This window comes from Mauremys reevesii, linkage group 2 (genome assembly GCF_016161935.1).
Source record: "Mauremys reevesii isolate NIE-2019 linkage group 2, ASM1616193v1, whole genome shotgun sequence".
In the NCBI taxonomy this organism is placed as follows: Eukaryota; Metazoa; Chordata; order Testudines; family Geoemydidae; genus Mauremys; species Mauremys reevesii.
In genome coordinates, this window is record NC_052624.1 from 277,516,260 (window position 1) to 278,669,692 (window position 1,153,433).

Genomic DNA, 1,153,433 nt, shown 5'->3' on the forward strand with positions numbered 1-1,153,433 from the left:
AATTTGAGTTATCCAGCAAAGTGCAATGCCCTTGTGATTACAATTTGATCCTGAGTACACATACAAACCAGACAAAATTTGGATAAAATTTTCCAAAAAGCCTGAGTGATGTCAGAGTCTAAGTTACATTTTCAAAAATGATGTAGGCACTTTGGAGCCTAACTGACTAGGGCCCGGATGTTTAAAGATATTTAGATGTTGCTGTGCTCAGTGTCACAATGCCTAAATACCTTTAAAAATATGGGCTTCAGTGCCATTTTCAAAAGTGATTTAAAACTTTTTGAAAATTTTACCCTTCATCCTAATAATAAAAAGTGATTTACTAATAAATGTATCATTTTTTATCAAGCCTTGTTTGGCTCGGACTACTCCTTTAAATCTATACAAGGGCCACAAGATTTACTGCAATAACTTAATCAAATGTAAACACTAAACATATGTTAGACAAATTTTGGGTTAAATAATTGTGAAAGATATGTTTGAGAGTAAAAGGAGGGGAATGGGGTCAAGAAACCCCCCACCACATGTATACAGTGGGAATTTCTTTCATCATAATTACCTGTAAAATTTGCAAGTGGGCTAAAGTGGATTATCACACAATACCTCCTTGTGACTTGGGCAATTGACAAAAGCCACCTGAAGGTTTTTCTCGTGACAGGTCTAGAATATGCAAGTCGATATAAAAAGGTTTTGGAAAATAGATTACCAACTATTCCAGTGATCTATGCAATAATTAATAAAATACTTAATTACTGGTGTTAAAGTATTTTAGTCTGAATCAAGTCAAAACTATGCATACTAAGGCAAACTGACAAAATACGAACCTACACATGGGCTAGGGCTAGGGCAAAGCAGGAGTGGAAGGGAAGGTGCAAGGACTGCATAGGGCTACCTCAAACAGTTAACCCAAAGAGGGGAGAACACAGAAGTGTAACTCCATCCCCTACCAACAACTGCTTGCAGAGCACAACCTCTTAAAGGGTGACTCAACAGGTTCCCCAGGTGCTCCAGAAGGCTTTGTGACTGAGCAATCCCAGTGGGTCGGTGTTGAGGGGGAGGGATATCTCAGTGGTTTGAGCATTAGCCTCCTAAACCCAGGGTGGTGAGTTCAATCCTTGAGGGGGCCATTTAGGGACCTGGGATTTAAAGAAAAAAAAAAAAAGTCTGGGGATTGGTCCTGCTTTGAGTAGGAGGTTGGATTAGATGATCTCCTGAGGTCCCTTCCAACCCTGATATTCTATGATTTCTAACCTTCCATCAGCCCCGAACACCAGGAGAACCTAAAAAGGCACCATAGAGCCCAATAGTAGTTTCGTATCTAGCTTTTTTTTTTTAAAAAGGCTGGAAGCCTTGAATATGTTATCTTTGCTGGTTTTGTTTTGCACCTTTGAATAGCAGCATTTCTATTAGCTTCTGTAGTCTCTCTATGTTTCAGTAGTGTTAATATTAGGTACAAATAAGGCAGGAAATTCAAAGTGATAGCTGACACTTAACTCATAATTGTTTATCCCTTCATCTTCCAACACCCCCCCCCCCCCCGCTTTCCCACAATGTAAGGCTTCACGTACCTATTTCTAACGTGTCCATCACTTATCAGCCTTTTTCATATGAATCATTTTACATAAATATAATGCTAATAAAGGATCTGAGATTGACAGCTTTAGAGCTTGGAACCTGTTTTTCCACAAAACACTACATTGTGAATGCACAATTGTTCCACATTGTTCAATCCTGACCTGGTTTTGCTAGCAAGAAGACCAATTTGTACCAATTGTTAGACCAAGATACAAAATACCATTGCCGCAATTGGTGCAAATGTAGCTCAGAGCAGAACCACTGTAACAGAAGACGGTCTGTTTCATGGTTCTCTAGCAATTGGAGTTAGACATCTTTTTGCACAGGCCAACGAACTGCAGATAGTAAGTACTTTTGGTTACTGCTGACCTGAGCTGAATTTGAACTAGTGACATAATGGTTAAAACTATCAACCTTACCTATGAATTCAATAGCATCTGTGGGCATGTGTCACAATCCTAAACTTCGTATACACAATAATTTGTAAACACTTTTCTTTAGTTCTTAGAGAGAATATTTTGTGGGTAAATTTATACATGTTTACCAGAGATATTGATGTCCTTGCAGTCTGGAGTAAACTGAAAAGGATAAAGGTGTATTGTTTATTTGATTGGAGCTGTTTTGGTCTATGCATGTTGTTTATATTAATCTTTATAAAAAGCAGTTATGCACACCGAGTGCCTACTTTTCAAAGTGCATTGCCCATTAAAAAACTTTTCCTAAAAATATTTAAATCAATTAAATTATATGATGGACTAATTCACTGTATATTTCATTAGGAAAAAATCAAAGCCATTTTTAAAATTAGAGTAATCTACAAACTGTAAACTCCCCAATCCCACCATACTGACAATCATTCCTCAGGAGTTTGCATACTTCATTACATTTTAGGGAATTGCACACAATTCCCATTCATGCTAATAGGACACTGCGGCAACAGACACTTTGGTGAAGTGTCTGCAGAGCCCCCACTGCAATCCTCTGCACCCAGGTCTTTTGGGTATCTGGGCTGCATGTTAGGGGTCTTTGGAGTGGGAGCTTCTGGATCTGTGCACAGAGCCAGTAGACCAGAACTCCCACATTGGAGAAGCACCTGGTATTCTAGCCCATAGACTAGAACAGAAGCCACAAGAGGCACCATAGCCCTTTGATCTACCCTTGAATTCAGGATGTGGGATTGAGGTGGATCCTTGCTGTATCTGGTTGCCCACATAAAGTAATTTACTCCAGGTTTGTGCAGTAGGGAAAGAGGAGAATAAGATGATAAGTATCATCCTGAGCACCTAATCATAAGGAATAGCAAGAACCACCAGTGGAATTTTTAAAATGGCTGACTAATTATTTTAACTTCTTAAAGAATAACTTATACAATTGTCTGATAATGTGCCAAAATTAAAGCCTGCAATGAATTTCTACACTGCTCAAAATACTAGAGAGAAAAGTGCAACTCACCCATCATAGAAATGCTATTGCAAATCAGCTAAATTTGTTTTAGTGGAGGCTTTTATAACCTGCTTAGTAATTACAAAGGGCTGAATTCTATTTTCAGTTACCAGTGTAATCAGGAATACCAGTATTTACACAACTATAACTGAACAGATTCTGGCCCACTGAATTCAACAGCAAGCCAGGAATAATAAACTAGCATGATGTACATATGACTGACTCATCCATTAACAGAATTTACTTTGTTGCTTCAGCCAAACAAAACGAGCAACAGCATGCTGTGCTATAAGGTGCAGACCTGAACTTGTGCACAAAATTATGCACCTAAACCTTTTAGGCAGCAAAGTTGGGCATTTTCTGGCTTACTCAACATCAAACAGTTCTAGTTTATACAAAATATGGCACTGACACTAATTCTGGATGAGGCTGTTTGCTCACCTTGATGCTAGAGGTAAATGTGTTTGCTAGGGGAAGGGAAAGAGAGAGCTGAATGAAACAGAGCAAGAGAATGCAACTTAAAAAAAATCTACATGCTTAATATGTACTTGATTTAGCATATGAGAACATTAAACAAAATCAAGTCAGCATAAACAACTTTCGGGTTTTTTTTCCCCCACTCCTCTTCTAAAATTGTTTATGGTGTCACAATTAGTGCAATGGTTTATACATGTATTATGATGTATATGAACCCAGTGTGCAAACTAACAGAAGCATATATGTCTAATAATTATCAGATTAATTAATACTTCTCCTAAGAGAATGGCAAAAATCTCACTCATACTATTGATCTTATGTATAACAAAGAGTTTCACTTTCTTCCACAAGTAAACTTCAACAGTTTCCTAAGAGTTATTTTTACTGCATAGATTCTATTAAATTTGGCTAGCTAAACTATATAGAGTGAACCATTCTCCTCAATTTGAACTGCTGCTTCACCAATAATCAACAAATAAATAAAGAAGAATTGTTTTGTGCTTGAATGGATGGAGAATGTTGGTCTCACGGTGTATGTGTCTCTGAATGCACAGGTGAAACCTGGCATGTTGTGTGCATGCTGAAAAAGTCTTTCCAGAAATTACAAGCTATACAATATACACTGTATGTATCTCTGACCTCTGTCATATCCAAGTCAATTGCATATTCCTGCATTTGAATAATAATGTTTCCATGATAAGGTTTTAATGTCTAAAATCCAAAGCTTTCTTGATATGTTAACAGAAATATGATGAGCACGCCTTAGTAAATAAAATAAATAATAGCATCTAGTCTATCACATTAATACTGTGAAACATATAAAATTTACAAAAATTCAAACATAACAGTGAAGGATTGTACTGTATTTATCACCACAGACCCGTATTCTTTAGAAACTTTGGAAAGTAAGTGTCACAGTCCTATAGGACAAATTCTGTGATTAGCTGTCAGTATGATTTAAAAAAAAAAAGTTTAAAAAAATTTAAATGGCACTTTTTTTTTTTTTTTTTGCCAATCTCACTGGACCTATTAAAGGTTCAGATACAAGTTCATTTTTTTCTGAAATTATTTCATAAGTCTATGAAAAACATCTTTAAATGCAGCACAATAAAAGACATTCAAGAACAAATTTCAGAAATACATTTGTTCTTAGACATACAGAATGATCCTGCAAGACAGTGGAGGACCAGAATTATTATCTTTTTGCACTTTGAAAATAAAACTTTTGTAAATGCATCCAGAATGATCAAGGCTTCATAAATACCCAAGTAGTGCTTTTCCTTTTCTTTGTTTTAAAAGCAAGCTCACAGCATCTGAGCCCGTCAAATTTGACGTGAATAAGGTATTTCCAAATTATTAACACACAAATAAATTGAATAGCAAACTACATGAAAAAGTTTTGTTTTTAGCCCTGAGATCATAGCTTTTGATTTAACTACAAAATATGGGTCTGTTTTCTGACAAGCAGCTTAGAGATTTTGGCAAACCACATTTCCAACAACTGTGGGGTTTTGTACGGGTCTGCAGTTCATAATCAAGTCTGAAATTCCGGACGGAAGGCTTTCTTGCAAATGGAAAAAAACTAATAAAATAAAGATGCATCACTCATTGCTGGCTGTCACTGTAGCTTGGGCAACTGTTGGTCTAAGTGCAGCTGGTCTCACGTGAATCCAACTCTACTGAATCGCTAAACATTAAAACATGTCAAGCAAAGTACATGGTACGTAACGTGTCCTGATGAACTTGAACTGCTTTAGCAAGTGCTTGATGATCTCTGCCATTACTTTGACCAGAAGTGTGGCTTCCTTCAGCACTAAGACAGGGAAAAGAAAAGAGAAGTCCTATTTAATCTACCTCTCCTAAAATATATTATTTTATTTTCAAATAAAGCAACTCTTTTGAATGTTGCCTCATCCTCTAAGAACCACAATTGGATCATTTAAGGAGCAAAACTGACTCGGATCTTGAAAAAGGGAGTACAGTTTTGCTTTCCCTGATGGAGGTAAGGTGCTGCTGTTCATAGCCACTGAATAAGAGGACCAATGGAAGGACCACTTCTGCTCCCTTCCAGAGAATCCACCACCAAAGGTGTACAAGATTCCTTCATTCCAGAAGTTAACAACCCTTAAAACACATTGTGACAAAGTTCCTCCCCTACCTTGGTGGGTCCTGTGCTTATTGGCAGATTTGCTCACCTCAGTGATCTTCCCCACAGTCTGGGTCAACTCCTCCTGTGTCTGATCAGGAGTTGGGAGGTTTGGGGGGGAACCTGGGCCCGCCCTCTACTCCGGGTTCCAGCCCAGGGCCCTGTGGATTGCAGCTGCCTATAGTGCCTCCTGTAACAGCTGCATGACAGCTACAACTCCCTGGGCTACTTCCCCATGGCCTCCTCCAAACACCTTCTTTATCATCACCACAGGACCTTCCTCCTGGTGTCTGATAACGCTTGTACTCCTTAGTCCTCCAGCAGCACACCCTCTCACTCTCAGCTCCTGGTGCCTCTTGCTCCCAGCTCCTCACACCCACTTCCTCTCCTCTGGCTCCCCCCCCACCTGACTGGAGTAAGCTCCTTTTTAAACCCAGGTGCCCTGATTAGCCTGCCTTGATTGGCTGCAGGTGTTCTAATCAGCCTGTCTGCCTTAATTGGTTCTAGCAGGTTCCTGATTACTCTAATGCAGCCCCTGCTCTGGTCACTCAGGGAACAGAAAACTACTCATCCAGTGACCAGTATATTTGCCCTCTACCAGACTCCTGTACCCCACTGGCCTGGGTCTGTCACATATCCCTCCCCCCTGCTCAACACCAAGGGGTTGAGCAGCTTGGGATGCCAGACAGTGCACACGTGACAAGCCATCAGCATTGCCGTGACGGCTCCCTGCTCTGTGTTGCACACGGAACTGGAAAGGTTGGAGGGATAAGAACCACCTGGTCACCCTTGTGTTCTTCTCCTTGTTCCGCTGCATCCATTGAAGAGGGGCATGGTCGGTCACGAGGACAAATCTGCGCCCAAGCAAGTAGTAGCGCAAGGCTTCCATGGCCCATTTTACGGCGAGGCACTCTCTCTCCACCACTGCATATTTTTGTTCCCTCGGAAGAAGTTTCCTACTGAGGTAGAGAATCGGGTGTTCCTCCTCCCCGACCATCTGTGATAGAACGGCCCCCAACCCTACTTCCAATGCATCTGTCTGCAGGATAAATTCCTTGGTGAAATCAGGGGCTATCAGTACAGGGTTACTGCAGAGGCCAGTCCTTAGGTCTGTGAATGCTTCCTCTGCTGCGTCAGACCATCTTCCCAGATCAGGTCCACGGGCTTTTACTAGGTCTGTCAGGGGGCTTGCCCTTATGGCAAAGTGGGGGATAAATCATCGGTAATACCCCACTACACCTAGGAATGCCCGGACTTGTTTCTTGTGACGTGGTTGGGGCCAATTTTGGATGGCCTCCAACTAGTTCACTTGGGGTTTTACCAGATCTTTTCCCACAATGTAGCCAAGATATTTGGCCTCTGTAAACCCTACAGCGCACTTGACAGGGTTTGCTGTAAGGCCAGCTCACCTGAAGATATCAAGGACTGCCTCCACCTTCTCTAGGTGAGTTTCCCAGTCTGGGGTATGAATGACCACATCGTCCAAGTAGGCAGAAGCATAACTGTTATGCGGGCGTAATAGCTTGTCCATGAGGCACTGGAAAGTAGCTGGGGCCCCATGTAGTCCAAAAGGGAGGACAGTATATTGAAAAAGACCCTCTGGTGTGGAGAATGCAGTCTTTTCCTTTGCGTCTTCCGCAAGGGGAATCTGCCAGTACCCCTTTGTCAAGTCTAGAGTAGTCAAGTACCGGGCATTACCCAGACGGTCCACTAGCTCATCTATAAGAGATATGGGGTACGTGTCGAACTGGGATACTTTTGCCTGGCAATTGTAATAGGTTCTCTGGGCCTCCTGTGCCTTTTGCAAATGTTCCCGTACAATAGGGGTGACACGGGCTATCCGGTCTCGCATCTGTATTACATGTTCTATTATATTTCTCCCCTCATTGGGTTCCTCTTCCCAGATCTCTTTGGCGATGTCTAGTATGCCACAGGGGTGCCGCCTGTATAATAACTCAAAGGGGGAAAACCCAGTTGAGGCCTGAGGTACCTCCCGGAGAGCGAACATAAGGTAGGGTAGTAGGGTGTCCCAATCCTTCCCGTCCCGACTTACCACCTTCCTTATCATAGCCTTGAGGGTTCGGTTAAACCTTTCTACCAATCCATCAGTCTGCGGATGGTAGACTGAAGTTCTCAGGGTATGTATACGGAGCAGTGTACAGAGGGTCCTTCATTAGTTTTGACATAAATGGGGTTCCTTGGTCTGTTAATATCTCCTTTGGTAGTCCCACTCGGGCAAAGATCCCCACCAGCTCTTTGGCTATCGTTTTAGAGGCTGTGTTCCGCAGGGGGACGGAATCTGGGTAGTGAGTAGCATAGTCCAAAACAACAAGTATACATTGGTGGCCCCAAGCCGTCTTTTCCAGGGGTCCCACTAGGTCCATGGCTATTCGCTCAAAGGGGACCTCTATGATGGGAAGCGGTACTAAAGGTGCCCTCAGGTGGGGACGGGGACTGTGCAGCTGACACTCTGGGCAGGACGCACAGTATCTCCGCACTTCTTCATGTACTCCGGGCCAGAAGAACCATTGTAGGACTCGTGCCAGGGTCTTCTCTACCCCCAAATGCCCCCCAAAAAGATGACTATGTTAATACAGCATTCTGGTGTTTTTGAGGGTCTAGGATCTGCTGTACGTTCTGCCCCTGTACTGGTGCCAACCCGGTATAAGAGATTCTTCTTCATTATGAAGTAGGGTCCTGGTCCCTGGGTTTTCCTTTCCACGGGGACCCCATCTATTTCAGTCACCTCCTTCCTAATGTTGTTGTACCTTGGGTCTTCGGCCTGGTCCCATCCAAAATTTCCTCTCCCAGGCCCAAAATCTAGGGGCCCAGTCTCTGTTGCCTCTACTGGTTCAGAAGTGTTAGGGTAGGGGTCAGACTCAGGTGCTTCTCCCTCCTGGGTGGCCTCCTTTTCAGCTGCTCGGGTCCACCTACCTACGAGAGCAACCCTCTGGCTTTGAGTCAGTATTCGGGTTCCCAAGGCCTTAGCTGCCCTCCTTTCCCTTTTCGACTTTCTACCCTGTCTGGGAATGGAAAATAAATCTGGGGATATTTCAGAGAAGACTGGGGGTTGACAGTCTACTGTGGAGGCCTCACTAACTTCAGGGTTCCCCTTTTCCTCCAATCCTCCTACCGGGAGTAAGTTTCCAAACCCTGGGAAGTCCCTCCCTATGAGCCCCAGGTATGGGAGTTTAGGGACTACACCTGCTGCTACCTCAGTTGTGTTCCCCTGAATCTCGAGTTTTACTGGGATGGTGGGGTAATAACCAACTGTCCCATGGACGAATGTTATCCCCGTACGCTTAGCCCGCAGCAGCTGACTACACTTCACAAGCTTCCCCGACACAAGTGTGATAGCACTCCCCGAATCAACCAGTGCTGTGGTCTCTACCCCATTTAGCTTTACTGGTCTGGTGTACATATGTGGGGTTAGTGAGACCCCCCACAAGGTGGATTAGGGAGCATGGGTCTGCCCAGTTCCCCAGGTTACACTGCATCAGCTCCTCAGCATTGGGACACTGTGCAGCTATATGTCCCCACTCCCCGCAGGCATAACATCTGTATGGAGCTCTAGGCATTCCCCGGTCTCTTGGTTTGGGCAATCTAACATCATGATCCTCTTCTCCCTCAGTGCTCCGACTCTTTGTGGCTTCTGGTGAGGCTTCAGCCCCTCCCTTTTTCCACCTGGGCCCTCCTGGTGGCCCAGTCACCCGAGCTCTAGGGCTTGGTGCTGCTAGTTTAACCCGGGTTGCCTCTTCCTTAACTGGTCGGGTCAGCTCCCTCGCCGTCCTTCGCCTCTCTGCCAGTGCAACAACCTCATCATAGGTGGAGGGTTCGTTCTGGCTTACCCAGGCACGAAGGTCTGGCGGTAGTCCCCTCATGTATCGGTCGATGACCAGAACCTCTAGTATCTCTTCTGGATTCCAGGACTCCGTTCGCAACCACTTTCATGCGAGATGGATGAGATCATACAATGGGGACTGCAGGGTTTTGTTTTCCTGGTACCTCCACTCGTGATACCGCTGGGCCCGCACTGCGGTCGTTACCCCAGATCTGGCCAGGATCTCTGCTTTCAGCTGGGGGTAGTCTGCTGCAGCCTCTTCAGGCAGATCACAGTAAGCCTTCTGGGCCTCCCCACATAGGAATGGGGCAAGAATGCCAGACCGCTGATCTTGAGGCCAGGCCTCCCGTAGGGCTGGCCTCTCAAAGGCCAGAAGGTATGCCACTACATCATCCTCCCACGTCATTTTCTGCAGCCAATGGCCGGCCCGTATGATCTGCATCCCATCATGGCCGCGGTTCAGCTCTGTAAGGGTCTTTACCTGGTTTACCAGTTCCCGCAACATAGCTCGGTCTTGAGAAGCCTGGTCCATCAGCAGGCTATTAGTCTCTTGCTGCAGCCGCACTGCCTCCTGTTGGGCAGCTGCCTGGACACAGGTAGCCTCCTGCTGGGCCGCCGTAGCTTGTATCAATGCCCGCACTACGTCATCCATTGTGGTGGGAAAAAAAAAAGCACTCTACCTTTTTTTTTTTTTAAATCACCCTCCTCCTTCTGCGCTGTGCACACCAGATCCCACTCCTGAAACCAGTTCTAACAAAGTTCCTCCTTTACTTTGGTGGGTTCTGCGCTTATTGGCAGATTTGCTCACCTCAGTGATCTTCCCCACAGTCTGGGTCAACTCCTCCTGTGTCTGATCAGGAGATGGGAGGTCTGGGGGGAACCCGGGCCCGTCCTCTACTCCGGGTTCCAGCCCAGGGCCCTGTGGATTGCAGCTGCCTATAGTGCCTCCTGTAACAGCTGCATGACAGCTACAACTCCCTGGGCTACTTCCCCATGGCCTCCTCCAAACACCTTCTTTATCCTCACCACAAGACCTTACTCCTGGTGTCCGATAACACTTGTACTCCTTAGTCCTCCAGCAGCACACCCTCTCACTCTCAGCTCCTGGTGCCTCTTGCTCCCAGCTCCTCACACGCACTTACTCTCCTCTGGCTCCCCCCTGCCTGACTGGAGTGAGCTCCTTTTTAAACCCAGGTGCCCTGATTAGCCTGCCTTGATTGGCTGCAGGTGATCTAATCAGCCTGTCTGCCTTAATTGGTTCTAGCAGGCTCCTGATTACTCTAATGCAGCCCCTGCTCTGGTCACTCAGGGAACAGAAAACTACTCATCCAGTGACCAGTATATTTGCCCTCTACCAGACTCCTGTACCCCACTGGTTTGGGTCTGTCACAATATTTTAATATTTGAAAATACGTATAGGTATACTATAAAAAAAAATTCTCTTCCTTCTATTTCACAAAGTTATATTATAAACATTCTTCTTTTTCAGATGCTATTATTCAATGGAAACCAAATTTACCCATGAACTGCTTAGAGAGAATGCCACAAAACCCAGATTAAAAAAGCTGCATACCTCCTTCCTGTTAAATTTTGTAGCACCTCATAACACCGTAACTCACCTATCATGTTCTTTATCCACCAGATGATACCTGGCTCTGAAGGCAACCAGGTGTGCATAGTATGCTGGTGCGGGGATTGAGACGGAACGAGTACAGCGTACATATGTATGACACAGCTGGTAGGTAAGAATTTGCAGTTCATCTGAAGAGAAACGATTGTCATCCCAGAGGACATGGTAATGAGAAGGTCTGCTTGTTCCCTAAGGGCAGATCAGAGAAGTCATTAAAAAGGCTTTTCAGAAGTTCTCAATTTCCACATCTAGTAGGAAAAGCAAACAAAAACACTATATTTTAAGTATGTTACCTCTACTAAACCGCATGCTATCAATCAAACTTGATTATCTTACCCAACATCCTCCTGCTGGATGGACAGAGGTTCTCAAGCACATTTGTGATGACTGTGCCCCACAGTCCAAGTTCTGGGGGTCAGGTTCAAAATATAAATTAAGGACACTAATGGGACTATGCTATCCGTCCTGACATGTTTCATTTAGGTGTTATTCACTTTAATGGAAGATAAATCTGATGTATTTGCATATGCATGCCCACCTGATAATGGTAATATGCAAGTGGGAACTCTCTTCTGTCACACACTGAACACATGCATTTTTTGACGGGTGTAGAGAAAGTGTGCAAGGTTGGCATGTGACTGTTTGCATCTCCAACATTCACTGTGTGTTGCCACTCTACCCTTAAAACTAACATTCTGAAGTCCAGTAGTACCTGTTTAATACAGTAACTCCTCACTTAACGTTGTAGTTATGTTCCTGGAAAATGCAACTTTAAGTGAAACGATGTTAAACGAATCCAATTTTCCCATAAGATTTAATGTAAATGCGGGGGGTTAGATTCCAAGGACATTTTTTGGGGGCAGACAAAAGGCATCATATACTGTACAGTACTGTACTGTGGTGGGGAGGAGCCCCTGGCTTACCCCTGGGGCTCAGGGCTGGGGGTGCGGGGTCTGGGAGGGAGTTAGGATGCAGGAGGGCGCTCAGGGTGGGGTGCGGGTTCTGGGAGGGATTTACGGTGTGGGAGGGTGCTCAGGGTGGGGGTGCAGGAGGCGGCTCAGGGCTGAGGCAGGCAGGAGGTGCAGAGCAATTATTTGGGGCAGCTCCTATTTGGTGTAGGGGGTGTACAGGTGGCTCTGCACAGCGTGGCACTGCCCCCATGGCCGCAATTCTGGGAGCCGTGATTCTGGGAGCTCCCCCCGTCCAACCCAGCTTTGAAGAGGAAAGTGCCACTTCTCTCCGTCCGCTGGCTGCGCAGCTTCCCCTGCTCCTCCTGAGTCCTCTGGCCTGTGCTCGTGGGGCCGCATTCCAAAAAGGGCTCTAGAGCTGCGATCCCTGGGCCCTGCAGTCCCTAAAGCCCCTGAGTTCTGGGTGGCCCTGCCTGCCGGAAGGAGGATGGCAGCTTCCCCGCTCGTTCCCTCCCTCCCAGAAAGTCCTAAGCCCTGCCAAACAGCTGTTTGGCGGAGAGGGGAGCGCTGGGAGGGAGGAAGGGATGGGGAGGAGACGGAGAAGAGGAACTTGTGCAATGCTCCCTTGTAAAGTCAGCCAAATGACATTATAAGTAAGCATTGCACAACTTTAAACGAGTATGTTACCTAATGGAGCAGCGACGTAACTTCGAAACAACGTTAAGTGGGAGGACATTAAGTGAGGAGTTACTGAATCTTGTATTGGAAGAATCGCAAGGATAAAGAACTTGAAGGATCTTTCACATTAAGCCAGATATCCTTCCAGGTTTCTCTTGTGATAGTAAGGTTAAATTATTTTTCCCATTTTTGAAACTGACATTGAGAGGGTAAAGCAAAGCATTAAGCCAACTATAAATAATTCCTACAAAGTGAGTTTTGTTTCCATATTTCTAGTATATTGTTCTAGAGGCGAGAGTTGAAAAAGACCAATTGTCATCTATCCTTGCATGAAACCTTGAGCATAGCTGCTGAAAGAAGGAACTGTGAGACAATGGTAGCTGATATTTGTTGCGCACATAATCAAAGGAAGCCAGTCTATCACTCTGTATTATATCATTAATTTGTTCATCATTTTTCTATCCAAATTGTCTTAAGCATGGAGTTGGCCTTGATCCTGACACACAGGTTCTCTCATTGTGGCACGAGAAGACAATTAATACAATTGGATACTGTAATCATCTTAATGCGTTGCAGGATGCCCCATGCATATGCAAAGACTGGATTTTTCTTAAGGGTGTGGGGTAGCCTCTTAAAGTATATCAAAGAAAAGAGGGAACCAAATAGCATAGCTAAGCTTTTTTCAATTTCAAACCAGGCTGGTGTGTATACAGAACTACTGGATGGAAACCACCTTACAACAGGACGCATTTGGAATGCTAGATAATATAGATACAAATCTGGCAACCCCTTACCTCCAGTTGTCCAGGATTTTGTAAGACTCTTGTGTGACAAGCATGTTTTTATCCCACGTAAATTACATGATAAGCCTATTTATTCAAGCAAGGAGCAAATGAGAGACCTTGAAAGGCAATAGGCTAATGATACAAGTCATTCTTGAGCAGATATTCATTTTGGCTATGTAAATCGCCCACTACATCAACTTAACTCCACCTCTGCGAGAGGTGTTGCGCCCCGGGCAACAGGGTTCCAGCTGTCAGTGCCCCACAATGCCTCACACAGTTAAGTCGGTGGAGGTGCTCCTGGTGAGGATGTGCACTACCGACAGAATATAGTGTGGACATGAAACACCATTTTAATTACTGTGGTGGCTGGACGTCGACTTGAGTAAACTTAATTTTGTAATGTAGACATACCCCTCAGTTTGTGTGCGCGCGTGTGTAAGAGGATCTACAAAATTGTGGCTCTGATAAAAAAAAAATCGCTCCGTCTGCTACATATTGCAAGTGAATTCAAAGCAAGAGAAATTTTTTCCCCTTAAAATATTTATTTGTACAGGTGTAGAAGTGAGATAATTTTGGGGGGCAGGTACCTTGTTCTCTTTTTTGTCTGAAAAGTAACAATCTAAACAGATAACAAAACAGATGGAGCACAATAAATACAATATGCGCCGTATTGGCCCCATTGAATTTAGGGGTAGGTGTGGGATTTTTTGGGTTTTTGTGTGTGCTAATTTATTAACATTCTTCAGAAGAATGGAACGACATAGTAGATAGCATAGACAAGAGTGAGAGGACATGATTAACACAATAAAAGCATACCTGAATACCAGCATGACTACAAAGGTAAAAGTCAAACTCTGATGGATGGGTGATTTTTGTGTCCACTGTAGTACCTGCTGGAATGTTTCCACTTTTTCCAACCTATGTGAACAAAATAAATCATAAAATACCATAAGGTGTATGACAGTTTACTTAATTTTTTTCCTTCCATTGGACAGTAAAAAATATATTCAAGGCAACAAACACCAAAAGTATAATATAAACAAGAATCCCAAAATATAAAAGTATTTTTTAAAAAACAAAACCCCAAAACACCAGGGACTAGAAAAAGTGACAATTTATTCAACCAGAAACCTGAAGTTGGGCTGCCACAATTCAGATGCACCAGTAAAAAAAACAGGTTACTCATTCTTTTCTTCTAGCCGTCAAACTTCAATACTAATTGGTAAAATTTAGAGAAAGTTTCCTGCCACTGGCTGATCACCTGCCGTTATTTAACATTCCAAGACGGATTATTCCACTGTTGCCAGAGGAAGATTGGGAGGCAGGCCCCTTCCCTAAACTCAAGGTGTAATATTCAGATTTGTAAGCAAACAACTCTTAATTTTTTGTCAGTTCCCTAGCTGGGATCATGTCATCTATAAAGAAGTACACATATATATTAGTGCTGGGAGTCATTAATCTGAACCCACTACAAACTTCAAAGCAATGTAGTTCCAATAATGCATCAAAAGAGGCTGATATTAAGCCATAGAGAGGACTGATTCAGAGGCCTGAGCATGGGATTAGGAGCCAGGAACTCCTCATTTCTAATACTGATTCCCTCTGTGACTTGGGAGAAATTTTGTTCTAATTTCTTCATCTCTAAAAAAGACAACACAAGTTCTTACACAGACATGTTATTCTATACATATCTAACATGGGTGCAGACAGGGGTAGTTAAGATTTATAAAATATTTTCAAGATATATTAACAACATGAAAGCTGATGGTTTGAGTACGTGTAAATGAAATTCCATGTCTGCCATGTATAGACTTAAAAGAGGTGTCATTTCTCTGATGACAGTGGACTAGGAAGGGAAGTTTAGTGGACACAGAACTTTACCAGCTAAGATGGCTTCTTTATTACATGCAGACAATTAACTTTGCTCTAGAAGCTCTATTTTGGCCTCCAAGCCATTTAAAGAAAAACCCTAAGAAGTGATGAAAATAGCCATATTTAGGTTTTAAGCTAACACAAAGCTTGAAGGTAAGCTGCAAACGTATTTTGAGTGTAGGGACTTTGGCTACACCTATACTACCACTTATGTCAGTATAACTTATGTCGCTCATGGGTGTGAAAAACAAAGAAAAAAAAAACAAACCCAAAAACACCCCCCTGAGCAATATAAATTACACTGACATAGAGCACTGTCCACACCGGCCCGTCGGCAGCAGAGCTTCTCCCATTGATGTAGCTACTGCTGCTCCTTAGAAGTGGATTAATTATGTCGATAGGAGAGGTATTTCCCGTTGGCAAAGAGGGGCTACGCTAGAGATTTTACAGCAGTGCAGCTGCATCAGTACAGCTGCACTGCTGTAAGCGCTCTAGTGTAGACTTAAATTTTAAAAAGATGTGTAGGCACATGATTAATGGACACTTACTGCTGCAGTTTAATTTTTTTTTTTTTTAAATAAAAACAGAAATGAAGGTTTCCCTCTGAAGCCTGAATGAAAGACACTGCCATCTCTCTGACATCACTGCTATTTGCATGCCAAAACATGCACATTAATAACAGGTTGCTCAGGAGAGGGAAAAGAACCATAGCCAATGCCAGCACAACTAGAAACTAAGGCTGTTGATTAATCGCAGTTAATTCACGCGATTAACTTAAAAAAATTAAACGTGATTAATTGCACTGTTAATAAAATACCAATTGAAATTTATTAAATATTTGTGGATGTTTTTCTACATTTTCAAATATATTGATTTCTATTACAACACAGAATACAAAGTGTACCATGCTCACTTTATATTATTATTTTTTATTACAAATATTTGCACTGTAAAAATGAAAAACAAAAGAAATACTATTTTTCAATTCACTTCATACAAGTACTATAATGCAATCTTTTTATTGTGAAAGTGTAACTTATGAATGTAGATTTTTTTTTGTTACATAACTGCACTCAAAAACTCAACGATGTAAAACTTTAGAGCCTACTAGTCCACTCAGTCCTACTTTTTGTTCAGCCAATTGCTAAGACAAACAAGTTTGCTTACATTTATGGGAGATACTGCTGACTGCTTCTTATTTACGTCACCTGAATGTGAGAACAGGTGTTCACATGGCACTTTTGTAGCAAGGTATTTACGTGCTAGATATGCTAAACATTTGTATGCCTCTTCATGCTTCATCCACCATTCCAGAGGACACACTTCCATGCTGATGATGCTTGTTAAAAAAAAAAATGTGCTAATTAAATTTGTGACTGAACTCCTTGGGGGAGAATTGTATGTCCCCTGCTCTGTTTTACCCACATTCTGCCATGTATTTCATGTTTTAGCAGTCTCGGATGACAACCCAGAACATGTTCGTTTTAAGAACACTTTCACAGCAGATTTGACAAAATGCAAAGAAGTGACCAATGTGAGATTTCTAAGGCTAGAAAAAGCACTCGATCCAAGGTTTAAGAATCTGAAGTGCTTTCCAAAATCTGAAAAGGATGAGGTGCGGAGAATGCTTTTAGATGTCTTAAAAGAGCAATACTCCGATGCGGAAACTACAGAACCCGAAGCACTAAGCAAGAAAATTATCCATCTGCTGGTGGCATTTGACTCAGATGATGAAAATGAACATGCATCGGTCCATTCTGCTTTGGATCGTTATCAGGCAGAACCTGTCATCACCATGGACACGTGTATTCTGGAACGGTGGTTGAAGCATGAAGGGACATACGAATCTTTAGCGCATCTGGCATGTAAATATCTTGCGATGTAGGCTACAACAGTGCCATGCAAACGCCTGTTCTCACTTTCAGGTGACATTGTAAACAAGAAGCGGGCAGCATTATCTCCTGCAAATTGTAACTAAACTTGTTTGTCTGAGCAATTGGCTGAAGTAGGACTGAGTGGACTTGTAGGTTTTAAAGTTTTACATTGTTTTATTTTTGAATGCAGTTATTTTTTGTACATTATTCCACATTTGTAAGCTCAACTTTCATGATAAAGAGATTACAGTACTTGTATTAGGTTGTAATAAAAAATAAGTATAAAATGAGAACTGTACACTTTGTATGCTGCATTTTAATTTAACTCAATATATTTGAAAATATAGAAAACATTAAAAATATTTAAATAAATGGTTTTCTATTATTAACAGTGCAATTCATTGCGATTATTTTTTTAATTGCTTGACAGCCCTACTAGAAACAGACAGTAAAAGATGAACACAAGCAAAGAAACAAAATATACAACTCAGTACATTCCCAGCAACTATAGTGTGATGGATAGGGCACGGAATTGGAACATGGGAGACCTGGGCTCTGTTCCCTGATCTGCCACTGACATGCTGTGAGATTGTGGACAACTTACTTCCCCTGTAACTGTTTCTCCTCCCATCCTTTACTGTCTTCATTATTTTGACTGTAAGGTCTATGGGTAGGGACTGTCTCTTTCTAGGTATTTATACAGTAACTTCTACAACAGGGCATCAGTCTTGTTGGAGCATCTAGGTACTACTGTCAATATAAAAGGCATTTTTCTTTCCAATCTGCCTGGCTCAGCAACTCAACATTTTTTCAATGGGATGCATGTCTACACTGGTGCTGAATTTGTTGATTTAGGGAGAAATGGTATATTCTATTGAAATGTTATGTGGGCCAATCCTGGAGTGACTGGATATTGGTGCTCCACAGGACTTGTTATATTACATGAGCCCCACAGGCTTCTGACAATCTGAGGGAAGCTCAATCATGTCGGCAGGGGACAGTGGTACAGCAACAGCTGGGAATGACAGTGATTGGTTTAGTTCCATGCTAAGATTTTGTTTACCTGAGCACATCCTCAACATGTTTCTCATCTCCTCTTTTCACAGAATAAATGAGGAGACTCAGCAAGCTGCTGATAGTAAAAACCACTGCTTTTTCCTCTGGCACTACAGAGATTCAGATTCCCAGCTTTAGGGTATTGGAAGGGGGTGTCTCTGTACCCTTTTCCTGAGAGCCCAACAGAGGAGGTTGCAATCAAAAGGTGGCTCTAGGTGGCATGGGTTTCTATTTTTCTACCTTCTTTTATCCTTCCTGCCTCCTGGACTGGTACTGGAAGGAAGTTAAGGAAACTGCATTGGACAGCAGCAGCTCAGACTGCAGTTTATGTAGGTGCATATACTAGTGACATTAATGTACCTTGCAAATGATAGTTCCTAAGGAATTGAGAATAAAAGGCATATCAGCAGTGTAAATTTCAAGGGGCAGTCAAACAATTAAAAAAAAAAAAGATATCAGGAGGACAACAGCAGAGATGTTGCATTTGAAGGCTGTAATGAGAACTGTTTTTCTTTAAGATACAAAGCCAAATAAAGGAAACACTGACCTCAGTCCAATTCAAGTGAGAGATAAAACTTTACCACAACAGCCTACAGACTGACAGAAAGTTTTCCCCACTTCCCCGCCATAGATAGATTATATATATCAAGGTGGGGAAAACTTTCTATGTCAGTCTGCAGGCTGTTGTGCAAAAGTTTTCTCTCTCCCTTGAATTGGACTGAGGTCAGTGTTTCCTTGATTTGGCTTTGTAGCTTAAAGAAAAACAGTTCTCATTACATATATAGATATTGATATAGATATATAGGGCCATTACCAATAATTCTATGCTACTGCCAAGTCCAGAAAGGATAGCTTGGAGCACAAAGTAGCTATTTCGTCTTCCTTCCATGCTGGTAAAACAGCCTCAAGAAAGAGTTGAAAAAGAAAAATGTAACTAAGGGGACTGGCCTTTTCACTGTTAAAAATCCATGTTTGAAGACTAAACCACCATTGGATCTCAATGGAGGAAAATGGAATAAGGTAATGAGAAGTTCTTTAACACTTAAAACCTATGTTCCATGTTGGTGGCTCAGAAAAGAATGTCTTTAAAAGGCTGCTGTTAGTACTTAAGAGCCCTTTTCAGTGCTCCTTATGCAGAAACAATTACCACCAATATCAAATGGGAGTTTTTCTTCAGTAAGGACTGCTGAATTGAGCCCGAAATAGTAAATTAGGATCAGATCTTGAAAACCCTTTCTGATATGAACAATTTTGATTAATACTAGTAATCTCACTGAAATGAATTAGGATTATTTTTGTAATGGTTGCTCACTTGAGTAGGATTATGACCTTAATGCAGACCTCCCCCTTTACAATGATGCAAAGTTTTACAAGAGGTAAGGTACATGTGTAATCTAGAAATTTTGAGGAGCCGCACAACTAGGAATAATGAAATTAAAGAAAAACAAAACTGGGTTGAGTATTAGGGAACCTTGACAATGATCTACTGTTTTGTAGAACAGTCTCCTAAGGAAAGATCTATTGAGTGGGACATTTGAAACTGAGCTGGAAAAAGTACCTGAAAAAATGAACTGAAGGGAACATTCTGCACTGATTGTTAACATACCTCTCTTTCATCTCTAATTCCATAATATTGAAATGTATTTATATATGCAGTTGCAATAATGCTTTTTCTGTATGCCACAAAAATATGTCTATGAAATGTATCTGACAGTCCTTTTGACTGTGTTCCATTCTGAGAAAAATCTCCTTGCATTCTAATTTTTTTGTGTAATGAATACACAGGCAAAAATGAGTTGGCTGCTCTCCTCACCCCTAATATGTATCCCAAAGCAGACCAACTGTTAGACAAATGTGAATTTCTTCAAACGCAAGTATAATTTACTCATTAATCCATAGATATTTTCAAAATTACCAATACTCAAATAGAAGGCAGTTTTAATGCAGTTTTATGTGGTATTCAGGCAATATGTCAACCCTTGAATGACAAATATTTAGAACATACCCGTTCGTTTTTGTCTGTACAGAAGAGCCTGGTGTGATGCCTTTTCTGCACAACAATAAATGTAATTCCAGGCTGGTAGTCCTTTTCTAGTTTAATGCATGCTTCTCTGATAGCCAGCAATTCGTGGTGGAGAACCTAATTCAGAAAGAAACATAACCGACAGAAAAATGTGATAAATAAGGTTTATACAAAGTTAAGAACATCCAGCAGATTACAAAAATAATTATACTGCTACTTATTAGCTATTTAGGGCTTGTGGAGAAAGACATGGAAGTTCATAGAAAGCTGAATATTAGAAAGAGGACTTAGCATAACCACAAAGACTGGGGAAAGAAGAATGGGGTAAAGTCTGAGAACTGATTCAAATGAAGACAACAAGCATGGAGCTTACCAAATTTTATGAAATTTTTAATGCAATAAACTGTGAAATTATTTTAAGACTACTCAGTAAATATTTTTTAAAAATTAAAGCAGAAAAGCTATGTGTATATCTGAAAAAATATACTAAAATACTTCATTAAAACATGAGGCTTCTGAGAAAGAAAAATAAATACAAAAATGTGTTTGCCAATTTTGTGGGGGGCAAGTGGAAAGAGGTAACATATCAAGGTAGGATTTAGAAAAATGGGAGAAAAATCAGAAAAACTTACCTTTATTTTTTAATTTTTTTTTAAAATCACTGTTATTAGACTACACAATCAAACTTCAGTGTTAAACCCTTGATTTGGTCCCAGACACCAAACACATTCCCAATTTTCAAAACTGAATGACATTTAAAAATTTTCTTTTGTTGTGAAAGAATGTGAAATCCTTCTGTAAAAGGAGAAGTAATAAGATCCTGAAAGCTGTGATGATACTTTCCTTACACTGCTTGGCCAAGGCCTGAGAATTTTACAGAGAGGAAACCAAGTTTGCTTCTTTTCATAATTCCAATTTAGCACACTTTATAATCAAAAGTCATGCAACAACTCAAAGCATGAAGAATCTAACCTGTTGAAATTGCCCCTCAGAAACACCATCTCGGTAGAAAATAATGCGAGTTGGTTTAAATCTGGTTGATTTGTAGAACTGAATAAGCAGCTCCCTGACCATGGCAGCCAAGTCTTGGATGATTTCTTGACGATGCTGCTGGACACGCACAGTGGCACAGTATCGATTAGGGTGAGCATCCATGCTACCTACAACCTGTTTAAAAAACAAACAAAAACATATGATCCATGCTTAATACCACGGCACTGCAAAGGTTATTTTTAAAAATGAAGACTAATGATTCATTACCTCACTAAAAATGCTACAATCTATAATGGAGCATAAAGAAAAAAGAAAATGCAATCAAAATTATTGCATGCATGGGAAAAGTGTTCAGTATTGAGCTTTGGGCTACCTATGATTATATATAATGCTAAAACTGAAGATTTAATATTTTATTTGTGAAACAAATCTATGAACTTTGTGCTTTAAAAATTCCTTCAGTTTTTCAAAACAAATCTTAACGTAGACTTTAACTAGAAAAATATGTTTTCACAACTGGTTCACAGCATAGGAGTGCCCTGGATCCCCAACTGCTCCTAGAGTCCCTGGTGGTCTTTGTGGCGAGGAATGGTACCACCCATCTGCACTTAGCTGGCCAATAACAATCATTCCTCTTGGATACAGACTTCACTGTTATCCACATCTTTGTCACTCATAAACTGGATTAATCCAGCGTATCAACTATCTTTGAAAACCACTTGCAAGGTTCAGATAGCACTTAATGCAGCAGCTTGTCTGAACGCATTGGAATGATCATCGAGAGCTCACTACACCAACATTCCATAGACTTTATTCAGCACGGGACTACCAGTGCATTTTTGGGGGATTACTGCATAGTTTGTGTTCACTATAAGACAATTCACCACAGCCTCCTTATGAACCACAAAAAGTACAACAATGTCTCCAAAATACACTATGTAGAGTGTCTCAGTACTATTATAATATATGTATTATATTATGTACATATGGGGGGTTATTATCCATGTTTTATGACATTACATTCAGACCTTTGAAAAGTTCCATTTTTGTGCAGTGTTTGCGTTATTGTATAAACTAGCTTTACCTCACAAATATCTGAGTAATTATTACTACAATAAACTCTCCAAAAGAAGTTTCATTAGACTATGTAGTAAAATACTATTTAATACCATAGTGTAAGATAACAGTATCCTTCACAACCTCTAAAAACAAACTGAAGCTCAACTAAATTTAAACAGCAAAAGAAAACCCCCTCTGACAGATTACCACTGTTTACTCACTGCAGCAATAGAAGGCTTTTTTCCATCTCCAGCTGGTGGATGAGTTACATCTGCACCCAGGAATATGACAGGCTGCTGAAATACCGGAGGCCTAATGAAAAGAAAGTGAAAGTGATATCTAGCATTTATAGAATGCTTTTCCAATATTAACTAATTAATCCTCAACACACCTGTGACACAGACAAGTACTATCCCCTTTCACTCGTAATTGTTAAGTATTTGTATTGCAGCAGCATCAAAGGTCCTGATCAGAGTCCCATTGCGCTAGGTGAGGAACACACACATACCGAGGAAGGCACACAGAGCTTGCAATCTACTTTAATGGGGAAGCTAACATAAAGTTGTAAATTGTATTTCTTACAATGTATAGCATCTGAAAAAAACATGCTCAATTCCACAATGAGTACTTTAAGTATATATATATATATATTTTTAAATCTTTTTCTGTCTGTTTTATAAAAAGATGACAGTCACGGAGCTTTAGATATTTCTCAGAGATGCTTCAAAGTAACTTTTACTGAAGTAACTCTCCATCAATTGTGTTGAGAGTTTTTGGCTAAATCTAGTCAGTTTGAAAGCTGACATTCTAAGAAGCAACAGAGGAAGTTCACTGACACACCAGGCTAGAAATTGTAAATTTCAACTCCCCCTCTCCCAACAAGACACTATTTTAAAGGGAGTTTTTGTTTTTCATCGGGGAGGGAACAGTGGGGAGAGTTACTGTGTAGACTCAGCAGCTAATTTTCAAAATTAAGTTTCTCAGTATTTCAAAGGTGAAGAACACTCCATGTCCATCTTTCAGAAGAAATGCTTGACAATATAATTTTAAAACTAATAATTCAGAATAATTTTTTCTTTTCCTGGCAGAAATAACAGTAAATGACAATCAATTAAAACAATTCTATGATCAACATAAAAAAAATCCACCTGTTTAGAATGTCAATATCCAACACTAGACATGTTTTCGTGTGAATGGTTAGTTCTATTTTCATGAGAGAACAGTTTATTGAATGAAAAGTAGGAACTTTATCTCTCTGGATGTCAGTGTTTCAAGTTGGTGGGTTTGCATGGGAGGAAAGAGCATGTCACTTAGTGAAGTTAAAATGTTGCCAGTGGTAAAGCCAAACTTTTGAGGAGAAAACGGTTACTAATCCACTGTTGTACTTTGCACATGTCCATTGCACTTCAGGTGTGCGTGCGTTGACTACACTAGTGTCAGAGATTTTTCCATCAGCTGTACCCTTTGGGGTGTCACATGCACTCTCTGCCACCTCGTGCTTCTGTGTGATGGCATAAAAGGGTGTATCTGCCCCAGTTCCCTGCAGTTCCTTCTGATAAGAGAGACGTTGATATAGAGGGGAAGGAGGGTGGGTTGTGGACTGGATATGTGCCACACATCTCGAAGAACTACCATTACAGAATGGGTTAATAACTGTTTTTTCTTCAAATGAGTGCATACGTCCTTTCCACTTCAGGTGATTCACAGGTAGTTCAATCCGGGGATGGGACTGGAGGCAGATAAATAATGGTTCAAGGACCATATGTCCAAATCTGGCATCATCTCTAGACTTCAGGAGATGGCATAGTGAAAAGCAGAAGTATGTACTCAAGACCAGCTGCAGTATAGGCACCCAACTCAGAAAGGCTGCAGAGGCTGCATGTGATCTTGTTGAATGTGCTGATCGGTGGAGTTTACATTCGCCACTGTAGCACAAATATATACAGGAGGAAATCCATAACGAGATTCCTTGGGATAAGACCATAAGACCTTTCATCCTGTCTGCAACTGCCACGAACAGTTGGAAGGATAACCTAAATAGTTTAGTCCCATCCATTCTAGCATCCAATGTGTGGAACCTCTCCTCATCTTTACAAGTATGAGGCTTAGGGCAGGTCTACACTACAGCTGGGATCGACGCTCTGAGATCAATTCGCCGGCAGTCGATTTAGCGGGTCTAGTGAATACTTGCCAAATCGACAGCAGCACTTAACTCACAATGGAAGACTCCTATCTACACTTAATGGACTTCTCTGTGAACCTTCTAACTGGAGTATGGGTAATGGCTTCTGTTATGACTAAGTGAAATCATACATGTAATCACATGTAGAGAGTCAGTGGGGGAGCAGGAAATAGAATCCAGATCCTTTGCCTCCCAACCCTATACCCTTAAAGATATGTTCTAGTTCAAACAGGAATTAATTCAGGGAAGAGCTGTGGCCTATTTTATACAGGTCAGACTAGAGAGAATCACAATGGATCCTTCTGGCTTTATAATCATGGTTGCTTACTTCATAGATTACAATCAATCTGTCAATAAGGGAATATTAATTTTCAAGATGACTTCTATTTGTCATTAAATACATAAGTAAACTGATCTGTTAAGGTTTATTTCACGTGAAAACTCTGAAATAGTATTGCAAGCTCAAATTTTTAAATAAAGCAGCAATATTTTTTCTTTATCAACTGACAGACTCCAATGGAATTTTTTTTTTTAAAGTAAGTATTTATTTGCGGTATCCAAATATTGCAGCAGAGTGCTATTACATTAAAATCTGAAAGTGAAATTGACTAGAAACTGATTATAAAACCAGAGTGAAGCATCATAAATTAACAAAAAGTAAATTCATTTTTAATAGTTTTAAGGTGATATTAGCAACAAGTTAAAAAAAAAAGTCTAAACTATTTTAACCTGATTCATATCTCCCTTAGCGTATGGAAATAAAACAAAAAAACACCTTCAAAATCAGCTTACCTTCCTTGTGGCAGTAAAATGTTATTTACTCCTCCTAATTTGACATTGATCTTTAAACAAAGATTGGACAGAGTTTGTGGTGTTGTTCTTTGCACATTTTTCATCTGAACACACTGTGTAGCCATCCCCAGCACAGTGTCACCAACACGCTTTACTTCCGCTGCCAAGACACAAGGCAAAATAAAAACTATTCAGATATTCTTAAATAATAAATAAGAAAAATGGCATTAATTTAGCTATGATCACTTTCTAACAGAATGTTATTGATTTGTTTGTTTAAACTTATTTTCTCCTCACTGCTACTGAGTTTATACTACCATCCTTCTACTGAAAAGATACGAGTTTTATTGGAGTCTAAATGTACAATAATTGCAGATTTATCATTTCGACTGCCCCCCCCTCCATTTTTTTTTAAAAATACTGTTACATACATTTTAAAACAGTTTATGGGGGCACTGGTTGCAACTTCCTGGCTAAGGCTGTGTTTTGAAGTGGACTTAAGGGTATAAATTCCTATTTTGTTCCACATGTAGGTAACTTAATTTTCCAGTGAAATTTCAGAGCATTCATGTATTAGACCTTTGAATTTTTTATGCAGTCTTTGTTTAACTCTGTGTAATAATTTACTATGAAGAGTTTGAAATTAGGCTCTAGCTGAAATCTAGTTTCTAATATTTTATTACCAACATATCTTTAAAACAATGTTGTGCATCTACACAGAAACTGGTACAGGTGAATCTTGACCAAATCAAGTACAAAAGATGGTTTAAGACAGGGGTCTCAACGTCTTGCCCTGCGGACCATTTGTGGCCCAAGAACCTCCACACTGTGGCATGGGGAAACTTTTTAAAAAGTTCTTTCTTCCGGCCCTCAGGGCTGCCGGCCGAAGGGGGGTGGGAGTGGGGAGGAGAGATTCACATGCCCCTCCCCCCAATGTTGCTCCATCCTGCTGCTCCTGGGACCCTCCCAGGGGTTGCACTCAGCACCATGTCATTCCCTATCCCTGCTGTTGCTGGCAGAGCAGCAGAGAAGAGACCCATGCAGCCATGTTGCCGGCTGTCTGCTGCAGGCGCTGCCCCCTGCAGCTCCCATTGGCTGGGAGAGAGGGACAGACATACAATCACTAGTCGGCGGGCAGAGTCAGCCATGGGGGCAGCATCATTAGTTGCCAGGCAGAGTCAGCCATGAAGGCAGCGTCACTAGTCACTGGGCAGAGTCAGCAGGGGTGGCATGAGGCCAAGGGAGCGAGGGAAAAGGGTGGTGGGACTGGGAGGCAGGGCCGCCCAGGGGAGGGGCAAGTGAGGCAATTTGCCCCAGGCCCTGCAGGGCCCCCCATGAAAATATAGTATTCTATTCTATAGCACTGCAACTTTTTCTTATGGAAGGGGCCCCCGAAATTGCTTTGCCCCAGGCCCCCTGAATCCTCTGGGTGGCCCTGCTGGGAGGTGGCGTGAACACCATCTTCAGTGACATTATTGGCTGCTGGGAGAATTTGAGAACAGGCACCGGCCCTAAGATAAACTGAGTTTGAGACCCCTGGTTTAAGAGAAATTTTTAGGATCATTTTTAGGTTTTTGCCAGAGGTTGGTGGCTGGAATAGATGGAGTTTTTTGGCGGAGCTGCATACAATTTTTGAGTTGACTTTTGTCAGCTTTCTTTGTTGCGTGGGTTTTTTGCCATTATTCTGCATAACTGAAATGTATCATTCAGTAGAGACTGATAGATAAAATCTTCCCTAGAGAAGCTCACAAAGAATTGCCCTCTATCAAAATGGTTAATGTCTGCCATTGAGAACAATGGGAATGAGGCCAACAAACTGCCATCAGTCAAGACGGTTACTATTTCCTTGCAGCCTGTGCAGGAGGAAGTTTAGTCTGCCTTTAGCATAGATGGCCACCAGTGCCATTGATCACAATGGGAATGAAGCCAAGCTGCCCTCAGGGAAGATGGGATTCGGGCTATGCTATCAGGGGACAGAAAGGGGGACTATACTGGGCAGATTAATACAGGAGAGGAAAATCAGGGTTGTGCATGCAGGGAAATGTTGGGTGGTGGGATGCAGGTAGGAGACAGAGGGGAGGGGGAATAAGAGACTATGCGGCAGGATGTAGGGAGAACATGGGTGCCACAGAAAACTGGATGGGACAGGAAGTGAGAAAATTAGAGGATGGGGAGAGAGGATTAGGAGTGCGGATAATGATTGGGGAAAGGGATAGATATTGATAGAACAGCATTTACCCTCTCCTGGCCCCTGCAGTATGGGAAGTGGAGTCCTCTTCAAATCAGCCAACAAAGAGGCTCACATTTTTGTTTATGCATTCAAAGTTTAAATTCTTATCCCAAAACAATGACACACACATTTGGAATAGGCAGCTTCCTCTGGAAGGCTCAAGAAAAATTTGATGGTTTTGCCCCTTCCTCCTTATTAGCCCATATTTCTTTTTGCATCACTCGCCTATCCTCTATATTAATCCACCCTGGGTTAATTTCTCATCAGTCTTCGAACCAAGGGAAGATAAGGGGCTTAGTTTTTGCCACGTTACACTTAAGTGACTGAGATGTTGGACTGGATGCAGGGAAACAAATGGCTTGGTAGATTTATGAGTCATTAGACTAGACAAAGTACTTGAAGCCATGTAATAGTGGATGAGACTGCCCTAAAAAGGTGTGAAGTGAGGAAAAGAGATGGCTAGGGTAGAGTTTTGCTAAAAAAGAAGAAGAGGCAGAGCCACTGAAAGTGATGGAAACATCACATGGGTAGGCAGATTAGGTAAATCTGAGAATGCACCTGCTTATTTGAAGTATATTATACTTGTATACCTGTGTTTGTAACCTGCACTGGTTACCATTTTGCTTCTGAGTGCAATTCAAAGTGCTGAGTTTTGACCTACAAAGTCCTATTGGTTTGTGTCTTGCTGATCTTAAGAACTCCCTCCTTCCCCATGCACGATCCCAACAGTCATCACCTGGGATGACAAAATCATCAAATCTCTAGATTTTAATGCGCTGGAGTGAAGAGCTTGGAAAAAGGGTAGCGTCAGCTCTGGAATCCACTTGTCAATATGACAAAGCCTGAATTTATCAGAAAGCTCATGCTTTCATTCAGCTTTTTGCCAGAGGTTGGTGGCTGGAGTAGGTGGAGTTTTTTTGATGGAAGTACATGCAATTTTTGAGTTGATTTTTGTCAATTTTCTTTGTTACTTGTGACTTTCCGCTGATTGCAGGTGGACCCAGAGATTACAATGATTGTATCTTTAATTAAATTTAAGAAGTAGAGAAAACTTGGCCTTCAGAGGTGGCCATGAGCTCAAGTTTCTAGCTTATATTGTATGCCTCACTGGTAGCCTGGGAGAAAAAGGATAGGAGGAGAAGAGGGAAATAAAAATAAATAAAAAGAGATGGTTGAGAATTAAGAAGTGGAGAAGGGGTCAGCACCTTTGAAGGAAGGAAAGAAAATGTAAGACTCCTACTATTTCTTTGTGGAATTTTATCTAATTGCTTTGAAATTAGTTTTTGATGATGTAATTCTTCATACAACATACATAGTGGTGATTCAAACACCCTCCACCCCCCATATGTGTGATCAATATGCACTGACCATAAACTGGAGTCTTCCCTGGCAGAATGACTACCACAAGCTGTAGCCCAGCATAGGTGTTCTTTAGATGTCTGAACATAGGTTCCACACTATCTGCACCCTGGGCATATTTACAGAAACATGGCTGCCCCTGGATTGGCATTCCTGCATCTCTTGATATCTTCCTCAGTTGTTCTGTGAAGGACCTATAGAATGCAGACACATTAGATTACTATGAAGAAAGAATGAAACATTCAGTTCTCAGTTATACTGGTACAATGCTGTTGACTTTGATGAGGTTGCATTGGCATAAAAATATGATCTGACCCAGTATGTGTGCATTTTTTCAAATGAACCAAATATCATTTAGCTGTTAATGGAGGGACAAAGGGGAGAAGGAACAGAGAGAGAAACTCTTTCAATGCTCCCCAATGTTGGAAGCTTCAATATGCACTAGCACTCTAATTCACTACAATAACACAGTGGGTATCGGGGTACATGTATATAAATCACACCATAATGGCAGAAATTATTTCTTTAATTTCTTTGTGACAACAGTGTCTGGAGGGCATTTCCTATTGGACTGAGCTAAATTATATATTAATTCTACACAGGTAAACAAAGTCAATTTCAGTGCTGGTTTACTTATAGAACGCCAATATTTAGTTTTCTGACCTAAACCAAAGAGTCCTGGTGCAGTGGTCTAAGCACAGGTCTGAAAACCTGGTTCTAATCCTAGTTCTGAAACTGACTCCCCATTTTTGGCTTCTAGCAAGTTACAACCTCTCTGCTTCAATTTCCTCATCTGTAAAGTGGAATTAAGATACCCTTTGACTCCACAGTGGTTTTGTGTGGACTTCAGTTATCATATGTAGTAGTATCAGAGGGGTAGCCATGTTAGTCTGGATCTGTAAAAGCAGCAAAGTGTCTGCCGGCATCCGATGAAGTGGGTATTTACCCACGAAAGCTCATGGTCCAATAAGACTGTTAGTCTATAAGGTGCCACAGGACTCGTTGCTGCTTTTACATATGTAGTAGAATAGATAAATGCCAACTTATTTTTATTAATACTATCATCCTCCAAAAAGCAAGTCTCCAGAACTAATGCTAAATTCCTAACATCAAAGAGTTTCCTTTATCCTAAAGGGAAACTTGTCAACCAGATTTAGCTGAAATTAGTCAAGTTCAAGATCCTGAAGACTCCAGCCTAACGCTTGTTACACCCAAAAACAAGCTACACTTCTACCAGCCAGCCTCCCTCCTCAACAGAAACAGTAGCACTGAGGGATCGCTATTCCCTCTCCCCACACTGCCAACATTTGAATTTCAAAGAAGACCGACAGAGGAAATCTGGGAGCAAAGAACCCCTTCCTTCTGCCCCCTAGCCCTGTGCAGAGGCTTGGGGAGTCTTAATTTTTTTTTTCATGATCACCTCTGACAACAGCTGCTCCCCAGCTCAGAGGAGGGCCCCAAACGAAAGGAGATGTCTTCCTGACTCAAAAGTCAAAAACAGCAGCAGCTCTGCTGCTGCGCTGCTGGTAACCACCTTCTTACAGGACCTGCCAAAGAGCATTCCAGCAAGCTCCTCCAACAGAGCAGCACATAAGAGGGCTACACCTGCCCATCAGCTAAGAAAGTGTGTATAGTCAGTTTCAGAGTTCTGTCAAAAATACAAAGTAAGCAAAACCAAAGAGAATTTTTTTTTAAAATAATTTGTTGGGCTAGTAATCTTAGGTGTTATTTGTAACAGTTTTTCTTCCAAGTTGCTGTGCGACACACACATACAAAAAGGGAAACTGACTATATACAACACACTCAAATACACAAACTAACTAATGTTTTTCATTTGGTAACTTAAAATAGTAACATTTAAGGTTAATGTTCAAGTCTGTCATCTACTGTACAGCTTCCAGTGACGCAGAATGAATCAAGGCTGACCTCACAGAGAAGGATCTTCAGAGGGCTGCAGTTCACTGTATGTTTCATTGTTTGGATGGCTTCTTCACATTCAGATATCGGCTGTCCTCCATTTTCCAAGTGTGTAGGAGATAACTGCCACACCCATATGAGCTTCTGGTACAGTTCACTGTGATCCATCTCACATGGGATAGTGAAACCAAGTGGCTGGTCTGCAGGATCCATGTTCAGGTTTTGATTCTTGACCCTTATGTTTACCCACAGCCTTTGCTGCTTGTCTTTTGATGACAGTCCTGAGGTTTTGACAGCTTTGGCAGCTAACCAGAAGGGGTTCCTGGACTTAAGGCAGCATCTTGGGGTGCATTGGAGATCTTTGTAGATGGGCAAGTCTGGATTCGTTATTGTGTGGTCACAGTCATGTATTATTGCAGCTTCTCTTTGGGGGGATAGTGGTAAGATATGCATGAGGGCAGAGAGCCAGACTGTTGCTGTTGACTTCAGCACTCCTGTGACAATTCTCACAGTATTCAATTGCACACTGACAAGTTTTATATGTACACTACCATGCTGACAGGCAATACTCAGCTGCTGAGAAGACAAGGGAAAAAGTGACTGTCTACAAGGTGTGAGTATTTGTTCCCCAGCTGGTCCCCAATAGTTTGTGGATTATATTGTTCCTAATCTTTATTTTGGCAGCAGAATCCGTCAGGTGTAGTAGCCTCACATACCACCGATCCAGAACAACTGAGATATTTTGGGAAATCCTCGAGCCCGAGTTTGTTTTGCAGGAGGTGACACTCAAGCTCTTCTTTGCAGTGAACTTCTCAGTAAACTAACTGAAAAACATTTCCCCTAATCTTTCAACTACAGGAATTGTAACAATAGTGGGTAGAAAGCTTTATGAATAAATTTGATTTTTAAGTTGACAATGTCCCTTTAAATAGGTCCAATGCAGATATAGGTTTTTCAGGTTAAAACAGTTTAGAGAGATAACACAGAAACACATGTACATTCGACGTTTCAATGATGAAAAAAGTGTTCAGCAGTAGACATTTTTCTTTGCTTGAAGTGCCTTCTTTCTTCCTTGCTCATCTCCATTTCTCGGAAACCCCTATCAATGGCAGGCACCTTGCCATATCCAGTGCTGTGCACATTGCTTTTGATATTGAGGATTTTATGATACTAGCACACAGAAAAACAAATGAGAGACATACTGGCTTGTACACCATTCAAAACACAGAATTCAGTGTTTGTGACAGGGAAAACACAATCAATAGTTTACAGCTTCTAAAGCAGAGATATAACAAAGGGAAAAGATGTATTTTTTTTTTTAAATACAGCATTTAGAATATTACTGAAAAAAAACCACAATGTACAATAGTGCCACACAATCCACTTTTTTCAAAACCAGTAAATAACCAAAAATCTTTCTAGGAAAGAAAACCATACTTACTTAAGATGAACTTCAGTGCACTGTCGCTGGGGAGCAAAGCAGGCAATTGCCCAGACCTTAATTTCAATTCCAGTGTGAAACTGTTTATTCCTCATATCCCAAACCCCTTGAACTGGTGTAGCAATTGCTTTATTCTAGAAAGAGAGGAAGTGGTAAATGGGTAATACTTCCAAAAAAATCCCCAAGCCCCTGCTTCACTATAAGACTAGTCTATTCTATAGTCTCAAGTCTGTGTCAGCAGATTAAATATTAATTCAGTTGTTACGCAGATCACTATCCTTCCTATCATTACAGCAACTTATGTTCAAGTATGTGAATCTAATAATTTGTGAAATTTAGGAAGAGACAATACAGTTTATTCAATTTTTGAATGCTTTTTTAAAAAAAAAGCAAATCCCTTTATTTGTTACAATAAAAATCAACAGAATATATATGGGTAGTAAATGGGAAGAGTCATGAATGGCTGACAATTAATAAATACATACATAAAAGCTTGCAGTTCTATAGCTACTTTCCAGGAGTTCAATACAGTTTGCAGGAATTAATTTAGCCTCACAACAGTCCAGTAAGATAGGCAAGCATCATTACCCATATTTTATAGATCAGTAAATTAAGGCACATAAAGGTCCAGGGATTCACACATGGTCACAGAGAAAATATGTGGAGATCCGAGAACAGGATCCTGGTTTCTGAACTCTCAGGCATACAGAAAAAAGTCTTTTCTTCCCTATGTAATACACACTACTGTGAGGAATTCGCTACAAGATCACTAGTTATATAGGCAACAGAAGATGAAGACTGAACTCAATCTCAGGATGGGAATTATCTTAACTGGTATGGATAGCTAGAAGTGTGAAGCTTTCCCTCATACCTTTGACTGAAAATGCATTCTTCATGGTGTTTTGTCTTAATTTAAAATTGTACTGCAAGGTTTCATGAAAATCCATGATAAACTGGAAGATCAAGATATGTCCTCAAATTATGACCCTCACTGAAATTGTAGGGCAAACACTTCAATAACAAGGGTAGACACAGAGGCAGTAGCAGGAATAATGTGAGCAAAGGAGCAACCTATACATCCACTCCAGACCCCCTCAAAGCCCCAAACTCTAGCTTTTACTCTGTTTTATTTAGGTTCTTATACTGCACCCACCAGCATGGTATCTGAGTACCTTCATTACCCCTTGTGACATCACAGACCACCCTCTATATCAACCTTTCCCAAATTGTGGGTCCTGCCCACCAGTGGGTTGAGGGAAGGATCTAGCTTGGTCACCTGTCACTGCCCCCCATATCACCCCTTGCCTTAAACATACCCTCAAAGAATTCTGCTATCAGGGCTGTCCGGCATGTAGGGGATGGGGGAGGAGTTGGGAAAAGAGGAAGTTTGCCCAGGATGCCCAAACCAAGTGATGTTGCAACATGGTGCACCTCACTCAAATTTTGTTGTGATGGAGGGGTTGCTGGGCCAAATTCAAGTGATCCAGTGTGCAATGCCTGGAATGGGGGGCCAGGAGCTGCTGGGTGAGTGTGGGGTGGGCTCGCTCTCCAACTCTTTTCTCCCCACTCTGGGCCCCTCTAGCTAGTTGGGGCTGAAGTAGTAGGGCACAGGGATGGAAGAACAAGATCAAGGGCCACAGATTACTGATTGGTACCTTTTGGGTGCTAGTATAATATAATAAATTTCAGAGCTGTTGAACAGTCACAACTCCAGGTAGAGTTTTCCTCAAGTCAAATAGAGCTTTGGGAATTTAGCATATCTGAAAATGAGACCTTGGGTGTCCTAAGTTGGGTACCCAAGGACAGAGGAACCCCAAATTAGAGGCCACTTCTAAAAAAGTTGGGCCTTAACTTTCCTGCTTTAGTTTCCACATCTGTACCATAGGGATAATATTTCCACATCTACCTCACAGGAGTGTTATAAAGGCTTAAATTAGTTCATGTGTGTAAAGTGACTTGACAATGACAAAAGTTATGTAAGTGCTAAGTATTATGGGGGATCCCAATGGAGTTACACCAGGGCTGAATTGAAGAAATCATATTAAAGAAGTTGTCAACTACTACAAAGCAATCATCCCAGATACTGCAGCATCTTGGTTTACATACTCTGCCTCCATACAGGATTGAGGGAGGTTGTAGGACTCTCCCAGTCACATCAGTCATTTCATCTTTGACCATTATTCCAAATTCACGAACATAAGGATCAGTATTAAAACTTGCACTTCGCATCTAAAAAGAGAAAAGAAAAAATATTTCTAGTGGCAAAACAAAGTCCTTTTTACACAAGTGACCCACATTTTCAAAAGTATTTTCTAATTTTAGGGCCCACCTTGGTCACTTGGGACCTGAATTTTAGTTATGGCAAGAATTCACAGCTCCCATTACAACTCCACTTATAGGTATGGTGCTCAATACTACCTAAAATTTGGTCCTGGATATCTGAAACAGGGCACCTAAAATTAGATGACTCTTGAAAATTGAGGGTGTTATAAATATTTTTAAGTGTCTCGTTAACTGACGACATGAGAAAGTGTTTTATAGTTTATTACAAACTGTGTTTATTATCTGTAATAAGCACTAGACAGTAGTTCTCATTAACTTCAAGAGAAAAGCTTTGTTCCATGATATACCTCTGTTCTCGCCACAGATAAACACAGCACTCACCAATTTGCTAATCTCTTCTTGACGGTCAGGTGCTGATCTGGCAGTTGCCCGTATCATAGTGGAAGTTTGATTGTCAGTCAGCTTCTTTATACACCTCTGTCCTGCCACTATGTTGCACACCTAAGGAAACCCCATACAAATTAAGTTAAAAATTCAGAAAATCTCTGTTATACTTTTCTATATTTAGTCATGCAATGATTCCCTAAGCAGTAAGATAGCTGTAAGAGAAAACCTAAACACTTAGCTTGTGGGGTTTTTTTTCTTTCCAAGAATACAGTATTTTGATGAGTTTACTTGCCTCAAGAGGAAGGTATGTATGTTTCTGCTCCTGTCCAACTTGTAAACATGGAAGATGAGGATAGCGTAGAACCAACTTGTGCCTGTCCTTAAAATATTGAGCTACAGTGCATTCAACTGTTTGTCCACTCTCCTGCTGAAGTGGGAACCTATAGGAAATCAAATGTGAAAACCAATCATTTTACCAACAATACGTTCCCAAACTTTCTCCTAATATATTTTAGCACAATGAAAGGCCCCATGAAAGCATGTGTGTATCGTGCAAGAGAGAGAGAGAGAGAGAACAATACACCTCTACCTCGATATAACGTGACCCGATATAACACAAATTCAGATATAACGCGGTAAAGCAGTGCTCTGGGGGGGCGGGGCTGCGCACTCCAGTGGATCAAAGCAAGTTCGATATAACGCTAGAGCCCCACCACCATGGGTGAGGAAGGGGTCAAAGCCCAAGGGCTTCAGCCCCAGCCAGGGGGCCTCTAACTTGAGTTGCGCTGCCCAGTGGGCTTCAGCCATGAGCCCAGCAAGTCTAAGCCAGCCCCACTGACCCTATTAAAATGGGGTCGGGACCCACTTTGGGGTGCCGACCCACAGTTTGAGAACCACTGACCTATAATAAAAAACAGCGTATCTTAGGGAGCAGTCTACACTTACAATCTTCATCCCCCTTTTCTTGGAACAAAAACAGACTGCATTGCTTTTATTGCCTGGATCCCTTAAGATCTAAAGCAAACATCCAGAAAATGGCCATCTGAACACCCTGACTGAAAATCACTGTAATGGCGTATATCTCCATTCCCATGCCATGGGAAATAACGGATCTACAATAAGATGTAGTACTGGAGGAGTTAACGGCAAGTCAGTCAGAATAAACAGCTCTTCATAAACCTATATATTGTTAAACAAAATACATAGACGACCACAGTGGTATAAGTCTCTCACATCTGTGAAACATTTCACATGTAACCTGCCCAACACCAAGAGATTGAACTACATCTCCTAAGAACAGTTTAAGTGAGGGTCTGTCAGAAGTAAAATATTATAGGAATTTTAGTGTTGAGATATAAACGTACCAAATGCAATTTAATTCTACTTCACTAATTTAAGATATTAATATAAATTAATGGAATCCTGACAAAGCTTTAAGACTATGTTGCTTTAAAATGAAAAAAAAAAAGTGTGTGTATGTGTGTATATATATATATATATAAAACTTATCACATGTTTTATTACCACTGAAAAAATAGGAAGAAGCTCAACAACAGAACAGTTAACTATCAGTAGCTGTTGATATTGTTCAGGTGTCCTATAGAAAAAAAATGCTGATTGCAGCCTCATTCTTTCCACTTCTTTTAATACCACATAGCTGCAATATATATGCATATTTTGAAGTTACTCACAAGACTTTTAAATAAAGAATTCCAAAAATAAAAGAGGAGCAAATTTTTAAATATTAGTGCCACGAGAAGCACCAAAATTTAGAAGAACAGCTTGCAAAATTTTTGGCTGTTAGAGACAACAGAGTGTAATTCTCACTTATACGTATGTAAATCAGCTGTAATTATACTAGCGTAAATGAAAAGAAAATCGGACCCATATGTTGCAGAGGTAACATTCACCCTACATAAAAGGGTATCACTTTCTTACTAGCCAATTATTACAAAAGTCAATGTCATCAATGGGTTTTCTATTCCTGCACAAGTGGGGAAATCCAAAAGGGGCGAAAGAAAAATTTCAGGCGTGAACAGCCAGTGGGACCAGATTGAAAAGGGTAACTGAGATACCACAAAAGTTCACCTTATTAGTAAAAATATAATTAAAAAACAGAAAAGGGAGAGATTAGTTTGATGTCTATTTTTAGTATAGTTTATTCTTCAGTGCTTGAGACATGTGACAACTGAAAGTATCGTTATACTGTGACAGCTTCCTATGCTGGTATACGTCAGTAAGGCAGGTTGATAGCTTTCCATGAGAAGAACTGGACCAGATATCTATACATTTAAAGATATTCACCACACCATTTTAAAATACTATATGAGCAAACGAAAAAACAAACATATTTTACGTTTGGTGACTTGCTGGCCGTCTGGTGACATTGCACACTCGGTATTTTCTCTTCATTTGCCCACAGTGTGTTATCTCCACCTTTAGACCTAACAATATGAAAACATGTATTACTATTTCACTTCTTCAAAACCATTTTCAATCATTTAAATCTTTGGTTACTTTTGTTCTGCTATTACAGTCTTGTTATAATTTATAAGTAATTAGGAATTCTTTATTTTTTGGACTATTCAAGTACTGTACTATGCATGCTCAATAAACACAGAAATTAAAATCCTTCTCAAAACTTAAATTAAAAAAAAAAGTGGGTAATGCAGCAAGTTCTCCTTTTAAATTTCCTTTCTTCTTTTTACATGTTTCCCCCACTTACGGATACTAGCATTTGCTAGTAGAGATTGGGGGGGATGTCTTGGCTACAAAATGTACAAAACCAGTTGCTATAAATGGGTTGATTGTTGCACTGCAATTCTAGAATTAGCATCCATTCATTCTCTCTAATTTCTCACACAGAAATAAAATTACTGTAAAGGAGCAAAATATATTTTCAGTTCAACTGTTAATGAAACACTGAAGACCAGATTCTCTAAGGAAAGGAGCTGTAAAATGTCAACTACCTCAAGGATTTTAATGGCTTGTCAGTATTCATGGAGACGTTGGAAAAGTGTTAGTTCTCATAGGGAAATTATTTAATATGTCCCTCATGATCTGTATTACATAAAATTTCACTCAAGTAATCAACATTTTTCCACATATAAATCAATTTATTAACTAGGGTTACCAGATAGCAACTGTGAAAAACCAGGAAGGCGCCTATATAAGAAAAAGTCCTCAAAAACAGGACTGTCCCTTTAAAAATGGGACATCTGGTCACCCTATCATTAACCCACTTAATCATAGACTCATAGAATATCAGGTTTGGAAGGGACCTCAGGAGGTCAACTAGTCCAACCCCCTGCTCAAAGCAGGACCAGTTCCCAACTAAATCATTCCAGCCAGGGCTTTGTCAAGCCTGTTCTTAAAAAACTCTAAGGAAGGAGATTCCACCACCTCCATAGGTAACCCATTCCAGTGCTTCACCATCCTCCTAGTGAAAAAGTTTTTCCTAATATCCAACCTAAACCTCCCGCACTGTAACTTGAGACCATTACTCCTTCTTCTGTCATATGCTACCACTGAGAACAGTCTAGATCCATCCTCTTTGGAACCCCGTTTCAGGTAGTTGAAAGCAGCTATCAAATCCCCCCTCATTCTCCTCTTCTGCAGACTAAACAATCCCAGTTCCCTCAGCCTCTCCTCATAAGTCATGTGCTCTGGCCCCCAATCATTTTTGTTGCCCTCCGCTGGACTCTTCCCAATTTTTCCACATCCTTCTTGTAGTGTGGGGCCCAAAACCGGACACAGTACTCCAGATGAGGCCTCACCAATGTCGAATAGAGGGGAATGATCAGTAGCAATGCCCCTACTTATACTGCCCAAAATGCCATTAGCCTTCTTGGCAACAAAGGCACACTGTTGACTCATATCCAGCTTCTTGTCCACTGTAACCCCTAGGTCCTTTTCTGCAGAACTGCTTCCTAGCCATTCAGTCCCTAGTCTGTAACAGTGAATGGGATTCTTCCATCCTAAGTACAGGATTCTGCACTTGTCCTTGCTGAACCTCATCAGGCTTCTTTTGGCCCAGTCCTCTAATTTGTCTAGGTCCCTCTGTATCCTATCCCTACCCTCCAGCGTATCTACCACTCCTCCAAGTTTAGTGTCATCAGCAAATTTGCTGAGTGCAGTCCACGCCATCCTCCAGATCATTAATGAAGATATTGAACAAAACCGGCCCCAGGATCGACCCTTGGGGCACTCCGCTTGAAACCGGCTGCCAACTAGACATGGAGCCGTTGATCACTACCCGTTGAGCCTGATGATCTAGTCAGCTTTCTATCCACCTTATAGTCCTTTCATCCAGCCCATACTACTTTAACTTGCTAGCAAGAATACTGTGGGAGACCGTATCAAAAGCTTTGCTAAAGACAAGGAATAACACATCCACTGCTTTCCCCTCATCCACAGAGCCAGTTATCTCCTCATAGAAGGCAATTAGGCTAGTCAGGCATGACCTGCCCTTGGTGAATCCATGCTGACTGTTCCTGATCACTTTCCTCTCCTCTAAGCGCTTCAGAATTGACTCCTTGAGGACCTGCTCCATGATTTTTCCAGGGACTGAGGTGAGGCTGACTGGCCTGTAGTTCCCCAGATCCTCCTCCTTCCCTTTTTAAAAGATGGGCACTACATTAGCCTTTTTCCAGTCATTCGGGACCTCCCCCGATTGCCATGAGTTTTCAAAGATAATGGCCAATGGCTCTGCAATCACATGCGCCAACTCCTTTAGCACCCTCGGATGCAGCACATCCAGCTCCATGGACTTGTGCTCGTCCAGTTTTTCTAAATAGTTCCGAACCACTTCTTTGTCCACAGAGGGCTGGTCACCTTCTCCCCGTACTGTGCTACCCAGTGCAGCAGTATGGGAGCTGATCTTGTTTGTGAAGACAGAGGCAAAAAAAGTATTGAGTACACTAGCTTAACTTAACCAGTTACTAAACAGGATCATTCAAACTTGCAGCAATAAAAAACTTACTATCTACTAAATAACATTGGTTAAAGATTCATAAAAGTTCTGCTTGGTAAGAATCCTGAATGATATCCCAAACCAGTAAAACAGAACAAACCTTTGTTTGTTTAGAAATAAAGAACAAGCATTACAAATCCAGGAAATTCAGAGGTAAGAAACTTAAAAGTCCAAACATTTGAATGTAAGAAAATGCACAGTTAAGGCACTCAAAGAACTGTAACTCTACCACTGTGGAAGTGTCCAGGACACAGATGGAAGGCGGGGGAGGCAGACAACCTCATCATTCATAGAAGTTTTATGTCAACAGTGACTACAAATACAAATATATGCTTTACAGGAAGTCAAATTAGATGATCACAATGGTCTCTTCTGGCCCTAGAATCTACAAATATACCCTTAATCAGACAGTGGCTGTGCAAATTCCAGCCTTTATACAGCCATACCCTCTGCACAGAAAGGGGGACACACATTTTTTATTTCAAATTATTAAAAAAAAAAAAAAAAATTCTACCCCAGAGTTTAGGCACCCTTGGATACAAGGCAATTGGATTGTGTTTTTAATTAAGACAAAAATAGCAGCAACAACAAAAAATTTCAAAAGCTTTTTACCACCCAGAAGCCAGCCAATTAACCTGAACTTTCCCCATTTCGCTACAAACTTAGGTCAATGGAAACTGCCTTACGTCGACCTAATAACGTATGTGTCTACACTACCAGCTTCCTTCCACCAACCTAACTCACCTGTAACATCAACTTAATTACTCCACCTCTGTGAGAGATACAGCCCTTAATTCAATGCTGGTGGGTCAACACTGAGGTAGTATAGATGCAGTGTTGTGTAAGTCAACTGAATTGGCCTCCTAGGAAATTCTCATTTCCTGTTTGATCAGCCTAGAGAGCTCGCCAGCTCAGCTGATCATGGCAACTCAACGTCCCAACACGCTCCAGCCTGGAGTACACAGGAGGTGGTAGATCTTACTGGACTGTGGGGAGAAGAGGCTGTGCAGGCTCAGCTCTGATCCAGCCAAAGAAACATAGACATCTATGAAAAGATTGTGCGGGGCCTGGGTCAGAAAAGCTACACCAGGGACATGTAGTAGTGCCGCTTGAAAATCAAAGAACGTCAGCAGGCATACAAGAAGACAAGGGATGCAAACAGACATGCTGCTTCTACAATGAACTGCATGTGATTTTTGGCGACAACCTCACCACTACCCCCAAACACAGTGTGGATACCTCCTAAGAGTCTGAGTTCCTGGCCATCTCAGGCAACAATGAGGAAGACATTCTGGACAAGGAAGAGGAGGAGGAGGAGAATGGGAGACAGGCGAGCGGTGAATCCATTCTTCTTGAGAGCCAGGAACTATTTCTAACCCCGGAGCCCAGCCGGTCACAGGATAGCATGGTGGCCAAGTGTGATGCTGGTGAAGGCACCTCTGCAATTCCAGTTAAACTACAGGAGTTACATGCTCTTATATTTTATGTTTAATATGAAGAATGAGGTACAGTTGGTATCTGCTTCCCAGTGACCTCTCCAGCTAGGTGGAGGGTGCCCCCTGGAAAAGACCATTTATGTGCACAGGGATGGCCCAGGAATCCTCCATGGAGATCTCTAGGAAACTTTCATGGAGGTACTCCGCAATACTTTGCAGAAGCTTTCTGGGGAGGGCTGCCTTATTTCTTTCCACCATGGTAGGACACTTTCCCACGCCACTCCAGTATTAATTCTGTTGGCATCACTGTGGTACACAGCATAGCAGCATAAGGACCATGTCTGTACCCAGACACTTGCAGCATCTGCTCCCTTGCCACCTCTGTTACCCTCAGGAGATTGATATCACATAGGATCACCTAGGGAAAATAGGAAGTTTTCATTACAAGTGCTCATACCACAAACAAAAGAGCACGTGACCCCCACCCATGGTGACTTCTGGATTCCTCAACCATTGTTTCCCTAACATGCCAGTGGCTTGGTTGGCAAGGATCAGTGTTGACCTCAGATTCTGCAAGTCCAGAGCAACTATTACAGCAGTGTTAAGGGAAGGGGGGGGGGCTCCTTGTGTTCTCTTGTGGCCGCAACACCTGCCCCCCTGCCCCCCAAGAGCTGCCTTGGACAAAGACCACAATTTGGGATGCTTAATGTTGGTCCATGTTCTCAAAGCAGCGTCCATCTTGCTAGGGGGAGGGGGCATTGTCCACCTGTGTTCCTGACGCAGGTTTCCCACAAATTGTAGCACAATCCCCATTTCCCATGCTGCTAGGCCATACTCACCATGGCTGGAACAGCAAACCGTTTATCTGAATAGCTAGGGATGCTGATTATGTTCTGGCTTGCACTTGAGTGTAATAAGGGGAGTGTTTTTTAAATAGCAACCTTGCACTTGACCCAGGGTATGCACTCACAATGGTTGACTTGTGCTTTGACATGCCTTCCAATGGAAAGCTCGGCCTCCAGCACATCCTCCACACTGGTGGAGAGGCTTTCGCAGATTAGAAGAGAACACATGATGATGTTCAATGAAATAATGAATGCCTCTGGGATAGCTAACACGGAGCCAAGAGCCTGGAAGATTTCATTGTCTGAAAAACTGGACACAGAGAGGAGGAGAGCATCCCAGAAGCATGTGCGTGCCACACAGGATGAGACACGGCAGATTATGATGGACCAGACATGTTGAAGTATCTGGTTGAGCTTCAAAAAAACACCCTCGAAGCTAGACTCCCTTTGCAGCCGCTGCAGAACTGCCTGCAAGCATCACCCTGTTCCCAATCCTCCTCCCCGAACCATTTCAGGAGGTGGGGGATAGGAGGAGGAGTTCAATATCCCTTCCACTCAACACTGGTTGTGAGTTCAATCCTTGAGGGGAGCCGGGGTCCATTTAGGGATTTGGGGCAAAAATCTGTCTGGGGATAGGTCCCTCTTTGAGCAGGGGGTTGGACTAGATGACCTCCTGAGGTCCCTTCCAACTCTGATATTCTATGAACACTGGCGAGGGTACTAAGAACAAAATGCAGCCATTTGAAGACCTTTGATAGGCAAGACTTCTGTGCTTTCAAAGACAAGATGACCTAGCTTCTCTCAATTTTATCACACCATTTGCCAGAGGTTAAATTATTTTCCTGTTCTTTATGTTTGTGCAATAAAAGTCAATGTTTCAATAATGAAATGCTCTTTATTCCAATCATGTGGGTTTGATGGGCAGGAGGATACAAGGAAACTGATGCAACGGAGGGGATGGTACGGGGAGGCACAATGCAGATAAGCAGTGCACATTAATGTAGCTCATTACTGAAGTCTCCCGGAGACACAGAGCTCCTTGGTGGGCTCTTCTTACTGCCCTGGTATCTGGTGCTCAAAACTAACTGCCAACCTATCTACTTCCACACTGCACCCCTGTGGAAACTTCTCTCCCTTGCCTCAGAGATATTATGGAGCACACAGCAGGCAGTGATAACCATGGAGATGTACTCCACTAACACAATGAGCATGGTGGGGACACACCCAACCGACTTAATGACTGCAGCAGCTAGATGTCGACTTACATTAAGTCGACTTAACTTTGTAGTGTGGACATGCCCTAAAGATCATGTGTGATCTTCAAATGGTGTTCCTTTTGTGTTGCAACTCACATGCCCTGGGGTAATTTTGAAATAACACATGATCAAATGATTGGGTGGAGGTCAGGTGGGAGAAACTGGGGGAATTTCAGAAGACTGTGAATAACAATAGGAGCAAGTGTTCCTAACAACTGATTTAATGCTTTTAGAAATGGGTTAAGAACACAGGTCCAAATTCATCTCTGGAATAAACTTCAATGAAACCGAACACACACAAAGGATTTGTTTTTACTAGTCTAGACAATGAGGTTCAGCTGGGATCAGCTAAAACAGGCTGTGTAACCCTTATCTAAACTAGACCATTTTTACTAGTTTAGACAAATCTAAAGGGTCAAGTTTATACCAGTCAAACCAGCTTGAAGGCAATGAGGCGCTGTTTACACACAAACTTGCATCGCATTAAACTGGTTTCGTCCAATCAGTTTAGTTGAACTGGTGTAAACCCCTGTGTTGATACTCATTTCAATGTAGCTTTAATCTGTTCCTAATTAACTTTTGCTAAACCAAATAAGCCCGATTTAAACCAAAGGAAGAGTGCCCATAAAGCCTTTTGCACTGGTTTAAGTAAATCAGTTTAAAACCACATATTTTAGCTAAATTAATGCAACTATCTGTAGACAAGCTCTCATTGACTTCACTAAAATGATATAAAAAATAAATCTGGGTGCACACTCCTACAGCAGGAGGAAAAAACAGGATGGTTGAGGACTGAAGTACAGACCTGACTGCTGCAATTCTTAAAGTCTTGTTCAATATTTTAGGCAATGGCTACACTATAGCTTAAGTTGAAATAAGTTATGTTGCTCAGGGGTGTGAATTAGCTACACACCCCCAAGTGACATAACTTATGCTAATTTAAGCATTGGTGTGGACAGTGCTGTCGGCTTCTCCTGCTGATATGGCTACCGCCACTCATAGGGGCTGGAGTAATTAAGCTGACGGGAGAACTCTCTATTGTTGGTTTGGAGCAGCTACAGGAGAGAGCTTACAGTGATGCAGCTGCACTGTTGTAAATTCTCTAGTGTAGCCACAGCTTTAGGTCTTGTCTACACTACTGAGTTTTATCGACACAAGTTATGCAGACATATAGTCACTGCTGTAATTAAACCACTTTTGCATGTCCACATTATGCTCGTGTTGGTGGAGTGCATCCACAATAGCGGCTCTTGCATTGACACAGACAGCAGTGCACCGTGAGTAGCTATCCCACTATGCAACTGGCCATAGGGTGCTTTGGGGAGCTTGCAATGGCTCATGAGGGCAGGTACAGTATTACATGATGGTTTCTCAATCCCATTGTTCCATGGGCATCCTACTAGATTGCCAGCCGCTTTTCAACTGCCCAGGTAACCCATCACTGTCAACATAGATCCTGCACTGCTGTTCAGTATTGTGCTGTGCATTATGAACAGAAGGCTATAGAAGAGGATCCCAACGGTGGGTGACTATTCAGCTGGGGGATGCTTGAAGGAACATATTAACACTGAGCCACAGTAGTGTGTGTTGCTGTAGCGTGCTGAGCCTGGCACTGTTTGTTTGCACCATGCTATGAACCTTATAATGATTGGTGTGTGTGCCCGAAAAGTAACACATTTTAAATCACTTCTTAAAGCAGCTCTCAGTAATATGACCAAACTGACACTGCTGAACGCTAACACAAGAAGCCCACAGAAGTATGTGTGTGTGTGTGTGTGTAGAGTGGAGGGGGAGAGTGTGTGACAGGATGTGTGAGAGACAGACAGAGACTGTGTGTGTGTTGGGGGGGGAGAGTGTGTCAGCACGCTGTCTCTAAGTTAAGACAGCAGCCAGAAGCAACCAATCCTGATGCAGACAGCTGGTGTCCCCCGGCCCTCCCACCCCAGCTCAACGGAGATCGGTACACCAGCAAGAGAAGAGGACACCCCAACATCAGCCTCTGCCTCCCTCCCTGGCTCTGCACTGCACAGGAGAAGTCTCTTCCCCACCCTCTCCCAGCAGCATCCCGCCTTGCCTGCCTGCCGCAGTGTTCCTTATGCCAGGGAGAGCAGGATGCCATGTTAATGTTTTGATTCCGTGATTCCCTCCGTGATCTCCCACAGCCTCCTTTCCCCACAGACCAAATACCTACTCCCTCCCCTGTAGTCCCGGCAGGAGTGCTTTTGCTGCCGGGAGCCAGCATGCTCAGCTGAGCAGTAGCTCTCCACTCTAAGGAATTTAAACACAAAAAAACAAAAAACAAAAAACAAAAAAACCAAACACTTTCTGGAGCTTTGAAAGGGGAGAGATGAATGCCTATGTAGCTGGATGCAGGGCAGTGGAGTTCAAAACAGTGAGCAGAGCAATTACAGTGGGCACTGTGGGATACCTCCTGGAGACCAGTTACGGCAACGTAACAAACGCAGTGTCTACACTGACACTTTGTTGATCTAACTTTGCCACAAAAAGCTCTATGCCTCCTGTTGAGGTGGTTTTACTTGGTCAGCAAAGCAGAAAAGTTTAGTAAGGGGGAGGAGCATTGTAGCGTGTACACCTCCACTGTTTTGTTGACAAAAGTTGCCTTTTGCCGATAAAACTGTGTAGTGTAGACAAGGCCTGAGTTATAAGATGTTTCTGCTTAGAATAAGACACTTGTGTTATCCAATCTCTGTTCAAAAGTACACATATAGTATTCTATGTCACTGTCAATTTCTATCCAAAATAACTCTCTCCCTGGCATCCAAACTTACCTTGGCACTTGGAAGTTCACATCACAAAGAATTAAGAAGTTTTGCTCCAATTATGTAATTCATACCTTTTATTTCTTTGGTAAACTTTACCCTTTGGGAATCTGTGAGAGGTTTCTGTTGCTCTTCAATACTCTTGAAATCCAAAACTTCACAAACAAACTCTATTACTGGCTGTGCCTTATAAAATGCTGTTGCAGACACTGCAGACAAGGAGAAACACACCTGTGCAATTAATTACATTACTGGAGACTTTATAGCTCTGAAGAAGTTCTTGAGAAGTCCAACAAATGAGATTAACTTGAATCATTTCAAATGAACAGGACACAACACAAATGGCGAAGTAGCACAGTACATACCATCAATATTAAGCATCATTTTCCAGAGTGAAGGTCTGACTGATTGATGGAACCCAAACCAAACTTCTCGGCCACCACCCAGAGGGTTTGAGCATCCTTCAGATGCAGTAAAAAAAGACCGGCCAACAGGAGTATACCTGCAATCAAGAAAATAAACCCATTAACTACTGAATCAGATCTTATAATTAAAATAAAAATAAGAAAAAAACCTATACTAATAAAGCTGCAACAAATACAAAAATCATTTACATTCCTTTCAATGCTTCAAGTTTATAAGAGAGAGAGAGTGTGTGTGTGTGTATATTATTTATATATAAAAATACAAACTATTTACACTGTCAGGAGACTAAGTCTACGTATCTTTTAACTTTCAATGACTCATTTTAAGAGATTTGCTATTCTTCACATTTTTTATGTTATACTGATAACTGTTGACCTGCCAGAAAATACAAGCAAAAGAACTTAAACATAGCTCAGTACGCCAGTGCAGCCACAATTCAGTAAGGGAAAAAACTGAAACAATTTTTATTTAAATCTTGCAATATAACAATTGACCTCAATTAATATTTTCTAAATAATCATTATTTTTAGTACTATAAACGCATGACCACCACACAAGAGAAACGACAGATTTATCAGTTTGTTTCCTTTCTAAAATATGTATTTTTAATTTAAAGTCTCAGTTTTCAAACAAACAGAAAAGTATATTAGTTACTATTAATCTATTTCAAACTTACTTATGTTATTATTTTCAATATCTGTATATGAAAAACAAGAATATCACCAGCATATGTTGTAATGGGTCAAATCTTTAAGTCCTTGCTCTAGAAAAGCTTCCAATGAAATCAATGGAAGCTTTGTCCGAGTGAGGTCCATCTGAGATATTTTTAAGGTGTCTATCAGGTTGGTATCTAAGTGCAACACAAAATCAGAGTCTAACAAAAATCGGGTTAATCTTCTCCATTATCCCATTAAAAGGGGTATGAATGTAATTATTCAAGGGAGGGGATTTTGTGTGTTGTGACAAACTAACAAGTGAGGTTTTTTCCTTAATGTCACGATACTTGCACTTTTAACATATAAAGTATCTGTGGGGATCACCCACACCAGTAAGGGATTCTATCACTGCTTGCCTTGACTGGTGGAACGCCTTCAGGCTGTGCTGCTATGGCTAAGATCCTTGACACCAGTATCAAACCCACAAGCACAATGTCTCACCCTTCCAGTCCTAAGTTTCCCCAAATCCATCCTCCCCAAGTTCTTAAGTACCAGACACTTGGATTGTTCCCCTCTGGTTCATCACCTCTTCAGGAATGAAACCTGTCCCCACCCAGTTATCAGTTCACTTTGGCGCGCACACACACACACACACACTCCCAAAGTTTGCACAACAGACACTTTCTTCATTTGAAAATAATCAAAAGGTTTATTTAACAGAAAAACCACAGACACAAAGATGAAATAGTAAGGGAAAGCTATACATGTTACACAAGAAAGAAAGAAAGACAGAAAGATGCAACCTCAGGCTTTACACTTCCATATTAGATAAAATCCCTTTTCTTTATTGCCTTTGAACAGTTTTCCTGCTTATCCCTAACTATAGCGGGGATTCACCATTTCCTTGGCAGGTTTCTGCCCAGAGGCTGTTGCTCAATTTCAGGATGCCTTTCACTTGAAAATCCTTCCATTTCAAAGGATTTGCAAGGTTTTTTTTCTTCAATCACCATAGATATTTAAAGTGGGACAACTGGGAATTTTTCGTGCTTCCACTACCTTTAACAGCCCATCTGTGTCTTTTCTTAGGTAACAATCCATTGTACAACCCAAGTCTGGTTTTGTGTAAACACTTGGCTTGGGAGGTGCCTCTCCCTGTCTGATTGTTCACTGTCCTGCTGTCCTTCTGCCCCCGGCCCCGCCCCAACTCCACCCCTATTCTGACTCCTTCCCCAAATTCCGTCCCCACTCCTCACCCCTTCCTCCCAGAGCTTGTTACGCTGCAAAACAGCTGTTTTGTGGCAGCAAGTGCTGGGAGGTAGGCGGAGGAGCAGGGATGCGGTGCGCTCAGGGGCAGGGGCGGAGGTGGAGGTGAGGTGGGGAGGGGAGCTTGGCTGCCCCGAAGCACCTATGGAGTCGGCGCCTGTGCTGTAAAGTGAAGCTGGAGTTTATGAGCACAGTTCTCTATACACACACAACTACAAGCTATGATTATGAGATTATGTATAGAAATCACATAGTAATTATTAAAGTTTAGAACACTCAAGCTTTCATAAAAGACCTTACTCAACATGTTTTGATAGCACAACACCACTGTATACAATCAGCTGATTCAACTGCTTATTCTTTGGGGTTCAAACTCCTGTCCTCCCTTCAGGGTGTCTGGACCCTGATTATCACATGATCAACAGAGATTTAATTAATTCTCAACTTCTCAGAGATATTATTTCCATATTTACAGTTGGGGCAATTGAGGCAGAGAGATTAAATGACTTGGCCAAAGTCATAAAGACAGCCAGTGCCAGAATGTAGGTTATATCTTGGGAATTCCTGATTCCAAATCCTATTTTGAAAAAAATGCATGTAAAATAACAGGTAAAATAACATTGTCTCACTGTACGCCTTTGCCTTGCTAATATTTAACTGTACGTTATAGCATTCACAATTACATTCATCTTTCACTTCTTTGACAGGGCAGAGGGAGAGGAACACGTGTTCTTAGCATTAAGAGGTGGACAGCATCAAATTCTTGTCTGCATATGTTCATGCTGTTATATTCCAATATCAAAATAGGATCTTCAGGAAGTTTTTAAATCTACATCTGATTGACTGTCAGGAGCCATTAGGGGGATGATAACTGCATAGCTTTACAGCTCCTTTCCCTCCCTCCTAAAATCCTAACCATCAGCAATTTAACCACTCCCTCCCCCTCCACCTAATTTTATCAGATATTATTTTACAAGACTTGTCTTTCAATTTAATACCCTTGTGGATGCTGCTCCATCTCCAGACTCTCCACAAAATCCTGAAAAGCAGAAGTTGTCGGACAACCTCTTTCAGCCTGACCAGGGACAGGCTGCCCCTCTGAGACTAGACAAAATTATGGACTGGTTAACACACATCGCAAGTGAACAGACATTCTTGAGAAAAATATCTGAAGATAATTGAGATAAAAAATATTAGTAGTATATTTCAAGCTATTTACAAGGCTTGGCATCTAAACTAGAAGAAGCTGAGAACAGAATCGCCTCACTAGAAGACACATTGATTACTATGAATATAACTGCAGACCAACTGGAAAGAACTATTAAAGCACTTCAGGAAAAGGTTAATGATCTCGACAGAAGATCAAGGAGAAAAAATGAGAGAGATGTGGGTCTCCCAGATACGGGCTGGAAAACGGCAGGACTGTTGAATTTTATCCACCATGCTGACTGCACTTTTACCTCTGCCCCTTGAACAGAACTTAGATATTGAGAGAGAGTCCATTACTCCCTTACAGCAAACCCTCTGGCCATAACTTTTAAGATTTTAAAAATACAATATTAAGGAACTCATTCTTAGAGAAGCCCCTGAACTTAAAAATCTAACACAGAAACAACACAGACTGATGATTTTCCTGGATTATACCAAGGACACTGTAGAAAGAGGGCTAAAATCAACAGGTCAAGAGCCCTCGCCAAAAGGTAGGTGAGGACAACTTCATTTCCTTCCCTGATACTTTCAAAATTTAAAAGGAAGGCAAGATGCTTCGTTTTATGACAGCAGAAGAAGCCGAAAGGTATCCAAGCTCACTACAGCAAAAGACTTTTCTAGAATACACAGACAGGATGCATTAAAACAACTTTATCAGATTAGTCACTGCAATGTGGGAATTCACTTCTCAGACTAACAACAGCAAATCCACCACTTCCTCTCCTCCCTTCCCTTCAGTTTTATTTCCTTGGACTTCTACAGTTTCAACAGCAGTGGGAGCAAACTGGGGAGCAGGCTCTCATCTCTGCCTGAATTTTGACTCTCCTGACCCTCTATCCAGACCCAGGAAGCTGCTATGGGCTCTGGCTGCTGCTGTTGGCAGGCGAGTGTTACAACATGGACAACCTGCTTTGCATCATCTACCCGTCCCCACCCCATGATTCCAGGGCACAGGAAGCAGATCCACCTTTGAACTCCTAACTCCAAGAAAACTGCTTCCCTGGATCTGGGGGTTCCTTATACCTGTGGATCAGTAAGGCTCAACAGAGCAGTGTGATCTCTGCCTTGGTACCTTCTCTGACTCCTTCTTCTCTTTTTTATTTTAAATCCTCCCCTTCCCCCCTGATTTTACAATAACTCCTCACTTAAAGTCATCCCAGTTAACGCTGTTTCCTTGTTACGTTGCTGATCAATTAGGGAACATGCTCCTTTAAAGTTGCGCAATGCTCCCTTCTAACATCGTTTGGAGCCGCCTGCTTTGTCCACTGCTTGCAGGAAGAGCAGCCCGCTGCAACTAGCTGGTGGGGGCTTGGAACCAGGGTGGACTGGCAGCCCCCCTATTCAGCTCCCTGCTCCCCTAAGTTCTCTGTGCAGCAGCTGTCCTTCCCCCACTGCCATGTGCTGCGCCTGCCCTCTGCCTTGGAGCTGCTCCCCAAGACTCCTGCTTGCTGGGGGGGGAAAGGAGGGGAGGAACAGAGGGGCTAATGTCAGGGTGTCTCCCTCCCCCCTGCACCCCACTTACCCCATCTTCCATAGAGCAGGGAGTACACACGACAGGGCTCAGGACCGAGGGAGCTTGCTGGCAGCAGCTGCGATCTGAGCAAGCTGATCTAATTAACAAGGCAGTGTACTTAAAGGGGAAATGCGCATCTCTCTCTCTCACACACACACACACAGTGTGTGTGTCAGTCTGTGATGCTGTCTCCCTGCCCTCCATTCCTGCTGCCTTATAGCGTGTGAGAGTTAACTCTTGAGGGCTCTGCCAATTGCTAGTTCATAATTTATTAGTAAGACATTCCCTGGGAAATATCCCACCCTCTGACTCCTCCACCTCAACCAAGCTTCACAATCATCATCACTGTGTACCAGAATTAAATTGTTTAAAACTTATCCTGTGTACGTATGTATGGATGGATAGACAGTCTTTTGTCAGGTGAAAAAAAATTCCCTGGAACCTAACCCCCACCATTTACATTAATTCTTATGAGGAAATTGGATATGCTTAACATCGTTTCGTTTAAAGTTGCATTTTTCAGGAACATAACTACAACCTTAAGTGAGGAGTTACTGTACTTTGTTTCATCCCCATCTCATTTTCTAGATTCTGGGTTTATAGTAAAACTGGAAATATTCAATCCATTTGTACACTTATAAGAGATACCAGATCTAAACAATGTAATTAAGATTTCAGTTTAATGATGAATCGTTTAATTTCCCCAACTGTCAAGAAATCTGATCTCCTAAAATCCTATCCGAGGATAATTATTTTGCTGGTTATGATTCACCTAATTACTGAGAAAGTGTTAGTATGAAAATGTCAGTTGTTTTTTCAGTAATATTAGTTTGGTTTTTCTGTTTAGTTTTTTGTTGTTGTTGTTAAATGAGTTGTAATAAATATTGTGTTGATTTATATTGCTGATACAACTATTCAGCAATGACATTCCCACTATATTCCAATGTGGACAAGGCTCTAGGAGACAAAATTTAGGCAGAACTGTTTTGCTAATCAACCCTTATCTGCAGATGATCCAGTTATGTTAGAGTAAGGTTATTTAAACAATTCACATAACTTTCTTATATATTTACTATAGTCTTGTTCTTAAGTTTAGATGCTAGCCTTCTCCTCTGCCCCCCACTTTGGACGATGGTGTGAACAGTGCAGAAACCAGGACCTCCCTTGAGATGAGAATATTTCTTCTTTATAAAGCTAAAGGGAATCCTGTCAAACCCCAGTTCAGTGTTTTGGGGAGGCTGGGGAAGTGAGTGAAGAGGTCACCCCCTTGCAAACCTCCTGGACTTAGGTCCAATTTCTGTTTGAATAAGAATTATGTATTTTTAAGTGATCCTTGGTCAACTTTGATCACTTCATTTCTTTTTCTGTCTGTTTCCCGTATTATACCTATCTTTTTACCTTTCCTGGTATTCCGTTTACCCTTTCTCCTCCCCCTCATGTCCCTGTGGTGGTGAGAGGGAACTCAGATATACCTTTCTTAGATCTGAAACTAACAACGGCCCAAGCAATAACACTATTCAAGTGCCTGATAAAAAAATATTCAAGCTACGCATGCCTTATGGCTAATAATATAAATTTTGTTTCTTGGAACATCAAAGGGGTAAATCACCCGATAAAAAGAAAAAGAATGATCATTCATCTAAAACACTGAAAGCAGTTATCTTCTCACAGCGAACACACCTTAATGGCTTGGATGAAGAGAAATTTAGGAGGGACTGGTTGGCGGAGGGATGTTTAACAATTTCTTCTCTGCAGCCCAAAAAACTCAATTTACAAATTCTAGATGTAAGTAAATATGAGGAAGGTAGATTTTTGCTGGTGAAGGCTAAGATTTCTAACTCTCTCTATATCCTAATTAATACATAAGGACCTAATAAAGATGATCCAAGGTTTTATTAATTAATTAAAAAAAAAATTCAAACAACATAAGAATGACCCTACTGGGTCAGACCAAAGAGCCGTCAAGCCCAATGTCCTGTCTGCCAGGTGCCCCAGAGGGAATGAACAGAACAAGTAATCATCAAATTGCCCATTCCCAGCTTCTGGCAAACATCCCTGCCTATCCTGGCCAATAGCCATTAATGGACCTATTCTCCATCAACTTATCTAGTTCTTTTTTTAACTGTTACAGTCTTGGCCTTCACAACATCCTCTGGCAAAGAGTTCCACAGACTGACACTGCACTGTGTGAAAAAAAAAAACGCTTCTTTTAAACCTGTTGCCTATTAATTTCATTTGGTGACCCCTAGTTCTTGTGTTATGAGTTGGAGTAAGTAACACTTCCTTATTGACTTTCTCCATACCAGTCATGATTTTATAGACCTCAATCATATCCCCACTTCATTGTCTCTTTTCCAAACTGAAAAGTCCCAGTCTTATTAATCTTTCCTCATACGGAAGCTGTTCCATACCCCTAATAATTTTTGTTGCCCTTTTCTGAAGTTTTTCCAATTTCAATATCTATTTTTTATATTCCAAAAGAATCAATCATCATTGCAAGAGATTTTAATGGGGCACTGGACCCTCTTTTAGATAATTCAGGCTGGCCCAAGCATACACAATCATATGCTAGAAACATTATAAAAGACTCTGTGGACGAATTGGGGTCAAAAGATGTATGGCACTTGCATAGCTCTACACTGAAGGATTTTACTTTTTTCTCCTCTCCACATATTTATGCACAGATTTCTTCCCGATTTCTACCAATCTGGTAGAGTCAGCACTTAATGAAATCAAGTCTATCATGATCTTTGACCACGCACCAGTGATACGACAATTTTCTCCTCCCGAGACAAACTGGACTTATAAAAATGATGAAGACTCTCTTTTGAAAGATACAATTTTTCAGATCCATGTCAAAAAATAAATTTGATTTTTCTTCTATACAAATGACAGCAGAGATACCCCATTCCACCCTATGGGATACACTAAAAGCTATTAATAGGGGCATGATCATTTCCTACCCATCAGGTAGAAAGAGAGGTAGCCAGGCTGAGCTCCTGAAATTAACTGGACTTAAAGCTATGGATTTAGAATGCGCAAATTATCCCTCCTAAGAAAAATCTTTAAAAATTAATCCATCTTTGGTCTGAAGTAACTAAACTGACTTTAGCACAAACTGAATTCTCTTTTTAGACTCAAACATACATACAGGGAGTCGGGGAGAGAGCAGGGAAAATTATTGCATACAGATTAAAAGTGAGAGGTCTTGAATAGTATCACTCAAATCAGAACAAAGCAGTTTAGTACTAATCAAAAAGAGATCAGTGATCATTTTTTGAAATTTCACCAGGTTCTTTAAAATAATGATTTACCATGTGATCCCAGAAGAACTGATTAATTTAATTTAAACTCTCACAAATCTCAGCAGAGCAGCAGGCCAGAGTAGCCTCTCCCTTCTAATCAGAGGAAATAATCAAGGCCATGGAGGAAAGGAGTCCAGGAAAGACCTCTAACCCCGATGGCCTACCGATAGAATTCTATCAAAGTTTCAAAGAAGTTATGTCCCCTAAGCTATTATGCACTTACAAAGATAGGTATCTTGCCTCCTACTACGAGGAAAGCGCTAATTACTGTACTACTTAAACTGGGTGAGGATGCGCAAAAATCTAACAGCTATAGACCCATATCTGTAATCAATACTGATATCAAAATACTTTCAAAAATATTGACTATGAGTCTTGAAAAAGTAATGAGTGATGTAGTTCATCCTAATCAGGTGGGATTTTTTTTTTTTTTTAAAAGGCATGGTTCAGATAACACATCAGTTGAATAATGTTATGGCATTCCATCAACATTCTAGAAATTGCCATGGAATCATTTCATTCAATGCAGAGGAAGTCTGACAGAGTGAACTAGCAATATTTGCTTGGTACTGTGGATAAATTTGAGTGGAGATACCTTTATTTCATGGATAAAGCTGTTATATTCCAATCCCAACTCTCATATCCTAACAGCACAATATCCCCCTCCTTTGATCTGTTTCAAGGAATTTGACAGGGATGCCCCCCCGTTCAATCTAGCATTAGAACAACTTGCAGTACTAATTAGGGAACACTAGGGTATTCAAAGGATCAAATCAGGGACCCGGGAGACAAAAATATTTGTATACACAGACGTCATCCTCCTATTTATTAAAAATCTGGATCAATCTATTCCAAATATCCTACATACAATAGATAACTTTTGTAAATCCTCTGGTTATAAAATACTTTAGGATAAATCGAAAGCAATAAAAATCTTCTGGGATTTAGTTAGAAGTGGCTCTCCTATAGGGACATTTAGATAGCAACAGACAAACCTCCAAGATCTTGGCATCCTGTTCCTGAAGGAAATTAAAAACAGTCAAGGTTAACTCAAACTCATTAATTATGCAGTTAGCAAATGATTTAAATAAATGGCAAGCACTACCTCTCTCCCTTTGGGGAAAAATAAACAATTAAAATGAATGCCCTTTCCAGAATCTTTTTTATTATGAATTCCCACCCTATCCATATCCACTTTTATTTTACTAAAATTGAAAACATGTTCAGGTCCTTCTTGGGGCATTCTGGTAAAAAACCCAGAATCTCCTTACAAAGATTACAGCTCCCTATCGAAACAAGTAGTTTTAGATCTCCCACCTTTAAACTTTATCAGGCAATAATTCTTAGCCAAGCAGCACAGTGGCTCATTCCCTTGTGCTTTAGAATCCCGGATGGGCTTCAGGTGGAAGCAGAATTGGTTGCCCCTTTACTAAAGCCCTGAAAATCTGCAGATATCCACTTCACATCTGCAGATCATGTTTGCAGATCACGGATGGATGTGGATACAAATTTTATATCTAGAGCCCAGCAAATCTGTGGATATCCACATCTGTGGATGCGGATATCCGTGGACTATATTTGCGGATCTTCGATTGGATGCGGATACAAATTTTGTATCCACACAGGGCTCTCCCCGTTACCCCTTTCCACTGTGCTCGGATTACTACCAATTCCCTACAGAACAATTACCCACTATTGTGGCAGCCCATAATACTTGGCATAGTAAGTCTACTAAATTTAAAAACCACCCCACTCTGCATACCAAGGCCTCTATCTGGGGTAACTAAAAACTCCATATATAGCAGGCAACCCCATCCTTTGGCCAGACTGGATTAGGAAAAGGATTCTAACCATTAGTCAATTTATTGAAAAAAGATACTTTCCTCCCTTTTACAAAATTAAAAGAAAGGTTCAATCTAGAGATTAAGAAGCAGTTGCAATATATCCAACTTAAACATGCCATCTCCCATTGGGTTGGCCACGATTCCTTCGCTTCTCCTGACCCACCTGAACTACTTGAATTTCTCCAAATAATACCCAGATTACGAAGACCTATGGCAACACAATATTCATGCTTGACCAGAAAATCTGAACTAAAGATAGATTCCCTAAATAAGAAATGTGAAGAGGAACTAGGCCAATTATTTTCTGCTAACCAATGGAAACAAATTTTAGCCAGTGCTCTCAACTGCTCCTTGGACCTCAATTTAAGATTAATCTGGCAGAAAATCATACGGAGAATGCACTGGACCCCTCTCCGACTATTCAAAACAGGTGCCACTAAGTCAGACAAATGTTGGCACTGTGATTCAGCAGGTACTAACTTAACCTGTATGCTGTGGGAAGGCTCCTATACTTGTAGGTTTTGGGGCAGAACTGAACTGCAGTTAATTTTTTCTTATCAAATAAAATTGTGTTGGATTGTAATAGACGTTAATGGGAAGCTCAATAAATCTGAAAAACTTTGGCTAAGCAGAGCACTAATTGGAAATTCAAAAGGTGACCAACAATTGCAGACCAGAGCATAGATATTGTAAGCTTGGCCACCATGGAAAGAATTGTTTTCCATTACAGAAATACCCTTGAAAAATTCTCAGTGATATGGGATGCTTTACTGGGAGTATCTGAATGCTCCTATTAAATGTACACTCCACCACCTCCTTCTCCTATCAGCTCACTTCCTTGGCAGGGGGGAGGGATAGCTCAGTGGTTTGAGCATTGGCCTGCTAAACCCAGGGTTGTGAGTTCAATCCTTAAGGAGGCCACTTAGGGATCTGGGGCAAAAATTGGTCCTGCTAGTGAAGGCAGGGGGCTGGACTCAATGACCTTTCAAGGTCCCTTCCAGTTCTAGGAGATTGGTATATCTCCAATTATTACCTTTTTATTACCTTCCCCTTCCATCTCTATCCCCCCTCCTCTGGATTTTGCTTCTATTATCATAATAATTTTTCCTTAATTAGATGGTTTTTTATATATGCAAAATGTGTTTGTAAATTGTGTAATACAAGTAACTGATTTATATTGTAACCATTCATATTATATAATTAAATGTTTCAACTATAGCCAAGATTAGGCAGCAAGTAGTTAATACATTATGAGACTTTATGTATATTTTGTTATTCGTTATATATATTAAAATTAATAGGATAAAAAAATCTACATTTGATTACTTAGCTCTTTAAAATTGAAAAGTTCAGCCATTCTAATAAATGTTATTCTCTACTTCCCAATCAGTTTTTATTTCTATTCTAGTTTTGAGTAATAGCCATAAAATATTCACACATAACAGTGTCCCAATTAGCGTCTGTATTTTCAACTCCGATATTTTTACTAACTCAAGTAAGTGTCATTGTTTAAAAAAAAAAAAAAAAAAGTCACACAGAATTTGGGTACAAGATTCCAATTTCCATATTTTCACTGACAGGATTATTTAAGTCCTTCCAGTCCCCTCCTGCAGGCCTGTATTGAAGGGTTCAGTATTTGAGCAACTAAAGAATTCCTTCTGTCACATAAATTAAAGACAGTAGCTCATCCCTGATTCTCTGTTTGCAAGTCCCTTTTTGAAAATCAAATAGCTTAGTCTGAATTTACACCAGTGTAACTGAGATCAGAATCTGGCTTTAGAGCTGTCATTTTATTCATTAGCAAACGGCAACCCAAAGAAATATATTATTTAAATAAATCCTAGGTGATAACATTTGAGTAAATTAGATTAATTAAAATCTGAAAAAGGCCCACTGAAGATGACTAAAATAAACTGTCTGCTGATAGTCATCCATAAATAGTCATCCTCTCTGATTTAATCTCTCAACTCTCTTTTTCTCTCTCTTCCTCTCCTCACACTATCCCACACTCATCCTCAGTGACTTCATTTTCAAGGTTGATGAATCATCGAACCACTTAGCTCTAGTTTCCTTGCCTTCACCTCTTCTTCAATTCGCCACTCACCAAAAGAGCCGTTCATTTCACTTGTCATGCTGTCTGAAGTGACTCATGAACATGAGTACCAACCACAGGGCAGACTGTTACAAACCACAGCACAAACCCCAAACTGATTGTGAATTCTACACTTAGATTTTACCAACAACGTATCAAGTGTGAACTCCTAAAGCACTTTAACCGCCTTAACATGGAGTCATGGACAGTCCCCTGGGGTACTCTGATCTATCTTGCCACCCAAGCAAACTTGCCTTTGTGATAGATGGTACCTTAGACCAAAAAAATTACAATAATATTCAGGTTACTCCCAAAGGAGCAGTCATTTACCCCAGGTCAATTGTACCTGAGATCTCTCACCAAAGAGAATGCTTGTAGCCAATCCTATAATAAAATTCTAAAGATTTATTGACTAAGAAAAGAAATGAGGAGTTATTTACAAGGTTAAAGCAGGTAAACATGCACACAAATGAGTTACAGTCTTAGGTTTCAAAAAGTAATAGCTGTTGTAATGTGCAAGTTCTATAGGTCCTTTAGGGCTAACCCAAGCTACACAGCTGGGGATCCCTTATTTATGATTAGAAGTCTTGCCCCTTCCTTGAAGTCCATGCAGCATAGGGATAACAATTTCTTCTTGACAGGAATTTTTGTTCCCTTCTGCCAGAGCTCAAGCTGATGGGACGAGTCTTTCTGCACATCTCCTCTACTTGGGTATGGAGGGAGCAATCAACAAAATTGTCTGTCCACTGATGTTCCACAATGGCTTGTCTGGAGTCTATCAGCCTTCCTTTATTGGAAAGGCGATGACACCTCTTGGGGTAAACTAGTATTTCATACTTGGCAATGCTTCCCTCCTGACTGGGGGACGGTCTATATTCTAGAGAAAACACTTACGTAGTTACAGAGCAAACAGTACATGAGGTGCAGATGTTATAACAGGATTAATACATGCAGCATCCTACAAGCATTTCATAAAATCTAAACACTAAACACCTCTTTATAGCTCTAATATCTATTTTAGCAATACTAATGCAGAGATGAGCCAGACTGGTTTCCAGCATTTCCTCTGTTAGTGTTCAGTGAGGCCTGGGCATCTGGGCATGAGCAGGCATCTGGGATCTGCCAGCGACAGGTCCGGTTCAGCTCTCCACTCACCGAAAGAGCCATTCACTGGACTTCGTCTTCACCAAGAACTGTTCTCTCTCTAATCTCTGCTGCTGAGTTCCCTCACTCCAACCATCATCTGATCAGCCTTGCCCATCCGTCCATCCCTTCCCCCCAAGCCTTCAGCCTTCTTGTAATTTCCAGTCCATCAGCTCCATCAGCACTGAACTTCTCATCTGCTCTCAGACTTCTACCTCCTGCCTTCTCTTCCTTTTTTCTTTCTTTCTTGTCAATTCTCTCCATGCTTCATTCTCCTCCACTCTTAACTGGTTTGCTCCTCCATACCATCACAAGATTTGCCCTGCAAACCTCCAGCTCTGGCTTACCTCCAACATCTGCTTCCTCTGCTCCTATCTTCGCAATAAGTGCCTCCAGTGGCAGTCCTGTGACCCTCTGATTCTGTCCTCCTTCCATTCTGTCATCTTCCTAGCTCAACAACTTTACTACTCCAACTTAAATGAATCCCACACCCACAACCTCAGCTACCTTTGACTCACTCTTCAAAATCGTCCCCTCCTTTTGCCTCCACTTCTCCTTCTACACAAGGTCTTGCCCATTTTTTTCCTCAAGAGAACACAACCTTCCCCCTCCTCTCCACGTCATTTCCCACAACACTCCTCCTTCTACCTGTCACAGATGGAGAGGTTATTCACCTTGTGCAGTAACTGGGGTTCTTTGAGATGTGTCGCCCTGTGGATACTCCACTTCAGGTGCACCTGCACCTTTGATCAGAGATTTTTGGTAATGGTGCCCATTCAGACTGCGCAAGTGCCCCACACATCCATGTGCCCTGCATCGAGGCTTTATGGGGCTGCAGAGAAGAACCACTGCAAGGTCCCCCAAGGGAGACTCCAAAGCAGAGAGGAAGGAGGGTGGGTAGTGGAACATGCAGAGACACACATATTGAAGAACTCCAGTTACTACACAAGGTGAGTAATTTCTCCTTCAAGTAGTTCCCTTGTGGGTGCTCCACTTCAGGGGATTCCCCAGCAATACCCCCAAGGAAGTAGGAGGTTCAGAGCAGAGCCCAATACAAAAGAGAGAACTGCACTGCCTACGGTAGCATCTTATCTTGCTGTCGGCACCAAGGCATAATGATTACAAGAAGTATGAACAGAGGACCAAGGTACCACTCTACAGACATCTGCAACTGGCACATCCTTAAGTAAGGCTATAGATGTATATAGTGCTTGTGTGGAATGTGTGATCACTCAAAGGGGGTTGAACATCAGATCTTAATACAACTGGAGATACACTTAGATAAACTCTGTTTCAAATTACTGAACCCTTATTTCTGTCCGCAAGAGATACCAATGGACTGGGAGATTTTCTAAATGGTTTTCTATCTAGGTAAAAGGCTAATACCCTCCTGACATCTAGGGTATGGAATATGGCTTCTTGACTAGTCCATTGTAGTTCTCAGGAAAAAAAAACAGGAAAGGAATGGTTTGATTAATATGAAATTCTGAGCGCATGTTAGATAAAAATTTTGGATGGGCCTATAGCAACACTCTCTCTGGTGAATACTGTAAAAGTGGGGGTTTTGCCATTAAAGCCCCCAATTCTTCAACCCTTCAGGCAGAAGTGATAGCTACCAGAAAGGCTGTCTTCATTGAGAAATCCAATAAAGAACACCTAGCTAGAGGCTCAAAAGGATATTTCATAAGGCAATTAAGGACTAGGTACAGGTCCCACCTAGAAGCAGGATCTCTGATTGGTGGGGAGATATTTGACAAACCTCTTAGGAATCTTGGTGTAGTTGGGTAAGTAAAGATGAACCCCCTAGGTGTATGAAAAGCTGTTACTGCCACTAAGAGAGCCCTAAAGGAATTTACAGACCCGATGCTTTCAGTTAGAACAGTTAATCCAATATCCTAGGAAGAGAAGAGTAGGTGGGTCAGCAAAATCTCATGACTTACATCAAAGATGATAATATTTCCATTTCTAGAGGCAAGTATTTCTTGTAGATTCTTTTCTACTATTTAATAAAACACATTGCACCTGTGATGAACAGTATCTCTCTATTCCCAAGAACCACTGGAAAACTATATTTGGAGTCTCAGAATCTGTAGGTTGGAGTGGTGTGTCCAACCTCCATCCCGAGTCAATAACCAAGGACTCAGCAGTTGAAGACACCTCTCTTACTGTTACTTGAGGACTGCCCTGATTCTTTGAGATGAAACTTACTAGTACAAGAAATTTGCTGGAAGGGAAGTATGCTCTGACTGTCACTGCATCCAGGGAAGCTCCTATGAAGTCCAAACAGACTTTTCAAAGTTGATTTGAAGGCCCAGGCTTGTGAAACTGATGTCATCTTTGCTGACACCAACACTTCCTGATAAAATCTGACTCTGATCAACCAATCACCCAGGTATGGGAAAACGATTATACCCAAATGATGTAGGTGGACAGCAACTACTGCCAGAATCTTTGAGAATACCCTTGGGGCTGAAAGGGAGCACCCTGCATTGGTCATGCACGTTCTTGATTAGAAAACTAAGAAGGGTGTATGAAGGGTGAATAGCCACATAAACACAGCATCTTGTAGGTCGAAACACAAATCTGTCTTCTAATTCTGTTTCTTTCTAATTCTAACAAGGGAATTATTGCTGCAAGGGTCACCATCCTGAATTTCTGCTGTTTTACCTATCTGTTTAGAGACCTGAGATGTAAAATTGGTCTCCACCCTCCATTCTTTTTGGGAATCAGGAAATATTTTAAATAGAATTCCCTTCTCCTGTGCTGGTCAGGAACTGGTTCTATTGCTCCTAAACGCAGCCACCTCTTATGCGAATAATTGATCATGAGAGGGGCCCCTGAAGAGCCCTGGGGAAGGGGAATGGGTAGGAGGGTAGATCTGCAATGGATAATGTAACCAGATGTTATGATTTCCAAAACCCATTTGTCTGAGGTCATTCTCCCATGCAGCCTGAAAACAGAAGAGGCAACATCCAAAAGGAGGCAGGGGAGTAAGATGTTGCAGCTGCACAACCTTGTCAACTGCATGGTTGAAACTCTCAACCAAATCATTGAAAAAGCTATTGCTTGGAGGATGTGGATGGCTCAGAAGATGTAGGTGAAGGAGGTATGTTTTTTGAGTATCTTGGTCTCTTGGCCATGGGTTTAGATGGTCTATCTCCAATAAGTTAAATATGGGGCTGGGCATGCTCTTTGTGCTGCCTCTCGTCTTATTTACAGGAGTAAAAATTCTGAGGGAGCACAGCATGTCTCTTGCATCCTTTAAAGTATGGAGCAATGTATTTGTCGCGTTGGCAAAGAGCTTGTAGCCATCAAAGGGGAGGCTTTTGATGATACTCAATCTCTCTTGGGAAACCTGACAGTTGCAGTCAAGACACTCTCCTCATGATTACTGCAGTGGACTGTGCTGCAGTATCTGCAGTGTCAAAGTAGTGATGTCTTTGCCAGGAGCCGACTCTCTTGAATAATAGCCTTAAACTGGTCATGATGTTCCTCTGGCAGGTGCTCAATAAAACTAAATTTGTGGTAATTTAAATATTCATATTTAGCCACAAGCACCTGATTGTTTGCTCTTCTGAGCTGAAGTGTGGCTGAAATGTAGGATTTGCAACCAAAAAGATTGAGCTGCCAGTCATCCTTACTGTACAGAATGGGCTTTGAGCTATGTTATCTACCTGGTTCATTAATGGTCTTCACTACCAGAGAATTCAAAGCTAGAAGAGAAAATTCCCTGACAGGGACATAATACTTTCTATCCTCTCTCTTGCAGGTAGAGGTTTGCCAGTCTTAGTGGGCTCCATAAGAGCTTCATTGACCGGAATGGCAATTCTTATAGATATTGAAGTTTGCAAAATATCTAGGAGTTTATGGTGGACTCAAACTTCCTTTAAGGTAATCTGAAGCGTTTCAGCAGTTCACTTCATCAGTTTCTGAAACTGTCTGAAGTCATCTGCCACAAAAGTGGTGGGAGGCATGACACATGAGGAGGAGAAGGAGGAGGAAATATTAGTGAGAGGTATCACCTCTTTATCTACCCTTGCTTCTCCTTCTCTGGCATACGTGGAGGCATCCACCTGTGATCCTGCCACATAGGTGTCATCTGAGGAGTATCCTCCTGTAAATACATCAGTGTAAGAGGGAGAGCAGTGTGTCTTAGACTAGCCAGGGGAATCCTGCACCAAAATTTGAGAATCTGAGGAGTCCTCTTCCCCATACTCCAAGAGAGGGGACAGCTGTTTAGCTTGTAGAATAGACGAGGGCGGATATGGTACTCAAGGTGACAGAGGGGTCAGTGACAGAGTCTTGATGCTGACAACCCTCCAGTATTCGTTAACAGAGGAGACTCCAGTTCCAAAGAAACTACAGTATCATGTCCTTAGGGTACCTAAATTCTTGTGGTACCAATGGTATCAAAGATGGTAGCAAGTGAGAACCTGTGGAGGATGCCTTTGGTCCCAATGCAGTTAGTACCAAGCGCTTGGCATGGAAGCAAGTCGGCTCAGATTTCATCAGTACTGTAGATAGCTGAGTAGTTTTGGTACTGTTGACCGGCATGTTACCGGTGTCAAGTGTTGTTCTGCAGCAGGCTTAGAATTCTTCTCAACAGCATCGCTGCCATTCTGGGTATGAGTACCCAAACTTGATACCAAGCCTGTCTTAGACAAACTCCTCTATGCCTTTGTGGTACCAGCGTCCCTTAGAGCCAACATGGAACTTCCATTAGGACTCGAGTTCTCTATAGCCTTCTTGTGCACTGGTGACTGAGATTTGAAGGTGTACTCAGTACCTCCTTCTGCTTAGCAGCAGATGTCAATGAGGACTTTGGTACCATAGATGTACTTGGTGCAGCAGTACCATCTACATCTCTAGTAGTCTCTGGTGACTGAGATCTTGATGTAGACAGGGCACTAGTGGTACTGGGAGGTCTATGTACAGGGGGTATTGAAAGCTGGTCATAATCATTAGTTTAAACTTGAAGGAAGTGCAGACCTTGCACTTACAGGGGATATGAGTAACACCCACAATGGATCACTGGGAATGTCTGTCTATCACTGCTCAGAATAGCCTCATGGTAGGAGAGGCACCTCTTGAATCCCGGGGAGCCTGGCATTCTTAGGCAAAATAATGAAAAAATAATTCCTAAAACGGGAAACTATGAACTAACTAGAGATATGAATAAAAATCTTTTTATTTTATGATGTTTTTAAAAGAAAAAAAAAACCAAGGGAACAATGGTTTCAACAACAATAAATGCTATAAGGTAACTGAGGGTGGCTCACCTGTGCAACCCCATATAGCCTTGGCATGGGGCATGAGGATGTGCGAGGCACATGCGCAAGCCCAATAGGGACCTCTACCAAAAATCTCAGATCAAAAGGCACAAACTTACCTCAAGTGCAGCACCCACAAGGACACTACTTGCAGAAGAAAAAAAAGTTTCTCATCGGCTCTCATCCTCTAACCCATCCACTTGCCCCAGTGATTCCACCCCACTCCTGCCAGCTTCTACCACACACTTGTTATATTTTCAAACAAGCACCTTTGTGCTTCTTTTCATACTGCTCCTCAATCTGGGATGGAGCACCTCGTCAATGCTATCTCCCTATCCTCCTGAAAACTTTCCTTTGCCATGATACCCATTTAAAAAAAAAAAAAAAAAAAAAAACTTGACAACAGCTGGGCTTCTGGTGCACTGATACCACTGCCTATCATACTGACCTGTATCATTTCACTGTACTCCCTCATCAGTCTGTATCCATTATCTCATCTGATACTTAGACTGTAAGCGCTTTAGGGAAGGGACCCTCTTTTTGTTCTCTATTTGTATAGCACCTAGCAGAATGGGACCCTGGTCCATGAGTAGGGCTGCTAGGTGCTATGAAATACAAAATCAATAAATGAATAATAAAAAAACCCCAACATACACACACATGTAGGGAGACTGCCAAAAAATCAGCAATGCCACTGCGCTGGCAGACTTGGACCTCTCCTCATTCCACAATCCCTTTCCTGCCTTCTCCAGGTCAAGGACCTGCGATAGGGCAAGAACATTTAGACAGTGGTGTGGCAAAAAGCTTTATAGCACTGCTATGACTGCAAATGCTATGGGTTCAAAGCTTGCTGGGAGGGGAAGTTTTAAGTTTTGCACAAGCCAAAGCACCATGTAAAAATGCAAGGTAAGCGGGGTGGGTATTTCCTCAGGCCTGATATGTGCAGAGGGGGAAAAGAGTCTGTACAGAATTAGGGGAAGGAGGCTTGTAGTCTTGGGTACTGGGGACTAGAAATTCACATGGACAGTCCAAAAGCAGCAGTACTGCTACTTTCACGGTTAGCTCCCTGCACATGAAGAGACCTGCTGCAACAGAAACAGAGAGTTGCTGCTGTCATGGCTGATCCATGAAAACACACATTAAATTAGAATAACCATTTAAACAATTCAAATAAGAAGATAATTTTATAAAGACCCTCAAGGTGTTTCTCTCACCTCATGGAAGGCAAATGTCTCATCACTACATCCAGTGCCTGGATAGTTTCAAAAGGAACACTTGGCAGCCGACCAGAAAGAGCATCATGTAAAGCCTGCAGACTCACACAGGACATCCATTTTATAGCCACCTTAAATATTCTGTCCTTCCCTTCTCCTGGAAGCGTGACCTCCAACTCCACCTGCAACAATATGAAAACAAAACAAGATGATTCTTTCCATTTAAAGACACAAAAAGCAGGGGAGATGAAAGGGGCATAGATTGCTATGCAAAGCAACTCTAACACTTTGAAGAGAACACAAAAAGATAAAGATGTAAGAGGGAAAGTGTGGAGAAACACTATCTATTAGTTTACATCTTCTTACTACAATTATTATTTCCATGAATGTGCTTTCCACCTCCCACCCCTTTAAGGCAATATTACATTTTGGCAGTGCTCTTATATCAAGTGGACAGTCCCACTGGGAATATGATGGTCTGAGTGCAGACAAAGACACATATTGATGCAATACTTGTAGGAGTCAGCTATTGTATAAGCAATACAATACAATAAGGGGTTGGACTAGATGACCTCCTGAGGTCCCTTCCAACCCTGAGATTCTATGATTCTATGAAAATTGAGCCTGGTCTGTTGTCATCATCTGCTTAGGAGTCATAACTCTTCGTTCAGACTTTTCTTCCAATGTACTGCTTATATTGTTACTGCTAATCCATTTTAAATGACGTGAAAAAGAATTCAGAAACTGTCTTCCAGAACATTATTCTTAATAAGATTTGTAAATCAGCGAAGAATAAAGCCAACTTGAGTGCTAGGGCTATTAATATGTACAAAGAGGGAACAAGGATATTTCTTTCACATATTATTAATTTTGAACTTCTTGTTTAGAGACTGCCACATTCAGGTCAAGTTTAAAAAAGGAATGTGAGGATGTTTTCACACACTCACTCTCTCCCCCACCCACCCACCCAACTAAGAATCAGGATTGTTCTTTATTTTACATTGCAAAGATATATCTGATGAGAGAGAGGTTCTTAACCTTTATAACTATAATTAGGGCTTCTTGAAATTATTCTTTTGTTTACACTTTAGTAGCTCCCAGAAGTCCCAATCAAGTTCAGACCCCCACTCTGCTGGATGCTAAACAAAAAAACATTAGAAGGAGCTTAAAATTTCAACATAAACAAAAGGCATCAAGTGGATGTAACAGGCAACTGGAGGGGATGGCAAAGAGAAGATAAGGTTAACAGTGATAGAACCAGATGGTTGCATATATTAGTTGTGATGATTAGCTTGTTTCAGTCAAAAAATTGTACGTAAAAATAAAGCAGAAATGTCAGTAATTCTTACTGGACAGCGCCCTAGCCATCATTAGTTGGGAATGTATCATAGGCAATTTTAAACTATATTATTTTCTACCTCTGCACTCCTCCCAGCATAGCATTATACATTAGATAATTTGGCTTGTAGAATGAATTGTATTACTCAGAAGTGGACAATAGAAAATGGAGCCTTTCGTCTCTAGGTCATCAGTTTGAATCAAGCCCAGACTGGTAATTCTCTACTGATAAAATATGCACATAAAGATTTAGGTTTCCAACAGCCATAGGCTGAGAGTTTCTTATTAGGTTTCCCCCAGCCTCTCAACTTCCATCAATATGTCTCCTCCTTACATGCAAAGTACAAAGGCTAAAAGATCATATGGGGAAGAAAGTTAGGGTATGTCTACACTGAAAATTAAACACCTGTAGCTGGCCCACATCAGCTGACTCAGACTCACAGGGTTCAGCTACAGGGCTGTTTAATTGCAGTGCAGGTGTTTGGACTTGGGCTCGACCCCGGGCTTTTGGAGCCAAGTGTTAAGGATCCCAGAACATGGGTTCCAGTGCAAGCCCAAACATCTACACCAAACTTAAACAGACCTGCAGCCTGAGTCCCGCAAGCTCGAGTCGGCTGACAGTGGGCAGCTATGGGTGTTTAATTTGCAGTGTAGCATACTCCCAGTGTTGACTAGCTGACCCTAGTTGTATATTTTCATACTTTTTTCACCCTTTTATTATAACCTTCACTTAATGGATACCAGAAACAATGAAAATGATAAACATAACTTATCTGACCATGATTATTTTTTAAACTATTGTTTCAATAGAAGACTTGTTATGTCCTTTTCTTTTCATCAGGTTTTAATTTACAAAGCCCCTCATCTGAGATTGGTTCTTTATCTTTTACAAACTTGACTAGTTGTATTGCAGTACCTTTGCATCCTTGATGGAAATAAAAAGACACGTGATTCAAGAGTTTGTATTTCAGTAACCACGAAGTGAACTCTTGTTTAGCCTATTCTGTGAGACAGCCTAATTTAGGTAGCTACCTTACAGCCTTTATTTCTTTAGGTCACGTATTTGATTCATTCTGTATATTATTAAAAAAACATGAACCCAAAAATCCTAACATGTACAGAAACAGCTATTTTAAAATACTATTATTAAAGGTAAGCCTTGTAAGAGAGGATGTGACAGATGAATAGAAGCCAAACTCAGACCTGATACAAGTAAGCACAGGTGCAATGAGTTGCTGATTTACACCAGATTTGGCACAAAGTTTTTACTACTGAATCCCGACCTATTTGAAAAAGATCCAAGCACACTTGTCCCTAAAATATGTAGGGTTTTAAATCCAATGTACTCAGGTTATTTTCTTCACAGAGAGTTTTGTCTGAATCAGATGTAACAAAAGGTTTTATGTTTTACAGAGTTCTTTATAAAAATGCACTTGGTCCAAGGAGCATCCCATAATCCCTGGCTGTAAGAAGCTCTTATAAACTTTTAAAGTAAGTGCTGCAAATCACAATTTACATTTGGTAATAAACAACACACATTATCCAAAATGATAAACATTTTTAAAGATCTTTATTTACATGTTCTAATTTGACAGAATAAGCAAAATATGATGAAATAAGAGTTTTCAGTGAGACTTTTTCCATATGTTATACTAGCAGGAATAAGTGAAATATGGAGGGCCAAATTCATCCCTGGTATAACCCCTCTGACTTCAATGGAATCACATCAGGGATTAATTGTCAAAAAGAAAGAAGTTCAGTCTTGGCCAATACTGTCTCTCTACTGATCCATCACCACAGTCGAAGTGCAATTACACCCTTTATACAGATAGTGAACTGAGGAACACAGGAATATTATGTGAGTTGCCCAAGGTTATACAGAAAGCCAATGGGAGAACTGGGAACTGAACCTTGTTCTTCTGAAACCCAGTCCAGAGTATTAATCTCTATAATATACTCCTTGGGGAATTCTGCATGACTGCACGCCCCAGAAAATGCCCCCATCCCTTCCCCCAAAATTCCTGTGTTTCCCTTAAAAAAAAATTCAAGGAAGGGAAGCCGCACAGAGGAGGGGGAGAGGCGGGAGCGATCATGGGTGCAGTTTTTTGGGGGGCCTGCCCCCCTACAAACAGAGGCGAGGCCTGGGGGCGCACACAGGGTTACATGCCACTGCCCCCACACTCATTCTGCAAGCGCCCAGCTTCTGGAGGCTGTGTCTCAGCTCTGCTGACTCTGCAGCTGAATTCTGCCTCCTGGATCCTAGTGCCAGTCATGGTCCCCTTCTGTGTACTGGGAGCCTTCCTGTTTTCTATTCTGTGCAACAGTGAGTGCCCGTGGTGGGGCTGGGTAAGGAGGGGGTGGGGGAAATGAGGAGGAGAAAGAGGCAGTGGGGAAGGAAGGGGGGTGGAATAGGGTGGGGGAAGGGGAATGTGGGAGTGAGGGGAAGGAGTTGGAGAAGAAGAGGATAGGGAATTGCAGGGGGAAGCAGGAGCCCGGCATGTGGCATCCACTCGGCGACAGCAGCTGGGGCTCCCCCACAGTAAGCTGGCCCATCCAACCATCACCCTGACAAGCCCTACACCCGGATTCCTCCAACGAGCCCCCCACCCCCAGACCCTCACCCCAGTGATCCCCAACAGCCTGCACCTGGACCCCCCACCCCTTCAAGCCCCACTCCCCCAGTACCCTCTCCAGCCCCAACCACCGTCACCTGGATCCCCTGCAGAGTCCTATTGCCCTTGAACATGGAACCCCTCCCCCCAATGAGCCTCTGTGCATCCAGATCTCCCTCTGAGCTGCCCACACCCAGATTGCCCCACACAGAAACCTCTCACCCCACACCAAGCCCTTCCACACTGGGATCCTGCTGGGCTGAGCCTGCCCACCCACACCTGGTATACCTGGTGCAGAGCCCTGGGGTGTTTCTGGGGCAGGCCCAGCCCTTGCACTGTATCAGGGTCAGGTGCAACCTCACTGCCGAGTCCTTGTACCAGGGGAGGAGGGGGCTTCAGGGTGATCTCCCATCTCAATGCAGTCAGTGGCCTGTACTCCCCACTGCCATGCTGAAGACATGTATTTATTGACAAATAAAATTTTCAGAAATTTAAAATATTGTGTGCATAATTTTTTTTTTGGCACAGAATTTTAAATGTTTTGGTGCAGAATTCCCTTTGGAGTAATAATGGAAAGCAGTATATCAAGTGTCAGAGAATGGTAGCTGGAGACAGGAACTCCTGACTTCTGATGCAAGCTCTACCAATGACTCAGTGTACGATTCCAGGGAAGTTGCTTTCTCTGTGGCCCACGGATAAATGAATACAAGACCACATTGCCATTCGAGCCAATGGCAGTCTAGTAAGGAAGTGGGGTCCCAAGCTGGAGTGGGATCCCGTATGTGAGGGTAAAGATTTTGGAGGCCTTTCAGGAATCTTTTCATGAATGGGTGGGTGAAAACAGAGCAGCAGGGTGAAAGGCCATGATGGTGGCTAAGTGTACATGAATGGAGATGGTGGATAATTCCAATCCTTTAAGATGTAAAACATAACCTAGGATGAGCGGTAAGGTTGAGTTGTGTAACATCTGCTATTCAAGAGTACCTCTTTTATTGCCTCTGAACAGGTCATTCCTGAATTCCGAAAGCATGCCTTCAGATGGAGTAGCTGTGGATTGGGATGGAGGATTCGACCCGCATCCTGTGAGAGATGCGGGGTCAGCTGCAGACTGATCGGAGGACATACCCGCCATGCAAATAAGGTAAGTATATCAGCTCTGTTGTGGCCATGTTGGAGCTATAAGGATGACTCAGGCTGTCTCCTTGGATCTTGTGGAGTACTCTGAACAGAAGGGGAAAGGGAGGGAAGGCATAGAGTAGGGGGCATCACATGTGAGGAGATACTCATCTAGGGCCGCTCTCAAGCAGAATTGAGGACATTGGGCATTCTTTGGTATGGCAAAGATCTATCATGGGGAGTTCACAGCAGCTGAATACATGGTGTAGGGCTTGTATGTTCAGCTCCCACTCACGGTCATGGGAGAATCTCCTGCTCAATGAGTCTGCTATGGTGTTCTGGTGTCCAGGGAAGTATGCAGCAGAGATACTGAGGTCGTGTTGGATACACCAGTTCCCTAATTTCAGTGCTTCCATAGACAGACAGTGGGATCTCGCTCCACCTTACCTGTTGATGTAGAACATGCAGGCGATATTGTCCATCATAATTCTTATAGTGCGATGTCTGATCAATGGTAGAAAATATTGGCAGGCGTTGCAGCCATCTGTAGGTCTAGGAGATTGATGAACAAAGTGGATTCAGTTAAGGACCATCTGCCCTGCACTGTATGGGTCTGAAGGTGCGTTCCCCAACTGATTAACAAGGCGTCGGTTGTTAATATCATAGACAGTGCTGGTTGAAGGAAAAGTACCCCAACATAGAGGTTTTCGGTTCTGCCATCAGAGCAGTGAGTTCTTGACGTTGATAGCCATGGATAGTAGCTTGTGATGGCTGTGTCTATGAGGTACATAAACTGTACGTAGCCACGCCTGAAGGCAGCGCGTGTGCAACCGTGTGTACTTTACCACGAAAGTGGCTGCTGCCATGTGGCCAAGTGGCTGGAGACATGTCCTGGCTGAGATCTGGGGACAGGTCCTCACTGTGGATATGAGATCGACTATTGCTACAAATCTGTGAGGAGGGAGGAAAGCTCTGGCTTGTATGGCATCCAACTGTGCCCTGAAAAACTTCAGGTGTTGCATTGGCAACAGTGTTGATTTTTCTAGGTTTATGTGAAGGACAAGGCCCAAAAAGAGGTCCATTGTCAGTCATATGGCATGAAAGGCGTCAGGTTCAGATGGGGCCTTGAGGAGGCAGTCATCCTAGTATGATAATATGACAATGCCCTGTTTGTGTAGGTAGGCAGCCACTACTGCGAGAATTTTGGAGAATACTTGGGGGGCTGTAGAGAATCTAAAGGGTAGTACTCTGTATTGGTAGTGATTGGTTACCACGATGAATCGGAGAAATTGTCTGTGGACAGGATTATAATAATGTGAAAATACATGTCATCTCATGGGAAGCCCTAGAAGAAGAATCCTTGGGCTTAGATGTTGAGGGTTCCGCCCCAAGGAATGGGCTTGGAGGGGCACTGCTGGTCAGTTGAGGCCAATGTATGGGAGGGAAAGGGGAGTCTCCCTGGCCCGAATCAGAGAGGGCCTCATAGCATTCTTCATTTAATGCTTTCACAGGCGTCTTGACTTCTGGGTGGGAAGGAGCAACAGATTCTGCACTTTGTAAAGATGATGCCCATATTGTCTGAGTGAGGTGCATATTGATGTTCATCACTGATGGAGAAGGTGCAAGGGCAGATGATATTTTTGAATCCCAGGACTCTGGGCATTATCCTGGAGTCGGGGAGGGGTTCCTGAACCAGGGGAAATGAAATACTTTATGCCAACTATAAACTTTAACTACTAAGCTAAGATTAACTATGTATAAATATTTTCTCTTTACAGGTTATACAAAAAACGGTTATTCACCTTCTCATAACTGTTCTTCAAGATGTTTTGTTCATGTCCATTCCCATCAGGTGTACATGCTCTGCATGCACGGCAGCCAGAAGATTTTTCCCTTAGCAGTATCCTTAGGGTTGGCCTGGACACCCCCTGGAGTTGCGCCTTCATGGTGTCCAATATAGGATCCTGCTGACACAACTCCCCCTCAGTTCCTTCCTGCCGGCTACTCCGACAGAGGGGTAGGAGGGAGGGTATTGGAATGGACATGAACACCACACCTCGAAGAACAACAGTTACGAGAAGGTGAGTAAGCGTTTTCTCTTCTTAGAGTGCTTGTTCATGTCAATTCCAATCAGGTGACTCTCAAAATCAAGTTCATGAGGTGGGGTCGGAATTATCCACAGATTGGAGCACCGCTCTACCAAAGGCGGTGTCGTCTCAGGCCTGCTGGGTGATTGCATAGTGTCCGGTGAAAGTGTGTATGGAGAACCATGTCGCTGTTCTGCAAATTTCCTGGGTAGGAATCTGTGCCCGGAACACCGCTGAAGAGGCGTTAACTCCTGCCAGGTTATAGCACTCACATATGCAGGACATGATCCATGATGAAATCTGCTGAGAAGAGACCGGAAGAACCTTCATTCTGTCCGCCACAGCCATGAATAATTGGATGGACTTTCGGAACCGTTTTGTTCTCTCGATGTAAAAGGCTAGTGCTCTGCAAACATCCAAAGAGTGAAGCCTCTGCTCCCTGCCGCTTGACTGCGGCTTAGGATAGAACACTGGGAGGAAGAGGTCCTGGTTGATGTGAAAATGGGGGACAACCTTTAGGAGGAAAGCTGGGGAAGGCCTGAGATGAAACTTGTTCACAGTGTAAGGGGGCTCTGATGTTAAGGCCTTGAGCTCAGACACCCTCTTGGCTGAGGTTATCACTACCAGAAATGCTACCTTGTATGAGAGCTAGAGCAGGAGGCATGTCACCAGTGGTTCAAAAGGCTGGCCCTTCAGTTTGGAAAGGACCAAGTTAAGGTCCCAAGGTGGGATCGGCTGCCTGACCTGTGGATATAGCCTGTCGAGACCTTTTAGATAACGACTGACCATAGGGTGGCTAAGACAGATTGTCCCTCTGCACCTGGATGGAAGGCTGAAATGGCGGCCAGGTTAAACCTTATTGATGACTCTTATTGGAGAGCCCCTGCAGTTTGAGATGAAGGAGGTAGTCCAATATAAGCGGTATAGCGCTGAATGTCGGGGATGAATGATGCTGCGCCATCCAGACTGATCTCTTCCATTTGGCAAGGTAGGTAGCCTTGGTGGAGTCTGAAGGCAGAAGCTCAGTGAACTTTTGCATAGCCTCACAGCTGTTCTAATTGTACCTGCTAACCACCAGATGATGGTTAGCGATACAGAGCTGCAACCCCCTATTTGAGTATATTTTCCTCCCCAAAAAGTCCAATTTCTTGGCCTCATGGTTCTTGGGAGAGGGCCCCTGGAAGCTCTGTCTGTCACTCTCGTTAGCAACATCAACTACCAGGGAGTCTGGGAGGGGTGAGTGTACAAGTGTTCATACCCACGCGAGGGAATGAAGTACCTCCACTCGTATCTTTTGGCGGTCGGCAGCAGCGAGGACGGGGTTTGCCGCAGAGTCTTGGTGGCATTGCTAATCATTTTGATCAGCAGCAGCACGATATGGGATGGCCTGGGAGGGGAGAGAATATCAACCATTTGGTTGGCTTCCTCCATCACCTCCTCTGTTTTGATATTCAGGTTCTGGGCCACCCGTCTCAGCAGCTACTGAAGGACTCTACAGTCCTCTAAGGCCGGAGTAGTAGAGGTACCCGCCACCGACTCATCTGATGAGGAGGAGGATGAGGTGGTGGCCAGTACTAGGGTGTGTTCACTGCTCTCGGTCCCCCAGGGGTCCCGCAGGGCAAGGAGCAATGGTGCCAGGACTGCGACTAGTGTCAGGATGGCAGCCGGGAACACTGCCGAGGACAGCACAGCAGCTAGCGCTGCTGTCAGTGTACCTGAGACTGAGGCTGCCAATGTCAATCTAGAATTCTGGCTTTGATGATAGGCCCAGGGTGTCCAGAAGGGCCACTGAGGAGCCTGTCACTGGCCCTGCTAGGGCACCAGGTAGGGATATCGATCGCGGCAGGAGCGGGACCTTCTGCTCCTACTAGAGCATGAGGACTCCACTTCCAACTCTGAGGTCTCGCATTGTGATGAAGGCCTTGAGCTCAGACAAGAGGAGCGGAACCTGTTAGTGCCAGGAAACGGTGCCAACTTGGGGACTGGAGCAGCTCTCCTGCAGAGACCCCCGGTGCTGCAGGCCAATGCAATGGGGATGGCCTCATGGCAGACATCATTGCTGGCTTACCTACAGAATGTACCAGGCCTAAGATCGGTGCCGGTGACCTCTCCCTCCTAGGGGAGGGTGGCACCATGAGTACCAACAGGTCCACTGCCATCTTGAGCGCCTCCGGTGTCGAGGGGAGCTATATGTCCTCGCAGTGGTGGCCCAGTGAGCGGCGTGGATCCGGACTTGACTGGACCCCTCCTGGGGCAGGAGTCAACAGGATCGCAGCCAACAGAGCGCCTAATGGGTGCTTGCTGGTTAAATGGTCCTTAGACCTAGATGGGGAGCACCGTCTGTCCACATTTTTCTTTTTACGGGGCACCAGAGAGTGAAAGCAGTGCCTCACCAATGCCTGCCTGTGGGCTGAGCTGGGGCTGTGCTGAGGGTCTCTGAGTCCTTCCTTGGCTCCGGTTCACACGTTGACGGTGCACCAAGGATGCGGTGCTTGAGGCTCAGTCCGGCGCCGTGGGCTCCAACTGGGCCCCGAAGTGCTGCCTCCATAAGAAAGACTCTCAGGCGCTGCTCTCTGTCCTTAAGGGTTCTGGGGCGAAAACCCTTACAGATTTTACAGCAGTCTCTGAGATGCCCCTCTCCAAGACACTTAAGGCATGGCGAGGGCAGGTCACTTCTTGGCATAAACCTGCCAGAGTCCGAGCACGGTTTAAAGCCCGGGAACCGAGGCATACCCAGTGCTGAGTAAAGACATCAGGGGTAAAGTCCCCTCCAAAGGAAACTTATAAGAAAACTATCTACACTGACTATAAACTACTCTATTGCTAAATCCAACTATGTATGCAAAGAGAGATGCTGCAAAGCATGTGCTTGTCGAGGCAAGAGCGGTAGGGAGTTCCAGCTAGCCATCACAGGCGGTAAGAAGGAACCGAGGTGGGGTTAGGGCAGGGCCCAGTATTGGGCGCCATGAAGGTGCGACTCCAGGGTGACCCTACAGATACTGCTAAGGGAAAAATATTCCGGCTGTTGCGCACACAGTGTGCGCATACCTGATTGAAATTGACATGAGCAAGCGCTTGAAGAAGAACAGAGCAAAGCAGGACACGATTCTGACTCAGGCCACGTGGCTGTAAAAAGGAACTAGACAGGCGTCGACCCACACTACCTCTTATACTCTTGGTCATGAGCCCAAGGAGAGCTGGTGCGGGCCAACAGACACTTCTTTGAAGAATTTCCTGACTCAGGAGCCTGGTGTGCATGCATACTGTTGTGTGGAACGCACGCACGCACACAATTTAATTATCCTGAATCAAACACTTAATATATACACCAACAGGTTTCAACTGAACTTGGATCAATTTAGCTTAATATGCTAACTTACCCCAAACTAAATCTGTTTAAGCATGATTTAAACTGGCTTACGTTTGTTTATGTTAGAGGTTTTTTCCAGGGTAAACAAATCAACTTATTTACCCCTGTGCAATTTTTCTATTATAGACAAAGTTTTACATATGTTAGGAGAAACATTAAAGAGAAAAGTCCCTAAACTCTGGCTTGGTCCACACCTTGGTCTTTGTTGGGAAGAAGACGAGAGGTAATGTAAGGTTTTTGTCTAATTTGAGTCAATTATATACATAAAACAACTTTGCTCAGAACACACACACCCTGCATGAGATTAAAACATTCTGCCATTAGCCCTTTGTAAACTATCAGAAAGAATCCCCGGCAGCTCTGCACGAGGGTCTGAAGGCAGAAGCTCAGTGAACGTCTGCATAGCCTCACAGGTGTTATAATTGTATCTGCTAATGACTGCGGGTGTGTGTGTGGGGGTGGGGACTGGAGGGGTGAATCCCCGGCAGCTCCCCAGATGTCATGGGGGCAGGGAAATTCCCCAGCAGCTGCCAGTGGGGGCTCCCCAGCCGCTACGGGGGGAGGAGGGGGCGACAACAGGACAACAATCCTCTGGCAGCTCCCCAGCCACCATGGGAGGTGGGGGATACCTGGCAGCTCCCCAGCTGCTGCAGGTGAGGAGGGAATCCTTAGCTGTTGCTGTCATTGAGGGAATCTGCCGGAGCTCCCCAGTCCGCAAGTGCTGGGGACCCCCAGATCTCCCCGGGGCGGAAGAAGATACCCATCGATTCCCCAGACACCAGGGGCGGGGGGAATTCCCCTGTAGCTCACTAGCCGCTGCAAGCAGTAGAGGAACCCCCACAGCTCCACTGCCGGGGGGGGGGAAATCTCCCAGAGCTCCCTAGTCAGCGGGGAATCCCCCGCAGCTCCCCATCCGCCACAGGCAGGGGTCCCTCCCAGCCACGGGGCAGGAGCCACAGCAGGGCAGGGTGCTCGACTCTCCTCCCTCCCCATTTTGTCATGGACATTTTTAGTAAAAGTCACAGACAGGTCATGGCTTCTGTGAATTTTTGTTAATTGCCAGTGACCTGTCTGTGACTTTTACTAGAAATGTCTCTGAGAAAATTGTAGCCTTAACTATCAGTTGCTGAAGACAACTAACTCCAGCTGTTTGATTTACAGCAATAACTCCCTCTATGTTATCTAACAAAACTTTTAAATTAGCTGTTGGGTAGAACCCTATTGTAACGGGGGACACTCACCTTTTATCTCAGCCTACAGGGCTCTGATTTTATGCTTCTGTGCAGCCTTTCTAGGCAGGCCTGGAGGACCCACCTTTGCTGCTCCTTCCTGGGGGAAAGGAGGAGGATATAGTAGGATTGCTGGGCCTCCAATAGGGTGCCACAAAGGGCCAGGTACACCCCTCACACCTGGATACTTCTTCCAAATTCTAACTGCAGTATTCACTTTGAAGCAAACACTGGAATTAAAGTTCTAAAACTATTAATGCTATACCCCCCCATTTTCATTCTCACAGCTTTTGAGGCATTTTTCATGCTTAGTTTTTAACTAAAACCAAAAAGTTTTCGAGTGCAGGAATTTGAGTCAGTTGTTCCAATGTGTGCTCTGGGGAAAGGTAGAGCAAGAATTCTGAGAATCGGCCAGTTGTGTCTTCCCCTGGCAGCTGCAACTGAGGCTTTCCCCATTTTGAGAGGACTATCATCTCTACCCAGAATGCCAGGTCTGACCTCAACTCCTATACAGTTGAACAGAAGGAAACCCATAGGAATGGCAAGTCTAGATGAGAGATAAATATGTTTCCTGCTGAGAAATTGTTGCCACACTTAATTCCCTCCACATATCATTTAATACAGACGGACTTTTGAATTGAAAGCATCAAGAGTAGAGCTCCCTTTCACAAACAAGTCCCTTCCCTGAAGAGGTTACTTGAGATATAAAATGTAATTAAGACCATTTAAATGCTATCATTAAGCACAAGCAATTTCTCTAAAAAATTAAAAAAAAACTAAGCTAAAGGCAAAATATCTAGGTTAATTTAATACTGAGGTTACAGTAAAACAAAAAGTAAGGAACTCAGAGATTTAACACCAGCATTAACTTATCCACCAGACGTGTGTGGTATTTTCTATTTGTTTTTCTGGTTAAATGCATAGTTTAAAGTATTTCTATTTGTCATAGAATGGACACTAGAAAAATATACAAGTTGGACAATACTGCTGTTGCAAATTAACTTTTGCAGTATAGGCTTCAATAGCACTTGCCAAACCCATGAAGACATCTTTAGAAATTAGAACTACATTTGCCAAAAATACTTTAGATGAGAGATTCTTGCTTGAGTTAAATTCTGTAGGAACACAGAAGATATCTTCTAAGAAGTAAACAGATACAAAATTTAAGCAAAGAATTTGGTAACAGTCTTTTGGTCTCTGAGAATCTTAAATCCTCAATTCATAGTTTTCTTAGATATTAGTTTGTGGTTAAGTAACAACTGCTCGATAAGATAGGAGGACAATACAATCTTTTCTGTAGCACACCTATTCGATACCATAAAATAGGCATTTGTATAATGGTAATGACTAGAGGTCTGGTTGAGCTAGGTACTGTTCAAACACATTGTAAGAGGCAGTTGGAGACAGTGTGGTTTAGCGTATAGAACACTGGACTGATGCTCAGGAAGCCCCAAGTTCTATTCCTAACTCTGCCACTGATCTGCTATCTGACCTTGAGCAACTCACTTCATCTTGTCAAACCTCCGTTTCCCTTCTCATCCTTTGTCTATCTTGTCTATTTAAACTGTAAGCAACCTCTTCAGGGTCTCTCACTGACAATTTGTACAGTGTCTAGCACAATGAAGCCCTAATATTAGTTGGAGCCTCTGAGCACTACTACTGAGCACTATTACTACTTGTAATAATACAAGTCATTAATAATAAGATTGTCCCTACCCTGAAGCGCTTGCATTCTAAATGGACAAGTATTATAATATGAACTCAGACCACAGACACAGTGAGTTATTTTATCTGGAATTTGTGTCAGAATGCCCTAATAAGGCTGGTCTTTGTCTAGATATTTACTCTAAGTATAAAATCACTTGGTACGTGAAAGGCTTGAAGTAACAATGTGAGATGCCATTATATTACAACCTCTGGCTAGAAACTTATTTTTAAAACTTACTTTATCCCTCCCAATAGGAAGTGGCATAGCTGTATATAGGTTTTTTCTTCCATCAAATACTGGTTTACGATCCCCAAAGATCTGTGTTTTAAAGTGCTGGACCATATGCTCAACTATTTCTCTGAAAATACAAAGAAAATTAAGTTATCACATAATTTGAACAGAGTACCAAAAGAACCCCAATATGCTTATGTAATCAAGAGGAAACAAAAATACTGGCTATTACATAAAGGGTTATCAACAGCTCAGCATAAAAGATCAGATTCATTTAATCATCTGAGGAGACAACAGCAGTTGATTTTATGCAAAGAAAATTTCATAGAACGAACTGTTTCCGTTTCTTGGGACTACTAAATTTGATCCTGGTTTCTCATTGGAAAGTTTATAGCCCAGTGTTTTACCTACAGTTTATTCTATGCAGATAGAACATGTACGTAATATAAGCTGTTCTTCTCCATGGCTCCCATCTGCAGAACAGGATTGATGGGCTAGGCAGCTTGACAGCACAGCGAAAGGAGGAATTTAGGAGAGGGATAGATGATCAAATGATTTGGGGCTGTGCACAATGCATACATCAAATTCCTCTGCATCACACTCAAATAACAATCTTGACTCTCACCTATACTCCGGGGGAATTCTGCACCACTGCACATGTACTGAATTTATGTCCCCCCGCAGATTTCTTTGTTTCCCCGCAGAAAAATAACTTTCTGACGGGGCAGCAAAGGGAAGTCACAAGAGTGGTCGTGCAACCCTCCTCAGCAGTATGTTTTGGGTGCCCAGGGCAGCCGCAGAGAGGTAAATCACTGTGGGGCAGAGAACAGGACTGAGGAAGACCCAGCTGGTGGCTCCTACCCTGTGCTAGTCCCGGCTGGGCTGGGGAGGATGGGACTTCCTCTTCCCCTGCACGGCATCTGGGGCTGTATCAGACCCACCCCCAGATTTCTCCCCCAGCTGTAAGAAGCTCTGCGAACTCTCCCTCCACCCCCACACCGATCGCTCCTCAGCTGCAGGGGGAGAGATCACTATACAGGGAGCTGCTCTCCCATCCGCCCAACCCCTATGCATCCAGACCCCCTCATACCCAGACCCTCCTGCTGAGCCTCCCCGCCACACACACACACCCTGCTGAGCCCCAACCACCTTCACCTGGACCCCCCTGCAGAGTCCCATTACCACTGCACCCAGAACCCCCCCCCCCCAACAAGCCCCTATGCATCCAGATCCACACACACCCAGATCCTCCACTGAGCCACCCGCACCCAGATTGCCCCACACAGAACCTTCTCAATCCACACCTGGATCCCCCCACACTAAGTCCCTCTACATTTGGATCCTGCCTTGCTGAACCTGCCTGCCCACACCTGGTGCACTTGGCACAGAGGGGCATGGCTCTGGGGTGTTTCTGGGGCAAGCTTGGACCTTGCACTGTGTCAGGGTTGGGTGCAGCATCACTGCTGGAGTCTGTGTTCCGGGGGAAGCTGTACAGTGATCTCCCACCTCTGTGCAGTCAGTGGCCTGTGCTCCCCAATACCATGCTGGAGCCTCCACATTTATTTGATATATAAAATTTGCAGAATTTTAAAATATTGTGCGCAGAATTTTTAATTTTTTGGCACAGAATGCTCTCAGGAGTAGGTGAGCTCGTACTTTTTTATGTAACAACAGCATTTACCAGTACATATAACTATTAAGACTACAAATTAAAGTGTGATTGGAATTATAGGCTGTGCATTAGAATATGATGCAGAATAATTTGACATGTGTATTGTAGCTGATTATATGTTAGATATGCAAATGAGTTTGTAGTGGAATTTGTAGTCTATTGTAATTGTTCTATTCTCAGACGCCAAACATCTGGGTTTAAATCTCCTGAAGGACATCACTGAGGCTGTAACTGCATTTAATCTGAAATCCATGAGGCACTTCATCTTGAAAATCTAGTTAACATGGGAGGTACATACCAGAGTGGTACACCTCTACCCTGATATAACATGGTCCTCGGGAGCCAAAAATCCCTACCACGTTACAGGTGAAACCCCGTTATATCAGGGTAGCAGCAGCAGGACTCCAGCGGTGATTTAAAGAGCCCAGGGTTCTGGCCGCAGGGAGCCCCGGGCCCTTTAAATTGTCACCTGAGCCCCACTGCCAGAGCCCCGGGATAGCGACGGAAGGGCTCCAATGGTGATTTAAAGGGCCTGGGGCTTCCCCACTGCAGCCAGAGCTCTGAGCCCTTTAAAGCGCCGCCGGAGCCCCGCTGCCGGAGCCCCAGGGTAGCAGTGGCAGGGTTCCAGTGGTGATTTATAGGGCCTGGGGCTCCCCGCAGCAGCCGGAGCCCTGGGCCCTTTAAAGCGCCGTCCGAGCCCTGCTGCCGGAGCCCCAGGGTTACCGCACTATATGCAAACCCATGTTATATCGGGTCGCGTTATATCAGGGTAGAGGTATATGTGCCAGTACAAAACCCTAAGACAGAAATCTGAGCGTGTTTAAGCAGTGTGAAGAATGAATATTGCCTTAATTGGTGATTTCCTTGACCTTGCCTTAAAAAAATCTGAATTTATGAAATAAGGGACCATTTTTATCATCAAGTCTGACCTCCATAACATAGGCAATAAAACCGCACTCAGTAATTTCAGCTTCAAGCCTGTAACTTCTAAGAGAGCTATAACATATTGTTTTAGAAAGATAACCACTTTGATTCCTCTCATCTCCTCCAAACAGATCCTCTTAGATTTAAATACTTCAATAGAAAATCCACTACATTACTAGGTAAATTGTTTTGATGGTTAATAACACTCACTATTACAAATTTTATGCCTTATGAATTTCTCCAACTTTGTCTTCCAATCATCTTTCGCAATGGTGTTCATGGGATTTGGGGTTGAGCAATATTAACTGTAAGCAAATTACATTTTCTGTTTGAGTTTGAAGTAAAAAATTCAGACTTCACTAGGTTCGTAAATCAATTTTTTTTTCCCACACTGCATTGGGAAAACAGATACAGCGTAGAATTATGAAAAGCGCAAATAGGATCATTTCCAGTAAATGGCATCTCTTCACCCAGGTTCTTACAATGGCCTTCATCACCATATCATGATGACTACTGACGAGTTAAGGCCAATCTGGGCAAACAGTTATATATATTTAACTTTATCCTGGTAAGCAACTACCTATTGTGAACATGATTTGCCCTGATCTGCACTGACGTGGTCACCATTACCTCAGTTAATGAGACTCTTCATAATTGTTAAACAAACCTTCACTTAGATTTTTTTCAAATACTGTCTTACACTGATGCAACTCTACTGAAATTAAGAGAGTTGCACTGGTGGAAGAAGAGAAATTGGCCCAATGGAATTACTACAGTGATGATCTTAGCCCATTATGTTTGTTTTTAAGTTAAATCCAATTTTTAAATGTTTTTAAAATATTACATTTAAAAATAATCAAACAGACCCAGGAAGGTGAAGTATAGAACAGCTATTTATGTTCCATGCATGTTAAAGACTGTCTAATAAGAATGCAGTTAGGTTAAAAAAAATTCTACATTTGTAAGTTGCACTTTCACAATAAAGAGATTGCACTACATTACTTGTAATAGGTAAATTGAAAAATACTATTTCTCTTGCTTCCCTGGCCATCAATAATTTGCAGAATTGATCCATACCTTTTTAGCCTTGCTATCGGTATTCATTTGCATATCTTCCATTAATACAGAAGATGATGAAGGAGGGCAATTTCTTACCTGTTATAATTTAGTTTCTCCAAAGTCCTCTTATACCAGCACAGACAAATGGGTTTACTTCCCCCTGTCAGTAGGTGAAGACAGGAAAACAAATTGTTGGTAATATGACCTCCCCTTTTAAGGGGCTTGCTAGCTGACTCCACTTAGTTATGAACTAAGCAGTAAACAACAATGGTCAAATTCACTGGCGTAACTCCACTCAAGATAATGGAGTTGTGCCTGCCTATGCCACCAGTAATTTTTTATCAAAAGCTGAAAACTTCACTCAAAATAAGCTACAACCACCACAAAAGTCAGGTGGGATTTCTAGGTTGGTATAGGAAGACTTGGAGAAACCAAACTAACAGAAATAATGCTTGCTGATGGATATCACCAAAGCAGGACGTATTCAAATGGGAAGATATTAACACATCTGATGAACAACAAGGATATCCATGTCCCCAAGTGCCCTATGTGAAAGCTTGTACAGGACCCTAGCTTCTAAAAGTTCCTTTTTTTAAAAGTATAAATGGAGGAAAAACATAAATAAAACTGGGGGAATGCAAAGCATAATGATATTACCGGTTAACTCTTCTAGGGCATTTCTCTGGCTTTATATCCAATTCATAATGGTAGATATCAATTTTAGGAATGTCCATTTCAAAGAAGTTGGCCTGTAGTTTGATTGTTCTTCCAGAAGTACCAAAATCGGGTCGAGGAGGAGGTTTAAAGGCATATCCCTGTATTGGTGGTGGCAATGGTGGAGGAGGTGCAAGCACTGAAAGGGAGAGGAAAAAAAAAAAGCACAAAGTAAAATATCACCACAAAAATTGTCCACATTAGGTACATGCAGTGAGAAGAGTAACACACACAAGCTTCTATACTATTTTATAAATGCATTTTTAAACCTAGTCTTCACTCCTTGCTTTTTTTTTTAAATATTGATTTAACAGATGAAAACCTATGTCCTGGGCCAGAAGCCAGCAGACCTTGACTCACCTGTTCCCCAATTGATGTTAACTACTCTGTATACTTCCCAACCCATTTTATTGAGCAAGGCCATAGGAGGTAGGTTAGCATTCTGTCCTTTTATAGGTGAGTTAATGCAGCACCTGGGAAGCTGAACAAGAACTTCTTTAAGAGCTGGAACTAGGACTCAGTTGTCTAATATGGAGGACTTAAAGCTCATTACTTGGCCACAACGCTCCTCACAAAATTAGTATGCTAAGGGCTTGGCTACACTTGCAAGTTGCAGCGCAATAAAGGAGCCCTGGGAACACTAGCTCACTACCCGTCCACACTGGCAAGGCACGTAGAGCGCTCTGACTCCATGGCTACAGCGCTGCTGGTATTCCACCTTGGCAAGTGGAATAACATTTACTGTGCCCCCACTGGAGTGCCGTGGCGCCAGTGCGGATGAGGTGTCGCATTACTGGGCTCTGATCAGCCTCTGGAAACTTCCCATAATCCCCTTAAATCAAGTGGCCACTCTTCTCATTGTTTTGAACTCGCTGTAGGAACGCGGATACGCCATTTGAAAGCTCCATTTCTGACAGTCGGCTGCTTATCTGCTCCGAGCCAGCTAAGTGTGCTCTGAGACAGATTAGTGTGGAATGCTGTGTGTGAGAGAGAGGGGCGGGGGGGGGGGGTCTGCTGCTGTCTGAACTTACAAGACAGCATGCTGACATGCTCTCAGCCCCCCAAAAACCCACTCTGTCTCCCCCCACGTACACACAACACACTCCCTGTCACACTCCACCCCACCCACCCCCCATTTGAAAAGCACGTTGCAGTCACTTGCATGCTGGGATAGCTGCCTATAATGCACTGCTCCCAATGCCGCTGCAAGTGCCACAAATGTGGCAACGCCAGTGCGCAAGCAGCTGTCAGTGTGGACAGACTGCGGCACTTTCCGTACTGCGCTCTCCGAAGGCGGGTTTAACTCACAGCGCTCTACATCTGCAAGTGTAGCCATGCCCTAAGCCTTTTGTGCTTGGCTTCAGTATTTGCAAAATGGAGCTACTCCCAAATACTGAAACCAAACACAAAGACCTAACATTCTAAACTACATTAACAATACTAGTTAAGGTTGTAAAGGTTTCAAAAATAACAAATTCTGGCATTTCCTGGCTTCTAACGTGACATTGGACAAGTCACTTAAACCTAAACCTTTAAAAGGAGATTTAGGCACCTAAATCAGGCAGAGTGCTGAGCGCAGCAATGCCTAAATACCTTTAAAAATCTGGGCCTTAAAGCAAAATTTTCAGGAGGTAGCCAGTGTGCTCATTTTCTGGGTGTCAGCTTTGAGGCTCAAAGACAATTTTCAGAACCACAGAACACAACTCCTACTCCTACTGGAATTAGTATAAATTGAGGTTACTCAGCACCTCTGAAGAACAATTAGGCCACAGGTGTCTCCATCACTGAGGACCCAACATTAGCAAATTTTGGCCTTAATCTGTGTCTCGGCTCCTCAATTGTAAAAGGGGAATAACAGTACTTTCCAACTTCACAGGAGTGTTATGAAGATAAATTAATTTATGTTTGAGACACCAGATACTACGGTGATGAGCACAATACAAAAGCACAAGAAGATTTTTTTTTTTTAAATGTATTTAGGTGTAGCTTTTGAGGTCATATATACAGTCATGAGGATAAGAAGAAATGAAGCAGAGGTTCCTGTGAAAAAGATATGTGGTTCTGTAATCAAAGTTTCATGATGAATCTGTCTATATCTATATCTATCGGGGGGGGCATAATTAAGGAACATAATCCGTCACTCTACATTTGTATAAGTTATTGTTTAATGAATTAGAAATAGCTTCCCTTTTTACTGTAGCATAAAAATGAAGACTGAAGACAAAATAAGAAAGGTCATTGGTTGAAAAAGATAAGTAATGTTTATCAAACAGCAGTTTTAGCCTGGGAAGCAGCTAACCTATATTTATTACATGAAAATAGATACAAATGGTTTAGCTTTACCACCAACAGATGTGAATTGACTTTTGTTTTGGGAAAAAAGATTGAAAACCGTTTATTTAAAGAAATTTTTTAGACTACTGCTTTAAACAAAGAATTTAAAACCAAGCCATCCTGTGCAAAATGCACTACAATAATCCAGTCTGGAGTTGACAGGAAACCCAGCCATAAGAGAGCCCTAATTTAAGTACTAAAGTAAGCCAACTTTGATTAATAAGATGGCAGTAAACTGTCCCCAGTAAAAAGAGTTATGATGTTTCTTATGAAAAAAAAAAACACAGAAAACAAATTTGACCTTTCTACAATAGTTCATCTAGTCCAGGGGTAGGCAACCTATGGCACGCGTGCCGAACGCGGCACGAGAGCTGATTTTCAGTGGCACTCACACTGCCCGGGCCCTGGCCATCGGTCCAGGGGGCTCTGCATTTTAATTTAATTTTAAATGAAGCTTCTTAAACATTTTAAAAACCTTATTTCCTTTACATACAACAATAGTTTAGTTATATATTATAGACTTATAGACAGAGACCTTCTAAAAACGTTAAAATGTATTACTGGCACGCGAAACCTTAAATTAGAGTGAATAAATGAAGACTCGGCACTCCACTTCTGAAAGGTTGCCGACCCCTGATAAAGTCTATGGAAACCAAAAGATTCACACCTATCAATGTCAAAGTGCTGTAGTTTCTGTGAAAAAGGGAAGTGACAGACACTAATATAAAAGTGTTAGCTACATGGCCCATTTAAAAAGTCATAGGAAACTTCAAATTAAATTATTCCACAAAAAAAGGGCTATAGAAAAATTGAACAGCACACAAATTATAATCAACATTTAGGAATTCTACTCTAACCCAAAAGACAGACTTTATGTAGATCTCCCCTTCCCCCGCCCCTCCCCCCCCCCAATTAAGGTTGCACCAGGATTTCCATTTTAACTGTGGTGGCAATACCACTCCATCAGAATATTGTTGCACAACATTAGAGCCAGGAGTAGAGTTACTGGAACACAGTGGACTCATTTGGCCAAGAGGTTCCCAGTACACAGTGCCCTACAACATGAGCTTCTTTTAGATTTTCAAAATGCTCCAAAATCCACATGTATACAGAGATTAGTACATCCTGACAACAGCTTTCAGAGGTGTGAACTCATCCATTCACCTTATTAGGTGTTCTCCTTCTCCCCACTCTGAAGTCTACCTTTGTCTCAAAAATGAGTATTCCACACCAGGGACTATCTTGTATCTTAAATTTGTGTTTTTAAACCCAGAAAGTACAGAATTATTTTACCTTAATTCCTTATGTCCTGATTTCCAGATGTTTAAATACTGGTGCCTTCGATGTTTGAGGCACTGCTGGTCAACCATAACTCTGCATTAACTGTGGTTTTTGGCAATAAATTACTCCAATTTCTATTTAGACATGCCCTTAGTTCAATTAGAAATATTCCAAACTAGTTATGCCTAAGGATTTGTCTACACAATGAAATTTATCTGAATAGTTATTGTGACAGATATGGCAATTTCCTCTAACACCCGGGGCAAATCTTACTGAATTAAGTTAAAACAGTATTCAGTTAATTATAAGTATTTTAGTTCAAGATATTAAAAATGCAAATGTTGATGTATAATTGTGGAATCGTATGCAACTTCTTTAAGGGGGAGGCAGGACTAATGTAAACCCTGGCAAGTGTTAGGAGTTTCAAAGAACTCTCTTAAAGCAAGATCAAATTCTCAGTTGAGTAGGTTTCCTAGGAAATACTTGGGAGGAAGGGAATGCAAATTACGCATCTCTGGACCCATTCTTTGAAGCTGTGCCCCGCGGAAAAACCCATTGTCTGCTAGCATCTGTTAGATGAGAAGAGACCATCTACACTAGGAAATTAGGTCAGTATAACTATGTTGCTCAGGAATGTGAAAAATCCACACTCCTGAGCAATGCAGTTAAACCAGCCTAACCCCAGGTGTAGACAGTGCTAGGTTGATGGGAGAATCCTCCCGTTGACCTAGCTGCCACCTCTCGGAAAGGCTGAGTACCTACACTGATGGGAGAAACCCTCCTGCTAGTACAGATAGTGTCTTCACTGTAGCAATGCAGCTGTGCTGTCGCAGCAGTTTATGTGCAGACAAGCCTCAAGACTTGAACGAGAAAAAGAAGGAACTCTCAGATTCATGGGCATACTTGTTCTGAGCTAACAGCTATTATGAATTTTTGACAACAGAAAAAACCCTAGGTGGGGTCTGAAGGATTTTTCACCGGCCAGAGCTCTTATTGGAGTCAGGGAGTGATATCTGGAAATCTTATTAAACATATTTGTAGATTCTTTTATTGTTTTTAAGATGTTTTCTCTGTAATGCTTTTACTTTAAGAATAAATAAGAATGGCCATACTGGGTCAACGATCCCTCTAGCCCAGTATCTAGTGCTCCAGAGAGAATGAACATAACAGGTCAATTATCAAGTGATCCATCCCTTGTCATCCAGTCCCAGCTTCTGGCAGTCAGAGGTTAAGGGACACTCAGAGATAGGGTGGCATCCCTGACGATCTTGACTGACCAGCCATTGATTGACCTATCCTCTGTGAACATATGTAATTAGTTTTTGAACCCACTTATAGTTTTGGCCTTCACAACATACACTGGCAACGTGTTTCACAGATTGACTCTCTGCATTCTGTTTGTTTTAAACCTGTTGCCTATTAATTTCATTAGGTGACCCCTGGTTCTTGTGTTATGTAAAGAGGCAAAAAACACATTCTTATTCAGTTTCTCCACACCATCCATGATTTTATAGACCTCTATCACATCCCCTTAGTCGTCTCTTTTCCAAGTTGAATATTCACAGTCTTTTTAATCTCTCCTCATATGGAAGCTGTTCCACAGCTCTAAACATTTTTGTTGCCCTTCTCTGTACCTTTTCCAATTCTACCATATCTTTTTTAGATGGAATGACCAGAACTGCACACAGTATTCAGGGTGTGGACATATATAGTGGTATTATATTTTCTGTCTTATTATCTAGCCCCTTCCTAATGATTCCTAACATTGTTAGCTTTTTTGACTGCTGCTGCATATTGAGCAGATGTTTTCAGAAAGCCATCCATGACCAACCCCTTTCTTGAGTGGTAACAGCTAATTTAGACCCCATCATGTTGTATATATACACAATAGTTGGGATGAAGTTTTCCAATGTGCATTACTCTGCCTTTATCAATACTAAATTTCATGCCCAGCCACTCAGTTTTCTAAGTTTCCTTTGCAACTTCACAGGCAGCTTTGGACTAGCTATCTTGGGTAATTTTGTACTGTCTGCAAACTTTGCCACCTCAATGTTTACTTTTTCCAGATTATTCATGAATATGTTGAACAGCACTGGTCCCAGTACAAATCCTTGAGGGAGCCCACTCTTCACTGTGACAACTGACCATTTATTTCTACCCTTTATTTCTATCTTTTAAGCAGTTACTGATCCATAAGAGGAACTTCCCTCTTATCCAAATTGCCTCCCTTCGATGAGGGACATTGTCAAAAGCTTTCTTGAGTCCAGTATGCTATCCACTGGATCACTCTTTTCTAAAGTTTGCTGACCTCCTCAAAGAATTCTCAGAGATTTGTAAAAGGAAAATATGCCTCAAAGCTGTATTGACTCTTCCCCAACATATCATGTACATCAATGAAGCTGATAATTCTTTATTAAGATGATGTTAAAAAAAGTGAACGGTACAGAGTTTAAGCATAGAAGTTTCTGGTTATCAGGGAATAACATACAGATTATCGAGGGTGCAAAGTTTGGTTTAAGATCGGGTGGCATAAGGAATACATAATCTGCAGTATCCCCGATTGGAGGTAAAAGGTTGATGGGTCAAAGTACAGACATTGAGATATGAGGGTATGAAGTTCATAAAGTGGCTATGTTCGGGTGTGGAGTATAATGAGTGAATATGATGATGAGGATGGACTGACCCTCATTTGGTGAGATTTGATGTTCAGGGAGTTTATGGTTCCAGTTCATATGATCCAACGGAGAAAAGTCTCTTGGTCCCTTTCTCGTAGTCGAAGAACGACATCACTCTGGTAATTAGCCTGGTACTGAAGACAGGCTTGGCAGCCTATAATTGCCAGGTTGCCTCTGAAGCCTTTTTTAAAAATTGGCATATTAGCTATCTGACAGTCATCAGGTAAAGACACTGATTTAAGTGATAGGTGACATACCACAGTTCTTTCAGAACTGATGGGTGAATACCATCTGGCCCATGGTTTAATTTATCAATTTGTTCCAACAGCTTCTCTATTGACAACTCAATCGGGGACAGTTTCTCATATTTGTCACCTAAAAAGAATGGCTCAGGGGGGAGAACCTCCCTCACAACCATTGTAGTGAAGACACATGCAAAGAATTCATTTAGCTTCTTCACAACAGTCTTGTCTTCCTTGAGTACTCCTTTAGTACCTCAATTCACCAGTGGCCCCACTGATTGTTTGGCAGGCTTCCTGCTTCTGATGTACTTTAAAACAAACAAAAAATACCCTGCTGTTAATTTATGTCTTTTGCTAACTGCTCTTCCAATTCTTTTGGGCCTGCTTAACTACACTTTTAGACTTGACTTGCCAGAATTTATATTCCTTTTTATTTTCCTCACTAGGATTTAACTTCCAATTTTTAAAATGACTTTTTGCCTTTTACTTTGTTGTTTACCCATGATGGCATTTTTTGGTTCTCATACTGCTTTTATTTTGTTTATTGTATACATATAGCTAAAGTCTCTATTATGATGATTTTAAAAAGTTTCCACGCAACTTGCAGGCAGTTCACTCTTGTGACTGTTCCTTTTCATTCCCATTTAACCAGCCTCCTCATTTTTGTGTAGCTCCCCTTTTTAAAGTTAAATGCTCCTTCGGTGGGTGTCTTGGCATTCCCCACACCCCCAATAAGGATGTTAAATTTAATTACATTATGATCACTATTACCAAGCAGTTCAGTTATTTCACCTCTTGGTGATCCTGTGTGACACTTAAGACTAAATCAAGAATAAATAATTTAATCTCCTCTTCTGAGTTACAGGCCTAGTTGCTCCAAGAAGCAATCAGTAATGGTGTATGGAAATTGTTTCTCTCCATCCCTTCCTAAGGTGACATGTATCCAGTCAATATGAGGATAGTTGAAATCCCCATTATTACTGAGTTTTCTGTTTTTGTAGCCTCTCTAATCTCCCTGAGCATTTCACAATCACCATTCTAGTCATATAGTCAGCAGTATATTCCTACTGCTATATTCTTATTATTTAAGGATGGAATTTCTATTCATACAGATTCCATGGTACTTTTTGATTCATTTAAGGTTTTAACTATATTTGTCTCTATTCTTTCTTTCACATACAGAGCCACTCCCCCACAAGTGCCATCTACTCTGTCATTCCTATATATTTTGTACTGTAGTATTACTATGTCCCACTGATTATCAGGTTTCTGTGATGCCTACTATCTCAATATCAGGCACTCAAGTTCACCCATCTTAGTATTTAGACTTCTTGCATTTGTATACAAGCATTTTCAAATTTGTCAATATCTGTCTGCTTTCATGTGATGTAACTGAATGGGACTCTTTTTTGTTTGCCTTTTTCTCTTCACTTCTTACCTGTACTTTATATCCTAGGAAAACGGAAAGGATAGAAGTTGATACAGTAACCCTGTTAATAAATCCTCCCTAAGAGACGTGCCTGTCCAAACTGTGTGCTCCTTCGAATCTGTTGGCTTTCCCCCAGCTTAGTTTAAAAACTCCTCTATGACCTTTTTAATTGCACATGCCAGCAACCTGGTTCTGTTTTGGTTTAGGTGGAGCCTATCTTTCATGTATAGGGTCCTCCTTTCACAAAATGTTCCCCATTTCCTAATAAAACTAAATCCCTCCTCCCGACACCATCACCTCATCCACACATTGAGACCCTGAAGTTTTACCTGCTTAACTGGCCTTGTGTGTGGAACTGGGAGCATTTCACAGAATGTCACCATGGAGGCCCTGGACTTTAACCTCTTACCTAGCAGCCTAGATTTGGCCTCTTGGATGTCTCTCCTACCTTTCCCTACATCACTGGTACCTACATTTACAACAACTACTGGCTCCACCCCAGCATCGCACCCAAGTCTGTCTAGATGTCATGAGAGGTCTGCAACCTTCACACCCGATAGGCAATTCACCATGTGGTTCTCCTGGTCATCACAAATCCATCTACATTTCTAATAATTGACTCTCACATTACTATTACCTGTCTCTTCTTAACAACAGGGGTCCCCTCCCCTGGATAGGTATCATCAGTTTAAGAGGATACCATGACATCATCTGGAAGGAGGGTTAAACTATGGGATTGTTTTTCTCCACTGCAGCTTGAGGTTCTCCTTCCTCAAGACTTCCATCCTCCTCAACAGCACAGAGGCTGTTAGACTGATGATAGGACTGCTCTACTATGTCCTGGAAAGTCTCAGTTTTGTACCTCCCTGTCTCCCTTACTTCCTCCAGTTCACTCTGGTCTCAAGAGCCCGAACTCAGTCTCTGAGGACCATGAGCTGCTTGCACCAAATGCACACATATGCCACTTGCCCACAAGGCAGGTAATGATACACGTGCTGGCTTCGAAAGAGCTGTGTGGTAACGTATAGCTGTGGCATTTACCCTCTTGATAGCGTTTGAAAAGAAAGCAAAGCAGCAGAACCAGCCTGTTTGGGCAATCTGACTTTGCTGGGGAATTCACAGTGTAGACAGGAAACTGTGCAATCTGGGAATATCGGTCAGGAGGGAGAGAGATGCATGTCTCCACACAGGAGAGGTGACGGCTAGGGAGCCAGAAACTTAAGAGTGGGTGCCCTTGTCGCTGAGGGTGCCTTTCCCCTGAGGGGGAAAACACAGATGCAGTTGCCTTCAACTGTCACAGTTTTACCAGGATAATTATGACGGTAAATTTCCAAGTATAGACATGCCCAAACTTGTATTTAATAGTTAGATGATGTTTTCTCAGCTTGTAAAGGAAATTTTAGAGTTTGGTTAGCAAGATCTGGGTGAGTGGGTTGGGTGACCTTATTTAATATTTTAATGTCCAAATTTTCTATCAAGGGACGAAACAATTTTAGGAACCTTCAAAATAAAGTTTCTTTATGCAGTGAAAGATCTTGCTATCTGGACTGTATTAATTTTCTCAGCCAATAGAGCAGAGGCATCTCCTATGGAAGAGCAGTGCAGACGTCTCCATATACATGCAGCAATATCTGGGGTGTGGCAGCTACCTTTAGTGTCATTTCAACAAAGTAGTTTTTTGCAGCTGTAGCAGTTTAAAAGAATTCTAGCAGTGTTCTTTTCATATTTAGTTCTGCAGTTTAATTTTTGCTTATTTGAGATAATAAAAGTGAACTAAACAAGCAAAGAGTCCTGTGGCACCTTATAGACTAACAGAAGTTTTGGAGCATGAGCTTTCGTGGGTGAATATCCACTTCGTCACCCATGAAAGCTCATGCTCCAAAACTTCTGTTAGTCTATAAGGTGCCACAGGACTCTTTGCTGCTTTTACAGATCCAGACTAACACGGCTACCCCTCTGATACTGAACTAAACAAGTTGCCTGTGTTGCTGTAAGAGAACTTGGAGAAACCAAACTAAGGGCATGTCTAGACTAGAATAAGGAGATGTAGGTAACAAAGACAGGCCCAATTTCACTCCAGTAAGTGCATCTTTATCTGTCTAATCTTTCTATACTATTTGAAACATAGATGTTTTCTTGTTCCCAACTTGCTGCCAGATCAGACTTATGGTACATCCTCTCATTTGCTACATCAAGGCAGGACGATAACCAACAAAAATCTTATTTTAGTACCTTCAGAGGTTCTCCCCTGCCTAGCAAATTTCCCTGTCAACTCCACTAGAGCAATCACCTCCTTCTGGATTAAAGTGAGAGGAGAGCAAGACTTAGAGGGCAAACTTGCAAAGCGGTCAATTGGCCCATCCCAGTCACGCCCTGAGCATACTATCTGGACAGGACTGCATAAGATAAGCTTTCGGATGGCAAGTGCTTAAGGGAGTTCTTTCTGTGCAGTCTTAGGTCTATTTTGTCTAAGCGGAAGAATGGAGAGAGTTGTTCTACCTCTTTTATTGTTCAGATTGATCAGTTTTCTCCTCACCCATATCCACTCTCCTTCCTAACTGCCAATCCTGTCCAAACCTTATTAATTCATTTTGTATGATGGGTTTGGTCACTGCTAGACAACCATTTCTGTGCAGTGGTGAGCCACACAACAAAAACAGTTCTCTTACCTATTAATTGTGCTCCGTGGTATGATGAAACCTGAGCAGACACCCTGGATTGGTCACCACCTGCTTGAGTGACAGATGCGGACAACATACTCATGATCTCCAGGTGAGAAACCAGCGATCACTTGAAGTTATATGTGGAAAATGCACTCCAATTAAAACTGATCCATTTGTCAGAAAACAGATGAGTCTAGCATAGCAGTTCTCTAGCTCTCATTCTCTGGAGTGCTTCATAAGGGTCTGTGAGACTGCATGTCCATCTCTCCTCTCAGCACCTCACCCCCTCAGACTGGTTCTCAAAAGTTTCATTAACTACACGGAAAGGTTCCATGATGGACCTTTTTAAAGATTCATTGGCCAACTCAGTAACACCACCAGACATCTGACAGCGATCTTTGATGTCAACACCTCCAAAACAATTAAAAAAAACATAGCTGATAAAAAGTCATCCTCCCGCTCATTTTTCTCACCTTTTTAACCTCTCCATTGGCTTCTCATTTTCTACCACATCAAGTTTAAGCTTCTTGACCTCACCTTTAAGGCATCTTACAATTTGTCTTCTCTAGTTATCTGCTCGTGTCTTAAATTTCACCCCTTCACTGCACCAGTGATGCAAGCCACAACCATCACTTGTTCACATCTCCCACAAGAGTCTCTATGTATTCTTCCACCTTGCCCTTCATGCATGGAACACCTTTCCTATAAAGCTACCATATCCTCCTCCTTCAAAACTTTCCTCATTTCTACCATGATGCCTACAGGAAATCATACAATAGACAAGGAGTCAGTGGGAATTACTGACATTTATACAGAGATCATCTAAATGTTAAATTATTCAGACCGTCAAGTTATGAACATAGTGAGTCAATGTAAAACAATTATTTTTAATTTGTCTTTTCTCCTTCTACCCAGCACTTATCTTCTATTGGTTTGTTTGCTGAATCTTGTATCAAGCCCAATGGTAAACTCTTTTGGGACAGGGAGCGTCCCTTACTTTGTATAGTGCCTAGCCTAAAGGAGCACCAATTTTGATTGGGGACTTTGAATGCTAATACAATACAAATAGTGTCTGAGTAACTCCACAATCCCACAGAACATGCATACATGAACATAAGACAAAGATGTATACATTAATACAGGTTCAAATTGATGTCTGTCTTACACAACACTGCAAGTCTTAGTAGCTGCTGCTTAGCAGAGTTCTCCTTATCTTTGATAAAATGTCGCAGGTCTTTTTCCTATCTTCCTCTAACAGTCTTTAACAGAAGACTAATGCTACAAAACACCAGGCTGTACTTCTTAGAGAACCATTTTAAAATACCCAGGCCCATGAAGACTATTTCTAATAAAGAAAAAGGTTTTGTTAAATGCCATTTTCTTGTATAAAAAGTCAGTCAAATATTTTTCACAACCAGTATCTGACTATCTAAGACGACTTATTATATTCCTGTTTTCAAAGTAGTTAAGAGAGCTTTGCCACTGTTTTTCGTGTGAATTTCTTTCTGAAGTGAACTTTTACATTTTAAATCTCAGAATTTCTCCTTAATGGTGCCAGAGAGATCAATCAACTCTCCACATCTACCTATGCTTGCATCCACTCATGGGATAGAATTGAGAAAGGATAATAAACCCTTCTAAGTTTACCTCACTTTTGAACTCTCTTAATTTTTCCATCTCCATATGAGAAATTCGTTACTTTGCAGGATTCCAGTATTTCACCCATTGCAATGGCTTTGTTTGGTAGTATATATACCCAATTTTATAAACTGAAGTTAGATAAACTAAGCTCTCTTCTATCACTTGGTAAAAATTTCTCTAACATTTCATTAGCACATGTCCTCCTTCCTAACAAAAATGGAGTTTGGAGAAATGTTGAGAAGGCAGCTGTTGTTCAGTTCAAGGTACATTCTGACACCCAGAACATTCTGAGTAATTTTCAGTCTTCCTCTTGAGTCCAGAATGCATTGCACAGGGTAAAGAACATTCTGCTGTTTTTTAAATCTGTGTCAGTTGGCCATTTTGGACCTCTCAGAAGTCTTTCATATAATAAACTGTAAATTGTGGTTTCAATAACTAATAGATTATTTTAACTGGGGGAACTGTTCCCTCCTGTAGCTCCAATACTTACAACAGAGGAGGCCTCTAAAATCATGAAATATGGGGAGAAAGTGAATAAGTGATATTTACCCCTTCGCATAACCCAGGAACCGAGAGTCACCCAATGAAATTAATAGGCAGCAGGTTTAAAACAAAGAAGTACTTCTTCATACAATACAGTCAACCTGTGGAACTCATTGACAGAGGCTGCTGTGAAGGCCAAAAGTATAAATCGTTTAAAAAAAAAATCAGAAGTTCATGGAGGATAGGTCTATAAATGACTATTAGCCAAAATAGTCAGAGATGCAAACCCATGCTCTGGGTGTCCCTAAGCCTCTGACTTCCAGAGGCTGAGACTGGACGACAGAGGATGGATCACTCAATTTAAAATTTTTATTAAAACTAACATTAAAAAAAGTATATAATACACAGGTTAAGAAAAGAGAGTGTCTGTACATCTGGGTGTAGTGCTTAGATTATCCACAATACAACGTTTGTTTTAAAAAGTCATAAGATATATAGAGAGCATAATCAGCAATAACTCAAATTAAGGTGAATAAATTTAACAATACAGTTTAGATACACCGCTACCTCGATATAACGCCACCCGATATATCCAAATTTGTGTTATAACGTGGTAAAGCAGTGCTCTGGGGGGGCGAGGCTGCACACTCGGGTGGATCAAGGCAAGTTCAATATAACACGGTTTCACCTATAACGCAGTAAGATTTTTTGGCTCCCAAGGACAGCGTTATATCGAGGTAGAGGTGTATTAGAATCTGAACACTCAGGTACATCACTCATGAAAAGTTATACAGAGAGTTGGTTGTAGAAAGCAAACATAGGAATGAGTGTAGATTGTCCCTCCATAATTGAACATTTAGGGTAGATTGTCCATTTGGAAAATACAATCCACGAGGAAACTATTTCAGTTACTTTCCCACTAACCTCTCTATTCATTCCAACTGACGCATCTGGCATTGGCTACTGTCAGAAGAGAGGATACTAGGCAAGATGGACCTTCCCCAAAAAAATTATCACAGCATGTCTCCTAAAATAATTTCCAATCTTGACCTAAAAATTACCAGTGATGGATAATCCATCCATTGGTAAATTGTACCAATGGTTAATTAATTGCACGGTTAAAAAAATAGGCCTCATTTTGTTTGAATTTATCTTCAACTTCCAGCCATTCGACCACGTTAATACCTTTCTCTGCAAGACTTAAGAGCCAACCATCAAATATTTGCTCCCCATGTAGTTAAACTCCCCATGTAGTTAAGATCAAATCACTCCTCAACCTTCTCTATATTAAACTAAATAGATTGAACTCATCAATTCTATACTATATGGCAGGTTTTCTAATACTTTATTCATTCTTGTGGCTTTTCTCTGAACCATCTCCAATTTATTATCATCATTCTTGAATAGTGGACATCAAAACTGGACCCAGTATTCCAGCAGCAGTCATGCCAGTGTGAAATACAGAGGTAAAATAACTTGTCTACTCCTATTTGAGATACCTCTGTTTATAAACGGCCAGTACTGCATTAGCCCTTTTGGATACAGCGTCACACTGGGAGCAGATGTTCAGCTGATTATCCAACATGACTTCCAGATCTGCTTTCCAGATGTAAGAAATGGGGGAGGTGGGGAGCTCCCTTTTATGGACAGCCAGCCAGCCATAAAATCCCTGTTAGTAGCTGTTCTCTACTTGCTTTACCTGTAAAGGGTTTAAAACATCCATAGGTAAAACGAAGGGAGTGGGCACCTGACCAAAAGAGCCAATGGGAAGGCTAGAACTTTTTAAAATTTGGGGGGGGGGGGGGGAGAGTTTCCCTTTGTCTGTCTGTGTTGTTCTCCGGAGAGAGGGGATGGAGGAAAGACAGGGCTGGAAGTATGCTGTAAATGCTTGGGCCAGGTATGAAAACCATCAGATCATGGAGGGATAGCTCAGTGGTTTGAGCATTGGTCTGCTAAACCCAGGGTTGTAAGTTCAATCCTTGATGGGGCCACTTAGGGATCTGGGGCAAAAATCAGTACTTGGTCCTGCTAGTGAAGGCAGGGGGCTGGACTCAATGACCTTTCAAGGTCCCTTCCAGTTCTAGGAGATAGGTATATCTCCAATTATTATATTATACTCATTTTAAACCCCAGATACGTAAGTAGATCAGGAAATGTCTAGGAAGACATGATTGGGTTTCTCTCATTTCTTTATGGCTTGTGGATTCCTCTGTGCTAACTCAAGGTACTTTTGTTTTGCTTGTAACCTTTAAACTGGACCTCAAGAAGCTATCTTGATGCTTAATCTTTGTAATTGTTTTTTTAAAACCTAGCAAAAAGCCTAAGTTCCAGATGTATTCTCTCTCTTTTTGTTCTTAATAAAATTAAGGGAAAAAAAAGAGAAAGAACAGGATTGGATTTGTGTGTCCCTATGAGGTTTGTGCATATGTTGTTTAATTAGCTGGTGGCAACAGCTGGTTTCCTTTGTTTTCTTTCTCAGCTCTTCTGCGGAGGGGACATGAAAGGGCTTGAGGGTACCCTACAGGAAGGAATTCCCAAGTGCACCTTCCTGGGTTCCAAAAGGGATTTTTTGCACTTGGGTGGTGGCAGCATCTACCCATCCAAGGTCAGAGAAAAGCTATAACCTTGGGAGTTTAATACAAGCCTGGAGCGGCTGGTATTAATTTTTAGAATCAAAGTGCCAGAGTTGGGAATCAGTCTTGACAACAGACTAGAGTCTGCCATCTTGTATGTACGGCCTACATTCTTTATTCCTAGATTAACTCATTTATATGTAGCTGAACAAAAATGCATAGTTTGCTTGCGCCCAGCTTATCAAGTGATCTAGATTTCTCCGTATTAGTGACCTATTAATTATTTACCACCGTCAGTTTGTGTCACTTTTATGGTTCCCTATTTACAATAATATTTTTAGACCTGTCAGTTTTTAATCCATGTAATGTGTACCATTTGTATCATTCTGGTTTCTTAATCAAAATGTCCTGCAGTACTCAGTAAAATACCTTTCAGAGCTGTAAATATAGATCAACACTATTACCTTTATCAACCAAACTTGTAGTCTCAAAAAAGACAAAATTAGACAAAAGCTATTTTCCATAAACCCATGTTGATTGGCATTAATTACCGTCCTTTAATTCTTTATTGAATTAGTCCCATATCAGCTGTTCCATTATTTTATCCGGGATCGACTGATTGCAGGCTGACTAGCCTATAGTTATCCAGGTAATTTACTTGCCCTTTTTAAATATTAGCATATTAGCTTTGTAGGCAGGGGATGGAAAGCAGGATTTGATTGGCAATAGAGATCATGATGGATTGTGGCCAGGCAGCAGTGGCTGGAGGACATAATGATGGCCAGAGAGGGGAACTGATGAGGAAGACTGGGCTGGGATCACAGTAGGGAGCAAGGAAGTATGACAGGCTGTAAGGAGAAGAGGAGGCCAGGCAGAGAGTCAAGGAGACAGAGGTCTGCGTTTCAGGAGAAAATAGAAGACGACAAATTAGCAACCCTTTGCCTTTCCCAGCCTACAAACCTTCCGTGGCTTGTTAGAAGGTATGTCTACACTACAAGGGCTACAGTGACACAGCTATAGCATTGCAGCTAAGCCATTGTGGCATAAACACTCTCTACAGTGACAGAAGAGTTTTTTCCATTGCTGTTGTAAATAAACTTATTTGAGAGGCAGCAGCTAGGACAAAAAATAATTATTCTGACAGCCTAGCTGCACGTACGATGGGGGTTAAATCAACTTAACTACACTGCACAAAGCATGAAAATTTTCATGGGCCTGTAGCGAGATTGATCTATGTTTTAGGTGTAGAGCAAACTTCAGAGCTACGGCAAGGGGAAGGGGAAGAGGCAGCAAAATACTAATGCTTCCCCATGCCCTTTCCTCATAAAAGTTTGCTCTCTTCCTCAACACCCCCACCTGAATACACTACTCCCAGCACACTGGTCCATTCACCCTGGGTAGGCAGGTCACATACATGCTTATCTCCCTGCCTTCCTGCCAGTGCTGCTGAAGTGGGGTAGATTGGCTAAAGAACGGCTCTTGCAGTGCAGGAAGAGGCGGTAGGGGAAAGAACTTATTTCCCTACTTTCAAAAGTTTGTTGGCTAAAGAAGGGGTTATTGTGTTAAAATATAGAGATTAATTCAATCATGGAAGTGTGAAATAAAAGGAATTTTAATCTTGTTTTAAATGCAATTCTCAATGCCACCTTAATTACAAAATTACTACATTGTTAGATTAAATTGAATCAATGATTAAAGTTTCAAACCTCACCAAAAGAAGAGGGTGGGTGCTCATTAGATCCCTCATACACGCTTTATTCATTTGCTACTTCATTTGAGAAGGGGAAGAAAATGTACATTAGCCTGTTTGTTATCTCTGGCCATGATAGTTCATTCACTTTTTTCTATACCTTAAAAACAATCTTTTTTTTTGGGGGGGGGGGGGTATTAAGGCCCAGCTTTTTTGAAGGTATAAGTGTTGTTGCACTCAATGTAGCAATGCTTAGCTGACTTTGGTGCCTAAGTCACTTCTGAAAATGAGACCTAAGCATTGCAACGCTGAGTGCAGGAGTGCCCAAACACCCGAAACTAGGCCTAAAACCTGTGACAGATTTGATTTTTGTGGGAACAAAAAAAAAAAAAAAAATAAGGATTAAAGCAAAATTTTCTATATCTATAAGGACCAACTGTTTCTTTCTCTGTTCAGAATCTGCTACTCCACCATTCTATAAGATGGAAGAATCAAGTATATTAGTTTTGCTAGAATAAAATCCCAATTTCTGCCTCCTCAAGACCTTTCCCCACCCATCAGTGGGAGGGACAGGGCCTCTGATGGCTTTGTTTTGTTTACTGAAATGCTGGCATTATGTCAGAAGAGACAAATATTCCACCAAAAAATCTTCACCTCTGCATTTAAGTTTTTAAAGCGTCTATTCTTGGGACTGAGGACTAAACACTCAACAACTATGGCAATGAGCACAATGTGAAAACCTAGAACAGGGGTCAGCAACCTGCAGCACATGTACCTAAGGCGACACGTGAGCCGATTTTTAGTGGCACACTGCTGCCCCGGCCGCCGACCCGCTTAGCCCACTGCCCGCCTGGATGAACAGAATCCTCGGCCGTCAGCGGGCTGAGCAAGGCCGGTGGCCAGCACCCCGGCTGACGGAACCCCAGACCGGCCACCTGATGAGCTCCTCGGAGTTCCGGCCACCGGTCCCGCTCAGCCCACTGCCAGCCTGGGGTTCCAGCCGCCGGCCCTGTGCCATTCAGGGTTCCGGCCATTGGCCCCACTCAGCCTGCTGCTGCCCTGGGATGCCAGTCCCGCTCACCTCACTGCACTATTATTTACTTTACATACAATAATAGTTTAGTTCTAGAATACAGGAGAGCAGACTTTTCAGAGTTTTTAAGCTTATTTTCCACTCTTTCCCTGTAATTGCCTTTTCTACATTATAGAAAAATAGGGTTCAAAAGAATGTTGAGTTTCTAGGTCTTCCCCACTCACATAATGTCAAACACTTAAAATTACTTTAGGTGGTGATTTAAATCCACAAAAGGATCCCTCTGTAAGAGATACATTAAAAGTAATGCCTGCCTTCCTAATTGAAAGAGCCTTGTGCAAGGGCAAGGTGAATTATAGTTAAAATATAATAAGTTTTTAACTCCGAATTTCCTAACTTCAAATAAAGCTCTACACTTTTAATATGTTGTATTGAATCTTTTTAGATAGTGAAAGCAGTTGTGGGCATGTCTTTAGTTTACAGGAAACCCACTCATATGTAACGCTGTTTTCAAGAGATAATGTTGTGGTTTTCTACATCACTGTACAGAGGCAGTAAAAAGAACCTTCTATAATAGAATATTTTCAGTACAGGATAAAACTTTATTCTTTATTGTGATAATTTTTCTATGATAAATTTTCCCCTATTTTCAGTACTATTTATTTTCTTGTTCTCTACCTGCTGAATTTCTCTGGGACCTAGCCAGAGCTCTAGGCACTACTATAATACTATTTGGTATCAAGTGAACTCCAGTTCATGCATCTCCACTGATCTCAATTGTGACAATATAGCAATAGGACTCAAGTGGCCGGGTCTCAAATCATTTAGGGCTTTATGGGCTAAGACCAGCACCTTGAAGTCCACCCTTAAACTTAATGGAAGTCAGTGCAACTCTGAGCACTGATCTTCTGAATTGTCCTAGTATGTAGCCCAGGGGTAGGTGCTGGATGATGGATGTGCTCCCTCAACTACAGGTACAGATTTAAAAAAAATTAAAGCTAATGTTAAAAAAATTATAAAATACATAGGTTGAGAAAAAGAGTGTCTGTACATCTGGGTATAGGGCTTAGATTATCCACAAATACAAAGTTTGTTTTTAAAAGTCATATGATACATAGAGTACATAATCAGCAATAACCCAAATTTAGGTGAATAGATTTAACAATACAGTTTAGATATTAGAATCTGAATACTTGGGTTCACCACTCATGAGAAGTCGTACAGCAATTTGGATGTGGAAAGCAAAGTATATCAATGAGTGGAGATTGTCCCTCAGTAACTGAGAATTAGGTTGGTTGTCCATTTGCTACACTTTCAAAGCTCCTTCAGTTGGTGCCCCCAACATCACTTCAGTCTTATCTGGATTTAGCCTCAGCCAGCTCACCATCATCCACACTCCAATTTTATAAAACACTGGAATACTTGTTCCTCTTTACCATCCAGGTCTGTTGTAACCCAAGTGTGGATCTGGGTTTCATCAACATACTAAATACACTGCAGTCCAGGCGTGCAAGTCACTTCCTGTATAGCACCAGGATACAGCACTTGAAAAGTTCAGTATGCAGACATTGATGAGATTCTGCTCAAGATTCCATCACCAGTTTTACTATTACTTTTTTTTTTTTTTTAATATTAAAGTAGCAATTGAAGGCCCCAATCAGGATTGGATCCCCTTTATACTAAACAACGCACAGACTAAATTGGACAGTATCTTCTGCAATTTAATTTACGACAGGAAACAATGATGGCTATAAGAAACAACAGTGGCTTTAGGGACTAGTATGGGGAAGGCAACCCACATGGAGTAGCAGCATGGAAGAAACCATAAATTGCTTGTAGGAGAAGCAAGCAAACAAGTGTCAAGCCCTGGCACCATTGGCAGAATGAGAGGGCCGGCTGATGCAATAAGTTAAGAGAATAGATGGGTTGGGGATAGGGTGGAGAGGTTATGAATTCTCTTTAAAAAAAAAAAAAAAAAAGACTGGACAAGGAGCTTGTATTCAATGTAGTCAGTGGAGGGATTTCTAGTAGGGTGAAGTGGGGAGAGCAATAGCCTACAAGATGATTGCTGCAGCATTCTGAATGGAAACCAGGGAAGCAAAGTGGTTGTTTACAATGCTAGAGAAGAAGTTGCAGTAACCAAAATGGGAGATCAAGCTCTGGGTTAGCTTTTAATTGTGTTGTCCAAGGTAAAAAGGTACGATCTTAGAAGTGTTATAACAGAAGAAGTGGCAAGACTTGAATACGGCCTAGATGTGAGTGTCTAGAAAGAGGGAAGAATCAAACAGGACATCCAGGTTGTGCATATTAACACTTCAGAAGATGGTGGTGCCATCAATGGTTAGGGAGAAGCTTGTGAAGGAAAAAGAAGAGCCCAGTTTTGACCACGTTAAGTCTAAGTTGAAGGCAAACCATCTTAGCCATTCTGCATCACCACGCACCCATACACCATGGTAATTATGAGAACAAAGCCAGCAGAGAGGCTGCTTTGAAGCCACTATAATCAGAGGAGATCAGAATAATGTTACACAATCCTCCCAAACCACCTATGGACTGTTTCAACAGCTCAACTGTCTTCCTCTGAGCTGTCTGGAATCTCATGTTTCTTCAACCTCCAAGAGTTTAAAATGTATACAACATAAGTGGTATACATTAGCTTCTATATCCTGTCTCATGACAGAAGAATAAGGGAGCATTCACCGGAACTTAATAGCAGCAAATTCAGAATTGATAACAAAAAATTATTTTCACACCACGCATGAGACTGTGGAATTCAATACCAGAGGATATCAGTGAGGCCAAGAATTTAGCAAGATTCATACAGAGACTGAACATTTATATGGGTAACAAGAATACCCAGAGTTATAATAGTAACTGCTAACACCAAAACAAGTTTTTGAAGGGATACAAAGACAAGTTATCCCATAGCCACCTACAGCACAGTTTCTTGTGCACACCTTCCCCTGAGTCTTCTGCTGCTGGTCACTGTTAGAGAGAGAATATTGATCCAGTATGGCAATTCCTACATTCTTAAGGCCTCATTTATCTACATGATAAAGTTGCATCAGTTTAACTTAAATTGTTTTTTAAACTGATTTAGTTAAACCATGGAACCCTATGTGAACTCTTATTTCAGTTTACCTTAATCAGATTCCTTCAAGTTTATATTTGTTTTCTATTTGAACCCATGCTTGCTTACACGGCTAGAGGCACGGGTTAAAGCTCAAGCTGTGCCTTAGCTCAGGCTGCAACCCATTTGCGGTGAGGATGCAGGCAAGATCACTCAAGTGTTCATAGTGCTCCAATGTCCTTTCCCTCTCCCTCACCTCCACAAGGGGCAGACAAGCTCTCCAGCAATTGACATAACTGACTGGGAAAAAAATCCCACAAAGAACCATGCACTCAGGCACACACTGATGAGAGCAGACACAGTGAAGGCAAATAAATGAGGAAGGGCTTTGCTGCAGGAACACTTGGACTCAGGCTGGACGAACCCAAGTGCTCAGACCTAGATCTTAATCACCCAAGTTAAGCACAGACGTACCCTTACTAATATAATATCCTATCTGTGACATTACCAGCTATAATGGCACTTCTTGCTCTCACCTCAACACTAAGCACTGCATCCTTATAAGCCAGTTTATAACAACTGGACCACATGTGGCATTCTAGTTTGTGACTCTTGCTCTAGTCTAAGTACATGGCTTAGACACAAGCTTAACACTGTGGCCCTGTCTACATCAGGAAGCCAAAACAGTGTTCTACGCCAATATAACTGTAGGAGTTTACACTGGTCCCATAGCCATCTTCTCATGTATATCAATTTTAAACATGGCTCTACCTGGCAACAGCCGGAACTACTAACTATTTCTGTTAAAAACAACATTGGTAGATACCACACATATGTAGTTTCAGCTACATGACACTGAAATTTGTAAATATATCAGACAGGTACTTGTACACCCATGCAGTGGGGGTGGATCAGTACCTTTGGCATAATTTTACTCTCATTCTTCCTTCCAAACCCATCCCACCCATCACAATTTGGAGGACAGGACAAATTATCTAGAAACTAAAACATTGTTTTATTCCTTTTATAGCATATCTAGCACACAAAAGCATATGTCCTTGTATTTGTTTTAGATGCATACTGAGAAGGCTCCTATTAATTATTTCACCACTAGGTTTGCAGAGATTATATGTCTGACATAAATTTAGTCATAGAACTTCCTGTTATACCAAGCAGATAAGTTATTGAAGCCAGAGAGCAACCAAGTTTCTATTTACAATACTGTACTTTTGGCACAAAAATGACAATACTGTACTTTTGGCACAAAAATGACAATACTGTACTTTTGGCACAAAAATGTCCTAAGTTTATCACTAAATCAAAGTTCAGTCACAAGTAATAAGCATTGGTCAACATCTCCAAGATAATTACACTTCTACTTTCTCTGTACTATAGGGCTTGTCTAGATTGGAAGTGTTACCAGTATAAGGTAGGATAAAATGTAAAGTATTATAGCTATACTCATATAACTCCTTATGTTGACACACTTATTGCAATATAAAAAAGGGTACACGGGAATTATTCTGGTATAACTCCCACAGTTTAACGATACTAGTATAGCTTCCAACGTAGACAAGCCCAAAGTTTTCAAAACATGCCTGTAAGAGAGCTTGCTTTTTCCTTAACAATTTGGAACAAAATGATAGTTTTAAAAGTTTTATCCTGAAATTATTAGTCATATTTATCAAGTAGCATTATGTTACCCAACAGCATTTATCAAGGCAGTAATAGAAAGAAAAATGAATAAGGTTTTAATTACAGGACCAAATTCTGCCTTCAGATATGTGTGTGTAATTCCTATTAAAGTTAACAGGAGTTGCACATATATAGGTGAAGGCAAAGTTTGGCTTATAAACAGAATTTATTTTCTGTTTTAGTTTTCTCTAAGTATTAGACCCTCTAATTCACTAAACAAACCTGTTAAAACTATTGGAGCTTAATTGCCAATATACCAATCAGCAGACCAAATTTGGTGATGAATCCAGGTCACGTGCCACCTGAGGCACACTGCGCATACGCTAAGACGACCATTCATATATCAGCATTCTGATCATGAAGCTGAAAGATTTGTCTCCTTACAACATTGTTATTACACCCTATTACAACATTTCACATATTTACATTAAACAAAATTATACATTTTGTTTCCTGATATTTAGATACATTTATAAAATTAGGTATCTGCACAACAGAAACACTGTTAAAAGGAAGCTTATTGTGTTAAGCAAAACAGACAGCTTCTGTAAAAGATTATACATAAAAATTTCCAATGCTCCCAATACATACAAAAAATCAGTGGGACTTAGGATCCTAGTGTCAGTTATGAAAATGGAACTTAAAATGTTCAAGAGTGCCAAAGTCCTATTGACTCTTCATAGTGTTCAGACTCCTGAGTCACTTAGGCAATTTTGAACATTTTACTCTAAACAAATAGATACATGGGACATTTCAATATGATTAGATACAGTAGAGTTTGATCTTAAAAGCAAATTCAGTCTATTTAGTTTTGGCCTTGAAATACTTCATCTAACTTTGGGGGGGGGGGGGGTGGCAGTTGGAGTATTTTCCCCAGTACAGTTTTGTGGAACACAGCTCCATATTCTCCTGAGCTGTTTATAGCTATATCTCAGTAAGGCAGACTTTCTTGTGAAGAAAGAAGTGTGTGATTAGTGTTAGTTGCATATAGAGAATAAAAAAAGAAAAAGCATGCTTGAACTACCCTTTTTTACAACTTCCTAAAGTGTCTATATTCAAGGACCTGAATACTCTACAGTACCGTCTGTACCTACCGTTTGTGGGAGAGCCTCTATTTTCCAGGGCTTTGGAGCTGTGCTCTGGCTCTGCTCCAGTTCCAGGCAAAAACCTGCAGCTCCACTGCTCTGGAGCTGTTCCGCTCCAAAGCCCTGCTTTTTCTGTCACACATTTCAACACAAGACACTGGAATTTCTGCAGCAGCTTCAGGTAAATTCATAAACTATGTTTTTACTTTAATAAAAAAGGGAATACTGTACTGATTGACTAGAATTATTAAATGAATAATCCAATGTATTTTACTCTGCTCCTAGATACTCCATGCATCCTTTTTATAGCAGCAAGCCTAACTGAACATATGCACATTAGAAAATGCTTCTGCAGAAGTCATCAGTAGGAAAACACCTATGCTAACATTGAAATCATCATGAGGTTTCACAAGTCACAATCCACTCAGATAAACAGGGGTAGTTAAGATCTTTCAAAGCTATCGTTTCAGGATGTTTAAGGCTATGTCTACACTAGAGACCTTACAGAGGCACAGCTGTATCCATGCATCTGCCCTGTTGTAAAACCTCCTGTGTAGGTGCTCTATGCTGACAGGAGAGAGCTTTCCCATCAATATAATTAAATTGCCTCTAACGAGTGGCAGTAGCTATGACAGCGGGAGCATCTTCTGCCAACATATCACCGTCCACACTGGCGCTCCTGTCAGTGTAACTTATGTCAGTCAGGTGTGTTTTTTCACACCCCTGAGCAACATAAGTTATACCGACAAAAGTGCTAAAATAATTGAAGATATACCAATCTCCTAGAACTGGAAAGGGAAAAGAGGTCCAAGGTCCAGCCCCCCTTCCTTCACTAGCATTTTTTTTTTTTTTCCCCCCTCCCCCTCCTCCTCCAGGATTGAACTCACAACGCTGGGTTTAGCAGGCCAATGCTCAAACCACTGAGCTATCCCTCCCCCCCTAGTGTAGACATAGCCTCAGACTCAGGCTGTGATTTCACTAGAAACATGCAGCTGTACTGCTTTAGTGCTTCAGTGTAGACACTAACTACATTGACAGGACAACCCCTCCCATCACTGTAGTTAATCCACCTTCCCAAGATGTGGTATCTAGTGCTAGGGCTAGGGTTATCCTTTGTTTTATTCTTTGTATGCAACTAACACTAATCACACACTTAGGCTGTGGCTACACTTAGCACTTCAAAGCGCTGCCGCGGCAGCGCTTTGAAGCGCTAAGTGTAGTTAAAGCGCCAGCACTGGGAGAGAGCTATCCCAGCGCTGTCCGTACTCCACCTCCCTGTGGGGAATAACGGACAGCGCTGGGAGCCGAGCTCCCAGCGCTGGGGCTTTGACCACACTGGCGCTTTGCAGCGCCGCAATTTGCAGCGCTGGAGGGGGGGTGTTTTCACACCCTGCTGCAGCGCTGCAAATTTGCAAGTGTAGCCAAAGCCTTATTTCTCACAAGCAAGTCAGTAAACCAACCCATAAGCCAACCAAAGGTTAGGTTGGCTTACTAGGACACTCAGGGGTATGGATTTTTCACACTTCTGAGCAGCACAATTGGGTTGACCTAAATTTTAAGTGTAGACCTGGTCTCAGGAAACCACCACAAGATTAACAATTGGCTATTTGAAAGGGAGAGCTTAAGGACTAGAAAGATGGCTATGTCTATGCTTACAATGCTTCAGTAGCACTGCTGCAGCTGCACTGCTGTAGATCTTCAGGCCTGGTCTACACTACAGGATTAGATTGACGTAAACTGCCTTGTGTTAACATAGCTGTGGAAGAGTCTTCACTTAAATTTGGATCCTGCCAATATAAGTGCCTCTCTACGCTGATTTAGTAACACCACCTCCCTGAGTGATTCAGTCATGGTTGATTAAATTAGGTACATGCAGTGACAATGTAGGCACTGCATTGCTTAGGTTGACAGTTACTGACTTTTAGGAGCCATCCCACAATGCCCCACACCGACAATACAAACGCTCCTGGTGAGGATGTGCACTGACAAACACAAAGAGCCATGTATGTGCAAACACAACCAATTTAATAACTGCACTGGCTGTATGCCGACATAAGTTAGGTCCACATAATTTTGTAGTGTAGACATGGCCTCAGTGTAATCACTTACTACTGTGACAGGAGGGGTTCTCCCCTTACTGTGGGTAATCCACCTCCTCCCTGAGAGGCAGAAGCTAGATCAGGGGTTCTCAAACTGGGGGTCGGGACCCCTCAGGGGGTCACGAGGTTATTACTTGGGGGGGTCGCAAGCTGTCAGTCCCCATCCCCAAACCTTGCTTTGCCTCCAGCATTTATAATGGTGTTAAATATATAAAAGTGTATTTAATTTATAAGGGGGGTGGTCGCATACAGAGGCTTGCTATGTGAAACGGATCACCATTACAAAAGTTTGAGAACCACGGAACTAGCTAGATGGAAGAATTCATCTCTCAGGGGCAGCGGTGACACAGAGCCATCGAGAGTTGGGGGGGGGGAGCCACAAAGGTTCAGGGGGCAGAGGTCCAGCTCAGGCATCACCTTCCAGCTCCACCTCCCTCAGCCAAGGCAGCCGATTCCACTGGATCCTGGGGCCACAGGAACAGGGAACACATGCCTGTGGCAGGAAACTCACAGAAACAAAGTTTCTCCCGTGCCCTTGCAGACACCTCATCGGGGGGAGGCATGCAGACAATGCCTCTAACTTGGGCTGACCACAGGAAACCTGCTCCCAGTGCCTTTCCCTGCGACCCACCCACCCCACCCCACCAACACACTCCTGTGCCCAGCACAGGGCTGCCATGCTCTCCCCGCCATGCCAGGGTTACCTGACACACAGGCCACCACCACCACCTCCCCAGTCAGGCTATCGCAGGCAGCTGCCATGCTGCACAAAGGCAGCAACCTAGAGTGGCCACCCTCACCTGGCAGGAGAAGTGCTCTGGTCCCACCTCCTTTGCTCCCTGCCTGGGCACTAGGGAGAAGGGCGAAGCGAGCCGGAAACATGCTGGGGAGGGACAGGAGGGTGCAGCGTGAGAAGGACAGAGTCCCCTTCCCTCCTGGCAGGCCGAGTACAGCAAGGCCAGAAGCTATCCTCTGAGCTATGGTGAAGGGCTGGGAGCAGGAGGGGGAGCAGCACTGGGTGCATCTGGCCCCAGTAGCATTTCATGCAGCACCTGGCCATTGCAGCCATGGGCTCTTTGTGGGGCTTATAGGGTCAGTTCACTCTGAGCCCTGCAAGGGCAGCTCAGAGCTCGCAGAAATCTGGAGGACTAGAGACACATGACCCCGCATCACCTCCGCTCGGGGTGTGGATTCTTCACACCCCTAAGAGAGAGAGCTATCCAGATGTAGCTTTTCAGTGTAGACCAGCCTATGTTTTGTTTTAAATCAAAGCTTAGATTCTGGAGCAAGGGGTGGATTCTATGGTAAATTATATCCTTTTAAAAAAAAATTATCTATATCTATCACAAGGCCTTCACAATAGTCAAAGTTAGAGGTTAAAAATAACACACACAAAAAAACAAAAAACGCTATGTCCTTATCATAAGTTATCATGTGTAAGAACCTGAAAAGCATATGCTTAACTCCTGTATGGAATTTTTAGGCTATTTAATAATGAGGGTCTGAACTAGGCTACACAGGTGAAGAGCTAATGTATTAAACTTACCCTCAAAAGATAAGAGGTTAAATTTAACTAAGGCAACCAAGTTGTTGCCAATATTATTGTCAAGAAAGTGAAACACCTAAGATGTAATTATGTACTATTCTGCATTTTGTATACTCATTTTACCTGTGAGAAGTGAAGTACTCCACCATCTTTCTCATTCCCATCATCTAGGGATGGGAGCTGTTAGGAAGTTCCCTGGGAACTTCCTAACCATGGACCCCACTAGTAGGAGCCCCATTCATTTTTCGTATCTGCCTCTAGCTAGGAAGAGTCATTTTAAATATTTCAAGCCCTGGTTTAGTCAAGTCTACAGAAGACTGCGAGGAACTTCAAAAATAACTGAGCAGTGCTATGACAGATTAAATTTGATGTACCCAAGTGCAAGCTAATGCACATTAGAAAGAATAACCTGAAGTACGCAAATAATGATGGATTCTAAACTAATTATACTCACTCAGGAAAGAGACCTAGGCAGCACTGTGGACAGCTCAATGAAAACAGCTGCTCAAAATGCAGCAGCAGTGAAAAAAGCAAAGATGTTGGACTGTATTAGGAGGACAGCACTACTGATATTATAATGACACTGTCTAAATCAATTGTTCACTTTCACCTTGATTACTGTGCTCAGATTTGATCACTCCATTTCAAAAGGGATATAGCAAAAATAGAAAAATTAGAGGCATGAAACTACTTCTCTCTGAGGTAATACTGGAAAGATTGCCTGTTAGAAAGCATGTGTTTTTCCCACTGCCACCTTTATGGGGAGAAGGGAGAGGGCTGGTATCTGGGGCTGATAGGTGTTTTTTGTTTTATTGTTGTTCTGGTTAATTATTCTCTTTTGGCTATGTTGAAGAAAGGCCACTGGATAGGTTATGCTTGTTAGGTTTAGTATGGATTTCTAGTATTTCAGTTATGTCCAAAATGAATAGTCCCTAGATAACTACTAGAAATATTGAGAGATGACAATAAGAGACAAGATAGAGGTATATAAAATAATGAATGATATAGAGAAGCTCAGTCTGATAATTTTACTGACTGCACAGCTATCAAAGAGGAAAAATACAATAGATGTTAAAATCAAATGAAAAGAGTGTTTTACACAAAGAATAACCTGTGATGCTCACTAACATAAGACACTGAGAGAAACAGACTACCGGGTTTAAAACAATAGCCATTTATATGAACATTCAAAATTACACTAGGTAGATTAAAAACCCAGACAATATCATCCTCCTTGCTTCAGGATATAAGCCAACCATTACATGTCCCTGCTTAGAGAAATGTATGGGAAATTTACATCTTCCTTTGAAGCACCAGTTAGTGGCCCCTACTGAAATCAGGATACCAGACTAGAGAGACCTGTATAGCAACTACAAAATTCCTGTGATGAATCCAGAGTAAAAGCTGCAAGAAGGCTTCGAACTCCAACCCTTTTTGTTCCGAGGGGTTCATAACCTTCTAAAACTTTTCAGGCAGACATTTTCAAGGTATGGCCTCTAGCCCAAGAAAATTAATCTGAAAATTGAAGCAGAAAATCTTCAGCTATTTTTGAATGAAGAGAAGAAAAAATGCTTCCTATTACTAAAAAAGGAGAACGTGCTCAAGTTCTACAGTCTACTGGATAGAGGCTGAAACTTGGAATGCAGAGAGCTTTCATTGTCAATTATCTCTGAGTGCTCTAGAATTTTCTTTTTTTTTTTGGACTAGTCATGAACTTCTGAAAAATCATTTACTGTACATGTTTAGGTCATCTGAACAAATTCTTCACCAAGCATAGGAAGTGCACAGATAAGGAGGCCTGCATGTGTGCATGACTAATTTAAACGTACTGAACGCACATACGGACTCAGTCCCTGCAAAATGTGTAAGGAGAAACAGGATTCGGAAGAGCTAGTATATACTTAAAGTGCCTGGGAAGGAGCTGTGCTCATATGCACCAGCAGAACCTGTGGAAGCAAGGGTTCCCTTCTGCAGTCCTCCTAAGTGGTGTGGGACAGAACTGCCTGTGATGTTCAACTAACTAGTTCTGTATAATGGAATTTATACACATTGTCAAATTTTTGCAAGCCAGCAGAGCTTCAAAATCCTGAATAGTTAAGTTTCTCTTGCTTTCCCTTTTTTCTATCCTCTTGCTCAAAAAGGATCATATAATTCCACATAAAAGCTGTTCTAAAAGAACATTAAGGTTGCACAGTTAAGCATACACAAGTCAGGAAAGTTCAACCTTAACTCTTCCTTCCCTTATGTATACATTACAATAATCTCTGACTGTATACTAAGTGTATACTAACTGTATGCCAGAAGCTACATGCCATTTATATGAAAAATGAAGCAGTAGTAACATACTACATTTGAAGTTTACAAGAATACAGTGTTTTTGCATATATAGGCCACCTTAATTCGCACTGCTGTGATTATCTCATCCCTTCAGGCTGTAGAGCTGGTTGATAAGCCATACTATTAGTGCTGACAATTATTAAAATGTACACCTTAGAAATTTATGAGATATCTAAATCAAAGGTGTACTAACCATGATGGCAGTGAGCTTAGAGTATAAACAGTTACAATGTGCTGTGCATGTAACTAAGACTGTAGGAAGAAATTTAAGTTGGAGAAACATCAATCATAATGTATTCACACAAACTGACAAAGTAAAGTGTAATGCACATTTTGTCATCTGTGCACTTAACCTTGCAATACTAAAGTTCTCAACATAGGTTTTGGGTGTTTTTTGTTTGTTTGTTTTGTATTATTTTTGTTTTGTAGAATTAAACCAAGGAAAGCTTTACGGTTGATATAAAAGGACAAGACAGTTGAAGCCACTTAGTTTAAAGTACAATACTGATCCTTACAGTATGGTCCAGTGCCAACTCAGATAAATGTCCCTAATGGTCTTTCAGAACAGACAACAACTAGCATCCTCCCACAGTATATCACCAATACAAAAAATCCCAAGTATAAAAATTTTCACACAATGGCAAAACAGACATCCTAATCGCCTGAAATTCCAAAAAACAGGTAAAACATTTGTACATTTCTACATACCCAATCCCCCAAAAAATTAGTTTTAGAGGCCACAAAATCCATTAGTGCACAGGTCAGCCATTAGGTGTTGTAATTTACATGGAGTCTCCCAACAAGAACAAGCTACTAGGCAACTCCACCAAAACAGACATGAGTCCCTGATTTTTAAGCACATTTGGGAAAAAAGAGTCCTGTTACACTAAAACTGATAAGAAAAAAGAAAAAAGCTTTTAAGCATTTGCCAGCTTTTAAAATAAAACCCTCTGAATTAGAGTACAAGAACAGCTTCTGACCAATCACACTAACAGAGGAGCAGTTTTAAAAGCAATTTACATGAGTAAATACAAGAAAGATCTCAAAGTTAATTTCAAGCTGACAGAGGAAAACAGAATCTTAAAGTGACAACCCTCCCAAGCATTGCTATAGATGTGTTATTTACCAAATAAAAGGCCATAACTTTGTTTTTATTGATACTTAGAGAACCAATGACACATTAAAGAGAACTTAGAAAAACTTGTTTCTCAAACTCTTAGCATGCATTTTCAAATATATCTGTTCTTTCTTATTCTAAATGTGAAGCAATAATCCTGTTTTGAGCAGATTTCATAAACATCAGGTTTAAAAAGAGCAAGTGTCCTAAAAAGAGAGAGACAAAACAATTTATATATAAAATGTAAGCTTTACAGAAATTGTTTCTGAACAGAATTTTCTTTGAAATATTCTAGGAGGTATCAGGGCACCCTAAACATTGTAATTTAAAGGTTTAGAGATTAAATTTGCTACACTAATTTTATTACTAATTACTCAAAACATAAAAATTCATTAGTTTAACGAATAGTACTATATTCTCTTGGCTTGCCCTGACCTCCTAGAATGCAGAATTTAAAGACCGTGCATTCAACTTTAAAAAAAAAAAAAAAAAAAAAGGACACGATTTTCCTATGGCAGGGTTTCTCAAACAGGGGTTGCCGCTTGTGTAGGGAAAGCCCCTGGCGGGCCGGGCCGGAGCTGCTAGAAGCGGCGGCCAGTAAGTCCCACGGCCCGTGCTGCTTCCAGCGGCTCCCATTGGCCCGGAGCAGTGAACCGCAGCCAGTGGGAGCCGCGATCAGCCAGACCTGCGGACGGGGCAGGTAAACACACCGGCCCGGCCCGCCAGGGGCTTTCCCTACACAAGCGGCGACCCCTGTTTGAGAAACCCTGTCCTATGGTGTTCCAGAAACTTTCATTTTTGAGTAACATTTTTGTGAGAAAACTAAGTAGTAAAGCATCAGGCTTTCTATCCTCAATTGAAGTGTCACAGCCAAGTTGTGAATCCAAGACAAACACTTTGGGAATGAGGACAAAAAGAGAAGCCTCTCATCAAGACACCCTCTCTAACCCCTTTTCAAAGAACATTTAGATGAAAGCTAGGATTGGCACAAACAAATTTTGTCTCTCTTCTAAAATCCCTTTTAAGCACAATCCCCCTCATATAACAGCCTGTTAGATTTAAGTTGCCATATTTAGTACCAATAAAAGAAGTAGCAAGACACAGGATCCAACTAAATGCCGGGTCCAGGAGGGGACTGGATATTTAACAGCAAACCCTATGGCAAATGAATGACTGGATTGGCAAAAGGGATTAGAGACCCTAATGGCAAGATCTGAGTGGACTGTGGAGAACAGTTTGGTGATGGAAACTCAATAAAGAGGTGGCTACTTGTGTGCATATATTGCAGCAGCAATGTTTGATAACTCTGACAGCAGTGAGGTTTAAGTGCACAGTATCATATGTGACAGAGTCCTGTGGCACCTTATAGACTAACAGAAGTATTGGAGCATAAGCTTTCGTGGATGATGAAGTGAGTATTCACCCACGAAAGCTTATGCTCCAATACTTCTGTTAGTCTATAAGGTGCCACAGGACTCTGTCGCTTTTTACAGATCCAGACTAACACGGCTACCCCTCTGATACTTGATTTAAGTGTTGACAGACATATATACAAGCAGTTCAACGGACACCTCTCAACTCTGATCCAGCTGTATGTGTAGTGAGCACTCAAACCATACACTAACTAGCTCAATGGGGTGAATGTAACCCCAGCATGCTTTCATTTAAAAAAATAGCAAGATAGCATTGAGAACTGTGATGGAGGTGTGTCAAATAGGAAGTGGATTGAGTAGTCCTGGCAGCTATGACCTTTGAATGTTTATTGAGGGTGAATGAGATGAACCTGGCAGCAGTAGTGGGATGCAAGCAGAGGCCCCAGTGTGCATAAGTGGGAGAGTGCAAATAATAGCACTGGTATCTGCAGTAGCAGGGCACGAGCACAGGTGCATAGCAAAAGCAGAATCTTGAGTTTGATGCTGCTGCTACACACAGCATAATCATTTTCCCCAGTATGTCTAACAACAGGTCTGAGCTCCAAGGGTTAAAAGAAAGAAAAGCACAGCTCCCACTCCCTTGCTAAAAGAGAGCTTTTCATCTCACTGATTGAGAAAGCCCTGCCCCCTAGATCTACATCCCCCTTCTCTGCTATGAGATGAAATTTAGAGCTAGGTGCAATTTATTTTGTTAAACTTCCCCCCACCTCCCTACCACAAATGTAGATGTGAGTTGACAAACAGTGAATTTGTATCAGTTTTGCCATACTGTTTCTCCACACACAAAAAAAAGTTTCAGAAGTGTCACAATAGAACATTTTGCTTTTTTAGACTAGAGTCATAAGGGGGCTTATGAGCCAGTCACAAAACTGAAGTGTAGGTGCCTCCCTTATACCCAATAGCCTAGTGCTTTGGGAATTCATCTGGGATATGGGAGACCCAGGTTTGAATTCCCACTCTGGAGCAGACACATCAACTCAGGTCTCCCCCTTCCCAAGGGAGTGCCCCAACCACCAGGTTATTAGCTATTCTGGGGTGGGTCTTTTTACAATCTCTCCTGCTGAAGCTGTTCCATTTTGTATTAGTAACTAAATATTCACTGGCCCAGAGAGAGAGACTGACCCTAGCCTGGTGGTTAGGACACACAATTGGGAAGGAGAACACCTGGGCTCTAATCCCTGCTCTGATCAATATTTACTCTTCTTTGTTTTTATGACCCAGGCACACAAACTCACACTTTCACTTGCTGGTTACAAACTTGTTTGGGGACATGAACTTGTTTTGGATAAATTTCTTCTCTAGTCCCTTTCTCTTCTCCTTGATGGGTTCCAGCATCACAGAAAGATTATTAATCACCACATGATATAGTATGACAACACCCATCAAAACTGGTGAATTCCTCCTCACTTTCACCACTCCAGAACAGCAAACCCAACTGCCATAGCAGTAGGGGCAGGGAGCTTCAAAACCCTGAATGGCAATGCCAGCATGTCTAATGGTTGTGCCCTCAATGGTGACCATGGCATGTCCAATATTGGCAGCATTGCAGCTCCAAGTAGTGAGTGTGTGCAACAATGATCCTGATGGGACATAGGACAGCCATGGCAAGCTCCTGGGCAGTGACCCCAGCACATACAGTACTGGCAGCAGGGTGTATTGGGATTAGCAGCAGGGTCCTGACTGGTGACACCAGTACATCGCGGGGGCAGCAACAGGACATCCTAGTTCATGCAATGACGACCACGGTGGTTACAACGGCCCCGCTGTTGCCATGCACCGTGCCCCCAGCAAGTCCAGTGGCCTCTCTGGCTGGTGTAAGAGGTCCTGAGCAGGGGCAGCAACGGGGCACTGTGTCTTGTCACCCCAGTGTCTGCGTGAGAAGCTCTAGGCTGAAAGAGGCGAGCAGGCCCCCCCGAGTCCCTGCGGCTGCTTTGCAGCCAGGCAGCCCCTCCCCGCAGCCGCAGGCTTCCCGCAGGGCCTACACCCGAAGCCTTCCCTACCTCCGGGGGCAGCCCCCACCGCGGCAAAGAGAGGCAGGGACCCCTGCCCACAAAGAGGCCTCAGGATACGCACGCTCGCTCGATCCCTCCCTGAGGAGGAGGGGACGGCGGCGGCGGCCTGCCCCCTCCTTCCCCGCCCGCTTCTACAGCACACAGCCGGGCCGCGCGGCCATTCCGGGAGACTCCAGAAGGCCCGGCCGGCGGGTGGGGGGGGCCGACGCGCGCTCTGGGGCTCGCGAGTGCCTCGCGCCCCCCTTCCCCCAGCGCCGGGCGGTTGGCACCTCGCGCGCTCTCCCCAGACAGTCCCCACACCCCCGTCTCGCGGGGGACTCGCGCTGCGTCTCGCGCTGCCAGAGTGGCTCACGCACCAACGGTCCCACGCGTTCAAACCCAGCTCGAGCCGGGGAGTAGCGGGTGGCTGGGGACTCACCGGGTCCAGGGGAGGAGGAGGACGAGGCGGCGGCGGCAGCAGCTCCCGGATACATGTCTCCGCGTGAGGAGGCGGCGGCGCCTCTCTACAGGGCAGGCGGTTCCTACTTCAGCAGCGGCTCTGGGGAGCTAGCCCGAGCCCCGGCTGCACTGACTCTCAGGGAAGGGAGGAGGAGGGCCGACTCCGAGCCGGGAAACCAGGTTACTCAGCGGCACTGGGCTAGGAGGAGCCGGGTGGTCACGGGGGAGGCGGAGGCTCCTCCCTCCGGCTTCTTTCTCGTCCCTCCCTCTACTGGCGGGAAACGGGGACAGCCACCTCAGCGTCCCGGATCTGCAGCCCCCAGAGCAGAGCGACTGAACTTCCCCGCCTCCCTGAGGCGGCGGCGGCGGCGGCCCCCCGGCCTTCCCTCCGTGCGGACAACAACACGTCCCCGCTTCCCCACTACCAAAGGGGCCTATCAGATCATGTGGTCTGAGCCCAAAGATTGTCATTAGCTGAAAGTCTTTCAGTCCTTAAGAAAATAAACCATTGTGTGCGATAGGAAAAAGAACAGGAGGAGGTTCATAAGACTGGGGTCACCCCTGGAGTACTGTCCTGCCTACTTGGCAGCTGTTCTTCAGGAAAAGGGCCCCTGTCCTTACTTCTGCTGGGTCACTCTAAGATAGTTGACTGATGCTCTTCCCTTTAGGGCAGGATTGGAGGAAGCTCCCTCTCCAGCTGAGTGGGAATTCCCTCTGCTAAGGTAAGCCCCGTTGTGGGAAACGCTTGTCCAACAGGGAGAAGGCCAGGACACAGTTCACCCCTGCCTACTTTGGGGAGTCCTCAACAGAGGAAATCTCAACCCCTGGAGATTTGACTTTCTCAGATCCCCTCCCCACATTTGTTTAGCATGGAGAGGATAAGAGAAGACACAATAACTATCTTCAAATACATAAAAAGTTGTTATAAAAGAGCAGGGTGATGCATTGTTTTTGGTAACATAAGAGAATTATAAATAGTCACAACACAGATTATCAGTATTAATCAGCCATGTCAATCTTCTTTATGGTCACTTTCTGCAGTGCATTTCTTTCTATATCTAAACGTATATTGTACATTTAATAAAGCAACAAAATCCTAAGTAGAGCATTAAGAAGAACAAGATACAATATATACTGCATAGAAGCAATAATTAAGTTCAAGCTGTTAACTACTTTGATGTGTAGTTGCATCTTAGTTCTTAGCCTGGTGCATGTCCTGGTTCCATTGTTCAGCATACTGGAAAAAGTGGCTATGTGGAAGAATAGACTCACTGCTGGAACACCTCTTTGTGACCAGGTGTGGTGTAGCACCTCCCTCCCCAACTGGCATGCCCTGCCAACAGCACTCTGGTTACCCATCTCTTCCTGTGGCTCAGCCCTCCATCCAGGTCACAATTTAAGCCCACCCCTTTTGGGTATAACAGAATTCAATAAATAAAAATCCAAATATCATCACAGAAGGTCAGCTCTGGGCTCTGTCCACTTCATGCCCACTTCTCTGGGTTCCAGTCCAGGGTCTCTGTAGCTAGGAGGCAATATCTGTCTATATCAGACCCACCCCTGCTACATCCCTGGGCTTCTGGCTACATTAGCCTGTCAGCAGAGCCTTTCCATAGCCCCTCTAAGATCACCTTTCTTTCAAGGGCTGGACTTATAGGATTCTTCCCTAGAATATCACAACAAAATCCCAAACAGGAAGTACCAATTTAAGCCAACTTCTGCCCTTGCCAGGCTTGATGTTTTTAACCCTCTTCTTCATTTTCACTGCCTTGCTCCTTAAAAGAACACTTCCTGGAAGACCAGATCCTGCTCCTTTGTCAGAGCTTCCCAACAGAGACCGCTCCACTCCAAGGGCTGTTTCATGTCTCCTCTGGCCTCTTACCATAGAATCATAGAATATTAGGGTTGGAAGAGACCTCAGGAGGTCATTGAGTCCAATCCCCTGCTCAAAGCAGGACCAACCCCAACTAAATCATCCCAGCCAGGGCTTTGTCAAGATGGGCCTTATAAAACTCTAAGGATGGAGATTCCACCACCTCCCTAAGTAACCCATTCCAGTGCTTCACCACCCTTCTAGTGAAATTGTGTTTCCTAATATCCAACCTAGACCTCCCCTACTGCAACTTGAGACCACTGCTTCTTGTTCTGTCATCTGCCACCACTGAGAACAGCTGAGCTCCATCTTCTTTATCATATTCAGGTAGTTGAAGGCTGCTATCAAATCCCCCCCCCCCCACACACTCTTCTCTTTTGCAGACTAAATAACCCCAGTTCCCTCAGCCTCTCCTCATAAGTCACATGCCCCAGCCCCTAATCATTTTCGTTGCCCTACACTGGACTCTCTCCAATTTGTCCACATCCCTTCTGTAGTGGGGGGGACCAAAACTGGACACAATATTCCAGATGTGGCCTCACCAGTGCCAAATAATCACGTCCTTCGATCTGCTGGCAGTGCTTCTACTAATACAGCCCAATATGCTGTTGGCCTTCTTGGCACCCACTGACTCATATCCAGCTTCTCGTCCACTGTAATCCCCAGGTCCTTTTCTGTAGAACTGCTGCTTAGCCAGTCGGACCTCAGCCTGTAGCGGTGCATGGGATTCTTCCTTCTTAAGTACCTCTCCCCTGAATTTAGTGTCATCTGCAAACTTGCTGAGGGTGCAATTCATCCCATCATCCAGATAATTAATAAAGATGTTGAACAAAACCAGCCCTAGGACCAACCCCTGGAGCACTCCGCTTGAAACCATACTTCTCTACTCAAGAGAGGATCCCAGGGGCTTCTTCGTCTTCAGGGATTTTTCCTTGACTATCTCCCCACAGGCTAATCCCAGGGAGTTATCCAACCAGCGGACCAAATTCAGTGATGAATCCTGGTCATGTGCCACCTGAGGCATGTTGAGCATATGCTAAGACAACAACAACTGCAAGCTTCCTCTTCTCCCTGAAGCCCCATCCATTTCTTTTCTCTTTTTTTCCTCTTTTTTATAGCAAAGCAGACTTGACTGAATATTCTATAGCCACCACCAACTATAAGTCTTCAGTACTTAGTGGTTTATATTGTCTTGGTTTGTCATGTGTCTTTTAGGTAATGTAACAGTGCCTTTTTTGATAATACTCCATTTTCCCAAAGTTTTTACAATGTAACTTTTTTACCTTCATACATTTGAATTCCTCAGAAAAAAGCTTTTCTCCCCCTTTTTTTTTAAGTCAGAACTCTTACATACCTATAAAAGGTGAGTAAATGTTTCTTCTACCTAGTTCACATAGTCCAAGATTTTTGTTTAAGCCACAGTGGCCAGTTAGTACTCTAAACAAAAGCACTTAATTGATTCTATCCAGGCTCTGAAGTATGTCATAGTCCTCAACTCTAGGGCACAAGTCAAAAAAAAAAATCTTCCTCTTTTTCCATTAATCCAAATCTTTTACCATTCCTTTTAAATTAATTCCTGTTTACTCAATGGTATTTCTGTGTCAATCCTTCCGTTTCTTACAGTATTTTTAGCAGCTTTGTCCACCATTTTGTTCTGTATTTTCTCAAAATGTGATGGGATCCAAGGTAATGCTCCATGTATCCCCATCTGAACTAACTCTGTTAATAGAAATATAATTTCATTGATTAAGTCACTTCTACATAGTGAACGCCCCCCCCTTTTTTTTTTTTAAATCACCATAAGGCCTGAGACTGAATCAGAAAAAGTGACTGCTGCTGCTGGGTATACATCCCAGATCCAATTTAGTATTAGCATTATTGCTACTACCTCAACTGTCAGACATATACATTATCAGATTCTCTTATAGATTAGCTAATTCCAAGTTTTGGCATACAATATGCTGCCCCTACTCTACTTGTTTTTTCTTTTTTGGACCCCCTCTGTATATATATATATTTGAGGAAACCTACTGTACTTTTTATCTATATACTGATACGCTTCATTTAAAAAATTTACTGTCTCTTTTTTACTCTTAAATTTATCAAATAAATCTAAATCCACCTGGATGGCAAGTCACATGTCCAAATGACTAATTCTCCAATGATTAAAAGTTTTGACATCATTCAGTTTTTCCTTGTTTCTCCTGCATCCACACTTTAACTCAAATGGCATATGGAGTTTTAACATCATGTGCTATAGTTCACCTACTGAATTCCCAACAATCCTCATATGTTTGGTATTTTCATCATTGCAGATTCCATTAACTTTGGCCCAGAAAGTTAGGTCCAGTGGTTTCATTCATACCAGGGGCGGCTCTAGCCATTTCGCCGCCCCAAGCACAGCGGCATGCCGCTGGGGGCGCTCTGCCAGTTGCCGGTCCCGCGGCTCCGGTGGGCCTCCCGCTGGTCCCGCGGCTTCGGTGGAGTATCCGCAGGCGTGCCTGTGGGAGGTCCACCGGAGCCACCTGCCGCCCTCCCGGCGACCGGCAGAGCACCCCCCGCGGCATGCCGCCCCAAGCACGCGCTTGGCGTGCTGGGGCCTGGAGCCGCCCCTGATTCATACTATAACAGGCATTTCACTAGAAGCTATCTGTAGCGCTCATGTAGTGTTGTAATAAATCTACAGCACACAATTTGTAGTGCTTGGGCTTGTATTAAATCTAATTTGTTAAGTTCTAATTTTGATGCTGACAGAAAGCCATAGTCAAAAGCTGGTCCGATTAAGACTCTGTACATCAACCGTATTTTCTTATCCATCCCTCCTGCCCCAGTTAGTCCCAGTCCCAGCAAGACGTTTAAGCGGGTTCATCCTTCCTGTACATTTATCTTTAACCTAGTTAATATGATCTTTTCAAAATAATTTAGTATCAATTATTACCCCTTATAATTTGAACTCTTAATTATATCTATTTGTTCTCCATACAGATACAGTTTACGTTCTTTTGTAACTTTCCTTTTTGTAAAGACCAATCCTTTGGTATAGCAATGGAGACCTTGAAGCCCCGTGCATTTCCTCAGAGGTCTGTCATAATGCTTTGTTGATTCTCTTTCCTGCTACCTCAGTATTTCTGTTCCTAACCCACAGAGCACAATTATTTGCAAATAGAGTGATACCTACTGCAGCACTTGTTTTGGGAGATCATTTATCATATTAAATAAGGTTGGGCTGAACTTCAGTACCCAGAAAGATAATGGAGCAAATAATTAAGTAATCAATTTGCAAACATCTAGAAGATAATAAGGTGATAAGTATCAGTCACTGGCTTTAAATTCAGTTGGAGCTCTACCAGAGCAGAGCTCTGGTAAATATTTTCAAATCCATGGGAGGTGCCAGGGCTCAGGGCTTCAGCCTCATGGGAGGTCCCGGGGCTCAGAGCAACAAAAATGATTAAAAGTCTAGAAAACAGGACTTATCAGGGAAGATTGTAAAAAAATTGGGTTTGTTTAGTCTGGAGAAGAGAAGACTGAAAAGGGACATGATAACACTTTAAGTACATAAAAGGTAGTTGCAAGGAGGAGGGAGAAAATTTGTTCTCCTTAACCTCTGAAGATAGGAAAAGAAGCAATGAGCTTAAATTGCAGCAAAGGTGGTTTAGGTTGGACATTAAGAAAAACTTCCTAACTGTCAGGGTAGCTAAGCACTGGAATAAATTACCTAGGGATGTTGTGGAATCTCCATCATTGGGGATTTTGAAGAGTAGGTTAGACCAGGGGTCGGCAGCCTTTCAGAAGTGGAGTGCCGAGCCTTCATTTATTCACTCTAATTTAAGGTTTCACGTGCCAGTAATATGCTTTAACATTTTTAGAAGGTCTCTTTCTATAGGTCTATAATATAGAACTAAACTATTGTTATATGTAAAGTACATAAGGTTTTTAAAATGTTTAAGAAGCTTACTTTAAAATTAAATTAAAATGCAGAGCCCCCCAGAATGGTGGCCAGGATCCAGGCAGTGAGAGTGCCACCGAAAATCACCTTGCGTGCCGCCTTTGGTCTAGATGGTCTAGATCAGTGATTCTCAAACTGTGGGTTGGGACCCCAAAGTGGGTCATGACCTAATTTGAACAGGATTGCCAGGGCTGGCTTAGACTTGCTGGGACCCAGGGCCAAAGCCTGAGTCCCACCGCCTGGGGCCAAAACTTCGGCCCTGGGTGGCAGGGCTCAGGTTACAGGCCCCATGTCTGGGGCTGAAGCCTTGGAGCTTTGGCTTTGACCCCCTCCTCCAGGGTGGTGGGGCTCAGGCTTTGGTCTTCCCTCATGGGGCCGTGTAGTAATTTTTGTTGTCAGAAAGGGGTTGGGTGTAATGAAGTTTGAGAACCCCTGATCTAGATACTTAGTCCTGCCATCATTGCAGGGTACTGGATTAGATGATCTCTCAAGGTTCCTTCCAGTCCTACAATTCTATGAACACTATCTTGTGGTGTACCATTTTTAATATTGTATATATTTGACATAACTTTCCCAACTTTGATCTGAATGATCCTTTTACTCAAAAATTCTCATCTACCCTACATTCTTCCCCTGTCTCTAGTGCACTTACTTTGTGCAATATGACCTCCCTCCACAGCATGTTATATACCTTTTCAATATCTAGAAAGACAGCTATCATGAAACCCTTGTGCCTCATAAGTTTTTGTATTTCAGGTTCTAATTTAGCAATGCAATCAATAGTGCTTCTTCCTCCCTTAAAACCACTATGTACCTTATCTTTAATGCCATTTTTTTCCAAATAGGAACCAATCTTTCATTCACCATTCTCTCCATAATTTTACCAAGGGTAATTGGGTTATAGGTATCTAGTTTGGGGGATAGTTTGTCTGTTTTTTGTATTGAATTACTGCTGCATATTTCTACCCTACCAGTATCACACTTTTTCTCCCCTATAGTGTTAAATAATTTCAAGATAACTACCTCTCTGAAAGTAGTTTGAGAGAGAAGCATTATGTTACATATATTATCTTTACCTGGGGATGTAATCTTGCTTATATCAACAACTTTCTCAAGTTCTCACATATAAAAGTATTCATTTAGCATAGTATCTTCATGTTTACCCCAACTACATAATAGATTATGACTCTCTTCAATGAGCTGTCTTTTAATCTGGAGGAAAACATCACTTTATTTTCCACCATTACTCACCCTTGGAAAGTTTCTGCTAAAACTTCTGTTTTTTTCCATTACCAGAACTTTGAACTATGTTGTCAATGCCAATAAGACCTAGGATGTGGCTATTTTCAGTCTAAATTCCATTCAATCTTCTGATTTGCTTGTATATTTCTGATGTCTTGTCTTTGTTTATCTGCCCACAGTACTTCCTCCAACTCTTTCTTTGATTTTTTTTTATAATTCCTTGTCCTAATGACTTCTTTTATAGTTCATTAGATATTTGCTATTCATTGTATATTTAGCTTTTCTGTAGGCTTTGTCCCTTTCTTTAACTGCCATTTTGGACTCCTAATTCCACCATGGAAGTGAGTTTTTAGTTTTGGGATACTTCAATAACCTATCAGAGGGGTAGCCGTGTTAGTCTGGTTCTGTAGAAGCAGCAAAGGTGCCACAGGATTCTTTGCTGCTTCAATAACCTAGATATAGCTACAGTAGCTGCTGCTATTAATCCCATATTACATTATCATTTAAATTCTGTCATCATTCACACAATGATTATTAATAAATTCTGTACATTTACTTGTAAATGGCTCCCAGTTATCCTTCTTAGAATTCTAGGTGGATACCGTCAATCTTACCTTACCCTTGAAAAGTAAGAAGTATAGGAAAATTATCACACCCCATTCTTTCTTATATATTTCCAAGTTGCATGTACTTGCAGTATCTGCCATTATAATTCCCAGATCTAAGCACGAAAAACTACTATCTGCTGCGTTAAATCTAGTTGGAGTGTCATAATTTAAAACCACTAAATTGTTTTAATCAATTAACTTTTCTAAGCATGCACCATTTTTATCACTTGTTTTACTAATACCAACATCATCTGATTTTGATTCTACTCTTCCCTCCCCCCTACTTCGTATCCATTCTCCCTCTCTAACAGATTCTTCAATTTTCAGAGTGACGTCATTTGAGATCAGAAAAGCCTCCATCTCCTATCAGCCCAGTTAATCCTCCACCCCAAGTCCCAGCTCAACTTCCTCTGTTTATAGTCCTCTCCCATCGCCTTCCCAACTAGGCTTCATCTCAAATTAAACCTCACCCATCCTCCAGGTGCAGCCACATTGCCAAATGGCTTCTCAGGTCCCTATTAGCTCTTTCAGTGCCTGTGTTGGGTACACACCTCATCACAGGATTCCAAGTAAATCCAAGTCCTTCCATTTAGATCTGTAGCAGCTCTTATGGGTCAGTCCTTAGCTAAGCAGTGTAAAATCTAATGCCCATTATTAGTATTTCTTTTCTTCTTTTTCTTTGTTCAGGACAATCATAGTTCCAAGTCAGAAAAATACACTTAATTGGGGCCACCTGTAATACAAAAAGCACCCTGTGAGAAAACCATTAAAAAAATTATCTAGAAAATTAATTACTTTACTCCAATGTGGATAATGAGACTTATGCTCACTTGTAACTGTGATAGCCCTAAAGAACCAGGTACTTACAACCATGGAAAACAGAGACAGAACTCCACCTCTTTTCAACTAGTATATGATTGGCTCTATGGGATAATGGTCTGTGTTTTTTCCACCAGTTCCCGGTCATAGTACAATGAAGTGGCAAACATTTCCCTTCAGCATGCCATCATTTATGCTTATTCCTCTTGGAATAGTACATTTTCTACACTGTGAGTCAAATGAGTGCTTTGGAGGATAGGTGTGCGTATCTACTCTATTTCTACATCTATATAGATATACATATGTCTCCATCATAAATTGGTTCACTGAGACAAGGAAGCAGAGATTTAATATTAACTCAAGTGTTGGGATGATATTTCAGGTGTGGGGTTATGTCCATTTTGTAGGTTTTTTTATAATTTCAGGATCCCATATTGGTTTTCAAAATGGAGTTTGTGCCCATGTGATCCAGCTGATCACAGTTTTCCTGCTTTTTATTTCTCCTCAGAAGTGGTAAACAACTTCTGGATAGAACTGTTTTTACCGCTGTTTCCCAGAAGGGGTTTTCTGCTCCTTCTGCGGGGTTTCCCAGGCCAGATTATATAAATCTGCCCTGAGTGACAATAAGGGTCTGACTTGCACTCACCTACCCATCCTAGTGGTAGAGGGGGCTAGGCTATTCTTTCTACAGCTCTGCTTCTACTTTGTCATCACCTGCAAGGAGAAGAGAAGGACAGACAGCCAGATTCCACTTATCATCATCCACCTTCAGCTGCTGTCCCCCGACGTACTATCTACTCTTCTACAGACCCAGAGGAACATCAAGGGACTCCCTGGAGCTCCTCTCCAATGGCTTTCAAATAGCCAGAGGATTGAGGTCCCAGGCAACAATCGATGCTTGATCTATAGAAGGAGGTTTCTATTAAGGGGTTTACTTACCTGTTTATAGTGTTTATTTTGGGAAAATCACTGTATTGCATAATTTTACTGTTTACTCCCTCTTTTTCTTTGCCCAGTTCATTGTACACCAATCCCTCAATACACTTAATTTGTTTTTCACCTTATTACGACTGACTCCTCGTTATTCACGGTGGGAGGGACCCTTTATTGGAAGATCAAACCTACCAGATGACTGATGCTGGATAGAGAGGGTCGAATCTAAGGAAACAGGAAGCATAGGAATCTCTTGCCTTATCACATATATTTCTTTGCCTTTCTGTCCTTTCATCTAACATTGGCGACCACAGCAGGACCTCTCTAGGTTTTCTTTTCCCTGAGAGGTCCTGTGTTTTAACTTGCAATACAGTGATTGATTAGCCCATTGGCTCAGGGTGGATATTGGAAAGATCGGTCTGACCTTGGGTGTGTTGGGTTCCCACTATGGAAAAGGACTGTGTGGCCTGGACACAGTGTCCTTAACGCAATTCCGGGTGGAGAACTGGCAGTGGGTCAGAATAACCGCTTTTCTCTGATTCTGCTCGAAAGGCCTTTTAAAATCCTGCAGCAGCTGTTGGGGCGACTGGACCCTGAGTCCAATCCTAATTGGTTCAGGTAGCTGTTTCTGTGGTACCCCAAATAGAGCGGTTAGTGACCAGCTACTTGGCGGTCATGGGAAAGATACCTCCAGCCTTGTTTAAGGTTAGCTTAAGTATCTCTCCTTCATTTTTGTTTTTATGGTAGGCAATGTTTTTATTGGAAGTGTGAGCAGAAGGTTGCCTGCTCCGGAACTCCAATACATCTTCCATAGCCGTGGAGTGGCCATTTCATTTTTTTTTCAGTGGGCTCCTGGAACAGCATAGTAGTGATCCCTTTGGTGGGACACAAAAGAAACCTTCATTTTCTAGACGATTGGTAAAGTCCTTAGGTGTGCAACGATGAGCAGGGTCTTCAGTCTCAAGGGATGGGAAGCTGAACATAATAAATTATCTGTGGACCATGGTATCAATTTATCTGGAAAAGGGCGCAACCCATGGAAACCAGGCTCCATTATCAGGGTGGCAGCTCTGGAAGTGTTCAACACGCTATGGGACTGTTACAATCTGAGTAAACCTGTTCCCAAGAAAAGTGAGTGACAATAGCGCCCTCCTATACGGCCTTTCCACTGTTAACAAAGAACTTAACAAACAGACTCTCCTATTTAACCAAGAGATCACCCTCCTGAAAACTCAAAAGAAGAAGGGTGAACAGTTAGAGAAGCAGCATTTAATAGACCTCAATGCTGAAAAATCTAAAGTTACCTCCCTTACACATCAGGTCTCCCAGTTGGAACAACAAATAGGGGGAGCAAGTAGGTGAGCCTCTGCTGCCGAAAAGGCAGCAGAAGTAGGAGCAATTGAACTCCAAGAGGCACAAGCAGCCAAAAGGCAGCTTATGAAGGAGGTGAAGGTTAATCAAAACTCCCGTACAAGCCTGCCAACATAAAATCTCTAAACTGCATAGGAAGCTACAATCATATAAGGGCATGGCGGATGCAAAGTGTCAGGATCCCCCTGCAGCATACCATCCAGGAGGGGAGAGTGACAGTGAAAATTACACAGAGGGTGAGGAACCTTCCTCCCCACCTTACACAAAAGCAGCTTTACCCACAGCCCCTGAAGGGTTGGTACAAGAGACAAATCAGCTGAATCCTAAGCTGCCAGAGGTATATAAAACACCACCTATGGCTCCCGTAGTAACTTCGGTTACACAATATGAAGGAGTAAATCCACCTCCTCCCCTAATAAAACATGAGTGTAAACCATTAACACCAGAGCAAGCCTGTGCATTAAGTAAACAATTTGGGCCTTGTGATAAAAGTAATGTACTGGAATGATTAACGCAAAGTTCGGTAACCCAAACTTAATGCATGATGATTTTGTAACACTCTTACAAAAACTGAGTGTATGACACCAGAAGACTTTGTAAATGTACCATATGATGCTATTGCTAATACAAATAATGATCAAGCTGATTTATATAGACGTATTCTTAAGATGTTTTATTCAAACACTAATATAACAGGCATGGCTTATGCTGACAAACAGAGAGTGAATGAAAAACTGGAGAGGGTGTCACCTGATGTGCTGGGATGCCACTGAGTCAGCCTATTCTGCCAGCCCGGCCTTGCTGGGCTAGGCTCATCAGCTGCTTCCAGTCAAGCACACAGGCAGGGCCACACCCAGCTGCAGAGAGAGACAGAGATCCGCTCTGGAAAGATTCAGCCTTAGGGGCTTGCCCCAACACTGGTGCCCAATCTCTTTATGGGGTACAGACCAAAAGGTTTTATGAAATTCACCCCCCTCCCTCAATGTGAAGGGAGAGATACACAACTTCTTGCCCCTCCAGTTAGAAATTACATAAACAAGAAATAAGTTTATTAACTACAAAAGGTGAATTTTAAGTGAATATAAAAGATAACAGGCAGAAGAAAGCAGATTACTGAGCAAATAAAACAAAGTACACAAGCTAAGCTCAATATGCTTAAAAAACAGGTTACAAAATGTAATTTCTTAACCTAAATGTTATTTTAGGCAGGTTGCAAAGTTTCTGTGGTTCAGAGTTCCAGTTATATTTCTTTTCAGACTGGACCCGTCTCAGTCGGAACTCCCCCACTGCCTTCCCTTTCAGGTGGCTTTAGTAGTCTTTCTTCTTGGGCAGACAGGCCCTGGAGAGGAGGCATTCCATTTGCCTTCCTCCCCACCCTTAAATAGGATTTACATAAGGCGGGAATCCTTTGTTTCCCAAATTTGACCTCCCTTCCCCTTCCAAAGAAGTCCAAGGTAATGTTTAGTATCAGGTGACAAGACCATAAGCCCATGTTGATTTACAGTAATTACACTACTCTCCTTTAATTCTTCATTAACCATATCAGCCACCCCATTGTCTTGCCTGGGACTGATATCAGGCTGACAGGCCTATAATGAGTCATCTCATTTACCCTTTTAAAAAATTGACACTACATTGACTTTCTTCCAGTCTTCTGCATCTTCCTCAGTGCACCAAGATTTATTGAAAATCAACATTAATGGTCCACTGAACTCCTCAGACAGTTCTTTTAAAACTCTTGGATGCAAGTTATCTGGACCTGCTGGTTTAAAAATGTTTTAGTTTAGTAGCTTCTGTTTAACATCCTCCGGAGATATTACTGGAATGGAAAGAGTGTTATCACCCAATGATAAGACTATATCATCTGTTTTATCCATAAATACAGAACAGAAATACTTATTGAACGCTTTTGCCTTTTCTGCATTATTACTGATAATTCTACTATTTCCATCTAATAATGAACCAATACCATTGTCAGGATTCTTTTTGTTCTGTATATACTTAACCCCCCTGACTCCAACTCCTTATTGGTCTTAACTCTGCTTGCCATAGATTTCTCCTTGTGTCCCTTTGCTTCCCTTGTCAATTTTATACACTTCCTAACTTCTGATTTATATTCACTACTGTCAAATTCCCATTTCTTTTATATATATTTTATAGTTGCCTTCACTTGCTCTGTAAACCAGGTCAATTTTTTTTTTTAACTAGCATGACTTTCTTCTACAATTGTGAGACTGGATTTTCAGGTATCTAGCAAGGTTTCTTAAATGATTACCAATCATCATTCACATTTGTCTGATGAAAGTATTCCTCCCAGCTGATTTGGCTCATAATTGGTATCAGCTTTGTGAAATTGGCCCTATTAAAGTACCAAATATAATATTACTGGTCTGGACCTTTTTGTGTGTGCTAAATATGGTATGTCTGACATAGTAATTTAGTCTGAGAGCAGCAGGCAACACTTTATAGTTGCCATGAGTTTAAGCAGTTTGCAATTAACCATGTAACCGCTATTCTCCATCCCAACACCTTGGTGAACAATACCACCTGAATTTCCGGGCTGTCAGAGGTTTAAGATTCTGTTACCTTGTGTTATCTTTTACCCTTCATTTCCCGGTTTTCAGAGGTTTAAATTTAGCTAATCTCCTCATTCTAGAAGGGTAGGAGGCACCCACTGGACAATCTTAACTCTGTGTTAACAGGGGTTGCCAGGTGACCCCGCCACCAGGGGCGGGAAAAGCAGCAGCTGCTGCTGGAGCGGCTTTGCTTAGCTACCCGCTTCTCTTCCCGCCCCCGAGCCTGACGGAGAGAACTGGCTGGCTCCCGGATTGGGCTCCAAAGTAGGTACCGGTGTAACCTGTCCTCCCTCTGTGTCCGGATTTCCCTACCCTGGCCCCTCACTCCAGGGACCAGTCCCCCACCCCACTGGGCCCCGATTTCCCCACCCTGGCTCCTCACTCCAGGGACAGACCCCCACCCCACTGGGCCCCGATTTCCCCACCCTGACCCCTCACTCCAGGGACAGACCCCCCCCTCCTCAGCCCCTTGCTCCAGGGACCAACCCCCCACCCCACTGTGCCCCGATTTCCCCACCCTGGCCCCTCACTCCAGGGACAGACCCCCCCCCCGCCCCTTGCTCCAGCTCCGACCCCATCCTAGTCCCTGGCTCCGGGAGTCCGGGGACTGACCCCTGCCATCCCCAATTGAGCAGGCTCCATGTCAGCTCCTCCCAGCCCGGCTGTGCAGGAGGCAGGTGGGTGGAGGGGGAGGGGGCGGAGAGGAAGTGATTGGGGGGAGGGGACGGACAGGGGCCGGGTGTTGGGTTTTCAGGGATTAGACAATTGACAACTCTCGTGTTAACAGAATGTCGGGACATCTAATAACGTCATAACTATGTGACGCACAGGGATGCTGGGGCAGAGACGATGCCGTTTCCTAGCATTGCGCTGTGTCTGTTTGCTGGCAGGCTGGTCTATGCAGTGCGAGCTCGGCTGCGTTTCTGTCTTGCTGTGTGTGTTTGTGAGGACGTGTCCCTGTGCCCCGGGCGGGGGCTCAGAGCTGGCGGTGGCAGGACGCATCCAGCGAACATGCGCCGGCCAGACAGAGAAGGCTCCTCTCGAGTGCGATGGCTGCGATATCAAGGCGCGCCGAGAAGCGATTCCGCCGCTTCGCACCTGCTCCCCCTTGCGGCTGCTGTGGGGTAGCTCCGTACGCCGTGACATCGGTTGTCCTCGGGTCCTTCCGTGAGTGTCCGTCACTCCCGATAGAGGCGGGGCCGAGCTCTGATTGGCCAAGACCAGGCATTATGTGATTGGGCAAGAGTATCCAGCTTTCCACTGACGGGCGGACAGGAGTCCGTGATTGGCCGAGAGATCTGATTCCGGGCTGTGATTGGCTGAGGCTGGATTTATAAGCCCTTCCCCAGAGCGCCCGCGTTCTCTTGTCTCTTTGGCCGCACAAGGTGCTGGGTCCTTCAGCTGAAGCTAAGGCCGTTACATCCCGGCGACTAGCACCGCGCCCCACCGCCGCCCGTCCGCCCGCTCAGCCATGGCCTCCAGCTCCGAGCTCGCCTGCATCTACGCCGCCCTCATCCTGCACGACGACGAGGTCACCGTCACGGTGAGCGAGGCCGGCCCCACGCGCCGCAAGATGGCGGCGGCGCGAGCCCGGGGCAGCGCCTCTCGTCCCGGGTGGGACGGGGGCGCCCGCCCCGCCGCAGGGGGTGGTTCCGCCGCGTGCTCCTTGCGGGTTGGTGACCCGGGGGGGGGCGGGGCCTGGGTTGTGCCGCGGGGGGGGGGGGGCAGGTGCCCGCTCGCGTGGCCGTGGAGGGACGCTCCGCCGCGCGCCCCCCCGCCCATGGTCCGAGCCCGGAGGGCGCGTAGGCACCGCCCCTCCTCCCCCCATCGCTGTGGCGGCCGGACGGCGGGGTCGGTGCCCTGACCTAAGACCCAACCGGGACCAGGGAAACAGGACTTGGGTGTTTAGGTTGGAGTTTGAGGCTCAAGCCGAGCTGCAGCGATGTGTGTAGCCCCTGGCTCCTGCACAGGGCTCGGCAGCAGCAGCCCTCTGAGCGGTGGATGAAGGCGAGCAGTGCCACTGTGCCCATTTTACAGATAGGGAAACTGAGGCGCTGTGAGTTTCTCTAGGTCATGCTACAGGCCAGTGGCAGCCTCTGTAATGCTGTCAACGTACTTCACGGTTTATAGGACAGAACAGAATCTCCTCACTCAAGACTGATCTGTATCCACATTATAATATTCTCCAGGTACTTTTATCATAGTTTGCTAAAGTTCTGAGGAATTGACATTATTTACAATCTTCAGACTGGGCCATAGTGACATGAAGTGTATGCATTGTGCCTGACTCTTTAGTTTTTGTGTTAACAACATTCTTACTGAATTTTTTTAGGAGGACAAAATTAATGCACTTATTAAAGCAGCTGGAGTAAATGTTGAACCTTTCTGGCCAGGCCTTTTTGCAAAGGTAAGAAATAGAAAGGTGGCTGAACAAAGTATAATCTGGTCCAAGCACAGCACGCGCCATAGATGTCTGCAGCCTGGGCACAGCTATAAGATACCTTGTGAGTAGTCTGCAGATCACAAAACAAAAGCTAGGTGGTTCTGACATGGGTCACTAAGATGGACCTCCTGGGATATCTATAAAATTACTGTGAATAATTATTGAGGGGTAATGTTTTAAGAATACGCTTCCATTGATGAAATACCAAATTGGCAGCAAACAGATAACCCAATTAGCAAATTAAGAATTTATCAGAATTGAGTACTGTTGGTGGAGGCAAATCTTAGCAAAATAGAGACATTGACTGCTAAGTACTACCCTGAAAACTCAATCAAAGATCTGGGACTCAGAATGGCTTGTCCTTTCTCCTGCCTCTTCACTTGTCAAAAGTACTTCAGGCCAAATGATGCATTCTGACGTGTGCACCTTCATTATTGTGTGCTGACAGTCTTTTTAGCCAGATCTTGATAAATTGATCAAGATGGGAGAAGAAAATTGCTTAGAATGATTAACTGAACATCTGTCATGGCACCTTTAACATTAACAGCTTGGTTTGATCAATATTAAATAGCTATCAAAAGTGACTGCTGAATTATGTTGATAAAGTTGTATTGTTACAGTTTTGTAAATTGACATGGAAAATATAGCAACTGTAATTCAGTACAAGACTGACCACATCCCATTCACATTAGTAAGCAAATGCCTTATTAAATCTAATTTAGGGATTGGTCAGTGTAAGTGTGTTAAAGAGCTGAATTATGCCAATTTTAAATTTCCTTACAACAATGGCACAGCTGTGAATATTGCGCAACTTTTGTAAAATGTCGTACTAATGAATGCTTAATATTCTTAGGCTCTGGCTAACATTGACATCGGAAGCCTGATCTGTAATGTAGGAGCTGGTGGTGCTCCAGCTGCTGCTGCTCCTTCTGGGGGTGCTGCTCCTGCTGGTGGGGGGGCTGCCCCTGGTAAGTGAACTCTTGGATTGGTGTGGAAGAAATGGGTTTATAAAATGCAGTTACTGTTTGTACAGTATCAAGTATCTCACCACTGTACCTTTTTTTGGAATACTTAAAACTGCTTTGTTTTCTTAAGCAATCTAAGATGGGTGAACTTGTGAGAGGAAAGGAGTTTAACTTTGGAAAATACTGTTGATTGCAAATTTGTGTGGTTTGCTACAGTGAGCTTTTAAATTCTTTTGTCTCCAAGGTCACTGTATGGACTCAGTCTTCAAAACTATACTATCTGATAAGGTTAAAGGCAATAACTCTCTTTTCATAGCTTGAACAGGAGTGTTTCTGACCTTGTGAGCTTACGACAACATCTTTTGGATTGGGGCAGGGAGGCTTATTACTGAAATTCTAAAAGCAGTGTCTTAGCGCTCTTTCTTCCCGTGTTGGTCATCAAAAGCACTGCATGGAATAAGGGCATTAATGATAATGCGGATTAGAGTATCTGTAGCTGGTGTACTAACATGCTCCTGAATCCCCACAATTGTAACTGTGGCTTTCCAATGTAATTTGATTCTTGTATCTCAAACTCTCCATGGAGTTTAGTTTATTTAGGTCTCCCTACATCATTTTTTAGTAATATCAAATGTTCAGGATGAGAGATGCTAACCATTTTCTTCTTTTTCAGCTGAGGAGAAGAAAGAGGAAGAGAAGAAAGAGGAATCTGAGGAATCGGATGATGACATGGGCTTTGGTCTCTTTGACTAAACTGACTTTTTGTACCATCTGTAATAAAAGAAACATTCTTTAATTGTTCTGGTCTTTAAAGAATGTGAGGGGACAGAGCTGGGATTGGGGTTTTGTTGAACTCCTTAAATGGAGGAGGATTAGAAACACAAGACCTTAAATTGGTCCTATATCCTCCCATGTTTCCATTGTTTTGTACACAACTATCAAAATCTCTACCTTTCCTCTGAAAACTTTTTACTCACATGCTAAGACACACACTGCAGGGACAGCATAAAACTGTTCTTGTATTAACTATTGTAACAGTATGAAGACACTAGCTGAAGTTGCCACCATATTCAGGTCCATCTTGTGAAGGAGTGCATGGGAAGTTGGGGCTGTCACTTGCCTAGTAAAATGGCACTTCAAACTGTCCAGTGGGATTATTCTTTAAAGTATACACAATACTAAGCACACTAGTGGCTCTAAATTAAGGAGGATGGAGTAGGACTATGGGTTATTCTCCGCTTTGATCTAATCATCCCCTTTTTCCAGTAGAACTGCAATAGGAAGTTTAATCATTCAGCCAGGGCATTTTCAGGAAGCAGGAAAAAAATGTACATTTAATCTTGCTTTTTTGATAAGAGCACTGCACCTGGCCTTGTATAGAAATTTACTTTATTGGCCATGCAGCGCTGCTGCCTCGTTTTTGGTAAGCCATTAGAACAGACTTTGGTTTTGGCCTAGAGAAGGTGAATGATAACTGACTTTTTTTTTTTTTGGTCCAGGGTATGGCTACACTTACGGTTTGCAGCGCTGGTCATCCAGCTGTGCAGGGCCAGCGCTGGTGTGTGGCCACACTCACAGCATTTGCAGTGCTGTTGGGAGTGATGCATTATGGGCAGCTATCCCAGCATTCAAGTGGCTTTTCAAAAGAGGGGGGTGGAGTGGGGTCTAGTGTGACAGGGAGCGGGGGGAGAGAGAGGGGATTTTTGGAGCCAACACTGTGTTTAGCTTCCTGCCTTGAAAAATCAGAACATGTTTCCGACCCCTTAGTCTTAACTCTTAATTGCAAACAGCCTGCAGCCAACATGACTCCCTGCTGTTTCATTCAGTCCCTGCTTGCCTGTCATTTGATTGTTTACAGCCAGGTACAGATGATCACAGCAAACAGGAGCTCTGTTTGTTTTTTAGATCAGCAGCGGCAATCAGTTCATAACAAAACAAAGAGAGGCTGCATAACAAAACAAAGTAATTTATAAAAGCACTCTGGGATACATCCTTATACCCTGGAGGCCAATCACAGCGCTGGTGTGTGGCCACACTTGACCAGCGCTGGAATCCTTATTCCCCATGCTGAGTGAGGTATACAGCCAGCACTGCAGCCAGGGAGTTGCAGTGCTGGTGGAGGCTTACCAGTGCTGCAACTTGCCTTTGTAGCCATACGCTCAGCTGCAGCAATCTGCTTGTACCGTAATCAGGTCCTGGCCACAGACAGTAGACCATATAGGCACATGTGAACTTTCACCTTATGTATTAATGAAGAGAGAGGCTACGGTATGCGCTGTTTGAGGAAGCGTTCACTGTGTAGTTCTTCCATGACACTACACCCACATTGTATGATACAAAGACTATACTCCACTCACTTCTACACCAATGTTTTTATTTTTCATCATAAATACATGTCAAAGGCTTGAGCTTAGGACAAAACACTGAGGATCTACTCTCCCCAAGAAGGCTTCTGTTTTATTCAATGTTTTGTACAGCCTAGTTTTAAATTAAACCCTAACTTTTAATTAATAAATGTGACCCACACTTCTCTCAGGGTAAGGATATTGAACTTGGTAAAACAGTTAACGTGAAGTTGTACTGTGCCGCCTCTTTCCCCCCCTTCATTGAAATGTGCAAGCTGGTTAAATTACCTGAAAAAGCATTTATTAGAGTTAGCAGAGAAGAATACTTAAAGATGAGTATTTTTTAGACTAATTCAAATTTCTTTACAAAGCTGTGCATCACAGAATGCAACTTAGAACTTCTATAAAAAGTTATTCTTTAATTAAAGCACTTTTTCTAACATCCAACCCCATTAAAATCTTTGCCTGTTGAATCAGAGTGGGGAGAACCCCTATTCAACTGACTTGAAATTTAACTTTGCAACCTCAATTTTTTAAGAAACCTACAGATTAGATCAGTGGTTCTCAAACTTTTGTATTGGTGACCTCTTTCACACAACACACCTATGAGTGCAACCCCCTGTATAAATATTTAACACTATTATAAATGCTGGAGGCAAAGTGGGGTTTGAGGTGGAGGGCTTGCACCCTCACATGTTACATCATGACCTCCCAGTTTGAGAATCCCTGAATTAGATCATGTAGGAAGAAAGCCAAAATCTTTCCCTACAACACCAAGCAAGTATTCTGAATACAAGGGAAGGATAAAATAAATGCCCACAAACTGAACCAAAACTTTGAAGTTGCCGTTCTACAATGAAACTTTTTCAGGTTGACTTTCATAAATCTTAAAGAGCTGTCTGTCATAGGCTTCCCCCTTCTGTTTCTCTTCAGTATCTGCCTTTTTTTTAAACCACAAACTGAACGCAACAAAAAACTGACTCACTTTTCACAGGAACCCATCAGTAATTCCTAAATCTTTGATTCAGAAATTCAATTGTATAAAAAGCAAAGGTATTTTTAAAATAAAGTCCAGTTAACAAGGTAAATCCATAATGCAACTTTTAAATGGATAGATGGCTCATTTATCCACAGCAAGTCCCATGTCCTACTTCTGTTAGTAGATACATTTGTGACTACCCCCTATGGGCTGTCACTTTCCTGGTAAATTAAGCCAGAAAGTTACCTCATTTAAAAAACACTGAATTCTGAAATACCAATTTTAGGTGAGATTCTGTGTTTTAACTTGTCTTATTGTCTGTGTACAGGAGTTTCAGATGAAGACAGAAACCATACTGCATCTCTGACTTTAGTCCTGAGTTCTCAGCCCATCCTTCCTTCAGTTTATGCTTTGCTCTCAATCCCACCACTTGTGCAACACTGGATTTCCATTTTTCTTGGGTTAAACGCTGAGCTGCCTGAGCATATTATGCTGAAGCAGCAAAGAGGTTGGACAAAGATCAGAGGTGTCATTAATGCCCCTGCACTCCCATCTATCAATAAAATAAGCAGAGTAATTAAACCTACATTTCCATGGTATTTTGAAATATATATGGAAAACTACCTGAATGTTGGTGTTCAAAGTCTCAGTGCAGGCTCAATTCTTTTTTTTTCTTGGCTGAATTCATGTCTATATCGCAGGAGAATGGTAACTTCACTGGACTATGTTAACTGACAGCCACAGTTATAAATAAGTTGACAATTGAAGAAAGTATATCCTATTTTAAAATTTATTTGAATGGAAAAGCAATCAACCCATCCTAGTTAAGGAGGAAGCTGAAATTCTCAGAAATAGCCCTATTTTCAAATTTATCTTCCTGAAATTTCAGTTCTGGGAAATTTTGGTTATATAAAATTAGAAATGCATAGTATTTTGATCCTTTACATTAAGTTCACTTGTTTTTAAGGATTTTGTAGGGGTTAATTCCTAAATGGGTTAGCCTAGAAACTCCACATAATTTCACTGGCCCTGCTGAGATATGCCTTAGGGTGTTTTTTGTTTTTGTGGTGTTAGTGGGAAGATTTTAGCATATATAAAACAACTAGGGATTCCTTAAAGCCAGGCTATCAAAAGACGGGAATGCTGAGGAAGGGGCTCTGAGGGGAGAAAATGGCTGCTTATTTATGCTATCAGGACAGGAACCCGTGGAGCACGGGGAAACTGAAGGATTATATACTGCTGAAAAACTTGATTTGCCTTAGCTTAAGCTTTCTTGCTTTGGGGGGTTTTTAGACTAGGTTGTAGGAATGTGTATTTTTTACTCCCTGAACTTTAGGACTGGGTGGAGAAATGCTCAGCAGAGTTGTGTGTACCTAACATGGAAGGATTCACCAATAAGGTCAGTTTTTTGGCATTCCTCCCGACAGTGCCCTTTTGTTTTTTTAAGTCTATATAAACGGTTGAAATTTAGGATTGACGAGAAAAGCAAGGTCAGAAAACTCCCCCAAAATGCTTTGTGCTCTGCAGCGTAGGAAGAAATGTTACAGCCAGGACTTCACTGGTAACACCTTTTTAATAGGTCAAAGTAACTGTACAGTTCATTATATTCTTCCTGAGAATAATTTATATCCCCCATCAAACCAAAGGGAGCATGGTGGTTTTTATTTAACAGAACAGATGGTATAACTGGAAAAAAATGAAAGAAAACATTCACACTGCTCTGCTGTAACTCCTCCCAGGCAAGATAGACTCAAAGATGGGTTAGTTAACTACAGTGGGTTTAAAATATTCAACATGGCTTTAATCTTTCTGTATAAATTATATAAAAACGGGGAACACATATGGTTACAGAACTTCTCTTCTAAATGCGGCTCTGAGTTGCTCTGGTACAAAGCAGCTTTTTGCTTCCAAGGAAAATAACATTGCTACAAAAAACTGGCAAGTTATTCTGGTGAAAAGACATACAAGAGTTTTCAGTTGTGTTCTACAGCTAGTTTCCAAACAAACGTTTCACATATCCACATAAAAGTAAAAGGCAGAAAGATGAAGAGGGCTTTAGTTTCTTTTGAAATGACTGAAGTCTTGAAAATATAGCTTTTAAAATTTTCTTTCTCTGTAAATTGTGATTAGCATATTGCGACGTAAGTGTTCTAATAAAAAATTCCAGTCTGGATAGCTCGCATACTGTGGGCAAGAATTCTCAGCCCTGAGGTTTCCCAGAATTCTTCATTTCACAATATTTTTCTCCAATCTGCAGCTCGGACAGTCCTGGCTCTGAGATTGTAACCTCTTGGCAATTTTAGGTAATGCACATCCTATGTGACGATGTAAAATGTCATTGTTTTCCCCAATCACGATTCCCAAGGGCTTCTGTACAAACTTCATTCTGTGATAATGCCACATTTTGAATCCCAGACCATCTGGTAAAAACATGGTTAAACTTTTATAATGAGAGAGAGAGAAAACCAACAGCTGTCAATCAGGTCTGATGAAGCAGGAGTCACTGGAAATCCTGGACTATGCAGGGTTAATCCTTACCACTGGTGGAAGGCTAGAGAACATCCTTACATGAGCAATATTCTTAAAAAGAATGACAAAAAAATTCTTCCTCGGTGTTTAATGGGGTCTGGACTGACCAATCATTTTCAATCTGGCTTGATCAATAACATCCAGCAAGTTTTTGGCATCCACAGCCAGAGCATGAGCAGCTGTGAGCATTTGCTTTTTGTATTCCTGCTGCAGGCTAGTCATGACGTATTGCTGGGCCAATTTCATCTTGTTAATCAGTTCAGCCAAGTCAGAGTTCAATAGCTTCTGTGCCATCTCAATCTGGAAAGATACAAGATTCAGTCAGGTCCTGCAGGCAGCATTTCATAGGAGGCAAATTTGTTGTATCACACTCATAATGGAATTAACAACGCAGTGTACTCCCACTAAGGGAGAGCTCCATCTTTGCGGGTGAAACCTAGAGCAGTCACTCTACTTTAGATACCATATTGTGGCCTTCATCTCTGTAGCCAACACACTGGACAGGGCAGAGTAGTAGTCGTGCTGACTCCAGCAGCTTCCTCACCTTACTAAGCTGTGCCAGTTCTAATGGGTTTGGTCCACTGCAAACTAGACGGAGACCAAGAAATCACTCTTCCAGGCCAGTGAACAGCCAGCTAGTGTTAATGACTATAGGACACTATTCACCGGAGCTGGATTTGAACCTCTGTCCTAGACAGTGGTGCTGGAACAATTATTAGAGTGTGGGTGCTGAAGGTGGAAACAACGTATTTGGGTCGTTATTACTGCTTCAAGCCATGAGATGCGGCAGCACCCCTAGTTCCAGCACCTATGGTCGCAGAGATCAGATTCCTAAATCTGTTTCCAGGTTCCTAAATAATCCCCTCTCAGGCCTTTTTCTTAAAATTATTTTGACATTGATCATCTAAGCAACAATAAAATACAATAAATATGAAGGTGTAAGCTACAGATATTTTAACAAACCACGCAGCAGGTGAAGGTAACCATTTGGAAGGGGAAAGTCACTGAACAACTCATACTCAGAGTCATATTCTTCTAGCATTTTCAGTGACCCCTGTTCATTCAGATTTTGCAGACACAATGACTTGGGGAAAAATTTAACCCTGACTCGCTAGGGCCTCAATTTTAAGCAATAAAGTAAACTCAGTCAATTCTCCTTTAGAATTAGGTTACTTCTGGATATTTCCTGAACAAAGGCTTCCTACTGCACCAAGCCACACTGAAATATCTGTTTGAGGAGTTTGGTATGCAAATCATAATTTCATGAGAGAGATTAAATTTGAACCCAGGAATTAATTCCCACATGGTGTCCCTGAATTGGAATCCTAAATCCCACATATCCAATGCAACACTTTTCCCTCTAACTCCTTATGTGCCAGGGTGTGATGTGTGCTATTAATTTCAATGAAATTCAAGAGTTCCCAATGGCTGGCAGGATAATTTAATGATTAAGACACCTGTCTGCAGGAGGAAGAAACCCCCAAAAGTTAACACTGCTCAGTAAACGAAAGAGAAAGGTACTTAACTTGTACTAGTAACTGAAGGTTCTTCAAGATGTGTGATCCCTATCTGTATTCCACTGTGGGTATGCACGTGGTCCTTGCACCCAGAGTTGGAGAATTCTTGAAAACAGGGTTAGTCCGCACATGTGCCCCTGCTCTCTTCGTGCCTCCAACTGAGGAGATAAAGGGCAGAGCAGACTGACTGCCTCTCCATTTCCTTCTCTATTGTGAATCCAAGAACAATCCAAAGTAGAGGGGAAGGAGGGTGGATACTGAAATATAGATAAGGACCATACAGCTCAAAGAACCTCCAGTTACTACAAGGTAACTTTCTCTTTGAGTGCTGGTCCCCAGGTGTATTCTATGGTGGATGACTGACATACAGGGGAATGCATCAGTGGAGTGCTGTACAAAGCCTAATCTCTTGCAAATGTGTGACTGGAACTCCACACAGCTTTTTTGCAAATATCTCGAAGCAATGACACTGATGTTGCTTGTGCTCTGGTAGAATGAGCCCTCACCCCATGAGGGGGAGGAATGTTAGACAGCTTATAGCTAACTAAGATACAGTGCGAGATCCATTTAGAGATTGTCTGAGAAGATATATCTTGACTTTGAACTCTTTCCGCTACAGCTATAAACAATCTGGGAGATTTTCTGATTGTTTTTGTCCTTTGCAGGCAAAAGGCCAATGCTCGTCGCACGTTGAGGGAATGACATCCCCTTTCTTTTTCAGATGCATGTGGTTTTGGAAGAAAAACACAGGTAAGTGAATTGACTGTTCACGTGAAACTTTGAAACTACTTTGTGGGTGAACTTAGGATGCTAATGCTATGACTTTGTTTCTGTGGAATATGGCGTAAGGTGGATCTGTCATCAGTATTCTGAGCTCACCCACCCTCCTGGCTGAGGTGATGGCTACCAGGAACAGAACCTTCAAGGATGGGAGAATCTATTTCTCTTCTTTTCTCCTGTCAGGAGATTGGAAAAGGACTGAATGTTGATTGGTAACTGAGAGGACATGTGTAAGGGACTCAGGAACTAGAACTGTCTGGGTGAGTTGGGGTGATGAGAATGACTCATTTAAGAAGGAGAGCATCACCCTGAGAGTGAAGACCTAGGGCCTTTTTGGAGCAGTATATGTTGCATTTTCTGTTTGTTTGAGAGGCAATCAGGTCCCTTGTGGGAGTTCATCTGGAGGAAAAATACTGTTCACCATGGAGTTGTGTCACACCCACATGTGGTCAATAGTGAAGGGTCTGCTGAGGGAGTCTGCTAGCACATTCTGATCCCCTGGAATGTAATTTGCAGACACAATGATTTGATTGTTGATGCACCAATATCATAGGGTGACCATTTCTGCACACAGAGGAATGGATCTCGCTCCTTGCTCGTTGATGTAAAAGATGGTTGTCACATTGTCCAACATTTTGAGGACATGGTAACATTGAATTAATGTAAGAAAGGCTTTGCAAGCTTCCTGGACTGCCCACAATGCCAGAATATCGATGTGCATCTTGGTGTCTTGGGAAGTCCAAATGCCCTATGCTATGTGGTTGTCCAATTCTGAATGGTATTAAAGGGTTTCTAATGACCTGATCTATAAGGTCGTTCATCATTTGGAATCTGTCTCTCAGCAGATAAGGTCTTGCTGTAACTGTATTTAAGGATGGTCTGATGAAGTGTAAAGTCTGTGTTGGAGAGAGGACAGACTTTTCCAAGTTTACGCTGATGTCTAAGAGAAAGAAGGAATTGGAGCACAGATGAGGTGAATTCGTAGGCTTCTTGGCATGTCTTTGCAACAAGAAATCAGTTGTCAAGATAAAGGAAGGTGGTTAAGCCATAATATCTGATATGGGCTGTTACTACTGAAAAGTACTTAGTACAGACCCTGGAGGCAGTAGCAAGGCTGAAGGGGAGCACGCTGTAATGACTATGGTTGGGGCCCACCATGAATCTGAGAAAAACGTCTGTGAGCAGGGTGAATGAATGTCCACATGAAAACATGAGTTTTACAGACCGAGAGCTGTAAACCATATGCCCTTTTCCAGACGTGGGATTACAGATGCTAGTGTGACCAGGCAAAATTTCAGTTTGGGAATAAAATGGGTTGGGATGGCAGAGATCAAGGATGGGTCTCCGGCCACCTTTCTTTTTGGGTACTAGGAAGTAAGTTGAGTAAAAACCCTTTCCTTGCTACTGCGGAGGTACCCATTCTATTGCTCCTCGCAGCAAGAGGGATTCAGGGCAGGGCTCTGGGCTCTGGAAGGGAGTTAGGGTGAGGGAGGAGAATCTGACCTGAGGCAGGGGGCTCAGTGTGTGGGCTCTGGCCAGGCAGTGCTTACCTCAGCCAGCTTCCGGTCCGTGGTGCAGCAGGTCTGAGGCAAGCTCCCTTCCTGACCTAGCTCCGTGCTGCTCAAGGAAGTGGCCACCATGTCCGGTCCCTAGACGGAGGCACGGCCAGGCAGCTCTGTGTGGAGCTTGCCCCTGCAGGTGCTGCTCCCGCAGCTCCCACTGGCCGCGGTTCCCGGCCAATGGGAGCTGCGGAGCTGAGCCTGCAGCTCCATCCTGGGGGGTGGGGGGGCAGCGCTGAGGCTCGGGGCTTCCAGCCTGCAGTGTGGAGATTTGCCACAAGCTGGATGAAATTAAGCAATGGGCTGGATCCGGCCCGCAGGCCGTAGGTTCCCCACCCCTGGGGTAGAGATTGCCCAAACCCTTAAAAAACCTAGATGACACAGAATGAGCAAATATGGAAAAGCCCTCTATAGTTGGATGAAAGGCTAATACTGCAGGCAAATGGACCTTAATTGAGCTAACTGTTAACCCTATTTCTTCAGATCCATCAGATAATCCAAGATTACTGAAAGAGGCACATATCCAGCGGGAAGCAACAATGACAGCACCAATGGGAGACTCTCTTTCATTTTTGCAGGTAAGTAGCACAGGTTGACTTCTTCGAAATATTCAGTAACACCTGTTGCTCTTCCTCTGAGCAGGAGGATTTTAATCCTGAGAACCATCGAGGACCCATGCCTGAAAGCAAAGAATCCCTACATTGGAGTGAAATGAAGCATGCGACCCTCATCCTGTGAGAGGAGATAAGGAGTAGTCAGGAGTTTGAGTAGTAGATGGATGCATAGATGAGGCAGGTAAGGATGCCAAGCTTGTCTAGGCCAGGTTGGTAATATAAGGATAATCCAGGTTCTGTCCTGTCTGATTTTGTTCATTACCCTGAGTACCAGTGGAGTCAGAGGAAATGCACAGAGCAAACCCTTCTTCCAGGATGAAAGACATGCATCTCCCAATGAGTGATGCCTCAGACCCGCTCTTAAGCAGAAGAAAGGGCACTTCTTGTTCCTGGAAGTGGCAAAGAGATCCACCTCCAGCAGACCCCTTCCTTGGAATAAGTTGTGGAGAACTTCAGAGTCTAGCTCCCATTTGTAGTCCTGTGAGTAGTGTCTGCTGAGAACATTGGCTGTGGTGTTTTGAATGCCTGGGATGCCCTGAAATTTGGATCTGATGAGCTATGCACTAGTTCCATAGCTTGGCACACAGAGGGGGATCTTGCTCCTCCCTGATTGTTGATGTAGAGCATGCAGCACATGTTGTCCATCATGGCCCTGATTGATTTGAAAAGAAGTAGGAAATGGAAGTAGGCATTCTGGTCAGCCCTGAGCTCCAACAGATTGATGTGGAGATTAGTTTTCTGAGCTGTCCACCTACCCTAAATTGAGAGAGCATTGAGATAAGCTCTCCATTCCAACAGCGAGGTGTCTGTTGTTGAAGTTTGTGATGGAGGTGGGTGACAGAAGGTAATGCCCGGGCAGACACTGAGTTGATCTTTCCATCAAGCCAGGGAGCTCCTCACTTATAGAGGAACCATCACCTGCCTGTCCAAGGTGTGTCTGACTGAAGAATAGGTTGTTCAGAGCCAACCTTGAATGTAGTGAAGGCATAGCATTGTGTGATTGGTCATCGAAGTGCAAGCTGCCGTGTGTCCCAGAAGCTGAAGACAGTTCCTTATAGTGGTCCGAAGACTCCCCTGAATTGTCCATACCAAATTTGACAAAGTTACGAACATGTCTAAGGGACAGAATGATTCCAAAGAAGCCCCTATAAACTGAATCTTCTTTAGGGGGTTAACATGAATTTCCTTACACTGAGCTGAAGACCCAACTCTTGGAAAAGAGCAAGGGCTGTCTGGGTGGAAGACAGAACTGCTTTGTAAGAATGGCCCTTGAGTAGACAGTTGTCAAGGTACAGGAAGACTAGGATCTCCTCCTGTTGGAGGTAAGCAGCCGCTATTGCCAGGGCCTTGGAGAACACCCTGGGGACATAGGAGAAACTGAAATGAAATACTCTATATTGGAAATTACCCTGACCTACAGTGAATTGTAGATATTTCCTGTGTGAAGGGTGTATCGCTATGTGGAAATAGGCATCTTGTACGTTGAGAGCCGAAAACCAATCCCCCTTCTCCAGTGAAGGAAATATAGCTGCTAGAGTCAACATCCTGAACTTTTGAGGCTTTACAAACTTGTCTGGATGTCTTAGATCTAAGATCAGCTTCCACCCTCCAGCCTTCTTTGGTCTGAGGAAATACTTCAAGTAAAACCTCTTGACCCTATGAGGGGGAGGGACTGGCTCTATTGCTCCTAACAGGAGAAGACAGTTCACCTCCTGTCGTAATATAAACTCATGAGGAATTGAAGAGAGCGAGTGACGTAAAATGGATGGTACAGCTTGATGTTATGACTTCTGTGATCCACTCGTCTGTAGTAACCCATCTCCGGGAATGCTGGAAATAGGAAATGTGGTCCCTAAAGGGAGCATGGTGGGCAAATTGGTGCAGCTGTAAAACCAGACGGATTTGAACCCTCAACTGGCCTATCAAAATTGCTGCTTTGAACATTGTTGTGTGGTTGTGGGGGTCGGTGGGCAGCCCTCTTTCTCTGAAACATATGTATTTTCCTTTGAGATTTGGTGGATTTATGGAATCCAGAGAACTGAGCAGGATGCAATCTCTGGGCAGTTCGTGACCTATATGGTCCCATGTTTGTAGGTATATATATGCCCAAGGAACGTAAAGTGGCTCTAACGTCCTTCAGTTTATGGAAGGGCTCATCTGTGGTCTCCAAGAAAAGCCTATGACCAATGAAGGGGAAGCTTCAATGGTGTTAGACTCATAGACTTTAAGGTCAGAAGGGACCATTATGATCATCTAGTCTGACCTCCTGCACAATGCAGGCCACAGAATCTCACCCACCCACTCCTGTAACAAACCCCTAACCTATGTCTGAGTTACTGAAGTCCTCAAATCGTGGTTTCAAGACCTCAAGCTGCAGAGAATCCTCCAGCAAGTGCCCCGTGCCCCATACTTCTCTCTGAAATCTCAAAAGCTGGAGCCATAATGACCTGTGCATAACTACTGTTGTCAAGATGGATCTGGCAGCAGTGTCCACAACATCCAAGTATGCTTGAAGAATGGTCCTGGACAATAACTGGCCATCTGAAATGATGGACTGGAATTGCTCTCTATATTCCTATGTCAGGTGTTCAATAAAGACCATCAATCTATTCTAGTTTGTGAAATTGTATGTGGCATCTGATAGTTTGTGATCCTGAACTGCAGGGTTGATGATGAATAGGACTTACGTACAAATAGATCCAGTCTCTTTTGGTCCTTGTCATGTGGAGTAGACCAAGAGAAATGTTGCCTGTCCTGCTTGTTTACCGCATCCGCTACTAGGGAGTTAAGTGGAGGGTGGAAGAACAAGAAATCAGAGTCCTTACGGGGAATATAATACTTATCTGCCCTTTTACACGTTGGTGGAATAGTAGCAGTTGTTTGCTACACAGCCTTAGCTGGATTAAGGAGAGCCTTGCTGATGGGTAACGCCGCCCTGTAGTGTGCTGCTGACTGTGGGATATCCAACAGCTTGAGTTGTGAATCCCTGACCTCTTCGAGTGGAATTTGAAGAATGTCAACTATCCTGTTTATAAGATCTTGAACTTGCTGAAAATCACCAGCCATGGAAGGTGGTGTAGGCATAACAGCTTCATCTCGAGACAAGGATGAGATTGGTGTTGGATAGGTGTCCTCTTTATCCACCCTGTCCTCCTGTTCCTCAAATGCCTCCTCCTGTGTGGAGGCTGGTTGGGCAGGAGAAGACTGAGCAACCCTAGGCTCCCTTTGAGATGTTACCGGTGGTCTGGAGAATTGCTGTCGGCAAGAAGTCCAGGGATCCCAGTATCACCATCGGAGAGGGGGCCCATACAGGAGTGGGGGTGGCATACTGAGTTGGTTCCATCACCTTTGATGGCAGTTGCAATCTTCCCTGTGACTCTCAAAGAATGAGTTCCTGACAGGATTTGTTGGGGAACACTACACTGAAAGAAGGGACTGACTGGAAGTCCCTTTAATTCTCCTCAATATTGTTCAGTGGAGGAGCCCACATAGAAAAGGTTGGAGAGTCCTGCAGTTCTGGGAGATGGCAGCATTCTTGAGACTGAGCTCTCAGTACCAAAAGATGCTTGATAGCCATGTGGAGTGTGGATTCTGGCACATACATTATGGACAGGTCTCTCACATATCTACACTCTTGCAGAAATTGGTACTGACATGGTAGCCAAAGCTGATGGTACCGTGAACGGCATGTGTACTGATGTAGGTGCCAATAGAGTTTGGCAGTGTTGCTTGCTCAGTACCAAGGGTGCTGAATGGACAGGTACCAACAGCGGGACTGAGTCTGACAGTACCAGATCAGGGTGCTTATGCAAATCCTTGTCCCTGGATAGAGGGTACAAGAAGCCCTTTTGGAGCCATGTCTCTCTCTCAAGCTCCAGGGCTTTCCAGCTCTGCTGGCCTCGGAGGAGGAGTTCTTCAAGTCAACAGTACTAAGCCGAGAAGTTAAAGCTTTGAAGACTGTAGATTTTATGTGGAACTTGGCCTTTTTTGGAACAGGCTCCTTCAGATGAGAGTCCATACATGTCATTTTGGGAGCCCTCTCAGAAGCCTACAACGACCTCCTCTTCTTAGAAGAAGCCTGTGCCAAGGTGGAAAGGTCGCCGGATCTGTGCAGAGACAGATGTACATGGGGCAGGTCCCCTAACCTGATTCAGATGCTAATCAAAATAAGTGCTCCATCAATAACAATCTGAGCTTAATCTCCCTGTTCTTCCTTGTCCTTGACTTGAGAGCTGGCAGAAATTGCACTTTTGGGAGACATGGGACTCCCCCAATCAACCATCGCTCACAGGTATGGCCTCTCGGCAGGAGAGCACCATTTGAAGCTTGGCAACCCAGGCATGTCCTGCCAAGACTACAAGGCTCTCCAAGGAAAAAGAAAGGAGAAGAAAAAACAAAGTATCCTCTCACTACTAACACTTACTAAGTAACTATAACTACTATTAACTAACTATACTAACAAAACTTAACAAACATCTATAAGAAGAATATGAAATAGCTGAGGCACGCTCAAGGTGAGCACACTAGAGCTCTGTCTCAGGCCAAGGCAGCAGAGAAGGAGCTGAGCCTGAGGGTGGTTTGCCTGCAAATCCCTATATAGCCTTGGTATCCTGCACGAGGAGGCATAGGGCACAAATGTAGGCCAAACAGGCACTGTTAGCAGAAAAATCTCCAATGAAGGGCTCAAGGCACAAGTGCACCGGAAATGGAGCACTCATGAGGACACTACTTGAAGAAGAAATGTGTCTGTATGTGAATAAATTAAAAGGATGTAGTATTTTAATATTTATAAAAGCTCACTCTACAATACATGTAATTATCCTAGTTGAAGATGACTTAACACTTAATGTACTGAATCATATATGAGCAAATCCTCACATACCTCTCGATGAGTGCTTGCAGGGAGGACTGGAATGGTCTCATCTACTGTTGCCAGTAAAGTTCGTAGTGCCAAACCAACTTCCTAATAAATTAAAAAAAAAAAATTAAAGCAATATTATAACAGGACAGAGCGCAGCACAACAATGCACCGATACTTTCCAATTTGATTACTCCCTTTCAGCACTATTTTATTTCTTTCATCTTAGGTATGTTCGTTTATGCCTATGGATACAATTACATCTCTTAATCAAACACCTATTACATTTTTAAAAATTATTGTGGCTGTCAAAGGATTTAGGGTGAGAATTTCAAAAGCTCTCAGTATTGGCCTAAACACTTTGCTCTCATTTTGGTCAGTGGTCAGTGTTAGACCAATGCTGCTAAGTGGTTTTGAAAATCCCACCCTGAATTTTTTGCTTTCATAAAATGGAAAAATGGCTTAACCAGAGAAAAAACAGATACACACCAAACTGACAGTGGCTGAAGTATGTCAAAAAGTTGATTTAAAAAATCCACGTTTTCTTTGTAAAAAGTAAAGAAATTGCTGCAGACCGCATTCAATTCTTCATGATCGTAGACTGATGATTGTAATGATTTTTCAATATCCTTCAAAGCACCCCTGCCCTGATAATGAAAATCATGCACGCACAGACTCAGACAGGTATGTTTCTACTCACAAGCTTTCCAGTGTTACGCAATTGTTCTATTTTATGCATTGACAACTACAGTGCTAGTCAGGATAGAAATAAAGGAATAATTGAAGAAAATGGCATCTTCTTACCTTCACCATGGGCACATACTCCTCTGGAGGGGCAGGCTGGATTTTACTGGACATTTCTATTACAGCTTTCACCAGTCCAGTTACATTCTCATAAACCTTGTCATTGGAACGATCCAAATTGGCAGTGGGGGGAGGGCTGATTTCCTGTGGCTGAAGCTAAGAGCAGAAAAAGATGCTGTTTTTCCCCTCTTTCCCCAAGAGATGGTGCTAGATTACTTCACAAAGTCAACAGAACTCCAGGATATAGTTTGCTGATTTAAGAAAGATCCTTCCCTCTACACCCTCTGAAAATGTACCCAGTGTTCTTTTTGATTAAGCATTGCTATCAAATCTGTTGGTATTTCAGTCTAATTGTTTTTTGACTGAGTTTGGTTAGTGAAATGAAGTTGAAGGAATTTTACATCATGAATTGTTTGAAAAGCTCCCCTTATGACTCGCTGAACAGAACAAGCAGCATTGAGAGAATCTGGGAATGAGAAGTACCGAAAAATATTTACATCACGTTTAAAATTCTTTAGAGGTTCTCAATTGCAGAGATTGTTCCCTCTGAAATTTTGCAAGAATTCACCTTCAAGGCATGCTAGTTTTAGGGAGCAAATTGTTCAACCTGACACTTGAGTTTCAGACCTCTCATTTTCTCAGCAAAAACTTAGATCATATTTATTTTGATATAGGAATTGGTAATTCACACATTTACCTGTATGGTTAAAAATACAGATTTTCCTGAAAGATAAAGAAATTGACTCTTCACTGTCTTGCACCTTATGAAGTCATTTACACCTGTGCAAATAGATGGGGCACAATGCCAAATCTTAATTCTTTGCTTTACACCCATTTTGTACTTACTCTGCCTGGGTGCAAATAATAACACAAAGCTCAAGACAATGAAGTATCAGAGCCCAAATTTTCAGACAACTGTTTCAATCTCTCACAGCTATGTCAAGGAAAAGTTGTTAGCAACATACTCAGCAGCAGAGAGGAAGATTACTGCAGTGTATATTACCAAACATTTTGTTAGTGGAATCCACATGGAACATTAAGGAAAATGGAAATTTATTTATTTTACATGCTCAGGATTAAAGCACTGCCAATGCAGCTAATAAGACTAAACAGTTTCAAATATTTTCTCTCTGGTAGATCAGAGAAATACCAGCTATATCCTGCAATCCTTAACTCAAGCAAAACTCCCATAGATGCCCAGCCAACTAAAGCTGAATCCAAGCAAGACTGAGGTAATCCTGCTAGGAAGAGGAACAAACTTTGAGATACTTGGCTCCTCTGTAAAATCCCCCACTCTCAACAGCATCTGCCCTTAGATTGTAAAGCTAGTCCCCAACCTTGAAGCTTTTTTTAGACACCTTAGTGGTACTGGATGATCAGAGCCATTTTGTAGCAAAAAACATCCACTTGCATCTGCAACTGAGTAGTATTCTGCTCTGTTGGACAGAGACCTGGTCACAGTGATTCAAGCATTTGAGACTTCCAGGTTTGATTATGACAACCCCTTATATCTAGGAATGAAGCTGCAGACCCCGAAAAAGCTCTAATTGGTAGAAGCACAAACTGGTACAAAACAGAGCACTCCGCCAAGTGTATCAACACAGGTCATTGTGGACACATCAACCCAGAGCTCTGCTCTCTACACAGACTCTCCATGGAATAGAGTCCAGTTCTATTGTTCTGTCCTGCTATTCAAAGGCCCCCATGAAACTGACCCAGTTACCTAGATTGCCACTCCTTCTGTAACTATGGCAGCTTGATTCCACAGGAAGCGTGAGGCTCATGAAAGTAGAAGGACTGTTCATGGAAGCTGGGCTCACACTATGGACCTTACTCCCAGAAAAGAAAAACGACCATGGGCCTCACCACTTCCAGAGTAAAATGCAAAATTCATTTCCTTGGCTTAGCTTTCCCTCAATAAATTCTCATGCTCATTCACACACAAATGTAAAAAAGCAAACAAAAAGCTATTCAAGCTTAAGTCTACAGAGTGAAAAGAAAAAACAGAGAGCCTAATTTGTATTTTTAAATACCTGGGAAGCACTCAGATACTACAGTGATGAGGCCACAGAAATGCCTAGGTACTTTGCCTGAGTAAGGAATCCAGGATTTAGCACAGAGTAATCCAGTTTTGCTGCATTCCACTAAGTAGGTGCTGATAGAAAATACACCGATAAAGCATTCATCTCTTACACTGATGGGAAAATGAATATTGTTATTGGTTACGCTGGTGGTGCAAGGTGGTGTGAATTCTAGTAAGTTTCAGTGACACAGTAGTAGAAATTAAACACTTAATCATCTCTGTTGTCAAGTCACATGCAAAGCCATTTGTGAATAGCACGCGCACGTACACATACACTCTGTGCTTACCCTCCATGGCTATTGTTGAGCAGAATATGTGGGAAGGTTAAAGAAATTTACCAAAGGAAGGGAAAAAAAAGAAAAAACAATATTAATAAAATGCAGCAGGAAAAACCCCAACAAAACATGTGCAGCAACAAGAGATCAGTTAAAAAAAGCCTGCAACAAAAATGCATTCATAACAATTTTGGCTGGCTCATGTTAGCTATTGGTCCATTTGTTATGGAAGCACAATGTCTGAGCAATCTTCTTAGCACCCCAGCACAGGAAGTGAAGTTATTTGCCATGCACCCATGCTTACATTTTACAAAATAAATGGGGAAGAGGACATGCAAAGCTCGACAGGAACAAACCAATCTGGCAAATAGAAAAGTGGTAAATGGAGTTAGGTGTTTTATTCATAGTAGGAAACAGTGTACTAGGTGAAATGCTGGTATTTTTTAACATGACTAATAATCCATTGCTTGATAGATCAGGCAGAGGTTGCATAATTCTTGCTTGAAGATTTGTTTTTGAAGTCCTCATAGTAGGAAATATTTAGTCATCTAACTGTATTGCTCTTGTTCATGAAGATTCTTGTTTAAGACTGTGGTTACAAACTACTGAGAGACCATTTTGGACTGATTATACATAACCCATTTGATTCCTTTGGCTGGGTCTTGGAAGGACAGAATAAGGGTATCTGTAGTTCTTGATACTTATTTTTTTTCTCTTTGCTGTTTCTATAGCCAACACCAACACTGCTCCACCACAAACTAAACAGCCAGGGTTATCTTCACATGGTTGGCTGACTTCCCCTGAACAAGCAACTGTATACTGTACATTTTTTTGATGCATATCTCTCCACAGGCTCCAGGGATTAAGAGCCTCGAGTCATGTCATTTTTACTTGTATTCTGGCATTATGGAAAAGGGAGTTAGGACTTTATAAGTTCAACCGGCACAGTTTGCAAGAGGCTCATTTCTTTATCATATTTTTATGCACTAATGATCCCAGGGAAATAATCTTTTTAACTTGGAAGACTTTGACAAAGCCAGGTTGTATTCAAATACAAGCTTCCCGAAAGAAGGTAAGACAAACCAGTCTCAGGAAAAACAGACTTTCAATGCAGAAAATTAACACAAAACCATTTTTCCTCTGAAAAGAAGCCACTAGTTCTAGCCACTGAGAGTCTGTGAATCTTTTATTGAATCTAATGTCTCCAATTCCCTTTGCATTATACTATTTGTCTGGCCCTGGTGTCATAGGCATATTTTTTCTGCAAATACTTTTAACGTTCATCAAGTGTTAGTATTTATAAGGGAATTCTAGTCAGAAAAGCTGAATTTAGTAACACATCTGTTATTGCTTTTTACATTTTCTGAGGTTTGGCAACTTGAAAAGCACTGGCCTCATTTTGTAATAAACAGTCTAGCTGTAAGTGGCCTGTTCTGTTCATTTATGCTGATTCTGAAGCATTCAGATAATCTCAGAACAAAAAACAGAGAGAAAGAGAGAAAGGACCTTGTGGAAATAGTCCATTTTTGCTAAACGCACGGCTTCAATGGTTTGTTTTGTATTTCCCAGCTGGGGATGAACTGGGTTTCCATATTTTTTTCAAAACTATAAAACAGGTAACATTAACCATACCAGCGATGTCCACCCCCGCAAGGGAATCCAGGTCTTCACTGCAGACTCAGGAAGGCTAGGATTGGATGACAGGGAGTTTCTCTTTTCCCTTGAGGCATGTTTGTAAAACTTCACTTCAGTGGTCCTTGCTTTACATCATTATTTATTTGTATTATGGCAGCACATAACTTATATGGCTTTTGGGAGCTTATGTTGGACAGTGCAAGTTTAGCTGTGCTAATAATGTCTTCTTCACCTTTTCCCTCTCAGGATATTGTTGGAGCACAAATAAATCACCTCTATGGCCACTCTTGATGCCACCAGCTGAGAAAGTGGAGGCAGGGGAAAGAACGCTGTTGCTTGAGCATTCTGGGTCAGTAATATTACAACAGGAGAAATCAAATGTTCATGGTGCCATATTTTACTCCAGAGGTGAAAGGAAAGGATGCCAAGAATAAAACACTGCACTGCAGAAAGTCTGTTTCACTGTTACAATATCACCGACCCAGAGTTCCCAGGCAGCATCACCATCTTGCCCCTGAGAAACTGCTCCCACTGAGAACAGCTCCAGCCTTTTCCACCTCAGGAGGCACAAAGGCCACTTGAGTTTCAACTTCCTGATAATTTACAAGGCAAACAAATCCCCCAAAGCAGTGAACAGACATGTTTAAAGGTGACCTGTATGTTAAGAAACAGATCCCATATACGTCAGCCCCCGGAAAAGGGGCACTCAGCACATGCAGCTTTCTTGCGCTTTAGGCCAAACTGCGGCATCCACTCCATTGGGATGCTCCAGAGGGCAAAGTTTTGCAGTGTCACAGTCACCATGGAATCCCGCTTGGGGGATGAAGGGATCAAGTGATTGTTTAGTACATGGAGCAGTTCTGTACACTTTTACATGTTGCTATTTCATCTCTATCAGAGTTGAAACAGTGAACAAGAAAATATTTGCAAAACCACATAATATACTTAAATGCACCATTTACTGGGCCCTTCCCCACAACACCCTATCAGGGCTCTAGAGGAGCTATGACATTGCAGCAAGAAGCATGCTGGAACATCACAGCAGAGAGGGGGACAAGAAAAGAAGTCCCGTGTCCCACACATGCTAATGTGCAGAGGCATGCACCGAAGTGCCTAGGACACCTAACCACTATGTAAATAATCATAACATTGTTGAAATAAAAATAATTGTAGTTATGCTATTTGCTTTCCACTAATTGTGGTCTCCTGTACCCCACATATCAGTTGCTCTTCAAGTTGGAAGTAACGGCAAATGAAACTCCAACTAAAGACAATGGCAGGTGAATGGGGATGGACTGGGAGAGGGAGAGTATGTTTTCAGGAATTCTTGTTCCAAACAAGGTCTGACTGGAGGGAGATGCAAACCACAGTAGCAAACAGCCAGTGGGAATATGTCCCATGACAACATATTCACTTACAAGCTTCGGTTTTGTTTTCACTTTCAGCATTAGCTCCCACATTAGTAATTGTTGATTCTTTTTTGGTGCATAATGAGCAATTAGTTAAAACATACTTCATATGACACTGAGCAATGTACCTTCACTCCTTCATTGTAGCTGTCCACAGGGCTGTTGAGACTGGCAAGGCTACCCAAATGGCTGGGGGCTCCAGGACGAGGTGGTTTCTTTGGCGGAGCTGCATGATCTAGTTAACAACATATTTTGCACACCTTACAAAAGGACTCATTTATTATATTGACTTTATAACATTTTGGGAAGGTATTCAGCACACTGAATAAGCTTGTTCTATTTCCGTTTATGAAAACTCCATCTGCCAAACTATGCTTCTATCTTTATTTCAGCTAAAGGAAGTAAGAAACTAAAAGATCCCACAGTCTTTTTTCAAGCCTTGAAACAATGAAGATAATAGCATGAACTTTTTAATAAGGCCTCAAAAATCTCTGCCACAAATTTGAAAATTTTGGGGCCAAAAGTTCGGCATTTAAATAAAATCAGCCGGAGCACCTCCCAAAACAATAAATGTTGTGGGTGCTTAACCCTTCTGAAAATCATGCCAAATATTATTTAGATGCCTAACCTCAGGTATCCAGTATTGGCCTAGATTATTATTTACTACTGTGGCAACTAATGCAATTTCTGAGATTAGAAGAAATGTATCAAGGATCATGAACTTGAAGGTTCATGCTGATTATATAGTAAATTTATGGCTTACCTGGTTTACCCACAGGCTGATATATGTGCTGGTTACCAGCCTGTAAAAGAAAATTTAAGTTTAGTATTCTAATTATTACAGTTATGGTGTTCAGGATCCTCAACTGAAACATTTGTTGTTGTAACTTTAGCCATTAGAGTTAACCAATTTCTTTAAGATTTCCAGCCACAGACATTGCAAAAGTATTTCCCCTGCTCTCTCCCTCTTCCCCCCCATCACTGTAAGGTATCACGAGACACATATTGTTTCGAACTACAATTTCAGATCACATTACTTAGGATAAAAATGTCCATTCATCTTGTGTTGTGTTGCTCACAACCACATTGGCCTTTATCTGTATTACTAATAGTTTGTCCTTGCAAGGCTGATACTGGCATTAGTCAAATAAGATGGCACATTTACCACATATTTAGTTCTCTATCCAAAGATAATTTTTAAATAAGTTGTGGCTGCTAAGAGAAAAAATGGTAGTAGAACAATTAGACGACTGCATGCCTCGGGTCTTTTCTATTGCTATAGTTTCAATCAGATTAAACAGAATTTTAGAACTTCACAGTAAAAACAGAACAAATAAAAGATACTCTACTTATTCATTTGGAAATTCTTTATATTGGATTGAAATGAGTTGCTTTGCTAATTATATTTACACAGTTTACTGTCAAATCAGAGGGAAATCTGTTTAGTTACAACAGAACAAATGCTTTGTATGAGACTTGCAGTTGCCTTCTTGAAAAACAACATCATCTAAATACACTCATATGTTTTATGAAAGAGCTTCTGCAGATTGGGGTTTCTTTTGCAAATTAAAAATGTTGACATAGCTACAGTTCTCAGTTAAGCACAGCAATAAAACATCTCAACAGGACATTTATTTATTAAGTGAAAACCATTCTGAAACAGGCTGCATATCTATCTGGTAAAAAGACTGGAAAGAGATTTAAAGTCTCAATTGCATCAAATCTAAGGGAGCTGCAGTTTCAACACTTTAAAAAGAACTAATTCTGAGAACTGAGGGTTCACCTAAACTGGTGCAAAGACACATGAGTTCTTGCACGAACTCACCATTATCTATGGATGAATCAAGTATAAATCACTGCATAGAGTGCTAATTAATTCACTTGCCCAAACTAGCTGTTACTAGTGTAACCTCAGCAATCAAACTTGATTTGGGGGGGGGGGGTGTTAGAGAACATCTGTGCTTGCAAATCTCTCTCTCTCTGAGGTACTCACATAGCCCACATTACTGTAGTAACTGAGCACCTCAGAATCTTTAAAGTATTTATACTCCCATCACCCCAGTGAGGTATGGACCCATTACCCCCATTTTAGAGATGGGAACTGAGGAATAGAGACATTAAGGGACTTGCCTAAGGTTGCACAGGAAGTCTGTGGCAAAGCAGGGAATTGAACCTGGCATTCCAGAGTCCCAGGCTAGTGTCCCAGCCAATGGATCATCCTTCCAATAGCAAAGCTAATGGGATAAGCAGCACTAGCAACAGCAATGCAGTATTTATCCAAAAGAAGTTTTGTCAGGTCTGCCCTTATATCAGCTGCCTTATAAAAGCTCAACTTAACAAAACCAGAGGTTGCAACATTTGCAGAAATGAATTCTATGGTATTAAAATTACAGGCAGAGATGGCAATGACAGCTATATTTAAAGTTGTCTAACACTTTCCATTATAAGACCTGTTTCCAGCTGCTTAAAACTTGGCCAAATTTTAACCATGTGGTCTGAAAATTTCCATGCTGGGTCTCTGCCTCATATTTGTAGAAGTACTGAACGCTCATAACTGCAAGTGAAGCCCACTGGAGCTGCGTTCCGTGTAGTCTGAAAAATCAAGCTCTAGCCGTCTCAAGCTGAGCACCAAAAATTAGTGGACACTTTTAGCTTTAATCATTTTGTGCTTCAGCTCCCCCTGCTGTAAAATGGGGATAATCTCCCCACCTCATCTTATCTGGGAATGCAGGGCTGAGTAGTGTGAGTTTAACATATAGTGCATTTCTCATTTAGGACACAAGCAGACATCCTGGGATCAAGCAGCCATGGGAAGCAAAATTTATTAAAGGGGGTGGGGGGAACTGAACTTTGGTGTCCACACATCGTGGGTGAGTGCTCTAACCACTAGACTAAAAGTTACAAGGAACCATCTCTCCCGCTGCCTCCCGTTGGGGCTTAGGTGTGTGCTAGGTGACCTGGTGCCTAATCTGAGGCTGCTGTGCACATGGCAAGTGGCAGACCATGGGCACTTTACCAGCAGAAATGTAGGTGCCTACAGAGATAGGCAGCAGCTGGACAGGGGTTTTGAGGAGCTAAATTTTGGATTTAGGTACCTGAAGTGGCAGTTAGGTGTCTTAATCCCTTTGCGGATCTGTCTCAAAGTCCCTCTCTCCTATAATATTTAAGTGATGAATGAGTACAGTGGACTCTCAGAGTTATGAACCAAACACTTCATTTGGAACCGGAAGTATGCAATCAGGCAGCAGCAGAGACACACATACACACCAAAAAGCAAATATAGTACAGTAATTACATTACTGTGTTAAATATAAACTAAAAATAAATAAATAAAGGGAAAGTTAAAAAAAATTTGACAAGGTAAAGAAACTGTTTCTGTGCTTGTTTCATTTAAATTAAAATGGTTAAAAGCAGCATATTTCTTCTCAATAGTAAAGTTTCAAACCTGTATTAAGTCAGTGTTCAGTTGTAAACTTTTGAAAGAACACCCATAATATTTTGTTCAGTTACCAATAACCTCCATTTCTGAGGTGTTCGTAACTCTGAGGTTCTATTGTATGTAACAATTTGGATTTTACAACAGCAGCTCAAACTAACGAGAAAGGCGAATTAAAAAAATATGAATTTAGAGAAACACTGATGAAGGCAATCACTAGAGAAAGGTTACAGTCAAGCAGTCCAATTAAATCATTAACACACACACAGAGCACAATCCCTGACTTTCAGTGACTGTGGTACAGAGATGACAAAGGAAGTGAAACTATTTGAGACACTTTTTTTTTTTTTTAAAAACAACAGACATGACTTAAGTCAGTGAGTGAGAATATATCATAGCTGCAGCTGTTGTCTGGCAGTAAATGAATGAATATTGGATCTGCCCCATTTGTTTCTACTAGCTCATTTACCCCCAGAGAGATGGCTGTTGTTGCATTACTGAAGACTTATGTTACTTATGAGAAAGCTCTTCAGTTACTTAAACATCTGCATAGGTTATTTTAATCTTGCTTCCTGTTGACAGAAATCTAAGCAAAACTATCCCTATTTTTAAATAAAAGCCCTGGCTATACATCACATGTACACTGTAAAATAATCAGAGTGTATTTGCTAAAACATTCACGCATCTGTTTCAACAGCAGCACCAAGAAAAAGAACCCCAAACTGCTGTGTGAACAAATTTGCTGTTGCTGCCATTCCCGCAGAAGCTGAGCCTCTGGAAACTTTCAGACCCACGTAATTATAATGGAAACATTTAGCAAACTTTAACTTGCCTCCCATAATCAGGGCAATGTACAGTGTGTTCTACAGGGACCTAGAGAAAGAGTTGATAGATGAAAAGATTCCACACATATATACTTACCGGGCCCTGGAGGCTCCCGTCCTCTCGGTCTATGCTGCCTCTGGAGAGCCGCACATCAGGTTTCTAAAGGAATGAAAAATGTGGTTTTGTATTTTGTTTATAAGAGCATTACAAATTCAAACAGCCTAGGATTAAATTCATCCTAAAGGCAAGAAAGTACTATTGAAAAATTTATACTTTGACTAATAGAGCTGTGATTTCATTGCATTCCTCACATCCCCAGTCCTTCTAACATGCTCCTGCAAGTACAGATACCGAAACTACCAGTAGCTTCTAAAGAACTGTTTTTCAGCTCCCCATTTTCTGCTAGCACATAAAAATGCTTTATATAAATATTGATAGTACCATTTCCCCAACACAACATTGGAAAACCTGCATTTTAATTCTCCCAGAGGCAGCAAAGTCGTTTTTTATTGTATTTTCTTCCTAACAGCGAAAATTTCAACCACAGGATGAGAAATGCTGCGCATTAATTCCTGTTTCCTGCTTGAGAAAGGCTTATATGTACTTGGCTCCATCTCCAAGCCTGCAAATGGGGCCAATTACTGGAGCTCTTTAAACACTGCGGTTAAGATACAGAAAGCTAATAAAGAAGCCTGGTTTCAATACCCTTCTGCTGATAGAAGCAATAAACAAATTTACCTTTCATTTGAGTTAAAACAGTACATGGAGGGCTCTTTTTAAATGGTACAAATGAAAAGCTTTAGGGAAAAGACTTTTTTTTTTTAAACTTAATTTATCACTCCCTTCCTCACACACCCAGGTATGCACTGTATTTATACTTCTGAGACAAAAAAACATTTGGAAAGACCAACAGATAGACAGTCCTGAAACAATGGCTACTGTTGATCCCAAGACCACAAGGTCAGCTCAGTTAGGAAATTCCTCTGATGTCATGGATAGACCAACAGAGAATGAAAGAAGATCTGTCTTCTACCTCCCTCAGATAGGAATGTGTATGGAGGAGTCCATTTTCCACTGCACATAATGCCTACTAACTCCAGTGCAAATTACATGGGGATACAGTGGGTTTTTTTCTTATTTAGATAAATGCCGACCATGAAACTCTGGATTTCACTAAAGTTATGTCATGTAGGGCTGTAAATTGTTTTGGGGTCAAACTTTTTGGAGGACAAAAATTCTGTGATTTTCATTTAAAACTACCCAGTCTCTATTCTCTGCTTATGAATGGAAATATGGGAGTGCTGTGCCCCGGAATACTCATGGTTAGACATATCTTGCTAAATGTTCCTGAAAAAAATGGAAGCTGTGCTATACTGCAAAAACACACCTAATATCGGTCTTTAGAAATAGCCACCATTTGTTGGCAGCCAGTAAGAAGAGCCTGAGCTGTGGTACAGTCATACTGTCAGCATTCACTCAAGGCTTTCACAGACCATTTACTATTTCTATTAAGGTAGTGCTTAAAGGCCCCAGATGACACCAAGACCCCTTTGTGCTAGGCACTGTATGACTACATAGAAAGGCACAGTCCCTGCCTCAGCAAGACCTTACATTTTAAATAGACAAGACTGACAAAAGGTGGGAGAAAGGCAGTATTCTTCTTCTTATTTTACGGATGGAAAACTGAAGCAGAGAGAGATTGGGTGACTTGCTCAAGGTCACCCTGGGAGTCTATGGCAAAGCTTGCAACTGAACCTAGATCTCTTGTATCTCAACCCATTGCCTTAACCACAAGAGCACATGTCCTTTCTGATGAAAGATTCTTTTTTGCTAGTTATCTAGGTGTCCAATATACATATAAATGTGTATCTTACATAAACCATGTAATATTTTTCATTATATTTTAAACTGAACAACACAAAAATTATCTTGCTCTATCTTAGTAAACGAATGTAACCAAAGAGCTTTACATTACAATCGGATTTGGAGCTAGTGTTCAGAAATTGTCTTAGTTTCATTTTATTTACATTGCAAATGCTCTTGGGCAAAGCAAAAAAAATCTCAGTCACTAAAACACTGGATTGGGCAAACTTTAATGATTTTTAAGTTTCAATGAATTTATTTATTCTTCCAGGAAAGTGCCTACTAGCAGCATTCTCTCAGATAATGGTGAAATATTCTGCGTTTTTGAAGCAAAGGCAGAAGCATCATTACATACACTTGATAGAATAAAATACAACTTTCAGTGGCATTAAATAGATACGGAGAAAGGGAAAATTGATGGAATTAAGTACTTCTATTTTCTCAGCTTCAAAATACAGGCAGGGAAAAATCACTATCTTTTGATTGTGACTTGTTTTTAATATTCTGTAACTTTGCCCTTTAAATGCCAGGTTCACACAACTGTGCTGTCTGACTGACTACTATATAAAGAACAGAAATCATGTCACACAGGTACTCCAGACAGTTAAAAAGAAACCGTAGAAAACTGCCTGAGGAAAAGAAAGTCTCCACATGTCCCAACATCAGTCTAGACTTTTCACACATGCTCAATTGCTAATACTTGCTCCCCATCTTATTTCTATAGGCTGGATTCAGTGCCCACTGAAATCAAAAGAAAGACTCCCATTGACTGAATGCGCTTTGGATCAGAGCCTCTAATGAGCAATTCACTTCTATTGTAAACACATTTCAATTTTAATCGTCTTTAGAGATTCTCTTCCTTTTGGGCTTTGCCAAAATCCATATTTCTGCAGTTCCTTCTATATTTACTCCCTTCTCCACTTCTGCCTATGTTGGTGCTTCTGTGGCCACTCCCATAACAGTAGTATCTTAGGTTTCAGAGCAGCAGCAGCCATGTTAGTCTGTATCCGCAAAAAGAACAGGAGAACTTGTGGCACCTTAGAGAGTAACAAATTTATTGGAGGATAAGTTTTCGTGGGCTACAGCCCACTTCATCGGATGCATAGAATGGAACATATAGTAAGGAGATATATATACATATACAGAGAGCATGAAAAGGCGGGAGTTGTCCTACCAACTCTAAGAGGCTAATTAATTAAGAGGAAAAAACTTTTGTAGTGATAATCCAGATAGCCCATTTCAGACAGTTTGACAAGAAGGTGTGAGAATACTCAACATGGGGAAATAGATCAATGTGTGTAATGGCTCAGCCATTCCCAGTCTCTAGTCAAGCCTAAATTTATGGTGTCTAATTTGCATATTGATTCAAGTTCAGCAGTTTCTCGTTGGAGTCTGTTGGTCACCTAATCACATCAGCCACGCCATCAGGGGCTTATTCACCTGCACATCTACCAATGTGATATATGCCATCATGTGCCAGCAATGCCCCTCTGCCATGTACATTGGCCAAACTGGACAGTCTCTATGCAAAAGAATAAATGGACACAAATCTGACATCAGGAATCATAACATTAAAAAAGCAGTAGGAGAACACTTCAGCCTCTCTGGTCACTCAGTAACAGACTTAAAGGTGGCAATTTTGCAACAGAAAAGCTTCAAGAACAGACTCCAACGAGTCCATTTAATTTATATGTATCTTATTAAAAATATAACTGACATGACGCTGTGCACACAGCCAGCCTATGTAAACGCATGTACTTACAATTGTTACCGTTATTCTCCGACCCCTGGCTCTTTCTGGTTGTCTATAACATTCCTTTATTTTATCTGGTCTTACATTAGCTCACAAAATTTTTTTTTTTGATGCAGGGTCTGTCTTTTACTGTATGTTCCTACAATACCTACCACTATGGGCTATCAGGGCCTTTAATATTTATCTATATAAAACCAACAACATGGATAGCCCTTTGCAAAGGAGCATATTTCCCAGGGGCTAGCAGGTACTGGCCAGTAGCACATGTGAGTACTTCAGAAATGTAAGTACATACACAACAATATAAACACTTTCAGCCTCAGTCTAAGAATACAGTGCTCAATGACTAATAACAGGCACAGATGGCTTTCTAAATCCCTTGAGATAATTCCCATTCTGATTTATTCACGTGTATAGCTGTGGGTTATCAGTTCAGCAAAGTGAGAGTTCTAAAGGCAATCACATTGCAGCTTTGATCTTTCTAAGGGTACGTCTACACTACGGGACTATTCCGAATTTGCATAAACCGGTTTTGTAAAATGGATTTTATAAAATCGAGTGCGCGCGGCCACACTAAACACATTAAATCGGTGGTGTGCGTCCATGGTCCGAGGCTAGCGTCGATTTCTGGAGCGTTGCACTGTGGGTAGCTATCCCGTAGCTATCCCATAGTTCCCGCAGCCTCCCCCGCCCCTTGGCATTTCCGGGTTGAGATCCCAGTGCCTGATGGGGCAAAAATCATTGTCGCAGGTGGTTCTGGGTACAGCCTCACCCCTCCCTCCCTGAGCAGCAGACAACCGTTTCGCGCCTTTTTTTGCTTGGTGAACTGTGCAGACGCCATAGCACAGCAAGCATGGACCCAGATTTCACTGACCCTTTTAGCCCCTGGGTGCTAGCACTGGAACAATGATATGCTGCCAGAATTTTAATGGGAAAAAAAAATCCCACCTCAGTTAGCAACAATGCATGTGACACTCCCTGCCACCTATCACACACAAAAATCTACCAGTTTCATACTCTATCCATCATTCTGCACCGCCAAAGCAAATCCCTCATCCTTTCCATTCCCTATCCCATGCCCAGTACCTTTTGACTAACCATGTTCCCCTTCCCTAGAACCTTATGGAGACTTCCCTACTTGACAGTGGCAGCTGACAGGCACCGTGTGGCTGGTTGGATGGGGAGCTGATCCCCTCTGATGATTAGTTGGTCTGGAAAATATGTCCCCTTTGGTTCTTGAGTGGGCAGTGGATTTTTCCAGTGCTTACTGGGGCAGGACGGGGGGTGTCTCAGGGCATATGGAGTTGGGAGGTAAAGGGGAGCAAAGTTCCCAAGGAAACCAGTAGGTTGCTGAGCCCCATGAAATGAACCCATCCAGCCAAGCTGGTGTGTCTTGCAGAGTCTAGTTAACACCATGATAAGGGATAGAAACATTTTATAAAAACTGAAATCTGAAGATGTTGGGGGAAATTCGTGGGATCCTAAACCATGAATTTCTCCAACATTTACCTGGGAAAGTTTATCACTTGCCACCGGTGAGTGGATTTTCAAGCCCTGATTCTCCTCATGACCCTTAATACTGACCATAGCAATAAAACCACCTTCAAATACATTTCATGTATTTCCATAATATGAAATCTCTCTCTCTTGACCAGTGGTTCTCAAACTTTTTTACTGGTGACCCCGTTCACATAGCAAGCCTCTGTGTGCGACCCACCCCCTTTAAATTAAAAACACTTCTTTACATATTTAACACCATTATAAATACTGGAGGCAAAGTCAGATTGGGGGGGAGTCTGACAGCTCGTGATCCCCCCCCCATGTAATAACCTCACAACCCCCTGAGGGGTCCCAACCCACAGTGAGAACCCCTGATATTGACCTTTCAGACTGTGGGACTGAGCAAAGGTTTCTTTCAATGGCAGAAGTACTGAATGTACTAAGCAAAAATGGAAGTGTAAGCAAAATATTTTGTGCTTGCTATTTTTACAGATTTCTTTAGAGCAGGAAGAAATTATATCCTTCTGGTCATAAATTCACAGTAAATCTTACAGTAAATCAGAAGCCTCCAAAAGAAAGGGGATTTCTTGTCTACGTCTAATAAAGCGTGGTGTCACATATCTGAATTCTTTTGGAAATATCAACACGGAGTTTTCAGAATGGATGCATATGATTAAGAATTGGAATATAACCTACTGTACTTACATTACTGTTACTCATTAATAAAAACATATCGGTATTTTCAGGACATGCCAAGCTATAATATCTTGGTAGGATTTTCTCATGCTATTTTAGTAGCAAGTCACATCAATTACTCTTGAGTTACCGTTCTCAGAGTCAAAGTTGGACAAGTATTAAACCATATGCATGTGGGAACTTTTATATACACAAAAAACAAACAACAAGATAAGGAAACTATGCAAGTTATTTCATCCACAGCTATTGAGAGAAGGGAATATAAAGTTCTTAATGTAGTGCTGCTCTCTCTGATGCCACAAGTGCTGAGAAACCGCCAAACAGAGTGCATATATGCATAATAAACAATTAGGCACTGTCAACACAAAACCAGAGAAGGATCCAAAGTGGGAATAAAATACAAATGGGTGAACAGATCATTTAAATTCTGTAAGAAAACATTTTATAGAAGACCAACATTGCACATGTAGCCAACCAGAGGTTCTGAATCTAGAAAATGTGTTGGCAATTATTTGGAATTTAACTGGCAAAACTATGATGTTTAACTTGAAACACACACATGTATGCACATACAGTATATTTCCTCATCCAGGGTTTTTGTATAGGGCACCCGTCACCATGATATTTACGCCTTACTAAGGTAAATGATATCTACATGGTGGAGGTTTCTTTTGGACTTCATGGAGGCTTCTGTTTGTCTCCTTTCTTTAGTTGCAGAAGGCTCTCCTTTTGGGTTAAATTTTACAGTCACACACATATATAGTCTATAATCTAGAAATGTCAAAATTCAAATTTCAAAAATCGGGAATATATTTGATAGTCGGATCCAAAAAAATCAGAATCACCAATAAAAGTCTTAAAAGAATGATTTAAAAATTATTATAACAAATGAATTAACAGATTTACTTGAAAATTCATTCTGTATTCAGAGTAAATGATGTAAGTTTGGGTTATACAAACACACAAACTATGACTCTAATCCTGCAATCCCATCCATATGGACAGACCTCTGCCAACATGGATTCCCTATGAATCAACAGGGCTCCATAAAGGCACAAGTACCAACCTACATAGATCAGAGAGAACAGTGGCCTGCGTTCTTTTTGTTGGTGCTATAGAGCTGAAATCGAGTGTAGCAGAGAGGGTGGTTTGGTGTGCTAAAGTATTGTGACAGTAGTGAGGTAATGCTTGGAAGTTGGTATTGTGCTGATGTGAATGCTGCTTTAACTTTGGATTTCCTTGTTTTGTGCTTGTGTTGCTGAGAGAAAAATACACATGAACAAGCGTAACTAAGACTTTGTGTGTAAATAAATGCATGCAAACCAACACATGTGAGGTAGGCTGCAGTTCAGAATGAGATCTTCATTTATTTCTTGGACTATTTTAGGCATTGTCTTAATTTGGTTACTGAATTAAGCTATAGCTATATAAACCAGCAGTAATCTGATTTAAGTGGGTCCACAAAGGGGTTTTAAATTAATCAAAAAACAAATTGCATTTACACTGGTGCACCTTTGATATTTAGACATCATCATCATGTTCCTATTATGCCTCTGGTGTTTAGGACAGTGACGAAGCTTCTCCACTCCTGTGTGTTTCTGGCAAGTCTTTCAATGGTTCCCCAGCTGTGCCCCAGGTTTTTCAGCTTGGCTTACACAGCTCTTCGCCATGTTGTTTTTGGGCAGCCTCGTTTTCACTTGCCTTCAGGTGTCCATCTTATTGCTACTCTGGTGATGGAATCAGTTTCCAGCCGAAGCACATGACTGATCCATCTCCAATACCTCCTGGCTCAGATGATGGTGCTCAGATCCTCTTCGCTGCACTGTCTCAATAGATCTTGGTTTGAGATTGTTCTGAGCCAGAAGATATGCAGGATTTCCGAGGCGGGTTGTATGGAATGAAGACAGTTTGGACATGTCACACTTTCTCATTCGCCAGCATTCTGAACTATAAAGTAGTGTTGAAAGTACGCAGCTCTGATAAATCTTAAGTTTGGTTTTGGTGCTATACTTTGATGATTTCCAGACTGTATTTAAGCTTCTGAAGGTATTCCTGGCTTTACTGATTTTATTCCGGATGTCCTGGCTTGTTCCACTGTCCTGGCTGATGGTGCTGCCCAAGTATGTTTAGACAAGACTTTGATAAATAAAGACTCTTCACTTTTATAACCACTTTAATTTGATGATCTCACGGGACTTTACAAACAAGAAAGCCTCACAACCCCTGTGTGAGTTAGGTCAATATCCTTTTATTAGAGATGGGGAAATTAAAGTTAAGTGAGGTGGTAAAAATAGGGTGACCAGATAGCAAGTGTGAAAAATTGGGACGAGGGGTGTTAGTGGTGGTAATAAGTTGCCTATATAAGACAACACCCCTAATACTGAGACATCTGGTCACCCTAGGTAAAAATCTCACAATCAGTGAGAGACTAGAATCCAGAACTCCTATCTGGCAGACTCATGCTCTGTCCAATAGAACATATGAATGATGAAATAAGCAAATGATAGACTTCTGTTTGTTATGCATAACATACTTAATACTGTTATCCCATCCCTAGATTGTAGTTGCCAGGGTTAGAGACTCTTTTTTTACTTGTCTGTACTACACTTAATACAATAGCAAGCTGTTCCTTGATTGGTGCTCCACGCACTTCTGTAATACAAAGAACTGTAGAGTAAATTTTGTCCGTTGTCCTTCAGTTCCTCAGCACTGTGAGACACTGATGTCCAAACATTTACATTTTAGTCACTTTTGTCAAAACAATCTGAAAGAAAATATCTTACTGCTAATTTAATTCCTCATAGTGCAATAAGGATGCCAGCCAAGACAGTGTGTAATATGATCTACCTACCAGCAGGCGGAGATAGGGAAAAAAACCCTGATGTCAGCTCTGTAGTAAAAGAGGAGTCCTAGCCAAATACATGACCTCCTAATTCACTTCCTGTCTCCCAGCAGGTAGAGTTTTCTGTGTCTCTGAGCTTGCAGTTTTTAACAGTTCTATCTAACCTTGCTTCTATACTGACTGAAATAGTTTTAGCTGATGGCTTCACTTGAGAGATTTGTTTATTATTTTCTTTTTTATAAGCAGGATTTCAGAATACTGAATTCAGTTAATACCAACCAGTTACTACTGACAGATGCGAACAGAATTTCTGTCTGTCAGTATTAACCAGCTTTGCATAGTAAATCAGTTTTATGAAAGCTACTTTCACAGATGATTTCTTCTCTGCCCATGCAGTAACTTACATTTTGGTGCCATTCCAATTTCTTTCCTTGTTTGCACTGTCCCTGTTAACAATAATCATAGCATAATATATTCAGTGTTAACTATCTTTGTGCTGTTGTATTTGGAGCTACAGTTTCCTGTTGCAGAAAGAACAGAAAATTCTGAGTCCATGAGCAAATCAGTCTTCTTCCTGGTAAGCAGTGGTTGCACTAGTGCCATCGCCAGCATGGTCTCTCTTCTTAATGCTCAATGTATTATAATAGGCAATTGGTAAATTTCTGTTTTCCTGAGAAACTTGATTCTCTGTGGTAGAAGCAATGCATGTTTTAAAAGCCTGGGGTATGCTGACTGCCTGTGTAAACAGACCTGATTCTGACCTCACACCCATGCAAATTGGGAATAACTTCATTAAAGTCAACTGAGTTACATTCATTCAAAACCAGTCTAAGTAAAGACTGAAATCCGACTCTGACACATCTATTCTCTACACACAGAATAATCCTCTGAAAGTTCCCTAATTTTAGGTGCATCATGCAGAAGGAGAATCATGTTTCTGTAGAGATTTTCTGCCAAAACTCATAGTCCTAATGTTTTCTCAATGGAAAAGTATTCTTATCAGAGCATATGTAGGACTCAGCAATAGATTTGAGACAATAATGAACTCTGCTCTTCTCTATGAGAAGAAAGAGGAGTCACAGATGGGAAATGCTGGTGAAGAGACAAGTGATTTCTCACCAGACCACAAAGAATGTTCAGAACAAACCTCACACTGAATCTGATCTTGCACCTTTACACATGCAAGACTCTTGTGACATCTTCAGGAGATATGCACTGGTAAAGTCTGCAGATTGGGCCTATTGTGAGGACAGCTGAAGACATCATATAAGACACACTGAAAGCAATTTTCTTGGCCAGTGAGACAGAATTCAAATGAAAGGTGAGAGCATCTAAAAACAAATTTCTCCTGATGGATGTTAGGCAGTCTGGATTTAACAGGGAAGTTCATAAAAAAAAAAAAAGTAGATACAAAGGAAGCTTTTAACCGTCTTCATATCTATGACTATGGTCCATTAGAAACGTGCTAGTAACCTGTTTTCCACCATAATTTCCCCAGGAATAAACCTGGAGAATGAAATCTCATTTTCAAGAACTGCCTGGTTGTTAATTAAACAGTTTCCTTCGACAACATACTGTGGATTCAAATATATTATGCTAATAAAATGTTAGCTTGTAATACCTAGCAATATATAAATCTCCATTAAATCTGTAACCGGCATCAAAACAAAACAAAACCAAACCCTTGAAGTCTCTCATCAGAATACTTACAAAGAAAAAATAGGCAGGAGATGACCCAAAGGTAAGGGGAGCATCCTTTCCCCCATCATTTGCTCAAGAAAAACAAAAATAATCATCCAAGATGAGATTTTGGTATTTTGCATGTGACTCTCCATTTCCGCCTTTTGTATCCCTCAAAGAGTTCACATCAGGCCAATCCACCCTTCTGAGGAATGTACAATATAGCTGCTCCCAGAGCTTGTCAACACTACTTCTAATTTTGCTGGAGTGTGTCACCTGAGTGAGAGTGGTGGAAAATGAAGGCTGATAAAGCCAGAATGAAATTTAACAAATTCCTCCAAGCTGATGCTGAAGCTATATTACCGGCTAAGAGAACCTTCCTATCAGTCTTCATTGACGCTGCCAAATCCCACCCCATGGAACTATCCGGAGTGGTACACTCTATCTATTCTGAGTACCTACATCCTGTATTTGAACTGAGTACCTAGAGCTGCAAAGAACTATCATTCTGCTTCACTGAAAAGATCATGCACATTTGGGAAGGCTTCCCAAAAATTTCAATCTGCCCTGTCTGCAGCCCATAGTTTGCTTGCATTCCTTAAGTTCAGTACATTCACTCATCAAGAAGTTCTGGATACCCTAAAGGAGTCTTGACCCAAGACTTCTGAATCCTATCCAAACCCTTCCTGGCTTGAAAGAGAGAGTCATGAGCAACTGGTGCCACTCATGACCAAAATAGCCAACACCTCATTCAGGGAAGGACCCTTCTCTTCCTTCTTCAAACACGCAAAAGTCCAACACCACTAAAGAAACCCACCCTGGATACATAAATTCTAACCAAATACCTCAAAGTGTCAAAGCTTCTTTTCCTGAGCAAGCTGATAAGAGAAGTTAGTCAAAAACCATCTTCAACTTTATCTAACTGAAACTAATATCCTGGGTCTGGCACAATCTGAATTCAGGCCAGGACATGGAATTGTATTGATTTACTGGTACCGATGGATGACCTGCTGCCAATAGACAGAAGGCAGACATCCATTCTTATTCTCCTGGACTTCTCTGCAATAGCTGATCCAGTTTACAATATCTGATCCAGCTGTCTTGCCTGAAAGAGGTTGCAAGGGTCGAAGGTAATACACTAAAATGATTTAAGTCCTTCTTGGAGAGATGCACCCAAAGAGTAGTGATGAGACACTGCATGTCTACTATGTTGCCTCACGTGGAGTCCCACAAGTTTCACTTGTCTCTCCAACCCTATTCAACACCTGCATTCAGCCACTAGTTGAACTGGTCAGATGACATGGATTCAAGTGCCTGTAATATGAACATGACACGCTCTACCTATTCTTTACCACATACAACCATAGTGCTATCACCAGTAATTGGATGAGATCAGCTCATGGATAAAGAATAGCTGGTTGAAACTGAATCCAAGCAAGACAGAGGTGATGCAGGTAGGCAGAGGAAAGCATTCTGAGGCGTTTGCAGCCACTCTGAAATCTTCTTTGGTAGTGGGTCTATACCTGCAATTGGTCAATCAGTCTGTAGCTAAACTCTCACATTCTTCCCTGATGCTAAACTCTCACATAGGAACATTGATAAGCAATGCTTTCTACCATATCCAGTTGGCTAGGAAACTCCATACCACCTTGGCAAATGATGACCTGTCCTCAGTTATTCAAGCTGTTGTCAGTTCTGAGCTGCACTACAGCAAGGTGATACACATGAGATGGTTGAGTTCGGGATTCTGATAAAAGGAGAGCAGCAAAATACAGACCCTGGACTTCAGAAAAAGCAGACTTAGACTCCCTTAGGGAACAGATGGGCAGGATCCCCTGGGAGGCTAATATGAAGGGAAAGGAGTCCAGGAGAGCTGGCTGTATTTTAAAGAAGCCTTATTAAGGGCACAGGAACAAACCATCACAATGTGCAGAAAGAATACCAAATATGGCAGGTGACCAGCTTGGCTTAATAGTGAAATCTTTGGTGAGTTTAAACTCAAAAAGGAAGCTTACAATAAGTGGAAATTTATTGCTAGAGCATGCAGGGTGTAATCAAGAAGGCTAAGTCACAATTGGAGTTGCAGCTAGCAAGGAATGTGAAGGGTAACAAGAAGGGTTTCTACAGGTATGTTAGCAACAAGAAGAAGGTCAGGGAAAGTATGGGCACCTTACTGAATGGGGGAGGCAACATAGTGACAGATGATGTGGAAAAAGCTTAAGTTCTCAATGCTTTTTTTGCCTCGGTCTTCACAGACAAAGGCAGCTCCCAGATTGCTGCACTGGGCAACACAGCATGGGGAATAGGTGAGCAGCCCTCAGTGGTGAAAGAACAGGTTAAGGACTACTTAGAAAAGCTGGATGTGCACAAGTCCATGGGTCCAGATCTAATGCAGCCAAGGGTGCTGAGGGAGTTGGCTGATGTGATTGCAGAGCCATTGGCCATTATCTTTGAAAATTTGTGGCGATCAGGGGAGGTCCCGGACGATTGGAAAAAGGCAAATATAGTGCCCATCTTTTAAAGAGGGAAAAAAGAGAACCTGAAGAACTACAGACTGGTCAGCCTTACTTAAGTTCCCGGCAAAATCATGGAGCAGGTCCTCAAGGAATCCATTTTGAAGCACTTGGAGGAGAGGAAGGTGATCAGGAACAGTCAACATGGATTCACCAAGGGCAAGTCATGCCTGACCAACCTGCCTCCCTTCTAAGATGAGATAACTGGCTCTGTGGATATGGGGAAAGCGGTGGATGTGAGAGATCTTGACTTTAGCAAAACTTTTGATACCGTCTCCCACAGTATTCTTGCCAGCAAGTTAAAAATGTATGGATTGGATGAATGGACTATAAGGTGGATAGAAAGCTGGCTAGATTGTCGGTCTCAACGGGTAGTGATCAACAGCTCAATGTCTACTTGGCAGCCGGTATCAAGTGGAGTGCCTCAGGGGTCGCTCTTGGGGCCGGTTTTGTTCAACATCCTTATTAATGATCTGATGGGATTAATTGCACCCTTAGCAAGTTTGCAGATGACACTAAGCTTGGGGGAGAGGTAGATACGATGGAGGATAGGGATAGAGTCCAGAATAATCTAGACAAATTGGAGGATTGGGCCAAAAGAAATCTGATGAGGCTCAACAAGTACAAGTGCAGAGTCCTGCATTTAGGAAGGAAGAATCCCATGTACCACTACAGGCTGGGGACCGACTGGCTAAGCAGCAGTTCTACAGAAAAGGACCTAGGGATTACAGTGGACGAGAAGCTGGATATGAGTCAGCAGTGTGCCTTTGTTGCTAAGAAGGCCAATGGCATACTGGGCTGTATTAGTAGGAGCATTACCAACAGATCGAGGGAAGTGATTATTCTCCTCTATTCAGCACTGGTGAGGCCACACCTGGAGTACTGCGTCCAGTTTTGGTCCCCCCACTACAGAAGGGATGTGGACAAATTGGAGAGAGTCCAGCGGAGGGCAATGAAATGATTAGGGGGCTGGGGCACATGACTTACGAGGTGAGGCTGAGGGAACTGGGGTTATTTAGTCTGCAGAAGAGAAGAGTGAGGGGGGATTTGATAGCAGCCTTCAATTACTTGAAGGGGGATCCGAAAGAGGATGGAGTTGGGCTGTTCTCAGTGGTGGCAGATGACAGAACAAGAAGCAATGGTCTCAAGTTGCAGTGGGGGAGGTCTAGGTTGGATATTAGGAAACACAATTTCACTAGGAGGGTGGTGAAGCACTGGAATGGGTTACCTAGGGAGGTGGTGGAATTTCCATCCTTAGAGTTTTTTAAGGCCCGGCTTGACAAAGCCCTGGCTGGGATGATTTAGCTGGGGTTGGTCCTGCTTTGAGCAGGGGATTGGACTAGATGACCTCCTGAGGTTCTTCCAACCCTAATATTCTATGATTCTAAGTCTTCAGGAATCAGGAAACTAACTGGTACAGAATGCTGTAGCATGTCTCCTCAGCAACACTGAACACGTCAAACCTGTATTCCACTCCCCTACACTTGCGTCTCATAGAATACTGAGCCAAGTTCAAGGTCTCAGTTGTTTTCTTCAAAGCATTCAGTGGCCTGGGCCCAGAGAACCTACAAGATCACCTAAAGCTCCATGAAGACAATTGTGGTTGATAAATTTGTCCCTTTGGCACAATGGAACTTTCTGCAATGAGGGTAAAGCTCATCCGTGCAAGGGTCAGTTTTCTTGGAGGCCAGTTCAGGACAGTAGAACAGACTCTCACAGGAACTAAGGACCATCATAAGCCTCACTGCCTTCCACTCTAAGTGCAACCTCCACTTCTTTGCCTGTGCCTTCTGTGACATACATTCAGCAACATGTGTTACATTATAAAAAAATTCTAAAACAAAACATTCCACTGTGCACACTTCTCCCCCTGGGGAAAGGATGAAAAATTATGAGAAGAAAAAAACACACGCCAGATATTAGTCATGATGCTTAATGCACTAATGAAAGGTGCTTAGTTATTATAGTGGTAAGCATGGCATAAGAACCTATATAGAACAGAACAGAGCACTGTTCCTCATCCTGTGTGTGGTCTGACTGTGCTGTCTCTGTAACATTCCCAGTAGAATCATAGAATATCAGGGTTGGAAGGGACCTCGGGAGGTCATCTAGTCCAACCCCCTGCTCAAAGCAGGACCAACCCCAGCTAAATCATCCCAGCCAGGGCTTTGGCAAGCCTGACCTTAAAAACCTCTAAGGATGGAGATTCCACCACCTCCTTAGGTAACCCATTCCAGTGCTTCATCACACTCCTAGTGAAAACGTTTTTCCTAATATCCAACCTAAACCTCCCCCAGCTGTTGGTCTGAAGAGTGAGCATCTGAACACAAAACCTGAACTCTGAGTCTGTGTTTTGCTGCTAATATAGATGTTTGGGAAACTAGAATTTTGATTCTCCCTGAAGACATGGGTTTCACCCCAGAAAAGCAAGACTGTATCCTTGACAAGAAAAGAAAAGGGATGATTCATCTGAGGAGATTAGGAAATCAAACAAACTGCTCTCCACAACTCCCTGCTTGTTTGTTTTTTTTTAAATTACGCCCTCCCATCAATTTCTCTCACTGCTCCTAGAGCAGAAAATTGGACAACTCTTTCAAGAGCCAGGGTTGCCAGATAAATGTGAGATTACCCGTTCTCCTAGGGATTGAACTCTCTCTGCTCTACCTGCTCAGGAGCAAATCTGGATGCCCACACAGTAGCATTTTGCACCACCCCTCATAATCTCTAGAGGCCTGAATGTGGAAAACAAATGTATGATGAAGATCCAGATATGGACCACAAGAAAAACAGCTGCTCAAGAAGTTTAAAAAACTAGATTGTTTGCCAAGCAAAACTTTTCATTTCAGTTATCAGTTTAAAAAGTCAGTATTTCAGATGTCAATAACTGATGATAATGAATCACATCATGTTTGTGTGGAACAGACAGAAGTTTGTATTTAAAATAGACAGTTGACAGGCATATATTGTGCTATTAATTGAGGACCAAGCTTGCTCAAATAAATGCCAGTTAAGTTTCAGTAGTAACTTATCTGTTCAATTAATATTCCTGTTACACAGAAACTATTAATTTTAATAAGCTGTAATTGTTGACTGCTACTGAGATTAGTGGTACTCTGCAATGTATTACCAGGAATCTCTCCTCTTTTTCAAGCCAGCGCTGATCTTCCTCCATTTCTTGTTGCTGTCGTATCAATCTCTCCTCCATTAGATGTGTTGGTAGGACCTGTCCCATTCCTCGCATGTCCAAAGTGCCAGAATCCTAAGAGGAAAAGCTCAAGGGTTGCCATTTGCCTACCATGGCAGAATGTCATGGGACTCAATAGTTTTTATACACAGTTGTGAAAACTTTTGTATTATAAGAGAAGGGATTTAGAAAACCCCAAACTTATAGTCTATGTTCTCAGCTCTACAAAAATATTCAAGTGGCACATCAAAAAGGACACATTCCAGTTGTAAACATTTAGTTTGCCCTGCTTATTATTGGAACGGAATTAACTTTAGAAATCTATTTTACTTTTAAAGAATTTTGACGTGTTTTTCCCCCCCTCTCTTTTCACAAAGCTTGGAGATGAAAACAGATTTGTCAGTATTACTGTCTAGGTCTGGGGAACTAGCACAATGTTTGGGTTGCTAGCACTGCAGGATAATATTTCTATCCAAACAAACAAACACTCTTCCTCACCTATTTGTAGTGACACTTTTGAAAAATATCGTGGGAATATTTCTAATAGTTTTGTAAACTTCTTGTTCTACAGAATCTAAATGTTGGGCCTAACGTACCTGACACTGTCCCCTTAAAGTGGTGCTGAAAACACTAATCACAAGAAATGTGGGGCGGGGTTTTCATAGGGGCCAAAGGAAGTTAGGTGCCCAACTCCTATTGAAATTCAATGGGATTTGGTCACCTAACCCCCATACATTCCTGTGAAAAACTCAGCTGTAATGTATTAGTGATGAATATCCACAAAACACATCATGTTCTTATACTGCTTTCTCCTTCACCCCTACCTGAGCACATATAGGGACAGATTCTATTGTTCTTATTGATTAGTTGGGGGATTTAGGGTACTACTCTACCTGTGTAAGAATGGAAGAAACATTTTAATCATTAACTAGCCCAGGGGTAGGCAACCTACGGCACGTGTGCCGAAGGCGGCATGCGAGCTGATTTTCAGTGGAACTCACACTGCCCGGGTCCTGGCCACCGGTCTGGGGGGGGCTCTGCATTTTAATTTAATTTTAAATGAAGCTTCTTAAACATTTTAAAAACCTTATTTACTTTACAGACAACAATAGTTTAGTTACATATTACAGAATTATAGAAAGAGACCTTCTAAAAACATTAAAATGTATTACTGGCACGCGAAACCTTAAATTAGAGTGAATAAATGAAGAGTTGGCACACCACTTCTGAAAGGTTGCCGACCCCTGAACTAGCCATTCCAACCTCATGGAGGAATCCTACACCACCAACTGTATACAATGAAGGTACCAACCAGTACAGTATAGGCAGAACATATGGTCAAGTCAAACTAGCACTCTCTTGGGCAAAGAAAAGCACAAATATGGGTTTCTTTGCATGACACATCTCTGCTGTCCTGTATTTAGCAGAATATCCCACTTTTCAGTTCTGCTCATGCAATTAGAGGTAGAGACAGAAGAGCACCACCACAGGGAGCAAAGAGACTTAGTAAGATGGGAGCTGCATGAAGACCACTACCATGATGAGATAGGGAAAATACGGAGAGATGAAGGGACTGCAGGGAGAAAGGAAGGGAGAAGGATGGAATGTTGGAAGGGGAATGAAAAAAGAATGAAAAGGACAAAGGGGAGGGCAGAGTTGGGGAAAGAGTTTGGCAATCTGCGTGGCACTTAGTGGCGTTGGGATGGTGAGAGGTATGCTGTGATCGTGGAGAAACCTTGGATTCATAAAGTGCACTAGGTATCCATGGCACCATATATTTTTTAAATGGATGATGAATTAATATATATTTTATGTAGCATAAACTTTTCTCCTTCAATAATAAGTAATAACAACTTTGTTCTTTTGCGGTGCATTGTGTCTGAGGAACTCAAAGTACTTTATAACCATTAATTTAGTCTCACCACACCCAAAAAGGAAGGTAAATACTAATATCCCCATTTTAACAATTAGTGAACTCAGGCATAGGTGCACCACAACTTGCCTAAGCTCATGTAAGAAACCAGTGGTAGAACAATGAACAGACTCCAGTCACGAGTCCCACTCCACTGTTTTTATTGATGAATAAAATATTCCCTTCCTTCCTTAATCAAACCATTTTAAAACTTCCAGGAAAATGGACTTCGTTTCCCTAGATTAAACTCCAGAGTTGTAGTTGCAATTTAAAAAAAAAGCTTTAGAATGCAATTAGTGTACAGTGTACAATAAACTCTGTGAAAATTCACATTACCTCCATGGTGGGGGGCCACATTGATATTTCCTGAGGCCGATGGTTCCAGGAATCTGCTTGATCCAAAAGAGATGCCTGGCCAGGATAAATGCTGCCTGCCATGGCTGGTATCCCATGAGAACCAGGATAGCCAGAGACCTATAAAAAGAAAATGCTTGATGATCATATTAAGGCCCCCAGTTAAGCTCCTCTATGTTTGATGATTCTCTCTCATGTGGCCAAAACAGAGAGCATAATAAATGCCTCATGGCAGGAGATTAATTAAAAAAAAAAAAAAAGAAAAAGAAAATATAGAGAATCAGAAGAAAAGTCAGCAATTCAAGCTGAAATATGACATACTCACAAATACTGCTTTAACAAACCACATGTTTATTGTGTTAGGTGTCCTCAACTAGTGATAAAAGTTATGTTTTAACCCTAGTAGCAGAGGACATCAAAATCCCTTAATGAACAAAACATATCCATCAGAACATTTTCAACATAAGGAATTACACACACAGCTCTCATTAATGTTAATAGGAATCATGCACATTTCTCCCTATGAACTATGCTAAAAATGTACCCCCTAGTGTATGTTACAAGCTTAAATCCTGAGTGACAGCATGTAATTATCATAGCTGCAGGATGGCCTGACAAATTCCTTCTCTATAGAAGAATCAAAGCAATTTTAATGAGACTGAAGTGTTCTCATTTTAAAAAATGCTGCTTCAGTCTGGGTGCTCTGCAGCTTTGAGCAAATCTAAAAATTCTGAAACGGTTCCATGACAGAAGATGTTTTAAATTTACTTTGATGATACAAGACCAAAGTTAAACAGGCAAGTATATTATGTGTTAACATTTGGAGAGAGCAATCAACTCGAGGGAACATGAAATGCTTCAAAGAACTCACTGGGGAACACAGCATGAACAAGGCCAAGGTAATCAGACCACTTAATCCTATTTTGACATGCAAGTGACTTTGTTAGCCAAGTGTAAATTGTCACATGCATGTTACATGAACACTGAACTTCCTTGATAAATATGAGAAAAAGTTTATTACTGTAGTTTTAATTGACTGGAGAATCAGACAAGGAGTTGACTTGCTTGCCATTTGGAATCAACCTACGAGACTCAATTCTGGTCTTACACTGGTGTAAATCAGAAGTAAGTCTATTGAACTCAATGGAGCTAAACTGGTGTACACATGAGGAGAAAGAGACCCACTACATGCAAATGGATGATAAACTATTTTAAAACAGCAAATACAAAGATAGATAATATTTTACCTGGTAATGATTGGGTGGTACCATATGCTGTGGACTAGGATAAAACCCTTCACTGGATCTTGGACTGGGATAACCAGGTCTGCTGGGCTATAAATATAGAAGAGTGCACTTTTTAAAGAGAACAATCATATAAATAAAATACAACAATCAAAGTAAGTTATTTTCAGGAAAGGCAAATTTTCTCATACTGCTAAACTTATACAAGATGCTTCATGAAAGCAAGCTTCAAAATGTAAGCAAAAAAAGATTGTAGGAAACAACCGAGTTGAGTGAATAATTCATTCAATAAATTTTGCTTCTTTTTCTGTTTGCAAACAGTTTAGGCTAGTGTCACATTTAATATTCAAAATTATTTGCTGAACAATTTCTATTAATAACTCTTGTTCTGTAGGTTCTTTGAGAGTAGCTGATTGTGAGTTTCCAATAACCTGAACTACGGGTTGGTTCGGAGAGGACACACTATTAAATCATAATAATGAAATCAGGTTTCAGGTGTGAATGCTCATGTTTCCAAGTTCATAATCGGCTTCCTGCTAATATTTGCCAACACTTCCCATGTATTTTGGCAAATGTTCCTCACAGTTAACTGCTTTGCTAGAATAGTGGTCTAAAGTACAGGTAAAGCACAGTAAAGTCTAAACACAGGTAAAGCAAACTGAATTATTTCTTGGAAATAATATTCACAGAAATTATCCTGAGAGACTCCCTGAGCTCTAACTGTTAATGTCCATGTAATTAACTGCCCCAAATTTTAACCAACATTTGAATTCCAAGACAGTTGGATTATTTATGCCTTGTTTTATAACCCATGTCCAGTCTAGTGATGCAGCTAGAAATGTCTCCCATTAGAATGGACAGCAGCATTAACTATAGGTGGCAGCTAGCAAGTGGCCACAAAACTCCTTGGCTGGCTATCAGATAACTGATCCCTTTCCTCTTTAGGATTAGTTGCAACACTTCCTGTAACTGTACATCATCTGGTCAATCATGAAAAAGTGAAAGAATTCAGAGGGTAATATTATACACTGTAATGTGAAAAGAAGCTTGCTATTCTGCACTGGCATCTAAGAGCATATGATTTTGCTGGAACCTGAATACCATGTCTATCTTTGGCCACTAAATGGTGGAGATATTGCTAGAGCGACATACTTTTATTATCTAGGCAGAGCAGCGCCACTACTTCATCATTGGTGGCAAGTTTGCTGACTTCTTCCCAGGGACATGTGATCAACATCAGCTTTCAAAAGATTTACACGTCTTTAGAGATAAGGAGGCGGTGTCGCTAGGTGCAGTGGGGAAGGAATCAAGTTAAGAGAAAACAGTATTTTGCAAAATACTGTCTGATTGCAAGGTTTCTAACTGTACATAGGGATGAGATGGGGGTATGTCATTTGATAGTACTAACTGTTGTGATAAACTTGTTGTGAATCTACTGGTAAACATACAGTTTTGAATTAGAAGTCTAAAACCCTTCACTGTATGTGTATAATGGTGCTGAAACTCTGTTATAATGAGAAGAAAAAGAAACCAAATGCCACCATGAGGAAATAATATGGATTCTAAGAGTCAAGTCTTAAAAGAAGCATTAAATCCCATGTTGACAAAATTAATCTAACTGGTTTACAGATCATCAGTACACATCCTGAATATTTTATGCAGAAACAGTGTAAAGTGATGCCTTAACGCTGCGGCTAAATTTCACATCTATAGAGCCACATTTATAAAGAGAGTAACTTGAACAAGAACAAAAATGATCTAAACCCCTCAAATAGAAAATTATGCACAATAACGTGGGTATCAGATTTCAAAATCAACGTACTTGATCAGGTCCTAAAGCTCATAAAATCACTGTTCTCAAAGGCATTAATGACGTGCTTTTCTAACAGTTGTAATTCTTCATTCATTACATTAAAAAAGCATTTAGTGCACTCAGATTAAGCCTTAGAAGGCAAAATTTAATCCCTTCATTAAACAATGTTTTAAATTATTAACTACCATTGTTATTATGGGTCATGCAATTTATTTGCTTTTGCACTAAATCATAAAAGTTAGGCCAGGTCTACATTACAGACCTATGTCAGTATAACTACGTCACTCAGAAGTGTAAAAAAATCCACATCCCTGAGTGACAGTTATCCTGACCGTAACCCCCTGTTTAGATAGTGGTATGTCAACGGGAGAGCTTCTACTGTCAACATAACTACCACCTCTTGGGGAGGTGGATTAACTATGCAGATGGGAGAGCTCTCGTAGGAACATCTTCACTTAAGAGCTGCAGCAGGACTGATACAGTGATTTAAGAGTAGACCTGCCCTCAATCTTAGTTGATTAAATAGGTCAATGGGGTTTTTAAAATTCATTTTAGAACAAAAGTTCAAACCATTTTTCCATGGGCTATGTTTCTTGTCCTGTTGTCCCTATTAAAGTGCAGATGCAGGGCTCACAACTCTCTCAGCCAACAAGCTAAAGGTGGTTTAAAAAAAAAAAAAAAGACCCCACCTGTTGCCAGGAATGTTTATGAATGTGTATGGCAGAAACAGCAGCTGCTGGCTTCAGGTTTTCATGGTCAAGTAGCTGGTTAAGACACAGCCAATATTTGGCACTGGGATGGTGACTGAACTCAAGGAGAAGCTAGTCAAAATATTTGTGCCCAATGGCTGCTATGAGGAGACACTGACGATTGTGGACTTTGGGGCTACTCAGCATCTTGCAGGATTAGACTTCAAGGCTGCCTGGCAGTGGTGTCCAGATGGATAGCAGATAGGCATACCAATGGACATACAAAAAAGAGCAGCAAAGAGTCCCGTGGCACCTTAAAGACTAACAGACGTTTTGGAGCATGAGCTTTCGTGGGTGAATAGCCACTTCGTCGGATCCGACGAAGTGGGTATTCACCCACAAAAGCTTATGCTCCAATACGTCTGTTAGTCTTTAAGGTGCCACAGGACTCTTTGCTGCTTTTACAGATCCAGACTAACACGGCTACCCCTCTGATACAAAAAAAGTACTTAAGGATCCTTTAAATGATAATAGGGAAATCTTCAGAGAGGAATTGTAACAGTCTCTTCAGAATCAAGTAAAAATATAATGAACTCATTTCTATCCACTCACTATTATGGTATAAACTTTACTTTATGATTGTCAAGGATCTCACTAGCTATTAATTTACGAGAAATAACACAGACAGAAAGAAAGGGAGAAAATGTTTAGCCCTAGGCAAAACAATTTAATGGCAAACTATTCTAGTCTTTTTCAAGTTACATGACCATGAGAAAAGAGAGAAACAAGAGAAAAGTTAAGTACAGTATTGGCTAACAGTCTGACTCAACACCACAAAACTGCAATACAAATCAGCTCTACTAACTCAGCCTATGGAGCGCTGGGTCCTTAAAGTGAAATCCATCTGAAATAGTATACAATTAGTTAAGTGTTATCATTAGCAGCAGATCACCAAACAGGGCAAGAGGAGGGAGCCTTCTGGCTTCTCTCATCACTGAACAATATTTAACAGGTTAATGGAATAAAATAATAATATTGTTGAATGTAAAGTATGTGTTAAAAAAAAGTTAGCTACCTTGGGAGGGGCTTCATCTGATCCTCCCGAATCCCAGGACACTGTGACTTGTCGCCTTGATTCCATTCTCATTCGTTCTTCTTGCTGCAGCTTCTCTTCCTCCAGTATTGTACTAAGGAGAAAATAAATGTTACACTGAAGATAAGTAATAATCTGGTTCAGTGTCTAATAGATGCTATCTCCAAATTTCTTTCAAACCCCCAGATTAATGGATCTCAGCCCGCAGACGGTCAGGAATTTACAAGGCAAATAAGGCTGCTTTTAAATAGGGAGAGGGCTGGTTAGGTTTCCTAAAACTAATACTAGGGGAAAATACCTTTGCAAAATTAGCAGTTGAAACACAACAATCTTGATATGCAAAGACATATGGTAATGAAAGACATTTTTAGAAAATTATGGGTGATGTTGAAGAGTTTTTCACATGTGAACATTTCTTTTGATCTAGTGCAACAAGGCATAATTATGCTGAGAAATCCCAAGAGGCAATTAATCAAGCACATACTTGCAAACATTTATTTTTCATATGGAAATATTCTACTGCATCTCTGCAAAGGTATAAAACAAACTGCAGATATAATCTTCATGGAAGCATGAAAATCTTTCAGTTCTATCGACAAATTAAAAAAAGAAAATCTTAAATACTATGACTCATTACATTTCAGAGTAACTAGGAACACATTTAACAGACTAATTCAGCCAAACAGAAATGTGATGATATTTACTCAGACTCTTACTACTGAGGCCATAAGCTACAATTTCATCAAAATACAAAACAGTAGTAAAACTAGCTTGCTACTTACCACTGTTCTGACTATCACAGACTATTTGAAGTTCAACATAATACTGCTGTCTCCACAGCAGCCTCCTCCCAGTTCTGCTATGTGGATTATTAATCTTGGATATTTGCCATTTTAAAAATACTTAGAATGCAGCTTTCAAATAGGAGTTAAAAATTTGCTAGAGCTGCATGCTACATAGATTCTTCAGAGTTCTGAGTAGGTCTGATTGTTTTCGTATCAACCTCTCCAGAATGACAAGCTAATCAATCTTGTAAAGGAGCAATTCCCCTGTGTTTACCACCATGCAGGAGTTTCTAATAAGGAAGCTCATTCAAAGTTTTTAACCTCCTGGTTTAGTCCACTAAAAACCATTCAGAATTACACATGCAAGGGATGAGATCAGTTGCAACAGTCCTTTCTAATCTGGGAACTTTCTTGCTCATTTCAAGAATAAATTCTGCTTGACTGGACACTAAAACTCTGCTGTTTCTCTTTCAGCCAAAACCAGAAAATAGCCAATCTAGTCTGATTTAAAATATGTTGCTGCTATTTCAATCCATCACTGCTGAAGTAAAACACACAAATGTCAGAACAAAAATATACTATGGAAAATCAGATAAAAAACTTCTTAATAGCAATTCTGATACAACTGTTGCAGAAGCAAAACTCTAGCTAGGGTAGCCCAACAGATGGAATGTAGCGAGAAAATCTTCCTATTCCCGTCTTCCTTTATCAAGAGCAAGGAAATCACAACTTTAAAAAAAATTCCCTTCCTAAAACTATCAAAAACCACCAGTAGCTTTGCATTTAGGACCAGGTTCATCGCTGAGCCGCTTGAGAAATCAGCCTCTGTGTGCCCATAACCATGAATAGCAGATGATGATTTTAAGACACGTGCCATGTCTCCAAGTTAAAAAAGTGAATGCTTTGTGTGTAGTATACTTGGAGAGGTTTGTAACAGAATCTTTGATAGAGTGGGCTGATTCTCTAATACTAGCAAATGGAATGGAGACATATCAGACGTTTAGACAAGGATGATGTCAAAAATTTGTGCCACAGGTTTAATGTTGTGGAACACCCAGCTCCTAACGCCAAAAAGGGAATCTAACATTCTCATCTTGTCTGCCTGTCTAGCTATGTGTCACATTCATCATCTTGCTATCTGAGTAACTAATATTTACTAAGGGTATGTCTATACTACCCGCTGGATCGGTGGGCAGCAATCTAGCGGGGGTAGATTTATCATGTCTAGCCTAGATGTGATAAATCGATCCCCGAGTGTTCTCCCGTCGACTCCTGTACTCCACCACCACGAGAAGCACAGGCAGAGTTGACGGGGGAGCACAGCAGTCGACTCACCGCAGTGGAGACACCGCGGTGAGTAGGTCCAAGTATGTCGACTATTCACGCTATTCACATAGCTGAAGTTGTGTAACTTAGATCAATTCCCTCCCCCACCCCCAGTGTAGACCAGGCCTAAGTCCAAAAAGACCTCATGACCCCAACTCAGTCCACTGAGATATTTCTAAGTCCTTGCCATAAAGAGGCGTCGACCCCCTTACCAAAACATCCTGGGACCCTTCTAGCTCAAGACTGATCACATGAAAAAGAGCTCGCACTTGGATGCCTTAACTCCCCACTAGAAAAAATGAATATAAAATGGAAATGCCACTGGGAAGTTTTAAACTGCTGAAAGCAAAGAGTATAAATAACTCACAAAAACGTCTTTGTTTTTACAATGGGAAGACCAACCCATAGATGGAGTAAATCAAGAGATATTTTTGACCTTCTCTCAGTACAGCTGCTTGAGTACTCTGAGCAGTTAGTTAGACGCCACAGAAGGTCAGGAAAAGTCAGATCTAGGCATATTTTCCCAAACTACACATATTTTTAGCCACAGTAAGGACAGATGCAATTCTATTCATATAATTTCCCTGCCATTTCTTAAGGCAATGCCATCAAACTTAACATTTTTCTAGGAAGGTTTAGATGCTTGATTTACAGTTTCAACTATTCAAAGGTTTACTTAACTTGAGAAATGAATTTGACTTTACTTACAAAGAGCCCGTTTCTGGAACATCTCATTAAAAAGAAAACATTTACCAATTGTTTCCACACAAGAGTTATCTGAGATCCTGCACGGTTTTCTTTTACTTAAGATAAAAAAAGTAATTCTAGTACCTCAGATATCACTGTGTGGAAACTGATGATAAATGCTGACATTTTAATGGCAACCTCTCTCTAAGAAATCTGTCAGTGTAGTATCTAGATGACAAACTTAACAAATACAAGAAGCACTTTCTCGAATATATGTCACCATATTCTCTACCCTGCTCTCATTTTATTCCAATTTCCCCAGGGGATCATTCTAATGAAGGTCTTTAAAGGAAAACACACTGTTTAGCAGGGTGGATAAAAATCAATGATTTTTAAAAAATTAAAAAACTCAGATTTGTATTTAAATGATTTTTTAAATTTTAATTAAAAATACTTCAAAAACTAAACATTTCAAATTACATTTGAAATTATAACAACCTATGGCCTAAAGTTATTATAATCTATTAAAATGATTTAAATTACATAAAAATAATATTCAAAAAGTACGTTTCCTGCCAAAGTTTTTGACAAATCCAGTTTTTGACAGCAGTAGCCTGCTTTGCAGGAGCAGAAAGAATATTTTCTTCTGTTTATTTAATTAGTTTGAGAATCCTGGCCATGGTGACCAGAAACAATGAGTTAAATTCATTAATTACAGATAATACTTTGTTTAAGAAGTCAGTTTTAAATGTAAATCATGTTTTCATAAACATTTTTTTTCTTATGTATCCTGCATTTAAGGTAGTTTTAAACCATTTTTAAAAATGCTGCTATTTGCATTTTAATTGAATTCCAATTTCTATCAAAATAGAGTATGACAAATCTGGAGTAAACAAATAATCCTCTAGACAATTTCTGTCATCATAAAAAATGGAAAAATTAAGAATCTGAATAAATATCTGGTAAGGTATATAATTTCTCGCGTCTCGTTAGAGGTATGCGGCTTAAGCCAGAGGACAGGTAAGAAAACGTCTTGGCTCATGTGAAAGACGGAGACCACCTTGGGGAGGAATGCAGGGTGTGGGTGGAGCTGAACCGTGTCCTTGTGAAAGGCAGTGTACAGGGGGTCGCAAATCAGGGCCCTGAGCTCCAAGACCCGCCGGGCTGATGTGATGGCCACGAGGAAGGCTACCTTCCAGGAAAGGTGAGGCCACAAGTATGTGGCCAGGGGTTCGAACGGGGGTCCCATAAGGTGGGATAGCACCAAATTTAGACCCCACTGAGAGATAGGGGTCCTAACATAAGGGAAGGACCGATCTAGCCCCTTGAGGAACTACCCGGTCATGGCATGGGAGAAAACCGAGCAGCCCTGGATTGGCAGATGGAACGCCTAAATAGCTGCCAGGTGCACCCTGACAGAGGAAGGGGCCAGGCCTTGAGTTCTACGGTGAAGCAGGAACTCAAGAATAAGTTGGAGCGGGGCAGACATTGGGGAAACACCCTGCTCGCCCGCCCACCAGGAGAATTGGGGCCACTTTGCCAAGTAGGCTTGGTGCGTGGATGGCCTCCTAATTTTGAGGAGGACATGCCTAACCCTCTCCGAACACGTTCTCTCCTCTGCATCTAGCCACTGATCAGCCACGCTGTCAGATGGAGGCTGGCCAGTTTGGGGTGGAGGAGGTGGCCCTGGTCCTGGGAGAGTAGGTCTGGGTGGAGCGGCAATGGCCGGGGAGGGGCCACGAGTAAGCCCAGGAGGGTCCCGTACCAATGCTGTCGGAACCATGCTGGGGCGATCAAAAGGACGTGTGCCTTGTCCGTTTTTACTTTTTCCAGGCTGAGGAGCCGACCCACTTCCTGCTGTAGCAGGGGTAAATGCGACGGGTCCCCCATGCCATCCAAGGGAGGGCGGGCATGAGGCAAACTGTAGTGTATAACCCTGGCAAATGGTGCTGAGGACTGATTGGTCCGATGTTATTCAGGACCATTCCACAAGGAACGCACACAAGCGGTTGCTGAAAACTAACTTTATTGGTGGGAGGGTCCTTTCGGGGGTCACCGGGGTACCATCCCACAACCAATCAAAAACCGCCTCTTGCCCTGCTGCATGCCCCTGGAGGGCCCAGGATGCGGGGCAGAGAGAGACTGCCTCTGAGGTCACCTCTTCTGAGTTTTGGACCTCTTGTAGGCGGCCTCGTATCTCGGCTGGGGCACAGGGATGGAGGCTTGTGTCTTAGGCTTTTCCTTGGGCGGGACGTAGAACCCAAGGGTTTGAAGGGTGGTACGTGAGTCCTTCATGCCGTGGAGCCTCATGTCTATTTGTTCCGCGAACAGGCTCTTGCCGTCAAAGGGAAGATCCTGCATTGTGGACTGTGCCTCCGCGGAGAGCCTGGATAGCAGTAGCCACGATGCCCTGCACATGGACACCGCCAAGGCCATGGATTGAGCAGCCATATCCAACGCTGCCTGCAAAGCAGCCTTTGCGGCAGTGGCACCCTCCTCCACCAGCGACTTTAATTCCTTCTTTTCATGCTCCGGAAGGGAGGGCTCAAATTTTGGCAGTGATCCCCACAAGTTAAACTCATATCGACTGAGGAGGGCCTGGTGGTTGGCTACACAGAGCTGGAAGCTGGCGGAAGAATAAAGCTTTCTGCAAAACGAGTCCAGTCTTTTGGAGTCTTTATTCTTGGGTGTGGGTCCTGGTTGGCCTAGTCTTTCCCTGTGGTTCACAGATTCCAACACTAGGGAGTTGGGGGCTGGATGAGTATAGAGGTATTCGTGCCCCTTTGTGGGCACCAAGTATTTGTGCTCCGCCTTTTTTGATATCGGGGCCAGGGAGGTCGGTGTTTGCCAGAGGGCACTGGAGTGGTTGGCCACCCCTTCATGGAGTGGGAGGGCCACTCTGCCCGGTGCCGAGGATGAGCGCACGTTAAACCGCGAGTCCGAGGGTCCCTCCACCTTCTCAGCTTGGAGATGGAGACTAGATGCTACTCGTTTTAACAGCTCCTGATGGGCCCTGAAGTCCTCCTGTGGTACGGAGGGGGGTGGAGCTGCGATCTTGTCATCTGGTGCGGGGGAGGGGGCTGGTACCGGGCTCTGCACGTCGGCCAGTGCCACAGGGTCCACCCCTTGATCCGACTCCTCGTGCGGTGCCGAAGAGCCGTGACCCGCTGACCTATCCCTTGGAGGTCTGGACAGCGCAACTGATGGAGCCTCCGATGCTCCCGCTATCGACTGAGGGCCTTGCTGGGCGTGCACGGGAGGCCAGGGGTTCCACTGGCACCACTGGCTCTTCCAGGGGGGTCCCTCCCATTGGCTCTGGTGCGGCACCGGTGGAACCAGCTGGTCAGGTTGGCCTGGCTAGAGCATAGGGCGCTGTGTGTGGGTCAAGGTCTGGGTTACCAATGACCTGTCGGTGCTGTGCGAGCGGTACGCGTGATGGTACCAAGCAAGGCTTCTGCCACGGTACTGCCTCGAGCTGCTACTCCTCGAGATGCTTCGATGCCTGGATCTGCGACAACACAGAGCTGGCGATCCCCACCAGGAGTGGTGGGCGCGGTGCCTCGATGTGCAAGAGCTGGAGCGTGACTGGCGATGGCGTCCGTGCCGGGAGCGGCTCCAGTAGCTGTGCCAAGAGCGGGAGCATCTACGGCGTCGGCACCTGTCCCGCCGATATTCTGTACTCGGCGTGGAGTGGTGCCTAAAACTGCGCTCCGACGGCACCCTACCAGACAACCTGGAGGGCGACAAGAGTGGAGGCTGGGGGCTGTGTCCCGACAGGACACTGGGTGACGAGCGGTCCCGAGAGCGGTCTCCTGACTGGGATCTGCGTTGGGTCGGTGTCGGCTGACGAGACCCCAGTGGCGGCTTGCCTCTAGAGTGGGGTCTGGGTGCCAGTGGTGCCCCGGGCACCTGCAGGGTCATAATATCTTTGGCCACCTGCAGGGCCTCCGGTGTCAAAGGCATGTGGACTTCAGCCTGAGAGGTCTGAGTCGACACAACCAGACTGCTCCACTCGACCTGAGTCAGAGCTCTAGAACCCAGGGGGGAACTGGGGCTGACCGACATGGGTCTAATCTCCCTCCGTGCCTTCTCTCTACACTTCTGAGATGACAAAGCCTTCTTCTGCTTTTTTGACAGAGAGCGGTGCCGGTCACCGGAAGGTACTGGGGGATCACCATGCGCCGAAGACAAAGTACCTGGTGCCAATTCTGCTCGGCGCACCGGGGTAGGAGCCAGTGCCGACTCCACGAGAAGGGCCCGAAGTCTAAAGTCTCTCTCTTTTTTCATCCTGGGTTTGAAGGACCTGCAGATTTTACAGCACTCGCTGATGTGAGATTTGCCCAGGCAGCAGAGACAGTCAGTATGCGGATCACTCCTGGGCATCGAACGTCTGCAAGACTCGCACGATTTAAACCCTGGGGCCCAGGGCATGCCTCGGCCTGAAGAATAACTAACTAAACTAGAACTTTTACTAACTAACTCATACAGGTACTACTGAACAACGAACGAGATTTGAGATGAGCTGCAGCAAAGCTGGAGCGAGTAGTTGCAATGCACCGTCATTGGCGGCAAGAAGGAACTGAGGGTTGGGGGAGCATGCAGCTCCCCTTATAGCGCACTATAGCGGCGCCACTCCAGGGGTCGCAGCAGCACTCCCCCTACGGATACTACTAAGGGAAAAAACTTCCGGCACCGGTGGACGTGGCGAACACGCACACCTACTGTGGAATACACATGAGGAAGCACTCGAAGAAGTAGGATGAGTAATGGAATACAGATAGGGACCACACATCTCAAAGCACCTACAGTTACAGGTAAGCAATCTCCTCTTCTTTTTTGAGTAATGGCCCCTATTGTATTCCTATTGTGGGTGATTGACCAGCAGTACCTAAGTAGGAAGAGGGCATAAGGATGTAGGCGGTAGGGATGAACAGAATACCAATGTCCCAAAGGAGGCATCAGCAGAAGAATCTTGCACCAGGGTATAATGTCTTGCAAATGTGTGAAAGGAGCTTGATGTGGCTGCTTCACAGATGTCCAGGAGGGATACTTCCTGAAGAGATGCCATAGTTGTTGCTTGTGCTCTCGTGGAATGAGCTCATTTGGTGGACGTGGGGGGAGGTTCGAAAGCTGACACAGTAGAATACACCCAGAGAACCATTTGGAGATTCTCTGGGTGGAGATGGTATGCCCTGACTCTTTCTGCTCTACTGACAGTCTTGGGGATTTCCTGGTTGGTTCTGTTCTCTGTAGGTAGAAAACCAAGGCCTGCTGAACATCAAGGGAGTGGCGTCTTCATTCCTCTGTTGAAGTGTGTGGTTTTTGGAAGAACACAGGTAAGTAAGGGATTGGTTAAGGTGTGTGAAAAAACTTAACTAGGTGAATTTTGTTTTGGTATTGAGAGAGAACAGGGTTGTCCACTAGGGGAGTAGAGCTTGTAGTGTAGGTGGAAGGTCGATTAGGCCCCTTCAGATCTATATCATCAGTGGTGGACGTGAAGAGACCGAGCCCTGAGAAGGTGGATGGTATGCACTGATCAGCGCCAAGTGGACTCTCACGGAGCTGATGGACAAACTTGATGTCTTCGTAGTCGAAGGAATGCTGCTTGTTGTTTGTGCCCTAGAAGCTCCATTTATATTTATTTTATTTTATATTTCTTCTACTTCTACTACTGACAGACATCGTAACACATTGTAAGGACATGGTGAGAGTGTGAGTGGAAGAAAGAAAAAGGACTTGCATGCTTCTCTGCACTCCTCCATGATATTGATATGCATCCTGGCCTCTCAAGATGTCCAAACACCCTGTGCTGTGTGACAGTTCATGTGGGCTGCCCCACCTAATAGGGATGTGTCCGTAATGATGGCCCTGTCCAGGGAGAAAGAGGAAGCCCAACAGAAGCTCTCCCTACACATGCTAATATTATGTTTTGTCTTCCAGCAGATCCAAAGTTAGCTAATCCATAAATCCCTGTGTTAGCTGTTGTTCAATACATGTAGAATGAAATTTGTACATCCTGTTTCTCTTTCTTCTTGATTTCCTCTCTATTCCATCGTAACATCTCTACTGTTTTTTTCCCTTGTTAGACTCTGTTTTTTTCACTTGTTACCATTCACACTGTCTTCTTCACCTATTCCCTGGAAACATACAAAGGCACATTCTTTGATTTTACAACACCACCTTTTTTTTCAAGCTCCTCAAATCTCAATCATCTATCTCTCAATCTTTGGCAATGTCCCAGGCCCAATGAAGGTGTGCTTTTCCTCCAATACATTCATCCCGATCTCCGTTCACCCTCACACTTTTACATTTCAGGAATCGAATCAAGACTGCAGTGCAGGCTTGCTTTTTTTTTTTTTTTTTTTTAATGTAGTTTTGATTTGTAGAACACCAGAAATTAAATTATTCCTCTTCTTCTCTTGTACTTAAGCCTAGATAGATTGGATTGCATGATTTTTCATCTGATTTGGACTTTGAGGAACAGAAGGTCACTATAGTTTCTGAGATATGAGAGTGCATCTTACCTTCCTGACAACACTCCACCATGAGGTTTGTGGGGATAGATTCTCTCACACCAGAGTCAAATGTCACAGCAGGAGGTTCATTGAATGCTGAAATCAGGCCGATGGGAGGGGGCCTGTTCCCCCTGTGGGACTGGGGCCTCATGCCCTCTTCTTCATTTAAGTAAGAGAAAAGAAGTGCTGCCCTCCTTTGGTATGGCTGGGGAATGATCAGCAGATAGTGACTCTTGCCACAATGTGAGATTCCCCAGGGAGCACTGGTGGTCGTCTTTGACTGAGAAGGATTGCAGACAGGAAGCACAGAATTTGAAGCCCAAAGTCCTGGGTAGCAGCTGCTGAATGGGTGGGGGGGGGAAGAGGGGTGCCCTCGGAGAATAATCTAAAAACTAGATTATTCTTATTTTGTAGAATGAAGCTGAAGCTGCAGACACTGATGGTTCCAACCCAGACCATGTGGTGGTGAGAAGGAACTGCAGAGACTGTTGGTCTGCCCTGTCTTTTATCTCCTTGGTTGAAGGCACGAGGTGAGCCAGGGTGCATGTGTGGACAGACAGACTACTTCCCAATTCTCTGGCTTCAGGCACCTGGTGTGCGTGTGTAGCTTGTAATGGAATACAATAGGGACCACAACTCAAAGAAGAAATCAAGTCTTCCTGCTTGCTTCTTTAAATCATGATTAAAATTGGTGATTTAAAATCACTTTGGTTTAAACCAATCCACCCTGACTGCCAGACCATTTTCAGCCTCCATTTATGAGGTATACGCAGAGAACCAACCCTTGCATAGTGCTGTAAAAACGACAGAATTCTGACTCAAGTTCATCTCTTTCTCTTTTTTGCAGCTCATTATTTATCTATAAGTAACACAGTGAAAGTCAAGCAGAATGCAAGAACAGAAAGGCCAATGAAGTCTTGTTTTCATCTGCTCATTTCACCATTTCACTACAGTCATTAAAAGTAGATTTTAACAATATGAGGCACTCGATATTTTTTTAATTGCATATATTTGTAATGAACACACTTGGTCTTTTGGACTACAACAAGGTCAGTCATTTCCTTTAAAACCTGGGCCTCTTCATCACTGGCCAACGGAGGGCCTTACTGACTTTTTGCTCTCATAGCTACAACAGGAATTTTCATTATGCTGGGTTTTTTTTATGTGGAGGAAGGGGGTGGGCAATGGGTGGCCCAATATTCATTTCCTAATGTATTAAGTTGAAATCCAGCAGACCTATACTAAACGGTGAGGCTCAATTAAAACCAAACTTCTAAATAACCCCAACACAAAAATCCAATCTTTTTTGAGATAGGGTGATCACATCTACATGCAGTATTCAAGATGTGGGCGTACCATGGATTTATATAGAGGCAATATGATATTTTCTGTCCTATTATCTATCTCTTTTCTTAATGATTCCCAATATTCTGTTCTCTTTTTTGACTGCCACTGCACATTGAGTGGATGTTTTCAGAGAGCTATCCACAATGACTTCAAGAGCTCCTTCTTGAGTAGTAACAGCTAAGTTAGACCCCATCATTGTATATGTATAGTTGGGATTATATTTTCCAATGTGCATTACTTTGCATTTATCAACGTTGAATTTCATCTGCCATTTTGTTGCCCAGTCACCCAGTTTTGAGAGATCCTTTTGTAGCTCTTTGCAGTCTGCCTGGGACTTAACTATCTTGCATAGTTTTGTATCATCTGCAAATTTTGCCACCTCACTGTTTACTCCTTTTTCCAGATCATTTATGAATATGTTGAATAGGATTGGTCCCAGTACAGACTGCTGGGGGACACCACTATTTACCTCTCTCCATTCTGAAAAGTGACCGTTTATTCCTACCCTTTGTTTCCTATCTTTTAACCAGTTACTAATCCATGAGAAGACCTTCTCTCTTATCCCATGACTGCTTACTTTGCTGAAGAGCCTTTGGTGAGGGACTTTGTCAAAGGCTTTCTGAAAATCTAAATACACTATTATCCACTGGATCCCCCTTGTCCACATGCTTGTTGACCCCCTCAAAGAATTGTAGGAGGTTGGTGAGGCATGATTTCCTTTTACAAAAACCACGTTGACTCTTCCCCAACAAATTACTTTCATCTATGTGTCTGACAATTTTATTCTTTACTATAGTTTCAACCAGTTTGCCTGGTACTGAAGTCAGGCATACCCGCCTGTAATTGTTGGGGTCAACTCTGGAGCTTTTTTAAAAAATTGGCTTCACATTAGCTATCCTCCAGTCATATGGTACAGAAACTGATTTAAATTATAAGTTACATACTACACTTAAAAACAACAAGGAGTCCGGTGGCACCTTAAAGACTAACCGATTTATTTGGGCATAAGCTTTCGTGGGTAAAAAACCTCACTTCTTCAGAAGAAGTGAGGTTTTTTTACCTACGAAGAAGTGAGGTTTTTTTACCCACGAAAGCTTATGCCCAAATAAATCTGTTAGTCTTTAAGGTGTCACCAGACTCCTCGTTGTTTTTGTGGATACAGACTAACACGGCTATCCCTTGATACTTGATACACCTCTACCCTGATATAACGCTGTCCTCGGGAGCCAAAAAATCTTACTGCGTTATAGGTGAAACCGTGTTATATCGAACTTGCTTTGACCCGCTGAAGCACGCAGCCCCGCCCGCCCCGAAGCGCTGCTTTACCGCATTATATCCAAATTCGTGTTATATCGGGTCATGTTGTATCAGGGTAGAGGTGTACTACAGTTAGTAGTTCTGCAATTTCACATTTGAGTTCCTTCAGAACTCAGGTAAATACCATCTGGTCCTGGTGACTTATTACTGTTTAATTTAACAATTAGTTCCAAAACCTTCTCTAATGACACCTCGATCTGTGACAGTTCCTCAGATTTGTCACCTAAAAAGAATGGCTCAGGTTTGGGAATCTCCCTCACACTCTCAGACGTGAAGACTGATGCAAAGAATACATTTAGTTTCTCTGCAATGGCCCTATCGTCCTTGAATGCTCCTTTAGCATCTCAATCGTCCAGTGGCTCCACTGGTTGTTTAGCAGGCTTCTTGCTCCTGGTGTACTTAAACAATTTAAACCACCAGGGCCGAGTCACTGCAGAGAGGGGAAGATGCTCCCCTCCAAGAGGACTCCAAGGGGGTCCCGAAGACAGACTCGTGTCACAGATGGGGGAAAAGAAGCAGGGGCGGGAAGTCACCCAGGAAACAGGTGTAAAGGTGCCCACCCTAGGCCACATATTGGGACCATTATTTTGAAGGGCCCTGGGTTGGAACCCAGTGGACCAAGGTGGATCCAGGTTCACTCACCCCCAGCCATTGACTTGCCACTGGGCGACACTGACACTGATTCCAAATGCTAGGCAAGGTGGCCACTGATTCTCACTGTTGGGCAACATTGCCACTGACTCTGGCTGCTAGGTAAGGCAGCCACTGACTCTTGCCACTGGGTGACACAGCCTGGAGTATTGCCACTAGGACGTACTGCTGGCCTTGGACAAAACTACCCCCCCACAACAGGTGTATTAACAGGAGTGTTGTATGTAAGACACAGGAACTAACTGTTCCACCTACTGGTGATGTCTCAGCTGAGTACTGTGTCTAGTTCTGGATGCCACAACTTACAACGTGCACAAATTGGAGAGAGTCCAAATAAGCAACAAAAATGATAAGAGGTCAAAAAACCTGACCTATGAAGAAAGGTTAAAAAAGCTGGCCGTGGTTATTCTTGAGAAAAGAATACTGATGGGTGCGGGATAGGGATTTGACAACAGCGTTCAAATATGTTGGGGCAGCGGTCCCCTAAGTTTTTTGTCTACGCCCCCCAGGGACCCATGGTTGGGAGCTGGGGCCAGGGTCAGGGCTGGCAGTGCAACTGGAGCCTCAGCCAGGAGAAGAGCTGCGATCAGGAGCAGGCCTATGGTCGGGGCCAGAAGCCTGGGGTTGCGGCGAGGAGCAGAGCTCCAGCCGGGAGCCAGTGGCTGAAGCCAGAGCCGGATCTGTGGCTGGGACTGGGGCCGGAGTGGAGATGGGGGCAGAGGAGGGCTGGGTGGCACCCCCTCCTCGCCCTCAGTGGGGGCTGGCCTGGGCCCTGCCACACCCCCCAAACATTCCTCTATGCCCCCTTGGGGGGCACACCCTACAGTTTGGGAACCACTGTGTTAGGGGCTGTTATAAAGAGGATGGTTATCAATTTTGTCCTTCTTTCAGTGGATATGGAGAACAAAGTAATGGTCTTAATCTGCAGCAAGGAAGATTTTGGTTAGATGTCAGGAAAAGCTAACTATAAGGATAGTTAAACACTGAAATAGGCCTCCAAGGGAGGTTGTGGAATCTCCATCACTTGAAGTTTTTAAGAATTGGTTAGACAAACACCTGTCAGGGCTGGTCTATACTTGGTCCTGCCTCAGTGCATGGGGCTGGACTAGATGACCTCTCGAGGTTTCTTCCAGCTGTAGATTTCTATGCTTTTATGATTTGAGGGTTCGTTTAGCCCTATTCAGGGGTCCTTGTTGCATAACTCTTGTCTAATGTGCAGCACAGGACTCAGTATCTCTTCTACAGAAAGGCAGCCTGGTCTGGAGGATCGAGCACAAGATGGTGAGTCAACAAGTCCCAGGTTTTCATCCTGACCACTGACTAACTGTGTGCAGGTCTCTCCATCTTTAAAAATGGGGATAATATTTATCTGCTCACCTCTGAGGTGTGTTCTAAGAATTAATTAGTTCATGTCTATTCAGTGCTTTGAACATAAAGTGCTATAAAAAAGGCTAAGTATTATTATTACTACTATAAGAATCTTGCTGTCTACATGGCATGGGCAGCAGCAAATAACATTTGTGGGGCCAGCTGGAACTAGAAAGAGAGAACCAGATATCACAAAAGGATATGAAGTGGGTAAAACATCAGATAAAAAACGGAGTATACAAGAAGTGCTACTGCTCCCATCAGTGCCATTTCAGATGCAGGAGAAGAAAAATATTGTTCTTCACAAATCAGTAGACTTTTGTCATCAAAATAAAGAGGAACACGGTGTCACTATAACATTGGCTCCAGAGTATAGAACTAACATGGCCCTCAGCTTCAAAAGCTAATCTGGAAGGTATCCAGAAGAGAGCAGCAACAGCACATACGCAAAGAGCCAACAGGGAAATGGCTTGTTTTTGCAAGTTCATGGGAATGAGTTTTGAAACATGATCTTCTCTAATTGTCCGAGATCGTGTCACTGTAAGGAAATCAGCAACTGCAATGATTAAAGGGCAGACATTGTCTTTGTGGAGCACAAAGAAGCTCTAGGGACCCTTGTGAAGCTGAAGAGCAACTCCTCAGTCAATTGCTGATCTGCCAGCAGCCAACAGTCATCAATGCTGGAGCTGCAAGAGAGCTCTCTCCCCCTACTGGCTGCTTCACGTTGCTCAGCCCTGGCGGAACAACAGACTTCAACTCCACAACTCTCTCCTCTCTATTTAATCTCCATCATAGCTGCAGTTTATCCTCTGGCACCTTTCCTCTGCCCTTGTCCTTAATTTCTCCTCTTTTCCCCATGCTTTCATTAGCTCTACTGACTTCTCACTTCCTGTAGTTCAACGTCACTTCCTCACTCCCCACTTCCACAGTTCCTCTTAGTCTTGGCCAGCTTCACTTCTCCCCTTACCCATGGGATACTCTCTCAATTCTGGTCTACCAGACCATTGCTTTCTCTTTGTTCACATCATTTAAGACTCAGGTCTCATTCACATTCACAAGAAGTTGTCGACAATACAATTTAATACATATATCTAAACCGTGTAACCATGTTATCTTCTTGTGTTATCTCCTTGCTGTAACTCTGGTTCATCAGTACGATCAGCACCACATCCCCTCCTTTCTGTACTGTTAACTCCCACTCATATAATATTATGACTGTAAGTTCTTTGGGGCAAGGGCTATATTTTTCTACCAGTTATATAAAATTATTGGTGCACTTTCATGCACTGTGGTAGTAACAATAGGAGTGCTAGTGTAGTTAGTCCACTGGCTACTCTGGGGGGAATTCTGCACACAATATTTTAAAATTCTTCAAAATTCTCAAATTTTATTTGTCAAAATAACACTACATAATCACCCCAGTAATTATTTTGTAATTTATTTCAAAATACCTGTCAGCAAGTATGTCTATAACAATACACACACACACACACACAAATCCCCTCTGGAGTAGAGAGTTAAAGAAACTCCTATGACAACCCAGTTCCTGTTTCTCTGCTGCCACCTCCCCAGGAGTCCAGCTGGGGGGCCAGAAACTCACAGCCCCTCTTCCAAGTCCAGCTGCGAGGCCCCCCACAGCCAATACACTCAAACCACACCCCACAAGCCCAGCCGTGAGCCCTCCCCATCCCAGACACTGCACAACCTCCTCCCAGAGCCCACCATGCCCCCGCATCCCAGACGCCCCGCCCCCGCCCCTTGTGCCGGCTCCGCAGCTCTCATTGACTGGGAACTGCGACCAATGGGAGCTGTGGGTGTGGCGCCTGTGGGCGTGAGGGCACCCCAAACTGCACCCTGAACCCTCTTCCACACCACAACCCCATGTCCCCCCCACAGCCAAACTCCCTCCTGCACCCCCCCAACACCCCTCTTGTCCCAGCCCACTCCTTCACCCCAAGGCCCCCATCACTGGCCCCACCCCAGCCAGAGTCCCCCCCACTCCAACCCCCTGCTTCAGCCCGGAGCCCCCTCATTGCCAGCCCCATTCCAGAGCCCGCACCCCCAGTCGGAGCCCTCAGACACCTCCCGCACCCCAACCCCCCTTTCCCCCCGTCCCAGCCTGGTGAAAATTAGTGAGGGTGGGGGAGAGCAAGCAATGGAGGGAGAAGGGATGGAGAGAGTGGGTTCGGGGGCCTCAGAGAAGGGGTGGGGCCTAGGGGAAGGGGCAGGGCAGAGGTGTTCGATTTTGTGCGACTGGAAAGTTGGCAACCCTACCCCAGAGTCCAACTGTGGCCCCCAGAGCCCAGACGTCCACCCCCTCCCTCCCAGAACCCAGTCGTGTCCCCCCGCAGCCCAGATGCCCATCCCCCTACTGCCCAGGGATCCTGTGCGTTTCCTGCACGCCACCGTCTCCTTCTCTCAGGGCATGTGGGGAACTGCAGCTGCTAGGAACTCTCTACTCCCCCTCCCCATTGTCTTCTGTGTGTGAGCTGGGCCCCTAGTGGTGGTAAGCAGCACTGCAGCCCATTTCTGTGGGGGGGAAGGAAATTATGCGCAAAACCCATTAATTTCTGCAAAATTCTGCTTTGCGCAGTGGTGCAGAATTCCCCCAGGAGTAATTGGAAGCTGCTGGTATTTTTAATTGTCTTGAACTGCTGTAAGCGGGGTTTGACAAGATAATGGTTCAAGCACTGGGAGCTAGTTTACACAGGTCTTCCACCAATGGAGCTGCACCAGCGGTAGGGCAATAGTGGGATATTTCAAGAAAAAAGTGGTTACTTAAACACAGAATCATAGAATATCAGGGTTGGAAGGGGCCTTAGGAGGTCATCTAGTCCAACCCCCTGCTCAAAGCAGGACCAATTCCCAACTAAATCATCCCAGCCAAGGCTTTGTCAAGCCTGACCTTAAAAACCTCTAAGGAAGGAGATTCCACTGCCTCCCTAGGTAACCCATTCCAGTGCTTCACCACACTCCTAGTGAAAACGTTTTTCCTAATATCCAACCTAAAACTCCCCCACTGCAACTTGAGACCATTACTTTTTGTTCTGTCATCAGGTACCACTGAGAAGAGTCTAGATCCATCCTCTTTGGAACCCCGTTTCAGGTAGTTGAAAGCAGCTATCAAATCCCCCCCTCATTCTTCTCTTCTGCAGACTAAACAATCCCAGTTCCCTCAGCCTCTCCTCATAAGTCATGTGCTCCAGCCCCCTCCGCTGGACTCTTTTGTTACCTAATTTTGTTACCCTCCGCTGGACTCTTTCCAATTTTTCCACATCCTTCTTGTAGTGTGGGGCCCAACACTGGACACAGTACTCCAGATGAGGCCTCACCAATGTTAAATAGAGGGGAATGATCACGTCCCTCGATCTGCTGGCAATGCCTCTACTTATACAGCCCAAAATGCCATTAGCCTTCTTGGCAACTAGGGCACACTGTTGACTCATATCCAGCTTCTCGTCCACTGTGACCCCTAGGTCCTTTTCTGCAGAACTGCTTCCTAGCCATTCGGTCCTAGTCTGTAACAGTGAATAGGATTCTCCCGTCCTAAGTGCAGGACTCTGCACTTGTCCTTGTTGAAACTCATCAGGTTTCTTTTGGACCAGTCCTCTAATTTGTCTAGGTCCCTCTGTATCCTATCCCTACCCTCCAGCGTATCTACCACTCCTCCCAGTTTAGTGTCATCTGCAAACTTGTCTTTATACAAAAACAGAGTAGAAGAGAAACCCAAACTAATACTGTGCTATTAAAATATTACAGAGATCAGGACAAAAGTTCTCCATTTAGCTAAGGAGAGGGATTCTTAATTTATATTAGAATTCTGCATAGCTTATATTTTAATTGCCAATGTTTCACCCCGATATATGCTTTCCTAACTTTTCAGTGCTTGCAAAAGCTGGATTATGAAAATAAAATATGCCACAAAACAGAATGTGGAGTTGAGAAGAAAAGCAACACTAAATTATCCAGCACTGAATTATTCACCAGACGTTCTCAGATTTGTAGAGCTAATTTGAATATATAACATTTTAGGCAGGACGTTTTGGATCAATTTAATAGGATCTTTGCAAATATTTTGTCAAGATTTACATATATATAAGTATTACTCTACCACATACTTATTCAGCGGTATATTAGTGAAAGGTTTAAGAAGTAAAAATATTGTAAAGATAAATGAAATAAAGGTCTTGAAAAATCAAATTTGGTTTCCAAAGCTTATCTTGAGTCAGGAAAACAAAGCAGACTACACTGTAAATAGGTTCTCAATGTATATCATATTAATTAATTAATTATATCAATTAATTAAGATAATTAATTTTCTTATTATACAAATAAGCACCCCTCATCATTCATCAGAGAATCACAAAGAGCTTTACAAATATATAATTTATCCTTACAAAATTCCAGTAATATACCAGAAGTAGCATCCCCATTTCACAGATGGGGAAAGTGAAATACAGGGTGGTTAAGTGATTAACCAAAAGCCACAGACAGTTAACTTTATAGGTGGAATTATAAGCACAGCTTGTATATGAGGGCAAATAATTATTATGGCTTTATCAAACTCAAGAGAGTATATGTGACCCAAGCACCTGTTGGTGCCAATTGGCCGAGGGGATGCAGAGGATATTACAGGGATCCCCTGAGCCAGATATATGCATAATAGTTCTCCAGAGGATGGCTTTAAGACTGCTACCAAAAGGCAGCAGCCCACTGGTCAACATAATCATTGCAAAATGTATTTCAGATAATATTTGAGGAATTATGTATCTATATAGAAAATTATGTTCTTAAGGTCTAGGTGTTAAGGCAGGCCACCATGACTCTTCGTAATGAGGGTTAATTACTTGCACCGCCAAAAATATACACCTTATTTCCAGTTTGAATTTGTCTAGTTTCAATTTCCAGCCACTGGATTGTTTTATACCTTTTCTCTGCTAGATTGAAGGCCCTATTATTAAATATTTGTTCCCCATGTAGATATTTATAGACAGTAATCAAGTCACCCCTTAACCTTCTCTGTTAAGCTATATAGATTGAGCTCTTTGAGTCTATTGCTATAAGGCATGTTTTCGAATCCTTTAATCATTCTCTTGGCTCTTCTCTGAACCTTCTCCAATTTATCAACATCCTTCTTGAATTGTGCACACCGGAATGGGAAACAGTATTCCAGCAGTGGTCACACCAGCAGCAAACATAGAGGTAAAATAATTCCTCTACTCCTACTAGAGGGTCTCCTGTTTATGCACCCCAGGACCATATTAGCTCTTTTGGCCAGAGCATCACCTGGGGAGCTTATGTTCAGCTGATTGTCAACCATGACCCCTAAATCTTTTTCAGAGTCATTGCTCTCCAGGACAGAGTCCTCTATTCTGTATGTATGGCCTACACTCTTTGTTCCTAGATGATACATTTACATTCAGCCATATTAAAACATATACTGTTTGCCTCCCTCAATTTTTGTGTAATCTACAAAGGTTAATCAGTGATAATTTTATGTTTTCTTCCAGGTCACTGATAAAAACGTTAAGTAGTGTAAGGCCAAAAACCTGATCCCTAAGGGTTCTCACTGGAAACACCTGCTTGCTGACAATTCCTTGTTTACAATTACATTTTGAGACCTATCAGTTAGCCAGTTTCTAATCCATTTGACACGGGATATGTTAATTTTATACCATTTTAATTTTTTAAATGTAAATGTCACGTGGTATCAAATCAAACTGCATACAAAAGTTTAAAAAAATATCAAGTTAGTTTGACAGGCTCTATTGTCCATAAACCCATGTTGATTTGCATTAACTGTAAACCCATACTGATTTGCATTAATTAACATGCTGGACAGCTGGCCCCCAGGAGGCACAGACCAGGCTTCCTCAGACTCAGAGCAGGTGGTAGCGAGGTGTCTCATAACTCTGGGTACCCCTGAGAAGCACCAAAGTATTCATCAAATGAAAATACACACAGAACTAAATGAGAATGTAAGAGACCAATGCTTATACAGCTGAGGCTATCTGCCCAAGTCTCCTGGGAATGTCTTCCAGTCACTGTGAGACTTACATACTAAAGAAGGTATGTAATTGACTGTTTACCCCCCATTTCACCAGCTATTCCTTTTTGGACTCTTTTTTTGCCCCCATTTTTCATAGGAAATACCAGTTTTTCCTTGGAATTGTGCCTAATTTCTGTTTAACTCTGTGAAAGACCACAGTGTCACCAACACTGCTGCATTCAGATCTGGATGCTTTATTGATAATAGAATCAATAATAAAGGATTGTTACTATGGTGTACCTTATGAGGAGATTCTAGGATTTCATATCAGAATTCCAGTCTACTTATAATTTCAAGGATATTTGTATCTGCAGATCTCAATCTTTAATAAACTGGAGCCAAAATTTTCAAACGTGAGTGCCTTAAAATTAGGCATATAATTACATTTTTTTCCAAATTCCTAAATAACAGATGCCTATTTTCAGGAGTGTTGAGCACCAGCAGCTCCCATTGACTTCAACAGGATGAACTGTGGACCTTCTGTGCCTCTGATAATCAGGCCACTTTTATTTAGGAGCCTACCTATGTATTGAGAGTGGACACCTTCAAATACCTCGGGGTTTAGGAGCACAAATCCCAGTGACTTTCAGTGGAATGTGTGCTCCAGCATTCCTTAGGTAGTTTTGAAAATTCCCTCCCTAGATGCCAAACTCAAGGCACTCAAGTCTGAAAACTGTGACCAGGGTAATTAAAAGAAAAGTGAAATTTCTGTACTGTTTTAAGAGAGATGGACTATATCAGGGGTCCCCAACGTGGTGCTTGGGGCATCTAAGTGTGCCTGCGTACTGGCCGGCGGACGAGCATCCGACGAAATGCCACCGACAAGCAGCAGCATCCAGAGGCGTCGCCGCCGAAATGCCGCTGATCAGCATTTTGGCGGCAACGCCTATTGACATTGCCACTTGTTGGCGGAATTTCGGCGGATGCTCGTCTGCCGCCACGGTCCTCTGTGGCTCTTCATCTGGCGGGCGCCAGACGAAAAAGGTTGGGGACCACTGGACTATATGATCTAGCAAGTTCTTTCCACCTCTAACTTTGAGGATCCCTAACATACCTACCTATGCCTATAAACACACTCTTAATACAGCCTTTGGGGGGCCAGCTTTGGATCTCAATTACACTGGATTTAGTGTCAAGTATAATTCCTCTGATTTAAGTGGAGACAGTTTAGATTTACCAGACTGTAACAGCAACTCAGTCCTTTAAAGGCCCTAGCCTAGCACACTAGGCATTGTACTTTCCTTGGAAAGAAAATGATTGTACGAAAGACACAATCAAATCACATTTCTAATCAAAGAAATAATAATTAAAAAAAAACCACCCTACCTGAGCTGTGCTTTAAGTTCAGTAAACCTGGGTCGTCTGCTGGGGTCATATGCCCAGCACTTGGTCATAAGGCTGTAGAGAGTAGGAGGACAGTTTGGAGGCATTGGTAACCGTTCACCATTCTCAATTCGACCAATCACATCATTGTTCTTCACTCCTTGGAAGGGCTTTACTCCATGCATTAAAATTTCCCACATACACACACCTGGAAACAAAAAGCAAGAAACTTCTTAAAGTGAGCAAATAACCAAAATCTGTGTTCTTGAACAACAAACTCCACGTTAAAGCTTAAGACAATCGAGTTGCTACTGAAGCGCAGTGCTGGTGGGTAAAATAAACAGTCCTTTCTCCAGAATAGCCATGGTTAGTAATTACCATGTATTAGCAGTTTAATGAAGTTTCCAACGCACTTTGTCCAGTACACACAACCACCAAACACAACCCACCCTTGGCTGAGAAATAGAGCTGGCTAATCTATCTTTTTATGTAGAACCTATCACCATATTACCTACGTGCTGACCACAGAAAAGAATATTGAGCTATGTTAACTCTCTCTCTAAGTAGGTAGCTTCTATAAAATTAGATGTGTTACTAATCAGGACTATGTATGAGGAAGTATGACTTGCATCTAGCTCATCGCAAGCAGACAACTTTGAAAGGCTTCAGATTTAACTACTTTTTATCTCTTTTAAGTCAGACTGGTTGCTCATATTCAAGTCTACATTTTTTTCATAATGCTTGTCTCAGTGTCTACTTTACACTGGCTTGTTTTGACTTGTATGTGGTATTTTTATACTTTGACGGTGTTTTATTATCGGCATTTGTTCAGCTTTTTTCTGTCGAAACTATGTACCAAAATGTAGTTTCTGTTGAAACTGTGTTAAATGTGTAATGAGAAAGAGATAGCCTGTGGGCCTATGAGCAGCTGGGGTATTCCACCTGCATTGCTTTTCTATGCCAGATGGAAAAGATACTTTATTTTGCAATTAGGGATTCTGTTTTTCAACAAAACAGTCATTAATCTTGATAAATCACATGCAGGTTTGCTTGATATTACTTAGAATTCTTTTGTTTTAAAGAGAACAAGCTGATTTTTTCTCCTGTAACTTTTTGCTATTCATACCCTGCTTGCCTTTTCTCTGCCTGTCATGGCTTGTCTGGTCTGTGGAGCTGAGTATTCAAGACTGGGAGATCAGACTGGTGCAAAAACAGGAATGGTTTGCATAGTGAAGGGGACAGGATCATGGAAGATGGGAGGCATTCCTACATTCCTCTTTTCACTCAACCTCTTGTCTTTTCTAAGATGACAGGAGACAAAGTGATGAGGGGAGCTATATGCACCAAAAGGGGTTGGAACCACAGTCAGAGTGAGTGGAGAGTGGGAGGGAGAGAAAGCCAGGACAAGATTTGGATCTCGGCCCAATCTTATGAGGTGAATGTACTTAATTCAATTTCAGGCTTTTTTTCAACATTCAAAATCACTTTAAATATCCTGCTAATTCCTCTTTCATAGCTAATGTTAAAGGGCTGAAACAGCATAAGACAACAGAGGAAAAATACCCAGAGCAAGGGTTAACTGAACACTGGGAAAGGAAGAAGACAAAAGCAAGGACATTCACTGAGGGAGCCCATAACACAGGGAAAAGTTGTGAAAATAAGAAAGCAGTAAGTGCAAATAACAGCTGGATAAAGGAACACCAGCACAATTATACTAGAAGACAAAAAAGAAACAAAGTAAGATAAAGAAATTCCTGTTATGACTATGGGTCTTATTTTCATTTACGTTAAGGCCACCTGTTAGGAGTGGAGAAAAGGGGCCTTAAGATCAAGGAGAATCAGGCCCACAGTTACAGAATGAAAAAGCGTGGAGAGATATAAAGTACCCAATAAAAAGTCTGATTTCAAGACAAGTAAAACAAACACTGGAGAGGAATTGGAAATTGTTCAGTTTCCATTAATAAAAATGGAACCATTAATTATCTTCTCTTCCAAAAGTGCATTTGAGAAAACATTCATCCGTATTCACTTACCAAACATCCACACATCACTAGCTGAGGTAAAACGTCGGAAGTTGATTGACTCTGGAGCCATCCATTTGATAGGTAATTTTCCTTTGGAAGCTATGGAGAGATGAGAGAAAAAGGCCATTATTTTAGCTAATAAGCTCTCAGTAAAGATGTTCTTCAATAAAATAATTTAGGGCCAAGTCCTAGCTCCAGCAAACAACTCGGTCAGGCTTTGTACAAGAAACCTCCGTGGATGCCCTTTGGCTCCTGCACCTTCTTTCCTGTAAGAATGAGTGGGTGAGGAAGAAATAATGGCTAGTAGACCTGCAGTGTTGTGAACAGACTCATCCAGCACCATTTCAGAGGGTTCCTCACCCCCTCTACAGAAGTCATGGAAATCTGCAATCTCCCTTGCAACAGAACCACCGTAGTTTTACTGGAGGGAGGTCCCTGTGTGACTGAAAAGGAAGAGCAGGATTTGCTGCTAAGGCTACAGCTACACAGCGATCAGCATTATACTGCTAAAAATAGAGGTGTAGATGATGTGATTTGGACTTTGAAGCCTGGGGAGGGGTGGGCTTAAGAGCCTGAGTTCCAGCCTGAGCCAATGTCTACATGGCTCTTTTAAGAACTGTAGCACTAACCTCAGAAGCCTGACTCTGTCAACCTCGATTCTGAGACTCACTACCACAGGCTGCACAGATGTACCCTAAACGTACATACATTGGATGAGCTTCTCCATTCCTGTTTCAAGTTAATGCTTTTTATCTGAAGGTATTTAAACTACTACTATTAGCAATTATTTGTACCAAGCTTGAAGCTGCCATACACAATCTCACATAAGGAGCAACTGTTTTTTAATTGAACCACGAAAAAGTCAGCTTGTTTGTTCTAAATTTAAAACAATGCAACAAATATTTGATGGTTTCAGGTAAATTTCTCCTTTCACCTTTGTAAGAAAGTAGACGAAGGTATTTTGTTCACATTATTATGGGACATAACAGACACCAGGAGCCCTACTGGAGAACAGGGGGGAGGGGCCAGGTAAAGCGCTTTTAAAGTATGGTGCAAATTTAGAAACATGTAAAATATTTTTACATATTGAGAGAGAAAAAAAATTATAAACATTGTTCCTAAATGTGCACCCTATCACTAAAAATCCTATTTACTTGACCCTCTATAAAAACAAATTGTATTCTGTCAGGGTCCTTAGATATCAGCGGTTCTCAAACTGTGGGTTGGGACCCCAGAGTGCGTTGTGACCCCCTTTGAACAGGGTCACCAGGGCTGGCTTAGACTTGCTGGGGCCCTGGGCTGAAGCCCGAGTCCCACTGCCCAGGGCCGAAGCCAAAACCCCAGGGCTTCAGCCCTGGTTTGTGGGGCTCAGTTACAGCCCCCCTGCCTGGGGCTGAAGCCCTTGAGCTTCAGCTTTGGCCCCCCTTCCCAGAGCAGTGGGGCTTGGGCTTTGGCCCCCGTACCTGGGGCAGTGTGGCTCAGGTGGGCTCAGGCTATGGTGCCCCCTCCTGGGGTCATTAAGTAATTTTTGTTCTCAGAAGGGGGTCGCGCTGCAATGAAGTTTGAGACCCCTGCTATATATCATGCATTGTGGGGCATCACATCGGAGCTCGAGCCATCAACTTCAGTCTGGGAAATCCCAAAGGGGAAAAAAATGTATGTTTCAAACCTTTTGTGTAGTGAATATCTCTATCCCAAACTCATTGAAAACAATTTGCAGGCCCCTGGAACTCGCCCTCAGGTACTTGGGCTGTGGCATGAATATGGGCATATGTTAAATGAGTTTCAAAACCGCAGATAATCTTCATGATACTCTACATGAACATTTAATTTGCTGCAAAGTGGGGTGTGAATCTACCTTGCACTGGCTGTGCACTAACTGTCCCTGTGGACCCAACCATCTGGGTGGACTCTGCTGATGCACCCTAATAGTTCGTTAGTGGGTTTTCATCTACTCCGCTTTGAAATGGGAGCAGATTAAAGCACATTAACAAACTCTTAGTGCGCATCGGCAGGGTTCACATGGGCAGTTAGTGCGTGGCAGGCTAGTGTGGGGTAGATTCACACTCCAGCTTGCTGCGAACTAAATGGTCGTGCAGACAAGTCTTAAGAGTTGCAAAAAAAAGCAGTATAATGCTGACCCCAAACTGGAATTATACCCATAAATGAATTTCCTGTCTTTCACCTATTTAAATAACCATGTAATTTTTTTAAACAGCTCTATGTGCGAATTTATTTCCATGTTAAACTGTTTTACTTTGTATTTTTATGTAATTAACCAGATTTCCTTAAACTAATTGTTTTGATCCTTTCAACTCCTTAGCATACACTCAACTACTTTGATTGTCAAATCAGCTCACTGACCTGCAAGAAGAATCCCAACCCTGCCACTGTAATTTAGGTCCATTAAGTACCGACTCCTTACCTTTATAGTAAGTACTGTCTTCCATATATCGGGACAAACCAAAGTCACCTAATTTCACGCAATCAGTGGAGGATACCAGCACATTTCTAGCAGCAATATCCCTGCCAAACAAACCAGAAATTTATCATTTATAGTCATTTGTTTTGTAGATTCAGGTTTTCTTAAAAACAGAACCTTTGTTACAGACCAGAGGTGTCAACTCACTCGGTAGAGCGAACCAAACTACATTTTTAATTATGGTGTTTGGGCCAAGAATACAAAGTTAGAGTTGTATACCACCAATGATACCCAACAGGATTGACTACTGATGACAATCACAGAAAGACTGAAGTCACAATATGGCCCGTATGAGTAATTAAACTTTTATGTGATAATGTTATTATCGCATTCTGCATCACTCTGGGAAAAGGGGTGGAGACACTTTCAGGACCAGCATTATTTCTACCTTTTGTTAACCAGCAATTTGCACAAGCAATTATCACATTGCATCGGCACACATTATTTGTTGAATAAATGCAGGTTTCACAGTCACTGGAACCATAATTTAGGCCTTAGCAGCTAGAATAGAATTCTTTGGGAAAGCAGGGGGGAAGGGAAAGTCCTTGATATCACAGAGGTCAGGAATTGGGGTAATGTCTTTCCTGTAAAGCAGGCATCAACTCATGTTCTTTGCAGGAAGGGCTTGGATTTGAAGGGAGGCCATTGTTCTCATGGCAAGGCCTGGAGGTTTTCTCATGCAGTTGCCTATATGAGACAGCAGGCATTGGATTCAAGTGGGCTAGTTATGCCTGGGACATGTTAGGAGCTTTGGCTTTCAGCACTGAAGCAGGTGAGTGAAAACCAGTGGCAGCTTGGGGTAGCTGCTTTCTTCCATTAAAATCACTGCTGCCAGGACAAGCTGCCTTTACATATTTTTTGCTGATAGAGATTTTAATAAAGTCACAGCCACTTGGTCAAAATTCTAGTGCCTATCTCTGTCCTCACTGGCCTTGCCATTTACAAGATAATATGTCACTTAAACATACATAATTTATACACTTATACAAACAGAACGCTTAAGTCCAAACTGACATACATGGAATCTGCATGTAGAAAATTGTTGGCTGTATATAACAGTGCCAGAGATGAAGGACTTATGGCCTGTTTCATGTCCTACACAACTAAGTTCAACTTACTTAAACTAAAATTCCCCTCTCGTATGTGTTTTTAAAATTCACTTGTGGGTTAAGCACAGGCATTTCCGTTACAGAAACATTTCTGTTTTCCTTGTTCTTTAATTCAGGATGAGCCTGTTGCTCTCTCAGATTTGATTTTTCATATTTTGAAGATTATAGCTGACTTGCAGCTTTGAAAAGTGTTGGCATTGCAAAGCAACAGAGCAGCTGGCAACCCAGTCTTCTGACTAAAACCAGGCACATACTTCAAGTCAATATAACTGAGGCCCAGCAGGTGTCACCCTTGACAGTCTATGTCAGAAATGTATTTTTGTAGTGGATTCTCTAAAATTCATGAAGTTCTAACATGACGCTGATGTAAACACACATACAAGTGGCTTTTTAAAAGTCTCAAAATACTGTTCCACATGTGACACACTTTTCTTATTGGGGAAATCAAGAAAATAATTGAAACTATTAGAGAGTGCTGATCTGTGCTTTAAACATTTCCTTCTAGCGAACATATCTATATCCAGCAACTCTGCCAGCCCAGATATTTGTAATAATCTATGAACCCTTTTCCTTAAATTGAAGGTTGTCATATAGATATAATCTTACCTATGTACAAATCTTTTGCTCTCTAAGTAGGCAAGTGCAGTGCTAAGCTGGTAAGCATAGAGTATCAAAGAGGCCAGATCCAAACTGTATTTTCTTACTTGCAAAAATGATCTCAGCTTTTGGATAAAGAAGAAAAGAGAGAGATGTCATGACAAATTAAAAATGAATCTGAAGAAAAGAGAAATCTCTAATTGAGATTTACACATTTCACAGTAGACAATCCTCCCCTTTAAACTGGAATAGAAAAGAAAGTCAGTTGTCATACAGAAAACACACTCTTTGGGCTAAATTCAGGCTGTCTCTAATGTGTGAAAAGAGGTAGCCAAGTGGGATGCAATTTTTGCACCCCACTTCAGTCTCCTCTTGAAGCCAAAGAGCTCAAACACTGCTGGGCCCACTTGGGTCAGGTGCTCCTGAACCTCTCCAGATGTTCACTCCTTGGGAACTGCTCATATTGCTGGCATGAACAGTCTCAGCAGGTAACTGCCTGGGGTTTTACCCACACCTGGGCCAGCCTGAACACAGAGCAAATCGATATTGCTTGGGCAGCTTTAATTTATGCTTGTAATTGCACAGATTTTACTAGAGGCCTGGATTTAGCTCAGAGGAACTAACAACACTACATACATTTTCTACAAAAATAAGTCTAGCAAAAGGCAATTACACCACAACAGTGTAGCACTGGCTTTTGTTTACAGGATTAAAATAAAGATTGAGAAGAAAGTTGTATGCTGAGAAGGAGGATTTGGGAATTAAAGGGAAGACGTGTCATCTCTGAATAAAGGAATGGAGACAAATTGTGCTACCCACTTTGGACAAATCTAACAAACTATAGTTTAATCTATTTTATTCAGATATTTTCATATTGCATTATAAACCATGTAATTACTTCACCTCTAAAGTCTTTCAGAAATGTCTGATTTAGAGAAAATGAGTCAGAATTAAAAAAAAAATCTGACATCATAATTCCGGTATTAAAGACAGCAGATTACTTAGCATTTCTCTTGGTTGTGTGGATTAACAAGGAAAGTCTTCACTGCTGGGGCCTCCACAAACAAAGGGACATTCAGAAAAAGAAATGTAGGTGCATTGATAACGTACTGTGAAAAGATCCCTACTCCTGAAGATGCTATCAACTGCATTAACAGAGGTGAAACAACTGCAGATAGAAACTGCTTACAGTAGGTGAAACTTCATGATGTAGCAGAGATCACCTATAGTTGTGCTGTATTAATGAAAATGCTGCATAGGTTTGCATGTGCTAAATGGGCTCATTTACAATGGCACCGAGCAAAGCTCAACAAAAGCCATTGAGGATTTGCAAAGAAATGTGGATGATTCCACTGTGATATGTTTCTGCTATGGTTTTCCTCATGAGACACTCACATAATACGAGCTACTCCAGCATTCTTCTAGTGTCAAACAGCATGGTATACGTATTTTTGAAAATGTTGTTTATAAAGCTTATTTAAAATTTCACCTTACAGACACACTAACATATTAAGGCTTTACAGAACCTTGCTAAATAAATTCTAATATAATCACAAATTCAAAATTACGATTACTGCCATACATTAACTGCGCACATAAGTGCTATTGTAGGAGGCTGCTATCAATGAGAGTCCTACCTAGGCTGTGCTAAATATTAATGTATCAGCTGAAAGGCAGATGCCTTTAGCAATGACTATTAGTGCTGTAACTGCATGGCAAGTCAAATGAACTCAGTTTTCTTGGAATAAAAAGGGCACAATATGCTTTCCTGTATCTCTCAACACAGAAGACAAGAAAGTGGATATTCTTAATCTTGTTTTTTAAACTATATTCCATAATCCCTTAAAGGAAGTGGAGCTGTGAAATCTCTTCTATGCAATATTTTTAACTGAACCATTTGTGTTCAGATTTCATGGTCTGAAGCACATACATTTTAAATAATTCACAGTAACATTCTTTCTATTCTATATCACCATGTGCACCTCTTACTTGACACAGATATTAGTTCTCACATTATAGCAGCAATTCAAAATATCTCTGAGAACCATAGCCTAAATCAACCCTGATGTAAACAGGCTAATTCCCTTGACTTCAGTGGAGTTATGCCCAATTTGATCCCATGATCCTAGACTTCACTTGTTTGATGAATTTGCCTTAGAGTGTAATATTTAGAACCCAATCCATTAGACTGAATAAGCAGTTCCCCAATCCCATATGAAAGTGTCTGTGGGATAAGAGGGAAGAAGAAAGAAGATACTTGGGAATTTATCATACCTCCCCTAGTGTACAGAGCTCCATGATTATCCAGACTGGGTTTTCCGTAATAACTCCAATCAACTTCACAATGTGGGGGTGATCAAACTGACGCATTGTTACTAGAAAGGAGGAAGCAGGTTTACTCATTAAATACAAAAGCTGCCTGTTAAATTAATAGCTGTTAAATGAAAAATGTTTTTGCAATAAGAGGATTCATTTAACAAGCTTTTACTGTAGGTCTGAACAAACGGTCATGTAAGGACATATAACCAGATTGTTTTGGGCCTGATTCTCCATTGCCTTGAATATTGTTTAGTCTTTTACACCTATGCAGAGAGAGTCTAAAATGCTATCTGATCAGAATATTCTCTTTACACTGATGTAAATAACTACAAGGTATAATGTATATCTTGACCAACCACAGAGTATTAGTTATTTTTAAATGACGTATGATGATAGGTTACTCACCTTGTGCAGCAACTGGAGTTTTTCGGGATGTGTCCCCCTGTGGGTGCTCCACTTCAGGTGTGTATGTGCCCCTGCGCACCTCTGATTGGAGATTTTTGGTAGCAGTGCCCATTCTATCCAGGCATTCACCCTACACATCTTCATGCCCCATACTTAGGCTATATTGGGCTGCGCACACAAATCGTCAGTTCCGTCTGTACGGCAAAGCCCACAGAGGCAGCTCCGAAGCAGAGGGGAGGAAGGTGGGTAGCGGAGCACCCACAGGGACCACATCTTGAAGAACTCCAGTTACTGCACAAGCTGAGTAATCTCTCCATCTTCTTCTTCAAGTAGTGTCCCTGGAGGTGCTCCAATTTAGGTGACTCCGTAGCAGTAGCCCATTAAGGAGGTGGGAGTTTCAGAATAGAGTCCATTACTGAATGTGCCTACTGCCCCATCTGATTTTGCAATGTCAATTAGGATGAAGTGGTCAGAAAATGTGCGCACTGAGGACCATGTTGCAGCCCTACAGATTTCAATAACCAGAATGTATTGAGTAGAGCTACTGTTGTAAGACTGTGATCTAGTAGAGCATGCCCTCTTAGGGGAGATGTAACCTCAGCAAAACCATAATAGGCAATAATATATCCAGAGATCCATTTAAAAAGTCTCCAAGTAGAGACAGTGGCTCCTTTAGATCTGCAATAGAAACAAAGAGTCTAGGGTGGAGGTTCTCAGCCTTTTTCTTTCTGAGCCCCGCCCCCCAAAACATGCTATAAAAACTACATGGCCCACCTGTGCCACAACAACTGTTTTCTGCATATAAAAGCCAGAGCCAGCATTAAGGGGTAGCAACCAGAGCAGTTGCCTGGGACCCCACATCACAGGGGCCCCCCATGAAGCTAAGTTGCTCAGGCTTCTGCTTTGGCCCTGGGCTTCAGGGCTTAGGCTTTCTGCCCTGGGCCCGGCAAGACTAAAACTGGTTCTGCTTGACGGACCCCTTGAAACCCGCTCACGGCCTCCTAGGGGGCCCTGGACCCCTGGTTGAGAACCACTGGTCTGTGGGTCTTCCTGAATGACCTAGTCCTGTCCAAGTAAAATGCTAATGCCCACTTAACATCTAGTGTACGAAAAGTAGACTCCTGTGTTGACTGATGAGGCTTGGGGGAGGGTTAGGGGGGAGGAAGGTGAATAGTTTGCTTGATATGAAATTCCGAGGACACCTCAGATAAGAACTTTGAATGAGGTAGTAAAGATACCTTCTCCTTGGAGAACAAAGTAAATGGAGAATCTGCCATTAGAATTCCCATTTCCCCAAACCTTCAAGCAGAAGTGATGGCCACCAAGAAGGCTGTCTTCATAGACAGCTGTAGCAACTAGCACATAGCTACTGGTTCAAAGGGTTGTCTCATAAGACGGTTAAGAATCAGACTGAGATCCCAAAACAGTGTTGGGGCTTTACACTGCAGGAAAAGATTGAGAAGTCCTTTTAGGACTCTCACTGTAGTTGGATAAGCAAACACTGAGAAAACTTCTACTGGCACATGGAAAGCTGTTATTGCTGCTTAATGAACCTTGATGGAACTTACAGAAAGGCCTGAATTTTTCAATTCCAACAGGTAATCCAAGATCAAGAAAAGAGATGACTGGATAGGAGAAAGATGATGCCAGTTAAACCAAAGGCTATATTGTCTCCATTTTTGAAGGTCTATCTATTAGATTCCTCTCTGTTATTTAACAGGGTATCTTTTGTACTTCCAATGAACATGTGATCTCTAGTCCTGAGAACCACTGAGGAACCAAGATTGTAGTTGCAGAACGTTCAAATTGGCATGAAGTGTCTGACCCACATCATGAGACAACAGACAAGGTCTGACTGGGAGCCACCATGGAGGACAAGCTAAGTTCCCTCTAAGCTGTGCAGCTGGGCAGCCAACCAGCAGGCTATCAAGTGCTGAGCACTTCAGGTGTCCCTCCCCGCACTGCCACGCTGCTCCTGCCCTCTGCCTTGGAGCCTCCTGCTAGCTGTGTAGAGGGGGGAGGGGACTGATGTCAAGGTGTCCCGCTCCCCCCACCCCTGTACCCCATCTCCGCAGACCGGGGGGTGGGGGGACACACACGACAGGGCTCAGGACGGAGGAAGCTTGCTGGCAGCTGTTCAATAAGCAGGCTTCAGATGCTGAGTGCCAATCTACTTAAAAGGGCAGTGCATGTCTTTCTGTCTGTCTGTCTGTCTGTCTCTCTCTCTCACACACACACACACACACACTCTTTCACACTCACCTCCCACCCAGGGGGGAGGGATAGCTCAGTGGTTTGAGCATTGGCCTGCTAAGCCCAGGGTTGAGTTCAATCCTTGGGGGCACTTAGGGATCTGGCCAAAATCAGTACTTGGTCCTGCTAGTGAAGGCAGGGGGCTGGACTTGATGACCTTTCAGGGTCCCTTCCAGATCTATGAGATTGGTATATCTCCATATATAACTTGTTATTATTGTATTATTATTATTGTTGATACTTCTTTCAAAGTGTGTTTTAGTGTTTTGACTGGTCTACTAATTTCATATTTTTTTTTCTCTTACGCTTAAATTTAATTCTTTGAGTAGTGAGTTCTAAAATGCCTAACCTGTCCTGACTGGAGTAATTATCCCTATGGTAAGTTTTAAAAAATATATAATATATCTAGGTTTTTTGTTTCTACAGTTGGCGCACATCTTCACCAACTACCTAGATATGCACATAACACAATTAATTCTGCACATGGATGGAAAAAATTAGAGGGAACACAGAGGGCAAGAGGTAAGTTTGATCAGGTAAGAAAACCAAACTTGTCTTGGCCAAGTTGATACAATCAAAATGACTTTGGCATGGTCCTGTCTGATCTTGATAAGGACCTTCAAGAGCAATGGAGTTGGAAGATATGCACAGAAAAGACCCTTTGTCCATGTAATAAGGAAGGCATCTCCTAGATATTGGGGACTGAGCCCTGCCTCTGGAACAGAATTTTCTGCACTTTGTGTTGGCTGCTTTGGCAGAAAGGTTGACCTCTGGAAATCCCCAACCTACAAATATTTTTTTGAGGACCTAAGAGTCAACTGCCATTAGTAATTTAGGGAGAAACATCTGCTCAGGTTATCCACCATGAGGTTTTGTATATCTGTGAGGTAAGAATCTGAGATGACTATCCAATTGGCTATGCACCAGTTCCAAAGCTTTGCTGCTTCGGGGCAGAGTGAGGAGGAACATGCTCCGTCCTGACAATCAATATAATACATGCACACTGTGTTGCCTGTCATGATCTTGGTGGACTTGTTTTTGAGCAGGGGAAGAAAGTGCAGGCAAGTATTTCTGACTGCCCTTAACTCCAACAGATTGATGTGCAAGTGCTGTTCCTGTTGTGACCATCTGCCTTGGATTGTCTGAGGACCAAAATGTGCTCCTCATTCCAAAAGGGAAGCATCCGATGTTAATACAATTATAGGAGGATTCTGGTTGAACAGGATTCCTGCACAAACTTTGGATGGATTCATCCACCAGATGAGTGACTGTAGGACCTGACTTGATACCAATATCTGCTTGCTGAGAATGTGTTTGATGGGTACAAAAACAGTCCTGAGCCAACCCTGGAGACACCCAACATGGCGTTTTGCATCACAAAATCACAATCTGCCATATGTCCCAGCAGTTGAAAACATGTCTTTGCTGGATCTTGAGGGATGAGCTGCACTCTTTGGATAAGGTTCTTCAAAAGGGTTATCAAAGTTATCAAATCCAGAAGTGCTCTGTCCCGGTGGTTCACTGTGAATCTTTTCTAACTTCAAGTACAGACCACACTCACTCCAGGCCACCTTCATGACCACTATGCTTTATTATACTGTTCCAGCAGGCCATTGCCTGTAGTGCTATTTATATATTTACAAGTCCAAGCCAGCTTCCCACCCTTGCTTCTGCGGGGAAGGGTATCTACTCAGACAATTGAACAAGCATGTCAGACATCTGAAATTCAGGATAGTATCCCTAGCAGTTATAATTCTGTCCCTAGAATTAGGGGACTGGTTTGCAACCCTCGACTTCAAAGATGCCTACTTCCACGTAGCAATTCATCCTCAATCTCTTAGCTACTGGTTCTGGTGGCCTATGGAAGACAGAAAATTGAGCAGGATGGGATCTTTGTGCCAATTGAGGCCTGCTAAATTTTCTTTGTTTACAGGCACATATATCCCCAAAGACCTAACTGTTGTCCTACAGTCCTTTAGGGTATGAAGTGAGTCGTCCATGGAATCTGTATAAAGCTAGATAGAAAGATAAATCTTCCATAGTCAATTGTACCTCCCATGGAAACCCAGACAACTGAAGCCAGGAAGCTTGCCTCTTCACTACCGCAGTGGAAATAGACCTGGCTGCAGTGTCCGCTGCACTGAGTGAAGCCTGCAGTGAAGCTTTTGCTAAAAGCTGACCCTCCTTTACTGTAGCACTGAACTGTTCCTGATATTCCTGTGGTAAATGGTCAATAAAAGCATTAAACTTCTCATAGTTCAGGTAGTCATATTTTGCATCTGCACCTGGGTGATTAGCTATCCTGAACTGAAGTGTTGCTGTTGAATAGCTCTTACGAACAAACAGGTCCAGATATTTCTGGTCCTTGTTATAAGGGGTGATTTTTTGGATATGCTGCTTGCCCCTTTCGTAGTGGATGTGACTGCATCCACAACCAGAGAGTTTGGTGCTGGATGAGAAAATAAAAATTCAGAACCCCTGGGTAGTATGTATGTATGTGCATATATATATGTGTATATATCAGCCCTCATGCATGTAGGGGTGGGCCGTTACTGGACTTCGCAAGATGAAACTGGCAGGCTCAGGAGGGCTTCATTAATTGTCAGTGCCACTCGTGCTGAGGCAGAGGTGTGTAAGACGTCCAGGAGCTTGTGATGGGAATTCAGACTTCCTCCAGGGATACTGGCAGGTTGTCAGCAATCCACTTCATCAGGTCCTGGAATTGTCAGAAGTCGTCAGCTAATGATGGCGGTGGTGGCATGACTGCCTCATCCAGTGATGACAAAGAGATGTTTGTGAGGGGGGTAATCTTTTTGTCCGCCCTTGCCCTCTTGCTCCTCAAATGTCTTCTCAGGCTCAGAATGGGGAAGAGGGATGGATAGTACCAAGGAATGAGGTCTTCTATGTTTTCAGTGAGACTGAGTTGAGGTCCCCTAAAATTGCTGGCAATACATTGCCCATGAATCGCAGTAAGGCCAGTGAAGGAGATGATAAGGCATAGGGGAAGGAATCCAATGCTGGTCATCCCAATTATTAGAAAGCAGAGGTCTGGTGCCTTGCATCTGCAATAGGGATTAACGTCTCCTGGAATAAATTGGAGATCCTTGAACACAAAGTTCAGAGTCTTAGTCAGAATGCTCTTCCACATATTGTATCAGCGGTGACAACCCATCCTCATGGATAGTTGAAGATGGCGAAGAGGTAGGTCTCCCAGAAACATAAGCAGACAGTGACCCAGCTGATGTCAGTACCAATAGGCATCCAGAAGTTGCAAGGAGCAGAGACTCAGGCTCATTTGGTACCACTAGATAAGTTCATGGAGGACAGGCCCATCAATGGCTACTAGCCAGGATGGGAAGGGATGGTGTCCTTAGCCTGTTTGCCAGAAGCTGGGAATGGGCGACAGGGGATAGATCACTTGATCATTACCTGTTCATTCCCTCCTTGGCACCTGGCATTGACCACTATCGGAAGACAAGATTCTGGGCTAGATGGACTTTTATTCTGACCCAGTATGGACATTCTTATGTTCACGTCTTTTGAGTACTGGAATTCCTACAGTATTAGAAACACACAAGAACTCAGTACCGGCACCAATGATGCTGCAGAGGCCATTGTGCGAGGCACTGGTGTTGGTACCAGGGGGGTTGAGTATTCCAGTGAAGCTGGTCTCTTGGTAGTAGTAGTCTTCGGTACGAACACATACTACTAAGGTAAGAGACTTAGCTGAAGACTTAACATGCTTCATGGTACCCAGAATACTCAGAGCCTCACTAGAACTCCTCTCAGGGCCTGAGGCCTCCAGTGACTGGATCGTTTTTGATGAAGAACTTTCTTGTTTTGTTTCTCTTATCCCCTTCCTTATACTTGGAGTGGGAAGCTCTTGGTACTGGCGGTGTGGTTATTGGTACCTCAGTCAAGGAAAGCGCTTGAGACCAGGATTTCGGTGCTGTCTTCCTCTTGGAAGCTCTCGGTGGCCTTGATCTCAAAGACAACGGGGCACTGGCAGATGTGGAGGGTCTCTGTACACGGGGGTTCCCTGTACCCTGATCCGAAGCCAGTCTTTAGGCTTTTTTCATCCTTAATGGTCTATACTTAATTTCCCTATTTTTAATGAGATAAACATTTAAAAGAAGAGCAGATTTTACACTTGCAGGGAATGTGAGTCTCCCAAGCAATGAATGCAGTGGGAGTGCCCATCACTAACAGGGACTGCCTCTTGACAAGAAAGGCACCTTTTAAATCCCAAGGAGCCAGGCATCCCCAACAGAAAATAAGTTGTTCAAGCCCCTAAACAGGGGAAACAGAAAAACAAAATGTATTTCTTTTAAAAAAAGGAGAATAAAGGTTCCGACTATAAAGTACTAAACCTACGACTAATAAGAACTAATTATACAGCTAAAACACTAATAAAAAGGGGAGACAGGTACATAGCAAACAGGCACATGCTAGATTCATCTCTGGCCAAAGGTGGTTGAGAACGATGTGACGGTGGTGTGCCCAGGCAGCCCTATACAGCCTTGCTATGGGGCACAAGGACCTGTAGGGCGCATGCATGGGCAGAACAGGCACTGCTACCAAAAATCTCTGATCAAAGGCATAGGGCTGCATGTGCACCTAACGTGAAGCACCCACAGGGACATTACTCATCGAAGAACACAATTTATGAATAGTTCAATTGCACATTTCTTGTTTGTTAGAAAGCAAATGGAAAAGTAAAATGTATAATTCAATAACCACATAAAAATGAATTTCAATGCTATGATACCCAAAGAAAATCTCATGTAATGATTTGGTTTACATCATATTTTATTTGCTATTGGCATAATTAACTTATTTTTACTCCCAGCAGTGCAATAATGATACCTTTCATGTGATAGTTGTACACCTTATTTACTAATGCAACGGGGGAGATAATATTTGCTAGCTGAAGCAAAAACATCAGCCTTTTGATTAGATTTGGTCTCATGACACACAGCAAGCTTCCTAAAATATATCTTAAAATTACGTTTCCTTTATCTTTGCAGCTCATACTGTTGTGGTGGCTCAACAGAAATGTATATTCTTCCCTTAAATTAAATGGCCTACTTTAGTTTACATAATATGGGCCAAAAATTAAAAAAAAATGTATACTTTTGGCTTCTAAACAGCAGATTAATGCTGCAAAAATGAAGGATTTTTGTACCCATAGTCTTGTTAGTATAGGAGTGTCCTCTCAGCCTCCACACAGCTGTCACGTAATTAACACATTTCACAATAACCATCCCTATTATATTCATAAGAATTGTCTAGTTAATAATTCAATATTGCACTCCCCATGAGAAAACTTATAGAACTTAGACATAACAAGGTGCCCTGTGATTATATTCCCTTTGAAACTTTACATTTATTAAACAATACAGGAAATTAACAGTATACATACAGCAGCACACTTCTCTCACAGAACAAAACAAAGGTATAAGTAGAGGTTGGTTTAGTAGGGTAAGTTGAGTTGGGTGATAATGGATGATAAAGGATTACATTGCATTTGTGGCTGGATCCCTTCCCTTAACCATTCACTTCCAGGCTTTTTTGAAATAGACAATTTTTGCAAACTAAGTGTCTTTTTTGAAGGTTCGGAGGAGGGGGCAAAGCTACCTGGACTCCATTGAAATTCACTTCCAGTCTTAACTCTTAGGAAATACAATTTATTTATTTGGGAACAGATTACACCATGATCTTGAAAGCTTCAGAGTGCTCTTGTGATAATCACACCCAAAGCAGTTTAAAAAAAATCTGATTTATTAATGTGGAATACATTGTATTGATTTGATTATGAAGCAGGAAAGCAGCTTAAATTGACCAGAGAGGTTCCCTTAAAATGAAGTTACTGCTAAAAATAATAATTCATTATTTTGTCTGATAGGGTCCTGGCAGTTTTAAATACTACAGACTTTTTTTCTGGTGACAAAGGTACTCTAGGAATTAAATCAAATTGATTTTGCTTGATTGAATCTCCCAGTTCCAGAGAAGCAAAGTTATTGTATCAGTGTACTACCTAGTTCTCACATTAGTATATTTATCCAATTTTCTGTCCTGGAGATGATTTTCTAAAGACAAGATTCCCTAATCACTAGCATCTGAAAAGAATGAATATTTTGGAGGAAGAAACTATTCATTATAGCAAGTGGAAGACGGAAAAAGCCCTCTGAAAAACTGGCAGCTGAAGTGGCAATATGCAATTTAATTGTATACAGATGTGTTAATGTTAACATGCAGCTTTGTGAAATAAAGAGATGAGTTTAAGACATCAACAAAAAAGCTACTGAAGATAGAGATGTAGCTCTTAAAAAACATTTTCTTCCCTGCAATAATTTTTCATTGGGTCATTTTTCACGTTAAAGGACCTGCACTATTACTTTTGTATCATCATAAAAAACCCAAACAAGCCTCGCCCTCCCCTCAAAAAACAAACCCCAAACCTCACAGGTTATGAATCGAAATGAGAAACATTTGAAGCAACATAAACCAGACATAGTCAGCTCTGTCACCTGTAAATTCTTATTACAGTAAGTATTAAAATTATGGTAGTGCCCAGTGGGTCCAGTTGAGGTTGGGGTCCACTGTGTTGGACACTGTAGTAACATGGAAAGGAGTCAATCCCTATCCTAGAGTGCTAACAATCTGAAGACACAAACAAATGAAAGGGAATGGATGGGGATACAAGCAAACCCACAAACAAATTAGTATGGTGAGGAATTGGCCCGGCTTTGTTAGTTACATGAGATTGTAGGTTGTTTTTTTTTAACTGGGGCAGAGTAGAGATAGGAAATAAGGAAACAGAAAAAGAAAGGAAGGGGAAGAGGAATAATAATAGCTTGTCACCAGCCTACCCACGATCAACAACTTGGGTTTATATGCATTACCTCACATCAGAAGAGAGTCTTAAGAAGGGATCTAAGGAAGGATAAGGAAGAGTCTGTATGGATATTTACTGAGAACATTTTCCTACGCAGATAGGGTAGTATGTTCAAGGCTGGGAATGCTGGCACAGAGACGGTGCAGGTCAACATTGCAATGGGTTAACAGATAAGCTAGGTAGCAAGTGTCTACACTGTGAAGCGCCTTAAAAGTAAAGACAAGAAGCCTGTATTTATGTGGAGGTGAAGGGGGAGCTGGTGAAGGGATTCAAGAGGGAGCTGATGTGGTCAGAGCAGTAAACCAAGAAGATTATCTTGGCAGCAGTAATTTGAATAGACTTTACAGATTTGCAGGCAGAAAGTCAAGTCATAAAGGGGGGACATTACACACCAAGACACATGATGATGAGGAGGATTTGAATTTTTTTGTGTCTCTCAGAAAGGAAAAGAAAAGGCTGGATTTTAGAGATGTTGTGTAGGAAAAAGTGGAAAGATCTTGAAAGGGTCCAAATACGTGGGTCCAGACAGAGGACAGGGTCAAAGATTACATCCAAATTATGGTCAGTGTTGTATTATTGGGAAGATGATATCATCACTGGTGAGGGAGAAAAGGGAAGAAGAAAAGGGAAAAAAATCAAGAGCTCAGTTTTGGAAATGTTGAGTTTAAGATGATTGGACAGCCACAATGAAAAGTCAGAATGGCAGGGTGAAATACTAGATTGAAGGGAGGGAGTAAGATAGCTCATCAGTAGAAAGGTAGAATTATGAGTCATCAGCACAAAAACAGTAGTCAAAGCCACTGTAGAGGGAGAAGAACAGAGGCAAAGAATGGAGCCTTGAAAGACGCACACAGAAAAGGGGAGAGGGAAGGAGCATGACTCACCAAACAAGACACTAAAAGATGGTTCAGAGAGCTCAAAAGAGAATCATGAGAGGACAGAACCACAGAAGCCAAAGGAAGACAAAATATCAAGATGTAGGAAGTGGGCAACAATACAAAAAAACTTCTGAAAGGTCACAGAGGATAAGGATAAAGTACAGGCCCAATATCTGACCAACAAGAAATTGTTAGAGACTTTAGGAAAAACAGTTTTAGTGGGGTGTAGAAGATGGAAGCCAGATTGAAGGGAGTCAAGAAGAGAACTGAAGGAAAGGAACTCCAGACGTCTATTGTAGACAGCATGTTTAATGAATCTTGGAACAAGGTGTAGAAAGAAAGGAGATAGTTTGAGCAGGAGGCAGCACCAAGGGTGTTTTTCTTTCCTTTTTTTCCTTCTTTCTTTTTTTTTTTTTAAATGATAGGGGAGACCCAAAGGATTCTTGTCATGGGACAGGAAGTAACTATTATCCAGGATGGGGAGAGATGGTATCCCTAGCCTCTGTTTGCTAGAAGCTGGGAATGGGTGACAGGGGATGGATCGCTTGATGATTACCTATTCTGTTCAGTCCCTCTGGGGCACTTGGCATTGGCCACTGTCAGAAGACAGGATACTGGGATAGATGGACCTTTGGTCTGACCCAGTATGGCTGTTCTTATGTTATATTTTTAACCTGATGAGTGAGAGGTTGAGAAGAAGGGACAGGGCAAGGAAAGTTAGAACATAAGAACATAGAAAATGAAAGAAGGATGGGCTCACTGTGAAATAGTCAACTAGGGAAAGTGATGGAAAGCAAATCACTTAGAACTAGACTGTGTCGAGCATGTACTGTGGGAGCCATGCTGCATGGGCCAAATCAATAGTATGTGGCACAAAAAGCTAAATGGACTTCAAGAAAGAGAAACCCATAAAGAAACAAAGTGTTTTAAAGGACTGTTTCCAAAAGTTAGACCAAAGAAAATGTTTTGTAACTTACAGGCTTCTTGTAAGAATTTCTCTCTCACACTGTCTGAAGTGCAGTTTTTACATGTTTTGATTGCAACAGCCATGGCTGGATTTTCCTGCAAGAGCGAAATGTCAAATAATAAAAATGAAACCAATCACAAATACACTTCTTAAACTACAGAATGTATTTTAAGAGACAGTAACAGACACTTAGCTAAGCACAATATTTAGTTAAAAAAAACACTGGGAACATGAAAGTGTTCATGAATTAATAAAAATATAAAAGATTAAACATTTATAACCAATACATTTTACATTACATGTTTACATCTAGAACATCAAGTTAAACTTGATCAGTCTGAAAGTATTACTTCTAATTTATAATAATAGATAATTCTAAAAACAGATGACCAGCTCATCTGAACCTTGGTATGCATTTTCTAACATTGCTAAAAAGGTGGCACACTATGGACACAATGTTAAGGGAATGGGGAAGAAACGAATTGCTTCCAGCTTTAAAAATGTATTTGGCTTGTGCAACAAAGAAGCCTATGAAAAGCAACACAAAGGATTTTCTGGGGGTTTCACACTCTTGTGGGCTTCTGCACTGGGGAAGCTGAATGTAATTTTGACTGACTCAAGCCTTTTAATAATAACCACATCATTAACAGGATGCACAGTAATTAAATGTTTCTACTTAACTCATAAGCTAAGAAAGAATGTTAAGTGAATATTTTATGAAATAGACTGCTCATCAGTTAAAACAGGTATTTTAAAGATTTTTTTTTGCTCCATCATCTATATTCAAAATCAGAAATAAAAAAGATATAGCAGCCAATCGTTCCTCCTCTGGGTGTAGAAAAATGAGAATATTGTTGATACAGCCTGAAGGAGGCCTCCTGAGCTAAGACATCATCTTTAATTTTCTTTTTCTATGGTATGTTTTATATATGCTCTTTTTACAGGTTGCAGACAGCAACCAGAGGGAGCATCAGTTTTTCTTTTCAAAAAAGCTTTAGGATGTTCAAGCTTCATTTCTACTGAAAAATGTTATTTTGAAATATTTGTTTAAATCCAAATTAACTGAATAGGTAATTTTCAAAACAAGATAGTAACATTCATTTACTTGTGGTTTTACAGCATTCTCAAAACAACAGCTCTTCCACCTCACAAATAATAACTGCTACAATGGAAGCGTATCTTGATGATGATTTCTGAGCCAATACAATTAATTTAGCATGTCCCAATACAAAAGCCTGGGTCCTGCAAACATGCAACTCACATGAGTTGTCCCATTGAGTTCACTGACAACTGACATGCTTTAACAAGGTAGTGGGTTATCTCAATTGATTGTTCACATGACCAGGGCCTAAATGATAGAACTATACACTATTTGCAGAGATGAGATTAAAAATTCTTTTTTGCTCAAAAATGCTACTTAGATAGCCAGGGAACATCATGTTCTGGATTATGGAGTTGAGCTCCTTACCTCTCTCTGAGGTAAATTGAGCTGAGGACGCTGGGCACCTCACAGGATTATTAATCCTTGTGTGTGTTCATTCTGTTCCTATTATTATTTCTATTTTTACATACAAATGTTACTGGGATAGAGGAAAGATTATACTTCTTGGGTTTAAACAATTTTAATATCTATTTTCTGGGTCACTCACAGCATCTGCTTCTTAATCTTGCTCCCTTTCAATCCCAGTGATGAAACTATATTAAAATTCTAAGAAGGACCCTGAGAGAGAAACAAATACATTTTAAACACAAAAATACCCCATGTCATTTTAAAAGTTGATTTTGTGGATCTATTTTTCTCACATTCAAACACAGTAATTGATTAGTATTCTGAATAATTGATCATCTTAGCTATAATATTTTAGGGTATAATTAACTGTAAATTTAGATAATTTTATTCTACTCTGACATAAGAATGCAGTATGGTTTCTTCGGAGGGTATTTTGGAGATTTCTATTGTTGTACATTTTATAGTAATCAGTTTTATTGTTGAGTGAAGTAGTTTAAGTCTTTGTAACTGGCAAGAATTTCCAGTTAATGTGCAAGATAAATGTAGCAGGAACTGTCATAGGATAGGTTAAATAAAGAGAAAAAAATTAAATTGGTTATGAACAGATTTTGGGTGAGGTAGAGGGAGAGATAATATTAAGGATACGGATGACTGTGCTAAATCTGCCATTATAATACAAGGATAATGATCCTGACTAATGAAAAACAAATAGCTTTTTATATGATATGATGATTTAAGTCCTTCAAGTTTGTTCCAATAGGCCTCAATTCCTACCCCTAAAATGTAAGGTCCTATACACACATTTTCCATTCAGCCTTTAGCAACAAAGGCTGCAAGTGATTACCAACTGTTACTTGTCTTATGAATGTTTAATGTAAAAGTGACATTCTGTAAGAGTGAATGGTGAGCTGGATTCTTTTATGACTTGTGCACAGTTAACAAAATTAAAGATTCTTTGAGTGAAATTTAGTAACTACTGGGAATAAATCAGCTTGTTTTTCAGATTCCAAGATATGGCACTCTAACAATATCAGTTTTAACAGTAATTTTTCAGACTAATCTTTCATCTAATTTGTAGAAAACAAATCTGTCACTGACTTAAATAGGTGCAGAATTGGATCATAAGACATTTTAACCAGTTACAGGAGCTTTTCTGTACATTTTGTTATCAATCAGAAAAAAAGACTTTTTAAAAATCTCTCTCACTTACTTCCATTAAATTAATTTTTCACTTATTTTCAGATCCTCAAAAATGTGTCCTTTTAGTCCTGATGACCCTAAACTAGCAAAATACTTAAGCACATGCTTAATTTTAAGTACATTAGTCTCACTGACATCAGCTGGACTACTCATGTGCTTAACTTTAAGCATATGCTTAAAAGTGCATTGCTGGATCAGGGACAAAATTACTATGTATCTTTTGAAAAGAAAGCTACAAGTAATAATTTGATTAAGGCATTTGTTTGTGCAAGTGTATGTTTAGTGCTGATAAAAGCTGCCAGACTTGTGACAAAGAAGAGCCTGGAGGTGCAAAGCCATGCCTGAAGCCTAAACTGGAAGGGCATTCTAGGAGTGACAGGGCCGTATGTTCTAGGCCCTGATCCTACAATTTACAATGTGTAGGCCAACTGCTTTGCCAATGCAGAGCCCCACCGACTTCAATGGAGCTCCATGTGGGCACAACAATCTGCCAATGCATTGTAAATTCCAGGATTGGGGCCTTAATCATTAGACTCTTTGCTGAGATTGGGAAAGGGCAGGGGGGGAGGGCAATTAAAACCAGCTGTGAGCGTGGTTGTGTATAGTGGATACTTGTTTACCAAGACCTAGGCAGACCACCAGCTTGTTTCACATAGGCAATTACACAGTTAAAACTTGGGTGCTAGACCATCTAACACAGGGGAGGGCAAACTTTTTGGAAATTGTATGGAGGGCTGGTTAGGGGAGGGGGTCATAGCCTGCCCCCCCCAAACCCTGCCCCATCAACCTCCCCCCACTCCCTGTCCCCTGACTGCCCCCAGAACCCCTGCCCCTGACTGCCCCCCTCCGCCCCATCCAACCCCTCCTCTCATTCCTGACGGCCGCCCAGGACCCCGCCCCCATTCAACCTTCTTGTTCCCCGCCCTCTGACCGCCCCGACCCGACCCCTATCTACACCCTGACCACCACCCTGAACTTCCCTGCTCTCTATCCACCCCCCCTGCTCCCTGCCCCCTGACTGCGCTGCCTGGAGCACCGGTGGCTGGCAGCGCTACAGGCATGCCACCTGGATGGAGCCAGCCATGCCGTTGCCACCACGCAGCACAGAGCAGCGGGTCAGGCCGGGCTCTGCAGCTGTGCCGCCCCAGGAGCTCACAGCCCCGCCGCCCAGAGCATTGTGCCGGCAGCAGAGCGAGCTGAGGCTGCGGGAAAGGGGGAACAGCTGGGGAGGGGTCAGGGGCTAGCCTCCTGGGCCAGGAGCCACGGAGGAGGGTCCCGCTGGCCGGATGTGGCCCACGGGCCATAGTTTGCCAACTATTATCAACAGAAAATCTCACTATGTAGTTAAGTATCTTCACTAGTAAAAGAGTAATGTCACAGACTAGAGTCAAATATTTCAAGAGAGCTAAGCACCCACAACTGAAGCTCAGTCTTCAAGAGAGCTCAGTTTCCATTAAGACACTGAAACAAGTGGCCAGACTAGAGGACGAGCTCTTTTGAAAATCTGGCCCCCAGCAAGTGGGGCAAGTCAGATTGTTCTGTTCCCAAGACAGGTAACCTAAGCATGCTGAGATATTATCCAGATGAAGAAGAAATAGCACAAGGTAGAGTAAAAAATCATCAGTTCTAATCCTGGCTCAATCAATCATCTGTGTGTGGCCTGGGCAAGTCTACTTTGCCTCAGTATTCCCATCTGTAAAATGGGAATAATAGTACCTAGAGTAGCTTCTTCACAGGGGCACTATGGGGATTAATGTTTTTAAAGCAACTTTTTAATATATAAAGCGTTACATATGTGCTATACATCTTACAAATACTATTCCATCAAGCCACTATCAATCAGCATTAGTTCACTTAGGTGGACCACAGATAAGACTTATCAGGTTTCTAGAAGATTTTCTGAAAATGTATGTTCATATTCAAAAAGATACTTACTGGACTCATGTAAACTCCTTGATGTACATCTCCAAACTGTCCTTCACCGATACAGCGTCCCAGTTCAATTCTCTCCCTCTGAATCTCATAATCCCTGGCTGTAATAATACAATGGATTTAAACCTCAAACTACTGATGAAAAGCATTCAAATGAAATAATCCACAAGACGCCAAACTCAAAGTAACCCACTCCAATGCCTGACATATGAATAACTAGATTTAAATTTGCTGGACGGCAACCTAGACAAAAACTGTATACACAGTAGAATCCTCTTAAACAATTGTTTGAATGAAAGCCCTGAATAAGACAGTGAAATCTGACTTACTAAATTAATTACTATGCAATATTTATTTCAATGCAATAAATATAATTAAATCCTTCTTAATTAATTATGGCTTTTAAAGGGATAAGGAAAGGACCACAAATAGCCTAGGGTAATATGGAATTAATTAACTACAACCTAAAGCCATATGTTTAAGAGGATTCCACTATATGATATTTTAGATCTCTGAACCATCAAATGAGCCAGGAGTATTTTTAAAGAGGAGACTGCAGGGGGAAAAAATGGAAGCAGATGACTGGAAAAAGTAAAATGAATAAATGTAAAACTCTGACTGTGTCACACTTCTAGCTGTGTATAACTGGTACAAAATTGACATAAAATGTTCGTGATTTATACAATTTTATTAGCTTTGTTCTTTAGTAGACTAGGTACACCCAAGACAAGACATAGTTCACTAGTTCAGCAATCAAATTTATTCAGTTCCAGGTGAATTATTTAGTTGGTAATTTAATTTCTGGCAATCACTGAAAAAATACTATTTCAGGAACAGTGGAAACACATATAGTGTGACTTTCTACTGCTGTCATCATCTCCAGGGGAAAAAAATTGATTCTCATCCAGCATAGGCCTCATGCCTGATAATTTAATGGCATTATTAGCGCTACAGAAATGACACCAGCTAGCTGGAAACAAAAGCAACAATGCCTTTTTCATTTATTTTTAAAATATTGCATTTTCCTCTTTAAAATTCCAAAGCTAACCAAAGAATTGGTTTAACTATAGAAACACAATTAAACCAATTAACACAAGGCTTACTCAATGAAAGTAAACAACTTTAAACTGAAAAACTCCACATCATTTCCAAAATTGCAAGCACACAGAGATGGTTAAAGGAGCTCCTGTTACCTTCATCTATTCCATAGCTTTCTGCAGTGCATTTAAGAGAAAAATCAAAACACTCACTTAGAAATATCTTCTTAAAATGAACAAAACATTTGGACAAATATTTCATAATATTTAAAAAGATGAAAAATGTCAGCTTAGCCAAAACGATAACTTACCCAAGTGATTTTATGTTTATACTAACACAAATCATGGGCCTGATCCTGCAATCTTTATTGAAGCAGGGCTCAAACTTGCAAGAGGCTGAGCACTCTGGCCCAGTCCAGTGACGCAGGTAAGCACATGCCTTGAATTGGACTTCTCACATGCTTAGGGTTAAAGGTATGTTTTAGTGTTTTGCTTCATCAGATCAAAGTGCTTAGCACCTTGTAGGAGCCCACAAGTTAAAGTTCTCATCTAAGTAAGGACTGCACGATTATTCATGTGCAATATCCATTTTTACAATGAATAAAATATACCATTTGTCATATTTCTCTGTGATCCTGGGTATTATTTTAAAATAGATTAATGCAGTGATTTACTGTACACTACTCAAAATGTATTATTAACTTTCAAGAAACATATGTTTTCTTGTTGCCAAACAATTCCCTCAGCAACAAACCAATGCTCTATTCTGAATGCCTAAATGGTGAATGACACGTCCCTCTGCTGTGACAAGAACCCAGGACTGCAGAAGTCTTAAGTAAATCATACCCTTGAACACATTAAGTATTCCTGAGTTTAACATGGATATGAATTTAACTATGTCACTGGGTTTTCCGCCCATCATCCCACTCCTTAGCTACAGGCATGATTGAAGTGAGAGTTTTCTACAATTCCATGTACCAGTTACAATTCTATTACAGGTTAGCAAGTGATAAAAAAAATTACACAGTCAATCCCAACATAAATTGCAGCCAGAACTTTTAACACCAGATTTTCTTTTTAGAGCAGTTAACACTAGCCTTCCAATTTCCGATAATGGCACAAAATAATTTCAGCAGATGGTGTATTAGCCTTTTGCCTTTGAAGACACAGGTTCACAAGAGCTATGTGTTTTCCTCCATGTCATCAACACAATTTAAAATGCTGTGTTTTGGTATGAGATGGGATTTTACTGTAATACCATTGAGTACAGTAAAATATATCATAGAATTTGTTTACCTTTGCTTTAGAGACTGAGCTTGAAGGGCTGCAGAATTCATGAGGCCTCAGAACATAATCTCACAAAGTATATTTTCTTTGTGAGGCTTTGAAATGCAATTTAGTGCTTCCTCAATCTAAGAAGCTTTTCAGTCAAGTAGGAAAATTCCAAAGTTAACTAGTGTACTTACTTGAGGGCATTGTGTAAGTATCTTCTTCATCTATAATCTCTGCATAGTCATCTGTTTCTGTAAAGGAGGAATCAGAGAATTTTGGGAAAAAGACAAGGTAACAATTTTTTAAAAATCTTTATCTCATCTCCTACAAATAAAAGCTACTATGTACTTAACAACCCACTTTACACCACTGTGAAAATGCATTTAAAATAGCATGACTAAAATCTGCTCATGCACATAAATTACGATGACTTTATTGTCCACTATGTTTCAGTACACATACTTGTTTCTGTGGGAATAAAAGGAGAATGAATTTTTTAAACTTATTAACTCTATAATTCAGATCAACTAGTCTAAACTCATGACTTTTTAATAAATAATTCCTCTCAATATCATGAATAGTGATTTTCTTCAATAAAAAACCATTGTTAACAATGGACAGAGATTGCCCATTTCAAGAGACTAAACTCCTTTCTCTTCAGTGAAGTGCAAATCAGGTCTTGCTGCGTCACACAGGTAGAGCAGATTGTGTTCAAGGACAGCAAAATGCATACTGTTTACTGTGTGACTGTCTGTAGGTACTGAGGTATGTAGATTTTCCAGTTTGTGTAGGGCAGAAAAATCCCTGGAGCTGGGACTCTCTCTTTGTAACGGTTATTTCCCTGTTAATCTAAGTTTACATAGTTTTGTGGAAATTCACTTCAACAACTAGCCGGATGTTATTCTCCAAGTTTGTTAGTGAGAAACAGTATCTCATGAATAGAAAATTTCTAACAAAGTGTCAGTTCTTAGAAAGCAGACAGTTTAAGAAAATTGACAGTACTTTTCTTTCCTTGTTTAAGCACTTGTTTATATATGGGTTTGGAAGGATTAAATTTTTATAATAAATGTTGGTAAACATTGATTTCACCATACATACTTCAACCAGGGTAAAATTATTTCTATTGATAATAACCAAAATTTACAGGTAGGCAAAATAAGAAAAATGTCACTTAAGAACTTATTAAAATTTGATTTAAGGATATTTACTTTGTATATTTTGACCGGTGATGTTGACAATTTTGTGTTTTAACATTTACAAAGCTTTAACTTTTTGAATGTCAGCGTCTACTGTCATTAAATAATTATTGTCTGATCCCTCCTTCCAATTTCCTGCAACTGTGAAAATTTAAATCTATAAAAATAATAAAATGCTTGAAATCCATAATTTTGTGCAATTGTGAAAATTTAAATCTATGTTTAAAAATGTTTTAAAATGAACTTTGATATTATCTGTCAAAATTATAAAAAATAAAAATTTAATTCTGGTAAGCCTGTTTATGTAAAGCCTGTTTACTCCCAAAATGTTCCAATCTAGGTGACAAAGTTATACAAGGAGATCCATTCCCTGCCCCAAAGCACCTTCAGTGAGAAAGTACCTACTCAAGTGCTCTTTTCCCAACAACTGGTCATTTAATTCTCCCATGAAGCATAAATTTAACCCACAAAAGCAGGTCAAGTCTGCTTGTAAGATTTCTAAAGCTCTGCCCTAATGGCCCTTGCCTAAATATACACAAAAGGGTCCAGATTTTCCAAAGCAAGGCGTCTCAAGTTAGTCTCCTATATTCATATTTAGGCACCTAAATAAATGGCCTGATTTTCAAAGGTACTAAGCATCCAGCAACTTCTAATGATATTAATGGGAGCTGTTGCATGCTCAGCACCTTTGAAAATCAGGCCCACTTCCTTAGGTGCCCTAATCTTAGCCCAGGTATTCAGGGTTTACCAGATGAAGGCATTTGTAAGAGAGTGATTTTCTTCTTGAAATATATTGTGTTCTAGAAAAATAAAGCACATTGGCAGGGGAATTCCATTAATTTCTTTTTCTTGATGGGTCACTTCCACTCAGGACTCCACAAAACAGCATCATGTGTTGAATATTTGATGGATGGTAAAAGAGCTTGCGGAGTGTAAACTGAAAACATGGACCAGAGGAAAGAAAGATTAATTTATCCATTTTCTCTTGGCTCATTTACTTCTCCCCCACTACCGATCTGATGCTTCTTCAGGACACAAGCCTCGGTTTGAGAAATGCGGATCTAAAGAATTAGCATCCATTGGAAAAGAAACATTTAACTTCCTATAATGTTGATGTATTGTGATATGTCATTCTGTTTTCTTGCAATAAAATGGTGAGATAATTTTAGCTTGTCAGGATAAATATTTCTGATTGATGACTGCTACTGTATCTGCTGTTACTTGAGGAGATACCACAGAATGGATAAGGGACAAGAAGAATGACTTGAGTTTACTGTGGTTTTAAAAATTTCTTCAAGAGGAATTAAATAAATCCTGTGCTTTGGGAGCGGTGTCCCACTGGTAGTTGGAAATGCATCACCACATTAAAATACGGAGTGATGCTTATAAAATATGATAAAGGGTTCAAAAAGCAAGAATAGCTGCTTTCTTTTAATAGAATAAAAGACAACAACTGAAGTTGGGAGCAGCTGAGGATCCCAACTGTGCTCAACATCAGTTCCTTTCTTGCTACAGACTAACGATCAAGTTTCAATCAGGAAGTGTGTAATGAAGACATATTAGCCAGGTCACTTTACAGGATTCTGATACATTGTCCAAGTTGAACTGGAAATAGTCTCAATGAGTCCAACATGCACTAAATGTATGTAAATAATTAAGAAAAATTAGTCTTCAGGAGTTTGACCAAATTTCTTGCTACACAGCTGGCAGAGTTTAGAGGGTACAGAAAACACAGGTATAGTAAAAGATTTGTCCAAGTCTTCAGTACTTCTTTTGGAAGTCAGTGGGAACCTCCATCATTCTTGTTAAAATCTGGTCCAGGGGTATTGGCGGCCATCAGTCTTCAAATGGCTCAGACTAATATATCACTTGCAGTCTTTAAGTCAAGACTGAACATCTTTGTAAAAGACAAGCTATGGGCTTGCTGCAGAAGTTACTGGGTGAGGTTCTTTGCACTCTGTTATACAGGTGCTCAGACTATATGATTCTAATGGTCTCCTCAGCCCTTAAAATCTACGATAATGACGTGGTCCCCAAAGATAGAATTTCCTGTCACACAATTTTTGATGCCCCTGACAATGTAGAGAAATAAAGGATTAAACAGGGCTAGTGCCTCAAAAACAGCTCAACCTCAAAAACAGCTCTGCACTTTTTCACGTCTATAGAAGAAATATACACAGCCAACCCAGGAGTCATTCACATTACACAACGCATACAAGTCTCTTTCAGGAAAACATAAGGTTGTTAAAATAGGGATATCTGTGTAGAATTTTACTTGCTAATCCTGAATTTTTTTTTAAATTAGGCTCTAGAAAAACCCATCTGAGGAAACTGTGTCCATCACAGCAGCTCCATACACTAGATTCATGTTCTCTCTGAAATGTTCTGCGACACTGTCCCCTTTCAGAGCATTTTCAAATATTTATTATTGCCTTTAACATATAACATGAAATGAAACATACATATACCCCACAGTAAAAGATTAGTAAGGTTAGCATGTAAGGGATGAACAGCTGTATAACATCTGAGTTTATAAGAGAAATATGACCAAATGTTGTTAGGCCAACAGCCGTCACTAAACCAACAGGTTTCTAAGGGCAGAGAGAAAAATTAAGTGGTGCTACCTTACTATGATTTATATCCAAAAGAACTAAGCAAAAGTTGGTTAACACTTCCTGAACATTTTAATGAGAGGACAGAAGAGTGCCATTATCTTTTATTTCTAATTTTTTTCACTTTTCATACTCTTGTTGATACTTGTTTGAGGTCACACAGTTATTCATTTCCTAATTATGTTATATGAACTATTGACTCAATGATGGAAGTCTGATTTCTTAACAGTATTACGTAAGTGACCCTAACTTTTCAAAAATGAATAATGATTTTGGATGTCCAATCTGAGACTGCTTAAAGGGGACTTATTTGCAGAGTGTGGCTGCTCAAAGCTTTATGGAAAATTAGGCTTCTTTAATAGTGTGTCAAGGTGGACATCCATACAGTGAGGCACCCAAAATCACTACTCGTTTTTGAAAATATAGGACCAAGTATATTTTAGGTATAAAGTTGTTATTACAATTTCCAGCATCTAAAGAATAACTGTAAAGATTCTGCCATTACATAGTGGTTTCATGCCTAAAACCTGCCGAACATTCCATATGCTCAATCTAAATTTCTCTGTGTTGCACAACTTCTCTTCACTCCTGGCATATAACCAATGGACAGCAGAGGACATTGATGTTACCATGCCTTTGAAGTGAAAAGCATCACCTGATGGAATCATTTACCAGTTTGTGTCATGTCTACTGATATTACTCATTGAAGAAAAGTTACTTAATTCATTTTGTCTACATTATGATTGTTATCTTCATCAAAACAAATGAACACTCTTGAAAAGCCCACACACTTCCTCTGCTCCATGCCAAAAGTCTCACTTCAAACACATGCAATTCATACTTGATAATATGATTGATAAAATGGTACGAAACCCACTGCATATAGCGTTTGAAAATTTTTCGTTATTCAGTCCCAGCCTAGCAGATAATACCAGTTGCACTGTATTATAGGGTGAAATATTTGTACTATAACAGCTGATCTCTAATGCATGTTTTTTTTTTCATACTATGGTCTGTATAAAAATTGATCACTGAAATGCACATTAGTTGTATATGTATATAAGGGCCGCATATCGTATGTTAGTAAGACATAGACTAGAAAACACATATTACCGTCCCCACTAATTTCATCTGCAGATCCAGGTAGCATGCAAGGAGAGAGAAAAACAAAGGGGAGAGAGAAGGGACAGAGAGAGAAGGGGGGGGGAGGGGGAGATATACTATTAAAACCATGAATAAACCAAGAATATAGCAAAACTGCAGTTATCTTATACACTTAGCTCAAGAGAAACCAGAAACGTAGTGGAATTTAAGACATTTCCCCAAAAACTTAAGATACAGAGGAGTATTTAAACTTTTCAGTGCATACAATAAAATGTAGGCTAGTGACTGTTGTGTGAAGTACAACAATTGAATTTAGGAGAGGGACCCAGCTAATTCAGTGCATTTTGTTACAAAGTGTCAATTTTTTACTTTGACGCTTCCATTACCAAGGTAAAGCCCCTAGGCCAGATGAGCAAAACTTTGATTTACACCAGCTGAGGATCCGGCCGCTAAAGCTTTGTACATACAGTTATGCCTTCAGATACTTAGAACTGGTGCTACCTCTTTCATATTGGATGTATTATTATGCTACTGCTTAGACACTGAAAAGATATGGAACAACTTAATATTCATTTTATTGAACAAACTATAGTTATATGAAACTGTGTTTTAAATGACAAATGGAACAAGTCCATAGGGCACTTACTTAAATTAACACTGATATTATGGATTTAGCCTATAGGCCCTGTGACATACCAAATATCCACACCAGAACGTGATGCATTTTAAGCATTAAATACAAATAAAATTAAAATTAAAAATGCACATTTCTGTTGTAAAATTAATGCACACAGTATTACATCCATTTTCCCTTTCCCCACACAGCCCAAACTGTCCAGATAACACTGGATGAGTACACAGCAGCCAGCATCACTGTGTTCACTCTTTAATTCAGTATGTGATCTTAAATTACATTTATTGCTGCTATCCTATTTCATTCATTTGCATGCTGTATCAGGGGTCCAAGAATGCAATCCAAATTTACCACTGAAAGAAGGAAGCTGAGGGATTTTGTGGCTGAACAACTGTACAATTAAAATTACTAAATCATTTGCCACAGTCACATATGACAGAACAAACTCTCCTATAAAAATAGTATCAAGTATATGACACATCTCACTGAAGATCCAATTGTAGGGAAGAGCAGAAATTTAATGTGATTATTCTTGGAACTCTGTTTACCTGAGGCTGGAGTAAAATTGTAAACAAACAGTAACAGAGTTAGTATATTCAGTTTTGGGTTAATAAGGCAGCCTGTACAAAGAGCAGTGCAGTACCCTTAGGCGGTGGCTCATGGGAACAGAAGACGAAAGGGAGAAAGCGCCTAGCTTTCTTTACTTTATGCTGACAGTGACTGACTCCTTTACAAAGAGGCAAGAAAAGGAAAGAGAAAAACAGAAACAAATTATTTGGAAACAAAAGAAAACAAACTTAAGAGCACTTCTGTAAGTGTGAATGTAAAAAGCAAAAGATTTATATTACAGTTCTACATCTGCAAGATGTATATTTGAATCTTTCTAAAACGATAAACTATATTTACTATTTTACAGTGGATTCCTCACCTTAGAAATAAATTATTTTTCTTTTTGTTTCACTTTAGAAAAAGTGATTTATGGCAGAATCTATTAAAAAGTCAACATTTGCCAACCATTATCAAGCACATGAAAAACTGGTTCTCTGATATTTAATTAAATTTATTAAATCCCCATCCTAAGCTTTGCTATTATGTGGTAACTGTTCGCAAATTCTAACTTTTTAATGGCAGCCAGACTTCTAATAAGGACACAATCAATTTCTTGGAATCTTACAAGATGATGATCAAATAAAAACAAACATTTCACACAACACAGGTACATCAAACATGAAAAACACTCACCCCAAAACAACACTGGAATGTATTTTCCTGTGAAATCAATTATTGGAGTGATCCCCCTCTAAAAAGTCAGACCCAGCATACCTAGGGTCTGTGAGGAAACCCCCTCTGATTACCCTTACTCATTCTCCCATCTCCCAAGGAGGAGCAGCCAATCAGACCTGCTTCATATGGCTAGAGGCGCTCTTTTCCCCTCCTTAGGAGTTAATAGAAGTTTTGAGGGGCAGATGAGAAGAGGGAGGCGCTAATACAATTATCACAAAGGGGAACTCAAAAAAGGAGGAATCCCAGCAGCTCGGGGTTGCTCTGCTCCCTCTTCCCCATTCCCTTCTTGTAATGAGTTGGTTCCTCTCAGCTGCTCCCTCCATGCTTCCCCTTGCCTCTCCCTCAGCAACTCTAAGCCTGGGAAACAAGATGGGAAGATCAAGAACACGTGCTAGTGCTATATCCCCCAGACTCGGGGATGGAGCTGTGAGGAAAAAGAACCTAGTGAGTTGGAGGAACAGCATAGGTGTGCCAATCATGGGGCAGATAATGTGGGTCAGAGGTACAAAAATGATGTGGAGCTGAGGAGCACAGAATTAACTGATGAGGCAGATATGGGACTAGGCTGAGGTGGGAGGGCATAGAATTAATTAACTGGAGTTTGTGATTTTCGTCAGCGAGCCTCTACGCTATCAGAAACACTTCATGCAAATTTGCATGATTTTATGCAAATTCTGGTCACATGAGGTTGGCAGGTTTATCGGAGGCAAAATTATTTGTTGTATAATGTCCATCACTGGCATCTGGATGCCTCATGTTCAGTTTTAAACCCACAAATTGAATGGGTGACTCAAAATTATACACAACCTATGTTTTGCTGAGATGATAATTAATTAAAAAACAGAACAAGCTGGTAAGCCTTATATTGTACCCTGAAGAATAACAATAAAAATACCATTATAACAAGCCTGAAAGGGTAATTACAAACAAATGCAGATACCATGTCTTCTAATATTTACCTTTCAATAAAAATAGGCAAAACAATAATATTCAATATTTTAAACTCATGGAGATTCAAGGAAAGGGTAGATCACGGACTAAATTAGTATGACATCAGTATTATTTATGGCATACAAGATATTAGAGATGAAGGGGAAATCACCTTTTTTAAAACATACAACAATCTTCAACTATTCTAGGGGAGTTTGCAGCTAAGTCATCAATATGAACAATCAGAATAAACTAACATTCATTATGAAATATTAAATGTACTAAAGGAAAAGTAATCCTACTAGTATTTTTTTAAGTGAATCATAAAAAGGTAGAGGAATGCAAAGGAACCGTGGCTGAAACTGAAGAACACATATGCAGTGGCCAGAGGCAATGCAAGATATGTAGGCAGTGGAGAGTGAGTTCAACCCTTGGCCTCTCTGCTGAGATTGTGGACAATTCAGCTAGTTGTGATGGTGGTTTTAATATGTGAACATCTGTTCACTGGGACCTTGACTGAAACCATCATTCTGTTTCACATAAACTATGAAACAGTAATCAGATGGAAAAGGCTTTCAATTACCACCACCCTGGTCTGGATTTAAACTGGTGATTTGGGAAGGAAGAAACTTAATCCATTACTTGCTTGCTGTATATAAATTACTGCAATTCAAAACTTTGCCTTTATGATCAGGTATCAAATTAAAACTGGTGAAAGATTAAAGGTTTATTTTGTGGGTTTTCATTTGGTAATTTTGTTTTTTATGTTCTAACTACTTTCAGGAGCTTACACAACACTTGGAGCTATTCCCAGTATTCCACATCAACTTCCAGCCATCTAAGATGACACTCCTATGCAGTCTTAGCTTTCATCTGAGTGCACATAAAGCTTCTAAATCTGGGCGAAAGCAGAGTTGAGTGCTTTCTCTGTTTAGATAAGAGCAGCTCACTAAAATGAATTCACTGAACGTATATGCCATTTATCATGGAATAAACCATTTTATTTACTTTTAAACTTTTTCAGCAATATGAAATTTATATAAGCAATGCATTTAATAAATACATTTGTCAAAAAAATAAAGGTCTGCACCCTAAACAAAAAATCCAAACACTTCTAGGCATAAACTGCAACATTACTACCAGCAGTAAGTGACCATTCAGATGAGTGATATAAGCCCACTGCAACAAAGAGAGTCGATGGAATGGGGAGGAGCAGAGGGGGGAGACAAGAGTAGGAAGAAAGGATTCTTTCACAAGTAATTTGGATCATGAAATCTATGAAATACTATTTAAAAGTCACATTTTGCATTACAATGCTATAATTTCATCACAGGTTTCTGCTGATTACGCAAACCACTGAAAATTCATTCTTGTGGTCTCACCAGGACTTCAAGAAAATGTTATATTTCACAGCTAACTATTCCAAAGGACCCTAGAAAGAACACAACGGAAGAGGATATTCCTGATGTACAGGAGTAAGGTACAACTTCATCTGTGATCAAAATACTATCAGAGTCTTCTTGCCTATCTACTTTTCCTGTTTCTCTTCCTCTAGTTACTCCTGAGATCTCCCTGTTCTCTCTCTTTCTCTCTCTCATCCCTCCCTTCCTTCCCAATTCACCCTCCTTGCCATTCTCCTCTTTGCCACTCCTACAGACAAAGATGCATGCATGGTTCTTCAGGCAGTTCCAGTATCTAGTGCTAATAGTGCTAACACTGAGCCAGCTGGATTCATATACAATGGAGAGCACTGAAAAATCAAGAATGATGCCTACTAGTAGTACTTGGAGAATTCACTGCACTGCAACATAGTTTGTGCAAGAAGGCTAATATAACCCTTTTAATATGAGGTAGAAAGATACTGCACATTAGCAGCAGACAGAAAATCTCTAAGCGTTGGTGTCTAAATCCTCTTGGGAAAAGATCCTAACGGAGACAAGCAGCTGAAAATACCAGTAGTTAAGAATGTTTTTGTCTAGCTTTTCCCTCTCAATTTGAGTAAGACCAAACTAAAGCACTTAGTGTATTTTGTTCTGAATTTCCTATCTGATCATTTCTCCTCTCATGTAGATGGATAGATTGTGTATTTAACAATATATATGTTGAAACATTGCTTGTGATTAAATAGTTATGCCTGTGCTAATGTTTCTTTTTGAACAGAAATCTATAATTTTTCCTTTCTAGAAAAAGAGGATGGTGGGATATGTTTGTAAAGCTTCCAAATACAATGTTGTTTCTTTTCAATGTCCACCAATTATTCCTGTTTACATGGATGGTTGGAGCTAAGTTTTGGGGATGACCCATAGGGAGGTTTGTAAACACTGCCTGATATACACATACTACTAATGCATTTGTCTAGATTATGTAACTTCTCTATTTCCATCATTCCAAACTTTTGGATAAGCACTCTTTTTACTGTGAAATAAAGAATATTAAAAAACCTTTGTATTCTAATAACAAAATTCCAAGTAACATTAGCTGACAATGCATATGACTCCCATGGGGTTTTTGGGAAAAAGTAGTTTTAAAATTATTGAGTTAATTTAATTTAGATGAATGAGAGCTAGTCATGGGCACCACGTTACACAGCAAAAATACATAGATTTATAGATTCCAAAGCCAAAGGGACAAATGTGACCTGTATAACAGAGAGCATAGAACTCCCCCACCCCCAAAAATTCCTAGGCATAAAGAATCACAGAAATTTAGGGCTGGAAAGGACCTCAAGACATTAAGTCCAGCCCTCTGTGCTGAGGCAAGATCAAGTAAACCTAGACCCTCCCTAACAGGTGTGTTTTTCTAACCTGTTCTTAAAAACTTCCAACAACAGGGATTCCACATCCTCCCTTGGAAGCCTATTCCAGGGTTAGCTACCCTTATAGCTAGGAAGTTTTTCTGAATATCTAACCTAAATCTCCCTTACTGCAGATTAAACCCATTACTTCTCCTAACTCCAGTGGACATAGAGAACAAGTGATCACATGCCTCTTTGCAAGAGCCCTTATCACATTTGAAGACTATCGGATTCCCTTCTCAGACTTCTTTTCTCAAGACTAAACATGACCCGTTTTTTAACCTTTCCTCACAGGTCGGGTTTTCTAAACATTTTATCATTTTTGTTGCTCTCCTCTGGACTCCCTCCAATTTGTCTACATCCTTCCTAAAGCGTGCCGCCCAGTACTCCAGCTGAGGCCTCACCGATGCCAAGCAGAGCAGGACAGTTACCTTCCATGTCTTACAGAGGATACTCCTGTTAATACATTCCAGAATATTTGCCTTTTTTACAACTGCATCACATGGCTCATACTCAATTTGTGATCCACTGTAACCCCTGATCCTTTTCAGCAATACTACCACATAGCCAGTTATTCTGCATTTTGTAGTTGTGCATATGATTTTTCTTTCCTAAGTGAAGTACTTTGCACCTGTCTTTATTGACTTTTATCTTATTGATTTCAAACTAATTCTCCAATTTGTGAATTCTAATCCCGTCCTCCAAAGTGCTTACAACTCCTCCCAGTACTGGACCCAGGACTGACCCTGCAAGACTCTACTAGATATGTCCTCCCAGTTTGACAGCAAACCATTGATAACTCCTCTTTGAGCACAGTACTTCTACCATTTGTGGACCCAATTTATAGTAATTTCATCTAGTGCACATTTCCATAGTTTGCTTATGGAAATGTCATGTGGGACTGTGTCAAAAGCTTTACTGAAATAAGATATATCACACTTTCTCCTTCACCCACCAGGCCAATAACCCTGTCAAAGAAAGAAATTACGCTGGTTTGGTATGAATTTGTTTTGACAAATCCATGCTAGCTATTCCTTATAACCCTATTATCCTCTAGTTGCTTACAAACTGATTGTGTAATACTTTGTTCTAGTATCTTTCCAGGTGTCGAAGTTAAGCTGACTGGTCTGTAATTCCCCAGGTCCTTTTTGTTCCCCTTTTTAAAGATATGTACTATGTTTCCCCTTTTCCAGTCCTCTGGGACCTCACCTGTCCTCCATGAGTTGTCTAAGAAAATTCCTAACGTTTCCAAGATTGATTGTTGCTGGTTCTTTAAGTACCTTAGGATGAATTTCATCAAGCCCTGCCAACTTGATTACATCTTGTGACGGTACCGCCCATAAGGCTTTATGGAAATATGCTTAGAATGTGTTTTATGCTACATATGCCATATAACATATCTCAAAGGTTATGATCTACTGAATCTATTGGGAACTGGCTTGATTTCTAAATAACCTTAGTAAAGCATTTGGTCAGTTTCTGGAGAAAGGAATGTTGAAGTTAACTACCTAATCAAGAGACATTTAAAGGACAGTGAATCTTGGAATGCTCCAATCCACATAGAAGTCTACTTGAGGACGTTCAAGGTAGCATGTGACCCATGGCTACTACCTGGTAAGAAACTGAGTCATGCATGGATATGTGACTTGCCCAGGTGACTCCAGAACTCCATCTTGGAGCTGGACTTTGCATAGGAGTGAGGAGGGGGTCTCAAACCACAAGAGAAAGTCTATTTACACCCCTGGGAGACCCCTCCATTTTGTCTTCAGCTGGCTAAAGAGAGGAGCCATCATGAAGAATACCCTAGCTACCACCTGAGCTGGAACAAGAGCTGTACCAGGGGAAATAATTGTGCCCAGGCCTGGAAGGTGTCCAGTCTGAGAAAAAAACTTACTGAAGCATTTCTGAGGGTGAGATTATTTGTATTCAGTTTAATTAGACATAGATTTGCGCATTTTATTTTATTTTGCTTTGTGACTTACTTTGTTCTGTCTGTTACTACTTGGAACCACTTAAATCCTACTTTCTGTATGTAATAAAATCACTTTTTACTTATTAATTGACTCAGAGTATGTATTAATACCTGGGGGAGCAAACAGCTGTGCATCTCTCTCTCTCAGTGTTATAGAGGGTGAACAATTTATGAGTTTACCCTGTATAAGCTTTATACAGGGTAAAATGGATTTATTTGGGTTTAGACCCCACTGGGAGTTGGGCATCTGAGTGCTAAAGACAGGAACACTTCTGTGAGCTGTTTTCAGTGAAGCCTACAGCTTTGGGGCAAGTAATTCAGACCCTGGGTCTTTGTTGGAGCAGACGGGCATGTGTGGCTCAGCAAAACAGGGTGCTGTAGTACTGAGCTAGCAGGGGAAGAAGTAGTCTTGGCACATTGGGTGGCAGCTCCCAAGGGGGTTCTGTGATCTAACCCGTCACGCATCTAACTTATCAAATTTTTTCTTTAACTTCTTTTTTCCCTATTTTGACTTGCGTTCCTTCCCCCTTGTTGTTAATATTAAGTATGCTAAGCATCTGGTCACAACTAACCTTTTTAGTGAAGACTGAAGCAAAACAGGGATTAAACATCTCATCATTCTTGCTGTAATCAGTTATTAGCTCTCCTTCCCCTCGAAGTAGAAGACCTACATTTTCCTTTGTCTTTCTCTTGCTTTTAATGTATTTTAAAAAAAGCTCTTCTTATTGCCTTCTATGTCCCTTGCTAGGTGTAACTCATTTTGTGCCTTAGCCTTTATAAGAATTGAGCTCTTGAAAAACATTTTGTTAAAGAACTTTCTGTTTTGGAAAGCAGACATAAATCTACAGAATCTAAAACAGTGTATAAGAAAATAACTGAGAAAAGAGGGAGGATTAACCTGTTACAAACTGGTAAGGCAGAACAAATACTTAGATATATTAAACAAAAATATTATGATACAGGCAATAAAGCTAGTAGGCTTTTAGCCAGAAAGTTACAAAAGAAAAAGGATTTGATTAGAAATAAATAGGGAGATTTAGTAACTGCCATCAAACAGACTTCTGAAATATTTGCTAACTTTTTCCATACTTTGTATGCTTCAGAGCAACTTATAAAAAGATTTTTGAGAGGAGTGAAACCACCTCAGTTCTCAGAGGATGATGTGGTAGCTCTTGATAGGCAAATTGCTGTAGAGGAAGTTAAAGTTATAATTAAGAATTTAAAATCTAATCAGGCTCCTGGTCCCAATGGGTTTTCTGGGAAGTATTATAGAGCTCTAAAGCAAGAGTTGGTCCCTACTTTAACTGACTTGTTTAATGGCATAAAGCAGGGAAACGAGACTCTGGATTCATGTAAAGCTGCAAACGTTCTTTCCTAAAGAAGGAAAAGATCTTACCATGTGTACAAACCTATTTCTTTAATTCATGTGAATACTAAAATTTATGCCAAGGTCCTAACAAACAGATCTAGTCTCATCTTGCCAAAATATATTTGCCCTGATCAATATGGGTTCGTTGCTGGCAGGCATCTAGCTGATAAATATCAGAAGAAGTGTGCATTTGCTCTATAATATTAATTTTAGTAATTCTTCCTGTGCGCTGCTTTCTTTGGATGCTGAGAAAGCCTTTAACAGGCTGAAGTTGGGAGTACCTCAAACAAATTTGGGTAAGATTTGGTTTTGGAAATTAGTTTTCTATGGGCATATTGGCTCTATACAATCATCTCTGAGATCTGCTTTAGTTAATGGTCATCAATCTCCTTCTTTTAATTTTTCTAGGGGTATAAGTCAGGGTTTGCTTTGGCAATGGTGCCATTTGCGATAAGTGTGAGAAACAGCCCCTTGGTTACGGGCATCAAAATGTTTTCTGGATTAGAACACAAAATACATTTGTATGTTGACAACATCATGTTATATTTGCAGGACCCAGAGCCTCATTAAAAATTACAATTGACTTTGGAATCTGGAGAGGTATCAGGATTCAAAATAAATTATGATAAACCTGAAATTTTAAGTATTAATATTCCTGAAAGGATCAAAACAGTTGTCAGCTACATACATTTAAATGGGTAAAGGAATCTTTAAAATATTTAGGAATAAATATTGTGGAGAAAAATAAAACACTTTTTAAGGAAAATTACCCTCCACAGTGGAATAAAATAATAAAAGACTTTCAGGAACGGAACAAATATTAAATTTCTTGGCTAAGACGTACAGCCTTCGTAAAGATGAATTTCCGACCAAAGTTACTTTTGTTTCAGTGTATCCCCTATTGGTATCCCTGATATGACATTAAAAACATGGCAGGATGTGCTATTAAAATTCATTTGGAAACATAAAAGACAAAAGGTGAATTCTAATGTTCTGTGTAAACTTACAGAATGGAGTGGACTAGCTTTCCATCACAGTTAAAAGATGTGATCAACTAGGTTCAGATTAGACCACCCAAACACTGAGTAAAACGTGAACAAGAATGGAGCCAAAATACAGCTATTCATCATGATTGTTGGGTTAAAAATAAAGGTATGGCACCAAAAATAAAAAATAACCATTCATCCAGATCACCAAGCAGCTTTGAAAATTCCCGTCACCAAGGCCCTCTCTGTTAGTTACTTTAATTAATAATCAGCAATTTATCTCTAGCAAATACAAAAGTGACTATTCATTGTGGGTAAGAGCTGACATTACTCAATTTGGTTGGACAGATGTTCTTGGGTCCTGATTTGAAGTCATACCAAGAGTTATGTAATCATATAAATAATATAAACATCCCATATTTTAAACATGAATAAGTCAAATGTTTTAATGTGAAATCGATACAAGGATGTCTATTTAGACATTAACCACATTTGACGAGCTGATCCAGGAGCAAGTTGGAACAAAAGGTTTAATTTTTAAGATACATATAATTTTGATTGAAAAAGATGGGAGAGGGCTTTGGACAAAGAAACTGATCTGGATGAGTGGATCTCTACATGGGAAAGGGAATATATATCTTCAATTTACATATAACCAATAAAGAATTTTTTTAAATAAATTACTGATTCATTTTATGTCAACTTCCAAGTGATCCCTTGACCCGCTTACATAATGTGCCAGTATAGGATCTATATTTTAAACAGAATGACCATTTCTTTTATTGTTAGCAGCAAAACTTCGTATTTCACAATATTAGAAAAATCTGACTTTTCCTCTTATGGAATTGTGGCATAGTAAAATATAGACTGTTCGTGTAACAAAAGCGCTTTCGCATTCAGTATGTGCACAAGAGAACTGCCAAAAAGAATAGGTATTTAGAACTTTGGTCACCCTTCTTGTGCACTCAGAGGAGGAGGGTTCCTCAGCCAGCACACCAGAATCTTTAGCTAGGTTCTCTGAATATTAGCCTGATTCTGAATAAGTAAAATACGTGTAGTGTGTTGACTTTTTATTGTACCTTTGCCTTAATAAAATGTTTTGGAAAACAATTACATTTTGAGAACTATCAGTTACCCAGCTTTTAATCCATTTAATGTGTGCCATCTTCATTTCATATTGTTATAGTTTAGTTAAAATGTTGTGTGGTACCACAGCCTTACAGAAGTCTATTACATCAACACTATTATCTTCATCAACCAAACTTGCAATCTCATCAAAAAAAGATATCAATTTAGTTTGACAAGATCTATTATAAACCCATGTTGATATGCATTATTACCCTCCTTTAATTCTTTATTAACTGAATGCTACACCAGACACACAGTTATCTTGCCTGGGATCAAAGTCAGACTGATAGGCCTATAATGACCCACATCATTCTGTTTATCTTTTTAAAATACTGGCACTACATTAGCTTTCTTCCAGTCTTCTGAAACTTACCCAGTGTCCCAAGATTTATTGAAAAATTAATCTTAACAATCCTGAAAGCTCTCCAGACAGCCCTTTTAAAACTCTTGGATTCAAGTTATATGGACCTGCTGTCTAACATTTAGTAGCTGCTGTTTAACATTCTACTCAGATACTAGTGGAACGAAAAGAATGTTATCATCATCATCGATATGACTACATCATTGTTTCCCCCCCCAAATACAGAACAGACATATTTACTGGAAACTTTGACTTTTCTGCATTATTATTGATAATTCTACCATTTCCATCTAGCAATCCACCAATACCACTACAGTAACTCCTCACTTAAAGTCATCCCAGTTAACGTTGTTTCGTTGTTATGCTGCTGATCAATTAGAGAACATGCTTGTTTAAAGTTGGGCAATGCTCCCTTATAACATTTGGCAGCCACCTGCTTCATCTACTGCTTGCAGAAAGAGCAGCCCATTGGAGCTAGCTGGTGGGGGCCTGGAACCAGGGTGGACCGGCAGCCCCTCATCAGCTCCCTGCTCCCCTAAGTTCTCTGTGCGGCAACCACTCAGCAGGATATCAATTGCCGGCAGTTCAGCTGTCTCTCCCCTCACTGCCATCTGCTGCTCCTGTCCTCTGCCTTGGAACTGCTCCCGGGAGCTTCCTGCTTGCTGTGCAAGGGGGAGTGTGTGCTAATGTCAGGATGTCCTCTTATCCCCTGCTCCTGCCTCCCGCTTACCCCATCTCCATAGAGCAGGGGGGGACATGGGAGGGAGCTTTCTGGCAGCAGCGGCTGTCTCAACTTGCTGATCTTAAAAAGCCAACGTACTTAGAGTGTGGTCTGCGTACTTAAAGGGGCTCTCTCTTACACAGGGTGTGAATCTGTCTGCCATGCTGTCTCCCTTCCCTCCATTTGTGCTGCCTTGTAGAGTATGAGGCTACATTAACAACGTGTTAACCCTTGAGGGTTCAGCCGAGTGCTAGTTAAGAACATAAGAACATAACACATACTGGGTCAGATCAAAGGTCCATCAAACCCAGTATCCTGTTCTCTGACAGTGGTCAATGGCAGGTGCCCCAAATGGTATGAACAGACAGGTTATCATCAAGTGATCCATGCCCTGTCACCCAATCCCAGCTTCTGGCTAGGGACACCATTCCTGCCCATCCTGGCTAATAGCCATTGATGGACCTATCTTCCATGAATCTATCTAGCTCCCTTTTGAACCCCGTTATAGTATTGGCCTTCACAACACCCTCTGGCAAGGAGTTCCAGAGGTTGACAGTGCGTTGCGTGAAAAAATACTTTGGGTTTGTTTTAAACCTGCTGCCCATTAATTTCATTTGGTGGCCCCTAGTTCCTATATTATGGGAACAAGTAAATAGCTTTTCCTTATTCACTTTCTCCACACCACTAATGATTTTATATACCTCTTTCATAACCCCCCTTAGTCTCCTCTTTTCCAAGCTGAAAAGTCCTAGCCTCTTTAATCTCTCCTCATATGGGACCCATTCCAAACCCCTAATCATTTTAGTTGCCCTTCTCTGAACCTTTTCTAACACCAGTGTATCTTTTTTGAGATGAAGAGACCACATCTGTACGCAGTATTCAAGATGTGGGCGTACCATGGTTTTATATAATGGCAATAAGATAGTCTCCATCCTATTCTCTATCCCTTTTTTAATGATTCCTAACATCCTGTTTGCTTTTTTGACTGGCACTCCACACCACGTGGACGTTTTCAGAGAACTATCCACAATGACTCCAAGATCTCTTTCCTGATTAGCTGTAGCTAAATTAGCCCCCATGATATCGTATGTATAGTTGGGGTTATTTTTTCCAATGTGAAAACTGCAATTTATTGGGGCAATATACTGAATTTCAAGGTGCCTATAAATATTTATATATTTGTACTGAATGAATGCCATATTTGTAAATCAATAGTAACTCCTCAGTGTGTGTATGTAAATACACCCATACACATGACATGTATACATGTGTACACACAAGTTGGACAGGTATTTGGTAGAAAAAAATATCCTAAAGCAGGAAAATAAAATGACAGGCAAGACAGGAACCCCCACCCCCAACACAACCTAACAATCAGTCTCATACACACAAGTACACCCTGGTCAAGTCAAAGGAAATTATGTCCATGTACTTATGGGAAGAATTTGGCCAACTGAAAGAAAACAGCATGATTCGTCACCACATGGCTCCAGTTTTATGCTAGTGTAACTTCAGTGGAATAACACAGTGGTAAATCAGGCCCTGGTTTTAAAATATAATATTAAGGTTATGACACAAACCAACAAAGCCAAGGAAGTTTGCTTTTCATAGTTGATGCCTATCTTTAATTCATCTCACATTTCTCAAGAAATATCAACTGCAAGCACAGAGACTAGTGACTTGTTGAAGGACACTTAGGGAGCCAGCATCAGAACAAGGATTAGGCTCTTTTTTTTAATCACAGGAATGTTTCATTAGGTTATTAAGTATGGTATTTTCAGGTAATTCTGAAACTAAAAGAACTAAAATGAATTGTTTTACCAAACCTAGCTACAAGTGCACAGAAGAAACACTTAAGGCTTCAAAATTTTCCACTGAAATAATTCTGTTACCAAACAGCACATTCATTTTGAAGTGACCTGATAAAATGCATGTGTCAGAAAGTCAAGCTTTTTAAGCTGTGGGCAAAAACCACCTTTTCCCCCCAATTACAGTTTAATAATTCTGTGGGAATGTAAGTTTTACACAAGAAACTCTTTCAGACTTGAGCAGAAGACAGACTTTCATTTTGGGCACAGGGGTCACAAGACAGAGAATGCACTGTGCTTTGCCAGGAATTGTTAAATCTAAATAAAATCTTGTTTGTCCTTCACCCTGAGCTCTTAACATTGCTTGTAATTAGCCTCATTATTAAAAGCAGTTTTTTATTTTAGGTGCTGTAATAATGAAATTAACTTAGCTTGTGACATCTTTTTCTACACTGTGTATCAAAATATCAACATTTGATTGGCTTCATTTTGACCTACAGTAAGCAACTGAAAATATCCATAGTTTGTTTCTTTTATACAAATTAAATCGTATTTCTTTTAACACATGCTAAAATCTGCTGAACTAAAATGATTCAACCCCCTCACATAAGAGTGAATTTTCTTTCTATAGCCCTTCTTTCATTAAGATGTAGAAAAGAAATTCAAAGTTTTGAATAACATTGCTGAAGTTTTAGGGGCTGATCCTCAGCTGGTGTGAACTATCATAGCTCCATGGACTTCAGTGGCACTATGACAGTTTACACCAGCTGAGGCTCCACCCCTTAATTAGCACACTAGGACAGAATTGCAGTGAAAGAGTATATACTGAATTACTGAGAGTTCAGTCACAATATGTACTTTAAGGGACTAAAATTTGCAGTGCCTCTGGTGATGTGTTGTTGGGCTGCTGCGTAGTGTATGTCCTATCAGCCCCACCTTCTCCTTCTAATTTCTTCATGCCATAGTGCAAGGAGCTTCCAGAGGGTCTCTCGATCCACGCTATCGAATGCTTTCTCATAGTCAACAAAGTTGATGTACAACGAGGAGTTCCACTCCATAGACTGCTCGACTATGATGCGGAGCGTTGCTATCTGGGGACTAAAATTATCCTACTATAAATCTAACTGACTTTACAGCAAAAACTAGTAAATTATCTTGGGGGTTACTACAGCCAGGTGCTGAGCACCTTCAATTTCCACAGATCACAGTGTATTTCTCAAAGAAAGCCACTCATCTCACCATTAAAGGGAAATGCCCAATGATTTTAGAAATTAAACTACTTGATACCAGTACTCTAATCTGCTTGCGTTTTGTACTTCATTCTAGACTAAAACATAAAATCATGCATTCGGTCACACGTCAATTTCCCCCTCTAAATAGGCACATATTAATACTAAAAGTTAGACTCTAGGAATTATTTTGGGGAAGTTCTATGGTCCGTGTTCTACAGGAGGTCAGACTAGATGATCACAATGGTTCCTTCTGGCTTTGGAATCTGTGAATCAATGAACACTGAAAAAGCTGTATTTCATTACGGAAGATGTTCACCACTACAGCATATGGCCAGCTGCTCACCCACTTAAATTTTACCACAGAGTCCTATTTTGAGGGTTTAAATGAGATCTTTAATGATCTTTTGCTTACACTCTGCAAAGGGTGAATTTCCTCTTACATGTCCATCTTTCAGCCAGTAACAGTTCCATGCAACATTCCCTCCTTGCACACATATTTTTATACCCAGGAATAGTGTGGGGGATGTGGATATAAACGGCCATTCTTGATCAAGATGTTCCCACACTAAAAAGCATGGACCATGCTCAATGGGCCCAAAGCACCAATCCTGGGATGCCACAATCTCTAGCTCCACTTACATAGTGCCTGTGGAATAGTCCCTATGAGAGATTTGGACAGGTAGGACTAGAGATTTCCTGCCTATGGGTTTCCTAGCATTAACAAGGCACAAAAAATGGCCAGAGGTTGGTCACAAGGAGATAAAAGCATGGTAATTAATACTCCTAGTCATACTCATATAAAGGGTGAATAAGATACATAGATTTAGAAGAATCCGACGAAGTGGGTATTCACCCACGAAAGCTCATGCTCCAAAACGTCTGTTAGTCTATAAGGTGCCACAGGACTCTTTGCTACTTTTATAGATTTAGAAGAAATACATTTAAAACGGGCATAAGCAAACTGAAGATGCATTAATTTAATTTCTGTGAAGGGGTTTATATAATATATATAATTGAGTGAATAAATTATTATTTTTGGAAGTAGCGTATGTCTTTTCTAAAGCTAATATTTGCTGTTCAGAAACAAATTGCTGGCCAAGACAAATTCCTGTAGACTAGACCATTTGCTAAGAAGCAGACCAGCCTGCAGTACAGTCAACAAGATTTTAGTGAACTCATGTGTTACTTCTTTTAAATTAGATATATACAGTATCAGTTTGCCAGCAGCACAACATGAAAATAGGTTCCTCTCCTGAAGGCTTGTAGACAGATGTAATATCCTGTGGAAAGGACATTTTTTATTTTTACATAAATTAAGGAGAAGGGGGATGAAAATTGGGATTATGATGCAGAGTCACTTCTGTGGCCCCATAATAACTAAAACCAAAACAACAACATGGTCACAACTAATCTGTAATCCAATTGAAGAAAGTACATTAAGTAAAATATGCCTATGTATAGATAAATTTAGTGAGTTGTGACTGAAAAAGATTTAGTATTCATTATTTGTATTATAGTAATGTCTAGAGGCCCCAACTGAGACTGGGCCCAATTGTGCTAGGTGCTGTACAAACACACAGTGAGAGACAGTGTCTGCTGCAAAGAGCATTTGATCTAAACAGGCAAGACAGAGGGGAAATGGAAGCACAAAAATGTGAAGTGATGTACCCAAGGTCACACATTTTTTGACTCCCAGCCCTGCCATCTACCAGACCATGCTGCTACCAACTATGGGTGAGAGGTTTCTGGAACCAACCTGCTCATTCACTTTAGTATGAAAAGGAACCTTGTTGCTTAAGGCTAGAAAAACTTCAGGTAACTTTCCAGCTTGCTGTTTTTCATTTTCATGCACTCTATGCCTCTGAACATCTTGAAATGCCAAAATACCATGGAAAAGGTGGTTCTTGCTTTCACTGGGACAAAAAACACTTTAGGGAGTGTCAGATATTTCATGGGAAAGGCTAGAAATCTTGCAGAAACAGTTTAACCTTGTATAGCCAATGGCTTAACATATACATTTGAACTTGTGGTGCATCCCCAAACCAAATCGTGGCAGTGTCTGGTCTTTAGCTATAATCAGTACCTCATTAGCTTGGTAGAGAAATCATTTTTGAAACTGTCCTTCTCAGCGAAGAGAGTTAAAACTACAAATATGGCTAGTTGGCAAACTTTTATGTAACTATTTTTTGTTGCATCTGCAGTTCAAATTTTGCTACTGAGGTTCTAATATTGGGGAAATACTAAACAAAGAATAGCAATGTCAATGAAAACAAGCAGCAGAGTTCTGAATTTATGCTTCCAAGCTATTAAGTGCATGAAGGAGGGTACAGCTGCCAGATAGCTATAAAGGCCTGTCTTATTTGAAACCTCTGGATGTAAACATTAAAATGTCATCAGAGAAAAGATCTTATTCTGCAACTCACTATGGCATCATCCACAGATGGTTTTGCACAGGATGCTGTCAGCTGTCAGCCCCTGCTGATCTGCAACTCTGGTGTTAACTGAGCATTATGCACATCTGTTGCTTTCATTGTTCAGTACCATATATCAGATACAGATTTCAACAAGAGTGCCACTTGTATGTGTCAACATGAAACATTACTTCATCGGAAACAAATTGATACATTCAGGGAGCACAGGAGGCTCTCAAAGAGAACATCTCCAGAGGAAAAATATGTCCCAAGTACCACAAACTTACATGCTAACAATCTGTGTCTATGGTATAAATTCAGTGTAATATCATCTGTGCCAAGCTTGACAGAGGACACATAACATGACTTTACTTGGGGTAAACAAAGGTCAGAAAGTCTTTCACGTCACCTTATAGGAAAGAGTACCTCCCCCCGAACCTCCAAATGAGTAATAAGCAGGATTGCATGAATCATCTCAGTGTGATGTCAGTTTTCCAGTGGTTTATAACTCAATGTGAAACACACAGGCACAATGTTTTAGTATGTGAGGACCTGAAACACTATAAAATAAAAACAAAATAGTATAAAAATACAAAATTAGTTTGGCTTTCTTAGCCGGGGGGAAGGGGCGGGGAAAGAGATTTCCTGGTTTAAATTGTTTTGTTTTGTATTTACAGGCCAATCACTTAGAGAAGTGACTCCCAACAACTGATCCACACACCACTTCTGTTTGTGTGTGCACACATGCCCAATGCTCTCAGAGCACTGCTTGTCTGTCTCCCGTTCATATCTACATTTGACCCTAAACACCAGACTTATGGGGTTAGAAGACCATAACATCATCATACCAAAACATTTGATCACATTACTACAACAACCTATTTATACAGTGCCATAAGTGTGCAGGGTGCTTTAAAGAACAAATCAAAGTTAAGTTTCTGCCCAGAGACATTCACACTAATTCAGATATAATGTAACTGGGGATGGAGAGGCATGTGAGTACAAGGGTTACAATAACAGATTGTAAATGGGCCGGCAGCTGTGTCTTGCAAGCTCCCCCCTGGTTGAGTGCCTGAAGTCTCAGTTTGTGGTGCTGTATCAGAGTGCCACCCACCTCTTGTGAGCGCCCTCCCTTGGTCGATGGTTTCTTTGGTGGGGCTTCAGTGACTCAGCCCTCCACCCGAGTCACTGTAGGTGGAACAGAATAACCCCCTTCTGGGGTATACAGTCTTTGAATGGGGCCATGCCCCCAGCAGTAGCACCAGAACTGGGGGAGGCCAGAGGGGCTGCCTTATTCCTCTCTCCTCTTCCCCCCTGAGGCCCCAACCCCCATCCAAGCCAGCATGGAGCCTGGCTAGGGAACACGGTCTGTTGTGGGAGCCAGGCGGACCCCCCCCTGCCCATGGTGCGGGGAGGCTGAGAGCAGCCTCCAACCAGAGTCCTGCCTGGCCCAGGGCAGGTGAAGGATCTGCAACTCTGCACCAGCTCACCACAGCTGCCCACATGGCTCTCCCTGATCCAGCTCTGTCCGGGAAGGGGGTGAGGATCCTCAGACCCACAGCCTGGCCATGATAAGAGCCGGGCACACAGCTGTAGGGCGCCGTGGACCCTCCATCTGCCCTGGGCGAGGGGCCCGTGGACACCTCTCTGCAGGCCCTCTGCACCGCAAGCAGGTAGAGGATCTGCTGCGGCTTCCCACAGTGGCCTGTGCAGCTCTTATCATGGCTGGCCTGCATCTTCAAAGCCCCACCCCCTGGCCAGAGCCAGGTCAGGGAGAGCTGCATGGGCAGCTGTGGGGAGCCTGGGTCTGCCCACGCAACCTGGGTCTGCCCATCTGCCCTGGGCTCCCCACAGCTCCCACCACTTCTGGGAAGGCTCCGACACCCTTCACCCCCAAGACTTCCTCCCTGGAGACAGTCTTCCTGGAGCCCTCTCTGGGTTCAGTCCTTGCTCAGTCCCTGCAGCCAGGGGCAGGAGATCATTCATAGCTCTCCTGGTCCCTGCCCACATTGAGCTGTCCGTGGTCCTGCTGCTCTTCCAGCCAGCCAGGAACACAGTTCTTGCTCTTCCACCTCCAGGCAGCAACTGATTGACTCTTGTCTCTGCTGCTACTTATTATATGGCCCTCCTGGCCCTAACTGGCTGCTCCTGCAGCTCCTTTGATTGGCTTCCCCTGCAGCCAATCTAGGCCACTTGGAGAACTTCTCTTCTGCTCCTCTCTGGGACAGGGCATGGTAGGACCCTGAGGCCACCCTGTCACACAGATCATGAATAAGGCTACATTTTAGTCACGGGTATTTTTAAGTAAAAGTCATGGACAGGTCATGGGTAGTAAACAAAAATTCACGTCCAGTGACTTGTCCATGACTTTTACTATATACACCTAACTAAAACTTGGACAGGGGGCTTTGGGTGCTCTGGGGAGGATGGTCCGGGGGCACTGCAGGTGGTGGGGAAGGTGGTCTGGGACCATGCTGCTGCTGGAGGGAGGGGCTGGGGGATAGGCAGCAGCGCGTGGCCCAGGGCCTCTGCTGTTGCTGGGGAGTGGGGTTTGGTGGGGCTGGCAGGGGCTACCTACCCGACTCCACGTGTCCCTGAAGCTCTTAGGCAGCAGAGGAGTCAGGGGGCTCTGTGCACTGCTCCCAGTTCTGCCACAAGCGGCGGCTGCACAGCTCCCATTGGCCGGGAACTGGAGCCAGTGGGAGCTGCGAGGTCGGGGCCTGTGGGCGCAGGCAGCGCATGGGGCCCCCTGGTCCCTCCTCCACCTAGGAGCTGCAGGGCCCATGCCACTGGGAGTCAGGGGACCCTCCCCCCCAAGGTAAGCACCCCCCCACACACACACTCCCATGCCCCTAGCACTGGGCCCCCTACTACACACTCAAATTCTGTTGCTGGCCCAGGGGCTGTCCGGCTCAGGCAGCCCTGAGCCAGCACCAACCGCTGCAGAAGTCAGAGAGATCACGGAAATCTGTTATTTCTGTGAACTCCATGACAGACTCGAAGCCTTAATCATGAGATATGTGCACTTATTGTTAATTTAATTTTTATATATATGATACATACACCTCTACCTCAATATAACGCGACCCAATATAACACAAATTCGGATATAACGCGGTAAAGCAGTGCTCCCGGGAGGCAGGGCTGCACACTCCAGTGGATCAAAGCAAGTTAGATATAACGCGGTTTCATCTATAACGCGGTAAGATTTTTTGGCTCCCGAGGACAGCGTTATATCGAGGTAGAGGTGTATATTGGGTTTTTCATGTTTTTATAAATATATATTAAGAACTGAGGGTGAAATACTCAGAGATGCCAAGGACGTACCACACTTTTACTTGCAATGGGGCTGTGTTGAGGGAGGTTAGGTGGAGGAGTCATGTGGGGTGTCTCACTTTAGGGGGTTGTTTAGTTGGTCAGGGAGGGGGCTGCAGAATCCAGGCTTATATGGATCTAGTGCCACCAAACCCTGCTTAGTCGGTACTGAAGGCACAGATGCTGTTATTCAAGTCAATGGGCTCGAATAGTAACTCTGGTGATGCTGTGTGGCAGCCCAGCATTTTGGTATGTGTATGAATTCCATCGCCTTTTCCATGCTTATTTCCTTGCACAAAAGTCTGTCTAATTGGGTTTTATGCAGAGGGGGTGCATTTCACCTAGGAGGAGTAATATCAGGCAGAAGCAGAGTTAATACAATGTTCTTTAAAAAGGCTAAAGTCTAGAAAAAGCTTTAATCAGAGACACACTAACCAAATGCCATTGTGCCCTTTCTCCCCCTTTCCACATAGTATGATGGAGCATCAACTAGAGCTACGAACTCCATAGCTTCTTCTGTGCATGCCACCAATTTGTGACAAGTTGAAAAATATTATGGTAAGGTTGTAGCCCCTCTATACTTAAGACTGCAGCTCAATGTCCATTGTAAACCCCATTTGGTCCCAAAATTGGTACCTATGGCCTGTGGCCAACCAATATAAGTCTTCAGTAATGTGTCATAATAATCATATTCTCTTGTGTTGTAAGGCTTCTCTATACACGGGTATATAACCATTACTAGGAAATACACATCTTAATCCCTGTGCATCAAGAAGATGGTGTATCCTGCAGAGGGACTCTCAACTACTTTTATATTTTCCTCTGAGGAAATGTCCACCCCTTGAAAGAGAGCCTACGTAAACGTTAAAAGCTTTAGATAAATACAGCCGCTCTATCCAAACATGCTGAAGGAATTAGAAATCTATTATTTCCATACTACTATCAAATAATGAATATGTATTTATGGTTTTTCCTCACATCCCCCAAAGCTCAGACTAACTTCAGTGACTTTTCAATATCTAAAATATAAATAGTGGTTTGTGCAAAACAGCAGCAACAACAAGCAAGCTAATAATGATCTCCACTTCTCTCAGAAAACAAAATGACAACTGTGGAGTTTTTATATTGCCTATTTTCCCTTTCATTTCATTTCATTACAAATTTCAATTATGAGTAGTAATTTGTAAATAAACACAGTTAATTAAAAGCCATTACAATCTAGCATATTTCTAAGCCACTGCAAACTTTAGTACTTAAAATTAGCTTTGCTTTGAAGTTTTCTGACTTTATACTGTATACGTTAAAATAAGGATATAGTTACAACTGGTAGGTCTTATAAACAACAGTATGTAGGAAAGCTACAAAAAATAGTTTTTCTTTAGAAACTCCACAAGGAAAGAAGCAAAGCTAAGGTCTTAAGAAAATTAGTAGCAATGCAATAAGAAGTGAGCTATATTTACACAAGTGTAAAAAACCATCCAAATATTTGCTAGCTTTATAAACAAATTTATAATCTTAATGGTCCTTACCTGATACAGAGACTGTATGTGACCTTACTCCTTGCTTCTCATTGTTGGCCAGCCTGTAAAATAAAGGTTTAAATCGGTGAATGCTGTACATTCTTCACGGTTGAATAGACTGTGAATTCATTCTAACAGGGCACCTACTGTAATTAGTAGAGCCAATCCATTGCCATAGAGACAAATTTTGAGGGGGGAGAAAATTAAAAGAGGAATGTACCATTTTAAGTTTACCCGGGGGAATGCTTTAAGAAGCCCATTTAAAAAAAGCACAGAAATTCATTATGACATAAGCATAGTTCAAGAAAAGCTTGTTTTTAACAAGTTTGACCAAACAAATTTTAATAATACATGTCCATAAACATAAACCAGGATCTGTTTGTTTACCCAATTCAATAGTATGTCCACTTATTTAATTACATATTGGAAACTTAAAATGAAAACAGTATTTTAAACTTAGTCAAGTTGACTTATTTGATAACTTGTCCCTTAAATATCCTTTTCTGCAACATACTTTGGGTCAGAAAGACTAGGTAACTACTGTAAGCCAAAATATAATTTAAAGCAGAGTGATGGATTACCTTGGTTTATTCTGCAATTTGTTGTGTATCCTTTTGGCAGAAATAATTGGCTTTTTGTCTAAAATGTGATTTATTTATGTACAACTGAATAAACAGTTTTCAATGATTTTCTATGTCAGGTAAATAACTGTGACTAATTAAAATTGCATTTATCAGTCTACTAAACATCAACAGTAAAAGAAACACTCAAGTTAGCTGTTTCAGTAAATTATTATATTTTCTTTTTACAACGGAAGAATAAAAGAATCATACACTCTTCATTTATGAAACAGAAATCTGATCTGCTAAAGGAAAGCCTTTCCAGATGCAAGATGTGTTGCCTAAAACTTATGAATATTTGACCCAAGAACTGTCTGCAACAGACATACTAAGAGCATATATAGTACCTGTAATACAACAGCATGGAATGTGCAAAATTACATTTTAACTCTCTGTTACCAATAGAAGCTCTTCTGGAAAACTGTTATTTCATCACAGAAGGCGTAGCAGCTGAAAAAATTTCAATAAAAAACTAATGCATTTAAAAATTCATTATTTCCTACTTATCCTTTGTATCCATTTTATGTAAAAATATTTTTATTTTATCATCTCATGCATTACCCCTCTGAATAACCACACAGTCCGATTGATTTTACCCTTATCCTTCCTTTCCTCCAATCTTGTTGCCCCCTTTGCTGCAGCATGACTAATATTAGGCAAGCTGCTTCTCAGGCCTGGTCTACACTAGGAGTTTATGTCGAATTTAGCAGCGTTAATTCGACTTAACCGTGCACCCGTCCACACCAGGAAGCTAATTAGTTCGACCTAGAGGGCTCTTTACTTCGAATTCTGTACTCCTCCCCGACGAGGGGAGTAGCGCTAAATTCGACATGGCTATGTCGAATTAGGCTGTGTGTGGACGGAAATCGACCTTAGTAGCTCCGGGAGCTATCCCACAGTGCACCACTCTGTTGACGCTCTGGACAGCAGTCCGAGCTTGGATGTTCTGACCAGCCACACAGGAAATGCCCAGGGAAAATTTGACACGCTCCGGCGCCTTGTGGATGTTCTGCAGGACCGCAGGCAGGAGGACAGAGCCCCCCTGTACTGTATCTGCAACCGCCCTCCCCCGCCACAAAGTCCCAAACCCCCCTCACCCAAAGTAACAAGAAGGAGGGGTGACAGGGGCCGTGAAAACTGTCACTGCACCCCTGCAGAGTGCACAAATACAAGAAGGCTCTCATTCCCTAAATGTTGAGAAGTCCTTCCCTTCCTGGCTCACCGAAGCCCCAATCCCAGTTTCATCCCCTAACTGTGTAGTTGATTATTAAAAGTAGTTTGCTGTTAATTACTATTTCCGTCAAGTTTTTCTACAGAAGACTGTCTGTGGAGGGGGGGGGGGAAGGGGGTTGTTAATTGCATAGGACAGTCACACCTTTACCAGGGTACAGACACTGGGGCAGGATCAACAGCAGGTCACACACACAGTGGAGTCAGTAGGCACCCTGGTCGGTCTGGGAGGTGTTTTCCATGTTCTGTGTGGGTGGGAGGTACGTGACTTTGTGGCATGGGAGGGCAGTTACAGAACTTATGCAGCGGTCCTTGTCCTGGACCACAGAGCCACGCAGCAGGGGAATCTGTAACCGTCCTCCCCCGCCACAAGGTCACGTAGCCCCTGCACACAGAGTCCCGAAAAGGAGGGATGGAGGCTCCGTTGAAACAACCAGTCCGGCACTGCAGAGCGCTCTAGGAGCAGGAGCCTATCATTCCTCGAGTGTAGAAGCGGTGTTAACATCACTGCACACCCTACCCACCACAGTCTGCGTCCCTGTTTCAACCCTTTAACGCGAATTCATTAATAAAGAAAACGTTGTTAATTAACAATGTTCCATTAACTTTATTTTTAAACGTGTGTTGGAAGGGGGGAAACGTGGTGAACGGGGTATGTAACCGCAGAAGAAAGTCAACAGTAACTGAAGCAGGGGCAGGGGTTCAGCTTCTCTGTAAAGAAACTGAACAGTCACAGGTTACCCTGCTCCCTGAGGAACCTAGCTTTCAAAGCCTCCCGGATGCACAGCGCTTCCCGCTGGGCTCTTCTAATTGCACGGCTGTCTGGCTGAGCGTAATCAGCAGCCAGGCGATTTGCCTCAACCTCCCATCCCACCATAAAGGTCTCCCCCTTGCTCTCACAGAGATTGTGGAGCACACAGCAAGCTGCAATAACAATGGGGATATTGGTTTCGCTGAGATCCGAGCGAGTCAGTAAGCTCCTCCATCTCCCCTTGAGACGTCCGAAAGCACGTTGAATGATGACAGTTACCCAAGACCACCCTCGACACATTTTTCCCCCCAGCATGCATTGTGGGGAAATCCCAGAATTCAAATGGGCAGCGGGGACTGCGGGAAAGCTTCCCACAGTGCACCGCTTCCAATGTCGATGCTTGCCCCGTTAGTGTGGACTCACAAAGTCGAATTAGTGTCCTTAGTGTGGACACAGAAATTCGACTTTGTAAGGTCAATTCCACAAATTTGAATTAAGTTAAATCGAACTAATCTGGTAGTGTAGACATACCCTCAGAGGTGGCCCCCCTACTCTCACGTGGAAATCCAGTAAAACCAATGGGTCTTTACCATGAATAGATGATCATAACGATTAACTGCTGTGCTTCATTTTCATGCAGAGAGACACCTTCTTCTCTTGTAGGAAAGAGATCACTTTGGTTTACCCATATGTTCAGCTTAATAAATTACAACTGAAATGTACAGACGAGCAATTTTTTCTGAAGTTCTTACTTCATAGATACACTAGTTCAGGGAAATACTGAAGCATGTGCTTATTAATGGGGATGCTTTTGTAAACTGGTGCCTTAAACTGTAAATAACGTATGCAGCATTGCAGTTCTTAATTTGTAATGAAAGAGGCGGCAGGGCTCAAGCAATTTTTTTACTTTCATAACTGATGTGGCAAGCCCAGAGGTGCCAGGGCTCAGAATTGCCACGCCAAGAGGTGCCGGGGTTTAGATTTGGCAGCCCAGGCACAAATTAAGCACTGCAGCATTGTCATAGTTATGTTGGTCCCAGGATATTAGTGAGACAAAGTGGGTGAGGTAATATCTTTCATTGGACCAACTTTGCTTGGTGAGAGAGACTCTAAAGCTTGTCTCTCTCACCAACAGAAATCAGTCCAATAAAAAAAATGGTAAATAATAGTATTTTTACCTACAGTCTGCTTTAAAACGTCAGGCTTGCTTTTGGAGAATCACTGATTTTCTCCAAGTGCCAGGGATCAGATATGCAACCATACACTTTATACATCTGTGGGAACTGACATGTAATTTAGGTTGTGATTTTAAGTATTGTTAAAGAAAAAATGTTTTATAGAATCCAGTAAGAATAGAAATGTTTTCATGATTTAAAACAGAATCCCTATGAAAATAATTTTTTGTTGGGATTTAAGTATTTGCTTGTGATGTTTGTAACCCATATCCTGCAACACTGTGTTTATATCGGAGAATCAGAAACTGACTTAAGGTATGTCTACACTGTACACTCCTTTCAGCAGCGGGTAGTGTACGGGTACTACATACCACCTAGCACAGATATAAATAGCAGTGTAGATGGTGAGGCACTGCTTACACAAGCAGAGTAAAGACATGCCTGAACCCTGTGGGTATGTACCCTACATGGCTCTCTGCTCGCCCAAGCTGCGCATCTTCTGTTTGCACTACTATTTTTAGCAATGTAGTATCCTGAAGCTGGTTCCCTGCTGATGGAGGCTTTCCCCATCTCAGGGAGCTGCCAGAACCTTTCCCCACTGCCTCCCCACGTCAGAGCCTTTACTCACCATAGTGAAAGGCTCCGGCAGCAGGAAGCTGCCAGAGCCTTTCCCCCCTTTGCCTCCTCTTGCCAGAGCCTTTCATTTATACAAGTAGCTACACACCACAGCGTGGGCACAACTTGCTTTTTACTGCGCCATGTAGCTACACATACCCTACATGCTACCATTAGAGATGTGTAGTACAGATGTAGCATTAGCCCTGGTCTACACGGTGGGAGGGAGGGGGGCAAATCGATCTAAGTTACGCAACTTCAGCTACGTTATGTCGACGTACTTAGATCGACTTACTGTGGTGTCTTCACCGTGGTGAGTCGACTGCTGCTGCTCCCCCGCTGACTCTGCCTGCGCCTCTCGCGGTGGTGGAATACAGGAGTCGATGGGAGAGCGCTTGAAGGTCAATTTATCGTGTCTAGAATAGACACGATAAATCGATCCCCGCTGGATTGATCGCTGCCCGCCGATCCGGCGGGTAGTGAAGACATACCCTTAGAGTAATTTCATTCTCCAAGATGAGTGAAATGTTGACAGGATTTTTAATTATCAAAGGTAGTGTTAGAACACAGGCAAGGACAAACAGTTATTTTTATTCTAACAGGCTCCCTAGGCAAACAGTTATAGTTTGCTAAAAACAGCATTTTCAGGTATCCTTTTTTTGTAAATTTTCAGATTCAAGAGCTGGTACCTGGTTCTGCCTGCAATGGTCTGTGCTGTGCCTTGGCCTGAGACATCTCGCAATAGGTTGATTGGAGTGGGATGCAGACAACTGGATTTTTCCAGAATGAGCAGCCCAGCATGGTGTCCAAGATCACAACATGGGGGTTGTGGAAGGTTTCCCAGTGAAGACATTAGGGCTTGGTACAAAGCCTATGAGTTTTTCCACTGAGTTCAAAGGGCTTTGGATCAGCGCCTAAAATCTTATCTAACTGTGTCCGGGGCAGGATGCATGATGATGGATAGTTCCTTCATGTTTCAGTTTAATGCTGAAAAAAAGTGACTCTGTAGTTGTACATAACTCAATTCATTCTAAACTTGAGCTCTCCTAAAAGTGGGTTTTGGTGCATAAGCTTTTCATGCTTAAGACAGGCAGACAGGTGACCAAAACAATTCATATGTTAGAATGGATTAAGGATAAGGGTCAACAAGCATAAGGTTGACAGGCAGTAATGGGGCTTTGCTCACTTGTTTTTCTTAATGTTTTTCCTTGTCTTGTGTAAATTGTAGTTCCCAAAAAGCATCCTCACATGCAAAGATGGGCAACCAACTTCAGGATGAGACTGCAGATAGGCTTTGGGGTGGACCTTCCCCTCTCATTTTGGCACATAATTAGTGGTTTAACCTATTGTCAGCCTTGCCTGATGAGCAAGTGGCTAAAAATACCTCTGATCCTGGTTGCTCACCTGGGAGAGAATGATCTAGTGAATGGAGCGGGTTTGTCAGTACAGGTCAAGTGGGTCTTGAAGTTGCTACAGCAGAGTTTCCCCCATACAACAATTGGTGTGTTATGAAATGCAGCCCCAAGGACAAAACAAGCATACCTAGGAGATGTTAAACACTTGTCTGGCACTGAGTGGAAGTGGAAGGAAAGTGAGTCTCAACACCACTTTGTTTAGAATTTCTAGGTTCTGGTGGCAGAAAGCCCCACCATGTCTTAGACACAGGATGGCTGCCTAGCACTGGTCAGAGATATTAGCATCTATTTGTCTGACACAGATTGGCATTCTCTACAGCTCCACAGTCATGGCTGGAACAGTATTTAGCTACCCACTTTGGCATTTATTTATTTTTTGGTATTTTAACAGGCTACAAAATTAAGGTGCATTTTTATATTACTGATATTATTTATTATTTGTCTTACAATAGTGCCTCAAGGACCCAGCTGAGACTAAGCCCCATTGTGATAGGTACTGTACACATAGGAAGAGACAGTTCCAGTCCCAAAGAGCTTACAATCTCAATAGATAGGATGACCAATGGTTGGAGAATGGAAACATTACTTCTATTTCACAGATCCAGCATTGAGACAGAGAGAGATTAAGCCCCCAATTCAGCAAGGTACTCAAACACTTAACTACTCACGTGCTTAAATTTATGCACATGTTTAGAATTCCTGATTTCCTGAATCCCATTCCAGTGGTTTAAACAAAAGATTGCCCTTCCTCTTAATCAAGTCTTATCCATGGTGGTTAACACTTTTTCCTTAGATCTTATATTGAATACCATTTGTATGCTTTACATCACCTGTCACTTCTTTAAATTACATGGTCTCATATGACTACACATTATTCTTGTATTTGCCCAAAGCAACAATAAAAATGAAATATATATTTTAAAAACCTAGGGCAGGGGCGGGCAAACTTTTTGGCCTGAGGGCCGCATCGGGTTTTGGAAATTGTATGGAGGGCCGTTTAGGGGAGGGGATCGTGGCCCGATCCTCCTCCTCTATCCACGCCCCTCCCCCAGGACCCCACCCCATTCACACACACCCCACTCCCTGTCCCCTGACTGCCCCCCGCTGCCCCATCCAACCCCTCTTCTCATTCCTGACGGCCCCCCCCCGGGACCTCTGCCCCATCCAACCACCCCTTCTCTCTGTCCCCTGACTGCCCCAGGAACCCCTTCCCCGACTGCCCCCCCGCCACCCCATCCAACCCTCCATCTTATTCCTAACTGCTCCCCCCCTCGGACCCCTGTCCCCATTCAACCCCCTGTTCCCCGCCCTCTGACTGCCCTGACCCCTATCCACACCCCCGCCCACCTTCCAAACTCCCTTGCCCTCTATCCAACCCCCCCGCTCCCTGCCCCCTTACCGCGCTGCCTGGAGCACTGGTGGCTGCTGGTGCTACAGCCGAGCTGCCCGGCAGGAGCCAGCCATGCCGTCGCCACCGTGCAGCACAGAGCAGCGGGCCAGGCCAGGCTCTACAGCTGCGCTGCCCCAGGAGCTCACAACCCCACCACCCAGAGCACTGCGCCGGTGGCGGAGAGAGTTGAGGCTGCGGGGGAGGGGGAACAGTAAGGGAGGGGTCAGGAGCTCAGGGGCTGCGCAGGAAGGGCCCGCGGGCCGTAGTTTGCCCATCTCTGACCTAGTGGGTCATTTACATGAATCTCATCAAAACATTTTAGAACTCAAAACTGATGTTTCTTAATGACAAATTACAGGCAAAACTTACTTTGGTATTGATGGTAAAGCTCTTTCACCTTCTGCATAAAGAGAAAAAAACAAGGTTAATATTTTATTTACATATTATTGATGAAATTCTCTGTACAATATTTATATGCACAAAATCCTGTCTCATCATAATAATCTCTCAGGGAAACCACCTACCGAATCGAAAGATCATTCTATATTCTTTTTACAACAGCATATCACAAAATATTATTATCTTGTTAACAGGCTATACAGAACTTCTGGTTGAATCTCATCCATATCGTTTACAGTTTTTCCTCAGAACTTTAGCTGTTTTTTTCATTATTGAGAACAGAATTTAACTCAGCCAAATAATTGCAGAAAATGACAGTACTGTAATTCCTTCCTCTATTAATGAGCATTTTATTAGATACACCTAATACACTATTATAGATGAAGAAGCTATTCAAAACTAATCTGAACCATCCTAATCAGTACATGAGAGATTGTATGAAGCATTATACTAGCTAATATAGCATTTTGTAATATGATTTATTATTTGGACTGTACAATAAAGTGACAGCACCTGCTCAATAGCTAAAGTTAAGTTATAATGATAACCTAAGTCCAATTTTCAAACTCTCCTCCCAACCTCTCCTAAAAGAAAATGTACTTCCTGAAAAGAATTTGCCCGCCCCTGCCCTAGGTTTTTAAAATATATATTTCAGGAAGAGGGGGAGGTGCAGAGCAGGTGCAGAGCAGTGCCGCAGGAAATCCAGGACAAATGCTATTCCAGAGTCATTCATCCCAGGAGCGGGACTTGAAATCATAGAATATCAGGGTTGGAAAGGACCTCAAAAGGTTATCCAGTCCAACCCCCTGCTCAAAGCAGGACTAACCCCCAACTAAATCATCCCAGCCAAGGCTTTGTCAAGCCTGACCTTAAAAATTTCTAAGGAAGGAGATTCCACCACCTCCCTAGGTAACCCATTCCAGTGCTTCACCATCCTAGTGAAAAAGTTTTTCCTAATATCCAACCTAAACCTCTCCCACTGCAACTTGAGATCATTACTCCTTGTTCTGTCATCTGGTACCACTGAGAACAGTCTAGATCCATCCTCTTTGGAACCCTGTTTCAGGTAGTTGAAAGCAGCTATCAAATCCCCCCTCATTCGTCTCTTCTCCAAACTAAATAATCCCAGTTCCCTCAGCCTTTCCTCATAAATCATTTTTGTTGCTCTCTGCTGGACTCTTTCCAATTTTTCCACATCCTTCTTGTAGTGTGGGGCCCAAAACTGGACACAGTACTCCAGATGAGGCCTCACCAATGCCGAATAGAGGGAAATGATCACATGCCTCGATCTGCTGGCAATGCTCCTACTTATACAGCCCAAAATGCTGTTAGCCTTCTTGGCAACAGGAGCACACTGTTGACTCATATCCAGCTTCTCATCCACTGTAACCCCTAGGACCTTTTCTGCAGAACTGCTGCCTAGCCACTTGGTCCCTAGTCTGTAGCAGTGCATGGGACTCTTCCGTTCTAAGTGCAGGACTCTGCACTTGTCCTTGTTGAATATCATCAGATTTCTTTTGGCCCAATCCTCTAATCTGTCTAGGTCCCTCTGTATCCTATCCCTACCCTCCAGCGTACCCACTACTACTCCCAGTTTAGTGTCATCTGCAAACTTGCTGAGGGTGCAAATCCACACCGTCCTCCAGATCATTAATGAAGATATTGAACAAAACCGGCCCCAGGACCGACCCTTGGGGCACTCCGCTTGAAACCGGCTGCCAAGTAGACATGGAGCCATTGATCACTACCCATTGAGCCCAATGAACTAGCCAGCTTTCTATCCATCTTATAGTCCATTTATCCAGCCCATACTTCTTTAACTTGCTGGCAAGAATACTGTGGGAGACTGTATCAAAAGCTTTGCTAAAGCCAAGGAATAACACGTCCACTGCTTTCCCCTCATCCACAGAGCCAGTTATCTCGTCATAGAAGGCAATTAGGTTAGTCAGGCATGACTTGCCCTTGGTGAATCCATGCTGACTGTTCCTGATCACTTTCCTCTCCTCTAAGTGCTTCAGAATTGATTCCTTGAGGACCTACTCCATGATTTTTCCAGGGACTGAGGTGAGGCTGACTGGCCTGTAGTTCCCCGGATCCTCCTCCTTCCTTTTTTTAAAGACGGGCACTACCATAGCCTTTTGGAGGTCATCTGGGACCTCCCACAATCGCCATGAGTTTTCAAAGATAATGGCCAATGGCTCTGCAATCACATCCGCCAACTCCTTTAGCACCCTCAGATGCAGTGCATCCAGCTTTTCTAAATAGTCCTGAACCACTTCTTTCTCCACAAAGTGGTCACCTCCTCCCCATACTGTGCTGCCCAGTGCAGTAGTCTGGGAGCTGACCTTGTTCGTGAAGACAGAGGCAAAGAAAGCAGAATGTACATTAGCTTTTTCCACATCCTCTGTCACTAGGTTGCCTCCCCCATTCAGTAAGAGGACCACACTTTCCCTGACCTTCTTCTTGTTACTAACATACTGTAGAAACCCTTCTTGTTACTCTTAACATCCCTTGCTAGTTGCAACTCCAACTGTGATTTGGCCTTCCTGATTTCACTCCTGCATGCCTGAGCAATATATTTATACTCCTCCCTGGTCATTTGTCCAAGCTTCCACTTCTTGTAAGCTTCTTTTTTGTGATTAAGATCAGCAAGGATTTCACTGTTAAGGATTCCACCACCCTCCCCCAATATTCAGTTTAAAAGCCAGCTGTGCATAATAGACACATTAAAAGGTCTTTCAGGTATATTTGGATTTACCACAATTTAAACTTTATTTACATCAGAAATGAAATAATTTTCAAAGCAAACAAATGCTCTAATAAAATGCTTGTCAAAAGCATTACATAAGAATGGCCATACTGTATCAGATCAATGGTGTGTCTAGCCCAATACCTTGTCTTCTGACAGTGACCAATGCCAGGTGCTTCAGAGGGAATGAACAGAACATGTAATCATCAAGTGACCCATCCCCTGTCACCCATTCCCAGCTTCTGGCCAATAGAGGCTAGGCCAGGGACACTTCAGAGCATGGTTTTGCATCCCTGCCCATCCTGGCTAATGGCCATTGATGGACCTATCCTCCATGAACTTATCTAGTTCTTTTTTTTTTAACTCTGGTCCTGGCCTTCACAACATCCTCTGGCAAAGCATTCAACAAGTTGACTATCTGTTGTGTGAAGGAATATTTCCTTTTGTTTGTTTTAAACCTGCTGCCTATCAATTTCATTTGGTGACTCCTAGTTCTTGTGTCAGGAGTAAGTAACCCTTATTTATTTTCTCCAAATTAGACATGATTTCATAGATCTCTATCATATCCCCCCCTTAATTGTTTCTTTTCCAAACTGAAAAATCCCAGTTTTATTAATCTCTCCTCATATAGAAGCTGTTCCATACCCCTAATAATTTTTGCTGCCCTTTTCTGTTCCTTTTCCAATTCCAATATATCTTTTTTTGATATGGGGCAACCACATCTGCATGCAGTATTCAAGATGTGGGCATACCATGGATGTTATATAGAGGCAATATGATATTTTCTCTCTTATTATCTATCCCTTTACTAATCTTTCCCAACATTTTGTTAGCCTTTTTGACTGCCACTGCACATTGAATGGATGTTTTCAGAGAACTATCCACAATGACTCCAAGATCTCTTTCTTGAGTGGTAACAGCTAATTTAGAGCCCATCATTTTATATATATAGTTGGAATTATGTTTTCCAAACAATTAGTGTGATACAATAGATAAGTGAGTTAGAAGATATTTTGCTATTCTGACAGCAGGATGAAAAAGTTCAATTAGTACTTGAAAATGAAAAATTTCATATGACTGAATAATTAACACAATTATTTGGACAACTTTCCATCTTATTAAATTTTGATTTGAAGTATTTAAGATTGATTTTGATTTGATTATGATCTCTTCAGAAAGGAGACAAAAAGGAAATAATGTTTGAATAAAAAGATTGGTTTTGGTATATAGGCATAACCAGCTATATGCTTCATCTATTTCTCCATAGTGTTTCAGAAAGAGTCTTTGAGAAGTTTGTTAATCAATGCAAAATTACTAAACTGATATAGTAGCTCAAAAATTCAGTCACAAGATTTAGATTTCAGGAAAGGAACTGGACTGCTGTAACCATTTAGTGCACCATATCATCAAGATGCTAACAACTTAGTTCAAATCTTCATATCTTTATAAAAGTCATTTAATTTACACTCTTCTTCCATAAATTATTAGGTTAGCCTATTTCCCTTGATTTAGCAAAATATTTATGAAATAACAGGACAAATAAAAAGCAGAACTCTAAATTTTCAGGCTTTAAACAAAACTACTAATAGTGCTCTCTCAACAAATACAAATTTACAGCTTTTCAATAATTTATGCATAGTGAGACTGTTAATATCCCGAAGACATGGCTTTCTTCAGTGATCCAGAGTGATAATTTGTAAGAACCCTTGCCATAATGAGCCACAAGGAAAAAAACTGTTCAAACAAGAGAAAAGACTTATTGAGTTAGGAGCCAGAGTGGCTACAAAGATTTTTTTCTGGAATAGTTGATATAATCAAAGCTCATTTCAGTAGAAGGCTCTTGGAATTCTGCATCCAGGTTGGGGAAGAGCTCTCACTGTAGAAAGTTGTAATTAATACTTGATGAGGCTGAATATTGCCATGAGGTTTAAAAAAAAAACACAACCTCAAAGAAAAAACATTAAAAAAAACAGCTGATCTTACATGACTAGGAAATGGTGTAGGTCAGTTTGCATCAATGAAGCCAGGCCTTTTTGAAGAAACTTGCCAAATATATATTCTATGTGAGGTATTCTTATGTTAGCATATCGAGAACAAACTTACATACAGTAAGCGAAGTACAGTAAGGCATGTTGTTTTAAGAATAGCCCCTTATCTGAATCATTCATTACTCATTTGTTTCAGCTAAGATATACTTACAAGTACATCACATAGATCAGTGCAAATCACTGTCACTCTTTCTAAAGTAAACTTTTATACTTGAGTATGCTTTTAAAGCTACAGCAATTTGAGGAAGAAAACATGGTCTGAAAAAAAATCTTTCTTGCACAGACGGTAACAGCCTAAGGCAGGGGGACTGGGAATGACCTTTCAAGGTCCCTTCCAGTTCTAGGAGATTGGTATATCTCCAATTATTACCTTTATTACCTTTTATTATGGTGCTTGCTGGCAGTTATACAGAAAAAGAGCGCGCCAATAAATCCCACAAAGTCTGTATCATTCTGATGCTTTAAAACCACTAAGGATCAGACTAAACACAGCATTTTTTCCCTTAGAAAGTATATGGTTTTATGGCTTCCAACTGGGGCTAAACCTAAATTAGACTATTTTGTGCTAGTATGTTAATCTCAAATTTAACCCAATGGGACTGTCAGTATTTGGATGACAGACACCCAAGAAACACTCAAGGTATTAGTGGTGACTTAGTAGGCAACACTCTCCCCTCTTAGCTGTTACTGAACCAGCACGGTATGGGAGTGTGAAAAGCTGTTATGTTGTTGGAGGTATTGAGTTTCATTTGAGAGGTAGAACTGAGGCTTTGGCCAGTAGCTGTCACTAAGGATCCACTGAACTTTCTGCAAGTCTATTAATTTGTAAGGATGCTTGCAAGAGCGGTATTATCCCATTTCTTGGCCATATTTCTTTCCAGTAACTCTAGTCTACCTACTGAAGTGTTCCCTATAGTGTCAATTTAGTTAAGTTTTGTCCTTCATTTCCTGTTCTATGCTATTGTGTTGTGATGCCACATGTAAAGTTGCAGCACAGACATGGCTGCATTTGCATCACAGGTTATTATTTAACATTTATATTGCAGTAGCACCTAGAAGCCAACCACTGTAGGAAATGACAATCCTTGCCCTAAGGAGCTTACAATCTATAAGACAAGACATAACAAGTGGATGACACATACAAGCGGGTTAGTGTCGGGGGAGAAAAAGAAATGGGGAACATGGTGAAAAAATAATAGGATGAGTGCAATTCTTAGCCAACCAGAGGCAATAAATCACAACTCACCACCTGCCTACCCAGTATCAGGTTGCAGTTAACTGTAGGTATTTAGGAAGAGGTGAGTTTTGAGGACAGACTTTGAGAATATGGTGGCTGTTTTATGGACTTTGGCTGGGAGATTTTCTTCTTGTATGGGCGGCAGCATGGGAGAAAACACAGAGGGATTTGAGAGAGAAGCAGAAAATCAGAATATCAAGGATGCATTATTGGTAGAGTCAAATCAGGAATTGATTACTTGAGAAGCCTGTAGCTCAGACAGACAGAAGCAAGGCTCAATAGTGAAGGGCCTTAAAGGTAATATCAAAGAGCTCATGTTTGATGTGAAGGAGAACAAGGAGTCAGAGCAATGAGCCAGAAAGATCTTGGCAGTTGTGATATGAATAGATTTAACAGAGAGCAATGTGGTTTGTGTCATGAGTTGATGGAGGCCTGAAAAATAGCCTTGGCAGTCTGGAGAGACAAGAAAGGCCGAACCTTTGAAATAGTACCTAGACAGAAGTGGCAAGACTTGGACAGGGACTGGATTTGTGGCTCCTGAGAGAGGGCAGTGTTAAAGAGGACACCCAGATTATGGACCTGCGTGACTGAGAGCATAGTGGTGATGTGGAGAAATTGGGGTGAGGTAAAGGCTTGAGTAGGGGAAAGATCAAAAGTTCAATTTTGGGCACACTGATTTAAAGTTGACATGTGGACATCTGAAATAACATTGCATGGTCTGGAAAGGAAACTTTTGGGGCTGGGAAGTGGCAAGAAATCTGAACTTGTGGTGTTCAAGGGGGGGGAAAGAATTGTGAACCCTCCTTGGGAAGAAGGCTGGAGGGCGGAAGAATCAGTTAGGGATGGCAAAAATTGGACCTTGATATGGATGGTGGGTGTGGAATTTATACTTTTGGGAAGAGAGGGGTTGGGAAGCTTTTCTGTGATTGGAAGAGAAGGAAGTAGAACTTGAGGGATTCAAAAGCAAGCAGCTGTTTGTCTTGAGGTGAAGGCCAATTGCACAAGAAGTCAGAATATACAAAGCAGAAGCATTCACCTTTAAGAATAAAGTTATCAATGCACATGAAGAATAAGTTGTATTTAATCTGCATAATGGCAATAAGTAATTGCTTAATAGTCACATCTCTCAAGATAGAACAATTAAATGCTGTTCCTTTAGGGAGTAGAAGGGAAGAGTGCATGGAGTTTTCATAATCACGCACAAGTGGGATACTTCTACACAGACCACTGAAGGACCTGGATTGTCTCAACAACCCTACATCATTTGAAGAGCAATAGACAGAAAAAAAGTTACAAAAAAGAAGTGAAAGGGGACTCAGTCTGCAGGTTCTAAAACCACATCTTAGTAACAAAACTCAGAAAAGTATGTGGTTTCTTAAAACGTAATTTTCATCCTGACAGAATCCAAGCTGATCTGACAGATAACAAGTGTTTTAGCATCTCTGTGCATCAGTGTATGATGTACCTCATATTTGTAAATCTGCCTTATATATTTACTCAGATAAAAATAAATAAATTGAGCAAAAGTCTCCTTTATTTAATCCTTAAGAGATTTTCCCAGGATATGTGATAATAAATTCACATTTTCTTAAACAACATCAAGTTTCTGTCAAGGAGAAATAACTAAAATTTTAACTTGACAGCATGCTGAGATAGCCATATGCTTCCCCTGAATGCAGCTGTGACTGCTTACAGTCCCCCCCCCCCATTTTGTATTGAAACAACTGATTCAATTTGGTATCAAAATACTACAGAACACTTGCTCTGCTTTAACTATATTTTGTGACAAAGGCTCCCAGTACACCAAGGCTAATAAATGAATATGGAGCAGTTTACAAGTATCTGGGAGGAAGAGAATTTTTATTTTCACCGTATCATGAGTCAGAAACCCATTCTAATTAGCCCAGGTCGATTTTCATTTGGATGTTAAATAAAGAATTGGATTTCAAGAAATAGTTCCTCATTAGATGTGCCTTTAATTACAATTTATTTTCTATCATTTGCAGCTACCTTTATAATAGTGTAAAGGAATGACTGGTGAAAACCTATCTAAATTATCCATCATTAAGTGGCCTTTTAGATGAAGATATCTACTAACAGTTTTTTTAACAATAACAATCTGCCATATTTCCTGATAAAAAGAGAGCAGCCCCCCACCCCCTTTTGAGTAAGACTTTGTTGCTACCTTGCATCTACTGTTTAATTTTCAAGTAGTATATCATGAATTGGACTATCACAAAGTAAATTCTTTCCTGAATGAAATAACATCTTACCTTTCTGAGGCCTGATAATAAAAGACTGCGTGGCTCCGTTCACCAGTCTGCAATATCCATCTATCAGGTCAGCCATATTCTCTGCAATGGTTAAGGATGGTGCTGTCACTGTCAGAGGCTAAGAAAAAAAAACAAACAAAAAAAACAAGGCACCAACAAGAGAGGCATTATTTGGGTCGCAAGCGTTGAGCAGAACAGCTGTGCCATTGCATCAGAGATTTGTACATACTTGAAAACATTAAACAAAGATGTGGGCAAGAGTAAAACTACATACATCAGATTATTAGCAGCGATTATTTGTACTCTGGTAGCACCAATAATATACTAAGTGCCATCCGCATCCATAGGAGAACATAGTAATACAACATATATTAAAATATTTTTGCAGAGGAATATCAGTCCTAATTAGTACCCCCTACAGAATAGGGTCTGAAGGTGCAGCAAATTAAAACTTTTTTCCTAAATGAAAAATTAACCTGATCTTATTTAAGTGGTTTCTCAGGCTAGCCTCTAGTGGCCAATTGTCCACATTAAAAAAAAAATCAACATTGAAGTCACAATCTTGACATAATTTTCTTCTGTTGTGGAAGCTGTTTATTCCTCAGAACTCTTAAAGGTGATGATATCTCCACCATGCTTTCCTTTTCTACGCTCCTACAGCAACACATTCCTTGCCCTAAAAGTAAGTCTTCTCCAACTTTAAAAAGTCCAAGCTTAAACACTGTTTTGGTATTAACTGTTCATTCCAACGTTTTATTCTTTCTCCTCCATGTGGACACAGACAGCTTGTCCTCTCTCTTTTTCAAATCCTTAGAGGCTGTTGTCGTCCAGTGGATAGGACACAAGTACAGGAGATGTGATTTCTATTCCCAGCTCTGTCACTAGCTCACAGTATGACCTTGGGAAGCCACCTCTTGGTGCTTTAGTTTCCCCATCTATAAAATGGTGACAATACTACTTAATCATCATTTGGAGCTCTATGAATGAAAAGTGTGATGTACACTCCAATTATTATTAATGCTAGAGCAGCAGGACAGTTAGTTTATTTATTTATGCTTCTTTAAGGCATACATCCTTTAAATCTACACTCTTTTACAAAAATCAAAATAAACAAAACTGAAAACAGAATCACAGAGAATACAGTGAACTGCAAACACAATGTTAAAATAACTGCCAACCAGAATCATAATAACCTGATCACTCTTTCTATTAACTCACCCTTTCCCCCAAAGACCCAAGGGAAAAAAAGAGGTTTGCAGAATGCCTGGAAAGTAACAAATGCAGCTGTTGTTATAATTTATTTGTATTGTGTAAGGCCTAGAGACTCCAACGGAGACTGGGGTCCCACTCTGCAATTAACTGTAAAAACACATTGTAAGGCAGTTCCCTGTCTCAAAGAGCTTACCATCTAAATAGACAAGACAAAGGGAGGAGAAGAAACAGAAGCACAGAAAAGTGAAGTGAATTGCCCAGGCCATACCAATGGTCAATGGTACAGGCAGGAATAGACCCACTAGACCACAGTAACCTCAAGCTCTCACAGATAAAGATCATCTTCCTCATTCATTATTCTGACCACATCTCACACACCCGTCTTTAAATTCTTCCATTAGCCCCCTCTTCTCCATTACACCAAATACAAACTCCTCTCTCTTCCACTGCTTTGCTTCACTTTACTCCAGACTATTTATCTGACCTAGTCTCCTTATCACACTGACAGCCTGTCCACCTCCCTACTCTCCATCAATTCTGCCAGGCTCTACGCTCTGTTTGTATGTTTCTTCCACAGAGGTCTCTGTGACTTTTTCCATGTTGCCCCCATGCATGGAATGCCCTCCTTGACCAAAGTTCACCAAGCTACCTCTATCCCCCTCTTTCAAATCCTCCCTTGATACAAAAAAAAAAGGTCCACCAAAACATGTTGTCTTATTTCACATATTTACTTACTGTACATATTTTTAATACAAAAAATCTCTAATCATATTTCCCCCATGCTGTGCGCACATCTTTCTTGTGAAACCACAGAATTTTATTACTGTGTCCACTGTCTCTCTTCCTTCAGTCCAACTGCACAGGGCCATATCACTTAGATTGTAGGCACCTTGGTGCAGGGAACCTGTCCTATTTATTTGTGCCAGCTCTTGCTAATCACTCATATTTGTGCTGAATAAGTTCAGCATAACGTGCCTACAGAACTAATAGCTCATTTTCCCCTTGGACAAACCAAGTACCGAAATCCAGAAGTGAAAAGCCAGAGAAACAAAGCCCAGGCCCTTTATTTTCTCTGAGTTTATATATATATATATATATATATATATATATATATACACACACACACACACACACACACACACGCATTTAAAATTCAAAGTAACAAACCTATAACCTTCAATGCAGTATTATTACAAATTCTTGTAATGTATTTGGTACTCTGAACAATCAATTTTTAGGACTATTCCCCCCTCTATAGAATATGAACTACTCTTCTCTGAGCTTTGGTTAATGTTGACATGGTGTAAAATGCTCTTTGCCCTAATTTAAATGTTCCAATTTATAATATTAACAGGTAAATAAAAATGTCAGAGATTCAGCTTAATGATAATTTAAGGAAAAAAATGAAGGAAAACAGGCAGCCACTTAAAGATTTGGAGTAAACAAATTTATTCTGTTTTATTATAATTAAATTGTAAAAGAGAGGCTTAAAAAGCATTACTACACACAGAATAATTTCCTCAAGCTCCATTTTTGGTATTAGTGTATATATAGATATAGATATATACACACACACACCTGTGTAACTGTTGGAAATAATTTCAATGTAATTTTCTTATAGGGCAGAGAAACAAATTATGCATAAATTTTATCAATAACTTTAAGGTTACCACAGCTGTCAATATCTTACCTCAGGTGCTCCTGCTATTTTGAGCTGTAACATCCCTTTTCTGTCCTTGTCTTCACTGTTTGAATACTGAATAGTCTGCACCTGATTGAAATCTGCCAAGTGGGTAGGCTGCAGAAAAGCATATATAAAAAATGAGACATTCATAAGAATTGCATAATACCTTGACTCTCCTCTTCATTCCCAATATCTCATGTATGTATAGCATTAAAAGCTCTACATTACATTGAGCAAGCTTGAATTCATATCTACCTGATACCAATTCCAGTCTCATCGTGTCATAACCTTCAACATTCCCTCCTTCAATTTCTATGGACTTTACACCCCATCATGGTAATCATGTTTGTAAGTGAGGAGGGGTGGACTGAAACCAGTCAATACCATTCCTTATTTGCCTGAAGTGGTCACTGTTAAATTAGGATAGTTACTCACTGGTAACTGAATTCAGATCTTTTGGCATGTCAGTGCAAAACACACCACAATCAGTAGGTCAATCAGGCTGTGTCTACATACACAGCATACTCAAAGGAAAACATTCTTTGGAGTGCTCTAAGCGGAATGTTCTCAACTGAACACACCACTGATTTCCAAACCTTTCTGTAATCTTTGAATTAAATTCAGTGAAAGGTAATACATACGCTTAACACAAAGCACAACAGTAAAAGCTGCCAGATGTATGGTTGTTATTCCTGTGTGTTTTCTCAAGCCAGGAGGGCATGGGTGTCTGGGTGCTATAACTTAGGGGGGAGGGATAGCTCAGTGGTTTGAGCATTGGCCTGCTAAACCCAGGGTTGTGAGTTCAATCCTTGAGGGGGCCACTTAGGGATCTGAGGCAAAAATTGGTCCTGATAGAGAAGGCAGGGGGCTCGGCTCAATGACCTTTCAAGGTCCCTTCCAGTTCTAGGAGATAGGTATATCTCCTATTATATTATATTATACTATACTAAATGAATTTATTTCAGACAAAAGTAAAATGATGCAGTACAAAATAAATGAACTAGATATCAAAACAAAAACAGATATGCTACATTTTCTGGTATCTAGATACTACAGAAATGGTTGCACTACAACAGCTTTAAAATGACAGATAAAAGCACTGAAGGATTTATTTAGCCAAGTAAATATTCTGCTTAAAAAAAGGGTTACAGATGTGAAATACCTAAATGACTATTTTTTTTTAAGATGTCACCAATATTTTAGATACTTAAATGTGTGCCTCAATGGGTATCAAAAGCCAGCAAATCCAGAGTTAAGGTCAATAGTGTCTCTTTATTTCACACCATTGTGCTTTCTCCCCATCCCACAGCATGAGTTAATGCTCGAGTAACAGCTTTTACTTTGAATTTCCTGCCTTTTCTTAGTTTGGCTCAAAGATTAGACTTTTCATTCATATTTGTCTAAAGTCCCATTCACAATAAGCTGTGCCTCACTCCATTGCCTTTGAGACAGGAAAACAGAAGGAGACTTACATTAGAGCCCTTGTCTGTAAGGTAACTGATTCCTTCTTCTGGGCCAATTGCCAGCTCCACTGAAATAATCCAGCTTGACTTTTTATGTAGAAGGAGGAGGAGATGGTGACATTTAAAGGGAAAGAGAACAAAATTGAGGACAAAGGCTCTCCAGCATCATTCATTACACTCTTCAGTGAACAATCTTTACAAACTTTTAAACTCTTTAAAACAAATCAAACAGATTAATATATAACTATTCCTTTCCCTGGCTTTCAGAAGTTAAGCACCAATGTATATTAAATACAATAATTTTTTGCATCTACTGACATCTAACTATCACACTTATTCCAAACTCTCATGCTTCTAGAGATGGGTATGTAATCAATATCTTTTGTGGTTAATGAAACTTAAAAAGAGGACACTTTTAATCAAAATGTGTACTATGGACAGGAAATTAATTGCAGGTCTAAACAATGTCAATTATACCCATTATTCCATAATGTGTTCTGCAGATTACTGAGCTCCCTATACTTACACCAAGAGCACATTTGAAGCATTCTTTGTCAAATCTGTATACTGGAGACAGGATCTCAAAGAATTTCAGAATACTTTCTTCTCTGTTGAGGATGGCAAACTGTCGAAACGTTTGTTGAATCAGTTTTCTTAGTGTTTTGGCCTGTGTAATGAAATATGTAAAGATCACTTAGTGTCTGTGCATCTAAAGCTGTGCCAGTGATGGTGAATATTAAACACATCTATTATTCAATATCAGTTACTCAAATTACCAATGAAACATAAAAGATGTGATTCTTAATCAGAAAAGGATGCAGCCAAACATTAATAATGTACTGTTCTGTCTTCCAATTTTACTGCACACAACAATATCCCTCCATATTTACTGATAGATGCTTTCTGTGTAAAATAAAGTTAACAATTTGAATTAAAAACATAAAAATGGCCATTACTGAGTCACATCAATTGTACGTCTAGCCCAGTATTCTGTTTTCCAACCGTGGCAGACGCTTCAGAGGGAATGAACAGAACAGGGCAATTACTGAGTGATTCATCCAGTCATCCAGTCCCAGTATCTGGCAGTCAGAGGTTTAGGGACACCCAGAGCATGGGGTTGCATCCATGACCATCTTAGTTAATAGCCACTGATGGACCTCCCCCTCCATGAACTTATCTAATTCTCGTTTGAATGCAGTTATACTTTTGGCCTTCACAACATCCCGTGGCAATGAGTTCCACAGGTTAATTGTGCATTGTGTCAAGAAGTACTTTCCTGTGTTTGCTTTAAACCTGGGTTGGCCTCTGGTTCTTGTGTTATGCAATGGGGTAAATACAGTTCCTTATTCACTTTCTCCACACCATTCATGATTTTATAGACCTCTTATCATATCCCCCCTCAGTCATCTCTTTTCTAAACAAAACCGTACAAGACAATATGATTATTGTCCTCTGCGTGAACTAATTTTTCTAAGCTCCTTGTTTACCCTTACTTTCTGAACCTCTTACCAGTGTAAAAAATGTCATCAGCAACCTATGCTTTCAATAAATTATGAAAAATTCTACTAAAACACTTTGTCTTCTAATTTGTACATGCTCATTTATTTGTGCTTATACTCTAGGCTAGGCACCTAACTGATTACTGGTGCACACAATTTGCATATAGCACTTTTGTAGTTTACACATATCAGAAACACATGGTCAGTTTTTAAAATTTGTCCCAAAACCTTTTGCAACCTCCTACTGATAAGTAAATATATATTTTTCAAAATAAAGTCCTCTTCACAGATCCTCTTTTATTCAGACACAAAGTTAAAGCTATATTTTCAGCAATCTGTTGATTGCATTCTGCCTGTGAGTCAAACAAACATCACAACATCCATGTCTATTTGTGCTCTATTTCTATTTCTTGTGAGAAGAGTTTTCAGTTCAACCATGTAATTCGAGCGGATATATCCTGAACTAATGCTCTTTCTTATACTCTCTCTATTAGGCCACAGGATGAAGATACCACAACCACTTTTCTTGAAGGATTTATCTGACGAACCGTCAGTGTACACACGAATCTGTTTGCTTTGTAACAGATACTGTTGGATAGTCTATTCGGTCCAGTACTAAAAAGGCCCTGAGTACAATTATTTTTATGGCAAAGTTTGACTAATTTGTACACAGAGAATTCTGTCCTCTTCGTATAAGTGCTGACGGAGCATGTGAGTAATCCCATTAAAATCAACAGGACTACTTGCATGAGTAAAATTAAACATGTCCTTGTGTGGTGATTCATTGGTTCAAGGCCATATATCCTTCAACTTCTGGGTTCTTAAAGTATGAGAAGATGTACAATTTAGTGACAATAAATGAATTTTACACCATTTTATTAAAAGTCTCCAATGCTAAAAATGAACAATGCACAAGCAGCAAAGGTCATCCTTCTGCCCAAACAGGTAACGTTGCTTCGAGTAGACACAGGAACCTGATTATGTATTCTTGAGACTTGAAATGTGTGTTTTGGTGAGTAAGTGTTCAGGACTTGTGTAGGCGTCACTTTTTTATCATTAACTATAGATACGTACGTTCATAAAAAAGTACTCATTGGATGAACTAAATATATATACCTATACTTATATATAAAGATACACACATTTGCACAAAATATTAAGCATAGTATCAATATCTGGCAGCATAGAGAGTAAATTCCTGGACTTTTTGCCTCCATGTGTCACGATAAAGAGCAACAAACTCAGAAGCAATATCCCCAATATGCTCAACCAATCCCTTAATCAGCAACCCCTTAGCAGTGGACCCACCATCTGACAAAAGGTGGATCAAATAAAGGGACCTTATGCCATGATCTGGCCAACTGGCCAGGGGAACAATTCCAAAACCAAGGACCCCCTAAAGAAAATGCTCTGTCCTCAGAATTTATCTGGACACTGTTAGTACTAGTTTGTCCCCACCTGCTGGGAGGATACACCAGCATGATGGTATCTTCATGCTCTTTTCCTCTCTCCAAATTTCCCCTTCTGCTTCAGAAGTTATATTCTAAGCAACATCACAACAGAGAGATTACTTTGGGAGCAGTCTGTAGCACTACTACATCGGATAAGGAAGACAGAAGTGTAACCCTATTAGCTAAATATTAAATCTCTAAGGACATGCAAATCACCTCTGTGATGAGCTCAAACTTCATCAGTTCACATATCTGCTATTTAACTACATAGCAGTACATAGGGTGGCCGTTTTTAAAGGGAAAGTCCCGTATTTAAGCCCTCCTGCAGGTGTCCCCACTTTTTCTTAAAAACAGGCAAATTGCCCCATATTTTCTGTCTCCCCACTATCGTACTGGCGGGTCCTGCTGCTAGTTGGATCCCTGCTCGCCAGCCACCCGCCCTCCCATCAGCAGTAAGGGGGGAGGGGGTGTCCAGTGGCCAATGATGGGGGTGGGTGTGCAAGGCTGGTGTGGTAGCGGGGTGAAGATGCAGCGCATGGGGAAAGCCACTCCTTCTGCTGGCCCGCCAGCGCAGCCCCTGCTGCGTGCTGGCTTTCAGCCAGCAGGGCCCCGCCCCATTTCTGGCCGGCACTGTCTGCGCACTGCAGCAGCCAATGAGGGCAGGCAGGTGCCAGATGGTTACATGTTGCCTCTCCTGCCACCAATCAGCCCTTTATGTTCTCCCCCTCTCGCTGTCCTCTCCCTGCTTTGTCCCTTTGCCCCCCGACCCACTGCTCCTCCATATCCCCCTCCCCCCCCCCAAGTGGAGTGCGTCCCACTCCCAGAGCTGTGTGGAGAACCAGTCCCTAGTCAGAGCGCTCAGTTCACCAACAGCCTGGCTGGCAGGCTCCTTCCTTCCCCCACTGCTCTGGCTAGGCTGGAGCCCTGGGAAAGCCCAAGACCCTCCACCCCATAGCGCTTGCCAGGAGGAGCTGAGCCCTGCATGTGCCAAACCCTGCACAGTGCTGGCATGGAGAAGCCTCTCTGCCCAACAGCTAAGCCCTGGAGTGGCAGGGGGAAGCACTTTCCAGCCTGTTCATGCCCTGAACCTGCAGGCTCCACAGCAGCCCCTCGGGCAGAGGCTTAGCTCTTTCTTCACTCACCCTTCCCCACCCTGGGTCCTGCCGCCAGGGAGCGTGGGGCTGCTCCATCCCCTAGGTACCCTCCCCTGCAGAGCCAACCCTCTGGCCGGGTTCGCTGTAGCCCCTGCAGACAGGTTCCCTGGGCCTTGGTGCACAATGCATCCTTAGGGCTCAACTCCTTCCTGCCCATACTGTAGCTGGAGGCAGCTGGGTTATGTCAGTGGCCTGCAGCAGCCTGGAGGAGTTAGCTGCCTTTCGGCACTGTGTAGCCAGGAAGGGACAAGTCGGGGGTGGGGGAGAGAAGAGATGAGCTCTGCAAAGACACGGGCCAGGTCATCTCTTCGCCACCTCTTCCTCCCCTGTGGCTGGAAGCAGCTCCCGTCCCTTCCCTCCTGCACATTGCCAAAATGATGCTGCTGGCCACATTCTGGCAGAAATCTGAAGAGAGGGGCCATGTGACCCCTGTGTGCCTCCCCACGTGTTGCCTCGGGAAGATGTGCTGCCAGGTACCAGGGGAGACAGGTCCATCCTGGGGGCCCAGCCAAGCATGGAGGGCGGAGAGCACCGGGAAGGGAGGGACGTGTCGGCTGGTCATCCTCCTCTCCCCCACCCGCCCTGTGAGAGAGGTGTATGAGAGTGAGTGCGTGTGTGTGTGTGGGGGGGGGGGGTAGTGGTGTGTTTGTCATCCTCCCCCTGTGAACCCTAAAGCCTTAAAAATAACAAGATAAATAAAAAGAATCCAACTAGAAGTATTTCTTTTTAACAGGGGCTCGGTAAACTTGATGTTAATTTGAATGTTTATATACGACACTATTCTGATTGATTGTCGTTGAACTCACTTAAATATGAGTAATTTTACCAGGTGTCCCATATTCAGCGTAGGGAAATATGGTCATCCTAGCATTACATGCTACCAATGTGTGAGAACACCAGTGATTAATACTTTTCTCATCAAGACAAAAATGTTTCCATAGCAGCCCAGTTACTACTACAAAAGCAAATCATCACCCACTTTTCAGGTCTCAGAAGCAGACGAATGGAATCCAAAGCCATTTTCATTTTCTCCAGTATTTGAAAAATATGCTATTCGTGGATTTGAGGCACATGATCAAAGGGAAGTATAATTACCTTTACAGAATCCAGCAAACTCTTCGGAAAAAATCTCTTTAAGCCAACATCTTTCCTGAAATAAACAAACACACATATACTGTTGATAAGAAATCTTGTGAGATACCATGGTGATGGGGTCTTTAGAAATGCATATAAATATACTAGAGAGACAAGGTGGTTGAGGTAATATCTTTTATTGGACCAATTTCTTATGGTGAGAGAGACAAGCATTCAAGCTTACACAACTCTTTTTCAGTTCACATCATCATACGGCTACAACAACACTGCATGCAAATATAATCCTCAGTAAAGTTCAATATTAGAATGCAAATTCAGGGTAATTAAAATGTTAACTTTAGCCACTCCATAGCAATTGCTGTACTGTAGTATCTTCTATTATTAAATATAGAAAGATAGCATCTTTAGAATAGGTAACTGAGATGGAGAGTGCATTGCGTTTAATGGTGTCCGCATGCAATCACAGAGAAGTGCTGCGAATGAATCGTCTACAGTACATATTTTATTGTTTCAAGAAACACTAAAAAACACAGTCACTACACAGTATACTGAGAAAGGACTAGCATGAAAACTGGAACATCCAATCATACTTACGCACCTGCAACTGTTTTGTGAGAAAAGCGGTCCTCTGACTTGTAGAATTTACCATAAATGAGGGGTTACAAGGACCACTCTGGCTGCTGCCAGACTGGATTTCTCCTTCTTATGGGCATCCAAATATATTTGTATTGCTGTGTTATTTCTAGCAGCATTATAATTAAGGTCTGTGCATGGATTTCTACTCTATTTTTTTCCCCTTAAACTTAAACCTTTAGGATTAAAATATCTTCTTGGCTGAAACAAGATGTACCCAGTGTAAGCCTGACATGTTATCTATATCCCCAAAAACTTTTTTGACTTTGATTTAAATTTGCAAGAGTGCATATGCCACCAACACAAATTGTAAAAAAGCAATGAAATATGCACTAAAACATTCAACACTCAACTGACAAGTTGACCTCCTCAACCACTTCCTTCCACTCTATATATCTACATTTCTAAGTGTCAGTGTTGATACACAGATGCAATTGCAAAACTATGTGATATATTTATCATGCACCCTTGACCACCTCACCTATCCTCTGCCCTCTAATTATTTTCATATAATTTATTTAATGTCCCAATCCCTTAGGCATCAGACAGCCACTTGTTTTTTTCTTAACTAATCTACATTTCTGAGCAATGTGACCATCCCACACGAATGCTAACAAAATGTTACCATCACACCCCTGCACTCCATATTTCAGACACACATGCACACCCTAGAAGGACAGACAGAAAGGATTAAAAAAACCAAACATAAATGGTGGACTGTGATGGAGAAAGGCCAGATGACTATTGGAAAGTAGTGAGAAACACGTATGTTAGCCCCAGACTAAATAAATCCCTGTTACCATAGTAACCAAATGGCAGTTGCTCCCGGTTAATCAAGACACCTGGGGCCAATTAAGATCCTTCTAGAAAGCAGGGGAGACAGCTAGGTTGATTGGGATGCCTGAAAACTAGTTAAAAGCCTCCCAATTAGTCAGTTAGAGGTGCCTCTCAGGAGCTGTAGGAGGAAGCTGTGCTGCTGGAGAAACTGGGCAGGACAAACCCTATCAGGCACAAGGAAGGAGGCCCTGAGGTAAGGGTGAAGTAGATGTTGAGGAAGTGGGGGCTGCTGTGGGGAAGTGGCCCAGGGAATTGTACTCTTCCTGTTTCCAAAAAGTCAGCTACCAATAGCTGCTACTATTAGGGTCCCTGGAATGGAGCCCGGAGTAGAGGGCAGGCCTGGGCTCCCCCCACCCCTTCCCTGATTAATCACAGAGATTGTGAGAGGGAGAATTGCTTCTTCCCACCTCCCTTGCTGGCTTATGATGAAAATGGCTCAGTAGGCTGTGACCCTTGCTTCTAGAGGGAGAAGGGGTACATGCAAGGATCACAGTGAGCCTCTGAGGCTACTGTAATCCGCCTGGTAGTGCGGGACCCACTGAGACAAGGTCTGAGATTTGTCACATGGACCCAATCTGCAAAGTTTGGATCCAGGTTCAGAATATCCCAACCTCTGGGTGTTGATCTGGAATTTTAGTTTGGCTCAATGTCTAATTTGGATGACTATATAGTATTCAAAATAGTGCTTAGCCTGGCTTATAAATATACCCTCAACTTTGAATTCTGTTGCTTTTATGGAGTAGTTGGCTGCCCCTATTTTCTCCCTAGCAGCCAACTTCTAGAGCAGGTGAGACTGAAAGGGAAGAGCTTGAGAATTTCCAGAGGTGTCTCAGAGCACGAAGATACCATCATGCTAGTGCATCTGAGCAGCATGTACCAGGTTGTGTCAAACGCCACAATCTATATGAACATTAGCATAAGAAAACAAGGCTCAAAACTGGAAAAAATATCTGTATTGAAAAAGGATTTCTGCCCTAATCTGCTCAAGTGGTAATACAAACTATACTTAAAAAAAATAAAATAAATAAATTTGAGTTTGTGAACTCTTCATAGAAGGGACCATGTCTACCTCTTCAATGAACATTAAGGAAAGCCTTCCATGCTGATATATTCTGAACGGGAGGGGAAGATAGTAATGTGCTTCAAACATCTATCAGGTATGGCCAAACTTACTGACCCTCTGAGCTGCATACGACAATCTTCAGATTTTCGAGAGCAGGGGCGCACCTGCTGGGGTTCGGGGCTTCTGCCCCGCAGGGTCCAGGGGGCTTGGGGCTCCTGCCCCTTGGGGAGCACCTGCCATGGCATGAGACTTCAGCCCTGAGTCCCAGCAGGTGCCCCACCACAGGCAGAAGCCCCAAGCTCTCCCAAACAGTCTGGTAGATGGAGAATTGTGGGGGCTCTGAGAGCTGTACTTTAACTGTTTGGCCACCCCAATCTATATAATAAGATGCCAGGATTGTCACTGTATGTGTCATCCTGAAGCCTAGAATGTCTGTTGAGTCAGAGTGAAGCAAAGGAAGCAGCTACAAACATAGATGGGAGCTTTTTTCTTTAGAATAGCACCAGGTTCAATCATCACTGGGATTGCTGGTCTGTTACAATCCCATTTTTAAATTCTAAGCCATTTTGACTTTACAGATTGTGCGGTATATGGCTACAGTAAAGCAGGTATCTATGCCATAACAAGACTCCTAGACCTCTGACATATCAGAGGTAACTCAATCACCACCTTACTCTGCAGCTAATTTGCATGCAAGTTTCATCTGTTGTCTGAGGGAGACTGCACAGATCTCCACCTATGTCAGAAAACTGCTGTTAGTCAACCTGTGAAGTATATACAACCAGCTGCCTTCCGATGGGCTAAGAGGGAAGCAACATACATGGAATTCTAAGTCTTACTTATGGAATAAAAATAAAAAATAATCTTTTGAAGCACCTTCTCTGGGCACTCAGGATGTTATACAATAAATTCATAAAATACATTTAAAAACATTATAAATTAAAAGTAGCAGAATACTCATTCACAGCAGTGAACCCCGGAGTCTGTGCAATGACACTAAGCTGGAAAAGATTATAAAATTTCATAAACATTAAGTCCTTTGATGTATTTCATCTCAAATTCAAATAATGTACAGTTTTATCGTTCTATGTAGAATTAGATAAACCTGACACACCATTACAGTCTAAATAATATGCAAAGACATTTTGACAAGGAATACTTTAGTTAACATTAAACATTTTAGTGAGCAGAAGAATTCTGCAAAAATTAAGTTCTCTAAATTAATGCAGCGTTGCCACCATTTTAACACTATTATAGCACAAGATTCCCACATTCTGCTACAATAATTTGTTTCTAAACTGAATCACATAACAGCTTTTGATTACAGATCTGAGTTTGCAGCAAATGCCACACAAATCACCACACAGAATTTAATGAATAGCAACTCTTAGTCACATTTGATAATACAGCATATCCTATTTTTAAAATTAGATTGTAAATCCAATGTTCTTAATTTAGTAGAATTTAACATAAAAGTATACAGAGTTACAGCAGTGGTCTGCGACTGCAAAATTCAAAACTTTTATAAGCAAGAAATAAGCATTATAAATTGAAATGTACCCATAGCCATAACATAAAATACCACATGCAAACTCCAGACGGCTGCATTTCATGGCTGTGGAATAGACTGACACCTATTCAGGAGAGAGCTCAACCAACAATGCCAGACTAAGACCTCACAGCCTTATTCTCATTGGCAGTTAGGGATAGTTAATAGCTGTTACTGGTTTATATTAGGGCTGTCAAGTGATTAAAAAAATTAATTGCGATTAATCGTGCAATTAAAAAACTTAATCACGACTAATCGTGTGATTAATCACGCGGGTAAACAATAATAGAATACCATTTATTTAAATATTTTTGGATGTTTTCTACATTTTTCAAACATTGATTTCAATTACAACACAGAAGGCAAAGTGTACAGTGCTCACTTTATATTTATTTTTATTACAAATATTTATGCTGTAAAAACAAAAGAAATAGCATTTTCCAATTCACCTCATAAAGAGATTGCATTGCAGTACTTGTATTATGGAAGTTGATCTTACAAATGTAGAATAATGTATGAAAAAATAATTGCATTCAAAAATAAACAAATGTACATCTTTAAAGCCTACAAGTCCACGCAGTCCTACTTTTTGTTCAGCCAGTCACTCAGACAAACAAGTTTGTTTACATTTGCAGGAGATAATGCTGCCTGCTTCTTGTTTACAATGTCACCTGAAAGTGAGAACAAGCGTTCGCATGGCACTGTTGTAGCCAGTGGTGCAAGATCATTCCATGCCAGATGCACTAAAGATTTGTATGTCCCTTCATGCTTCAACCACCATTCCAGAGGACATGCGTCCATGGTGATGATGGGTTCTGCTCGATAACGATCCAAAGCAGAGTGGACCGACGCATGTTCACTTTCATCATCTGAGGCAGATGCCACCAGCAGAAGGTTGATTTTCTTTTTTGGTGGTTTGGGTTCTGTAGATTCCGCATCAGAGTGTTGTTCTTTTAAGCCTTCTAAAAGTACGCTGCACACCTCATCCCTCTCAGATTTGGAAGGCACTTCAGATTCTTAAACCTTGGGTGGAGTGTTGTAAAACGAACAACATGTGCTGGGTCATCATCCGAGACTGCTATAATATGGCATACTATAATATAATACATGGCAGAATTTGGGTAAAAAAGAGCAGAAGACATACTATTCTCCCCGAAGGAGTTCAGTCAAAATTTAATTAACACATTATTTTTTAACTAGCATCGTCAGCATGGAAGCATGTCCTCTGGAATGGTGGCCGAAGCATGAAGGGACATACGAATGTTTAGCATATCTGGCACATAAATACCTTGCAATGCTGGCTACAAAAGTGCCGCTGCAACATCTGTTCTCACTTTCAGGTGACACTGTAAATAAGAAGTCGGAAGCATTATCTCCAGTAAATGTAAACAAACTTGTTTGTCTTAGCGATTGGCTGAAGTAGAAGTAGGATGAGTGGACATGTAGGCTCTGAAGTTTACATTGTTTTGTTTTGAGTGCAGTTATGCAACAAAAAAAATTCTACATTTGTAAGTTGCACTTTCACGGTAAAGAGATTGCATTACAGTACTTGTACGAGGTGAATTGAAATAAACTATTTCTTGTATTTATCATTTTTACAGTGCAAATATTTGTAATGAAAATAATATAAAGTGAGCGCTGTACACTTTGTATTCTGTGTTGTAATTTAGATCAATATAATTGAAAATGTAGAAAAACATAAAAAAATTTAATAAATTTCAAATGGTATTCTACTGTTTAACAGTGTGATTAAAACTGCGATGAATTGTGAATAATTTTTTAATTGCAATTAATTTTTTTGAGTTAATCGCGTGAGTTAACTGTGATTAATCTACACTCCTAGTTATATGGTTATGCCAACAGCTTTATATTTACTATAATTGATGCTCTCCTACCAGTGGGAATTATTGGATATAAACACTGCATATTCTTTTCAGTGTAAACTTCATTAGGATTAACTCATCAAATACCAACTGCAGCGAGCTCTCTGGGTTTGTTACCACAGTGCTTATTAGTTGTAGAAAATGTATCTTTCTTCTATTAGTTTTGTATTTCTATTTTTTCCCCTGAACACTTCAATAAAAAAGTTGATACAAAAAAGAGAACAGTAATATTAGGACAGCATGAAGGGGGATGTGCTTCTTAAAGTCTTTTTTAATGCAGTGGGTGCAGATGCTTCTTTCTATCTCCCAGTTTTGCATCTGTGCAGCTTAATTCCTTCTCCTGGGTGTAGGGATTTACATTTATTAGGACCAAGTCTCCCTTTATTGCAGTCCCTACTGATTTAACTGCTATAGGTCACTCTGAAGTTTGACTCTGTCTGCCTCTTTGGGCTACCTCCCTCCAGCTTTGGTTTGATCTGAAAATCTGATCAACAGCAAATTTACATCGAACACACCTGACAATGATAGGCAATAAGCAGCCATATCAGGTGCAGAGGGTGTTTGTTTATGTTCAGTTGGTCAAAAAAGTCTTCATGTACTACCAGGGCTTGAGACTCTGCTATTAACTAGCAAAAAACAACTTTGCTTGAAAAGCGACCTTCACTGCTGTGACGAAAAACAGTTCCATAGTCCACCTGGAAGGGGAGGTCCATGAAGCACAGTTTGAGAATAAAACAATTACTAAGCTTTCCGTAACTGTTGTTCTTCAAGATGTGTTTCTCATATCCATTCTACATTAGGTGTGCATGCAGTGCGTGCACAGACACCAGAGAATTTACCCTCAGTGGTAGCCGTTGGGCCAGCTCTAGCATCCTCTGGGGCCGTGCACTCATGTGCTAGTATACGGGCCCCGCTGGCCTCTCACCCTCTCAGTTCCTGCTTGCCAGTTAACGCCAACGAAGAAATAGGAGGGTGGGTTGTGGAATAGACATGAGCAACACACCTTGAAGAACAACAATTACAGAAACAATAGTAACTGTTTTTTCTTCTTTGAGTGCTTGCTCATGTCCATTCCATGTTTGGTGACTCCCAAGCAGTACCTGAGGAGGTGAGCTCAGAGTTCATGGATATGCAGATTGTAACACTGCTCCGCCAAACCAGTATTGGTGTGGCAGGGGCTATACCGATCACCTTTGCTTTGTCTCACTGAACTTTCAGAAGGACCTTGTGTACCAAAGAAATGGGGGGAAACAAATAGACCAGGAGCTTTGTCCATGGGAGTTGGAAGACATCTGAGAGAGAGCCTGGGCTGTTCCCACACAGTGAGCAGAACTGCTGACATTTCCTGTTCTGCTTGGTTGCAAACAAGTCTACACGGGGAAATCCCAACCTATGAGGGATGGATCTGGTTACCTCTAGGTGAAGGAACCACCACTAGTGGTGAGAAGAGAAAGACCTGTCAGTGTTCCAGGCTCCCGGAAGGTGGGAAGCTTTGAGGTGAATGGAGTGTTTCCGCCAGAAGTCCCACCTGTGCATGGCCTCTTGACACAGGGTCGATGAGCGCACTCCTCCCTGTCTGTAAATGGAAACTATGGCTACCATGTTGTCCATGTGCACTCATACAACTTTGCCTGTGATCTGGGGTATAAACATCTGGCACGCTAAACAGATTGCTCTGAGCTCTCTGATGTTTGTGTGCAAAGAGAGCTCTTTCTGGGACCACAGGCACTGAGTCCTGATGTGCCTGAGGTGAGCCCCCCCAACTTAGATCGGATGCGTCCAAAATTAGGGATGCTGATGGCTGAGGGGTGAGAGAGGGATCACATGCATCAATCAAGGGAGGTGAGGACCAGGATAAGAACAGTGAGCACTGAGTCTAAGTGGTGATAGGGTGGTGAGCATACCGAGGCCAGCCAAGCTTGAAGGGATCTGAGGTGCGGTCTTGCGTGCTGAACCACGGAAGTGCACATGGCCATGTGACCTAAAAGTCTGAGGGAAAAATGGACGGTTGTGATGGGGTGAGCCTGGACCTTGGATATTACAGCCAACATTGTCTGGAAGCAAGCCTCTGAGAGGAAGGCTCTGGCCCCAGTAGAACTGAGCACTGCACTGATAGAGTCTGTCCTCTGGACGGAGATGAGAATTGATTTTTGCTCATTTATCAATAGGCCCAGGGCATGGAAGGTAGTTTGGACCAGACTGATGCTGGCTTTGATCTGGCCTTGGACTGGCCCTTAATCAGCCAATAGTCGAGATAAAGGTAAACTTGAATGCCTTGCCTTCTTAGGAAAGTCGCCACCACCGCCATCCATTTTCTGAAAACCCAGGGGGTTGCCAACAGGCCAAAAGGGGAGGACAGTGAATTAGTAGTGGGTCTGGTTTACAACAAATCTGAGGAACCTTCTGTGGCCCCAGAAGATGGAGATGTGGAAATAGGCATCTTTTAAGTCAAGGGCAGCATGCCAGTCCCCTGTATCCAGGGAGGGAATAATGGAAGCCAGGGAGAGCATGTGGAACGTCAGCTTCTTGAGATAACTGCTGAGGTGACACAGGTCTAGGATGAGTTGAAGACTCCGTTTGGCCTTTGGGATTAGGAAATAGCAGGAGTAAAATCCTTTCCCCCTCAAGTTCCAAGGCAACTCCTCTACAGCCCCTACCATCAGGAGAGTTTGCATTTCCTGGACTAGAAATTGCTCGTAAGAAAGGATCCCTGAAGAGGAACGGGGATGGGGGTGGGTGGGAGGGAGAGGTGGAAGAAAACTGAAGTACCATACTTAGCACCAACAGTCCGAGTTGATGAGGGACAATGCCAGGCTGAAGTAGGAGAGTTGGACTGAAAACAAGGGGGGCGCAGGATCTGGTGGATATAATGCCCTCGGGAACCCCTTCAAAAGTTCTGCTTTGGGCCTCCCGGATATTTGTGCATGCCTAGTAGCAAGGCTGAAGTGGAAAGGGGCAGTTGCCTGTGCTTATAACCTCATCTCTGTTTTTTAAATAGGTCTTGGCGAGGTGGTGGAGCAGAGAGTCGGAGAGGTCTGAAATGCTTCCTCGAAGGTGCCAGGGAGTAGAGACCCAGGGATCTGAGGGTAGCCCTGGAATCTTTCAGGCCATGCAGTTTTGTATCCATGTGTTCTGAGAAGAGGGAGGTTCCCTGAAACAGAAGATCCTGAATGGACTGCTGAACCTCTGGTGGCAGCCAGAAGCACCTTCCCATGACCACAGCTGATGCCATTGTTCTGGCCGCAGTGTCAGTTGTGTCTAGGGCCGCCTGGCTATGGTCTTCTCTTCCTCCATTAGAACAGTGAACTCCTGGGGCACTGAGTCTTTAAACTTTGCCATGGAGTCCCAAACATTATAGTCATATCTCCCAGAGGACTCTAAGATTCAAAATCACCCTTTTCAATAGCTCCTGGTGAGCTCTAAAGTCGTCCTGTGGCGCCAAGCTGCTCGATCCTGACACAGCTTTGTCTGAGAAGGTGGTGGCAGCCTGCACTGGCAGGGGGCCTTCCTCCTCTACATCTGCACTGACCATATCACACAGGCCTAAGTCCTGCGTGTCGGTTCTGGGCTCGGTACCAGAATCCAAGTCGGGTGCCGGATGGCGTGGTGGGGCTCTTCTCTCAGACACCACTGAGTACAAACAGCGGGAAGGCAGTCCTGGTACTAGGGGGAAATCTCACGGATTCCAAAATGGCCATTGGACCGGCACAGGCCACTGTCCTCTGGGCCAGGTGCCCGGGGGGGGGAAACCCGCACTGGCATCTGGTGGGATGTATACTGGGTACTCGTAACAGCCCCTGGACTGGGTGCAGGACTCCACCTCTGACTATGTGTGAGCTTGGAGAGTCCATGGGGGGCCAGCGCCCCTCCCTTCTGCTGGCTGGGGCTGAGGTCCAGTGATCAGTGCCAGAGTGGGGAAGTCTTCACCAACATCAGCAGGGCCAGATGCCCTCCACTCGGTACTGGAGGACCTGGTGCCAGACAGGAACTCAGGGCTACCTGCTCCCTTCTGCTCAATGAACTCCCCGGTGCTGGAAGTTGTCCTGCTGGAATCAGGGGTACTGGGAGGATTATCAGGTCCCTAGCCCCTGCAAAGGCCTCTAGGGTGGATGGCACCATGATCTTGATGGCACCAAGATGTCCCTCTGCTAGTTTTTAATCAAGGTTACTAACCTAAATACCAATGCTTATCCTTTCAAGTTTGTCCAGTAACTGACTTTGGAACATCTTATTGATGGTCATGCTGAAATCTAAGAAAACTGCATCCACTGCCTTTCCTTAGGTCTTTCTTGCTCACTTTCTCACAAATCTATCAAATTTGTCTTTCACTCTTCCGACCGAACCCCCCAATAACTCATTTGTAGTCATTAATCTCACCATTTATCTTCCTTTTAAGAAAGTGACAATGTATCAGCCTTCCTCCAGGTCACCAGTACATTCACTTCCTTTATATTAATAACATTCTATAATCTTTTCTTTCTCTTAATATTTCTTACTGCATCTCTATATTCCTTCCTTTTTGTATGTATCCTAAATGGGATAAATTTCTACTGATGATCACTGACTTTGAACTAATCCATACTGATGATCACTGACTTTGAACTAATCCAACTGCCTCTTTGCTCTGCCCTGTACTTTTCTTCACTTCCAACTTTCCACATGAAATGTTATAGGGCTATCAATTAATTGCAATTGTTATAGGGCTATTAATTAACTAGGGCTATCAATTAATTGCAGTTAACTCACACGATTAACTCAAAACAAATTAGCTCAATTAAAAACATTAATTGTGAGTAATTGCAGTTTTAATCACACTGTTAAACAATAATAGAATACCAAATTATATTTATTATAAATATTTTTGGATGTTTTTCTACATTTTCAAATATAATGATTTCAATTACAACACAGAATAAAAAGTGTACAGGGCTCACTTTATATTATTTTTTATAACAAATACTTTCACTGTAAAAAAGAAACAAAAACAGTATTTTTCAATTCACCTCATACAAGTACTGTACTGCAACCTCTTTATCATGAAAGTGCCACTTACAAATATACTTTTTTTGTTACATAACTGCACTCAAAAATAAAACAATGTAAAACTTCAGAGACTAAAAGTCTACTCAGTTCTACTTCTTAGCAGCCAATGTCTAAGACAAACAAGTTTGTTCACATTTATGGGAGATAATGCTGCCCGCCTATTTACAATGTCACCTGAAAGTGAGAACAGGCATTCACATGGCACTGTTGTAGCCAGTGTTGCAAGGTATTTACACACCAGATATGCTAAACATTTGTATGCCGCTCATGCTTCGACCACCATTCCAGAGGACATGCTTCCATGCTGATGACACTTGTTAAAAAAAATGCATTAATTTAATTTGTGACTGAGCTCTTTGGGGGAGAATTCTATGTCTCCTACTCCATGGTTTTATCCACATTCTGCCATATAGTTTGTGTTTTGGCAGTCTTGGGTGATGACCCAGCATATGTTGTTCGATATAAGAACACTTTCATTGCAGATTTGACAAACGCAAAGAAGGTATGATATGAGATGTCTAAAGGTAGGCACAGCACTTGATCCAAGATAATCTGAAGTGCCTTCCAAAATCTGAGAGGGATGAGGTGTGGAACATGTTTTCAGAAGTCTTAAAAGAGCAACACTCTAATTCAGAAACTACAGAACCCAAACCACCAAAAAAAGAAAATCGACCTTCCTCTGATGGCATCTGACTGAGATGATGAAAATGAACATACATTAGTCCATACTGTTTTGGATCGTTATCGAGCAGAACCTGTTATCAGCATGGAAGCATGTCCTCTGGAATGGTGGTCGAAGCATGAAGTGGCATACAAATATTTAACATATAGAGCACGTAAATACCTTGCAACACCAGCTACAACAATGGCATGACAACGCCTGTTCTCACTTTCAGGTGACATTGTAAATAAGAAGCGGGCAGCATTATCTCATGTAATTTGTAATCTGCACTTTCACAATTAAGAGATTGCACTACAGTACTTGTATGAGATAAATTGAAAAATAATGTTTCTTTTGTTTATCTTTGTTTACAGTGCAAACATTTGTAATCAAAATAATAATATAAAGTGTCAAGTATCAGAGGGGTAGCCATGTTAGTCTGGATCTGTAAAAGCAGCAAAGAGTCCTGTGGCACCTTATAGACTAACAGAATTTTGGAGCGTGAGCTTTCGTGGGTGAATACCCACTTCATCAGATGCATGTAGCGGAAATTTCCAGGGGCAGGTATATATATGCAAGCAAGAAGCAGGCTGGAGATAACGAGGTTAGTTCAATGAGGGAGGATGAGGCCCTCTTCTAGCAGCTGAAGTGTGAAAACCACTACATGCAGCCGACGAAGTAGGTATTCACCCACAAAAGCTCATGCTCCAAAACTTCTGTTAATCTATAAGGTGCCACAGGACTCTTTGCTGCTTATATAAAGTGAGCACTGTACACTTTGTATTCTGTGTTGTAATTGAAATCAATATATTTGAAAATGTAAAAGCAAAAAATATTTAAATAAATTGTATTCTATTATTGTTTAACAGTGTAATTAAAACTGATTAATCATAATTTTTTTAATCTCGCAATTTTTTTAAACTTCCAATTAATCATGATTAATTTTTAATCATTTGGCAGCCCTAGATATTACATTTAATACGTATGTACTGCACACATACTTCTGTTACATATATATATATATATATATATATATATATATATATATATATATATATGTAGCAGGGTGGATCCCTGCTCCGGGGTTTAAAGGGGTTTGAAAGCGGCTTGACAGGGCTTGAGAGCTGCTGCTCTCAAGCCGGGCTGATTGGGGAAGTAGCCGCAGCTGGGCCACACCCCAATCAGGCCACAGCTGGCCACCTATAAAAGGCTATGAGCCAGGAGCCCAGGCAGTCTCTCTCTGCCTTCAGAGGGAGATGGGCCTGGCTGCCGGAAACTAGAGAGAAGGTACCTGAGTGAAGCAGGGCTGGGGGAAAGGCTGAGGAGCTTCAGCCTGGAAAGCCCCAGGCTGCAGCCTAGCTATAGGCCAAAGGTACTGTGGGTTGCAGAGGTCAGCCCAGGGGGTAGGACAAAGCAGCAGGTCCAAACCCTCCTTGCCAGGGATGAGTTGGCTGAGACTGCAGTCTGCCCCAGAGTGTGGGGCTAGACAATGACTGGCAGTAGCCATACACTGAGGCAAGGTGGGCATAGAAGGTGGGGGTTCCCTGGGGAGGGGGAAACCCAGTTACAGGTTAAAGAGGCACCGGGGTCCTGGGAGGGACTCAGGCCAGTAGCAAACAGGTGGATCACCGGCCTGCAGAGGGCGCTCCGGGCTGGAATAGAGCTAATTCCCCAGAGCAACCAGTAGGAGGCGCCACAGGGGTGAGTCCGACCCAAATTATATATATATATAGAGAGAGAGAGAGAGTGTAAACAAGTATGTTTGATATGTATTAGTATAACATTTTCTACACAAATAGAACAAAGTCCTTGAAAATAATGAGACACATATTTTAATAATAACTTATCATAATATTCAGGCAGAGGTGAGTTTGGAACCCAGGAATTCTTGACTCCAAACTATGTGTTCAGTATGGTTAGATCTCTGCCACTGCATCATTGGAACTAATGTCCCTGCAGTCTTGTTCACAGCATAGCCTGCTTTCCCTGGCATATGTCCCTTGAAAGAAGGTAACTTAACAGTGGAGCATCTATTCTCATATCAATTGGATATAACTGCTGGAAGTTATTTTTTAACATGTTTAAAAACAAGCAAACAAAAACAGTATATTTCCTCATGAGTCCTAAACAACAATTTAATTGCCCTTAAAAGAATCTTCTACCCTATCTTCATATGATCAAGTACCAAACTTTTATCTGAATTAGCTCACTTTATCTTATTTTATTTTAAAATAAAAACCTGAAAGCTGAAACTTTTCTTGCTGCCCTGAGCTGTTCATAGAATCTCAGGGTTGGAAGGGACCTCAGGAGGTCATCTAGTCCAACCCCCTGCTCAAAGCAGGACCAAACCCAACTAAATCATCCCAGCCAGGGCTTTGTCAAGCCTGACCTTAAAAACCTCTAAGGAAGGAGATTCCACCACCTCCCTAGGTAACCCATTCCAGTGCTTCACCACCCTACTAGTGAAAAAGTTTTTCCTAATGTCCAACCTAAACCTCCCCCTCTGCAACTTGAGACTATTACTCCTTGTTCTGTCTTCTTCTACCACTGAGAAAAGTCTAGATCCATCCTCTTTGGAACCCCCTTTCAGGTAGTTGAAAGCAGCTATCAAATCCCCCCTCATTCTTCTCTTCTGCAGGCTAAACAATCTCAGTTCCCTCAGCCTCTCCTTGTAAGTCATGTGCTCCAGCCCCCTAATTATTTTTGTTGCCCTCCGCTGGACTCTCTCCAATTTATCCACATCCTTCTTGTAGTGTGGGGCCCAAAACTGGACACAGTACTCCAAATGAGGCCTCACCAGTGCCGAATAGAGGGGAATGATCACATCCCTCGATCTGCTGGAAATGCCCCTACTTATACAACCCAAAATGCCATTAGCCTTCTTGGCAACAAGGGCACACTGTTGACTCATATTCAGCTTTTCGTCCACTGTAACCCCTAGGTCCCTTTCTGCAGAACTGCTGCCCAGCCATTCGGTCCCTAGTCTATAGCAGTGCATGGGATTCTTCCGTCCTAAATGCAGGACACTGCACTTATCCTTGTTGAACCTCATCATATTTCTTTTGGCCCAATCCTCTAATTTGTCTAGGTCCCTCTGTATCCTATCCCTACCCTCCAGCGTATCAACCACTCCTCCCAGTTTAGTGTCATCTGCAAACGTGCTAAGGGGTGCAGTCCACACCACCCTCCAGATCGTTAATGAAGATATTGAGCAAAACCGGCCCCAGCACCGACCCTTGGGGCACTCCACTTGATACCGGCTGCCAACTAGACATGGAACCATTGATCACTACCCGTTGAGCCTGACCATCTAGCCAGTTTTCTATCCACCTTACCGTCCATTCATCCAGCCCATACTTCTTTAACTTGCTGGCAAGAATACTGTGGGAGACTGTACCAAAAGCTTTGCTAAATTCCAGAAATAGCACATCCACTGCTTTCCCCTCATCCACAGAGCCGGTTATCTCATCATAGAAGGCAATTAGGTTAGTCAGGTGAATCCATGCTGACTGTTCCTGATCACTTTCCCCTCCTTTAAGTGGTTCAGGATTGATTCCTTGAGGACCTGTTCCATGATTTTTCCAGGGACTGAGGTGAGACTGACTGGCCTGTAGTTCCCTGGATCTTCCTTCTTCCCTTTTTTAAAGATGGGCACTACATTAGCTTTTTTCCAGTCATCCGGGACCTCCCCCAATCGCCATGATTTTTCAAAGATAATGGCCAATGGCTCTGCAATCTCATCAGCCAACTCCTTTAGCACCCTTGGATGCAGCGCATCCGGCCCCATGGACTTGTGCTCGTTCAGCTTTTCTAAATAGTCCCGAACTACTTCTTTCTCCACAGAGAGCTGGTCACCTCCTCCCCATACTGTGCTGCAGAGTGCAGCTGTCTGGGAGTTGACCTTGTCCGTGAAGACAGAGGCAAAAAAAGCATTGAGTACACTAGCTTTCTCCACAGCCTCTGTCACTAGGTTCCCTCCCTCATTCAGCAAGGGGCCCACACTTTCCTTGACTTTCTTCTTGTTGCTAACATAGCTGAAGAAACCCTTCTTGTTACTCCTAACATCTCCGGCTAGCTGCAACTCCAAGTGTGATTTGGCCTTCCTAATTTCACTCCTGCATGCCTGAGCAATACTTTTATACTCCTCCCTGGTTATTTGTCCAATCTTCCACTTCTTGTAAGCTGTTTTTTTATGTTTAAGACGAGCAAGGATTTCACTGTTGAGCCAAGCTGGTCGCCTGCCATATTTACTTTTCTTCCTACACATCGGGATGGTTTGTTCCTGCAACCTCAATAAGGTTTCTTTAAAATACAGCCAGCTTCCCTCAACTCCTTTCCCCGTCATGTTATTCTCCCAGGGGACCTTGCCCATCAGTTCCCTAAGGGAGTCGAAGTCTGCTTTTCTGAAGTCCAGGGTCTCTGTTCTACTGCTCTCCTTTCTTCCTTGTGTCAGGATCCTGAACTCGACCATCTCATGGTCACTGCCTCCCAGGTTCCCATCCACTATTGCTTCCTCTACTATTTCTTCCCTGTTTGTGAGCAGCAGGTCAAGAAGAGCTTTTCCCCTAGTTGGTTCCTCCAGCACTTGCACCAGGAAATTGTCCCCTACACTTTCCAGAAACTTCCTGGATTGTCTGTGCACTGCTGTATTGCTCTCCCAGCAGATATCAGGGTGATTAAAGTCACCCATGAGAACCAGGCCCTGTGATCTAGCAACTTCTGTTAGTTGCTGGAAGAAAGCCTCGTCCACCTCATCCCCTTGGTCTGGTGGTCTGTAGCAGACTCCCACCACGACATCACCCTTGTTGTTCATACTTCTAAATTTAATCCAGAGACTCTCAGGTTTTTCTGCAGTTTCATACTGGAGCTCTGAGCAGTCATACTGCTCTCTTACATACAACACAACTCCCCCACCTAAGCTTGTTTATGCGATACCCCCGGTCTTCTCTATCCCACAAGGGTTTTAGCAGCAAAGCATAATAACTAGTTAGAGCATTTGTTGATACATTATTCTACTGAAGCTAATGAAAACAAAATTGACCTTTAACAGGGTTGTAACAAACATCAATTGTCTCCTTTGGAATTGAATACAAAGCTTCTCAAGCACTCTGTTCAAATTTGGATTGAAGCCATCTACTATACAGTATGATTAAATCTACAAATTAGATTTGCTATCAGGATGCTTCTTGGATGTTTTAAGTTTTGGAATATGTGGTGGACACACTATATGTTTATTGACCCCAAGATCATAACTCAGTAAAACACACTTAGCAGAAGCCAAGGGAAAATAAATCCTCAGATTTTAAATTTCAAGTATCAGGTAAGTAATTAAAGAACTCTGTGTAAATTAGTCCTGTGACTGATTAATTTAATTATACACAGAAAATCCATTTTTGTACAAAGCATTGTTAAATTTGTAGGACTAGACTAGCTTATCCCACAAGCACTTACAGAATACAGATGACTGAAACCTATGGTACTGCATATCAGCAAGTTTAAACCGTTAACAAGCCAATTTGTCTTAGTCATACAGCGGTAAATGAGCTCTCATCACCTCTATAGACTGAAAGGTCTGAATTTTTATCAGGTTTTAAGATTTCACACTTTATTTTAGATAAAATGTTATGTTTGTGTTAGATAAAAATAACAGTCTTACTATCGTGACCTCACTACAAAAAATGGCAGCAGTGCTGCCTTCTCACTAAACTAGTCTTCATTTTCCTGTACAAGCAACAGCTCAAACCTCAAACTGAAATGCAATACTTACTCTAAAACTTCATAGTTGGACTTCTTTTCTAGTGCATTGCCCCTCATCTCCCAGTAGGATCTCCTAAAGTCAGGGAAAAAATATTTGCAAGCAATAATTATTGGATGAACCATCTTCAATCTACAATAAGTGCATTCAGAGCTTTCAGAGACCTACCACTGAAAACACATTTGCAGCCTGACTTCAAATATGTTTTCACTGGCGTACTATTACACTACTACAACAGAGGAGACTTTAGTTGATTAAAGTATTTTTCATGCACGAGACATCCCAGAATGCTATGCTAATAACATAATACTAGTAGCACCATGATGAGTATGAAAACAAATCAGACAGCCACAATGTGCTCGGCAAAAATATTAGAGTAGAAGCTGTCTGAGAGAAAAGTGCCCAGGATAGTGGGTTGTTATATCCGTTAAATTTTCTAAAAAAAGGTTAACAGAATTTTCCCTTCTTCCAAGACTGCCACTAAGGCTAGAGAAAACACTTCAAGCCCTTACCCACAATACCCAAGTGTCACATCCTCATTATTGGTATTCCTGTTACTAGTGGTAGTCCTAATCTTGTTTTAGCTCTGAAAATTACTGTCCAACCTGCACTTTTTTCCTTTGCTCTATAACACTCGATTTGCCATTCATGTCTTAATGATCTTGTTACTGTCATAGTCTTGCTCTGCAAGACAAAAGCAGAACTAAAGCAATTACTGGTATCTTAGCCCTGAGATTCTCCATAAAACAGCAAAAATACATTTCAAAAGGTTTAAGGGGTGACTGTTTCAAGATTCTCAATGTGGTAAACATACATTGAGTATCTCAGGTGTCTATGTTTATCAGCTGGAAATGAAAAGGCTACACAAAATATCAGTGCCGCTCACAAGATCAGTTCATTTGCCCTTTCAGAAACTTTGTTCTGGAAAAATATTTTGCATTCTTAAATTAGCATGTTAAAAATCTTCAACATCAAGTGCAGAGAGAAAAAGCAGCAGTGTTTTATTTTTAACTAATTCTTCATCTGTATTATTAATAGAAGAATGAGGACGTGACACTATCTGCTAGCAAATGCACTTCAGACTTATTTTCTTTTGAATATTCCAGTTTAATCTTTAGGCCTTCGAACTGTTTAGTTGCTAATATGCAACAAATAAAATCAATATAAAAAGACAGTTAATTGATCTGTAAAATTAATCTGTAATTTACAAACCATTAGGAATTAGTTACAATATATTCTGATAATTTTTTCTTTGAAATGATAAATTAGTTTTTATAATTCCTAACAATATTTTACTAATTTATAGTGGTAAGAGAATCAGGAAAAATACGAATTAAAAGCAGCTTCAAAATGAATGTATACAGTATATCAGAAACAAAATGTGCAGTTTTCAACTTACCGGATTTCAAGGCAACCTAGCTTCAAAGCAATTTCCTGGTCCACTTGATCTGCTATTTCTGACATATAATCATTTTTCACCTATGGTAAAATAAGTAGTTTTGTGTCATATAAGGATAATGTCAATGCTACTGAAGGTTGTTTCATTCATCCATTATATTAACTATATGCTTGAATACTGTCCAAGCAACTTTGGATATGTGTATTTTAGGAGTAAATAATTTCGAGGGGGTATCAGACTATCATAGCGTATAAACAGAAAAAAACCTATTCTTATGTTTCTCATATGCATATACGAGCTGAATGCCTGTAGGAACTCTCTTTCAACACCAATTTTGATGCAATTTGCCACATCTCTGTCTCTGTTACCTACATTAGACTTTACTAATTTGAACCAAAATAGTCACAGGGAACCTGGATGTCATAGCTGTGACATTTCCACTCACAATTAATGTGACTGCATGCTCAATTGTGATACACATGTATACCTTGTAATTTTGCATGTGCAATCACGGTAACTATGCATGTACATTAGACACATATGCCTGCTTATTATGGGTAATAAACATGTAGAGAGTTGTGAAAATTTGATCCACAACATCAATGTAAAGAAACATTTGAAATAATAAGTAGCATCAGGGTGTGATCACCTATACATTCATTACACCGTCAGCCAAGTCTAATTTTTAAAGAATGCCTTTTATACTGGAATATACCAACTATATACAAACACCATTCACACAAATAAATACATATCTTTCATAAAAAAGAATAGAACACAAAAAATTACTGCCCAAGATTTTTTGGCGTAAATGATGTTTTGGCTTATTCCAACGTAAAAGGTATTCTTTATAGACACACATTTTAAATAAAAGTGAATATGAACTATTATTTTCACAGCTGATTGCGTTTAATTTTGTAATCAGTTCACAATCCTATTACTGTGATGCCATGGTCTGTTGATATGCAAAAATTGTCATCTCACAAAATCAGTTTGAATTCACTGCAGATCAAACATTAAGACAATATGAAGTGTGAGGAGCCAAACCTTCCAGCTATGGAGAGAAAAAAATACTTGAAAATTGTACTACTATGAAATTCTCTTTTTTAAAAATTCCAACAAGGAAAGAAGCAGCAACTTGATCATTGAAAGCAGCTCTGGAAAAACAGACACCTTTATGGATTTTGTAAGATGAGAATGTGAATTACTGTGATTGTTTCAGCAATGTCAGAGAAAAGCCTCTTAGGTCTGGACTGCTCAAGTGCTCAATATTTTGACAAAACAAAAAACTCTTAATCCTTCTCAGTATAACTCTAACAAATACTAACCACATAATATCAGGAAGAGATTTTAACATCAAAAGTGTAAATAGCTGTGTTACCCTGAAGGATGGTTTGTCAATATAAATTTATGTATATGTGCACGCAATGCACACACAATGAATTATAGCACAAATTGAGATGTTTACATGAAGAATGAATTATTAATCTTAGAATTGATAGTGCTTCACATCTTCAAAATGCTTACATTTTAGAGATACAAAATCTTAGATTTGTAGAAAAATGTGAAGTCTATCTAGTTCTTCTGAACTATAATTTGTAAAAGTGTACCTGATTCCTGTAAAGAAATATGGACTTAAAGTTATCTGGTCATTACAAAGGTTGTAAAATCTTTCAGTGATGCATTTCCCAGGAAGTCAGAATTTATTATGCTATTAATTAAAAAGCACAAGGAAATCCATTAAGCTACTATAAAACGCATCATATTGCATTAACCAGATAAACATGTATTGCTCTAAGTGAAGAATATCCCATCTTTTACATGCTGATGTTTCAATACAAAAATAATCATACATGAGCCAAGGATAATTGTCTATTACAGTATTTTCTTCAAGATTAAGTACTGTAATTCAACTCATTTGAAGATGACAAATGGTGAGACTTATGGAGTTTGACATTCTACTCTTCTGTGAAAGCACATATCAGCTGAAGCAACATTATAAAATTAACATAATCTATACATTTGCCAAAATTATACAATTATGTTTACTTTTAAATACTTTATGGAATTCTCTCTCTGTTTTATCCCCTTATTCAAAGCTACCAACTGTCTGTCACATCACTGATGTAATACAAATTCTCTTCTGCAGTATGAAGTGGTGACGTATTTGTACATATCATTAAGGTGTGGCAGATGTAGTATTCCACTCATTTGCATAATAAAACTATTAATGTAACTGGGAAGCAAATTTCCCACAAAGGGGACTTCAACATCATGGACCTAATTATGTGAAAGAGAGTTCATTAGCGGTTAAACCTTAAGAAATACTTATGTATAATTCTGGTTTGATTAAAAAGCACCCGTTCAAAATTTATCAGTGGCTGAAGTTCAACCTTAACAAGACAGAGTATGCTGGGAGGTAAAGAAAAACACTGCAAAGAGCTTGCTGCAACAGTGAATTCTAAAGCCTCTAAATCTGGGTCCAGATTAACTACAAAACTCCCTCACCTACCTTCAACTGCTCCACAACAATTAGGAAAAATGAAGCTGTCTACACCAAGAGACAAAAGTGTGCGCAGGAGACACTTTTCTCAGGTGGATGGTTGAGTGGGGCTAGGGTCACCATATTTCAGGTTCCCAAAAAGAGGATTCTGCCAAGGTCGGGGATGGGGAGCTGGAAGAGAGTACAATTGGGGCTGCTGCAGGGGGTACCCTGCGGTGGGGGTACTCACTGGAGGTGGGGGGCAGGTGCAAGCCCAGGACGCAGTGACAGCTGTCAGTCAGCGCCTCCCTGTAGGACCCCCCCGCCCTCCTCAGGGCTGGGAGGTGGTGCCTGGGTGGACAAGATACAGCAGCGGTGGCTGCAGGGGAATGGACTCATCAGCTGCGGAGGCAGGGGAGAGGCCAGTCAGGAAGTGGACCAATCGGCTCTTTCTGAGCTGAAATGTCTACTCTTCAAAAATCCTGGACATTTCCTGTTATTTGAAAAATCCATCTGGACAGAGGATGGAGCCTCCAAAATGAGACAATGTCCGGTAAAATCTGGATGTATGGTAACCCTAGGCTGGGCCTGGACTGTGGAATTCACTCTCTCAGGAAATTCGAATGACAATAAACTTCACTATTTTCCAGGTCAAATGTAGCTCGCTCCTTCAATCTTGCTTTTCTACTAAGCAACATGGAGCACATTAGCTTTCAACGATAAGCACGCACACACCTTCTACCTCTTTACCCTCTGGGGAGGAATGGAAAAGAAAACCTCACAACAGGTGCTAGTTTCACAGGCTGTGTATACACTAAGCGCTGTATACACATCACTGTAGTCCCACTAGCAGTAGCAATGGTGGGAACCCTAGGGTGGACAAGACAGCTCTTGGAGTTAAGCACTGTGTCATTTAAAACTGCTCACAGCTAGTCTACATGACATGGTGGTAACACACTGGCAGCCCTTTGTCTACACTAACACTTTCGCTTTTTTTTTTCTTTTTTTTTTTTTAACTTCAGGTGGAGCTGCCCCTGTATTGGCAGTGGTAGGATATTTTTCAGAAAGAAAGCTTGGCATAGATAAGGCCCTTGTTTATTTGTAAACCTGGAGTGTTACTGGATGCCATGGTGATGGGCACAGTAAAAGAACCTAATTAGAAAGTTAAATTTGGACTCTGGTAGACCAACAGGGATGTAAATGCTAAAGTTAAGCACCTATCACTGAAAACTTCAGCACCACGCCTGTTTCATTTAAACCAGGATCTTAAACTCAACTACCCACATTATTACCACAAGTGGTCTCTGCAGCATCTATAGATAAGAACTGGACAGAACTGAATGATGCCTGCTGTTTTCTGAGGGCATGTCTACTTGGGGACACTCACGAAAGGTAAGTAAATTAACCGAAGGTGTGAATTTAAAATGCATTAGTTAAAGTGCATTAAACCCTTGTGTGAATGCTCTCATCAGGAAGTGAGTTAAGCTAAAGCAAACTAAGACCACTTTTAACCTCATAAGGACATTTATTCAAAAGTAATGTGCTTTAAAGTCAAACCTTGAGTTAATTTGGCTTAACTTTTCCCATGTAGACTGTTGTGATAATCAGGCTTACAAATTTACCCTAATTGTGAGTTCAACTGTAAAAATTGAGTGAAAGTTCATAAAGTGTCACAATAACCTATAATAATCAATGCTGATGGAAAAAGTTGTAAGAAAGAGACAAAGACTGAATTCATGCAAACAGAAAGGCCTACTGATATAATTTTCAAGGACTCTTAAGATCTTGCCTAGTAAACAAGACAGTGTGAGTCTGCAGAATCAAAATTGGGAATTAGGTATACAAAATAATGAGAGAATTGGGCTATTCTGTTCAACAAGCCCTTTTGGGGTTCTTAAAAAAAAAAAGAGAGACATTGGGGGAAAAATACAGATGGAGGCTACTGCATCCTTTGAAGAGGAAGACAGAGAGAGCTTCACTATTGTGGCTGACACCCCTACTATCTCCTGGGACCTTGGCCTTTCTGCATCTTGATCCTAAGGATTGTCCTAACCAGACCATATACCCCTCCCTCCAACACACACACACACACACGTACGTACATACGTACATCTGTGTTCTCTTCCTTCCCCACATTATTTCTTTTCTTTCCTATCCCTCTCTTTTTTCCTTCTATCTAATAAGAGTCTGGCTTAGTCGGCCAAGACTGTATATTTTGCAACACTGCTGTAAGCCTGTGACCAGAAAAAGGAAACTAAATGCAGTGCCTTAAATAGCTTGATGCTGATGCAAGTTTGCCAGGTTTCAGAGTGGCTGGTAAGACTGTGCATGGTGCCTGTGTTTTTGCAGCAGTGAGATTGCACATAAAAGTCAACAACAGAGACAGAAACTGCATTTTCTATCGTTGCTGTTCTTTTCTCTCCTATTTTGTGTGTTTGTTTTGTTTTGTCTTCTAAGAAACAGGATCAGACTTTAACAGCAGCAATGACAGCTTTAGCCCACCTCAACTAACTTCGTCTCTTTTCCTCAAAAGGATGGTTAATACCATCTTTAATACCATCTAACAGACTGTCAAACAAGGGGGTTTCTTTCTAAAAAAACTCTCTCTAGATAATAGGAAAGAGAATGAGGAATGTTGTAAAAATGAACGCCTTACTTAATACTTCACTTTTCAAATGCTTTAGCGGATTTTCCTTTGTTTTCTACATCTTTAATAAATGATTAAAATTATTTTTAACAGTGCGTTTGCCATGCTGCTCAGGTATATCAAACCCAGAGTCCTGTTTAATATTGGACAGTTATTGAGTTATGTTAATATCTTTGACTCTTTGGGCCCAGATAGTTCATCTAAGTTAATATAAGACATGCCGTGAGTTACTTCCTGAAAGCTGACATACCACCAGCACAACTGGTGGGTGGACTGAGAGAAAGGAACTGCCATGCATATATGTTCCCTGCTCTTCCATCAAGCTAGAGAGCCCCGCATTCTGGGGTGGGAGTGAGAATGTGACTAACTTGTCCATATTGTGTATGTTTGGCACCTATGCTGTCCGAAGCTAAGCCTGTAGACGGTGAAGCTGAACTCTCGTGAAAGATGGGACATAGGTACAGGATGCCATGTGACCCAGGAGGATAAAGCATGAATGAACTGACACCTGTGAGGTCTTTCGGAGTTGACTGAATAAATTGTTCATTGATTAGAATCTGTCCAAAGAGAGGTAAGAATTGCTCCAATAAATTCAATGCTCTTCTTTTGAACTAAAATGGACTTCTCTGTGTTTGCACAGATTCCCAATGAAACTAAAGACTGAGCAAAGATGAGGTTGAAGTCAGTCCCTTCTGATGAAATTTCCCTGTCAACAGCCAGGTAATTTCCCTGCTTGTCTAGGTAATGAAAGACTGTTGAGCCATGGCATTGAAAGCGTGCTGCCACTACTGAAAGAAACTTCATAAACACCAGAGGTACTGTTGCTAGTCCAAAGAAGAGCACCCTGTATCGATAATGGTTTCGACCTATAGTGAACCTCAGAAATCTCCTGTGATGGGGTGGATGTCCATATGAAAATAGGCTTCTTTCAGGTAGAGAGCCAAGAACCAGTCGTCTCTGTTTAGGGACAGAATTATGTATACCACAGTGACCATCCTGAATCTCAATCTGTGGACATAGGTGTTGAGTTGCTGGAAGTCTAAGATGGGTCTCCATCCTGTCTTTGTATTGGGGATGAGGAAATATTTGGAATAGAATCTCTTTCTCTGATGTTGAGGTAGTATCAGCTTTATGGCTCCCCACTGAAGTAGAGATTCTATCTCCTGAACGAGTATCATCTCATGAGATTGGTTCCTGAAAAAGGACAGGGAAGGGAGTTTTGTAGGGGGAGGAGAACTCTATGGTGTAGCAAAACCAAATAATATTGAGAACCCATTTGTCTGTTATCATTTTTCACATATAGAAAAAATGGGCTAGGCAGCCACCAAATTGAATTTCAGAGGTGAAAGGACATGGTATCTAGGTTAGTTTGCAGCTTTTTGAGGTTCCATCAGAAGTATTTCTTGACAGGAGGTTGTGGTTGGAAGGAGGAGCGTTCTTTGTTTCTCTGCATCCTGTTACTTTCATAGTGGTTCATATCCTCTTTGGTTGTAGGAGGAGTTGTGGTGATGGTCTAGACTTATAAGGGTGCCTGTGATAATTCCTCTTTGGTGCTGGTGCACATATCCCAAAGGAGTGGAAAGCTGCTCTTGAGTCTTTCAGTTAGCGTAATGACTCATCAGTCTTTTCGTTTAATAAATTATTCCCATCAACAGTGGGTTGAATTTCCTTGGGGAATCCCAAGGAGAAAAGCCAGGATTTGTGATTCATAATGATAGCAGCCACCACTGACCCTGAGTCTGTTTCAGCTGCATCTACTGGAGGGATGTTCTACCCTTCTCAATAAGGACCTGAAATTGTGCATTATCCTAAGGAAGCTTGTTTCTGAATCCTGAAAATTCAGAGTAGTTGGCATAATCATACTTTGAAAGCAAGTTCTCATAATTGGCTATTTGGAATTGAGGCTGGTTGATGTAAATACCTTCCTTCTGAGGAGATCCAAACATTTAGCCTCTTTATCTGAAGATGTAGACCCTGTATGCTGTTGCCTACTATGTTCAGTTAGCAGCTCTAACTACTGAAGAGTTTGGGGCAGGATGTGTGGACAAAAATTCTGCTTCCTTGACTGGGACAAAATACCCTTTCTGCCCTCTTGGGAGTAAGCGCACAGGTGGCTTGAGTATGCCACATGACTTTGGCAGGCTTTAGGATGGCTTCATTCATGGGGAGTGCCACTCTAATAGGTCCCACACTCTGTAAGACATCAAAGAGTCTGTGAGGTGTCTCTTCGATTTCCTCCAGAAGAATATGAAGGGTTTGCAACACTATTTAATATTTCCTGAAACTTGTTTGTGGTCATTTGGCAGATACAGTGAGGATGAAGCAACTGCCTTATCAAAAGATGATGATGATGATACTCCTGTTGGCACCAGCAGTACTCCTGGATCTGGCTCTTCCTCTTTCTCTCCCATGGGCTCCTGGGGGGGAGCTCTGGCAGATCTCTGGGAGGGAAGGGACTATGTGAGACCTTACTATTTCATGATATTGCATGTATGAGTCACCTGGTCACCGTAAGGCCAGTGGGAGGAGAAGGTAGAGGAGGACCCAAGGCATAGGGTACCAACAGTCCTGAGTGTGGTACACAATTTTATAAGGTCATGAATTGGCCCAGGAGATTCTGGATCTGCTATCTGGGCTCACAGCTCTGGGCGAAGGTGATATTGGTCCCTTCCTGATGTCAGATTCCCAGAAAGAGTGGTCTCCAGTTCTAATGGTAGTGCTGTTGGTAATGTTGATGCTGAAATACATTAATTTGTAGATGGCGTGAGGGATTGATTTTTCTCAGAGTTAATGGATCAATGGTGTCAGAATCTCCCTTGTAAGGACTGGGTCCAATAGGAATGGAGACTCTGCCCCTTATGCCGTTGGTTTGGCACACAAGCAAATGAAGGGTGCAGGTGCACACCAATGGACACTACCAGCAAAAATCATGTGGTCTCAGATGCATGGAGTGCATGCATAATCCAGTGGAATACTCACAGGGACCAGCATTCAAAGAAGGAATTTCAGCTAACAAGACAAACTGACACAGATTGCAGGCAAGATGGCACTGAGTTGTTCTACCTTAAATAGGAAGGGAAAGAAGAAAACAGAAAGGGACAAGTCTTCATTTAAATTTGAACAGACATTATGATTAAGACAGATTCAATTTTATACATTAGAACCAAAGCGGGAACCTGTGTATGTACCTATAAAAAACATCAATCTGAATTTAACATAAAAACAAACTAATGAGAGAACAAAAACAGAAAGGAAACAAAGATGCAAAATACCTGAAAAGAAAACTTTGGGAAAAGGCAGGGTATGTTTGGCAAATCTGAATATGATTAAACTTCTGAGGTAAAGGACACAACAGCCAATAATGAACACATTCTAGTGGGCTACTTAAAAATAATGTCTGTTGTGCTGCAAATTTACACAATTTTTCAAAAATACACATTGAGATGTTCCTTGTTCCAAAGAATTTACAATCTAAGGTTCTGATCCAATGGGAATCTTATCACTGACTTGAATGTGACCTGGAGTGCATCTATATGCCCCCCAGCTAGCAGTAAACTACATATGACGAGGATGATATATATACCTGCTCTCCCTGCAGAGATGTCCATCTCTGATGCCCCCTTCTACAATATAGAAACAATCACCATTCTTTTCTTGCCCAGTAGAAATCCCACATTCAATCTCTCTGCTGTCTGTCCAACCCTATCCCACCAAAAACTATCAGGAGACAGCTTTCTTTAAAATAAGCGAAATACAAAGGGAAAACATGACTCTCCATTCTGTTTCCAATACCCAGTATGAATAGAAGAAATTTTCTCATCTGACTGGATTTTTTTTGATGGATTCCTTTCCTTGAGATGGTGGAAGACGAAGACAGGAAACGTGCTCAAGGTCTATAAAAAGCTCTAGGTAAAAACCTAACAAAAGCTCTGCTGTGTGTTGCACAATACAGTTTAACAAAGAAACAAAAGTTAAATGGAAGAGACTTATCAGGTCATTTAATGCAAACCCCCAGGGGCCGGTGGAATATTTTTTCCTATAGTATATTTTCATGCTTTGTTCACTTATTATTGTTCATTATATTTTTAGTGATGACAATGTGCTCAGTGCTGCACAAGACAAAGATGAAGACAGTCCCCTGCCCTGAAAAACTTGCAGGTTAAAAGACATGTATACACAAGGCAAGGTGCACTGGCAAATTTAGGAGGAGATAACAACATGAGGAGTTTTATATGATGGTTATCATTATTACGAAGAGACAATTTATGGGTGTCATGATAGTTTTAGCTCAACAGTTTCCACCACTTCCTTTCAGAGACTGTTCTATAGACTAAATCACCTGTCAATAACTTTCTTCCTCGTATCTAGCACTCATTTTATTTATCTTAATTTTACCCCCTTACTTTTATTTTTACCCTCAACCATTCCTCTCCTTCTAGATATTGACACTATTAAAAAATGCCATTAGACAAAGCCACGTGAAACTATAATTATCACAGAGTCCAAAGAAACAGGTTAGGAGAAAAAGCGAATGTTGATTTGCAGAAACATTATTGTTTAAAAGCTCCTATTACAACCAAGTAACTTTCCTCACCGCCCTCCCCCACAGTCGAGAATAGTCTCTTTAGACCCCCCCTCCTCTGCTCTGGGATATCAGCTAAGGTAACCAAGCCTGTGGAGAAAAGGCAGAGGAGTACCCCATTAAAATGTAAAATACTACCATTATGCTCTCTCTTTCTTTATTACATTTTCTGGTATAACCTTTATAAAATATAAGGGGTCCTATTTTCTTAACGTACCAGAATCTTTCCACATAACTCATGTAAATGCATGAAATGCATCTAATTTTGTAAAAAACAAAAACAAAACAGCAACTCTAACACATTCTCATTGATTAAAAGTAACCTTAAAAGCACTCCAACAAAACCAACATGACCTTAACTTATTTATACCATGCTTTTGAAACAGGATGCTCTGGCAAGGATAAGATTAATGAAATTTGCAGTCACCTCAAAAGCTCCAGAGCCTCTGGTCTTAGCAATCAAGCATATAAAGATCAACACATTCTGCATTTGCTGTAGGACTCTGAAGTCAAAGTTTATAACACCACAAATCTATAATACAATGTTCTAGTAATAAATATGCACAGGCGGCTCTAGGGGGCGGCGCGCAGCGCAGGCGGGGGGGCCTGGGGGGAGGGCGTCATTTGGGCGCGTGATGCTCCCCCGGCATGCCTGGCGGCAGGTCGGGGAGCCCCGGAGGCGGGACCTGCCGCGGGCCGCAGCGGCGGTCGTCGCTTCTTCCCTCCGGCTCGGCTCCCGCCCGCCTCGCGGGACTGCGCGGTCCGTCGCCCCCCGCCGTCGGTGGACCCTGCTGCCGCGCGGCGACTCGGAGGAGCCCGCAGGAAGACGGGACCGGGGACGGGACTGGGGAAGGCGGCGAGCGCGGCGCGCGCTGCTTGGGGCAGCCTACTTTGTAGAGCCGCCCCTGTGCACAGGGACTGTAAATATGTTACATCTTATTTGAATTAATCGAATCAGTCTACTTTACTAGTAAATTGTTCCTTTTTCTTCACATTTCTCTACCTGCATTCTACTGTACCAGCACATGCTTATCTGGACTTGCAGAGAAAAAAACATATTGAAAAAAGATTAAAGGAAGAAGCTAGAAATGAGTTTTCTGTCTTCAAACGTAATGTTAAAACTAAGCATCCCTCCCTCAAAATTGTATCTGAACTAAGCTTATATTTTGTATTCAGTTTTATAATCTAAAAGATGTCAGCTCTTTGGGAAAGGGAAAGTCACTTAGCATGTTTCTATAGTGCCTAGCACAATGGAGCCCCATTGGTTCAGTCTTCTAGGCATATATTAACACAGTATAAATTTAAACAATAATAATTGTAGTTCTGTTTGCTCACAGTCAGAGTGGCAAGCAAGGATACAGCTGATGTCCATGGTTCAACAGCAGTTAACCCTCTAATGCTGGAAGTCAATGCCTAGCCTACTGCCAGTGAAGGGATACACTATGCAAAAAGCCAGATGCCTAGTATTAATGTGACTCCTTTTCAAAGACAGCAAATTAAAACGAAAAACCTTTCACTTGCCTAGGAGGCAAAAAGATTGCCTGTCTATACCAAGGACATAATAAAACGACTACTCTCTCTCTCTCTCTCTCTCTCTCTCTCAAACAAAATAAAACCTGCAAAATTCAACATTATCCTGAGCCACTAGTATTTCTAAAAGATTTAAAATTGCCATGTCCTACTGTTCTCTTAGAATTTCCATCACTTGCCTCCTACTCTTACCAGCAGCAAGTTCCACTCATCTGCTCCACTTCTATCAACCAGATCTCTTGCTGGTAGGAGAGAAGCTTTTATGGGAAACACGCTGCAACTTTGCTGAATGAAGGAGCCAGCTCCTAGAAGGGCTTTTCTCTCTCCTCTGCCATTGCCCCTCCACCTGTTTCCCACTGCTAGAATACAACATATCACCCTAGACATCCATATCCCCTTCTCACTCACAGCCCTGCCAGCACCCGGGACTTGCAGCAACCTCACAAGTTAGCCATGGAACTTTACTGTCTCCCCAAACTAGATCTCTAAAAGAAGCCAAGAATGACAAATATCTTCCCTGATGCACTGTCCCAGATTTGCAAATGTCTAACATTTACTCTATTTTACTGCTTCCCATCTTATCAGTAGAATAACTCCCATCCCTACTTAAAGCAGGATACAGAGGCAGGGGTGGGTAAGAGAAAACAGAACTTGAAAATATTTACAAGATCACCTGTCTGTAGTTTTAGTGGAAGTCAAAGCAAGTAATTTAAAAGCTGTACTGGGTGAGATGGGGTAACAATAGCCTTTAAGACTTTAGAGCCTTTTTTGAGCAATGGAAATGATCAAATATGCTCTTAAAGCAGAGAGGAATACAAGAGTGTGGACAAACTGGGATCCATGAGGTAGCATCTTTTCACATACTGTAGCCCAGCAGGAACCAGGCACATGCACAGAAAAGTTTTTTTTCAGGATCACTCTTACTTTTGGTGACAGACACTATCCAAGCATTTTTTCTTTACTTTCACTAATAAATTGCTGACTAGGCACTTTTGAAACTTTAAAGATTTATTATCAAATAATGGTCAAATTTCTCGCACTATAACTGGTTAGCAAATTCCATATGGCAAAACTTGTTATCACAATTGGAAGGGTGAGGAGTGTCTGTGATCGTGAACACTGAGAAATTAGTGAGTTGCCTCACTCTGTGACACATGATCTAAGAAGAAATCTAACACAGACATTACATTTTACCTACCAGCTGCTACTTTAAAAAGCCATCTGCTTTATTCTCCCACATACAATTTTTACATAGCTACAATATTTTGGGAAAATATTCACTCCAGACAGACATCTACAAACATCATCCTCTTTACAACACTGTTTGCAAGTGAAGTGAGAATTTTATAAAAGTGAAATAAAATTACTTTAGGTAATGAGCTTTTTCTCCATTCCATCTATGGATTAAAAAAAATTGAAAACAACTTCTTTCTATTCTGCCATTATTATTTTGATTTCACTCTTGCATATGTAATATAGAAAACAAATGTTTAATAAAATGATCCAATAGTTTGACTGGATTTTATCTGTTTCTAAACTAAATTGCTGTAGAAATTCTTTGATAACATATAGAACCAAGTACTTCGTCTCAAACTGTGCCATAGACCAGTATCTAGATCAGCCTTTTACGCTGGCTTTCCAACCACGTTCAAAGTCAGCAAGAAATTTCTGACAGGAAATATCCTCCATTTTTCCAGGGGGATGATTTAAAGATAAGAAGTGATCTATTTCTCGCTAAACTTCTGTGTCTATGACCCATTTATACCAGACTGCTTTCTTACAAGCACAGTTTTGAGAAACTGCTTTTCGTGCAGAGGAATACCTGAGTGAGTATATAGAAAGTTTAAAATCCAGCTGTAATAGTCAACACCACAGCATTTTAAAAAACATACACCAATAACAACAGTATCTTTCTGCACCACAAATACAAGGCAATCTAGAAATCAGAACTAAATTAGTTTAAAGAAGCAGGGGTGAGAGGAGAAGTCGGCTACACTTTGTCTTTATAAAATGTCTTTCATCCAAAGATGTCAAAGTACTTTACAAAGGTAGACTGCAGATTCCAGCTAAAGTGAAACCAATGTTAAAGAAAAAAATCACAGCTCTTTAGCAACTGTGATCCATTCCCAATAACTGTTGATACACATTATGACCACTAAAGCCCAGACAAAGTAGCTAAACTATTGCTGAGGCTGCCCCGCGTTCTCTTGTATCCAGATGAAATGTACCGAAGTGGTCTATTCATCTTCAGAGTATATCAGTAACAAACAAGCACATGTGCCTGACCAAGTGGGTATTCACCCACGAAAGCTTATGCTCCAATACTTCTGTTAGTCTATAAGGTGCCACAGGACTCTTTGTTGCTTTTTATAGATTCAGACTAACACGGCTACCCCTCTGATACTAGCAAAATACAGTGTGTCTTTGATTATGCTTTTAGATCTTAATCTGGAATAGAAGCATATGCTAAGTAAATGGTGCAACTAAGTCTGGCAAAGTTCATATTTGTATAAATAAAGGGACAGAGAGCATTAGCTTTTTAATAGTGCACCTTGCCATGAAAGATTGGAAGCAAGTAAGGGAGTTTAGGGGTTGTAGGCGCTTTTTTTTCAGAAAGTAATTTCCTTTATTTATATACCTTATACTTTCCCACAACTCCTTGGATGCCATCTGTGACATTGGCAGACCAGGTGCCAGCTCATGTCAAGATCCTTAGGCTTCACTGAACACTGACAAATGTATAATTGGAAACTAGTCTGGCTTGTCTGTGTGTTAGCGTTGTTAAAATAGATATTAGAGCTAAAAGAATGCATTTAGACTTTATGGAATACTTGAAGAATGCTGGATGTATTAATCCTGCTTATAATATCTGTATCCCGTGATATAAGGTAATGCTTAAATGTTTGCTCTGTAACCATAAAAATGTTTGCTAAGATTATAAACTCCCACAGTCAGGAGAGAAACATTACCAAGTGTGAAATATTAGTTTACTCCATAACATATTATCTTCTGTCCATCAGGAAGGACTACTGAATCCACATGGGCTACTGTGGAACAATGACTCTGTTGACTGCTTCCCTCCCACATGAAGAGGTTACATGCAGAAGTGCTTGTCCAATGATCCTGGATTCTGGGGTGACGGGATTAAAATCCCTGACAAGAAGAAACTCAATCTTTTACGCAGTCTGGGCTCTGAGGTAAAAGATTCCTAAACATAAGCAAGAGATCCGCATGCTGCTTGGCATGGGTCAGCTCTAGAAGACATAGAGAACTGCTTATTATAGAAGCTTATATTACCTTTTAAAATCTAAGACTATAACTCATTTGTGTTTGTATATTTCCTGTTCTAACCTTGTAAATAACTCATTTCTCTTCCGTAGTTAATAAATCCTTAGTTTATTACAGGACTGGCTCCAGGAGTTGTCTTTGATTTGAAATCTGAGTACAAATGACCTGGGGTAAGTGACTGGACCTTTGAGACTGGGAGTAACCTGAATATTGTGATTTTTGGTATAAAGTGACCATCTATCACATAGTCCATCTTGCCTGGGTGGCAAGATAGATTGGAATGCCCAAGGGGATGGTCTGTGACTCCATGGTAAGGCTGCTATAGTGCTTTAGGAGTTCACACTTTTTACTGGATGGGTGAAACCTAATTATAGAACATACAGCCAGCTTGGGGTTTCTGCCCTGAGCTTGGCACTCATTTACCAGACAGCATGACATTCCTAAGAATCCCAATGAATTTCCTTGTATGTTTGACTGATTCTTAAAATTTCTGATTTTATAGCAGGGGACTCCAGAGTACATTTACAGATACTTTAATATCAGTCTGAACAGCTGACCTCATTTTCAGCTACTGTCTACACTATCATTTATGTCGGCAGAACTTATGTCGCTCAGGATGTGTAAAAAACATCTCTGAGTGACATAAGTTTTGCCAGCGTAAGCGGTAGCGTGCACCGCACTATGTCAGCGGGAGAGTGTCTTCTGACGACATAGCTACCACCACTCATTGAGATGGTTTTATGACAGGGGTCGGCAACCTTTCAGAAGTGGTGTGCTGAGTCTTCATTTGTTCACTCTAATTTAAGGTTTTGTGTGCCAGTAATACATGTTAACGTTTTTAGAAGGTCTCTTTCTATAAGTCTATAATATATAACTAAACTATTGTCGTATGTAAAGTAAATAAGGTTTTAAAAATGTTTAAGAAGCTTAATTTAAAATTAAATTAAAATGCTGAGCCCCCCCGGACCAGTGGCCAGGACCCAGGCAGTGTGAGTGCCACTGAAAATCAGCTACCGTGCCGCCTTCGGCACCCGTGCCATAGGTTGCCTACCCATTTTTATGATGTTGACAGGAGAGCTCTCTCCCATCGGCATAGTGTAGCTACACGAGCGATCTTACAGTGGTGCATCAGTACAGCTGTGCCGCTGTAAGTTCGCTAGTATAGACATCCACTAACAGAACAAGTTAACTGCTAGGAGACATACAGTAAATACAGTACATTACTGTGTTAAATGTAAACTATTAAAAATATAAAGGGAAGTTTAACAAAATATTTGACAAGGTAAGGAAACTGTTTCTGTGCTTGTTTCATTCATATTAAGATGGTTAAAAGCAGCAATTTTCTTCTGCACAATAAAGTTTCAAAGCCGTATTAAGTCAATGTTCAGTTGTAAACTTTTGAAAGAACCACCCTAATTTTTGTTCAGAGTTACGAACAACCTCCATTCCTGAGGTGTTCATAACTCTGAGGTTCTACTGTAAGTACTTTTCCTCCTCTCCTCCCCATTTTACCTCAACATAGGGAAGTTATTCCTTATGCCCTAAAATTTTTGCTGTACTTTGTTCTATATTGGTACAGTACCTAGCACAACTGGGTCCTGATTCAAGACTAGGGCTCCCAATACTACAGTAATACAAATAAATAACAATAATAGTTTCAGTTGGAAAATATGCTGTGCTTTCTGTCCTAATCTGTTGTGTAGTATTACTGGCAACCGTTGGACATTTCATAAAACGTTGAAAGCGCTAAATGAATGTATAGTGAGGCAGTCATTGCAATAGAATTATTTACATGTATACCACACAAACATCACAGGCCAAGGGGTCATTACCTTTTCATGGTCACAAATGCCAATTCATTGGTAGTAACGAGTGTAGCCCCTTTAGTTATCCTCAGTAGCCTCCCATTCAAATCCTGCATGGCTGGTATCTCAAGATTCCAGCCTAACATATTTGGGCTGCAGAAATCTTAGGCAAAAATCTATGGTATTAGTCTTAATTTTGTCCATTCTCCTTAAAAAAAATAGTCTGCTGCTAATGTCATTAGCAATTTACTTTTCAGGAGCCACTTTAATGAGCTGTTTAATTATTACACCAACAACTTCTAAAATGTGATGTCTTTACCTCTCCACTACATGTATGTGCCTCCTCCCCCTTTGCCCATCTAATACAAGATTCATTACATGTGGCAAGTCTACATTAGGGCAAATTTAAGCCTCAGTCTTTTTAAGCAGAGTTAAAACCACAGATTCTGAATTAGAATAACATTCATCTGCCATCTGCCCTCAGCTGCTGCTGCTCCTCCTCCTCCAAAGTCCAATCTCTATATTAACTGGAGTTGATCTTTGACATCTCTCACTTATTTCACAAACCCCTATGTTAATAATAAGGACATTAGAGATTAGGAAAAAATCAACTCTTGACAAGGTATTGTTTGAGACAGAATGGCTAAAAATTATCCCTTCTGTCAGGGTGGGCAGATCTCCAGATGTCACTGTAATATATGCTGCTGCTTCTCAAATCTTTGATAAAGTAGGACTATACACTTGGGAACCATATAGCACTGAACCTACGGGACATGCTCTGCTAACTGCTAATTTTATACTGTTCCCCTCCCCCATATTGAAGTTCTCTTTTCTAGTTCAAATAAGCATCAAGACCAGTGTGAGACTCTATCGCTCCATTTCTTGCCTGACACACATTTCATATAGTTAATCTAGTATCCAGAATAACACAATACTCATCTTGCTGAAGATCTTTAATACAAATGAAGGATATTGTCTATGCGACATGAATGTCCATACAGACACAATTATATTTCCAAATATGTTGTATCTAACACCTTTAAAAACATAAGATAAGGGGAAAAACAGGTAATATTTAACAGTTGATGCAAGCTAGACTTGACAAAGTCCCATATTAATTGGAATTAACATTGTGCTACTGTCATGTATGTCTTTCTCAATCAGCAAAAAAGCCTTGTGTAAATTCTTACAACTCAAGCCACTAGACCAACTTCTGACCTGGTGTAAATAGGCACAACTTTAAAATCAAAGCACGCATTTGCCCCAGGATTGAATTTGGCTAAGAACCTAGTAAACAGCAAATAGATACACAGTAGTCAGACTGCTAGTATATTGCACAAACACTGTGTTATTGGAAAACAGAGATGTTTTATACAAAACACAAAAGAGGTATAAAATAGCTTATATTACTATATAAATCAAACCTATTTCGGTGGGGGAAGGCAGATGGGGTTTTGAGATTGTTGAATCACAAAATTCCTACTGTAATGTTTATTTTCCAAATATAATGTTTAATGTATATGCTTTAACCTCTTAAAAAAGGTATTTTACTTATAATTATCCTTATAAGCTGTTAGCAGCAGAAAGGTGATGTTTAGTTTGATTTATCTTTTTTGTTTTTAAGCAGCTGCAAGCCTCACATTTATGAACGCTTCCCTTTAGGGCATACTTTATGTGTCAGCCAGCAGCCCTTTCTGCACATCTCTTTTATGGGGTATCAGTGCTGGTCATAATATGGAGCTCTTCTGAAGATGTCTTTGATTGGCCTTGATTTTCCTTATAGCTTTTATTGTCATCAAACAAAGTCATTTGGTCTAGGCCTTCTATTTTTATCATCACCAAAGTTAAGAGATGTTAATACTTAATTAGGTTAAGCAGTCCTATTCCCTGCCAGCGCTGCTATTTTTCAATAGCCTACAGCTTTTACAACCAAGCTTTATAAAAAGCTTTAACGGAGAAGTTAAGTAATGTTAAGTCTAATATGAAATTACTGTAACACGCAGAAATAAATATTGTAAATGTTTACAAACTGTTTACTTTAGATGATACATTTCTACATCACAGTACAAGAGATGCTGATTTTCATTTCAGAAATAGAATTGTAAATATTTTAAGAGCTTTAAAATTATACTGGTTCTTGATATAGATACTGTTGTAACTGAACAGCTAAAAGTTCAAATGAGGCTCTGCAACTGTTAGAAACTTCACTTCTTCATATAGTTCCATAATGTTGTTTCCAAGAATTACTTCTTTTAAAAAAATCATCAAGACATGTATATTTCAAACTAAACACTACTGCTCAATCTCAACACCAAATCACGTTACCATGCTGGACAGTATATTGTTTGATCCTTCAAATGTCGACATTTGAAAGGTATGAGCAGGGATATGTTTGGGAAAAAAATGCTCTGAAATACTAATTTAACCCCGAACGAAATGCACCGGACTAGGAATATTTTAGAGGGAAATATATGGCACACACTGCCAGGGACTCTTTCTCATAAAATAGGCATAACTGGTGAGTAATGAGGTGCCTTACAAATTATTTTAAAATGACAAATTATCCTCAAAGATCCACAATCCGATATTCCTTTACATGCATAGCTTTGACTATCATCTTTATGATAATTTCCAAATCTATGTCTCCCCCAGACGAAGCCTCCATCTCACTGTTTCTAACATCTAATGGACGTCTAGCCAATTTAACACGATCCTAAATTTAACATGATCAAAACAGAACTCTAGATATCAAAGGTGATGGGAGAAGTGGGAGGCTTGGGAAAAGATCACTATCATCCCTCTCGTCAGTCAGGCCCATACCTCTGGGTTACCTTTCACTTGTGCCTCTTTCTAGACATACACATCCAGGGAGCATCTGAATCCTGCCACTTTTTCCTATGTGACAGGATACAGACCCAGCCTCTCCCCTGTGTCCAAACTACTAAAACTTTTTCTGAGGGCCTCATCTCACATCTTGACTACTGCAACCTTTGGGTGCTACTCCACTATTATTTAGTGGAGTTATATTGCAGTATCACCTACAAGCCCCTGTCACGGACCAGCACCCCACTGTGCTAGGGGCTGTACAAACACAGAACAACAAGTCAGTCACAAATATCCAATACATTTTAGACATTAGTAATTCAAAGAATTCCCTATGATGCCCAATTCAAGCCCCACCACAAATAACACACTGTAAGAAGCAGAAGTAGTGTTAAATGTAGGCTAGATAGGTGGCTGCCTAGGTCAAGGAAGCACTAGGCTTTGGGAAATGTTCCACTGCAAAGAAGCCATCTGACTAGATGGCTGCATCTCTGTGACAGGCAACTGGGCAGCCAGAAACCAAATTACTGTTCTAGTTGACAGCACAGGAGAGGTGGGGAAGTTGTTTGGTAAGAGGAATTACAAGGCTGCAATGGGATGGAGAAAGTAAAGATGTCGGGCCTGGAAGAGAGGTAAACAGAAGGACTGGGGACCTGCTTTCCGGAGTCAAGCAGAGGGTGGGGAACAGGTGCCAAAAAATGCCTTCCCATAGGGAGCAAATATACCCAGGACTGACCATCATTAACAGACTTTTGTACAAAAGTATGGAACAAGGTAAAAAATTTCCACTGTACAAGGCCCTTCCCTAAGTCAAGAGCAGTAGGGACCAACATAAAGGTGATGAACAATATAAGAACCTAACCAGAAGGGGTTTGTAATGCCTGGTGGGGAAAAGGGTGATATACAGCAGTTCCCTATTACGGAGATACCTTGGAGGAAGGAAAGCTATAAAGGGTTTACATTTTCGTGCACATTGGAGGACAAAGCCCAAACCCCAGTTGAAAGAGATTTAAGACCCTTTTGCTAGCATAGGAAAGCCACAAGCCAGCAGGAAGTAAAGGTGGGGCAGAGCCAAGGAAGCCCAGCAGGCAGTCAGGGAAGTTAAGAGAATCAGAAAGGTTGCTCTTACATTTTTATTTTGCCATTTCCTAAGGGACAGTCAGTTAAAAATGGTTTTAATTGCTGCTTCAATGTGCTATAAAGGACATCTAGAAATAAACAGTGTGAGAGGACAAGTGGCACAATCAAATATTTCTACCTACGCTTCGAGTTTTACTGAGAGATAACCATCAGCCCAGCTACAAGCCACTGTTGCTCAACCTTCCTTATGCCTATTGAACTGTAACCTCGTTCTATTCCATAGCCAATACAGATCAGCAAAGAGTGGATTTGGATATTCTTCAATACTCTTTATATGGAGAAAAATATTTTTCTGTTAAATTACTAACTTCAAATAGGAGACTAAACTAGATGGGTATTTTTAGTAAAATATAGTTTAAAATTGTAAGGATAGAAAAAGCAGGAAACCTAACTTTAGATCAAGACTGAAATGTAGTCATTCATTAAACTCCACAACTCACGTCAATATTTTACACAGCCAGAAAGCCAAGAAGTAGAACGCAAGATTACACAGAAATTTTCCAGAGAGAAGCATGCAAAATAGCAGTGCTTACACTGTTACTCATCAGAGCACTTTGTGCTAGCATGTGTGTATTTGAACAACAAATCAAGTCACTCAAGGGGTAAACAGTCAAACTGCTCAGCATTTAAAGGCAGATGCTGGAACTGCTTCTAGGAGGTAAAGGAAAACTTTCTGACAATCAAATGCAGCTGTTTCAGTGTGCACTGTGAACCTGATCTCATGCTTGGCATTATTTGAAAGCAGCCATGGATAGTGTTACATTGAACAGTAAATGAAACAGTGTTTGCTATTCTGAGTCAGACCACTGGTTTGTCAAGTTCAGCTACGGGCCATGGCCAATAATCTGATGGTTCAAGAGACAACTCTCTATACCTTCATGAGCATAATGCACCCGAGCCAAACATGCAATGGCAAATGGGGGAGGGGGGGGATTCTTCCTGACCACTATAAGTAATATCTTACCATGAAAGACTGAGATTTGATTACTCTTATCACAGCTAGTATAACTACACAAACTGATCAAAATTCTTAGCACTAATGTAGAACTTTATAGGCTTGATTCAGTCTAGAGATACTTCAGTTTCCTCTACATATCCCAGGGCACTGAGCCACTGGCAGCAAACTGTCTGCCTGGATTGATCCACAATGATTCAAAGACACCCACAACCCATACTCTGCCAGGACCTGGAGCCAAAAGGGGTGTAGCAGCTGCTCTTTGAGAAAGCCTGAGAGATAAGCTGAATCATGAATGGTGTTTCAGGAATAAACTATTGCTACCTTCCCCTACGGAAAGAGAGGGACAAATCCTCTCTGGGGTTCAGGTACAAATGTAACTGTACGTAACTAAAATACAGTGCAAAATAACCTACAGAAGGAAAGACAGGTAAGTAGTACAATCGCCATTATACAGATATAGAAACATATGGATAGACTATTAAACTAAGCTTAAAAATCATCTGTGTCTTATCTATGGGTCTGTGTTTTATGCTACGGCTGCAGCTGGGCACCTCTCTGTGATCTCCACTCAAGCAGGGGGCTTTCAGCAGAGAGACTTCCTGATGGGGGAGGCATTCAGCAGGAAGTCTTTCAGTTGAAATCTCCCTGCTGGAGCAGAGAGCAAAAAGAGGATCTCCCTGCTGGTAGATAAGGAAATGGGGCTGATGGAGAGACAGGTGCATCTTATCTTTATAATAGAATGATTTTTACCAAGGGCAAAGCCTACATGTAGCCAATATTTGGCTGAAGAAGACAATTTTAATGAAGTTAAACAGAAAAGGAAAAAAAGTAGAGAGTACGATAATAGTTACATTATGTTTGTTTTTTTGTCTTGATATTACCGTGGAAAGTCCCCAACCACAATGTGTCATTTATTTTTAACTGTTAGTATATAAAAGTATGAGACCAGGAAAATTCAAGAGACATTTAGAAAAGAAACACCTGGAATAAGTAAAGGAGGGCTATAACTTTTTCCTTTGGAAACAAGAAGAATTAAAGCAGCAAAAAACGTAATTTCTAAAGAAGCAACTATCCCTCAAAAAGTCTTAGAAGCATCTTATGTTGTGACTATGTGAATTGCAAAACACAAACAAGCACACACCATTCCTGAGACCCTGCTACTTCCAGCAGCAATAGATATTTATGAAAGAACACGGGCACTGAAAAGCATTCCTATGTCAAACAATACCATCCATCAATGCATTGATGACCAGGCAGAAAACATCCAGGACCAGTTGACAGAACAAGTTGACAAGAGTTAGTATTTTGCATTGCAGCTTGATAAATCCAGACATAGCCAAATTGGCTCAGCTTCTGTGTTACCTGAGATTTGTCAAAGCAAGTACAATAGCTGAAGAACGTTTATTTTGCAAAGAAATCCCAACCCAAGGAAGGAAGGAAATACTCAAGATCATCAATATATTCAGAGTGGATGAACATTTTAACCAGGCTGTGTGTGTAGGGCTGTGCACAACTGGGGCAGCAGCCATGACCAAAAAGAACAATAACACTAAGCATGAGTAAATAAAGTGGTACCAGCACCAATTTGGACATGGCAACATGATTCATCGCCAAACACTGGTATCAAGAAAGTTGCAATCTGAACTACATGAAGCCCTCAACATTATTATTAAAATAGTTAATTTTATAAAATCCCAGACAATGAAGTCATATTGTTTTAGTGTGCTGTGCGAAGAGATAGGCTCTTACCAGACTTCCATTTCACAGCGAAGTCAGGTGGATGTCATGTGAGAAGTATTACAATGAGTCTTTGAACTGTGTGAATTCAGAATTTTCCTCCTTGGGAAAACAGACCTTACAGATTACATGTGGATTGTGGAGTTCTTGACTACGTTACTTTACAGGATGGCTGTACTTGGCAAACTGACTGCACTGAAACTAACACTTCAAGAGAAGAATGCAAATATATTAGATATGAAAGAGAAAATCAGAGGATTCATGATGAAATTTTGTCTATGGAGACCCCACACCGGAAAGGGAGTTACTGATTTGTTTCTAGTGTTATCAGACTTTTTAAAAGAACAGCGTGATATTGCTCAAAACATTATTACAGACCAAATATTTGAATTTATTTGTCTGGATTGTATTCTCCTTTTGGTGAATATTTTTCTGGAGTTGAACATGAGTTGCCAGATACCAACTGGCTTCAAAACCTGTTCTCAGAAACGATGGACTCCATTTCAACCTTAAGCACCTCAGATCAAGAAAATGCTGATGTTTTCAAATCTAACAAACAAGGACTTCTGGATCTCTGTTGAAGGAGAGGATGAAATACTCAGTGATGAAACTAAGAAAGAGTTGCTTCTATTCATTCCCAGTTATCTCAGTGTCAGGGTTTTCAACAATGATTTCTGTGAAAACTAAATACAGAAATCTTTTAAACTTGGAAAATGATGTGTGTCTGGTGTTATCAGAGATTCAACCAAACATTGCACAACTATGCAGTTTGAAGCATACCCATTCTTCTCACTAAAATTTTAGGCCTGTCCAAACATGCCAAAAATCCATATTTTTGGCAAAGTATAGTTTTAAAAATCCAGATCAGATTATATAAACAAATGATATGTAGTTGAATAAAGTCACAAAACCATCCAAACTCTAGTGCCTCTCTTGAATCTCTTGTCCTAATTCTTGAATCACAGAGTCATAGCAATGTAGGGCTGGAAGGGACCTTGAGAGGTCATCAAGTCCAAATGCCCATGCTGAGGCAGGACCAAGTAAACCTAGACCATCCAGGACAGATCCTTTTCCAACCTGTTCTTAAAAACCTCGAATGACTGGGGATTCCACAACCTCCCTTGGAAGCCAGTTCCAGAGCTTTACTACCTTTAGAGTTAGAAAGTTTTTCCTAATATCTAACCTAAATCTCCTTTGCTGCAGATTAAGCCATTACTTCTAATCCTACCTCCAGTGGACATGGAGAACAATCGATCCTAGCCCTTAACATATTTGAAGACTGTTATCAGGTCCTCTCTCAGACTTCTTTTCTCAAAACTAAATATTGTTAGTATACAGGGCTGTTAGCCTGGGATAAAATTTTGGGTTTGAAATTCTTATGTCTTATACTAATGTGTGTAAACAAAGGACAAAGACACTGTGATATTGCTTCTGCCTAGTCAGACGGATTTGTTAGTACAATGGGGAAAGATAAGAGCAGTTAAAGTGTTACTGGAGAGCACTCTTTAAGATTGCCTCAACCCCTATCTCACAGCAAAGTCAAGCAACCAGGGTCAGGAGGGGAAAAGGGGTTTGGGGAGAATGTATAAAACACTAAAAGACCAAAGAAATGCCTGTCCCTGACCACAGCACAACCTCACTCCTTGCCCCTCCCCTGGCGTACAAAAGGGGTGGGACTGTAGGCATGCATTGAGGGTATACTTGGGCGAGCTAAGCAGAAGGAGGGGAAAGGAGGAATGGGGAAGGGAGACATGGGGTAAAGACTCTTCGGCACAGGAGCTGGGAAGGGGGACATGGGGTAAACGCTCTGCGGTGTCAGAGTTGGGAATGGAACACTGGGAAACAGACTCGGCCGGTATGTAGACATATGGATATGTTTGCTTGGAACTAACCCCAATAAACATCGGATTGCTTGCACTTTGGACTTCTGGTCTTCTGCTTTCTGTCTGTGTGACAAGAACCAGGGGAAGGGGTGAAGGGAAAGCCCTCTAACATCTTGGTGCCGTGACTCAGATGTATCACACTGGATAGATGAGTAGCAGCCAGGTAAGTCCCCCTCCCCAACAGTCCATGCAGCTGCTTGAAGGGGGTATGGTGGGTTCTCATGACGGTAGTTGCAGGTCCTTGCAAGCTGGGATAACAGTCTTTTTGGATAAGTGGCTACGGAAGAATCGGGCCCATTCCAGGTGCGGGGGTCAACCTGGGATGAGATTAAAAAGGAAATGGGGATAGTGTTAGGGGACCGAGAGGGATAGGGGCTGGCTGAGGAGCTCACCCTCCTTGCTAAATGGGTAGCGGAATGAGGTCTGTGCCCATGTGGACAGGATGCCTTCCATGGAAAGGAAGCAATTAAGTCCACTTGTAAGAGATTTGAAGTAAAGGTAGCATTATGGGAGGCTGCCAGTAATCTTTCAAGTTTGGTGCTATTCCAGCAAAGACAACTGGAGAACTGTAAATTAGAGTTACAGGTGTCTAAATATAATTTGGCTCTACAGGGTTTGATGTCAGAAGCAGAGTTAACAGCCCACCTTAAGAGATGGGAGCTTCAACTTGGTTTGGGGAAGTGAAGAAAAAAATGTTTCAAAGTGAAAAACGGTAAGTGAGCGGGTTAACACATGGAGTTGCTTGGAAGCAGTTAACTGCACCGGAGAAGGGCACTCCTGTAATTCACTTGGGGTGCAAACAAAAGCAACAGACACTGGGACTGACGTTATTGATATAAATGGGGACCATATAGAACATGGGTTGCAACCAAGGTCCTGTAGTGGCACCAAATCTTAGATAAAGGGGGTCATCTAAGGTGTCTAAGACCAGATTATGGGTTGCTGGTTATAATTATGCTGTCTGTATGTCTGTATCATTTTAGTTGAAGTTATGAATGTTGGCTCTATGCTGTCTGTATTTCAAGTTGGTGCTGTGCTTCTGGGGGAAGCATCCCAGACAAGCTGGTGTTAGCTCTGCTTAGCCTGCTTGATGTCCCATTAAGGACCATCAGCTACACAATTGACCCATGGAGAGAAGGCAGACACACCTTGTGACTCAGCAAGGTATGCAGAGACTTGTCCATGTGACTGCAGACTCCATTTTGCTGTGATTTTCCACAGTAAGAACAAAGAGGTTCTTACACCTGGAAAAGCCTATATAAGGCTGATGCATCATCTCCATCTGGTCTTCAACCCTGCTTCTTACCTCTGGAGGGACTTTGCTACAAGCTGAAGCTCTGCACAAAGGACTGAGGACCCATCCCAGCGGGGGATGTACTCCAGAGACTTGATTTGAACCTGCAGTTTACTCCATCACTGCTGCAAGCCTGAACTAAGAACTTTGCCATTACTGTATGTAATTGATTCCATTTAACCAATTCTACCTCTCATTTCTACCTTTTTCCCTTTGTAAATAAACCTTTAGATTTTAGATTCTAAAGGATTGGCAACAGCATGATTTGTGGGTAAGATCTGATGTGTATATTGACCTGGGTCTGGGGCTTGGTCCTTTGGGATCAAGAGAACCTTTTTCTTTTATTGGGGTGTTGGTTTTCATAACCATTTATCCCCAGGACGAGTGCACTGGTGGTGATACTGGGAAACTGGAGTGTCTAAGGAAATTGCTTGTGTGACTTGTGGTTAGCCAGTGGGGTGAGACCGAAGTCCTTTTTGTCTGGCTGGTTTGGTTTGCCTTAGAGGTGGAAAAACCCCAGCCTAGGGCTGTGACTGCCCTGTTTGAGCAATTGGTCCTGATTTGGCACTCTCAGTTGGGTCCTGCCAGAACCGCACCGTCACACTGGGGGAACAAATTCAGGATTTGCAAGAGCAGATAACAACCCCCACTCTTCTTCCACATCCAGGACAAAAACCTGGGTGTAAGGGTTCCCAACTGTTTAAACTTAGGGAGCCCTACCCTTTGCTCAGAGCAAACAATATCCTTTTTTCCTTCTTCTCAGTTTGCTTAATTTGCTGCTGTTAGCCTGTACTTTAAACCAACTTCACAGGGTTAATTGGTTGCTTTCCACCCCACCCCTCTCTCTCACACTTCTGTTTTTCTGACGTATTAGTGGAGGGTATTTTGGATACTTATATGAAATGTTATTTTTGGACAAAGCATGACAGAGATCTGCTGTATTCCACTGTAATTTTTGGAGTGGAAGATCCATGGGTGACCATAGAGACAAATGTTTTACTGCCTTTTAAAACAATCCCAAGAGGAGACCTGCACAAACGCTTTGTCTCCAATTTGAATGCTGGGGGAAGAGAACACAAATCCCTGTTCATGAGAAATTGTATCCCTAAGCTGCTTGAACTCTGAGTCTAAGATTTCTAAACATAAGCAAGGGGTCCCCAGCTGTTTAGCTTGGTGTAGCCCTAAAGGGCATATAAAGCTTGCATATTACAGCAGCTAATATCATCTTTTGGAACCTAAGACTGTATTCTCATTTGTGTGTGTATGTTTACCTGTTTTAACCTTATATATAACTCTCACTGGCCTGGTCTACACTAGGAGTTTATGTCGAATTTAGCAGCGTTAATTCGATTTAACCGTGCAACCGTTCACACCAGGAAGCTAATTAGTTCGACCTAGAGGGCTCTTTAGTTCGAATTCGGTACTCCACCCCGACGAGGGGAGTAGCGCTAAATTCGACATGGCTATGTCGAGTTAGCCTATGTGTGGACGGAAATCGACCTTAGTAGCTCCGGGAGCTATCCCACAGTGCACCACTCTGTTGACGCTCTGGACAGCAGTCCGAGCTCAGATGTTCTGATCAGCCATACAGGAAAAGCCCCGGGAAAATTTGAATTCCTTTTCCTGTCTGGCCAGTTTGAATCTCAATTCCTGGTTGGACATCGGGGCGAGCTCAGCAGCACCGGCAACGATGCAGAGCTCTCCAGCAGAGGGGTCCATGCAATCTCAGAGTAGAAAGAGGGCCCCAGCATGGACTGACCGGGAAGTCTTGGATCTGATCGCTGTGTGGGGCGATGAGTCTGTGCTTTCGGAGCTGCGCTCCAAAAAATGGAATGCAAAGACCTACGAGAAGGTCTCCAAAGCCATGGCACTCAGAGGATACAGCCGGGATGCAACGCAGTGCCGCGTGAAAATCAAGGACCTGAGACAAGGCTACCAAAAATCAAAGCGGCAAGCGGATGCTCGGGCCCAGCCCCAGACATGCTGCTTCTACGAGGCACTGCATGCCATTCTCGGTGGGTCTGCCACCACTGCCCCACCAGTGACCGTGGACTCTGAGGATGGGATAGTGTCGACGGGCAGTTTCTCGGCAATGTTCGCGGATGGGGAAGATGAGGAAGGATTTGTGGAGGACGAGGCAGGCGACAGCGCTTACACTACTGATTTCCCCGACAGCCAGGATCTCTTCATCAGCCTCACAGAGATCCCCTACCAACCCTCCCCGGCCGTTAACCCGGACTCTGAATCAGGGGAAGGATCAGTCGGTAAGTGCTATAAACATGTAAACATTTATTTTTTAAAAAACAGGAATAAAAACTATATGAAAAGAAGGTCAATACATATAGGGATAGAACAGAAATCCTCTTGGGAGAGTTCCACGAAGCTTTCGTAGAGGTACTCGAAAAGCCTCCGCAGGAGGTTCCTGGGGAGAGGTGCCTTATTGGGTGCTCCGTGGAAGCACACACTTCCGCGCCAGGCTATCCTCAGGTACAGTGGGAGCATTGCCTCGACCAGCATGGCAGCATAGGGCCCTGGTCTGTGCAGGGTTTCACACAGCATGCGCTCTCTGTCTCTCTTAGTGACCCGCCTCAGGGTGATCTCGCTCGGCGACTGCTGCATCTAATTAGGGGAATTAGTGTAATGTTACTATTGGGAATGCTTGACTTTTCCTTTGCATAACAATGACCGTCGTTTAACAGCCACGTGGTGGAGGCTGCAGAGGGAAAGCATACAGGGATCTTTCCCAGGGACAGCCGCAAGGGGGTGGAACAGGGTCAGACTTTATGCTTTCCAGATTGCCTGCAGCAGGAGGGCACTGCTATCCATTAACTGTTAAGCAGCCTAAAGTTTACGGCTTACCAGGCCTGGCTGCTACACGGATTCTGCTGTCCTGCCCCGCTTGTCCGATCTCCAGTGCAAGACCCCAGGCAATGAAAGCGAATGCCGAAAATTCGAACTTGTCCTGAGAGCGCATGAGATAGGTGCCGTGTATGGTCTTGTTCACAGAAACAGACTAGACTGTGTTCAGTGTTCGCAAACATGTATCTTTGCAAGGAAATCACTTCCTTTTTCCCATCACACAGCTGCGGCTGTTTCCCGAACTGCCCCGGCATCCCCCTCACAGAGGCTGGCGCAGATTAGGCGGCGAAAGAAAAAGACTCGGGACGAGATGTTCGCTGAACTGATGGCCTGCTCCAGGGCCGAGGCGGCCCAGCAGAGCCAGTGGAGGGAGACCCTCTCTCAGCAGCAGCAGCGCTCACACAGCGAACGGGAGGACAGGTGGCAGCAGGAAGACCAGCAGGCGACTCAAACGCTGCTTGGACTAATGAGGGAGCAAACGGACACGCTCCGGCGCTTTGTGGATGTTCTGCAGGACCGCAGGCAGGAGCAGAGAGCCCCCCTGAACTGTATCTGCAACCGCCCTCCCCCGCCACAAAGTCCTGTCCCCCCCTCACCCAAAATCACAAGAAGGAGGGGCGCTAGGGGCCGTGAAAACTGTCACTCCACCCCAGCAGAGCGCTCATGTAACAAACAGCTCTCATTCCCCAAAGTATGAGAATTGCTTCCCTTCCTGGCTCACCCAATCCAAAATCCCAGTTTCATCCCCCAACTGTGTAGTTGAGTATTAAAAATAGTTTGCTGTTCATTACTGTTTCCGTCATGTTTCTTTGCAGAAGACTTTGTGTGAAGGGGAGATAGGGGTTTGTTAATTGCATAGGACAGCCACCATTACCAGGGTACAGACATGGGGGCAGGATCAACAGCAGGTCACACACAGAGTGCAGTCACTAGGCACCTGGGTCACTCTGGGAGGTGTCTGCTGCCCCAGGTCAGTCTGGGAGGTGTATGCTGCCCCAGGGTCCGAGCGCCTGGCATCCACAAATGGCAAGGCAGGCTGCCCTTACCATGCCCTTCCACCCTAGCCATGAGCCTCTCCGATGCCCTGAGCCCCAGCCAGAGCCATCATCCCCCTACACCTACTCACCCTTCCCACACACCCCTCACCCCTTCCTGCAAACCCACCCCTTCCTGCACACCCTCCTGTAACCGTCCTCCCCCCAGAGACCGCTGTAGGAGCAGGAGCCTGTCATTCCTCGAGTGTAGAAGCGGTCTGTACATCACTGCACACCGTACCCACCACAGTCTGTGTCCCTGTTTGAACCCTTTAACGCAAATTCGTTAGTAAAGAAAACTTTGTTAATTAAAAATGTTCCAATAACTTTATTTTTAAACGTCTGTTGGAAGGGGGGAAACCTGGTGAACGGGGTATGTAACCGCTGAAAAAAGTCAATAGTAACTGAAACAGGGGCAGGTTCAGCTTCTCTGTAAAGAGACTGGACAGTCATAGGTTACCCTGCTCTCTGAGGAACCTAGCTTTCAAAGCCTCCCGGATGCACAGCGCTTCCCGCTGGGCTCTTCTAATCGCACCGGTGTCTGGCTGAGCGTAATCAGCAGCCAGGCGATTTGCCTCAACCTTCCATCCCGCCATAAAGGTCTCCCCCTTGCTCTCACAGAGATTGTGGAGCACACAGCAAGCTGCAATAACAATGGGGATATTGGTTTCGCTGAGATCTGAGCGAGTCAGTAAGCTCCTCCATCTCCCCTTGAGACGTCCGAAAGCACACTCCACCACCATTCTGCACTTGCTCAGCCGGTAGTTGAAGAGCTCCTTGTCACTGTCCAGGGTGCCTGTATAGGGCTTCATGAGCCAGGGCATTAGCGGGTAGGCTGGGTCCCCGAGGATCACTGTAGGCATCTCCACATCCCCAACAGTTATTTTGTGGTCCGGGAAGAAACTACCTTCCTGCAGGCGTCTAAACAGACAAGAGTTCCTGAAAACATGCGCGTCATGAACCTTGCCCGGCCACCCGACGTAGATGTTGGTAAAACGTCCCCTATGGTCCACCAGTGCTTGCAGCACCATCGAAAAGTAGCCCTTTCGGTTAATATACTGGCTGTCCTGGTGGGCCGGTCCCAGGATAGGGATGAGTGTCCCATCTATAGCCCCACCGCAGTTTGGGAATCCCATCGCGGCGAAGCCATCTATGACGACCTGGACGTTTCCCAGGGTCACTACCTTTGAGAGCAGTAGCTCAACGATTGCATGGGCTACTTGCATCACAGCAACCCCCACGGTAGATTTGCCCACGCCAAAGTGGTTCGCTACTGACCGGTAGCTGTCTGGCGTTGCAAGTTTCCAGAGGGCTATGGCCACTCGCTTCTGCACACTCAGGGCTGCTCGCATCCGGGTGTCCTGGCGCTTCAGGGCAGGGGACAGCAAGTCACACAGTTCAAGGAAAGTGCCCTTACGCATCCTGAAGTTTCGCAGCCACTGTGATTCATCCCAGACCTGCAGCACTATGCGGTCCCACCAGTCCGTGCTTGTTTCCCGGGCCCAGAATCGCCGTCCCATAGCATGAACCGTGACCCATTGCCACCATGATCTCCGCGGCGCGGGATCCCGTGCTTTGCGAGAGGTCTGTGCCACTCTGACACTTCATGTCCTCACCGCGCTGCCGGAGCCTCCTCGCCCGATTTCTCAGCAGCTGACTGTGGAAGAGGTGGACAATAAGGTGCGAGGAGTTGACAACAGCCATAAGTGCAGCGATGATCGCAGCGGGCTCCATGCTCGCAGTGCTGTGGCGTCCGCGCTGTCACTGACCAGAAAAGTGTGCAAACAGATTTCCCGCCGACGCTTTCAGGGAGGGAGGAAGGGAGGGCGGGAGTGACGGTTGAATGACAACAGTTACCCAAAACCACCCTCGACACATTTTTCCCCCAGCAGGCACTGGGGGCTCTACCCAGCATTCCAATGGGAAGCGGGGACTGCGGGAACTGTGGGATAGCTGCCCAGAATGCACCGCTTCCAATGTTGACGCTTGCCCCGTTAGTGTGGACTCACAAAGTCGAATTAGTGTCCTTAGTGTGGATACACAAATTCGACTTCATAAGGTCGAATCCACAAATTCGACCTAAGTTAAATCGAACTACTCTTGTAGTGTAGACATACCCACTAAAGGCTTATTAACTAGACAAAAGAAATGTGTTTACTATAGGATTGGCTACAAGCATTGTCTTTGGTGGGAGATCTAGGAAGTACTTGACCTGAGATAAGTAACTGGTCCCTTGGGACTGGGAATAACCTGAATATTGATATGATTTTTTGGTGCAAGGAACCACCTATCACCTGGTCTGGCTTGCCTGGGTGGCAAGACAGACCAGAGTATCCATGGTGACTGTCTGTTACTCCATGTTAAGGCTGTTATAGTGCTTGAAGAGTTCACACTTGTTATTTGGTTAGTGAAATCTAAGTATAGAACTCACAACCAGCTGGGATTTAATAACCCCAAAACTCTCAACCAGTTTTGCGCCCTGTTCCTTGCCTGTGTGCCCTGAGGTTGGCAATCACGGTTGTGAGTCACTCGAGATAGCTTGACAACAAGGACTAAAGCTAATCTTGGGAATCTCAAAGGACAACCTGCACAATTTGGTTTTATTTCTTTAAAGGGAGTGAGCTTGTGCTTTTTTTTGCTTTCTTATGTGGAAAAAAAGCCTGGGACATTTTTTATGGGTTCTTTTATTGCCTTTTAGTAAATCTTGAAATACAAGACATGTCAAATCTGGCCTTCCTGCTTTTGGTAGAGATCTTCTGGGGAGGAGGTCTCAGAACAAGGTGTATTGTGAGCTTGCATGGGCGGAGCTTTGCCAGAGGGATGGAAGTGTGGAATCTTTCCTCAACACATTTATTAGTCACTGGAGTTAAAAAAAAACCTTCCAAACACTGTGGATAAAAATCTGTTCCCCTTTCAATGCTCCATAAAGATTCAAAAGGGGCACAAATGCATTTTCCCTTTTTACAGGTCACCTTTAAACTAATTACGTGAATTAAGTAGTTATTTTCAGTGGTTGCAGCTGTAACTTGTTACATGCACAATATAGGAATGTTGTGTAATACATAGCTAAGAAAAACAACTGTCAGTAGCAATTAAGTTATTTGTTAAACACTGACAGTACTTCAGTGATGTGCATTATCAACATCACAGCAATCAAACATATTGCAACAATCCTGTATGATGAGTAGGCAGCATCAGTATTTTTAGGGGTTGAGTTTTCATACGTTGTTAGGGCCAGAAGGGAATTTTATGATCTTCTAGTCCGAATTCCTGCAAAACACAGGCCAGAATTTCATCCAGTAACTCCTGCAACTGGAGGAAACTATTCTTTCTACAGTAGAGGGACATGTTTTCACTTAAATCTTGTCTGTCTAAAGTTAGGTACCTAAATCTGTACTTTGCCACTTAAATAACCATCTTAAGCAACTACCTGTTAATTCAGACATCAAAATATGGATTCAAATGCTTAATTTCAAACGTATCTGAAAATTGGGCCCTAGATAACAGAGACAGACAGACAGCCCAAATCTGAAAATAAACCTGAGCCCTTAAGGACTGTTGTGAGGGTTAGTCTTTCAGTACACATTTTTGTGATCATTGCTAAATATTATCAGCGGTGGAGAGTCTAGCTGCAGAATGCTTGAAAATCCAGAAAATACCATTTTGTATTTAGGTTGAGCAATTAATACATGTATATGAATACATTAATATACACAAAAACAGGTCATTTAGTTATATTTTCAAATATAATGGAAACAAATAATTTAATAAAATGAGAAATATGAATAAAACACACCCATGTGAACTGTAAATTGCATCCAAGTTGTGAAAACGTCTGCCAAAACACACCCCCTGGGGTAAGTATTCCTCATCACTTCCCAGTGAGAAAAAAGTGACTCTCTCTTCTATTTCTATTTAAATGCACAATAATATGATTTTTGTAATTTTCTGTTCCTGCTGCAACTTGTTCCCTGTATAAGCAAAACAAACTTTCAGGATTGCAGATGAGAAAATAAACAATAGTCAAAATAAATTTACCTGCTGATAGAAAAAATTTAGTGTTGGCTTGTCCTCAGTAAACTGATTCAGAAATCCTTTTGGTAAATATCGGATTCGCAATTCATATCTAAAAAGAAGGAAAAAAGGATTACATTCATAATGCAAGGAGAGTAAGTCTTCATCACTGTAGCTTTTAAAGAACAGGTTCAACAAGGATCTGTCCTGGATGGTCTAGGTATACTTGGTCCTGGCTCAGCACAGGTATCTGGACTTGATGACCTCTCAAGGTCCCTTCCAGCCCTACATATGATTCTATGATTAGAATGTAAAAAAAAAAAACAAAAAAACCCCAAACCTCTATAATTTGCAAGTGCTCTTAAAATTTTATTAAAAAGCAATTACAATTTAAATTAATTTAATTAAATGGGAAACCATCATTTTGACAGCCCAGTAATACTGAGGTTCAGAGGAAAAAGTATACCTGGCACTATGTTTACTGGAAACCCTTCATCTCATCGGGGTGGTTTGGAAGGAAAGAGCTTTGGCAGTTCTTATGAGTGGGAAGCATGGGGAGGTGAGTAGTAGGTTTGCACCTCTTGCTGTAACAGATAATTATGTTTTCCTGATGGGCTTGCAGGTCTATACTGGTTCAAAGAGGCTATTATCAGGACTGAGGTATTGACTTCACAGACCTGGATGGGCTGCCAGGCCTTGCTATAGGTGCTGTAGGTAGTGGTAGCAGCTGAAGCTAAGATGATAGACTATTGATCTGAGCAAGTAACAATTGCTATGTTTCTTGGTGAGCACAAGCATGAATGTTTAATGCACTGTTGGCAAAAGTGAGTAGACAGGTGCTGTTCCAAGTGAAAATGGCAACTGGTATAGCCCACCAGGGAGCCACAACCTGTGCATTAGCCAAAGGCTCATTTTCAGCTGGAAAAGGCTCAATCTCTTATCAAATAAAGGTGCTGCAATATCTACTCCTGGGACTACCCCAATGGAATTGTTGGGATTTACCTATAGGAGGATTTCACAACAGATAGGCATATCCCATGTTAGGGTACTAAGGTGCATGTAATAACTCAAAAATCTAAATCCCACCATGACATTGCCACACCATTCAATTACAGCAGGAGGTCCAGAGAGGCAGGACTATCGGTCACTTTGATTCACTGGCTATGCCAGAGTTTTAGGTCTCCCTAAAGTTTTTCTTTTGTTTATAAATAGTAAAACTGTTTGGAAACTGATTGGGTATTATTAATTATTGGTACTGCAGTGGCATCTAAAGAATCCTATCAGGTGGTCCCTACCCCTAAGATCTTAGAATCTAATAGTCTCATTCAGCGTAAACCCAGCATATCACAAACAGCACAGCATTTTAGCAAGATGGCCAACTATATAGTCTTTGTAATTAGAAACATTTTGAAACAATATATTTAATGGTTTGTGCATAGTAACAAGCTTTTGTTGTGAAATTTCATATTGCTGGTTTCAGCAGGATCGGAAAGGCTGCTTAGCAACTTGAAGAAAATAATGTTAAGGATTACAAGTTAAGGCACACATACCTGACAAAGACAAAGTTATTGACTAAAATCACATTAACTTGTTTGAATGTGTAATGAATCCCAACCTCACAAAAATGGCAAACAGTTATAGAATTTTGATTTGCTGTGTTGACTATTTCTACTGTTGAACACTCAGTCTATGGTGAATGTACCTATTGGGTTTCTGGGAACTGGGCGGGCGGAAGCCCGCCCACTGCTAAAGGATCCCCCCCCCCAGCCTAAGGGGAGGATCTACAGGACCTCAAAAACCCACTAATTGCAGGGGACAACTAATAAAAGAACAGAGACAGGAGTGTGGTCAAAGGGCCTATGGTGAAGCCTAAGGGGAGCTTCCACAGGGCCTCAGAAATCCACTAATTGCGGGGGACAACTAATAAAAGAACAGAGACAGGAATGCGGTCAAAGGGCCTATGGTGAATGTACTATTGGGTTATCCGGGAGAGGGGGCGGGCGGAAGCCCGCCCCATGCTAACGGATCCCCCCCCAGCCTAAGGGGAGGATCCACAGGGCCACGGAAACCCACTAAGTGCGGGGGACAACTAATAAAAGAACAGGGACAGGGGTGAGGTCAAAGGGCCTATGGTGAATGTAGCGGGATGGTTACCCGCTCCTGCCCTGAGGGGTTTAAAAAGCAGACCTGGAGAGGGCTGCAGCTCTAAAAGCTGGGCTGACTGGGAAAGCAGCCACAGCTGGGCCACGCCCCAATCAGGCCACAGCTGGCCTGTATAAAAAGGCTGTGAGCCAGGAGCCCAAACAGTCTTCCTCCGTCTGTAGAGGGAGAAGGGCCTGGCTGCAGGGAGCTAGAGACAGAATACCTGAGTGGAGCAAGGCTGGGAAGCTCCCGCCTGGAAAGCCCCAGGCTGTGGCCTAGTAGAAGGCAACAGGTACTGGGGATTGCAGAGGGCAGCCCAGGGGTAGATAAAGGCAGCAGGTCCAAACTCAACCTTTGCCTATGATGAGTAGGCTGATACTGCAGTCTGCCCCAGGGCATGGGGGCTAGATGATGACTGGCAGTAGCCTGATACTAAGGCGAGGTGGGAATAGTGGGTGGGGGTTCCCCTGGGAGGGGGAGACCCTGAGAGAAAGGGGTTACTGCCAAGGGACAGCACCCCAGGTAAAAGGGACACTGAGTCCTGGGAGGGACACGGGGGCCAACAGCAAGCAGTAAGGCGGATCACCGGCCTGCAGAGGGTGCTCTGGGCTGGAAATTGAGCTAATTCCCTAAGAGACCAGCAGGAGGCACCGCAGGGGTGAGTCCGCATGCTTACAGTGAATAATATATGTAAACATTTTATTATACATATAAAACTATGGATTACCAATACTCAGTTATTTTTTTCATGATATTTTGAGGTTCTCTTCAAAAACACAAAGTGCATGCTCAGTCTTTGGCATAAAATGAAACAAACTTTTTTTTAAAAAAATCAATGAATCCTCAGACATATAAAAAGACTGCTGCATGACGCACAGCAAGATATAAACAAAAATAGTCCTTTTTTCCGACCAAAAAATTAGGCCTGTAGCATGTGTGGGCTCATGTCTGGAGAGGGAAGGTAGTGTCATCCATGCCTTGTCCAAAATCAGGAAAACTGAAGGAAGTTTATTTCTCCATTGGAAAAAGCCAAATCACCACTACACTACACTACTGAGTCAAATGTAGAACAAAGCAAATTTCCTGTTTAAAAAACAACTATTTTCCCTCTTTTCTCTTTCCTTGTCTTATTTTGCCCTTCTATTATATATCTTGATATATCTTCAGTCTTCATCCACATACTAGCTTTCTAGATTTTAAATTTTTTAGAAGTTTTCATTTCTCTAAAAACTGCTTTTTCCGCCATCTTTTATTACCTTTAGTGCCCCCTCTTTTGTACTAGAAGGGAACTGTTATCCTTTTCATTTTGATTTCAGCATCCTAGTGACTAAATACAACCTGAAGGAGAAGGTTGAGGTTAAATCTAACTAAAAAATATACTAAGAAGCATAATTTAAAAGCAAAGGAGCACGTACTATAGTTTTTCATCATGTATGTCACCAACTGCATTAGAGAAAATTGAAACACATTATTTAACATACAATTTAATATTAAAAGTAACTCTAATGCAAAGCCTAAAAGCTTCAGGTAGACTAGTATGATATTTAGTTTCCATTTTACTTTGCCTTTTATTTCAACATGTAATATACTGTGGCTGAAACAGAATTAGGACAGATTTCAAAAAACCAAACAACACAAGATAACTCTACATATATCTGTATCTTGATACAGACTTAATGAACCTATCTCCATCATACAACAGAAGATGAATTAGTCAAGATAGTACTGAATTACAAAAGTATAAGGTACAAATAGGAGATGAGAAAGGCCTGTTGGGCGACAGTCTCTGTCCCTTTCAATGAAGAATTGTTCCCTAACCATGCCAAACATACTAGTGTCAATGGCACTTCCACCATTTCCCATGGTAGACTATTCTGTACTATAATAATTACTCATGGTCTAGAAGTCTGTGGTGATGTACATTTTACATGTTCCTTCTCTTAACTTCATACGTGTCTTTGAACTATTGTACGTAACCTCTCCTTCCCTGCTGTTCCTACCCTTCAAATGTTTATAAACTGTCACCCCTGAACATTTGTTAAGCAAGATACAGATATTTAGTTCTTTTAATCTTTCCTAATAAATCATTCTCTACAATGCCATAATAATTTTTATTGCTGTTCTCTCAACTCCCTTCAAATATCTTTCTGCTAATGAGATCCCTAGAACTTCTTTAGACATTCTCATGATTAATTTTGGGATGTCAGTTATAATGGGACTAATGGCTGCCTTTTTGCCTGGCTGAGTAATCCCACACACTCACGAAAAAAAAGAACAGATTATTTCTTTTCCTTTAGACAAGAAAAGTGTTTCTATTTCAATCCCCATTTAACTCAAAAACCTGCTATGGTAGCACAGAAACCCCACCCACTTACAACCAAAGCCGGTTTCTCCTTCCCTTCTTTGAATGGGAACTGAAAATTCAAGTGGCTTACACACTTCATATCCCTCTGTAAATCATACAATTTAATCTATTCTTTATTGTACTTTTGTAACCTTAGGAAGCCATCACATATCTTCTTTAATGCCATAAATTTAATGTGAATAGTCCTCCAATAAAAAAAAATGCCTGTTCTTTCCACATCTCAACATAAGAGTAAACATTTACTGAATATTGTGAGATTCATTCTAAACCACCTCTAAGAATAACATATGACAGTCACTCACTAGACAATTAATTTAAGATATATTGGCTGGTTAACCATTCATCTTACATTTATACAGTTTCTGTCACTCTAAAGTGTTTTAAAACACATGGCTGGTGAGACGAAGGCAGATGGGAGGCTAAGGGAGTCAGCGAGCTGAGTTTGTCAGCAAAGGAAGACAGGAAAGCAGGGATGTGTTTTCTCCCCCCCCCCCCCCTTCCTTAATTTGCAAGAACTCTACAAGGAAGAACCATCAATGGGAGGAAAGCAGCATGTTGCCAACTCCACTGATAGCTCTTCCTCTGCTTGCACCTGTACCCCCCACTGCCAGCCAGCCATCCTGACCCTGGAGACTTCCACCAGGCCCTGGTCTTGACTTGCTGGGAATGCAGCCTGTATGTTCCGGCTGATGAAAGCCAGGCAGGGGGAATAACCTGAGTGTAAGAGCTGTTAGTTGGTGGAGTCCCACAGGAAACAGGTTAGAAAGCTGCAGGAGGAGGTGGCTCAACTGTGTAGCATCCAGGAGTGTGAGGACTTCATTGATAGGACACACATGGAAACATCGGGGAAGGAGGATATTAGGTGACCACAGAAGCACCAGAGGAGGAAGGCGAACCAGCTGCTCTAGGGGGACGAGACTGGCTGCTGGCCATCTTGGGCAGCAGACAGTGTTCCACTCCCTACCCAGGTCCCCCAATCATCAAGGTGAAGAACTGGTATGCTATACTGGCAACAGGAGGTGATAAACAGATCCCAGTGGCTGAGGAGGAGGAGGAGCCCCTTGCCCCCAAAGCTGGGAGGCTCATGGCCATCATATCCAAGAGGGAGCATAAGGTGCTAGTGTTTTAGTACTGCCCTCAGGAGGGTGGAGGCAACCATCTCCTGACCTGACCTAATGTCCTGGGGAGGTGTGCTTCCTGCCTGGAGATGTTGCATATTGGGAGAACTTACAGAAAGGCTGCTGAGGCTCATCCATCTCTCTAACCACTACCCTATAATGCTCATACACATGGGCACTAATCATATTATCAGGTATGACCCTGAGCAGATCAGCAGTGACTACAGGGCTCTGGGAGTGAGGTCAAGAAATCAGGGGCATAGTTTGTATTCTTTCATCATCCCAGTTGAAGGTAAGGGCCCAGGTAGGGACATGTGCATCTTGAAGATGGATGCAAAGATGGTGCCAAAGGGAGGGCTTCAGCTTCCTCAACCATAGGATGCCGTTCTAGGAAGAAGGCCTTGTTACTACCTATTGTGTTGAGTGTTGATGACCAGACACTCAACACAATAGGTAGTAACAAGGCAGACGGAATGCAAACCAAAATTGGGAAACAACAGGTTAAAGAATATTCAGATAAGTTATATGATTTCAAGATGGTAGGGCTTGAAGCACTTCATTCTAGGGTACTTAACAAATTAGCTGAAGCCATCTCAGAACCATTACAGTTATCTTTGAGAACTCATGAAGGATGGATGCAGTCCCAGAGGACTGGAGAAAGGCAAGCATAGTACTATCTTTAAAAAGTGGAACAAAGAGGACCTGGATAACTACAGACCATCAGCCTAACTTTGATACCTGGAAAGAGACTGGAACAAATTATTCAACAATTAGTCTGTACGCACCTAGAGAATAACAGGGTTATAAGAAATAGCTAGCATGAATTTGTCAAGAAGAAATCAGGCCAAACCAACCTAATTTCCTTCTCTGACCAGTTTATTAGCCTAGTGGATGGGGGGAATCAATAGATGTGATACATCTTGATTTTAGAAAGACTTTTGACAGATTCCCACATGACTTTCCCGTAAGCAACCTAGAGAAATGCAATCTAGATGATATTACTATAAGGTGGGTGCAAAACTGGTTGGAAGAACATACTCAAACAGGAGTTATCAATAGTTCGCTAAGTGGGAAGACATATCTAGTGGGGTCCTGCAAGGGTCAATCCTGGGTTCGGTACTTTTCAATATTTTCATTAATGATTTGGATAATGGAATGGAGCGCAAGCTTATAAAATCTGCAGGTGACACCAAGCTGGGAAGTATTGTAAGCACTTTGGAGGACAGGATGAGAATTCAAAACAACGTTGACAAATTTGGTGAATTGGTCTGAATTCAACACAATAAAATTTAATAAAGACAAGTGCAAAATAATTTCTGTAGGAAGGAAAAATAAAATGCACAACTACAAAATGAGGAATAACTGGCAAGGCGATGACATTGCTGAAAAGGCTCGGAGGGGTATAGTGGATCACAAACTGAATATGAGTCAACAACATGATACGATTGTGAAAAAGGCTAATATTCTCAGGTGTATTAATGGGTGTCATATGTAAGACACAGGAGACAGTTGTCCCGCTATACTTGGAACTGGTGACGTCTTAGCTAGAGTACTATGTCCAATTTCTGGGCACCACAATTTAGGAAGGGTGTGAACAAGTTAGAGAGAGTCCAGAGGAGAGCAACAAAAATGAAAAAAGGTTCAGAAACCTGGCCTATGAGGAAAGGTTAAAAAACTGAGCATGTTTAGTCTTGAGAAAAGAACACTGAAGAAGGACTGATAATCTTCAGATATGTTAAGAGCTGTTACAAAAAGGACAGTGATCAGTTGTTCTCCCTGACCAGAGGAGGAAAGACAAGAAATAATGGGCTTAATCTGCAGCAAAGGAGATTTAGGATAGATATCAAGAAAAACTTTCTAACTATAAAGGTAGTTAAGTTCTGGAATAGGCTTCCAAGGGAGGCTGTGGAGTCATTGGAGGTTTTTAAGAACAGGTTGAACAGATACCTATCAGGAAGGGTCTACGTTTGCTTGGTCCTGTCTGAGCAAAGAGGACTGGATGTGAGGACTTCTTAAGGTCCCTCCCAGACCTATATTTCTATCATTCTATTAGAATTAGCTATCGACTGAATTAGAGAGAACCCCTAGAGTTCATTTCTGCAACATGCTTCTGCAGAGCTGTTTATAACGTGAGTGTAATTGTATAAAACAGAAATTGATTATTAATACCTTTTAGAAATAAGAAGAAAGAGAAAACTGTTCAAGATGATGATATGGCCAGAAAGCTAAGTTTAAACTTCAGACATGTCTCTGCTTTTTTTTATGCACAGCAAGTTTTGCCTGTGACTATATTAAATATTATCCTGGCTCAAGTAACTACTGCAGATTATTGTCGATCTATTTCACCCAGAAAGACTTGCTTTATGCTCTGCAAAGCTCCATTCTCTCCTTTCCACACACATTTCAGCGCCAAACATTTCAGTTAAATCTCTCCCTCCAATCTAGGTACAGCTCTCCTGTGCTACACAGAACAAAATAGTAGTAAATCAGTCTCTGAATTTGCAGCACAAACTAAAAGGTCACTGCAAACCTTTTCCTGGCTCATGTTCTTAGAGGCAAGTGATTCCCCTGTATGTCTGAATTTGCTTGTTACTGTGATTATCATTCCTTTCTCACAAGTTGTGTCAAATTGAATTGGACTTCATGTAGCAGACTATAAAAGCATCTTTATTATCATATTAAGAGAACCTAATGTACTAAATATAGGCACCAGTACAAAATAGCTTTTGCCTTCTGGACAAGTTGCTAAGTTTCTGAAATCTTGATCTTTTAAGTTGTATTTTTCCTTAACTGCACTAATCAATTATTTCTACAAAGAATTTTTAACAAAGCAGATTCATCACCAATGTTAAAAAAACAATTTACATAAAAACGAGATGCATCTAATGGTAACTGGCTTGTTACTGGATTAACAAATCTCAACTTAATTTGGAAGATTAAGTGTTTTACAATAATTAGAAGTATAACCTGCACATCAATTTGGTATAAGACACCTGTGTTTGCAATGCTAGATCTTGCATATCGAAGAAATGAGAAAGAGAGCCAATAGTCATTGTAGTATACAATACACCTGTGTTCCTCAATATTAGTTTCCTGAATAGAATGAATGTTATCAATGAACAAATAAGCACTCAGTTTCACTGATAAAGTCTCCGGTGTTCACTGACATCATCCTTTTGAACCCGTCTGGGGGTTTGTAACAGTTGAAGACATTGTCTACACTGCTAAAAAAGGTGCGTGTGTTTTACTTTCAGATAATAGTCACTCTTAGCTCAGTGGTTTGAGCATTGGCCTACTAAACCAAGGGCTGTGAGTTCAATCCTTGAGGAGGCCATTTAGGGATCTGGGGCAAAAATCTGTCTGGGGATTGGTCCTGCTTTGAGCAGGGGGGGTTGGACTAGATGACCTCCTGAGGTCCCTTCCAACCCTGATATTCTATAACTCATGTATATGACCTATCCCATGCACTTTTGTTTTACCATCAGGTAAACTAGGCAAGATCAGCACTATCTCACTGCCTTGGGATGACCTCACCTAGTTTATCTCACAGTAAAACTGAAGTGTCCTGTCTTCACTGTGTTTTTACCTTCGGATAGTTCATGTGTGTGAGCTGCCCAAGAATAAAAAACGTACATTTTTCAGCAGTGAAGACAAGGCCACAGTGATATCTTAAAGCAAGTTTAAGGCTTGGGCAATTGGACTCCTAACAAACAGCTACTTCTTGCTCCTTCACTCGTTACAGAATTGCATTCTGCTAATTTTCATTAGAATGGTTACCCATTGGCACTGCTGTGAAACTGGGCTACGTGTGCTCTTACAGCTGAACTGAATGCCACTGGAAGAGAGAAGAGATGTCTGGCTTAAACTGTGGCTGACCTTGTAGGTCTGAATTTATTACTTATCCTGAGCCTTAACCACAGCCATAGGAGTCTACTGCAGTGAGGTGTGAATACAGAGTCACCTCCCTTACTGTTCCTCTGGAAACAGTATCCAATAGCATCACAAAAATCACTTACGTTAGGGACAGAATTTGTTCCAAGAATTTTTATCATTTTCTATCTCCTCCTGGTGACGGGAAGTATAATCTAAGCATCTGGACTGATCTAAAAGAATATTAGAGAATACATTTCCCGTGTATATTGAATACACAGACTTAAATTAAAATCATTAAAAAATTCCCATATGAGCAGCAGTTACTGGATTATTATGTTATAGGACGATATTAATTCAAGCACCATTCCAGGACTTCTCTCTTACTCTACTAATCTAAATATTTTAACAAGTACTGTCATCTGATCCTAAATGCTCTCTTTTATAGTATTACAAATATGACAGCAACATTTTGATTATTCAAAGCAAATCTCTATGGGTTTAAAAGGTAAGTCAGGCTGCTTGCATTCGATAAAGCATAAAATGACACTCTGGAGATGTACTGAATAATTTATATCTTATCATGACACTTGTCTGAGGTTTTCATACAATCCCGTTATCCAAACTTCAAAACAATTTTCTAACTTTCCTTACAAAACAAAGTTAATCAGTTTTAAAATATGTAACATATAGGTTGCATCACATAATATAAATGAAACTGGCACTTTGACAATAGGTAAGAAATATCCATTGCATAAATTATTCATATCTCATATCTGGTTCTGGCCATATCATGTGAACAGAATATTTCCCCCCCAAAAGACACTTCAAAGTATTATTTATGATAATTTGCTTGAAAAAAATAATCAATCTGCACCATTAAAGCATACAGGAAGCCCTGAAATGTCATGTACACAGAAGAAAATGTGCAATATTTCTGACACCAGTGTTTTAAACTTTCTCATTTAGTGTGACAGGCTGCCCCCTAAAAGTGAATTAATAAACTCACCGGATCAGATTTGCTAGATGTGCTAAGCATTTACTAGTAAATTATCTAGCAATTTAAGTTTCAAGAAATTACGTGCAGACTGTTAACTCTACTACGGTTCTTCAGAAGAACATATTTATGGGGTTTTAAATGACTAGTAATCCTGTGTAAAGTGTGTTATGGTCAGAAAATTGATTATATTCATAGATTATATGTCCAGAAGGGATCACTGTGATCATCCGAGTTTGACCTCCTGCATAACACAAGTGATAGGATTAACCTGAATTAACTGACTATGAACATTTCTTACTCTATAGATCTGCTCCATATATTTATTCAGATATATATCTCTTCACTTTTCTGACAGTTTTTCTACTGCTTTTTACTTCTATTAGCACTGCAGAAGCAAGCCATTTAAGACAGACAGCTGCATTCTTCTCTGGTTTGTATATTAAGAACAGATTTGGCAATTAAATCTCACCTGGAGAATCTTAACCCATTCTAAATCTGTACATTTCTAAACAGGAGTAATTAACATTTGTCTTAGTTATATGATAGCTGCATTATACGAAGCTTAACAACACTTCCCTAATTTCTTTTAAAGAGAATATAAAATGCCCTTTTAGAAGTATTTTTAAATGCATCACAGCATTTTTATACTTAAAACAGGGATACAATTAAATGTTATGATTCATTGGGCCTACTACATATTTAGCAAGTCTCATCCTACTCTTCTCCCACTCTAAGGTTTGCAGGCTCAAATTAGACTTAACAGCTCTTCATAGTTGGCAGAATTCCCTTCTAGCCAATGAGCCTTTCCTCTGGAATACCAGGGCACCTTCTCATTTCTCCTAGCTTTTTGCTGGGTAACTACAGGCAGCTGTCTCCCTTTCTACTAGCCCTATTCTCAGGAGTTCTGCAAGAGGATTTTCTTTATAAAATAAAAGATTATACAAAGTTTATGGCAAATAGAACATAATGATTTGATTTTGAAACTGAACAGGTTTATAATCTTACTTCCATTCCTCTGGAGGGTGGGCTAATTCAAACCTCTCCCTCACATTGGATACACCCATGTCCAGATGTAGCCAGTGGACCTCCTCAGATTGCAGGTGACTGAGCCGTAATCCATAACAGGCCACATTCTTTACTTTGTGACTGTCCACTATCTTCTGAATTATGCCCTAAAACACACAAAAATGCACATTTTGTTATAAAACTTTTTGTTCATGCCTGTAAAGGGTATATCATACTTTATACAGAGGGCTAATCAATGGATCCGACATAGCTACATTTATTAGGAATGCAAGAAAATAAGTTACTAATTGTTAAACCATAATTCCAGTTCTGAATTTTTAGTTATATGCTTTTACATGAATCTGTACCAGTCATGTATCTTACCAAAACTGAGCCACCATATGCTCTACATAGAGAAAATGCTGGAGAGGAAAAAGGGCAGATTTGCAGATTTAAGAAAAAAACAAAAACACCTTTTACTTGTTAAATATTTCTAACTCTTCTGCAAATCATGACAGTCACTCCCTACCTACATTAGGAAAACAGTCAGAAGCTTTCCTCCTCTTTTGTGCCGGAGCAAACAGGATTTAGTAAAAAGGTTAATTCACACATGAACCCTTGATTTTTCCATCTGACTTGTCCTTGAGGGTCAACATTTATCTCTACAATGGCAGAAACATTTCTAAAGCAAGAGGCATCTACTCAGGTAGATTTTTCTAACAGAAAAATTGTACCCCTGGTTTGTCCTTTCATAAATTATAGTTTAGACTAGCTCCAGGCAAGGAACAGTCAGAGTCCAAGAAAAGTCCACAGGTATCTGCCACAGAGCCCCACAGGAGTGGGAGCAGGACTACAGGGGCTAGGTAAGTAATAGTTTGTACAATATAGGGCAGTTTTGCAAAGTTCATTATTTTATATCCCAAAGGGTTTAAATGATTGAAAAACAACTTTTGAAACCGTGCAATACTATAAAAATCTGACCCTTATGGGGGTCTCTAGTCCAGCAGAATCTTTGGTTGATGAACCATCAGTAGCATAGTGTATGCTGAGGTGCAACAGGGGTGAAGATGATGTGGGGCCTACAAACAGGAAAGGCAAGACAAATTAAACAGTACGCTAATGTCCCACTTAGCTTTGCTACTGAGGTACTGACCACAAGGGTGCTAAAGCTGATGAAGTTTGTTTTTTCACATTTAACAGAAGCCTGCTTTTATGTACGGCTGTTTGTATACTGTACCAAACACTGCAGAATACAGTTGCTCATATCCAGGGTTATAAAGAGCAGTGCTACTTCCAGGAGTACTTAGATGTACAAAGGGAAATATTTAACCCCCTCCTTACACTAAGGGCAATTTCTGCGTAAGTAAAGCCTGACATTTTGGCAAGCATGCTTTTTTCTGAAGGTCGCACAAATGAAGTGCAAAACCTGCAGAGCTCATTTCAGAAATCTGCCCATGAAGGACAGTGTCTTGTCAATAACAAAAATAGGGGTCAATGTTCTGAAAAGGCAGTTGTACTCAAACTGAAATACGACAGAGATGAGTTTGGGAAATGAAGTCAAGGCAAAATTGGATATTTTCCACACCAACAAAGCATTAAAAATATTGACAGATAAGCCATAGTCGGAAACTGCTACCGTAGATAATCAAGTGTGTGGCCAGAAAAGAAATGAAGAGGAGATTCAAGAGCTTCCCTAACTATCAGCCTGACATTTTCTAATGGGGCCCAGGAAATCAAGTGCCTAATTCTCATGGAAAGCCAGTGGGAGTTGGGTGCCTAAATCCCTTTGAAATCCCAGTCTCAATTTAAAAACACAAAATATTTCTTAACCTTTTTCCAGAAGAGCGCAATAGCTCTTCCGTTCACGTAACTAATCGCACCAAAATCAAGTAAGTATTAAGACAGTATTCTTTCGAACTGAAAACATTATCAGTAAATACACAAGTTGAATACATAGGTAACACAGTCTGCATACAAGGTACTGTACAACAGGTTAGCTGTGTTAAACAACATGTCCCAACCTGAGAGCTTAAACTCTAAATACATATTATGATTTTTTGTTTTTGTATTATCCTATAAAGTGAGAACAAGTTTTATCTAGAACATTTTACAGAAAAGTAAACAAGCAGAGGTAGGCCATTCAGTGAGAAATTTAGAAAACATTTGGAGAATGGAGATGAAAGGTAAATATAATTTAATAGACGGATAAGTAAAATGGATTCACCTCTCTTCTCAAGTATAGTAAACTGATGAGAAGTACTTTTTACAATCTAATAAGTTAACTTAAATACATTTATCAAAAATTAAATATACTGAAGAATGAAATTAAGACAACTTTTACTGTAATTATTAATTTACAAACTTGTACATTTACACAGAGCACAAGAACTGGTGCATACTACAAATCAAAATAAATATAGTATTTTGCTATCAGGCTTCCTTAGACTATTCCAATACTACAGCTTGACCCAAAAATGGAAAAATAAGAAAATAATGTGATTGAGACATTTTAATATAGAGAGTTCATTCATTTTACACAAAAAAATTAAAGAAGTTTAATTTTAACTATTTGGAGCCAGATTCTCACCTTGAATAAATCAGGATCGCTCCACTGAGCAACAACAATTGACACTAAGTGAGGATCTATCCCTGTGTGAGAAACAGCTACATGCATATAATCTAGTACATTCCCACAGAGTAGAGCAGGATTTTGTTTTAGCCTGCTAGTGTTACAAAGCAGCAAAAGATTAAACCTCCACGAGTTTTACTGGCAGGGCGGCCATAATTTGGGCCAGTGTACTCAATTCTGACCCTTGTTAAATAATGCAGGGAAAGTCCTGGAATTCTGGAAAACCTCCCCAGACTGTCTAGAGACACTTCCAATACCAGACAAAAGCAATTGCCATAACTTGTGCATGGATGACAACTTCTCTGTCTTTCATGCTAACAAGAGACTTCACAAGTTGGGAAACCTTGCCACAAGCATGCCTGATGCTCTTTGTAATAGTGATTAAAATGTTTAATCAGAGGTTTTCAGACAGTTTAACTGCTTAACAACTGTACAGTAGGAACTAAAACACCCTGAAGTAAGCCATGACTAAATGCTTGACACACTAACCACAGTGATAGCTGAAAATTTCACAAGCTTAGGTATGACCAATGGAACAGTACAGTGTATTCTAGGACCAGGACTGTAGGTAAGGAACACCTGAGCTCCAATCCTGACTATCAATGGCCATTGTGTGGCCTTGAGTACATTCCACTTTATCAGTTTCCCAGTTAAAGAATACATTTATCTCCCACATAGGTACATTATAAGAGTTAATGTTAATGCAGCACTTAAAACACTCAAAGTGCTAAAGTTTCATGCAGGAAGTTTAAATTATAAATTGAACTGGACTGGACTAGAAAGCTTCAAATAAGTCAGATTTAAAATTTCCATAGGAAAAAAAACAACTGTGGAATGCCCACATTCATGCTTACTGCAGTAGGATTTAGCCACACAACATCTATTCATAGATTCCAAAGCCAAAAGGGACAATTATAATCATCTAGTTCAGGGGTTCTCAAACTTCATTTCACCGCGAACCCCTTCTGACAACAAAAATTACTACACGACCCCAGGAGGGGGGACTTAAACATGAGCCCCGCTACCCTAGGTGGGGGGCCTGTAACCTGAACCCCGTCACCCAGGAATGAAGTCCCAGGTGGTGGGATCCGGCCTTTAGCTTTGGCCCCGGGGCCCACCAAGTCTAACACCAGCCCTGGGGACCCCATTAAAACGGGGTCACGACCCACTTTGGGGTCCTGATCCACAGTTTGAGAACTGCTGATCTAGTTTAACCTCCCATACAAGATACAGAATTTCCCGAAATTAATTCCTAGAGCAGATCTTTTAGAAAAACATCCAATCTTGATTAAAAAATTGTCAGTGATGGAGAACCACCACAACCCTTGGTAAACTGTTCCAATGGTTAAATACCCTCACCGTCAAAAATTTATGCCATATTTCCAGTCTGAATTTGTGTAGTTTCAAAGTCCAACCATTAGATCATGTTATATCTTTCTCGGCTAAACTGAAGAAACCTATTATTAAATATTTGTTCCCCATGTAGGTGCTTACTGACGGTAATCAAGTCATCCCTTAAACTTCTCTTTGTTAAGCCAAATAGCTTGAGCTCTTTGAGTCGATCCCTAATCATTCTTGTGGCTCTTCTCTGAACCATCTCCAATTTATCAACATCCTTCTTGAATTGTAGACACTAGAACTGGACATAGTATTCCTGCAGTGGTAGCACCAGTGCTAAATAAACAGGTAACCTCACTACTCTTACTTGAGATTTCCCTGTTTATGGATCCAAGGATCACATTAGCCCTTTTGGTTGCAGCATCACACTGGGAGCTCATGTTCAGCTGATTATCAAGCACAACCCCAAATCTTTTTTTAGAGTCACTGCTTTCTAAGAGAGTGTACCCCACTGTGTAAGTATGGCCTACATTCTTTATTCCTAGACATTTAACTGCATTAAAACATGTATTGTTTCTTGCATACAGTTTACCATGCAATCCAGATCACTCAGTCTTACAGACCTGTCCCCTTCATTATTTACCACTCCCCCAATTTTTGTGTCATCTGCAAACTTTATCAGTGATGATTTTATGTTTTCTTCCAGGTTACTGATAAAAATAATAAATAGCTTAGGCCAAGAACTGATCCCTGCAGGACCTCCCAAGAAACACACTCACTTGATGATTCTGTATTTACGATTACATTTTGAGATCTCTCAGTTAGTCATCATTCAATCCACTTAATGCGTACCATGTTAACTTTATATCCTCTAGTTTTTTTAATCAAAATGACATGCAGAACCAAGAGAATTCTAACAGAAGTCTATTACATCAACGTTATTACCTTTATCAACCAAACTTGTCATCTCATTAAAAAAGATATTAAGTTAGCTTGCCAGGATCTTTTTTCCATAAACCCATGTTGATTGGCATTCATTATATTACCCTCCTTTAATGCTTTATTAATTGAATCCTGTATCAGCCACTCCATAATCTTGCCTGGAATCAATGTCAGACTGACAGGCTATAAATACCTGGGTAATCCTGTCAACCCTTTTAAAATATTCACACAACATTAGCTTTCTTCTAGTCTTCTGGAACTTCCCCAGTGTTCCAGGACTTATTGAAAATTATTGACATTTTACGAAAAATAATTATACTGTTTTAATCAAAATATTTTGCCTTTTGCCTGTCATCCAAGGATCTCAAGAGTGCTTTACATCAACGTAAGAAATGTAACAATATGCAATTTATACACCAAAGATATTTTTGTTCAATAGTAGTAGTAGTAATTAGCCTCATTATTGTGGTACAAAAGGGGGCCATTCATAGTTGCTTCTGGACACAGGACTATAGATTTATGTTCATAGTGCTATTTCTATAGATCTTTACCCGATAACTATGCTCCTTTCAAGTGAAATATACACTTATGTCCTGTCACCTGGCTCAGGTACCCATCCATTACGTGGGCATGTACTAAATACAAAACAAGAAAAATGAGATACTCATGGAACAGTAGAGGCTACCTACTTTCTAGCTCATTTACCAATAATGCTCAAGAATGAGTCTCATATTTCTTAATATGTAGTTAGTCTGACAAATTGTTCTGTCATTTGGGCTATTCCTATCACTCAAACACAGCTCCACAGTTTCAACAGTAGACGGGTCACTACTAATGTGTAGAAGCAATTTCCAGACAGATCTGTCCTGTGCAGGAGATGGAATGGTTCTCTCTATTGCCCAATAAAGCCATCTCAGGGTTGGTTTTAAGTTTGGTCTGCATTTTGGCCCAAGTCCATGATATCTGAGCCATTCTCATCAGATGTGCAGGAAGTCTCCTCTGTGTCCAAGCCCTCTTCTGAATACTACATTTTCCCCTTGATTATTTCACAAAATGACTGACAGACCAACAGTTTCTATGTATTATTGTATACATAGAAACTACTACTACTAATAATACATTGTATTAATCTAGTCCTACTGCCTCTTATAGTTGGCTCTCAATGCACTAAAGCCACCTTCCTTTCTAACTCTGTAAATTGTGTTACCAGATCACATTCTCAGGTCTCCTTAACTGTTGCATTCACCCAAAACTACAAGCCATGGTACAGGAATATCCAAGAAATGGTCCAAGGACCCAATGCAGAGGGAGACCTTGGGGCACTGGGGGAGGAGTAGACATTGTGAGGAAAGCCAACCAAGACATTTTACTGTATTTCTTGGTCAGGAACAGGGGAGTTGAAAGGTAGAAGGAAAATCCACTTTAACTTGGACAATAGTAGCATGCGGGAGGAGGAAAATATATTTTCAGGATGATTGTGGCTGAGAGCCAGGGACACAGCAACTCCTAAGTTTTCTAATTTGAGCATTGCCTCTCCCTGTAACTACAGGATGAGAACAATGCAGATTAACTATCAGTTTTATTGCTAGTGATCTCAAACCAGCTATTTATATTTGTCTATCAAGAAAGATACAAGAATATATGGCTACATGTATTTAATAGATAAAAACATTTATGTACACATAAATGCAAATTACTTCAGGCTCCTGGCAAATTGCCACCATAGCCCTATGTGTTGCAAGGTTTAGATACCTCTTCTGTAGACTGTATGTTTGTTTCTATGGGTTTGTTGTATAAATCTTTCTAGCTCAGCAACACAAACAGCAGCTTATTTAGGAAGCGCACACATGACGAGGCACAGAGCTAAAAGAACCCCAAATCAATTTTGTAAACAATCTGAGCTGTTGCTGTAATTGCTTAAAAAAACCTGAAAACTTAGGGCCAGACCCTCAGCCAGTGTAATTCAAGTTAGTTTTATTGACTTCTGGCCCTTTTATTACCATCATCATTATTATTCATTATTTGTATTGTGGTATTCTCTAGAGGCCGTAATCAATTAAAGGCACTAGGGGGAAGGCATACAACAGATCCTCTGACCACGGGAGTAGAAAAGAGTCCGACAGGGAGCCTCTATCGATCCCCCAAATCAAGCAGAAAACGCGAACAGGTCCATATGGGGAGTCCCCCACCTCTGGAAGATGATGCTGACCATTTCTAGATGGAGGCAAGACAAAATGGTCCTGCTGAAGTGATCTGCCAAAGCATTCCTGGCCCCGGGGAGGTGTGCAGCTATGAGATGGATGCCGTGTTGTACACAGAAGTCCCAGAGCCTGAGAGCTTCTTGGCAAAGGGCAGACAATCTGGCTTCTCCTTCCTTGTTGATATAGATCATGGCTTCTGTATTGTCCAGGAGGATCTGGACCACCCTGCTTTTTATGTGAGGTAGAAGGCTTGGCAGGACAGGCATGTGATGGGTTCGATCACAGAGACCCCCTTGGGAGATTCGCCTGATTTGCTGTGACTACCTCTGAGCCCATTTTCTCTGCCACTTTGGGCCTCCAGAACCCTGCCTTGTTGAGCCAGACACGCCAGTCTGCTCCACCACAGACCCAGGCTCTGAACCACACACCCTAAAGCTGCAGACTTAACTGAAAACAGCTTAAGAAGTGCTCCTATCTCCAGCACCCAGACACCCAACTCCCAACAGGATCCAAACCCCAAATAAATCCATTTTACTCTGTATAAAGCTTTTACAGGGTAAACTCATAAATTGTCCGCCCTCTATAACACTGATAGAGAGATATGCACAGTTGTTTGCTCCCCTAGGTATTAATTACTGTGGGTTAATTAATAAGCAAAAGTGATTTTATTAAATATAAGAAGTAGGATTTAAGTGGTTCCAAGTAACAAAAAACAGAACAAGGTAAGTTACCAAGCAAAATAAAAAAACACGCAAGTCTAAGCCTAATACAGTAGGAAACTGAATACAGGTAAATCTCACCCTCAGAGAGGCTTCTTTCACAGACTAGATGCCTTTCTAGTCTGGGCCCAATTCTTTCCCCTGGTACAGTCCTTGTTCCAGCTCAGGTGGTAGCTAGGGGATTTCTCATGACCGCAGCCTCATTTATTCTGTTCCACCCCCTTATATAGCTTTGGCACAAAGCGGGAATCTTTTGTCTCTTTGGATCCCCACCCCTCCTTCTAAATGGAAAAGCACCAGGTTTAAGATGGATTCCAGTACCAGGTGACATAGTCACATGTCCTGTAGACCCCAAGCCTTCATTCTTCCTGGCCTGACTCACAGGAAGGCTTGCACGTAAACAGAACCATTTACAACCAATTGTCCTAGTTGATGGGAGCCATCAAGATTCCAAACCACCATTAATGGCCCACACTTTGCATAATTACAATAGGACCTCAAAGTTATATTTCATATTTCTAATTTCAAATACAAGAAAGATACAAAGAATCCTGTGGCATCTTATAGACTAACAGACGTTTTGGAGCATGAGCTTTCGTGGGTGAATACCCACTTCGTCGGATGCATCACGAAAGCTCATGCTCCAAAACGTCAGTTAGTCTATAAGGTGCCACAGGATTCTTTGCTGCTTTTACAGATCCAGACTAACACGGCTACCCCTCTGATACTAAGAAAGATACATTTATACAAATAGGATGACCACAATTAGTAGATTATAAACTCTGTAATGATACCTTACAAGAGACCTTTTGCATGAAGCATATTCCAGTTACATTAGCATATTTTCATAAAATCATATGGAGTGCAATGTCACAAGGCGAACCGCTCTAAGCTCCCTGACATTGATGTGTAGGGAGAAATCGTAACTTGACCAATGGCCTTGTGTGCTGAGACCATCCAGGTGGGCTCCCAACCCCAGGTCCGAGGCATTGGAGACAAGGGTCTTCAATGCAGGATTCTGCCATTAGGTGAGTGATGACTGTATGTGGTCCGGGACCCTGACAACCTGCTCATGTTGTGTCTGTTGGGGACACAGACTGACGCCAGCCACGCTTGCAGGGGCCTGAGACGGACCCATGTGTGTCGGGCCACATAAGTGCAGGCCACCATGTGGCCCAACAATCGCAGGCACATGTGAGCAGTGGTGAAAGAGTGGGCTTGCATGCACAAGATGAGGTCCACTTTGGCTTGGAACCGAGACTTGGGGAGGAAGGCTCAGGCCTGAGGCGAATCAACGACCAGTCCAATGAACTCTATGCATTGCACTGGACTTAGGGTCAACTTTTTCTCATTTATTAACAGCCCCTGATTGCGACAGGTGGAACAAATCAAACTGAGATGCTGCCGCACCTGATCCCAGGTCCAACCCTTTATTAGCCAGTCATCGAGGTATAGGTAAATGTGAACACCCCGGTGCCTTAGGTAGAGGGCCACTGGTGCTACGCACTTTATGAAGACTCTTGGAGCTGATGAGAGACTGAATGACAATGCTGTGAATTGGAAATGGTGCTGGCCCAGCGTAAATCGAAGGAAGCGCCTGTGCCCTGGGAAAATGGAAATACACGTCCTTCAAGTCGTGGGTGGCATACCAATCTCCCAGATCCAGGGAGGGGATGATAGAGGCCAGGGAGACCATGCGAAACTTCAACTTTTTGAGAGACTTGTTGAGATGATGCGGGTCCAAAATGGTTCTGAGGCCTCTTTTTGCTTTTGGGATCAGGAAGTCGCAGGAGTAGAACCCCTTTCCTTTCATGTCTCGAGGGATCTCCTCCACCACCCCCAGATGCAGGAGGTTCTCAACCTCTTGGACGAGGAGTAGCTCATGAGAAGGGTCCCTGAAAAGGGATGGGAAAGGGGGGTGAGAGGGACAGTCGGCCATGAACTGCAGGGTGTAACCTCAGGATATTATTTTGAGCACCCAATGGTCCGAGGTCAGCTGAGACCATGGTGACCGGAAGGGGTGGAGGCAGTCGAGGAAAGAGTGGGAGGGTGGATTCTGGGAGGTGAGTAGGGCATCGTCCTCAAATGCATCCTCTAAATGACTGCTTCTGGCCTCCTTGGTTTCTGGAAGGGCCAGGCTGAGCAGACGAATGGGAAGATGACGAGTGTTGCTGCTTAGACCCCTTGTCTCTATCGTTTCTCCTGTAGATGCCCAGCCAGGGAGTCCCCCAGGACCTAGACTGTGGCAGCGGAGGGCGAAACGGCTTCCTGGCCTGCTGAGGAGTATGGAGGCCCAAGGAGCAGGAGAGTAACAAGGGAGTCTTTAAGGTCATGGAGTGTCGAGTCCGTGAGCTCAGAGAAGAGCCCTGTTCCCTCAAACCGGAGGTTAGATATAGTGGCCTGCATTTCCTGGGATAACCTGGAGGACTGCAACCAGGAGCTGCACCTTACGGCCACTTTATGGCGGAGTGTCCCAGGCCATCTGAAGGGCCCCCCTTGCCACCGCTGCCTTCATCCACTAAAGTGGCAAACTCCTGGGCTTGGTCCTGAAGGAGGACCTCCTTGAATTTGTTAAGGTAGGCCCACAGGTTAACATTGTACCTGCCTAACAGGGCCTGGTGATTAGACACCAAAAATTACAGGCTTGCAGTCGAATAAATCTTTCTGCCAAATAAGTCCAGTCTCTCAGTGACTCTGTTTTCAACATGCCACTGAGTTGGCCCTGCCTGTCCCTTTTATTAACAGCGGACACAACTAGCAACACCGCTGGAGGGTGTTTATACAGATATTCGAACTCTTTTGCAGGGACATAATACTTCTTTTCTGCCTTCTTAGAAGTAGGCAGAATTGAAGAGGGAGAGGTCTGCCACAGAGATCTGGCAATCTTAAGGACCCCTAGGTGGATGGTCAGGGTGACCTGGGCCAGGGTGGAGGAGGATATAACGTTAAAGAGGTCATTGGACTCCTCCGTGACATCCTCAATTTTCAAGTTAAAGTTGGTAGTCACCCTCTTAAGGAGAGCCTGGGGCTCCTTGAAGTTGTCGGGGGGGACAAGGGGGGTGCCCATTTGGGAGGGACCCGCCACCTTTGTCCGAAGACAATGATGAAGAGTGCACCACCTTCATCCTTCAGGGGAGAAGCGGGTTCCCCTTCCTTCTCCGGGAATTGCTCCTTAGGTGCTGGAGTCTGATGCACTGCCCCAACATCAGATTCAGTACCATGTTCCGACTCAGGTGCCAGTGGTGCTAGAGGCGGTTTGTCCAAGGCAGCCAGGGAGGACTGGTGGGAATACAGGCCTGGCATTACGGGGAAACCCCACAGGTTTCTGTACAGCCATTGAGCAGGCCACTTTTGCTGCTGCCATGTTGTCGCTGCAGGTGCCGTGCCAGCTTTGCGGGTCGACAGAGAACCACCCCTCCTTGGCAAGGGGCTGAACTCCCGGTCCAAGTCAAACCATTGCCCTTCCAGCAACCAGGGTGGAGCTGTCGAGGCCTGAGTCTGCCAACTAACCCTGGTCGGCGACCTGCGAGGCGAGGATTGGTGCCTGCCCAACAAGCAGTACCAGGGGGACGGAGACCATTGCCACAACTGGGAGCAATCCCGCCCCGGTGAGGACCGACATCTGGGAGACCATCTGGGCGAAGGTGACTTGCGCCGTGGCAATCTGGAAGCTCCACCTACAATGGAATCGACATGAGCAAGCACTTGAAGGAGAAGAGATGATGAAAGAGGGGAGAAATCAGTATAGGACTCGCTTTCTTCTAGCCCGATCATGTTCCACTCTTCTGACTAAAGGTGAGGGTCTACTAACATCACCATCCTGTTCCATCATATATCCCATGTAAGGAGTGGACCCCATGAAGAAACACAGCAGACTGACCTTCCAGGTCAGGTATATGGCAGGGGCTATGATATTACCAAGGCTCCCTTTGAGACTAACTGCACTGGGTCTGTGCTGGTCTGAGGTGGAACACCTATCTCTCCAATCATAGCCCAAAAAAAAACATTTTTACGACCTAGAGGGATACTGTTGCAGTCCTGAGTCAAGTGTAGGGAGTGGGCCTGAGAGAGTCTTGCCAGTCCAGCATACTCTGTAGTGCCTGATTCCCACAGCTGTCTGCTGAGACACAACCACTCCTGTCAAGAAGTTGAGAAATTCATCTGTTGCCTTTGACTCTGTGGTAGTAGCATTTGCAAATGAGAATCTTGTTGACAGTCTGGGCACAGCTTGGTTTCTCCCTGCTGCTACAGGGCTTCTTGGATTTCCTCCTCTTCACCCGAGTCTGCCAAAACAAAGGACCAGGAAAAGGCTTGTGTACAAAATCCTTAATGCTTACAGCAAACTGCAGACCAACAATCTCGAAGTCCCCAAAACACCACTGGCAACCAAATGGTTCAGGAAATGTCACTATTAAAATTAACTAATAAAACAGAAAAATTAAAACTATTTTGGTTCCAGGCGAATGCACCTAGAGGGTGAGATTCTGGAGCCCCCTGAATAACAGTTCTCAACTCCCTTCAAACATGCCCAGCGGGACAGATAGCACACTCATGAGTATTGCGGAACAACCTTCTTAACTGGCCCTGGAGATGCCCACTGTATATTAATAAGCAGTAGAAAGCCACAGGGAGAGAATAGGGAAGGAGTAATGAAAGAGACTGAATTACTGCCCTCATGAAACAAGCAACTGCTCAGACTCCTGCACCAAGAAAACAATACTTTATAGAAGTGTGAATGAAACTCCCTGCCTTACAAATTTCAGCAACAGACACATTCCCGAGACAAGCCCGTGAAACAGCTACCCTTCTATTGCAGAAAGAGCCCTTATCATGCTAGGTGCTGAAGACAAAGTCTCTGAAGAGCTAACAGTCTAACAAGACAACTGAGTTATCAAGTATGGAGTGAGAGGAATAGGAAATGGATACCATTTTTATACACATATATACATTGGCTTTTGATTATTATAATAAACTGATAAAGTAAGTGCCAATTATTTCCATTTGCTTGTTAGGCCTTCTTGTGCCAGGACTTCAGCCTAGTCATTATGGGCTAGGACACAAAGCTTGGACCCACTCTGGCTGTCTTTGAACAGAAATAGCCTGGCATTTAATTTTTCTCCAAAGGGCACATAACTGGAAGTTGTCTGTGTCATGGTTTGGTTCTGTGCAAATAAATACTAATGGCTCATTTCACACCCAGCCTGTGCAACACTGCCAATCCCATTAAGTAATCAGGCCTAGGAAAGATAATGGGGAATTAAATAGATAGATTCACTGAAATTAAAAGGATATCTAGTAAAAACTATTAACCACACCACTGGTTTTAGGAGAAAACATTTTATCCTTGTGGAAAATAGTGCAGGAGTGTATGGGAATCAGCTCTGAGAGCCTGAATCTCTCTCACTCTTCTATCTGATGTGATGGCTATAAGAAAAACCATCTTCAAAACCAGATTAGGACATACCTTAACCGATTCAAAAATATTGTTCCTGAGCTGGTAAAGACTGAATTAAAATCCAACAGGTTTACAAATCAGTGAAACAATTCCTTATTAAAAAGTATTAGAGTGCTGAGAGAAAACCAAAGTCCCTTCCAGGAATACAGGAGGCTGCAGTAGCTGTCAAATGCACCCTTGCCATGGATAAAGGTAAACCTGATTTGGTTAAAAATAAAGGTAGTCCAAATTTATTAGGGAATCGGACATATCAGGAAGTGGGAAAGGAAATGCCATCTCCTTGACATTAGTGCATGCCAAAAACATCTACCACTTTAACAGCAGAAATACCTCTAATGGAAGGATTTGGGGTTTCTAGGAGAGCTCACAGACTTCCTTTGAAAATTGGAAAAGTTCCTCTGCTAAGATCCCATAAAATAGACTGACAGGTTAAAAGACTTGAAAACTTCAAAAAAACCCAAAAAACGCCGCACAACCATCTGAAAAAGCCTTGAAGCTTTGGCTATGCTCAAGAAGTCATTCCGAAACAAACAAAAAGAACTTCTAATTGAGTCATGTGGGCCCTATTTTCTCTCTATTTTTTTTTAAACACACTTTTTGATTTGTTCAGCCTTTATAAAATGAAGGCTTTGATTGTTGTACTTTAAATGGCCACAAGTAACTCTGAATATGGGCTTACTCTTGAATTTACTAGTATTAGAGTTAGTGCTTGGGACCCTACATATCCCACAACTAAAGGCACTTTTGATTTGGGGAATGAGAAACGTACACAAGAATGTTTGCCTTCATTTGGGGGGAAACAGTTTTTAGCCCCTCTCCCCAGTCAAAGACAGCCTTGAAAAATTACAGCATTATAAATAGATTGCTGGTGTTGAAAGGAATAACCAGCTGGTATCCACTTCTGCAGCAGGAGGCATGGAGATATGACCCCCTTAACACTTGCCTTCCCTCCCCTTATGCCCCCCCCACATTTTTTATAAAATGAACTAGTTTGGGGTTCAAACAAATAATTTCACTAACCAAATTCATCACTTAGGTTGACCCTTAGGTGGTAAGATAATCATGGACAGGAATTGGTGACATTTTGGGGGGGGGGGGGGTTTCAAAAAATTGTTCCACATGAAAAAATGCTAAGGCTGACTCTGATTTCTGCTCCTATAACTTGCCTGATTCCCTAGATCCCTCTGAACACTAGGTGCTAATTTATTAAATTGATAAGATTCAGAAATTTTCTGGGTAACTTCCACTGGAACTTTGCATTTCGCAAGTCTACAACTACTGCCATAAAATTTACCCTTGGTTCACAACGCTGTTAATTCTTTCCATACACAGCAGTGCTAAGAGAAACAATGGGAAGAGAGGAGGGCATTCTAGATTCTTCACATTTTGTTTGTTTTCTTAAAAAGAGTTTTCTCTTGCAGAAATGTCAGTAGCAGTTAGAAATAGAACCCAGGTCTTCTGAACCTTGTCTTCTGCCCTACCCATTACCTGTCTTCAGCAGATCCTGATTATATGTCACTTGAAGAGGGATTATTACAAAAAAAAAAAAAAAAGGAGGGGGGGTGGGAGGGGCAGAAAAATCTGAATTTGGGGGAAAACAAAGACACCAAGAAAGTAAAGAATTTGATCCTTGCATTTTCAGATGTTCTCCAACTCCTTCCTTTAATTTAATAAACAGCACTGAGACCTCAAAGAGAGAATCCTCCTCCAGGAAATCTTAAAATAATCTTAAAAAAATAAAAATCTTAATATTAGATTGCTACTTGTGCCTTCCATATAGGCCTGCTCATTCTATTCTGCCATCCACTCCAGAATAAATAATTTAAGGGTCTGCTTCTCACAGCTTTTTCTGTTACTCACTTAAGTCACACTCAGTCCCCACAATGCCTTTTTGGAAATACACAGTGGTAAAATAATCTAAGCAGGTGTGATCAAGCTCAGTTGCTGTTCTTCCATATTGAAGTCTTTATGCCACAGAAAATGAGAACGAAATTAATGTCAACAGCCCTGTCAAGTTAAGGTACAATTTGCATGTCTGCCTTTTCTCTGGGAAAATTGCTAGAAATTAAAGCTTTGCCTGAAATGATTCACAGCATGTGTCAGATAAAAATTTAAAATAAACTGTAGAACATCTGTGTTCCTTAGCCATTAGAGTTGTCTGTGCCACACTTTCTTAATATTAACATACACAAGCCTTTAGAGAATACGAACTCTGGAAACAGACTCACCCGGACATCAGTAGCATCTCCGTGCCGGATAATACTGGCCCACGTTGTTGGCTCACTGCTACTTTCAAAGTAATGGAAGACCTTTAAGACTCGTTCCATGGCCCCTGGGGAACGCTCCACCCCAGTACTGAGGTGTGTCTTTGCACTTGAACTTGGTGTATGATTCAAGTTTGGATCAAGGTAAGCTGCTGCCATCGTTTTGCTAGATGCTAGGTATCTGTCATATTCTGGGAAAGGGGAAAGAGAGAAAATAAATTATTTTGGTTGCACCTCAACCTCAGACTGATTCATATATACATAAAAATCTTTATGGCAAGTCCTAAAGAAAGAAAATGTTTTTTTCAGACCTTTAACTCAGACTCTTCAAGGATTAGTTATTTATTTTAACTTACTGTTACTTATCAAGCTGCTACCCAAAGCTGTAACCATTATACATATTTTATAAAATATGTTCACAAAAATCCTAGTGGATTAATATTCAGGAAAACTCTCTGACTCATCCCTAACCAAAATTCTCTGTTCAACCCATTCAATAGCCACAAAAGTTTTTCCTTCTGCCATTAACAAGATAATTTCCCCTCAACTTCCTCATATCTCTATCAACCCACCCCTCTTAAAAAAGGTCTAAGAGACCAGACATTTTGTATCTAAATTATAAAGAATTAGCTCAGGGGTTGGCAATCTCTGGCACACGGCTCGCCAGGGTAAGCACCCTGGCTGGCTGGGCCAGTTTGTTTACCTGCCGCGTCGGCAGGTTCGGCGGACCGTGGCTCCCACTGGCCGCGGTTCACCGTCCCAGGCCAATGGGGGCGGCGGGAAGCGCCGTGGGCCGAGGGATGTGCTGGCCGGGGCTTCCCATCTCCCGCATTGGCCTGGGATGGCGAACCACGGCCAGTGGGAGCTGCGGTCCGCCGAACCTGCTGACGCAGCAGGTAAACAAACTGGCCCAGCCCACCAGGGTGCTTACCCTGGCAAGCCGCGTGCCAGAGGTTGCTGACCCCTGAATTAGCTCATGCTCTAGTTTTACTGTGATTGTAGACCTGTGGGAGGGATGTAATTCCTGTCAAAATTGGAAGGCTACATCCTGAAGTGCCCTCAATTTGGATATGTCCCACAACTGAGGGCTATGTACTACAAGCGTCCAGTCACCAGCCCCTCCTGTTTAGACTAAGGCTCTATCAGACCAAAACTACGTGCTAGTTGTGAGTGTTACGTTACTGCATAAGGAAAAAATAAGATAGTCAGGACCCAAACCGTTTATAACTGTATACTGTAAGTCAAAACCAACACCATGTTCTTCATCCAGAAACCAAAGGAAGTCACTACTGACTATGGAGAAAAAGTATAATGTGCCCGCTACATGGAATACTGCACAGTAAATGGCATGGAAGTGCATTTTGTAATAGCTGAAGTTTCCAGTGGTCTTTAAGCACAGTCCCACATACAGCACATTAGAATAATTCTGCCTGGTGGTGAAAGGCATGGATCATTGTGGCAAGGTCTACTTCTGAAAGAAAAGGTTGCTGCTGCTAATGAGTCAACCATGAGCAGATGTGGATCAGACATGATTAGCAGCTTAAAAACCAGCTTGAGTAACAAATGGTAGACATATGCCCTCCATCAAGAAAGCTACTACAATTCCAACCACTTCTTCCTATTTATCCAACCGCAGACTAACATAGCTTGTTGAACTGCATCTCATGCAGACTGCAAAGACATCTGAGGATACAGCCCTCCAATTCTAACAACAGTTTTTACCTCATCATTAAATGCTAATGAGTTTTCAGTCCCAGAGAATGGGAAATAATGATGGGCATCATAGCCACTACTGTTTCATATGAGAATAGGATTTAGGGAAATTCATGTGAGCTTTGGCCACTTCAGAACACTCTTCTGAAGGACAAGTGACTGAATTGTGGGCAAATATGCAGGATTTTACTTGCTTGTCTTCTGGTTATATTGCACAGATTCGTTTTGAGGAAGGTCACTAGTAAAAGAAGGGATGAAAATAAAAAATATATATACACCCTAGAAGATGCTGCTAAACTATGGTATCTCAGGAAAACCTATATTCTTAAGTCTACTGGCTAGAAGGATGGAGAGTAAGGACAGCTGGGTTCTATTCTTAGCTGACAGACCTTGGTCAAATAATGTAAGGCCAAATTCTGATACCTTTACTTACACTGAGAAGCCAGGTGCTACCAAATGTAAGAGAATCTGAATCTTGCCATTAACTTTTCCCTTCAACTAAATGGAATACTGAAAGCTTCACAGTATAAGGCTATGTTTTGGAGAGTTAACCAAGATTGACAGAAAGTATTCCAAAAATAAGAAAGCATTTTTTTTAATAACAATTCAATCATTTTATGATTCATTGTAATTTTGTTTAAAAACCTAAAGCTTCCTCTTTTATTAGGTGCCAAAGGGGCAACACATTACATTTCTTATTATGGGTCTATTAACATTTCCATTAAACCAGTCCCCTATTTTCAAGAGCTTATAATGTTGCTGTAAGACTCTGCCCTACACTAAAGTCCAGTAGTGTACTATTGGATGTAACACAAAAACAGTTAAAATGTTTATAAAACATTTGTTTGGCTATTTTAAGTTATAAAGAAAGATAAGATTACCAGCATTATATGTAAAAGCAGCAAGGAGTCCTGTGGCACCTTACAGACTAACAGACGTACTGGAGCATGAGCTTTCGTGGGTGAATACCCACTTCGTCAGATGCATGGGAAGCATTATATGCTTATTTGTACTCGTATAAACTCAAAACTGCCTTGGTTTTTGCATTCCCCTGACAGATCTTTGATTTACAGTGCGAATTCAGCCCTCTGTATTCAACAGAAAAACTAGTAAGTTACTAAGGATGAAAAATCATCTGAAGCACATATGGAGACATATTTCCATAACATTTTATTAACGGATGTATCCATATTTTAGGATGGGACAATATCAAGGCTGAAATGTCTACAATTATGCTAGTCACTCTCATTTGGATTTGAAGTTGTGTGTCTAGCTATCCCATCCTTTTGTCCAATATCTGCAATGTTTTAGGTAAAAGTCCTATTCTCCAAATTCCTGGTTCTTTAGACAGCTACACTAATATTTCTCAATACCCTACCAACATGCTAGAATGGAGCAGAGAGAGGAGAAGAATGGATCATCAAGAAACAGAGTCCCTGGACTGTTAGCATAAAGTAGCCCTGCTGAGATGTTTTGATTTTTATCAAATCATGCAGCAGGTCATTGCCAGGTGATTTATCCAACTCTGCCACAGTGCTCAAAGTGTGTGCATGGCTTAGGGGGTGTCACATGGGTATGGGGGGAATAGAGGATGGCTAAAATCTTATTATAGCTGTCTTCATATTTTCTAGAATGTCCAGAAAGGTAGTACCTAAGCCTTTCCCAGGTAAATCAGGATACAATGAGGTGCCTAGTGGACTATCTGGATTCTTCTGCTCCTCTTACTTTCCCTGCTTATAGGATTAATAAAAACAGCAACAAAGCAAATCAGCAGCAGCAGCATTCTGGTTACATTTGGAGGATATTTTCCAACAGGACATCTTTCTGCATGTCCTCCAAGCAATAAGACTGAATTAGTCTAATCCTTTCTGGAACCTCATTTCCAGAGACCGTTTCCGCCTCAACCAAAAACACAATCTCCCTCTTATGCACTTCATCCTAGCCTTTGTGAACTGCTTATTCCCAGAGGAGTGGGTCAAGGATAGAGTCAATGCTTGTGATTAATCACACAGTACATACATGATCAATAAAGCTCAGTGTTATGTAGCTCACTATCAAGACTTAGTGCTGTGATTTAAGGATTTTCCAGCAATGTGGGTCACAGAGTTAAGACAATTAAAAAAATTATTAAATCAATCATTTCAATTGATTTTAAAATGATTAATACAAATAGAGGAGGTACGGTGGTCATTTAATGGGCTTTCTTTCAGAGAAATCTTTTCTTTTCCAATAATCATATTGATGAATTTGAATCAATTCGATAATAATTAGAAGAGGCACGAAACTGGGACTATTTTGGTTTAATATCTGTTGTACAAAGAAGGGTAGATGGCCCAGAATGTCCTGTTTATATGTTCAAATACTATTTGAACTACCTTTTTGTCATTCTTCACACTGCAACTGCATATTAACGCTTGAATGTCTCACAAAGATCTATACAGATTATAATAAAAATTATTTCTATCCTCTGATTCCCACCTTAGACTTGAAGATGTTCAGATATATAAGTTTATGCACCTGCTAGGTCACATTTCAGATAAATGACTTAGCCATTTCACTTCAAAACTATGAAATTCATTTCTCCCTTAAAAATCTAATCACCTGCCTCTTCACAGCTATAATCAAGATTCAGACTTCATTTCTTTCTCTTGCCATGTTCAAAGTCTTTTACAAATCCCTCCAAGTTACTTTTAGATGACAGATTTTTAAGTTATTGAGAGGAAACTAAACTTTTAGATTACCTGCATTGCTAATGCAACAGGGACAAATGAAGGTCTTGTAGAAATGTGTTGCTGCCGTACCAGCAAAACAGTTTAAGTTATTGTATTCAAAATGAGAAAAAAATGAAATATTGACCAGAAATAATGTACTACATCCTAGAAAACACAGTAGTTTCAGTTCAGACATAGGTGATAATGTAAAGTTGTTGCACTCAACTTTATCAAGCTTGCTTTTGCACTGCTTGCCTTCTGAGTACTGACATGAAAATGTATCAGGTTACTTGTTACAGTTTTAGTCATACTCTAAATTTCCTGAACTGAGTAAAGATATTGGTTCCTCTAAGAGATCAAGATTGTGTTATGTGTCACCTGTATCTGAAAGAAAATGTGTCATTTCATGAAAAACAAAAGTTCTCCAATTTTTTCATATGCACTATTAAACCCTACAATAGTTTAGCCTGAATGTATTAAGTTGTGTGTGTAAACCCTAAAGGTGAATGTGAATCTTAATTGGAATTCAGAGATATTTTTAATAATACTAGAAAATCAAAGCTCTGAATAGTCCGCATGTGATTTTACACACAGATGACTCCTTCCACCACCCATCTATCTGAATGCAAGTTCTCCTTTGCCAGATTTGGTCCCAAGTCAAGAAGGTTCTTGAACAGTTTTAATGACCAGTGTTACACAGAGGTACTCTGAATTGCTTCTCTCTAGACAGTCACTAACCATGCATTCATCTACCATTGGGGAGGTAAAGGTGCATTTGCTTTTGTCACAGTGTCCCTCTTTCTTCAATCACAAATCTTGCTACATCCACTTTCAAGTCAGAAATTCAAGATGTAGGATTGGAGAAAAAGCAATCAGTTGAAAACAAACAATTGCCTTCTGACAACTGCTTTTGTTATTCTACTTCTTTTCCCTCATCCTCTCAAGAATGTGGCAGGTATCCTATATTTTTTGTTATTCTACATTATGCAAAGAATGTTCTAGACAGACGAAAAAGTGGGCAGGCTGCTGCTTTTATTCTGGTTTTGCTTGCCTATTCTTTTTACCTCCTTGCCTCATGGGCTGGGAGTATAATGCTATCTGTGGATTTATATTGCTAGACCCATAAATTGTATATCTCTTAAACTGCTTCCACTAAGAATGTTACTTGTTTGGAAAATGCCCCATGTACACAATGCCCTGGATGGAGATCTGGGAGCCACTGAGGGCCCCAGTAGGATTCAGCAGGGTTGCCAACTTTTAAATGCTGAAAACCGAACACCTCTTCCTCCGGGGCCCTGCCCCTGGCCAACATCTTCCCCTGAGGCTCCATCCCAACTCTTCCCAAGACCACACCCCCTGCTCGCTCCTTCTGCCCTGCCCCCATCGCTCACTCCCTCCTCCCAGGAAGCTGGTGTGATTGAGCAAGATGGTGCTGATTCACGAGACACAGAACATCATAGACTTTAAGGTCAGAAGGGACCATTATGATCATCTAGTCTGACCTCCTGCACAATGCAGGCCATACAATCTCACCCATCCACTTCTATAACAAACCCCTAACCTATGTCTGAGATGTTTAAAAGAAATATTTGTTCTTTGCCTTTTGGAAAACTGTTTTCTCATACTTGATTCTTTTCTACAATAAAATTCTCCACAGAAAAATCATATAGAAAAAACCTCTAGCCTTAGGAGTGTTCATTAAATGTCTCACCTGTTCTATAGATAGGCTTTCCTCACATACCTTCTCAGAGACTTTGTTTCTTTTTAAAAGAGAAAACTGATTTCACACTCAAATGAAGCAAACCTAATGAGCAGATTCAGTGTGGTATAATACATAATACATATTGACATTTACCCAATGTGCATCTATTTGCAATTGTGTTCTAATACTTAGGGCTTGTCTATATTAGAAAAGCTATACAGTCTTAACTAAATTAATTTGAAGTCTGTGTAGTTAAACAGCTCACCCCTAATGCACATGCACTTAAACCCATTTAACCCTTGTTTAGCATGTACTAGTAAATTACTAAATTAAACTAAACTGATTTAAGTGAGGGTTAAACAGGTTTACATGCATCTACCTTAAGTGAGAAGTACCACCATCACTAATATCCAAAAAAAAAAAAAAAAGTTTAAAAATCTTCCTCTAATTTGGTTAAAGGCCCATCCCCTCTCTTTTCTATGTGTTATTATGTTCTCTATGTGTTATTAGATACCAAAAGGGACCCTGGCAGTGCTGACCGGGCCTTTAAAAGTCTGGTTGGCCACCTACAGTGGGGCTAAGGCAGACTCCATGGCTCTCGGAAGTAACCAGCATGTCCCTCAGGCTCCTACGTTCAGGGATGGCCACAGGGGCTCTGTGCATTGCCCCGCCCCAAGCGCCGGCCAGTGGGAGCTGCGGGGGCAGTGCCTGCAGGTGGGGGCAGTGCCCGGAGCCACCTGGCTGCCCCTGCGCCTAGGAGCCAGAGGGACATGCCGGCTGCATCCGAGAACTGCCTGAGGTAAGTGCCACCCAGAGCCCACACCCCATGTTGCAGTGTGTTATGTGATTTTAGTACTGGTGTGAAGTACCGAGGAATGAAAGATTCAGGCTGTCCATGTAGGAAGTACAACATAGGAAGACAATGCATACTTGAAAACTTCCCCACGCCGCCCAGCCATGTTTCCTCAAATTAGCCCTAGAGGAAAAAACATTAGGAAATCATTTGATTTTGATGAATATTAAATTCTAAGCTTCTCTGCTGCTACTGTGGAAGATCTGTCACTCAGGAAGCTCTTACAATAGCTCTTTTTGGTACCATGGAACAGGCACAGACAGATTATCAGGAAGTTGTCCAGGTATTGTGTAGCCTGCAAGCAGGTCATCTGAAGGGAAGAAGTGAAGTTCGGAAGTTTTTCCTAATGTCCAACCTAAACTGCCCTTGCTGCAATTTAAGCCCATTGCTTCTTGTCCTAGCCTCAGAGGTTAAAAAGAACAATTTTTCTCCCTCCTCCTTGTAACAACCTTTTATGTACTTGAAAGCTGTTATGTCCCCATTATTCCTCAGTGGGCTTTTGAAAAAGTAATCTACCATATTTTTTGTTCAGCCAATGCTAGTAGCCAATGGTTTTAAAAAAACAGAGATCTCTGTACCACAGCAAGGTATAATAATAGCTTTCATTCATATGTCTATCCAGAAATGCATAGCCTTCCCATCACCACCACACCAAAAAAGAGTTTGCTTGCATTTTATAATTTGTTTTAAAGCATTAATTTAAACTTCACCTGAATGACTCACTGAATGATTCATTGCATGGCATTTTTAAATGAATTAAAGAATAGCACCGTTAATCAGAATTCAGCTGCCCATTGTGTTCAGAGACTATTGCCTAAATACAGATTGTATCTTCAAATTCATTTTATCTGACAATGATTCAGACAAATGATTTACTGTATTCACTTTTTCAGTTAAATGTTTTGGAAATTTTAATAAGCAGACTTGTAAAGATACTACAAATAATTAGTCACAATATCAACAGAGATTTAGCACTACAAGTTACCTACAAAAACCTCAGGATAAAGATTTCTGCATTTCCTTTGTATGAATACTTTGGGTGATTTAATATTCTGGGGGACTATGAGACAGCTATTCAGAGTAGGCAGCTCTGAAGCACTATGATCACTACACAATGCACATGTTAATCATGCACTTGTCCTAAATTTAACAAGTCCATCATGGCAAAAATCTACTCATAAGTTCGTACAAGTCCCAAACTAATTTAAATCTTTATTAAACCAGACACATTCATTTATATATTTTTATGCTGAGCCAGGCTACTTCAATGGCTGGTATGCCACCTTTGCTAAGTGTTACTGAAGGATTAGCTATCACCGATTTATTATTCACTGAATATGTGTATTGAGCATTGTATTTTGGGACTAAAATAGATCTTGAGAAATGAATATTTAAATAGTGTTGACACAACTGGCCAAATGGCTTTGTACTTAGGATTAAAATTTCATTATATTTACTAACAATTTGATATAAAGAAGTGTTAAATATCTCCTGACTCTCAAAATGTCCCCCTCCCCTGGCAGAATAATCCCACAGGACTAACTACTGACATTTCTTAAACATTTAGTTTAACCCAGTTTTACTGTCCTCTTATTTCTTGCTCTACACTACTCGGCAACTCCCTCTGGAGTTGGCACCAATTTCCATTTGCAAGTACCATACTATGGAGTTGCACCAATAATTTTAGTAGTCCACTGAGCAGGGAACACAAGGAAACCTATGTCAATTAACTTTAATTGGTACAAGGTACCCAGTTAGACTCAGATTTCATTTTCCTCTGCAAAAAAGATAATAATTTTGAAGAACCTGAATGGTTAATTCTCACTACTTAGTTTGCTTTCATATCTCCATGGAGTTTAGGTAACCATACTAACTTTGCCCATAGTCCCCTTGAAATTTGTCTTTCGAAGAAAAAATTCTTAACTCAGCCAGATGAATCATATTTTAATCAAATTATGACTTATCTGATACACTGCTGCTTCAACAGATACTGTCTGGCACTAGTTAGGCTACTGGCAAGCTGAGACTTCCATTTTCCTTCTAAACTGTACTATTTGTTACTTCATTCTCCAACCCACTCCCATCCTGTGTATTTTGTCTAGCTGTCACATCCTGTCCGACATCTAGACTGTAAATTATCTGCGCCAGAGACTGTCTTTTTATCTGTCTGCACAGCAGCTAGCACTATGAGGCCCTGAACCTTCATTGAGGTGCCCAGATACCACTGTAATAAAATACAAGTAATAATCTCACTTTTGCATCTCTTATTTATTGTCTACTTTTACAGAATGTGCAAGTCATTGAGAATAGTGGGAATATACATTTCTTAAATAAATCACAAGGAAATGAGCATTAGAGGTTCTAAATTTTCTACAGAATCTAGTTAAAATAGATGTAATATTATATGTTTTCAAGTCGCATCATATCCTGGCAACATCCCCAACCACAAAGGTGACAAAATAGACTGGCAAACTAAACCATCTGAACCTGAAGTCAGTTTTCTTTACAATACATATTGGCTTTGTTCTATAAATTCCCTAAGCAGCTCAAGATGGTCTTCCAAGCAGCACTCTGTGGAACAAATTGAAGAATTGTGCTCTCAAAGTACCATTAACACTCAAAATATAAAGGGTAAATTAGTGCAAAATGGTGGCACTTAATCCAAATCATCTTCACAGAGACAAGAGCAAGAACCTGTCCTAGAGGAATTTGTAGAAAAAAGAAACCAGGTACCATAAAGATGCATTTCCATTTCTTAACATGTTTGGATCTCTTTTACATTTAACATTAACTCTGACTTTTCTAAATTTATAAGGCTTGGCTCTGAGATAATTATACCATCCCTGTTATGTATTTTATTCTATATTACTGATGTATGCTCTCAACTTTAACTCTTAACACACAGTTTTTGTCTATGATTTATGTCACTAACCCTAGTTAACTTTTCATAGAAATCAGTGGTCTCCTGAGAATTTTATAAACAGTACACATGCAGTATACACACTGAGTAGTCTGTCCTAAAAATACACAATAACAGCTATTATTCATGTAGTATGAAAACAGCCTATTATAAACTAATAACCTGTAATGTTTTTAGAGTTGATTCTATTTTAGTGCAAGCCAAAAAAGGGAAACTATTAAAACAAAATTATTTTTCCAGATCTCCCAATAAAACTTGACTAAAGTAAATTACACTAGGTTTTATAAAAATAAAAATTCTGCATGGCATTCAGAACTTGTACAGCATTCTAATTTTAAGCCTGATGCAAACTAACATTGCTGAGTTACTAGTTCTCTAAAGAGCAGGAATTTCTAGTGTTAAAAAAAAAAAATTAACTATAGCAATAGTGTCACATACCACCATACATAGAATACTATGCTCCTGGTAATCATTCCTCCCTTGTGCATCTAACAGTTCATACTGAAAACACTTGGTTTTCCTGGAAGTGTTCAAATGAACAACACACATCCTTTCCATTTAAAAAAAAAAAAAGTATGATCAATAGGTCTTTCTATACCCAGATTCTATGATACTTCAGTGGTGGCCCAGACACCGAAAACTGACATTTCCATGTGAAAAACAGAACACTATGTTTAACTCTTAGCTCCCCTTGGGTAACATGTTTAAAAGGCACTTCCCAGCCTCAGATTATTAACAAGAGAAAGGTCCTAATGGCTGTCTGGTCAATCCCTTTGACATTTGCAGACACAGAATACAATAGGGGGCCATCAGTCCATAGCTATCAACCCCTTAGCCAGCAAAAGTCAAAACAAAGGAAATCAAAATACAAATTTCTAATGAATTTCTTTGTTAAGACTGTAAGCTCTTCAGGACAGGGACTTTGCCTTCTTATATGTTTGCTCAGTATGTAGCACACACCAGGCATTAATGGAAATTAATAATAATGTTAGCCAAATGATTAATCATTTTAATATTTAGCACTCATTTAGCTCTGTAGCAGGGTGGAGCCCTGCTCCTGCCCTGAAAGGGTTAAAAACAGCCCTGGGAAGGGGCTGTGGCTGGAGAAAGCAACCTCTAGGCTGGGCTGACTGGGGGAAGTGGCTGCAGCTGGGGCCACGCCTCAAACTGAGCAACAGGGCCTTATAAGAAGGCCAGGGAAGCCAGAAGCCCAGTCAGTCTCTCTCCATCTATAGAGGGAGATGGGCCTGGCTGCAGGGAGCTGGAGACAAGGTACCTGAGTGAAGCAGGGCTGGGGAAAGGCAGAGGAGCTGGGGAGCTCTAGCCTGGAAAACCTCAGGCTGCAGCCTAGCATTGGGCTAATAGGTACTGGGGTTGCAGAGGGCAGCCCAGGGGTAGGCCAAGGCAGCAGGTCCAAACCCAACCTTGCCAGTGATGAGTAGGCTGATACTGCAGTCTGCCCCAGGGCGTGGGGCTAGACAATGACTGGCAGTAGCCATATACTGAGGCAAGGTGGGGATAGAGGGTGGCGGTTCCCTGGGGAGGGGAGACCCAGAGAGAAAGGGGTTACTGCCAGGGGGCAGCACCCCCATGTAAAAGCGCACCGGGTCCAGGGAGGGACACGGGGGCCAGAGGACAGGCGGACCACCGGCCTGCAGAGGGTGCTCCAGAGCTGGAATGGAGCTAATTCCCAGGAGTCAACAGCAAGAGGCGCTGCAGGGGTAAGTCCGGCCCGTCTACAAGCTCTTTTCAACCAAAGATCTCAAATTGCTTTTCAAAAGTGGGTAAATATAATTAACCCTATTCTATAGATGAGGAAACCAGGCACAGAGTGGTGACTAGCCCAATGTCACACAGTGGCAGAGTTGAGAAAGAACAATTACTTATATTACAAAAATGTGGTTCTTCAAAATGTTGTCAGTACAGATCCTACTGTAGACATGTAGCCATGTCTGTTGGGGCCACACGTGTATCCTGTGCATCCACATGCTCCCATATGAGGGCATAAAGGGTTGGACAGTGTGACCATCTGTCAGTTCCCTAATGATTCAAAGCCCATGTTGCTGAGGACTCCAAAATGCAGGGATGGAGGAAATATCATGGTTTCCGCACTGACCACTATACCTTGAAGAACCACAGTTACTCTTAGAATAAGCAACCATTCTTTCTTCTTTGAGTATGTGCCAGCACGGATCCCACGGTAAGGTACTGTCAAGCAGTATCCTCCCTGAATGGTGGGAATAAGGTGCTTCAACTGATTTATTGAAACAACAACTGCTGCACTGCTCTCCCAAACTTGGTATCACATCTAGCTGTTAGGTCAAGGGCATAATATTTGACCAAAGAGGCCAATAAGAAACTATCAGGATCATTCTGGCCTTATCCTGTCTAACCTTGGATATCAAAGTGGAGATTGGTGGAAAATCAGATAGGGGGCCGTTAGTCCATTGTAGCAGGAAGGCATCTGACAATGAGCCTAGACTCATTCCTTCTCTGAAGCAAAAGTTGGGGCATTTGCTGTTGTCTTTGGTAGCAAAAAGGTCTATTGTGGGAATCTCCCACTGATCAAATACTGCCTCTATGATGGACTTCTGCAGTGGGCCCAGATGGTTGGTTATGGCATGTCTGCTCAAGAAGTCTGCATTCCAGAAAGATGGAGAGCCAGTGGGATTATTTGTATTGATAACATGAAGCCCATAGCTTGATAGCTTCCTGGTAGAGGGATGATAACCAAACTCCTCCCTGCTTATTTATATAGTGCTTTATCAGTCAAAATCTATTGGATGGGCAGGAATACTATGCAGGCCAGTCTTATGGTTCTGAGCTCCAAGGTGTTTGTATGGAAATTCAAGTTCTCCTGGGGCCAGGTCTTCTGCATCTGCAGATGGTTTAGACCAGGGGTTCCCAACGCATCTAAATGCGCCTGCGTCCTGGCTGGCGGTGGAACATCCGCCAAGATGCTGCCGAATTTCTGCAGCGTTTCAGCGGCGACGCCTCTCGATGACATCAGTTGTCGGTGGCAAGTGGCGTCATCGAGAGGTGTCGCCGCCGAAACACCGCAGAAATTCGGCAGCATTTCGGCGGATGCTCCGCCGCCGCCACAGTCCTTCATCTGGCGCCCACCAGACGAAAAGGTTGGGGACCACTGGTTTAGACGGGTTCACCAACTTGTTCTTGATGTGTCTGTGATGACTGTCATGGTCACAGAGGAGACAATCAATGAAACCCTTTTTCAAGCATCCTTAGGGTCTAACTACAGCCACAGCTCCTGAAGGACTGAAAGTGAGACCCTGAGATGTTGGAATGGGAAGTATACAGACCTCAGCCAGAGGCAAAGTCTCAAACAGACATGCCAACGTGTGACATAAAAGGCCTAAACAAGTACACATCATTGTGGGACTTGGCTTTAGGTAGTTTATATTTGGAGAGATTGCAACCCCCTATCAACTCTATCATCTGAGACAGGAAGAGAGATGGCTTCTCATAGTTCACAAGGAGGCTTAGCTGATGAGAGGGTGTCTTCCACTGGGACCAGCCTTTATTGAAAGGGCAATGCTGGCTGGGCCCAAAATCATCAGTATATTGAACAATTTATGAGATTTTCTGTGGATAACTGATTTCTCTACCTCTAAAGTGTCTGCTATTCTCATAAATGAAGTGTAGACCATACTTACAGGATGGGGGGCTCTATTCTAGGAAGAAATGACTGAAAGAAATTTGGGAGCTATGGAGGATAATCCGCTGAACATGTGCTCCCAGTGTGATGATGAGGCCAAAAGTACTAATGCAATCCTGGGATGCATAACCAGGGGAATATCAAGCAGGAGTAGAGCAGTTATTTTACCTCTGTACTTGGCACTGGAGCAACTGCTGTTGGAATACTGTGTCCAGTTCATGGGTCCACAATTCCAGAAGAATGTTGATAAATTGGAGAGGTTTCAGGGAAGAGCCATGAGAATGATTAAAGGATTTGAAAACATGCCTGATAGTGATAGACTGAAAGAGCTCAATCTATGTAGCTTAACAAAGAAAAGGTTACAGGATGACTTGATTACAGTCCATACTTAGGGAAAAACTGTTTAATAATAGGCTCTTCAATGTAGCAGAGAAAGGTATATTATGATCCAATGACTGAAGCTGAAAGTACACTAATTCAGATGGGAAATAAGGCATACATTTTTTAATGGTGAGAGTAATTAACTATTGAAACACTTTAGCAATGGTTATGGTGGATTCTCCATCACTGACAATTTTTAAATGAAGATTAGATATTTTTCTAAAAGATGTGCTCTAGGAATTCTTTTGGGGAAGTTCTATGGCCTGTGCTACACAGGAGGGCTGACTAGATGATCAAAATGGTCCCTTCTGGCCTTAGAATCTATAAGCAGATCTTGAAATGTATTAAAATCCTCCAGTGCTGGTACTGGCCCTGCCACTTTGCCTGGTGACAATGACAAAAAGTCTTTGGGAGGCAAAGTAGAAATGTTTTGCCCCTCGGGGCCCATATCCTGCCACAGATCCTGACATTCTTTTTGGCCTGGTCAACGATGCCACTGGGCAGTCTGATCTCCTCCTCTTTCTAGAATGGGATGAGGTGGGCTCCTCAAAGGAGGACCATGGTAAATATTCCATTAGGATATGGCTAACCTGTCTGATGATGGCCAGTCAAAGCCACTCCTTCTGTTGGCGAGTCAAGATCCTATAAGGAGAAGTGCATGTTCGGTCCACAGTCTAACTCAGAGACAGGGTTCCATGCTTGAGGGAGTTGAGAAGTCATATCCTGCTGAGGGAGATGAGAAATAGATATCATTTAAAGGTGGTACCATAACATATATGGTGCTTTCAGTACAGGGGTCCACACTGGTGCTGGAGGTAATCTTGGTACCAAGGTTGCTTCCAATATAGGACTGGAGTTTTTGCTGGAGTTTTTGACTGCCCAATAATCAGTTGCAATGGGGTCGGTCCCAATGCAGGTTTTGTCAGTGCCGTGACAGGTCAGCTCCTTGTCACTAGCCCTGGATTTGGTGTGGGGCTTAGTCATTTCTTTATGCAGTCTCTACAGGAGAACACTAAAATCCATCTAGAGTCTTTGTCCTTACATTTGGAATGGCCTCACTTGTTACTGGTAGATGTGGCTCTGACATTGGTGCCAATGGTATTGACTTCTTTGCTGACGAAGTTGTTTTTGGTGTTGGATCTCTTTTACGGTGCTGAGATTCTCTCCATTTCAGCCTTGGTCACTGCATGGCTACTGGAAAGGGCATTCATGAACATTGTTTAATCTGGTACCTGATTCCTCCAGATCCAAACAAACAGAGTTTCACTGACAATTCCAGTAAGTGGAGCTTCAATAGTGTCTCACGACTTGCGAGTCCTCAAAGAGAATGACAGATGCTCAGTATGCCAGTCTGACACATGACTCTTGCCCAAGCATAAGAAGCATTTGCTATGCCCATTTGTTAGTGGGATTATCCTGTCACAAGAAGGGCTGGGCTTGAAGCCTAAAGACTCGGAGTCTACCATGAGACAGAAGTGGTTGAGCTGCCCTGTACATGAGACTCTGTACTGGGGGAGGTATGTACAATGGTCCAAAAATAAGGAATTAGTTCAAATGGGTGAAGTGTATTTGGTGTACTTTCCTACAGTGAGTGGTGAGGGTTCTGGAGAGTTTAGCTGGAGCTAAAAGATGGAGGGTTTGGAGACTTGCTAGGTTCCATCTTGTTGTCATGGGTGGTAAGAAGAAACCAAGTGATGGTTGTTCCCCCCATCCTTTATGTCCTCCTACAGGAGCACAAGGAGGCACAGAGTACATTGCACAGCCCTGACGGATGTGGCAATTCAAAATACTTCAATCTCTCACACTTGAGGAGCATGTTCACCTGCAGTGTCAACCACACTGACACATACGAAACAAAAAACAGCATAATTTTTCATGAATCTGACTGTCTATTTCTTCCAGAAGAATTAGATAATGACAAAAAAGTATAAGCAGCAAAGAGTCCTGTGGCACCTTATAGGCCATGGCTACACTTGCAAATTTGCAGCGCTGCAGCAGGGTGTGAAAACACACCCTCTCCAGCACTGCAAATTGCGGTGCTGCAAAGCGCCAGTGTGGTCAAAGTCCCAGCGCTGGGAGCGCAGCTCCCAGCGCTGTACGTTATTCCCCACAGGGAGGTGGAGTACGGACAGCGCTGGGAGAGCTCTCTCCTAGCGCTGGCGCTTTGACTACACTTAGCGCTTCAAAGCGCTGCCGCGGCAGCGCTTTGAAGTGCAAGTGTAGCCATAGCCATAGACTAACAGACGTATTGGAGCATGAGCTTTCGTGGGTGAATACCCACTTCGTCGGATGCGGCCATGAAAGCTCATGCTCCAATATGTCTGTTAGTCTATAAGGTGCCACAGGACTCTTTGCTGCTTTTACAGATCCAGACTAACTCAGCTACCCCTCTGATACTTGACAAAAAGGTATGTTTGAAAGACAGATTTTCCCACTTCCACTACATAACACAGTTTGCTTTTTCTGCTTTGATGTCAACAGTTTGGATATATCAAAGCTACAGAAAATAGGATGGTGGCTGGATTACAGTTAAAGCCACAATCAGGTTTCCATCATAATCCATATTTCTTTATTTTCACACAACCACTTTGGAGTAGGGACTGCACATTGCTGTTGCACACTAACTTACTGGCCTCTGGCCTCTTGGCTCCAACAATGCCAGCCTCCATCCTTTCACTGTCTGATTCTCCCACAAGCACATACATCTGATTTATGAATATTTTAAAAAACAAAACAAACATTCTTTTCATTTCAGACATGCAAATTATTGTGTTGTATTGAGGAATGTGCTGGAATTGCAAACTATCACTTTAGGAGTGTGTGCATGCAGAGGGGATGGTTCTGGGTCCTGCTTGCAGGTTAAGAGGTGCTGTGTAGAACTATGCAATCAGAGTCAGTATGGAGAAAGTCACTCTAGAGTAAAATGGAATTGTGCCTGTTTTAGGGAGAAGCCATCTCTCTCTCTCTCTCTGGTTTTGGGTTCTTGTGTGTTATCATTCTGAACTCTAAGAAACAAAGCAGTGTAACACCACAGCTTCGAGCAGGGAGTACTTTATGTTTTTATTTAACATCTCTGTGTGTATGGCATGAACATAATTTTATAGCTAGTATATGCAATTCCTGTTCCTATCACTATTACCCTCAACCCTCATCTCCCATCTTTTCTATTACACCCACCTGGGACTTATCTTATTTTAGATTTGTAAATTCTTTGGCAGCTAATAAATATTAAGAAGAATTTAACATGTTGTAGGCAATACTGTAATCCTAATATAGTAATAGTTTCAAATTTCACTTTCAGAGCAACAGCAATGGGTAAAATATTTGTTTCTGTTTACCTTCTAGAGGTTTTACAACCCTAATTTTGCAGAGCAGTGAAAAATACTGAATACACATCTAAGTCAGGAAAACTTTCACTGAACTGACTCATAAGGGTATTACTTTGGAATATGTCTCTCGTATGTGTGGTTGTGGGGGAGGGGAGAAGAAAGAAAAAGGGAATTAAAAGGAAAGATTCATCTCTCATAGCAGTCAATGTATTTTACTCAAACTATTTCATATTTGGGCTTGCCTGTATTTAATATGGTTTCATTAAACAAACCTTAATATATTCAGTTAAAAATTTAACTGATTTCTGTATGGCGAGAAGAAAGAAGGGACGATTGATCGTGAGAGGAAAGAGTTAAGACTTCTGAGCCAAAGAATATAACAGAATAAGTCAAGATAACCTCAGTCTGACTTTTGCTTGAATGAATAAACATAAAACAAACCCTTAAGAAAAAACAACAAAAACTTTTAACTAATTTGTTAACTAACCAGTTTTTAAATTTAAATTTTAAAACCAGTTTATGGTTTTAATGCAAACCTCCAGAAAAGCAACCCAATATCAGAAAAATGTATTAAGAGGCCAAGGATTGGTGTTGTGGTTCTAGATACTGGACTAGAACTCACAATACCTGGGTATAATTCCCAACTCTGCGACAGACTTCATGTGACTTTGGGTAAATCACATGATCTCAGTTTCACAGTGTAAAAAGAGGATAATACTTCCCTATCTCATAGAAATGCTGTCAGGATCACTTCAACAAGTATAAACAGGGCAGTGATGTAATGCCTAGACAGATACACATGCACATATATACACCTCTACCTCGATATAACGCTGTCCTCAGGAGCCAAAAAATCTTACCACGTTATAGGTGAAACCGTGTCATATCGAACTTTCTTTGATCCACCGGAATGCGCAGCCCCAGAGCACTGCTTTACCACATTATATCTGAATTCGTGTTGTATCGGGTTGCATTATATCGAGGTACAGATGTATTATTATTTATTTGTGTCAGGATGATCCCTACCTGCACCAGCCCTGATTGGAGCTGCATTGCGCTATACACTATTATATACCCACAAATAAACTATGGTCTCTGTCCTGAAGAGTTTGCAATTCACACACACACACACACACACACACACTTTCAAGAACCTAAAACTGCCACATTAAACCTGCTGTTTTTTTTCTATTTAATTCTCCCCACAGAAATAAAAACTAATTCTCCTTCCATGTCATAATGACGAAACATGTAATTGTGCACTACTATCTACCCATTTGCAGAGGCAGCAGGTGGTAATCAATTAAAAAGCCCTGATCTAAACAAAGCACCTCCATAAACTATTATAACTCATTTCTACCCACACCTGCCTATCCCATTTCCTTTCAATCCCTTTTAGAAAGTGCAGAAATAAACAAAATTCTGATTTTTTGCCCTTTAAAATGTAAAATCCCGCTTCCAATTAAAACAATCCTTGGAGCTTTATATCAGAGACTGCTACAGCAAAGCCCAATAATCAAAGAGCAACACACATGTATTTTAGTAAGCAACAAGAATTTTAAGCTTCAAATTAGTACTTGTTAAAAGATGTTAATCTATTGTTAGCTAGAAGAAATCATACAGCTAACGAGAACAGGGACATAGAGGATTTCTCTTCTTAATATGCTGAATATTTATTGAACCCAATTTTAATGATGGGTTGTGAGACTATTTTCTTTGCCCAAGAGTAGAACAGACTGCTGAGCTGGAGCATAGCACTCATGCTTCTTCCTTCCAAAACCAAATCACATTTCTTAGAGATTGCTACTTCACAACTTGGACCTGTCTCTAGTCTTACATAATCTTTCTTTCAATCCTGTATACAATTAGGGGACCACATCCTGAAAGAAATCTTTCTTGAATCCCCTCTTCTGGCCTTCAAACAACCTGATAACTTCTCCCAGCTCATCACCAGAAGAAAGCTCCACACACTCCAACTCAAAGCAGCACCTGACACTGCCAGAATAACATATGCAAAATGTTTAGACATACTTCCAACTGCTACAATGATCAGCACACTCCACAACACACCTTTCAAGATCCGCAGGTCATACGTCTGCCTATCACAACACGTGGTATACCTCATCCAGTGCACTAAATGCGGATGAAACCAGACAATCACTACACTCTCGAACTCACACAGAAAAATTATAGAAGACAAAGAACACCATATCACATGTAGATGAACACTTCTCACAAAGCGATCACTGACTTCTTAGTCCTCATCCTCAAAGGAAACCTGCGCAACACCTTCAAAAGATGAGTCTTGGAGCTTAAATTCATAACTTTGCTAAATACTAAAAATCATGAACTAAATAGAGATACTGGATTTATGGCTTATTACAACAATCTGTAACCCCCTGGGGTGTCCACACAGGACTGGAAGACATTAAGGTGGCCAGGTGGGCCAATTAAGTCCATAGGCAACACCTGGAGGAGGAGCCAGGGAGCAGGAATTGATTGGAAACAGGCTCAGCTGGAGGAGCCTATATAAGCCAGAAAGCTGGCAACAGAAGGGGCTGTAGGGAAGTAGGCTGCAATCACTCCCTGAGAGAAAGGAGGCGTGTTAGGGGCTAGAGGGTAGGCCACAGTTACTCCCTGAGAGGAGGGAGTTGGGAGGCTGGTAAACCCAGAGGAGGGGGAAGCTAGAAAAAGGTACAGGGTGAAAGCAGCAAGGTAGGACAGTGCAGGACTTGGCTGCTGACCAGAGGACCCCTGAGCTGGAACCCAGAGTAGAGGGTGGGCCTGGGTTCTCCTACCAGCCAATGGGGACATGGCACAGACCAGGCAGAGGACAGTGATTGCCTGGGATGATTTGTTCTGGAAAAGACTTTACTTACCACTGATCTGCAAACACACCAGAGAGCCTTCTATGTTTGCGGTGGAGACTGAACAGCATGAGCATTTTCCAAAGCGTGCTGCTTCATGATCACAAGAGCACACCCTGATTTTGGTAAATCATGGGTGCAAGTCCAGTAAAACTGTGGACTTTAGTAAGAGTACCAGGAATGATCATGCATCCTAGCAAACAGCAAAGAAGCTGGCAGCTTTGCAAATTTACCAGACCAGTGACCGGTGCAGGGAGTGCATTAAGCGGCTCAACGGTGAGTACTGGAAAACCAGAGACAAGAACCGCACCTCAGGCAACTGGCCACAATCATGCCCGTTTTACGAGGAGCTTGACTGGGTGATTGTCACGATGACCTAGTCAGCTGAGATGGTCCCCTGCTGGCCCCAGAGTCCAGCCTGGGGATTGATGGGAGCCAGTAGCAGGCATCAAGAAGGGACAATTAAGTCATTCTGTTGCTGACACTAGTTCCAGAGCAGGCTTTGGAAAAGGATCAGCAGCAGCACATCCTGGGTCCAGACTCAGGGTATGTCTACACTACGAAATTAGGTCGATTTAATAGAAGTCTTTTTTTAGAAATCGATTTGATACGATCGACTGTGTGTCCCCACTAAGCGCATTAAGTCGGCGGTGTGCATCCACAGTACCGAGGCTAGCATCCACTTTCAGAACGTTGCACTGTGGTAGCTATCCCACAGTTCCCATAGTCTCCACCGCCCATTGGAATTCTGGGTTGAGCTCCCAATGCCTGATGGGGCAAAAAACATTGTCGTGGGTGGTTCTGGGTACATGCTGTCAGACCCCCTCCCTCCCTCCATGAAATCAACGGCAAAAAATTGTTTCTCGCCTTTTTTCCTGGGTTACCTGTGCAGACGACATACCACGGCAAGCATGGAGCCCGCTCAGTTCACTGTCACCATATGTCTCCTGGATGCTGCTGACAGATGCAGTACTGCAGTGCTACACAGCAGCATCTCCTTGCCTTGCCTTGCAGACGGTACAATACGACTGCTAGCTGTCATCGTCCCATGGGTGCTCCTGGCCGACCTTGGTTAGGTTGGTCGGGTGCGGCTGGACAAAAATGGGAATGACTCCAGGTCATTCTCTTCTTAAAGTTTCGTCTAATGGAGATTCAGTCCTGCCTGGAATATCATGCCAGCTGGAGACTTCTCCCTCAGGCCGCTCTCCCAGTCGGCAGCACCACATGGTCACACCTACCCCTTGCTCCCATGGCTCATGAAGCCTGGACAGTAGTAAGGAGTAGTTCAACTATAGGCTGAGCAAGTGCAGAATGATGGTAGAATGTGCCTTTGGACGTTTAAAAGCTCGCTGGCACAGTTTACTGACTTGGTTAGACCTCAGCAAAACCAATATTCCCATTGTTATTACTGCTTGCTGTGTGCTCCACAATATCTGTCAGAGTAAGGGGGAGACATTTATGGTGGGGTGGGAGGTTGAGGCAAATCGTCTGGCCGCTGATTACGCGCAGACAGACATCAGGGCAGTTAGAAGAGCACAGCAGGGCGCGTTGTGCATTAGAGAAGTTTTGAAAACCAGTTTCATGACTGGTCAGGCTACGGTGTGAAAGTTCCTTTTGTTTCTCTTTGATGAAAACCTGCCCCCCTTGGTTCACTCTACTTCCCTATAAGCCAACCGCCCTCCTCTCCCCGCTTTGATCTCCGCTTGCAGAGGCAATAAAGTCATTGTTGTTTCAAATTCATGCATTCTTTATTAAATTGTCACACAAATGGGGTAGTGGGGCACAAATGGGACACTAGAGTGGGGGCAGTTGTAGGGGCACCCCCTAGAATGGCATGCAGTTTATCATAAAAGCGGCATGTCTGGGGCTCTGACCCGGAGCGGCCATTTACATCTCTGGTTCTTTGGTAGGCTTCACGCGGCACTGCTGCGGGTCCCTGTTATAACCTCTGTCCTTCGTGCCCTTGGAGCTTTTTTCAAATATTCTGGTATTTCGTCTTTTAGAATAGAGTTCAGATAGCAAAGATTTATCTCCCCATACAGCGATCAGATGCAGTACCTCCTGTTTGGTCCATGCTGGAGCTCTTTTTGCGATTCTGGGACTCCATGGTCACCTGTGCTGATGAGCTCTGCATGGTCACCTGTGCTGATCAGCTCGCTACACTAGCCAAACAGGAAATGAAATTCAAAAGTTTGCAAGGCTTTTTCTATCTACCTGGCCAGTGCATCTGAGTTGAGAGTGCTGTCCAGAGCGGTCACAATGGAGCACTCTGGGATAGCTCCCGGAGGCCAATACTGTCGAATTGTGTCCACACTATCCCAAATTCAACCCAGCAGGGTCAATTTCAGCACTAATCCCCTTGTCGGGGAGGAGTACAGAAATCGATTTTAAGAGCCCTTTAAGTCGACAAAAATGGCTTCGTCGTGTGGACGGGTGCAGGGTTAAATTGATCTAACGCTGCTAAATTTGACCTAAACTTGTAGTGTAGACCAGGGCTCAGTGTAGCTGATGCAACCCTTGACAAACAGCCTGCTGTGGACCCTGCAGCAGACACAGATGAGACAGAAGCCACCCCTAAGCCTGGTAAGTTTCTGGCTCCATTTTAATGTTTATTAATTTAGTAATGGGAGGGATTTCCACTGTATGAACCAAAGCAAAAGTTATGAGAAGCCCCAGCTAGCAGCGTGTAGCTGCTAATGGTGGATTGTATGCTAGTGGCATGGCACTCCCCAATCCACCCCACCAGCACATGGAGTTCAAAAAGGCAACTGGGACATGCAAACAGTAAACCCCACATTTAAAGTGTATTTTTACTGGAAAGGCACAGATTTTTCCTAAGGTCATTCATTCCTGTTTCTTAAAAATAATAACCTTACATTGCCATGCCTGTAAGTACAAGATTTACCCAACAACATTATTGTAATGAACAATGGAAAACATTCACATTTCTATAAAGAGTTGGGTTTTTTCTTTCAAAGCACAGTTACTCTCTTGAAAGCAGGGCATGTGACTTTCAATAATAGGACATTTTTCCTTATACTTTTACTATTCTCTAATTTCAAGATGGTTGACAGCATATCTGCATGGAAAACAGGGTTCAAACAAACACTGAACAATTTCTTCTTTGAAAACTCCTATATATTATTACTATTAGGCTTCGCACATAAGAATGCATTGGGTCTTGATTCAGGGAATGAAATAGATTCTAGAAAGGTTCCAATGTCCTGCCCTGAAAAATTCCAATCCCAGCATCCAAAGCAAGAACAGTTAACAGCCTTGGTAGCTTTCCCTGCAACTATCAACTCGAGAGGCTTAAGTAATGATGCTAGAAAACACAGCCCCACTGATTCAAAGCATCAACAAAAATCTATATAAATGCAAATGTCTACATTAATACAACATCAAGGTTGAGAATTTAAACAAACATGACAAAATTCAAAAAAGTTGATGTCCCACTGCCTACATATAGAATTTTTTAAATTAAGTTTATGCAGTTAAATATTTACCTTAAATATAGTTTGAACTTGTTTTCAGACTTGCATTATTAAAACAGAACAATTAAATTTGACCCAAAATTTGTATTTTCTAAAGGGTGAGCTGATACAAAACGAGAGAGAGATTTTTTTTCCAAGAAACGAAGGGCACCCACCTCCCATTGACATTCAATACGAGTTGGGTGTCTAACTGCCCCTTGAAAGTTTGAAATCTTCCCAAAAGGCTAATAATGTTTGTGATTTTTATTTTTTTACAAGTCTCATGGAAACAGCAGTTAATTTAACAAAACAAATTTCATGTAGAATTTGCAACCCAAATATTGCACCACTGAAAATCTGAAATTGACAAAAGTGGTTTTGAGTGCCCAAGCTAAGAGAAAGGGATAAAAGGAAAAAATAATGAAAAGTAACTGCAACTTTTTCGTTTTAATACTCTAAGGTATTATTGGTAACAAAGAAATTGGTTTACAATATCAATTTTAACTTGAGTGTGTCCCTTTAAGTTTTCAACTATGTTATATTATTTTTATATTTAATGTCCTTCCTTTAGACAAAATGAAATTAAAAATGAAAACTAAATCATAGTCTGTCGGCAGAATCCAAGCCATGCAAGTGAGATTTTGTCCACCTGTGAATTGGAATTAAATTGGTTATCAGCTAAGCTGAGAACAGAACCCAGGAGTCCTGGTTCCAGTATGTTCCTACTAAAGGCTGGATATTTTATTTTACCTAAAAGGTGTTTGGTATGGTATCTTTCCCCCAAAATATTACACAACTGTTTAATGAACAGGAGTACTTGTGGCACCTTAGAGACTAACACATTTATTTGAGCATAAGCTTTCGTGGGCTATAGCCCACTTCTTGGGATGCAACACGAAAGCTTATGCTCAAATAAATTTGTTCGTCTCTAAGGTGCCACAAGTACTCCTGTTCTTTTTGCGGATACAGACTAACATGGCTGCTACTCTGAAACCTGACAACTGTTTAATGCAACCTATTATCTGAGTAAAAGCTACTGGGCCAGATTCATTACAGGCTCTGGGTTAGCTTCCACTGAATATGGCCTTTTAGCAACAGAAAGTCCACCTTGAATGGTGTTGCAACAGTGCAATGTGCCTGTAGCATCCCCTCTGTCAGGGAGCATGTAGCCAGCCAACAGCCCACAGACAGTACTGATGCACAGATGGCAGCACTAAAACCGTTGGGATTAACCTGACCGCTGAAGCCTTCACTAGCAGGCTCAGAACCTGCTTCCAGCCCTCTGGTGGAAACACTGCTTGACCTCCCCTGAGTGTGATTCCACAACTATGGCATTACAGCCCTTGCAGGTATATGAAGATGCCATTTACACTCCTCTGCATTCACAAAGGTAAGTGGCCCTTTATCTAACTGAAATCCAGTCTATTTCCACTACCACTGTTCCAATAGCTAAACATGGTAGGAGAGAGGCTCACCCTTCACTTTGGCCTCTTTACACCAACTAAAAAGGGACAGAGAAGCATAATGGGCCCTACAAGCACTGGACCCAGGTGGATGAGATTTCCTTTAATGCAGACACTGGAGAACACACCTATGAGGCTACTTCAGAGGACCCTGTCACACTCTCTGGAGTGGTTCACTATCATGAGTGCCAACATCAAGGAAGACTGTCAAAAAAGGCAGGGCAGAGATCCCAAAGGGGTGGTATGTTCTATAATTAGATTTCACCGACCCAGTAACAAATGGGAACTCCAGCAGCCCTGTAACAGTCTTACCATGGAGTCACAAACAGTCCCCTTGGGCACTCCAGTCTATCTTGCCATCAAGGCAAGCTGGTCAGGAAGTCTACATTAAAATGCTGCATCGGCGCAGCTGCATTAATGTGCTGGTGTAGTGCTTAAGTGAAGATGCTCTACACTGAAAGGAGAACTTCTCCCATCGGTGTAGTTAATCCACCTCTCCACAGGTGATAGCTTTATCGACAGGAGAAGGTCGTCAACATACTGCTGTCTACATGAGGGGTTAGGTCAGTATAACGATGTCACTCAGGGTGTGGATTTTTCACTCCCCTGGATGACATAGTTATACCGATACAGACCTGGCCTTAGTGATAGTTGGTTGCTATACACCAAAGATCACAAAAGATTCAGGTTGCTTCCAGTCCCAAGAGACCAGTCACTTACCCCAGCATCAATTAGTACCTCAGATCTCACACCTAAGAGAACACTTGTAGGCAATCCTATACTAAACCTACAAAGGATTCAATAACTAAGAAAATAAATGAGAGTTATTTCCAGGTTAAAGAAGGCAAACCTATATACACAAATCATTTACGGTCTATGGTTCCAAAAGGTGATAGAGTTGTCAGCACCAAATGTCTTTTAGGGCTCACCTAGGTTGACCATGAGGATCTCTGCTTCTGTTTTGTAGCTCTGGCCCTGTGAGAGTCCAAACAGTCAAAGAGATTAAAGATTTTCTAGTTCACTATCTTTATTTCTTTATTTCAGAATTCCAGTGGATGGGATAAGCCCTTTGCCACCTAGCCTCTTCATGGGTGTGAAGGGGCAATTAAAGTCTTTGTATTGTGACGTCCCACAATGGCCCATTTAGTTTTGATAGGCTTCTTAATGAGTAGGAGACAATCCCTTCTGACAGACTGACAGTTTCAGGGGCAAACACTTTTTACTGTTATAGAGCAAAAGCTTAAATATTATCTTATAGCATGTGATAAAGATATTATATACAGGTGAGCTGGACGGGTTTCCAGCAATGAAATTGTCAGTGCTCAGCTAAGGCCTAAACCTCGACAAGAGCTAATACCTGGTTTGCCAACATCACAGACCCCCTGGAAGTCCCTGGCACAGGTGGTATATTGGGGGAAAGAGGGATGCATTGGGGTGGAACTCCAGCACACAACACAAAAGAACTTAACTCAGTGCAACTATATTCCTACAAAATGTACAATACAATACATCCTGTGAAAAGGCTCTTGATACATTACAAGGAAGAAAATATAGATAGCGAGAGATCAGTTGTTGTGACCTGCACAGGATGTGCTATCTTTGTCTTTGTCCCAGAGGACAGAAGCAACTTTGTCTGTACCAAGTGCAAGCTAGTTTCCATACTGGAAGAAAAGTTTAAAGGACTGGAGGCCCAAGTATTGACCCTGTGTTGCATCAGAAAATGAAGACTTCTGGGACAGTAGTCGGGGTTTGGTATTGAGGGCACAGCATGCCAAAGAATCTGAGAGAGCAGTGCAGTGGGGGCTGTAGAACAGGGAAGAAAAATGGCAGTGTGTGACCTCCAGGAGGAAGAGAACCAGAACACTCCCAACACAGACAGAGGAAGCAACCACTTTCAGGCTCTTGACATAGGTACAAGAGGGATCCTCAGCATTTGTTTGAATCAGATACTAAAGTAACAGCCACCCCATTAGATTTGATTTGAGTAAGTAAGATGCAGATTTTTACACCACCAGAAGGAACTGAATTTTCCCAGGTGAAAAATTCAACAGAAGAGTGTTACAGTAGTATGAAAAAAGTACAGATCACCATGTCTAGATCTTGAGTAAACATTTAGATCTTCTGGCCTGCTATATCCCCAGTGTGAAAAATAGCTCTTAAATAATCTTTCAGTTACACAGTGGCTGTATACTCAGAAGCTTTTTAGAAGAACCAGTAAACTCATACATCAATCTGTGCAACTGTAATTTTCCATTGAAGCTGTAGACAATAAAGAACATAAGAATGGACATACTGGGTCAGACCAATGGTCCATCTACCCCAGTATCCTGTCTTCTGACAGTGGCCAATGCCAGGTGCTTCGGAGGGAATGAACAGAATAGGTAATCATCAAGTGATCCATTCCCTGTTGCTCATTCCCAGCTTCTGGCAAACAGAGGCTAGGGATACCATCTCTGCTCATCCTGGCTAATAATCTGGAGCCTATCCTCCATGAATTTATCTAGTTCTTTTTTGAACCCTGTTATAATCTTGGCCTTCACAACATCCTCTGGCACAGAGTTCCACAGGTTGACTGTGCGTTGTGTGAAGAAGTACTTCCTTTTGTTTGTTTTAAACCTGCTGCTTATTATTTTCATTTGGTGACCCCTACTTCTTGTGTTATGAGAAGTAGAAAACAACACTTCCTATTTACTTTCTCTACACCAGTCATGATTTTATAGACCTCTATCATATCCCCCACGTTGTCTCTTTTCCAAGCTGAAAAAGAAAGAAGATTGAACTCTTTCCTCAGTCCTCTTCTCTCGTATAAACTCTTTTTTTAATAGCTGTGGTTAGGGAGAAAAGAATACTCATTGCATATATTTTAACAGCCTGTGTATTTTGCATATTCTGCAGCAGAAACAAGATCCACATGAAGAGGGTGTTGTTGGGAGAAACAGTAGCAATAGATGCATTCAGATCTTCTATTGGAAGAATCACAACTGACGCCTGGTCTACGCTACAAACTTAGGTCAACAGAAGGTGCACTAAGTCGATCTAATTATGTGTGTATCTACACTACCAAGTCAACTTCCGCTGACCTAAGTCACCTATAAAGTCAACTTCTTTACTCCACATCCACGAGCGGCGTAGTGCTTGATTCGACATCCATGAGTTGACAGGGGGATAGCGCAGATACTGCGTTGTGTAATTCAAATGAATTGGCCTCCAGGAGGTGTCACACAGCGCTCTGCTGTGACTGCTCTGGAGAACACTTTCAACTCTACTGCATGGCAGCCACGTAAACAGGAAACAGCCCCTCCCCTGTTAAACCCCCAGAACTTTTGAATTTTCATTTCCTGTTTGATCAGCAGAGAGAGCTCGTCAGAACAGCTGATCATGGAGACTCCATGCTGCAAATGAGCTCCAACATGGGAGTACACAGGAGGCGGTGGATGTTATTGCTGTGTGGGGAGAAGAGTCTGTGCAGGCACAGCTCCGATCCAGCAGAAGAAATGCTGACATTTATGACAAGATCGCATGGGGGAGAAGGGCTACACCAGGGACATGCAACAGTGCCGCGTGAAAGTAAAGGAGCTTCGGCAAGCGTACCAAAAGACAAGGGAAGTGAACAGTCATTCTGGTTCTGCCCCACAGACATGCCACTTTTACGAGGAGCTGCATGCGATTCTCAGTGGCGACCCCACCACTGTCCCAAAAACATAGTGTGGATGCCTTCCAGGAGTCCCAGGCCACCTCGGGCAACAATGAGGAGGACATTGTTGACGATGAGGAGGAGGAGGAGAATGGAGGCAGGCAAGTGGTTGGGGTTACATGCTATTATTGTTTATGTTTAATCAGAACAAAAAAGAAGGTGTAGTGGGTATCTGCTTCCCGGTGGCCACTCCAGCTACACAGAGGGTGCTCCCCGTGTGCTGTGTTTATGTGCACAGGGATGGCCTAGGAATCCTCGATGGAGATCTCTAGCAAGCTTTCATTGAGGTACTCTGCAATCCTTTGCACAAGGTTTCTGGGAAGGGCTGCCTTATTTCTTCCACCACGGTAGAACACTTTGCCACGTCACTCCAGTATTAAGTCTGCTGGCAGCAGGAGCAGCAGGCACACAGCATTGCAGCATCTCTCTCCCCTCATTGCTTGCTCTCTCTTCCCTTGCCACCTTCACCCCCTGATGATGCATAGGGGGGAGTAGGGGGGGGAAAAGGAATCACAAACAAAACAACAACACCAAATACAACAAGTAATCCACCCACCTTTGGTGAAATCTGAGTAACACAACCTTTCTTTCCTTTTGTTGGACATTGTTGGTGGAAATTGGCAGCATTTATGGTAAAGAGCAGTGCTGTGATGGGTGATGGCTCTCTCTCCCAGTCTCCTCCCCCCCAAAAAAAAAAAAAAAAAAAAAAAAACACTGTATTTGGGCAGGTGCCCATCCCCACATCCCAGGGAAAGGGGGAAAGGTTGCTAGCATCAAGTGTGCCTGTGCCCCCAATGTAATTTAAAAGTATAGCACAAGACCTGTTGCCTGTGCCTCATGGCCATATTTACTACGGCTGGAGCAGCAAACAGTCACTTGCAATAGCTAATGATTCTGATTACGTTGTGGTTTGCAGAAAGTGCATTTAAGGTGTTTTTTTTTTTTAAAAAATAATCAAAAAAACACCAAAAAACAATGAAATGCGATTGTGAATGTTGGTGTAGTTCCTTTTTTTTTTGTTTGCACCCTGAAACCACCCGCATCATCACGCGCTCCTCACACAGTTTCCAGAGATAAGACAGGAAAAAGAAGAAAAAAGAAGAATGAGGAGGACATGTTCAATGAGTTAAAGCATACCTCCAGACAGGACGGGGGGGAGAATTCAGAGCATGAAGGATTTCACTTCCTGAGAACCTGACCAGGGACAGGGGCAGGAGGAGGAGCAGCAACACACAGGAGCATGAGATGATGGAGATTGAATTATGAGCAATCATCAGAGCAATTGAGGCATCTGGCTGAGCTTCAAAAAAAAAGCTGGATGGATGCTCTCCTCCCCTCTGCTGCCTATGCCTGCTGCTGCATCATCACCCAGTTCTCAATCCTCCTCCCACAAATCTCCTATGTGCCTGGGGGTGGTGGTTCAGTATCCCTTGCACTCAACACCAGGGGAAGGTAGAAGGAACTGAAGGTGCCCATTCCCAGACCTTTGTGATGGTTATTGCAGTGCATCTGCAAGCAAGCTTTCCTTGTTTCTCCTCTCACAATGTTATCAGCCCTTTTTCTCAAGGTTACCTTACTTTTCTTGGCTGTCTGTGGATTTGTGTGCATAATAAAATAAAACTGATTGAGGGAATAAAAGCTCTTTATTCATTCCACACATGGTGGTTGCTGAGGGTGCAGTTTATAGGGAAAAAAATGCAATAGAGGGGATAGTTTGGTAAGGAACAACACAGATAAGTGTTACATTACTCTGGCTTACTGCTGAAACTGGTTTTCAAAGCCTCACAGAGATGCAGAGCCCATCTATGGGCTTGTCTTAGTGCCCTGGTATCTGGCTGCTCAAAATTAGCTGCCAAGTGATCAGCCTCAACCCCCCCATCCCAGTGGAAACTTTTCTCCCTTTGTTTCACAGATATTATGGAGCACACAGCAGGCAGCACTAACAATGGGGATATTGCTTTCACTGAGGTCTAACCTAGTAAGCAAACAGCGCCACCAACCTCTTAAATGTCCAAAGGCACATTCCACCACTATTCCACACTTACTCAGCCTATGGTTGAACCAGTCCTTACTGCTATCCTGGTGGACAGTGTATGGCTTCATGAGCAAGGGGTAGGCTGGGTTTCCCAGGATCATGATTGGCACGTCAACATCATCAATGGTTATTCTGAGGTCTGGAAAGAAAGTCCCTGCTTGCAGCTTTCTGAACAGACCTGTGTTCCTAAAGATAAGCGTGTCATGCACCTTTCCCGACCATCCAACGTTAATGTCGGTAAACAGCCCCTGTGATCCACCAGCATTTGCAACACCATTGAGAAGTATCCTTTTCAATTTATGTACTCTTTGGCAAGGTGGTCTGGTGCCAAGATAAGGATGTGTGTTCCATCTATCGCCCCACCGCAATTAGGGAACCCTATTGTGGCAAAACCATCCACTATGTCCTGCACATTGCCGAGGGTCACTACCCTTCTTAGCAGAAGTCAATTAATGGCCCTGCAAACTTGGATCACAACAGATCCCATGGTAGATTTACCCACTCCAAATTGATGCCCCACTGATCAGTAACAGTCTGTCATTGAAAGCTTCCACAGAGCAATCGCCTCTCGCTTCTCCACTGTCAGAACAGCTCTCATTTTAGTATTGCTGCACTTCAGAGCTGGGGAAAGCTCTGCATAGAGTTTCTGGAAAGTGGCCTTACGCATCTGAAAGTTCTGCAGCCACTGCTCGTCCTCCCATAGCTGCACAACAATCCAGTCCCACCAGTCAGTGCTTGTTTCCCGGGACCAGAAAAAGCACTCAGCTGTGTTCAGATGATGTGTGACTGTCACCAGCAACTGCAAATTGTTTTGCTCTATAGCTTGCAGCAGGGGCTGCTTGCGTGACATCGCATTGTTCCACGCAGCAGCTCCTGTCTCAGCTGTGGAAATACAGCAAGATAAGGCGCGACGTGTTTGTAATGTTCACAACAAGAGTGTACAGCTGAGTAGGGTCCATGCTTATCGTACTATGGAATCCGCACGTCTAACCCAGGCTTTCAAAAAAGGCGCAAAAAAGCCTTGGTTTGTTTGCAGTTGATATTAGCAAGGGAGAGAGAGAGGAAGGGAGGTATATGCACCATGGGAGGCTAATGCCATGTTCCGATAACCACCTGCAACAATGTTTTGGTCCCATGAGACAGTACAAGCCCTACCCAAATTCTATTCAGCTACATGTACTGTGGGATAGCTACCCACAGTGCAGTGCTCCATGTTGCAATGCAAGCTCTGCTAGGGAGGACACACTCCACTGACACAATGAGAGTGGTGTGGACGCACAAGATCAATATGCTTAAATTGGAGGTTTGATGTTGACTTACATAAAGTCGACTTAACTTTGTAGTGCAGACATGGCCTGAGTCTCCTGTCTCTTCCTTTGTATTTGTTTTAATCATCTCTTACCACACTCTTACGAAGATCAGTCATCCATATGTTTTGTACTGATTCTATGACTTCACTTACATTTAAAGATGTCCGTGGCCTACATCCTTAGCTTTGGGACTTTTGGACATCTTGCTCTCACCGGAACACTCCATTCAGGCTCCATTTTTCTTCAATGAATCAAGAAATCATTTAATAATTCTTTGAATGAATCAAATAGAATCAAGACTTTCATGGGGTAGTAGAGTAAATGAGAATGGTTTGGCAGAAGATATTCAATATGCAAGTTCTTTTTCTAGTTGATACCCAAACTGAAGCATCTTTCGTTTTTTAGCTTATCCTTTACTTCATATTTGTGACTGGTTTTTTTTAATTACTTCCTTCTCCTATGTAACAAATCTACTTTTCCATCCATCATATACATACTGCTGAACTGTACTGCTTTCTGTTTTGAGTCTCTAAAATAAAAGGATTTAGAAAATAGAATTTCTATATTCTGACTAGCATATATACTTTAAATTTGGTTTATTTTTTAATCAACTGCAATGCACATAGATTGGGAACTTTCATTTAAGGTTGCACATGAGGTTTTTGTTTTTAGAAATCAAGTTAACTGTTGGGTGAAAGTCAATTTTATTTTCATATTTCCGGTGAAATTTGGATTTTTTGAATCAATGTAAAAGCAACAAAGAATCCTGTGGCACCTTATAGACTAACAGATGTTTTGCAGCATGAGCTTTCGTGGGTGAATACCCACTTCTTCGGATGCAAGTGAATCAATGTGTTTTGGTTTATTCTGTCAAAGTTTAAATTAATTAAATGAATGAATGAAACATGCTGATGCACACCAGTAGTTATATCTCTAATTTATGCATTATTGTGTTGTTCCAGTCAGGGGTTTTGGAATGACAGATACAGAAGGAACACTCCACATATCTAATGCTTGCTGGGCATCTCAGCAGCAGCAGAAATCATTGGAACCAGTAGGGGAAACCTGTTGGAACGTTGTTTGGTCAACTCTTCCAGGCATCTCTTCTATCCAATATCTAATTCCTTGGTGAGTTGTGGTGGGTTGTTTTTTTTTTTGTTTTTGTTTTGGTTTGTTTGGGTTTGGGGGGGGTTAGTTTTTTACTGTGAGCAAGAAGAATGTTTAACACAAAATACAGGAATTCACATTCAGGAGAATGTAATGGAATTCTTTTGGACGGAACCCTAAAATACAATCCCTATTTATAACGTATGAAATTACATGCATTCACTATCATTCTGTCACCTACTCTAACAGAACACCAAACATCACAGTCATTCTCAGCAGAAAAACAAATACTACCCCTAATCCTTAGATGACAGGGTCCTAAAACAAGAAACAGTGTTCTATGTTAAACACATCATCACTGAACAGAACCATATAACCAATTTTAAATAAAACATAAGCCTTAATTTACAGAAAATATTATCTGAACCAGTATTCAAGAACAGCTTAAAATGGCATGCATACCACATTCTTATTGTAAACTAGCTTATCCTTGAGCCATACTCTTCCTCACTATGGTCTCAATCTATCAAAGTGCTGAGCACTTTCATACACATCCAGTAAAAAGGTCAGTGGGAGTACACATATACTTAAGAGTTAAGCACTTGCAGAAGTACTTTACCGGATCAGAAGGGCCAGAGTGCTCAAGCACCTTGCAGGATTGAGCCCTATGACAGTAAATAAAAGATACTGCATAGCTGGGCACAAAGGACATGTTTTATGATTAATTTCATTGTGTTACAGGAGGTTGACTGTCCTTGCAAGACACAGAAAGGTAACAGCTTATATCACAGCTGCAATCTACACTAAAAAAATTGTCTGTTGGAGGAATAAGTGTGAGGCCACATTTTGTTTCCATTCTAAATAGAACTTGAGCAGCTTTAATGGGATTATTGTGGACTGAACATAAAGGGGTGGGGACAGGAGGATATGAAGAAAGCTGTAGGACATAAATATATTGCACCAAGTACCTCCTGGTATTGTATAATTTTCTGTACTTTAATATATAAGATTAACCAACTCCTGAATAAACAATACTTGCAGTGAATTCAGAGCTTGTGTAAAGCATCATGTATTGATATGGAAACCAAAATCCAAGTCTATGATAGTGGTGGTATCCAGGCACCATTCACACCTCTACCCACCATCAAGTCTCTCAAGGCAAGAACCTAAAAGAATTAAGAGTCACTCAATACACCAACTATTCATTCAAAAGGTACTTGGATCCACCCAAATTCTTGTCTTCTTCCCACCATGCCCCAGGACTGCATAATAAGCAACTTCTTCTTTCTTAACAGTCAGCCAAAGGCAATTAGGCATTTTTACAACTGTGTAGATATCAGAACCAAAAGAAATGTTTTACAACTCTATCAATTTCAAATATGCCTACAACCCAACAGCATAATTTCATATGCAATATTAAGAGTGAGTAATCAAATATCCAAGTCATGAAATTTAATATTAAGGTTGAACATTCTACCTTAACTGCACTCCTTTTGTCTTTATGCCTTAAAATATAGTCTCCTTGTATCAAATTTGTCAAATCATCCAAATCTTACTAATATAAACTGGAAATTAAAGTTAATCTACCATACAGAGTCTTCAAAACTGGTAAGGTAACTGAGTTATGAACATTTACATTCAGCAAGCTGAAACTTTCTTCATTTGTTTTTTAAACTGATTCATAGCAAAAATAGTTTAGCCATCTTCATCAGTCGCAGATTTAAATATTAATAAACTTACAACTAATTAAGATTCTGATCCTACAACAGGATTCAAATTGGTGAATTCATACACCTGTGCAGAGCCCCAATGATGGGATGTGCCCATGCAAATCCAGTTTGGAGATTTAGCCCGAACTGATTTTGAGTTTAGCTTATTCCTTAGATCTCTCTGAGACATATAAAACTAGTCATGTTTTAAATGAAATCAAATATCGCAGTTATGCAAACACAGACTTTCTAAACCTACAGAAAAAAAATGCATAAGATGTCTGAGTACAATATATCGGGAAGAGTGGTGTTTGGTTTGATCACCACCACCCACCACAAAACACATGGAACTCAGAAACAGCTGAACTGCATTTGTTCTAAATTCAAACTCTGCGGATGACATTTTTCAGGCTTGGCTTCAATCAAAGGACCATTTCAGAAGGTTAAAAGCAGCTGGAAGATGGGATTACACTGGAAAGTCACAGGGGTTCTTCTCTCCCTATCTCAGGGTTTCTCAAAGAGGGGTCGCCGCTTGTGTAGGGAAAGCCCCTGGCGGGCCGGGCCACAGCTCTCACTGGCCAGACCTGCAGACGGAGCAGGTAAACAAACTGGCCCAGCCCACCAGGGGCTTTCCCTACACAAGCAGCGACCACCATTTGAGAAACCCTGCCCTATCTCTTGGCATGATCATTAGAAGAGAATGAGGGCTGGCAGATCCAACACTCGGGTCTCGTTATGCTCCCCACTCTGCAAAGCCATAAACTCTGGTTAGAGGACTCATCAGTGAGCTCAGCAACAGACATGTGGTTTGCTAAAAGCAGACAGAGTGGGGAGCCTTGTAGCCTGGAAGCATAGATTTGTGGTAAATCATCATATGTTTGGGGCCAGCCAGGATGCAAACTGTGATGATGGTTTTAATGATGTGAACACCTGTCCACTGGGAACTTGACAAGAGGCTTGTCTGCATCAGAAAATGGTGCTGGTTTAACTGAAGTTGCAATATTAAACTGATTCAGAGTGGTGCAAATAAAGGTTTGGACCTTTTTTTTTTGGCTTAGTTTATTACAATTCTTAATTGACTAAAGCTAAATAGAAATAAGTCTTGTTTAAACTGGAATAAGAGTGTCCACGTAACTTTTTACAATGGTTTAATTAAATCAGTTTAAAATTACACCTACATTAAACTGGTGCAATTTTCTCATGTAGGCAAGCCCTCAGAGAGCTCATTTCAGTAAGTAATTGAACAGTCATCAGATGGTAATGAATGTCACCAAGACACCTGGTTGAATATGAAACTGTAACATAAAAATGAGAGGCTCCATTGTTATTTTTAGAGACTTACTTTCTATAAGTAGCAGTGTACTTTATTGGAAATTCTGATTAGATTTTTTTTCCACTTAAAGTGTGCCAGATTTCCTGGGTTCCAGATTAAGATATGTATTACTGAGGTGGAGGAGAAGGAAAGACATGGTCCCTAGAAATCTTCAGAAGTGCTCATTTAAATGTATGTACATTTGCTATTATTTGATACTTGGCTGAAGGTGGTTTTGTAGGTCTGAGAATACAGAAGGGTAGAAAATTCAATTGCACTAGAATTAGCACTCTTTAGTGGCATAAGGAATACTTAATATGCTCAGTTTAAACTGTTCAATTTACATTCTACAAAAAAATCTTAATTAATGACCACACTTTAATAATATTTTCTTGCTTACTTTGACATGCAACACAAATTATCTTATCTCCATGCTAAAAAGTTAACTCCTGGAAAATAGCAACAAATTAATGATTTTTTTTCTTCCTTACCACTCTTTTTGGGGAGAAAAAGTATGTACAGGAGTAAATTAAAATGGTTAAAGTGGAATCAGACATTCATATTTTATTGGGGAGACAATACAGCAGTCTTGTATCAGAAGGCTTCCTTTAACAGAATGGCGTACAAAAATGCTAAGTACCAATTTAAGCAATGGAATTGCCAAACAACCTAAAAATACCTATATAAAGGATGATGCAGCTTAGAAGGCCAAACCAGATCAAATATTTACATAAGTAAATGTAGGAATGATGTAGGAATGATGTAGGAATAAAGAATAAGGAATGTGCCCAATGAACTATGCAATTGTTAACTAGAGCACAAGATGATTGCAGTTAGCCTAAACCTTGAACTCAAGATAGCGGAAAATAAAATTCAGAAGCTGTATAACTGAAAATAGTGGGTCACAGCTGCAAGAGTATAACATTCAGAATTGGTACATTTAATGTATATTATGTGTTATATACACCAGTGGTGGGCAATCGCACATGGCCCATCAGGGTAATGTGACTGCGGGCCACGAGACATTTTGCTGATATTCACTGTCTTCAGGCACGGCCCCCGCACCTCCCAGTGGCCACGGTTCACCATTCCCGGCTAATGGGAGCTGCGGGAAGCAGAGGACTGAAGGGACATGCTGGTCGCCACTTCCTGCAGCTCCCATTGACCTGGAACAGGGAACCATGGCCACTGGGAGCTGCGGGGGGGCCTTGCCTGCGGACAGTCAACGTCAGCAAAATGTCTCGCAGACCGCAATCAGATTACCCTGATGGGCCACATGCGGCCCACAGGCTGCAGGTTGCACACAACTGATATACATATACTACTGATAGATGGATGGATGAACACATTTTCTCTTCCTGTGTAGAAAAAAAAGTGTGTACTAGGTAACAGTTTAATATAACTCCACAAAAGCAAAGAGAAAAAAAATCACAGCTCATCATTCTTCACTGTGGTCCCATGGACAATGAGATGAAAGTCTACAGCCATTGGTTACAGTCCTATCCATGCCACTGATTTGATGTGTCATCCTGGGCAAATTAACCACTCTATGCCTCAGTTTCCCGATAACACCACTTCCCCCCCTTTGTAAAGCACTTCACATTCCTCCTCCTCTGTCAATTTCTCTGAGTATTAAATGGGGTGTGGCTCTCCCTCAGCTGTCCTGCTAACTTATCTGTACCAATACTCCCAACAGTCACTGCTCCTTTATGGAACTCTCTGCTTTGACTGAGAAATGGTATAACAGTTTTCCACCAAAACTTTCCAGAAGGATTCACTTTTTGGCAGAGAACAAGTCTGCAGTGGGATTAGAACAGAAACGGTTATGTAACCTTAATCATAGTTGTTTCACCAAAATATAATAAAGTATTTGACAAACTTTAAAAACACGTCAAAAGATCATTTACACACACACACACACACACACACCTCTCTCTCAAAGAAATGCAAAAGCCAAGGGAGAGCTACAGACTTCAAACATGCAATAGCAACATCACATAAACACTAAAAACAAAAATATCTTCACCATTTAAATTCATCCTGCATTTTCACATAGACAGAACATAATTATCTGAAGTGAAATTTATCCATGCAAACTTGACTCTTGTAAAACAAGCCATAGCATTTTTACTGACTACAGTGGATGATGCTCTATATTTTAAGTGTCGTGGAAGTATGCTGGTGGTGCTCCACAACACCATGATGGGTCACTGGTTCAGTACTAGAGGGAAAAAACCACCTACTGAATCACTAATATCACTTTATGTACCATTTGTGTTTTTCTTTTGAGTCTCCCATCCCAGCACAGACCATGCCCAACACTGCTTAGTTTAGATCTGATAAGATAAAATGTCCAAGTCAGTATGGCTGAAGGCACATTGTTTTCACAAGAGATGTCTTTTCAAGAAAGTCTTTGACTTAAAGGCAAAAAATGGAATTCCCCTACAGCAGTAAAAGGAAAAACTGAAGAAACACCTTTAATTAACCCGATTTTATCACTAAACATAAGTTTTTTTTTTAAATCAGAAACTACTGATTTTCAAATATTAAAAAGCAACTTTATATCACTAAGAATTAAAAGTCCGGTTCATAGAATCCTGCCTCACTTAGCAGAGCTTTAATTCTAGTGTTTCTAAAGTTATAATTTTATAATGGCGAAAGGAACACACTCTCACTGACAGTGCTAATGAAAGCAAGACACAGGGCTATTCACATTATCATCCATGAAACCAATTAGAGGCATTGGCAGGGCTGTCTTTTCAGTGCATTGCTGACAACCATTCAACAGTCCATTCTGATCTATGTATGAAATGGCCCAATACTTGCACGGGGGGAGGGGGGGGGAATTCCTATGGTTGTATCAAGCTTTCAAAAATATCTTCTTGTGAAATTCTTACTGGAGATCAGAACTCCACAGATGCAGAATCTGCTGGTAAAGACACAGAGGCAAGGAAGTACGGTAATGCTTTTATTTCCACATTAACTTCTGTGCTGAGATATGGAAGAAGAGGACATGCAATGAGTTTAACTCTCTTTTAAGCACAGGAAAGTTATGCCAATTTGATTCAAGGAAGCTGTAACAAAAAAAGTTGAAAATGGACACAAAGTTGCTGTTTCAGAGGATACATAAGTGGGCTGGTGGCACACCACTGGAATATCTTAACCAGTGAGTCCGACAAGAGTGAAAAAGCGGTTGCTGCAGTTTAAGTACATTTGATAATCTGTTACTTCTTATATGAAGACCAAGCCAAGAGATATAGTCATGAATCTAATCCACTTTTGTTTAGTCAAGTGGTCTAATGTCCTGGCATGGAATAGAACTTTAAGTCCTTCAAATGGTATACTTTGTGTTGAACTTCAAGAGTGAGATTAGAATTATTTAGCCAAAAGTACCTCCTAATAACTGCAAAGGCACCAGACAGTTGTGTCACACACATCAAAGACTCCCTATAAAGAATAAATGTACCACATATTCCAAACCTTCTTGCACTACACCTATAAAAGCTTAAGAGTGACAGAGAGCTTCTTAACCATCTGTAGTATAAACCATATCATGACTTTAGATCGTCACCTATATGTCAAGTTTTCAGCAGTAATAAATTCTCTGCCATGATGATCTTGTTTCCTAGATAAATTATTTTAAGGATTAAAATCAACAGACCTAGGAATCTATGATCTACTACTAACAATAGAAAAACAACTGGGCTAGGTGTGTAAAGAAGTAGCTCCAGTCCTGTTCATTTACACCGTACAGCCTGTCTGGCTCTCCTGATACCACTGTAAATAAAACCAATTGAGTGCAATTATTCCTCACAGGATCCAAAAGATCCAGATTAACAGGAAGGGCCCCATCCTTTAATCCATTGGCTGAAGGTACACCAAATAAATATCTTATCCTGCAATGAGTATGTAAAATCGTGATGGTAAATGAGGTCTGTCTAGGTAAGGAACCAGAAGTAGTCGTCATTCACTTGGGACAGACTGAGACGTATCCCTCAGTTTCCTCTTTTATTTCTGATTCTAAAAAGGAATTGCTCTAATACCTTGGAGCATACTTGGCTCACTCACGGAATGTCAAGTCGCGTATGTGTGGGGTAGTTTTATGATGAGCAAGAATTATCTTTGATTTAACTTGAAATCGTACTTCAGATCTGAAAGAAATAGTCTCTTCCTGTCAATGTTTATTATTCGAGTCTGTCCAAAATGCTACAGCTGAACTCATTACCCTCTCCTTCTGTTCATGTCACACCCTCCCCTATAGCCTTCTTTGCTAGCTTCTACCTGAAAATTTCAGGACTCCCTGGGTAAAGTTAACCATGTGCATAGACTCCAGTTCTGCAAAGACCTGAAAAAGGCATCAATCTTATTGTTATACAAAAGAATATGTGGAGACCTCATATGGATAAGATTCACTTTCCTTGAAACTTCCTGAAAGAATGAGAGACTGTCAAATGTTTACAAAAATCCTGGGTCCAATTTAAAAAGAACACTAAAGAGCTTTGTTTTAGATGTTAGTGAAGTCATGGCAGTGGAAGCCAACCTAAATTATCTTGGCAAGTAAAAAGTTTTTCAGAGTCCCATTACCATCGAATGAAACATATTTTACTCATTTTAAAACAGATTCTTAGTCATTTTGTTTGCTTGCCAAATCGAATCTAGGATATAAAAGACAAAACCTACACCCGCATTTAGTACCAGGCAGCTTATTTTTTTATAATCTAGTAAAGATAGCAAATGACCTCAAATGTTAGCTATATATCAAATATTTCAGAACTTCACTAATCTCCATGCTTTGTAATCTGCTCAGAAAATTGGCACTCTTGCCTCACTTCTTAGCAAAGATTTAACAGTAGATGTTGGAGTGATGTCTCATTATGCTAAGATTTCATTATTTTTATGAAATATTCTACAATATTTTATTAGTATACTACGACCTACTATCATACGAAATAAAACTACAGTATAATTGCCATAATTAATGTACAAAACATTTTCAGATGCCTTATCTTTGGGGTTTTTTTTTACTATGTTAGTTTGTAAAACTCAGTAAACTTGCTAGTTCTATAGCAACTAGTGTCTGTAAAAGTTTATAAAGCGAAGTGTTGAATTTTTAATACATTATTTTAAACAAATCCATTCAGGGTCATCAATTTTAAAATACTGAGGTGTTTTCTAAAAGAAATAACTGATAAGAACTAGATGCCATTAGCTAATAGGATCAAGTTTCTCTGTACAAAGATAGATAAGGTTTGCAAATGTACTAACAAGACTGCAGCAGAGGGAAAAAATTATATGAGCAGACTGATTGTAACAAACATACGTCTGTTAAAACACTTATTTTGATCACATTTATCCCACCAATAAGAGCTGTACATCCAATCCAGTTGCTTGATGGATTTTGCTCATTAGAAGAGATTAAATAGCAAAAGATCGCCTTTGGTTTCTAAAGATATTTATTCCTAAACATTGCAAATTATACCAGACTAAATGGGAGAGAAAAATCATCATGCAGTCTATGAGGAATTAATAACCAATACAGTCAGTGAATCAAATCATTTTTCAGACAAAATTAACAAGGAAAATGTTACAAAAGTGTATACTCTCCTCTGAGGCCCTTGGACAAAAATGGATCAAGATACACTTCTTTAAATGTATACTACAGACTGCGCACATGGCATTCTTAAACACGTATACTTTCAGGCACTACCCTTTAGTTGATCGTTTTCTAATTCACTCATCACTCTGACATACAGGCCTCTCTAGAGCAGTGGTTCTCAAAGCTGGTCTGCCACTTGTTCAGGGAAAGCCTCTGGCGGGCCGTGCCCGTTTGTTTACCTGCCATGTCCGGAGGTTCGGCCCATCGCGGCTCCCACTTCCTCATTCACTTTCTCCATGACAGTGATGATTTTATAGACCTCTATCATACCCCCTCTTAGTCATCAATTTTCCAAGCTGTTTTCAGTCCAACTCTTTTTAATCTCTCCTCAGACAGAAGCTATTCAATACCCTTAATCATTTTGGTTGTCCTTCTTTGTACCTTTTCCAATTCTAATATATCTTTTTTGAGATGGGGTGACCAGAACTAAAAATAGTGTTCCACGTGTGGGTGTACCATGGATTGACATAGAGGCAGTATGATATTTTCTCTATTATCTATTCCCTTTCCTAATGTTTGCTAACGTTAGCTTTTTGACTGTTACTGCACAATGAGTGGATGTTTTCAGAGAACTAGCCACAATGACTCCAAGATCTTTTTCTTGAGTGATAACAACTAATTTAGACCTCATAATTTCGTATGTATAGTTGGGATTATGTTTTCCAATGCACTACTTTGCATTTATCAACATGGAATTTCATCTCTCATTTTGTTGCCCAGTCACCCAGTTTTGTGAGATCCCTGTGTAATTCTTCGCAGTGTGCTGTGGATTTCTTGAGTAATTCTGTATCGTTTGCAATTTTTGCCACCTCACCATTTACCCTTTTTCCAGATCATTTATGAATATGTTGAACAGTACTGCTCTCAGTACAGATCGCTGAGGGACACCACCATTTGCCTTCTCCATTCTGAAAACTGACCATTCATTCCTACCCTGTGTTTTCTGTCTTTTAACCAGTTACTAATCCACGAGAGGACCTTCCATCTTACTTTATGACTGCTTACTTTGCTTAAAAGCCTTTGTTGAAGGATCGTGTCAAAAGCTTTCTGAAAGTCCAAGTACACTGTATCCACTGGATCACCTTTGTCTACATGTTGTTGACTCCTCAAAGAATTCTAATTAGGGCTGTCGATTAATCTCAGTTAACTCACATGATTAACTCAAAAAAAATTAACTGCAATTAAAAAAATTAATCGTTGATTAATCACAGTGTTAAACATTAGAATACCAATCAAAATTTATTAACTATTTTTGGATGTTTTTCTACATATTCAAATATATTGATCTCTATTACAACACAGAATACAAAGTGTACAGTGCTCACTTTATATTATTTTTTATTACAAACATTTGCACTGTAAAAGTGATAAACAAAAGAAATCGTATTTTTCAATTCACCACACACAAGTACTGTAGTGCAATCTCTATCGTGAAAGTGTAACTTACACATGTAGATTTTTTTTTCTTATATGACTACACTCAAAAACAAAACAATATAACACTTTAGAGCCTACAAGTCCACTCAGTCCTATTTCTTGTTCAGCCAATCGCTAAGACAAACAAGTTTGTTTATATTTACAGGAGATACTGCTGCCTGCTTCTTATTTACAATGTCACCTGAAAGTGAGAACAGGCATTTGCAAGGTATTTACGTGCCAGATATACTAAACATTCATATGCCCCTTCATGCTTCAGCCACCATTCTGGAGGGCATGCTTTCTTGCTGATGATGTTCGTTAAAAAAAATAGTGCATTAATTAAATTTGTGACTGAACTCCTTGGGGGAGAATTGTATGTCCCCTGCTCTTTTTTACCCACATTCTGCCATTATTTCATGCTATAGCAGACTCGGATGATGACCCAGAACATGTTGTTTGATTTACGAACATCGTCACTGCAGATTTGACAAAATGCAAAGAAGGTACCAATATGAGATTTCTAAAAATAACTACAGCACTCAACCCAAGGTTTAAGAATCTGAAGCGCCATCCAAAATCTGAGAGGGACAAGGTGTGGCGTATGCTTTCAGAAGTCTTAAAAAAGCAACACTGATTTAGAAATTACAGAACCCGAACCACAAAAAAAAAAAAAAAATCAACTTTCTGCTGGTGGCATCTGACTAAGATGATGCATCGGTCCGCTCTGCTTTGGATAGTTATCGAGCAGAACCTGTCATCAGCATGGATGCATGTCCTCTGGAATGGTGATTGAAGCATGAAGGGATATATGAATCTTTAACCTATCTAGCACGCAAATATCTTGCAACTCCAGTTACAACAGTGCCATGCACTGTTCATACTTTCAGGTGACACTGTAAACGAGAAGCGGGTAGCATTATCTCCTGCAAATGAACCAAACGTGTTTGTCTGAGCGATTGGCTGAAGTAGGACTGAGTGGACTTGTAGGCTCTAAAGTTTTACATTGTTTTATTTTTGAATGCAGTTATTTTTTGCACATAATTCGACATTTGTAAAGTTCAACTTTCATGATAAAGAGATTGCACTACAGTACTTATATTAGGTGAATTGAAAATACTATTTCTTTTGTTTTTTACAGTGCAAATATTTGTAATAAAAATAAATATAAAGTGAGCATTATACACTTTGTATTCTGTGTTGTAATTGAAAATGTAGAAAACCCAAAAATATTTAAATAAATGATATTCTATTATTGTCTAACAGTGCGATTAATCGCTTGATTATTTTTTTTAATCGCTTGACAGCCCTAATTCTAATAGATTGGTGAGGCATGATTTCCCTTTACCAAAGCCAAACTGACTCCTCCCCAACACATTGCATTCATCTATGCATCTGATATCTCTGTTCTTTACTGTAGTTTCAACCAATTTGCCTGGTACTGAAGTTAGACTTACTGGCCTCTAATTGCCAGGATCGCCTCTGGAGCCTTTTTTTAAAATTGGTGTCACATTAGCTATCCCCTCCAGTCATCTAGTAGAGAAGCTGATTTAAGTGATAGGTTACATACCACATTTAGTATTTCTGCAATTTCATATCTGAGTTCCTTCAGAACTCTTGGGTGAATACCACCTGGTCCTGATGACTTACTACTGTTTAATTTATCAATTTGTTCCAAAACCTCTTCTTCTGATACCTCAATCTGGGACAGTTCCTCAGATTTGTGACCTAAAAAGAATGGCTCAGATGTGGGATTCTCCCACACATCCTCTAGAGTGAAGACTGATGTAAAAAATTAATTTAGCTTCTCCACGATGGCCTTATCTTCCTTGAGTGCTCCTTTAGCACTTCAATCATCCAGTGGCCCCACTCATTTTTGGCAAGCTTCCTGATTCCGATGTACTTAAAAATGTTTGCTGTTAGTTTTTGAGTTTTTGGCTAGTTGCTCTTCCAAATTCTTTTCTGACCTCCCTAATTATATTTTTACACTTGACTTGCCAGAGTTTATGCTCCTTTCTATTTTCCTCGGTAGGATTTAACGATCAATTTTAAAAGGATGCCCTTTTGCCGCTAACTGCATCTTTTATTTCATTGTTTAGCCATGGTGCCACTGTTTTGGTCCTCTTACTATGTTTTTTAATTTGGGATATATATTTAATTTGAGCCTCTATTATGGCGATTTTAAAAAGTTTCCATGCAGCTTGCTGGCATTTTAGTTTTATGACTGTACCCTTTAATTTCCTTTTAACTGGTGTCCTCATTTTTGTGTAGTCCCCCTTTATATAATTTGGTCTTTCAAAGGCAGCTTTGAATTTATTCAGCGAGTCTTCACTGGTTTATCACTAAACACACAGAGAGTTTCACAGTTTAAGGCCTAAAGGTACCATTAGATGATCCAGTCTGACCTCCTATATATCACCAGACATTGTCACCCAGAATCCTCTATGTTAAGTCCAAATACTTTATTTAGACAAAAGCAGTTCAGTCCTCAGGAGACTAAGCTGTGTGCCAAGGTGCCACAAATGACCAAGGCCCCTGCAATGACAGGGAAATAACTAGGCAATGATGAAATAACTAGGTGAACTATGGTCCATGCTGCAGAAGGCGGAAAAAATCCCCAATGTCCAAGCCAATCTGATCTTGGGTAATATTCCATCCTGCCCCCAAACCTGATGAGCAGTTTGACCCTCAGCATGTGAGCAAGACCCACTAGCTAAGCATCCAAGACAGAGCTGTGACGGGTTAGATCACAGAAACCCCCTTGGGAGCTGCCACCTGATGTGCCAAGACTACTTCTGCCCCTGCTTTCCCTGCCAGCTCGGGACCCCAGCACCGTCTTGCTGAGCCAGATATGCCCGTCTGCTCCAAGACAGACCCAGGGTCTGAATTACTTGCCCCAAAGCTGCAGGCTTCACTGAAAGCAGCTTACAGAAGTGTTCTTATCTTTAACACTCAGATGCCCAACTCCCAGTGGGGTTTAAACCCAAATAAATCCGTTTTACCCTGTATAAAGCTTATACAGAGTAAACTCATGAATTGTTCACCCTCTACAGCACTGACAGAGAGGTATGCACGGCTGTTTGTCCCCCCCACAGGTATTAATACATACTCTGGGTTTATTAATAATTAAAAAATGGTTTTATTAAATACAGAAAGTAGGATTTAAGTGGTTTCAAGTAGTAACAGATAGAACAAAGTGAATTACGAAGCAAAATAAAATAAAACATGCAAGTCTATGTTTAATCAAACTGAATACAGATAAACACCCTGAAAGATGTTTCAATAAGTCTCTTTCACAGACTGGACGCCTTCCTAGTCTTGGCACAACCATTTCCCCTGGTACAGCCCTTGTTCCAGCTCAGGTGGTAGCTAGGGAATTCCTCATGATGGCTCTCCCTTTCCTCTGTTCCATCCACTTATATATCTTTTGCATAAGGCAGGAATCCTTTGTCCCTCTGGGTTCCCACCCCACACTTCGCAATGGAAAAGCACCAGGTTAAAGGCCCTCAGAGTTCTATATCATATTTCTAGTTTCAGATACAAGAGTGGTACATTTATACAAATAGGATGATCACACTCAGTAGATTATAAGCTTTGTAATGATACCTTACAAGAGACCTTTTGCATGAAGCATATTCCAGTTACATTAGCATATTTTCATAAAATCATATAGAGTGCAACGTCACAAGAGCATTGGTCCACTCCTTCTCGTATCCCTTCTCCAGTTGTGCCCAATCTGATATTTCAGAGGAAGGTGAGAGAAAACAGCAGCAAGAAACGAGACCCATACAAGGAGACCAACCATATAGCTCATAGCTAAGGCTAAGATTTTGTCATGAATATTTTTAGTAAAAGTCATAAAAATGGGAAGGGACTGGACAGCAGCGGGGTGGCTGGTGGCTCTGGGGCCCCCACCACCTGTGGGGACTCAGAGCACCAGGGTCCCCCTCCCCCCCCCAGCACTGGGGAGCTGTGGGAATCCCCCTGCTGCCCCCAGAGTAGGGAGCTGCCTATGACCATGAAACTGATCAAAATGGACTGTGAATTTGGTAGGGCCCTATTTATGAACCTGTCCATCAAAATTCTGCTCTCAGACTGGCAGGAATCTGGAGAAAAAACGAACAGCAGTTAAGTTACTTGGAATTTACATTGGTGTAACACAGCAGAATTTGAGAACAGTGCTATTCATCATGGATACTTTGTACAGAAAGTAAGTAGTGAATAGCTGATTACAGGGAAAGGGCAACAGCTACATGAACTATAGAGCAGTGCCATAGATCTGGCAGCAGAGAGAACTAATTGCAATTAGGTCAGCACTCGGTGACTAGGTAGGAAGCAGATTTTAAGGTCTTAAAACAATAACGAAAGAGAAAGGAGCTGCTGTTCTGAACAACCACACTGAATATGAATAGGGTTTAGTGAAACATTGTGAAGCATTTAAGGAATCAGTGCTTGCCACTGGGTTATGTACAGTGCACTTAAAGCTTTATCAGTCAAATTCAAACAAATAATTACCAACAGAGAAAGTAGGGCAGTGGTGGGCAATCTTCGGCCCATCAGGGTAATCTGGTGGTGGACTGCCAGACAGTTTGTTTACATTTGAACGGCCGCCAGCAGCTCCGAGTAGCCGCGGTTCGCCATTGCCAGCCAATGGGAGTTGCGGGAAATGGCGGCCAGCACATCCCTACGACCCGCGCCGCTTCCCGCAGCTCCCATTTGCCGGGATGGTGAACCGCGGCCACTGGGAGCTGTAGGTGGCCGCTCAAATGTAAACAAGCTGTGACAGCCCGCCAGCTGATTACCCTGGCGGGCCGCAAGTTGCCCACCACTGAATTAGGGACTTTTGAGGAAAATCAAGAACTGAATTAAGACATTAGGACACATTACCAAATATCTGATGAAATGTTAGATGTGAATTACATAGTATTTATATTGGAGGTAGTGAAGGGAGCTATAAAATCAATTAAATAGATTACCCAATGGTCCAAAATAAAGACATCCATCTAAATGTTTATTTCTTTAACAGCTTACCTTTCCTTGGCTGTAGCTCTCTCACAGCCCTTATCAAAGTAGGCCAGATCAGTTTCATTGCCCTAAGGTTAAGCTGATGAACAGTACACAGAGTATTCGTCAGCTGAAGAATGGTCATCATCCAATTGCAAAAACAGTGCAAACAATTTCTCTTCTGTCTTATTTTCTTTGGTGGGGATGTGGTATAGTGTATTCTAGAAATGACTGATATTCCCAGATTCATATCTCATAACCTTTAATTCCCACTTATATTGAATCAAAACAAAAAGGGGAATTGTGTGGGACTGTTCTTAATTTATTTCAGGAAAGAGAAGGCTGCATAAGGAAGTTTTCAAAGAAATTATATTACAGGATCTCATTAGATACAGGAAGTGTGTTCAACCACTGGAAAGTGTGTGCGGGAGGGACAGCTTTTCATTTGTTTAGTAGCTCAATGAGCAACACTGACTTACTCCAGTGTGAGCTGCATCCAGCAATCCTCAGCTGGAAGGACAGGTTAGCCTGCTGTGGTGCCTTTAAGGTTGCAAAGCAAAAGGAAATAAAAAAATGAAAACCAAACATGCCATGTCAACAGTTTTCTAGTTCCTCTAATAAGTAACAAAATTCATTATTTCCTTTTGGAAAGTTTTCTCTTGACTTTTCCACTTGTATTCAAGAGCTTCAATTATAAAATATTATAAGAAAAAGAGTGATATTCTTTTAAAGTTGTACACAAATTTGGTGCATCTTAGTGGCAAAAAAATCAGTAGACAAAACTGATTACAGCCATATCTGATATGGACAGGAGCTGTGAAAGTTATTCCCTGCAAAAGCATCTGAGTTTAGACCCCTGGGTCACTGAACAGGGACTGAATCCTAAGGCCAAACTGTGCCATAGCTATGTAGTTTCTGATATATAAATAGAAGTCATCCTTGTATCAACTCCTCCCACCAATCAATTTTCTAACAACAGTGAAGTACAGATTAACTGAAAATAAATGCAATTAATTGCTTTTGTAAAATATTACTCCATAATGAAATGGCATACTCTATATATTCTCAGATACTATCAGAGTGTGGTACTCAAGTTCTCAAACAGCCTGTTTATTGCTTATAGGGGTTTTTTCTCTGATGCATATTGCAATAGTATTTTGAGCACTTAGCAAACCTTAATGAATTTACCCTCAACAGACCTATGACACAGAGAAGTATTATTCCCATTTCACAGACAAGGAAACAGAGGCACAAAAGGGCTAAGGCGCATAGATCACATATGAAGCCAATGGCAGTGATGCAGTATGTCCACGTTTAAGGATTTATTTTTTTAACATAAAAATAAATAAAGGTACCATTAATTTAATCTAGGCCAACAAACATGGTATTAGCTACTAGACATTCTGTGGGTTTTGCTTACAAACCTCAGAATTACCATCTGCTTATTTTACATGTACTTATTTACATGTACAGCTTCTGAACTAAATATATCACTCTGTGATCTAAGCTAACAATACTGCAATATTTCATGTCGTTACTCTTTTAAACATCCACATTGAGATGAATGTGAATATGAAAATAAACCCCAAATCTATACTTACTGTCAGTTATGTTACATGCTTTACAGGCTGCTTCTTTTCCTAAGAGAAGATTCAGTTTTCTTGCTATTAGCTATATTTTGCTAGCATACAATTGTGTTTGACCCACACATATTTTTACATACGCAGTGGTTTCTGTTACCACCATCCATGTAGGAAGTACACAAATGTCTTCTGAACTACAGTGTAAATATTAATACCTTGACATTCAATTGAAATACACCAACCGTGTAAGTTTTGTCCTTATGCCTCATTATTGCTCAATTTCAAGTCAGCTCCTATCATTACATTAGTTATAAAGTACACATCTGTTATTTTTATTATTGCTAATAAATGTTGATAACTTCTCAACCATCAAGAAAACAAATAATAGGCGTCAGTCTTTTATCCTGTATGATTCGTTTCACTGAAATCAGCACTTTTAAAGAAAATAAATTGAGAACTTCTCTCCAAAGGAAAGTGAAAGGCAGGAATAGATTCATCAGCGGTTTTTGAAATTGCACAAATATTAAAACAAAATAATCTCTACATTAAGATCAGTGAAACTAAAAACAAAATAGCTAAAATAATGGCCGTTCACTGATTTCAAAACATTTTTTAAGAAAAAGCATTACAGCTGTCAGGTAAAAGAGGATTCAGCTGATTGTTTCACCTTAGAATTGCATGACCGGAATACATCAATTTTACTTTGTATTTTGTGTTAATTTTTTTTCTTTCATTATTACTCACCGGTGGTAAAACATTAATTTGACACAGAAAAAAACATAATTAAGTCATGTGTACCTTTAGCCCAGCATATTGGGAATGGACTACAGCCGCTTTTCTCCATATAGATAGCACCTGCTTGTTTCCGGGCCTGTTGGCCTGCCAATTCCAACAACAACATACACACAATCGTATAGAGATCAAGCCAGACTTCAGCATACAATGTCCCAATTCAGTGCTCCAATAGTATCTGCTCCTGCAGGGGGGCTGGGAAGCCAGCCACTTGAATGTATTCAATCCACAAGCAAGGAGAAAACTATTAACCTTGCCTACATTTGGTCTCTTTTCATCTAGTTTAAAGGAAAGGTAGAAGCAAAATACTGTAGTATTCCTTTGGTAATATATTCCAGCAGCATGAAGAATGCCTTTCAGTTACAGAATCATCTCATGCCTCAACAATTTAAAGCACCGACCATCCTTTTCCAGGGTGAGCTACTGAACAGAATGCTACGAGCCTGTAATGTGACTGTGTGAGTGTGTGTGTCTGTATTCCTAGATTCATTCAGGAGGGAGGAGGGAGAGTAGGAGGGGCAGGAGGGAAGGCGATTAGCAAGCACCTTATTAATATGCTAATCTCACCCTTCTGTTCAATTCACACAGCAGACTCCTGTTTACAAAACTGACAGCAGATTCTAAAATTGACTAAGCTGCAAATCAAGCCTGACCCAGGTCATGTCTGTAGAGGTTCTCCCCAACCATTTTTGTTTTAAATTCATGCCTCTGGTATTTTACCAACCTATCCTGACATTTGATTTTCAATAACTTCCCTAATAAGATAAGAACAATGAAAAACTGAACAATGAATAACTTGAAAATGTAGAGTATCCTGAAGTATCCAGCAGAACAAAAATGTTTTAGTAAAAACAAAACAATACAAAAAATAAAAATAAAAAACCCTACTCACTTGATATTTTCCATCAGATTTAGAGACTATTTTACAGTATATTTAGCTTTATAAAATGTACAGCAAGAGCTGATTAAAATTTCCCTAAACTTCAATGGAAGCAGCATTGAGCTCTAGATCAGGAATCTAACTTAACCGCATTTTTTAGAATTAAGCTAGAGGAGAAACAATGATAGATCAAAACATTGGTGAAAGGTGAGCTAACACTAAGGAAATAGGACACCACAATGTCCACTATCATCAGTACCATAGCTAGCTCCCCTCTAAAAATATGACCACTACTTTATTCTCTTGCAGCTGAGAGAAGGCATATGTCATCACACATACTTCTCTATCTGCACATATTACACTTCATATATAAATGGTTAACAAAAGATAGATTTGATTTCCTTTCAATGTCTGGGCACCAGGAATAAAAATGATATTTTACATTATGTTTAATATATATTTATGCACATGCAATATACCACGTAGAATTCATCTCTGCTGAATCACCTGTTCATGTTATATATTGAAATGAAATGTGTATTAACTGTGTTGTAGAACCCTTTTTCTATAACAAGCTATGTGCACTATTGTGAGGATGTACCTGTATACGTGTATAGCGTGTATGTAGACAAACACAAATTACAAAACTCCCATCTTCTCTCTTCTAGTGGAAGGTTCCACAGTACACACTATAAACATATGTTTCATTATAGAACATAACAAAAAAGTAGATTCAGCCTAAATAAATATTATAAACTCTTAGGGACAAAATATACCATTCTTATCATTAAACTATTCATAAATTCCATATTAGCCATCTCTAATGTACAGTCCTCAATAGAAAGACAAGGTGAGTGAGGTAATATCTTTTATTGGACCAACTTCTTATGGTCAGAGAGACAAACTCTGTGTTAGCTCATAAGCTTCTCTCTCTCTCAGACAGAAATTGGTCAAATAAAAGGTATTATCTCACCCATCTTGTCTCTCTAATATCCTGGCACCTGCATGGCTACAGCACCACCATATACAATCCTCAATAGTAAGGCACAGAGCTTACATAACAGACTATTACCAAAAGAGTTAGTTTTAAGTTAACACAATCACCAAACTGACTCAATTGCCTAGGTGTAACAGCACACACAATACTCTCCATTACATATTTAATTAAATGTATGTGCTTACAGATTACATCACTGCCATTTTGGTTTCTCAATGGAGTATGATGCAGACAACCAGAAGGGTCCATTTAGAGTCTCTAGGTAACAAATACTGTTGCTTCCTTCCAAAAGTGTGTGTGTGTGTGTGTATATATATATATATATTTACATAGAGAGAGAGAGAGAGAGAGAGAGAGAGAGAGAGAGAGAGAGAGAGAGAGAGAGATATTTAATTTAAAAGAAAAGTTATCCACTGCAAAAATAGAGATTAGAGCACAACCAGGCCACAGATGTTCTGCATCAGTGCCCAGGCACAATGACCAAAGCTCTTTCTGGGGCTAAAGAGAGCCAAAGAGACTTATGCAGGGTCTCTCCTCCCCTGAAAGTTTTTGAAACTACACAGTACTGCAGGAGCATCCAAATCCTGTCAACTCTGGGTTCTTATATGTTTACCTTTAAGGACATAACAGCACAAGCAATAGTACAGGTAACAGTTCTTGTTCATTTCAGCCATATATCTGGTACAAGGTAATTATTGTTATTGTTACTGTTACTTGTTCAGAGCTGATAATGTGCTTGGTTCTGTGCAACGGCAAAGATAAGAGGCAGAAGGATGGTCTGGCCAGGGGCTCAAGGAAGCTGATGTTAATATCCAGTTCTGCTACCGACCTCCTTTATGACCATGAGGAAGTCACAGTCTCTTTTTACCTTCGATCCCCATCTATAAATTAAAGACAGTATTTCCTTTCTCCCGCTCTTTGCCTGTTTGTCTATTTAGAGTGTAAGTTCCCCAGGACAGAAACTTTCTTACTATGTGTAGGTGCAGCCTCAAGCAAAACGGAGCCGTGATCTTGGTTCGGGCCTCTAGATGCTACTGGAATACAAATAAATAATATGTCCCCTACCATGAAGAGTTTACAGTCCAAAAGAGATGCATACAGAAGACAGCACTTCACAGGATGTTCTAGTAAATCCAGGAGGTAAGATTGGTTTTGGACTTGTTCTTATTTGTTATTTTAATAGAATAAAAACTCCTATTGGGTAAGTTTGTGGAAAAGTGGGTTATCGAGAAGAATCTGAATGAAGAGAATGCACTGGCTCATGTTTTTTAAAATGTATATGGACGTTAATAAAGAAGTAGTGACACTGAACAAATGGATTTCAGAGGGTTCTGACCACTCTCTTCCCAGGACTTTTTCCTGTTATATCTCGTTACAGTACGGGGAAAGGTGAGAACCAAAGCTTTGCACCAAACCAGTAATACAATTTTTAATATCTGCTCAATGGTTCTATACATATTTATTATAAACATATTTTTAAAATATGTAAATAGTAATTTACAAAATAGACCAAACGGTCCTACAGTGCAAGGATTTAAACTAACCAAACCTGCTTGTGTGTTTTCATCTCCCTTTCTAACAAAAACATTATGGTAGAACACAACTCAAAAAGAAGCCAGGGCAGCATTCTACCTTAAAAATCACATCACTGTCTTTTCAATATATGACTCAAATGGGTGACCCAGACAACTCTTTAAATACCTTAGAGGCAGGGAAAACCAGAAGAGAAACAGCAATAGCTACAGGGCCACACATTTCCCACCACACACATGACTTTTCAGTACTAGTAACTTTACCTGAGGCTGTTGACAGGGGGCATTGCATCAGGCAGCATTCATGCGTTTGCATAGGTTCGCCACATTCACATTTGCAGCCGACCCTCAGATCCGCTTGGCGGTACTGTCACCAGTCTTTGCCAACTCAGCTCTTGACCGAGTCAGAGTATATCAGTGCTTTCATTTAAGTGCAGTGCCTGAAGGGAGTTGTTCTGAAGGAACCAGGTTCTCCAAGATCATCCACATTTCCTGTGATGTTGCTCTCTGTAGAGAGTGGTATTTTGGGTTAAGGGATTTTCAGAGGCAAAGCTCTTTCTGGACTTCTGCAGCATAGATGGTAAAGTGTATCCATGCACCGGATGTCTTGGATTATGCACCTGGTTTTGCCTCTCCTTTTTACTGAAAGCATCCCATCCATTGATGGTGATGCAATCCCCACAGGACAGTATAGGAACAGTGTGAGGTTCAGTTTCAAAGTCCCTGTGTTTATCCTACAGGATTGACTGAGTTCAATATCAATTTTATGTGCCTGGGCTGAACAATACCATACTAGGCCATAGTACTCTTCAGTTGAGTAACACAAGTGCAAGAATAGTTGTTCAGAGTGCTTTGGGGTGAGTTCCCCATTTTGTGCTAGCCTGTTACTGAAGTACACAATTTCTGGAGTTTACTTTCTTTTTCAGCTTCTTGATGTGCTCTTTGAATGTCAGTGTTCAACCTAATGTAACCCCTAGGTACATCGGATGTTCATAGTACCATCCCACGATATTTGCAGCTTTTGCTTAATGGTGTTTCAGGTGGAAGTCACACATGAGTTTTGTTGGGGGATTAGCATTCAGGAACAGGAAGCATGTGCAATACTATTTTCCAAGTATACTCAGTGAACTGCTTAGAATGTGCTCAAATGTTTCTGACTGGGTAGCAATGTAAGGATCATCTGCATAAATGAATCTTCGCACATCAGGGAATTCTGGTTGGTTATTCATGAAGATATTAAATAGCAAGGGTGATGGCTCCAAACTTTAGACCAGTCCATCCTGTCAACTATGCCATCAACTTTTCTGACCACGTATCTCAAGAAAGAACCTGTCGAGTCTCAATCAGGGAGAAGATGACCTGGTCCATCTTGGTATTTCTCAAAATTCTTGCCAATTTCAGTAGAAGTCATGATCATTCACAGTGACATAAACAGCCAACAAAGCAACAAACAGCCCCTATAATTTTACAGGTTTTGAAGCCACCTTCAATGTACTGAGTTAGGTTTACAACTTGGCCACAGCATAAATGTTCTGGGAGGAAACCGGCTTGGTCATCAGTCAGCCACCCTTCCACTATTGGCGCTATTCTACCTATAATCATCCACTCATTTACCTTGTGGGTTGAACAAAATAAGAATATTGAGTGATCGCTATTTGCAGAATTAGTGTCTAGGTGGTTTGAGTAGAGTCAACACTTTGGCTTGTCTCTACAGCCTGAGTATGTGCATTGTCTCCATGCAGGAATTAAAGTCGTCAAACAGCCACTTCTGTGGTCTCATCCAGAAGTTTAGCAATAATTCATCAGATATACCATTGAATCCAGCTGCCTTTCCACGTTTCAAGGGTTTCATGACTAGTGTTAGCTCCTCAATTTTGAGTTGCTCACTGTGGATTTTGCTGTCTCTGAGGACTCACTGAAGTTCCTACTTGATTTGTTTAATTCTGCCCTTTGCTTTGAGGACTAGTTTATATTTAGAATGAGCTGATATGAAACTTGTTTGGGAGAGACTGTGGCAATGAGCTTGGGTTGTTGTCCATCAGGGTTCAGCTTACAAATTGTGGCCATTCTACTATTATGGCACAGGTGTGTTGTTTTAATCATCTCCCTCCAGCAGCTGCACTGTGACATAGTTATAGCTCTTTGCTCTTACCGTAAATCTCAGATTCGGGGGTGGGGTGGGGGGGGAGGAGAGGGGAAGGTGATACAAGTTCCCACAAAAGCTACTGCTAAAGAAATCTTTCTCAAAAAAGGATCCCAGTCCAGAGAATCTTCTGATGTCGAATGATGCTGTGAGCAATATGCAGTGTAGCTGTAGACATGTCGGTCCCAGAATATTAGAGAGACAAGGTGGGTGAGGTAATATCTTTTATTGGACCAACTTCTACTGGTGAGGGACAAGCTTTCGAGCCACAAAAGAGTTGTTCTTCAGGTCTGGGAAGAGTTGTTCTTCAGGTCCAGCATCACAGCAAAATGCAAGGTAGAATAGATTGTTTAGCGTAAGAAAGGAACCAGTCAAGATAGAGCAGCCCATTAACACCTTCACAGTCTTAGGACCAAACCAGGGGGTTGGTGGGTTACAGTTTATTGAATTTAAGCTCCTAGGCTCATCTCTTGAAATGTGTGTTGTGGGGGTTGTTGAATAAGCCATACTCAATGGAGAACCCATCCTGATGGAAATCTTCCCTGAACCCCCAATTTTGGCCTTCAAAAAACCTGCCAACCTCTCCATGCTCATCATCAGAAGACAGCTCCCTGCAGACCAGGAAACCCCAACTCAAATCAGCACTAGACCCTGCCAGAACAACAAATGGAAAACCTGCAGACATATCTTCACTGCTGTGATGATCTACAACCCCCCACAACACACCTTGCAAGATTCATGGATCCTACACATGTCTATCACAACATGTAGTATGTCTCATCCAGTGCATTAAATGCCCCAATAACAACTTTGTGGGTGAAACCAGACAACCACTATGTTGGTGAACACTTTTCAGAAAGCGATGACTCTGTATCTGACCTATCAGTCTTCATCCTCAAAGGAAACCTGCCCAATACTTTCCAAAGATGAGCCTGGGAGCTTAATTTCATTACTCAGCTAGACACTCAAAATCATGGACTGACACAATCTGCAATCCACTAACCCCCTCTTTTTGCCCTATGACTGCAGAGGTGTTAACAGGCTGGTCTACCTTGAATGGTCCCTTATAACATGTGCTAACAACTTATGCTAAACAATCTGTTCCATCTTGCATTTTGCTATGACACTGGAAGTACCTTTCCCAGACATGAAGAGTAGCTCTTTGTAGCTAGAAAGCTTGTCTTTTTCACCAACAGAAGTTGGTCCAATAAAGGATATTACCTCCTCACCTTGTCACAATGAGCAATAGGGAGTCTGACCATGCATGTGTAGCTCTAGCATAAGATGGGGCGGCAGCAAACATATGAATAACTCCTGAGGTAGCTTCATTTTTATTGTATTATTCTTTAAATAAAGATTTGCTATTCTTTTAACTAGACATGAGGGCTGCATAAACTTTTGGTAGTATAAATCGTAACAGATTTACTTGTGGGCAAACCAACTACACTTCTCTGACACTTCCTCTCATGTTTCCTTTGTCAGGGACTCATCTGGAGAAATAAAGAGTCCACACAATACTCTTGAGAATGGTTTCCAATTCACCACACAAGCAGAACAGAGCAGTTCACCTGCATTTCTTACAGCCCTATGATACCAACATAGTATGCCTTCAGGCATCAATTCCTGAGATAGTGACTCACTGCTGTGTTACAGCTTTCAAAAGCTGTCTTCACCCAATCTAAACTGTCTCCATTCTATACAAAATCATTTTCGTTAACAGCTTTGTTGTGCTTACAATCAGAAAACAGAACACTCTTTCCCATTCTTTATGGGCTACATTTACCTATAAAATGTCTAGTAGTTGATATTTCAAAACTCCCTATAACCAAGCCTATAATGTTTAACCTTCTTAACAAAAATCTTACAGTATATGGAATATTATTACTGCCCTAAATTGCCAAAAGCTCAGTTATCCAATAAATACAAGCATCTTAGATAACACAGCCAACAAACTCAATAGGTACATGTCAAATGCTCATGGTCACTCTACAAGTTCCACTGGTTTCTGAAAACTGCTTTCAGTTTCCAAAGCTTTGTAACTATTATAATACGTTTCACTTACCTTCTTGGGGAATGGATGGTTGGAATCTAACTAGTATCATGGAGTGACAATTAGCAGTAACTTCAACATTAATTGATATTGCATTGTTGAGATGAGACTGTGAGAAAGCTCCAGCAAGATGCCTTCTGCCTCCTAGATCAACTTGAGTGGATCTACTTGGACCCAGAAAACGGCTGAGCTGAGGCTGGTGGAAAAAGTTAAACACAGCAAAGGCCTAACTAGCTCTTATAGATTGAATCCAAGTCAGCAGATAAGATTAAATCATAGTGAAAATTATATTTTAACAATGGAAACATAGCTGCAATACCTTCCTTACGATGAGTCTTACCTTAGTCCTATAACAGAGGAGAAAGAGTTAGCTGAATGATGAAACCTCAGAAAAAGTACCAAAAGGAGTAATCCTTCATTTTCAGACATTGACCAGATAAGCTAGTAAGTCTCTTCTATCTTTAAGAAGAACTACAGAGTGTGGAACTGGTATCTGGAAAATACAGAACCATAAGACTGGAAGGGCTAGATGACTAGAGGTCATCTAGTCCAGTCCCCTGCACTTATGGCAGGACTAAGTATTATCTAGACCATCCTTGCACCAGGATGTAACAGCTCCCATCAAAGCTGAATCAGGGTAGAAATTACTCTGCTTCTCCTTTGAGCTATATGGTATCTAGATTTTTATGCCAGAACTACAGTATCTCCATAATGGCTTACAACATGGACCCCTGAGACCAGGCTTAAATGTTGTATACAGAAAACACTAAATGATTACCTGATAGTAATCTTTGCTTCCAAGGTCAATCTCAGTTGAAGATCTTGGAAGAGGAGAGCAGGAAACAGGAACAAAGGTAGGGTCACTAATCCACACATCTCTATTAAGCATGGTTCCCAAATGAGTCCACTGGGGGGGAAAAGTAGGCACCTTATGGCATTATACAGATGTTGTGGCCAGTTCTCAGGAATCAGGCCCCGAGGAAAAAATCTGTTCAGCAAGCAGCATCGTTAACAGATGGTATAGAATGCATTTGACTCTCCCTTATGAAATCTTCAAGAGCATCAGTTTCATGCCTTGCAAAATAACTGTCTAAAGCATTTCAAATGCCATAAATCTTTGCACCCCAAAAACAGTGGCAAGGACTGAAGAAAATTGATTGTGGGTCATAAACAAAGAGACTTGCTTTTAAACAAAGTATTCGGTGCTTTAATATATTTTTAACACTTGAGCTTAAAAGGGCCACTGTCAATGTGATGACCTACTCACTTAAAAAAAAATTAGTAGTTTCAAGTACTACATGTATCTTCAACTTCCCATGCCAATATTTATGATTTTACAATCACTTTTTTTTAAACTGTCTCTCTTTTTCCTAAAGCTGTGAGAAAAATCCACATGAATTAAAAAGGAAACTGGCTTACTATGCCAGTAAAGCAGTGAAACTAACTATACACAAAAGGCTGCCAAACGCATCACGTACACTGACACTACCCAAAGAAATAAGTATTTTTTCTCATCCTATCTTTCAGTTATAGTCATCTTATGTGTAACAGTAAGGTTAAAAAAAAAATCAGACACGCGTGTGATTTTTTTTCTTTTGGTAGCCCATAGTATTTTACTTCAGTTTTAGCTTATATTTTGGTAGGAAATTCCAAGCCACTCCTGATACAAGCCTTGAGAAATACAAAACTCTCTACAAACTAACGTTTTATGTAACTATACAAGATCTAATGTGATTTCAAGAGTCCTCCTTTCACTTTTCTTTCTTCCCACCCCCTACCCTTCCTTTCTTTCATAGTTTCTGCCACCAAAACCTTTGCTACAATCATTTGCAGCCAAATCTCTCTTATGGACTTATGCCAGAGGGGTTCCAGAATTTCTCAAGTGTTCTAGGGAACGTGCCCAATTCACTAACCACTATCCTTTGCACAAGTTAGTGGGTGTTGATAGTCCTGCAGTTCAATATCTACACATACTGCAGGTACAGAATAGACAGCAACTGTGTAAGCTTCCCCCCATATTGCTTCTCTGAGCATGTTTTAATCCTGTAATAGAGAGTCCACTACAAGGTGTTAGAGCAGGAGTAGGCAACCTATGGCACACGTACCAAAGGCGGCACGGTAGCTGATTTTCAGTGGCACTCACACTGCCTGGGTCCTGGCCACCGGTCTGGGGGGCTCTGCATTTTAATTTAATTTTAAATGAAGCTTCTTAAACATTTTAAAAACCTTATTTACTTTACATACAACAATAGTTTAGTTATATATTATAGACTTTTAGAAAGAGACCTTCCAAAAACGTTGAAATGTATTACTGACACGCGAAACCTTAAATTAGAGTGAATAAATGAAGACTCGGCACACCACATCTGAAAGGTTGCCAACGCCCGTGTTAGAGATACACTCAGAGCACATCTACTTTGTGATAAAAATTAATGCTGAAACTGGCCCGGGTCAGCTGACTCAGGCTCATGAAGCTTGAGCTACAGGGCTATAAAACTGCAGTGTAGACACTGGGACTTAGGCTTCAGCCCAAACTCTGAGACCCCGCAAAGGGGAGGTTCTCAGACCTGGGCTCCAGCCCAAGCCCAAACATCTACACCACAATTTTATAGACATGAGAGCCCAAGTCAGATGATCCAGGCTCTGAGACGCTACACTGCAATAAAAAACCCACAGCACCAACATACCCCCTGTCTCTATGGTCTTTTTTGTTCTGCTGAGGTTACTGGTCAGGGATTCAATTAGTACCACCGGTGGTGTATTGACTAGAAAATGAACTAAGACTACCAAATTACTTCATATAGGCCACAGCACAACCATTTGTACATTATAGTTTACTGCCAATCTCAGCTGCATTTGAATTGGTCACAGACTCTCTTCCCCCCACTGACAGTCTCTAGGCATCCTTTCCATTTCAATAAAATAGAGCAGGCACTTTAATGGCAACAAGCCCCAAAAAGACATTTAGGATATTTTTGTACATCCCCCTCTGCCTTTTATGGCATACAGCCTATGATTGTGAGCTCTAGGAGGCAGGATTTATTTGGATGGTGTCTAGTACAATGGAGCACTAATCCCTGTGTAGGGTTTTTAGATGTTACCACAATAGAAATAATAAAGGACCTGAAAGGTTTTTCAGGCTCATTCTTTTACCTAAAATAATTCAGAAATATTGAGTCTTTTCTACCATATTTTTGCTGGAAACTCCTTGAAACACTACAGACCTTGACTAGGAGCTTTTTCAGCCTTCATTTCAAGGGTATTTTTTTATTTTTTTTTTATTCAAACAAAGACAGACTTGCTCCTAAGGCTTTTTAGGAGTTAAAGAGGTGTTCTTAAGAAAAAAATCTAAATAGTCATAAAACCCCCTTCCCCTCAAATTTTTCAGCTTTGAGTTTCTTTTTTCTTGCTATGTCAATCAATCCTCTAGTCCATCAGTTGTCCATCCACTCATTCAGAGAGACAGGAGGAAGACAAATCTTGATATTTCTCATATAAACCAGCAAAATAAAGAAAATCTTTGAAAACCCTAACCTAAAGAAGCTAGAAAGGGTGCACCATTTTCTTCTTCTGCAAGTCATCTTTTAAATTCAGAACTGGCATGTGTATTTGCAAACTTATCCAGACACTAAAATCAGACCTGCTACCATCACTATTTCCCATCTGCACTCTTGTCTGTCACTTCCAATAGAAGTAATCCAGCAGTTTGCCCTAGGAAATCTCTCTCTATCCTCCCAAACTGAAGGACCAAGAGACCAGTATTCCAAAGATGTCAGCTATCAGCTGGAAATCAATGTTACACACAAACACATGCATTTCCAAGCAACTAACAGTTTTAAAATAGTAGCTAGGGTGGACATTTAGAAAGAAACTGCACCCTACATTTTTTTTCCTTTAGGCTTCCAAATAATTTATCAAATTATTTGTCATAGGGCATTAATCAAGTGCTCTGTCTTCTGACTAATTTAACCTTATTCATTCAAACCAATTGAGCTGTGAATGTAATCCAACAAACAAGAGTGTGCATTCAAATTTATTGCTTAAGCATTTTGCATCGGTCCAAACCAGAAGGATTTTAATGCTGGTTAGCAAGCCCTCATGTACATTACTATACACTTCAATTAAATGACAAATAAGTCTCTGTGATTAGTTTTTAAATTAATTAAAATTTAGCATCCAAGATACAGATTAAGACAAAAAAAGAAACCGGCTGATTACAACAGGCTGAACAAAAAATATAATTTTATTATGAATAGTTTCTTCCACATAGGCTATATCCAAAAACAATGTGCAGTGTTACTGTTAACAGTTAAAAATACATCAACACAATGGTTCTGTAAAAGAGTGATAAACTGTTTTTAGATTGTATTTCTGATGCTTGTATGGTAATGATTTGTAAACTTGTTATAACTTCCTACATAAAGAGTTTAAAGGGTTTAATAAAGGGAGAGAGAAACTGAGGAAAAATATACATTCCCAGCTGAAATCTGAAAAGAGATGGAGAGGACTAATAGGTGAGAAACTAATAGGTGAGAAGCAGGCATGCAAGAAAGGTATTCCAGAGTGCAGTAGCTGCAGACAAGAAGGCACTTGTATCACCAATGGCAATAAATCTAATTCAAGTATCTCATCTCTTTAAAAAATATTTTGCAATTCCCACAGGTATCAAAATATTATTGGAGATCTATAAATATAGTTACATGGTGGTGATAGGAATATAGATGTGAAATCATGCAAGCATGTAGTAAGTTGCTCTGACTCTCTTTGTCCAGTAATCTCACATAGTAGCATTTTTTCTGTCATTCCAAATTACAAGACAGATTCAATCAGCTACTTAAAAATACAATAGTCACTCTTCCACAAAAATGTTCTCAAGATTGTGGAAATCTGCCCTCCCTGCCCCACCCTCTCCAAAAATATAACGGCTTGAGGTCAGGACAGGAAATATTCAGTTATGAACCAGTTTCAGGTTTAAGGTGTAATATTTTGTAACCCATCTGGGCTAAAAATGGGAGCCTTTACACCAGTGGTTCTCAAACTAGGGCAGCCAGCACGTCCCTCGGCCCGAGCCACTTCCTGCAGCCCCCACTGGCCTGGAGTGGCGAACCGCAGCCAGAGGGAGCCGCGATCAGCCGAACCTGCGGATGCGGCAGGTAAACAAACCAGCCCGGCCTGCTGGGGGCTTTCCCTGAACAAGCGGCGGCCCTAGTTTGAGAACCACTGCTTTACACCACCAATGAGGGGTCCCAGCCTTTACTTCGAGTCCATAAGGTCCTAGAGTTATCAGACCTCAAATCTGTGTCATTTTAATTTACAGAATCGCTATTTTAGGTCATATAAAGAAGTGTTTTAACTGTATTAGCTTTAATTCTTCTTTCCCTTTGTTCCTTGTACAGACAGATTCCACATTATATATGAACAATTACTATTAACAGTACAGTAGAACCCTGTTTATCCAAGCCTCCATTATCCGTCTCTCCATATTAACCAACAACCTGAGCCCCGCCCATTCTCCTGATTATTTGAATTTTTTATTATCTCATCTGGTCCCGGTCCCGGTCCCAATTAGATCAGATAAACAGGGTTCCACTGTACTATGATAATACCTAAAAGGCCTCAGTCAGAATCAGAGACCACATTGCACTAGGCACTGTACAAACATAGGATCCTACCTCCAAACACAATCAAATTTGTACGCTCTGTTCACACACATGCTTCTTCAGAGCATCATCCCACACCCACCCATGTGATGCACTTCTGTCCAGTCAACATCTTAACTGAAAACGAGAAGCAAGGTAAATGCAGTGCAGTACTTGGTAGAATAAATCTGAGTATTTTTTATGCTGCCACATTTCATAATATAGAAAGAAAACTGGTTACATCAGCAGGAAAGCTTTGCTCTCACTTGTTTGTTTCAAACCACAAGTGTATTTAATATTATGCCTTCTAAGCTAAAACATACTGGGTTATGATCTCATCAGATCTCAAACTAAGCAGGGTCAACCCTTGGTAGTATTTACACAGTAGTACTGTAACTGGCACACTTGCCTCTAAAAATCAACATCAGACTAAATGCCCCCAGCATGGTGCCAAGGATGAGACAAAAAACACTACGGACTTAATGTACTGCTTATCATTGAAAATCCCATGGCACTTTTTGCAAACACAAGGTTGCAAATAATAGTGTCCTAACACGAATTTCAACTTGGATAATTACATTTAAACAATGTGACACCTCATTTTCAGAGTCCCAGAGCCTGAGCTTGAACGACTACACTGCAATTTTATAGCCTTGCGGTCTGAGCTCCGGAAGCCCAAGTCAGCTGAAACTAGCTGAAACAGGGGGAGTTTTATTGCAGTGTAGACATACCCTCAATGTCTCTTTGTGCCTCCTATCTTTTTATCTGTCTTGTCTATCTAGATTGCAAGGTCTTTGGGGTACAGACCTTGCATAGACCTTTCTCTATGTTTGTATTGCACTTCTCACAACAGAGCCCAGAACTTAGTTGGAGCCTCTAGGTACTATTATAATTCAACCAACCAACCAACCGCAATGAGTTAGAAAGGCTATAAAACATCCTAAAAATATTTGTGGTGTGTAAAAATACTAAGGTAGGAGAGAAATTTAGCATGATAAAGGGGTACTGCTAGGAGTAATGGGATGAAGTTTAGAATGGGAATGTAGCACAAACATCAAGGAAAGCTTCCTTACGGCAAAATCTACCAGCCTAAGGAACTTCCCATTGGAATTGGTGGAATCTCCATTACTTGACACGTCTAAAACTAGACAGGCAAAAATAGCAATACCATTGGCAATAATCTTGTACAGAGAGAAGGAAAGACGGCATGACATACTGGGCCTCTTCTATCTCTAGATTCTGTCATTACTATCGGCTAATGAAAAGAAACGAAACCACAAAAACACATTCACAGAACAAGGAAAATCCTCTGGAACCTTTTGAAGGTTACTCCAATCCGGTAGCTTTAATCTTACTCACGCTGGGAAGTCTTTAATCCGGTCCTCTCTCATTTATAGCCACTAATCACTATTACTCAAAAACATAAGAAAATCTCACGTAATGCAAGTTGTAGAACTTTAGAATTACAATTAAAACAATATTTTAAAAAACTGAAAAATGTTCTGTTTGCTATAGTTACAAGCAACAGTTTGCTATAGTTACAAGCAACTATGTGCACTGGCCAGTACTTTTTGTAAAATTTTGAAAGGTACCTAAGTAATTTAGGACTATCTTCCCTGAGCTGCCAGTTACCACACTGCATGGAGGGACCTTAGATACAGCAACAAAGGAGAGAGAAAGTAAATGTTTATATAGGAAAACATGACTGGAAAAACAGAAGTGACGGATGGATTCAGAGGCATTGTTTTTTTCTTTTACATTTGGCTACATTTCATTTTGACTGTAGCACGTTAAACAGAGAGGTTAGCTAGGATACAGATTTCCAAATATGCTACTGAGTTTAGTATAAATAGTATAAACCAGGGTAATTTCATCAATACGAACAATCTGTACATTTCAGTGAAAAACTACAGAATGGCCATAGTAAGGAACATATGAATTGACATGTTGGCTTAGACACAGGTTCATCTAGGCCAGTATCCGGTGACTGACTGTGGCCAATATCACTTGCTTCAAAGAACAGTATAAGAACCAAGCAGCAGGAAGATGTGGAATAATCTGTCTGTCCTTCCTCACATTCCTTAGGACTCATCCTGGTCTCCAGTTAGAGATTGGCCTAACCTCTGAAGCATGAGGTTTAATATCACTTCCAAAATGTATATTATTGTTAATTATGACAACACTGGATAACCATATAAAATGTTAAATACTTTTTTTTGAAACTTGCTAAATTCTTGGCTTCAACAACTTTCTGTGGCAATGAGTTTCACAGACTAATTAGGAGTTTTGTGAAAAAGTATTTCCTTTTAACAGTTTTGAATTTGTCAACTTTCAATTTCATTGAACATGCCCTTGTCTAGTCTAGAAACATTTGGCCAGCAATCAGAAAGCTTCATGTTCGTTATGCTACATTTAGGGTTGCAGCGAGGGGAGGGAAGATGTGGTTGCATCCATAAGATTATGCAGCTTCTCAGTGAGCGCTAGCGTATGGCATATTGTAGGTAAGGCAAGGGAGGGCTAATTTTTGTGGAAGGGGGCTAGTAGTTTTAAGTTAATGTATGTCTTTAGTTGGGTGATTTCCTGTAATTGTCAAGGCTGAAGTAGATCTTAGAGGAGTACTGACTGAGGATGCATTTATAATGCAGGAAGCAAAACTTTCCCAGGCTGAGCTGAAGGTGTCACTTCTGATATTTTGGTTCTAATTAAGCCATGAAAACCTGAACTAATTCCAAGTTCTGTTTAATATTTCAAAATCATTGAAGGAAAGGTTATAAGAAGAATTCTAACCAAGCTGTTTGGTTAACATATGTGTTGTACACTAAAGGCTGCATCTCTTAAAACGTATTACGTTCTCCTCCATCAAAGCCAGGAGGGCGCATCCACATACACACAGAATAAATACTCATTTTCTATGTGGTTTTTTTTTTTCATTTTCACACCAAGAAAAATACTACCCTACCAGTAAGAGCGCTTCTCCCCTTCATCATTGGTGGCTATCTTTAAGGTCTCATTCTGTTGGGGTGCATGTAGAATTTCTGGCTGAGGCCAGAATATAGTAGGCTAAATGTTTCTCACATGCCTTTCCTTCCCTCTAGTTGTTCAGCTGTTGCGTGTGGACACCTGACACACACTTATTTCAAAATTTCTTCTTGATTTCAACTTTTTATATTACAGTATAAGGATCAAGGGTCCTATTGTGTGAAGTGCTGTGTAAAAAGTTGTTAACTACATGCAAAGAACTAATTTTTTTTTTTAACAAGTAACGTTTGTTTTAAGGACAGGAGAAGGCGAGCCACACTCTTCATTCAGGAGGAATCATTTTTAATCCAGTTGGAGCTTTGAATTCCAGTACAAAATTGAATCGTATGCACAACAAAAACGAGTCCTTCATTCCTCTAGGCATGATATGAGCAAACTCCTTTGCTAAAGCAATTTTACATATGGATACAGGCATTGGATGCTGTCTTCTATCCAGCTTTGAAATTATAAAATTTAGCAAGTTGCTCTCAAAGCCTCCAATGATTTGCACTCCAAAATCCGCAATACTCACAGTCTTGGCCTCAATTAAAAGCAAGAGAAAAGTAAGCCGCACAGAGACTTCAAAGCAATGATACAGATTAGAGAAATGTAGGATAACTCCCTTGTGTGATGGTTTAACAAAATACCTAATCAAATAACGCATTCAACAGCGCACAATCATTCTTACAAAAAGGTTTTACTATGAAATCAAAGTGAAAAGGCAATGTTCTGGATGACCTTTATATGCCAGTGACTACAAGAGGAACCACAGCATCTACATTTAATCCAATCAAACTACACATTACAAGGAAGTCCATTGGAAATATCCCTGTTGCTACTGTAAAGTCTTCAGATACTGCAGGAAGACAATGCATTATGATGCAAATCTGCAGCACTGAGGGAAAGATGCTGCAGAAGCCAAAGCATTTCCAGTAGCCATAGTGACCTATTATTAAACCGGACATTTGTCAAGTTAAAAACGATTTCCAAAAACCTCTCATTCATTTGTTTGTTTTTGTACACTCCATCCTGCTTGCAAACCTAAAACTGAATTCTATTTTCAGATCAACCTGGTCTGATTCTGGTTTTGCAGTATTTCTGAGGCTCAATTTACACTGAATTTTATGGAAATAGAGAATTTAAACTGAACTTTTTGTTACTTGGTTTTCACCTGCACTAGCATAGGGCATCATCCTACTGAGAAAGCCCATTGGAAATCTCTTTGTTCAGTCAGTGCAATACAGCAGAACTGCGGTTAAGTCATCAGAAATCTAATTTAATACATCTTGTTTGTTATGAAAAGGATAAAGTGCTTTCTCTGATATTTTCCACCAACCACAGACATTTGCGTGGTGTGGTTTGAATCTCCTGCGCCTCCAATTTTCAATGTTCCTTTTACCATAACCCCAGCTAGTAACTTGGGGCCTTGTTCTTTTACCCCCTCTGCCCACACCTTACCAATGCCTCCAAAACAGCACAATTTACCCCAAACATCCACAATATCAAGTCCATCTTGTCACTATGCCTTGGGATTGATCACCAGTCCCCAAAAAGACCTGAACATAAAATTCACACAGCTCTGCAAACCATGGGAATGGGTGAGGGGGTTGGGGAAATTGAGAAAAAGTATAAATAGAGGACATAAAACCCTAGAGCCCCAAATAGGAGGCTAGATGTCTTTTCTTCTGTCCATATTAAAACAGCTGCAGAAAAAATATGACACTCTATCCAGAATGGTTACATTTTTTTCCCCATGTTTTGAATTAACTGTATGGTATTTATTCATTTTTTCAATTTCGGTATCTCCTTGTGTAACTGCCTTCTTGTCAGCATGTTTTTAAGCATCCTAAAAATGCAATATGTGAACTTCTTCCTTAAAAAAACCTTTACTTTTAAATTAAAGATGCCATGTGTTCCTTGCACTTTGTTTGACGAAAACATACATTTTCTCAGGATAGCTATTTTAAAACATCATCTACAAATGAGCAATTTGCAGTACATAAGTTTTTAATTGAAATTGGCATTTGATTTTAGAGGGAACAGCAGCCATCTTCTAGTGTTATATCAGAAAACAGAAAAACATCCAAAGTGGGTCCCCTATCAATGCCAATGGGCCTGACATAGAATATCAGGGTTGGAAGGGACCTCAGGAGGTCATCTAGTCCATGGAACATCCAATCTGAAACCCCACTGAGTTTACAGTAAATTCAGTGTGAGCTCATGACTTGAGTCCCTCCTTAGTATCAGAAATGCCAGTGTTTGTTAATTGACAAAGGCCTGGTCTACACTACACGTTTAAACCGGTTTAAGGAGCGTAAAACCGATTTAACGCCACACCCATCCACACTAAGAGGCCCTTTATATCGATATAAAGGGCTCTTTAAACCGGTTTCTGAACTCCTCCCTAACGAGAGGAGTAGCGCTAGTATCGGAATTACCATATCGGATTAGGATTAGTGTGGCCGCAGATCGACGGTATTGGCCTCCGGGTGGTATCCCACAGTGCACCACTGACCGCTCTGGACAGCAATCTGAACTCGGATGCAGTGGCCAGGTAGACAGGAAAAGCCCCGCGAACTTTTGAATATTTCCTGTTTGCCCAGCGTGGCGCTCTGATCAGCATGGGTGGCGATGCAGTCCGAAATCAAAATAAAAAAGAGCTCCAGCATGGACCATGCGGATGTGATCGCAGTAAGGGCAGGCAAATCTGTTCCATCAGCGCTCCGTTACAGAAGACAAAATTCAAAATCATTTTTTAAAAATCTCCACACAGACGCCATAGCAGGGACTCAGCGCACTGCTGCGTTACAAGCGTAACGGAAAGCCAAAGAATCAAATGGACGCTCATGGAGGGGGGACTGGAGCGGGGACTGGAGGACTCAAGCAATCTCACAGTGCCTGCAGTCTCCGAAAAGCATTTGCATTCTTGGCTGAGCTCCAAATGCTTCTAGGGTCAAACACAGTGTCCGCGGTGGTTCAGGGCATAGCTCGGCAATTTACGCACCCCCCCTCCACCCCCAGAAGTGAAAGGGAAAACAATCCTCTCTTGACTCTTTTATATGTCACCCTATCTTTACTGAATGCTGCAGATAGACGCGATGCTGCAGCAGTCAACACCAACATCCTCACTCCCCCCCTGCCATGGGTGGCTGATGGTACAATGTGGCTGATATCCATTGTCATCATCAGCCTATTGGCACATGGGGCAGTGCAAAAGGACTGGTAACCATGCCGACTAGCATTCAGTGAGGTCAATCATGGGCGCCTGTATAAAAAGCTCCTGATTTTTCCTGGTAGATGGTGCAGTATGGCTGGTAACCGTCTTCATCATAGCAACAGGGGGCTGAGCTCTATCAGCCCCTGCCCTTCATGTGTAAAGAAAAGATTCAATTGCCCCTGGACTAGCAGCAGGATGCTGGGCTCCTCTCCTCCACACTGCTTAATGTCCTGTCTGGACTATCATAGCAGCTGGAGGCTGCCTTCCACTCATTTATCACTAACAAGTCACTGTGTCTTATTCCTGCATTCTTTATTACTTCATCACACAAGTGGGGGGACACTGCTACGGTAGCCCAGGAAGGCTGGGGGAAGAACGGAATCAACAGGTGGGGTTGTTGCAGGAGCACCCCCTGTGAATAGCATACAGCTCATAATTTCTGCTGGATCTGACACAGAGCAGCTGTGCTCTCTGGTTCTCTGATACAGTGGTTCTCTAGTACACTTGCCCATATTCTAGGCAGGACTGATTCTATTTTTAGATACCAAAAAGGAGGGATTGACTCAGGGAGTCATTCCCAATTTTGGCTTTTGCGCCCCTGGCTGATCTCAGCCAGGGCACTTATGACAGCAGCAAATGGTGCAGTGCAAAAGGACTGGTAACCATGATCATCTTATTACCAAGTTATGGTATGGTAGATGGTACAGTATGGCTGGTAACCATCGCTGCTGTCATGCAAAAGCAAAAGCATGCTGCTGTGTAGCGCTGCTGAATCGCCTCTGTCAGCGGCATCTAGTACACATACGGTGACAGTCACAAAAGGCAAAACAGGCTCCATGATTGTCATGCTAAGGCATCTGCCAGGGCAATCCAGGGAAAAAAGGCGCAAAATGCTTGTCTGCCGTTGCTTTCCCAGAGGAAGGAGTGACTGACGACATTTACCCAGAACCACCCGCGACAATGATTTTTGCCCCATCAGGCACTGGGATCTCAACCCGGAAATTCCAAGGGGCGGAGGAGGCTGCGGGAACTATGGGATAGCTATGGAATAGCTACCCACAGTGCAACGCTCCAGAAGTCGATGCTAGCCTCGGACCGTGGACGCACACCACCGATTTAATGTGTTTAGTGTGGCCGCGCGCACTCGATTTTATACAATCTGTTTTGCTAAACCGGTTTATGTAAAATCGAAATAATCCCGTAGTGTAGACGTACCCAAAGAAAGTCACAGCTTATACAGAGTTACACATTATGCTCAGCGTCTGGACTTTTAAAATGCTGAAAGAGCAAAAAGAGTGTAGCTTCATTTTGCACACATCGTGTAGTCATTACATCGTAGGCACATTCATGAAGTTTTATTGTAAAGTTACTGACAATTGTTATTAAGATTAACACCAAAGTTTAGACGTAAAGGTTTCAAACAAGGTTACAACCATAATCAAGGAAATAACAGAACGCACTACTGTTTTTAAAAACAGGAATAATTTCTAAGGCCCATGGAAGACAGGGGGTGCCGGATTAAGAATAAGGAGACGAGGGTTTTATTCTCAGCTGCCCGACTGATTCACCTTGTAATTTAGGACAAATTAACTTGTCTGCTCCTCACTTTTGGCATTCCCAACTGTGAAGACTCTTCACAGGTCTAATCTTCCATTATTTAACCACTTGTTTTGTTTCACATTGCCCCTCTACCTTCCCAATGATGCTAGCCCTGACTGCTCACTAGTCTACTTCTCCACAGTTCTCGCTGCGTCTTTTTCTATGTTGTCCTATCTCATCATTTTAAAGGAGTAAATAAAATATGTGGATATATAAAAATTGTAAATAACTCATCTCAATTCCTCTACTCATTTGTCAAAATATCATTTATGAGGCTGTGAACTCCCTGAGTCTTCCTTGTGTTTGTTCAGTCCCTAGCACTGCTTTGGGCTCCAATCCTGACTGAAACTTCTGGACTCTAACACAATGCAAATAAAAAACAACTCTGATTATATATCACAATGCTATAGTATTGAAGCAAACTATTAAAAGCTACTGTATGTCACATTAAATAAATGAGAGAATAGGACTTACCTGTTGGAAAGCAAAGTCTTGAAATATCTGAAATAATAATAAGATTTATTAGCATAAATAAAATACTTCAATATTTCAACAGTCAAATTAGCCTAGCCACCTTCCTGCTGCAAAATTATTGCACTGTTCGGTAGAACACGTTATCTAAAACAGCCCTCTAGCTGCCAGATGTGCTGCATGCAAAAAAAAAAAATCACCATTCTTTATTGCCCACAGTTCATTCACAAGATTATGCTTAAAATAGGTGAGTGAAGAACAAAGATTATACCAACTAGTTTATAGCAAAGATGTTACACTATTAAGTGATGAGCATAATTATTACAGCAGGGCGCTAGTCACAAAGCACTCTACTGATGCCATTAGAACCACTGTTTTTACTCACTAATTTTTCTCAACCATTCACCTTATCTGGGATGAAATTTTCAGATTCAATCTTTGAAGAAAAGGGTTTTGTTTGATGGTTTGTTTTTAAAGCTTAGACACAAACTATTCAAAATTTTGTTTTAAATATAATGAACTTAAAAAAAGTCAAATGAGAGTAGAAATAAAATTATATTCAAAGAAAGTGAAGAGTCTTGAACCTCAGTCAAATTTAGAAAGAAGGTATATCAATTACTGTTACTATTACTAACAATTGCATGCTGGGTGCTTTACAGACTGCTAAGATCATAAAGCCATTATAGCATGCAAAACGGTATTGCTATATTTCTGTCCCCAGCCTTTCATAGATCACCTATACTCTTAATTTGTAAGATTAATCAGAACCCTAATCCTGACTGGAGCCTCAAGGATCAAGAGAGTTTTGAGGAGAGGAGAGGCAAGCAGAGAGAAGGGAAAGTAAGGTTGGGAGAAGCAAGTGATATCAGGAGTGAGAAGGGACGGGAGTGATGGCACAAGAGAAGGGGTGATCTGAAGAGAACAAGAGAGACACTGCTAGTTGGAAAGTAGGTTGGAGGATGAAAGTGCAGTGTGGGGCAGTTATGGAGAAAGAGCAAAAAGAAAAAGAGGTGGTGAGTGGAAAGTGGTGGATTAGCAACTGGGCTAACAGGTCCTGTGCCCAGGGGCCCCAGCCAATTGGGCACCCCCGCACCCCGACCCGCTCGCCTGGTGCTCCTACTGGGGAGCAGGGCTGGGGCATGGAGGCTTGCCCCACTCCTAAGAAGGAGAACAAGGCGAGCGGGGGAAGCCCCCGCGCCCCAGCAGGAGTGCTGGGTGGGGAGGGGTGAGATAAGACAAGTCCCCATGCCCGTACCCCATTTCCCTGGCAAAAGGGCGGGGGGCAGACTGCAGGTAGAAGTGGTGGGGAGGGGAGAGGACCCCATTTGCTCTGGCCCATGGCCCCACAAAAGCTTAATCCGCCGCTGGTGGTGGGGACTGAACAGACCTTGACCAAAGAGGAGAGGCAGAGTTAGTTAGCAAGGAAGATGGCAAAGATGAATGAAGTGTGAGCAAATTTATCGTGGATGAAGTCCATTTGAACTTTGGACTTTCTCCAGAGTAGCAAGAACAGGAACAGACTGACAAAGCACCAGAGCAGAGAGTCTCATTGGTTTGCTGTATATTAGAAAAATATCTAAGGTTAATCAACATAGCACTAGTAAATATAGTGATATCAGTGAGTAATCCTAATATTGTGTTTAGTTAGGCTTATTATAATCAATGCTGCTGCTGTGGTAAAAACTGACAAAACTTTAATACGGGAGAAAAACATCTAAAACAAATACAGCTCTCTAAAGCCAACTAACTGCATATTTCAAAACTGAATTTCAGAGCTGTCTCTGAAGACATGTTTATTGCTTTAGTGGCAAAACATGCCAAAACTAAAACACTCTTTAAATGCAAAATGAGAACAGTTACAGGACGTTAATACTACTAGGAAAAATCCTGCACATTTTCTTCTGGAAAAAGAACAGCAAGTTTTGAGAGGTAACAAAGTACATTTATAAAGATATGCTCACCAAGTCATTTGCTTACAAGCAACACTGGGCTGAGGTAATATAATATCCCCTCAAACAGGAGAAAACAAAAAACAAGCAGGAAGGAGCTACATAATCTTCAGGAAGGAAAAGCCTCAAGTTGCCTCCGGCAATAGTTTCCGCATGGAATATAGATCAGTGTATATGGAATCAGGTTTCAGAGTGGTAGTTGTGATAGTCTGTATCAGCAAAAAAAACGAGAAGTACTTGTGGCAACTTGGAGACTAACAAATTTATTTGGGCATAAGCCCACTTTATCAGATGCATGCAGTGGAAAATACCGTAGGAAGATATATATATACACACACATATACACACAGAGAACATGAAAAAATGTGTGTTGCCATACCAATTCTAACGAGACTATTATCAGAAGGAGAAAAAAATGTTTATAGTGATAATCAGGATATATATATCTTCCTACTGTATTTTCTACTGCATGCATTTGATGAAGTGGGCTTTAGCCCACAAAAGCTTATGCTCAAATAAATTTGTTAGTCTCTAAGGTGCCACAAGTACTCCTCGTTCTTTTTATATATGGAATGAACTCTTACATTGGTTTAAAAAAAAAATATACACGTTTTAGTGAAGCTTCAGATTCCTGTTGAGTCATTTAAGTTTAGGAAAACTGTCGCACTGTTTGTCTATTTATTCAGAATACTATATTGTACAGTTTACCCAAATTGTTTTTGCGTGTCATTATCAGAAAGATCTCCTAGAAATAAGTGTATCCTCCATAATGGCTCAATCCATTTGATTAAAATTACTAATTAAGTTTAAAGATTGAAATTTTATTTCAAAATTTAGCTAAGAGAAAATAATTGTATTATTATATTTCACCTACCATGATGCAAATTCACCACTAAATTGAAATTCTACTTCAACAAAAAAGTACTTAACTTGGAAGAATCTACAGTTACAGTACAGAAACAAGCAACAGTATATTATTCTTCAAATTCAGTAAACTATTCTTGATACAATGGAATAAATGTATCATAACACCTCAATGTTTTTCTCTTAAAGGAGATTAAGTTTCACCCATCATGTCCAGGAGATACATTTTAAGAAAAAAAGTTGACAAACATGGAGTCTATATCTGGCAATCATTATAATAAGTACACAAATGCAAAGATAAAATTAAATCCTAAATTTCCCAATGCTGAACTTGGGATTCAGCCACATAATACCTATTAATATTTTAATATATATATATTGCATGGCTAAAATACATGCAACTTTGAAAACGGAGAGTGATGTTTACTTAAGGACTGCACAACTGTTGAAATAATAGACCTTTTTTTAGCACTTTGGGCCCTAATTCTGTAATGGGCTCCACACAGGCAGATCCTTGCATTCACACAGGTCTCAATGACTTATCTCAGATTTCCCCACGTGGAGCCCATTGCAGGATCAGGGTCTTTGAATGTTTACCTACTGAAACAATAATAGCAAGTGGTTAGTTCCATGTCTACGCCCAACTAATTTCACAAATGGATAAATTGAAGAGGCACTGCACACGTGTGACAATTCCACTTAAGGCCGCAGTTCCCTGTGAGAAAACAGTTTTCCAAAAGAATTAATTAAATATTTACATGTAATGTATTTCTAAGCTTAATACATACAGGTATTTGATTTACACCAAACAGTACAGGAAAATTAAAGCACACAGCATGAGGTTCAGATTCGGCTACTCAAAATGGGACCAAAAGTACTCAGAAAGCTGCTTGTGCAACATTTTTCAAAGGTTTTCAGTAAACACAAGCAGGTCTTTTAAAGGCTAATGCATCTAGCTCCAAATATGAACCATTGTGGGAAAATGGGTTCATGACAGCATCAATGAAACATGAAAATGCTGCATTATGATGTCAAAGAGAAAAAGCACAATCTCTGTTATGCATTTACAATCTGCTCACCACTGTTGTATCAGTAACACATAGGATCAATGTTCATTTGTTTCATGCAATTTATTAATTATGGCATTACAGCAGGAACTCTAAAGCTTAAAAGTGAAATAATTTTTCTGCCCTATATCTTATTTTTGATCCCGTGTTAGTATGCCCCACCTCACCCCCAAAGCCTCCTTTTGGCTTAAAAAATTGTATTCTTATTCTTAAATCAAATGAGGTGTATTTTTTTAAAAGACCACCTGAAAGAAATCTAACAAAACAAGTGTTTTAAGTTTTGAAGTGCACAGAAGAGTAACCCTCTCAAGGCAGGTGTGTGGTTAGTCACATAGTTCCAGTTCACTGGTTCATTACATACTTGACAATATTTTGCACACTAGCCAAGCTTCAAAATCCCAATATGAGTGAAGTTGCTTGTTACTCCCCGCCCTCCATCCTCTCTCCATTCTGAAAACTGACCATTTCATTCCTACCCTTTGTTTCCTTTTAACCAATTACTGATCCATGAGAGGACCTTCTCTCTTATGCCATGACTGCTTATTTTGCTTAAGAGCCTTTGGTGAGGGACCCTGTCAAGGGCTTTCTGAAAGTCCAAGTACATTGTAGCCACTGGATCACCTGTGTCCACATGTTTGTTGACTCCTCAAAGAATTCTAATAGATTTGTGAGGCATGATTTCCTTTTACAAAAACCATGCTGACTCTTCGCGAACAAATCGTGTTCATATATGTGTCTAATAATTCTGTTCTTTATTATAGTTTCAACCAATTTGCCTGGTACTGAAGTTAGGCTTACTGGCCTGTAATTACCAGTATCACCTCTTGAGCATTTCTTAGAAATAGGTGTCATATTAGCGATCCTCCAGTCATCTGAAACAGAAGCGGATTTAAGTGATAGGTTACGTACAACACTTAGTAGTTATGCAATTTCATATCTGAGTTCCTTCAAAACTCTTGGGTGAATACCATCTGGTCCTGGTGACTTATTACTGTTTAATTTATCAATTTGTTCCAAAACCTCCCCCTACTGACACCTCAGTCTGGGACAGTTCCTCAGATTTGTCACCTAAAAAGAATGACTCAGGTGTGGGAATGCGAAGACTGATGCAAAGAATTCATTTAGCTTCTCTGCAACAGACTTTTTTTTAATGCATAGTTTCACTCACAACGATGGCTTGGGAAAGAACCTGTCACTCCCTAGCAACAAGAAGAGGCTGGAGAGACTTCCTTTTTTTCAGCCCACGTCTGCTTTCTGGAGAGCCAGTGACTAGTTCAGTCCATGGTAGTGTGGCACTGGGGAGTATGTTCCCAATCCAATCCTTAGCAATGAGGTAATAGTTTACTTCCCCAATCTGTTCCTTGGCCACCTGGAAGAGTGGGTGAAGATGGAGGGGAGACAGTACCTTATCTCCTCTCCTGCTCAGGTAGGAACTCTAATCCACTGGAGGTCAGGAACTAGCTACTCCCCTACAAAAAATTCCCTTGTAATTCCTTTGTCATAACAGACATATTTGCAGCTGAACAACATTATAGCTGTTTAACCCATCCTTTAAATATTCTGATAACTTCATCAAAAGCTTCTAAACAGCTCCTCAGAAAAATGTCAAAAATTGCCAGTCTTGCTTTTCCATTTCACACACTTCTTGTTCTAACTGATATAACCTGGAAGGAATCATGCAGATTCCACACATAGATTCCAACACATTTTACTATCAGGTCCAAGCAATGACTGTTAAGGATGAGGAGACTGTCAATTTCTAAACAGGACAAAAAGGAATAAAGTTCTTGGGCCACGTTCCTTACAGTACCTTCAATCTTTCTAGTGGATACGTTCTCCTACTTTTCAGACATCACTGTTTTGATCTTACATATAAAGGACAGACAAGCTGTGAGTAAGGAAGGAGATACAAAACAAAACAGAGAGCCAAAAGACAACTGCCAACTGAAACACTGGAAATGACCAATATAAATTAATTTAAGAACAGAATGGATATCTTTTGGGGAAAGAATAATATTTCCTCTTCTATACCTGCTGAGATACAGAATGTACTGCCAAAAAAGTAAGCGATGGGCTCAGTAGACCTACAGTTCTTTCCATCCACAATATCTGTTTCTATGATACGCAATACTTAACTTAAAGACAGAATCCATAACCCTTGATATTTTTATGAAATTATGCTTTTTTCATTGTACCTCTTTCTCAAATGTTATCTTGGAAATGGATCAGTGATTTCAGACACATTTCTTTACAGGGGCAATATTTATAACACCAAAATAGGAATATTATGTTAGTTTGATATTCATAATTGGAGGTAAGAAGAGAACATGTCTACCTATGAAATCAGCACACAAGCACCTGGATCTTTAGACTGTTTGCAAGAGTGACTCCCTTCTAGAATTGTGGTAAGTCTCACACTGCAAGTAATTTAGCTCACTTCTCTTGTGGTAGCAACTGAATGCCTCTAGTCTAATGATATTCTCTTGAACTGCAGTTAGGTGAAACATGGGTTCAGTTCCTGGTCTTGGTCTCACCTGGACTCATCCCAAAGACAAGTCCACCCAAAATAAGAGAGAAGTAAGTTTAGACCTCTTCACACTCTAACCTTCCTGAACATGTCCACTGTAATTCAACTAATTACTACTAGACAAAATTGTAAGGAAAGCATTGTCACCAATTAAAAATGAAAAAGATAACTGATAGGAAGCTACCATGTGATTCATGGGGGTGAGAATGAGTATAGGAAACTTATTTAGAGGATACTAATTTAGGTATGTATATGGTCCCCAATATCATAGTATCTGAGCACCTCACAAGCATTAATGGATGTATCCTCAACAAATCCCAAAAGGTAGGAATGTATTACTTCTATTTGACAAATGGGAAACTGAAGCACTGAGAGATTAAGTGATTTGCTCAAGGTCACATATGAAGCACATGGCAAAGTGTGGAACTGAACCCAGATCTCCTAGGTCCCAGTCCAGTGAATTAAGCTATGCTGAGTTAAGACCACTTGAATTCTGAATAAGAATGCTCACAGAGATTTAATGCAGTTTAACCAATCTATTTTTAACTCATACCGGATCAACTTTCCTGAGTCTCCCTGTGTCGACAATCCCTTAATGCCCCAGTTCTGCTCAAGAAACCATTTTCCTGTCCAAATGTATTTCGATATGTAGCACACCACTCTTTCTGCCTTATGGGTCTTGAAGATGCATAAATGGATTAGCCATGTAGCCTCTGTTCCTTACATGAAACCTCCCATGACTGCTATGCATTGGGTATCCTACCTCTACACAGATATACGAGTTTTTGAGACAATCCATAAAAGAGCTATTAAACTGATCAAAGAGACAATCTGGAGTTTTTTAGCTATGATTAACAGGAATGATCTTAATTTACAATGATTTTAGTAAGGTACCAGTCAACCTCAGAGACAGGAAAAAAACGTGTAGATTGCTAAAAAAATTTTAATTGAGCCTAATCCAGCTCTCACAGAAGTGATTAGAAAGATTCCTATTGACTTCAGTGGGAATTGGTGTGGGCCCTACATAATATGGTAGGTCAGAACATATGTGCAGCTTGTATACTGTGTTTGCCCACAGTGACTCCCAACATGTCCATCTTGCATGTTAACATTGTTAGCATTTTTTGCTAATTTTGAGCCTACGCTTCTTCACTACACAGAAATCAGTAGGCAGTAAATGCTCATGCACAAGAGATTTCTATGAACACAGGCAGGTAAATATTGGACGAATACACAGAAAGATATGGCTGCTGTTACAATTTATTTTCAGAACATGAAATCCCTGTATAGTCAACAGGGAGTTTGCAGTGTTATGGGCATCTAATTTAAACCCGCAAAACCAAAACGAGGACACAAAACACAGTGGAAGCTGACAAAGTCCTTAGATCGCCCCACTGCAAACAGATTACAGTTCTGGATCCTCATGATAAGAGCTATAAGAGACACAACAATGAGTGAAGGACAGTCGAGTAGCCATAACTTTCAGTGTCTTTGCTTTTATAAATGTAAGTCAGACTCTAATACAATCTAGCGTTTTAAGTACCTAAGCCCTTGGTAAAAGGCACCTCCTGCAGCATTCTCAAAGGAAAGGTTGGAGGAAGGAACAATTAAATAGCACATGTAGTCTCATCATCAGTAAACCCCCTTTAAAAAAAAAAGATGTTTAAGAACTTTCTAATTAGTACAGGATATACACAGAGAAAAGAATAAATAGGAAAACGAGGGAGGTAACAAAAGGAGAATATTGTTATTTATATTGCACCCCAGGTATATATGGTGTTTTACAGCCAAAGCACATGGATCCTACCTGCTGAACTTGAATTATAATTTAGATGTAATATAAGTGAAGAAAACAGAACTTGGTGGACAATAAAAGGCCTACAAGAAAAGATCATGTGATTGCTTTGATTAGTTACATGCATCTTAATCGAGCTGTTTAATGTGTTTATTATTTGTATTTCAAGTTGCACCATGTGAGATTATTTCCTAAGGAAAAGATGATGGTTGATGGAGACACAGGTGCTGTAGGGGGGAACAAGAAATGATTATACAAGAAGTGGTGATAGGGGAGCAGAATTGGAAAGAAAAGATTGAGGTGAAGGGGAAGGGAGGAAGAGGACAGAAGCAAGGAGGATGCTAGACCCAGTGGGAAAGGGGAAAATTGTGATAGGACAGCAAAGCAGACAAAAAGGCTGCAAATGGGAACTCCAGTAATGTAAAGCCAGTGACAAAAAACAACAAACTTAAAACCTGATATGAAGGAAGTAAGGGGAGAGGAGATTAGAGGACGCAGAAAAAGGATTTTCAGTATGCAATACTAACATGGAAAATACTTTTTTCTCCTAACTGGTGCTGTCATAGACCTGCTGGCGCCTTTCAAGATGTGCTCCTCTCTTTTCATACAAAAGAAGGAATCCCCACATTTCTATTCTCTGAAAGGCTATGATCAAACAGAGGATCCAAGTGGTAGGTCAGAACATATGTGCAGCTTGTATATTGTGTTTGCCCACAGTGACTCCCAACATGTCCATCTTGCATGTTAACATAATATATATTTATTTGACTTCCGTGCACTATTACATCAGCATCAGAAATTTAATATACATAACTAATGGTTTCTCATGTCCACAGACCAAATACAAATTTTCGGTTTGACATCAAGACTTTATCAGTCTTAAAATGTTATTTAAGACAGTATTTTTTCCTTAATCTGCTGTAGTGTTTAATCAATTTATACCCAGTAAAAACTTAATTTGACAGAAGTGAATTAATTATTTCTCTCTGCCTCTAGCATAAGACAGTTTAAGACCATGACAAATACTTGCAGAAATTTTTATATAGGCAGATCTGTGCATTTAGGTAACAGATATAAAATATGTATTTTCAATACAGAATTTATGAAAGTTGGTTGCTGTAAATTAATATTTGAATTGTATATACCTGCCCAATTGCCTATACAAGATCTCTCTCTCTCTCTGTCACATGTATGTAACCAAGTATGTCCAGACTGATTTTTCTTTTTAATAAGAAAAGTTTCGGCCAATAATTTTTATTATATTATGACACAGAATGCTAACAGATTTTATGAGCATGGGCAGAAGGGATGGGGAAAGCAAGATAAGGGATTGAATGGGTCAGGAGATTGTCAACAGGATATGCAAAATGTATACTTCTAGGTTGCAGGTCTGAAGTCAGCAAAAGTTGGTAATGAACAAAAGTTGCCACCCAATGGCTGTCCCTCACAGGGCTCTGGCACAGTGTTTGGGGGAAAACAAACTGCTGCTTCCCATCCTGTACCTGTGTCATCGGGATAAACAGAAGATTTCAGTCTCCAGGGCTGTCACAAACAAGTTCACAAACAAAAACAAACATTTTTCAGATCAATGGTGATTGCTGAATAATACTGTCACGTGAGAAAAAGGGCCAGATTTTTATGTTACACCACAGTAAATCCTTCAGTAACTCCATTGACTTCATGATTCACACCAGTATAACAAAGATCAGAATCTATTATCTAGCCCGTTTTTCCTAAATGAATTTTTAAATTCTACTGTAATCTTGTGATGACACCAGATTTTATAGTAAAAATAACTATCAATTTTACATAGCACAATATCTCTATGAATTTCCTCATTTGAAAATTAAACTGAGATTTGTACTATTTCTTCCCTGATAATGTTTTAGAAACATATTCTGGATGAAGTATTATGTTGGAAAACTTTGGAAAGTTAAGTATTTCAGGAAGAGCTTTGTTTTACTAATCTTAGGGTCTAGATGAAAGTATCTTATAAATATAGATTTTTCAAGTCTGTACAGTTGAATGTTGTTTGAGTCAGCCTTATTGATTTATAAAATGCTGGAGCAGAATACATGCCCAATATTACTGTGTCCATATATTTACTCCATATGGACTCAAAATAGCCATAACTCATGCATGGGAATAAACAAGAAAAAGCCTAGCAAGGACTATCATAATGATTAATACAGAAAGACCATAACAAAGGTTCTAATATTATCATATTTAATAGAAGCATTTTAGTTTAAATGCAGGAAACAGATATATCTTTTGCACAAACATAAGGACTTATAATACATTTAAATTAGTTTAAAATAGAAAACTAATAATCTCCCACCCTCAGCAATGAACTGATGAACAGCAATGTTACCATAAACCTTACTTACCACAGTATAATCTTTCCATATAGATTCGCTAGCACTAATTATTTCCTCTGGAATATAGTATTTCATAAGATTTTATAATTCTCAACATCCAAATGCTTAGTTGGTGTTTAGTATTTTCCCCAGATTTATAAAGCAAATAGTGTGGTATCCTTTCCTCATGAGCTCATCATGATATTCACTGAAGTCAGTGGAGTCTCTTTTGTCTCCTTTCACTCAAAGTCAGGCAGAGCAAACAAAAGGCATTCATCATTAAATCCATTAGCTTCAGCTGACAAGACAACTCTAGGTTGCCAGATGGGCAAACGTATTTGCTAAATCTGGCAGCAGCCACAATAAATCGTAAAAGAAGAACAGCCATAGAGATCAGCTTTTTTAATTGCTTACTCTAATGTTTTAGTGTGAAGGTCATCTCACCATTCTATTTGCTTGGAACATCAACACCAACTCCTTTCATTCACTATTTAATCAAGATAGACTGTATAGCGAGTATCCCCAATGCAGATTTTCCTTCCCTTTCCATTTTTGGGGCAAGGGGGAAAGAAGTAACACATAAGAAATCTAATTTTCTTTAGAGAAAGGCAATCTCCATTCCTTATCCAACTGACTTAAATTCAGAAATTACTGAATCTCACAATGTGAAAAACAAAGCAAAAGAAAAAAGAAAAAGAAATGTGAGTCACATCAATAATGGAGAACAACAACATACTAATAATTTAGAAGTGAAGTACACCAATGATAAGCCACTGACAATGAAGGCACGTAAAGCACTTTAAAAAGAAGCAATAAATACCCTGTTTTAAGATTTAATTATGATCAAATGTATATTATGTTGATTGCACCAGAAGTTTTAATAATTAGCACCATGCTAGAAATTGTGCATAAATATTACTATCTAGAATCAATTATATTGACTACCTTATCTATAGTTTAACTCTCCCATTGGAAAGGCTGCCTCCACTTTCTGCCAACAGACTAAGTACATGTAGGATAACAGGAAACTGACACTGATCACCAAGATATGGGTCTACCGGATGTTCATTTTGAGCAGGCTGCTGTATATGGTGGCAAGACCTGGATCACCTACCGCAGGCATAAGAAGACTGAACACCTTATATACCCCTTTGTTGTATTTTTAGCATCAAGTGAGAAATCAAAATTCCTGAAACAGAAGTACTTGAGAAAGCAAAACTGCAATATCTAATCACTGTTCTCAAACACAGACTGTTAGCTTGGTCATCGGCATCAGATGGGTGATGGAGGCATTCCAAAGAATCTCTGTATGGACAACCTGAAGATGCCCCAAAGTCACTGAGCCAACCTAGGCTCAAGGACGTTTGCAAGAGGGACATGAAAACTTTCAAAATTTTGACACTGCGAGCTGGGAAGATGCAGATAAGAAAAGGCTGCACTGGAGGGCTGCGCTGCGCCAGGGAGCTATAGAGACTAAAGAGGTGATTGAGAGAGAGGAAAGCGAAGAGAGTGAAGAGGAAAGTGCTACAGGCCTCAAGCACTGGTAGTGCGTTGGCTTCATCTTCTGGCCCTGTGCCTTATGCCTGCATTATCTGTGGCAATGACTGTCCCTCAAGAACTGGACTTTTTAGCATTCATGATACTACAAGAATGACATGCAGTAACTTAAATGCTTTGGTGCTTACACAGTCGTTTTTTGAGCTGGATGGTTGCCATATGAAAGACTAAATTACTCAAGACAGCGACAATGTCTTCCACTCTTTTTGACAGTCAAAGTACATTGACAATTTGATTATTTTAAACTCTATGGAATCATTGAATTGAATATCTAATACGGGGATTGGCAACCTTTGGCCCGCGGCCCACCAGGGTAAGCACCCTGGCAGGCCAGGCCGGTTTGTTTACCTTCCGCGTCCGCAGGTTCAGCCGATCGCAGCTCCCACTGGCCGCGGTTCGCTGCTCCAGGCCAATGGGGGTGGCAGGAAGTGGCGTGGGCAGAGGGATGTGCTGGCCGCCACGTCTCGCCACCCTCGTTGGCCTGGAGCAGTGAACCGCGGCCAATGGGAGCCGCGATTGGCCAAACCTGCGGACGCAGCAGATAAATAAACCGGCCCAGCCCACCAGGGTGCTTAACCTGACGGGCTGTGTGCCAAAGGTTGCCAATACCTGATCTAATACATTGTCATTTTGTTTACCTGGAGCATCTGCAGGCATGGAGCCCCTCAGCACTCTGTGACTGCGGTTCGCCATTCCCAGCCAACAGGAGCTGGCTGGGAATGGCGAACCGTGGCCACAGGGAGATGAGGGGCTCCATGCCTGCAGACACTCCAAGTAAACAAAACGTCCCAACCCACCTGCAGCTTACCCTGACAGGCCAGGACCCAAAGTTTTCCAACCCCTGAAATATAGGGTCGGCTTATGAAAGGGTTTTTGCTATTTTTACCTATCCATTTTGGGGGGTCAGCTTATAAACAAACAGGCTAATGAACGAGTATATATGGTAAATTAAACTGTAAAACAAAATAATCTGAATCACATTTTAGCTTTAATTAGATTGGTTTTGGATTATTAATACAAAAAGATTTTAAATACACACTTTTCAGCGCAAGGTGGTTCAAATATATTCAAAATTGTGTGTGAAGTTAAAAATACTTGAAAGAGTTAAGATACTGAGGCATAAAATCTAGCTATTGCATAAGCATAGTAATACTTCAGGTGCTTTTCAGTACATATACTTACTGTTAATATGCAGCACAGGCTATAGATTACACAGTTCTTTTATTTAAACTTTTTCTATACCTATTCCATTGGTGGTGTTAAAATCTATTTTTCAGTCTGCAGGGTGAGTTCTTGACAGTATGAAGCCAATGCAATTTCAGATTACATATGCTAAAGACATCACATCATGGAATTGGTGTTAAATAATAGAGTTAAGCAGTTCCTCTCTATACTGGTCTGCTCCAACACCACCTGGGAAAATACACTGAATTTTAGCTACTTAGTCTTTAGAAACATACAAACTGGAGGAAGCTCAGAGAACAAAAAATAAGTATGTACAGTTCTGTAAGAGACAGTGACTTCTCTTTCCTATCTTTCTTCCCCAAAGAGCAAGCTTTTGCTAGGGTGCCAGTTCATCTCCTTTCCGTCAACCTCAGTGTCATACCTCTGGTTGGGGGTCACAATATTCCATGAGACTAATGGGTATCCATGGCCCGGTTCTTTCTCCCCTCTCCACAGCCATGAAACAGGTTGATAAGGAAATCCTGTAGCTGCTCATGTTAAAGGGATTGGGGGTGGGTAGGAGACAGCTTATTACCAGCTGCCAGGACACACTTCTACCACTTTCCAGAACTGACTTCCTGCCAGCAGGGGTGAAAGTAACTTACAGGACTTACCGGTACTGCCGGAGTCCTGAGGGGGGCGAGGCCTCATCCGGAAGAGGCGTGGCCTCTCAAGATTTAAAGGCTGGGGAACCAGCTGTGGCTGGGAGACCCAGAGCCTTTAAATCAACCAGGGGCTCCCAGCTGCAGGGGTGGCTGGGAGCCTCCCAGGGCTCAGGGGCAAATTAAAGGGCACGGTGCTCCGGGCGCCAGGGGGAACCCTGAGCTTTGCGGGGCTGGGGCAGGGATTTAAAGGGCCCAGAGCTCCTGCCGCTGAGGGAAACCCGGAGCCCTTTAAATCCTGGCCCCAGCCCTGCCGCCAGAGCCGTGGCCGGGATTTAAAGGGCTCTGGGCTGCCCGCAGCCGCGGGGAGCTTTGAGCCCTTTAAATCCCCGCCCCAGCCCAGCCGCCAGAGCTGCAGCCGGGATTCAAAGGGCTCTGGGCTGCCCACAGCGGCGGGGAGCTCTGAGCCCTTTAAATCCCAGCCGTGGCCGGGATTTAAAGGGCTCTGGGCTACCCGCAGCGGCGGGGATATCACAACCATGATCCTCTGCTGGGGAGGGAATGGGATAGATTTGAACTTGGAAATGGTTCCTGATTTTGATTGTGTTTAGGAGATCACCTCATCCCAGGGGCAGAAAAGACCTGCCCCTGCCATGGTCAAACACACCCTCCCCTCAACCCCCTCTCCCCAGCTACTGTGAGTGAAATTAACAAGGATGCCAGAAACCTAGCCCTGGGGGCTGAACCATCAGGGAACAGCTGAGTTTAAACTATTCTTATGCAGGGAGCAGGCTTCTCTCTCCCTCCCTCAGTCAGTCTCCTTTTCTTACCGGCCCTCCGTATCGGCCCGTACCAGCTTACTTTCACCTCTGCCTGCCAGACCATATCTCCCTCCTTGCATGGCCATAGAGGCATGTCCTCTGGCAGTGTTCAGGAGATGCCATCTGAGGTAGGGAACATATTCCCATCCTTAGCCATTCTATTATATCACGGCAACTTCAGATCTCATACCACAGAATGATCAAAATAGATAATGCTACTCCTTTTTAGATGCCAGATCTGGAATGAGACCTCAGATAGAGTGTGACTCCATTACTATTATAGTTTTTATCCTGTCGAAGGGTGCAACAGGCACCTTACAGAACACATAACACAGAGAAAGCCCATGTCCCAGGGAGTTTATAATCTAGGTACTAGGATTTAAGAACATTTTGGGACAAATTTGTAAGTCACCACAGAGAAGCTGATACGTTCTTTTCGATTACCCCAGTTGTCATAAGAGAAAAATTTCCGTTTTTTTGCGACAGATGCAGAATAGAAAAAAAAAGATGTATTTTCACATCTGTTTGTAGACATTAGATAATATCAACAAGGTTAATAATAATAGAGGTGACACGGGGGAGGAGAGGAGGAGTACACAGGGTCACATGCCCCCCCAAATTTCTGGAACCACTTCTTGCCAGGACTCCCAGCAGCAAGGAGGCAGCAGCTCCCCCTGGTGGCAGCACTCACTGTGCATCTGTGTATCATGGGGAGGGAGGAAACAGCAGAGCGGCTGGCTGCAGGCTGAGCTCTCCTCCGCCCTCCGCTACATGGGGTTGCTTCACCTGCCCTGCTGCCGGAGAGTCAGTGTTTCCTGCTGCCTGCTTTGCAGACAGCCCACTGAGGTGAGTCAGGGGACATCTTAGAGATCAGGAAGAGGAGCTGCAACGTGGTGCTCAGTGCCAGGCAGCTCAGATGGAGCTCCACTCAGGCAGAGAGTCCCAGGAGCGAGTGAAAGGAGCAGACTGGGAGGGCGGAGAGTAAGAACGCCAATGTGCCCATCAAGGAGAAAACGATTTGGAGGTATCATATTCCCCCCCTCCAACAAAAACTGACTGATAATTCTTCAACTTCTTGTTAACGGAGATGATCCAGCCTGAAGCACCATCCCACCCTGTCACCACCCGCTGCGATGGCACATGGAGGACTGTGCATCCCACCTGTGTTGTCCTTGTGTTGGTCTTGTTTTGAACACTCGCTAAACTGACTGGGGCTAGCTCAGGCAAGGAGGGATCAGGCCCAGCTCCAGGCACCAGCGCAGCAAGCGAATGCCTGGGGCGGCCAACGGAAAGGGGTGGCACATCCGGCTCTTCGGCGGCGGGTCCCTCAGTCCCTCTCGGAGGGAAGGATCTGCCCGACAAACTGCCGCCAAAGAATGAAGCGGTGATGGTAGAGCTGCCACCGATCGCGGTCTCTCCCCCCACCCTCCCTGCTTGGGGTGGCAAAAACACTGGAGCTGGCCCTGGGAGGGATGCCTGAAAGCTATACAGCCACAGAACAGAGAGTAGAGGGAGGAGGAGGTAGTTGCTAATGTATGTTTGTCTACATAGATATCAAGTTTCAGGGGGTAGAGCAGAGGCAACACATGCAGTGGTCATGTGCCCCCACAGAACCTTTCAATTGTGCTCTCCCCCACTATCCATAGTTATATGTCACCTCTGAATATACAGCTCTGAAACTCTAAAGTCTGCACTGTAATTGAACAATGTTCAAAATTCATTACAAAACTACAGTTCTGAAGTTATGCATACAGTACTCATAGCAATATAGCATCTGACGAAGTGAGTATTCACCCACGAAAGCTTATGCTCCAATACGTCTGTTAGTCTATAAGGTGCCATAGGACTCTTTGTCGCTCATAGCAATATGACTCATTCATTAAGGCACCTTTCCAAAAGAGTAATATGCCAGAACTCCTAAGTTTTAACTTTCTATAACCTGACCACCACCAAGAAGATCTATTTCTGAAATGCTTGCAGAAATACATTACCATTTTTCGCTATTTAATGAAAGTAGTGCATAGTAAGACAGGTAAAAAAACAAAAAATGTCACAAAAAATATAATTGGCCTTAATGGTATCAATTCATTTACCTTTGCTGTATTGAGGCTTTCAAGATTCAACCTCTGCAGGAGCTACTTCCCCCACCTACACTGCTTCTAAAGAAAGTACGTGTATTATAGACCAGCTACAAATGAAGTAAATATCATTTCATAATTAAAAAACTGGTTTCTGTGACTCAGATTCCATTTGGTACAGACTGATGATGTACATCTTATCTGGTCAGGCAGAATGGAGCCAACAGACTGTTTTGAAACCCTTAGGCCAACATGGCTCTTTCTTTTAGTCAGTTTCTCAGATGACATTTTCCAGATAAAAAGAGAACAGACAAGTAATCTCCATTCTACCCTGCAGAGAACTTAAAGACAACATACTGTGATCAGTGTGCCCAATCAGCTGATCTAAGTCAAAGACAAAATTTCCAGCTAAGAAATAGTTCTTTCCAGATCAGATACGAACAGCAGTCCTCCACCAAATCAAGTTTATGGTATGTCTATAAATCTTACATCATGACAAGAGATCAGAGATTTTTTTTTAAGACAACATTTGCCTAACACATCAAAACATAAGGTTTAAACTAAAAGCAAGCAGCCATCGTATTAGCAAGGCAGATCTCAGGTTAAGAATAAAACAAGAACACGTAGCCCATAGACCATTATTTTCATTTTGCAAACAATTTTAAAACGTTAACTAATTCAACCTTAGAAAATGTCTGTCATGAAAATTTACTGTCTCCAGCATAAAAATCCTGACATCCATCCCTACCAGAAAAATAGAATAATAAAATTCAACTCCCCCATCAAAAAAGTTACTTGACCCAACTGAGAAAAATTATGCAAAAGTGAACTAATTAATGCCTTTCAAGAAATTATATAACAGTCTTACTTCTGAATGGACAACAGCGTTAATTAACAGAGGTGCAGTGATGCTTTTGGTGAAATGCTTCAATAAACTGAAGTCCAATCATTGGTGTCATTGGGAGAGTGCTGCAGTTGTTGACAGAAAATGTAGAATTTCTTAAAAACATTTTTAAATATAAGTGTAAACAAGTTCATTCTCACTGCTCTCATGTCATCAACTTGTTCCCAGTGTTAGAGGCACCAGCTTGTTCTTATTTTCCCATCATATTTGCACAGAAAAAGTAATAGTAAAAGTAAAAGATTTTAGGCATCTATGCTACAACCTTGTTTTCAATTTGTAAAGTTAGTTAATGTAGAGACCAGTATATATGGATAATTAAAACAAAACAAAAATTAATTCAAAAACCAACCCTGATTCTCTGTCACTGCAACCAGCAGACTTTCAAGTTCAAACTAGGAAAGCAATTTACCTCATAAATGTCTACATTAGCTTCAGACTTTAAAACAGCAAATTTAAAAATCAGCAATACACAAATCAATATCTAATTTGCAGTCAATATATAGTCTGCTCAACCTGGGGTGGGGGGTTATTAGAGATTTAATAACAATATTTTGTAAAGTGAGCTACACTACAGCAAAACCACTGAGTCAAAGTTTTATTGCCAGTTACACAAATGTATTCCTCCAGAAATCTTTTAGTATTCATGGGCTATGAACACACTTGTATTATAAAAGGTATTTTTACATAAATCCAATTAATTAAATATATAAAGAAGGAATACATTCAATATACATACTAATACATACCACTATTTGCACAATTCAAAAATCCAAAAACCTGCATTTTTCCACTGTGAAAAAAGGCACCCCTGAAAGGAAAGTATGTTCGGGATGGTTTCCTTGTCCCTGGACTGCTCACATCTGTCTCTGCCTCCTTCCCTCAATTCTCTAAACACCAGAGAGCTCTCAAATTTCTTACCAGGCAAATCAAAACATGTCCTCACTCCAAAAAACATTTTACGCAACTTTAATGATAAGAGGCAATACGATGAATTTAATAAAAACCAAAAAACAAAAAAAACCTTACTAACGGAACTGTTTTAAACTTTCATTAACAGGCTCCTTATTCTCAAGAGACCAAACCACATATGCAGGTATTAGTTGCTCAGGAGTAAAAAAAAAAAAAGATTAATTAAAAAGTTGAAGTCTGTTAGATTCCTGCATCACTGCATTTCAGACAAGGGTCACTTTGGTAAAAATGAGGACTTACATCATTTGTTGCTTCCACAAATGAATTCTCTAATTCAGTGCTTCTCAACCAGGGGTAAGTGTACCCCTGGGGTTACGTAGAGGTCTTCCACAGGATACATCAACTCATCTAGATATTTGCCTAGATTTATAACAGGCTACATAAAAAGCACTAGCGTAGTCAGTACAAACTAAAATTTCATACAGACTTATTTACAGTAATAGTGTGCTGTGACACTTTTGTATTATTATGTCTGATTTTGTAAGTAAGTAGTTTTTAAGTGAGGTGAAACTTGGGGTATACAAGATAAATCAGACTCCTGAAAAGAGTACAGCAGACTGGAAAGGTTGAGAACCAGTCTAGTTCATGCTCTTATTCAGTTCCCTGAAGTTTGCAGAATGCCTCTTATTATAGTTTTCACCATAATAAAAACGATTGTTAAGGTTAATTCAAGACTTTCATTATAACCCTGTTTTCACATACAAGTTTCTGAAAATTTCACCTCTGAGAGTCTTCCATTTTTATTTGCAGCTCTGTTGTAGCCATGTTGGTCCCAAGCTGTGTTAACTACCAACTGTGCTAAACCACTTGTCCTACTATGTATTTAGCTGTGGCACTTGGAGTACCTTTCCCAAACCTGAAGAAGAGCTCAGTGTAGCTCAAAAGCTTCTCTCTTTCAACAAAATAAGTTGGTCCAATAAAAGATATTACTTCACCCACCTTGTCTTACTTTTGTGAGTGTAATTTTCCATGGGGAATGGAAGAGTGTCTCAGCTGAGATGTGATTTTTAGGTTTGAGTTAAACCCTTTCAGTATTTTTCTAGTTATGCATAAGTGAAACCTTCCCCTAGCCCCCATTTTGCAACTTAGGTCACAGTAAAGTATCAAAGATATTCATTTGCTCACATAACACAGAACAGGTGAACTTTAGTAACGTGAAATTGTCATGTTAGGGCTTGTCTACACCACGCAGCTTTTAGCAACAAGGCTGTGTTGACACCAGGTAAATGCTCTTTGTCGGTACTTTGTTGGCACTTTTGCCAACAAAATACTTCCAGCCCTGTGAGTGGCATTAGCTTTGTAAGCAGGAGAGCCGACAAAACTGTGGGTACGTCTACACTACGGGACTATTCCGAATTTGCATAAACCGGTTTTGTAAAACAGATTTTATAAAATCGAGTGCGCGCGGCCACACTAAGCACATTAATTCGGTGGTGTGCATCCGTGGTCTGAGGCTAGCGTCGATTTCTGGAGCGTTGCACTGTGGGTAGCTATTCCCTAGCTATCCCATAGTTCCCTCAGCCTCCCCCGCCCCTTGGAATTTCCAGGTTGAGATCCCAGTGCCTGAGGGGCAAAAATCATTGTCGCGGGTGGTTCTGGGTAAATGTCGTCAGTCACTCCTTCCTCCAGGAAAGCAACGGCAGACAAGCATTTCGCGGCTTTTTTCCCTGGATTGCCCTGGCAGATGCCATAGCATGGCAATCATGGAGCCTGTTTTGCCTTTTGTGACTGTCACCGTATGTGTGCTAGATGCTGCTGACAGAGGCGATTCAGCAGCGCTACACAGCAGCATGCTTTTGCATGACAGCAGAGATGGTTACCAACCATACTGTACCATCTACCAATCCATAAATTGGTAAAAAGATGATCATGGTTACCAGTCCTTTTGCACTGCGCCATCTGTTGCTGTCATAAGTGCCCCTGGCTGAGATCAGCCAGGGCGCTAAGTTAAATTGGGAATGACTCCTGAGTCAATCCCTCCTTTATGGTATCAAAAAACAGAATCAGTCCTGCCTAGAATATGGGCAAGTGTACTAGAGAACCACTGTATCATAGAACCAGAGAGCACAGCTGCTCTGTGTCAGATCCTGCAGGAATGATGAGCTGTATGCTATTCACAGGGGGTGCTCCTGCAACAACCCCACCTGTTGATTCCGTTCTTCCCACAGCCTTCCTGGGCTACCATAGCAGTGTCCCCCCACTTGTGTGATGAAGTAATAAAGAATGCAGGAATAAGACACAGTGACTTGTTAGTGATAAATGAGTGGAAGGCAGCCTCCAGCTGCTATGATAGTCCAGACAGGACATTAAGGAGTGTGGAGGAGAGGAGCCCAGCATCCTGCTGCTAGTCCAGGGGCAATTGAATCTTTTCTTTACACATGAAGGGTGGGGGCTGATGAAGCTCAGCCCCCTGTTGCTATGATGAAGACGGTTATCAACCATACTGCACCATCTACCATGAAAAATTAGGTGCACATGACATTGGGGGACCTGACAGATGCTAGTCGGCATGGTTACCAGTCCTTTTGCACTGCACCACGTGCCAAAAAACTCATGATGATGAGGACGGATACCAGTCATATTGCACCATCAGCCACCCATAGCGGGGGAGGTGGGAGCAAGGATGTTGGTGTTGACTGCTGCAGCATTGCGTCTATCTGCAGCATTCAGTAAAGATAGGGTGACATGTTAAATAGTCACGAGAGGATTTTTTCCCTTTTACTTCTGGGGTGGGTGGGGGGGTGTACATTGCCGAGCTATGCCCTGAACCACCATGGACACTGTCTGTTTGACCCTAGAGGCACTTGGAGCTCAGCCAAGAATGCAAATGCTTTTCGGAGACTGCAGGAACTGTGGGATAACTTGAGTCCTCCAGTCCATGAGCATCCATTTGATTCTTTGGCTTTCCGTTACGTTTGTCACGCTGCAGTGCGCTGAGTCCCTGCTATGGCATCTGTCTGGAGAATTTTTAAAAATGATTCTGAATTTCGTCTTCTATAACGGAGCGCTGATAGAACGGATTTGCCTGCCCTTACTGTGATCACATCCGCATGGTCCATGCTGGAGCTCTTTTTTTATTTTGATTTCGGACTGCATCGCCACCCGTGCTGATCGGAGCTCCACGCTGGGCAAACAGGAAATATTCAAAAGTTTGCGGGGCTTTTCCTGTCTACCTGACCACTGCATCCGAGTTCAGATTGCGGTCCAGAGCGGTCAGTGGTGCACTGTGGGATAGCTCCCAGAGGCCAATACCGTCGATTTGCGGCCACACTAACCCTAATCCGATATGGCAATTCCGATACTAGCGCTACTCCTCTCGTTAGGGAGGAGTACAGAAACCGGTTTAAAGAGCCCTTTATATCGATATAAAGGGCCTCTTGGTGTGGACGGGTGCAGCGTTAAATCGGTTTTATGCTCCTAAAACCGGTTTAAACGCGTAGTGTAGACCAGGCCTGAGTTCACACTGCCACTTGCCTCAGCAAAACTTTTGTCTTTTTTTTGGGGGGGGGGAAGGGGAAGGGAGGGGCTTTAAGTACCTGTGAAAGACAAAAGTTTTGTCGACAACTTTACAGTGTAGACATACCCTTAGCTAGTCCTTACTAAGGACATTCTCCTTGGCATTAATTGTAAAACTCAAACCTAACACTTCTGTATTTTCCCCATTACTTAAAAAAACACCACACACACAAAACTTGCATTAACAAAACATTAAGACTGGAAGTCAAGAAACAAAAAAGAATTTATCAGAGTAATTAAACTTTGCCATTTTGCATATTTCCATTTCTATGCTGCTTTTTGAATGTGTTGTGGGAGGATCTGGGGTTTTTTAAAATTGCATTTATTTATTTTAGGCCTGCTATGCTAAGTGTGTTTGTTACTGAAAGCAAGGACAAAGAATTGTGCTTTCCTTGTATTTGAATTGGAAAGTAGTGATATTTTAGTCATGAAATGCCATAGTAAGGATTGTGTTCTAAAATGGCCTTAAAGTGGAGTATAAATTCCTTTCTCCTCTAAAAATAGGTGGTTAATTAGTGTGAAATTTCACAGCGAACATTTTTATGCCCTTTGAATTTGCTGTGTAATTTTTGTTTCGTTTCTCTTCATTATTTAATCATAGGAAATCTCTGAACTTGAGCTTAGACTGACACAAAGAAGTAAACAGCAGGCAAGGGTAACCCTATCTTGAACATCAAAGGTCTGTTGTGATATATTTGGAGATGCCAAGAGACACCCTCTCTCCCTTCACATAGGAAGTAAACTGACAGAGTTTGCTTCACGAAAAAAGGATTTCAGCCAGGCTTGGCTGAAAATCCTGAAGAGAACTTTGGGTAAGGTAATTTTTAGACAGGAGGATAACTTGTTAGTTAAGTTTAGGCTTTAGAATGTGTGTTATGATGTTGTTTCATATGTAACCACTTGTTCACATCTCTCACACTTCTTTTTTATTTGAATCTCTATTTTTTCTTAAATAAATTTCCTTTTGTTTTGTAACTGAACTGAAATGCTGGGCATAATACTATAGCAGTGGTCTAAGATGCAACTGGTTAACTGAAGTACACTATTCCTTTGGGAACAGAGGATATGGGATCTCTGTAGGTACCCAGTGATTTGGGGCTAGATACCACAGGGGCCACTGTGAAGGGACTCGATGGCAGAGTTGCATCTGTTGTCAACCTGCAAGACAAAAACAGGACTACTGTAGCCCAGAGAAGAGTGCTTGAGTGGGTGACATGATGGTTGTGTTAAGGAGCTCATACCCAGCTAGTATAAACAAGGCTCCCTCACACTGGAGGCAGGTGGGAAGAAGGTGACTCACTGCCCTGGATATCCGAAGAACTGTCTCACAGTTGCAACGGGGAGTTCTCTTGCTTTAGGATCATTTCTGGTCATTATGCAAGATATAGCTGAAAATGTATGTGCTGTGCACACAAAACTATATCTACTATATATCACACAGAGCAACACTAACTCTGGCCCCTTCTTCTCCCTCTAGGAATGCTAGCCTTCCACTGCCCTCCTTAATAACGGGTGTTGTGCAGCAGGATGGTTAAACTACCATCTCCTAACACAACCAACTACTACTGTTGGGGGGGGAAGTCTGCTGAGTGGGTGAAAATAAAACAGAATTAAGATTGAAATGCATAGTCTGTGTACAGTAGTTACAGTAATGTTAAGATATATGCTTGTGAGTAGAGAAGCAGAGGGTGTGTATTGTTAGATGGCTTAACTTCTCATTCCTTAATTTTTTGAGTTTCTAACAGGCATGTTGGTGTAGCAACCCTAATGGCTTCACAAAAAAATCTAATTTATTAATATTAAATATACATGGCAGGTAACTTTTGAAGTGACTAGGTTCAGTTTATGCAGTGGTATTGTAGTCATGTTGTGCCCAGTATATTAGAGAGACAAGGTGCACCAACTACTGTTGGTGAGAGAGAGACAAACTTTCAACATTACACAGAGTTTATCATTCATTCCACACCATTCATGATTTGAATAGACCTCTATCACAATCCCCTTCAGTCATCTCTTTTCTAAGATGAAATGTCTTTTAATCTCTCCTCATATGGAAGCTGTTCCATACCCCAAATCATTTTTGTTCCCCTTCCCCGTACCTTTTCCAATTCAAATATAATTTTTCTTAAACGGGATGACAGGAATGGCACACAGTATTCAAGGTGTGGGAGTTCCATGGATTTGTATAGTGGCATGAGATTTTTTTCTGTCTTACTATCTATCCATTTCCTAATGGTTTCTAACACTGTTAGCTTTTTTGCCTGCCACTGATCATTGAACATATGTTTTCAGAGAACTATCCACAATGACTCCATTATCTTTCATGAGTAGTAACAGCTAATTTAGACTCCATCATTTTATATGTATAGTTGGGATTATGTTTTCTAATATACACAACTTTGCATTTGTCAACACTGAATTTCATCTGCCATTTTGTTGCCCAGTCACCCAGTTTTGTGAGATCCCTTTGTAACTCTTCACAGTCAGATTTGGACTTAACTACCTTGAGTAGATTTGTATTGTCTGAACACTTTGCCACCTCACTGTTTACCCCTTTTTCTAGATCATTTATGAATATGCTGAACAGAACTGGTCCCTGTACAGAGCCTTGGAGGACACCACTATTTACCTCTCTCCACTGTGAAAACAGATAATTTATGCCTACCCTTTATTTCCCATCTTTTAACCACTTACTGATCCACGAGAGGATCTTCCCACTTATCCCATGACTGTGTACTTTGTTTAAGAACCTATGGTGAGGGACCTTGTCAAAAGCTTTCTGAAAGTCCAAGTACACTATATCCACTGGATTACCCTTGTCTCTATGTTTGATGACACACTCAAACAATTCTATAGGTTGGTGAGCCATGATTTCCCTTTATAAAAGCCATGTTGACTCTTCCCCAACATGTCGTTCTTCTGATACAGTAACTCCTCACTTAACATTGTAGTTATGTTCCTGAAAAATGCGACTTTAAGCGAAACAATGTTAAGCGAATCCAATTTCCCCATAAGAATTAATGTAAATGAGGGGGTTAGGTTTCAGGGAAATTTTTTTCACCAGACAATATATATAAGTTTTAAACAAACAATTTAATACTGGTACACAGTGATGATGATTGTGAATCTTGGTTGAGGTGGAGGAGTCAGAGGGTGGGATATTTCCCAGGGAATGCCTTACTCCTAAATGATGAACTAGCAATTGGCTGCTCTCACACTCTACAAGGCAGCAGGAATGGAGGGAGGGGAGACAGATCACAGACAGACACACACTGTGTGTGAGAGAGAGAGATGTGTATCTCCCCTTTAAGTACACTGACCCTACTCTTAAGTACACTGCCTTGTTAATTAGATCAACTTGCTGAGACCACAGCTGCTGCCAGCAAGCTCCCTCAGACCTGAGCCCTGTCATGTGTCCCTCCTGCTCTATGGAAGATGGAGTAAGTGGCAGGAGCAGGGGGGAGAGGGACACCCTGATAGCCTCCCTCTTCCTCCCCTCCCCCCCACACAGCAAGCAGGAATCTCGGGGAGCAGCTCAAAGGCAGAGGGCAGGCGCAGCACATGGCAGTGGGGGGAGGGACAGCTGAACTGCTGGCAACTGATAGCCTGCAGGGCAGCTGCTGCACAAAGAACATAGGGGAGGGGAGAGCTGATAGGAGGGCTGCCGGTCCACCCTGGTTCCAAGCCCCCACCAGCTAGCTGCAATGGTCTGCTCTTCCTGCAAGCAGTGGACAAAGCAGGCGGCTGCTAAACGACGTTAGAAGGGAGCATTGCAGAACTTTAAACCAGCATGTTCCCTAATTGATCAACAATGTAACAACGAAACGTTAACCGGGACAACTTTAAGTGAGGAGTTACTGTACTTCTGTTCTTTACTATAGTTTCAACTACTTTGCCTGGTTATGAAATTAGGTTTACCAGCCTATAATTGCCAGGATTGTCACAAGAGCTTTTTTTTAAATCACCACGTTAGCTATCCTCCAGTCATCTGGTACAGAGGCTGTAGCATAGAGCGCCTCTGTGACTACCCAATACTTCACTGCCTGGCCAGTTCATGTGATTCCACAGTCACAGATACACACCAGGCTGTTACTCTTTTACCATGTGTGTATTATTCTTTCATTACCAAGTTTACTGCAGGCTTACAAAAAGAGGAGGTTTCCCCACAGCCTTCACTCCTCAGCCCAATCTCACCCTCTGAGCTTCCCATGCTTCCTGTTCCTTCCACTTATATCCACCCAATTACATCATTAGCCCAGTGATTAACATCCACATGCTCATCATTCCCCAATAACTGCCTCCAGCTGGGCCTGCAGCCTTCTTCAGGCTGCAGTAATGTCATTGGGAAGGGTGCTGCTCAAAGTGACCTGTCACAGTTTGATTTAAGTGGTAGGTTACATATCAAAGTCAGTAGTTCTGGAATTTTGTATTTGAATTCCTTTAGAACTTTTGGGTGAATACTATCTGGTCCTGGTGACTTATTAACCTTAAATTAGTCAATTTGTTTCAAAACCTCCTGTGTTTGACACCTCAATCTGGGACAGATACTCAGATTTGTTACCTAAAAAGAATGGCTCAGGTGTGGGAATCTTCTTCACATCTTCTGCAATGAAGACCAGTACAAAGAATCCATTTAGGTTTACAGCAACCACCTGGTCTCCCCTGTGAGCTTCTTTAGCACCTCAAACATCCAGTGGCCCCACTGATTTTTGGGCAGATTTCCAACTTCTGATGTAATTAAAAACAAATTACTGTTAGTTTGTGTCTTTTGCTAGTTGCTCTTCAAATTCTTTTTTGGCCTGCCTAATAATACTTTTACACGTGACTTACCAGAATTTACGCTCCTTTCTATTTTGCTCAGTGGAATCTGACATCCAATTTTTGAAGGATACCTTTTTGCCTCTAACCACCTTTTATTTTGTTCTTTAGCCATAGTGGCATTTTTTGGTTCTCTTGCTGGTTTTATATTTATTTATTTATTTGTGGTATACAAATTGCTTAAGCCTCTATTACCGGGGTGGACAAACTTTTTGGCCTGAGGGCCACAACTGGGTATGAAAATTGTATGGCAGGCGATGAATGCTCACAAAATTGGGGGTTGAGGTGCAGGAAGGGGTTAGGACTCTGGCTGGGGTGTGGGCTCTGAGTTGGGGCTCAGGGGCTGGGAGTGCAGGAGGGTGCTACAGGCTGGGACTGAGGGGTTCGGATGGCAAGTGGGGGATTGGGGCTGGGGCAAAGGGGTGTGGGGTGGGAGGGGGTCAGGGGTGCCAGGGGGTCAGGGGTGCCAGCACCAGGCGGCGCTTACCTCAAACAGCTCCCAGAAGGAGCAGCATGTCCCCTCTCCAGCTCCTATGCGGTGGCACGGCCAGGCGCCGCCCCACAACTCCCATTGGCTGTGGCTCCTGGGTGTGGAGCCCCTCTGGCTGCCCCTACACATAGGAGCATTGGCCTGCTAAACCCAGGGTTGTGAGTTCAATCCTTGAGGGGGCCACTTAGGGATCTGGGGCAAAAATTGGTCCTGCTAGTGAAGGCAGGGGGCTGGACTCGATGACCTTTCAAGGTCCCTTCCAGTTCTAGGAGATTGGTATATCTCCAATTATTACCGTTTTTTATTACCTTTCCAGGAGCCGCGCGGAGTGGGGCAAGCCCCTGACCCTGCTCCCCAGCTGGAGTGGAGCAAGCCCCAGACCCTGCTCCCCAGCAGAAGCTCAAGGGCTGGATTAAAACATCTGGAGGGCCGGATGTGGCCCCCGGACCATAATTTGCCCACCTCTGCTCTATTAGGATGGTTTTAAAAAGATTCCAGGCAGTTCAGTCTTGTGACTGTTCCTTTTCATTTCCATTTAAGCAGCCTCCTCATTTTTGTGTAGCTACTTTTTGAAGTTAAATGCTACTGTGCTGAGTTTCTTTGGTATTCCCGCCCCTACAAGGATGTTAAATTTCATTACATTATGGTCTCTATTACGGAGCGGTTCCACTCTATTCACCTCTTGGATCAGTATGCTCCTGCTGCTTTACTCTAACCCAGGGTTGAGAGTTCAATCCCCGGTCCCACGGATTCGGCGGTAGCCTGCGGGAGGTCCGCCGAAGCCGTGGGACCAGCGGACCCTCCGCAGGCATGCCGCCGAAGACAACCTGCCTGCCGCCCTCGCTGCGACCAGCAGAGTGCCCCCCGTGGCTTGCCGCCCCAGGCACGCGCTTGGCATGCTGGTACTGGAGCTGCCCTTGGCAGGAGCACCTCCTTGTGGGTACTCCACTCCTGTAAGAATTCCTAATCCAGGACAGAACCACAGGGTTTACTCTCCTCCTTGTCTCTAGCCAACTCCCTTTTCCTCTAGGGAGTGGTTGCAGATCTCCACCCTGCAGCCTTCTTCCTGCTGTCACTTCCTGGCTTTATCATCCTAGCCCAGGTCTTCCCTCTGCTGGGCTTCATCTTCCATTAGTTCTTATCAATCCCTGGCTTCCCTCCAGGTGCAATATATAAGGTTAATTGGTCCTTTCTGGCCCACATGTATCCACTCAGAGCTTGTGTGGGATGAACACCCCATCACAGGCTGACAATTTTTTTTTTAACTCATACAATTAACAAATTAACGCTGCCAGCTAAGTCACCAAAAAAGAAATGACTATCAAAATTAGCACTGACTTTTCGCATTACAGTTTTTAAAAAGTTAATACATTGACTTTTAATAGCATACAACATTACTATTCATTTTTGTCTCTACTTTTGTATCGTTTTAGAAAAAGGTTTCAGTGATGTGGCCCTCAAGCCAATGTCCTACTCCTCATGTGGCCCTCCTGGTGATTTCAGTTTGAGATCCCTGATCTAGATGTCACAAATGGTCTGCATCCTTCGCACCCGGCAAGCATTTCAACATGTGGTTCTCCTGGTAATCACAAACCTAACTATCTATATTTTTAATAACTGAATCCCCCATTACTATTACCTGTCTCTCCCTAACAACAGGGCTCCCCTTCCTCTGAGAGGTATCCCTAGTATGAAAAGGCAGGATAACAGCATCTGGAAGGAGGGTCCAAATTATGGGATTGTTTCCCTCTGCTAAAGCTCGAAGTTCTCCTTCCTCAAGACTTTCATCCTCCTCAAAGCACAGCAGCTGTCAGACTGGAGGTGGGACCGCCCTACTGTATCTTGGAAAGTCTCCTCTGTGTACCTCTCTGTCTCCCTTACCTCCTCCAGTTCAGCCACTCTTGTTTCAAGAGCTCATGCTCAGTCTCAGAAGGGACATGAATTGCTTGCACCAAGTGCACACATATGCCACCCTCCCAGAAGGCAGGTAATCTTACATGCTGCATTAGTGCAATAAATTAGATAGCCCCCACTCTGCTGCTGGACTTCTTCCTGCATTATTTTTACTCTTGCAGAGGTTTTTGTTGGGAGGGGGCTGGGGGGGGGAGGGGTTATTCGCTTAAGTTTAGAGAATGTTTGTTAGGTTTGTCTGGCTCTCATGCCCTCTAAATTCCCTTGCAAAGCAAAACTCCTGTTTGCTGCTCCTAGTTGCTTAGAAGCTGGCTTTTTAAACCTGTTCTCCCTAAATTAGCCCTGCCCCATCACAGCATCCTAAAGGGATTAGAGATCAAAGGTCCAGGATGGCAGGCTAGAGCCTTGTTAGGAATCTCTCAGCCTTGCCTAGCAGGCCACAAGGCTCAGCACACAGTTCCCCAAACAGACCACACTACAAATTTCAATCAAGCTGGCACATGGCAAGCACACAACAACAAATAGACAAACTCACCCCAAGGGTAACAGAGTTGCTCCTCCTTCACATGAAGAACTCCCTCGCAAAGCTCCCCTGTTTGCTCCCCCTGTTCACTACCTCAGACAGGACCAGAGATAGAAAACTGATGGCATCAACACTTACATTGCCCCCAGCTTTAACTAAATCTTGACCACCATCTGAATGTGAGACTTAGTTCCTCCTGTCACATCCTCCCTCATCTGTCATTTTCCTTCCCCATCTTATTTCTTTACCTTCCTATCTTCTCCTTTTGCCTTCTGTTTAAAAACAATCCAGCTTAGCTGGCAAAAACTACATCTCTGCAACCCTGGTGTAAGCCTGTGACCCACTAGTGATGCAGCTAAAAGCAATGCCCTAAGCAGGCTGAGGCTAGTACAAGTTCACTAGGTCTCACAGTGGATCATCTAAATGTATGATATGCCTGTGTTTCTCTAGCAGCGAGGCTGCAAGCTAATGTCACAACCAGAGACAGAAGATACAAAAGGGAGAGAAGAGCAAAGAGAAAGTGTATGAAGCCTGGTCTACACTAGGCGTTTAAATCGCTTTTAGGAGCGTAAAACCGATTTAACGCCACAACCATCCACACTAGGAGGCACCTTATATCGATTTTAATGGCTCTTTAAATCGGTTTCTGTACTCCTCCCCGACGAGAGGAGTAGCGCTAATATCGGGATTAACATATCGGAATAGGGTTAGTGTGGCCGCAAATCGACGGTATTGGCCTCCGGGAGGTATCCCACAGTGCACCACTGACCGCTCTGGACAGCATTCTCAACTCGGATGCACTGGCCAGGTAGACAGGAAAAGCCCCGCGAACTTTTGAAATTCATTTCCTGCTTCCCCAGCGTGGAGAGCTCATCATCACAGGTGACCACGCACAGCTCATCAACACAGTTAACAATGCAGTCTCCTGAGAATCGAAAAAGAGCCCCAGCATGGACCGCTCGGGAGGTACTGGATCTGATCGCTATATGGGGAGAGGATTCAGTGCTAACAGAACTGCGTTCCAAAAGACGAAATGAAAAAGTATTTGAAAGAATTTCTAAGGCTATGACGGATAAAGGCCACTGCAGGGACTCAGTGCAGTGCAGAGTGAAAGTTAAGGAGCTCAGACAAGCCTACCAGAAAACCAAAGAAGCAAACGGAAGGTCCGGGGCAGGTCGAAAAACATGCCGCTTCTATGCTGAGCTGCATGCAATTTTAGGGGGCTGTGCCACAAGTACCCCACCCCTGACCGTGGATTCCAAGGTGGGGGTTGTGATCTCTGCCATGTCTGAGAATTATGCAGACGGGGAAGATGAAGATGAAGAAGAAGAGGAAGACCTAGCAGAGAGCACACAGCACTCCGTGACCCCCAGCAGCCAGGAGCTTTTTATCACCCTGACGGAATTACCCTGCTCCCAGCCCTCACAAGCAACTATTCCAGACAATGACGCCATGGAAGGGAGCTCTGGTGAGTGTACCTTTGCAAATAGCAAACATTGTTTTTTAAGCAAGCCTTTTTTAATGATTGATTTGCCCTGAGGACTTGGGATGCATTCGCAGACAGTATAGTTACTTAGAAAAGTTTGTTAACATGTCCGGGGATTGAGAGGAAATCCTCCAGGGACATCTCGATGAAGCGCTCCTGTAGGTACTCCAGAAGCCTTTGCAGAAGGTTTCTGGGCAAGGCATCCTTGTTCCGCCCACCATGGTAGGACACTTTACCATGCCATGCATGTAGCAAGTAATCAGGTATCATTGCGTGGCAAAGCATCGCAGCGTATGGTCCCGGGGACTGCTGGCATTCAAGAAGCATCCATTCTTTATCTCGCTGTGTTATCCTCAGCAAAGTGATATCGTTCAGGATAACCTGGTTAAAACTCAGGAATTTAAGTAAGGGGGGTGGCCATTTTTCTAGGGGTTCATGGAATGCAGCAACTTAAAAAAAACACTTTCCTGCATGTAGCGAAGCGGGGGGAGGGGAGGAGTGAAATGCCGATGATCTTTTCTGTTTGGTCACCGGCGATCTTCCCCAAGCTACCAGACACGCAGTGGGTGGGGAGGAAGGTTGTTGATGAGCAGGGAGCTAGCGTGCTACTAGCCATGCGACGGGGGGGAGGGGTAAATCACTGAGACAGTGGCTTACCATGGCCGCATGCAAGCTGAATTCTGATGCCTGGACCTGTGTCTGTGAGATCTGTAACTCCAGAGCTGCAAGCACTCACTATTAAGATGAAAAATGCGACCTTGTAGGGAAATCACGTGCTAGGTGAATAGTGATGTTCACTGTGAAACAGTATAACCATCGTTCTGTAAAATGTATCTTTCTAAATATTTATCTCCCTCATGCAGCTGCAAATTTTTCAACCATCCCTCCTCCATCCCAAAGGCTAGCACAGATAAGGCGGAGGAAAAAGAAGACGTGAGATGAGATGTTCTCGGATATTATGGAAGTTACACGCAATGAAAGAGCTCATCTGAATGAGTGGAAGGACGTGGTTTCAAATTACAGGAAAGAGGCCAGTGAACGTGAGGACAGGAGGGACAACCGAGATGAGAGGTGGCGGCAGGAAGACCGGCAGGAAAATCAGCGGTTGCGGCAGGAAGATCAGCGGTGGCGGGATGCAACTCTGGGGCTGCTGCGTGATCAAACTGACATGCTCCGGCGTCTTGTGGAGCTTCAGGAACGGCAGCAGGATCACAGAGTGCCGCTGCAGCCCCTGTATAACCACCCTCCCCCCTCACCATGTTCCTTAGCCTCCTCACCCAGACGTGTAAGAACGCGTGGGGGGAGGCTCCGTGCACCCGCCCACTCCACCCCCGTGGACAGCCCAACCAGAAGGATGTCGTTACTCTGAATTTTTTTTTAATGGCCTTCTCCATCCCTCCTATCCTCCTCCCAAAGCACACCCTTACTTCTCTCCCTCTTTTTATAATGAATCAATAAAGAATTCATGCTTTTTAAATGAGAGTGACTTTATTTGCATAAGTAAGCTGTACTCGAAGGGGGAGGGGGAGTTGCTTACAGGGACTGAGTCAATCAAGGGGGTTGGGTGTTCATCAACAAACACAGCAGTCACACTGTACCCTGGCCATTGATGAAGCTCGTTTTCAAAGCTTCTCTGATGCGCACCGCTTCCTGGTGTGCTCTTCTAATCTCCCTGGTGTCTGGCTGCGCGTAATCAGCGGCCAGGTGATTTGCCTCAGCCTCCCACCCCGCCATAAAGGTCTCCCCCTTACTCTCACAGAGATTGTGGAGAATACAGCAAGCAGCAATAACATAGGGGACATTGGTTTGGCTGAGGTCTGAGCGAGTCAGTAATGTGCGCCAGCGCGCCTTTAAACGGCCAAATGCACATTCCACCACCATTCTGCACTTGCTCAGCCTGTAATTGAACAGATCCTGACCACTGTCCAGGCTGCCTGTGTATGGCTTCATGAGCCATGGCATCAAGGTAGGCTGGGTCCCCAGGATAACGACAGGCATTTCAACATCCCCAACTGTTATTTTCTGGTCTGGGAAGTAATTCCCTTGCTGCAGCCGTTTAAACAGAGTAGTGCTTCTGAATACGCGGCGTCATGAACCCTCCTGGCCATCCCACGTGGATGTTTGTGAAACGTCCTTGTGATCCACCAGTGCTTGCAGCACCATTGAAAAGTACCCCTTCCGGTTTACGTACTGGGTGCCCTGGTGCTGCGGTGCCAAGATAGGGATATGGGTTCCATCTATTGCCCCCCCACAGTTAGGGAATCCCAGTGCAGCAAAGCCATCCACTATGGCCTGCATGTTTCCCAGAGTCACAACCTTTCGTAGCAGCAGCTTAGTGATTGCTTTGGCTACTTGCATCACAGCAGCCCCCACAGTAGATTTTCCAACTCCAAATTGATTCCCGACTGACTGGTAGCTGTCTGGCGTTGCAAGCTTCCACAGGGCTATCGCCACTCGCTTCTCTACTGTGAGGGCTGCTCTCATCTTGGTATTATGGCGTTTCAGGGCAGGGGCAAGCAAGTCACAAAGTTCCATGAAAGTGCCCTTACGCATGCGAAAGTTTCGCAGCCACTGGGAATCGTCCCACACCTGCAACACAATGCGGTCCCACCAGTCAGTGCTTGTTTCCGGGGCCCAAAATCGGCGTTCAATGGATAGAATCTGCCCCATTACCATCAGGATCTCCAAAGCGCCGGGGCCAGCGGTTTGAGAGAATTCTGTGTCTCGTCCTCATCACTGTCATCGCCCGCTGCCGTATCCGCCTCTTACTCGCCTCGGTTCAAAGGTCCTGGTTCAGCATATACTGCACGAGAGTGCGCGAGGTGTTTAAAACATCCACGATTGCGGTATTGAGCTGAGCAGGGTCCATGCTTGCTGTGCTATGGCGTCTGCACAGTTCACCAAGCAAAAAAGGCGCGAAACGGTTGTCTGCCGCTTTCAGGGAGGGAGGGGTGAGGCTGTACCCAGAACCACCCGCGAAAATGATTTTTGCCCCATCAGGCACTGGGATCTCAACCCGGAAATGCCAAGGGGCGGGGGAGGCTGCGGGAACTATGGGATAGCTACGGGATAGCTACCCACAGTGCAACGCTCCAGAAATCGACGCTAGCCTCGGACCATGGACGCACACCACCGATTTAATGTGTTTAGTGTGGCCGCGCGCACTCGATTTTATAAAATCTGTTTTACAAAACCGGTTTATGCAAATTCGGAATAGTCCCGTAGTGTAGACGTACCCTGAGTTTGTCTTGTTTCATCTTAAAATAAACAGAATCATGTTCCAATAACAGCAGCAGTAGCTCAAGACCATCTCAACTTTCTTCTCTTTTCCCCCCCAAAAGGTCAGCTGTTGCCATCTGTAACACCATCTAAAAGAGTGTCAAACAGAATGTTTTCCCAATAAAGACTCTCTACAGCTATAGAGAAAGGGAATAAGGGATACAGTTAAAATTGAAGCCTTACGTAATACTCTACATTTCAAATGTTTTAACTGTTTTTTCCTTCTTTGTCTGTATCTACAATAAAAGCATTTAAAATTTTTTTAATGGGGACTGTTACAATGGAAGTAAATCAGCAATAATTTGACTCAAAACCCCAGACCACACTTAATTGTTCAATGTCTCAATAGTGAACAAGGGTTATATAAACATCTTATCTCTTGTTGGGCCCACAACACCCTCTTTTCAACACTACAGAATCTTGTGAAGATGTCTTCAAATATATACCATAACACATTGACATGGAATCTAGTGGTATTGATTGGTATGCCAGCCTGGATGAAGAAGAGGGTTGCAGGATGTCCGTTAGCTCATGTTGTTGGTCCAGGACTTCCTGTAAGTTGATTCTAAGCTCGCTGGCAACCCTTTTAAAAAAGGTCCTGGAATTTCGAAAAATCATCTGAAGACGTTTGAGGGGAGGGAAGTAAGGCTTCTTCATTAATATTTGGAGGATTTTCTTGCATGCTGTATTAGGAGAACATCACCAGACAGATATTTAAATTGTTTTATTTAACTTAAAACAACGTTATGTAGTCTGGATTTTTTTCTCCAACAGCAAACATAATATTTTAACAAAACAAGCATATGAATTTTTTAATTTAGTTACACATTCAAGTTTTTTAAAATGAGGTTTGTTTTTGTTTAAATTGTTTTTAACTAAAATGGTTAAATGAAATATTCAAAAAAACCAATAATTAAATTGACTATGTTAGCCAGATCAACATGAGAACTTAAAATATTGGCTTCTACAGCTAACTCAGTTGTCTTCACCTTCATTTTCCTGTTTGTTCATAATCTGGAAAAGAAAAACAAGCTTTCCTGCTTTTTCAGGTCCCAAACGATTTCTCAATTTGGAATGGATTAGTCCAAAGGAAGAAAATATTCTTTCTACACCGGCAGAAGAAGCTACTGCTGTTAAAAGTGAGATTATCACTTCAACAGTCTCTGAATCCAAGTGCTTAAGTGACTTCCACCAGTTCACTGGTGTGACTTTCTTTAAAACATCATCAGCAAACATATATTTCTTGAATGGTTCTTATTCCCAAACTGGGTCTCTTTTACGGCCTGCTGCCATTATAGGTTTTCCCTTATAGTGAGAGAATGGTATGGTAGATCTCAAATCAATCAAGGCTACACTCAGAAAGACCTCAAGACTTCTGGAATATGCTGCTCAGTTTCACTTTTGTTTCTACTGCCTGTCCCTCCCTTCTCACGTTTATCTCCAGACTTCTTCGTGTCCAGAACTATTCTGCCCCCAATAATCTTCTATTCAATGAACTTTTTGAAACTTTGCACTTTTAGAGAGAAGTAAGGGATTGACTCTGTGTACACAAATTTGCAGAGGGACAATAGGGTTGAGGTCGGTTATTTCTCACCTCTATGTATTTATTTGAAAACATTTTTGCTGTTGACAAGCATGTTATCTCTGGAGACACAAATCCAGTCTGAGAACTACAAAACTAACCATCTCTGATGGTATGTTCTAGACTGAGCACTGAGTCCCATTGGGTAAATAGAAAGATTAACCTAAATCTATACAGAAGCCCCTGGAACCCCTTAAGATTGAGTCCCTAATCCATGAACTACTGGAACTCATTTACAAAACTTTTCTTAAACATTACATGAATATAGTGTCTCATACTATAGAATTAGAATTTATAATCCCTATTCCATGATGCGATATCTTTGAGCTATAATGTATCTTAATTAAAACTATCTTTACATCGGATTTTTTCTCAAAAAGCATTTTATCAAAAAAATCCAATTTAAATTTTAAAAAGCTTGATTTTTTTTGTTTTGTTTTTAAAAAAAGCATTGATTTTCATCCAACCTGAAAGAAAAAAAAGAAAACAAACCCACACTATTGCAAGGACTGTCTTGCTCTATGCTTTGGCACACTAACTGCAGTACCATCCATCCTAAACAGTTCTGTAGTATTGCTGCGTGCAATGGTGTTCACATTCTATCCCAGAGATGGCTGCTTTTCAGTAGTGAGCGAAACAGTTATAGATACAAATATAAATATTTGTAAAGTGATTTGGGATCCCCTCCTGGGTAAAAAGGTGCTATATAAACATGTCTCAGATAAATTATTCCACTCATTGACAAAGAGGTAGAATCTGTGCAACACACTCTCATCCTGTCCACCCTCCATCCTAATGAGCTAATAATAAATAAGTTGCATCTCTACAGCACCTTCCATTCAAGAAACTCAGAGCTAAGATGTGCTGCTCTGGTGTCTGCTTAAATATCTGGACACAAAATAGCAGCAGTTAATAGCTATTAGTGAACAGGAAGCAAAACAGAAATGGATTTTTAGTCACTCTAGGACACCAGGAGGTGAGGGAGTGGGGGTGGAAACAATCAGCACAGTACTCCTTAACTTCTGCTACTGTTAACAGTGTCACACCCCAGTGGCCCCCCTCCCTCAGGGAGGCTCAGGGAAGGCAGATCAGCATTGTATGTGGCTAACGCTGTTGCAAGCATCGCAAAGCATTTTGGGGAGGGTCAAAGGTGTGTGAGTGGGGAATGGAAGATTCCTTTGCAGGAGTAGGAGAGGCCAAGACAGAAGTTAACTCTGCAGAGGCTGGAGTTAACATTGTAAAAGTGTTAGAGAAAAAGAGAATCCTTGGTTTCTTTGCAGATATTCTGAAGGAAAATGGGTCCTTTTCCAAAGGAATGTCTGTAAATAATCCAGGCAAAGAGGTTATCTAAGTGAAATCATTTGATTATAAATCTGAAGAAGTGAGGTTTTTTTACCCACGAAAGCTTATGCCCAAATAAATCTGTTAGTCTTTAAGGTGCCACCGGACTCCTTGTTGTTTTTGTGGATACAGACTAACACGGCTACCCCGATACTTGACTATAAACAAGTTAGTCAAATTTGCTAAAAGAACACTCCTGGTGTGTATAATCTTTGTGTCGTAGGTTTAAGAGACATTGATGTTGTTTTAGATGATACCACTAAAATCCATTTGAATCTTCCATTCAGAATTGCAAAACCAAGAAACACTTTTGCCAGACACAGGTAATTAGTGTTGTTTAACTTTGGTATTTAGCATTTAACCCTGAAGGTAACTTAATGCTTTACAAAATTTAAAATGTTTTAAATCAAGTCGTGGCTGCAGTAGGGCAGTCAAAGCCAGGAGAATGAGAAAAGATTTTAAATCTGTATTTTGGGAACAAAACAGCAGATAAGAACTGTAATAAGAGACAGAAAGACCATGCCCCACACTGAGCCTTCAGGTGGCTCTGTGTAATCAAACTGTCACTTTGCCAAAAGGGAGCCCCAATAGGTTGTGTTTTCCTTTATAAATCACAGTGTATTTTGGGCAGCCAAGAAGGCCACAGCAAGCCAATTGGGACTGATACAAAACGCACCAGGCACAGAAGGCCCTGGATGACGACACCCCCAAAGGAACCCAGGACAGAGATCACACAGCAGATCCTGGATGACTTGTGCGCACAGGACAGACCTCCCATCCACCCTTCCCCCGCCCCCCCTTCCTACGCTACACCCAGGGCTAGCCAGCCCCAGGTACTGAGTGTGTGAGTATGAAAGTGGGTTAGGGCTTAGGGCACTAATGCTTTCTTCCTTCCTTTGAGTGACGTGGAAGCATTTCCAGCACTCTCTGCTGTTATTTTATCAATAAAGCTTTAAAATTCAGACACGTGGTGTGTCTCGTCATCTCCTCCCCCCCGCCCCCCCAAAAAAGATCCTGTGGTCCCAGCCTGATCAACTGTGGGCCCAGGCAGATTGCTAACAAAAATCTGTCACAACAGGACTTGTGAAGCTAACACCAGGCACTTGAAAATGTATCCTTTAATGCAGAGGTGGGCAAACTTCGGCCCGCGGGACTGTCTTGCCTTGCCCTTGAGCTCCCGGCCGGGAAGACTAGCCCTCAGCCCCTCCCCTACTGTCCTCCCTCTCCCGCAGCCTCAGCTCATCATGCCACCCAGTATTTACTATCGTGTGGTAAATTGCATTCCTTAAGTGCTGTAAGCACTTATACTCTTGAAAGGTGCAATACTAAAATTCTCACAGGTTTGAGACCTTGCTGGTTAATACCATAGCTATTAGAAACACTATGCTACAGTTTCAGAAAATATAGAGAACTAAAAAGGGAATTTGAAAGGATAAGTGGAAGTCTAGAGTGCCAAGCTGAAACTCCAGATAGGACATCTGAAAATCTTGGGAAGCTGACATTTTCTACTGCCTTCAGAAAGTTGACCTCAAAAGCTCTTCCCACAAATCTAAAAGGGGGTTCAAGGGCAACCATGTACTTTGAGGGTGTTCACTCCACATCCAATGCACAGTTGGTGTAGTAAAGGGACTAAAGTTTGGATGATCCATATCCTTGTAATATACCAGGCAACATACTGGTTCCAATGTAAAGAACACACCATTGCAGTGTGTATATTTCTTGTTTTAAGATTATGTCTACATGAGGCTGTTACATCACACTAACTGTAGTTGGTTCACCTTAAAGTGCTTTGTGTCCATAAAAAACAGTTTTCAAAGTGGTTTATTTGGTGTCTTAGGGTACAGTAAGTAATCTCCCTTGGAACAAGAATAGCTCCAGTTCCTAGTAAGTTTGTTTACTCTAAGATTTGTGTAGACCAAATCCTAATGACTATGCTGATAGCAGCCTTTCAACTAATATCCCATACTGCATTGGTTCACATCTGGATCAACCTGTAATCTATAATGAATTAAACCTTTACATTTCAGGGGGGAAAAATTAAATCGCCCAGAACCAATGGTTACATTTTGATTCAAGGCTAGCATTGACAGCTCAATAGCAAAGGAGAGAAAGCATGATGGGGGCTGACTGTGAAGGGCTTTGAAATTGAATACAAGCAGGTTTTGTCTGACGCTACAGAGAAGGCGGAGCGGAGGTAGAGTCAAAGCAATGGGCCAGGACAGAAGTTCTGAAACTTTTTTTTGCTGCGCCTGCCTTTGGAGATTGATGTTCCATGCACATTCCCCTCAGAACAGGAGGAAGGGAGGAACCAGATGGTGCAAAGTTTTTTGCCTGTGGGGCAGAGGCGGGGGAAAGGAATCCCCACATGACCATCAAGAAAGAGGTCTGAGCCAAAGATGACACCCAGGTTACGAGCCTGAGTGATAAGCAGAATGATGATGTTATCTACAATGATCAAGCAAGGACATAGCAGAGAGGGTTTGGGTGGGTTAGGAGCTGATTTAGCTATGCTGAGTTTGAGGTGACAGCTAAACAGCCACAAGGAGATGTCTGAGAGACAGGTCAATATTTCAGATTGGGCAGAAGGAGACCGGTCTGGAGTAGAGCAGTAGATCTGCAAGTTACCTGCATAGAGATAGTAGTTGAATTGTGTTTGCACATGAGATTACTCAAAGATAAGGTGTAGAGGGAAAAGAGGAGACCAAGGACAGAGCTCTGTAGAACTCCCACAGAACGTTGGAGGGATAGTGAGCTGGAACCTCTGAAGGATATGCTGAAGAGGAGATTAGAAAGGCAAAAAGAGAGGACAGTCACAAAAGCCAAGGGAGAACAAGATTTCAAGAAGAAGGAAAGCATGTCTATGGCTGAGGTCAAGGAGAATGAGGGTGGAGTATTAGTTCTGAACTTTGGCTAGCAAAAGGTAATTACAGATCTTGTTGAGAGCTGTATCAGTGGAGTAAGGTGGAGAGGAGAGGAGAGGAACTGACAGTTATAAAAGACTGGAGTACTTGTGGCACCTTAAAGACTAACAAATTTATTTAAGCATGAGCTTTCGTGAGCTACAGCTCACTTCTTCGGATGCATAGAATGGAACACACAGACAGGGGATATTTATACATACAGAGAACATGAAAAGGTGGAAGTATGCATACCAACAGGCAGAGTCTAATCAATTGAGATGAGCTATCGTTAGCAGGAGGAAAAAACTTTTTGAAGTGATAATTAAGATGGCCCATAGAAGGTGTGAGGAGAACTTAACATAGGGAAATAGATTCAATTGGTGTAATGACCCAACCATTCCCAGTCTTTGTTTAGGCCACAGTTAATTGTATCTAGTTTGCATATTAATTCAAGTTCAGCAGTTTCTCTTTGGAGTCTGTTTCAAAAAAGCAGTTTCTCTTTGGAGTCAAAAACAGACTCCAAAGAGAAACTGCTGTTTTGAAACTTCTGTCTCTCTAACAGGGGAAAAGACACCAAGAGTTGTGGGAAGAGAAGGCAAGCTGAGAGTAGGGGAAAGATTACACACATTGCAAAACTGTTCTCTCAGTTGCCTGCACCAACTGGGGGAAACCATCCAGTTTCCCCTTTGCTTTTTTAAAAACATCACTGTTCTGTCTCCTGGTGACCTACCTCCATGTTATATTCTCCCATGTCAGGGCAGCCTGCAGAGGTACACATGGAATTAACAACCTGTTCACTGCACCCACATACAAAATGAAAAGAAGCCTCTATCCATCCACCTCCCAGCCCCAAACCAAATGTACTTAAAAAAAAAAAATCTTACGTGTCCATAACCCCTACCCCCACACCTACCCATCTCCCAAATAAAATATAAGGGGCCTGTAATATGGGGAAGTAAGTTGGGTAACATCTTATAAACTCAAAGTGAACCGCAGCATAGGAAGAGAAGATGAGAATGAGATTCCAAAATTATGGGAAAAGAAACATTTTATCATTGTTAGCACAAAGACTATGAGGAGTTGGACAATAAGTCATTTTTTTTCCTTATTTTCCTTAGCACCTGTAATGGCGCAAAGAGGGAGGACTGGCTGCCCCCACAAAGGCTTTCAAATTTCAGGGAAAACAAAACAAAAAAAAAACTCCAATCTGTTCCATTAAATCCTCAATTCCCCACAATAGAGGCCCATGAAGACAGAGTTGTGGGGGAAAGATTTCCTGAAGCTTTCTCAAAAGGTTGAAATGGATCATGTAACCACTGAGAGGGAGCAAGTGGTCATTGAGAGGGACATGATGCAGACATTTCAGAGGCAAACAGCTGTGATGGAGCATTTTTTGCTGCAAAGGTAAAGCACTGCGCCCCAGAATTCCAATGTGCTGCAAAATGTAGAAAATACACCATATTGGGACTACCTTTTCAATCAATCAGTTTACAGCTGCCTCTCACTACCTTTAGCCCCCAATAAGATGGATATGTGCGTTATTTTCTGGAGTTTGTGAGCACCCAAGCGTAGCCATTCCTCAATACCACCGTTCTTAACTTTGCACTACATTCCCTGGGGGGCATGGATCAGCATACAGATTGCACTCCCCATCAGTACCAGGCCCAAGCCAGGGAAGCTAATGATCCAACCAGTGGACCATATTCGGTGATGAATCCTGGTCACATGCCATCTGAGGCACACTGCAAATATGCTAAGACTACATTCCCTGTTTAATTGATTATTTTTTATTGAAGCAGGATTGTCACTTTTTTCATACTCAAATGCAATTTCTAAAAACCAGCCTTGAAAACTTAATTCAGATACAACTCAAACTCTCAATGGCACAACACACACCACCCACTGCCATTAATTCATAATAAAAATCACAACAAAAAACTTATTTCCTTGCTTACAAAGCATTTATTAGCCACAACTACACACTGGCCTCAAAGCAGAAACACAAGGTATCCTTCACGCTGTTCCCTTGACGACTTCTGAAGGGGTACACTCTATGGATGCCCATAATATTGAAAAAATCTCTGCAGCTCCTGTTCCCATCCATCCTCCAGGATTTCTCCCTTGGTTTCACAGATACTGTGCAACAGACAGTAGGCACTTATCACACATGGCACATAATGATAAGAAACATCCAGTCTTCTCATAAGGCACCACCATTTCCCTTTCAGCCATCTGAACACACTCTCCACTGACATTCTACAACTACTCAGGGCAAAGTTAAATCTCTCCTTTCTCACGTCCAACTGTCCAGTGAAAGACTTAATAAGCTAGAGAAGCAGAGGGTAATATGGATCTTCCAGACTGAGTGAAGGAATCATAACTCCATTAACATCCATAATGTACTGAGGAGCCAAATTTCCCTTGCTCATTCCAACAAACAGGAATGGATTTCTAATTATCCTGGCATCATGGACCCTACCAGACCACCCCACATTAATACTGGTGAATCTTCCACAGTGATCAACCAGGCCTCACAGCAATGATGGAAAAAACATTCTTTTCTGTTAATAAAGTCTTTGAACCAGTGGGGAGGGGCAGAGCAGGCTCAAGTGTCTCATCAATAGTCTCTATACAGTTTGGGAACCCCACTCGTGCAAAGCCATCAGTAACATTCTGTGCACTGCCAAGCTGTATGACAGCACAGCAGCACTCTCCTGATTAACTACGGACTGGTAGTCATTGGGTGTGGCGAGTTTCCAGATGTCAATGGTACCACACTTCTCCAAGCACAGGGGAATTCTCATGTTAGTCTTCTCTCACTGCTGCTCCACAGATTTCTAGGAAAGTTGCCTTTCCCATTCTGCAGTTTTGCTGCCACTGCTGGTCATCCCAGGTCTTCATCACTACCTTATCCCACTAGTCACTGCTAGCTGAGTGAGCCCAAAAGCAGAACTTCACTAAGCTCAGGTACACCAGGTAGATGCTCTGCAGAAATAACTACTTGATTTCATCCTCCTCCTCCTCATTTGGTAGCTGGATTGCTGCAGTATCAACAGCCCTATGAAACTGCAGGGCCAAATCATCTGCCTGTGTGACTCAAAATGCACGTGCATATGAACAGCAAAGAATCCTGTGGCACCTTATAGACTAACAGATGTTTTGCTGCATGAGCTTTCGTGGGTGAATACCCACTTCTTCGGCTGCAAGCAGTGGAAATTTCCAGGGGCAGGTGTGTATATATAAGCAAGCAAGAAGCAAGCTAGAGATAACGAGGTTAGATCAATCAGGGAGGATGGGGCCCTGTTCCAGCAGTTGAGGTGTGAAAACCAAGGGAGGAGAAACTGGTTCTGTAATTGGCAAGCCATTCACAGTCTTTGTTTAGTCCTAAACTGATGGTGTTAAATTTGCAGATGAACTGGAGCTCAGCAGTTTCTCTTTGGAGTCTGGTCCTAAAGTTTTTTTGCTGTAGGATGGCCACCTTAAAATCTGCTATTGTGTGGCCAGGGAGGTTGAAGTGTTCTCCTACAGGTTTTTGTATATTGCCATTCCTAATGTCTGATTTGTGTCCATTTATCCTTTTCCTTAGAGACTGTCCAGTTTGGCCGATGTACATAGCAGAGGGGCATTGCTGGCATATGATGGCATATATTACATTGGTGGACATGCAGGTGAATGAACCGGTGATGGTGTGGCTGATCTGGTTAGGTCCTGTGATGGTGTTGCTGGTGTAGATATGTGGGCAGAGATGGCATCGAGGTTTGTTGCATGGGTTGGTTCCTGAGCTAGAGTTACTATGGTGCGGTGTGCAGTTGCTGGTGAGAATATGCTTCAGGTTGGCAGGTTGTCTGTGGGCGAGGACTGGCCTGCCACCCAAGGCCTGTGAAAGTGTGGGATCATTGTCCAGGATGGGTTGTAGATCCCTGATGATGCGTTGGAGGGGTTTGAGCTGGGGACTGTATGTGATGGCCAGTGGAGTCCTGTTGGTTTCTTTCTTGGGCTTGTCTTGAAGTAGGAGGCTTCTGGGTACACATCTGGCTCTGTTGATCTGTTTCCTTATTTCCTCGTGTGGGTACTTTAGTCTTGAGAATGCTTGGTGGAGATTTTCTAAGTGTTGGTCTCTGTCTGCAGGGTTAGAGTAGATACGGTTGTATCTTTGCTGCTTCTACAGAACCAGACTAACACGGCTACCCCTCTGATACGTGCATATGAACAACTGCCATGATCACAATGCTCAGCACAGGGTCCTCCAGGCTGCCTGACATCGGTTTGAAAATGATGCTGGAAAAATGAATGAATGCTAGGAGAGCTATCATAGGAAGTTGTTAGCTTGACCCCATGTCCTAGAATTTCTGGTATGCATCCCAGAATGGACTGCGGAAAAAAAAAAAAGAGAGCGAGCAGCGCAGCGCAGCAAAATAGTACACCATGGGATATCTGCCCAGAATACTGAGAGGTCAATTCAAACTAGCACTGAGCTGTTTGAATGCAATGATTAACAATGAAAATACCACAATAAGGCATGGACACACTACTATTTGCAACAGTTAAAAATCACTGCAATTTAGAGCCAAACTACATCACTTAACAGCACTGTGCAGACATGGCCTAAGAATGGTCTGGTTGTCTGACAAAGTATCCTGTTTGCCAAATATTTTCTAAGTGACAATCCTAACTGCATTATATGTAACCTATATTCTGCAGTTAGTTCTCTTTTTAAATTTCTGCCAATTACAATCATTAAGCACTTTAACATATTAACCAAAACAAAGAACAATAGATAGGTAATTGTAAATTGCTAACTATAAAGATAAGTGTTCTCATAACATTGCACTGCCATCATCAACTTAGATTTATATGACCCCTTGTATCCCAAAGAGCTTTAAAGACTGTGTATATAGAGATAACTGACCCACCAATGGCGTGGAATGCAATAGCCATTCTGCAGAAGTAATGCTACTTTTTTTTTTTTTTTTTTAAACAGCAGTGGAAGTGAGTCTTCTCTTTCTCTTTAGAGCCTATCACTATGATAGTTAAGCACTAAGGTACTCAGTCTTCAAAAACCTATGGACAGGCTTAAGACTAGTCCCTATGTTTAAAGCTTTTTACTTGAATGGGACAATTCACAGGTATACTCTTAAACATGTGCCTATGTGATTATAGGATTGAGACTAAGAAGGAAAGAACTTCAGTTCATCTACAATGGAGAGATTTTTATCCTTTGGTGGGCAGACCATACTTTTCCAAGTTGGAATAAGGCCACAGAGCAGAAGTTATCATCATGACACTTGCAAGAATAATAAAGTGCCATGGAATATATATAATGAAGCCAACCCTATGATTTAAACTTATTCTGAAAGACAGCACCTCCAGAAGCAGGATGCCCCAAGCATTATGAGGATGCATTACTCCAGTTCCGTCACAATGAGCGGTGACATCTAATGAATCAGCGACACCACTTCCTGTAATATCTCTTGTCCTTGGGTTTCTCTTTTCATACTCACCTGGGAGGGAAAGAGGCAAGAGAAGTTCCCTACACCAGGGTATGTAGGTCTTTTGGCAACTCTGGAAGGAAGTTGCCTAAAACCCTGCTGAATCCTACCTCAGGCATGCATCCCTAGGAGGAAGCCCTGATGAGCCAAACTATAGCGTGGAGTCTTAGGGATTACTTCCTAGCCAGAGTTCAGAGGCAGCTAAGGAAGGCATTATTAGCTAGGCACTCCTTAAGTTCAGCTGCAGGGGAGAGATACAAAGGGGTTACGTGGACCAGAAGCCAGGGCAGAAAGCTCTGCGGAACACAGGAGCTACCTGGTATAGTTTATACTATTTGTATTTCAGTTTACTGGTTGTAAAATTACATAGAAAGAAGGCAGCTAGAGATTTCTGCCAAGCTAGTGTTGATTTCGGTTAAACCAGAAGCACTGCCAAAAAAACCACCCTGAGAATGAGATCTTGTGTTCAAACCTGAACCACTGGGGAACATATACCCCTTTATTTATCATAATCCTTTTCCATCAACATAATACTGTCTTCTTTTGCCCTGAAAACCTCGAGACAGTCAACCAGCTAACAAGACCAGCAAGATGCCACTTCCAGAAGTCAAGCGGAGCTGTAAGCACTTCTAGGCGATTACTGCTTTAAAGAAAGAGATATTTTCACACTTTGTAGCTTCTTTAGGCTGAGCTTACTAGGCTCCTTACATTCCTCCATTTCATAAGAACATAAGAAAGGCCGTACCGGGTCAGACCAAAGGTCCATCTAGCCCAGTATCTGTCTACCGACAGTGGCCAATGCCAGGTGCCCCTGAGGGAGTGAACCTAACAGGCAATGATCAAGTGATCTCTCTCCTGCCATCCATCTCCATCCTCTGACGAACAGAGGCTAGGGACACCATTCTTACCCATCCTGGCTAATAGCCATTTATGGACTTAGCCACCATGAATTTATCCAGTCCCCTTTTAAACATTGTTATAGTCCTAGCCTTCACAACCTCCTCAGGTAAGGAGTTCCACAAGTTGACTGTGCGCTGCGTGAAGAAGAACTTCCTTTTATTTGTTTTAAACCTGCTGCCTATTAATTTCATTTGGTGACCCCTAGTTCTTGTATTATGGGAATAAGTAAATAACTTTTCCTTATCCACTTTCTCAACATCACTCATGATTTTATATACCTCTATCATGTCCCCCCTTAGTCTCCTCTTTTCCAAACTGAAGAGTCCTAGCCTCTTTAATCTTTCCTCATATGGGACCCTCTCTAAACCCCTAATCATTTTAGTTGCTCTTTTCTGAACCTTTTCTAGTGCTAGAATATATTTTTGAGGTGAGGAGACCACATCTGTACACAGTATTCGAGATGTGGGCGTACCATGGATTTATATAAGGGCAATAATATATTCTCAGTCTTATTCTCTATCCCCTTTTTAATGATTCCTAACATCCTGTTTGCTTTTTTGACCGCCTCTGCACACTGCGTGGACATCTTCAGAAAACTATCCACGATAACTCCAAGATCATTTTCCTGACTCGTTGTAGCTAAATTAGCCCCCATCATGTTGTATGTATAGTTGGGGTTATTTTTTCCAATGTGCATTACTTTACATTTATCCACATTAAATTTCATTTGCCATTTTGTTGCCCAATCACTTAGTTTTGTGAGATCTTTTTGAAGTTCTTCACAATCTGCTTTGGTCTTAACTATCTTGAGTAGTTTAGTATCATCTGCAAACTTTGCCACCTCACTGTTTACCCCTTTCTCCAGATCATTTATGAATAAATTGAATAGGATTGGTCCTAGGACTGACCCTTGGGGAACACCACTAGTTACCCCTCTCCATTCTGAGAATTTACCATTAATTCCTACCCTTTGGTCCCTGTCCTTTAACCAGTTCTCAATCCATGAAAGGACCTTTCCTTTTATCCCATGACAGCTTAATTTACGTAAGAGCCTTTGGTGAGGGACCTTGTCAAAGGCTTTCTGGAAATCTAAGTACACTATGTCCACCGGATCCCCCTTGTCCACATGTTTGTTGACCCCTTCAAAGAACTCTAATAGATTAGTAAGACACAATTTCCCTTTACAGAAACCATGTTGACTATTGCTCAAGAGTTTATGTTTTTCTATGTGTCTGACAATTTTATTCTTTACGATTGTTTCAACTAATTTGCCCGGTACCGACGTTAGACTTACCGGTCTGTAATTGCCAGGATCACCCCTAGAGCCCTTTTTAAATATTGGCGTTACATTAGCTAACTTCCAGTCATTGGGTACCGAAGCTGATTTAAAGGACAGGTTACAAACCTTGGTTAATAGTTCCGCAACTTCACATTTGAGTTCTTTCAGAACTCTTGGGTGAATGCCATCTAGTCCCGGTGACTTGTTAATGTTGAGTTTATCAATTAATTCCAAAACCTCCTCTAGTGACACTTCAATCTGTGACAGTTCCTCAGATTTGTCACCTACAAAAGCCAGCTCAGGTTTGGGAATCTCCCTAACATCCTCAGCCGTGAAGACTGAAGCAAAGAATCCATTTAGTTTCTCCGCAATGACTTTATTGTCTTTAAGCGCTCCTTTTGTATTTTCACCGTCAAGGGGCCCCACTGGTTGTTTAGCAGGCTTCCTGCTTCTGGTGTACTTAAAAAACATTTTGTTATTACCTTTGGAGTTTTTGGCTAGCTGTTCTTCAAACTCCTCTTTGGCTTTTCTTATTACACTCTTGCACTTAAGTTGGCAGTGTTTGTGCTCCTTTCTATTTGCCTCACTGGGATTTGACTTCCACTTTTTAAAGGAAGTCTTTTTATCTCTCACTGCTTCTTTTACATGGTTGTTAAGCCACGGTGGCTCTTTTTTAGTTCTTTTACTGTTTTTCTTAATTTGGGGTATACATTGAAGTTGGGCCTCTATTATGGTGTCTTTAAAAAGGGCCCACAACTTGCAGGGATTTCACTTTAGTCACTGTACCTTTTAACTTTTGTCTAACTAACCCCTCATTTTTGTATAGTTCCCCCTTTTTGAAATTAAAGGCCACAGTGTTGGGCAGTTGAGATGTTCTTCCCACCACAGGGATGTTGAATGCTATTGTATTATGGTCACTATTTCCAAGCGGTCCTGCTATAGTTACCTCTTGGACCAGCTCCTGCGCTCCACTCAGGATTAAATCTAGAGTCGCCTCTCCCTTGTGGGTTCCGTACCAGCTGCTCCATGAAGCAGTCATTTAAAGTATCGAGAAATTTTATCTCTGCATTTCGTCCTGAAGTGAAATGTTCCCAGTCAATATGGGGATAATTGAAATCCCCCACTATTATTGGGTTCTTAATTTTGATAGCCTCTCTAATTTCCCTTAGCATTTCATCATCACTATTACTGTCCTGGTCAGGTGGTCGATAATAGATCCCTACTGTTATATTTTTACTAGAGCATGAAATTTCTATCCATAGAGACTCTATGGAACCTGTGGATTCACTTAAGATTTTTACTTCATTTGAATCTACACTTTCTTTAACATATAGTGCCACTCCTCCCCCTGCACGGCCTGTTCTGTCCTTCCGATATATTTTGTACCCCGGAATGATTGTGTCCCATTGATTGCTCTCAGTCCACCAGGTTTCTGTGATGCCTATTATATCTATATCCTCCTTTATCACAAGGCACTCTAGTTCACCCATCTTATTATTTAGACTTCTGGCATTTGTGTACAAGCACTTTAAAAACTTGTCCCTGTTTATTAGCCTGCCTTTTCTGATGTGCCAGATTCTTTTTATGTGACTGTTTATCATCTGATCCGGCCCTTACATTATACTTCTCATTCCTCTGCTCCTGACTATAACCTGGAGATTCTCTATCATCAGACTCTCCCCTAAGAGAAGTCTGTGTCCGATCCACACGCTCCTCTGCAGCAGTCGGCTTTCCCCCATCTCCTAGTTTAAAAACTGCTCTACAACCTTCTTAATGTTTAGTGCCAGCAGTCTGGTTCCACTTTGGTTTAGGTGGAGCCCATCTCTCCTGTATAGGCTCCTCCCATCCCAGAAGTTTCCCCAGTTCCTAATGAACGTGAACCCCTCCTCTCTACACCATCGTCTCATCCACGCATTGAGACTCTGAAGCTCTGCCTGCCTACCTGGCCCTGCGCGTGGAACTGGGAGCATTTATGAAAATGCCACCATAGAGGTCCTGGATTTCAGTCTCTTCCCTAGCAGCCTAAATTTGGCTTCCAGGACATCTCTCCTTTCACCCCACAAATTCTGTGTACACACTCCCATCCCCCTCTATTTCAGGGACTCACTGCAATCTCACTCCCTTACCAGCAATTCACATTCCCCTCTTCCCCCATACCAGGATACCCCATTTTTCCCCATGCCAAGGGCTATGTGCACACCCCCACTCCCTCCGCCACTATTTTTCTTTCTGCTGGGAGATAAACTCCATTGGGATGAGCAGAGAAGAGCACTGTTATGTGAAAGGCATTAATGGGTGACATCAACCACTTGTTTGGTCTATAGACAATTGCAGAGCTGCTTGAGGCTGTGCTGGCAGGGGCTTCATGTGTCTCCCTTGATTTTTCCCCAAAAGTCAATAGGGTTCTGGCCACTGATGCCTAGAACATTCCCTGAAATTATGGAATTGATCAGATGCAGCCTTCAAAAGTTACTCTGTTACAGATAAAGAAATGGAAAAATGCTGTTGAGTTGCGTGCAAGGCCTTTGCAAGCTCAGCCAATAATATTACCACCTCTCACTTTGGAAGCTATTAGGATATACAAGTCCATTGGTTTACCAGCAATTTTTAAAACACATTGTACTGGTTGAAGCAAGGTTGCTTGACAAACAGTCAAAACTATTTTTAAATCCAATACATCTAAATATTGATATAACATTCATCACAATAGCGTCAGAGCACCTGTGTGTGGCTTGCTTCTTATAGGTGGAGCTGATAACACCACCTATTACTGAAGGTTGCCTGACATTTTCCTGTTTTCAGTTGCTTATTACATTGTCAAAATGTAACCACCTGGGCTGAAATTTTCAATGCCATTTTCCCCCCAGGACCTCAGCCTTATTCAGTACCCAGAATGTGCGGTGCTCAGCTAATGAGCAGCTACTCAATATTTTGTTTTCTCTTCATTGTTAAATATGTGGCTCCATGCCTTATTTACTGCACGCTATTCAAAGCCTGGTCTGAAGACAGAAATAAGTTCCTCATAAGCTTTTTTCTTGTCACTATAGTATGTGTTTCACAAAGCATAATTTATTTTCATAACACCCCTGTGAAGTGAGAGGTGGTGATACCCCCATTTTACAGATAGCAAATCAAGACAAAAAGAGTAAGGTCAAAACTATCCAATATGAGTACTCAATTTGAGATGCTTAGGGACCAGATTGTCAGTATTTAGCATTATATAGTGTTTTATATGTTCAAAGTACTGTTCCCATTGACTAAAGTTGCAGCTGTGAGTGCTCAGCACTTCTGTAAATAAGAAACAAAGGTCTCAAAGGCAGGCACTCAAAATGAGGAACACACAATTAGTGACTATCTGTGAGAAGTCTGGTTTAAATCAGGGGTGCCCAACCTACGGCCCATCAGAGCATTTCATAAGGCCCACAGCCGACTTCAACACAGTAAGTGTGTAAACAGATTGTTTCTATGTATAGTATTGTCTATCTAAATACATACAGAACTTAAAATATAAGTCAATACTGGTGACTTTAAATCTTATTAAAATATGGAGAATCTGTTTGGCCCACACAAGGTTATGCCGAGGTTTATGTGGCTCCCCTGTGTAATAAGATTGAGCGCCACTTGTTTAAGTGACTTGCCTAGCATCATATAGGAGCTTTGTGGCAAAGGAAGAGATGGAATCCAGCTCTCCAGGGAGGTATTCATCTCTCTGACCCCTGAAATCATCCATTCTCTTCCTGCAATCCATTGCCTTGTTCATTACACACCTTCCAACTTCTGCAACAAATGAAACAGGGGTCTTACAGACATGCTCATTCACTACACAATCCTGATTTATCTCCCAAAGCAAGTCTGTCTGTCCTGGGGAATTGACTGGGGTCCTGAGGAAAAGATACCGTGTGATCACATAATTAAAGACTGTCTCATACTGCTTATGCACAAGGAGGTCAATTAAGGCTACAACAGACAACCTTAATTCTGGCATTTCCTAACTTTTGAGAGCTTTATTTTGCAACCTTAATAATGTTCTTTTAATGTAGTTTTGTGTGTGTAATAAAGAAGTATAGTACGTTAGATACAATATACGCTATGAATTTATCGCCTAGGTATCTGGGTACATAACACAAATAAAAAAGGGATGGTGCAAAAAAATGGCCAATAATTAAATTCAGCTAATCCCAGCCTTCTCCATTCCCCCAAACTGCTGACCAAACAAATCTACTTCCATCCCTCCCCATAAACATACCAGAAAAATGCTATGTTAAATGTAATGTGTCTTGCTAAGAATTATTTTGAGAAAGTTCTGGCCTGTGTTTTACAGGAGGTCAGACTAGATGACCACAATGATCCTTCTGGCCTAGGAATCTATGAATCTATCATTGCTTACTTGTCATGGTGCTATATTTTAAAGTACTATGATTCATGGAGCTGAGTGAAAACTTTATAACAAAGTCTTATCCAAGAAGGTGAACTCTACTGCAAGATATTTACCTAACAAACTAATAAATACACAGTTGTCATGGTTTTACCAGGATATGACTCACTTCAGTCTTTTACACACTGTGTATTCCAAAGTACAAATGGCTGCAGACCAAAAAGCACGCTTGTACATGACATCATTACATTAACAGCTGTCCATTTTAAAAGGTCAACTGAAATGAAAGGAAACAATCAAAAAAGATCCTAAATGTGGATAGTTCCCATCTAGGCTTTTTACACATGATAAATACATTTTGAGATGAACTTGGAAGTCTTTTTACCTGCAGAAAGACAATTTGAGGCTCTGACTTTTCTGGGTTATCCATGCTACTGTTGAAGACACTGCTAACCCCTAAAACAGACCATGAATTGCATTGCCTTCATTATTGTAGATGTCAGGGATATCAACTGCTACATGAAACACATGGGCCTGAACTCAGGTATTAGCAGGTAAGGGGCCTCATACTAGCCTTTAACCACTGGTGTTATAAACAGTGTAAAACTTTTCAGAAAAATGGATCATGCCTCCACTGCCCATTACCATAAGTCTCAATTACCGCCTTGAAACTAAAATTCAAACAATTCCCCATGCCTTACCAGCTGCCAATGGCCTAGCTATCTCTTACCCAGCTAACAAAATCTTTAATATACTCCCTCCCAACAATTTCTATTCACTGTCAATATAAAAATTTAAGACAGACTGAAAATCTGGGGCATGACCAGATGAACTAAGTTTACTATAAAAAATGAAAACACAGTATGACCCTGGTCCATAATACAAATAATAATACTTAAACATTATATTGATTAGACCTGACCTAAGGAGAGAAGGAAGAACAGTGAAGGGGAAAGAGGATAGGGGAGGCCACCTCATGTAACCCTGAGGTCCCCGCTGCTTAATTCAGGTCTCACATGCTGTACAGGACATTGGATCTTGGTCTCAAGCATCCAGGTTGGAACTTCAGGGCTTTATTGTTTGCTCTAACTACAAAGCTTCAGGTTTTTTAATGAAGTGATAAAACTGCAGACTGCTAAAAACTTGAACTTTACTATCTTTAACTCGAATGGAAAAAAAAACCCAGGAAAACCAACTTTAATCAGGCTACGGCATTAATCTATTCATAGCTATGCAAGAGTTTAGTACAAATAGATATGGCACATTGGAAATGAGGGGAAGAGTGGGTGGGCAGGAGGGGAGAAGTAATTATTCACCTAGAACTTTAAAAGCAAAAAAAGGCTAATTAGCATCCATGAAATCCCTGGGCAAGAAATTAGAGAAAGTGTTAGTGTGCAAGAGAAGACAGTCACATAGTGCTGCACATTTGGGTAGTAATGAGACAAGTGAACCAGCATTAGGTGACCTTCACTAGTGACGGAAGATCTACAGACCAACTATCTCATAGACAGAATTTCAAGGACTTTATAAAGTGAAAGAGGGTACCCTGAAGTTAATCTGAAGAGTAGCTTTCAGTGTATCACAGCCAGGGATGCAGTTTTATTTTTGCTACATCCAGAATGCTAGCAGGATTTTGTACCTGCTGACATGTATTAATCATGATTGCAGCAAGAAAGCCATTACAATAGTCTAAATGGGCAAAAATAATGGCATGAACTGAATCAGCAAGTTTGGTGAGTAAGTGCACTGGCACTCCTGAACTGTCGGCAGAAAGATTTTGTTACAGTTCAAAACATGAGTGATGTGAATCTTGCTAGACTCGTCACCCACCCTGCTCACCACAAAAGAGTGTAGCAACAAAAAGCATTAAGATGTGGGCAACAAGAGCGAGTAACTAGTTTCCACAATTCTGCGTTGACTACAACCAATTATACAAAAAACCCAGACATCCAAGTAAAACATCATGTAGCCAATGATTTTAGTTTATTGCTCATTCATTGTGTGATGTTATTACTAAGGCTAAGATTTTGCCACAGATATTTTTAGTAAAAGTCACGGACAATAAAGAAAAATTCACGGAAGCTGTCCGTGACTTTTACTAAAAATATCCATGACAAAATGGGAACCTGCTGGGCAGCTGTGGGACAGGCTTGAAGCTTGAGGGTCCCCCTCCACCCTGGCTCGGAGCTGCAGGGGTCCCTCTGCCACCCACGGGGGCTTGAGGCTGCAGGGATCCCCCCGCCAACCACTGAGACCAGAAGCTGCAGGGGTCCCCCGCAGCTCCCTTCCCTCATGGGAAGCGGCAGCTCCCAGCCACTGCGGGTGAAGTCACTGAGGTCTTTGGAAGTCTCAAAATCCGTGACCTCTGTGACAAAATCATAGCCTTGATTATGATTAACTAACATGTATGTCATATATAATCGTATGCTAAACAGAGTTAAGTTGTGGAATGATGGAAGTATAAGACTGATCAGTAATCAGAAGGGATAAGTATGCATTAGATATCTAAGTAAGGAGGGCTGAAACGCAAGGCCTACAGGCTGAGGCCTGTAATACTTTAGCTTAGCCATACTAGACTTAAGAAATGCTTGACGTAAGTAAGTAACTGTGCCACAAGATTACAGGAAAAGATTTACCAATGGATGATATTGTGAAAAATTAACAGTAAGAGTATTTTTTTTTTTTGCTTACAAGATACCCGGTAGTCACATTATTCTACACGCCCTAACCACCGGGTATGAGGTATAGTCAGAATCACATTATAAAAAGAGGGTCCCCAGAGTGGGAAAATTGAGCTCCCTATGTGAAACTCCAGCAGGAGCCATCCCTGTACTGATGATCAATTGGCAAGGCAGCCATCATACCTTAAGAATATCCTTAAGGATATGAGCATAACTATATTTGTAATTTGTGCATAGGTCTTTATAGAATTTCTGTATGCATGGGTAATCTTAACCTTAATTATAACTTTAATAAAACTTGTAAAACAGACTAGACCTTGTACTTGTAAGTGCATGTGTAGTCACTATCCTTGGTCTTTATGTGTTCCTAGGGAGTCTAAATCTGAAGAAAGTAGCAGAGGTGACTTTCACTCTGTTGAGCTTGAAACTGTAGCCACAACAGCCAAACCAATGCTGGTGTAATATAACATCACTAAAATTAACTTTAAATAAAACTAAAGGCTACAATCAGCAAGGGAAACAAGTCAAAAAAATATCAGTCTCAATGCTGATAAAATATAATAACCCTGCAGTGATGGATTAAAGCACTTAGGGAAAGCACAGATGAACTAAAAAGGAGACCAAACAGGACTCAAGGCATAAAGAAGAGAAGTAGAAGGGTTGAACACCACAGGCGACAGACATATTTCATATTTGTGATTTGGCAGAGTGAATATACAGAAAATACAGTTTCTACCTGAAACCATAGGAAGTACAATATGGAACTAGAAGATTGTTAAAATTCTTTTCCATTACCATAGTGTCATCCTGATTCTACAGTGTTCAGTTCAGCAGCTTTGGTATGAAGCAGCTACAAAGCTTTCGTAGGTAAGAAAGGGTCTTTCAAATGCCCCTCACACAAGCTGTCCACAGGACAGAATGAGCTTAGCAACCCCTGCACCCATCAGACTGGCAGGAAGACTGCAATAGTGATGTCACAAAGATGCTATGTCTTTACAGGGTCCTGGTAAAAAATAAAAAACTTCAGTGGATATCATTTACAACTTTAAGGCATAGCGTAAGCAACATACACAGACACTCTGAAGAAAATAGCCTCATTGGACACCACTTACATATCCATTAAGAGCTCAGCAAGTGTGGTCAACTTCCCTATAGCATCAATACTACTACTAATTATTAAAACCTCTTAGCACTTACAACGCTTTTCATGAGTGGATCTCAAAGAAGATCTCGGTGGGCTTTACAAAAGAGGCTAGCATAATTATCTCCATTTTAGAGATGGAGAAATATAGCCACCACGAGGTGAAATGACTTTCCCAAGGTCACCCAGCAGACTAGTGACCGAGCCAGAAATAGAATCCAGGCCTCCCGAGTCCCAGTCCAGTGGTCTATCCACTAGGAAACACTGCATCCCTTATACTTAAGAGAAGTATATTTTTGAGTGCTTTGCATAACTCAAAAATTGCTTAATGAATTTTTCTCAAATAAAAAAAATCCTTTTTGACTAAGTTCAAACATGGAAAACAATCCAAAATAAGATTTCCCACCCTCCCCCTCTTTCAGAGAAGTGAGTGAATGAACAGAAGGGTCATGTATTCGACAGTTAAATTTATTTATAACTATAAAATTTGTTTTACAATAGTACAATGAAAAGATTACATGATCTCATATGCCATCTAAACTAGATTTACGTCAAAGGGAATCTGGGATGAATTTTGTTACAGTTTAACATCAATTACTTACCATTGTGATCTTCAAAAGCACCTAACAGAGTTAAGCAACGCAAGTCTGATTGAAAAATTCAATGGGACTTGTGCTCTCTTAAGGTCCTTGTGTGCTTTAGAATATCTCAGCCTAAACAGTTTTACCCAACATTAATAAAACGCAGTGAAAAAATTAGTTCACTGGAAATTCCACATACCTTAAGTAGATTTTCCAGCGCTCAGTAGTAGGTACTTGCTATGACTGAGATGGAAGTCTGAAATGATAATTTAGACTTGATCAGGATCCTTTTTTGACATATGAAAATTCAGATTAGTCACATACTTGATACCTGTTGAATGCAAATAGTTTAACAGTGACCCCAGCAATATTAAGTCAAAATAATTTTCCAAATAAACGGACTATGTGGCAGTCAGTTGGGGTACATCTTGTGTTATGATATCTACTGGAGATAGAAGTGAATGCCTTATCGCGCATTAGAGTGTGTTGTTAACAATATTGTACGTGATGTGAAGGTGGTTACAAAAAAAAAAGTGCTGGAGACTTTTCCCTTATTATTTTCATGCTTTCAAGAATCATAGAATCATAGAATCTCAGGGTTGGAAGGGACCTCAGGAGGTCATCTAGTCCAACCCCCTGCTCAAAGCAGGACCAAACCCAACTAAATCATCCCAGCCAGGGCTTTGTCAAGCCTGACCTTAAAAACCTCTAAGGAAGGAGATTCCACCACCTCCCTAGGTAACCCATTCCAGTGCTTCACCACCCTACTAGTGAAAAAGTTTTTCCTAATATCCAACCTAAACCTCCCCCTCTGCAACTTGAGACCATTACTCCTTGTTCTGTCATCTTCTACCACTGAGAACAGTCTAGATCCATCCTCTTTGGAACCCCCTTTCAGGTAGTTGAAAGCAGCTATCAAATCCCCCCTCATTCTTCTCTTCTGCAGGCTAAACAATCCCAGTTCCCTCAGCCTCTCCTCATAAGTCATGTGTTCCAGCCCCCTAATCGTTTCTGTTGCCCTCCGCTGGACTCTCTCCAATTTATCCACATCCTTCTTGTAGTGTGGGGCCCAAAACTGGACACAGTACTCCAGATGAGGCCTCACCAGTGCTGAATAGAGGGGAATGATCACTTCCCTCGATCTGCTGGAAATGCCCCTACTTATACAACCCAAAATGCCATTAGCCTTCTTGGCAACAAGGGCACACTGTTGACTCATATTCAGCTTTTCGTCCACCGTAACCCCTAGGTCCTTTTCTGCACAACTGCTGCCCAGCCATTCGGTCCCTAGTCTGTAGCAGTGCATGGGATTCTTCCGTCCTAAGTGCAGGAATCTGCACTTGTCCTTGTCCTTGTCGAACCTCATCATATTTCTTTTGGCCCAGTCCTCTAATTTGTCTAGGTCCCTCTGTATCCTATCCCTACCCTCCAGCGTATCAACCACTCCTCCCAGTTTAGTGTCATCTGCAAACTTGCTAAGGGTGCAGTCCACACCATCCTCCAAATCGTTAATGAAGATATTGAATAAAAAGGTTTTGGATGGATGGGTCCTGATGAAACCGTAACAGTCTAAACCAAGGTTTCTCAACCTTTTTCTTCCTGAGCCCTCCCCTATAAAAACTCCACAGCCCACCCGCGCCACAACAACTGTTTTTATGTATATAAAAGCCAGGGCCAGTGCTGGGGGTAGCAAGCAGGGCAACTGCCCAGGGCCCCACGTGACGGGGGGGCCACAAAGCTAAGTTGCTCAGGCTTCAGCTTCAGCCCCAGGCGGCAGGACTCAGGGCCTCAGGCTTTAGCCCCATGTGATGGAGCTTTGGCTTTGTGCCCTGGGCCCCAGCATGTCTAATGCCAGCCCTGCGTGGCAGCCCCCCGAAACCTACTTGCAGCCCTCCACAGGGGGCCTCTTATCCCCGGTTGAGAACCACTGGTCTAAATGTATCTTGATGCTGAGTGAGAGAGAGAGAGAGAGAGAGAGAGAGAGAGAGTTGCATACCACAAACGAGGCCCCAATTCCTGAATGAGGGTTCTAGGTGCTACAAGACTACAAATAATAAAAAAAAAAAAAAAAGTCTCCCTGAAGAAAATCTGAAAACAGTATCTGGTGAGAAGAACTGGTTACTCATCCTGTGCAGTAACTGTAGTTCTTTGAGATGTGTGTCACTCTAGATGAGTTTGCAATCCCTGCACCTTTGAGCAGAGATTGTCATAGCACTGTCTGTTTGGCCCGTGCATGCATGCTAGTCAGTTTCATGCCCCGTACCATCATTATATAACACTGCGCAGGCGAACTGCTCTCCATTCTTTCTCTACCGCAAATCCCTATAACAGAGAACTCCGAAGCAAAGGGGAAAGAGGGCAAGTAGTGTGACACCCATAGGTACAGACATCTCAAAGAACTACAGTGACTGCACAGGGTGAGTAACCATTTCTTCTTCTTTGAGTAGTGTCCCTTTAGGTGCTCCACTTTAAGTGACTACCGAGCAGTTCCCCATAAGGCAAAGGAGGCTTCAGAGTACAGTCCAGTATGGAAGAAAATACAACCGAGACGAACACAATATCAGAAGCAGAGTTGTGAGTAATTGAATAGCGTTCAGTGAACGTATCCATAGAAGCCCAGGTAGTGGCCTCACTTATTTCAGTAACGGGCATGTTTTTGAGAAATGCCATAGAGATGGAAATGGACCTCATATAGTGAATTTGTATGTCCAAAGGTGCTTGAATATTACAAAATTCATAGCAAGTATTATGCAATCAGATATCCACTGGGAAAGTCTTTGATTAAAGATTGCAGACCCTTTCAATCTATCTGTGGGCAAGACAAAAAATTTGGGGGTCTTTCTTAAGAGTTTAGTCCTAATTCAGATAGAAGTGCTCTCCTGATGTCAATGGTGTTCAGTAGTGCCTCTTGCTTATCTAAGTGAAGTTTAGGTGGAAGACTGGCGGGTGAATGGGTTGGTTAATATGGAACTTGGAGAAAACTTTAGGTAAAAATTTGAGGTGAGGTTGCAACATGACCTTGTCCTTAAAAAAAATACTGTGACAAGGAGGTCATGCCATAAGAGCCCCTTTTTTCTGCAACCCATCACGCCAATGTGATGGCTATTGGGAATGCCGTTTTCATGGATAAATGGAGCAGCGAACAGGTAGCCATCAGTTCAAATAGTGGTCTTGTATGGCAGTGGTTCTCAAACAGGGGTACACAGAAGTTTTCCAGGGGGTACGTCAACTCATCTAGGTATTTGCCTAGTTTTAGAACAGGTTACATTAAAAACATTAGCGAACTCAGTACAAACTAAAATTTTATACAGACAATGACTTGTTTATACGGCTCTATATACTATAAACTGAAATAGTACAATATTTATATTCCAATTAAGGCTGTCAAGCAATTAAAATTAATCGCGATTAATCATGCGATTAAAAAATATTATTGCAATCAATCGCACTGTTAAACAATAATAGAATACCATTTATTTAAATATTTGTGGATGTTTTCTACATTTTCAAACATTGATTTCAATTACAACACAGAATACAAAGTGTACAGTGCTCACTTTCTATTTATTTTTAATACAAATATTTGCACTGTAAAAAAATGAAAGAAATTGTATTTTTCAATTCACCTAATATAAGTAATTATAAAGAGATTGCACTACAGTAAAGTTGAATTTACACATGCTGAATTATGTACAAAAAAATAACTACATTCGTATGGCACTTTTATAACCGGCATCATAAGATATTTACATGCCAGATGCACTAAAGATTCATATGTCCCTTCATGCTTCATCCACCATTCCAGAGGATATTCATCCATGCTGACGACGGGTTTTGCTGGATAACAATCCAAAGCAGAGCGGATTGATGCATGGTCATTTTCATCATCATGAGTCAGATGCCACCCACAGAAGGCTGATTTTTTTGTTTGTTTGTTTGATGGTTCGGGTTCTGTAGTTTCTGCATTGGAGTGTTGCCCTTTTAAGACTTCTGAAAGCATGCTCCACACTTTGTTCCTCTCAGATTTTGGATGGCACTTCAGATTCTTAAACCTTATGTCAAGTGCTGTAGCTATTTTAAGAAATCTCACATTGGTACCTTCTTTGCCCTTCATCAAATCTGCAGTGACAACATGTGCTGGGTCATCATCGAAGACTGTTATAACATGAGTGCAATATCCAGTGGGGTGAGAAAAACTGCTTAATCTAAATGTTGCTCAGTCTAATAGAATTGAGAGTTTAGACTGCGTGCTTATATTTTCTTTTGGTAACTAACTGACGTTTTGCCTATTGCTTATAATCACTTGCCTTCTATGAGGAGATAACTGGGTCTGTGGATGAGGGGAAAGCAACGGATGTGTTATTCCTTGACTTTAGCAAAGCTTTTGATACGGTCTCCCATAGTATTCTTGCCAGCAAGTTAAAGTAGTATGGGCTGGATGAATGGACTATAAGGTGGATAGAAAGCTGGCTAGATCATCAGGCTCAATGGGTAGTGATCAATGGCTCCATGTCTAGTTGGCAGTCGGTTTCAAGCACAGTGCCCCAAGGGTCGGTCCTGGGGCCGGTTTTGTTCAAGATCTTCATTAATGATCTGGAGGATGGCGTGTACTGCACTCTCAGCAAGTTTGCAGTTAACACTAAACTTGGAAGAGAGGTAGATATGCTGGAGGGTAGGGATAGGATACAGAGGGACCTAGACAAATTAGAGGACTGGGCCAAAAGAAACCTGATGTCAAGTATCAGAGGGGTAGCCGTGTTAGTCTGGATCTGTAAAAGCAACAAAGAATCCTGTGGCACCTTATAGACTAACAGACGTTTTGCAGCATGAGCTTTCGTGGGTGAATACTCACTTCTTCGGATGCAAGTTCAACAAGGACAAGTGCAGAGTCCTGCACTTAGGATGGAAGAATCCCATTCACTGTTACAGACTAAGGACCGAATGGCGAGGCAGCAGTTCTGCAGAAAAGGACCTAGGGGTTACAGTGGACGAGAAGCTGGATATGAGTCAACAGTGTGCCCTTGCTGCCAAGAATGCTAATGGCATTTTGGGCTGTATAAGTAGGGAAACCTGGACAGATGACTAGGGAGGATTATAAACATATTGCTCTAGCATGCAGGGTGTAATCAGGAAGGGCAAAGGACAACTGGAATTGCAAGGTATGTGAAGGGTATGTGAAGGGTAACAAGAAGAGTTTCTACAGGTATGTTAGCAAGGTGGTGGTCAGGGGAAAGCGTGGGCCCCTTACTGAATGGGGGAGGCAACATAGTGACAGATGATGTGGAAAAAAAATGAAGTATTCAATGCTTTTTTTTGCCTCGCGCTTCACACACAAGGTCAGCTCCCAGACTGCTGCAGTGGACAGCACAGTATGGGGAGGAGGTGAGCAGCCCTCAGTGGTGAAAGAACAGGTTAAGGACTACTTAGAAAAGCTGGACATACACAAGTCCATGGAGCTGGATGCAATGCACCTGAGGGTGCTGAGGGAGTTGGCTGATGTGATTGCAGAACCATTGGCCATTATCTTTGAAAACTCATGGTGATGGGGGGGGATGTCCCAGACAATTGGAAAAAGGCAAATATAGTGCCCATCTTTGAAAAAAGGGAAGAAGGAGAATCCGGGGAACTACAAACCAGTCTGCCTTCCCTCAGTATCTCAAAAAGTCATGGAGCAGGTCCTCAAGGAATCCATTTTGAAGAACTTGGAGGAGAGGAAGGTGATCAGGAACAGTCAACATGGATTCACCAAGGGCAAATCATGCCTCATAAACCTGATTGCCTTCCATGATGAGATAACTGGCTCTGTGAATATGGGGAAAGCGGTGGACGTGATATACCTTGACTTTAGCAAAGCTTTTGATACAGTCTCCCACAGTATTCTTGCCAGCAAGTTAAAAAAGTATGGATTGTACGATTGAACTATAAGGTGGATAGAAAGCTGGCTAGATCATTGGGCTTAACAGATGGTGATCAACGGCTCAATGTCTAGATGGCAGTCAGTATCAAGTGGAGTGCCCCAGGAGTCGGTCTTCATTAATGATCTGGATGTTGGGATGGACTGCACCCTCAGTAAGTCTGCAGATGACACTAAACTGGGGGGAGAGGTAGATATGCTGGAGGGTAGAGGTAAGGTCCAGAGTGACCTAGACAAATTAGAGGATTGGGCTAAAAGAAATCTGATGAGGTTCAAAAAGGACAAGTGGAGAGTCCTGCACTTAGGACAGAAGAATCCCATGCACTTCTACAGGCTGGGGACCAACTGGAGCATATTGGGCTGCATTAGTAGGAGCATTGCCAGCAGATAGAGGGAAGTGATTATTCCCCTCTGTTCGACACTGGTGAGGCAGTATCTGGAGTACTGCATCCAATTTTGGGCCCCCCACTATAGAAAGGATGTGGACAAATTGGAGAGAGTCCAGCAGAGGGCAAAACAAATGATTAGGGGGCTGGGGCATATGATTTATGAGGAGAGGCTGAGGGAACCGGGCTCATTTAGTCTGCACAAGAGATAAGTATGGGGGGATTTGATAGCAGCCTTCAACTACCTGAAGGGGGGTTCCAAAGAGGATGGAGCTAGGCTGTTCTCAATGGTGGCAGATGACAGAACAAGGAGCAATGGTCTCAAGTTGCAGTGGGGGAGGTTTAGGTTGGCTGTTAGGAAAAACTTTTTCACTAGGAGGGTGGTGAAGCACTGGAATGGGTTACCTAGGGAGGTGTTGGAATCTCCACCCGTAAGATGTTTTTAAGGCCCGGCTTGAGACAGCCCCCTGGCTGGGATGATTTAGTTGGGGTTGGTCCTGCTTTGAGCAGGGGGTTGAACTAGTTGGCCTCCTGAAGTCTCTTCCAACCCTAATCTTCTATGTTTCTTCTATGATCCTGAAGGTCAAGATCTGAGAACCAATTCTTTTGATCTAATGAAGGAATTATCGCTGAAAGTGCCACCATTTTGAATTTTTGTGCCTTCACATAAGCGTTGAGTAACTTCAAATCTAGGATGGTCTCCAACTGCCATTCTTTTCTGGTACCAGGAAATACCTGGAATAAAAATCCTTTCCTCTGTGCTGCATGGGAACTGGTTCTATAGCATCCAAGCTATAGAAGAAAGTCTGTTTCTTGACGAAGCAAGCTCTCATGAGAGGGGTCGTTGGTGGAAGAGTTATAAAGTGAATGGCATACCCTGTGGAGATGATATCCAAAATCCACTTGTCTGTAGTGATCAACTCCAAAACCTGCCTGAAGTGGTAAAGGCAGTCACTGAAGGGAGGAAGGCATGTGAACTGTTGCAGCTTGTAAGGACTATGATGGTAATTCAGACCCTCGACAAGCCCATCCAAATTGCATATTCTGGACTTCTTTCGGAAATCTGGAAAGCTGAGAGCCAGGAAGCCCTTCTCATAACTTTTTCCTGTAGCCTGGATTTAGCACGGTGCTGCCTTTCACATTGGTTAACTGTGTCAACCACCAAAGAATTAGGAGAGGGATGAGAAAATAAAAACAAACTGTCTTTTGCTGTTTCGTATCTGCCTACACACAAGAGAATGGAATAGTAGCCAGACAATCTTTACAGGGGCCCAGAAGTGCCTCTTTGACAGACAACGCCATGTGGGCAGATGAGGATGAATGAAGGATGTCAAGAAGCTCATGATGAAGTTCTTTAAGCTCCTTGTAATGGGGTTATGGTCGTCCCTCCTCTTCTGGGCCTGAGGGAGGCCACACTGCCTCACTACGTCACTGGGATGATGGCCTAGTGTCAGAGGAATTAGCAGAGTAGGCATTATTGGCCCAGCCTTTGTAACAGGGTGGAACCCCCAAACAGTCAAGAGACCCTAGACCTTCAGGCAGGGCTGAGCTAAAGAGCAGTCTGTAGATTCAGGCCTGTAGAGCTAACAAGCTGTCTACAAGCTCTAACCCTTAGGTACGGGAAGAGCTAGCAAGAAGACTATGGTGGGGAGGCTGCCACCACGTCCCAGCCCAGAGCCCTCCCGCAACATGCTGACCGGCTGTTAAGCCACCACACCACCAAACTGACATCTGGTTTCCCTGGGCTGCTTCCTACCAGAGTCCCGAATCAGGCTCTATGGTCTCAGGATCCGCTGCAGCATCAGAGTACTCAGCCACCAGCAGTCCCACCAGCTCCTCCCCGGCCTTGGTCCTCCCTAGGTCCAGGGCGCTGCCTGGCTCAGCAGCAGGGTCGGCGGGTTGCAGCACATAAGACACATCTGTCTCCTTCCCTGGCTCTGCTCAAATTGAGCTGGGGGCTCCACCTTTTGTACTTCTTGCCCCGACTCTCAACTTCTGGTGGGAAGGACGAGCCTGGCCTGATTCCACCCACCCAGGCAGGCAGAGAGTGGTTCCTCTTCCTCTGGCTCTGAGGGAGGCCACAGCACTTCCCTACACTCCTCAATAGGATTCTGCAAGGTGTCAGCAATTCTCTTCATGAGATCCTGGAACTGTTTAAATTCATCTGCCAAGGATGGAGGAGGCGGTATAAACTTCTTCATCCAGAGAAGAGATGTTGGCCAGAGGAGAGACCTCGTCATTGGCTCTAGCATCTTGCTCCTCAAAAGTTTCTTCTTGAGGATCAGGTGTCCTAGAGAAGATAGGCGATGAAGGCTGCCTATTTCTGCAACAGGTGGTGCTCGAAGCCCTGGAAAATTGCTGGTGAATGGCTACCCAAAGGTCCCAGTATGACTGAGGAGGTGCATAAGGCATAGGACAGGGCACCCCCGGGTGGCTTCGACCTTGTGCCATGAGTAGTCGAAGGCTGAGAGACTTCTGGAAAGAGGCCTCTATAGGGGTGAGGAGGAGAGTCCTGTACTGATATTTGAGAAAACGAGGCAAGGTCTTCATCAGAATCCTCTTCCTCAAACTCACTATGAAATGGTACAGCTCCCAGAGAAATCTGTAGTGAAACTGTTGGTACTGAGTGAACTTCCGGAGATCTCGATGTCCTGGGTACCGAAAATATGTTGGAGCTCAGCAGTGGTGAATCGGAGTCTCAGATACAGCCAGGACCGATGGAAAACTAAACTTCTGTGGTACTGAGCATGCTGTTGATACACAACTACCTTATCTACTAATATCTATCTGTATATAATATATATGAAAAAACATTTTTTTAAACTAGGAAGCTAAAGCTACTAGTACCTACTAACTAATTATACTAATGCTAACTACTACAAAAAAAAAACTGGGACACAATTGAGTTCATCTCAATAGGGACAAGTGCCAGAGTTCCATCACAAGCTGAGGCAACTGAGAAGGAACTGAGGGCCGTTCACCCATACAGTGCTATAATAACAATCGTACAGGACACGAGGCAGACCAGCACACATGCGTGGGCGAAACACACACTACTATCAGAAATCTCCACTCGAAGGTACAGGGGGCGCAAGCGCACCTAGAGTGGAGCACCCATTTTGACAGAATGTACCCTTGCCCTCAGCCAACATGCTATTGTAATAATCTTTGTACAAAGTATGCCTTGTACAAAGGCACTTGAAAACTCATAATTTGTTGGTCATTATTGCCCTGGTAATACGTGTGGCAACACTGTATATAAAGTTATAAGAGTTCCCTGTATAACATTAACACATATTCCAAACCACAGCCCTACCCAAGGAGAAGTTGGCCAACAGGTCTGTCCTAAACAAAGGAATGTATGCTCCGCCTAATTTGCATTTAAGCAGTAAAAAGGGTCATCAAGCAAGAAGGGGAGACAAAGAAGCTCAAACAATTGGAAAAAACCAGTAGGGAATATCCTTCCACATAGATGCTGTCTCCTGAATCTCAGCTGAAAATGTTTTTCAAGAGGGGGACGGATGATATAAAAAGGAGGGACAAATGCCCTAAGGCACCCCTTTCTCTCCCCAGGCCCATCACATTCAAGGCAACTGAAGCCACAAAGGAAGCATTCACTGGATTCTGCGAGAAAGGGTCCTGACCTAGAGGGTTTGGTCACTAAAACGGCTTAAAATATACAGTGAGAAACTTTGCTTGAATATAATATAGTAAGCATTTTAACTTTATTTTCTTAAAACTGTTTCTGACTCTTATGCTTCATTACTTGTACTCAACGTATCTCTCACTCTCTGTAGTTAATAAACTTGTTTTACCTAATCGTTTAAATTGTGTGTTTAAATTGAAGTGTTTGGGAAACTCCATCTTGGGTGGCAAATTGTGTGCACATTATTTCTATTAAAGAAATAATGGACCTTATATAAATTTATATTGTCCAGGAGAGGGCTGGGCAGTACAGTACATACATTTCTGGTGGAAAATCTAAAACTGGTAGTGTGTTGGGATCATACTGTAGTATAACACAGACTAGTAAAAGACAAGGTGTGGCTGCCTGGTTGCAGCACACCCAGACATAGCTGGGAGTGACTTGTGTGGTGGATGCTGTTTGTAAGCAGTCCAGGCTGGAGGCAACATCAACAAAGCATTGTGAAGGATACCCAGGTTAGAGGGCAGTGGTGACACAGCTACTCATTAGTCTGGATTGTACCCTCATATGTCACACCCAGAAGGACACTACACAAAGAATAAGCATTTGTTTCCTCCAGGTATATGTATAAGCAGAAGAGCTAGACCACATTTTAGCTAATTTTACAAACATGCACAAATAAAACTCGGAATAAGCAGGAGAGATTTTAGTCCAAAGGATAGTTCTTTTTTCAGGAAGTGATTGTAGCACTTTAAAATATAAGTGCCTTATCATCCATAAGCCACAAAGTAATTAGTGTGGCATGACTATACTTCACCTTTAAAAACAAACAAACTGAAGATATTTTTCTGTGCTGCACCACACTGTCCATTATTGCGGAAGGTAGCACAACCCTGCATAGCAAGTTAGTAAAACTCCATTCAGTAATACATAGTGTTTTAGAATTTGATTCAGTGCACAATTGTGAGAATGAGAGCAAAAGAAATCATGAACTTTTCAACATTGCCCAATGATCTTTTATTCATCTTAAGCAGGTCAGCCCTGTACAGCACAAACACTGCTTGACCCGTGGCTAAAAGGGGGGGTTGTTTTACGCTGACTTCAGTTCTTTGGCCGGTCAACTAACCTAATGCAAGGCTGTGAGAGTGAATGGCTTGAGATCACCAACACCCATTCTCATTAGACCAAATCTGCCAATTTAACTATTATTCATGAAGCAGGACAGGGGTGAAGGTAAAATTACTGCAATATGCTGAACAAGGGACACATAGCTCAGCCTTGTTTAGTTCTTCAGAAGAGATACAGCCATGGCTAGATAGTCCTCTTTTTTTACCTTTCCTCTTTGGTCACATGTTATCAGTGGTGAACCCCTCCTACCTCTTGGAATTCACACTGCTAAACTCAGTGTGCTCTTGCCTTCTACACTATACTCTGTCAAGTGCTATCTGTGTTTGCCCTGCAGTCCTACACAGAGAGCTTTTCCAGATAGGGGGACAACAGTTAAGGCAAAGAGCTCACACCAGAGCTTGCAGGGATAGCACTTAATCCTTCATTCCTCAAGAGAATGTGTGTGTGATGGTGAATATTTGAAATGGGGAGTACAAAAAAAAGGAGAAAGGAAACTAGTGGGAGAATTCACAAAAGGGCAGAAAAGAGAACAGCAGGAGAGAAAACCTGAGGAATGGAAGTGAAAGGAGATGCATTGAAAAAATGCAGACAAGATTTAAAAATAAAAAGAAAATATTGTATGAGTAACAGAGCACTGAATTCTACTGCAAAGATTCATAAAAGCTATAAAAAGGAACAAAAGCGAGTGAAAGAGAAAACCACACACATATTCACAGCCTGTACATGAAATGTCTACCAAAGCTAAACAGCTTGAAAATTCATCTTTGAGGTCATAGAAAATAATACATGTATGACCACTCTTCCCCTCATACCAAGATTTAAGCAAATTTGAAAAATATTCTGCACTGAGTACATTTCCTGAACTTTTAACTTAACAAAATACTACTTTCCTTTTAAAAACACTGTCACAAAGAGAAACATTTCTCTCTGCATGACTACAGAGATCTCAGGAGTTTTTTGAGCATCTCTCAGTGTTTCCCCCAATACATATGTGGCAAGTCCTCCACAGAGTGTTGGCCACCTACCATGCCTTCTGGTGGCTTTTACTGACACCTGCCTGTATGCACCATCGACAAGGAGTCATTAGCCAGCAGCTGCCAAAGTTGTATTCACAGTGAAGGCTCAGAAGGGAAATTAAGAGTGTATGATCCTACTCAGCTTCCTTATACAGCCAGCTCAGGCACTGGATGTAGAAGAAAACTGTCTCATGCTTGTAAGGGAAAGCGAGTTTCCATCAGCATGAAGTGCAGGAGTGTTTTACATATGGTAGGGCTGAAGAGGCAAACTTATTGAATGGTGAACAGTGAGGTGGTTCTCTAGATCAGGGGTCGGCAACCTTTCAGAAGTGGTGTGCCGTCTTCACTTATTCACTCTAATTTAAGGTTTCGCATGCCAGTAATAAATTTTAATGTTTTTAGGTCTCTTTCTATAAGTCTATAATATATAACTAAACTATTGTTGTATGTAAAGTAAATAAGGTTTTTTAAATGTTTAAGAAGCTTCATTTAAAATTAAATTAAAATGCAGATCTCCCTGGACCGGTGGCCAGGACCACTGAAAATCAGCTCACGTGCCGCCTTCGGCACACGTGCCATAGGTTGCCTACCCCTGCTCTAGATAGTTAAGTACAAAGTTCAGAAGGATCTCACAAAACTTGGTAACAGGGCAACAAATTGGCACCTGAAATCCAATGCTGATAAGTACAAAGTAATGTACATTGGAAAAAATAATCCCAACTATACATACAAAATGATTGAGTCTAAATTAGCTGTTCCCATTCAAGAAAAATCTTGGTGTCATCATGGACAGTTCTCTGAAAACATCAGCTCACTGTTTAGCAGCAGTCAATAATCTTAACAGAATGTTAGGAACCATTAAGAAAGGGATAGAAAATAAAACAGAACATATCATAATCAGAAAATATCATAATGCCACTGTATAAATCAATGGTACACGCATTGAAAACAGCTTCTTGTTGTGTTTATCTCATCTCAAAAAATACAGATTAGAACTGAAAAAGGTGCAGAAAAAGGCAATGAAAATGATCAGGCGTATGGAACAGTTCCAAATGAGGAGAGATTAAACAGACTGGAATTATTCATTTTAGAAAAGAGACTAAGAGGATACATGATAGAGGTCTATTAAATCATGAATGGTATGGAAAAAGTGAATAGGGAAGTATTATTTATCCCTTCACATAACACCAGGACTAGGGGTCACCCAATGAAATTAATAGGCAGCAGGTTTAAAAAAAAAAACATAAGGAAGTACTTCACACAAAACACAGTCCGTGGAACTCATTGTCAGGGGAAGTTGTGAAGGCCAAAAGTATAACTGGGTTCAAACAAGAATTGCATAAGTTCATGGAGGATACATCCATCAGTGGCTATTGGCCAAGATGGTGAGGAACACACCCCCATGCTCCAGGCATCCCTAAACCTCCAACTGCCAGAAGCTGGAACTGGACAACAAGGGATGGATCACTCAATAATTGCCCTGTTCTGTTCATTCCCTCTGAAGCACGTGGCACTGACCACTGTTAGACGCAGGATACTGGGCTAGGTGGACCACTGTCTGACCTAGCATCGCCATTCTTATCAACTGCTTACAACTGGGATGGAGAAAAGTCAGAGTGAGCAGAGAGACAGAAAGAAGGATGGGAAGAAATAAAGAGAGTGACAATCACATAATATTCTCCCCTAGAGAGAATTGGGAGACACTGAAGTTTAGAGCTGAACCATGAATATACATTTTTATTATGACAGTCTAGTGAACTATTTGTTTATCCTTACCAACTGATTTTAAAATTAGACAAGACAATTCTTAAGGGAAATCCTTCACTTTAAATACCCCATCCTGTCCTAAATCTCTGATGCCTCCTATGGTGGTACACTCCACACATCTTCAGCCTGGTTCTTGTCAACCCCTGCCGGCTCTAGTTTATCAACCCATCATGTCTACTGAGTGGCAAATGGCAGCTTTCACCTAAGCTCTATCTACTCCAATTATTTCTAGGGAAACTATCAAGACTATAGTTCAGTGGTTCTCAATCTTTGTGTTATGCAAATCCAAGTGTAAGTCCCTATTTTCATGAATTAACTTAACAGGGGTTCTCAAACTTGGGGTTGGGACCCCTCAGGGGGTCACGAGGTTATTACATGGGAGGTCGCAAGCTGTCAGCCTCCACCCTATATCCCGCTTTGGCTTCAGCATTTATAATGGTGTTAAATATATTTAAAGGTGTTTTTAATTTATAAGGGGGGGGTGCACTAAGAGGCTTGCTGTGTGAAAAGGGGCACCAGCACAAAAGTTTGAGAACCACTGCTCTAGAGGGCAATGACTGCATCACATTTTGTTTCTTTCCGCAAACTAAGTACTCAAAAACAACAAAAGTAAAATATGGTAACAATATGTTAAATAGAGAGATCCAATTATTATATTCTATAATATTTCTCTAAACAAAAGTTTAATGTTATAATCATGGAAGATATGCTTTAAAAATAAATCCCCAAAACAACATGCAATTTCTCAGACCTTGAAGGCTTACATTAATTTCATAAACTTTCCTCTTAGCTCAACTTTTTGGCTTGAAGGCAGTTCTGTATACCCTGAAGTTACTTTTAAATATCTCTCTTCTAAGTCTGCCTGAAGCCTAAGTTTTCACTAGTGGTATTTCTACACAGCTGCTGGAACTGTGCTTCCCAGCATAGGTAGACAGAGGCACTTTAGCTCTGCTCAACCTACTGTGCTAAAAATAATTCAGTGTGTCTGGCCATGATGGCATGAGCAGTGGCTCAGGCTAGCCACCTGAATACAATCCTGTCCAACCCCATGGGTTTTGTACTCAGGCTGCTAGCCCGAGCACAGTCCATGACACCACAGCCACAATGCTATTTTTACTGCGCTAGCTAGTGCATGTCTGTCTCTATCCGCATTGGAAAGCGCCTCCCAGCTATTGTGCAGACATTCCTAAGGACATTAACTCAAGAGATTTCTGCCTCTACTGAGATTTAGGTTATGTCTACACTACATCTTATGTCAGCATAATTTACGTCGCTTGGAGGAGGGTGACATAACTGTAAACTCTCTAGTTCAGTGGTGCCCTTAAAAGTTTGAGATTTGGTAAATCATAGGAATTAAAGAAAAGACCTATTAGATCAATGAGTCTGTTCCCCTGTAACTTCAGGAGGAATTCTCTCAAATAGAAGATGCATTATTAGTTTCCAGTAGAGGCCACAATGAGATAAACTTCACAAAAGTAAAAAAAAAGTCACAGTCCAGATTTTAAACTTAGTCTAGACTCACATTTACCAAGACATTAAAAAACTGAATTATGTAATCTCAGTAGTGAGTTCAGTCCCTCGAATAACTTAATACTAGAACAGCAATAAAACAGACTCACCTTTGAATGCATTTGAGAGTAAGCCTCCAATGTTAAATCAAAAGTGAGAGCTGGCATATTTTAACAGTGAAAAGTAGTGGTATAGAATCAATGGACATTCTCATCAAGAGTTCCAACCAACCTGTTATTTTGAAAGCAGAAAAGCTAACAACTGCATTAAAAACAATATTAATTACATGAGAATTGCATCAGTAGGCAGTTTCTACCTTTCTTTATTCATGGAGAGAAATATACGAGACTATAAAATGGTGGCTAATCTAGTTGTTTGCAGAAATATGAGCATTAATGTCATCTTTAAAATCAAGATATTAGGAGCTATAAACATTCAAATCCAGAGAATATCTGCAGACAAAGAATATGACATCATTTGAGGAGAAATCCTCCCCTATTTGGTCTCCACAGCCGCAAATGTGAATAAAAGATGTCCCTGCCTCAACGAGTGTAGAACTGATGTCAAACAGGTAACAGAGTTGGCTAGGCAATGGGGATGGGAGGAAAAGTGCTAAGAGATATTATGCAGTTGCTGTTATTGATAACTGCATCATGAGTATTGATTTTTAAAAGTGTACTTCATCTTCCTACAACATGCACATGCACAGATGTGCATACCCCAGCTTACACATGAAGTTACTAAAAGGGTTTGTAGGCTTTGCAGAAGCATATTTTGTGGTGAGACTTGAAAATGGCATGGGTAGAAGCATGGTAGGCAAGATTAGGAAAGGGGCTGCAGGCACTGAGGCTGTATGAAAGAAGACACAAAAGTGCAAGTGAGAAGAATGTGGTCAGCTCTACAGTTTGGGTGAAGTAGAAATTAAAAGACAAAGGCAAACAGTAGACAAGACACACACACTGAACTGGGTAGGGCCTTGAAGCCTCAGATAAGGAGCTTAAATCTGATATGGAAGATGACGGACTGATCAAAATCCAGGATAACACAATTAAGAAACTACAGCATTCCCATAATGGCACTGTAAAGAGAGGAGTGGGAGTAGGAGCAGGAGCCATAACTCTTTCCAACATCCACAGCAAAGAACTACAGAGAAAACAAGAGAGAACCTCACACTTTGAGACCAGCAAAATATTGTGTTTCCCTGGATGGAGCTCACCAACTCAGGCCTATGGAAGTGAGGTGCAGAAATTAAACCACTGTTTATATAATAAAAGATAAAAACCACAGTTTTAGACCCCGCCAAGTTGCATATTACCCCAGAGGGATAGATTCATTTTCTGAGATGTAATTCCCCTTATCCACTTTGATTTTATTTAGTACATTCAAATGTAAATCCTAAGTCAGACACTATGAAAGGTTAACAAGGGCACTGCCAAGTATGAATCATTTAAGACTGCTGCTGCAAGATTCATCCCAGGCACCTTGAGTGAGCAATTCTGACCCAACATCCCTTGGGGGAATAAATAGTTTAACAGTTTTAGTACCGTCCATTGGAGGATCCCAAAGTGCTTTAGACACTAGTGAATTAAGCCTGAGCTAGGTGTTATCTCCACCATTTTACAGATAGAAGAATTGAGGAAGAGTGATTAAACTTACTTGACCAAGATAATTCAAGTCTTCAGAAGAGACATAAATAGAATTTTAGTCTCCTGAATTCCTGTCCTTTAAGTCCATCGTTCTCCCCTTTAATCTACGAGTGATTGGTAGTAAACCTATAGACCTTAGATGCAGGAAGTGTTATTAGATATTGGACACTAGTAGCACTACTAGACTCTCAGTAACTAAATGTAACAGCACTAGGGGTAAGGACTCATGAAAATACCAAAAAACCTTTACTCTTTACAAAAAATCCAAACCAAAGTAAATGAACTACCAAGGTAGATACAGAAGCTCCCCAACTTACGCAAGAGTTCCATTCTGGAACACCTTGCGTAAGTCGAATTTTGCATAAGTCGGGAACGTATCTCCAACAATTATGAAAAATAAAACAAAACAAAAAACAAAAACCTTACAGAACTTACGGAACTTTTTCCGTAAGTCCGGATTCCCATAAATCGGGTTTGCGTAACCCGGTGAGCGTCTGTACTACATTTCATGTTGCTTTCATCACTTCTTGTTCACCCTCTAATTTGTATGCAGCCTCAGCTATTGTAAGTGCTCTAAAATCCAAACAGTTAATCAGATTGATTTGAAATGTCACGTGCCTCATGGAGGCATGGGACAATGTTAGTGATCCAAATTTGAGATAATTTGACTGAGGGGTTCCCAAGTTGCAGGGCTCCCCTAAAAAACACTGGTTTTCTTCTGCCCCCTTGTAATGTTAAACAGAGGTATAATGTATCTTTTCCCTGCTTTTTGTCCTTTAATAGTGTTAGATGGAATCCTGTAGGTGAGAGCGAATGGGTTGTAAAAAGGAGGTGAAGAGCTTGTATATTTCAGCAACTGTTGTGTTGTCAGACTTAAGGTATATGTGTTAACAAGGCGTATTGGGGCATTACTGAAGAACTGCAAAGTTAAGGTTAACTTTATGTACAAGTTATTTTAAAGTAACTCATTACAGGTGTTCCTTGACCTTCTTCTGAAGCATCTGTAGGAAACAGGATATCATAACACAAGGTTCTCAAACTGGGGGCTGGGACCCCTCAGGGGGTTGGGAGGTTATTACATGGGAGGTCGTAAGCTATCAGCCTCCAGCCAAACCTTGCTTTGCCTCCAGCATTTATAATGGAATTAAATATATAAAAAATTGTTTTTAATTTATAAGAGGGGTCGCACTGAGGCTTGCTATGTGAAAGGGGTCACTAGTACAAAAGTTTGAGAACCACTGTCATAGCAGATGAACCAGAGGTCTTATCTGGTATGGCAAATCCTGTGCTCCTATTTTCAGCTCCTTGCACATCATTTATTGTCCTTCACAGCTTCAGAGAAAAGGGCCGGGAAAGGAGGAATGTGGCAGAGCTGAGCATCCATGTCGCTGGGTTAAAACACTGCTGTACTCTTCCTCCTCACCCCATATGCTCTGTTTCAGAAAAGCAAGAAATATCCACTACTTAGTTAAAAAATTAAAACACAACCAGCCCCAAATAACTTATTTAGTTTATTTGGAGGCTTGGCTAATTTAATTTTTTCCTTCCTTTTTGTAGTCCACATAGCTTAGTACCCAGCACCAGGCAAGGAGGAGGCAGCAGCAGCTCCTAAATACAGAAGAGGCTCTTGCCATTTCAAACTGTTCCAGGAACTTGAAGGAGACACAGAGGAAGATAAAGCATTTGATAGCCTGATCTCCTCTGCTCCCCACAAAAAATAAATGGAAGCTGGGGTTGCACACAGGAATTGGCTTGGGGTAGGTGTGTGGGGTTAAAAAAAAAACGAAACTGGATATGGAGTGGGAAGTGCATCTTACAGACAGTGAAGCCCACTCAGTTCTTTCCTGCTGCCTCAGCCTGTATCAGCTGGCCTGGCAGTCACGCTTTATCTTCGCACTGTAAACCTCTGATTTGTTAACAAAAAGGATCCCTTCTTTCACCCAGAGTGCAGGGACTAAACCACTGTCCTGACAGAGGACCATGGTAGTGTGAAGGGGTCAGAAAAGAAGTTCGAGTCCGGTGGCACCTTAAAAACTAACAGATTTATTTGGGCATAAGCTTTCGTGGATAAAAAGCCACTTCAGATGCATGGAGTGAAAATTACAGATGCAGGCATTATATAACGACACATGAAGAGAAGGGAGTTACCTCACAAGTTGAGAACCAGTGTTGGCAGGGCCAATTCGATCAGGGTGGATATAGTCCACTCCCAATAATAGATGAGGGGGTGTCAATTCCAGGAGAGGCAAAACTGGTTTTGTAAAAAAAAGTTGATGCTCTCTTCTATCAACAGTTCAAAGAAAAACTTTGGAAGAAAGCTTTAAGACAACCTACTATAATCTCTGCAGGAGCAGCAGGAGGTGGCTCAATGTTTGAGTAGGCAGCTTCATTGTCTATTCACTGTCCACAACCCAAGTGCACATTTTCTTCACCAACTTAATATTTAGGATGGTGGAAGTGAGAAAGCACATATGCCTTCCTCCTGCTATACCCAGGGCATCAAATGCCTATAGGCTGCTGGTGCAGTTTGAAGCAAAAGAAAAAAAGTTAGTATGAGGACAGGTCCCAAAATTAGATGAACAACAGTTTAACTGTGTCTGTGTGTGTGGAAGGGGAGGGGAGGGGGAAGAGTTAAAACTTTAAATGGACTTACATCTGTATAAAGGTGGAGCCTTGCTGCAAAAGGAAACTGGCTAGAGTATTACTCACTCCCCCTTTCTAGCCAAAGGATGAGGAAATAGTTTGATGCCAAAGGAAACTGAATAATTTCTGTACAGGTTCCCTCTGCAAGCTCTTTTAACGCTGAACCTGGTAAAAAGGAGAGAGGCATAGAAGGAAGATACAGGGGCAAAAGGAAAAGAGGGCAAATAAATAAAAACAGAATCAAACAGAATGAAGATGATTATAGAAAAGACAGAAAAAATAACAAGGGACAGAGCGTGCTGGAAGTTCTGGGTCTGGTCAAGCCCCCCCGTTTCCACCCTTGGACTGCTGTTAGATTTGAGAAAATTCAGATATACACAATATTTAATGTTAACCTATAAGGAAAAAGAAAAAGTGATAATCACTTACTATACAGAGCCTTCAGCCATAAGTTCTTTAATGCTCTATCTACAACATGAGCTCAAATTCCTCTTTTCCATCTCTATACTTGTTCCCCTCCCCCCCTCCACCCCCCATCAAACCCCCTATCTGGAATTTTTTCTCTGCACCTGACAAACTGCTCTTTGTCTTATGACCAAATTTTTAGAGCCTATGTTCCATCCTCATCCTTCTCAATCTCTCAGCTGCCTTAGACTCCCCTGATCAAGGCCTCCAACCTGAAGGCTTGTGAAAGCCAAAGGAGAGCAATTCTTTCCTCTGGTCACGCCTGAAGCAACTCTTTTGGTGGATCCTTCTTATTCTCTCTCTCTCAAGACACCATCTCCTCCATCCACATGACTCCAACTATGAGCTCTCTGACCTGTCTCCCTCCAGCCAACCCCCAATCTCAGTCAGTTTCTTTGACATCACCTCCAGAATCTCATTGTTAAGGCCCTATTTGAATCGTGGGATGATTGTCAAATAATTGCAGCTGAGTTGCAGACAAAACATGGAAAATTGCAGAAAAGTAATACTGGACCTTTATTAATTGTGGCAATTTGGAAAAGCCAAAGAAGACCTATTTGTTTAAGAAAAATTTGCCGGAACAAAATAAAAACTCAAGTATTATGTTATGCCTGCTAATTTTTTTTTCTGATAATCAGACATTTTGCTGCAACTATATTACAGCCATTAATACCCGGAGCTGCCAGCAGGACCCCCGGCTGCCAGAGGCTCAGGTCTGTCAGCCAGGGCTCATGCTGTCAGCACCATGCACGGGAGGGCTCCCACTATCAGCCTGACAAAACTGGGCTTACAAAACTGTGGTGAAAGCCTAATGCTGCGGAATCCGCAATATCGTGAATTAAGTAGGGCCTTACTCATTGTCAATTTAAATTGAATGTACACAGTTTCTAGCACAAGGTGCGGGGGGGGGGGGGGGTGAATCCAAATCATGTCCTTTTGGCCCTACCATAACACAAATAATAGGGAGCCAACTTCAGGAATATTTTATAATCCAAGCTGCCTCAGATTTGCACCACAGAAGATCAAAGAGAAATTTCACTGAATAGGCGGCCCATACCCCGGTTGGGGTGACGGGCATGAATGATGAATGAATGAGAGAGCCTGGTATTTTCGAGTATCTGCATCACTGTCCCAGCTGTGCTAGGTGCTGTACAAACAAAGACAGAGTGTTCCTACCCCAACAAGTTTACAATCTAGGACAGTGTTTCTCAAACTGGGGTCGCCTCTTGTGTAGGGAAAACCCTTGGTGGGCCGGGCCGGTTTGTTCACCTGCCCCGTCCGCAGATCCGGCCGATTGCGGCTCCCACTGGCCGCAGTTCGCTGCTCCAGGCCAATGGGAGCTGCTGGAAGCGGCGCGGGCCGAGGGATTGGCCTGCAGCGGTGAACTGCGGCCAGCGAGAGCCACGATCGGCCGGACCTGTGGACGGGGCAAGTAAACAAACCAGCCCAGCCCGCCAAGGCTTTCCCTGAACAAGCGGCGACCCCAGTTTGAGACACACTGATCTAGGAAGAAGAGAAACATACGAAGAATAGGAAAGGGAGACAATCTCGTAATATACAAATTTATATACACAGATTTTTTAAAGATATTTTTAGTTTCTTAAATAAGTGCCTATGAACTTTCATCCTATTTGCCTAGCTATTAAACATTGCCAGATTTCTTGGAGAACATGTGGCAGAAATGGTTCTGAAATAAGCCATTTAACCAACAGCAGTAACTTTAGTTGAATTGGACTGGAAAAACAACAAAAGCCTCCCACCCTCAAAAAATAAAATAAAACACCAACCTACAAAACTCATCAGGTAGGTTTTTCCATCCTATCAACTCCATTTCCCTTCCTCAGCCCTCTAATGTCTGTATTTCTAACTAATAAATGGTAATCTGTGTTCTTTGAAAATTTCTGGAGTCTGTCAAATCAACCAAGCTATGCTAGCTTTCAACCATAGGTGCACCCAAAAACACTGACTTGAATTTTGAAACACCACCAGCATTTTTACAAATTTTAGCGTTGCAGAACCTGCACTTAAAATGTTTGAATCCATTCTTGTTTTCCATTTCTATTCTTTAAAAAAATAACTTTCAGAATAAAACAGCTACTCGGTAGAAATCAATAATCAGGAAGTGTTGTATTTCAGTTCCTACATAGTACTTAACAGTTATATTTGGCATTAAAAACTATTGGGGTGTTTTCATTTTAAGGTGTTTAGCAACCATTCCATAGAAGAATTGCCTGTCAGAATGATCACATTAAAACAAAATTATCACATATGTTTTTGGTTTGCTGGGGTTTAAAAAACCTTAAAATTACTAAAACATTTTCATGAAATTAAGAGTCAGTATGAAACTGACAGGGTGGATTTAATTTAAATCATGATTTAAATCACTAGTCAGGAAGACTCGATTTAATCATGGTTTTCTACATAAAAGTACATTCTTGTTGGTTGTTATAACAATACATATTCTTCACAACTCATAGATGTATACTGTGTACTTTCTAAAAAAGAAACCTACATTTTTAAACAGATTTATTTTGAAAACTTTTCAGATTAGTTTTACAACTATATCAGAAAATGAATGATTGTTTGGTTATTTCATTTACCAAAGATAAATGAAGCAGATATTTATGAAGTCATTGGGAAGTGAACTAGCTCCAATTCAACAGATTAATCATTACTATTTGGAGGATTTTCTTGCCATGTTGTATTAGGAGGAGAACATCACCAGACAGACATTTAAATTGTTTTATTTAACTAAAACAACGTTAAGTGTTCTGGATTTTTCTTCTTCAATAGCAAAACAAGCATATGTCCCTCGCTTCTCACATTTATCTCCAAACTCCCCCTTGTCCAGATCTATTCTGTCCCCAACAATCTTTTATTCACTGAACTTTTTGAAACTTTGCACTTTTAGAGAGAGGTAAGGGATTGACTGTGTGCACACAAATCTGCAGAGGGGCAATAGAGTTGAGGTCTGTTATTTCTCACCTCTATATATTTATTTATTTAAAACATTTTTGCATGTTAACAAGCATGTTCTTTCTGGAGACACAGATCCACAGTTTTAGAACTGCAAAACTAAGCATCTCTGATGGTATCTTCTAGACTGAGCACTGAGTCCCATTGGGTAAATAGAAAGATTAACCTAAATAATCTATACAGAAGCCCCTGGAACTCCATAAGATTGGGTCCCTAATCCATGAACTATTGGAACTGATTTACAAAACTTTTCTTAAACATTACATGAATATATTGTCTAATACTATAGAATTAGAATTTATAATCCCTATTCCATGATGAGATATCTTAGAGCTATAATGTATCTTAATTAAAACTATCTTTACATCGGATTTTTTTTGATAAAATGCTTTTTGAGGAAAAAACCTATTTAAATCAAAAAAAGTCTGATTTTTTTTATTCTTAAAAAAAAAATCATTGATTTTTATCTACCCTGGAAACTGGTTTGATAATATTCCCCTACAGCATTTGAAATACAAACACCAACCTCATGCTAGTGCAAAATAACTAAAAAGTGATATGGACTAGAAACTGCCTACAGACAAAAGTGAAACTATTTGATTTTCATTGTCCTTGCTATGTGAAATGCAAAAAATAAACAACCAGTATAAATGATGAGAAAAATTCAAATGTTTAAGTTTTCACTTTTAATATTGAACAGTGTTATTTGTAACAAAGAAAAAGATTTTTTTAAGTGTGATTTCTAACCTGACAATGTCCCTTTGATATACTGCAGAACCTTTAAAAATATTTTTCTTCTTTTCATATTCTGGGTATCTTTTGAAATACGGTGATATGGAGCTTCTATACGAAATACTCAATGTCTTTTTAAGGATCAAAGTTTTCCTAAATTTGAGACAAGAGATATTCTGACTGGAGAGTTACAAATTTACAAGATTTGAATATTCAGTTTTGAGAGCAAAATATTAGCCTATTTACAGCAAATAATATACTGTGAAATCTGTCTGATAATTTTAATGTTTAAAGAGTAACTGCCAATAGCTCTTAATAAAAATAAACAGTGTACTTTTAAAAATATTTGGAGGATATAGAATGTTTGCTGTTAGTGGGAAAAGGCATTTCCATGAATTCTAAAGGAACGAGAAAGGAGTTAGAACATCCTATACCTCCAACCTGTATGCTACACTACATCAAATATAGTGCTGCCATGCAAAGCAACTGGAAAACTAGGAAAAGGTATTGCGTTTTTTATGTTGTTAAGCTATAAAATATGTTTTATTCATTTTGCCAAGATGTACAATTTCTGGAGATAGCTTCAAATCAAATAGAAGCTGTCAAACCACAGAATACAGAAGTATAATTTTTGCATACTATCCAGAAACACTGTTGCTTCAACAAATCTCTTAGCTTGTAGAAATTACAATACCAAGAAAGTCAACTGTTCGGGTATTAGTCATCAGAAATTGGAAATATAACGGTTTACCACAGAAACAGCTTTTAATACTACTTGACAGATACTTTGAAACAGACTTACTACAACTAACTTAAACACTTATAGTATATATTCAAAATGTTATATTACTGCTATATAAGAATCTTTTATTCTGAAATAGTGTGAATTTCAGACACAGTTTACAGACTGACACAATCAACTACACATGTTCAGTACTTTTAAAGATACCTAGGGTTTAATAAAGCTCACAGCTTTTGAAAAGAAGTATTATGCTGTTTTATTTGCAATTCTTTGTGTGCATTTTATCTTTTCCAAAAAGTTTGAAGAAAGAATAACAATCCAAAGCCATATTCTACCAAGACTGGATTTAAAATACATGTAAGATAAATCCTTACATGAAAGCAAACTTATTTTAAAAAACACTAGTTTTCCTTGCTCTTCACATTTTCAATCTTTAAATGACCAATACCATTTACAACCATGTAAATTAGAGAAAATAGTTTCTCCATTGTTGTATATTTGCCAGACACCTCACAATACAGACAGTGACACCTGCCCCAATTCTGCAAACTTCAGCGGGACTATTCACAGAACATAAAGTTAAACACACACATACATCATGCAGGATCAGAGCCACAATCCTGGCTCCAAAAAGTTTAAAAGCTGTACCCCTAGTCCTGCACCTGGATCCATGACGGGACAAGACTTCAAACCCACAGATCCAATGCAGAATCAGGGCTTAATTTCAGACATGAAGGCGTAGAGAGATAACAAAGAAGTAAGAAGGGATATGGAGAAGGATGGACAGGGACAAACAACATCACTATGATTAAAGTTATTCATTAAACCATGTTAGGTTTAATACTTAAGGCACTGCTTCTGCAAAATGATTCACACAAGTGCACCTTGATCTCAACGAGGCTCCATGCGGTCACATCATAGAGCCTCAAGGTGGTTCAGCTTTGCTCGATCAAGAACTTTATTGTTTGTATCCTGTAGACTGAGAACACTGTTCAGGCAACACAAGGGTGAAAGAATGTAAATTAAGAGACACCATAGTGCAAGTTTACTTTTAAACTAAGTGAATATTGTAATTACACATATTAGTCCCATTGATGAAAACTATGAATCTCCAAACTCTCTGCCTTCTCTAACTTTTTATTTCAACTCATTTACTATAGCACTGCCATTATCCTGGTCACATTGCCAAAAACCCAGCTACAGGCTGACTCTGCAAGACTTTGACATTGGTGTTAATGTCCACATTATATATTCTGCTTTGAGAACATTTAAATAAGAAACACTGCAAACTAGTTAAAGCATAAAGCTACACAGTTATGGAGCCACACAGTCTTTCAGTTAGGAGGGAACAGGAGAAGCTAAAAGAGGACTAAAGCAAAGAAAATCATATAGTCCAATATTGCAAAGTTAGGCAAACAGAAAGGCGGCAAGGGTGGACTATGTACAAAGTATTGTGCTTTAAAACGAGTCCCCTGGGATTGGAAGAAAAAATGGGTATTGTTACAATTGTGCATTTCTGACTGTACCCTGACTTCAGGTTTGTATCAGACTTAAAAACAAAAATCCTGGGAAGCATAAGAGACCCCTTCATGGCAACTACTCCAATTGCTCTGGTGCTAGGTAGATAAATTTAAAAAAGGCATCCTCATCGATGCACAATTCCCCTTCTTCATTCACCTTTTACTTAACCACCTACTAGTGTGTGAGAGCGAAACCAACGAGCCTCTTCTCCTTCCTCTCAGATCAAACACCCGCTCCTCAGCGAGCACAACAGCTCACCACACAAAAAAGAAATCTCAACCACTTCCCCTGGCCCCCAAGCTGGATGAGCAAACCGCAGATTTACCATCGGCCCGGCGGAAGGGGCAGCCCCGCTCTAGCCACGGCCCCCCCCTCCCCTTTCCCTTTGTTTACTCTGTGGGCTAGTCACCCCCAGGCGAACGCGCCAGCCCCGAGCCCCGTCCCACCACATCCGGCGGGGGTGACGAATCCCACCTTGCCGCCGCCCCCGAACCGCCACGGCTCGCAGGAGGGGGCGGGCGCGGTCTGCCCCTCTCCCCACGAAGGCGAGAGGGCGGGTGGCTAGGTAGGGATCTGAACGGCAACCTCGCCGCCTCCTTCCCACCCGCGCGGGGGGGGGCACCACCCCCTCGACGACCCCCCCTCCCCCTCAGAAAAGGCCATTGACAGACCACTGCACCCTTCAGGCCGCCCCCGCCCAGCCCGCGCCTGAGTGCGCAGAGCTGGCGGTTCCCTCCGCCACACGAGGGCTCCCCGCCACAGACACGCGGGGAACGGGAGGGCTCGTCCCCCCCACGCTACAGCCGCTGTAGGGCTTCCCCCCTCCAGAGGGGCGGGGGTGTCTCACCTCCCCGGGGGCGGGGAAAGGAGGCGGACACGGCGGTGCCGCTCGCCAGGGGAGACACCCCCTTCCCCATTACATAAGTTGGGGCCATTCTGCCTCACTTTCCCTGCCCCCCTCCGGCCAGCCCCGGCCGCGGCGACTCACCGGCCCGAGTCTCCGTCCGGCGGAGCGCGACGTCTCGCGGCGAGCTGGGGGGAGGGGAGGCGAGAGACGCCGCGAAGTTGAATCGTCTCCGTCCGCCGCTTCTGCCGAGGGCCCCGACCGGCTCCCGTCCCTCCCCGCTGCGTGTGTCTGTCCCGGCCACTCCAGGCCGCTCCCCCTCCCTCCCGGCGCGCTGCACCATGGGATACGCCGCTGCCCCCTCTCGCTGCCAGCCTGCCTCACTCCCCGCACGAATGGCTGCGAAGGGAAGGGACCGGTGCGCCCGCCCGGCCTCGGGGGCGGAGTGTCCCCTCTGAGCCGCGCGGGGACCAGCCACAGCCGGGCCACCCCCCTCAGATCCGCGGGGGGCGCCCAGTCCTCCCAGCCTCGGGGCCACCCCCCTCAGATCCGCGGGGGGCGCCCAGCCTCGGGGCCACCCCCCTCAGATCCGCGGGGGGCGCCCAGCCTCGGGGCCACCCCCCTCAGATCCGCAGGGGCCCAGTCCTCCCAGCCACAGCAAGGCCACCCCCACAGATCCGTAGGGGGGCCAGTTCTCCCAGCCACAGCCAGGCCACCCCGCACAGATCCGCAGGGGGCTCCCGGCCTCGGGGCCACCCCCCCTCAGATCCACGGGCGACTCCCAGCTCTCCCAGCCTCGGGGCCACCCCCCACAGATCCGCAGGGGGGCCAGTCCTCCCAGCCACAGCCAGGCCATCCCCCTCAGATCCGCGGGGGGCACCAAGCCCTCCCAGCCTTGGGGCCACCCCCCACAGATCCGTAGGGCGGCCAGTCCTCCCAGCCACAGCAAGGCCACCCCCACAGATCCGTAGGGGGACCAGTTCTCCCAGCCACAGCTAGGCCACCCCCCTCTGATCCGCGGGGGGCGCCCAGCCTCGGGGCCACCCCCCTCAGATCCGCAGGGGGGCCAGTCCTCCCAGCCACAGCCAGGCCGTCCCCCTCAGATCCACGGGGGGCACCCCCCACAGATCCGCAGGGGGGCCAGTCCTCCCAGCCACAGCCAGGCCATCCCCCTCAGATCTGCGGGGAGCACCAAGCCCTCCCAGCCACAGCCAGGCCACCCCCCACAGATCCGTAGGGGGGCCAGTCCTCCCAGCCACAGCCAGGCCACCCCCTTCTGATCTGCGGGGGGCTCCCAGCCGCGGGGCCACCCCCCTCAGATCTGCAGGGGGCCCAGCCCTCCTAGCCTCTAGGGGGGGCACTCCCCTCAGATCCCCATGATGGTCAGTCCTCCCAGCCTCAGGAAGGAAGCAGCTCTATGCTCAAATACAGTGACCAACCTTCCCAGCCTCAGGTGAACTGCCTTCTCAAATACCCTAAGAGTCTGGGCATCAAACCAGACAACCTCATTCTTAACCTAAAAGGGGCCTGGCCCCGGGCTCAGAGAGTAAACCACTACCAGTCCCAACCCTCAGGTAAACCAGACCCATTCCCAGCTGCTTTGCTGAAGGGGAATAGGCAGCCAGCCTCCTTTCACAGCCTTCAAGGACCAGCCCTCCCTCTCAAAAGTTCATTTGGAGCAACCAGTCTTCCTTCCCTCCCTGTGAGGGAATCAGGACTGGTAGAAGATGGAATTTATTAGGAGATAGGGAAATGTAACCCATTGTTCCTCAAACTCTCTCCTCCCCTACCAAACCTCAACTGCAGGGAGTGTATTCCACCTCCACACATTCACAGCCTTTTCTCTCTTTCTGTTGGTCTGAGGGTTTCTGTAGTGGTCACTTAAATGTAGTACAAACCACACATTTAACTCACGTTGCAGCTTTCCTGGGATTTTTTTCACCCCTGCACATCTCCAAGGTGGCACTCTTTACCTCTCTCTGCAGTTTCAAAACTAGGATACCCACCTTAACAAAATCTGTCCAACTTAGTTATCATATGGCCCCTAGTAGTACCAGTACCATAGTATCTTAGTGACTCACAATGTTTAATGTACTTATTCTCATAACATCCCTGTGAGGTATGGAAGTACTATCATCCCCATTTTAGGTGTGGGGAACTCAGACACAAAGAGACTAAATGACTTGTCCAAGATCACACAAGAAGTCTGTGACAGAGCAGAGAATTTAACCCCTGTTCCGTGGATACCAGTCTAGCGTCCTTTCTTTTGGATCATTGTTCCTGTCCACACCGGCTAATGGACAACTGTACAATAAGGTAAGGACAGGCCTTATGTATAAACAGCTGCACCTCACAAAATTTTATTTGTGGTACAAACTCCTCATACTTTTTGATCAGGTACCATTGTGAGAGGATTGGTATAAAATCCTAGATAAATAGAGATGTTTTGCATGATTATTGAGAAACTATAATTCACAAACGTCTGTTAGTCTATAAGGTGCCACAGGATTTCTGCTTTTACAGATCCAGACTAACACGGCTACACCTCTGATACTATAATTCACAATATAATCCATATAAACTTAATACTGGATGTGGAATAATTAGGCACCAAGTGTTATTTATTTGTATCATTGTAGTACCTAGAAGCCCAAGTCATGGAGCAGGATCCTATTTTGCTAGTCAGTGTACAAATACAGAACAAAAACATGGTCTTTACCCCCAAAGAGCTTGCAACCTAAGTATAAAACAAGGGATAACATAGATACAGACAGTTGGGGAGTACAAGGAAACAATGAAACGATATTGGTCAGCATAATAAGCAGTGGTTTCAGCATACCAGCAGCCTTACTATAGTTATGGTTTTTGCAGTCATCATGGCATAGGGTTTTAAGGAGGGATTTGAAGAGAAAAATTAAGGGGCTTTGTGAAAGTTTACAGGGAACTCCTACCAAGCATGAGGGGCAGTATAGGAGAAAGCACAAAGGTGCTTGTTTGAAAATTTAATAAGTGGGTGTTAGAGGCTGGCATCATGTGCCAATCAGAGGTGAGAGTCAACAGCTCAATAGGTGTTGGAGATGGTAGGTGGGGTGGAAATAAACTTCAAAGGGCTTTGAAAATAAAAACAGGTAAATTATGTTTGATACAATAGAAAAGGGGGAGCCAGCAGATGGATGCAAAGGGATGACATAGTTAAAGTGGTGGGTTAGGAGAATGTTCTCTGCAGCAGCATCTGGAATGTATTTCAGTGGGGCAAGATTATATTTGTCAAGGCCAAAGAAAAGGATGTTGTGGCAATAAAGGTGCTAGATGATGAGAGCCTCAATGAGGTATGTAGCTGGATAGGAAAAGCCATATCTTACAGATGTTATGTAGAAAGAATCAGCAAGATTTAGAAATAGCTTGGACGTGTAGACCTAGAGAGAGGTCAGTGTCAAATTTAACACCTAGATTAGGGGCTTGAGTGAAAAGTGGGATGGTGGTGTTGTCCACAGTTATCAAGAAATTAGGTAGTCTGGAGGATTTTTGCAGGGACAATTAAGAGCTCTTAATTTTAGCCAATTTGAGTTTGAGATGACAGTTAGACATCCACCAGGAGATGTCAGAGACACTGGCTGAGATTTTCGTTTGGACAAGAGACAATTCTGGGGTAGAGAGGCAGCTCTGTGAGTTGTCTGTGTAGAGATAGCTGAATTTATGTATGCAAATGAGATTATCCAGAGATAAGATACAGAGGGAGAAGAGAAGGGGGACCAAGGACAGAGTCTTGAGGAACTCCCACAGAAAGTTGGGGCAGGGGGTGAGGAGGATCCTTTGAGGACACACTGAAAGAGCAATTTGAGAGGCAGGAGGAGAACCAGGAAAGGACAGAGTCATGGACGCCAATGGGGAACAAGATTTTAAAAAGAAGAACATGGTAGATGGTGTTGAAGGTGGCTGACGGGTCAAGGTCAAAAAGGGTATGAATGGAGTACTGTGTATGAGTGTTGTCTAGAAAGAGGTCGTTAACAGACATTGGCGAGTGGCTTCAGTGGAGTGCAGGAGGAGGACACTGGTTTGGAGATGATCTAGAATGGAATTGGAGGAGAGAAAATCCAGACAGCAATAATAGACAATGCAGTCAGTGAGCTTAGAGATGGAAGGGAGATGGGGCAATATTGGGGTCAAGGGTATTTTTTTGTAAAATGGGAGAGATTAGCACAAATGGAGGGAAAGCCAGAGAAAAGTGAAAGGTTATGAGAGAGAAGTTATGGAAGGGGAAGAGAGTGGGCACAAGTGAGATCAGGAGATGGGATGAGGTTACTGTAGCAAATGGAAGTGTTTGAGGAAGAGAGTATATGAGAAACTTCTGTGTCTGTGACAGAGGAGAAGGAAGAGCAAATAGTAAGGGAAGGGGGAAAGAAAGGAGGGGGCAAGGTCACCTCCTATTTTGCCAATTTTCTCTCAGAAGAAATCAGTGAGATTGTGTGTGGAGACAGAAGTGTAGGCAGGGGGAGTGAAGGGTTTGAGGAGTGAGTCAAAGGTGGCAAAAGGTGTCTAGAATGTTCCTTAAAATATAAGACAGGTCATCGTCCTATATAAGATTGTTGTTGAGCTCTTCAGACCTCCAAAACACCTCGCTCACCAGCTTCAACACTTTCATGTGGTTTCTTGGTCATATGCAGTAATGTACCATTTACCTCAGCGAAGCGTTTTGAGAAGTCCATAAAGGTTCCCTCACCACTACTTCTATTATGCTATGCAACTCTCTCTGCAGCTTAAAGTTAGCTATGTGTCTTATTCTTGGGAATTTTTACGAATAAATCATCAATGAGACAATTTAAACAACGGAGGGTTTATAAAAAAAATATAAGGGTGATTTCAAAACTCTCTCTCACATAACAAAATCCTTTCTCTTAAGGAGAGACTTTTACAACTCTGTAATTTCTGTTATTCTATTATTACAGTAGAATGCCTATGTGACAAACTAATTGGGGATTGAGGAGTTCATAACATTTAATATCTAGAAATTATAGTAGGTACAGTGCATACATTGCATTATGGTGCACTGTATTACTACTTCTACTTTAAACCACTACAAAATAATTTCCAATGCACTGAAGGTTTTGGAATGTGAAGGGATGTCAACTTGTTCTTCATCAATATCACTTTTGTTACATGATTTTTTGTCCCATTAGGGAAAAATGGTTTGTATGACTGGTCATTCATAAGGTTTGTTTTCATACGATTCCAGTTCTACTGTACTGATATGTGCAACTATGTCTGACCTTTCAGCCAAGGATGTCAAAGCAGTATTAATGAAGCATCAGAACAGGCTTTTGAGGTAGATATTGCTATTCCCATTTTATAGGCAGCAAAGCTAATGCCCAAAAGAACCTGTCCACAACAGTACTTAGGCACCTAAGTCTGGAGTTTAGGTGCCTAAACCTAATTTTAGGGTCAACTGCTATCCACAAAACTCCCAGCAAACCCTGCAGGCACTTAAACTCACTCAGCGCTTAATTTTTCAGGGTAAAAGTCCTCTCCGGGCCTAAATTTCTGCCTGTAGGCATGTGCACTGCAGCCTCAGTCTAAGCATCCAGTTGCCTATGTCCTGACTAAGCCTCAGAGCAATCCATGAACTGGGGGAAGATTTATCCACTAACTTGAACGGGGGCAGCTGCCAATCCAGCAGGTGTGCTCAGAGGCTGCTTTGTGGATTGGGTCTGAATTTAGGGTTACCAGGTGTCCGGTTTTCAACTGGAACACCTGGTCAAAAAGGGATCCTGAGAGCTGCAGTCAGCAATGCTGACCAGGCTATTAAAACTCTGTTTGGCAGCGCAGTGGGGCAGGCAGTCTCCCTGCATGGCTCCAGGGAAGTGGCCAGCATGTCCCTCCAGCTCCTAGGCAGAGGGGCAGCCACGGGGTCTCTGCGTGCTGCCCCCACCCTGAGCGCCGGCTCTGCAGCTCCCATTGGCCAGGAACCATAGCCAATGGAAACTGTGGGTGTGGTGCCTGCATGCAGGGGCAACACGCAGAGACCCCTGCCCGCCCCTCGGTCTAGGTGTCAGAGAGACATGTCGCTGCTTCCCAGGAGCTGCCTGAGGTAAGCACCACCCAGAACCCTCACCCCCTCCCACGCCCCAACCCCCTGCCCCAGCCTTGGGCCCCCTCCCACACTCAAACTCCCTCCCGGAGCCCACATCTCAACTCCCTGCCTTCGCCTGGGGCCCCCTCTCGCACCCTGAACCTCTCATCCCCAGCCCCACTGCAGAGCCCGCACCCCCAGCTGGAGCCCTCAACCTCTCCCACACCCTAACCCCCTGCTCCAGCCTGGTGAAAATGAGCGAGGGTGGGAGAGAACTAGCGACAGAGGGAGGGGGATGGAGTGAGCTGGAGCTGGGCCTCAGAGAAGGGGCAAGGATGTTTGGTTTTCTGCAATTAGAAAGTTGGCAACTCTAGGTCCCATTCAAAGTCTGGCATGAGGCAGTGGTGGTGCTAGTAGTACTGCTTAGCTTTTAGTCCAGTGGTTAGCACACTCATCTAGGATGTGTTCAATTCCCCCCTTAGGCAAGGTGGAGAAAGGATTTGAGCAGGGACCTCCCATAAAGGGGACTCTTGTTGATCTGGGCCAAAGAGCTTAATTTATTTGCCAGAATCACACGAATTGTCAGTGACAGAGCCAGGATTGGAAGCAATGGGTTCTCTCTACTTGTCCCCTGCTTTAACCATACAGTACCAATTCTTAGTGTAAGGCTATATACTATTTATTATTTTTATTATCTATACATTCTTTTTATATACAAATACCTATTTTCAGATACTCTGACTTGAGCAAATACAGGCAATTCACAAACATTTACAACTTTATCCTCCCTACATCCACTGGGATGTATCACAGCTAAGTGTGTATTATTAACTCAATTTTACAGATGGGGAAATGCTGACTGGATAATTAAGTGACTTACTCAAGGCTACACAGCAATGCCGCTTCATGTGGCCCAATTATATTCTCCTTGAAGTCATTGGGAGTTTTCCCATTGATTCCAATGGGATCTGGATCAGGCCCAATATCCTTCTTTCAATCCCTGAGATTTTATTGTTAGTTTCAGACCCTGCATCTTTTCCCTATGCCATCTATGATGTGGGAGAAGGGATATGGTGCTGCAGTCTTTCCTTACTTTAGTAGGAGCAGGCCACAGGAATCCTTTTGCTGAGTGCAGCCACTGCAGTCCCATTCACCCTCCTAGTGCTCTTGTGTGCTTCCTTAGTATTTACTTCTCAAAGTGCATGGCATTTCTGAAACAGCTAAGCAGAGGGGGAGACTGAGTCCTGTTCGGGAGGGAAAGATGAGATCTGTGGTGACAGGTCTCTTTCACATGGTTCAGAGGGAAGGAAACTTGGTATTGAGTTCCTGCCACCCCAGAAGTGGTATGGAAGTACAGGACACACTGCCCCCTAGAATTCAGCAAATACTGGAGTAACTCATTCAACTGAACACTAATATTATTTGTCTTATACATGATATTATCTGATTTAACTCTGTAGCAATTATTAAACTTGTGAAACATTGTGCTGCATTGTTATAAACAATAAAATAGCAAACTTCGTTCTAGCATAGCATTTGTTATCTTTTGATTATTGAACGATAGGGCTGGAGGGAATAGCTTAAAAAACTCTAGTTCTCAGTGTTTTGGAGCTTAGCAGCAGTCAGGCATCTACAACTGTACTGCAGAATGGTAAATATTCATTAAAACAACCACAACGATTAGGCTTGTGAAAGAGAGATAGCTCTGAACTGCGGGGCTATTTCAAGCTGTGACAACTAAAATCAGAAGAGTTTTAAAAATTCTTCATCACTAGAGGGAAAGACATTTTAAAAACTGACTTAAATTAATCCCAAATGAAGGATTCTTCTTCTCCGACTGGGGAGACTTGACAGATCTGATTCTGGGGGGGGAGAAAGAGCTGCACTTGCACTGTGATTCCAGGGATTGAAAAGTGGCTACTCATTTGATTACAGTGCCATAGGGGTGCATATTAATAAAATAGCAGGGCCCTTCCCTAAAGAGCTGCTGTTGTTAACTAAATCCTTTGAAGCATACGTTTCTTCATTAAACACAAAGAACACCAGTTTTAGTGTAATGTGAGAGACCCCGTGTTGTACTGGGAGGACAACCACACTTTCTCACAACTGGTTCTGAATACAGTTACATTAGCTAGACAAATATTTTCAACAGTAGCTCATAGGAGAGCCAGGGGCAGTGGGACACCCACGTTTGTCCCAGTGTCAAATATAGCAGTTTTCACGGTGCAGACACTGCCTTTTTGTCTCTTTTGGAGGTGCTTTGTGAAGTGTCTTTAGCACTCTGGATGCCTAGTATTTCTGTAATAGTGCAGCAATAATGCTTATGTGCAGTGCTGTAGTTGAACAGTCCTCTCAGCTGATTGTCACAATACCACACTGCACCCTTTCACTTCACTGGAGAGCTGCTGTGCTAGAGAAGGAAGGGAGAAAGCCTCTGGTTTACAATGACCTTCCTTTGCTTTGCAGAACTAAATCAGTTGATTAGGGTATATCTAGGAGATATTTACTTTAAAAAAATCCCTGAAGAATAGACCTTTTAACGCATAACTTTACGTGCAATTACTTTAACAATCAGGTTGTCCACAGCGTCAGCATTTTGCATAATGAGCACTGCACAAGTCAAATAGTCCTCTAGGCACCTTTACTCCTCTTTTCTATTAAAGCTATTGTTATGATAGAGGAACTACTGCACACAGCTGTAGTTCATTACACAGATATTCTTGCTCTTTGTACAAGTCTAAAACCACGATTAGGTGCAGCAGTGTGTATTTTACAGGAACCAGAACAGTTATTGCACAACTTTATATATAGACACGTAAGCTCCCCCAAAATTTCATGATGATTAAAAATGAGAGACACTTGCAATACACTTCATTTTTATTGAAGCCGTAAAATAACTCATATGACTTTCCACCTTTATGATAACTATAGAACTATTTTATCTTATTATGGTCCTTGCTGCCTCCAAGATCAAAAGATCACAGCTTGTTAAATTAAGGCTTTGTTCTTTACTTGAATGTGTACTAATAACATGTAACTTTTCTAATACTAAAGCATTTCCTTCTTATGAACATCTGTCTCCTTAGAAAGTTATGTGGCCATTTGGGTACCTGTTTAAGAAAAATGGCATTGTAAGTCAGCTGCAGATTGTTTCTCCTTGTTTGTAAGCATATTTTTTTCATATCCTAGTTTAACTTTATTAGTGTATTATACATAAGTAGCTTGGATATACATGATGCTTTACTGGCAATTTATAAGACAGTGGCCAAACAGCTTACAACTGTGAGCCAAATTCTATTTTTAATTTCACCATTATAAATCTGGAGTAACTCCACAGACATCAATGATAAAATTGGTCCATTGACTTCAATGGAGTTGATCTAGATTCACACAAGTGTAACTGAGAGCAGAGTTTGGTCCCACATCTTTATCAATAGGTCAGGTGTGTTGGGCCTTTGTTACTGTTGCTGACACTTCCTGGACCTGGTCAAGCTCTTCTAGAATGACCATTTCCCATCTGTGACTTTCAAGAATATTTTTAATTTTTAATTTTTTAAAGAATTTCCTTCATTTCTTCATATCTCCTATTTCTCTCTCTATACTTTCATCCCTCCTCTCCCCATCCCTTTTATCTATACTGTGATGAGGTGCCCCGCCCGCACGAGGCCTGGAGGGGTTAAAGTGGCTAGGCACAGGGCCAGCTCTAGGCACCAGCAAACCAAGCATGTCCTTGGGGCGGCACATTTTCAAGGGCAGCATTCTGGCCATCTTTTTTTTTTTTTTTGCTTCCGGCAGCAAAAACCTAGAGCCGGCTGTGGCAGCAGCAGCGCGTCTGTGCGGGGGGCACCCTGGGGCCGCTGTGGTTCATGCCGTGGGGGAGCAGCACTGCACCTCGTGGCTGGGCTGGGCAGGCTCCGAGCAGGGGACACTCAGGCTGGGGGCCGCCCCGCGGGGTGCATGGAGCCGCCAGCAGGTGCTGCAGGGTGGCCGCCCCCCAGCGCTGCACGGGGCTGGGCGAAGCAGCCCAAGCCGCCCAGGGTCTGCAGCAGGGCGGCCAGAAGCAGCAGCAGCAGTGGGGCCATAGAGGGTGGGGCACTGCTGTGGGGGGCCCGCATCCCGCTCTCTTGGACTCCACGCCCTCTGGAGATACCCTGCCCCAGCTCCTCAGCCCCCTGCCGGGGCGGTCCCCCGGCTCTGCCCTCCCAGGTCCCAACCGGTCCTGGAGGCGGGAGCCCTGGCTGGACGGACCCTGGGCTGAGGGGCGGCCTAGGAGCCCCGCTGCTTACCCCAACCCTGCCAGCGCCGGACCGTCTGGAGGCGAGAGGGGAGTGAGCAGAGTCAGCACTGGTGGGGGGGAGCCCAGGGCTGGGGCAGCAGGGGGTGCGGGTGGAGGGGGGGAAGAGAGAGCCCAGCACTGGGGCAGCAGAGGGTGCAGGTGGGGTGGAGAGCCCAGCACTGGGGACGCAGGGTGTGTTGGTGGGGGCAGGGGGGAAGAGAGAGCCCAAGGCTGGGGCGGCAGGGAGTGCGGGTGGAGGGGGGAAGAGAGAGCCCAGGGCTGGGGTGGCAAGGGAGGGGGTGAGAGCCAGGGCTGGGGTGGGGGTGGGAGCAGCCAAAAATTTTTTTGCCTGGGGCGGCAAAAAACCTAGAGCTGGCCCTGGCTAGGCAGGCCAATTAACTGCTCAGGCTGCACCTGAAGAAGGAGACAAGGAGCAGGCCACTAACTGAAAATGGGCTCAGCTGGGCAGGAGCCAGATGGGCCTGTGTAAAGCCCTGGAGCTGTGAGCAGCAAGGGGACTGCAAGGAACTAGTTCAGAGTCACTCCCTGTTAGGGTGACCACATAGCAAATGTGAAAAATTGGAACTTTTGGGGGGGATTACTTTCATGTACAAGACAAAGTCCCTAATATCGGGATGTCTGGTCATCCTACTCTCTGAGAGGAGGGAGCTTGGGCTGGCAAACCCAGAAAGAGGGAGAAGACAGATAAGTGGGAAATAGGTGCAAGGAGTAGGACTGTATAGACCTTAGCTGCTTTTTATAGAGTCCCTGGGCGAGAACCCAGTGTAGTGAGCAGGCCTGAGAAGTGGTGCCGGGCATTGGCGACACCAGCTGGACATCTGGTCTGGAAGGACTTTGATTTCCCTGGAAGGGGAGAGGACCTTAGTGACCTGGCTGGGGGGCCAAGGCACAAACAGGCAGCTGCAGCTCTGGGAGTGAGAGGGGCCACAGGGTGAAAGAGATGACTAGTTGAGACCCTGCCAAAGGAGGGCAGTGCTTGGCAAGAGCTAATCCCCAGAGCTGCCAGGAGGAGGCACCACTAGTGCTGAGTGAAGCCGGTGACATATACCTTTTAAAAATTTCAAGTAACTTTTGGGCTTGTGCCACGTAGGGTGGTGAATTATTCATTATTACTTTGTTCTGCCACTGCTAAATCAACTTCTGCAGCACCCTTTGTTTCTTATGGGTGCAGGGCTGCCCGGGGGGAGGCAAGTGGGGCAATTTGCCCCAGGCCCTGGGCCCCACAGGGGCCCCCACGAGAATATAGTATTCTCTAGTATTACAACTTTTTTTTATGGAAAGGGCCCCCGAAATTGCTTTGTCCCAGGCCCCCTGAATCCTCTGGGCAGCCCTGTATGGGTGTGTGTGAAGTCAGTACTCCTGGAAGGTGCCATTGCAGACTGAGCTCCTTTGTTTACCAACAGAACTGGCATAGCACGTGCAATGAGTGTTCAAGGTGCTCCCCACCAATGTCCTTTACTGTGACCTGAAAGAAGATCAGCATGGACAAGATGTTGGTACAACCAAAACAGTAAAAATAGAAGGTAATTAGCATCAATAATTATAAATAGTTTTATATTTAAGAGACTAATTCTGCCCCTGGAGATACATGCAGTGCTCCCGTAGACTGTAGTGGGAGGAGACTGGCAAATTCATCTGAGAGCAGATGTCTACTGAGACTTATTTTGTGGTAGAAAAAAAATCTACCCTTCTGTCTGGGTTGTAAATATAATCTGTAGGTTTGCTGAAAATACTGTTTTCAAGTTCATATTAAGCATCATATTACAATTTCACAGGAAGTAAGCATAGGGATTTATTTGGAAACATTTAAATATTTCATCCATATTATGGGTTAATATGAAGAAAAATCTTATTCAACACAGCAAGGTATGACAGCAACCATCTCTCAACCTCAAAGCCACCAGTTGAAATGTCTGTGTAGGTTAACAAAGAGCCATATGCTACTGCAAAAAACATCCAGAAATTAGCGTCTGGGCCAGTTGACACATATGTCCCTTCTAACCCTGTAAACGGAAGAATTTTGAATCCTTTATTTTTATTTTACTTATATGTTCTATAGAGTATCAAACTTAATCTTTGTAATGTTTCAAAAGTCTAAATTACAAAATAATTTAATTCTGTCTAGCATGTCTTTAAAATAATATATTTATTAAAGGTCAGATTGTCCTTAGCCCATGCGCAAAACAAATATATATATACTATTGTAATTTTTTTTACCCGATATTGGGAGGGAAAAACCATACTTGGTAGGTAGTACACTTGGGAAGAGGAGAGACAGCTTGCAAACTGGGGCATTATGTTTAATGCAGGATATCATTCTACTGAGCTTCAGCAACTTCATTGTTTTAAAATTGGTCAGCAACTACATTGTTCTAATTCTACTATATTTTAAAGACATTTTGAGTTGAAAAAATTTGAAAGACACTAAAGAAAAAAGTTATTTGATAGATTTGTAAACGTAAAACTCTAGTTTGCCTTTGGGTGATACCTGACGTATAAAAATAACCTTTCCAATTAATAACTGATAGGATCTTTAATCATGACAAGGGGCCAGGACCTCAATGTTAAAACACATCTGAAACATGGCGCCTCCAACATAAAAGTGAATTGCAATATCATGATGGAAGACTGGTTCAGGCCAATCAGAGGTGAAAGTAAGCCAGTATGGTCCGGTACGGCGTACCGGTAAGAAAGTGGCCGCCGGTACACAGCCGACTTACCGGCAGGGCTGCTGCTAGGAGGCTGGGAGGGGAGGGGCAGTTACCCTGGGGCACAGCAATTTAAAAGGACCCGGGGCTCCTGGCAGCGGCCGGAGCCCTGGGCCCTTTAAATCACCGCCGCTACCCCAGGGCTCCGGAGGCAATATAAAAGGCCTGGGGCTCCCAGCCGCCACTGCCGTACCACACCAGCTGCCATACTGCACCAGCAGCCAGAATCCCGGGCCCTTTAAATCGCCGCTGGAGCCCCGGGCAGCGCAGGATGGGCAGGGGAAGTCAGGCCCCAGCCCCGCCCCTTCTGCCCAAGGTCCCGCCCCTTCCGGCTGCCCAGAGCCGCCCTCCCACCTTGCCCAGGACTCTGGCCAACCTACATACTGGTAAGTCCTTTATATTACTTTCACCCCTGGGACCAATTCAATAGGAAGAGTTCCCTGGAGTTATCAACACCAAGATTTCATACAATATTTTACATTTTCTACATGCTTCAGAAATATTATTTAGGGCCCAGTCCAATACCGACTGAAGTCAATGGAAAGACTCCCATTGATTTCAGTGGGCTTTTGATCAGACCTTTAATCCTTAAAACCCCCTAAAACATACTGTAGGTAAGTATTATAATCCAAATTTTACAGAAAGGGAAACAGAAATAGCTTACCAAAAGCCACTTAGGAGTTCCTGCTCTCAGTTCCTTTCTCAGTCCACTAGACCAGTGGTTCTCAAAGCCGGTCAGCCACTTGTTCAGGGAAAGCCCCTGGCAGGCCGGGCCAGTTTGTTTACCTGCCGTGTCTGCAGGTTCGGTTGATCGCAGCTCCCACTGGCTGCAGTTCACCGCTCCAGGCCAATGGGGGCTTTGGGAAGCAGCGCAGGCCAAGGTCGGCCAAACCTGCGGACGCGGCAGGTAAACAAACTGGCCCCGCCCACCAGGGGCTTTCCTTGAAGAAGCGGTGGACCGACTTTGAGGACCACTGCACTAGACCATGTATGTATCCGAGGACAGAAACCACAGATTTTGTAGTGAAAATCTTGAACTACTTATAAATTCTTTAAATGTATTAAAGTCTAACTATTTTACACTGCACTTAATTGCATCTTAAATTAGATTTCTTTTTCTTTTATATGGTATCTGAGTGCCTTTAACCATTCAGATATGGTAGACCAGCGTTCTGGTGTATGAGATAGGGGGGAGAGTGCTCCAGTAGAGAGAAAATGTTCTATACGTTTTGGAAATAGTCTGCCTGGAATTTCATTGCAGTGATAGGTTGAGAGATTTTTACAAAAATTTCCCCCCTAGTTTTCATGCTTGACTAGCTTATTTTTATTTGCATGTAAAGAAAAAGATGAGAACAAGATTGGGGCTATGCCTGCCTCCAGTCCCCATATAACCTCATTCTGCCTCTGTTTGCTCCACAGGAAACTAAAAAGAAAAAGGGGAAATCCAGTAGCAGTAATAGTGTTGTTTTCAAGCTACTGTCGTTGACAGGGTTCTTTCAATTAAAATAATGCAAGTACTATACTACCTACTATAATAAATAGGAAGTGAAGTGGAGTCCATTAGACTTCTAGTGTCTAGCTAACATTTGTGTCTCTTACACTCCAGCTATAGAGTCAAATATTTGTAATCACTTGAAAGTCATTTTGTATTTTGTAAAATATCTGGCGTACGACAATAATTTTTACCATATTTGATGTTTTTATTTAGGAATATAGCAAAAATGTCTCCTTATTTTGTCTCCTCGTTCTAAATTCAAGTATTGGTTTCTGTAATTACAAGGGACATAATTGGAGCTAAAGTAAACCAATGCACACCCCTAAAGGAAGAATCATAAAATCATAGAAATTTAGGGCTGAAAGGGACCTTGAGAGGACATCTAGTTCAGCCCCCTGTGCTGAGGCAGGACCAAGTCAATCTAGACCAGTGGTTCTCAACTTGTGGCCCAATCAGTACACAGCTGCAGTTCATGTGACATCCTCAGAGCTATAGAGGTAGTATATATCAATCCACTATGTGGATGCAGCCCACATAATACAGAGCTGCATATGTGGCCCACAATGGTAAATAGGTTGAGACCAACTGATCTAGACTGTCCCTGACAGATGTTTGTCTAATCTGTTCTTAAAAACCTCCAGTGATGGGACTTCCACAAGCCCCATAGTAACCTATAAAGTTTTCCCTAATATCTAACCTAAATCACCCTTGCTGCAGATTAAACCCCTTTACTTCTTGTCCTGTCTTCAGTGGAGATGGAGAAAAATTGATCACCATCGTCTTTATAAGAGCCCTTTGTAACAGGTTCCCCCCCAGGTGCCACCTGGAACTTGGGTACCGCTGAGTCCTCTGGCCCACCAGCCTGGGCTTCCTCTCAGACTGTGCTGCTCTGACAAGCTGCAAAGCCCTCCAAGCTTGCACTTTCACCAGCATTCACACAGGTAGGGACACATCCAGCTTCAGTTACATGCAGGCTCTCTAACCAGCCGTCTCCCAGCCTAGGACCCCAGAGCAGTACCGTCCTGCCCTGGTCAAATCTGGCCATTAGATGGATTTAATACCTGGTCTGCCTGTCCCTCAATGTGAAGAGGACCATGCACACTTGTGGCAACCCAGCTGAGATTTTCCCCAGGCACCATAGTCAAACGCACACTGGTTCAGATTAAAACATAAAATAAGTTTATTAACTACAAAAAGATTTTAAGTGATATCAAACAGATCAAAACAGATTACCTAGTAAATAAACAAAAATGCAAACTGAGCTTAACATACTAGATAGATAGGATATGAAATGGCAAATTCTTACCCTGAGTGATAAACAGGCTGGCAGATTCTTAAGGCACAAGCTGCTTTGGCTTTGCAGCTTGGGTTTCCCAGGTTTTCATACACAGGCTATAAATCCCTTTAGCCTGGGACCATCACTTCCCCCAGTTCAGTCTTTGTTCCTCAGGTGTTTCCAGCTGTGGTGTTGTAGGGAGAGTGAGGTACCATCATGATGTCATTTCCCCCTTTTATATCTTTCCACTTGTGGAAAGCTCTTTTGCTGTGACCTGGGTCAAACAGTTCCCATTGTGTAGTGCTATCTACTGAGAGGTTTCTATTGTACACATTTTCCTTGTGCTTGTGTGCATTTCCTCAGTAAGCCATTAACGTTGTTTGGCCTTTTTACTGTTATACCTGAAAGGCTGCTTGTGGGTGTTTTCAACCTCACAACATGTTTCAATAACACATACATAGCCAAACTTCGTAACTTCACATATGACGATAGCACATACAATCCAATGAGATATTAATGTCTAGCAGATCAAGACTTTTAGAATGATACCTCACAAGGCACATTTTATACAAAACATATCCTAATTACATGACAGTGGTGAATAAGGGGGTGCATTAACCTATTTGAAGAGTAACTATTATCAGGTCCCCACCTCCATCTTCTTTTCTCAAAACAAACATGCCCATTTTTTTAACTTCATAGGTCAGGTTTCTAAATCTTTTATCACATTTTTTTGCTCTCCTCAGGATTCTCTCCACATCTTTGTCCACATCTTTCTAAATGTGTGGCACTCAAAAGTGGACATAAAATACTTCAGCTGAGGCCTCACCAGTGCCAAGTACAGCAGAATAATTACCTCCGGGCAGGCCATTCATCCGGTTTTAAGCAGGACAGTGCTGTTTTTGTGTGGTATGTCCCCTTTCTGGTACTGATATAAAATCAGACATGGTTTTATCTTCATTTTGAAGTTTACCACTCTACCCCTCCCAACATGACCTCACACAGACTATGCATGCGAGGTCACATCAGTGGGGGAATGGTGCTCTTCAAAATGGCATTCTCCATGAAGTGTGATCTCACATGTACTGTGCATGCCAGGTCACGCTGGCTGCGGGGGCGTTCAGGCCCACCAGAACGTCCAGTATTCTGGGAATGCATCAGTGGCCATCCTAATTACCGCCGATATCTTACATACAACACTCCTGTTAATACAATGCAGAATAATATTAATCTTTTTTGCAACTGCATCACATTGTTGGCTCATATTCAATCTGTGATCCACTCTGACACCCAGATCCTTTTCAGCATTACTACAGCCTAGTCAGTTTTTCGCCATCTTGTAGTTGTGCCTTTGATTTTTTTCCTTCCTAAGGGCTGGTCTACACTTGGGGGTGGGGGGTATCGATCTAAGATACGCGACTTCAGTTACGCTATTCATGTAGCTGAAGTCGAAGTATCTTAGTTTGACTTACCTGGCCGTCCTCATGGCGGCGAGTCGACTGCCGTGGCTCCCCCATCGACACTGCTTACTCCTCCTGTTGAGGTGGAGTACGGGCGTCGATTCGTGGATCTAGACGAGACGCAATAAATCGATCCCTGATAGATCGATTACTACCCGCTGATCTGGCGGGTAGTATAGACGTACCCTAAGTGTAGTACTTGGAAGAGATTATTGTAGGAGAGTATATTTTACTACTGTCAAAAAAGCCAAATATTTGCAGCTTCACAGTGATTCATGCTTTTTCCTCTTATGTTCAGCAGTAAGTACTTTGAAAAATATTGAAGAAGTAGCCAATTATACTGCTTTTCAACTGTCTTTCATGTCCAGAATATCAAGCCTGTTTTTGGCTATCAATTTCCTTTGGGCAAGATCCTCAACTGCTGCTATAAATTGGCATAGCTCCACTGAAGGAAACAGAACTTCACTTATTTATGCCAGCTGAGAATCTCTAGCCCTTTGTCTTTGATATTTTGTTTGTTCAAGTTTATTATTTATATTATGATAGCTTCCGAATGACCCAAATCAGGATTGGGGGTCTGCTGTACAGGGCACTATACAAACATATAGGTAGACCAGGTCCATACTGTAAAGAGCTTACAATCTAATTTTTGATAAGACACAGCAAGTGAGTAGCAAACAATCAAAGAAAGTGAGGAGGGAGTGGAAATGAGGGTAACAGTAATAAGGCTCCAGTTTAACAAGGTGCTAAAGCATGTTCCTAACTTGAACCACATTAGGCAATGGAACTACTCACATGCTTAATATTAGGCATATGCTTAAGTACTTTACTGAATCAGGGCCTAAGATTTTATAGTCTTATAAGTTGTCTCTTGCACAATTTTATGGTTCCAAATCATTATAACAATTTTTAAAAAATTAAGTGTTGGCAAAAAACTCCAGGAAAACAAGTGATGAGGAGAAAATCTGAGATTTGTTTGCATTTGTTGAGATACTCATTCAGACCTCATTAGTGACCTACAAATTAAGCATTCACAATGTGTTGTGATTACTATTAATAACAATATTTCAATAGTAGCTAGAGGCGTCAATCAAGACTGGAGAATTATTATGCTGGTTACTAGGGCTGTCAATTAATTGCAGTTAATGCATGCAATTAATACAAAACAAATTAACCAAATTTTTAAAAAGCCACGAATCATTGCAGTTTTAATCGCTCTGTTAAACAATAATAGAATGGTAATTTAAATTTATTATACAGATTTTTGGATGTTTTCTACATTTTCAAATATATTGATTTCAGTTACAACACAGTATATGAAGTGTACAGTGCTCACTTTATATGATTTTTTTATTACAAATATTTTCGCAGTAAAAAAGAAACAGAAGAAACAGTATTTTTCAATTCACCTCATACAAGTCCACTATGTCCTACTTCTTGTTCAGCCACTCACTAAGAAAAAGAAGTTTGTTTACATTTACGGGAGGTAATGCTGCCCACTTCTTCTTTATTATGTCACCTGAAAGTGAGAACAGGTGTTCGTATTGCACTGTTGTAGCCAGTGTTGCAAGGTATTTACATGCCAGATATGCTAAACATTCGTATGCCCCTTCATGCTTAGCTTGTAGTCTCTAAAGTTTTACATTTTTTGTTTCTGAGTGCAGTTATGTTAAAAAAAATTATATATTTGTAAGTTGTGCTTGCATGATAGAGATTGCACTACAGTACAGGCTCTCGTCCTGTCATGAACGCATGTTGTGTCTTCTGTTTTTCTCTTAATCAAAGTGACCTGCCTGCAATACATACAAATGCTAATTTTATAATTAAAAAACATTTTAAAACTTTTTCATTATTGTATCTTTTACCTATGGTATGTTGGATCAGCAAAAACAGACATTTGTATCTAGTATATATCTAACGTACATATTCTGTATTTAGGCTTGATTCTACACAGCATCCTCATATAGTTTACAATAATACATGACCTTATGTGGTGTGTCATCTGAAGATTGCAAAGCTCTTTATAGACATTAACTCAGCTTTACAGAACCTCTGGGAGATAAGAAATTATACCCATTTGCAGGTGACTGAAGTAGTACGTAAAGAAGTGAAGTGTTTTGCTTGAGGTCACGCAGTGAGTCAGTATTAGAACCAGGAACAGAACTGCTCCTTCCCATATTACCCCATGAGGTAAATTTTGATAAGTTTTGACAGCAGCCAGCTGAATAGACACAGCTGTGTTCTAGAAACATTGATCTTATGCTTGTTAATATGAGTGAACTTCTCTAGATGTCATGTACAACCAAACCATTTATCAGTTAAGAGCAGTGGACTCTATAATGCTAGGTTGTCACAACTGTAATGCAGGCAGTAATTACTAAGCAACGAAGTGGTGATGCTCTTCTTGGATCCTTGGTAGACACCCCCAGTAAAGCTTTGGTTGCCAATGCCTTATCTTAGTGAGTGCATGTATATGCAGGTACCAGGAGACTTCTTTTGGGGGCATTCCCCACACCCATGTTTTATTTGATTATATTGTGAGTGCCTGTCTGGCTTTGGTATTCTAGGTACTTCGTAATAACACAAGCACAGCTTAAAGCTCAGTTCTAACAAGGAAAAAGAGGAAAAAATAGGCTTAACATTTAAAATAAAATCACATTGCCATACTGAAGGCTACATGAAAACTATTTTGCATACTATTTAAAATGGGAGAATTCATGGCCTTTCCAAAAAAAAGGCCCAAGCTATAGAAACAAAAATCGGAACCAGCACAATAACAATAGTGTGAAACTTGTAAGAAGCTCAGTGAGGTATCTGAGAGTTCTAATGCATCCATCACTGTAGTAGGATATATTAAAAACTTGACATTTCTTAAAACCAATATCTTACTCAGTTTCTGCCCCAGACATGTAGCGACTTTATTACTTACCAGTCTGGTGACATTTTAAAATCTACTCTCCTTGCAGCTCCTGATCTTATCATTTAATCTTAAGGTACCTTAAATTTCTTACCTCTTTTCCCAGAGGAGGTCACAATGGCTCTACCTACCCAGCAGAGACTCTTCAATATTAAAAGAACACTCTTGGGTTAAAAGTAATCTAGTGTTTAAATTTCCTTCCCTCTGTAATTAGTTACACCTTAGTTTATGAAAACTGGAAATTAAAAAAGAAATCTAATTTGCGTATGCTGTTTAAGCTCTTTATTTTTTGTATTTCATTCGTCTTGGTGATTTAAAAAGACTAGTCTATCTCACTCTTGTTTACACTAAGTTGCTCTTATTGGTTCCACCCTCCTAGCTAGAGTGTTTGGGTTGCAAAAACTGCAAAGAGATATTTAAATAGTAACTAAATCTGTAATCCTGCAGCTGCCTCAGCATGGGTGGGCCCCCTGTTCCCAACTGGCGCCCAATTGATTTTCTAGATATTTATTTAGGATTTCAAGGATATCTGCATATCTTGTATGGTTCCTACGTATATGCTGGAATGTGTGTGGGTGCCTCTGACAATGCTGGCACGCACTTGAAATTGCATGACATTTCTCTGCACATGGGCAAGTTCTCAACTATAGAAGCTTTTAAAAATATTTCTGCTATTTTATTATTTCAGTCACTATGTAAAAGGAAGCAAAGTACATGAATACTTCACCAGGTTTTTGGCTTTACTGTGCTATAATAGAAACATGGTAACTACCACAGCTAAAATGTAGTGGGGGCGATCAGTTCCCAGCTCTTTCCATTTAACAGAAGTTCCGTTTGCTGAAATTAATAATGTCACTATTGGTCCACTATGACAGTTTCACTTCTCCTGTTAATCATAGTTCTATTTCTGGAGCAATTCTATGTCATTTTATAAGTTTTCCTAACAGAGAGAATTTTACCTTTTTTTCTGCGTCATCTAGTTTTACGTATAAACTGGTCTCTATATGGCATCATTGTTAATTTTTCTCTGGGACAGAAAATTAGGCATGTGACTGGAATCTTTATTAGAGGTGGAGTGTGTAGCCCAACAGATGTTAAAGTTGCCTACCTTCTCCTTGAGTTCCCTTTTTAAGATCTGCTTCTACCGTGAAATACAAAAAATGAGTCAACAATTACATCTATATGTTCCATTGAAAATCAAGTGTGTATTACATTTTAAAAGTACTTTTAAAAGACCGTTGTTAAGGAAGCAAACTTGCCAAACAACAAAATGCCAAAATTAAGGGTTCCTTGAACTAGATTTCTGAAGTTTTTCACTTTAAATCTAAGGTGTTAGTAAGTCAAGTTAGGAGTTTTGTTTATAATATGGGCCTTCCACAGTAAAACGCATGGAAGGGGACTGAGGGTGCGAATAGCTCCATAAGGATCCCCTCAGATTCCTCACCCCATCGGGGTGAGGTTCTTCTTCAGCCCCTGGAAAAGGCTGCAGGACACAGCCCCTAAATCTGGTAGATATATGAGGAACAAGGGCCATCTGCACAGTAGCCTTGTGCATCTACACTAGTGCTCTGGTCCCTGAGAGATCCACAGCTCTCATGGAGTAGGGATCCGTTGAAATCACATTACTAAGGACTCCTTCTGCCATGGCTGTCTGTCAGCCTGACAATGATCCTGAGCAAGATGACTGAGAAGCTGATATGGGACTTGATTAACCCTCCTCTAATTCTTTATTAATACCAATCAACATGGGTTTATGGAAAATAGATCCTGTCAAACTAACTTGATTTTTTTTAACGAGATTAAAAGTTTGGTTGATATAGGCAATAGTGAGGATGTACTGTACTTCTGTAAGGGGTTTCACTTGGTACCACACAACATTTTAATTAAAAAAACTAGAATGATATAAAATTAACATGACACATTAAATGTATTAAAAACTGACTGATAGGTCTCAAATTATAAATGGGAAATTGTCATCAAGTGGATGTGTTTCCGGTGGGGTCCCACAGGGATGGGTTCTTGGCCCTATGCTATTTAACATTTTTATCAGTGAGATGGAAGAAAACACAAAATCATCACTGATAAAGTTTGCAGATGACACAAATTGGGGGAGTGGTAAATAAGGAAGAGGACAGATCACTGATTCGGAGCAATCTGGATTGCTTGGTAAACTGGATGAAAAAAAAAGTGTATTTTTAATACAGCTAAATGTAAATATGTCCATCTAGGAACAAAATAATGTAGGCCATACTTACTCAATGGGGTACTCTATCCTGGGAAGAATAGACTCTGAAAAAGATTTCAGCATGGCAGTGCTGGATATGAACATGAGCTCCCAATGTGACACTGTGGCCAAAAGACCTAATGTGATTGTGGAATGCATAAGAAGGGAATCTTGGGTAGGAGTAGAGAGATTATTTTATCTCTATTTTTGGCACTGGTGTGTCTGCTGCTGGAAAGCTGTATCTAGTTCTGGTGCCCATAATTCAAGAAGAATGTTGGTAAATTGGAGAGGGTTCAGAGAAGAACCACTGATTAAAGGATTAGAAAGCATCCCTTATACTGATAGATTCAAGGAGCTCACTGTTTAGCTCAACTAAGAGAAGGTTAAGTGGTGACTTGATTACAGTCAATAAATATTTAACGAGCTCTTCAATCTGAAAGGTACAGTATGATCCATCAGAACATCAGAATGGCCCTACTGGGTCAGACCATGGGTCCATCTAGCCCAGTATCCTGTCTTTCGACAGTGGCCAGTGCCAGGTGCCCCAGAGGGAATGAACAGAACAGGTAATCATCAAGTGATCTATCCCCTGTCGCTCATTCCCAGCTTCTGGCAAACAGGCTAGGGACACCATGTTCTTATGTTCTAAAAGATCGTCTGTAGGAATTATTTTGGGGAAGTTCTATGGCCTGTGTTACAGAGGAAGTCAGAGTAGATGATTATAATAGTCCCTTCTGGACTTGGAAGCTATGAATCTATGACCTGAGGGAGTGGGGAGGATGGAGAGGGAGAGGGGGAGAATTGGAGGCTCAACTGAAAAGATACTACCATCCCAGTTGGAGTTAGTTACCTTGTTCAGAGATTCCCCTCAGGCTGCACAGGGTGATGTATGACCCTGCCTATTCCTCCACCGCTCACCTACCCAGCCTCCACAACCTCACCGCCTTCAGATCTCTGAATTTCTAGAGAGGTCACTGCAACATCAGTGGTTGAAGGGATGGTGCCATGGAGGCAACTGAGCCCCCCTTCCCTTCAGGAGAGAAGAGGTTCATGTATGGAGGGGATCCTCCATGCATGGATCTAGGTGGCATGATAGGCCATGGTTTTGATGATACACAGAACAAATTAAGTTGAAGAAACAGTTACGTGATTTGTCATATTACTTTGAAACATGAAATATGTATGACTATAACATGGTTCAAACAACTACATTAATAAATGTGCACACTAACCTCAAAGATTTATTTTATTTTAGCTGGACAGTGTTGTGAGGGTGTCTGAAAATGTTAGCAGCAGCTGAAGTTTAGGTTTTGATTGCCCTTAATAAACATAGGTAAATCCAACTAACAGTGAGGGAAGTTATAAGTGTGTATCAAGGGAAGAAGAAACCATTTGTGCTTAAGTGCTTGTAACTAATTAAAAATTCAGGAGAATATACAACATAGCTATTATATTGTGGGTTAATGCCCCTGAATGAAAAATTCTGGATGAGCTGAACTCCATGTACAAAAACTAGGACAAATTCTGGTTCCCTGTGTGCAAGGCTGGGGAGAAAGTGCTCCTGCCCTTTGCAGATAATCACCAGAATCCATTGCTCCTGATCTCTTCAGGTATGTATACACTGTAATAAAACCCCACAGCACCAAGTCTCAGAGCCTTGGTCAGTGGACTTGGGCTCACAGGGCCCGGGACTGTGAAACTGAGGTTTCGATGTTCAGGCTGGAGGCCAGGCTCTGAGACCCACCCTCCTCGCAGGATTTCAAAGCTTGGGCTCCAGCTCAAGCCTGAACATTCAGACTGCAATTTTATAGCCCAAGCCCTGCGAGCCCGAGTCTGCTGACCCAGTCTCTGAGACTTCGTGCTGTGGAGTTTTATTGCAGACCCCAAGAGTATGTCCACACTACACACTAAACCTGGGTGTGTGCAGGGGCGGCTCTAGGAATTTGGCCCCCCCAAGCAGGGCGGCACGCCGCAGGGGGCGCGCTGCCGGTCGCCGGTCCCGCGGCTCCGGGGGACCTCTTGCAGACGTGCCTGCGGAGGGCGCGCTGGTCCCGCGGCTCTGGTGGAGCATCCGCAGGCATGTCTGCGGGAGGTCCATCCAAGCTGCGGGACCAGCGAACCCTCCACAGTCATGCCTGTGGGAGGTCCACCGGAGCTGCGGGACCAGCGCACCCTCCGCAGTCATGCCTGCGGGAAGTCCGCTGGTCCCGCGGCTCCGCTGGACCTCCCGCAGGCATGACTGCTGAAGGTCCGCCGGAGCCGCCTGCCGGCAAAATGCCACCCCAAGCGCATGCTTGGCGCGCTGGGGTCTGGAGCCGGCCCTGGGTGTGTGGGACCTAGGTTTGTGGACTTGGTGTTTTCCAAGCCCGTGCTTGAGCATCCACACTGCATTGTAAACCTGAATTTACAATTGCTGGATCTTGTTCTTAGAGCCGTGTTAGTGCATCCATTCTGCACTCTGCAGACCTTCTGACTTTGGTCTATAGCTTGACCTGCATCCACACTGCACAATGACAGAGCTTGGACCCGAGTCATAGCGGGACTCTGGCTCTGACACATGCCCTGCAGGGTCTTAGGATCTGACCCAAGTTAGACTGATCTGGTTGTGGATGGAGGAGGGCTTGGGTTCAAACCTGAGTCAGAGCCCAGGCTTAGTGTGCAGTATAGACATACCCAACCAGGTGGCTGGGTGAGGTGGACACAATGCCAGAATCTTGCTATCTCAACTACTAGCTAGAAAACTGAAGCGGGCATTGAGGAAGACAAAAGTGCAAGCAGTGCCACCTAAAACCAGATGTAGGAGCCTCTCCTAAGCATTTATCCTCCAGTACCCTCCTCCAACATTTTGCCTGCCTCAGCACTCTGCAGAAATGCTGTCAGTCGCCATCTTCCACAGCACACAGCAGCCTATCAAAGCCATGACAGGGCCCCTAGTTTTAAGGCAGATAATTATCCTGAGAAGAATTAGGCCTGATCTACACTGGGTGGGGAGAGGGGGGGTCAATGTAAGATACGCAACTTCAGCTACGGAAATAGCATAGCTGAAGTTGACGTATCTTATTTCAACTTACCTCCCATTCTCATGGTGCGGGATCAACGGCCGCAGCTCCGTCGTCGACTTCACTTCTGCTGCTCGCTCTGGTGGAGTTCCGGAGTCGACGGGAGCGCGTTTGGGGATTGATATATCGCGTCTAGACGAGACGCGATATATTGATCCCCAATAGATCGATCGCTACCCGCCGATCCAGCAGGTAGTCTGGATGTACCCAATGGTAGTGAAAAGGGATCAGTCCCTTGATATGCCACTCCATTATATGAGAACAAGGGAATATGAGATTAAATCAATGGCGATTTCATAGAAATAGTTTGTCTGCCTGTTGAATTCACTGTTTTGGGAGATCTCTCAGATACTATAGCTGTATTATTCTTTATACAGGTCTGAATATTTTTTTATGGCCAATAATTGTTGGAGTCATATATGTTAAAAGTAAGGATAATTAAATCTCATACCTCTAGGCCCTAATCTGATTGCCACAGAGATCAGGAAGAAATCCCTGAATCTGACAGGATTCCACAATAGCCTAGAGCTAACTTTTTTACCTGGCCACTGATTTTAGGTACCCAAGGTGCCTTAAGTTGGGCATCCAGGCCACTTTTGAAAATTTGGCCTTAGTGCTTTGTGTGCATGATCGGAGAGGGGATTCATATTCCTCTGAAGCATAAGGCACCAGCCATGGTCAGATCTAGAATACCAAGCTCAGTGGCTCTGATCTGTAAAACTAAAACACATCTTCCCCAGCTTAGAAAGTTATGTTTTATCCCATTGAGCTGTTTTGTAGGTATAGTTAGAGAATGTCAATCGAATCTTCCTGTAAATATATGTTCCCAACAACTAACATAGATAAACTGAGATGAGTTCTCATGCTTCATAGGCAGATGGCCAGTTAACCCTTTTAGCACAGAATGTTAGGTTGCTCCCATTTCCTTTCTCTCCACCAATATTTTAGAGAAGGCCTAGTAATGTATAAAGCTAAACTTTTAAAGCTTCTATCATGTGATTTGCTTGTTCTACTCTGTGTGGTATACCACTGGTTTTAATTTCACACCCATTTTCAAAGAGGAAGTGGAGACTATTCAAGATACAAGAGCACCCATAAAACTAATAGCTGGTCACTGTTTTGTATATTGGAGTGGGGTTTTGAATTTATGCCAAGGATCGCCTGTCATATGAACTGCTACCCACAAATGTTATAGCAACCACATAGTAAAAGGGAGCATGGCTTAAAATACTATTAAAAGGAATACATCTACTTGTTTTACTATTGTAATGATGAATTAATTTCAGGACTTTAAAGGTGAGTAAAACCTTAGTTCTCTTGGAAAAGAAAACAAACAGTTCAGATTTTATTGAGATTTTGTCCCTTTATATTTTAGGTATTTTGTAAAATTCAACCGTACGGTATTTATAACTAACAAGGAAACAAAGGTCATGGTCGTATCTACCTCTTGGCTGCAGGAGATACAATAGTAATAAGTTCAAGTAATTTCATTTACTAAATGTTAGGATGAATCCAAGGTAGCAACAGTATGTTAAAAGGTTTATACCAAATAGTACTTGTTTACTCGTCAGTATGTAGACATAAAAATGGGTCCCTCAATTAATTATTTTCAACTTCAGCAGCTTTCATTTTCAGCAGCTCCCGTTGCGTTAATTTGCTTCAATCAACAATACCCAACTAATGCCATTATAATTAGAGAGCCAGGAAAATGTTTAACACCTTAATAAGCCACCTGCCAGCAGACCTAAAATGTGTGCCAAGCATTTAGCTGGTTCCACATCACACTTCTCCTGATCAACTCATTCCTTCTCTCATAAGGCATCTCTGCAAATTCAGGCTCTTCTCAAATACAGTAGAACCGTAGAGTTATGAACACCTTGGGAATAGAGGTTGTTCATAATTCTGAAATATTTGTTTCTCTGAACAAAACATTATGGTTGTTCTTTCAAAAGCTTACATCTGAACATTGACTTAAAACAACTTTGAAACTTTACTATGCAGAAGAAGAATGCTACTTTCCCTTTATTTTTTTGAGTAGTTTATGTTTAAAACAGTACTGATTTGATTTTTTTTATTTTTATTTTATTTTTTTGTCTCTGCTGCTGCCTGATTGTGCACTTCCGGTTCCAAATGAGATGTGTCATTGGCGAGTCCATTCATAACTCTGAGGTTCTACTGTAGGGCCAAAATCATATATAGCTACTCCCTGTACATCATCTCCATGTATTAATAGTTCCTTACTCTTGGCAGGTAAGGTTAGTCTAATGTTTCTGCTTACATGCTGTCCATGCAGAGCCCTGAATCCAAGAACAAATTGTTCCTCATCCTTATTCACTGTTCCACTTGCTCTGTTTGCTTCCAGAAGATTCAGAAAACAAAACATAAAGAAATAAGGGGTAATATTAAATACTGTATCAGAAGCCAAATGTATTAATTTCAGTCTGTCAGCCGGCCATATTTGACCTTTGATTAACCATGATGTTTGGCCACTATCCACCAAAAGGAAGAGATAGGAAGCTCCATAGAAACAAACACTAGCTAGAATCAACTGGATTATAGGTAAATATTAATTTCTCATAACAGAGTCTCTGTCATAAGGCATTCCAAAGTGTGTCTATGCCTAGCATACTTCAGTTTATTCAGTTCTCCCCTCACCCAAACTGGCCAGTGCCAGTTTCCTATTGTTACCCTTTTGGGGAGGGTCTTTGCAGTCCTCTTGCTTCTGACTGTTACCTCATCCCTTGAGTCAACCTCCTTTGAAGTCAGAGATCAGATTCCTTCTCCTTTGGAGCTTTTGACAGTGCTTGTCCCAAAACAAACAGATGTATGCCACCAGTTTCAAGAATCTTAAACAAAGCAACATTTATTTGGCATGGGGATCAAAATAAAGAGGAAACCCACAAAGAAAAATTAAGCAAAATGAAACCATAGCTAGACAAGGCTGAATTCTTAGTCACAATCCATTGCCGAAGCAAGATGAAAACTTTAAACTGTAGAATAAATGCTCTTTGTGTTTTAACATCTCCCTCTTTCTCTGGGAGTCTGTTATATGATCTACCAAGCTAAGTCCTGGATCGGTGTCTCTTCCCCATGATTAGTGTCACCCAAGGGTAACCAGAGATTCCCTTCTTTATAATTCTCTGAAGGCTTTAATGGCTTAAGGTGTTTTTAAAAAATAATTAGAATGCTGGACATAACTTTAGTCTTCAATATACTTCAAAAGTCTATCTGACTTCTGAGGTACTTTGAAGAAGAGGTGTGGTAGACTCATTCTTTGAGGCAAAATGGAGGAAATGCATATTCTGTTGGTGTGTGAGGGATGGTGGGTCTCATACCAGTGCCCAGACCGTGACCACCACCTGACAGCTCTCTGGAACCAGCAGGCAAGGATGTTAACAGAACTCTAGCCCATCAGAGGCTTCGCCCATGAAGCCCCTGATTGGAGCAGACAGCCGACTCTACCAATTGGCCTGGATGTACTACTTAAGTCAGAGGGAGGCACAGCAAATTGTCTGAGCAATTAAGTGAATGCCTTATCTGCTGCTGTAATGGACCTGACTCTGGTTTGACTCTTGATATTGCTATCTGATTCTGACTCCAGCTTAACCCTGACACTGATTGCTGACTCTAGTTTGACCTTTGGCACTGCTGACTGTGGCTTGACCCCAGGCACTGTTCCCTGGCTCCTGGCTCTGGCTCAGCTGTGGGCATGGCTGCCTGATTTCTACTCCATTCTCAACCCTGTGACTTCTGATACGGATTCCAGCTCAACCTTTGGTGTGCCTCCAGCCCTGACGTTTGGCACAATCCTGACTCTGGCTCTGACTCTAGATTTGTTTCCTGGCTTCTGACCCTGGATCTGACCACCCAAGCTCTGGTCTCTGTGCCATGAGGTTGGGCTAACTGGACTGGCTTTCTGTTACATTAACTTTTTTATGATACATTTTAAATGATTTATAGGTACCTAAATTTATTTCCAAGGATGGGTTTTTTGGTCCTTGTGTAGAGATACATTGTATTGTAAAGATAAATAAATTATAATTGTATTTGATTAAATGTAAAGTCTTACAGTCCAAATAAGTTCTGCTAATTTGGATGGTCCATGGAGGACATTTCACAGAGCTGTTTATTTCAAACATCTGTTGAACTTGGAGAAGGGAATTGTGGAATGCACTAATCTGCATAAAAAATAAGTTATGAACTCTATAATAGTTACCTCAGAGACCTTGTCTCTTCCAAAGCTTAGGCACCCCACTAGTTTGTCTAAGAAACTCACCTCTTACAGGAGCCTCTTTATTTCCAGGCTAATAAGGTAAAATATGTTACCATCAGTTTAATTTTGTGTCTGTGCAACTTGGATTTGGATTCAGAAGTGGATAGGATGCTAATTAAGTAATGTTGTCTAGGGATAATATGGGCCCACTCCCTGGCATGAGAATAAGTAATGAGATATTTTATATTTGTGTATATTGGACTGTATGATCATTGAGGATATTTCTCTACTTTCCATAGTTGCTCATTTCCAAATGTTTAAAATGCTTAGATTGTGTTTTTAACTGTAATGTTCCTTGGTGTACATAAGTTTCAAGTGAATGCTAATGAGTAATTTCAACATAAAGGCAACTGAGAACCTCCCCTGTCCCCAGTGTTTCTTGTTTGATTTATAGTGGGCAATGCTGTTACATTGGAAACTTGATCTACTGTCTAAACTGGGCCAGTCTGCTAAGAAGTCCAATAATATCCTGAGGTTCAGTTTTGTTGCCAAAGCAGGAGTTATTCAGCAGCAACAGCCAGAATAAAAACCATTAAAAGAACAAAATAGAAAGGCTAAGATCTCTGAAACCAGGGTTTATTCATGCTAATATGCACTAGAATGAAATGATGGTAGCTATTTGATTTGCATACTTGATTATATGAAAATTACAGTCCAACAGGGTCAGCCACTTTGCACATGCTAGTTAACATTATTGTCATACCGGCTAACAGATTAAACTATGTGGGGTGGAATTAGTGAGCACAAGTAAGAAAAAGAACATTTGTTTTAAAAGGAAGAGTGAGTAAGTCAATTATTATTAAGCACTAATGCTCTCCTGTGAACCTTGGAAGGCATCAGCAACTCCATCACTGCCTGTGGGTTACCCTAGAGTTTGGCAACTTCAGATCTGCTGTGATCAAGAAGTATGAAAATTCTGTCTGCTCTGCATTTTTTCATCCCTTGTTCTGCAAAAGAGATAAAATGTGTTATTGCTGCTAATGGTTAATCAAACTGAGAGCAAAATTGGCCTCGTGGAACTAATTGAGCAATCATAACATTAGGGAAATTAGAGATTGAAAGGACCTATTAAGCTATTTAGCCCATCTTACTACCATGCAGTATTGTTCTGCACAGTAGATTCTCCACTGCAATGTCCAGTCTGGTTTAAATGTCTCAAGTTTTTGGGCTTCCAGCACTTAGTTTGGGAGATTATTTTAGTCTCATAGATCTTACTGTTTGGAAAGTTTTTCTGACTTTCAGCCTGTGTTCCTTTGCTTAATTTCATCCCATTACTTTTACTTATTTCTCTTAGACCACTTTAAACAATTTCTCTTCTGATTACTGTAATACAGATCTCATAGGTAAAGCTTCTGTACTCTAGGGGCTTCTTTTCCATTCATAGAGTCCAGACATTTTTCTTTCTGGTCACCTCTTTAAATAGCATGAGTATAAACAGACCAAAATTTACAAACCTAGGAGCCTAGTGTTAGTATCCTAAATCCATATTCAGGCATCTAAATAGAAGTGATTTGATAATTAGTGGTGTTGAACAACCGCAGCTCCCACTGAAGTCACACTTTGAGAGCCTATAGGACAGTTAACGATTTAATGTACAGTAACTCCTCACTTAACGTTGTAGTTATGTTCCTGAAAAATGATAGTTTAAGCAAAACTATGTTAAGTGAATCCAATTTCCCCAAAGAATTAATGTAAATGGGGGGGTTACGTTCCAGGGAATTTTTTTCGCTGAACAAAAGACTAAATTTTATATTTATATACAAATACACACATATACACAGTATAAGTGTTAAACAAACAATTTAATAGTGTACACAGCAATGATGATTGTGAAGCTTGGTTGAGGTGGTGGAGTCCGAGGGTGGGATATTTCCCAGGGAATGCCTTACTGCTAGAGGATGAACTAGCACTCGGCTGAGCCCTCAAGGGTTAATATGTTGTTAATTTAGCCTCACACTCTACAAGGCAGCATGAATGGAAGGAGGGGGAGACAGCATGGCAGAGAGAGACAGAGACATACACCGTGTAAGTGTGTGTGTGAGAGAGAGAGATGCAAATTGCCCCTTTAAGGACACTGAACCCACTCTAAGTACACTGCCCTTTTAAGTAGATCAGCAAGTTGAGACAGCAGCTGCTGCCAGCAAGCTCCCTCTGTCCTGAGCCCTGTCGTGTCCCTCCCCTGCTCTATGGAGATGGGGTGAGCGGGGGGCAGGGGTGAGGGGGATACCCTGACATTAGCACTCTTCTTCTTCCCCCGCCCCTCCCGCACAGCAAGCAGGAGGTTCCCAGGAGCAGCTCCAAGGCAGAGGGCTCTTTGAGTGATTCACTTAAGAGAGTGTGTGCTTGTTTGCTAAGAGGGCTCCTTGAGGTTACAATTTCAGTTCCTTATTCTAAGGATTTTAAAAATAAGTGAGACCCCTAATAACTTCTGATATTTGTACCTACTGTGCCTAATTTCCAGAACTGTTGTTATCACTAACAAAAGCACACCTTGCTTACTAGCAATTGCAGACCTTGACAGATTTGGTTCAGCTGCTTAGCCAAATCAACCAAACTTCCTGAGTGTGCAGTACAGGCCTGGAAATCATATGCAAACAGATTTCCTTGTGAGATTTCCACCACTTCCTGCCTCTTCCTGGCTCAGATATACTCAAGCACAACTTTTCCCCTTATGGCTTTTGGCATTTTCACTTCTGGTCCTCTCTGGAACTCGTATATTCAGAGGTGTGTTTATAACCACCCCCCAAAGAAATAACCCAAAAAAGCAAATTACTTTTCAAAAGCACAAATTAATTTTGGTTAGAATTGGGAGACTTTTTATTTTACCCAAACCATTTCACCTATCTCTGTTGCTCTTTCACCCGTGTTTCATACGTGGGTGGTAATGGTTTGGCTTCACTCATTTGTAATTCCTATGTACTTAAAAAGCTGTGACCAGCCTCTCTGGAGTTGGACCCACATCTATCTTGGCTGATTAGACAGGAATGGTGTGCCATTGTGGTAGTTGCTATACAGACATAGGCTTTATAATCTTAGTAGACTAGACAAGACAGACAAAGGGTGGGGGTGGGAGAGAGATTCTTCCTGTTTGTATCCAGATATAATTCAAGGGGTGGGTAATTGTGTTATGTGTTGTGAAGGTTTAAAGTGACCAGTAGGGGGTATAGAACAGAGCTTATAGCTCTATGTAAATGGGAAGTAAAGTCAATTTTTCATTCACCTGCAACATGGTGTCAGAATGGGATTAACAAAGATCCAACGGATCACAGAACATCCATAAGAAAGGGAAAGCAGACAAGCCAGCCCTCTAGTCCTGCTGGTAGAGCTAGCTGAACAGCCAGAGAAGAGGCCTGAAAACATAGAACCCAGAGAGACCCGCTATGGTGAGTTCAGGCTGCAACAAGGTAGGAAAGTAAGACACTGGCTATGGCTACGGCTACACGAAAGAGCTTATACCGGCGCAGCTGCACTGCTCCAAGCTCTCCAGTGTAGCCACTCTAAACCAACAGGAGAGAGTTCTCCCATTTAATTAATCTACACCCAACGAGTGATAGTAGCTCTCCCGCCGACATAGTGCTGTCCACACCAGTGCTTAAGTTGGTGTAACATATATCACTTGGGCGGTGACTTATTCACACTCCTGAGTGACATAAGTTATACCAACATAAGTGGTAGTATAGACATAAGCCTTGTCTACATGAGGGGGGATCGATCTAAGTTACGCAACTTCAGCGACATGAATAATGTAGCTGAAGTCAACATACTTAGATCTACTTACCATGGTGTATCTTGCGCATCTCATTGAGGTGGAGTACTGGAATAGATGGTAGAGTGATCTGCAGTCAATTTAATAGGTCTTAGACCTGCTAAATCAACCAACAATGCATTGGTCGTCGCGAGTCAATCTCCCAGTAAGTGTCGACAAACCTATAGTTTCAGTGGCTATGGGCTTGTCTGCACAGGGACACTGAGGACTGTTGATTTGAACTTACCAAAGGTGTGAATTAAAAGTGGATTAGTTAAACTGCATTAAATCACTGTATGGATGCTCTCATTCAGAATTAAAGGGTCTTAATTTGGTTTAGTTTAATTCATTTTCAAAGTGAATTAAAGTGCAAGTGATTACCCAGATGAAGGAGCCTTAGTCAGTGAAGTATGTTGATTAATGCCCATAGCGACACATGCGGGAAAATTCCTACCTCACTTGGCGGAGAAGTCAAAGCCACTACGAGCTTTTCTGAGCCCACAAAATTCCTGGTATTGGGGAATAAACAGAGTGAGGCATTCAGAGAACTAAAGTAAGACCTGAGCACTCCACTAGTTTTGGCCTATATAAACTAAGCAAAACTACCTTAGTTTCTGCTGATCCCCCACCTCCTACGTGATAGGAGCAGTTTTCTTCCAAGAACAGTCACCTTCACTCAGGCACCCAGAGACAGGTGACCAACCCCCTGTCTGCCCACATAGACCATTGGCATGTCCTCCAGATCCTCTCCATGCAAGGAGAGATCCATCTAGAGACAAATGGCCTCCTGCATTCCTGGATGATTACGTGAAATCTTGAGAATTCAAGAAAGTCAGAAGATTAGTAGCTGGACGTATTAAAAGAGCAGAATAAACCCCTGACACAAAGCTGAAGGTTCAGGGTAGTCTACTCTGTCCTTCACAGGACTGCTTATTCTTGTTGTGTGGATATTTTAGTCCTGTTACATGTTGTTGTTTCTGAAGTTTGGCTAAAGACTTTGTCACCCAGGGGGCATAGAGCAAGCAGGTGAGAGTCTGTGTTAACAGGAAATAAAGTCTTGCATTCACCCCAGCCAGGGCATGCTGGGTTTCTGTAATCTCTACAGGAATGATCTTTGAGGAGATTGATGGCAGCCTTGCCTCCTACTCCTCTCACTTTCCTCAAGCAGGCCCTGCAGGAGGGTGCTCCCCACCCACCCCTCACTCCAGGCCCCCCAGAACTCATCATTAGGCCCCTACTCTGGGAGTGCCCTAGCCGACCTCCGACATGCCAGCTGAATGACATCCAGACGATCTGCTTCCGAACTGGACCCAAGAACATCTGTAAGAGTTTGTGCTTCATACCATCCACTTCCTCACCTTTGTGTCCCGCCCCCATGCTAAGTGGTGGGACCTGTTGCCGCCTGCAGAGAGCAAGGAACTACAGTGGGCCAGTCTGTACTTTATGCTGGTTCCATAGCTCACCAGGGATGTTAGTTGTGGCTCCTTCATGGGCATGTACATGGCATGGTTCACAAACTCCCCTGACACCTGTCCCTTTTGCAGCGAGAAGGAGACCCTGCTGTACGTGTGTGAAGTGTATCGGGCTGCAGCTCCTCTTCTGGCTCCCCCAGAACCTCTTATTGAGGTTCTGGCTGCACTTTTCCTAATTCTTACACACCCCATCTGTGGCCCCACAAAGCTGATCTCCTTGTCAACCTCCTGCTGGCACTGGCCAAGATGGCCATCCATCACACCAGGAGGAGGAAGCTGGACTGGGAGGATACTCTGTGACTGTGGATGAGGGATTGGAAATATGTCCCAATCATGTCTACTGATTCCTCTGATGCCTTTGAGAAACAGTGGGTGTTGTCTGGGGATTTCTGCTCGGTGTCCCCTTCTCACTCCCTCACTTTTAACCTTTGACCTCGCTCCTATTCCTTTTTCTCTTTCATTGTCCCACATACTCACTAAGCAGCCTCAGCTTAGTGGTTCCTCCCCTTTAGTTGAGGGGGCAGGTCTGGACCTGCCTGCCCAGTCCTGCAAATAGTACAGTAATGAACTTGAAAGCCCAGAATATACTGGGACCTGATTATCTGGAACTACTTTTGCCTTACAGCCCACTGTGGCAATTGGAGAATGCTCCACTTGTCTACTACAGCTTGACTTTGGGAAGTTTTAGAGCGTGACACGAGAATTTATTTTATTTGGTGCTTGGTTAAATGTTGGGGGTGAAATTCTAACACCACCTCCCAGCCCCTTTATGCTGGGTAAAAGGGCCAGAGTGGTGTAAGTCCTCTAATAGCCCCACCTCCAACCAAGGGAGAATTCCACTGATGCAGGAAATGTGGAAGACATCTGCAGGCTCCCTTCCAAGGCCCCTGTGCAAGCCTTGATGTAGGGTGCGGGGCCCCAGCACACAGCACTTTGGTGATTTGGAGCAATGTTGCTGTCCATAGATCAGTCCAGAGAGGATGCTGTGATATAGGTCTCCAAGGCTTTCTAAATTTCGCTTGGGGCCTCTCTCTCTCTCTGGCCCTCACAGCTGCCTCCGATCTTCAGGGAGAAGAGGTGGTTTAAAGCCACTTTAGCCATCCCTTGGCTATAGATTCTGCACTGCGCCTGATCGAGGTACATCACGGAATCTCACCCTTGCTCTACCTATGGTATTAAGATGTATGGAATCCTTGGTTCTAGCATTTGGCTATGGCTTATTTAATTTGTTTTAATTTTATATTTAATACACCTGGATGCCTTAGTGATGTTAAATAAATAACACATCTTGTAGGAGCTAAAGTCACTTTTTACTGTGGTGCAATGAATCTACACTAGGGTTTGGCACTGGTGTAAACAAATAACCCAGAATAAACATGCTCTCTGATTCAGAATCTGGAAGGTTCAGTGTACTTAAAAAGAAAATCAAAAGCAATAAACATCCTGTCCTGTTTGTGCCCAGACAAAGACAAAAGGGTTTTCCTGAGTAGGAGTTAAAGTAAATAATGTAATATCTGCTTCAACCAACTTCCATAGAGGAAGCAAAAACCTACTCTTGTCTCAGTCCAGCTCTCTTTCCTCTTGTTGTGATGCCTCCTCAGATGGTCTGCTGGCAGTGAGACTCATCAACATTCCTAAACAGATACCAGCCTGGTTTGCAGTGGACATGGGTGGTTGGCTGTGAGAGAGGTCATAATCCTACCCGTACCAAAGCTTAGCGGAGAGTTTCCTTTACCCCATTAAAGCAGAGAACACTGAATTGTGGTAAATAAAATGGCTAAATTCCATTTTCATGACTTGAAATTCTGGGACTGTTAAGAATGTGGATCTAGGAGTCTAGGTAATAAGCAAGAGGAATTGAAAATTCTCACTGATGAAATGCAACTTGATGCAATTTGCATTACTGAAACCTGTTGGAGATGATTTCCATAATGGGTGTTAAAATCACTGGATACAATCTGTTTATGAAGGATAGGTTGGCTAAAATAGATGGGGGTAGAAGGTAGCACTCTGCATTAAAGACACCATTACTTGTTTTAGTCATTGATAACTCAGAACAGCAGGCTCTAGCATGTATATGGATTCAGGTGCTAGCTAACAATGTTCAGGAGAGGGTATTATGGGAGTCTGTTACAGACCACAAAATCAAACCAGAGAGCAGGACAACCTGTTCCTTAAGCATCTATTTGTAATATGTGGAAAGAAAATTTGTGTTTATACTGGAGGACTTCAATCTAGAAGACATGCTGGAAGCCTCATGCAGCCAGGAATAAAACCTCATTGGGGTTTTAAAAAATGACATAACTTTTTAACTCACAAGATATTGCAGCCAACATGAGATTACTCTATTTTAGGTTTCTTTATGATGAATAAAGATGAATTGATCACTGGACTGGAATTTGGTGGTTTCGTCGGGACCAGTGAGCCATACCTGATTGCATTCAATATAGGCAGACAGTGGACTGTTCCAACTAGTAGCATATACATATAATACTTTAAAAGGGATAGTCTTCTAAAGCTGAGGAAAATTATTAATGAAATTCATTGAGCAGAAAAATTTAGACAGAACAGCATGAATGGAAATTGGGAGATGTATAAAAGCATTTACTAGGTGGCCAAAGAAGCCACAATTCTGAAAGAGGACAACTTTGTTAAAAGCCCATGCTCGTTAAAAGAGGAAATCAAGGCAGCAATTAGAAATAAAAATTCATATACGCCTCTACCTTGATATAACGTGACCCGATATAACACGAATTCAGATATAACGCGGTAAAGCAGTGCTCCGGGGGGGGGGGGGCTGCGCACTCCAGTGGATCAAAGCAAGTTCAATATAACGCGGTTTCACCTATAATGTGGTAAGATATTTTGGCTCCCGAGGACAGTGTTATATCGAGGTAGAGGTGTATAACAAATGTAAAAAAGGTGAAAGAGAAAAATATTTAAATTAGAAGTAATTAAGTGTAGAAAATTGATAAGGTAAGCGAAAGACAGCAGGGGAAAAAACCATGGCTGACAGGGTCTAGGACACCAAGGAGGAGTTTTTAAAGTATATCAGGAACAAAAGAAACCCTAACAATAGTGTAGGTTCACTACTAGCTGGAGAGGGTAAAATTAATCATCATCATGCAGAAAAGGCAGAAGTGTTTAATATTTCTGTTTTGTATTTGGAAAGAAGCAGATTGATGCACTTATATCACACAAAAATGATGAACTACTTTACAATACATTCATACTATGGAGGATATTCAACAGCATCTACTAAGGCTAACCATTAAAAATCAGCAGGCCTGGATAACTTGCACCCAAGAGTCATAAAAGAGTTGACTGAAGAGATCTCCAGACCACTGATCTTAATTTTCAATAAATCTTGGAATACAGGGGAAATTCCAGAAGATTGGAAAAACAACAAGTACTTGTGGCACCTTAGAGACTGACTAATTTATTTGGGCATAAGCTTTCATGGGCTAAAACCCACTTCATCAGATGAAGGTGACAGCCCCCAACTAAAACCTCTCCAGTGCGTCATCAAGGATCTACAACCTATCTTGAAGGACAATCCCTCACTCTCACAGACCTTGGGAGACAAGCCAGTCCTCACTTACAGACAGTCCCCCAACTTGAAGCAAATACTCACCAGCAACTACACACCACACAACAAAAACACTAACCCAGGAACAACGCTGCAACAAACCCCATTGCCAACTCTGTCCACATATCTATTCAAGGGACACCATCATAGGACCTAACCACATCAACCACACCATCAGGGGCTCATTCACCTGCACATCTACCAATGTGATATATGCCATCATGTGCCAGCAATGCCCCTCTGCCATGTACATTGGCCAAACTGGGCAGTCTCTATGCAAAAGAATAAATGGACACAAATCAGACATCAAGAATTATAACATTCAAAAACCAGTCACAGAACACTTCAGTCTCCTTGGACACTCAATAACAGACTTAAAAGTGGCAATTCTTCAACAAAAAAACCTCAATGAGAAACTGCAGAACTGGAATTAATTTGCAAACTGGACACCATCAAATTAGGCCTGAATAAAGACTGGGAGTGGATGGGTCACTACAAAAATTAAAAACTAATTTCCCCATGCTAATTTCCCCCTACTGTTACTCACACCTTCTTGTGAACTGTTTGAAATGGGCCACCCTGATTATCACTGCAAAAGTGATTTTTCCTCCTGTTGATAATATCCCACTTGCAGTTTAATTTGTCTCATTAGAACTGACCCCCCCACTTGATAAGGCAACTCCCATCTTTTCATGTACTGTGTATATATATCTGCCTCCTGTATTTTCTACTCCATGCATCTGATGAAGTGGATTTTAGCCCACAAAAGCTTATGCCCAAATAAATGTTAGTCTCTAAGATGCCACAAGTACTCCTCGTTGTTTTTGCATGAGTACTCATGTTTTTGCTAACATGACCACCACCCTGAAAGAAGATTGAAAGTATGCTTAAAGTCAAGCTAACATTCAGAAAGGGCAAAGGGGATGACTTGGGTAATTGTAGGTTGGTTAGCTTGACATCAATCCCAGACAAAATAATGGGAAAGCTAATATGGCATTCAAACAATAAAGAATTAAAGAACAGGAATAATGCCAGTCAACATAGTTTTATGGGAAATAGGTCTTTTAAAACAAACCTGACTTCATTTTTTACTGAGATTACAAGTCTGGTAGATAAAGGAAACTGTATACAGTAACTCCTCGCTTAGCATTGTAGTTATGTTCCTGAAAAATGCTACTTTAAGCGAAACAATGTTAAGCTAATCCAATTTCCCCAAAATAATTAATGTAAGTAAGGATGGGTTAGGTTCCAGGGAATTTTTTTTTGCCAGACAAAAAACTATATTATATATATACACACACATATATACACAGTATAAGTTTTAAACAGTTTAATACTGTACACAGCAATGATGATTGTGAAGCTTGGTTGAGGTGGTGAAGTCAGAGGGTGGAAGAGGGTGGGATATTTCCCAGGGAATGCCTTACTGCTAAATGATGAACTAGCACTCTGCTGAGCCCTCAAGGGTTAACAAATTGTTGTTAATGTATCCTCACATGCTACAAGGCAGCAGGAATGGAGGGAGGGAAAACAGCATGGCAGAGAGTGACACGCACAGTGTGTGTGTGTGTGTGTGAGAGAGAGAGAGAGAGAGACACACACACACACACCGTGTGTGAGAGAGAGAGACGCGCATTGCCCCTTTAAGTATGCTGATCCCACTGCCTTTTTAAGAAGATCAGGAAGTTGAGACAGCAGCTGCTGCCAGCAAGCTCCCTCCATCCTGAGCCCTTTCGTGTCCCTCCCCCCCGTTCTGTGGAGATGAGGTACAGGAGTGGTGGGCATGAGTGGGGGGAGGGGGACACCCTGACATTAGCACCCCTCTTCCCCACCCCCGCACAGCAAGCAGGAGGCTCCCGGGAGCAGCTCCAAGGCAGAGGGATAGAGCAGCACATGGCCGTTGGGGGAGGGTCAGCTGAACTGCATGGCAATTGATAGCCTGCTAGGTGGCTGCCGCACAGGGAACTTAGGGGAGGTGGGAGCTGATAGGGGGACTTCTGGTGCACCCTGGTTCCAAGCCCCCACCAGCTAGCTCCAAAGGGGTGCTCTTTTTGCAAGTAGTGGACAAAGCAGGCAGCTGCAAAACAACATTATAAGGGAGCATTGTGCAACTTTAAACCAGGGCCACCCGGGGGGGGAGGAATGGGGCAATTTGCCCCAGGCTCGGCCCCCAGGGGCCCCACGAGCCCTGGCCCAGTGGCAGTCCGGGTCTTCGGCGGCATTTCAGCGGTGGGGGGGCCCTTCAGTGCTGCCGAAGACCCAGACTGCCGCCAGGTGAGTACAAGCACTGCAGCTCCCCCGCTTTGCCCCAGGCCCCCTGAATCCTCTGGGTGGCCCTGCTTTAAATGAGCATGTTCTCTAATTGATCAGCAACGTAACAATGAAACAAGTTAACCTGGATGACATTAAGTGAAGAGTTACTGTAGATGTAATATACTTAGAGTTTTGTGAGATGTTTGACTTAGTGGTATAAGACATTCTGATTAAAAGTTAGCACTATACAATATGAATAAAGCATGTTAAATGGATTCTGAACTGGCTGACTGATCTCAAAAAATAGTTGTTGATGGAGAATTGTCTTAGGATAGAGGTGTTTCTAGTCAGGTTCCATGGAGATTGGTATTATGCCTGACAATATTCAATATTTTGACCAAAGATATGGAAGTAAATATAAAATCATTGCCGATAACATTTGTGGATGACACAAGGATTGGTGGAGTGATGCATAATGATAAGGACAGGGCAGACATACACTGCACTCCAAAGAGCTTGGTAAGCTGGGCCTATTCAAGCAAAATATATTTTAATACAGCCAAATACAAGATCATATATCTAGGAATACAACATGCTGGCTGTCTGTACAAAATGAGGGACTGTATCCAGGAAACTAGTGACTCTGAAGGGAATTTAGGGATCATAGTGGAGAAACAACTGAATGTGAGCTTGTTGCATCGCAGGCGTATATGAACAAAGCTCTTCAGTCAGTTTGATTGGCAGCAAAAGTCCTTTATTTCTCTCCAGCATACATCTTTATACTCTTGAAGCAGGCAAGCAAGCAGTTGCTAATTGGTTAACAAAATTTACACAGCCGCAGCTGTAACCCCATAGGGTAATTATCATCCTAACACCTGTTTGACTTATCATCCTATTTACAATTAGCTGGCCGCTCAAGGCCAGCCCTTTACACACAGTTTCCAGCGTAATCGGCTCGTCCCAGAAGCCTAAACAATCTCAGCATTTCACATTCCATTCCCAACACCTCCCCCCTCTACCCAAAATCAAAAAGGAGGGAAAGAAAAAAGGAATAAAAACATAAGCAAAACATTTCCAACTTATAACAGCATAACACCACAATCTATCACAAGCCAAAATTAAAACTTTATAAAGCCAACCTATATAACCATGCAATTCTTAACATAACCCCAACAACACCAAACAAAAACAAAGCACAACAAATAAATGGTGTAAATTCTACAGGATTCCCCCCTTCTCTATAGCACACCAACTTGTGGCAAACTTCTATTACCAAATCATCCCTCAGATGTCAGGCGATCAAACTGACACTGAGGGAGGGGGGGTCCTAGAAAAAACACAACATAAACCACAAACATTTTAACAGCACCACAGCAATTCTGGCCAGAAACACACATCACAAACAAACATAAAACATAAATGTAAACTCTATAAATAAATGCATGGTACATTAAATACTATACAGCTAACACCAATTTTCTTAATATCTAAAAAACAAAACAAAACTACCCCTACTGGGCAAGCAATCATTACATACAATATACAAATACCCTTAGTACCATCAGGCAAAAAAAGGAAAATTACATCATCAATTAAATCATTTACAGTAATACAATTGCATCCTGACTTACTTCTAAATTCAAAGCTATTCACAGCTTAAGGGTTCTTACTATTAACTTCTACTTTTAAACCCAAAAAAAAATCACCACTTATATACCCTTAGCCTAATACAATTACAATTACATAGCACAATATACAATCTTCAACTAATGCAACAAAATTATTTATGACCAAACAATTGCAAACTAATTTCTTTGCCCAAATTTATGTACAAACATTTCAAAAACACCAAAAACTTTTCTCTTTAGCATCTTTACAAAATTCAACTGCTATTCCCTCCAGCAACCACAGAGTTAACTTTGTACTCTGCCTAACATTACTCACTAGTAGTTAATTACCTTTTCTATCAACTACACCCTCAAGGTTATCAACCAGTATTCCAAGCTTGTTGTCTGTTGCCCGCCGCCTGGGCCCGATCCTTTTTTCCTCTTCAAGTTCTCTATCTATTGCGTGCCTGCCTGGGCCCGATCCATGTTTCCTCTTGCTAAACCGTACTAGCCCCTACCCTTTCTGGTATCTTCTGTGAACAACTATCTGTACTTTCCCACCGTGGAGGCTACATCAAATATCAAACAATCATACAACTGCCAATAATCAGTACATAATACAAAATTTACAAAAATCTAAAAAGGCTAACAAAAGCACTTTACATAAAGGTATTTTGGGTCACATAAATTCAAAGCCATTCTCCCAAATTACCTAGATTTATGCCTACAACTCCCCCCTTAAGAATACTCAACAAACCTTTAGGCCGAGCTTTCTCAAACTTTAAAAACAAAAAACAAATAGGCTCTAAAAAACAGGGGTTAGTAATGGGGGGGGGGTAATATCATTTACAATCCAATTAGGGAGGGCAATACATGCTAAAAAAAAATTCCACAACACAGGGCGCAGCCTGCAAAATAAACCCCAAAATCCAATCAATACCACAGTTTTTAGCAGGAGTCCCAAATTTTTTCCTGCCAGTGTGCAATTCTTTGCTTCTTTACCAGGGTCAGTTCTCAATGCCCTTTTAGTCAGGAATTTCTAGACATTGGCAATATCAATGATGTGAGTGTTTTTTCTTCTGTTCCACCACCATCGTGGTTCAAGTTCTACGGGGGAAATTATCAGGACATCATCCTATACATTCAGGCAAAGCAAAAATTATCTCAATCAATTAAATCATTCAGGGAGGATCAAACAAAAAGGATCCTGGCACAGCTAACAAGCAGTTGTCCTCCAGGGGCTCAGGGTGTGTACATCTTGTTGCTTTCTCAGTCATTCCATCCACCATTGCAGCAGTCATCTCTAATACTGACACTGTTGCAGTTTCTTCAGTCCTACTGTTTGCAGCCTCAAATCCCGAATGAGCGGTGGTAATATCTTGGACTAGTTCAGAAAATAGTTTTCCAGGCACTGCTTCTAAAGGCTTTAAAGTTTCAGCTGAGGTTTCCATAGATGTTACAGTTTCTGCAATGATTTGTTCTTCAATTGCTGCAGCTGTAACAGGCACAAATGTTTTTTGAGCCCCAGAGCTTTCAATACTAAAAATGGGTGAGCCAGTATCTGCCAGCTGCACAGCTAAATTCTCTTGCTCCTCTTCGTCTCCCTTTCCACACACAGGCAGTTCTTGAGGACACATGGCGCTCTGTAGAGGGGCCCCATTTACAACTGCCCCTGGGCATTCTGATACTAGGTTAGATGGCGCATCTCCTACATCATTCTGCATGGGGGCCTCAGCTGCAACCGCTTCAGTGGGCGCTGATTCCAAGGTAAACACAGTATCTTTTACCTCTGTCATCCCAGGTGCCTCAGTTACCCCACTCTGCATTGCATCCCCAATAAAAGCTTCCTGAGTGATCTGCCGCCCGTCGGATCCCTGAAGCCGAGCGGTTCGGGTGGGCTTGTGCAAAGTGATGTCCATAGCAAAGGCAGGTTGGGGAGGGCCAGTGGATCCAAACCCTCGAGACCCGTGGTCAATCGGGGTCGATCGGGGCACACATCCCTCGAAAGGTATTAACTGAGCAAGACGTGTACCAGCAGTTATAGTCACAGGGGGACAAAGGGCGCATACCATTATCCCAATATTCCCCGTATGGTCGGCATCAATAAGGCCAGGCAAAACAAAAATACCTTGTTTCGATGTTGACGAACGGCCAATCAAAAGGGCACTCAATCCAAATCCTAATGGGCCATCGGTGTTGGAAGGAAGAACTTGAACCTCGTCAGTCTGTAAAACTACATCTGTCGCTGTGGCCAAATCCACTCCGGCACTGCCACGGGTTGCTCCGGTGAGGTGTTCCAGGCAGCCGGGTTGGCGGGTGGAGGCACTTGTGTCGCGCTCCTCCGAGGGGCGCCCGTGATCCGCTTCCGGCAGCGGTGTTCCATCCTTCTTGTAACGCGCCCAACAGTCGGGCGCGCGATGTCCAAACTTATCACATCGTGTGCAAGCGCCAGTTGCAGCTTCAGGTAACACATCAGAGGCCCGCTGCCCATTTTGCATAGGGCAGTCCCGCCGGAAATGCCCGGGTTTTCCGCAACCAAAACAGGGGCCGGCTGGCCGGGTCGGTCTTCTAGCCCCCCGCTGTCGCCCGAGCAGGGGTTGTAACGCCACGGCCAGTGCAGAAGCCTGTGCCTTAGCATGAATTGCTGCCTTATCCGTCTCCTCAAGCATAGCGGCCCTACCACATGCCTCAATCATTTCCATCAGGGTCGCAGTCTTGGGCAAGGTGGCTAATATACGGCGGCAAGTGGGATTTGCATTCTGGGTTGCAAGATCAAGTCCAACTGCAGTTCTGGCCTCTGGCGTCAGATTAGGAGATCTATCAATAGCCTCTCGAAGGCGATCCAAAAAGGTGGAATACGGTTCCGATGGGCCTTGTGTAATTTTAGCATAGGGAGGGGTCGGCTTCCCCATCTGGGGCACCGCTTTAAAGGCAGCCAAGGCTAGTTCCTGTGATTGCTGCAGGATCCGGGGTTCAAGGCGAGCTTGCAAATGCGGGTCAACAAAGCGACCGCTCCTAAAAACATATCAGCAGTGGCCACGCCGAGGATCATCATCCGTAAATCCAAATTGCGGACAAGAGCCAAGTCAACTCTCTTAGCCCAATCATCTTTCCACAACAGTTTCTGTGTAGGTGTAAGAAGCATGTCAGCTAGCTTAATCGCATCGTACGGACACATTGCTTGGCCAGCAAATACCTGTTCAATGATAGACTGTACATACGGATTATCTAGTCCATAAGCCATGATCGATTTCTGTGCCTCACGGATCAACTTCCAGTCCAAAGGGCCCACCATCTATGATTAGGGTGTTGAGGGTCTGGCGTAATCACCGGAAAGGCCTCAGGTGTTAGACCTTCAAGGATGGCTTCTCTTAAAACCCCATGCCAGCGCTGTACCGGATCCGGAGGGTCCCCAGTTGGAGGGTCCCCGGGGCCAGGCGGGCCGGGGGGGCGAGTCGAATGAAAGCACTTGTGAAGATGCGATCGCGATGATCCAGGTGGAAAACCTTCCAATTGGTCCAACTTGTCACATATATGCTGCAGCTGTCGACCCTGGCGCTCCATCTCCTTATAGAAGGCATCAGACTGAGTAAACTGAGTAAACGTAGTCAAATCGGGATATGGGTTCGATGGCACATGTTCCACCCGAGCCTCCTCTGTCCTCGAATCGTGGCACCCCAGGCCCCATGGACACGGCATGGCTTTGGAGGGGGTGCATACAGCAAGGCTGTCTCCATAGGCTCGGGCGTATCGGGGGGTAACGGGACCGTAGCAGGATCAATCATGTCGGGGCCGATAGCCACATTGGAGGGTAGTGGGGCCGTAGCAGGGGCAACATCATCCATGGGGAAGGGGTCGGAAGCCAAAGGTATCACCGTGTCCTCACCACCGAAAAACTCTCTGGCTCCAACCGGCAACACAGAAGGCATTCCGGGCGTTGGGCGGCAAAGCTCAGAAAGGGCCGCCTGCACTCCTGCCTCGGCCGCGAGTTTCTACTATCTCCTTCGCCTTAATCCATACTGGACTCAGGGAGAAGGCCTCCTTATCGCCCTGAGCCACCGACTTCCAAAGCTCGGAGCCTAGCCGCTCCCAATCAGTTTTATCAAAAATTGTACTTGGTTGAACAGAAAGTCCCCTTCTCCGTCCCCACTGCAGCAGACGGGATAACGTATCAGAGGAGCTTCTCCCTGCGCCGCTTCGCGATGCGCATCAAATATTCATGCACCGTCCTTTCTTCCGCTGATGCAGCGGTTCCCATGTTAGCTGCTCACCTCTGGGCTGGGGTGTGCCTCCCTTTCAGACGCCCTGCGGCTTGCCACTCGACACTGAGCTCAGGTGCGCCTCTTTCGGATGCCCTGCGGCTCCTAGCCGCTCGACACTGAACTCAGGTGCGCCTTCTCTTCGGACGCCCTGCGGCCGCCGCCGACACTGAGCTCAGGTGCGCCTCTTTCGGACGCCCTGCGGCTCCTAGCCGCCGACACTGAGCTCAGGTGCGCCTCCTTTCCTTCTTTTCAGTTCAGGCCACCAACACTATCCTCATTCGATACGAATCACGTCGGGGTCACCATTTGTTGCATCGCAGGCGTATATGAACAAAGCTCTTCAGTCAGTTTGATTGGCAGCAAAAGTCCTTTATTTCTCTCCAGCATACATCTTTATACTCTTGAAGCAGGCAAGCAAGCAGTTGCTAATTGGTTAACAAAATTTACACAGCCGCAGCTGTAACCCCATAGGGTAATTATCATCCTAACACCTGTTTGACTTATCATCCTATTTACAATTAGCTGGCCGCTCAAGGCCAGCCCTTTACACACAGTTTCCAGCGTAATCGGCTCGTCCCAGAAGCCTAAACAATCTCAGCATTTCACATTCCATTCCCAACATGAGCTTCCAGTGCAATGCTGTGGCAAACTGCACTAATGCAATCCTTAGATGTATGTATAGGGGAGTAGGGAGGTGATTTTTAAAGGTAATAATTGGAGATATACCAATCTCCTAGAACTGGAAGGGACCTTGAAAGGTCATCAAGTCCAGCCCCCTGCCTTCAGTAGTAGGACCAATTTTTGCCCTAGATCCCTAAGTGGCCTCCTCAAGGATTGAACTTACAACCCTGGGTTTAGCAGGCCAATGCTCAAACCACTGAGCTATCCTGCCCCCCTGTAAAGAGGATTTTTACCTCTTTATACACCACTGATAGAAGCTCTGGGATTCACATTTTAAGAAGGATGTTGAAAATCTGGGGAGGATGCAGAGAAGAGCCACAAAAATGATCTGAGGGCTTGGGGAAGGAGGAAGGGAGAGCCTTATAGTGAGAGATTTAAGAAGCTCATCTGTTTAGCTGATCAAAAAGATTGACAGGTGATGTGATTATGATGAATGAGTACCTACATGGTGAGAAAATAGCGAGTATGAAAGGGCTTTTTAATCAAGCAGAGAACACCATAAAAAACAAATGGCTGGAAGTTAAAACCTAACAAATTCACCTTAGAAATAAAGTACAACATTTTAATGGTGAAGGTGAGTAACCACAGGAACAAACTACCATCGTAAGTAGTGGATTCTGCATTTCTTTGTGTCTTCAAATCATATATGCCTTTATGGAAAATATGCTTTAGCCAACCACAAAATATTAATCTCAATACAAGAGTAATTGAATGACATTCTTTCATCTGGGTTATACAGAAAGTCAGACTAGATAATCTAATGGTCGGTCCTGGCCTTAAAATCTATGAAAAGGCTGCTGTTCAGGATGCCACTGGTGTTATAAGCCGCCTACTGCTGGCCATGTGCAGTGTTTTGGATGATAAAGCATTGTGTTTAGCAGGCAGCAAACTCAGCATAGTGCCACGTACTGGTACAGGGGACTAATGCCAGCAAGGGAAGCACAGTGGGATCTATCACTTTGCTTTTTCACTGTAAAATGAATCTGTCAGGACTTATGTGGGAGTCAGCAGACGGGTAATTAGCTCAGCATCTTGAGAATCCATTCTGGAGGCCTGGAAGGGTGCTAGCAGAGGGATAGGGTTTTATTGAAGATGTTGGTCTCCGAGGCATTATTTTAATTCTAGTGCTTCTAGATAGATAGCTTTCAATGAAATTTCATCTAGATAGAGTGAGAGCTAGCCAGCATTCGGTGTATATCCAAAGAGGCTGATGCCTATGTTAAATGTGATAAGTGATCCAGAAAACTACGGACAGTGCTTGTCACCAGCTGGGCAAAACCTCGGTTAAAGGAACTGCAGAGTGCAATCAAGGTTTCAGAGCATTTCCCTTGAACTTTCAAGGGATAAATCCATTGTTTCAATCCAAGTCCAGAAGGGGTTGAATGATTCTTTGTGAAACACATGTTCCCAGACCTTGGCAGCAATGCTGAATGTGTACCACTAACAGGAGAACGCAGGAGTATCCTGGCAGGAAATGCAGTATCATTAAAAACAATGGCCAATTCTCAGACTTTCAAACTGAAGACAAAGCCTCAGAGCATGTTTAGACAAAGGGAGCATAGAACTGAGTTGCACTGAGCGTAGTGTATGAGCAAAAGCTGAATATCCTGTGGTCAGAGGAAAGTTGGAATTGCTATGCTCTGCTGAAGAAGAAAGTGTGTCTGTTGACTTTATTTTAACCTCACAATAAAGGGTTCAGGGCAGCTGATGGCTTAATTACAAATCTGGGCTCTCCAATTTGATTCCTTTTTAAAAAAAACCTATGAGTGTTTCTGGGATGTAGCCAAATTAATTTTTGTTACATCCATTATTACATCACTGGCAGCAATACCAGTGTACTTCCTCTATTGTTTAGCAAATCCTTTGGATGGCTGCTTCCCTCATTCACATCTCACTTCGCTCAGCCTGAGCTGATGAAAATACTGTGCATGACAGTGGAATAAGGGGAGAGATTTGTAGTGGAAGGGAAGCATGAGTCAAAATAACAGATGCTTTTCACTGTAAAAGGAAACAATTCAGAAAGGAGGTCAACTGGGAGAGTTAGTGGCTGAGAAAGATGACACCACTGCTGAAGTTCTAGCCTTGTCACTTGTTCTCAGAAATAGAGTATACTTAGGGAGGCAGCGTGACCTAGTGGCTAGAGCACTGGACTGGGACTTAGGAGACCTGGGTTCTATGTTCAGCTGGGTGACCTTGGGCAAGTCACTTCCCCCTCTGCAATTCCATTTGCAAAGTGGTATGATGCGACTGCCCTCCTTTGTAAAGCACTTTGAAATCTACTGATAAAAAAGTGCTGTGTTAGATCCAGGTATTATGATAATAGTAATGTTCCCTGGTGGAAGGGAATGGCTCTCTAGACATTGAACAAATACAAAAGTGAGGTTGATGGGGTCCAGAAAGTGAGCAGCAGCCAATATGTTTACATTGTCCAGAAAACCAGTCAAAAGCCTAGGGCATCTTAGGGGAGCCGAATGACTTTCTATTAAAGTGTTCAGTGCTTTTGAAATTCTGAGAGAGAGTAAAGGGAGGAATCTGTGGGGTTTCAGCAAGTGATCAGAAGAGTTCCCTTCCTCACACAACATAGGGAAGAAAAAGGAAATGATCAAAGCTACTGGTTATAGGAAAATCAAAGATTTCTCATGTTCTTTCATACTGTGACCCTATATTCATCCTCTCTACATTGTTCTCCTCAAATAGGATCCTGAATCCTTTGCTTCAGTTCTCACAGTGCTTTGTTAGGGCTGCCAGAGAATTTGACAGATTGGTGTGGGGGGTACTTCTGGCATTTCAGAAGGATCACTTGCATGTGGGTGAATAGATCCATTTCAGCAGAAGGCTGGAGAACAGGGGCCTGATTTTCACTTACACCATTTTCCATCATAGTAGCTCCATTGACTTCAGAAGAATTAGGTCCAAGGAATGGGGTGGGAGCAAGCTTGTCATTTCCAAGACAAATGCTGGCAACCCAGAATGAGAGCTGTTGCTATAGTGTTATGAACATGAAATGCATGTTGCAGGTCATAGTCATAATATATCCACCTGGAAGCATCTAAACAGAGCAGAGCCTGAAAGACAGATGCCACCATAAAGGGCAGTGTATAATAATTTCTTGCTCAAAGAATTTGAAAATAATAGATAGGCTGTAAACAAAACCCTTCAGCGTGATATAAAACCATGCATTATTATTCTAATGTTGAAAAGACACAGATGTACTTTATGTACGGTAGTTATTTCAAGCAGTAGAAAAGAAAAAAAAAGCCTGCAGTGGCCCATAGCAAATCAGGGATTCACCTTGAATCAGTGCTAATGAACCCAGCACCAGATCAAAAGCCAAAGTTGACTCCAACAGAGAAGGATATTAAAAATTATGAGATAAAATGAAACGAGCTTGTGTGACTTTTTTCCTTCTACAAAATAAAAGGTAAAATGTAATCCCTTCCCACCCCAGCACCTGTTATTTAGTATCACTGATTAAAAAAGACTCCATGGAAGTTACCAATACTCTTTTCAGGGGATGATTAGTACACAACATAATGAATAACCTGACATTTCTCTTCCAGTTTTCACAGACAGAGGTTAAAAACTACACAAGTAGGGTCAAGAACACTGATACATTTGTTAAAATAAAGGAAACCAAACACCTAGACTCCTTTAAAATACTAGAGCAGGAAATATATCAACTGCGTTGAACCTCGGAATAGACTAAAACAATCTAATTTCAAACTAGGTGGAAATACAGTAAACACAGTTTTGTTAAAGAGGCAGTGCCAACAATCCTAAAGACTTCTGAAAATCACCTCTAAATATTATTTTTGTACTACCCTGCTGTTCCTTTTTCAGTCATGTCATTCAATGAGAGCCTATATTAAAAAATCCAAACTCTCAGTAATATTTTACAAACTGTGAATTGGATGGATTCTGGTCTACAATTTTTGAGAAGTCGTCTGCTTCAGAGATAAAATGTGCTATTTATTATGTATTTTGATGTGCTAAATTCAAATATGACAATTAAAACAACTGATTGGCTACTGTTTCTAAGTTATGTAAGTTTTTACATTTTATGTCTATATATATTGTGTAGATAGTAGAGTTTTAATCATAAATTGTAAACCTAGGTCTTTTCATGTGTTTATGGTTGCTTTACATGATAATATTTCACCTGTCCTGTTTATGTAACACTTTAAAAATCAGCAAAAGGGTTATATAAATAAAATTTATTATGAAACAAAAGGCAAAAAACTATTATGTACATAGTTTAGTCCTATTCAGTGTCTACTTGGCGCTTCTTGGCTTGTCTCTTGTATTCATTAAATGGAGCATCTCTTGTCACTGTCCAGCAATAGTCTGCAAGCATTGATGGGCTCCATTTGCCCTGATAGCGTTTCTCCATTGTTGCAATGCCCTGGTGAAATCGCTCGCCGTGCTCGTCGCTCACTGCTCCGCAGTTCGGTGGAAAAAAATCTAGATGAGAGTGCAAAAAATGTATCTTTAGTGACATGTTGCAACCAAGGCTTTTGTATGCCTTGAGGAGGTTTTCCACCAACAACTTGTAGTTGTCTGCCTTGTTGTTTCTGAGAAAATGTATTGTCACTAACTGGAAAGCTTTCCATGCCGTCTTTTCCTTGCCAGGCAGTGCATGGTCAAATGCATCATCTCGAAGAAGTTCACGAATCTGAGGACCAACAAAGACACCTTCCTTTATCTTAGCTTCACTTAACCTTGGAAATTTTCCACGGAGGTACTTGAAAGCTGCTTGTGTTTTGTCAATGGCCTTGACAAAGTTCTTCATCAGACCCAGCTTGATGTGTAAGGGTGGTAACAAAATCTTCCTTGATTCAACAAGTGGTGGATGCTGAACACTTTTCCTCCCAGGCCCCAATGACTGTCCGAGTGGCCAATCTTTCTTGATGTAGTGGGAATCTCTTGCACGACTATCCCATTCGCAGAGAAAACAGCAGTACTTTGTGTATCCAGTCTGCAGACCAAGCAAGAGAGCAACAACCTTCAAATCGCCACAAAGTTGCCACTGATGTTGGTCATAGTTTATGCACCTCAAAAGTTGTTTCATGTTGTCATAGGTTTCCTTCATATGGACTGCATGACCAACTGGAATTGATGGCAAAACATTGCCATTATGCAGTAAAACAGCTTTAAGACTCGTCTTCGATGAATCAATGAACAGTCTCCACTCATCTGGATCGTGAACGATGTTGAGGGCTGCCATCACACCATCAATGTTGTTGCAGGCTACAAGATCACCTTCCATGAGGAAGAATGGGACAAGATCCTTTTGCCGGTCACGGAACATGGAAACCCTAACATCACCTGCCAGGAGATTCCACTGCTGTAGTCTGGAGCCCAACAGCTCTGCCTTACTCTTGGGTAGTTCCAAATCCCTGACAAGGTCATTCAGTTCACCTTGTGTTATGAGGTGTGGGTCAGAGGAGGAGGATGGGAGAAAATGTGGGTCCTGTGACATTGATGGTTCAGGACCAGAAGTTTCATCCTCTTCCTCGTCTGACTCAAGTGAGAATGATTCTGGTGCATCAGGAACCGGCAGTCCTTCTCCGTGGGGTACTGGGCGTATAGCTAATGGAATGTTTGGATAATGCACAGTCCACTTTTTCTTCTTTGACACACCTTGCCCAACTGGAGGCACCATGCAGAAGTAACAATTGCTGGTATGATCTGTTGGCTCTCTCCAAATCATTGGCACTGCAAAAGGCATAGATTTCCTTTTCCTGTTCAACCACTGGCGAAGATTTGTTGCACAAGTGTTCCAGCATATGTGTGGGGCCCACCTCTTGTCCTGATCTCCAATTTTGCAGCCAAAATAAAGGTGATAGGCTTTCTTAACCATAGTGGTTATACTGCGCTTTTGTGATGCAAAAGTCACTTCACCACAAACATAGCAGAAGTTATCTGCACTGTTCACACAAGTACGAGGCATCTCTGCTCACTTTGGCTAAACAGAAATGTGTCCCTTTGCAAAATCAAACACTGACAAATAAGAGAGCACGACACTGTATGATTTCTAGAGCTGATATAGGGCAATTTGTTCAGCAGAGTGATGTAAGCTTCATTATGATTGCATCATCCATGACTTCTAGGAATAACATGATGCAATTCATATCATGTATGACGCAATACCAGCTTCAGATTGCATCATTCATTGTTTTGCCTAAAAAGCAAGTACTGTCCAAACCCAGTCATAGATTTATTCATAGATCCAGTCAAAGATGTATTTTAGTCATTTCTGGTTTAAATTGAGATCCCTTCCCTTTATAACTCACTTATCGTCCGCTATTCCCAAGTCAAGGGTCGTATATACTGACCCAATAGCATACCTTGAAAACTAGAGCCAATCAACAATTTTAAGCATCATTTTCGTTCTCAGTGACCCAGAATTAGTAAAGTTTGACTACATTTATTTCAGAACATTTTGGCTGTAGAGCAGTGTTATCTTCCCCTTGTAACAGTCCATTCTGCTGCAGAGCACTGAAGACTAGAGTTATCTATAGGGCTAAGCTGCTCTAAGTTCAATTTTTTTTAGAAATGCTTGTTTAGTTTGGGAGTATTAATGTTTGTTATCTACTAGAGTGTAAAATAAGACTATTTAAAACTTCACAAACAACAGGAAAAAAACAGGTCTTGTTTTACCATTTCCTATATACAAAATCATTCTCCACGGCAGGCCTATAAGTATATGTGACATTTGTTAGCAGCATGCATGCTAGGCATAATAATGGGTGGGATCTAGCAATTATATGCAGGCTGGGTTGGCACAAAGTCTGCACTTCAAGATCTGACTCAATATGATATGTGTGATGGGATCCACAGGGTGCAGCCTGGGACTGTGGGATCGCTGTGCCCCCTTAACTCTCCAGCCTGGGCTGTCTCTCACAATGCTTTGCTAGTGACAAGCAGCAAACCCTTCCAAGCTCTGTTATCACTCAGCACAACTGCATGTGGAGCCCCACACCCAGCTAGATTGCATGAATGCTCCCTGAGCCACTCATGAATCATACAGAGCATTTTGTGAAATGCTCAGGGAGATTAGAGAGGCTATTAAGAACATAAGAATAGCTGTACTGGGTCAGACCAAAGGTCCATCCAGCCCAGTATCCTGTCTACCGACAGTGACCAATGCCAGGTGCCCCAGAGGGAGTGAACCTAATAGGTAATGATCAAGTGATCTCTCTCCTGCCGTCCATCACCACCCTCTGACAGAGGCTAGGGACACCATTCCTTACCCATCCTGGCTAATAGCCATTAATGGACGTAACCTCCATGAATTTATCCAGTTCTCGTTTAAACCCTGTTATAGTCCTAACCTTCACAACTTCCTCAGGCAAGGAGTTCCACAAGTTGACCGTGTGCTGTGCGAAGAAGAACTTCCTTTTATTTGTTTTAAATCTGCTGCCCATTAATTTCATTTGGTGGCCCCTAGTTCTTGTATTATGGGAACAAGTAAATAACTACTCTTTATTCACTTTCTCCACATCACTCATGATTTTATATACCTCTATCATATCCTCCCTTAGTATCCTCTTATCCAAGCAGAAAAGTCCTAGCCTTTTTAATCTCTCCTCGTATGGGACCTGTTCCAAACCCCTAATCATTTTAGTTGCCCTTCTATGAACCTTTTCTAATGCCAGTATATCTTTTTTGAGATGAAGAGGCCACAACTGTATGCAGTATTCAAGATGTGGGCGTACCATGGATTTATATAAGGGCAATAAAATAGTCTCCATCTTATTTTCTATCCCCTTTTTAATGATTCGTAACATCCTGTTTGCTTTTTTGACTGACGCTGCACACTGCGTGGACATCTTCAGAGAACTATCCACGATGACTCCAAGATCTTTTTCCTGATTAGTTGTAGCTAAATTAGCCCCCATCATATTGTATGTATAGTTAGGGTTATTTTTGCCAATGTTCATTACTTTAGATTTATCCACATTAAATTTCATTTGCCATTTTGTTGCCCATCAGTTAGTTTTGTGAGATCTTTTTGAAGTTCTTCACCGTCTGCTTTGGTCTTAACTATCTTGAGCAGTTTAGTGTCATCTGCAAATTTTGCCACCTCACTTTTTACCTCTTTCTCCAGATCATTTATGAATAAATTGAATAGGATTGGTCCTAGGACTGACCCTTGGGGAACACCACTAGTTACCCTTCTCCATTCTGAAAATTTACCATTTATTCCTACCCTTTGTTCCCTGTCTTTTAATCAGTTCTCAATCCATGAAAGGATCTTCCCTCTTATCCCATGACAACTTAATTTATGTAATAGCCTGTGGTGAGGGACCTTATCAAAGGCTTTCTGGAAATCTAAGTACACTATGTCCACTGGATCCCTCTTATCCACATGTTTGTTAACCCCTTCAAAGAACTCTAATAGATTAGTAAGACATGATTTCCCTTTACAGAAACCATGTTGACTTTTGCCCAACAATTTATGTTCTTCTATGTGTCTGATAATTTTATTCTTTACGATTGTTTCAACTAATTTGCCCAGTACTGATGTTAGACTTACTGGTCTGTAATTGCTGGGATCACCTCTAAAGCCCTTTTTAAATATTGGCGTTACATTAGCTATCTTCCAGTCATTGGGTATAGAAGCCGATTTAAAGGACAGGTTACAAACCATAGTTAGTAGTTCCGCAGTTTCACATTTGAGTTCTTTCAGAACTCTTGGGTGAATGCCATCTGGTCCTGGTGACTTGTTACTGTTAAGTTTATCATTTAATTCCAAAACCTTCTCTAGTGACACCTCAATCTGTGACAATTCCTCAGATTGGTCACCTACAAAAGCCAGCTCAGGTTTGGGAATCTCCCTAACATCCTCAGTCGTGAAGACTGAAGCAAAGAATTAATTTAGTTTCTCCGCAATGACTTTATTGTCTTTAAGTGCTCCTTTTGTATCTCGATTGTCCAAGGGCCTCACTGGTTGTTTAGCAGGCTTCCTGCTTCTGATGTACTTAAAAAACATTTTGTTATTACCTTTGGAGTTTTTGGTTACCTGGTCTTCAAATTCCTTTTTGGCTTTTCTTATTACATTTTTACACTTAATTTGGCAGTGTTTATGCTCCTTTCTATTTACCTCACTAGGATTTGACTTCCACTTTTTATCTCCCACTGCTTCTTTTACATGGTTGTTAAGCCACGGTGGCTCTTTTTTAGTTCTTTTACTGTAAATAAAATACTCAATAATAATGGGGGATTTCAACTATCCCCATATTGACTGGGTACATGTCACCTCAGGACAGGATGCGGTGATAAAATATCTTTATATCTCAAATGACTGCTGCTTGGAGCAGCTAGTCCTGGAACCCACAAGAGGAGAGGCAGTTCTTGATTTAGTCCTAAGCGGAGAACAGGCTCTGGTCCAAGAGGTGAATATAGCTGGACCACTTGGTAATAGTGACCATAATATAATTAGAAAGGCCAATAAAGAATTTGAAGAACAGCTAGTCAAAGACTCAAAAAGTAATAGCAAAATTGTTTTAAAGCACATCAGAAGCAGGAACCCTGCTAAACAACCAGCTGGGCCAGTGGATGATCGAGATGCTAAAGGAGCACTCAAAGAGGTTAAGGCCATTGCGGAGAAACTGAATGAATTCTTTCCCTCAGTCTTCACAGCTGAGGATGTGAGGTAGATTCCCAAACCTGAGCCATTCTTTTTAGGTGACAAATCTGAGGAACTATCCCAGATTGCGGTGTCATTAGAGGAGGTTTTGGAACAAATTAATAAACTAAACAGTAATAAGTCACCAGGGCCAGATGGTATTCACCCAAGAGTTCTGAAGGAACTCAAATGTGAAATTAAAAAACTACTGACTGTAGTCTGTAACCTATCATTTAAATCAGCTTCTGTACTACTAAATGACTGGACGATAGCTAATGTGATGCCAATTTTTAAAAAGGTCTCCAGAGGTGATCCCAGCAATTACAGGCTGGTAAGCCTGACTTCAGTACTGGGCAAACTGGTTGAAACTATAGTTAAGAACAAAATTGTCAGACACGTAGATTAACATAATTCGTTGGGGAAGAGTCAATGTGGTTTTTGTAAAAGGAAATCATGCCTCACCAATATACTAAAATGCTTTGAGGGGGTCAGAAAGTGTGTGGACAAGGAGGATCCATGGATATAGTGTACTTAGATTTTCAAAAAGACTTTGACATGGTCTCTCATCAAAGGCTCTTAAGCAAAGTAAGCAGTCATGGGATAAGAGGGAAGGTCCTTTTATGGACTGGTAACTGATTCAAAGATAGGAAACAAAGGGTAGGAATAAATGGTCAGTTTTCAGAATGGAGAGAGGTAAATAGTGGTGTCCCCCAGGGGTCTGTTCTGGGACCAGTCCTATTCAAAGAATTCATAAATGATCTGGAAAAAGGGGTAAACAATGAGGGGGTAAAATTTGCAGATGATACAAAAATACTCAAGATAGTTAAGTCCTAGGCAGACTGCGAAAAGCTACAAAAGGATCTCTCAAAACTGGGCAACAAAATGGCAGATGAAATTAAATGCTGAAAAATGTGAAGTAATTCACATTGGAAAACATAATCCCTACTATATATAAAAAATGATAGGGTCTAATTTAGCTAAAAAGAGAGAAAAAGAGATCTTGGAGTCATTTTGGATGGTTCTCTGAAAACATCCACTCAATGTGCAGCGGCAGTCAAAAAAGTGAACAGAATGTTGGGAATAATTAAGAAAACGATAGATAATAAGACAGAAAATATCATATTGCCTCTATATAAATTAATGGTACACCCACATCTTGAATACTGCATGTGGATGTGGTCGCCCCATCTCAAAAAAGATATATTGGAATTGGAAAAGGTTCAGAAAAGCGCAACAAAAATAATTAGGGGTATGGAACAGCTGCCATATGAGCAGAGATTAATAAGACTGGGACTTTTCAGCTTGGAAAAGAGATGACTAAGTGGGGATATAATAGAGGGCTATAAAATCATGACTGGTATGGAGAAAGTAAATAAGGAAGTGCTATTTACTCATAACACAAGAACTAGGGATCACCAAATGAAATTAATAGGCATCAGATTTAAAACAAACGGAAGTATTTTTTCACACAACGCACAGTCAACCTGTGGCACTCCTTGCCAGAGGATGTTGTGAAGGCCAGGGTTCAAAAAAGAACTAGACAAGTTCATGGAGGATAGGTCCATCAATGGCTATTAGCCAGGATGGACAGGAATGGTGTCCCTAGCCTCTGTTTGCCAGAAGCTGGGAATGGGTGACAGGGGATGGATCACTTGATGATTACTTGTTCTGTTCTTTCCTTCTGGGGCACCTGGCATTGGCCACCGTTGGAAGACAGGAAACTGGGCTAGACGGACCTTCGGTCTGACCCAGTATGGCTGTTCTTATGTTCAGAGAAAGGCACCAGCCAAATCCCCTCAGCTCTCTGCCTTGTACCTGAGGAATATAGTGTCTTGTACTGCTCAAGACTCTTTCTTGAGCAGTGCAAATTTATTAATTGGTTCACCACTTCATCAATGGAAAGTGGACATACACTAGCTTTTGTAACCTGAGCAGATTTACCAAGCAATTCAGGCAAACTCACTGATACGGATAAACAGTAAAACAAGTTTATTGATTACAAAAGGTAGATTTTAGGTGATTATAAGTGTTAGGCAAAAAGTCAGAGTTAGTTACCAAAAGAAAAGAAAATATAAGCCCACAGCCTAAATTTTCAACCCTATTAGACTGGGCAACATCTAGATTAAGCAGTTTTTCTCAACCCACTGGATATTGCAGTTCATGGTACACAGTTTTCATCCTTGAAACCTGGGCCAGTCTCCTCTTTTGGAGTCTTGAGTCTTCTGAGTGTTCTTGTTGCTTGCAGCATACGTAGGGGGAGGAGAAAAGGCAAAACATGGGGCCATTGTGTTTTGTTTTATACCCTTAGTCCCATGTGCTTGGAGAATACAAGTACAGGCATGTCTGGGGCCTTGCTGAGTCCCCAGGCAAGGTTGAGTAATTCCCCTTGTGTGGCCTTGTGCAAGTGAGTCATTGAATTGTAACTCCCTTGCAGGACAATGGCTGTCGATGGTTGTTAGACACCTGCGAGGGCGTTGGTTACCTCCCTTGTTCTTGTCTCTCTGGGTCTAATATCTGTGCGATTCTCCAGCTCACAGCATATTTTAGTGATAATCCTACAACACAATTCTCATAATTTCATATGTATTAATAATATACATACATAGATGTAACAGTGCATTTGAGCAGATCATAACCTTTCCCATGATACCTTACAAGGCATGCTTTTTATATGCAATATCACAATTATATACAAATGATGAATATGGGGGGTTACAGGGCACTCCTCAGGGGTGCAGTGTCACAATATGTTTAACTACTAGTATGCTGAAATTTCCCTGTGTATTAGCAACATTGAGCCTATAACACAAAAGTTATTTGTGTCATTTATTTTTCAGATAACTTTGATGATAAAGCAATTAAGGCAATTTCTTCTGACTTTGGGGTCTTTAAATGTTGACCACTATTCCTCTAAAGAGACACAGTTAGGTTTATAATTAATTATATTGAAATAACACATTTTCCTGCTTGGGTCATGTAACACTTTATTGATTCTAAAGATTTTAAAAATGAAGGCCTTGATCCTGTGCTTACTTTTAGTCCATGGGACTACTCATGGTACATGAAGTTAAAAGTATGCATAAATGTTTGCAGGATGAGGGCTTAACTTTTCACCATTTGTACAGTGGTACTGGAACAATTTTTATAGTGGGTGGAAGGTGGAAACCATGTATTTGGGTTTTTATTACTATTTCAAGTCAGGGGTGCAGCAGTACCCCCAAAACTTCTAGTTCCAGCACCTAGGCATTTGTACATGTTACACCCTTAATCACAACACTCAGCTTTTCAAAGAGAACATTGTTTATTCTGGGATTCAAACCTTTTACTTTGGAAGCTCCTTGCAGGCAGAGACTGCCTTGGTACAAATCTCATCTTGCAGCAACAGCACATGCTCTGAACATGCCAGTCCTTTCTGTAGCTCAATTACTATGCCCCTTTCCTATTCTTAAAGGGGCAGCTCCCATTTCTCTTAATATATACAACAATAAAAAAATTCAACTTATTACTAAATATAAACAGTATAATCTAGTTCTAAACAGCCATTTCAGGACCTCACATACAGTTTTTCAATATTTTTTGCATTTGAGACATTGAGACTAGGTTAGTGAGTTTCACTTCTATTTCTGATCCGTTTTTCCTCCTGGTTCTAGTTCAAAGTTGGACTGTAAACAATGCAGTGAAATGGTTAAATCCAAGCAAAACAAAAAGTCTTAACATTTTTTTAAAAAAGTATTTTGAAAATATTACTGTTTAATCTTGTTTTTTTGTAAAACTTTGTTTTTAAACACAACCTACATTTGTGTACCTGCCACTTTACAGCTTTTAAGTTCAAACAGAACTGGGCAGCTGAAAGTGAAGGCATATGATAACTTGTCTAAAATGTTAACCAGTTCAGGGAAATCTGGTGTTGAACTGGCTTAACAATAGTGCTCGATATAGTGAGGATTGTACTTTCAGCTCAATGGCTCATGAAGGAAAAATTCCTGCATAGATAATCAAAATCCAGATTTCAAAGTGATAATGCTAAAGGAATCCACAAGAATCCGTGTAAATCTGAACCACACATTTTTACAAAATGACCTAATTAAAGTAGCCAAATATCTCTTTACTTCTAAACAAAGAGATCTCATGTCAGTCTTTAAAAGTTACAAATTGATTGCAGATGAAGCACACGAGAAATAGATTCATAGACTCTAGGACTGGAAGGGACCTCGAGAGGTCATCGAGTCCAGTCCCCTGCCCTCATGGCAGGACCAAATACTGTCTAGATCATCCCTGATAGACATTTATCTAACTTACTCTTAAATATCTCCAGAGATGGAGATTCCACAACCTCCCTAGGCAATTTATTCCAGTGTTTAACCACTGTGACAGTTAGGAACTTTTTCCTAATGTCCAACCTAAACCTCCCTTGCTGCAGTTTAAGCCCATTGCTTCTTGTTCTATCCTTAGAGGCTAAGGTGAACAAGTTTTCTCCCTCCTCCTGATGACACCCTTTTAGATACCTGAAAACTGCTATCATGTCCCCTCTCAGTCTTCTCTTTTCCAAACTAAACAAACCCAGTTCTTTCAGCCTTCCTTCATAGGTCATGGTCTCAAGACCTTTAATCATTCTTGTTGCTCTTCTCTGGACCCTCTCCAATTTCTCCACATCTTTCTTGAAATGCGGTGCCCAGAACTGGACGCAATACTCCAGTTGAGGCCTAACCATTGCAGAGTAGAGCGGAAGAATGACTTCTCGTGTCTTGCTCACAACACACCTGTTAATGCATCCCAGAATCACGTTTGCTTTTTTTGCTTTTTTTTTTTAAACTGTTGACTCATATTTAGCCTGTGGTCCACTATAACCCCTAGATCCCTTTCTGCCGTACTCCTTCCTAGACAGTCTCTTCCCATTCTGTATGTGTGAAACTGATTGTTCCTTCCTAAGTGGAGCACTTTGCATTTGTCTTTATTAAACTTCATCTGGTTTACCTCCGACCATTTCTGCAATTTGTCCAGATCATTTTGAATTATGACCCTGTCCTCCAAAGCAGTTGCAATCCCTCCCAGTTTGGTATCATCTGCAAACTTAATAAGCGTACTTTCTATGCCAACATCTAAGTTGTTGATGAAGATATTGAACAGAAATATTGAAGACACAGTTCTTTAAAAGCTAGTTAATAAACTTTGGGAAAGATTCATGAATCACTGCCTGGATCTCTGATATGGCATGTTTACTGATAACGTGTCCCTTCAGGGGCCCTAGACTAGCTGCCAGCAACTGGCACCCTAGGTGAACAATGCAATCTGCGCCCCCACCCCCAAACCCGAAGGGCAGATCTAGGCTGAGGTTTTTGGTAAACTGAGAAACATTTTTCCCCTTTTTTCCTTTTAATGTTTAAGCTTTTTTTTTTTAAACAGAGGCTTAATTACTCAGTTTGTCCATCTGTCCAACCAATGTTTCTGAGATCAGATAAAATAGAGACACGAAATTTTCAGAATAGATTTGTACACGACAGCTAGATGATATTTCAGTCCGATTTCAAATAAAAATGCTAATTATAATTTTTATTATTACGAATCCAAAATCATCCATTACACTATCCTGCTTTAACTGCCATTACCACCACATCCAATATAGAAAGAAATAAGAAAACTTTTCAATGAACTTTAACCTGTATTTACAAAACTCAGAATAAAAAACACTGTGCTCTTAAAACATGACTTTTTTGCTTTAAGTTTTGGAAATTCAGTCACTAGTTCTTTTAGATCCAGTTTTCCAACTATTTCATGCCCTATTGACATTGTGGCAAGTCCAACAAGTCTCTCTTGCACCACTGCTGAATGCAGATATGTTTTTATCAATTTTAACTTTGAGAAGCTACGTTCCTCACTACCTATGGAAACTGGCAAAGTTAAAAGAATGCATAGAGATATAAACATGTTTGGAAAACTGTCTGAGTTTATTTTCACAAACAAACTTCAGTACTTCTTCAGGAGTGGAATGTTTCTTAAGTTTTCTCGAAAAAGCCTAAAGCTCACTACACAAATCTGTAGCTTCAATGTCTTTTGAATTTTCATGAGTCAATGCCGACTCCAGTTTTATACAAAATTCTCTTATCTGTTTTGATGTTTTCTTTTGCAAGCTGTGGATATCATATAGAAAGCCAAATACTGACTCTAGCTGCTGCATCTGTTGAAATCTTTCATCAACTGAATGAATAGCAGTATCAAGGACTGCGATGTAGAAATTCACTTTGCACCTTTGTTTTGGGTTCTGAATGGGAGTGTCTCATCCTTCATACGAAAACTGCTGTTTCTTTTGCTGAATGCGAACTGGCTCTGGTTCAGATTCTGTCAGAAAGTGTGATGAGGCAGCCCCGCCCCACACTAGCCCCAGCAGTGTCAGACCAGTAGCTTTGGCGGCGGAAGTCCCGCCCCACCTACTGGGCATGCTTCAAGTGCTCAGGGAGTATAAAAGGAGGAAATTCAGCTCAGTCTGGGCTGGCGGCCGCAGGGGAAGGACATACCCAGGAAGCTCCTGCGGAGGACCAGCCACCACCCTTGAACTCGCTGGGATCTGAAGAAGGGGCGTAAACCCTCACAGAAAGTCTATTTCTTCAGCAAGCTCGAGAGAATCTATCAGTGTTCTTTTGAACCCTTCATCACTTCTGAATTTCTCCAGAATATTTTTAGTTTGCTGCAGTTTTTGAATAGCAGAATGTATGTTCAAGTTCTTTTCCTGAAGCTGCTTACTGGTGAGGTTAATCTCGAAAAGGATATTATACCACAAAATGAGTGAAGTCACAAATTTGAACTTGGAAAGGTCATTTGCAAGAGCTTCTGTATCTGAACGTGCCGTATTGCCAGAAGATCCAGTAAAGGTAGTATCATCAGAAATTTCAATTAGGGCATCCTAAATGTTTCAAAGTTCATAGCAAAGAGGCTTCAAAGCATCAATGCGACTCTCCCATCTTGTCTGACTAAGTGGTTTCACAGTTAGAGAATTCACATGGTGAGTCAGAATCTCCCAGTGGAGTGTTGAGCCTGAGAAAAAACACATAAATATGTTGTACCAGGTCAAAGAAACTGCTTGCCTCCAAACAGCATCTAGCAGCATCATTGACAGCCAAATTCAGAGAATGTGCACTGCAAGGAACGAAAAAGGTCCTAGGATTGATTTCCATCATTCTCCTTTGCACACCATTGTCTTTACCCTTCATATTACTCTCATTATCATAGCCTTGGCCATGTAAGTTTTCAACAGATAATGAAATTGTTTTAATCTCTTGTATAATAATTTCAGTCATAAATTCTCCAGTCATCTCCTTCTGTGGTATGAAACCCTAAAAATGTTCCTTTATGAGCACTTCAACATTATCTTCATCTGCAAACTTTTACATATCCACAAAATGAATGACCATTGTCATTTGTTCAACATGACTCTCATCTGGTGTACAGTCCAGTATTATTGAAAAGTATTTTGCAGAATGGGCAGCTTCTATAATTTTCTTTTTAATGGCATTTGCTAGGATTTGAATCAGTTCATTCTGCATATTTTTTCCTAAGTAATGAACCTGTGTTTCATGATCTGTTATTTTATGTAGATGCTCCTTCATGGCTGGATCAAACAAAGCTAGGTATTCGACACATTTTAAAAAGTTTCCATTACCTGGAGTGTATAATTTTTCATTTCTGCCGCAGCCGCGGAATGCTAAATTTTGCCCACCGAGAACTCACTAAAGCAGTCAGACGCTCTAATATTTGTTGCCAATATTCTTCTTTTTCCTTGATCACACAAATTTTCTTCATCGATAGTTTTTCCTTTTTTCAATCATAATTCAAGTTCTTTTCCATTTTGAAAACATTCCAAATGTTCTGTACTTCTTTCATGTGAAGAGAGAATTGAAGAGATGTTTTTCCAGTCCTTCGAACCATTTTCAGTAAGTGATGTACTAACTGCTTGATTTCTAAACAACTTGCAGCAAAAGCAAAACACAGAGTCCTTCAACATTGAATACTGTAACCAGTTTCAATGAATTTCTTCCCCATTAATGAGTTTCCTCTTGTAATGCTGAGCAGAGGATTTTCTTTTATTTCCATCCTTGGGGAAGGGAAATTCATGAACTTGTTCAGGTCCATGTTCCACGAGAATTTGCCACGCACTGTCATCAGATTTGGGCCATGAAGCTGGGTCCCCATACTGTAACTTGTTTGTAACGTCCTCATCCTTTCTTCTTTCTACTTCATTTACTTCAATTTCTGCATGTCTCTCTGAAGGTGAATAAATTTTCTCCACTTCCATATCAGTCTGATGCTGTGAGCTACCTTCATCTAGAAGTAAGTTTCCATCATCTTGAGTTTCCAAACTGCTTTTTTGCTACCCTCATCTCGAAGTAATATACCTTCATCTTGATGTTCCAAACTGCTTCCATGTGGATGTGAGCTAACCTTCTCTCCAAGTAAAATTCCTTCATCTGGATGCTGTGAACTGCTTCCATCTTTATTTGGATTAAAGAGAAGATATTTCAGGAAGGATCCCTGCTGTTTTGCTTGATCCTTTTCCTTCTCAGCCTTTCATTTACGATATCTCCTGAGAGTTTTCTTTTTCTTCTTTCTGCCATGGGACATTTGAATATTGTTATGTACTGTGCTCCCAATTGCAAACATTATAGCATTAAGGATGGCTGACACACCCACCACATGGTTGGCAATTTAAACCACATTGCAGCCATCCCAACATATCTTTTCACTGCTTAAAGGTTCAATTATTAGTAACATACACTCACTTACCTATTAAAACAGTTAGTTACAGCGTTTATATGGACACAAAATGACCTTTTTCGACGTTATAACCCGACAGCGGTTGTTTGGAAAGTAATCCCCTTCCTCACAGTTACCCACTTGGGGTGTGACATCATCACTTTCGTAGTCTATTAAGCATTAACACTGTTACTTTTCTTTTCTGGACCTTATTTATTACATGTGAACCAGTTATAACAAAGAAAAGTTCATAATTATACAGTCCAATAATAACACTAAGGTTTAATAATGCTTAAAGATACTCACATTTTGGATTATAATGCTGAAAGATGTTATTCTATTTTCTTTGGCATCAAGAAACACAAATTTCCACAGTATTCACTTGATTCTTAACCATCTACCTGCGTCATGAGTTAAAATAACTGTTTGACATGTATCAATTTGCGATATCTCCTCTCTACATGAATTTCTGGCTATGCGACCTTGATGTATACTCGAGTTAGGTGTCACTAGCATTGCAGATCTTGCCGCTGGTGGATGTGTTTAATTGTGGCTGAGTTAATTACTTATTAAAATTGCGGAGTGGGTCATCTTGACCCTACATCACATATTGGGAAAAAATTGCTAAAATATTATTTATTTTTGCAGTAAATAAAAGATTTGGCATATTAATAAATTCTCAGAAATGTAGAGAAATGAATTATAATTCATATTGCCTCCGTACACGCACGGGAATTGAAATAATGACATCTTTGTTATTTTATTTGTATTTTTTTCCATCTTTCTCATTTTTTTTAAAGTTGATTTTTTCCCTCAAATTTGGTGCCCCATTTAACTTGGCACCCTAGGCAACCACCTAATTCACCTATATGGATGGGCTGCCCCGTGTCCCTGATCAATCTTCAGGCAATGTATAATCAATTAACACTTCTTGGGTTTGACAGAGCCAGACAGCAGTGCTGAAGCAATTTTAAAGGGAGCTTTTATTGAAAGAACTAGATAGGTACAAAAGGAGAAAAGATAGACGATAAGAAAAAGTTGAGAATTCAGGACCCCTAACAGAACATCAGGTTAAGGAGTAATGCTTGTTGCGATGTTTTAGGTTCAAAGCTCACTCCAAAAGACTCAAAAGAATGAAATAATAGTCTTGAAAGAGTAATACAAACTCACATTTCTAATATATCAGGTTTCTGCCATTAGTGCCTTAAAATGCTATTATAGATAGAAAAGTGGCTGTGTAAAAATGGCATCTTCTTACTCAACATATCTGCTCTTTGGGTCTAAGTCAGATCTGTTCACTTTACTGAGCAAAAACATTGTGTTCTAGAAGCCAACAGAGCTCCAGGAGTTTGAGCTGCATTCTCCTCTGCCTGAAGCAGCATTAGCAAAATTGTCCAAGTTCTGACTCCAGAATCTTTACTACTTGTAATGATGTAAGAAGTGGAAAGATCAGCTTGAATTTCAGATCCCTGGTTGAGTTTACATCTGTCTAATAGTCACTTTAGGGAAAGAAAGACAAAAATGTGGTACAAATTGGAGCAGAGAGTAAGGAGAAAAGAATTCCAAGGGGAAAAATATATAGTGTGGCAGAGCTCCGACCTTGTCCCTGTGGGTCCCGCGCTTCTAGGCCGTTTATGTTAGCCTTAGTGGCTCACTGCAACCCTCCACATAGCCCTTCTTTCTCTAGGGCCAGGGTTACAGTCTACTGAGTCCTTTTCATCATAAGCCAGCAAGGAGGTTGGTGAGAGAACTCCCACAGTCTCTGTTGTCCCTAGGGCTTATTTCAGAACAATCTAGCCTCCTGTTCTGACAGGGGCCTGTCTTCCCTTCCCAGGAGGTGTTTCTGTAGTGGCAGGTTGTGGGGGGAACCCGGGCCCACCCTCTACTCCGGGTTCTGGCCCAGGGACCCTAATGGTGGCAGCTGTTGGCAGCCAACCTTTCACTGCCAGAGTTGCTACATTTCCCTGGGCCACTTCCCCACAGCTCTCCTGCTTCTCCCTTCTTCACCCTTACCTTAGGGCTCCCTTAACGATGGTTTGAGGGTGTCTTCATTAACCAGCCCTTCAGCTGCACTTCCTCTCCTCTGGCTCCCTGGCTCTTCTCAGCCTGACTGGAGTGAGCCCTTTTATAGTATCAAAAGGGCCTTAATTAGAATCAGGTGTTCACATTACCTTAATGGACTCACCTGACTCTTTGCAGGTTAATTGGAGTCAGGTGTTCTCATTAGTCTGGAGCAGCCCCTGCTCTGGTCAGTCAGGGAACAGAAAACTGCTAATCCAGTGGCCAGTATATCTGCCTTCTACTACTTTGTTGTACCCAACTGGCCTGGGTCTATCACAATATATATATATATATATATATATATAGAGAGAGAGAGAGAGAGAGTTCTGTTTTCAGTAAACAAAACATTTTTATAACCATTTTCATAATGTTTTAAATAAAAAATAGGGGAAAAGGCATAAGATTTTTCATGAAACACTGAAAATGTCAACAATTTTTTAAGATCATTTTTTGTTTGGAAAATATCAAGGTGTTGAACAGACAAGACCAGGCATTATACTGACTAAAGAAAACCTTTTACTACCAGTTTCCTTTATATAAAATCTGTCCAGGTGATTCATCTTAATCTTCCAAATCTTATTGTGACATGGGCCGTGGCAAGGACAAGGAGAGAAGAAACTTTGAATTCAACCTTGTGACACTAGAGGAGCATCAATCATGATAGAATTTCTTTTTGGCTATTGCTCTTGGCACTTGAGAATCTATTGCAGGCGTTAAGGTTGATTTCGATTTGGTTTTGCCATTACAAGGACAAACAGTGACTAGAAATGTAATTCTGCTGACAAAACTTTAGTCCTTCCTCTTAGAATTCCACTGGAGTTTGGCATATTTTGCTTATTTCAATATCCTAAATTAGTCCTGAGACAGCATCTTAGCAGTACACATAGGAAAGGCAATTAGTAGCAAGCCTGGTACAGCTTCTCTTCATATACCATATGGCTTTTCAGTGGATATAATTTGTTACATGACTGTATTTGTGCAATTAAAAAACTAAACAAAACCATTTACATTCCACCTTCATCCACCCACCTAATAGTAGTGAATCCCATCAAGTGTGTAAAGTTTACAATCCTTGGTGACTTCTAGCAAATTCCTGTAGGATGTGTGTTCATGTCACAAAAACTGTTCCCACAACTAGCATTACCATAGCACTTCCTTGGTTGTGTCAGGTAGGTTGGACTCCAGAATGTAAGTGTGTGTGGGTTTTTTGTATTTGTTTTCAAGTTCCATTTTTCCTTGATAGCTTTTAGCCGATGCGTTAAGAGGATATGAAGGCCATGTCTATACTAGAAAGTTGTAATGGCAGAAGTTCTACTGGGATTCTGAAGCCAACATAGCACTTTTAGCCAAGTGTGCTCAGATTTGGCTACCTTTGTCTCTTTAAGCTGTGTCCTCACAGCAACAGGTTGTAGTGGCAAAAGCTGTGAGACATTGTGGGACGGCATCCAACCCTGTGTGTACCATGCCATTGTCTAATGTGCTACCTTGTGGGATTTTTTTGTAGTGTATGGTGGGGCTGCCACTATGTATTGTGGGATACCATCATTGCTCTCATGTAACTATGGGAGTTTGGGGTCAAATTCCCATAACTCCCTTTGTTCCATCCCATAATCTACTCCTTTTCACACTGTTTTTCTTTCTCACCACCATCCAGAAACGTGGATGCTGTGCCTTTTTAAGTTTGGGGCAAGGCATTCTTTTGTATTTATTGTACCACAGCGGCAGTACTGAGGATGGCTGCGAGAGAGAGAGAGAGAATGAACAGCTAGAATACCTTCAGGTATTTGCTGACCAACTGTAGAGGATGGAGAAGTGGTTTTGAGCCTGTACTATGAGCATGGAGTGCTGAGATTGGGTTAGGATACAAACCTGCAATGACGGCATTGGCTCCAGAACTTTCAGATGTGGAAGGCTGCATGCCTGGAGTTGGTGTGTCTGTGCACTCCAGGGTTGAGGTGAGTTCATCACCCAAGATGAGAGCTGCTCTGGCAGTAGAGAAGTGGGTAGCAATCGCTGTCTGGAAGCTTGCCATCCCAGACTGCAATTAAGTATGACTGGCTGCACAGGATTGTCACTCTTGGTAAAATACAGGAAGTAATAATTGAATTTGATGTGATGGGCTTCCCTAACTGTGGTGGCGCAATAGACTGGATCCATATCCCAGTTCTGCCCCTCTCCCGGCTTTGCCTATGAGCATATAAACAGAAAGTGGTACTGTTGAAAGTGGTATGGTTATGCAAACATTGATAAGTCACTGTGGATGCTTTACTGACATTAACTTTGGCTGGTCAGGGAAGGTCCATGATGCTCATTTCTAATCCAGGACTTTTTGAAAAGCTGACAATAGGGATATTTTTCCTGGACTGATCCATTGACATTAATGGGGTTGTGAAGACAATTGTGGTTCTCAGAGACTCAGCCTACATTTTGATTCCCTGGCTCATGAAGCCATTCATGGGGCACCTGGACAGCAGTAGTGACAGATTTCACTGTCGCCCTAGCTAGTGCAGGATGGTTGTGGAATGGCCTTTGGAATATTGAAGGGCATGTGGAGAGGTATCATGAGAAGGCTGGATCTTAGTGAGGAAAATACTCCTGATGTTACTGCTGCCTGTTGTGTATTGCAGAACAGCTGCAAAGCCAAGGGTGACCTGTGACTGTCAGGGTGGAGGGGTGAAGTGGAGAGACTATCTGCTGATTTCAAGCAGCCAGAGATGAGGCCAGTTACTATTGCCACTGCAGGTGCTGTGAATTTTAAGGAAGCTTTAAGAGCACACTTTGCTAGGATGCACTAGCAAGCCAGTGTGTTACTTTTATGTTAGTGCACTGTGGCACTTTCTCGGGGTGCCCAGGAGTGAGTCACAGTTTTATGCCCTGCCTGCAGTGTGAGGAGTCTTGCGGTAGCTGGATGTCAGCTCCCTGACACTGCCAGCCCGTCAGTCACTCAAACACTCTCTTCATGGCTCTACCAGGCCCTACTTTGCCTTGCAAGTTAACACTTGGTGTATCCCAGTTCTCAGACTCCTTTGAAGAGTCCTGCTGTATATCCAGCCCACATCAGTGGACACGCACAGTAATTACCAGGTAAGCTGTCCCCAAAGAGACAGTGTACGCACTGCTTGACTGGCACATTCAGGATAAGGTCCTTTATAACAATACAGCACTGTAATCTATTTATATTGAAAACAAACATAAATTTATTAATAAAAGTTAAGATTTATGAGATAGTGAGCAAGGATAATAAGGTTACAAATAAAACAAAAGGTATAAAATGTTTCTCATAGTCTAAACTTAACTATGACAGGCCAAAACCCTCATCTAAAGCAACCAGAAAGGACCTTTATGATCATCTAGTTTGACATCCTGTATAACACAGGCCATAGAATTTCCCCAGAAGAATTCCTAGAGTATATCTTTTAGAAAAACATCCAGTCTTGATTTAAAAATTTTTAGAGATGGACAAATCATCACGACACTTGGTAAATTGTTCCAATGGTTAATTATTCTTCCTGTACCAATAAAAATGTATGCTTTATTTCCAGTCTGAGTTTGTTTAGCTTCAACTTGCAGCCATTTGATTGTGTTATACCTGTCTCTCTAGACTGTGAAGAGCCTGTGATGGGTTTGGTCACAGAGACACCCTTGGGACAGTCACCTGATGTGCTGAGACTATCCCTGAGCCCATTTTCCCTGCCAGCTTGGGACTTCAGAACCCTGTCTTATTGAGCCAAATACACTAACCTGCTGCAACACAGACCCAGGGTCTGAACCACGTCCCCAAAGCTGCAGACATAACTGAAAACAGCTTAGCAAGTATTCCTGTCTCCAGCACCCAGACAAAAATGGGATCCAAACCCCAAATAAATCCGTTTTACTCTGTATAAAGCTTCTACTGGGTAAACTCATAAATTGTCTGCCCTCTATAACACTGATAGAGAGATATGCACAGCTGTTTGCTCCCCAGGTATGGGTGGGCTTGCAAATATGGGCTGCTAGAAGGAAAAGAGGCATTTTCAAAACATGCTGGAGATTTTAAATGGGTGTGTGGAGGGGGGGAAGACATCTGTTTACTGTAACGTCTAGGGAGCAGAGTTCAGAAATTTGACTAGAGCTATAACTGCCACAGGAACCACTGCATCATCAGGACTTGTTGCTGGAGGACTGGTTGTGCTGGTACAAGAGCTCCTGCATCCACAAACATTGTGACAGTAGACCTCTACCTCTAGAAGGTTTATGTTGCTTGGGAAACTGGTTCACCAGAAAAATTTCAGGGTTTTGTTGGCAGGACTCAAAATAGGCAGTGCTAACAGAAGGTAAGTTTTGGTGGTAAATCTTTATAGCGTAGATCAGACCTAACTCTCTACAGATTTTATACAGCCATAGTAAATCCTATCTGTTTTTTCTAGGATATCTCTCACCCTAGTATCTTTATAATATTCTTACACTCAGTGAAGTGTATCATCCAAAAAAATCACCACACTAATGTAGCAGTTAAAGGACTTCAGCTAAATGCAGTGCAATATCAAAACTCACCACAAAACTTTTGAATAATGTGATAAATTTTAGCATCCCTTTATCGACTGTTGCCTCACCACCAGACTTTTTTCACTGCTTTAGCTTAGCTTATCAACTTTGCTAGATATTAGAATTAATTATGAATGAAGTAATTGGAATTTGCAGGCAGTTCATTTGATATGTTACATTTTTCCACATTTAACATTCCACTTGAAATAACACTGAGCATTAGATTAAATCTCTATTGATCTAACTTTAATGAGTTCACCACTGTGATCAGCAGTTCATTTTCTTGTACCAGAGTAAAAAAAAAGAGTTTTTTTGTTTTTTTAATTATTAACAGAAACTCTTCTGCAGAACTCAGAAGGCTCTGGATGTTGGCAGCATCACCTATTACTAGGATTCCATGTCTGTCACAGAGGTCGCGGAAAGCCATGGAATCCATGACTTTCCACAACCTCTGTGACTTCTGCAACTCCCGTGACCAGTGCCCTCCCCCGCCCCACTCCCAGCAGTGGTCCCGGGGTGGCTGGAGGAGCCGTTGCTTAGTGGCCCCCGGCAGCTGGTGCTGCTGGCCCTGTCCCCTCCCGAGCAGCAGCCCCACAGGATGTCCCCCGAAGCAGCCACCCCCAAGATTTAGTTGGGTATTTATAAGTCATGGACAGGTCCCAGGCCATGGATTTTTGTTTAATGCCCGTGACCTGTCCATGACTTCTACTAAAAATTCCCATGACTAAATCATAGCCTTACTTATTACTAGCAGATAGTCAATGTTCACAATTGCAAATCTGTATTAGGGAGTGCTACTCCCTGAACTGAACATACAGAAAACTGATGGACTGGCTATCAGGGATAGGTGCTAATGCAATCTGGACAGTATACAGAATGCTTGCTTATGCTTTTTCCTACACTTAGGTATTTCTGAGTTGTGGCTCACGAGGATCCTCATATCTTCTGTTTATCCATAAGCTGATTGCAGTTAAGATCTCACTCATGTTCTTATTCTCCTAGTGGTATTCACTAGGCAATTCTGGGAGCTCTTCATGCACATTAGCCTTGGGCTTCAGATAAGTGCTGTAGAAATTTGAGTAAATAAGTTGGCATGTTCAGAGTCCTAACTTGACTTTTGGCCCATCCATATATTGAGCAATTGGGATAGTATTCCTTTAGGTGGTTTGACCATTTCATAATGTGATGGCAATGTGATGGCAAAACTCATGTTCACTTTTCTAAGGCTCATATTTGTTCCCTTTGGCTGCAATCAGTCACATCACGTACCTTTTGAGATCTCAGATATTTCTGAGGCACAAATTACAAAATCACCAATCATCTCTGTCTTCTCCAAATAGTACCATTCTTTTATTGGCCCAAAGGTGGCAACTGGTGTGATGGAGAGAAATGAGTGAAATTTGCTCAATATGCATTTAACGGCGTGGCACCTGCCTTTTGTGAATGCTCCTTCTGATAGGGTGTATCTGCAGTCTTCAAACAGCCCTGGTATCAGGCCGTATCCCCAGGGCTTCCTCCAAATGGTTCAGACCCCCTTCTATGGGTTTATCGTTGTTTGATTGTAGGCCACTACCACAGTGACCTATGGGGGGGACCCAGGCCCACCCACTGTTCCAGTTCCAAGCCCAGAGACCCTAAAAATAGCCGCCATGTGCCGCCATGTCCTATTAACCGCCTTCAATTCTCTGGGCCACTTCCCCACTGCCTCATCCTTCACCAAAGCTTCACCCTTAGCTCAGAGCTCTTCTGTGTTCAGGCCCAGCAGCAAGCCAGGAGCTCTTTCTCACTCCCTGATCCCACCAGCACTGAGCTGTCCATGGTGCTGCAGTTCCCTTTGGCCAGCCAGGAGCACCAACTGTACTCCTCTGGCTCCAGGAAGGAACTGCCTGTCTCTGGCTCTGCAGCTCCTTTTCATATGGTCCTCCAGGGCCCTGATTGGCTAGCAGCCTCCCCCGATTGTCTGTTTCCTGTGCAGTCTCTCTAGGCTGCTTGGAGGACTTAGCTCCACTGCTCCTTTCCTGAGATGGGTGTGGCAGGATCCTGAGGCCTCCAGCAGGGGGCCTCTGGGCCTAGTCCATCCTGTCACACTGCAATACAGTATGGACTTTCCAAAGAAGAGTCATATTTGCATTAGGTAGGTTGCTTATCAAAACCCATATAAGTAACTTGTGGCTTAGAGAAATGGTCCAACTTACTTTGAGCAAGTACACTGTTGTCCAAATTCATGGGTATGAGCGCATGAAGCCAAGAAGTCCTATGGGTATGGGTGCTCTAAATGTGTTCTCGGGGAAATCAAGGCAGCCAGCTAAGAGCATCCAAATGTCTTGAGGTTGTTAAGCTTATGATAAAGTGTGGGAATACATTATTAATTCAGATCTGGGCTGAATCAGTTTAATGAGACACAAAACCAGTTCTATGCATCTCTCACCTGTAGAGGCCCAAAGATAGAACTCAGTGTATGACAAAAAACAGAACTGAAAGACCCTCCCCCTTTTTTCCCTCCTAATGTTTTAAATTTATTTTTAAAAATTAGCTTTGATTGATGTGTCATTTTGTATTTACATTTAGCATAAATAATATAATTCTGTGGGTCACCCTTTCTGATGTCAATAATTCACAATAATAAGCAATATTTCATAGATTTCATCGACTGTAAGGCTAGAAAGGACCATTATAATCAACTAATCTGACCTCCTGCATAACACAGGCCAGATAATCTCTGCTAGTGATTCCTGCATCCAGCCCTATAACTTGTGGTTGAACTAAGCAGAGTAAGTCTTTGTTTATACTGGCACTTACATCATTAAAACTTTTGTCACTCAAGAGTGTGAAAAAACAGACCCCTGAATGACAAAAATTTTGGCAACGAAAAGTGCCAGTATGGCCAGCACTTCGTCGGTGTGAGCCGCACTCCCGGCAATGAAACTACTGCCCCTCACTGGAGGTGGTTTTATTTTGTCAGCGGGAGAGCTCTCTCCTGGCGATAGAGTAGCTACATAGCACACCTTACAATGGCACAGCTGCAGTGGCACGGTCACAAAGTTGTGAGGTTTGCAGTGTAGGCATAGCCTAAATCTTCTAGAAAGACACCCACTCTGGATGTAATGACGCCACATGACGGAAAGTATATCTCAAGACTGGTGTGGGATGGAATCCAAAGAGGGACATTCCAATGGTATGTTTCTACAGCCTCATGAGAAGATTTTTTTAGGCCTCTGAATTGGACTTAGTGGTGTGGAGGAGACAAGCAGATGTAATAAAATCAGGATCCTAGGGAGCTAAAAGCTCATCTTCTTAAAGGAAGATGCATGCTCGTTTAAATAAATATTTTGGAGTGATATACATACTCAGTGCAGGATAGTTTGTGTGATGAGCAATTTTGCCTGAAGCATAGCTGAGTTGCTGCAGCCCCCTGAGGAGTGAAATGAACTGATCAGTAGCATATGCCTTGCTATGTGTTGAAGCAGTCTGAAAATACTGCTGAGTACTAGTTTTAAATCGAAGAATTGTTTGCTTTTTCCTATTTCATTTCTATCTTCTATCAAGAGACAACATTTCCTGTTCCAGCTATGGTTAATGATATTAATAAGATATTGATGATTATAAATAATGGCAACAAGTGAAGCCCTTCTGTGATTTATATCATCTGTTTATATATGAGGCTGCATGTCTGTCACATAGGTCACAGAAGTGACGGATTCTGTGACTTTCCGTGGTCTCCATGACCTCTGCAGCGGCTGGTGCAGCTGGCTCTGGGGCTGCCCAAGCAGCCCCGGGCCAGCCACACCGGCCACTGCTGGGGCAGTCTCAGGCCACTACGCCTCCCCCATCCAGCAGCAGCAGTAGTTTGGGTGTGGGAGGGGGCTCAGGGCTGGGGCAGGGGATTGGGGTGCAGGGCGGCCCTTCCCTGGGGGAGGGTGTTCCCCTGGAAGCAGACAGCATGTCCCTGCAGCTCCTAGGCAGTGGGGCCAGGGGGCTCTGTGCGCTGCCCCTGCCTGCAGGCATCACCCCTGCAGCTCTCATTTGCTGTGGTTCCCGTGACTAAAACGTAGCCTTATATATAGTGCCACTCATCATAAGAGAAGCCAGCACACTTCGGTATTTAGGACAGAATTGTGAGGATCCAACTCACACAGGGAACTGTGCCTGAGTGAGGACACCTCGGTTTGGCCATTACTGTACACACACGTCTGCTGCTAAATGCATTTACTTCTGTGGAGGAACCTGATGGCTGTTCAATAAACCACCATGAAGTGACATACCAGGTTAGCACAGGACATAATTCTTTCCTCCACTAACGACAGTCATCACAAAGAGTAACTCAAAGTGTCATGATACATATGGACACTGCAATCCAAGCTTCACACAGTGACATAAGTTCATTTCTGATAGCAAAATCTACATCATACTCTCTCCTTACTCCTTCAGGTTTGACATGCCAGGAAATGGTGTAGTCCTTCTCCCTTATAAAGCCTGTGTCTGACAGCTGCAATGTCAATTTTGAAACATGCAAGCCCATTACTCAACACAGCCATTTCCCCTCAAATCTGCTGCTCAGAGTCATAGCATTGCTAGTACGTGGGTGTCCCCTACCTGTGGATGGGAGTGTTACTCACACATCAGACTCAGCAGCCATCAAAGAACTCATCGGCACGTTCACCATGCTCTGTAAAGAGTGATGGTGCCATTGACAGGATATAAGGAATACTACATCTAGGTAGAGCAGGAGGAATTTAGGGAGGCAGAATGTAATTACCCAAGATGAAATGTAACCACAATACCAGCGTTAACACCCCTACTCTTGTGAGGGGTGTCATGGGCTCCGTACCAGTCCAAATCTTAGTTTAACAACTCATCTGAAAGATAAGGCACCTCTGACACTGTGCTGAGGCACTGCTTAAGTGTGAAGTCAGGGTATGTCTAGAATGCAATCAGAGGTGTCTGTGCAGCACAGGTAACATATATGAGCTAGCTTTGATCTAGCTAGGTCGAGTAACAATAGCAGCAAAGCCACGACAACATGGGCCGCAGCAGGATGGACTGTAAAACCTCTCCCAGGACCCTGGGTATTTACTGAAGTGGCTAGCCCCTGCTGCCAGCTGTGTTGCTATTTTGTTACTAGGGCCTTCACTGCTGCTCTTGTTTGAGCCAGCTAGATCAAAACTAGTTCCCATTATGTCTACATGCACTGCAATCAGCCCTACCCTCAGAGGAAAGAGTGTTAATGACTGAATCATTACCAGCGCTTCCTATGACATCCTGGCTAGTTCTTTGAAGGTCCAAGTACCGACTAAGCCCAGTCTTTAGTGTATGAGAAATTATGTGATCACAGCCTTTAGGGGTCTGACTGCATTTACTAGTATAGACAGATACTTGCTATAAATGTCCATGTAACATTTCATATTTCTATTAGTTCAGAGCTAGCTGATAGTTAGCTATTTGTATCCCATACACAGAATCAATTCACTCTTGTCTTTTGCAACATTCCATATTTTATTTCTAGGATATTAGTTTTTTTAATTATACTGATTTTTCTTTTGTTTCTTTATTGAAGGATGGAGTCACATCCTCACATCTATGTTAATGTTTCTTAACACTGTAATAAATTAGAAATATATAACAAGAATGCAAATAATAATAAAGTAGTATCATCCCTCCTTCACACCTAGAATATATTTGACCTCTGAAATATGTCAGCTATCAGGAGGGATCTGAGCAAGGCTGGGTTCCCAAATATATATGTGCGTGTGTGTGTGCGCGCGCGTGTGTGTGTATATATATATATAAATAAAAGGTGAAGGACTGGAAACTTTTACTGGAGTATGGCAAGACGTGTATGGCAGAGAAAGGTTTGCTACAATTTTCTAGTTTTAGCTTCTCATAGAGCATTTTCCATGTGTGAAGCAGGTATTTAACTGCCTAAATAAAGACTCAGGTGCCTAACCATAGTAAATTTTTGCCTTGGTACTTAATCTGAGCCTGTTTCCCCATCTGTACACTGGGGATAATACTACTTCCTTACCTCCCAAGGATGTTGTGAGGCTCAGCTAATTAATGGGGAAATTCAGCCCTGTGTAGAGGACCAGCACAAGCCCTATACATGCACGTAAGTCCAATTTGAGACCAATTCTGATTACTTGAATGGGAGTTAACTGTTGCTTAGACTTTATGTGGGCCCTCTGCACGGGGTGAATTTGCTGTAATGTCTATAAAGCAGTTTAACGTTGGGTTGAAGGTGAGATAGAATGCAAAATATTAATAGTATTACTAGAGATGGAACTGAACCAAAAATCCAGCTCTGAATGACCCTGAACCTTAGGAAAATTCATCTAAAGATGTAGATAAGAGCTTTGTAGCTTGGGCCCATCGCTAATTATTATTTATTACAGAGCTAAAAGCAAATCAAATGCCTTTTCCAGAATGGCCTTAGTGCTGCTTTCATATCAAGAGAAAATTAAATGTCATTTTTGCTCTTTTTTTGATTACAGTGAAATTATCCTTTTCCTTCTACTAATTAGAAGGAATTGTACTCCCTATTAATTAGATACAATTTACCATGAAAAGATCTGAGTACTGTGCTAAGCTTAATAATTATCAGAGCGTAGTGAGCACATTGCACAACACACTACTTCTGTGAAAGCTTCCAAACGTGACATTTTAAACGAATTATATAAAAAAAGGAAGAAATATTCTTAGGGACTTATACATTTTCCCTCATCGGGGCAATGCTTTTTAAGAACAGCACTGTCCTCCCATTATTTACGGTTACCTATCCTACTCACTGGGGTTGTTCTTATAGTGTGTTTAATGTAAATCAAGTTGCCAGCTCTGTGGGATGGTACCCAATTTTTTGTGTCTAGAATGTGGCTGGCACATTCTAGATGCCGTCTGAGTAATAATAGTTACCTTTTCCCTGCTGGCACTTGCAGATCTAAACAGAGGGGTAATGATTGGCTTATACAAAAATACTCTACTGCTTCTGGAGAACACAAATATTGACAAGTAAAGCAAAATTATTTCCTCTTTAATGATCAAAATTAAGTTTATATTTAAAAGCAAAATCTGACATCAAGACAACTACTGATTTTTGGCCTAAAATTTGGAGGAAAAAAAAAAAGAAGAGTGGCTTCACTTTAGTGGGGCCTCAATTTTTGGGTACCCAGTCTAGAACTCCTTAAAGGGGCCTGATTTTCAGAAATTACTGAGCACCCAACTTCTGAAAATCAAACCCCTTCACTTCATCTATAGTTGGGCACCAAAAATAGCTGGACACTTTTGAAAATTTAAGCATTCATAGCTGGGATTTTTAAAGGAGCCTTAAGAAGTTGAGCACCCAGCTCCTGCTGAATGTTGGGTTTGAGTGGCTAACTCTTTAAGGTGCCTTTGAAAAGTCCAGGCTGTTTATTAGCCATACATGATCTCTGGTTTCACTTTTACTGTAATGCATTGAGCTTATCATCCATATTCCCTAGTACTGCAAAACTAAACAGGATTATAGACTCTCTCAGAGACAGTTTCAATATGCAGCTATTCTGCAATCAACCAATTTTTAAGTGTCCTTTGAAGAAGAGAATCCTTCCGAGGCACATATTGTTACCATCTGGTGATGTCTTTTTCAGTCCGGGAACCATTTATGACTTCAGATTAGAAGGCTTCACTATATGACAGTTTATTTAAAATCTAAATGCTGGCCACATAATGGATCCCTACCAGAAACATGTACACCTGTAGGATGCTGTTCAAGCTAAGAGAGCCAGTTACACTTAAGCCTGTTTATTCTGCCTGAAGCTGATTTCTGCTGTTAGAGAAGAGGAAACAAGGATAGTTTCTCCTGAAGTGCAGAAAATGTAATAAGAGTTTAAACTGAGCTTCAATTTCATCTAAAGAAATTACAGGGAAATCAATGTTTTGTAGGATGGGTTAAACGTAAATCTGTATCTGTAGTGAGTAGTCTTTTATGTATACCTGCTTGATGTAGAATAACACTTTAACAGAGCCATTTGCCCCTTTAATAGACAGGGGGTGGGGACAGGGAGCAGCTGATCCTGCCCAAAGAGAAGTCCAGCACACAGGTGCTGGGAATCAGCTGATTGGCCCACCCTCTCAGCTGGACAATACAAAGGAGAACTCAGCTCCGTGAAGGTGAGGCAGGTGGGAGCCAGGAGAGAGGATACTCTCTTGGAATCAGATCAGGAGGCTGCAAGCAGGCAGACCCTCAGTATCGGAAATAGCCCTATCTAGTAGCTACCAGAGGACCCCAGTGTGAACCCCTAACCAGACTGTTTGTGTTGATTTTGTGCACTTTTCTTTCTTTCTTTGTGAAGACTGCAAACAGATCCCTGAAGAAAGGGACAGACACCTAACCTGCATGTGGCTGGTGGTCTGTCTCCAGCTGGCGCCTAGTGCCAGCAGTGTACAAACATCATTGACTCTGCTACCCGAGGAGTCACAGATGACAAATTAAAAAGAAATATAGCTGTTGTTAAACAAAGCAAAATAAATACCTACAATACCGTGCAGTTATACCTTTATAACAGTCTAAACATGTAGTCACACACAGGTGAGCATACCTTTGTGATAGATAATTCCTTATGCCAAGAATCACAATATTCATGTTACTCCCAATCCCAAAGGACCAATCATTTTATACCAGGTCAAATGCTCCTTAGATCTCACAGCAGAAATGACATGTAGCCAATCTAATAGTAAACTATATGTAGATTTATTAAGTAGAAAAAGGAATCAAGAGTTATTTACAAGATTAAAGCAGGTAATCAAATATACACAAATGAGTTATAATCTTAGATTTCAAAAGGTAGCTTCTATAATAAACAAGCTCTATATGTCTTTTATGGCTAACACAGGCTAAGCAGCTGGGAATCTCTTTATTATGCCTAGAAAACCCTTGCCCCGTAGAGTCCAAGCAGTGTGGAAATAATCAGTTTCTTCTTACCAGAGGTTTTTATCACCTTCCCGTCATGTGCTCAGAGCTGCAAGCTCAACTGACTTGCATGACTCATCTTCATGGAGTGGGGGAGGAAGAGCAGAACAACAAATGTCTTTTATCCTCTTTAACACCCCACAATAGCCTGTCTGGTGTTGATGGACCTTTCCTGTTGGGAAGGTCATAACACCTTCTGTTAGAGATCAGCACTTCAAAGTAATGTCTCTCTCCTGTCTGGTGATTTACACAGTCTCGGAGGCTTACAATACAACTGCTCAAATAATACCTTACAATATGGGATACAGATGTTATAAGCACCAGCTGGTCTGCCAGCATCATACTACCATTACCCTTATCTCCTGCCTCTCCTTTTCAGCCCTCCAAGCTCCCGCTCCACCCTGCTCCAAGCCCCCTGCTCCTTCCTCCCCAGCCTGGCCCAGCCTCCAAACCTCCCACTCTCTTTGCTCTAGTTATCCTAGGCCTGCCTCAGCCAGTCCCTTTCTGCCTGTGGTTGGGCTGTGATTGCTAACAGGCTGCCCGCTCACTGGCTCCAGCCACTTCCTCTGTACTGCTGCTGCTGTTGTTGCCCTGGAGAAGTGAGAGTGCAGTGGAAGGGAGCAGTTCTGGGGCACAGACTGGACAGAGACTAGCCCCTGATTGTCTACTCACTGGTGCCAGCTGCTTCCTCCGCACTGCTGCCGCTGACCAGATCCTGCTCCCCATGTTGCTGCCATGTGGAAGAGAGAGTGCCTCTGGGTATATGCGACCCACCGAGAACCTTCCTGCAATCCACTGGTGGGTCAGGACCCACTGCTGGGAAACATTGTACTAGTTTGACACCATAAGTGGAAATAATAGGGTCCAATTCTCCTCTCATGTATATTAGTTTTACACTGGTGTAACTCCATCGACTTAGTAGAATTAGTCCTGACTCATACCTATGCTTAATGAGATGTGAAACGAGAATAAGGTCCATGTGTTCTATCACAGTGGTTCTCAAACTTTTGTACTGGTGACTCCCTTTCACGTAGCAAGCCTTTGAGTGTGATTTCTCCCCCCCCCCATTAAAAACACTGTTAAATACATTTAACACCATTATAAATGCTGGATGCAAAGCGGGATTTGGGGTGGAGGCTGACAGCTTGCGACCCCCCATGTAATAACCATGTGACCCCCTGAGGGGTCCCAACTCCCAGTTTGAGAACCCCTGTTCTATCCAATCCAGAGATTCTAAGGCCAGAAGGCACCACTGTGAGCATGTAGTCTCACCTGAACTGAAACCGCAGGAATCACCTGAGTAGGCAGAACATAATTATCCAAATTGCATACTGAAGCTAACACTCCGTGCTTGTGAAAAGCCTGTGGGATCTTTCCTGACCACAAGTGGACAGCAGCTGTTTTCCATCTTATCCTAAAACCAGCCCTGTCAACAATGTTTTTCTCCTAACACTATACCAGGGCATAGCATCAGTGCTGACTCTGATGGAAGTGTGCCACTCAATGCACCATTACCACTTCTTTCTGTACCCTCGGTTTTTCTTAGTCTTCTCTCATCCTAGTATAGACCAACCCCAACTCTGCAGCATGGGTGCTCTGATAAGATCACACTCAGAGGTGGTCTGGCTGCAGGCAGCTTTTGAATCTTATGCTTTTGACTTAGCCTAGTTTTAATAATCTTAATTTTAATTGATAATAGCAGGGCTCAATGCAGTCTTCTGTTGTTACTGCTGTTGTCAAACTGTGGTCCACAGAGCACTTCCTTGGAGTCCAAGGAGAGCTAACGAGTCACATGGTGCTGACTCCTTCTTCCTACTGCACTGTAAGACAGACAAAAAATCATTGAATGTTTTGCCAATATTACCTTCCCACGTACATGTAGACAGTTGCTGTAGTTACCTCAGGGCAAATATAAATGGGCATGAAAGGGAGATCCATGCCATTGCGAATGACCCATGACAGTCCATCTGTGTGTTAAAATGTAGCCCATGCTGTGAAATGTTTGAGACCCCTTGGCCTATGGGATTCACTCTAAAAATAATTAGTTGTGATTTTACAGCACCCAAAAGTGTTCTGTGTGACTTACAGTGCAGATGGAAAGAAGTGGTCTCTGCCCAGAAGAGCTTATAATCTGATGTTTAGGGCCCTATCAAATTCACGGTCCATTTTGGGTGATTTCATGATCAGAGGATTTAAAAAATAATAAATTTCATGATTTCAGCTATTTAAGTCTGAAATTTCATGGTGGTGTAATTTATGGGGTCCTGGTCCTGACCCATAAAGGAGTTGGGGGGCTCACAAGGTTATTGTAGGGGAGGTTGTGGTCCTACTACACCTATTTCTGTGCTGCTGCAGTGGCCCATTACCTTCAGAGCTGGTCGGCTGAAGAGCAGTGGCTGCTGGCCAGGAGCCCAGTTCTGAAGGCAGAGCCATTGCCAGCAGCGGCACAGAAGTATGGATGGCATGGTATGGTATTGTCACCCTTACTTCTGCGTTGCTGCCTGCAGAGCTGGGCCCTCAGTCAGTGACTGCAAGACTTCTTTGCAGTTTATTTATTCAACCAATGTAGCCTGTTTTCCTATCAGGAACTATCAGAGGAGCTGATTGTTTTCTCAACTTTATTCATTATTTGCCAAATGGTTTGTGGCCTGTAAATTGTTTGTCAGCTGTTCCTTATGGATATTCATAGTACATAATCTGAACTGTGTTGGACAGTGTTGACAGGGCACATAGGTCACATGGTAAGTTTCAGTACCCTGAGTGGATGAGAATAACCTTTAGAATTACTTTTCCAGTTTTGATTTCAAAACTCATTTTCTTTTTCTGCAGATGTTCTCCAATCATTTCCTTACAATTCATGAAATTGCTCCCTGTAAGCTCACTCAGTAGCAAGCACAAGATGGATGTCAGTAATTGTGATTCAGGTATGTGAGGGGGTATATACACCCACTGAGGTTTATGAGGGGATCCATACTGGGCTCATACCATCCTGTTCGAGGCTGGCCTATGAGAATCCCTGTATTACTGGCAAAAGAGACACTATCTCTGAGGGAGAAGAAATGATCTTGGGGAAACAGGATAGGGTTTATATAAGTGAACCTCTTTTGCTAGCCCTGGCTTTATGGATGGAGTCCCATGAGCAGGATGGACTGAGAAGATTCCTCTTACCTCAGTGATGAAAGACAATGCTGGCTACTGAGAACATCCAACCAGCCTCTGAGATTTAGAAGTCTGGAAACTGTAGTCCATTATGACAGGCATAGTTGTCATTCTAGCTTCCAGCAATGACTGCTGGGAAACAGGGAGTATATACCCAGTACCCTTCCCACTGACCCAGTGAGATGCCTGGAGGGAGTCAGGCTATCTGGGCAGTGTCTTCTGGAAGAAATGGGCGAGTAAGCATTTTTCTTATGTTTCATTTTATAATGGTTTTCTCTGCAGTGACTTTGGGGCAGGTTAAAATAAAATTTCCCAGACAAGGGGAAACTTCTGTTACTATTGTCCATGAAAATATTCCTTTGGCCCGCCTGGGACACACTATAGTCCACATTTCAAATGTATTCACTTTACGCTCATTTTCTCTGACAATCCCTCTGCATCCATTCTGTGTTCTTGCCAGTATTTTACAGTATGGACTATATCATGACACTTATGTGCCATATCTAATTTTTAATGACTTTTCTCCTTCACTTTATTTTGAAATACCATGAAAGTGACTATTTCTCTTGTTTTATCACCATTAGTATCTACACAAAATCAAGGTGCGTCTTAAATTTTTTTTAAAGGAACGAGGTTTACTTTATTATGTGTTTTTCCTCAGTGTTTTATTCTCCCTTCATTTTAATTGACTTTAATGGGGAGTTGAATCCACAAAACATTCAGGGTTTATCTTCAAACAAATCCCATTAAAATGTAATGTGATTTTGTTACCTGGGGTTTTCAGAACCCCTAACAGGGGCAATTTAACTAATTTCAGTCCAGGCCGTGTAAGGACTAAATCAACAGGAACACAGCACTTCCCTCTGATAAGATTCATGGAAGTAAGTGTGCTCTAACTAAAACTGCAGTTTATTAGCTGTAAGCACACACAGACATAAGCAATAGCTTTAGAACATCCCAGATATTTACCAAACATCTGGGACGGTATTGAGTAATTAACAGCAGGTTTGCAGTGGCCAGTTGCTCACCCACCGGGGAGAAAGGGTGTCAGGAAAAATGTCTCGCAAGATGTCTTCAGAGGATTGCTCCAAAGTACACTCTGTTCGCTAATCCTTTAGAACTAACTTCTACAAAACACGTAGGTCAGAATGACCCCTACTGTAGCATCACTTTTCTAACTTTCAATAAACTTTTAATATCAGAATTGTCTAGATTCAAGGTTTTCCAACCACCAAGGTTTTCAGTCTCAGCTGTTTATATATTTGTCCCCTCCTCCCATTCTGATTAGCAAAAACTGCCAGCTAGATATGGCCTTGCTTCTAAAAGCCTGTCTCCAAATGAACCCTTAACTACGTGATGTTCTGCTTCATTACTTCAGGGTGGCTGAATAAACATAATCAGGTTGCAATTAATCAAATTCTGGGGTATACACACCCCTCAAATCCAGGGCAACAATTTAGCTGTCTATATTCTGTAGGTGGCTCTGAAAATCCCAACCTTAATTCATATTTCAACAAACCAAATAATGATGGGCTATGAACACACACACTAAGAGGGGTGAGATGAGCAGGTGCTTCAGAGTCAAGATCTCCTGAGTTCTAATCTTGACTCTACACTGACTCATTCTGTGGCCAGGTTAGGATTGGCCTACAGTGCAACTTTCCAGGAAGCTTCAGGGCTTAGACTGCCTCACTCTTCCACTTACCCCGAACTATCCAAGCAGTGAGCGATACAACACAGATCCCATTGATCTGTAGATCTAAGCCCTCGTTGACAGGGGAACCTGGCCCAACAGAAATTAGATTAGTATATCCTTCAGGGACCCCACCTCTGGAGAATAGTGAGGTTAGGAGGCTCAAGAGCAGGATGTTTTAGGAGTGGGGACAGCGGGACCCCGCTGCTCACTGTTGCCACTTGTGTTTGAATTTAGCACGCTGCTGTGTTAATGGGTATGAGTAAGGCTAAGATTTTGTCACAGATATTTTTAGTAAAAGCCACGGACTGGTCATGGGCAAAAAGGAAAAATTCATGGAAGCTGTGACCTGTCTGTGACTTTAACTAAAAGTATCTGTGACAAAATGGGGATCTGCGGGTCCCCACACCAGCTGAATCAGGGCAGCTGCACAGGGGCTAGGAGCTGCCCACAGCACCTGGGGACTGCAGGGAATACCTGCAGGCTGCAGCTCTGGGGATCCCCCACTGCCTGTGGCAGCCAGGAGCTTGGGGGTTCCACCGCCACCCATGGCAGCTGGGAACTCAGGGGTTCCCCCACTACCAGCAGCTCTGGGGGTTCCCCTGCCATCCCCCAGTGGCTGGGAGCTCTGGGGCTTCCCCTGCCGCCTGCAGAGGCCGGGAGCTGCAGCTCCCGACCACCGCAGGCTGAAGTCATGGAAGTAGCTGGAATTCTGTGACTTCTGTGACCTCCATGATTAAATTGTAGCCTTAGATATGAGGCATGATCTCACACACCCCTCCCACAGCATCATGCTAGATTCGAACACAGGAGACAGCACGGGGCAGGAGGGCTGTGCAGCTGGCAGGCTAAGCATTGAGGTAGCTGGGTCCAGCCGAGGATCATAGCAGATACAATGGCAGTGGTGTTCCCAACCCTCAAAGAGAGAGAAGCCAGAATACAATCTGCATCCTCTGGGGTATAAAGGAGATGATGGTGGGTAGAAAGTAGGAGTCACTAGTGCATAGACCACTATTAGAGGCACTTCCTCTTTCCTTTCCCTGGCCTTCCAGATCAGCCACTATCTGTGGCCAGAAGTAAGTTGCATAACTATCTATGCCTAAGCTTCCCTACCAAAGGACATAGGCACCGAGTTATATGGGCCCGAGGGGCGTGGGCCCCACCAATATTCTGGAAAGTGGCCCAGCCCCACCAGTGTTTGAGCGAGGAGGGGTGCAACCAAAATGTTGCTAAGGAAGGGGCCTGGGTTACCTGCCTGGCCACGTGAAATTTGAGTGGCATTGTGACCTGGCACATGGGATCACAACATCACTCAAATTTGGCCCTACCGCCCCTCCATCATGCTCAGAGTACATGCCTTCAGGTGATTGCGCAGGCATGCACTCCAGCCTGCAAAGAATGGGACTCTCTCTTCTAAACAGATTCAGCCAGATGTGTCCACAGTTCAGGACTCTTCCAAGAATCCCATGCAAATCAATAAAGAGTGCTCTGTGGAGCTTGAAAGCTTGTCTCTTTCACCAACATAAGTTGGTCCAATAAAAGGTATTATCTCACCCACCTGGTCTCTCTAATATATTTATTGTGAGACTAATAGATACATGTCTGTGTTTTGATTTATTCAAAATAGGCATTAAGGACTTACTAGGAATTCAACAAACACATATTTAAATAAAAGAAACTTACGCCTAAAAGGAAGCATTATTGTAGAGGAAATGGTCACAGGGCCCACTCCTGATAAGTGTAACTACTACTGTTTTTACATTGTATTTTTTTTTTTTAATTTTAGAAAATGTCACATCAGTAAGTCACTGATAGAACAGAACTTTGCAACAAGACGCTCACAGTACAGGTTGTCATCGGGCTGAACTCCTCAAAGCATTTCAGGTGAAAACTGTCACTAAAAAGACCAGGAAATAATTCACACTGTGCTAGTGAATAGGGCCAGATTTTGTGCTGCACTGAGTTTCAACTTTAAGAGGGAAGAGGCAGGCTGGTAGGGAGCCATAACTGTCTGCCTGATTCCCGGTCCAGACTCTTTTCAACCTATGGGCTGCTCTAATCTGTGCCAGCTAGCCCCAGTCCCCAGCTGAGGTAACCAGGACACAGAATGCTCAGGGTTGTGGGGGAGTGTGGTACAGAGGCAGACTGCCAGCTCCACGCTCTCTGGGGACTCAGGAGATGGAATCTGGCCCTTTGTGCTGCCAGAGCAATGCAAATGGGACTGATGGGTGCAGGGAATATTACCCATAATGCTTCATTGGTAGAGAAGAGTAGGACTGCCACAAATTAACGATGTTTCCTCCTGTATCTTGTACATCTCCCAACTGTATCTGTTTCGGTTTTTTTAAATAAAGAGAAAAGAATTACATGTCCAGGCTCCTGTCCTTCCAATAGCCTGAATGTCTTGTTCAGAATCTATGGAACTGGCTAAAGCATCCTCACCCCAGCCAATCAGATTAACATCAGACCTCCTCTATTTAAAAGTTATAAACAGCAAAGAAATTAAATGTAGGCAAATGTTTCATCTCATTGTCAACCTTCCCACCCGCCAACCTGGACGGGCTCCCCTTGGTGTAGGCTGAAGTCTGAATATAGGGCCAGGTCTTCAGCTGCATGGCACCCTCTCTGTGCAATATTGCCAGTATATTTTGGGAGAAGAGCTAAGTAAATGGCTGAGGGAGAATCACCTCAGAGCTTAGGTGATCAGGCAGATGATTTAGGGGCTTCTATGCCATGCACCTGCTTTCTGCCAGCATAGTGGGGAAAAGTTACTGGAAAGGGGTGGTGTTTGGGAAGCAACTCTGCTGTGTTGATCATAGACAGTTATTTGGCCCCTTATGGCCATTATGGACCAGCCCTGAGGCTGTTTTTAACAAAGAGTATGGTGGGGGTATACACTGACCTGAACCAGGATCATGGCAGTGCAAGTGGAAGCTTTTACACCAGCTTTGCACACTACCTCCAACATCTGCTCTGAATTTTAGAAGTACTCATGGATCGGCTGGCCCAAGAAATACAGACAGAAAGGTCGGTAAGCCCCTTCAGGCAGGGACTGCGTTTTTGTTCTGTGTTTGTGCAGCACTTAACATGGCGGGGTCCTGGCCTATAACCCTGGCTCCTAGATCCTATAGTAAGACAAATAATAAATAATAATATAATAATGGGTCTTCAGTATACGATTGCTTTATTCAGTTATCTTATTTTCTTAGGCCTGTGTTCTCCTCCTCTGGTCTTCAGCTTATTACCTCTAGTTTCTCTTTTTGCTACCACGATTCTGTTGTTTCATGGAAAATACAGCTCTTGTTGTCTTCATCAGTATGAAGAATTTGCTTCTGTCCATTCTATAAAAGGGTAGGTTGGCCACAATCAAAACATGCCTTTCTGGTACGTTATTTCAATGGCTGTATTTAACTAAATTATCACCCCTTTGTTTGTTGTTCCTCTGGTAATAGAATTCAGCATCCTGTTTGCCTTTATACATTGCAGCTGATGGCTTACTGAAATCCCTCATGGCTTTTCCTGAAATAGCTTCTTAATTGAAACATCTCAATACCGAATTAGCAGTCCAGGTTCTGGAACAATTCAAGATTTCCTGTATCAGAGTGTTGTAACTCATCACTCCACTCTGCTATTTCAGCACCAAACATAGATCTGCAAAATGTGGCCAGTCAGTTTGGCCACAGCCGTTGTTTATAGTAAATGCAACCCCCTGCAGCAATGCAACTTTATTTTTGCAAACTCAATGACTCAAATATCATGAAAACCCGAGAAGATAGGTTACTCCAGCAACCTTAGCTCAGTTATCCTATGTTAATAATCCATTGTCCACCACAGGAAATATGGATGCTGTTCACCAATCGTTATCTGATTACAGACAATAATCCCTAAAGCTGCTGTTCTGAGTAATTTTGACCAGCTTGCCACACCTAATTTACATTTTCATTACCCACATCTAAAATATTAGAGCTGTATACATATTATATATACATTGTGCTGCGCTTATAGTGTGCAAAGTTTTATCTTCTGATAGTACTTTGCATTCATATTGTGCTTTACCTTCCATAAGGAGTGAAGTATCAGAGGGGTAAACTTCTAGTGATCTGAATAAGAGATTGGGTTCATAAAAACTAGAGATGGTCAAAAACAAGTTGGGTTGTGCAAATCCATAGAATATCAGAGTTGGAAGGGACCTCAGGAAGTCATCTAGTCCAAGCCCCTGCTTAAAGCAGGACCAATCCCTAGACAGATTTTTACCCCAGATCCCTAAATGGTCCCCTCAAGGATTGAGCTCACAACACTGGGTTGAGATGGCCAATGCTCAAACCACTGAGCTATGCCTCCCACTAGAAGTGGGTCATCTTCAGGCCCCATTTTATCTGCTTTAGTCCATATCTAATAAAAATGAGTACCTCTGGAAAAGGTTTGGGTTCTATATTATTGAAGAAGGGGGGAGTTGAAAGAATGACCTGTGGAAAAATTGCTTGTTCCTGACAGTAGCACGCTGGGAGTTCCAGAGGTCTAAAATATGAACAACTTTGTGAAAGTTTCACAAAAAATTATGGCTTATGTGGTGTTCTAGGTCAGCGGTTCTCATACTGTGGGTTGGGACCCCAAAGTGGGTCATGACCCCATTTTAATGGGGTTGCCAGGGCTGGCTTAGACTTGCTGGGGCTCGAAGCTGAAGCTGAACCCCGAGCCCCATCACCCAGGGCTGAAGCCAAAGCCCAAGGGCTTCAGCCCTGGGTGGCAGGGCTCAGGTTACAGGCTCCCCAGCTGGGACTGAAGCCTTTGGGCTTCAGCTTTGCCCCCTCACCTCCACTCTTGCCCAGGGCAGTGGGGCTTGGACTTTGGCCCATGCTTCTGGGGTTCTGTAGTAATTTTCATTGTCAGAAGGGGGTCACGATGCAATGAAGTTTGAGACCCCGTGTTCTAGATAAAATTTGCATCCCCAGTACAGCACACAAAACAACAAGACCTAGAGGGTCAATCCTGTGTTCCTTGCAAACCTAAAACTCCCACTGAAGTCAATGAGAGTTTTGAGTGTCTGAGAAATATAGAATGAACTCCTAAGATTTTGTAGGTTCTCCTTACTTAAGCACATAAGAATGGCCATACTTGGTCAGACCAATGGTCCATCCAACCCAATATCCTTCGTCTGACAGTGACTGGTGCCAGCGGCTTCAGAGGGAATGAACAGCAAAGGACAAAAATTGTCTGATCCATCCACTGTTGTCCAGTCCAGCTTGTGGCAGTCAGAAGTTTAGGGACACCCAGAGCATGGGGTTGCACCCCTGACCATCTTGGCTGATAGCCATTGATTGACCTTCCCATGAACGGATCTAATTCTTGTTTCAACCCAGTTATACTTTTGGCCTTCACAATTTCCCCTGGCAAAGAGTTCCACAGGTTAACTATGTGTTGTGTGAAGAAGTACTTCCTTTAACTTTGTTTTAAATGTGCTGCCTATTCATTTTATTTGGTGACCTCTGGTTTGTGCATTATGTGAAGGGGTAAATAACACTTCCTTATTGACTTTCTCCACACCATTCATGATTTTATAGACCTCTGTGATATCCTCCCTTAGTTGTCTCTTGTCTAAGTTGAACAGTCTGAGTCTTTTTAATCTCTAGTACTTCTTACCTGTTAGATTCAGTGACGATAGCTTTATAGATAGGGTCATAGAGCCTCTGAAAGGGATAAAACTATAGAAACTGCCCACACACAGAGAGGGCATATCTTTATTTTAGTTTGCTTTCAGCACTCAAAGCTGTGCTGCTTAAATGTGCCAGGACATTACAACAGCCTCTGTGCAAAGGCTCAAAACTGAAGGACTGTGGAGAATAAGAGTAACTTCAACTGCGTTCAGTCCAAAACTGAACATAGATACAGTACTACTGGGTATGGACAACAAGAGAACCAATGAATCTTCATGCTGACAGCACTGTGGCAATATTAACATGAGTGTCAATGTATTTACTCTAGAAGAACAAGCTGATTTCGTAGTAAGTGAAGCAGCCCTAATGACAGCTCCTTCTGCCAAACAGATAATCTTGCATATCAAATCCATTTGGCCACACATGGAACCATCCACAGATAGGGCTGATTACAGACAACATAGCTCTCCAGTAACTCTGCAGACAGCTCTGTAGTAACTTTAACCACTCTGTCAGGACATATGGGTTTACATATAGTAGTTAAAGACTTCATTACCCACATCCAGCAGATTAGAGGAGAAAGGAGAAATGATCATGGAGACAGCTGCCCGAGGGGGATTTAAGGGTCTTTTAACAGCATGGAAGAGCCTCACTTAATTTTGCTAGCTGAGCAGACTTGCTGCTTGGTCTAGCTCTTACATGAACCTACAGAGCAGAATAGGAGAGAAAACTGTTACACTCCTGCTGAGCATTATAATTTCATATTTTATTAAGATTTTAATGTAGGAAGAAGAAACTTCCCAGCATTTTATCTTTATACAAACCTCGAATAAAAACATCACATCAACATAAAACTTCAGACGTGCATCAAGAGCAGATAGTTAACACAAACCACCCAGAAGGCGCCCACTCATGAGACCAGGCTTGGAATATGTGGCAGAAACAATCATGTAAGTATCCGGCTAAAGAGCTCCTGAACCAGACCTGGGAAAGAAGGGAGAGAACATACCCTGCTCCACACATGGGAGCTGAACAAAATAAATTCTTAAGAGGGAACAAGGAAGATTATAGTGGTCAGATGCTATGGGGATGGGTGTGTTATAATTGCCCAGGTGGAAGAGACTAGGACAGTTTCAGGTGGTTGAGCCCAAAATGTAGGGTTTGTCTTCAAACATCTGTTTTTTTTATCATCTATTAGACACTTTTATAAAATGGTACTTTTATTCTTAAATCTTCATATAAATAGTATGTCTGGATTGAAATAGGCGTGGAACCCAGACTCAGCAAAATGCTGCAAGTATACGAGAGACACAAAGTGAAGGTGACCAGTCTGTTTGCATTATCCAAATCAAGGGAGAAGCAATAAGTAACTGAACTGCATAAATGCTGTCAAGGAAATCAGTGTTTTGGTTTTTTTAAAAAAAAGCTTCCAGTCTTCATTAGCTAAGGTGGTGTTAAAGCAGTGGGAGGGGTTAATGCACATTTAACCTGACAACACCTCTTGAAACAAATGTTCAGTGGCTTATCTCAAGGCATTAAACCCAGACTAGGAAAGCTCTTTCCCATTGCTCAATTGCCTGCATGTGAAGTGTGGAAAATTGCCTCCGCTGCACCACCTCTCTCCCTGGAGTCCCTCCACTGTGGCTCTGTGCAGAAGAGGCTAGCCTGAGTTGGGCTAGTGTCTCTGCCTCCCCTTCACCACAGGTGAGCACCAGCTTGCAGCAGGAGTTGGGACGGAAACAGGCATAATGAGAAATGAGGAAGACAAGAAAAAAGGGTGAAAGTGATGAGAGGAATGAAATTCTGCGAGAGGAGAGAGGAAAGGAGGAGAAGTTTGAAGAACAAGCAAAGGAGAAAGGAAAAGCACAGAAAATGAGGGAAGAGTGGAAGCCCCCCCATCTTGGCCTCCAATTACCAAAGATCTGTGTGCACCCTCCAGATCCTGCACCAGATCATCTTCTGTGGTCCCCAGGAGATGTGTCCATTGGTCACCCTGCACTGGCTCCTGCCCCTGTGGACTGCGGAAAGAGTAGGTGTTCCTGACCCAATGATCTCCAGGTTGTGTGTGGTTAGGAGGCTCGTTTCCCTCCAAACTCTGAGCTCCCCAGTTTTTAGCCCCATGAGGGGATAGTTCACAGGAAGCTGCAGGGTGAACCCCTGCACTTTCATGCCTCTTGACCTGCCCTTTCCTCACAAATCTGTCCATGGCAGGGAAGATCTAGCCCCTTCACTTTAGATCTCTTAAACCTTTTCTATATCTAGTGTTTTTTAAATGCTGTCCAACTCTCGTAGATTGAATCTGGGCTCCAGTCCAAGGCAGTCCTCACTTTTTTTTGAGGGCAGATTCCTTGCTAGCTGATTGGACCATTGCACCTTGAGAAGATGAGGCATGGTTCCTGGGTTTGGAAGCCTGATGGCTGTTAAGGAAGTTTGCATTCCAGGTGAGACTGCAGTCTAAAACCCACCACCATTTGAGAGCTATATGCTGACCTATGTGAAATGAGCTGGCGGAGTCTCAGTCCAGTTCCCAATGGACAAGTGTCTCCTCACTAAAACTACCCTCACAACTAGATAGATATGCTGGCAAACTCAGCAGAGCAGACAGACTGAATAGTCATGGAAGCCGAATTCCTCTCTGATCTCTTGGGCTGGTCCCTCCAGCTCAGGGGTGAAGTACATTGGTAGGGCAAGGGAGGAGTAAGCTTGTATTTCCACAGTCTGTTTTACCTCTTTTGGTCACCTCACCACCTTCCATCCGAATCAAATTTAATTTAGTGTGTGTGTGTGTTTGTGCACACACAAGAGACCTTTGTTTTTGGCATTTCAGTGTGTTCTTCGCCGCTGAGACCAGAGTTGGCCAGAAGAATAGCAACATTAAAAGCAAACTGACTAATGAAGATTAGAGTACTCCAAACAGTCTGGCAGAGATGCAGCTCAAACCACACAGGTCTGCTCAACAGCTCACCCAGTACGCAAGGGCCACCCTCCTACTGAACTGCAAATTGGACACAAAGTTACAGGCAGCTTATCACCAGCTTGAAATCCTGGAATACAAAGACTGCAAGACAGCAGTGAAGAGGCAGAAAAAGTGCTCCACTAAAATAGATCAAGAACAGTGACTTGTGGTTTCTAGGGTGACACTGTGGATAAGCCCAGGGGATTTGATTAACTGCAGCTCACATGAGGTGGCATAAATTATTCATTTCTAGCCTATGCAAACTTAACTGGTTGCTGTGTCAGCAAATATGCCAAGACTTGCTTCCAGTATACTTTGTGCTAAGTTAGAAATCCTCTTCCGATTGAGCCCTTGATTCCCTCCCACTGGCATGTGGGACCTGGAGGTGCAATTTCTACTCGATGCACTAGAGGGAACTGTTTCCCTTCGGGGAATGCACCTTTAACCTGCCATTGAGCCTTGGAGTCCCACTGACAGAGGTTGTCTGGCAGAAACTGGTGCATAACCTGCGAGGAGTTTGCCACACCCACTACTAGCACCATGCATTTTGGGACTACATCAGTCAGTTCTGGGCTTCCCTATCAGAGCAGGACTTGTGGGCACCATGCTTTGCTGAGACTCCTAGTCTAGGCAAACTTTATCCTTCTGGTTGGAATGAATCAAGCCGGAGACCTATTAAATAACCAGGCAGTAGCCAAGCTATTCCCTTAACAGGATGGGTATTTACTCCGGAGGCTTTCATTATCTTATGAAAAATGGTTTGGAACCCAGAAAATGTACTAATTTAGGCGATCTGCTGTATTAATACACTTCAGTTTTATCTATATTAAACCTTTCAATGCACAAGATAAAGACTTATTTCTTCTGTACCCAGGATTGATTTATAGAGGGTCTTTGATTTTTTGGGGTGGGTGGGGCAGGATTGGTAAATAAAATTATTTGTTTTATCTCCAACTCCACCAGTTTTGCCCTTACCACCATTGCTTTAGGAACAGAGCTATCATCCTGGACCATCTTCCTTTGTCCCCCTGCATCTTTCTGGTCTAATTATGGCCCTTGCTACTGTTGGTCCTTCCCTTGACCTTGTTTCTGCTGAAATGTGTCTTTTGACCTCTATTTACTTCCCATTTTATCTATCTCTATCCTGCTGAGATGGTGTCTGCAGTTTAAAAAGTATTCAGGGGGTTGATCCTTGCTCCACAACAAAATGGATTTTGTTTGATCAAGATAGGTGGCTTTAGACGCCTCTCCACCCCATTTTTCTGTCCCTCCCCCACCCATACCGATTATTCACATCTGGTGTTTTCAGTCAGAAGTGAATTCTGTGAGTACAGCATATTCCATACACTTTCTGGACTCAGTAACACCCAGGAGCCTCTTCAGATCTGGAGTTAGAGAGTTCACTGGCTACATGTGCTTTTGTACATCTTTCAGCTAACTCGGAGATCCAGATACAAAATGTAGTGCTATGAGGAAACGCATGGATTTGTGACCATCTCAGGGAAGTGGCTTTGGGTCCATAAAGCAGTGAATGGATTACTCATCTAAGTAGTTTCTTCAACAGATAGAGTATGGATTATATACTCAATTTAGTAAATAATCCATGCATAATTCACAGCCAATGACTAATAGAAACTTCAAATGTTCTCTTACTCCAGCTGTCTTAGAGCATGAGAGCCTACAGCAGGCTGGAGACTGCCTGGATAAAATGTAAGGATGTTGAACATGTGCAATACCCTGTCGATGAAATGGAAGGAGTATTCCACTTGAATGTGTACCACAGCCCCCGTGGCACATGACAACCCTATGGTTGGGGAGACACCACAACATTCTTCACAGTGCTCTGTTACTATTGGCAAGACATTGCAAGTGTATTGTATTGTTGGCATAATTAGCAGTAGTACTATTACAGTTGTGTTTAGAAAGCTCAATCACAATCAAGGCCCTGTTGTTCCAGGTGCTGTAAAAACCCAGTAGAAGGTGGTCCCTGCCCTGAAGAGCTTACAGTGTAACTAATAAATAGTTGCCATTTATATAAATACAAGGTGTTTTATAGTGCCTTGCATTTTAAGATCTCAATGCACTTTCCAGAAGGTGTAAACTTTACTAGTATGTATTAGCATCTTCACTTAATGCAGGGGCAAAATGAGTCACTGATCTAGTGACTAAAACCAAGAGAGAAATTAACAAAGGGTAGTTGCATACTCAGTAAACTTAGTTTATTTTTCTCTAAATAGTTGCTGGATATCTGCTAGCAGATCATTGTTTCCTCATATTGCTTTCACAAACCTCTCTTCACAGTGTCTGTTCTAGGGATTGATTATGACTATTCAAAATTAGATCTAATTGGTCAGGTAAGTGGCATAGTATTGTCCAGTCCCGTGACTAGAAGAGCACATTAAGGGTATGTCTACTCTGCAATTAGACACCTGTGGTTGGTCCGTGCCAGCGGACTCGGCTCATGGGTCTCAGGCAAAGGGGCTGTTTAATTCACAGTGTAGACATTTGGACTCAGGTTGCAGCCCAAGCTCTGGGACCCTCCCAACTCAGAGGGTCCTACAGCCCAGGCTCTAGGCCAAGCTCAAACGTCTACATCACAATTAAACAGCCCCTTAGCCCGAGCCTGAGTCAGTTGGATGGTCCAGTCGTGGGTTTTTAATTACAGTGTAGACATACCCTAAGACTCCAAGCGTAAAAATTTAACACTTTTTGATTGTTCAGTTTGAATGTGAATCTTCTTTTTGCCAACATTTTCACCAGCAAAATTCAAATATTTTGCAGAAAGCAAATGGTAACCTAGCTGCTACTCTTTGTAAGATTAATGAAACATTGGAACAAATATTCATGGAATACTGTTCTGTTTTTCAAATTAACTCAACTGTAGCAGTGACTTGTCCATAGTTGCACAGCAAATCCATGGCAGAGCTTAGACTAGAACCCATGTCTCCTGACTCACAGTCCCCTATGCTGGCTACTGGAGAGGTGTGCTCCCTCCTACTTCCCTTGTAATCAGGAATATGGTATAAATGGAGACAGTCTCACATCTATTGTTTTCCCTAATCACGTATACGTTGGCTAATCTCTTTGGTACCTATTTTAGTTTAAGGTTGTTTCTCTCTTAATTACTGTTCTGGTTTATGCTTTGGTTATTAAAGAAATGACTAGGAAGCCCACTTTGGGTTCGCTAGCTGGAACAAAGGACGTTGTGCATATAAATAAATACAGTAAGTAGAAACCCATAAGTAGTCCCAGGTGTCATTTAGAAACACAGATGTGGAAACCCTGCCCACAGTCAGAGCTGCAGAGATGGACCTGCCTGAACAGAAAGTTCAAGCGGTGCTGCCTTTGAGCTGTGCACAGAGATAGCCTTGCTGGGAAGTAGTGTGGTCTAACAGCAAGAGCAGAGGACTGGGAAATCCAGATTCCTGGTTTCTATTGCCAGTGCTTTCATGGACTCACTGCGTGGCCTGGTGTGTGTCACTTACCCTCTCTGAGTCTCAGTTTCCTGTCTGTAAAATATATCCAGTAACACTTACCTCACAGGGCTGTTAGGAGGATTGATTAGCTAATGCAGTGGTAAAGCACATTGGGAGACTTAGATTCTAAGTGCTCCAGAAGTGCAAACAATGACTTATTTACACCATTTTGAATTAGCCCCTTTCTTTTTCTTTTGTTATTAAAGCACAGACTGTCATGGCTGCATCCTGTGGCTCATGTTTTTTCTGGCACAGACAGCCAAGGTTCCCCAGTGTTGTTAGTATTTGATAACTATTCCAGCATTGCTGCTCACTCTCCTGCAGGTAAGGTGGTGTCACTAGTTCCATGATAAATTCTATCTTGTGGGGACTTAAATCTTGGCTGCAAAATTACATTTTTTACTAGAGTTTTGTAAGACGTTGGGAGCATGGGTGGGTGAGAGGGGAGGAAACGTAGCCACAAAACATCGCACAGAACGACATGGAGCCCAGTCCCGAGAAGCACTGAGCACACACAACTTCTGAAATTTCTAAAGTTTCTCAGCACTTCTTAGGATCAGAGCCATATAGCAAAGGAAGTGTTTGTGGGAAACTGTTAATAGATAATAATATTAGCTCTAAATCCTTATTTATATGACTGTCAAAACCAGCTCCTTCTAGCCTTCTGTGTCACTGGTTGCAGGGCTGGCTTACAAACTGTTAACGCATGGCCAGTGTCAGCGTTACCAGAGTATATGTATGCACTGCCTGAGCTCCCCCTGGTGCTCCGTCAGAGCAGTGGAGACTGCCTTATGATACAGTCTTTTCATTACATGAGCACACACCCTATATTTTTCCATAGGACCCTGCTTCATTCAGTACACAGGATGGACAAACAGGGCTTAAGCAACCATAAATCTGCCATTTCCTAACTTTTGCATGTGTAAAAATCAGATAAATACCGGCTATCCTTACTGGCTTTCTAGGTACTTTCCTTTAGTATTGCACCATCCATAGGGAACGTGGTAGAAGTCGATTTTGAGGAGGTATTTGAAGGGCTGAATAGTGGCTTTATGGATTTGGAGCTTGTCTAAATGGGGATGTTATACTGCTATAAGGTAGGTGTGAACGTAAAGCACTATAGTTATACTGGTATAACTCCCCATGTGGACACGCTTTCTCTGGTATAAGAAGGCCTTTGTCTGGTTTAGCTCATGTCACTTTGGAAGCTAAGTCCAAAAAAGGCACTTTTATTTCTGAATCAAAAGTGTCCAAAGAGGGGAGTCCTACCAGTAAAGGTCTCCCATATAGACATACGCCATTTCAGGGCAGGTGTTCCATACACATGGGGCAGCATGGAAGGAAGCATGAACGTGCATGTGAGCAAGGAGGACAAATGGATAATGGAGGCTCTCAATAAAGCAAAGGGCTCATGTGGATGACATGATAAGGCAGAGTAGATAAGCAGGAAGAGGCTACACTGTAATGGACCTTAAAAGATAAAAAGCAAAGGAAAATGTTTGCCCAAAAGATAGATGGCTAAATAAAGAGCTGTTGGTTATTCTTTGAAGAAAACAGACAGCAACATCCCCTTCATGTTGTATTGAACCATAATAAATCTTCGTATAATGCACAGGCCAAAAATGTAACATCTCGTACAGGGCTGGCCACAGACCTGCAGAGTTCTACAACGTGGCTCCTGCTTCCTCCCATCTTTAATACAGAGATGTAGCCTGGAGAGCTCGCAGATAACAGTAAGTGACAGAGTCAGACTGCTTGGGTTGATTTTGAGCACTGCGCTTTGGGGTCCACAGTCGCGGTGGGTTTCACCGGCGTAGTGAAGATAAGGGTGACTGCAATCTGTTCAGTTTTATAGAGCCTTCAGGATCATGGCAAGTTGCTAAGGGGAAAAGTTTGGGAGCCTGGTATCTAGGTTCATATGCTGCATGAAACACCCGTGAAAGAGTTAAGCCCGACTCGGTGTGTTTAACTAATGGGAGTGTGCTGATGATGTACGCCTGGCTAGGCTGTCACTGGGAAGTCGTTCAGTTTCCTGCAGGGAGATAAGTGGGTGGGGTTCTTCCCTGAAGCCTTGGATAGTTGAGCGATAGCAAACACATCGCTCATTTGCCCCTGGACTCTAAGGGTAGGTCTATGTTGCAGCTGGGAGCGAGCTTCCCAGTCTGGGGGAGACAGACTTCTGCTAACATGATAAAAATAGCTGTGTGAATGTTGTGGCATCAGCAGAGGCTGGGGATGGCCACCCAAAGCTGAAGCCCCACCAACCCTCTGGGTTTGAGCTCGAGTGGCTAGCCTGAGCCTCTGCCAGTGCTGTAATGTCCAGACAGCTTTTTGTAGTGTGTTAGCAGGAGCTCCACTAGCACAACTCTGTCTGCCTGGCCGCGAGGCTCGCTTCCAGCTGCAGAGTAGATAGACCCGAAGAATTCTTACTGCCAGTGCTTCCCTTCTCTACTATTCAGACTGGTGGAGGAGTAATTCCGTGGGTCGCTTTCCTTGCTGTGGGTTCCCACTAACAGCAGTTATAAAGCACCCCATAAAAATGCTCAGGGTGCTGAGCGACAATCATAGAAACAATTGCTCATTAACTAATAAAAAGAGTTACTTTCTTCAGTGCCCTGGCCTGTATGGAAATGGCCCAGGGGCTGGAAAAGGTGCAAGGCCAGGCACAGTTGCAGCCTCTGTGCTCAAGAAATGCATGAACTGCTCCCTCCCAGTGCGTCTGGGTATGCCAACCCTGCCAAAGGGGGAGGGGAGGAGCAGACTGGGGAACATGCCACTCCACATTGAAGGATGGGGGTAATGTCCACACCTCCCGCAACATCCTGGAGCTCCTTCATGGGCTCTCCCTGGGGCAGTGGGATGCTGCAACATCCTTGGGCTGGGCCAGTATCTCCAAGGCACAACCTGACACTAAAATAGCCCAAATTGCACTGTTTTAACCTGGAATTTAGAGTTCTTATTCTAGAGCTGGCATTTCCTGTCCCTGTTACCATGGCTTTTACGCATGACATTCGTATTCCAATATAATGTGAATGGACAGCAGGGAGGGAGAAGCGGCGGTGGGTGGGGAGGATCCCTGGGGAGAGGAAGAATTATCCCCATTCATAAGGGAGGAAGTGACTCTTGCTTTTGTGCAAAAGAGACCCACACAGACAACAATGAGGCTTAAAATCATAAGTGCGTCTGGGCTAGGGCTCTGATTCATTCATTACATACAGCCCCTTCCAAAGGAAGGGAGGAAAAACACAACGGCCCAGCCTTTCAGAGAGGGCTTAGGAAAACAAAGGAAAGGGATCCAGTGTTGCCTTAAAAGGTCAGACGCAGGGATGTACAGCCCATCTGACAGCTATTCATGTGCCTCTGGGCACTGGGTCTGTGTCATTTTCCTTCCAACCCAAAACAAAAAAGCTGAGGCCTGCCTCTTACAAGGCCCTAGCTGGAGTCTGGGGACAAAATCCCTGGGGCACTGACACTGCAGAGAGTTCGCAGTGAAACGCTGCTCATGGGTTAACAGAAAACGCTGCCAAGGAGAGAACACCAAGTGGCAGTTTCAGGTGGGTTGAGGAGAAGGCCTCAGCTTGGACTCATTTCTGTGCGGAAAGAGCATCTAGCTCTAACTGCACTTTATGGTGTGAGAAACTCCCCTCTCTTGTCTTGCTACAAGATCTCTTCCAGTTTCTCTGCCTTGGGTCTTGGTCTCCTCTCCCCACCACAGCCCTTGGTGCAGTGTGACTCTGTCTAGCCCAGGGGTCTCAAACTCAAATGATCACAAGGGCCACATGAGGTCTACTGCATTGGCCTGAGGGCCACATCACTGACACCCCCACCCTCACTGCCCCCAGCCCGCCCCCACTCCACCCCTTCCATGAGGCCCCGCCCCTGCCCCACCTCTTCCCACCCCTTCCCTGCCCCTTTCCACCCCCTTCCCCAAAGTCCCCACCCCAACACAGCCCCTCCCCTGTCACCAGGGGGTACAGGGTGTGGCAGGGGCTCAGGGCAGGGAGTTGAGGAGGTGTGCAGGGTGCAGCAGCGGGCTCAAGGCAGGGAGTTGGTGTGTGGGGTGCAAGAGGGGTGAGGGGCGCAGTAGGGGGTCGGGGTGCGGGGTGCAGGGTGCAGCAGGTGGCTCAGGGTAGGGAGTGTAGGAGGAGTGCGGGGTGTGACAGGGGCTCAGGGCAGGAAGTTGGAGTGCAGGAGGGGTGTGGGGTGCAGCAGGGGGTTCAGGGCAGGGAGTTGGGGTGCAGGAGGGGTGTGGGGTGCGGCAGGGGGCTCAGGGCAGGGAGTTGGGGTGCAGGACGGGTGTGGGGTGCGACAGGGGGCTCAGGGCAGGGAGTTGGGGTGCAGGAGTGGGGTGGGGTGTGGCAGGGGCTCAGGGCAGGGAGTTGGGGTGCAGGAGGGGCGTGGGGTGCGGCAGGGGGCTCAGGGCAGGGAGTTGGGGTGCAGGAGGGGTGTGGGGTGTGGCGGGGGCTCAGGGCAGGAAGTTGGGGTGCAGGAGGGGTGTGGGATGCGGCAGGGGGCTCAGGGCAGGGAGTTGGGGTGCAGGAGGAGTGTGGGGTGCAAGCTCCGGCCCGGCACCACTTACCTAGAGTGGCTCCAGGGTGGCAGCGGCACACATCGGGGCCAGGGCAGGCTCCTGGCCCTGCTCCGCTCCAGGAAGCAGCCAGAACCATGGCCCCTGGGGGAGCGGGGATGGGCACAGGGCTCCGCTGCTGCTCCTCCAGGTACCTCCCCCACAGCTCCCCTTGGCTGGGAACGGGAACCACGGCCAATGGGAGCTGTGGGGGGGGCAGTACCTTGAAGCGAGGCAATGCAGGAGCCCTCTGACTCCTCCCCCATCCCCTCTGGCCCGAAGGGACGTGCTGCCAGCCGCTTAAGGGAGCGGCGCAGGGCTCGCGGCGCCATGTGGGGCAGTCCCACGGGGCACCCCTGGCCTGGAGTTAGGCAGAGGGGCAGGGGGCGCAGGGAGCTTGGCAGGCCACACAGAAGAGCCCCGCAGGCCACGTATTTGAGACCCCTGGTCTAGCCACTGCATTCCCGCCTCCTGTTACTGTCGCTCTCTCTCTGCTTCTCTGTAAGCATCTGCTCAAATAACTTTAATGCTACTAGTTTTTAAATAAAAAGCCTCTGTCTCCAGGCTGGGTGAGGTGATATCTTTTATTGGACCACCTTGTCTCTCTAATAGCCTGGGTATGACACAGCTACAACTACATTGCATTCACCTAGGTGTGAAAGTAAAATGAATTATATTACAAAAATAGATAGGATTAAAGAAATGCTGTCTGTACCTTTAAGGAAAATCGCTGGAATGCTGAAGTCCAGGTGTCAGGAAAACAGACATTAACATAAAACAATTGCACCGTTTAAGGGCAATTGGTGAAGCATTAGCCTTAGATCGATAGGAGTTAGTAAGGAAGTAGGATATGCATGCTATGCCCCAGGGGAATTTTGCTGTTTTACTCTTTTGTCCCTTTGTTTGATTTCCGCTCTTTTATCTGTATAAATAAGACTGTTCGGGCCTTGCATGGCCACTCACATTATCTGAATGTTATTGGCGAAGCGCTTTGCTAATAAAAACAGAGTGGTCTGACAAATTGTGAGTCTTGATTTTAACTTTGACAATTTGGAGGTTCCACCGAGATGGCAACCGTCTTCACTGGGGCTGTGTGATCCCTGACCGTTTTGTGGGACGACCGTGGCAGCCGGCACCTGGGCATTTGGCCCAAGCGGTCCTCCTTCTGAACGGAAGGGTGCACAACCACAGTGAAGTCTACGCCATCGAACCTGTTGGTTCCCACTCTGTTCTGGTAGGGATCCCAGGATCTGGCATCAGGAATCTGGTCAGGTAATTATATCTGTGTTTTGTCCGGACTGAGGACTGTCCTGTCTCTGTGTCTATCCGTCCTCTCTGTGGAGTGTTTGAGTCTGGGTGCCGTCTCCGTCCGGGGATCGGCCGACCAAGGGGTTCCTGTCCCCGCGGTCTGAGTGAGTGGAATCTGCACAATCGCAGCCGCACCACACTTTGGGTAAAAGCCTTGGTGTGAAAGCAAGGGCGATTGAGGCAGTAGCCTGTGGGCTCCTTTTGTGTGTTGCTCTGACGAACCCGAATTTCCTTCTTGTGCGATTGGTGTGTGAAGTCCTCCTGTATGGGTAACCAGACGTCTAAGTCAGGACAGTTCCCTAAACGAACGCTGGCTCATTTTATATATTTAGGATGGGTCCAGACTCCTGTAAGAAGGGTCCGGACTCCTGTAAATTTCTGGAAAAATGGTCTAGGCTAACTCAGGGGGATCCCAAAACTCAGTGGCCACTGTTAAAATCTTGGAACAAAGACCGAGTGGACGTCTTAAAGGACAAACTCGGCCAACCTAAAACTAAATTGGCTAAAGAGGAGGTTAATTGTTTCATTCAGTGGTGGGAAGAGGCAAATCGTAGCTGGACAAAAAAAAAAAAAAAAAAAAAAACTCGCCTCTCTCAAATATTAAAATAAGTTGAAAGGTTTATTAAAAGCCTCCTCTCCCACCACCAGACCGAGCGCTCCCCTTTACCCCGTTCTCAAAAACCCACCCCGGATCGATCCAACCCCCTTAATACTCCCATCTCATTGTAAAAAGGACAAAAAGCAGGATCGGGCCCAGAAAAGCAGGCAAGCAACAGATAAAGAAACTGAAAAACAGGTTGGAAGCCTTAAGGGCATAGTGTTGGCAGTAAAGGTGTTATTTTGGGAGATAAACGAGTGATTTAAGGAAAGAGTGAAAAGTTAACTCTACAAAGGCTGGAGAGAATTAAGCAGTTAAACTTTGTGAAAATGTTAAAAAGGACCATGTTAAAGAGAGAGAATTCTTGGTTTCTTTGCAGCCATTCTGAAGGGAAAATGGGCCCTTTTCCAAAAGAGTGCCTGTAAATAATCCAAATATATATAGAGCTATGTAAAAACAAAGCAGTGTAAAGGAATAGAAAATGTGTATGTATCTATTTGTCTGTGAAAATATGTAAAGTTCTAAGAAGCTAAACCAGCACATCTGGTTTGTAAAACTCCTGTTTTGTAGGTGTAAGATAAATTGGTTTTGTTTTTGTTTTTAATGCCACTAAAAATTCATTTGACTCTTAATTCAAAGTTGCAAAACTGACAGACCTTTTTGTAAGACACAGGTAATTAGTGTTGTTTGGCTTTGGGATTTAGCATTTAACCCTTAAGGGGTAACTTGATTCTTTATAAAATTTAAAATGTTTTTTTTAAATAAAAACCAAGTCATGGCTGCAATAGGGCAGTCAAAATCAGGAGAATAGGGAGAGATTCTGGAGTCTTTTTGTTTGGTTGGTTGTTTTTTTTTTGTAACAATAGCAGATATGAACTGTAGTGAAAAAAAAATTTTAACAGTGCCCCTCTGAAGCAACAGATGAGGTGCATAAAACAAAAAGAAGCAATGTTAAAAACATTGAGCCTTAAAATGGCTCTGTGTAATCAGACTGTCACTTTTGATAAGGGTACATGAAAACTCTGTAAAAAAAAAAAAAAACAAAAAACCAGTTACATCGTATGTAAAAATTGATATGGCTAATGTTTAAAAAAAAAAAGTTGTAGTATAGAAGGAATGTGCTTTTTCCCTAGAACATGTGCAGTGTATATTGTAAAAAGGGGTAAAAGAAATACAAATGAAATATGCTACTGAATTAAAATCCTATTAGGGCTCCAAAAGAGCCATAATAGACTGTTTTCTTTTTCAGATCTCTGTGTGTTTTGTAAGCAGGAGTTGAAAGTGGAAAGAAATCAAAACTCTGGTGGAAGTTGATTGTGTCCCTTTTAAGACAGAGTCTCTGAGCTCTGCTGATGGCTTTGAATCCAAAAGCCAAGCCTATGTTGATGCAAATTACCTAACTGATAAAGGAAGGTGAAAACTGCCAGCACAAAAGAAATTGCGTAAATAAAAGACATGGTATAACAAGATCCCTTTAAGAGATTTGATGCTAAATGTTACTGTTAATATTAAACATTGAAATAAATTTAATGTTAGTAAGTACCCCTGTAACAACGTATAGTGTGTATGATTTTTGGAAAAATCCTTGAAGGTAATATGGTAATGATGCTTCTCAGCTATTACCTGTGAATAAACTTAAAACTTAACACAGCAGGAAAAACATTACAAACTTGGTCTGCTATATAAGAGGAAAAACTTGAGGTCCACCACCTCATGAATTTAATAACTAAACAGTGGAATACTTTTCCCATAACTCTTAAAAAGTAGAAGCCATTAAAACCTGGCATGCCTATATATTAAAAAAAAAAAAAAAACCACAGGAAAATATGGAGGTAATTCCTCTGTTTTCCCTGCAATCAGCAAGGGTATTTGTAAAAGAAAGGAATCTTTTAAGCGACAATCAATGCCACCCTGAAAGGGGTAGAAAAATGTTTTTTGTCTTTCAGAAAATCAAAAAAAAAAAAAAAGCTAATACCAGCTACAGAACAACCTATTACAAAAACAAATGAAAGTTAAAAAAAAACATACTGCAATAGCTATGAAATGTACTGAAATGCAGATATTTAGAACATAAAATGTTTTGTGGATGCAGTATGTCTCCAGTACGGTAAGACAAAATTTGTTAAGTGAAAAAAATTGTTATTAAAATTGCACACCAACAGGCTCTGGAAGCAAAGATATGGAAAGTTAGCCCACTCCACAGATTGCACCTGGGATCCTTCTGGCTACCTCAGACCTCAAGCCAGTGGGCTGGGGAGGAAGGGAAACTATTGGACACTAGCGGTTGTACCAAGTGGACTCCTCAAAAGTGGGTATGCTTATCCATGCCTGTTGCTCCAAAGCCCTATAGTAAAGGCATCTCACTAGGATCCTGTATGTGGGATACAATTAATAATTAGGCCAAAGTATTGTATAACGGGCAATGTGTGTTAATTCTTGGAAAGAAGTGTTTTAAAAGGATAAAAGTGTTAGCAACCCATCAGTAGACAAATGTACATGTAATGTAAGTACTGTGTTTACCAATAATCACATTTACTATTTGCCACAACCGAAAAGTCTCAGCTTACTGTAAGCACTGATTTAGCTGAGTTCTCTATCAGTCTTAGCATTGAATGGCAAACAGTTACCAATTATCTGTTTAAAAAGGTAAAAAGGTAACATAGTTCCTAAAAACAAACAAAACAATATGGGAAACAGAACCATTCATATTATCTGGATGGTCTCCCACAACTACTGGCATACTAATGTTACTACCCCTAATTGTTTTTGGTTTTAAATTGTATGTGTTTAATTGAAATGTTTAAAATATACTGGTGCATAAAACAAATGTATGCAAAGCTAGAGCCTCAGGCCCAAATCACCTCCCAGTATTTTTACTACATAAGAAGTGACACTGGCGATTGATAATCTTAGTGTCAAAAGGGGGATATGTAGGAGCTGGACTTTATAATGTATAATTTGATTTCATCCTGCTAGCCACCCTTTTTGAATAGCAGAAAGAAATGACCCTCTGGGACTATAAAATTCTGTTTTCCCATATGCATTACAAATTGGGCCCTCTCTAAGGGCTTGGCTACACTTACAAATTTACAGGATTCTCTATTGTGTCTATGTTAAGTAAATTAGAGAAACATTGAAGGCCTGTGTCTCAATGTAAATTGTCTTGGTTATTCATTGTAAAACTTAGCAAGGTTTAATTTGCAATGCCTTTTTGCTCGATATAAAATACTACTGTTTGTATTCTCAATCTGTTTGTGTGAATGAGGAATGAATGCATCAGGAAAAGATAAGGTGTGAAGGCCATTGTTATAGCCAGAGTCAAGGAAAGAAGCAAAAAGACTCCTGGGTTGCCCAGGGTTGCTCTTTGCATCCTGATTCCCTTTGGCGTTCGCCTACTGGTGCCTTTGTGGCTCCCTTTTCACTCTACCCGTCTCTGGCCGCCCTGCTTCACGGTGTTTCGCATGTCGGAAAGGAGGGATGGTCTCTGCTGTAACTAAGGTGGGATGGTGGGCCCCCCATTTCAGCTCTTTTGCAGCCCGCCACTGTGCCGCCTGTACCACTTGTCAAAGCCACAATAGTGGTAAACCTGTAAAAGTGGCTCAGGGATTCCGGGGCCTGCCCCAAGCACCCTTCTTGCATTGGCAACTTGATTTTGTACAAATGCCCAAGTGCCAACGATATGAATTCATTTTGGTTATGGTATGTTTATTTTCTGGTTGGATTGAAGCCTTTCCTTGTCGCAAGGCTGATTCACTGTCTGTTGCTAAATGTTTGTTAAATCATATTATGCCTGCCAAGGGAATTCCTGCCACTCTGTCCAGTGACCGGGGTACACATTTTACTGGACAAATTGTTCAACACTTGGATCGTATATTACATATCACACATCTGCTGCACTGTCCCTACCACCCACAAAGTGCAGGTGCTGTGGAAAGACGAAATGGTGTACTTAAGAATAAGCTTGCTAAGATTTGTGCCTCCACAGGGTTAAGCTGGCCAGCAGCTTTACCACTAGCCCTTATGGAAATGCGATCCACTCCATCCCAAAGACATAAACTGAGTCCCTTTGAAATTGTTATGGGACGCCCTATGCGAGCTGTGGCTACCATTACTCCAGTCCCAGACTTGAACTTGACTCACAGTACGCTCCTTCAATACTGCAAGGGATTAATGCAAGCTGTAAGTCACTTCCATTCACAGGTTCGAGCCGCCTGGCCGACGGAACCCACCTCCGACGCTTGCCACAACCTCGAGCCAGGTGACTGGGTCTACGTACGGCACCATCATCGAAAACACGCCTTGGAACCCCGGTGGAAGGGTCCTCATCAGGTACTGCTTACTACCCAGACGGCTGTTAAACTATCTGGCATCGCAGCGTGGATACATGCTTCGCAGTGTAAGAAGACACCCTCCCCAGTGAACCAATCACCACCTCAGGACCACGCAGAGTCAATTTTGACTCCAGAAGATGACGTAGAGGAACAGCCTGCAATACCTTACAATCTACGTTCTCGTAAGGGTTGCCAGAAGCAGACGACTACCTAAAGCAAGGCCCAAGAAAAAGCAGTAGTGAGCCTAGCGCCTGCTGCCTGGTGGACATAAAACTGTGACTACAGTTCCCTCAGTTGAGGTTGTCAGAACCAGAAGGGCCCTGCCTCCAACATGTGGTGCCTGTTCCTCGGCTGTTGGTGTCTGAAGGTCTGGGGAGTCCACAATGACAATTCTTTTATCCAGCAGCAAGTGTGGATAGCTCAGACCCTTAATATTTCTAAATGCTGGGTCTGCAGCCACATCCCAGCCCACTCTCAAACTGATGTTCCTGTCCTGGCTCAATTCCCCAGACCTCACTGGAGGACCTTGTCCGTTTAACACAATATGGAACAGTAATGACACCTGGGAAGAGACTATTGGCAGTTCCTTTATCCCACTTGGGGGAGTAATACACCGTGCAAAAAGGCTCCTGAGGTTACAAGCAGTAGTTGAAATAATGGCAAATGAAACCGGAGAAAGTTTAAAAACTCTGGCCAAAGAAACAGAGGCGATCCGACAGGTGGCCCTTCAAAACCGTCAGGCATTGGACATAGTGCTGGCGGCCAAAGGAGGGACCTGTGCACTCATTGGAAAAGAATGTTGTGTGTATATACCTGACAATACCAATGAGGTAATAGATCGTGCTAGCCACTTAGAACAAATCGCATATCTTCCCCATGAAGAGCCGAGTTCTTTATGGAAGTGGCTAAGCAACCTGTTCAATTTCTCTGGCCTAGGAAACTGGTTGTTTCAGGGAGCCCTGACTATCCTGTTTGGAATCCTAGTGATTTTTGTATGTTTTCAGTTAATCTCCTGTTGTATCCAAAATTGTATAAAATATGCCACCCAGGTGACTGCCCCAAAACAGAGTAATATGATGATTTTAAATATTGCTGATGAACAAAAAGATAAAGAACGGTTAATATGTGGAACCCAGTCCATCGTTGGTCATGGCGAAGCGTGACCAAAAGGAGGGATTGTGAAAGTAAAATGAATTATATTACAAAAATAGATAGGATTAAAGAAATGCTGTCTGTACCTTTAAGGAAAATCGCTGGAATGCTGAAGTCCAGGTGTCAGGAAAACAGACATTAACATAAAACAATTGCACCGTTTAAGGGCAATTGGTGAAGCATTAGCCTTAGATCAATAGGAGTTAGTAAGGAAGTAGGATATGCATGCTATGCCCCAGGGGAATTTTGCTGTTTTACTCTTTTGTCCCTTTGTTTGATTTCCGCTCTTTTATCTGTATAAATAAGACTGTTCGGGCCTTGCATGGCCACTCACATTATCTGAATGTTATTGGCGAAGCGCTTTGCTAATAAAAACAGAGTGGTCTGACAAATTGTGAGTCTTGATTTTAACTTTGACATAGGCTATAGCACTTATTGCTTGCCTGCCCTCCAGACTGCAACATGCTGGAGGCTGCTGCTTCTTTTCTTGGCATATGTGGGAGTGTGATCACCTCAGATCCATCTTCAACGTCACTGGCTTCCTGAACTCATTTCAGGAGTCAGTGCAGGAAATCAGAATCAGTCTATGGACCGTAGGGGCAAGAACAGGAGCATAGAGGTTACTGGCACAGAAAAAAATCCTAGAAGCCAGGAGACGAATTTCTGATGCAGTGTCAATACTCACAGCCAAAACATCACCCAGTCTGTTCTATGCAGGGTTCTATATCACATCAGTCACTGGGATATCTAAGCATCTTCCTACAGAGTAGTGTGGTGGGGTGGGAGAAGAAGGGGTTAAAAGCAGCACCAGGGAGGCTGTGCAGAACCCACTAACAAGGAAAGGGCTTATTGAGCCCATCAATAGGGGGAAGGCTTGCTGGAGCAGCCAATCAGGGCCAGCAAGGGCCATATATAAAGGGCTGCTCAGCAGAGCACAAGGGAGTCTCCTTGGAAGGCAAGGGGGGAGGACTGGCTGCCTGAAGAAATGCCATAGCTAGAGCAGTGCTGGGTAGGGGTAGCAGAGGGTGAGCTGCTGGTTGACCACTACCAGGCTGGGGCTTTGCTACCAAAGTTGAGAGGGTGCTAGGACTATGGGAGAAGTGGCCCAGGGAAAATAAGTAGTAGGTTGGAGGAGGGAAGTAGGTGGCTACTGGCTATAGGGTCCCTTGATTGGGAACTAGAGTAGTGGATGGGCCTGGGTGTCCCATCCTCCACTTGCCAATGAGAAGAGTGGCTAGTATCCAGACTGTAGTTTGCTCCTGAGGCAAGGGGGTGGATCTTGGACTGCAGCTGGCTGCTGAGGCAAGTGGTGGGAATAAGGATTGTCCTCCCCCGGAACAGGGGGAGATAGCAGAGTGGGGCACAGCTGGAGGGCTGTGCCCAGAAGATGCTGTGGTCTAGGGAGCAAAGTGGGTCCAAAGAGTGGAGACAGCAGTGATGGCAGGTGACACACCACTAACTGAAGGTGGACTGGAAGGGCTGAGACCTAATTCCCAAGATGGCCAGCAGGAGGCACTGCAGTGGTGAGTTGTGCCTTGTGACAGGTAAGAAGTCCCATCATAACTTCTGTTGTGTGATTCTCTCTTCCTGTTTCCTGGTGGAACTCTGCCTGGAGACTTTCAAACAAAATGGAAATGTTTGGTTCTACATGGTGTACTATGGGTGTTGTATTATTAAAGACAGATCAAGGAAGTGCACCTTGCACTTGGAATGGAAAGAGGTAAGGTGTATGGTGGCTCCTGGATTCTGTGGGAGTTTGTTCCACTATCTCTAGGGCCCTACCAAATTCATGGTCCATTTTGGTCAATTTCATGGTCATAGGATTTTAAAAATAAATGTCATGATTTCAGCTATTTAAATCTGAAATGTCATAGTGTTATAACTGTAGGGGTCCTGACCCAAAAAGGAGTTGTGGGAGGCTCACAAGGTTATTGTAGGGGGGCTTGCAGCACTGCTACCCTTACCTCTGCACTGCTGCAGGTGGCAGTACTACCTTCAGAGCTGAGCAGCTGGAGAGCAGCAGCTACTGGTTGGGATCCTGGCTCTGAAGGCAGAGATGCTGCTAGCAGCCACTTACCCTTACTTCTGCGCTGCTGCCTGCCTGTCTAATAGCTGCTGCTCTCTGGCCACCCAGCTCTGAATGCAGCCCAGAAGTAAGGGTGGCAATACCAGGACCCCTAAAATAACCTTGCAACTCCCTTTTTGGGTCAGAACCCCCGTTAGAGAAATACTGATTTCTGCTGTCAAATCTGTATACTATAGGGTAAAGCACACAAGACCAGACTTTACTGGGGGAGACCAGATTTCATGGTCCTTGACACGTTTTTCATGGCTGTGAATTTGGTAAGCCCCTAACTATCTCGGACAAGCACTGCGAAGCTCTGCCTCCTGCACATATGGTCTTGAGAAATGAAGGATGGGCCACTGGCTAGAGCATTTTAGCCTATGATATGGGACACCTGCATTTGAGCAATTGCTCCACCGGACATCCTTTGTGACCTTGGGTGACTCCCTTAGCCTTGCTATGTCTCCACTCCCATCTGTAAAATGGGGATAATAGCAGTGCCCCACCATAAGACAGAACATTTCATTGTGCATGAGGAGGGGAGTGGTTAACTAAATTTTTTTTCAAAGCTATAGGTGACTTTTCCTGGGCTAGATCTTGAAGATCAGGACTGATATTCTGCACTTGATGCAATATACTAGTGGGGAGCCTACTGGCTTTCTTCAGAGTATAGCTCTCAAAATCCACTGAGTGGAGATGCAGGTGGTCTACACCTCTGGAAAATCAGAGTTAGAGTGTACTGGGGGAGCTAAGCAATTCAGGCTGCACAGATCTACTCCCTTGGTAATCCCTGTACTTAAGCTAAGGAGCTGTAAGCTGTGGTGTCTTTCAAAGAAAGCAAATTAATTTTTTTTGCCAACCCTGCACTGGCGTCTGTCTGTACTACACTTTGAGGGCAAAAAAATAATCATACTCATGATGGTGACTGTCACAGGGCCATAGCCCTTTCCTCTGTCACATTCTTTCTCCCCCCACCCCGCCCCGCAGTGGTTTATCACATTTGCAGGTAGCCATTTTCCCAGGAACCCTTGCTGCAGATGCAGTACACTAGTCTTGTCACAACTTAATGCCAATGTGCTTTTGAGACAGGGTGGCCAGCAAGGGGAAACTGTGCAATCCTCAAATGATGCTGCAGATTCCATCTTCCTGGCTTCTAAAAGCAATGTTTTGTTTCGTCTCTTGGTGGAAAATTCTGAGGAGCATCAGATCTTTCCTGCTGCTGCTCTCTTCTTGCCATCCTCATTATGATTCATCCAACGAAGCATTGTCTCAGCATGCCCCACAAACAAACAAAAGGCCCCCTCCTCTTGAGTGTGACCTCAGTCTGCCTCTTTCCAGCAGGAATTCAGCCCATTCATCTCTCCCCACATGTGCCTCCTCCTTGTAGAGCTTTTGTGTGGGTTAATCAATGGCCAATTATTCACCATAGAAAAGGCAATGTGCAGCTCTTCTGTGATTTACCCACTGTCTCCTAAGACCATTATAAAATATATTTTCTACTCAGAATGTATTTCCAGAGATTTTTTTGCAGCTGAAATCAACACAAGCAAGTTATATTCACCAGCAGAAAGTTTAATTAGAAAAGATTTAAGATTGCAAGTGTTGATAGCCCAGCTAATGCCCCACAACACTATTGCAATGTTTAAATTTTATACAAGATTCAGAATTTTTGTAAACTGTACACTCACTGGAAATGACTAGCTAAGAGATCCAGCTATTTCCTGACTGCTGGGGAATCCTCCTTTGGAGTGGAGGAGCAGGGAGGGAGCCTGGGCTAGCTGAGTGGGGATGCACCAGTATTGCCAACACTTTGCCAAGTTGTCACCAGTCTCATGACACTTGGTGTTTTTTCTTAAATCCCCAGTGCCTGCTGGAGTCATGTGATTTGAGAGACTCTCAGCTTTTGTACAGAAACACACATGCATACAGACACACAGGAGTAAGTTTCTAGCCCTTATGGTTGTGGAGAAAAACTTTAACGTGACCCCTAAACTCTCCAAGCCAGAAGAACCCAAAAGTTATTAAGGCTTTTAAAATTCAGTTTGGAGGAGGCCTGACATGATTTTTTTAGTGCTTGAGGATGGCAATGCTTGTGAGCTTGGGACAAGTGGATGGGTGGTGGGAATGGCCAAAGATAGCCACGTCACACTTGTTTTGGAGTTGAGGCAGACTCCTCCATGTTCTCATCTCTGCTCCTCTCTGTTACTTCTCCCAGGCTTGTGGCCAACAGGTGGAGCAGTGAGAGGGGAAGAAGAGAGGTGATCTGGCAACCTGTAGCCCTGATGCCTCCTCCAGTTGCTCAGGACTTTTATTGGGACTAAGTCTCAGGGGCAAACATTAAAATCCCAGGCTGATCTCAGCCAAACCATGTGGCAACTACGCAATATAAAAAAGTAGCACTTTAACTTCCAAGATCTCTTCTAAGCAATATGTTGTGTTCATTTGCCAAGTTCCTTCCAGTTCTAAAGTTACTTTCCCATTCCAGCAGAGGAGAATCTCCTTCATTGACCCAAGAGGATAGAAAGCCCCAGCTTTGCAATCCTTACAGCCTGCAGTATCTAGACAAATACATTTTGTTAGGGTGGGGCAGGCAATCGCTGGGCCCCTTCCAGAGTTGCGGGGGTGGGGGGGTGTTACTGCCCCGCCATAGGGAATTTCACATTCACATTCTTAGCAAGTGCAGATTTGGCATGGAAGAATCACAAGCTCTTTTTAATATATGGAGCCACAGGTCATAGCTTCTGAGTGCTGCCTTTCTGAGAGACGGAGCAGTGCAGAACAAGCTTACAGTGTCAGGGTGGGGGTGCACCCACCTACTTCATAAGCAGAATGAGAAGTCCTTATTGCAACTGAACTCTTCATTCGAGTGCCTAGATGATGGAGTTCAGAAAAGACGTCTGATGCTCCCAGCAGCCTTTTCTGTGATTGCTTCACTATGGCACAAGTGCAATTCATGTAATTAGGCACCAGATGGCAGCTGTTCTCATGTTACTGTACACAATACCAGGTGCAATTAAATATACTGTACTTACCTAGTGATTAACAACAGTTTCTTAGCAGATTTTATTAGTGTTGCAGTTGCACTCAGTGGAACCCACCTTTTAGTAGAGGTAAGGGGGTATCAAGCTGATGCATCATTCCCCTTACAGCAAGTCTGTGGGGCTGAACTGCCCCCTTAAGCTGAAGTTCATGGGGCTGATTTTGCTTTCACATCAGTATAAAGCTGAGGGACTCCTCTGAGATTAGTTGGGCCTCAGATGGCTTCCTAAAAGTCATTAGTTGCCTGTGGAAGAACATTTAAAAAAAGGCCTGCAAGAAACAGACACAGAGTGAGACACTCAAGTTCATCCTACTGCTGCTAGTCATGGAACCCAAAATATGCAGCGTGGTGTCTAGAAGGTTCATATAAATGTGGCAATTCTCTCTGCACCTCTTTCCGTAGTCAGACAGGGTGTATGTGGCTGCCTAGGACAGAAAGGGGGACTCCTGTAACCAGGGCATTCCTTGATTGAGTTTTACCAAGAGGGAGTACTAGGATAGGATGGTTTCAAGGACCTGGATATGGACTGAGGTCACTTCAGCTCCAGGGGAAGCTGAACAAAGCCAGCTGGCTTCCCAATGAAACCTCGGTCCATTAGGGAGCTGAGCCCTCAGGGGCTTGGAAAAGACTCACTTGTTCCTCAGGGTGGGATTGGAAAGGTTGTGAAGAAGGAGGCTGGAGGATGTAGCCCTGCAGTCTAGCAGGAGTCCAAGAAGTGCCCAGTTTATACACCCTAGACTAGTCTTCAATATACTGTCTTTGTTTTATCTAGTTGGCTTAGTGGCCCCCAAAAGCTAAGGACTGCATAGTGATTCAGCCACCCTTCCCTTGTGGGATGTTTTTCTGTTGGACCATAGCAATCAATGTCAATTGCTCTCAGACAAACAGATTTCTTCTCTCTGCTGCTGTCATAGAATGGCCACCTCCATGCCTAAGGCTGTGGCCCTCAATGCCTAAGGCTGTGGCCCTGCAAATGATCCCCTGCCTCCATTCCCAGGGGCCGATCACCTGCCCGTATTCTTTCCGAGCATAAATAGCCCATTGTGAGCTTAATTTATAACAAAAGGTCCCACAACCATAATTCAGAGTTCCCCCAGCACAGTCCAAACAGTCACTCTTTCAAGCCTCCATAGTCCATCAACAAACCAAGTACAACTCCAGCATCTCTCTCTGCACCTACCTGAGTCCTTCTAGCTGGGGTGCTTCTCTGCCCTGTTTCCTTGCCAGGCACAGCTCCAGCTCCTGCCTAGAGACCTCAGGGGCTAACCCCTCCATCATTCCTCATCCTTCAGCTCTGTGACTCAGAGCCAGCAGGCATCTCGCTCTGCTGCTGTCAGCTTTCAGGCCTCTCCCACAATGGCTCTTTGGCCTGGGGAGGTTTGTGGGTGACCCATGCTCCTGCCCCAACAGCCTTTTGGTTTCACCAGCCTATCTGGCTCCACTGCTCCCTAGGAAACTCTTCCCGCTCCTTCTTTCAGGGGTATCCCCCTCCCTGAAACGCTCAAGCCAACTCAGCTCTCACCAGACTCTGAGTTCTCCTTTACCATTGGTCTGTTTCCCATTTATATCTCCCAGGACAGCTCCTCCCTCCTCCTTACACTAGATTAGGGGGCACCTGGCCTGAAACAGGAGCACTGGGCCTGATTTCATTTCAGGGGTCTGTTATCCTGTTACAACCTCCAAATAACTCATGTTGGATTTATGTTGGGGATGGGGTAGATCTTGACTCAGCCTTATAGAGCAGTCCATTGTCATGGATAGCCTGACTCATGAAGAGTGGTAGGAAAGTTCAGCCAGTCTCCTGCTCTCACTTGGTGGTGGTTCCTTACTGCTTTACAGCGAGAGTGATGAATCATCTTGTTCCCAGCAGCTGGAAATCTTCAGGAATCTTAGATGTCGTCTCAGAGCTCTGAGCATGCAGGGGAAATCCCCACAGGCTAATGAGCTTCCTTCCTGATAGAATATTCCATCACAGCTACGGTGTTCTTTCTGGAGTTGTGTAGCATAGACAATGAGAGGTGCAATCGCTCAGCCTTTGTGCATTGCACTGTGAACTCAGTCACATTTCTTCTCTGCTGATGTCCCCAAGAAGTGATTAAACCAAAACACCCCCAGCAATGTTAATTCTTCCTCTGAGTTTCCTAGTGCATCCGTCCTCTTCCACAGCATCTTTGAAGTCGGGGCTGCTTCATCCTTTGGCTTGTACGGGGGGGTGCACATAAGCATTCCAAAATGGGCTAATCCCAGAGCAAGACTCTTCTCAGTCTCAAAATGTGCCTAGTTTTGATGCAGACATAACTTTGAGCTGAACTGTTTCAGGAAAGAGAAATTCAAGTGACACAAAAATGGCCGGAATACTTGGCTTTTTCAGCATGAAAGCGCTCCTGCTTTGAAGGCACTTGGAACAATGCTAGATTCTGGCCCTTAAAGCATAGCTATGAGTCAGACTTTTTTACTGTCTCAGTTCTTATACTGTGCTCACTGCAGTAGTAGCTGAGTGTCTCATTCGCCCTGAATAACTTGCATTGCCAAATGTGCCCAGTTCTGAAATCAAAACAAGGTTTGTCTGGAGCATAAGTGCCAGCTACAATTTGAGAATCAGAAAATGCCCTTTGTTTGTATAATTGTCGGGGTTCTCACATGACACTTTTGTTGGTACCCTCATAGCTCCTTGCTATGAACCATGGGTACAAAAATAAATGTTGCCCTTATCCTCTCCACAAGGAGGGCTTCAGGGGAGTCTCCCCTCCTAAAGCTCTCTGAAACACATCTTTTGATAGGGCAAGCAGCATCTGCTGCCCTGCACCCTCCACTAACTGGGCTATATGTGAGTAGAATCACTGATTACTAGCAGTGAAGACATAGTTTTATTGATAAAGCAGATGGTAGGATATGATCCACTCTTCCCCGCTCTATTGATTCATGCCTGCTGATAGTGATAGCTTTTTTTCCCCTTCAGTAAACTGCATTTTATAAAATACATAGGGCCAAATTCTACTTTTTGTTGGATTTTACCCTAAAACAGTCATAAACCAATGATCCTAATGCAGTATTTTGTGTTCCTGTTTTTCTGTCAGTCCCCTTGGAAAGATTTGTCCCAATGAATTTGGGGCTGCCCAAACAAATTGCTGCTACTCATAGTCAGAGTAATCTGAGAAGAAGGTTCATGGTCACAGATTCGAAGGCTCCATGCTAAATCACATGGTTCCTTTAACCAGGTACCGGATTGGCCCTCCACACATGTGAAGAATCTACTAAGTGGCTACAGAGCATTAACTCAGTGCAACTGGAGACAATCCGGATTCAGATCAGCATTTGCACCAGCTATTCTTCTGGCAATCTACTTTCCAACATTCTCATACACAGAAGGGCAGGCTGGAATTTGGCCCGTTGGCCCTGATTCAGCAAGTTATTGAAGCACATGCTTAACTTTAAGCATGTGAGTAGTTCCACTGAAGTCAGTGAGGGCCATAGAGAGAAGTGTGCTATTTGTACAGAATCACATTTAATACTAGCAGCCTATTTTATTTTTAAGCAGAATATAGGGGCTAGTTGAGTAAAACTTTCACTTCCTGAAACCATGACAGATATTCTTGACTTTTGCAAGAAGTTAATAAAATGCCGATGTATCTTTCGTAATTAAGGCAGTGACAATGCTTTTGTTTCAATAGGAATGTAGCTCAAAGGAAGTCATCTTGCAGTCTCCAGAAAATTTTCTCTCTCAACCGTTTAGAGGATTTATTTTCTGTGCAAGCGGGGTGGGGGGAAAGCAGATGTAGCAGGTTTACCTACTTTGTCTTGCTTTTTGTGATGCAGATCAGATGAAGATTTAGGAGCTTTGTGTACAGCACAAGTGCAGATGAAAATCAGCAAGCTGAGCAAAAACCAATCTAAATTAGAGCTGCTGTCAAGCCATTCCAAAGGAATGGGCTGTTTAGATTTTCTGTGCTGTGAGGAAAACTTCCAGGGTTGGGAAGAGACTTGCACAGAAACACTTATCTCTGTGCTTGTTGAATCATTTCATTCTATCTGATGGGAGAGAGATCATCCCTTCTTTCTGTGGTGCTAGCTGGAATTGGGTCACTTGATTTTGGTGTGACTGTGCTGCAAGAAATACTGTTCCATACCGCTGGGCAAAGCTGGCATCGTCCACAGTTGTGAAGCCAATTTCCTTCAAAAAGGGATCCCACTGTATCATCGTCCATCACGGAATTTTTCATTCACCCGGCACATGACAGATGCCAATTCTGACTCAATTTTCTTGGATTAGTTCACATTTTGTTTTAATAATAGTGCTTCTTGCTTCAGTAGCCCCTTTCTGCAGAAGATCTCAAAGTGTTTTCATATATTAGGGGGGAAGAGCCCCCCATCCTCACTGTGATGTAGGGATGCATTATTATTACCATTTTATAGGTGGGGAAACTGAGGCTCAGAGTTGAAGTGGCTTGCCCAAGGTCACCCTGTACACTGAGGAAGGGGGTGAAGACCTGCAATGGTTAACTAGAATGCTGTGTAACCACAGGGCAGTATTGACCCACTATGGATGCACTGCAGTGTTGCCACTTGAACTAGTGCAATCCCACCCATGCAGTTCCCAGTGATTCAGTTCTGTATCGTAGCAGTCCTCAAACTTTGGCCAATGGAGCACTTGGTGGTGGTCTGCAGAAAGCTGGCGGGTCACATACTTCTGGCTCTTCCTTGTTTCCAGCTGCTAAAATGCAGTAAATACTTGTTATCCAGAGAAGCATAGGGATTTGGGGTGATCAAAAATGGGACATGGAGAGTCAATGAGGGTCTCTTTCCATTAAGACCCAATCGACACTATAAAGAAGTCAGAGAATCTCCTACTCTAGTGTGGACAAAGGGAGTAAGGAGAGCTGAATAGAACATTGTACAGTAGTCTTAAAAGATGCAAAAGTGAAATGTATCTGCTAATTAATCCTCCCAATTAACTCCTCTGCAATAGACAAGGAGCCATTTGAGATGTCACCGAGGCAGGGACTATCTTTCTGTTACATGGAGAGTGTCTAGTACAGTGGGCTACAGAGAGAAATAAGAATGTCAGTGGAGCTGCTTATGTATTTTGCAGGTGGTTTGGCTCTTTTTTCATTTTACCCAAAACAAAAAAGCATTTAATAGAGGGTTTCTTTTCAAAGTGCAGTTCCTATAGTAAGAATTGTATTGCAAACTGCAAGACTGGGTCCCAAAACACTTATGCACATGAGTAACACTGAACTCTGGGGACTTCTCAGAGTTTAAGTGTGTGGAGTCAGGGAGTTGGTGGTATCCAATTGAAAGCATCAGAGCTTTGGGGTAGTGAAAAGTCAACGAATGCTCACCATCTGAAGGTGGGCCTCTCTCATTGTTGAAGGCACTGACATTTTGAAATCCATTCATTAAGTGAGGCAGGAAAAAGAAATTGAGAAGAAATCTCCCTGCAGCTAGCCTTGTGTGCTTCTCTAAAACTATTCAAATACCTCAGCTATTTAATGGGAATTTCACAGGAATGCAAAAATCCCCTTACGTTTATTTTTTTTCACATGTATAAAAAAAGGACACTAAAAGTATCTATCCTCAATTCTGGGCACCCTTTACAAGACCCAAAATTCATAGTACTCAAAACATTACATCAGACTACAACTGGTGTGCTCACAAGCACAATCAATCATGGACCCCAAACCTAATTAGCCTGATAAACAACCCTAGCCAACCCTCATTCCATCTCCTCTCCTGTGTCTTCACTAGGAAAGACTGATTAACTCAGGTTAACTAACTGAAGGTAAAAGTCTAGAGAAGACAAGGAAGTTTTCACATGTTAGTAAGTCAAGTTAGAGGCAGGAGGAGGGATCAGAGCAAGGATGCGCTGGCCATTTCTTTGCACATGGCACATTCAGTAGGGGAGGAGGAAGTGTTCTGATGCCTCCCCTGAAAATGCTGTGTGGAAAGAAATGGCCACTCATCCTTTCTCTGTCTCCCCTTGCCTCTTTAACTTGCCCTGATAACTCCCCTCAAAATGACCAACCTCCTTGAATTTTGATCACCAGTACATGGCAATTGCTGTGGACTCTCTTTTTTTTTTTTTTTTTAAATGCTGCATGCAAAACACCATCCTCTAGCATATTCAAGCTGCTCACTTTCTCAAATCTCCTGGATCCCTTCCAGTCAAGCTTCTAGGCCGGATATGGCATGTAGACTGCGTTGGTCTTTCAAAACTCTCAATATGAGTTTTTAGATTCTCAGTATGATTAAGGACAGCAGAAAGAGAAACCATATTTGTCTGAAAATGTAGGAAGATGTACAAGAAATCTGAGAAATTAATTGATTTGGCAAAGGTACACAGCCAGTGCGGGTCAGAATTGGGGAAAGGAACATGGGAGTCTTGGTAGACACTGTGACGCTCTGTACCTCAGGGGAACACCCTACACCCCATGTTCCTGTTTATAAAATGATTGTGTGGTATCCAATGCGAAGTTCGTCATGTTGGATGTTTTCGGAAGGCTCATAATGTACTGAGCCTGGTTGTTATAGTGATCTAGTAATTGTTACAGTAAGGTTATAGGTTATAACTTCATGTATATAGTTGAGGCTGAAAATGTATCTTCATGGCTTAAAGCAAGCCCATGCAAAAACGCTCCAAGAGCAGAGGGGCAGTTCACACCTCATCAGGGCATGGAGGGGACAAACCCAGCCCAGCCTCACAGGAACAATGGACACTGGCTTAGGCAGCAACAAAAGAATATTAGACCCTGGAGGGAGTCACCCCCTTCCTTTGGGCAGTTTGGGACTGCGATGAGGTAATGCTCACCTGACTCTGAAGGGGAGGGGGGCAAAGCCAAGAGGAAAGAAAGGGCATGCTACAAGGGAGAGACATTTTGCCATGTGTGCTCTCTTTCTCTTCCACCTACATCTACAGACACCATCAGCACCAAGCAACTGCACCGCTGATCAAAGGGGGAGAGCCTGGCTGAAGAGCCAGCCTGTGGTGAGAAGCATCTAAGTTTGTAAGGACACTGAAAGTGTTAAGATCAGTTTAGAATGCCTTTTGCTTTTCTTTCATTTGACCAAATTTGACTTGTTATGCTTAGATTTTTTTTAAAGTGATTGACTTATAATCTTTATAGCTTATCTGTTTGTTTATTGTACCTGAAGCAGTGCTTTTGGTTTGAAGTGTGTCAGACTCCCCTTGGGACAACAAGCCTGATACATACCAATTTCTTTGTTAAATTGATGAACTGCAGCGTCCAGTGGGCATAATGGGGCACTGCAAGACAGAGGTTCCTAGGGTTGTTTCTGGGACTGGAGATATTGGCTAGTGTCATTAGCTTGCAAGTAGCTGGGAGCAGCTTACATGTCAGAGGCTGTGCGTGAACAGCCCAGGAGTGGGGGTTCTCACAGCAGAGCAGGGTAAGGCTGGCTCCCAGAGTCAAGAATTAAGGTGACCTAGCAGATCACTAGTCCAGGTAACACCAGAGGGGAATGTCACGAACACACTTTCTGAAGCTGCCTCTATCTTTGTGTGAAATCTTGGACAAGCCCTGCTCCCCCATTTGTAAATTGACAATAATACTGGCCTCCCTCATAGGAGGTTGGAAATTTAATTTGTAAACCCATTAGTGCTTTGGGTGCTATGGAAGGGCAGAGGATTATCATTTATTAATTGTGTTTCACTGATGGGGAACATCTTAGAATCTAGAGCTAGGAAATTGACAAAGTAGAACTTGCTTGTAGACATCTGGCAGATTACTGAACTAGCAGCTTTTTTTTCTTCCTTTCCTGCCATGTTCAGACTATGTTAGTGACAGTTACCAAGGGGATTTTTCTGCTGGTGGCAGATTCTGCAGTCAGACTTTTTTTTTTTTTTTTTTTGTTGTTGTTGCAGGAGAAAAAAGTCTCTGACTGCTATAGTCGCAGCTTCAACTCCAGTGGACGTTTCCCTCCAGAAACAGTTTGGTTTCATAAAACATTAGCAGGCTTTTTGGGCCAAGGGAAAGAGCTACTTGCTTGCCTTCAGGGTGGGGCTAACAAACCATATAAGCAGCATCCCTAGTTGATTGGTGTTATCAAAATCAGTGTTTCAGGGATCAGCAAAGTGAATAGGTTGCCTCTGGGTATCGGTTAAATGTGTCTCAGTACCATATATCTGGTTTTGAAGCCATATTTTTGGAAAAGAGAGAAGCTTTGCAAAAAACATTCTAACTTTTAATCCCACTCAAGCTCCCCAGAGTCTCTTTAGCAGAGCATTATCCTCCTCCTGTGACCCTTTGACACTGAATATTTTTGGTCTGCAGTCTATAGTAATAGCTGCTAGATTTCCTTTGTGCACAGGATTTGGTAGGAAATTACAGCTATTCATGCTGCACAGAAGAAGATAAAGTGCTGTTCTGGGAACACAGATCCATAAAGATTATTAATCTAGAGAATCATTGCTTTTAGGTTAAAACAAAAAATCTCTGCCATAGATGCTGCTTCTCTTTATTTTAATTTGTCTCTAAAAGCAGTCCTGACAAAACCACCCTTTTTTGAGTGACTTGAGTATGAGGATGCAGGGTTGAATCAATATAACCATTCTGTGTCCCATTTTTAACAAACAAAAGCAACTCCCTGCAGCTGTGGAAGCCTTATGCATGGGTGATTTTAGTTTGTACCTAAAGAGAGGCAGTTGATTGACATAAAACTTACTTAGGAACTCCTGAGCTCCTGTCTTGGCTCTGACACTGGCTTATTGCCTTGCCTTGAGCACAGGTGATAGGTCATATCCTGGCCTAGATCAAATCTTGGGAGCCTCCATAAAACCTGGACAGGATCGCTCAGGTCTAAAGCCCATAACCCCATTTTCCTGCCATATATACAAGTAGGGAACTGGAAGGGACAGAGCTTAAAATGGCTGGAGAACAGATGTAGCTGGGATCTACAAGACACAGCTGCCATGCATAAAAAGGAAGAGGAAAGGAGGTTTGTGGTGGAGGGGAAATCTCATCTAATTTGGACAGGACAGTGACCTGTTCAACAAACATTCTGATGACAGAAGAATGTTAATTTCCGCCTGTTTACATGCTGGAAAGGGACAAATAATTGTTTGAGTATTCTTATCCCTGTTGGCGAGGAAAGCCTGCCCTTCGGTGGGATGTTAGCTGGTTCTGTGTCTGGATAGTGGAGGGCAGAGTTAGTCCTCTTTCCAAAGAGGCATCTAATTTTGGGTGCCCTACTTGTCACCTTGGGCTGATTTTTCAGGAATGCTGAGTACCTGCTGTTTTTATGGTCTTCAGCTGGAGATCTGGGTGATCCACATCTCTGAAATTGTGGCTGGCAGAGTTTGACTGGGCATGCAAAAATGTAGGCCCTCAAACTGTGGCCACTTCTGAAATTTTTGACCTTAGCTTCTCTGTCTTACTCTCTCCATCGGATCCTTCCTTGGCTGCCTCCCTTGCAGGGATGTTATCACGTGTAATGTTTGTACAGGGCTTTGAAGGAAGAAAGAACTCAGTTATTAAAAAGAATCAAAGTTCAAGGGTTGCATAAAACTGTGAGCAGAGATGGTTGAGTGCATTCAGCCCTGCCCATTGCCTGTCCTGTTCAGGATGTTGGTTTCCTTTAACAGATGGAATGAGATAAAGCAGGTAGAATAGCTCAGCTATTTATCTGAGCTGGAAATGAAACACACAAAAATAACTGGTAGGAAGGACTAGATGCTTTAATCTCCTGCTGTGGAGTAGTTGACAACTAGCCAGCTTGATATTACTTGATGCTATAGTACTGTCTGTTCCACAGAGATAAAAACATCATACTGATCTTCTATACTCTCCCAAAGGCAGTAACTCATGGTAAGGAGAGGTACTATGACAGAGGTTATACTGGAGTCCATATTTAGTTCAAAACAGTTAAGAACTGGGGAACCCCAATCAATTTTAAGTGTAGACTAAAAGACATCCTTTCTATCCATCTGGGTGCATGGCTGCATCTCTCACACCCAGATAATATCCAGTATAGGCATTAAAGTCTTCTCTATGCTGCAAACAAAATGATGCAGAGCTGAGTGATCCCCCATCTGTGGCTGTTGAATCACTTATAGCTCCTAATACTCTTATTGCTGTTGTGGTTTATCTTTTTGTCTCTTGGCTCATTAGGATATTGAGTGGCTCCTCAGCTATTCAACACTGAGTAAGTGCTACTGGTGTAGCTGCTTCTGGTAGCAATGGAACTCAACAGGCCCTTTGCGGGCCCCTCTGTAAACCTGATCGCTTACAGAGACTCTACTCTAGTAGCACATGGGGAATCGTGCAAAGTCTGCTGGAGGGCACCTCAGTTCCTGTGCTGCCTGCAGAACATCCTTGATGCTCAACCAACACTGCAAAGCTTGGTATTGGGGCCCCTTCTGGAAATAAGCCACTGTGGCCCTGTAATCATGTGTTCCCTGGTTTCCAGCACTGGCCCCAAGTGCTTGCCCAGGGTGCTTAGTCAAAGGCAGACCAATTCTGAACCTTCACTTTTGATTCTCTGGCTGGCTTCCTGGGATTTAGGCTTGTATACATCCAAGAGGCTTAAGGTAGAGACCTTGTGTGGCTGTAGTGTCACGGACAACTCTAGCTCTTGAGTTATCTCCAAAAAGCCTCTTATAACAGTCTCCCTCCCCCCCCCCCACAATAGCAAGAGACTAACAACGATTTCATCATAATTCTTCCAAATCTGCATAGGTGCTGTTAAGGAATTGAAATTAGAGATGAAAAATGTTAGTTCATCGAACCATCTGCCTGGCAGGCCTGTTCTCTGCAGGACACTTTCACATGTTTTCTCTAATCTAGTTTTAAAAATCCTAAATAGATGGGCCTATCTCTGCTTGCCTTGGGAGGCTGTTTCACAGCATACTAAGGCTCTGTGCCAAGATGGTTTTCCTGAGATTCAGTTTAAATTTTCCATTCTTAATCTCACCCCAATAGCGGTATTCTCCATCTTTGGCCACCCCAAACAATTTGTCTCCATACCCAGCCTTTGTATGCTTGTCACCCGCTATCACGTCCCTACTTACTCAAGCTGTTAATACTTCTCTTTTAATCTTCTATTACTGTAGTGCTTGGACCAACCACGATCAGAACCCCATTGTGTTTGGTGCTATGTATGTACACCCCCCCCACACACACACACACCCTGCCCAGAGGAGCCTCCAGGCAAGACAAAGGGTGGGAGGGGAAATACAGGCAGAGAGAGTAGTTTGCCCAAGGCCCCACAGCAGGGAAGTAAGTCTGTCTGGTGCTTTATCTATTGCACCACACAGCAGCTGCAATCTTTCCTCAAACCACTCCCCTAATTGTCATGTTTCTCTTTCCTGAGCTCCCTCCAGTTTGCTGCTACCTTTTCTGTCCTGACAGTCTCAGACTTGGGTCCAAGATTCCCACAGCTAATCACTGACCAGAGTGCCTAAGACTAGACAATTAAGCAATTGTGTTAATGTTTCAAAAAGAAATTGGGGAAGCAGCACACGTATGGGCTAGATACACTCAGTCTGATAGTCTCCATGTGCATCTTCAGACTGTCAAGTTTCATCTGCTGCTGCACAGGGGATATGGTGATGCAGCAGCAGCATCTCTTGGGTTGGGATAGAAGTGCTTGCAGCAAATACCAGGGCCGGCTCCAGGGTTTTTGCCGCCCCAAGTGGCGGAGGTGGGAAAAAAAAGCTGGGATCGGTGCCTGCTCCACCGCGCCGCTTTCTTCTTTGGCGGCAATTCAGCGGCAGGTCCTTCCCTCCAAGAGGGACCGAGGGACCCGCCGCCAAAGAGCCCGATGTGCCTCCCTTCCCCTTAGCCGCCCCAAGCACCTGCTTGCTGGGCTGGTGCCTGGAGCCGGCCCTGGCAGATACCAAGGTGTCTCAGTGTAATAAATGTGCATGGTTTATCTAGGAAACTTGTTACACCTCATCCTGGTACATAGAATTTTTTTCTGTGTGTCGATTCGTTTTACACCTTTGGATACAATTCTGGTTTTGTATCTGAGGCTAAATTCTACCCTCAGTGCCACCTGTGCAATTCCACTGACTTGCCTTCAATGAGGATAAACGGCTGTAACTAAGGACAGAATTCATTTCATACCACTTTGAGCCCTTAGCTTTTGTGAATGGACTCCATGAAGTTCACTGAAGACAGTGGTGCTCTGGATTTCTTGTTACCAAAATCAGTAGAGTTCTTCCCACTGATGTCTAGAAGATTCCCTGGAATTTTGGAATGTATTGGCCCCAGTCTTCAAAAGTTACCATGTTAGAGAAGTGGCATGGAGTTGAATGTTAAGCCTCACTTTGCTTGGCCAATGATAGTTCCTATCCCAAATTACTTACACTAGATCAGTCACATGATCCGCTGCAAGTGTAAAATAGAGCCACAGCCAGGAGCCCAGAGGATGCATTATGAGTCCTGCAAACAGAAAACTTTTCAGGAAGACCAGTAGAGTTGATCAAGATGTCTCTAAAGAGATCTGGGTTCAGACTGTAGCCACAAATTTGTCCTGTACCTGAGACCATGTTTAAATTTCTTAGCCCTTTTGGCACAAAGAATCTTCTTCTACCTTTACTGTTTGCTTGAAAACTTCCTAGCTGTAGTGTCATGCTAATAAAGCAGCTCTTTCAGTTTGTTTGAATAAGAAGGTGTGTAGAATAAACAGAACACTATATACTTATCTACCTGTTAGAAATCTTAAGAATAATGGCTCGCAAGTGATGGCAACACAGAATGTAATACATTTACCCACGTGACCCCTTTTAGAAGTGTACCTTGGACAGTATTCCTCAAAAGGCAGTAAAGAAGGCACATTCCTCCTGAAAACTTAGAACTGAAGGCTGTATGTCATCTAAAGACCATCATGCTGATCTTTATATATAACGTACTGTGACTGTTTATAGATTAGTTTTTCTCCCTTCCTAAAAAGATGATTGTCAGGGAATATATCTCACTGGCCACTAGCCATAAACAAAACAAATAACCCTCCTATGCTCAGTGAATATTGTTGTGACATTTCCTGTTGCAAGAAACTAACACAGTAGATTGTAGATTTTTGACTTAACTCTGAGCACAATGAATGTTTCTTGTGGGTCAGAAGGCTTGTCATCCAGAAAATCTGGCGGTAGGAAATGCTAAATCTCCCCCCAGATTTTCCTCACTGAAGCCTTAGCTACACTAGAAATTGTTTGTCAGTAAAACTGCAGTGATATAGCTATACTGGCAAACGCTACTAGTGTAGACAGCTTCTACTGGCAAAAATGTGCTTTTGCTGATAATTTACAAGAGTTCCCAAATGAAAAAAGCTATATCAGCAAAAACACTTCTTTTGCTGGTATAACTGACTGCACTAGGGTTTTGCACCTAAAAACACCTAAGACATTATAATATTGGTAAAAGTTTCTAGTGTAGACTTGGTCTGAGTAACTGGGGCACTTCCTGAAGTGTTTTGCTTTCCTCATTCCAGTTTCTAAAATTGATAATTAGAGTTGGTCAGAAAATGAATTTATGGTCCAAGGGAAATTCTGATATCTTGATTCCCCTCCCTCCCACCAGCCCCAGATGAAATAGAAATTGACAGGCTTAACCAAATGAATTGAAAAGATCAAGTCAAAATGACATGGTTTACCTTATCAAAATCAAACATTTTTCTCTTATTGAAACGAGAGAGCTGAAATGATTAATTTCTACTTTTTGTCATCAAAAGCTGTCTAAATCGACACATTACAGTGAAACATTTAGATTTAGAGAAAGCTGCAGTTTTTGTTGGAATGCTGTTCTGTTGAAAACTTGTCATCCAGCTCTACTGGTAATATCGATTGTATTTCTCAGTCTTCATGTGAATTTACTGGTGTTAAGACCAGCAACCATGAACATTTATGGCTCAATCCTGGTCTTCGCTGAAGACAAACCGTTACCTTACATGGACAGTTGAGGATCTTTCCGGAATTCTTCTATGGTACAAAACTGATGTAGACAGTCTACCTTAGTCTCTCCTGCTCTCCCCCCAGTGCTGGGGGTATATGGGGTTCAGGTCTGGGTTCAGCCATCCTGGACTGGTAGAACAGCCCATTTGGAGCTGTTCCTACAAACGTAAATTGGAGCAAGGCTGGTCATTGCTCCTGAAAACTGAGCCCTACATATGCACAGAACAAATGCAGCATATGAAGCAGTTCAAGCTTCCCTCACACATGAACTTTCCTGATCTAAGGGGATCTTCTTTAGAGGAAAGTCAGTAGTTCAGTCTCTGTGGCCCAGTCACTCCTTAGCCTTTCTGCTGGGGTTGCTAATTGGTGCCAAAGGTGGTGATTTTTTGAGATATGGATACCTATCCAAGGGGACTGTAACTGACATTACCAAACTCATTTCATGCAGGCTACCAAACAGTCATGAGATGGTGGTAACTTGCAGTCACTATCAAACCAGGCTGGATTTGTACCCATGACATTGAAGTGAAAAGCTCTGTTTAGCACTACCAATCACTCCCTCAGCCATCATTCATCTTTTTTTAAAGTTCCCATCACTGACATTCTGCATCAGATGCGTTTTTAGAGCTTTGCTTGGATGTGTTACCATAATTTTCCAAAAAAAAGTTTACACTGAAACACACAAGGTGTATGGGAACGCATGCTGGCGCTAACTGTAGCGTGCCACAATACTTAGTGGTAAACCTGTATGCTCCTTCCCTCCTCACATAAATGCCAGAGCTGAAGATTGTTTATTGCTTTAAACTCTGTGCTCCGCAAATGCAGCTAACACCCTTCTGAACAAAGTGAAACAAATGGGAACAGAGGCCTGGGCACAGAACATACATACAATGGAGAGATGATTTTGCCAGCTGTTTTAAAACTGGCTCCTGCACACCTGTAAATGTGAAACTTGATCAGTAATTCAAATAGTGCTTTGGTTTGCCATCCACCGGTATTGCTTCAAAGCAAAAACTAGGGGAAAAAAACCTGTTTTCTTCTGTTCTGGCTGAGAGAGAGAAATTAGTCCGTGTTGTGATTATATAGCACATCTGCATTTGTGCATTGAGACACCCCAGAAAGCAAAGGCACGGAAGCATTGAATTTTGCACACAGAAATTATGGCATTGTTTTATGATGACACAGGATGCATCCATGTTAAATAACTTTAAGCATGTTAATTAACTGATTATACATAGAAATTCTTATCCCAGAGCTGCTGCCAGATTTTCACTTATTTGCCACACTCATTAATAATGTCTGTTTAAAAAATACCAGGTCAGATTCTCAGCTGGTGTCACTCCGTTGGCTTTGATGGATTGACAGTGATTTATGCCATCTGAGAATATAGGCCATTCATATTGAGTGTTTCAGATTATGACTACAGGTGTTCAATACTCTTCCAACTCTGGGAAGTACTGACTCAAAGGACTTGCTGTTGGTTGAAGCACCTGACTGGTCACAAAGGGACACATCATGCTCCCCTTACTCCCAAGTAGCGCCAGTGAATTCAATGAGCCACTGATATGTCAGCTGAGCATGGTTTGGTCCTAATTATTTACTAACTGCACCAAGAAAGCTCCACCCCTGGTTGTATTAATCAAAAGGGGGAAAAAAGACAAGATGAGTGGGTGACTGAAAGGGCTGGTAATAAGGGAGAACAGAACTTAGGTTGCCTGTCCAGACCTAGCCCTGGTCAGTAATGACAAAGTCATGAAGCCGGCCCTGTAGGCTAGGTGAAATGAGTGTCAGTCCAACTGTCAATGGAAAAATGTCCACATCACAGCAACTACCCTTGCAGTTGAGTTGATTGCTTCTCCTCTCCCTTTGGCAATCTCAGACAATAGACTAAGAATTTAGTGGCTATGGAGCGAGGATGATTTAGATGGATAGTTCACTGGGGCAAGCAGCTAATATAGGGCCCTGATCCTTATTGAGGTTTTAGACACTAGTGGAATATAAATAATGACCTCTAGATGTGTCATTCCCCCTCCCTCCCCCCCGCAGGATTCATGCACGGAGGGTGGGGGGCGATGATTGCACTGTTATCCTGAGGCTAAATAGAACATTTCAACTTCCTGATGTCTCAGTCTCTTCCTTTTCACATAAACAGTGTATATCTCTGTAACGGGTCGGACTCACCCCTGCGGCGCCTCCTGCTGGTGACTCCGGGAATTAGCTCTGTTCCAGGCAATGGAGCGCCCTCTGCAGGCTGGTGATCCACCTGTCCTCAGGCCCCCCGTGTCCCTCCCTGGACTCGGTGCCCTTTTACATGGGGTGCTGCCCCCAACAGTAACCCCTTTTCTCTCTGGGTCTCCCCTCCTTGGGGAACCCCCACCCTCTATCCCCACCTTGCCTCAGTATTGGCTACTGCCAGTCATTGTCTAGCCCCACGCCCTGGGGCAGACTGCAGTATCAGCCTACTCATCACTGGCAAGGAGGGTTTGGACCTGCTGCTTTGTCCTACCCCTGGGCTGCCCTCTGCAACCCCCAGTACCTGTTGGCCCTTCACTAGGCCGCAGCCTGGGGCTTTCTAGGCTGGAGCTTCCCCAGCTCCTCAGCCTTTTCCCAGCCCTGCTTCATTCAGGTATCTGGTCTAGCTCCCTGTAGCCAGGCCCTTCTTCCTCCAGAAGCAGAGAGAGACTGACTGGGCTCCTGGCTCTCAGCCTTTTATAAGGGCCAGGTGTGGCCCAGCTGCGGCTACTTCCCCAATCAGCCCAGCTTTGAGAGCAGCAGCTCAAGCCCTGCCAAGCTGCTTTTAAACCCCTTAAAAACCCGGAGCAGGGATCACCCTGCTACAATCCCATTGTTGTAAGTGAGAATTTGACTTGGAGCAAAGTATCTATTGGGTTTCCGGGAAACGGGGCGGGCGAAGCCCGCCCCATGCTAACGGAACCCCCCCAGCCTAAGGGGAGGTACCACAGGGCCTCAGAAACCCACTAATTGCGGGGGACAACTAATAAAAGAACAGGGACAGGAGTGTGGTCAAAGGGTCATAAGAAGGGATCCTGACGGGGACACCGAGCAGAGAACCCCGGACAGCGCCCACTGCTCCTCGAAGGCGTCAAGGGAGCCAGCGGACGCCGCCCAGAGGAACTCCGCCCGGAGACGTGAGCGGACGAGGGACCGGAAACAAGCCCCACAGTCGCAGGAGTCTCCGTCTGCCAACCTCCTCTCCCTGGTCGCGTGGATGGCCTTTTTAGCCAGGGCGAGGAGGAGGTTGACCAGGAGGTCCCGCGACTTTGTGGGGCCACGGATAGGGAGTGCATGGATAAGGAGGTGAGGGGAAAAGTGCAGCCAGAAACGTAACAGAATGTCGGTGAGGAGCCGGTATAGGGGCTGCAACCTGGCGCACTCTAGGTAGACATGCGCCAGGGTCTCCCTCACGCCGCAGAAGGCGCAGGTGTCCGGGACAGGGGTGAACCGCGCCAAGTACACGCCCGTGCTCACGGCCCCGTGAAGGAGCCGCCAGCTGATATCCCCGGAACTTGGAGCAAAGTAGAAAGAAAGTCACAAACAATTCAGGTATTTGGACCGATACTTTAGACAGATGTTATGGCTACAGGTTAAGTGTAAAATAAACAAATATGCTAAGCAGTGAAAACCTGCGGAAATCTACAAACTACCGAGGCTTTCAGAAGTGAGATTAGTACTAAGACGTAGTAGGGGAAAATAGCATATGATGATATGGGAGCATGTAGCACACATGGATTTTAGGGAAAGCTGCATACACTGCATATTTGTGCAGTCAATATTTTGGAAGGTGTAGCCATATCATGCTTAAGCTCTGATTTGTTAACTAAGCACAGCTGAACCCGGTCCAGATATAGAGGACAGACAGCCAAGGCAAATGCATGTTTAGATTGAGAGCTCTTTGATGGAGGGGCTGTTGCTTTTTTATAACTATAAATATATAATCTATATTGCACTTAGCCTGGTGGACACCCAATCTCTAGGTGGTACTGCCCTCTGAAAAATAAATCATAAATACTAAAAGGTTGTAGTACTACATTCCTTTTCCCTATGAGTCACTACTGAACCAATGCACTCACCTAGTGTTAGTGGCTTTGGGCTGTTTGCTTTGTGAATCACCTTTCAGCTGAGCCATAAACCAAATGGCCCAACCAATGACCATAGCACTGGAGAATGACATGTGGAAGGAGTGCTGTCTTGGCTGAATTTCAGTGTGGGGGATTACTTTCTTTTTTAATAGAGTTTAAAGGCTAGAAGGGCCCACCAGATCATCTAGTCTGACCGCCTGTATATCATAGGCCACTAGCACCACAGAGCATCTGCACACTAAACCAAACAACCACAATGACACAACAGTGTTAATACTCCAGTTTCTCCTGTGGACTGTATGTGCCACAGGGAGAAGCGGAGGGACCGAGGTGCAGGGCCTCTGCAAGGACAGGGCAATGATTAAGTGAGCTATACCCAATAATTCTGCCAAGAGACCTGCACCCACATGCTGCAGAGGAAAACAAACCCTTCTCAGGTCACTGCCAATCTGACCCAGGGGGAACTCCTTCCTGACCCCACATATGGCAATCAGTTAGACCCTGAGCATGTGAGCAAGAGCCAGCCAGCCAAGCCCCTGAGAGAGTGTGCTCAGTGCCACCTCCTAGCATCGGCCCACTCCATCCAATGCCTCATCTCCAGCCATGGTCCTCTCTGGTGCTTCAGAGGAAAGAGACAAACAAAACACGCAGAATATATTTTGTGGGGAGAAGGGTGGGGAATCCTTCCCTGGTCTGTGTAGCATGTATTTTGGGAACATAAGACATAAAGAAGTGAGATCCAGGGCTGCTGAGGATCTCTACCATGGGAAGCAACCTCCTCAGACAATCACACTCAAATGTGTTCAGTGCTCTCTCAGAACTAATTAAGTTGATTGCCCCAACCTCCTATTGGGAGGCTGTTCCAGAACCTCACCCCTCTGATGATTAGAAACCTTCTAATTTCCCGCCTGAATTTGTTCAAGGCCAGTTTATACCATGTTGTGCCAACATTGTCCTTTTTCTTAAATAGTTCTTCACCCTCCCAAGTGTTTAGCCCCTGATGTATTTCATATCCTCTGTCTTCCTTCTGCTAGGCTAAACAAGCAATGCTCTTCCAATCTCCTCTTATACAATAGGCCCTCCATTCCCCTGATTTCCCCCAGCAGCTCTTCTTTCAATTCACCTTTCTTGAACATGGGTGGCCAGAATTGTACACAGTATTCCAGATGAGGTTGCACAAGGCACTTGTGCAATGGCATTAATACTTCTCTATCTCTACAATAAATGCCTCACCTGATACATCCTAGAATTGCATTTGCCTTTTTTTCACAGCTGCCTTGTGTTGGTGGCTTATACTCATCCTGTGACTGACCCATGCACCCAGGTCTCTTACCTTCTCTGTTGCTTCCAATTCATGATCTCCCCTCCCCCTCCCCAAAGCTGTAGCAGAAATTCTTATTATTAGACTCTATGTGCATGTCTTTCACTTTGTACTGTTGAGTTTCATCCCATTTCTGTTGCTCCAGTCTTCAAGGTCACCCAGATCTTCCTGTATAATATTCCAATCCTCCTCTGTACTGACAATGCCTCCTAGCTTTGTATCATCAGCAAATTTCATTAGCGCACACCTACTTTTTGTGCCAAGGTCACTAATAAAAATGTTGAATAAAATTGGTTCCAAGATTTATCCTTGAACTCCACTAGTAACTTCCCTTCAGTCTGATAGTTCACCTTTCAGCACAACCCATTTTCTTTTCCCCTTAGCGAGATCCTTATCTACCTTATAATTCTTGTACTAAAGCCCATATTTAATTTAACTAATAATTTCCCAAGTGGCACCATGTCAAATGTTTTATTGAAGTCCAAGTACAATGGATTTACTGTATTGCATTTTTGCTTATCTAGAAAAAACACCAGTTATTTTCTCAAAGAAGAGAATCAGGTTAGTCTGGCATGATCTACCTCTGGTAAACCTATATTGCCTTATTCTTCTTACTGTTTACCTCCATGAATTTAATTTAATCTTTCCTTCATAATTTGTTCTACAGCCTTGTATACTACTGAGGTTGGACCAACAGGTCTGTAATAGCCTGTATCACTTATTTTCCCTTTCTTAAATATAGGTACGATATTAATTATTCTCCAGGCATATGGTACTATCCCCGAATAGATTGATTTATTAAAAATCCTTGCTGCTGGACTAACCAGCTCATGTCAGTTCTTTCAGTATTCTAGAATGACAATTATACAGTCCCTCCAGTCAGAGCTCATTAAGCTATAAGTTTTTTCTTCCACCTCAGATGTGGTAATTTCCATTTCTATACACTAATTTCCATTAGCCTTCCTGCCTTCATGCCCATATTATCATCCTTATTGAAAACTGAGGCAAAGTAGTTATTTAGTTTTGGGGACATACCTATCTTATTTTTTAATCCCCTTCCCATCCCTACTCCATAGAAATCCAATCTCATCCTTCCTTATTCTCTTTTTATATAGATAACTTAAAAAAACCCTTTTATTATTTACTTTCTTTGGCAAGAGCTTATTCATCTTGGCTTTTAGCAATTCTCATTTTATTCTGACATTTTCTAATCTCCAAGGTGTAGCTTTCCTTTCTGATGAATCCAGTGTTCCATTCCCTGTAGGCTCTCTGCCTACTTCTAACAACCTTTTTGAGGTGCTCATTCATCCAGTTGGGTCTAGAGCTTTTCCCTACAACTTTTTCCCTTGTTTAGATGAAAATTGTAGATAGATTTATAGAGGTGATTTGAAGAAATTCCAAGCTTCCTCCACATTTAAGTCTGAGCTGTTAGGTCCAGCTGATGTCTTTAACCAATTCCCTTCATTTTCCAGTCTGCCCTTTTGAAATATTTATAGGTGATGACCTCATTTTGATTATCCTGCCTTTTAATCTAAACTAGATCAACTCATGATCACTCTGTCCAAGGTTATTTCCTATGACCAGCTGGTCTATGATGTCCTCACTATTTATAAAAACAAAATCTAAAATTACATAATCTCTTGTTGGTTCAGTGACAACTGGATGAAGAAAACTGTTGTCTATTATCCAGGAATGACTGACCCTACCCGTATTAGTAGCATTCATTCTCCAGTCTATATCTGGGAAGCTAGTCTTCCATTATTATACAATTCCCAATAATATTTATCTCTCTAATAATAGTAAAGAAACCTCTATCTATATCTGAGTCTGACCCTACAGGCCTATAGCAGACCACTAACACTATCCCAACAGAACCTCTTCTACAATCCTTCCACAAAGTGATTTTGACCCAAACAGATTCTGTACAGTGCTACCCTATCAGCTTTACCATTATTTCTCTCTCTCTCTCCTAAACAGTAAATACCTTCAATACCTGTATTTCAAACATGAATGCTATTCCACCATGTTTCTGTAATCCCTATAACACCTGGTTTGACCTCCTACACTAGTAAGTCCAGTTCCTCCCTTTTATGTCCCAGACCAGGCCCACCGACAGCAATTTCGGTGGCTGGGGGCACTCGGGCAATTGCCCCCTTTGCCCTGCCCACCCCTACCAGCGGGCCTGGCCCACACTCCTTGCATTTGTGTATAAGCATTTCAGTTGCTTCCTTCAGACTTCACCCAGTTTTCCAGCCTTTCCACTAACTGTAACACCTACCTCACTACTAGTTCAATCACTACTTGTACTTTCTCCTTGCTGTCCATGCTCTTACCTTGTGGTGTTCTGTTTATCCCTCTCTATCTTCAGTGAGCTTATTTTCATCCTCCTCTTTTGTTCTCTGTCACAGTCCCCTGTACTTCATCTTCCTTTTTCCCAAGCCTCTGGTCCCTGGCTGTCTCTCTCATCTCTTCTGCCTTCCCTTTCCCTCCTCACCAGCCCATTTTCTAACTGTTTCTGCTCGTTGTTTCCCAGCACAGCAAACCTATCACTCAACTTGATTTCACCACCACTAGCTGGTCTCTTCCTCTGGCTTGTCCTCATGGAGGAGAGGATGTTATGGAGGAGGGGAAATCGAGTGCCTCTAGAAGAGCCAAACGAAATTCTTCCTGCATTTTCTAAATGTTTACATAATTTTTAAATTAACCACAACATTTATGACCCATAGTAAATACTATATTTCAACGCAGTACATTTTTGAAAATATGTAACAATTTTGTTATTAAACAGGAGGGAATGACCAAGCCTGTTAATTCAAATTGGTCTTGTTACAGCAACTCTAAGTATTTCCATAATTGGATTTAGATGTCTCTCCATGCCAAGAGGCTTTGTGTTCCAGGGTTGTAGGTAAATAAATTACAAGCTTGCCTTTCAAGTCTTTATCATAATTATACAAGTCTGGTGTAATCTTGCATGTAAGTGGAGGTGACCATATCTTATCCAAGTCAGTTGATAATACTTTAGTTTTATATAATGATGTGCTGCCAATATTTTAACAAAGACTGAGAGAAAAAATCTCTTTAAATCCATTATAAACTTCCCTTGGGGCATATGTGACAGGAACAGACTGAGAGGGGAACCTGTTTATAGAGTTGTATTAACAGGGGAATCATTCTTTTTTTTCTAATTTAAATATCACTGCTTTCTTATAACCATTACCCAGGAAGGATGCACCCACTTTGTTCAGCCAGATTTTGCTGAAGTATATACTCTGTTCTTAAAAATATATGGAATCTATTGACAGCACAGCACTGATCAACTGGTACAGTCTGAAGAGGGAAATTGAGGTGAAGGCCTTTAGGAGAGGATGCCTGTGAATCCCTTTATAAGACACTTTCAAAATTATTTCATTTGGTGCAATCTGGAGCATTCTTATGGCAAAACATTTGCTCTTCAAAGGCTTGTTTGTTTGTTTGGTTTTTTTTAAATGTCACCTCTAGCAATATCTGGAGAGGGGGATGAATGTCCTTTAAGAAAGATGGAAATCATTCCAGCCCTTCCCCTTAAAATGCATGCAGAATTTTAAAAAAGGAGTCCCTGCAACAACCTAGTGTTCCCTTCTGCACGTCAGGTACGTTGTATTTATACTATTGTTTGTATTGTGGTAGCATGTAACGTCCTAAATCAAGATCAGGGACCCATTGTAGGAAATGTTGTAAAAATGCTTAAGAAGACACAGTTCCTGCCTTGAAACTCTTGGCATGTAAGGCTCTGATCCTGCAAAGAATTGTGAGAGGGCACCAGACTATGCCCCTACTGAACAAAATGCTGGATCTGGGCTTAATCAGACAAGATGCATCAACAATCTGAGGAGTGGGTGGACGAGGGCATAAGAATGTGATGGCATAATCAGATTGTTTGGAACAAGATTTGCTCAAGCAGGATAATGCAGGTATCAATAGAATTGTTTTCAAACCTAGTGTGACGCATATGCATTTTAGTTCTTCATACAAATGTAGTATGTGCAGTTTGGAACCATGAGGGTTTTGAGTTTGTCATATTGGATGTTGTAGATGTCATTTTCCTTCGATAGGTGAAGAGTTGTAGTTAAATGTCGACCACCACCTTTGTAGTGTTTTTATTGGAGCAAAATCTTATGAAGAAAGTGCTCCCAAATCCACAAGATAAATTCCCTTTCCAGTCTTGGGTTTGCATAATGACTCACTTTATATTTTGTTACACTTTACTAATGAAATAATTTCATTAGTAGTTACTTAACATTTATATTATGGAAGCACATAGAGGCCAACAAAGTGCTAGGTGCTGTACAAATATATATAGTAAACAGTCCCTGCCCCAAATTGCTTACTGTCTAAAACAGGAGTAGCCAATCTGAATCTGAGAAGGAGCCAGAATTTAAACAATATACATTGCCAAAGAGTCACAGTAATAAGTCAGCAGCTCCCCCACCCGCTCCCAGTGTGTCTCACCCACCAGCAGCCTTCCCCTCCCTCCCTGCACCTCCCGATCAGCTGTTTTGTGGCATGCAGGAGGCTCGGGAAGGGGGGGGGAAGAGTGAGGGCATGGTAGGCTCAGGGGAGGGGGCAGGGCATGTGGCAGAGCCAGGGGTTGAACAGTGAGCACGCCCTGGCACATTGGAAAGTTGGCGCCTGTAGCTCCAGCCCAGAGTCGGTGCCTACACAAGGAGCTGCATATTAACTTCTGAAGAGCTGCATGTGGCTCCAGAGCCACAGGTTGGCCACCCTGGTCTAAAAGATGATACATAACAGATGGGCAAGATGAATAAGCAGCTCAGGGTGGGGAAGGGAAGGCAACAACTACCAAAAACAGGATGTGCATAATTCTTAGCCAGTCAGCAGTAATCACAACTCATGAGAAACAAGCATCCCCTTTATATAATTGTTAGGGTCCATATTGAGCAACTTCCTCCATGGGTCTGTACTTTACCTACACAGATGAGACTGATCTGGCCACTGAACATGTCATCTCACTGACTCATGTATCTTAGGCTGATGACTAAAAGCCTGGGGTATCTATAAATTGCTCCCTCTAAACCTTACTGGTTGGGTCACCTTGCTTGCTACTCACTTCCATGTATCTGGTTACATTACTTTGCAACGTTGTGTTTATACTGACTTCCTCACTTCTTAGAAGATATTGGGTAAATTAACTCTGAAAAATTCTAAACACCACAGAAAAGAGAAACCCAACTCAAGATTCAGCGGAAAAGAGGGCAAAGAATGAAAGCCTGAATTACTCTGAGTGATCTCTGAAAAAAACCTTTGATTAATAATTCACCTTTGTAGATGAAAAATTCACTTTGCTCTTTGAGGAACTGGCCACCCTACAGAAAAGGGAGATTGTTATTACTCTGGAATAAATGAGAGACTGAGAAAATAGACTGTCACATCACTTTTCTTAGCCAAAGTTTGGCAGTTCCAGGCTTCCTTTGAGCACAGAAAAACACAAAGTAGGAAGACAGCCACAGGATATTGGGCTGTCGCGGGTATCAATGTAATCGTTGTCTGAGTATGGAGAAAATGAAAATGATTAAAACATATGAGCCAAAAACAAAGTCTCTATGCTCAGCCCTGGTATGGGGAGCAAAACCTTAGGAAGATGCCATGATTGCTAAGCACAACATTATGGCCATGTGGTTGGTTGGGTTTTGGTTTGGAGTTGGGGATGATCTCATGAAGAATGTGGGAGGCCTCTCCCCTAAGTGCTATGATTCCCCATCCCCTCCCCTCCCAAAAGCCATGGCAGAGCAAGGGGCTTAAAGTTAAAGCTGCTTTATAATTCATGACCCTCTCAACAGAGGAGTTGGTTGCTAGCTCACCTCTGCACCATGCAATCTCTCATAGGAAGGGGATTATATAAAGCAGGAACTATTGCTGTTTGAAGCCATAGGTAACATGGTAACAGGCATACAGACGTTCTCTGCTCTATGAGGTTAACACACTGCCATGAATGTAATATGTGGACCTGATCATGTTTTATAGTGTACATACAGGAGTATTAGAATACAGATGGCATATTTAGTTACGTAAATGCTACATCTTTGCTTTCTGTGTATTGCTCTTTTAAATCTCTAAGAACTACTTCATACAAAGAAAGGTGGCAATTTTGGGACCAATTCACTGTTGCCCTGCATCTTGCAGAGTTGTGTATCGGTGCAAAGTGAACATAACATGCTGCCAAACCAGAATGGTACCATTTTGCATCCATTCTGCGCTTATGCAAATTATGAGTCAGCCCTCTGGGCCAGATCCTTGGCTAGTGTAAATTTAAGTCGGTGGAGCCATGTTGAGGATTTTGCCATTAACATTTAGTTCAGAGAAGACTGTCACAGAGGGGAGACATACACTGCACACTCTTATGCAGAATTTACTTGTGTTCCTTCTTTTTTTTTCATTAAAACTAAGTCATTCAGACTGAAAATATCTGTGTGGTCACTCTTTATATATGGAAAACATAACAGCATTTTGAGTGGTGAGAACAAACCTGGAATCTTCTTGAATTACCTTGTAATGTGGATTTGAAAAATAACTTAACTCAAATCCTTGTGCACTGTTGACAGAAGATAAGTTTGTATTTAACATAACACATTCTGTTTGTTCATGCTGACCTTTTATGGAGTGTGTGATGTAGAGGTTACTACAAAGGACTGAGAGGTAGGTGGGGACTGGTTTCTGTTGTGTGTTGATTCACTGAATTAACTTTGACTGAAGCACATTAAAATCAAATTTCTTCCCCAAGGTCACAAAGTTAGTTACAAAACACTGATACATATTTTCCAAACACACTGCAGCACTCTAAGTGTTTCTTGGGACTCTAAAGCAAAACAGAAGATTGTTTTCTTCATTTAAAAACAATAATTTGTGGTTAGCCCATGTTGTAATTGTGGTTTATTTTAAATCAGGGTGTGGAGCTTGTACCCATGAATAGGCAGCAGAGATATCTGAAGCATTCGTAAATTGTTACACAATGACCGCACACCCTGGTGTTTTTTTGTGTTTATCCAAATCTCTCACTGGGATAATGCACTAACAGACTGTGGTACTTTCACACTTGAGCCCACATTTCTTTGTCGCACTGCTACAAAGACCAAAAAGTGCCATGCAGCATAAAAGCAGCTATAAAACTATCAAAATCCCATCAGTGGCCTATGGCTGGGTAGAACTTAGGGAACTGAAAGTACAAGTGTCATGTTGAGCAGGTCAGATTTGAGGGATGTGTCATATGCCCCAGGCAAACACAATAATGTGGATATTGACCCTCTACGCATTCTGTAGGAAGGCAGCTGTTCTGCAGCTCTGAGTTATATCTGACAATCTTTCCTATGCCAGATGTTTGTAATATTCAGAGTACATGTATTAGTCTGGATCTTTGCAGAGACGGGGCAGTTTAATGGTAGTTCATCCCTCCAGAGGGAGGGTTGTCATAAAAAACAGATCTTCCCCCCCTGGAAATCTAAGCCGATTGATACTGTTCAGAAACCCAAAGCCACTGGTTGCCTGTTTATTACAAGCATAGATAAGTTGGTAAAACACAATGCTGCATTGATGCTGATGGTCCATCGTGGTGGTGGTCATCATGTCTCTCATAATTAAGGTTATGTTTTAGTCATGGGTATTTTTAATAAAAGTCATGGACAGGTCATGGTCAGTAAACAAAAATTCACGGCCCGTGACTTGTCTATGACTTATACTATATACCCCTGACTAAATCTTGGGGGCAAGTGTCCTGGAAGCCCTGCTGGTGCTCGGGAGGAGGGTTGGCATGGCTGGCTGACAGGCTCCCTAGTTGGCTCTGCACCTCCCCGGAAGCAGTGACATCCCCCTCCCTCAGCTCCTAAGTGATGGCGCGGCCAGGCAGCTCTGGATGCTGCCTCTGCCTCGAGCACCAGCTCCACAGGTCCCATTGGCTGGGAACTGTGGCCTATGGGAACTGCAGGGGCAGTGCCTGCAGGCGGAGGCAGTGTGCAGAGCTACCTGGCTCCGCCTCCACCAAGGAGCTGAGGAAGGGGGATGTTGCCTCTTCCGGGGAACCTCCCAAGGTTAGGGTTAGAGCTCTCACCCTATCCTGTCTCCTGCCCCCCATCTCCCACACCTGCAGGGGGGCGGGGGGTGAGACGCAGTGGCCCGAGACTGCCCCAGCAGCAGCCGGTGCTGCTTGTCCCCAGAGACTGCCTGAGCTGCTCAGGTGGCCCCGGGGCCAGGCACAGCATCTGCTGAAGAAATCACGGAGGTCACAAAGTCATGGAAACTGTGGCTTCCATGACCTCTGTGACAAACTCTCAGCCTTACTCATAATTTGTTTGGTTTAACAAAGACACTGATTACACAGGTGGCCCAAGAGCCTTTCTGCCTGGTTGGCCACATCTTTATAACATAGTCTGATCCAGTATGGTCATTATTAACGGTCCAGTTAGCCCAATATCCTGTCTTCTGACAGTGGCCAATGCCAGATGCTTCAAACAGCTGAACAGAACAGGGAGGTTATCCAAGTCTAGCATCTAGCACTCAGAGGGTTAGAGACACCCAAAGCATAGGGTTGCATCCCTGACCATCTCAGCTAATAGCCATTGATGGACCTATCCTCCGTGAACTTATCTAACCCTTTTTTGAAACCAGTTTTTGTCTTCACAATGTCCCTTGACAATGAATTTCTCTCTCATGTCATGATTCCTTACTTTGCTTAAGAGCCTTTGGTGTGGGACCTTGTCAAAGGCTTTCTGAAAATCTAAGTGCATTATATGTACTGGATCAACCTTGTCCACATTTGTTGCCGCCCTCAAAGAATTCTAATTGATTGGTGAGGCAAGATTTCCCTTTACAAAAGCCATGCTGACTCTCTTCCCCAACATATTTTGTTCATCTATGTCTGATAATTCTGTTCTTTATGATAGTTTCAACCAATCTGCTTGTTACTGAAGTCAAGCTTACCAGCTTGGAGTTGGCAGTTTTGCCTCTGAAGCCTTTTAAAAAAAAATCTGTCACATTAGCTATCTTCCAGTCATCTGGTACAGCGATAGGTTACACTCTGCATTTAGCAGTTCTTCAATTTCACCTTTGAGTTTTCAGAACTCTTTTTTTGGTGAATACCTTCTGGTCCCGATGACTTATTACGCTTTAATTTATCAATTTATTCCAAAATCTCCTCTATCGACACCTCAATCTGGCACAGTTCCTTCAGTTTTGTCACGTAAAAGAATGGTTCAGGTGTTTGGAATTTTCTTGACATCCTCTGCAGTGAAGACCAATGCAAAGAATTCATTTAGCTCCTCCACAATGGTGTTGTCTTCCTTGAATGCTCCCTTAGCACCTTGATCATCCAGTGAACCTGCTGATTGGCAAACTTCTTTCTTCTTGCTTTTGCTGTTAGTTTGTGTCTTTTGCTAGTTGCTCTTCAGATTCTTTTTTGGCCTGCCTAACTACACTTTTATCCTTGACTTGCCAGAGTTTGATTCCTTCTATTTTCCTAGGTATGATTTGACTTCCAATTTTTAAAGGATGCCTTTTTGCCTCTAACTCTCTCTCTTTTACTCTGTCTAGCCATGGTGGCTTTTTTGATCCTTTCACTATTTTTTTTATTTGTGGTATACATTTAATTTGTGCCTCTATTATGGTGGTTTTTTAAGTTTCTGTGCAGCTTGCAGGCATTTCCTTTGAATTTCCATGTAACTAGTTTCCTCCAGTTTATTTTATTTTCACAAGGGTTCTTAACTTTCCTTCTGAAGTGCCATGCAGAGTCACTTGCAACAGTTTTTCCTCACATTGAACCCAAAATCCTCTGCACAAGTTCCTATGGGGCTTCAAAGGAGGTGCCAGTTCCTAAAGAGTTTCATAGAAGACGTGATTGAAATGATTAAATATCATGTGTATAGTATCATAAATTAACGGGGTGCTTTACAGACTAAAGTACGCAGTGTAGTTGTAGCTGAGTTGGTCCTAGGATATTAGACAATGTGGGTGAGGAAATATCTTTTATTGCAGCAACTTCTGTTGGTGAGACAGACAAGCTTTTGAGCCACACAGAGCTCTTCTTCAGGTCTGAGAAAACTACTCCCAGTGTCACAGCAAAATGCAAGATGGAACAGATTGTTTAGCATAACACATTAGCATGTTCAAAGTTGAGTGGCCCGATAACATCTCTGCAGTCATGGAACAAAAAGAGGAGGTTAGTGGGCTACAGATTGTTGTAGTAATCCATAAATCCAGTTTCTCTGGTCAGTCCATGATTGAGTGTCTAGCAGAGTAATGAATTTAAGCTTGCAGGCTCGTCTTTTGAAAGTGTTGTGCAGGTTTTCTTTGAGCATAAGGACTGATAGGCCACTTATCAAGTATGTCTGCTTTGTGAAAAGTGTTCACCTACAGGTGATAGGCTGTTTTTGTCTTTTATCATTTTCCTGTGTGCTCATTTTGAGAGCATAGTGATTGTCTGGTATCACCCACATAGTTGTTGTTGTGGCATTTAGTGCCCTGGATGAGGTACCACACATGCTTTGATAAACCTGTATAGGAACCAGTGATCTTGAAAGGTGTGTGTTGTGGGGGCGTTGATCATTGTAGCAGTGGAGATATGTCTGCAAGTCTTGTATCTATAGTTGTCACCTTCCATCCCACATTGGAATCCATACAGGGTATCACCGAACAACTACAAGCCATACTTGATGGGGACCCCATCGTGAAAGATCTTTCCTGAACCCCCATTTCTGGCCTTCAAACAACCCCCCAACCTCTCCAATCTCATCATCAGTAGCAAGATCCCCACAGACCAGGACACACCAACTCAAAATGGCAGCAAGACCCTGCTAGAACAATAGCTTGCTCAGTTGTAAATTTTAAAAAATGTACCCTTCTCCCCTGGAGGAGGTGTCAAAGTTTATTAACAAGAATCCCTCTCTTCTTACAAGTGTGGTGAATTTTCCTCCTCCACGATCAGTCCAGACTAAAGAAAAGGAAACTGGGGACCAGCTCGTGTAAGACTTCTAGATGCAGAAATGTCATTAAAGCCAGTGGGAGCTCAACAAGCCAAGGGTTTGCAGAACTCCCCAAGCTTTGCTTAGAGATGATCATTCACAGTGGTTACGTAGAATTGCATTTAGATGCAAAGGGGATCATAGATTCCAGGGCCAGAAGGGACCATTGTGATCATCTAGTCTGACCTCCTATATAACACAGGCCAGAGAATTTCCCCAAAATAATTTCTAGAGCTTCCCTTTTAGAAAAAACATCCAATCTTGATTATAAATGGTCAGTGATGGTGGAGCCACTATGACCCTTGGTAAATTGTTCCAATGATTGATTACTCTCACCATTAAATTTATGCCTTATTTCCAGTCTGAATTTGTCTAGTTTAAACTTTCAGCCATTGGATCATGTTATACCTTTCTGTGCTGGATTGAAGAGCCCATTATTAAATACACTGCTACCTCGATATAACGCCACCCGATATAACATGAATTTGGATATAACGCTCGAGGGGTGGGGGCAGGGCTGCGCACTCTGGTGGATCAAAGCAAGTTCAATATAACATGATTTCACTTATAACGCAGTAAGATTTTTTTGTTTTGGCTCCCAAGGACAGCATTATCGAGAGAGAGAGAGAGGTGTATTAGCTCCCCATGTAAGTACTTGTAGACTAAAATCAAGTCACCCCTTAACCTTCTGTTTTTGATCAAGCTTTCTATAAAGCATGTTTTCCATAACCTGGAGATTTAGTGCTTCAGACAACAAATATTGCTGCAAAGTGAATGAGATTGCAGTAGAAACAGTTACTTCATACAGCCCAGACAAAATGGCTTCTATTTGGCTGGTTGGGTTTTTTTTTCAGCTGGAGTAAAGAGTTATTTTCTCTGTAACCTTGCACAGTTCAGAAAGCAAACAAGTCTTAATACACAAGCGTGTATTTCTGTGACCAAGGTGAAGGAAGGAAGGAGGGTTAGAATTGATACCATAAACCACTAGGCATTGCTGTGAAAAAGCCTGTACCATCATAACAGGAGAAGAGAGGATGCAGAAATGAGCAGCATACAAATCAGCCTACACTAGCATGGAAGGATTTATTTTTTTAAAAAAGTCTCTACATTCAGTTTAAAAAAAAAAAAAAAAAAAGCAATGCATTATACATTTCCTGCAGTCCTGAAACACAATATGGGGAAACTTTCAGAGTCCTTCTGAAAAGTCCTGTATTTACTAACTAACTAAATATCCAAAGCAAGTGTGAGGAAAGCTGAAGCAGTGAAGAAATTTATTTATTTATTGCATTTTTTTTAAAAAAGCCTGTCTGTAGGTCTAAATGCTTTTACAAATGTGTAAACCTACACACAACCACGGATAAAACTCCTTTCTACAAGGATAGCCCGCACAGCAGTTATATTTTATAGCACTCACAAGTGGGGTAGGCACTTCACTGGCAATCCTGAGAAGACAGGTCCCAAACCTGCAGTCAGATCTGATGACAGGGATCTCTGTGCTAGTGCAGAGCCCCACTCACCTCAGTGGATACAAGGGCCTGCCTATGTGGATCCATTTACAGGTCTGGGCCCTAAACAGTGAACATATTAGATGAGACGCTATCCCACATATCAGGGAGGAGAAGGTTTATAGTCCTTTGCAATGATTGCATGATACATTTTCTTTCCCCACAATACAGTCCTTAAACCAGGAAGTGCCACTGGCAGCTTAGGCCCCACCTTCTAACAGCTAGTCTGGAGGAGAGGGTATGAGGAAGGGAAGGATGCCTTGAGGGGGCCATTTAGGGATATGGGGCAAAAATCTGTTGGATGATCTAATTGGGGATTGGTCCTGCTTTGATCAGGGGGTTGGACTAAATGATCTCCTGAGGTCCCTTCCAACCCTGATGATCTATGATTCACAGGTGATTTCTGAGTGTAGGCATCTGTATGTCTAAGTATTTTTTTTAAATTTATTTTAAATTGTTAAAAAGTGGACTTTTTTTTGTAGGCAAAGCGACAGAAGTGAGATTTTAGCAGTGACTTGAAAAAGGTGGAGCTGGAGGTGTGTCAAATAGATTTTGGACAGGAGTTCCAATGTAAGAGGCAATATGAAAGAGGGTAAGGAGACTAAAGGGATTTTGGAGGGGGCATCATTAGCAGAGTGGCAAGGGCGAGAGAGGATATAGAAAGAGATGCAAGCCGGGCCTCCATAGTACTTTGGACATCCTGAAGGAGAACAGGGTTAGCATCAGAGATCAGAGAAGATGAGACTGCAGTAGTCAATGCAGGTCCGGGATTGTCACATAGGCATGGACCTGTGATTTGGCCATTGGGATAGACAGAAAAGGTGGAAAATATTTATATAATATAGGTACTTCCTCATGAAGTGGTCACCACCTGAATAGGTGGTTGGGAAGAGTGGGAGCAGCCATGGACGATCCCAGAGTTCTTGGCTTGAGTGATGAGGACATGTTGGCAGCAATGGAAAATGTGAGTAACAGATTCAGTTTGGTCATAATCACACACTACCACAAAATTGCCTAACAAAACAGCCATATTCATCTGACCATTACATCACACAACCCACCACTCCCCCAGAACCTGGGATTGTAGATCAATCTTGTAGCATAGAATCATAAAATTGTAGACTGGAAGGGACTTCAAGAGGTCATCTAGTCCAGTACCCTACACTCATGACAGGACTAAGTATTATTTAGACCATCCCTGGCAAGTGTTTATCTAACCTGATCTAAAAAATCTCCAGTGATGGAGATTCCACAACCTCCCTAGGCAATTTATTTCAGTGCTTAACCACCCTGACTGGAAGTTTTTCCTAATGTCCAACCTAAACCTCCCTGCTGCAATTTAAGCCCATTGCTTCTTGTCCTATCCTCAAAGGTTAACATGAACAATTTCTCTCTCTCCTTGTAACAACCTTTTTATGTACTTGAAAACTGTTATGTCCCCTCTGTCTTCTCTTTTTTCCAGACTAAACAAACCCAAGTTTTTACAGTCTCTTCCCTCATAGGTCATGTTTTCTAGACCTTTAAAACATTTTTGTTGCTCTTCTCTGGACTTTGTCCAGTTTGTCCAAATCTTTCCTGAAATGTGGCACCCAGAACTGGACACAATACTACAGATGAGACCTACTTAGCACAGAGGAAGAATTACTTCTCGTATCTTGCTTACAACACTCCTGCTTATACAGCCCAGAATGATGTTTAGTTTTTTTGCAACAGTATTACACTGACTCATATTTAGCTTGTGATCTGCTATGACCTCCAGATCTCTTTCCACAGTACTCCTTCCTAGGCAGTCATTTCCCATTTGTATGTGTGCAACTGATTGTTCCTTCCTAAGTGGAGTACTTTGCATTTGTCCTTATTGAATTTCATCCTATTTACTTCAGACCATTTCTCCAGTTTATCCAAATCATTTTGAATTTTAATTCTATTCTCCAAAGTACTTGCAACTCCTCCCAGATTTGGACTGTCCACAAACTTTATCAGTGTATTCTCTATGCCATTATCTAAATCATTGATGAAGATACTACCCAGACCCAGAACTGATCCTTATGGGGCCCCACTTGATATGCCCTTCCAGTTTGCCTGTGAACCATTGATAATTCTCTGAGAATGGTTTTTCAACCAATTATGCACCCACCTTATAGTGGCTCCATTTAGGGTGTATTTCTGAGCATGCTGCGATGAACTAGTGAAACTGCCCACCAGCATGGCAGGGATTAAAGAGAGCCTTGCCCCCATTATACCTGCAGCCAATGCCAGGCCTGGACGGGGAGAAAAGGAGAGAGCCTGGCTCAGTTGGGAGCTAACTGGCAAAGAGGCAGGAGCTAGCTCCCAGTCTACCTGAGGGGAAGTGTCACTAGCCTGACAGCTGAGGCAGCCACCAGGGAGTAAGGACTGTCTCCCCAGCCAGGGGAAGCTGTGGAGCAGACCTAGGAGCCTCTGGCAACTCGGGGAACTGGGTGACTGAAGCCCAGAGATATCAAGGGATTCAGCCTCACCGAACCTATGGCTGCCCTGGCCAAAGGAGCCTGGGACCATGGCTGGGTGCTGCCCAAGGTCCATGAGTGGGTGCTACTGGAGGCAAGCCACCCCAGTGACTTGAACTATAGGAGCCATGCCCCAAACTGAAGGGACACTGGTAGGAAGTAGCACCGGGAGGTGGATTTAGACTGCCTGCTGGTAGGGCCCCCTGTTCAGGGGTTGACTCAGACAGGGCCCTGCAATGGGGCCTGGTGGAGAGGGAGGGACCGGGACCCCCTACCTCACCACCTAGAAGACTGATGCACCTCGACCAGGTAAACAAGGGTCCAGAGGTCAGGAGTGCCAGCCATTAGGCTGCCTGGCCCTCCAAGCACCCTGTTACACATACCTTGAAGATAAATAAATTCAGGCTTTTATGGATCAGCGAGAAATATGAACACATGATAAACACATGAACACTTGATTTTAAAATTTCCAGTGATGTAAAAATTGTTCAAGTTGTTAATAATCCTCACTCTTAAAAATGTGCATTTTATTTCTAGTTTGCATTGTCTAGCTTCAACTCCAGCTATTGGATCTTGTTATACCTTTAACTGCTAGACTGAAGTTCCCGTTATCAAAATTTGTTCCTTAAGAAGGTACTAGACTATGATCAAGTCGCCCCTTAACCTTCTTTGTTACATTAAGTAGATTGAGCTCTGAGTCTGTCACTACAAGGCTTGTTTTCTAATCCTTTGATCAGTCTCGTGGCTCTTCTCTGGATCTTCTTGAAATGTGGACACCAGAATTGGACATAATATTCCAGCACCGGTTGCACCAGTGCCAAATACACAGATAAAATGATGTCTCTAGTCCTACTCCAGATTCCCTTGTTTATGCATCCACAAATTGCATTAGCATTTTTGGCCACAGCATTGCACTAGGAGCACCTGTTCAGCTGATTGTCTACCATGACCCCCAAATCTCTTTGAGTCACTGCTTCCCAGGATAAAGTCTCCCATCCTGTAAGTATGACCTACGGGCTTTGTTCTCAGATGCATACGTTTACATTTGGCCGTATTAAAATGCATTTTGTTTGAAAGAATGTGACTTTTTCCCCTCTTGTTTTGGATTGTTACCTGTCAGGTCTGAAGGAGTTAACTTCTTTTCTTAAACAAGAAAAGCAATGCTGTGACTGAGGGAAAGCCTCTAAGCATGAATTAACTATCAGGAAGAAACATCACTTGTGGGTAATTACTGCAAATCTCTAGGCACATAAACAACAACTCAGCAGAAGTTCCACCTGGGGACAATTGCATATACTGGTTTTGACCGGGTTCAAGAGGCCCAGCAAACAAAGAACTCAGAATTGTATGAAGTGGCCAACCTGACATGGAGGAGGTATCACTCTCCTTGGATCCAAGGATGGACATGAGGCTTCAACCAAAAGGGACAGACCCTGCAGGAAGGGTTTGAAGGACTTCAGAACTTACAAGGGTCTCCATGTGGAAGACGGGTGACACTTTATAAGACAGGCGTACATATAAGCTGTTTATTGTTTTCAAGGTATGCTTTCTCTGTAATGCTTTTATTCTAAATAAATACATTGCTTTATGAAACCTGGCTGGGCACTGGTAAACTCTGTCATAGCCCCTGCGAGATAGCAGGATGGCATTTGCTGAACTAAACTCAGACTTACTAAGGTGATCACAGTGAATATCAGGAGGCATTGCAGCCTAAATCCCAAATCTGGACAAGTAATGTGAGTTCCTGCCTTGACTAAGTATGTGGAGAGACTTTTTGTTAGAGGGGTCCAGGGGCATCTAGGACGGGGAGTGGTAGTTACTGAGCTATCTCTGTAGCTGAACAGAGGATTTCCATTAAGGGCAAGCAGTCTAGTGGGTTCCACACACCAACAATCTGAGAGCTGAACCAATCAGAACTCAGTGCAGAAAGGGTTATAAAGAGAAGAGCTGGAGACAAGTCTGGCCCGAGGACTCAGGGCTTGTCTTCACTTGAAACACTGCAGTGGCACAGCTGTGCCACTGTAGTGCTTCACTGTAGACACTGCCTACGCTGACAAAGGAGATCCAGTTGATATAGTGTATTTAGATTTTCAGAAAGCCTTTGACAAGGTCCCTCACCAAAGGCTCTTAAGCAAAATAAGCAGTCATGGGATAAGAGGGAAGGTTCTCTCATGGATTAGTAACTGGTTAAAAGATAGGAAACAAAGGGTTGGAATAAATGGTCAGTTCTCAGAATGGAGAGGTAAATAGTGGTGTCCCCCAGGGATCTGTACTGGGCCCAGTCCTATTTAACATTCATAAATGATCTGGAAAAAGGGGTAAACAGTGAGGTGGCAAAATTGGCAGATGATACAAATCTACTCAAGATAGTTAAGTCCCAGGCAGACTGCGAAGAGCTACAAAAGGATCTCTCAAAATTGGGTGACTGGGCAACAAAATGGCAGATGAAATTTAATGTTGATAAATGCAAAGTAATGCACGTTGGAAAACATAATCCTAACTATACATATACAGTGATGGGGTCTAAATTAGCTGTTACCACTCAAGAAAGATCTTGGAGTCATTGTGGATAGTTCTCTGAAATCATCCACTCAGTGTGCAGCGGCAGTCAGAAAAGCGAACAGAATGTTGGGAATTATCAAGAAAGGGATAGATAATAAGACAGAATATCATATTGCCATTATATAAATCCATGGTATGCCCTCACCATGAATACTGCGTGCAGATGTGGTCGCCCCATCTCAAAAGATATATTGGAAAAGGTTCAGAAAAATGATTAGGGGTATAGAATGGCTTCCGTATGAGGAAAGATTAATAAGATTGGGACTTTTCAGCTTGGAAAAGAGGCAACTAAGGGGGGATAGGATAGAGGCCTATAAAATCATGAGTGGTATAGAGGAAGTAAATAAGAAAGTGTTATTTACTCTTTCGCATAATACAAGAACAAGGGCCCACCAAATGAAATTAATAGGTAGCAGATTTAAACCAAACACAAAATATTTTTTTTACACAACGCACTGTCATCCTCTGAAACTCCTTGCCAGAGGGTGTTGTGAAGGCCAATACTATAACGAGGTTCAAAAGGGCGCTAGACAGATTCATGGAAGATATGTCCATCAATGGCTATTAGCCAGGATGGGCAAAGATGGTGTCCCTAGCCTCTGTTTGCCAGAAGCTGGGATTGGGTGACAGGGCATGGATCACTTGATAACCTTTCTGTTCATTCCCTTTGGGGAACCTGCCATTGGCCACTGTTAGAGGACAGGATACTGGGCTTGATGGACCTTTGGTCTGACCCAGTATGGCCGTTCTTATGATGTTGGCATAGGTAATCTGCTTCCCGAAGAGGTGGTAGCTAGGTTGACACTAGAATTCTTCTGTCAACCTAGCACTGTCTAAACCGGGGGAGGTTACCTCTAGGACCATCCCTAGCTATTCTAGAGCCCTATGCAGCCCCCCTGTGGGGTGGGGCCCGGCCTCTGGGGGGGGCTGGCTTGGGGGATGGGGAGAACCACCCCCCAACACTCACCGGTGGCGTGGCTGGGCCGCTGCACTTCACGCCGCCAGTGAGTGCAGGGCCAGCCCTGCTGCAGTCCTTAGGGGTGGGAAGAGGCGGGGCTGGGGTGGGGAAAGGGTGGGACGGAGCAGGGGTGGGAACTTTGGAGAAGGGTGGAGTGCAGGCGGGGCTGGGGCGGAGCAGGGGTGAAAAGAGGCGGGGCTGGGGCGGAGCAGGTGCAGGGCTGGGGAAGAAGGAGGGCAGGGGCTGGAGCAGCATGCAGCTGTGTAGGGCACCAGGAAATTTTGTGCCCTGAATTTCCTGGTGCCATACGCAGCTTCATACTTTGCGTATGGGTAAGGACGGCCCTGGTTAGGTCAGTGGATTTTTCATACCTCCTGAGCAACATAGCTGGTTTAACCTAACTTTTTAGTGGAGATCAGGCCTGAGTGGCTGAACAATGCAGGACTAAGATATGTTTGCTGTGAGATCTGCATCCCAGAGCCTGTGCCACTTTGGATCTAGGTTACAAACTCCCTATTTTGCTGGAAGCTGAGGAGATGCCAATTATTGACTCTGGGACTGGAATTACTGCTGACTGGCTGTATCTTTGGATTGCTTTTGCTGAGGATGTTATGAGGCGTTTGGAGGAGAATTGTGAAGCTGCTGTTCTCCTCTGGCTTCTTGGTGCCATGCTGCAGACAGAACTCCTCTCTGTGGAAAAAATGGAGGAGAATGTGTGCCTGTGTGAAAAGATTGGAGGGGAGTATGTGTGTACTAATGTATATCCAGGCCCTTTGTTTTCATTTTTTATTGAATTTTCCTGAAAAATGCCCAAGTTTTGAAAAACCCATTATTCAGGTTTTACTGATTTGTTTTTTAATCTGAATTTTGTAACTCCCCAGACCCATCATCCTGCTCTGGAAGGACAGATGGTGGCTGCCTTCTGAAGGGTCTCCCACCCTGCAGAGTCCCTGCCGGGTGGCACAGCACACCTGCACCAGGTAACTGCTGGCTGCGCTGGGGAGCTGGGTTTTGGCAGCTGAGAATAATAGAATATTAGAGTTGGAAGAGACTTCAGGAGGTCATCTAGTCCAACCCCCTGCTCAGAGCAGGACCAACCCCAACTAAATCATCCCAGCCAGGGCTTTGTCAAGCCCGGCTTTAAAAACCTCTAAGGATGGAGATTCCACTGCCTCTCTAGGTAACCTGTTCCAGTGCTTCACCACCCTCCTAGTGAAATAGTGTTTCCTAATATCCAACTAGACCTCCCCCACTGCAACTTGAGACCATTGCTCCTTGTTCTGTCATCTGCCACCACTGAGAACAGCCTAGGTCTATCCTCTTTGGAACCCCCCTTCAGGTAGTTGAAGGCAGCTATCAAATCCCACCTCACTCTTCTCTTTTACAGACTAAATAACACCAGTTCCCTCAGCCTTTCCTCATAAGTCATGTGCCCCAGCCCCCTTATCATTTTCATTGACCTCTGCTGGACTGTAAAGGGGCGGTACTCACACCTAGCACCTCCTCACCTCGCTCTCTCTGCTCTAGCTCTCAGAGCGCCTCTGCAGCTCAGTCCACCTGTGGGCCTCTCCCCCTGTTCCCTCCTTCTTTCGGGCCCTGCCCCCCTTCTCCTGGGGTGCTCTGGCTCTCTTCCCTTTCCTCTGTCTGGGTTCCCCCCCCTTCTCCCCCCCCCCCCCCCCGCCCCACTTCCCCACCCTAGTAGTCACTCACCAGTCATGCCTAGCTGCCCCCCCACTCTGGGGGGCAGACTGCAGCTCTCAGTACCAGTCAGGGGTTGGGGGGTTGGACCTGCTTGCCCCTTTGCCCTGCCCTGCCTCTGCCCACTCCCTCTGCCCTCCGCCTGGCCCTGGGGCAGCCGCAGGGGGCAGGCTCAGGCCAGAGCTCCCCTCCCCCCCAGCCCCCCCCCATCCATCTTCATCTATCTATCTCATCTACTAGCCCATCTCTCCTCTCTCTCTCTCATCAGAGAGAGTCTGTCTTCTGGACTCCTGCCTCCCTTTATAAGGCCCTGCCCTCTTCTCAGGGTGGGTGGCCCCCCAGCCAGTTCTCTTTCTCATCTCAGCTTGAGAGCAGCAGCTCTCAAGCCCTGCCAAGCTGTTTCTAACCCCTTAAAACCCCGGAGCAGGGTCCACCCTGCTACATGGACTCTCTCCAATTTGTCCACATCCCTTCTGTATTGGAGGGGGGGCAAAGCAGGATGCAATACTCCAGATATGGCCTCACCAGTGCTGAATAGAGGGGAATAATCACTTTCCTCGATCTGTTGGCAATGCTCCTACTAATACAGCCCAATATGCCATTGGCCTTCTTGGCAACGAGGACACACTGCTGACTCATATCCAGCTTCTCATCCTGTGTAGTCCCCAGGTCCTTTTCTGCAGAATGGTTGCTTAGCCAGTCAGTCCCCAGCCTGTAACGGTGCATAGGACTCTTCCTTCCTAAGTGTCCAACTGCTGCGGCGACAGGACCTCAGGGAGCTGAGGACTCCCTCCACCTCTTACCTGCCCCCCAGGAGTACCGGGCACTCACCCCCCCTCCCCCCGCTCCCGCTGCTGCACTACCGGGGAGGAGTGAGATGGGTTGGGGAGCCAAGTTCTGCAGCCAAGATCACCCAGCTGTTACAGTGATAGGCCTGCATGAAGTGGAAGGCTACCATCACCACTTCCCTGGCCACTGGCCCCCGTGAGTACTGGCACCCCTCACCTCCCCACCTGCTGGCCCCTGTGGGTACTGGGCACCTCACCTCCTGGTCCCAATGAGTTTTTTACCCATTTTTCACTTTTTTTTAAAATAAAGGCTGCTTGTGATGCTGTATGGAATCTGGGGGACGCTTTAGGATATTATGAATACCAATATTGTGAAATTACAATGAGTTGTGCCAGATATGCCATGTAAGGTATCTGCAAAAATGTTATAATTTGCCAAGTATGATCTTGTTTGTGTGTTTGTATCACCCGTGTATGGTAAGTTTTATATGTATGGTATGTCTGTAGTTCCAAACTTGTGCTGACTATCTGGGTGACACCTCCAGACAGATTGGCATTGCACTGCCTAGCCTGCTTGATGGCTCATCAAGGGACATCAGCTATACAACTGACCCATTGAGAAAAGGCAAGGGATACACCTTATGATTCAGCAAGGCATGCAGAGGCATGCCTGGACAAAACGCTAAGGCTTCCAGGCTATGCGCTGGGCAGCTTGTATTTGGAACAAAGGAAATACATGTTGCATGGCAAAAGACTAAAAGGCAGCTGCATCTTCTCCGTTTTATCTTCATTCCTGCTTCTTGTCTTCATTCCTGCTTCTTACCTCTGGAGTAACCTTTCTACAAATGAAGCTCTGAACAAAGGACTGAATGATCCATCCAAGCTGTGGATGTATTCCAGAGGGACTTTCAAGCCAGCAAACTCACTCATGTGGCTAAGAACCTGATACGTGGACTTTGAATCTTTGTATGTATCTGAGTAATTTACCATTTAACAACTCTTTTCTTGTTCTTTCTTTTTTCTTTATAAAAAACCTTTAGTTTTAGACATTAAAGGATTGGCTGGCAGCTTGGTATTTTGGGTAAGATCCAAACCTATACTGAGCTATTAACGTGGCTGAGCCTTTGGGGCCAGAAGAACCTTTTGTATATGGGAGCAAAGTTTTTTAAAATAACTTCTCACTGAACTGGACCTAGGTGCTGATTGGGAGCCAGAACTGGAATGCAATAAAGGGGGCCCTGTGATTTCCTTTTTTGCTTCTTAATAACCAGTGTGGGGGACCAGAAACAGTTTGTGACTGGTTGGGGAGTTTAATTTCAGTGTTACCCACCAGTCTTGAGAGTATCTGCTCTCCTTGTTGCAGTCTGCCCTGACCCTGGCATTTCCAATGAGGGCTGCCCTAGGCACCCTGGATCACACTGATAAATTTATGGGAAATTTTAACCAAAACAAACACCGAAAACAAAGGGCTTTACGTATATCTTGCACTGAAACATATGTAATTGCAACAAAATGGAGACGTCTATGTAAGAACACCAGCAGTTACTGCATAATAGTTGTTTAAGAAAGTTTTCATAAATATTTTAAATCCAACTGCAGATTTTTATGTATTAAATGTAGGTCTTTAAACCACGATTTGAGGACTTCAATAACTCAGACATAGGTTAGGGGTTTGTTCCAGGAGTGGATGGGTGAGATTCTGTGGCCTGCATTGTGCAGGAGGTCAGACTAGATGATCATAATGGTCCCTTCTGACCTTAAAGTCTATGAGTCTATAATACAGATTAACATAGAGTTTAAGGCATCAGCAGTTTTATTCTGTGTAATACTTTTAAACAAGCCCTGAAAAGACTGAGCTCTGGTCTGTGCTTTAGCAGAAAAGCAGGCTGAAATGCAGGAATAAAGGAGTGTATTAGTTATATCACCTCAGTACCCCCATTGCCCATTACACAAACTTGAAAAATTGGAAAGGGTACAGAAAAGAGCTACAAGAATCTGAGCTCTAGAAAAAAACACCTTATAGTGACAGATTTAAAAAGCTCAGTCTGGTTATTTTATCCATCTTCTCTTTGATCAGTTAAATAGGATAAGTGACTTGATCATGGTCTACACGTATCTATGTGGGGATTATAAGATTTTGTATAATAGAGGGCTCTTTAATCTCGCAGACAAAGGCATAACAAAATCAAGTTGCTGGTAGCTGAAACTAGACAAATTCAGACTAGAAGTGAGGTGTACTTTTTAACAGTGACAGTAATTAAACATTGGAACAGATTACCAAGGGAAGTGATGAATTCTCCAACACCTGAAGTCTTTAAATATAGATTCTTTCTAAAAAATATGCTTTAGCTCAACAAGAAGCTATGGGGCTGATGCAGGAATCACTTTGCAATTCCCATAGACTCTGTTATGTAGGAGGTCAGATTACCACTGAAATGCTGGCAGACCAGATGCCAGCTATTGCAAAGGCCTCACTGATCATTAACAAATGCATAGCTGAAAAGCAGGCTGGCTTACCTGTGGTTTAGTATAGTTAAAATAGATATTAGTTTTATAAGAATGTGTTCAGTGTTTAAAAAAAAAGGGGGGGGATAGAGAATAAGACCGAGAATATATTATTGCCCTTGTATAAATCCATGGTACGCTCACATCTCAAATACTGTGTACAGATGTGGTCTCCTCACCTCAAAAAAGATATACTGGCACTAGAAAAGGTTCAAAAAAGGGCAACTAAAATGATTAGGGGTTTGGAGAGCCTCCCATATGAGGAGAGATTAAACAGGCTAGGACTCTTCAGCTTGGAAAAGAGGAGACTAAGGGGGGATATGATAGAGGTATATAAAATCATGAGTGGTGTGGAGAAAGTGGATAAGGAAAAGTTATTTACTTATTCCCATAATACAAGAACTAGGGGTCATCAAATGAAATTAATAGGCAGCAGGTTTAACACAAATAAAAGGAAGTTCTTCTTCACACAGAGCACAGTCAACTTGTGGAACACCTTACCTGAGGAGGTTGTGAAGGCTAGGACTATAACAGCGTTTAAAAGAGAACTGGATAAATTCATGGAGGTTAAGTCCATAAATGGCTATTAGCCAGGCTGGGTAAGGAATGGTGTCCCTAGCCTCTGTTTGTCAGAGGATGGAGATGGATGGCAGGAGAGTGATCACTTGATCATTGCCTGTTAGGTTCACTCCCTCTGGGGCACCTGGCATTGGCCACTGTCGGTAGACAGATACTGGGCTAGATGGACCTTTGGTCTGACCTGGTACGGCCGTTCTTATGTTCTTATGACTTTATGGAATGCTTGTAGGATGCCACATGTAGTAGTCCTGCTTATACTATTTGTATCCCATACTGTAAAGTGTTGGCTTTATAACTGTACATTGTTTATTCTGAAACTCTAACTCTCCAAACAGGAAAAAAACCTCACCTAATGCAAAGTGCTGGATCCCTACAGAAGGTGTTATATCCTATCCTTCAGAAGGACTGCTTGATCCAAATGGACCATTGTGGAACAAAGACTTTGTTGATTGGTCCCCCTACCCACCCATGGAGAGGTTATGTGCAGAAGCACTTGTCCCATCAGCTTGGACTCTAGGGAGGTGGCGATAAAAATCGCTGACCAGAAGGAATTGTGGTCTTTTTATGATGTTTGGACTCTAAATGACAGAAATTCCTAAACATAAGCAAGAGTCCCCATGACTAACCAGGGTTTGACCTAATGGATGTACAAAGCTGGCATATTTCAGGAGCTCTATCATGATCTAATAACTAAAATTGCTTTTGTGTGTGTATGTTCATCTGTTTTAACTTTGTAAATGACTTATTTCTTTTTCCTACTTAATAAACCTTTAGTTGGTTTATTACAGAATTGGCTACAAGCATTGTCTTTGGTGTGAGATTTAAGGTGCAAATTGACCTGGGGTAAGTGACTGGTCCTTTGAGACTGGGAGTAACCTGAATATTTTGTGATCTTCGGTGTAAAGGGACCATCTATCACAGAGCCAAGCTTGCCTGGGTGGCGAGATAGATCAGAATGCTCAAGGGGACTGTCTGTGACTCCAAATTAAGGCTATATAGTGCCTGAGGAATTTACACAGATTACTTAGTTGGTGTAATCTAATTATAGAACTTACAGCCAGTTTGGGGTTTGTGCCCAGCTTCTTAACAGTACATCCTGAGGTTGGTATTGTAGCTTGTGAGCTTCTCCAGACAGCGTGACAATCATAATTATCCCTTATGGCAGGGGTGACCAAACTGAGCCTGAGAAGGAGCCAGAATTTACCAATGTCCATTGCCAAAGAGCCACAATAATACGTCAGCAGCCCCCACAGCAGCTCCCCACACCTGCTCCCAGCATCTCTCACCCACCAGCAGCCCTGCCAATCAGCGCCTCCCACTCCCTCCCTGCATCTCCCGATCAGCTGTTTTGTGGCATGCAGGAGGCTCTGGGGGGGAGGGAGGAGGAGTGAGGACACGGCAGGATATGGGGAGGGGGCGGGGCCTGTGGCAGAGTCAGGGATTGAGCAGTGAGCATCCCCCCGGCACATTGCAAATTTGGCGCCTGTAGCTCCAGCCCAGGAGTCAGTGCCTATACAAGGAGCCACATATTAACTTCTGAAGAGCCGTATGTGGTTCTGGACAAGGGCAGCTCTAGGATTTCCGCCGCCCCAAGCAGGGCAGCATGCCGCGGGGGGCGCTCAAGCGGTTGCCGGTCCCGCGGTTCCGGTGGACCTCCCGCAGACGTGCCCGCGGAGGGTCCACTGGCCCCGCGGCTCCGGTGAACCTTCCGCAGGCATGCCTGCGGATGCTCCACTGGAGCCGCAGGACCAGCGGCCCCTCCGCAGGCACGTCTGCGGGAGGTCTACCGGAGCCGCGGTCCCAGCGGACCTTCCGCAGGTATGCCTGCGGGAGGTCCGCTGGAGCCGTCTGCTGCCCTCCCGCTGGGACGCCGCCCCAAGCGCGTGCTTGGCGTGCTGGGGTCTGGAGCTGGCCCTGGCTCTGGAGCCACAGTTTGGCCACCCCTGCCTTATGGCTTTAAAATACACTCTCATGAATCTACACTCCCTTGCAGAGAGGATCTTTGAAGTTCCAGGTTTTCAACCATTTCCTTCTTCTTGTTCTACTATATACAAAAGTTTCCCACACATAACCACTCGTGGCTTCCTCTAACTTCTTTCAGGAAGCTGCACTGCTGAACTAGGTTTTTTTTTTTTTTTTTTAATCCAGAGTTAAAATCCAATTAGAACAGTGCCCCATAATTCTGACACACTGTTTTTTCCAAAGGTTCTTTGTTTGCTCTTAACCTTGAATTGATGATGTATAGCATATTCTTGAAAGCTGTGAGCCATTTAGGTCATATCTATATTGTGATTTAAACTATGTGTACATGGCTCTATTTAAAAGTTGCAAAGTTTGTCTGACTGGTGTGGATGGGGCTATCGTGAATGTATTTAATACTGCACCTTCAATTTCCAAGAGACTGCTGCCTGCGTGTCGGGTGTCATTTTGTGTAATGGAGGAATGCAGCTCCTTCAGAGGAAATAAACGCTGCTCTTCACTGAGACTTTAGTTTTGTCCTTTCTTGTTGATTTCTTTAAACTAAAATAAATCATTCAGGCTGAAAGCATAGGCTTATTCTGTGTGTATGGAAAGAGAGGCCAAACTTCACTAGAAAAACCTTTAAATAGTTTCCCAATAAAGTAAAACCTTTATATAAAAACAGGTTGAACAACACACTAGAAAATACATTCTAGGGAATGATCAAGAATTGTTTGTTTGTTCATTTTTTGCATTTTGTCTAAATGCTAAATTGTGAGCTCTCTGGAATATAGGGTCTGTCTTTGTGGTCTTTATACAATATCTAATACAGTCCCTCATCAGTTGCTACCCTAATGGAAATAAATAAGTTTCAAGGGGATGGACTAGGTGATGTAATATAAAGTAATGAAATGTAATTCCTTTACAAGATGTTATTAATTGTAAGTTAAGCATGCAGATCCAATTCCTACAGAGATTCCTACTGCCTGTGTTTTATAATCATGGGGTGAGAAAGGGTGGGTGGGCTCTAAACCTGAAAACAACCTTGCTGTTTAGAGTTGGGACCTGACCCTGCACCCCTTACTCTTATAAACAGTCACACAGTCTTCAGTAGGACAACTTGTGTACATAAGGGCTGCAGGTTCAATTCTTTGGATCCTTCCTCCGCTGTGTTGTTGTGTTTGTGGACTTTGTCGGTGACTCACTCCTTTCTGGGAGCAGCAGTGCCATGCATTCGGTAACTGGCTCTGCTTCTTGCAACTTGTAAAGTTACTTGGAATTATCCTGTAGTTTATACTAATGGGATGACTCGCCCAGCTATGGCCGCCCTTAAGAAAGTATGGAAAAACTGTGGTAGCTCGAAATGTACCATGACGCAACTGGTGAAAACTCCACATCCGTAGTTATTTATGGATGTGAATCATGGGAAGTTAATGCTGCTGAGAAGAAGAAACTTGATGCTTTTGAAATATGGTGTTAGCGAAGACTCTTGTGTATCTCCTGGATGGGAAAAAAAAGATGAAAGCTTATGTTAAAAATATTGGAGAGATGAAGACTCTGATTCAGAGAACAGATGCAAACGTATGCACTTCAGTAACATTAGGCATAGAGATGGAAATAACTTTGGGAAAGTTATTATGAAAGGAATAGTGGAAGGTTATTGTAATAGGGGATGACCAGCGAGGAGATGGATGGATGGTGTGCAGCAGATCACTAGAAGGTCAGCTGTTGAATGGTCAAATTTAGCAGTGGATCATGAAGGCATCGGGAAATCCTGCTATAATGTCATTGCTATCCAGACATGAACAAATGGATTTGCTTACACTAGTGAAGAATACTGCGACTTTATACACCCATAGGAACATGCCAAGTAGCACTAAAGGACTCTCCAAACAGAAGCTGAATCATTATGCAATCAGAATAATACAACAGGATTTTTTTTTTCAAATTATTCAAAAGTACAGGAGCATTCTAAGGACAAAGAGGCCATTTCCCAAGTTGGCAGGTCTTTATCCACTTAAATCTTTATAGCCAATTTAAACTTCACTTAAAAACCAGTAGACAGTCACTGTGTCAGGAATAGTCAGTAGGCAGACTGCGGGCCAAATCTGGACTGTCAGACACTTTTGAATGGACCCTGAAATCTTTTTATTGTTTATTTTCTCTGGAGTCTAGACTTTGACAAAAAATAACTCTACTTCCCCTGATTGTAGATTCTGGAGCATTGGTGTCACATTCCTACTGAGAAACACAGCTTTCTGTACCAACTTTAGTTCCAAATGGATTTAAAGTGTAGACTGAATAAGAGTACTTTGCAATAGTCTAAAGTTTAGGTGAAGAAGGTACGATGGTAACAGGGTCTACACAGCAGAGAAAAGGTTGTGATATCCTCCCCAGATTTCAACCAATAAAAACCATCCCAAGAACAGCTGCTGCCTGACCATTTAGCAGCAATGCTGAGTGTAACCACACCTACTGACTGCAACTATAGACCTCAAACGTCACACACCCTCAGTAAAAAGACACACATAATCCTCACCATATCTACCTCCTGTTACATTCCCCAATCTGCCAACATTACCTCAGGGTTAGCTGGATTGGGTGTCAGCCAAGTTGTCATCATCCAAGACACTAGGTAAGATATTCAAATACCAAATGAAATGGAAACATAAAGCTGAATGTTATCACTAGATTGAAGACACTTCAATTCAGCTCATTAATTCTTCCAATAGCCCCTATACATATAGTGACCAGAAGGGGTCTGTGGAAACAACATATGAGTACTCTTGTAAAAGAAGAATAGTTGCCCTGAGCCACACGCTTGGGTCTTTTCCTTCCCCTGCTGCAGGAGCTGACCCCCATACTTTTTAGGGGTGTGTGTATGTGGAAGAAAGAAAGGGGCAGCTGGGGTTGGTGGTAACAGTGCTGCTGCTACTCCTGTGGGTTGCTGGCCCAGCACGGAAGCTGTCAAGAAAGGCATGTTTGCTGCGTGGCCAGCCTGGTGCTTTCAAGAGGGACACACTTTATCTAGGTTAGTTAGTGTGGTGCTGTGGAGGGTGCTCCCTGCGAGGTTGGCTAGTCTGGCCCAGAGTGTGTTGAAGGGGCATGGTCTACTTGAGTAGGCTGACCTGGGGCAGTGTCTGTGAAAGGGGGGGTGCTCCCTGAGGTTGTCTGGTGCAGCACAGTCTCTGGATGGGCGCACCCCCCCCCTAGGTCAGGGGTTGGCAACCTTTCAGAAGTGGTGTGCCAAGTCTTCATTTATTCACTCTAATTTAAGGTTTTGGATACATTTTAACGTTTTTAGAATGTCTCTTTCTATAAGTCTATAATACATAACTAAACTCTTGTTGTATGTAAAGTAAATAAGATTTTTTTAAATGTTTAAGAAGCTTCATTTAAAATTAAATTAAAATGCAGAGCCCCTTGGACTGGTGGCCAGGACCCAGGCAGTGTGAGTGCCACTGAAAATCAGCTTGTGTGCCACCTTTGGCACGCATGCCATAGGTTGCCTACCCCTGCCCTAGGTCATCCAGCCCTTCCTAGAGTTTGTGGAAGGGTGTGCACTATCCTGGGCCAGGTGGTGTGGTCCAGTGTCTGCGGGGGGCGGGGCGCTCCCTGTGTTGGTCTGCCTGGTGCGGCATCCATAGGAAGGGGATGTGCTCCTGCTGGGTTGGCCTGGTGTGGTGTCTGTGAGTAGGGGGTGTGCTCCCACTGTGTCAGGCTGCCAAATATTTCCTGATGAAAACTCCAGGGCTGATAAATGTACATGGGTGGTGGGGGGGAATGAGGTAGCTGCAGGGGAGAAGTGTTGAGTGGGGGGAACGAGCTAGCTGGAGGAGAGGGGTGTGTGTGTGAAGGGGGGGAATGAGCTAGCTGGGGGAGGAAAGGGGATGGTTATGTGTGGGGGAAACGAGACGGGGGTGGTGGTGTGTGGAGATCAGCCAGCTGAGAGGAGGTGAGGTGAGCGGCATGTCCTTGGAGGAGGGGAATGAGCCAGCTAGGAGGAAGGGCATGGGGGGTATGAGCTAGTTGAGAGGAAGCAGTCAGTTGTGGGGGAGGGAAGGGGCATGTGTGTGGGGAAGGAGCAGGGGAGGGGAGTGTGCATGTGAGTGAGGAATGAGCCACCTGGAGAGGAGGAAAGGGGCATGCATGTGGGGAATATGAGCAGGGGAGGAGCCAACTGGAGGGGAGGGGAGGGGAGGAGAGATGTGTGTTGCAGTGGGGGAGGTTTAGGTTGGATATTGGGGAAAAACTTTTTCACTAGGAGGGTGGTGAAGCACTGGAATGGGTTACCTAGGGAGGTGGTGGAATCTCCTTCCTTAGAGGTTTTTAAGGTCAGGCTTGACAAAGCCCTGGCTGGGGTGATTTAGTTGGGGATTGGTCCTGCTTTGAGCAGGGGGTTGGACTAGATACCTCCTGAGGTCCGTTCCAACCCTGAGATTCTATGATTCTGTGGGGGGGTCGGGGGGGGGGGGGAATGAGCCAGCTAGGAGGACAAGGGGAGGGCTGTGGTAGCGAATGAGCCAGCAGGAAGAAGGGGGTGTGCCTGGGAACAAGCCAGCTGGGGGGAGGTGTGTGTGTGGGAATGAGCCAGCTGAGGGGAGGTGTGTTTGTGGAGAAGAGCCAGCAGGGGTGTGTTAGGGTGAGACAGTGGGGGGAGGGACATGTATGTGGGGAACAAGCCAGCGAAGAGGGGGATGAGCCACTGGAGGCAGGGCTATGGGGGGAGGACAAGCCAGCGGCAGAGAGGGGTGTGCATGTGGGGGAATGGGGCAGGGGTATGTGTGTTGGGCAGGGCCGGCTCTAACATTTTTGCCACCCCAAGCGAAAACAAAGAGTGCCGCCCCCCATGAGCGTTGCGCTGCCCAAGTCCCCGCCCCCCGAACATCACCCCGCCCAAGTCCCCGCCCCCTCCGAGCGTCACGCCACCCAAGGACCCGCCCCCATAGCATTGCCCTGCCCAAATCCCCGCCCCCGAGCGTCACCCCGCCCAAATCCCCGCCCCCTCCGAGCGTCGCATCGCGCCTCCCAAGTCCCCGTCCCCCAAGTGTCACGTCGCCCCGCCCAAGTCCCCGCCCCCCTGAGCATCGCCCCGTCCAAGTCCCCGCCCCTCGAGCGTCGTGTCGCCCAAGTCCCTGCCCGCCCAACACGGCGCCACGCCTCCTAAGCCCCGCCTCCTCCCAGCGCGGCCCGGCCAAACCAAAACCAAAACCAAAACAAACCCCGATCGCTGCCCCGTCCCAAGGTGCAGCCCCAAGCACATGCTTGGTAGGCTGGTGTCTGGAGCCGGCCCTGGTGTTGGGAACCAGCGGGCAGGGGGGGTTGTTTGTGTGTGTGTGTGGGAAACAAGTCAGCTGAGGGGAGGGAACTGGTGTGTGTGGGGGGAATGATCCAGGTGAGGGGAGGGAACTGGTGTCAGTGGTGTGTGTGTTTGTGTGTATGGGGTGGGGAATGAGCCAGCTGTGGGGAAGGGATGTGTGTATGGGCGGTGGGAACGAGCCAGCTAGGGGGAGGGATATGTGGAGGGGGGATGAGTCAACTGAGGGAGAGGGATAGGTTAAGGGGGATGAGCCAGCTGAGGGGAGGGAAGTGGTGTGTGTGGGGGTGGGGGGGGAGGGGGAATGAGCCATCTGACGGGAAGGGATGTATGTATGGGGAGGAATGAGCCAGCTAGGGGAAGGCTTATAAGTAAGTGTGTGGGTGTGTGAACAAGTCAGTGATGGGGAGAGGATGAGCCAGGAGGGGGGAAGGGTGTGTGGGAATAAGCCAGCAGGGGGTGGGGAGGTAGGAGGTGTATGTGGGAGGAGGAGCAAGCTGGGGGGGGGGAGGGTGTGTGTGCGGGGAGATGAGCCAGTTGAGGGGGAGTTGTGTCTGAGTTTGGGAGGGACCCTGCTGTGGGGGGGCAAGGGGAGGGACAAGCTTGTGTGTGTGTAGGATATGTGTTAGGGTTGTCACCTCTGACTGAAATTATTCCGAGAGATTTTTTTCCCCCAACATGATGTAATGTTATTTTCTTAAAATAGCCTGGATTGCTGTCAATAGTCACTGGTTTCAGAGTAGCAGCCCTCTTAGTCTGTATCCGCAAAAAGAACGAGAAGTACTTGTGGCACCTTAGAGACTAACCAATTTATTTGAGCATAAGCTTTCCTGGGCTACAGCCCACTTCTTTGAGATTGAGGCAGATTCCTGGAGACTCCAGGCAAACCCTGGAGGGTTGGCAACCCTAGTATATGCGTGGGGGAGGAGGGGAACGAGCCAGCTGGCATGGCGGGGACGTGTGTAACTGGGTTACAGGTCCCTCTCCGCCCGCATTGACTCCCCAGCCACTCTTCACATCCCTCCCTCCTTCCCGCTCGTCATCACCCTACTCCCCCGGGTCGTGGAGGGGCAGCCGCAGGGCCCCTCCCCTCCCCTCCCGCTCCGTGCGTACAGGTGGCGCGAGAGGGGCGGGGTGGCTCCCGCGCTTGAGGGAGGAAGAAGCCCCTCGGCCTCCACATGTGCAGGCCGCTCCGATTGGCTACATGTCCCGAGTGGGCGTGGGCAATGGTGCAGACAGCCAATCAGAGGCTCGTTGCTCTGTAGAGGCGCTCTCCTCCCTCCCTCCCCCAGTAGAGCGGCGGGGGCGCGCCGCTGTGAGGGGACGCGGCGCGGGCTGAGGGGGAGAAGGTGCCCGCCCCCGCCAGGGGAAGGAGGCGAGTGTGAGGGCGACTCCGGCTCCCCGCCGCTGCCATGGAGGAGGTGCTGCCCTCGGGCTTGCTGGAGATCTGCGTGCTGGTGGGAGTCTCCGGGGAGAGGGCGAGAGACGCTGCCCAGGTAACTCCCGGGCTGGTTTGCCCGCCTGCCCCGCCGTGCAGCGCTGTGCTGTGCTTAGGGTCCCGATTTTATAGGGACCGTCCTGCTTTTTGGGTCTTTTTCTTATACAGGCTCCTATTCCCCACCCCACCCCCCCCCCATCCTGATTTTTCACACTTGCTGTCTGGTGACCCTGGCTGTGCTGGTGGCCACAGGCTGGGGACCCCGCTTGCCCTGCGCACCAGCCCAGCCCCAGACCCGGGCTGCCCCGCGGGGTGAAACCCAATTGCTGCCCGCTGGGCAATGGGTCTGAAAGCGGTGGCTGGACTGACAGACCGGTGTGTCCGGTCTAGCAGTGAAAACCGGCTTCCTCGTCGATGCAGTGAATGAGAGACGCAATGTGGCCATCTGCTTTGTTAACTTCCTCCCCTGCCTCTGTTCAGACAGTGTAACCCCAGAGTGAACTTCAGAAAGAGTAAGCACCGTTAATCATGCGTTTGTAGGCGAGAAATCTGGCTCTGTTTTCTTGGCAGTTAACTGTATTTGAGCTCTAGCTTGTCCTTGTGAAATACACGGTCTTTCTCCTGCCCATCATGCTAGCGATGAAAGGAGGGTGCTTTGCCAAAGTCTGGCTGTTACTGACTCATGACATTGCACTGGTATGTTTTGGTGCAATGGAATAACTTCAGCATGCTGCCTCAAAGATGCTTTGTGCAGCAGCATCACAACACAACTTGATGGGTGCCTACAACGTGATGTGTGGAATCCAGACATGCCACTGTCAGGGTTTGAGATGCAGAATCATAGGCCTGGAAGGGACCTCGAGATCTCGTCTAGTCTACTCTCCTGCACTCAAGGCAGGATTAAGTATTATCTAAACCAGGGATGGGCAAACCCCTGAGGCTCCCCCAGTGCCCCAACCCCCGCCCCAGCCCTGATCCCCCTCCCACCCTCCTAACACCTCGGTCCCAGCTCGGAGCACCCTCCTGCACCCAAAACCACTCATCCACAGCCCCACCCCAGAGCCTGCACCCCCAGCTGGAGCCTGCATCCTTTCCTGCACCCCAACCACCTGCTCCAGCCCTGATCCTCCTCCTGCCCACCGAACTCTTGGCCCCAGCCCGGAGCCCCCTCCCACACTGCGAACTCCTCATTTCTGGCCCCACCGTAGAGCCCAACACCCCCCCACCCCCCCGAACCTCAACCCCAATTTTGTGAGAGTTCATGGCCCACCATACAATTTCTATTCCCAGATGTGGCCCTCGGGCCAAAAAGTTTGCCCATCCCTGGTTTAGATAATACTTAGTCCTGCCTTGAGTGCAGGGGACTAGACTAGAAGACCTCTCGAGGTCCCTTCTAGTCCTGTGGCTTGAACTTGAAATTGTTTGTGCTCATTAATGGCATAAAAGGGTTATTGTTAAATTTGTTGCCACTTTTTATGGGGCATCTTTTGATGGTTTCAGTTTATTATTTAGCCAATATTAATGAAAGATTCAAATTTTGGAGCCTTGTTTAAGGCTAATAAACATACACTTCAAAATTAGGGACATAGTGGTGTCACAAATATTACTGCTAGATTATTTTGAATTACAGAATGTGGATATAACATGTAATTAAGACATCTGTTTTGAAAGATTGAAGGAAAATTGGCCAAAGTGGGAACTGAACCATCTGTAGTGTTCTGCTCATCCTGTTCTGAATCCTGTCCCCTCCACAGGATGTCAAAAAGGGAGGAGGGTGGGCAGGAAGGAAGCTGTATTAGGGGTAGCTCGCAGAGAAGGTATGTATTACAAATAGTAACACTGGATGCTGTTGCTATGGTAGACCTGTGATTTTTGGTTACGTTAGTAGGCAACTTAATTGGCTGAGCAGTTTTTAGACTTGCAACCTTAATTTTTGTGTGTGTTTATACTAAAGAAGAGTACATCTTAAAAAAAAAAGTCATTTATCCCGCTAACACTTATGCAGATGCTTAACTATTACAAGTATTAGTAGTAAAGTCAATGATATCAGTGCGACTACTTGTGGTACTAAAGTTAAGCATGTACATAAGTGTTTGCAGGATCAGGACCCAAGTTCCATTGATTTCCCTCCCCCCTTCCCCCCCCCCCCAAGTGAGATTTATGCTGTATCTACACTAGGAACACTTTACTGGTATATTATACTGGCAAAGCATTACTATTATGGAGATAGCTATACCAGCAAAACAAGTTATACTGGTGAGAGTACAACTTTGCTAGTATAGCTGCATCTACAGTAGGGACTCATACTGGCACAGCTATGTTCGTCAGGTATCATTCCTCTTCACATCCCTGACTGCCATAGCTGTGCCAGCAGAAATCGGTAACATAGACCTGTCCCTCAGCTCCTAATTCGAAAATTTTACCTGATTTTTTTTTCATTTTGTTTAATATTTATTGGATTCCAAATGAAATATATACCAATGTGAGAAAATAGATGCTGCAGCCAAAGGCAGGTGGGCCAATGTATGTTATATGTTATCTGATCGAGGATATAGAAAACTGTCACAAATGTTGTACAGCAATAAAAGCACCAGTGTAGATCCAGAATAAATAAAAAAAAAAAATCTTTTGCTTTTACTTTCAGTGACGGGATAGATTTAAATGTAGTATATATGGCAAGGAGAATTGTAACTGTTTTAATTAAATGTGATATTGGAGCTTGTAATGTCTTACTATTTGTTATGGGCACGTGTATTCAGTGCTAAACAAAACATGCAAGGTAAAAACATGTCCTCCCATGAAAGATTCCAATATGAGGCCTCAATCACCAAGCCAATTTCAATGATGACTGGGACATAAAAGATAGACATACAGATGACAGAGCGCACTGGAAAACCATAACTTGAGGATATGCCAATTTTCCCATTGTTATGCTTTTTTTATATGACGTGTTTGTTTAAGAGACCAGGTGAATGAGGTGATATCTTTTATGGGACCAACTTTTGTTGGTGAAGGAGACAAGCTTTCGTGCTTGCACAGAGCTCTTCTCCAGGTTCATTTATTTAATACAATTTTATAGGCTCTCAGTGAATTTAAGTGAGGTCCTCTTGAATTTTCGTTTATTTAATGAAAGTAGTGCAATACTTTGCCCTTCTACTGATGTTGCACATTATGGGACAGTACTGTGTGTTAAAATTTTAAGTTTTCTAGGCAAGCATGTAGTCCTGCGCATGTTTTACAAAAAGAAAATCCACTAGAAGTAGGGGGAAGTTATGGATTTCATAAGATAAAGCCACAGAAATGGATAGCAGAAGTTGAAGAGGTAGAATTCGTCCTGGTCTAGGGTCAAGTATATTTAAATTTTTCTATCTTTATATTTTATTTATAATAGAACAACTAAAAACAGCCACATTTTCTGTAACACTTATCAAAATATATAAATCTACAAAAACTTTCTCCAAAAAACACACAAGGTTTTTTTTTTTCTAAACAGATGTTTCAGAGAGAAATGAAATTTTGAGAAAGCAATTAACTTACTGTACAGTAATTGTCTAGGAAGAACTTGCATACCCTGCCCTCTTCCCCACAAGGGTCTGTGTATCTTTGCTGAAGCACTCAGGAATCCCCATTCTGCTTTCTATTATTCATCTTTGAAGTTATGGCATTTATTTTGCTGAAGCAAGATGCTAGCGTTTCTTGGTTGTCTGGAGAGTGAACTGTTGAGCAACAAGAGGCACTTTATCTTCCCAGGGCCTGAGTATGCTATTTCCAAAACATTGTTCAGCATCTGGCAAGTAAGATAATGTGACTTTGAATAAATCGATAAAATGTTTATCTATTACATAGAATATGTTCTGGCAAAATATTGATAGTTGTAACTTTGCTGCTCGCAGGTCATCAGATCTGGCACATTGTTATTGGAATGGCGTTGTCTTATATTAATGGCATGTCAATAGAAGAATGCTAATAGTTCCTTTTACTGTACTGGATTAAAATGAGCTAAGTGTCCAGTGTGGAAGCAGTGACACTGTAATAATGTAAACAGGAGTATTGTTCAGTTTATAATGTGTATTTTGGTATAAACATTTGAAAATAAACCCGTAAGTACTGTTAAAATAACATTGAAGGATGATACTCTCATAGCATGCAATAGTTCACTTCATAGAGTGTCAGTTTGGGAACTGGGCTCTGTGTCCCACTCCTGTGGAGGCAGAAACTGAGAGTATAGCTGAAGAATACACAAGGGATGATCCATTAGCTAGAGTACTAGCCCAGATTTTGGAGACCTGGGTTCAATTATTTACACCCCCCCCCCCCCAGTCTTTCCTGTATGACCTTGGGGAAGTTACGTGGTTGATCTGTGCCTCAATTTCCCCATTTGTAAAATGGAGTTAGGAAAGTAGTATTGTATAATACTTGTTTTGAGGCTCAATACACAAAAGATTGTGAGGTGCTTAGATACATGATACCTTTTGTGGTAAAAGAAGACAAGTGTGACAGATGGCAATATCCTGGACAAACCTGATTGAATTGAGTTTAATATGTTTGGGGTCCAATGTATTAAAATGCAGTTGCTTATGTGGTGTTGTGAGATTATATGTAATTCAAGTAGGAGGATGGGGTGTGCTAATGTAATTCCTCTGGTTATCAGCCCTTTGAAAACACCCCCTATAGAGGCTTGCATATACTGCTTCAAACTGGATTCTCCAGTGACCATCAGACAAAGAAAAGATTTTTAAATTTTAAACAGGCTCAGGGCTTTCTGTTATGATCCAGCAAATGAACAGGACCTCCAGTCCATGGAGGGCCCCAATCCTTAGAGAAGAGTTGGAAGGACTGACACTGACCAGAACACTTATGATCTCTGGTAAGCTTATTAGCATGCATGTAGGGTTTTTATTGTTATGTTTTCTCTGTAGTGCTTTTACCTTTAAGAATAAAATGTTTGCTTAGGAAGAACTGTGTGGTAGTTGATAACTAAGGGCAATTACACTGTGTGTGGTGTCTGAGGGGAGAAGCAAGCAGGCCTATTTTATGTAGACTCACTTTTGCTGAGAATAACACACTGAAGACAGGGAACGGTTCATGCTGGAGATACCTGTGTCTCTCTTCCCTTCTGACCAGGGTCTCCACCCAAGAAGGGCAACAGCTCGTAGCTGGAAGCCTGAGAATGGGTACCCATACTGACCCAATAATGGAAGACATAGATGCAGTTGCCCTGAACTGTCCTGGTAAGTACTTAAGATATCCTGTGGCTGATACAGGAGCATCTGACTCCAGAGGGCACTGGATCCAGACTTCTTTAGTAGTGTGGTTACAGCAACATGAAGCTGGGGTTTGTTGCATGGATTAGATAAAACTTCTAGGATGTTATCACAGATTACTTTATTATGTTTTTGAAAAACCCTTGATGGTCTGCCAGAGGGCATCAAATGTCATTGTTGACGGGAGCTGTCACGTTTGGTTGTTAAAAGTCTAAACCTGTTTCTTCTTACGACAAAGTATGATCAAAAGGGAAGAGAGAAAAGAATAGCAAAAGGTAGGCGAATGTAGTCAGGGCCAGATTAATCTTTTGTGGACCCAGCACCAAACATATTTGTGGGCCCCAATGTAGTCGTTATGGGCCCCTTCTGAGTGTGGGGCCGGTGTGGCGGTGCCATTGGCACCATAGTAACACCCAGTACTGAATCTCAGAGACATTTTTCATTTTGATCACACACCTCTGCAAGACTATTTGTATTGCCATACACAGCTACCTCAGTCGTCAGTTTTTCTCATTGAGCTGTACCCATGTGGGTTTACCAGTGTCCACAGTGAGCAGAACTTCCATAGTGATCAGGGGAAACTCCCCACAGATTTATCTCCTTCCTCATTCAGAAGTTTGGTAGCCACATGTCCAGTACCACTCTATTTCACCAGTCACTGTATGTGGTCCTGGCCTCAGCTCAACAAAGTTCCACAGCCAGCAGATACCTGATCCGTTCTGAGAAACCCCTCCCCCAGCACCCATCCTGCCATTTGAGCAAGCCACTTGCAAACAACATTCTCCCAACCCTGGCTCAGTGAGCACTTAGGCTGGTGACTTCAGGTTCCCAGGGGCTTTCTCCCTCTGCTCCCATCTACATGTTATTCCACTATGTGGTCACCACCACCACCTCTCTCCATGCTTGTTTCCCTTCTATCTTGAACGTGCTCCACAACCAGCTGGTCCTATTCTCTCCCTGCAAGCCTGACCTGCTTCCTCTTTCCCTGCTCCCCCTGACATTCCTTTCCTACTGGTGACCTCTGTTCCTTGGGGTTAACTCCAGTTTTTTTTGTCTGCTCCTAGCTTAATGGCCCCTGGTAGTCACAGAGCCACATGTAGCTTCTCTGGCTACAGCCACGTGTCCAATTGCCAAAGGCCAGCCTTAGACAGCTGCAGCAACTAGCCGCAGGAGGGGTGGCAATGCCAAGGCTGAGCATGCTTGAACTTTACAACGGCAGCATTAGAGACTCTCAATCTTCAGCGCTGGCCCTAGGTAGCTGCAGACTCTGTAGTTAGGTGCTTCCCTACTCCAGGGAGTCTTGGCTATTCACAGCCCCGGTGAGATGGGCTAGTGAAAGGATCTGAGTCCTTGTTCCTGTTCCCTTTATCCAGAGGCCTGCCTGACCTCAAGGGCTCCCCTTTCACTCTCCTGTTTGGCAGAGTCCTTGTAATCCAGGGCTGCCCAGATGATTCAGGGGGCCTGGGGTCTTCGGTGGCAGGGGGCCCCTGCTTCGGCAGTAATTTGGCAGTGGGGGGCTCCTTCCGCTCTGGGACCTGCGCCAAAGTGCCCCGAAGACCTGCGGCGGGGCCCCCCCGCTGCCGAATTGCCACCAAAGACCCAGCACTTTGGCGGCAGATCCCGCTTCGGCAGTAATTCGGCAGCAGAGGATCCTTCTGCCCTGGAGTGGAAGGACCCCCTGCCGCTGAAGACCCGGAGTGGAAGAAGCTCCGGGGGCCCTGGCCCCATGAGTTTTCTGGAGCCCCCGGAGCGAGTGAAGGACCCCACTTGTCCCCCCTCCCCCGGGCAGCCCTGTCGTAACCCCAACAAGGCTGGGCTCAGGATTCCTGGGGGGCTTGATCCCCAACCTTGTTGTGGTCACCTAGGACAGGGGCTAGGGTGTCCTCACTCCAGGGTGCTTTCTGCGCTCTGGACACTTCGTTGACCCACTAATCATTACATACAGTTCAAAGCAAATACGATTTATTAAACAGCAATCAATTAAAAAAGGAAAAGGGAAAAATGGGAAAGGTTAAAGGAAAACCTGTCACCCCACTCTGTGGCACAGGGACATCACAACCAGTGTCTCTGGAATGTAGGGAAATTCAGTCCTACCTGGGCTGTGCTGCAGGGATGCTGCAGGTCGGACACTTGCTCTGGCGGTGGCCACACGCCCTCAGGCTTTTGGTGGCAGGACTCTTCTTCCCAACATTGTCCCCACCCTGTCAGGGTTACAATCCCCCTCCAAGTCTGGCCCGCAAGGCCTCTTGGCTGAGGGTGTCTACCTGCTCTGGGCCTGCTGCCCTGGATCCCCCGTCCTAGCTGCTCACTGCACCTGGCTCTGGACTGCTCCAGCTCCACTGCTTCAGCGCTGCTGCTGCTTTGCCTCTGGCTCCCTGGGATACTTATCTGGCCCCAGTTGCTGCAGCTCCCCTCCCAGCACAGATCTGCTTACTGGGCTGCTTCTGTAACTCTGCTCCCAGCACTGACCTGCTCCCTGAGCCGCTTTTCTGGTCAGCACAGCCCTGCTCCCTAGCCCAGCTTGGGCCCCTGCTTTCTCCTTAGCTCAGCCCCCACTCTGACCCAGGCAATTCCAGCTCTCACGGCAGACGGGACCCCCTTGTCCTCCTGACTCCTTGATTAGCTTGGCTGCCCTGTCAATCAGGCTGACCTGGAGCATTGGCCTCTCCCCAGTCAGTCTCAAGGCCCTGATTTCCCATTGACCCTTCCCCTTTCTTTTGGTACTGGGAGCTAGCCAACCAAACCACCCCCAATGAGTTTAAGTAAGGGGACAATAATTCCATTACATATGGCTTTAAGTACCTGAGATGCCTATCACCTGCAGTAGGCCCCCCCCACTTCCCATGAACCCATCAGTTAGCACATAGTCGTGCAGAAGGTGCAGCCTGGATGATTTTGGAGACTGGGGCGCCAGGAGGTTTCCCATCCCTGAGCAGCAGCTCTGTAACAAGCTCACACTGCCTCCCTCTGCAGTGGAACCAGGAACCTATGAAGACAGTGGAGTTATCCCAGCGTATAACCAGTTCCACCCAAAGCCTGTTGAAATCAGTAGGAGTCTTTTCATTGTCTTTAATAGACTGTGTATAAAGTCTAGGTGAGGTTCTTTGCTTCTAGGACAGGGGTGGGCAAACTTTTTGGCCTGAGGGCGGCATCGGGTTTCAGAAATTGTATGGAGGGCTGGTTAGGGGAGGGGGTTGTGGCCTGGGCCCCACCCTCTATCCACCCCCTCTGCCCCCCCAGGACTCCAGCCCCATCCAACCCTCCCTGTTCCCTGATGGGGCCCCCCTGGGACCCCTGCCCCATCCACCCTCCCTGTCCCCTGACTGCCCCCGGAACCTCGGCCTGACTGCCTCCTGCTGCCCCATCCACCCACTTCTCATTCCTGACGTACTGCCCCCCACCTCCTGGGACCTCTGCCATATCCAACCACCCCTTCTCTCTGTCCCCTGCCTGCCTCCGCCCCCCAGGACCCCTGCCCCATCCAACCCCTCCTCTCATTCCTGACCCCCCCCCCCCCAGGACCTCTGCCATTTCCAACCCCTCCTCTCATTCCTGATGTCCCCCATGGGGCTTCTGCCATATCCAACCATCCCTTCTCCCTGTCTCCTGACTGCCTCCCACCACCTCATCCAACCCCCCTCCTTCCTGACTGCCCCCTGGGTCCCATGCTCCCATTCAACCTCCCTGCTCTTTGACCACCCTGCCCCCTATCCACACCCCTGCCCCTTCGAAGTCTCCTGCCCTCTATTCAACCCCACCTGCTCCCTGCCCCCTTACCGTGCTGCCTGGAGCACTGGTGGCTGGCGGCGCTACAGCCGTCCCGCCTGGCTGGAGCCAGCCACACCGTCACCACCGCACAGCATAGTGTCAGGCCAGGCTCTGCAGCTGTGCTGCTCCAGGAGCTCACAGCCCTGCAGCCCAGAGCATTGTGCCAGCAGCAGAGCGAGCTGAGGCTGCGGGGGAGGGGGAACTGCAGAGGAGGGGCCAGGGGCTAGCTCCGTAGTTTGCCCACCTCTGTTCTAGGAGCACAGTGCATTCTGAAACTCTGCTGCACTGGTTTACTATTGTAAACAGGAGGGTCTCACATTACCTACTGAATAATCAACACCTCCTGCAACACATAACTTTTTCTGAGAGGTCTCCCATTCCACTACTAAATGTAAACCTGCTTAGTTTACAAGGGCTGAAAATAGCAGGTCGTATGGTTACAAAAGCAAGGCACTTCTGAATTCAGTAGGAATTTTGGATGTGCACAGAACACAGGACTGGTTCCTGCATGGTTACAGAACTGCAGTAAAGTGGAACAATTTTCAGTTTGTGTGATTGGAGGATATCTAGATCCATACTGTAATACTGTCCCACTTAATGAGGAAAAGTTGAGGTGTCTTTGCTGTTTGTTGCAATCTTAGTTTCTGTGGAGAACTTGTCATCTTTTTATGTTTTTACAGGAAACAAAACTAAAAAAATGGGTAATGGTGGTTGAAAATAGCAACTCTCTTCCTAGTTAGTATTGGGAAGATGCCAACATTTGTTGCTCAATTTTACCCTACTTTTTCTACAGAAAATTACAGTGGATCAGTATTTGACTTGGGAGAAATGAATTAAGAGTGGCCAAAATTGAACTTGAGCGCTCCTGAACTTTGAGGGTGTAAATCTGGAAGGCAGATGCTAGAGTCCCTTTCTGAATGTTAGATAAATCTGGACAGGAAAAGCCAATTTCTGCTTCCATGGCTCAGAAGTGAAAACTGAGTCACATCCTCCTACGTGCTTGGTATCTAAAGCTGCCCAAGTCCTCTAGTAGAGCCTTCCCTTCCTTACTTATCATTTTAACTTCTCCTGGTAGGGTCCACATACTTCTGACCCTTGCTAGGCTTCAGATAGAGGCACGTTGTCCATTCATTCCACGCAATTCCTTCTTTGGGGGCTGACAGCTGAAGCCACTAGCATTCCTAATCCAATCTGAGGAAGTCTCTTACTCCTTGTGCCTACATGTTCCCCTTTCACAGCATCACCCTCTTCCAGCAGCCAGCTTCCCAAGCTCTGTGCATCGGGTCTCAACAGCCCTGGCAACTTCCCCTCCCTTTCTGGTTGATAGCAGCCAAGGGGAATGCTGGGAGATGTAGTTCCTTTCCTGCTTCAGGGCCAGCTTTCCAGGCAGGGAGCTGGCCAAGGAACTACAGCTCCTGGGCTACCTTGAGCTCTCAGCTCCTAGGCTAGATCCTTGCGGGCAGAGGGTGAGAGCTGGTCTGGAACATTTTTGCCTGTCTCTGGTCTGGGCAGGAGGGATACTATGTATCAGGGCCCTGATACATTGTATCATATCCCAGGGTTGTGGGGGGAGCCTGCGGGGTTGGAAGGGGTAAGGTGTTTGCTGGAGGCTAGGCGCCGCAGTAACCAGTGTGCTGCTCCACGCACTGAGAGGGGAGGAAGTGAGCGTTATAGGCCCCTTCTGAGTGTGAGCCTAGCGCCAAGGAGTCACTGGTGCCATGGTAAACCCTGTACTGAATGTAGTGTCTGTCTCTGATGCTTACAGTTCTATTGCTGGAAGGCCATGTGGCATAACCCAGTTATCCATTCTTGGAGCCTAGTTTTACTCCACTAGCCCTGAAAAATGTAAGGTAAGAACAATCTAATACAATAGACTCGATCATAAGTCGGTTCGTTTATAAGCTGACCCCCCCCCATAAAAATGGCAAATTTTTATGACCCATTCATAAGCCGACCCTATAATTCAGAGGTCGGCAAACTTTGGCTCCTGGGCCATTAGGATAAGCCGCTGGCAGGCTGAGATGGTTTGTTTACCTTGAGTGTCTGCAGGCACAGGGGTAAACCTAAGTAAACAAATTGTCATAAGAGCGGCCATACTGGGTCAGACCAAAGGTCCATCCAGCCCAATATCCTGTCTACCGACAGTGGCCAATGCCAGGTGCCCCAGAGGGAGTGAACCTAATAGGTAATGATCAAGTGACCTCTCTCCTGCCGTCCATCTCCACCCTCGGACAAACAGAGACTAGGGACACCATTCCTTACCCATCCTGGCTAATAGCCATTAATGGACTTAACCTCCATGAATTTATCTATTCTCTTTTAAACTCTGTTATAGTGCTAGCCTTCACAACCTCCTCAGGAAAGGAGTTCCACAGGTTGACTGTGCGCTGTGTGAAGAAGAACTTTTTATTTGTTTTAAACCTGCTGCCCATTAATTTCATTTGGTGGCCCCTAGTTCTTATATTATGGGAACAAATAAATAACTTTTTCTTATTCACTTTCTTCACACCACTCATGATTTTATATCCCTCTATCATATCCCTTAGTCTCCTCTTTTCCAAGCTGAAAAATCCTAGCCTCTTTAATCTCTTCTCATATGGGACCCATTCCAAACCCCTAATCATTTTAGTTGCCCTTTTCTGAACTTTTTCTAATGCCAGTGTATCTTTTTTGAGATGAGGAGACCACATATGTGCGCAGTATTCAAGATGAGGGTGTACCATGGATTTATATAAGAGCAATAAGATATTCTCTGTCTTATTCTCCATCCCTGTTTTAATGATTCCTAACGTCCTATTTGCTTTTTTGACTGGCACTGCACACTGCGTGGACATCTTCAGAGAACTATCCACAATGACTCCAAGATCTCTTTCCTGATTAGTTGTAGCTAAATTAGCCCCCATCATATTGTATGTATAGTTGGGGTTATTTTTTCCAATGTGCATTATTTACATTTATCCACATTAAATTTCATTTGCCATTTTGTTGCCCAATCAGTTAGTTTTGTGAGATCTTTTTGAAGTTCTTCACAGTCTGCTTTGGTCTTAACTATCTTGAGCAGTTTAGTATCATCTGCAAACTTTGCCACCTCACTGTTTTCCCCGTTTTTCCAGATCATTTATGAATAAGTTAAATAGGATTGGTCCTAGAACTGACCCTTGGGGAACACCACTAGTTACCCCTCTCCATTCTGAGAATTTACCATTTATTCATTCCTACCCTTTGTTCCCTGTCTTTTAACCAGTTCTTAATCCATGAAAGGATCTTTCGTCTTATCCCATGACAACTTAATTTATGTAAGAGCCTTTGGTGAGAGACCTTGTCAAAGGCTTTCTGGAAATCTAAGTACACTATGTCCACTGGATCCCCCTTGTCCATGTGTCTCGGCATGCCAGCTGCTTACCTTGATGGGCTTGGACAGCAACTGGCGGGGAAATCTGGTGGGGGAGGGGGGAGAAGCTGGGGGTCAGGGGAATAACTCCTGTGACCACCCCCCACATGACCCCACCCCTAGCCCGTGACATCCCCCCACCCGTTCTCCCCTTCCCACCTTAGCTGGGCCAGGGCAGGGGAGGATCTCTCTGGCCTGGCCACAGCCTGCTCTGGCGGGCTGGGCTGGGCGGTGTGGATGCAGCCTGCCAGCCCCGGAGTTGCAGCTACTTCGGAGGCTGGAGGGAGAGCAGTGTGGCCAGAAGAGGAGAGACTCTGGCCCCGCCTCTTCCCTTCTTGCTCTGCTGGCTGTGCTGCCCCTCCTTGCCCCCTCTATTTGGGGGGCAGGGGGCTGTGTCCCACCTCTTCCCCCCCTCCCTATACCCGTTCATAATCCGACCCCCTTATCTGATGCTTCCCTTTTTTTACTAAAAAAAATTTGGCTTATGAACGAGTATATATGGTATTTTCCTTTTGCATGTCTGTGACTAGCATACCTTTCACTTCAGATCATGCTGCTAGTTATCACTTTTAGCTTGTCAAAAGGAATGCAGCAAAGCATTTCAAATATAGACTTCCCTTGGCTATCTAAACTGACTCTTACTAGACAAAAAGAGAAAGATAGATAGAAAAAGGCAGAAGAGGAAACTGACACACTCAGGAGTGAGTAATAGAAAATGTAGCTTCATGTCTTAGAGTTGTGCAGGGCATAGCAGTGCAGATGGTATTGTTAACTGATTACTTTTCCCCATCTGGTCAGGTCAGAATATCTTCTCTAGTTTAAGTATAAATTATTTTGGGGATGTTCTATAGCCTGTGTTATGCAGGTGGTCAGACTAGATGATCACAATGATTCTGTCTGACTTTTTTGTGTTTAGCTAAAAGAGCCCAAACTGTGGGATGGCAAATCCTGATGTCCTGGCATGTTGTGGTGATGGTGACCACGATGGTTACTCCTTTGTGTTGCATATAAGCAAGTTGCCAAGTGCTCCTCAGAAAAACAGTACGTAAAAGGTGACAATGTTGTCTGATCAGAACTTACCAATCAAAACAACCGTCTAATGATCTTTTTCTAGGCAGACATTTAGTAGTGGATGTGTTTTACATTAACAAAAAAAAGTCTACTAGAAGCAAGGGGAAGTTAAGGATTTCATAAGCGCAACTGTAGAGATATATATGATGGTGGAAGTCAAAATGATTGAAGTCTTCCTGGTCTGTGTAAAACCCTAACAAGCTGGTTTTGAAAATCTAGTTTCTTTCATAGATACTCTGTATACATCATTCATTCATTCAACTTTATTATGTGCTTTCTTTCAATAACAATTTTATCTCACATATTTGGGGGTTCAAATGACCTCTTTGATACTTTCACTCACTTTGAATGATACAAGATTTTAGCCGGCAGTAGAGTTCAGTACAAGAGCTTGAAGATTGTAGTAGGGGCCTTTTGTTTCATTTTTGTAAGTTTGTTACTGGAGTCAAATTCTGTAATGACTGTCGACATGAAGAGGAGTGGTGGTTGGGTGGTTTTTTTTTTTTTTTTATTGTAATGGTAAATGGATGAACCAGTTTCCCTTAGGGCTGATCTACACTACATAGTTTTACCATATCTGAACACGGTTGTGAAGAATCCATTTATTTTGCACAGTGTTGACTGTGACTTTGCACTGTCCAGGATAAATCACATCCAGCATTATATCAGCTAATTGTGATTAAACCCATAGGCCTTTAACTAATTTGAGTCTTCAGATGATATTAAAACATGGAAAAATTTGTAACATTGATTCTTGAGACCTGCCAAATGAATCCATGGACTGCACAAGTACTCCTGTTCTTCTTGCGGATACAGACTAACACGGCTGCTACTCTGAAACCTGTAGCAAAGAAGTGTCATAGCCCTGAGAACAAGTGACTTATTAGTTGACTGATAAGCGAATTTGGTAATTGTCTTGTAGAGGATTTAATACAAACTAAGATTGCTGCCACCAAAGTAACTCCTTGTTTTTCTTGTGTAACAGTTTCAGGGCTAAGGGATAATTCCTTGCTACTAAACATTTTAGTGGGAAATCATGTTTTGATAGTGATCAAATTATGAATGTCTTGTTTCTTGATTACTTCATTAGAAATTAGAGAACAACTGCCAATTAAGAGAAAAATGAAGCTTCAGACTCTTACCATGTCAGAAATATGTCAGTCACCAGCCCAATTTATTACATTAATACATTTTAAGTTAATTGCCATCCTCTGGATCTCCCAGTGGATACTTATCTAACCTTTGTCTTAGACTGTAAAGTCCTCGTGGCAGAAATAAGGTCTTTAATTGTGTTTGTAGAAGGGTGATTTTTTTCACCCTTAATTTCTTTTTGAAATGTGCTAAGTGTACTGCAATAGCATAAGATACAGAAAAATTAGAAGGAATATATAATTTCAAAGATATTTTTGTATGTACACTCCAGTCTGGAGGAAATTGCTGGTTTGACCCACCCATTAACACAGAGGTAAGTAATTTAAAACTTTTATTAATTCCAAAACTTTTGATATAAAAAAAGCCTGTTTTTAAATGAAGCAATGCAGCATTGATTTACTGTTGAGCTGTTCAAAATAGTGGAAGTATGTACAGGAGGGAAAGGGCAGAATTATGCCTTCGGGAATATTTTTCATTATATATATACTATGTTATGTTTGAAGTTGAAGGTAAATAGCTATAGGTCTGGTTCATCCTTCCCTTAGCCTTGAAGCAAAGATTTGAAGATTGAGACACACGTTCAGTCACAGTGAGGCCTAGCTTCCCAGTTTCCACACACCCTTAGGACCCATAAAATTTGCTCTTGCAATTTTGAGGCTGTAGAATTAATCTGTTTCTTCAGCCAAGGAGTTAGAGATGCAACTATTCAGATATGGCCTCACTGCTCAGTCATAGGCATGTAAGGGAGCAGCAGCTGCCCCCTTGCCCATCTTCTGAAATCTTCCAGGGTAAGTTGTTACAAAAAGAGAGAGCAAGAGTTTGTAGAACTACAGTATTTTTTTTTTTTTTTACAAAGCTACTTACCAGAAAGCATTGCAATTTGTGTCACAATCTCATAGTGTCTGGCCATGTACCTATGTAAGTCAGAGGGAAAACCTTCATGAAGGTCCATAGGTACCTTATTACACCCTTTGTGCTTAAAATGCCTCTTACCATATATATATATTTTTTGTGATAGTGTTGGTAGCACGCAGTTTTTAACTGTGGTATAAAATGTGTGGTAATGTAGAAGTATGCTCTTCTTTTAAAACTAGTATAAAATAAATAAAAATGTGATTTTTATGAAACAAAGGATACACTTGAGGGGATGTGGACATATTTTCTTTTTGTTCTTGTTTATCTCTGAGAAAACTGTAAGACAAATAGAACACATGAAAGGAGGAAAGTATCTTTTTGGTATGTGCTGATGTTAGTTTTGGAAGCGTCGCTTGCCAAAGAGAAATAATTGATATAGTAAGGCTTGACTCATGAATAGATTAAGATTAGGGACCTAATGCTGTGACCGTTGAAGACAAATGGAGTCTTTCCATTGACTTCAGTGGGCTTAGGATGAGGTTGTGGAAGGGAAAATGAAGAAACTGGAAAGAAGAAAAATATATTCTTGTCACATTTACAATCACTAGGGCAGAATGGAAAATATGGCTAAATACATTTAAAAAGAACAATAATAAATATGTCTACTTATTTTGTTTTTAGATTGCTCAGAAAAAAGAGAGAAACTCTCCTTCCCTTGATCCAGAAGTTCTGTCAGTTTTTGTGCCTCCATTTATCAGCAAAGAGGAGATTCAAGCGACTAATATAAATAGTAGTAACTTCAATAAAACAAAACGACGTTCTTTCCGAAAAAAGAGAGAGAGACCTAAGGTTGAAAATGTGAAAAATCCAAATGGGGAACAGAAAGCACCTGATACTGAAGATATTAGTGTTCCCAAAGATATTGATCTTATTGGCTTGCCACAGCTATGCTTTCCAGGTATTATGTGGTTTTCATTTAACTGTTAGTTAAGAAATGTTTGTTTTATAAATACTTTATCTATTTGGTGACCTATAATAATAATACAGTCACAGACCTCTTCCCTTATTGTGGCTGTTTATGGATATTAACAAGTTAATTTTTTTATTTGTATTATCATAGTACCACAAAGCCCCACTCATGGAGCAGGACTCCATTGTGCCAGGGACTGTACAAGTACAGAACAAAGAGACGGTCCCTGCCCAAGAGAGCTTATAATCAAATTTCTCTACTTTTTCCTATATTTGATATTTTTAAGGCTGTCTTCTCACCTCACCTCTTCTCTGCCTTTAGGTTGAAGAAAATATTTTCCTTCTAAATACCAATGAATTCCCTTTCCCACTCCAATACTATATATATTAGGATGTCCCTAAAGTAGAGACCATTTCCCATAAGCTTCTTTATATATAAAAAAAAAAAGGGCAAAAGTGCATCAGCTGGACTTTGATATGTTTTTGGCATATCACAAATACAAAATGAGCTGTGCAGTGTTTTCATTTATTCATTGAAATTTGTGTATGGCTTAAGATGTTATATAACAATTTCAGATCAAGTGAATTATGTAGGTGTGCTATAATCCCTTTAAAATGAAGCATTACAATGGAAGTAAAGTAGCAACATTTGCTATAACTATAGCAATGCAAGCTGCACTATTAAAACAAACTTTTTTTCAGTAGTGTATGTTTTGAAAAGTACTTGTCTTATTTGCAGGAGGACTTTACATAACTTCTGAATCAAAAGAGGCTCACATTCATTTTCTGGTCTTCACAGATGTCTGTGGTAACAGAACCTATGGTGTTGTTGCACAGTATTACCAACCTGTGCAAGTATGTTTTTTTACCTTACACTTTTAATACAACTTACTTAAATATTAGGTAATACATTTTGATAATAATACCTACTTAATTTGATGCTTCACATAAGTTATTGGATATTTGTATATTTTAATACCAATATGGAACAACTCTTACTTTAAGAGAAGTACTCCTCACTTAATACAATATTGTGCCCATATACTCAAGCACAGTTTCCATAGAATTCAGTGGGAATGGTGCTGGAGTATCTGAGAGCAAAATTTGGCCTTAAGCATATTTTTAGGTGCTTTAATGTTTGTGAGTTATATACTCCATTTTCTTGGTAGATGTTCATAGTGCAAATAACTTGCTTTTAGCAGGGGGATCTAACCTTTACAAACCAAGATATTCTTTTTTTAAAGAAGTCTAAGGGAGTTAGATGTCCAAATCTCAATGGGAGTTGGGTGTCTAACTTGCTTAGATTCTCTCAGAAATACCAACTGTAATTTCATGAGTAACATAACAACATTAATATGTAGCTTTCTTGTAGGATGGTTATATCTCTTCAAATGGGCAGGCCCACAGGGAATCTGTGCAGACTGCTAAAGCCTTTGGCTGCTTCATACCATTTGCTATTTGTGTCATATCCAGATATCCATATTTTAATGCCCTTAAGGACTGTCTCTCTTGGTAAGTATTACTGTTATATCACTTGCTGCAAATACATTTACAAGTCAGTCCTTTATGTACAAATTGTCAAATTTTGACAATGTAGTGGGAATGTTTGAGTGACAATAAAACTGGAGTTTGTTATAAGTGATTATGGCATGAGGCAGGGGAAAAAACAAAATTAAAACAAAAGCCACCTGGATGATGATAAAATAGAAATGCAGTTTTAAAGAAATTCCAGTGTTGGTGTTCTTTGAGATTTTATCTGGCTGGGCAAAATTTAATATCTGCAGGGAACTGATTTCTAACATAGATTTATCTAGATTCTCCCTGGAAGATCTCAAACTCTACAGGTCTCTCTATTTGGGGAAAATAATTTTAAAACACTTCACTGTGAACAGAATAAGTTTCACAAAGAGCATAAGTAAACTTGTCTCTAACTGGTTAGACACACTGTGGAATAAGGTGACCTAGCCACTCTATGTGAAGGAATACATGATTACTCGGATTCTGATAGTCCACAGGCAAATTAGGAGGAGTGAATCTTTTAGTTCCCAAATCACACTGTTTTGAAGGCTTAACAGTGAGACTAATAATCTACATTCTAAAACGTCTTATAATACTTCAACTTTAAATGTGGGTCAAGAGATGGGATGGAACTTGGGAAACTGTTTTTTGTTGACTATCGTAGCCTCAATTTATTGTGGGGGCTACTATCTCAAGTTTTCACATTTTCACCTTCAACCTGTTTAATATGTATATGCCTGTGTCTGAAGTGGATTGTAAGCTCCTTAGGGCAGGTACTCTGTCTTTTTACATTTGTACAGTGCTGAATAATCTGCGGTTGTAGGCCCTCTGTAATAATCTAAATGGAAAAAAGAGTTTCTGCTGTTGTTTTTCAACTAATGCTAAGTCTCAAAAATACCAGGAACCTATTCATGAATTTGCTGAATAGTTTTCCCCACCCCAAAAAAAGGTTCTGGAGGAATTCCCTTATAAGCTTTAAGCCAGTGGTTAGAAAACTCACCCAGGATGTGGGCCACCAGGTTCAATTAACCCCTCTGCCTGCTGTGGAGAATGGGTCTGAACTTGGGTCTTCTGCATTGCAAGCCAGTGTCCTAACCATTGGGTTATGTGGGATATTGTGGAACAGGGCTCTGTCAATCTCTCCTGTTGAAGCTGTTCCATTTATAAATAATTAGTCATTGAAGGAGGGACTTGAACCTGTATCTTTCATGCTCTAGGTGAATACCCTAACCACCAGGCTATATAGTCACTCACTCACTTTTCCAGGCCCAATGATTATTCATTGTCAATCATAATGCTAATTTATAGTCATTCATAAAGACAGAACATAAGAACAGACGTACTGGGTCAGACCAATAGTCCATCTAGCCCAGTGTCCTGTCTTACGTCATGGCCAATGCCAGGTGCTTCAGAGGAAATGAACAGATAATCATCAAGTGATCCATTCCTGTCTCGGATTCCCAGCTTCTGGCAAACGGAGGCTAGGGACACTTCAGAGCATGGTTTTGCATGTTAATAATTGTAAACCCCTCTTACTGATGCTTCAGAAGGGACAGAGCAGAGACTGGCTTCTCTAGTGGACAGTCTCCTTATAAATATGGAGCAAAGGACAAACACCCATTCTGATAAAACAGAACCTTTCAGAGACCTAGGATACGATCAGCAAAAGACTATCACTGGCCCATCTGTGCAATGAAGCAGAAGTAAAGAAAGTTTTACCCAGCCTATCTCTACCTCGATATAACGCTGTCCTCGGGAGCCAAAAAATCTTACTGCGTTATAGGTGAAACCGCGTTATATCAAACTTGATTTGATCCTCCAGAGCGCGCAGCCACCTTCCCCCGGAGCACTGCTTTATCGCGTTATATCTGAATTTGTGTTATATGGGGTGGTGGTATATCGGGGTAGAGGTGTATGATCACGCCAGTTTCCTCATGAAACACTGCTTAGTAGATAAGTTTAGATCTTGCATTCTCCTGGCTTTTAGCTCTCTGTAGTCTCCACAAGGAAAGAGAGTATTTTCATGTGGGGAAAGCATTCACCTCTGTACGTTTTATCTGTGTTGAAACTGAAAGCTTAATTCTGTGTGGCAGTTTGAAGCAAAGAGCTGGGGAGCATGCTCAGTGTAGATGGAATATTAGCAATCTCTAACTACAGCCTTCAGCTTGTGATATTTTTTTTTTTTTTTTTGCAGTTGGTTTCTCAGATTTGGTTATGCTTAAGTTTCATGCAGCAGCCTCTATTTCCAGTGATTTCCCTAACTCCTATTGCAGAGAGCGATTTGGCTGATGGATCCATGTGGCTGCAGATCCACCATCCAGGCTCCTCCCATTCCCCAAGAATGCTAGACCAGCAAAAATCCCCAGAAAGCATAGGTTGCAGTATACAAAGAATGCAGACTCTCATGTGGGCCTTCTGTTGTTATAGAGCAGTGATACTTGGAGTGAGGCTCGTGAGCTGCAAGTGGCTCTTTAATGGGTCTCCTGCAGCCCTTTGCAGCGCGTGATATTAAAATACTGTGTGATTTAATTATTAATCAATTAGGATGCTATTACTATGTTCTTAACCAATTGTAGTTGATATAGTAATAACACTTCATCAGTCATTTTGCTGTGAGAATAATATATAAATAAAAATAGTAAATGAAACAATGAAACTCTCACTATGGTGACTCTTTTGAGTAATGCTGATCACCAATTTGGCTCCTGAACCACTGAGATCTGACTGTCATTGTTATAGAGGAACAGTATTATCCTCTATCTTAAGGTCACCTAACAATTTTTTCCAACTTTATTCTTTTTTTCTTTTTTTTTTTAAAAGAGCTCTAACACACTGACTTGAACTGGACTTTGAAAGTTGCAATGAGGATAGTTCTGCTGGCAAGAAGATGTCTTTTGCTGTTACTTATTCCGCTCTGAGAGCGTGTGTGTGTGTGAAAGAGTCTAGTTCTCCCGGAACGCACAGTTCACATGCTCCAGCACCTCCAGTGGACAGGATTTGGCCCTTAATGGGATTGATATTTTTATTCATACATGATATCTCTGAGGTTTTTTTATCTTTTTGGGCATTCAGCTCAAGTTCCTAACATAAGTCAAAGGGAAGCCAATAGTAGAAGTTACAACTTGTTCTTGTCCCAGTTATTTTTTTAAATCTGAGACATGTTCATATTTTGTAATTGGATACATTAAATCCTGGTGGGTACCTTGAGTCACATTACTGACTTGGAAATTTCCATCAGAACAATCAAGATCTTTATGTTCTGTACCATTAATCTTACTTTTATAAATACTTGTTGCATTACAAATGGGCAGTGCTGGTGATTCTAGTGCCAGAACTAACTGAAAGGGAGACAGGGGAGTGTGTGACTCTGTCTCCAAGGCAAACAACTGAGAATCCAGGCCATTACAAAACATTGTTGCTGTTGGATTAATCTACAGGAGTATAGCTCTTTTCAAGAAGTTAAGGGTTTCGTTGAACAAGTATTTCCATTCCAGTGTGGTTGTATGCTATCCGTGTCCTGACACGCACCAATAATAATACTTACCTCTAATATAACACTTTTCATCAGTAGATCTCAAGTGCTTTACAAAAATCAGTATCATTATCTTCATTTTACAGCTGGTGAAACTGAGGCACAGAGAAGCAGGAATAGAATCCAGGTCTCGTGAGGCCTAGTCTAGTACGCTTGTCCCTAGGCCACAAGTTCTCTTACTTTCTAGCTAAACTGAAAAAAAGCATCTTTTAGTTGGTGGCAACCACCCATTTCTGAGTGAATCCCCTTCTTGGATGGATGAACATTCTCTCTCTCTCTCTCTCTCTCTCTCCCTCAACATGTCCCCAAGTCTGCTCTACAGAAGGTTGAGACATTTGTGAGCCAGCCCAAAGATGCTGTTAGAAGGCCTTCCTTTCTGAAAAATTTCTTAAGTAAATCATGCTCAGTTAACTGTGTTAGAGAACCTGTACACTCCTTTGTAATCTCTTTGCTTGAAGTATATATTTTGTTCCCACAGCTCATTGCCGTTGGGCAGGCTTTTCCGAGGCATCACTATCAAATACTATAGTAGTACAAACACTCCCCGGGTTACGCAAACCTGATTTACGCGAATCCAGACTTACGGGAAAAAGTTCTGTAAGCTTTTTTTTTTTTTTTAGCGTAATTGTCGAGTATATGTTCCCGATTTACGCAAAGTTTGACTTATGCAAGGCTTGGAATGCTTGCGTAAGTCGGGGAGCGTTTGTACATAAATAGGCACAGTTCTGTTTAAAGTTGTCTGTTCCTTTCCTTTTGTACATTCATCCTTTTCGTTGATGCATATGTCAGGATTTAACTAGACTAACTGTGACATATGATTTATTGGGCGTGCTAAGATACTGTTTATGCCTCAGAACACTGACCGGCCTTCTCACTGTGCTGGTAATGTCTGTTGCATAGCCTAGTAGGCATATACTAGTGAAAGACTGAAGGAGCTCAGTCTGTTCAGTTTAACAAAGAGATGGTTAAGGAGTGACTTGATCAGTCTATAAGTAGCTGTATACTTCTCTTCCCTGGAAGCTGGCAAGTGCTCATGTTTTGCTTGTGCATCTGATATTCTTAAGGATGATGAAGATCCTGGGGAGGTCCTAGTGGCGGTGTTGGGTAGTTGGGAATCTTCAGTCTACCTATCTGCAGCAGCATTATACTTCTAGAAAGAATGACAGTTGGCTGTGCCTCCATCTGAATATGTACTGTGTAACTATGGTAGGGTACCTTGGTAGCTTCCAGGAACAACTCTGGCCTAAACGATGCAGTAGGCAAGTTGGATCCACGAGCAGCTTTACTTCAAAGTAATATAGCAAAATACAATGACAGTGCAACAGAATAAAACAGGTACCTACTGTAGCAACTGTGACAAGATGATGATAGGTGGCAGCTAGTGGTTGTGACTTAATCGCTACTCACTGCAACAGACTTAAGTTAAAAAACAAACCCATTCAATGTCCACAAGAACATTCATCATCAGCACCTCCAGAGTGCGTGCTCCCTTGTAATTTTAAAATCCCAGACACTTTACGATTGTGGGTATGATGAACAGGAGTTCAAAGGTGGCACTAGGTATCTCTGTGGAATTAGAGGCAGTCCAGATAATAGGGAGTGAGGCACTTTTATATAGAGCAGGTTAAAATTGATACAGTGATAGCTGGTAATAATCCCAGTTATAAAACAGCCAAACAGGCAATTTCATTTTTGTACAAGCTCCCTGGTCGTCGTCTTGAGTAGCCTGCGACGACATGCTGCCTCTAGCATGAGGACTTTCATACCACGCCACCCAGGGGATTGACAAGGTCTCCCAAAATATGGAGGATAGTCTCCGGGATATTCACACTTGCCTGTGGCACAACTCAGGTTCTGCCAGTACAGCCAGCGATTCTGGATGCAGCTTTCAGTAGCTGGCTACGAGAGAGAGTAAATGAGCTAGAGCTCGCTGCTAGCAAGCCTGCAGGTACAATGTGTCCTTAATACTGGTCATGTGGTTTCAGCTGGGATGTCTGGGCAACTGAGTCTTCCAAATCTCTGGATCTAAATACAGGCAACTGCTACTAGTTCCTATGCTGCTGGATGCCTAAACCTGGTACGGTAACACAGCTTGCTCCCCTCTCCTGAAATTCTGGACACGCTTTTTCAGGCCATGATCTTTTTTTCTCAGCTTCCTCTCTCTTCCAGCTACCCAGTTTCCCAGCCTATCAATACTGTAGGATCTCCTGACTTTCCACTTCTGCCCAGATACAGGATTGCAGAGACAAGTTCAAAGTGTCCCAGAAGATGCCAACTGCTGCATCGTAGGATTTGTAGTCCTTACAGTGCCTAGCTGCTACAATTCAATTGGAAGTAGTTGTAGGTTTTTGGAACCAATGCACAGTACAAAGAAGCCTAATCAAAACACCTCTGGTAAGGTCCAGAAGCCCCCATAATGGAAGGAGTCTACATACCTATATGGGGAACGGAAGTTTGATCAGAGGAGACTCTCCAATGTAATATACCTTGCTATGAAAAGATCCAGTGACTGTAACGTGAAACTAGACAAACTCAGATTAAAAATGAGGTATAAATTTTTAACCATGAGGGTAATTAACCATGGGAACAATTTACCAAGGATTGTGATGGATTTTCCATCGCTGAAATTTTTAAAATCCGGATTGGATGTTTTTCTAAAAGATGTGCTCTAGTAAGTTCAAATGGGAATATATTTAGGGAAGTCCTATGACCTGTATTATACACGTGGTCACTGTGGTCCCTTCTGGCTTTTTAACCTCTGAACCATTATTTTTTTCAGAATTAATTTTCTTTACTAGAACACTGAACACTTTTTTTGCTGGACCATAGCTCTGCTTGGAGGATTGTGGAAAGCTTTTCAATCTTTATAACTGAGCACCTTTTGTATGACTTAATTGGGGTACAATTTTACTTCTGCTCAAAATACCAGAAAGCTGAAAATCAGTTCTGCCCAAATTTTCAGATGTGTGGAAGACAGAGGACACTCCTCCTGGGTTGAAATTCTACACCATTAGGGTGTTCTGCTATACGTCACACTGACAGACTAGGATAGCTGCAGGTATTCTGTTCTGAGGACAGCTTTATTGCTATGTGGCTCTCTGAAACTGTTGCCTTGGTTTATTTTAATTTTTCTGTTACCTATGCTGGAGAAGCAAGAGGTTTAGGTTAAGGTTTTCAAAAGTGACCAGTGATTTGGAGAATATTAATTTTTGGGTACTCTACTTGCAATTCCTTAAAGAGCCCCAATTTTCAGCGTATGGATCTTAAAGGGGCCCAGTTTTCAGTGTGTGGGTGCTCAGCACTTTCTGAAAATCAGGCCCCTCTGATGTGTCTCAAGTTGACCACCCAAAAATTGAGCCACCCCTTCCCCCCCAATCACTAGTGACTTTGGTCTTAGTGGCTGAATCAGGTTCTAGTGTTCATTAGTTACACTTAGACACCAAAGCATTCCTGTTGAATTTTCTGGTGGGAAAGGCAGCAGACAACTCGAGTTTTGCTTAGGATAGGGTAGGTAGATCAAATAATGGAAAAAGGAAGAGGTTTGTGGCAAGTGAGGTACTGGGAACTGTATCTTAAGTTGCTTAGTTTTGAGGACAGGAAGTCTGGGGAGGGGTGCTGCAGAAGCCCATATTCTATTATGCAGAGGTAGTTGGAACTGGTCACAATTGAATAGAGTATCTCTTTCAGGTACATTGGGCCAGAGTGATTCCTCAAAACTCCAGCAAGGGAGAGAGCACTGCATTGTTTAGCCAGTATAGTGGTCTGCCGTGCTGTACAAGAGACCTGGATTTGATATCTTTTTCCCAGGATCTTGTTCCCTGAGCTTCAGAATCTGGGAGTTCTACAAAAGCAGTGCATGCAGTGTGTTGTAGGAGGAAGCACCTTTTGTTGCTCAAAACCATCCTCCCCTTGGTTAACTAAGGAGCAGTGGTGACTAGTTCTAAAGAATCAAGCTTAGGCTAGTCTACACTGGCAATGTTAAAGTGCTGCTGTGGCTGTGCTTTAATGTGGCTTGTGTAGTCGCGTCAGAGCACTGGGAGAGAGCTCTCCCAGTGCTCTAAAAAACCCACCTCCATGAGGGGCGTAGCTAGCCCCCAGTGCTGGTGCACTATCTACACAGGTGCTTTACAGTGCTGAAACTTGCTGTGCTCAGGGGTGTGTTTTTTCACACACCTGAGTGAGAAAGTTGCAGCGCTGTCAAGTGCCAGTGTAGACAAGCCCTTAGGCTTGCTTGGCCGAAGGGATGGGGCCAGAAAGTGGAATTGAAGGTTGAGGTGAGGAGAAGGTTGGGGGGAGGGATAGCTCAGTGGTTTGAGCACTGGCTTGCTAAACCCAGGGTTGTGAGTTCAATCCTTGAGGGGGCCATTTAGGGAACTGGGGTAAAAATCTGGGGACTGATCCTGCTTTGAGCAGGGGGTTGGACTAGATGACCTCCTGAGGTCCCTTCCAACCCTATTAGTCTATGATTCTAAGAGATGGCAAAATCATGGGGGAAAAGATTGGATCACCATGGCTTTGATAGGGAAGAGTTGTCATCATCTGAAAGGAGGGGCCAAACTAGGAGTGAATTTTGAAACTATTGGCCAGATAATCTTTACAGATTTCTGTTCAGGAGAGGACATTGGTCTAACTTTTCAAAAGCGACTAGTAATTTTGGGTAACTTACTTTTAAGTGGCAGACTTGAGATACCTTGAAGAGGTATGAGTTTCAGAAAACACCTTCTTGAAGTCAGGCCTCTCTGTGGTGTTTCAAGTTGGACAACCAAAAATGTACCCAAAATTACTAGTCACTTTTGAAAAATTAGATGGTTGTGTATGACTGCTGAATGGCTGGCTCAGTGCTAAGAAAGGTAAAGTCTGATTATATCTTGTGTTTTAGACTGTCATTACATAACCTTGTAGTTTCGTAGAATCATAGAATCTCAGGGTTGGAAGGGACCTCAGGAGTCATCTAGTCCAACCCCCTGCTCAAAGCAGGACCAAACCCAACTAAATCATCCCAGCCAGGGCTTTGTCAAGCCTGACCTTAAAAACCTCTAAGGAAGGAGATTCCACCACCTCCCTAGGTAACCCATTCCAGTTCTTCACCACTCTACTAGTGAAAAAGTTTTTCCTAATATCCAACCTAAACCTCCCCCTCTGCAACTTGAGACCATTACTCCTTGTTCTGTCATCTTCTACCACTGAGAACAGTCTAGATCCATCCTCTTTGGAACCCCCTTTCAGGTAGTTGAAAGCAGCTATCAAATCCCCCCTCATTCTTCTCTTCTGCAGGCTAAACAATCCCAGTTCCCTCAGCCTCTCCTCGTAAGTCATGTGTTCCAGCCCCCTAATCATTTTTGTTGCCCTTCGCTGGACTCTCTCCAATTTATCCACATTCTTCTTGTAGTGTGGGGCCCAAAACTGGACACAGTACTCCAGATGAGGCCTCACCAGTGCTGAGTAGAGGGGAATGATCACTTCCCTCGATCTGCTGGAAATGCCCCTACTTATACAACCCAAAATGCCATTAGCCTTCTTGGCAACAAGGGCACACTGTTGACTCATATTCAGCTTTTCGTCCACCGTAACCCCTAGGTCCCTTTCTGCAGAACTGCTGCCCAGCCATTCGGTCCCTAGTCTGTAGCAGTGCATGGGATTCTTCCGTCCTAAGTGCAGGACTCTGCACTTGTCCTTGTTGAACCTCATCAGATTTCTTTTGGCCCAATCCTCTAATTTGTCTAGGTCCCTCTGTATCCTATCCCTACCCTCCAGCATATCAACCACTCCTCCCAGTTTAGTGTCATCTGCAAACTTGCTAAGGGTGCAGTCCACACCATCCTCCAGATCGTTAATGAAGATATTGAATAAAACCGGCCCCAGCATCGACCCTTGGGGCACCCCACTTGATACCGGCTGCCAACTAGACATGGAACCATTGATCACTACCCTTTGAGCCCGACCATCTAGCCAGTTTTCTATCCACCTTACCGTCCATTCATCCAGCCCATACTTCTTTAACTTGCTGGCAAGAATACTGTGGGAGACTGTATCAAAAGCTTTGCTAAAGTCCAGAAATAGCACATCCACTGCTTTCCCCTCATCCACAGAGCCAGTTCTCATCATAGAAGGCAATTAGGTTAGTCAGGCATGACTTGCCCTTGGTGAATCCATGCTGACTGTTCCTGATCACTTTCCCCTCCTTTAAGTGGTTCAGAATTGATTCCTTGAGGACCTGTTCCATGATTTTTCCAGGGACTGAGGTGAGACTGACTGGCCTGTAGTTCCCTGGATCTTCCTTCTTCCCTTTTTTAAAGATGGGCACTACATTAGCCTTTTTCCAGTCATCCGGGACCTTCCCCGATCGCCATGATTTTTCAAAGATAATGGCCAATGGCTCTGCAATCTCATCGGCCAACTCCTTTAGCACCCTCGGATGCAGCGCATCCGGCCCCATGGACTTGTGCTCGTCCAGCTTTTCTAAATAGTCCCGAACTACTTCTTTCTCCACAGAGAGCTGGTCACCTCCTCCCCATACCGTGCTGCAGAGTGCGGCTGTCTGGGAGCTGACCTTGTCTGTGAAGACAGGGGCAAAAAAAGCATTGAGTACACTAGCTTTCTCCACATCCTCTGTCACTAGGTTCCCTCCCTCATTCAGCAAGGGGCCCACACTTTCCTTGACTTTCTTCTTGTTGCTAACATATCTGAAGAAACCCTTCTTGTTACTCCTAACATCTCCGGCTAGCTGCAACTCCAAGCATGATTTGGCCTTCCTAATTTCACTCCTGCATGCCTGAGCAATACTTTTATACTCCTCCCTGGTTATTTGTCCAATCTTCCACTTCTTGTAAGCTGTTTTTTTGTGTTTAAGACGAGCAAGGATTTCACTGTTGAGCCAAGCTGGTCGCCTGCCATATTTACTTTTCTTCCTACACATCGGGATGGTTTGTTCCTGCAACCTCAATAAGGTTTCTTTAAAATACAGCCAGCTTTCCTCGACTCCTTTCCCCGTCATGTTATTCTCCCAGGGGACCTTGCCCATCAGTTCCCTGAGGGAGTCGAAGTCTGCTTTTCTGAAGTCCAGGGTCTCTGTTCTACTGCTCTCCTTTCTTCCTTGTGTCAGGATCTTGAACTCGACCATCTCATGGTCACTGCCTCCCAGGTTCCCATCCACTATTGCTTCCTCTACTATTTCTTCCCTGTTTGTGAGCAACAGGTCAAGAAGAGCTTTTCCCCTAGTTGGTTCCTCCAGCACTTGCACCAGGAAATTGTCCCCTACACTTTCCAGAAACTTCCTGGATTGCCTGTGCACTGCTGTATTGCTCTCCCAGCAGATATCGGGGTGATTAAAGTCACCCATGAGAACCAGGGCCTGTGATCTAGCAACTTTTGTTAGTTTGTCAGAAAGGACTTCCAGAACTGAAAGTAGAACCTCTCTAAGATGTGAATCCTCCAGTTATTGGTTGGAATAAACTTTTCCGTATTTGTCTTTGTCTGCTAGTGGCTGATCAGGATCCACATTTTCTGATTGTGGGAAACAGTTGGTGGTCTCCAGTTTGTTGTTGTGCTCTGTGGAGCTCTGTTTCTTTGCTAGGCAATGTGCAAACATAGGGAAAGAAATGGTCACTTCCACATGGAGCTTAAATCCCAAGTTAGACACAATCACAACTACTATTGCACTGAAAATATGATAATATTGTGGTATGAATTGGAGCTGACAACAGTGTCTGAACTTATTTTCACAGGCAAACATAATAGCATGTTTATGTACAAAAAATGAACCAAAGCATTTTTAAAAAAAAACAAATCTGATAATGTAATTTAACATTGAAAATTTATATGCACAAAAGTCAGGAAATTCAAAGTTCTAACTTCTTATAGTTATTAATTTTTTTTTTATTTTTTTTTACAATGCATGCACATTGAATCACACATTTTAATGGTCATTTATTGCATTACTCTACATTTGTGCAATGATAATTTAATAAATTAAACTTTGGAGTTTGACGTGCATTTAATTTCTCAATTGTAATGCTGCAGTAGTAACTCTCTCTCTTTTTTTGGATTGTGTATTTTTAATTTATAACTGAATAGTGCGTGTAAACCTGCAAGAAACGGGCTAATTTCCAATAATCTCTAGCCTTCTGTGGTTTTGAAATGACTAAGAAGTTAAACTCCCAAAATAGAAACATTTGACAGACTTGCACACATGAAGAATAAATAAAGTTGTGTGTGAAAGATATGAAAGAGCAGCTTCATATACAGCAGCAATGTTAAAATCAATTGGAGCCTCTAAATTATCTAATAAACCAGAGGTTAAATAGTTGTAATATTTTTATCCATACCAACAATTTTTTGAGTTTTAAGGTATCAAGGAAGAGTTTATTTTTTAGCCTCTTTGCATATTACTTTTTAAAAAAATATTTGGCATACTTCAATTTCAGCTTACTGGTACATCTGAGACCTCTCAAGGATTTAGACGTTGATGATCGTATAAAAGAATTTGCAGCAAAATTATCTTTAATACCCACTCCTCCACCAGGAACACTCCACTTGGTAATTAGTGAAGCTCAATTTCATAATTATTTTAACATTACCTGCTATAAAATACTAAGTATGTTGTTTGTGTAAAATGGGGCATATTCTGTAACACCAGTTTTAATGCCAGTGTGATGCCACCGAAGTCAGTACCTGTGCTTTTGCCCTGTTTTCTAATGGACACATCGTCCACCAAAGAGGTGGGGAGAAGGTGGGGCCATAGCTCTGCCCTTTCTGCACAGCAGATAGGGTAGTGAGGAGAGGAAAGGTTGTTGAGTGGTTAGAGTGCTAGTCTAGTACTTGGGAGATGTGGTTTCAATTCCCTGCTCTGCCACAGATGTTTTGTGTGACCATGGGCAAGTCACTTAGCTTCAATTCCCCATTTGCAAAATGAGGACAATACATCCCTATGTTACAAGGGTGTTGGGAGAATAAATACATTAAAGATACTACAGTAATGGGGACCACATATAGGTGCACTGTAAAAAGGAGTGTATTCTCCCTGTGTGCTCCTGGGAGCTTCAAGAAGCTGCTTTTGGAATGGTGCAGCTCTCCACAGTTCCTTCTGTGGGTTGTGTCTAAATGCCATGATTCAGCTCTTCATTATTAACTTTATTTATATCAAATCAATTATTATAAGATGGTCTACATTTTAAGTTGTAATCAGCAAGCGGTGAAATTACAAATTATGTTTTGGTAAAGTTTCTCAGTTAGAATTGGAGAAAAAATATTAGATAATAAAGCAGATGAATCCAGACATATTGCTCTGATAAAGGCAGAGGTAGCCTAGAAAGACAGAATGCAGTTAGACTAAACTTAAAGTAGACCTAATTGACAAGAGTCCCTTAAAGATGTTTTTATTATGATTACATCAAAATACATTTTATAATTTTGTAAAAAAAGGTATTTCATTTCCTCTATTTTAATATCTGTTTCAGTATCTAAAATCTCTTACTAGACTGAAAAGAAACACACAATGCTTTATAAATCTTTATGGAGATAGTTATTATTGAGTTTAATACTTCTAGTACTGCAATTATCTTTTGTATATAAAGCTAAATTTTAGAATCTGTGCTTCTCTCTCTCTCTCTCAAATAATTCTGTCAGATAACTAATATTTTATTGTTAGAATTGGGATTTAAAATTTCTATGGGACCATTTCTTCATTAAAAATTAATTGAAAAACATGTGTTACTACAGATATTTAATATGAAACCACTTCAAATAGTCTTTCCATCACGGGAGGATCCAGACAGCCCAGTTATTGACTTGGATCTTCATCTTCCATTACTATGTTTCAAACCAGAACAGGTGCTACAGGTAATAAAGCAAACAAACAAAAAACTTTAAAGATTCTGTAAAGTGTCACATTTTTTGCTTGTTACCTTGATTCCTTTGTTGTCTGTTCCCAGAAAAAAATTTGCAAGATGGGAGTTCAGGTTGCGAGTACATATCAGTAATTTAGGGTTAAATAAATTAGAGAGATGTAATTATCCCCAAATCATGCACTTGTAAACAAAGGAAATTCAGAGCTAAGGTAAAGTTAAAAGAAATCCTAACACATTAAAAATATATGGAAATGCCCAATTAGGGCACTCAAATAATTTAGCTCCGTGTAGTAACACCATGCAATAAATATGTTTCTGATTAAGGCATTTGTGTGTTTTTGAGGTCCAGATTATATTAGATTAAACTGATTTTTTTTTTTAAAGACACAGTAGCTTGATTATTCTTTTTTCTTCATGATCTAACACCAGGTGCTAAATTTCTTAAAGGACCAATTGTTAAAACTCCTAAACTAAACAGATTTACTTGAAAACTCCCATAAAATTCATTCCATATAAAACAGTAAGTGCTGTAATTTTGGGGGAGGATACACTGTTTTTATCATACATAGCAGAGAATTCAATCTGTTTTAAATGTAAAACTCTGCCAGCCATAACAGTGGAGCCACAACAGGTGCCACCATTATGTGTCTAATGTAATTAATGAAGAAAGGCAAGACAATGTCCTGCGAGCAGCCCCTCTTATTTTCTTAATACATCACCATTGTCACCCTCAGCTGCTTCCTCTTTTGAACTGAAGGGCTGACTGGATCCTTGTTTCATCTGTGCCTTTGGTGTGTTCCTAGTGTGCATCTAATCCATCTCAGTTCTGAAAATAGGTAGTGTTGGCTTATTTTTTTTAGCCGTGCCCACTATCTCACGTATTTGTCTGCATGCATTTGGTGCACAACCAGCCTTCCCATTTGAAAATCTTGTGTGTGATCACCTCCTCCTAGTGCATCTGAATACATGTGCATTTGGGTAATTGTGCCCATACAAGCTTAACAATTTGTGGCCCTTTTCTCTAAAATGTATGTGGTCCATTTGTGTGTTTCATCAGTGTCTGGTTTGGCTTTTTATCCCTTAATTTTGATGCTATAAAGGCCTCTTACATTGTAGTCTTGTGGCTAGAGCCAGTGGACTGATAACCAGGACTCCTGAGGAGAAATCTTGGTTCCACTGAAATAATAGCAAAACTCTCATTGACTTCACTGGGGCCAGTATTTCACCCCGGTTTTTATTCCTAACACTCGTATTTGCCTCAGTTTATCAATGTGTAAAATGTGTATTACTGTAACACTGATCTCCCTGAAAGTGAACCTCAGTTTGTAAATGGTAAAGTGCTTGGAGATGCTTTCTATAGAATTTGTTCTACATAACAAATATTACTACTAATATTAGTTATTTTCATTATTGTTTCCAGATTATAACTTGCATCTTAACAGAGCAGAGGATTGTTTTCTTTTCTTCTGACTGGGCCCTGCTAACACTCATAGCTGAATGCTTCATGTTGTACCTTCATCCTATTCAATGGCAACACACTTTTGTACCTATTCTATCTCGTCAGATGCTGGATTTTGTAATGGCCCCAACGTCTTTTCTTATGGGATGTCACATTGATCATTTTGAAGAAGTTAGCCAGGTTTGTCATAAAACATTCCCACTCTGGCTGCCCCTTTTCCCTAGGTCTGTTTAATAAGCCACCTCCCTTTCCTCAATTCAGTCCCTCTTTAAAACACATTTTTTGCCAGATTTCTTACAAAAATATTTTTTTTAACTTCAACAGAACCATCATTTAGTTATCAAGTGATTTTTATTCTTATAACTCTTGTCTTTCCTCTCCTTCCCCAACATGGTCTATGATCCTTGTTTGTTATGTGATGTCAGATTTGGGTCCCAGTCCTGCAAATGTATGCTCAGATGTAATTTATGCACATGAGTAGTTCTATTGAAGCCAGTGGGAATTTTCCTGTTGATAATGTTTTGCATGTATGTATGTGATTGCAGTATCAGGCCCTCACACTGTAAATTTTTCAGGGAGGGCCCATATCTTTGCTTGTTTCTTTGTGGCACCAAGCACAGCTTTGAAAATGCTTAATATTTTTGTGCAATACATGGGCCTCCAATCCCTAATTCTTTGTCATGATGGATTTCCAGATTAGCATTTTTAACACTTCAACTTTAGCAATATAAAGGTGAGTTTTTAGAATGGAGTTTCAGAATTGGATTCACAGTTTCTTCTTCTCTTTGAATTTTAATATTATTTTAACAAGCGTTTTGTGGGTTGATATATAAAGAGCATTTTCAGTGAAAAATAAAACTTCAGCTGCTCAAAGTGACACTGTCAGATGGTTTGGGCCCAAAATTTAGAGATTTACATTTGTTTGAGGGTTTGTGAGGGTATGGCTACGCTACGAGGCTTTCAGTGACACGGCTGTGCTGCTACAGCCGTGCTGTTAAAAGGCACGCAGTGTAGCTGCTGTTGTCGGCAGGAGAGAGCTCTCTCCTGCCGACAAAAAACTTCCAACCCTCCCCCACAAGCCGCAGTGGCTTTGTTGGCAGGAGAGCTCAGCTCCCCGCTTTTCTAAGTTCCCTGTGCAGCAGCCGCCCAGCAGGCTATCAATTGCCGGGCAGTTCAGCTGTCCCTCCCACCCCGCTCCCATGTGCAGCTCCTGCCCTCTGCCTTGGAGCTGCTCCTGGGAGCCTCCTCTTGCTGTGCAAGGGGGAGGGGAAAAGGACTGCTAATGTCAGGGTGCCCCCCCCCACCCGCTCCTTTACCCCATCAGGCCATCTCCACAGAGCAGGGAGGGACATGACAGGGCTCAGGACCGAGGGAGCTTGCTGGCAGCAAGTTGAGACAGCAGCTGCTAATCTACTTAAAAAGGCAGTGTACTTAGGGTGAGTCAGCATACTTAAAGGGAGCAATGCACGGCTGTCTCTCTCACTCACACACACTGTGTGTCTCCCTCTGCCATGCTGTCTCCCCTCCCTCCATTGGTGCTGCTTTGTAGAGTGTGAGGCTACATTAATAACAATGTGTTAACCCTTGAGGGCTCAGCCTATTACTAGTTCATCATTTAGCAGTAAGGCATTCCCTGGGAAATATCCTACCCTCTGACTCCTCCACCTCAACCAAGCTTCACATTCATCATTGCTGTGTACAGTATTAAATTGTTTAAAACTTGTACTGTGTATGTATGTGTATATATAGGTATGTATGTGCATATGATATAGTCTTTTGTCTGGCAAAAAACATTTCCCTGGAACCTAACCCCCCCATTTACATTAATTCTTATGGAGAAATTGGATTCACTTAACATCGTTTAGCTTTAAGTAGCATTTTTCAGGGACATAACTACAACGTTAAGCGCGGAGTTACTGTATTTAATCATTAACATCAAAGAGTCTTCTAGCAGCTGAGGTGTGAAAACCAAGGGAGGAGAAACTGGTTTTGTAGTTGGCAAGCCATTCAGTCTTTGTTTAATCCTGAGCTGATGGTATCAAATTTGCAGATGAACTGAAGCTCAGCAGTTTCTCTTTGAGGGACTCATCCTCCCTGATTGAACTAACCTCGTTATCTCTAGCTTGCTTCTTGCTTGCTTATGTATACCTGCCCCTGGAAAGTTCCGCTACATGCATTCGACCAAGTGGGTATTCACCCACGAAAGCTCATGCTCCAAAACGTCTGTTAGTCTATAAGGTGCCACAGGACTCTTTGCTGCTTTTACAGATCCAGACTAACATGGCTACCCCTCTGATACTTGAAATCATTAACATGTTTGTTTTTAAAAAGGAAGCTGAGGATTTAATTCTAATCAACATTGATAATGGAGACATTACACATTCAAAATCATCTGTAGATGAGGTGGTCATTCCAGATGTCCCTTCACAAGCAGCAGAAATATTTATAAACAGGTAAAAAGAAACCTGAGTGGTTCGTGCTGTAAGTAGGATAAGTCCTACGGAATCCTCTTTATGACAGATTTTGTTTACGTCACATAAATAAAAATACCAGACCGGGCAAGGGTAAATTGGACTTTTTGTACAGGTAGCTTTATACAGTTACAGTGCATATGTCATAAACCCAACCACCGTATCCCTTCTTTATTATCTGATCAATGTAATGCTTCTTTCCTTATGGGTACTAATGTTGGTATTCCATAATCGTGATCAGCCTATACTGGAAGAAGGATGGACTCTGGATGTGGTTTAATTAGGCCACAGATTTATTTATCCTTTAGATGTCTGGGATTACCCAGCACATACAAGCATACAGTGCGGGTAACTCCTTAATTCTTTCAATATCTACCTGAGGGCTTTCGTCTGACCCTTCCCTCCCCCCCGCCACCTTTTCCATTTTGATCCCTAGCCAACCTGCTGCTGGGACCTTAACATCCTTTTCCCCTCTACCCCCCAAATGAGGGTTAAGGTGGGCTATAAAGGAAGGGGGGAGGGGTTGGCTCCCTGCTGAGCTAGTCATAGGCGTCCTGAACCCCTCCTGTTCTGCTCCTTTAACAAACACCTCTTGCTGGTGCAGGGAGGGCTTGCCCTTTATCAAGTCCCTGCCCTTCAGGTTCCTGGGGGATGAGTCAGTGTTGCCTTGCTGACCTGTTCTGCTTCTGCAGCAGTGTCTGTGCCTCTCTACGCCCCCTAGCCCTTAAATTGGTATACCCCTTCCCACAGCAAGCCAGATGATGGCCACCCCACTTAAGGTGTAATGCAGTCATTGCCAGGGCTGCCCAGAGGATTCAGGGGGCCTGGGGTCTTTGGCGGCGGGGGGTCCTTCCGCTCCGGGACCCGCTGCTGAAGTGCCCTGAAGACCTGCGGCGGGCCCCCTCCCCCCACTGCCGAATTGCTGCTGAAGACCAGGCACTTCGGCGGCGGTTCTCGCTTCGGTGGTAATTCGGCTGTGGGGGGGTCCTTCTGCCCTGGAGCGGAAGGACCCGCTGCCGCCAAATTGCTGCCGAAGACCCGGAGCAGAAGAAGCTCCGGGCCCCGGCCCCGCGAGAGGTTTCCAGGGCCCCCGGAGTGAGTGAAGGACCCTGCTCCAGGGGCCCCGAAAAACTCTTGTGGGGTCCCCTGTGGGGCCCGGGGCAAATTACCCCACTTGCCCCCCCCCTCTAGGCAGCCCTGGTCATTGCTGACTTATTAGAAGGCAAATATTGCCCATACCACACAAGAATGTTTCCAGGGGCTATGTACACTGGAGATGTCCAAAGTTCCATGTTTTATTACGAGTAGGCTTCTCAAGAAATGTTACTGGCTTTATAGCAACACTTGCAATTAAAATCTTGTAATTTCTTTAGTTGAAAGTAGGGTAAGATGCAAGTTTCTCTTTAAAAAACACAAACAAAAAACCCTTGGTTTTTAAGGGATAACTCATTAATTTTCTCTTTTCTAGGGTTGAGAGCCTTCAATTGCATTATGATCTAGAACTCTGTCACCTCAGCTCCAATACAGACTTTATTGAACTACAAATGCGCAGGAGGGCTTGGCAGCAAAAACTGAATACTGAAGTTCAGCAGATTACTTTGCAGTTAATTGTCAACATCTTCAGGTGGGTGGTGATGATGATGATGATTGCATGCCATAAAACCCTAGTACCAGTTAACATCCACACCTACTCTATCTCTGGGAATATTCTGTTTCTATTTTTCTTTTTAGATACTGTGAAAAATCTCTAGATCTGTTGAAAGACTGATAAGAATTCCGTTGCTAGCTTAGTATAGTGGCCAGTGTTAAAATTTCAGCAGTTTACATATTGGGTATAGTTTCATTATGTGATCCATAACTTTAGATGAAGAGTTCATGGTAATATCCTGAGAAATTAAAATTCTTGTTTTAAACTCCCTGCCATTTCATGTGAAAACATCAGGAAGAGAGGTGTAGCCCAAAAGTCTCAGATTTGCAGATAGTGCTATTTATACTGAACCAAATCTGAGAGTAATAGTCACACAAGTAGTGCCAGTGTCTTCTAGACCTGCAAACGCTGCAAAGGTCATAAGAAGGAATAAAAATATGCTTAGGGAGAAGAGATTGTATAGGTATAGCCAGTAGACACAATGCAGAACTGATTGTTCTTATTGTTTCTGTGACCCTTTAGCTCTGTATGACTCTTCCATTGTGCACGTGAGTTCGGATGCGGTGACTGATCTTCGCAGCTCATTGATGCTTTCTATTGTCTGTTGTGTCATGAGTCTGCTCTCCCAACCATGTGAAATTTTAAAGCATAAGAACACAAACAGGAAATGAAAAGTTATGAAAGTGCTTTGTAGTCTGTGGTTATGGATGGCATCAGCCATACTGATGGCAGTCAAAGTACCAATATATTTAATTCATTTTCTCATAAGCAGATGAAAGAACAGTCAACTGGCTTTGATTTTTCTTGTTGGTTTCAGTCACTTTCCTAAATCTTTTCCCCCAGAAATCTATTGAAATTTGCCTTTACATTTCTGCAAAATCTCAAATTTCCCCTTAGTTCCCTGAGATCTTACTTTATTAATGCAAGGTTGTGTAGGTTTGAGCAGAAACAAATTATTTCAATATTAGTAAAATGTACTTGTAAGGTCCTCGTCCAGATTCTCCGAGTATCTTAATCACTTGGACCAGAGTCACATTTTTCTTTTCCTCTGAGGTATTTGCCCAACTGTTCCAGCTCTACTGGTTCTGAGACCCTAACCCAATACACTAATATTCATATAGTGCTTCAGCATGCTCACAGCATTTATTGAACATCCCATTCATGTGGGACATCCGTAGGTTTGTGTGTGTTTGGAGAGGTGTCATTTCTAGTGCCCAGGTCTACAAGAGGACAGCACAGAAAAAGAACAGAGATTCTGTAAATCTAGATATACCAGTGGGAGAGCTCCATGGTTTGCTGGTGGATTTATCATGATGATGATATAGCTTAATACAAAGGAATAAAAACACTGAAACAATGAGGAGTCCGGTGGCACCTTAAAGACTAACAGATTTGTTTGGGCATAAGCTTTCGTGGGTAAAAAACCTACTTCTTCAGATGCATGGAGACTCCATAAATCTGTTAGTCTTTAAGGTGCCACCGGACTCCTTATTGTTTTTGTGGATAGAGACTAACATGGCTACCCCGCTAATAAAAATACTGAGGGTCTGATGATGATTCTGCAGGCTCCAGTGAGTGAGTTCATTAAATTCAAATGATATATTTGTGACGGTTGGTAATGTAGCATATTGTGAGATAAATGGAACAGTACAGTATATCAGGGAAGCGTCAGCACATAGCTTCATCCCAGTAATAAATGTAAATTGACATGTTAAGACTAATTGAGCTCAACCCTAGGGCATTTGTTCAATTCGAGGTAGCTGGCTTGCTGGTACTCGATTGCCACTTAGTAGATACTGACATAGTCTGGAGAAGGAAAAAATGTTTTTCTAATGAGTCTGAGGAATCTGATATGCTGCCAGTGTGAGATTTGCTGAGCTTTTACTATTGACTGCTATATACTCGAAATAAAGATTAGGTGAAATATACTTTGCTACCTGACAAGTTTAGCTCTTAAAATTACATTGAATACTTGGCTACAAAAATGAATAGATGCTTCGTCTCTCTAAATAGATAATATCTAGAATTAAAATCTGTTAGCATTCTCCAAATGGGGTTGCCATCTTTCTCCTTTTCTTCCTTCAAACTTTCTCTTTTTTGTTCTTTTTTCCAGCAATGTCTCTTCTGTCTTCTAATGCTCTATCTACCAGAGTCCAGGAATGAAGGAAAGTAAATCTTTGATGAAATTTCTGTTTCCGGCTCAAGCTGTCTGGTTTTTATTCTCCTCAATAAAGTGTCTTGTATTTCTGTATGCAGAGGTTTTATACTTAAACCTACATTATTTAGGGTTTGTTTTTATATCCTTTTATTAACCACCATTTTTCTAGATTCATATGAATATTTATGCTGCCATAATACAGTTAAGATAATGCCATCAGTCAGTGATTTATGACTCAAGCGGAGGCAATATGGTCCCATGGACAGTACACAGAACTGGGCAGTTGAGTCTTGGGTTTTAGTCGAGCTCTGCCAGTGATTAGGTGTGTGACCTCAAGCAAAGTCACTTCTTCCATCTGTGAAGCAGGCTGATGATATCTATCTGACACTTAGATAGTACCTTGAGATCTATGGCTGAACAGACCTAGGCATTTTTAGTCCTTATGACAAATCATAAAGGGCAGCGAACATACTGATAACTCAATACTCTGCAAATACTTCTAGTCAAAATTGCCACACTCCATTTGCCAAGTTTGTCCGATGCTCTCACAATTAATTGTGTGGAATTCACAGCCGTGCAGAGGGCCAGACCAAGGTCTAGGCACCATTTAAACTATATTTTAATCATATTTGTGTCTTTAAAACCCTACTTTAGTCTTGAGACTTATATGGTACACAGGTCTTGTGAACGTCCTCAGGTATGTTGTCCCAAATTTGGTTCACCGTACCATTACCATCTTCATTCAAATTCTTCTTTAACATTCAGTTCATCCTTAATTATTAATTCATATTGAGTATCATTATATAATAACAAAACAGATCCCTTATTTCATCCACCATGTTATGCATGCGTCTAGGATAAGTAACCTCATGGTTTTTTACCCACAGCCCTTGGCTCAGAGAGTAGCCCTCTTGCAGTCAATCTCTCCAATCCTGTTTCTAGAGTAGCTTGCCTTTTTGTCCTCTTCCTGGAGCCCATAAGTTTCTATTAACTTCTGGTTCCCAAGGGAAAGGGAAGAGCCTCTGCTTCTGGCCATAATATATATGCTAAAATATAGACACATTTTTTATTTTTTTTTGTTTTGTTTAACTAGTTCTCCCTTTTTTCCTGTCTCCTTTTTTCTGAATTAAAATCTCTTTTGCTTAACATGGTTATCAGTAAAGCTGGCTTTATGGCTGGACTTAGGGGACACTGCACCTGGGTGTGCACACAAAAGATCTCAAATTATCAAATACCTTGCAATGTAATGGCACAAAATAAGGCCCCGATCCTGCACAGGCAGATCTTTTTGTCTGTATGGTGCCTCAAAGTGGGGTTCTTGATGGCTTCATGGATCTGTCCACACAGACAGGATTGGGGCCTAAGGGCAGGTCTACACTAAGGGCGGGGGTCGAACTAGGGTACGCAAGTTCAGCTACGTGAATAGCGTAGCTGAACTCGAAGTACCCTAGTTCGAACTACTTACCTGTCCAGACGCCGCGGGATCGAAGTCCACGGCTCCAAGGTCGACTCCGCCACCACTGTTTGCAGTGGTGGAGTACCGGAGTCGACCGGAGCGCGCGGGGAGTTCGAACTATCGCGTCCAGATTAGACGCGATAGTTCGAACTCCGAGAAGTCGAACTCACCGCGTCGACCCGGCTGATAAGTGTAGACTAGCCCTAAGTAATGACATTAATAAGCAGATGGTACTGCATGATAACTCAGATATTGAAGTTGACCCCAGTGTGTCAATGGATTTGCTGATGGAAAATGTCAGTGATAGCAGGTAGCCTGCCTTACTTCTATTGATAAGATTCTACATTTATTTTCTTTAATTCGATGATTCAGAATTGTTCAGAAAACAGAACCTGCCTTCTCATAATACAGTGTGTTTCTATTAGTACCAGTGGTTTACTACAAAAATTCATTTCTTTAAGAAATCACCAGACTTATAACATGCTCTTTATTAACAGGGAGGTAAAGGACCATCTAAATTATGAACACAGAGTGTTTAATAGTGAAGAGTTTCTGAAAACAAGGGCACCAGGGGATCAGCCATTTTACAAAAAGGTAATTATATCCTTGGTCTATTCTAATCACCTGTTAGCTTATTATTATTATTATTATTTATTATTACAAAACACCCCAAATGAAACTATTGAAATTTGGACTATATTTTATAAGCTATTAGTTTTCATAACACATTGACTAGAATTTAATTAAAAATATACAGGCAAATATGATAGCATATTGGTCTCTGAAATTATTTTGTCTCTCTTCCTCAGGTGCAATGAAACACATTTTTTCAAAGTGAAATTTTCCTTTTGCAAATGGCCAGCATGAGACTGAAGTCACAGTTAAGGCTTCAAAATAGGACTCAAGTGGGCATAGGTCTTGTGCTCAAAAGGGGTGAATTTTTCCCTAAGTGAGCCATAGAAATTTACAGTCCAGGAAAATTAATCCTTACATTCAAGGGTTTTACATACCATAATTTATACTGATGGTGAAGTCAATTGTGCAGCTAAACCTCTGGAAGATGGTTTCTCGACGGGCAGGTTATTCCATAACTGTCTACATCAGAGTTTGTTGCATGTTTCTCTGACCACTGCTGGAGACAGGATTCTGCATTAGGTAGACCCCTGATCTGACCTATTATGGCAATTCCTATTTTAAGATGACAAAAGCAAAGGAATACAGGGCTTACATTATTTTTAATCTACTCCTTTTGACAGTAATGTCGCTTTAAGAAGTGTTGAATGCCTGTGGGACAAAGTAGGAGAGTTTGAGGGAGTGGGAGCATCCAAAATCCTATCTGCTATTTCAGATTCACTCCTCAGAAGGAGTAAGATTGCAAGTGCACTTATAAAATTTACAAAAGCTTAATTTGTAATGATATTGCTACTTAGACAATTGGTTCTCCAGGAGCTGCACTCTGCATCTGGCAAAGAAATCCAATCACTACCACTAATAGATTGTAATAATTAGTTTTCACCTTGACTAGATAATGAAGCTTTTTTAGTTCGCGTCTCCAAACAAGTAGAATATTTTTGAATGACCTATTTCTAGAAGATGCCCAAGTTTGAAGGAAATGGATCAAAACAGTAACTCATTTTACTTAAATCTGTTCCGTAGACTATACTAACATTCATGCAGATCTAATAGGACAAATTGCCAAATTTATGGTAGGATAATTTTTATTTTGCAAAGATATTTATTGTGCAAAATATGTATGGCAAACAGAACAAGAAAAAAATGTACAAATCATGAAACAATCCACTACTATTTCTATGCAGGAATATTTCCTCAAGACAGCTTAAAATGTTTATAAAGAAATTTCAAAGCCATAAAAAAGTTGCATACAATGAATTATTTGTTAAAAGCGCAATTTGTATAATGGTTTCTAACACTTCATTGTAAATGAAATATAAGTAAGTTAAGAACTAAAATTGACGTGTATATAATGTTTTACATCTTGAAGTTGCTTTGAGGATTCGTGCCATCTAAGTCCTCAGTTTACCAAAATAAAATCAAATGACCTTATTTTCTTAAATGCTAAATAGCCTGATATGTTCATTTACAACAAAATCAAATTGGACCGCATTTGATAAAGTGGCCAATAATACCAAGCATTATATTGAAAGGGCAATTGGTTCAGTTGCTGCTACCTGTTATCTTAATAAACCCAATTGTCAATATAGCATGCCATCTAGTGGGAAAATAAAGTTACAAATACATATAAATAAAAATCCCAGAATTGCTGCTTAGATGCCACTTTGACAAGTGCATTAGAAATACTGTATATAGATCAATGTATTTTTAATTGGAATGGACCACCTGGTAATTTTAGTCCTGCCCCATTGCATTGTAGCAGAACTTCTTATATATGCAGTTTCTTTTTTCCTTTCTTATTTTTTAAATACATAAATATATTATTCAAATTCACTGAAGCCCTGTGAGCGTAATTCCCCCTAGCCCTTAGCCTGTGCTACCTCTTCCCGGACATGGAGTTTATGCCCCAGAGAAAGTAGTGGAGAATCAGTTTTTGTTTTCCCATTTAAAGAAAGCTCTTTTTCATAACTACAACCAAAGATATAGATATCATCTTGCATTAACCTTAGTAAATTTGTAAGGAGGTCAGGTATCACAGGCATAGGTATGGTATAAAAACCTAGATGGATAGTAGGGAGCCAACATCAATGAGACTTAAACATGTGCTTAAATGCTTTGTTGAATAGGGTAGTTTGGTACATTGGTGAACAAGATTAAGAGCCCTGTGCTAGAAGTGTTTATACTGTGTTTCTAGAAATGATGCAAATTATTGGTTACATATGATGATGATCATTTTCTGTCATTTGTAGTGGTAAGGGAAGAAGGGAAGACCTTTTGGGAGAGTTTGGATGTGGGTGTAATATTTTTGACTTTAATATCTGATTTATTTTTTATTTTTTATTTTTTTTGCAGTTTTGTCTATTCTAAGGGGCAAAATTTGGGGCTTTAGATGTATTTCTAAGAGACTCAGCGATAAGTCACCTTAGGGAGGGATAATTTAATGGCTCTCACAAGAGGGAATATTCAGTCAATGGCAGGGATATCATCCCAATTTTCTCTTCAGTTTGGCGGTAGAATTTTTTAACATGGAGCTGTGAGGAGCCTCTTCCTTCACATCATGAATTAAGTTTAAAGTTGCACAGTTAAAATAAAAAAAATTAGAAAATATAAAATCTAGTTTTTTTTCTTGTTAAATTTGTAGTTTAATATATTACTGTCTATCATTAAAATGTATACCATAAAATTATACAGGGTGTGTAAAGAGGTTGACTTGATGTTGCTGTTGGAATTTTTAAGTTTTGCTTTTCTTTACTTTTTTTTTTTAAATTGTGCAATGTTAACATTGCATTCCTATAGGCTTTTGCATTTAATTCTATTAAGTCAATAAAATGGATGAAGGCTATTAATAAAAAATGTATATTTGTATATGATCAACAGCTAATATCAGTTTGCTGTTGTGTATTGCAGGTGTTAGAGACCCATATATTTCACTCGTTTCTTAAAGCTCGTCTGAACAGAAAGATGGATGCTTTTGCCCGTCTTGAACTGAGCACTCAGTCTGAAGAAGATAGGTAAAATTTTCTCACTACAGTTTACCACAGACTTGATTTTCCTTCCTTTGAAATCAATGGAAGAATGTCTTAGAATGTTAGTGATGTAGGATCATGTCCTATATGTACATAAGTTCTTCAAGGAGTGTCTCTGTGGGTGCTCCACTTTAGATGTCTTGGCGCCCTGCGCTTGTAATTGGAGATTTGTAGTAGCAGTGCCCACTTGGGCCGCGCACGTGCCGTAGCTGTCTCGTGCAACTCTGAGCAGTTTCATAGCGGTGCACAGCCAACCGTCCCCCAGTTCCTTTTCTACCACCTTTGCCTTGAGTTGGAGTGACAGCAGCACCCTCTCTTACTTTAATAGTTCATAGCTGTTTACGATAGTGTTAGCCTAGTTGTAGTTATCTACCCTATCCCCTTGTCCTTTATATTTTATGTTTTACTTTATTTTTCTTTAAAAAATATGTTCCCTTCCCTTTTTTATTCCTGCCAACCTGGCAGGTACTCAGCTCTTGCCTTGAAAAAAAGAAAAGAAAGAAACAGGATTTATCCCTGTTCTTTCTCCAAAGGACTTTCTCTTTCAGGCAGGCATAGTTCACCAGGCTTTAAACGCTGCCCAACTTGCAAACTCTCCACACCAGGGTCTGATGGCCACACACAGTATGTCAACTGCCTTGGCAAGACGCACATTACCCAAAAATGTCCACACTGTTGAAAACTGACAGGAAGGACAAGGAAGGACAGGGATCTCCAATTAAAGCTCCTTATGATGGAGAAATCCCTCAGACCAGCCTCCGACCCAGAGTCCAGGACGCCTCCTGGCCAACAGTTGCCAGCGGCAGCATCTGACAGGGGATCTGCTTCAACAACGGCTGCTAAGGAGCCTGCTCCTAGAAAGGCTACCAAAAAGTGGCCCCAAACATCCCCACACTGAGGATAACCTAAAAGAAAGTGATCTCCAAATGAAAAATCTGCCCTGGTACCAGTGGCACCGAGAGTGCCGGACCGTGAGGCACCGGGAACGTCTGGTACTGAGACGTCTCGAGAAGCTAAAGACCCTGTGTGGGCTAGCTGTAATGCAGGTGCAGGTAGAAGTCTGTTCTGAAGAAAACCTCAGCACCGAGCAGTACAATGGCGCCACCTGCTGTACCTATGTAGCACAGCTCTAAGTCATCGGCACCGACGGCTTCAACTTATAGTTTGTGGTCAGTGCATGATGCCTTCCCGGCACCGAGCTTCACGGTCCCGCAGCAATTCATGAGGCATGTGGACCTGATAGAGGCCTCAATGCCTGAATCTCCTCTACTTGGTACCGACGGTACCCCATCTAGACCAGGACCACGCCTGGTAACCATTCCCTGTGGGTCAGCTTCCTCATCATTGGAGATAGGAGGAGAAGAGGATGAGGCAGTAATATACACTCCTTGCCTAAACCTGGACCTTCTCATCACCAAACATCTACAGACATGTGGGGCTGGTATGATCAACCATGGGCACCACCCCCATACCATTCCCACCCAGCTGGCCATACTGGGATCCATGGGCAATGTATAGGGCCCAAAATCTCAGGCCCCCTAACCTGCTTAGGTCCAGAGCAACACTGTCCCCTTCACCAACTATCCCAGCACCCTCAGAGACACAAGAGGAAGAGACCGAGGAGCCTGAGGACACAGCTGAAGATGACACTCTGCAGCCCACTCGCATCTCATCTTTGTCACCGGATGAAACAATAATGCCACCACCCCCCACTATGGGGGATGATTTCAAATCTTTTCAAGACCTCTTCTGAAGGGTAGCTGAACCCCTGGACATTTCGCTAGCACAACTACCAGAGACCCAGCACAAGCTCCTGGACATACTACAGGTATCCTCAGCAGCAAAGATAGCCCTGCCAATTAATGATGCTATCATGGAGCCTGCAAAAATAATCTCGTAGACACCCACTACAGCCCCTCTCTCATGTAAGAGGTCTTACAAAAAGTATTATGTGCCAGCAAAAGGAGCTGAATTTTTATTCATCCACCCTACACCAAACTCTCGTGGTGGATGCAGTCAACCAAAGGGGGAAAACAACATCAGTCCAGAATGACCCCGTATGATAAGGACTGGAAAAGGCTAGACTTCATTGGATGGAAAGCCTACTCCTCCCCCACACTCCAGTTCCGCATAGCCAATTATGCAGCCCTGCTGGCAAAATATGCACACAATCTGTTTGTGAAAATGTCAGAATTTGTTGAAAGTTTACCTAATGACAAAAAAGAGCAAGATAAGGCAAATGTTTCTGAAGGGTGTCTCTTCACTAGGACAGCCCTACGGGCCTCTCTTGACTCTGCAGACACGGCAGCATGGTCCAGCGCTACATCCATGGTCCTGTGCCGTGCATCCTGGCTCCACCTTTCCAGGTTCCCAAGAGAGATCCAAGCAACTGTTAAGGACTTATCCTTTGAAGGATAAAAATTATTTGCAGAGAAAACCGATGTCTCTCTACACACCTTAAAGGACTCAAGGGTGAGCTTAAAAACCCTGGGCATATACATACCTGCAAATTAAAGGAAACAGAGTAGGTTTTACAACCAGAGATTCTGGTCTACACCATACTTGCAGCCACAAAGACAGTACAACCAACAGCATAAACAAAACCAGACTAGACGTCGGCAGAACAAAGATCAATCTTCATTGTCTCAACCATCCACCTCCAGACAATCATTTTTAAAGGTGTGGTCAAGGGCACGAGACCATTGCACTCTCTGGTTCCGGAACCATCTGTCACCATGCTACCCAGTCTGGAACACCATCATGACAGACAAATGGGTTCCAGAGATTATCCAGAAGGGCTACTCCATCCCCTTTATTTCTATCTCACCTACCCAACCCCCTTCCCCATCCCTCTTCAGGGACCCCCTCACGAGCACCTGTTATAACAGGAAATAAACCACCTCATACAATTAGGTGTCTTGGAACCCATACCATCCCAACACAGGGAGAGGTTTTTATTTCCATTACTCTGTAACTCAGAAAGAGAATGGCGGGTGGAGACCCATTTTGGGTTTACAAAAACTCAACAAATTTGTGAGAACATGATGTTTCAAAATGATGAGACTAACCACAGTAATTCAGGCATTAGAGAAAGGAGATTAGCATCCTGGAGGTCAAGGGCTGAGAGCCATTTTCATATTACTATTCACTCGTCACACAGAAGATTCTTGAAATTCACCCTAGGGAATCAGCATTTCCAATACCAATACTATTGCTCCCGGGCCAGTTTGGGACACCGCTCCCTAGGCGACATACTCCTAAACTGGGAAGCGCCACTGATGTATGCATTTCCCCCAACTCCACTCCTAAGCCAAGTCATTCACAGGATCAGGCAGGACAAATCCAGGATTATTCTCATTGTACCCACATGGCCCAGACAAACGTGGTTCCCATACCTGCGTCAGATGGCAGTGAAACCGCCTCATACCCTTCCCTTAGTGCCTCACCTTCTATCACAAGATGCGGGATGCGTCTGTCACCCCAACTTTGCAGTACTCCACCTCAAGGCCTGGTTAATTACTCCATGGCTGATATGGGGGTTGAGAAGGACTGTTCTGAGGAAGTGAAAGATATACTACTGAGCAGTTGGAGACTAAGCACAAAGACCCATATATCCATAAGTGGAAACAATTCTGCACTTGGTGCCAGGACAAACAGATCTGTCCACAGTCGACCCCACTACCGAGAATCCTTGACAATATACTGGGGCTTAAAAAATCAGGGCTATCCACAAGCTCGATCAGAGTTCACTTGGCTGCCATCACCTCCTTCTATGACAAGGTGGACGGAGTCACTATATTTGCTCACCTGATGATTAAACGCTTCCTTAAAGGCATAGAAAACACTTATCCCACTCTAAGAAACCCTAGACTCATGTGGGACCTCAGCCTTGTTCTGTGTGGCCTCACAGGAAAACCGTTTGAGCCCCTTGCAACTTGCTCCTTGTTGCACTTATCTATGAAGGTGGCTTTCCTCATTGCTATCATGTCCCCAAGATGGGTGGGAGAATTAGGTGCCCTAATGGCACATCCACCTTATACAACATTCTTTAAGGATAAAGAACGAGGAGTACTTGTGACACCTTAGAAACTAACAAATTTATTTGAGCATAAGCTTTCATGGGCTAAAACCCACTTCATCGGATGTTTGCAGTGGAAAATACAGTAGGAAAATATATATACACAGAGGACATGAAAATATGGATGTTGCCATACCAACTATAACAAGAGTAATCAATTAAGGTGGGCTATTATCAGCAGCAAGAAAAAAAACTTTTGTAGTGATAATCAGGATGGCCCATTTCCAACAGTTGACAAGAAGGTGTGAGTAAAAGTAGGGGAACAATTAGCACAGGGAAATAGGTTTTACTTTGTGTAATGACCTATCCAGTCCCAGTCTTTATTCAAGCCTAATTTAATGGTGTCCAGTTTGCAAATTAATTCCAATTCTGCAGTTTCTTGTTGGAGTCTATTTTTGAAGGTTTTTTTTTGTTGGAGTATTGTAACTTTGAGGTCTGTAATTGAATGACCAGGGAGGTTGAAGTGTTCTCTGACTGGTTTTGAATGTTATAATTCTTGACATCTTATTTGTGTCCATTTATTCTTTTGCATAGAGACTGTCCGGTTTGGCCAATGTACATGGCAGAGGGGCATTGCTGGCACATGACGGCATATATCACATTGGTAGATGTGCAGGTGAACGAGCCTCTGATAACGTGGCTGATGTGATTAGGTTCTATGATGGTGTCCCCTGAATAGATATGTGGACAGAGTTGGCAACGGGCTTTGTTGCAAGGATAGGTTCCTGGGTTAGTGTTTTTGTTGTGTGGGTCTGTGGTTGCTGGTGAGTATTTGCTTCAGGTTGGGGGGCTGTCTGTAAGCAAGGACTGGCCTGTTTTCCAAGATCTGTGAGAGTGAGGGATCGTCCTTCAGGACAGGTTGTAGATCCCTGATGTGTTGGAGAGGTTTTAGCTGGGGGCTGAAGGTGACGGCTAGTGGTGTTCTGTTACTTTCTTTGTTGAGCCTGTCCTGTAGTAGGTGACTTCTGGATACTCTTCTGGCTCTGTCAATCAGTTTCTTCACTTCAGCAGGTGGGTATTGTAGTTGTAAGAATGCTTGATAGAGCACTTGTAGGTGTTTGCCTCTGTCTGAGGGGTTGGAACAAATGCGGTTGTATCTATCTACAGCCAAGCTCTAAATCGATTGTGTGATATGGTCTGGTCTGGATGAAAGCTGAAGGCATGTAGGTAAGTATAGTGGTCAGAAGGTTTCTGGTATAGGGTGGTGGTTGTGACCATCGCTTATCAGCACTGTAGTGTCCAGGAAGTGGATCTCTTGTGTGGACTAGTTCAGGCTGAGGTTGATGGTGGGATGGAAATTGTTGAAATCATGGTGGAATTCCTCAAGGGCTTCTTTTCCATGGGTCCAGAAGATGGAGGTCATCAATGTAGCGCAAGTTGAGTAGGGGCGTTAGGGGACGAGATCTGAGGAAGTGTTCTAAGTCAGCCATAAAAATGTTGGCATACTGTGGGACCATGTGGGTACCCATAGCAGTGCTGCTGACTTGAAGGCATACATTGTCCCCAATGTGAAATGGTCACAAAGTTCAGCCACCAGGTTTGCCGTGACATTATCGGGGATACTGTTCGTGACGGCTTGTAGTCCATCTTGGTGTCGGATGTTGGTGTAGAGGGCTTCTACATCCACAGTGGCCAGGATGGTGTTTTCTGAAAGATCACCAATGGATTGTCGTTTCCTCAGGAAGTCAGTGGTGTCTCGAAGATAGCTGGGAGCGTAGGGCCCGAGGAGAGAGTATGATTGTATCTTAAATTCATACCCAAGGTCGCCTTCCCTTTTCATTTAAATCAACCCATTTATTTTTCCTGAAGCCACATGCTTACGGGAGGGAGGCCTCACTCCACATGCTAGATGTTTTCAGAGCATTAGCTTTCTATAGAAAAAGAACAAAACATTCAGAAAATCACCTAGACTATTCGTTTCCATAACAGAATGCATGAGGGGCCAAACCATCTTAAAACAGAGACTATCCAAATGGGTATGTGGATGTATCCATTTGTGCTACCAAAACAACAATCTGCAACCCCAGTCCGCGCACGCGCCACCAGAGCATTAGCAGCATCTGTGGCCTTTCTAAATAATGTACCTATCATTGACTTTTGCAAAGCAGGTACCTGGACGTCAGCCCATATTTTCACTAAACACTATGTGTTAAAACAACAATCCGCAGCAGATGCTCAGTTTGGACTTATGGTGTTATCCACCATCAATAAACCAACTCCAAAGCCCCTACCCTCCACTGAGGGGCACTGCTCAATAGTCACCTAAAGTGGAGCACCAATAGGAAGCACTACTTGAAGAAGAGTTACCTTGCGTAGTAACTGAGGTTCTTCGAGATGGTTGTCCATGTGGGTGCTCCACTCCCCTCCCTCCTTCCCTCTACTGTGGAGTTTCTGGCCGATTCTGTGGGGTAGAGAAGGAACTGGGGGACAGTTAGCTGTGCACAGCTATGTAACCACTCGGGGCGGTGCAAGACTGCTACAGTGCATGCGTGGCCCAACTGGGCACTGCTACTACAGATCTCCAGTTACAAGCACAGGGTGCCAAGACACCTAAAATGGAGCACCCAGAGGGACAACCATCTCGAAGAACCTCAGTTACTACACAAGCTGAGTAACCTTGTCTTTCTAGGTAATTGATGAGCCATCTTTATTAAATTTTTGTCACATCCTTTGCAGTAAATGTCCTGCAGTAAATTGGCGATAGTGAGAGTGCTGTGAGTTGGTAGGTGTTACTGTAATACAAAAAAGAGCAATAATAATAAATTACAATTTATCTTCATTTATGCTGCTGAATAGTATAATGTGTAAAATGTAATTAAAAATTGTTTTCTTCAGATTAAATTCAATGCTTGATAGCCCAAGAAGACTGACTGTGGAGAAAATGGCTTCTAAAAGATTTAACCCTCAATATATGATTAGTAAACGTATGGTAATAAGTATGCCTAATCTACAAGATATTAAGCCTCATGATAGTCCTGCTAGGACTTCATCACTCCGAAGATCAGAGACAGAGCGTGGTAAGGAAAAATGTATCCAACAAGTACAGTATCTTGTGATATCATGGACCAGATACTTGGGTGCTCACTCTCCTGGTGCCAATCTCTGGTCAGACTATCAGAAAACAGGGCAGGCACACCCAAACTGGTGTTATATTCTACAATTAGATTTCACCAAACCAGCAACGAATGTGGATTCCTGGAGCACTATACTAATTTTACCATAGAGCCATAGACAGTCACCGTAGACACTGCAGCCTATAGTACCACTCTTACAAACTGGACTTTATGGTGAAAGGTTATTTAAACCAAATTCACCACACATCAGGTTCTTCCAGCCTTCTGGGGCAAGTCACTTACCCAGGTCAATCAATACTTCAAGTCACACACCAAAAATAACACTGTAGCCAATCCTTTTATATCTTGACCCCTTTTTGCTGGAAAAATCCTGGTTGTGTTACATGTCAGGCAGCTTCATGGCATTCGTGCTCTGTCATCCATCCATCTGAATTGCAGATTCTAGCTTGCACCTTTTGCCAAAGTGCCATGTGAGCTATCTTCAGGGACAACATGCAGACACCTTAGTTTACAATTCCTGTGTTATTTCTAAAGAGCTAACATATGAGCGTTTCTCAGACCCACAACATGTTTAAGATGCAAACACATAAAAATGTCATAACCCCACGCACAAGGTCTTGTACTTAATACAAGATTTATCACAATTATGGTCCTGTTGCAAATTAGCGTAGATGGTCACCTTCCTTTCTATACAGCATCACACTGACCATGTAAACACAGCGGAAGTCAGGAGGTGGTAACCAAACTGTGCATGAAGTAGTGACTTGCATCATCCTGAACCTTTGGCTGCTCTGTGCTGAGAATTGTGCTATCCTGCAACCACCACAGGGGACTGAACACCTACTCTAGTGTTGTCATTGTGGGGCTACTTCCTGGACCAGTTACTGTGCCCATTTATCCTTTCCCACCTAGGGCTCAGTTCAGAAATACATTTAAGCAGATGCTTAAGCTCATCTCTGTTCAGCGAAGTCAGTGGGGTTTAAACATGTACCAGAAGTAAAGCATGTGCTTAGGTGTTCTGCTGAATAGGGACGGACTACTGAATCAGGGTCTGTGCTGGCATCAAGGAGTGTGTGGTGAACAACTTTATTTCTCTCACAGGCATAATATTGCATTACTGGGAGCGCAGGTCACATTTTAGGTTATGCAGGATAAGTTTTTAATGTTTTTAAAAATTCCTTGTTTGAAGATACTTGTAGGCTTTCATTCTTCACTTTTATATCGAGAATTTTACTTTTCTTTTTTAGCTGTAAAATTGTCATCTAAATCAATTAGTACATTCAAGATCCCAGAAATTCACTTTCCTCTGATGAGTCAGTGTGTTCACACCTACTATACAGATTTTATCAATCATCTCACCAGAGCTATAAATATTTTACAACATGATAATTCAGCGTTGCTGGCAAGATATTTCTACCTTCGCGGACTTATTGGTTTGATGCAAGGAAAACTACTGGATGCGCTTTCAGACTTTCAAAATCTATATAAAACAGACATAAGAATTTTCCCTACTGATCTTGTGAGGAAGATGGTGGAATCTATGCCTCCTTCTGAACGTTCCCTAGCAGAGCGCAAACCCGAGTTGAAGAGGTTGATTAGTCAAGTGATGGAAAAACAACGAGAAGTTACAAAAGTAGATGACCATGTGAAAAATTTTAAATTACCAAAAACACACATGCAGTTGGACGATTTTGTGAAGCGAATCCAAGAATCTGGGATTGTCAAAGATATAGACACAATACGCCGTCTATTTGATGCCTTAACAGTAGGTAAGCAGAAAATATGCTGTGTTAATTAACATCTATTTTTGTTATGTAAATATTTTTATACTTCTATTGATAAGTGATGGAAGTTGCTGTCTAGAGTCTGTTTTTTTCCTCTGGCCTTCAGGAAAATATTTTCAAATGTTTCTCAGTGCAATAAGTGTCTATGTGTGTATTGAATCTGTGTGTGTCCATGTAGCACAGAACTTTTAAATTCACAGTAAAATGTTTTTGTAATTTTTGTAAACACACAAGCATTGTTACCACAGTCTATCATTTCCATTACATTACTCAGTTATGCACGTAGACCCAAACTCACCAAAGTAATAAATGGTGCTATTCATGTGTTTAAAGTTAAGCATGTGCTTAGGTATCTCGCTGAATTGGGGCCTTTGTGTTACATCCTCCTCATTTTGGTTGTGAAATTTAAGTTCCACAGAAAATGAAACTCCATCTTGTTGGCAATTTTTAATTGGGATAATTGCAGAAGATCTTATTTAGTGCAGTACATTTGACTCGTTCTACACCAGGTGCTAAATGGTGTCGGTGGTGGTGTCTTCAGACCTGTTCACCATAGTCAGTGGGTGAAGATTTCAGTCTTTTTTTTTTTTGTATTAGCATTTAGTTGTCCAGTGATATGACAGCTCTATCTTGATTTAGATTACAGATTAAAATATAGTCCTATCCTAATCCCCAGCAGATAATATGTCTGTATGATAAAACCACTAAACAGTATCACAGACTAGCAATCTGTTCAAGAAAGGTCTGGAATTTTAATATCAAGGGCAAAATTTTTCATGAAGCTAACATTAGAGCCTGCACAAGTATCATGGATTGTAAAAGAAAAGTTCAGGATGATGTGTCCAGGATAATTTCTTTACCTCCTAAATCTGAAACATGAATTTTACATAACATAAGAACATAAGAAAGGCCGTACCGGGTCAGACCAAAGGTCCATCTAGCCCAGTATCTGTCTACCGACAGTGGCCAATGCCAGGTGCCCCTGAGGGAGTGAACCTAACAGGCAATGATCAAATGATCTCTCTCCTGCCATCCATCTCCATCCTCTGACGAACAGAGGCTAGGGACACCATTCTTACCCATCCTGGCTAATAGCCATTTATGGACTTAGCCACCATGAATTTATCCAGTCCCCTTTTAAACATTGTTATAGTCCTAGCCTTCACAACCTCCTCAGGTAAGGAGTTCCACAAGTTGACTGTGCGCTGCGTGAAGAAGAACTTCCTTTTATTTGTTTTAAACCTGCTGCCTATTAATTTCATTTGGTGACCCCTAGTTCTTGTATTATGTGAATAAGTAAATAACTTTTCCTTATCCACTTTCTCAACATCACTCATGATTTTATATACCTCTATCATGTCCCCCCTTAGTCTTCTCTTTTCCAAGCTGAAGAGTCCTAGCCTCTTTAATCTTTCCTCATATGGGACCTTCTCTAAACCCCTAATCATTTTAGTTGCTCTTTTCTGAACCTTTTCTAGTGCTAGAATATCTTTTTGAGGTGAGGAGACCACATCTGTACACAGTATTCGAGATGTGGGCGTACCATGGATTTATATAAGGGCAATAATATATTCTCAGTCTTATTCTCTATCCCCTTTTTAATGATTCCTAACATCCTGTTTGCTTTTGACCGCCTCTGCACACTGCGTGACATCTTCAGAGAACTATCCACGATAACTCCAAGATCTTTTTCCTGACTCGTTGTAGCTAAATTAGCCCCCATCATGTTGTATGTATAGTTGGGGTTATTTTTTCCAATGTGCATTACTTTACATTTATCCACATTAAATTTCATTTGCCATTTTGTTGCCCAATCACTTAGTTTTGTGAGATCTTTTTGAAGTTCTTCACAATCTGCTTTAGTCTTAACTATCTTGAGTAGTTTAGTATCATCTGCAAACTTTGCCACCTCACTGTTTACCCCTTTCTCCAGATCATTTATGAATAAATTGAATAGGATTGGTCCTAGGACTGACCCTTGGGGAACACCACTAGTTACCCCTCTCCATTCTGAGAATTTACCATTAATTCCTACCCTTTGTTCCCTGTCCTTTAACCAGTTCTCAATCCATGAAAGGACCTTTCCTTTTATCCCATGACAGCTTAATTTACGTAAGAGCCTTTGGTGAGGACCTTGTCAAAGGCTTTCTGGAAATCTAAGTACACTATGTCCACCGGATCCCCCTTGTCCACATGTTTGTTGACCCTTCAAAGAACTCTAATAGATTAGTAAGACACGATTTCCCTTTACAGAAACCATGTTGACTATTGCTCAAGAGTTTGTTTTTCTATGTGTCTGACAATTTTATTCTTTACTATTGTTTCAACTAATTTGCGACGTTAGACTTACCGGTCTGTAATTGCGGGATCACCCCTAGAGCCCTTTTTAAATATTGGCATTACATTAGCTAACTTCCAGTCATCGGGTACTGAAGCCGATTTAAAGGACAGGTTACAAACCTTAGTTAATAGTTCACTTCACATTTGAGTTCTTTCAGAACTCTTGGGTGAATGCCATCTGGTCCCGGTGACTTGTTAATGTTGAGTTTATCAATTAATTCCAAAACCTCCTCTACTGATACTTCAATCTGTGACAGTTCCTCAGATTTGTCACCTAAAAAGCCAGCTCAGGTTTGGGAATCTCTAACATCCTCAGCCGTGAAGACTGAGGCAAAGAATCCATTTAGTTTCTCCGCAATGACTTTATCATCTTTAAGCGCTCCTTTTGTATTTTCATCGTCAAGGGGCCCCACTGGTTGTTTAGCAGGCTTCCTGCTTCTGATGTACTTAAAAAACATTTTGTTATTACCTTTGGCGTTTGCCGTTCTTCAAACTCCTCTTTGGCTTTTCTTATTACACTCTTGCACTTAAGTTGGCAGCGTTTGTGCTCCTTTCTCTTTGCCTCACTAGGATTTGACGTCCACTTTTAAAGGAAGTCTTTTTATCTTTCACTGCTTCTTTTACATGGTGGTTAAGCCATGGTGGCTCTTTAGATCTTTTACAGTTTTTCTTAATTTGGGGTATACATTGAAGTTGGGCCTCTATTATGGTGTCTTTAAAGCAGGATTTCACTTTAGTCAATGTACCTTTTAACTTTTGTCTAACTAACCCCTCATTTTTGTATAGTTCCCCTTTGAAATTAAAGGCCACAGTGTTGGGCAGTTGGGATGTTCTTCCCACCACAGGGATGTTGAATGCTAGTGTATTATGGTCACTATTTCCAAGCGGTCCTGCTATAGTTACCTCTTGGACCAGCTCCTGCGCTCACTCAGGATTAAATCTAGAGTCGCCCCTTGTGGGTTCAGCTGCTCCATGAAGCAGTCATTTAAAGTATCGAGAAATTTTATCTCTGCATTTCGTCCTGAAGTGAAATGTTCCCAGTCAATATGGGGATAATTGAAATCCCCCACTATTATTGGGTTCTTAATTTTGATAGCCTCTCTAATTTCCCTTAGCATTTCATCATCACTATTACTGTCCTGGTCAGGTGGTCGATAATAGATCCCTACTGTTATATTTTTACTAGAGCATGAAATTTCTATCCATAGAGACTCTATGGAACCTGTGGATAAGATTTTTACTTCATTTGAATCTACACTTTCTTTAACATATAGTGCCACTCCTCCCCCTGCACGGCCTGTTCTGTCCTTCCGATATATTTTGTACCCCGGAATGATTGTGTCCCATTGATTGCTCTCAGTCCACCAGGTTTCTGTGATGCCTATTATATCAATATCCTCCTTTATCACAAGGCACTCTAGTTCACCCATCTTATTATTTAGACTTCTGGCATTTGTGTACAAGCACTTTAAAAACTTGTCCCTGTTTATTAGCCTGCCTTTTTCTGATGTGCCAGATTCTTTTTTATGTGACTGTTCATCATCTGATCCGGCCCTTACATTATATTTCTCATTCCTCTGCTCCTGACTATAACCTGGAGATTCTCTATCATCAGACTCTCCCCTAAGAGAAGTCTGTGTCCGATCCACACGCTTCTCTGCAGCAGTCGGCTTTCCCCCATCACCTAGTTTAAAAACTGCTCTACAACCTTTTTAATGTTTAGCGCCAGAATTTTGTGTTCTGGTTCTCCAGGGTAATAAAGACCAAACCATTTGCAATTTGCTGTGTGTAATAACTGGAACATAATTGTCACATTTATCACATAATCTGGTCACTGGACCAAAATAGCAAGAAATTCTACATTTAAAACAATCAGTAGCATATAATTTATAATTATCTGTTTGAGTTGGAATATCTGGAGTCCAAAAGCAGCCAGTTTTATGAAGCTACAGTTTAAAGTGATTTTTGGGATGTGTATGGTTTATAAGCTTTTGGTCTGCAGATTAATGATTATTATTATCAAGCCTATTCTTATCCATTATACAGGAAATATATGATCAAGAGAATAAAGAGCTAGAAAATCCTAATGAAGAGTATCAGATTTAGCAGACGAGTAAGAATTCCTTTGTGGGCTGCTTGGGCTTGTGGAAGTGAGAGAGGCTGTGCAGCTGTTTACTTCCTCCCTGGGGCGGGTGGGGAGAGAACCAAATGGATGGACAGAGGCCGATGGTATAAGCTAGCAGCAAAATACTTCTTCCCTCCAGGGACAAGGAGAAAGCAGGGGAGGAATTCTCACTTTGAAATGTCTCTTGGGGTTACTCGTGGCAGCTTATACACCAACCCTTGCTCAGGGCTTGGGCACAATCTAACCCATAGTATCCTCAAAATATATATTAAATTCATATAATGGCTTCAAATAATGAATAACTTTTAAAAACTTTTAAGGACACCAGAAACAAATTGACCCTGAAACATTCAAAGATTTCTACAACTACTGGAAGGAAACAGAAGCAGAGGCTCAAGAGGTTAATTTGCCACGCACTGTACTAGAGCATTTAGATACAAATGAATGTGTCTACAAGTTATCCTGCTCAGTTAAAACTAATTATGGAGTAGGAAAAATAGCAATGACGCAGAAGCGCTTGTTCCTTTTGACTGAAGGAAGGCCTGGCTATGTTGAGATCACAACTTTCAGGAATATAGAGGTGAGCATGAAGTAAGTAGTTGTTGTGATCTGTTACATGATTGTGAGCAAGAATATGCCAGACTCCATCCTGGTAGCACAGCCTCTCTCTCAAGCTGAGACGTTTCATGAATGTTATACAAGAGAGAGAACTACAATGGTAGGGAATATATCTTTAAAAAATCACTAATTCTGTCTATGGCTACAACCAAAGTTTGAGGTATTTCTCAGTGCCGATTGGCCCCGCTAGTAGTGGATCAGTGCCCAATAGGGTAGGTGCTGTACAGACCTGTAGAAAAAAGGCAGTTGCCCAAAGAGCTTATAGTCTGGATTTATGAAAAGACACACGTGTTTCTGAAAAAACAAATTGAGGCTAGGGAGTGAGAATGGATGGGGTCAACAGTAAAATGAGCACATTTTGTACAATCAGAAGTAGTCTTAGCTCACCCCCTGTTTAGCAATATACCTAAACATAAATTGTCCTTCAAACATTTAGTTCTCATAAACGCTGATTAGAGACCCTGTCCGGGTATTTGTGTGTGTCAACCCAAGAGAATTAGTTTTGGCTAGGAATGTTAGAAGTTGTCATGCTTAATGAATACTGTACCTTGTCTGTGATTGTGCTTTACTGGTTTCTTTGTTTCTCTGCATTTACAGGATGTTAAAAGTACTACTGTAGCTTTCCTTCTTCTGAGAATACCCACTCTGAGGATTAAGTCCGTGTCCAAAAAGGAAGTCTTTGAAGCTAACCTTAAGACAGAGTGTGATCTTTGGCACTTGATGGTGAAAGAGATGTGGGCTGGGAAGAAAATGGCAGATGATCACAAGGTATAAATATTACTTTGTGTGTTGAGCTATTTGTAATCACTATTTATAAATGTTTCTGTTCCTTGTGTACTTTGGAGTTCACATAACTTGGAAATGAATTTTCTGCTCTTTAGCAGAGAATGAATAAAAGAGAACAGGGAGGCCTCGTATTGCAAAAAAAAAAATGAAGATTTACTAAAACCTGATTGTTTATTACTATAGTACATCTTGAAGTACTATAATTTAAGAAGAAATCATTTAAAATCTGGTTGTCAAAATAAATGTGCAAAGTAAGTTTTTGTCACGTCAGCCTTTTGGTTTTTTGTTTGTGACCTTTCTCCCCACACCTCTTTTTAAAAAAAAGTCAGTGTGAAATGGAGGCCTTAATAGAAAATTTTCCTTATTTTACTTGGCACGTTATTATGAAAGGTCACATGGTGAGAGGATTTTACCATGCCTGGATATGTGGTCCTGAATCCTGTGAGTAGATGGGCTAACACGAATTCCTGCACCACAGAGACCCCACGGAGAAGGTTTATACAAACAGAATATTCATCCAATCCAAAGACATTGATGGTAATCTGGGAACAAATAGATCACTTATCTATGTTGGAGAAGTAGAGAAGCTACAGGACTGAGAATGATTGATTACATGGCACATTTAATATTCGTTGTAGTCCCGAAGAAACTGGGCATCTCAAGAGCAGTCCTGTATCTTTATTTCTGAACATCTGTTTAGGGTTTTTATCCAGAATTGAAATAAATCTCAGTTCCCCAGTAGCTGTAAAGCTAGCTAAAAAGCCTTGCAATGTAAGTTCATATTGCACTCTTATAGAAAGATGTCCATATTCTGGGCAGAAAAAAACTTGAGTCTATTATGAAGACATATGCAAAGTGGTCACTTGGTCTAAACTTTATACATTCACCACCGCACTGCAGTCCGGACCTCGTGGCTAGAGCTGATGCTACCTTCAGCAGAAGGATCTTGTATACTGTAGTACATGAGCCACACATACTAACATGCCAAAATTCATAAATACTTTTTTTCCAAGTATTTACTCTATTTACTTGCTTTATTTTACTGCTGACAAAGGCACAGTCCTGTGCACCATTTAGCACGCAGGGGGCTGAGAATGGGAAATGTTGTTTTACCATACCTACTGATTTTCATTTCTTAGAAGTCTTGGACACTAGTCCAATTCCTGCCTAAAAATATGTGATGGAGCGTCATGTACCTCTTGTACATGGTAGCTTGAAGGGCTGCTACTAGCAGGTCAGGCTCTTGTGTATTAGATATGGACTGGCTGCAGATTTTCCTTTATTGAGAGAGAGGCAGGAAATGTCTTTCATAAGAGTCTTTAATGCACTGCTGGCTCTAGCTATTACCAGCTCAGGTAAAGTATGTTACACATGGCACAATCTACATTACAATACAATTTTTAGTATTCCATTAAGTGGGTGATGGCACCAGAAAAGTGGAAAATGGTGTATCTGGTAAGGTTGGGTTAGATTTCAAAGTTGTTTTTATATAATTTTAACAGTGGAAATCAATGTCTGTGCAACTCTGAAATTGTTCTTCTGGGATGGGTGTATTCAAGTCTATATAGGTTCCTACACCGCTCTCGTTACTGTAGTATACGAGCACTTTCCAGTAGTGCCTAAAGCCACATAAACAACATCTATCCTGTATGCATGCGCGTGCGCACACACCCCTGTATGTTTGTTAGAGAAGGTTTGTGGGAGTTAATTCCACAATCTTGGGCCCACCCCTGAGAAAGCTCAGCTCATTCAGACACGTTTTGTAGAACATTACATTGTGCGAGAGGAACAAAGTTGTTGACCACAGAGTCTGTCTTGGAGCTATAGTCACTCTTTTAGCTATCCTGGCCCAGGCCACTGAAGCACTGAGTGCCTTGAACTTATTCTGTGGGACACCAGTGTAGGGAGCAGAGGATGTGATGAGCTTGTGGTAGTCAGTGTTGCAGAAGAGATGTGTTGCAGCGTTCTGCACCAGTTAGTTTTCTAAGCTCTGAAGGCTTCAAGACCAGGTATATTGCTTTGCTTGTGGCTCTCCAGCTGAGAGGTGACTAAGCTGTGAAAAACTGAAGCATGGTCATTGTTCACCAGGATGGGGTCTCTTAACCAAATGGAGATGGTAGAAAATGTTACTTTCAGATGCTGGTATGTGAGAGCTTGGACTCAGTGAGGAATCCAAGAGTACTCCTAAATTATGGTGTAAACAGACCAATTGCAGCTATGTACCTTCAACCAAATAAGACTGTATGATGGCTGCCAACTTTTCAAAATGCTTCCTTCTGTCCACCAGCATCACCTCTGTCTTGCTTGGGTACAGCTTCAGCCAGCTGTTCTTGATCCATGAGCTGATCTTGCCCAAGCACTGGCCTATCATGATGATAGTGGTATGGTCATATGTGGTGAAGGATTAATGGAGCTGTGTTGAATAGGACTGGAGAGAGAATTGATCCTTGTGAGACTCCACAAATGAAGTGGCTAGTGGTGGAGTTGCACTCTCCTGTCACTACTCTTGGGTGCATCCCTCCAGGAAGGATTCTCAAACCATTTTAGCACATTATCTTGGACCCCTGCCACCCCTCTCAGGTGAGACAGCAGAATCTTATGGTCAACAATGTTGAAAGCTGCAGGGGAACGTCCAAAGGATGAGAGTGGACGTCTGTCCTCTATCCACTGATAGCAGGTGACCATTCACCAGTGCCACTGAAACAGTTTTAGATCCATGTCCTCACCTGAATCCAGATTGGGCCAAGTATAGAACAACAGCTGCAATTAAATGAGTTTGAATTTGGCCTTTTGGGTAACTTCTCTATGAGCTTGCTCAGGAACAGAATGGTTGATGCTGGGCAGTAGTTTGCTAGAACTGATCTGGCTTAGACAGCAGATGCTGCTATAGGCGTAGGGGTGCTTCTGATAATATTGAGAGATCCCTGTTGTGAGTATAGAAGATCGGACTGTGTAAGAAAAATGATTACTAGATGAGCTAAAATCAGGTTTTTCATTTTTAGGATCCTCAATATATTCAACAAGCCCTGACCAATGTCCTCCTGATGGATGCTGTAGTTGGTGCACTGCATTCCTCCAAAACCATTTATGCTGCTTCCAAACTATCTTACTTTGACAGGATGAAGAGTGAAGGTCAGTTATATAGGCTTCAGGGGTGCACTTGCCATTATAATTAAGTCTGCTTCAACTTTTTCTAAATCCTGTGTTGCAAAGGGTTGTGTCTAAGAAGCTGAAATTTGATATACTATGCAAGTTGTTGGCCCAGATGCATTTTCTAAATTCAGATTAAAAATGTTAACACTTTAATCTCATAATCTGAATAAACGGTACAGGTTTATTCTAAAATTCATGAGTTTTATATAATTTGAGGTTTACATTTTTACAGTTTTGTAAATTATACAATATCTTTGTGTTTCAGTGCCCATGATGGTCCCAAAAACTACATCAGAAACACTAAAGCACAAGATTAATCCCTCAATTGGTGAGACTTTTCCACAAGCAGTAGATGTCTTGCTCTATACACCAGGTACCGTGATATAGTTCATTCTTGAAATTCATCCACTTAAATGCAAAGCTTAAAATCACCTGCTGCTATAACTTGTGGAGGAAGTAGCCTGATGTTGCGGCTGTTATGGCGTGTTTTGTGTATCTATAAAATATTGCACACAAAAAACATGTTAAAAGAATATTAAGGTTGGAAGATCAAGTATTCAAACGTTAGGAAATGCCAAAATTAAAGTTGCCTGCGAAACTTTAATTTACCCCTGTTGTGGCTATGCATAATGATATAGTCTTTAATCACATGATCACATACTACTTTTTCCATAGCATTCCTACCTGACTGAATGCACAGGATGGTGGATGGTGCTCACTTAATTGGAGCCATTCAATATTTTGTTTTATCCTCATTGTTCAATGTACAACCTTATTTACTGCACTATTTAAAACCTGCTCTGAAGACAGAATTATTAATTTCCTTATTGGGCCCTTCTATGGTGCTCATCACTAGACAATCTGAATGCTTCACAGATATTAATGATTTTACTTTCACAACATTCCTGTGAGATGAGAGGGTATTATCCCCATTTTACAGATGGTGACTAGACAGAGATATTAAGGATAAAAGTATCCACTAATTTTGGGTGCCCAATTTGAGACACCTATAACCTGATTTTTCAGAGTACTAATTATTAGTCTAGCTTCAACTTCCAGTCATTGGAGCGTGTTATACCTGTCTCTGCTAGATAGAAGAGCCCAGTATTAAATATCTTTTCCCAATGTAGACACTTTTAGACTGTAATCAAGTCACCCCTTAACTCTTTTTAAGCTAAATAGATTGAGCTTAAGTCTGTCATAAAGCACATTTTGTAATCCTCTAATCCATTCTCATGGCGCTGAACCTTCTCCAATTTATCAACATCCTTCTTGACTTGTGAACATCAGAAATGGACACAGTATTCCTGCAATAGTCATGCTAGTGCCAAATAGAGGTAAAATAACCTCTCTGCTCCTACTTGATATCCCCCTGTTTATGCATCTAAGGATTACAGTAGCCCTTTTGGCCACAGCATTGCTCTGGGAGCTCATGTTCAGTTAATTCTCCCACTTTTTTTTCAGAATCACTGCTTCCCAGGATAGAGTTTCCCTTCCTGTAAATATGACCTACATTCTTCGTGTCTAGATATATATATTTACATTTGGCCATGTTAAAATGCATATTGTTTGTTTGCGCCTAGTTTACCAAGCAATCCAGATCACTCTCTATCAATGTCCTGTCCTCTTCCTTATTTCTCACTTCCCCTAGTTTTGTCATCTGCAAACTTTATTAGTGATTATTTTATGTTTTGTTCCAGGTCATTGACAAAAGTGTTAAATAGTGTAGGGCTAAGAACTGATCCCTGCAGGACCCTACTAGAAATACACCTAGTCAATAACGATTCCCCATTTTGAAACCTATCAGTTAACCAGTTTTTAATCCATTTAATGTGTGCCATGTTAACTGGCATTTTAGTTTTTAATCAAACTGTCATGCTGTTACCTGGGGTTCTTTCAACCCAAAGTTCTTGGTAACTTTTACTCTGTGCGAGGTGGTGTCAGGAAATAAATCAGGGGAGACACGGCTGTCCGACCGATAGATGGCTGGCACAAACAGGACAACACAAGAGTGCTTTCACTTAAAGCTAAACTTTAGTAGTCTCAAGCACTTACACACATCCGCAACAAGATTAGTAAAACACCCCCAACCCTTGATAATTACCAAAGCTGAGTGTGGCTTTCGATGACACAGCGGCAGCCCGTCTGCCGCTGGGGAACAGAAGATGCATCCAGAGGGAGACACCCGTCCCAAAGAGTCCCCAAATGAGTCCCCTTATTTATACATTAGTAATAGAATGACATGGCCCTTAAAGAAACCTTGTTAAGTAAGCATTTCAATGATCAAGCAGAAGTTCCTTCTGATTATTGATTAACCAGGTGTGCGGTTTTCCAGAGCTTGCAGCCTTGAGACCCCAAGAGACATTCCTGGGGCACATCCTGCTCTTCTAAAATGTATCAGCAACTTCAACACAATTCTTATCAGGAAGGATGCGAGGTCAAGCTGCCCTTTCTGTGGCACCCAACCCCCGCCTTGGTCAAGCTGAGATTGCTGAATGGCCAATTTATGGCTTGCTGACTAGACCACCTTTAACAATAAGCCATAGTGGTTTCAAGCACTTTACTGGTTTGCCAAAGTCTCCCCATACAATGCAGAACCAAGTAAAATGCCCTACAGAAATACAAATAATAGTGGTGATGTACTAGATTTAGATCAACCAAAACTGTAATCTTATTTTTTAAAAATAGATATCAAGTTAATTTGACAGGATCTATTTTCCATAAACCCAGGTTGATTGGCATTATTTATATTACCCTCTTTTAATTCTATATTAACTGAATCCTTTATTGGCTGCTCCATTATCTTGCATGTCAGACTGACAAACTTATTATGATTCCAGGTCATCCTGTTTAACCCTTTCTAAATATTGGCATTTGCTTTTTTCCAGTCTTCTGGAATTTCCCCAGTGTTCCAAGATATTTAAAATCAATGTTAACAATTTAGCAAGCTTCTCAGCTAGCTCTTTTTAAAACTCTGGACCTGTAGAGAGAGCATTTTTTAATAGAGGGTTTCACTTCTCCTCAAAGCTGGGTCTTTTTTTCTTCTTCTTGTTTTAAACCAGGAAGACCTTTCTCAATTGTAAAAGCGGCAGAGAGTTCTGTGGCACCTTATAGACTAACAGATGTATTGGAGCATGAGCTTTTGTGGGTGAATACCCACTTTGTCGGATGCATTCCTCAATGGTGGGATTGTGGCTTTTTGGGTATCTATGAAAGTGTTCTTCAACAATTCCCATATATTGTGAGACAGCCGGGCTAGAGAGCAGCAGGAGAGTGGTCCTCTTGGGTTTTGGGTGTGCCCGCCCATCCCTAAAAGACTCTCCCCGAGCCTAGGGGAGGATCCACAAGGTCCAGGAACTAAAATAATTATGGGGGACAACCAAAAATGTAACAGGGGCAGATGTGAATGTCAAAGGGTCAAACAAAGAGAATCCAAAGGGGACACCGAGCAGAGAACCCCAAACAGCGCCCACTGCTCTTCAGAGGTGTCAAGGAAGCCAGCAGATGCCACCCAGAGGAGCTCCGCCTGGGTGCGTGAATGGAGGGAGGACTGGAAATAGGCCCCACTGTCTCAAAGAACCCCCCTCAGCCAACATCCTCTCCCTGGCATTGTTGATGGCAGGAGAGTGGTCCTATTGGGTACTGGGAAGCAGGCGGGCGGAAGCCTGCCCACAGCTAAAGGCCCCTCCCCCAGCCTGCAGAGGAGCTACTGAGCCCAGACCTCAGCTAAAGTCATGGGACAACAAAGGAAAAAAAGGACGGGTGTGGGAGTCAACTAGAGAACCGGAAGGGGACACCGAGCAGAGAACTTCGGGCAGCGCCCACTGCTACTCAAAAGCATCCAAGGAGCCAGCAGATGCTGCCCAAAGGAACTCTGCCCAGATACATGAATGGATGAAATAACAAAAACAGGGCCCACCGCCGCAGACCCTCCCCCCCCCCCCCGCCCCCAACATCCTCTCCCTGGTGTTCTAGATAGGAGGTATATAAGCCCCAGGATGATCAAGGCCTTATACCCTGTGGACTGGGGAAAGGTTACTACAGGTTAATTGGAGCACTGGGGCCAATTAAGGCCCTGTCAGAGACCTAATAAAACCTTCCTGCTTCAGTCAGACAGAGAGGGAGGGGCAGGAGAGTTGACTAGAGTTGGAGGAGTAGTGCTGTTAGCTAGAAGACCACAGTACCAGGGGAAGCAGGGCCGGCTCCAGACCCCAGCGCGCTAAGCGCGCGCTTGGGGCAACATTTTGCCGGGAGGGCGGCAGGTGGCTCCAGCGGACCTTCCGCAGTCATGCCTGCGGGAGGTCCACCGGAGCCGCGGGACCAGCGGACCCTCCGCAGGCACGTCTGCAAGAGGTCCCCCGGAGCTGCAGGACCGGTGACTGGCAGCGCGCCCCCTGCGGCATGCCGCCGTGCTTGGGGCGGCCAAATTCCCAGAGCCGCCCCTGAGGGGAAGGGTACCAGCACAGAGGACCGAGGGAAACGCTACCCAAGGAGAAAGAGGGTAAGCAGCTTGCAAAGCTGAAGGGGCTGGGACCTGGAGTAGGAGGCGAACTGAGTCCCTTCCCTTCCCCGCTCCTCTCCCTCCCACACTGGGGCACGAGCGGAGCCCACAACGCCCAAGAATAGGGGCAACAGGTGGCACCCTGGCCCACCACACTAAGAAAAAGCCTGGGACCCACCACATTAGCGTTGGCCATTTGCCACAAGAGCATTCACAATTTTTTCTGATTTAAATTTTCTCTCAGCTGATTTGGCTCATAATTGTTTTCAGTTTTGTGAAATTGGCCCTATTAAAGCACCAAATACATATATTATTGGTCTGGATTTTATTCTGTTTGCACATTATAAATGTAATCAAGTCATGATCATTTACCTACACTACCATTGATTTTTTTAGTATTTAGTTCCTCTTTATCTGCCATGTCTAATTATACATGGCGAGTCTAATATAGAATTTCTCTGTGTTGGCACATTTTTTGAGTTAGGAAATGGTTACCTATAATATGTAGAAATTCCCAAGATATTTTAGTACTGGCGGCATGAGACCTCCAGTATATGCCACTCAAATTGAAGTTCCCCATGATCATGCAGATTTCCCCCCTACGCATTATAGACAGATGTGTACGTGTGGTATGATTTGGTGGAATGTAGTGGACACCAATTAATATCCCATCAGATCCCAGTGTCTCAAGTCAGGCCTGCAGAAAATGAGTAACACACAGTTCGTGACCACCAATGAAAAGTTTGGCTTAAATGACTTGACTAGCATCACACACAACTCTGTGTCTGAGGCAGGGATAGAAACCCATACTCTAATGCACTATTCGGCTGCCTTAAACATGAGGCCTTCCATTCTCTCCTTGCAGTCCCCTGCCTTGTTCACTACACACCTTCCAACTTCTGCAACAAATGCAACAGAAGTTCCACAGACAACTATATAAACCTTCATTATATAAACCTTATTCATCCCCAGATCAGGTCTGTTTGTGCATTGAAGGAGGCAAGAGTCTTGTGCAGGGAAAAAATGGTATCTGATCTTATAATTAAAGACTTATCATTATGCACAAGTGGGACAGCGACTGGCAACTTTAATTCTGGCATGTACTAACTGTTGAGTGCTTAATGTTGTAACCTTAGTAGCATTTTAATTTAGTTTTGTATATATAATTTTCTAGCTTTTTTTAAAAAAAACAAACTAAAAAAACCCTGAAATTCCATCATATGGCATCATATTGACACCTACATGGGTCATCAGCAGGGTTAGGACCTTTTAGCTCCACCACCCAAATTTCTGCCACTTGAGCTAATAGAGTAACTGATAGCAGTAGCATGTTGTCATTCTCCATATGGACCAGCACTAGAGGGGGATGAGCAACATTTTGCCAGTGGATTTCACAAATATTGGCTGACAGCAGAGGCATGGTAAGACTCGGGAATCTTGGGTTCCAATTCCGTCTCTGGAGCAGGGAAGTGTGTTCGAGGGCCCAGACTCTTCTGAAGTGTGAATCCTTCTGCCATGTCTTCTCCAAATTGTCTCACTCCTCTCCTGTCCCCCTGGCACCCTGTTCCAGTCCCATTCTTCTCATGTAGACAGTCCCAGTCTTGACTCCTCAAGCTTCTAGTCCAATCTTCTCCTCCTCCTCCTCCCCCCAGTCCCAGTTACCTCTTTCCAGCTCCTCTTCCAATTTGTCACTCTCTTCCCCACTGTGGCCCCCAGTGGCCTCCCTCCCTGGGGTCCTAATCCAATCTCAGTATCCCACACCCACCTCCCCTCTGGCTCGCTCTCCCAGTCTCTTTGCACAGCCAGTCCCAAACTCCCCCAGCTCCTCATCCAATCTCAGGGCTTGTTTGCCCTTCCCCACAGTCTGAATAGCAGTGCAGACCAAAGTGCTGTGCTGTGACTCCTGTGTGGGTCATATGGGTGTGAACTCAAAGTTTCCTAGTTTGTGTTAACATTGTCCTCTTCAAACAAGAATATGTTAACATGAACTAGGAACCTTTTAGTTTGCATCCACACAGGGAGTTACATCGCAGCACTTTGGTTTGCATTACTATTCGGACACCCTTAGTCACATAACCTCAGCCTTTCTCCCCACCCTCTGGCTCATAGTTCCAGCCTTGGGTACCCCACCATAATCCCATTGTCCCCCTCCACTCCCAATTCCAGTTTACCTCTCCCTACAGGTCTGCCTCTTGTCCTTTCTGTATTCAGATCAGGCATCTTCTTCCTCTAGGCTTCTTGGGCCCAGCAGAGGGGTCAGTGGGAACGCAGGAGAGCCTGTCATCTTTTCTTCGTTCTGGTGCTGAGACCCAACACTGCCTGCAGCTGTCTACAGCTGTAATTGCAGGAAGAGTCCCGCTCAGCCCCAGGCAGGGCCTGCCCAGTCAGGACAGCATATTCATGGAATTTAACTGCTAAAATTTTAAGACTCACTGAGCATATTTTATAACTTGGCCAAATTTGGATGAATTTTCATGGGAAGCAAAAGGCACATCCTAGACTGAAAGGTGACCCCTTGCCAAATTTCAAGTTACTGCTCCAAAGCATGGAGGTAGTAGAGCTTTTCAAAGAAAAGGTCAGCAGAATTTTTAAACATGGATAAAACAGATTATTTCCTTAACCTCATTCTTGGAAAGGCTGTACCATTTTGGCTGACATTTTTCAGAAACATTCAGCCTGAGGCAAGCACCCAGCATGGCAGATTTCAGCCCAAACACGTTGGCAAAGTTATGAGCAACTGAAAGAGTGTCTTGTAATAGGAAGGGTCAAGCAACCTTAATAATAGGTGGTGCAAGCAGCTCAGCATATAATAAAAAAGTACCTATCCCCCCACCTCTAAACAGAGTTGCCATAAATTTAAAAATACAGTCCTCCTGAAAGTCTAAATCAGCACCTTCTTCTCATTCTTGATGAAAGAAACCCAGAAAACAACTCAAAGATGAATTCATACCCAGGTTATACTCCACCTTTCCCACAAATCCTAGCCTTTGTGAAGCGCGTAGCCTCTACAGTCTGGTTAATGGGCCTTGCAGCATGTCATGAGAGTCAGCAAACTCAGGCTATTTGAAACCAGAAGGGAGAATAAGTTCTAAAGTTAAGGGCACCCTCTGTTTTATACTGAGGGGGTTCCAGCTGGAGCTGCTTTTGCCTGCAGATGTGGCAGTTCAGTGCAAGGAAAGAAGCATTCTTGCAAGTAGGTGTCTCCCAGGCCTTTTAGAGGTTTGTAGGTCAAAACATAAAACCTTACATTTTACCCAAAACCCAATAGCCGGCCAGTGTATTATCTGTTAAGTATATTGCAGTCGCACCCAGATGCCCCAGGCGGGGATCAGGGCTCATGCTAGAGCTAGGCACGTTACAAATATACAGCAAAAAGATGATCCATGCTCTGAAGAGCTTACAAGTCTGAGATGCAAAACAGGTGGACTGAATAAACAGACATGGAGGAGCACAAGATACAGTGGGATGATTATAATCAGCATGATATGAAGTGGTTGCAACTCAATAGCTACCTAATGTAGGTTCTGGGGCACTAATATCACGTTCCACCAGGAAGATATTCTGTTTAATAACGTCTCCAAATGTAGCTAAGAGTACTGTTTATTTCTCCCCCCCCCAATAATAGGGCACCTCGATGCAGGAGATAGAATTGAAGATGCCCGTCCAAAGTTATGGTGTGCTTTAAGTGAGGGGAAGGTGATTGTGTTTGATGCATCTACCTGGACTATTCAGCAACACTGTTTTAAAGTGGGCAGCTCTAAACTGGTGAGTGAGACTAGCCTTGTTGTTAATTATTTGTATTAGCATAGTGCTTAGGAGCCCTGGTCTTGTATCAGGGACCCTACTGTGCCAGACATTGTACAAATACAGAGCAAAAAGATGGTCCTTGCCCCAGAGAGCTTACAATCAAAGTCTAAAACAAGCTACAACAGATAGATACAGATATAGATGCGGGGAGTACAAGGAAACAATTGGTCAGTGTGATAGGCAGTAGTCTCAGTACACCAGCAGCCTACCAGTTAAAGGCATTATGGCAAAGGAGACTTTTAAGGAGGGTTTTGAAGGTGGATAATGAGGTAGCTTTGTGGAGGTTTAAAAAGAGCTTCTCTCAAGTGAGGGGCAGCACGAGCAAAAGCACAAATATGTTTGTTTGGATATTTAAAAAGTGGGTGATGGAGGCTAGTATTGTGGGCTGACTGGAAGTTGGGAATTAACCTCCTGAGGTCCCTTCCAACCCTGATATTCTATGATAGTGAATGAGAGGTGATGGGTGGGGATAGGCTGGGAAGGGGCTTGAAAGAGAAGACAAACAGCTTACGTATGAGGTGATAGAGAAGAGGGAGCCAGTGGAGGAAACAGTGAGAGGGATAACATGGTCAAAGCGACAAGCTAGGAGAATGATCGTCACAGCAGTATTCTGAATGGGTCTGAGTGGGGCAAGATTGCATTGTCAAGTCCAGAGAGAAGGAAGTTGAAGTAATATAGATGTGAGATATTGAGAGCCTGGATGAGATTTTTAGCTGTGTGCATGGTTAGGAAAGGCTGTGTCTTAGAGATGTTATGCAGAAGGAGACGTCAGGATTTAGACATAGCCTGGGTATGAGGACCTAGAAAGAAGTCAGAGTTGAAGAAGACACCCTGGCTACGAGCCTGTGTGACAGGCAGGTTGGCAGGAGGGAAGGAGGGAGGAGGTGTTTGCAGTGATTGAGAAAGGGGTGAGGAGGAGAAGATTAGGAGCTCTGTTTTGAATCATGTTGATCTTGAGTTGTTGGCTAGACATCCATGAGGAGATGTCAGCAAGACAGGTCAAGATTTTAGTTTGGAAAGAGGAGGACAGGTCTGGGGTAAAGAGATAAATGTGTAAATCATCAGCATAAAGTCAGTAGTTGAATTTGAGTTTCTGGATGGGATTACCCTGAGATAAGGTACAGAGGGAGAAGAGAAAGGGACCAAGGATGGAGCCCTGAGGAATGCACACAGAAAGAGGGAGGGGGTGATGAGGAGGATCCTCAGAAGGACACGCTGAAGGAGCGTGTTGAGAGATGAGGAGAGTGTCACAGAAGCCAAGGAAGGACAAGATTTCAAGAAGAGGAGCATGGTCGATTGTGTCAAAGGTGGCTGACAGGCCAAGGAGGATGAGGATGGCATACTAGTTCTGAGCTTTGTCTTGGAAAAGATTATCAGAGCATTTGGCAAGCAGTTTCAGTGGTGTGCAAAGGGCAGAACCCTGATTGGAGAGGGTCTAGGATGGAATTGAAGGAGAGGAACTCCAGATTATAACCAGTGCATTCGGCGAGCTTACAGATGAAAGGAAGAAGGGAGATACAGTGAGCTCGTGTGGGCTTTTTAAAATAGAAGAGACTAGATCATTGCTTGTATTGTGAGGGGAAAGATCCAGAGGCTAGTGCGAGGTTAAGGAGAAGAGTAAGGGAGGGGAAGAAAGTAGGTGCAAGGGGACCAGGGGATGGGATGGTGGGAGGAGATGGCAAGTGGAGGGGTTAGAGGAGAGCAAACAAGAAACTTCTGTATCTGTAATGGAGGAGGAGGAGGAGAAAGTTGTATGAGGGGAGAGGAAAGGCAAGTCAAGGATAGGGGGACAGTCATTTTGTCAGGTTTCTCTTGGAAGAAATTAGAGAAATCCCGTGCAGAGAGAGAAGTGGAGGCAAGAGATGAAGTGGGTTTGATTAGTGAATCAAACATGGCAAAAAGACAGCTGAGATTGCAGGCATGGTACTCAGGTAAGTTGGAGAAGTAGAGCTGTTTAACTAGAACAGTGGTTTGCAACCCATCGTCCGCAGACCCTTGGGGGGCCGCGGACTATGCCTAAGATTTCCAAAGGAGTCTGCGCCTCTATTGAAAATTTGTAGGGGTCTTCAGATGAAAAAAGGTTGAAAACCACTGAACTAGGAAGGTGGGAGAAGTGAAGGAGGAGAGAACAAATGTAGAGTTGAGGAAGGCAGCCAGGTTATTGGATTTCCATCAGAGATGCTCTGCAGTGCGAGACCAGGAGCAGAGGAAACAGATGTTGAGGATAAGCCAGGGCTGAGGTATTGATGGGGTGGGAGATGGGCGAAAGAGTTGAAACTGGAAGAGAGTGAAGCTTGGAGGGAGTCAACAACTATCAGTGGAACTAAAGGAAGAGAGGGCTGAGAGCAGACAAGAAGTCATCAGTGCTGCTGGGCTGCAAGACACAGGCTGCTTGGGGAGCTGATGGGCGATGTGGAAAGAAACCAGGCGATGGTCTGAGAGGGGGAACTCATCAATAGAGAGACTAGAGAGAGCATTGCTTGGTGAAGACCAAGTGAAGTGAACAGCCCTTGTGACTGGGAGAGTTGATCCAGAACTACTGATCAAAGGAAGAGGTGAGGTACAGCTAAGAGGTCATGTGAGTCATCAGCATGGAACTTGAAGTCACCAAGGATGAGTGGGAGATAGCAAGGAGAGGAAGAGTGTGTCAGGAGACTGAATCGAAAGGAAGGATGATGTGAGGAGTTGGGTGGATGGTAAATGACAGCAGCGTGAAGTGGGCAAAGAAGGTGCAGATGCAGTGCTGTTCAAAAGAGAGGAAAGCCTGGGAAGGGGGAGGTGGGAGGAGCCGAAACTAGCAAGAATGGGAGCGGAGAAGCACACCACAGTCTGACCAAAGATGGTGTGTGTGAAAAGAGGAGAGGCCTCAGAAAGGACAGCTGCAGAGGCAGTGTTTGATGAAGGGATCCAGGAGCTGGAGGGAGCGAGTTATTAAGAGGTTGTGGATGGCTGAGATCTTTTGAGAGATGGGGTGGGTATTAATGTGGGAAATAAGAAGTACATTATTTCAGAACATCCTGTGTTTAAAATACTGCTGCTGCTATTTCTAGTTCAAAAATTAAATGAATGTTTCACTTCTAATTGAAGAGAGAAATACATTTCATACAAATGGAAGAGTGTCTCTTATGTAGGAAAGAAATGTGTAATACTTTGAGGTTCTGTAGTGTTTTTCATCTGAAGATCTCATAGAGTTTTACATTATATTTTAAGCCCCCAAACACTCTTTTGAGATAGGTATCAGTAAGTATTATTAAGCCTACTTCTTTGAAGGATGAACTGAGCCATAGCGATGACATCACTTATCTTCAGTCATACAGCCTTGTAGTGATAGAGCCAAGAAAGAACTGAGGAATCTTGATTCTTGCTCTGACGTTAGCCACTAGAAAAACTCTTTGTATAACACAGTGGCTCTCAACCAGGGGTACGTGTACCTCTTGGGATACGCAGAGGCCTTCCTGGGGTACATCAACTCCATCTAGTTATTTGCCTAGTTTTACAACAGGCTACATAAAAAGTGCTAGCAAAGTCGGTACAAACTAAAATATCCTACAATGGATTGTTTATATTGTTCTATATACTATACACTGAAATGTAAGTACAATATTTATATTCCAATTCATTTATTTTATAATTATGGTAAAAATGACAGTCAGCAATTTTTCAGTAATAGTGTGCTGTGACACTTCTGTATTTTTATGTCTGATTTTGTAAGCAAGTAGTTTTTAAGTGAGGTGAAATTTGGGGGTATACAAGACAAATCACTCTTAAAAGGGGTACAGTAGTCTGGAAAAGTTCAGAACCACTGATATAACATGTTTGTGTACTTCTTTCAAGAGTGATAGCCTTCTGTACTGAATTTTTAAAAGAAATCCTGCACTTTTTTCCCCTCTAGACTTGTATGGTAATGGTAGAGCAGAGCCAAGTATGGATCGGTTCTCAAGATGCCATTATTTACATAATCAACACCCATAGTATGTCTTGCAATAAGCAACTAAATGACCACCGCGCTCATGTTATGGACATCATTGTAGAGAACAGGAACAGTGTATCCAGGTAAATTTAATTACAAAGCTCCATTTTTTTAAATATACATACCAGCTAACGTGGGAGGCATTCTTAGTACTAGAGCTTCTGAAGCTGGACAAATGTGTAATATTAGAGAGAATTTTAAACAAGATAATGTTGTTTTTTCCCCTCTAATCGCTAATCAACATCTAGACTAAATTTAACCTTAAGAGAAATCATGCAATTATATGTCAGGGTCCAGATAAAACAGTCAACTACAAGATACTATATTTAACCTTCTATATAGGTAGCCCAATGTAGCTGATGTGATCAGTTTCACAATGACATCTTATTTCCAAAATAGTTCTGCTTTCCTGAGACAGAGATGAGACCAAAGGGGAGTTGCAAGCAACCAGTGATAAATTGCACACTGAAGCCTCTTAAAGATCATTCCATTTTTGCTTTGTCCACACAATAGATTCATCATACTTTTACAACCCAGTTCTGGATTTATTTTTCTTTATACAACAGTGAACGGAACAAGAAAAATAAGTTAAAATGCATCGTATGATTCTTTTTAAAATTAATAATGCAGAAGTGCATGTGCCAAGCCTAACTTCTGCTCCCAAAGCCAGCCTCTCCCTGCCACCTGCTGTGATTCCCTTCCAGCATACTGCCCTGGCGCTTGGGGACTACTCCTGTGCTACTGTCCTGTAGACTTTAATGCACACTCCGTTGTGGCTCATTGATGTATTTTAATCTAATATTTCTACTACTCTTGGAAGTAAAGATCTCTGCTTTGACTTGGCATTAATGTTTGTTGTGGTGGGAGACCTATAACAGCGTTCTCTTCCTTATATGAGATCTCAGTTCTGGATTTGATTGTACACCATGCCATTTTTAATTTTGCTTTTTTTACGTCAACAGCGAAGCATATTCATGCAGTTTAGATGGGACAGTGATTGTTTGGAACATTAGCACTTTGAAAGTAAACCGTAGACTTCAACTGCCCTGCAAAGATCTTTTTTCTGTCAAACTCCATGACAACCATCTTTGGTGCTGTAAGTTCTTCATGCCTCAGATATTGGAATTTTTTAAAAAAGTTTATGCACATTGTCACTTTAATGTAAAGAACAGTACAATTTCATGCCACTTCTTTTATTTTTGTATGATTAACCAGTTCTCTTCATCCACCCATCTCCATTCAGGCTGTTTAAATAGTATAGAGTAGTCCTATTGAGTTTGTTGGGACTATTATTGTGCTTTAAATTAAGCATTTTGCCTGATCAGGGTCTTACACATATCCTCTTGTGATAGCAAGAAGTCCCACCTAGGATAAAATTGCTGGGTTACTGCATGGGAGGATGAGAATTGCCTCTGGATGGCCGTGTCTCATCTGGATTGAACATCTGTTCAGGGATGTTGCATTCACTGCAGGATATGACATCTAGACGCATCAGTCTCACCTGAAGATGCCTGTAAATTGGCATGGGAACCCTTAAAAGAGAAGTTCTTTTAAGTCTATGGGGTCTAGTGGTAATAGTATCTGAAGTTGTGGGTCTGTGTTTGAGCCACCTATTATGGCACAGGTCCAGCTTGATAGTCTCGGCAGTCACCTTTAACTGCTTCCAAGTGTTCTGCCATCCTGTTTGTAGGAGCTGAGTAGGATATGCTAAGGCTTCAGTACCAGAGTAAAAGGTCCTCAATAAGGCATCTTTTCCAAGTACAGGTTGGTTCAAGAAACCTAAGGCTTATCCACCCAATATTGCCTTAACACTCAATACTACCATAGACCTAGGCTCCACTGTGTATCAAGTATGCACACTGAGTGACAAAAAAGCTGCTAAAGACTCTGGGTAAAATCCTGGCCTGATGTGCAGTCAGTGGTAACACTCCCATTATTTTCATTGGGAAATGAAATCCACCCTACAACTTCTGTAGTACAGAAAATCTCTGTCTTAGGTCTATAGCAGCAAATACTTGTGTACACTGAGAACCAAATAGCGATGCTTAAATTTTTGTAAGTTCTCTTTTCCTTTTCTATTAGCACCTAGAGTACCAACAGGCATGCTTGTAATTGCAGAATAGACATAAGACTGTACACTGTGAGAAGTCCATTGGGAACAGAGTACCATATATAGTTTTCATTGTGTGTTTTAGGAAAGATACTATTGGTGACCCCACAGTTCTGCATGTACACATTTACTCCTGCCTAGCTTTCCATGGTTTTGTTGAGGGGAGAAAAGAAGTCAGTACTTCGACTACTAACCTCATATTTTTACTATTCAAGGTACAGGAAGTGGTATACTTGTAGCAACAACTAATGGGTCTCCTCGGCAAGAAATGAAGATTGAAGAGAATCTGAAGGATGTTTGTTTGCATTTTCTCTGTTTCCAGCTGTTTCCTGAGGTATTAAATTTTAGGCTGATAATTTGTCTTATAGAATCATAGAATTCAAGATCAGAAGGGACCATTATGATCATCTAGTCTGACCTCCTGCAAGATGCAGGCCACAAGCTGATCCACCCACTCCTGAACTAATTCTCTCCCTTGACTCTGCTGTTGAATGCTCCAAATCATGATTTAAAGACTTCAAGTAGCAGATAATCCACCAGCAAGCGACCCCTGCCCCATGCTTCGGAGGAAGGTGAAAAACCTCCAGGGCCACTGCCAATCTACCCTGGAGGAAAATTCCTTCCCAACCCCAAATATGGCGATCAGCTGAACCCCGAGCATGTGGGCAAGACTTTCCAGCCAGACCCTCTGGAAAAGGCTAACAATATCCCAACATTGACCCTTTGTACTAATTACCAGTGTGGCACGTTATTGACCTATTGACTAAACCCGTTATCCTATCATACCATCCCCTCCATAAACTTATCCAGCTTAATCTTAAAGTCCATGGAGGTCCTTCGCCCCCACTGTTTCCCTCGGTAGGCTGTTCCAGAATTGGTTAGAAACCTTCGTCTAATTTCAAGCCTAAATTTCCTGACTGACAATTTATATCCGTTTGTCCTCGTTTCCACATTAGCACTGAGCTGAAATAATTCCTCTCCTTCCCTGGTATTTATCCCTCTGATATATTTAAAGAATGCAATCATATCTCCTCTTATCCTTCTTTTGGTTAAGGAAAACAAACCGAGCTCCTCAAGTCTCCTTTCATACGACAGGCTTGGAAGCCTCTGCTTTATAAACAGTGCTGTACAATTATTTCTTAGGATGTGTTTGTGAGTACACTGGTAAGATTGGTCATATTCTTTCTGTGCTTTAGGGGGACCAAGTATGGACGTCATGTTCAGGAAGTAGTGACCTGTATATTTGGAATGCAACAGATCTCTCCAGAATGCCTCAAAAGATTCATCTTCAAGACTGTTCTGAGATTACCTGTATGATAAAAGTAAAAAGTCAGGTAGAATATATTCCGTTAATTTAATATTTTTATTTGTTGCCCGTTTCCTAGGTGTAATGCAGTTTGTGTTTACAGCACTGTCATCAGTTGAGTTGTTTTATTGTGGGCTTGCCATGCACATTGGTCTGAGACATGAGTAGCCCTGAGCTAATAGCAGCCCAACATAATTGACCATCTAGTATTCAAACATATAAGCAAGGCCAGAAGTATCATCCATGATTGCTTTGATGACTTTGTTAGTCACTGACCTTTTCACTAAACAGTATGAACCAAAGATTAGGTCCCCTGACATTTAATGCCTTATGCTACAATGATAAAGCCCAAGGAAAGACTAGTGGAAAAATAATAAATGCTGATTAGCTGGCCTGCGTCTGGAAGATGGTCTCTTCCTATCTAATCATCATGTGCCCACCCTAACAGGGTTAAAGGACCCGAGCAGTTCCCCTATGTCACCATCTTCTGGGCGTGTCACTCAGCCCTCTCAGTCACAATATACCAGTCACTTTCAGAGGTCTGCGGCTGCTGCAAGTGAGGGCACCATTTGGTCAGGGGCAAAGGTCATTTCCATAAATAATAGCAAAAATATTCCACAGTGAGATGGTGACAGTAACTCCAGACCCTTCTGAAATAATCCCAGCCCATCTCCCCCGAAATGTACCATCACTTCATAAAGCACCCTGTGGAGTTGGGAAGCTGCTCTGCCACTGGCGCTAGGTTGGGGAGCCAGGATCTAATGGGAAAACAGAGAAAGGTACCGTAGAAACAGAACCCCACAAGCTCTGGGATACCCAACCAGCCTGTAAATTAAAGGATTATTCAGAAACCCAGACCCCTCTTCTGCTCCATCTGCAGCGTCATCCCTCTTCCCCTCCACTCATTCATAGCCCAGTAACACTGTACATAACATTGTCCAACTCCCTTATCCAAAAACGAAAAATCAGCAAACATTCCTGAGCTTCCCATCTCCCCAGTTTGAACATTCAATACTCCTGTCTTTAAGCCTGCCAGCGATGCAGCAACTTGGCTCTTCCTGCCCTAGGATAGGACAGAGCCAATGGTAAGAGCTATAATACCCACATATCACTGCTGTAAACACGAAACAGCATTTACTGGAGTTGCCAGGCGGGGCCAGAGTGCCTACCTGGCAACGACAGAAGATGATAGTGTTACAGCTGTCTGCTACAGGCTTGCTTCTAAATTCATTTACTTAAAATCAGACAATTTACTATATGATTTCCTTATTTTAGCAAGGAAGCAAAGACAAATAATTTTGCCCATTTTGTCATTCTTAAATATGCTTCTTTCTAGTTAGCAACCCTTATTAAAAATGTAATAGTGGCTATACATCCTGTATAGAAACATACAAACCATTGGCTCCAACAAGTAGCTTTGAGAGATCTTGGGTTTTACCGTTTTCAAACATGACCAGAGTACCACTGACTGTACCTTTTGGGGGCATATAAAACAACTCCTTTGTCGAAACAGCTTAGGCTGTATCTTCGAACAGAAGTGGAATGTAATGCATTAAAAATTTATTCTGCTTTTCAGATCTGGATTGGCAGCAGAGGAATATCCCAGGGCAAAACCAGGGGAAAGATCTACGTGATAGATGCTGAAAAGAAAATTGTGGAGAAGGAGTTGGTGGGCCATGCTGATACGGTGAAGGCACTGTGCTCTGCAGAGGACAGATATGTTCTTAGTGGTTCTGGAAGGGAAGAAGGGAAGATTGCTATTTGGAAGGTTGAATAGATTTAACTTTTCCAAGTGTGTGTAAATACCATTGTTGGAAAACTTACCAGTTTGGATTTTGTTACTCCAACTTCACCCTTCAGATGTCTTTAACAATGCATCAGTGTTATTTTTAATTTATTAGTATCGTTTCAGTGGTAACTACATTATTGTAGTATATAGAAACAAAAGGGAATTTCTGTTTGCACCCTGTCATGATCAGCCACGATCTGTACTCTCAGTAAGGAACTGGAAGACTGAGTAGAGAGATCACTAGATTTTTAAACCTCGGAGATTACATTTTACAAACATGGCCCATAATCTTGACCTTTCATGACAAAGTTCTTTGCTAAGGTAATTTGACTTCAGTGAAGCTGAACCAGCAGAGACTATTGCTCAATAATTCAGTTTGAGCTAGTTCTTAAAGATACATAAGTATCATCCTACAAAATAATAATTTTGATATCTTGACAGCTGGAAATGTTTGTCTGGAAAAATATTAAATTTGACTGATTCATCATGGGTGATAGAATTACTGTAAATTCAAAGTATCTTTCTAAACTGGCAGCCCGATTAACACAAGGATGACTTTCCATTCCTGCTGTATCTGTATTTATGGGGCGTTATATAAAATGCTGACTTTCCCTAATAGCACTTGATGTCTGCTGCTGTGCCAAGATATTTGGCTATTTCCAGTTATGGCAACTTTAAGAAGTAAGCATTCCTTTAAAAAACAAGTGTAGAATATTTGGGACCTGACAAGTTCTTAGGAATGGAACCAGAGCTGTAGTAGCTCTGTCTTTGGCAAATTTAATTTCAATATATTATATGCTTGCTAGTGGCAGCAACATTTCTTGGAGCTATGCAAACAAACCCCTCCCCAATACCACTCCATTAACTGGGACTGCCCAGCTAGCTTAGCCTGTTATGACGACCCTCTGTAATTTAGATTCTCTGCACCAGACATGCAAAAAAGATTTGTGTATGTCCTTGAACCCTAGCCAATGGGGAAGTGCCTTGCAAGTCCGAAAAAAAATCTACTGTTGATCTACAATTATGGCTGATTTGGCAGAAAAAAAATATATTTTGTCCATACTTGTCTCCCTGAGCCATAGAGGCTGACATGTTTTGGGACTGTCCCAGGATACAGTCCTTTTGGCTGCCGGAGGATTAATACGATATTGGATACCTCCATAAAATGACTTCCAAGAGCTGCGTTTTGGGATATAGCCCATTATCTTGGAAACATCCCAGCTTCACCGAATGCTTGGCTCTCCAGTGCACTGCTTGTAGACAAATGACTGATACGGCTTAGCTGGAAGAGCAGACTGCATCCAGGGGTAGCAGCCTGGCACATAGACTTTGCTGACCGGGCAGCTAACGAGCGGGTAATGATTTGGAGAGGCGGGACCTCCGACAAATTTGAAAAGATTTGGTCTGACTTTTTAGAAACCTGATGGAAACAGATGTTGCTCTCCTTTCCAATCCCTGCCCCCGTCCTGCCTTTCCTTTCCCTCCCTTTCCACTCCTTTACTTTTTTGTTCTTTTTGCTTTTGTTGCTCCCTTATTTTGGGAGGGCAGAGGGGACGACAATTGCAATAAAATATAACTAGAGAAATAAAACATAAAAAGGACTGCCATTATTTAGCTCCGAACATACTTAAGAAAATAATTCAACTTATTTTTAAGTTACATGAAGGCACCATATGCTATCACATAGATAATGCGAAATAATTGAAAATAAATGCCATTGTACTGTGGTCTGGTGTTCCATTTGGCTTATGCTTCCTAGTAACTTCCTTTCAGGAAATATGTGTGAGTTGGAGAACTATACATATGTGCAGAATAGTTGTCTATTTCAACGCAGGATAAAGTAGAATATATAATTTCTATAAAATACTGTAAATAGATGGAAAAATCAGCTGCTACTTTTTTTGTTAACATATATAACCTATAGTAGTGCAGGGCTAATAGAAATATTGTTATATAAACTATTGATAATCTCTGTGTTAAGTCTTTCAGTCTGGGTATTTGATAATAGCTGAAACTCTCTTGTCATTTGTTCAGTCACTGAAAAAACGAATATGAGAAACAGAATATTCAACACTATTGCAATTCTAGCCTCTCCTTTGTAACTTGTTTTTATTTCCATGTAATTCAACACACCACAACAACCTAAATTTACAGTTATGGCCAGCATCTGCTGGGTGTAGCAGAGATAAGGCTGCAAAGACGACGGCTGTGGCTGTCTGATAGTAGGACTGTCTCTCTACAAGGTTCTATTCCAGGCTGAAGGCTGCTTTACTCTGCTGGCTGGCTATGATTGATTATAACTGCTAAGCTTACCTTATCCCAGACATGCCTCCTAGGCCAGGGACTAAAGCAGGTTGTGAAGGAGCTGGCTATCCTGGCTTGATCTCATCTGGGGATTCTCCCATCCCATGGAAGTTCTAAGTTGGGGGATCCAGTAGCTCCCTAGCCACTAGGCCCCAAGTTTTATATGGCCTGCTCTGTTCTATCTTTGCTTTAATGCCACATCCATCAGCATGGTGTATGAGCACCAGTGTGGCCCCTGCCTCGCTTTCCCCTCACTCTAGAGAGCCGGGACCTGTGATGTCAGCAGACACGTCTGGGCGAAGAGCTGGCAATGACAGTTAGCTACTGTACTGCTCAACCATGTTACTTCATCTGGTCATCCGTTGATGACTGCCTTCGTTATTGCCCTCACAAAGCATTTTATAATTAGCTTGCCTCATCAGTGGGCTTTCAGTGCACCAGGGATGAGCTCTCATCCTGGCAGTGATGCCCTCTGTGATGTTGGGCAAGTGTTTGCTTCTGTTCCCCAAGTATAAAATGGGCAGAACAGTACAGTTCCCCTTCTGACACCAGTGTGGCCCCACTACAGAGAAGCAGCAGATGTTCTGGGCCTTGCAGTTCTGCTCTCCAGGGAAGGAGACATTAGTGACAGAGTCTGGTGTACTCCAAGTGCAACTTGCTTTATTTGCGTGCGCACACACACACCAGTCCTGAAATTACATGGTCAAACAGCAGATGGGGCAATCCTTCTGCCACGAATCTCAGCTCAGCACCAATATGTGGTTTCCCTGGAGCAACCCTGCCTCAAGAACTGACTCTAAGCAGAGCCCCGGAGAGAGTGCAGACTCTCCTGCTGCTTGCACAGTTCCCATAAAGCTTCCTCTACACCCAACTTTGCATAACTCAAAACTAACACCACCACAGCATATCTTCCCAAGAGTGGAAACTTGCTCACACGTCACAAAAATGAACTTTAACAGTGCAGCCTAGTGCCACCTGCCACCATAATACTCAGGAATTCCTAGGTCCCAATCCTGTGCTCATACATACTCCTTCTGTAGTAGTCTTTATTAATAAGTATGTTCTCTAAGCCAGTTAGAATGCAGTATGACAACATGATTACTTGCCCTCCATGACCAATACCAAGTTTATTGGTCTTTTTCCTCCAACCTTTCCTCAGTTTTGCTTGTCTGCCTTTGAGGTTACTCACTACTCTTTCTCTTTTTTTTAATAACATGGACCCAGATCCTCAACTGGTGTAAATCAAGATAGCGCCCAAGGCAATCAGTGGAGCTAGGCTGATTTACATCAGGTGAGGATCTGGCCCATGCTGTTGAAAACTGAGTGCAGTGTTCCAGGGATCAAGAAACTAAGGAAAGGCAAGTAGGGGTGGATAATTTTTGAGCATCCATGTGACTCTTATTAATATGACCCAATATAACATGCCTTTATTTTGCTATAGTATTGACTCTTAATCAGTATTATCACTCTCACCCCAGATCATTCATTCCCTAAAATGCTGCTGTGCAGCCTGCATTGTGTGTAATTTCAGTCTTTCCTGCATAAGAGTCATGCTGGATCTACTTCAGCAGATTTCAGCTCGCTTCCGAAACTTACCAGAGTGAATTGTATTTTAATCGTGTTCTTTAACCCATTACAGTCTCTTGTAACTTCAGGACAGCCACAACCTGCATTATTATAGTTTCCTTTCAGCTCCAGTGAGGATGAGGAATAGCACTGGGCCCAGGAATCAATCCCCTCTTCCTCCCCCCGATAACTCTACTCAACTTGACACTAACGAGGAATATTTACATTCTAGTCCAGCGTTATGTCTCCATTTTACCACATACATAGGTTGAGTAAGTACATCAGAAACTACCCACCTCCACCATGCTGCAATCACCTGCACTATCACTGTACGTCTAACTGACTTCTGTGGCTACATGTATGGTAGATTCAACCCTGGTAGTACCCAGGTTCAATCTCCACTGATAGGGTTTGTGGAATGGTTTCAAATGCTTCCTTGAAGGCAGCAGCATTGCCTCTTCGGTGCTCATTTATCCCTTTTGAAAAAAATAACTTGGTCCAGATCCTCAGCTGCTGTAAATTGGTGCAGGTCTATTGAGGTAAATACCAATATACGCCCGCCCAGGAACTCTTAGCTTCTATTGGGTGCTGCCACCTTGGTGGTGATGGTTCATTTTCCCATTAGCCTTCAGGTGCTCCCAAGGTCACTGCTTTCTCAGCTCTTGCTGGTTTCCAGGAAAGGAGGTTAGACTGCATTTTAATTCCCCGAGCCCCCTTTTTCTTTCTTCCTCCTGCCTCAAAACCAGGAATGTCCGGCCTGGTTCTGAGAGGAGCACGCTCCTATAGAAGTCCGTGGAAGCTGCACACACTCAGCCCTTTTAAGAACCAGGTCGTCTTTCCTTTTGTGATCTCACTGTCCTTCATCAGGTGCTCTCAGCTAGAAAGGCCAGTGGTCCCATTACAGCTAGGTCTTTAGCACTCTCACCTGAATTTCACAGTCTTAGCCTGAATATATTTATCTCACTATCTGTCTACTTTGCTTTGTTTTCTTGTTCCAGTGACATTCTAATAGTATCTTGTTTTGTGCACCTAGGGCAATGCAATCCCCGTGCTGCCTCAAGCAGGCTTTGAAATGGGGATCTCTTACATACCTGTAGTTATTTAACATATGCAGTGTTGTTGCTGTGTCAGTCCCAGATATTAGGGTGACAAGGTGGGGGAGGTAATAGCTTTTACTGGACCAACTTCTCTTGGTGAGAGAAACAAGCTTTTGAGCTTACACAAAGCTGCTGTTCAGGTCTGGGAAACTTAATCAGCATCTCACAGCTAAATACAAGGTGGAACAGATTGTTTAGCACACGTAGTTAACTTTGTTTTCCTTGTGGCGCTTCATGTTCCTGTGACCAGCTCATGAGCGTGTTACACAAAATGCCAAGATAGCAGCCACATAAGTGGGTAGTGGGCTCATCTTGGATTCAAACTGGTGTGGGTCTCAGATGCTTGGGATGAACTTCCTGTGAGCAGAGGATATATGTAAGTGTTACTGGATCCTTCTGTGCCCAGTCTGCAGAGGCCACGAGTCTGTTAAAGCCCACAGCTGCAGAGACATGGTATTTTAGCGCAAGCTGCAACAGCTCATGCTCATAGCTCTAGAGAATCCCCTGTCAGTGCCTGGTGTGTCAGCTAACAGAGGCCATCATGTAAGAGCTTAGTGACGCTCTGGTCTGCTGGCTTTTTGGGCAGCTCTGTGCTGGGAATCAGTGAATTTGTTTGAGCTTAGTGTACCCATTTCAAAAGTGATTCTAAAAACCATTGCATTCAGAAGTATCAATGCTAAGGAAAAAAATACGGAGCTGCTGCTTAATGCAGCTGTTTTTAAGCAGTGAGTACTTAAGAGCAACTGACATGCAGGGAACATGAAATTTCATGTCTGTCTTAGCTCCATTCTATGGGTGTGTGTGTGTGTGTGTAAAAAAACAAACTATGATTCATTTCTCTACACAGACAGCAGAGGGCACCACTGACTTAACTAAATAGAACTCAATGCTGGGAGAGAAAATGCAAAGCTTTTTTCAAGGCCCCAGCGCTCAATCTCAGATTGAAAGGTAGGCCCCTGCTACCCAGGAGTTCTGCAAGCTGTCTGGTGGGAACATTTATGCCCTGATTTTTCCAGTGACTTGTATGTTTTGTTGCACTTATTCACACATGTTCAAAGTAAGTGTAAACAGACCATTCTAATGCGGTAGCATTTTGCATTCATCATTTGCACCCATAAAAGCTGGACTAATTTAGAGCAATGCTCACTATACAAAACTATAAAGACAGGGCCCTGTGAGGGTAGGCAGCTGTTTTAGGTGAGCAGGTGCATCACATGCTACATTTTTAAATGGTTCACTCCTGGAAGTAGGAGCCAGTAGAAGCAGGTCCTGGCTGGGGAGGTGAATCTAGGCCATAGTAATTCGTTTTCATTTCTGGGACACGCACCGCACAAGAAGATGTTCCAGTCAGTCTTGACGGACTGCGGATTCCCAGGTCTGCGACGAGTAAGGGCCCCTCCTGTAGCCCAAACCCAGTAAGTTGTAGGAGCGCCTGGGCTTTGCTGAAATACCAGGCTGAGGGGGGAGTTCTGCACCAAAAAAATAAACTGGGGGCACAATATTTTAAAATTCTGAAAAAAAAATGTATATTTTGTCAAAATAACCCTATATAATCATGTCAGTGTCAGTTATTTTGTAATTTATTTCAAAATATCTCTCAGGGACTCTGTGGGTAACAATACAGATGCACACACACAAATTCCCCCAGCAGTAGAGAGGTAAGGAAACCCCTGTGACAATCCAGTTCCTGTTTCTCTGCCCCCTCCCCCCAGAGCCCAGCTGTAGAGCACCCCCCCAGCCCAGACACCCACACCCCCAACTCTCCCCAGAGCCCAACCGTGCCCCCCCCATCCCAGACACCCACGCTCCCTACCTCCCCCAGAGCCCAGCTGTGGGGCACCCCCCCCCCCAGCCAGACACTCACACCCCATCCCCCAGCATCCAGAAGGTAAAATAGCCTGCGGCTGAGTCCCGCTGGTCTGGAGTTTCTGGCCCAGTTTCCTGAGGGTGTGCTGGGTTCTGCAGCTCTCGGGACCCCTCTAGCTCCCTCTGCCTCCCCCGAGCAGGGTCTTCTATTTGCGAGCTGGGCTCTGCTGGGTCCAGCGTCCCCTAGTAGCAGCCAGCAGCTCATTTCTGCAGGTGGAAAAAAATTGAGTCTAATTTCAGCGCAAAGCCTGCATTGGCCGTGGCAGATAATTCTCCCAGGCATAAATACGAGTGGCAGAGGAAATAGGAGGTGCTCTATCTCCATCCACATTAGCTCCGTCTGCTTTACCCTGGGAACCCAGCATGTCTGTTCACTTCAGCACCATTTGCTGCTTTTCGCTTCCCGTATGAGGTCAGTCAAAGTGCCTCATTTATTTCTGCTGTGCTCCATAGAAGCCTGGGCATTTACACCAGCAATGAACTTGGCCCAAAGAGCAATTACAATCACAAGTACTGTTGTGTAAAAGTGGCAGCTTCTTGCCTCTCAGCCCGGCTTCCTCTGAGCGTCCAGTCAGCTCACAGCTCAGAGAAAGGTTTCAGAGTGGTAGCCGGGTTAGTCTGTATCAGCAACAAGAATAAATGGAGACAACTCAGACATCAAGAATTATAACATTCAAAAACCAGTGGGCGAACACTTCAACCTCCCTGGTCACGCGATTACAGACCGCAAAGTCGCAATACTCCAACAAAAAAACTTCAAAAACAGACTCCACTGAGAAACTGAAGATTTGGAATTAATTTGCAAACTGGACACCATTAAATTAGGCTTGAATAAAGAGTGGGAGTGGATGGGTCATTACACAAAGTAAAACCTATTTCCCACAGTAATTTCCATCCCCCTACTGTTACTCACACCTTGTCAGCTGTTGCAAATGGGCCATCCTGATTATCACTCCAAAAGTTTTTTTCTCCTGCTGATAATAGCCCACCTTAATTGATTACTCTCATTACAGTTAGTATGGCAATACCTATTTTTTCTTGTCCTCTGTGTATATATATCTTCCTACTGTATTTTCCACTGCATGCATTGGATGAAGTGGGTTTTAGCCCACGAAAGCTTATGCTCAAATAAATTTGTTAGTCTCTAAGGTGCCACGAATACTCCTGTTCTCTTGGCTCAGAGAAAGTGAATTGGAGGCTGCACTGGCTCCTGTAGCATTTGTGACAGACCAATGGGAAATGTCTTTGTGAGCACATGGCGCCTGATCCTGCTCCAAGCAGGGCAGACACATTGTAGCTGGTCCGTCTGGCTTGGCGTCAGCTTTGTTTCTGAAAAGCACGCCACATAATCCAGCCCAAAACATCTGCCCACAGGTGGGAGCTCCCAAGGCATCTCCCCACAGCCTGCTCAGGGCTCCCTCACCCTGGGGCCTTGCTGGCTAGAGCCCCACTCCCAGCACCTTTATCTCTGCGTGTGGTGTGAGCCACTTAACGGGGTGAGGCATTAGAGGCAAATCCTGCCAGCTCTTCCTAGGGGACAGGCCAGCAGGTGACAGAATCGAGTGGGTGTTTTCTGGCCCTGTGTTCCCGAGTCTATGCAGGGAGGCAGCTGATTCATCAGGCTCTGGCACAAATGGGTCCCTGCACCTTAAGTGCCATTGTCCATGCTCCAAACCTCATCTGCGCGTGTGTGTGTCTCCCTGCCGCTGTCCCTGCTGGGCTCAGGTCACTGCTCAGCCACCTCTGCCCAGACGCTCGCCTGTTTCTTGGGCGAGCAGCAGGCCAGTGCGTCCCTCTCCCTGCTGCCCCGATGGCCTCTCCAGCCCTACAACAGGGCTGTCCCTGTGCCTTCAACAAGCTGGTTTCTCCCGGCTCCGGCTCTGTGCCCCGTCTCTGCCTGTCTCACCATAGCCAGTGCTGGTGGCAGCCCTTACTGCACTGACGTGTTCTGCTATGGTTGTCTGCCTGCCTTTGGCGCTAATCTGCTGGCACCCGGCTCATGTGCCCCCCGGCCCCTTCCATTCGGGCTTACAGCTGGTGGGTGGCACAGACACGTTGTGCCATAGTGGGGGGAGGGGGTGCGCTGCTGATTGTGGTGGCCCCTTTGCCTGCTCATCATCTCCCCACCCGCTTTAGCTGCGCCGGGTGAAGAAAAGCAGCTCCCCGGGGCTCTGGGGTTGTGCTGCCCGGCAGCCAAGCACCAGGCTAAAGCCTCACACAATGCGCGAGTGACTTAGCCAAAGCAGACAAACCAAATGGGCTGGGCGCGTGTGAGTGGCAGTGTAACTCAAGCCAGTTGTGGGTGTTACTCAGCGGGCCCATGAAATCCAGGCATGAGCGGGAATGAGGCAATGCCACCATTCTTGCTGGGTGTAACCCACACACCTCCTGGGTGTGGTGTTCTGGCCCAGCTAGTAGCACCAAGACCCGTTATCGAGAGCAACGGCTATAGCGCAGACGCATTAATTGCTTTCCTCTGCCAGCCAGGTGCCTTTTCGTTCTCGCTGTAGCGGCTCATGCACTAAGCTCCAGAGGTCCCCGGTCGGCTCCCGTCTGCCAACGACTTGGGTCTGTCGGTGTTACATTTGCACACGAGGATGCAGTGCCATGGGATGCGCTGCTAGTGACCCCCCCCCCGACTGCTGACCTCATGGGCCCGCTGAGGGCTCGGAGGGGGGCGGGGGGGGGGGCGGCGCAGGTGTGCATCACAGCCTAGGCCACTGTGGTCCCTGCACAGCGGCTGCCCCCTCGGGCAGTGCCCACCCTCCCCCTCAGCGTGTCACCCGGGCTGGCCTGGCCTTTCCCTACCAGGCAAACAGCTGGGGCTGTGCCTGCTTCGTCTGCTCCTGGAAGGCTGTGTGTGGCGGGCAGGGTCTACTGGGGACAGCTGTGGCCGCAGGTGGAGCCGCCTGCCCAACGACCATTTGCTGGTCCCTGCCAGCGCGGTACGTGAGTAGAGCAGCCGCGGCTGGCGAGCTGTGCTCGTCGCCTGTATTGTCAGTGGAACTGCTGGGCCTTTTTTGGGTGGGGCGGAGCAAGGGGCCAGTGCAGCTCTTGCCGTGGGTGAAATTCACTGCTGTGCCCAGGGCACTAAGCCTTCGTGCCGCTTAATTCGGGGGCAGGATGGGCTGACACGCACAGCTCCCCAAGCTGCCTTTGCATGTGCCCGCTGGGGGGGCCACCCCCTTGCAGGCTGTTGGGGGGCAGCCGGCCTAGTGAGGGGTAGTGCCACTGCCTGCCCTGTGAGCCAGCTGCGCACATGTTGTGGCGCTCAGGAGTATCTGGGCCCTCCCAGCCAGCCTAGTCCCCCTGCCCCCGAGCGCTGACGCAGCAAGTCAGGCCAGCAGCCTCCACCAGCCTTGGTTACACTTGGAAATTTGGCTCCCCCCCCCCCCCCCAAACAAATACACACACTCTCGCTCTCTCCTCTGCCCTGAATTCCCCAGCACTAGGTGCTGGGCCACTGCCAGCCTGCTCCCGGCCCCTTCAGCACGACATTAAGGGTTGCTTGTTCCTTTCAAGCAGGGGTTCTCAGAGTGAGGGGTTGGGACCCCCTCAGGGGGTCATGAGGTGATTACATGGGGGGAGTGTTATAAAACACCTTTTTATACATTTAAGGGGGGGCGGGGGTCTCACCAGGACAGAAGTTGAGAGCCACTCGCTTTAAAGCTACAAACCCCAGCAGCCCCACCCCTCTTTCTGCACCAGCCTCGTGAGCCAGGAGTGCACAAAGCAGCTCCCCTGCTGGCTGCCTGCTGTATTGCAGGGAACGGAGGCGCAAGCTGCTCCATTGCTTGCCACGGGGGCATTAAGCCCAGCCCCTTGTGCTGAGGCAGCGCCCCGTAAACCTGGCCCAGCCCTGAGAGCCCCCCAAGGTGGCATGCCCAGCTAGGGTGACCAGATGTCCTGATTTTATAGGGACAGGCCCAATTTTTGGGTCTTTTTCTTATATAGGCTCCTATTACTCCCAACCCCCATCCCGATTTTTCACACTTGCTGTCTGATCACCGTATGCCCAGCTCTGGCTGAGTCTTGGGCGCATGTAGCCACGGTTGGCTCCCCCCCTTTAGTCACACAGGGGTCTCCCTGGTTCTCTGCTCCTCTGAGGTGGGTGGTCTGGCCCCTAGGGGCCATGCCTGAGCTAAGGGGAGCCAGCACCCAACCCTAGCCAGCCTCTACCCCACCCCTCCCCCACACCCTTCTCTGCCCCAACCACCTGTGGGGAGGGGGGTGCAGCAGCTCACTCTGTGTCTGCGGGGGCCCCCCACTCACGCTGCGTTTCATTCCCTTTGGCTGAGCAGCTGTCCTAAAGCACTGATTGCTCCTCTGGACCTTTCTGCCGTCATCCACCTGCCCCAAGCTCAAGGCTGGCCCCGCGTTAGGTTGTTAGCCTCTGACTCAGGCTACAGGATCTAATCACGTCACTGCTCTGCCTGTGTCCATGCACAGATCAAAGTTGCGCTGTGTTCCCACGTGTCCAGTGAGGACAATAGCACTGCCCCACCTCCCAGGGTGTTGTGAGGATAAGGACGGAAAAGCTTGTGCAGCTCTCAGCCTGAAGTAGGCTGGGCTGGTTGGATGCCACACAACTGATGGAGAGTTGTGGGGAGGAGGAGAAATAAATCAGGCTGGGGGCAGATGAGGCAAATAGGTGTTAGGATGCCCCACGTCCAAGGCACGTAGCTCAGCGTAGAGCTAGAGGGTGCAAGGCTGGGGGCTGAAGAGCCCTTCTGTTGTGGTGGCTGAAGTCAGACACCTCCACCCGCTCCCCAGCCCCATTTCTCCAACAGGGTGTGAGCAGAGCAGGGGGCAATAGGAGCACGTGGGGTGTTATTGCAGGAAAGACTCATGCCTCCACCTCACTAAAGGAGGCAGCCATGCCCCCCCGACGCACCGAGTCCTATGTCAGCCAGTCCCCTGTGCGCAGGAGCTGCTCAGCTCGGAGCAGGTTCTCCGCCAGTCATGAACCGCGAGGGCCCTTCTGTCCAAGCCAGCGGATAGCTTCGCCCTTCCAGGGGACAGATAAGGACAGCAGCTGTTCAGCTTTGTCTCTATCAGACAGGATAAGCCTCTGATTTTCTCTGATCAGCCAAGGGCTTCCACAGTGGCCCAGCCTGACGAACCCACCCACGCCCATTAACTCGGTGAAGACCAGCATGACCTTTCCTTCCAGCTGCACCCCAGACAAACATGCTTTACTGCACCATGTGCAGGCACATCCAGTGTAATTTTTGCCCTACAAATAGACCCTGGCCTTGAGGGATGTTTTTCATCAGTGTCAGAATTTCCAGGCAGCGTTCAGCCAGGCTCAGCACTCTGAGCAGCGGCTGTCTGCACACAGCTTTGCTAGCCTTCCGTCCGTCCCCTCACAGCACACGGGCCATAGCAATAGGGAGGGTGCAGTGTCAAGCAGGGGCACTCGGTGACCCTGGGGAAATAGATCATGTTTCAGTGTTTCAACAACAAATGAGGGGATTTTAGTTCCACCAACATTTTCAAGTTTTTAGCTTTTCATCTCACAGTGGGATAATTTTTCTGGAAACTTCAACTACTGGAATCCAATTTTCTGTTCCACCAGCCAGCCCTACTCATAAAATTCGAGGTAGAGTGCAGCACACCATGTATTAGCATGGGCTCTACAAGCATGCAAAATATTATTGCTCTGTCTTTGTACCGCACCTCCCGTAATGGGCTCCTGGGCCATGACTCCTAGACAAATAAGTAATAAGACCATGAAATGAAGTTCACAACCTAAGTCCCTCCCCAGGAGGAGGCAACAAGCCAGTAACAAACCAGAGGCATAAAAAGACTTCCATAGATGACGATTGCAATGAGCTGAACTGTCTGCTTTACACTGAGACACAGTGAATAAGGGGACATGATAAAGAGATGCAAAATAATACATGCTATATACAAAGTAGAACAGGATCCCAGCCCACTGTCTTGTACTGAATGTGTGAACAAAAGAATGAATCAATTACATTAAGACAGCTGATTTAAAAAGGAAATACTTATACAATGCAAAAGTTGCCAGTGGAACTCATTGCCGAAAGATACCACAGAGATATCATGAAGAGCTTAGCAGGAGTCATAAAAAGGATTAGATATTTATTTAGATAAGAACATCCAGAGCTTAAAAAAAGTTTGGAAGAGTTTGAAACCGTCATGCTTCGGGTCATAGATCAACCTATCACTTTCCCTTCTTGCACCATTGTCCAGTCACTGTTGGAGACATGTAACCAGACCAGGAGTCGTTATGTTCAGTTCTGTAACCAGACCGTGATCATTTAGTTTCAGACTGTTGGACTATATTTATAAGAGCTCCTTATTCTTTGTACTATAACCGCAAAAAGTCGTCTTATTGCCAAGATAAAAACCAGGTATTTTATTCAGATTCCCCAGACACCAGTAAGTGGTCACCAGCAGCTTAGGAGCAGCAGCACTGTGGAATGAGACTGTCTGGCACAATTAGCAGTGAACACTCATTCGTCTCTGGTCTGAGGGAGCAAGATCTTGGGCTCGTCACCTCATGGAACAGATTTTAATCTTAGAGTCTGGGGTGGGTCTATCGCTTTAGAATCGTATCAGAGCTGTTTCTAATGTTCCCGGGCTAGTCTACGGTGAGGCATGACACACACTGAATGCAGACAATAGCCTGAGTGATGGAACCCTCCCTTCTCTCACGTCTTCCATGGCACCTTTCCAGAGATGCCAAACCACCCCCCTCCCTGACCTGTAACATCCTGACATCATCAGCTGTTCCCAATCCTTTAGTGAGAAACATGTACACCCCCACCAGGCAAGGCTGCTCTCACAAGGGGCTGATTCATTGGTGCTTTTGAGGAACCCTATTCTGTGGGGAGATCCTGTCAGCCAGCACACAGGGCAGAGCCTGACACAGAGAGCCAAGCCGGGAGCAGGAGCATTAGTCATTTCTCCTGAGCTATACAATGGCCATTTTCTCCTCCCTTTGCAATATTCTCAGGGGGTAGCGGTTGTATCCCGATGCAGGGATTAGTACTAGGGCTTGTGGTTCTTTCTAGATCCTGATTAATTCAGGACAATTTCCTCTCTCATAGGATTTACACACACTGCGGTGTACCCCTCCCTTCTACTGCCATTACTAAAGCACATTGTCTACTCCCCACTTCAGAAAGCTTTTCCTGAGGGGTTCTCCCCTGCTCAGCCCCTTTCTTTCCAGAGGGATTCTCCCCCCCAGAGTCACTTCAAGCAGGACTCAGCAGCACAAAAGTCATCTCCACACACCGGCAGCGTACCTGTGGGCAGCAGAATCTTTGTGGCGTCAGAGTTTGGGTACATGCATAAGAGGGCCCTGCGAGAGGAATTAGAAGTGAAGCAGCTTGTTGATGGCTCCAAGGGCTTCTGCCTCCCTTCTCTTGAAGCACAGCATGTGGGAAGATGCTCACCTGAGGTAAATGGAGCTACTATGAGCATGAGGGTCTTTTCTTTAACCAAGCTGCCTGAGCACACTGCCATGAGAGCAAGGCTACAATCTGTAAGTGTATAGCCTAAGGGGGCACATTCACAGGCACCACAGAGCAGACCAATTGCCGGGGGGCTTAAGACTAGTTCTGGGCTAGGTTTCCCTTTCTGTCACACTCCTTACCCCCTAGCACTTCGGTTTTATAGCTTGGCTGGTCTCAGATCTCTTCACCCTTTTAACAGTAAGTCAGGTTGTGGTTCAGCATGGATGATGAAAATCCTTGTGTGACTGGGACAGGTTACTTCAGTCAACTCATGTTTCATGCAATCTCTCAGGACAGAATACGAAAGGTCCTGTGAATGCCAACAGAACATCACACACTCTTCATTCCAGAGTGATTGGGGGGAGGTCTCTTGGCATGAGGGGTTGGGCAGCATCACTCGCAGCCTGCAGCATAAAGCTCTGATAGCCCAATGTTCTGGGAATGTTAGGCTGGACAAAGGGGGTGGTTTTACTAAAGAACAAAAGAGACTTACCTTTAAGGGGAGTCTTCTGAGGTATTTATAGCAGGATCATTCTAAGTTGGGCAACTTCTGGCTTGCAACACAGTAAGCTGTCAGCTCAATTAATTGAAATTTTTTCCCCTCCAGGCACTGCCAACAGGCCTTGCCTGAGCAAGCACACCATGCCGAAGGTCAGATTTATTGCTATGATAAGTTTTTGCCTAAGCCCAAGCAGTAGTTTGAACCAACTCCCATGTGGAAGAAAACATTCTGCAAATCCATGAGCATTCTGTGGGCTGAAGAATAAAGCTCTTGGGAGGTGGGTAATAAAATTAGGGCTGGTTTATGCCCAAGAGTGAAGTTGGCCCAGAACCACTGCCTCTTCACCTGAGCAGAAGAGTTTCCAGAGCACAAAGTGCTGGGAATCAGAGTCACAATAGTGGTCTCTGAAACATAAGGTACTTCAGCCAGTTCCCAGAGACTAATGAGGGTTTGCAGTCAAGCAGACTCCACAAGGCTCAGACTACAAAGTATGGTATGCAACCCAAGCCCAGTACTACTAGTGTCAGACTTGGGTTTTATTATTTCATATACCTGCTATTGAAAATGATAAACAATCTCAAGTGCCTTTTAATGGTTTAGCTACAGAGTTAAGTTTTTGATAACTCAGTAAGTGACAGCTTCTCATTATGCACAGGAATGGTTCAATCCAGAGGAGAAGACCCAAGCCATTCTGCGCTTATGTAGGTTTGCTACATTCCAGGCTGGTTTTGGTGTTTGACAGATGGTATGTTCTAATATTTCTCGCTGTGTCATGACAATGTCCCAAATGTTAGTCAAATATGTGAAGGGTGTAACGTGTTTGGAGCACTGTCGAGGCCCGAACTGTAACACTTTGAATTTAAATGTTTACACAACACAATGTAATTAAGACTCACAAACCTTGAAAGGTTGAGTAATATTATTTTCATCTGACAGTTGAGGAATGTGAAGAGTGGTTAAATAATTGGCCAGAGACAGCACAGAAAGTTAATATTAGAGGGCAAGTGTTCTTGGCTCACTCTTGAAACCAAGTCACGCCTCATTCACTAGTGACGCATACTCTCCAGAACTCTTGGCTAAGATATGCACCACACATGTGTTTTCAAGGACAGTAAGGCCCTTGTACTCAGGATTCAGACATCACATGAACTTATTTAAATGTTTATTAAGATTGAATTGTAGAACAGATTGGAACACAATGCAATGTGGAGTAGAGTATTTCTAAATCCATTTTTTTCTATGCATAAATGAAAAATCAAGATTATACAAAAGAGAAAGTGCAGAACACAGTAAAAGTTTCTCATGCAATAAAGTTTGACCTTAAAAACAGAAAATAAGCTTAACAGTGTAGAAATAAAAAAAGTATGCTGTCTACTCAAACACATTCATCTGTGACATTGCTTTTCTTTATCCCTTTTTCCTCATAAAACTTAGTATGTGTTTAACACACGCTTATAAACATTGCTAAACTCAGCAAGAGCTATTATACTGCCCCAACTTAATAAGTTGATAAAAAAGTAGTTGTCATATGGCCAGTTCACAATGGAACCAAATATTTTTTTCATTATGAGATGCCTATATGCAGCTTTCTATTAATATGAGGCATTTTAAACAAGCTAGTCATTTGGCTACCAAAAGAGTTTGGTGTCCATGTTACATCAGAAAGAAAAATTAGGAACCACCAATTTGTTCAGAGTTATTGCCATCTGGGGTTTGTTCTACTAAATACAACTTGGAAATAATCTGGCACTGGTGGGTATTAAATCGATAAAGCTAGTAGTGTTTTAGGGGTACATTCCTAGATCTTTAAATGCAATTTTAAAATTTGAATAAAAAGAAGCCAGAGTTCATCAAACAGGGACTTGTGTGGTGGTTCTCTTCCGGAAGTTTGCACTGGAGGCCTCGACGTGTATTAGGGTGCAATATTTGCTGGGGAAAAAAATTGTTTGCAGTTGTGTTACATTGACAACAGCTACAGCACTGAAAGAAGTCTGTTTACTGCTGGTATCAGAAGTGACAGCTCCTGTTGCCATCAGGTTAATCAGGATGCTGTATGATGCAACAGGCTCTCAGTCCCCTGCACATCAGACAAAGCTATGTGTCTCCCCAGGGGTCCAAAGCAACAGTTTGCAGGCTGGAAAGGCCAGGTTAAAAGCAAGACAAATTTGAAGGTTGTTCAGGTCTAAAAATTCAAATCCATCTTACAGGAAATTATCTTCCATTTAAGCAGGGCAAGACCAAGCACCTTAATGGCAGAACCTTTCTGCCCTGACTGGCTGAAGTCACGCGTTAGTGACATTGTGAAGAGAGAACGGATCCTTCTCAGATCCAATCTCCCCTTGCTGAAGTGAAAAATCCCTTAAAATAAAATCAGAGTTTAACATTTGAGTTAGTAGACGATGCATTTGCAATATGCTTATTCTGGATGCAACATGAGAAATAGAAAACTCTGGGTAGCTTATCCTTTCAGAATGACCCTTTTCAACGCAAATTTACAAACTTGCAGTGTGGCGGCTTAAGCTCAAGGACTATCTATAGCCATAAAAGTCACCTTAAGGAAAAATAAAACTTGGTATTTCTTACACAGAGTCCTCAATACCATTCATGTGCAACATTTGGCGTGCATTACATTAGGCCTAGCAACAGAAAACAAGGAAAACACAGCTGCAAATAGAAACAATCGCTCTTCCACAACAGATACTTCAGATGCTTTCAATTTCATGCAGGAGTTCTTGAAACAGGATATATATTCTATAGCTTGCAGCAGATTAAGAAGTGGGAAAAATGGGAAGAACTCAAGTGAAAACAACATTACTTGGTACAATTCAGGAAAACCTACAACCACCAAGGATATTTTGGCCCAAACCATATAGTTCAGTACCTAGTGTTACCTCTAGCTCTGTCACTAAACATTTTAAATTCTCTATATAAACTACAGGTAAAACTAGGTACTGAACCACAGGATGTCACACAACCAAATCACATTCAATTGCAGTTAGGAAAAATATGGAAATGTTGGAGAAAAAAAATAATCTTGACCATCAAAATAGGTTTCAAGGAGGGAGCCCACCAGCTGGGCTTCTGTTGTCTCCAGCGAAACTATTTAACTTCCTCCTCCCGCCATTTGTAAATTTAGTCTTAATCCAGAGAGCTGCAAATGGGTATTAAGGGCCCGATCCAAGGCCCACTTGAGTGAATGAAAGTCCTTCCATTGACTTCCCTGGGCTTCGGAGCAAGTCCTACATCACCAAAACCCACGATTAGAGAGATGGGTTCTAGCGAGACTTAGCCTTGAACGACCTACTTCCTAATACTGCCACCTCTGCCATGTAGTTATTCAAACGCTCTGGGACAAGAGGAATTCCTCCTAGGGTGAGACTCCCCTTGCTCTAGCATCCATGCCTTTTTTGTATAAAAAAAGTTAGCTTTCTGGGGAAAGTTTGGCATGTTTCTCAACTGAATCTGTCAGCCAGAATTTCCATAGTGAAAGTCACTCATAACTGTGGCTAGTGATGGGGAAATTGATTCCCAGGAGCAGGAGTCTAAGTTCAGAGTGTCCCTGCTGGTTAGACTTGAAGTGGGGAATGTTCCATATTTTACAAACAGACCCATCTACAATAGACCAGCAAGGACAAGAGATTCAGAGAGAGTGTTGTAATTTGCACCGGATTTGTTGTTTCTCCTTCAAATACTTCTTTGCACCTTGTTGTGAAAGGCACGCGTCTTTCCCCACCAACAGCTGTCCTGAACTGACTGTTGACAGAGTGGATCAGAGATAAATCAGCTTAAAATTATTTAAAGGTTTATTTAAGTAATAAGTCTCCATGCAAATAATTTGAGTAATTGGAAGAAAAAACATTCCTAAGAAATTATTGCTTCTATTTTTTGAAATCCTTACTGAGCTGCTTGGTTGAATATGATTAGACTATGATAAATCAATGCAGCCAATTCAATTTTATAATTTCCAAAAATGGTTATGTTTAAGCCTCTGACTTCATGCAGCATAATGCTAGACTTTGCGTGAGATATCCAGTTGCTAGGCTTCAAGAGAGACTTAACTAATTTAACCTTTTAAGAACATGAACCTAAATCTGTCAAGTGTTATCAAGAAACAAAGATTTTTAATGAGTGGATGTAATGTTCTATACGGTAAAGAGAAACACAGGAAGAATTAAACTACCAAAACTTAAACCTGCTGCAGTATCTATCTTATTTGATAGCGTACAGAAGATGAAGTGGACTAAGTAGTAATAGTGGCAAACCTCAACACTACTTAGAGTCACCAGGAAGTTAAACAGCTCCCTCAGCTTTTTCCTCCCTTCAATTCCACAACAAGAAATAAGGTGATTACACTTTAAGGTTGCACTAGTCAAACCCATCAAAGTAATAATCTCTTTGCAGTTGAAGATGAGGGATAGGATGTTATCTACCCCAAGGAAAAGCCTGGGCTACAAAGGGAATCTCTCAAAATCAAAGAACTCTAGGATTAAAAACCTCTGATAATCCAAGTCTGAAGCTGAAAAGCAGCTTTAATTTCATCAGGCTCCGTAACCTGCCTAGGCTATAGAATGAGATACTTCGGTTGCAAGTCTTTGAAGGCCTAAGCAGGGCTACCCAAACATGAAGTATTGCCAGCAGGACGCAAACATGTTTACACTGAATGACTGTTTCCCTGGGACCTTCATTTGCTGAAGCACAGTAAAACGTTGCTATGTTTACAGTTAGTTTATATTTTAATGGGATAATCTGAACAATGCTTTCCCAGCCCAAAACATGCACATTCTAGTCTCCAATTCTTAGGAAAGAGGCTTGGTAAAGGCTGGTCAGCACAAAATTCCATCTGATCTGATTGAAATCCTCTGGACCTGAAATTGACTCCACCCCACAATCAAACCTTCACCTCCCCACTTTCGAGGGGTGGGGGAGAGTAAGTGTGCGTGTGCCCAGCTCCAAAAAGCAAAGGTTTATGACCCCTCTATTGCTACGTAGCAAGAGGCAGCCAACTGCTCTTTCCAAGGCTAAATTGTCACCAGTTGATGATGCCAGAGCACATTTTGGCTCAAGAAAGCGCTATGCTGAGTAATGGCAATTTAAACAACATCCAGTGAAACATCTGTCGAGAGGAAAAAGGACCAGATTGGTATTACAGATTAAATTGATAGACAAATCTCACATGCAACGGTAACTTTAAAACTTGTTTCTATGTGTAAGTTACTAAGAACGACTGACTGTGTCCGTTTAACAAAGAAGCAGAATCCTTAGAGTATTTTAAAATAAAATATTGATGCCAAACTTTAAAAAAACTGTCTAATTAGGTTTGTATTTCACAGGAATGCCAATTTTATGGTGAAACAGCATTGCAATTCTGTTATATGTGAACCCAACTAGACTATATACAGAGATAAAACTCACTCCAAGCGTTCAGTGAGAAATATTTCTAACTGATTTCTTCAATAAGGTCTTAAATGCTTCAGTAGTAGTAGTATTCTCCTGTCTGAACACACAATTCAGAAGTGTTCTAATAAAAAAATATTCACAGGAAACAAAAATCTCTTTTCCTTAACACACTTCAAACAAGAGTCCTATGCAATTCTGTATACGTGGTGGAATTTCATAGCACTCCTGTCAGAGTGAAGAGTACTGCCTAAAATCCTTCAGCTAAGAAGTAAACATATGATGCCATCAGTAATTTATCAACACTGGCAAGACGGAGAGTTAGCTTCAACTACCAGAATATAGCTCTTCTCTTAAATACACGTGCAATTCAAGTAATTAAAAACGGCTTGTCATTTTGAAATATATATAAAACTTTGCTTTTGAATGCCTATCGCAGCATGATTCAGACATGCACTCTAAAGTACTGCAACGATTTAATGAATTTGAGGCAGCAGAAATATTACAACAGTGGTCTGGATTTGCCTGATGAAACCTGTGAACTCGCTGTAGGTCTCTTCTATTCCATGTGGAAATGAGTAAATAGAGTTACGAACACTTCTTATAAGGAAAGGACCAGAAATTTGGTGGTTGTGTATAAAGACACTTTAAAAGGCTGCTGCATCTGAATTGCGTCTACCCATGGTTTTGGGAATTGCTAAAAATTCAGTTAAGCATTTAAATTAAAAATAGTATCTTTCCTATCGCTCGTCACTGAACGTTTCTTTGCACTGCAGCTGTGTCCTGAATCCAGTATTATACATCAGGACGGCAGCTCAATCTAAGAGCTCTAGCATACAACTCCTATGTAGGGACAGGAAGTGCATTACATGTTCCTGGATTGGATTTTAAGGACCAAAGCTTTTTCTGACACAGATTTTTATATAACCAGACTATGGCATAAAGTTATAGAGGTAGGCCTTCGGTTTACCTTGTTGTACTGACACCGACTATACTATTGTGATTCCCAGCCAGAGGGTTAAAGGATCATAAAAGTGCAATCAACAACCTCCTTCCCCTCTAAAGAGAATCCTCACATCAATTCCATGAAGCCAAGTGAATGAAATTCCTTTCTCCATGGCAGTTTCATCAAAATGAGATGATCAGCTTTAAATACTGAGAGAAAAAGCAACCCTAGTAAGTTCAACACACAAAGCTCCCTGCTAAAACTGTCACAGCATGTTCCAATGCCGCTCATTAAATTCTGCGCTCACTGCAAAGGCGGATCACCTTCCCAGCTGCTGTTACTTCCATCAGCAGCTAAACCACACACCCAAGACCATCAATTTCTGACAAGCAGCAGTACTTGGGAACAGACTTGTTGAACGGTTTGAATAAAATAATTGACAGCAGTTCTATTAAACTTTAGTAAATTGCTTTTTAAAAACAAGTAACTGCAAAGAAAAATACTCGGTAGTAATTGCACCCACTAAAATAGGATGAAATCCAAACAAATGTTAAAAAAAATTGTAGCTGTCAAACCAAATATTGTATCTATAGGAAAGGGGGAAAAGAAAAAAAGGTGTCTATGCATTTGATTCACCTATTACATTATCAAGATCTGAAATGTTCAGACAAAAAATTAGTAAAGCCTATGGTTAAAATAGCTTTTGTTTTCAATTACAATCTAAAAATTGCAAGCAACCTTCATTTTTCTAAACTGCTAATTGTATACACTGTGAATCTGTCATGACATTTTAAAAAACATGCAAGAACGAACAATGTACCTGCAGATTGATAGATTTGAAATCTGTGTGTGTTCTTAATTTAAAAAAAAGTGTTCAGAAGTGACAATTTCTAAATTGTAGAGAAAGCAATCAGCAAGATAGCCATCTGCTCAGACCTACCCTAGGACTACAGAATTTCATCTACGTTTTCATATGAAAGACATTTTTGCTGCAATTTAAGCAAAAAGGTAACTATTGAAGAGAGTCAGAATTTTCCTTAAGAACGTCCTCATTCATGCACCTGCATTCATGCACCTGAACTGCTTGGAATGTGTATAAACAACAACGACCAGTTCAAACTATTGACTCGCTTTCCACTTCTGATGAGGCTGCCCCTTTACGCGAGAGCTTTATAGCAGTTGGTTTCTCTGCATCCACACCATTGCTTTCGGTGGTCTCGGGAGGGCTCAGTCCTTTCTGTTCTTCCTTTGGGTCCTCTGTGACATCAGGATAAATCACCAAAAATGTAGCGGTCAAAAAGCCCAGGAAGGATCCTACTGATGCCACCATTGGAATAACCTGGACTGTGCCTACTAGATCCACCACTCCACCAAGTGCTGAGGCCACCAGGATCTGGGAGATGTAGACTTGGCATGACAGGATAGCACAGTCTATGCCAAATCCTCGCTTTGAGTTCCCAGGGCTGTGGTGAATATACTGAAAGACAAGGAATATACATTAGAAGTCAGGGATCTAAGCATAAACAGTCTTCCCAGACTTCCTGAACCACATCCCCTCCTGGACACACCATCTCTACCCAAGAGGGTTGGGTGGGGATGCTGAATGGTTAAACAGGCAACACTCATTTCTGCTTGAAGATTAAATGGTACAGAGGCAATAAAAATACTACTATCCACACAGCTCCTATTAAGGTCTATCAGCTAACTGGAATCCATTATTCTGGAGTGATATTCCTGCTTATTTTGCGCCAGACAGGCCATTAATCACTCCAGTTTAAGGGCCTTTGCCATCGCAGTTGGCTCAAAATTAAGTTTTATAAAGGTCATTTTTTAAAATGAATTGACCAGTAGAAACTTTGATATTTTAGACAATGTCAATGAAAACAGATGTGTCCAAGAAGTACTCTTGCAGGCTGGAACCCAAACACAGCAGTACTAAGAATCTGAAAGTGAAGTTGACTGCACTTCTGCTGGAAATCAGTCAGGACAACAGAATCGTTGCACTTATGATACCTGGGGTTGTATCTCCAGACTATTATCAGAGCCTTTAACAGGTTTACAATACAGCAGATGGTGCTTAAACGGGACAGCTCAGTAGACAGCCTATCCTCCCAATTAAGGAGACAGGTCCTTTAACAAAAACGGTTCGCCAAGATTTAAGACACAGCAATGAATAGGAGTGCAATGACTGCATTCATTGCCTCACTTTCCTTTTAATCATTATTTGACCACTCCTTTTTAATTAAAAGGCCTGCGCTCATATTTCATATGCATTTAAGCCCTTTTACACCATCACTTAGCAACTTGGCATCAAGCTAATGTGTCCCCACTGAGCAGAGTTTTATGCTAATTGTGGCCTGATTAAGTAGCAGTCATTGCTGTTCACTATCATACTCTTTCCTCCAGGAGATGCCCCAACAGTGCATATATCGCAAGCAAGTGGATGTGGCAGATCTATTTTGTCACTCACAATCTAAATAAAGAGGTGTAAGTGAACTGCTATAGTTAACTATTTCACATACCTCTTTAATATCATGGTATTGTCCTAAAAGCGCGTAAGGACAGTAGGATATGCTCATAGAGACGATTCCCATAGTGCTGATCATTATCATAGCGACGTACACATTGGGGAACATAGCCATCACTGCAGTTCCAATAGCAAAACCCAACGTGCCCAGAATGTAGATCACCTTTATACTAAGGTCGTAGTTGTCCAGGTATTTTTGTAGTAAAGCTGCAGAGAATTAAAAGCAAAAATCAAATACACATTAGTCTACTGAATTACGTTTTACAATACTCAGTCCTTCAGTCTGACATAACATTTAAGGATTACATGGCACTTTTTATATGTTCAGAGAGTGTTGAACAAGCACTGATTAATCTTCACCACCTACCTAGGAGGTAGGAACGTGTTATCCCCATTTCAAAGAAGGGGGAACAGACACAGGTTAAGTGACTTGCCCAAGGCCACAATTCAAGCCTGTGGCAAAGCTGGGACTAGAATTCAAGTGTTGCAGGATTCCAATTCAGTGGTATCATACCACCACTGTATGTGATCAATGGTATTAACTAACATTTTCTGTTAAAGGAAAAAAAGTGTCCAGATATTTTGAGCACAGGATAGATTCAGTTCCTAACTCAGATATTTACTAAATTACATGCTTTTGATAATTAAATAATCCATCCCCAGAGCCAGACTTCCTTTTGTATTTTAGAATGAGACATCTGGCTGGACATGCCTGAATAATGAGATGGTCCCAAGGATATTAAATTGTAATTTACATGTGCATATGCACTCATGTGTGGGCTGCAAAAGGCAGATTTAAAGTAGGTCTAAAGCTCTATGTTACAGTATATTTCAAGTGCAAATGTTAGCTCTGAAGTTTATAGGGTGCTTATCTGTCAGAAACTTACACACAGATTCATGTCTTAGAATGGTATTATTTAAAGAATAGTCTTAAAAAATTTAAAAAACCACAAGATGAACATTTTTGATAGGCAGTTTTAGTTTTCTGATGGCTGGCTGGCTAAAAGTCACAAATGTCCTCAGAAGTGGTTTTAGGTTTTAAACTATTAGAAAGGAGCTGTTCATATGTCTGCATTTGAGGTACTGTGCTATACAGATACTTGAGGAGCCAGCCTTAAGACTCATTATAACATGTGAAATGCATTTGCAAGTTCTCATGCCCCTCCCTTAACCTTGCAAAAACTGACTGGAAGGTTCACTCTGGAGTCTAGACAAAATTATGTTTTTACTTTGGAAAAAATATTTAACATACTGTCCCAGCAGTATCCCACTCACATGATTAGTGAGAAATACTTCATTGCTTGTCTGCATGGAGTCTCTTACCTGAGCAAACAGCAGCAGTCGCAGCATAAATGACCAAGCCCCTGCAGCCCATCTGAACTCCGGCATTGTAGGCATGCAGTTCAGTAGAATTAGAAGGACCCTGCATGAAACAAAGATTTACTAGAGTATAATCAAAACAGAATAATTACAAGCTGTTCTGCATTGGCAACACAGGCTCTTTGCTCACCTTGGGATCCCCTTTAAAGATGACCTGTCCCATGAAATCTGTATAAAACACTGCTTCAGCAATGATGGAAAACCAGGTTAAGAGGTGACAAAGGCAAAGCCTCAGGAGCTCATTGGGCATTTTTAGCATAGACAGCCACAGAAGTCTGACAGTGGTTTCAGTTTCCCCTTCTTCACTCTCAGTGTCTCCACTAGAATTCGTTGTTCCACTCTGATTCCTGTGCCTGTACCTCTGCCGCTGTCTCTTCTGCATGTCGTAGATATCATTCATGCTGCGGGAGGACTTGATCAAGACAATGGCATTGGCCCGTCGGAAACGATAGCGGTGAGAACCTATTTTGCCATAGTAGGAGAAGGTGTAAGATGGCTGACGATAGAACATGTGCCTTCGCCTGCGCATGGAGTTTGAAGTACTAGATTGCTTCATGCCAATCCTAGCATGTCCATTGAGGAGATCTTTTGGTAGGGAGCCATTGCCATTTGGGACTTTGGCTTCATTCAAGTGATTATCAAGCAACATCTCCTCTTTTTCATTTTCCCTGAGGAAAGCAGACAGGCGGTTAAATCTGCACTTCAGAAATTCCTGGCTGGTGCTGAGGGGAGTGTTTGGGTATGAAGGGTCCTGAAAAATGGAGGGCTCAATGTCATGTAGAAAAAGCAGCTCTGATTCAATTTCCAGAGTAGCATCTGGCATGTGCAGAACAGAATCGCTCTTACTCCTTACGATGTCCACCTCAAGGAACTCCATATCAAGGTCCTGCTCTGACTGAACCTCCTCTGGGTACACAGAGGTCCCATAGGGATCTTCCTCGCTAATTACATTCAGTCGATTCAGAGGTGGAAGGCTGCCACTGAGCTTAACACTAGAAAGTGTATCTGCTTCATCTTCAATTCTGTCTTGTTGAGGGTTATACTGCTCTTCTTCAATGCTAAAAAGGTGAAGAGCAACAGAGACAGAGAAAATAATGGCTGCAAAAAAGAAAAGTACTTGTTCTTGAGATTTAAAAAGGTCACCGAAGAAGGTCTGCATCCAATCCAGCCCTCCTAACATATAGCCAATGGCTCCTCCAAGACCTGAGGAAGGGAAACAAACAGTTACTATTTTGCTGCATGAAAATAAAGGTTACATTCAGTTTGATCTCAAACTTAATTTTTCCTTGAAATACCATCTCATCTAAAGCACCCAAAGGTGATCCAGAAAGGCACAGAAACAAGAAGTGAGACATGTAGAAGTTTCCACTACTAAGTTTAAGACATTTCTTGTTTCATGGGAAGTATGAGTCTCTTTTTAAGACTGCCATGAATTATTTTAAGTGGTGGTGCACTGGAATTCTGGATTTCCCAGCTTTAATTTAAAATATATTTCCAGGCTGGAGTCAACTCTCAGTCTGGCAATGGGAAGAGGTTCAAGAAATAAAAAGCGGTCAGGCAAATTCTCACAAAATGGAAAATTTTATCTAAAGCTGTAGACTTAAACTCCAAGACCATATGTGATCGGCTAGTCCAGTGTTATCACGTGATAACAAGCTGATGCAATTGACAGAGTACATGATTTCAGTACTGCCCTAAACCCACATATTTCTAATGAGGTGGTTCATTTACAACTATGGGAAAACCAGAGTTTTAATATTAATGTCTTTGAGGGAACTGAAACAAATATCCATTTGGTATGTTAGCCATATATTTTAAATATACACCACACCCAATTCTCCTTTCGGTTACACTGGTGTACGTCCAGATTACTCCAGATTTATTTTAGTGGAATAACTCACTGACATCATAATGGTGAAACTTGGGCCAGTTTATTATCTGTCTGTCTTCCATTTAGATTGGAAGTACTTCAGGAAAGAAAATGTCTTACTACATGTTTGCAGAGTACCCAGTGCAACAGGGCCCTAATCTTGACTGAGTCCTCCCCTAAGTGCTTTGGTAATACAAATACAGGCAGTCTTCAACTTTACGACGTTCGACTTATGACAAACGGCACTTACAGCATTTCTGAATTGACACCGATGCAACTTACGACCACTGGTTTTGACTTTACGATGCTCGGTCCCGCAATGGAGCGTATTGCGGTTCTGAGTTACAGTGTTTCGACTTATGACGCAATTTACAGAAACCAACTGTGTCGCAAGTCCGAGGACTGCCTGTAATCATATGATGCACTTCCACTTGCAAGTATTATTGATGCATAATCATATGATGCATACTTCCACTTGCAAGTATTATTTTGTCATAGCCAGGGTTCATATAAAAAGTGTCAAGACCCTCCACATTGGGATGGCTACGATGCAGTATGGACACGAGGAGCAAGGTCAGTGAACATCTACAGCGAATCTTTCAGTGAAATGACTGGTCAACTTCATGCAGATACAAAAATTGCAGGAGAGATGCAAGTTAACTGCATACCAGCTGAAAAGGCATGGATGTTGAGTGCCATGTCTTGTTCTTCACTGTCCACCACATCCAGTAAATAGGCCCGAATTGGCCCCTCTGTCGCATCAGCACAAAAATCCAATACCACCACCCCAAGCACTGTGAGAACTATGCCAATGGGCTGCTTGTCTGGGACATCTCCAATGGCCAGACCTGTGGGGGGAAAAAAAAAAATCTTTAAGCATTTTATCCAAAAGGGGCAAACTGCTCAAAAGCAAGGTTAATCTCCTTAAGAGAAAGGCAACCAACACACTTACTGGAAACATTCCTTTACTGAATAAAATGGCCATTTCAGTTCTTTGGCACAGCTTCTTGCATGGTCTGGGACAGAAGACACGTTTTTACATTTATGAGAAAAACTCTTGAGAAACAAGTGTCAATCTATTTTAAGCACCTCGGAAAGTATCAGCTACTATCTTTAGTTTCTCATACATATGAGCCTCCAAATTCCAAAGGCAGTTTTTGTGACAGGTAGCCAGCGTAGAGAGGTCAGCACCCACAAAATTACAAAACTGGTCAAAATACTGGTTATAAATGCAGTTATACGAGTTTCATTTTTCCCCAATGTTGTAGATTGCACCCTTCAATATAGAGCACTCCTAGATGGTCCTGCCGGTGTAAGCTACACTAATGGTGCATTCCAAAAGTGGAAGTGTGCAGAGGCCACTCAAACAATACCACCAATTTCTCAAAGGCCTGCAATTGCTTCTGTGTTTTAAAACTAATCCTATGGAACATACTGAGCATGATGCTATTACATGTATCTCTGTTCCCTCTGCAATACTGCAACGCCCCCCTCCCCCCATAGTGACAAAAGGGTAATAATTAGGGCTGTCAAGCGATTAAAAAATTGCAATTAATCGCACTGTTAAATAATACATCGCCCCTCAAGTTTTGGAAGACACTTCAGATTCTTAAACCTTGGGTCGAGTCCTGTAGCTATCTCACATTGGTACCTTCCGCTGCAGATTTGACAAAACGCAAAGAAGTGTTCTTAAAATGAAGAACATGTGCTGAGTCATCATCCGAGATTACTATAACATGGAATACATGGCAGAATGTGGGTAAAACAGAGCAGGAGACACAATTCTCTCTCAAGGAGTTCAGTCACAAGTTTAACACTTTTTTTTTTGAAATATGAGTGTCATCAGCATGGAAGCATGTCCTCTGGAATGGTGGCCAAAGCATGAAGGGGCACACGTGTTTAGCATATCTGGCATGTAAATACCTTGCCATGCTAGCTACAAAAGTCACATGTGAACGCCTGTTCTGACTTTCTGGTGACGCTGTAAATAAGAAGTGGGTAGCATTATCTCCCATCAATGTAAACAAACAGCTTAGCGATTGGCTGAATAAGTAGGACTGAGTGGACTTGTAAGCTCTAAGGTTTTATATTGTTTTGGAGTGCAGTTATGCAACAAAAAATAGACATTTGTAAGTTGCACTTTCACGACAAAGACTGCACTACAGTACTTGTATGAGGTGAATTGAAAAATACTATTTTATTTTTACAGTGCAAATATTTGTAATCAAAATATAAAGTGAGTAGTGTACACTTGGTACTTGGTATTCTGTGTTGATAAATAGAAATCTATATATTTGAAAGTGTAGAAAAATATCAAAAATATTTAATACATTTCAATTGGTATTCCATTGTTTAACAGCAAAGAGTCCTGCGGCACCTTATAGATTAACAGAAGTTTCGGAGCATGAGCTTTCGTGGGTGAATACCCACTTCGTCGGATGCATTGTTTAACAGTGATTAAAACTGCAATTAATTTTTTAAATCATTATTTGAGTTAATTGCCTGAGTTAACTGCAATTAAGTAATAATTACTTTAAAAAAAGTGTTCTAAAAGTTTGAGAATACAGACCACTGATTACATTTTTACTAAATCAATCACTGGAAGATGAAATGTTGCCAAGTAAAAGTTTTAGCTGATGCATTAAGCTATGTTTGCCAATATCAACAGATGCAGACCTAAACTAATATGCAGAGATCTTAAATCAGAATGAGCTTCCTCTTTATCTAGATAAATCTATTAAGAGGCCGGCAGTCAGATGGCTTTCACAAATTTGCAGGGGGGAGAAGGAATAGCAGGAGCAGGGAGACAACTAGTGGACAAAGCAACAACCACATCATATATTACCCATTCCTCCAAGCATTAACATTTTCTTGCAGGGACTAAGTCTAAGAAAACTGGTAGAGCAAAGCAATGGAAGTTGCTGATGTCTAATAAGTAGACATGATTTGTTTATTAACAGGAACAGTTTTTATCCCGGGCAAACTGTAGGAAGTTAAAAATGTCACATGGCGGGTCAGACTTTGGAAAGGTAAAATGCTGACCCAGTGTCAAATGCTCAGTTTGCTTCCTGAAATATTATTAAGACTTCTGTTAAAAATAGGGCTGCGTCTACCACATAAATAAGAGCAAAAAAGAGTTATGGCTCGGTTCCTTGCTATTGTATCAATCCAAAGGTGATGTAAATGTTTGCCCAAATTTACTTGCTGCTGCCAGTCCCATTCTAAATTTCACAAAGATTCTCAGATCCTAGATTAAATCTTGTAGTAAACTATGTTCTAAGCAAACAATTTATTTTTAACAACTTTGATGGGGACTCGGGAAAAATTATTTTCCCACATACAGTTTCTGATAAACAAATATTAACAGTGTTCTGGACATTTTCAATACCAGGACTAAGAAAAGAACAAGAAAAAGTGAAAAGATAATTTTTGAAATAATGCTGGAAACAGGATGTGTTGCCAGATATGCATTAAAGGGAAAATGGATCACAACAGGAAACGTTTCCCTGTGAACAGGTTGCTACAGTTTTCCCATGTCAAGAACTGGCCGAATTCATCTTAGCGTCTGCAAATCTGCTGGCAACCACTATTAATGACTAGGTATTAACAGTTACAGCTAGGCTTGCAACACATCTACTCTAGTATTTAGCACAGTACTGTAATTTTTGAAAGAGAACAAACAAGCAAAGTTTGGGATAGTTCACATGTTAGAAATCTCAAAACTATTAATTTAGTACTAAACATCATATAAATTAATCAACCGCACATCATCTGTTTCTTATATAAAGATTTTAGATCCAAGACTGTAGCAGAAAGAGGAATGCAGGTGATTTCCCCATTATTTACCTATAACAGAGCCATTAAGGAAAAGTGCAACACCAAAGAGGACACCAACGCAGAGAGCAAGAATAAAAGGCCGCCGGCGGCCCCAGCTCAGTGTGCAGCGGTCACTAGCCGAACCTATGAGTGGAGTGAAGATCAGGCCCAGGATGGGGCTAAGGAACCAAGTGAGGCTGTAGTATTGCTCAGGAAGACCTAAAATAAAGACAAAGAGGATTCACAGATTACATGTTGGGCAATGAACATTTTAGACCTAACAGGATTCTCTGTTTATGAAAGGTACAATACATGAACAATACGTTTGTCTCTAGTAGTCACTCTCCTGAATGCACAACTGTATTAGATTCCCTAACTGGCAGAAAACTCACGGGAGTTAGACAAGTTATAGTTTCAATTTAAAACCACATGCAGCATGAAGATTACAGTTAACATATCTGAATGGCTGAAAATAAAAGGTTATAAAATGAGTAGCATTATTTAGGAGTCAGTGGGGAGATGAGACCCTGTAGGGAGAGTAAAATAGAGGAGTCCGTGTTTAGCAGGACAGTTTTTGGACTTTACTTGTACATGGATATATAAAAACAGCGAGCCTTCTGACATTCTTGAAGAATTACCTGTAGGCCACTGCATCTGGTATTTCCCCTTCTTGCAGAATGACTGAGGCAAGTCTGAGAAAAGCAACATTCAGGGCTAATAAAGTTTTTGAAAATTGGACTTAATAAATATCTTAACATGTTAAAATGAAACCAGTGCCCTACTCATTGCTGTGTTTATAATTTTGTACACAAGTGTACTCCAGATAAAATTGAACAATGGATAAAAGCAATTTGCTAGCCCTCAGAATGGATAAATAGGTTGCTCCTCTCTAAAACCAAAACAGGTTTTTTGTTTTGCCTCCCCCAAGAAGAAGATTATTGAGTTGTGTGTTCAGGACTGAGGGGGGAAGTGAAATGGGTTTAATGGGAAAAAGCTAGTGCAGGTGATGAACAACATCTGGAGAAAGACAAGTGAAGAGAAGGAAGGAGACCCAAAAAAAACAAAAACAAAAACAACCACACAAAGGGGAAAAAAGCCTGCTACCCACATTTAGTGTGAGTAATGCTGTCCTGCAGCCTATAGATGTCTGGAGTGCTTCAGAGCAGGTGTTACTCTTATTGAATGTTCAGAAGTGTTTTCCCTCTTTAATACAGCACTACCTCATATACCCTTTTGACACAATTTACAACAAAGCAATATGGGCAAAACAGTTCATTGTTTATTGTCTAAGTAGCACAGAGCCTAAAATGCCAATATTCTAATGCTAAAGAAAAATACTTACAATTCAAAACCATAGGTAGAGATCACAACTGTTTGATCTTTACCACTGAGGTCAAGCTGCACTTCATGTTTTCATCCTGTGGATATTAGTTATCAAGTGGGATGATGACAATAATTCAGAAAAACCCATATGGTAGTTCAGGAAAGTCTAATCTCATTGCTATTTAAAGTACCATCAAATCTTGACTAATATGACAACTTGTTCTATGAGAACTTGGTTTCTCAAGATAGCAGGAAACAGTATGTAAATAAGCTATATAGACCGAATTTAGTTGTTGCTTACTAAAGAAGAGCATTTCATCCTAAAGGCTCTGAATGATGTTCTGAAGCTAACAACCTCTGTGATGGGACCAGCTTTTGCCAACTGTAACATGTTCACAACCACAACTGCTTAGCCCAATATTGGGCTATTAAGTTCATCAGACCGCACTCTGAGCTTAGTCAGGACTTCTGCTACTAGTGGAAAGGCATACAGAAGCTTTCTTCCCAGTGGATGGCGCAGGTACTCTTTAATAGTCCTTTCTTGGTTGGAGCTGAAGACCAGCAGCGTCCTGTTCAACTGACTGGCAGAGATCCACCTCCAACATCCTCCACTAGAAGAGGATCTAGTCTCTCCTTGATGTAGATCCCACTCATAGAGCTTAAGATAGCTTGCAGTTGTGTTCTCCTTCCCTGTTAGCTATGAGATAACTACCATTGGCCTATGGGACAAAGCTCAGAGAGACGTGCCAAGAGAACTACAAATAGATGGGGCTGTGAGACGAAGTGTTCACACCATGGCTCAGGCTACCACCTGCTGGCTCCTGCTTAGCTTTTCTGACAGGCTGATGAAGTCTTGGATATTGGCCGGGGCAGGAAGGCTTTGAGTTGGTGCTCCCTTCTAGGTGTAGCTCAAGATCTTGTGGGACATGTGAAGTTAACTTCTAATTATCCCGGAAAGCTGGGAGGTAAACAGCTTTGATCTTGGCTTTCTGCAATCTCTGCTCAGACTACAGCTCTAGCTTGCACCTATACCAGCCAGCTCCCCTCACTGAGCCTATTCCTGGCAGAGCACTGCACAAAGTCAGCCAGCAGGGGTGCACTCGCACAGGAGTAGGTCTTAGGATACAGTCCTGCCTGAGGGCCAGCCTCTGCTTGCATACTGATTTTATACCAGTGTTCATTCTTTTGGCTTCACTAGTTTACTCCAGTATGACAGCAGAATCAGGCTCTGGATGTTTGTTTAACATGTACCAAGCCAGACCATATAAGATGTTAACACTTATGCCTCATCTACTGCACAGGCTGGAGGAAGTTTAAATGCAGAAACCAGGCTCAGGAGGAGGAAATTCTTCAGCACAACAATGTACTAAGCTCAAAGCCAGACAGGTTTTTAAGTCACTTATGGTTGGATGACTTTTTGCACCCACTACATACCTGCAAGACATAAGAGACGGAAACGCCCAGCACTGTTTACTCCCTAGAAATCCCCTTTCGTCAGGTTAGCCCTGCATCAGTGGTTCACGCCATGTGATGCAGCTTGTTATAACAAGTACTACCTTAAAAGACATCCAGTAATTACAGTTTCATTAACATAACTGGTCTGTGCAGAAGTCACCATGACATGAAACAAGTCAAATGCCACAAACCTTTTCAACATGTGTATGCTGGGAAGAGTTTAAATTTTGAGCTTCAAAACTGGGTAATTTTTGTTTTGGGACATTTATTGACATCTGAGCTCAACTCAGAAAGGCTTAATCTATTTAAGCCAAAGAAGGTGTTGCATGCTAACCATACAGTTTCAAATAAACACATCTGAAGACACCCAAAGCTAGCAAAAGTTTCAATTACTTACATTGACAATATCAATCTATTTGAAGTCAAAGAAATGTACCAGACATGTAGGTACAACAGTACATAAAAATTCAGAGACTTTCCTCTGGTATTACATCCTTCAGTTAAGAGAAAGGAACTTGAAACGGCATTAGCTTGTATATCAATCTTTAATCTGATTTGAACTGATCACTCAGGTACAAAATGAAAACCCACTTTTAAACCTTTTCTGTCAGCTGCAATAGAATTTTCACTTCTCTAAATTCTACAGACGGGGAGTGAATTTGCATTCTTTGAAGCAAGGTTAATGAATTGCAAAGAAATGCAACAGTTCAGTAACCTAAGTGTCACAAGATTTTTTTTTTTAAACTGATTTTATTGCTAGCATTACTTCTTTCTGTTTACTACTTGCAAGGTCAGCTGGTTTCTGGACATTATGTAAATCACAGAATAGTCAAATCAGGCTAAGACAAGTCGCAGTGATGAAAGTTTACAGCAGGGGTCAGCAACCTCTAGCACGCGGCTCGGCAGGGTAAGCACCCTGGCGGGCCGAGCCAGTTTATCTGCTGCATCGGCAGGTTTGGCTGGCCGCGGTTCACTGTCCCAGGCCAATGGGGGTGGCAGGAAGCGACGCAGGCTGAGGGATGTGCTGGCCACGGCTTCCCACCACCCCCATTGGCCTGGGAAAGTGAACCGCGGCCAGTGGGAGCCATGATCGGCCGAACCTGCCGACGCGGTAGATAAACAAACTGGCCCAGCCCACCAGGGTGCTTACCCTGGCGAGCTGCGTGCCAGAGATTGCCAATCCCTGGTTTACAGTCTTAGTTACCAAAAGCTAGGCGCCTAAATCAACATACAAGAGGCACTGAACACTTTAATTTGCAATAGTTTCAAAAGGGGCTCAGTACTTCTGTGGGGAAAAATAAGCCATTTAGACACCTAAAGTAAATATGGTTTGAGATGTCCAACTTTGAAATTTTTCAGCAAACTACTTTTTAGTAGCCAGAATATTCTTCTTTAGAAATGTATTATAAAGGCTTGTGCAAAACTTGAGCCAAAAGAGAAAAAAAATTAAGTACAACGCCTCCTGTTTTTCTGCAGAGCTGTCAAAAGACACCTTGAATGGGTCAGAGGTAACTTTGTAGAGATGCTTCTACAGTGATTTGACCATTGTACATTCATTTAGTGGTCGGAAGAAGGGAAACCTTTCACATCCGAGTATAGGCTGCAGCTACACTTTATCTTGTCTGACTAACACTACCACTCTCTGCCACTGCAGTTCAGCTGTCACATGTGAACCTTGCATTCACCCTGCTGTTTGCAGGTCAGAAGTTTGCAACATACACCTCTTCCCACCAAGTGGACAGAGAAAGGCATGTCTGGCTTCTCCAAGCATTGAAAGTATGCCTACACTGGGAGGGCGCCTCCCAGACTGGACTGACAGGGTGATGTTGGCAGGGCTCACATTAGTGCATTAAAAATAGCAACATGGACTTCGCAGCTTGGGCTCTCAAGCATGCAGAGGGAGGGGATGGGTTTGGGCGCCCGAGCTCCAGCGTCACAGCAACATCCAGACTGATTTTTAGCAAGCTAGTGCAAGTCCCACAAACACAAAAGACTGTTGCCCCAGGCTGCGAGGCTCAATCCCAGGTGTAGTATAGACATAGCTTGCTACTTCAGTGTTCGTAATTGCAACAAGGCTCAGCGGTGAGACTTCAAGACATCCCTCCTAGATGTTCATAAAGCCCAGACTATCTGCATGCCTAAGGGATTTTATTTTTTGAGGAACAGAGTTGGGGAAGGGGGTACTTTCAAAAATAGCATCTTGGTCACTCCAGTAGTACCAGGTTTTGTATAGCAATAGGCATTTTATATTACAGTCAAAAGGCCAAAGACACTTTTGGAGTAGTTCCTGACAAGAGTTTGTTTCTACTTCTATCCTAGCATATGAGTTACTAATAGCAAACCAGTCTGTCACAGTATTTTCATGTGCACACACCCACCCACACATCCACACACTCCCCCACCCACATTAGGAGAAAATAAACAGAGGGAATTTGAAAGGATGAAGCTGAAGTGTCCCAAAATGTTAGGTGCCTCTTACAAAATATGGTTCCTACCCAAGAGATGTCACATTTAGACACTGCAAAGTGAGGATCAAACATCACAGAGGGGGTAAGAAGGGTGAAAACGATATTACAGATCCTTATGAAGGCACATGTGCATCCCCATAGTTCCATTTTTTGCATTCTTCCCTCCCCTTTACAGGCAGGATTTAAATAAGGTGAGAGTGATGGCATGTTGAACATGTCTAGCCATAAAGAGAGAAGATGAGGGAGTACCTTCTTTGTCAGTGCTAAAAACTTAAATCCCCTGCTGTGTTGTGCTGGGGAATATTCATTACCACCATCTAGTGGTAAAAAAGGCAGCCATGTGGTATTTTAAAAGTGAATTTCATTCAGGTGAAATGTGTCAGATTATTAGCCCTGTAGATTCCAGTTCTCTACACTCAGAACAGTTACACCAAAGGAGACGTTTTGACTGAACTTGGAATGAACTAATCTTTTATTGTGTGGTACTCATCTATTCCCATCCAGTCACTGGTCCTTTCACCTGAGTCTCGCTAAGGTGGCAATTTCTGTCAATTGCTCTATTCAGCTGGTAACTGGACTGTAATAAGTTCGTGACTGAGCCTATATGGGCCAAATAAGCTATCAATAAGCATTTTTAGTCTAATGAGGCTTGAACTGGGGAACCTAGAGGTGAAAGCACCTGCATCCTGTTACCAATCCCACGAGCTCTCTGGTGCTGTTCCTTTATTATAATCCTTTTGCCTGCAATTTTCCACTATTGTGTTTGTCCTGTCAGGGAATAGGATCCAAACTTTGTTTTGTGACCATTAACAGTCATGCACTGAGCTAGGCAACACTTGTAATTGTTTTTGATTTTTCTGTTGACCTCTTGAGGGGGGGGGGGGGGGAGTAATTCAAGTACTGTTATTTAGCAGCCAGCGAAAACACACAAATATCGAAGAGGAAAAAAAATACCCTGGATAAACAAGCTCTAGTACTGGCCCCATGAGCTGACATTGTGGAGAAGGTTAGAAGTCCCACACAACTCAATGAAAAATAATTTCTATTAGCAGCTACCACTGCCACTGAGACCCTTGCAACATGGCATTTCCCAGCAAGCTATAAACAAACAGGACACTGGCTTCTAGTAAATAAGTTTTTGTTTTTTCCCCAGACAAAAAAAAAGCCCAACAATAGTGGGACCAGCACGGCTCCTGGTTCACAGGAAATGCTTACTGTGTCACCACTAGTCTGAGGGCTGTATGAGGTCACGAGTTGCATGGAAGAAAGACTAAGTCACATGCAGCAGTTTCTATTCAAAACTTCTTTCTGATAAAGTTCTGGGTGGGGGAGGGTGAATAGTTCTTTGCAAGTATAAAACAAAAAGATCTGACATGGGAATAGGAATTTAGCTTCTGTTTTCCACCTGTCAAGTTATCACCTAGATCAGGGGTCGGCAACCTTTCAGCAGTGGTGTGCCGAGTCTTCATTTATTCACTCTAATTTAAGGTTTCGCATGCCAGTAATACATTTAAACATTTTAAGGTGGTCTCTTTCTATAAGTCTATAATATTTACTTTACATACAATAGTTTAGTTATATAAGGCTTTAAAATGTTTATGAAACTTAATTTAATTTTAAATTAAAATGCTCCCAGATCGGTGGCCAGGACCCAGGCAGTGTGAGTGCCACTGAAAATCAGCTTGCGTGCCGTCTTCGGCACACGTGCCATAGGTTGCCTACCCCTGACCTAGAGACTCGCTTGTATTCTTGACAAACCAAAAATCAGAACCAAAGAGAAACAGACAAGTATATGTGCACATAACAAAAAGCCATTGTGTTTTGCAAATACTATGCGTTCTGCACTACTGTCCCTTAATTAAAACACTGAATTTTGCTCAATATTGGTAACAATCCTTTACCTAGTTAAGTTTTCCAGATCACGTGTTACAGATCTTGTATTTTGTTATTGTAACAAACAGTACTAGGACAAGATCAATAAATATTTGCCATAATCTCACCACAAAAATATTTTTCAAGAGCCTGTAAATAAACATAAAACCCCCAGTGTCTGCACATATTCTCATTAGAAGAGAATTTTATAGAGCAGTGTCAGCTTTGTTAATTTCTTCCTCTTTCAGGGGGCTTGTATAAAGAATGGGGCTTCTGAGAGAAGAATGCCCTTTTAAATAAAGGTTTTTATATTCCTTCCCTTTGAATTAGGCAAATATTTTTAATGCTAAGTTGCCACTCATTCATTACTTCCCCAAAGAAAGTGGGAACACAGAGGCTGCCAGAAGATTGCATGCTAACCCTGGTGAGCATTATTTTCCCTATGAACCTTTATCAGAAACATTAAACAGACTATACCTCTCTACTCTTCAGACGAAGCTTCCTTGTAACATTCCTGCAAATCAGATGGTTCAATCTCAGAAGATTGAGGGCTCAAAATAGACTGACCTAGCAGGTTCCCTTCACTTGGCGTAGTCATCTCCCATGGTCTGCTACTCCTGATGTCCTCAGGGGAGGGATGCAGTCCTGTTCCCACCTCTCGTGGAAACTTCAGAGGTTGTCTTCCCCATTATTCACCCCAGATTCCTATCTTGCCCATAAATGATTCTTTCCATTCCTCTCTAAGTCTCCTATCGAGGATGTTCTCTTAACCCTCACCCCCAATGACAGTCCCACTTATCTGATTCATTCTGCGTTACTCTACTGGCATGTCCCACAATGGATTCTCCCTTCTCTCCATGAAGGGAGCTGCTCCATGTCTGAAAAATCACTTTGGTCTGTGAACATGACATCACTACTAGCAGCAAGAGGACTGGCTTGGAGCCAGGCAGAGGGCATAACATTCTTCAGGCAGCCTACCACCCGTTCTACTCAGAGATCACAACTGAGGTGAGGCTGACTGGTCTATAGTTCCCCACATTCTCATTCTTTTTTAAAAAATGGGCACCATATTTGCCTTTTTCCAATCATCCGGGACCTTCCCCAAGTGCCATGAGTTTTCAAAGATGGCCTATGACTCTGCAGTCACATCAGCCAACTCCCTCAGCACCCTCTGATGCATTAGATCCGGACCCATGGACTTGTGCATGTCCAGCCCCCAATCAGCAAAGACTCTGAAATCTGTAGCTCTGACAGTAATAATCAGTTTGCATCCTGGTGCCTTATGAGCTGAAAAAGACTAGAAATTAAATTTAATTCAACCCTCTAGCTTGTTAAACCAGTAGTGATTGACAAGTGCCTTTCGACCTTTCAGCAAGAGGATCTAAAGAACATTAACTCCAGATACAAAACACTTTAAACAAGAATCCCTGAAAGCTGACAGACCTCCCCCTCATCTGAGAGCTGTAGGTTGTATGCTCCATGAAAATACAAGTTACACCTAACCAGCCTCTCAAGATTAAGTGCATAACCTAGGCCTAACTATTCCCAGAAGGCACAGGAGACTGCCTGTTACGGGTAGTTCAGAAAAGCTACAGATACACAAGAACTTAAAGGTCACATACAAAAGTACAAGGAATATGCAGTGCACATTGGTTTATAACTGCTAGGCTGCACCTATGTTTAGGTGAATGCAGCAGTCAGTAAGTTACTTTTCTGCACTGTAATCTTCCTCTCTCTCTCTCGTAAGGGATGGAATTAAAATGCATAAGCTGTGCATGATGCCCCACTTATACTCCACATGCGTTATGTAAGACTGCAGTATTTAGCCATTCTGTCTCACTGCAAGATTAGACAATTACAATGACATGTGTTGCCTGCAGATATGCAGCATCCCAGTTTACCCAAAGCTCAATAGTGTTTGTCACTATTTCATATTTAGAAACAGGAGTGTTTCAGTTAAGGACATAATTTAGTTTGTCTAGTTTATAATTTAAAAGCTTACAATACTGCCCAATAATATGAACTCTTATTTACAAGATATCTTTTTTGCTGCATTGATTAACATATTGTCTCTGAATAGGATTATACACTTTTCATTGGAGAAAATTTTAAAGTCAAGTCATTGCTGCAATACAGCTACCTTTTTGCATTACGGACTTTAAACTGTATGCAACTAGAAATACTAAATTTGCTTGAGAAGTCAAATTAGATCATCAGTGAAGAACAGGAGCCAATGATTGCTCGTCAGGTTAGAAAGTTTAGGAAACTAGTGCAGACCACTGAGGGGACTGCTTGCAGCTTTTAGGTGTGACAAAGCCTCTCCAATATGATTCTGAATGGTCTTTAGAATATGAGTAGGCACCACCTGGGATCTTCAGTTACACGAAGTATTAATTTTTTAGTTAGGTATAACAACATTCTCTCACATTTACAGAGTGTCTTCCTTTCCAAAGAATCCCCAAATTTGTAAACTGCACACAGGGCCAGGGCGCGCTAGGCGGCCCGCAGCGGGGGCGGGGCGGATTTGCGGCGGGGGGCTCGGTGGCATGCCGCCCGGCGCATGGCAGGTCCGCCGGAACACCGGAGCGGGCGGAGCGGGACTGCCGCAGGCGCATCCGGCGGCTCCCAGCGGCTCGGTTGAGCTCCGAGCTCCCCGCAGCGGCTCGCGGTCCGCTGCGGGCGGGCTCCCTCCGGCATGCCATGCATGCGCTGCGGCGCGGAGCGGAACCGAGGGAGGGGGGAGGGGACCCCGGGAAACGGGAAGGCGGCGCGGCGCGCTGCTTGGGGGGGGGCCGCCATAGAGCCGCCCCTGACTGCACACAACAGAATAACTTTAACACTAACGCAGACATTGTTTGAATGGATGGCAACAACCCAGCATAGAAGTGGGGGTAGAGTGAAGGGGATATTTTGGCCAAGGACATCAGGGGAAAACTAATCCTATGAAGACATCTCACTGCAGGGCAATTATGATCCCCTGCCCCCGACAGACCCATGCACAAAGCCAGGACAAATCTGACTGTTTTGGGAGGGTTAGGACAAACAAGATTCCAATCTCAACATGACATACAACTACTTGCTGCCTGCCAAGCAAGCTACTCGCCTGCACTTAGTCTTGGATACGCTGATCAGATACACAAGATACATTACCCGAGGCTGAAGAGGCAGAGCAAGCAGACTGAGGGTAGCTCTACACTTAAAGCGGCAATGGCACAGCTGCATCGGTGCTGCTGCACTGCTTTATTGAAGATGCTACTAGGCAGATGGAGAACTTTTCACGGGGCACCATAGTTAGGTGGTAGCTGTGTTGATGGGAGATGCTTTCCTGTAGGTAGTGCTATGTCGACACCAGGTGGTTAGGTCAGTATAATTACATCGCTCAGGGGTGTGAAAAATTCACACCCCCCAAGTGACAGTTATACCAGTATTTTGTAGCACAGACCTGGCCTGTGTGGAGCCTAAGGCAAGAGTTTAGCAAAGACACAGGTAGGCATGTTATTTATTCCTTTTGTTACTTCATATTTACAAGAAAACAGGAAGACCAGTCTTTATTTTCAACCTCGGGTTGTATGCATTGGAGAGACTAGGAATCTGGGACACAAATGCCAGATCACATCAGCAGCCAGTCTCTGAAGGAGTGACATACAAAAACACACCCACGCTTTTTGGGGGGTTGAAAATCCTATTTAGAATCCTGGCTGAACAATTGTAAAATGCCACTTTCTTACTGAACGTAGCGCTGTTTTAGCCCAGGATATTAGAGAAAGACAAGGTGGGCGAGGTAATCGCTCTAGTTCTGTAGGAACTCGAAAGCTTCTCTCTCTCTCTCACATATACCAACAGCAGTTGGTCCAATAAAAGATATTACCTCACCCCAACTTGTCTCTGACCTTTTTACTGAGTATCTTTTTCCTTGGTGTATTTAGAGTACTGTTTGTTTTAGAGCCAACATAGCTAAGAAGGAGTGAGACCGGTTTTTCTTAGGTATCACCAGAATTGTTTACTAAATTTAAACTGGTCACACTTGTGCAATCTCACTGAAGGCCATGGCACTGCACAGGTATTATAAAAGCCATTATGAGTTTGAGATGTAGCTAACGGCCTAATTTAGAATTTTTGTTATTGGTGAAGACAAATGAGAAGGAAGAACCCAGCTGGAAACTCAGCCCAGAATAAATCTGAAAGGCTGGCAGCTAGAAAAATGTTTTCATCTGCAAGATGAGCAAGTTTGATATGGAATCAGTGAAATTCATGGGGAACTTCAGTGTCACAGTTCAGGATTAGCTGCACCTTTGAGCTGGTTTCCAGTTTCACCAAGTACACCCTTTCAGATTTCAGGCCCCTCATCTGCTCCTGTCCTGGAGTGGGATCCCACAATTCTCCCACTCTAATCAAGTAGCCCCTGAGGCCACCAGCTGTGTTGCTCAGCAGTCCCAATGGGGTTCAACAGCCAGAAAACTCTTTTGGGAACTGTGACCAGTAGGTGAACAGAGTGAACCAAACCAGATTTTTAAAATAAAGTACACTATACGTTCTATAGTAGGAACAAAGCATTAAAAAAACTACACAAAAAACTCCCCACCTTTTCTTTTGTTAAGTCTACACACACACGCCCATCTTTCCCCATGCAGTCCCTGTCTCTTCCACCTTGTGTTTCAAGGGCATAATTTTTAATCCATTCCAGAGATCTTGGACTAGAATCACCCCACCTTTTTTCCTAGCTTGATGCAATGAGTGACCATAGAGGGATTAAAGGCTGAGTTGATTCTGGATGGATTCAAACCCTCAACCTACCAAACAGCCATTGCTACCGTAATATACATTTACGAGGACTTTGTGAATTGTCATCATGCTGCAGCAACAACCTCCTCTTTCTTAAAGGCTTTAGGAAGTACTATTGGGCTGTTTATAATAGGGATAAACACACTGCCATTGGCCCAATCATTTTCTGTCTCAATTGTGCTATCAGGATGTTCTACTGATGAAAGACACCAAACAAAAAACCTCATTTCTAAATTTGCTATTTAATTTGGGGGGGGGGGGCACGCAGGGGAGTGGATTTAGACATTCCAGATGCATCAATCCTTTTAGCCCACTATTCAATATGGATTTAAAAAAGGAAAATTCTAAAATAATGTATACTAAGCTCCTAAAAAAGTACATCTTTCTATGCCGTTGCCTTTATTGCAGTTAACACCCCATATCGCTACATCGAGGGGTGCACAAATCCTATTGCTTTTCCTATTATCTTAGACAAATGAACTGAGTTTTAGTTTGGATGCATGGTTTAATACTTAGACAATTGCTCCAGGAAAGCACTACAGTACATTGGTTGTTAATTGAAATGTCATATGAATGGACTGCTATATGCACTAATGGTGGTAAAAGGGCCATCATGTGTAGCATTTAAATTCAACAGATAAATAGCTTTTGTGTTTGTCTTTTGCAAACAGTTCTCCCTCTCTAAAGCTACCAAGCATATTCAGCAACAGTCCCCCAGCTGCCTTCTTGCCCTTGGGAGGTAGAATCCATGTTAAAGCAAAGGAAGGAGGCTGATTAAAGAGGCAGAGTTCAAACCAAAAAATGAAAGTCTTGTAAGGCAGTTTTGGAAAGTTTGAAGGAGGATGTGACAGGCAGTATGAGAGCAACACTAAGCCAACTGAAATATATTCCAAGAACCGTCTTTCCGAAGAATATAGATAGAACTAAGTTTCTAAAAAACAAACATTTCAGCAGTATCAGAGGAGTAGCGGTGTTAGTCTGGATCTGTAAAGAGCGACAGAGTCCTGTGGCACCTTATAGACTAACAGACGTATTGGAGCATAACCTCTGTGGGTGAACACTCACTTCATCAGACGCATCTTCGTCTAATGAAGTGGGTATTCACCCACAAAAGCTTATGCTCCAATACATCTGTTAGTTTATAAAGGTGCCACGGGACACTGTCGCTTATTTCAGAAGTAGTGCAATTTACTAGGAAAAAGTCAGTTTTCCCCGTTAACCTGTTTTTGGTTGTCAATGGAGAAAGTTGAGCAATATTTTGTGTTAGTTAACTTGTATATTTCACTAAGATAGGTTACTTTCAAGATGGATGTTTTTTGGCCACATTCTGCCAATAATTAAGATCTACAATTTGGCATAAGGCATAAATGTGGCAAAATGCCTAATTCTGCAACCCTTAAATGAGTAATCCTTATCTGCATGAGTCCCATCTTATTTAGTCACTAAGCCTACTCACCTAAGTAAGGAAATCAAGAGGGGAGCTAGTTTCCTAAAGTTAGAAGTGCATTAAAAAAGTGCTGAAGTTTTAAAAGTGTATTAAAACTCAGGACAGTCCCAGCCAAACTGGAGGTGTTGCAGGTGTGTTTATTGTACTATACACTATTTGCCATTGAACACTTTTTTTTGCATTTGTTTTATACTGATCTCTTTAATTTCAGATGGACAGTAATGTTACCATCATCTTTTCCCAATTTTTGGAAGTCAGTATAAGTCAAGCAAGCTATGCATACCTTCATACTGGGAAGGCCTCGGCATTAAGCCATCTATTCTCTGCTTTGTGGCAACAGAATTGCAGAAAACTTTGTTCAAACTGCATTTTACTAAGTGTGCTTATCCTGATAAACAAAAAAGGAAAGAACAGCCAACACTTGGGAGAATAAACTGACTCTGCAACTGAACTTTGGGGTACATCTACACTACGGGATTATTCTGAATTTACATAAACCGGTTTAGCAAAACAGATTGTATAAAATCGATTGCGCGCGGCCACACTAAACACATTAAATTGGTGGTGTGCGTCCACGGTCCGAGGCTAGCATTGATTTCTGGAGCGTTGCACTGTGGGTAGCTATCCCATAGTTCCCGCAGCCTCCCCCGCCCCTTGGAATTTCTGGGTTGAGATCCCAGTGCCTGATGGGGCAAAAATCATTGTCGCGGGTGGTTCTGGGTACAGCCTCACCCCTCCTTCCCCGAAAGCAGCAGACAACCGTTTCGTGCCTTTTTTGCTTGGTGAACTGTGCAGACGCCATAGCACAGCAAGCATGGACCCTGCTCAGCTCAATACCGCAATCGTGGATGTTTTAAACACCTCGTGCACCCTCATGCAGTATATGGTAAACCAGGACCTTCAAACCGAGGCGAGGAGGCGGAGGATAAGGCAGCGCAGCGATGACAGTGAAGAGGACGTAGACACAGAATTCTCTCAAACCGCGGGCCCCTGCGCTTTGGAGATCCTGATGGCATTCAATGGATAGAATCTGCCCCATTACCGATTTTGGGCCTGGGAAACAAGCACTGACTGGTGGGACCGCATTGTGTTGCAGGTGTGGGACGATACCCAGTGGCTGCGAAACTTTCGCATGCGTAAGGGCACTTTCATGGAACTTTGTGACTTGCTTGCCCCTGCCCTGAAATGCCATAATACTAAGATGAGAGCAGCCCTCACAGTAGAGAGGCGAGTGGCGATAGCGCTGTGGAAGCTTGCAACGCCAGACAGCTACCGGTCAGTCGGGAATCAATTTGGAGTTGGAAAATCTACTGTGGGGGCTGCTGTGATGCAAGTAGCCAAAGCAATCACTAAGCTGCTGCTACGAAAGGTTGTGACTCTGGGAAACGTGCAGACCATAGTGGATGGCTTTGCTACACTGGGATTCCCTAACTGTGGGGGGGCGATAGATGGAACCCATATTCTTATCTTGGCACCGGAGCGCCAGGGCACCCAGTACATAAACCGGAAGGGGTACTTTTCAATGGTGCTGCAAGCACTGGTGGATCACAAGGGACGTTTCACAAACATCCACGTGGGATGGCCAGGGAGGGTTCATGACGCTCGCGTATTCAGAAGCACTACTCTGTTTAAACGGCTGCAGCAAGGGAATTACTTCCCAGACCAGAAAACAGTTGGGGATGTTGAAATGCCTGTCGTTATCCTGGGGGACCCAGCCTACCCCTTGATGCCATGGCTCATGAAGCCATACACAGGCAGCCTGGACAGTGGTCAGGATCTGTTCAATTACAGGCTGAGCAAGTGCAGAATGGTGATGGAATGTGCATTTGGCCATTTAAAGGTGCGCTGGCGCACATTACTGACTCGCGCAGACCTCAGCCAAACCAATGTCCCCTATGTTATTGCTGCTTGCTGTATTCTCCACAATCTCTGTGAGAGTAAGGGGGAGACCTTTATGGCGTGGTGGGAGGCTGAGGCAAATCACCTGGCCGCTGATTACGCACAGCCAGACACCAGGGAGATTAGAAGAGCACACCAGGAAGCGGTGTGCATCAGAGAAGCTTTGAAAACGAGCTTCATCAATGGCCAGGGTACAGTGTGACTGCTGTGTTTGTTGATGAACACCCACCCCCCCTTCATTGACTCATTCCCTGTAAGCAACTCACCCTCCCCCTTCGAGTACAGCTTACTTATGCAAATAAAGTCAATTCATGATTTTTAAATGAGAGTCTTTATTAATTCATTATAAAAAGAGGGAGAGAAGTAAGGGTGTGGTTTGGGAGGAGGATAGGAGGGATGGAGAAGGCCATTAAAAAAATTTCACAGTAACGACAGCCTTCTGGTTGGGCTGTCCACAGGGGTGGAGTGGGCAGGTGCACAGAGCCTCCCCCCACGTGTTCTTACACGTCTGGGTGAGGAGGATGTGGAATATGGTGAGGGTTGAGGGTGGTTATACAGGGGCTGCAGCAGCACTCTGTGATCCTGCTGCCGTTCCTGAAGCTCCACCAGAGGCCGGAGCATGTCAGTTTGATCACGCAGCAGCCCCAGAGTTGCATCCCGCCACCGCTGATCTTCCTGCCGCCACCGCCGATTTTCCTGCCGGTCTTCCTGCCGCCACCTCTCATCTCGGGTGTCCCTCCTGTCCTCACGTTCACTGGCATCTTTCCTGTAATTTGATACCACGTCCTTCCACTCATTCAGATGAGCTCTTTCATTGCGTGTACCTTCCATAATATCCAAGAACATTTCATTTCACGTCTTCTTTTTCCTCCGCCTTATCTGTGCTAGCCTTTGGGATGGAGGAGGGACACTTGAAAAATTTGCAGCTGCATGAGGGAGAGAAATATTTAAAAAGATACATTTTACAGAACAATGGTTATACTCTTTCACAGTGAACAGCACTATTCACCTTACATAGCACATGTGATTTCCCTACAAGGTCACATTTTTCATCTTAATACTGAGTGCCTGCAGCTCTGGAGTTACAGATCTCACAGACACAGGTCCGGGCATCAGAATTCAGCTTGCATGCTGCCATGGTAAGCCACTGTCTTTCGGCTTCTGTAGTGATTTACCCCTCCCCCCAACGCATGGCTAATACCACGCTAGTTCCCTGCTAATCAACACCCTTCCCACCCCCCCACCCACTGCGTGGCTGGTAGCTTGGGGAAGATCCCCGCTGACCAAACACAAAAAAGATCAGCATTTCACTCCTCTCCTCCCCTCCCCCTGCTTGGCTACGTGCAGGCAAGGATTTTTTTAAGCTGCTGCAGTCCACGAACCCAGTAGGAAAATGGCCATCCCCCTTACTTAAATTCCTGATTTTTAACCAGGTTATCCTGAACGATATCACTTTGCTGAGGATAACACAGTGAGATAAAGAATGGATGCTTCTTGAATGCCAGCAATCACCGGGACCATACGCTACTATGCTTTGCCATGCAATGATACCTGATTACTTGCTACATGCATGGCGTGGTAAAGTGTCCTACCATGGTGGGCGGAACAAGGCTGCCTTGCCCAGAAACCTTCTGCAAAGGCTTCTGGAGTACCTACAGGAGCGCTTCATCAAGATGTCCCTGGAGGATTTCTTCTCAATCCCCGGACATGTTAACAAACTTTTCTAAGTAACTATACTGTCTGCGAATGCATCCCAAGTCCTCAGGGCAAATCAATCATTAAAAAACGCTTGCTTAAAAAACAATGTTTGCTATTTGCAAAGGTACACTCACCAGAGGTCCCTTCCATGGCGTCGTTGTCTGGGATAGTTGCTTGGGAGGGCTAGGAGAAGGGTAATTCCGTCAGGGTGAGAAAAAGCTCCTGGCTGCTGGGGCTCACGGAGTGCTGTGTGCTCTCTGCTAGGTCGTCCTCCTCTTCTTCATCTTCCCCGTCTGCATAATCCTCAGACATGACAGAGATTACAACCCCCACCTTGGAATCCACGGTCAGGGGTGGGGTACTTGTGGCGCAGCCCCCTAAAATTGCATGCAGCTCAGCATAGAAGCGGCATGTTTTTCGACCTGCCCCGGACCTTCCGTTTGCTTCTTTGGTTTTCTGGTAGGCTTGTCTGAGCTCCTTAACTTTCACTCTGCACTGCACTGAGTCCCTGCTGTGGCCTTTATCCGTCATAGCCTTAGAAATTCTTTCAAATACTTTTTCATTTCGTCTTTTGGAACGCAGTTCTGTTAGCACTGAATCCTCTCCCCATATACCGATCAGATCCAGTACCTCCCGTGCAGTCCATGCTGGGGCTCTTTTTCAATTCTCAAGAGACTGCATTGTTACCTGTGCAGATGAGCTGTGCGTGGTCACCTGTGCTGATGAGCTCTCCACGCTGGGGAAGCAGGAAATGAATTTCAAAAGTTCGCAGGGCTTTTCCTGTCTACCTGGCCAGTGCATCAGAGTTCAGAATGCTGTCCAGAGCCGTCACAGTAGGATACCGCCCGGAGGCCAATACCGCCGATTTGCGGCCACACTAACCCTATTCCAGTATGTTAATCCCGATATTAGCGCTACTCCTCTCGTCGGGGAGGAGTACAGAAACCGATTTAAAGAGCCATTAAAATCGATATAAGGTGCCTCCTAGTGTGGACGGGTGTGGCGTTAAATCGGTTTTACGCTCCTAAAACCGGTTTAAATGCCTAGTGCAGACCAGGCCTTAGTGACCAAAGAAATCTTAACTCTTCAGCTACTGGATGGAGTCAAAGAAAATAAGCAGTGCTGTAACCAAGACAGCTAAATGGTCTACGGGACCTAGTACTGTACAATTCTGTTATGTACCAAAGTTCAATGCAAGACAAAAGGAAATCTATTTGAGACTCAGATTGAGGCACTTTAAATGGAGTATTCTCAAATTTTGTCCAATCTTCAGAGTACAATACAAGTGTAATTATATTTTAGTCACACCATGAGACCCATGTAAGACAGAGCAGATATGCTTGTCATTACTATTCCTTGCCAAAAATGTCTGGCTATGCATGACTGTCCAAATGAGGAACTGCTATGCATGACTTTCCAAATGAGGAAACAAAACAGAGAACGCCACAATCCATCTAGTGCAATTAACTTTTGTCCATCATAAACAATCTGATTTCTGCATAGCAAAGGCATTTTGTACTGTTACCTTAAAGCAGTGGCTCAAACTTTTTTTTTTTAAACTTTCACATAGCAAACCTTTGAGTGTGACACCCCCCCTCCCCCCCCCAATATATTTAACACCATTATAAATGCTGGAGCAGAGCAGGGTTGGGGTAGAGGTTGACAGCTTGCAACCCCCTGAGGGGTCCCCACCCTCAGTTTGAGATTCCCCCCATCTTAAAGCCTAGAGCTGTGTTATAAATAGAATTAGAACTCTAAAGTAACAAAAAATGGGGGAACTGTTTTCTGCACCTCCAATTAGTAAGTGGAAATACATTTTGCTATTATATGTAACTGGCTCAGAAAAGGCTCAAACTGAAAAACACTGGAGCCAGTTAAAGGGACACAGAAGAGAACAAGATAAAAGGAGATGCAGGTGAAATCAACCTTGACAATTCTTCTGTAACATTAAAACAAATAGTGAGGATTTGGCATTCTGGCAGCAAACATGCTGCTGGTATCAGAAACTGGATCACTGGGTTGCAGTCCTATTTTTCCAACCATATTAAGCATCTGCAAGAAAACAGCCCTCTCAGGCTGAGAGCTGTTCATTCAAGTGACCCCAAGTCAGTTTCTTCAAAAACAAACATTTAGGATTCCAAAAAGGTACATAGGAAGCAGAAGGATGAACGCAATAGAAGTTTATATGCAGCTGGTCTCACCTAAACTTCACCAAAACTTGCAAGGAAAGGGTAAACTCCACTTAGCCCAGCCATCTCCATCTCTGGGCTGCAGAGGCCATCCTCCTGCAGTTCTTTGCCCCACTCATCCGTCAGCTGCTGCCCTCTCATCTCCCCCTCCCCCCCGGGGTAAAAGATGTAGTGTTCTTTTGATATTAGGCTCTGGCCTTGGAAAAATAAGCCTGTTAACTGACTGGAGACAGGCAGGTAGGCATGTTCCAATTAATAGCTTGCTCATTGTTCTCTTAAAGACCCTCAGTATTGTTCCTGGAGATATCTTCTCTTTGTCAGTGTTTCCTTTCCTGTTTGTTTCTCCCTACCAGCCTCCTTTGTTTTAACTCCAAGCAGTGGAGCAGAATATTTCATGCAGGTAAACAGAGGTACATAAAGTATTCATCCCCCCCCCCAAGTCTTTGTATTTTTTCCACCTTCTAGTAACTAAGCATTGCACAAAATCTCACATGATACAGAGCAAACACATGCAACTCCAGAGTTCATCTGCAGCTTTCACGTGATAGTTGTGCACACTATTGTAGCACTGCACTGTGACACAGGCAGATCTGTCTGGGTGGACCAGGTCCCAGATTACTCCAAACGTTTCCCTTTCTTTAGCTTCTGAAGCAAGGAGACCTAACAGGTGAGACAAAATGGATCATCTTCCTCCGGATACAGAGTCTGGGGTCTCCATCTCTCTGTGCTGGACACTGCTTGTGGCTGGCATCAGCCAGTGACTGACTTCTCTACCTGCCCAATATTTTCTCTCCCTTACCCCCTGTGAGCTAGGGCACATTTGATTGTTTTGCCTCTACCACATGGCTGAGCCAGAGTTCTTTCTCCTCTACCCTGCAGAGATTAACCTTTTTCCTCCTGCTCCAAGCTCATACCCAGTAGCCAAACCTCTCCCACAACACACACTATCTATCCAAGACCAATGTATATTTGGGCATGGGCATTAGGGTTGCCAACCCCGCAGGATTGTCCTGGAGTCTCCAGGAATTAAAGATATTTCTGGATGTTTCATCACGACATAATGTCTAACCAGAATTGGCAACCCTAAATTGGGCAGGCTGCCCGGGCCTGCAATGAGTCTCCCTAGCATGTCTATGTCTACTTCTGAAACTACCCCTCTCTGACCCAGCCCCCACTGCTGGCCCGGTTTCATACTACCACTGACAGAAGAATAGAAATCACCACTAACAAAATAAAACTTGCTTGAAAGTCTTCCTCTTCATCCACAAAGAGATGAAGACACAGTGGTTGGGCAATAATTTTTCTTAAGTCAGCTTCTTAACTGCTAACTAATTGCATTTGGCATAGAAGAGCGTATGGAATAGACACGCTTTAGCAGTTTGCTCTTTAAGATCTTATGTACAAGTAAAAGGTCATGTCACATACATGTCCTAGACCTGATGAGGCTTCTTGTACAGCCCATGAGATTTAGCTCTCCAACTAGATTCTTCAACTCTCAGAGAGCAGAGTGCATTCTCATGTGCAAATATAATGAAAAAATTACAACACAAAATAATTACCGTAATCTGTTTCCTGATCAAGATTTTCAAATCCATCTAGGGGATTCAGGTAAGTTTCATCAATCATAGTGGGAAATATGCCTACACTCCTGCACTGCTTGAAATTCAGCCTCCATTTAAAAAATACTTTAAAGATTTATTTGAGTTTAAGAACATGAAGCCAGCTCAAGTCCTCATATTACCTTGAGTTGAAAGTTAGATCCACAGTAAGAACACAACTAATTTGATCCTTGGCAGTATGCACAGGAACATCTTAATTTTGTGAGACACCTCCGGGGGCATGAATTATTCAATTAAAAAAAAGTGATGGGTGGGGATGTTTCAAGATGTTATTAACATTTGCCGCAGGTGCACTGTTTACAGTATTATACGTTCACCACCTGAGACATGTATTAATGGAACATCATATCCTTTAGGTTCTTGTGCTATAGATGAAATTAATGGCTATATGCTTAAATCTATTTTAGAGGTTTTATTCAGTTAAAAGGAGTCTTTCCACTCTGGACTCCCCACCTTACCAAAGATCTTGAAGAAAAATTTAAGTTTAAAATACAAATATTTTTATGCTAGCTCCCAAATCTCTATTTTGCATATAGAATTTTTACTCAGGACAGTAATAAGAGCCTAACTCCCCATCTCTATTTGAAGAAAAAAAGGCATTAAGGAGCCCAGGTTACCATGAGCAGCTGATGGACTGGAGAGGTGGGGAGCAGGCCAAAGCCATAACTTGAAGCCATCTTTCTGAAGTCTGTGCACCTATTATTCAAAGCACACTAAAGGCAACAGAAAGATGCCCATTGATTTCAATGGGCTTTGGCTCAGGCCCAAGAACTTCAAATGGCTCTTAGTAAGGAAGGGAAAACCATGTTGTCATTATCACTGATTTCAAAATTAGATTTGAGACAGGGATGGCCTTTTCATGCATGACGACTGCACTATTTCTCCAACCACAAGCTTGTACTATTGCCCAGTGCATCATTTTAATTTGAACAGTTTTGCCTGCACCTGGGCTATAAGATCATTTGAGCAGGGATCACAGATCCTTAGGTTTGTGAAGTACCCAGTATCTCATCATGCCTAAGTTGGACAGACTGACCAGAGGACAAAAAGGCTCCTCTGCATGTAAAAATCGGTGAAATAAGTGAAGTGCTTTGATTCTACAGTATATGATGAGAAAATTCAGACAAAAATAACCTACTGTATTCTGCGTGAGTTGGTTCCACCTCTTTATTAGAGCCTATTAGAATCAAAGTATTTGTTTCCTGAAATACTATTGCTTAGCCTCACTGCCTGAAAACAACAACATTATATTCAGAGGTAAGCCTGAAACAAACAATGTGAATATTTAATGGATAAATGGCAAATGTTTACAGTAAGTGGCCATTTATTCCCACATTACAAGGTAATGCCATCAGACATCCATTTGAATACGAAACATTACAACAGTACTGCTAACTTATGTAATAATGCATGAATTTCAAAACTTGAAATATATCAAAGACCAACTAGGCAGCATCACCTGGAATGGGTACCCCTTATTCATCACATTAGAGAAGGAGGGAGTAGAGCAGGGTTGCTCGAACTGGGGTCACCGCTTGTGTAGGGAAAGCTCCTGGCGGGCCGGGCCGGTTTGTTTACCTGCCCCATCCGCAGGTCCGGCCGATCGCGGCTCCCACTGGCCACGGTTCGCTGCTGCAGGCCAATGGGAGCTGCTGGAAGCGGCATGGGCCGAGAGACTTACTGGCCACCGCTTCTAGTGGCTCTCATTGGCCTGCAGCGGCGAACTGCAGGCAGTGGGAGCTGCGATCGGCCGGACCGGCCCGCCCGGGGCTTTCCGTACACAAGCGGTGACCCCAGTTTGAGAAACACTGGACTAGAGTTAGTCTCTCTTTTATAGGGAAATATTCTTACATTTTGAAGTCACACATAAAGGGTAGATGGGATAGTGTTAAAAATGTTCACTTGAACCGTAAGAGTTCCTTTTAGAAAAGGGAAATAAGCAAAGAGTAACATTTAATAATTTATGCTGTTTTAGAAAAAGGGAGAGGGGAACATTTCTGTTGCTGACAATCAGTTCTGTGCTTATTAACTATTCATAGAATAGTCAATGACAGGAGGAAAAGCCTTTGAAATACAATAAAGGCTTAGTGAATCATTTACCATATTAACTATAAAAACTATGGTACAGTTGTGACTGTTCTAAACATCAAATTTTATGGACACTGCTGAAACACCATTACTCAGTTGCAATGTTATAACTTTTCACATTAAAAATATAATACATTAACAATTACAAGATAGATTTCTTACATTGGAAGGCCTTTGGAATCTTCATTTTCCTAAAAGATAAAACATGTATGCCCAGGAAATCAGGGTGAGTAGATTTCCATGAATTAAAGCCAGCAAGCATTTTTGTATGCATAATGTGGCCAACAGACATTTCCCCATTTTCTAAGGATGTGAAAAGTCTTGGTAACAAAGGTCATCCACACTAACAGTAATGATTTTTCATTTTTTCTGGTATTATGAATCAATTACTTTTTAGTTTTTAAAAATCAAAAAACGTAAGTTATAGCAAAGCAGCATCAAAACTACTAACCCTGTTTTGTTCTTTTCAAATCATTTCAGTGGTGTGGTAGATACATTGTAGGAACTGTTTTGACTGAAGGAAAATTTATACCCTATAGGGTTAAATTTTGGAAGAACGTGAATAATGAAATGACATCATTTGTAAACAATGGTAGAGAACCTTAGGGCTTGTCTAGATGGAGCATTTTGTCTGGACCCACTTGTAGTTAGCATAGTCTGAAAAATACTTGTGTACACACACCCCCACCCACCCCCCACACCATTCATGAAATCCACCAGCTCTGAATTTACTGCAACTTCTACAGTCTTCTTTTGAAGTGTACTAAATTCAACGTTAGTTTAGTTAGTGCGGTCTAGTATTCTCATACATGCAATGCTGCCACATGCTCCTTTGGCAGTCCTTCAACTGCTATCCCAACGGCTTTGGGGGCCTCTGTGACCAAACTATCTGTTGACCTTCGTGCCTTCCACTACTTGGAGTCAAGCTGACCAGATGACCCCCCCGTAAAATGTGGTACGGTGCCAGGATCAGCCCATTTGCTCCTGGATTATAATATAATGGCATTACAGTGATATTACTCCAAGAGCCTTTACAACTTGACTTGAGCAGCTGCTTGGCACCACGCTAAGACCCAAGATCTCCTTGCCATATGGAGAGAAGCATCAGTGCAGCAAGCTCTTGGGGCCAGCCACCAGGATAAAGGAATGTTTATGGACATTGCAATTCAGATTCCCATGAGGCCCCCCCATATCCAACCGCGCTCTGGTCCTCGTCCCCTGACCATCCCCTCCCAGGACCCCCTGCCCCTAACTGTCCCTCCCCGCCCCCCAAGATCCCACCCCCTTATCCAACTCCCCTGCTCCCTGTCCTTTGACTGCCCTCCTGAACCCATCCACATCCCCACCACCTGACAGGCCCCCAGGGACTCCCACTCCCAATCCCCTGACTGCCCTGCCCCCGAACCTCTGCCCCATCCAACTGCCCCCCAGTACTCCCCACCCCCTTACCAGCAGCAGGAGCTTGCAGCTGCGACACCCGGCCAGAGCCAGCTGCGCTCCCCAGCGGGAGTGGCAGGCCAGAGTGAGGCCCATGCAGAAGGTGTGTGTGTGGGGGGGGGGACAGCGGGGGAGGGGCCGGGGGCTAGGCTCCCTGGCCAGGAGCTCAAAAGCCGGACAGGATGGTCCTGTGGGCTGAATGTTGCCCGCGGGCCGTAGCTTGCCCACGTCTGTGCTAAACGCTCTGGACACCATACAAGTGCCTCCAAGGCACAGTACAGACTGCAGTGTTGAAGGGGGAACAACGCTATCCCTCTCCTCCTCCCCCCGGCTCTCATCCTCCCAGGCATAACTGCAAACCCAGATGGAATACACTGAACATCCAAAAATCCCCACCTAGCCCTCCTCATGCACCCCACTTATCAAATGATGTTTCCCCTAAGAATGGAAAGAATCTCAGAGGGGTAAATACATATTAAAAGATTGACAGAAACACACAAGCGACTCCTACTTCCTCAACCACAGCACCTGTAGCTGCCTGACCCTGAAGGACAGGGCCTTTATCAATGGTTGAGTGGCCGACTGAGAGGGGAGAAATGAAAAACTGGAGATGCAGTGTTAGGAGAACTCACTGCATACGCTCCAGAAAACCTGAAAATAAGGTAGCTGGTTGTTGGAGATCGGAGAGGAAAGACACAAGGAACTATCAAGACAGCACGAGTGAGAAGAAGGGGCCAGAGACCACGCTGTCATGGCAAGAGACTGTAGTGAGAGACAGGGACATGCAGAGGCAACACATTGAGGCAATGCTCTAGAAGCAGAATGCTCTAGTACAGCATTTGCTGGTAGAGGATGCCCAGACAATTCAGTGTCCTCAACCAGGACACAGCTATGTTCTGTAGCCACTGGACAGAGGGTACTAGGAACATTGGCACATGCTCCCCGCTATGCCCCTACAGCAGTGCTTCCAAATACTATTCACTCCTGGGCCAAGGTCAGGGCAGGGAGAACAATTGTACCTGGGAGCCCAGCTCTTACAAGTCATCTAACATCCCTGGTAACTTTGAACCCTGACGTTCCCCGCAGGAAGACAGAAGAACAAGAGGCAGCAGAGGAAACGGATGTACAGCTGTAAATTTCCAGGCCTGAATTCAATGCAACTGCAATACATATCCCTGACAGCATTGACCTGTCTCTTGCCATTTTCTAGTGGGGGGTCTGGCTGGCTGCTTAAACTGCTGAGCAAGTCTCTGCCCCTCAGCTACCCACCCACTGGCAAGGCTCTTCACCCCCGCCCCCCCACTCTCAAATATTGTGCAAAATACAACATGCAGCTATAATCTCAGGCTTTTTTCCCCTGCAGCTTCCAACCTAGCCCATTAACAGTGCCACCTTCCTTTCAGATGGCCAAATGCACACTCCACTGTCATTCTACAACTAGTGACATGACAGTTAAACAGTTCCTTCCTTCTATCCAAGCAGCCTGTGAATGACTTCATTAGCCAGGGAAGCAGAGGATAAGCCAGGTCTCCCTGGATAACCTGAGCAATCTCCACACCGTTAATGCCCATAGTGATCCTGGGGGCAAACTATCCTTTATTCATTAAGGTAAATAGGGCTGAGTTCCAAAAGATCCTAGCATCATGGCCTTTACAGACCATCCTGCATTTGTGTTTGTAAGTCTACCATGGTGGTCAACCAAATCATTAAGCACTGTGGAGAAATACCCCTTTGTTTAGGAACTGAGGCCTTGTGTAGGGGGCAGACTGTGGGCACATGGGTTCCATCAACTGCCCCAATACAGTTTGGGAACCCCATGTGTGCAAAGCCATCAATCTCCTGAGCATTACCAAGCTTTATAACCTACTGCAGCAGTACCTTATGAATGGCATCAAATGCCTGCATGACAATAGCCCAGCAGTTGATCTCCCTTATGCTGAATTAGATGGCTATGGACTGGTAAGCATTCAGGGGTGGCTAGCTTCCAGATGGCAGTGGTGAGTGGGGCACTGTTGGTATGCTGCTATTGCAGCTCTGGAGCTACTTCGGCACAGATATCCAAAAATGGCTGCTTTCACCATCCTGAAATTCTCTCACCACTTACTTGGTCATCCCAGGTGTACAGAATGATCCTTTCCCACCAACAGATGCTGGCTTCCCAAGCCCTGAAGGCACCGCATGAAGATGTTCAAGCAACTGCTCCAACAGAGCTGTTCCTGAGTGGGGTCATCCTCTTCTTCCTCATCCCCCTTCCTTTCACTGCTGAAGGAGCTGCTACTGCTATGCCATCTGCTTGGTGGCATAGCAGGCAAAGTCCAAACTGAAGCTACTCAGCTTAAAGTCAAATAAAGCCCAAGTAGCCACTGTATATTTGTGATTGCAAGCATAGCAATGCAGCCAACAGTTAAAAATGTTACTGGCATGCCCAGAAAAAGAGGAAGCATGGAATGGACAGACTGGAATCAGACTGAGTTTGGTCTCAAGTTCCAGAATTCCACAGGTTTCTGCTATGCCTCTGACAATGTGTATGAGGAAAATCCCAGGGTACACAATGCTCAGTAGTGACAAAGGGTTGTGGAATACCTTCCCAGATTGCCATGCACTTAGTATGCTGCATGTACATGATGCACATTGAAAGAGGGCAGAGCTGTCCTATCACAGAATCATAGAATCTCAGGGTTGGAAGGGACCTCAGGAGGTCATCTAGTCCAACCCTCTGCTCAAAGCAGGACCAAACCCAACTAAATCATCCCAGCCAGGGCTTTGTCAAGCCTGACCTTAAAAACCTCTAAGGAAGGAGATTCCACCACCTCCCTAGGTAACGGATTCCAGTTCACCACCCTACTAGTGAAAAAGGTTTTCCTAATATCCAACCTAAACGTCCCCCTCTGCAACTTGAGACCATTACTCCTTGTTCTGTCATCTTCTATCACTGAGAACAGTCTAGATCCATTCTCTTTGGAACCCCCTTTCAGGTAGTTGAAAGCAGCTATCAAATCCCCCCTCATTCTTCTCTTCTGCAGGCTAAACAATCTCAGTTCCCTCAGCCTCTCCTCATAAGTCATGTGCTCCAGCCCCCCTAATCATTTTTGTTGCCCTCCGCTGGACTCTCTCCAATTTATCCACATCCTTCTTGTAGTGTGGGGCCCAAAACTGGACACAGTACTCCAGATGAGGCCTCACCAGTGCTGAATAGAGGGGAATGATCACATCCCTCGATCTGCTGGAAATGCCCCTACTTATACAACCCAAAATGCCATTAGCCTTCTTGGCAACAAGGGCACACTGTTGACTCATATTCAGCTTTTTGTCCACTGTAACCCCTAGGTCCCTTTCTGCAGAACTGCTGCCCAGCCATTCGGTCCCTAGTCTGTAGCAGTGCATGGGATTCTTCCGTCCTAAGTGCAGGACTCTGCACTTGTCCTTGTTGAACCTCCTCATATTTCTTTTGGCCCAATCCTCTAATTTGTCTAGGTCCCTCTGTATCCTATCCCTACCCTCCAGCGTATTAACCACTCCTCCCAGTTTAGTGTCATCTGAAAACTTGCTAAGGGTGCAGTCCACACCATCCTCCAGATCGTTAATGCAGATACTGAACAAAACTGGCCCCAGCACCGACCCTTGGGGCACTCCACTTGATACCGGCTGCCAACTAGACATGGAACCATTGATCACTACCTGTTGAGCCCGACCATCTATCTAGTTTTCTATCCACCTTACCGTCCATTCATCCAGCCCATACTATGTTTATGCTATTGGTATGGTTTCTGTATAGTGCACCAAACAGCAAGTGTCAGCTGAATGCAAGCTACACCCTACTCCTCCCCTGCCCATGTAGACAAGGCCATGGTTCTCCTTCAGCGATGATTGTTAACTGTTGATATAACATGGTCACTCAGGTTCAGCATGTGTACATACCTTAATAGTTCAGTTGTATCTTAATTTTATATATTTCAACATTTTATGAACACATGAAAAACACACTGAGTATTACTGACTCACACCTATTACTGTACAACCATTTAGCACTGCCAGATTACCATACAGATTACCTGTTGGGGCAAGCTTAGAAAAAAAATGGTTTGAAGTTGAGGGAGGGGGAAAAGAAACATCTAATAAATTCATGCAGAACTGGACACAAAATCTAATGTGCCAATATTTAAAGAGGGTATATGCTACGATCCACAAAATTATAGCCTCACTAGCTTGACATGGATTCCATAAACCAATCTTCAGGTTTCCCAACCACATAGAAAAGTCAAAGTAGGACTTGATCAAATTTGGCAGTGTCAGGTAATGAAGCAATACTGTTTTAAGCTGTATTTTAAAGCATAGATAGTCCATAAATAATTCACAGGCACCACTAAACCTGCTCCAATTCTGTCCTCTTCCCATTCGCCACTTGCTGCAGCAAGTGATACTGAAGTGTTTATTAATCTAACACGCTTAATACCTGGCCCTCACCTTTGGTTAGAAAGTCTGGAGAGTCATGTCCTTTAATGAGCCCAGCAATTATTTGGGAAACTGGCAAAAGCACTTCCTTAATATGCAAGAAGCAGAACAGTCTACACTCATTTTAAATCCTCATTTTATTTCTAGTGCACTGTGGACTGCAGCAAGGATGCCTAAAGTTGTTCTGTCCATTAATGGACTTGTTACCAGCCAAAATGGCCAACAGGTAATCTTATGGACATCCTGTACCAATAACCCTGACCTAATTAAGGGACAGAGTTGTTGGCTTGTTTTTAAAACTAGATTGCAATTTAGCTGCCAATAGTTTAGATCAGCAACTCTGAGCAAACAAAAACTTTTAGATGTTTAGTTAACATTAGCTGTGGCATATTACTTCAGAGCTACACAGCTTTATGTTGACCATGGATCCATGCTATCTTCATTTGATTTTTCATTCTCTGAAGCATAAAAAGTTGAAATATTGTATGTCATTCTGAATGTTAAACTATGTAAGTGAGAGCTTGAACTGGGTATAAGTACTCTCCCCTTTTCCTCATGTGCCAGTTGCCTATTGCATAATAAGGGCAAGTTCTTGGCACAATCTCTTTGTATCTTTAAACATATAGAGATACCAGGCAAGTGCTTTACTGAATTACACACAAGATAAAAGGTTCGCTAGAAGCTCAAAATAGAACATACAATATTATATAGATCAACAGTTATTGTCAAAGCCAATCCACACAGTAGTCTCAGCATTTTCTTGGGCAAAGTAACCTGATTACATTTCCCAGTTCTTGTAACATGACTACTGAAAACAAGTTTCTACCTAAATTCCGCTGGACTAAATATTTGTCCAATATGTTAAAATGGATATTTGGATATAATCTGACATGATTGGTTTTCAATATATATTTTTAAAAACCTAACACATTTGAAAATATAGGTTTTATGTATTTGTACTGAAAACTTAGAATATTAGCAAAAATACTTGGTGCTTTTTCCTCAAATCTCCTATAAGAGGTAACCCTATGAAATAAGCAAAATCATTATATGGATGGTATATGCAAGTTCAAGGTGTTTAACGTTTTGTAAAAGATCACACAATTAGTCAGTAGCAGAGTCAAGAGTAGAACTCAGATGTTCCAATTTGCAGCCCACTGCTCTAGCTGTAACAAAACCACTTCTTCCTACGGCATTAGCCAAAAAACAAAAGAAAACATTAAAACAAGCAATGGCTTTGTTTAAAGCAGTATATTAGACATGAAAAAGATGTACTTACCAATTTGCAACAATACTGGGGTTACCAATGCTGTCTCCATGGCATAACAGAATTCCCTGCCAAACATCACTGCACCATGCATCACCCACAGGCGTACTGGTATCCGATTTATGGATCCTTCGCTAATAGTCTCCTCCCTACTCTCATTCTCTTTGTTTGCTGGTTTCTGAAGATCTGTCACAGGTAGCTCTTGAACTTGCATAGATTCCGAGTCAGCGTTCTGGGGAGCCATTTTCATTACCATAAAAATATATATATTTATTATAGATCTATAAATACTATCATATCTCTAAGATGTCTTCTCTTTCAGCTTCTGTTGTGTTCCTGGTGCAAGTAATGCTTATATTCCTCTTGTACAGATAGGTATTTCACAACTTCTCAGGTAGGTATGAAACAAAGAACAGGAAGCTACTTAGTAGGAATTTCAACATATGGCTTGCTACGTTTACTGTGAATTAGAGTTAAAAATCCATAATTGCCATTCAGTTAATACCAGTTTCATAATTATTATTGACAAGGTGCTGAAGTTGTTATTCTTGCTATGCAGAGGTGGAAAGGCGACACAAAAAGGTGCTCCACTGTTAATCCCCATCGAGTGGCTGATTAATCTGCAACAAAGCAGTAAAGTGAAAACCATTAGATATCCAAGCAATAGATTTCAAGCTGTAATCACGCTTCTGAATGTATACACTAAACAAACGTTTTCTTCACTATCAGCACCCCTGCCCAATATAGGGCCTTTATCCCAAAGCACTTGAAAAAAAACTTCACACCACACATTAAAATGCAACTGCTGTTGAACTGTACTGAAACACTACTCTACAGTTTAGGGCATGAGGTGAAGGTTATTTAAGTTAGATGATTTGCAGGAGAAAAATCTAAGCAAAGTATAATTACTATATTTAGGCTTTGGCCAGAGTACTAGGTATAAGACTCAGTAATTCACAAGTTCTTTCATGAACTCAGCTTTAGGTTCCATTTAAGAGATATGTCACAGCATACGCCAACACTGCTCTCCAGGACACAGGTTCAATGCTGACAGGTGAGACCACCATGTACTGACTCAAATACCACTTTCTGAAACACCTACAATGGCCCTCCGATGTCTTGATAGAAATTACTATGCTTTAAATACTTGAGATCCACAGAGGTCATTTACATTAATCACACAGTAATGTTCATTATCCCACAGTTTCCTCCCCAAGTCTCCAGAATACTTGAATGCATGATCTATTGTACAGGTTGGTAGATGTTGACTTCCATGGTTTGCTTTAAAAGCTGAATACCCAAGAGTTAAAAAGTGTCGAGCATTCCGATAGGAAAAATCTGATCATCATGGTCTTTCCTGTAACAAATTTAAGCAGAAGTGTAAAAAAGTCACTCAGCTCAGAAGACACCAAGACATCCAATCACAGCCCCTATCTTTCAAAGCAATACTGCTGATTCTAAAGTTGATCACAGTGGAATGATGCAAGGCTCTCCGGCCTGCACAGTATTCCTAGATTATATTCTGCCCAGGAAGTGAGACAGGGACTGCTCATGTCTCCCATACAGCAGGACAGAGAGAAGCATCACTGAGCCACAGGAAACCTTAAGTAGAACTAGCCATAACTCTACACTTTTAGTGAGAAGGATAAGGCATTTTGCAATAAGTGCAACTGTTAATTTCCAAGGAGTCAGATTTGACATATTAATTTTCATGTTTGTTTCAGAGAGGTGTATGAAAATCTAACCCAGGCACAAAAATATATTTGATTCTACTGAGAGAAACAATGTGGGTAAGGTAATGTCTTTTGTTGGACCAACTTCCACTGGTGAGAAGCTTTTGAGCTCAGAGCCTTTCTTCAGGTCCACAATGTTATTTTGTAAGTTACCCACATGCTACATTCTCTTTGAGAAAGGTCTGAGAAGTCTCTTGACCCATAACCAAGGTACATTCCCTTCTTGTTTATCATCATCAACTCTAGATCCCATACAGTGGTTCATCTACTCCTATAGGTTTCTCATCTGGACAAGCATTATCTTCCAAAATCAAAATCTGACCCCTTGTCAGAATTAAAGAAAAAACCATGGAGATTAGCTCAATCTTGTTTAAAAAAAATTATAGTGGTATCATTGAAGAGTTAATCCCAAAATTCAAGATCAAAGTTGCAATATGCTGAGTTTAAAAAAAACCAAAAACCCACCACACCCTGCAACTGAATTTTCACCCAAGCACAAAGGGCCCCACAAAAGAGTTAAGGTTTTCTGCATCACTTAAACAGTTTATGAGATGCACAGGCCTGTGTCTGCCCTCTGCACCAGGGTGAGTTTCACCCGGAAACTGGCATTTTATTCCTGTCTTTCGGCCCTGCTGCTCCAGCATACTGTCTGGCATTGCTTTACGGCACTATAAAACTATAGAGCTATTTGTATTGCCTTACCCAGTATATGTTATCACAACTAGATAAGAGGAGGCAGTGAGCCTTCATAGGAAGTATTTTTCCATGGCACAAAGGTTACCAAGTTCATCCAGATCGCAAAGCAGCTGAGTAGTTTGGTCAGACTAACATCCCAGAGTTTTAACAGCTGCACGATAAACCCACAAACTGACTTTCTTCTAAACTATTAAAAATTACAGGAGCTCTTTAATGTAATCATTTGGTAACAAACCTGAGGTATATTATTCAGCTATCTCCTAGAACTGGAAGGGACCCTGAAAGGTCATTGAATCCAGCCCCCTGCCTTCACTAGCAGAACCAAGTACTGACAAATTAGAGGATTGGGCCAAAAGAAATATGAGGTTCAACAAGGACAAGTGCAGAGTCCTGCACTTAGGACGGAAGAATCCCATGCACTGCTACAGACTAGGGACCGAATGGCTGGGTAGCAGTTCTGCAGAAAAGGACCTAGGGGTTACGGTGGATGAAAAGCTGAATATGAGTCAACAGTGTGCCCTTGTTGCCAAGAAGGCTAATGGCATTTTGGGTTGTATAAGTAGGGGCATTTCCAGCAGATCAAGGGATGTGATCATTCCCCTCTACTCAGCACTGGTGAGGCCTCATTTGGAGTACTGTGTCCAGTTTTGGGCCCCACACTACAAGAAGGATGTGGATAAATTGGAGAGAGTCCAGCAGAGGGCAACAAAAATGATTAGGGGGCTGGAGCACATGACTTATGAGGAGAGGCTGAGGGAACTGGGATTGTTTAGTCTGCAGAAGAGAAGAATGAGGGGGGATTTGATAGCTGCTTTCAACTACCTGAAAGGGGGTTCCAAAGAGGATGGATCTAGACTGTTCTCAGTGATAGAAGATGACAGAACAAGGAGTAATGGTCTCAAGTTGCAGAGGGGGAGGTTTAGGTTGGATATTAGGAAAAACTTTCACTAGTAGGGTGGTGAAGAACTGGAATGGGTTACCTAGGGAGGTGGTGGAATCTCCTTCCTTAGAGGTTTAAGGTCAGTCTTGACAAAACCCTGGCTGGGATGATTTAGTTGGGTTTGGTCCTGCTTTGAGCAGGGGGGTTGGACTAGATGACCTCCTGAGGTCCCTTCCAACCCTGAGATTCTATGATTTTGACCCAGATCCCTAAGTGGCCCCCTCAAGAATTGAACTCACAACCCTGGGTTTAGCAGGCCAATGCTCAAACCACTGAGCTATCGCTCCCCCCAATATGCTCCATATGTGGCTAGATCTTGATCACTTGGAAATATTAAACCTGTGCTAGAATGCAGCAGCTTGTTTATCATGCTGAGGACACTTGTGCTTTAGGAGTGCCAAGTGTCTGTTTAACCTAGAAAACCCTAAACAGTTTTGAACAGGGTTACCTGAGAGTAGGGTGACCAGGTGTCTGGTTTTTTACTGGAACACCAGGTCAAAAAGGGACCCTAGCATCTCTGGTCAGCAGTGTTTTGGAGCTAAGGCAGGCCAAGCCCCTACCTGTCCTGGCACTGTGGACTATGTTGCAGCCTGAAAGCTGCCAGCAGGTCTGGCTTTTAGGTGGGGGGGGGGCGGGAGAAGGAGGAGGGGTTGCTCCATGCACTGCCCCACCCCGAGCACTGGCTCCGCGCTCTCATTAGCCAGGAACCGTGGCCAATGGGAGCTAGGTGTGGGCCGTGCCTGCGGGTGAGAGCAGCACAGCGCAAAGCTGTCTGCCGCGCCTCCGCTGAGGACCCGAACCTGCTGGCCGCTTCTAGGGTGTAGCGCAGTCCGCAGTGCCAGGACAGGCAGGAAGCATGTCTTAGCCCCCCTGCTGTGCTGCTGACCGGGAGCCGCTGTAAGTAAGCCTGCACCCCAAACCCCTCATCCCCAGCCAAGAACCCCCTCATTTCTGGCCCCACCCAGAACCTGCACCCTCAGAGCCCTCACCCCCTCCCACATCCCAGCCCAGTGAAAGGGAGTGAGGAGGGGAGAGCGAGCCACTGAGGGAGGGGGAATGTAGTAAGTGGGGGGGCAGGGCCTTGGGGAAGGGGCAGGGCTAGGGTGTTCAGTTTTGTGGGATTAGAAAGTTGGCAACCCTACCTGAGGTGTCATCCCTCCCGCACAACAGTACTACTGTAGCAGAGATGCTTAGCTTGGGACCGACTTGTAAAGCACAGGGAGCTGCTAGCTGGAAATCCTCCACGAAGACCCCTCAGTTTCCACCCTTGATCTGCCTGCATAGCCCGTAGACATTACTTCCTTTGTGGGGGAGGGCAAGCGGTGGGCTGAGGTCAGGTGTTATTTGTACTTGCATTTTTACGGTAAATGCAAATATTAAGAGGGACATCATATTTTTATGAACAAAAAATCAGCTGCAAAGTCATAACAGATGCTAGAATAAATAGACAACTACCGTTTAAATGCATCCAAATATCAATTTAACACTACTTTACTAAAAATAGTTTGAAATGTGTTAATACTATTAAGACAGGCTGCTGAGTGACAGGTCCTAAAACACACCAGTATTTGCTAAAATACCAACATTGTGTTATTTGAAACTGTGGAGGAAACAAATACGAAGACTCTCTGCTCCAAGGAGCTTATAGTTTAAGACTCATCACTATAGGAAAGTGCAAACTTGAGAGGACACAAAGCAGAAACTCTCATTTTACTGTTCAATAATGTAATGTTGAGGTGGAAAGGGGATTTGACTTGGGTTTTGATATGTCTACACTGCAAAAAACCTCATGGTAGTGAATCTCCAAGCCCAGGAAAATTGACTTGGGCTCCAAGATGCTTCCCCTCACTGGGTTTCAAAACCCAGGCTTCAGCCAGATGTCAACACTGTTGTTTTTAGCCCTGCAGCCCAAGCACCATGAGTGCAAATCAATTGACTAGGGTGCAAACTCTGTACCAAGGGTTTTTCTTTGCAGCATAGACACACCTTTATAATAGTCATGGGATTCTCTCTGAAGCAGAAGATATTTAGAAGGTATCTGAATGAAGCCCAAATGGTGCTTAGTTTATCAGATCAGAATGTTTTTCCATGCATGAGGCAGGATTAATATGCAAGTTGGAGAAGGATGAGGGTGGGGGCTGGTATCAATGGCAGAGTGAAAGGGATGAGGAGAAGATGAGATCAGAGAGTTAGGCCAGGATACATTTGAGCAAGACCCTGAAGGTGAGACTATGATGATTAAACTTGATATGGATGGCAAGGGGGAGTCAGATTCAAAGAGTGGACTGACAGGCTGTGATTGATAAGGGATCCTGTCTTTGTGATAATCCCTCCCCCGCCCCCAAATTAGCCAATGCAGAACTTGAGTTTCCCTAAAGCGTGCGCTCTAGATTGTGTTCCAGTGATACAATGTTTTATTGATGTACACCTCTACCTTGATATAACGCTGTCCTCGGGAGCCAAAAATATCTTACTGCGTTATAGGTGAAACTGCATTATATTGAACTTGCTTTGATCCACTGGAGCATGCAGCCCCCCGCCCCAGGGCACTGCTTTACCGCGTATTCGTGTTATATCAAGGTAGAGGTGTATTTACAATTTTTATGCAAGCTCAAAGCCTACTAGTGCCACCAATCATAATAAAATTAAATAGAATTGCAATTTGTATTTCTTACATATCCCAAATACTTCTATGTATTGGGCTCAGCACTGGGTCAGTTAATATGGAGAGCTGGATAAACTGGATTTTACAGTATGTTTCTATTTTTTCACAAAATGTAAAAACTAAATCATTTTCTGTCAAAATGTAAATTCCATGTTTTTCCACAGCAAATAGATTTCTAGGATCTCCGTTGAAGAAAATGTTAACAGCTGCATTTTTCTTGGACTGGAAAGAGAATCTGGGTATCAGAGTTTGAGGCCACAGAGAAAGTAGTTATGGTAATCAAGACAAGTGACCTGGGCATGGACTGGTTTTATCCACTGGGACAGGAAAGGATGACTGAAAACCCAGCATCTGCTTGACGGTTAAGCATTACCGTGGCCTTCCCTCACTACTGCAATTCAACTCCAAATGCAAATCTAATGCAAAAATACTATCTTGGAAGGGACTATCACATCTTCATAGTGAGGTCTTTTGCGAGATTTGAGAAGTGTAAACACAACTAGTTTAATTTTATAATAATCCTCCTTCCTCCTCTCCCCCCCAATTAACTTTGCAGTGACACAAAGATTACTACAAGAATAACGTTTGCCAGGACAAGAGGTTAATGCTCATTTACAGAACCATGGGGGAATTTCAGGAGCAGTGGGTTCTTCCTTACAAAGATTCCAGGTTATAACAGGTCTTAGAGAATCACTGGTTTCATTTTACTGGATCTGAAGGCTATAGGGAGAGATTAATTCCTCTGCATCATGCTCTGCTCTTCTCCCTGCCCCATGGCATGTGGCAATCAAAACAGGAATACCAAGTTAAGTTCATTTCTTGCCTTTGGGGCCAGCTAGGGTTTCCAACTCTCTAATCAAATCCAAACTGAACACCCTTGCCATGCCCCCTGCCCCGAGACCCTACTCCTCACTCCCTCCATCCCCCCCTCACTCGCTCGCTCCCCCACCCACCCTTAGTCACTTTTGGGCTGGGGGAGGAGGGCTCAGGCTGGGGGTGTGGACTCTCGGTGCAGGAGGAGGCTCAGAGCTGGGGCCAGGGATGAGGAGTTTGGGGTGCAGGAGGGGGTTCCGACCAAGGGCAGGTGTGCGGGGGGGGTTCAGGGTGAGTGCTCCGGCCAGGCAGCACTTACCTCCGGTTCTCCCAGTCAGCAGCACAGTGGGGCTAAGGCAGGCTCCCAGAAGTGGCCAGCACATAGGTGCAGGGTGGCAGCCACCGCCCCACAGCTCCCATTGGCCGTGGTTCCCGGACAATGGGTGCTGTGGAGCCAGTGCTCGGGATGGGGCACCGCATGGAGGCTCCCTAGGCCCTGCGCCTAGGAGCCGAACATGCTGGCTCCTTCCAAGAACTGTGTGGAACCAGGGCAGGCCACCAGGGTCCCTTTTTGACCGAGTGTTCCAGTCAAAAACCAGATGCCTGGCAACTCTAGGGCCAGCAAACAATGGGGAAAGTAGCAAGTTATCTAGAAACATAAAACTTCATGGCTGAGAACAGTTACTCTAGAGGTATCACATCAGAAGTAGTTATTTGAAAGACCGAGCGTCTGTGGCCATTTTTAATACAGTAAAGCCTCAGTTACAAAACATCAGAGTTACTAACCGACTGGTCAATTACACACCTCGTTTGGAACTGGACATATGCAATCAGGCAGCAGATACAAAAAAGCAAATACAGTACTGCGTTTACCGTAAACTACTAAAAAGGGAAAGTTTAAAAAAAGATGTGACAAGATAAGGAAACTGTTTGCGCTTGTTTCATTTAAATTAAGATGGTTAAAGGCAACATTTTTCTTCTGCACAGTAAAGTTTCATAGCAGTAGTAAGTCAATGTTCAGTTGTAAACTTTTGAAACAACCATAACGTTTTGTTCAGAGTTATGAACAACTTCCATTCCCAAGGTGATTGTAACTGAGCTTCTACTGTATTATGAAAATCCTATTACTAGTGTCTAGGGCTCCAAAAATCTTACATTTCATGCAGCTTCTGTTTAACAAAGCAGTCTATTCATTTTACTTTAAAATATACCAATAAGTAGCACAGGCCAAATTTCAATGTTAGAAATTCTTTGTTCCAGTTTGGTTCAATAATATTCAGTTATACTTTTAGAAGCTATGAGTTTGGTTTACATTTTACCTGGCATTCAAGCAGTTTAGGCGTTAAAACAGCTGGCTTCTCTTCCTCAAGCAGTGCAAGCAGAGAGGCATAGTAAATAGATGGCAGTGAAGGTCCCTGTGGAAAACTATAATGTTATAAACAAGCCACATGGCATCTTAAATGTAAAGGAGGACAGAGTCAGCACATTATGCTAACTTTGTAAAACATTTGACTCAGGAAAAAAACTAAACTATTCCTGCACCCTGCCATACGAGTTCACCAAGCTTTCTATCACTGTTTTTGTATCATCCCCAGCACCATAGTATCTCAGCTTGTTCCATATGGCAGGAGAAAATAGTGTGAACAATTCTACTACATTTATCTACTGCCTACCTAGAGATAATTTTAATAAGCATGTATAAAGGTTGGGTAAAAAGCCACAAGACAATTTAGATATGAACAAATCTAAAGTGGTAAGATATGTACTGGGGAGGATGGACTGCTTACATAACAGCTCTTCTGCGACGCCAATTTCTATGCATACTAGTATTTTACCTTGACCTTTAGCCAAATAGAGACAGTAACAACTATAAGTTTAGTTAATATTTCAACAGGAATATTTAGTGAGCATTATTTTATAACATTCTAGTGCAAGTTCACCTGTGCTAAGTTTTTTCACAAATATCCTGAGAAACATGAGAACTCTAGAAGGGTCTAATCTTACAATTTAGTGTCAAGGTTTTGAGTAGACCAAAAAAAGTGAACCATTATTTGTAAAAAGATTTCTCTCTTTCACAGCTTTCTGGTCAAGCATTTACCACATCTTTTGATGCTGCCCTTTGAATCATTATGGAGATTGCAAATGTCTATAAGCAGTAGGAAAAACAACTGGAAGTTGAGGGAGATGGCAGGGAAGAGGAAGAGTTATATTGGATCAGTCTCAAGGCCCATCCAATCTGGTGGGTTCTCTCCAATGACTAGTATTAGATGCTAGAGAGGTGTAAAATGCTCAAACAATTACACACGAGTATGAATCAGGCAATTTCCTATGAACCCACATGATGTGAAGCATGAATTATGCCAAGGGTAGCCAACCTGGGACGAGCGAGGGTACAGCAGGCTCAGGGGAGGGGGCAGGGCGTGTGGCAGAGCCAGGGGTTGAGCAGTGAGCACCCCCCGGCACATTGGAGAGTTGGCGCCTGTAGCTCCAGCCCCAGAGTTGGTGCCTACACAAGAAGCCACATATTAACTTCTGAACAGCTGCATGTGGCTCCGGAGCCACAGGTTGGCCACCCCTGTATTATGCTTTTTAAGAGAGGTAGCCAAATATTACACTTCTCTTTAATGAGAGCTTCACAGATGCAGATCAGAGTGCATCACATCAATCCCAAATTGGTGAATTCAGGGGAGCATAAATTGATACCACTATTTTCCTCCAGAAAATTCTAACATTGAACATATTTTAAACATTTGTTCTCTGTAAGCAAAAAATAATGGGATGCAGAAAATGGATTGTTCTACAAACAGTCTCAGAGAATACTAACAATCATCCTGCAGAGTTGAGGAGATTCCAACTTTTTTTTTTTTTGAATAAAAGTAACTGGGCTTTGCAGATCCAGCTACAGTCTGCTGAGGAACTGTTCTTTCCTTGTAACGCAGGACACTCTCCCCATTGATGCTTTGTATAGTTGGCTTCCAAAGAGGCTAGACTTTATCAGTCTAAAAATGTAGACTGCATTCTTTAAAAATCAGTTTTACAAAACCTAATGAAAATGTATTTTCTAAATTATTTTCCCAGTTGAATTAAAATTTGCTTGGACTGTTTACAGTCCAAACATTGCTGCATTATTCTGTGCAAGAGTGAAAGTGCTAGTATATTTTAATTAGCCAAATTAAGTGAGAGGCTAAGTAAACTATTCAAACTGAGTATTTTAAAGATTAACCAACATCATAGATCATCCTACGTAAGGACATTTGATAGCCCGACAAGTGCTCCTTTGTAAAAGGAAGTCATAGAATATCTATTGACTCTCTCCATTTAAGGGGGGGGGGGGGGGGAATGGAGATACTCAGAATTGTGGAAGGAAGTCCAGATTATTTAAACTTCCAGACTACTTAAGTACACAAGTGAACCGGTAAATGGTCTAACTTAAAGTTCATTGCTTAAATACAATGCAGAAATTCTGTAGAAGTTTAATAAAATGTTTTAAATAACCCCTCATCCAATGGTGCCCAAAGTAATTTAACTTATTTTTATAAAGTGACATGTTCACTAAACTACATGCCTGAACTCCTTAGCCAGAGAGGTGTTGTGCTTTTGGGATATATTGCTGGGTGTTTCTAACATTCAGGGACAATATTGTTATGATTTGCAAACACAAGGGGAGAAACAAAATACAATTGTTGAAGTCAACAACTTCCTCTATTGTCCTGTTTGAAATTTAAGGGTAAGGGATGCCAAAACACGTGACTTTGCTAATGCAGTAAACCCCAGCTAATGAAAACATGTTTACCGTATATTTGCTAAGCATGAATAGTACTACAGATCAATGCTGTGGATACAATTATTAGGACTATTCAGGTGCCAATTCCTTCCTCAATATTTTAAAAGCAATACTGAAGATTAAAAATATGGAAACTCACAAAAAGAATCCTTATAGTAACAGATACCTAGAGAATATAAACAAGTATACCTAGTTGCAAGGAAGAGGCTCTCCAAAAGATGCAAGTTCTAGCCATAGGAAAAATAAGATCACCCAAAAATAGTCCTTGAGATCTAACGTGATGCTATAGTTAGCCTAACAACTTTCCTAAAAAGCCTTTAAGCACACTGGTCTATTAAATATAAAACAGAAAAACAGGGCCATTAGAATACAAGTGGAAGAGCAGCACAACAATTCTACAGTTGTGTTAGGAGGGAAGACAGACACTTAACCATGACTCCTCTGCAGCAATCATATTAAGAACTTCCTCCACTTCTCTCAAGTGGGCCTGTTCCTCTTCCCTACACCCAAAGAATTAAACCTGTCAAGAGTAACTTCTGCTGGGGCAGGGGGAGTTATCCTGCCCTTCCCTCCCCCCCAGTCAATATTCTCTGTAGCCCAGATAGGCAGATTTGAGCATCCCAGATCCTGGATTCTTAGGAAAGGCCAGAAGGAATGATTGCGATCATCCAGCCTGACCTCCTGTGTAACATAGGCCATAGGACTTCCTTGAATTATTTGAACTAAAGCATTTTTTTTAGGGGGGCAGGGGGGGAGGAAATAATTTAGTCTTGATTAAATAAAAAGTTTCCAGTGATGGATTACCAATCACAGCCCTTGGTAAACTGTTCCAATGGTTCATTATCCTCACCAGTTAAAAATTCACACCTTATTTCCCCATCTGAATTTGTCTAGCTTTAGTTCCAGCCATTGGGTCTTGTTATACCTTTGTCACTGTAGAGCCCTGTTATCCAATTTCTATTCCCTGTGTAGGCATTTATGAACTGTGATCAAGCCACCCCTCAACTTTTTCTTTGACAAACTAAATGGATAGACTCAAGGAGCTCAAATCACTATGAGGCATGATTTCCCACCCTATAATCATTTGTGTGGCTCTTCTCTGAAGATTCTCCAATTTATCAACATCCTTCTTTAATTGTTAACAGCAGAACCGGACACAGTATTCCAGCATCGGTGGCACCAGCACCAAATACAGAGGTAATATAGCCTACTTATTTTGACTGAAGATTCCTCTCATTATACATCCAAGAACAGCTTCATGCAGGGAGTTCATATTAAGCCAATTATCTGCCATGACCTTATGTCCTTTTCAGTCACTGATTTCCATCCTGTAAGTATGGCCTGCATTTTTAGTTTCTAGATGCATACTTTAGATTTGGTCATATTAAAGACCACAGTTTGTTTGCACCAGTTTACCAAGCAATCCACAACACTGCACCACTGACCTGTCCTCTTCATTATTTACCACGTTCTGATCGTTGGGTCATCTGCACACATTAGCAGTGATGATTTTATGTTTTCTTTCAGGTCATCAACATTTTTATGAAATAGGAATTGATTCTTGGCCCTATTCTACAGGGCCACACTGGAAAACACACCTGCTTGGTGATGGTTCCCTGTTTACAGTTACCTATTAAATGGCTTAAAAACTGGCTAACATACCAAGTCAACATGGTACACTGAGACCATTCTAGTTTGTTTTTTTTTAAATCAAAATGTCATGTGGTACTAAGTCAAATGCCTTAAAGATAAACCTCCTATATTACCTTCATCAGACCTGTAATCTCAAAGATAAATTGCTAACCAACATGGATTTATGGAAACTAGATCTTGTCAAACTAACTTGATATATTACTCCCCTTAATTCTATATTTAACTGAGTACCATATCAATTGATAGTCTTTTGTCCAGGACTGCTAGGAGGCTCACAGGCCTGTAGTACCTAGGTTGTCCCATTTACCCTTTTTAAATAGTGGCAGAACATTAGCTTTCTTCCAGTGTTCCAAGTCTTGCTAAAATCCCAACATTACTGACCCAGCAAGTTCCTCTTCCATCTTTTAAAATTCTTGGAATGCAAGTTAGCCAGACTTGCTGCTTTAATGTCTAGCTTTCATAGCTACTGTTCAACATCCTCCAGCTATTATGGATGGAAAGTGTTTCATCAACACCTCATCTAGTTTTTCTCCCTAATATAGAACAAAAAGTATTTATTAATCACATCTGCCTTGTCTGCATTATTGCTAATCCTCTCATTTAGTAATGGACCAATATCCTTTTGCTCCTTACATAGTTAAAAATACTCATTGTCCTTGGCTCTGATTAAATCATGCCTGTAGCTTGCAAACGAGGTTGCTGCTTGTATATTAGGCAGAGGCATACTGTCTAAAAGGGAAAGGCGGTAGCCAACCTGGAGCAGGAACAGAGATATCCTGCAGTGTGAAGCAGGATAGCTAGGATGAACAGGCAGCCTAGGAAAGGAGGAACTTGGATGTTCCCCATAAAGGTAGATGAGACAGCTGGAAGAGAGTCTTGGCATGCACACATGGTGGGCTGGATTACGCTTTTCCTTCCTTCCCCACCACCAGACCTCTATTGTGTTTACATTGTGGCCTCAGATCACATCAGCTGCAGGGAGTCAGGATCTCAGACCTTCCAAACTAATCTCATCCTCAGTACTCTAAACCATAATACTACTAGTTTTTAATCTGAACAGGCCACTAGCAACAATTTAACTTTGATAGACAACATAAGTGTGGGTTAGTGTTATTATGAGAACTTATGCATTTCCTGATACTCAGTAAGCTATTAAAGTAATAAGGCTGTAGATAAAAAGTAATAAATACCAGCAATACTTAACTCTTATCTAGGTGCTTTTTATCGGCCAATCTCGAAGTGCTTTAAAAAGGAGTTCAGGATCATCCCCATTTTACAATGCAGGAATAGCAGTACGGAGAGATAAAAAGATTTCTTGGTGCATGCACTTCTGTGTTTTAGATTTGTTAAGTTTCATGGCTCTCCTCTCTATTGGATTTTTGAAGTGGCTCTTCAATTGTTAAGTTGGTGGAATGCCACTGCAGTGAACAAATCCACACTCATGCTTGATTTTAAATGAAGCTTTTCAGGTGATCTAATTATGACAATGCTTCCCCCCCCCACACACACACACTTTGAAAAGCCTCACATTAAATGGCAAACATTCTTAAAAGAAATGACAGATGGAAAAGAGTAACAAAATGGCTACATCCGCACAGGAGTTCACATCCATTTTAAAGTTTAAACAGGAACTTCTCCTTAGGCATTAGTGACATTAGTTCTGCTGAGGAGCTGGCCTGTCTGTTTTGATTGTTCTAGCTGCACACAGTGATTAGTGAAGAACCTTTCAAGGACTTTGTAATCACTTCTCTGGGGTCACATCTTTCATACTCCACCAAGGGCGGTCTCTCTTCTGCATTTGTACAGCACCTGGCATAATAGGTTCTTGATCTATGACTAGTGCTCCTAGACATACCAAATACATTTGTATTACTATACTGTCTACTTCCCTGCCCTGCATGGGCAGGGTAAGACAAAGACTTTTTTCCCCCAGGAGACACTTTGGGTTATACTTTACAGCAAAAGTATGCACTTTCCAGCTAGCCATTCATAACCTTGGTTACGTTTTGAATAATGAACTGAAAGTGCAAAGTTCCTTATTGTGCAAATTAGCACAGACTGAATTGTGGTGCTGAAGAATTTTATCTTTAAGCATTGACATACTGTATGTCAGTGATGCCTCAAAACTGAAGATCCATTTCAAACCAATGGCTTCACAGAGCCACAATATCTTTCAAGGCTGACATTGTGCTGCTTGTTGTGACATTCTATCTTCTTGACTTAATGTTTCCATGCATCATGCAATGAAAACCCCAGTGAGAAGAAAGCACTATAAGGACATTGTGATGCAGTTTTGTGACTCTGAATTTATTCAACAGTATTTCTCTCCTCTTTCCCATATTGTCGGTGGGAGATGCTATGTTCCCTTCTCCAAAAAAAAGGAAGAACTAAAAGACAGCTATCCAAAAATCTCTATGCTAGGAGAAAGCCTAGGGACTCAAGAATTTTTGTTCAATACTCCCAAAGCCTAGCTGGAGTCTGCAAGCATAGGAAGCACTCTTGGGATCAAAGTTTTGCTCAGATATCAGATCAGTAGACTTCAAGAGCCACAGAAGGAGGGCACCCGAAAACTATTACTGCATATAGAGCACTATTTGAAAGAACTGCCTCTTTCACAGCCTTTAATAAGGCCAAGACGGTACATTTTTCAGAGCAGCCTCTTCCTTCCTTTTATTATAAGACACAATAGAGAGGAGGTAGTGCTCTGTTCTGAACTCAGTGAAGGTCAAAACCATAAAAAGGACTTAAAAAGAACTAGATAAGTTAATGGAGAATTGGTCCATCAATGGCTATGAGGCAGGATGGTCAGGGATGCAATACCATGCTCTAAGTGTCCCTGGTCGCTGTTTGCCAGAAGTGGATAACGGGATGGACTGATGATTGCCTGTTGTGTTTATTCCCTCTGAAGCACCTGGCATTGGCCATTGTCAGAAGACAGGCTACTGGGCTAGATGGACCATTGGTCTGACCCAGTATGGCCGTCTTATGTTAACTCCATCAAAACCTCAACGTTCTTTCTTAGGCAGCAGTTCTCTAGGTATTTCATGGGGAAGACCACTTTATAAAAAAGGAAAATTTCACCAAGACTCCAACACGTGATTCTACAAAGTAAATTTGAGACACACATTAATGGTGAGCACATATCAACCTAGAAATATTTTTCACAGCCAGGTTATCCCAAAACCAAGCACTACAAATGCATGAAATTCAGAGCTAAGTTTAAACCTGAAAAACTCAGAACATGTTAAGGTATGGAAATACAGTTAGGCACTCAAAACAACCTTAACTCTGCACTGTAGCAATGCCATGCAATAACCATATAAAGAGCACATTAAAATTTGTGTTCAACGTTACTGAAAACTGACTGAAAGAATCTCCCCTTCATTTCCCCCCTGAACACTACAGGTCAGAATTAAGGCGATTTTCAGGCACCTCTACTACACTCTTCCCAACATGCTGGTGGTTTGGGTGGCAGGGATTGGTGTGGACCTCAGAATCTGTATGCCCAGGGCAACTTCTACCAGCAGCATTAAGGGAAGGGGTGGGGTGACCTTCCTGTGTTCTTTCGTGGCTGCAACACCACTCTCCCCCGGAGCTGCCTCGGACAAAGACTAATTTGGTAGGCTTAATGCTGGTCCCTGGTATCAAAGCAACATCCATGTTGCTGGGGGGCAGGGCATTGTCCACCTGCTCACTTGTGCTCCTGACACAGGTTTCCCCACAAGTTGCAGCACAGGGCCTGTTGCCCATGCTGCTAGGCCACACTCATCATGGCTGGAACAGCAAACCGGTTAGCTGAATAGCTAGGGATTCTGGCTTGCACTTGTGTTAAATAGCAACCTTGCACTAGACCCAGGGTATGCACTGACAAAGACTGCCTTGTGGTTTGTATGCCTTACAGCGGAAAGCTTGGCCTTCAGCACATCCTCTGCACCAGCAGAGAGGCTATAGCATATTAGAAGGCAGAAATAGAACATTGATGACATCTTCAATGAGATAATGAAAGCCTCCAGGACAGACTACTGCAGGATTTCATTTTCAGAAAAACTGGACATGGGGATGCTCTCAGGAGCTTGAGCGTGCCACACAGGATGAGATGCTGTGGATCATGATGGACCAGACACGTTGAAGCATCTGGTTGAACTTCAAGAAAAAACAGCTTGAGGCTAGACTCCCTCTGCAGTCCCTACACAATGGCCTGCAAGCATCACCCTGTTCCCAATCCCCCTTCCCCAGATGTTCCAGGACGTGGGTACCAAGAACAAAAGGCAGCCATTCAAAAACCTTTGATGGACAAGACTTCAATGCTTTCATAGACAAGCTGACTTTGTTTCTCCCCTCCCAGTTCTCTCACACTGTTTGCCCAAGGTTAAATTCAATTATTTTCTTGTTCTTTATGTTTGTGTCATAAAAGTCAACATTGCGAGAATGAAATGCTCTATTTATTCCAAGCATGAGGGTTTGGGAGAAGGGGAGGTACAGGGAAACTGAGGCAGAGGGGATGGCATGGGAAGGCACAATGCAGATAAGTGGCACACATTACTGTGGCTCATTACTGAAGCCTCCCAGAAATGCAGAGCTCCTTGCTGGGCTTCTTATTGCCCTGGTATCAGGCTGCTCAAAACTGCCAACCTATCTGCTTTCTTGCCCCATCCCTGCAGACACTTTTCCCTTGGTCTCAGATATTATAGCGCATGCAGCAAGAACAATGGAGATATTGCTTTCACTGAGGTCTAACCTAGTAAGCAACCTGCACCAGCGACCCTTTAAATGTCCAAAGGCACATTTCACCACCATTCTGCACTTGCTCAGCCTATTGTTGAACTGCTCCTTACTGCTGTCCAGGTGGCTGGTGTACAGCTTCATGAGCCATGGGTTGGCTGGGTCTCCCAGGATCACTATTAGCATTTCAACATCAATGGTTGTTTTACAATCTGGAAAGAAAGTCCCTGATTCTGCTTTCTGAACAGACCTGTGTTCCTAAAGATATGCGCATCATGCACCTTTGACCATCCTACGTTGATGCCCTGTGATCTACCAGCTCTTGCAACACCATTGAAAAGTATCCGTCACTATTTATGTACTCTTTGGCAAGGTGGTCTGGTACCAAGATAGGGATATGCATGTCATCTATCGCTCTGTGGAAGCTAGGGAACCACAGCATGACAAAACCATCCACTATGTCCTGCATGTTGCCCAGAGTCACTACCCTTCTTAGGGGAAGTTGATTAACGGCCCTCCACACTTGGATCACAACAGCTCCTACGGTACATTTACAAACTCCAAATTGATTCCCCACAGACCGGTAGCAGTCTGGCATTGCAAGCTTCCACAGAGCTATTGCCACTTGCTTCTCCACTATCAGAGCAGGACTCATTTTAGTGGTGCTGTGCTTCAGGTCTGAGGAAAGCTCTGGAAATTGGCCTTCCACATTCAGAAGTTCTGCAGTCACTGATAGTCATCACATAGTTACATAATGATGTAATACCACTACTCAGTGCTGCTTTCCCAGGACCAGAAACAGGGCTCCACTATTTTCAGCTGCTGCACAACTGCCAGCAGCAACTGGGAATTGTTTCATTCCATGGCTTACTCAAGCAGTCCTGCTGTGACATAATGATCTGCATGGCGGCTCCTATCTCAGTCTGGAAATACTGCAGGATAAGACAAAGCGTTTGTAATAAGAACAGCCTTATTGTGTCGGACCAAAGGTCCATCTAGCCCAGTATCCTGTCCTCTGACAGTGGCCAATGCCAAGTACCCCAGAAGGAATCAACAGAACAGGTAATCAAGTGAACCATCCTCTGTCACCCATTCCCAGCTTCTGGCAAACAGAGGCTAGAGACACCATCCCTGCCCATCCCAGCTCACAATAGTGCATGGCTGAGCAGGGTCCATGCTTCCTGGGCTATAGCATATGCCTGGCTAAGCCAGGGTGTCAAAAAAAGGGGGGGGTGCAAAAAAATGGGTTGTTTGCCATTTATCTCAAGGGAGGGAGGAAACTACATCATTGGAGGTTGAAGCCATGTTCCCATTCCCTCCTGCAACAATGTTTTGGTCCCATGAGGCATTGCAAGCCCATCTCAAACCCCCATCTCAAACCCCCCCCTCCCCCGCAGCTAGTTGCACTTCTCTGTGCATCCATGCAAGCATTGCTAGTGAGAGCGAACTGACCAACTTACCCCCCCCTTCCTATACCCCCCCCCCCGCCCCCCCCCCCCCCCCCCTCCCCCCCTCTTCTCCCCCTCACCCTCCCCCCCCCCCGTGCCTGCCTGCCCTGGCTGCCCCCCCCAGGCCTGGGCCCCCGGCTGGCTGGCGGGCGCCGCCGCCTGTGGGGCGGCCCGGGCGCGGGCGCGGGGGCCGCAGTGCCGGGCCGGCATCCGGGTGCTGGGAGCGGCCGCCGGCGTGGGCAGTGTCCAGCCGGGGGGCCGCCCAGGGGCAGGGGCCGCGCCAGCCGCCCGCTCCCGGCCCCCGCAGTCCCGGGCCGCCGCCCGGGCTCGGGGGGTCCCGGCCCGCCGGCTGGGCGGGGGAGAGCCGGGCGGGCGGCGGCTGGGCGGCTGGGGGCGGCGCCCTCGGCCGGGCCCCCCCCGCTCCCCGCCTCCTCCGCTCCCGGCGGCTGGGGGCTGGCGGCCGGCTCCGGGGCCCCGGAGCGCGGCTGGGCGGCTGGGACTGGGGGAGCGGGGGGGGGGGGGGGGGCGGCCGGGGGGCGGGGGCCGGGCGGGCCCCGGGCCCAGCCGCCCGGCCGCGCCCGCGGCCCGTCCCCGCCCGCCCGGCTGGGGCCGGTGCGGGCCGGGGGGGCGGGGAGGGGCGGAGGGCGGGGGGGGGGGAGGCGGCAGGGGGGGCGGCTGCCAGGGGGGCGCCCCCCGGCCCGCCCCGCCTCCCTGGCTCCCGGTCCCCCCCGCGCGGCGGGGCCGTGCGGCCCGAGGGGCGGGGGGGGGGGGAGGAGGGGGGAGGGGGGACGGGCGGCCGGGGGGCGAGGGGGGGGGGGCTGGGGGGGGGGGGGGGGAGGGGGGGTGTGGGGGCGGGGACCGGGGGGGCGCCGAGGAGCCGGGGCGGCGGCGGCTCGGAGCCTCCCCCCTGCCCGCCTCTCCCCCCGCTGGCCGCAGCTCGGTCCCCCCTGCCGGCGGCGGGGCGCGCGGGGGGGGCGGGGCTGGGGGGGGGGGAGGGGGGGGGAGGGCGGGGGGGACGGGGGGGGCGTGGGGGGACCGAGGGGGCCGGGCGGAGGGGGGAGGAGGGGGCGGTTGGGGGGGGGGGGAGGGGGACCGGGGGCTGGGGGACGCGGGGAGGGGGGCGGCAGGGGGGGCGCCCGCGCGGGGGGGGCGGAGGGCAGGAGGGGAGCAGGGCTGGGAGGCAGCCGGCAGGGCAGCGAGGCGAGCGGCCTCCCCCCTCCCCCCTCCTACCCCACCTGTTCCTGGGCCCCTGAGCTGGCCTGAGTGTGTGTGTGTGGGTGTGGGCAGGGGAGCAAAAAAAAAAAAAAAACCTGAATTTGGGGGGGGTTAAAAAAAGGGTCTTATACTACATGGGGCGTCTTATACATGGAAAAATACGGTAATAGATGTGGTGTTTGGACGTCAACTTGAATTGACAACTCTGCAGTGCAGACATGCCCTCAGTGTACAATGGAGGCAAGACAGTAGTGCCACAGGGCCTGTGAAGCACTGATGCCCAAACTCTGACCATGGAACCTTTGAAGAGTAGTGAGAGCTGGGCCATGTAATCTACCAAGAGATCTCATAGGGCACATTACTACCAACAGAACTGCTGCATGCAAATTAGCTTTAAAAGGATGGTGCTCCCTTGAGTTATTTTTGAAGTAGCAATGACCCCACTCAAGAGTTATCTGAGCTGTTTATTTGAGCCTGTCTGGGATAGGGATAAAACAGGTTAGCTGCTACCTAATTTATGCAAAACATAGCCAAAACAAGATTTCAATTAATGTTCTTTATAAGGAAAGTTTGAGATTATTCTGCTACTAAAATCATTTGGTGCAAAGGCTGACATGCTAAATTTATAAAAGGGATGCAGTTTTTAATTCTAATAGATTTACTTGTAAATTCTCAGGAAAGACTCGCATGCAAAGTAAGTGTTGTAAATTTAAACGGGGGGGGGGGGGGAAGGAGGCGCGTGGGGGGTGTCTAAAGAAGGATGTGGTAGGAAGTACAGGAGCTGAAGGATTACATACTATAAAAGATTATAGACTTTTCATTCAAGTCCTCTCCCCCACTATAAGTGGGGATAGCAACTGTGTCCAGGCCTCCATTTCTTCCTATACCTCACATGAGAATTTTGAGTTAGGCAGGTAAAGTATTTTTGTAGGAAACTTTGTACTGGAAAGTACTGCTGTTATATTAGATATCTGCATTTTCAATATATGTACTTGAGCCTCCTAGTTCATCCAGGCTTGGGGATTTTATTGGTTTGTAACCACCAGATTCAGGAGACTACCCTGCAGAAGGATGGGTCTCCTCTTCCATTTAATGGAGTCCCTGTCAGTTAAGTAACTGATATTACAGGTCATCTTAGCTAAAGTAACTTGCAATGCATGTCTGTTGTGTGTTATGCCTCTCTCCCCGCCCAAAGCAGATGACTGCATGCATTAAGAGCAGCAGTTCTCAAACTTTAGCAAGCTGAGGACCTGATTTAAAAATTGTCATGCCCCCCCAAAAACCTCCATTCAGCCCCCACTCTACCCCTTCCCCAAGGTCCCACCCCACCCCTCTTTCTGCCCCCTCCCCACTCCTAAGTGTTCCCCCTCCCTCCTAGCACTGCCTGCATGCCAAGGAAGAGTTAATCAGTGGGGTTCACAGACCCCCTGGAGTACCCTCCTCATGGGCCCCTTGGGGGGTTGCACACCCCAGTTTGAGAAACACTGCATTAAAGGACATAAATTTTTAAGTAACAGTATAACAACTCCTCACTTAAAGTCATCCCAGTTAACACTGTTCCGTTGCTGATCAATTAGGGAACATGCTTGTTTAAAGTTGTGTAATGCTCCCTTTTAATGTCATTTGGCAGCCACCTGCTTTCTCTACTGCTTGCATGATTTCAGCTATTTACATCTGAAATTTCATGGTTGTGTAATTGTAGGGGTCCTGACCCAAAAAGAAGTTGGGGTCTGCAAGGTTATTGTGGGTGCGAGGGGGTGTCATCGTACTGCTACCCTTACTTCTGTGCTGCTGCTGGTAACAGCCCTGCCTTTAGAGCCGGGTAGCTGGAGAATGGCAGCTGCTGGCTGGGAGCCCAGCTCTGAAGGCAGAGCTGCCACCAAGAGCTGAACAGAAGTATGGATGGCATGGTATGGTATTGCCACCCTTACTTCTGTGCTGCTGCTGGCAGGAGGCTGCCTTTGGAGCTGGGTGCCCAGCCAACAGTCACCACTCTCCAGCCCCTCAACTCTGAAGGCAGTGCAGAAGTAAGGGTGGCAAAACCACAACCCCCCTAAAATAACCTTTTATGACCTCCTGCAACTGCCTTTTGGGTCAGGACCCCCAATTTGAGAAATGCTGGTCCCCATAAAATTTGTATAGTAAAAGCATACAAGAGACCAGATTTCACGGTCTGTGATGTGTTTTTCATGGCAGTAAATTTGGTAGAGCCCTATTTATAGCCTAGGCACAATTACTGCCTACTGTTTACTACAGTGATGAAGTCACCTTAAACAACAAAACCCACCCCCAAACTTAGTCTTTTGTAAAACTAAAGCCCATGCCCCCCCCCAACCCATATTTGCCCCAGCAGTATGAACAGAGGGCTTTTAGTTTTGAAAAAGAGCAAGCTATCTCCAGTGTGCACACACACACACACACCCCATACAAGGGGGAAGCTATTGCTGGTCCAGGGTTTCTTATTAAGATGAGGTCATTCCCTCCTACCACCACTTAGCGAGGGTCTCATCTGAGTGGCCCTTTCCATATAATCTCAGAGAAAAGGAAATGGGAATATTTAGTTAGTTAGTGGTCCAGCTCTGCAATTTAAATGTAACTGTATATATACTTTAACCTGTTTTGTATCTGCAGTCAGATTAAAAATGCTGTCCCATTTGTTAGTTAATAAGGCATATGAAAACATCACTGGTAAAGGGTACAATAAGAACTGTATTTAATATGCTTCCATAACAAGACTACGTTCTAAAACTTCAGGTCCTAACATTTAATCTGTAGTCCTCAGATCAAAAAATTCTGAAAAAATGTTTTGTTCTGAGTACAAGACTAGAGGATCCTAAACGTTTGACACTACGTCATAAACAACATTTCTACACAAGATGGTTTGTAGCCAAGTTGATATTTCTTTAAAGAAAAAGTCTGTAAAAGGAAAATGAGTGTTCCAGCATCAATTCCACTGACAACTGCAGTGCGTAAAAAACTCTGCAGTACCACATAACTGACCCAATTTCAAAATAGCAGTCGATGTACGATGTCTAAGAAATGGAGTCCAAAGAAATAAGATTAAAAGAGCAAAATTCATAATTTTTACAGTGCAGCCAGAAGCTAGTTTTAAGCCTTTATGAAAGCGATTCTTCATCAAGACACTCATTTTTGCCAGGATGACTTGTGTACTCATGTCAGTTTGTAGAATGTTAGTTGTTTCCTCCCCTTCTATGAGGAAAGAAATTGAAGACATCTGCCTCCAGGAGTCTTCATCCACTAATCTATGGGTGACTTTTTATATCCTCTGCATCACACCCCCAATTCTTGAGGTCAGCAAGGTCTCTTGTAAAGAGTCATCCACACTACTCCTTAAGGTCAGAGGCATGGCTGTTAAATAACCCGAGTCTTGTACTCCTACCCCAGGAGGCAGGCATGCTGCTTCTGCTACTTTCCTGATAGCGCAGGCTCAGAGTGAAAAATATGGAAAACCATAATCCCTTCCAAAACAGTGTGCAGCACTACAACCAGGTGACCAGGCTGGCCTAAAGCCTGGGTCATGTTCTCCTGCGAGTTTAGCCCAGGAACAGAGGAAGCTATGAAGGAAACTGTCACCTTGAGGAATCTACTCCAACCTCCATAGGAAAAGATATTAATCCCCCACCAGAGCACAAGGTTTTAACTACATGAAATGTAGGCTACTTGGTGACTATCAGATCCTCCATGTGCAGATCCTCCAGCACATCTAGCTGTGCTGTTGTGGGAAAGCAGTAATCTCCCCATGAGTCATGCTGCCACTGTTCTCTCTCACCTTATTCTACTAGGAAAGGCAGGGAAGGACAGTTAGTTAACTTACAATTGCTAATACAAACAGTTTTAATTATGCAGATTTATCAAAGGGAATCCTGCTGGTAACTGACAGCAGCCTACCATGTATGGCAATTGTTTCCCTGGTTGGCCCATTTTCTGCCCACACATTTCTTCATCCCCTAGAGACAGAACTCAACTGTACACAATAGGCAAGGAAGGCTTCCATGGGGTCACTGGACAGAAGTGTCATTTAAGAAGCACTACCTCCTCACTCTCCTCTGCAAGATGGCCCATTAGGAGTGAATGGGTTGGTAAGTAGGTTCTTTTATCATCCTTGATACAGTTCTGAAACACTGCTGGGAAAACTTTAAAAAAGAATTCTACAATGTAAAAGATGCTCTGTAATGGCTGTCACTAACAGATTCGATCACATTTTTTCCTTTAAAAAAAAAAGAAGAGGGGGAACAAAGACAAGATAGCAAACCCTGATTAAACTACTTTGGTTTATTGTGTGGCAAAGTTCCTCCTCTCCTCTAGTAGGTCCTGCGCTTATTGGTGGATTTCTTCCCCTCAGTGGTTTTCCCCTTGGATGAAACCCATAGTCTGGATCCACTACTCTTATGTCTGATTAGGAGTACCGGGGCTAGGGGGGGAACCCGGGCCCGCCCTCTACTCCGGGTTCCAGCCCAGGGCCCTGTGAATTGCAGCAGTCTCTATAGTACTACTTGTAACCGCTGCTTGACCACTACAGCTCCCTGGGCTACTTCCCCATAGCCTCCTTCAAACACCTTCTTTATCCTCACCACAGGATCCTCCTTGTGTCTGATGCTGCTTGATTGTATGGTGTTTTCCTCAATCCTCCAGTAGTACCCCCTCTCAGTTCTTAGTTCCTTGTGTCTCTTGCTCCCAGCTCCTCATGCACACTTCTTTCCTCTGGCTCCTCCTCCCTTGACTGGAGTGAGCTCCCCTTTTTATACCAGGTGCCCTGATTAACCCGCCCTGATTGGCTGCAGGTGCTCCAACCAATGTAGCTCTCTCCAGTGCCTTCTAGAAAGTTCTTAATTGGCCCCAGGTGCCTTGATTACCCTGGAGCAACTGTCATTTTGGTTCCCATGGTACTAGGGATTTGCTTAGCCTGGGACTAACATACCTGTTTCTCAGTACTTTCCTGTAGCCATCCAGCCTTGCTCCATCAATTGCTAAACACATAATTTCTCATTTCTTAAAAGCAGATCTGTGGCTATGTGCACCTAGGTACCAGATATATGACCACATATAGTTTGAAGTACAATGACTGTTTTGGAAATAAGTAATGTAAAAATTTGGCTGACTGATTAGCTACTTCCACCCACAGAGGTCTTCATTTTGACTACATTCCACAACACAATACTAGTTTGTATTGTATTAACAAAATCCAAAGACAGTGTGTAAAAATACTGCTTTAAAATGTGTCATTGATTTGGGGGGGTGGGAGAATGGGAAAGTGGAAAGGAGATTACAATAGAAATGACCATTGCTGGTCATAGCTAGATAAATCCTTTGGAATAAAAAAAGTTTAAAAAAAATGTGAAGTGGAGAAGTATGGACATTCAGAGGGAAATTAATTAATTCTCTTCTATAAACCAACAGAAAGGCATACGCTCCTGTTGACTTATGGCACTGGGGCTTCAAAATAGCAGGTGCTGTCCAGTATCAGGATGAGGCTCAAGAGTGTGATTTTGAATAGCCAGGCAATAAACTGTTCAGGGAGTTGTTAAAAAAAAAAACAAAAAACAAAACCCAGTGACTGTTTAAAACCCATCCACAGGCAGCAACCTGAAAATTTAGAAAGTAATAGGACTGAGGATGCTCAAGTCAGTGAGCAAAAAATGTGCTGCTGCACTGTGAATAAGCTGCAAGTGACAAGATTTCTGCTAAAATGGAATTCAACTAATCTAGTTATGGGGTGCTCCTGGGAGTTCAGCAGGTGATAAGGACACAGCACACGTAAACCATATTACTTAAAAAAAACCCTCTGTCTCTGAATGGGATCCTTCAATAAACAGGGACACAAAAGAGAACCTTCATGATCACTTAAGGATATTGCCAGCTGGATACACTGGAGCAACTTCAGCCTTGCTACTGCAAAGAGGCAAAGAATAAGCCACCAAGGTCAATGGGCAATAGCTATTCAACTGCATCCATATAAAAACAGAGCAAATATGGAGCCACAGTAGCAAAGTATTTCACCAAGAGCTTTCAAAGGGTTGCACAGTATGGGAGAGTTTATACCAACATTGCAATAGTTGAAAGCATTGCTCATACTGGAGAGCAATTAACCAAGTCATGGAGAATTATGTTTTGCATAGACTAAAATACATACCATAAAAAAAAGTATCAAGTCAAAGATCGACTTGTTCCCTTGCATGTATTACAACACTTTAATGAATACATGATATTTATTAAATTGTATACTAATTCGCTCTTCAAATTTTACATACAGGTATTTTAAAAGTATTGTACTCAGTCTTGTAAATAGTGATTTCTGCTTGTATAATTTAAGTAGATTAACTCAGTTTCTCTTTGAGGCTGTTAGTATTGCCAATTTTTGAAGATGACTTACTCATGTAAAATTTTCCCATAACAATGCATCTCATCATAGCTTCCCACAAGGTTTTAAACTATGGGGATCAGAATTATTTACAGTAGATGCAGATTTTAAAAAGTTATACATCTTTAACTGTCAAAACATTGTATAATTTTGACATGCGGTGTTGACAAGTATCCTTAAATCAAACTGGCAACTTCAAGCAGCCTCTTACTTTAACCGTAAATTTTAAATCACTGCAAATATTTGTCTGTGTGCATGAAACTGGTGTTTTACACATACTGTACTATAATTAGGCTTGGAAGATTAGATTTAATCTAAACATTGCAAAGCTTCTTGCAATTTAATCGCAACTCTCTAACCTCAGCTATCCAAAACCAGATCAAGTCCAAATTCTACACAAGTTTGGCTAAAGGGAATTTTCAGTCTTGTGACATTTGGATAGAGCTTGAACTGTTCCTAGGTTCCTAATATAAAATGGAAATCAAGTTCTCTTGCTTGCCTTCTGTAACAAAAAAGTACATCAAGCTGCTGCCATTATTATTCTCCACTGTCAAACACTTATGGATACACCTAGATCTTTATGGATGTGCAGAGAAATTTTACTCTTCTACGGTGCAGTCATTTGTTATCAGTGACCCTAGCATGCCATGTGCAGGTACTGTACATAGTACAAATGCCAACATTAGTTTAAATGGCTTTAAGCTCAAGGTTTATCACTCCTAGCTTATATTTAGCTGCTTTTAGCCTGACGTACGATCTCTGACAACAGAAGAATGCTGACAGGTGAATCAGGTTTAGTCTCTTGTAAAGATTCTACATATATGAAAGCCTTAGCATAACTTAAAACAGTCAACCACTCAGTGAACCATAGTTTTAAATATGCTAAGGCTAAAGTGCCCTATTGTTATAAAAAACGGTTACTTACCTTTGTAACTGTTGGTCTTCAAGATGTGTTGCTCATATCCATTCCAGTTAGGTGTGTGCGCGCCGCGTGCACTTTCGTCGGAAGACTTTTACCCTAGCAACCCCAGTGGGTCGGCTAAGCGCCCCCTGGAGTGGCGCCATAACGGCACCGCATATATACCTCAGCTGACCCACCCGACCCTCAGTTCCTTCTTGCCGGCTACTCTGACAGTGGCGAAGGAGGGTGGGTGTGCAATGGATATGAGCAACACATCTCGAAGAACAACAGTTACAAAGGTAAGTAACCGTTTTTCTTCTTCGAGTGATTGCTCATATCCATTCCAGTTAGGTGAATCCCAAGCCTTACCTAGGCGGTAGGGTCGGAGTGAGACGTGGCGGTATACAGGACTGCAGAGCCAAAGGCTGCGTCACCTCTCGACTGTTGGACCAGGGCGTAGTGTGAGGCAAAAGTATGGACGGATGACCAGGTCGCCGCTCTGCATATCCCTTGTATGGGTACTTGCGCCAGAAAGGCAGCAGAGGACGCCTGGGCCCTGGTAGAGTGGGCGGTGAGATGGCTCAAGGGGACATTAGCCAAGTTATAGCAGGTGCGAATGCACTCTGTGAACCACTCTGTGAACCACGAGGAGATTTGCTGCGATGAGACAGGAAGACCTCTCATCCGGTCAGCAATTGCCACAAACAGTTGCGGGGATTTGCGGAACGGTCTTGTCCGATCAACATAGAAAGCCAACGCCCTGCGAACATCGAGGGAGTGAAGTCGTTGTTCTCTCAGAGATGCGTGAGGCTTTGGAAAGAAAACTGGAAGATATCCTTGTTAATGTGGAAGGCGGACACTACCTTCGGGAGAAACGCCGGATGGGGGCGTAGCTGTACCTTGTCCTTATGGAAAATGGTGTATGGCGGGTTCGCCATGAGCGCCTTGAGCTCAGAGACTCGTCTGGCAGATGTGATAACCATGAGAAAAACCGTCTTCCATGAGAGGTACAGCAAGGAGCAGGTGGCCAGCAGCTCGAAGGGCGGAGACATGAGCCTGTTGAGGACCAGATTGAGGTCCCAGGTGGGAGTCGGATGACGAACCTGGGGGTAGAGACGATCAAGGCCCTTTCTGAAGCAAGTAGTCAGCGGGTGAGAACAGCGTATATCCCCCTTCACCGGGGTGAAAAGCGGAGATGGCCACTAAGTGCACTTTGATGGAGGACAGCGCAAGACCTTGTTGTTTTAGCGACCAGAGATAGTCCAGGACCATCGGAAGCGGGAGTTCCGAAGGAATAGCGTCACGTGCTTGAGCCCAGCAAGCGAAGCGCTTCCACTTGGCCAGGTAGGTAGATCGAGTGGAAGGCTTTCTGCTGCTCAATAAAACGTGCTGCACGGGAGTAGAGCATCGCAACTCCATCCGGTCTAGCCACTGAGGAGCCACGCCGTGAGATGGAGGGCTGGCAGGTCCGGGTGACGGAGAGTGCCGTGATCTTGTGTTATCAGATCCGGGTGAAGCGGCAGAGGAACTGGGCTGGCTACCGACAGACGGAGCAGTGTGGTGAACCAGTGTTGCCTGGGCCACGCTGGCGCAATTAAGATGAGACGTGCCTTGTCCCGTCGGAGCTTCAGCAGGACCTTGTGTATGAGGGGAAACAGAGGAAAGGCGTATAACAGGTGACGAGTCCATGGAAGGAGAAACACGTCCGACAGAGAGCCCAGTGCCAGACCTTGAAAGGAGCAAAACGTCTGGCATTTGCGGTTCAATCGGGATACAAACAAGTCTACGTGGGGAAATCCCCACTGTCGGAAAATGGCATGAGCGATGTCTGCTCTCAGCGACCACTCGTGGCAGAGAAAGGACCTGCTCAGGCGATCCGCGATGGTGTTCTTGACGCCAGGAAGGAATGATGCTACTAGATGTATCGAGTGGGCTATGCAGAATTCCCACAGTAGCATCGCCTCGTCGCAGGGGGGGGGGGGGGATGAGCGGGTCCTGCCTTGCTTGTTGATATAGTACATGGCCGTTGTGTTGTCCGTAAAGACTGAGACACAATGGCTGTGGAGGCGAGTCTGGAACGCTTGGCAGGCCAGGCGTACTGCCCGGAGCTCCCTGACGTTGATGTGCATGTTTAATTCCTGCAGCGACCAAAGACCTTGAGTCTGAAGATCGCCGAGATGGGCTCCCCATCCAAGGGATGAGGCGTCTGTTGTCAGAGACAGGGAAGGTTGAGGAGCCTGGAATGGGACGCCCGCACATACGTTGGACGGGGTCAGCCACCAATCCAGGGATTGAAGGACACCCGCTGGGATGGTGAGTATGGTATCCAGGGGGTCCCTATGTGGGCGGTACCTGGAATGGAGCCACAGCTGAAGCGGGCGGAGGCGGAGCCTGGCAAACGGGGTGACGTGTGTGCAGGCCGCCATATGACCGAGGAGGCGGAGGCAAGCATGGGCCGAGGTCATGCGAGAGGCCTGAAGGTCGCGGATCAGCTGCGTAAGGGCCTGGAACCGAACCTGCGGAAGGAAGGCTCTGGCTAGAGAGGAGTCCAGGGTCGCGCCAATAAAAATCCAACCTTTGAGTTGGAACTAAGGTGGACTTCTCTATGTTGAGAAGTAGACCTAGGCGTGTGAATAAGTCCTTGATCTGTGACATGTTGCTGGACCGTGGCCTGCGAGTCCCCCCTGATGAGCCAGTCGTCCAGGTGGGGAAAAACGGAGATGGCGCGTCGACGGAGGTGGGCGGCGACAACGGCCATGCACTTTGTGAACACCCTTGGGGCCGTGGAGAGGCCAAAGGGGAGTACCGCAAACTGGAAGTGTAGGTGAGCGATTGTGAAACGGAGGAAGCGTCTGTGCGGTGGGAAGATGGTGATATGAAAATAAGCGTCCTTCATATCGAGGGCGGCATACCAGTCTCCTGAATCCAAAGTAGGGATAATGACCCCGAGGGATACCATGCGGAACTTCAGCATGTATGCGTTGAGTCCTCGCAGGTCGAGAATGGGTCGGAGGCCTCCTTTGGACTTGGGAATAAAAAAATAACTGGAATAAAACCCCTTGCCCCGTTCCGCGTCCGGAACCTTCTCGACCGCTCCGATGGCTAGAAGCGAGTGCACCTCTTGTAAGAGGAGTCGCTCGTGAGAGGGGTCCCTGAAGAGGGACCGGGAAGGAGGGTGGGAAGGTGGAGGTGAAACGAATTGGAGTTGGTAACCACGTTCCACCGTGCGCAGGACCCAGGCATCGGTGGTCAGCCGGGCCCACGCCGGGAGGAAATAGGAAAGGCGGTTGGAAAAAACAGGGAGGAATTGGGAGGAAGAACTGGTATGTCATCCCCGGGCGCATCTTCAAAAAGATGGTTTAGGTCCCGGTGGTTTAGAGGGGGCTCGCCCTTGGGACGGTTGGTTGCCAGGCCGTTGCCCACGGCCGCCACGACCCCGCCGTCGACCAGAGTCTTGCCTGTAGCGAGGCATATAGTAAGGGCGGTTAAATTGGGGACGGAACGGACGTCTCTGGGTAGCCAGGGTATGCATCCCCAAAGTGTGGATGATAACCCTGTTGTCCTTTAGATTTTGAAGCTTGGAGTCCGTCTTTTCTGACAAGAGCTCCTTCGAATCAAAAGGAAGGTCCTGAATGGTATATTGAACCTCAGGGGGAAGCGTCGAACTCTGAAGCCAAGAGATCCGGTGCATGGTAACGCCCGAGGCTACAGTACGTGCCGCCGAGTCAGCCGCGTCTAAGAAGGCCTGTAAGGAGGTGCGTGCTACCTTTTTGCCTTCTTCTACAAAGGCCGCAAACTCCTGTTGGGAATCTTGAGGCAGGAGCTCTTTATATTTTTCTACCTCCGCCCAAGTGTCATGGCCGTAGCGGCTGAGCAAGGCCTGCTGGTTAGCCACACGGATCTGTAGGGCACCGGCAGAGCAGACCTTGCGACCGAGCAAGTCCATGCGCTTGGCCTCCTTTGACTTAGGAGCCGGGCCCTGCTGGCCGTTGCGTTCTTTGTCGTTGACCGACTGCACTACTAAGGACGAGGGGGCAGGGTGCACATACAAATGTTTGTATCCCCTGGAAGGGACCATGTATCTGCGTTCCACCCCTCGGGCTGTGGGCGAAATAGACGACGGAGTCTGCCAAAAGGTATCAGCGTTCGCCTGGATAGTCCTTATGAAGGGAAGAGCTATGCGGGTTGGAGCGTCCGCGGACAAAATGGTCACTATTGGGTCACTGACTTCCGATACCTCCTCAGCCTGGAGATCCATTCGCAGTGCCACCCTGCAAAGGAGCTCTTGGTGTGCCCTTAAGTCAATTGGCGGGGGACCTGCTGATGATGAGCCTGCCACCGCCTCATCTGGGGGAGGAGGAGGAGGAAGAAGTGCCGGGCAGAATGGCGTCTTGGTCAGCATCCGGCCCCTGTAAAGGTTCCTGCCCCAGAGGTTCCTGGGCAGGCTGAGCCCCTTCGTCTGCACCGGATGGTACCTCAGCGTCAACTGGGGGGCGGCTTACGGTAGCCTCTGGGACGCGTGGCTCATGCAATACAGTGTGCATAGGAGGCACAGGAGGGCCTTGGCTTTGGTGGTAGGCCCAAGGAGTCCAATAACCCCACTGATTTGGGTCCTGGTCCGCAGGATGGGATTGCCGGAAAACTCCTGAAGGGACCTGAGAGTCGTGGTCATTGACATAGTAGCTGTCGGCGTGTGAGGAGGCCGAAGCGTGTCGAGAGGGCCAAGGAGGAGCAGATAAGCCTTGCGCTGAAGTGCCCACAGATCTCATTTCCCGCCTTTGTGGTGAACGGTGCCGGGAGGCATCTTGGTACTGAGAGCAGGAGTGAGAATGGGACCTGCGACCAGTGCGGTGCCGGGAGGTCGAGCGGGATCTCCACGATCGGTGCCAGGAGCGACTCCGCGAGTAGCGGCGGCCACAGCGGTACCGAGAACTGGATCGGTGCTGGGAGTGACGGGTTGGAGATCGAGAGAACGACCGGTGCCGCGAGTCTGACCGGTGCCGCGTGGTTGAGCGGTGCCGGGACTGCGAGTGGCGGTGCGATCGACGGCCAGATCGGGATCGGCGCCGGGAGCGGGATCGGCGTCGAGAACGGGAACGGGTTCGGTGCCGGTCAGAGTCGGTGCCAGCAGGTGGCCTAAACATGGACGGCTTGCCCATGGAGCGGGGTGGCCGCGCCGGGGCGGTGGCACAACCGGTTCTGTCAGCGTAATGAGGTCCCGTGCTGCCTCGAAGGTTTCAGGAGTCGATGGCAGTGGCATCTCAACCACGTCCGGAGCCGGGGAGGTTACAGGTGCCGGGCTCGACGGCCTCTCAGGGGCCGGAGTCGCCGGTGCCGGCAGAAGCGTCTGTGGCAGAGGAACCGGTGCCACGGCAGGTTTTGGTGCCGGGCGGTCCGGACAGGGCGCACTCTGTGGCTTTGGAGCTGGCGGTGCCATGGAGGCAGCGGCCTTTCCTTTCTTCGCCCCTGGCGAGAGAGAGCGTCTTTGGGCCGGTTTTGGTGCCGATGGCGTTTTCGGTGGCACTGCAGAGTGGCCCGGCGCCGTGGCGGTGCTGCGAGAGTCCTTTGGGGGCAGCGGGTGGTGCCGCGGCTGGAGGGGTTAAGGCTGCCTCCATTAGGAGCTGTTTCAGCCTAATGTCTCTCTCCCTCTTAGTGCGAGGCTTAAAAGCCTTGCAAATTGGGCACTTAGTAGATAAGTGCGACTCTCCTAAGCACTTTAAACAGGAGCTATGAGGATCTCCTGTAGGCATAGGCCTGCGGCAGGCCGAGCACGGCTTGAAACCTGGGGAGCTGGGCATACGCTCCGGTCCCGGGTGCGGGTGGGGCTAACCCCCAAACCCGCTAACTATCTACACTAAACTGATTTTAAACTATCAAAAATAAGAAAACCTAAGCTAAGATAAGAACTATGTACAATTTTTTACAGAGAAAACTATGAGGAAGCTAGGGAAGCGGAGGTCAGACAAGCTGCACTCCGCTGTTCCAACGACAGACATGGGCGGTAAGAAGGAACCGAGGGTCGGGTGGGTCGGCTGAGGTATATATGCGGTGCCATTATGGCGCCCCTCCAGGGGGCGCTCAGCCAACCCACTGGGGTTGCTAGGGTAAAAGTCTTCCGACGAAAGTGCACGCAGCGCGCACACACCTAACTGGAATGGATATGAGCAATCACTCGAAGAAGAATGAGGTATCCAGTTTGCCATTCACATTGCAGGCACAATTGCATCAGAGTTTTGCTCTGTAGTTAAGCTTCATAGTAAACCAGAATTCCCGCAGGAGTATCTACTGAACCTATGCCAGCATAGCCACCAGTAGAGATTCAGCATAAGCTGACATAAGGCAGAGTTCTGCTGCATAGGAACCTCACCTTCCCTGAACTGTGGTAGCTATGACCACCATATGGTTCTTCTGGTCCCATCAGAAAGACTTTGAAAATGCTGTTGGAGCAGTAGAACTAAAAGTTCTATTCTTTTCCTCTTCTGTGCGAGCAGACCTACAGGATTTGTTTGAGGAAAATGGGGAGGGAAAAAAAAAAAAAAAACAATCTCTAGACAACCTCCTCGGCTCCAATAGTTTCTATAGTGTTTATACTGCCTCATTATCTGTTCACTCCTGCACCATCCCCTTTATTTAGTCTCAGGTTTTGAAATCTCTTGCTTCTTGGAAATCAACACAGCCAGGACAGGACGATTTATTTACTCCTTCCCCCCCGCCATGGTATCCTATTACCTCTTGTTTTTGAGCTCTCTCCCATTCTATTAATCTTAGGCTTGCAGGATCAGTGTTATTTTACTATTTAATGCACACATCCAGACTGCTTGTAGGTTCTTGGTGTTTTTCCTCCACCAGATTAAAAAACAAAAAACAAAGAAAAAAACCACCACAAATTGATATCCTGATGGCTAGATTACTTGTCCATACCCTTGTTACCTCTTGCCTTGTATTACTGCAACCTCCTCTCATCTAGCCTCAATACCCACACCAATCCCTTCAAATCTAACCAAATCACCACAACTAAAGTGAGCTTCCTTGCCTGCTCAGGCCACATCCATCCCATCTTTGACTTGTTCTGCTGGCTGCCACTTGTCTGTAGTATTGCCTTTGGTGCCATGCACAATTTAGTGCTGACCTGACCTCCAGCTGCCTGTTATTCCCCATACCTTATTTGGTCTGTTTGCAATCAGCCTTATAACCACTTTGTCCCTTCTCACACTCATGTCTTCTTCCATTTTTCCCTTTATGCACAGCAAATTTCCTAGTTTGTCAGAACCTTAAAATCTTGTGATTAGCAGGGGCTTGAATAAATAAGTTGAAAGTCTAAGGCAATTCCTTCCTCTCCCCACAGTGCATCTTCTGAATTGTGAAATCCCTAGGGTAGGGCTGCCTTGCACAACACTAAGATACATATGTAAGCACCAACAACATATGCCTAAAGATGCTGTAGCATTACACTTTACTTTACTCATATAATTGAAAATATTGCTGAGGATCTGGATTATAAGTGTTTCACTCTTTAGGAATTCAGTCTTACTGTTGAAAAGTTTACACTGGAAAAATGTTTGCAAGATTCCTTAACCCCAGCTGAAGTGTAAAAACTATTACTACTATAACCACTGGGGAAGAGAAATGACCATAAGGATTATGCACATTCTAAACTTCAGTTTTGTTGTCATAAGCCAGAGAAAGAATGGGAGGAAACACTTATGAGACATTTTGACAGACGATGGAAAAGCTCATTTTTAAATGAAAAAAGTCTATCCTTCTGGATAGAGTTTTATTTTGGCAAGCCTATTCAGGAAGAACAGTCATCCTCCCATTCATTTCAGTGACAGCACTACTTTACTGTGATAAACATGTTATAGGACTTGCATAACAACTGCCAAAGTAGGCGGCAATAAATGTAATCAGAACTGAGTGTGCATTCAAACATAACTATACATGATGCAATATATGCTTGCTTGTATACATTACACAGGCAGGAAGTCTGTATAACATGTATACATACAGGAACAAAAATGTGTGTAAATACTGCTGTAGCTATATTTTAACCATTATTCCTTTTCTTTTGTCATAAGCTCAAGTGGGGAGCAACAGGTCACTTTATTTTCTTCCACCACCCTCTCAATTTGTCTATTGAAATAAAAGCTAAACGTTATTTCTCCCTCTTCATAGCTGGTCCTAAATCATGTTGCTTTGCAGCTGTTTGTTTTCACCACAGATATCTGAATCTCACTGAAGCATTTCCTATATGTAATATGTTTTGGCATAAATAACTACTACTGATAAATATGCAGAGGTCATGCTGGAAGGCAATACTTGATCCACACCAAATCTTTTCTGGAAGGAGGGGCAGGAAGGTTAATGAAGCAAGGAAATAAAGTTAAACGGGAAGGACTCACTTAGAGCAGGACCCATCTTTTTTATTGTGTGTTTGTACAGCACTGAGCACAAGAAGATCCTGGCCCACGATTATCTGCATTACATAGCACTTAATAGTTCAACCAATAAATATGATAAAACGTGTAAAAAAATAAGGCACAGGAAATCATACTAGCAATGATCTTGGGTCTTGAATTAGAGACAGGAAAACTCAGAGCAAAAATTTCAACTAGGCCATTCTGTACTTAAATAGAAATAAATGACAATACCTAATCTGAATGGATACTTGTCAGGGAAGATATAGAAATGTTGTGACAACAGGCAAGGGAAAGTCAGTCTTTGTCCTTGATGTTTTCCCTAATGGTAGTTATTGGTAGGATTAGGGAGTAGTGTATTTTTACATAGTGAAATGGTGTTTTAAAGTGTTACAAGATGGATAATTAGCATAACTTAAGTCAGAAAGAAGGTGACACTACCATGGAAACACCAAGTCTCTAATTACATTCTCCAAAATAGAAGCAAAGTGAGTCAGTAAATCTAGCCTCATCTTCTAGTGAAGAAATTGCCTTTTGCAGAGGCTGCAAAAAAAAAGTTACCATAACTATTTTAGCCAGGAGTTAATGCAAAACAGTTAGACTACAGTAACTTTAAACCACAAAGTAAAATGGAAACAAGCATCTACCTTGTCAGAGCTCAGTACAGCAGCATGCCTCTGCATTAATAGCCCAATTACACATTTTTTCCTACAAGTTTTGGTGCTCATAGAAAATTGTAAATGGTACCCTAAGTCTTCAGGCAATCAAGAAACCTTATCCAGATGCATAGAACAGTTACTTGTTAAAACTGAACAAGCCACAATCAAAGGCAGCAGCAGGAGTCACAAAACCTGTGCTGAAGATGACAGTTTAACATTTAAATTCCATGTTTACATTTAATTTCCAGGCCAATGGGGGCTGCGGGAAGCGGCATGGGCAAAGGGATGTGCTGGCTGCCACTTCCCACAGCCCCCATTGGCCTGGGCTGGGGGACTGCGGCCGGTAGGAGCTGCGATTTGCCAAACCTGCGGACGCTGCAGGTAAACAAACCGTTCTAGCCCACCAGCAAATCTCCCTGACGGGCTGTGTGTGAAAGGTTGACGATTGTTGCCAAAAGACCATATTAATACCATTGTGTTTTAATTCCTCTAGTTTTTGGGGAAAACATTCTGATGTTTCCTTTATCATTAGAACTATCAACCTTCCTTATTTTGAGACCAATTCTTGAGAAGCTATACTGCAATTTTAGTCCTTGCCCTATGGATCCACTAAAAAAAAGTAGCTAATGGTGCCAAGACTCCACGTGAAATTGTGCACAAGCCAAATTTGAATTTTGCTGTTTTCCCTTTAACAGATTCACCAAGATGGTGGTATTGGGCTCCAAAAATTCTCTAGCTGTGGCCAGTTCAGAGCAATCTTCAAAAACAAAACAAAAAGTTAGTTCAATATCAAAATTTTTGAAGTTGCGATTTTGTGAATTAGCCAGTATATTTGACATTGACTTTTTTTGCCATGCAAGCTCTTATTTATCCTTATTGGATTATATTTGTGCTGTGCATCAGAAGTATGAAGCTTTATGATAAGCGTTTTGATATATCAGTGCTGGAAAAGGATGTTCTGGAACAGAATGATTAAAGAGTTGTTACCAGGACCAGATAATGTTCACTCCAGACAGGGGCAGCTCCAGGCACCAGCACGCCAAGTGTGTGCTTGGGGTGGCAAGCCACGGGGGAGGGCACGCTGCTGGTTGCCGTGAGGGCGGCATGCCTGTGGAGGGTCTGCTGGTCCTGCAGCTTCGGCAGACCTCCTGCAGGCGTGCTGCCGAATCCGCGGGACCGGGGACCTCCTGTAGGCAAGCCACTGAAGGCAGCCTGCCTGCCGTGCTTGGGGTGGCAAAATACCTAGAGTCGCCCGACTCCAGAGTTCTGAAGGAACTCAAAGAAATAGCAGAATTACAAACTAGAGTATGTAACCTATTGCTTAAAATCAGCCTCTGTACCAGATGACTGGAGAATAGCTAATGTAATACTGGATTTTTTAAACAAAAGGTTCGAGGCAAGCCTGGTAATTACAAGCCAGTAAGCCAAACTTCAGTACCAGACAAATTGCTTGACTATAGTGAAGAACAGAATTAGACACAGATTAAACACAACATGTTGGGAAGAGACAAAGCTTTTGTAAATGGAAGTCATGCCTCAGTCTATTAGAATTCTGTGACAGTATCAACAAGCATGTGGACAAGGTGATCCAGTAGATCTAACATATACTTGGACTTTCCGAAAAGCTCTGACAAGGTTCCATACTAAAGGCTCTTAAGCAAAGTAAGCTGTTGAGATAACAGGGAAGATCCTCTCATGGAACAGTAACTGGTCAAGATATAGGAAACTAAAGGATAAGAACAAAGGGTCAGTTTTCACAGCGGAGAGCAGTAAATAGCAAAGTTCCCCAAGGAGCTGTACTGGCACCAGTGCTGCTCAGCATTCATAAGTTATCTAGAAATGGAGGTAAACAGTGAGGTGGCAAGTTGGCAGGCAATTACTCAAGATAGTTAAGTCCAAAACTGACTGACAAGTTACAAAGGGATCTCTCTAAATTGGATGACTGGGCAACAAAGTGGCAGATGAAATTCAATGTTGATAAATGCAAAGTAATGCACACTGGAAAACAATTTCAACTATACAGACAAAATGCTGTCAGTGCCCCATGATGTCAGTTAAAAGTAGCAGAAGTGCTCCTGGTGAGGATGTGCACTGCTGACAGGAGGTTAATGTGGACATAAGAAATTGATTTAATTACCGCAGTGGCTGTACATTGACATAACTTAAGTCCACTTAATTTTGTAGTGCAGATTTGCCCTTAGAAAAGATGACTAAATGGGGATATGATAGAAGTCTAAGATCATGAATGGTGTGAAAATGAATGGGGTAAATATATTTCCCTTTTACATAACACAAGAACCAGCGACCACCCCGTGAAATAGGTGGGTTTAAGACAAGTCAAAAAACTACTTCACGGAATAGTCCACCTGTGGAACTCCTTGCCAGAGGGATGTTGTGAAGGCCAAAAAAAGTATAACTTGTTTCAAATGAATTAGATGGGTCCCTCAATGGCTATTAGCCAAGATAGTCAGGGATGCAACCACCTGCTCTGGGTGTCCCTGAATCCCCAACTGCCCGAAGTGAGGAATGGATCACTTTACAATTGCCCTGTTCTGTTCATTCTCGCTGAAGCATCTGGCACTGGCACGGTTGGAAGACAAAATTAGAAGTGTGGCTCTCCCTCCTGCAAGCATTAAGGAGCCACCTTGCTGGTTATTTTTCAAATTGCCAACTACACTACATTCTACTCAGAAACAGATGCAATACTAACAAGCTTGAACACACAAGCCCAAAAGATAACAGATATCCTTACATTTTTATTACAAGGCACCTCTACTCCAACAGTGTTCAAACCTGACATACTCAGCTGCTGCTGAGGAGAATAAGTTTTGGCTGAATGTTTCAAAGTACCATAATGACAGAAGGAAGTGTTGACAACTAGAGCGCTATTTAAACTGACCTAAGCAACAGGATGCCAGTGTATTTAGAAAAACTGATTATGACTTGCAACTGTTCTGCAAAGGAAATTGTATTTAAATATGTATTCAATCTGTATTTAAAAAAAGTTAGAAAAAACAAGATGTGTCAAGTCATTTTATTAGAGCAAGTAAAGAAAGAACTATAGGGACTGGGTTGTTTATATTGGGAACTAATCTGTTCTCATCTGTGTACTGGATCTCAAATAAAGCTATAGCTCATGCCTACAGATGTGGAGCAGTACAGAGATCTGTCATGTATATTTGAGTTTTGTCCTTGCTACAGTTTGACAGAAAACATCTGAGAAATCTACACAGACATGAGTATTTCAGCAGCAAGTCTGAAGACTTCTGAAAATACTTTATATCATATTAGCCCAATGCTCGTACTAACCAGAACCAGGGCAGAATCAAAGGGTCAAAACACAGCACTATACATGAGTGTCAATACTGCATTCAGCATGATATACATGGACAAAGTCTCTATCCTGAGTTTACAATTAATTCAGCAAGTAATACAGCCTCTTTTCTTTTAAGACTGAATGGCATCTAGTATTTGGAGATAATTAGAAGGCCTGATGAAAATAGTGTTTGAAAGATGGATTAGAAGATGGTAATGAGATGAAGTTGTAAAGGGTATGAAGACGGGGAAGAATAAAGGGGATTGTTACAAGATGAGCAGGAAGATGAGCAAAAAAATAGATGGAGCAGAACTGTAGGAGTTCCTATAAAAGGTGCTGGTGTGGAAGGCAAAGGAATTTGACTGGCATAAAAGGAAAAACTAGCAGCAGATTTCTGGTTTGGAGGAGGGTTGTGAGAGGGGGGAAGGAGAAGGGAGGTAAATGTTCCTACAGTTGAAGGACAGGCCACAGTGGGTTTTAGCAAGAGATGGATAAATTCATGGATTAAACAAAAAGGTCTAGTCACTAGGACATTGACCCAGTTTTTTTTTTTTTTTTTTTTAAAGCCATTTCAATATCCTTCCCCTTCCTCTACTTCCATATTTAAAAATTCAAGTGAATCACTCAACTAATAAACTGACTATTTTAGCTGGGTTTTAATGTCAGAGTACTTTGCCAACACGTACACAGACTTAGACTTTAAGGTCAGAAGGGACCATTATTATCATCTAGTCTGACCTCCTGCACAATGCAGGCCACAGAATCTCACCCACCCACTCCTGTAACAAACCATACATCTACACCTGCTAACCAAGTAGATTACACCGTAGATATTTAATGAACTACATATACATCTGCCTGGTCACTAGGCCTCATTCTCACTCCACTCTAAGCTCCTGCCAACAAAACTCACGTGGATAAAATCTTTAAAAGGACCCAAACAATTGATCTGCTGACAAAAAAGCTGAATGAAAGGTTGGGAGTTCAGAACACAATGCAACTATTGCTGTAAATAATGCCCCAGTTTATCAATGTAACAATGACTTTCATTCAAAAGATTAATAAACTGTTTGAATTAAGCCAGGACTGTAGATTTCAAGATATTTTACAGGATAAATGTTTGGCAGTATAGCTAGTCAGGAAGTGAAGATTGCTAAAGCTGCAGTTTAAGTGGGAAATGAAGTGAATGGTGCAGTTGTCTTGATAACCTACAAACTCTTCCAGACTATTCTGATAAGTAAACACACATATTATTTCAGGATATTGCAATTTTGTATGACTGGTTTCATACCAAGAACAAAACAAGTATTAAGAACTCATGTGAACTACATTATATAGCAACCCTGTGCCCTTTGCTCCAACTCTACTGTAGTTAGCTTCAATAGCTGTAAAATAGCATATACTGAGAACATGGGACATTTCTATATTTATGAAAAATATGTATGACACCCCCTGCCTTTCTGTATTGCTATTTCTGTCCAGGGTCTAGGCTGGTATAAATGAGCTATCAAGACCTGTCAACGTGACTACAATTACTTTGGAGATACAATGGAAGAACCAGGACACTAACTTTTTGTGACTGCAGGTGGAGGGAGGCAGAATATGGGAATGGTGCCTAGAGCCTGAACACAGAACTGAGGTGTCAGGACATTGGAATAATAATAAAAACCTTCTGCTGCCCTGTGCTGGTGGGAAAAGATTGAATCTTGAATGTTTTGGACAGAGGCAGGTTATGCTGCTGGAATGGACATAAGCTTTGTTTTTCCATTCTAAGTAAAGAACCCTAAAATACTGTATGCCAGTTGATTAATAAATGCTGTAGAAGCAGCAAAGAATCCTGTGGCACCTTATAGACTAACAGAAGTTTTGCAGCATGAGCTTTTGTGGGTGAATACCCACTTCTTCGGATGCAATGCTGGTTTGTTTCAAAAAGGCTGTCCTGTGTTGCTACTAATATATGCTGATTGCATAGAGCCTAAAGAGGTAAAGAGTCCAGCAAGTCCAAAAGAAATTCAACTCCTGTTGAAGCAGCAACAGCAAGAGATAGTGAAACACTTCCCCGCCCCCCTCCCCCCACCAAAAAAAGGGGGGAGGGGGGCAGGCCTAGCACTAAAATTAAAAGTTCCAATTTCTGTAGTTTCCCAGAGAAAGTGTTAGAGGCAAGCTCGCCCTCTGGGTTTGTGACAGCATACGATGGAAACCAAGACATATGGATTATTAATGGAAGTTCTAAAATATCCAGCCCTACATTTTAAACTGATTGTCCATTTTATGAAGTCACAAGTTTAACACTTTACATAAGTGCTACTGGAATAAGTGCATGTATAGAACTAACTGTGTCTAATTTGGCCACAAGAATACTACTTTCCCAGTAGGTGAACAGCAACATATATGTGATGCTCACAGCACTTTTACAGTGGAAGTGCCTCTTAATACATCACTATGTTACTGTCTGTCAATATCTGAACTACTTTCTCTTGGATGAGGCAAGTGTGCCTTGAAGGCATATTCAGAAAACTAGGCCACCATTGCCATGTTTACATTGGATTGTCAGACAAATAGTTGCCTCTCTCCCCAATGCCTTTTACTTCAGAGGAGATTAAGAAGGGGAGTGGATTTAGTTTTCAGTGATTTTACATTTTAATCAAAGAAAGGGAACCTTTCCTGTTTTTGATGGAAGGAGCAAGGCTCCCTAGTCAGTACTTAAGAGAAAGGAGTACTGAAAGACAGAGGTAGACTCTTTCTTTTGTTCTGCATATTGAAAGCATCCAAGCAGCAAAGACCTTTCAAGGTAAGATATGCAACTTCAGCTACGGGAATAGTGTAGCTGAAGTCGACATCTCTTATTTCGACTTCCCGCGCCGTGAGGATGGGAGGTATCAGCCGCGTCTACCCCGCGGACTCCGCTTCCACCTCTCGCCCTGGTGGAGTTCCGGAGTCAACAGGAGCGTGTTTGGGGATCAATATATTGTGTCTAGACGAAACATGATATATCGATCCCCAACAGATTGATCGCTACCCGCTGATCTGGTGGGTAGTCTGGATGTACCCTAAACGTAGGGACTCATTACACCCTCATCCCTTTAGGCTACTGAAAAGGGATTAACATTTTATTCTATCCACAGGTTGGCTGCCCCTACTTCATCATGTTCCCATTATGCCACTGGCGTTTACACCAGCAATGAAGGTCCCCCGACTCCAGTCCATTTCTGGCAAGTCTTTCAATGGTGCCCCAGCTGTGCCCCAGGTTTTTCAGATCAATTTCCACAGCTCTTCGCCATGTTGTTTTCGGTCAGCCTCGTTTTCACTTGCCTTCAGGTGCCCCTACTTACTACCCTCAAAATTACATCTGTCCTCCCCTATCAAAAAGGGAACATTTGCAAGTGTCTTAACAGCATACTACCAAACAGTCACACCTGGACTCTAGAAGAAATACTTAGACATTCTTGCATTATGGTGAAAGCCAAGGCTTGGACTACACCAGCTGTTCTCAAACTGTGGGTCAGGACCCCAAAGTGGGTCACCAGGGTTGGCTTAGACTTGCTGGGGCCCAGGGCCAAAGCCCTAGCTTCACCACCTGGAGCTGAAGTCCAAGGGCTTCAGCCCTGGGCAGCAAGGCTCAGGTGGAAGATCTGGGGCTTTGACACCCCCTGCCCGACCACCAGGGACAGCAGGGCTCAGGCTTTGGTTCCCCCACCCAGGGTTATGTAGTACTTTGTCATCAGAAGCAAACAATGTATACATTTAACCATATTAAAACACATCTAGCAACAAAGAATGCAGGCCTTACAAACAGGATAGAGCAAGATCATTATGATCCATAGAATTCAAGATCCCAAGATGCAGGCCAACATCCACCCCCATTCTGCCTGCAGCACTCCCATGGCCCGAGGCAAGGAAGCTAAAGGACAGAAAAATTGCCCCAATCTTCCCCGAGGAATTCCCCTTCCGATTCCCCAAATATGGGCCATTGCTGAACCCCGAGCATGGGGGTAAGACTAGCCAACCACCTGGAAAGGAAAGATCATACCATTGACCCCACCCACCCACCTATTTACGTTATCCTAATTTGACTCATCATACCAAGCTAAGTTGTTATATCTAGCAATCCTCACCTCCACTGCTCCATACTAGTTTGAGGTTAGTCTCCTGTACACCCCCCTCTTTTCTTGCGGTTGAATCCCTGTTCTCTTTGATATTTTTTTTTTCCTCAATGAATTCCTGACTGTTTAACTGACCTGAATTTAATTTCCTGTCTGTGAATATCCGCTTTCCCTCACTGAAATGATTCTTTTCCCTGGTATTTATCCTATATCCTATATCCCCTCTTCCTAAAAATAATATCTCCTCTTATCTCCTCTTATCCAAACAAAATGAGCTCCTTCATCTCTCCTTTCCTCTCCTTATCCCTCTCTTCCCCTTCCTTGATGGCCCTTCCTTTCCCCTTCCATTCCTTCTTTCCCTTTGAATTCATCGTTCTAGTTTGAATTCAAAACATGGACACACAACGGAAATGCCAACTCACAAAATACCTTATATAACGCTCTACAAAATAGCCTGCCTAATACTTCCTCCTTGCGCCTAATGCAACCCCTTCTACCATACCTTTTTAATTTTTCACGCCACATTGCCTACTCATAGTACATCACTTTAACAACCCCTCATCCCTCCACTCCTTCTCTCTCCCCTTTCCAACTCCCTCCGCTTCTTTCAACTGGTGCATCCCTTTGTTAGACATCCAAAGTTCTATAACACTCCCTTCATGCAATCCCTTCATCATCCTGTTACTGAATTTCCTCAATAAGGTCATCCATAATCCTCCCAAATCTAAATCTCCTCCTCCCCGAATATCCTCTATCCAAACTTCCAAATTGACAACACTTACTCTTGGTTCCCACTCCTACAAATTCCATCTCTTGGCACAAATTCCAATAAACTCAGCCCAAAATATTCCACCAAATCCGAGGAAAAAGAACTCCACAAACCACCCCCCCCACTTCCCAGTCCCCCCTCCCTTCCCCTTATCCTCCCCTCCCAACCTCCTCCCTTATCTCTCCTTCTCACTCACTCATATTTTTTTCTTTTTAATTCTTTAATCAATTCTTCATCAGATAAGTATCCTTAAAATTTCTTGAAATCCAGATATATTAGATCCATTGTCTTTAAAGATTTAAAAATGTTTATTGTCTAAAAATAAGGAACTCTGTCAAAGCATAAAGAAATCCATGCTGTAATCTATCCCTAATCTATCCCCATCCCAAATGATTTCCAGCTGCCTTCCCATTTTTCTTTTATTTTTTTTCACTACAGATGTTAGACTAAACACTTTATAAAACAGATGTCACTTTTTTTTCCCACTTTTGAATATAGGAACTACATTTCTTGAATATAGGAACAGTACAATTATCTAATTTTTATCAGATTTTATTAAATCGCTTTTTACAATTGCAATATTATTTATTAATACCCTAATTAATATTCTAGGATGGATTATATCCGCTCCCGAGATGAAGATTTGTAAAGTGTTGCTTCTTGGCTTCAGACTCAGATACCGTCTACCCTACCCCCTCATATCTTCATTCCCATCCCTCTTCATTCCCCTCGGTCATTCCTTCCCTTATTAAGCCTCATTAAAGACCTCATTAAAGATATTGTGCCATTCCAAGATTATCTTCTCCCATTCCAAGAAAGTCCCTTTTTTCCTTTTCTTCTTCTTTCTTCTTCTCCCTATTTATATGGCTAAAAAATATCGCTTATTTTATTTTTGCCCCTTCGCCATCTCCACTCTCACTTCCATCTCCCTCTTCCTTTCTCTTTGCCTTCCTTTCTCACTCCTTCCCTTTCTTTCTTTCTCCAATAATTTTTCTTCCTCCTCATGCTTTCTTCTTTTTTTACTTGATTTTTCCTAATGACCCTCTCTAAGACGCTGCTCTCAGCTTGCTCATCAAGCTCTGCCTAAACAGCTACCCATCTGCTGACAACCCCCTTCAAACTCTGCCCTGCCAACCAAACCTGCCAAACCCCAGCCCATCCTCCCTTAGATCCCAGCCCAGTCCACTTCCCTCCTCTACTAGTCTTAATCCCTTCTTAATATAATAAAAATTTTCAGATGCTTTATTCTCAGATTATCTATCATTTATTTTATATTATTACTATTCATTATTTTGGAAACGAGCCAAGGTTGTCCCCTACAACAATGTCCCAAGGTCTCAACAATAAAACCAAACAATCCAAACTCAAAAAAAATCATCCCCTAAAAAAAATCCAGCAACGGTTCAGCAAGCACTCTTGGAAGGAATATTATAGTAAAGCTATCTAGGAAGCATTAGCCTAGCATTTGTTTCCCAATCTATCTCAATGAAGTTAGTCAAAGTATAGTCCCTAGTTCCAAGATAGTCCTATTAGTGTTTACCTCCTTAAAATCCTCTCAGCTTCTCTATCCAAAGCTCTCTAGATGGTCTGGCACACAGCAATCCCCAATCCACATGAGGCTCTCCCCTCTGGTTTCCTTCTGTTTTCTGCCCCCATTAGTCCCCTCATACCATGTATTGTCATTTTTGCATTACATTATTTCTCATTACATTATTATCTCATTATTATACAGTGCATACTCCCCCTTTTTACTTTACTTTCTAAACAGCACTTTTCCTTCCATACCCATACTCCAGTGGCCTGTACATACCCACCATATGTTATTCCTTCCTGATATCCTTCAGTTTCTCCAGGTTTTTGGAGCAGTTCTTCCATTCTCCAGTCTACAATTTTTTGCCTAATAACAATCATCTCCTCTTTCTCTTCCTCCCTCTCTCCTCTTTTCTCCTTTCACTTCTTTCACAACTACTTGTAGTGACACTTGTATCTAGTCTCTGTCCCTCCCCCTCTATCCTTACACGTAACCCCCTCCTCTTGTATCTGCTGTACTCTTGTTGTTCTCCTTTGTTATCTTGTTGTTGCTCGTGATCCCTCTAGGACCTCTCGACCCCTCCCGACCTTCTCAGTTCTTCTTTAGTTTAAAGCTAGAGCCAGCCTCCTCTCCTCCCTCTCCTACTTCCTACCCCTACTCCCTGTGGCCCCCATCTTTTTCCAACAGTTGTCTGTCCCCAAAGCAACCCCCCCCCAATGCCCTCCCTCCCCCTCCCCCTCCCCACCAACCTCCTCAGCCAACTCACTATCACACGATCCTCCCCTCCCCCCCCTCTTCCCCTAGGACAGGTAGAATCCCACTGAGAATCACCTGAGCCTTCACCCCCCCCCCGTCATCCCTTACTACTAGCTCTCTCTTGATCCTCTCCTATCGAGAATCTGGCTGTGCTCCATTCATTCATACATGAATGATGAAGGATTCTCCTCTTCTTCTCTTAGGATCTTTTTCAACCTCAGGTCCACATCCCATATTTAGCACCCGTAGCAGACACCACACCCCTTCTCCGGATCGGCCCCGGGCCTGGTCACAGGCCTGTCCAACCTTATGGCCCAATCCCCAATCACGAACCTGCCGCCTGGGCCTGGCTCAGCACTCTAACCTCCCCCCTCCCCCCCGTTTCCAAAGCTCTCCATCTTCATTCATCATATCATGTGGTTCCCCCTTAAGCCATCCTGTATCCTCTCCTGGCCCAAACTTGGTGCTACTTCATTGACTCCTCCCTTTTCTATGGGACTGGCTCGCCGCTCTTTTCTTAGGCCTCCCACTGTCAGCTACCACTTGCTGTACCCCTTCCTCATTCTCCAAGCCTTCAAACCTGTTCCTTAGCTCAATTTCCCCCTCACTGGCTCTCCTTTTCCTTGGGGATTCTATCCTGGGAAGCAGTGACTCTGAAAAAGATCTGGGGGGTTGTGGGGATAGTAGGCTGAACCTGAGCTCACAGTGCGACATTGTGGCCAAAAGAGCTATATGATTCTTGGATGTATAAAGAGGAAATCTTGATTACTTTACCTCTTTATTTAGCACTAGAGTGTGATAGCTGCTGGAATACAGTGTCCAGTTCTGATGTCCATAACTCAAGAACGATGTTGATACAAATGATTAAAGGTCTAGAAAACATGACCTATGAGGAAACATTGAAAAAATTGGGTTTGTTTAGTCTAGAGAAGACAAGACTGAAGGGGGATATGATAAGAGTTTTAAAGGACATAAAGGTTGTTACAAGGAGGAAGGAGAAAAATTGTTCTCAATCTCTGAGAAAATAAGCAGCAATGGGCTTTAATTGTAGCAACGGAGGTTTAGGTTGAACATTAATAATAAAGAGAAGGTTAAGGGGTGATTTGATTAGTCCGACTACTACATGGGGAAAAATATTTAATAAAGGGTGCAACTTGCCAAAGGTGGTTGTTGAGTCTCCATTACTGATGATTATAATGTCAAGATTGGATGGGTTTTCTAAGAGATGCACTAGTAATTATTTTGGGAAAGTTGTATGACACAAGCCATACAACTTTCCCAAAATAATTACAGAGGTCAGACTAGATCAGAATGGTCCCTTCTGGCCTGAGAATCTACAAAGTCCATTATGGCCTGAAAATGAAGATCCAGCACTTTGAGACTATTCATTCCTTCTGTAAGTCACCAAGGAAAAAAGCAGGTGTTATGCAGTCTTAAAGATGAAGTATTTTTCACAATAATGCTGCTTGTGTATAAAAATACTATTAGAAGGAATAGGAAGTTAACTGGCACAGGAGTCTGTTTTACTGTTCTGCAGTAAGACATCAAGTGACCCAACCATTGCTTTCTGGATATGATCCAGACAATCTGATCACCTATTCAAGGACAAAGAACAAGAAAAATAAACTCAAGTGCGAGCATAGCAGTAACATTTTGTAAAAAACAAACAGCACTCTGGGTTCAGCCCCCAGCTAGGTCATTTATTTGGCACTCAAGGGTGATAATGGATTTGTTTTTGAGCTTCTCAAAATAAATGAGCTAGTACTGCATGCAGAAGTAACCCAGGCTGGCAAACGGAGAAAGAATATGCAGGGTCAGCAAAACACTGGTTTCATATTCAGCTACAAAAACAGAACCCTTATTTAAAATAAAATGAAGAAACTGAGTTAAGGAAGAAAACCCAGCTAAGGACTCCAGTCAATTTCCCAGCAACATAAACTTAAAAGCTTAGTTAATAAGTTATAAATAGCAAAAACTTTTAATAAGTCTTAACACAATTAGCATTTATGTACTTTATAGTTCTGCTTTAAAAAACACGCACTACTACCAATCCTTATTTGATCAGATGATCTTTCATTCTGTTTCTTCTCGGCTAAGAACGTCCCATATCCTATTTGTGTTACCTGTTCTGCCTCCTTACCTCCCCATTCCACCCCACCTCACTTGTCTGTCGTCTCATCTACCTGTTAGGTCTTTTACACTGAAAGCTCTTCAGAGCAGGGACTATGATTTTCCTATGTTTGTACAGCACCTAGCACAATGGGACTCCAACCTGGTTGGCCTCTAGGCTCTACCACAATATAAAGTGTTAGTGTGCAGCTAAGACTAGTAAATGATGTCAATGCAGCTATTTAACTTAATTCATACCACTTGTCATGCAATTAGCACTGCTGTGTTTAGTGGCCAGTGCCCATAGACAAGGGGATAAGGTCCAGGAAAGTGAACCTACCCATCTTTAAGTGGTATTTAATTTTCCATCACCTATCACAAGTGCACATTTAAAAAAAATCTACATTTTAAGGGCCTAATTTATTTATGTCACCCTCAATAAGTTAATAGTCTTAGTGCCATTACCATAGGACAGCATAATTCCCTAGCAGGGCATGTTAATACAAAAAGCCAACCCACAAACCATAACAAATAAATTGGAACTGCACATTAAGCTAAAGCAAATCATTGTTAAAACTAAAGAGAGCCTTAAGTTAAGCCCTGAATCGTGCCAAACTGTCAATATGCCAACACAGCCAGTTTTAGATGCAGAGATCCTCAGATAACAAGTGTTGTACACTTATATATTTCAAAGTCCCAGACAATTCATGATTTCAGAGACTCACCAACACCTGGAAAGAGTGCTATTGCAAAGACTTGAGCACTAGCATTAGTACTCAGACGTCCACTCTATACAGGAAGTAGGAAGCCATATGCTTCATCAGCTGAAGTTTCTGGGTGGTCCTTGCGCACACTCCTAACCACAGCACAATTCTAGCAGTACAACTTGAACCTACAGATGTGTGGTTAACTATTACAAGCTCTAAAGTGAAGAGAAGCAGCTGTCCAGGGTTGATTTTAAAATCTAAGTAGATCTCATAGTGCAAAGATACTGCTTAGAGCAAAGTTATTATAGACAGAGTGCACAGCAATACCAGTTTAGGTTACTTCAGTGTTTTCACCCTAGGAGTGTCAACTTTATCAAACTTAGCTTCAGACTAATATTTGGCATGTTTGTCAGTGTGACTTGGAAGAGTTTGAGCAGAAGTGATTATCTGAAAATAAACTGTAGTGGGGGGGAAAAAAATCAAAGCTCTTTACAAATTGATACAGCTATGGTACCTCAGCATGATGTGTCAAATTGGAAGGTATATAGTTAGTCAGAGGTAGCAAAGAGTTCTGTGGCACCTTAGACTACCAAACGTATTAGAGCATGAGCTTTCGTGGGTGAATACCCACTTCGTTGGATGCATGCGACGAAGCGGGTATTCACCCACGAAAGCTCATGCTCCAATACGTTTGGTAGTCTAAGGTGCCACAGAACTCTTTGCCGCTTTTACAGATCCAGACTAACATGGCTACCCCTCTGATACTTAATCAGAGATGTAACTCACTAGTCCTGTAAAGAGTTTGATTTGATAGGGGCCTCAAAAAAACCCACAAAAAACCTAGATACTTCATGTATGAAGTTATACCAAGAAATGAAACACTGGCAGATGCTTCATTGACACTGTCACTCAACTTACACATGCACAAGTTCTCAGCTTGGAAAAGAGATGACTAAGGAGAGATATGATTGAGATTGATAAAATCATGACTGGTGTAGAGAAAGTGTTGTTTACTCCTTCTCATAACACAAGAACTAGGAGTCACCAAATGAAATTAATAGGCAGCAGGTTAAACACAAATAAAAGGAAGTATTTCTTCACACAAGTCAGTCAACCTGTGGTACTCCTTGCCAGAAGATGTTGTGAAGGCCAAGACCATAACAGGCTTCAAAAAAGAACTAGATACATTCATGGAGGATAGGTCCATCCATGGCTATTAGCCAGGATGGGCAGGAATGGTGCCCCTAGCCTCTGTTTGCCAGAGGCTGGGAATGTGTGATAAGGGATGGATCATTATTACCTGTTCTGTTCATTCCTTCTAGGGCACCTGGCACTGGCCACTGTCAGAAGACAGGATACTGGGCTAGATGGATCTTTGGTCTGGCCCAGCAGGGCCATTCTTATGTTATGTTTATGTTCACAGTCGCCACTGAATAAATTTTAAGTATTCTCCTGAATAGCACTTGCATGCTTGAGTGTGGAGTGGACTTTCAGTTGCAATATGTAAGGACTTGCAGAATATGCTGGGTATTGAAGGATGGAGAACCTAAAAGAAATGTTGTCAAGTTGGTTCAGATTTGATCTTGTCTGCAAAATAAGTGACAGTCTCACACAGCCAAGCACACTGAACTGTAACCAAGACAAAGAAGCATGACTTAATCAAACTGCCTATCATCTGGAAGAGTTCACACAGGCCTGGATTTTAGAGGTGTTATGACCAACAGGAAAACAGTTCCATTCAGCAAGGCCATAAGCACAATACAGGCATGCAAAAATTCTTTGCTGCAAACAAGCATGCTCAGACTAATTCCCCTTGACCATTTCAACTATTAGTGTCTCTACCTCTAAACTAATGGTTCTCAAACTTTTATACTGGTGACCCCTTTCTCATAGCAAGCCTCTGAGTGCACCCCCCGTTATAAATTAAAAACTTTTAAATATATTTAACACTATTATAAATGTGGAGGCAAAGCAGGCTTTGGGGTGGCATTTATTCGTACCACTGGAAAAAAATTGCTATTTAATTCAGTCAGTGATGCAAGTTTGTACTCAAAACACTGCCTTTCACAATACAGATGTCCCAAGTTGAAATAGAGCAAGCAGCTAAATAGATATTAGAAAGCCTGTATTAATTGTCAGTAAGTCTCTTTAGAGTCATGGGAACTTGGACACTTGAGAAGTTTCCATCTTTTGCTTTCTTAAGAAAAAAATCTGGTTAGATTTGCATTAACCTTCAATGTAAAAATTCTGTATTGGAACTTTCTGGAAAAATCTATTTATAGTCAATATTCAGAAGTACCCTGGCATCAGGGTTATATAAATTTTTACCTTTTGTAGTGTCAGCTGATCCATATGCATTTTCAGTAAGAAATACTGTAGTTTATATTTAATGACATTGTAAGTTGAATATTTCCCATAGGTGTTGGCAAGTTTAAGACTGTAAAGTCTACCCAAAAAGTAAATTTTACATCTTCCAAGGTCACAACTGGTAAGTTAATAATCATGGCAGTGTCATCAAGTCTAAGTCCATGTTCAAGCTTTTTTTAGTCTAATCACTTACAAAGGTCATGTAATTCCAATTGTTTGGGGGCAAACACCCAAAAGAAAAGTAGTCACAGCTACCATGTACTCAACAGCAACCCTACAACTAAACAATTCCCACTCCAAGACTTGAGTATGTGACATTTGCTTTTTGGAATAAGGGTATAACAATACAAGAGGGCAAGCAAAACACTGAGATAAAAAATGTTAAAGAAAATTGTATATGCCAGTAAGCTTGCATATTTTTTCCTAGCCACACAAAAAGCTTCAAAAAAATCAATAATAATGTCATCATTTACATAAATTCCAATGGGAAGCAAGTGTTCTTTTCCACTGTTAGTAACCCAAGTGTTGCATCATTGTGTTTATACATGGGAACTAGGAAGTGGAAGTGAAACTGAGTGGTTTATTTTCATTAATTAAGATAAGAGAAATAAACCAAGGATCAGAAGCTACATTGACTTGGATTAAAAAGGTCTCTGTTTCAATCATTTATGGTGCTACAACACAAGGAAAATGGTCTTTAAAATATGCTATACTTGCATATTTAGCCTTAAAGCCCATTTCGTATGTTAGATTTTCTATCAAGCTAAGCAATGCACAACAAAAGCAGGTATATAACTGAATTAGATCTTGTACAAGTCAGCCAACTGCTAATGAAAACAAATTTCAGCTTCAAAAGATAAGCCATTAAATTTTAATTTTATGATCGGTGTGACAATTGAAGACTCATTCACTAAACGAACAATTTGCAGATATAGCTCATATCACCAGAGTTCAGCATTTAAGCAAACATAAATATCTGCAAACATATGAAGTGTCCTCTGCCCTTCAGGAGGGCAATAGAAAATAGAGAATGCACACTTCACACAACTCAGAAAAAGGCTGTACACAAAACAGCAAACTTTCACCTGACTTAAAGGCCCCTCAGTTGTCTACATACTGTCTTCCACCTACACATAGACAAGAAAATTGCAGCCTCTTTATTCAAGGATACCTGAACTGACTTGAATGTAGATTCACCTCCAATAATCCAAGTACCCAACTACGAAATATCAGTTACCAAATTAATGCGACTATCCATTAGGTCATGCAATTGCCCATTACTGTAATGAAGTCTCCCTTGACTATTTAAGTTAAAAAAAGCAAAAACCCAACTTACTAAAACCTATAAACCATAGATTAAAGCTATGGATTTGAGGATTCCAGTGTATTATTTCTAAGACAACAGCAGACAGTACCATTATAGTAATTTTCATATCTATTCTCTTTTGACAGCCTACTTAAAGATCCCTGGATTTGCTTTTTTAAGCCTGAAAAAAGCAGGTTCCTTTGTTGTGAAGGTTGATGAGTCAATCTCAAGACTATAAGCCAACAGTATATTTTTTCTATAAAAGAAAACATTTATTGTTAAAAATTGTCTACTTGTTTAAATATGTTTACATTTAATAAGTTTCAAAACTTTCCATTCATCCTTTACCAGTGCAATTTAAAACAGATCCCAGGAGATGGTTTCATTGATTTCTAGTACAATAATTAAACCAAAACAAGCAGACCTTGTCTTTTGTAGGTACTGCTCCCCTGCAAAAATACTGCATTATGCAGTACTACCTTAAGCTCCACTGCAGATGCTAGAGAGCACATACTACAGCTTAAAGTGATTCTTTCCCTCACATTTCAATCAGGTATGTTTATTTAAGAAATCTTGCAGGTTGCGAAGCAAAAAAAGTAAATAATCCACCAAGTCACACTTTAAATGATGTGATCACTAAACTGTTTTATCAGACTAACTTCTCTTGTAATAGACAAGCTTTTGAGCTACACAGAGGTGACCTGAAGATGTCTGTGTAGCTCAAAAGCATGTCTTTCATCAACGGAAGTTGGTCCAATAGAAGATATGATCCTGGGATATGAGATGAGGTGAGTGAGGTAATAATAGTACAACAGTGCAAACATTAAATATTTTAGCAGCACTGTCTGTGCCAGGCAATGAATGTGGAGCAGATAACATTTAGACATGTTAATACAAGAACAGCATGTTATGCAAGTTACTGTGACCATACACACTTGTAACAGTGAGCTCTCTTCAGCCACTAGTACTCCTAATGGATATTTGCAATTTTAGATTGTTGGGAGTAGGGTAGAAAAAACAATCCACTTAACTTCAGATCCACTTCTGAGCTGGGCACATCCCTTCTTTGTGGGCAGAATCAGACTATTCAATATTGCCTAACTTAGCATGACAGACAACTTGAAATATCTTTATTAAGCTTCTTTCCTGACCCCTCCTACTAGTCACTAGCAGCAACACTAGACTTCCCCCTCTCTGCCTCCAGACTTGAGTCACAGCCAAATCCTCACTCTCTCTACCAACTAATGAAAGACACTAGCTGAGACACTCTCAACAGATAACATAGAAAGTTACAGGACTTATTGCATTGTTTCTATTGCAACAAAGAGCACACACTGCCTCTTCTGGGGCAATCTCAAGGTCAGCAGCACATTTTTCACCTTCCATTAAGAAGTTTCTCCAAAAGCACCACACCCATCATTAGCCACCTTAAGAACTTATTTTTATAATAGGTACTTGTGTACTGTATTAACATTTTCTTCAACAGATTAAACTGATGCAACTCAGTTCAAGTTTCAACCTATCAAAGATCACCAGGTTCTGGAAGTGAAGGGAAATATTCTATTACTGTAACCTCTTACTGGATTCAGCAACTAGCATTTCCCTTTACCCTCCACCATAATGGTGATAAGCAGAAATCCGCTCTCATGAAAATAAAAGGATTAAATCTGGTTATAGTTAAAGCATGCAAACAAAACAAAGGTATTGCCTTAACAGAGATAACAGAAAAAAGAGACCAACTCCAGGTCTCTCATAGCCTGGCTGCTCAAGGACAAATCCACGCCCTCAGAACCCTGCAAAGCAACTCATCTCCCACACCAACCAAAAACAGCACTGGGGCCTCCTATCTACAGTACTGGTCTCTTCTGGCTCCTGTTCATATTCTCCTTTCCATCTCCCTCCTGCTGCTATTCCCCCACCCCCACACAATTGTATCTGCCTTACCCCAGTAACCACTACTTGTTTCCTACTCCTCACCCACCCTGTCATCCATCCTTTGACAACTATCATCCTCCTCTCAATAGCCAGCCCCATCTCCTTCACCCTCTCACCACTCAGCCCCATGTCCAACTAACTCACCTTCCACCTCCCCATTTTACCTGTTACCATCCCCAAAACTCCGTGCCTTACCCTATAGTAGGCCCCTGTGGGGGTAAGACCTCCCCTTCCACCTATCATTCCTCAGCCCATCCCCCAGAGAAGCCCCAGCACCTCACCCCCCATTTATCCCTTCCACCCAGCACCTCACCTGCTTGGCTTCCCCAGTGTGTCCCCTAATCCAGGAAAATAACTCCCTCACCTTCCTCCCAAGCCCCTCATCCAGCCACCCCCCTATCTGTCAGCCAGCCCCCCTCACCCCACCATCCACTTACCTCCCTCCCTCCTCTCCACCTGTTCCGTCCACACTTCCCCAGCTCCTCCCCCAGCCCACCTCCACCTGCCAACTACCAATCCCCCTCCATCCCCCTATCCATTTACACCCACCACCTATCCCAGCCCCTAAAGCAGCCACTCCCCCCCCCACACCTGTCCCAGCCCCATCCCCACCACCAGCCTCACCCAATCCCATCCCCTCACCCAACCACCACTCCCTGTCCCAATGCCCCCATCCCCTCACCCATTCCTGTCCCCCATCCCAATCCACCCCCTCCAGTGCCTCATCTCATCCCATCCCCCCCCACCTGTCCCAGCCCCTCACCTAGCCACCACCCCATCCCAATGTCCCCAGCCCCTCAATCCAGCCACTTGTGCTGCAGGGAGGATTGGGACCTCACCCAATCCTGTCCCCATCTTCCAATCTCCCACACCCCCTACAGCACCTCACCTGGTCCCATCCCATCCCCCCTACTTGTCCCAGTCCCTCACCCAGCCACCTGTCTCAATGCCCCCAGTGCTTCACCCAATCCCATCCCCTCACCCAGCCACCACCCCATCCCAATGTTCCCAGTCCCTCACCCAGCCACCTGTCCCAATCCAATCCCTCCTGCAGCACCTCACCTGGTACTGTTCCCCTCTTCCAAGCCCCGTGCCTCACCTAGTGTCCCCCCCGCCACGCCTGTCCCAAAGCCCCTGGTACCTCACTCAATCCCATCCCCTCACCCAGCCACCCCCCCATCCCAATGCCCCCAGTCTCATCCCCCCCCACCCTGTCACCTATCCCACTCCACACCCACCCCCCACAGTGCCTCACCCAGTGCCATCCCGTCCCCACCTGTCCCGGTCTCTCTCACCCAGCCACCCCACCCCTGTCCTAAGGTCCCCACCTGTCCCGGTGCCTCACCCAGCGACCCCCGCCACCTGTCCCGGTGCCTCACCCAGCGACCCCCGCCACCTGTCCCAAGGTCCCCAGCGCCTCACCCGTTCCCCTCAGCTAGCCCAGTCCCTCACCCAGCCACCCCCTCCCAATGCCCCCAGTCTCACCCCCTCACCCTGTCACCTACCCCAATCCAAACCCACCCCCACAGTGCTTCACCCAGTGCCATCCCGTCCCGTCCCCACCTGTCCCGGTGCCTCACCCAGCGACCCCCGCCACCTGTCCCGGTGCCTCACCCAGCGACCCCCGCCACCTGTCCCAAGGTCCCCGGCACCTCACCCGTTCCCCTCAGCTAGCCCGGTCCCTCACCCAGCCACCCCGCCCATCCCAATCCTCCCAGTCTCATCCCCCCTCACCCTGTCACCTACCCCAATCCAAACCCACCCCCCACAGTGCCTCACCCAGTGCCGCCCCATCCCCCCCCTGTCCCGGTCTCTCTCACCCAGCCACCCCCACCCCCAGTCCCCGTGCCTCACCCAGCGACCCCCGCCACCTGTCCCAAGGTCCCCGGCGCCTGACCCGTTCCCCTCAGCTAGCCCGGTCCCTCACCCAGCCACCCCCACCACCTGTCCCAATACCTGCCCCGCCAGCTCCCCTTGTGCCTCCTTTACCTGCCGCCGGGTCTCCCCCTCTGCCCGGTACCTGGCCCCTGTGGCCGCGGAGGGGGTGGCTGGCTGCGGCAGGTGGGTCGGTCAGGACGGGGCGGCTGGGGCCCGGCTGCTCCCCGGGGGCGGGTCAGCGCGAGTCGGATCGGGCCGGCGCGGGCTAAGCGGACGGGTGCGGGCAGCAGCGGCCGCTTTATACCGGGCTCCTCGGAAACCGTCTCCCTGCAACGCTTCCGCTTCCGCCCCCTCCTCTGGGCTCATTAATATGCAGAGAGGGGCGGGGCTCGAGGGCAGGCGCGCAGCCAATGGGGGAGGGGGCGCCCTGAGGGAGACGGCACGCCCCATTGGCTACCCCGCTGTCCGCGGGGGGCGGGGGGGTGCGCCAGCCAGGGCATCCCTGAGGGAAGAGCGGGAGGCCCCAGGTTGGGTCACTGGGCGGGGGTTGTTATGGTAACCTGGGTACCCCAAGCGAGTGGGGGGTAGGGACGGGGGGCCCAGCTTGGCACGCAGGAAGGGGCTGCCCTAGGGGGTAGCACAAAAAGGAAGGCAGGTCCCAGCCTGGGCATCGCTCAAGGGAGGGGCAGGAGGAGGCCCCACAATAAAGGGGAGCTAAAGCAGGAGGGAGGGGCACCAGTAAGGAGAAGGGTGTCCCTCCTGGGCATGAGCACGGGTGGGAGAGTCAGCTTAAACACTGGTTTCAGAGCAGCCTTGTTCGTCTGTATCTGCAACATACACGGCTGCTACTCTGAAACCTGTCATTATGCAAGGCACTGAATTTAGCCGTATGGAGTGGAAATCCATCAACTTCGTGAAAAAACTCGCGCAGATACAAACAGACATCATCTTCCTTTCCAAATGCAAACAGATGGACATCATCCCAAAAGGACTGAAAGTAAAAAAATCCATTACAATCTACATACCACACAGACTATGCTGACAGATTGTGCCACACTCTCTCAAAGAAACTGCAGAACCACCTGATCAACATCCTATACAGCAAACAGGGAAAGATTACAAACAAGTACTCCTGTTCTTTTTGCAGCTTAAACAGTAGATGACATGGGATCCTAGCCTGGGTATTTGGGGGGAAAGAGGATGTCCAAGACTGAGCGGGCCAAATGGTGTCCCAGGCACAGCATGCCAATTCTGCCTCTGTAACAAAAACACAATAACTACAAAATCTAAAGGAACCAAATATTTTGTCACATAGCTTTCTCTCAAAACTGTATACGATAATTTTAATATCTCACACTAATTCATACAAGGGTATCAATAAGGGCCCAGTTCAGTAATGATAGGAGCTATTTATAACAAGATCATCACTAGAATCGTTGAAAAACAAATGCTGAGAAGCCAAAGTCAGATTTAGTGGCAGCGTTGCCACCTCTTGGTGAACAAACTCATCTGCTTCACAGTGCAGCATCAGCACAGGGAAGTGCTGACACTCAAGGTATTGCCTTAACAGAGATAACAGAAAAGAATACGGCTACAACCATGGAGACGTCTGCCTTTGGGGCAGCAGGCCATAGTTTTCAGTTTTCAAACCCTGGTATGATCAGGAGAATCCCACAGAACTTGGGGTAAGTGACAGGCACATTTTAAGTCAGGAAGGGACAACTATGATTATCTAGCCTGACCTCCTGCATAACAGATCACTGAACTTGAAATTGGCTTCAGGCTCATAACTTCTGTTTTAGCTATAGCTTATCTTTTAGAAAGATATCCAGTATTTATAGAAGAGACATGATTTAACAGTTTGGGGAAGGAAAGAGTGCGTGACTCAAGTTAAACAGAAGCCTTCCACATTTAATGTACTACATGAAAATAATACCACCTGAAGAGTAACTATAAATGACTCTTACATATTGTATATTTAGCATTTATATCATTATCCTTTACAGACGTGATGAGCGGGCACCTTTCCCAACCTGCTGATCTACAAACACAGTCCACACGTAAGTCCAAATTCACTCCCTTCCTGATGTTTGGCTTTAACAACAGAAAACAACACCACCTTAAAGCTCAACCCAAACGTTCTCCCCAGAGTTGGCTGCTCTTAAGGTTCCTTGCTTAGGACTGTTCCACCAACACCTTAAAAAGCCACTCTCACTTCTTTACATCCAGGTGAGGTACCTGCCTCAGTGAGTCAGTAAAACCCACTTACCCCTTTCTCAGCAGGATCAACATATTTTAACAGGGTGAGTTGTAAATACTGCTGTACAAATGTTAACTAAATTATATAAAACAATGTATAAAGCACAAAAACCCTCAGGAAATTCAGAAGCTTAGGTTCTGACAGCAATCATAACTCTGCTGCATCATGCACATATCCACTTTACAGTATATCTGTTGTTACACAAATATTTTCCCTATGGCCACACTTTTAGTTCCACACATTTTATTCACAATTAGCCATATTTCCTAGATCCAAACAGTCTGCTTACAGCTTTTTGCAGGTTAGCATGAAATTTAATTTTCTTTAATCAATTAAACTAGGGATGGGCAAAATATACTGTATATATGGTATTTGCTTATTTTAGAGTATGTTGCACCATTGCTTTATTATTCCTATGACTATACATGCTATTAATATATATTCCAAATCAAAATCTTTGTTACGTTACTCTGAAGATTGCTCAGTGCATTCAAGAATAGACAGACCATTGAACATGTTTTTTTTTAAATTGAAAACTGCAACAGTAAAATTAAACAATTACACGTGTACATACTATTAAACAAAAAAATCTGTAATTACAAGAATCTAAACAATCTTCATTCTGCCTCTAACACAAAAACTACAAAATCTAAAGGAACCAAATATTTTGTCATATCTTTCTCTCAAATCTGGATATAAGAATTTTAATATCTTACACTAATTCATACAAGGGTATTAAAAAGTGTTATCTAACACAACCATGCACAATCCACAAATCAAATATACTTTAAATTAAGGCTACCTGAATCTATTTATTCTATCAGTTTTATAGCACCTATTGCCATAGCTTAGAAACACATCCAAATTATTAGGTTTTTTTTTAACTGAGCAAAACAATTCTATATACCTCTATGGAGAAATATCACAGGAGAGGCAAAGCTACCATGCAAATTATAGATATAAACAATTGTCCTAAATAATAAAACAGCATCCATTTTATGACAACAGGAACTGTTGATGAGACAGCAAATGTGACAGCAAATGTGACACTACAGATAAAGTAATATATACTGGTATTAGAATAGCCAAATGTATAATGTTAAAGAGACATGAGGATTTAGGTTCCAGCTCCTATTGGACTCTAGGCCCTTGGGTTGGAAGTTAAGGAAAGACACGCCCATTGACTTCAGTGGAAGCTGGATGAGACCCTAAGACAAATAAAAGGATCGAGTTCATGTGTTCATGGGTGCTCTTGACATTCATTTAGCAAACTTCACTGTAACACATTTATTTTTCCTTTTTGATTTATTGCAGATTAGGCTATCAAGAGGTTCTGGCACCTAGTTACCATGGAGACAGATGCCTTAAATATATCTAAGATAGATAAACATTCTTTCCCTATTAGTTTGCATAACCTTTGTTGTGGCCAAGTGTGATCCTCCACCTACCCCTGAGATATTAGTCAAATTAAGCAGTATATCCACTATCCCTCCTCATGTATTTTATGACCAGTGGATGAGCCAAATGCCAGGGAAGACACTTCCATAAAGAAAACATTTTAGTTTCAAGCATTCACAGTGTTATGAAGTGGCATTAAAAAAAAAATCCCCACATCTAGACAGTGAGACCCCAATCCAGCCCCAAATTTGTAGTCTTTAGTAACTGAGCTGCTGTTGAGGTCTCTATGTGGAAGAAGTGAAGAATCCTCCCTTCTCTCAAACTATAGTGTAGCCGAGGAGCTCTTCCATGGTTGTTACTCCAGCTTCATGACTGCAGTAACCTCTGTAGCTCTTGTGACCCTGTTCATGTGGTCCATAGTACACTGATCTGTGCAACAGCAAATCATTGATTCCACTGCTTACCTGTCTTGCCCCAAAAGAGCTTCTGCACAGCGAGATTCAATGGAGTTGCATTCCTAGATGCACACTCCCTGTGCAGCCTCCTGAAATCCCTCTCCTCTTCCCATCAAGCAATGGAATGAGTTTGGGAGGGATCCTCCACATGCTCATGCAGGAAGGGAATAGGGAGAGGCAAAATTTGTTCCTAGCAGCACTGTGCAAGTTAAAGTAAATTGTAATCTAATTGGTCAAATCACCTCTTGCTCAATGATTACTATCTTGAAATCAAACTGAATGTAAACAAGTTCAAAGAGTTGCAGTCATGCAAAGGGCAGGAGACATAAAAAAAGTCACTGTGGTTTTATGCATTTCATGGATCACAGTGTGGGGAAATGGCAAGTCTGTATACACATCAGAAACCAGGAGATCTCTAGCCTGGTCCAGGTTGCTGTCAGGTGTCTATGTGACATCCTCCATCTAGACACACAAAATGGGACTGCTGTCTCCTCCTTGTTCAGGGATGCTTTAATTAAGCTGAATGTAGGTTCATTGTCAAACAGTCATCAGTTACCATGCTCCACTACATGCCTATTTTCACTGTAACTTGTAAAACTGTCATGAAAATTTACCAGCCAGGATCCAACATCTACTTGCCTACCCTTTCCCACGATTATTACAAAAAGTGTAATGTAATTTTACTCGCACATCAAAAGAAATAACTTGCCCTAGGCTAGTGGGTGACAGGGTTTTGCAAGGCTGCTTATGAACCCCACTTCCAGACAGTTAAATAAATGCTGTATGAGGAAAGGGACAGAAAAGAGGAGACGGTTAGTAATTAATTAAAAGTTTTACCATTATCATGAGATAATGGATTATTTAGATGATTATTCTCCAGTGTGAATCGCTTGCATGATATGCTGGCATGCCTAGATTATTTTAGCCTTACTTGCCTCCACTGTTCAGTCCCTTAAAAGCCCTGGTTTTTAAAAGACTAATTAATCAACAGAATGGGCTAAATCCCATGGATTATTTTGTCTGGCAAACGCTGGGGAGGAAAGTATCATGGCAGTTTTTTTAAAGTATTGTCTTCTGACACGGATCACTTTTCAAAGTGGCTTGTACTTTAGATGACACCATTTTTAAAACAACTGGAGCTTGATTTTAAGAAGTTTAAGAGCTGAGCACCCACAATGCCAATTCAGGGGTGTCACACTGGGCACCCAGAAAATGGGAACAGCCACAATTAGTGGCCACTTTTGAAAACGTGGCCCTTCTTCCACAGGAAGCTCTTCTAAAAAGCTTCAGATTCTTGTTATTGGAGGGAACACAACATCCTGAGCTGGAGACTGAAAATGGTTTTTTTACTCTAGTGTTTTTGCTGCCAATATGCAGCCATTAGGTTAGCACTTTAATTACTGAACCTAATGGTTATCTGTGTAAAAAGGCCCATAGCTCTTTATGTCACAGTATTTTTCCTAAAGAGCATTTGGGAAAATTCTAGATTTTTCTTAATTGAGATTCAGGATATAGTCTCAGGGTAAACCGACAAAAGATGTTTTGTTTAGACACAGACAAGTCATAACAAGACCTTGTACAGCAGGAGAGAGCGAGAATGAGTGTGTGTGTCTCTCTCTGTTTCCTACATAGGGGCCAAATTATGAGATGGAATTTATAAAGGATTCCCTCAAGAATCACCGAAGGCCAAGGGGCAAAATCTTTAGCTCCAACTGGCCAGGTCTGCCAGCTGCTAACATAGGCCATGAGGTGATGTAATGGACATATGCTGCTGTCACCGCCATCCATGAGTTGTCTACATCAGTTTATGCCCTGAAGAATGAGATTTGCCTATAATTATTTTCCTGGTTTGCACTGTTAAAAATTATGTTAGCCATCATAAAATTATCCTGCCCTTTTAAATTACAGCCTCAGTATATGATTAACTTCACCATAAAACATCAAGGAATTAAGCTAATAGGCAGTTTACAGTTAACAAGGGATGATTTGGTAGACCTGAAAGTAACATAATGGATAGCTATGTGCTGAGAGCAATTAAAATACTAACACACACACTGCGAGAACTGAAGTCAATGTTTACTATAGTCATTCTTCTCTTCAAAGAACATTGTCAAGGGGACCTGAATTTCTAAAAATCTGTTTTCTCCTCCTTTTATGTTGTTTGTTTACTTTGATTTCTCTCAGCCTGTACAATGCAACTAGATTAGTTGGTTTCACTTCCTGGTTGTCACATAGTTGCTCTTGGCTGCTGTTTGCATTTGCCGTATTGAACAGGTATATTTAAACTCTGATTTTTAAGGTTTATTGAAAGCAACATAAAAATAAAAACATTCTATTCATACTGGGTTTTGTAAAACACTAAAAAAAAAATCTAAAAAAAAAATCTGCTTTCCTGCCCCGCTCCCTCTCTGTCCCTGAGCCAATCAGCTGATGGCCCTAGCGAGGGAGAGGGGGGAAGAGCGGCAGCATGCAGGCAGTTCCCTAGAGGTAGGGGGACGGGGCTTTGGGGAAGGGGGTGGAACAGGGCATATCCCTTCCAGCCCCCTGCCCTGAGCCGCTCAGGGCAGGGGGCTGGGAGCACCCCTACGAGCCGAGCACCTCTGCCCTGACCCCCCCCACACACTCAGCATTCTGCCCTGCACCCCCCCATATCCCTCAGCCCTCTGCCTTGACCCCCACACTCAGCATTCTGCCCTGCAGCCCCCATACCCCCCAGCCCTCTGCCCTGAACTCCCCCACCCCAACACACCCAGCCTTCTGCCCTACATCCCCACAGCCCCAGCCCTCTGCCCTGAACCCCCCCCACATCCAGCCCTCTGCCCTGCACCCCCACAGCCCCATCCCTCTGCCCTGACCCCCCCACCCCCAGCCTTCTGCCCGGACCCTTGACCCCCCCACACACCCAGCCTTCTGCCCTACACCCCCCCACCCCAGCCCTCATCCCTGAACCCCCGCACCCCAGCCCTGACCCCATAAACCTCCCCACGCAGGTCTGGGGTCCCGGCCGCAGGCCCTGCTCAGCCCGCTGCGGGCCTAGGTGAACTGAACCCCAGGCTGGCAGCGAGCTGAGCAGGCTGGCGGCGTAAGATCAGCATTTTAATTTAATTTTAAATGACGCTTCTTAAACATTTTGAAAACCTTGTTTACTTTACATACAATAGTTTAGTTATATAATATAGACTTATAGAAAGAGACCTTCTAAAAACATTAAAATGTATTACCGGCACGCGAAACCTTAAATTAGAGTGAATAAATGAAGACTCGGCACTCCACTTCTGAAAGGTTGCCGATCCCTGTACTACACATTCCCTCTCCTCTTGCACCTCAGCTAACTCTTTGCTAAAGCACAGGCCAGAGTTCTATCTTTTCAGGACGTTTCAGAAAACATTACACAGGGCTAAACATCAGGGCAATTGCATGGTAAAACAACTCAACTATTACCATCTCATAAAATGGACGGTAATAGTCCACAGGAAATTTCAAAGAGTGAGCACCATTCACTTTCTGAGTAAAACAAACATTTAATGCAGGCAGAGCCCATTGCAAGTAGTATAAATATTGTAAACAGTCTTTGCAATACTATGAATAACTTTTCAACAAAAGCGATTTGTGGCCCAGGGTCCTTTTGGTGCCGACAAGCAGAGGGTTCAGGGATGCATAACGGTTACTAGGTCTACCTACTGCTTTGCTAAAGGGTGTAATAATGTAACATTTTTACTGAAAGCCTGTGTCACACCCATAACTATTGCAAGATGTATGTACAGCTAATACATAAGGAGTTATGTATGTAACTCATGCCTGCTTGGTGTAGAGCTCTGTCCCCCACTAATGGCACTTAGCCCAGCTAGAGGTTGATGAGTCTGCTACAGCCTTGGCTAAGAGCCATGTGTAGGGTCCTACCAAATTCACAGTCCATGTTGGTTAATTTCATAGTCATAGGATTTTAAAAATTGTAAATTTCATGATTTCAGCTACTTAAATCTGAAATTTCATGGTGTTGTAATTTTAGGGGTCCTGACCAGAAAGGAGTTGTGAGGGGGTCGCAAGATTATTGCAGGGGTGGTTGCGGTACTGCTACCCTCACTTCTGCGCTGCTGCTGGCGGCGGCTCTGCCTTCAGAGCTGGAGAGTGGCAGCTGCTGGCCAGGAGCCCAGCTCTGAAGGCAGAGCCGCCGCCAGCAGCTGCCCACTGCTGCTGGCGTGGTATGGTATTGCCACCCTTACTTCTGTCCTGCTGCAGGCGGGGTGCTGCCTTCAGAGCTGGGTGACCAGCTAACAGCCACCACTCTCCAGCCGCCCAGACCTGAAAGCAGTGCAGAAATAAGGGTGGCAATACTGCGACACCGCCCCCTGTAAAATAACCTTGTGACTCCCCTGTAACTCCCTTTTGCATTAGGCCCCCAATTTGAGAAACACTGGTCTCCCTTGTGGAATCTGTAGAGTATAGGGTAAAAGCACACAACACACCAGATTTCATGGTCTGTGACTTGTTTTTCATGGCTGTGAATTAGGTGGGGCCTTAGCCAAGTGGCATTTAGCTCATGCAGTAGAGGCTTGTACACTAAGCTTCAGAGGTCCCAAATTTGATCCTGCCAGCCTACAACCGGGGATCTGTTGGTGCTACCATGGGCGCCAGGTTTGTATAATTTTTGGTGGTGCTCAAAACGGGTCCAAGCAGAGCTGTCCTGTCCCTATGAATGGCTCTGAAAATATACGCCCAAACGGTGGTGGAGCTGGGCCCACGTTCCTGAATATTGGTGGAGCACGGGCGCCATGGGCCCATATAACTCGCCGCCTATGGGTGCTACAAGTGGGGGCTTGTCCAGGATATCAACTGGGAAGTCTCTGAAGCTTGGGACTTGTTTCCTCAGCTAGGGGAAGTGTGTAACCCATGCCTGCTTGGAATGGTGCTCTGCCCTCCTCTAGTGGCATCTAGCCAAACTACAGCTTGTTGAGTCTGCTACAGCCGTGACTAAGCGCTGTTAACTCATATACTAAGCTTCAGAAAGCCCAGGTTCAATCCTGCCTGCCAACAACTGGGGTTTGTTGGCATTACATGTGTACATACATTGTTCTTAAGATCTGTGTGTTTGGACTAGTCACCAGAAGGTGATAAAGAAATCCCTTTCAGGCAAGAGTTGTTTTATCTGTCTGTCTGTCTATATGTAAATTGAGGATTATGTGCTTCACAACGACTGCCTAGTTACAGACTGAGCAAATGCTAATCAAAAGTTCGCAAAAGCTGATTTTCTACAGACCCCCCCACCCCCAAGCAGCAGGGGGTGTCCTGTTTGCAAACAGACAATTGAATGTTTGAACTATAACTGGAGGTAAAAAGATCTTTCCACTAGATCTTTCCACTAAGAAGGCAAGAGGACAATGTGTCTTGTGTCATGAAAGCTGTGATACGCTGGAAGGATTTTGGCTGGTCTTTTGCTCTATTAGGAGATGACAATAACCAGTTAAGCAAGGTTAGATTCCAGAAAGCATGTTATGGTTTAATTTACATGTATCCAGCTGTTTCTAATACTTCTATCTACGTGCTATTACCTGAATCTCTGTTCTTTGTTAACTAAACATTCCTTTTTTCACTATAAACAAATCCAAGTGCTGTGTATTAAGCAGAGCTGTCTGTGTTTGAAGGAGTAGCTGGTAAGCCGAGGTTTACTCTTCCTTTGGGAACAACTTATCTGTGAATACTGTGTGTGTCCAGCCGACCAGGGGCTGAACACAGAGGGCTTGGTGGTTGATGTGTTCACATCACTAACATGCAGAGAGATAGCAGAGTCTGCATAGGCTGAGAGGGGAGGGCTTGTGTTGCCTATGGCTGGTAAAGCCAGGGAACTGACTACTGGAGGGCACAGACAGGGACAGGTGATAGCGAGGTGCCTCACAAACCTGGGTACCCCCAGGAAACATCACACGATTAGACAGTAAAGCTAGCAGTGTTCCTTATTCAGCCTTTCCTCCTTTTGTTTCTGTTACAAACCTTCAGATAGAAGGTTTCAGCATAACATTACCTATACTTTAGTACACATGCATCTAAACACATCACCTCTGATCTTCTCTCAGAGATGATTTCCTCACTCTTTATAGGGCGACCATAGTATGTAATGTGGGTCACCTGGACTCTTAAGAGCTTGAGAAATGGCAGCACCTCAGTCCTTTCAAACACTTCAGAACCTGGTCAGCAAACTGTCCAGGGATCTCCACAGCTAGCAGCATTCCAGCCCTTGGGTTGAAAGCTGACTGGTCCTCTCAGTTGCTGGTGACACAGGACTGGAGCCTGTACAGAGTGGCACAGGGACTGGGATCAGCATATAAAATATCCATTTTCCAGCTCTCTAGCAGGTTCTTGCTCTATAAGGCACCATCTTCTCCCCATACACCCAGTGAAGTCAGGCAAGAATTCACAAACCCTCACCTCATTAAATGCTGTCCCATTTGCTCTCATTAACAAGACAGCATCCCAGTCTAAAGCAGTTAGCTGACAGCTCAATGTAAATTACACAGCCCCTGTAGCCTCTATGGATAATAAAAGTTCTCCCTATAGGTCCATAAAACACAGTGTGGTGGACCAAACATCCTAATGGAGGGCTTCCCTAGTAGAGCTGGAATAGCACTGACCTGTATCCAAAGTAATACAGGGATTGGGACCTAGCCCTCCCAGCACAAACATCTCTTGGTCCTGGGTAGATCAGTCACTGAATCCACAGGTCTTTCTGTCATTCCTGTAATTATAACCTTTCCCCCTTGTGCTCTGATTGGCTCCTTTCTCAGAGGGGACTAGTGTCTGACCAGCCAGGTGGGTTGCTCACACAATGAAAATTTCTTATACAGCCTCAGAAACAGCTTCTGAGCATATCAGGTTACTGCCACACCCTATTCTGGAAGTTTCTGGGTCTTTCTAGCTAAGGTGCATTGCTTTCTGCATGTGTGCAGAAACACAGAACATCCAGCTAAGATCAGTGTCTCCTCTTCACTGTTCGCTCCCCAGCCCAGGGAAATGCAAAGTCAAATGCTGCTGTATAAAGCATGTGGGTTACCATAGTAATGGTGGAAGCTGTTGTGTTGACAAGTTTCAGGTGGTTTTTATACTCCCCTGAGTAGGTGAGTAACACTCATCTGAGTAACTGAAAAACAAGCTGGATTGACATTTATTGGCAAGAGAATGAAAAATTAGTATTTAAAGAATCCAGGGATTAAGATAATATAGTGGTGTTAGAGTCATAAATTTGGCCAAGTTTTGCAGCCCCGGAGCTTCCAGTTGTGAAATTCTTGGCTCCTGTCTCATCTCTGAATCTTAAATATATCTAACAACTTTGGTAACTCAAGACTCCAGCAAGCTCTGCCCTGAAAGTGTGTGGTTGTGATTGTGATCAAACTACCGAGTACTGTGTTTTTATTAACAGCTGTGAGGTCCCACTGGTTCAATTAGTTCCTGTACAGTTTTCTAGTGCATACAGACCTTTCATGCTTGCCTGTCAAAGCTGTGTGTGCATGCAATTGTTTGTGCAGTTATTGCAATGGCATATGCATATTAGCTATTGCCATATACACGCAGGAAGGCGAGTTACTCAGATATGCAATCAACATGCACAATAGCACCAACTGCATGTGCACACTTTTGAAAACTCAGGCCCTTAGTGACCCAAAACTCCCTTTATAATTCCAAAATTCTTCATCATTCTGATTGTGTTGCCCATAGTTAATGAATCAGAAATTAAAGCTAATAGGATTGCATTCAGGGGCACGTCATACTGGAAATTAAGGCCCCTTTCCCTGGTTGGGTTTCAAGCCATTATTTTTGGGCTTTTAGATTATTTTCTTTGGACGTAGCTTGCTGCTTATGAAAACAAGAAGCTTCTAGCATTACCCTGAGCCATAGCGCAGACAGACTATGAAAGCTCCCACACATGCCGCTGACTGCTCTCCCAGCTCCCGAGGGAAAATCTGGGGAGTAGCGATGCGGGAGGGACAGCAGAAGATCAAAAGGTATCAAATTTTAATGCAGGAAGGGAATTATTCACAGCCTCAGAAGCTGGTAGGGTGACCAGATGTCCGGATTTTATAGGGACAGTCCTGATATTTGGGGCTTTTTCTTATATAGGCTCCTATTACCACCCACCCCCCCCCCCCCCCGATTTTTCACACTGGCTGTCTGGTCACCCTAGAAGCTGGTAAGACACTAATGGCCTCAAACCAGGAAGGGAAAGCTTAGGCTAGAGAAGGTTCTTATCAATAAGATTCTTTGGGAAGTTTAATAAGTTCCCTGGGGAGGTGTTGGAAACACCATCACAGTAAAGAGTCAACAACAGATTAGATTTACTGTTTTTAAGAGGTTTAAGGCTTTTTCTCCCTGATCATTACAAAGTGGGTCGCAGGGGTGCAAAACCTGGTCCCATTGACCCAGGAGTTTACCAGACGGATCACTCAATCTTTGTTTTTTATGGATGAAGAAAGTTTCATGCATTTTCCTCCCTCTTTTTCAGTTACTGGTTTTGGGCAGACCAGAAACATAAGTCACAAAAGCCTGCCAGAAACATTATTTTCTCAGTAGATATTTTCCTCAAATGCGCTTGAAAATTTTCCAATTGACACCCTTTTATGTAGCAACTAGGGTTCTCAATTAATCTCAGTTAACTCACGCATTTAACTCAAAAAAATGAATCATGATTTTAAAAAACTAATCACGATTAAATGCACTGTTAAACAATAGAATACCAATTGAAATTAAATATTTTTGCATGTTTTTCTACATTTTCAGATATATCGATTTAAATTACAACACAGAATACAAAGTCTACAGTGCTCATGTTATATTATTTTTAATACAAATATTTGCACTGTAAAAATGATAAACAAAAGAAAATTTTCAAGTCACCTCATACAAGTACTGTAGTGCAATCTCTTTATCATGAAAGTGCAAGTTACAAATGTAGATTTTTTTTGTTACATAAATGCGCTCAAAAACAATGTAAAACTTTAGAGCCTACAAGTCCACTCAGTCTTACTTCTTGTTCAGCCAATCGCTCAGAGAAACAAGTTTGTTTACATTTACGGGAGATAATGGTGCCCACTTCTTATTTACAATGTCAGCAGAAAGTAAGAACAGGTGTTCGCATGGCACAGTTGTAGCTGGTGTCGCAAGATATTTATGTGCCAGATGCGCTAAAGATTCATATGCCTCTTCATGCTACGGCCATCGTTCCAGAGGACATACCTCCATGCTGATGATGCTCATTAAAAAAATAATGCGTTAATTAAATTTGTGACTGAACTCCTTTGGAGGAGAATTGTATGTCGCCTGCTGTGTTTTACCCGCATTCTGACATATATTTCATGTTATAGCAGTCTCAGATGATGATCCAGCACATGTTCGTTTTAAAAACACTTTCACTGTGAATTTGAAAAAATGCAAAGAAGATACCAATGTGAAATTTCTAAAGTTAGCTACAGCACCCAACCCAAGATTTAAGAATCTGAAGTGCCTTCCAAAATCTCAGAAGGACGAGGTGTGGATCATGCTTTCAGAAGTCTTAAAAGAGCAACACCCTGATGCAGAAACTATAGAACCAAACCACCAAAAAAGAAAATCAACCTTCTGCTGGTGGCATCTGACTCAGATGATGAAAATGAACATGTGTCGGTCCGCACTGCTTTGGAACGTTATCGATCAGAACCCGCCATCAGCATGGATGCATGTCCTCTGGAATGGTGGTTGAAGCATCAAGCGACATATGAATCTTTAGTGCATCTGGCATGTAAATATCTTGCAACGCCGGCTACAACAGTGACATGCAAACGCCTGTTCTGACTTTCAGGTGACATTGTAAACAAGAAGCAGGCAGCATTATCTTCTGCAACTGTAAACAAACTTGTTTGTCTGAGCAATTGGCTGAACAAGAAGTAGGACTGATTGGACTTGTAGGCTCTAAAGTTTTACATTGCATTCAAAAATAAAACAAGGTTTTTTTGTACATAATTCTACATTTGTAACTTGCACTTTCATGATAAAGAGATTGCACTACAAAGGTGACTTGAAAAATACAATTTCTTTTGTTTATCATTTTTACCCTGCAAATATTTGTAATAAAAATAAGCATAAAGTGAGCACTGTACACTTTATATTCTGTGCTGTAATTGAAATCAATATATTTGAAAATGTAGAAAACATCCAAAACTATTTAAATAAATGGTATTCTATTATTGTTTAACAGCACGATTAATCACGATTAATTATTTTAATCACGCGATTAATCGTGATTAATTTTTAAAATTGCTTTGCAACCCTAGTAGCAACGTAACAGGTACAGCATAGGCAATGACAACAGCACTTTCCCCTAGGCTCTCCCCTCATGATTCAGACCTGAACTGGAGAAAGGGTAGTTCAGTCTCCATAGCTCATTTAGCCCTTGGCCTCACTGCTGAGACTCCTACCACGGGTGCAAATGTATGGGGTTGGCATTTGTGAATTTTTGTGGTATTATCCATCTGTCAAGAGAGCCTGCTCCTCACAAGATTCCCAGCCTGATTACGTGACCAAAGGTGTTTGGAGTAGTTCAGAGGAGCTTTGAAGTACTTATCTGAGTTAAAGCTTTTTAGTTTTCGTCTCACTGGTGGATAGTCCTGAGAATTACCAGAGTCAGACTGGCTAGCCCCAGGAGCTCTGTGACCAGTGTTTCTGTGAGTATTGACCTGCAGTCACCCTGGTGTTCAGCTCCTGGGTCTTCTGACAGGGATGACGGCATTTTGTGGTGGATGTGTGCTCTGTGCAGAAGTGAGAACAAGGAGGAGATCAAACCCATGTTCACTTTTGTCCCAAGTTGGTGTTTGAACTTTACTCTCTATCAGTAAGAGGCAAGTGTGCGAACCATACAACTAAAAATAGAGATGGGTTCAAGCTGGAGAATTTGGATCTGGATTCCAATCATCCCTAAAGTTTAGGGAGGGAGGGGAAGTGTTTGGATTGCAGGGTTTGGTTTGCTCAAAGCCACTGGTGAATTCCATAGGACCCAGGTGCTCAGATCTTTGGCTTTGCCTTAGATTTAGCTCTAATCAAAAGTTTACAATGGACACTAGTCTGATAGACTCTTGACAACTGATGGTGCTGTTAATGAGAGGAAGTTCTGTTTAGTGGCTGGAGCACAAGGCAAGCAGGTGATCCATACCTATTTCCAACTCTGCCACTGACTTACTGTGTGAACTTTGTCAGGTCACTTATCCTATGTGTGTCTCATTTTCCTAAATAAATATATCACCACCTTCCTCACAGGGGCTTTATGGGATTTAATCTTTCTAGAAAGTATGGACATCCTGGGATGAAAGGTGCTAGGTAAATACAGAGTATTATGATGATGCAGAATGGGGAACCTTGCATTATTTTTGGACTAGAACTGGTGATTTTTTTGTCACATTTCAGTTGGCTTTGCTTACTCTTTAATGGCCTATATGTGTCTCTCTTGTCTCTTGGAATTGAGTGTTTGTGCTTGTTCACAGTTTCCTTTCCTTCCGCTATCCAGCAACAAAGTCAGCTGAAGTGGTTTTTATGAACTCTTTCAAGATCCCTAGAAGGATGATACAGGAAATAGCAAGTTTCCTTTCAGTTAACTTTCTATACAAAATCCTAGGGTTGGCCGAAAACGTATTCCCATTTATCTGCATTCAGCTGACTGCAGCTGAAAAAAGAGAGGGATTTTTATTGCATTTTCAAGGGATAGTACCAAATACAAGTAAAAACAATGAGGAGTCTGGTGGCACCAGATACAAGTAACATTTCAGACAGGATAGTTCTCTTCATAAAAATAATCTGACATTTACACAGCACCTTCAGTCCCAAAGCATTAGACTGAGCTTGCCAAACACTTTCCCTTTATATCGTCACATTTCCAATTGCTTACAGTTTGGCCAAATGTTAACCATTCAGGCTGTAATTTTCCATAATTGCTGTCTGCCGCACGTTGATTGACTACTTGTTTTGGAAAGTTACGGCAAAAACACTGCAGCCATTTTTCAGAAGGAAAGAGAAGCAGCTTTGCCAGTGTTAAAATTGTCTGACCACTTTAATTGGAAGAGCTCTAGAATCTCAGGAGTTTGGAACAGAAATGTGACATTTTGCAGAAGGATAGACCTGGGCCAGGGACGTGCATTTTGCGGTCTTGGTGAAAATCCATTTGGAGTAGTCCAAATTATAAACCACTGCAAAAACACTATTTGATTTTGTTAGATGGTTGTGCCTTAATTTTTTGCACATGCCCACTGTGGTCTCACATGCCACTGTGGGTCTCCAGCCCCAGCAAAGCAGCCACACAGACTGGAATATCTGGACAGGACAGAGACAAGAAGGATTCTTTTCCTCCCCAACCTCATCCAATGTGACAATGCATCGCTTGTGAGATTTGATAGAATCACAGTAACAAGCAGGATGTCAGTCCCTGCGCATAAAGCATACAGGGTGGATCATTAAAAGGCAAAACCCAAACGAAATAAACCCGTTACTTATGCATCAACCCTCACTCCCACAAAAAAAAATCTATTTTGGAAGGCTTAGTCTTATTCTGACACTCCATGAGTCAGAGAGTCTCCCATGAGATGAGACTCACACTTCACCAGAAATAAACATAGATAAATGTATTAGTGCTTAGCTAAATACAGTCTACAAGAACATGTTCTCCTCTAGTTGGATATGCAATCTGCTTTCAAACATTTATTATCCTGCCCATCCCTTTGCCTTTCAAGTGGTCAGATCTGGGCAGGCTTTAAAACATTTAATATACTACGGTTAACGTCATTTATTTAGGGAACAGGAAATTTTCTTGCCAACTCTTCTGGAGTGTGTGTGTGTGTGTGTGATCCCCTTCCCCCAGTATTAACTCAGCAATAAAAATCGATGCGATGCTGCTCCTTCTAACACACCTGTTAGCATTTCCACAGTGCTCCAGTTACAGAATTCAAAGGACTACAAAGGGATAATTGTTATATCTCGAATAAGGAGTCTGCCTCAAAGATTCAGCTATCAGCTTTGCCTTATCCAATCTCTTCACTTTGTAGGGCCTGTTCTATTTTCTCAAGCAGTCTGCAGCAAAGAACAGCTGTTCTCTGAGAGAATAATTTGTATTTTAATAATATTTAGCTGTTAAACACAACCTTTCATATTCCTAAAATTATATAACAATTATCTATTTTATCTTCAACAGCCATGCAAGATGAGTTTGTGTGTGTACATGCATGCACACATACATATACATTAGAGGTGTTTGAAAAATAAATGTATTTGAGAGAAATTGTGAATTTTTAAAAAATTTCCTGTGAAAATGTCAGTTTTTTTTAAAATGAGAAATTGCAATTTTTTCATTAAAAACTCCAAAAATGTGTATTGAACAATTATGGATTTATGATGTCAGAGAAAAAGTTGGAATATTTTGAACAAAATGAATTGTTTTGTTTTTAGTTGAAAAGTCATTTTTCATCAAAAATGTTTCAGGAAAAAAATTCAACCATATTTACTATATACCCATGTTACAGGTGGAGGAAATGAGGTGGAGAAGTTAGGTATCTTACATAACATAAGAACATAAGAACGGCCGTACCAGGTCAGACTAAAGGTCCATCTAGCCCAGTATCTGTCTACCGACAGTGGCCAATGCCAGGTGCCCCAGAGGGAGTGAACCTAACAGGCAATGATCAAGTGATCTCTCTCCTGCCATCCATCTCCATCCTCGGACGAACAGAGGCTAGGGACACCATTCTTTACCCATCCTGGCTAATAGCCATTTATGGACTTCACCACCATGAATTTATCCAGTTCTCTTTTAAACACTGTTATAGTCCTAGCCTTCAAAACCTCCTCAGGTAAGGAGTTCCACAAGTTTACTGTGTGCTGCGTGAAGAAGAACTTCCTTTTATTTGTTTTAAACCTGCTGCCTATTAATTTCATTTGGTGACCCCTAGTTATTATATTATGGGAATAAGTAAATAACTTTTCCTTATCCACTTTCTCAACATCACTCATGATTTTATATACCTCTATCATATCCCCCCTTAGTCTCCTCTTTTCCAAGCTGAAGAGACCTAGCCTCTTTAATCTTTCCTCATATGGGACCCTCTCCAAACCCCTAATCATTTTAGTTGCCCTTTTCTGAACCTTTTCTAGTGCTAGAATATCTTTTTTGAGGTGAGGAGACCACATCTGTACACAGTATTCAAGATGTGGGTGTACCATGGATTTATATAAGGGCAATAATATACTCTCGGTCTTATTCTCTATCCACTTTTTAATGATTCCTAACATCCTGTTTGCTTTTTTGACCACCTCTGCACACTGCGTGGACATCTTCAGAGAACTATCCATGATGACTCCAAGATCTTTTTCCTGACTCCTTGTAGATAAATTAGCCCCCATCATATTGTATGTATAGTTGGGGTTATTTTTTCCAATGTGCATTACTTTACATTTATCCATATTAAATTTCATTTGCCATTTTGTTGCCCAATCACTTAGTTTTGTGAGATCTTTTTGAAGTTCTTCACAATCTGCTTTGGTCTTAACTATCTTGAGTAGTTTAGTATCGTCTGCAAACTTTGACACCTCACTGTTTACCCCTTTCTCCAGATCATTTGTGAATAAATTGAATAGGATTGGTCCTAGGACTGACCCTTGGGGAACACCACTAGTTACCCCTCTCCATTCTGAGAATTTACCATTAATTCCTACCCTTTGTTCCCTGTCCTTTAACCAGTTCTCAATCCATGAAAGGACCTTCCCTTTTATCCCATGACAGCTTAATTTACGTAAGAGCCTTTGGTGAGGGATCTTGTCAAAGGCTTTCTGGAAATCTAAGTACACTATGTCCACTAGATCCCCCTTGTCCACATGTTTGTTGACCCCTTCAAAGAACTCTAATAGATTAGTAAGACACAATTTCCCTTTACCCTTGCTCAAGCTCTCAGAGGAGAGTAAGTGTGTGTCTGTAGATTTCTGCATACAGCTATGGTGAAATTGCTACTGCAATAAGATCCAGTTCTGGTGTCCACATTTTGTGTGAAGGATACTGAAACACTGGAGGAGGTTCAAAGAAGAACTATAAGAATGATTCATGGTCTGGAAAACGTACCTTACAATGAGTGATTTAATGAGCTAAATACGTTTAACTTACTGAAGAGAAAGTTAAGATGTGAGATATTCACGGTGTATAAATACCTCCACAGAAAGAAGAAATTTGATACTAGAGCACTCTTTAACCTAGCAGACAAAGCATAGTAAGGTTCAGTGGCTAGAAGCTGAAGACAGAGAAGTTCAAACTGGAAGTAAGGGGCAAAAGGCAATTAACCACTGGAACAACTTATTCAGGGAAGTCATCACTTGAAATCTTTTATTCAAGGTTCGGTGTCTTTTTAAGAGCTATGCACTAGTGGGTTTTTTCCCTCCATAGAGTTTAAGGCCAGAAGGGACCATCAGATACTCTAGTTAACTATTTTTCAAACTTTTGTACTGGTGACCCCTTTCACACAGAAAGCCTCTGAGTGCAACCCGCCCTTATAAATGAAAAAAAAAACAACATATTTTAATATATTTAACACCATTATAAATGCTGGATGCAAAGCGGGATTTGGGGTGGAGGCTGACAGCTCATGACCCCTCATATAATGACCTCGTGACCCCCTGAGGGGTCCTGACCCCCAGTTTGAGAATCCCTGCTCTAGTTTGACCTCCTATGAATCACAGGCCACCAACACCACCCACACACTTAATCCAACAACTGGAATTTGGCCAAAGTATTGCAGCCCACAGGAGACTAAACTACTGTGTGCCACAGGCAAAGATCAGGGGGACCAAGATGCACCAACGCCTGCCGCCCCACAATGGCAGAGAAATGATTAAGTAAGATACAGCAGATAATCCTGTCAAGTGACCCGCACCTCATGCTGCAGAGGAAAGCAACCTCCCCCAACATCACTGCTAATCTGACCTGAGGGGAAATTCCTGTGACCCCCACCTATGAAGATCAGATAGACCCTCAGCAACATGTGAGCAAAAACCAGCCAACTAAGCATAGCAGAGAGAGAGTGCTCAGTGCCACCTTAGAGCACCAGTCCACCCACCTAATGTCCCATCACAGTCACGGCCACCCCGAAGCTTCAGAGAAAGTAGACTAAAAACCAAACAAAAACACCCCTAACAAATAAACAAAAATATCCCTTCCTGACTGCTGCAGGTGACAGGCTCAAGCCCTGAAGCATGCGCTTTCAGGAACATAAGCCTTAAACTGGAAGGGACCCTTATGGCGGCTGAGCCCTGCCCCCACCATCACAAGCAACATGTCATCCAATTTCACTAATAAATTTGCCCAGCTCTCTTTTAAAACTAATTAAGTTGTTTGCCCCCACAACTCCTATTGGGAGGCTATTCCAGAACATCACACCTCTGGTGGTTAGAAACCTTCTAGTTTCCAGCCTGAATTTATTTGTGGCCAGTTTACATCCATTTGCTCTTGTGCAAACATTGTCTTTTAGCTTAAATAGCTCTTCACTCTCCCTGGTGTTTACCATCCTGATGTATTTATAGAGACCAATCACATCCCCTCTCAGCCTTCTTTTTGCTAGGCTAAGCAAGCCGAGCTCTTTCAGTCTCCTCTCATAAGACAGTCCCTCTATTCCCCTGACCATCTGAGTAGCTCTTTTCTGCACCATTTAAAGTTTGAATGAACCTTGCTTGAACATGGGTGATCAGAACTGTACACAGTATTCCAAATAAGGGCTTGTTAGTGCTTTGTACAATGACATTAATACTTCTCTGTGTCTACTGGAGATGCCTCACTTGATACATCCTAGGATTGCATTTGCTTTTTTCGCAGCCACATCACATTGGTGGCTCACAGTTAACCTGTGAATGACCCCCACACTCAAGTCTATGCCCTCTCTGTCACTTCCACCTTTTACGGCCCCCAACTTGTAGCAGAAATTTTTATTATTAGACTTTAAGTGATACTGATACTTTGTCCTATTGAATTTCATCCCATTTCTGTCACTCCCGTCTTCAAGGTCATCCAGATCTTCCTGTATACTATTCCGCTCCTCCTCAGTATTGACAATGCCTTCTAGCTTTGTATCACCAGCAAATTTCATTAGCGCACACCTACTTTTTATGCCAACGTCATGAATAAAAACATTAAATAAGAACGGCCATACTGGGTCAGATCAAAGGTCCATCAAGCCCAGTATCCTGTCCTCTGACAGTGGCCAATGGCAGGTGCCCCAAAGGGTATGAACAGACAGGTTATCATCAAGTGATCCATGCCCTGTCACCCAATCCCAGCTTCTGGCAAACAGAGGTTAGGGACACCATTCCTGCCCATCCTGGCTCATAGATTCATGGAAGATAGGTCCATCAATGGCTATCTAGCTCCATTTTGAACCCCATTATAGTATTAGCCTTCACAACACCCTCTGGCAAGGAGTTCCAGAGGTTGACAGTGCGCAGCGTGAAAAAATACTTTCTTGTGTTTGTTTTAAACCTGCTACCTATTAAATTCATTTGGTGGCCCCTAGTTCTTGTATTATGAGAAGGAGTAAATAACACTTCCCTATTTACTTTCTCTATACCACTCATGATTTTATAGACCTCTATCATATCCCCCCTTAGTCGCCTGTTTTCCAAGCTGAAAAGTCCCAGTCTTATTAATCTCTCCTCATACAGAAGCCATTCTATACCCCTAATCATTTTTGTTGCCCTTTTCTGAAACTGAGGCAAAGTATTCATTTAGTTTTTGGGCCATACCTATAGTATCTTTAACCTCCCCCCTAGCCGCACTGTTCAACCTCATCCATTCTTATTCTCTTTTTATTTATATAACTAAAAGACATCTTATCCTTGATGAGAGCTAATTCAGCTTGAGTTTTAGCAATTCTCAGTTTATTCCTACATTTCCTAACCTCTAAGATATAGCATTATTTGCTTATCAGTCCCCTTTTCCATTCCTTATAGGCTCTCTATTTACTCCTAACAACATTTTTGAGGTGGTTATTCATCCATTTGGGTCTGGAGCCTTTCCCTATGAATTTTTGACTCTTGCTTGGGATGCAAATTGCAGCTAGTTTTTGTACAGTTGTTTTAAAGAAATTCCAAGCCTCCTCCACATTTAAGTCTGTGAGCTCTTCAGTCCAGTTGATTTTGTTAACTAATATCTTTAATTTCCCAAAGACTGCCCTTTTACAATAATAAATCATAGCCGATGACCTCATTTTGATTATCAATTCAAATTAAATGAAAGGAATCAACGCATTCATGATCACTCGATCCAAGGTAATTTCCTATGACCAGCTCTTCTAAAATGTCCTCACAACTTAACCCCCGCCTCCCTCAAAGTCTAAACATTGCATCACCTCTTGTTGGTTCGGTGATGATTTGATGAAGAAAATTGTCATCAGGCACACATGGGAATAACTGGGCCCTACCAGTACTACTAGCATACTACTAGCAGTACAGAAAGTAGAGTCTTCTTGACTGATGGACTCCACTTGAATACCTGGGGTATTAACTTTCTCAGATTAAAGCTGACGTGAACGATAAGGGCTTTAAACTAGGGGATGTTGGGAAATTGTTCCAGTCTGTATCTGAGAAGTTATGACAGTTCCCAGTAGGATTTAAAGGGTAGCCATATCAGAGTTGGCCCTGGGGACTCTATAATGGACCCCTAATACTATTCCAATAGAACCTCTTTTACAATCCTTCCCTAAAGTGATTTTGACCCGAACAGATTCTGTTTTGACCATACTATCACTTCATATTTCTCTACAGTTTACCACATCATGGATGTACAATGCTAGTCCACCACCTTTGCCTTTATTTCTCTCTCTCAAACAGCACATACCCTTCAATACTTGTATTCCAGCCATGAATGCTATTCCACCATGTTTCTGTAATCCCTAAAATGTCTGCTTTGACCTCCTTCACCAGTAGTTCTAGTTTCTCCCTTTTATTGCCCAAACTCCTTGCATTTGTGTTCAAGCATCTCAGTGGTTTCCCTCAGACTTCACCCAGTTTTCTAGCCAGACTGGGGGTAGTTCTTTCACTAACTATAACATACTACTCCAATCAATATTTGTATAGTACTTTCTTATACTTTGTATCACTGCCCCTTACTATATCTTCATTTAGCTGATTTTTCTCCTCCTCTTTATTGAATACAGGCATGGAAATTTCAGGAGTCTCTCCCAACAATTTCCCAACATCCCCTAGTTTAAAGCCCTTATAGTTCACGTCAGCTTTAATCTGAGAAGGTTAATACCCCAGGTATTCAAATGGAGTCCATCAGTCAAGAAGACTCTACTTTCTGTGAATGCCTCCCAATGGTCAATCGTCCCTAAACCTTCCTTGTAGCACCAATCTTTGAACCACCTGTGGATCTTCATTATCTTGTCACACCTTCACCCTCCTTCTCTAGGGACTGGAAATGTTCTGCTGAAGATCACCTGAGCTTCCACTTTAAGCATCTTACTCATCCGAGTGTAGTTGGCTTTGCTCCATTCCAGTGGGAATCCCGCAGTGTCATTTATCCTGATATGCAGCACAATCAGTGGATTTTTCCCTGCTCACATCAAAATCCTTTTCAGCCTCATATCCACATCTCATATTCTTGCTCTTGGCAGACAGCACACTATTCTGTTCAGAAGACAGGCCTACTGATTCTTCCAAGTATCGAGTCCCTGATCACATAGACCTCTCTCTTCCTGGTGTTGATATGAATCAGTCTTATGTTCTCTGTCATAGTCCCCTGTATATCATCCTCATTTTTGCTTGGGCTCCTGTGCCTGGCTATCTCCATTGTCATCCTCTTTTCTGCATGGACTATCTTCCTTTCTTTTCTTCTTCGTCACTCCATCTTACATGTTTCATCTCCTCATTCCCCAGTGTAGCAAACCTGTTACTCAACTTAATTTCACCACCACTAGCCAGTCTCTTCCTCTGACTTGTCCTCGTGGTCATGTTCTTCCATGGATCACCTTCCCCTTCTGGCAGTCTGCCCTCCAGGTCCTTTTGTTCAGCAGGTGTCTGAAAATCTTAAGTTGTCTGTACCACCTCTTCTTTTCTCTCCTGAATTATATCCTGAAATGCCCATCTGAATTCTCACATTATCTCCAATCCTTAGATCTTCTCTACCATGATCTCTATCAGGCAACATTTCATGCATAAGTACCCTCTCAAGAATGATGTACATCCCGCAGCTTCGGCATCCAACCATCTTCTTTTCTCCTCTCCTCCTTGGGTCACTTCTAGTACTGCCTCAGTAAACATCATTGTCTCCTCTTCCTAGTCCCTATTGCTAGAGAAAAAGAAAGTTCAACTACAAGCTTTTGGACTTGATGTAGGAATTACTGCATGAAGTTCTGTAGCCTGGTTTTGCAGGAGGTAAAACTAGATGATCACATTGATACCTTCTGCCTTAAAAATCTATGGCTCAATATAGAATTAGTCCATGCAAAAAAAAAAAGTTTAAGAACAGTATAGCCTATTTGTGGGCAGTGAAACCTATTCAATGTTTTGAGACTCACAGCATATTGATATGTCAGCATTGCCTATCCACTTTCATGTGTCACCGGACTCCACAGTATATGAGCATGCCATGGTTGAGGGGTGTCCTTGATGTTCCAAACACTGCACTGACTGTTACACAGGCTTTTAATTCAAGTTAATGCTGAGTGATCTGTTAAAAGTCTCTAATTGTTGATTCAGCCCTGTTGAGACAATTCTAATGCAAAAATCTGAAATTATTTTGTGCACAAAAATGGAAATTGAATATGATGGGATGTGGGCAGGCAGTACATTTAGTTCTGTCCCTAGGCAACTCAGTCTCACTAGCCAGAAAGTTACATGGCTTTTCACATCCTTATGTAACTGTACGATCAACATGTTACCATGACAACACTTGAGTCTCACAATACAGGTGTAATTTCACACATTTGCATCAAAAGGAACATGTAAAGGGCAAATCAGTCTTTCCCCAAAAGCGTTTTCCCTGCTTAGTCACCTTTTTGATCAAATATATGTAGCCAGGCCCAACTGTTATTGTATTCATTAGGAAAAGGAAGGAGTGGGTCTCAGTAAGGGAACATCTGCACTGTGTTTTGAAACCCTCGGTAGCAAGTCTCAGAGTCCAGGCTGACAGAATCGGGCTTGCACTACAGTGCCAAAACCAGCTCTGTAGATGTTCCCTTAGTGAGCCCCCCACCTACACAGCTAGTTTTAGTGCCACAACCCTGAGTCTGTCAACCTGGGATCTGAGACTCACTGCCATGGGTTTTAAAATGCAGTGTGGATATACCTTAAGTCTGTCTGGGGTCATAGTACGTCAGAGAACTACTGGCCAGGTTGCACAACATGAGGGTAAAAAATCCCTGAGCTCAGCTGAGGTCTTGCCTACACTACAGCTTCCACCAATACAGCAGCACCCTGGGAACTGGAGGCAGGTTTTCAAAAGGCTCAATATGCAACAGCCTCCTTGTCTCAGTGGAGGTTGCTGAGTGCTGAACTCTTTTGAAAAGAGTTGTCCAAGAGATCCTAGTGCAAACAAGGCTTTAGAAACAGGAAGAAGAACTGTGCAGGGAGAACATAGCCTCATATTGCTGTGAGATTTACAAAATATCAGTGGTCTCACACAGGCCTGAATGCCCAATTCCCCACTCGCCTGACCCCTTTTGCCCATGTCTCTCTTCCCAGCCAGCCTCTGTCCCAGTCCTGTCTCTTCCTCTTCTCTGGGTCCTTGTCCCTGTCTACCAGATTCCCTCCCCCTTTACTACTTCCAGTCCCATGGGCTTTGTGTTCCAGTCTCCTTATGCAGTCAGTCATAGTCTCCTTCATCTACCCACCAGTTCCCAGTCCCAGGATCTCCCACCTGTAGTAACCTCATCCCAATGGGCCCCTTCTGCGACCCCCAGCTCTGGTGCTTGTCCCCTGCATCCTAGTCAGGCTGCCTTCTCCTCTATGCTGCCTGGATGCCAGCACAGAGGCACTGAGAGCACAGGAGAGACAGCTTCCGGATGCCTCGTGCTACACTGGCCCAGAGTAGGGAACACCCTGCAGCCTTGGGGTGGAGCATGCTCAGTGTGGATGGAATCTTTGGAGAATTTAGCTTCCAAACTCTACACAAGTTTCTCTTATAATATATGGAGATCTACCTATCTCATCGAACTGGAAGGGACCTTGAAAGGTCATTGAGTCCAGCCCCCTGCCTCCACTAGCAGGACCAAGTACTGATTTTGCCCCAGATCCCTAAGAGGCTCCCTCAAGGACTGAACTCACAACCCTGAGTTTAGCAGGCCAATGCTCAAACCACTGAGCTATCCCTCCCCTCCAAACCAAGCATATGTGAGCATATGTGAACTGAGATTTTTCCAAGGCTCATAATTTGGCCAGATTTAGGTGTCCCCCCCCCAAGAGAACAGCAGTAGGGACATCTCTGACACCAGGACTCTCCTTGCCACACTTCAAGTCCTTGTTCCAAAGCATCACTCGAGGATCTCAATGAAATGGCTGTAAGTTTGTTTTTCTTTTTTTATTTTAAACAGGGGCAACATTCATTGTGATCTTGGAAATGGCCGAACCATTTTGGTTCAAACTTTCCAGAACAATTCATGCTGAGACAGACACTCAGCATGGAAAATTTCCACCTGAGTGGTTAAAAGTCGAGAGTCTTAGAGGTCGAAGTGTTGGGAAACTTGAATTCTAAGTGGTGCTACCAGCTCTGCTTATAATATAGATCGGGGTGGCCAACCTGAGCCTGAGAAGGAGCCAGAATTTACCAATATACATTGCCAAAGAGCCACAGTAATACGTCAGCAGACCCCCATCAGCTCTCCCACCCCGTCGCTCCCAGCGCCTCCCACCCACCAGCAGCCCCACCGATCAGCGCCTCCCCCTTCCTCTTCGCACCTCCTGATCAGCCGTTCTGTGGTGTGCAGGAGGCTCTGCGGGGAGGGGGGAGGAGCAAGGGCACTGCAGGGTCAGGGGAGGGGTGTGGGAAGGGGTAGAGTGGAGGCAGGGCCTGTGACAGAGCCAGGGGTTGAGCAGTGAGCACCCCCCGGCACATTGGAAAGTTGGCGCCTGTAGCTCCAGCCTGGGAGTCGGTGCCTATACAAGGAGCCGCATATTAACTTTTGAAGAGCCGCATGTGGCCCCGGAGCCATAGGTTGGCCACCCCTAATAAAGATATAAAGACTTTGCAAAGCTTCTTACTATAGGGGATTAATTTTCTCTCTTAGTTTACCATAGAAACTGCTTCCTGGGTGAAACAACAAGTTTTAACCCAGCTGAAAATTCTTCTGACCCTAGTGCATTTCATAGACAGCTACTAATTTCCCCCCTAGTTTGCTAGAGGCCAGCACAACCAGAATCACTGCTTTCATTGTAGCAGAGTTTGAAAATTAACCTAGATCAGCTCCAGAGATTACACGGAGCTGCAGACAGTACTGGAGATGGAGGAGCCAAACATTCAGCTGGTGGAGTTTACTACATGGCCTATCTTAAACTATCTACAGATCCTCTGCCTGCCTTCCCTTGGGTCTCCTATGCTTGATATAGGAAAGCAGGGACCCCCCGGCAGGCATCAGCATGCAGAAAGCACAGAACTCTAAAACCAGCCTAATTAAAAACTCAGGAGTTCCTTAAAAATCTTGCATGTTTTAAAATGTTCCGGACATTTTTACATGCTTTCACTTCCCTTCTGGAGAGCCGATGTCTTTGTTGAGTCTCTATCAGGGAAGCACCAGATGACTGCTGAGCCTGCAGAGTGGTCAGGAATGGTGTTCTGGTACCTAACTGTATTGCAGGACCAGCACAAGGCCTGTATTGCTGGCTCCAGAGAGATCAATTTCCCTCCTCCTGCCCCCCAAATCAGCTGCTCCTTCCTGCCTGACCCGGCTCCAGACACCCCCTTGCCTTATGCTTTCACACAACTCAAGCAGAGAACCCCTCTGCATTTACCAATGCACTCCTGTGGCCTAGATCCTTTTCCCAGACATTAAAAGGAACTTAGCCTAACATTCCAAAGCCTCTAGTGCAGATCTGGTTTTGAGTTCGTAGAGGGCAAAAATGACTGGGGCTTGAGTTTATTTTTAACTGTGCCACGGTTTCCCTGCCACCTTGCTTCTCAGACAGGGAAATAAAACACTAGAGTGGAGAAGGGATAGCTAGTGAATCCTAGATACTAAGGTGATGGGTTGCACTAGAAAAGTGGAAGTTAGATAAATAGGATTTTTGTAATTAACTTTTGCAATCCAAAAGATTGTGCCTTCTTTTTAAAGAGCCAAACAGACTAGTTTGAGAGCTTGCAAGCTCGTTGATGTAACAGAAGCTGCCCTAGATTAGTTCACTGGTTTGAAGGTATCCATGATTACTAATGCTCTTCTGAGATGTGCCACGTGAAATAAGCTGTGCCTGCTAGAAGGAGGCACAAACCTACCATACATAGGCATGGTGTTCCATTGATTTGTTTCAATCGATCAGTCATGTAGAAACAAGGAAAGTGAAATGTCTGGTCTCTCAGATGAGGCAGAGAGTATCAGGTTGTCTGGAGAAGGACAGTCCCTTTTGGCTGATCCAGCACTTCAGGTTCTCTCTCTCAGTGAAAGTGTATGTGAAATAGCCAGCTGGCTTTGCAAACAAAGGAAGAGGCTGGTGGGAAGAAATGGCTATCAAGCACTTTTTCCTCTTTTTTTTAAAGTATGTGGTTCGGAATGGCCTAAAAATGATTTGGGAGAGAGCGAGGAAGTGGGGCGTGCTCGGCCGAGCTGCAGAAAAAGGGGAAACTCAAGGAGACGTGGTTTGTTTTTGTTTCAGTAAAAAATTAGTCAAAGTAAGAGAAAAAGCCCACCCCTGTTAGCACAGTCATACCCAGCAACCGCTACTGGAGCACTGAGTGGTTCTATGGTCGGAGCGTGAACATACGTGGCTGGCTATGAGTGTAGCATGTCATCGCTCATCGCGGCTGGTCTGAGCACTCCTGGGCTCTGATCTTTGTTCCTGTTTGTTCAAGGGAAGGGGAAGAGCAGCTGTGGGGGTGGGGAAATGCAGCTCCCTCTCTTCTGCTGAAAGCAGAGAGGGAGTTCCCATTCTTCTCTCCCTGGCCTGGGTAAACAATGCACCCCCCCCTCCACCCGCAGGTGCAGTGAGAATGCCCCATCCTGTTTCAATCTACTTCAGCCACTTCCCAGAACTATCCTGCTGGTCTCCACAGCTGCTGCGGAGCAGGACACCCAAACACTAACAACAAGGACAGTTAGATGATGGGCCCCAAGCAGGGTTTCCAGCCGCACTGTCTCAGTATTTGACAGTGCTGCTCTTTGCCAGTGATGGACGATAGCCCCTGCAGGGGCACGGTTTCCACACTCACTCGGGAGCCAGGTAGGAAGCATGCCACCTTTTTCTGCACAGCAAGGACTGAGGCAGTAACAGTGGGTGGGTGCATGGAGTGGGGAGAACCACATTTCTCTATTGCACAGCCCCAGTTAAGGACATTGCCTGCTCAGCTATACTCAGCAGGGCTGGAGGGAGCCCAGGATCCTATGAAGGACTGCATAATTATCTGCATGATAAATCTGTCTAATGCCAGCAGCAGCCTGGCACTCAAAAGTTACTGCTTTCTGGAAACTATTAGGCTGGATCTGGGGGAAAAGTCTGTAGAATAGTCTCATATCAGGAAGATGTATTAGGCTTCCTAAGGAAAAAGATGGAAACTCCATCGCTTGGGACACTTAGAACAAGACTGGACAAAACGCTAGCAATGCACTGCAGGGACCAGTCCTGGCAAGGCAAAGACTATCTGCTCCCCTAGAAGTTAGAGATAGAAAGTGACCATGAAACCTGCTCAGGTTGTGATTTTAAAATAATTAGGTATTTTATGTTCTTCTAAATCCCCAGGAGATCTTCAAATAACTGAGGCTCCAATCTCAGCAATTGGTGTACTCCTGTGCTTAAAGTTAAGCACGTGCTTAAATCCCTTGCTGAACCAAGGCCTGAAATAAGAGATGACAAAAGACCTATTAGGCTACCTGGTCTGTCCCCAGAATTGAAGAATTGTTTTCCATACTATTGTATTGGGGAAATATTGTCCAGACCAGCTTTGCGTAAACCACCATTTCTCTTCAAAGACTATACCAGCATTTCTCAAACTGGGGTTGCTGCTTGTGTAGGGAAAGCCCCTGGTGGGCTGGGATGGTTTGTTTACCTGCCCTATCCGCAGGTCCGGCCAATCACGGCTCCCAATGGCCATGGTTTGCTGCTGCAGGCCAATGAGCGTTGCTGGAAGTGGCAGCCAGTAAGTCCCTCGGCCCACGCCACTTCCAGCAGCTCCCATTGGCCTGGAGCAGTGAACCACGGCCAGTGGGGGCCGTGATCGGCCGGACCTGTGGACGGGGCAGGTAAACAAACCAGCTCGGCCGGCCAGGGGCTTTCCCTACGCAAGCAGTGACCGCAGTTTGAGAAACACTGAACTATACTCAATCTAGGAAGGCCTCACTATTAGGACATTTTTCCTATGGGTTTAAGTTTTCCCTTCTCATAGTTTCCACCTTAAATTACATTTCTGAGCATTATCTAGTGTTGCACATTGTAAATAAAATGACATCTTCACCGATACATTTTAGAGTCACTCTCAGGCTTTTAGATTAACTGGGAATGGCCCAAAGCCAAAGACTTAGTCATGGCCAAAGAAACTGAAGATCTAATACACTTAGTAAAGGACTCCCAGGCAAAGTAAGCGTCAAACAAAACAGCCCCGTTGGTAGGTTTGAAATTAAAGGAATCCTCAGAGTGATTGAATTAGATCCGAGGATAATCTGAATGTCACGTGACCAACTCAAGGGAAGTTTCCTTGAGCTCCCATGGAAATAAATCACCCAAAATACCGGTCCTCTGCTCTGCAGATCAGAACAATCTGTCAGTGATGAGAACAGTGGAAGTGACAGGGAATGCAGCCATCATATCAATAAATATCAGGCCTCTTTAACCATGAACATTAAAAAAAAAAAGAGAGAGAGATATTGGCAGAGCTGGGCAGCTGAAAATCTGACTTCTTTGTTTAAGTGTGCTTCCAGTTTCCATACAATCTTTATGTGGGTTTCTTGTCCGAGCCCAAATGTTTCCATGCTGTTAAAGATATTTTGCATAGGAGTGAGGCTGCTATGCAGGTCCTGGGAGGGGACATCATGGGCAGGAGTCTTCCCCTTCTTTGCAGCCTCCCCAGCTTTGATTGTGGGTTTGCTACCCCTCCAGCAGACAGGAGAACCTGGGCCCATGTGATTTCAAACTGCATTCAAAGTGAAATGTCTGCCTTGCTGGGGATGTGTTACTGTTGAAATCTAGCCAGCACTTTCCTCTTATGAAATGTGAGGAAAAAGAGAAACCACTGCATTAGCCACAACTGACATGTGTCTATCACTGACAGTTCATCAGAAATCACTGTATGCATTTAGGTTCCTAATAGATTTCCATACTTAATATGTCTTTGTAAAACAGTACGTGCCCTGAGCTCAGACGTCTGGCATCGCTGGAGTGACTTTGTTCTCACAGTAAGTTCTTAGCCCTATTCTCCAAAGCACTCTAGACATTTATCCTTACAAACCTGCAGTGAGGTAGGCACATGTTCCCATTTTACAGACAGGGAAACTAAGACAGCAGGAACTACCAACCTCCCTTTCTTTCAACAACTACTACAGTCAGAGGTTGCCCTCAGTTTGCACATGCAGTTCCCGCTGACAAGAACAGAAGTCACATGCACGGCTTGTGGCCACTGTATGACCCTTCGCTTCATATTGCTATTTTAGTACCCTCTGCTGATCGCTACTGATTGGGAAGAAATCTAGCCATGAAGAATGTTTCTGCAGTGCTGGCTCCTGTATGAAAGCTGGTGGCCACTCCTGCCAGAGGGCCAGCTGTGATGCCCTGCCCGGCCGGAGTAGCCCTTGCAGTAAGGAGAGCGATGAAAAAGGAAGAACAAGTTGTGCCTGCAAGATTCAAGATCTGAGGCTGGATTGTGATTTCCCTTCGACTAGTGCAGTGGCTCTCGAACTCTTTTAGTGGCGACCCCTTTCACATAGCAAGCCTCTGAGCGCGACCCTCCCCCCTTATAAATTAAACACCCTTTTTATTATATTTAACACCATTATAAATGCTGGAGCAAAGCGGGGTTTGGGGTGGAGGCTGACAGCTTGCGACCCCCTAAGGGGTCCTGACCCCCAGTTTGAGAACCCCTGGACTACATGTTAAACATGGTCAGAAGCAGGCCTTTGGATCCCATAAAACTCGGGCTCTTGGTTTCGGGCCCAGAACAGACCCTGCTTTAGGAGATGAGTTCCAGAGTCATAGCCAAGCAGCAGTTGCATTAGGCTGTGATGAGGAAGCCACATGGTAGATGAAAGCCCTCCCGCCTCCCCCTTAAATATAAAATCGAATCGAATAAAACAAATAAATCAAACACCTGGCATGAGATGGCAAGCAGTCCTGGTGTGGTGTTCAAGGGAAGCCAGACTGTGTGGGAAGTACTGGAGAAATTGCTCAAGAACAGTTCAGTCTCATAAAATAGTCTCTGGCTGGAATTCAGGTCACTGTTTTCATATTTTAGCTGTTGCGTACATGGCTGCTTTGATGTATATGTACAACCGGTGGGAACGTGTTTGTTTCATACATGCCCCAGCTACCGCAGTGTCCTAGAGCTTATGAGATTCTTCCTTTATAGTCAGTCTCTGTCCCCTTCTGGAGTGGAGTACTCACCCTACCTCAGTCCAGCATTGTACCATCCCCTCCATTTGAGTCATACATGGAGAGTGTCCTGCTGGCAACCAGGTAATTCATATCGTCTTGGCGGCCTGTGGTCTAAGTGCCATATTTTGAACGCACTCGGCAAACCAGAGCGTCAAGTTCTGGTAGCAACCCTTAGGAAGAAGTTAAATGGAGTATCATGCACCCTGGTTGTGGGTGGGATGGAGATAGGATGGTCTTGAGGCAAAGGTGCTGGGGTGGGAGTCAGGAGACCTGGACTCTGCTCTCAGCTCTGCTGCAGACTTGCAGTGTGACCTTAGGCAAGTCACTGATGAGGCCCACATTCTCAAATATCAGAGGGGTAGCCGTGTTAGTCTGGTTCTGTAGAAGCAGCAAAGAATCCTGTGGCACCTTATAGACTAACAGATGTTTTGCAGCATGAGCTTTCGTGGGTGAATACCCACTTCTTCGGATGCAAGCAGTGGCACATTCTCAAAGTTATTTATGGGATCTCGCCCTGAATCGTCTTGGCTCAGGTTTCCATGGGGACCAATGATCCTTCCAGTCTCCCGCCCTTTTACTGTCTTATCTCGTTAGATTGCAAACTCTCCAGGGCAAGGACTGTCTCCTGCTATGTGTCTGCAGGGGACAAGGGTCCCTGGGCTCAGCTGAGGCCTCTAGGTGCTACATGAATACTATTACTCCTATATACAACAACAGTGGTGGTGGAGAGGTTTTCCTGGTGTTCAGGGCTAAAGTGTCACAGCTAGGGTGACCAGACAGCAAATGTGAAAAATCGGGACAGGGGGTGGGGAGTAATAGGAGCCTATATAAGAAAAAGACCCCAAAATCAGGACTGTCCCTATAAAATCGAGACATCTGGTCACCCTAGTCACACCAGCCTCAGTGCCATGCAGCATGCTACACATTGGTTCCTACTCCCTACCCCCGGAAGTGGCTACATTTTAGTGGTGCATGAAATGATTCCTGTCAATCTAATTTGTGAATCTGTTAAGTGCTCCAGGAACCTCCTTGATGAAAGGAATGGTAGGAATGTAAGATTGTTATCTAGCAGCCTCCCACAGCATCCATGGCTTGCCAAACTACCAGAGTTGGAGGATTCCATTTGCCCCATGTGTTATTTTCAAGCCCTGAATTTTTTTTAAACACCCTCATCCATTTCAAATGAAGCCCCAGGGTAAAAGCTAACACCCCCTCACAACAAAATAAAACAAAAAGTTCCAGAACAAATTAACAGCAAACTTGCTGTCTATAACCATCTTCCTGCACATGAAGTTCTTGTTCTCCTCCCATCAAAGCTCAAAAAATTTTTTTACAATAGCAGCCTTGCCCTACCTAGTATTCCTACAGTTTTAAAGATTAGAAATATCAGAATCACTACTATGAAAAGCCTATAGTATTCATTCTCCTAGGTTTGGTGGGGTTAGGTTTAATAACTATACTAAAATGTGTGTACTCAGTACACAGGGTCCTTTGTGCAGCACAGTAATGAAACATAATCCAGCCCATACATTTAGCAAGAAAAATCAAATGAAAAGGCAGGGCTGCCCAGAGGGGAGGGCGAGTGGGGCAATTTGCCCCGGGCCCCGCAGGGGCCCCCCATGAGAATATAGTATTCTATAGTGATGCAACTTTTTTTTATGGAAGAGGCCCCCAAAATTGCTTTGCCCCAGGCCCCCTGAATCCTCTGGGCACCCCTGTGAAAAGGAATCTAAATAGGAATAGTGTTACTGTTTCACTAGCGATGCAGTTAGAATGCTAGAGTAATTTTATGTTACAATAGTTGACTAATCAGTCACCAGGAATTTGGAGGAGATTAAAATTCCTCAGGAGATCCAACCACGGAAAACTTGTTTTAAGTTTCTTCTGCTACTGTATTTAGAGTAAGTTTGTTACAAGTTTTCCCTCCTAGAAGACAGACATGACAGACAAGGCAATCCTTGGGTTTTAAATAGACAAATGAGAACAATGTGAGGACCCCTTTTTGTGACTATATACTACATTAGGACATGCACTGGTCTGCAAGTATTTACTTTGCCTTTCCAAGCACAGATTGATTAGATAACATGGGGAACAATTACCCAATAGGCATGTACCTATGTGTATATCAGTGTGCATAATATCCCCCTCACCCCCACACATCCCAGACATGGCCAAATCCTCTTGCTTCCTTGTCCACAACATTAAAAAAAAAATCTGCCTCCCTCCTTTCCAATCCAGATGGCCAAGTCGCTCCCTTGCTCCCTAATCATTTTCTCTGGTGTCTCGCTGATCGTAACCTTCCTTTTCCTTCTCCAATCCATCCAAAAATGCTGTTCCCAAAATCATCTGTCCTGTCTGGCCCCTCCACTCCATCACCTTATTCCGAGTCACTTGCCTGGCTCCCCATTGCACTGTGCATCAACTTCAAACTTCTTGTTCTTGCCTACATGGCCCTATATCATCCAGCACCTGCCTTCGTCTCTGACCTGCCCTCCTTTCACATCCTTCTGCCCTTCCAGCACCACCTCGGACACCAGTCTCGATATTTCCTGTGTCTCCTCTTCTCACAGGCATCTCTGTATCTTCTTCCATGCCACACCTTGGGCATGGGATAACCCTACACAGTGTATTTGGCAAGCCCCCTCCTTCAGGCCAAACCTGAAAACTTCTCCCATTTTGGTAAGTGAGGCTGCAGGGGGATGTTTGCATGCAAGCGAAGAGAACCTGGATCACCAAGACATAAAAACATATGAACTGAGACAATATGCTCATGTATCCCTAACCGGAGCTCTCCCTTGGCTTCCCCTTCCTGGTGGCTGTAATAACCTCACTTGTCCATCATACCCATTGGGTTAGGCTTCACTGCACAACTGTGAAAGGGTATTGGGCCCTTTGACTGTAAGCTCTTTGGAAAGGGACCAGTCACTTTTATGAAGGGCGTAAAACACTGATGGTGCTGGAAAAAAAATCAGAAATCCAAATTAAAACCAGACAGGGCTGGGCTTTCAAAATACGGCCCTCTATGTTATCGGCATAGCTTTACTGAAGCCATAATGAAAAGCGCTTTGTTAGACTGGCTGCAGATTGAGACTCAATCTCTTTTGTCCACATCTCTCTCCATGCCCCCGCCCCATTCCGCCTCATACACACATGCACTCGCACAGAGCAAGAAAACTCCAATGAATATACATTTTCTCCAAGAGGAAGCAGACTTGCATGGATGAGATCTTCCATCTCTGCATGGTGTTCCATCCTGTCCCTAAATATTTCTGAAGCACCGATCACTGTAGTATCTAGGCTCTACATAGAGGAGTTTATGCAAGTCTTTAACAAAACAGGACTAGCCCTTTAAAAAGAGGTCTCTCTCCTCCTAAGTTTTTTACAAATTAAGTCACATAGATATATGCTCCCCTGCTTTGGGAGAATTATATAGTTTAAGGGCACCATTCAGCATCATCTAGTATTTTGCATCTCCCCTCCCCCCAAGACTTAGCTAATCACAGCAAATATCCTAACCCTAATTCAACCTGACCAAAATGAGATACAACTGCATCCACCCGATTGTTGTTTCCATTCAAAACAGACATTTAAATAATTGGACAGCTTCTGCTGTACCAAAATCTGCAGTATTCATGATATTTAGCCTGGGAAATGCTGTAGCATCTTTAGCCTCAGGGGATGGGAGATGTGCAGATTTTAATAGCACCCGCTGTATACAGCAGAGCGACAAAATGCCTTATTTACATTCCAGCCCATACAAGCAATACAGGATAGTCCTGGCAGACAAGGGGTGTTTATCATCAGTTACACAGCTAGGGGTGCTTTCTTCCTTTGAGGCATACATGCAACTTCCCCTAGCATTAAAAGGAGCAGAGCACTCGCTCTGGCAGCAGAATGCATCCCTTAGAACGGCTTAACTATGATGGGGTTTTAACCTCTTGCAAGAGGATCAGAGAATTTTTCCACCTTGCTGAAATTGACATGCATCATGTGTGGCAGAGAGTATCCAGAGCCTGGCTTGCCAGCTGACATATCAAAGCTACCTTTTATTTAGTAAATAAATTGGGGGTGGGGGTGGGGAAGGCAAAACAACCTACACATCAGTGTAAACAGTCCTTCCTGCTGTGTGTGTGTAGGTTCTCCGGAATATATGTACGCAGATGATGCATCTCTCATTGCTATGTTTTATGCAGCCGAATCACATGCTCCCTCATCTAATTCATTTCACTGTTGCTAGCCAGCGTTTTCTGTAGGTGTTATAAAAATATAATCAAGAATGTTCTCCATTGATTTATCCAACAGTGCCAGCCAGGCAGAATAGCTGGATTTCCTGTAACCTGACTTGCTACAGTGTGTTAAAAGCATTTGCCTGCTTTCTCCTTACACATTTTTTTTTCCCTGGGGAAGAAAAAAAAAAGCCCCCTGCAGATGTTTCCATCTGAGCTAAAAGCAGACTCAGAACTGAGCTAGTTCTGCTCTGCCCATGGCTGGAAGTCGAGAATGTTTACAATGCATGAAGCTGATTTGATGACTTACCTTTCATCTCTCTCAAGAATTCCAGGGGGAAAAAGTCAGTCTCTTTCCTATGAAATAAACCACAAAACCCAGAAGCAGCCACTGCAGAGCTCAGAAGTTCTCTCCGACTGTCACATTGTATGCAGCTTGCCAGGTATGAGCACGGATGAGAACACCCTGTGCTTTTCCCCAGATGAATGAGATCAGCACATATTAGGAAAAAAATGGCCTGGTAATGTACGTGATGGGTTAGGACCAAAATACAACGTATTAAACAACAGGTTATTCTATTTTACAATTCTGTATTTTCTGTGGTCTTAATTAACACAGATTTCAAAGAGGAGAGGATGCCTGTATCTCTCTGCTTTCCATGGTGTCCTGAGGAGTATATTAAGAAATAAAGCTAATGGTATATCCCCGAGAAGAAGCAGGAGCCTTGTCCTCAGGCATCTTAGGATGGAGGACATGTGAAGGGCACCATAAGAGATGACTGATATGTTTTTACAACCCACGAGCTGATGTCTGGCACTGGAAGTGTGTGTCGGTGACTCAAGCCAGTGTTTAGCTGCTGTTGACCTTACATGCTTTACATGGAGGTGCTAGGACTCTGCTGTCCTGTGCGGGACGTTGCTCTGATTTGCTCTCTTGCATAGGATCCCTTTGCTGAGCCCTTGGGCTTGTGAGATACCCTTCTTCTGACTGCCACCGCCTTCCTGTAAAGTGCTCACAAGGCCACATTGCCTGCCTTTGCTCAGTCCTCCTGGGTAGCTATTACCCCTAGGAGCACTGGGTGACTGGTAAGCTGAGGAAGCATTACCTGCTGTCATGGAGTCCCCGTGCAATGCTCCGGAACTGCTCCCTGTTCAGGACTCTGGTGAAGTCTCCTCTCCCTTGGAGCAGACTGTCTTCAGGGCAAGAAGCTCACACGGCTTCACCTTCCTGCATCCGACCTTGAAGCATTCAGTATCCTCTGCCCCTCTGTGCGCTTCCCACAGTAAGTCCGCCCAGGCGGGGTCCTGGGGAAGCCAGAGGGTCCTGCACCCCCACTTCACAGTCAGACATGACTCTCAGCGAGCCAGTAAAACAGGTTTATGAGATGACAGGAACACGGTCTAAAACAGAGCTTGTAGGTACAGAGAACAGGACCCCATAGCCGGGTCCATTCTGGGGGGCAGTGAGCCAGACCCCCACGTCTGCACTTCACTCCTCGTCCCCAGCCAGCTCCAAACTGACTCACCCTCCAGCCCCTCCTCCCCTGGGCTTTGTCCCTTTCCTGGGCCAGGAGGTCACCTGATTCCTTTGTTCTCCAACACCTTTCGCTATCACCTTGCAGAGGGGAAGGGCCCCGGCCATTAGTTGCCAGGAGACAGAGTGTTGGCCATTTATGTGCACTGGCCCTTTGCTCTGCAACAATTACACCCCCTTATCCTACCACCTAGAGACTTAAGAAATGCATAGGGGAAACTGAGGCACCCACACAGTATTCAGAGGAAACATTAAGCACAGTCCCATTTTGTCACACCTGCCCTAGGGGTCCTTATTTTGGCACCCAGATGTGGCAGCTGCACCCCTTTGATGACCAGTATATTTAAAACCCAAAGATTGCCTTATGGGTCATGTCTGTCCTCTAGGGGTGGAAATTCTAAAAAACTTATTGTAAATACAATAGCTCAGGGTGGCTAAGGGATCAAACAATATTGCTGCATGCTGGGAGGAACATCAGAGAGGGCTGGGTCTCTCTGTCCCTGGTCACAGGCAAGCGGAGAAAAGACAAGGAGGAATATGCCATCACATACTAGTTGGTGCAACACCGACAAACTAAAGTTGCAAAGTTGAATCTCTTCCTTGGGTTTCATCTTGTAGCAATTCACAGGAGCACACACAGTGGCTGGGAAAAGGATCTGGTTCTTCTCTTCATGCTGTACAGCGCAAGGTCAATGGCTAGTAAAGTTAATCCCCTCCATGACTTGATGATAAAGGGGTTCACTCTTTTATTAAGGCACAGAGAGATTCGTCAATCATAGAATCATAGGACTGGAAGGGACCTCGAGAGGTCTTTTAGTCCAGTCCTCTGCACTCAAGGCAGGACTAAGTATTATTTAGATCATCCCTGACAGGTGTTTGTCCAACCTGCTCTTAAAAAATCCCCAATGACCAGAGGTGAAAGTAACTCACAGGATTTACCGGTATGCCGGAGTCTGGTGTGTGTGTGTGTGGGGGGGGGGGGCAGCAACCAGAAGTGGTGGGGCTTCAAGATTTAAAGGCCCTGGCGCACCAGCTATGGCTGGGAGTCCCAGGGCCTTTAAATCACCCAGGGGGCTCCCAGCTGCAGAGGTGGCTGGTAGCCCCCAGGGCGAACTGAAGGGCCTGAGGCTCCAGCCGCCGTGGAGCTCTGGGCCCTTTAAATGCCAGCCCTAGCCTGGCTGCCGGAGCTGCAGGCCGGGATTTAAAGGGCTTGGGTCTCCCCGCCCCAAGCCCTTTAAATCCCCGCCACAGAAGCCGATGCGGTCCGGCACGGCATACTGACTCTTGCCGGTACACTGGACCGGCTTACCTTCACCTCTGCCAATGACCGAGATTCCACAACCTCCCTAGGCATTTTGTTCCAGTGCTTAACTACCCTGACTACCCTAAACTTCCCTTGCTGCAATGTAAGCCCATTGCTTCTCATCCTGTCTTCAGAGGTTAAGGAGAACATTTTTTCTTCCTCCTCCTCGTAACAACTTTTATTTACTTGAAAACTGTTATGTCCCCCCTCAGTCTTCTCTTCTCCAGACTAAACACACCCAATGTTTTCAATCCTCCACGAAGTGGATGCAAAAATTAAGAAATCCAGCACTGCATATAATTGTCTCCATCACCAAATCTGGAAGCAACATGGAATCCATTTACAGAAACAAAGCAAGTCTAATACCATTCTCCTCATGACATTGCTCTATGGGTGTGACGCATGGACCTGTTATCAATGGCACACGGAAAAGCTTGATAGTTTCCATTTGCAACATCTATGAAAATGGCCCCTCCAGCAGCATAGTGCCTCCTCTTGCCAGCTAGAGCCCCGAGTCAGTACAGGCTCGGGGCAAGAGAGACACCTACAAAATGAATCTGCTATTGGCCAAGGCCCACTCTGCTTAGTTTGTGAGATGACACAGAAATCACAGCCTCGGGTTTTACAACAGTGGGACTCACAGCAGAGCCGAGGATGGAGATAATAAGCATGCAGGAGAGACCACAAAGCCAGGAGAGGAGGCCCTCTGAGACTAGGGCCAGTGGTTCCCAATCTGCGGCCCAATCAGCACAGAGCTGCAGTCCCTGTGACATCTTAGGTCCATATAGGTAGTATTGGATTACCACTGTGGGCCACATGTGTTAATAGGTTGAGAACCACTGGAGTAGGTTTTCCAAACAGCTGCCCGAGCCTTTCTACAGGGCTATAGGTCTTCTTAGACCTGCCAGCAGTCTCTGTTCCATCCCCAGAACTATGCGGCCTCCTCGTTTATCCTGTCCAATGGTTTTGGTGCAAATTCCCCCTCCTGTGGAAATATCTGTAGGAGGGGACACTGGGGGATCCCTCACAGAGCGTTCCCCAAATTGTTCTGTTTAGAGGGAGCAGGTGGGGTTGCTCCTCTGCTGTGGTTCTGTCTCCATATGACACCAAAGCCATCAGCACAGAGTCCCCCCATGCCAGATATAGGGTCCTCTGCTCCTGCCTTCCTGAGAGCAGAGCTCCCTTGGATTTGTAGCTAGGGCTTCCTTAAATTCCTATCAGCATTTACCCTCATCTCTGAGTGGACAATGCAACTGCCCCTCATCCCAACCTAGACCCCAGTTCTCTCTTCCTACTGTGGACCAGCCCCTCCAAACCCATGCTCTGTTGTGGGGACGGATGATGCCATACAGTTCCTCCATGCAGTGGGTCCCAACATGGACTCCTACAGCTACCATAAGAGGGAACATTCAGTCTCCTTAGAATTCTGATTTTAGTCCCTTCTCTGACACTGACTCGCAGTGTGGCCCTGGGTCAGTCTCTTAACTGTCTGCAAGATGGAGCTAACACTTTCCTACCTCAGAGAGGTGTTGCATGGATTAATAAGCTAATATTTGTAAAATGCTTTGAAGATTTAAGATGCTGTGTAATTGCTAAGTCATATGACTATCAGTTTGCCTGCAGGCTGGGTGGGTTGCCTGGAGGCACTCGAAGATGAATCAGTCTCTTACTGGCAGGCAGATAAATGAGAACGTAGGGCAGCAGATGGAGAGAAATTCCTGAGTTCATGTGGGAAAAGGGATTGGTTTATTAGGAAACACTAGCAATTATTCAGATCCACCAAGTTACCTTATCTGAAGGGTTTGAACTATCTCACACGTGACCAAAGAAACAGGTGCCAGGGCATAAGCCACTCTGAATAACTGAATAGGATTTCCCTGCTCTTGGGAGACCTGCTGTGTATATATGATAATAGGAGGACCCATTTAACTCTGCCAGGAAAGTGCCATCAATGGGGGTGGGCAGAAACCAAGATTTCAAATAAATAGTCAGAAGCCCAAGGGGTTTTCATCTGAGATTGCCAAGAATGCTGGCATGTTACCTGATTAATCCCACTCTCGCGTCTGGATGGTGGAGCTTGGGACTGGGGCTGAGATTGAAAGCAAAACACCCCACGGACCCTTAGGAAGGGGGATTGTTGTTGAGACTGGTGGTTTCTAGGGCTAGTTGCACTGGCTGCTTTTCACGTGGTGCTACACGTCGTGGGTTGCACACAAGTCAAGGCAGGGACCGTCTGTCATACGTCTGTGCAGTGCCCACCACAATGGGGCCTTGCTCCGTGACTGGGGCCTCGAGGCAGCATTGCAATGCAAATAAATTATTACCACCATGAATAGGGCCCAAGTCAGATCTCCCGGACATGGGTTTTTCCACTCTTGGAACCCCATTTTGCAGTGGAGTTACTCTGGGATGACAGAGAGGTCATTGGGATGAGGATCAGGTCCTTAGTATTAAAGCCATAAATACAGGCCCTCTTTACTGGAGGGGCTCTTCCCATCATGGCAGTTGATTGCAACATGGTCCAAAGGACTGAATGCCCCATTATAGTCCTGAGAGAGTGGGGCAGTGTCTCCTCCTATGCAGCCGGTGACGGTATAATCCTCTTTCCCCCCACACACACCATGTTAGGTCAGCAGCAGCGTCCTTGGCAGCCAGGCACACGACTTTGTTTCTTTTGCAGTTGGGTCCAGGTGTTTGTTTTGTGGTTCTGTAATTCAGAGATTTCATTTCCCCCTTTCCCTCCCCCCCAACATCGCTCTCCGGGTGAGGTTTATCCAGGCACGTTGCCTATTCACTCTAAACCGTGGGTGTTGTTTATATTTGTTTAGGCTCCCGGAGGCCCTTGGGCAGGGACACCTGGAACTTAAAAGGTGTAGCTCTGCTCTGAGGAGCGACTGCATAGAAATGGCACTTTCTTAGCCAGCCAAGCTGCTCTCTGTGCATATGCAGCATCAGATCTGTTCACTTAGGGTGAGATTCTTCCTATTAGGAGGATTTAAGTAGGACTCAAGTGTGCATTAGGCTGGTGCTGGCCTTCTGCAAAGGGGTGAATTTCTCCCTTTTCTAAGGGTTACTTTTTACACCTCTTTTCCTTGCAGAGCCAACCACAGCTCTGGTGGAACAAGCTGGGAACGCGGCTGCCTCGTGCATCATCAGTTACCAGAATTCCACTGCCAGATCTGCATGGCTAGAGGCCTATAAGCCAGAGAGAACACAGCTTAAGTTTCAGATTCCAGGCTGAGTCTGCAAGGCTGGCAATTGCACAAACCCCTCTTTCTCCTGGTAAACTGAGGCAGGAGAGTTGCAATGAGGGTGGAACCCCACATTGCTATTGCAACAGAATTGCTCTGCGGGAAAGAACCTCCCTTAAAAGACTTTGGTAGTTACATCAGGGGGGAAAACTCCCCTTTGATGACCATACTACACCTGCCTCTGTTCTGCCCGCTACTCATTCAGACCTTTCTCAGGGGTTCTCAAGCTTCATTGCACTGCGACCCCCTTCTGACAACACAGAATACTACACGACCCCAGGAGAGGGGACTGAAGCCTGAGCGCCACTGAGGTGTGAGGGGGAAGAGGGGGAGCAAAGCCAGAGCCTGAGCTCCACCACCCTGGGTGAGGAGGTCAACGCTGAAGGCCAAGGGCTTCAGCCCCTGGCAGTGGGCCTGTAACCTGAGCCTTGCTGCCCAGGGCTGAAGCCCTCAGGCTTCGGCCCCGGCCGGTGGGGCTCGGGCTTCAGCTCTTGCCCTGGGCCCCAGCAAATCTAAGTCAGCTTTGGTGACCCCCTTGGGTCCCGACCCACAGTTTGAGAACTGCTGCTTTAGATTAGTTCTTCCAGGCAAGGAACAGCTACTTGTTCAACACACATCCAAGTGCATTGTCATGAACCTGCGGTTTATATGTAGGACCACCATCTAGTGGATGGAATCAGAACTGCTAAACTGCATCATAGACCCCATGCTGCTAACACTGAAGGAAGATTCTCTCTCAGCTCAAGTGGTCGGGCCTGTGCTTTTGGACAACAGGATCAGAGTTCTAGCCTTGCTGTCAACAGGAAGCTCCGTGTACCGATCACTTGGCATGTAGAAGCAATGGAGAGATGCTCAGGCAGCCAGATTTGTTACAGTCATTGCGATGATAAAATTACATAGCACTGCCCTGTTCAAATACCTCTCCTGGGCTCCTAAGCCTGCCATGGGTTATCCTTTTTCTGCAGCTTTTAACAAAGAGGCAGCATTGCAATGGTAAAAGCGGATGAAAGTGTTTATTAGGTCACAGATTATGCCTGCCATAGTGCTAGGAAATGTAGCACTGCAAGCAAACGCCTGATTGCTACTTAGCACCACTCACAGGGCACATTATTAAAGCACCTCTTGACCCCAGCCATAACTAATCATGTCACTACCACGCTGCTCTAATCCTTTTTAAATTAAAACGCAGGGGGGTGTAAGGGTATTGTGAGGACAGGGGTGCCTCTGGGTATTTCTTTAGGGTTGATGTACATGCCAGCCAGATAGCTTAGTTACAGGGCTTCACTCTAGAACTGGAGCACACCGAATGGCATGTCAGTTAGCCAATCACTGAGTCTTTGCATGGAATGTCCTCCCCGTTCCAATTTGCCAAGTTGTCTGTGTTTGCAGTCAAGTCCCTCTCACAGACTCATCTTCTAGGAGGCCCACAAGAAAGGCTTTTTTTTTTTTTTTTAATCAGCAATAATTGACATTTTCAAAGTCAGTTCTTGATCTGGATTTCCTACTGTGCCTCAGCCTCATTAAGTCTCTTAGGGTAGGGTTTTCAAAAGTGCCCAAGGGAGTTTGGCACCCAACTCCAATGGAAAGTCTTCAATGGTAAGGTCTCTGGGGGTAGGACTGCCTTTGTTTCGTGTCACGTACAGTGCTAACTGCAGTGCTCATAAATAATACAACAGGTTAGCATATTTCTTTGGGTGATTATAGAGGCAGGGCACTGTTACATTGACCTTAGCTGTATCAGCTGTTGTTTTTTTTTAATGTGACATTACAAGACTGTTATTAACGCTCCAAAGTCAAGCGAATCTTAAATTCTAGTAGTTCCTCTCCAATGCAACCTTAATTCAGCCCCGTGTACACACATTGTGAAACAATCTTTAATTACACGATAACACATTATTTCCCCCCCCCCAGAATGGATGGTGCTTGGAGACTTAACCAAGGTTATGTAGTAAAGGAGGCTGTTGTCTGTAGGAAGATGTGTAATGAGCGAGGCAGGGGATGGTTCTGTGGCAGATGACTGAGCCCAGGGAACTGGGCTCTATCGGATGTGTTCTGACACAGCCTCCCTATGCGATGCTGGGCAAGCCAAGTTAGAACACCTGTTTCCAAGATGATTACAATTTGCACACAGACGGGTCTATCGCTGAGCGAACGCCTTATCATTACATTGTAACTAAGTTAGGAGACGACGGGATTCTTACCGGGTCCCTTGAAATGGCTGGAATTTAGTAGCTTCTTCAATGGAGAGTGAGTATGCTAATGCCCAAGATTATTGGAGTGTCTCCTGGCTGTGGAAATGTGCCAGTGTTTGCAGTACTCCCACATGGGAAGAATCAGGCCAGCAATCAAACCCGAGTCTCTTGAAACTCTCTTCAGTCCATAGATAAAGAGTTTTGGCAAATACAGTGGATCCATATGAAACTGAACCAAACATTGTCAAAAAGGAGGGTGAACTTCTGCTCCTCCAGCTCCTCCCAAGTATTTAACATGGTGGCAAACTGCCTCCTGTATATTATAGTGCAAGCCGCTTGCTGCAGCTACTACTCTTCTCCTCGTCTTGCCCTGACTGAGGTGCCCAAGAGCAGGCAAAGGGCCAAACACCCCCCAGTGATGCCAATATATGAAAAAGCTCTAATGGCACTTACCCTGCTGCAAAAGGCTGATGTTACCATCTTTCCAGTTCACCCCGGGGCCAATGATCTTTGTATGTACCGCATGGTAGAGACAACAATTCCCTGGCGATGTGTTATACTGCGTGTCAGAGCAGATGTCTGTATTCCCTGGATTCTCTAGAAATAGTGACTAGCGCTGCTCAACAGTTTGAAAATTTTTGTCAAAAAACCCCAAGGTTTTGTTGAAAGTGACACCGTGAAAAGTTTTGGTTTTGATGAAAATATTCAGGCCTCCATTGAAAAATTGAGAAGTGCTCAATTTTTGGTTGCCAGAAAAAATTGGTTGCTCACATTTCCCCCCCCCCCAATGAAAACAAAAATGTTGTTTTGAAAACTATTGTTTGGACATGAAATGCCAAAATGGTTCATTTAGAAAATCTTGAGACAAAATGTTTTGATACTATCTACTTTTTTCCAGGGCTTTTTTTGGTGGAAACTATTTGCCAAATTCAACCTGAATTCGTGAATAGTTTTCAGAGCCGCTCGGGAGGTGGGGGGGGGGCAAGTGGGGCAATTTGCCCCAGACCCCGCACAAGAGTTTTTTGGGGGCTCTGGGGCAGGGTCCTTCACTTGCTCTGGAGGCCCTGGGAAACTCACACTTCTTCCACTCCGGGTCTTTGGCGGCAATTTGGCTGCGAGGGGTCCTTCCGCTCTGGACCCCCCGCTGCTGAATTACTGCTGAAGCGGGGTCCCCCCGCTGCCAAAGACCCCAGGCCCCCTGAATCCTTTGGGCAGCCCTGACTAAAAGTCAGCATGTGTGAACACTGCTACTTGCATCTGCAAAACTTGTCTTTTGTGTGGGGGACTTTAAGTCCCCATGAAAGACAAAAGTTTTGTCAACATGATAGTGTAGACAAGCCCTCAGGGTCTGGTGGATTCTCCACCAGTTGAAGTCTTTAAATCAAGACTAGATATCGAAAAGATATGCTACAGCTCAAACAGAAGTTATATGTTTAATGCAGGAGTTATAGGGTGAGGTTTTCTGGCCTGTGTTATACAGGAGGTCAGATTAGACAATCAGAGTGGTTCCTTCTGGCCTTAAAAATATATGAATGTGAAACTGCAGCTGGTTACTAGTCTCTGCTTATCTGAGAGTCACTTGAGAAGTTGGTGCTTATAATTCCATTATGATCTGGGTGCTGCCGTGTATCACTTACAGAATCTGTTTTTCTAGCTTAAATAAATGTGCAGTGAATTTAAAACTGAAGATGACAGAGCTGTCCTTACCGCTGCAGAAAGCTGGCTTTGAGCTGCCCATAGACTGCTGAGATAGTAAAGTGCTTGAAGAGGGAGACTATTAGTTGGAGCAGGCATGGCTGCTTATATAACATACACACAGGGTCCTTCCTCCTCCCCCAACAAAAAGCTGTGTGTTTGGCCTGAAAAGTGCAATTCTGCTTGGAAACCTGACTGTAAAGATAAAATTGTGGGTCCTATGTTTATTCTGTCTCTGTTTTCCAGATCAAATGTGTTTAGTTTTACATTGCAAGCTGCTGGCCCTGCAAACTCAAGCAGTGATCCCAGAGTTAGACTGGATTATTTCCTTCTCACATCACTCTCACCAGCAATTCAGACTTGCAGCCACAGGTTCTCAGGAACACCTGTACAACCCCACACACAGAGTCAGAGTTTATGAGCAGAAGGGACCACCCGATTATTTAGTCTGACCTCCTGCATATCACAGGCCACCAACACCACCCGGCACCCACCCACCGCAGCATTACAGCCTGCAGGAGACTAGATTATGACGTGCTACAGGCAGAGATTAGCAGGGATTTAGGTGCCCCAATGCACTGGCAGGGTAATGATTAAGTGAGATATACTCAGATAATTTTGGCAAGCGACCGACACCCACATGCTGCAGAGGAGGGTGAAGCCCCTCTTCCTCCAAGGTAACTGCCAATCTGATCTGGGGGGGGGAAGGAAGGGGAGTTCCTTCCCAACCCCACATATGGCGATCAGTTAGCCCCATGTGCAGCCTGTGAGCAAGAACCAAGCCCCTGAGAGAAAATCATCCGATAATGGATGCCCTCTGAGACATCCCTGCACCCCCTTGCCTTCTGTGAGTTTGCAGAGGCGTAACTGGAATTTAGTAGACAGTTCTGTTCATGAATACACAAAAAGGAATAGAATCCCACCCCCATTTTTTGCCCGAACACAAATAAAACAAATGCTGATTTGGAGATGCCACTGCGGTGCCTCATGGGAGTTATAGTTCAGGTGCCCTGGGCCCCTCTGCCCGAACGCTGCATTTACACAGGGAGAGATTTTGCACTGAGCAGCACAGACCTCTGTCAGTTTGCAGGCTAGAACTAAAATACACATGAGCTCAGACCGAGCAGATTGGAACCCTCGGAGACCTACAGAAAAAGATACCATAGGTGAGGTGAATATCTCTGGCTTTGGGGTGTACTCCTGTAGCCTCTGCATAACAGAGGCCAGCAAAGAGTCATAGATTCCACGGCCATAAGGGACCATTGTGATCATCTAGACTGAATTCCTGTATCACACAGGCCATAGAACTTCCCCAAAATAATTCCTAGATCAGATCTTTTACTAAAAGATCCAGTCTTGATTTAAAATTTGTCAGTGATGGAGAATCCACCATGCTGTTTGGTAAATTGTTCCAGTAGTTAATTACTCTCACTGTTAAAAATTCATGCCTAATTTCCAGTCTGAATTTGTCTAGCTTCAACTTCCAGCCATTGGATCATCTTAGATCTTTATCAGCTAGATTGAAGAGCCAAGTATCAAATATTTGTTCCTCATGTAGATTCTCTCAGACTGTTGTCAAATCATGCTGAGCCTTCTCTTTGTTAAGCTAAACAGATTGAGCTCTTTGAGTCTGTCACAATAAGGCAGGTTTTCCAATCTTTTAGTAGTTCTTGTGGTTCTTCTCTGAAACCTCTCCAACTTATTAACATCCTTCTGCAATTGTGGACACCAGAACTGAACACTATTTCAGCAGTGGTTGTGTAACCCGGTGGTTCTCAAACTAGGGGCGCTGCTTGTTCAGGGAAAGCCCCTGGTGGGCCAGGCTGGATTGTTTACCTGCTGCGACTGCAGGTTTGGCCGATCCTCACTGGCTGCAGTTCACTGCTCCAGGCCAACGAGGGCTGCAGGAAGTGGCGCGGGCCGAGGGACGTGCTGGCTGCCTTTCCTGCAGCCCACATTGATCTGGAGCGGCAAACGGCAGCCAGTGGGAGCCGTGATTGTTTATCTGCTGCATCTGCAGGTTCGGCCAAACTAGCCCAGCCCGCCACGGGCTTTCCCTGAACAAGGGGCAGCCCCAGTTTGGGAACCACTGGTGTAACCCACACACCTCCTGAGTGTGGTGTTCTGTCCCATCTAGTGGCAGAGAGAGAGAGAGAGTTAGGTAGTTAGTTAGTTAGTTAAAGGAGTCTGCTCTACAGCCTTAGCTAACAGCCAGTTGGCTTTTGGCTCATGCACCGAGGTCCATGGTTCAATCTTGCCGCCCACTGACGACTGGGGTCTGTCGGCATTACAGTTGCACCAGCACCAAAGACAGATAAAATAACCTCTCTACTACTCCAAGATTCTCCTATTTATGCATCCCAGGTTCACATTTTGGCCACAGCATTACAGTGGGAGCTCATATTCAGCTGATTATCCACCACGACCCACAAATCTTTGGCAGAGTCACTGCTAACAGTGGTCCTTCTTGCCTTAAACAAAAGAAAAAAACCCCAATGAATCTAAGGTAAGTGGAGAAGAGGAAAAAAAAAGGCCAGGACATGATCCACTCTGCCAAAAGTGGCAGGTAATTCGGGAGGATGATAGAACAGACCAGTTTGTCCAGGTGGAGATCACTAGTGATGCAAGTGAGACTAGTTTCTAGAATGTCTAAATCCTAATAACTTCTGCCTATTTTCCTCTGGGTTTCCTGTCTATTCCTCTGTGAGAAGCTCATCAGCAATGGCTGCCACTTTCAGTACTGGATACAGCAGCCATGCCCTGAACATTTCCTTTCTCCACTTCTCCAGAGAGCTCCCTGCCTGCTGCACAAGCCCAGTCCGAGTGCAGACGAAGCCATGAAGCACAAATGAGTTACTCCTTAGGAAACAATGTTTAATCCTAATCGGTTGAGGAATGTTCATACTTTGTGCCACCATGGCAACTGCTTCCCAGCAAACAGCTCCAAAGGCTAGTTGTTAATAGAAATGCAGCACCATGTACAGATGAGTAAGATTCTTTTCTTCCTAAAACCAGCACATGAGCCGTAACGAGTTTGACGTGTCAAAGTCACTGTTGTGATTGGTAGATCTGAAACAATGAGCAGGGTTTCTTCTTCATGGTGGTTTCAAAGGAAAAAAGGAAGTGTGTTAGTAACATGTGCAAGATTTGGAGGCACTTGGCCCGTTGCGTATATCCTCCTTGGAGTCCAACACTAAAGCCCTTACTCACAGCCAGGCTCCCGTTGGTATCAACAGTAACCTTGCCTGAGCAAAGACTGCAGGGTCAAGTTTTTACCGTACAGATTGTTTCATGAACCACGTGCTGGGTAACATAAGAGGAGTCCCATGTTGGTTTTACAAGCATGGTCTTAATTCAGAGCTTCTCAGAGAAGCTGAAATAGCAGCAAGCCATGTGCATATTGACTGACCTTCAAACTCTTCCCTCCTGCAACCTGTGCTCATCCCTCCAAGGTCCATGCAGATCGCTATACAGAGCGTTTGCCCAGGGGCAGTAGAATCTCAATTGATATTAACACCAATCTCATGAACCACCAATTAGACCTACCATTTGTGTTGACAGGGAAAGAAGCCAAAAAGCGTAATGACAGTGATGTTGATGAAGAACAAGTCAACATCCCTTCACACTCTGATGCCCTCAGTGCACTGGAAATCACTTCACAGTGATCTGAAGGACAAGAAAGCGATGCCGTGCACCACACTGCAGCTTTAGCACCGTACCCACTGTCATTTCTAAGTGTTCAATTTTATGAAATTTTTGCTGTTATTTAATTCCCAATAGTTCATAAAATAGGGATTCTACTGTGATCTAATGCCCAAGAGTGGTTATGAACATTAGTCCCACTACCTTATGTTAGTTCTTAACAAGGGAATGTCTGTTTTGTTTTTTTTAATAAAATTAAAAAATGCTAAATGATTTGGGTCCACTTGCTTGTGAAATGTCTCTAAAAATAAAAAGGTGTGTGTATTTTAAGACTTGCATTAAACCAAATATTGTTGATAGTGGTTAGCTTTCTGAGCTGGAAACGGGAGGGAACTTTTGACAGCTGTAACCTGACTTATTTTGGAGGCCTGCATTGTTGTGCTTCGCATTCTCTTTCAGCACACACACTGGGGGTCTCATTAAAGACTCGGCATTTGCCACTCCAGCGATTGTGGCCCTGAGGGAATGCAGAAAGATTCCACTGTTACTGTGGCTATCTGGCATAATGAAAGTTGAGTTTAACAGTGCGTAGTCTAACTAGGCAATGTGCTACAAAAAGAGCGTTAACAAGGAGAAATGCAGAGGTGGTTTATTTGGGGGAGAAGAATACACGACAAAATACAAGAAGGAAGGGATGTGAGTGGGAGACAATACATGGAAAGGTGATGAGCCTGCAATGTGATGGTGTATGCAAAGGGCACATGTATTGCAATCATAGGTACTGGAACTAGGGGCACTGGGATTAGGGTTATCGTATGCAGGGTTTACAGTTTGGCACAATGGCTCTCAGCACCTCCACTATACAAATTGTTCCAGCACCCCTGTTTGCAATGTATGCAGAGAGGCAATACACATAGGCATGAAGTTACACTATTAGGAAATGATTCTGAAGCACACTCATTTGTGGGGTTTGCATGGTGACAACTATGTTTCCACGTCATGACCTTTGCTTTTGCAACACACTCTAGGCCCCAAGCCAAGAGAAGCACTGTTCTCCCTGCTTTAACCCAGGAGTGTAGCACCTGGGAAGTAATTCTTAGAGTTGTAGAAAACTCTTTACATATCCAAATCCCAGGGCTGAGAATCAAGGCCAGCTAGGGACAAGATGGAAGCAAGGTAGTTTTCCAGTTTCTTTGAACTGAATCTGAAAGGTAAACTCCACGGGTGTGAATGCAAGGGGTCCAGAACTAGTAAGAGCTCATGTGAAAGGAAATGATCAGTTTCCACCCAGCTACCCCTCTATGCTGGACTGGAGAAACCCTATTTGGTGGTTAGGCCTCAATTTCTCTGAATTTGTATGGAATAAATTGGAGAGAATTCAAAGGAGAGTGATGGAAATGCTAGAAGGGCTTGAAAACAAGTCTACGGAGAGAAGTGAATTTGTACAGGAAGAAGAACAGATTAGTGATAAGATTTTGCACATCTTTAGCCTCTGTCCTCTCAGGACCACTTCACACTGAGCAAACATCAGCTAATCTGCGTGTCATGTTGATAAAGCAAGCAAGCATTATACTGCCACAGTGACAAGTGCTCTATAAACCACTGCCACAGTGACAAGCAAGGCAGAAACCAGGCAGGCATACAGACTCAGCTGTCCAAGTCTGGGGATGCCAAGGGCAAAAAGCACTGTGCAGGATCAGGGCCAAAGTGAGATGTCCAGAGTCCCTGAGAAAGCCAGTGGCAGACTTAGGAACAGACGCCAGGAGTCCTGGCTCACAGCCCACTGTTCTTGCTTCTAGATAAATAAGAGGAAACCCTTTTCACAGCGAGTCAGACAATGGATCCACTTGCCAAAGGAGGTTGTGGGAGCAAAGGAGTAATTAAAAATTGACACTGACTGCTGCTAAGGGGCAAGAAAAAAAAATTCCTTAATGACTTAATGGTTATTTTATCCCCCAAACCACAGTACATCACTTGCTGTTTATTTCCCCTAGTTTTGCTCCTAACCAGTTTTGCTTGGCAGACATAGAACAGAGACAAGGGAATCTATTCATCTGGGCACAGCTAAGTAACCAATGAAATCAGAGTGGAACGATGAACTTTTAGTTCACACCACAAATCCAAATTTCTGTGACTGATTAAAACCTCCGCAAAACAAAACAGACCGTTGTTGCTGTTCGTGCAGCGAGACATCTGGCGGTCAGTGAAAGGGATCAGTAGGCCTATTCTCAGAATAGATCTTGCTAGCAGAGAAAGATGGATGGACAGCAGGCTACCTATCTCCACCAGCACCAGGGCTCCTCTCCGCCATCACTTAGAATCCTGCATCATTGAAACGAATGGGAAATAGTGCTGCAATGAAGTGTGCCACAAACATCTCCCAGACTCCCGGGGCATCCCCATGACAGTGCTTGTATGGTGTATTCTGAATTCAGGAGACAGCAGCAAGAAGTGACAGACATTGGGATGGGATGGAGGTCTGATTGGCCAGGAGCATCACCTGTTCTGCTTTCTAGAGTTCGGCTTTCTAGAGTGAGGAAGAAGCAGGGCAGGGGCTTGGGGGAAGGGGTGGAGTGGGGTCAGGGCCTGGGCCGGGGGGGAGGGGTTGTCCCAGGCCCTGCACCCCACTAGGGACGGCCCTGCCTAGAATACACAAGAAGCTGACTGAGGAGGTATCTGAGACATTAGCGATTAATCCTAGAAAAGTCATGGAATTCTCAGTCCTGAGTTAGGCCCCCAGGCGAGTTAGGTACCTAAGGGAGGGCTCCTCAGAAGCCAGAAAGCTGGCCTAAGCTAGCCAGTAGTGAAATGCAGAGGAAAGAGGCAGGGTTTAGGCTCAGCTCCACAAATGTATTTATGCACCTAACTCCCATTGGTCTGGATCACAGGCCTGACTGATGGGTCAGAGATAGGCACCTCCCTCCACCTGGGAATCTCAGCCTTGGACCCCATCCTGGAATTGGGTGTGTCAGCCAGGTCAGCCCATTCTTGCGGCAAACCAGAGTGCTCCCAGGATAGCCAACAGCCCACTGGTCAGGACACTCAGGATGTAGTACACAAAAGTTCAGCTCCCTGCTCTGTCCGATTTGGAGTGGGGACTTGAACCCACAGCCCAGGCAAGTGCTCCAGCCATGTGAATGGACACTCAGGGAGAAAGTCTTAGCCAAAAAGAAAAAAAGGATGGACAATTCCTCTAGAAGTGCAGTGAAGTGGCTTTAGTCCATATAAAGGTATAAAATTTTCAGCTACATCTGTCTCCTACTCTGTATAGACAGCACCTTGCACAATAAGGCCCTGAGTGCTACTATAATGCATATGATAAGTCAAAAGTTAATTGGCCATCTTATTGTATTTTGGGTACAACCTGAGCTGAAGTGACATGCTCCTCAAACTACAGCCAAAAACGTAAACAGAAATAAGTGAGCAGTAAAGTTACATGAAAGGTTAACATCCACCTTTGCAGGCCAGCTAGGCAATGCAATCTCAGCTCTCTTCCCTACCCTCCCATCTGATGTATGTTTGTTCATTTACATCAGGGCATCTCATTTCATGGTAAGGCTTGCTTCTCATAGAGGAAGCCCTATGATTATGTAATTGCCCTTGTAAGGAGGTGGGGGATGAAAGTTTTAGCAATATCATTGGATCTTATGCAGATTGCGCAGTAGAAACTCTGGCAGGAGAAGTGAATCTCCATTCCCATTTGGGCAGCAATTGATGCCTTAATCTTTTAAGACATTTATGAAACATTGGATTAAGCCAGGATCAGTGCACTATCATCTGTAAAAAAGTTACTGCCCAACTGGATTGCATTGGCGAGCCTCAGAACTTTTCAAGGCAGGTTTAATATTTAGGTTTGTTTCCCAGGGGTGCCCAGAGGCTTCAGGGGGCCTGGGGTAAAGCAATTTCAGGGGCCCCTTCCATAAAAAAAAAGTTGCAATACTAGAGAATACTATATTCACGTGGGGGCCCCTGTGGGACCCAGGGCCTGGGGCAAATTGCCCCACTTGCTGCTCCCCCCCGGGCAGCCCTGTTGTTTCCCCACCACAGTGAAGGTGGGTACTGATTATTAAAAGCCTTTGATTAATCATGAGAGCTGAGTTTGAAGTAATCAATCAGTGGGAAGGCAGGGTTATACTTCCATCATTTTAAGATGCCAAATTAGGTTGCTGATCAATGATCTGCATATTTTTCTTGGGTGAAAGGATTTAAATAGGGCAAAATTACACAGTACCAAGGGACAGCTATCTTGTCCTCCCTTAAAAGGGGAGAGAAATTAATGAATGTTACAGGGTTAAAGTTCTTACTAAGTATTGGGGCAGCAAACTGACAGCCAATCTCTAGCATGCAAGGCAGGGCCGCCCAGAGGATTCAGGGGGCCTGGGGTCTTCGGCGGCAGCAGGGCCCCCCCGCCACCAAGTTGCCGCTAAAGACCTGGCACTTCGGCGGCGGGTCCTGGGGCAGAAGGACCCCTCCCCCCGCCGAAGACCCGGAGCGAGTGAAGGACCCTGCTCCAGGGGCCCTGAAAAACCCTCTAGGCGGCCCTGACGTAAGGAATCGCTGCTATTTCCCACATAATCCTAAACACTGAAACTATATTTTGCACATGTATTTTGTACAGGCTTAACTACTTTACTGTCTCACGGTCGTTTGACAGATAGAGGAGGCTGTAGTTTAGGAAAATCCTACTGTTGTTTCCTTCCCCCCCCTTAACAAGAAACAAGACACAGCAGCCCTGCTATAACGGTCATTTAAGTTTGCATAAGGCAGGTCTTGCTATGAAAGATCTTGGTTTAAACTCTATAGCACTTACTCCCTCAATTTTTCAAAGTAGTTTCCTTATAATTTTTAGTTACGTCTAATGTGGTCACTGAACAATGTGCGCTCCCTCTGGTGGCCAATTTTAAATTACCTTGGAGATTAAGTCTATTGATCCTACTGATTGAAGTGCCTGGGCCAGCATATCTATTGCCCTGCACTTGGTGTAGTTAGTTACACTGCACACAGTGGGTTTAAAGGGCTACCATACTGAAGCAGTACCATTAGACATCCACACCGCACTCACTTTGCACAGGTGTAACTCATTATTCGAGGTGCAGGGCACTGGTGAATCAATCTGAGGGCTGGTCTACACGGGGGGGTGGGGGTGGAAATCGATCTAAGATACGCAACGTCAGCCGATCCGGCAGGTAGCATAGACATACCTTGAGACGTTATATTTCAAGGGAACAGAGCTTGAATCTTGCTAATTAAACCATCTTCTTACTTCCCTCAGCCCCAGACTGTTCAGTGTCTTTTCAGCCCTGCACTAGCTCAGCTCGGTCATCCAAAAATATTCAGCACAGAGAAATGTTGGCGTGTGTGTGGTGTGCGTGTGTGAGTGTTAAATTGTGAAGCTGTGCTAGTCCATAGCATGCTGACTTTTTAAAGAGACCTTTAATGCAGTGGCCTCAACCTTTTCCATACCTTTGGATCAGGGTATAATAGAAAATAGGGTCAGGTCCTCCATCTCCTGAGTTTGGAGACTGCCAACTAATTATAAAAATGAAGGTTTTTGCAGCTCCTTGAAAGCTGGTTAATAATCCCAGATTAAGAACTCCAGTTCGACAAGTGAAGGTTTATGCTTTGATAGGCATGTGGTGTGTGACATACACAATCTGTAGCACCCAGAAAACACCTTCATTACATCTGCAAAATAGTATTTTGTATTTAAAGATTAAGGGTTCTTTGCAGCTAGATCAAACCGGTATCACTACACATCTGTACATGCTCACACACATCCTTTGCGCCTACCCTTCATCTTTCATCCAATATTTGCAAAAACACAGCGTAGCAAATAATGAATCTCCTCCCCAACATCTCAGTGAGGTAGCAAGCTGCTATTATTCATCCCCATTTTACAGGTGGGGAAATGGAGGGGCAGCAAGTAAGTGAGTAGAGCTGGGAGGATAACTTGGAATTCCTGATTCTTGCTCAGCTAAACTAATCTCCATTAGGAGACAGCCATTTCTTCTACCCTGCCTATCTCTATTGCTAATGCACTTGTCTGTGTGGTCTGTACTGTGCTCATGTCTCTGACTGGGTTCTTTCCAAAGGGCGAACATTGGAAAAAACTGGAAACACAGTCACATACATCTATATATTATTTCCAGGACAAAGCACATTGTGACGGGTTGGACCACGGAACACCCCCTTGGGAGCTGCCAACTGATGTACCAAGACTACTGCTTTCCCTGCCAGCTCGGGACCCCAGCACCCTGTCTTGCTGAGCCAGACACGCCCGTCTGCTCCAACACAGACCCAGGGTCTGAATTACTTGCCCCAAAGCTGCAGACTTAACTGAAAGCAGCTCACAGAAGTGTTCCTGTCTTTAACACTCAGATGCCCAACTCCCAATGGGGTCTAAACCAAAATAAATCAGTTTTACCCTGTGTTGTGCAGAAGACAGATTAATTCATCTGGTATCTTATGCCAGCACTAAATTCATTAACCCCCACAACATCAAGCCCCAAAGCTCGTATCCAATGTAAGAGCTGATTTCCTGCTCTCTGAATCCCAGAGAGCAGAAGCTCCTCAGAATACTATTGGCTTTGAAGCCACACAACTGTTCTTGGATTTGATCCTGTAGCTTTTTCAGCAGACCAGACGCAAGGTGATACAATTTGCTAGCAACAAACTCATCCCCACCCTACTAAGGATTGTAGGGCACGAGACCAGGCAGGGAATTGCCACAGAACTAGAGGATGACGACAGATTGATTCTTGTCTCTCAGAATTAGTTCAGCCTGGCTGCGATACAAACATTGTTGCAGGGAGTGAGCACTGACTACAGCAGCGTAAACAACGGCTAATGATAAATGATGAAGTGCTATGCTGGTGGGAGGAGTCTAGTGGATCACTACAGGGACCAGAGGCAGGTCACATCAGCAAGGGGACTTCTAGTCTGCATTCAAACCAAGGCTGCAGCAACACTCTGTTCCATCGCATGCAGATCATGTGCGCACCCCCAGCCCAGAGTCCATACTGCCTCCCACACCCCAACCCCCTGCCTTTGCCTGGAGCCCCCTCCCACACTCTGAAATCCTCACTTCTGGCCCCACCCCAGAGCCTGCACCCCAGCCCCAAGCCAGCCCCGTGAAATTGAGCAAGTGAGTTAGGGTGGGGAGAGCAAGCAACAGAGGGAGGGGGAATGAAGGGGGCGGCCAGAGCCTTGGAGAAGGGGCAGGGCCTCAGAGGAAGGGTGGGGCTGGGAGCAGGACAAGGGTGTTCAGTTTTGTGAGTAGAAAGTTGGTAACCCTACTCTTCCCCCTCACCTGGGCTGCACAGCTGCCTCTCCTAGACCTTTGCCCCACCCTCTGGCAAGCTGAGGGCAACTAGAGAGTTCTCCCTGGGCTTCATCTTCAGCTGGGCCTGGCCCACCCGCCAGGTGCAACCAGAACACTCATGTCGCTCTGTCTCCTGTTAACTCTTTCATTACCTATGGGGAGCACATAAGGCCAACATACCTTCTTTGTGTTTTAAAATTAACCCCTGGCAAGCTTGGCTTCTCCAGATCACTAATCCCGTGCACACACCCTCCAGTGATTTCACGCACACAGCAAATTGCACAAGGTGCACTACATGCTATACTACCCATATGTGCAGTAGCTCACCCAAGAACATAATGTCAACATGCCCAGTCAGTGTGCTTAGCATGTTTGTTTGCCAGTTGGGCGGCCTATCTCCTGGGTTAAGAGAAGCCATTTTGTTTTAAAGGGAAAACAAAATGAATAGGTTTGACTCCAATGGAGTTGTTATGGATTCACACCAATGTGACTGACAAATGCTGACTGGACACCACAGTAGGTACCTGTATTTTTCACTTGGCTGAAGCTCTGTAGCAATGTAGCCCACTGATTCAGGGTGTATTACCTCGATTCAGTGGTGGATCAGCATAAGAGGATAAAAGCCTACTGCTGCTACTAGCTAATGGAGTTAGGCCCAGAGCCTCAAAGGTATGCAGGCTCCTATCCCTGAAGTCAGTGGCTATCAGGAGCCTAAATAGCTTTGAGGTTCTAGGCCTTAATTCTTCAGGTGGCAGAAGGCCAGAGTTCAATCCCTGCTAATGGCCCATGATCTAGGGGGGATCCTTTATATCACCACTTTTCCTCCTGTCATTAAGAGTCTGTTGCAGCCCCATGGTGCGTTCTCTTAGTATTCACACAAGAAGGCCATGTTGCTCACACTGACAAACGTGTCATTGCTTATGTCACAGGCGCCGACTTCCCAAGGTGCTGGGGGGTGCTCGAACCCCAGCTCTGCCCCAGGCCCTGCCTCCACTCCACCCCTTTCCCCAAGTCCCCATCCTACTCTGCCTCTTCCCGCCCATTCTGCCTCTCCCCCGAGCGTGCCGCATCCTCTCTCCTCCCCTCTCCTCCCCAGAGCCTCCTGCACACTGCAAAACAGCTGATTGTGGTGGGCAGGGGGCATGGGGAGGGAGGGGGAGGTGCTGATCGGCAGAGCCCGCTGGCGTGGCGTGCAGCCCCGGAGCACCCATGGAGTCGGTGCCTATGACTTATGTGTTTGTAGCTGAAAAGTGGTGCCATGGAATGAAGTGCCTGTGGAACTGGAAGGATGCGAAACCCACAGAAATCCTTTGTAGGCGAGTGCCTCATTCATTTGCATCTGTGAGGAGCTCCTGTTTCGCTCCCTTAGCTGTGTGTAAAATTGCCTTGGAGTCGTTTGTGAAATTTCCTCTGCTACGATGCTGTGCCCGTCAGATGTTATCATCCCAGAAATAGCAAGCAGCAGCAGCAGCTGTGGCCCAGGGAATACGCTGTGAGGCTCAGAAAAATGGTAGATGAAATTTGCCCGAGTGAGGCCGAATTAATCAGGTTTGAAAAAGAACACAGCTCTTGAGCCCCGTGGGATCCTGCCTACATAGATCATCTTGTTCTGCTCCTTGACATAACTTAAAACAGAAAGAGATTGGTTTCTTTCCCCTATTGCTCATGGAAATAGCGGGGCTAAAGAGATTGAGGCTTCCATTTGACTTGGGAAAGAAGAGAGCGAAATATTAGCATGTGAAATGCTTCATAGTCACGAGGCCTGAAATCCAGCCTCCTGGGTTGCATCTAGCTAGCTATGACTTTTCTACCACACTAATCCCTGTGGGAGCCTAGTGGATTGAGGAGCCTAGCTTTGGGCTCTCAGCTTGATCAAATCTGGGCCAAGAGGTTCAACCGCCTAATTGAACCCAAAGTCCCCCGCTTGGCTGGGCATCGGCAGCCTCTCTCTGAGACAGAAGGCAGCCTTTGGAGCTTTTCGATTTGCCATTCGAGGCTGCACTGAGCACCCTGCACAATTTATAACTTCTTGGTGCAGTAGACATCAACTTTGGCCACTTTCCTTTTAGAGACAAACCCTTCAGTCTTTGCATCCATTAGAAGCCATTCTTGGAGACCACTGGGCTTGTTTGCTCAACACGTATCAGCATGAGCATGTAATGAAAGAGGACAAACCATGAGAGAACGGCAGCGCGTGAAAGCAGTGAGTGCTCAGCACCAAATATAAAGTCAAACACTGCAACCAGAGTCATGGTCTTTAAGGTCAGAAGGGACCATTATGATCGTCTAGTTTGACCGCCTGCACAATGCAGGCTACAGAATCTCACCCACCCACTCCTGTAACAAACCCCTAACCTATGTCTGAGCTATTGAAATCCTCAAATCGTGGTTTAAAGACTTCAAGGTGCAGAGAATCCTCCAGCAAGTGACCCGTGCCCACACTGCAGACAGGGCCAGCTCCAGGCACCAGCGAAGGAAGCAGGCGCCTGGGGCGGCCAATAGAAAGGGGCAGCACTCCATTCGTTATTGGGGCAGCACGGCCGGGTCTGCGGCGGCAATTCGGCGGTGGGTACTCCAGTTTCTCTCTTCCTCTTCGGCAGCACTTCGGCACAGCTCAATTGGGTTCTTCTTTTTTCTCTCTCTCTCTCTCTCTCTCTTTTTTTTTTTTTTTTTGGCGCCGCTTGGGGCAGCAAAAAAGCTGGAGCCGGCCCTGACTGCAGAGGAAGGCGAAAAACCCCTAGGGCCTCTGCCAATCTGCCCTGGAGGAAAATTCCTTCCTGACCCCAAGCTTCTGTCTTTCAGGCCAAGAGTGTTTGCCTGGAGTCAGCACAGTTTCTGAGCAAGCTTCTCAGCGGCTCTACATCAGCATAGCTCCACTGAAGCCAATGGGGCCTGCACCCATTAGCACTGCCTGAGAACCCTCCATTCCTATTGTACATGGGCCATAGAAGCCTTGTTCAGTCTAAAGGTGCAGTGGTCATTTCTGCTCATTGCCGACCCTTTGGTTTATTTCCCTCGCTCTGCCTTGGTGCCTGTAACACAAGCCCAGGACTGTGGGAAGAAGCTGTTTGCTGTCACCTCTGCAGCAGGAAGGGACTTTTCCCTTTGCCTGCTGTAAATAGCTTTGTGGCTTTGACCAGATCAAATGGCTATAAAAACACTCGCCTAGTAGAACAGGGAAGTGAAGCAAGTCTGTGTAATGACACTGGGAATAGATTGGCACTGATGCTTTGCAGCATCAGTTTGTCACCAGCAAAACTTCTGACTTGCACTTCCAGGGGAATAGACAAGCTCATGCAATAGGTCTAGCCTATTTCCAACTATTATCACTAGGGTTGCTGGCCTAGAGGATGGGTGGGATGGAGTAGGCGTGATAGATCTTTTTTTTTTAAGAAAGGCTTTTGACACAGTCCCACATGACATTCTCATAAGCAAACTATGGAAACATTGTCTAGATGAAATTACTATAGGATGGGAGCAAAACTGGTTGAAAGACTGTATTCAAAGAGGAGTCAATAGTTTGCTATGACACTGGGAGGGTGTATTTAGTGGCATCATGTAGGGGTCAGTCCTGAGTCTGGGACTATTTGATATTTTCATTATAAAGGTAATAATTGGAGATATACCAATCTCCTAGAACTAGAAGGGACCTTGAAAGGTCATTGAGTCCAGCCCCCTGCCTTCACTAGCAGGACCAATTTTTGCCCCAGATCCCTAAGTGGCCTCCTCAAGGATTGAGCTCACAACCCTAGGTTTAGCAGGCCAATTCTCAAACCACTGAGCTATCCCTACCCCCAATATGTGCTATATGTAGAATTTGTGGCAGCCCTGGTGATGGCTTTTCATTCCCAAGGAACTGGCCAGAAACCACCTTCCCATAGCTTACTGAACAGACTTCTGAAGGTAAAGACCTGGAATCATTTCTGGCCTAGGCTGGATTTGAACTGAGCTGGTGAGACAGAGGTGAAAGGCGCCACATCCCATTTCTAGTCTGATGTGGCATCCACCACCACCTCTGCTTTTTTGGTCTATGCTGAAAAAATGTGTTAGAGCATCAGGGTAATATACATCTTTGTACACCATTCCTGTCTCATGCAGATAACCTGTTATTAATCATCAGAGTTTGCACCAAGAGCGAGACATTGAGGAAGGAGAAATAGTCAAACTGGGTGGAAGAAGCAGTAAACTCGGGGCTTCTGAGCTGAAATAACTTTTCTAATGCATTTTGTGTGCAAGGAGGAAGATGACTGAGTCATGGGCATAGGAGGCTATTGAAATAGACGCCCGGTAAGGTAAATATCAACTTCTCCCCTGCCCAGTGTTCCAGAGGTGGATTTAGAAGTTGGGGGCTTTAAGAAATGTTTTTTCTTTGTCCATTCGAAATCTCAGGGCCTCGCTACATTATTTGATCTTGAGGACTCTGGCAGTTTTTACAGTACTGAGATCATTACATCAGTGCAGGCTGAAGCTCTCCTAGCCCAGTGGAGTGGGCAGGACTTTTTTGTCCCAGGGTTATTTTGTCTACATTGGGGGTTTGCCCTGATCCCAGCAGTGGGTGGGTAGCGCCTGATGTAGCTGAACCAGTGTAAACACTAAGCACAAAAAGCAAAGCCACAATTTGCCACAGTGGAGTTTTCCCTACTGAAACCAAATGGTGGCTTCCCTTGTCCACATTTGGGATTTGTAAAACGGTAGCTGCATCAGGAGCTGACTACCAGTTGCTGGAATTGGGGGTAAATCCAATTTTCCAGTTGCCAAAGTCCTCAGAAGGATGTCAGGACGGGAAATCCCTCTTCCAATCGGGTCCTTATGCAGCACCCATCATTGTGGCGTCTGAGCGCCTTTTAGAGATTGAGTTGATGAGCATTTGTGCCACGTGGTACAATCGTGTAAGAGCCAAAGCTCTTGTCACATCTTCTCATTCCTCTAATGTAAAAGTAAGCAGGAAACAACCCCTTAGGCTTTATGAGGTTGCCTATATTTATCTTAAAGGTGCAACAGAGGGCACAAGCAACTTTGCAGTTCACCTTTAAGGGCAGCCACTGAGGATTAGCTAGAGTTTATTCAGTTTAACCAGTATTAGCCGGAATTTATGTAATAAGAAGCTTAATCTGAGGATGGTGGAAAGAAAAAAGAAAGGGATGGGGGGAGTTATCAAGTTAAAGCAGAAATTAATCCATGGGGGAGAGAGACATCTCTTGACTTCCTAGGGAAGGGATCAGAGGCTAAAGAGATGTTATTTTTGTAGGGTGCACAAGAGGAATGAATCTGTAGGCTATTCCTGGTAGAGCAGTACTGGTTGGGACAGAATAGCCCCTTAAACCTAAGGAAAGGAAGTCATCCATAATCCAGAGCCCATTTGAAATGCGGTGCAATGTTTTCCAGGCCTTTCTGGGCAATCGGGATGTTATTTTTGGTCACTGCAGCACACCAAGTGTGGTTTGTAGCATGTGAACAAGAAGGAAGTTCTCAGTTGCTCCCCATTGTTTTTGTTCCTATTGACCTTACCATTGATAGGTGCAGGATGTGAATCATAGCTCCAAGGATGTAATTGGGGAGATTTGGAGACAGCTCGTCTGCTAGGGACGGTGAGTTGCCATGACAGAGCCTTTCATGTTACTCCTTTTCAAATGAAACATCAGGCGAAACGAACACTTTGTTTGCTGTCTCTGTTAACCTCAGTATAATTTGTGGGACTAACGGTTTAATCCTACCACATTTGTTTTTGGATGGGAGGGGACTTCAGAGTGTCTTTTATGGATAAAAAGCACAAAGAAAATCATATTGTTCTTGTGTCATTAGTGAAATACATGACTGCACAACCATGCAGGTAGGATAACAGCCTCATGCAGTTAGATATTATTATTGGATATCATTTGTTAAGCTCTGACAATATGTACAAGATCCCAAAGGGCCAGATCTTGTTGGCTTTAAATCACCCATAGCTTCATTGACATTGGTGGAACGATGCCAATTTACCTTAGCTGAGGATCTTCCTGAGAGATCTTACAGTCTAAATGGCATATAGCACATTTCATTTGAGGACATCAGATTGCTTTACAAATACTAGTTGATTAAACTTCATCTAGGTATATCATTCCAGTTTTACACATGGAAAGCTTGGCTAAATTGCTAGCATGCACTGATCCAAGGGCATGTCTACACTTATTGTGGATCGATGCTATGGCGATTGATCCACCGGGGGTCAATTTATCGGGTTTAGTGAAGACCCACTAAATCGATTGCAGATTGCTCTCCTGTCGACTCTGGTATTCCACCGGAACGAGAAGCATAAGGTAAGTCGACAGGAGAGCTTCTCCCATGGACCCAGCATGGTGTAGAGACCGCAATGAGTTGACCTAAGCTACATTGCCTCCAGCCACATTATTGACATAGCTGAAGTTGCGTAACTTAAATTGACTTAACCCCATAGTAATGTAGCTAAGTAATTGCACAAGAAAGCATCTAGATACAATGGCAACTTAATGGATGCCATTAAGATAACCTCCTGAAGTAGAGAGACCCTAGAAGAGTGATGTAGTGGTTGCTCACCCAATATGCACCAGATATTTTGTTCTCATGCTACATGGTAGAGACCCAATAATTATGATACATATAGATACATTCCAAGACGATGACACTGAGGTTGGCCAGGTGGCGATGTTTAAGAAAGGTTCTGAATGCCTTTATTTCAACAACCCAGATGCCTCCGCTTGGCTTGTATGGAGAAATTTGGGCTTAGAATTTTTGGAACAGGTATCCTGTCCAAATGGAGTCCCTAGTGCTCAGAGTTATGGTCTGGGAAGATTTTAGCTGCAGCATGTTTTAGTGACTTGAGGGGAGTGATGAGTGAGTGGGTGAGTCTAGAGAAGAAGTTTATACTAGTTAGTTCTCTTCCTTCAGGTCTGTCCTTAAAATTCACCTCTTTTGGTGAATAATGGCCACCTGAAAGTGGCTAGGCAGGTGGTGAGCTGTGATGGCTACTACAGATTGGCTAAGACTGTACACACAGCCAGTGTGTGCTAAAACATCCTATTATTTCTGTTACTCTGTCATCTCCTCTGACCCTGCTTATTTGTTTCATCCATCTGCTATGTCTTGTTTTTTGACTGTATCCTCTTTGGGGCAGGGGACTGTCATTTGCTATGTGTTTGTACAGCACCTAGGACAATTAAACGTGACTTGGTTGAGGCTTCTCAGAGCTACCACAATATGTGTTATAGAGTCACAAGTAAAATCAGAGATGTCTAGGGCACGGCCCCAGGGTTAGCAGCCAGGATGGATTTGGAAGCTGCTGTAGAGAAAGAAGTGGCAGGAACTGATGACGGTACGAGTGTGAGAGGGGAAGGAGACAGAGAACCACATCAGCATCATGCAACCTTGTGAGACAGTGCGGATGGTGGAGTTATCCCACAGGAGGAAGAAAAAATTCCAAACACGTGCCTGTAATTCCAGAGGGACATTGTGCATTGGTTAATGATTGGAAAGTGGCATTTCTCTAGTGCCTTTTATCCAAAGACCCCAAAGCGTTTTAGAAACAGCCATGAGTAAAGCATTAAGATCCTGGGGAGGAAGGTACTACCACCCCCGTTTTACAGAGGGAGACACTGACAAACAGAGAGGAGAGCCCCCTGGGCCAAAGCCCTGGAGGATGTTTGCAACTGGGCTATGAATACACAGAATTACCCCTGTGCCAGAACCTCAAGGCCATCCTTCTGCTGTACATTCCACCCATCTTATACATTTGCCTAGTATCACTTTTAAGGGAGCATTCTCTCAAACTTGCCCAATTCAAGGGTCAGTTTAGACGAGTTATGCCTCTAAAGAGGGTAATTGGGGCTTGTGTCGCTTAGCATTATGTGCCTTGTGGGTTTTGATTCTGCATTCAAATCACCCTGCTGGCCATAAAGCACAAGGACCTTAGTGTCATGTTGCTTTTACAGGTTTCATAACTTATCAGTGTTGGTGGAGGTGCCAGAACTGCCCTTCTGCAAAGTTTCATAATAAGAAACAGCATCTTGCATAGCTAATCCGGCATAAAAGGATTAGGAGAAACTGGAAAACAAGTTCCTGCCTAGTCGCTTCCACCCGGATACATTATTTGTTGTGATCACAGCCATTAGCTACACACACAACAAGCGGGAGGTTAACCAATTAGTGCTCACACACAAACCCCGCCCCCGTCACAGGACATCATATTAGAGCTGTGGTTTTCCTTTGCTGATAAAATTAAGCTTTATCAAGATGGTTTATGGATTGCTATAGCCAGAGTGTTTAATGGTTTGAGAGAAAAAAAAGTAAGGCTTCTCAATACAGCAGGCACAAAGATTACCTGGTTGCCAGGTTTGGAGACAGGAAGGGATTTTCCCCAGGGCATATTGGTAGCAGCTGTGCCCATATAACAAACTATGGCCACATATATGCAGGTAACATGGTAGTCATGCAGGGTTTGAACCCAGAGACTTCAGCAGCAGAAACAAGGTCTCTGCCACTGGAACTAAAGGGAGAGCTCCTTTAGCTGTTGATAGGCTGTGTAGCGACTGACAGTTCATTAGAGGGAGCCCTGATCTCAGGCCATTGGCCAGTATATTTCAGATGGCTCTCCTTCCTCTGCAGCCCAGAGCAGGAATTGTTTATTCATAGCCCTTCCCATCTATCTGTGGAACTGCGATTTGTTCTCTATCAGCCATGGGCAGAGGGCAAAAGCTCTCCAAAGGTGAAATGCTACTCACTCTCTATGCTCAGCCCTGAACAGAACTGCCAGTCATGCTACATTATGGTTAGATGGAACTGGCCTCTCCTAAAGCACTTTGAAGTTAACTTAGCAGAGGCCATCACGCTGACTGCACTGATCAGTTACAGCCTGGGGTGCATTTGAACTGCATCCCAGAACGTCAACTGAGCTATAGCCGCCGAGGCCCAATAACATAATGTATTGCTATATAAGGAGAGATTCATGGAGGGAATAATGCTTGCCGATGAGGTGAATGCATGGAAGTCAGACACACACACACACACGCAGGCTTCTCGGAAATAATATGACCCATGCGAGATGTAATGCAACAAAGTCTCTGCTGAAGACAAAACGTTTACAAGAATGTAGATTAGCCTTGAGCCTCTGGCGAATTAAAATCCACCTGACTTTCCAAGCATAGGGAAGTCTTGTCTAAATGCCCAGATCATAGTTTGCAAGAGCATAGTAACAGGTAGTTTCCCTTTAAATCAGCGGTGGGCAAACTTTTTGGCCCAAGGGCCACATTGGGGTTGCAAAACTGTATGGAGGGCCGGGTAGGGAAGGCTGTGCCTCCCCAAACAGCCTGGCCCCTGCCCCCTCCTACTTCCCATCCCCTAACTGCCCCCCTTAGAACTCCCAACCCATCCACCCCCCCCTGCTCTTTGTCCCCTGACCGCCCCCTCCTGGGATCCCCAACCCTAACCGCTCCCCCCAGGACCCCACCCCCTATCCAACCCCCCCACTCTCTGACCCCTGACTACTCCAACCCCTATCCACACCCCGCCCCTGGCAGGCCCCCAGGGACTCCCATGCTTATCCAACCCCCCCATTCTCCATCCCCTGACTGCCCCCCCCAGAACCTCCACCCCCATCCAACCCCCCCGCTCCCTGTCCCCTGACTGCCCCCCGGAACTCCCTGCCCCTTTTCCACCCCCCCGGCCCCCTTACCATGCCGCTCAGAGCAGCATGTCTGGCAGCCGTGCCGCTCGGCTGGAGGCAGACATGCCACGGCGCTGCCCTGCAGGAGCGCACAGCCCCGCTGCCCAGAGCGCCGCCCGTGTGGTGGCGTAGCTGCAGGGAAGGAGGGACAGCAGGGGAGGGGCTGGGGGGCTAGCCTCCCTGACTGGGAGCTCAAGGGCCAGGCAGGATGGTTCTGTGGGCCGGGTGTGGCCCTCAGGCCGTAGTTTGCCCACCTCTGCTTAAATAGTCGGTGAGTCCTCTGCTGGTGCTCACAGTGTTCTGTGCTTTGGAAGCTGCCAGAAACAAGTTAAAGCCGAAGTAGGGGTAGAGCTAGGCATTGTGTGTTTGTGTTGGTTACTAACCACAGTCATTTGACACCCAGCTGTGCTAGTCTGGTTTCTTCACAGGGTAAACTGGTGTGTAAAGAGCAAAAGACACAGCAGTGACACCCTTGACATCCTTGCAGGTTAAACAACCATTGCTTTGGCTGTGGGGGGAACTAAAACCACCTTTGGCTGAGGTTCACCCTCTGGGGCGTAAGAGGAACTTTTGTTTTATCCCCCACATGCACGGGGGAGACAGAACTCTTTAATAAAGGGACCCCTTACCCTGCCACTTCTATCTGTGCACGGGCATCACTGACATGGTAAGGGACCAGAAGAGGGTATACGTTTGAGTAGGCTGTTTCCTACCTTAACACACGCTGACCGCATCCTGGTGCTTTTCTTACACTCCTTTTGGCCAGTGTGATTGCCACCAATTTGCACTTGTTTGGGCATAGTGTGCCGAATGCAGGGTGATGTGCAAGAGGGGTTAGTAGGTTACATGTTGGTAAATGCAGGTGAGATTAAGGACGCCTAGAAGGAGTCTAAACTTGCGTAATGGACATGCTGGGGACCAGCTCTACTTAGCACCTTGATAGCACCGCACAGACATTAACCAATGAATCCTGCCCTCCCTGGATCTCCAAGCCCTGAATGAATTAAACACCACAACAAGGTATGCAAATATTATCCCTCCTGTACAGCTAGGGAAATAGACACACACTGGGCTGGTTTGCCCAAGGTCCCAAGGCGTGGGAGTTGGTGTTAGAGCTGGGATAAGAATTCAGAAAAGTCTGTGCCCCAGATCATGCTTAGGTCACTAGACCACAAAGCCCAACCCCTATCCATAGATGTAATGGAGTCATCCCCTGGTTACTAAGCCTGTCTGAACAGTTTTAATTTTAAGGGAACGAGGGGCCTTCTGGAATTGCCCAGCTGCTGTTAACAAGTCGAAGACTATAGGCTCTCTCGGAACACACTTTTACTTCTAATTGACTTGTCCTCCTGAAATGGATCAGTACCAAAACAGACTTCAGACATGCGGAGACAGAAAATCCCAGCCCCCTGTAGACTGGGTTACAAAAGAGGCCGGTTATGTCAGAGGGCCAGTGGGTTTGCCCCGTTTCGGGTTTGCATGAATTGCTATGGCACCATTTGCTCACAATGTGTTACGCAACTGCTGTTGCTTTCTCTGCAAGTGGGGAAAAAAAAAGAGCAGTCCTTGTGGCACCTTAGAGACTAACAAATTTATTTGGGCATAAGCTTTCGTGGGCTAGAACCCACTTCGTCAGCTGTATGAAGTGAAAAATACAGGAGCAGGTATAAATACATGAAAGGATGGGGGTGCGTTACCAAGTGTGAGGTCAGTCTAATGAGATAAATCAATTAACAGCAGGATACCAAGGGAGGAAAAACAACTTTTGAAGTGGCAAGAGAGTGGCCCATTACAGACAGTTGACAAGAAGGTGTGAGTAACACTAGGGACAAATTAGTATTGGGGAAATTAAGTTTAGGTTTTGTAATGACCCAGCCACTCCCAGTAGAAAGTCATGACAGTCCAGTTTCAAAAGCTCTTCCTTGGGGGAGGATTTGTGGCACTTTGCCCTAAGAGAGTCCCAGACAGGCTACATGTCCAGTACACGTGAATGTGAACTAGAGGGAATGTTACAGGATTACTGTCAGTTCTCTGGCTGAACTGCTGGCTGGATTGTATATTTCACAGGCTCAGAGAGGTTCTCTGTGAGGGCCTTTTGCTCTTTCAGGTGCTAATTAAAGATGGGTGAGCCAGTATGCGCTCAAGGCCAGCTCCGCTCAGCCAGCTGGTGGCAAAACCTGTTCAGTTTGCCTGACCTGTCAAATTGTTAGAGTTCAAAAGGATTAGAAAAGGAATGCCAAAGAAGGCTCCTTGGAGACAGAGGCCCCAGGTGCTAGCAGCAAATGGTGCTCAAAGAAGTGTGTAGCCAGGCTAGAGAGAGGGAGACCAGAAATATTTGAAGACAACCGAGCTCTACGTTGTTCCCTTGCTGGACTGAAGGCCATCCGAGTGCTGATATCTAAGTAAGTGAGCATCTGTTTGCCATTGATCTGATAGTATCTTTTGGGGCTGACATGTCTTCCATGTGCTGGAAGACCAACTAATTCTAAAAGGTGTGCACCAAGGAATGCTGCTATGCAGCTGGCGATCACGTGGGTGTCAGAAGCTTTGGGGGTGTGACAAGATCTCCAGAGATGGACATAAACTGAAAATATAACCAGTTCACGTTAAACACCTTGCCAGAGATCAATCCAAGTGGCACATGATATGCAAAGAGGCCAAATCCTTTTGGGATTTGCCATGGCCCAGATCCTCGATGCTTTCAACGGAAGTTAGGATCCTAAATACCTTTGAGGAACTGGAACTTCTTGTCTGAGAACTGGGCGCTGAGGAGGGGGAGGGGAAATTAGGCTTACTCATTTTCTAGGGTTTGCTAGTAAAGGTGAAACATGATGTGCAGCAGCACAAATAAAACATGCGTGTTCATTGCTACAGTGCATCAGCAAAAGAAAAGCCAAGAGAGCAGTGCAGAGCTGCCCATGTGGCGGCATCATGGCATGGAGCAGAAAGGGAGCAGTCCATTCTGCTCTGGTGAGCTCACCTTGGTAGTATTGTACTCGGCTGTGGTACGGGAATAAGAACACAGGAATTGCCAGACTGGCTCAGAATAGCATCCATCTAGTCCGGTGGCCCATCTCTGTCATTGGCCAGCACCAGATGCTTCAGAAGAAGGTGCAAGGAGCCCTGCAGTAGGCAATTATGGCCTGGCCTGCTCTCAGGCTCCCAGGCTCCTAACTCCCAATCTCTAGAATTTACCAACCAGAATCTGACAAATTGGGTGGAGTTCAGAGAAGAGCAACAGTGCTGACATTCAAGAGGAAAAATTCCAAGAGCTGACTCTAGATAACTTGGCTAAGATCTGACTAAGGGGGAGGACATAGTCAGAGTCTGCCAGCATTTGCAGGGGGCACACATCAAGGTTGGGGAGGAACTATTTAAACTTGAACAAGGGAGCATAACGAGTGGTAAATGGCCAAGATTTACAAAGGCAAACCCTAGGTTGAGCGTCAGGCGCAATACAATAGGCTAGTCTGTGGAACAGTATTCCAAGGCAAGTGATGGACGCTCCGGTGCATGGAAATTGTAGAAGGGTTGCTAGATCATCTGACGACTATGGCCCAAACCCTAAAGGTATTTAGGTGCCTAACTCCTTTGAGGATCTGAGCCTATGTCACCTAAGCACAGACTTATCTAGATGAATTGGCATCCTCCCCACAGGCCATTTTCCCAATGCACATTTATCGGAAAGGTTCAGGTGAGCGGGCGGTACTGGAGAGAGCTAAAGCAGCTGGTCACCTGGTCAGCACGGACACGGTATGTCACCTTTTATTGTGCCCACTGTCCTCTGCTAACTTTGGGATCTAGTAGACAATTCTTCAGTACTTGTGACAGATGGACACACTGGGCCAGATCTGTGGCTCCGGCTGAGCTATGCTCAAGGCAGGATGTGAGGGGGGTTGCAGAGAGGGCATTATCCCACCCTGATTCCCCCTGCAATGCTGGGGGCACCCAGGAGCCAGTTGGTGCAGCCTCAGAGTTGTTCTACGTGATGCCAACTGCTAGCAGTTTCCTAGAGGTCATTGCACTGGCCCAGACTGCCAGTGTGCAAAGAGCTTGGCCATACCACTCCTGTTCCTCCGGGCCCCTATGCTTGGAGGGGGTCAGGAGTGTGTGGAATGATGCCAGCAATGCTGGGTTTGCAGCATCCAGCTGGCGGTTTCAGGGTATTTTCCCTCCCCTTTCTGCTGTTGGAGTGACACTCAGAGGGCAAAGCTGGGCAGAGGATCTGGCCCATTATCTTAGTTACATCAGAACTCATTTCCCAATGCACTCCACAACAGTAACCTGTGCGTAACCACGTAGTCCCTGACATGGGGTTCTTATAAAACCAGCTGAGGTACATGTCACGCCCCAAGCTGCTGGCTTTACTGCACTATGAGGAGAGTGCACAACATTGATTAATTCGCCCTTCGGAATGCAGTCGCTGTGGCTTGCCAGTGCACTAATGCTTGAATTGTGCTGCTCAAGCTCAGTGGTAACGCTTTGGGAGAAGAGCATGTTTAAGTGAATGGGTGTCGCAGTGATTGAGTGTAACACTGAGGGCTGCTGCAGCCTGAGCTGAAGCCGCGTGAAAGTGCTCTAACCTTTTGTGTGAGCTCCATCTAGTGAACTCACGGAGGAAGTTACACTGGCAGCGAGCTGGAATGTTTCCCGGAAGGGTTCAGCTGGCGACGCTGTGCCAGTTTAGGGAGACAAGGTGGATGAGGTCATACTCAGATTGGAACAGTACACAGTGTTGTTGTAGCCGTTTTGTGCCAACGATATTAGAGAGACAAGGTGGGTGAGGTCAGATCTTTTATTGGACCAACTTCAGAAGAAGATTCTGTGTAAGCACAAAAGCGTGTCTCTCTCATCAACAAGTCGGTCCAATAACAACCGCTGTTGGTGAGAGAGACAAGTATTTGTGCTTCTGAAGCTGGGCTAATAAAAGATCTGACCTCACCCACCTTGTCTCTCCAATATTATTGAACCAACATATCTACGACAACTCTGCGTATTTGTTCCCACTCGAATTTCATCGACATTAGGCCTACATGTAATCTCGTCACCGGGGCTTTTCCAATACAGCTTTGAATGATTTGAGTTTTGGGGCCTTCCACTTGAAGACTATTCTACAGTCTAATAGATGTTACCACTAATTCTTTTAACCCCCTTTCATAACTCAGTCCTTTCAGGATCCTAGGAAACTGACTAATTCCCAGCCGTATATCACCAGGAACTGGCTCATTTGAAGGGTTTTTGAGACCCACTCGTGAGGGAGGGATTGGGTCTGTTGGGAGGCAGGACAAGTTGGGACCATGGCATTGGAAGGAGACCCAATTTCTTCCTGCCATGGCCTCCCCCTACATTCTCAGGGTTCCAAGGATTTCACTGTTGTTAAAAGGCAGACGGCTGCTTGGGACCTCATGGAAGCAGCAGGGTTAGAATTCAGCTTGTCCTTATTAAAAGCAGAGCTTTCTACACGTTTTTAGCTACAGGAGAAGCACACTTAGCTACTGGCAGTTTGGGGGTGGGGGTGGGGTGGGGTGGGGGGCTATGGCACAGAATTGAGCAATTCTGACTCCATCCAGTAGAGGGGCAGTGGTGCACATGCACACTAGCCAGTTCATTACGACACACACATTCAATTCTGTCCAAGGATCTTAACGCTTATAACTCACTGAAGCCTCATTGCACCTCTGTGAAGCAGCTCTTATTACTAAGGCTAAGATTTTGTCAGGGTTATTTTTAGCAAAACTCACGGACAGGTCACGGGCAATAAACAAAAATTCGTAGAAGCCGTGACCTCTCTGTGACTTTTGCTGCTGCGGCTCATGGTTTCCCCTGCCACCGTGGTGGCTGGGAGCTGTGGGGTTCCTGCTCTGCATGTGGCAGCTGGAAGCTGCTGGCCCCCCCGCACCCCCCAGCCCACGGCGGCTGGGAACTGCAGGGTGACCATATTTCTCAAAGAGAAAACGGGACACCCCCAGCTGCTCGCCCGAGGCCTCCCCTCCCTCCCCCCTTGCAAGGCCGTCGCCTGTCGCTGGAACCCTGAGGGGGGCCCCCTCGGGAGTCTGTCCCCTGTCGCTGGAACCTTGCAGGGGGCCCCCTATTGCCTGTCGCTGGAACCCTGCCAGGGTCCCCCGAGTCCGGCAGCTCCTGGGGCTGAAATGGAGAATGTCACAGAGGTCTCTGGAGATCACGGATTCTGTGACTTCCATGATCTCCGTGACATAAATGTAGCCTAACTTCTTATCTTGCAGCTGGGAAGACTGCAGCTCAGGCCTTGGCTATACTTGCGAGTTACAGCGCAATAAAGCAGCCCGGGCACCCTAGCTCACTCCCCGTCCACACTGGCAAGGCACGTAGAGCGCGCTGGCTCTGCAGCTACAGCGCTGCTGGCACTCTACCTCGGCAAGAGGAAGAATGTTTGCTGCGCCCCTGCTGCAGCGCCCCAGTGACAGAGTGAACGAGGTGTTGCATTACTGTGCTGTGATCAGCCTCCGGAAACGTCCCGTAATCCCCTTAAGTCAAGTGGCCACTCTTGTCATTGTTGTGAAATCGGCTGCAGGAATGCGGAAATGCCCTTTCAAAGCTCCCTTTCGGAGAAGCGGGCTGCTTATCAGCTCCGAGAAAAAGCAAACATTTGCTGTTTGCTTTGAGTGAGTGAGAGGGAGGCGGGGGAGGAGTGGAGGGGAAGAGTGTCTGAACTTACAAGACAGCATGCTGACACACTCAGCACCCCAGAAACCCACTCTCTCTCCCCCCACATACACACAACACACTCCCTGTCACACTCCACCCCCCGCCCCCATTTGAAAAGCACAATCAGAAAAGCACGTTGCAGTCACTTGCATGCTGGGACAGCTGCTCATAATGCACCGCTCCCAATGCCGCTGCAAGTGCCGCAAATGTGGCCCCGCCAGTGCGCTGTCAGCTGTCAGTGTGGACAGACAGCGGCACTTTCCCTACTGCGCTCTCCGAAGGCGGGTTTAACTCACAGAGCTCTACATCTGCAAGTGTAGCCAGGCCCTCACAGGCATTAAGTAGCTCACACAAGTTTACACTGCACATGGGTGGCAGGGCTGGGAACAGAAATCAATTCACCAGGCACCTCATCATGTGCTTTAACCACCAAACCACACTTCTAATGCGATGTAATTATTTTTCATGCCCTTCAGCTTGTTGAAAGCCTTCGAATACTGAGATGCCCAGGACGAGGTGTAGTAAACTGTTAACCCCTTCACTGAATGGATCTTTTTTAATTTTTAAAATGTAAAGTGAAAGAGCAGCTAGCTAAAAATGAGATCAAAAAGTCTGGTAAGAAAGTCTAGAATTAGCCAGGAGAGCTTGCAAACCAGGTGCTTATCGTTTATCTCGCCACACGCTTAGCTGATGCAATCTAGGATCTTCCTTTTATTATTGTCATTTCTGATGGCTGCTTTGTTCTGGGATGGAGGTAGGCTGACCAGACAGCAAGTGTGAAAAATTGAGATGGGGTGGGGGGTAATAGGAACCTACATAAGAAACCCCCCCAAATATCAGAACTGTCCCTATAAAATCGGGACATCTGGTCACCCTAGAATGGAGGTCACAACACAGCAGCAAGTGTTTCTGCAGCCATACAGTAGGTGGCAGAATATTCACCCCTCTGCCAAAGAGGGTCCTGCCTGGGGAACAGATGTTAAAGACATTAGTCTTGCTATTTTGCAGAGGAATTGGGGGGGGTCACAGTCCACGATGGGCTTCTCACCCGCATCAAAGAGAAAACCGGGGCCAGATCTTCAGCTGCTGTATATAAGTGTATGTAAGTTCCAGTCAATGGGACTATGCCAGTTGGGGATCCAATCCTATGTGTCAGATTTGGGACTGGCCTAAACAGGTTAGCTCCTGCCGACTCCAATGGAAGCCCTACCCATTTAAACCAGGGCTGAATTTGGCCCTGTGCCTTAGCTATCTTGACTATATCTAATTCAATCCCATTCCAGAAAGGACAAATTGAGCCCTCTCCCATGCGCAATATATGAGAGCCTTCACTCTGATTATATTTAATACATGCAGACAACACTGAACTCCAGTCCACTTTCTCTGGCATATCAAACCACCTGGGAGGTGGTTTACGAGAAGCATCTCAGGCCGGGGCTCAGAATATGTTGAAAGCGAGTCTGTCCACCTGCAGACTCTGCAGTTCAATCACTCCTCTGCCTTGTCTTTCAGCTCGGCTCCAATGTTTCCTACAGCGACAATAAACAGCACACATGGAGGGTTGCCAGGCGTCTGGTTTTCGACTGGAACGCCCGGTCGAAAAGGGACCCTGGTGGCTCTGGTCAGCACCACTGACCAGGCCGTTAAAAGTCTGGTCGTCGGCAGAGAGGAGCTAAGGCAGGCAGGCTCCCTGCCTGTCCTGGCTCCGCACAGCTCCCGGAAATGGCTGGCATGTTCCTGCGGCCCCTAGGCGGAGGGGCAATCAGAGAAGCTCTGCATGATACCCCTGCTCTCCCCAGTGCCGGCTCCACAGCTCCCATTGGCCAGGAACCATGGCCAATGGGAGCTGCAGGGGCAATGCCTGCGGGCACGGGCAGCACGCAGAGCCCCCTGGCCCCTCCACCTAGGAGGAGCTGGACATGCCGTCTGCTTCCAGGAGCTGCACAGAGCCCTCCTAAGCCCTGCTGTGCCGCCAACTGGGAACCGCCTGAGGTAAGCGCTGGCCAGCCAGAGCCCACACCTCAAACCCCCTCCTGCACCCCAACCCCCGATCCAGGTTAGAACCCCCTCTCGCAACCTAACTCCCTCCCAGAGTCTGCACCCTAACCCCCTGTCCCAGTCCTGAGCCCGCACCCCTCACCCCCCCACCCCCCGGCCCCAGCCCTGAGCCCGCACCCTCGCCCCAACCCCTGCCCCAGCCCTGAGCCTGCACCCCTCGCCCCCCCCAACAACCAGCCCCAACCAGGAGCCCCCTCCTGCACCCTGAACCCCTCATTTCTGGTCCCACCCCGGAGCTTGCACCGCCAACCAGAGCCCTCACCCCCTTCTGCACCTCAACCCCCTGCCCCAGCCCAGTGAAAGTGAGTGAGGGTGGGGAGAGCGAGCGGCGGAGTGGGGGGATGAAGTGAGTGGGGACAGAGCCTCGGAGAAGGGGTGGGGCCTCGCGGAAGGGGCAGGGGTATTTGGTTTGATGCGATTAGAAAGTTGGCAACCCAACGCACGTCTCTGGCACTTTCCAGCTAGGGATTTCAGAGCACCTCACACACATTACTGAATTAACCCTCCCATCAGCCTCATGCGGGTGGTGAGTGTTATTACACAGAGTGGAAAGGGAGATCTGGTCTGAGGGGAAGTGGGGGGTAAGAGACTCGGGCCAGTCACACGATGAGTCACAGCGGAGGAGCTGGCAATAGAATTCAGGTACCCTAACGGCCATGCCTCTGCTCTAACCACTAGACTGAACTCCCTAAGCAATAGAGGGAGGGGAGGAGTTGTCTGTCTCGCCTCACAGTGCGATGGAATAGTGCTCTTAGAAACAAAACTAGCCCAGATAAACAGGATGGTTGTACAGATAAGGAAGTAGCCTAGAAGTGAGGTGCTCCAGGGGGAAGGATGGTCCAGTGGTTAACACGACTAAGCTGGGACACAGCAGACTTGCCTTCAATTTCCAGCTCTGCACAGATTTCCTGGGCTGCCTGTTGCAAGTCATTTTGGCCAGCTACTCGAAGGCTCCGAATTCCTATTGAAATCAATGGGCGCTAGAAGACTAGATACTTCTGAGATGGGCCTTAATTTCTCCATGCTTCAGTTTTCCATCTGTAATATGGGGGATAAACTTTCCTTCCTCTCTTTGTTTAGACTGTGAATGCTTCAGGACCGGAACTCTCTCTTATTATGTCCGTGTACAGTGCCTAGCACAATGGGGCCCTGATCTCAGCTGGGGCCTCTGGATATGACTTAATACAAGCGACTATGGAGATGCTGGTCGTGGCTCCGTGGTTAAGGCTGAGTTGGGTTTTGCACTCAAAGACGAGATTCAGACTCCTTGATTTGCAGGAAGAATACACTGAATTTGCCCCAAGAGCAGGACAGCACGTACACCCTTTTAAGGGTTTACTGGAGCTCACGCTGGGCCTCTCCAAAGAAGCAAATGGAAGCTAACACCCTCCTTAAACAGGCAGCATCAGCCCCGCAAGTAAAAACTAGGGCTGCCAAATGATTAAAAACATTAATCGCTATTAATTGGACTATTGAAAAAAATAATCACGATTAATCGCACTGTTAAACAATAATAGTGTAACCCTTCTGCCCCTCTGAGCTGGCAGCAACAAGGGCCAGGTTCAGTATCCAGGGGTTCCGTTTCAATAACACAATGCAAAACCGGCTCGAGCCCCCACCCAGTGACCTGGGACAATTACCTACCACCCCCCCGGGTGCCTCTATAAGGCAATACTTCCCGTCTCGCAAGCATGGAGTCTGAGTGTAGCAAAATCCTTTTAATAAAGGAGGGAAACAATGCGGCATTGTGTTGGGGAAACACCACAAACAGGATTCATAACACAAACCATGAGCAAAAACCCAACCCCAAGTAAGTTTGGCAATGTCCTTTTCCCCTCAGGGTCTTAAGTGCACCCACCCAAAAGATCACCCCAAAGACCCCAAAGTTTCTTGAGTCCAGCAACCCAAAAATCATCCAAAAGTCCAACAACCCAAAAGTCTCTGTCCCTGGTCAGTACAACCCCAGAGTTCAAAAGTTTATCTGCAGAGTTTTACTCCCCTCTCCAGCCTGGGTGGAAATAAGGGGGGGGGAAGGGGGCACACAGGGTGTTAAGAGGCACCTTACATGGTCTGAGGCTGGCTGCCCCGCCTCTCCGTGCGGTTCTGCTGCAGCCTTCACCATGAACTGCTCCGCTCTACCAGTCGCTCCGCTCTGCTCATCCAGCCATCCCGTGAGCCGCTCCAGCCATCCCCGCAAACTACTCAGCTCCACTCTGCTCATTGTTCCATGGGCTGCTCCAACCGTCCCACAAACTGCTTCGCTCTGCCAGCCACTCCGCTCCTCCAGCCATCCCGTGAGCTGCTTCAGCCATTCTCGCTCTGCTCAGCTCCACTCTGCTCATTGTTCCATGGGCTGCTGCAACTGTCCCACAAACTGTCAGCTGCTTAGCAATATATCATCAGGCTCCCCCACTAGTTAACACAGCACTCAGTGATCTCAGCTCAGTAATTATAGCTCATTAGTGATTTCAGCTTGTAGTAGGGGAGCCCCAGTGCTGGTGCACCCTTGGCCCAAAGTGAATTCAGCACAGCAGCCTGTAACTAGACTTTTAAGGGAATCAAAATTAGCTCTACTGTTCAACAGGGGGGATTACCTTCCCCCAACCTCTCTTAATTCCCTGGGCCTTGGAACCCATGTCCCTTGTCTAGCGAGTGCTACTAAGTTGACGGTGAGTCCCTCTGTCATAAAACAGTTCCACTGGCCTTGATTCACATAATCAGGGTAACAACACTTTATTCTTTCTGCTCCAATAACAGAGAAACTGGGGGTCCCACAGCAGCCAAAGTGACCATTTGGGCAGCTGTGGGCTCATGCTAGGTGGGGTGGGTGTGCCTATGCAAACAAGACTAGCCCCTGAAGTTCTTTTCCACACTTGCCACAATTCACCACCAGATGTCAGGGTAGAGCTCATCCTGACTCTGCTTACATCAGAATACCATTTATTTAAATATTTTTGGATGTTTTCTACATTTTCAAGTATATTGAATTCAATTACAACACAGAATACAAAGTCTGCAGTGCTCACTTTATATTTATTTTTTATTACAAATATTTGCACTGTAAAAAACAAAAGAAATAGTATTTTTCAATTCACTTAATACAAGTACTGTAGTGCAATCTCTTTATCATGAAAGTTGAACTTACAAATGTAGAATTATGTACAAAAATAATTGCATTCAAAAATAAAACAATGTGAAACTTTAGAGCCTACAAGTCCATTCAGTCCTACTTTTTGTTCAGCCAATCACTCAGACAAACAAGTTTGGTTACAATTTGCAGGAGACAATGCTGCCTACTTCTTGTTTGCAATGTCATCTGAAAGTGAGAACTTGTATTTGCATGGCACTGTTTTAGGCGCTGTCACAAGATATTTATGTGCCAGATGCGATAAAGATTCATATATACGTTCATGCTTCAACACGATTACAGAGGACACGCATCCATGCTGAGGACGGGTTCTGCTCGATAATGATCCAAAGCAGTGCAGACTGATGCATGTTCATTTTCATCATCTGAGTCAAATGTCACCAGCAGAAAGTTAATTTTTCTTTTTAGTGTTTCCAGTTCTGTAGTTTCCGCATCTGAGTGTTGCTCTTTTAAGACTTCTGAAAGCATGCTCCACATCTCGTCCCTCTCAGATTTTGGACGGCACTTCAGATTCTTAAACAAGGGTCGAGTGCTGTAGCTATTTTTAGAAATCTCCAATTGGTACCTTCTTTGCATTTTGTCAAATCTGCTGTGAAAGTGTTCTTAAAATGAACATGTACTGGATCATCATCCGAGACTGCTATAACATGAAATATATGGCAGAATGCAAGTAAAACAGAAGAGGACACATACAATTCTTCCCCAAGGAATTCAGTCACAAATTTAATTAACACTTTTTTTTTTTAACCATCATCATCAGCGTGGAAGCATGTCTTCTGGAATGGTGGCCTGAAGGGGCATACGAATGTTTAGCATATCTGGTGCGTAAATACCTTGCAATGCCAGCTACAAAAGTGCCATGCGAATGCCTGTTCTCACTTTCAGGTGATATTGTAAATAAGAAGCAGGCCGCAGTATCTCCCATAAATGTAAACAAACTTATTTATCTTAGCAATTGGCTGAAGAAAAAGTAGGACTGAGTGGACTTGTAGGCTCTAAAGTTTTACATTGTTTTGTTTTTGAGTGCAGTTATGTAACAAGAAAAATCTATATTTGTAAGTTACACTTTCATGATAAAGAGATTGCACTATGGTACTTGTATGAGGTGACTTGAAAAATACTATTTCTTTTATCATTTTTACAGTGAAAATATTTGTAATAAAAATAATATAAAGTGAGTACTGTACACTGTATTCTGTGTGTAACAGAAATCTATATGTTTGAAAATGTAGAAACACAGCCAAAAATATTTAATACATTTCAACTGGTATTCTATCGTTTAACAGTGCGATTAATGGCAAATAATTTTTTTAATAGCGATAAATGTTTTTGAGTTGATTGCGTGAGTTAACTATTATTAATTGACAGCCCTAGTAAAACCCTCCCAAGCCCCAACAGTGGAGGGCACAGAGACGAGGCTGCATGAGATGGCTTCGGCATTCCTAGAAGGGCAGCTCAGACCCGAGGGAGCCTGAAGGTGGAGAGAAGATCCCGCCACCCGCCCAATACAGAAGGCCAGCGAACCGGGAGAGAGCCCCAGCCATGTCTCCACTCAGAAGGGCCTGAGGATGGAGCTGAGAAAGGGCCTAGACCAAAGGGATGCACCGGGCCGAGGAGGAGTCTGCTGGCCACAGCAAGCCCCAGTTCCTACTCCAGTTTGAATGAGGGTCACCAGGGGGTGCCCACTCTTTACAGATGGGTACGTCAGCCTGGTTCACTCCTGGGCAGTGTGTTAACCCCCAGCCAGCGGACAACTCCTTAACGCCCAGAGTACAGGAAAGGGAAATACCACTGGAGCTCAGACAGGACCAGGCTCTGGAGGGAGCCAGAGGCTGTGAGAACGTAGGACCAGCAGGCTGGAGAGCAGCCAGCCTGGGAGGGTTGGAGGGCCTGAGAACTGCACAGAGACATGCTTGTTTCTGGCAGGGGGCCAGGAGTAGCCCCAAGTAGGAAGACCGGGGCTGCGGAAGGGAGGATAGGGTGGCGTGATTATCCCGGGACTCTGTTACCTTCATGCCCCTGGAATGGACCGTAGGAGCTGGGTTGGAAACGGTTGTTTGGATCTTTGTGTTGTAACTTAAAGCAATCATGCTGAGGGTAATTGCACCACTTGTTTCCAGCAGCCTTAGCAAAGAAATCCTGTGTTTTTTCCTGTGAGTGTGTATGGGACCCCATGAAGGGCCATGGACTCCAGACCCTAGTGCTTGCAGTGCCTATAGTTCCTGCCCCTGAGATTGGGATACACAGAGTGTGCTACCAGCCATCTCAGGGGCCTGACTGGTGCATCACAGCACTCAAAGCAACACCCTGCAAGCCTGTCAGTGAGGTAAGCAAACACCATGTGCTGTGACAGGAAGACAATGGTGGAGCCGTTGCCAATGAGCCCTGCACCCTGAGCTCAGATGCCCGTGACTTCAGAATGGGCACTCTGAGCAAAGCACTGAATGCAGGGAGGAATTGCCATCTCCCAGAGCCATGCACCTGCCAAGTGTCACCTTAGTCCTGCAGCTGGCTGAGGAGCTCAGAGCGAGAAGTGTGTTTTAGAGTTTCTAAAAAGAGACACTTAGGGATGGGGCCACTGGTTTCCATGAGGCCTTGTCAGCCTCGCACCAAGGGAGTCTGATTCTCAGGGAGATGGTGACACTCGGCTGCTCTGGGCTCTGTGCCATGTGGTTAGAAGTCTGGAACCCAGGCTGGGTCAATCAGAAGATTAATAGATTCTAGGGCCAGAAAGGGACATTATGATGAGCTAGTCCGATCTCCTGCATAACACTGACCAGAGAAGTTAATCTAGTGATTCCTGCATACCCATGTCTTGTGGGTTAGCTGGAGAGTATCTGTTACAAAGATATCCACGGTGGGTGAGGTAACATATTTTACTGGACCAACTTGTCTTGATGTGAGAGACAAGCTTTCAAACTTACACAGAGCTCTTCTTTAGGTCTGGGAAACATACTCAGAGTGTCACAGCTAAATACAAGGTGGACCAGATCATTTAGCATAAGTAGTTACCACATATTTCAAGGGACCATTCATTCACCTTGTCTCTCTAATATCCTGGGACTAACACTGCATATAAAGATATCCAACAGCTTAAAGACGTCAAGTGACGGAGAATCCACTGCCGCGTAGGAAGTTATTCCAATGGTTAATTCCCTTCATTGTTAAATATATGTGCCTTGGTCCAGTCTCCATCTCCTCCCCTGTTGGAATGTAGGAATAGGGGAATGTTTATTTGAATGCCATCTAGGGGTAGTTCTGATTATACTTTGTACCGGAAATTACCTTTTGTAGTATGGTAGCAGAACCCCTAACAGAGATCGATGTGAAAATAAAACATGGTTGGATGTTAGCAGGAAACCTCAAAGGCTGTCACTCTCTTTGTTAAAAAATCCCCCTGGACTATAATATAGTATATTGATTTAGTTGGGGATTGGTCGTGTGTTGAGTGGGGGGTTGGACTAGATGACCTCCTGAGGTCCCTTCCAACCCTGATATTCTATGATAACATCCATCCCACAGTAGGGGTAGAACTCAGAAACTCTTGCACCAGGAACACAGGACACTAATGCTTACACTGAAGGGGAGAATTATTAGCCATATCACTCTGCCTACTCAGAAATAAAAAGCTTGAAAGTCTGGGAATGTTCCCCCCACCCTGCAAGCGCAGCTTAGTTTCAGCTGAAATTTTCTGACCAGCCTCTCCTATGACACAAAGTTGGGCACTACTGATTCTAATTCTGTCCAGCAGAGGGAGATGGGCGAGCCGTATGCCCGACTCAACCTACCACACCTCCATTTTCTCCAAGCCAGTGTGCTATTTCCTTTCTCATAAAATTTTTGGCTTAAAGCTTTCTCTTTATTTTGAGTGTAGGCTGAAATCTCTATAGTGTGTTATGCTATTCGGCATTAGGAGGAGACAACACAAATCTCAATTATATTCTCATTCTCTGCAGTGGTTCAACACAGCTGCTATGCTGGGGCAGTGAAGCGTCAACAAATGTTTCCTTAATGGCTTCTTAAATAAAAAGTGCCAACATCTGGAACAAATTACGATTGGCTGATATAGTGTAAAATGGGTGATTTACTGCTGGATTTGAATACTCCCTGTGTTTAGTTAACTGCAAGGGTTTAAATGAAGAGAAATTGAGAAACGTTAGCCATGTTTATAAAACTGCACCAAACAATATATTTAACAAACTCTGCTCATGTGTGTAAGCAATACTGAAGGGCATTCCATCTTCTGGGCATCCCATTACCTGGGGAAAGGAAGAGACGCTGGAAAAAAGAACCTCTAAAGGGACACTGGCTCGTCATGTTCTCCCTGGCCTTGCATCCTGGCTGCTTTGCGCCATTCCATAAAGGTAGCATATGAGGAGCACCCCAGAGTAGGGGGACTTTGAGTTGGCTGAGAGCTGTCATGGCAGCTTCTCTGGCAATCTCCCCTCTGGCTACTGGAATTGGGAGTGTAGCCATGAGAAGCAGGGCACAGCAGGGTCTACTCTTGCCTATGTCTTGCCACTACCTGGCTGCCATATTGGCCTCTTGGGCTGATGGCACTTGGCATAACTTCTAATTGCTTTAAATATAGCTGGGGTGTGGGCCTGCTCAGAGCAGCCTGAGGCCTGCGAGGGGAGCCCAGAGGCCAAGTCTGCAGCCTCCCTCCTGAGCTGTGCCCTCCCCCAGCCTGATACTCATCTCATTTGCGTTGAGGGAACACCAAGAGAAGTACGTTGACTTGAGTGGAGGCCTGTGTAAAATCAGGAGGCGAGGAGACGCTGGCTCTCAGAGGATCTGGGCCAGGGAGTGCAAAACGGGAGACGAGGGAGGAGGTTGCTATTCAGATGTGGTTTCCACTTACACCTAGTTTTCACCCATTTGGCCCATGTCTTAGCATCGGAGTCATATGCCCTTACTCAGCTCGCCAAGTAACCCCTCTGACGACAATGATGCTACTCCTGAAGTACGGCTCTACTCAGCATGAGTAAGGCTATTAGAAAGTGGCCCTAAATGAGTACCTAGGGTGCAAGACAGTGGAGACTCAGGCCCTTCTATCTCTGAAATAGGACTAGTAATGGGAGGAGAAAAGCAGGGGAACACAGGAGCACAGTATAGGGGACACGTGGAAGCGGAGGAGCTCCATCGTGCTGCATGGCAGGTCTGCACTAGGGAGCAGAGCACAGTGGGAGATGGGACAGGAGAAGTCAGAGCAGCTCCTTAAATGTACCCTCATGTCTCCTTTTCCTTAAACTCGCTAACTCATTCTCCCAAGCTTTGAATAACTTCCTCCAGCGCGAGCGAAAGCGCGAGGCTGTTTTTTGTTTCAGGGTTAACACTGCCTCCTCTGGCCATGGCTTGAAAAGTTACAGGCAGCTCCAGCTGCAGCCTGTGAATCTGCAGTCACAGAAATCACCCCTCATTGCAGAGTTGTTCAGTGGATCCTGAGCTTTAGAGACATGGTTTCCAGCTACCAGGGTTATGAAGAACACCTTCAAATGTCCCCGATGCTGTCATGGCTGCCGCAGGCTGCAGCAGACCTGAAACAATAGCGTTGAGAGAAAACACTTGAAGGGGAGGCCTCTCAGAAGCCCAGCTGTGAACATTTAAAAGTAATGTTGTTAGCTATTGAAATGATGATCACTTTAGCAGAAACATGCAGCTAATGGACTCAGGCGGGGATCTGAACTGCAGTAAATGGCGCTGGGAAAAGAGAAGGGTGGGTTGGCTGGTTGCTAGGATCTTCAAGCTCACCTTCAAGGTTTTTGAGTAAGACATTTCCTCTTAGAAATGTGAAGATAAGCTCAGTGTGTCTCAAACTGGGGGGTCCTGACCCAAAAGGGGGTCACAAGACTATTGTGGGGGGGAGGAGGGGGGTGAGAGCAGCCTCTGCTGGCAAGGTGCTCAGCTCTGAAGGCAGTGCCACTGCCAGCAGCAGCGCAGAAGTAAGGGCGGCATGGTATGGGAGGGGGTGGGTCATCACAGCTTGAAATATTTTCAAAGGGGGTCCCAGCAAAAAAAAGTTTGAGAACCTCTGAGCTACACTGGAAACAAAGCCATATCTAGCTACGCTCCCCGCGAAGCTCTACTCAGTTCTGCCAATGTACCACAGCATGGATCTGTATAGGCACAGCTTACCCCCACACCGAGCCGCTGAGCACAGGCTGCCAATCATGCTAAGCTGTAGGGTGACCAGGTGTCTGGTTTTTGATCTGGACACCCAGTCAGAATGAGCTCCTGGCAGCTCCGGTCAGCACCGCTGACTGGGCCATTGACTGTCCGGTTGGCGGAGCCGCATAGGAGCCGGAGTGGGGATATGCCGCTGCTTCCGGGAGCTGCTTGAGGTAAGCAACGCCTGGAGCCTGCACCCCTGGCCCCCTCCTGGGTCCCAACCCCCTGCCCCAGCCCTGATCCCCCTCCCACCCTCCGAACCCCTTGGTCCCAGCCTGGACCCCCCTCCTGGACCCCAAACCCCTCATCCCCAGCCCCACCCCAGAGCCTGCACCCCCATCCGGAGCCCTCACCCCCTGTGCATCCCAACCCACTGCCTCAGCCTAGAGTCCTCTCCTGCACTCCGAATTCATTTCTGACCCCACCCCGGAGCCCACACCGCAGCCCCCTGAGCCAGCCCGGTGAAAATAAGCGAGTGAGTGAGGGTGGGGAGAGCGAGCGACAGAGGGAGGGGGAAGGAGTGAGTGGGGGTGGGGCTTCAGATAAGGGGCAGGGCATGGCCAGGGCCTTGGAGGAGGGGCAGGGCAGGGGGCAGTTTTGTGTGAGTAGAAAGTTAGCAACCCTACTAAACTGTGGGGAGTCTGGGGCCATACAAGGGATGCACCTTTTCGGCTTGTGATCCAAGGCATGACCGGAAGCTTGGGCCCAAATCCAGACCTGGTGTAAGCTGGGTGCCACTGTACTCTTTGGAACTGGACCCATTCCTGGCCTGGGGAAGTCACTGTAGGGTCACAGAGCTGACAGGTTGATGCACTAGCAGCACAGATAACTCAATTTAGCTTAGTTTTGACTGACTGTGAGACCGAGACATAAAACGGCAATTGTTTGAGCTATTTCTGACTCACACAGTCCTGCCAATTGCCCCGACATCGCGGGAAGAAATGTGTCTGGGCTGACAAGCTGGGTAGACAGCGCTTCACTCGGGTTCAATTTGAAACAGCTGCGGCGTGCTGCAAACAGAGCCTGCTAGCGCATGGAAAGGAAAGTGCCTTCCGTGATGGGACACCATAAAACAGCAAGGGCCTGCTTCCGTAAGGCACTGAGCCTTCTCCGCTCCCACTGCACTCAAGGGGTGCCCAGCACCAGGCAGGATTGGGCCCTCCGTCTAGAAACAGCTGATAGAAGTACTTATGCTTTCTTTATGCAAGCTTCATCTTCTCCATTTGCTCTTAGGCAGACAGTTTTCTGTGAGTGTATGCTCCAGTGGCTGAGTGGAGAGGGTTCCCTGGAGGGTCATTAAAAACAGATTTCAGCCATTTGCGGAAGACAAATTGTGCCTTGTGATGGAGGCGAGGGAAATTGCTCCAGGGAGGGTGTTTGCTAGAGTGGGATTATTGTTTTCTTTTAAAGGCAGCAAACACTTGTGCCTTAGGTAATAACTGGAGATATACCAATCTCCTAGAACTGGAAGGGACCTTGAAAGGTCATTGAGTCCAGCCCCCTGCCTTCACTAGCAGGACTGTTTTTTTGCCCCAGATCCCAAAGTGGCCTCCTCAAGGATTGAGCTCACAACCCTGGGTTTAGCAGGCCAATGCTCAAACCACTGAGTTATCCCTCTCCCTTTCCCTTACTTCTGATAAGCTTTGTAAATACTCTTCATGCCCAGCTGGCTTAAGTCTGTAACCACCAGCTGCCTCCTGAAGAAAGCAGACACCTCATGGGACGCTTTGGGATAGAACCTAGATAGAGGCATGGCTTTTCTGTGCTCCTTCCTGTAGGGAACAAGGGGCCAGATTCTGACCTACAGCTAGAGACAGTGTCAGCTCCTGCCTTCATTTACCTCATGTAGCTACCTTCCATTGGGAATCAGACGCATTGACCTTCCATTAGCATAATATTTCAGCACCCTACATGACTCATTGGATTTATCCTCTCCATCTCCTTGTGAGTACTATTATCCCCATTTTGCAGCTGGGAAAACTGAGGCACAGAGTGCCTAAGTGATTTAGTCACGGCCACACCAGAAGTCTGTGGCGGAGTGGAGCACTGACCCTGGATCTCCTGGTCCCATGCCAGTGCCTACCCCCCGGGCCGGCTTTTTCCTGATTGTCATTCACACCCACGTAGAGTGAGTGCCAAGTGCATGTAAAACATCACCACTGCTATAAGCAGAGAGTTCTGGGCTTGCCACACACTGCACAGGTGTTAAATGGTCACCCATGATGCAAGGGATTAGAGACTCAACCCATGTGGTCTCAGTTACACCATGATAAATCCAGGGGAGGGGCCATATTCTGATCTCAGTTATATCTGGGTAAATCTAGAGCAGCTCTATTGCCATCAATTCTCCATGGCATATGGTCTTGGTTCCTGAGCGACAGCAAGCATAACCCTACCAGTCCGCCAGGAGTTGGCGACTGATACCAGTATGACCAAGCTGTGCTGGGCCCAGGCAAACCTCCATGTCCATTCAGGGATGCCCATTGTAAGCCACGTGGAATAACTTGCAACCAGTTTGGCCCTTGGGAAATGGAGGTTCACACTAGTTCTGTGTAGAATGCTCACACTTGCTTGGGCTGTAATGGATGCAGCTGAGGCCTGTGATGCCGTAGAGGGCAGAGATCAGTTGTACTGCGTACAACTTTGTTCTTCCTTTCCCGTAAATTGTTTAAAATATTTTAACACTGTTTAGATTTGTGTTACTGCTCCAGGCTAATTTTTAAGCCCAGATTGTTTTGCGGGGATGGTAGCAGAGGAACGCCAGTTCAGAAACCGTGAATAGTGTCACTTCAGGAGTCACGGGGGCGTTTAAAAGAAGGAGTTGGAGAGAGTTGGGAATGATCCTGGCTACCCTCTGGCAACACCACGTATGGGAAATTGTGTAACCCAGCCTGGCATTGGTGACCTACAAGAAAAGAATGAGAGGTTGACACAGGCAGCCCTAGAGCTGTGTCTAGGGTGCTGAAAATATCATCTGGTATGTGGCACAAAATGTATCAGGTGCTGCCTTGCTGACCCAGTACCTCAGGCTGAAGCATCATGGAAGTGTGGCTTAGTGCTTGGCACTCCAGCTGGGGAGTCAGGAAACCTGGGTGCTATGCCTGGCTCTGCTGCTGGATAACCTTGGTCAAGTCAATTCACCTCTCTAGACCTCAGTTTCTTCCTCTCTAGGATAACGCTTTGAGAAAAGTGTTGCATAAGAGCTAGGTATTCTTCTTCAATTTCCATAGAGAAAAACTTACAAGTAACCCTCTTCCCTGGACACACTGATGTGTACATTTTCTTTGTGCAGATAGAAAAACTGAACTGACTCATCCTGGCCACCCTCTGGAACCCGAGGATCAGCCTCTAAAGATCTCCAGTGGTTTCTTCATCCTAGATATTAAAGGTTTCCAGTGAGGGATACTATTCCCCAGACTAGAGGATCCCAGTGCTAGGAAGTTCCTTCTGATACCCAGCTTGTGTCGGGGCGCACTCATCTCTGGTGAGTGCCTCCTGTCAGCTGGATGCGAACCTGCACTCTCTCTACTCACGGTGCCTCCCGACGGCTATTGCCCTCATGAGGCGGGTCATCGGTGGCTCAGGCCTCTGGCTGAGTCACACACGGTCTAAACACATGAAGGAACCCCTTCCGGGGTAGAAAGGTCCAACAGGGCCTGTCCCTGTGCCCCTGTTACTATCTACAGCCCTGCCTCTGGCTCAGAGCCAAGCTCACCCACTACTCCAGGTCCCTACAAATAGCAGCCATGTGCTGCTTCCTGAAATTGCTGCTGCTGCTGCTGCTGTTCCCTGGGCCACTTCCCATGTAGCCCCTTCCGCTTCACCCTTCCCTTGGGGCTGAAGATCGCAACTTTCCTCCTTCCTCATCCTTCTGGTCCCACTCAGCAACTGACCTGCTCAGGTCCCTCAGCTCCTTTTAACTGGGCCTGTTGCACTCTGATTGGCTGCTTCCTTGCAGCCCTTCTAGGCAGGCTGGGAGGACCCACCTTTGCTGCTCCTTTTCTGTGGCGGGGTGTGGTAGGACTGCAAGGCCTCCAGCAGGGGGCCTCAAAGAGCCTGGCACAGCTCAAATTCACCTATCAGTTTCATTCATCCTATGTCTCCTAGTAACAAGAGTCACTCTAAGGGTACGTCTACACAGCAGCTGGGATGTGGGATTCCCAGCTTGGGTAGATGTACACACGCTCACTCTGATTGAGCTAGCGTGCTCGAAATGTAGCAGAGGCTGGCTCAGTCCTAGAGCCTTGGATGGGTTTGTACTCAGGTAGCTAGCCTGAGCCACCACCTGGCTAATTTTAGCATGCCAGCTCAATCAGCACTAATGTGTGTGTGTGTCTGCTCAAGCTGGGAATCACACCTCCCCGCCCTAAGATAGTTGCGTGTGGTTGTCAGATCCCCCTCTCTGGCCATTGCTAGACCATGAAATCGGCACCTGCCCAGTTGTCCCTTTGGATTCGGATTACAATTTATCCTGCTGATTATACAAATGTTTCACTTCCTTGTTCTAAGTCCGGCCATTTACGTCTTCTCTGCACTGCAGGGGGACGTGGCAGTGGCTTCCCTTTGAAGGGCCGATGTTCACACAACACTGGAATTTCTGAGGGACATACAGTATCCAGCATGGGCCTGATGCCAAGCCCTCAGTGGAAAGACTCCCATTCACTTAATGCTCTAGATGCAACCGCACCCGATCTACAATTTCCTCCATGTAGCAGGAAGTTCAACAACCTACACACAGAGCCAGACTTCCCAAGGGTGATTTGATTTGTTCCCTGCTTGTGGCTACCAGTGCGAGGCTGGCTTACCTGATTTCCCATTACACTTTAGTGTCGCCAAGGCATTCCCAGGAGGTAGGGACAGTTCCCATCCCTGCCTATCTCCAGTTTAGCCCTTAACACATCCTTGTGCATCTCCTGCATGCCTGCCATGTACAGAGTCACTGCATAGTTCTCAGATTTCTGTCCGAGCCTCCTCCACCAGGTGCCAGAACGGATCCCATTGATTTTTCACTGTCCTGTGCCTGAGGGAAGAGCAGTCCCCTGACTATTGATCCTAAACACAGATTTGCACTTGGCAGGTCTCCACTCACTTCCCCTCAGCTCACTCACAAATCACCCCCCTCTTACCTTTGCAGAGCTAGAAGAGTGCGCTGGCAGTGTCCAATCTCCAAGCAATGTATGGACTATGCCAAGCAGTGCAGCAGTTTTCTGCCATCGTAAGGCAAAGCTGAACTGGGAGGACAGCATGACAAACACCTCCCCTGAAGTCTGAAGGGAACCAGAAGACTTCTGTGTTGCCCATCAACCATGGTCATTGAATTCCTAATAATTAGAGACAATCTTTGAGATACATTGACTAAAGGATCAGAGGGGTAGCCATGTTAGTCTGGATCTGTAAAAAGCAACAAAGAGTCCCGTGGTACCTTATAGACTAACAGATGTATTGGAGCATGAGCTTTCGTGGGTGAATACCCACTTCGTCAGATGCAGATGGGTATTCACGCACGAAAGCTCATGCTCCAATATGTCTGTTAGTCTATAAAGTGCCACAGGACTCTTTGTTGCTATTGACTAAAGGGTCTGTGCAGAGACATCAGACTCTCCCTCACTCAATCTGCAGATGTTCCTTACTCCTAATGTATTGCAGGCCCAGATTGTTTCTGATCTGTGTAATATTGATCTACAGGACAACAGTTATACTCTTGGTCACTTTAAAGAATGAGAGAAGTCGGAGTCAGAAAAAAAAAATCTTCTCCACTCCCCCGTGCCATACATTGTTCAAAAGGGGAAGAGAGGGACGTAGCTCCAGGACTTTGACTGATGTTAACAGGAATAGCTGGGCAACAAGGTAACAAGCTTTCTAATAAAGCCAATTGCAAGGTCATGTATCTAGGACCAAAGAGTGTCAGTCACACTGACAGGATGGGGACTGTATCCTGGGAAGCAGTGACTCTGCAAAGGACTCGGAGGGGTCGTGGGACATAAAGAGCCTGAACACAAGCCCCCAGTGCAGTGTTCTGGTGTAAGAGCCAATGCAACCCTTGGCCGTATAAACAGAGGCATAGAGAGCAGGGGCTGGGGTTGCCTCTCTGTACTGCATTGGTGAGCCCAACACTGGAATTCTGGTCCAGTTCTAGTGTCTACACTTCAAAAGGGGTCCGAGGAGATTGAAAAATTGAGGCGGGGTCAGAAAAGAGCCACAAGAACGATCTGAGGTCTGGAAAACCTACCTTAAGACTCAAATTCAATGTATTTAGCTTATCAAAGGGAAGGCTAAGATTATGGCTTACAAGTCCTCACACAGGGAGAAAATATCTGATACCAGGTTTTTTTAATTCTAGCAGACAAAGGCACACAATCCACTGGCTAGAGTTTGAAACTAGACACATTCAAACTGGAAATGAGGTGCAATTTTTTTGAGCAGGGAGGTTAGTTAACCATTGCAACCACTTAGCCAGGAATACAACAAACTCTCCAGTCACTTCATGTCTTTGACTGGCTGTCTTTCTCTGAGACATGCTGTCGCTCAACCAGGAGTTACAGGCTTGATGCAGGAATCACTGGGTGAGGTTCTATGGCCTAGGTTATGCAGAAAGTCAGACTAGATGACCATAATGGTCCCTTCTGGCCTTAAAATCTATGGAGGAAAAAAATCCAGCAAGTTACAGGGGCTGCAAACCTGCCTGCCTTGTTTTAATGCTGTAGGGGTTAATATACACTAGGGTGGCTTGCAGAAGGCTTCTCAGCTACATGAGCTTTGTATGGCTATGCTGATGATTCCCAGATACAGCAGTCGCATCAGTGCAGCTGTTTAGATTGCATAGATATGTACCATCTTCAACCTCCAATAGTTTGCTTTAATGATGACAACATGGATTTGTTTGCTTTACACAGTGTTTGTCATAGGATGAAACATAATTACCAAATTTATACCATAGGCTCCTCTGTATATACCAGCAGGCCAAGGGGTTAGAAGAGCAAAGGCTTCCTGGGTGTGTAGTAGGCATAAAGGAAAGTTGCCAGATAAACAGGACATAATTTCTGTCAAGAACCTATCAACAGATTCCCACTACACATGTTGGGACTGGGCAGCTCCAATGAGAAATTCATCGGCGTTGGCATGCTGGGTGCATGCACTGTGATATTTTCAGAGCAATGCTGGCAGAATGGCATTTCAGAGTCTAAATAATATCAATCAGAGAGGGGCCTGACCCAGAAAGTTTGGATTCTGGTCAAGTTCTGAGCTATCCCAAAGCTCAGGGGTTTTGGTTTAGACTCATCTCTGAAGCCCTTTACAGAATGTATGCATAGGGGTCATTTACTCACCAGGGAAATGCAGCTACCTCTGGGATCAAAGATAGGACGGTCCAATGCCTGGGGGTGCTAGCTTGTGACTTGGAGACATCAGTGTAACTCCTTGCTCTGCTACAGGCTTCTTGCATGACCTTGGGCAAGTCACTTTATTATTCGTCTTATCATAACACGAGGAGCCCCAGTCATGGGCCAGGACCCCATTGTGCTAGGTGCTGCACAGCCACAGAACAAATACAGTCCCTGCCTCGAAGAACGTACAATCTAAGTATAAAACAAGAGATAACAGATGGGAGTGCAAGGAAACAATGAGGCAATAAGATACTTAGTCTTTCTGCCTCTCAGTTGCCTATAATAGCACTTCCTTACCTCCTGGGGTGGTGGCAAAGATTGGAAGTACACCTCCACCCCGCTATAACGTGGTCCTCGGGAGACAAAAAATCTCACCGCTTTATAGGTGAGACTGCATTATGTCGAACTTGCTTTGCCCCCCTGTTCCTTGTTCCCAGACTGCCCCCTCCAGAGACCCCTGTTCCTAATCACCCCCCGGACCCCACCCCCTACCCAACCCCCCTGCTCCCTGTCCCCTGACAGCTTCGACCTCTATCCACTCACCTGCGGCGGGAAGTGGAGCGACGCGGCCCCAGCCCACTCTGCTTTCCTTGCCCCGGCCCCAGCCGTGTTGCTGCGAGGGCTGGGGTTGGGGGCAGGAAGCGGAGCGCCGAGGCTGGGAGCTGGCGGAGTGGAGCGGGCTGGGGCCGGGCTGCTCCGCTTCCCACTGCCGATGAGTGCGGGGAGGTTGGTGAAAGGACGCCCTCCGCACTCACCGGTGGCGGGAAGCAGAGCAACGCGGCCGCAGCCCACTCCACTCAGCCACCTCCCAGCTGCAGCCCTCCGCTTCCCACCGCTGGTGAGTGTGGGGAGGTTGGGGAAAGGTCCTGCACTCACCGGCGGCGGGAAGCAGAGCACCGTGGCTGGGAGCTGGCGGAGTGGAGTGGGCTGGGGCCGGGCTGCTCCCCTTCTGCCGCTGTCGGTGACTGCGAGGGGGGATCCTTTCCCTCAAGCCCGCTCCCCCAGCAACACAGCCACCCTGGGACTGCGGGGGCCCCAGAATTGCCCCCCCACAGCTCCTGCCTCCTAGACCCAGGGGGTGGGGGGAAGCCCCTGACCACCCCCAAGACTCTCTGCCCCTTATCCAACCCCTCGGCTCTGGCCTGGCACCCTTAACACGCTGCTCAGAGCAGCATGTCAGAGCTTTACTGCGTTGTATGCGAACCCGCGTTATATCAGGTCGCCTTATATCGGGGTAGAGGTGTATCTAAGAGAGCCAGCAATATTACACAATAGTGAAGAAGAGACAGAGGAGCAATCACATGCCCTGAGATCTTTTAATAACCTTAAGTGGTCAAGGATTTGTTTAAAAGTCTGATCCAAAAATACCACCTCTCCGGGACTGAAGCCACTATCTTCTTTGGACTCTGCTGTTGAGTTATTTTGATGTCAGGTGCTTGAATCCTGCAGTGGTATTTTTGCAGATGTGTCCAATTAATTTCAATCTAGGAGTGCAATACAGGGAGTGTCTGTGCCAAAGGATATGAGAGGCAGAGATGGAGAGGCCTTCCTGGGAATACCATAGAAACAAGCAAGCTTGGGGTGAAAACTCAGGCTGATTAATTTAAATAGTAACAACAAAACTATATCAACAAAGACAAAACCCAAGATGGAGATAATTTTGGATCATATCCAGTGTGAATGTCCTTTCAGCTGAGCAGGGTGCAAATGTCACCTGCTTACAGATTTGTGAAGCATTATATATTTTGTAGGGCTGTCAAGGAATTAAAAAAATTAATCACGATTAATCACATGATAAAAAATGGTAATCGTGATTAATCGTGCTGTAATAGAATAATAGAATACTATTTATTTAAATATTTTGGATGTTTTCTACATTTTCAAATATATTGATTTCAGTTACAACACAGAATACAAAGTCTACAGTGCTCACTTTATATTTATTTTTATTACAAATATTTGCATTGTAAAAAACAAAAGAAATAGTATTTTTCAATCCACTTAATACAAGTACTGTAGTGCAATCTCTTTATCATGAAAGTCAAGTATCAGTGGAAATAACAAAGCAAAGAGAATCCAGTGGCCTAATAACAGCAGCACTGAGCAGGATTTGATGAGTTCTTCACACTCTTTACTCACTTCTGTGGGTATTCACCACAAAGCTCATGCTGCAGAACGCTGTTTTCTCTATCTCTGTGCCAGGATTCTTTGTTGCTTTATCATGAAAGTTGAACTTACAAATATAGAATTATGTACAAAAAATAACTGCATTCAAAAATAAAACAATATAAAACTTTAGAGTCTACAAGTCCACTAAGTCCTACTTCTTGTTCAGCCAATCACTCAGACAAACAAATGTCGTTACATTTGCAGAAGATAATGCTGCCCTCTTCTTGTTTACAATGTCACCTGAAAGTGAGAATAGGTATTTGCATGGCACTATTGTAGCCTCCACTGCAAGATACTTACATGTCAGATGTGCTAAAGATTCATATGTCCCTTCATGTTTTAACCATCATTCCAGAGGACATGCATCCATGCTGATGAAGGTTCTGCTCGATAACCATTCAAAGCAGTGCGGACCGATGCATGTTCATTTTCATCATCTGAGTCAGATGCCACTAGCAGAAGGTTGCTTTTCATTTTTGGTGGTTCGGATTCTGTAATTTCTGCATCTGAGTGTTGCTCTTTTAAGACTTCTGAAAGCATGCTCCACACTTCATCCCTCTCAGATTTTGGATGGCACTTCAGATTTTTAAATCTTGGATCGAGTGCTGTTGCTATTTTTAGAAATCTCACATTGGTACCTTCTTTGCATTTTGTCAAATCTGCTGTGAAAGTGTTCTTAAAACAAACGTGCTGGATCATCATCTGAGACTGCTATAACATGAAATATATGGCAGAATGCAGGTAAAACAGAACAGGAGACATACAATTCTCCCCCCAGGAGTTCAGTCACAAATTTAATTAACACATTTTTTTTTAAGGAGTATCAGCAGCATGGAAGTATGTCCTCTAGAATGGTGGCTGAAGCACAAAGGCACATATGAATGTTTAGCATATCTGGCACGTCAATACCTTGCAATGCCAGCTACAAAAGTGCTATGCAAACACCTATTCTCACTTTCAGGTGACATTGTAAATAAGCAGGCAGCAGTATCTCCTGTAAATGTAAACAAACTTGTTTGTCCAAGCGATTGACTGAACAAGAAGTAGGACTGAGTGGATTTGCAGGCTCTAAAGCAGTGGTTCTCAAATTGTGGGTCGGGACTCCCAAGTGGGTCCCAACCCCATTTTAATGGGATTGCCAGGGCGGGTGTTAGACTTGTTGGGGCCTGGGGATTTGGCTTTGGGCCTCCCTGCGTGGGGTGGCAGGACTGGGGCAGGCTCAGGCTTTGGTCCCCCATCCTGGGGTCGTGTAGTAATTTTTGTTGTCAGAAGGGGGGTCACGGTGCAACGAAGTTTGAGAACCGCTGCTCTCAAGTTTTACATTGTTTTGTTTTTGAGTGCAGTTATGTAACTCAAAAATCTACCTTTGTAAGTTGCACTTTCACGATAAAGAGGTTGCACGGCAGTACTTGTAGGAGGGGAATTGAAAAATACTATTTCTTTTGTTTATCATTTTTCCAGTGCAAATATTTGTAATAAAAAAAATAATAATATCAAGTGAGCACGGTACACTTTGTATTCTATGTTATAGAAATCAATATATTTGAAAATGTAGAAAAAAAATCCAAAAATATTTAATAAATATCAATGGGTATTCTAGTGTTTAACAATGCGATTAATCGCGATTACTTTTTTTTAGTTAATCACGTGAGTTAATCGACAGCCTTAATATTTCTATAGTGCTGTATAAATGTCAGTTGTTACTCTACACATTCCCATCCATGATCCATAGGAGAACTTAACTCTTCTTTATCGTGTCCCCCTTCCCTCCACCACACAGACGCAGATACGTTCAGTTCGTGGTTACAGTCACTATTGTCTTTCAAGGATCAGCTTTAAGCCGGATCCCCACAAACCTCTATTGAAACAATTCACCCTTTGTATCTCTTTTTTTGGTTTCTATCGAAGGTTCTTAAAAGATGATTGCAAATTGCACCGGCAAATTGCTCTGGGGTGACCCGGTTCAAGGCAACAGGTTAATAGTCTTTTGGGGCCAGAACGCACCAAGCTAAGGAAAAGCTGGAGGTTGTAGCAGGCACACTGAGATCTCTCATGGCAACTCCAAGTCAGGCGTGTGTTAGCCTTGGTGGATGGTGCTTTTGGGGGCAGCAGGTAGAGACACTGGATTCTTCATTCAATTTGGATTGAAACAGAAGAATATAATGAAGAGTCTGATGTGGAAAATGTTTCCCTCACTTGGTCCCTTTGTTTCATCTCTCCTTGATGTCTTAAATGTGTTACATTTTCTGCTGGGCTGTCGCCAGGCTGGTCTTAGATTGTCAAGACAATGAAGAAAGCAGGAGTCCAGAACAGGCTGCTAGTTGTTTAATTTCCTGCTATTAATGGAGCGTAACCTAAACATCAATGGCAAATATTTACCTTCGCATTCCTCTGGTCCAGTGTTTTGAAGGGTGATAGACAGCACTGTGCCCTTCTCATTCTTGGTGCTTATTAAGGCAAATCCAAAAGGAGCAATGGAGACCGAGAGAAGGATGCTTATCTTTTGTTTGCAACAGCCTGAGTCTGTATCAGCCTGAGTCAGTCGAAGTCACTGTCAGATTAACCCTGGATTTTTCTTGGGCATGCTCTGGGCCCGATTTCATCTGTGCACTTTGCTTCTTGCAGAGGGTGGCCCTCAGGTCTGTGCTGAGCGGCACATTCCATCCATGGCCATAGTAAACGAGAATGAGGACTGTGCCAGCAAGAAAAGGCTAAGGGAGAGGAAGACACTCGGGCCCGGCTTCAGGGCAGCACTTAAGCACATGCTTAAAGTTAAGTAAAACCCCGTGGGACTTAAGTTAAGCACATGTGTTAGTGCTGTCTTGAAGAGGGCTGTTTTCCTGAATCAAAACCTAGATCAGTGGTGTGCAGCCCACAGGCTGCATGCGGCCCACCAGGGTAATCTGATTGCGGGCTGCGAGACATTTTGCTGACATTGACCGTTTGCAGGCACTGCCCCACGTAGCTCCCAGTGGGCACGGTTCACCATTCCTGGTTAATAAACGGCAGGATTAAAGCAAACATAAAAATGTACAACATAAGAAAGCACAGCGCACAATCAACCTGTGGAACTCATTGTCAAGGGTTGTTGTGAAGGCCAAAAGTATAAAAAGGTTCCAAAAAGAATTAGGTAAGTTCATGGAGGACAGGTCCATCAATGGCCATTAGCCAGGATGGGCAGGGACACAACCCCATGCTGGGGGTGTCCCTACATTTCTGACTGCTAGAAGGTGGGACTGGACATTACGGGGAGGATCACTCAAGAACGTGCCCTCTTCTGTTCACTCCCTCTGAAGCATCTGGTACTAGCACTGCCAGAAGGCAGGATACTGGGCTAAATGGAGCATTGGTCTGACCCTGTATGGCCGTTCTTATGATCTATTACTACTCAGCAGCTATGGGAGCTCTCCTTTGGTTCTTGTGGTAAAGAGCTGCAGTATTACCAACTGGTTAAAAGATAGGAAACAAAGGGTAGGAATAAATGGTCAGTTTTCAGAATAGAGAGAGGTAAACAGTGGTGTCCCCCAAGGATCTGTACTGAGCTCAGTGAGGCTTGGTGGCTAGAGTCAATAAGGTTCCCCTGGTTCACCAGGCAGCAAGGCCTAGTGGCCAGAGTCAATAGAGTTGCCCTGCTGGATGGCCTAGCAGCCAGTGGGTGATGGCCTGAGTAGGGGAACCTAGGCCCTCCCTGCTCCACCGAGGCCCTGTCAGTGGCAAGTACATTCACCACTGAGTCAGCAGGGGTCTGTCGACAACACGCTGACTACCGTCAGGACAGCAGCTAGTCCCCCACAGGCTACTTCCTACCGTGATATCCATGGCAGCGGTGAGTCTTCTGGATACCTTGGCTGGTGCAGCTCATGGTAGCTCAGACCTCCCTGGGACATCTGCAGGTAGCTGGGCATCTGCCTGGGCTTCAGCACTTCTGGCTTCCGTGGCCTGGGGCTTTGGCTATTCCCAAGCTGGCACCAGCAACATGCATCCTTCCTCTCTGGCAGACCACCCAGACTGAACTGGGCTGCTCCCTTTTATACAAGTACTGTATTTGGTGCATGCTCAGTAGGACATGGGAGCGTGGCTTCCTCAGCCCACAATGAGGAGTTAACCCTTTCCCTTCCAGTGTGGGGTGAGTGCACCCCACCACAGGATCATAGTGGGTCAAAGCTAAATATAAATGAACAGTGTAATACTGTTGCCAAAAAAAAAAAAGCAAACATTTTGGGATGAATTAGCAGGAGTGTAGTAAGACATAAGAAGTAATTCTTCTGCTGTACTCCTAACTGATTAGGCCTCAGCTGCAGTATTGTGTCCAGTTTTGGGTGCCACATTTCAGGAAAGATGTGGACATATTAGCGAAAGTCCAGAGGAAAGCAACAGTAATGATGAAAGTTCTAGAAAACATGACCTATGAGGGAAGATTGAAAAAATTGTGTTTGTTTAGTCTGGAGAAGAGAAGACCGAGAGGGGACATGATCACAGGTTTCAAGTACATAAAATTTGTTACAAGGAGGAGGGAGAAAAATTGTTCTCCTTAACCTCTGAGGATAGGACAAGAAGCAATGGGCTTAAATTGCAGCAAGGGAGATTTAGGTTGGACATTAGAAAAAATTCCTAGCATTGGAATAAATTGCCTAGGGATGTTGTGGGATCTCCGTCACTGGAAATTTTTAAGGACAGGTGACAAACACCTGACAGGGATGGTCTAGATAATACTTAGTCCTACCATAAGTGCACGGGATTGGACTAGATCAATGGTTTTCAAACCTTTTTTTCTGGGGACTCAGTTGAAGAAAATTGTTGATGCTCATGACCCAGTGGAGCTGGGGATGAGGGGTTTGGGGTGTGGGAGGGGCTCAGGGCTGGGATAGAGGGTTGGGGAGTGGGGGTGAGGGCAGTGGGGTAGGGCTGGGAATGAGGGATTCAGAGTGTGGGCTGAGGCAGGGGATTGGGGTGCGGATTTACCTCCGGTGGCTCCCGGTCAGCAGTGCAGCCAGGGGGGGAGGTAATAAAAGGTAATAATTGGAGATATACCAATCTCCTAGAACTGGAAGGGACCTCAAAAGGTTATAGAGGCCAGCCCCCTGCCTTCACTAGCAGGACCAATTTTTGCCCCAGATCCCTGAGTGGCCTCCTCAAGGATTGAACTCACAACCCTGGGTTTAGCAGGCCAATGCTCAAACCACTGAGCTATCCCTCCCTCTCACGCATCCCATCTTGTCCTGGCACTGTGGACCGCACTGCGCCTGAAGTGGCCAACAGCAGGTCCGGCTCCTAGGAAAAGGTGTGCAAGTGGCTCCGCACGGCTCTCGCCAGCAGGCACCGCCGTCCCCCCAGCTCCCATTGGCTGGAGCCGGTGCTCAGGGCGGGGGCAGCGTGCAGAGCCCCATGGCCCCTCTGCCTAGAAGCCGGAACCGGTGTTGGCCGCTTCCAGGGCACAGTATGGTGTCAGAACAGGGAGGCACTAGACTGCCTCAACTGGGCAGCACTGCTGATGGAACTTTTAACGTCCCAGTCAGCGGTGCTGACTAGAGCGACCCAGTGCCTGACATGACGCAACCCAATACTGTGTTGTGACCCGAACTTTGAAAAACGCTGGACTAGATGACCTCTCGAAGTCCCTTCCAGTCCTACGATTCTATGATTCTATAATTTATAAATGATGTTACTAATAATATATTATTGCATGCTCCAATATAGAGGGTATGTGTGAATATCCCCAAGTCCCATTAAAGTCCATCACCTCTGAAAATCAGGCCCAGATCTGCCTTTATGTGCTAATGGGACTTATGTGCATAAACTCTCCACATCTGGGGGGTGGCAGAAGCCAAGAAATAAACAGGACGGAAGAAATATCCATTGACTGTGTGGAATGGATCGTTGTTCCATTTCCTTTTTGAATGAACAGGATTTAAATGCACACATGGAGTGGGGAGTATAGCTTGTTAAATGTCCAAAAGGAAGTTGGTAAGTTGGGGGAACTGATGTTTGGAGTCAAGGGTTCTCATGTTGGGCATACACCTGGCATCCAATTGAAGCATGTTTACCCTGTCTGTTGGCGTGTGTTTGCAATCAAGTTAAACGCTGGTCATTACTAAATTCTGTAGCTCCCCAAACTGAAACATGTCTCTATAAAGAAAAATGTGGAGCCCTGGTCCATGACTAGTGCTCCCAAACTCTGCAGCAATGCCACTTTGAACTAGCCAACATCCTTCATGAAATAAAAGTGGCCCACACAGGCATGGTAGTAAAAGAAGCTTTATTTCCTGGCCTGCATCACCTGACATATGTCGAGGTTACAGAAGGTTATACGCCTCTGCCACATGACAGAAGTCAGCACCCACTGACTCCAGTGGCTACTGTTATGCTTAATACAGAGCTTCTTGCAATACAAATTGTTTACATCAGATATAAATACATATGACATGTTGCAGATATTCTCTTTGTTAGTCATCAACAACCAGTGGAGGAGGAGATTCCACCGACAGTACTTGTCTTTCAGAGATTCTAGATACATTCAAAGAAACCCCAGGAACCAAATCAAAATGGACACCACGGCGTCACTGAAATGTATGGCCTTTTCACCGAGCTCTTTCGGTTGAGCTTTTAATGACCTTTGGAGAATGTCTTCTGACTCTTTGCTGCGTCTTCTGCTTTAAATTCCAGGCTTGATTATGTGGAATTTCCAGACATCCCTATTATTATTTGTACTTTGGGGCTAAGATCCTGACCCTGCAAGCTGTCCATGTGCATAGCTCCGATTGACTTCACCAGAAGAATCGCATGCAGAAGGCTTTAAGGAGCCAGCCCTACAGTTTCAAACATAGATGTCTGCAAAATATGTGCACCGTGAGGAATGTTGGAAGACACCAAACCACGAAAAAGGAAATAAAGTCCAGGCCAGCCTGACAGAAGAAATACACACATACTGCATCTACAAAAGAGGAGTTTAACCTCAGTCCAGGCCAGTGCATGCCCGGGTACTGGTTTGTGTGTGAAATCTGAATGTGCACAATTACCCACTTTTCACGTGCATGCTTTCCTCAGGCACAATGACCTGTTTGCATTGCGGGCATCATGTTCAGGCAGAGGATTAGATGCCAAAGAGCTAGATCTTGCTCGGTGTTGTGCAGGTGCATTGTGGGAAGGGAGTGGGTGTGGGCAGCCATTCATCCCTAGTGCAGTAGTGTTACAGTTGGGGGAGGAGAGCCACCAAATGCTCAAGAGACTTTTAAGAGTGGGGCCTGGCAGGTGGTTATCCACTGTCCAGTGGGGTGGGATCTGCTAGTTTGGGGGTATGGTTAGAGTTCCCCATGCAGTCTGTAGGTTGCAGTGTGTGTTAGCAAGGGGTGCTGCATTGCTCCTTTTCGCAGGAGTGGCAGTGTGCCCAGCACTGCACCCACCCTGCCCTGCGCCAGCAGGAGTGCTCTGGGAACAGTTGCACGGACAGCACCCGGGATTGCCAAATGTCACGCCTCGAGTGGGGCATGCACGCATCTGGCAGCTGGCGCACACCTTCATGCATCCCGGTGGAGAGCTCCGGCATTCAGTCCCCCGGCAGTAACTTGCAGTTCCTCTCGGCAGCTATAGGGGTTGCTATAGTGCAGGTTTCTTGCCATGCTGGCAGCAGACCCATACCCAGGCCCCCGGGAGGAAGTGGTGGTGGCAGCTGGGCCAGGGGAGGTGTGTGTTTGTGTGTGTGTGCGGGGGGGGGGGAGCACACAATGACGGACGGGGCTGGAGAGGGCAGAATGGGGGGAGGCTAATGGGGTGATGAGAAGGCTAAGAGACACTGCCACAGGTTGCCTCCAACAGTCTCCCCAGGCTCCAAACCCCTATTACCCAGTCCCCTTTATTCCCCAACAGCCCCAATGATAGACTGACACGGGCCCTCCCCCACCCCCATTGTCCCCCAATAGCCCCAACCCCAGGTTGCTACAGGCACCCTGTTCCCCACCCCTCCAAGCTCCATCGCCCATTGCTTAACAATCTCTCTTCCAGACTCTTCCCCACTGCAGCCCCTTGACCCCCCAAAGCCCCTGACTCCTTCCCGTACCTTGGCCTTTGCTAAATCTTGCCAACCTCCCCTTGCTCCTAGGCCTGCCAAGAATAGGCTCCTACCTCCCCCCACACCTCCCCGGCCCACTGCCACTTGTTTGAGGTGGGGAAGCACCTCAAGGGGGAAATTCCTGACTTCTCCCCACAAGCAAGAAATGGGACACATAAAGCTGCACAAACTCCACTGCCCCATCCCTTCGCTTGGCTCCCTGTAGCAAGAGCAGGATTTGTAAATTCTGCTTTGCTGGCTTTGGCGCAGAGTTTGCTAGTGGAAATTCCAGTGGGTTCCATTAGAATCCTTTAACTAGTCTCAATTGGTTTCTACTGGTTTAAATTGGAGGACCAGTAGCCCCAGTAACCAACAGACCAATAGATCCATCGCTCTGTTCCTCAAACCTAGTTAGCCAGGTGGAACCCGCTGAAAATATGTGAAGTGGCATTTCCACTAGGAGAATAATCACAGCAATGGTCGTTTTCATTCATGCTGTGGGTCTCGCTGTTTCTCTGGGTTGCTTTTTCATGCTTATGCTTTTTTAATGGTGCAGTATAGAATGCAAATGGTACAGCCGCCAGCCAGCACCGTAACACTGAAATCGGGACTTTCATTTGCGCCGATGTTGTGAGTCAAACACTGCGATGGGATTTTTACAAAGGGTTGACTCGTTTTATGACCCTGCACGATGAAAAAGGCAATTCATGCTCCATGAAGGGTGTAAACCTACCTGCCTGCTTTGGGGTGTAAACTGATTGCTGCAGGGGATCAGGAGTGAATTTGTCCCTTCCCAGGAACAACATGATGGAATTTGAAAGAGGTGAAGTTCATCCCTGCGCAGAGGGCCCTCAACATAATTTAAATCCTAAACATAGGTCTTAAATCATGCTAGGGCTCTGCCCTGGGATGGATTTCAACCTAGATGCTTTATGGGTCTGTGGGGTTAGGTGTGGTGTTTGTTGTTGTTGTTGTTGCTTTCCTCTGAAGCCTTAGAGGAAAGGCAGATACAGACTAGTTGGACCAATGGTAGGATCTGGTATAGCAAACCCTAATTTAATGCCGCATCATAAAATAAACTCAAACGAGGCTGACACATCTTCGGATTTCAGTTCTGCTTTTCATCATCACCGAGTTGTTGGAAGAGGGAGCAAATGTGGGAAACAGAGTTTCCAAGAAACCACATATGTTTGGACAGCTTCTTTCCATGCCTGTCTGAAACATAAGGAAACTGGTGATCCAACTGAATAATATGAACCAAGCAATACAAATCCTTGCATGTATATATATTCTATAAAGTCATACCAATCCTCTCCTTATGGCTGAAATATTAAAGGTGTGTGTATTGAGGGGAGGGGAGGGAAATATTGTTTTGCATTAGAGTGCCTTCCCTGAGGAAATTCAGATGTGTTTGAGAAACATCTGAAGAGCTGCTAGTGACAAGTGGGTTAGATTTATTTTGTCCCGCTTCAGTTCAGTCACCTGAAACGGACAACTCTGCTTGGTGTCTTAAATCTTTGCTGTCTCTAGTAACGTGGAAAGCTCAGCAGCAGCTGCGTTACTCAACAACAATATTCCTTCCCAAGGCGGGGAGGCTTTCACAGACAAGAAGAGTGTTTATGGCCTTCTAAGTCCTCCTGCAGTTCGGTAGCTTACTGTCACGTTGCAGTGTGAAACAGTGAAAGAAAACCACAACAGTAACGGGTTTACTGCTTGTAAAACATATATATTAAAAGGCAAACAGATCATTCCTGTTGTGAACTGTAATTAACGGACTTTCTTTGGTATTGGTACTAAAGGCACAGAGAGTTTCTTTTTCCAAAAAGACCATAATGCTCTCGAGGGATAAATTCTAACACAGTCGCTCCAAAACTCATATTAGAAACCAAGAGGCCAAGGACAAAAGTACCAGACAGCTCAGCAATATTCCACACTGGCTTACTGTAGTGTGTCCCTCTAGGAGCTGCTTATATCTGTGTATTGTTTGTTGAAGATAAGCTCAAAGGGCTGCCTATTGTGTTTGAGAAGGCAATGATTGCATTTGTACCTGAGCCCTTGGAGCTCTTGTTCATACTGATGATGTCCCCGCTTGTCTGCTCAGGCTCCGACTTCCTGAAGATATTTTTCATGGTTGACTGGAAGTTGTTGGTGACAAAACAGTAGACGATGGGGTCCATGCAGCTGTTGAGGCTACTCAGAGTCACGGTCACATGGTAGACAATTAAGCTGATTTCATGGGGAATGTCTGGGTTGATGGAAATGGCCACCTGGCGCACGTGGAAAGGTGTAAAGCAGATCATGAAGATGATGAGGACAGTGGTGAGGAGCTGAACGGCCCTCATTCGCCTCTCACGGCTCTGGTGCATGAGGCTGGGCTTGGACAGCGCACACATGATCCTAGTGGTGAAGAAGGTGATGATGATGAGCGGGAAGAAATACTCGCAGACCATCAGGGCAAAGATCTTGGCGAGGCAGCAGGGTGTGAAGGTTATCGCCATGATCAGGATGGAGAAAGTGACCACAGTTGCAAAGACCCAGATGAAGACACAGATCCCCTTGGCACAGCTGGGGTTCCTCCACTTACGTGAGGCTTCCACCTGCACAATAGCCAGGTACCGGTCGATGCAGATGCATGTCAAGAAGAGAATGCTGCAGTACATGTTGACGAAGTAGCCGAAGATGTGAACTAAGGAACATTTTCGGCAGTCCCTTGCGGTGTAGTACATGATGATTCGGGTGGGCAAGGAGAAGCCCACCAGTAGATCAGTAACGATCAGATTGATGGTGTAGATGACAGAGGTGGTTTTCGCCTTGGTGCGGAAGCAGAACACGTAGAGAGCTAAGCTGTTCAGCACAACACCCACCAGGAAAATGATGCCATTGACCGCCATCAGTGCTATCCACAAGCTGTAATAGTCTTGGTAAAGTTCTTGGTCCAAATGGATGAACTTGTGGAATAAGTTGTCCTCATCTGAGTTGTTAGAGTTGGGCGCCTTCGTGGAGTTGAGAGAGTTAAGGGCCGGTACTCGGGAGGAGGAGGCAGCGTGCATACTCAGTGCTCTGGGGACCTGAAAGAAGGAAGCAAAGAGACATTTACAGTCATGTTCAGGGGTTCACAGCACAGAACACTGCAGCCTCGTTTTGAGGTGTTTTGAAGGCATTTACCCAGGGTTGTGGTGGAGTCTCTCCATCACTGGCAATTTTAAAATCGAGATGGGGTGTGATGCTAAAAGATCTGCTCTAGGTATTATTTGGGGGAAGTTCCATGTCCTGTGTTACACAGGAGGTCAGACTAGATGATCACAATGGTCCCTTCTGGCTTGGGAATCGATGGATAATTATAGCTCCCCAGTGGCCTACAACCAGACCATTTCAGTCTGCGATCACATCACATCTGACAAGCTAAGCAGAGTCATGCTGGTGCCCTGAACAGCTTACACTCCATATTTTAAATATGGCCCAACATGATGGGATAACAAACATCAAGGAGGACCAGAGGTACAGCAATAGGCAAAGCCAATGTAGGGTATACTTGGAGCTGCGGGGAGTGGTGAATTCCAGCTTGAGGAGACATACCTGGACTAGCTGTCCTTGAGCTGGCCGACCCAAATACATGCCCATCAGAGATCTTAGGCACTTACTCAGGGCAACTAGCCCCTCCTGCTACTCCCACTGCCAGGGCTATGCTCTATTTTTAGTCCACTGACAGGATGAGAGCTAGTGCAGGTATGTCTCCTGGAGCTGGGAATCGCACCCCCAGCGCCAAGTTCAGCCGTATCTTTAGGCCTGCACACATCTGTTCAGTTTTTCAAGTGGAGAAGATACCAATCTGTTGACTCACTTATTGCTGGGAGTGGATGAGAGGCATGACCTTTCAGCAGAGTTTCACAGGAATAGTGAGTAAGCACTGGGCAGACCAGAGCAGGGTGAGCTTGTTCCTTGCATGCAGGTGGTATGATTGATGCCACTGGGCACAGAGATGAGCCAACCATTGTGGAAAAAATGGTCTCCATTCTCGTTTAAAAAATCTTAGCGGGCTGGGGAAGATCCTATTGCTCAGAAGCTTGGGACATGTAGAAATGCTATCTGAGCAAGACTTAGGCAGCTGGTGTGCTTAGAACACAGCCTGTCATGCTGAGCAGTAGTGTCTGAGTGTTTCCTTGTGTTCGTCTGTCTGTATCCACCTTGTGTCTCTTGTCTCATACTTAGATTGCATAAGCTCTTTGGAGCAGAGGCTCGTTGTTTGTTCTGTATTTCTTATAGAATAGCAGGGTTAGGAGGGACCTCAGGAGGTCATCTAGTCCAACCCCCTGCTCAAAGTAGGACCAATCCCCAACTAAATCCCCAGATGGCCCCCTGTAGGATTGAATTTACAATGCTGGATTTAGCAGGCCAATGTTCAAACCACTGAGTGATTCCCCTTTGTCCGGTGCCTAGAACAATGGGGTCAATGACAGGGCACCTAGCACTATTCTTATACAAATCCATAAATAAATAATAATTAATAAATAAAGTGCCAGACAAGCACAGCAGGTGGGCCTTGGGGCAGTGTGGGAACACTAGGCACATCAGCAGTTGTCTGGGGTAAGCTGCTAGCCCTCAAGGTTGTGAAGAAAGATTGAAAACATGCCGTGGGCATAACCAAGACAGCAACATCTGCCTGAGTGTGCAAAGAGCCTGAAACACTTGCTCTGAGAGGTGTAAACTGTCCCATGAATTTCAATGGGGTGTTAACTACACCTGGAAGTGACAGCAACATCTCCCTCAGCGTACAAATTGCCTACAGTGGTTGCTCGGAGAGGCGTGAACGATCCCATGGATATCAAGGGGCTGTTAACTACACCTGGAAGTAGCAGGGCCCCTGCCAACACTTTCCCAAGGGAGGATTGCGTGTGGCAGGAGCGGAAAGTGCAGGATGCCCAGCTCATCCAGCCAGGCAGAGACAGCTCAGCAGCCAGCATGTAAATACTGGGACCCTCCCCACTGCCCGGTGCAGTCTGAGTGTAAGAAAGGGCCTCAGATCACTACCCTGTCCCTGCCTCACTTCCTTCCTTCGCCACTCCAAATGGAGGGGTGAGGCCATGGAGAAGTGATGGTGCCACAGCTTGGGAGTGAGCCACTGGGGCCCTGTGTCTGCCTACCGCTCTGTGTCGTCTTGCGGGTGGGTCGTCTAGGGGTTGAGTGGGAGCAGAGAAGTGAGTTTTGGCAGTGATGCTGTATGGTGGAACTATCACCAAACTTGATTGCCCATTAAGAACACTTCACTCTCACCACAGGCCATAATTCCACCTAGATAAGTCTTCCTGTGAACACCTTAGCATGGATATGGTCAGTGACTGCCTCTGTGAGTCGGGAAGCCATGTAAGGGCACGTGACATGCTCCTGAGACCCTGGACTCCATCTTGTGCCAGTGATTTCCCACAAACTGTGCTGTGAGCTTTTTTTGGGACTGCACGTTTCCAGGCACATGGCAAAGGGTATAAAAGACCCCTGAAATGACTCCATTTTGCCTCTTTCCTTTTCTGATTCTCTGGACTGTGGATTTACAACTAAAAGGCGCATATTGGACTATGGACTGAGGACCTTCCAATATTTTGGAAGCTACCAGAGACTTTACAAGCCTGCAGTCTATACAGTCACTGCTACAAACCTGATCTAAGAGCATTGTCATTATTGTAGGCATATGATTCTATTAACCATATTAACTCTCTTCTTCTTTTCTTTGTTAATAAACTGCTAGATTTTAGTTACTAAAGGATGGGCAGCAGCGTGGTTCTTGTATATTGACCTGGTTGCGTGGGTGAGCTCTTGAGATCAGAAGAACCCTTTGTCTGATGAAATTGGATTTCAGTAACACTCATCAGAAAGTCCAGTGTCTGGGTGTAGCGATAAGGCCTGGAATGCCTAAGGAGGCTCCATTTTTGACTTCTTGTTAATCAGTGTGGTGAGACCGAAGTTTACTTTTATTACTGGCTTGGTACAATCTAATGATAGAATTAACCACCTGTTTGAGGTGTGCCTGCCCTATTTCTCAGCAGTTTGTCCTGAATCTGGTATTCTCAGCTGTGACCCACTGAGGCACGGGGACGGATGGGCGCAGGGAGAAGTGCCCTGTTGAGTGTGCCTGAGGCCGAGCCTTGCTTTGAGTGTCTGCCGGCGCTCTGATCTGTGTCCGGGGTGGGCAGATCGAGGGTCTGGGTTCTTCAGCTACAGTCAGATAGTTGCCAGGCTGTTACCTTCGCCATAAAAATAAGGAACAGCTTCATTTTACAGCCAAGACCCAGTAGGCTGTGTAGCAGCTTCTAGAGCTCTGTAGACATAGCAACATCAGCCTTGAGATTCCAAACCAAACTGGGTCCGACAGTTTAATTTTCAAATCATTCCCGGCTTACCCACTGTTTTAAACATATTGATATAAAAACTATATACACAGAAACTTGGCTGATTGAAATAAGTGGTTTGAAAAACATCTGGAATACCTCAAATCAGCCTCTTGGGACCCCGCCCTCCCTGAGCATCAGCCTGGATCAGCGGAGGATAATAATGAAAGCCCTGGGCCAAGTGAGCTTAAAGCACATGAGATCAAAGAATAAACTTAGTAATATGAGAAACTTAGATGTAAACATATTTTCCAGAATGAACAGAACACTAAATATCCTTGGGGATCCCATCAGAGAAGGGGAGACGTCCTGTGCAATCTGCAGAAACATTGGGAAGGTTTCTAGAAAGGCCAGTGCTCTTCTAAGTGAGCGCTGGGGCATTGGAAGAGATTCTCTACATGTGCTCAACCACTCGGCTGCTCATGAGAAATTCTTGGAAACAGAACGAGCATCGCTTTGCCCGCAGGAAGCTCCTATTAATAGATAGCCCTGTAAAATGCAACCTAATGAGCAGAGCTGGTTGGAAATTCACCAGTGGAATGGGTTTCCATCCGGGAATGCCAATTAGCTGCAATGCTTTGCAGAAGTGGTTCTGGGGACCCCAGGCTTCTAGGTTCCCAGCTCTTTGGCAGCCTATCTGGGGGTCTGATGGAGAGCTGGGAACCTGGAAGTCCTGGGAGCACTGGCTCCCAAGCTCTCTGGATTGTGGTTCTGGGGCAGCATGGAATTCCAGGGCTTCTAGCATCAGTCCCTGAGGCAGATGGCCCCTGAACCGGAGATTTCAGGGTCCGTGGCTCTGGGGTAACCCACGAAGGCATGGCCCTGGAGCTGAGGAGTCCAGGGGTCTCAAGGTTCGCAGCTCTGGGGAAGTCAGGGTGAATTTCAGAATTGTTGGGTTTTGTTCCACAGCGCAGCAAAACCAAATCTGAAATATCAAAATGCTCCATGAAACAGACTCCCCTTTCTCTGCCCGGCCCAGATAAGGAGAGCTAAAAGCGTGCTGCTTTGTCTGACCTTCCCCCCCATAATTTCCTGCCACTGTGAAAATTTAAATAATTAAAAATCTAAAAAAAAAATGCTTTAAAATGAACATCGATATTATCTATTGAAATGATAAAAAAATAGAAATCCAGTTCTGCCCTGCCTCGATATGAGAGTTTCTACCTGAGTCTGAAATACAGGATGACACAGTCTCTATTCTGCCTCTCAAACTCAAACTGAAGGTGGCAATGGCATTTTAATTTATATTAAAGTAAGGACAGAATTAAACATATGAGACCAAAGGCCTAATCCAAAGCCCACGAAAGTCAAAGAAACACTCCCGCTGGGGTTGGATCAGACCCCAAGTAAGAGTCAGATACAATGCAAACAAGAGAATACAAATGAGAAACACCGACACAGTAATCCAAATCAGAGAAAGCAGAACGCCGGAGATAGACTTGAGACAGCCAAATTTGAATTGTTAGCTGCCCTGGGTCATGTGATCCGATTTGCTCATTGTCTCTAGGCATCCAGTTTAGTTTTAAATGTCCCAAGTTCTGATCTTCCACTACTGCTCCTGTGAGTTTTTTCTTCAGCCTTACAGTCCAATATTCACCCTACATTTTCCTTTGCTCCAGATCAGTTCATTACACTGAGTTAGCGACATGCCTCGTTATCACTATGATTGAGCGCGTCATAGGTCTGCATAGTGCTTTACAGACAAATGAAATGGACCTGCCCCGGCCTCGAGGAATATTGTTCAGATACCCTAGATACTTGAGGCAAATCATATGGCTTGTCCACCTAGCCCCAGTTTAAAGTGAAGCAAACTCTTGGCTTTTGTAGCCCTAGCATCCAAAAGGCGGCAGGTAACCCTTTGTCTGCCAAAGTGAACTTACAGTGTTGGTTTTTTGTAAGGAAGAGTCCAACATGGTTGGTTTAGATCTGTTTACCCTGCCTCTGATTGTCTCCATGGAAAAGGGAAGGATCTGTGTCAGGGAAAATTAGACACAGGATGGCCGGGAGATGGCTTCTATTTGGGGTCCCTTCGTGCCTGCCTTGGTACCAATGTCTCAGTAACAAAGCCAAAAGGGTTACGCCAAAGGTTTCCTCACTAGCAGGCAATGCAAAAGCTGCAGATTGGGCCCCAAGCGAAAGAGAGCTTGCTCCTTCTCCAGATCAGAATTGAAATGGTTACAGAAGATTTGTCATATAAGAGTGGACTTTTATTGTTGGGTCACATGCCATTATTTTTCTACCCCCATTGCTTGGTAATATGCATTAGGAACTAGGGAGCTGGAAAGGCAAAAAACAAAAAACCCTCCCCCCATTTTTAAAAATGAGGTGGCTCTGGACCAAAATCCCAGTTAATATTACTCAGTACTCTTCAGCTGTAGAGCTCCTAGGGCTTGACAAAAGGTATATTGTCCTCATCTGTAAAATGGGGATATCGAGGCACAGAGGGGCAAAGACCCAGGTTTCTGTAGGTGTTTAAGCACTGCGGCACTCAACTTTGTAATGCCTACCTGATTTAGGAGCCTAAGTCTAATTTTCCACAAGTGGCTTAGGCACCCAAAAACCTAAATCCCATTGGTTGCCAATGGGATTGTGGCTCCTAAGTGCCTATGTCCCTTTTGAAAATGGGACTTAAGCCCGTAACTCAGTTAGGCATTGCAATGCTGAGTGCAGCAATCCCCAAACACCTTTAGCAAGCTAGTCCAACGTGACTTGCTGAAGGGCAAAGAGAAAGTCAGCGGCAGAGTCAAGATTTTCCAGAGGTCTCCCAGGTCTCCTTATTCCAAAGCTGGTGTGGAGGCGGGGCAGGGGTGAGCTGCTTCACTTCTCCCGCCTCCCAGGCTTGCGGCACCAATCAGCTTAGGTGCCGCAAGCCTGGGAGGCGGGAGAAGTGAAGCAGCGACGGCATGCTCGGGATGCTCGTGCTCGTGCGCGGAGCAGGGGTGAGCTGGGGCGGGGGGGTGCCTCAGGGCGGGGGGTGGAGGGTGGGGAGCTGCCACAAGGGGGGCGCCTCAGGCGGAAAGGGGAGCTGCCATGGGGGCACCTCAGGCGGAGGGGGAGCTGCCGCAAGGGGGAACCTCAGGGCGGAGGGGGAGCTGCCATGGGGGGGCACCTCAGGGCGGAGGGGAGCTGCCGCAAGGGGGAACCTCAGGGTGGAGGGGGGGTAGCTGCCATGGGGGGGGCATCTCAGGGCAGGGGCGCGGGTGGGGAGGGCACAAAGTGGAAGTTTCGCCTAGGGCGCGAAACATCCTTGCACCGGCCCTGCCTGTAGCAGGCAGCTAGGCAAGACGGGGATTGGGAAAAGGAGAAAAAAAAAGACTTAGGGCTGCTATTGTTTTCCTTATTCTGATCAAGCTCCTTGTTCAGCGTTAGAAGATCAACTCTCTTTGCAATTCTTTATCCTTGACCCATGCCCTGGGCTGATTCCATCAGGATCTGTGCCAGGTAGGAAACGGACGGATGCTTTGCTGGACCAGACCCTAAAGTCTCTTTCCCTGTTGTCTGCATGCTTGGCGCTACATTCGCTTATTTCTCATGGGTAGCTCAGCCCTGGGACTGTCGTGCCGCTCCCAGCAGGGCAGAGTCAACCACCAGGTTTTCATTCACTGCATTTTTAGTTTTGCTTCTGCAGCAAACACCGACTTCAGCCTGAGCTTTAGGGACCTGATCCAATGCTTAGCAAAGACCAGAGAAGTCTTTTCACTGACTACCTTGGCCTTTGGATCAGGTCCTCTGATGCGAAGTGGGATGCAGAAGACAGGCAGCCAGGAGGAATGAACCATGCTCTGTTGTAGCAGCACCTGCCCTGTTAAAGGGTTATTTAGTGGCATATGCAGACAGGATCTCGGCATGGGGGCACAGAGAGAGGGAACGAGAGAGCCATATGCTGCGACAGCCAAGACTGAAAAGAACATTAACAAACAAGCCAGAGTGTAATTCAAATAAACAGTCAAAGTTAATGCTTTGGCTTTTTCCCGTCTCACAGTCCTGAATCCGAACAGCTGGGCGAATTCCCACCCCCCACCCACCTCCTGCCTTCGAACGTTACGCAGCTCTCTGGGAACGGCTTCAGCGTGTGTTTAGCTTTGCAGCCGCTCTGTGTTTAAATTTCCTCCAGTGATTTATCATCTTATTTATAAACAAAGGGTTAAACCCCGCTCTCTTTCGATTTAAAATGGTCAGATCCACGTGCTGGCAAGTTCTTTCTCAACTATGGCTCAAACTGGCCAAATATGGTATTTTTTGTAGACAGAGCACAGAGGACAGCTTTTATGCCATGTGTATCTCAGTGAGCTTGGAGAGGATGGCTATGCTGCCGACTGCCAGCAGAATACCCTGGGTTCAGAACTGTTCAGAAGAAAGGAAACTAGCTAAACAAACCCGGGGGAAGCTCACAGGCTTTGTGGAATGTGGTGGTTTCTCTAGGGGACAATTGACCCCCATCACTAAAAGAACCATCACTAAGTGGCACCCTCATTGGCATTCTTAGCAGACGCTAAGGTCTGGATGCACCAGAGCGGCTGAAGGTATTTAGGACCCTAAAGATGCACATAGACACAGTGAGATTTTTAAAAGTGCTTAACGCCTATTGAAACCAATTGGAGTTAGGCACCAAGATGCTTCTGAAAAGCTTGCCAGGCACCTAGCCGCATCTTTAGGTGCCTAGAATCGCTTTAAAAATCTGTCCCTGGCTGATCACAATCACCCCTAAAATGGCCCCCATCGTATCACAGTTGAGGCAGGTTGGCTGGGGCTGAATGAGGGAAAATTGCCTTTACCAGGCTTAGTGTCCATTCTGTGGTGGGAGAATTTCAATACTCAGGAACGGCAGTTCAGCACTTTTCACACTTGTTCACACGTATTACACTCTCTCATACAAACCGCTATGTTACACGAGCATCAGGCTTGTAGAACGAACCTCTGCAAAGTGAGGAAGCTGCAGGTAAGGTTACGCACACCACATTAACTCTAGCCAGGTGTGTTCTTTCACCTAGAACGCTGGTTAAAAAAAAGCCATTTCAATTCTTTTTTAAAACTCAGACCCTGTCTACTACATCTGCAGAGAAGACAATTTTCAAGCCTTCATAACATAGTCAAATCAACTCCCTCTTTTTTGAACACTCCAATGACTTTCTTTTCTGTTAGGGCTATTTCCGTGCCAAATTCAGCTCTGCCCAGTTGCCAAGCTTCCCAAGTACGTTGGCATTTAGAGCTCTTCAAAAAAGTCACAAGGGTTTTATAAATGGGGAAGTATTTTGCTCAAACGTAAATAACCTTAAGGAAAAAAGCAAGGCCCTGAAAGTTTCGTTCTGATGGGTGAAAGGTTTGGAAGTTGGAAAGGAACTGAACAGGGGGTTGGAATGGAAGTACTCATGGACCTTGGGGAGGGATAGCTCAGTGGTTTGAGCATTGGCCTGCTAAACCCCATAGAGGGGGCCATTTAGGGATCTGGGGCAAAAATCTGTCAGGGACAGTACTTGGTCCTGCTGTGAAGGCAGGGGACTGGAATCAATGACCTTTCAAGGTCCCTTCCAGCTCTATGAGCTAGGTATATCTCCATTAAAAAAAAAAAGAGTCACTCTCTCTGCTGGCACACTGGGGTTTGAACTGCAGAGCTAAAAGCATGACCGGCTACAACTTGAACTAAAGAGCCAAACTTCTGTAGCTTGTGGCTTTAATGACTCATTGCCCCTGTGGATCAGCACAGCATTGCGCCTCCAACACACACTGAGCGGTGGGTTACACATGCATGCAGGGGTAGACAGTCCCTGCTCCTCAGAGCTGGCAGTCCAGAGCTGGATCCTGTCATCTGACCCACAAGGATGCAGGATCCTTCATGGATCAGATTGCAGGAGCGTCCCATCAGAAAACTATACCTATGTTCCAGCAATTATATATCCTAACGTCCCATTAGTGTCATGCCGAAGACCTAAAGAGATTTTTGTCAATTAAAAGAAGGTGAATTCAATTTTTCAGAATTATTTTTTTAAAGTGTAATCAGGCCATCCAGTTGGGCAGAGCTGCATTCTTTCTCAAAGCAGGCTAGAAGCTGATGCTCTGGCGAAATATCAGCAATGCTAGACACTCTGGAGACTCTCTATTTAAAACCCAGAAAGAGCTGCACTCCTCCAGCTCTGTCATAGCTCAAGCATGGAAAATATGGAATGAAGCTTGTGAAAATACAAATCCGCATACTGGGAAATATTCATGGGCTTGTCTATCATTATGTCTACTTTGCAGTGGTGTAACTCCACTAACTTCAACAGAGGTACTCCTGATTTACACCAGTAGAAGTGAGGGAAGAAGTCGACCTATATATATATATAGAGAGAGAGAGAGAGAGAGAGAGAAATATGTCATTTGCCTGTCACTAAATATACACACACAATGGTCGGAGCTGTTATGAGTTTATTCTTATCATAAATCAGAAATGGTTACATTACACAGGTCGCCTAGCTCAGTGCCAATAAAGCCTTCAAGCCACCACTGACTTGTGTATGCCACATTTTAGAGAAGAGTTACTCCTGAAATGTTTAGATTTTTCAGACATCTTATTGATGCCGTGGTATTTTGTATGTCCCTCTTCCTGTAAAGCCTTAGGTTATGCGGTACATTTTCGTATCTGTACAAATGATCTATTAAGCTAGCTCTCCCATTATGATTTTGAAGGTTCAATATCTCACAATCTGCCAGAGCTAGAAACAAAGGAAGACAGGCCTTTTTGTAACAGGTTCTTTATTGTTTTAGAAAAGGGGCTGCTTTCAGAAAGAAGCTCAGAGATTTTGAATGCTAATAGTACACCTGCTAGGGATGGATTAGTGAGCAGATTGGAGGGCGAGAAATATACCTCATGTCATGATGTCCATCATCTCTCTCTCTATCTCTATTACACAGTAACTCCGTACAAGAGGCAAAAGACATCGGTGCAGTACCTTTTGGAAAGGTAAGGTTCTTTTATTTGAAAGACCTCTGAGCCATGAGCCATTTGTGTATTAAGGTGAAGTTCTTCTCTTTATTTTTCTCCAGCTGCTTGGCTGCTCTTACAGGCCTAAGCAGAATTGGCTGGGGATATGAATGGCAGAGCCTTTCAACAGGGAGTTACGTTTGGTCCCTTAACTTTCTCGCCCAGGGTTACGTGCCAAACAAAGGCAGACCTATGAGAATCACTCCATCAGCATGTCATCCAACATACGACTTCCCCACATGGGCTCCCTGTATTTTAGTCATTGCCAGTAGAGAGAACGGTATTGGCCACTCCAGAGTTTGTTTCAAACGCTGAGTGAAAGTGCAGAGGGCACAGTGTACACTGCTTCTCCTGAATGCTCATCAAAATGCTTCATTCTTATACAGCAGTCTCATCCCTTGATCTCCAAGTGTTTTGTGAGTACCCTTATCCTCTTTCTACTGACAGGGAAACTGAGGCACATCGCAGGTCAGTGGCACAGCTGGGAAGAAACTGCACATTTTATGACTCCCAATCAACTGTTCTTTCCATTGGACTGGACTGTCTTCCTATTTCTCTCTCTGTAGATCAATAATAAAGATTCCACAGGAAATAAACTTTTGCTTGGTTGAATTCCCAAATGTTTGAGTCTCAACTCTTTTTAGTGAAATTTTCATCTCTTGTTTCATAGGATTTTAGCACTAGACACGTGCCAGCCTTGCTGCAGTTCCGACCAACTGTACGGGCTTTGCAAGTTTAATCTTCGCCGAGGAAAAGGTTTGAAATGAGCAACGGGTGGAGTATTTTACCCAGAATTTCCCACTAGTAGCAGCCATAGCAAAAGGGCATGTCACGTGACCATGCTAAAGTGTTTCTTCTAATAGTGACCTAGGCACTTTATGAAAAGAAGGAAAGCAGCATTTTTCTGAAAGGTTCTGTCACTTTCTGCTGCGCTGTCAAGCTTTGGTCTGCATCATTCTCCAGCCCTCAGCAAGCCTAGCTTTCTGTGCCAGGTGTTAAGAGACAGTGCACAGAGCATCACGGCCTTCCTACTTTTTAATCCGTATAAGCCAACTTTAACGAGAATTCACGTTTAGCAACAAAACACAGACCCAAAGCAGTGACAGATCTGTGATACCTTTCACACCAGCAATGCAAAGCCCTTTGTAAACCTTAAATAATTCTCACTGTGCGTTAGGTAAATGCCCTGTGAAGTAGATAAATCCGGTGATATTATTTTACAAACTCAGCTGCAGAGAAGTTCAGGGGATGTGCAGAAGGCCACACAGAACAGTCAGGAACAGACTCTGGCCGGGACTCATTCCCCCTTCACGGGCAATCAGGGACTCAACCAAAACCAGAGAGTTACTCCAGTGGGAAAATCAAGACCAGGAGAGTTTATATACCCCACTGTTTAGTGTGCACTACAACTGTTCCTCTACTCCCAATCCATGGACGAGCTGAGTCTGCTACAGCTGCCTGCGAAGGGACTCTCAAACTCACAGCACTCGATTGCTGAGTGACCAAGCAGAGTTGATTCACTTACTCCAAACCTTTTCTGAAACTACTTCAGGCATTCTACCTGGCTAATAACTGATCATTGTTCATCAGAGCAATAATTATTATGTGCTGCCTCAGAAGTGATAGGCTGACTTACCTCTGATCTGCTTTCCTCTTTTGCCCTTACAGGAGCCCTGGTTAAGAAAATTCCCTGGCGGAACTGAACATTATCCGGAAAGGAGGCATCGGTTATGAGGAGCAGAGCAACTGGAGTGACTACAGAAGATGAAGAAATGCCTAATCTCTCTCTCTTTCCCCTCACCCTCCCTAAATATAGCATTGAAACCAAGAGGAAAAAATATACTAAAAAAAAAAATTCCACTTCTTGCCTTCAGCATTCAGAATTTCTTTGCAAGCATCTGGCTTCTTGCCCAAGTCTGCCTGAAATTTATGAAGTGTTAGAAATGTCGGAGAGGATTTAAGACCTTCCCTATGGTACGAATCCCTATGCATCTCTACTCAATAAATCTCTGCATCCATTGCCATGGGTAGCTTTCCTACCTGCATGGGGAGATGAGCGTCCCCTCCTGGGTACAAATCAGGAGACATATTTTTTGCTTCAGGGTGTAAGTCAAGTTTTAAATTGCCTTTGTCTAGTCTCATTGCTCTTACCAAGATCTCCAAGATCTTCCTCCTCCACTGGTGAATTCAGGGGACAGGTGAGAAGCTCTGTCACTCCTACAGACCATCTTTTTCACTTTCGTTAATATAGATACCATCTGACATACTGCTTTGTTCCTGCCAAGCTCTGATACAGAGCCTGAATCTCTACCGTGGGCTGGGCATGGTAGGCGGAGGATATATTGGGGGAACAAAAAGGGATCAAGTTGCCTAGACAAGGACTACTGTGTCTTACAGATTTTGGGTGCTACCACATTGCAAACAATAAATACTTTTCAAACTAGTCTCTGGAATCTGCTGGCATTCTGAAGTGCCAGATGACTTGCTTGCCATGGCTTGGGAAGAAGAAACATAGGTAAATGCCTTCCTTTTTCAAAATCCTACTCATTGGAAGGATGGTATGGACAGAAGTTTAGACAGCTATCTGCCTAGTGGCAAGTAGCTCATAAGTTAGACCAGTAGACAGTCAGGACTCCTGGGTTCTGTTCCCATATGTATAAATTTAGACAAGCTACTTAACATCTCGGCACATCAGTTTACACTTCTGAATGATGAGTTTAATTACTGTTCATAAAGCGAGTTGAGATAGTCGAAAGAGAGGCACTCTATCAAATACTATGATTAGCATGATTGCAGACTCTTAGCTAGCTGGCTGCAAGCTTTTCAGATACCGAAAGGCGAGGGAGCAGATTGGCACCCATTGAAGACAGGCCACAAGGCGGTTAGACGTTTCACCACAGAATTAGTCCCAGTAGCAGTGGTTTGATAGCTGGATTATGATGATCTCTTCTGAGTATTGGTCAGACCTGGCTAACTAAACAAACCCGGCTAAATAAACAAACCCAGTTCTCAATGGATGGGGAAATAAATGCGAATGTCCAACTCCTCTTTGACACTGAATGCAGCAGATGAGAGGCTGCCGTTTCCACAGGGAGTTCACCAAACAAACCATCCAACACATTTTATTGATAATAGTAACTAAGAGCTTCTTCCTGAAACAGGGCCAATGCAAGACAAGCCACCCAAGGCAATGGCTGCTATTATAAATATAAAGGGAAGGGTAACCACCTTTCTGTATACAGTACTATAAAATCCCTCCTGGCCAGAGGCACAAAATCCTCTTACCTGTAAAGGGTTAAGAAACTCAAGTAACCTGGCTGGCACCTGACCAAAAGGACCAATAAGGGGACAAGATACTTTCAAATGGGGGTGGCGGGAGAGAAAGGCTTTGTTTTGTCTGTTCCGTGTGGCTTTTGCCTGAGACAGATCAAGGAAACAAGCAATCCAATTCCTAGAGAGTTAGTAAGTATTTAGCTAGGAAATGAGTTAGATTATCTTTTATTTTGGCTTGTGAATTTCTCTGTGCTGGGGGGAATGTGTATTCCTGTTTTTTCTTTTTGTAACTTTAAGGCTTTGCCCCGAGGGAAACCCTCTGTGTTTTGAATCTGATTGCCTGTGAGATTATCTTCCATTCTACTCTTACAGAGGTACTCCTTTCACCATTTTTCTTTCTAATAAACTTCTGTTTTTTTAAGAATCTGATTGGGTTTTTTAGTATCCTAAAAACTCAAGGCTGGTCTATGCTCATCTTGTTTATTCTCAAGCCTCCTCAGGAAAGGGGGGTGTAGGGGTTGGGGGAATATTTTGGGGAAATAGGACTCCAAGTGGTCCTTTCCCTGATTCTTTGTTTGAATCATTTGGTGGAGGCAGCGTTTACCTAATCCAAGGTACAAGGAAGAATTTGTGCCTTGGGAAGTTTTAACCTAAGCTGGTAGAAATAAGCTTAGGGGGGTCTTTCATGTGGGTCCCCACAGCTGTACCCTAAAGTTCAGAGAGGGGTGGGAACCCTGACAGCCACGGAGCGTGTCTAGAGTCATTTCATGGACACTTCCACGGTAGCCCCTTTGACTGTAATACAGCCTCTGGGCAGGGCTAGGGAATGTTAATAAAGGCAGGAGCATCTACATGGCATTGCATCTGCCCCCTCACCCCGCCCCGCCCCATTCCCACCCATCCCCTGTGCACGTTGCTGTGGGGACACTAAGCTCAGGAGCACGGAACGTGTAGGGCACCGCTCAGACCCCCCCGCTACAGAACAGGATTTCACTCGCCATCGGGGATTTCATCCACAGCTAAAGAGGCAGGAATCACCTCGGTCATGAAAATGAACACTAACGGTAAATGTAGTTCCAAATATGATTAATTACGAAGCCATTTTCTTCAATGGCTGCCGAATTTTGGTATAAACAGCTTAATGCAATATTTGTACACCATGTGTAGACACACAATAAAACAAATGGGGGAAGGCTGGGATACAGCCAATCAGCATGTCACAGCAGGATTGTTCAAGGGAGATTGAGCTTTGGGTCTATAGGCCAGGCCCATAAATAGACCAATGGTAAACTCAGCGCATCAGTGTCTCATTGGACAGTGGTTATTAGCGAAGGTTGACCTCATTTTCTGGAATGTTTTCATCCTTGGATCTTTCCCAGGGAGCCGCAAGCTGAACTTTGCGTGGTTCTGTGTTATTTTTTAATTGTCTATTTTTGGTTTTCCCCATAATCAGGAACAGGTTCTCTGCCCCTATTTCTGGAACATCCTCTCTGACCTCGGGAGCTTTCCAGTCCAGTTAGCCGTCTCCTCCTGCGCTCCAGCCCAGCCTTCTTTCTGGACACCCACGTCACTTGTGTGCTGCGAAATCCCAGGGACTTTAAAAGCAAGCATTATTGCAAGGGCTCCATGAATCATCTCTTCCCAGCTAATCATTGGCCTGATGCAGGAGCTCGCATCATGCTCTTCCACCATCTTCTCTACCAAGGCTCCATCTTCCATGCTGGCATGCAATGGAATGAAGAGTACAATAGAGAAGGGTTGAACCCATGGAAACAAAGCAAATACTTCATTCTCCTCTATACAGGCTGTGATGGGAACGTAATGGAAACCTTTCAGACATCCTCTTGCCCTAGAGAGTAAATCTCAAGTTAAACCTGCTGGGAGGAATTCTTTCCAAAGTCCTGGTCAGGGACAAGGAGGGGATTTTCTCCCAAGGTGTTCTCTTGATATTGGTATTCTATTGATATCGGTGTTCTGGTCACCTGCTCATTGACTGGGTGGCTCCCTGCTTTGTCCCTCTGCTGACTTTGCGTGCCGCACAGATGCTGTACTCCTATCCCTAGCACATGGGTTAAAGAGAGCTTTCTCTGCGATCACATACTCTCTCTCGTTGCTGAATTTAGAGCTGTATTCACAGTGGCAGCAGCTGGAACATTTCAAGTGGTCTGTGAGACTGTGCCGAGCATGATGTGTGGAAAGGCAGGTTTCCCATGGATGGCTGTAGGCCTAGCTGCAGTTAAGGTGGAGATGGCCTATCTGGTTTCTGAGCCAAATGCAGGCGCAGACACAGCTTTCATTGACTACCAGGAGGCATAGGCACAACTCAAGGGCAGGATCAGGGCCATTATATCTCTATTTTCAGTCATTTATAATTTTCTAAAAAAGCAAAAAAATCCCAAACTTGTGGGCTGGAATTTCTCATGCTTGCTCAGATGAATATGCGATGATGTCAAGTACTGTATAGCGTGTTTGAATGTTTTAGGTGGGAAAAGGTACTAGTTAAACCTAAAACAACATATCAGAGACAGTGGGGTATTCAGGATAGGGAACTGGACTGAGAGGCAGGAGACGTGGGGTCTAGAGTCACTTAGCTGTGTTGTGCCTCAGCTGTGTTGTGCCTCAGGAATAATGCTGCTTATCCAAGTGCTATGAGACATCAGATGAGATGTGTCATTATCTTAATTATGCCCTCTCACTGGAGAAGCAGTATAAAATGAATGTACTTCTTTAACATTATATTCTATTAGTAGAATAGACCACACTATCACATAATGAAAGATTGTATTGTAGTTAGAGATGGCCCCTGACCCAATCCCTAGATCAAATCCCCATGAACTTTGCAGGAGGCTGGATCTGGATCGCAGGTTCCAAAATCCTGAATATGACCATTTCCTGGACTTTTGACATAGTTAGATCTGGATTTCATGGGGTTTTTTTAGGGTCAAAGAAGGTGTTTCTCTTTCTGTCAGGCAGGGGAAGGAGTCCATATCCAGAGGTGCCTCGGCTCTGCTAAAGGGCTCTCAGGCAGTAGTAGAATCAGCCTTGTGGTTTAAACTGAAATGATCAGTGGGGTTTTTCTGGGAAGAATAATTGGTTGAAATCAAACAGTGGGAATGATACAGGTGTGTCTAGTAGCAGCTTCTCTGTTTGTTATGTGCAAACTGGTTCAGAAAAAAATGAGACTCCTCCTCCCCAATATATAGCAGTTCCTCAATCACCAGTCCTTAAAGACCATGCCCTTGATTTTCTTGGGCAGCCGGGGTGGTAGTGCCATGCAGTGAGTTTGGTACAGGACTGAGAATCTGGAGGATTGGCAATAGTTTCTGTTGTGAACCCTGACACTGATTTGCTGGAAGACGGGGGACACGTCACGGTAATGCTGCTCCACCCTGACCATCCCCGTCTGTAACATGGGGCTAATGCTATTTTCAGTTGTAGATCTCAAAGCACTTTGCAAAGGGAGGTAAACTACAAAGTATTGTTCTTTGTTCAACTTCATCAAACAATAGGGGGGAAAAAAAGGGTCATTTTCTTCCATTGCCCACAACTTATAAGAACTTCCTTCCTCGTGAAACATGAAGGAGGAACCTGCAGCGATAATGGAAATATTTTGTCAAGTGTTTTGGCCCCATCGTGTTTACATCAGTGCTGACGAGGGAATGCATTTATGTCCCCCCACTCCAGCAGCAGCCACAGCAGCAGCAGCGGAGAAGGGCTCTGTGATTGGAGAGTGAGCCTTGGACAGGAGTGTGGGAACATTTTTAAAAGGGCACTGAGCAAAACATTGGCTTCAGTTCTAATCGGAGGGACAGAGTGTAGTGGAGAAGGGGCGAGAGTCCATCAGGTGGCAGCCTGATGGACGATAGACCATACCCTCTGCTCAACACCTAACTCATCTACCTGCAGCAAAGGGAGAGGGGACGCGAGTCAAACTGATCATGGAGCACAGGATGCCCAGCTCTGAGAGAGCTGCTGGCTGTTATTTTGCTGTAATGGTTATCGGGCGGGCGGGGGGGAGGGGGGGAGCTGGGAGTCAGCAAACCTGGCTCCTCCTCCCAGCTCTGGCACGGGCCCTGTTCACGTTCTGGGTGAGGATTCTGAAGGGTTCTCGTTTTATTCAGGCTGATTCTCCCAACCCCTCGTTTGGAGGCTCATGCTCCTTGGGAACTAGGCCCAGTTCTCTGAAGGGGAGACTGATGCAAGAGTGGAGAAGGGCCAGATTTACCCCTCCTGTCCCTGGCTGACGCCGGGGGAGTTATGGCAGGGAGGACGTTAGCTGACAATGAGTGCAGCTTAGTGAAAGTGCTAAAATTCATCACTCAGGCAGACAGCTCTTGAATGCCACGGGGTTTTAATGGCCAGTGGAGTCCATCCAGGGGCAAATCCAGGTTTATAGGTGCAGGGAGGCTGGAAGGAAGAGTCTGCATGGGGCCTGATGTTTTGGGTCCCCTGAAGTATTGTTGAGCCCAACTTAGTTTCAATTCACTGCTGCCACTGCATGACAGGAAATCAAGCTCTGCTTCTCAACCTCCAGCGCTCAATTTTGAGTGACGGCCCTAAACCTAACATGCCACAGGAAGTACAATGACTTGTATGGCAGCTGTCAGAACAGACATAGAATCATAGAAGATTAGGGTTGGAAGGGACCTCAGAAGGTCTAACCCCCTGCTCAAAGCAGGACCAATCCCCAGACAGATTTTTACCCCAGTTCCCTAAATGGCCCCCTCAAGGATTGAACTCATAACCCTAGGTTTAGTAGGCCAATGCTCAAACCATTGAGCTATCCCTCTCACTGACCCATCAGTGCTGGTGGCTCAGACAGTGGCAAGCCTTGCCCAGTCAAACGCTACCCTTCATTACATCTCCCCCTCCCCCGTCCTCTGCATGTTGTTCTACAAGGTGAACTACGACGGTGCATCCTGCCAGGCCGGAGCTTGCTGTGCTGAGGTGGCCTCCACTGGGAGTGGCTCTTTGGTTACGTCACACACCCCCGTGTCAGGCTAGTGCTCATCTCTGCTTGGAGATGGCTCAGAACTAAACCCTGGAGCCAGCCCCACCAGCTCTTGGGTGTGTGTATGGGGGGGAGAGATTCAGATTCTAAAATGAGACACAGCTTTTACATTTCCCCCCTAGCTCTATCCTGGGCTGAACCTACATGTTAGAGCCAAACATTCTCAGATTTGGGGGGGCGGGTGTCAGATTCTGGATCCGGGTCTTAAATATTTGCTTCAGGTTCGTTGCCAGTTATGGTGTTTGCTTCTTTGGGTTGGCCATCCCAGATCAGACCAGTGAGCATCTTGCCTCCAGTAGCTGCCTGATACCTGAGAATTCAGAAGGAGGAAACACCCTCCTCCTTCTCCTATACAATAACCCAGCAGGCCATGCTGCAGACTGAGGAAATATTCCTTCCTGACTCCTGCTCTGAAGCATCATCATCATCAATCATCATCATTTATTTGCATTGCAGGAGTAGGGCCCCAGTCAAGATCTCCAGTCATTTCCATTGGTGTGCTGTACAGACACAGAAAACAAGAAAAAGGCCTGGCGGCCCCCTTAACACCTGGGTTTTAAGGTTATAACGACACAGACACAGGTGGACACAACAACAGGGGGGGGGGGGGGGTGGGGGGATGGGATGAGGTAAAAGTAAATGGACTGTCTGCTTGTAAGCAGCACTCAGCACCACCACCACCAGCCTATCTGTTTTAAGCAGCACAAGATTCTAGCTGTGGATGAGTTGGGCTTCCTTCCTCTCTCATCTGCTGGGGATGGTGGATCCTCTGGGTGAAGGAACCTAAAATGCGAGCAACATCTGTTCTTTCTTTCCTTCCTTCTCCTGAGAAAGCAGCACCCTTGCCTCCACGGACGGGCTCCAGTATTTCCTCACGTTCTAAGAGCTCCGATTCCCAAGGGTTTGAATGGACCAGTAGGGGACAATTGCTTGTTACCCCCATAGAATGAAAGGGGTAACTTTTTGTTGAACTCACCTTCCTGATCGTAATTCCCTCCCAAGGACAACCCACCCTTCTGGCTGAAGCGTCATGGAAGCTGAAGATGGAACAGACCTAAAAGCCCTTTTAATCCATATGTAGGGGGTCAGTTCAGGGTTCTTCCCTACAGTACAATCTGTCCATGCCAGCTTTAAGTGATGCAGACAATCAGGATACTACTCCTTAGGGGACTGTTCTTTAGCTTAAGACATTCCCGATTGACCTCTCTTTGTTAGCTCCAAAGTGAGCTGTGTCCAACCCATCTCAGTGAGAGTGTCTCTCCTGCTCCGATGGGACCATATTGCCTCTGAACTGCCCTGATGGTCCAGGTCTGAACTCAGGTCCCTCCTCTGGCACCGCTCCATGTTATGTCACTGGGCCATTGCTCTCACTAGCAGCTGTTTCTTTTTTTAAGCTTAAGAAGCTAACTGCCAAGAATGCTACGTCCAGTTTTGCAGCGTCACGTGGATCTTTCTTTAATTCCCAGCAAAGGATTTCCTGCTGGGCTTGTTTGTCAGGAAGACGCAGAGGGACATTTGCATTTGGAGCAGGAGGGTGTGTGTGTGTGTGTGTGTGTGTGTGTGTGTGTGTGTGTGTGTGTGTGTGTGTGTGTGTGTGTGTGTGTGTGTAGGAATGCGATCACCCTTGCATAACAGATGCACTTGTGAATTCAGTACTGAGCCCCCTTAAAGCTGTTCCTGCCCAGGTCCCAGCTCTTTGGCGGGTCAGCGCTCGGTGGGGTAATTCGCTCAGCTGGAGTCAGTGGTGCCGTGGCAGGAGCTGTGCGTGCCCAGGGTCTTCTGGGAGAAAGGAGGGCGGCTTTATGGCGAGAGTGGGGAACCCGGATGAACTGTGGGTTTGGCAGATGAGTTGAAGACACTGGAGGCTGCTGAAATGACTTCGCAGGAAAACACAGTCTCAGTTGGCAAGGCCCTGCCCTCCAGCGAACAGCAAGAAAATACATTCATGTAACTGGTAAAACAGCCCGGGATTCAGCTGAGACCAGCCTTCCTAAACCCATTTGCTCCTTACAACTCCCAAACATCCCCTGGGCACCCACAGGAGAGAAGGGTGCAACTGAGCTGAAGTGACCTCCTTCGTCACTGGGGACCTGTGCCCGTCATAGAAGGGCCAGCCCTGAACTCCTGCCCTTGCTCCAGGGACAAGCGTCCTGCCTGCCTCAAAGATGTTCACAGGATGGGGCTGTGGTGTAAATGCACAGATGGGCTTGAACTGCAGAATTTGGTCAGGATCCGGGTTTCGAATTCAAACACAGCCCAATAAAAACAGGGTTGTTTGGATCCAGAGGTTTGGATCGAGCCCATCTGTGTTTAAACGTGGCAGGCAACGTTAAACTAGCAGTGCTGAAGTGGCTCCAGTAGCTTTGAGCATGGCTTAGATTTCAGCAGGATGCATTGATCTATCTCTCAAAAAAGAACAGGAGTACTTGTGGCACCTTAGAGACTAACAAATTTATTTGAGCATAAGCTTTCGTGGGCTACAGCCCACTTCATCGGATGCATGCAGTGGAAAATACAGTAGGAAGATATATATATACACAGAGAATATGAAACAATGGGTGTTACCATACACCCTATAAGGAGAGTGATCAGTTAAGGTGAGCTATTAGCAGCAGGGGAGAAAAAGAACTGTTTGTAGTGGTAATGAAAATGGCCCATTTCCAGCAATTGACAAGGAGATGTGAGGAACTGTAGGGGGAAAAAAATAAGCACGGGAAAATAGTTTTACTTTGAGTAATGACCCATCCACTCCCAGTCTTTATTCAAGCCTAATTTGCTGGTGTCCAATTTGCAAATTAATTCCAATTCAGCAGTCTCTAGGTGGAGTCTGTTTTTGTAGTGTGACTGTACAGTCAGTTGCAAGACAACCACTTTAGGGTCTGAGTCAGCAAACTGCTTACGCATGCAGGGCCGGCTCCAGGGTTTTTGCCGCCCCAAGCAGCAGGAAGAAAAAAAAAAAAAAAAAGCAGCCGCTATTGGCGGCAGCTCCACCACACCACTTTCTTCTTCGACAGCAGGTCCTTCCCTCCAGGAGGGACCGAGGGACCCAGCACTGAATTGCCACTGAAAAGCCCGACTTGCCGCCCCCTCCCCTTGGCCGCCCCAAGCACCTGCTTGCTGGGCTGGTGCCTGGAGCCGGCCCTGTACGAATGTGAGTAGCCCCAGTGAAGTCAGGGCCTTACAGTTAAAGCACTGACTTAACATTCAGAAGAGGGGGCTTCAGTTGCTGGCTTGTGTCATTCAGATAGCGCCTCAGTGCCTCATCTGTACAACAGTGATGCTAATGCTTCCTTTCCCTGCAAGCCCTTTGTCTTGTCAATTTAGACTGTCAGATCTGCAGGGCAGGAACTGTCTCTCCCTGGGGGTGGGCACAGGACAGTGGGTTCTGATCTCAGTTGGAGCCTTTAGGCATGATTGGAATGGATAATAATAAATACTAGGGTGAAAGCCTGTAAAGTACGTAAGCCAAGTACATAAAATACAGGGCCCCGTCTTCAAAAATCATACTTCTCTCTGCAGATTCTGCAGCTGCCATCTCCACGAGGAGTCTGTAAAATCGCAGTGTATGAAAGAAGCTGGTAAAATAATAGCTTTTTTTCCTCTCCATTAATTGCCTGGTTTGTTTCCTTTGCACTGGCAATTCTCCAGGATAGCTTGACTTTATAGTAACTTGGTTCTTCAGTCAGCCAGGCCCTGATCCTACAGTGAGCTCTGGGTAAGTGGACCTCTGCACCTAGCTCATTGCAGGGCTGGTGCCTCAGTTTCCCCTGGCTCAAAAAACCCTTATAAACACCAGAGGTACAGAAACACTGATATTTTTTTGTGGGGGAGGGGGGATTTAGGAGATCTGATTGAAGGGGGCTCTATTAGAAATTGGAATTAAAAGAAAAAACTGTTAAAAATTCAAAAATATACAGTTTCTTAAACTCTAACAAACAGTGCTGCAGAATTCTACAGGCCCTGATAATAAGATGGGTAGTTTTTATTTGTAAGATGACAGTACCTTGTATGCCTTAAATGTGACTGTCCCATGAATTTCCCAGACATCTGAAATCCATTGCACCTTCAATTGTTACTGCTTCAGAAAGATTTCTCTTTAGAATAACACATTATTAATTATTATTAATTATTCCAGCTTTGTCGTTCCTGTTTCCTAGGGACTGGCTGGATGGAGTGACCCTGCTGCATTCTGCTATCTCAGAGGTAGCTCTGGTTAACCAAAAGTCCGAGGGAATTTCCCCCCCATCAGGGATGTAGCAGCAGAGAGTAACTCTTGACTGCAGATTACCAAGGAGGCCTTGAACTCACTGCAGAGCAGGCAACTAACGGCAATATTTGGGGAGGGCCAGAACTAAATCATAAGTTCACCCATAATTCATCTTCCTGGAAGACTCAGGCCCTTCAATCAAGCCTCCTTTATAGACACACAACGAGTTCCTTGGCTGGGACTTAAGTACAAACTGCCCGTGTTGTAAAATCTTGATTCGCTTCTGCAGCTTTATCTCATTATGTTGTTACATGACCATTTGTTACATTATGTTTCATTACTTTGTCTTGGGCTGTGCCAAGGCTCAGGACACATGCCCTGCATCAACCCAAAGCAGATCCTGTTTGTTGCCCAAACACAATCTCGTTGGAGCTCCCTAATGGAAATGCTAGTCCACTTCATTAGAATAATCAGCTGGCCTCCCTCTGATGGATTCTATTGGTGGCTGTTGGCTTTAACTGGAGGTTGAGTGGTCCCAGGAACCAGTAGACCAACAAATCTGCTACAAAACCTAGTTGGCCAAATGGACGTGATGGGGTCCAGTTTACAATTTGCACTTGGTTTGACTATACAGCAGTTTTAACATGCCTCTTGTCTGTCTGTACACACACACACACGCACACACGTATCCATCATACACATATACATGCATATATTTGAGGCGGCCAAACTCAATATGACTTAATCACGAATTGGGTTTACATTTCTGTCTGAAACTGAAAGAAAGTAGCCAGGGCCGGCTCTGGCTTTTTTGCCGCCCCAAGCAAAAAAAACCAAAAAGCCCCCACAAACTCTGCAGGGCGGCCCGAGCCAGAGTGCAGGGAGACTCCCTGTGCTGCAGACGTGGAGCGGAGTGCGTGCCCGGTCTAGCACGGGGTAGAGGGAGGGAGCAGGGGGGGAGAGAGAGAAGGGGGGTGGCCAGGGCTTCAGCGGGGCGCTCGCCACACAGCCCCTCCCGCCACGCCGCCTGCCGGGAGAGCTCCGCGCCGCTCCGGTTGGCTGGGAGGGAAGGACGCGGGCTGCCCTGCCGAGTTTGCTGCAGGGCTCTCCCCTCCTCCGCGCCGCCACCCTCTACAGGGCGGCCAGAGCGGCGAACCAAAAAGAAAAAGATAAAAAAGGGTGGCCCCCCTTGGAATCTGCCACCCCAAGCACGAGCTTGCTCGGCTGGTGCCTGGAGCCGGCCCTGGAAGTAGCACTGAATTATCCCTTGGCATGGCTTCTACAAGTTGCCTCCGAGAGCAGTATAATTTGAGCCATTATAAGCAGGAAAGAGAAAGAAATCAATCTTTTCAGTTTATCAAGCTGAGTCTGGCCTGGGGCCCAAATATTTTGTGCCTACAAAGTTGAGTGTGTCCACCTTACACTGTATGACAGAGGTACAGCCTGCAGAAACTACAGGTCCCAGCATGTATTGCTCCCCTTTCACCTACGCAGTTTTGCAGCGGCAATTCACTCCTTTTACTATAATGCAACTTAGGTGATGCCCACAGGCTGACAAGTTTCTCATTTGGACAAATTTGGTTGCTTTATAAAAATCTTTCAGCTCACACAAGGATTGTTAAAATTGATTGTGCTGCCTCTTGTCTCCTTTCCTTTTCCAGGACAAGTAAACTATAGGCGACATGTTTTAAAATTTGCCATCTCATCGTAGCCAAGTGTATATCAGTCCCACTATTGTAAATCATCATCTACTGTTAAGCTCTCTTGGGCAAGGACTAGTGAGCAGCAGGGCTGGGGTTTGTAGGTTTCCTAGAGCTGCAGGACTGAATCCCAGAAAGGGGTGTGTGTGTGTGTGTGTTGGCCGGTGGGGGATTCTTTTACAGAACATTTTAAATACCAAGATCCTGTCTTCTGTGCATGGCCATTAGAGAACTGCCATACTTTTCATATGAGAAAGTGTTTGCCCGTGTGTGTGTGTGTGTGTGTGTGTTGGGGGGTGGGGATTCTTTTACAGAACATTTTAAATACCAAGGTCCTGTCTTCTGTGCATGGCCATTAGAGAACTGCCATACTTTTCATATGAGAAAGTGTTTGCCCTAGTATCTTTGGCCACAATTTGCCTCCCACTGTATGCAGGTAACCTGCTTTAGTACATCACTGTCGCGCCTTGAGTGTAGTTGTGGGAGGCCCTTTGAGATCTTTCTGGATGAAAGGTGAATGAATAAAAGCCCTCGTACCCCATTAACAGCTCCCTGAGCTGCACCAACACCCACTTGGCTACTTCATGCTTGGGCTAGGGAATCCTACGGTGAGCAGAACTCCACTCACGCAGAGCTCATGGTGAGCTCAGGGCTTGGCTGACTAATGATGACACAGGAGAAACACAGCCTCCTACTTTAAGACTGCTTTTATCCAGCAGAAAATTGCCATTTGCTGCTGGATAAAACGGAGATTTTCAGCAAACATCCCACACGGTTCTTAGAATGATTCATTGACACTTAAGATCGATGCCCATCAACATTAGATGGCAGATCAAAGCTTCATTCCCTCATGGTGACTTAGATCTGAAACCATGCACCAAACGAAACCATTTGTGGATCATTCACTCAGTGTATCACTTAAACTCCCTGTCTCTGTCCCTCTCAGCACATCCGTTGCAGAGGCTAGCGAAGTCAGTGTGCAAATGGCTGAAGCGCTCCCTGTTGGGCATGCTCGATGTGTGGATTTGGCTTTGGGACACACTGCCAAAGCCCAGGTATTTTAACCTTTGGGACATGCTGCCAAGCCTACCTTGTCACCATTCTTTTGGGGACAAGGTGGGCAGAGGTTTATCCTCAGGCTTTATTTGAATTACCCCCATTACGTTTGCTAGTGAATAGATATGTCAACGTGGGAGGATCAGCCCTTTGTGTCACGTATTTCTAACCGATGGAACGGGCACATAGCGAGGCTTTTATAGATCTAAATAAACAAACAGCGAATAAAAACGAATGGATCTTGGCAGTGTTCGTATCCTAGTGTATACTGACCACAGTAAACATCTCCTCTGGACTGATGCACAGATAGGAGATGGAGCAGATATCATGTAGCTAAGCAGCACCAGCCCGGCGGGTGACATCATGCCCATTGATGTCAGTTCCTAGCTAAACCTAGCCACTTCTGGCCTATGATTCCTCTTCTCCTGGCTCCTCCCTTTCTGGCCTCACCTCTCCCGCTTCTGTCTTTGGCCCATGACCTCAACCCAATCTCTTCCATTTCTGGACTTGTCAGATCCCACCCAGCTTCTGCTTCCATTCTCTATGACCAACTAGATCAGAAGTCCCTCCCCTACCTACAAGGAGAACTAATAGGATTTGCTGTGTGGCCTGGAGTCTCTAAGCCATTGGCTGATTCATAGTGGCCCTGCTAGAAATGATAAAGAGCTGCAGCTAAAACTCGCAAGGAAAACTAAAGTCTATGGAGGAAGAAGAGGGAGGGAGGGAGGGGTCTTTAAATATTTGCAAAGGGGACTTTGGAGGAGCAATGGACACTTGTAAGAAAGGTCTGTAGAAATGTCGCAGGATGTTCACCCACACGGAGAATTGTGTCGTAAACTGTTAAACACCTGGGCATTTACAACGTCTTACAATATTCCATGGAGTAAACAATGTATAAACAACGTGTCATTTCCAGTTTTGTAAGAGAGCTAAGACAATGCAGAATTGCTGGCCTACATTTTCAAAAGTGCCTAGAGATTTTGGGTGCACTGCACGAGTCACCTCTGAGATTTTCAGGAAGTGCCGAGCATCCACCATCTGAAAACCAGGCCCCTTTCAGTTGGGCACCTAAGTACTGAGGGGCTTAGAAACACTATTCACGTCTGCAAACTCAGGCCACGATGTTTGTTCCTCCCTCTGGACAGGGGCTACGGCTGCTAACTGTTAAATGTAGCTTCAGGTCGAATGTAGCCGCTGTGCTGATCAGCGTACCAGACCTGTCCCCACACCCTCCATTGACAGCAATGGGATTTTAGAGAACAGTGGTGCTGAAGCGCGTGCTGCGGGGAGTGGCGTTGTCGTCCTGTCCCTTGTTTATGTGTATGTGGTGTTGCAATCACATCGGGGGTATTATTGCTGGTCTGACCCACTGCAACTCCCAGGTGGAGTTTTGCTTGGAAATCAGCCTTGACGCAAGGAGGGCATGCTGCGGAGGGTCTCATCCCTCTGCCTTCTCCTACCTCCTCAGTGACTGAAGGCTTTCTGGGGGCTTTTGGCTCCATTACACTCTGCTGAGTGCAAGGTAGATTATGGCTCAGTATGTGTCCTAAGAGCTTACGGAGGGGTTATTTTGTACAAAGTGAGTGCCTGTGTAACCCACACACCTCCGGGGTGTGGTGCTCTGTCCCATCTAGTGGCACCGAGACCACTTGGAGAGAGATGAATGCATCTGCTCTACAGCCTTAGCTAACAGCCATATTGCTTTTAGCTCATGCAGTAGAGGCTCATGCACACTAAGCTCCAGAGGTCCCAAGTTCGATTCCCCCCACCAACAACTGGGGTCTGTCAGTGTTACCCCTGGCTTTCCAAATGAGACAGAGGAAATGGACCGAAGCAAAAGTTGGTGGAGTCCGTGGGATCGACTCGCTTGAGAGGTTGGGTGTTAATGTTGTGCTGAGGCATTGCCATGGGGCTTGGGGGGAATTTGTCTCTGTTGTTTTTCTCCTGGATTGGCTGAGGGGTTTATTTTCTGTCAGAAGAAGTTTAAAACATTCTCATTTAAAAAGTTTACCAGTCTATGGCCCGCTTTTCCCCTCATTTATGCCCAGTGTGACCCGCTCATGTCAGTACCATTGCTCAGAGGGTAGTGTTGGAGGGGATAGATTTTTCACATGACTGGTTGCAGACGTGATTGGCGCATGGTTGCCGTCTCGTCCTGCACAGCTATGTATTTATTAGCGATGAGCCCAAGGCACAAAGTTTAGATCTAAATCCAGAAACCAGGGGTGTTTGCACCTGGGTTTTCAGCTGGGACGCTGCCTTTAGTATGTAATTAGGGATACGACATTTCATATACACACTGCCATCCTGTCTTCGCTTTCTGATACAGTAGGTTTTGTTGCTTTAAGAATGCGGCTATAGCTCCAGGAAGCTACCAGATTTTAGCTAAGGAAAAAAATGGGAGTCTGTCTTTAAGAATTGTTTAAAGAAAAGGTGCCTTGCATTGCTAACACCATTGTGTGAAGTGAGCCAAAAGATAACTCAGTTTTCAATTAAACACACCCACCCACTAACTATACTGTGCGCACAATGGGTATGTAATGATACAGAAAAGCCAAATCATAGACATTGCAGAGACCTAGGAGGCCATTCAACTCATCCCACAACTAGATCAGGATCGGTCCCGATAGCACATTTCCCAGTGCTTTCACCAGTCCGCTTCTGAATGTCTCAGGTGAGGGGGCTTCCACCCTGGGGAAACTGTCCCACATCCTAACTGCTTCCATCATTAAGAAGTTCATCCTGATACATTTCAGACTTAGTTTTCATTATCTTAATTTAAACTCATTACTCCTAGTTCTGGATTTATACATACACACATGTACAATCTTCAGGTATCTTCTACCAAGTAAAGCTATACATGTTACACCAAATGCTTACAGACATCTATCCACAGCATGTTTGTAGATACACCTGTGCTTGTGTGTCTGTAAGTATCGACACACACTCACCTATAGCAGACAGATATAAATAACGTGTTTATTTCTATATACAAATTAGTTCTGATATAATTGAACAACATGGAAAACACTGGATTTTTCCCTTGCTAAACTGAAGAATGACATTTGCATTTTTGAACCAGATACTTGACTGTTAAACTCCAGAATGACCCTGATGTCTAGAAAACCATCAATGACTGAGACTTACTGTAATATAAGGACCATTTCTACCTGTGTTCTGCTGCCTCTCCCGTACATTGAACAAACCAGCTCAGGACACACTAGACTTGTTAGTAAGGATTTTCAAATGAATTAAATGCCCTCCAACACGTGTATAAACCAACTGCCAGGACCTAACACACTTCATTTCTAAACTGCAATTGATAAAACTCCCTGAGGGAACTTCCGACTGACTGACTGCTCAGGGAGGTCAGTGCAGAGGAGAGCACAGTACTTACACAGTTTGAATGAGAAAAATCAGCTGCGGGTCTTGAAGTCTGCTCCCAGATCCTTGAATCGAATGACAGTGCAGTTACTCCCCAGCGCTGAGCCCTGCAGAGTAATACAGGAACCAGACCTCTTTGGTTTACTTTTACATTGACGTCAGAGCCTTTTTCTAGCATCCCCGGCTCATTTTGGTAACAGGCCATTTTAGGGTAGGGGGGGGGAGAAAGAGGAGTAAGTGGGATAGTTTTATCACTGTCTTTAGGAAGGAGCCAGGCAGCTGTGGGACGGTGTGTGGGCAAGTGTGTGTATTGAACATAGATGAACACTGCATCTAGAGCAGGGCAGACTTTTATGGACGGTCATTCAAAGCCTGATTCTGCTCTCACCCCAGTTCTACACCGGTGTTCCAGCACGCAAAGGAGTTGCTCCTTATCTACACCACTACGAGTGTAAAATTCTCCCATTCCGATTTGGTCGTGTATTACCTCACTGCTGTAAGTGCCTATGCCTGGCAGTAGAAAAATCAGGTCTCGTGCGTGCACAGGATATATGGGCATGCACGGATAGGCCAATTCTTTTAAAAACGGGTGCCTACAGTTAGGATCCTAACTCTATATTAAAGCACCTAGATAAGTGGCCGGGTTTTCAAAAGGGCTCAGCACTCAGCCGATCTTTTTAAAGTCAATGGGAGCAGCAGACACTGCCCCAGAATATCTGGCCATGTAGTGTATATGTTTGTGCAGTATTACTGTGTATGTGTGCGTATTTTGCAATATGGTATGCATAGACACTATGTGTACAGGATGTGTATGTATGCACAATACAGCTGTGTGTACAATGTTTGTACACTCAGTATAGTGGATTCATATTTGTGGAGAGCTCTGAGATCTACAGGCAGAAGCTGGGAGCCCCGGGCAAACGCTAAGAGTTATGATTCAAGCTGGTTGAATTGTTCGGTTTGGTGAACTTAGCACTTCTTTCTGCTTGTGAATAGATCCAGGTTGTTCTGCTTGGACAAACAATTTTCAATGTTATGAATCATGCCCCAAAATAATGTTAGATTTCTTTTCAGGCATGATCCTGCAAACACTCAGGGTATGTCTACACTACCCACCTTATTGGCGGGTAGCGATCTATCTAATCTATCTATCTATCATCTAGTGTAGACACGATAAATTGATCCCCAATCACTCTGCCATCGACTCCTGTACTCCACCATGGTGAGAAGCGGAAGCGGAGTCAATGGGGGAGGGCGGCAGTTGACCCCACACTGTGAGGACACGAGGTAAGTCGACCTAAGATACGTCGACATCAGCTACGCTATTCTCGTAGCTGAAGCTGCGTATCTTAGGTCGATGCCCCCCACACATACAGTGTAGACCAGGCCTAAGAGTCTGTCTCCACTGCACACTAAGCCCAGGTCGGTGGCCTCCAAGTTTGTGGACTTGGTATTTCCAAACCCTCGCTTAGCAACCACACTGCATTGTGAACCCGGGTTTACAATTGCTGGACCCAGGTCTCACAACCATGCTAACATGTCCACATTGCCCTATGCAGACCTTCTGACTTGGGTCTGTGGCTTGGCCAGTGTCCATGACGGGGCTTGGACTGAGTCACAGCGGGACCTGAACACTAACCCCATGCCCTGGCAGGGTCCTAGGATCTGGGTCCTGAATGCTTGCTGGCCAAGTCAGACTGCTTTGTGTGTCGACGGAAAGAGGGCTTGGGCTCAAACCTGAGTCAGAACCTGGGCTTCGTGTGCAGTGTAGGCATACCCTTACATACTCTGGTACTAAAAGCTCCCGTGATGAAGCTGAAACGGAACCTACAACATCACAACAGTAAACTTACTAAGACTGCCAGCTCTTTGGGGCATGGGTTGGCTTTTTGTTGTGTGATTCCACAGCGTCTGGCACGATGGGGTCTTGCTCCATAATTGGAGCCCTGGGGCACTACCACCATACAAATAATTTGTGAAATTATCATCAGCAGCTGTGTTTGTATCCCACCTGCAGTGATTCCCCTGGAGCAATTACACTGAGTGGAGTGTGTTAGCCAATACACACCACATTAGATCATATTTCAACTCTGTGTAGTTATGCTACATTCTATAACTATGAATTATGTTTTTCCCAGAATGCTGTTCACTCATGCCATCCCGTAACCCTTTGCAACAGTTCATCCCGGCTCTTGGCACAGGCAATTACAAAACTCTGTCAGGAACAAGATGGAGGACAGTTAGGGGTGCTTACATGGCTCACTGGCACCTGGAATGTGATGCCCAAAGCAAAGATAAGGAAGGCACAGGCAGGGCTGCCCGGGGGGCAAGTGGGGCAATTTGCCCCAGGGGCCCCCACGAGAATATAGTATTCTATAGTATTGCACATTTTTTATGGAAGGGGCCCCTGAAATTGCTTTGCCCCAGGCCCCCTGAATCCCCTGGGCACAGGACAGGAAACAAGAAGAGAAACTGGTACGTAGTGGAGGGGTTGAATCTTGGGTGATGTATAGACTCCTTGCGGTCAGTGACCGGTCATGCCTAGTGGTCAGAGCAGGCATCAGTAGGCAGGAGTCAAAGCCCAGGGCCAGAAGCAGAGGCCAGAGCCAAAGCTGGAGTTAGAGACAAGGGCCAGAACCGGGTTACCTGGAATGAGGCAAGGTAGGAGCTAAGCTGCAGCAAGCAGGCACAGACACTATCACAGCCACAGGCAAACACTCTGAGCAGCCACTGATCTGTAGCTGCTGCTGGGCTTATGAGCCGGTCTGCTCACTCTTCCAATCAAGCTGGTGGTGTAGCCAATTAGGCAGCCTGCTACAGACCAGCTGTGCTCCTTAGGGTGCCTGAAGCCTGGCTTTGCCGAACACCCTGCTGCCTGCCACTCTCTAACTTGTAAACAACTGGGCTAGAAATGTAAGTAGTCTTAGATGCATATTTTCAAAGCAGCCCTACTGTGTAAGGTGAAGGCAGTGAGATTGCTTCTCAAAACGGTGGTACATACGTTTCCTTTCATCCACTGCTTTGTCTTTGCCTCATAAGCTGACTCAGCTGGGCTGTTTGGTCTCCTGAATACTTTTAATATCAGAGCTTACTACTGGTTGTATCTCCACTGAAAATCCTAGTAACAGGGTAAGCTCAGTAGTATGGGATCATGGAAGAAGACCCTTTCATTGTATTGTATCTGGAGCAGGCACCTGTCTATATCTATATCTGTCAAGGGCCTAACACACTCCAGCCACTGTATGACTCCATGAAATCCACTGTGAACTTTGCTATGCTAATGTAATTAGCCTGGAAGGCACTCCAGTGTCATGGTGATAGGCACTAGCACAAATCTTAAGATAGATAGGTCTTCTTATAAGTATTGCAGAGCTACTGAGAGGTCTCAAAAGAGATCAGGGTCCCACTCAAAAGAGATCAGGTGCTGCGCAAATGCACAGTAAGAAACAATTTCCGCCCCAAAGAATTTATCAACTGAACAGACAAAGAAGAGGCAGAGATGTGAAACCCTAAGGTCACCCGGCAGGTGAGTGGCACAGCCAGGAATTGAACCCAGATTTGTCGAGTCCCACTCCAGCATCCGAGCAAGCTAGACTTCCATCTCTGCCCTCACTCTTTATAAATAATAATAAAGCTTCTAAAATGCCTGGTGTCGTTGCTCTGAACCAATGATTTCTCACCATTACGGGAAGGCAAGGGCTCACAAAAATGCAGACCCTGGAAAGGTCTATATTTATTCTTAGAAATGCTGTTACCCATTGCAGGCTCCATTTCAGGAGCTTTGAATACCAAAGCATGTAAAGGAAAAGGATCTATTTTTTTCCCAACTCTACAAACTCATCCAAAGGTCACTCTGAAACAGGAATAAAACTGTCTTTGAAATCTAAAGCTGCTGTAATAGCATTTTTGGCAGTGAATAAGAAACTTGAATATTTGAGGTTTACGCCGTGAAACACAAAGGGATGGAATGCCTCAGGAAAAGGTTAAAGCCTAAGGAAAGGATTACGTTCGGCATATTTTCTATACAAGGAATGCCCCTGCAGTGCCCTGCTCTGAGACCCACAACAACGTTTAGAAGATTCTAATGGCGGTGGACGAAAGCCGGAGCCCAGCGGGTGGAGTTAAGGCTCTCAAGTCAGACCAGCTACATCAGAAAAAACATCCCAGCAAGGTTATAGTTGTAGGACGTTTGGTAACCCACCCCTCCCCAGCAGGAGGACCAGCTGGAGTGATAGTCCCCTGGGTAGGAGTCCCAGACACCGCATTAACGCTCCATTTCCCCAGCAGGAGTCCTTGTCCTGCCCAAGGGCCTTTCACAGCTTTGTAGAGCCCACAGGCTTGTCCTGGGAGAACTCACAATCGGAGGATAGCAAAGAGCCCAGACTCTGAGCTGTGCTTGGCTGCAGCATCTGGGGCTTTTCTCTGTGTCTCTTTGAAGCCAAATGCCACCTTTGTAGACCCCAGATTCTAAGGTATTCTGGGAACTAGTTGGGTCCCTGCCTTCAGGCTTCTTTGACTTATGCTCAGCTGCCAAAGGCCCAAAAGGACAATTCTGGCAGCTGCGAATAGCTGGAATGCAGTGGCACTCCGACGAGGCCCTGTTTTCTCCAAGCACCCCACCATGCTCTGGGAGCTGAGGTCATGTCATGCGGCTACACTGGCTTTATGCTACCTGGGGAGTCGTCTTGTGCAAGAGGAATTGCTAGGTAGCTGGTTAAGCTGGATTTCCAGCTGCCTTGCACTGCAGAGGGAGTCAGGGGCCACAAATCTCCCAAGATTCCCATGAAGAAAGGAGTATCATCTCTGTTATGATCTCCATCCACAAGCAGCAAAATGGGGCACTTTCATTCTCCATGAGTATGACTTTAGATTAAAGAAACAACAACAATGAAGCATGAGAGCAGAGCAGAGCATGTCCTTCTGAGATCCTCAGTCCATTTTCACCCCAGATCCCCTCACAGCCAGGCAAGCAAACTTCAATATCTGAGAATGGAGCCATTTACCACCTGAGAGTGGTGAAATCAGACAAAAACAACTGTGTCTCCTAGGAGGTCTGCACTTACATTGGGTGAAGGCACCTCTAAGGCAGAGCACTGGGAAGTGAGCTTTCTCTGATTCTTCCTGAGCACCCAAGGCGGCATCCGCCGCAGTAGAATTTTCATTTACATCATCTTCCTTTCCAGTAGTTACGCTGATATCGTCATCAGGCACGAAGGTACCACAGTGGTGGATGAACCTAGGCAGAGATAGAGACAGTTTAGATCTATCTAGATTGCAAACATACTCCTAAGGGCCTCTATTATCTGAGTACCATATATCTAGATTATTCTGAGTATCTATCTGAGTATTATCTGTCTAGCTTACTAACGTACTATTAAGGCCCCCGGAAGTATCTGAGCACCTCAAAATCTTTAATGTATTTGTCCTCACAACACCTCTGTGAGGTAGGGAAGTGCTATTTCTCCCATCTTACAGATGGCTAATGAAGGCACTCAGTGATTTGCCCAAGGCACATAGGAAATTTAACCCAGGTCGCCCAACACAGAGCCCTAACCACTAGACAATCCTTCCTCTCGGATAGGCGATCAACCCCTATTTCACGCCTTTAGCCTTGTTAAAAATTTGAAAAGCAGCTTGTTTGTGTCACAGATGCTATGAGAGAGAGGGAGAGTTTGAGTAACTGGTGGTTACTGTGGTTCTTTAGCTACGGGGACCCAAGAGTCTCAGTGAAAAAGAACGAAATGCTTCCAAGTGTGGAGGAATCAAACTGTGAGGAAATCTGCTTGTGAAGACATTTTGACACTATCCACTCAGCTGTACCAGGTGGAGAGCAGACGGACTCCCTGAACACGCTCATGGTGTAATTACTATGGATCCCTTTATTTCTTTGTTGTTTAATGTGTTTTTTCCCTTTACTTTTTAAAAGTAAAAACAATGAGGAGTCTGGTGGCACCTTAAAGACTAATGGATTTATTTGAGCATAAGCTTTTGTGGGTAACTGAAGAAGTGTTTTTTTACCCACGAAAGCCTATACCCAAATAAATCTATTCATCTTTGAGGTGCCACTGGACTCCTTGTTGTTTTTGTGGACACAGACTAACAAGCCTACCCCTCTGACACTTTTTAAAAGTAGTTTGTTAAATATCAGAGCCTGGATCTATCAGTAAGGTAAGCAGTGGATTGTAGATCTCATAATGGATGGAAATGACATGTAATGCTTTTTTGGCTCTGATGAGTTGTCCTGGGATTAGCGTTGCTTCCAGTTTACATGCACTTGAAACTAATGTTATGCTTTGAGCATTCGTGTGGCTTTCCTAGGGAGCCACATCCACCTAATGGATCTGATTCTCTGAAGCTTTGCCTCTAATGGAACCAATCCTGTGCAAAGGCAGTGCGGGGTAGGTGTAAAAGGCTACCAAGTCAGGTATCGCCACTTAGGTACACCAGCAGTAGCACTGCGCACCCACTTTCCATAGGTATAACTTGTGACAGACGGACAATACCCTGGACAAACCTGACGGAGTTAAAATAAATGTAAACCTTATTGAGTGAGGTTGAATACCTTTTGGGTCCATTGTTTTTAAAATGCAATTGGGTATGTGTCATGTGAGGAGGGGGATGCTAATGTACTTCCTCTATTATCAGCCCTTTGAGACCACACCCCTGGAGAGGTTCACATATACTAGTTCAAGCTGCATTTTCCAGGGACCAAAAGGTAAAGACAAGATTTTTGGATAAATAGACTGGACCTACTGAGGCCCCTCAAGACTGTCCTTGTTCTGAGCTGAAGCTGTGATGCACTTAAAACCACAAGGAAACCCTTGGCTGGGGTCTTGAAGGACTGTTCCTACCAGAGTCCATGTTAGGATTGGAGTGATCTCTGGGATCATAGAATCACAGACTATCAATGTTGGAAGGGACCTCAGGAGGTCATCTCGTCCAACCCGCTGCTCAAAGCAGGGCCAATCCCCAACTAAAGCCAGGACTTTGTCAAGCCGGGCCTTAAAAACCTCTAAGGATGGAGATTCCACCACCTCCCTAGGGAACCCATTCCAGTGCCTCACCACCCCCTAGTGAAATAGTGTTTCCTAATATCCAACCTAGACCTCCCCCACTGCAACTTGAGACCATTACTCCTTGTTCTGTCATCTGCTACCACTGAGAACAGTCTAGGTCCATCCTCTTTGGAACCCCCATTCAAGTAATTGAAGGCTGCTATCAAATCCCCCCCACACACACTCTCTTCGACAGACTAAATAACCCCAGTTCCCTCAGCCTCTCCTTGTAAGTCATGTGCCCCAGCCCCCTAATTATTTTCATTGCCCTCCGCTGGACTCTCTCCAATTTTTCCATGCTTTTCAGTAGCACGTGTGTAGGTTCTCTGAGTGGTTTTGATATGTTTTCTCTGTAGTGCTTTTACCTTCCGAATAAAACAGGCTTGAGTAAAGGGAGCTGTGTGGTAACTCTGTAACTGCTGACAGTCTCATTGTTAACCGACTCTTACAAGCAAGCAAGCAAGCAGGCCGGGTGAGCAGCCTGTCTTGGCTGGGAATAACACAGTGAAGGCAGCGAACTGTAGAGCCTGGAAATACCCTGGTCAGAAGCAAGTATGATGCAGAACTTCACCCAAGAAAGGCAATGGGCAGGGGAGATGTGGGTGGCCCTTGCTGGACCACTGAGGGGTAAATATAGGTGCAATTGCCCTGAACTGTGACCTATTTCCATAGGTGTAAGTGATAACACGAGGTGCAGGGCAGTGGAGAATTGAGCCCGAACAGTCTGCCTACAAAATTAATGGAAGTCAGCAGCCATCTTTAATTCCTTTACTGTGAATAAGCAAGAGCAAAGTAGCAGTTTGTTGGTGACCCACAACTTCTGCCCTATCTTGTCCAAACTTGGTGACTAATTCAAGGCCAGATCCAAAGAGCACTGAGTCTGTTTTAAGCCAGACTTTTTATCCAGTGGGAATCAATTATAGTCTACAAGTACCTACATGGGGAACAAATATATGATAACTGGCTCTTCAGTCAAGCAGAGAAAAGTATAATACAATCTAATGGCTAGAAGTCAAAGCTAGACAAATTCAGACTGTGTGATACAGGATGTCAGATTAGATCATTCCATTGGTCCCTTCTGGCCTTGGAATATATGACTGTGTACTAAAATATATTTTGACTACATGCATCTTTAGTCATAGGTATATAAGGTCAACACTCAAGCAGTGACACTACACTACATGGATTGCTGGGCCAGGTCTATGTCTGATCAAGCATCATGCATCTTTCCATATTTCCATCTCTAGCTCTCTCACACATTCTCGCTCTTCTTTGCTTGTCTCAGCAAACAGAACCTTGAGGCATCACCTTAATTAGACCAATAAAGCACTTTTTTTTTTAAAGGATCCCATTTTGGAGCTATTTCTGGGAGCTCTGTGTTATAAAACCTCAGGCCCATTTCTAGTATTATTGCTACATTTCCCCATTCCTTCACCTCTTCCATGCCAGCTACAATTTAAAAAATCCCACCACATTTGTACTGCACCAAAGCCAAGCAGATATAAGGGCTCTCCATTAGCCCATGGGCCCCAATTCAACAAGGCACTTAAGCACATGCTTAACTTAGGTATGTGAATAGCCCCTTTGAAGTCAATGGGATTGAAATGCTTTGCTGAAACTGGGGCTGTAAACAAGGACTGCTCAGATGAGTAAGGGCTGGAGAGGAGCAAGCCTAAGGTTCACACTAGTGCTGCTTGTAAACATGAGCTTGTCACTACTTTACTTCCATGACCTTTCTGCTCAGAGCTTCTTTGCCTCTTCTACCTTCTCCTCCTTTCCTCAATCCAAGGTGGGAATTCGCAGTACTCTCAGCCTGGTACAGTACTAAAACAGCAGAAAACAAGTTCCCAGATGTTTCCATTAACTCAGGCCCAAGGCCTCTCCAATGTTATACTCATAAAAAGATATCTTGCTGTCACTCGCCTAACTAGCTAGCTTGCAGGGTGACCTGCACACCGATTCTTTGCAGCTGGAAGGAGATGCATTGTTTGAAAAGAAAAGAGCATGCTTGTTTCGTGTGAAGTGATGGACTCCTCAGAGGAGTAGATGGGGCTTTATTCAGTCAAACCAAGTGAGGTAAGGGCCCATTGCTTTATGGCAGAGCGCGGGCCAATGTAAATCTCGCCTCACTGAGGAGCGGGAATGTAAACACTGTCAATGTAAATGATGTAACTGGAGAAGTTAATTTTTCAGGCCTAATCCTGCACTCATTGATGTCAGTGGTAGTTTTGCCATTGGACTTCCATGGCTGTTAGACAGGGGTTTTAATGTCACACAGAGAAGGCATTATATATCATACTGGGACCTGGTTATGGGAGCCATCTTGAGACTTTCCATGGGTTTGCATAAGGGGGAATGGCTTTTCCTTGGCTAGCATGGTACAGCCTCCTTGGGTAAAATGCAGTCTTCTAAAGCCAGACCGAAAAACCAGAACCAAAACTATTTCCATCACTCTTCTCTTTCAGTAGATCCTCATGAACTGTGGATTCGCACCCAGCACACCTCCTTGGACTGCTTTTTTCTGACTCAGCCTGAGGTTGTCAAGGGAAAACTAGTAATTGTGAGGAAGAGCTGAGCATCTCCGACTAAACCAGACAGTCTCAATGAGAAAGACCAGCTCCATCATAGCAAGAGTCATCGTCCCCAGCACCTGCGCAGATATGAGGGTGTATAAGAGGCTGCATCATATCGGTCCCCTGAGTGATGAAAGTGGGGAAGAGGAGCAAATTCTGTAGCTCACCATAGAAACCAAAATAATTTGTATAATTCTGACCTTTCAGGGCACGCCTACCCTTGGGGAATGAGATGGTGTCGATGGGGTCCCTTCTGGCCATCCCACAACTGGGGTGGAAATGGTTTAACTTCTTGCATAGACAGACCCAAAACATTTTTAACACCTGTTACAGAAAGTGTAATACACATCTTGGATCAAAGCCATCACTGGGGCCTGATCATAGAATCATAGAATCTCAGGGTTGGAAGGGACCTCAGGAGGTCATCTAGTCCAATCCCCTGCTCAAAGCAGGACCAAACCCAACTAAATCATCCCAGCCAGGGCTTTGTCAAGCCTAACCTTAAAAACCTCTAAGGAAGGAGATTCCACCACCTCCCTAGGTAACCCATTCCAGTGCTTCACCACCCTACTAGTGAAAAAGTTTTTCCTAATGTCCAACCTAAACCTCCCCCTCTGCAACTTGAGACCATTACTCCTTGTTCTGTCATCTTCTACCACTGAGAACAGTCTAGATCCATCCTCTTTGGAACCCCCTTTCAGGTAGTTGAAAGCAGCTATCAAATCCCCCCTCATTCTTCTCTTCTGCAGGCTAAACAATCCCAGTTCCCTCAGCCTCTCCTCATAAGTCATGTGCTCTAGCCCCCTAATCGTTTTTGTTGCCCTCCGCTGGACTCTCTCCAATTTATCCACATCCTTCTTGTAGTGTGGGGCCCAAAACTGGACACAGTACTCCAAATGAGGCCTCACCAGTGCCGAATAGAGGGGAATGATCACATCCCTCGATCTGCTGGAAATGCCCCTACTTATACAGCCCAAAATGCCATTAGCCTTCTTGGCAACAAGGGCACACTGTTGACTCATATTCAGCTTTTCGTCCACTGTAACCCCTAGGTCCTTTTCTGCAGAACTGCTGCCCAGCCATTCGGTCCCTAGTCTGTAGCAGTGCATGGGATTCTTCCGTCCTAAGTGCAGGACTCTGCACTTGTCCTTTTTGAACCTCATCATATTTCTTTTGTCAGTGATTCCACTGCCATTCCACTTTTCACTGCTGCGGGGTTTCAAGGTCGGCGCAAATGTAATTTGTGGTCACCCTAAGGCCTCATAGTATGAAGTGGCCTGAGTGTAACTGGGAATTAGTGTTACCCCACTAAAGGTCAGTGCCTAATAAAAAAAGTCATCTCTCTCTCTCTCCCGCACAAGATTCTGGCCAATATGCTCTGGAAGACCGTTCCTTTATGACTCCAGATTGGTCGACTACCTTAACCCTTCCCAATGATCAAGGCCAGCAGCTAGTCAGCGTGAAAGAGCTGCCGCATGCGCTGGATAGGGAAAGCCAAAGAACAGGGGAGGGTGTTCAGATCATTCCACCAGCCTTGTTTAATCAGTAAAGGGGCAGGCCATCAGTGGACCATGCTTTGCCAGTCTGTACCGAAGCCCTTGTAATTCCAGCAGCAGGGAAGGAGCCCTTTGAAAGGAAGACGCTGAGCGTGTCTCATTGTGTATCAGTGATTCCCAGCATCTATAAGCATTGATTTTCAGCCCCAGCCTATAAAGCAGATCTATGAACTCACAGGGAGGCAGTAAATCACCTACAGAATAGCCGCTTTGTTGATATATTTTATAGCTTGTTAATTTACACTCTATAAGGCTTTTCTCTGTGCGTCAACAGCTTGGCCAGCACGTTCTCCAGGAGTTTACTAGAAACGGACACCCATCATTCCAGAGAGAGACTACAGACTTGCTGTTGGCTTGTTCCTATTGATCACTGGGAGAACTGTTTTGTAAATTACACTGGATGCAAAAAAACCCACCACCAAACCCGCGACATTTTGTTGCTTTGCTCCCATGTACACGGATATCTACACAAGCTGCTGCCTAACTGGAGCGTGATGTTGTAATTAATTATCTTCAGCTGGCAGCATCTCTCTAAGGCAAAGGCCTACTGAGCCGTGATGGACAAACGTCCAACCATTTGGTGGTTCGCTGCAGTGCTGATAAGCAACCGGCAGTTCTGAGGCTTATCTGAGGTGATTCCCAATCTCTTTGGTCTGGAAAAATAATAAGCATGGACCAGCTTTTCGCCTCCACTTCCTAGTTCAGACAAGGTTTTTTCTACTGTAAGAATAGCCTGGTTGCATCCCATATAGACTAATTTCTCCTGTGCTCATTTTTATGTCTCCCAAAATCCAGTCAGTCAGTTCTCTCTTATAGCTAGAATGGCTCAGAACAGTGCTCCCTTCCCCACCACCACAAGGTTAGTAGAGCAAGAAGGACCATTATTTGCAAGTGACATTCAGCCCCACATCATTCTTTGCTGCAGGCTGTAACTTCAAATTCTAAATGCAACTGCTTCCAACGCTTAAACTGGCATCCAGCGCATTCCAGGTCTGAAAGGTGCCGTTCCAGGTTCTTAACATTACAGAAGCCATACACAATCCCCACAATTGTCTGTCTGCAATATCGCTAATGCATCTGTCAGGAAAACATTCAAGCACCATTCCCAGCTGGATAGAGTGGTTCTTTGGTATGGTCGCTGTGAATGACTGATGTGAAATCGGATCACGTCTCTCTCTCCTTACCAACCATGCCAGCTTCAGAAACAGGCAGCTGGCCTTTGGGCTCATAAAGAAGTTTAGCTTCAGGTCCAGGAGCTGTGTGTGTGTGCAGGGAAAGGGAGCAAGGACGCATGAGCCCCTGATAGAGTGAACCACTTCTCAGCCTGCTCTGCAGAGTGACAGCCCTCACCTGAACTTCCCAAAGGGCAAGGCAGATTTCCTTTGATTATGTCTGTCATAAACAGTTAGTTAAGGGTTAAGGTTTTTTTTCGACCTGTAAAGGGTTAACAAGCAGTACCTGTGGACACCTGACCAGAGGACCAATCAGGGACAAGATAATTTCAAATCCCTGTGGAGGGAAGTTTTTTTTTTCTGTTCTTTGTTTTTAGAGAGTCTCTCTTGGGAATTAAGGGAGTCCAGACATCTTAATCAAGTCCTCCCAGGTTTCTGCAATAAATTCTTCTATTCAAGCTAGTGAGTATTCGCAAGGAACTAGTATTCTTCTACTTTTATTTCTGTATTTGCAATTCTGTGTTTTGCTATAGAATTTCTTTAATTCTGTAAAAGCAACAAAGAATCCTGTGGCACCTTATAGACTAACAGACGTTCTGCAGCATGAGCTTTCGTGGGTGAATACCTACTTCTTCAGATGCAACTAACACGGCTACCCCTCTGATACTTTAATTCTGTACTGTTATTGCTTTTACTGAGAAAGAAAGGAGGGGGGATTCTCTCCAGAGATTGATAAGTTTAGACCCTGGGTATTGTTCTATCTTGGTACTACAGAGACAGTTACTTTCTTTTTATTCTTTAATAAATCTTTTCTGTTAAGGACTTGGTTGATCTTTCCTTGGGTAAATTCTCAGGGAAAGGGGAGGAGGGAAAAGGAAGGCATCCCTCTGTAGTTGGATCCCGGTATCTCTCCTAGGAAAAGGGAGGGGGGAGGAAGCAGGGGGGAATGGTTTATTTCTCCTAGGTGTAAGAACTCCATGGATTTGGGGCTCTTGGGATCCCCAAGGATTTTGGGGAAGGACTGTGTCCCAATACACGTACCTTATTGGGTGGTGGCAGCTTTTACCAGATCTAAACTAGGATTTTAGTTTAGGGGAGTCAATGCAGGTCCCCATTTTGGAACCCAACAGCTCTAAGTGGGGGTGAGACCTATGACAATGTCTCTGGCTGGAAAGAAATGCAGATGATACTAAAATGAGCCTGCTCAGCTTTGTTGTACATAGAAACTACAAAGGCTATTTTTAGGTTGATTTTGCTGAAATTAGAGCAGCCTGTTTTCTACGTACATGAGAGTGAGGAAGATGGAGAGCAATGCTGAGAAAGAGAGGGAGATGAAGGAGTCAGGGATGGAGCGTGGGAAGAGAGACACAGAAAACAAGAGTGGCCTTGGAATCTTGGGTCCTGAGCTCTCTAACAATGGGACGGCCATTCAAGATGGACCTAAGCACACTTCATCATCCCATTCAGTATAAAGCCATATAGATGCAGATGAGATGAATCAGAAAACGTTCAGCCCTCACAGAGTGGAAATTATCCTTCCCTCCCCAGTGCCGGAGCAGACTGGGGAGCTAGCAGAGGGCACCAGGTCTCTCCAAAGGATGCCAAAATGACAGCCCTAAAACCATGAAGAGTGCCAGGTCCTGAGAGCAACAGCAGTGGCCTCCCCAGAGCAGGGCCTGGCAGTTGGGACAGTACCATGGGGAGCCAGGAACATGGTGCAGCACATGCAGGTGGGAGGTTCCAGGTTAGATAGAGCGTGCCCATGATGGAGAAGGGACCACAGATGGGCAGCAAGGCCAACCCAGCCCAGCCCCTGGGAACATGGATTACAAACGGACGGGTGAAGCACAGAGGGGCTCTGGGGCAGGAAACTGCATTGCTATGCAATATAATTGCATAATATTTCATAGGGATCATGTGAATGGTTTGTATTCTCTCGCTGATCGGACCCGGAATACGTCGTCCTTGGGCTGGACTGGGATGTTAACGACCCAGCAATTGATGTAGAACGGTTGAGAAAGCTGATGGAACCACTTCAGAACAGTGGCAGCCGAGAAGAAGGGGAACTGATTCAGACTTCTCTGGGCTCCAGTGAGCTCAGGCCAGGGCTCAGCTAACAAGGGGAGCCCGATACGGCCAAGCTCCAGGGAGCAATATCAGTGGAGCCTGTAAGTTGCCAATAACCTACCGAGTTGCAACACGGGGTTGGAGGTGTATGGGAGGAAGGAAAAAAAGTCAGGTCACATTGGGTCACTGATTGTTGCAAGAATGGATTGTTTGCTTCTCTTCCTCAGTCTAAGCAATCACGCTCGGCACCTACACATGGGCCAAGAGCTGGCCTGGCCACTGGGTTATTCCAGTTTTATGCCGATGTCCAAATGCCTTCATGTCATGGAATCATAGACTATCAGGGTTGGAAGAGGTCATCCAGTCCAACCCCCTGCTCAAAGCAGGACCAACCCCAACTACATCATCTCAGCCAGGGCTTTGTCAAGCCAGGCCTTAAAAACCTCTAAGGATGGAGATTGCACCATCTTCCTAGGTAACCCATTCCAGTGCTTCACCACCCTCCTAGTGAAATAGTGTTTCCTAATATCCAACCTAGACCTCCCACGCTGCAACTTGAGACCATTGCTCCTTGTTCTGTCATCTGCCACCACTGAGAACAGCCTAAGTCCATCCTCTTTGGAACCCCCCTTCAGGTAGTTGAAGGCTGCTATCAAATCCCCCTCACTCTTCTCTTCTGCAGACTAAATAACCCCAGTTCCCTCAGCCTCTCCTTGTAAATCATGTGCCCCAGCCCCCTAATCATTTTCATTGCCCTCTGCTGGACCCTCCAATTTGTCCATCTCCCTTCTGTAGTGAGGGGACCAAAACTGGACACAATATTCCAGGTGTGGCCTCACCAGTGCCGAATAGAGGGGAGTAATCACTTCCCTCCATCTGCTGGCAATGCTCCTACTAGCATGTTACACTAGCTAAAACTGGAACAATGCACTAGTGGGCAGGGGGCCAGCTTATGACCCAGGAAAGCCAGGTTGATTCCCTGTTCTGCCACTGACTTTCTGTGTGAGACCTTAGGCGAATCACATAGCCTCACTGGGTATATCTACAAAGCAACTAAACACCCTCCCTTCCTGCAGGGTCCTAGAGCCCGGGCTCCAGCCCAGAAGTCTATACTGCAATGAAACAGCCGCACTGCCAGAGCCCTAGTCAGCTGGCACAAGCCAGCCAGGGGTTTTCCTTTGTGGTGTAGACTGTTACAGGGTTACCTGTAAAGTGGGGACAATAGCATGTGTCTATCTTACAAGGCTGTTGTGGGTATGTTAAGACAGTGAGACGGCTCAGATGCTGCGCTAATGGGAACTAGGCCAGTACTGAAGGTAGCGGTGAATCAGACTATAGGTAATTCATCCGCACAGTGGCCGTGTTCAGCACATGAATCAGTGTGATCTCGACGCTATCAAGGGGGAAACCGAGGCAGAGGGAGGGGAGTTGATTTACCCATGGTCACACAGCATATGAGGGGCAGGAGCTGGGATTAGAATGCAGGGATCTGCTGTCTCCCACCCTGAGCTCCTTTTCCCAGCCCGGGCTGCTTTTCAGCACTTTGTCCTGACTTTAAAAGAGAGGGTGTGGCCTGTGCATTTGTTGTACATGAAAATACATCTCAGGGCTGGCCCCTCTCTGCACCTGCTGCAACAGCTAATAGTGAAGGGATAATTCAGGTGACAGACTCCCAGCATGGAGCTAGCAAGATCCCGGGGCAGAGCCGTTTTCCTGGAGGGCACAATTCCCTCCCCATGATGTCCAGCTGAACCTGAACCTCACTTAGGTTGGAGGGGATCCCGCAAGGCCCCCCTCAGCCAACAGGCTCTGACCTACTGGTATTTGCAGAGCACCCCAGCCATGTCCCTCTGCCTGGCCACCATCTGGCCCCATTCCCAGTGGCTCTGGCTAAGGAAGGCAGAAGAGGGTGTGGCTCTCTGTCTCGGAATTAGATGTATTTCTAGTGTCTGCTTAAATGCTGGGTACCCCAGAAGTATGTGTGAGCTCTCCCTAACGCACCCAGCTGCGCAAGGCTCTGCTTGAGGCACTGCAGGAAGAGAAGATGGGGATTCAGTCCCTGCCATCTTCCCTCTGAATCCCTATTGAGCCAACGTCCCAGCCAGGTGGTAGTGGGCAGCGTGATGTTGAAGGTTCACGTTTTCAATGAGATGGAAAACTGAGCACTTACCCTGATCATGGACTCCAGGACACCTTTCACTAGAGCAGAAGTGTTAGCCTCAATGCCCCAGACAAATCCCAGGCTGGACAACTGCATTGTGCCTTGCTTAAATTCCCTCTGCGGTTTCAACTCGATGGTATTCTTCATTTCTTATTGTGCAGTGTTGCAGTGCGCTATTAAACAGCTGCCATGTTCCACCTCAGAGGTGGCTGCATTTCTGTGTTATGAATTACTTTAATCCATTCTTATTTGTACAGTACTGCTCCTGTGCAGGGTTCTTCATAGACAAGTATGATGACAATGTTTCTGCTGCTCCAAAGAGTTTATAAACTACACAGTAACCATAATTTCCTAGCTTGTAATGCTGTTTGGAAAGGTCCCATGTGAAAGGACCTATATCAGCATAAAAATATTATTTTACCATGGAGGGAAAATATTCTGACCCCATCCTGTGATCTGTTTGTGCCCTGAAGTGTGAGATCTGATGGCATATGAACTTAGAGTTGGTTTCCACTGACAGGAAAATCTGACTCGGTTGCTGTGAGTCAGGTTTGAATAAACTCCCTGTACTGTACCCTGGGTTAATCTGAACCGCCTTGTAAAAACATTAAGCAGCTAGAGTCTCTCTCGTGTAGCTGACAAAAGCTCCCTCCTGAAAAGCTCATGTCTTCAAAGACGAGGACTTTTTAAACAGGAAATATTTAAGGGGTGGCATTGACTGCAATCATCACGTAGCCAGCTGAATTTGTATGCGTCAGGCACGTTGATTAATAGATGGGGTTCTGGGTACTTGAGGAAGATTAAGTCCAAGACTGGCTGTGCCAAATGCTGCTCCTCTCTTGTGAGCTTGGAGTCAGCAACTCCAGTCATTCATCTTAGGTGCCCATGACATCAGTGTTGAGGTCTTTCACAATTGTAAATTAAAGTGACTGATGATGCTGACCAGAGGTGGCTGCTCCTCTCCGGGAAAGGGAAATAACTCAGAAAACACAGCTGGATTTATACTAATGCCAGCTCCAAGCATTGGAAAGTAGCCCAGGAACCGTAGCCCACACCACCAGGACACACACCCCATGGATGCAACACTGGAGCCAAGACATCTCACAGGAGCAGAAAGCACTACATCGGAGCTCTAAGTACCAGGCGTCTGAGTTATAGCTTTCCTCTGAGTTACTCTCCTTTTTCATCTGCAATGCTGCGTTTTCCCTTCTCATCAGCTACCCCGGTGTTGGGAAATTCTGAAGTAGGATCCTGGTGGCCCCAGGCTGCTCCTGTTGAAGACAATGGGCCTTCTGCTGTTGCCTTCAGTGGGAGGAAGGTCAGGCCTTGTATGCCCATGCTGAACCTAAAACAGTAGCTTCCACTTGACATGGGCGCCATGTGCGGTTGCTGCTGAATCAGCAACGTGGCTAGATACAGAGATGTTGGACTGGAAGCAATCTGAATTGTCCTGTTGGACTGTGGAGACCATGAGCTGGGACATAACCAACTGTGCTACAGGTGCTTCACAGGCAGGAAGAGTCAGTGGAGCTGAGTGAACTGGGGTTTCCTACAACATGCTGGGGAGCTCTGGTATTGCTCATGACAAGCAGTTTTTGCACATGTCCAAGTGCAGGGCATAGGAGCCCTGGTGGATGCTGCACAGATACAAAGGCCCATCTTCTCAAAGACCCTGTGTGCTGTGGCTGTCAGCCCAATGGGCTGCAGCCATTGTGAGCTCTGAATGGCTGTGCCATCTTCACATGGGACCTTGGAGACCCTGCCTGAGACCCACAGTGGGAGCAGTTCATGGCAGTGATGGAAGAAATCTTCAAGACAGACACTGGAGTAGACAGACTAGCAGGGCAGGAAAAGTTCCTTGGGTGCTGCCCACAATTCCATCATCCACTGAGGCTCCCATGAAAAATCATGATTGTGAAGGGGAACCCACGTTAGCCTTCACTCACACCTACCCGTCCTACAAGATGTGTTCAGATCACACCTGGAGACCAGAGGCACACAGCTCTGCTTAGAGCTCATAAGAACAGCCATACTGGGTCAGACCAAAGGTCCATCTAGTCCTGTATCCTGTCTTCCAACAGTGGCCAATGCCAGGTGCCTCAGAGGGAATGAACAGAACAGGTGATCATCAAGTGATCAATCCCCTGTCGCCCATTCCCAGCTTCTGGCAAACAGAGGCTAGGGACACCATCCCGGCCCATCCTGGCTAATAGCCATTGATGGACCTATCCTCCATGAATTTATCTAGTTCTTTTTTAAACCCTATTATAGTCTTGGCCTTCACAACATCCTCTGGCAAAGAGTTCCACAGGTTGACTGTGCGTTGTGTGAAGAAATACTTCTTTTTGTTTGTTTTAAACCTGCTGCCTGTTAATTTCATTTGGTGACCCCTAGTTCTTGTGTTATGAGAAGTAGTAAATAACACTTCCATATTTACTTTCTCCACACCAGTCATGATTTTATAAACCTCAATCATATCCCCCCCTTATTTGTCTCTTTTCCAAGCTGAAAAGTCCCAGTTTTATTAATCTCTCCTTATATGGAAGCTATTCCATATCCCTAATCATTTTTGTAACCTTTTTCTGAACCTTTTCCAATTCTAATATATCTTTTTTGAGATGGAGCGACCACATCTGCACACAGAATTCAAGGTGTGGGTGTACCATGGATTTATATAGAGGCAATATGATATTTTCTGTCTTATTATCTATCCCTTTCTTAATTATTCCCAACATTCTGTTTGCTTTTTGACTGCCGCTGCACATTGAGTGGATGTTTTCAGAGAACTATCCACAATGACTCCAAGATTTCTTTCTTGAGTGTTAACAGCTAATTTAGACCTCATCATTGTATATGTATAGCTGGGATTATGTTTTCCAGTGTGCATTACTTTGAATTTATCAACATTGAATTTCATCTGCCATTTTGTGGCCCAGTCACCTAGTTTTGAGAGATCCTTTTGTAGCTCTTCGCCATCTGCCTGGGACTTAACTATCTTGAGTAGTTTTGTATCATCTGCAAATTTTGCCACCTCGCTGTTTACCCCTCAGTAGAACTGTTCAACAGTCAAGCATTATTGAGATTCCTGTACATAGCTCTGACACCTGCCAGTCAATGGAGATAATCTCTATGCCCATTGCTCTGGTTCCTGTGCCTGTGGCTTGCTGCCTTACCATTGTGACTTACTCCGCCACCTCAGAGAAGTGACCAATCACATCACCACTAATTCACACTCCCCCTTTTTTTCCAGATGCTGCTCAACTGGGGTTCATAACGGTGGAGAATTTCTGTACCTATTGCAGACCAGACCATAGAATCTTCCAGGTGCAACGAGATCTGAATTTCAAAGGTAAAAAACCAGGCAGAATAAATCCCTTTCCCGTCTCTGACATCCATCACCAAGAACACGGCATAAACCTAACATTTCCCCCCCCTTGGCAGGTTCTCTTTAATCCTATCTGCTGTCTATTCTTCAGCAGGGCTGTGCAACCCTATCTGAATCCACTGGCATTTCCGAAGGCAGCATGGCAACAAGGGAGAGACGCAAGACACATTCCTACCAGGACCAAGATAGCTTTTTCCCATAACTCTCGGGCAGTGGGAACATAGCAGCTTTGCAGAGTGGTGCTGTGTCTAAAGTTAAAATAACCGGAGGGACAGAGCAGGGCTGTTCAATGGGATAATTGTAATTGGTGCTTTTACTCCAAATTAAGAGGGTGGGGGAAGAAACCTTTTGGCGCGTTTCCAAAATGCTTAAATGAGCCACTTTGATATTTCTTGGCTTCTTATGTTTGACAGGAATAAAGTGTTCGGCCGAGTCCAGCTTGTAAATACAATTTGAACTGAAGCTTTGTTTTCATTAACAGAGCTTACCGTGAGCTGGGGCTTTATTGTTGTTCTTGAAAGTCCAAACAGTGGATTCCTCCTGCTGTTGGGGTTGCAGAGTCTCCCCCACCTGATGAAAAAATAACATTCATTTAAAGTCCCAAATGTTCTTAACTCACATGGGCCGAGTCCTGTTTTACAACTTCGAACCCCCAAGCCCTCTTTGTCCTTAGGCTTCTAAGCCATGGAAAAGCTCAGCTGTTTTCATCCTATAAATCTCCACTGACTACAGAAATGTCTCTCATGAGGAAATAAATAGGAGAACACTCTCGGGTCGCAATGGTGTTGAAGGTGCCAGTGTTTGATGCTTTCCCAACAAAACCCATGCTGACTAGAGGAGGGATGGAAAGAACTTCTCTTTATTTTCTTGATCTATCTCGAAAAATGGGAATTTGTGCCAGCACAGTTTATTTTGGTTAGAACAGAGCTGTGCCGCTGGTCCCCTGAGCCTAGAGGTTGAATTCTCATGCACAGAGAGGTAAAAAAGCTCACTTAGAAGAGATAGAGGGGCAGGGGCTAACTGATGACTAGCGATGGGCAAATCTCCAAAGCATTAGCAGCACTGTCCAGTTTTAGCCCAGTATCTCCAAATGGCTTTGATCTATGAATCAGGGCTGCCCGGGGGGGAGGGGGGCAAGTGGGGCAATTTGTCCCAGGCTCCGGGCCCCCCAGGGGCCCCCACGAGAGTTTTTCGGGGCCCCTGGAGCGGGGTCCTTCACTCGCTCCGGGGGCCGCAGAGCTTCTTCCACTCCGGGTCTTCGGCAGTAACTCGGCAGCGGGGGGCCCCCGCCACGGGTCTTTGGGGCACTTCGGTGGCAGGTCCCGGACCAGAAGGACCCCCCCCCACCGCCGAATTACCACCGAAGCGGGGGCCCCCCCTCTGCCGAAGACCCCAGGCCCCCTGAATCCTCTGGGCGGCCCTGCTGTGAATCAGGCTGGGGATGCCATTAAATTGGGCTCCATTGTGAGATTTCCACTTTGGCTCACTCTGAACCACACCAGTCAAATCCCCTGGTGTCTGAAACAAGGCAAGGTTCTCCATGATAGCGCTCTGAGCATGAGCATTACAGACCGTGGAAAGGATGAGGATTAGAAATGGGGGCTTGGAACATCCAGGGTTACAATAGCAAGAATAAAAAAGGCAACAACATTGCGGGGGTGGGGGAACCCCATGAGAGGTATGTCAGAGATACAAAGTCTCAGACTTCAGGGATAAATCAACTATTGGGGGTCAGGAGGAAATTTCCCCCATGGGCACGTTATTCCTTATGTCTGAGTCACCTTTCTTGGGCGCAAGTGGCACCGACCATTGCTGGTGACAGGAAAGTGGGTTGGCTTCTTCAAGGCCAGCTGGCTAAGCTGGATAGCGAACATTAGATAAAGTGGTTTAATCTCCACGGAGCTGATGGGGAGGTGTAAAGATGAGCAGGCCAACGATCGCTGAATGAGGTCAGCTCAACTCCCCTGCCTCCACTGGAGTTGCATGAAGGGATGACTCTGGCCCTAAACGTCATGCTTCAAATGCAACTGCTGGTCCCTTGACAACTGAGACACTTTTGGAGTTCCTCAAGGAGTGCAGGGTAAATCACTACCATCTGCTTACAGAGTGGGGGAGCCTTGTCTGTGCCCACCACGGGGGAACTCGCCCCAAACTATCAGCTGCTGGCAACACAAGTGCCGCACTCCAGGCTCCTCAGACTCCGCTCTTCCCCTTGGCAGGCCAGCAATTTGCACACGCCAGCCCTTGGGCTCCCTAAGTGAGTCTTTGGGGCAGAGCGGAGAACGTGTGGGTAAATCTATAGAGAGCGCTAGCCCCCAGAGTTCTGCTCTGGCCCAGGGGTGCAGGTCCTGCCAACCTGTCTGTACACCCCACTTGATTAGACTCGAATACCCACTCCCTCGACTTCTGGACACCACAATGCACACACATTCGCTGCCTCTGTGGAAGCAGTGCCCCCAGTTCACTAGCTTCACCTCAGTTCAATACTCTCCTTAGCACACAGCACGTAGTCGTGTCTATAGTAAAATAGACATCTATCTGACAAAGCTTCAGATAAAGAGTCAAATAGAATCTAGGATGAAAATCAGAAACATGGCTACAGATAAAAGAAAAATATAACATGCCATTTGAACCCTGTGCTTATTAACAAGAGCCTTTCCTGTCTAACAAGGCATTTCGCACCCAAAGGTCTGTCTGTCCAGCTCTTGGTCCAGCATGAGACGTTCACCCTGGCAGTATCACCCCCATAATGGATCCCATCTTGTATCCCTCTTTCTCCTATTTTACAATTCCAGACTTTTTGTCTTGTTTCCTAACCAGAGTGTTCCAGGAACTTCAGTTCACTCATCATTGTGCCCCTAGTCCTGGTCTTTTTCTTGGGCTTCTTTGTAAAGCCTGCACCTTGTCTAGGCTGTCAACACTTGGCTGGGCCGGGCCGAGAGATGTCAACTGTTCTCACTCTGGACTGAGTTAGCTCAGAGAACCACCCTGCCCCTGGTGACCAGTTTCCCCTCCAGCAGCTTTGGAACGCGCCATTCTACATGTTACACAACTCTTCAGATATTTTCCATATGTACATCTCGCAACAACCATGACAACCAGCGAGTTCTTAGCTTTCGGCAGACACCACATGGCCCCCTTTGGGGAAATATCGTGAAGATGGCCATTGCAGGGAAAACGTACCCGTCTGGGCATGTCTAGGCAAGCGCCTGGGTATAGACTCGTAACCGTGCGCCCCTGGCTATTACCAACTTGGGATGCCTGGGTCACAGCTACACACTATGACAGTCACACGTGCAGCACGGTTCAATCATAAGTAAGTGCCGAATCAAACAGACCTGGCCTAAGTGTCAGCTCACATGGAATCTGAACGCGCTTCTAGCAACCGTGACTAAGAGGCGAGTGCCATAAAAGATTAACCAAGATTTTCAAAAGAGCTTTACGATTTTGGGGGCCTCCATTTTTGGGTGAAACACCTGAAAGGGGCCTGCTTTTCAGAAAAGCCCCACTTCTTTACAGCGTCTCAAGCTGGGCTCCCCCAAATTGAGGCCCCCATAAACCACTAGGCGCTTTTGAAAACCTTGGCCTACAATGCTCAGTCCAGTGGACACATCAGAGGGGGAATGGAGACTTAGGTCTCTGTGATTATTTAATCAAAGTGACTGGTTTCCCTTTCAGCCTTCCTGGTTGTTATTGGAGGAGGCTCTTTTTGAATGAAAGGAAACACGGTGTGAATTAATGTTAGTAAAAGGAGAAGGAATAACGGACCTAAAGCACAATGTTTGTCATGTATTCACAGCACTCACCAGTGGGCCCCACCAATCAACTCTTTCCCCTCCCGCCTGCCGGCGGGCACCACTGATAAGCTCCTCCCACTCCCCATGCCTCCCACCTGCCAGTGATCAGCTGTTCAGAGGTGTGCAGGAAGTGCTGGGGGGAAGGAGGGTAGAAGGAGGTGGAGCGAGAGTGGGGCGCACTTGAGGGGGCACGAAGAGGCGGGTGGGGGTGGAGCAGAGGCAGGGCGGAGGTCTTGGGGGAAAGGGTGGAGTGGGAGTAGGGTCTGGGGTGGAGCAGGGGTCGAGCACGCCTGGGGAAACCAGAAAGTTTGCCCCTCTGTGTAGAGCATTCAGGGCTTGATCTCCCAGCCGTGTCTGCCCACAAGGCTTCCAGTTGCGGTGATCTTGATATGTGACCGCCGGGAATCAGACTGAGGCTACCACACTTATGTTTCCCAGGCCACTGAACAGCCGCATGGTAACAACTTGCACTCCCTACTGGCCTAGGCTTCATTTCAATTGGTGGCCGAGAGGTGAAAGGCTCTCTAGCCCTTTAAAAAGCCCCTGAGCAATCCAGGCTGCTTTTGAATTTTAACCCATGTTTTGAGGAATAATATGGGATATTTGTCTCCATCCCATGTGGAAATAGTTTGCTGTTTATGGAACCCTAGCTTTCTATACACAGAGGAGTGTGATTATTTCATGAAGTGATTACAGTCCCTTTCAAAAATCTGAAAAAACTGTCAAGAGGGACTATATTTCTGATACAATGTGAAAGGCAAAAAGATCCTTTCGTCCTTGGGACCATTGGCATTATGTCCTGCTGTCACACATACCCGCTGGTGACTTGGAATATAAAGAGCAGGAAAGTGTCATGAAATAGCCTGGGTTATGTTATGTTCATGGCAAACAAACAGAGACGTTAGATCAAAACATAAAATACTCTTTCTGGAATGTTGCAATGTAACATGACTTCCTTTCTTAAAATCCAGAACCTTAACACACAAGAACCAAAAACAGGGAGCGACAAAGCAGGCCTCTCCCTAAAGGTGGAGGGGCAAATCCCCCCTTGCTGTAGGCTGGCTCGTTGCAGACTGACTGATGAATGACCCAGATCACGAGCTTCCCTACAGAGCCCCTTAGCCTGCAAGTAGGTTCAGGAACCCTCCTGAGAATTTAAAGTGATCTCTCATAGTTTTAACAGCTTTCAATTCATCACCAGTCTCTGGGCTAAAAAGCCCATTCCCAAGTTTCAGAGATAATGGTCATGGACCAAATCCCAAGGGTTTTACATGGGGCCCAGCCATGTGCCCCAGGTCCATGCTCAGAGGGGATTGTCCATGTGTGGGTATCCCCCCATCTCCTGCAGAAATGTGTGTGTTGGGGGAGAGGGTTCAGCTGCCTCTGCAGCACCATCCCTCCCCTTTCCAGAGCCCCAAACAGGGAGTGAGTTCTTGACAGGTGGGATCCATGCAAGGGGAGGGGACTGGGGATGCTGTGGGCATGGTAGGGATGGGATGCCCAGAATGGACAGTGCCTGGCTTCTCTGCCTGGAAAGCCTGCAGCGCTAACTGAGCTCAAACCTCCTAGCGGAGAGGCATGTGGCAGAAAGGGGAAGAAATCTCTCCGGCTGAGCAAAGAAGAAAAGAGACGTGTTTTCATCTCGGCTTGTTTCACTCACTGGATCGGAAAACACCAGTGTCAATTTTGCTGTCAGCCCGGCCTGTTCTTTATCTTCCTGTCTTTCAGCAGGTTCTATTAACTGCTCATCAGGGGCCTGATCCTGCCACAAGCTGAGCACCTCCATTGGCTTGAATGGAAGGCAAGGGTGCTCATCCCCTGCCAGGATCGGGCCCATGTCTCCCTGACTTGTTACACTGCTGTACCTAATCCTGTTTCCTGCTTACACAGGTTGTCACACAGACACAGAACAGAAAGGAGAAGGCATTCGGGGTCAGACAAAGCATGAGTTACTGACACTCCAGCCCCACCGAACGAGGCTTGTTGCTTAGCCCGAGAAGAGATGTGTCGGGTGGAACAGTTGCATATGTTGCAGAGGCACATTTTTTTTCCTACCTATCGCCCCCCGCCTTGCAATCTGTCTCGAGCCCATTGTGAGGAGTGGGGAACTCACTGGATTTAATATGGCGGGTCGGCCTCCTTTCCTGCAGGAGCTGCTTCGTTGGATCTTCATCACCCATCCAGTATGTTTGTTGAAGGATGATTTTCCTGTTTCCTCTTCCTGAATCTCTTGCCAGGCCAGCTTTTTCCAACCCTTTTGTCTCCCTGCGTTTTACTGAGTTATTCTGGGGAATGTAAATTGTTTTGGGCAAGCTGGAAAATCTGACACCCGTTGAGATCCTTCCCATACACAGCAGGTCAGGAGAAAGGAGGAGAAACCTTGGCAAGCATCTTGCAACCTGTCCAGCCAGAGAGCTACTGCATCCCCTCTTTCATTCTTCAGTCTCTTCTCCCTCTCAAGGTTCTTCTCTTTCACACTTACAACACAGGACTCAGAAAGAAGGAAATCTGTGCTTCCCCTGAATCTCCCAGGCTTCTGGAGTGACCTTGGATTTATCACTTAATCGTGCCATGCCTCAGTTTCCCCATCTGCAAAATGGGGATTCTACCACCTTCCAACTCTTGTCCAGATGTTGGTGTTTGTAAAGCACTGAGCTCCTTGCACAGAAGGTGCTATAGGGAAGGCACATTGCTATTATGTACCATAGTCATCTGGTGCAAGACACAGGCCTAGGTAGTTCCCACATAGGCCAGTTTGAGGGTGACTCTGCTATTTCTCTCCTTTCTGTATTTTTACTTTTTTAAAAAAATTAACTTTTCCCCCTAAGCTTGAAACAAAACAACAACCCCAAACTCCATGTGTCAGAAGATGGGAAAAAACAAACTCCAAAGTCACGAAGACCAGGGGGAAAAAAATCTCAACTTCACTGCAATTTTACTGTGTATAGCATGTTTCCTAATCTGAATTAAACACCACAGTTGCAGCAGATGAATAATCCATAACAGCTGAGAGGGAGAGAATGTCAGAGTTAAAGACAAAGGAGCAAATGTTTATTTTCACGTGAGATTTTAACTCAGACTGGGGGTCAGTTAGCTGGACAGATCCAGGAAGGCCATTCTTAATAGCAGGAGCTGCAGAGAAGACTCTTGGTTCCATAGTGGATTGTGGGAAGAGACCACGAAGGGCTCAGTGGAGTCACCCAGTATTATGTTCATGGCCTACACACAGTTAGAAACAAAATATAAAAAAAACCTCTTCCTGGAATGGGGTAACACTACTTTATATCTTAGAATCCAGAACCCTAATACACACCAGTCAAAACCAGAGAGAAACAAAGCAGGCTGCTCCCTAAGGCAGTGAGAGGCCCAACTCCCCCCATCTTGTATCAGACTGGCTCTTTTTACAGACTGACTGCTGAGGACCCAGTTTGCAGGCTTCCATCAGTGCTCCCAACCCTGCAAGGACTAGGAAAATCCTTAGAATTTAAAGTGATAGCTTGTAATTTTAACACACAGTTTTTAGTACACTGCACATAGGAAATGGCTGTTAGTCCTAGCTAGGCAATATTGTGTACCACAGAAGAGTGGGGAGATGCTGGGTCTGCAACATACTCCAATACCTTCAACAGCGTGATGAGCAGCAGGCAAAATGTCCTCTGCCTGACGCTCCCCATGATTGGTTTACTCTGTGAAGAACGAGGTTCCAGCTCAGGATTGGCTGAGAGCAATTCAAAATTTAAAAAATCGTAAAGGAAGAGCTTCCCCACAAAAATCCCCCTAACCCCATCTCCAGTCCAACCCATCCTTCATACTCATTTCTGCCCCCAGGCCTGCAAGACACGGGAGCTGACTAGTGGTGAGCCATAACTAATGCTCGCTGCGTAAGGTAGGCTTGTTTGACTGTTACCTTGTCCTCCACTACTTATTATTTATTTGCATTACTGTAGTGCCTAGGAGCCCTCGTCACAGACCAGGACCCCGCTGTGCTAGGGGCTGTACAAACTCAGAACAAAAAGATAGTTCCTACCCCAAGGTGCTTGCAATCTACAGACAAATGGCAACACATGGTGGAGTACAAGGAAACAATGAGACAATACTGATCAGCATGATAGGAAATAGTCTCAGCACATCAGAATCTTTCCCTCTGCCGCCCCCTCCCACCCCCCACATTATCTTGTCCTCTACCTTTCCCCTACTTCTGTTACCTTGTACTTCAATTCTTCCCTCCCATTGGATTATTTCATTCACCTGTTGGGTACTATTGTAATCTAGATTGTAAAATCTTTGGGGGCTGGCCTGTCTGTTTAATAAGTGTCCATACAGTGCCTAGCATGGTGGAGCCCTGATTCTTGGCTGGCCACCTTGGGCACTAAGCACATCATTTTCATGCCAGCTCGGCTGGAGATGTAAGCCGCTGAGTGAGGCTTGCAGAAGCTGGAGTCCTGGAATCCCCATGCCAGAGGCTGGAGGGATAAGGCAGTGCACAGGCAAACTGCGCAGATTGCTACGGACCCAGAAGAGGTTCCTCTCTTAGATGGGGATGGAGAGAGACCCCAAGTGTTAATCCCACCTGACATCCATATCCAAGGAAGTTAGACATACTGGATGAGATTTTCCAAAGCACTCAGCATTCGTCTAAACTCTGCTCCCAACTCCCATTGACTTGAACGGGAGCAGAGCTAGGCCAGTGCTTAGTGCTTTCCAGTAGTGTACACAGGTGCAGCGCCATTGAAATTAACGGGTTTCCTCTGCTTATCCAAGGGGGAAAACCATAGAGTCCAAGGCCAGAGGGGACCTCTGGGATCATTGAATCTGACTTTCTATTCAGCCCTATGCTTGATAAAATGACGCTGGCTATCTTGTGTTTGCCAGAAATAAAGAGCAGAAAGAAAGTTGAGTGCTAGCTACTGTTGGAGAGGAAAGGAGGAGTTAGCCGGGTGTTTCTCATCATACAAAGGCATCTTCCAGCGAAATTAAGGGAGACAAATGAAGAAATCGGCCACAAAGTCAAGAGGAAATAAATGTAAGCTGCTGGGCTCGGTGTGTCTGTTGGGCTTGGTGTGACTGTTGCTGAGTGTGTGTTTTTCAACAACGTGTATCTATGTTCGTGTGTGTGTGTGTGTGTGCGTGTGTGTGTGCGTGCATGTTGGACCATATGTGTATTTGGAAATGAGAGCAGAGAGAAAGACAGGGCATGGGGCATGTGACAATGAGTGTGAGTGTGCACACATACACACGTGTGTATTCAAGCATGTGTTCTTGCACGAGTGTGTGCTTACGTAGGGACGAGTGCAGCTGTGTACATGTGGAAGCATGTGTGAAGGTGCAGGAGACCTAAGCATCTAACATGCCACTGTTGAGCTTTTGATTTTCCCAGGACAGAAAATCACAGGTTCCCATATATGGAAGAGCAGTGAGAGAGGAGCAGTGAATCATGGCAGAGAAAAAGCTGCAGGCCGCTGTTCTCAGAGACTCCGGGTCCAGCAAGGAAGCTCTTCTAGGTTTCTGTGAAGTACATGGGCTTCCATCTCTGAGTATCCACAAGGTGCATCTCTGGCTTCCTCTGCCACAAGAAGGGGAACTAGGAGGCGTTGAATGATGAGGTGCGGGCCGGGGGGAGGAGAGGAGAGTCCCCTGGATCTTCTCTGGGATGAGTCCCTCCAGAGCAGTGATTCATGCTGGCTGCGGCGGGAGAGGTCAGCACAGGAGCCTGCACGGCTGCTGCCACCCACGCTCTCCCTGTTTCGGGGATGAATCAAAGAATCCCAGGGCTGCCACCCTGGCACTGTATTTCAATGAAGAAACAGCACAGGACAAGCCCTGAGAAGGACCTGTCCTTATTCTTGGTATATTTGTGGTAATTGGCTGCATTCTGCACTGCCCTGCCCCGTCAGTGCCACGTACGTCTGTACAAAGTAGGGGTCTGATGTTACCCGACCTGGTGACTGCTCTCAGGGTTCCCAGGATGGTGACTCACCTTATTACCCCCTGCCTTCACTGTGAGGGAGTCTGGTTGTGGTAACTGGGTGTTAGGTCCCTAACACCACCAGCCTGTCAGCTACTCCAGCACTCTCCTCGGGGCTCTGTCAGTCCTGTCTTCACCTTGCTGGTTAACAAGAGGTGCACCCCAATCCCCAAGTCCCCTTGCACCTTCCCCTGTGAGATCCAACCCTTGACACTGGGTACTCACAGAAACCCCAGATCCTCTGCTCCCAGTTTTACCTTGGATCACTGCTCCTGGAAATCACACAGCACTTATAATAAAACAAAAGTAGGTTTATTTAAGAAAGAATGGAGAGGAAACTAGAAAGAAGAGAGAATGGTGGAAAGAATTGGTTACAATTCCAAACAATATCATCAGACTTGAACCTGGGTCTACACTTGAGAATTATTCCCTTTCCTAGCTAATAAAGTAGGTCCCCTCCCCCAAAGTTCAGTCTGTTGCAGAGCTGGCTGGCTTCGCTGAAACCAGGCTCCAATCTTGCATGAGAACATCCCTGTTCCCCAAGATGTCTCCTTAGTGAAAGGATACCGAGTGCTTTTCCTCACCCTCTGTTATTATTCTGAAACAGCCTTTTATACTCACTCATAGGCAGGGTGATTCCTTGTCTGTTGGAATATTCCTTTTTTATCTCCAAGGGGTTTCGATGGCTTGTAGTTGTCTCTGATGGTTTTCCATCAAAAATCTTGGGATGGTACAAGGCTAGATAACTGAACATTGCATTACAGCACCAGCTGACCAGGGCAGGGTGACAACTCCTGCCTGCTTGAATAGGCCATCGTTGAGATATATTCCCCCTCGGCCCCCCTTCCCCATGACTAACGTTTACTCCAAATCCATAAAACAGGCTTTCAGTACAAATACATCATTCCTTAAATATTACCCATACATGCCTCTCAGAATGATTATGAATCCTGCCAAGTTACATGCCTTCAGTACATACCTTATATGTTACTCTGAACAGATAAATATCCTGTAAGATGTGTGTTAGGTGTAGTGAGTTTGTCAGGCCTGAGGTGAGAGTTGTTTGCAAAAGAACAAGGGACCCTTTGCCTAGGAGCCTCTGCATCATGGAGCCTTCGACACCCATTTTGCAGAGGTAAATGACGACCCAAAGTGCAAGGCAATGGAGAATCAGGCCATTGTGCTTTCAGACCCTCTTTCCCCCCGATAGAATTCTTTCCCCAGAGAGATCTGATTGGCAGACTCAGCTGGTGCTTCTAAGTCCAAATGAAACCCTTCCCTCTCTCCTGGAGGATGCTGTTTGCCCACTCTGTTGTAGGTGGCACTCTATATGTTCATAAATACATATGCTAAATCTCACCTAGCATGCTGAGACGCACCGGCAGGAGAGGTACTTGCTGTAGGAACGTAAGCCATAGCCAGGAGTGGAGGAATTTAGAAACCAGCACTTTGCAGTTCACAGCGAGTCTCAGGGAAGGTTTGTGGTGAGGCTGTCAATGAAATGCCTGATCCAAAGTCCACTGAAGTCTATAGGCAGCTTTCCAGGGAGTTCAATGGGCTTTAGAGCAGTGCTTCACGGGTATTTGGGGGTAGACTGTGGGTGCAGCTGAGCTGGGTAAACCTGCACATCACTGTTGGGGTAGGTCAAATGATCCATCAGGAATCGGCAGCCCAAGATTTGGGGTTTGCTGGGGACGAGGCTTTAGAGCTCACCTGCCCCACCGCCAGTGGGCAGGTCTTTTTCCACACTGTTCTTTATGCATGAAATGCCTTCTGCACTCCGCTCTGCCAGCCCCTGTCATCTCATCCTTCAATCCCTCCCTAAAACAGTTATTCCGATACCTGCAAGACGTGAGGCAATAATAATACTTACAACTGAGGCACCATGGTGTATCCATCCTCCTTACGTGAGCGAGCACATGACCTGACCACTACAGCATGTCTCTCACCCCTCAGGTCCTCTCTGCTGTTTGCTTTTCTCTCAGCCCATCAGGGCTAAAACTCACACAGGGAAGGGACCAGGCGTGAAATCCTGGCTCAACTGAAGTCACTGGCAAAACTCCCATTGACTTCAGTGGAGTCAGGATTTCACCCCTTGCTCTGTAAAGCACTTTTGGAAGAAAACCGTAAAGGGTTCACCACCAGCAGTCAGCATATACGACTCTGCATATATTCACATCTGCATATATCTGAACAAGAGAAACAAGACATGCAAGGAAGTAAACTTAAGAATCAGAGGCAAGATCAGTAAAGAGAAGAAATCCACGGTCAGATTTCCCACAGTTTATACAAACACCCCCACCCCCCTTTGGGCAGTAATTTCATGTGCTAGTCACTGACATTCTCACTGAAAGAGACACTGTGTATAAATTTAACCTTCAGAAACATGGCATGAGTTTGACCGTATGGCACATATTAGCATTTCTTTCCCAAGCTTTTCTGCTCCTCTGCACAGCTGTCTGGGAAGCCACATGCGTTGCTTTGGGGGAAAGAGACAGAGAGAAATGTGCATCGCCAGTGCCATTTGAGGGCAATGAAATGTGTGTGTGAGAACCGTTAGGATGTGGAAATAACATACATGGCAGCACAGTGCCCTGGTTTATGTGGAATGCACTGGACTCAGCACAGGGCCTGAGCCCGAATGCTTAACCAACTGGAATGCCTCATGCAGAAGGCTCAGAGGGTGGACAGGGCCGATTCTGCACACTGTAAATTTCCTGTTGAGGTGCCAGGCCTGATTTGCACCTTTTGCCGTCATTTATACATAGGCAAGATGGGTTAAAGAAACCAGCACACACCTGTTCTGATTGGGTAGCCCTGTACACCCACTGTGCACAAATAACTAAGCAAGGCAGTGGAGAACCAGGTTGACAGAGGGCTAGTCTTCAGTGAAAGCAAGGGCACATTGGAATACGACCTTGAGGAGTCATATTAATGGACAGTGCTTTGCAGGCCGTGCAGATAGGGACAGGCTGAAATCAACATCAGTTCAGCTGGTCAGCATTACACCTGTGTGTGCTCGCAGCAGGGCATCCCCCTTCCCAGCTGAAACCATCATAACCATTCCGATTTGTGTGCTTGACGCCACACTAGTTATTCTGACCCCCACACATTCAAACGTCGTCTCATTTTCAGCGGAGGGGGCTGTGCCCATAGCAGGTGTCTCTATCTCAGTTCGTCGGTGTTTGGTTTCATAGGTTCTGAAGAGGGTCAAGTGATTTGCAGAAGCCTGATGCAGAGTAAAAGCGCTTGGATTTAAGTCCCCTAATTCTCTGTGGTTTCATAGCGCTCTTCGTTCGAAGCTCGCAGAATGCTTTGCAGATACTGATGAACTAAGCCTGGGGGGCGGGAGGGGAGGTTGTTGTATTATTGTAACTGAAACACAAGGGGGGTGAGGCCCATGGCTACACACTGGCTGCTGAGAGGCAGCGTCTGTATTTAGTCGGAGTGACCTGCTGCTTAGGGGCACTGAGGGCCAGCAGTCACAGGGGAATAGCTCACAACTCCTGAGCAAGTCAGTGACACCGGTGGGTGCTCAGCACCTCTAAAAGACAGGGCACTCGTGTAGATACCTACATATGGCTTTTGGTGTCCTGCTCTGCCTCTCCACCCCAGCAGACCCCAGCGTAACTCCTCGCTCTTCCCCACCCACCCCGGGCTCAGTTCTGGGGCAGAAGAAACAGCCCTTTGAGTGTCTGTGGAGCAGGCTTTGCTGCCCCTTGGAATAGCACATCCCCAGCTTTGGATTTAAGCAGCCAGGAGGTGGGACAAAGGAGAACAAGGGGCCTAAACACTCAGCAGCATCAGCCCCCTGCTCCCCACCCGCACCCCATCTCTATTTGACCTGGCATGCACAAAATGGCTGAGAAATCATCCTGGGACCTAACCTCCCTGCCCCACTGTGACATGGCTGGACATAGGAAGATCTCGTCAGCCATTTTGTGGGTCAGAGACCAAGAGAGGTTGAGCATCCGTGCCCGGAATCACAAGGCATTGATCATACCTGAGACCTTGAAATCTGGGGCTTGCTTGAATTGAGACAGCTGTGCGTCTTCTCCACAGGGAGGATGGCTCTCTGTGACTGATCTTCTCCATCGGGGAGCTGGATGGGGAGACATTTACAAAGACAGTGAAAATTCACTTGGTTCTTCCCCCACTCCTGGCTGCACTCATGTTCATCTGGTGCCAGACTCCCATTGTCTTTCCCTGTTATCTGACCTTTCTGCTGTGATGCAAACGCCTTTGTTCCTGATGTCGAGCTGAGCCTTGTAACATATTTTTATGTTTGAATCACAAAGTAACAGACGACTCAGGCACCATGAAGGAATTTTTTATTTTGAATTCACAAAGGCTAATCACCATATATCCCTGTTCATCTCATACCTACCTTAGGTACTTATATGGCCCCATCTATCTAAGCACATCACAATCTTCAATGTATTGTTGCCTCTTATGACACAAGTGCTTAGCCAAAATTGGGGCTGTTTCTGGAAGGAGGAGATGTTGATGCTGGAGTCAGGTATTTCTTTGATGCAGTCCTGTTTATTTACAAAGACTGTATGAAGTCCTGTTTCCCTGAACGCACCAGGAATCAAACAGCAGGAGACAGTTCCTTTGCTCCCAGTTCCAAGCCACTTTTCCTGCCAGACCTTTTCCCAAAAATCTCACTCTCTTCACTTTTCCTCAGGATCATGCTAGCAGTTCTTCTGTGGTTGTGCCTGGTGCTTCCTTCCTACTTCTCAGATGTTTCTGGCTCCATCTTCACACACACACAAAAATCCATCAGACAACACCTCATAGACTCATAGACTTTAAGGTCAGAAGGGACCATTATGATCATCTAGTCTGACCTCCTGCACAATGCAGGCCACAGAATCCCACCCATCCACTTCTATAACAAACCCCTAGCCTATGTCTGAGTTATCGAAGTCCCCAAATTGTGGTTTGAAGACCTCAAGCTGCAGAGAATCCTGCAGAAAGTGACCCGTGCCCCATGCTGCAGAGGAAGGCGAAAAACCTCCAGGGCCTCTGCCAATCTGCCCTGGAGGAAAATTCCTTCCCGACCCCAAATATGGTGATCAGTTAAACCCTGAGCATGTGGGCAAGACTCACCAGCCACCCCAGAATTCTCTGTAGTAACTCAGATCCCACCCCATCTAACATCCCATCACAGACCACTGGGCATACTTACCTGCTGATAATCAAAGATCAATTGCCAAATTAATTGCCAAAATTAGGCTATCCCATCATACCATCCCCTCCATAAATTTATCAAGCTTAATCTTAAAGCCAGATATGTCTTTTGCCCCCACTACTCCCCTTGGAAGGCTGTTCCAGAACTTCACTCCTCTAATGGTTAGAAACCTTTGTCTAATTTCAAGTCTAAACTTCCTAGTGTCCAGTTTATATCCATTTGTTCTTGTGTCCACATTGTTACTAAGCTTAAATAATTCCTCTCCCTCCCTAATATTAATCCCTCTGATATATTTATAAAGAGCAATCATATCCCCCCTCAACCTTCTTTTGGTTAGGCTAAACAAGCCAAGCTCTTTCAGTCTCCTTTCATAAGACAGGTTTTCCATTCCTCAGATCATCCTAGTAGCCCGTCTCTGAAGCTGTTCCAGTTTGAATTCATCCTTCTTAAACATGGGAGACCAGAACTGCACACAGTATTCCAGATGAGGTCTCACCAGTGCCTTGTATAACGGTACTAACACCTCATTATCTTTGCTGGAAATACCTTGCCTGATGCATCCTAAAACCGCATTAGCTTTTTTTACGGCCATATCACATTGGCAGCTCATAGTCATCCTGTGATCAACCAATACTCCGAGGTCCTTCTCCTCCTCTGTTACTTCCAACTGATGCGTCCCCAATTTATAACTAAAATTCTTGTTATTAATCCCTAAATGCATGACCTTGCACTTTCACTATTAAATTTCATTCTATTACTATTACTCCAGTTTACAAGGTCATCCAGATCTTCCTGTATGATATCCTGGTCCTTCTCTGTGTTAGCAATACCTCCCAGCTTTATGTCATCCGCAAACTTTATTAGCACATTCCCGCTTTTTGTGCCAAGGTCAGTAATAAAAAGGTTAAATAAAATTGGTCCCAAAACTGATCCCTGAGGAACTCCACTAGTAACCTCCTTCCAGCCTGACAGTTCACCTTTCAGTATGACCCGTTGTAGTCTCCCCTTTAACCAGTTCCTTATCCACCTTTCAATTTTCATATTTATCCCCATCTTTTCTAATTTAACTAATAATTCCCCATGTGGAACCGTGTCAAATGCCTTACTGAAATCGAGGTAAATTAGATCCACTGCATTTCCTTTGTCTAAAAAATCTGTTACTTTTTCAAAGAAGGAGATCAGGTTGGTTTGGCACGATCTACCTTTTGTGAAACCATGTTGTATTTTGTCCCAATTACCATTGACCTCAATGTCCTTAACTACCCTCCTTCAAAAATTTTCCAAGACCTTACATACTACAGATGTCAAACTAACAGGCCTATAGTTACTCGGATCACCTTTTTTTCCTTTCTTAAAAATAGGAACTATGTTAGCAATTCTCCAGTCGTACAGTACAACCCCTGAGTTTACCGATTCATTAAAAATTCTTGCTAATGGGCTTGCAATTTCATGTGCCAGTTCCTTTAATATTCTTGGATGAAGATTATCTGGGCCCTCCGATTTAGTCCCATTAAGCTGTTCGAGTTTGGCTTCTACCTCGGATGTGGTAATATCTACCTTCATATCCTCATTCCCAATTGTCATCCTTCCATTATCCCTAAGCTCCTCATTAGCCTTATTAAAGATCGAGGAAAAGTATTTATTTAGATATTGGGCCATGCCTAGATTATCTTTAACCTCCACTCCATCCTCAGTGTTTAGCGGTCCCACTTCTTCTTTCTTTGTTTTCTTCTTATTTATATGGCTATAGAACCTTTTACTATTGGTTTTAATTCCCTTTGCAAGGTCCAACTCTACATGGCTTTTAGCCTTTCTCACTTCATCCCTACATGTTCTGACCTCAATAAGGTAGCTTTCCTTGCTAATCCCGCCCATCTTCCACTCCCTGTAGGCTTTCTGCTTTTTCTTAATCACCTCTCTGAGATGCTTGCTCATCCAGCTTGGTCTACAACTCCTGCCTATGATTTTTTTCCCCTTTCTTGGGATGCAGGCTTCTGATAGTTTCTGCAACTTTGACTTGAAGTAATTCCAGGCCTCCTCTGCTTTTAGATCCACAAGTTCTTCAGTCCAATCCACTTGCCTAACTAATTTCCTTAATTCTTTAAAGTTAGCCCTTTTGAAATAAAAAACCCTAGTCCCAGATGTATTTTTGTTTATCCTTCCATCTAGTTTGAACTGAATTAACTCATGATCACTCGAACCAAGGTTGTCCCCTACAACCATTTCTTCTATGAGGTCCTCACTACTCACCAAAACCAAATCTAAAATGGCATCCCCCCTTGTTGGCTCTTCAACTACTTGATGAAGAAATCCATCAGCTATCACATCCAGAAAAATCTGAGCCCTATTACTACTACTAGCACTTGTCCTCCAGTCTATATCTGGGAAGTTAAAGTCTCCCATAATCACACAATTCCCATTAGTGTTTACTTCATTAAAAACATTAAAGAGGTCTCTATCCATCTCCAAATCAGATCCCCGCGGTCTGTAGCACACCCCAAGCACTATCTCAGGGGAGGCTCTAGTAGCTTTCTTTCCCAATGTGATTTTTGCCCAGACAGACTCTGTCTTATCCATTCCATCCCTTCTTATTTCTTTACAGTTAACCTCATCATTGACATACAATGCTACTCCACCACCTTTGCCTTTATTTCTGTCTTTCCTAAACAGCACATAGCCTTCAATACCTGTACTCCAGTCATGACTACTATTCCACCATGTTTCTGTTATCCCTATAATATCCGGTTTCACTTCCTGCACCAGTAGCTCTAGTTCCTCCATTTTGTTTCCTAGGCTCCTTGCATTAGTGTACAGACAGCTTAATTTTTGCCGTTTGGCTTCACTGACATTCTTTATCTGGTTAGGCACAGACATTCTACCACCAGTATCACCTATTAGACTGGTATCTACACTACCCTTCCTCCTTATGTCCATTCTTCTGCTCATGGCTGTATCCTCTCTTACTTTGTTTTCTTCCCTCTCGGTGTTAAATTCCGGCGTGGAGATTACCTGGACATCTCCCAACCATCTCCCCCAAATTCCCAGTTTAAACCCCTCTGCCACATCTACTCCTGGGGGGAGTCTGCGCCACTGTGCACTGCATATGTGCAGAATTCATGTCCCCCGCAGATTTCTTTGTTTCCCCACAGAAAAATGACTTTCTGACAGGGAGGCAAAGGGAAGCTGCAAGAGCAGTCATGTACCACTCCTTACCTGTGCAGGTACATCATTTCAGGCACCTGGAGCAGCTGGTGGAGAGGTAAATCACCGCAGGGCTGGGGACACCCCAGCCAGTGGCTGGTGCCCAGAGCCTGGATCAGCTGCTAGACCCATCTGGGCTAGAGGCAGGAGGGGATGGGACTTCCTCTTTCCTTGCCAGGAGTGGCAGGGGCTGCCAGACCCACCCCCACAAACCTCCCCCAGCAGCAGGAAGCTCATGCCAACATTGCTCCTCAGCTGCAGGGGGAGGGGTCACTGTACTGGAAGCTGCTCCCCCATCTGCCCAACCCCTGAGCATCCCGACCTCCCATACCCAGGCACCCTCGCCAAGCCTCACCCCGTACAGCAAGAACCCACCTAGCCCTCCATACCCAAACCCCACTCCATTGAACCCGAACTCCTGCATCTGGAGCCTCCTGCACCCAGATTCCCTGCCTCCAGACCCCAAGCCTTGCACCCAGACCACCCTCCACTGTACTCAACCCCCCAGCTTGATGAGCCCCACCCCCTGCACCACCCTGAGCCCCCACATTCAGACTCCCATGCCACTGACCCCCAGCTAGCTGCACCTAGACCCCCACTGCACTAAGCCCCACTCCCCCAGCACCCAGACCCCCCTGCTGAGACCCTCACACCCAGACCCCTCCGCTGAGACCCAAACACCTTCTCCTGGAAGCCCCTGCAGAGTCCCACTGCCCCTGCACCTGGAACCTCCCCCCCAACAAGCCTCTGCATCGAGATTCCCTCACACCTAGACACCCCCCCCCACTGAGCTGCCTGCGCCCAGATTGTCTCACACAGAATCCTCTCACCCCACGCCTGGATCCCTCCCACACTGAGCCCATTCACACTTGGGATCCTGCCTGCTTGAGCCTGCCAGCCCCACTCCTGGTGCGCCTGGCGCAGAGGGGCAGGGCCCCAGGGTGTTTCTGGGGCAGGCCCAGGCCTTGTGCTGTGCCAGGGTCGGGTGCAGCCTCATCACTGAGTCCATGTCCCGGTGGAGGGGTGGGGAGGCTGCAGGGTGATCTCTCACCTTTGTGCAGCCAGTGGCCTGTACTCTCCACTGCCATGCTGGAGCCTCTGCATTTATTTACTGACAAATAAAACTTCCAGAATATTGCAGAATTTTAAAATAGCGTGCACATAATTTGTAATTTTTTGGCAGAGAATGCCCTCAGGAGTGTACACAGCTCCGTTTCTGACCAGCCCAGCGTGGCCTGTGTTTTGGGTGGTGGCTCCTATTGTTTGAGCTGTCTAGTTCCATAAAGGAACTTGATTGAATGACAGGTGACCGTTACCACCCACCAGCTTCAACCCAACCCCAAGCATAATAGGATTTATCCTCACCACACCCCTGTGAAATAAGGAACCGCTAACGCTCCCATTTCACTGCCCAGAGACTGAGGCCCAAGCTCACACAGGGAATCGTCTCTGGAGCAGGGACTTGAACCAATATCTCACAAGTCCTAGGTTAGTGCCTGTGATGGGGGTACTCCACTCACTGCAGGGATGGCACCTCCTCCTGCTCACTCCGGGGAATAGCTCATGAGCGCAGTGCCTCTTTCTGCGGTTGCATTCTCTCTCTCCACCTCTTTCTTTCTGGGTCTGCAGGTCTTTCTGACTTGGCCAGGATACCAAATGGTTTTCCTTTCTGGGACTGGAAAGCCTCTTCCCACAAACAGGCTCAGGTAGTCTTCCCATGCACTACCTCATAGTGCTGCTCCCTCAGCAGCTGGCAGGGGAACCTGGGAGCTCCGGGTTCTGGCTCAGGGACCCTCTAGCCAGCAGTCAAGGTCTGTTCCCTCTTAAAGCTCACTGCCTTTCCCCTGAGCCCTGTCCTACCTCCTGGCACTCCCCCCTCTCTGGGGTTTGCCAGCCCTGCTGCACCTCCCTGACTGTAGACTTTCCCAGCAGCCCTTTCTGCTGCCAATTTCCTGCCTTTATAGTCCCATCCCTGCCCCTTCCTCCTCAGCTGGGTTCCCTCCCTCAGTCAGGGGATTGCTTGGCCATCTGATTCCTCTCCCCTGTAGCTGGTTGGGTGAATTAGCCCCCTTAACAATCTGCGCTAACTTGCCTTTCAGGGCAAGTGTGGAGCGAACACCTTGTCCCAGTGCCCTAACCACTGGATCACGCTTCCTTTCCACATCACGGAGCCCCACCACATGTCACCCTTAGGGAATCTCTGCTCACAAGGGCTGGCAAAACCGGGAGTGCCGCAGGTCAGGGTGCTGCAGCATTGGCCCCAATGCGTGGGGAAAGGTGACAGTTCCTTCCTGCAATGTGGGCTTGCCTCAGATTTCTAAGCATCATCCTGGCTTTGCTCCAACTCCCCCGCTGACACAGCGTCACTGCAATTCCACCAGCAGAGACTTTGAGCCTTTAAATCATTTCTTCCCAGGTTGTTGCGAAAGATGAGCTGTCTTTGGGGTAAGTGCACATTGGAGCCTGACCAGTATGACAGTCGCTCTATCTTGTACCAAAAGGACCCTGGGGAGGGGGACATGTACCCATTGCTGTGACACCATTCTGACCCGATCCTTCTCCCACTGTAATCGACAGGTGTTATTCCTCAGACAGCAACGGGAGTGGGAGCAGGAACAGGCAGCGTATTGAATGGCTGTCAGACCTCAACGGCATTTCTTTTCATTACTTGCCTGCAGCCAATTCGAAGGGCCTGGTTCTGAGCGCCCACTCATTTTACTCTGATGTTACTCCATAGTGAAGTTACACCCACTTTACACTCACGTCAATGAGAGCAGTGTCATGCCCTCAGTCTGTCTTCGTGCTGGCTGAGAGAAATCCTACATCACCGCTCTGATTCTGTAATGGCCTTAGGACAGTGCTTCTCAAACTGGTCCGCTGCTTGTTCAGGGAAAGCCCCTGGCGGGCTGGGCTGGTTTGTTTACCTGTCGCATCTGCAGGTTTGGCCGATCGCTGCGCCCACTGGCCATGCTTCGCCGCTCCAGGCCAATGGGGGCTGCGGGAAGGGCGGCCAGCACGTCCCTCGGCCCGCGCCGCTTCCCGCAGCCCCCATTGGTCTGGAGCAACGAACTGTGACCAGTGGTAGCTGCGATTGGCCGAACCTGTGGACGTGGCAGGTAAACAAAGCGGCCCGGCCCGCCAGGGGCTTTCCCTGAACAAGTGATGGCCAATGTGCCCTCTAATTTTTGACAGGCCACGTGCGCAAAAAATTTCTTCTGTGCAAATTGTTGTGCTTCTGTGCAAATTTTTGTGCGTGTGGTGTTTCGTCGTGTGTGTGCGGTTTAGGATCTGTGTGCATGCACACACGCGCACAGCTTAGAGGGAACAGTGGCGGTGGCCCTAGTTTGAGAACCACTGCCTTAGGAGCAGGGCCGGCTCTAGGTTTTTTGCCACCCCAAGCAAAAAATGTTTTGGCTGCCCCTCACTCCAGCCCTGTGCTCCTCCTCCCACCAGTGCCCTCCCCCACTCGCACCCCCCCCTCCCGCCCCAGCCCTGGGCTCCCCCACACCAGTGCTGACTCAGCCTGCTCCCACCTCACCTCCAGCCGGTCTGGCGCTGGCAGGGTTGGGGCAGGGCCGCCCAGAGGATTCAGGGGGCCTGGGGTCTTCAGTGGCAGGGGGCCCCTGCTGCCGAAGTGCCGCTGAAGACTCGGCACTTCGGTGGCGGGTCCCGGGGCAGAAGGACCCCCCGCCGCGGGTCTTCGGGGCACTTCGGCAGCGGGTCCCAGGGCAGAAGGATCCCCTGCCGCGGGTCTTCGGGGCACTTCGGTGGCGGGTCCCGGGGCGGAAGGACCCCCCGCCGCAGGTCTTCGGGGCACTTCGGCAGCGGGTCCCAGGGCGGAAGGATCCCCCCCATGGGTCTTCGGGGCACTTCGGTGGCGGGTCCCGGGGCGGAAGGACCCCCCCCATGGGTCTTCGGGGCACTTCGGTGGTGGGTCCCGGGGCGGAAGGACCCCCCGCCATGGGTCTTCGGGGCACTTCGGTGGTGGGTCCCGGGGCGGAAGGACCCCCCGCCATGGGTCTTCGGGACACTTCGGTGGCGGGTCCCGGGGCGGAAGGACCCCCGCCATGGGTCTTCGGGGCACTTCGGTGGCGGGTCCCGGGGCGGAAGGACCCCCCGCCGCGGGTCTTCGGGGCACTTCGGTGGCGGGTCCCGGGGCGGAAGGACCTCCCCCATGGGTCTTCGGGACACTTCGGTGGCAGGTCCCGGGGCAGAAGGACCCCCCCCATGGGTCTTCGGGGCACTTCGGTGGTGGGTCCCGGGGCGGAAGGACCCCCCGCCATGGGTCTTCGGGGCACTTCGGTGGCGGGTTCCGGGGCGGAAGGACCCCCTGCCGCAGAATTGCTGCCAAAGACCCGGAGTGGAAGAAGCAATTTGCCCTGGGCCCCGTGAGAGTTTTCTGGGGGCCCCGGAGCGAGTGAAGGACCCCACTCCAGGGGCCCCGAAAAACTCTTATGGGGGCCCCTGTGGGGCCTGGGGCAAATTGTGCCCCCCCGGGCGGCCCTGGGTTGGGGTAAGCAGTGGGGCTCCCGGGCCGCGCCTCAGCCCAGGGTCCCTCCAGCCAGGGCTCCCGCCTCCAGGACCGGCTGGGACCCAGGAGGGCAGAGCCGGGGGACCGCCCTGGCAGGGGGCTGAGGAGCCGGGGCAGGGTAGCCCCACAGGGAGCGGAGATGCAGGCCCCACATGGCAGCGCCCTGCCCTCTATAGCCCCGCTGCTGCTGCTGCTTCTGGCCGCCTGCCACAGTCCCTGGGCGGCTTGGGCTGCTTCGCCCAGCCCCGGCTGCAGTGCTGGGGGGCGGCCGCCCTGCGGCATCTGCAAGCGATTCCATGTGCCCCAAGGGGCGGCCCCCAGCCCGAGTGTCCCCCGCTCAGAGCCTGCCCAGCCCAGCCACAAGGTGCAGCGCTGCTCCCCCGCGGCGCAAACCGCAGTGGCCCAAGGGCGCGACGCGCTGCTGCTGCCAGGGCCGGCTCTAGGCTTTTGCCACCGAAAGCAATAACAACCAACCAAACAAAAAGATGGCCAGAATGCTGCCCTTGAAAATGTGCCGCCCCAAGCACATGCTTGGTTTGCTGGTGCCTAGAGCCGGCCCTGCTTAGGAGACTCTCTGGAAACCTTGGCGCAATTCAGGGCTCCACGCGATGGCTCTGCCTCTGTAGTCAGCTTTTCTGGACCCCATGCCTAGACCTCAGTGTGTGCACAGTCAGGACAGCTGATTACACAGGAGCTGGGGAGACGGGTGTCTGGCTTCCCCAAGGCCAGCCAGAAGCCAGCTCATCATGAATCAGGAGGTGGGGTATATTCGTGACACACACACACACACACACACACACACACACACACACATGTGGTTGTAGATTCCTAGAACCCAGGACTTGGGGTGTAAAGAGTGCTGGAGATGACATTATTTGGCTCCTATCTCAGGCTCTTGGGCTCATCCTCACACAAGCTTCTGTTCTCCTGGATTCACCCTGCTGATTCCTGCCCACTCGCCCAGCAACCTCAAGTATCTGGATCACTTTATAAATCTGCCTTGTTAGTTGAGTCAGGGCCAGATTGCAGCTAAAAATCAGGGGCAGGACCCTTTTCCATGTTTTTCTGGCTCAGGGACAATCCTAGTTGTGCTGTATTAAGATGCTGTTTGCATTAGTACCCTTCATTAATCCTTTTTACTGCAGCCTTGACCCCTGGGAATTGCACTGTGCATTTTTCTTCAGCAGCAGCTGCCACAAGGTGAGGTGGTGCCAAGGAATAAAAGAAATCACACAGTTCCTTTTCCGAGGGTGATAGCTCTCTGCCCTGCACAGGGCAGTGTTAAACAGCCATCCCACAGCAGTGCAGGAGATCTAGGGACCCGGCCAACGCTGCCTCCTTCCCGGCTTTGGAAGAACACATGGGTTGCATCTGGATAGCTTATACCACGCCCAGTCCTGTCTAACCACTCCTGAGCCCCAGTCTGCGTCTTCAGCTGCGCTGGATTCGCACTTCAGGCTGCGAGGGCTGTTTTGAAAGTGAATTTGTAAAGCCGTTAACTTGATTTAAACAGTTTAACCACAGAAATAGCCAGTGGTGGACGCCAGCTGCCAGAACTGACAGCGCGGTCCCTTTTCTTTTAGCGTCAGGCCCAACTCAGCCAAGGTCCACATCCTTTAATGCTAGGGCCATGGTTGAGCCAGTGACATTACTAATTATTATTATTTGTGTATAATAGTGCGTAGAGGCCCCCAGTGAAACCAGAGCACCATTGTCCTAGGCATTGTGTAAACACAGCGAGAGGCAGTCTTTGCCCTGGGAAGCCTCCAATCCAAAGAGACAAGGCAGACAAAAGGCAGGAGGAAGGGATACAAACAGAAGAGAAGGGTCTGAGGCTCGGAGAGGTTGTGTCTCTTGCCCAAAGGCACAAGGGAGTTTGCAGATGAGGCCAGACAGAGCCCAGTTCTCCAGAATCCCTGTCCAGTGCCTTAACCACAATGAGGGCTACCTAAATCCCATGTGACAGCTGGAAGAAAGTATAAAAGAGAGACAGTGACATCATCACTAGGCCTCTCTCCTCCCCCAGAAGACACAGACTTTGAACTGGGGAGGTTAGTCTCAGGCTGAGAAGGAAATTCCATCTGTGTAATAAGAACTGTAAACTGCCTGAAACATCCAGTGGGGGTGAGAAACTGCTTGATTCAAATCTTTATTAGTCTTTAGAATTTAGACTGTGATTTTATTTTTATTTCTCATGTAACCAACTTTGATCTTTATGGCTGCCACTTAAAATCACTCTCTCTCTCTCTGTCTCTCTCTCTCTCTGGGGTTAATAAATCTGTTTTATCGAAAACAGTGTGTTTTTGGTTGAAGTGCTTGGAGAATCTCAGCTCCGGTTAACAAGAGCTATTGCATGTCCACTACCCTTTGTTGGGGTGGCGAACTAATTAATGGGCTTGCACTGTCCAAGGAAGTCGGTATATTTCTGGGGTGCAAGGCTGTGGGCTGGTAGGATTTGCTGGTATCTCTCTCTGTATAATTCATGAGTGGCTTAGAGCACCTGGATACAATTTAGCTGGGTATGCGTCTCCACATACTGATGGCTGAGTGATCACAGCGCCTGGAGGGGTTTGCTGCTTGCCACTGGCAAAGCATTGTGAGAGACAGCCCAGGCTGGAGAGTTAAGGGGGCATAACAGTCTCACAGTTTCAGAGTGTACCCCAGGGATCCCGTCACAATTACCCACATCAGGTCTGATTTCAGTGACAGCTTTGCTTGCATACAGGATTGGGCCTTTAAAGTAACTTTGTTTTTAATTTAATCCTTCTGATCCCTTTTAAGTGCACATATGAGTCAACAGTGTAACACTGTTGCAAAAAATGCAAACATCATTCTGGGCTGTATCAGCAGGAGTGTTGTAAGCAAGACACGAGAAGTAATTCTTCCGTTCTACTCCACACTGATGCGGCCTCAGCTGGAGTATTGTTTCCAGTTCTGGGTGCCACATTTCAGGACAGATGTAGACAAATTGGAGAAAGTCCAGAGAAGAGCAACAAAAATGATGAAAGGTCTAGAAAACATGACCGATGAGGAACAATTGAAAAAACTGGGTGTGTTTAGTCTGGAGAAGAGAAGACAGAGGGCACACGATAACCGCTTTCAAGTACTGTACATAAACGTAGTTACAAGAAGGAGGGTGAAAAATTGTTCATGTTAACCTTTGAGGATAGGACAAGAAGCAATGGGCTTAAATTGCAGCAAGGGAGGTTTAGGTTGGATATTAGGAAAAACTTCCTGTCAGGTGGTTAAGCACTGGAATAAATTGCCTAGGGAAGCTGTGGAATCTCTGTCATTGAAGGCTTTTAAGAACAGGTTAGACAAACACCTGTCAGGGATGGTTTGTTATTACATAGTCCTGCCTTGACTGCAGGGCACTGGACTAGACGACTGATTGAGGTCCCTTCCAGTCCTGCACTTCTATGATTTCTTCCATTAAGGCTTTAAAAACTGTTCTTGCCAGAGCCCCGCAGCAAACTCATACCGGAACCTATTGTACTCAGGCTCCGTCTACACTACAAGCTAGAGGCGTGAGTTCCCTGCTCAAGTTCACATACTCAAGCCAACTCTCACCAAGCTAGTGCATGTATGACTAGTAATATCACCACAGTAGCACAGGCAGCAGCAGCGGCACAGCTGAGCCGTGACGAGTACAAACCTGCCTGAAACCCATTGGTACATACTCAGCGTGGCTCAGCTGCCACCCCCAGGCTACCATGGCTACACCACTATTTAGACCAGTGCCCTTCGTTCATGGTATAGACGTAGCTTTACATAACATGGTGATGGGTAACCTTATTAAAAAAAACAAACTAGATTGATTTGAATTGTTGTGTGTCCATTTGTGCTAGACTGTTATCCTAGGAAAGGCCCTAAGAGTCCACTGTTCCCTCTAAGCTGTGTGCGTACACAGATCCTAAACACCGCACACACGGCAAAACACCACGTGCACAAAAATTTGCACAGAAGAAATTTTTTGCACACACAGCCTGTCAAAAATTAGAGGGAACATTGCCTAAGATCTGCATTTGGTCAGGTTAAAGCATAACATCACCTCCCAAACAAATACAGATGTTATTACCCTTAAGTGTATTGCCCTAATTGGTGAGTTTATTATATTCCATTAAAGCCCACGGACACAAGCAGCAAGGATGAGCAAGTGGTGATTGGGAGCGTTACACATTTAACGTGAATGTGAAAAGCTGACAGACGCACAGAGATGTGTCCACGTGTTTGCTGTTGGTGGGACACCCTCAACTGACCTGCCAAAGGGGGAACTATCTCTGCCAGCTTATTCTAGCCAGGAGGAATCATCAGGTGGCTGAGGCTGCCCAGGAAAGGATCTGGAGGAACAGAAAATGGAGACGGGAGCAGCAGGGCTGAATTCGGGGCTGTTTGCAAATTGACATGATTTACACTGTTTGAAATAAAATGAGCACAGAGGTTTAACTCTACAGCAAGTGGGGGTCAGGGGAAAGGAAGCTATTTTCATCAGTTAACTGTGTTCAGTAAAAGACTTGAATGCATAGAAATACAGCCACGACCAACGGTGCTGATGTCATACGTGGTGAGCGTCCTCAGGAACACAAGCACCGAGCACGAAACTCTGCAGAGAACGAGTTAAACGCAGAGGGTGGGACCCTGTGCAGCGGCTGCACCCAGCCAGCTGTTCAGGGAATTGCGTGGGTAAAAACGCTCCCCTTGGTTTAGCTGGGCAGTCAGACCTTTGAGAGGTTCCTCGCGTGGTCAAGCAGCTGCACAAAGGCAAGGTTAATGTGCACTGTGCAAGACCATGCAGTCCTGGGGGAGCGGTGTTGCACTAGCGGGAGCCTGGAGAAAAGCCCACGGGCTTGAGGCAGGAAGAGCTCCACGTGTGTTAAGCAGACAGAGGCCGAGAGCGGCGAACGCATGGCAGCACAGGCTGTACAAACCCACCCAGAACACTCAGGTAGCTAGCTCATGTCGCCATGGCGTTCCTGCTTTGGGACCCGAGCTAGCTAGATTAAAGCTACCTGGGTATGGCTACGACGCTGCAACCACACCCTGTGACTGCAACGCAACCAGACCTGTCACAGTTTAGGGCACCTGCATCTGTAGTTACCCTCCATGGTCCAGCGACTGAACTCACTCTCAGATCGCAGCTCCCGAGCCATCACCTCTCTTGGGCAGAGACCTGCACCTCTCTGCCCGCTGACCAGTCCCTGCCTACCCTGCGTTACTTCCAGCAAGTCAGATGACCTGAACGGCCAGCGTCTGTGCTTTGCAGAGGCTATGAACAGTGTAATTGCCCACAGTTATAAGTTAGCGCACAGCTCTTTCTAAATGTAACCTTTCTGCCAGGTGGGGCCAGCAGCAACAAGGGGGGGGCTTAGTATCTAGGGGTTCCTTTTCAACAATACATCCCAAAACCAGCTCGAGCCCCCCCACAGTGATCTGGGACAATTACACACCACCCGCTGGGCGCCTCTAAGAGGCAGTACTTCCCCTCTCGCAAGCACAGTCTGAGTGGAGCAAAACCTTTTCATAAAAGGAGGGTATTAACTCAGCATTAATTTGGGAAAACACCACAACTAGGGTTCAGAAACACAAACCATGAGCAAAAGACCCACCCCCAAGTAAGTTGGGCAGTGTCCTTTTCCCCTCAGTCCAACAACCCAAAAGTCCCTTTAACATGCCCATCCCTTCTTTGTACCCCACTCACAGTTGCTGTCCTGGGCCAGTGCAGCCCCCGAGTTCAGAGGTTCATCCGCATAATTCACCTCCCACCTTGTGTGGAGGGGTGGGGTAAGGAGGCACCTTACATGCTGCACTACTTGGGCACTTGCTTGTTGCCCCAACGGCCAATTGCCACACCTCTGCAGGGCTCTGCAGGCTGCTGGCCACGCCTCTCTGCCATCTGGCTGTTTGCCATGCCTCACCACCAGCTGGGCCGCTTGCTGTGCCTTGCTGCCAGCTGCCCTGCTGGCCACGCCTCTCTGCCAGCCACCTAGCTGGCCGCTTGCTGCACTTCTCCACCAGCTTCCAGGCTGGCCATGTGCCAAGATGTCTTCACGGGCCCCACCCCCAACAACAAAATACATCCCTCAGTGATTTCAGCTGTTAGTGGGGGACCCGCACTGCTGTGCACATTGGGCAGTCCCTTGCAACAGAGACACTGTCCCAAAGTAAGTCTAATACTTAGACGTATGTATCAGTGATTTCAGCTCTGCAGCATGTAACAAGACTCTCAATTAGCTCTTTTATTATACCATGGAAAGAGAAAGGATCAAACCACATAACCTAGTACAACTATCTGTCTCCTCTCTCAACTCATTGGGCTTTGGAACCCATGTTCCCCGCCTAGCAAGTGTGGTTAAGTTGAGGGTGAGTCCCTCCATTGGGGTATGTCAGGTACAGTTCTGCTGCCCTCGGTTCACACAACAAGGATAACAACCCTTTATTAGTCCTGCCCCAGTAACAAGGAGCCAGGGAGTCCAACACCAGCCACAAATGATCATTTGGGCAAGCAATCCCATCATGCTGAGCACCTAGACAGGGTGGGTGTGTCCATGCAAATGAGATCAGCTTCAGAAGTCTTTTTCCACAGCTCACCACTAGATGTCAGGGGAGAGCTTATTCAGACTCCGCTTACATAAGCAAGCACATTTATTCTTAAGAGGAAAGCATTACAGAGAAAACATTAAAAACAATAAACGAACCTACACACATGCTAACAAGCTTACTAGAGATCACTGCAACTCCAACAAGGGGTCTTGTAGGTGCCAGTCCTTCAAATCCCACTATGGAGATTTTCCGTGGTTACCAGTTCATAATAGCTTTTGCTCAAAACAAGCATCCCCATAAATACTTCAGCCTTTCCTTTGTACAGCTTGGTCCTTTGACCGTGCCTTCATGAAACAGGTGATCAGCAGACAAAGAGCCCACTCCTAAGTGTATAACGTCAAAAGGTTGGGTTTCAGCATAGCTAGATGGGGATAAATTTGTGTTCACCTTCCCCTTGAGATTCCCACTTAACTTTGTTTGTCCCATTGTTCAATATAGTCCTTTGAAGCTAAGAACACTCCCCAAGGTTTACATTGGCCATGTCTCCCCGTAGAGACATTAATACAATCCCACAATAATACATAATGTTTGCATTTTTAATACAATGGACTCCAAAGATACTGAAACTTAATTTAATAAGGTTTTTTTCAAGGATATTGCAGGAAATTGCCCTGTTAAAATACCTTCATAGAGCTTCCTGGTGACAGAATAGTGGTGCTTTCACTGAGGTTACTGCTAAATGAAATCACTCTCCCATGGGCAGTTTGTGTCCACCTCTATTCCAGGTAAATAGGACTTGGGCACATGTTGTAAGCAAATATCGCACTAGGAACAGGGGCGGCTCTAGGAATCTGGCTACCCCAAGCAGGGCGGCAGGCGGCTCCGGCGGACCTTCCGCAGTCATGCCTGCGGGAGGTCCTCCGGAGCCACGGGACCAGCGGACCCTCTGCAGTCATGCGTGCAGGAGGTCCGCTGGTCCCGCGGCGCTGGTGGACCTCCCGCAGGCATGACTGCGGAAGGTCCGCCGGAGCCGCCTGCCGCCCTGCCGGCAAAATGCCGCCCCAAGTGCGCGCTTGGCGCGCTGGGGTCTGGAGCCGGCCCTGACTAGGAAATACCTTGACTGTGCATCACCAATTTCTTCTCCAATAGGAAACTGAACGGCTACAAGGATCCAGCGTCTGCTGCAGCTCAGCAAAAGGGGCAAAAATACAAACCACATTTAAAAACCCAAACAAATTAAAATGGCATCTTAGGATTCCCGCTCCTTTTTGGTGAGCACGACAGGATCATCTGGCTACTTGTTAACAGCCTCCTGCTGGAGATTAGACAGAGTAGGAGAGGATGTATTTTACCACCTGGAGGCAGCTTTTGCAGCATATTGTTGACTGACACAGACAGTCCCTCTGGCCCATTTGAGACCAGTATTGTCACAGACTGTGTCATGGCAGTGAGCGGTGGAGAGTGAAAAAGGGACTGATGATAAGACCAGTGATATTTCATTCCTAAGGATCTCAGGAAGGCAACATACTGTACAATTGCCGTCTGTCTTCCAATATTCAAAATAGGCCAACTCCTTGGCCCCGACTAAGTGTCGTTTGTGCCACTCCAATGCCAACTGATCCCATTTTAGGGTGACCAGATAGCAAGTGTGAAAAATCGGGACGGGGGGTGGGGGGTAATAGGTGCCTGTATAAGGAAAAGCTCCAAATATCGGGACTGTCCCTATAAAATTGGGACATCTGGTCACCCTATCCCATTTCCACCCCCACTCCTCACCCAGGGAAGCGTTGTGGATGGGAGAGGGCAGGGCTCGAGCGTTGTTATGCTGGGGTCATTTCAACACCGTTCAAGATAATGGTGTTACAGTCTCATATCACGTTTACAGCAGTGTAACAGGATTGTTACTGAAACACGTCCCCTTTCAGAACATAAATCAGCAGCTATGACGCTACACTCACAAACATTCACAAGCGAGAGGCGATTCTTGACACTCATAAGCATGCTAAAGGCATTGGCTGGTTAGATTTGTTTCTAAGGGAGCCTGACGTAAGCAGTGCAGGGCCTAGCCTTGATTTTAGTGCATACGGCTCAACCTAAGTGTGGCAGGATCTGGCCCTATATGGAATAATACTAAAAGAATTGCTTTGCTTATCTGCTCATAGCATTAACACTGAGGCTAGGCTGATCTTCAGAAAAAATTTAGCCTCCGGTGGGAAAAAAAAGGGCAGTTTTCTTAACCTTGCAAATGTCTAGTTATTCAAGAGGCTTGTTGATTCATGCTAGAGATTTAACGGGGCACTAATGTTTCCTCCAATTGCCAGCAATCACACGGGAATAGCTCTTCAAACAGATGGGGGATTTTCTATAGGTCAGCTACTGCTGGGCATGAATACATTGTGGCTGGAAATTAAAACACGGTTTCTAACCATCAGAGGAGAGAGGGTCTGGGACAGCCTCCCAGCAGCAGTTTGAAGATGGAGCTGGATATATGTATGAAAAATGGGGTTATATGACGGGGTAGCCTGTGATAGCAGGGGATGGACTTCATGACCCAGGAGGTCATTGCCTGTTCTACATCCCTAAGTTCTCCCTCTTTCAGCTCAGAAGAAATTGTTTATCCCCAGAAAGTTAAAGCACCCCAGAAAAATGGGCTTGGAATGAAAATGTCTCCTCATTAATGATCGTTTTGTGGGCCCCATAATGGGGTAGGTGCTGCTGTTTTGTATTATAGTAACACTTAGGGAAGCAGGTAGTGTAGCCAGCTTTCCATTTTTTCATAACCGAACCTTACAGGCCCTCGTCACTGATTCCCCCTCTCCTGGGACTCATCTGCCACCTGAAGAGCCAGGTGGGAGGAGCTGACATGGAGCCTGCCTGCCAGCGAGGTGTGTCTGTCCCTGGAGTGAGGGGCTGGAGAAAGCCAGGGCACTGTCAGGATCCCTCCTCCTCCAGCTGCAGCTGCTCTTCCCGCCCTCCCAGTGGAAGAGGCCAATTGTGGTTACTTCGGTAACTGGACTTTTGGGGTCCAGTAAGCAGTGCTGACAGGACACTGCACAGGTCCCCTTTTGAGTGGACTTTCTAGTTGAAAACCGGACACCTGGCAACCCTGGAACTGGCTGAGCATGCTCGGTGCTGTACGGCTATATAGCAACAGGTCACCCCTGCTTGATGGGTACGTCTATACTGCAAAAACACCCCAAACAAAACCTGCAGCAGCAAGACTCAGAGCCCAGGTCAACTGACTTGGGTTTGCACTACAGGGCTAAAAACAGCAGTGTAAACGTTCCCACTCAGGCTGGGGCCAGGCTCTGAGACCCTCCCTGCGGCTGGGTTTGAAAGACAGGGCTCTAGCCCGAGTGGGAACGCCTACATTGCTATTTTTGGCTTCGTAGCATGAGCCCCGTGAGCCAGAGTCAGTTGACACAGGCGCTGAGACTCGCTGAGATGGGGCTGTTGTTTTTTTGCACTGTACACACACCGTATGTGGACAAGTCAGTGACAAGCAGTAGTATTATCCCCATGCTGCAGATGGGAAATGCAGGGAGTAAGTGGGTTGCCCAAGGTCACACAGGAAGTCGGTGACCCAGCCAGGAATTAAATCCAGGGCTCTTGAGTCCCCCTGCTGTGCCTCAACCACTCAACCACCCCAGCTTACTCACAATAATAGCTACCGAGGCACTCCTGCAGTGCTGTGTTACTGTGTTCCTGAAGTCCCTATGGGCTGTGAAGTGCAGACCCACAACACACTCAGATACTCACCAGGAGCACTGCGGGGAGATAGCCAAGCACACTTTCCTGCTTCTGCCCAAACTCTTGAATACTTCCAATACTTCGGTTCTCAGCAAGCCACGCGCTGCCCCCCCAGTGCTGTCTCATCCTGGAGACTTCAGCACATTGGAACTCCTCCTCCTGCACAGCACGGGGATCTCGCACACGGAGTGTCTCCTCGGCATCCATTCTCAGTGGTATGCAGGCGCTGTCCCGACCGACCACCCACAGACAGGCAGCCTGGCTGCTTGTGGGGATGGGAGAGGAGGTGAGCTCATACAAAGCCTGTTCAGACAGACCACCAACGAAAGAACGCAGATTTATGGAAGCCAAAAACTTGCAACCTTTATTCACCCTTATATAAGGCTGAGCCCTGCTGCTGCTGAAATCAATGGATTTTTGGCCATTGATTTCAATGAGAGCGCAGATCTGTCCCAAAGTGCCAGCTCTCCCAGGACCTCAGCGCTCTGCAGCATTCCCATGAGGGAGGTGTGATTGTCATCTCCATTTACGGACAGAGAAACTGAGGCACAGAACGGTTACGTGACTGGCCTAAGAGCTGGGATTAAGTGTCAAGATTCTGGACCAGAGCACAGGAGTCTTGATTCCCTACCTCCTTGTGCTAACCACTAGTCCCTACTATCCTCAGGGCCCCTATTTTACAAGCTAAATTCATGCCACTTCTCCCCGCGGTAAGCCCCAGTCACTGAATGGATTTCAATGAAATGCAGGTTCCAGGTGGCACAACCCCAGGGCAGCAGGTCTGCATCTCTGCTTGGTGCGGGGGGCGTCCTGAAGGACGTGGGTCTGCACCTTCCATTTCTCTTCACTGTACTATTGTCTCTCCTCTTTCGGCTACACTGCAAGCATGAAGCCAAAGCCCCATGGCAGCAGGGCTGCAGAGACGCACTCCTGCACAGGAAGTTGGCTTGGGTCTCATGCCTTTGGGAGCGCCAGGGGGCAGCAGGACAGAGCTACACCCATTCCCACACTGAGTTGTGTGGAACATCCTCCTAGCTGGCTCACTCTTCTGTTGCCATTAGCCTCCCATAGTCCTTGCCCTCAGGAACGACTGTTGATTGCTGCTGTGCCTAACCGCTGAGCAACAGAGCAAAGGTGTAGAGGGTGGAGATGGGGATTTATAGCCCTCACACCTCTGCCCACCGGGGGTGTGTGTGGAAGCAGTTTAGGCCACTGCATCATGGGAGGACAATGCAATTCTTCACTATGAGGCAGCTGGCAGTGAAGCTAGGACTGGTTTACACAGAGGAGTGTTTCTCTAGCCTGAGCTGTCCTGCCAGTGCGATTGCTGTCCGCATAGCCCAGTGATTCCCTCCATCACCTGTGGGATAGGCACAGTAAAACTGCCACAGCCACTAAGGCAGGGAGAAACCGGAAGCCAAATCCGAACCTTCAGGGGAAACTCCCTTCTCGAGGGCATGTAGCATGATCAGCACCTCCTATTGGTGCTGGAGAAGGTAGTGGCTGACCAGCCAGAATCTCTATATTAGGTTCCAATACTTTAAAGTGCTGAGCTCCTCTGTGCTGGGCTCCGGCCAGATGTATCTTGCTGGAGACACTCAGCACCTCTCAGGATCAGGCCCTCGAGGGAGGATCACAAGTACAAAAATCCAACGGATTTGGACATGGAGGAAACATGGAGAATTATCTTTATTGCATTCCGTTTGGACATACAACACGCCGCCGTTCACACTCTACTGCATTCAGGCAGCCCAGAGGGGACCCACGTCACGGCAATCACTGGTCCTGGGGAGCTGGGAGCAAACAGGCTAGATCCTGCACACATCCTGGCCGTTCACCAGCAGATGGATGGGCTGCACATCCCTCTTCTCCTCCTCATGGTGCATGGACAATTCCCTCTCGAACAGCGCTCTGTCCATCCGCCCTTTCAAGGAGTAATAGCGGAGAGCCACACTGTGCCAGTCTACTGCCTCCTCTATGTGCAGCGGCCCTGCTGGCAGAGGGCTTCGGATGTGCCCACCTAAGGACAGAACAAGAGATGGCTAAGAGGGCAAGAGGAGAAAGTCACCCATCCATGCACCAAGGCTCCTTTTTTTGGAGTCCCCCTAACAGGCGGAGTTGGTTCAGTGTAAGTGTCAGCCCTCATAGCGCTCTCCTGGATGAAATCAGAGCTGCTCAAGTGTTTCTAATTATATTGCCTCCTGGTGGCTGGAGGACTACAAAGAGTCTATCTCACAATACTGCGGTAAAGATAATGGGACTTCCCATTTTGTTCAGGTGGTGGAGGTCTGCTTTTGGAGCAAAGATCTAGAGTTCAGTCCTGGGGCTGTGCAGATTAGTTGGCAACAGTGGTGTCTGCATGTGTTTGTTTATGGACCCTCACAAACTCAGTGTCTTAAAATATATTGTCTGATATTATTTGAAGCTGCTGAGATTACTGAGTTCTTAAACTCTTAGGGTCTTGTGATTAAGGAAAGAAATTTATATAAATTACTAAATTACCCAATGAAATATGTTACTCAGGGTTAATTGTATGATGTGTTGTATTATATATTTGATATTAATTTTCTGTAGTTAATGTAATGATTGCATCTGATTTAATGGGATTGCTTACGGAAAAGATTCTGCCTTCAGATGTGCACTTGAAGCTCCTATTGAGGGAGCAGTGGTTTGGTAAATGGAGATAGAGCCTCTCACCACTAGTTTATGAGTTCAACTCCAGTCTGTATCAGACTGAAAGCTGTCAGTGGCTATGCAAATTAAGTTGGTCTCAGTCCAGTCTGGTGAGGCGGAGGCAGCAACTCATAGGAAACAAATATGAATCAAGAATAAATGTGTCTCTGATCTTCCTCTGTGAAACATGCTCTTGCTGCAATGCAGAATCCATCCCGTCCCACCTCTGTCTCTGTGATAGAGCAGGCTCAGAATGGCCCTGCAGCCGAGGTAGGAGGCACTCTCTCATGCTGAACCCATTCCCGGTGAGTGTACAGTGAGAGAGGCAGAAGGGAGTGAGGGAAACACCCCATTCTCTACTCTTCTATCACTAAGGCAATGCAAGAGGAGGAGGCTTCCTTTCACCAAAGATGTGCCCCTTCCACCCCCACCCGAAAATTCATTCTGAATGTGCCATGGAATTCCATCGTGTTTATCCGATTTGCCAATACTGTATCTGGTTTCCTCTCTTCAAACTCACAGGGTCGGCCTAACCTACTGAAAAGAAACCTCCCTTCCAGCCGCCTCCAATAGCACTGTAAGTTCCAAGCCAAGCTAGATAACAGGGGAGGGGGAGGAGGAACCTTTGTGGAGAGTTGTGTTAGTGAAACGTTGTGTTACATTGATGTACAGTTTGGCCTCTCCAGACAAAACATAAGCAGCAGTGGCTGAAGCCCCCTCCCTCCCACTGCTTTGAAAACTGACTCCTAAGTGTCTGAACCAACAGCATTAAAGCAAAGACAGGCAGAGTAATGACTCCATCCTTAGTGCGCTCGGTTGTGCCTAGATATGGTAGCACATGCAGAAGTTCATTCTGCAGAGCACCTTTTAGCCACAATATTTCCCAAAATGGATAATACTCTTAGGAAGTGGAACAACAAAGGACAGCAAAGGGGGACAAAAAATTCAGATGTGTAGATAAGGGGGGAAGAGAGACTCTTCCAGCTACATGAACCAATACGGAGAATCAGTGTGATGGAGAGATATAGGAAGGCAATTGCAGGATACAGGAAGACAAGAGCCTCAGCGGAAAAGGCTATTTGCACCAACGGTACTGACTCCGTACAGATATAACAGAAGTGAGACATATGGCAACAGCCCAACCACACAGTCTGAGGATCCCAGCAGTACAGAGAAAAAACAACAGGTACATTAAAGATCAACTGTTCAGCTTTCCTAGAGAAAGATCTAGAATCAAGGAGATGGAAAACCCCCATTAGGGAGTCTAAATCGTCCAGTGGAGGATTGTTCCCTGCATTTTGTATCCTCCAGCAATGGGGTCTTCTTTCCATTCCATTAGCAATCAGCTAGGACCCATTCCCCTGATATTCATCCTATGTTTTCCTTTGCTCAGTGTCAGAGGTGCACCCTACTGGGGCACCCTATGTAATTAGGTCCCCTTCTGGCCGTCTATTGTGGATTTCCAGCATATGGCTCAGCAAAGGGTCAGTACCTTCTGGTGATACTTGTGTCATCCTCTTGGCAGCAACCCTAATCCAACCCATGGACGTGTGAGCCAGCATGTTGATGGATCGTGTGTCGGAAGTGCTGTCCAGGTCTTCCTCTTCGTTTATCAGGTCTCTGCGTTCAGTGGAGCACAGCTTACCTTGGAGGAGCACAGAAGCTCAGATGAGTAGGATTGTGTACAAACATGATCTTAACCTCTACAATGAGGACTTATCTTCACTTTTCCCCATGCTTGTCTTATTATTCTGTTTTTGACACAATTGTGCTAGCTGGTACGTGAGATACATATAGTTTATACCAATAAATGCCCCCTCCCATCTTCACACAGGAAATTAGTGACAGACAACCCTTGAACATATCATAGGTTCAGGTAAGAGTCCCAGAGTTTGGATGTTCATTCAAGGCTTACATGAGTCTTCTGAGTGTGGACCTCTCCAAAGACTAGGGTCTTCAATGAGATTTCTGTGCTGCTTGGTTTAGATGAGATTGGAAATATCTCAGCAATGGCAGGGCCTCAGGTCAATTTGGGCAGAGGGTTGTTCAAGTTATCTTGAGAAATATTAATTATTGGATCTAAATAGTTATTGCTGATTGTTTTCAACTTATTTTTTCACTGTATGTCCCTAGCTGCAGTGTTGGAAAGGATTGCTCAGTGGTTTGAGCATTGGTCTGCTAAACCCAGGGTTGTGAGTTCAATCCTTAAAGGTGCCATTTGGGGATTTAGTTGAGGTTGGTTCCTCTTTGAGCAGGGGGTTGGACTAGATGACCTCCTGAAGTCCCTTTCAACCCTAATAATCTATCATATTGGAAAATTGCCAGTACTCAGGAGTGGAATGATTGGTTTACCCCCTCCTTGACCCCAAAATAGAAAAACATTATTCATCTTTAACTTTTGGCCTTGAAAAAGAGTCAGATAACATCTGAGGATTACCGTGATCATTGGACAACATTTTCACACCATGGTGCCTACAGTTCAGCTCGTGAATATGCATTTAGATGCATTTTATTTGGGTGTCCAAATGTGGATTTTTAGGAGGCCACCGTTAGGGACCCAAGTTTGTAAATTTCATAGAGCTTCTTGGGAAATGCCCCCTCAGAAAAAAAATTGTTTTGGATGAAATTTAAAGAAAAAACAATTTTTGTCAGTGTGTTGGGTTGGTTGGATTTTTTTTGTTTGTTAAAACCCCTCAATGCTTACACTTTTTCAAAAAATGAAAGTTTTCAGGCAGGCAGGGAAAAATAGTTGGTTTTACTGAAAACTTTCCTCTGACTTGAAATTTTTTGGTTTTCAGTTACCAAATCCCTCGATTTTTTTTCAAGTTTGGGGATTTTGGCTTTTCATTAAAAACACTGTTTTTTTTTTTGTCAAAATTTTTGTTTTGCTTTGAGCAGGGAATTGGACTAGATGACCTCCTGAGGTCTTTTCCAACTCTAATAGTCTATGATTCTATGATTTATCATGGAAATTTCCAGTTTGACAAAAAAGCCAGTTTTAATTAAAAAGTAAAAAAATTGTCCAACATCTTTCCCAATTTAGCATGCCCTGTGCTAAGCCCCTGAAGTAAGAGCTGACAAATGCATAGTAAATAACACATTCACTGATTTTAGCCTCCTTTTCCATTTGCATGTTGTCCACTAGCGGCTTACAATTTTCTTGAATTTAATCATTATTGGATATTATTTTTCAATTCGTTTTGGTGAATAATTCTTGGCCTGCAGCAGTTTGATATCTGGTTAGTTTAGATAGGTCACAGCAGTGCTTCTGATCTCTGGCAGGATGAGTGTAACACATAGCATTGTGGTTGCAAAATTCACTCTCCAAAAATACTTTCTCATATTCACTTAACATTTGTTGTTCACACCAACTTTCCCACCATGAATACGCTCTCTGGGTACACTCACTCAATTTGAACATAGTGAGCAAGTGAACACAGAGAAGTTAGATTTTCATCTGAGCAGAATATTTTTTTCAGATGTTTGCTCCTCTCTGTAGGACACTGTTCCTCTGCCAGCCCTGAGGTACTATGTGTTGAGCCACATTTCTGAAACCAGACAACTGGGAAAAACATGGAAGGGAATGCAATCCATAATTCGCTGGAAAATCACAACTTCAAATGCCAAGAGGGTCTGAAATGACTGAGAACGGGGGCCAATGCCAGGAAACGGCCCTGACACAGACCTATTTATAGTAGGTCTGCCTAGGGTAAAATCTAGTCCATTGACTTCACTTCTCAGGATCAGGCCCACAGTCTCCTGGGATTACATTTCTCATAGAAGCACAGAAATTGGAGATGGGGAAGATTTATTAGCTCATCTTGTCCACATATCCCTGCCGGAGCAGTGCAGGATTGTCTCTTAACAGTTCAGTTTCAAGTGCCTAGGCCAGTTTAGATTTTAATGTCTCAAGCAATAGAACTTCTTACTGCAAAACAATTCCACAGCCTACATGTTCTTTTTCTAAGGCTTTTTTGTTTGTATTTACTATTGGTGTTAGTTTCTTAGTTCTGTCCTACAGTGGCATCATGAGGAAAAAAAGGGGAAGAGTCCAATGTAGCCTTAGAAATCAGTTTAATCTGTTCTATGACACTATTATGCATTAATCCTAATTGTATGGTTATTGCACGTGCCACTACAGGGCAGAGTTAACGTTGTCTGGGTGCCTTAACTGTGCATTGGCGTCCCTTAACATGACTGGATTTCTTTTAAATTTAAGCTTAACTGAATTTTCTGGATTGGTAATGCTTGGTTTTGGGATAATTACAACATCCCTGTAATTACCCTTAAATTACTAACATGCTCAACCTTAACTCCAATTGGATATCCTTTTTATCTGGGATTACAGTTATATATCCTGTATCCAGAGCTTCTTGGGAAATAAAATACTATTATGTTGATTAGCTACTTGGTTAAATGATGCATGCTTGGTTCTGGTTTGGGGACAAGGGGGAGCTGCACTGTCCATGTAACATTCATGTAGGAAAGGGCTATGTATATGAAAAACCCACCACTGCAATTACACCATGTTTTCTGAAACATTCCCAATGCAATGAGTGTCAGTGGAATAAAAATGTATAACCCCCCAACCCTTTAGTTTAAAATAAATTAAAACTGATCTCTCTGGAGATGTAATACAGCAGCCTCAGGTCATGTGAGGGCACTTATACCCCATTCTCTTGTATGTCTGTGAGAAGGAATGGAGCAGTGTCTCTTTAAGAGGACATACATCAGAAAACTCTTAGGCTCCAGGTTTCATCCTCCTTTCCTGGAAAGTAACAGTTTCCATTAGACTTGGAGACATTCTTCCTGCACTTACCCTACCACCCATCTAGCCACACTGATGTCCAGGGCAGGGGTGTCATTTCCGAAAAAACTGGGGGTGGAAGGCAAAGTTGTGTCAGCATATAGAACATTATATGTGATAATATGGGTTGGGGGAGTGGAGCAGATAGACCTGTGAATTTGGGAGGAGAGGAAAACCAAGGTCTGAGGGACTAACTGCCCACCTTGCCGCCTAGCAAATGATACGCCTGGACCAGGAGTTGCCTGGGTCTAACAGAGAGCCATCTATCTTCATTGGCAAGATATTTTCGTTGGAGGCGATCATTGCCTATGTACCCAAAACCTCTATATTGCACACTACTAACCCAGATTTAGGTGTAGATGAGTGGAAAGTGCTTTGATGCGTTGCTTGGAATGTAGTACAATGGTATAAAATTACTATGCACTGTGGTAACATGCATAATATTGTGAGCTGGATCAGAAATATCAAGGTTCTGTGGCCTCCAGACTAGATGTCCACTGTTGGGTCACCTGGAGGGTATTTGGTCTGTAATAAACTGGTTGGAAATTTTCTGATGGAATCTTTTTCTGTTGGAAAATATCGATTCATTGAAAGTGAAACATTTCATTGTAAACGTGTCAATTTTGATGCAGTTTAGTTTTGGGGAAGAGAAAAGAAACGATTTGGATTTAGGTTGAAACATTCCATTTTGACACTGCTTAATGGAATGTTTGCAGTTTTTGTTTTGAAATGATTTTTCATTTAGAAATTTATTCTATAGTATAAAAAATGTCAAAATTGGAATGAAACGCTTTGATTCACCTGAAATGAATTTTTTTTCCATAATTTTGTTTTCCATAACATTTTGAATTACACCTCTCCCCCGATATAATGCTGTCCTAGGGACGCAAAAAATCTTACTGCGTTATAGGTGAAACCGCATTATATCAAACTTACTTTGATCCGCTGGAGTGCGCAGCCCTGCCACCCTGGAGCGCTGCTTTACCACGTTATATCTGAATTCATGTTATATCGGGTCGCGTTACATCGGGGTAGAGGTGTATTTTGTTTTTGTTCCATTTTGGAATGGAATTTTTTTCAGACTCACAGAATTTCTCATATATTGAAAAATTGAGTTCCCACCCAACTCTAGTCTGCAATGTAAGCAACAGAGAAAACCATGGGCTCATGTTCTACTTTCTGCCTCAAAGGAGTTGCTTGACGGTAAGTGAGGACAGAATGAAGCCATGAGTGTGGTGCCTGACGCAGCACATACTGCCCCTTGGTGAGGACCTTAAATAAATCCAGGCACTGCCATCTGACATGCTTCCACTTCCCAAGATCTTCCTAAAAACTCTTACAGCTGCCGACATTCAACCATTCTATTCATTTCTTCAATAGGCTTCGGGAACATGCCTAGGACTGCAAAGTAAAAATGTTCTGTGAAACAAATCTACATATAAATTAGCAGTTGTACCTTTGTGTTTGCAAAGTATTTTGATATAATAGAGAAGATTTGTGAAGAGGTTAAAGGGGGAAGGTGTTCCAGACTTCCTAGTCATGTCCCTGATGAGCATGGCCCTGCCAAACTTCCACTCCGTGTCAGACTGGGCCTGTATCCTCTGGTAGGTGTCACTCATCATGGCGATCAGCAGGTTGATCAGCACAATCAAGGTCACGATCAGGTAGACCCCAAACACAAAGCGGATGATGACAAAAGTGAACTGGGGAGTTCTGGTGAGCGAGGGCAGGGACTCGGGGTCAACGAGGCCAAACAAGGAGAAGAATAATGTGACCATAATGACAACGGGGTCCTGGATAGTAGTGCTCACAGTTGCGTTCCCACCGGCAGCTGAGAGATTGGTCTTTGGTTCAGGGTAGACTGGCTGGTAGACAGATGACAGCTGCATGGTGAAGGCTATGTGAAACAAGCCCAGGATGACTGCGAACCTGGTGAGATCCTTCATGAGGTTCCTGATTATGACGGCCCATGGGCCAAAGAGGTGGTGGAAGGTGAGGAACTCCAGGAACTGCACGAAGGAGAGTGTCATGGCCACCCCTAGGAAGATGTTTCTGGCAAACAGGCAGTGCAAGCGATCAGTGCCGGCGAACATCAAGGCCAGCAAATGGCAAAGGAAAGCAATGGCAGAAAAGCCCAAGACGAACACTCTGATCCAAGCCAGGCCAGCCCTTTCTCCAGAATGGGTGAGCTCGGTGACCAGTGTCCCCAGCAGCCAAGCTAAGAGCAACCACTCATTCCAGTATGGCACCATGTGACCTTCATAGATGGGGCTAATAGGGGGATACACTATGGTTAGGATGAACAGGATGAGCAGGAAGATATGAGATGCCAAGTGGCTCATGAACTTCATGATAGGAATTTTATTGAACCTATGTTTCAGGGGTAGGGAGAAAACCAGCCACATGGGGGGGCACGCTAGGAAGCAGACGAACAAAAGGGCGATCTTCCATGGGGCCCACTTCAGGCTGCCATACCAGACTTCTGTCAGGTATTTTTGCACTGCTGGATGCGCTACTACATCCTTCTGTTCACATTCAATTAGCGAGTCCAGCATGGTAGTGCCTCTGTGATCCACTGCACGGAGAAGGTAGCCAGCACTTCTACCTCCAGAGGCTAGCGTCAGGAGCTCAGTGGCCATGCTCTCCGTGTATTTGGCAGCAGTCAGCAAGTCTTTGGCGCGTTCCTTCTCCTTCAGGGCAGCCATGTTGAAGGCCCGGGAAAGCTTGACAGCAGTGTCCAGGGGAGCAGAAGAGTGAAGGACAAATTCCTCAGTCGCCTGGTTGTTGTTCAGCTTCCCACAGACCATAAGGTCAAAGATAAACTGGAAAAACAAACACCCTAGTTAATAACAGAAAAAGGAAGGAGAGTCTTGTGCTTAAGGCACTGGCTGGCACTCAGGAGATCAGGGTTCAATTACCACTTCTGCTACAAGCTCGCTGTACAACGTTGGTCAAATCATTGAATCTCTCTGGTGTCTCAAGCCTTCTTCTGTAAAATGGGTATAACAATACTGTCTTCCCCCCCACTCTTTGTCTTGTCTATTTACAATGTAAGCTCTTCGGTGCAGGGACTATCTTTTCCTATATGTATGTACAGCACCTGGCACGAGGAACCTCTAGGTGCTACTGTAATGCAAGTAACAATAACAATGCGTAACACTTTACAAACGTTGACTGACCCACAACACATCCCTGGGTAGGGCAGTATCATCACCACCGCTTTACATATGGTGAAACCGAGGCAGAGATCAGGTGACTTCCTAAGGTCACAAAAGGATTCATCATCCAAGCTAGGATTAGAACTCCAAATTCTGTGCTCAGAGGCCACACCTAATCTCTGGATTTAGTAAATAGCAATGTGGGAAAAAAACAATCCAATTTGAGAGGAATGTTTCCAAAATGCCAGGAACATTCACATATCTTCATTGGGGCTGAAGAAGGCTCATCATATAAATGCTGGATATGTAGAACTAATGTTCAGTGATGCTTTTTTCAGCTTCTAGAAACAGAGGCGAGGTATCTCTGACTAGATCAACCCCCTGGTCAAGCTGGTTCTAGTACAGTTGGGTGAATAATAGGTTTTTAGGTTAATTGGCAATTTTGACAAAGTTAAAAAACAAATTGTTTCAGGTCAGACCAAAAAGGACAATTTTTGCAGATTCAGAAGTCCATAACATTTTCATTCTGGGTTGAACAAAATGTTTCATTCCAACAAAATCAAAAGGTTTCATTTTAATTTTGACTTTTTTTTAAACACTTTTGAATTTTTAAAAATAAAATGGAAGGAAATTTTGAAACAAAAAGTCATTTCCAACTGAAAAATTGAAATGTATCATTTTGAACATGAAACATTTTGATTTTTTCAGAATCCCCCAACCCCAAAACCAAACAATTAGGTGAAACAGACACCAATTCATGAAACAGTTCGGTATTGCTAAATCTGCATTTTTCACAAAAAAAAAATAATTAGAGTTTTGGCTGAAAATTTTTGCCTAGCTCTAGTCTTCAGCTTTGGGAACCCCATCACCATTTCTACCACTGATGTGACCAATGACTATAAACACCTGCATTACTGGGATCCCAGTCATGCTATTGCACCATAAAGCACAGTGTAGATGCTGAGGATTTATAAGTCTTGGCTCAGGGCTTGCCCACGTCACCTCCCCAGAGCTCAGGGTCTCCCCTACCTTTCTGTCCTCAATCAGTTTCAAGGTGGTGGTGTTCTTTTTCAGCAGGAAGCTCACTACTTCTTGGTGGTTCTCAGCAGCTGCATACTGGATAGGTATCCTCCCCTCTTTGGACTCGAGAGTCGGTGTGGCACCGCTTTCCACTAGCAGCCGGACACTAGCCAGGAAACCCGATTTGGCAGCAAAGTGCAATGGGCCCCAGCCTTGCTGTGGAATTAAAGGATGTACAGTGAAAATGCAGCATTCATTGACCACAGGCGTCAGGCAGTCACGTAATAGGGAGTGGTGCAGGAGGGGCTGGAATCACCTTTAACCAGAATTGCATGAAACTTTCATAACTTTCAGCTGATGGGCCCACTGGATATCCATGGGCAGCTAACTTGGCTGCCAGCTTTTGTCAATAGACAGCCATGTTGCTGTTAGGAACCATAGAATTCAGGACGTAGGGTTTGGAGTTACTGGCATCATGTATCATTCATGGCCCTGGCCTTCGATCAAGGCTTGGTGTGAGACGCTACATGAAGAGGTTGCACAGGAAGTGTGACCTCCCCTCACTGTTCCAGCAGGCTAACACCAACTGGGCGAGCTGCTGCTGTACCTTGTCGGTGATGTTGATCTCCGCTCCCTGGCCCAGCAACGCCCGCACCATCTCAACGTGGCCATTGGCTGCAGCCAGGTGGAGGCATGTCCGCCCTCTCTTGTCTCGGAGATGCAGCTGGGAGGTGGATTTGCTCAGAAGGAGCCCAACGACGGCGGTGTGACCATGCTGGGCTGCCAGGTGGAGAGGGGTGGAGCCCTAAGCACAAGTGGGCTGGTTAGTATTTTACAGCGTTTGGAACAGGGATGGGATGGCTCCAAGGGTACTAATGGGACCTAACAAGGTCACCTGGAGTCACTGTCAGACTCGGCATGAGAGGCATCTCTCTTACAGCAAGGACAGAGGCTGAGGACTGAGGGTCAGGGAGACTGAACTACCTTCCACAGCTAGAGTTGACCCCTCCAGAACAGGGCTGAAGTCCACTGTCTGAGGGCTACATGGACGAAGCTTCCATTGCAGCAGCCTCCTCTGCAGAGCGAAGAGCTGTCTCTACGGTTGTCAACCTGGCACTGGTCAGCAGTAGCACTAAGATGGTTTGGACCGGCCTGAGCTGGTGAGCAGCCCAAATGTTAGGTCATGGGATTGGCCTTGGATTGTCCCAAGAGGCTGATGCTTCATGGTGGCCTTGCTCTCTTGTCATCTTACACATCAGTGCGGGGTGGGGGTACAATGCTAGCCCGAACGGCCACTCAAGGCCCCTGGAGTGCTGGCCTCCGAGAAGCTAGGCCCTGAGAGTTGCTCAAAAGAGCTTGGTTAGTGTCAGCTTTGGGGGAGACATACCACAGCCAGCAGTAAACACCGAGCTCCCCCTGCGACGTATGCCCTGCATCTGCATCTCTCTTCCGCACCCTTGCTCTGCCCCTCCCATCTTCTTCCCCCTCCCACCCCTGCTCTGCACCGGGGACCCTCCTCCCTGAATCTCTGCCCTCTGTGTCTTCTCCTTCACCCTAACCCTCTCTTACTCTGGTGGGCCTTGTGCATCCAAAGTGACTCTCCTCCTGACCACCCCCGGGATCCTGCTTCTCCCACCTAGCGCAGAGCCAGAGCAGCCTCTGGGGTGGGAAGTGGAAGCTTCCCGGAGAGACGGTTACCCCAGATGCGACGCTGCAAGAATAAAAGCCGCCCCCCCAACAGGCTGCAGCCTTCTCCTGGGCTGAGCCAGCTCAGAGCACGGTGGCCCCCATGCGAGTAGAACAGCCCCACACTGAGCGCGGCTGGCCTCTTACCTGCAGGCTGGTCTGACAATCCACCTGCACACCTGGGTAGTTGAGCAGCAGCCGGACCAGGCTCTCGTGTCCCGATTGGGCAGCCAGGTGCAGTGGCGTGAATCCTGACTGAGATAAATCACACAGACGGCGGCAGGGCCCCTTTGATGCCCCAGACTCCTGGGCATACAGCGAGGGCAATACAGTCCCCAGACACTTCTCCCCACACATACACACACTGCGTACAAGTCAGAAGCCAGAGCAGCTGTTCCCCCATTTTCTGTGACTCACGCCTGCAGGCGGGCCATGATGATCTACCTTCTTCCCTCTCTGAGGCCCTGGAGAGTCAGCAACGCTGCAGCCTCCTCCACACGCACCATCACGCTGGGTCCCCTTAGGGTGCCTAGGCCTTGTGCTGGCCATTCCAAAGTCCCTCACTGACAACGCCCCTGCTGTCCCCTGAACATACTGCCTGTGTGTGTTGTTGGATGCTATTTGGGCAACACACCTGGCCTGCAGCCTGGCCGGCAGTGAAGCTTTCATGCCTTTTTTGCTCTTGTCACCGGGGACAGGCCGCGCCACGCACACGAGCTACGCCGAAGACGTGTGTGCGACAATCCTGGGGAGCAGATCGAATGTAACCAGGAACTAGGGCACTTCTAAACCTTTACGCCGCTGGGGCAAGCTCATTCCAATACCTGCCCCTTGCGCTAGCTGGAGGATGACAACTCCGTTCTGTGGCAACTTTTGAGGTTTCCAATTTTTTTTTTGTTACGCATTGGAACAACCCCAAAACCTTTCAAAGGTTTTCATGAGACTCCGTCACTATAGCCTGGTGGCGGGGACACTGCTGTGGGAGACCCAGGCACAACCCCTGCTGTGCCTGATTCAAAGCAGGGAATTTCATCCCAGGTAACACTGACTCAGACAGAGCGGGGTCTTGAATCTGGATCTCCCAAATTCCAGGCCCATGATCTGACCTCCAACCCAAAACCCTCTTGATGAAAATTCATGGAAACCAAAACATTTCGGCTTCCCCGAAACAGCATCTTTCGGCAAGAATGCTCCAACCAGATCTACCTGCCCCCCAGTTCTGGGGCAAGTGGCGCCATGGGACCGAGGGCTGCAGCATCATGGTCTCTACACCTTGCAAGCTCCACGCACAGCCCATCCCTTTCAATCAGGACCTTGGAGTCATTTGTCATCCAGGCCTCCAATTTCTGGCCCTTTGAAAAGCCTCCCTGTGGAGCCAAATCCTAACCAAGGAGAGCAGAGATGGAAAGAGGCAAAAGCAGATTTCCCAAGGTGAATACAGGGGTAAATCCTTCTCCCTGCTCCATAGGCCCAAGGGAGAGAGGAACCAGGGTAGCCGTGTTACACAGAGTGCAGTGACATGACGCAGGGAGGTAGGTGGGTGGGTGGGGTCTGGGGTCCATCCAGGTGCAGGGCCACCCAGGAGTGTGTGTCGGGCGTAAGAAGGTTCACTGGCTAAAGCCACAGCAGAGAAGGGAGTAAGATTCCAGCTGGTGTGGAAACTACTCGGGCCGTTCCGAGCTACAGCAGCAGCAGGGAGGGGGATTCAGTCCACAGCAGCACTCCTCTGCCAAGCCTGTCTACAGGGGAGAGGACTCGGGCCTACCACACAGTGAAATCACATGGCTCAGTAACACAAGCCCCCATGTTATTTGGCTCCACGGAAATAGACAAGTGGGTTCGGGATGCCATGTGTCGGCTTGTCCCTTAATCCCTCCCCAGGGCTGGCTGCTGTCTTACCTCGCTGGCTTGCTGCTTGACCTGCCGCCCTTCGGAGGTGAGCTTGGGAGGCTCGCTGCGCATGGCGGCCAATCCCCTGGCGAGCATGTCTCGGACGAAGTCCAGCTGGCCGTAATGAGCTGCCACATGAAGGGCAGTAAATCCTGTCTTGGAAGGGAAAGAAAAACACATCCACAGTTCAGGGAAAGCAAGCAAGATTTGCTCTTTTAAATGAACCAGAGCGCTCCCATTTAGCATCCGATCAAAGCACAGTACATGCCTGACAGCTGGAAGGAAGAAGGTTAAAAGGGAGAGGTCACAGAAGACATGAGAATGACAGGAACGAAAACAAAGAAAGCGGGGGGGAAATGAGAGAGTTGGAAGAGGAGAAGGAGCTTTTGGGGATACACGACATTTCAGGAAGCAGCCTCTGCATTTGGCATCCACCGTTGACTCCGCAAGGCTCTGGGCAGCATCAGGAAAAGACGACCCCTGACAAAGCGGTAGAAGGCGGGCCCTGTATTAAGGGATGTGATTGGGTGCCAGGAGCATGGGGTTCTAGTCCCTTCTCTGCCATTGGCCGAGGTTTCAAAAAGGACTAACAATTTTGGATCTCTCTGTTAGCGGGTGCTCAACTTGAGAGCCCTAAAACAAGCCTGATTTTGTGGAAGTGCTGAGCACCCAGCCTCTGAAAATTAGGCCCCTGTGAGGCATCCAAAAATCGAGCCCTCAAAATCACTAGTCACCTTTGGAAACCTCATCTCGCGCTCTCTGGGCCTCAGTTTCCCATCTGCACAACAGGGATACTAATGCTTCCTTTCTCCCACCTTCTGTCTGCCTGGGCTCTTTGCAAGCGCGTTGGGGCAGGGACGGTCTCTCACTAGGTGTACACGGTGTCCAGCCCAGTGGGGACTAACCGTTACCAATAACTGTGTGTCCCAGGCACTTCCCTGCTTTCCTGTGTGGCCCTCTCTCTGCTGGACACGCAACCAGGTCCTGACACTCACCTCTCACCCAGTTACAACAAACCCCACCTGAGTTGGGTCCAAACAGTGGCTGTTTTCACAACACAGCCGGGGCGGCTCCAGGCCCCAGCATGCCAAGTGCGTGCTCGGGGCGGCAAGCCACTGGGGGCACTCTGCCGGTCGCTGCGAGGGCAGCAGGCAGGCTGCCTTCGGCGGCTTGCCTGCGGGAGGTCCGCCAAAGCCGCGGGACCAGCGGACCCTCCACAGGCAAGGCGCCGAAGGCAGCCTGCCTGCTGCGCTTGGGGCGGCAAAATGCCTAGAGCCGCCCCTGAACACAGCCATACCCATGCCATAGACAGCACGGCCCTTGATGGGCAAAGCCAGCGGCCCCGCACTCACCTTGGTGCTGGTGATTCTCAAGGAGACGCTGCCCTTTAAGGCCTCCAGGACACTGATGTGCCCATGTTTGGCTGCCAGGTGAATTGCCGTCATTCCTTCCTAATAAGGAGCAGAGGAAAAGCATCAGAAGGCAAGGCCTGGTGCAAATCCCAGAGTGTTGTCACAGCAAGGGAGGAAGTCTGGGCGAGGGACAGAACCTCTGAAAGGCCTCCTGGGGCCTACTCGTATTCTGTGAGGTTCTGACACACCCAGCACGGCCCAGCTCCATGCTATGACGGTATAATTCAGGGGGGTCTCAAACTTCACAACCCCAGGAGGGGTACCAAAGCCTGAGCCTGCCCAGGCCCCACTGCCCTGGGTGTGGGGGCCAAAGCCTGAGCCCCACTGCTCTGGGCAGGGGGGGCAAAGCTGAGGCTCAAGGGTTTCAGCCCCAGGCAGGAGGCCTATAACCTGAGCCCCACCACTCAGGGCTGAAGCCCTCTGGCTTTGGCTTCGGCCCTGGGCGGTGGGACTCGGGCTTCAGCCCAGGGCCCCAGCAAGTCTAAGCCAGCCCTGGTGACCCCATTCAAAGGGGGTCGCGGCACAGTTTGAGAACCGCTGGTATAATTCAAGGTGTCACAGGCTGGTTGGGCATTCAGGACAACAGGCCACTGAATGGAGAGCTGCCTTAGCCTGGAACCGTTTGAGGAGTCATGAAGAAAGAGGAGGCTGGTTCTTTATAAATGAAACATCACTGCCCTTCCGCTGCAAGGGGCAGAGCATTTGAACCCTTCATCCCTGAATTAAACACCTCGCCCTGCTATAATCACAACACGGCACCAACCTGGGACTAGTCTACAAGAGACACACTAGGGGCATGGGGGGAGAGATGGAAAGAACAAGAATAGGGATGCTTTTACTTTAGCATCTCAGCAAAATGTTAGTACCTTCCGCAAAGGGGGAAGGGCTCAGACCCCTGTGCCCCATTTACAGAGGTGCACATCAAGGAGAGACACAAGGATGTGAATGTAAAGTTTGTGAATGCACCTTTCCCTGCCAAAGAGAGATTCCCCTTCTGAGCATGCACCCTGAAATGAAGGAGGGGCATTTGCACTCATGGGCAAGCGGGTGTTACCAGTCCCCTCTGTGCTGATTACGGAGGATGAGTTATTACACCCCCAGCAGCTCATGCTTTTGACTCTAGAGGGCCCAAGCTGTCTGCCAAAGAGGGCACCCGTCACCCATTGCATTCACACCATCTGCATTTTGAACTGGGAGCTGCCCAGCAGGGCCCTTGGTACGTACGCCGTCCTCATCCGCTGCCGAGGCTCCCGTCTGCAGCAGGACCTTCACCACCTCACCGTGTCCACCAGCAGCTGCCAGGTGCAGGGGCGTGGAGTTGCTTGTCTGCAACACAAGGACAGACCGGTTGGGTAACTAACCATGTGCAAGTATCAGAGGGTAGCCGTGTTAGTCTGTATCCACAAAAACAAGGAGTCCGGTGGCACATTAAAGACTAACAGATTTATTTGGGCATAAGTTTTCGAGGGTAAAAAACCTCACTGTCTGAGCTTCCGAGCAAGCTGGCAGTGGGGCTCACCTCGCAAGGATCACAGCATATAAGATCGAGAGGCAAGGGCCCGGGAAGGTGCCAGAGCTCCCTGCATATAACAATGCAATGGCACAGAGCATCAGGACGACGTGGGACTCTCTCACAGGCGTCTCCTCCAAATGCCTCAATCCTGGGTCTTCTCAGTGCTAACTTGCCCTAAGGATGCAACCTACGATTCTTCATGCAGGCCACAGAGAAAGTGCAGAGCGGCAAACAGCTGCATTTAAATTGGGGGGAGGGGGGTTCTTAGGAACTGGGACTGAAATTTCAGCACTCTCCTGTTTGGCCTGACAAACAGGGCTCAAAGAGACCTGCCGGCGACCTCACTGCAAAGGACACATTGCAAATACCCTCCCATGCAAGCAAAGCCTTTAGCTACATACTAAATCAGAGGTGGGCAAACTATGGCCCGCAGGCCACATCCGGCCTGTGGGACCCTCCTGCCCGGCCCCTGAGCTCCGGCCCCTGCCCTGCTGTTCCCCCTCCCCTGCAGCCTCAACTCACTCTGGTGCAATGTTCTGGGTGGCGGGGCTGCCAGCTCCTGGGGCAGAGCAGCTGCAGAGCCGTGGCCTGACCCGGTCTCTGTACTGCACGGTGGCATGGCTGGCTCCAGCCAGGTGCCACGGCTGCCTGTCCTGGTGCTCTGGGCAGCGCGGCTGTAGTGCAACCAGCCACTGGTGCTCCAGGCAGCGCAGTCAGGGGGCAGAGAATGGAGGGGGTTGGATGGAGGGCAGGGAAGTTCTGGAAGTGGTCAGGGGGCGGGGGTGTGGATAGGGGTCAGGGCAGTCAGAGGGAGGGGAACAGGGGTGTTGAATGGGGGCAGTCAGGAAGGAGAGGGGTTGGATGGGATGGTGGGGGGCAGTCAGGGGCAGGGTTTCTGGGGGCGGTCAGGGGACAGGAAGGGGTGGTTGGATGGGGGAGGAGTCCTGGGGGGCCGTCAGGGGGCAAGAAGCAGGAGGGGTCGGATAGGGGGCGGGGGCCGGGCCACACCTGGCTGTTTGGGGAGGCACAGCCTCCCCTAACCAGCCTTCCATACAATTTCCGAAACCCGATGCGGCCCTCGGGACAAAAAGTTTGCCCGTCCCTGTACTAAATAAATAAAAGGGGGCGGATGCAACTAATGCATTACTGAAAACCAGCTGACCATTGTCGCAATGCCAGCAGACAGGGGAAGGGGAAAACACGCTTACTAAAACCGGCAGGCACATTCCCTTTAGGATCTTGTCTAGGCCCTCGTGTCTCCGGGAGGCTGGCAGGAAGACAGAAGGGTTCCCCTATTTATGCTCATTGGGATGCTGGATCTGAACTTCCCAGCTGGTTCCTATCTCCATAATGGGCCAGACCAAAGAGCCAGGCCCCAACGCTCATGAAGTTTGGGGAAGGTTAGATTCGGATCCCAAATGTACGGCTCAGGCCCATGTTATGAAAGCAAAGTGGTGAAGTATCGCGTTATGCGCAGTGACTGGGGTTATTCACTTCCTTCGCGTCTGCCTCTTTGCACCCGCCCTGGGGGAGAGCTGATTCCAGAGGGTGTGGCAGCTGTCCCACATTTCCTGTGGCGGACACAAGCTCTCTGTGTTTCTGAGGCAGCCATGGTTAGTAAGGTGATAGCGTTCCGCGGCTGCCATCTCATAATTTGCCATGACTATTACTGGGATGCCCGCTGTCCGTGGAGTGAAGACTCCGATAGCGTGGCCATGCAGCATGCGTAAGGCTACGATTTAGTCATGGAGGTCACTGATTCCGTCACTTTGCCAGACCTCTGTGACTTCTAGGGCTTCAGGAGGAGGAGGAAGCGGGACAGTGTGTCCCTGCCCTGCAACTGGGACTGGCTGGAACTAGGACCCTGCAGCCCCAGCCCTGTGGCTTCCACCGGGGGCCGTAGCCGGGCCCGCGCCCTCGAGCCCCCTGGCTTCCCAGGCTCGGCAGAGGCTGAACCGGGGCTGGGCGCCTTAGCCCCACAGCTTTCCCCAGGGCCTGCAGCCAGGGCCAGGCACCTCAGCTCCATGGCTTTCACGAGGGGCTGCAGCCGGGGCCGCATGCCCCAGCCCCACGGCATCCTGGGCTTGCCAGAGGCTGCAGCTGGGGCCGTGTGCCCCAGCCCCACGGCATCCTGGGCTTGCCAGAGGCTGCAGCCGGGTCCACGTGCCCCAGCCCCACGGCATCCCGGGCTTGCCAGAGGCTGCAGCCGGGTCCACGTGCCCCAGCCCCACGGCATCCCGGGCTTGCCAGAGGCTGCAGCTGGGGCCGGGTGCCCCAGCCCCACGGCATCCTGGGCTTGCCAGAGGCTGCAGCTGGGGCCGTGTGCCCCAGCCCCACGGCATCCTGGGCTTGCCAGAGGCTGCAGCCGGGTCCACGTGCCCCAGCCCCACGGCATCCTGGGCTTGCCAGAGGCTGCAGCCGGGGCCGCGTGCCCCAGCCCCACGGCATCCTGGGCTTGCCAGAGGCTGCAGCCGGGTCCACGTGCCCCAGCCCCACGGCATCCCGGGCTTGCCAGAGGCTGCAGCCAGGATTGCGCACCCCTGTCCCACAGCTGCAGCCAGCTTTGGAACGGCGGCCGTGAGCCTCCTGTGGCTGCACCCCCTGCTGTGGCCACTGGAGCCGGGGCTGTTTCCCCGCCATGGCGGGTTGCTTGACCTGTCAGCCCCCCACCCCGTCCATGGGACTCCATTCCTCCCCCCTCTCTAGCCCTGCCCCCCCAGTTATTTTTAGTAAAGTCACGGACAGGTCACAGGCTCTGTTAATTTTTGTTTATTGCCCGTGACCAGTTTGTGACTTTTACTAAAAATAACCATGATAAAATCTTAGCCTTAAGCATGCGTAATGGAGGCACTGAGAATGATCTGGATCTCTGGATCCTAGCTGGGCACTGCTTGAGCTCTCAGACACACGGGAGAGAGGAGGTGCAATACTCTCTCTCTCTACAGATCCAGCACCAGCTTCAGATTCAACCCATAGACCGTCCGTGGCTAGTTCTCCCTTTCCCCCTCTCACTGCTGCATTACCATTTAACTCCCAGCTTCCTCATCCCTCTGGGATAGCAGAACAGGCACGGATCTAGACTCTCGGGTCAGCTCTGTGTGACACTGCCCAGCTGGACTGGCCCATAGCAAGGGGACACTGCCACAGGGACTCACCTTGTTGCGTGCTGTGGTCGCCCCAACCTTGTTGAACTTCAGCAGCTCCTTGATCACAGCGATGCTGCCTTTGGAGGCAGCTATGTGGGCACAGGTCGAACCTTCCACGTTGGCAGAGGTCACCAGCTCCGGCTTGTGCTTCAGAAAGAACTGAACCACCTCCGAATGGTCATTCTCAGCGGCCAGGTGCAACGGTGTCTGTCCTTGCTGAGGGGAAAACAGAGCCAGGCACCGTGAGACCCCCGCCTGTCAGTGAACCGATTCGGGGCTTGGTTGTGTCTCAGTTCCTCGGGGGTGCGCCTGGTCAGAGGTTAGAGGCCAGGGTGAAACAGGGGACATTTTTCAAATTCACAAGTTCAGATGTGAAGGGCAAACATTTCCCAAAATTAAAGGCTTCTCTCAGAAAGACTGGAAAATCAACCCTCGGCCACCTGGACTGTACCTAAAGGGTCATGTTCGGGGGTAGATCTGCCTTTTTTCGGTCAGGCAGCTGGAGGCTGAAAACAAAATCAATCACACAGCTGTGAGGGTTGAATGGAAACGCATTTTAACCCGCCAAGACCTGTGTACCTGCTGCATCATCTGATGGCAGCATTCATTCAGCGGCCAAAGCAGGGCATGGGGCACAAAGTCCCTTCTCTGCTTTAGGCATTAGCAAAATCAAAAACATGAGGGGAATTTTACCTGTGTTCTCTGGCTCCTCACACTGCTCCCTAAGGTATCTGTGGGATTAAACTTTTGTGGGCCCCCATGGGGGCAATGGGGGAGTTGGTCCCCAGAGCGAGGGACCAGCCGGGGGCTATGGGTCTTGGTGCGGCAGGGGTGGCCCTGCTCTGCCCAGTGCGAGGGGACGCTTGTCAAACCAGCCGCCACCAGACGCACGCTGGTCCTGCGCTGCCAGTGTGCTCCTTCCCCTCCGGGGCGGGCCCATGCCGCAGCACACCACCCCCTTGCACAATGCCCCCGCTTTATACCCAGCGCCCTCCTGCCCAGTACCCCCTTGCCCAGAGACCTCCCCTACACATCCCTATGCCCAGCGCATCCCTGCCCAGAGACTCCCCTACTCACCTCCCACCACAACTACACAGCTCCCTGCACACCACACTGCCCCCTCCCAGTGCCCCACCACCCAGAAGACTCCCCCCCCCACTGCCCAGTAGGGTGGGAGATTGGGAGGGTCATCGGGAGGTGGGGCTTGTCAGGGTGGGGGTTTGATGGGCCTGCTTAACAGGGGAGCCCCAGCTGCTGCCAAGGGGATGCCGCATGCCGGGCTCCTGCGTCTTCCCTGCGCCCGCTTTTCCTATCCCTTTCTCTTCCCCATCCCGTGCCCTTTCCCTACTGCCCCATCCCCTTCCCATCCCACTTCACTGCCTCTTTCCCCCAGCGTGCCCGCTGCCCTGCCCCTCCCAGCACCCACCCCAGCACCATCACCAGCACTAGGCCAGAGTGGGGGCCAAGGTGGCAGTTCCAAGTGGCAAGTCAGGGCACCTCTCAGGCAGCTCTTAGTCTCTGCCCTCCACAGAAATGGGGGCTCTGGACCCCTGCCCCCCCCACCCCAATTGCCCCCACCCCAACCCCCCCCCCCATAGGCCCATGGGCATTCCTAGTCACACACCCCACGCTTTCCTTTTGCACACCCCTCCCTCTTCTGCAGAAGTGCTCTCTTTAAGAGAAGAAAAGAAAGCTGCAGAGAGAGCTTTCCCCCACACAGAGGACCCCACCCACCACCTCCCCCCACCCACCTCCCCCCACCCACCCCCTCACTCTCCCCCCACCCAAGCCTGCTGGGTGGCAGCTCGCTGCTGAGAGCTCTGCTCTGCTGGGCTCTCTCAGAAGGTGGGGCTGGGTGACCAGGTGTCTGAACTGAACTTGAACGAAGTCAGAACCTGGCGGTTCGGTGCCGCGAACCCGCACGGTCGGGTCATTGCAGACTGGGTGGGCGGTGCGCAGGGCTAAGGCAGCGCCCCTCCCCTCTGCTCTGCTGCCCACGCGCTGCCCAGCGCAGCCAGCCAGCAGGGGCTAGGCCCAGGGGCCCCCCCAGGGCCCGTCATTGCCTGCCCCTGCACACTGGGCACTCTGGCCAATGGGAGCCAAATGGGAGGAGAGAGCTGAGGAGGCAAGGACGGTGTGGTGTCGGTGTGTGTGTGCAAGCAAGCAGAGAAAGCCACAGCTACACAGGTACAGGTGGCAGTGCCAGTGTAGTGTGAGAGTTTCTGCAATCAGTGCATCTTCACTAGACAGACTGCAGGCTACACGTCAGCCTTTGCTATTTACCAAGCAGGATGGTGGCTAACAGAGTGCTAATGAGCCTTGCCAGAGCATCTATTCCCAACCTTGCATCGAATCTTATCTGACGTTACTGGAGATGGGCCGGGTTCTGCATAGCCAAGAACATTAGGTGAGTTTAGATCTAGGTTTTAATGGGAATAACTGGGTCTGCCAGTGCTTAAAGAGGTCTGAAGAAAGTGTGTGCGCACGGGGCTCTGTCGTGATCTGGGAGCAGCAAGTTTGGTAAAACAGTGCCTAATGTGCACCCCTCGGTGTTCCAGGTCGACTTAAATATATAGTGATTGCTGGTTCTGTGACCCCTTGTGATCTCCCCTCCCCTTGACTTTAAGCACGGGGGCTGCTGCTTCTTTAAAATGGGATGTCTGCCTCCTCTGACTTCGCGTCAACACACAGGGCCATGGCACAGCATGGCATTGTTATGCTGCACAGTGATGCTGTGCTGAGTGGACTGAGGGGTTTCCTTTGGTTGCAAATGCTGGGGCTAGGGTATTGGTTGTGTAAGCACTCATAAGGGCACGCCAGGGTTCGATGCACCTGCACCCTGTCCTTTAAGGACCAAAGGTCAGCTGAGGAGGTCAAAGGGGCCCACCTAGATGACAGCAGCAGAACTTTTGGTGTGCTCCAGAAGGACTCAGCCGCACTGGGGATTCTTCGAACTGTGCGTGATTGTTTTTGGGATGTTAAATTTAATAAAACTCCAGTTTTAAAATGGTTCCGGATCTGGGAGGGTAACAGCTGCAGGCTGTTTTTATGGGAGGCAGAAAGCCAAGAGAAGCAGCTGTGAGTGGGGCCCTGAGAGGAAGCAGAGGTAGAGTTTCTTGGGCACAGAGCTTGCTGGAGAGGCAGGCTGGGGGATTTCAGAGCAAGGAAACTGCCTGCTGTTTGTTTCCACTGCATTCAATTAAACAGGACGTTGGTGGACATTCCATGTACATGAATCAGATGATCTCAGCAATAGTGGTGGATCAGCAGTTACCATTCCTATATGATTAGTGCTGACTGACCTTTTTGTTGAGGGGCTCCGCAGAGGCTTCAAGGACTAAATGGGCCACGGAGAGCAATGTAACCTCTCCCCAGTGGAGGAAGTTCCTCCAGGTTACACTCAAGGCACAGTGGTATGGGGCAGTGTGCATGCTGGCTAACCCTGCTGTACCAGTCCTGTGTCAATATGCAGGAGTTGAGTCTTCAGGGCTCTCTAGCCAGCCTCTTTTGGTCACATTCTCCAAATTCTTGTGGTGTTTAGATGTTGCTTGTAATTATTAGAACTGGGAGCACTGGCTGTTTGGAGTCTGAAAGGACAGGAAACAGGAAGAAGGGGGGAGGAGTTGAGGAGGCAGAGTGAGAGTTACAGAGGGTGCAGCAGCAGCTTGGTAAAGAGGTTTCCACTTTAAAAATAAAGTCCTGTTGAAGTTGTTAGTACCTTGCCCGGTTGATACAACATTTTGGTGATGAGGATGGGATCTTCTGCCTCTGAACCCACCTGCACCCTTTCTGCAAAGCCCAGGTGAGCCTCCAATTGCTTTTACTGCCTGGATCCATATGTTTGAGACTTATCTGCTTCCAATCAGTGCTACAGAGATTTCTGAAGTAATAAAGCATGCTCTGCTAATCCACTGCCTTGGAGCAGAAGGGCAGCGTATATTTTACACTTTTCCCCTTGCAGATGATAAATATGAGACTGCACTCACTGCATTAAAGAATTTTTTTGTGCCAAAAGTGAATGGAGTAGCTAATCACTACAGATTTCACCAGCATGAGCAGAAACCAGGGGAGACTATAATGCAGTATATTGCTTCCCTGAGGTGTCTGATTGTAACTTGTGACTTTGGGAATATGGCAGATGAGATGATTAGAGACCAGCTCATTGAGAAAACAACCATGCTTCGTGTAAGAGAACGCTTACTTCTAGAACCACAACTTACACTACAAAAAGCAATAACCATTGCTACTCAGATTGAGTCAGCTACAGCTGAAGCCAAAATAATGAGCAGGGATACAGGAGACACAGTCCAGGCTGTGACTCCTTTGCAGAAAAGTTCACTATCGCTGCAGACAAACCATTGCAGGAGGAAAACTTAGGAAAAGCCACTGAATCAGCAAATTCAAAATACAGTAAAAGCTTTCGCTGTGGATCCCCACAACGCCTTGCAAGCTACACAGGATGTCCAGCAAAAGTAGCTCAGTGCAATCATTGCAAAAAGATTGGGCGTTTTGCTAAAGTATGTCGCAGTAGCCAGTTCAATCAACAGGTGCATGCAGTTACAATACCAGATGTTACTGTGCTGAGCGTGGACAAAACCACTACTGCACATATTGCAGAACAGATAAAGTGCACTGTAAACGTTTCCGTCATACCCTCAGGAAAATCACACTCTGTTAAGCTAATGTTGGACACTGGCTCAGCAGTATCTATACTACCTGATTCCATCTATTTGCATTACTTTAAAGATGTGCCTCTTACTGAACCCAAACTTCAGCTGGTGAGCTATTTGAAAAACCATACTCCAGTACATGGCTGCCTGCCAGCAATAGTTACTTTTGGTGATTGCTGTGTAACTGCAGAGTTCTACATTGTCCACAAAGGCACTCCTATCCTTGGCAGAGATCTACTGGCTGCTTTAAATCTCAGGGTAGTTAATGGACGAATTGATCTTCCTCAGCAAAGCAGTCTTGCGGTTACACACACCAGTTTCAACTGGGACCCAACACCAGGTTGAGGAGAAACTTGGCTGTGCTTATGGGTTTCTGCATAAAGTTAAAATGCGGCATAATGTGATGCCTGTATGACAGAAATTACGGCGCTTACCATTTTCAGTCAGGGAAGCTGTTTCAGAGGAACTTAGAAAACTTGTTCAAAAGGACATTATTGAAGAGATTAACTCCTCGGAATGGGTTTCACCTATGTAGTGACGCAGAAGAAGGGTAGAGGCATTTGCCTTTGTGGACTTAAGGGAGTCAAATAAAGCTATTGTGATTGACAGCCATCCTCTTCCTCACAGAATATATGGAGATATACCTATCTCCTAGAGCTGGAAGGACCCTGAAAGGTCATTGAGTCCAGCCCCCTGCCTTCACTAGGAGGACCAAGTACTGACTTTGCTCCAGATGGCCCCCTTCAAGGATTGAACTCACAACCTTTGATTTTAGCAGGCCAATGCTCAAAGGACTGAGCTATCCCTCTCCCCCAAGCCATGAGTACGAAAAAAGGCAAGAACAAATATGACAGAGTTGGCTGGGTTGCGTAGCATTCTTTAAAACCAAGTCTATGTACATGTACAGTTCAAAGCCAAGACCCATCCAGATATTGTAAGTGTTGTGCTTCAAATCAGCATGGAGACAGGGCATAGCTACTACAGTAATTCAGAGACCTCTTTAGTTGCATTTGATCATGTGAATAATTTCTTGTCAGTCCCATGGCCTAAAAACCACTTTTGCCTTACAATCAGCCTTGTTGCTTTTCAATTTGTTTTATTAGGAAATTTCTCTTTTTTCTGGTGCAGGGGCTATTGGCAATGAGCTCTCTCAGGTGGTATGATTATATATTTACTCAGAATGTAACTCCGTTGGTTACCTAAAGAGACATGACAGAAATGAAATATCTGGGCTTTCCATTAAATTAAGCAAGAGAAATTTTTGGCCACATAGGCAGGAGAAAGTTTGAGAGACAGCTGTATTAGTGTATGGAATAGTATTCAAAGGAGAACAGAGGAAGTCACAGGTGGTGACTTGGGATGTTTAAAATAAGTATTTGCCGAAATCTGTGGAGCAAAGATGTTTTCTACTCTTGATTTGCAAAGCGCATACCACCAGGTTATATTGCATGAAGATAGCAGAGACCTCAAAGCATTTATTACACATGAGGGACTATTTCATTTTAAACTTGTTCCATACGGTCTTGCATCAGCCCCAAGTGCCTTCCAAAAAATGATGTCATTGATTCTGAAGAATCAACATGGAGTTCAGTGCTATTTGGATGATGTTATGGTGTTTGGAAATACTACTGAGGAACATGACAATAACCTGCAGTCTGTATTAAACTGCGTCAGCAAAGCAGGCCTCAAGCTCAATAGGTCCAAATGCAAATTTAGACAAACTGAACTCTCCTTTCTGGGGCAAACAATTTCACAGGCTGGACTAAAACCTGATCCAGATCATATCCTGGCAATTTCAAATGCTCCTCCTCCAACAGATTTGCAAACCTTACGTTCCTTCTTGGGTCTTACCTCCTGGTGTGCAAAATTCATTCCCAATTATGCTTCTGTCATTGAACCGTTACGAGAATTACTACGGAGAAGTTCAACCTTAGTGTGGACAATGGATGCACAAGCTAGTTTCGAAACAGTGGAAGACTTGATTGTACGTAGTCCAGTACTTGCACTATTCAGTCCTGCATTGCCCACAATTGTAACCACTGATGCTTCTGATTATGATCTTGGGGCTGTCCTCACACAACTCCATGGGGGACAACACAGAGAGTTTGCAAACGGCTAAACTGGAAGGGCAATTGTGGATACCCTCAGGGGCGGCTCCAGGCCCCAGCACGCCAAGCACGTGGTTGGGGATGCAAGCCGCGGGGGGTGCTCTGCCGGTCGCCGCGAGGGCGGCAGGCAGGCTGCTTTCGGTGGCATGCCTGCGGAGGGTCTGCTGGTCCCGCGGCTTCGGCGGACCTCCCGCAGGCTGCCGCCGAATCTGTGGGACCAGAGACCTCCCGCAGGCAAGCCGCCGAAGGTAGCCTGCTTGCTGTGCTTGGGGCGGCAAAATGCCTAGAGCCGCCCCTGGATACTCTTCACTACTGATTTCTTGCAAGAATACCGGGCTACACGACATGCCACAACGCAAAGATCACCTGCAGAGTTACTGCATGGGGAACAGATGAATACTAAACTGAACATTGCTGGATTGTTAAAGGCACGACCTGAGGCCCCAACTGAGGATGATGTGAGAAAAACAGTTGAACAGAACCAAGCAAAGTATAAAGCTTTCACAGACAAGCGGCGGGGTGCTAAGGAACTAAAGTTTGAGTGTGGTTCCTTCGTTAGAATACAAAAAAAGACGGTTACTCACCTGTAGTAACTGGTGTTCTTCGAGATGTGTTGCTCCTATCCATTCCATGTAGGTGGCTCTTGAACATTTTTAGCCTAGCAACTCCGTCGCCAGCCTGGAGTGGCGCCGCCATGGCGGCGTATATATATCCCCGCCGGCCCGTCCGCTCCTCAGTTACTTCTTGCCGGCAATTCCGACAGTGGGGAAGGAGGGCGGGATTGGAAAGGATAGGAGCAACACATCTCGAAGAACACCAGTTACTACAGGTGAGTAACCGTCTTTTCTTCTTCGAGTGATTGCTCCTATCCATTCCATGTAGGTGATTCCCAAGCCTTACCTAGGCGGTGGGGTCGGAATGAGACGTGGCGGAGTGCAATACCGCAGAGCCGAAGGCTGCGTCGTCTCTAGACTGCTGCACCAACACGTGGAAGGTATGGACTGAAGACCAGGTGGCGCTCTACAGATGTCCTGGATGGGGACATGGGCCAGGAAAGCGGCCGATGAGGCGTGTGCCCTTGTGGAGTGGGCGGTGAGTCGCGGAGCAACGCGAGCAAGCTCGTAACACGTTCTGATGCAGGACGTCACCCAGGAAGAAATCCGCTGCGAGGAGACTGGCTCGCCTTTCATGCGGTCAGCTATTGCCACAAACAGCTGGGACGAACGCCGAAAGGGCTTCGTGCGGTCGATGTAGAACGCGGTATGCAGCTGCTGCTCCCGAGGCGAGGCATGCGGCTTCGGGAAGAAGACCGGGAGGAAGATCTCCTGGTTGAGATGGAAGGGCGACACCACCTTGGGGAGGAAGGCCGGGTGTGGTCGAAGCTGCACCTTGTCCCCGTGAAAGACGGTATATGGGGGACCCGCCGTCAGGGCGCGGAGCTCTGAGACCCGTCTGGCGGATGTGATCGCCACGAGGAAGGCCATCTTACAGGTAAGATGGAGGAGAGAGCAAGTAGCAAGGGGCTCGAAGGGTGGGCCCATGAGCTGGGCGAGGACCAGGTTAAGATCCCATGTCGGAGCAGGAGGCCGCACCTGCGGGTAGAGACGGTCTAACCCTTTAAGGAATCGTGACACCATCGGGTTGGAGAAGATCGAGCGACCTCCTATAGCTGGTCGAAATGCTGACAGCGCTGCCAGGTGCACTCTGAGGGACGAGATTGCAAGACCTTGACCCTTGAGGTACCAAAGGTAGTCGAGGACAGTCTGGATGGGGGCCGAGAAAGGGTTGATACCTCTCTGGTCGCACCAGAGGGCAAAGCGCTTCCACTTGGCGAGGTAAGTAGTTCGCGTTGAAGGTTTCCTGCTTTCGAGCAGCACTTGCTGCACCGCTGCGGAGCAATCCTCTCTGCGTCGGTCAACCACTCAGGAACCAAGCTGTAAGATGCAACGATTGCAGGTTCGCCTGCCGAGGTCCTGGGTTATGAGGTCCGGCCACAGCGGAAGGGAATGGGTTCCCGAACCGACAGCTCGAGCAGCAGGGTATACCAGTGCTGTCTCGGCCAGGCCGAGCGGCGAGTATGATGCGGGCTCTGTCTCTCCGGATCTTGAGCAATACTCGGTGGACGAGCGGAAGCGGAGATAGAGAAGAGGCTCTGTCCATGACAGGAGAAACGCATCTGAGAGGGAGCCTGGAGCTTGGCCTTGGAAGGAGCAGAACCTGTGGCATTTGCGGTTGGTCCGGGAAGCAAAGAGGTCTATCTGGGGAAAGCCCCACCTCTGGAAGATGGAATAAGCCACATCTGGGCGAAGGGACCACTCGTGAGAGGCGAAGGACCTGCTGAGGCGGTCGGCCAACGTGTTCTGCGCTCCCGGCAGAAAACGCCGAGGCGAATCGAGTGGGCTACGCAGAAATCCCAGAGGAGCAATGCCTCGTTGCAAAGTGGGGAGGACCGCGCTCCGCCCTGCCTGTTGACATAAAACATGGCTGTGGTGTTGTCCGTGTAGACCGCTACACAGCGGTTCTGCAGGTGAGCCCGAAAGGCGAGACAAGCTAAGCGGATCGCTCTCAGCTCTCGGACGTTGATATGGAGGGAGAGCTCCTGGGGTGACCAGAGACCCTGGGTGTGTTGGTCTCCTACGTGAGCCCCCCAGCCCAGCGCCGAGGCGTCCGTCGTCAGGGTGATTGACGGGCGAGGCGGGCGGAACGGAACTCCCTCGCAGACCGTTTCTGGGTCCAGCCACCAGGTGAGCGTCTGGAGAGCGGGCTTTGCCACCGTCACCACCATGTCTAGGGGATCGCGATGAGGATGGTACACCGACACCAGCCACATTTGGAATGGGCGAAGTCGGAGCCTGGCGTGCGCGGTCACAAATCTGGACGCTGCCATGTGACCGAGGAGGCGGAGGTAGGATCGTACCGTTGTCGTCGGAAAGGCCTGCAGTGCCCGAATGAGGGAGGCCAACATCTCGTGCCGAGTGCGAGGTAGGCACGCTCTGGCCAGATTGGAGTCTAGGACCGCTCCTATGAACTCCACTCTTTGCGCTGGAACTAGGAGGGACTTCTCGGTGTTGACAAGGAGGCCGAGAGACCGGAACAGATGTAGAACCTCGGATACTTGATTCGCCACCAGCGCTTGGGAGCGGCCCCGAATCAGCCAGTCGTCGAGATATGGGTAGATGTGGATGCGACGACGGCGGAGGGCTGCGGCGACGACCGCCATGCACTTGGTGAATACCCTCGGCGCGGTGGAGAGGCCGAAGGGGAGCACTGCGAACTGGTAATGAGCTCCGTTGACCAGAAAGCGGAGGAAGCGTCTGTGGGGGGGGTAGATTGCCACATGAAAGTAGGCATCCCTCATGTCGAGGGCAGCAAACCAGTCTCCAGGATCCAAGGAAGGGATAATGGACCCCAAGGTCACCATCCGAAACTTGAGCTTGCACAGGTATCTGTTGAGCTCCCGGAGGTCTAAGATGGGACGAAGGCCGCCTTTCGCCTTGGGGATGAGGAAGTATCTGGAATAGAATCCCCTGCCTCGCCTGCTGGGAGGCACCTCCTCGATGGCACCCACGCTCAACAGAGACTGGACCTCCTGTAAGAGGACTTGCTCGTGAGAGGGGTCCCTGAAGAGGGACAGGGAGGGTGCGAAATGAACTGTAGGCGGTAGCCGTACTGGACCATGCTGAGGACCCAGCTGTCTGATGTTACAGACGACCACGCCTGGAGGAAGCGGGAAAGGCGGTCGGAAAACAGAAGGGGTGGATCCTGATTGGAGAGAGGTGAGCGGCCCTCGGGGGCCGACTTTGGGCCCTGAGGGGCCTTGGACGATCCCTGGGTTTGGTTCCGCCACCCGCCCGATGGTCTGCGGCGGTAGGGGGCCGAGCGCCGATTGTTAGGCGGGCGAGGTCTGTTGTATTGGAAGGGGCGATAAGGTTGCTGCCGGAAGGGACGCCTTTGGGTGGCCGGCGTGTGCATCCCTAATGTGCGGATCGCCACTCTGCCGTCCTTCAGGGTTTGAATGCGGGTATCGGTCTTTTCTGAAAATAGACCCTGCGTCTCGAAAGGAAGGTCCTGGAGCGTGTACTGGACCTCCGGCGGCAGAGTAGAGGACTGAAGCCATGCAATGCGTCGCATGGTTACCCCTGACGCTATGGTCCTGGCCCCCGAGTCCGCTGCGTCTACCGCTGCCTTAATCAAGGTACGGGAAGCTAGCTTTCCTTCCTCCAGCAGTGCCGAGAACTCCCTGCGGGAATCCTGCGGGGTGAGCTCTGCAAATTTGGCTAGGCAGCCCAAGATGTTGAATGTATATCTTGAGAGCAAGGCCATTTGGTTGGCGATACGGAGTTGGAGGCCGCCCGCTGAGTAAATTTCCCGGCCTAACAGGTCCATGCGCTTGGACTCCTTCGCCTTTGGCACCGCGGCGGGCTGGCCGTGTCGCTCGCGGTCAATGACAGAGTGGACACCTCGAGAGTCCGGAGCCGGGTGAACATCCAGGTATTCGTAGCCTCGGGGACCGAGTACTTCCTCTCAACTCCGCGCGCTGTAGGCGGGACGGAGGAGGGCGACTGCCAGATAGCGGCATTGTTTTTCTGTATTGTTCGAATGAAGGGGAGCGCTACCCTCACGGGGGCGTCCTCCCCCACCACGTCCGTGATGGGGTCCTCGACCTCCTGGACTTCTTCCACGGGTAGGTTGATGGCCTTAGCTACCCTTCTGAGAAGGTCCTGGTGAGTCTTGAGGTCGATCGGCGGGGGCTCCGACGGTGCCGCCCCTGCCACCGCCTCATCGGGGGAGGAGGATGAGGAAGGACCCGGTAGCACTTCCTCCGGTGCCTGCTCCGTGTCTGCGGGAACCGCGTCATGCCCCAAGAGCGTGCCGTGGTCGGCGGCCTGTGGAGTGGGGGACGGAGGTGGCCTGCTGACAGTGGCTACCGGTACCGACCGCACCGAGCCTGGCTGTCGCGGCGGGAGGGGGGGCCCCTGTTCATGTTCGGCCCAAGGGACCCAAAATCCCCATTGCTGCGGTCCATGTTCTGGTGGGAGGGACCCCGCCCGGAAGTCAACTGCGCTGCCCCCAGGGGAGGCGATGGAGGGCTCTCTTGATGGCCAGGGAGGGGCCTGAAGCGGTGGCCGGGCGGACGTCCGGTGCCGGAGTAAAGGGCCCCCGCGGTGCCGCCGGACGGTGCCGGTCGTCACGTGGTCTGGCCGGCGAATGGGACCTGCGTGTGTCGCGGTGCTGGGAGCTCGACCGGCGGTGCCGGGAGCTCGACATTCGGCCCTGGGAGCTCGACCGGCGGCCCCGGGAGCTCGACCTGCGGCGTCAGGAGCGCAACCGACGGTGTTGGGAGCTCGACCGACGGTGCCGGGATGCGGATCTGGACCGCGTGCGGCGGCGCCTGGAGCGACTACGCGACTCTCGCCGCCTCTCGTGGTGCCTGGAGCCGGACCTGTTACGGTACCGGCGACTCTGCGACCGGGACTTGGAACATCGCCGGGAGTGCGACCGGTACCGTGACTGGGAGGCTGTGCACAAAACGTGCACCGTGCCGTCGACTCCGGCGCCGCAAGGCCCGTCGAGTCCGGCACCGCCCAGCTCCCCGGTGCCCACCGACGAGGAGCTGAGGCTGCGCGGCGGCAAGACATTTAATCGAACTTACCGCTGATGCAAGCGCTCAGCGGCGGTGCCACCGTGCGGCCTCTCAAGTCTATTGGGAAGCCACTTCTAATGCAACCCCGTCCCGGGCGCCCGAGCGATCGCAGCACCGCCGCCAGGTCGCGGTCCCGTTCTCGCTCACGGCACCGCTCTCCGCAGCACCGGGCACGACGATCCACGTCACGACGACGCTCCCCGTCTCCTCGCCGGCGGTAAGTGCGATTAAATGTCTTGCCGTCGCGAACGCCTCGGGCGTGGACGGCAGCCTCAGCTCCTCGTCGGTGGGCACCGGGGAGCTGGGCGGCCTTGCGGCGCCGGAGTCGGCACGGTGCACGTTTTGTGCACAGCCTCAGCCTGCACCGTTACAGTCGGAGGCGGCTGGGCTAACGGTCTCTTTTGCTTATCCGAGACCGTCTTCGGCACTTTGCGCTTCTTTCCCGGGGAGACGGAGCGGTGCCGGGTCTTCGGTGCCGGGTGCCGCGCTGCATCCTCGGCACCAGGGCGGCTGGCGCGCTGCTAGTCGAGGCAGTCTTTGGCGCCGCCGGTGCTGGTGCCGGAGGTTGGAGGGCCGACTCCATGAGGAGTTGCTTCAACCGCGAGTCCCGCTCCTTCCTCGTGCGAGGCTTGAAAGCGACGCAGATGGGGCACTTGTCCGACCGGTGAGCCTCTCCAAGACAGCGGAGGCAGGCGTCGTGCGGGTCACTCACCGGCATAGACCGCTGGCAAGCCGCGCAGGGCTTGAAACCCGCCGGTCCGGGCATAAGCGGCGGAAGAAGAGGGCTAACCCCTCTAACTCCCTAATGAGTAATATAACACTAACTATAGAACTATTAACAAAATTTAACAACTACGATAACTATATACACTAACTAACGGAGAACGCTAAGCTGTGGAGGACAGGAGAGCACTCCACTGTTCCTACTGGCCGTCACGGGCGGAAAGAAGGAACTGAGGAGCGGACGGGCCGGCTGGGGTATATATACGCCGCCATGGCGGCGCCACTCAGGCGCCAGCCCGCCGGAGTTGCTAGGCTAAAAATGTTCCGAAGAGCCGTGCACGCACGGCGCGCACACCTACATGGAATGGATAGGAGCAATCACTCGAAGAAGAACCTGGAATTTTACGCAAAGGGGACCATAAATTCTTAGCTCCTCTTAAAATCATCGAGAAGAAGGGACCTTACACCTATCGACTTTCTGATGGGCGAGTATGGAATGCTTCTTTTCTTGCACCTGCCTATGCACCTAGAGGAGATTATGCCAACCCCCGGTCTGCATTGGATGACTTCATCATAGTATCAACACAACAAGACACTGCATTGGAACCAGGGCTTGAGAGACGGCCTGTCAGACCCAGACGACCACCTGTCTGGACTAGAGACTATGTTATGTAGAATCTACAGTGTTTTCAGTGTAGTATTTCTGCCAATAGTATAGTGTCTTGTTTCCTATTTGTTCCTGTGGTTAGAACAACAATGTTTATTTTAATTGGGAGAGTTTCTTAAGAGAGGAGGGATGTTGCTTGAAATTATTAGAACTAGGAGCACTGGCTGTTGGGAGTCTGAAAGGACAAGAAACAGGAAGGAGGGGGGAGGAGTTGAGTCAGAGTGAGAGTTACAGAGGGTGCAGCAGCAGCTTGGTAAAGAGGTTTCCACTTTAAAAATAAAGTCCCGTTGAAGTTTGTTAGTACCTTGCCTGGTTGATACAACAATTCTGGCCAGAATTTCTCGATCAGGAGAGGGAGGTCTCCGCTGGTCCACTGCAGTATCAGTATTGCCCGCCTCCCCCAGCAAACAGCTTATACTGAAGGACAAAGTGGGCAGGTCAGGTCAGGGTGGGGCAGAGCACTATGCCATTCCCCCATTCTCAGCTAGCAGGTGATCCCTTAAGGACTTTATGTCATTAGTGTAAGCCAGTGCAGCCCCTAGTCTGCTCTAACTCATGCCAGGGCAGGCACATTGAATCAGAGAACTGGAATCAGCTCCCAAATAATCCCCCAACTTCCCTATGCTAAGAGGATCTCTGTGAAGGACAGAAAATCTTTTAAAAAGATAAATTAACAATTGAACATGCTCTTAAGCTAAGGCACTATTAATAACAGCAACTTATACCAATTGGTGGCCTTTGTCTTTTATGTTTTATTTTTCCTTCATTTTCCACATGGTGTCCCTGACCATTCCTGCTCCCCAAGAGGTAAGACGGCTCCTCCAGCATGCTCCTGATTGTTATTTTTAGCAGAGGAACTGATAGTGAGAATGACACAGGAATCAGCAGTGGAAAGAGGCCAGCAAGTGAAGTATCCGGTCGTAAAAGCCAACACAGAATGTTTGCAATAAAATATCTGTATGCAGGGAAAAAAGCAGCATGGGACACAAAGCAGAGCAGTGAGCGATGAAAAGTGACGTCTGACACAGATGCAGGGAGGTGTAAGCATTCCCCCAATTCAATAACAAGCTGTGGCACCTCTAGCTCATCTTCCATTGAAGGAGCTCACACACTCCAATGAATTAAGCCCCCATAAGAGCCCTTTGAATGATCCCTGACCACAGTTTACAGATGGGGAAACTGAGGCACAGAGCAGTTAAGTGACTTGCCCAAGGTCACAAAGAGAGTCAGTGGCAGAACCAAGTCCACCCCCCACCCCCAGAGGAGTCAGAAGGTGGCTCTTGGGGCACAGTGGTTCATGGGGTATTTCTGCCATCTGACAGGGACCAGTTGCAAGCAGCTGATCAAATTCAATTCAGCAATAGATTAGAAACAGAGCAGGGGAGCAAGGTTCCTGAAAATTACAACCCATGGGATGCCCTGCTCTTTATACACTACTCAGGGGCCAGCTGGATGGCAGTATGCAGTGCCCAGTGGTGAGGCTTCCTTTGGGAAGGAAGGACAATCTAATGACTATGGCACAGAGTGGAGATTCAGGAGACATGGGCTATAATCCCAATCCTTAGACAACTTGCTACCTGCCTCATCTCATTGCCTCCAAATGGGGATAATACCACCTCAACTCAACGCCTGTAAATCCTTGGGAGGCACAGGCGATACGAGAGCAAGGTGTAATGATTTGGGGGAGTTAAAAGATTTCTAGGCCCTGGGGCGAGGAGCTTTGGAGCTGGTGTCCTGCTGATGGAATATCAGTAACTGGTGAAGGGGCATCAGGCACCCAACCACCATGGCATGGGGTCCCCCTACCTTAACGGCATCAGCAAAGGAATACAGCAATCAAACAGCGATGGGGAGAGAAGGTTCGTGAGTAACAATGAGACCCAGACAGAAAGAGCCTGAGGAGCTCAAGGAGAAAGGAAACTATTTTGTCTTTGGCAGCAGCAGCGGGACCTTCTGAACTGCAGGATGTTTTGCTCCGAGATATGTGCTTGTTTCAACAGAGCTTGTGAAACACGATTCCCGGTGCAGGCTGCAGTGCCTCGCTGCGGGGGAGAGCAGAGAGAGACTTACGATGTCGGTGGCGTTGACGTCCGCGCTCATGCTCAGCAGGCTGGTGCACACGTCCAGCTGGCCGGTCAGCGCAGCGAGGTGCAGAGGGGTTCGCTTGGTCTGCCCGAGAAGAAAAGCCAAACACACTTAATCAAATGCCGGCTTCCCCCAAAGAGGCAACACGAGATCAGGAGGGAGGGCAGTCCTGTAGGTATCCGAGTGCACATGGATGCCTGCTCTGGGGCAGAGAATGCTTTTGGCCTTTTAAAGCCTACGGGTGTGTCTTCACTAGGGAAAGAGGCGTTTTCTTACCACGTGTTAGCTGACACATGGTAAGGTCCTACTGAAGGTGAGGCAGTTTGTAGCTTCCACTCATTAGCAGACTGAGGTGAAGGCTCTGGAGGAGCCTAGGGTTTGTACCTCAGCCTGCTAACACACGTGAAAGCTACACACTGCCTTGTCTCCACTAGGATTTACCTTGTGTTCGTTACCTCGTGTTGGCTAACAATACACCTCTTTCGCCAATGAAGACGGGGTCTAGGATTTAACGGAGGGATGTTAGCACATGCTAATAAACACCTTTGAAGAACCTGGTGTATTCAAGGCCCCCTGCCTTTAACACATGCTAACCTAGTCAGATTCAAGCCAGGGCCGGCCTTATGGGTGGGTGACATGGGTGACCACCTACAGCTCCGTGGTCAGGGGGGCGCCACGGTCAAGAGGCAAGGAGGGGGGCAGGCCTGGGGTGCGAGGCTGCAGAAGGGAGCTTGAATTTGACCTCAATGTGGGGAGAGGCAGCAGGGCCCAGAGGCATTGTGGGGGGGTGAAGCCCAGGGAGGCAGCAGGCTCAGAGGGACTAGCCTGGGGAAGCAGTGGGGGCCAGGATGCCAAAATACAAGTTCACCCAGGGTGCCATTTTCCCTAAGGCCAGCCCGGATAAAATCCCAGACTGTCCGTGGCTTTAACCCAACCAGTTTAGCATGTGTTAAAGGCAGGGGGCCTTGTCTTGTTCCCAATGTGTTAGCACCTTCTGTCCTGGTCCAGACAAAGCCCAAGCAACCGAGAAGGCCGTTCTCCACCCTGATGACATCGCATCCACTTGGGACGCTTAAAGTGAAGCATCCCGGAGAGTCCCCGCACACTTTCTCGTACTGTGCATACGATTCTGTGTTGAGCTTCTCAGAGGCACAGCTCAGAACTCACAGCCCAGGGGGAGGAAGGTCTCCTGTGACTTTAAGCCACCTCCATATCCTGGGCTGCTGCAAGGAATGGAGAGACTCCCAGCACAACAGCCATGGGAGCCAGTCTAAGCCATTTCCCCAGCTGACACTGGGCCATCGCACTGCCTAGAGGCTCCTCAGCACTGTGTACTGTGGGACCACCCTTGACACATCCCTCCGGCTCCCAGACCTGCCTCTTGCACACCTCCTACGGCAGGGTTTGCGAGGGGGGGGATCCTCCTCGGAAGGCAGCCTTACAACGGTCTTCCACAGTGCCTGCACCAGGGGACTGCTCCCCCAGCCAGATAAGGGACCTTGAGGGGCCCTTTACACCACTCTGGCCCTTTTACCAAGGGGGTGTGTGTGTGTGTGTGTGTGTGTGTGTGTGTGTGTGTGTGTGTGTGTGTGTGTGTGTACACACATAGCTGATACATTTGTTCCTAACAGCCGCTAGCTTCGCAGCCCTTATTTTGGTAACTGCCCCTGCCCTCGAGGAGCCTTGACAGAGGTTCACATTACTGAAGTTCTAAACCTATCCCGAGCACCCCAGTGCTTGGCCTTGGGAAGGAAGCAGGCTTGGTTGGTGGTACGATCAAGGCCCTTTTTGCCGTTTTTATGTAGCTCTGTGCCTCCTCACCACTGGGCCTGGGCACCCGAGCCATTTATTTACTAGCTGAAAACTTGAACAAATATTCCTAATGAGATGTAAGCTGTGATTAAAGTAGAGTCGGCAAAGAGCAGAAGGCGAGAATTTGGGCCGTTAGTATCTAACTGAAGCCCTGTGAGGGTAGCTTTTAATGGAATCTCTCAGCGGCTCACGAGTGGGTTTATTTTTGTCCTTACTACGTAAGTCTTACAGGAGGGTTTCATGTCCATCCGTGCACCTGCACCCAAAACCTGTTTGGGTCAGACTGAAAACGGCTGTTTCTGAATCAGCATTAGCAGCCCTTTGGGTTTCTACTGCTTAAAAATTTGTCTTTTTCTTTTAAAATTGCCCTGACACCTGGCAGTTTTTTGTTTGGTTTCAGCCAGTCACAGAGTTTGGGCCTAGAAAGCTGGTCCCTTACGGCTTTCTTTGCCACTATTGTTATTTATTAATAGTATAGTATGGTGACACCTAGAGGCCTCCATCAGAGATCGGTGTCCCATGATGCTAGGTTCTGTACGCACATATCAAAGAGATGCTCCGTGCCCCAAAATTGCTTAACAGTCTAGGCACGTGGCATGACACAACAGGGAATAAACCAAATAAAGGAGCAGAGGACAGGGTGAACAGCGAGTCAGTAATGGTGAGCATAAGTAGCTACAATCTAATACAACCTAATCTGATACAGCCTAAACACTGTCTGCATGCTGGTCCAATCCCTCCGACTCTGAAGGCTGCTCACTGTGTGACATTTCACTTGGCAATCATCTCCACTCAGAAAGCCACCTTAGTAGCCAAGCTCCTACCCACATACAGTTTGGTTATGCCTATAAGCCACTCCTTACCAGGGTCATAGCATCAATGCTGGCCAGGTGAGTCTCCACGAGGAGCTTGACTAAATGGTTGTAGCCGTTCTGAGCGCTGAGGTGAAGAGGTGTCAGGCCCAGCTTGGTCTTGGCATTGACGAAGGCCTTGTGCCACAGCAGGACGTCTGCAATCTGGTCATGGCCGTTCTCTGCGGCCAGGTGCAAAGCTGCTTTCCCATGCTGCAAAACAAAGCCACAAAGCTAGCTGCTGCGGTTACACAGGGAATCAGAAAATCAGAGAGATGAGCCGCTGGAACCATGGATTTTAATAACCTCCCACTAGCAGGGCCTTCCTGTGTGCTCTGGACACAATAAATACTCTGCCATGAAACCATTGCTGTGTGACTATTTTTGGCCATAGTCAAAGCAGTCAAGCAAGTGTTTTGTGTGTCTTTGTAAAGGCATGAATGATAAGAAGATGAATAGTCTGGTGGTTAGGGTGCTAGATAGTACTTGGGAGACCTTGGTTCAAGACCCTGTTCTACCAGCTACTTCCTATATGACCTTGGGCAAGTTGCTTACTCTCTTTGGATATGTCTACACAGCAATGAGCCTCAGAGCCTGGTTCAGCTGACTTGGGCTTATACTGTGGAGCTAAAAATAGCAGTGCAGAGGTTTGAGCTCAGGCTGAAATCCAGCAAGATCTCAAAGCCTCAGCCTGATCATCTCCATTGCTACTTTTAGCCCAACAGTGTGAGTCCTAAGAGTGAGTCAGTTGATTCAGACTGAGTCTTGCTCCCGTGGGTTTGTTTTGCAGTGTAGACATACCCTTTGCACCTCAGTTCTCCACCTGTAAAATGAGAATAATAGCAGTGCCCTACTTCAGAGGGGGTTGTGATGTGCTCAGATATGAGAGCAATTGGAACCATGTAAGTATCTAAGGCCTGGTCTACACTGGGGGGTGGGAATTGATCTAAGTTACGCAACCTCAGTTATGTGAATAACGTAGCTGAAGTCGACGTACTTAGATCTACTTACCGTGGTGTCTTCACTGCGGTAAGTTGTTGGCTGACGCTCTCCCATCGATTCTGCCTGCGCCTTTCGCCCTGGTGGAGTACCGGAGTTGACGGGAGAGCACTCTGCGATCGATTTATGACGTCTGAACTAGATGCGATAAATCGACCCCTGCTGGATCGATCGCTGCCCGTCGATCCAGAGGGTAATGTAGACAAGCCCTTAGATAGATACTGCCCTCCAATGGTTGGACTCCACAGAGCCCATAGAACTTACTACGACTAACAGCTGAAGGAGCTTTCTTTTAGATCAAATGCTAGAAGCCTGTGCTTCTAGAGCTGCAGGATATGGGTTCTAGTCCCCACTACCCAGGTGTCAGAGTTTGTGTGGTCACTGTGTGGTGTCTGCAGCATATGAAATTATTGTAGTAGCTTTACTGCACCAAGAAAGAGTTTTAATACCCTCTCTGGCCAGAACAGTACGAAGCCAAACAGAGATTTGCCTGCAGAGTAACAATCCCTATATATGTATATAGCATCATAGGTATCCCGTGTGTTATAGACCATGTCTCTGCCCCAAGGAGCTTACAAACTAATTAATCTGAAAGCACAGCTAGCTGGTAAGGGGTAGAGGAGACAGTGGCCGGAAAGATGGCCACATAGTTTTTCCAGGCAGAACAAATCATCTATGGTATTTGCTTCACATGTTTCTTGTTCATTGTATTTGAAAAAAGTTTATTTCATGACTGGTATGGGATTTAGATTGCCCCCTGGGTGGGCTACTCTGGAAAGGCTTCTTGGGAGAAGGGAGTTCTAAGGCAGTGGGGGTTATGAACAAGCCAACGAGCTATGTATATTTGACCTCAGAGGTACCCCCATGCTCCTCCAGTCACTTTACGCTCGGCAAAAGGACTGGCTGGACATCAGCAAGGACAAAGAATAAAGTATCTGCATGTGAACACTGCATAACTAACAGATGAAACACAACACATGGAACCTTTAATAATAACACCCCTAACCAGGAAGACCTTGAAAGAGACTAGCTGCAGATGTATGTGAATTCAGAAGACATCATTAACTAGTAGTTGAGGACAATTTTCCCAGGTATGTAGAAATAATGTAGTTGGAAGACATAACATGTTGCGGAGTTATTGAGAAAATGAGGTTCACTTCTGCTCATTTCAGTATTCCAGAACAACTAGTGACAGACAACGGACCACAATTCACTGCAGCAGAACATAAATCGTTCCCGATGAAATATGATTTTGATCCTATTACTAGCAGCCCACATTACTCACAAGCGAAGAAGAGACTGAGAGAGCAGTACAGACAGCCAAAACAATCCTACAGCAGGAAGATCCATTCCCTGCTCTTCTGACTTACAGTTCAACATCAATAGCAACTACTGGATATAGTCCAGCACAGCTCTTGATGGGAAGACAACTCAGAACTACTGCTCCAACTTTGGAAAAAAATCTGTCTCCAAAGTGGCAGAGACAGAAGAGAGTAGCCAAATCAGATAAAAAGGCTAAAAGGAAACAGTCATGGGATAAGAGGGAAGGTCCTCTCATGGATCAGTAACTGGTTAAAAGACAGGAAACAAAAGGAGAGAGATAAATAGCTTTGTCCACCAAAGATCTGTCCTGGGACCTGTACTGTTCAATGTATTCATAAATGATCTGGAAAAAGGGGTAAACAGTAGGGGGCAAAATTTGCAGATGACACAAAATTACCCAAGATATTTAAGTCCAACGCTGACTGCAAAGATTTACAAAAGGATCTCACAAAACTGGGTGCCTGGGCAACAAAGTGGCATATGAAATTCGATGTTGGTAAATGCAAAATTATGCACATTGGAAAACATAATCCCAATTATACAAACACAATGATGGAGTCTGAATTAGCTGTTACCACTCAAGAAAGAGGATTTGGAATCATTGTGGGATCTAAACCCAAATAAATCTGTTTTACCCTGTAAAAAACTTATACAGGATAAACTCATAAATTGTCCATCCGCCCTCTATAACACTGAGAGAGAGAGATGCACAGCTGTTTGCTCCCCCAGGTATTAATACATACTCTGAGTTAATTAATAAGTAAAAAGTGATTTTATTAAATACAGAAAGTAGGATTTAAGTGGTTCCAAGTAGTAACCGACAGAACAAAGTAAGTCACCAAGCAAAATAAAATAAAATGCGCAAATCTATGTCTAATCAAACTGAATACAGATAATCTCACCCTCAGAAATGCTTCAGTAAGTTTTTTCCTCAGACTGGACACCTTCCAGGCCTGGGCACAATTCTTTCCCCTGGTACAGCTCTTGTTCCAGCTCAGGGGGTAGCTAGGGGATTCTTCATGATGGCTCCTCCACTCTGTTCTGTTCCACCCATTTATATATCTTTTGCATAAGGTGGGAATCCTTTGTCCCTCTGGGTTTCCACCCCCTCACTGGAAAAGCACCAGGTTAAAGATGGACTCGAGTTCATGTGACATGATCACATGTCACTGTAAGACCCCAAGCCTTCATTCCTCCCAGCCTGACTCACAGGAAGGCTTGCCTGCAAACAGAGCCAGCCAGTCAATTGTCCTGGTTGATGGGAGCCATTAAGATTCCAAACCACCATTAATGGCCCACACGTTGCATAATTACAATAGGCCCTCAGAGTTATATTTCATATTTCTAGTTTCAGATACAAGAGTGATACCTTTATACAAATAGGATGACCACACTCAGTAGACAATACGTTTTGTAATGATACCTTACAAGAGACCTTTTGCATGAAGCATATTCTAATTACGTTATATTCACTCATTATCAATTTTTTATAAAATCATATAGACTGCAACGTCACAGTAGGAACATAGAACTTAAAGGGAGAGATGTAATGGAATGCTAAACCGTATTATACTGTGTGTAAAATACCGTTTTTAAGCTCACCTCAGCCATATCTCCTTCTCCCACAGCCCCTGCACACACACAGAGCACCACGCCCCCTCTGAGAACTAGGGTTGTGGTGATACCAAGGAGGCTCCAGTCCCCTACCTCATCGAAGACATCGACACGAGCGTGGTGCTGGAGCAGGATCTTCACTATCGCTGTGTGTCCTCGCTCTGCTGCCACCAGCAACGGGGAGCAGTCATTCTAGAGAAGGGAGGGAGAGACAGGGCCTGCTTAGCTCTTTGTCCCTTGCTCGCTATTGTCACAGCCCTGGAGAGTCAGCACTCTCTGAGGTTCAGAAATGCTATTAATTCAGTGGTGGTGGAAGGTGCCGGACTAGCTGCCGCAGTGACGGAAGCGCCATGTAGTGACATGAAGGGTACAGCACAGACAATGGCAGCACCAGTTTCCTCACACACTTTCCTTGCCGATGTGTTCTGGAGGGACCCACCTCTGGCAGTCATATGGTACCTCAATCTCAGCATCCAGTAAGTCTGCCCTCTCTTCTGGGATGGTTGTCAGTTAACACCAGCTGTGCCGGTGGCTCTGTGACATGGCCACCCATCTCCTCAGAAGGGGACTGAGGCCACCAGCTCAATCCATGTCGGCCAAAGAGCCAGCAGATGGCAATGACTCTTCACCACTACCCACCCAGCCTAGGGGCAAATGAGTCCACAGTCCATCACCATCCCCCTGGGTCCGCCCCCCTCCCACAACCTTTCCAAGCCAATACACTACCAAAGACTTCTTTATTTCAGTGGTTAAAGGTCAAACTGGTGAACTGGGGCATATGGCTCCTTTGGGTGCAGAGGATCTGGGATTTCTGAGTAGCCCGTGTTAGGAGCTGAGTATCACAGGGGAATGCTCCAAGGGGACTCAGGGACTGGGGTTCACCTCTTGTTAACCTGCCAGGCAAAAACAGAGGGGTCATAGCCTGGAGGAGAGTGCTTGGGTGGCTGACAGGCCGGTGTTCTTAGGGAGCTTACAAGCCAGACACCCAAATGCTGCAGGCAGGGGGTAAGCAGGGGACTCAAAGCTCTGGATACCCCAAGAAACATCCCATGGAACTATAGTGTAAAGAGTTGAGTCAAGGCACCATGCGGTTATCTATGGTTGGTGGGTATGGTTCTCTCTGCTGACTAGTGAATATAGCCTGCCACTCACACAGCTGGGAAGGATTTAGCATCATCAGGGCATGCTGGCTATTTACCATTTTCCTGGCCATTCAAAGTTAAAGGTGAGGAAGGGTACAAGGTCTAGATTTTTGCACTCCCTTACCTAGCTTACATTGCAATTGAACTCTCCTGAGCTAAGCTTTATTCTGGTCATTGCTCCTGCTGGGGAAATGCTCTCCTCAGAGATGCAAGGATGAGGGCCCAGCCCAGAACAGAAATACCTTGGCTTGCTTGTTAATGGTCTGCTGCATTCGGCTGGTACTAATGTGCTTAAGCATCTCCAGCAGGACATCCGTATTGCCCACACGGGCACAGTAATGCAGAGGAGTCTCAAGGGACTGCAACACAGAAACAACCAAAGGGACTCTGAGAAACCTCTCTCCATGCATCCCATTAGCCTGAACAACTTTGCCACCCACCCAGTCCAGAGTAAGGAGAACTTCTGGGGACACCTTAAAAACAAATGTCCTGCCTGTTATGCATACACCATGAAGGGAAGGGTTTGCTCTGGGGTCCTTAACCAAAACTCTTTCCTCTCCACTATGGTGCAGCATGCTTTGCACCAGTTGTTTCTCCAGTTGACGTGCTCCACCTCAGAGGGGGCTGCACTTCTGTGGTGCAGTGCATCTATAATGGGGGAAGTGCTTTGGGATCCATCCGGATGCACAGAAATATAAATGTATGTCATAAACATACAGCTTTGTTTGTAACTATTTTCTAAAGTCTGACAGCTAAGCCAAGCCGTATCCAAGCGACTGCGTGGGGGCTTGTTTTCAAGAGAGCTAAGCACATAAGCTGCTTTAACAAGGACAGTGGCGCTTTTGCCAATAACTCCCCATGCGGCCCACTGAGAAGATGACCCTTCTGCCAGGAACCTTCAGGACAAACAGGACACAGAATAAACTCCAGCTTCATAGGTCTGGGAAAACCCATGCCCCCGAGTTTGCTAACTTTGAAGTTCCGATCAGTCTGTTGGAACGAGCTCGGCAGATGGCCCATATGCCTATAACAACAACAGTGATGGCATACATCCATTGAGCCTTTTTCCCTGAGGGACCCCAGGCTCATACGTACCAGTCGCGTGGTACGGGAGATGTCGGCATCGTACTCCATGAGCATGGCAATGATCTTGGTCTCCTCCTCCTCAAAGTGGACCATGTCCTTCTTCACTGCAGCAGCCAGGTGGAGGGGTGTCTCCCCTGCCTGCGAAAGGGTACGAGCCAAAACGCAAGCAAAGCAGCACGTTCACCCAGCGCCTCTGATTGCGCTATCACGCAGCGCTGTTCTGTAACCACTCGGGCACAGAGCCTGGGCAAGCACAGGAAACCACGCCCTGCAAACAAGGAAACCTGGCCAGCTTCCTCCGATTCTTCCCTATTCATCTACAGCTCCCCTGCATGGAGGCTACTGTCAGTTTATCCTACCCTGTGTTCAAGGCTTTCCCATGCTCACGAGTGCTAGCCAAAACCGGCCTTTTTCCTTGCTAGGTCACTGATCTCGCCACAGAGGGGCTCCAGCCCAGCAGGAGTTTGCCTTTCTGCCTCAAGCCTTCCAATGAGCTCAGTATGGATGTGGGGGGTTGATCCGCTCTTGTAGGGTCTGATCCAAAGCCCACGGATGTCAATGAGAGTCTTTCCATTGACTATGGATCATGACCAGAGCACGGTTTGGTGAGGAGAGAAGAGAGGGGACAAGAAAGGGTGGGAGGATTTCTGGGCAGAGTGTGGCAGTTTGGGAGGACCCAGACCCTAGAAGTGGTTTCTAGGACCACCACTGAAAAGCAGCTTCCTGCTTCCAGTCTTGGAAGGGACTGGACATCCCAATGGAGGGTAGCGCTGGGAACGGAGCCTTCAGAGGACGTGGAGGGTCCTACAAATAAAGCCATCTTACAATGCCACTTGCTAATTGAGTTGATGCCCAGTTTATCGGCCTAGTCCCGTGGCCTTATCTATCACGCTGTGGGTGGGCACGGGGTGCTTGTTGCCATTCTCGCCCGGTGCCCATCAGACGAACAGGGACTCTGCCATGTAGCCCTCTGCCTCACCATAGGAGAGGGTCACTGATCGAATGTGAGCGCCTCCGGCTCTCCCCACGAGAGGGTGACAAGTTTGAGAGGTGTTTGTGTGGCTTAGCTAGGAGGGGTTCATTCCCCCATGTCATGTCACACCCTGCACCCTCCCTCCCTCCATTTACATAGCATGCTATGTTTCACATGCCCAGACATTCAGGCATTGGGCCTGTCTCACATGCAGGCTACTCCCTCTACTCCAGTCACCTTGTTTTCCTGGTTGACGCAGGCGGCGGCCTCTGCATGGCTTTTCTCCGTGGCCAGGTAGTTGAGGATCTCCTCCACCACGGGCAAGTGGCAGTGCTGCACCGCGATGTGTAGGGGGCACTCTCCGACCTGCCGGCAGGATAGGGGCATTGAGATGGGTGGCTGCCTCGCTTCCAGGACTGTCTCTGGTACTGCACACGCCATCTCCTCCCATCTCATCCTCATTCCCTCTCTCCACCCAGAAATGAATGAAGGTGCCAGGCATGGAGACAGCTGACCCAGCCACATGCTGAGAACCATCCCTCAAGCCTGACTCTAAACTCCTCCCTATTCAGCCTCCGCACTTCTAGCCCGAATAAGGCTAAAGGGGATAAACCACCCCCTTCCTTTAAGCTCTCAGTTCCCCTCAGACATCCACTGACAGTGCAGAGTCATATGGCTCAAGTGTGTACCATAGAGGTTGTTCTGTGGATGGTGTCCTGCATGGTACAGAAATTCTAAGGACTCTGCCTGAAATTTAAGGTCCTTTGAGTTTCAGGATCATTGTCTATGACTCTGCCCCACTGGGCTGAGCAATCATTAGTATGAACACGGTTACTGAGTATATACAAGGGATTTCCTATTGGCTCCACACCCAAGCGCTAAGCAGGATTGGTCCCTGCTACATCAGCCTTTCTAGCTGTGAGGCAGTAAAAGCGACCTGTAAAACAAACAAACTCAAAATATTGGGCTAATGCCGCCTTTAAAAAACACACGCAAATCTTTGTGACGGAAAAAGGAATCCTGAATAGTCCTCCAAGCTCCCTTATTTATTTTTTCCACAGTTTTTGTCTGCCCCTCAGGACTCTATGGTGACTGGACAGCTACAGAAATGATCACGTCACAAGAATCAAGAGAGTAAAGTTGAGCAACCAAGAGGGGGAGACACTGTTTCAAAGTCTTTTCTGGCTTGTTTTTGACAGCAGCTCTTTCTAGTCAATAGCTAATGAACAGTCTGGAGAAAGGCAGTCTTAGTTAAATATCCACCTCCCGCCACCTGTTCAGTTGCATCACAGTGAACATGCTCTGAAACGCTGAAGAGATTTTCCAGCAAAATCAAGGAGCAGCAGCACAGACACTCATGATATTTTGAAGGTTAAAAACAGACACTAAAAAGCAAAAGCCCAACCCTTTCAGGCTGCCTTTCTAACCAGAGAGAAGCCAAAAGGGCACAAACCCAAGGGCTCCGAGCCTTTCTAGATCAGCTTTCTCCACGAACCAGAAGGCAGTTGTGTGCATTTGGTTTTGGGGTGAATTTTAATGCTCCTGGGAATGGGGGCCGGAGGACACTGGCAAAAGCTGAGCCTAGCAGGGCAAGCAGGACCAAGCTTCCTCTCCACCCAGCTTTGCATTTTCACCATCTAGCCCTGGGGTCTCCCCAGATCAGACACTGCTCATCGAAACAAGTCCGACCCAGCTGCGCGGAGGGGAGCTACAGAGTTGAGTGGGAGACCAGTGAGCTCATTGAAACACTTAAAACCTAATTCCTGTGTGAGCCCAGCTAGCCAGAAGAGACAGGCCAGTGTATTCACAGCTCACTCCATCACCTGGTTATTTTACTTGGCCTCATAACTGCTAAATAATGAGCAATCCGGGTTTGTTTGACAGATTGGTCTAACCCTTTGTGCATGTTAATGTTAAGACATATTTTAGTTCTGACATAAATCCCAATGAAATAAGACCGAGGTTGCAGAAACAATCATCACCGGCCCACAATGGGCTGGTTGGTCCCAGCTGCTGGGGGAGTGCACTGGAGCAAGTGCTCAGCACACATGCAGGTACTGGCTACTCCGATGGGGCAACATATGGGACTTGGTGGGCCAACGGTCTGATCTGCTCTGGCAAGGCTTGTGTTCCTGGTCTTTCCCACAAAAGGTTCCTGGGACATGTGGCAGAGACCGAGTGCGTCTTGACTGCCTTGGGGGCCACGTACCTTGGACTGTGAGGTGAGCTCCCCTCCTTCCTCGATCAGGGCCTTGATCATCCTCAGGTTGCCATGGCGAGCTGCGACGTGCATGGCCGTCTCGCCGTTCTGCAGCCAAAGCGCAGCATTGAAATGAGCGACGTGCCAGCAAGATCCAGCCCCTCCCTCTTTGCCCCCAGGAACATGGCTGCGTGCTTTACCTCTTGTTCCACGTTGACGTCGGCGCCACTCTTCAGCAACATCTCCGCCACCTTCTCCCCCTCGCGGATACGGGCTGCGATGTGCAGAGGTGTCTCCTGGGCCTGAGGGAGACACAGACGAGGACTCAGAGCCCTGTGGAACAGTGTTGGCTTCTCTTATTACATCCACTCAACCTGAGCCTCCTTGCTGTCTGGCACCCTGCGTCATCGCTTACCCCTGTGCAAGGGGGCGCAGCATGGGGGCAACACGCTGCCCTTCTGATCGGGTAGGTTTCACACCCACCCAGCACACCGGGTGCAAAGCTGGGGGGAATCAGGCCTGGTATATTTCATACACTCCTCGGAGCCCATGATGTCAATCTCAGTCTCCCCGGGATACCTGGAGTCTTCTTAGCCTCTCCTAGCTCCAGTGTCCAGATTGATGCATAAATCCCTCCTGCCCCTGCTCTAGGGTTGCCACCTTCAAACCTCATCCCACGGCACAAGGTCACTGAGCCATGGGCAGAAATTTTCTGAATTTTGATTTTGTTTTGAGAAAATGTTCACATTCCCCTCCCCCCGCTCGATTTTTTATCCAGCCCTTGTTGTGATGATGTCACTGAAGAATTAGAGCATCATCACCACTCCATGGCAGGACATCTCGCATCACGACACTGCAACGGTTTGGGCGATATTTCGGTGCAGAGTCCACAGTCAATTGCAGGGCATGGGAGTGCCACGTTGAAATCCAAACTGGTCCACAATAATCAGTCAACCCTTCCTTACCCTCCCCTCAAGGCTTGAGGGAGTCATCATCAAGGTAGGAGGAGCTCTTTTCCCTTCTAAAACCCCAGATCTGGTGGCTTTGGTTTATATTTATATGATTTCACGTATCCAGAAGTCAAAGGCGAATGTATAAAGCTCTTACACCACCTGGAACCCAACCCCGTTAGCACTTTCTTTCCAAGATAAAACCTCCTAACTAGTAAGTAAATTGCAATTCTATTTTATCTGACAGGCTTTCAACCCACTAGGGATTTCTGTCATTGTGAGGATCAGAGTGATGTATGTTAGCGTCATCTCCCTACCCACAAGATCCCCATGGCTACCTTGCTAGTTTCAGCCTGCTTTTTATAGCCTGGTTTCTGAGAGCTGCATGGATTAAACCAAAGAGAATCGTTACAAAACAGAGATTAGAGCTGGGCAAAATTTTTCAAAGAAAACTTTTTTTTTAAGTGAAAAAATGTAGATTCCGGTTGACTGAAACATTTTGCAAATTTGTGTTGAATTTGCCTAATTGTTTTGATCACAAAAAACAACAAAAAAAAATTTCTGAAAAAGTTGAAATATTTTGTTGGGACGTTTTTGAAATGAAACGTTCTGACTTTTCAATTCAAAACGACTTTCCCTTTTGAATCTTACTTCAATTGAATGTAAAGACTTTTTTTTTTTAAAGGCAAAAAACTGGAAAACAAAACTAAATGGAATTGTTTTCGATCTTTTGGTTTGGCCACTGAACTGAAAAATCAGTCCCAGCTCTGTCAGAGATGGCAAAGCTCTGTCTGGGTCATGGCATGGCAGGATTGCTGCCTACGGCACGTGTGGACTAGATGACCCAAGAGATCCTTCCATCTCAAACTTGTTGTATTCCACATTCTTCAGTGCTTTGCAGAGGCTACTTTTAAATGTCTCCCATGTCGATTATTCACAGTATTGTCAGAATGAGAGAGACACGGAGGCCAGTGACACCCAGAAACTTCACAAGTAATTACACGGCCGTTATTAACAATTCTGTTTTGCAGATAAACAATGCCGCAAAACACTGAAATCCAGCAGCAGATAGACAGAGTTTTTTGCTTTATGACTGATCACACACATCTCCTGCTGAAGAACCCTGGCGCGTCAGTCATGATCTTTCCCATTATCATCTTCGTTGTCATCATAATTTGTGGCTGTCATTCTGGTAGTGCCAGTGCTACCCCTTAGGGGGCCCTAAGCAGGAATATTTTGCCCCCTCAACACACGCTAATAATTAATAGGGGGCCCCATTGAGCTGCTTGGGGCCTTAAGCAATTGCTCAGTCTGTTTGTGCCTAGTGCCGGCTTTGTGTCCTGGCATCTCCTCATTTGTCTTCCCTGCCCCTAGCCAGCACACAGGCCTGACAACACCTTTTATCCTGAGTTATCCATACTTCCACACCCCACTAATTTACGGGTGTCTCATTTCTCAGTGGCTCCTCCCTTATTGTCATTAATATCTACATCAATGAGTTACCATAGTAACTCGAGGTTATTACAAAATTCCCCCAAATGTTAGTTTCAGGTATCTTGCGGTATTAACTGGTACATTGCGGCATATTTTCCAGTCTGTTGCTGCATGGTTTCCCGAACCTTGGCCCTTAACACATCTTTTACTGTGATCTTGCACGGTATCGGCACCAGGTTATCTTTCAGGATAGCGGCGCCAACCTGTTTCAGGCCTAAGCCTTGTGTGGCTCAGCTGAATATTTCACAGGCCTCTAGGCCGTGTGCCACAATACTAATGAATACGTATATTTCACCTCTATATCCCAAATATACTTACCGGTACTATCTTTTATTCTTGGCTACAAAGCCTCTGCCACTTCCCTTGGGAGAATATTCCACCGTCTCTAGCTCTCGCTCTTAGGGGCTTTGCTGTCACTGCTGGTTATAAATCCCTAATAACCTCCATCCCTCATAAGCATTTACACCATGGCTAGCGGCTCTTGTGTCCCATGGAAGTGGTGCTTAACTGATCTGTACAGCGTCTTTCTATTTGTTCCAGCATCATACAAATAAAGAGGAATATTTCCAGCCCGGAGGAGCTGTCTGTACAGGTCCCATTAGCTTTATTGGGGTAAACACTGATAACTCTCCCGCACCTCCAGCCAGCAACAATCCATCCCAGGATGTCCCATTTCAGACAGGTTTCCCTTTGTGTGTTCAGGGCTCACACACCCCAGCCGGTGAGAGAACGTGTCAGCCAGTCCCCACAGTTCAGCGTACAGCCCAGGCACATTTCCTAGCTGTTCTTTCCCAGTGCAGAAAAGGCTGCTGGCAGGTGGTGCTGTTGCGCCACCTGGTGTGCGTTTGCTACAACACTACAACCCGGTTCAGAGGGAGCCTGGAGTAGCCTTCTGGTTTCCTAAAACCGATCAACGCAAATTGGACGCAGCAGAGCACTGTGTCAGTGAATGAAATCCTAGCCCAGCCCACAAAGATCCCGATCACTTGGCAGTCTGTACCCCTCTGAAATAGGTAAGGGCATCGAAAACACAACCCACTTGGGTGCCGGGGAGATTGGGAATACCACGGTATTGTTACAGCGGAGGAAGGAAGAAAGCAGCACTGATTGTGAAGGCAGGAACTAAAGTGGCACAGCCTGCAAGGAAGAGTCACATTCCAAGTTTCACTCCTACCTTGCCTCCCTTGAGCTGGACCTGGGCCCCAAAGCCCAGAAGAGTCTGTACCACCAGCGGCTTGCAGTGCTGGGCAGCAATGTGCAGGGCCGTGTAGTTTTCTTTGGTTCGAGCATCCACCTCTGCTCCCCTCTGCAGCAGGGCCTTCACCACGGCAGCATGGCCCCGTTTGGCTGCCGCGTGCAAGCAGACCGCCCCGTTCTGAAAGAGAGGCAACCAGTTCCCTTGGCGCTTGGATTTTTAACACTCGCTCCCTACACCCACTCTGACACCTTAACGTGTGCGGGGCGAATCGGTTTGCCAGAGGGCTAGGGCATCACTTATGCCATAGGAACTGGTGCAGCCATTCTGTGTAGCTGGGGCTGTGACAGACTCACATCCACCGTGGATCAGGCATGACATGGGGGACACAACACACATGGGTCAGGGGGTTACACTGGCTCTTTGTGGCTAAGAGAAGCGGAAATATAGAAAGCTAGGTGGGGAAACAAAGGGGGGATTATGAAAGTAATTTGGGGGTGACTGTCATCGAAATTTGGATGAAAGTTTGTGTTGAATGAGAAAAACTTCTGCCAGTTCCGTAAATCAAGTCGTGGTGATACTGAAATATTGCTCCTGGCACCCTTCTTATGCATGTGAGACACTCGGCAGCTTCCAGAGCTCGTCAGAAAAAAGTAGGGAAAATGTACGAAGAAGTGAACATTTTTCATTGGGTTTGAATTGTTCAGTGAAATTTTCTCCCTTCCCCAAAATATCACTTTGTTTGGGGGAGGGGTGTGTGGACAGCCAGAGGTGAATATATTTCCCCAACATTAGTCTGTTTTATGCAAGGTTTATTGGGACTGGAAATACAGTTTCAATAAAGCAGATGCAACCCCAGGCTAAGAAAGCAGCTGGGAAGGAAAGATGTGGCAGTAAAGACTGTCAGCATGGCTAATGGAAAGTTTAATAGACACGTTGCACTCCTATAGCATCTTGGGACTCAGGATCTCAGCCTGTTTTGGAAACAGTGAGTCTTATACCATTCCCTAGGAGAAAGATAGAAATTGTTATCCCCATTTCACAGATGTGGAAGCCACATAATTAAATCAGTGACAGCTGAGTGGATACCTGCCACACAGTCCACATATCTAATATATGATGTCTGTCCCAGGCATGCTACTGTCTGGGATGGTTTATGAGACCATAAGTTGCTAGGCTGGTGGGAAATAAATCTCTCATCTCAATTTTTACTTTTCCAGTTAGAAATGAAGGGGAGAAAGTAGGGGGAAAACTTCTACTTCCTCAATTTTTCCAGCAAGGGAAAATAAATAAGTGGGGAGAGGGGGGTCTGTCTATTGAAATTAAGCTTTTTAAAAATTTCAACCACTGTGACATTTTTTCATGAGGTAATGTCTTTTATTGGACAGCTTCTGTTGGGAAGAGAGACCAGCTTTTGAGCCACACAGAGCTCTTAATCATAGAATATTAGGGTTGGAAGGGACCTCAAAAGATCATCTAGTCCAACCCCCTGCTCAAAGCAGGACCAATCCCCAAATGGCCCCCTCCAGGATTGAGCTCACAACTCTGGGTTTAGCAGGCCAATGCTCAAACCACCGAGCTATCCCTACCCCCTTCTTCTTCAGGGCTTGTTGGTCCCAGGACATTCGAGAGACAAGGAGCTGAAGAAGAGCTCGGTGTGGCTTCAAAGTGTGTCTCTTTCCCCAATAGAAGTTGGTCCCATAAAAGCTATGGCTTTGCCCACCTTGTCTCTCTAATCTCCTGGGACCGACACGGCTACATCACCACTGCATCTCCTTCAAGAACATTTTTGTTTTGGTTGAAAAGGCGTTTTCCATCCCCCCGAATCCAAGTTTTGGACGGACGTTTTGGAGCAGCTCTAGCAGCAGACATCGGCCCTCCTGACTCTCTGGGCTGGGTTACCTTATTGGGCATGTGCAGCAGGACTCCTTTCTTCAGAAAAGCCAGAGCGGTGTCCGGGTGCCCATGCTCGGAGGCAACGTGCATGAGGGTGCTGCCGTCCTGCAGGGAGCAAAGATGGGCAGCAAGTAAGGATGACAAGAATCTCTGGGCTAGGCAAGAAGCTGGGTAAAGGTCCCAAAGGTGGAGTGGGTCAGATAAGGACCCTGCCTCCCATTCCCCTCCTAATGTCCCAGCCCCATCTCCCTCTGTCCCTCCAATTTCATCAGTATAGTATTCCTATCCCACAGCTGTCTCCTGCTTTCGCCTGCCACCCGTGCACGGAAATAGGCTCTTTCTGGCGTACGGGACCTTCTGGGCTGCTGTCATAATGCACTGGCACTTGTGTTGCTTGTGACTGACATTACAATGAAGGCTGGGGGCCTACAGGCCACATGCTCATCACGGCTACAGTGGACACAGGCAGTGTTGGGGATAGAACGGAAAATCAGCCGAAACACTGGCCTCTCCCACTTGAGACGATAGCGAATCCTCATCAGCTGGCACTATGGCGTTTATCCACTCAATGGGCCACCACCAGAGGGCAGCACGCGCAGCCAGTGTATTACAACAGAAGTGTCCCCACGTCACATTTCCACGTGGGTTCCAGTTAGGGCCTTGCGACCTTTGTGCCCACAACCCAAACTTCTTTGAACAAACCAGCTCCCTGACAAAGAAATGCACTTGCACTGCCCTGACTGAGAAAGCTGGCTAATACCCGGCCTATTCCTGGGCTTTAGACTTCATCTCCCAGCACTGCGTGTGACTAGACATGCTGAGGCTGTGTGGCTCCAAGCTAAGGAAACAAGGGCCTAATTCCCAAGCCAGTTTTGTCCAGCTCAAGATTGCGAGCAGCAACCAAACAGTGGGCACAAGTCCTGGTCCTCTCTGGCCCATACGCTCAGCTGCTACTCAGAGGAACATTGTGTGTGGGTGCGTCTCTCACCTTAGTGCGAGCTAGCACATTGGAGTGGAACTTCTCCGTCAGCAACTCCACCACATTGGTGTGGCCTCTTTCTGCAGCGATGTGCAAGGGGGACCGGTCCATCTGCAACCATCAAAGAGAGCAGCGTTTCCAGAGAAGCAGCTGGAGCTGCCGGCATTTCTTTGCAAGTGTAATGTGTGCTTGGGAGGGAGACAGCCTGTATGCAAGCCTAACCGGAATGTACCCTCAGCTGGAACGGATCAACATCTGCCTCTACGACACTTTGTATAGCCAGGGTAAGCCTGGATCTGAAGCTCTGGAAGTTGGGGGGAAGCTGGCATGGCTGCTGTTCTTGGGGTACTTGCTCATTGGCTAGATGACTTCAACCTGCCAAGGGTGCCAACCTATTACCAGCACTACCGCCCACCAAAACATTTGTTTAAACCACCACAACACACAGCACTGCTAAACCAAGTGACGTATGCAGAGTCAGCTGCATGAACGATCAACCAGTTCATTCAACAACTCGTGTCTCTTTGTCTTCATTGAACTGAAACAGTTAAGAGACAGGTCCTTACGGAGGAGGGGAAAGGCTGTTCTCCTGGGCTGATTGGCATGGGCCCTTGAAAGTCTTTTCTCCCTTACCTTGCCTAGGGCTGCTGCCTGCCTGGGTGAGGGAGGGGAGGAGGACAAGCCACTTTCACCAGCACCATGCAGTTTAACGAGTGGAGGGAAGTTCCTGGTCTGGACTGTCTGCCTGATGAGGCAGATTCAAGTTTGAGGGCTTCCCGGCCATTAACACCAGAAGCTCTGTAATCAAAGGTGCCCCTCACGGAGTCGTGTTGTGTCCGCCAGTTTCACAGGTATATCACACCACTGGCTGTCCCAAAATTACCCAAACAGGGCCCTCAGGACAGGGCCGCCCAGAGGATTCAGGGGGCCTGGGGCAAAGCGGGGGAGCTGCGGCGCTTGTACTCACCCGGTGGCGGTCCAGGTCTTCGGCGGCATTTCAGCGGCGGGGGGCCCTTCAGTCACTCCGCCTCTTCAGCAGCACTGAAGGACCCCCCGCCACTGAAATGCCGCTGAAGACCTGGACCACCGCCAGGCCAGGGCTCATGGGGTCCCTGCACGGCCCGGGGCAAATTGCCCCACTTGCTCCCCCCTCTGGGCGGCCCTGCCTCAGGATGGTCTGTAAAGGGTTAACCAGCTCTCTGGCATGTCTAAGGGTACGTCCATACTACCCGCCCGGGTCGGCGGGTAGCAATCGACTTCTCGGAGTTCGATATATCGAGTCTCATCTAGACGCGATATATCGAACTCCGAACGCACTCCCGTCGACTCCGGAACTCCACCACCGTGAACGGCGGTGGCGGAGTCAACGGGGGAGCCGCGGACTTCGATCCCGCGCCGTCAGGACGGGTAAGTAGTTCGAACTAAGGTAGTTCGAGTTCAGCTACGCTATTCGTACCTTAGTTCGAACCCCACCCCAGTGTAGACCAGGCCTAAGTAACCATGTCTCCATCTTGGGATGAGCCAATGGCAGTTTACTCTGATGGTGCAGTGCTGCACATTGTATGCACTGTTGGTTGACAGTATTGACCCATCCATCCACCCGTCTATTACACCTCTCAGTTCGGTATTGAAGTGCAGAAAAAAGGGACTCGCAATCCCAATAAGCACTCCCTAAGTCAGCCGGTTCCCACTCCCCGCCCCCTTTTACACACCTTGTCTGCTATGGTAGTCTTGGCCTTGCAGTGATGGAAGAACTTCAGCAGGGCTTCATCGCCTTCCCACGCAGCGACATGTAGAGGAGTCTGACCTTCATCCTAAAACAAAGGGCGTTAGAACGTCCTGGATGTAGCATAACTGAGCTGCCCAGCGGCTCCACCCTTAGCCCAAGCAGATAACCTACTGGGCAGGAGAATTTGGGTACCTGAGATGGCCACCTTGTGTTGCACTAAAGCATCACTCCTCTGCCCTAAAAGCTTCCTAGAGCATCCTAGAGTGACATCACCAGGTTAACCAATGTCACTGTACCACGCCTGGAGATAGTGAGGTTGCAGCGTTGGGGCTGCTGCTGTCTGGAGAGCAGGGTCTGGCCTAAACGAAGCCAGATCAGCTTTCAGAGATGCAGCACTGTTCCAGAACTGGGTAGGCCCAGCTCCTGCAGTTTTCAAACAGAGAACGGGTTTCCGGCAAATAGGAGTATTTGCAGCTCAGACAGGACAATCTCTCAGCCTGACATGAGTCTCTTGGAGGTCTCTCACCTCAGGCCTCCTGAAGCCTATGGAAAGACTCATTGTTTCAATGAGCTTTGGATCAGGCTTTCAATGAGGGGCAGATCAACTCTGAATTATTACTGATCATTTGTATTACCGGAGCACCTAGGAGTCCTAGTCATGGGCCAGGACCTCACTATGCTACACGCTGTAGAAATACAGAACAAGAAGATGGTCCCTGAATAATCCCAACCCTACCGTCTACCCCTACTCTCATGGTTTCCCTTGTGCAATTTCCCATGTTCTCAATGCCTCGAAAGCCAGTACACTGTGACATTGACAGAGATCAGCTCCTATTAATTCCTTCCATTGTTTTCCTTTTATTGTATTATGTAAAGAATCTATGACCCTCTGCTGAGGACTTCTTGGGTCATAATTACAGATGGAACTTGGACCCTTCTGCTCCAAAAGCCCAGGTCCCACCACTCCAACTAAAGCAGACTCTCCTTGGGCAGCAGGTGTGCTAGAGCTTCCAGCATACACTTCAGTGGACCTCTCCACTCAGTTACATCTATTCAGAAGCCACCCCAATGAACTGTGTTTAATTAGGTCACAAGTCCTCAACTCCATGGGGAGGTATGTGAACAAGTCTCAGCGGGTCTTGTCCACTCTCCCTTTCTTTATGGCTAGATAAAAGGGAGTCCTCAAATCTATTCTGCTGTAACCTAGGGTCTTCTTAGCATCTGTGCCATGTGCGTCAGGTGGCACGTGACCAGGATTCATCACCGAATTTGGTCTGCTCTCCTTCTTAACTAACCTGGGGTGCTGGCATGGAACAGTTGAGAGGCACCAAACCATGTAGTTTTTGTAAAAGTTGTTAGCATCAACTATTGGGGAAAATATAGAACTGAAAATGGCACTTGCATTCCTGCCAAAGAGAAACACAACCAGAGAACACGATCAATAGGGGTTGTTCGACTGGCCATTTGAACCATTTCTAATGAGTACGTTTGTAAACATGTGATTGTACATTGGAACCTGTCCTTCGAATCAACATGTTCCTTTTAAAACCAGCCTCCTTACTCTGCCAAACGCTGGAAGGAGAAGGTGGGTTTGAACTCTAACGGGCCTTTCAATATATTTCAGCACAAAGCTGACAAGTGCTAGTGCTAAGTCTGCCCTGTGCTGGAATGCTAGCAGACTAGATTTATCTTGGCATTTTGCCTAATTCACTTAAGGGCCCTTTATAAATAACCCAGGACCTTTTGGCCTTGCAGTTCTACAAAATTGCTTTGTTTATTTGACTGTTTAAGTTAGTCCTGAAAGTTTTAATGCAAAATAAACTTCTTGTCAGAGACCATTTTCTTCTGGGATCCCTGAAAGGACCTTGCAAAGGATTGCACAACTCTTTGGAACAGGTGTTTTCCTTATTTTCTGCATCTTTGGGTTTATTAGAGAAGAAGACAAGGAAGAGAATGAATAATTTGGGGGAAGGTTATTGGCCCCCAGCTGGTAACACGCTTCCCTTGCCCACAGAGCCTGCCTCAATCCCTGACTTTTGTGCACCTGATTAGAGTGATGGACCCCTCTCATTTGTGCTCACTGACTCTAAGCCCCGCTACGTGAAACTGCACTGGTAACAACCATAGTTAGACCCTTTTCACGATAGCGGTGCTAGAAGGATTCAATCCATAGCGTAGCTAGAGAGAGACACACACGCAAAGAATGTATGGCTGAAGAAGAATAACCCCACCTCTTCAATCATCCCCATTTGATTACGGACCCTGGAAGACATATGAAACATGGGTCCCACAACTTTGAAACCAGGGTCAAAAACTCCAGAGTCCTGTCTGCCTTAGTGCTTATGTAACCCTCTGGTGAGGAGAGCTGGTCAAGAATTTTTCATCTAAAAACGCTGATTCGTCAAAACCAAAACTGTTTGTGAAAAAGGGTTGGGTTCAACAAATTTCCTGACTTGGAACAATGTCGAGAAAAATGTTTCTGAGTTGTTGAAATGTTTCATTTGGACATTTTTCTAAATGGAAAATTCTGTTTCAAAATGACTTTTGGGGACAAAATGATGTTTTGATTTCTAGGTTAAGCTAATTAGACTGGGGAAATGGTGAAAAAAGTCAAAATTGAATTTTTTTTTAAATAAAGTGTTTCAAATAATCCAAAATGGAAATAAAAAAGCAAGTTTTTTGGGTCGTGAACATTTTTGAGATTTTGACTTTTCATCCCAATTTGAGACAGGACAAATTTTGAACTCTCGAAAATATTTGCAGGACGGGAAAACCTCTGTGCCCGATTCAGAGGGTAGGAGTCTGTTTCAGCCCCTGCTAGGGAGCCTTGCCTCTTCAGTTCAAGCTATAGCTATTCAGGCTTTTAACTCCGGAGGCCACTGGTTCGATCAACCAGTATATTATGATGCCAACATGGCGGGCATCACACCTGCACTGTTGGTAAGCTATGATGCAACTGCTCTGTTGTTAATTAACTTGTACCAATGTTCCTAGTGCAGCCATGGCCAGGGAGACTTGAAAATAAGCGTGAAGAAAATTAGTTCAGTATTAAAGCTGCAAACATTTAACATCACTAATTTCATACAGGCACATTATCTCTATTATCGATATTAAATTCATTTTCAGCACGCATGCAGTTAAAGGGTGGATTTTTAAAGGATAATTTAGTTTATTAATGAGCTGGTTGAATACTTCCATGTCAAGGAACTTTTGATTTAAGAAACCTCAGGTTAAAGCTGAACTACAAAAGCAGTTTCTCCTCCTTTGGTGTTCACACCTCAACTGCTAGAAGAGGGCCTCATCCTCCCTGATTGAACTAACCTCATTATCGCCAGACTGATTCTGGACTGCATATTTATACCTGCCTCTGGAAATTTCCATTACATGCGTCTGACCAAGTGGGTATTCACCCACGAAAGCTCATGCTCCAAAACGTCTGTTAGTCTATACGGTGCCACAGAGAAAGAGAAAGAAGCAACATTTGTTTTTACAATTGATCAGCTACTGGGGGACTCTGCTCAGCACTAATGATAGCAAAGGCAAAACTTGTGCTCACAATACCAAGGTTTGTGTATTTTATACTCACATTCTGGCAATCCACCACAGCTCCATACTCCACTAGGATTTTGGCAACTTCCACATCTCTTTTCCTACAGCTTGCATGCAACACAGTGTCACCGTATCTCTGTAAAGAACAAGCAACGCTTTGCCTGTCAATCAATCAATCTTCAATCATGCAGAAAATTGTGACTGATTTCTGTACTGTCACTATCCCCAATAACGCTGATATCTCGGGAGCTAGAGAACATATTACTCTGGTTCATTGAATACTGGCCTTGTCTTTCGTATGTTTTGTTATTAGTCACCCATTATCTGTGGCTAACATTGCTCCAGTCACACTCCCGCCACCCAGAGGCCCTGGGCACAAAGAACATTTGACTCACCACACCTCCCATGAGGCCCTGCCCCCTGCTCCTCCAATTCCCCCCGAGGACCCACCCTCTGGCCAGGCTGGAAGCCAGAGCTGGGCCCTGGTAAGAGCCACCCAGGGAGCCTGGGCCACTCTGGGGAGCCCCTTGCACCTGCCCTGAGGGGAGCACATGGGCTGGGGCCTGTTCTTGGGCACCCCAACACCCCACCCAGGGAAAGTGGAAGGTCTGGGGCCACAGTCCCAATGCTGGTGGCCCTCCCCCCTTGTACACACGTTCTGGCACTCCTGGGAGCCCAAAATTGGCCAGAGACCCTGGGCACAGGCCTGTTAATCTGCCGCTGGTGCCACCACTGCACAGATGTTCAGGTTTTCCCTTTGGAGAATTGCTTAGTATCCATTGCAGAATACTGAAGGGTTACCTTATCTGGGCATTCGAAGGGCACAGCTCTGACTCAGGCGACAGGCATCGTGCAAGCTTCACATGCATTGGTAGAGCTGTGTGTATCTCATTCCTAGTTTGCAGCACCTCCACCTCCAGCTACTCTCGTCTAGAGGGCCCCTCACACAGCCCTGCCTGACTGCAAGTTGTCTGCGATTCCCTTTCCATCCCCCTTCCCCCCCCCCAGCTCTACCCATGCATATTAACCCCAGCCTACAATTCCAGACCTGGGGTACTCTGACACCAAGGCACCTAATGGTGCTGCTACGTTGGGAGACTTTTCCAAACATTCTTTCTGCTCTTCGTTGTACCGTTTTAACGCACAGTAGAAAATAACATTTATTTTTTTCCCCTATTAACCCCCTAAATTTTCTATTTGGCAAACACCAATCCCTCTTCCCCCCCGCCCTCCCGAATGGGGCCTGAAATGAACACAAGCTATTTTCCCTGTCTCCTCGCCTGTCTGCCCACAGCATAAATGTTAACGGATTCTTCAGAACCGGCAGAGGAGGCCCAAGAGCAGGAAATGAACAGGCACCAAATCGGCGGAGGGGTTTAATTCCTCTGACAGATTGTAAGCGCCAGCTGGTGTAAAGTAGCATAGCTCTATTAATGTCAATGGAGCTATGTCGATTTCCACCAGCTGAGCATCTGGCCCCAAGCGTGGTGTATGGGGAGTGAGTTGGTAGGACTCAGGCTAGCTCTTAGATAGAGTTTGATCTCTCCAGCCCCTGGTGATGCAGCAGTGGGGAAGACACAAAACCAGCTGCCTGGAGGGCGAGCTGCGGTGTCAGCGGTGGGGTGGGCGTGTGTCCGGTACCTTTTCCCGTGCGTTCAGCTGGGCCTCGGCGTGCGTGGAAAGCAGTTCCTTACAGACTCCCAGATTCCCAGCTTCCACTGCAAGAAAGAGAGGAGTGCGGCCGTCCTGCGGAGAGGGCAGAAGGAAACCAAAGCCTGGGTGGGGCTGGTGACACCTTTCATGCAGCGCCCCCAGGGAACGCGGGCTTCAGGCATGGAGATGGAGTTTCAGGCTGCCCCAGTCCAGCCCAGTAGCCCATGGCATTCACTTAGTGCCACCTCTGGCCTCCAAGCCAGGCCCGTGTTACAAGAAGTCACTACCCCCATCACGTATAGGGAAAGGCCCCTGCTCACCTGGTCTTGGCTCAGTCTAGCATCTTTGTGAGAAGCCTTCAGCAGCATCTGCATCACACCGACAGCCCCAATGGGACGGAGGGCTGCGTAATGAAGAGGCAGCTGCTCCTTGGGCTGCAATGGGGAAGGAAGGCAAGGGGCAGATTTAGACTAACATGCTCGGGGGCAGAGACTGTGGATTTCTCCTTTAATCTCTTCTTCGCCTGAAAAGCCCCATGCACACCTCTGGGGCCACAGAAATAGCAACGGATGCTGATGCCGAAAGGGGCTGGGCCGAGAGGCAGCTCTCTCATTGCAGAACAAAGCTGCCCCTCCCTAGCGATGGCACTCCAGTTACGCAGTCTGCCTCCGGTGCAGTGAGCAATTCACTCACCAAGCAAGAGACTGCACCAGGGGATGAGTCATCGGGGTAACAGTGACCAGCCAGAGCCACTTTCCGGGGGAGCTGCTAAGCTGTTCTCACAGGGGGCTTCAGATCCTTTGTGACTGTTGTAAAGGACGTTCGGCCGGCTATGATCCTAGCGGGCACCGGGCTATGAAGGGAGGCGAGTGCTAGATATGGAGTCGTTGTCCCCCCACACCCACTGCTCTGGCTTTCTTGGGTTGTTTGAGGTGTGGAGCCACGATACTGACATGCCCAGCTCAGGGTAGCGAGGTAGCAGAGTGCATTGCAGTGAGGGGCAGCTGGGCGTAAGAAAAACACTTTGCCTCCTATAGCATCCCTGGATCTCATAGTGCTTAAGCCACACGACAACCTCGTGAGATAGGCCAGAGATCATGATTCACATGGAGCCTGATCCAGACCCAGATATCTCTCTATCGATTCCAATGGGCTTTGGAGTAGTTCCTTCCAGACAAAGGGTCTCAAAGCACTGATCAGAGGCCGCGTATATGTATATATGGGCTAGACAGTTGCCTATGGGGTGGAACCACCCAGCATCAGCATTCTGGAGCTGCGGAGGGGAAGAGAAGATACATGCAGAGTGGAAACTATAGGGGAGTTGTAGGCAGCATGAATATCATGCTTGAGTTGGACACTGGAGCTAACAACTCTACTCCTGCACAAAGCACAAGGGACCCCTTGATGGACAGTGGGCAGGACCGGTCTCACCCACAAGATGCATGTGCTTTATACGGAGAAGCACACGCTCCGGCATGCTTCCAACATGCACAGCCGCTCTGCAAGCTGCAGGCAGGGTGTCTGGATTTCTGTGGTTCTGCAGCCGCAAAGTCGGCTCACTGCTGCAGAATCTAAGCTTTCAGTTGCAACACAACCACATTTCTAGCCCTTTGGGTTCCGAATTAACCTTCTCCATCATGTGTCAACTGATGCAGTGCCCTCTTCCCAAGCCTGCAAATGTGCATGAAGCAATAGCTCGGAGGGGTGTGAATTGCTACCCTTCATCTGACATGATTGACACTGAAGCCTACCAGTGACAATTCAAATAGCAACATGAGTAACCTAGTTGTATTAATGCACCAGTATTGGATGCAGGAGCAAAGGCTGGGTTGAATACTGGAGTGGGGCAGACGGCTGAGGTCGAGGTTGGAAATTCTAAATTCAAGCCCTAGCCCACAAAAATTTGAGTCTCCTCCAACTCTCCACACAAGGGGGAGGGAAAGAAGATCGGTGTCGTCTCCAGAGTGCCAAAGCCCTCCGCTGTATCTAGGTGCCAAGTAACCTAAACCACCTCCCATGCCTTCCCAGCTGCCAACCCCCGCACCAGCTAGCGGCTGGATCATCATTGTCTTCTTCCTTGCCACTTCCCCATTCGAGGTCAGTGACTTTTATAGCCATCTTCCAATACTCATGATCAAACACCAGGCTGTTCTGCCGGTTGATCTCTCGGAGCTCCACTGATATCTGATCCATGTACCGAGTCTTTGGTTTCCCCCCCTTGGTCACCTTGTGTCCACAGTCATTGCAAGAGCCATCCTACCAATACAGCTCTCAGGTCTCTGCTAGATATGCCCACAGCAGTTTAGTCTAGCCTCCCTCCACTTGTCTGCAACTGGAGCAACAAACATTAGGCCCCTTACAACCTACCAGGGAGTGTCCAACCCTTTGACCACCTCAACATCTTCATTTCCGTGGTGGCGAGTATATTGATTTCCTTCCTTGTGGCTGGCCGTAATTCTGTCCCATACATTAAGATGGGTCAAATTACAGTTCTATACACTCTACCTTTTACCTTTATTGGCATCTTTTTGTCCCAGACAACCGGGGTCATGCTCCCACCACTTGCACCAGGCAGGGTTAGTACAGTACCAGGCATCACTCAGAATGGCACCATCACCAGCAACCACTGAGCCTAGGTATTTAAATTCTTTCATGCTTTTCAGCTGTCTGCCAATGATTCTTTTATGGGGAGCCCACCTCCCTCAGTTATCACAGCCTCAGTCTTACCTATGTTCCTCTAAGCCCAGCCCACTCCAAATGATGTTGCCACACTTTAAAGTCGGCTTGCAGGGTCTCACGATCTACTGCACAGATCACTAAATCATCAACCAACCATGTGTTCCAAGGCAGCTCCCCCCGTATATTCTCTCTTATCACAGCCACGACAACTGCAAACAAAAAGAGATTCAATGCTGAACCTGGATGTAGGCCGACATTGACTGGAAATTCTCAACTGGAGCCTCAGGTAGTTTTGACTACAGTAGTCACTCCACCGTACATATATCCTGGATAAGATGGACATATCCTTCTGGCACACCTCTCTGCCACAGGCACCTTGGTACATAAGCCTGCACCTTCTCTAGTTGCCATCTTTTTTTCTCTGACCTTCTCCATGAAGATTCGTAGCACAAACATGGCATCAATCATGCTCCTTCCCAGCATGAATCCATACTGGCCCTGCCAAATTCCAACCATTTAACAGAGACACATTTCGTAATCGTCTCCCTTACTTTCATAGCATGTGACTTCAGCTTAACTGGGCAATAATTAGCACTCAGTGTAACATTGCATTTATGTTTAACAATAGGCACCAGAAAGCTTTTACACCATTCAGCCAGCATTTTCCCTTTCTTAAGAATAACATTAAACAAATCTGTAAGATACTTGATACCTTCCCAATGATACCACTGCATCTCCCTGGTACTTTGTCTGGTCCACGTGCATTCTCCCTTTTCTTAAAGTGCCTCTGCAAGCTCTTCCTCTTGCATGCAATCTATCATGTCCCAGAGTTTGGTGGACATGTCCTTAATTCCTCCACTGAGTTCTCCTCATCCATCACTCTTTCAAAATAATCACTCCAAACTTCATGGATGGAGACACCGTTTGTTTGCAATAGACCATATTCATTTCTAACGTAATGCAGCCAGCTAGAACGCGGGCAACCCAGTGATATCATTTGCTTTGGCAGGGCATAGGACAGAAGATGCTCATGCAAATGTATTGGCCCAAGGTTTTTCACTTAGCTAATTGAGTTACCAGTACAGCCCTCTCAGGCATGGCTTGCTGGACCCTGCTTTGTGCATTAGCATTTCCCAAGGAAACCTCCGAAGTGGAACAAAGGTGAATGCTAAAACTGAGTATTAAAGACACCCCCGCATTCCCTGGGAATTTGAACACTGTTTCCCCATTGCCCTTTGTTGCTGCTCCAAGTGTGGGGGAAGGGCAGAGGGCCCAACAACAATGGCTCAGAAAGGCAGTGGGGGGTGACCTCCATAGGGGAGGATTAGCGCTGCGTGGGTAGCCTGCCTTCCTCCTGTCATTCACAGCCACCATTCAGATGTGCCAGCTGGCAGGTGCCAACCCTCAGAACAGCCCTTGATCACGCTGAGCTGCTTTCCCTGCTCCCCTCGCCTGCTCTTGTCCATGGAAAGGGCCCAGAATTTAACCCCTGCCTGAGGAGAGATCCCCACTGAAGAGCCGCCTGGGCCTCTGCTGGAGTCCTGAATGGATGCCTCTTTCCCAGCGAGCGCCTCACTCTCACCCAGCTTCTTCGGCTCAGCACAAGAGCAGGTGATGCCCTACAAAACTTTTCAGTGGATTTAACTCAATGGAACCCAGGACACAAAATATACCCCTGGAAGTGCTGTACCACACCACTGGCACCTGCTTCTCACAGAGCCCTCAGTGAGGAGGTGACAGGTGTGGGAGGCAGAACCAGTGGGGCCCATTACTCCTGCCCCCCATAAGGAGGGCAGTACTAAAGCCACTGATGAGCATCCTTTAGGCCAGATCCTCCCACCCATCCAGCTGTTGGAAAAGAAGCTAGAAAAATGAAGGAAAACCCAGCCCTCATCCAAGGATCAACATCACACTGAGATGTTGTTTAAGGTACAATCACTTTGCCCCAATGATTTCTTTAAGCCAAGATGCTAACCCTCGCTCCGTTTGGTGCCCCATAAACACACATAGAGTCAAACAGTTCAGATCAGCATCCAAACTTATGGGACCCTCTCTAAACTGAATTTCCAGGCCTTTCAGAGCTCATGTCCAGCTGATGCCCACATGCAAGTCTGTTATGTTAATTTCACAAGGCATAAATACGCCCGCTGGGAAGTTGCAATGTAACCTGACTTTATTTCTTAGAATTCAGAACGATAACCTGCAAGAACTAAAACCAGAGAAAGACAAAGCAGGCTGCTCTCTAAGGCAGAGAAACACAATTCAGCCTATCCTGCTCTAGGCTGGCTCTCTGTAGACTGACTGCTCAAGGCCTAGATTGCACACTTCCCTACAGAGTCCTCCAGCTTGCACGCAGGACCAAGAAACCCCTTATAAACGTAAAGTGATAGCTTGTAATTTTAACACAGTTTTCAATATACCACAAGATCCAAGCTCTTTTCAGAGATGAGAAATGTGCCCTCTCTCCAGAGAAGGGCACTCAGGAACTTTGGCATGCTCAGACAGCGGTGTACAATAACTGCTGGACTGTACCTCCTCTGCAGAGTTCATTCCAAAAAACACCCATATTGGCTGTTTCATCCTAACCTCCCTGTCCCCCGCTCAACATCCCGCCCCATCTGGTATCTCACCAACAGGAGGCAGAAGTTCTGACTGGAAGGAAGTTTCAGGTCCACTACTGCTCCCACCTACCCTAGTCGGACACTGGTGGGAAGCCAGCGATGTCAGCAGGAAAACTTTACACAAGTAGAAGTGGAATCAGGATCAGCCCCATATTGCCTGATCCTGATCTCATGCTGATTTTACACTAGCATGAGCCCATTGACTTCAGTGAATTTACTTCTGATTTACACCAGCATAAATCAAGTCAGAATCAGGCCCATTATTTCTGAAAATCATGAACCAGCCACCTGAACGACAGCACCAGGCAATTGCCTAGAGATAGAGGCAGATGTCACAGTGATAGAGACTGTATAGAGTTAGTCTGACCACTCCCATCAACAGGCCTGGCCATGCCTCAGTTTCCCCTGCTAGTTTGTTCCAGTTACCATCTGTCTGTTCTAATACAGGAATTCTTCCTGCCCTGTGTAAATTCATTGCTGGGGAAAGGTGCTGAACTGACAGCCTGGGAGACTCCAGCCATATGGTTTGACGGCAGAGAAGGGACAGCATGGACACCGGTAGGACATCATCCCCCAGCTGCCCCGTGTCATTGTACATCAACCCTGACCTGGCAGGCACGCCATGTTGAGGAAGACTCTTGTCCAATGGACACTGGATTGGTCAGAGCTTGTGATGGTCTTCTGAACCCTCTTCCCCTGAAGTAACATGACTTCTCTGTTAGGAAGATGGGTTCCAAGAGCAACCTGGGACTGGGAAGGGTCAGACAATGCAGCCTTAGGGAGTGCTCTGTTCATTATCTTTATCTAACTAGAGCCAAGCTAGATTTCTAAGGCTTCGTCTACACATACAAGTTTTTCCAATATAGTTCTGTTGGTTAGAGGTGTGATATCTTACTGATATATTTATGCAGGTAAAAGCCGTAGTATAGATCCAGTTATACCAGTATAAAGGTGACGGCGATTTCCCTTCCTGTACAGGAACAGCTATACTTTTAAGCAGTTTTATACTGATATAACTGTCCACACTGGGGTATGGTGTTTGTGCATCTTTAATGGCACCGGTATAGTTAAAGCAATAGGACTTTCTAGTGTAGACAAGTCCAAAGGCACTTGTCCGGCATTTAAGCTCCTTCCCTGGCTGGGAATGATTTAGTTGGGAATTGGTCCTGCTTTGAGCAGGGGGTGGGACTAAATGACCTCCTGAGGTCCCTTCCAACCCTGATATTCTAGGATTCTATGATTCCTCTCACAAAGCCCGTTGCCAAATCCGTCCCTCGTTTCTTTTCAGTCCTTCAGTGGACAAAGAGCACGACTGAATTTGGCTCAGCGTGGGCAGGCCGCCGGTGTGAAGCGGCTGAGCAAGGCTTGCTGCTGGCACCCTTCCAGAACCAGGTACCGACGCGAGGGCCCCCTGGGAGTGGGGAGAAGAATCCCGCCTGTTACCGCCACGACTCCCGCTCCCTGCCCAGTTCTTCGGGAGCCCATTCTTCCCTTATGCCCAGCGTTAACCTCAGACGCTGGCCCTGGGACGAGGGACGCAAGGCTCCAAACAACAGGCCCTGGCTCCAGACCTGCCTGCTGTCTTTTCACAGGGCTGCCTCAGGCCACCGCGCTGCCGAACATCAGTGGCAATGCCCGATTAACTAGGCCTGGGAGAAAGCAGCAGGGGAGTTATTTCTCCTGGGGTAGGATGGGAAAACTGCCCAAACAATGGCTCCATTATGCACAGTTGTCTACCCCTCTGAATGGGCAGCTCGGGGACACTGTTAATAAGAGAAAGAGGATTTTTGTTTCCCTAAAGACACATTAGGATGGGGGGAGGGAGGTATCTGTGCGGTGGCCCATGAGCAAATGAAAGTTGGTCTCAGTCCCTGCGGGGGAAAGGTCTTGGTCCCAACTGGCACCACTGCCAGGGGGCAGCCAGAGCCAAGCACGGAAAGGAAATGAGCCTGAACGGCTCTCGCACGCTGCCCGTGGATCAAGGGAGGCGGGCAGGAAGCTGGCCTGTTGATAAATAATGTCAGCTGGCAGGGTTACCAACCCAGCACCTACTTCTCTAACAAAGATCCATACTGGGGGCTATTCAAAAAGCCCATTGAGGCAGGGCTGTCCCAGGGATTACCTGGCCCTACACAAAATGACACATGGTGTTCCACTGAGAGCCCGACTTGGCCATGACCATAACACGCCCCCCTCAAACCACATGTATGTATCTGTGTCCCCCACCCCAACCATTGTGGATGCCTGGGATTCACCTTCCCCCTTTTCTCCTCTGCTGACACCATCCCAGGCACCCACAGAGTGAGAACTTAGGACCTTAGGCTGAAGTGAACAGCAACACTCTATGGAAGAGGAATTCAGTTTCTCCCATCTCACCAGTGCCAGGTTGGAGGTGACCCTAGATGGGATCTCTCTCCTCAGTATGGGTACAACATGGGTTGGACTCTGTGCAGATTCTCTAAGCCAATATACCTCAGCCCTGGCTTGGAGGGGCAGGGTAGGTCAGCCTCCAGGGTCTTTGCTAAGAGCCCCAACAAAGGAACCAGTGGTGGTAGCTTGGAAGAGGACTAAGACCTCTATGAAGTCCACTAGGGATTTTACATGTAAGGCGCTTGGATACTGTGGTGATGGGCAGCAGTATAAAACACTGTGAGACATGGATGAATAGACAGATTGACCGACCTCCCAGGTCGATTAACACAAGTGAGAGAACAAACAGCAGCTGGTTCCAATTTTTGGTCCCCACTGGCTTAGTGATCTGGGTTCAGGTCTGGGAGCTCTGCAAGGCTGTTGTTTGTAAATGTAAGGGACACAGCGCAGCAGAGTGAGGCGCGGCTCAAGGCTGTGCCGGATGCTCATCTCCCCCTCCTTCATTCCCACCTCCCTTCCCTAAAAGCCAGGGTCATGAATAAATGGAGGGAGAGGCAGAGACCCCAATCACATTTCCCCCCTTCCCACCTCCAGTGGCAGTCACCCAATGCCACAATGGATCCTCAGCTCAGGGAAGAGCACCTCCTTCTGGATCACCAGCCCCACTTCTTGTAGTGCCTGGGAGGTCCTCTATCTGCAGACTGTCCAGGGCTAACAGTGCCCAGCATGAGATGGCTGGAATCAGCTAACTGTTACTCACCAGGGGGACATAAAAGCATATTATATTGAGGTGTTTATTGACTTTTTTTATGCACCCAGCATCAATACACGTGAAAGCCTAACAGCTTGTAGACATGAGTGCAAACTGCCTGTACCAGGTAATCCATCCAGCCTACAGCTCTTTCTGTGCTGTGAATAAATAACTCAGCAATGGTCCATCCCCGGTGTCTCTCGAGCTGCACCGCTGAAGGTCAGGAAAGTTGTTTCCTTTTCACTATTGTCGTCATCACTGGCTAGCTAAGCTCACAAAACGGAGCAGGGGAATGCAGGTTCAGGGTAAGAACAGACTTCACGTAGGAAACCAGAGTTGCTCTCTCAGGAATGCAGGCAAGTGGCCAGCTCTGGGATCCTGGCTGCACAAAGCAGGCTGCAGCTCATTTTGTGCTTTAAAGAGAAGGGAGGGTGGTATTAGAACCCTCACGAAAAGGCCCTAGGTATCTGTAACCCTCCTGCCCATCTGAGTTGGCAGCGATAAGGGCCAGGTTCAGTATCTAGGGGTTCTGTTTCAATAACACAATGCAAAACCGGCTCGAGCCCCGACCCAGTGACCTGGGACAATTACACACCACCCTCCCTGGGCGCCTCTAGGAGGCAATACTTCCCCTCTCGCAAGCACAGAGTTTGAGTGGAGCAAAATCCTTTTAATAAAGGAGGGAAACAATGCAGCATTATGTTGGGGAAACACCACAAACAGGATTCATAACACAAATCATGAGCAAAAGACCCACCCCCAGGTAAGTTTGGCAGTGTCCTTTTCCCCTCAAGGTCTTAAGTCCAGCAACCCAACAGTCACCCCACCCACAGTTTCTGACCTTGGCCAGTGCAACCCCCAGAGTTCAGAAGTTCCTCTGCAGAGTTTATCTCCCAGCCTGGGTGTAAGTAGGGGGAGGGGCATCTCACATGCTCCACTCTTGGGTTGATGGCCAATTGCCATGCCTCTCTGTGGAGTTCTGTTGCAGTCTTCACTGCCAGCTGCGTCTCTCCGCCAACCACCCTGCTATCCTCTCCACTCGCCATGCCTCTCCATTCCTCTCCGCTAGTCGTCCTGCTATCTGCTCTGCTCCGCTCACCTCACCACACCTCACCTCTCCGTGCCACTCCACCAGCCGCCCTGCTATCCACTCTGCTCCACTCATCACGCCTCACTTCTCCACGCCACTCCACCAGCCGCCCTGCTATCCGCTCTGCTCACCACACCTCAGATCTTCACTATCCGCCTCTCTCTGCTAGCCATCCTGCTAGCCACTCACCAACTTGTCTTCAGTCCCCACTCCCCAACACAGCTCTCAACAATCTCAACCCTTTAGTGACTTTAGCTAGTAGTAGAAGAGCCTCAGTACTACTACACCACTAGCCCAAAGTAGTCTAATGTTTAGATACACATATCAGTGATTGTGGCTCTGTGGCATATAACAAGACTCCCAGTGGAATCAAAATTAGTTCTGTTATTGAACATTGTATATAGAAGAAGTCAAACAGTATTTAGGACCCTCAGAAAACACCCATGCTAACAGGTATACATACCTATACCCATGCTCTCTCAATTCACTGGGTTTTGGAACCTATGTCCCTTACCTGGTGAGTGCGTCTAGGTTGAGGGCAAGTCCCTCCATCATAAAATGCCAAGTACAGTTCTACTGTCCTTACTTCACATAACCAGGATAACAACACTTTACTACTCCTGCCCCAATAACGAAGATACTGGGGATCCCACAGCAGCCAAAGTGACCATTTGGGCCAGCAGTTCCATCATGCTAGGCAGGGTGGGTGTGCCCATGCAAACAAGATCAGCCCCTGAAGTTCTTTTCCACAGCTCACCACCAGATGTCAGGGGAGAGCTAATTCTGACTCTGCTTTCCTCTCTCTCTCTCTCTCCAGATTTAGGAACTGAGTCCTCCTCCCCCCCGTCCCACTTGAGAGAAGCATCCTGGGGCCCTCTGTGTTATTGAACTAATCACTGTTCTAATCGCAGACAGCTGGGATGTGTAGGCTTTGAACTCACCCATGTTCAGCAAAGGCAACAGAGCCAGGGGCAGTCGGCCATGTGTCGGCTGGAGAGCAGGAAGAAAGTCCTTTGCTCCACTGGGAGTTACAGGGCTTCAAGGAGAAGAACAAACGTGGCTCTTGGCTTTCTAACCGCAACCAGAGAGTCCCAGCTGAGCATCCTAAACAAACCAAAAGCGCGGCTCCCTTCTCCCCTCATGGATTAACTCTCCCCCTCCAAGTGAGCCCAAGGAAGAGAAGAGCTCTTGTTGTTTACAGTTAAAGGGAGTGATGAGAAAGAAGCATCTATGTGTGGCTGGGAAAGATGCAGAATTCAGCCCTTAGGTTATGCTGTTATATGAATTCCTTTAAGGACTCGCGCTCTAGGGAGGTTTGGAACCCATTTGTCTGGTGCTGCCTTGTCCAAGAGACAGCCTTTGTCCTTACCCTTTGTGGTAGACTCACTAGCAAGCCAATCTATGCATTAGATATTTACAAAGAGCTCTACACAGAACTGGGATACCACAAGGTTGAAAGAGAAAGCAAAATCCCTCCTCGTTTGTATATGAAGCCCCAGGGATGGTTGGGAAAGGAAGAGCTGGCTGGAAAGCAGAATTTAAAAAAAAAAAAAATCTGGACTGGGGATGAAAAGTCAAAATTCCAAATATTATGAAGAAAAAAATATTCCAAAAAAATTCCAGTTCACAATCAAAACATTTCATCTCGATAATGTCAAAACAATACAAAATATTATATATGTAACATTGAAATATTATAATATAATATAGAAGTCTACATACAATGTTTTGACATTATCAAAATGAAACATTAATCATTTCAATTTTTTTCAGTAGAAAACGTAGTGGAAATTGATACCTTCCCATGAAAGGCTGAGATTTTGACAAAATTACATTTTCCAACAGAAAACTCTTCCATCAAAAATGCTTCAACAGCTCTAGACAGGGCTTTGGGAGGTTTCAGAAATTCTCTTTGTTCATGTCCAGCCCACCTAGTAGTCCTCAAAAGACAGAATAGTTCTTTCCATGGTGCATGAATCCCAGGCTACCATGGACTCAGGGATATGCCCATTCTGCAGTCTGAGGCATGATAGCAGCATAGATAGATGCAGGGCTGGATTTAGGCGCAGACGACCCAGGTGACCACCTGGGGTGCCAGGCTTGGGGGGCCTGGGCTCAGGGTGCTGTAAGATGTTCAAAAATACCAGAGACCCTCCTCGCCTCGGGCCTCATTTGGTCTAGGCCCTGGATAGACATACCCACTCCAGCAGTGTGGTGACGCGGGATTCAGCGTGGGCTGTACAAGCCCTTTGGGGACCCCAGACACATATTCAAGTGGCTAACCTGTGCTGAAACCCAGGGCCTCTGTTTGAACTGCTATTACTAGCCCAGGGGAAGCTAGTGCCAGTGCATCTACCTGTGCTGCACCATACTTCAGCTTGCCGTGTAGACATACCTTGGGACATATCTGCAGGGACAGACCTAAGCATAGGACCAACATGAAAGGGAGAACACTAGGAACCGTTGAACAGAGCCAACAGAAAGCCCTGTCTCCTGGAGAAGACTGAACTAGCCAGAGCTCTGAAGGTGGATTGTAACACGGAGGAGAGAAGAGGCAGGACAGACTAGGAGGGCCAGAGAAAGGAAACTTGGAAATGAGGCAGTTGGCTCAGAAATCAGCGGGCAGAAAAGAAGTGGCTGAAGTCAGTGTTCATCACTAGATGAGGATTGGGATTATCAAAGACTGATGGAAGAGTAAATGTCAGCAGTGTAACCCCCAAGGAGATGGACTAGATTCCTGGAGCTCTGTCTGCTGGCAGCTCAGGGAGGGGGAGCCAAGGCAAACTCAGAGTCTGCCTGGCCACCACTAGGGAGTGAAATGCCCCTCCCAGGGAGTTCAGTAAAGGAGAGTCGCCATTTTGGAGTCAGTCTGGAGCCAGCCAGGGCAAGGGCAGGACTGGCTGTGTGGGGAGCTGGTGAGTCCCAGGCCTGCAGGCAGGGTTCCCCGAGAACAGGCCTCTAGGGACCTGACAGCAGATCCCTCAGCTGGGTTTTTCCTTCCCCACTGATGATTCCCAATTGGTAGTGTTTGCTGGGAAATTTCCCCAGCCAGGCTGAGTTCGCCCTCCAGCTCCCTAGGTGAGACCAGTCACCACATGGTCAGCTCTGCTCTGGCTGCCAGTCCAGGGAAGCTGCCTGCTGAGTGTGTGACTGGAGGCTACAGTTTGGATGTGAGGGTAGTTGTGTAACCTACACCTTGAGCCCTGCACCCCTTTGTGGTGAGGGGAAATCCTGGGGCCGACGCAGCCTGATTCCTGCCTGAGGAGGATCCCTGACCGCAGACAGGGGCCCCTCTGCAGTGACTGAGGAGTCCCGCGTCACCTTCGAACCTGAGGATCATTCCTGGAGTTTGTGAGTGCATCAGCTTTTAGTTAGTTAGTCAGGGAATTTGTTTTGGGGACTCTACTCCCTGAGCTGTCTCCTCAAGCCAGGGAGTGAGGGTTTGAGGATTTTATAACCTGCTGCTTATTACACCTGTGGAGGGATTTACCACCTCCTCCCACTTGTGAGTCCTTTGGGCTGTACTGAACCCAGCCAGCCACACGGCTAAACCACTGCAAGGAATTTTATAGGTCATCAAGGGCCCAGCAAAGTATGCGTACGAACGGGACACTAATTGTCCACTTGTTACATCAAGTCACGGATATTTTCAGTGTGGGCACCGGTGACCCTAAAAATAATGTTTCACCCTGTTATGTTGTATTTGTCTCCTGTTTAATATAATTATTGTTGAATATATTTTATGTGTTTGTGTTACTTCTTGGAAGTCTCCAACTATCTGGCAAGTAAGTGGGGATTACTCTGTAGTTAGGATTTTCCATCCAAGCTGTCCTGGTGACCCTGCCAGGAAGGAGCGAGGGGGGTGGAGGCACCACCAAATAATTTCATAGAAAGAAAATACACCCTGCTGAGTGGGTGGCGGGATCCAAAAGAACCCAGACCTGTCCATCAGAACATGTAAGTGGATTGGCATTAAAGGAGGTAACCAGGTGGAGGGGGCGCTACATCAGGACTGATGGAAGAGTAAATGTCAGCAGGAAGCCACCATCTCAGTGAGTAGAAGGAGTTTCACGAAGGAAGCTGATAACTATGGGGTTGTCACAATGCTCTTCCATCTATTGGACAGTGAAAACATTCACCGAGATAGCTATAGCCAGTGGCCAGCATGTGCCAAGAGTGCCTGATAAATAGCTCAGTGCTCTGTGGCTAGGACTTGCTGCCCGTTGAAGAAATGGGGGAGCTTCTCTCTCTTTAAGGAGAGCACAGGTGCTAGAAAGGGACTTCTGGCTGAACTCCCTCTGGGACCCTTCTGCACACACTGAGTCTGGGTTTGTGCATGTGTTATGGAAACTCTCATGGGTCTCCTGGTTGAACAAATTCTAAAGCACTTCAGCAGGCTGCAGGCAGCCATGGAAAATACAGAGGCACAAAGCGGGCCAGAGAGAGGTCTGACAGGAGGAGGGGGAGTGGTGTTTGAGTTTATTTTGTCTTTAGGCCAGTTACCAAGAGACATGGAGTCTGTCTTCCCAGTTCACATCTTGATTTCCACTTGCATTTTTTTCCTCCGTGTACTGCCCATGCAACCTGACACCTGCTGCCAAACCCTGCCATGCACTCCCCCATGCAACCTGTTTCCCTGTTGCCAGAACCCCTGGCATGCAGACCCCAGGCAAATCCCATTCCCTATGGCTGGAACTGCCTCCCACCCCCAGTCACTGCAATGTACTCCTGTGTCTTTTGCCTAGTCTGCAACCAGGAGGAGGGGCAGCAAGTGAAGCACCCCCAGAGCAGACAGAAGGGGTGAGATAAGCAAGCTGGGGGAAGGAGTGAATGGGTGCTCAGAGGGAAAGGCAGTCTTCGGGGATGGAAGGAGGGCTGGCCAGTTCTCGTGCCTCTGCACTCAGGGCTTAAAGAGCCACGATATCAGATTAATTCCCAGTACTGCAATCCGTGCTAGGAGAGGCCCTGGCTATTATCTAGTAGCTGTATTTCTCTCTGAGTCATCCCACGCTCAGCTAGAGACAGGGCAAGAGAGACCTTGTAAATCAGAGGGTGAGCAGAGCATCCCTGGGCTATTTAAGACCTGAGCCAATTTTATAGAGTTCTTTTTTTCATATATGTGTGTGTATATATATATATAGTGCCACAGACCTTTACAGGGCCCAATGTAATGATTGCCTGGAAACAGCGCAGGGCACAGAGGAATAGCACAAAAGACTTCTCTGGGCTGCATCTGGAACACCTCTGACCGTGCTGCCAGAGGGAAGATAACAGAGCAGAGGAGCGTTTCCCTCCCGTCACAACTGACAGCAGACACAATCGAGGAGGAAAGCACCCGTCCTCTGGAAGCTGGAATCCCGTCCATGCAAACAGCCACCTGTACACAAGAGTAATTTTTCTTGGATGTGTTTCCCCCATTGTTGAAGTGGAAAAAATTCCCCTGCATTCAGGTGGATGGAAGACGAAAGCTTGGCCTACCAGGCCAGCCTTGAGCAGAAAGCCCTGCATAAGGAGAGCACTAAGCAAAGGCTGAATGATTGGGGAAAGGAGAGGACTGAATACTCGGGGGGGAAGAGGGGTGGGCAAGAAGTTCTCAATCTTGAGATCTATTTGGCTGTGAAATTGTACCCCCTAGAGAAGCAACAGGAACCCCATTGCTTGGGACAGTTGAAACAGCCCAGAGAATACCCTGTAGGGAAGAAGCCTGGCTCGAGATGAATGTGGACTGAAGTGGGACTTCCCCATGTATTTCACAGAGTGGATCACAGCTTCTCTGGGATCCACAGTGGGAGATGCTATAGAAAGGCAAAGTGGTTCCAGTGTACGAACAGTGAGCAGCACAGCAGACTTGCTCCAAGTCTAATGTGTCATGGGTGCTTTGTTTTCATAGAATCATAGAATATCAGGGTTGGAAGGGACCTCATCTAGTCCAACCGCCTACTCAAAGCAGGACCAATCCCCAGGCAGATTTTTACCCCAGATTTTTGCCCAAGATCTCTAAATGGCCCCCTCAAGGATTGAACTCACAACCCTGGGTTTAGCAGGCCAATGCTCAAACCACTGAGCTATCTCTCCCTCCCACCAATATTTTTGCCAATATTTATCTGTTTTAAACGAACGGTGGCAGTGGGGCAAGAACCAGTCTCAGGCACGATTGGGAATGACCATTCGGCTGAAGAAACGGAAGTGGAGACTTCAAGGGCAACAACGCTCCCCCCTACCATGCCCCCATATGTGCACATACCCCTCCGAGGACATTGGAATCTGCCTTTCCAGCCAGCAGCAGCCGGATGATCTCCTCCTTCGAGTGGGCAGCAGCCACATGTAAAGCATTTCGGCCATTCTGGAAGGGGTCGGAGAAAGAGCAGTTAGCAACATGCCTTAAAAACCTCAGCAGCAGCAGCTGACATTGCCAGCGTAGTTTCAACTACTCGGTCCTGCCGGGATGGGTTTCCTCTCTCAACCAACAGGTGCTGAAAGGTGC

General features: G+C 44.0%; 7 protein-coding genes and 8 long non-coding RNA genes across 39 annotated transcripts; 7 read left to right on the top strand and 8 right to left on the bottom strand.

The window, feature by feature from the left end:
• Positions 1 to 1,123: 1,123 nt before the first annotated feature.
• AGO2 (argonaute RISC catalytic component 2) lies at positions 1,124 to 126,889 on the bottom strand. 4 transcript variants are annotated; one of them, XM_039522797.1, is made up of 19 exons: positions 126,787 to 126,889; positions 84,179 to 84,374; positions 79,873 to 79,993; positions 66,176 to 66,360; positions 46,606 to 46,742; positions 46,315 to 46,449; positions 37,308 to 37,395; positions 35,244 to 35,391; positions 34,946 to 35,065; positions 34,388 to 34,510; positions 32,282 to 32,415; positions 28,933 to 29,117; positions 25,335 to 25,494; positions 22,582 to 22,672; positions 21,281 to 21,475; positions 20,291 to 20,425; positions 14,300 to 14,401; positions 11,102 to 11,301; positions 1,124 to 5,308 (listed from the first exon to the last, which is right to left on the bottom strand). In XM_039522797.1, the coding sequence occupies exons 2-19, from the start codon at positions 84,253 to 84,255 to the stop codon at positions 5,200 to 5,202; spliced, it is 2,445 nt and encodes an 814-aa protein (XP_039378731.1). In that variant the 5' UTR covers positions 84,256 to 84,374; positions 126,787 to 126,889; the 3' UTR covers positions 1,124 to 5,199. The 4 variants fall into 4 exon arrangements, with proteins under 4 accessions (XP_039378731.1, XP_039378730.1, XP_039378729.1 ...); XM_039522796.1 differs by lacking the exon at positions 126,787 to 126,889 and adding an exon at positions 119,092 to 119,220 and having other exon boundaries at positions 66,176 to 66,357; XM_039522795.1 differs by lacking the exon at positions 126,787 to 126,889 and adding an exon at positions 119,092 to 119,220.
• On the top strand, positions 119,155 to 128,663 carry LOC120397183. The gene is made up of 3 exons (XR_005593702.1): positions 119,155 to 119,291; positions 119,780 to 119,833; positions 128,321 to 128,663. It is a non-coding gene; the product is annotated as an uncharacterized LOC120397183 (long non-coding RNA).
• LOC120397184 lies at positions 127,338 to 133,736 on the bottom strand. The gene is made up of 4 exons (XR_005593703.1): positions 133,092 to 133,736; positions 130,654 to 130,760; positions 128,246 to 128,313; positions 127,338 to 127,513 (listed from the first exon to the last, which is right to left on the bottom strand). It is a non-coding gene; the product is annotated as an uncharacterized LOC120397184 (long non-coding RNA).
• An 80-nt stretch (positions 133,737 to 133,816) lies between these two features.
• On the top strand, positions 133,817 to 136,683 carry RPLP1 (ribosomal protein lateral stalk subunit P1). The gene is made up of 4 exons (XM_039522799.1): positions 133,817 to 134,022; positions 134,812 to 134,886; positions 135,776 to 135,890; positions 136,561 to 136,683. The coding sequence occupies exons 1-4, from the start codon at positions 133,951 to 133,953 to the stop codon at positions 136,638 to 136,640; spliced, it is 342 nt and encodes a 113-aa protein (XP_039378733.1). The 5' UTR covers positions 133,817 to 133,950; the 3' UTR covers positions 136,641 to 136,683.
• A 1,629-nt stretch (positions 136,684 to 138,312) lies between these two features.
• PTK2 (protein tyrosine kinase 2) lies at positions 138,313 to 522,201 on the bottom strand. Of its 13 annotated transcripts, none has more exons than XM_039527645.1 (34): positions 522,044 to 522,201; positions 495,164 to 495,220; positions 365,671 to 365,897; positions 350,159 to 350,325; positions 338,683 to 338,770; positions 304,583 to 304,662; positions 303,196 to 303,258; positions 285,760 to 285,814; positions 281,087 to 281,227; positions 280,570 to 280,647; positions 279,104 to 279,211; positions 276,202 to 276,319; positions 267,865 to 267,895; positions 260,309 to 260,361; positions 237,844 to 237,861; positions 233,117 to 233,173; positions 230,617 to 230,714; positions 225,982 to 226,066; positions 214,526 to 214,626; positions 212,261 to 212,376; positions 210,489 to 210,589; positions 208,073 to 208,162; positions 206,043 to 206,247; positions 184,654 to 184,765; positions 181,080 to 181,166; positions 179,815 to 179,952; positions 177,510 to 177,641; positions 161,632 to 161,694; positions 158,038 to 158,077; positions 157,403 to 157,509; positions 154,243 to 154,251; positions 151,873 to 152,028; positions 151,093 to 151,173; positions 138,313 to 142,040 (listed from the first exon to the last, which is right to left on the bottom strand). In XM_039527645.1, the coding sequence occupies exons 3-34, from the start codon at positions 365,863 to 365,865 to the stop codon at positions 141,828 to 141,830; spliced, it is 3,186 nt and encodes a 1,061-aa protein (XP_039383579.1). In that variant the 5' UTR covers positions 365,866 to 365,897; positions 495,164 to 495,220; positions 522,044 to 522,201; the 3' UTR covers positions 138,313 to 141,827. The 13 variants fall into 13 exon arrangements, with proteins under 13 accessions (XP_039383579.1, XP_039383586.1, XP_039383580.1 ...); XM_039527652.1 differs by lacking the exons at positions 495,164 to 495,220; positions 522,044 to 522,201 and adding exons at positions 239,112 to 239,195; positions 521,903 to 521,984; XM_039527646.1 differs by lacking the exon at positions 522,044 to 522,201 and adding an exon at positions 521,530 to 521,645.
• On the top strand, positions 298,680 to 319,080 carry LOC120399420. Its single transcript, XR_005595149.1, has 5 exons — positions 298,680 to 298,715; positions 308,327 to 308,456; positions 310,352 to 310,431; positions 313,508 to 313,620; positions 318,844 to 319,080. It is a non-coding gene; the product is annotated as an uncharacterized LOC120399420 (long non-coding RNA).
• On the top strand, positions 521,466 to 617,496 carry LOC120399417. Of its 4 annotated transcripts, XR_005595145.1 has the most exons (7): positions 521,466 to 521,620; positions 524,048 to 524,215; positions 606,016 to 606,110; positions 609,825 to 609,922; positions 611,248 to 611,389; positions 614,467 to 614,642; positions 616,520 to 617,496. It is a non-coding gene; the product is annotated as an uncharacterized LOC120399417 (long non-coding RNA). The 4 variants fall into 4 exon arrangements; XR_005595147.1 differs by lacking the exon at positions 611,248 to 611,389; XR_005595144.1 differs by lacking the exons at positions 611,248 to 611,389; positions 614,467 to 614,642; positions 616,520 to 617,496 and having other exon boundaries at positions 609,825 to 609,923.
• Positions 603,067 to 606,476, bottom strand: LOC120399418. The gene is made up of 4 exons (XR_005595148.1): positions 606,355 to 606,476; positions 604,459 to 605,006; positions 603,859 to 604,127; positions 603,067 to 603,358 (listed from the first exon to the last, which is right to left on the bottom strand). It is a non-coding gene; the product is annotated as an uncharacterized LOC120399418 (long non-coding RNA).
• A 71,672-nt stretch (positions 617,497 to 689,168) lies between the features above and the next one.
• On the top strand, positions 689,169 to 770,694 carry DENND3 (DENN domain containing 3). The gene is made up of 23 exons (XM_039524878.1): positions 689,169 to 689,368; positions 705,493 to 705,769; positions 706,520 to 706,635; positions 707,153 to 707,292; positions 719,254 to 719,365; positions 720,548 to 720,667; positions 722,096 to 722,314; positions 724,466 to 724,587; positions 726,074 to 726,229; positions 730,365 to 730,461; positions 733,408 to 733,511; positions 740,440 to 740,621; positions 741,926 to 742,447; positions 747,248 to 747,507; positions 748,143 to 748,313; positions 751,334 to 751,463; positions 751,750 to 751,857; positions 759,611 to 759,750; positions 763,685 to 763,845; positions 764,725 to 764,858; positions 766,088 to 766,206; positions 767,069 to 767,206; positions 768,755 to 770,694. The coding sequence occupies exons 1-23, from the start codon at positions 689,285 to 689,287 to the stop codon at positions 768,953 to 768,955; spliced, it is 3,813 nt and encodes a 1,270-aa protein (XP_039380812.1). The 5' UTR covers positions 689,169 to 689,284; the 3' UTR covers positions 768,956 to 770,694.
• Positions 770,695 to 785,783: 15,089 nt separating this feature from the next.
• Positions 785,784 to 897,344, bottom strand: SLC45A4 (solute carrier family 45 member 4). Of its 6 annotated transcripts, none has more exons than XM_039524000.1 (9): positions 897,257 to 897,344; positions 837,885 to 837,980; positions 829,731 to 830,338; positions 799,753 to 799,941; positions 796,575 to 796,754; positions 794,167 to 795,239; positions 793,980 to 794,079; positions 792,652 to 792,863; positions 785,784 to 791,606 (listed from the first exon to the last, which is right to left on the bottom strand). In XM_039524000.1, the coding sequence occupies exons 3-9, from the start codon at positions 829,972 to 829,974 to the stop codon at positions 791,244 to 791,246; spliced, it is 2,361 nt and encodes a 786-aa protein (XP_039379934.1). In that variant the 5' UTR covers positions 829,975 to 830,338; positions 837,885 to 837,980; positions 897,257 to 897,344; the 3' UTR covers positions 785,784 to 791,243. The 6 variants fall into 6 exon arrangements, with proteins under 6 accessions (XP_039379934.1, XP_039379937.1, XP_039379933.1 ...); XM_039524003.1 differs by lacking the exon at positions 897,257 to 897,344 and adding an exon at positions 886,629 to 886,853 and having other exon boundaries at positions 799,867 to 799,941; XM_039523999.1 differs by lacking the exon at positions 897,257 to 897,344 and adding an exon at positions 886,629 to 886,853.
• On the top strand, positions 888,105 to 937,293 carry LOC120397696. Its single transcript, XR_005593944.1, has 3 exons — positions 888,105 to 888,202; positions 888,524 to 888,577; positions 937,145 to 937,293. It is a non-coding gene; the product is annotated as an uncharacterized LOC120397696 (long non-coding RNA).
• A 52,510-nt stretch (positions 937,294 to 989,803) lies between these two features.
• GPR20 (G protein-coupled receptor 20) lies at positions 989,804 to 1,038,572 on the bottom strand. Of its 2 annotated transcripts, XM_039521511.1 has the most exons (5): positions 1,038,438 to 1,038,572; positions 1,026,908 to 1,027,080; positions 1,021,858 to 1,021,951; positions 991,920 to 992,940; positions 989,804 to 991,087 (listed from the first exon to the last, which is right to left on the bottom strand). In XM_039521511.1, coding segments are annotated over exons 2-5 (1,224 nt in total). In that variant the 5' UTR covers positions 1,026,910 to 1,027,080; positions 1,038,438 to 1,038,572; the 3' UTR covers positions 989,804 to 990,980. The 2 variants fall into 2 exon arrangements, with proteins under 2 accessions (XP_039377445.1, XP_039377446.1); XM_039521512.1 differs by lacking the exons at positions 1,021,858 to 1,021,951; positions 1,026,908 to 1,027,080; positions 1,038,438 to 1,038,572 and adding an exon at positions 1,004,850 to 1,004,959 and having other exon boundaries at positions 989,804 to 991,083.
• On the top strand, positions 1,024,683 to 1,042,261 carry LOC120396548. The gene is made up of 3 exons (XR_005593215.1): positions 1,024,683 to 1,024,757; positions 1,041,679 to 1,041,777; positions 1,041,905 to 1,042,261. It is a non-coding gene; the product is annotated as an uncharacterized LOC120396548 (long non-coding RNA).
• Positions 1,042,262 to 1,053,745: 11,484 nt separating this feature from the next.
• LOC120396549 lies at positions 1,053,746 to 1,061,870 on the bottom strand. The gene is made up of 3 exons (XR_005593216.1): positions 1,061,491 to 1,061,870; positions 1,055,579 to 1,055,677; positions 1,053,746 to 1,054,913 (listed from the first exon to the last, which is right to left on the bottom strand). It is a non-coding gene; the product is annotated as an uncharacterized LOC120396549 (long non-coding RNA).
• A 14,645-nt stretch (positions 1,061,871 to 1,076,515) lies between these two features.
• On the bottom strand, positions 1,076,516 to 1,137,867 carry LOC120399348 (serine/threonine-protein phosphatase 6 regulatory ankyrin repeat subunit B-like). Its single transcript, XM_039527539.1, has 25 exons — positions 1,137,759 to 1,137,867; positions 1,137,427 to 1,137,531; positions 1,135,823 to 1,135,921; positions 1,132,220 to 1,132,321; positions 1,130,517 to 1,130,618; positions 1,129,535 to 1,129,633; positions 1,127,612 to 1,127,812; positions 1,124,194 to 1,124,295; positions 1,124,003 to 1,124,101; positions 1,122,031 to 1,122,159; positions 1,120,830 to 1,120,958; positions 1,119,977 to 1,120,093; positions 1,118,686 to 1,118,784; positions 1,114,669 to 1,114,869; positions 1,111,979 to 1,112,077; positions 1,096,106 to 1,096,312; positions 1,092,662 to 1,092,763; positions 1,091,378 to 1,091,476; positions 1,090,035 to 1,090,181; positions 1,088,283 to 1,088,390; positions 1,087,057 to 1,087,254; positions 1,086,459 to 1,086,665; positions 1,083,728 to 1,085,093; positions 1,078,957 to 1,079,109; positions 1,076,516 to 1,076,811 (listed from the first exon to the last, which is right to left on the bottom strand). Exons 1-25 carry the CDS (start codon positions 1,137,810 to 1,137,812, stop codon positions 1,076,600 to 1,076,602), a joined length of 4,536 nt encoding a protein of 1,511 aa, XP_039383473.1. The 5' UTR covers positions 1,137,813 to 1,137,867; the 3' UTR covers positions 1,076,516 to 1,076,599.
• Between the last annotated feature and the right edge of the window lie 15,566 nt (positions 1,137,868 to 1,153,433).

Excerpts from the sequence above, each read along its gene's own strand:
- AGO2 (XM_039522795.1), bottom strand. The coding sequence starts at position 119,146 with ATGTATCCGGGAGCTGCTGCCGCCGCCGCCTCGTCCTCCTCCTCCCCT. Across the intron at positions 34,511-34,945 it reads AAGAAGAGATTAGCAAATTG|ATGCGAAGTGCAAGTTTTAA; the intron begins GTGAGTGCTGTG and ends TTCTCTTTTTAG. Across the intron at positions 25,495-28,932 it reads AGGGAAGACTCCAGTTTATG|CGGAAGTAAAGCGTGTTGGT; the intron begins GTCAGTGCATAT and ends GTGTCTTGGCAG.
- RPLP1 (XM_039522799.1), top strand. The coding sequence starts at position 133,951 with ATGGCCTCCAGCTCCGAGCTCGCCTGCATCTACGCCGCCCTCATCCTG. Across the intron at positions 134,887-135,775 it reads GGCCAGGCCTTTTTGCAAAG|GCTCTGGCTAACATTGACAT; the intron begins GTAAGAAATAGA and ends TAATATTCTTAG. Across the intron at positions 135,891-136,560 it reads TGGTGGGGGGGCTGCCCCTG|CTGAGGAGAAGAAAGAGGAA; the intron begins GTAAGTGAACTC and ends CTTCTTTTTCAG.
- PTK2 (XM_039527652.1), bottom strand. The coding sequence starts at position 521,972 with ATGGGGAAGGGGGTGTCTCCCCTGGCGAGCGGCACCGCCGTGTCCGCC. Across the intron at positions 158,078-161,631 it reads ACGGGAGCCTCCAGGGCCCG|GCTGGTAACCAGCACATATA; the intron begins GTAAGTATATAT and ends TTTCTTTTACAG. Across the intron at positions 151,174-151,872 it reads AGTATGTGCCCATGGTGAAG|GAAGTTGGTTTGGCACTACG; the intron begins GTAAGAAGATGC and ends TTAATTTATTAG.
- DENND3 (XM_039524878.1), top strand. The coding sequence starts at position 689,285 with ATGGAGGAGGTGCTGCCCTCGGGCTTGCTGGAGATCTGCGTGCTGGTG. Across the intron at positions 689,369-705,492 it reads GGGCGAGAGACGCTGCCCAG|ATTGCTCAGAAAAAAGAGAG; the intron begins GTAACTCCCGGG and ends TTTTGTTTTTAG. Across the intron at positions 707,293-719,253 it reads CTTAAGGACTGTCTCTCTTG|CTTACTGGTACATCTGAGAC; the intron begins GTAAGTATTACT and ends CTTCAATTTCAG.
- SLC45A4 (XM_039524000.1), bottom strand. The coding sequence starts at position 829,974 with ATGGTAATGAAAATGGCTCCCCAGAACGCTGACTCGGAATCTATGCAA. Across the intron at positions 795,240-796,574 it reads CATCCATGCCTTTTCAGCTG|GTCTTGGAGGAGCCATTGGC; the intron begins GTATGCAGTTAA and ends TCCCTTCCTCAG. Across the intron at positions 794,080-794,166 it reads TCTTTAAAGGGGATCCCAAG|GGTCCTTCTAATTCTACTGA; the intron begins GTGAGCAAAGAG and ends TGTTTCATGCAG.
- GPR20 (XM_039521511.1), bottom strand. Across the intron at positions 992,941-1,021,857 it reads ATTTTTCTCATTCAAACTGT|GTCCCCAGAGCACTGAGTAT; the intron begins GTAAGTACTGTG and ends TCCTTCTTTCAG. Across the intron at positions 991,088-991,919 it reads CAAGAGCTCCAAGGGCTCAG|ACAGGCATGGAAAGAAGCTG; the intron begins GTACAAATGCAA and ends CTTATGTTTCAG.
- LOC120399348 (XM_039527539.1), bottom strand. The coding sequence starts at position 1,137,812 with ATGCAGATGCTGCTGAAGGCTTCTCACAAAGATGCTAGACTGAGCCAA. Across the intron at positions 1,132,322-1,135,822 it reads CTGTGGTGGATTGCCAGAAT|GATGAAGGTCAGACTCCTCT; the intron begins GTGAGTATAAAA and ends CCTTTGTTTTAG. Across the intron at positions 1,096,313-1,111,978 it reads ACGTCAACGCCACCGACATC|CAAGGACAGACACCGTTGCA; the intron begins GTAAGTCTCTCT and ends TTTTCCCCTCAG.